The following is a 1,133,777-nucleotide window of genomic DNA, read 5'->3' as shown; positions in this document are numbered from 1 at the left end:
GCCCGTTGTATCAGGCTCACTTAGACTATTCAATCCATTGTGATACAACAATGGTGAAGGGTCTCCTTTTTTTAGCCGAGTCTGAAAGCCGCTCCACAATATGGAGAAAAGATAAACCACATGAGAGGACATACCCAACTGCGCTAATAAGAGTGAGTGTCCGGGCATCTCGACAAAATGGGGAAAAAAACAAAATCGGCCGATGATTACATTCTTGTATTTGGAAGCAGTGTTGCCAGTATTGGGAATTTCCGAAGACTTGAGGATATTTTTTCATGGATGGAGACGAACTTGAGGACTATGTGGGGAATTTCCATAAATTTGGACATTTGGACGAAATCGTGTTCCTCTCTGATTTAGACTATATATCCCATAAATATAGAAATGATGAAGATGGCTCACATTCATATTGATCTACATTTTATTTACTTGAGTATTTAGAAGTAAATTTTAGTTTATAAATATATGGTGACCGAACATTTTCATTTCTCGAGCATTTGCAAGACGATCACCTCTCTCCTGGTTTTGTGTTTCGAAATATTGACCTTTTTTCAGTCTGGAATGAGAATACTCTAAAATTTTTCGATTTTTAAATTATTACTGATTTTATACCGGAGAGCCTATTTCTTTGTCAAAAATATATTGAGGAATATTTATTAACCCTTTCACTACCGATGTCCACTTAGAAGGACATTGGAAAAAGACACCAAATTTTATTTTCCCACTTAGTTTCGATTTATTTCTCGATGTTATTTTAACGTAGAGGCTTTAATATAAATAAGTTATAAATATTTTCCATATTGGTGAGGTCTAAAATACATTTTTATAAACAATAAACGAAAAATACGAAAATTTGAGACAATTTTTCTACTGTATGTTTCTAGTAAATGGACATTCATACAAAAACTATAGCTGATTCTTTTTCGGAGTCTTTTTTGTATTTTTTCTCACACTTTGAAGGATATTATAGGCCAAGTAGCGCTTATTTTCGTAAGGTCATTTGGTCACAATTCAAGTATCAAGTTTTCGGAACAAGCTCATATAGCTCTTGAAGTAATTGTGGTAGGTTTTCAAAATGGCAATTTTTGTTCTACATGCTGTTAGTACAAGTAAAAACAGAAGAAAAATTAAAGTTTTTAACCTTAGGTTTATTTCGGTAGTGAAAGAGTTAATTTGGGGATTTTTGGAGACGAAAGTGTCCCAATTTCAGGACAAGAGTGAATAATATTGGCAACACTATTTTGAAACTGAATTCCGCTGCTAAATCGATAAGTATTTGGATGCTGAGCAGGGCAGCCATTTTTTATATAGATTCAAAATTATGCAAAAATTTAGTATAGGAAGAAAATTTTGTAAAAAAATTATATAAAAATAAAATTTTGCGATTACTATCTATAGAAATAAAAGTTTGGCAAATTTTCTATAGAAATAAAATATTGACAAAATTTTCTAAAGAAATAAAAGTTTTCTCTATACATAAAATTTTGGATAAATTTTCTATAGAACTGAAATGTTGACAAAATTTCCCAAAGAAATGAAATTTTGACAAAATTTTCTATAGAAATAAAATTTTGACGAAATTTTCTACAGAATGAACTTATGACAAAATTTTCTACTGAACTAATAAAGTTTTCTACAGAAATAAAATTTTGACAAAATTTTCTACAGAAATAAAATTTTGACAAAATTTTCTACAGAAATAAAATTTTGACAAAATTTTCTATAGAAATAAAATTTTGACAAAATTTTCTACATAAATAAAATATTGACAAAACTTTCTTCAGAAATAAAGTTTTGACAAACTTGACAAAATTTCTTATAGAAATAAAATTTTGGAAAAATTTTCTATAGGAATAAAATATTGACAAAATTTTCTATAGGAATAAAATTTTGACAAAATTTTCTATAGAAATAAAATTTTGACAAAATTTGTTATAGAAATAAAATTTTCACAAAATTTGTTATAGAAATAAAATTTTGACAAAATTTGTTATAGAAATAAAATTTTGACAAAATTTCTTATAGAAATAAAATTTTGGCAAAATTTTTTATAGAAATAAAATATTGACAAAATTTTCTACAGAAATAACATTTTGTCAAAATTTTCTATAGAAATAAACTATTGGCAAAATTTTCTATAAAAATAAAATACTGGCAAAATAGAAATAAAATTTTGGCAAAATTTTCTATTGAAATAAAATATTGACAAAATTTTCTATATAAATAAAATATTGACAAAATTTTCTACATAAATAAAAATTTGACAAAATTTTCTATAGAAATAAAATTTTGACAAAATTTCTTATCGAAATAAAATTTTGACAAAATTTCTTATAGAAATAAAATTTTGGCAAAATGTTCGATAGAAATAAAATTTTGGCAAAATTTTCGATAGAAATAAAATATTGACAAAATTTTTTATAGAAATAAAATGTTGAAAAAATTTTCTACGGAAATAAAATATTGACAAAATTTTCTATATAAATAAAATTTTGACAAAATTTCTTATAGAAATAAAATTTTGACAAAATTTCTTATAGAAATAAAATTTTGGCAAAATTTTCTATAGAAATAAAATATTGACAAAATTTTCTAAAGAAATAAAATTTCGGCTAAATTTTCTGTAGAACTGAATTGTTGACAAAATTTCCTAAAGAAATGAAATTTTGACAAAATATTCTATAGAAATAAAATTTTGACAAAATTTTCTATATAAATAAAATATTGACAAAATTTTCTATAGAAATAAAATTTTGGCAAAAGTTTCTATTGAAATAAAAAAATGACAAATTTTTCTATATAAATAAAATATTGACAAAAATTTCTACAGAAATAAAATTTTGACAAACTTTTCTATAGAAATAAAATTTTGACAAAATTTCTTATAGAAATAACATTTTGACAAAATTTCTTATAGAAATAAAATTTTGGCAAAATTTTCGATAGAAATAAAATATTGACAAAATTTTCTATAGGAAAAAAATTTTGACAACATTTTCTATAGAAATAAAATTTTGACAAAATTTTCTATAGAAATAAAATTTTGACAAAATTTCTTATAGAAATAAAATTTTGACAACATTTCTTATAGAAATAAAATTTTGTCAAAATTTTCTATAGAAATAAAATATTGACAAAATTTTCGATAGAAATAAAATTTTACTAAAATATTGTATAGAATTAAACTTTAAAAATTTTTTATATAGATTCAAAATTATGCAAAAATTTAGTATAGGAAGAAAATTTTGTAAAAATGTTATATAGAAATAAAATTTTGCGATTACAATCTATAGAAATAAAAGTTTGGAAATTTTTCTATAGAAATAAAATATTGGCAAAATTTTCTATAGAAATACAATTTTGGCAAAATTTTCTATAGATATAAAATATTGGCAAAATTTTATATTGAAATAAAATATTGACAAAATTTTCTATATAAATAAAATATTGACAAAATTTTCTATATAAATAAAATTTTTACAAAATTATCTATAGTAATAAAATTTTGACAAAATTTTCTATATAAATCAAATTTTGACAAAATATTCTGTAGAAATAAAATTTTGACAAAATTTTCTATAGAAAAAAATGTTAAAAAAATTTTCTATAGAAATAAAATTTTGACAAAATGAAGTAAAATTTTGGAAAATTTTTAACTTTTAAATGATATTAATTTAATTTGGGAAAAATGGTACGAATTTTGGTCCACTTTTGGAAAAATGTTGGTCCAAAATAAAAATTTATTGTGGTAACGCTAATGCTGTGTATGCTCTCCCTCTTCTTAGGTGGCTAATTGTTATAAAGTGACAAAAAGAGTTTAATATTCAGTCAAAGATGCGCGAAATTTCTGAGACAATAGTCGTCACAAAAGATCGTTGGTTATACCTCGGATGAAATTTTGGTGGCCTTTGGTGCCGCAATTGCACACTCCGGCTACACACAGGAGGCCAAGTAACAAAAGCGATGACAACGGTTTCTTGAGATTCACAAGATGTGACCCACATGTGTTGGGCTAATTGGTAGTTGAATTGAAGAAATAGCGCACCCCTTATGGAAGAATCGATATCTGACGTGCTTCCACCTCTCTCCTTGTCGGGCTCGCAATTATTGTTTTGGAGAAGCTTTGAAACATTTGCAAAAATAAAGATATATATAGCAGTGAAAATTGTTGTTACTTTAGAAAAATTCTAGCCATTCTAATATATGACGCAAAGTATATTCATTTCTTATTTTCTTCAAAATTTGACAAAAATTCAAATTTTTATTTAAATTAAAATGTTTAACTGACATATAATTTATCGTGTTCACTATTCACTTACGTTGATATATTATTAACTATGTTCAGTAATCATATACTGAAATGATTACTAAACATAGTACCAAGTTTATTTTATCAAGCGCCTTAACGTATGCAACATATAGAATATTCAATGTCCGTTAGAATTAAAATTGTTCGTTTACAATTCGTAAACAGATTAACATGGAATATAAATTGATATTAACCGATGCATTTATGATATTAGATGAACTGAAATGGATTGGCAACTATGCTAAGCAAAAAATGCGCTTAAAATTTATCATATACACGCAAAACAAAAACGAAACGAAGTTTTAGACCAACTAACTTTTCTTTTATTGTTAAATTTGGAGATATTAAACAATTTCATTTGAGCAGATATATTTTTTTTATTTTGTTTTTTTTTTTTTTTGGTTTAAAGAAGGGAAAGAACTAAACGAGTCATACACTGAACAGTGAACCCACCAGAGAAAAAAATTTAATTACTTTTAGAAAATTTTAACTAAACTGTATTAGAAGCGCAGATGTCACGCAGATTTCACAAAAATAGGTAAATAATTTTCGACAAATTCTTCTTGAATTTATTTAGACAAAATTATTATCTTTCTCTTATAAAATTTCGAAGTTCACTATTGGTAAAATTTACAAATTTTAAGAAATTCTGAACTAGTTTTTGGGAGACACGAATTTAGTTAATCTTTATGCTTAATTTGTGTATAATTTTTTTAAGTTAATTTAACTAAAGTATGCAAAAAATTATTAAATTCATGGAAACTTTCTTAAAACGTAATAATACCATGAACTAAAATAGAATTAAATCGAATTAAATCGTATAGTTTATTATATTTTATTATTTAAAGAAATTACAAATTCTTTAATCGTATGTAAACTTGTGTGAAACTGTGTAAGTTAATACTTTTTTTTCGACATTTTATTAAAAATAATGCATTTTTTCTGTTGTTTAAGAAAATTTCCTATTTTGAAGGAAAAAATGACGTTAAAATTTCAAAAAAAAAACTTTAGAGTCCGACGAAGTTCAAGACAGACACAATTTGAGTAAAATGTACTCATTTATTTATTTATAAAATCAACCAACGCCCTTCTGGACAACATGTTGATAGAATTCAATCACTATTATCATTAATTTATCATTTTAGTACATTTAAGTACAATTTATGTAGTAATTACATATTTTTTAAAAATATGAACTATTTTGTGCGAATTTCGAAAATTTTTGTAAATATTGCAAAAAAAAAAACAATTCTTAAAATAAGGGAATTTTTCTCGCATTAGCAAAATTTAAATTGTTTAAATTTTTTAATGAACTACCATGAGTTTATACGAACTCCTCCTCTAAGTGGTTTCCCTGCAATGCGGAACGCCGTGCGGCGGACTCGGCTATAATTAAGTTTCAGGCTCACTTAGACTATTCAGTCCATTGTGATACCACATTAACTAAAAGTACCTATTACACATGGGCACTTCTAGTTTTAACCGCTGAACCTTATCGATTATTTTCTTCTGTTGAACCAACCAGTTTGTTCCACAAATATTAGCAGACTGCTTAAGATAACGTTTTCCAAGTCCGCCAGTAATTTTAAGCTATATGCCCCTAAAATTATGCCTTACACAAAATGCAGGACAATCACACAAGAGGTGTTTTATTGATTCCTTTTCCTCCGCATCATGACAGCTCATACAATAGTCATTATACTTCGCGCCAATAGTTTTTGCAAAATCGTCTATCAGGCAGCAACCCGTTATAGCAGATGTCAGGAGTGATGTCTGGCGTCTTGAGAACACTAGCATATCTAGTGTGCGGTTTAAGTTTAAATGGGACCATATTTGCTTGGTGTCGTTACAACCCTTGCAATTCTCCCATCGAACATTTGCCATCGTAACAGCCTTCTCACGCAGTAAGAGCTTACAGGTAGCCAGAGGCATACAAACAGATTCTAGTTCCCCTGTAATTTGTAAGGTAGTTCCTAGCCTTGCAAACTCATTCGCTTCGCAGTTCCGCTATATGTTCCTATGGACAGGCACCCATATTAGATGAATATTGTGTTGTTCAGCCATCTCGTTGAGAGATTTGGGGCAGTCGATGGCCGTTTTCGAATTAAGGGAAACAGAGTCCAAGGATTTTATTGCAGGTTGACTGTTGGACATTTGTTGGAACATTACTTCTCAGCCAATTCGCAACCTCTCTTATTTTCGGGTTTAGTCCTCACTTTTTTCCTATTGCCTTTTTGCAGGAGTACAAAGCTACCGTGGCTTTTCTCGCACTTTCTTCAATATTAAGCTTTAAGTTCAGCTTCCTGTCCAAAATAACGCCAAGGTATTTAGCACACTCACCAAAGGGAATTTCAATACCCCTTAAGGATATGGGCTTAACCGTGGTAGTTTCCAGGGAAACCAGAAGGTTGTTTATAGCAACATTCCAAAGAAGAGGTGATAGAACTCCTCCTTGGGGAGAGTCCCTCTTTTCACATACCATTGCATGTCCTAGTGTGGCTGAAATACGTCTCTTCATTAAAAGTTCATCTAACAGCCTAAGTATTCCTTGGTCAACATTCAGAGTTGTCAATCCATTTAATATCGAGCTCGGGTGGACGTTGTTGAATGCCCCTTCGATATCTAGAAAACCCACAGTTGTGTATTCATTGACAGATAGTGAGCTTTCAATAAAACTGACTAGTTCATGCAATGCGGTCTCAGTAGACCTGCCCTTCGAGTAAGCATGTATGTTGTCGTTTCGAGAGCAATCTTGAATCGATGCTAGTTCTATGTTAAGATAAGGAATGAGGATAAGCTGATTGGTCGGAAATCCATCGCACTAGAGTGAGAGGCTTTTCCCGCTGAGCCTGAAATATCGGGCTGCCACAATACCTAACCTATGTTAGGCTATATCAATTTTGGTAAATTTTTAAGCAGTTTCAAGTTTTTATGCAATATTTACATACATCCTAATAGATGCTAAACAATAAAAATGATTGGTTTTGATTGTGCACAAAACAGTGCAATATAGATAAAAATCTATGTCATATTAATTTATGAAATTTCATATAATATACAATTCAAATCATTCGACGAAACCCACATGTTCTCAGTATTATCTAAAAATTTCGTACGTAAGCTTCAAATGAGTAATTCCATTCGTAAAAAAAAAATAAATGGTATTTTCCCTTTAAGGTGCACGCAGAGAAGGAATATGATCACCTCAAACATGTTTCAAGAGCAAAATGTTATTTTTGTATGGTGACCATGTAACATGTTTGTCACTAAAATGTTATTTTCTCGTCAAATATAACCTGCTTGCCGAAATCAGATACATGATTTCCGAAAAAATAACATGGTTGCGAAAACCATGTTACATGGTCACCACCCAAAAATAACATTTTGCTCTTAAAACATGTTTGAGGTGATCATATTCCTTCTCTGGGTGTGGGTATTAAGTTTGAGTTTAGCCGCTAAAGTGAAAACTAAATCAGTAAAAAAGGCATAAAATCATACATATTTGTTGCAATTTTTATTATAACTTGATGGGGGAATAGCCCAAAGCAAATTTTCACAAAGTTTGTATTTCTTAAAATGGATTATTAAAGAAAAGTAATCGTGAAAAAATGACAATTTTAGTGGCTAAAATCGAACTTAACCTTTAAGGTGGGTATTAAGATCAAGTTTAGCCGCTAAAAACGTCATTTTTTCACGATTACTTTTCTTTAATAATCCATTTTAAGGAATACAAACTTTGTGAAAATTTGCTTTGGGCTTTTCCCCATCAAGTTATAATAAAATTTGCAACAAATATGTATAATTTCATGCATTTTTCTTACTGATTTAGTTTTCACTTTAGCGATTTTAGCGGCTAAACTCGAACTTAACACTCACCTTTAGACTCAAACCGAAACTTTAGACTCCAATCGGCAATCCATCGATCAGAGTCAAATCACGTAGTTAAATGTCTTGTGCTAATTTGGGTCTGATTTTCTTCCGAATAAAAGGAATATCTATTGTGGTGGTTACATGGTCTAAAATTTTCTTGAGTTTACTTTTTGAAAAAATAAAATAAAAAATAATTTAGTTGGAGTTGGATGCCGGACTCAGCTACGTACATATCTCACTATAGTTTAACCACAATGCTAATGCAGAGTTAGAAAAACCCTAGCGAATACAAAAAAAGCAAAATTCTTATTACATTCAATGACAAATGTACCGCATTAAAATTTTTTATCGTTTTAATTGTAATTGGTCGAAAATAGCTTTGAACTAAGTAATATACTTCGATTTTATACTCACATACAAATCAAAAAGCATATATGTAACCACAAACGTAATAATTCTCTGAAGAAAAAAATCTAGTGTGATAAAAAAGTTAATGGATAATATATGGATTCATAAGTTAGATTCCGAATATGCCAGAACCATGTAGAGATATCCCTTCGAATAATTGAGAAACTGATGTTAAATTGCATTGCACTGAGAAAAATTGCCACAAACAAAAAAAAAAAAAAATAATAATTCTTGTGTAATTAAAACAAGTTGAATTTAACATCAGTTTCTCAATTATTCGAAGGGATATCTCTACATGGTTCTGGCATATCCGGAATCTAACTTATGAATCCATGTATTATCCATTAACTTTTTTATCACACTAGATTTTTTTTCTTCAGAGTATTATTACGTTTGTGGTTACATATATGCTTTTTGTTTTGTATGTGAGTATAAATTCGAAGTATATTACTCAGTTCAAAGCTATTTTCGACCAATTACAAGTAAAACGATAAAAGAAATTTAAATGCGGTACATTTGTGATTGAATGTAATAAGAATTTTGCTTTTTTTTTGTATTCGCTAGGGTTTTTCTAACTCTGCATTAGCATTGTGGTTAAACTATAGTGAGATATGTACGTAGCTGAGTCCGGCATCCAACTCCAACTAAATTATTTTTTTTTTATTTTATTTTTTCAAAAAGTAAACTCAAGAAAATTTTAGACCATGTAACCACCACAATGGATATTCCTTTTATTCGGAAGAAAATCAGACCCAAATTAGAACAAGACATTGAACTACATGATTTGACTCTGATCGATGGATTGCCAATTGGAGTCTAAAGGTTCGTTTTGAGTCTAAAGGTTTGGTTACTTTTCTTTATTAATCCATTTTAAGGAATACAAACTTTGTGAAAATTTGCTTTGGGCTATTACCCATCAAGTTATAATAAAATTTGCAACAGATATGTATAATTTTATGCCTTTTTTACTGATTTAGTTTTCACTTTAGCGGCTAAACTCAAACTTAATACTCACCTTAAAGGGAAAATACCGTTCATTTTTTTACGAATATTTTGAATTCCACATGGAATTACTCATTTGAAGCTTACGTACGAAATCTTTAGATAATACTGCAAATATGTAGGTTTCGTCGAATGATTTGAATTGTATATTATATGAAATTTCATAAATTAATATGACATTATAGATTTTTTATCTATATTGCACTGTGTTGTGCACAATCAAAACCAATCATTTTTATTGTTTAGCATCTATTAGGGTGTCCGTAAATATTGTATAAAAACTTGAAACTGCTTGAAAACTTACCAAAATTTATATAGCCTAGGTTAAGTGCGATGGATTTCCGACAAATCAGCTTATCCTCATTCCTTCTTAAGACTCTGGAGAGGATGATAGATATTTATCTTAGAACTAGCATCGATTCAAGATTGCTCTCGAAACGACAACATGCTTACTCGAAGGGCAGGTCTACTGAGACCGCATTGCATGAACTAGTCAGTTTTATTGAAAGCTAACTATCTGTCAATGAATACACAATTGTGGCTTTTCTAGACATCGAAGGGGCATTCAACAACGTCCACCCGAGCTCGTTATTAAATGGATTGACAACTCTGAATGTTGACCAAGGAATACTTAGGCTGTTAGATGAACTTCTAATGTAGAGACGTATTTCAGCCACACTAGGACAAGCAAACATACAATGGTATGTGAACAGAGGCACTCCCCCTAAGGAGGAGTTCTATCACCTCTTCTTTGGAATGTTACTATAAACAACCTTCTGGTTTCCCTAGAAAAAGAAAAGATAAAAGTGGTGGCATACGTAGATGATGTGGCGCTAGCAGTCAGGGGAAAATTCCCATCCACAATCAGAGATATTATACAGAGAGCTCTCCGGATGACTGAGAAATGGGCGAAAGATAATGGTCTTGGGGTAAATCCAGCAAAGACAGAACTAGTCATGTACGGCAAAGATCGCAAAACTCCCACGGTTAGGCCCATTTCCTTAGGGGGTATTGAAATTCCCTATGGTGAGTGTGCAAAATTCCTTGGCGTTGTTTTGGACAGGAAGCTGAATTTTAGGCTTAATAAGAAAGGGCGAGAAAAGCCATCGTAGCTTTGTACTCGTGCAAAAAGGCAATAGGGAAAAAGTGGGGACTAAAACCAAAAATTGGGCATTGGCTATACACGGCAGTAGTTAGACCTATAATGCTATATGGTGTTGTAGTCTGGTGGCCGTACTTCAGAAACCGACTTGTTTAGATAAAGTTCAGCGTATGGTGAGCTTATGTATCTCAGGCGCATTTAGTAAGACAGGAACAGACTCCCTTAATGTCATGCTGCATCTATTGCCTTTAGACATTTTGGCCAAACAGTCAGCTGCAACAACGGCTGTGCGGTTGCGCGAGCTATCGCTGTGGTCGGAAAAAATGTACGGTCACAGTTCGGTCCTCAAAGCAATGCCAGATGTGCCTAACGTAGTGGATTACACCCTGGCAAAACCACTTTTCGGCGAAAAGTTTGAAACTCTAATTCCCAACAGTGAGGCGTGGTGTACACAGACCCCGAGGAATAAAAGATATATAGATTTCTATACTGATGGCTCCAAATTGAATGGACAAGTGGGGTTCGGAGTATATTTTAAACATCTGGAAATTCGAATAGCGAAAAGATTACCTAATCACTGTAGTGTTTTTCAGGCTGAAATATTGGTAATAAGAGAGGTGGTGAATTGGCTGAGAAGTAATGTTCCAACAAATATTGGCATTAATATATATTCAGACAGTCAACCTGCAATAAAATCCTTGGACTCTGTGTTCCTTAACTCGAAAACGGCCATATACTGCCGCAAATCTCTCAATGAGATGGCTGAGCAGTACAATATTCACCTAATATGGGTGCCTGGCCATAGGAACATACCGGGGAACTGCGAAGCAGATGAGTTAGCAAGGCTAGGAACTACCTTATATATACCAGGGGAACTAGAATCTGTTGGTATGCCTCTGGCCAGCTGCAAGCTCTTACTGCGTGAGAAGGCTGTTATGATGGTACATAATGATACAATAGAAGCAAAAACTTTGCTTGATAATGAGTTTCCGGACTCTGCCCCAGGGAAATCAACAATAATTGATTGGTATGCAAAATTCAAGCGTGGTGAAATGAGCACGGAGGAGGTGAACGCAGTGGACGCCCGAAAGAGGTGGTTACCGACGAAAACATCAAAAAAATCTACAAAATGATTTTTAATGACCGTAAAATGAAGTTGATCGAGATAGCAGAGGCCTTAAAGATATCAAAGGAACGTGTTGGTCATATCATTCATCAATATTTGGATATACGGAAGCTCTGTGCAAAATGGGTGAGCTCGCATTTGACCAAAAACAACAACGTGTTGATGAATCTGAGCGGTGTTTGCAGCTGTTAACTCGTAATACACCCGAGTTTTTCCATCGGTATGTGACAATGGATGAAACATGGCTCCATCACTGCACTCCTGAGTCCAATCGACAGTCGGCTGAGTGGACAGCGACCGGCGAACCGTCTCCGCAACGTGGAAAGACTCAAAAGTCCGCTGGCAAAGTAATGGCCTCTGTTTTTTGGGATGTGCATGGAATAATTTTTATCGATTATCTTGAAAAAGGAAAAACCATCAACAGTGACTATTATATGGCGTTATTGGAGCGTTTGAAGGTTGAAATCGCGGCAAAACGGTCCCATATGAAGAAGAAAAAAAAGGGTTGTTCCACCAAGACAACGCACCGTGCCACAAGTCATTGAGAACGATGGCAAAAATTCATGAATTGGGCTTCGAATTGCTTCCCCACCCACCGTATTCTCCCGATCTGGCCCCCAGCGACTTTTTCTTGTTCTCAGACCTCATAAGGATGCTCGCAGGGAAAAAATTTGGCTGCAATGAAGAGGTGATCGCCGAAACTGAGGTCTATTTTGAGGCAAAACCGAAGGAGTACTACCAAAATGGTATCAAAAAATTGGAAGGTCGTTATAATTGTTGTATCGCTCTTGAAGGGAACTATGTTGAATATTAAAAACGAATTTTAACAAAAAATGTGTTTTTCTTTGTTAGACCGGGGACTTATCAGCCAACCTGTTATGTTTATTAATTCAGTAGGGATGGTTTCTACTTTACTCACTTGTTTTATTACATTGTTTTTAATTTTAGTTAACCTCATATAAACTAAATCTATCCATAGTCATATTCCTTCCCAAATTATTAAACCATACTCCCTTCAAAAAGGTATCGTGTATCCTCTTCTTTATTCGCACATTCGTTTTCCGAATATTAGTGACCAATATATCATTTTTGGAAAATTAATTTTATATGATATTACGTCAACCTGGTGAATTTTATTAGCGTCTTACTACAACTCACACTGCTTCTATATATGGCAAATAACAAATAAGAAAAATACAAAAAGAGAAAAGTATGCAAAAACAGAAGCATTATTATCTTTTATCGATGCAGAGAGCACAAAAACAAAAACGAAAGAAGCTAAAGATTTTTTAATATTCATACTTTGTGTCTCGATTAAGTTTTCTTTATGATTTTCCTACATAGCAAGAAACCCTAGCAGTGTTTATGAATCGTTAATGTAGTCCACATCGATATGTGGCGGTAAGATTTGAATATGACAACGGTAGTAAGGCATCGGATACATTTTACTATGGTTTATGAATATCGAAAAAAATAATAATAACAAAATGTTTTGTAGTGATGAAGTGTGATAATACCAACAATAATAATTTAAAATACTTGCAGTTAATAGAGCAATACATTTTCGCACTTATTTGTAAAGAAAACAAAAAATGCATGATCAATTTGAAGGTCGTAAAATTATAATTCTTCGCAATAATTGAGCTGATATCGGAATACAAACAAAATGCCTATTGATTTGCTGATGCCAAAGTACACGGACGAAAACGACTGTTTTTCATATGCTTGGGTGTAAAAATTTTATGTTTGGAACTGAAATTTTTTTAAAACAATATTTTTAAGTGCAAGCATATAATGTTCATAAACTAGCATAACATGTTTGGGACATATATGTTAATATATTAGAACATATTATGTTTGGGACATAAAATGTTTGTAAATTTAATATGCTTAGATGCAAACATATATTAATTTAGAAATAGCCTACAAACATATATGTGTTTAGAAAGAGAGACCTAAAGAGTATGCTGCAAGTAAAATAATGGAAGTAACCAATTGACGCCTTAAAAATATATTCACACCAAGAAAATTTCATTAAAATTTTTTCTACCAGTGTATGCCCTAAGGTGAAACATACTATGTTTGATCAATACAAACAATATTTTGTTTGAACCAATCCTGAAAATATATATGCTTGAAGCAAAATGTGTTTGGGGTATATGTTACAGAAGCGATTTTTTTTGAGGGTGTATATATAAATCTGAACCGATGTCAAACCAAATTTGGCATGCATAATAGGAATATTAGTTCTACTCCCTGTACAAAACTTCATGTAAATCGGAGTACAACTTTGGCCTCTGGCTTCTGGGGCCATATAAGTGGATATCAGGCGAATGATATAACAGGTTGGCTGAAAAGTCCCCGGTCTAACAAAGAAAAACACATTTTTTTTTGTCAAAATTCGTTTTTATTATTCAACATAGTTCCCTTCAAGAGCGATACAACGATTATAACGACCTTCCAAGTTTTTGATACCATTTTGGTAGTACTTCTTCGGTTTTGCCTCAAAATAGGCCTCAGTTTCGGTGATCACCTCTTCATTGCAGCCAATTTTTTTCCCTGCGAGCATCGTTTTGAGGTCTGAGAACAAGAAAAAGTCGCTGGGGGCCAGATCTGGAGAATACGGTGGGTGGGGAAGCAATTCGAAGCCCAATTCATGAATTTTTGCCATCGTTCTCAATGATTTGTGGCACGGTGCGTTGTCTTGGTGGAACAACACTTTTTCTTCTTCATATGGGGCCGCGATTTCGACCTTCAAACGCTCCAATAACGCCATATAATAGTCACTGTTAATGGTTTTTCCCTTCTCAAGATAATCGATAAAAATTATTCCATGCGCATCCCAAAAAACAGAGGCCATTACTTTGCCAGCAGTCTTTCCACGCTTCGGAGACGGTTCACCAGTCGCTGTCCACTCAGCCGACTGTCGATTGGACTCAGGAGTGTAGTGATGGAGCCACGTTTCATCCATTGTCACATATCGACAGAAAAACTCGGGTGTATTACGAGTTAACAGCTCCAAACACCGCTCAGAATCATCAACACGTTGTTGTTTTTGGTCAAATGAGAGCTCGCGCGGCACCCATTGATGAATGATATGACCAACACGTTCCTTTGATATCTTTAAGGCCTCCGCTATCCCGATTAACTTGATTTTACGGTCATTCAAAATCATTTTGTGGGTTTTTTTGATGTTTTCGTCGGTAACCATCCCTTTCGGGCGTGATCACTGCGTTCACCGTCCTCCGTGCTCATTTCACCGCGCTTGAATTTTGCATACCAATCAATTATTGTTGATTTCGCTGGGGCAGAGTCCGGAAACTCATTATCAAGCCAAGTTTTTGCTTCCACCGTATTTTTTCCCTTCAGAAAACAGTATTTTATCAAAACACAAAATTCCTTTTTTTCAATTTTTTCACAATAACAAAAGTTGCTTCACAAAAGACGCTCTATCTCACAAACTAATAGACTTACAGACGTCAAAGTTTGACACGAATCATTTGAAGGTTGGTACTATATAAAAATAATATGCATTTAATACTAGCGACGGCATCTATGTGTCAGACCGGGGACTTATCGGCCAACCTGTTATATTAACCAAATTTGAACTCATTACCACACTATCAATTGTACTCTACACTTATACCAGAGCAAACGAAATAAAAAGAAACTATTATCATCGCATTTGATCAAATCTAATATTTGTTTTTCGTAGCTGAGCGTTTTTTTTTTTGGAAATCGCTACGCTCCGAATTTTAAAAATATCGCTCCGACCAAAAAAGGGTTGGCTATGCTCCACTCCGAATCCCTGCATGAGATTCGGTCTGGCCGAACTTACGCCCGTATATACTTCTTAATGAATGAATGAGGAATGATAAAATTAATACACCTTCCATCCTGTAATATAGGAGGGCAGTATGTTTAGTCTAAAGCAATAGAAAAATTATTGAAATCTTTGATTACAAAAACTCTTTGTTCAGTGTATTCTTCTTTCCTAGTAATAAGTGAATTATACTTTCACTTATTTTATTTTTCTAACAATCTTTTTTTAAAAACAAATAAACGTTGGTTTTTGTCGCTAATCAAATTCTTTTATCTTAGAAACTGTAATCTCCATCAACATAGTTGGTTTTGGTGTTAAACTAACCTTGTGTGTGTGTGTTTGTTTTTTTTATATTTGAACTACAATTCATTTATAGCACAGTATTATCTACAAATGTTCATGCAGATAATATTATTGACTGTCAAATTGATAAGAAGGGGGTGCCAACCCACACACATCATAGCCAAATCTATTCTCTTCGCATGGATAGATAAGATTCAACGTTAAATCGATGACTAAGGATCAACAGGGTTCCCCTAATCGAAGTATAGTACATACGAGAGAGATATCCACTTGTCATGCAAAGCAATTTGAAGTGACTCAACTCATCTGCCATTTTTATTTGAGTTAGCATATAAATATATGTATGTACATATGAATATTAAATATGTGTGATAAATGGTGATAAGTTATGATAGGTTTACATATAATCCATATATTGTAATACAGGTTGTCTTATCGCTTTCCACAATCACTTGGTTGGTATAAGAAATGTGTTATTGATTACATGTCAATAATGTAGGCTAAAATTATTTGGACCCTAGATATTGAGAGGTGACATTTGTTTAGAATGAAGTAACAAAAAGAAAAGTGGGGTCAAACCTTGTGTGACACGTCTTTCGAACACTGTTTTAGGTAGAACGTCACTTTTCATTTAGATGGATGTAAAACCGGTCTACAATGATATGAGAGAAACATATGAGAGAAATTCTTCCCTGGATGTTTGTGAGAACCTTTACACAACCTTAGAAAAAAGTTGAGAGGGATTTTTTAATTAAATGTTACCAAATGGAAGAAATTTTTTTCCTATTTCAATTAGTTTTTGCTTTTTCTAAAAAAGGAGAAAAAAAAAATACAAAATTTAGCGTAAATTAATTTACAAAAAATAACATTAAAAAGCCAGGACCTTCGTCTATAATATATAATAATTTGCTTATTGGAATAAGGATATTTTTTAAAAATTATATATTTCTAAGTGGTAAGTGAGATTTCAGTTGGGAGTAGTCAATTCTCCGAATGGATGCCGTAAGCTATTTTAAGTTTTTATGGGCGTTGAAGCAGAAAAGTGGAGGGTTCATTATTAATGGGCTATTACAGTTTTGACAAACTGGAGGCGGCTGATTTTTTTATGATATGTATTAAGAAAAATTTGTACTAACTAAAATATTTTAGTTAGTACAAATTTTCCTAAAAAAATCTCTTTTGTGTTGAGTTCACTTGGGTGTACACACATAAGAGAAAATAATAGCAATGAAAGTACCGTCTAAGTTTATCAATGAGTTTTGTCGATTTACAATTTTACCAGAGATCTACAACAAAATAACGGGTCAAAATTAGGTTTTTAGGATAGGTATATTGCCAGCCAGTCCGTTGTGATACCACCTTCTCTCATATATCAGAGAGCTGCCTGATCCTATGTTTAGCTCAATGACAACGGCCGGTGATTAATAGCCATTCTAAAGGACATACAGAGAAGACCCGACTCCTCTTTCTAACCTAAAAACATACAAAAAAATATTTTTTTTTTGTTTTCAATCACGAAATTAATTGATTCAATTAATTTTTAATTAACATGTCTTCAATTACAGAAATGATGGAATCAATTAAAAAATTAATTAAAAGTCAATTAAAAAAATAATTGAAAGTCAATTAAAAAATTAATTGATACTATTAATTTTTGTGCGCAGAAAAAACTTCACGAAAATTTTTCCAATTAAAGTCTTAGTTGAGTTTTAAAAAATATTCTATTAAAAATCTAATTGATTAAACAATTTTTTTAATTGAAACAAAAATCAGTCACAAAAATTAATAGTATCAATTAATTATTTACGGCCATTTTCATGTAGCTCCGTTAGGCTTTAACTGCCAGTTAACAGAAAGTAAATTGCAAATGTCTTCTCTCCGGTTAACTTTAACTGAAAAATTTTCAGCAGTTAAGTTTCTAACTGACGTATGGAATATATAGGCAAAATGACAGATATGTTCATAGTGCGGTTTAAAAGTTCGTTAGCTAACGAACCACTAACGGAGCTTCATGAAAATGGCCGTTAATTGACTTTCAATTAATTTTTTTATTGATACTATCATTTCTGTGTGATTGATTTTTTGTTTCAATTAAAAACTTTGTTGAATCAATTAAATTTGTAATTGAATATTTATTAAAACTCAATTAAGACTTTAATTGGAAAAATTTTCGTGACGTTTTTTCTGTGTAGTATTACACCACTTTTTCCTTTCGCCCATGTGACAGGGTCTAGCGACAAAAATTTGGATATTTCGAAATGTTATCCAGCGCCTATTTAAAAAACAAAAATATCCTTAAAAGCTACAAAATGTCACCAACAACCCAGCAAAAAACGCGTCGCCAAAAAAGTAGTGAAAATGGTCCACCATTTCAATAGCCTTTGCACTGAATTGGCATCACTTCTAAAGGTGTGATTCGAATTCAGTGTTTTGGATGTAAATTAAAAAATGTTGTAATATTTTGCCAAATAAATAATTTTTATAATATGTTATGATTTTTAATGCTTCTAATGCTTGTCTAAAACGTTTGACCACAAATATTTTCAAAAATTCGCAAATTCCAACATTTTCCTTCCCGGTGGCTTAGTGTAGTCGTTGTAACAATTGATATATTTGTTACAGTGGAAATATATTGTAGGCTTTATGCCTAGCTCACTTATAAATTTGAACATTATACAGTTTTTATTATTTTCCATGGTGCTTTTCAACAAAATCAATATTATTTAAGTTAATACAATTCCATTTAAATGATACCATCTTGTTTTTTAGGGTTAACCACATGAGTTAGCATTACTTAGCCGTACCATAGTACTATTCATATTACTCAACACCAATATGTTGGTTTTACCAATAACACACACTCTTACATCTACATATGTTTGTGTGTGCCATTGATTACGACCAAGCAGAAATGGCAAATTTCTTCATGTTGCATATCTTACTTCACCACATTGGCGACAAACATGTTCACCTCTAAATGAAACCAACCAACAAAGCATTAGAGCCAATACAAAAACAATTTACTATTATAACAACATACATAAGGAATTGACAAGTGTATTAGTCGTTTTTTTTTTGTTTTTATCGATATTAATAAAAGTTCTAATAATCACAATGTTTAACGGTATCATTGATACTCTTTTGTATTTGTTCTCCAAGAGTCGCATGAGCGCTGCCGTCAACTCTAACTACGCGCCTTTGGTTGAGCAAATGTGTCAGTTATTATTGGCGCGTAGTGAGAAACACAACACCGGTAATAATACAGAGAGTTGAAATAGTTTAAAGAAATACACATACATATTTGGAAAAAAGTAAATATATAACAAGGTTATAAACTAATTAGAAAAGTGAAAATTGAAACTCTATGAATACCTTATTATAATTAAACAAATTTTTAATACACAAAACGAAACACCAAAGAAATAAAGCATCATTCAATTTGTGTTAGTGCCTAAGTGAGTATGCATATTTGGTTGATTGATTTGTCATATGCAAATTTCCAAAAACCAAATAAATAATTCAAAAATTCATCCATTTTAAGTTACGTTTGTGTCTGCCATAGTAGTGTTATTGTAGTACATTCTCATTCAAGTGGAGGAAGCCAAAAATATTTGTTTTGATTAGAATCACAGCGAAAAAAAAGCGCATTAGCCTGGTATATTGATCTTGAATATCAATCAAGAGGGAATTTATCACAAATTGTTTTTTGGCTGGCGATCATGATAAATTACAAATTGAACGTGCCCCCATCATAATAAAAATAAATAGAATAATATTGTGTGTTTCGAGAATAATATGTGAACTATATAAGGTGGTGTACTGATTGATCTATCATCTGTGAATTGTGTGTGATTGTCAAAATTACCGCTATTGAATGTCATCCACAGTTGATTTTTTCTGAATATGATTTGTTATGGGATTTATTATAAGAAATGTGAATTATGTTGTATTATAAAATATAATTAATGATTGTGAATATAAAATATCTAACGTAACGTAAAAATATATGTAAAATTCAAAGATTAAAATTTTAAAAGATAAAATAATTGACAGTGAAATGTCTGATAACAAATTGAGTACAAAATCACCATTGAAATAAAGAAACCGCCATTAGTCGGAAAACATACTTCATGAACGACTTATGTATGTATATCCTCACCGTGGAGTTTCCTAATTGAAATAAATGTTTTAGAACGAGGGCCAGTTACTTCAACAGAATACCTTGTGCATATTCATTTAGTTTTTATTGGCTTTAAATTGATTTCGATATAAATTTCGTAATTGTAGTTTATATAAAATTAATTTTGATTAAACAGAAATTGAGCCATGACCCTTTGAATGCAATGCGGGCATGCTAACCATTGCATCGCAGTGGTTCCAAAGCACCATATTAGTTTTAAGCCAATAATTAATCAAACTGCCATTAAAAAACATTTGCCTAATTATTTTACCTACTGTTTCGTCCATTAAAATCAATCATTCGTAATCTAATCTGCTTGATTAGCAAATGAGATTTTAAAGCCTTTAAACTAACTGTACTTTTATGCAATTACCTTTGACTGTTGACATTCCAAAAATCCTTGACACACTTTTTCCTCGACATTTTCCCTAGGATTTTCAAATTTTACTTTACTACAAACTATATTTTATTTGCTTAATAAAAGTTGTGAAATCGAAATTACTTTATAGACCACACACGTTTTTATCCCACTCTACTACAATGAGGTTGCCTAAAGGGTCAAAGGATATCTTCGCAGCCATATGCAAATATGCATTTTTAAATTCTTTTTTATGAAGGCATTAAAAGGCATCATATATTATTGAATAGTGTGATACCAGTCTCACACTAATCAATTTAATTAAAATTTTATATAAAAGCAACACACTCAGCTGAATACATTTTACAAAATAATAGGGCAAACTAATAACACTAAACACAAGATAAGTTACACTCAAAGAATAGCAAATACTGACTACTGTTTAGCAGACGAAAAACTGCTGCTTTAGTAATAAAACAGCAAACAATTTGCTATTTTGAAACATCCCACATACTCTGAAAACTCAGTAGTTTGCTGATCTGAAGAACATTATAAATCCACCCCAGTCTATTTATAGGAGAATTGCTGTTATACACAGAAAAAATATCACTATAATATGTCCAATCAAAAAGTTGATTGCATTTTTTTTTTCAATCAATAAATTAATTGATAAGTTAATTGAGTCAATGATTGAACATTTTAAAATTTTTAATTAAAAATTTCAATTAAAAAAAGTGATTTAAATTTTTAACTAAAAATTTATTTCAAACGATCAATTTTTTAATCAAACTAAAAACACTAAGTCAGTTAAGAAAGTAATACAAAATATATAGTCATGTTTTTAATAAAAAATTAATTGAGTTTTGTAATCAACATCAATTAAATTGGTAATTTAATCAACCTCTTTATGGTCCTAGAATACCTCTAGATTTCCGATTTCAAGCAAATTGGATAAAAACTACGGATTCTAGAAGCCAAAGAAGTAAATCTGGAGATCGGTCTATATGGGGGCTATATCGAAACATGGTCCGATAATCACCATTTTCGGTACATCTCTTTATTTTCCTAGAATACCTCTAGATTTCAAATTTCAGGCAAATCGGATAGAAAAGACACTTTCTAGACGCCCAAGAAGCAAAATCGGGAAATCGGTCCATATGGGGGCTATACCAAAACATGGACCGATAGGCACCATTTTCGGTACACTTTTTGATGGTCCTCAAATACCTCTAGATTTCAGGCAAATTGAATAAAAACTACAGTTTTTATAAGCCCAAGACCCCAAATCGGTAGGTCGGTTTATATGGGGACTATATCAAAACTTAAACCGATATAGCCCATCTTCGAACTTGACCTGCCTGCAAACAAAAGAAAAATCTGTGCCAAATTTCAGGACGATAGTGCCATTATTGAAGGCTGTAGCGTGATTACAACAGACGGACATGCTTATATCGTCTTAGAATTTCTCCCTGATCAAGAATATATATACTTTATATAGTCGGAAATCGATATTTCGATTTGTTACAAACGGAATGACAAACTTATTATACCCCCGTCACCATTCTATGGTGGTGGGTATAAAAATATTCAATTAAAAATTTTATTGAAATTTACTCCTCCAAGAGGTTCCAATGGTCAAATGTGAGAATCGGTTTATAAGGGGGTTATATATAATTATGGACCGAAATGGACCAATATTTGCATGATTGTTAAAGGCCATATGCCAACATCGCGTACCAAATTTCAATCAGATCGGATGAAGTTTGCTCTCCTCCGCAATCTGGTGGTCGGTTTATATAAAGGCTATAGTATATAATAATAGGGGGCTATATATAATTATGGACCGAAATGGACCAATATTTGCATGATTGTTAAAGGCCATATGCCAACATCGCGTACCAAATTTCAATCAGATCGGATGAAGTTTGCTCTCCTCCGCAATCTGGTGGTCGGTTTATATAAAGGCTATAGTATATAATAATAGACCAATTATCGGATGAAGTTCGCTGTTCCAAGAGGATCCGCATGTCAAATCTGGTGATCGGTTTATTTGGGGGCTATATATAAAAATGGGCCGATATGGACATTTTTGTCAGATTGTTAAAGTGTATGCCCTATGGTGAAACATAATATGTTTGAGCAATACAAACAATACTTTGTTTGGACCAATCCTGAAAATATATATGCTTGAAGCAAAATGTGTTTGGGGTATATGTTACAGAAGCGATTTTTTTGAGTGTGCATATGGCAACGCGTATCAAATTTCAACCGAAGAGGATCCGCAAATCAAATCTGGTGGTCGGTTTATATGGGTGCTATAGCTAAATGGTCCGATATGGCAATACCGTCCCACCTATGTACATCAATAACAACTATTTGTACAAAGTTTCGAATCGATTGTTTTCACCACGACCCACAATATATATACTTTATGGGATCTCAGACCAATATTTCGATGTGTTACAAACGCAATGACAAAGTTGGAATGCCCCCATCCTATGGTGGAGGGTGTACCACAAATTTTAGAAAATAGAAAATATATAGAAAATTTTTGCAATTTTTTTTCTATAGAAAATTTTTGCAAAATTTTATTTCTATAGAAAATTTTCACAAAATTTTATTTCTATAGAAAATTTTCACAAAATATTATTTCTATAAAAAATTTTCACAAAATTTATTTCTATAAAAAATTTTCACAAAATTTTACTTCCATAGAAAATTTTCACAAAATTTTACTTCCATTGAAAATTTTCACAAAATTTTATTTCTATAGAAAATTTTCTCATCATCTTATTTCTATAGAAAATTTTGTCAAAATTATATTTCTATAGAAAATTTTGTCAAAATTTTATTTTTATAGAAAATTTTTGCAAAATTTTATTTCTATGGAAAGTTTTGTCAAAATTTTATTTATATATAAGATTTTTGCAAAATTTTATTTTTATAGAAAATTTTGTCACAATTATATTTTTATAGAAAATTTTGTCAAAATTTTTTTTATAGAAAATTTTGTCAAAATTTTATTTTTATGGAATTTTTTTTGCTTTTTTAACTAACGAAGGTTTGTTAAAAACCAACTGATTACTCTTTTTAAGTAGACAAAAATTGCTGTTTCAACGAACTTTTTTGTTGTTGTTATGATTAACTAACTATCTTTAATATCTCTCTTTCTCACCCCATTTTGTTGTTAACGAAAGGACATTTAATCTACATCGTTCTCCTCCTTCCCTAACAGTATGGAATAACAAACTTTATGCAAATATTATAGGTAATGTTAAAAAGACCTTAAATTGTCTTGTCCCTGGCTAACAATTAATTGGTCTTTATTTGAGGTAGTTAAAAGGTCATTAACGATAGAAATTTATTTAATGAGATTATTGAAATAATCAGACAAACTCATAAACGTATCAAGATCGTTAAATATACCCAGGAGGATTAATTGTTTTACATACATCCGATTATATTGATACCATAAAGCCATGGCCATAATATATGGAAATCCTTGACATTTTCAATGGAATAAATGATTTGAAAACCGAACATTAATCAATGTTTTTACATGGAAAATGTCTTTAAAACTAAAGTAGGATAGAATAGAGAATTTAGGTCGATATTCAATATTCATAAATACAAAAAAAATATTATTTTTTTTTTGCCTTGTGTTTATGAAATATATTTTAGCAGCATGCTAATACAACACATTATAACGGAAATGTTCCGTTTTTCCCATTTTTTTGTAAATTGAGATAATAATAAAATGATGTATCGAAATAACGTGTAAACTAAGTCACCCATTAAATTAATTATAACACGAATATTTATTGTCAAATTCCATTTAAACTAGCAGAATTTTGATACATTTCCTAAGATAACTGAAATATGAGGAAAGGAAAAATTGCATTCCACTGCAATGCATATAATAAATTTTTGTGGCGTAATTTATTTAAAAATACACGGACGGACGGAGTGGTAGTGCATTGATAATTTTATATTTATGGATCATTTCAATTGAAATCTCCACTAAATTTAAAAAAAGGAAAATCAAAACAAAAAATAAATCAATTAATTAAGTTTTTAATGTGATCGATTATTTTTTAATTGTGATTATTTTTTAATTGTGATTAAAATTATCATTTTTGTGATTCAATTTCGCTCAGGAAATATTGAATATTAAATCACTGAAAGTTCCTTGTCGGTGTGAAAGGTACGTTTAGATTAATATAAAAATTTTACTTCTATCGAAAATTTTGCCAAAATGTTATTTCTTTAGAAAATTTTGCCAAAATTTTATATCTATAGAAAATTTTGCCAAAATTTTATTTCTATAGAAAATTTTGTCATCATTGTCATCATTTTTTATAGAAAATTTTGTCAACATTTTTCTACTATAGAAAATTTGTCAAAATTTATTTCTATAGAAAATTTTGTCAAAATTTTATTTATATAGAATATTTTCACAAAATTTTATTTCTATACAAAATTTTCACAAAATTTTATTTCTATAGAAAACTTTGTCAAAATTTTATTTCTATAGAAAATTTTCACAAAATTTTATTTCTATAGAAAATTTTCACAAAATTTTATTTCTATAGAAAAGTTTCACAAAATTTTATTTCTATACAAAATTTTCTCAAAATTTTACTTCTATATAAAATTTTTAAAAAATTTTATTTCTATAAAAAATTTTTCAAAAAATTCTATTTCTATAGAAAATTTTCACAAAATTTTACTTCTATAGAAAATTTTCACAAAATTTTACTTCTATAGAAAATTTTCACAAAATTTTATTTCTATAGAAAAATTTTTCACATTTTTTTTCTATAGAAAATGTTCTCATCATTTTATTTCTATAGAAAATTTTGTCAAAATTATAGTTCTATTGAAATAAAATTTTCACAAAATTTTATTTCTATAGAAAATGTTATCAAAATTTTATTGCTATAGAAAATTTTGTCAAAATTATATTTCTATAGAAAATTTTTGCAAATTTTTTTCTATAGAAAACTTTCAAAAATTTTATTTCTATAGAAAATTTTCACAAAATTTTATTTCTATAGAAACTTTTTGCAATTTTTTTTTCTATGGAAAATTTTGTAAAAATTTTATTTCTATAGAAAATTTTGTCAACAATTTATTTGTATAGAAAATTTTGTCAAAATATTTCTATAGAAAATTTTGTAAAAATTGTATATAGAAAATTTTGTCAAAATTTTATTTTTATAGAAAATTTTGTCAAAATTTTATTTCTATAGAAAATTTTATCAAAATTTTATTTCTATAGAAAATTTTTTCAAATTTTTTTCTATAGAAAATTTTTGCAAAATAGAAAGTTTTGTCAAAATTTTATTTCTATAGAAAATTTTCACGAAATTTTATGTCTATAGAAAATTTTCACAAAATTTTATTTCTATAGAAAATTTTCACAAAATATTATTTCTATAAAAAATGTTAACAAAATTTTATTTCTATAAAAAATGTTCACAAAATTTTACTTATATAGGAAATTTTCACAAAATTCTATTTATATAGAAAATTTTTGCAAAATTTTATTTTATTTTACTTCTATAGAAATTTTTCACAAAATTTTACTTCTAAAGAAAATTTTCAAAAAATTTTATTTCTATAGAAAATTTTATCAAAATTTGATTGCTATAGAAAATTTTGTCAAAATTATATTTCTATAGAAAATTTTTGCAAATTTTTTCACAAAATTTTATTTCTATAGAAAACTTTCACAAAATTTTATTTCTATAGAAAATTTTCACAAAATTTTATTTCTATAGAAAATTTTTGCAAATTTTTTTTCTATGGAAAATTTTGTCAAAATTTTATTTCTATAGAAAATTTTGCCAACAATTTATTTGTATAGAAAATTTTGTCAAAATATTATTTCTATAGAAAATTTTGTAAAAATTGTATATAGAAAATTTTGTCAAGATTTTATTTCTATAGAAAATTTTATCAAAATTTTATTTCTATAGAAATTTTTTGCAAATTTTTTTTCTATGGAAAATTTTGTCAACATTTTATTTCTATAGAAAATTTTGCCAACAATTTATTTGTATAGAATATTTTGTCAAAATATTATTTCTATAGAAAATTTTGTAAAAATTGTATATAGAAAATTTTGTCAAAATTTTATTTCTATAGAAAATTTTATCAAAATTTTATTTCTATAGAAAACTTTGCAAATTTTTTTCTATAGAAAATTTTTGCAAAATTTTATTTCTATGGAAAGTTTTGTCAAAATTTTATTTATATATACGATTTTTGCAAAATTTTATTTCTATAGAAAATTTTCACGAAATTTTATTTCTATAGAAAATTTTCACAAAATTTTATTTCTATAGAAAATTGTAACAAAATTTTATTTCTATAAAAAATGTTCACAAAATTTTACTTCTATAGAAAATTTTCACAAAATTTTATATCTATAAAAATTTATAGCCAAATTTTACTTCTAAGGAAAATTTATAAAATTTTGTATCAATAGAAAAATTTGATAAAAATTGACCAAATTTAAAAATTAAAAATTTTTTGAACCAATTTTGGTCCAATCGAACCAAAACCTTGACCGTGAACCTCGATTGTGGATGACAGTCTTTAGCAGAACTTTGTACATTCCATGGTGGAAGATCGAATCTTCGGCGTTATATTGGGTACAATTTCCTGAACATTTTTTAAATTCCTGTTCAATAGGTCAAGCCACCACATGTTGTTTATGTATTTTTTTCTATGAGGTTAAAGGATATTTTCTTTTTGTATAAATTTTATTTTATATCATATATTCTAATTTCATTATTTTAATTATATCTTTCTTGCAGTTTATCGTAATCTAAACATCACATAGCCACAACATGCCACCAAATTCAGAAAATAACAGTATTGAAACACCACCACCGAATCCCACCAGTAATAAATTTATCGTGAAATATCGTAAAAACTACTATGACATCACAAAATTCTTGCGTAAACATCCGGGAGGAGTAAATACTTTAAGGGGTCTTGAAAATTCCGATATGACAGCACGTTTTATGCGTGCACCTCCACATTCCGATGCTGCTATGTATCTGATGAAGGAATACCAAATTAAAGATGTACCAAAGAAAACCAAAAATGGACGGTCAAATGGAATTAAAGAAAATATGGAAATAGTGGAAGAGGAAAGTGAGGTTAAAAGTAATAATAATGCCATGGATGATAGTATGGAGGTAAGTAGTTCCAACAAAATTGGCTTTAACTCCCTTTGAGTGTTTAACAAATTCGATTCTAATAAAAAGTAATTGAAAAATATGAAGAACTTTGTCACAAATTTTGGATAAAAGATCTTTGGAATGAATCGTCATTTGGGAGAAAATACAATTAGGGAAAATGTACACCAAAAGAAATTTGTTAGTAGACATAGTAAAAAATCTGCTAAAACATCAAAAAGACTTCTAAAACGGGAAAACAGTCACTGTTTGTTGAAATAGCTTTGCCTGCTATTTCAACACGGAACAGAGACTATATGTTACTACCTAACTCATTATTACCTAATCATCGTGTCAATTTTTAATTTTGCCATGATTCATATTGGGCAATTCTCATATTCTTTATCAAAAAGAATTATGAGAAATTATGTAGCGTAATGTTTACACAATATACACATTTTACTTTTCATGCGATAATTTATATTTTATTTTTATTCTAACTTATGAATTTTATGAGGTTTAAATCGTTTCGTCTATTTCTTAGATAAGATAAAATTTGGTTTTTTTTTTGTGCTACAAATTCCACTTCCAATTTTCATTTGACCGGTTTCATTATGTGAAAATCAATAGGTGCTTCGTTTACTGTTATCAACATTATAAAAAACAACTAAAATTTAAACAAAATGTTCATCACGGATTAGATTTAGGAGATAATGTCGTTGCACATACTACAACTACACCCAGAAAATATACGTAAAAGAATTTCCAAAACCACAATAAACTGGTTTTATTGTTATAAAACGAATTTTGTTATAAAAACACTCGCGAATAAGAAATAAAATTTTGACAAAATTTTCTATAAAAATACAATTTTGACAAAATTTTCTACAGAAATAAAATGTTGACAAAATTTTCTATAGAAATAAAATTTGGACAAAATTTTCTATACAAATAAAATTTTGACAAAATTTTCTATAGAAATAAAATTTTGACAAAACTTTTCTATAGAAATAAAATTTTGACAAAATTTTCAATAGAAATAAAATTTTGACAAAATTTTCTATAGAAATAAAATGTTGACAAAATTTTCTATAGAAATAAAATTTTGACCAAATTGTCAATAGAAATAAAATGTTGACAAAATTTTCTATAGAAATAAAATTTTGACAAAATTTTCTATAGAAATACAATTTTGACAAACTTTTCTATAGAAATACAATTTTGACAAAATTTTCTATAGAAATACAATTTTGACAAAATTTTCTATAGAAATAAAATTTTGACAAAATTTTCTATAGAAATAAAATTTTGACAAAATTTTCTATAGAAATAAAATTTTGACAAAATTTTCTATAGAAATAAAATTTTGACAAAATTTTCTATAGAAATAAAATGATGACAAAATTTTATATAGAAATTAAATTTTGACAAAATTTTTTATAGAAATGAAATTTTGACAAAATTTTCTATAGAAATAAAATTTTGACAAAATTTTCTATAGAAATAAAATTTTGACAAAATTTTCTATAGAAATAAAATTTTGACAATTTTTTCTATAGAAATAAAATTTTGACAAAATTTTCTATAGAAATAAAATTTTGACAAAATTTTCTATAGAAATACAATTTTGACAAAATTTTCTATAGAAATACAATTTTGACAAAATTTTCTATAGAAATAAAATTTTGACAAAATTTTCTATAGAAATAAAATTTTGACAAAATTTTCTATAGAAATAAAATTTTGACAAAATTTTCTATAGAAATGAAATTTTGACAAAATTTTCTATAGAAATAAAATTTTGATAAAGTTTTTATATCGGTGTAGTATTTTGCCAAATATTCGTTGGCCACTATTATGTCCGGTAGGCATTACTAATTTAAATACCGTTAGCACGTTTGGAACAAAGTTTGTAGGCAACTCTTCCTACTTCGTAAAATCTCTTAGGTAAAAGTTTAGCTTAAAATTTTTACGCCGGTATTTTGCGGGTGTAAGATAATTTCTCATTTTAAAAGGCAAACATACTAATTAAAATTCAAAGCAATACAACGCATATACTGTATAAAGAGCATATTTATCACGTCCATTACTTGTTTCATTTTATATAATTCCTTATAGACATCAAAAATGCTTTAATAATGGTAAAAAAATATTTTATTATTAATTTTTTTTTCAACAAAAGAGTTTCGAAGATGGAGGTAGAGAATTGAAAATACATGGTACATGTTGACTAGACGGGATATACATACACATGTTCTAACATAAAATACACAAATAAAACTATTATTTACATTGCAATTAAATTTCAATTTGACCACACATTCTCCATTTATGATTGATTGCCTTCAATATCCCTTAAATGGTACATTTGCTTTATATTCATTTATGTTTCTTGTTGTTTCCTTGCAATAGCTGTTGTTGCGTGTCATATTATTTACAAAAATATTTGAATAGTTTCAGGAAAATCAAAATTGACTATTATTTTAATATGGAATAGGAGTTTCGCCTGATGTCGGTACATAGACCTTTGGTTTTGAAAAGGCTCGTATATCTAATTCAATTTGTGAAAGCTCTTTTTCTATTTCAACTTTTCTTCGACGAATACGTAAAGTTTCAGTTGTCATTGGCATGCGATTTAGTTCTTGCACAAGAGATTCCATTTCTAAAAACGAAACAGAAATAAACATTTATAAATGACAATCGATGTTAAAGGTTTTTTATGCTTACTTTTCTTAGAGCCATTTAATAGGGCTAAACGTTCCTCTTCTGATAAAGCATAATGACCATACGGACAATTTGGATCTTGAGCCATGACACGTTGACGTTCTTCTTCCTTTTCGCGTTTTTCTTTTTCCAGATAACGCGGTAAACGTATTTCATCGCGACCTAAAATTAAAATTCGATTTAGTCTCCAAGGCCAATTAGCGATCATGTATAAAAAAACATACTGCCCAATTTATAATTTCCATTTGATTTTCTCTTGCTGCCATTAGAAAATGTTGTCTGTCTACTTCTGGCACTGGATTGTATATCCTTTTCCCTTGGAATGTTAGTGTTTATGTGTAAATTTTGGAAATTCTCTTGAAATTCATCATTACAATTATTTTGGTGTTGATGTTCCATCGTTGATGTAACTTTATTGCCCATATCCATTTCTGTATATTGAGATCTTGCCGTAAAATTGGATATTTGATCATTTGGTCGACGATCTTCCATTTCATCTCGATGCTTGTAATCATAAGGCACATGTTCATGGGATTTGTTATCGTCACTATTGTATCTTAAGTATTTTTGTTCTCCATAGCTATTGGAATGCAATTCGGAACGTGCGGTGGTATCGCGTATATTTTTATTTGAAAAATCAACTTCTGTTGAATTGCATCTGCAAATGTTGGGGTTATGAACAAAAGGTTGAAAAATTTCAGTTATACTAATTCAAACATTTTATTTTTTTTTTAATATTAATTAGAAATGAGCTGAACAAAAAAATAAATTAAAGTTTTGGTTCTCATTTTTGTACACCATAGTGCCTTGCAATGGGTCGTAGTTAAAATGAGAAGCATGACTACTTTAGTGCAAAAAAAGATAGCAATAATAATAAAGATTACTTTCCAGGCTTAATTGATGCCATGAATTTTTAATTAAAATTGCTGTAATATATTTTAAATTAGTATTTGCAGTTTTTTTTTTTTTGTACCGCTATGTGGCTTCAAATTACATGATGAACATAAAAATAAAATAAATAAATAATAATTTTTAAGTTATTATTGATTTTCTTATTTATAAACACAGAAAGTTTTTACAAATATTGAAAAAGCTGAGCTTTGCACCAAATCGCTTTTTTAACACAGACTGTATAGATTTGCTATTTGTTCACTTAAAACTTTAAAGGACATTTGTTTAACACAAAAAAAAAAAAAACACTTCCACTTACTACAAATGTGTCTCTTTATTATTTTTCACAAAAATTTGTCAACAATTTATATGGGATTTCTGTGAGGAACGAAAGTGCCCTAATTTGTGAGCAAAAGCTGCTGAGTTTGCCCTACATAAAAAGTCGATTACAATACTTTATCCAATATAAAAAGTCGAGTTAGAAAAAAATACATGTCGACTAAACGACGTTAAAAACGACTTCCACAAGTTGATGTTTAATTGCCGGCCTTATGGTCCCTATATCAGATCTACTCAAATGAATTCAATGAATTCGATATCCTATATCTAGGAGAAATTTTTACTTAATAATACAGAAAATCCGCCTTAATGTGCATAGCCGAACAGAGAGAGCTGAATGGCTTGAAATATTTTGGTAGTTTTTTTGAAAAGAGGATCAAGATTACAGTAAATAATACTTGCGAGATAATTCAGGAGATGTAAGGGCATCATTGTATCAGTAATTAAATCAAATTAATAAAGATTTGGGAAAATTATATTAGTTTCGAAATTCGAAAGCGTTCTTCAGTCAAAATTTAATGTTAATATCCCTGATTACCAACTGGTTTAGGTATTAATAATATACGGGTAACGATATGTGTTCATACAGTGATTATGTTCTTCTTACTTTTTCAATGCCTCGTATAAAAACTCTTCATCTAGGATATCTTCAGTTTGTATTTCCTTATCACACGATTCGGCTTTGGATATAATCGAAACAGCACTTGTGCTTCGAGGTACTCTATTAATTCTATGATCTCCTTGGTTATTGCTAGTGGGAGTATCAAAACCATTTTTTGCAATTGTCTGTTGCAAACTGTCTGTTCGTTGTTGGCTATAAGAACGACGTAATGGCCTTTGGTTATGATGAACTTGACCTTTAATAGCCGAAGGAGCAACTGTTTCTTTACTAGTTGTCATCCTGTTTGATTGATATTGCTCCTTATCTATATCACCATATCGTTGCAACGATTCTGAACGTCTCATTGTGCCATTGTTTTTGTGATATCTGTGCAAGTGTTTTTGTTCCTTTTTTTCCTGCTCCTGTTGTTGCTGTACAAGTTTGTGCGTTGTATTCTTCTGGAGTTCACGTAAATTTAGTTTATTCTCACGTAGAAAATCCCGTCGATGGTTCATTTCTGAAATATTGGAGGATTTTTCTTTAATATTATATCTTGTTGTCTGGGCAACGAGATTGATGATTCCACAATACTTACTTGGCTCTTGGAAAATTCCTTTCAATGTTTTCATTGCACTTAACGATGTTTGGTGATGCATTTCTTTGATTATTAGTTTTTCTATGTGGTGTTCCCTTATAGTTTATGGATATATTGTGTACAATTTACAAAAATATATGTTATATTTGTTTATAAATTTAAAAACGCTGCTGTTTGGCAGCGGCAAGAAACGTAAACAATCGTTTTAGGAACATTTAACTAAATAAGGACGTTTTGCGCATGTCGGTAAAATTGATAAATACGTCAGTAGACCATACTGAAGGGTATTCCTCACCTTATGATTAATTGTACAACCGTTTGATGACTACAAACCAGAGAAAGAAGCCGACCCAATTTTGTTGGTGGCGGCTGACACTAAATTTTTGCCTTAAATTTATCCATTCGGCGGCGGACAATTATCTATTATAAAATCAATTTGAAGTTATTCGAACGGTAATGAAATTAGTTGTACAAACAATCTTTCAATCAAATTTACATTTCGTTAAAATATTCTGAGCTAAATTTTTGCAAAACTGTTATAGCAGCTTGAAATTGATTGATTGTGGATGGAAGGTTCAAAATTTGAGGTTATTCCGGACGACAGTGCTCGTGTCGAACATATCCCATATATTGTCCACATTATATGTTAAGTCCGAAGGCATAATCGATACTGCTGCATGTTTATGGGATCGATAACACATTTACCGATTATTTAGTCATCGCTGACAAGTCATATCGATCCGACACATTGCAAGATTCTTTACAAACACCGACATTCCGTCCGGAGTAACAGATAGTCTGTAAAGCGCATTAGCTGTCAAGGCGCCGCCGCCAGAGGCAAAAATTTAGTGTTCATGCGCTGCAATATCGGGTTTGTAGCTCTAACGTGAATTATTTTTCGTGTCAATAACGCAATTTTCCTATGTATTTCTTACGGAAGCACAATGTAAACAATCGATAATAGGGCGTCAAGGAATTTTCGTTAGCAAATATATAATTATGCATTTCTTATGGGTAGCGGAAATTTCCGCTAGATCTGCATACCGACCTCTAAATAAATTTCCGCTACCCCTAAGGAATGCTTTGATATTTTTGCCACCGATACCGATACAAAAATTTTTGTTGAGAAAGTTTATATAATCGATAACATCGTTTTAACGAAATTTAAGCTAGCAAATGTAGCTATGCATTTCTTATGGGTTGTGGAAATTAGAATTAGAAATTGGAAATTAGAATTAGAAATTAGATGTGAGGGTATCGGTAACAATGTCCCATCGATATTTTTGCTCCCAAACTTGGTTTTGTAATATTTTATCCAGCGTATAACATGACTGTTTTTAGTTTAACACTAATTTATAAATTTTCCTTAATAATGTCTTTCAATTTTCTTTTCGTTTTATTGTAGTATTTAGTAGATTGGTCCAAAGCTATGCTACCACAGATCCCTAAAATTGCACCCCACTATAATGAATGGGTACATAAACCGGTTGACAGACCTTTGCGATTATTTGAACCTTGGTATTTGGAGATGTGTACTAAAACTCCTTGGTGGCTGGTTCCTGCTTTTTGGGTTCCTGTTATAACGGCTATAATTTTCAGTCAATTTAAGGAACCTATAGAATCCCGCGATTTTTATATGGTAAATGAAACCCACACTCAAAATAATATTATTTTACAAAAATTTTTTATATATTTTTTATTGCAGATATCAATGTTATCATTATACTTCTTTGGCGGAATACTAATGTGGTCTCTATTAGAATATGTTCTACATCGTCATGTCTTTCATATGCAATTAAATGAAAATACATCTCCATGGGTGTGTACATTTCATTTCCTCATCCATGGATTACATCACAAAGTTCCTTTCGATTCATATCGATTGGTATTTCCTCCATTGGCGGCTGTTATAATATGTTTGACCCTATACTCTCCACTATCATTGATTTTACCTCGACCACGAGTTTTATTGGCGGGATGTTTATTTGGTTATCTATGCTATGACTTGATACATTATTATCTACACTATGGCAATCCCAGTCTAAAGCAATTATATTTTCTAAAACGCTATCATTATCAACATCATTTTGCCCATCAGGATTCAGGATATGGTGTTTCGAATCCCCTATGGGATTTTGTTTTTAATACAAAAATAAATTTAAGAAAATTAACGTATCATTTAAAATGGAAGTAGTCATACATGTACATATATATTTTATACATAGTTTTGTAGAAGTATTTAGATGTAAAATGTTTTGAACAAATTATAAATTATTAAACAAAAATGTATATATTGTATATATAAGTGCTGGCTTTTCAATATTTCTCTAATTAAAATACGGAAATTTCTACAATCACAAAGAAATGCATTCTCACAATCATAAAGAAAATTAAGTGAGGGGTTATAGTAGATAACGGATATAAGCATATTTTATTTTATTTATTTATTTATTTTCTTGGCGAATCCAAGTTTCCTTATATTTCATATAAGAAAGGTAAGAGAAAGACCATATGTTTAATGGACAGTAATTGTCTACAAGAAAAACTAAAAGAAAGATATTTTTAGGATTTCTTATATGAGTTATCTACTGTGTTATCGATTTTTTTAAATTTTGCTCTCAAAATAAATACATAGAAAATCTAACCTTCAGTCCGATTTGTGCCCCTAGCGGAAATGTTTTATCTAACTTTTCATCTTTAGAAGAAAGTAAAGCCAAAGGAGAAAAATCGATATTTAATATTAATATTTAGTCTATAAACTACTCGAGACATTTTTTGCTTCCTATTTTTTGCCACCAAACATTTTTGAAATATTAAAATTTCTCTACGGTAGGTTAGATTAGGTTAGGTATAGTGGCGGCCCGATATTTCAGGCTCACTTAGAGAGAGAAGTCCATTGTGATACCACAGTGAACTTCTCTCTTCGGTATGCGGCTCTAACAAAATACCAGTCAATAACACCGATTTGTTGAAAATGCCACTATCAAAAGTTGGAATGGGCAGCAACGGAATTTTTCGTGTGCGTTTGTGCCTCTAATGGGAGCAAAATGCAAACTATCGATAACAACGCCTCACGGAATTTTTAGTAGCTGACACAAGCCCGGTATGACAGCTCTAGCCAAATTTCCGCTCCTCTAAAAAACTGCATAGCTATATTTGCTAACGAAAATTCCATTAGGTGTCGTTATCGATTGTTTATATGTTGCTCCCATAAGAAATACATGGCAAAACTATGTTATTAGCATGCAAACTAAATTTTCGCTGAAGGTGCATACATGGCTTTAATTTCTGTTACCCAAAAGCCATATACTACTCCATTTGCCAATGAAAATTCCTAATTGTTTTCGCTTGTTTACATTTTACTCTAATCATACATAGCAAAATTGTGATATTGGCACGCAAACGAAATTTTGGCTAAAGTTTATAGATATAATGTGAAGGCGTGTGAGAAATTGATCATTTCCTGACCGATAAGACAGCTTGTCATGCGCTTTACAGACTATCAGTTATTCCGGACGACAGTGCTCGTGTGGAACATATCCCATATATTGTGCACATTATAAGTTAAGTCCGAAGGCATAATCGATACTGCTGCATGTTTATGGGACAAGTCGACAAGTCGTATCGATCCGACACACTGTAAGATTCTTTACAAACACCGACATTCCGTCCGGATTAACGGATAGTCTGTAAAGCGCATCATGTGTAAAGCAACGCCTCGAAATATTTTCGTTAAAAAAAATTGCCAACTATTTCATATCAAACAGGGTCAATCATTTCTTATTTTCCAATTCCAAAAAAATTGCCAACTATTTCATACCAAACAAGGTCAATCATTTCTTATTTTCCAATCCATAAGAGACGCATCAGAATTCCACCTCTCATAATTTCTTCTCCCAAAGTCGTTTTCATGCTATTAGGAAAATTTTGCCATTTTCCTATGCAAATTTAATTCCTATAAAACTCCTGTAAATTTTCATTTCGATGGCGATAAGACAATTTTGTTTCGATGGTCAGATCTTAAGAAAATTTGATAGGCCGATAATGCAGTACCGCACATATTTCTTAAGATTTAGCGGATATTACCGCTACCCATGTGCGGTGGGCTGTTTACATTTTGGCCCCATATGAAAAGATTGGCAGGCAAACGAAATTTCCGAAGAAATTTCACTGAGTAGATATGCATAGCGGGCTTTAAACTACCAAGAATTCTTTTCAGACAATTTCCCAGCTTGGATAATGATAAAACACAGAAGACCATATTATATATACCTTCACAAGTACGTCATAGGTTACAACAAATCACCATATTTTCTTAGTTTATTTATTCTACAAAAATTATCTATATAAAGTACTTAGCCCAACTACAATATCTAAATTATTCTGTCCTATATCCATTACCATTTGTCGTATAAAATGGTATGTCATATAACTGCCACACTGGTGGTTTATGAACATCAATTTTATAGCGAATACAACGTTTACGAAATGTGCCCTCCATATATTTCTTGCAACTAACTATTGGATGGCCAAATGCCACACAACGGTGAGTTGCTCCAAAATAAATGTGACCCAATGTATTTGAAATGGCGCTATTAACAGCTTGAAGACAATTCAAAAAAGTTTGTTCACAACTGCATTTCATGCTGCAAAAAAAATACACTTTTATAACAATAGGCCAAAACAATCTAATGAAATTCTTACATGGGGAACATTCCAGTGTTGCTTATACCAAACAAAGAATTACTACCCTCAATTATAGTCTCACAATGGTCATGCTCACGACAGCATGAATCGGTGCTACTATGTTTGCCCAAATCATTGAAATGTGATGCTGTATTACCTGGACCACACCATTTTGTGCCGGGTACTGTGGTTCCGGTAGAGGTATTTGCTGGTGGCAAAGCTAAGCGGTAGATATCCTCATCCTCAAATATTGATTCTTCACTAAAACCATATACACAAGTCGTTAATAACCCCAGAAATAAGGCGACACTTAGCAGTATTCCTTGGCACTCCATTGGCAATGTAACTTGTGGTCAGAACGAAATAACTTATGAAACTGGAGAGGCCTGACAATGTTACAAGTATTTAAGCTAATTAAATCAGTGCATGCATCTTTGTCCCTTCTCTACATTGACCTTTCGTCAAGTGATAAGCATGATTTGCTTTAGGGTATTTAACTGGCGATAAGATTTGTTGTAGCATTACGTCGTATAGAATCTGTGGTGTAAGGTAAACAAATATACATTGCCATTTAAAAAAAGAGATTCCGATGGCTTACGAAGATTACAAATTGTTTACATATGGATGAAAATGGCTCATCTGGCAATGCAAGGCAAAATTATGGACTAAGACTAATTTTTTTGTTCATTTGTAGGTCATTTCCATGAAATGTTTGTTGCGCAGAATCGTGATAGTGGTAGGTATCATTTAAAAATTGTGATAAGAAAGTGCTAACAGATAACCAGTCCATTAGAGGTATAGAATATTTACCTCCAGCGACATTGTTATCGATTATTTACATATTACCTTCACAAGAAATTCTGCATAGGTATGGAGTTCCGTACATATATGTGTCAACCATAAGAAAGGCATAGATATTCTGCATCTCTAGTGAAATGACTATTGCATGCATTTCACTGCCAGAATGGATGAATATAGAACTGTGTTATCAGCCTATCAAAATACTTCCTGAAGGGTATGTAAGCGTCCTTTAATTACAAGATTTTTTGATGTAAAATATGGGCTTATGGGTCATATATTAATAATACAGTTTTATTGCGTTTCTTGTGGTTACAGACAATCCATTGAATTTTCGTTAACAAATAAACCAATGCAATTCCTCTTCGTTAGAGGTCCATACCGATCTTTACTGGAGCAAAATGTAAACAATCGATAACAGCGCCCAAGGAATTTTCGCTAGTAAATATATCTCTTATTGGTGGCGGAAATTTCGTTATAGGCACATATCGGCCTCCATGATATAAAATTCAACTTGTCGATAACATCGTTCTCAAGTAAATTTCTATAACAAAAGTGTCTATGTATTACTTATGAGAAGTGGTCACGGTTGCCATAGTTGGTAGAATTCAACCAAAAATGGTAGATTTTTTACTGTTCGCTAGAATTCTTGATGTTATGGTACATTTTGCAAAAAATTCCTCTCCAACTTAAAGGTATTTGATAAATTTTTAATACAAATAACATTAAAAAAAATATTCTATAAACTAAATTGACAAATTTTTCTATAGGAATCAAATTTTGAGAAAATTTTCTATAAAAATTTTATAAAATATTGTATAGAAATAAAATTTGATAAAATATAATTTTGAGAAAATTTTCTTTAGAATAACATTTTGACAAAATTTTCCATAGAAATTAAATTTTGACAAAATTTTCTATAGAAATAAAATTTTGAGAAAATTTTATATAGAAATAAAATATTGAGAAAATTTTATATAGAAATAAAATTTTGACAAAATTTTCTATAGAAATAAAATTTTGACAAAATTTTCTATAGAAATAAAATTTTGACAAAATTTTCTTTGGAAATAACATTTTGACAAAATTTTCCATAGAAATTAAATGTTGACAAAATTTTCTATATAAATAAAATTTTGACAAAATTTTCTAAAGAAATAAAATTTTGACAAAATTTTCTATAGAAATAAAATTTTAACAAAATCTTCTATATAAATAAAATTTTGAGAAAATTGTATATAGAAATAAAATTTTGACAAAATTTTCTAAAGAAATAAAATTTTGACAAAATTTTCTATAGAAATAAAATTTTAACAAAATCTTCTATATAAATAAAATTTTGACAAAATTTTCTATATAAATAAAATTTTGACAAAATTTTCTATAGAAATAAAATTTTGACAAAATTTTCTATAGAAATAAAATTTTGACAAAATTTTCTATAGAAATAAAATTTTGACAAAATTTTCTATAGAAATAAAATTTTGACAAAAGTTTCTATAGAAATAAAATTTTGACAAAATTTTCTATAGAAATAAAATTTTGACAAAATTTTCTAAAGAAATAAAATTTTGACAAAATTTTCTATAGAAATAAAATTTTAACAAAATTTTCTATAGAAATAAAATTTTGACAAAATTTTCTATAGAAATAAAATTTTGACAAAATTTTCTATAGAAATAAAATTTTGACAAAATTTTCTATAGAAATAAAATTTTAACAAAATTTTCTATAGAAATAAAATTTTGACAAAATTTTCTATAGAAATAAAATTTTGACAAAATTTTCTATAGAAATAAAATTTTGACAAAATTTTCTATAGAAATAAAATTTTGACAAAATTTTCTATAGAAATAAAATTTTGACAAAATTTTCTATAGAAATAAAATTTTGACAAAATTTTCTATAGAAATAAAATTTTGACAAAATTTTCTATAGAAATAAAATTTTGACAAAATTTTCTTTGGAAATAACATTTTGACAAAATTTTCCATAGAAATTAAATGTTGACAAAATTTTCTAAAGAAATAAAATTTTGACAAAATTTTCTATAGAAATAAAATTTTAACAAAATCTTCTATATAAATAAAATGTTGACAAAATTTTCTATAGAAATAAAATTTTGAGAAATTTTTTATAGAAATAAAATTTTGACAAAATTTTCTATAGAAATAAAATTGTAACAAAATTGTCTATAGAAATAAAATTGTAACAAAATTTTCTATAGAAATAAAATTTTGACAAAATTTTCTATAAAAATAAAATTTTGACAAAATTTTCTTAGAAATAAAATTTTGACAAAATTTTCTCTAGAAATAAAATTTTGACAAAATTTTCTCTAGAAATAAAATTTTGACAAAATTTTCTATAGAAATAAAATTTTGACAAAATTTTCTATAGAAATTAAATTTTTTACAAAATTTTCTATAGAAATAAAATTTTGACAAAATTTTCTATAGAAATTAAATTTTTTACAAAATTTTCTATAGAAATAAAATTTTGACAAAATTTTCTATAGAAATAAAATTTTGACAAAATTTTCTATAGAAATAAAATTTTGACAAAATTTTCTATAGAATTAAATTTTGACAAAATTTTCTATAGAAATAAAATGTTGACAAAATTTTCTATAGAAATAAAATTTTGACAAAATTTTCTATAGAAATAAAATTTTGACAAAATTTTCTATAGAAATAAAATTTTGACAAAATTTTCTATAGAAATAAAATTTTGACAAAATTTTCTATAGAAATAAAATTTTGACAAAATTTTCTATAGAAATAAAATTTTGACAAAATTTTCTATAGAAATAAAATTTTGACAAAATTTTCTATAGAAATAAAATTTTGACAAAATTTTCTATAGAAATAAAATTTTAACAAAATCTTCTATATAAATAAAATGTTGACAAAATTTTCTATAGAAATAAAATTTTGAGAAATTTTTTATAGAAATAAAATTTTGACAAAATTTTCTATAGAAATAAAATTGTAACAAAATTGTCTATAGAAATAAAATTGTAAAAAAATTGTCTATAGAAATAAAATTGTAAAAAAATTTTCTATAGAAATAAAATTTTGACAAAATTTTCTATAAAAATAAAATTTTGACAAAATTTTCTTAGAAATAAAATTTTGACAAAATTTTCTATAGAAATAAAATTTTGACAAAATTTTCTATAGAAATAAAATTTTGACAAAATTTTCTATAGAAATTAAATTTTTTACAAAATTTTCTATAGAAATAAAATTTTGACAAAATTTTCTATAGAAATAAAATTTTGACAAAATTTTCTATGGAATTAAATTTTGACAAAATTTTCTATAGAAATAAAATGTTGACAAAATTTTCTATAGAAATAAAATTTTGACAAAATTTTCTATAGAAATAAAATTTTGACAAAATTTTCTATAGAAATAAAATTTTGACAAAATTTTCTATAGAAATAAAATTTTGACAAAATTTTCTATAGAAATAAAATTTTGACAAAATTTTCTATAGAAATAAAATTTTGACAAAATTTTCTATAGAAATAAAATTTTGACAAAATTTTCTATAGAAATAAAATTTTGACAAAATTTTCTATAGAAATAAAATTTTGACAAAATTTTCTATAGAAATAAAATTTTGATAAAATTTTCTATAGAAATAAAATTTTGACAAAATTTTCTATAGAAATAAAATTTTGAAAGTGGCATCCGTGGTAATGAGAACTTCCATCACGCGCCACCAACGGAATAAATGTTTCCCAAGTTTTTCTTTATGGGACCAAAATATAGACATTTGTCAATAAAGTAAACAATTATTATTCTAATAATAAAAACCCATCAATGGAAAATTGTGTAAAATTTAATTCCAATATTAATATTGATTGAATTTCGAACTTACCAATTACAATCAATTACCAATCGTTTCATAGAAGTTATAAAAATCATATAGTTTTGTATCTAGCATCAATTTATTATATCCTTAAACAGTTGTTGTACTTTAGACTCCTTCTGTTGTAAACTGGCTTTCCATTGCTCCGCCGATAATCGATATGTCTCCACACGCAATTTATGGTGGACTAATTTTCCAAAGGGAGATCCCTTCATCATATTTGACTTATCAGCTAGCTCTTTGACAATTCGTGCCTTTTGTGTATCGGAAGCTGCACTAAAACATGACTCAATAACTCTGGAGCCAAATTTTGTTATAGCCAAATCAACGTAGAATCCCTCCAAATGTTTGATTAATTTTTCTCTTGATTTCTCACCAATAAATTTACTCTCTAGAAATGCATCGCATATATGTGATCCATTGGGGGTATTAAAAACTGAAACTATATAGTCGGCAGATGTTTCCAATATACAGTTTACCATAAAAATAGGTTTATTGAATCGTAGTATATCCTGTATTATCAAAGAGCCATGTAGGTGGACAAATGCTGTTTTGTCTTGCTGTATAATCTCAAAGGGCTTCAACTTGATAAGGCACAAAAGAAAAGATTTCATTTTCTCTTTATCACCGCTAACATGCAAAGCCGATTGCAATGCCGATACAAATTGTCCTTGTTTTGCTTGTAAACGTAGACATGCGGAAGATAACGATGAAATTACTCCCGTGTGACCAATTTTTAATAATTCCTCTGTGTGTTCATGCAATTCTTCAAAGACATTTTCGAAATCGTCTTTTTCTTTCATATTTTGCAGTAGTTTTTGCACAGCAAAATTGCTTGACGGCTCTTTAGCCAAGGCGGCTAACTTATTGGCGAATAGCATGGCATATAATTGAGTGAGAAGTTTAGGACCAGCCACAGTTAGTAACGTTTCCAGTAATATCACAGAACATTGGTATTGAAAAACCTTAGGGAGTTTAACTTCTGCCACCTCATTCTGTTCTACATCGTTTTCCGTATTAGTTGACTCAGGGTTTTGTTTTTCTTCCTCATCATCCGAAATCTCAATTTTTTTCTCTTTATCCTCATCTCCATGGTCATCTACTTTGAGTAGAGCTTCCATTAAAATCTTTTTACCAAAATGTTTCAACATATTCTTGTCGATGACCTTTAAAGCTATACACAAGACGCCTAATAAGGCCGATGAATGATCTTGATATGGGAAATCTGAAAATTGTGGCCACATTTCCAAACGTTGACCGAATTCTTTTGCAATCTCTTTGAACTCTTCGGAGACTGTGTAGAGTTTACGGTTTTTAGCCATATCCGCTCCGCCTTTCTCGAAAGCCACCTTGGCCACATGTATTCCCGAAAGGGATAGTATACAAGTTCGCATTATGTGATTTGCACAATTGTCCCACACGAAATCTTCTAAATTGTTCAACATAAATTTGCCTACTCTTAAAACAAAGTTGGCACAATTTTCTTTATGCTCCTGGGGGAAGTTGGTATCTAGATTATATCTCTCTTCACTGAATACATCTTTATTCAACTTGGGTTTTTTACTACTGGGTGGTCCGGCCAGTTTGTCTTCGTCTCCATCTTCTTCTTCATTGGTTGCACCACTATTCTCTTGGCCTTTATCAACTGATCTTAAAAAGGCTATCTCAACCATTTTCTGTAGAACATGTGAGGCAAAACGATCTGAGCAAATTGGACGAAAATTGTCTGCAAATGCTTGAAAGTAAACCTCCAGTTGTGTTGAATCCACGAAGCCTACAAGACTTTCCAGAACTTTACAAACTATTTGATTTGAGGCAAGGTACACTTCTTTATCTTTGGTCTGCTCGAACACATTGTTGGCCATGTTCACTGCAATTTGTAACGAAAGTATAGTGACAATTTTTTATGAAATGATAACTGTCTTACCTTTCTCTTCAATGTCTTCAAAACCATTCTTCATAGCATCCAGAATATTGATAAAATATTTGAACTGATCATCTTCAATGTGTGTACCCCTACCATAAATGCCTTGTTTCGCAAAACCTTTAGCATTGTGCAAAAAGCGGGCATTCTTTCTCTTTTTCTTGTTACGTTTAAATGGTGCCGGGTTTGTGTTAACTTCCATGTTAATACAAAATTTATAAGTAGTAATATAAAACTCTGCACGTGTCGTCGCTTCAACAATAACAAATACCTTCTTCTTATGTTTGAAATACACAGTGAGATGGTAGCCCAGACTGAACAGAGTTGCACACTTGTTGTGTAAAAAAAATGATAAGTCTTTAAAGGTAGTATCCCTGTACAACACAAAAAGTTTCCCGCTGTACGCACCCAATATATAGAGGAAGAACGTTTTTCAAATGCAATAACTTTTCTGTTTGTGGGTCAATATGATTTTCAAAATAAATTCAACTTGATTTCAGTCAGGAAGCGCGTTTTCCAAATGCAAGAACTTTTCTGTTTGAGGGTCAATATAATTTTCAACATAAATGCAGCTTGATTTCAAGTCAACTCACATTTTCAATACATTTTCTTTACATTTGTAGTGTCACTTTCAAGTCTGTTGTAGCGATGAGGATGAAATGGAACTTTGAAATTTGTTAAAGTGACGCTTCTTATTTCAGAAATGCAATTTATTGTGACTAATTTATCGAAAAACATGAAATTCAAAGTGATACAGTGTCATAAATAATCGCAGCAGTACATATTGTTACGAATTTGATAATTGTGGATGTGGGTTTATTTAAATTAGTTTCCGTTAGTTTGGGGTTTCAAATTGTAACGATGAAGTTTCGCTATCACTTGTTGGAATCATCTATTCATTTTCTAGTGTTTTCCTGAATTTCTTTTATGTTCTTTTGTTTGCTTGCCGGAGTGTTGGTTCTTGCTCTCTCATAGAATAGCAACCCCTTTGCTTTGTTATTCTGCATTCTCATTTCGTCTCAATGTCTATTGTCATTATTGTTGTTGTTGTAGTAGTGCGAGCATGTGTCTGTGTGGGTGTGTGTGTGTTTGGCGGCCACCAGGTAAACAACTTAATGGTCGTAGATCCTTCTAGCATTGTCTAAGAATGTTCTGGCGTTGCCAGAATATTGTAGTGCTACCAGAATGTTCTCGTATTGCCACACCGTCATATATAAAAGCGCTCGCATGCTGCTAACGAGTCAGTCTTAATTAAAGCGTCAAACGAATAACTTCAGTGTGAACGAATTGTAAAGTGTGAAGTCATAGTAAATAAATTGTAGATTGTCGTTATTTAAAAGAACTGTGTTTTAATTGTCGGGTAATTAAAAACGCCTAAATATAAAAACGTAACAATTGGTGTCGGAAGTGAAATAACGAAAAAAATCTACAATGAAGTTTAATGAGCTTCGAGTGGAAGACTTAAAAAAGGAATTGAGCAAACTGGAGCTGCCGACAACAGGCAATAAGGCCCAGCTTCAAAAGCGTCTACTGGAAGAGTTTGAACGGCGTAATATGGACATTGCGACGCATGAGTTTGATTATAAGGAAGACATTGATGAATCAATACTCGTCAATACCAGCAGTGTAGAAATTCCGTCTGTGGCTTCGAGTGTTGTAGATTACACATCAATGCTCAGTGTTTTGAGTAAAATGATGGAGGAAAACTCTAGAAAAATCATGGATGAGAATTCTAGAAAAATGGAAGAAAATTCTAGAAAACTGGAAGCAAATTCTCTAAAAAAGGAAGAAAATTCTAGAAAATTGCTGGAAGAAAACGCTCTAAAAATGCAAGAAAATTCTAGAAAAATGATGGAAGAAAATTCTCTTCTTTTGGTGGAGAAATTTGACGAAAATTCTAGAATTCTTAATGAAAAGTTACAACAACTTTCGGAAGGTATGGAGAAACGCGTAGACCACATTGAAAGTCAAATTGTGGAATTGGATAAGAAATTTGTGGTTCACGATGAAAAATTTCTACACCTTGAGAAAAAAATGTCAGAACTAGAAATGAAAGGTGGCCCAGTGCGCGTAATCGAGGGCCCAAAAATCAAAACTCCTGTTTTTGATGGCTCATCTTCATTTGATGTTTTCAAATTCCAATTTGAGACGGTGGCATCCAGAAACATGTGGAATGACAACGACAGAGCAATTGAACTTCTGTTGGCATTGAAGGGTAATGCTGCCGATGTAATACAAAGTATCCCAACTTCTTCCAGAAATAACTATAAGGAAGTAATAGCTGCGCTACAACGCAAGTACGGTGGAGAACATAAGCAAGACATCTTCAGAATGGAATTAAGAGGAAGAGTCCAGAAATCAAATGAGACTCTACAAGATTTTTCAACTGAAGTTGAGCGGTTGGTGCTATTGGCATACCCAGGAGAGAGTCACCCACTTGTGGACCGCATCAAAATTGAGACCTTTGTGAATGGCATTCGAGACCCAGACATAAAATGTGCAACATATGCGTCACAAAAAGCTACATTTGTGGAAACTGTAACATTTGCCCTTACACAAGAGACAGCGAGGGTACTAGCACGTCCTCAAATTCACAAAGTACGTAAGGTGGAGACCGAGAATGACGAATCAAATTCCGTGATTGATTCAGTGAAAGAAGCCGTTAAGCAGGCAATGCAAGAAATGAAGCAAGAGGCAAATAAATCCCGGATCAAATGCTATTACTGTGATAAGCCGGGACATCTAGCTCGAGAATGCAAGGCACGACGCAAACGGTCAAGGTCCACATCACCATCTCCATTAAACAATAGCCATAAGAAGGTGACCCCACAGTCAAGTGAGTCACCTTTAAACTAAATCGAGCTAGTTCAGCGGGGCAAGAGCTGGCTCCCACAGACGATGGCCCCACCATCTCCATAGCAATAGTTCAACAGAAAAATAACAATTTAACTATTGCGGGTGTTATTAATGGCGACAAGCGTACTTTGACGTTGGATACTGGTGCATCAAAGTCTATCATTAGATCTGATTTAGTAAAAGGAAAAGTTACACCACTGATTGGAGTCAAGCTACGCACGGCTACAGGGGAACCCGCAACCGTATATGGAAAGGTCGCCGTAAAATTAACTATTGCTAACAAATCCGTTACTTATGATTTCATTGTGGCCGATATAGTAGACGAAGTTATAATTGGAGCGGATTTCATGATTGCTTTTGGCCTCAATCTGGATATGAAGCGTCGTGTAATGACATGGTGCGATGCCGAAATAACGGTAAACGTGGGATACGACGAGAATACACCTGTCAGACGTTTGACAACGAGCCAGTCAGAGTCTATACCACCGAACGCCGAAGCAATTATATGGGTTTCTATGAATGGAGATTGTGAAGTCGGCCAATTGTGGGTTGTTGAACCAGCAGAAAACAAAAGCAACAACATCTTGATAGCAAATGCCCTGGTAACAACGAACGAAGAGAGACTAATACCAGTTCGTGTCTTGAACTTGTCTGACAATCATGAGCAAATTGTAAAATTTTCTGATATTGGAAAATGTACACCAGCCGAGGCAATAGTCAATTTGGAAGGCAACTCATCAAAGACACATGGAGCAGTGAGAAAACACCTAGAAGGGTATTTCGAGGCTTGGACACGTCATCTATCGCCGTCAGAGAGAAATAAAGCCAAGCAATTGTTGTGGAAAAACGCCTCTGCTTTTGCTTCTGAAAAGGGAAATCAAGGAAGAACATCTGTAGTGAAACATGAAATTAAAACCGCAGAAGAAAGGCACATAAAACAGGCACCACGAAGTGTTCCCCTGGCAAAAAGAGACGAAGTTCAAAAGCTCATAAAGGAAATGGCGGAGAGTGGAGTGATCGAGCCATCATCAAGTCCTTGGTGTTCCCCAGTTGTGCTGGTCAAAAAGAAAGATGGAAGTACCCGATTCTGCGTGGACTACAGAAAACTGAATGATGTCACCAAAAAGGACAGTTATCCGCTTCCACGCATTGATGACACGTTGGACACACTAGCCGGAACAACATGGTTTTCTACGCTTGATTTGCAGAGTGGATATTGGCAAGTAGAGATCGCCGAGAAAGACAAGGAAAAGACGGCTTTTGGCGTTAATGGCGGTCTCTGGCAATTCAATGTAATGCCGTTCGGGCTCTGCAACGCTCCGGCTACCTTCGAAAGATTGATGGAGCGGGTACTGAAGGGGTTGCACTGGAAGTCGTGCTTGATATACTTGGACGACATCATAGTGATGGGCAAAACTTTTGACGAGCACCTTAAGAACTTGAAAGACGTTATCCAGCAATTGTCAGCCGCTGGTCTACGCCTTAACGCAAAGAAATGCTCCCTTTTCCAGCGGGAAGTTAAACACCTGGGTCATCATGTGACTGCAGAGGGCATATCCACCGATGAAGACAAAATCCAAGCTGTCAGAGATTGGCCACGACCCCAAAATCTCCACGAATTAAGAAGTTTCCTTGGGTTATGTACATATTACCGACGATTCGTCCCAAACTTCGCCAGCATCGCCGCTAGTCTCCATAAATTGACGCAAAAAGGTCAGAAGTTCCAGTGGAGCGACGAACAGGAGGATTCATTCCAACATTTAAAAGAACTTTTATGTTCAGCTCCTGTTCTAGCGTATCCCATTCCGGGCGAAAAATTTGTTTTGGATACAGATGCTAGCGCGCATGGTATTGGAGGTGTGCTATCCCAACAGATAGACGGCAAGGAGAAGGTCATCGGATATTTCAGCCGAACGTTGTCCAAGCCCGAAAAGAACTACTGTGTAACGCGACGAGAGCTGCTAGCCGTCATAGAGAGTGTAAAACATTATCATAAATATTTGTATGGACAACACTTCTTGCTCAGGACTGATCACTCAGCTCTACGATGGTTGCTCCAATTCAAGAATCCGGAAGCTCAACTGGCACGTTGGATCGAGAGGCTCCAAAGCTATGATTTCAGTATCGAGCATAGAAAAGGTGGAAAACACGGTAACGCTGACGCTTTGTCACGTCGACCTTGCAGTATAGAATGCAAGCACTGCTCGAAAGCTGAACATAAGGAGGAGATTGTTGATATTCGGCTGTTACACATCGAATCTGGAGTGGACTGGCCAACAGAACAGCGTAAAGATCCCATTTTGAACAAAATTATTTCGGCAAAGGAAGAGAACAAGAAGCCCAGTAAGAAAGACATAGCAGCCGAAAGTCCACTTATGAAATCATACTGGGCTCAATGGGATAGTTTAGTTCTAGTCAATGGATCCCTGCAACGTAAATGGGAAAGCGAAGATGGCAAGAGCAGCCGAAATTTGATCATCGTTCCAGATTCCAAAATAAGAGACGTTTTGGCGGAGTTCCATAATGGTCTCAGTGGAGGTCATCTGGGAATAACCAAAACCGCCGAGAAAGTGAAGCAACGATTCTACTGGGTTGGATGCCAGAAATCAATTGCTGAATGGGTAGCCAATTGCGAGAAGTGCATGAAGGCGAAAGGTCCAACAAGGAAAAGTCGAGGTCCTATGCAAGAATATAGACCAGGAGCCCCGTTTGAAAGAATAGCAATGGACGTGGCAGGCCCTTTCCCAGTAAGTGATTCTGGAAACCGTTATGTCCTTGTGGTCATGGATTACTTCAGCAAATGGCCGGAGGTGTATGCAATTCCAAACCAAGAGGCAAAAACGATTGTGGATGTGGTCAACAAAAACTGGATATGTCGCCACGGTGTGCCGTCCGAGATTCACTCAGACCAGGGAAGAAATTTTGAATCGGCCATATTCAAAGAGATGTGTGAATCCCTTGGTATCAAGAAAACGAGGACTACGCCATTACATCCACAATCCGATGGCATGGTAGAAAGGTTTAATCGCACTCTGGAGGAACATCTTCGAAAAGTAGTGGACAACGGCCAGAGGGACTGGGACGAGCATATACCAAAGTTTTTGCTGTCGTATAGATCTGCCATTCATGATTCCACCTCTCGAACACCGGCCAATGTTCTATTCGGAACTGAGTTGAAGTTGCCTGGAGATCTGATATTCGGCGCTAAACCTAATGAGCTCGCCATTGAAGAAAACAGAAACGACATCCCAAACACTTTCGGTGAAGTTCACGAATCAGTGCGCAACAAAATAAAAATGGTCAGCAACAGAATGAAGGCGAGATACGATCGTGCTGTAAATACTGAGGGCTTCCAAGAAGAAGAATTGGTTCTGCTATTTAACCCGCAACGAAAGAAAGGATTGTGTCCCAAACTGCAAACACAGTGGGAAGGCCCATATAAAGTCATCAAGAAGATCAATGATGTTGTATACCGGATTCAGAAGGACGACAGCCCTAGATCAAAGATGAAAGTTGTACATCTGGAACGATTGGCTCCTTACGGAACAGGTTCTGTGCCTGTTCGGGACGAACAGGCTTAAGCGGGAGGCAGTGTTACGAATTTGATAATTGTGGATGTGGGTTTATTTAAATTAGTTTCCGTTAGTTTGGGGTTTCAAATTGTAACGATGAAGTTTCGCTATCACTTGTTGGAATCATCTATTCATTTTCTAGTGTTTTCCTGAATTTCTTTTATGTTCTTTTGTTTGCTTGCCGGAGTGTTGGTTCTTGCTCTCTCATAGAATAGCAACCCCTTTGCTTTGTTATTCTGCATTCTCATTTCGTCTCAATGTCTATTGTCATTATTGTTGTTGTTGTAGTAGTGCGAGCATGTGTCTGTGTGGGTGTGTGTGTGTTTGGCGGCCACCAGGTAAACAACTTAATGGTCGTAGATCCTTCTAGCATTGTCTAAGAATGTTCTGGCGTTGCCAGAATATTGTAGTGCTACCAGAATGTTCTCGTATTGCCACACCGTCATATATAAAAGCGCTCGCATGCTGCTAACGAGTCAGTCTTAATTAAAGCGTCAAACGAATAACTTCAGTGTGAACGAATTGTAAAGTGTGAAGTCATAGTAAATAAATTGTAGATTGTCGTTATTTAAAAGAACTGTGTTTTAATTGTCGGGTAATTAAAAACGCCTAAATATAAAAACGTAACAATATTTATAACTATTTGAGCATTTCTTTGATTGTTTTTAAACAGCTGATGACAGTGTTGCATATATTATGGAGATGTCCTGGATAAACGAGTATTCTGTTTTCTTTTATTCCGTGACTGCTTAAGGCCGGTATGCACCTCTAGCGAAAATTTCATTCCCATAAGAAATGCATTGCTATTTATGCTAACGAAATTTTCGGTAGCGTTCAATTTCGTAAGCTTACGCACCTCTAATGAAAATAACAGGGTTGTCAAAAGCATATTTTGGCAGCAAACATTTAATTTATTACAATCATTGTGTGCGTAAAAGTTTTAAAATGTCTGTAAATAATAAACAATTTATTTGAGGAATATTTGGAACATATATTAACAATTTTTAAAAGCGATTAGCTGATTTAAAATTTGTGTACACAGCCCTGTGTTTTTGTTGTAGACTTAAATAAATTTTTCGCTACCGAAAATTTCGCTGGAGGTGCATACCGGCCTTTAGGTTATCCAGTGCAAAAAGAAAACAGTCCTAATAGTGATGGCAAAATACTTTCATGTACATTTTGTACTTTTTGATATGCTTTCTCCATCACAGTGTGAACAGCAGACTGTGATGTAGTACCTTTAGTATTTTGATCATGCCCAGTTTCTCATATCCGAAGCGAATGCTTTCATTCGACAAAGATACCCAAAATAGCTGAATGTATAGAGAAAATCAGCAGATTTAGGCATTTCAGTCTAAAGGCCGGTACTATGTTCATTCTTGCGAAAAATTTTTATGGAAACCATTATTTCGCACATAGAAAGCGGCGTTTTTTTAGGTAGCTTGGAGCGCTATTTTACAGGGAGCGATATTGGATTAAGTTGGTGGTTGTTGCTTATTTTTACAAAGTAACATTTTATTTTTCCTTGGGCAATTGATCTGCTATTCCGTTGATCCTTTGTATAGTTTCGGAACAAAAATATGGTCCGTGTTTGATTTATAAACCCGCACAAATAGTTTTTAATAAATAAATTAAGGCCGGTACTCTGTTCGGTTTTCGCGTTGAAACTCCATACAAAACCAAAAATTGCGAAAATTTTGCGAAATTTTTTCCATTTGTGATACTTTGTTTTTTCGTGTTGAAAAACTGACGTTTATAGCACGGCGCCATTTGCAATGTGAATTAAGAAATAATTTATTTATTAAAAACTATTTGTGCGGGTTTATAAATCAAACACGGACCATATTTTTGTTCCGAAACTATACAAAGGATCAACGGAATAGCAGATCAATTGCCCAAGGAAAAATAAAATGTTACTTTGTAAAAATAAGCAACAACCACCAACTTAATCCAATATCGCTCCCTGTAAAATAGCGCTCCAAGCTACCTAAAAAAACGCCGCTTTCTATGTGCGAAATAATGGTTTCCATAAAAATTTTTCGCAAGAATGAACATAGTACCGGCCTTAACGAAAGCGTTCGCTTCGGATATGAGAAATTGGCCGATAGATTTTTATTATATATTTTTTATATTTAAATTAAGCTAAATCCCTAGAATTTCAGCTTTGACTTTCAGTTAAAAGTAAGGTTAGTATTTGTACAAATTTTGGTTGAAAAATTTCTTTCAGAAATTATTGATAATCGATGAATTTCAATTTGAGGATAACAGTTGAGATATTGTTGCTAATGTGTTGAATTCTACTATTAAGGGTAATATCTGGTTGAGAAAGCGATTTTATCAACTTGAAACTATCCTATTCAAAATGTTTTAAAAATCTTTGAAAAATTTTTGAAGTTTAGCATTTTTCAAGCTTTTGTGTTTAGTGGGTCTCCTGCGCACCGTATTCAAGGTGTATCAATTTAAACTATACAGTACTTCAATATTTGCATACAGTACTATGAAAAGTGCAACCCTGTTTTGGTTTATAGCGTCTTCAATGTCAACTGAATTTTCATCCATATTAAAGATTTATACAATCATCATTATTCCATAAATTTTAAAGAAAAAGGACGCTTAAAATATATTTACGATGGATTTCCAATTTAATTTACCTTTAACCAGTAGTGATTTGTTAAATTCCAGTGGTGATAATTACTATGTGAAGCAATTATACAGCCCGGGTGAAATACCCGATAAACTACGAGGTAAATGAAATAACTTTTGAAATTTTCTATAATGCCGCCAGATTAATGCTAATGTTGTGTTGTTTTCTTGTAGTCTGCAAACAAATGCTCCATCAGGGAAATCCCTTCTATATATTTGACCACTTTGATACCTACTATGCTGTTATAGAAAATAAGAATACCGATTCGACGGCAATGACCAATTTAATGAGAAGCTTTGACCTTTTGTATTTGACTGTGGACAAATTGGGTAATGTGTTGGCTCCATTCCTGGCCGTAAGTGCACCGCCTACAAATCAAGAACGTAATTCTCACTTGAATTTGACCAAAATGTGCATGTTTCTAATGGTAAATGTAGTGAGGAAAATCGATTCCAATATTTTGCGTATGCAACAGGAACAGCAAACCAATCAGCAAAAGAAGAGGGGAAAGAATGCCGATACAGTTGAACAATACCCAGATTGGGAACATAAACGAGGGAAATTTTTAGTACAGTTATACAATATATTACAATTTCCATTGGAGAAGCTATGGAGTCCGCCACTGGCGGAGGAAAATTTTGTCAAGTAAGTTGTGCTGATGATGACGTGCAATTCGATATTTGTTTTAGTTATTATCTATTAATGTCCATGTTGAGTGCTTTTTTTATATGGTTTTATGTTATACATGTATATGTTATTTCTATTATTTTGCTCCTTCAGTTTAATTTGTGATATTTGCTATCGTACATTGGAAATGTTACATGTCCGTCCTGACAATCGTCACATTGTCGAGACAATTTTTCAAATATTCGGTACAGCCATTAAACGTTACCAACATGCTATGAATTTTCCAGTACGAATTTTACAAATATTGCGTACCACCGAACATGCTGGAGTCTCCATAGCCAATGGTATCAATATATTGCATGAGGAATACAATATCAGCAGTGTCTTTTCGGTGCTCATCAAAGAGATAGTGGAGTGTTTAACTTTGGACTCGGCTGATTCTAATGTATCGAAGAACTTTTCAAATTTCCTTATGCATTCAGCATCGCTGGCCCCGAAATTGATGATACCCCATTTGTCCACTTTGTGCGATGAGTTGCTTAATTGTGAATCGTATTTATTGAGAAATTGTATTTTACAAATAATGGGCGATGCCATTGTTGGTGAATTGACTTCAGAGGAACTATCCGATGATTTGAAAGAAGCCCGTAATGAATTTCTGGAAAATCTACTAATGCACACCAATGATGTTTCGGCTCATGTGCGGTCGAAAGTTTTACAAATTTGGCATCACATGAAAGAAGAACAAGCTGTCCCTCTGTCCTTTCAACTGAAAGTTTTATCAGAGGCTGTGGAACGTTTGGAAGATAGAACCTCGTCCGTGCGTAAACATGCTGTACAATTGATTAAGGCCTTTTTGGAACGTAATCCATTTGCTCCCAATCTAACATTGGATGAGTTACAAAAAAAGCATGACGAAGAAGTGGACAAAATGGAAAAACTAACCGAAGTTTTGGCTGAAGAACGTAAAAAAGCCGAAGATATAGAGCAAAAATGGAATTTGGTAATACCAGAAATTTTACCATTCGTAGAAGAAAATTTAAAGGAAACAAATGAGTTCCCTGAAACTCAAGAGAACTATGAGGATTTGGTACAACGTATTTCCACAATGCTGTTGGAAAAGAATTACAAGGAAGCAGTGGTATTAGTGCGTAAAGCCGATCATGTGGCTGGTAATTCTGAAATTGCCTTGGCTTTGCGTCACGAGGAGAAATGTGCCTACTATATGGCTCTATTGAAGTCATATATATTTTTGGCTAATGGATGTAAAGATAGTGTAAGTAAAATGTAAAACTTCCTAAAATCGATTGTGGATTACTGAAGGATTTTTTTCTGTTTTTTTTTTCGTTTTAGAATGAAGAATTGGGCACGCAAATAAAAACAGTGCAATTCTTACAAGACTCTATAGAATTTTCCAAAGCTGTTTCTCGTGCTATGCCCAAATTATTGGAGATGTTACTTTCCAAAACAAATACTGATGTCTACGAAGCTGTGGATCTCTTTACAACTGGCTATATGTTTGGTATCAAAGGTACCGAAATTGGTATGCGTCAAATGTTGTATTTGGTTTGGTCTTCGGATAAAGAGAAACGTGATGCTGTGTCAGATGCTTATAAGAAAGTTTTATTTACCACTGATCAAACTGGAAGGTAAGAAAATAAACTAATGGAAACTAGAACTAGAAAATTTTGTCAAAATTTTATTTCTATAGAAAATGTCAAAATTTTATTTCTATAGAAAATTTTTGCAAAATTTTATTTCTATAGCAAGTTTTGTCAAAATTGTATTTCTATAGAAAATTTTGTCAAAATTTTATTTCTATAGAAAATTTTGTCAAAATTTTATTTCTATAGAAAATTTTGACAAAATTTTATTTCTATAGAAAATTTTGTCAAAATTTTATTTCTATAGAAAATTTTGTCAAAATTTTATTTCTATAGAAAATTTTGTCAAAATTTTATTTCTATAGAAAATTTTGTCAAAATTTTATTTCTATAGAAAATTTTGTCAAAATTTTATTTCTATAGAAAATTTTGTCAAAATTTTATTTCTATAGAAAATTTTGTCAAAATTTTATTTCTATAGAAAATGTTGTCAAAATTTTATTTCTATAGAAAATTTTTGCAAAATTTTATTTCTATAGAAAATTTTTGCAAAATTTTATTTCTATAGAAAATTTTGTCAAAATTTTATTTCTATAGAAAATTTTGTCAAAATTTTATTTCTATAGAAAATTTTGTCAAAATTTTATTTCTATAGAAAATTTTTGTAAAATTTTATTTCTATAGAAAATTTTTCCAAAATTTTATTTCTATAGAAAATTTTGTCAAAATTTTATTTCCATAGAAAATTATGTTAAAATTTTATTTCTATAAAAAATTTTGTTAAAATTTTGTTAAAATTTTATTTCTATAGAAAATTTTGTCAAAACTTTATTTCTATAGAAAATTTTGTCAAAATTTTATTTCTATAGAAAATTTTTGTAAACCTTTATTACTATAGAAAATTTTTGCAATATTTTATATCTAGAAATATTTATAGACAGTTTTTTCAAAATTTTATTTCTATAGAAAAATTTCCCAAAATTTTATTTTCATAAAAAAAGAAAAAAGTATTAGTCTTTCAATTTATGTAAAAATTCTTCTTTTTTAGTAGCTTATCGTTAATTTTTTGTTTGTTTTACTTTTCAGAGCTCATGCCTTACGGGTCGTTCAAAATCTCTCTAAGTTTCTAGAGGGCCTTGAGTACGGTCATTATACAGCAATGGAATGTTTAGTCCGTGAATGGGTTACCAACGAAGACATTGATACCTACGTGTTGCAAGTTTTGTTTGAACGTTTTACATTGAAGTTGGATGGAACTACAGAAAATGAATCACGTCTAGCCTTGCAATTGCTCATAATGTGTTCTTATGCAAAGTCATCAATTTCTTCGGCAAATATCAATATTATCGAAGACATTGGCTTAGGTGAACGTGGCAAAAAGGATCCTCGCATATATACAAGCTGTTTGGAATTTTGGCTTAATTCCATAGATTCGTCATTAACTTCGAAATACTATAAGCGATATGAAGCAGATTCTGCAATTGTACAAAAAATTACCGACATGTTTTTGAAATTCTTTTTCCATCCCAAATTGCCAGACTTTGATAAACTTGCCATGATAACATTGCAATTCTTTTATCAAATGTGTCAATCGCCCGATGTGATATCACAGAATATGGTAAAAGAGTTATTGAAAAAGTTCAAAACATTTTCAATGAAAATATGTGAGACTACAGCATCGCAGCAGGCACAGGCCCATGAGACACCTTTCTCGCAACAAATTCCAAGTAGTCAATTAACACAGACACAAAATACCCTTGGCAATGCTGGAGCTTTGGTACAAATGAAAATGCCTGTATTTCTATTGACACGTTTCATTTTCATCATTGGTTATATGACATTAAAGGAAATGATCTTTTTGGACATTGATGTTTACAACAATATGAAATTTCGTCAGGAGCTAACAGAAAATGAGGAAAAGAAGAAAAAGAATGGTTTCAATGCAAATCGTCGTAAGACGATAAATTTAAATATGTCTGCTACGGAATCGCTTAAACGATTATCGGTAGCTGCAGCAGAACCCCAGCAAGAGGTAAGTTCGAAAAATTAAAAGAATTATGACAAAAACAAATTGTCCATTCCAAATGCCTTATTTCGAAAAGTATATGAGAAGTATTTCTAACCTGAGACATTAAGGAATTTTTCTTCTATAGTTTCCTATCGGTGGAAATAAACTATACCAACAGACAGATGATAATAGTCCATATAAAAATTTAATTTTTTTTGTTGTTTTATGGAATTTAATTGGTAATATATTTTCGCACTAGTCGAATATTTTAAAGAAAAATGAGCGAAATAATATTTTCATATTAAAATTATATTTTTTTTTTCTGGAATCTACTGTTTATTATAAACAGGAGCTTACTAAAACACAGGAAATATAGGATTGAGGATGCTACGAGAAAAATAAATTTTTCGTATAATAGATTTAATTTTTTTCTTCAAATTTGTGGGGGCTTGAGGACGCATATTATTATATTAATTTTGGTTATTTTCATGGCAGTTTTATGGGTGGTCAAGAATTGAGCTTCTTTTAATATTTAAAAGAAAAATGAGCAAAATAAGATTTTCATATAGAACAAGTAAGGAAAGTCTAAAGTCGGGCGGGGCCGACTATATTATACCCTGCACCACTTTGTAGATCTAAATTTTCGATACCATATCACATCCGTCAAATGTGTTGGGGTCTATATATAAAGGTTTGTCCCAAATACATACATTTAAATATCACTCGATCTGGACAGAATTTGATAGACTTCTACAAAATCTATAGACTCAAAATTTAAGTCCGCACTAGGGTGGAACACAATGTTAGTAAAAAAATATGGGAAACATTTAAATCTGAAGCAATTTTAAGGAAACTTCGCAAAAGTTTATTTATGATTTATCACTCGATATATATGTATTAGAAGTTTATGAAAATTAGAGTCATGTTTACAACTTTTCGACTAAGCAGTGGCGATTTTATAAGGAAAATGTTGGTATTTGGACCATTTTTGTCGAAATCAGAAAAACATATATATGGGAGCTATATCTAAATCTGAACCGATTTCAACCAAATTTGGCACGCATAGCTAGAATGCTAATTCTACTCCCTGTGCAAAATTTCAACTAAATCGGAGCAAAAAATTGGCCTCTGTGGTGATATGAGTGTAAATCGGGCGAAAGCTATATATGGGAACTATATCTAAATCTGAACCGATTTCAACCAAATTTGGCACGCATAGCTACAATGCTAATTCTACTCCCTGTGCAAAATTTCAACTAAATCGGAACAAAAAATTGGCCTCTGTGGTCATATGAGTGTAAATCGGGCGAAAGCTATATATGGGAGCTATATCTAAATCTGAACCGATTTCAACCAAATTTGCAAAATTTCAACCAAATTGGGGTAAAACTCTGGCTTCTGGGACCGTATTAGTCCATATCGGGCGAAAGATATATATGGGAGCTATATCTAAATCTGAACCGGTTTCAATAAAATTTGGCACACTTGACTATAGTACTAATTGTTCTTCTTGTGCAAAATTTTAAGCAAATTAGGATAAAACTCTGGCTTCTGGGGCCATATAAGTCCATATCGGGCGAAATATATATATATGGGAGCTATATCTAAATCTGAACCGATTTCTTCCAAAATCAATAGGGATCTATTCTGAGCCAAAACACATACGTGTGCCAAATTTGAAGTCGATTGGACTAAAACTGCGACCTAGACTTTGATTACAAAAATGTGTTCACGGACAGACGGACATCGCTATATCGACTCAAGAGCCCACCCTGAGCATTTTTGCCAAAGACACCATGTGTCTATCTCGTCTCCTTCTGGATGTTGCAAACATATGCACTAAATTATAATACCCTGTTCCACAGTGTGGAGCAGGGTATAAAAATGTATATTTGTTGGGAAGCACATTTTAGGAGCTATGAGTCCAAAAAAATATTTCAAAAAATAGATTTAATCTTTTTCTTCGAATTTGTTATAGCTTTAAGACGCATATTTCGGCAGTTATCTTATTGATTTTTTGGAATTTCCATGACAGTTTTAGGGTGGATCACGAATTGAGCTTCCTAATATTTAAAAGAAAAATGAGCAAAATAAAATTTTCATATAAAAATTTTATTTTTTTCTGGGTGTGTTTGGTACGGAAGCGGCCCGAGTGCTGCCCGAATCCATGTTAAGCTCAATGACAAGGGACCTCCTTTTTATAGCCGAGTCCGAAAGGCGTTTCACATTGCTGTGAAACCACTTAGAGTAGCTTTGAAACACTCAGAAATGTCACCAGTATTACTGAGGTGGGATAATCCACCGCTGAAAAACTTTTTGGTGTTCGGTCGAACTCACGACCTTGTGTATGCAAGGCGGGCATGCAAACCATTGCACCACGGTGGCTCCCATTTTTTCGCTTTAGGACGAATATTTAAAAGAAAAAAAAGCAAAATAAGATTTTCATATAAAAATTTTATTTCTCCTGTGTTTTTTAGTAAGTTCCTGCTTATCTAGGAAGCGTATTTGAGAAGTTTCGAGCCAAATAAATTTTTGTTATAGTAGACTTAATTTTTTCCCTCGAATTTGTGGAATTTTTTTCTTCGAATTTGTAGGGGCTCGAGGTCGCATATGTGATGAGGTACCATATTGAGTTTGGGTATTTCCGTGGTAGTTTTAAAGGTGTTAACGAATTGAGCTTTTCGAGGCAAGTAAGTAATTCGAGTAAAATTCAAATTTTTAGTTGTGTTTGTAGAAATTTGGATTATTCGTGACCATACCCCAGAATTAGGATTCATTCAGTTATCGACTCTGTATAAGCCACCCTTTAACTTTCTTATCACAGAGTATTTCGCATAGTCCACAGAGAGTGGAAGTTGGTAAGGGTATATTGGGATATTTAAAGTGAAAAGTATATGCTCCTAGACCATTCTCTTAACCCAGTTTTTCTGTCTGATATGATTAATTGTATATGGGAATTAGACCTCGACCGGCTTCAACATTCGGTCTTCAGTATCAAAAGGCAGATTACCCAATGTCGTAGATTTTTAATTATTTATTTCATATCGAATTGTCCCAGTGAGAACATCCAGTACAAAGAAAAAAAAATCCATTTGGGAAAAACATGAATCCATGCCCAATACAATTTAGAAAAGTAGAAAACAGTATTAGAGAATGAAGTGGATTCATATAAACCGGAGCTTATTATTTTACGTAGCGTTAACACATTTGAATTTGGATGAATTCTCCTTTTCATTTTTCATTTTCATTTCATTTATTATCGTACAAAGTGATACAAAAGTCATAAATAGACCTAAAATCCTGCATCACACAAAATTGTAATAAAATATAAACTTCAACAATGGTTATATATAAAAAAAAAACAACGGTAATAAAATATTTAAGCGCTCCACCGAAATGCGTGGTCAGAGTTCAGCGGCACGTCTTTTTTTCAAAACGGAAAATCAGTTTGCATGGAGAAAATGTACAAAAAAATAGTTTTTTTTTATTATTATATTAAACAGCTCATTTTTCTATACCAAAAGGTCTACAAGGTCTAAAAGAACTTGGCCTGAATCACTTTTTATACCCTACTCCACACTGTGGAACAGGGTATTATAAGTTAGTGCATATGTTTGCAACACCCAGAAGGAGATGAGATAGACACATGGTGTCTTTGGCAAAAATGCTCAGGGTGGGCTCCTGAGTCGATATAGCGATGTCCGTCTGTCCGTGAACACATTTTTGTAATCAAAGTCTAGGTCGCAGTTTTAGTCCAATCGACTTCAAATTTGGCATAAGTATGTGTTTTGGCTCAGAATAGATCCCTATTGATTTTGGAAGAAATCGGTTCAGATTTAGATATAGCTCCCATATATATATTTCGCCCGATATGGACTTAGATGACCCCAAAAGCCAGAGTTTTACCCTAATTTGCTTAAAATTTTGCACAAGAAGAATAATTAGTACTATAGTCAAGTGTGCCAAATTTTATTGAAATTGGTTCAGATTTAGATATAGCTCCCATATATATCTTTCGCCCGATATGGACTAATACGGTCCCAGAAGCCAGAGTTTTACCCCAATTTGGTTGAAATTTTGCACAGGGAGTAGAATTAGCATTGTAGCTATGCGTGCCAAATTATGTTGAAATCGGTTCAGATTTAGATATAGCTCCCATATATATGTTTTTCTGATTTCGACAAAAATGGTCAAAATACCAACATTTTCCTTGTAAAATCGCCACTGCTTAGTCGAAAAGTTGTAAAAATTACTCTAATCTTCCTAAACTTCTAATACATATATATCGAGCGATAAATCATAAATAAACTTTTGCGAAGTTTCATTAAAATTGCTTCAGATTTAAATGTTTCCCATATTTTTTTACTAACATTGTGTTCCACCCTAGTGCATTAGCCGACTTAAATTTTGAGTCTAAAGGTTTTGTAGAAGTCTATCAAATTCTTCCAGATCGAGTGATATTTAAATGTATGTATTTGGGACAAACCTTTATATATAGCACCAAACACATTTGACGGATGTGATATGGTACCGAAAATTTAGATCTACAAAGTGGTGCAGGGTATAATATAGTCGGCCCCGCCCGACTTTAGACTTTGCTTACTTGTTATTGTTGTTTTTTTATGCCTTTGATAATATTGAATGTATATGATAATATTGAAGGAAAATACTCCAAAATTCTTTAATTACAAATTTTAGAAATATTTTCGGCTTGGGTCGATTATTGCTTTTTTGCCAAACATCAGCTTCGGCCAAAAATCCCGCTATGGTCGAGCTTTAATGGGAATTTTCCCCTGGGTGTCAGTATTACATCATCTGGTTATGGTACAACTTCATCATCTTTCCAAAGAGAGCAAGATACAACTTATTGCAACAATCCTAAGTAAATCTGAATTATAGCCACATGTTAACACAACAACCCCGGAATTTTCGGTCAACCACTGCCTACACTTTCGCCATTTTCGGGCAGTGCTATATTTGTTCCAACTAATTGAAATATGTCCACATTTTCTAGGGATGACATTTTTATGTCACTTTTTTGTTGTGCCACTAAATTTCATATTTTTAACATTCTTATACCACCTTTTTGTCACCTTTTTGCCACTTTTAAATCAATATTTTTATGAAAATTTAGATACCAAAATTCCATTGAGATTACGGACGGATATGATCGATGTCTGAACAAATAATCGAATCTACGCGTCCAATACTATATTTGTGCGCAAATTTCCTTCCTCACACTCTAGTGAGTTCCAGCGGATACGAGTGTCGCCTAAAAATAGGCAAAATAATTTTTCTATATTTTAAGTTTGAAGAACCTTTTTTCGATTAATTGAATGATAGCTTGATAGCTAAGTTAGTTTAGACATAATTAAAAAAATATTTCATAATTGTGCCACATTTATGAATGGAAGTGCCACCTTATACGAATGGAAGTTCCACCTTAGTTTAGACCTAATTAAAAAAATATTTCATAATTGTGTTACATTTATGAATGGAAGTGCCACCTTATATTGCGAACAATAAGATTTTCGATTAAATGGTAACTAAGTTAGTTTTGACCTTTGAATTTGATAAAAAAAATGATTTCATAATTTTGCCACAGCTTTTTGCCACCTTCTATTATAAATGACACGTTTTATGCATTTTTTGAGTAATTTTCAACGGTAATCCTAAGTTCGGCAAGTTCAGAAAAGTTCGAGTTTACTAAAAGTCCATTTTATTCGGTATAGTATGTTCGGTATAGTATACGGGGCTCGGTATTGGAAGAGGTTGATTCTTTTGTTGATCTTGGCATTGTTATGGATCGTAGGCTTAATTTTAATGGTCATATTGATTCGAGTAAGGCGTATGGGGTTCTAGGGTTCATAAAGCGTTGGGCGAAGGAGTTTTCGGACCCTTATGTTACAAAGAGGCTTTTTACTGCCCTTGTTAGACCCATTCTAGAGTATGGTTCTATCGTGTGGGATCCTCAGTATGAAGTTTACATTGATAGGATAGAATCGGTTCAGAAGCAGTTCTTATTGTTCGCTTTGAGACATCTTCATTGGAACAGTGACTTTGTTCTTCCTTCATACACTTCTAGATTGAGGCTGATTAATTTGCCTACTCTTAGGAGCCGACCGACGATGTTGAGCTCCATGATGATGTATAGGTCAGTTAGTGGGGATATTCCATGTTCGGAATTGATATCTAGGATTAGGATAAATGTTCCTTTTAGGGCATCTAGGAATTACCAGTTTCTTTACATTGATTTTCAACGTTCGAATTATGCTTCTGTGGAGCCTATTCGTAGGATGTGTATTATTTTTAATTCAATCTATCATCTAGTTGACACTAACCTTAGTATTGATATGATGAAGTCTAGAATTTTAGCATATTTGGATAACTAATACATTAGTTTTATTGAATAACCTAATATTTGATCTTGTGCTTTAATATACCCGGCTGATGAGTCCTTCTCTGTAGCTGGTCAAATCCCTCTGCCTCCACCCCGCCATGGTCCGGATCATGTCGTGTACGCTGTCCCTACGTCATGGGGACGAGGCCCTCACGGTCGGAAGGGGCGGGAAAGTGGGCGATGGGACCGTTCGAAAAAAAAATCAGACACAGGTTGTTTAGGCCATCGGATTTCTATGAAAATAAAGGCTCATAATAGGAAAGGCATTATTTATCAGGATATGGGATGGATGGAAGTTAGTGTTTCTAAATAACAATAAAAAATTATAAACATTAAATTTTTCTTAAATTTTATCCAGCCTGATGAGGATCTTGTTGGTGCCACCGCTGAAGACAATATTGCCGAGCTAATTAATCACATTTGTGAAGATGTCCTTTTATACAATCAAAACTCTCTATTGCTTAAAATTTTCCCCTATGTAATGGAAATCTGCAAATATCCTGCCAAATATAGGGATACGGCCTTGCAACAGGCTGCCACATTGGCCCTCATACGTTTCATGTGTGTCTCATCGAGATTTTGTGAAGCTCACATACCATTTCTAATGAATATTCTACAACATTCGAAAAACATCAAAATTAAATGCAACATTGTTATTGGCCTTTCGGATTTGACATTTCGATTTCCAAATATCATAGAACCCTGGACTGGATCCATCTATGCTACACTACATACACAAGACACCGAATTGCGATTGACTGCTGTGAAAATGTTATCGCATTTGATTTTGCATGAAATGATACGTGTCAAAGGTCAAATAGCCGAATTGGCCATGTGTATAGTCGATAATAATGCCGACATCAAGAATATTACGCAACAATTCTTCAAGGAAATTGCCAACAAATCGAATATTTTATATAATGTATTGCCTGATATTATCTCCAAGCTAAGCGATACCTCTACGAATTTGGAAGAGGAGAAATATCACATCATTATGCGTTACATATTGAATCTTATACAGAAAGATCGCCAAGTGGAGACTTTGGTGGAGAAATTGTGTCTACGTTTCCCTGTAACACGAGAGGAGAGGCAATGGCGAGATATAGCCTATTGTCTTAGTTTATTGTCCTACAATGAGAAGACAATTAAGAAACTCATTGATAATATCCAGTACTTCAAGGACAAGGTACAGATAGACGAAGTCTATCAATCGTTTAAGACAATTATTAGCAATACCTCGAAATTAGCTAAGCCGGAATTGAAGACCATTGTAACCGAGTTGGAAACCCGTATAAATGAGTGTCTACAGGTTAGACAGCCAGGTGAAGAAAATGAAAATCAAGAAAACGACAAAGAAAATTCACCGGAATCTAACAATAATGTCACTAGCAAAGCCACTAAAGGCAAAGGCAACAAAACTAAAAACAAACCTCCACCAAGATCGAATGTTTCCCGCAGAAATCGTCAAAGAAAACCCTCATCTTCCGAAGAAGAATCATCTGAGGATGAAGCTCCCAGAAAAGGTAAAAGTAAAAATGCAGGACGTAAAAAACAACAACAAACATCATCAGAGGAGGAAGAATCGAGTGATTCAGACGATCAACCCGCTCCTAGTGCCGCCAAGAAAAGTAATAAAAAAGCCCCACAACCAACACCGCGACGTGGTGCTCCTGCTGCTGCCCAACCAACACCCCGACGAGGTGGTGGGGCCTCACGTAGTAAAGTTATACAAGACACTGGTAGTTCTGAGGATGAAGTACCACAGCGTAAACGAGGGCGTCGAAGCAAATAATCTCAACAACAATATATTTATGTTGTAATTGTATTTTAAAATATTTTTTTTTTCGCAATTTATACATACGCATGCACTTATTGTTTTTTTTAATAAATTGATAAATTATTTAGATTTGACTATCCAAATTTTGTTTTATTTATATCATATTGTAATAAATCGGATTTCAAAGACTTGTATTCGTTACAAAATATTGGCTTTTTCAAAGTGTATGGTGGTAAAAATGTTTATAAAAATTTTGTCTTTACAACAAATCAGTCCTTGACGTAAAGAAAGGGGTGTCAAAGTGCAATGGCTGGCATGCACGGTTGCCACTCGAGGCAAAACTAATCTACCAAAATCTCTATAGAAAATTTTTGCAAAATTTTATTTCTATAGAAAATTTTTGCAAAATTTTATTTCTATAGAAAATTTTGTCAAACTTTTATTTCTATAGAAAATTTTTGCAAAATCTTATTTCTATAGAAAATTTTGTCAAACTTTTATTTCTATAGAAAATTTTTGCAAAATTTTATTTCTATAGAAAATTTTTGCAAAATTTTATTTCTATAGAAAATTTGTGCAAAATTTTATTTCTATAGAAAATTTTGTCAAAATGTTATCTCTATAGAAAATTTTGTCAAAATGTTATCTCTAGAAAATTTTGTCAAAATTTTATCTTTTATAAAAATTTTGTCAAAATTTTATCTCTATATAAAACTTTGTCAAAATTTTATCTCTATAGAAAATTTTGTCAAAATTTTATCTCTATAGAAAATTTTGTCAAAATTGTATCTCTATAGAAAATTTTGTCAAAATGTTATCTCTAGAAATTTTTGTCAAAATTTTATCTCTATAGAAAATTTTTTCAAAATTTTATCTCTTATAGAACATTTTTTCAAAATTTTATCTCTTATAGAAAATTTTTTCAAAATTTTATCTATAGAAAATTTTGTCAAAATTTTATCTCTATAGAAAATTTTGTCAAAATTGTATCTCTATAGAAAATTTTGTCAAAATGTTATCTCTAGAAATTTTTGTCAAAATTTTATCTCTATAGAAAATTTTTTCAAAATTTTATCTCTTATAGAACATTTTTTCAAAATTTTATCTCTTATAGAAAATTTTTTCAAAATTTTATCTCTTATAGAAAATTTTGTCAAAATTTTATCTCTATAGAAAATTTTGTCAAAATTTTATCTCTATAAAAAATTTTGTCAAAATTTTATCTCTATAGAACATTTTGTCAAAATTTTATCTCTATAGAAAATTTTGTCAAAATTTTATCTCTATAGAAAATCTTGTCAAAATTTTATCTCTATAGAAAATCTTGTCAAAATTTTATCTCTCGAAAATTTTGTCAAATATTTATCTCTATAGAAAATTTTGTCAAAATTTTATCTCTATAGAAAATTTTATCAAAATTCTATCTATAGAAAATTTTATCAAAATTTTATCTCTATATCAAAATTTTATCTCTATAATTTTGTCAAAATTTTATTTCTATAGAAAATTTTTGCAAATTTTTATTTCTATAGAAAATTTTTGCAAAATTTTATTTCTATAGAAAATTTTTGCAAAATTTTATTTCTATAGAAAATTTTTGCAAAATTTTTCAAAATTTTATCTCTTATAGAAAATTTTTTCAAAATTTTATCTCTTATAGAAAATTTTGTCAAAATTTTATCTCTATAGAAAATTTTGTCAAAATTTTATCTCTATAGAAAATTTTGTCAAAATTTTATCTCTATAGAAAATTTTGTCAAAATTTTATCTCTATAGAAAATTTTGTCAAAATTTTATCTCTATAGAAAATTTTGTCAAAATTTTATCTCTATAGAAAATTTTGTCAAAATTTTATCTCTATAGAAAATCTTGTCAAAATTTTATCTCCATAGAAAATCTTGTCAAAATTTTATCTCTATCGAAAATTTTGTCAAATATTTATCTCTATAGAAAATTTTGTCAAAATTTTATCTCTATAGAAAATTTAACAAAATTTTATCAAAATTTTATCTCTATAGAAAATTTTGTCAAAATTTTATTTCTATAGAAAATTTTGGAAAATTTTATTTCTATAGAAAATTTTTGCAAAATTTTATTTCTATAGAAAATTTTGTCAAAATTTTATCTTTTATAGAAAATTTTGTCAAAATTTTATCTTTTATAGAAAATTTTGTCAAAATTTTATCTCTATAGCAAATTTTGTCAAAATTTTATCTTTTATAGAAAATTTTGTCAAAATTTTATCTCTATAGAAAATTTTGTCAAAACGTTATCTCTAGAAAATTTTGTCAAAATTTTATCTCTATAGAAATTTTTTTCAAAATTTTGTCTCTTATAGAAATTTTTTTCAAAATTTTATCTCTTATAGAAAATTTTTTCAAAATTTTATCTCTTATAGAAAATTTTGTCAAAATTTTATCTCTATAGAAAATTTTGTCAAAATTTTATCTCTATAGAAAATTTTGTCAAAATTTTATCTCTGTAGAAAATTTTCTCAAAATTTTATCTCTATAGAAAATCTTGTCAAAATTTTATCTCTATCGAAAATTTTGTCAAATATTTATCTCTATCGAAACTTTTGTCAAATATTTATCTCTATAGAAAATTTTATCAAAATTTTATCTATAGAAAATTTTATCTCTATAGAAAATTTTGTCAAAATTTTATTTCTATAGAAAATTTTTGCAAAATTTTATTTCTATAGAAAATTTTTGCAAATTTTTATTTCTATAGAAAATTTTTGCAAAATTTTATTTCTATTGAAAATTCTGCAAAATTTTAATTCTATAGAAAATTTTTGCAAAATTTTATTTCTATAGAAAATCTTTGCAAAATTTTATTTCTATAGAAAATTTTTGCAAAGTTTTATTTCCATTGGAAATTTTTGCAAAATTTTTCAAAATTTTATCTCTTATAGAAAATTTTTTCAAAATTTTATCTCTTATAGAAAATTTTGTCAAAATTTTATCTCTGTAGAAAATTTTGTCAAAATTTTATCTCTATAGAAAATTTTGTCAAAATTTTATCTCTATAGAAAATTTTGTCAAAATTTTATCTCTATAGAAAATTTTGTCAAAATTTTATCTCTATAGAAAATTTTGTCAAAATTTTATCTCTATAGAAAATTTTGTCAAAATTTTATCTCTATAGAAAATTTTGTCAAAATTTTATCTCTATAGAAAATTTTGTCAAAATTTTATCTCTATAGAAAATCTTGTCAAAATGTTATATCTATAGAAAATCTTGTCAAAATTTTATCTCTATCGAAAATTTTGTCAAATATTTATCTCTATAGAAAATTTTGTCAAAATTTTATCTCTATAGAAAATTTTGTCAAAATTTTATTTCTATAGAAAATTTTGTCAAAATTTTATTTCTATAGAAAATTTTTGCAAATTTTTATTTCTATAGAAAATTTTTGCACAATTTTATTTCTATAGAAAATTTTTGCAAAATTTTATTTCTATAGAAAATTTTTGCAAAATTTTATTTCTATAGAAAATTTTTGCAAAATTTTATTTCTATAGAAAATTTTTGAAAAATTTTATTTCTATAGAAAATTTTTTCAAAATTTTATTTCTATAGAAAATTTTTGCAAAATTTTATTTCTATAGAAAATTTTTGCAAAATTTTATTTCTATACAAAATTTCTGCAAAATTTTATTTCTACAAAAAATTTTGTCAACATTTTATTTCTAGAGAAAATTTTTGCAAATTTTTTTCTATAGAAGTGTACATATTCTTTATCAGGGAGAAATTCTAAGACGATATAACAATGTCAGTCTGTTGTACTCAGGCTACAACCTTCAATAATTGTGCTATCGCCTTCATCCGTTTTTTTGTCTGCACGCAGGTCAAGTTCGAAGATGGGCTATATCGGCCCATGTTTTGTTATAGTCTCCATATAAGCCTGGATCTCTCGAGTATTAGATTTGCTTGAAATTCGAAATTTAGAGGTGTTTTAGGTCCACAAATAGCAGTTCCGAATATTTTTTGTATCGGTCCTTAATTTGGTATCGCACTCATATAGACCGATTTGCCGATTTGACTTCTTGGGCTTCTAGAGACCGCAATATTTATCCGACTTGCCTGAAGTAGGAAACTTTTTTTACCAGATTTGGCTGAAATCCGAAATCTGGAGATATTTTAGGTCCATAAATAGGCACGCCGCATAAGTTAGCGTATCGGTTTGGTATATCCCCCATATATACCGATCTCCTGATTTGACTTCTTGGGCTTCTAAATAACGCAATTTTTATCAGCTTTGCTTAAAATTCGAAATTTGATTTTAGATCCACAAATAGATGTTCCGAATATAGTGTGTATTGGAGAAACTTTAACTTTATCTTTGTGAAGCGTACCATTTGAACCGAACTACTTGATCGACTTCGGAAAATACAATAATGACCGTTATAGAGAACTATCACCATACCCCGTGTACATGTTGCTCAGGGGAATTTCCGCGATATCATTAACGCTCGCTGTAAATCTGTTGTTCGAATCTCCAGGTGAGGTTAGGTTTATGGCAGCCCGATATTTCTGGCTCATTTAACCTATTTAGTCGATTGTGATACCACAGGGATGAACTTCTCTCCTATTAATGAGTGCTGCCCGATTCCATATTTAGCTCAATGACAAGGGATATTCTTTATATAGCCGGGTCCGGACTGCATTCCACCATTGCTGTGACACCACCTAGAGAAGCTTTCAAACACTCAGTAATGTCACCAGCATTACTGAGAGAGAGGCATAAATTCTCCAGCCGAATCACAAACCACTCAATCGTCTGACTAGACCTACAGATTCAGGAAGCAAGGAAATGTTGCTGGAGATCAATAAGAGGTCAACATAGATAAGCGGAATATGTCATTAGACCACATAAAGTAATATATCTCAGGCTCTGTGTACGACCTCTCGAACTATGGTAGAAGGAATGACTTTAATTCAGTCACAAGAAGAGTCATAAATCTCATTCGTTGTCTCTGAGCCAACGACACTCCAAAATCTAGTCCTAATCTATGTTAAGCGTGTCATCAACAGCCCGAAGGCATCCAAGATCTCTGGTCCAACGACCCTTCAAAGGCCTCAAAGGTGCTGAATCCCGAATTAATTTCTAATACTGAGGAAAGTTCATGCTGTGTCACAAGATCACTCCTCGTGGCATTTAATTTTTCCAAGTCCTGTGATATGTTAGTCAAGACAAACATTTCGAGGACATCACACATATGCCTCTACCAGCGGGGACGCAACGTTGGTTCTAGAGTTTAGATTTACTACACCCAAATAAATTTGTTAGTAGAAACAGCAGAAAAGTCTTCTAAAAACAGCAGTCGATGTCAACTGGCAAAATTGGCAGCCCTGGTCGCACATCTAAATTTCTATCAGCTGAGCTGTCAAGTCGCCTTGGGGTAAAAATTCAGTGTTAGGCGATTCCGGCAATAAACGTGGGAAGCTCCCCCAGTCATGACAATCTTAATATCTTTAGTTCAAATTAAAGATCGATTTCGTTCTTGCGAAACTATATTGCCCCAGTGTGACACTATTTTTTCCTCAATGAAAGTGTCATTCTGTAGCTATTGCTATTTGATTAAGAGGCATCCATCCTAAATCCAACAACTTTGACAATGTCGTTAATATGTTGCAAACATTTTCGAAAATATTGCACCTTTTATTACAATCGAAACCGCCATAAGATAACTTGAAAGTACAGATAACTGCAATTTATCTATTATTTATATAAAATTTCTTAAATTTTGATATTAAATAAGAACAACAATGATACGATATGATGATGGCTGTGTGTGTATGTCAAAATATTTTGAAATGTGATATCTGGAGCACGTGTCTTACATTAATTACAAGATGCAGATGAGCATTGGGGGGTGACTATGGAAAAATGTTTCCATTGAAAAAACAAACAAAAAATACGAAAACATATCGATTTACCAGCAACAATTACAAGAATTCTCCCATGACCATATCTAAGTAGATTAACACTTGGCATATCACAAAGTCATCATCATCATCATGTGAAATCTGATGAAACTTGATGAAAGCATCATTAATGACACTCGTTGAAGAAGAAGGTGATAGTGTGGCGTGTAGCTATTGCAGTAATTGGTCGCCTAGTTGCTAAGGACCTCCCATCAAACGAGAGAAAAAACAGAGTGTGCGTGGTGTGTACAATTGAAAAAAAAAAAAATGGGGTGGATGGTAATCCAGTCTTTTTCGTTTCCAACACTACATCCACGTGTATTGCACAGAGCTGTGTTGTTGTACGTTCAATGATACCATAATCATAGTGATGAAATGGATAAATGCTTTGAGGATGCAACATTTGAGGATATAATTCATAATAGAATAGGCTATATCCACGGTTTCGAGATATGTTAATCAATGTAAGATTTTGTTTTATTTTTTTTGTGAAATTTTGTAAAAATTTTATTTTTATAGATAATTTTGTCAAAATATTATTTCTATAGAAAATTTTGTCAAAATTTTATTTCTTTAGGAAATTTTGTTAAAATTTTATTTCTATAGAAAAATTTTATTTCTATAGAAAATTTTGTCAAAATGTTATTTCTATAGAAAATTTTGTCAAAAATTTATTTCTATCGAAAATTTTGTCAAAATTTTATTTCTATAGAAAATTTTGTCAAAATTTTATTTCTATAGAAAATTTTGTCAAAATTTTATTTCTATAGAAAATTTTGTCAAAATTTTATTTCTATAGAAAATTTTGTCAAAATTTTATTTCTATAGAAAATTTTGTCAAAATTTTATTTCTATCGAAAATTTTGTCAAAATTTTATTTCTATAGAAAATTTTGTCAAAATTTTATTTCTATAGAAAATTTAGTCAAAATTTTATTTCCAAAGAAAATTTTGTTAAAATTTTATTTCTATAGAAAATTTAGTCAAAATTTTATTTCTATAGAAAATTTTATCAAAATTTTATTTCTATAGAAAATTTTGTCAAAATTTTATTTCTATAGAAAATTTTGTCAAAATTTTATTTCTATAGAAAATTTTGTCAATATTTTATTTCTATAGAAAATTTTGTCAACATTTTATTTCTATAGAAAATTTTGTCAAAATTTTATTTCTATAGAGAATTTTGTCAAAATTTTATTTCTATAGAAAATTTTGTCAACATTTTATTTCTATAAAAAATTATTTAAAAAATTATTTATTTCTATAGAAAATATTGTCAAAATTATATTTCTATAGAAAATTTTGTCAAAATTTGATTTGTATAGAAAATTTTGTCAAAATTTTATTTCTATAGAAATTTTTGTCAAAATTTTATTTCTATAGAAAATTTTGTCAAAATTTTATTTCTATAGAAAATTTAGTCAAATTTTTATTTCCAAAGAAAATTTTGTTAAAATTTTATTTCTATAGAAAATTTAGTCAAAATTTTATTTCTATAGAAAATTTTATCAAAATTTTATTTCTATAGAAAATTTTGTCAAAATTTTATTTCTATAGAAAATTTTGTCAAAATTTTATTTCTATAGAAAATTTTGTCAACATTTTATTTCTATAGAAAATTTTGTCAACATTTTATTTCTATAGAAAATTTTGTCAAAATTTTATTTCTATAGAGAATTTTATCAAAATTTTATTTCTATAGAAAATTTTGTCAAAATTATATTTCTATAGAAAATTTTATCAAAATTTTATTTCTATTGATTTTTTTTAAAATTTTATTTCTATAGAATTTTTTGTCAAAATTTTATTTCAATAAAAAATTTTGTCAAAATTTTTTCTATAGAAAATTTTGTCAAAATTCTGTCTATAGAAATTTTTGTTAAAATTTTACTTCTATAGAAAATTTTGTCAAAATTTTATTTCTATAGAAAATTGTTGTCAAATTTTTATTTCATCCCCTTGCTCTAAGGAAATATGAAAGAGTCGGTGTAGTTCACGATTTAGTCCTATTACATTATCTCACCATAACCAAAGTACGTTAAATATTTAATGAAAGCATCATTCACATAAATGGCATCAGTAATAACACCCGTAAACATCATAATTTAATCAGACATCATACAATGCCTCAGATTTCATAAGCACATGTCGTTGCAACACCATTCCATCATCGGTGTCATTAGCACTGTGGGATTCATTATCATTATGAATGACGCGCCAGTCGCGTGTCTGCCTAATGCCCTTTGACGGAAAAGTCTCGATGATTATTGGTTTTACCTGTTCATTTGATGCTGTGGGTAATTTTTTATTGTTACTGTTGTAAATGTTCTTAGCTCGATTATCCTTATTTTACAAGTCTAATGTAATCCTTATGATTTGTTTATTTAAGAGGGCCCACTTATTTATTTTAGTCTGTGGTCATGCTGATGTTTTCTGTTTCGCGTGGCCTTTATTTTCCGCCTTCTGCCAATGTGGTTGCAAGGGTCGTTAAGGGTTGAGGATCGTTAAGAATCTTTTAAGGTTGGTTGTTGATTGTGGCTTAAGGTTATTATGATCCCAGCAGGTAATCGTACCACATTTACGAATGTATTCTAACGAGATGTGGGAATTTTACAAACAATTGAATTATGAAGACAAAAGTTGACATAAATTTTATCTATTAATTTTTACAATTATAAAAGAAGATTTTCAATTTAATTAAATGAGAGCGAATAAATTATGAAAGCCAGAGTTTTTGGTATATAATATATCTGGAGTTCCTCGTATACAGGTAGCCCATTATGCCACCAAGGTTCAAGGATTTTTTACCTTGTCATTAGAGCGATAACCCCCCCCCCCCCCCCAAAATTAGGGGCTTATTTGTCATAATACGCTTATATGAGGTTTTCCTTTTAATTCAGATTCGAATTTTTCGTGAAAACTTGTTTTTGTCACTCTCAAAAGTTGAATAGTCAATAAAAAAAGCAAAGAAAAGCAAAAGTCTTTACTCTAATGATTTTGTATTGATTCCGAGCCAAAGAAGCGGAGAATTGCAGTAAGGATACCTTTAACTGTCCACGTGGTGGTAAAATTTACCACCTCGCACACTCGTGTATTAAATATTATAAATAAGACGTGTGAAATAATGTACATGATAATTATTGAAAGTATATATAATATTTGGAAATATTATTTTATTTTCATTAAATATAATGTGTTATAATCTACAAATGTAATAATGATACAAAAAACTATTTTTTTTAAAGAAAAATACACAAAAAAATTTACCTCGCCAGTTAAACGTTAAGACACCACTCTCTTAAATTTGAGATTTTCGTACTTGATTGTAGGAAACAAATTTTAATTCATTCGTTTTTCAGCTTTTTTTTTCATGTGCTACCAAAGTAATTTAGAAACGGCTTAAAATTCAGACTTGTCTTCAAGTAGAAATTATGCTATGATTCAAATAAAAAAACGTCTTCAAAATAAAGCATTGAATAAAATCTGCTATTTTTTAACGCTTTTTGCTTTGTAGTCAAGGCATAAGAAAAGTCAACAAATTCATTGGATCCGTTTGAAATTTGTTTTAATAAAGTTTCCATAACTTTAATATTTTTTTTTGCGTACTAGTGCTAGTTAAATTTACTAAAACCGAGGAAAAAATTATACAAAAATGCAGCATAAAGATTAACTAAATTCGTGTCTTCCACAAAATAGTTCAGAATTTCTTAAAATTTGTAATTGTTACCAATAATGCGCCCATCTTGAACTTTGTATGGCATAAAAGACATTCTTGCAATTTTGAACTCCAATTTTTTCCTTCAAACTATAAAATTTTCTTTAACAAGTGAAAAAAAATTAATTAGGTGTAATATATTTTCTTGAATTTGTCGAAAAATATTTACTTATTTTTGTGATATCGGCTTGATGTCAGCGTTTGTCATACTGTTTAGTTAAAATTTTCTAAAAATAATCTAAACTTTCAAAAATTAAACAAAATTTTTCTTCCTGGTGGGTTCACCGTTTTTTTTTTTCAGTGTAATAACTCAAAATTTCCAAAAAGAAAAATACAACTTAAAAAGAAAGAAATAGAACTACAAATTAAAAGAAAAAAGGGCACAACAAGACAAAAAGGTGACAAAAAAATTAAATAAGTAAGCCATTTAGTGGCATAACAAAGAAGTGGCACAGAAGTTGGACAGATCAGGAAACGCTACCAACATATTGATTTCGAGGACTTTGGTAAAAAAAAAACTTTTCAAAAACCAAAAAATATACTAGTTTTCAATTTCCTCACAAGTGTGTTTTCAAACTTCATCACGTACTATTCCCATATTTACAATTGCCACTAGAATTCTCTTTTTGATTTTTAAGCCCTTTTGGAATGTTGGCGTTCTGTTTCCCAGCTTCAATAATTTCTGGTGCCCATTTCAAGGAGTAGCTCTGATTTGGCTGAAATGAGACCGAAGTACTCTGTTGTCACTATAACCTAAATACGGAAATCAATTACCATGAAAATAAATAAAATTTCCCTGGAAAAGGATATGTGCCAGAGACAATTGGTTTTCAGATTGCAAAAGGAATTTCCTTTCCATGAAATGTTTTATAATTCTAATAATTTTTTTCAGATGTTTTTCCTTCCACAATTTTGTAGTAGAAAATCAGATTTGGTTTTTAGTTCCTCATCATAGGTTATGGTATGGTTAAATGATTACACGCTCATATTTTTCAGGCCCACAAAGAGAACATTTGAAAATTCTCATTTAAGCCAGATGAAGGGAGGAGGGAACTAATCCATTGTCAATGTATTCAGTTAAGATGCATACATTGTTTATTAAGTATCTGGCTAAAGGTTTGGGTACTGGGAGTATGTAATCAAGAGAAATCGGCTTAAATAATACATTCACATATATACAACTCTCACTCTCACACATATGCTCTTTAACTCTCATTGAGGGATTTTCAACATCACTAACCATTTCAACCACACAATTGAATGAAAGGTGAAGTGAGAGCTGTGTGTACACTTATTATGTGATAATTGTTATTGTTGTTAATCTGTCACAATGACAAAAATGTTTGAAATGCGATTAAATGGAAGTTAATTGTCAGCATTATGAAAAGAATTAAAGAGAATTAAATGAAAAGGAATTATGTATTGAATATGATGTATTTCCCCCTTTTATTTGTTTACACATTTCCCATTGATTGTAAACACTGATGCCTTTCTTTTTTAGAAATAACAAGTGATACAGTTTTTTTTTTGTATTTACATATTGTTTGTTTGGGTTTTTTGTTTTATTTTCAAAAATATTTCTTTATTTGTTTTTACTATAATTTTATTTATGAATTTTTATAAATAATTTAAACATGGTTTTATTTGTTTTTTAATTAAGAAATTTAACAAAAAAAAAAAAATGGACAAAAATTTCTAGATACTACTTAGAAATATCTTATACTATTTATAATTATAGAATTCTCTTTTGCACATTTTTGATTTCAGTATTTATTAAATCTTGCGTATATTTATATACTTTGCTTAGTTTTTCTTTTCATTCATATTTACATTTTGTTTAAATTTTTAATTTAATACATAACCTCAAAATGTGCATATAGTAGTGATTAATGGATGTATCTTTTGTTTTTTATTTTGGGGGGTGGGGTTGTTGAAGGGATTTAGTTACTATTTCTAATGTAATTCGGCTACTATTTAAATTTAATGGAGATTCATTTGAAATTTGTTACGTTATTTGCCAGCAGAGCGATTAAATTTTTTGACATTTTAAATGGATTATTAAATTATCTATTTTTTTGGGATAATTTTCATAAGAAATTTCTATATTTGTGGGAGAAAGACTTATGTGTGAATTGATGTTCTAATATATAAATTAGGTATTGTAATCAGGGATTATAAATAAAACAAAACTTTTTGATCTCTTTAAAATTTCGGAAATGTCAACATTTCTTCTTATTCAATTTTTTTACCTCTTGGAAAATAGTTTAATTTTGCTACTTTTTAAAATATGAGTTTTAAAATTTTAACAATTTAAAAAAGGCATTTTATTGTGGTTACGATTATTGACGAATCTACTTTTAACATTCCTAGGATGAAACTTCACATAAATTCGGCAATTCACAATAGCAATAATACCAACACGTATCCTGGCGAATCTTTTTCATAAGCAAAGAGGGAAAGTCCTTCTCCAAAATGAAAAACAGGACCTTTTGGCTTAAAAAATACTTTTTCGAAGCTGATTCAGTACAATTGTAAGAATACTATTTATCATCCCTGATTCATAAACTCCCTCAAGGTAAGGTAAGTCTTGCGATAATGTTTTTTAGATACCATCGATTTCGTGTAGTAGAGGCAATTCACAATGACAATAATATCAAGAGATATCCATAGTAAGACATCCATAAAAAAGATGTCATCTCTTAAAACTTTTATTTTTCTAATAGAGCGTGTAATCGAAATCGTCTCTATATGGCCAATCCGTCTATTCTTCAAATTGGTTATTTAAATTCAATAATTCACAATAACAATACCGAAATAGTGTCATGAGATTTTTTATATCTGTATAACCATTGCACTCTTTGTGATACACATTCCTCACTCTCTCTCTCACACACACATTTTCCCACTCTCTGAGAAATGGGTCAGTTTCGTTAACTGTATATGCAAATTACTTTCTTAAATATAGGCAAATTTAGAATTTTCTCATGAAAATCATTCACTCTATTAACCCCACAAAGATGATCATCGCTCCTCGCATTTAACGCTGTTCTAATTATTTGCTTAAACTATTGTTTTTGTTATTGTTGTTGATGATATTCCATTGAAATCTACAAGAGTTGGATGTAATTAAAAATAAAACTGCTGTTGTTGTTGTTGGGGTTTTTCTCTATATGCCATTGCTGATGATAATGTTGCTGCTGAGGCGATTGAAGTTGCAATTGTTGTTGTTGGTGTTTCTAATGCATGAGTAGTCGCATGAGTTTGTGTCGCCGTTTTGGCTGTTGTCGTTGTCAACCATTCACCAGTACTGCCTGTACAAATGGCATCTAACTAAAATCATAAATGTTGATATTCACTCATATCATAAATTGGCATCGAACTCATAACATTGTGTAGATGTGAATATGCAACGGCAGCAGGAAGTGGGGCCATTTGTGTGGGTACATTACCGGAGGAACCTTTGGCAGCAGCAGCTGCTGCCGCTACTGAGAGGGCTGGACCACCAATTAATTGCGCGCTTAGGGCATGATCGGCAGCGGTTAGAGCAGATGTACTATGATGAGATTGTTGTTGCTGCTGTTGTTGTTGTTGCTGGTGATGTTGTTGCTGTAAAATAAAAAAAAACATTAAATATTGCAAAACAAAAAACTAAAAGCATATAAATAAATTTTGGGCTTAGGCTTACGATTGCCACTCGAGCCAAAAACATATTTACCTCAAATTGAAAAAAAATTACCAAACAATAAAATCGTATTTTTTCAAATTTTCTTTCAGTCAACATTTTATTTCTATAGACAATTTTTGTAAAAATTTATTTCTATAGAAAATTTTGTTAAAATTTTATTTCTATAGAAAGTTTTCGCAAAATTTATTTCTATAGCCACCGTGGTGCAATGGTTAGCATACCCGCCTTGCATACACAAGGTCGTGGCTTCGATTCCTGCTTCGACCGAACACCAAAAAGCTTTACAGCGGTGGATTATCCCACCTCAGTAATGCTGGTGACATTTTTGAGGGTTTCAAAGCTTCTCTAAGTGGTTTCACTGCAATGTGGAAAGCCGTTCGGACTCGGCTATAAAAAGGAGGTCCCTTTGTCATTGAGCTTAACATGGAATCGGGCAGCACTCAGTGATAAGAGAGAAGTTCACCAATGTGGTATCGCAATGGACTGAATAGTCTACGTGAGCCTGATATATCGGGCTGCCACCTAACCTAACCTATTTCTATAGAATATTTTGTCAAAATCTTATTTCTATAGTAAATTTTGTCAATTTTGACAATTTTGTCAAAATTCTATTTATACAGAAAATTTTGTCAAAAATTTATTTCAATAGAAAATTTTGTGAACAATTTTAATTTTATAGCAAATTTTTGTAAAATTTTATTTCTTTATCAAATTTTGTCAAAATTTTATTTATCTATAGAAAATTAAAATTATTATTTTTATAAAAAATTTTGCAAAATTCTATTTCTATAGAAAATGTTTGCAAAATTTTATTTCTATAGAAAATTCTTGCAAAATTTTATTTCTATAGAAAATGTTTGCGTAATATTATTTCCATAGATTTTTGTTCTGAAGAAAATATTGTCAAAATTTTATTTCTATAGAAAATTTTCGCAAAATGTTATTTCTATAGAAACTATTTACATAATTTAATTTCCGTAAAACATTTGTATAAAATTTTATTTCTATAGAAAATTTGTCAAAATTTTATTTCTATAGAAATTTTTTATCAAAATTTTATTTCATTGTTGTCGTTTTTTTATTTCAGCTTAAAACCATACATTGACTAAACTACAAGAGTAGCTTAACCAACAGAGGAAAAGAATGTTTGTCAAATTTATTTGGGCAAAGCCCTATAGACTGCAAGATGGTTGGATGGACGCACGTTTCGGAATTACCACATTCCTCATCAGCATCCTCTACTTGCAGCAAAACTATCAACCAATTATCAGAATAAATTCAGGCAGTTTATTAAACCCAACAAAAACCACACTTGAACCCTCCGAAAAAAGGTTTTACATTGATAGCCGGCTTATGCCAAATAAATTCGAAACAAACATATCTCTTTTCCTATGCCACTGTCAAATCATCGATTTGAATTCACATGGCTGGGTTTATTTTGAGCGTGCCTCCTCTTCTTTTTCCATTTGTTTTGTTTTGTTATTGTTGGTTTTGTTCTTTAAGCATTGTTGTCGTTTTTTTATTTCAGCTTAAAACCATACATTGACTAAACTACAAGAGTAGCTTAACCAACAGAGGAAAAGAATGTTTGTCAAATTTATTTGGGCAAAGCCCTATAGACTGCAAGATGGTTGGATGGACGCACGTTTCGGAATTACCACATTCCTCATCAGCATCCTCTACTTGCAGCAAAACTATCAACCAATTATCAGAATAAATTCAGGCAGTTTATTAAACCCAACAAAAACCACACTTGAACCCTCCGAAAAAAGGTTTTACATTGATAGCCGGCTTATGCCAAATAAATTCGAAACAAACATATCTCTTTTCCTATGCCACTGTCAAATCATCGATTTGAATTCACATGGCTGGGTTTATTTTGAGCGTGCCTCCTCTTCTTTTTCCATTTGTTTTGTTTTGTTATTGTTGGTTTTGTTCTTTAAGCATTGTTGTCGTTTTTTTATTTCAGCTTAAAACCATACATTGACTAAACTACAAGAGTAGCTTAACCAACATATAGAAAATTTTTGCAAAATTTTATTTCTATAGAAAATTTTGTCAAAATTTTATTTCTATATAAAATATTGCCAACATTTTATTTCTATAGAAAATTTTATCACAATTTTATTTTTATAGAAAATTTTGTCATTTTGTTGTAAAAAATTTTGCCAAATTTTTATTCTATAGAAAATTTTGTAAAAATTTTATTTCTATAGAAAATTTGGTCAAAATTTTATTTCTATAGAAAATTTGGTCAAAATTTTATTTCTATAGAATATTTTGTCAAAATTTTATTTCTATAGAAATTTTTGCAAAAAATTTTATTTCTATAGGAAATTTTTGCAAAAAATTATTTCTATTGAAAACTTTATTTCTATAGAAAATTTTTTGCAAAATTTTATTTCTATAGAATAATTTGTCAAAATTTTATTTCTATAGAATATTTTGTCAATTGTTTTTCTATAGAATATTTTGTCAATTGCTTTTCTATAGAATATTTTGTCAAAATCTTATTTCTATAGAAAATTTTGTCAATTTGTTTTTCTATATAGGATTTTGTCAATTCTTTTTCTATTGACAATTTTGCCAATGTTTTATTTACACAGAAAATTTTGTCAAAAATTTATTTCAGTAGAAAATTTTGTGAACAATTTTAATTCTACACCAAATTTTTGTAAAATTCTATTTAATTTTTGCAAAATTTTATTTCTATAGAAAATTTTTGCAAAATTTTATTTCTATAGAAATTTTTTATCAAAATTTTATTTATATAGAAAATTTTTGCATACTATTATTTCCATAGATTTTTGTTCTGAAGAAAATATTGTCAAAATTTTATTTCTATAGAAAATTTTCGTAAAATTTTCTTTCTATACAAAATTTTTTCAGTTTTTTATGTTTATAGAAAATTTTTGCAAAATTTTATTTCTATAGAAAATTTTTGCATAATTTCATTTCTATAAAACATTTGTGCAAAATTTTATTTCTATAGAAAATGTGTCAAAATTTTATTTCTAAAGAAAGTTTTTGTCAAAATTTTATTTCTATAGAAAATTTTTGTCAAAATTTTATTTCTATAGAAAATTTTTGCAAAATTTTATTTCTATAGAAATTTTTTTGCAAAATTTTATTTCTATAGACAATTTTGTCAAAATTTTATTTCTATATAAAGTATTGTCAAAATTTTATTTCTATGAAAATTTTATCACAATTTTATTTTTATAGAAAATATTGTCATTTTGTTGTAAAAAATTTTGCCAAAATTTTATTCTATAGAAAATTTTGTCAAAATTTTATTTCTATAGAAAATTTGGTCAAAATTTTATTTCTATAGAACATTTTGTCAAAATTTTATTTCTATAGAAATTTTTGCAAAAAAAAAAAAATTATTTCTATAGCAAATTTTTGCAAAAAATTATTTCTATTGAAAACTTTATTTCTATAGAAAATCTTTACAAATCTTAATATGGAAAATTTTTGCAAAATCGTATTTTTATAGAAAATTTGTGAAGAACCTCTTAGTTGAAGAGGAATATTTTGCAAAATCTACCAAAACATCAAGAATTATACCAATCTACAAAACAATTTTTGGTAGAAGTCTACCAATTACGGCAACCATGCTTTAGCTGTCTTTTTTTTATTACAGGTGCCCACATACTCGTAATACTACTAATATTTTTTTTTTATTGAAATTTGAAAAAGTATTCTATTAAAAATTGATTAATTAATTTTTTCAGTTTAATTTTTTAACTCAATGGTACGGAGTTTCCTTAAAACGTTCTCTAATCAATATTCCGTAACCCATCAAGTAGGAAACAGTTTCTTCAGAGACGGGACTGGAGTGTATGACTTTCTCTTCTTCTTTAGAAAGAGGACTTGAACCTATCGCTTTATCTTCTTCTATCCATCCATTAGGAATATTCAATTAGGACTGTGAAAGTGTTCATTAATAATATGACACGTGACATTTTTTAAAGAAAAAATCATAACATTAACGAAAAGTTTCATTATATTTATGAAATTGTTTCGTTCGCTCAATTTTAATGACAAAAAAATTTTTAATATAACAAAGATCTTTCTACCAGTTTAGTTAATTGCCAGAAATAAATAAATATTCACCTGTGATTGATCGCCCATCGTAGCTTGGTGTAGATTTGTTCGGAAACCTCGTATATTATGATGAACATCTTGTTCCAATTGTAATTGGGCATCTGTTGTTGCATGATGATGTTGAGTTGTATGATGATTGTTATTATTTGGATTACTATTGGCGGAGTTTGTTCCATGACTTTGTTGCATGAGAGCACCTTCCATTTCTGAGTCACTGGATGAATCCAAATGCTGTTTGTCCGAGTTGCCACTAAAAAAAAGAGATGAAGATGAGAGTGTAATTAATATTAGAATCCGTTATGTTTTATGAAGAGAACAATTAAAATCTTCATATTGGAAGTTTAAACTTTTGGGATTGAAAATATACCTAATATGCTTATTAGAAAAGTATCACACAGAGAAAAAAATATAAATTATGTCATTACATAAATTTCCGCACAAGTATCTCATGTCAAGAGGTATCTTTTAATTTTAACCATCCAAAGTAAACGGTAACCCAATTCAATTTAATTCTAGAAATAAAAGAATCCCTTAAAATATTACCAAGGATGAAACATAATAAGACAATAAAACACCTCGAGATATACACATAGCCCTATTAAATATATCACCATAATCATCGGTTACACATTTAGTAGTCGGTATTTTATTGGTTTTTGTGGTTTTGGGTTTTTGTGGACATATTTAGAGTGTCGTTGTCGTCGTTAACTTCAAAACTATATTTGTTGTTTTTTTCTTTACATTGAAAAACACCTTGCAAACCAGTTAACAACAAAAAATAAAGGAGAACGAATGTATTTTTCTGTTGTTGCAAAATATACCACATTTACCCATAAAACTATTGTTTTGAAAAATTATATGAAATGATAATGGAAGTGGTTGAGTTAATAAACCGCATACACACATACACATACGCATACAAAGCGTATATGTGAAAAATATGGTGTTCACTAATACAAAAAAAAACACTTTTTGTATATACTACGTAGAGAAAAACCCCCATCTACCTTTAAGTATGTGTGTGTGTATTTGCTCTTAACTAAAGGGAGGGGTTTGCCATATCAAATTACCAACATGAAAAGTACAATACAACAGCAACAACAATAACAACACTCAAATAAATCCACACATTTGAGCTTGAAAACATTAGTTAGCATTACTGGCTGCTAGGGGGTGCAGTAAAAGCAGTAGCACTTCTCTTTCTTAACTAACAGCAACAGCAATGCTTGCTGCATTGTCATTATTTATTATAGCAAAAACTGGTATAAAAAAAAGTAACTCACCACACTTAAGTGGTGAATCATATTAAATTGAGCTAAGCTGGTTTGAGTTGTAATCCAGTTACAGTATGTCATTAGATTCCTCCTTTGATAGTGAAACTTCAATGTCACACAAGTGATTCTTCTCTCTCATTATCAGCTGCTAACTGTCAAATGAATTTGTTGCGTGTCAATTTACAAATTGACTTCATAACCAGAAGAGAGCATTCACTTCAAAACACACAGAGGATATTCAGGGAATAAAATTGTACTGGGTCATTGAAGGGAAAATATTGCTTTTTGTAACTTATCTGTAAAAATATTGTATGGATCTAAAATCCAATCGTATAAGAGCAGGGTTGATTTATTTTTCCTTTATTAGGGGTTTCAATAGGAATGAAATGCCTAAATTAGAGATGTTTACTGATAAACCGATAAACCGGGTTTTGTAGGACATATAAAAACATTTTAATCAATTTTACTCTTTGCTTTTTAGAGCTTTATGAACTTCCTTTATTTTAAAGAAATGTATCCTAAATATAGAGTATATTGCATATCCTACAATTTTGGTCCTTATATACGAGGGTTGTCTTTTATATTTTTGAAAATATTGAAATAAATTTTTTTTTGCAAGAAATTTCCGGAAATATTACGTGGGGTCTCTACATTGGCTTTTCCAGTTTTGTCATAATTCGTACAAAAAATCATGCGTAAGTAAAATTTGGAACGAATTTTAAGTCAGCTCAACCTTAACAAAACTATAATTAGAAGCTCGCTTGAGAATGATTCAATGGAAGGAATACTTTATTCAAAAATAACCTAAAATTAAATAACTCAAGTTGTGATGAGATAGAAGTTCTATAGATATAAAATTTTGACAACATTTTCTATCGAAATAAAATTTTGACAAAATAACATTTTGACAAAATTTTCTATAGAAATAAAATTTTGTCAAAATTTTCTACAGATATAAAATTTTGACAAAATTTAAGACATAAAATGTTGACAAAATTTTCTATAGAAATAAAATTTTGATAAACAAATTCTATAGAAACACAATTTTGACAAAATTTTCTTTATTTATTTATTTATTAAAGAATTTAAAACCATAATTAATTATGATAATTAATTATGGTACTAACAACAAAGGTTTTCGACATAACAAAATTTTCTATAGAATTAAATTTTGAAAATATTTTCTATAGAAATAAAATTTTGACAAATATTTTCTATGGAACTAAAATTTTGGCAAAATTTTCTATAGAAATAAAATTTTGGCAACATTATCTATAGAAATAAAATTTTGGCAAAATTTTCTATAGAAATAAAATTTTGGCAAAATTTTCTATAGAAATAAAATTTTGGCAAAATTTTCTATAGAAATAAAATTTTGACATAATTTTCTACAGAAATATAATCTTGACAAACTATAGAAATAAAACTATAGAAATAAAATTTTAACAAAATTGTATATAAAAATAAAATTTTGCAAAAAATTTCTAGAGAAATAGTTTTGCAAAAATTTTCTATAGAAATAAAATTTTAACAAAATTTTCTATGGAAATAAAATTTTGACACAATTTTCTATAGAAATAAAATTTTGACAAAATATTCTATAGAAATAACATTTTGAAAAAATTTTCTATAGAAATAAAATTTTTTTATAGAAATAAAATTTTGACAAAATATTCTATAGAAATAAAATCTTGACAAAATATTCTATAGAAATAAAATTTTGCAAAAATTTTCTATAGAAAAAAAATTTCTATAAAAATAAAATTTTGCAAAAAAATTCTATAGAAATAGTTTTGCAAAAATTTTCTATAGAAATAAAATTTTGACAAATATTTTCTATAGAAATAAAATTTTGACAAAATTTTCTATAGAAATAAAATTTTGACAAAATTTTCTATAGAAATAAAATTTTGACAAAATTTTCCATAGAAATAAAATGTTGACAAAATATTCTATAGAAATAACATTTTGACAAAATTTTCTATATAAATAAAATTTTGACAAAATTTTCTATATAAATAAAATTTTGACAAAATTTTCTATAGAAATAAAATTTTGACAAAATTTTCTATAGAAATAAAATTTTGACAAAATTTTCTATAGAAATAAAATTTTGCAAAAATTTTCTATAAAAATAAAATTTTGACAAATATTTTCTATAAAAATAAAATTTTTTCAACAAATTTCTAACGAAATAGTTTTGCAAAAATTTTCTATAGAAATAAAATTTAGCAAAAATTTTCTATAGAAATAAAATTTTGACAAATATTTTCTATAGAAATAAAATTTTTACAAATATTTTCTATAGAAATAAAATTTTAACAAAATATTCTATGGAAATTAAAATTTTGACAAAATTTTCTATAGAAATAAAATTTTGACAAAATATTCTATAGAAATAAAATCTTGACAAAATATTCTATAGAAATAAAATTTTGACAAAATATTCTATAGAAATAAAATTTTGACAAAATTTTGTATAGAAATAAAATTTTGACAAAATGTTCTATAGAAATAAAATTTTGACAAATATTTTCTATAGAAATAAAATTTTAACAAAATATTCTATGGATATAAAATTTTGACAAAATTTTCTATAGAAATAAAATTTTGACAAAATTTTCTATAGAAATAAAATTTTGACAAAATATTCTATAGAAATAAAATTTTGACAAAATTTTCTATAGAAATAAAATTTTGATAAAAATTTCTAAAAAAAAAAAAATAACATTTTGACAAAAGTTTCTATAGAAATAAAATGTCCACACAATTTTCTATAGAAATAAAAATTTCACACAATTTTATATAGAAATAAAAATTTGTCTTGTTGTGAATTCACCATGCCATCGATAAACTCTGGTTCTTGACGGATTAAAATTAAGTTAATCGATGCAATGTTATAAAAAATAATCGCACGAAAATGCTTATGATTTAAATCCATTTTTGGGCGAGATGAATCTTTTAAGTTAGTAAGTAAATATTTTTCTTTGTGTGTAAATTTTTCCAAAATCGATTATCATGACAATTTCCAATATTTTCAACAACAGTCCCATGTCAACCGATTATTTATTTTATGGTTTCACTATGTCTATCATCAAGACGGGCTTCCCTTGATATAAAACATTTTCTCGACTTTATTGCCATAGCTCTTAAGCATCCCATTCATGAGTACCCTAGCTATTTTCTTCTTCTCCTCGCCCCCTCGCGACTAATATATTTGAATGGCACTTGAATTTTTCTCAAGGAGCTGATGTGGCAGGGTTTATGTTACAACAGTTGTTGTAAATGTAATCAAACACCTAAAGTGCTTTGTGCTGGAATAACTCCAGAAAAGTGTGCACGGCATGTAAATATTTTGGTGTGTTGAAAGTCAAGAGTTACGGCTATGTTGTAAGTATGAGCGCTTCTTTCTCTTCATGCTGTACTTACTGGACTGTAGTACAAACATAACAAAAACTCCCCAGAGATCAGATTATATTGTGAATTTGAAACCTTAAATGACATTATACATTTCCTTCCGCTTGTAGCGGCATATAGTGCCACAAATTTGTTTATAAATACAGATGTTAGCCACCGGAATGTATCCATTCATTGAATGGATTATTCGAATTGAGAGCGTCAGTCACTCATCTCGCGGCAATGCAAGCTGCTGCTGATGATGTTTTCATTCCCATTACATGAAGTGTTGAAGCTTCCAAGCAATTTAAATATCAATTGTAATTTGTTAAGCTATTGGATGCTATATTTATGACCAAAGTGGTCTGATATTATGTGACATTTGAACTAGATAAGAGTTTTGTGAATTGGGAATTCAAAAATTAAGCAATGTGAAGGTAGGAAAAGCGGGGGGGGGGGGGGGGGGGGTGCTGAACACTTATAACTATGGACACCACATATATATTTTTTGTAATATATAATATTTAATATTATATATTTTTTATAATATTTTTTTTTATTTATGTAATTTTCAATGGAATGGGTCCGTTTTTTGATACAAAGGTTCAATCCCATTTTCCACCAAACACCAAAAAAGTTGTTCAAATGCAATTTCAAAATTGAACTACCTTTTAGGTCAAACCATTAGCATTTTGCAAACTAAGATTTCACACTAACTACCGTTAAATTTAAATTGTTTGAAAATAATTGAAAAAAAAAAAACGAAAACAAAAACAAAAAGACAAAAACATCACCATCCAACATTAAAATATCACATTTCCTTTGAGTAGAAAAACAAGCAAAAAAAAATAATAAGAAGAAAAACAATAGAATCATTCCCTTCTACATTTTGATTGTTTATAAAAGCGTTATATATAAAAAAAAAAAAGAACAAGTAAGAAATACCATAACGGGCCCATCTAACCTAAGCCGAAGTAAAAGAGGGAAAAAAATGACAGCAATAGCAACGTAGTTTTTTTTTTAATATAAACATAATCTTGTAATTTGATAATATTCAGACTTCAACTTGTTTATGTTTATGGAAATATGATGCTCAACGCGAAATGAAGCTGACAGAATGAGAAAAGAATACAAAAGTAATTATAAGGAATTAAATGTGGATTTGGGATAGCAAAAAAAAAAAAAAACAACGACGAACTGAAAATGGTATGTCTTGAAGGCCACCAACGTTGATAAGACTTTTTCGAAATGACCATTATAGTTTTGTGAAGGATTTTGAGAGTTTTTATTAAAATGTCTGTTGAAATGGGGTTTATGATAGTGCCAAAAAATCGATGATATAGATAATTATGTGAAATATGAGTAATGAGTCACATTTTTTCAAAATATAAGCAAAATAACGAAAGCTTTAACGCTTCAGGAAGTCAAATCTGAGGATCGGTCTATATGGGTATTAAATTTTGTATCGATACAGACCAATTTGTATGTACTTGCTTTATTTTGAATGCCGACAATACGTGTCATATTTCAGGAGGATTGGATGAAGAAGTCTAATCTGGAGATCCGTTCATATGGGGGCTTTGGGTATAGGTATTGCAGAAACTCTTAATTGGTTTTTCTAAGTTCCTAGTCAACAGAAATAAATAAAAGTGAAATTTCAGCACCCCCGTCATAATACATTTTTTACAGGCAGGTACCACGGTTGCCACAGCTGGTAGAATTCTACCAAAACTGGTAAACGAAAATAATGCTTTAACGCTTCCAACTAGTGGAGAAAATATTTGGATCAAATTTCAATGATTCGAAATTATAACAAGTATATACGGCGAAAATTATAGAAATAATATCCGGAGAAAGGTTGTAATAGGGGCTCTATCTAATAATGGCCCATATTAAAAAAAAAAAAGTGTACGTTCCGCTCAGGATGTCAAATCTGAGGATCGGTCTATATGGGTATTCAATATTGTATCGATACAGACCAATTTGTATGTGCTTGCTTTATTTTGAATGCCGACAATACGTGTCATATTTCAGGAGGATTGGATGAAGAAGTCTAATCTGGAGATCCGTTTATAGGTCCGTTTTATAAAATTGAAATTTCACCACCCCCCTGATAATAAATTTTTTACGGGCAGGGGCCACGGTTGCCACAGCTGGTAGAATTCTACCAAAACTGGTAGATTTTTTTACTGTTTGGTAGAATTTTTGATGTTTTGATAGATTTTGGAGATAGTTTTTCTCCCACTAAAGGTACTTCCATTTTTTATAGAAATAAAATTTTGACAAAATTTTCTATAGAAATAAAATTTTGACAAAATTTTCTATAGAAATAAAATTTTGACAAAATTTTCTATAGAAGTAAAATTTTGACAAAATTTTCATTAGAAATAAAATTTTGACAAAATTTGCTATAGAAATAAAATTTTGTCAAAATTTTCTATAAAAATAAAATTCTGACGAAATATTATATAAATATAAAATTTAGACAAAATTTTCAATAAAAATAAAATTTGGACGAAATTTCCAAAAAAAAAACAAGCATATAGAGCAGTAAGTTCGGCCGGGCCGAATCTTAAATACCCACCACCATGAACCAAATATTAGGGTTTCCTTTCAAATTTCAGGAGGGCTTGAGGACACTTCCCGAAGATAAATTTAAAGATTTCACCTATGAGGACTATATCAGATTCTGGATTTATAAGAACCATTTTTGTTTCAGTTTTAGAGGAATCATTAACATCTCTTGTAAATGTGCAAGAAAATTATAAAATAACGTCTTGATTTGAAAACTTAAATCTGTAGAAGTAAAATCTGGAAATTTTATATTGAGTTTCAAGCAATTTTCATGATCAGTGCGCCTTCTACACCCTCAAGAAGTGAAGTCGGTCTATATGGAGGCATTACCAAATCGACCGATAAAAACTTAATCCGATACACGTTTTTGTGAGTCTAAAATACCAGAATATTTACAATTTCAGGCGAATCAGATAAAAACTATGGTTTCTAGAAACCCAGGGAATTAAATCGGGAGATCGTTCTTATGGGGGCTATACTAAAATATGGACCGATACTCACCGTTTTCGGCACACCTCTTTATGAGCCGAAAATACCTCTAGATTTCCAATTTCAGGCAAATATGATAAAAACTTCGGATTCTAGCAGCCCAAGAAGTAAAATCGGGAAATCGGTCTATATGGGGGCTATACCAATATATGGACCGATACTCATCATTTTCGGCACACGTATTTGTGGACCTACAATACCTCTAGATTTCCAATTTCAGATAAATTGAATAAAAACTGCGGTTTCTATAAGCCCAAGAAATAAAATCGGGAGATCGTTCTATATGGGGGCTATACCAAAACATGGACCGGTACTCACCATTTTTGGCACACCTCTTTATGGTCATAAAATACCTCTTGTTTTCAAATTTCAGGCAAGACCCCAAATCGGGAGGTCGGTTTATATGGGGACTATATCAAAACCTGGACCGATATAGCCCATCTTCGAACTTGACCTGCCTGCAGACAAAAGACGAGTTTGTGCAAAATTTCAGCACGATTGCTTCATTATTGAAGACTGTAGCGCGATTACAACAGACAGACAGACGGACATCAAATTCAATATCTTTAATCAAAGTCAAAGTCCATTGTGAGTAAGTTCTCCCCTTTTGTAGAAGTAGTAAACTTCCCTTGTTGAAAAAAAAACGTTATAACATTTAAAATTGGACACATTTACAATTCAACGGATATTTAGACACCCAAACAATTGTCGCTACATGCAGAGAAGGTATATGATCACCTCCACCATGTGTAAAGAGTAAATTTTATTTTTGTATGGTGACCATGAAACATGTTTATCGCAACCATGTTATTTTCTCGAAATTTATGTATATGATTTCGGCAAAAATGTTATTTTTGGCGAGAAAACAAAAATGTTTGCCATAAACATGTTAAATGGTTCATGATTATTTTTGGTACGAGTGGCTGGGGCACAAAATGTGAGATTTCATGTTCACTGATAATATCAGAGGCTTCGGTTTTTTTTCAAAATTGATGGGCGAAGAGACTCTGTCAGCTATTTTGCGATCAATTTTCTTATTTCTATAGCCGACGGCTTGAAGAAATTTTCCTACACCAATGAAAAAAAAATTCTTACAATTACTATACAACGTGCAAGAAACAGAAATGAGATAGTATGGCGTATTATTGAATCATCATGTAATGCATAAATACGCTTTTTCCCATTTGCATTACGTATGTTTTCTCTTCCCATCTTATTCATTTTTCTAAAGCGTCTTCATTGTTTGTTGTTCCATTTTTGCTATGTCTATACACAGTTGGAATATTGTATGTTTTGTGTTAGTGTATGCATGTGGAAGGATATCAAATTTCAATACAAACGATAATTATCATAACAATGGTAGGACTATGGATCCGCTATTCACTCTCGCAAAAGTGAAGCACACACATGCACACATAAATAAGAGCATAAGAGCAGAGTTGTAACGTAAAATTAAAATGAACATATTAATGATGTAAAAAGTCATGGTATATTGGATACCTACTCTCACCGTAACATATTCTCTCACTCTCTCGTTGGCAACGCGAAATTCCCATAGAAACGATTTATTATGGGGAAACAGGTGAATGATGGAGCGATGATGTTTTAACATTGATTCAATTATGGATTAATAAACAATTTATGTTATTAAGAGTTGCCATATCGATCGATAAATACTTTCAGATAAAATGGTTTTGTAGGGCAACATTACACGGGTTGATCATTAAAAGGGAATTAATCAAATGACGTTTAATAATTTCTGTCACCCACAAGCATTTGAGTTAAAGACAAAAGCAAGAACTAAAACCTTCATGAAATACAATCTAAAAATGTGTATACAGTGAAACCTCTCAAACTTGGACACTCTGAAAATCGGACAACTCTCAAAAGTGGCCTATATTAAAACATTAAAATTAATCTCTCATAATTGGTTACCACCCATATGTGGACAAAACTTTAGGCGACCGTAGGAGGTATTCACTTCTTAGAGGTTTCACTGTACTCTCTATATTTCACTAAAATTCGAAAATGAATAAAAAGCCGAGGGGAAAATAAAGCAAATAACTATAAGCCATGAACCATCAAAATACGACCGTGTTTCGGTAGACAAAATGAGCCAAACAACGGCAAAAAAAAAATGAACAAAAACCAAAAAGAACACACGCATATTATCAAGCACACCAAACCAACAGAAACTACAACAACAAGAACGAAAAAATTGGAGGCAACGAAGAGAAGCAGCAGAACAAAACTAAAAGGTAATTTGATACTTTCATAAAATACCCGCCACCCAACCATAAAACTCCACAAATGAAGGCAGTCAGCCATTGAAACAGCAGCAGCGACAGTATAACGAGAACTAGTAGTTGTAAACCAAACAAAACTCACACACACATAGATAATGTTGACACAGGCCAACAACTACACATAATAATAATGGTGAACTAAAAAGTAAGAGCAAAAAAACTACATGTACCACGAGCGAACGAGTACGTATTCAGATGATAATGATGACGATATAAACAAAAGATATTGTTGGCTTAGGTAAATTAAAATAGGGGATTGCTATATAAAGTTTAGCAGATATCAAGGGCCTGTGAATTCTCTATATATCATTGCCAATAAATATTGTTTTATTGGGAGAAATAAGAAGATAATTGCAGCCTTTTGTATTATTTTTACTAAATACCCAGCAAAAAACGCGTAGCTAAAAAAATAGTGAACATTTTCTTTTTGGATCCGGAAGTAGTACAAAATTCGCAATTTTTCTAGATTTAGCTTTTTTTTTACAAAATTTAAATATGTTACTTTGTACCATTTTATTAATTCTTACTCTGTTTTTTTTATCTATTTTAAACAAACAAAAATTAAATAACCCATTAGAAATATGAAAAAGGAGTTTTAAAAAATGGAATTAAAACAACTTTCTATATAGTTAACACGCAGGGAAGGAATATGATCACCTCAAACATGTTTCAAGAGCAAAATGTTATTTTTGTATGGTGACCATGTAACATGTTTGTCACTAAAATATTATTTTCTCCTCAAATATAACCTGCTTGCCGAAATCAGATACATGATTTCCGAGAAAATAACATGTTTGCTAAACCCAAAAATAACATTTTGCTCTTAAAACATGTTTGAGGTGATCATATTCCTTCTCTGGGTGAAAATAAAGAATATATTTGGGAGGAAATTTTTGGAAGTGCTTTTAAAGTTGTGCCTTTAGGACAGCTTCCAACATTTTTTGCTGGTTATAAAAGGGAGATGATTCATTCGTATTTAAAATAAATATAATTTTCTTGGCTGAAGTAAAATTTTCTTCGCATCTAGCAAAATTTATTAGATTTGGTAGTGGCGGCATTACCAATAAAAATAAATTTCCCCAATTTTAATAAGATTATAATGTTCTCAGCATGTATTCTTAATGAATTGGCCAAAAAATAATAACTCACACTAAAAGTGTCCATAAGAAAACTTTATTTTTTATGAAAATATTGACTACAATAATACACCCGGAAAAAGAATATGATACACTCAAAGGAGTTTCAAGAGCATATTCTCAAAAATTATGTATCTGATTTCTGCCATTATGTATATGTTTGCCCAGAGAACAATATTTTCGTTAAAAAACAATATTTTTGTCACAAAAACAATATCACATTTGCTCTTGAAACAAGTTTGAGGTGATCATATAACTTTTCTGAGTGTAGCAATGAAAAAACTCCTAAATTACAAATAAAACAAGTAAGGAAATTTATTAGACTTGTACAAAACCAATAGACTTAAAATTGAAGTCGGCTAATGTCCTGCGATGGAAACTATGGGAAGCATTTAAATCTGAAGCAATTTTTAGACAACTTCGCAAAAGTGTAAAGGGTGATACGGTCAAAATTTGGTCAATATAAACTTCAATTTTGCATTTAAAAAACCTGAACACCCCTCATTTTGAAGGTGTGTGTGTGTAGAATGTTGCTCCTATTTTGATTTTGGAATTCACTCTTCAGTTGTCAAAATGCCGTCCAAGCAAGAAGAGCAGCGTATCAAAATTTTGCTCGCACATCGCGAAAATCCGAGCTTCTCGCACGCAAAGCTGGCAAAATCGCTAAAAGTTGCCAAATCAACCGTCACAAATGTAATTAAAGTGTTTGGGGAACGTTTGTCGACAGTCTGGATCGGGGGGAAATCGAAAACCGGAAGCCGCTGAGACGACAAAGAGAGTTGCCGGTAGTTTCAAGCGAAACCCTAACCTCTCTCTCCGAGATGCCGAAACTAAGCTGGGTGTATCGTCTACAACCGTGCATCGAGCCAAAAAACGAGCCGGACTATCGACTTACAAGAAGGTAGTGACTCCAAATCGCGATGATAAACAAAATACGACGGCCAAAGCGCGATCCCGGAGGTTGTACACGACGTTGCTGACGAAGTTTGACTGCGTGGTAATGGACGACGAAACCTACGTCAAAGCCGACTACAAGCAGCTTCCGGGACAGGAGTTTTATACGGCAAAAGGAAGGGGAAAGGTAGTAGACATTTTCAAGCACATAAAACTGTCAAAGTTTGCAAAGAAATATCTGGTTTGGCAAGCCATCTGTACCTGTGGCTTGAAAAGCAGCATTTTCATAGCTTCCGGGACTGTCAACCATAGGTTCCGGGACTGCTGCCTTTCCTGAAGAAGCACAGTTGTTCCGTACTGTTTTGGCCGGATTTGGCATCTTGCCATTACGGTAAAAAGGCCATGGAGTGGTACGCCGCCAACAACGTGCAGGTGGTTCCCAAGGACAAGAACCCTCCCAACACGCCAGAGCTCCGCCCAATTGAAAAATACTGGGCTATTGTCAAGCGGAACCTAAAGAAGACCAATAAACTGCTAAGGACGAGCAGCAGTTCAAGGCAAACTGGCTTTCTGCGGCGAAGAAGGTGGACAAGGTGGCTGTACAAAATCTGATGGCAGGTGTCAAGCGTGGGGCCCGGCAATTGGGATTTGGAAAAGCGAAAACCTAACTGAATATTTTTCCTGAATTTTATACTAATTGAACTTGAAAAAGAAGTTTAATTTGATTTTTTAAATAAACGATTTCACCGATTTACACGCGTTTTCCTTTGATCAAATTTTGACCGTATCACCCTTTATTTATGATTTATCGGTCGATAGATATGTATTAAAAGTATTGGAAAGTTATTTTTTTAAGTCATTTTTACAAGTCTTCGACTTAGCAGTGGCGATTTTACAAGGAAAATGTTGGTATTTTGGCCATTTTAGCCGAACTCTGTTAAACATATATCTAAATCTGAACCGATTTCAACTTAATTTGGCATGCATAGTTACAATATTAATTCTGCTACCTGTGCAAAATTTCACGTAGGTTAGGTTAGGTGGCAGCCCAATGTATCAGGCTCACTTAGACTATTCAGTCCATTGTGATACCACATTGGTGAACTTCTCTCTTATCACTGAGTGCTGTCCGATTCCATTTATTCCATTTATAGCCGAGTCCGAACGGCGTTCCACACTGCAGTGAAACCACTTAGAGAAGCTTTGAAACCCTCATAAATATCACCAGCATTATGAGATGTTCTGGATAGAACACCAGTGCAACAATGGCTGAATAAAGAGGTTGAATCACGATTACAAAAACAAAAATTTCAATATGTTGTTTACAATTTTAAAAAGTCAAAATCAGCTGATAAAAGAATCGTATGTCATTGGTAAATGTGGCAATTATTTATTCTTTCAATTGTCCTAAAAAAAATAATTAAAATCCAGAGAAAAGTAAAGGTTCAAATTTAATTGCGTCACCTATTAGAGGTGTGCACGTGACACAAAATTGTCGTGACTCACAAAAATGTTCGTGACTCCCTCGTGATTCGTGAGTCACGCTCATTCATGGCAACGGCGTGAGTGTGATTAACAAACCAAAATGTCGTGCGTGAGCGTGAGTCACGAAAATAATATCTTCGTGAGTGTGCGTGAGTAAGGAATTACGCTCACGAAAATATTTCCGCTCACCATCATAAAACGCTTAAGAGTTAAATTCATTTACAATTTTAGTGACACCTGGGTTGTTAAGAATTTAATAATGCTCATGTTTTCAGACACGTCGTTAAGGTAAATTACCTATAAAATTATTCGTGAGTCACGATATTTTTCATGAGTCACGGTATTTTTATAAAGTTGCGACATTTTCGGCGTGAATGGGCGTGAGTACAAATTTTCGTGAGTGTGCGTGAGTCCTACCACATAATATCGTGCGTGAGTAAGTTTTTTTTCGTCGTGAGTGTGCGTGAGTAAACTATTACTCACGTGCACACCTCTATCACCTATGAGTGATTGTGAAGTGGATAATTCATCTGAGGAACGCCGATATGAGACAAATACGACTATAATACCCACCAAAGTTAGGAATGGAAGTCAGTTAAATGGCTCTTCGCGAGCTATTAACAAAAACAGTTCATGATGCAGTTTAAAAACTGATGTGCGTGGTATTTTGCGACTGGAATATGTTATCAAGATACTAAAGTCATCTTCGAATAATTCTCCAGCTATGAATGCGTGAGTTGGTATTAGATGCATTTGCTATGCAGTGTCATTTGGAGAGCTGCAACCACCATAAACATATGATTTTGACATCTTAAAATTTTGTCGAAATAAAAAAATTGTAATCATATGAGCTCATGATTTGACCTTCTTGTTCAGCTATGAGTGCAACGATGTTCTGCCCATACAAATGTTGCAACCTGTGTTAAAAGAAAACAGCCCTTTATTTATTTATTTATAGATTAATTACATTTACAATAAAATTATAAATATAATTGTAATATTTGAGGTCTCAATAGGTCTAGAGTCACAATAGCATTATGTTGCGCAAATATTTTTAGATTTATGGCAACCCTACAATAATTGAGCTCCAATATGGCCGGAAAAAGTCTACATACAATGATAGTTTATGCAAAATAACGGAACTTCCGATTCGAAAATGCCTTATTCTATGTACTTTGATCAGTGCTTTAGTAAAAAATAAATCAAACAGTTATAAAGTTGCTCAAAATTTCCTTCCAGTGTAGTTCACTTCATTCCATTTACGCATTACTTGCAACCAAAATTGTTGTTGCTGCCGTCGTATTTGTTCATGGCCAAAAAAAAGAACAAAACAAAAACAAAAAGAGCATCAGACAAAGTGAATATTCTTTATTTCACCGCTATTCACATCTTTATAAATTCCATATTCCATCTTCATACATGAAATACTTTATAAGGGCTTGTTCACTTCATCCATCCATTACAATATCTACACTCAAAATGGATGGCAACGAATTACGGTGAAGGGTTGATTTTGTCAAAAAAAAAAGGCGAAGCAAGGAGTTCAGTATATATGTAGTAGTATTGTGCATGATGGTGATATGCATGCATGCAATGCAGTTTAGCCGTTCCAATAATCGTCACACTTTGCTGTTGCGCCAGCAATTACTCCACGCCTGCCAGAGAATCAGTCATTAGATAAACTGAGCGCATACAAAGTGTACAACTTGAGGGCAAATTCATAAACAAAATATTTGCAAATGCGAAATTGAGTAGGTTGAGAAATGCGGAGTAGAGAGTACAATTGGTTTTATTTGGTTTATTATTATAAGAAGAAAATCTAATGTAGACTATTTGTGAGACTGTCAAAGAGATTACATACATGAGATAGAGACAAATTCAGATAAATGCAACATTAAAAAATCTAATTAGAGGAAAAATTGGAGAGATGAGTTCGATTGATTAATTTTAAATGATGCACAAATTGTTTGAGAGAGATTATTGAGAGAAAGAGGAAATTACCAAAGTTGCCAAGTGCCGTTATTATCTTAGTCACTACGAATGGGATGCATTCTCAAAGAGAAGTCAACGAAAATATTCTGCAAGCCGTCATTTTCTAAACTGTTTTATTGTAATTTCGTTTTAATTAAAAAAAATATTTTATTATTTTCGTTCAGTTTAGGACTCTCTAAGCCAATAAGAAACCGCCAAGGTAAAATCTACACTGAAAAAACAGTGAACCCACCAGGAAGAAAATTTCGGTTAATTTTAGAAAATTTTGAATATTTTTAGAAATTTTTAACTAAACAGTATAACAAACGCTGGCATAACGCCGATGTCATAAAAATAAGTAAATATTTTTCGACAAATTCAAGAAAATTTATTAGACATAATTAAGCTTTTTCATTTGTTAAAGAAAATTTTGTAGTTTGAAGGAAAAACTTGGAGTTAAAAAATGCAAGAATGTCTTTAGTGACATGTGAAGTTCATGATGAACACATTTTTGGTAAAATTTACAAATTTAAAGAAATAATGAACTATTTTGTGGGAAGCGCGAATTTAGTAAATCTTTTTGCTTAATTTGAGGATAATTATTTCCGGGTTTTTAGTTCATTTAACTAACGTACACAAAAAATTATTAGAGTAAAGGAAACTTTGTCCAAACATAATAATTCCATGAACTAAAATAAAGTTAACTTGGCTTTAGTGAACTAGAGAGTTCACTTTTTTTTTTAGTGTATTTAAATGTTTATAAGAAAAAATGTAGCAGGTATTTCCTTTCTTGAATATTTGTTTTGCAGAACTCTTTAATAATCTCCTTACTTAAAGGTTAAATACACATGTATTTATGGACCCTTTGAAGTAGGATCTTTTAACTTTTAATTCCGTTTGATTTTTACCTCCACTTTGAGTACTTATTGTTATTATTACTATTAAATTTTCCCTTACATATGTGACATCCTTTCACTTCTTTTATCGTTATGTGTTTGTTTTTTTTTTTCAAATTTTCTTCTTTACTTTCCTTAGTAATACCCGGCAAAGTTGTTTTATGCTTCTGTTACTGTTATTGCTGATATAATACAATTTCAAAAGGCATTTATAGGGTTTCCTTTTTAAAAGAGCATCAGAGAGAGAGAGAGAGAGAGTGAGAGAGAGTGAGAAATATTTATGGTCTCCCTATGTTTTTCTTTCAATGGGACCCAGAGCTTGTTTATGGCTCAAGTTGAAGTTCATGGTGTGAGCTTAAGTGTTATAAGAGGATTTATAAACGATTTGTTGTTCGGTATTTTTATTTTATTGTACATTTCATTTGTTCCGAAATAAAAGTGAGAAAATGTTTAACTTTTATACTTTTGGCATTGATATGATGTGGTGGAAGGCTTCCTATTGAAAAACAAAGATTTAAACTAATATAGACGATTTAAGGGAATAGAAATGTAAGATACGTTTCCCGTAGTTCAATTTAGAGTTTCCAAATATGAAGACTACATCAGATTCTGGATTTATAAGAACGATTTTTGTTTTAGTTTGGTTTTAGAGGGATCTTAAATATATCGTGTAAGCATACAAGAAAACGATGAAATAAATAACGCTTTGATTTGAAATCAAAATTCAATAGATTTTTACCCCCATTATTCGTATTAATACGAGAATCAAAATCTGACCTTCTATCCCCCCGAAATCGAGAAATCGCTCTGTATGGAGTCTTGATCAAAAAAATCGACCAAAAAAACTAAATTCGACACAGGTCTTTGTGGTCCTAACCTCTAAATTTCACATAAATCTTTCTGATTCAATCACGAAGTTAATTTATCCAATTAATTTTTTTAATTAAAATGTCTTCAATCACGAAAATGATAGTATCAATTACAATTTTAATTGGGCATAAAAAAATTTTTTGGTTAAAAAATTGATTTGATTTGAAAATTTCAATTCATTTTTTAATTGATTCAATTAAAAATTTACTTGATGTTGTCTACAAAACTCAATTAATTTTTTCATTAAAAACTTAACTATTTTCAATTGCTTTCCTAACTGACTTACGCACATTTTCATGAAGCTCCGTTAGTGTTCCGTTAACTAACGAACTTTTAAACCGTATTATGGGTATAGCTGCCATCTTGAGTATATATTCCATATACCAGTTAGGAACTTAACTGCCGAAATTTTTTCAGTTAAAGTTAACCGGAGAGAAGATATTTGAAATTTACTTTCTGTTAACTGGCAGTTAAAGCCTAACGGAGCTACATGATAATGGCCGTTAGTGTTTTCAGTTTGATTAAAAAATTGATTTTTTGAAATAAATATTTAGTTAAAAATTACAAAAAAATTCCATAACTTTTTTTAATTGTCTTTATCTTCTGATTTTGGTTAAAAAGTTAATTGTATCAATTAATTTTTTTATTTTAAAATTGTCTATCATTGACTTAATGAAATTAATTTTTCTATCTTGTTTAAAAGGTTAATTGTATCAATTAATTTATTAATTGAAAAAGTGTCCACTTCAACCAACTTATCAATTGGAAATATTTTGGTGACATTTTTTTTCTGTGTAGATATTAATTTTTAGGAAAATCTTATAAGAGGTCAAATCGGGCGATCGGTCTATATGAAAGCCTTATCCGACCACAGTTAAAATTATTGAATTTGAATTCTAGTCGGATCATATTTCGGAAAATTACACTTTCCCCCCTCTGCCAGTTTTCTACTTGTCAATTACTGTGTCAGTCAGTTATTTCTATATCTTAACTATATTTTCGGAAATGTTTGTATTGATTTTCTACATTTCAATAACTGACGATTTTTTTATTGATTTTTTGTATTTATTTATTTTTTAAAAAAATCTCAAATTTCATTTGAAAACAATTAGCCTTCAGGTTGCTCATTTTTATCAGATTTCTAACAAATTTGTCTGATCGTTGACAATGATTAGAAACTCCCAACACTTTTCGTTATACCAACCAACCATCATCGAACCCCATAGCCGGCTAGCCACCAAAGTACATTAATTGAAATTTATGTTTCATGCCCGATCCAATGACACTTGTGCGAGTGTTAAACCCAAATAAAACCACGCAACAATTCAATGGCCACATAAAATAACCCAACATAAAAATTGACCAGCGAGCTGAACATGTTATCCGGAATGTTATCTACGGCAGCGATCTCAGAGTTTAACATGCTTTCCAAGACTTTTTGTGTGTGGATTAGTTTTATTGAGGGTATTTGTTGTTGTTGTCAGTATGTCAGGTGTTTAGCTGGAAATTTGTGGGATTATTGTGGGTTCCTTCAAATATCATCTAAAGCCTCAGGGCTTTATCGATTGACTATAAAAATTAAAATACTATAAAATAATAGGAAATTCCATAGAAAATAAAAAGGAGAGATCACATCAAGAAGATGATGAACCAAATCCCACAATATACCATAAAAAATCTTTATACGCCCTTAAGCATGGGTGGTTGGCAAAACTTTTGTTTTTTTTTTCTAAGAAAGGGTGTGTAAGGCGTTGAAAAGCGTTTCTTTTTGACTAAAATTTAAATTTCAAAACAATAAAATATTTTGATAATATTTTTTTGATATAGAATAATCGTTTTTGTTTAATAGCTGTAGATATAGATATCATTTTATGGCAAGGTTTTTTTGATCAAAGATTTCACAATATTACCTTTTCGCGTTTGGTTTCTCAGAGATTATCTCATATCTTTGATACATGGATTTCGTTTTATTGGTAGCTTATTTTGGAAGATTTTACAATTATATCTTCATAGAGATTACTTTTTCACATTAGCTAAATCATATTGAAAATACATATAAACGATTTGGTTCTCTATAGAAATAAAATATTCTTTAAAAATACAATTTTGACAAAATTTTCTATAGGAATAAAATTTTGACAAAATTTTCTATAGAAATAACATTTTGACAAAATTTTCCTATAGAAATAAAATTTTGAGAAAATTTTCTATAGAAATAAAATTTTGACAAAATTTTCTACAGAAATAAAATTTTGACAAAATTTTCTATAGAAATAAAATTTTGACAAAATTTTCGACAGAAATAAAATTTTAAAAAAGTTTTCTATAAAAATAAAATTTTGAGAAAATTTTCTATAGAAACAAAATTTTAAGAAAAGTTTCTACAGAAATAAAATTTTGCCAATATTTTCTTTGACAAAATTTTCCTATAGAAATAAAATAATGACAACATTTTCTACAGAAATAAAATTATGACAAAATTTTCTATAGAAATAAAATTTTGACAAAATTTTCCTATAGAAATAAAATTTTGACAAAATTTTCTATAGAAATAAAATTTTGCCAATATTTTCTAGAGAAATACAATTTTGACAAAATTTTCCTACAGAAATAAAATTATGACAAAATTTTCTATAGAAATAAAATTTTGACAAAATTTTCTATACAAATAAAATTTTGAGACAATTTTCTATAGAAATAAAATTTTGACAAAATTTTCTATAGATATAAAATGTTGACAAAATTTTCCTATAGAAATAAAATAATGACAACATTTTCTACAGAAATAAAATTATGACAAAATTTTCTATAGAAATAAAATTATAACAATATTTTCTATAGAAATAACATTTTGACAAAATTTTCTATTGGAATAGAAGTCTAATAAAGTTTTCTACAGAAATAAAATTTTGACAACATTTTCTATATAAATAAAATTTTGGCAACATTTTCTATACAAATAAAATTTTGACAAAGTTTTCCTATAGAAATAAAATATTGACAAAATTTTCTACAGAAATAAAATTATGACAAAATTTTCTATAGAAATAAAATTATGACAAAATTTTCTATGGAAATAAAATTTTGACAAAATTTTCTATTGGGATAGAATTTTGACAAAATTTTCCTATAGAAATAAAATTTTGACAAAATGTACTATAGAAATAAAATTTTGACTAAATTTTCTACAGAAATAACACTTTGACAACATTTTCTATAGAAATAAAATTTTGAGAAAAAGTTTCTATAGAAATACAATTTTGACAAAATTTTCTATAGAAATCAAATGTTGACAAAATGTTCCTATAGAAATAAAATTGTGACAAAATTTTTATAGAAATATAATTTTGACAAAATTTTCTATAGAAATAAAATTTTGACAAAATTTTCCTATAGAAATAAAATAATGACGAAATTTTCCTACAGAAATAAAATTATTGCAAAATTTTCTACAGAAATAAAATTATGACAAAATTTTCTATAGAAATAAAATTATGACAAAATTTTCTATAGAAATAAAATGTTGACAAAAATTTCTATGGAATAAAATATTCTATAGAAATAGAATTTTGAGAAAATTTTCTTCAGAAATAAAATTTTGACAAAATTTTCTATAGAAATAAAATTTTGACAACATTTTCTATAGAAACAAAATTTTCTACTTGAAAAGAATTTTGAAAAAATTTTCTATTGGAATAGAATTGTGACAAAATTCCTTATATATTGCTTTTAGATTTTACTTCAAATTGATTCCATTTGATATTATTGCATTCAATATTATATATCAATAAAAAAATCTGCCGTTGTTGCTTGCCCTTCAATCATCAGGATTTATTACAGTAAAATTCTAAACTGTTTTCGAAATGATCAGTTTTAACTTTTAACACATAATTTAAAAACAATAAGATAAATATTGAACAGGTGCCCCAATTCATTATTAGTGTGTGACAGAAAAACAAAGAAAAGAACGGCCCCAGAGGAATATTACAAACGAGGAAATAAATACGCTGAGCTAACATATGATATATGTGTAGTGTATGTAAATTACAAATACATTTTCCTTGCATATTGACAGTTGAACATTCAAGTTTATAAATTACAAAAAAGAAATATATTGATGTAGTAAAAGTGAATAATGTGACAATGTGCCAAATATGACACACATTTCGTAATTTGCATATTAAAATAGATTTACAAATTATGGTGATTGTAGCAACTTTCTATAGATGCCAAAACTGCCCCTTAACTATTGAATGAACAAAAGGAAAAATTGTATCAAAGTTTTGAAACTTCGTCAGAACTGATTAAAAACAGAAAACCCCAACAAGTAAGTAACAGCTAAATTCCGACGGAACCCAACATATGATACCCTATACTAATTAATATGATATTACAATTTAGAAAATGCCAAACAATCGACTTTTCTAAATTTTGAAAATGTCAGGATATTTTTATTCTATTTTGAAAAATTTGAAAAGTCTACTTTTACAATCCCTGCTATCGACTTTTGATGAATTTTGGGCATGACGTAGCCACATGATATTCTCTTTTCAATTCAAATTCACTTTCGAATTTAAATTTTTTTTGCCATAATTTTTATTATTATAAATTAGTCGATTTTGACCACATAAAAAAAAAATAATTAATCCAATCGATTCAATTTTCACTAAATTTAAAAGTCAATTTTGAAGATCCCAAAAAGTCGTCTTGAGGTTTTCGTTTTTTGTGCAAAAGCCGATTAGTTGGAAAATCGATTTTCGACTTTTGTATACCTACCCGAAATTTTATCGATCACTAGCACTACTCGCCGGTCCATAGTTTAGCCAAAATTTTCTTAAGAAGGTATGGATGAGAAAGTTGCCCAAAAGTTTGAATGTGGCATTGACGGGCTCGAATATGTTTGATAGCACGCAGCAGCTAATACAGCTAGCAGATTCTATACACAGAAAACAAATTCACGAAATTTTTTCCAATTAAAGTCTTAATTGAGTTTTAAATATTCAATATTCAATTAAAAATTTAATTGATTCAACAAATTTTTTAATTAAAACAAAAATCAATCACAAAAATTAATAGTAACAATTAATTTTTTAATTTGATCAATTAATTTTGTAATTGACTTTCAATTAATTTTATAATTGATACTGTCATTTTTGTGATAGAAGACATTTAAATTAAAAATTTAATTGGATCAATTAATTTCGTGATTGAATCAGAAAAAAAATTTGTGTGTGTGTGTATGGAATGTTATGCAAATGAATGAGGTGGCTGTAGTGAATTCAAGAAAGACGTCTGACGAATGTAGTGATCTGGAGAAGGGAGTTGAAGGCATATTGTAGGCTTCCATGAATATGTGTGAAGGGTTTAGGTGGCTGTTTCAGCGCAAGTCGTTTATTTGTGCTTGACAGTGGAGCAGATATTTCAGTATTACCAGTATCAAAAGTTACTTTAACGCAAGTTTCAAAGATTCGTGTCCTTAATTTAGCGAAAGATTTTAAAGTAACGATTATGAAACTTATTTTCTTGAAAATGTCTTTATTTAAAGAAAAAATATCTTTAATATTGTGTAAATTGTGTGCCCTAATGTTTAGATTACGTAATCGTTCAATTAGGTCAATATGTTTTCAGTGTACTCAGGTGGTTATATTTTTATAGGGTCTAGATCAAAGTTATTATCCGCTGACCAGAAAAATATCACCCTTCAAGGAAATTACGTTAAAACTCCGAATTTTATCAAAAAAAAAATTGTTCAGTTATGGTGCGACAAATATGGGGTGTCAAAATAACCGGTTTTTTAAAATGGTTTTTGGTTTATGCGAAAATTTCTATATTTATATTTTTCTTATTCGAAATACATAAATCCGGTTAACCAATATTCAAAATCCGGGTTTCGGATTTTTTATTTATTCGGTTAACCGATTAACTGATATCGGTTTTGCACAACCCTAACGGGAACTTTTCAATTACAAATTTCTATTAATCGTTTGATTAAGATTTCTATGATGTAAACATTTGTGATGTGTCGGAAACTTTATTCGATATGAAGAAAAATTAGGTTATAATTTTTTTTTCGCACCAGAAACACTTTGTATACAGTCTAGTACATATAATCTGTAGTCAGATTGTATGTCTGTTACAATTTCGTTTTTTTGTAATCAATTACAATATGGTCTCTTTGTCTCACCAGACAGTTTCGTTTGTCCAGTTCTCCAATTGTGTCTGGGGACTATCCCCCCAGACAATTCACACAATTTGCTGAAAACTAAGTCACACATCATTTGTAAGCTAAGTTTGATCATCTACATATATAGTTTAGTTCCAAGTGAATCCTTTCAGCCCCATCGCCTCCTTACGATTTCCAATAAAAAAAAAATCATCAAAGTCCAGCAACATGTGTTGGTCTTGAGTTTTGTTTCTTTTTCTTCATGCTATTTTATGGTTGCATGCTAATTTATAATTGCCCATGTTTGTAAACCAAAACAACAGAAGCAACATGACGCTTGATTCATTGCGAGATTTACTCCAGAACCATTGAGTTTTGTTTTAGGTTGTGGGTGAATCTGGTAGATATTTTTTATCTTCAATTTATAGTTTTTTGAAGTTTTAGTCAAAATTTGATTTTCAATTTTGACTGCAGATTACTCAGAAGTAATACAAATATTTCGCAAGAACAAATTTTTAAAAATGCCGGTATGATGTTTTAAATGCAATAAACTTGATTTCATAGAATTCGGTAAACATTTCAAGACGTAAGAAATTCTGGTTGTATCTTAAAAGCTACAGTGCGTATTTAAGGGTTAATTTAAACTTAGGAAAGGAATCTTTAAAATTTCTATCCCTCCCTTAAAGACGTATGTTTGTGAAATAATGATAAACGTGATTAATATAAACATTTATCATAAATTGAATTTTATTGAATATATTCTCCACCAGGTTTGGTAATTTGTGGGCTTGTCCTCGTATTAAGTCTTAGTCTGTCAATCTCTACAATTTTAGTTTTTTTTTGTTTTATTGAATGGTTTCCATATATGCCATCACTATTGAGAAAAAATGTAGCTTCAAGCTATTAAGTCTGCGACATAGTGTCTGGTAGTATTGCTGATGCTGATTTCAGACAAGAAGAACAAAAAAATTATCTTGAGTCGTTTCGTATTGACGAGTTGTTTTTTTTTGTTTGAGGTTATTGTGGAAGAGTGTGTAAATCAATTTTCTTGTTTGCATTCCAGTTGAAATGAATGTGGCGATTGACTTTAGCCTTTGTCTCATCTCATCGGTTTCATTTTAATTGAGGGCTTAAGTACACTTGGAAGTGGGACAAAAATTATAAAAATCTAAACAAACGAAAATTTTCTATAGAAATAAAATTTTGACAAAATTTTCTATAGAAATAAAATTTTGAAAAACTTGTCTATAGAAATAAAATTTTGAAAAACTTGTCTATAGAAATAAAATTACCAAAATTTTTTATAGAAATAAAATTTTGACAAAATTTCCTATAGAAATAAAATTTCGAATAAATTTTCTATAAAAATAAAATTTTGACAAAATTTTCTATAGAAATAAAAATGTTGACAAAATTTTCTATAGAAATAAAAATGACAAAATTTTATATAGTAATCAAGTTTTTACAACATTTTCTATGGAAATAAAATTTTGACAAAATTTCCAATAGAAATAAAATTTTGACAAAATTTTCTATAGAAATAAAATTTTGACAAAATTTTCTATAGAAATAAAATTTGTAAAATTTTCTGTAAAAATAAAATTTTGACAAAATTTTCTATAGAAATAAAATTTTGACAAAATTTTCTATAGCAACAAAAATTCGAATAAATTTCCTATAGAAATAAAATTTCGAATAAATTTTCTATAGAAATAAAATTTTTACAAAATTTTCTATAGAAATAAAATTTTGACAAAAACTTGTCTATAGAAATAAAATTACCAAAATTTTTTATAGAAATAAAATTTTGACAAAATTTCCTATAGAAATAAAATTTCGAATAAATTTTCTATAAAAATAAAATTTCGACAAAATTTTCTATAGAAATAAAAATGTTGACAAAATTTTCTATAGAAATAAAAATGACAAAATTTTATATAGTAATCAAGTTTTTACAACATTTTCTATGGAAATAAAATTTTGACAAAATTTTGCATAGAAATAAAATTTTGACAAAATTTTCTATAGAAATAAAATTTTGACAAAATTTTCTATAGAAATAAAATTTTAACAAAATTTTCTATAGAAATAAAATTTTGACAAAATTTTCTGTAGAAATAAAATTTTGACAAAATTTTCTGTAGAAATAAAATTTTGAGAAAATTTTCTGTAAAAATAAAATTTTGACAAAATTTTCTATAGAAATAAAATTTTGACAAAATTTTCTATAGAAACAAAAATTCAAATAAATTTCCTATAGAAATAAAATTTCGAATAAATTATCTATAGAAATAAAATTTTGTCAAAATTTTCTATAGAAATAAAATTTTGACAAAATTTGCTATAGAAATAAAATTATGACAAAATTTTCTATAGAAATAAAATTTTAACAAAATGTTCTCTAGGAATAAAATTTTGACAAAATTTTCTATAGTAGCCAAATTTTGAAATAAATTCTATAGAAATAAAATTTTGAAAAAAAATCTATAGAAATAAAATTTAACAAAATTTTCAATAGAAATAAAATTATGACAAAATTTTCTATAGAAATAAAATTTTAACAAAATGTTCTCTAGAAATAAAATGTTGACAAAATTTTCTATATAAATAAAATTTTGAAATAAATTCTATAGAAATAAAATTTTGACAAAAATTCTATTGAAATAAACAAAATGTTCTATAGAAATAAAATTTTGAAGAAATTTTCTATAGAAATAGAATTTTGAAAAAAATTTTCTATAGAAATAAAATTTTGACAAAATTTTATATAGTAATCAATTTTTTACAAAATTTTCTATAGAAATAAAATTTTGACAAAATTTTCTATAGAAATAAAAATGACAAAATTTTATATAGTAATCAATTTTTTACAAAATTTTCTGTAGAAATAAAATTTTGACAAAATTTTCTATAGAAATAAAATTTTAACAAAATGTTTTCTAGAAATGAAATGTTGACAAAATTTTCTATATAAATAAAATTTTGAAATAAATTCTATAGAAATAAAATTTTGAAAAAAAAAATTCTATTGAAATAAACAAAATTTTCTATTTTGAAAAAAATTTCTATAGAAATAAAATTTTCTATAGAAGAAAAATTTTGACAAAATTTTCTATAGAAATAAAATTTTGACAAAATTTTCTATAGAAATAAAATTTTGACAAAATTTTCTATAGAAAAAAATTTTGACAACATTTTCTATAGAAATAAAATTTTGACAAAATTTTCTATAGAAATAAAATTTTGACAAAATTTTCTATAGTAACAAAATTTTGAAAAAAAAATCTATAGAAATAAAATTGTGACAAAATTTTCTATAGAAATAAAATTTGGACAAAATTTTCGATAAAAATGAAATTTTATCAAAATTTTCTATAGAAATAAAATTTTGACAAAATTTTATATAGAAATAAAATGTTGACAAAATTTGATATAGAAATAAAATTATGACAAAATTTTCTATACAAATAAAATTTTAACAAAATGTTTTCTAGAAATAAAATTTAGAAAAAAAATTCTATTGAAATAAACAAAATTTTCTATAGAAATAAAATTTTGAAAAAATTTTCTATACAAATAAAATTTTGACAAAATTTTCTATAGAAATAAAAATGACAAAATTTTATATAGTAATCAATTTTTTTTACAAAATTTTCAATAGAAATAAAATTTTGACATCATTTTCTTTAGAAATAAATTTATGACAAAATTTTCTATAGAAATAAAATTTTAACAAAATGTTCTATAGAACTAAAATTTTGACAAAATTTTCTATAATAAAAAAATGTTGAAAAAAAAAATTCTATAGAAATAAAATTTTGACAAAATTTTCTATAGAAATAAAATTTGACAAAATTTTCAATAAAAATGAAATTTTATCAAAATTTTCTATAGAAATAAAATTTTGACAAAATTTTCTATAGAAATAAAATTTTGACAAAATTTGCTATAGAAATAAAATTTTGACAAAATTTTCTATAGAAATAAAATTTTGACAAAATTTGCTATAGAAATAAAATTAAAAATATCGTCAAAGTACATGGAGATGGTTCATAAAAAAAAACTACAGAAAAGCCTGCAGTGGTTGGTCATATAAACCGATCCCCTGAACAATTCGTGTCAGTTATCCTGTATTATGTTAAACCCTTGAATTCATTAAAATATACATATTCGAAAATCTAAACGTATGTATTAGATCAAGAGTATGACAATCATTTAAAACCATTTGCCCGCTAACAAAATCCAAAACATATTGTAAGTTAATGAATATGATTTTTCTTCAATGATCTTCTCAATGTTGTTATTCTCTCTCTCGCCATCCAGAAGAGTATGTCCTTTCGTTTTTGTGTTAATAACTCTTTAAATATTTATTTAGATCCTTATGTCTTTTGAAAAGAAAAACATCCTGAAAACAGCTGTGGGCGAATGTTAATTAAATTTTTGACTTTTTGATTTTATCTTTAGCAAAAATCGTCTTTCAAGAGTTTCCGCCCTTGTAAGGCTCTAGAATAGCGTTGTTTACATTGAATGCTAACAAAGGGAAATCCTTTCCATATGTGTGTTTGTATATCATATGCGCCGGCGCATATTTTTTATGTTAATTCGAAGCGTTTGGTAAAGCCTAAATCTCAATGACTTTGGCGCCATTTGTTTTGGACTGATAGATGTTTAAATGTTTGAATAGGATGTAGGAGTATAAGTACATAGATTTAATAGAATGTATTTGAATTTGTTTAAAATATATTTTCTAGCAAATAATGATAAAAGAAAAACAATTTTTTTATACATATAAAATATTTAATAATTTAAGAAAATTATAATAAATTTAAATTCAAACGTCTGCCAAATTAAAGTTCCATTTGTTGGTGTAGAAATTAGAAAATGTGCCGATTTCTGAACGCTTTGGATTACATTTTTATGTTTTATTTTATGGCATCCAAAATTGAGTGGGGAACATAGAATAAAATATCATAATTTTTGACAAATTTTATTTCTATAGAAAATTTTGTCAAAATTTGATTTCTATAGAAAATTTTATCAAAATTTTATTTCTATAGAAAATTTTGTCAAAATGTTTTTGTCTATAGAAAATTTTGTCAAAATCTTAGTTCAATAGAAAATTATGTCACAATTGTTTTTTCTATAGAAAATTTTTTCAAAATTTTATTTCTGTAGAAAATCTTGACAAAATTTTATTTCCAAAGAAAATTTTGTCAAAATTTTATTTCTATAGAAAATTTTGTCAAAAGTTTATTTCTATAGAAACTTTTGTCAATTTTTTTTTAGAAAATTTTCGCAAAATTCTATTTCTATAGAAAATTTTGTCAAAATTTGATTTCTATACAAAATTTTATCAAAATTTTATTTCTATAGAAAATTTTGTCAAAATTTGATTTCTATAGAAAATTTTATCAAAATTTTATTTCTATAGAAAATTTTGTCAAAATTTTATTTCTATAGAAAATTTTGTCAAAATGTTTTTGTCTATAGAAAATTTTGTTAAAATTTTATTTCAATAGAAAATTATGTCACAATTTTTTTTTTCTATAGAAAATTTTGTCAAAATTTTATTTCCACAGAAAATTTTGTCAACATTTTATTTGTATAGAAAATTTTGTCAAAATTTTATTTCTGTAGAAAATCTTGACAAACTTTTATTTCCAAAGAAAATTTTGTCAAAATTTTATTTCTATAGAAAATTTTGTCAAAAATTTATTTCTATAGAAAATTTTGTGAAAATTTTATTTCTATAGAAAATTTTGTGAACATTTTATTTTTATTAAAAATTTTGTCAAAATTTTATTTCTATAGAAAAATTTGTCAAAATTTTATTTCTATTGAAAATTTTGTCAAAATTTTATTTCTATATAAAATTTTGTCAAAATTTTATTTCTATAGAAAAGTGAATGTTTTCCCAATCACAATAACAATTTATAGTGAATAATCAATCACAATAACACTTTATAGTTACTAAATTGCCATTGTTATTAAGCTGACAACAGAGTGGATCAGCAAATTCAGTAGTACAAGGAAGCGAATCCTAAATCGAGAAAAGTATGCGTCGCAATTATGTTTGTTTGAAAGGCATTCAATTGCTCATGCGAATCACTCAATTTCTCTTTGAAGAACGAGAATTGCATCATAGACCAAGAAATGTATAGACGTCTCAAGTCCATTCACAATGATTTTGTTTATTTACACTGCACAGTCATCACACTCCATTGCGCTTGCCAGCTTAGACCAAGAAAATTTAAAGACATCGTTTGATAATTCACAATGAGTTTGTTTATTGCAGTGCGCAGTTATTCCACTCAATTGCGCAGTCAAGTGACTCAATTTCTTTTTGGAAAACGAGAATTACCGTACAAATTAATCAATTTGCATTACAAAAAAGGTGTGGATGTATAGAATTTTATATGCTTTTACAATATTTGGTGTTTCATCAAGAAAACAAAGGAAAGAAAACAAATTAAAGCCAAATTAAAAAATCACTCATTTGCAGAGGAAAAAGTGTCATCTAGGGTATGCAGACAAACCACAGCGCTGTGAATTCACTTAAGATGTCTATACAAAACAAAATTAAGAACATGTTAAAAGTCACTCATTTTAAAAGTCACTCAGACGAAAAAGTGTCATCTACGGTATGCTATGTGAATGAACTTGAGACTTCTCCATCTTTCTTAGTCTATAATTGCAGTACAAATCAGTCAAATTTCAAAAAGCCTGGATGTGCAGAATTTTATATTTTTCCTTTTCTTTTATTTTATTTTCTTTTCAGAAGAAGAAAGAACAGAAAATAAATAAAAAACTGTTATTTTTACCTATAACAATAGCAATTTATTGTTAATAAATTATGTGAAACAACAGATTAGGGTAAGTAAAATTTCGATACTAAATTCAGTAGTACAAGGTAATGAATCTAATATTTCTAAATAGATATAATCAAATTAGGCATTTATTTTATGATTTGTATCAATCTAACAATTTCTTTAGCAAAGGCTAGTTATCCTAGCTTGCAAAATATCATCTTCCCTCAATGCACAATGCTTTTAATCTAGGAAACAGATATTTAGCCTACCAATTTTGGATTTTGTGCATTATTGTTATTAAAAACGGTATTACTAACTTAAAATGTGATAAAGAAAAAAATTTCCAACCACAATAGCAATTTATTGTGAATGAAGTATGTTAAACAGCTGATAGCAAAGTGAAATTAACACATTTCTGAAGGAAATGAATATCATAATTCTGAATAGAAATAATAGAGACATTTCTTGTAAGATTTCTATCAATTTACCAATTGACTGAGGAAGAGTAAAGATTGGAAGATAACTTGCAAGATATCTTCCCTTAATTCACAATGATCTTACTCCAAGGAAAAAGAAGATTACGCTGCCCATCGTGGGTTCTGTGCAATATTGTTATTAGAACGGTATTGTTAACTTAAGTTTTGATAAAATGAAAAGTTTCCCAATCACAATGGCAATTTATTGTGAATGAAGAATGTGAAACAGCTGATAACAGAGTGGATATATTTTATGCAACACGGAAATGAATCTAATATTTCTTAATAGAAACAATAGAGGCATATCTTTTAAGATTTCCATAAATTTACCAATTGACTTAGGAAGAGTAAAGATTGGAAGATAACTTGCCAGATATCTTCCCTTAATTCACAATAATCTTATTCAAAGGAAAAAGAAGATTACGCTACCCATCGTGGGTTCTGTGCAATATTGTTATTTGAACGGTATTACTAACTAAAAATTTGATAAATTTAAATTTAAATTTGAATGAAGAATGTGAAATAGCTGATAACAGAGTGGAAATATTTTATGCAACAAGGAAATGAAACAAAAGAGGCACTTCTTTTAAGATTTCTATCAATTTACCAATTGACTTAGGAAGAGTAAAGATTGGAAGATAACTTCCCTCAATTCACAAATGATCCTACTCCAGGGAACATAAATTTACCCATCTTAGGTTCTGTGCAACATTGTTGTTAGAACATATTTTCCACCTTAAAACGTTATGTCTTCTAAAAAATTTCACAAGAATCCTCTAAGGTTCTAAGACCTTTCCAAAAAGACCACCCACCTGGTCTTCTTTAAAAAAGGGCCTTTAACGAAAGCTTTACGCTGGACAACAAGAAGAGGATTTTTGTAGATTTATGCCTGAGTTATAATGAAAATATAATTTAATATGACACAAATAAGTTTTCTTCTGAATTTTACTGTTTTTTAATACTCTCAGAATTTTGAAATCTTGAACAAAAAGATGGAATATAGACTGGAAGAGGCTGGAAGAGTGAAACAAGACCAACAAATCTTAGCGGTCTATATGAGGTAGTACCGGTAATATGACATAGTTGTCACTTTATGAAAGAGTTGTCCTTGGAATATCTCTGGTGTGGAACATTTAAGATTATGTTTTCTTTCGTTGTCCTCAATTTCCATGAGGGCTATGAGAGGGTATGGTTGGCTGGCAAGCACATGAGAACAGTCCAAGAGTATGGAAAAAAATCTTGGTCTTGGCACCATTTTTGCTGGTTTCGTTTCCACATTCAATGGTGCTGTTGTTGTTGTTGCTGTTGGTTGGCTGGTTTTCATTGTTTGTTCTTGTTAAAGGTCTTCTTTATGCTCCATCATCAACTCTATTGATTATGGTTCTGAATTTGGTTTTCGCTTTTGTATTCACTCACATTTACTATGTTCTTCTGCGTGGAGCATTAAAATATTGAAGGAAATTTGATATCTTTTTATTTTTAACCTCTACTCTCGATTCGATTCTTCGATGTTTGCAGTCTAAGCGAGAGAGGTAGTGGATATAGAGTATACCAACTGCCAGTGGTGTAGGGAAAGTTTTTATGTAGACAGCGAAAGGCCTTTGTGCCACGAAAAAACGTGGCGAAAATGAAGGAAAAATTAACAGAGACACGAAAAACGAGGACAATAGGGAAAGGGGAAGAGAAGCAAAGGATGCAGTAGAAATTCAAGGCCTCATATTCTCAGTGACTATTATCAAAAAATCCTGGATGTTTGGGACCCCAAAATCAGATGTTTGAGGATGAAAGGAAAATTTACGGTTACACGAAACAAGAAGAACCATTAAAGTGTACACTGGTAGAAAAATCTTCGTTGTAGTAATGAAATATGTCATTAGCATTGAGTCAATGAATCAATTTCATAAATACAATGAATATTTTCATTGTTACGATTAAGTAACGAAACTGTTCATATTATTTATGTTTAATTTCATTGTTGTAATGAAAAATGTTCGTAATATCAATGGCTCAATTTTAATGAAATTTTCTTTGTATATAAAAGAATCCGATGATTTGGGTTATAAAACATCAGAACTTTGTTACCTCCAAGAGTTCTTGCTGGGTGTATATCCCCTTTTCAGGGGAATACAGATCCCACCGCATGGAAGAAAGGAAAATACAGAAAATTAGTGACGCTACATAACCTCTTTTGCCATTTGGCGATTACAATTCATAAAGTTTTTTCATATGGCCTTAAAAAAGGCCTGAATGTTTTGGGCCTGTTACATTAGCTCAGAATATGGTTGCATATATTCATCGAAAATTTTCAAATTATTGCTGATAAAACACCGTAAAGAATCAGCGATAAGGAATCCTCTTTTTTCATTTTTTTTTGGTTAAGTTGGGTAATGTCGCCAAAGTTTTTATTGTCTCCATGTATGGGTATTGATTGATTTTCTTATAAACGTGTCTCAATCACGGTTGCCACTCGAGCCAAAAATAATCTACCAAAATTTGGAGAAATTTTTACCAAAAACCTACCAAAAGAAAAAATCTTATTTTGTCCGTTTTGTTTCTATAGAAAATTTTGTTATAATTTTATTTCTATAGAAATTTTTGTAAAAATTTTATTTCTATAGAAAATTTTGTAAAAATTTTATTTCGATAGAAAATAATTTCTATAGAAAGTTTAGTCAAAATTTTATTTTTATAGAAGAATTTTGTCAAAAGTTTATTTCTATGAACATTTTATTAAAAATTTGTTTCTATAGAAAATTTTGTCAAAATTTTATTTCGATAGAAAATTTTGTAAAATTTTTATTTCTATAGAAAAATTTTGTCAAAAGTTTATTTCTATAGAACATTTTGTTAAAAGTTCATTTCTATAGAAAATTTTGTAAAAATTTTATTTCTATAGAAAATTTTGTCAAAATTTTGTTTCTATAGGAAATTTTGTCCAAATTTTATTTCTATAGAAAATTTTGTTTCTATAAAAAATGTTTGTCAAAATTTTGTTTCTATAGGTTAGGTTAGGTTAGGTGGCAGCCCGAAGTATCAGGCTCACTTAGACCATTGTGATACCACATTGGTGAACTTCTCTTTTATCACTGAGTACTGCCCGATTCGATGTTAAGCTCAATGACAAGGGACCTCCTTTTTATAGCCGAGTCCGAACGGCGTTCCACATTGTATTGAAACCACTTAGAGAAGCTATGAAACCCTCAGAAATGGCACCAGCATTACTGAGGGGGATAATCCACCGCTGAAAACTTTTTGGTGTTCGGTCGAAGCAGGAATCGAACCCACGACCTTGTGTATGCAAGGCGGGCATGCTAACCATTGCACCACGGTGGCTTTGTTTCTATAGAAAATTTAGTCAAAATTTCATTTCTTTAGAAAATTTTGTTAAAATTTTATTTTTTTAAAAATTTTATTTTTTATTTTTTCAAAATTTTTTTTAATTAACACCAAAATCAAACACAAAAATTAATAGCATCAATTAATTTTTTAATTGGCTCAATTAATGTTTTAATTGACTTCAGTGATTGATGGTTGGTTCATTTCTGAAACGTGGATCACATGACACAAGCAAGGATTAATGGTGAGGAAGGATTTGCTGTGTGTTTGTTGAGATTGACGGGTATTATCTGCTGCCAGACCATAAACGCTATTCATATTTTCAACCGCCAAACTTTTCTATAAAATAAAAAAAATTGTCTTTAGGAATAACATTTCGACAATATTTTTTTTAGAAATAACATTTTGATAAAATTTTCCCAATGAAATAAAGTTTTCACAAAATGTTCGAAAGTAGTAAAATTTTGACAAAATTTTCGGAAGAAATAAATTGTTGACAATTTTTTTTATAGAAAAAAACTTTGACAAAATTTTGTAAAGACATAAAAATTTAGACAAAATTTTCTATAGAAATAAAATTTCGACAAATTTTTCTATAAAAAAAAATTGATAAAATGGTCTATAGAAATAAAATTTTGATAAATTTTAATTTCTATAGAAATAAAACATAGACAAAATTTTCTATAAAAATAAAATTTTTAAAAAATTTTCTTTAGAAATAAAATTTTGACAAAATTTTCTTTAGAAATAAAATTTTGACAAAATTTTCTTTAGAAATAAAATTTTGACAAAATTTTCTTTAGAAATAAAATTTGGACAATTTTTTTATAGAAATAAAATTTTGACACAATATTCTAACGAAATAACGTTTTCACAAAATTTTTTGACAAATTTGTTTTTAGAGCTAAAATTTTGACAAAATTTTCTAAGGAAATAAAATTTTGTCAAAATTTGCTATAGAAATAAAAATTGAGACAAATTTTTCTATAAAAAAAAATCGGCAAAATGGTCTATAGAAATAAAATTTTAATTTCTATAGAAATAAAACATAGACAAAATTTTCTATAAAAATAAAATTTTTACAAAATTTTCTTCAGAAATAAAATTTTGACAAAATTTTATTTAGAAATAAAATTTTGACAATTTTGTTTTATTGAAATAAATGTTTGACACAATTTTCTAAAGAAATAACATTTTCACAAAATTTTCTAAAGAAATAAAATTTTGACAAATTTGTTTTTAGAACTAAAATTTTGTCAAAATTTTCTAAAAAAATGAAAAGTTTGACAAAATTTTCTATAGATATAAAATTTTGACAATTTTTTATAGAAATTAAATTTTAACAAAATTTTCTAAGGAAATAAAATTTTGTAAAAATTTGCTATAGAAATAAAAATTTAAACAAATTTTTCTATAAAAAAAATTGATAAATGGTCTATAGAAATAAAATTTTGATTAATTTTAATTTCTATAGAAATAAAACATAGACAAAATTTTCTATAAAAATAAAATGTTTACAAAATTTTCTTTAGAAATAAAATTTTCAGATTTTTTCTTTAGAAATAAAATTTTGACAATTTTTTTTTTATAGAAATAAATTTTTGACACAATTTTAACGTTTTCACAAAATTTTCTGAAGAAATAAAATTTTGACAAATTTGTCTTTAGAACTAAAATTTTGTCAATATTTTCTAAAGAAATAAAAATTTTGACAAAATTTTCTATAGAAATAAAAAATTAGACAAATTTTTCTATAAAAATGTTCTATAGAAATAAAATTTTGACAAAATTTAATTTTTATAAAAATAAAATTTTGACAAAATTTTTATAGACATAAAATTGCGACAAAATTTTCTTTAGAAATAAAATTTCAACAAAATATACTTTAGAAATAAAATTTTGACAACATTTACTTTAGTAATAAAATGTTGACAATTTTTTTTTTATAGAAATAAATAAATAAAATTTTGTCAAAATTTTCTATAGAAATAAAATTTTGACAATTTTTTATAGAAATTAAATTTTAACAAAATTTTCTATGGAAATAAAATTTTGTCAAAATTTGCTATAGAAATAAAAATTTAAACAAAGTTTTCTATAAAGACGTTCTATAGAAATAAAATTTTGACAACATTTAATTTTTATAAAAAATAAAATTTTGATAAAATTTTCTATAGAAATAAAATTTCGACAAAATTTTCTTTAGACATAAAATTTCGACAAAATATTCTTTAGAAATAAAATTTTGACAAAATTTTCTTTAAAAGTATACGAAAAAAATTTTGACAAAAGTTTCGAAAGAGATAAAATTTTGACAAAACTTTATAAAGAAATAAAATATTGACAATATTTTTTATAGACATAAAATTTGGAAAAAAATTTCTACAGAAAAAAATTTTAGACAAAATTTTCTATAGAAATAAAATTTTGACAATTTTTTATAGAAATAAAATTTTAACGAAATTTTCTAAAGAAATCAAATTTGGTCAAATTTTTCTATAAAAATGTTCTATAGAAATAAAATTTTGACCAAATTTGATTTTTATAAAAATAAAATTTTGACAAAATTTTCTATAGACAAAAAATTGCGACAAAATTTTCTTTAGAAATAAAATTTCAACAAAATATTCTTTGGAAATAAAATTTTTAAAAAATTTTCTTTAAAACTAAAATTTCGACAAAAGCTTTTATACGAAAAAAATTTTTGACAAAATTTTCCAAAGAAATAATATTTTGACAACATTTTCGAAAGAAATAAAATTTTGACAAAACTTTCTAAAGAAATAAAATATTGACAATATTGTTTTATAGAGATAAAATTTTGACAACATTTTCTAAGCGAATAAAAAATATTGACTATATTTTTTATAGGAATAAAATTTTGACAAAATTTTCTAAAGAAATAAAATTTTATAAAGTTTTTTTCTAAATAATATAATAAATTTCATTTCATTTTCATTTCATTTTTCAAATTCTTCTTTATTAATTTGATTTTTAAATACAATTCATTTAATGAGATTTTATCACAGTAGATATTACAACAAATGAGACTCTGGCCGGCAATATAAGCTATGTCATTTATGATACATATTATTAAAGGCAAAAACAGGTTAAAGACCTTTATATGAAATTAAACAAAAGTCAAATATTGTTGAAAATGAACATGCATGCAGAAGATTATCTAATACAATATATAATAATAATAATAAAAAATAAAAAAAATAAATAAAAATAAAAAATTTAGACAAATGTTTTTATAGAAAAATATTTTTAGAAATAAAATTTTGACAAAATTGAATTTTTATAAAAATACAATTTTGACAAATTTTTCAATAGAAACAAAATTTTGACAAAATTTTCTATAAATTCAATATTTTTAAAAGTTTTATTTTTCGTTTTAGATCCTACTTCAAAGTGCATTGAGAGTAAGTTCTCCCTTTTTGTAGACATACTAACCACAAAATTTTGATCAAAAACTTCAAAGTAGGATTTTTTTTATTTGGTAGATTTTTGGTAAAATTTTGGTAGATTACTTTTGGCACGAGTGGCAAGCGTGCATAAGATACAAATAAAATACGCCATCTGTTGGAAAAGTATTTGATTTATTTTTACTATAGATTATATTTATGTTTATATGAGTGAATTCAAACGTTTATGTTGAATTACCATGAAGTTCTGTCCATGATATTGTCCTGAAGAAAATTCGTTACAAATATATCCTTGTCCGATGAAAATTCAAGAGGATTTAAAAATATATATTTAATAGGCATATCAAGATATTATAAACAGAAAAAAAATATTTTTGTATTTTCAATACCATTCGCTTCTCTTTTTTATATGGAAAACAATCGATATTAGTCATCTCTGTTTTTTCTGTAATTATTTTGTTGTTTTTTAATAAATATGCACATGTACACTTGATATGTTTTCGGGGTTTTATAAGATTTTTTTCCATACAAAAACAAAAAAAAATATATACAGCAATTTCCATGCAAATATTTATTTTGGGTAATGCATTCAGTCAAGTCAGCCTATTCGCCAAATATTATTAAAATAATAATAAAAAAAACAACTAAAACAAGAAACAAAAACCTTGACATATATTTTTTGATCTCTCAAAAGCACGAATCGTGCAAGAGCATCACCAGAAAGCAAAAATACTTTGTAGTCTATGGTCTTTGAGCGAATGGTGCGTTCATAATGTAAAAAAAATCATTAATTTTCACCTTGTTTTAAGCAATTTATAAAATTTTTTGTTTCACAAAAAAATAATAAATGCTTGCATTTTATATACTAGAGCAATAAAATTTAATTTTAGAAATTTTATAGTTTTTAAAATGTAACACATTTGAGTAGATGTAGTTATGATATGTTTAGCTTACAAAACAATTTAAGGAAAATTTATAATCTGAGAGATAGAGGTTTTGTTCATAAAAGCTACAAAGTTGACAGAATATTCATTTTCAAAATTAAAATTCTTAATTAATTTAAAAAGTTCATTGTTTTGTTTTTTTGTTTCAATAAATTTTTTTTTATTTTTACTTACTCTTTATGTTCGGCAGCTCGATCACGCTGTCGTCGATTTTTAAACCAATTGGAAACCTAAAACAAAAAAAATAATAATAATAAAAATTATATAATTAGGTTAAAGTGGCATCCCGCTTAAGTTTCATGCTCTCTTAGACTATTCAGTCCATTGTGATAACATTATAAAATATATCATTATTATATTTTTATTTTTTATTATATTTTATATTTATATATTTTTATAAATATTTTCTTTTAGATTTTTGTTCTTCCCTTTTATTTTAAGGATATCATAAAAAAGTAATAATAAAAATTATATAACTTAAAATTATATTTTTATTTTTTATTATATTTTATAATTATATATTTATAAATATTTTCTCTTAGATAGGGCATGATTGCCTTCCGTTTTAATTTATTTTGTATAAAGGATGTTATTTAAAAAACAATCTTTCTAATTTTAAAATTCTCCCATAATCCATTAGCAATGATTAATGAGCCATTTTACATTAATTTCATAATTTTCATAGTTTAGCATACAATTTATCTTTCACATTTGAATTTCATCATAGACATTTCTTTCTTTTCTTGTTGTAAAATATAAGCTTTCCTTCCACTCTCTGTGTAATATTTCTTCGTATTACACATTTTGTCAAAATGATGTCAAATTTTTATTTATTTTCTATTTATAATTTTGAAGAAAACAATTTCCTTTGTTTTGACAATTCCTAATGAGCTCAGTAGTTTCAAAATTTGGACAGATAGAAGATAGCTGGCTATCTGCGAATTCACTACCATTCTCATCAACAAGTGATTTGGGAAATAAATGAGAAAAAATTTGTTGTCATTGTCTAATTTTCACTAAACAAAAGTAATTTGTCTTTGATGTAATAATTGTACTAAGAATATAAATATAAAATTCCATGGATATTGGAGTGCTAATTTTACAAACCAATTTAATTATTATGTATAAATCAGGATTGATGATAATTGAATTGAATTAAATTAAAGTAAATTAAATTAAATTAAATTAAATTAAATTAAATTAAATTAAATTAAATTAAATTAAATTAAATTAAATTAAATTAAATTAAATTAAATTAAATTAAATTAAATTAAATTAAATTAAATTAAATTAAATTAAATTAAATTAAATTAAATTAAATTAAATTAAATTAAATTAAATTAAATTAAATTAAATTAAATTAAATTAAATTAAATTAAATTAAATTAAATTAAATTAAATTAAATTAAATTAAATAAAGTTAAAATAAATTATATTATTAAATAGATTAATTTTCATTGGGTGAAAACTAACTTAAATTATAATATAATTTAAATTATTTGAACTTTAGAATAAAGTTAACTTATATAAATATATACTTATAAACTTACATAAATATATAATATATACATAAAAAAAAAAACAAATTAAATTTTAATGAAATTAAATAAAATTTTAAAATGAAATAAAATAAAACTAAATTTAATAAAGGTAATTTAAATTAAATATTTATTTAAATTTCATGTTAAGTTATGTCAAATTAAACTTTGATAATAAAATAAAACAAAATAAAATAAAATAAAATAAAGGTAATTGAACTCAAATAATATAAAGTTTAACTATAATTAAATAAAGCTTAACTATCAATGTCATGTAAATATTAGATATTTTAAAGAATATATTATTAGGTTCAATGGCGCCTATACAATTCAGTTTATGATATGTAACAAAAAAATTTGCTTAATGTTTTGTAGAAAAATAGATTGCAAATAAACAGAATTATAAAAAAAACCTATAATTAAATAAATAAAATTTAAATTAAATGAATTTTAATTGAATGACAATTAACTAAATTTATAAAATAATTTAAATTACTCCAGAATAAAGTAATATTAAATTAATTTATTAAAATTTTTATTTCATTTAAATTTAAATTTAAAGAAAATTAAAGTAAATTAAACAAAAGTAATTAAAGTTAATTAAACGAAAGTAATAAAATAAAATAAATAAAATTAAATAAAAAAAAAAATAAATTAAATAAAAGTAAATAAAGGTTATTTAAATTCAATAAAATAAAGATAAACTAAAATAAAAAATAAAATTAAAATAAAATAAATTAATTGTATCTTAATGAAATGAAAATAATTTAATTTATAATATAATTTAGATATTTATTGTTTATACTATTATCTAACATAATTTTAAGTTAAATAAATAAATACATTTAGAATAAAGCTAAATTACTTACAGTTATCATGAAGAAAATTTTAAATCATATTTTTTCATGTTAAGTTATGTTAAATTTAAATTAAATTAATCTTTGAATAAAAATAGATAAAATAAATTAAAATAAAATAAAGATAAAATTAATTCAAATAAAATAAAGTTAATCTAGAATTTGATTTATTTTGTTTCTTATTCGATCGTTTTCATTTAAATAAAATTCTTTATTTTGCCAAGCTTGATATCTAGAATTTTAGTTAATCTAAAATTAAATAAATTACATTTAAATTAAATGAATTTTAATTGAATGACAATAAAAAAAATTAAAATAAATTAAACAAAGGTAATTCAAATTAATATAAAATAAACTAAAATTAAAAAAAAATAAATAAATTGAATAACAATTATTATATTTTATAATATAATTTAAATTATTTTAACTTCAGAATAAAGTTATATTAAATTAATTTATTAAATTTAAATTAAATCAAACTTTTAATGGAAATTTAATAAAAGTGATTTAAATTAATAAATAAAAATAAAATAAAAGAAAAGAAAATAAAATAAAAAAATAATTTTAATGAAATGGCAATTACGAGTAACTTAGTTAAGTAAAACCTTATAACTTTGAATAAAAAATAGATAAAATAAATTAAAATTAAATAAAGGTAAAATGAATTCAAGTAAAATAAAGTTAATCTAAAATTAAATAAATTACATTTAAATTAAATGAATTTTAATTGAATAACAATTAATAAAATTTATAATTTAATTTAAATTATTTTAACTTCAGAATAAACTTATATTAAATTAATTTATTAAATTTAAATTAAATCAAACTTTTGGAAATTTAATGAAGGTGATTTAAATAAAATAAAATAAAATAAAATAAAAATTACAAAATAATTTTAATGAAATGGCAATTACGAGTAACTTAATTAAGTAAAACCGTATAACTTTGAATAAAAAATAGATAAAATAAATTAAAATAAAATAAAGGTAAAATGAATTCAAAAAATAAATAAAGTTAATCTAAAATTAAATAAATTACGTATAATATAATTTAAATTATTTTAACATCAGAATAAAGTTATATTAAATTAATTTATTAAATTTAAATTAAATCAAACTTAATAAAAATATAATAAAGGTGATTTAAATTAATAAATAAAAATAAAATAAAGAAATAAAAAAAACACATTAAAAAAAAATAATTTTAATGAAATGGCAATTACGAGTAACTTAATTTATAATATAATATTATATAATTTGTATATATTCGTATTAAAAGCATTATTTATTTTTAAAAACTTTAATAAACATTGAAGCATTTGCTGCAAAAACTCTCGGCTTATTTTATTTTAAATGGCTCTAGTACAATATAATTTAATTTATTATAGATATAATTTATTATTTAATATGCTATTACCTGCGTCGTTGTCAGTCCTGTAGCCTCTGCCAATTCACGTTTTTCTCTCGGTGATGGATATGGATTATGCGTATACCAATCTCGTAACACTGAACGCGATTTTTCCTAGAATTATAATAAAAAAAAAATAAAAACAAGATAACATAATAACTCCGAATTAAAATGTGATTACAAGAGCATGTCAATATTGAAATAATTTTCCCACAACCGCATCCATTGTTTTTAATCAAATGAAACCTTATTACAGTCGAAACGGTCATAGGTGATGTGATTGAATCTATGCCATGAATCATAATAAAGACGAGAAAACAACCCCTTTAAAGAGGGTAGATTAAAAACCATAACAACTTGAGTAAAATTTACTAAACGCAACATACTCTCAGAGCTAACTTTGATTTCATCAAAGGAAACGAAACTGTTGCAAGTAAAGTTGTGAAGTTCGTTACACATACAAAGGGAGAAGTAAATTCACTAGACTTGCAGGACATTACTATGATTTCCTTAACTGACAAGGTAAAAACCAAACAGAAATATCCCATGAAATTATGTTGTAGCAAATACGAGTACGAGTATGTTAAGGATGAATGATTTAACAGAAATTCCAGGAACCCTGGAATCCTTCCATGTGGCAATCAACCATAAATGTGAGGGGGAAGGGAGGGGGAGTAATACCAAACAACAAACAACAAAAATTCACAAAAGTGAAGTATAATAAACTTACCTTAAAACAATAACTTGTTTCTTCACCATCCCAAATTGTGCGAGGTAGTGGAAATTTACGACGAACACGATATTTACCCACAGCACCTAATGGTCTTCCACGCAGTTTTTCGGCTTCCACATAATGAGCTGTGAATACACATAGTCAAAAGATATAGTCCATATAATGGAATACCCGAAAAATAAATATAAATGTTAAATACTTCGATATTTTTTCCCATAATTGTTTTTAATTTAAATTTATTCAAGTGAAAAATTTATGATTGTTCTTTTTCTTGGTTTTACTCTTACTCACCTTTTAGCCAGAGATTTTGTAATTTTGAATGATTGTGAGGTGAGAATTGATGATGTTCTAGCAATCGATACAATTCTTTATATTGACCGCGATGGAATGCAACGACGGCCTTGGCTTTTAGCACAGATTCGTTTAATTGCAATTTATCACATTGTGGCAATGACCATAGGAAACGGCCCAGTCTTTCAATATTACCAGCTTGCTGTAACACCTACAAGAGATCAATAAGAAAAGAGGAGTAGAGAAATTAGTTTTGCGGCAGGAACTAATGATGCGTTATTAAATAAAATTTTTACAAACATTTTTATAGAAATACAATTTTGACGAAATTTTCTATAGAAATAAAATTTTGACGAAATTTTCTATAGGAATAAAATTTTGCCAAAATTTTCCATAAACATTAAATTTTGACAAAATTTTCTACAGAAATACAATTTTGGCAAAAGTTTCTATAGAAATAAAACTTGAAAAATATTTTCTATAGAAATAAAATTTTGACAATATTTTTTATAAAAATAAAATTAGCAATAAAATTTTGCCAAAAATTTTCTATAGAAATAAAATTGTGACCAAATTTTCTATAGAAATAAAATGTTGACCACATAAAATTTTATGAAATAAATTTTTGACAAAATATTCTATAAAAATAAAATTTTGACAACATTTTCTATAGAAATAAGATTTTCCATATTTATAAAATTTTGACACAATTTTCTACAAAAAATTTAATTTTGACAAAAATTTCTACAGAAATATAATTTTGGCATTAAATTTTCTATAGAAATAAAATTTTGACAAAATTTTCTATAGAAATAAAATTTTGACAAAATTTTCTATAGAAATGAAATTTTGACAAAATTTTCTATAGAAATGAACATTTTGACAAAATTTTCTATAGAAATAACATTTTGAAAAAATTTTGTATAGAAATAAAATGTTGACAAAATTTTCTACAGAAATAAAATTTGGACAACATTTTCTATAGAAATAAGATTTTCCATATTTATAAAATTTTGACACAATTTTCTACAAAAAATTTAATTTTGACAAAATTTTCTACAGAAATACAATTTTGGCAAAAGTTTCTATAGAAATAAAATTTGGAAAATATTTTCTATAGAAATAAAATGTTGATAATATTTTTTATTAAAATAAAATTAGCAATAAAATTTTGCCAAAAATTTTCTATAGAAATAAAATTGTGACCAAATTTTCTATAGAAATAAAATGCTGACCACATAAAATTTTATGAAATAAAATTTTGACAAAATATTCTATAAAAATAAAATTTTGACAACATTTTATATATAAATAAGATTTTCCATATTTATAAAATTTTGACAAAATTTTCTACAAAAAATTTAATTTTGCCAAAAATTTCTACAGAAATACAATTTTGGCAAACTTTTCTATAGAAATAAAATTTTGACAAAATTTTCTATAGAAATAAAATTTTGACAAAATTTTCTATAGAAATAAAATTTTGACAAAAGTTTCTATAGCAATAAAATTTTGACAAAATGTTCTATAGAAATAAAATTGCTATAGAAAACATTTTTTGACCGCATTAAATAAAATTTTGAAAATATTTCTATAGAAATAACATTTTGACAAAATTTTCTATAGAAATAAAATGTCGATAAAATTTTCTATAGAAATAAAATTTTGAAAAAATTTTCTATAGAATTAAAATGTTGGCCAAGTTCTCTATAGAAAACAATTTTTGACAAAATTTTCTATAGAAATAAAATTTTGAAAAAAAATTCTATAGAAATAAAATTTTGCAAAAATTTTCTGTAGAAATAAAATTTTGACAAAATTTTCTATAGAAATAAAATCTTGAACAAATTTTTTTAAAGAGAAACATTTTTTTGACAAAGTTTTCAATAAAAATAAAATTTTGACAATAATTTTCCACAGAAATAAAAAAATTTTGAAAACAATTTCTATAGAAATAAAATTTTGCAAAAAGTTTTTATAGAAATAAAATTTTAACCAAATTTTCTATAACAACAAAATTTTGACCAAATTTTCTATAGAAATAAAATGTTGACCAAATTTTCTATAGAAATAAAATTTTTACAAAATTTTCTATAGAAATAGAATTTTGGAAAATATTCTATAGAAATAAAATTTTAACAAAATTTTCTATAGTAATAAAATTTCGACAAAATTTTCTATAGAAATAAAATTTCGACAAAATTTTCTATTTTAATAAAATTTCAATAAAATTTTGACAAAATTTTCTATGGCAACACAATTTTGAAAAAATGTTTGCAAAATTTTTTTTTTATAGAAATACAATTTTGACAAAATTTTCTATTGAAATAAATTTTTAACAAAAAATAAAATTTTGACAAAATTGTTTATAAAAATAAAGTTTCTACCAAATGTTCTATAGAAATAAAATGTTGGCAAAATTTTCTATTGAAATAAAATTTTAACAAAATTTTCCATAAAAATAAAATTTTGACAAAATTTTCTATAGAAGTAAAATTTCGACAAAATTGTCTATAGAAATAAAATTTTGTTAAAATTTTTTATAGAAATAAAATTTATTTTCTATGGCAACACAATTTTGAAAAAATGTTCTATAGAAATAAAATTTTGCAAAAATTTTTTTTTATAGAAATGCAATTTTGACAAAATTTTCTTTTGAAATAAATTTTTAACAAAATTTCTATAGAAATACAATTTTTACCAAATTTTCTATAGAAATAAAATTTTTACCAAATTTTCTATAGAAATAAATTTTTACCAAATTTTCTATAGAAATACAATTTTGACAAAATTTTTTTAGAAAAATTAAATTTTGACAAAATTGTCTACAAAATTTTCTACAAAAATAAATTTTTGACAAAATCTATCTATCTATATATATAAAATTCAAATTATGTTTGTTTATTTGTTTGTTTGTTTATTTGTATGTTCCGGGTTGGCGCGAAAACGGTTGAACCGATTTATTTGAAACTTTCAGAGATCGTGGGGGGCACTCATGTGCTGAAAATAGGGTACCTCATTTTTTGACATATGGTCGCGGAGAGGAACCTCCCCTTTGTTCGACTTTTTGAAAATTAGACCAAAGTTGACCGATTTGCTTGAAATTTTCGTTGAAGATTGGGGTTGGCATCTAGACAAAGATCCGCTACTTTTTATTTCGATATTTTGGCGGCGGAGGGGGCCTCCCCTTTGTTCGACTTTTTTAAAGTACAGTGAAAAAACTAAAATTCTCTAAATTATCTGAGATTTACAGAAAACATGTGGTGAGGTTATGGAATTAATATGGGGTACCTGATGATTTCATATGTGGATGGGGAGGGGGACCTCCCCCTTGCCCTACTTTTTGAAACTTGGAACAAAATTATGCGATTTGCTTGAAATTTTCATTGAATGTTGGGGTTGTCATCTAGACAAAAATCCGCTACATTATTTTTCGGTATTTGGTCGGGGAGGGGGACCTCCCCTTTGCCGATTTTTTTTTTTGAAAGTACAAACAAAACTAAACTCCCCCGACTGAAATTTTACGGAAAAACGGGTTATGAAATTTATATCACTTTCCTGATTTTTTAATAAAAATAAAAGGGCATAGGGAGACATCCGCTTCTCTTAAGTACATATAGAGAAACAATTAAACTTTACCGAGTTACTTCAGGACTGGGGAGGTTACGATATTAATAGTTGATACCTGATTTTGTGATATTTGGACGGAAGAGAGGCCGCCCCTTTAGGCTTATAATTTGTTTGACATTTTCTGGGACGTTTACAAAAGATACGCTACATCACTTTTCGATATTTGGTCGGGGAGGAGGTCCTCCTCTAAAACTGCAAAAAAAATTAAGTTTTCTTGAAATTTACAAAAGCAGTGGGGGAAGGTTATGAACGAAGAGGCAACCTTCCTTGTCCCACACTTGAAGGAAAGTTTTAAGAATTTTCAGGGAAGGTTAGGTGCTATTCACTACGGTGTTTGTCGATATTGTATCGGGGAAAGTGACGTCCCTTTAAACAATAGAGCAAAATTTAAACATCGCCGATCTACTTGAAATTTACAGGGAACGTGGGAGGAGGTGATTAAATTTATACATGATTTTTAAATTGATATATGATTTTTCGATATCTGGTTGGGGAAGGGGAAAATTGAAATAAACTTTGTCGATTTACTTCGTGATAGTCCGATATCAGGTCGGAGTGGTGCGAAGGTGGGGAGAGGGTGCCCTTTTGTCCGTTTTTTTTTTTCTTAAATTGAAAGTAGAGGGTTGTCCATAAATGGGAACTCGGTACATAATTTTATGATTTTTGTACAGGCCTCTGCCAGACTTCTTTTTAGTAAAGAACTTAAATTTACATGAAATTGGTAGCCAACGTAGAGGGTACATCATTTTCCAACATTTTAGCAAATGTTAATGTGGTAAAATTTTTTACTACGTTTGCTTTTTCCGATTTATTGGATAATATAGTGCTTAATTTTCAGATTTGTTGAGGAAAAGGATACCTTTCCTTGACAAATCACACTTAAAATTCACAAGAAATATAGAAGATTGTCCAACTACTTGAATACAGAACATTATTAAAAAAATTTGGAGGAAAGGGTACACCCTCTCCCGCCGTATTTGTACCTATAAACGAAAAATCAAGTAGTCCGATTTGTTTAAAAGAATTCAAATCTTTTCGAATTTGTTTTCAGCACGAAGGATATAGTTGACTAAGTTAACGCAAAATGTTCCTCAAAATATGTTCTATAGAAATAAAATGTTGGCAACATTTTCTATTGAAATAAAATTTTAACAAAATTTTCTATAAAAATAAAATTTTGACAAAATTTTCTATAGAAGTAAAATTTCGACAAAATTGTATATAGAAATAAAATTTTGTTAAAATTTTTTATAGAAATAAAATTTAATATTTTTTCGATAGAAACAAAATTTTGTTACAATTTTCTATAGAAATAAAATTTTGACTAAATTTTCTATAACAATAAAATTTTGAAAAAATATTCTATAGAAATAAAATTTTGACAAAATTTTCTATAGAAATAAAATATTGACCAAACTTTCCATAGAAATAAAATTTTGACGAAATTTTCTATGGTACTAAAATTTTGACAAAATTTTCTATAGAAATAATATTTTGACAACATTTTCTATAGAAATAAAATTTTGACAAAATTTTCTATAGAAATAAAATTTTGACAAAAATTTCCATAAATAAAATTTTGATTTTTTCAAAACTAATATTTTGAAAAATGTTCTATATTGTGTAGAAATTTAATTACAGAGAATTTGTTTTTTAATAATTTCACGCATAACTTACCTCACACACACAGGCCACTTGTTCCTGGGTAAAACCAAAACTAGGCAGAGATTCACGACCATTGGCGCCATTGGTGGCGCCACCATTTGTACTGCTATTCTGGCTACCCAACAAATGGCTGGAACCACTACCAATGCTTGTGGCTGTCGGAGTTGAGATGCTGCCGCCATTGTGGGTTAACATATCCAAATTATTATTACTGGTACTGGTATTGTTATTGTTGAGACCCGCCACCGTTAGGCCAGTGGGACTGTAGGGTGGTGTTTGTCTCGAACTTAAAACTGCAGCATTTGCTGCAGCCAAGTCATAGAAATCAGTGGCGGGATGCTGTAACATTATAGAGGGCAGATGATGTTTTTGTTTTCTTGCAAAGAAATTTTCTATCACACTCTCGGGATATTTTTTTTGTAACAATGATTTTTTTTTCTAATTCATAATGAAAGGATTTTAAAAAGAGGGTGTATAGAGATAGAGGGGGTTTTTTTTATTTCTCAAGATTTTCGAAATCTTATATAACTGAAACGAAATAAAAAATAAAAATTATATAGAATATATATAAAAAAAGTGTTATTTTTAAAAGAAATTTCTTTAAGATATCTATAACACACATAATTCAAATCATCTTTCAAAATTTTATTTTATTTTTTTTGTATTATTGATTTGAGAGCCAAGGGAAAATATCGAAAATATGGAATATCTGTTGTTGGCATTTTTGTTTTTAGACTTTGCGTGGGTAAATCGAAATATATGTCTATGTTGTTGTTGTTGCTGCTGCTTGTTTTTGTATTTTGAAATATAATCGCATCGAATGCTACACTTCTGTTACGCATTTAACATTTATGTCTATATGTGTATGTCGGCTTGTTCCATCGTCCGTCTGTCTGTCTATCTGTCTCGCTGTTGGTTGGTTCATACCACACAACACCATACTAAACCATTCATTGATTGTGAAAGCAAATCTTAAAATATCTCAAATCACCGCATGCGATATCTACTGTTCCGTCGTTCGATATTTGGTTGATGATTTTTTTTCTTTTGACTCACTTTGCGATGTTCTTTTTCTCCACTTCCTCACACGGCCTTTACTAGATTTTATTATTGGTGTTGTGTGTTGCTGTTGCTAGTAGAAAATTGTGATCTCGTTTCATCTCGACCAAATTGATCAGCACATTCGCTTACGAAATTCTAAACAGATTTTTCTTGTATTCTCAAGTTTTCCTAGGTCGTTTTACTCGTCGTCTCATATATACAATTTGTTTTGAAAATGTATACAATGAAATTTCATCTCCCTACTGAGAAGAATATCTACATATGTATATCATGTATACAAAATTACAGTGGAACCCCCGGCGAAATGACTAATTAATTTAAAAGAATTATAAATCAGGCATAAAATTTGCAAAATCACGATTTTTGAAAAAAAATCCAAATGATTATAAAATAATAGTAAAACAAAGTATGTACGCTGGAAAAAAATATTATCGGTAGTATGAAATTAATTGAACCAATTGATTTTTGAATGGACCTTGTTGATAGCGAAATATCATTAAAACAAATCATATGATTTAATTAATATCGTAATTGAAGCCAAAAAAGTATTTTTTATGTGTTCTTTATGTGAGTGATTACTAACTTAGTGAAAAATGTCCACATTTATAGCACAAAATATACAGAACATTGCATATCCCTGTGAAATTGAAGGTAATTACACCTTTTTTTTTTTTTTTTTTGGAGATATATTAGGGTGGATTGTTATGCAACCCATAGGATGGGAAAATTGAATTACACTTTTTGGAAATTTAAAAAAAGACAATTTAATGTAAAGCTTACAATCTTTAATAATTTGGAATTGTCATTGAATATACTTATGGAGAGCTTTTATTAGGAAGTTGTATTCAGAAATTTTATTTTCTATACAAATTAAATTTTGATCAAGTTTTTTATAGAAAAAAAAAAATTGAAAAATTTTATTAAATTTTGTCAAAATTTCTAAAGAAATAAAATTTTGACAAAATTTTATAATAGAAATAAAATTGTGACAAAATTTTCTATTGAAATAAAATTTTGACAAAATTTTCTATTGAAATAAAATTTTTATAAAATTTTCTATAGAAACAAAAATTGACAAAATTTTTTTTATGGAAATAAAATTCTGACAAAATTTTATAATAGAAATAAAATTGTGACAAAATTTTCTATAGAAATAAAATGTTGACCAAATTTTGTATTGAAATAAAATGTTTACAATATTTTCTATAGAAAAAAAATTAACAAAATTTTTTATGGAGATAAAATTTTGACAAAATATTAACAGAAATAAAATACATTTTTTTACTAATTTTTGACTAAATGTTCTATAGAAACAAAATTTTCTACAGAAATAAAATTTTTACCAAATATTCTATATATATAAACTATTTATCAAATTTTCATTAGAAATAAAATATGGAAAAAATTTTCTATAGACATAAATTTTTGCAAAAATTTTCTATAGAAATAAAATTTTGCAAAACTTTTCCAAAGAAATAAAATTTTGCATTTTCCAAAGAAATACATTTTTGACAACATTTTCTATAGATATACAATTTTGACAAAATTTTCTATGGGAATAAAATTTGACAGAATTTACTATAGAAAGAAATTTTTTTCAAAATTTCTAATGAAATAAAATTTTGACCAAATTTTCTATGGAAATAAAATTTTGCAAAAATTTTCTATAGAATAAAATTAATAAAATTTTTTATCAAATTTTCTATAGATATAAACTATTTTCCAAATTTTCTACAGAAATAAAACTTTTACCAAATTTTCTATAGAAATAAAATATGGAAAAAAATATCTATAGAAATAAAATTTTGCAAAAATTTTCCATAGGTTAGGTTAGGTTAGGTTAGGTTATGTGGCAGCCCGATGTATCAGGCTCACTTAGACTATTCAGTCCATTGTGATACCACATTGGTGAACTTCTCTCTTATCACTGAGTGCTGCCCGATTCCATGTTAAGCTCAATGATAAGGGACCTCCTTTTTATAGCCGAGTCCGAACGGCGTTCCACATTGCAGTGAAACCACTTAGAGAAGCTTTGAAACCCTCAGAAATGTCACCAGCATTACTGAGGTGGGATAATCCACCGCTGAAAAACTTTTTGGTGTTCGGTCGTAGCAGGAATCGATCCCACGACCTTGTGTATGCAAGGCGGGCATGCTAACCATTGCACCACGGTGGCTCAAAATTTTCCATAGAAATAAAAGTTTGCAAAATTTTTCCAAAGAAATACAATTTAGACAAAATTTTCTATAGAAATAAAATTTTTATACAATTTTCTATAGAAGCAAAAATTAACAAAATTTGTTTATGGAAATAAAATTTTAACAAAATTTTATAATAGAAATAAAGTTGTGACAAAATTTTCTATAAAAATAAAATGTTGACCAAATTCTCTATTGAAATAAAATTTTGACCAAATCTTCTATTGAAATAAAATGTTCACAATATTTTCTATAGAAAAAAAAATTAACAAAACTTTTTATGGAAATAAAATTTTGACAAAATATTAGTAAAATAAAATTTTTACTAATTTTTGACTAAATTTTCTACAGAAATAAAATTTTTACCAAATTTTCTATAGATATAAACTATTTACCAAATTTTCTATGGAAATAAAATATGGAAACAATTTTGTAAAAATTTTCTAAATAAATAAAGTTTTGCAAAACTTTTCCAAAGAAATAAAATTTTGCAAAACTTTTCCAAAGAACTACAATTTTGACAACATTTTCTATAGAAATAAAATTTTGACAAAATTTTCAATTTTGACAAAATTTTCTATGGAAATAAAATTTGACAGAATTTACTATAGAAAGAAAATTTTGTCAAAATTTCTAAAGAAATAAAATTTTGACCAAATTTTCTATGGACATAAAGTTTTGACCAAATTTTCTATGGAAATAAAATTTTCTATGGAAATAAAATTTTGCAAAAATTTTCTATAGAATAAAATTAATAACATTTTTTATCAAATTTTCTATAGATATAAACTATTTACCAAATTTTCTATAAAAATACAATTTTGGCAAAAGTTTCTATAGACATAAAATTTGGACAATATTTTTTATAGAAATAAAATTTTGCTAAAATTTTCTATAGAGATAAAAGTTTGCAAAAATTTTCCAAAGAAATAAAATTTTTACCAAATTTTCTATGGAAATAAAATTTTGCAAAAATTTTCTATAGAATAAAATTAATAAAATTTTTTATCAACTTTTCTATAGATTTAAACTATTTACCAAATGTTCTATAGAAATACAATTTTGGCAAAAGTTTCTATAGACATAAAATTTGGACAATATTTTTTATAGAAATAAAATTTTGCAAAAATTTTCTATAGAGATAAAGGTTTGCAAAAATTTTCCAAAGAAATAAAATTTTCACAAAATTTTCTATAGAAATAAAAATGTGACAAAATTTTCAATTTTGACAAAATTTTCTATGGAAATAAAATTTGACAGAATTTACTATAGAAAGAAAATTTTGTCAAAATTTCTAAAGAAATAAAATTTTGACCAAATTTTCTATGGAAATAAAATTTTAATTAAATTTTCTATGCAAATAAAATGTTGATTAAATTTTTCATGGAAATAAAATTTGACAAAATTTTCTATAGAAAAAATATTGACCAAATTTTCTGTTGAAATAAAATTTTGACAAAATTTTTGTAGAAATAAAATTTTGCAAAATAACTCGAAATAATACAAGATACAAAATCCTCAAAATAAGGCTTGCCCTATATTTGAAGTGTTTTTATCTTAAAGCTATAGATTCAATATTTTAATTAATTTAAAGACGATTTCTTTAAGTCAATTTTTTTTTTTATTTTGAGGAAAATTTGCCTTTGTTCAAAGACACATGAATTTAATAGAGGGACGCAAATTTCCAAAATTTGTGTCCTATATTTAATAAAAAAAAAAACTTTTTATAATAAAAAAAAAACTTTTTATAAACTCTCTTGGAATTAATATGTCGTTATTTTTAAGAAATTTGACTTAAATGTTGCATAAATTACGCATCCTAAATTTCAGGTTGCGTAATCTTTAACTACACGTATATATTTTATTTCAGTGCAAGTTCATTTAAATGAGAGAGAAAAATATTTTTGTACAAGATGACTTGTTGGACAGTTTTTTTAGCCCTTAAATGCGCACTGTATCTTTTAAGACACAACTACAACTGTTTGTAAAATACCTCTAGATTTCCAATTTCAGGCAAATTGAATACAAATTACGCTTTCGATAAGCCCAAGAAGTAAAATCTGGAGATCGGTCTATAAGGGGAGCCACTCTAGATTTCCAATTTCAGGCAAATTGGAGAAAAACTACGGTTCTATAAGCCTAAGAACTGTAGCGTGATTACAACAGATAGCCAGACAGACGGACATGGTTATATCGTCTTAGAATTTCTCACTGATCAAGAATATATATACTTTATATAGTCGGAAATTGATATTTCGATGTGTTAAAAACGGAATGTTAAACATATATAACCACCATAGAATGGTGACGGGGGTATAATAAGTTTTCATTCCGTTTGTAACACATCGAAATATCGATTTCCGACTATATAAAGTATATATTCTTGATCAGGGAGAAATTCTAAGACGATATAACGATGTCCGTCTGTCCGTCTGTCTGTCTGTCTGTCTGTCTGTTGTAATCACGCTACAGTCTTCAATAATGAAGCAATCGTGCTGAAATTTTGCACAAATTCGTCTTTTGTCTGCAGGCAGGTCAAGTTCGAAGATGGGCTATATCGGTCCAGGTTTTGATATAGTCCCCATATAAACCGACATCCCGATTTGGGGTCTTGGGCTTATAGAAATCGTAGTTTTTATCCAATTTGCCTGAAATTTGAAATCTAGAGGTATTTTATGACCATAAAGAGGTGTGCCTAAAATGGTGAGTATCGGTCCATGTTTTGGTATAGCCCCCATATAGACCGATCTCCCGATTTTATTTCTTGGGCTTATAGAAACCGCAATTTTTTTTTCAATTTACCTGAAATAGGAAATCTAGAGGTACTGTAGGATCACAAATACGTGTGCCAAAAATTGTGAGTATCGGTCCATATTTTGGTATAGCCCCCATATAGACCCATCTCCCGATTTTACTTCTTGGGCTTATAGAAACCGCAGTTTTTATTCAATTTACCTGAAATTGGAAATCTAGAGGTACTGTAGGACCACAAATACGTGTGCCAAAAATTGTGAGTATCGGTCCATATTTTGGTATAGCCCCCATATAGACCCATCTCCCGATTTTACTTCTTGGGCTTATAGAAACCGCAGTTTTTATTCAATTTACCTGAAATTGGAAATCTAGAGGTATTGTAGGACCACAAATATGTGTGCCAAAAATTGTTAGTACCGGTCCATGTTTTGGTATGGTCCCCATATAAAAAGACGTCCCGATTTGGGGTCTTGGGCTTATAGAAACCGTAGCTTTTATCCAATTTGTCTGAAATTGGAAATCTAGAGGTATTTTAGGACCATAAAGAGGTGTGCCGAAAATGGTGAGTATCGGTCCATATTTTGGTATAGCCCCCATATAGACCGATTTCCCGATTTTACTTCTTGAGCTTCTAGAATCCGAAGTTTTTATCCTATTTGCCTGAAATTGGAAATCTAGAGGTATTTTCGGATCATAAAGAGGTGTGCCGAAAACGGTGAGTATCGGTCCATATTTTAGTATAGCCCCCATAAGAACGATCTCCCGATTTAACTCCTTGGGTTTCTAGAAACCGTAGTTTTTATCTGATTTGCCTGAAATTGTAAATATTCTGGTATTTTAGGCTCACAAAAACGTGTATCGGATTAAGTTTTTATCGGTCGATTTGGTAATGCCTCCATATAGACCGACTTCACTTCTTGAGGGTGTAGAAGGCGCACTGATCATGAAAATTGCTTGAAACTCAATGTAAAATTTACTTCTACAGATTTAAGATTTCAAATCAAGACGTTATTTTATAATTTTCTTGCACACTTACAAGAGATGTTAAAGATTCCTCTAAAACTCGAACAAAAATGGTTCCTATAAATCCAGAATCTGATATAGTCCTCATAGGTGAAATCCTTAAATTTATCTTCGGGAAGTGTCCTCAAGTCCTCAGGCCCTCCTGACATTTCAAAGGAAATCCTAATATTTGGTTCATGGTGGTGGGTATTTAAGATTCGGCCCGGCCGAACTTACTGCTGTAATACTTGTTTTATTATATATTTATCTAAAAAATATTTTTTTTTGCTATATTTTTGTATAAATATATTTTTCCATTAGAAATCAACAAAATCTTAAAAATTATAGCAATTGGCAAAAACTTCTCAAAAGAACTTCATTGGAAGTGAAAAAGTCAAACGGCACAGGTTCAAATCCCAACGGGGATGATTTTTTTTATAATTAATTTCTTATTTGAAATATTGTTTCCGAAATTCTAAAATTTAAAAAAAAATAAAGTATTTTTTTATAAAAAAAATATATTATACATTTTATATACAATTCACCCCAATATACAAAAAGAAATAATAATACCAAAGTACTCCACACATAAATTTGATCTCTCAGATCTCATTTCTTTGCTGTTATTATTATTATTTTTTGCATAAAATTCCCCCCCGAACCAGCACCTACCTAGGAATTTTGGTCTACCCCATACCCACCAACAACATGAGTACTACGAGTATCATTGAGGAACTACATGTGTTGAAGAGTGTAGAGATATTCTGGTGGCTGGTAGTCTAAATGTCTGTCCATGTGTTAGCGCAGAAACGAAAATTTTCTAAACTTTTTTTTTGAAAATTTCTGTTTTTTTTCTTCTACACTTTCAACGACTTAGCGTGTGCTGTATTCTGAGATGTGTGTAATTTTAGAATTCGACTTAGCGTGTGCTGTATTCTGAGATGTGTGTAATTTTAGAATTCTTAGTAATATGGTATGGTTTTCACGATTGTGCTTTTTGTGGTATATTTTTTTTCTACAAAGCATAAGAAATAAAATTTTGAAATTAAAAGTAGTCATTTAAAGAGCCTAAATCGAAAAGACTTAATTTTCATTCAACATTTCCATTTTTTTTGTGTATGTGAAAATTAAAAACATATTGTATAGACACATTACAAGTGTTATAGCTTGTTTTTCTACACAAAATATTTTTTTTCATAGCTTTTGTTTTTAATGTTTTAATTTTTGTTTTTCAACGTTTTTCTCTTTTTTTGTAATATTAAAAAACGTAATTGAATACCAAAACCTCCTCCAACTAATCTTAAGAAGACAAAAAAAAAAATATTTAGAAACCAAATCATTCGAAATGCCATGCAACATATAGTACTTGTTAGTGAAATCATGTGCCAAATTTTTCTTTTGATTATACACCAAACAAATAACAACGACAACAAAATATCGTAATGACCCCTTGGATGGGAATGATATGGCTATAAAATGTTTTATGTAAAGTACATAGAAAAAAAATTGATCACCAAAAAAAAATTTTTTTTCACATATATTTGTAATTGAATTAGAAAAAAATATTCAATTAAAAAATTAAATGATGTCATAAATATTTCTAACAAAATAAAAAATTATCAAGCAATAGATTTTCATTTCAATAAATTTGAATCAATTAAATTTTAAATTGAAAGAATTGCAATCATTTTTAATTAATATTATTAGTTTCATTAATGGAAGATTTTTTTTTATTAAAAATTAATTGAATCAATTAATTTCATGATTGAAACCAAAAAGTGCTTATTCTGTGTAGCACTCTAAGCGATAGCTAGAGCGTAAATATATAAAATGGCAAATCTTTAGATATAGAAATATATAATATATTGATGTAAAAATAAATTAGCTTAGATTAAATTTAAGTAAAATTAAATTGAGTAAATAAGTATATATATGGCCGAAGGTTTGGCGAGACCGAATCTTATATACCCTGCACTATTGCGCAAAAATATTCTACTAAAGAATGTCATCCACAACTGAATTACTTCCGAGCAAAAAAATGGAAGTTGTTCCACAAACATTTCTTTTAAAGAGCATCCCGGAATCTCCTATCAAGTTTTTTTTCACTTCAGATGCAGTCCTTTAGGACAAGTCCACAAACCTTTCTTTATCCCCCATCGATTTGTATCCACTTCCAATGCAGTTCTTTTGGACAAGTCTAAGAAAGCACGGAATTAGGCCGTTTTGAGTGAAATTTTAAGTTTTCGACAATTAAATTTCGCAAAAAAGAATAGAAAATTAATAAAAAAAAGTACCAAATAATAAAGCAAAGTCATCCCCACTGGGATTTTAATCTGTGCCGTTTGACTTTTTCACTCCCATGGATGTCCTTTTGAGACGATTTTGCAAATTATGATAATTTTTAATTTTTTGTTGATTTTTAGTGGAAAAAATATATTTATATAAAAATATATACCGAAAAAAAAAAACAATGTGTAACATAAAAAAATAATTTTTTTGAAAAAAAAATTAATAAAAAAATTGCCGCTGGTGAGATTTGAAACAGTGTTCTTTATTTTTTCGTACATAATAATCGGGAACATCTCACACTGAAAAAAAAGCATACCCGGTTCCAAAGATTTTGTCTTTACTTTAAAAAATTTGGTATTGATTCCGAGCCAAAGAAGCGGAGAATACAAGTAAGGATACTTTTAAGACACAATTCTCTTTTAAAATCGGGTTTTGTGTACTTGCTTCTAGGAAGCAAATTTTAATTTTTCGCTTTTTCAGCTTTTTTTCTTCATATGCTATCAAAGTCCTTTAAAAACAAGTTAACGACGACTTTATTTTCCAAATTAAGACTCAACTTCTAGTAGAAATTATGTTGTGTTTCAAGTAAAAACGTCTTTAAAATAAAGTGTTGAAAAACATGTCCTATATTTGAACGATTTTTTGCTTTGTAGTCAAGATGCAAAAAGACAACAAATTTAAAGTCAATTTCATTAAATTTAAAGATATTTTCTAAATTATTAAAGTCAAGTTAACCTTAGCCCAAACATTTTTTCTTTCATGTTATGATATCCATTTTTATCGGTCCATAATTATATATATCCCTCATATAAATCGATCCCTAGATTTGACAGATTTTATTTCTATAGAAAATTTTGTCAAAATTTTATTTCTATAAAAATTTTTTCAAAATTTTATTTCTTTCGAAAATTTTGTCAAAATTTTATTTCTATAGAATATTTTGTCAAAATTTTATTTCTATAGAAAATTTTGTCAAAATTTTGTTTCTATAGAAAATTTTGTCAACATTTTATTTCGATAGAAAATTTTGTCAAAATTTTATTTCTATAGAAAATTTTGTCAAAATTTTATTTCTATAGAAAATTTTGTCAAAATTTTGTTTTTATAGAAAATTTTGTCAAAATTTTATTTCTATAGAAAATTTTGTCAAAATTTTATTTCTATAGAAAATTTTGTCAAAATTTTATTTCTATAGAAAATTTTGTCAAAATTTTATTTCTATAGAAAATTTTGTCAAAATTTTATTTCTGTAGAAATTTTTGTCAACATTTTATTTCTATAGAAAATGTTTTCAAAATTTTATTTCTATAGAAATTTTGTCAAAATTTTATTTCTATAGAAAATTTTGTCAAAATTTTATTTCTATGGACAATTTTGTACAAATTTTATTTCTATAGAAAATTTTGTCAAAATTTTATTTCTATAGAAAATTTTGTTAAAATTTTATTTCCATAGAAAATTTTGTCAAAATTTTATTTCTATAGAAAATTTTGTCAACATTTTATTTCTATAGAAAATTTTGTCAAAATTTTGTTTCCATAGAAAATTTTGTCAAAATTTTATTTCTATAGAAAATTTTGTCAAAATTTTATTTCTATAGAAAATTTTGTCAAAATTTTATTTCTATAGAAAATTTTGTCAAAATTTTATTTCTATAAAAAAAATTGTCAAAATTTTATTTCTATAGAAGATTTTGTCAAAATTTTATTTCTATAGAAAATTTTGTCAAAATTTTATTTCTATAGAAAATTTGTCAAAATTTTATTTCTATAGAAAATGTTGTCAAAATTTTGTTTCTATAGAAAATTTTGTCAAAATTTTATTTCTATAGAAAATTTAGTCAAAATTTTATTTCTATAGAAAATTTTGTCAAAATTTTATTTCTATAGAAAATTTTGTCAAAATTTTATTTCTATAGAAAATTTTGTCAAAATTTTATTTCTATAGAAAATTTTGTCAAAATTTTATTTCTATAGAAAATTTTGTCAAAATTTTATTTTTATAGAACATTTTGTCAAAATATTGTTTCTATAGAAAATTTCGTCAAAATTTTAGTTTTATAGAAAATTTTGTCAATTAAATTCAATGAAACAAATTAAAAAAATCTATTCAATATTTTATGATCCTTTAATTTTAATATTTGTTACCCACTCTATTGTATTGAATTTTACACTTGTTCCCCTCTAAAATAAATGTGTTCAGCATTTGCAGTACTGCATGAAAATTATCTTTATGCACATATATGTTAGGTGGGTGGATATTTAATTAGAGTTCATTGAAATGTTTTAAATTTTCTAAATTATTTCTACAAGAGTTCAAAAGAAAAGTGAAATACGCTAAATGAGATATCATTAACATATACATCTAAATTAAATGGAAATGTACTATTTTTAGTTCACGGAATAGAAGAAATGTAGAACTAGTAAGATTTGTATTAAATAAAATAAAACATTTACATTTTTAGTTTATATACAGGATTTATTATTAGATACTTAACTGTCATAATTAGGCAGTTAAAGAGAGTGTTCCTCTACCACATGTGTATTAAATTTATACTATATAATGTTTGCAACTGCCACATTATCTGATAGGGATCTCTTATGAGTTCTATAATATTACCAATTCGATTTTTTCAATTATAAATATTTTTAGAAACCACCTACTCCATATAGTGTATAAATCTCATTACCCCTACAGCAAAAAAAAATACCAAATAAAGGTGATTGCATTACTATATATTTAAAAATAATCACAGCATGATATCTTTTAATGTGCAACATTTGTATATCAACATAGTTAATGGATTTTGGGGGATACTAAAACAAAACAAAAAAGTGTTTATGAAAATTTGTTTGTTTATTTGTCGATTTACTAGTTTCACTTCGAATGCATTAATGCATATTTTGCCATAAATCTGTCAAATTGAATATGATTCGAAGGTAATAATGTTTGTTTTTATTAAAATTGACCCAAACGATGGCTAAGTGCACTGTTAATTATAAACAAATAATAACAAAAAATTGTTTTTCTTTTCAATCTTATTTTTTTATTGGATTTTTCATATTTTTGATGAGGTGTTTATGGAAATTGAAGGTAAGAATTTATTTGTTAAGTAAATTAACTTATTTAAATTCTTACCATAGAGTACACAGGGAAAAAGTCAATCTTAAAACTGATGCAAAAATTAACTTATTTTTATTGTCAAACAATTATTTTGCTTTAACTTATTTTTATGATTTTTTTAAGATTAAATAAAATTAAATGAAATTAAATTTAAATTAAAATTAAAATTAAATTAAAATAAAAATTAATAAAAAAATAATTTTACTCTTAATTTTAATTAATTAATTTTAAATTTAAATTAAATTTTAAATTAAAATTAAAACTAAAATATAAATTAAAATTAAAACTAAAATTTACAGTTTAAGATTAAGCTGAAAATTTAAATAATTCAATTAAATTACCTTTAGACTAATTTAATTTACTTTTATAGTAGACAAATAGAAACTGTCATGAAATAGTCTATAAAATAATAGCAATATCTTATTATACCTCCGAATTTCCAAATAACAACACTGTGTTTTCCAATACCTTCTATATAAAAAAATTCATAATATTTTCATAATTTTGCAGCTGTTTTCGATATCAGATTTTAAAATAATCGACATCTCCTATTATTAATTAATTATAATATAGAATATTTTATGTATAAATATATACAAAAACAAATAAACACCATACCCCCATAAATCTCCAATGACCCTCTCTTTCCAATGGAAAACTACAAACATATATATCTCATACAAAACTCATAAGTGTCAGAAAATTTTTATGTGTGTCCTCTTGAAAACAACGAAAGACATTTATTTAAAAATAAATGAAATAAAATTTGTTGATTTTAATTTAGTCTGTGACTTAATCTGTGATAAAATATCTTTTATACACCTGCTAGGAGATGCTTCTTTGGTTGCTTTAAATTCATTACGCTGTGCTCATGATGAAGATGACACATATCAGTTTTTGGGATGCAACACCAAAGATATGTAAATACAAAACAAAAAACGAATGTTAGACTTTGCAATGCATACTACATTTGATATCTATTACCTTCTTACGTATGCCCATAGAGTGGATTGAGATTTCTAGAGTCTTCAGTATAGCTATGGCGGGAGGAGATGATGCCATTTGACTCTTATATACATTTTGTATTTTGCAATTCTCTTTTAATTTAATTTTTTTAAATTCTCTTTAATTTAATTTAATTTAATTTAATTTAATTCAATTCAATTTAAATTAATTTAATTTAATTCAATTCAATTCAATTCAATTCAATTCAATTCAATTCAATTCAATTCAATTCAATTCAATTCAATTCAATTCAATTCAATTCAATTCAATTCAATTCAATTCAATTCAATTCAATTCAATTCAATTCAATTCAATTCAATTCAATTCAATTCAATTCAATTCAATTCAATTCAATTCAATTCAATTCAATTCAATTCAATTCAATTCAATTCAATTCAATTCAATTCAATTCAATTTAATTTAATTTAATTTAATTTAATTTAATTTAATTTAATTTAATTTAATTTAATTTAATTTAATTTAATTTAATTTAATTTAATTTAATTTAATTTAATTTAATTTAATTTAATTTAATTTAATTTAATTTAATTTAATTTAATTTAATTTAATTTAATTTAATTTAATTTAATTTAATTTAATTTAATTTAATTTAATTTAATTTAATTTAATTTAATTTAATTTAATTTAATTTAATTTAATTTAATTTAATTTAATTTAATTTAATTTAATTTAATTTAATTTAATTTAATTTAATTTAATTTAATTTAATTTAATTTAATTTAATTTAATTTAATTTAATTTAATTTAATTTAATTTAATTTAATTTAATTTAATTTAATTTAATTTAATTTAATTTAATTTAATTTAATTTAATTTAATTTAATTTAATTTAATTTAATTTAATTAATTTTAAAGTCAATAGTAAGCTTTGTAAACTTTCCATTCTTCCATCCACCCTACTATATGTATACCTATCGCCAAATTTGAAATGAAAACAATGTTCAAATCTTAGCGAAATACAAGACATTTGATAAAGAAGACCCCTTTCATAGGAAAAACGAAACGATATAGTATATCAACACTTGTACTCTACTAACGTCCTCTATATCCTCACCACAAATCTCTTCACCAATCAACTCGGGGGGAGGGGGAGAAGACCAATTCGATATGCTGTCGTTGTTTCTGCAACCTATAGAAGCTTCTATTGCTGAAAGCAAATAAATACAATAAAAAAATTAAGAAAGAAAAAAATATTTTGTGGTTGTGGCTAGGTGCCATTTCACCATCAGCCATTGCCTTACAATTCCGTTGTGGTGTTGCACACAGAAAGTGAAAGCTAAAAACCCTACCCCCGCCCAAATCAACATCTCTGAGACAAAGGTAAAGACGGACATTCGGTAATTTGATTGCTGACTATGATTGAGAAAAGGGGTGTGACAATTTGCCATACGATTACAACAAAGTAGCAGTTCTATCAATTTAATTGTAAAATTATATTGTGTATATTTTTTGTGAGAATCCTCCAATTTATGCACATTTTTAAAATGTTGTTAAAAATAAAATGAAAATCGTATTTTTTCATCAGACACAGCATATGTAAATCTTTTAACGCCAATGCCCCCACATAGTATGTGGGGGCATGCCACATTATGCTATAGCTGTCACCAAAACTACGTGTAAGAGAATCTTGTATGCATGCATGTATGTATGTGTATAGGATTGTATACAAATCTCTTATTGGGTATTGTTGTTGTTGTGCGTACTCTCTCATGTTGTTGATTCATACGATTTCGTTGACTGAAAATAAAAACCTGCTGTGATGTTAAGTGTTTTATACGTTATCTTCAAGTATCTACAACAAGGGAAAAATCTGCAGCAACCTCAATCAAGAAAAACACACACACACTCACAGAAAAGAATAAAAAACACAATAAAACAACAGCAGCATTAAGCGAGAAATTCGTATGTTATGATATAGACCAAGACGACACTCACTAACTCGCACAACTTGATAATTGTTCAGTGTTAGGCTTGTTCTTCGTTTCTTCATCTACATATGATTTTGAGATATCAGCAAAACAGTGTGTAGCACAGTGGAATGCATATTAAAATCGAATGATCGAAAGACAAGCTATTGACATTGCCATTGCCAATGCTACAGTGTTCATTTAAAGTAATATGCTCTCAGTAAAAATGTGGAGAAAATCTTGGATATAACCAAAATATGTCTCTTCACCATCAGAGCCAAAATTGCCCAGTAACTGTTCTCACGAATAGCCTTAGTAGGGTTGCCAAAGCCTAAAATCTACTTTTTGATTCATATGTGTAATTATTTTCAGCTCGTGGATCCCATACTCCCGCAACTATCTTTTGTCTGAAACTCATCCTTATCCGAGAATAAATGAAAATAAACATCTTTTAAATTTTACCCCACTGTGTGTGTGTGTTTTTTTTTTGTTCTTCTTCGACTCTACGATTATTGTTAGGCTACAATGTCTGCCCGTTGTCCCACTGCTGTTGTGGCTGATGTTGTTGTGACCATGTGATAAATATTCAATACGTTGCATGCGATTAGTTTGTGTCACAGGGGTTTTTGTGTGTGACTGTGAGTGAGATTGTTGTTCTCCTCTAAGGCTTTTGACTTCTCTCGTTGCATTTGCTATGCCCATTGCAGTTGTTGTTGTTGTTAGGATGATTCGTCTTATGTGTTGTATGGTTAATTGCCCTACCAATCTTTGTTTGTTGTTGTTGTGGGGTTTGATACTTTTTAATCTCACCCTTTCACTTCTGGCATTCTCTTCGCTCTGGCTCCCCACTAACATAACAACAGTATATTTTTTGAGGGTGCTTATGATGATTGTGCGTTGGATGATCATTGGCAGCTCCCCCTCCCCAACATGCCATGCAGATCATCATGATATATTTCTACCCAAAAAAATAAAGAATCGTTTAATGAATGAAATTTCACACAAAACATTTATTTGTTTGTTTATTCATCGCTGGTGTGTTGTTGTTGTTATTTTTTGTTTGTGCGTTTTTATTGTCTTGTTACTTGGGTACTCCTCCCCAACCCCTCCTTTTTGTGGCGTTTTAAGAGTCTTTGCAAATTTGTCGCGAGTTATTGTTGAGATGTGTTGTTGCTGTTGTTAGATATTTTTTGTACCCACAACAATAATGTTTTGTGGTGAATTTTTTTTTTCGATGCTTCGGAATTGTGAAAGAAGGGAGAGAGTGCAAATGAGAGAGAGGGTCTTTATGTTTGATACTCAAAAAAGACTGCTGTTGTTTGTGCTTTAGTGAAAATCATTAATTTTACGCAAAAAATTCTTTACAAAAAAACAAACTACAACAAATGTTGCAAAGAAAAGTGAGGGTTAATTAAGAAAGTATACAAAACCCATTCTAATGAAAAAACACACACACATCAAAAGATAAAACACTTTTATGTGATTAATCATTGAAGATTATATTTTTGTTTAGAATGTTGTACCTATAAAACGTTTAAAAAAATCGTTTTGGTTTTTGTTGTCTTGTGTTCAAAACACACATGAGATATTTAGCAAAAATTTATAGTGAAGGTTATTTTTTTTTACAACAATATAAATTTTAATATGGATAATGCAAATATATATAGTATGTATCAACATAAAAATTCTTTGTTTTATTTTAAATTGTAATCCTCTAATGATCCAATGATAAGAAAATCATTGTGCTGTGTCGTGGATATTATGCTGTTTAATCCCTGTAAGTATTGACATTTGTAATTGCTCTTCTGGCTGTACACCGAAAGAATTTTCTTCGTAAAAAGAACGAACAATTTCGTTAAAAGTACGAAATTTGTCATTGTTTTACAACCAAAGAAACTTTTCATTAAAAGTACGAAATATTTCGTACTTTTTACGAAGAAAAGTTCTTCCAAAATTTTCGTAGTTTGTAAGAAAAAAATTCGTACTTTTTATGAAGAATCTTCGTACTTTTTATGAAGAATCTTCGTACTTTTTATGAAAAATCTTCGTACTTTTTATGAAACAATTTCGTTCTTTTTATGAAAATGTTTCGTACTTTTTATGAAAAATTTTCGTAGTTTTTATGAAAAATTTTCGTACTTTTTATGAAAAAATTTCGTACTTTTTTCTGAAAAATGTTCGAACTTTTAGAAAAAAAAAATAATAGTCGAAAGTGCATTTGGTTGTAGTTGCAAGTGTGAAAAATGACATCACTACTTTACATCTTAAGTTTTTGAATAATTTTTAGTTTTATTGCTTCACTTTTATTCATAGCGCGCTATCACCCAAATGAGAAGTAGCATAGACTTGCATAAAAAAATAGAATAAAGGAATACACTCAAGCACATTATAAAAGACAATTTAATGCCGCGAACGGAAATTTTACAACTTCAATGAAACTTCTTCGTTATTTCAAAGAAAATGTTTCGTAATTTTTATGAAGAAATTTTAACGCAGAATGTTTCGTAAAATATTCGTAAAAACTTCTTCACAAAATTCATGAAATGTGAAGAAAGTTTCGTTAAAAGTACGAACTTTTTACGAAGAAAAGTTAATGTAGAATGTTTCGTAGAAGTTTCGTATATTCGTAAAATGTTCTTCGTAAAATTTACGAAAACGAATGAAAATTTCGTTATTTTAATGAAGAATTCAGGAAGAATAGTTAATGAAGAATTCTTCGTAAAATTAACGAAGAGAATTCTTTCGGTGTATCAAAGCTTCTGTTAATTACTTCGCTTATAGTGTGGCATGTTTCACAGTGGGATAGAGTTTATAAAATGGTAAAAATTTACAGGATATACATTTATTTAAATTTAGAATATTTATGACTGCGCCACTATGGGTCATGGTTTCAATAACAGTTTCCACCAAACCTCAAAAAATTTTCAGTAAATTTGGTTACGTTTCTGAGCGTTTCAAAGTTTTTCTGGTTTTAACCATAATATGACCACGGTTGCCACTCGAGCCAAAAATAATCTACCAAAATTTGGAGAAAATTTTCCAAAAAATCTACCAAACAAAAAAAATAAATCATATTGGTTCAAAATTTTGTTTCCATTGACAATTTTGTCAAAATTTTATTTCTATAGAAAATTTTGACAAAATTGTATTCCTATAGAAAATTTGGTCAAAATTGTATTTCTATAAAAAATGCTGTCAAAATTTTATTTCTATAGAAATACAATTTTTATTCTATTTCAATAGAATTAACGTTTTTATTTAATTTCTATAGAAAATTTTGTCAAAATTTTATTTCTATAGAAAATTTTGTCAAAATTTTATTCCTACACCGAAAAAAAAGTGAACCGAAAAAGTGATAGGAAGAATGAACTACCGCGCCCGAAAATTGAACTAAATTTTACTCCACATTTTGATATTTCAACAAAGCGTTATTAAAACCAGGAAATTTTAATGCTGTTGTAGTTCACGAAATTACATCATCTCATAGAAGAAAAAATTAACTAAAAGTAAAGAAGAAAATCATTGGCGCCAAATCATGACCATTTTAACCATACAGTAGTTCATTCTTACTATTTTTGGGAATCGTACGAAAATTGACATATGTTTTAGTTCATATTGAACTTATGTGTACGGTCATTGAACTTTATACTCACGTGTAGTTCATACAATTTTTGAGACATACTTAAAAAAGTAAGATTTCATTAAGCTGTGGAAAATTTCGATAAAAATAATAAAATTTAACTACAAGCAAATAATTTATTTCCAATAAAAATAAGTTAAATTTAGCGTTAGTTTAACTACGGAATTTTTTTTCTGTGTATAGAAAATTTTGTCAAAACACAGATCTCATTTATCAAATTTTCATCTTCTTTTCGCGGTTTATTAATAAATGTACTCACGTACAAACAAATGTCAGTTTAAAAATCCAAATCATAACGGATACTTCAAAGTAAAAAATGTTTTCTTAAAAAAAAAAAAGTTTAAACCAAAGACGCTAAATCCTCAAAATAACTCTTAGCCTATATTTGAAGCGTTTTTATGTTAAATTTAAAGTTTCAATATTTCAGTTAATTTAAGGACAACTTCTTTAAATCAAAAAAGTGTTTCTTTACTTTAAGGAAAATTAGCCATAGTTCAAAGACATGCGACATTAACGGAGGAATGCAAATTTACAAAATTTGTGTCCTAAATTTAATGAAAAATTTTTTGAAGCAAAGATTATAATCTTTATTTTAAGTAAAATTTCATTATTTTAAAGAAATTTGTCCTTAATATTTTGTAAATTTCGCATCCTAAATTTCGCATCAAGATTTTATTTCTATAGGAAATTTTATCAAAATTTTATTTTTATAGAAAATTTTGCAAAAAAAATTATTTCTAAAGAAAATTTTGCCAAAATTTTATTGCTATAGAAAATGATGTCAAAATTTTATTCAAAATTCAGTGCAACGGCTGTTGAAATTGTGGACATCCGTCCTATGACAAGCCCATGTTAAATGCATCGCTTCTGCGCAAATTTTGCACCACTTACGGATCCAAAAAGAATATTTTCACTACTTTTTTGGGAACGCTTTTTTGCTGGGGGGACTGTCACTGTATCTAACCTAAAGCTGGGGTGCTTTCGCAAAACCTTAGATAAGGGCATATTGCCAGGCCCCTAATATTGATCACCTCGACCTTGTAAAAATATGTTTGCGCTGCCTTATCTTCATTTTAGTTACAAGGTCCAAATATAGTTTAAAAAACCCTAAAAAAATTTGTCTGGGATCTACACAAATTGTTTCCAAGCTCGAAATTGCAGTTCCATGATATTTAATTTAATGAGAGCTCTTTATATTAATTATTTGAACCTGAATCTGATTTTTTTTATTGAATATGTTTTCAAATTCAATTATGGGTTAATTGTAGCAATATTTTTTGCTGGATATCAGACTGACGGTATTCACAGGCGGTCATCTTTTATCATCTCACCTAACATTTAATGTTTCATATTTTCTGGCAATTTGTTAAAATGTCAAATAATGCTGACCTCCATTGCATTTTCTTAATGTTTTCATTTAATTTGCCTTCAGGCTAAAATTATAGCAAAAATACAAATCCATCAAATTGATGACAAAATATCTCATAATAATTTACACTTCATATATATGAACACCACATGATCCCTCGCCCCAAATTCTTATCTTGCCCCTGCATTATGAGATCTAAAATCTAAGATGAAGAACATGTAAAATGAAAGAAATTTTAATGAATTATAACGCCTACGATATTATGAGGATCAAGCGAATACACTGGGACTGGGGCACAATTTTTTTTTTTTTTTTAATTATAAAATTAAAAGAACATTTTTGAAAAACAACAGTATGGATGGAAAAAATCACGAGGATCTATATAAAAACAAGAAAAAGAAACAGAAAACATGATGTTATCGCCGATGTATGACATTTTCTGAAAATGTGTTTGTTTTTTTTTCTGTAGATGCATTTGGCAGTCATTCAGTCACTGACTTGGTTCGCCTTCATCCGGCGAAATTTGAGTAGCCATTAAAAATTTCCCCTATGACTATGGACAAACATGAAGTCTACTTTGGTGTATAAACAAATTCAATGCTAGAACAAATCCTCAAAAGCCATCGACCAAAAAACATGAATAATTTTCAAATTTCAAATTAAGGGTATCATGAACACAACCCGACCGCCGCCGCGTCGCTGCGCCGCTTACCGCAATAACATGAGAAGATGAAGCGATTCGAAGCGCAACAAAAATTTTAATTCACTCATTACAATCTAACATATGACGAACGATGATGATGATGAATGAATGGCAAATGTTGGGCCAAGTTGCCTTTACTCTAGAATTCGATCAGTGAAGGTTTCACATGGCTTCATATGTGGTAAAATTAAAAGAATATTTGATGCTATAGCGGTTCTGGTAATTATTTTTGGAAAAGAAAAAAAACAAAATCCCCTTAGAACAGCAAATTGTGGTTGGTGGTCCATTGCAATTTTTCGCACTCTCTTTGGGTGTGTGTGAGTGTGTGTAGGGTAAGGAGAATGTCCAGACGTGAGGTTGGAAGTAAAAATTTTAAGGCAATTTTCCTGCGAAATTTTCTCTTGCATCGGCGTCATGTTTGCTACTGCAATAAATTACACAATCAAACAACCATTTAACAACATGTTATGGGTTGTAGATTTTCCTTCGCTTCTAATTTCATGACTAGGATGAGAAAAATTTTGTATTTTTTTTTTCAAATATTAAAAAAATAAAAATAAAAAAGTATGTACTGATCTGTACTGATCCAGGAGTTGAAGGTGTAGAAAATATCAAGCCAAATAAAAAGAACGTAAAGACCCAAAAAACAAAACAATGAAAGAAGACGGCTTTAAAATATCTTTAAAAATTTATTGTCAACGGCAATATACAGAGGAAAAAAATGGAACATTTTCTACAGAAATAAATTTTTAACACAATTTTCTACAGAAATAAAATTTTGACAAAATTTTCTATAGAAATAAAATTTTCATAAAATTTTCTACAGAAATAAAATCTTGACAAAATTTTCTATAGAAATAAAACTTTGACAAAATTTTCTTTAGAAATAAAATTTTGACAAAACTTTCTATAGAAATGAATTTTCGCCCAAATTTCCTATAGAAATGAAGATTTACTGAAGATTCCTAAAGAAACGAAATTTTCACAAAATTGTCTATAGAAATTAAATTTTGGCAAAATTTCCTATAGAAATTAAATATTCATAAAATTTTCTATACAAATAAAATGTTGACAACAAACATTTCCTACAGAAATGAAATTTTGACGAAATTTTCTATAAATATTAAATTTTTACTAAATTTTCTATAGAACTAAAATTTTGACAAAATTTTCTATAGAAATAAAATTTTGACAAAATTTTCTATAGAAATAAAATTTTAACAAAAATTTCTATAGAAATAAAATCTTGACAAAATTTTCTATAGAAATAAAATTTTGACAACATTTTCTATAGAAATAAAATTTTGACAAAACTTTTGTATAGAAATGAAAATTTACTAAAGATTCCTAAAGAAACGAAATTTTCACAAAATTTCCTATAGAAATGAAATTTTGGCAAAACTTCCTACACTGGTAGAAAAAGTTTCATTATATTAATGAAATGTGTCATTAAAATTAAGCCAATGAAACAAATTCCTTGATATAATGAAATTGTTAGTTATTATAACGAATTTTCTGTTAATCAACGTAACGTTTCGTTCTATTAACGATTTTATTTTTCATTGTATATATAATTTTAATGACATTTTCATTGTATGCAGAGATAAAAAAGTAAAGAACAAATTTAAATTTTTAAAGTTTAACGTTTTAAAATTGACAAGATTTTCTATAGAAATAAAATTTTGACAAAATTTTCTATAGAAATAAAATTTTAACATTTCCTATAGAAATAAAGTTTTGACAAAACTTTCTATAGAAATGAAATTTTGACAAAATTTTCTATAGAATTGAAATATTGCCAAAATTTTCTATAGAAGTAAATTGTTGACAAAATTTTCTATAGAAATAAAATTTTCACAAAATTTTTTATAGAAATAAAATGTTGACAAAATTTTCTATAGAAATAAAATCTTGACAAAATTTTCCATAGAAATAAAGTTTTGACAAAACTTTTTATAGAAATGAAATTTTGACAAAATGTTCTATAGAAATGAAATTTTGACAAAATTTTCTATAGAAGTAAATTGTTGACAAAATTTTCTATAGAAATAAAATTTTCACAAAATTCTTTATAGAAATAAAATTTTGACAAAATTTTCTATAGAAATAAAATTTTGACAAAATTTTCTATAGAAATAAAATTTTGACAAAATTTTTTATAGAAATAAAATCTTGACAAAATTTCCTACAGAAATGAAATTTTGACTAAATTTTCTACAGAAATGAAATTTTGACTAAATTTTCTATAAAAATTAAATTTTTACTAAATTTTCTATAGAACTAAAATTCTGGCAAAATTTTATATAGAAATAAAATTTTCACAAAATTTTTTGTAGAAATAAAATTTTGACAAAATTTTCTATAGAAATAAAATTTTGACAAAATTTTCTATAGAAATAAAATGTTGACAACATTTTCTACAGAAATGAAATTTTGACTAAATTTTCTATAGAACTAAAATTTTTACTAAATTTTCTATATAAATAAAATTTTGGCAAAATTTTCTATAGAAGTAAATTGTTGACAAAATTTTCTATAGAAATGCAATTTTCACAAAATTTTTTATAGAAATAAAATTTTGACAAAATTTTCTATAGAAATAAAATTTTGACAAAATTTTCTATAGAAATAAAATGTTGACAACATTTCCTACAGAAATGAAATTTTTACTAAATTTTCTATAAAAATTAAATTTTTACTAAATTTTCTATAGAACTAAAATTTTGACAAAATTTTCTATAGAACTAAAATTTTGACAAAATTTTCTATAGAAATAAAATTTTGACAAAATTTTCTATTGAAATAAAATTTTCACAAAATTTTTTATAGAAATAAAATTTTCACAAAATTTTTTATAGAAATAAAATGTTGACAACATTTCCTACAGAAATGAAATTTTGACTAAATTTTCTATAAAAATTAAATTTTTACTCAATTTTCTATAGAACTAAAATTTTGACAAAATTTTCTAAAGAAATAAAATTTTGACAAAATTTTCTATAGGACTAAAATTTTGACAACATTTTCTATAGAAATAAAATGTTGACAAAATTTGCTATAGAGATAATTTTTTAACAAATTTTTTTTATAGAAATAAAATTTTGACAAAATTGTCTATAAAAATAAAATTTTGACAAAATATAGCAATAAATTGTTTATACAAATTTCTGTAGAAATAAAATTTTGTAAAATAAGATTTCTTTTGTTTGGTAAAATGTTCTACAAATTTTTGTTCGAGTGGCAACCGTGATCCTCCTGCAAAATCCTTAAATGTTGATCAAAATCTTTGGATCCAAGAAAACGTTCTATTGAGTGTATGTGCATCGCAACCGCATTTAGTAAAACAGAAACAGATGCCGTTAATGCCATATTGCATCTATTGCCTTGAGACGTATTGGACATACAATCAGCTTCATTTATGCGTGTAAGCTTATGTGAATTATTGATATGGTCAGAGTGCCGTCGGCAAAATATTATCAGATGTTCCAGCAGAAGAGAATTAAATTAGAACTAAGTCATTTTCCACAATTTGAGAACCCTGCAAACGTTTTCCGAATAAGGCAAAAATTTGTCCCATCGGCCGGAAAGGTAATTTTTTTTTTTTTGATTTCACAAGATGTGATCTACATTGGCTAGCGATAAAAGACTATATTCTGCTAAATTATTCAGCCGAGTCCACATGGAATTGGCGACCCGCATGGCGAACACAAAATTATAAACTTTCGAATAATTAAAATATCTATACTTTTAAAAACTTTGTAATAATATTTTGTAAATTTGTTTTTTTTTTTTTTTTTTAATATAAGTTATATAATTTTTCATATTACATCCATATTTCTTTCAATGTATGGCTAACTCATCAAATCTTCTTCCCCCCGTGTGTATTGTAAAAACAAGCTATAAAATTTAAAAATTTTAAATAATTAAGGCATTTTCATAACAATTTGAACAAAATAAATATAAAATATATATTTTGTGAATTGTATAGAATTTTTGTTATGGCAATATGAGTGTGCCAAACAAATTGCCTTTTAATTTAGAGGGAAAATTATGAATGTTATCCGATTGGTTGTTTCTAGGTTTTGTGTTTTTATTCGTTCGTTCGTTTTTTTTGTTATATTTATGCAAACTGTTGGTGTTGATTAACGGATAATCAGATAACATATTAAAAGTGTACATATACATTGTGAAAAACAACACATTTGATAGATTTTTATTATTAATTACAAATTGGATAGTTTCCAGATGATTTAATGTAAGCCAAAAATTTTATTCTTTAGCATATCATTAGAATTGGATTGGTTGGTTAACTATTAGAAAATCGAATCACACAAAAAAGTATATAAACTAAACTGTCACATTGAAAAAAAAAAATAATAATGACCTTATACACCGAAAGAATTTTCTTCGTAAAAAGAACGAAAAATTTCGTTAAAAGTACGAAATTTGTCATTGTTTTACAACCAAAGAAACTTTTCATTAAAAGTACGAAATATTTCGTACTTTTTACGAAGAAAAGTTCTTCCAAAATTTTCGTAGTTTGTAAGAAAAAATTCGTACTTTTTATGAAGAATCTTCGTACTTTTTATGAAAAATATTCGTACTTTTTATGAAACAATTTCGTTCTTTTTATGAAAATGTTTCGTACTTTTTATGAAAAATTTTCGTAGTTTTTATGAAAAATGTTCGTACTTTTTATGAAAAACTTTCGTACTTTTTTCTGAAAAATGTTCGAACTTTTAGAAAAAAATTATAGTCGAAAGTGCATTTGGTTGTAGTTGCAAGTGTGAAAAATGACATCACTACTTTACATCTTAAGTTTTTGAATAATTTTTAGTTTTATTGCTTCACTTTTATTCATATCGCGCTATCACCCAAATGAGAAGTAGCATAGACTTGCATAAAAAAATAGAATAAAGGAATGCACTCAAGCACATTATAAAAGACAATTTAATGCCGCGAACGGAAATTTTACAACTTCAATGAAACTTCTTCGTTATTTCAAAGAAAATGTTTCGTACTTTTTATGAAGAAATTTTAACGCAGAATGTTTCGTAAAATATTCGTAAAAACTTCTTCACAAAATTCATGAAATGTGAAGAAAGTTTCGTTAAAAGTACGAACTTTTTACGAAGAAAAGTTAATGTAGAATGTTTCGTAGAAGTTTCGTATATTCGTAAAATGTTCTTCGTAAAATTTACGAAAATGAATGAAAATTTCGTTATTTTAATGAAGAATTCAGGGAGAATAGTTAATGAAGAATTCTTCGTAAAATTAACGAAGAGAATTCTTTCGGTGTATGTAGGATTATGCGGCCTAAATTTTAGGTTAGGCAATTTACACAATATTAAGGACAAATTTCTTTAAATTAATGAAATTTTTATTAAAAGAAAGTTTATAATTGTTGCTTTAAAATATCTTTTAAGTAAATTTAGGACAAAAATTTTGGAAATCTGCTTCCCTCCGTTAAAGTCGTACGTCTTTGAACTAGGGAAAACTTTCCTTAAAATAAAGAATTTTTTTGTTTTATTTAAAATAATTACAGGAAGGTCGCAATCTTTGGATCCAAATAAACTTGTTTTTTAATGCATGAAAGCAAACATTGGAAAAAATTAAAATTAAAATTGGCCAAAAAACGGTCCATCAGTTAACGGATGCCAAAATTAATTTATTTCCATTCTAATAAAAGTTTAACATTTTCGAAATTAGTTCAGAAATATAAAGTATATTGTCAAAACTTTTGGATTTAGGATTCCTCATAATATAAATTATTAGCAATAAATTTAGAATTGCGGTTGAAGCATAATTAGGGGAAAAACTGTGTAATAATGGAGTTTTATAGCTATGTATACCCTCCACAATAGAATGTAGAAATTTTGAACCGTTATAGTCCTTGGAAAAATGTTTTGATATATCCTTTAGAACTGAAACAAAAATAGTTTTTATAGATACATAAACTTTGTGTAAGTTCTGCACTGAAAAAAAAGCATGCCCGGTTCCAAAGATTTTGTCTTTACTTTAAAAATTTTGGTATTGATTCCGAGCCAAAGAAGCGGAGAATACAAGTAAGGATACTTTTAAGACACAATTCTCTTTTAAATTTAGGTTTTGTGTTCTTGCTTCTAGGAAGCAAATTTTAATTTTTCGCTTTTTCAGCTTTTTTTTCTTCATATGATATCAAAGTCCTTTAAAAACGACTTAACGACAGCTTTATTTTCGAAATTCAGACTCGACTTCCAGTATAAATAATGCTATGTTTCAAGTAAAAAACGTCTTTAAAATAAAGTGTTGAAAAACATGTCCTATATTTGAACGATTTTTTTGCTTTGTAGTCAAGATGCAAAAAGACAACAAATTTAAAGACAATTTCATTAAATTTAAAGAATTTTTCTGAATTATTAAAGTCAAGTTGACCATAGCCCAAACAATTTTTCTTTCATGTTACGGTACCCATTTTTAAGTGAAATCACTTAATTATAAGGACAATACGACTTCATTGAAAAGTTTATCGACTTTTGGACAAGGAAAAAAACTTTAGATCAGTGAAATGCGTCTTCTATGCTAAGCAAAATTTGCATTCGTATTTTAAAGACATGAAATCTTTGATCTCACGACAATATTTTTTTCAGTGTGGTATTTCTTATTATTGAAGAAAGGTCAGGAAAGTCGGAATACACACACTACTCGTATTAGAAGCATCAGTAGATGACACTTATTTGTAACTCAGGAGCACTCTGTAATACCTGTACGGGTTCTCTTAATGCAATATTGTACCTAATGACAAAAAAGGAAGACAGTAAGTCTACGCGAACTTTTTCTATGATGGGATAAAGGAGTGCCGAACACTCGAGCCAAAACTAATCTATCAAAATTTGGAGAAAATTTTACCAAAAAACTACCAAACAAAAAATTTTATTTTGCTAAATTTTATTTCTATAGACAATTTTGTCAAAATTTTATTTCTATGGAAAATTTTGTTAAAATTTTATTTCTATAGAAAATTTTGTCAACATTTTATTTCTATAGAAAATTTTGTAGAAATTTTATTTCTATGGAAAATTTTGTCACAATTTTATTTCTATATAAAGTTTTGTCAAAATTTTATTTCTATAAAAAATTTTTGTCAAAATTTTATTTCTATAGAAAATTTTGTCAAAATTTTATTTCTATAGGAAATTTTGTCAAAATTTAAAGAAAATTTTCATAAATTTGGAAGAATTTTTCAGAATTATTAAAGCCAAGATGACCTTAATCACACAAAAAAAATCCTTTCATTTTGAAATATCCAATTTTGTGTCAAATCAACTATAAGGACAAAACGATTTCATTGAAAAGTTTAACGACTTTTGGATAAGGAAATAAAAACCCTTTATATTAGAGAAATGCCTTTGCTATGCTAAATAAAGAAATAGACATCAAAATAAATCGACAATCAATTTATAATAAAGCAACTAAAAGTACCCTTCGGGAAATTGGTGCAAATTGCCTATCACAGAACTGGTACCTGTGCTCCAGTTAGTTGCAATTTTCACATTTAGTGAAATAAAATTATCAGAATAACCTTTTGTTCGACATATTTCAAAAGTTTTTTTTTTTTATTTCGGGTTCGATTAGGAGCCCAAATTGAAAGAGATTTCTAACAGTTTGTCCGAGACTGGTTCCTGAGGACCTGTTTATGGGTTGATCCTGCTAAATTGTCCCAGGACGTGTCCTTTGGGATGAGTCCAAGACGCGTCCTAAAATGTAAGTTTACTCCGTCAATGTTAAAGTGGACGGTCCCTTCCATACGTTTTGATGAGAACTGGGACTGGTCCATACACAACAGGGACTAGTACTGTACCAGTTCTGTGGTTGATCCATTTCCCGTAGGGTAGTTCCACACTTTTCCCAGCAAAAAATTGGGAGTTGTTCTAAAGGCACAACTTTAAAAGCACTTTCAAAAATGTCTTCACAAAGAAGTTAACTATTTTAACAACACAGGAAGTTTTTTACTTCATTTTTTTATATTTTAATGCGTAATTTTTTGTTTTCTTTTTTCAAATAGTTTAAAAAAGAGTAAGAATAAATAAAATGGTACAAATTATTCAAATTTTGCCACAAAAATGCTAAATCCATTATAGAAAAATCGATAATATTTGAAAAAACGTTTCAAACAAGCGTTAGAATGCATTAAAAATCATAAAAAGTATAAAAATTATTTATTTGGGAAAATATCACAAAATTTTTAATTCACATTCAAAACACTGAATTCGGATCACACCTTAAGAAGTAATGCAAATTCATTGCAACGGTTGTTGAAACGGTGGACATTCGTTCTATGACAAGTTCATATTACATTCATCGCTTCTCCGCCAATTTTGAATGACTTCCAGACCCAAAAAGAACGTTTTCACTTCTTTTTTGGCAACGCTTTTTTGCAGCATTATTAAGATATTAATTTATGAAAGAATAGTTTTCATATCAATTACTATTTTTTATTCAACTAAATCATAAATTCAACCACAGCTTTATTTCATAAATATCAGACTTCTACCACAACCCAAGTAATTCGATTGTGCATGAAAGTCTTTAGTGGAACTTTGTGCGTTGTACGAGTATATACTTGTTTAATTTTTATAAATTTGTAAAATCGTAAATAGGTTTTCAAATTCTGGGGGGGGTCTAAGCCCCCTCCCCAGAGGCCTTCCTACGTTTATGGAGACAGTAAGTGTACGCGAACTATTGCTGTGATGGAATAAAGGAGTACCGAGTAAGAGCAGGAAACATTTTTGGTTCTTGTAGTAGGAAATTTTTTAGTTCTATCTCTAAAAGAACATTTTTGGATGCACATTAAAAGTAATGACTTTGTTTTAATGTGCATCCAAAAATGCTCTTTTAGAGATAGGCTTAATTACCTCTTAACAATAAATTCACTTGAGTTTGTATATAGTAAGCGTTGGTTTTATGTTATTTTCGTAACGTTTTTTTTTTGTTTTTGAATTTTAAAAAAATTCGCTATAGCGACAATAAAAGGACAAATCAAATAATGGACAGTTTCAAAACAATAATAAGGTGAGACCATCCCTAAGTTCTCTTCAATATAGGAATTTTTGATAAACTATGTGCTAGAATTGTTCAAAAGCTCTTAACATACACTGATAGAGAAAGTTTCGCTATATTAACGAACACTGAAAGAAAAAACAGTGAACCCAATTTTATGATTTATTTTGAAAATGGTTAAATTTTGAAAATTTAGATTATTTTTAGAAAATTTTAACTAAACTGTATTACAAACGCTGACATCACGCCGATATCATAAAAATAAGTAAATATTTTCCAACAAATTCAAGAAAATTTATTAATTAAGTGTTTTTTTTTCACTTAAAATTTCATTAAAAGTCAACCAACGAAAAATTGTCATTGATATAATGAAACATTTTCATTAATACAATGAAAATATTCGTTAATAGTACGAAACGTTACGTTGATTGACAGAAAATTCGTTATAATAACGAAAAATTTCGTTGTATTAACGAATTTGTTTCGTTGGCTGACTTTTAACGACACATTTCGTTAATATAACGAAACTTTTTCTATTAGTGTAGAGAAATCAATGTAGCAAATGTTTTCAGTCCAAAGACCATGTAAAACTCATTGCTTCATCATTTCCGAATTCAAAAAGAAGATTTTCATTGCATTTTTGGAGACCATTTTCTTTTTGCTGGGTAATTATACTTAAATGCTTGGACTCTGTTATGCCCATATTGCCGCAAATCTCTCAACAATATGACTAAACAGTTCAATGTCCAAACTTGATAGTACCATACATATTTCATGGGAGTTAAAATCAAACAACCATCGTTTGATCTATATCTCCATTAGCTACCCAAAATACGGAGGTGAAGGATTTGTACAAACACCACTGGTGTGAATGTCCTGCGTTATCTGTAAAAAGACGGGGGTACTATATTCGGTTTCCGCGCCAAACCCCGGCTTGTTTCCACTTTCTTTCATGAATTTAGAAAGGCGAAATGGTACTCAATCTATATGGCCTAGATCTTTTCTATCCATGCGTCGACACGGTTTGATAAAAATATAATCGTCGCAATGAATATAGTACCCACCTTAATGTGCAGGCGGACTTTTTTAAATTGAAGGACTATCCTTTCTGAAAACTTATGGAATAACACCTTCCGCTGAAATTATTTTCCAAACAATCTTCAATTCAATTTGCCGACGGCATGGCAAGACATACACATGTATAAGTGTAGATATCCAATATTTTCGATATCTTGCTGCTATTTATATTATTTATATATTTACCTTTAAAATTTCAACTTTGATTTAATCCAATTCCATAAGCTTTGTTTTTTATAGAATGTTAAATAAAATATATTGCACTTTTTTTTAAATTTTTTTTTAAAATAATTTCTTTATCCATTTGCTTTGTTGATTTTTAACACATATTTTTGAATAAATCTTTTTCTTTCGCCAATATTCTGGCCAGTAATATCTCCTTTTGTTTTTTTGTTTTCTTCAATATTGCCACACTTTTTTTCAAATAACCAAAAAAAATCTTTCTTATTATAATTTTTCGTTATTTATTTAAACCGATGCATTCATTTGTTTTTCTTCTGATTTTCATTTAAAACAAAGAAATCACTAAACAATATCGGATTGTATTCTCGTAAGAATACCATAAAGCCATACGAAATTTATACGATTTTTTCTTTCTATCCGTTTTTATTTGTTTCAAAATTTTCGTTCGTTTAACCAACCACACGCAAAGACAGGAAACGTTAAACTAAATTCTCACACTAACAACAGAGCGACAATGCTCTTTTGTGTTGTATTCTCGAGTGGAGGAGAACAAAACAAAAACGAAACGTAACGTAACCACGCTATAGCCCGTTGTACCACCGTCTTCGTCGTTGTTGACTGTGTAACTAAATCGGCAACATACGATACGATCGAATAGGCATGGCAACATACCGCACAAAATACTACTCATTCACTCACACATTCACATATACATAGATGAGAGCAACCATCCTACAAAAGACAGCAGGAGTAAACAGTAAAGATAAATAAACAAAACAACAACGACAACAATAACCACAGTAAAGAAAAAACCACCATAACAACGGGGCCATCATCGGCCCAAGTATACCAAAAAGGAAAGCCTGCCACCACTACCACCATCAATAGCAACCACCTCTTATTGTTTCTTTACCAAACCCACCAACATAGCCATCATCAACTATCATCACTTCATTATCATCATTATTATTTCATGGAGTAGTTCTTTTGTTAATGTTTTTTTTATTGTATTTCTATTGTTATACTCTTCTCGCTTTAATTGCCATTGGGGTAGGTGTGAAAGTAACGGTAGATATTTGAAAAGAGAAACTGTTGTTGAGTGCTTTTCAAACTGGTACTACTAAAAAGAGACTATTTGTTTATTCTTATTGGAGTTCATTGGTTTGAAGGAGCTACAGTGCTAGCAAATTAATTAACCCTCTAATGCTCCATTTTTTTGCCATCTGATTAAATTTTCAATGTTAACGACACAAAAGCAAGAGAACTAAGCAAGAAAAATTTATACCGTAAAATTCAGCATATGCTGCAAAGCCTCTTGAATAGCTTCAAATAAGTTTTGTTTTTATTTTGCCCATTTTTGTTGTCTTAAGGTGTGTTTTACTAAAAGCTTCCTTACTAAATGAAGCCCTCCTAAAGGCGGGCTAGGGCATTAGAGGGTTAAGATTAGCATTGGAGTCGAGGAATTATAAACTGATTCCAAATAAGCTGAAAAAATTTGGTCCTAAGCTCAAGCTTCGATGTGAGGAACGAAATTAAAATATGAGCTAGGTTAGGATAGGTATGGTGGCATCCCAATATTTCAAGCTCCCTTAGAATATTCACTCTATTGTGGTATCACAATGGTGAATTTCTCCCTTATCAGGGAGTATTGGCCGATTCAATGTTTAGCTCAATATAGCCGGGTCTGAACGGCTTTTCACATTGCGGAGAAACCACTTAGAATTGGTCTTCAGCTTTTCTAAGAGTGGGTAAACCATCGCTGAAACACTTTTCTAAGTTCAGTCGAAACTGGGATTGAACCCCTGGCTCTATGCATGCGAGGCGGACATCCTAACCATCGGTGCACAGAAAAAATTTCACGAAATTTTTTTCAATCAAAATTTTAATTGAGTTTTAAAAAACTATTCAATTAAAAATTTAATTGATTCAACAAATTTTTTAATTGAAACAAAAACCCATCACAAAAATTAATAGTATTAATTAATTTTTTAATTGGGTCAATTAATTTTTTAATTGACTTTCAATAAATTTTTTAATTGATACTATCATTTCTGTGAGTGAAGACATTTTAATTAAAAATTAATTGCATCAATTAATTTTGTGAGTGAAGACAAAAAATAGTTCTTGTGTGTGTGGATAGCTCTTTGAAGCATGACCAGGCATCTAGAGTTGCGGGCGCATTTTTGTCAAATATGTAGTAGGGATTGCAATTGGGAATCAAATAGTAGACTTTTCGACCCTTTGACTTTTTTTCAAAATTTGGAAAAGTTGACTTTTCAAGTTTTCAACTTTTTAAAAATTAAAAAAAAAATCGAGCTTTCAAGCCTTTAAAATTTTCGAAATGTCGACTTTTTGAAAATTTGGAAAAATCAACTGGACTGGACTATACTTGGTTAAACTGGATAATTTAATGGCTTCCCATTTATGGCCTAACCGTGCATATGTATCCCCTTCAAATATTTTTTAATTTTTTTTTAAATTCAATTTTTTTTTTTTAAATGTTGAAAGATTGATTTTTTTGTTTTTAACTTTTTGAAAATTGCAAAAACTTGGCTTTTCGATTTTTCGACAATACAGTTTTGTTAATTTTTTTTTTAATAATCCCGATTTCCTAAAATTAACCAAAATTCTTCTTTCTGGTGGGTTCACTGTTTTTTTTTCATTGTAAGCGTTTTTTAGTTTATTTAACTAACGTATGCAAAAAATTATTAGAGTAAATGAAACTTTCTCCAACCATAATAATTCCATGAACTAAAATAAAGTTAAATTGGCTTTAGTGAAATAGAGAGCTCACTTTTTTTTTGAATGTACGGTGAGAAATAATGTGTAAAATTATCCTGTTTATCCATGGCTTCCAAAGTCATTTTTTCTAAATTTTGAAAAAAATCCTAATTTTCAAAAATTCGACATTTCCAAATTGTCGACAAATCGAAAATCCAAGTTTTTGCAATTTTCAAAAAGTCAAAAACAAAAAATCATTCTTTCCACATTTAAAAAAAAAATGAATTTAAAAAAATATTTTAAGGGGATAATATGCACAGTTAGGCCAGTTGATTTTTCCAAATTTTCAAAAAGTCGACATTTCGAAATTTTTAAAGGCTTGAAAACTCGACTTTTTAAAGTTTTTCAAAAATTGAAAACTTGAAAAGTCAACTTTTCAAAATGACTTTGGAAGCCATGGATAAACAGTATAATTTTACACATTATTTCTCACCGTACACTCAACAAAAAAAGTGAACTTTCTATTTCACTAAAGCCAATTTAACTTTATTTTAGTTCATGGAATTATTATGGTTGGAGAATGTTTCCTTTACTCTAATAATTTTTTGCATAAGTTAGTTAAATAAACTAAAAAACAGGAAAGAATTGTACACAAATAAAACATAAAAATTTACTAAATACATACTTCTCACAAAATAGTTCATTATTTCTTTATTATACCCTCCATCATAGGATGGGGGTATATTAACTTTGTCATTCCGTTTGTAACACATCGAAATATTGCTCTAAGACCCCATAAAGTATATATATTCTGGGTCGTGGTGAAATTCTGAGTCGATCTAAGCATGTCCGTCCGTCCGTCCGTCCGTCCGTCTGTTGAAATCACGCTAACTTCCGAACGAAACAAGCTATCGACTTGAAACTTGGCACAAGTAGTTGTTATCGATGTAGGTCGGGTGGTATTGAAAATGGGCCATATCGGTCCACTTTTACGTATAGCCCCCATATAAAGGGACCCTCAGATTTGGCTTGTGGAGCCTCTAAAAGAAGCATATTTCCTCCGATCCGGCTGAAATTTGGTATATGGTGTTGGTATATGATCTCTAACAACCATGCAAAAATTGGTCCATATCGGTCCATAATTATATATAGCCCCTATATAAACCGATCCCCAGATTTGGCTTGTGGAGCCTCTAACAGAAGCATATTTCATCCGATCCGGCTGAAATTTGGTATATGGTGTTGGTATATGGTCTCTAACAACCATGCAAAAATTTGTTCACTTCGGTCCATAATTATATATAGCCCCCATATAAACCGATCCCCAGATTTGGCTTGCGGAGCCTAAAAGAGAAGCATATTTCATCCGATCTGGCTGAAATTTGGTACATGGTGTTAGTATACGGTCTCTAACAACCGTGCAAAAATTGGTCCACATCGGTCCATAATTATATATAGCCCCCATATAAACCGATCCCCAGATTTGGCTTGTGGAGCCTCTAACAGAAGCATATTTCATCCGATCCGGCTGAAATTTGGTATATGGTGATGGTATATGGTCTCTAACAACCATGTAAAAATTGGTTCACATCGGTCCATAATTATATATAGCCCCCATATAAACCGATCCCCAGATTTGGCTTGCGGAGCCTAAAAGAGAAGCAAATTTCATCCGATCCGGCTGAAATTTGGTACATGGTGCTGGTATATGGTCTCTAACAACCATGCAAAAATTGGTTCCCATCGGTCCATAATTATATATAGCCCCCATATAAACCGATCCCCAGATTTGGCTTGCGGAGCCTCAAAGAGAAGAAAATTTCATCCGATCCGGCTGAAATTTGGTACATGATGTTGGTATATGGTCTCTAACAATCATGCAAAAATTGGTCCACATCGGTCCATAATTATATATAGACCCCATATAAACCGATCCCCAGATTTGGCTTGCGAAGCCTCAAAGAGAAGAAAATTTCATCCAATCCGGTTGTAATTTGGAACAGGGTCCATATCGGTCCATAATTATATATAGCCCCCATATAAAACGTTCTCCAGATTTGACCTCCGGAGCCTCTTGGAGGAGCAAAATTCATCCGATCCGGTTCAAAGTAGGAACGTGGTGTTAGTATATGGTCGCTAACAGCCATACCAAAATTGGTCCAATCACACAAAAATTGGTCCATATCGGTTCATAATCATAGTTGCCACTCGAGCCAAAAATAATCGACCAAGATTTTATTTCTATAGAAAATTTTGTCAAAAGTTTATTTCTATAGAAAATTTTGTTAAAATTTTATTTCTGTAGAAATTTTTGTCAAAATTTTCTTTCTATAGAAAATTTTGTCAAAATTTTTATTTCTATAAAAAAATTTTGTGAAAATTTTATTTCCATAGAAAATTTTTTAATATTTTCTTTCTGTAGAAAATTTTGTCAAAATTTTATGTCTACTTTGTCAAACTGAATTATATACGTATTGGATCGATCTTTTTTGATTTAATATATACCACGTATGGACATACAATTTAGAAGATGGTGTTAGGAGGTTTTAAGATACCTTGCCATCGGCAAGCGTTACCGCAACTTAAGTAATTCGATTGTGGATGGCAGTGTTTAGAAGAAGTTTCTACGCAATCCATGATGGAGGGTACATAAGCTTCGGTCTGGCCGAACTTACGGCCGTATATACTTGTTAAATTTCTAACTTTTACTACAAATGGACCCATCATGAACTTCCTATAGCACTAGAGACATTATTGCAATTTTTAACTACAATTTTTTCCTTCTAACTACAAAACTTTCTTTAACAAGTGAACAAAATTAATTATGCCGAATAAATTTTTTTGAATTTGTCGAAGAATATTTACCTATTTTTTGTGATAACGGTGTGATGTCAGCGTTTGTAACACAGTTTAGTTAATTTTTTTTAATAATCCCGATTTTCTAAAATTAACCAAAATTTTTCTTTCCGGTGGGTTCACTGTTTTTTTTTTTCAGTGTAAGCGTTTATCGTATTTCCACGCAACACTGTGCACAGATTCTCTCTCATACCAGTCTTGCATCTTCTATTGAAAAAGATCTCATTTAAAGAGAATTAGTTCTCTTTACACATTTACAGTTTAATAGCAATTGCTTACCATATTCATTGTGTTTATTTTGTTCTCAGTTATTTTCTGTTTCGTTCTCACTTCATATTATATGGCTGCTTAGCTATAGTGTGAGCGTGTGTGTATTCGTATTCCACAGCAAAACCAGTTATTTGCTTTATTATTAATGGTGCCCAACAGTAACGCCCACTTAATAATCACCATTGTATACCTGTTTGGTGATTGACTTTGTTGTTGTTTTGCAATCGTGTGCTTCATGCTAGCTCAAAGAAATGGGGGGCGTTGTCATATTTGTTGATATTATCAATGAATAAAAGCAATGAAGTCTGCAATTGTGAGAGACATTAATGTATGGGTAAAACGCAATTCTCTCATTGGTTGAAAATTGAGTATGCGCAATAGTCGCCATATTACTTGTTGCGGTATTTATGTTGGGGGGTTTTGTTTGCCTAGCATCAGGGGTGTTTCAGATAAGCTTAAGGTTTTAATTACATTTTGACGAAAGATGTGTTGTTGTTGGGTTGGGAGTTGTTGGGTTGGGTTGATTGGATGTTAGATGATTGTGTGAATGAATGAGCTTTTTGTAAAGATGCTGCTATTATTTGCAAATGCTCTAGGGAGAAATGATTTTATAGGCATTTGAATAGGATTGTATTCCTGCACGCATTGATGTAAATTGATAACAACAACAACATTCACTACTCACTGTCTCCTTGGAAGACAAAATGCCAAAAGTATTTCAGTTCCATGTTAAGGTATGTAAATGTGTACGGTTATGTACAAAATGGTTTCATTTTGCAAGGATATCCTACTAAGAGGAGTATGTTCGATAGGTGCATCTGTATTTCCATGGTATAATTTGAGGCTTACCAGAAATGCGTATGCACGAGTGAGTATTTAAATTTCATTTTAATGAAGGCTTTGACGATACTGCAAAATATTTGCTTCAGGAAACTATGATGATATTACAGTTGAACGATAGCGAGGCTGGATTATTAAATTTTATTTTTTCATTAAAAGAAGATATTAAAGCCGATTTAACTTTATTTTAGTTCATGGAAAAAAATTTACATATCCTTTAATAAAAGAAGAAGCCAAAACGTATACGCAAATTAAGCTAAGATTTTTATTTACGTCCATTTTTATGAATTTCCGCCATGCTTTAATTGGCATTTAATTGCAAATATCTTCTCTCCGGTTAACTTTAACTGAAAAATTATCAGCACACTGAAAAAAAGCATGTCCGGTTATAACGATTTTGCCTTTATACGAACGATTCAATCAATATCAAATTGATTCCGAACCAAAGAAGCGGAGAATTGATGTAAGGTCAAATTTAAAACATATATTCTCTTTTAAATTAAATTGTTGCGTACTTGACTGAAGAAACATTGAACCCACCCGGAAGAAAAATTTTGCTTAATTTTAGATTATTTTTAGAAAATTTTAACCATACAGCATTACACACGCCGACAGCGCACCGATGTCAAAAAAATAAGTAAATATTTTTTCGACAAATTCAAGAAAATTTATTAGACATAATCAATTTTTTTCACTTGTTAAAGAAAAGTTTGTAGTTTGAAGGAAAAAAATTGAAGTTCAAAATTGCAAGAATGTCTTTAGTGACATACGAAGTTCAAGATGGGCACATTTGTAGTAAAGTTTACAAATTTAAAGAAATAATGAACTATTTTGTGAGAAGTAAGAATTTAGTAAATCTTTTTGCTTCTTTTGTGTATAATTTTTCCCATTTTTTTAATTCATTTAAAAAACGTATGCAAAAAATTATTAGAGTAAAGGAAACATTCTCCAAACATATTTAATTCCATGAGCTAAATTAAAGTTAAATTGGCTTTTTTTTTGAGTGTTGATTCTAGGAAACAAAGTTTAATTTTTTCGTTTATTCAGGGCATTTCATTTATTCATGCGCTTTCGGAGTCCTCTAAAATAATGTTAACGATAACTTAAATTTCCAAATTCGCACTTGACTACAAGTAGAAATTATGCTATGTTTGAAGTAAAAAAAATCTTTAAAATGCTTTTTTGTGCTTAGTCAAAATTTTATTTCTATAAAAAATTTTGTCAAAATTTTATTTCTATAGAAAATGTTGTTAAAATTTTATGTCTATAAAATTATTTGTCAAAATTTTATTTCTACAGAAAATTTTGTCAACATTTTATTTCTATAGAAAATTTTGTCAAAATTTTATTTCTATAGAAAATTTTGTCAAAATTTTATTTCTATAGAAAATTTTGTCAAAATTTTATTTCTATAGAAAGTTTTGTCAAAATTTTATATCTATAAAAAATTTTGACAAAATTTTATTTCTATAGGAAATTTAGTCAAAATTTTATTTCTATAGAAAATTTTGTTAAAATTTTGTAGTTTGAAGGAACAAATTGAAGTTCAAAATTGCAAGAATGTATTTAGTGACATACGAAGTTAAAGATGGGCGCATTTGTAGTAAAGTTTACAAATTTAAGGAAATAATGAACTATTTTGTGAGAAGTACGAATTTATTAAATCTTTTTGCTTCATTTGTTTATAATTTTTCTCATTTTTTTAGTTTAAAATTTTATTTCTATAGAAAATTTTTCAAAATTTTATTTCTACAGAAAATTTTAACAAAATTTTATTTCTATAGAGAATTTTGTCAAAATTTTATTTCTATAGAACATTTTGACTAAATTTTATTTCTTTAGAAAATTTTGTCAAAATTTTATTTCTATAGAAAATTTTGTCAAAATTTTATTTCTATAGAAAATTTTGTCAACATTTTATTTCTATAGAAAATTTTGTCAAAATTTTATTTCCATTTGGAAATTTTGTCAAAATTTTATTTCTATAGAAAATTTTGTCAAAATGTTATCTCTATAGAAAATTCCCTTAATGTCATGCTGCATCTATTGCCTTTAGACATTTTGGCCAAACAGTCAGCTGCAACAACGGCTGTGCGGTTGCGCGAGCTATCGCTGTGGTAGGAAAAAAGTTACGGTTACAGTTCGGTCCTCAAAATAATGCCAGATGTGCCTAACGTAGTAGATTACACTTTGGCGAGTCCACTTTTCGACAAAAAGTTTGAGACTCTAATCCCCAACAGTGAGGCGTGGTGCACACAGACCCCGGGGAATAAAGAATATATAGATTTCTACACTGATGGCTCCAAATTGAATGGACAATTGGGTTTCGGAGTATATTCTAATGATCTGGAACTTCGAATAGCGAAAAGATTACCCAATCACTGTAAATAGTGTTTTTCAGGCTGAAATATATATTAGGTGACAAATTGGCTGAGAAGTAATGTTCCAAAAAATGTGGGCATTAATATATACTCAGACAGTCAACCTGCAATAAAATCCTTGGACTCGACTCTGTGTTCCTCAACTCGAAAACGGCCATGGACTGCCGCAAATCTCTCAATGAGATGGCTGAGCAGTACAATATTCACCTAATATGGGTGCCTTGCCATAGGAACATACCGGGGAACTTCGAAGCGGATGAGTTGGCAAGGCTAGGGACTCCCTTACATATTCCAGGGGAACTAGAATCTGTTGGTATGACCCTGGCTACCTGCAAGCTCATGCTGCGTGAGAAGGCTGTTATGATGGCAAATGTTCGATGGGAGAATTGCAAGGGCTGTAACGACACCAAGCAAATATGGCCCCATTTAAACTTAAACCGCACACTAGATATGCTAGTGTTCTCGAGACGTCAGATATCACTCCTGATATCTGCTATAACGGGTCGCTGCCTGATAGGCGATTTTGCAAAAACTATTGGCGCGAAGTGTAATGACTATTGTATGAGCTGTCATGATGCGGAGGAAAAGGAATCAATTAAACACCTCTTGTGTGAGTGTCCTGCATTTTGTGTAAAACGCAAGCAACTTTTAGGAGCATATAGCTTCAGATTACTGTCGGATCTGGAAAACGTTAACTTAAACAGTCTGCTAATGTTTTTGGAACAATCTGGTTGGTTCAACAAAGAAAAATAATCAAAAAGGTTCAGCGGTTAAAGCTAGAAGTGGCCATATGTAATAGGTACTTTTAGTTGCTGTGGTATCACAATGGACTGAATAGTCTAAGTGAGTCTGAATCTTAATCGGGCTGTCACTTTAACCTAACCTAACCTATAGAAAATATTGTCAAAATTTTATTTCTATAGAAAATTTTGTTAAAATTTTATGTTTATAAAAAAATTTAACAAAAATTTATTTCTATAGAAAATTTTGTCAAAATTTTATTTTTATAGAACATTTTGTCGAAATTTTATTTCTATAGAAAATTTTGTCAAAATGTTAATTCTCTAGAAAATTTTGTCAAGATTTTATTTCTTTAGAAAATTTTGTCAAAATTTTATTTCCTTTTGGAAATTTTGTCAAAATTTTACCTCTATAGAAAATGTTGTCAAAATTTTATTTCTATAGAAAATGTGGTTAACATTTTATGTTTATAAAAAATGTTAACAAAATTTTATTCCTAAACAAAATTTTGTCAAAATTTTATTTCTATAGAAAATTTTATAAAAATTTTATTTCTATAGAAAATTTTGTCAAAATTTTATTTCTTTAGAAAATTTTGTCAACATTTTATTTCTATAGAAAATTCTTACTAAAAAATATAAAAACAATTGTCAAAATTTTATTTTTATATAAAATGTTGTCAAAATTTTATATAGGAAATCTTATATAGGAATTTTTTTTATAGGATTTTATCAAATTTTTATTTCTATTCTACCAATCTACCAAACATTAAAAAGTCTACCATTTTTGGTAGAATTCTACCAACGGTGGCACCCGCGATTGGCATGCGTTTATTTCTATGGTCAAAAAATTAACGAACTTTTGATTACAAACTTTTGGCCAAGTAAAAAATGTTCATATTGTAAAAGGTATTAAATGCTAGTGCATTGGTTTTATTAAATTTCTATAACTCTCTTTATCAAATTAGCTAGGAAGTGGCAAGAATTTCCAACACACCTTAACTCTGGAAAGTCATCCTTATTTTTGTACACTGACGTCGTCCTTCGTCATTTTGACTACGGCCGCTTTAAATTGCATCATGGGCAAAAATGAAAACCAAAATTTAGTTATGATGTTTATTCAGTTCATTTTTAATTAGTATTAAACAAAAATTTATAAAATCTTAAATTTGCCATTTACAAATCGACCAAAATACAGTTTAAATCAAAAATACAATTTAGCGTCGTCATTTTGACGAAGGATGACTGTCCAGGATTAAGAGATCGGTATGATTTTTATGTTTCAATTTTCTTTTGAAAACGAAATTACCACAATTTCACAATTGAAAATCCTTTAAAAAAACTTATACATTGCCTCCATACAAACCGACCCAGCAATTTGGGGTCTTGAACATATAGGCACCGCAATTTTTATCTTCTTTGTCGGAAATTCAATATTTAGGGGTGTATAAATAAGTGTGCCGTATATGGTGTGATTCGGTCCAAGTTTTGGTATAACTCGATTTGACTTCTTGAGCGTCTAGACATCCGAATTTTCATCCAATTTGTCTGAAATTCGTGCTGAAGATGGTGTGTATCGGTCTATGCTTCATTATAGGCCCCCATTAAGGCCGATTTCACGACTTCACTTTTTGAGCGTCTAGATATCTGAATTCGTATCCAATTTCCTAGAGGTATTTTTGGTCCGTAAATAGCTGAAGATGGTGTGTATCGGTCTATGCTTCATTATAGGCCCCCATTAAGGCCGATTTCACGACTTCACTTTTTGAGCGTCTAGATATCTGAATTCGTATCCAATTTCCTAGAGGTATTTTTGGTCCGTAAATAGTGGCGAACATGCAAACATCGAATCCACCTGAAATTTTATACATTTTCAAGTAACAAAAAAAAAACATTATATTCAATTCATGGTGGAGGTTTTTTGGCCGAAGCCGATGTTCAGCAAAAAAAGCCCATAATTTTGCTAAAATTTGTAATTAAAGAGGTTTGGAGTGTTTTTTTTTTATTTTATATTGTATTTTTTTAATGAAGGCATGAAAGGTAATTCAGCCCAAGTCTTATAATATTCTTTTAAAACTTACAGACTCTTTAATATAAAAAATTCAGTAGTTTCACAATATAATAAAAAACGGAGTTTTTGTGCATTTTATCTATGAATCCATTTCACTCTCTAATACTGTTTTTTTACTCTTCTCAATTTTATTGAGGATGAAGTCCTGTTTTCCAATATGGCTGATTTTGAGCTTTTGATTTTATCTGTACTGAGTGTTTTGACTGGGACAATTCGCTTCGGTTGATCGGCCTTTTGACGCCGAATGGCAAATGCCGATTCGTAGCCGATTAAAAGCGTCATTATTAGGATATAAATGTTGTCCATTGACCGATAAGTACAAACTCATCCATTGCCGACTGAGCTCATACTTCTAATAAATTGATTTCCTAATTATATTTCACCAATGGACCTGTAGTCCTTTTTCTTTATATCCATATAAAATTCAACTCATCTCCATGGAATGACCTTTTGACAGACATCATGTCTGTGAGATCTTTGTTTTTTTTTTTTTTTTTTTTTTTCGTTAAATCGATTAATAACACCAGCTAAGCCACACAAACATGGTATGGTGTAGCATATCTCAAATACTAACTTCTCTTGACAGGACTGACAGTAGAGCAGAAGACATCCAATTTCATATAACTAAACATTTGACCCACCTCGAACCTCATCATATGTCACCGTATATGCGGTGGTGTGTAATGCGTACGAGAGAGAGAGAGTACAACTCAAATGGATACGCATTTTTTCTACTAAACAAACACAATCACACACATACTGACTCTCCTTTGTATGTTTTCTCATTGAGGTGGGTATATCCCTGAAACTGTTGTTGTTGCTGCTGCCGACTTTTGGGGAATCTCATTTGTACAGAAAAATAAAAACAAGATTTTTATCTGAAAATTTGTTAAATTTATCACTTCGAACACACCATGTGGTGCTGGTGTGGTATCATCGTCATTGTGATCAGCTATAGCGTCAACAGCATCATCATCATCGTCATTATGATCATGCGATGACCCGCTAATACTGGGATAAATGTCTTTTTTTTCTGTGCTTTGTGTTGACTCTGATGTGGTTGTTAAAGGATTTGGTTTGTCTGCTGTATGTATGAGACTGAATTCCTTAACAAATTGTTTGATTTTCAGTATAGCCACTTTTCACTTCAAGAAAGCTATGGAAGGAGTGTTAAGGTTAACTTCAATTAGTATCCACGGCCTACTAAGGATTGTAGCTAAGAAGGGATTTGAACTCGTCAGTTAAGCAGACAATGTTATAATACTTCTGCAGGGAAGGGATCCTAACAGACTCCCAAGGAGGGCAAAGTCTTTGTAAGGGTTTCAGGACCAGTAGAAAATGTTTTCAAAATTTTATTTTTATAGAAAATTTTGTCAAAATGTCCTTTCTATACAAAATTTTGTCAAAATTTTATTTCTATAGAAAATTTTGTCAAAATTTTATTTCTATTGAAAATTTTGTCAAAATTTTATTTCTATAGAAAATTTTGTCAAAAATTTATTTGTATAGAAAATTTTGTCAAAAATTCATTTTTTGTCAATATTTTATTTCTATATAAAATTTTGTCTAAATTTTATATCTATAGTAAATTTTTTCAAAATTTTATTTCTATACAAAATTTTGTCAAAATTTTATTTCTTTAAAAAATTTTTTCAAAAATTTATTTCTCTAGAAAATTTTGTCAAAAATGTATTTCTATCGAAAATGTTGTCAACATTTTATTTCTATAGAAAATGTTGTCAAAATTGTATTTCTATAGAAAATTTTGTCAACATTTTATTTGGATAGAAAATTTTGTCAACATTTTATTTTTATAGAAAAGTTTGTCAAAATTTTATTTTTATAGAAAATTTTGTCAAAATTTTGTTTCTATAGAAAATTTTGTCAAAATTGTATTACTATAGAAAATTTTGTCAAAATTTTATTTCTATAGAAAAATTTTGTCAAAATTTTATTTCTATAGAAAAATTTGTCAAAATTTTATTTCTATAGAAAATTTTGTCAACATTTTATTTCTAGAGAAAATGTTGTCAACAATTTATTTCTATAGAAAATTTTATCAACATTTTATGTTTATAGAAAATTTTTTCAAAATTTTATTTCTATTGAAAATTTTGTCAAAATTTTATTTCTATTGAAAATTTTGTCAAAATTTTATTTCTATAGAAAATTTTGTCGAAATTTTATTTATATAGGAATTTTTATCAAAATTATTTCTATAGAAAAATTTTGTCAAAAATTTATTTCTATAGAAAATTTTGGCAATATTTTAGTTCTATATAAAATTTTGTCAAAATTTTATTTCTATAGAAAATTTTGTCAAAATTTTATTTCTATAGAAAATTTTGTCAAAAATTTATTTGTATGGAAAATTTTATCAATATTTTATTTCTATAGAAAATTTTGTCAAATTTTTATTTCTATAGAAAAATTTCTCAAAATTTTATTTGTATAGAAAATTTTCTCAAAATTTTATTTCTAATGAAAATTTTGTCAAGATTATATTTGTATAGAAAATTTTGCCAAAATTTTATTTCTATAGAAAATTTTGTCAAAATTTTATTTTTATAGAAAATTTTGTCAATATTTTTTTTCTATAGAAAATTTTGTCAACAATTAATTTCTATAGAAAATTTTGTTTCTGTAGAAAATTTTGTCAAAATTTTATTTCTATAGATAATGTTGTCAAAATTTTATTTCTATAGAAAATTTTGTCAAAATTTTATTTCTATTGAAAATTTTGTCAAAATTTTATTTCTATAGAAAATTTTGTCAAAATTTTATTTCTATTGAAAATTTTTCCAAAATTTTATTTCTATAGAAAATTTTGTCAAAATTTTGTTTTTTATAGAAAATTTTGTCAAAATTTTTATTTCTATAGACAATTTTGCCAAACTTTTATTTCTATAGAAAATTTTGTCAAAATTTTATTTCTGTAGGAAATTTTATCAAATTTTTTTATTGCTATTCAGTCTACCAAACATTAAAAAATCTAGAATTCTGCCAACTGTGGCAACCGCGATTGACATGCGTTTATCTTTATGGTCAAAAAATTAACAAACTTTTGATTAGAAACTTTTGGCCAAGTAAAAAATTTTCCTATTCGAAAAGGTGTTAAATTCTAGTCAATTGGTTTTGTTAAATTTCTGTATCTCTAGGAAGTGGTAAGAATTTCCAACACACCTTAAGAGATCAATATGATTTTTATGTTTCAATTTTCTTTTGAAAACGAAATTACCACAATTCCACAATTTAAAATCCTTTAAAAACAAAAACCTCCAACAAATTAAAATTCTCTGGAAGTCAATGGCTATTTGGGAACTATTAAACAATGTAAAACTATTCACGCATTAATTTATAGTTCCACGAATCATATTGTTTAACTTGATGGCTTGTTAGCCCTCTTATCCCAGGATCCAACCATAAAGAATCATCATTAAATCTCAAAAACAAAAAGAGACACACACGGAGACACACTCCATTTCTGGCCACAACCGTTCATGGTGGTATTTGATTTGGGTGTTGGTTGGTTCGGTTGTTATGTTGATGATATGGATGGTGGTTTCAGTGGTATCATTATTCTCATATTGAATTGGAGATTTAAAGACGACGAAAAATTCCTATACCAAAAACAAATGAAATTTAATTGCGCTAAAACTCAATCAATTTCTCACCGGCTCTCAGTTTACAAGATATACTCATAGAGCAGAAACTAACAATACGAACAACCAACAGAGATATTATCATTGATACACCACACCAGCAATGGAATGTAGGGATGCCAATCAAGATTTTTTTAAATTTTTCAAATAATGAAGGAAAATGAAAAGTATGGATGGCAAGCAAAAATTTTACAATGGGCCGATGATATTGATATTTTTGATTTTAAAAAAGTGTTACCACACTGAAAAAAATGTATGCCCGGTTCCAAAGATTTTGTCTTTACTTTAAAAATTTTGGTATTGATTCCGAGCCAAAGAAGCGGAGAATAAAAGTAAGGACACAATTCTCTTTTAAATTTGGGTTTTGTGTACTTGCTTCTAAGAAGCAAATTTTAATTTTTCGCTTTTTCAGCTTTTTCTCTTCATATGCTATCACAGTCCTTTAAAAACGAGTTAACGACAACTTTATTCTCCGAATTAATACTCGACTTCCAGTAGAAATTATGCTATGTTTCAAGTAAAAAACGTCTTTAAAATAAAGAGTTGAAAAACATGTCCTATATTTGAACGATTTTTTTGCTTTGTAGTCAAGATGCAAAAAGACAACAAATTTAAAGACAATATCATTAAATCTAAAGAATTTTTCTGAATTATTAAAGTCAAGTTGAACTTCGCCCAAACATTTTTTCTTTCATGTTATGATACCCATTTTTAAGTGAGATCACTTAATTATAAGGACAATACGACTTCATTGAAAAGTTTATCGACTTTTGGGTAAAGAAAAAAATTTTATATTAGAGAAATGCGTCTTCTATGCTAAGCAAAATTTGCATTCGTATTTTAAGGACATGAAATCTTTGACCTCACGACAATATTTTTTTCAGTGCACATATCCACTCCCTCTCACTAAATGTAAATGTTTCCAATCTGAAACTACATCCCTGATGGCAATCATTTTATACAACAAAAACGACAACAAGTACATTTGAGATGAGATCTCTCGTTAAACACGGCCACATGTGGTCAAAATCTAGTCAAAACAAACAGACAAACCTCCTGGTATCACAACAACACTACACCACACAATGCAACAGGAACATTACAACTACAATAACTACATCAACAGACAGACAGACAGACAGACCAACACAAAACAAAAACAGCAGGGGAAGACAATACTAACGACATTTATTTAAACAGAAAGAAAAATGGACAACAATAACAACAACAACACCAACAAAGCCCCAATCCAATAAGCCTAGATTTGACTGTAGATTTATAAGCAGAAGTGGGGGATACAGTGACTTCATGGTAGTTTCTATTGAAGAAAAATGTTGACAAAATTTTTCTATAGAAATAAAATTTTAACAAAATTTTCTATAGAAATAAAATTTTAACAAAATTTTCTATAGAAATAAAATTTTGACAAAATTTTCTATAGAAATAAAATTTTGACAAAATTTTCTATGGAAATAAAATTTTGACAACATTTTCTATAGAAATGAAATTTTGACAAAATTTTCTATAAAATAAAATTTTGAAAAAAAAAATTCTATAGAAACGTGAAATTTTGTCAAAATTTTCTATAGAAACGAAATTATGACAAAATTTTCTATAGAAATGAAATTTTGACAAAATTATCTATAGAAACGTGAAATTTTGTTAAAATTTTCTATAGAAATAAAATTTCGACAAAATTTTCTATAGAAATAAAATTTTGACAAAATTTTCTATGGAAATAAAAATTCGACAAAATTTTCTATAGAAATAAAATTCTGTAAAAATTTTCTATAGAAATAAAATTTCGACAAAATTTTCTATAGAAATGAAATTTTGACAAAATTTTCTATAGAAATAAAATTTTGACTAAATTTTCTATAGAAATAAAATTTTGACAAAAATTTTCTATAGAAATAAAATTTTGACAAAATTTTCTATAGAAATAAAATTTTGACTAAATTTTCTATAGAAATAAAATTTTGACAAAAATTTTCTATAGAAATAAAATTTTGACAAAATTTTCTATAGAAATAACATTTTGACAACATTTTCTATAGAAACGTGAAATTTTGTAAAAATTTTCTCTAGAAATAAAATTTTGGCAACATTTTCTATAGAAATGAAATTTTGACAAAATTTTCTATAGACATAAAATTTTGTAAAAATTTTCTATAGAAATGAAATTTCGACAAAATTTTCTATAGAAATAAAATTTTGACAGAATTTTCTATAGAAATAAAATTTTGACAAAATGTTCTATAGAAATAAACTGTTGACACAATTTTCTATAGAAATAAAATTTTGACAAAATTATCTATAGAAACGTGAAATTTGTTAAAATTTTCTATAGAAATAAAAATTTGAAAAATTTTTCTATAGAAATACAATTTTGACAAAATTTCATATAGAAATAAATTCTATAGAATACAATTTTGTAAAAATTTCTATAGAAAAAAATGTTGAAAAAATTTTATAGAATAAAATTTTGAACAAATTTCTTAGAAACGTGAAATTTTGTAAAAATTTTCTATGGAAATAAAAATTCGACAAAATTTTCTATAGAAATAAAATTTTGTAAAAATTTTCTATAGAAATAAAATTTCGACAAAATTTTCTATAGAAATGAAATTTTGACAAAATTTTCTATAGAAATAAAATTTTGACTAAATTTTCTATAGAAATAAAATTTTGACAAAAATTTTCTATAGAAATAAAATTTTGACAAAATTTTCTATAGAAATAAAATTTTGACTAAATTTTCTATAGAAATAAAATTTTGACAAAAATTTTCTATAGAAATAAAATTTTGACAAAATTTTCTATAGAAATAACATTTTGACAACATTTTCTATAGAAACGTGAAATTTTGTAAAAATTTTCTCTAGAAATAAAATTTTGGCAACATTTTCTATAGAAATGAAATTTTGACAAAATTTTCTATAGAAATAAAATTTTGTAAAAATTTTCTATAGAAATAAAATTTTGACAGAATTTTCTATAGAAATAAAATTTTGACAAAATGTTCTATAGAAATAAACTGTTGACACAATTTTCTATAGAAATAAAATTTTGACAAAATTATCTATAGAAACGTGAAATTTTGTTAAAATTTTCTATAGAAATAAAAATTTGAAAAATTTTTCTATAGAAATACAATTTTGACAAAATTTCATATAGAAATAAATTCTATAGAATACAATTTTGTAAAAATTTCTATAGAAAAAAATTTTGAAAAAATTTTATAGAATAAAATTTTGAACAAATTTCTTAGAAACGTGAAATTTTGTAAAAATTTTCTATAGAAATAAAATTTTGACAAAATTTTCTATAGAAATAAAATTTTGACAAAATTTTCTATAGAAATAAAATTTTGACAAAATTTTCTATAGAAACGTGAAATTTTGTAAAAATTTTCTATAGAAACAAAATTTTCTATAGAAATAAAAATTTGACAAATTTTATAGAAATAAAATTTTGACAAAATTTCCTACAGAAATAAAATTTTGAAAAAATTTTCTATAGAAATAACATTTTGACAAAATTTTCTATAGAAGTAAAATTTTGACAAAATTTTCTATTGAAATAAAATTTTGACAAAATTCGATAACGAAAATTCACCTAAATTTCACACAGGTAGATACACCTCTACCCTACCTCCTCTTCCTTTACATTGGAACCACTGTACATTTTATGTAAAGGTATTCTTTTTATAGTATAATCGTTATCACCGTCATCATCACATCGCACTGTGTCAAATCCTTTATGCATTCGTATGCAGTATCTTGTGGTTAAACAGAAGACAGATAATGCCAAATGACTACGACCGAATAACTGTGACAGCATCAGAGGCAATAATACTAACTATAGGCATAGCGATTATTTTGCGGACATTTTTGTGTTACCAGTAGATAATATGCATACGAATCGTTGTCGCCAATGGCAGTTAGCCAAGACTACGTAGTCATAGAGAAGACGACCACTACTCATTTAAGCCCTCATCATCACCACATACTGTTCTCATGGCGTAAACCAACATAAGTTCTACCGATTCTTAGTGGTGTTTTCTGTAATTGAAGTAAAATGATTTAACGGAGGCATATGATAATTTTTGGGAATATCTAGGCGCAGACCACTATGGCATCCGAAGCTGACACATTAAGGTTAGCCCCTTTCATTTGTCTTCACGGCATAAATGGCGGCGACGTCTAAATTCGATGTCGTGGGGGCCTAACGAAATTTACTCTTGACTCTGGTTAGCCCAGAATTTTTTCTATAATGATCTCATTCGTACGAATTTCACTTCGTTGGTATCAGAACCTGTTGAATGAACTCATTTTTGTATGATCAGAAGTTAAAATAACATACTCGTGTGGCGTCTCTATTCTCTACACATTAGCTATAATTAGAATGTAAACCAAATTAGTCATACGATTAATTCTAAGATTAGTTGACAATTACGATCATATAATCGGAATCTGCCTGTTTCGACAAAATATTAAAATAAGAAGCACAAAATGCTTAAAGAGTTCTATGTAATGTTCCGTTTCAGGCTTCCATCGCCCAAATTATTTGCAGACCCTCGTGACATACCTTACATTCTTAGCAATTTAAGATAATCACTTTACTCTTTGTCTGTTTACATCTCATACTCTCTCTACATCCCTCCAAAATTTTACACCTACTCCTACCAATAATGGATGAGTGTGATTTGTCTCACAAGTAGTAAGAGAAACGTAGTGGTGAATTCAATGTCAGAGAGATGCATTGTAATCCCTGTCCGGACTTCGGAGTATGTGAGAATGTATGAGAATAGTTAGTTATATGATATGCTCATCAATCGCTCGTTTGTAAAACCATTAAATTGATATCATGTCGTGTGTTTTGCATGATAGTACGATTGTGGAGATGGATATAGTATGTGAGAGAGGGTCTGATAGCCTGCTGGTCGGCTGGCAGACTGGGTAACTGCTTGAATGGGTTACTGTTTCAAACTGGCTGACATTACACTGCCTGACTAGTTGGACATTTAATGCTGTTGTTGTCGTTTTTTATGTTTTCAAAATTAATGTTGGAATGGGTGTTAAAAAATAATGATCTTAAATACATCCATGTTTACAAGAAATTCACACACGCAATGCCCAAATGAGCGCTACGCGCACAGCCAGCATAAAGAAGAAGAAGTGGTTGGCTCAGCATTCCTATTAGTGAGAAGACAATGGGACACAGTGGTTTCAGTTCACTCGTAACAAAAATAATCTACCAAAATTTGAAGAACGTTTTACCAAAAATCAATCGAATTAAAAAAAAATTATTAAATATTTATTTCTATAGAAAATTTTGTCAAAGTTTTTTTTAGTTTTATAGAAACTTTTGTTATAATTTTATTTCTATAGAAAATTTTGTCAAAATTGTATTCCTATAGAAAATTTTGTCAAATATTTTATTTCTATAGAAAATTTTGTCAAAAATTGTATTTCTATCGAAATTTTTGTCAAATCTTTATTTCTATAGAACATTTTCTCAAAATTTTATTTCTATAGAAAATTTAGACAAAATTTTATTTCTATAGAAAATTTAGACAAAATTTTATTTCTATAGAAAATTTGGTCAAAATTTTATTTCTATAGAAAAATTGGTAAAAATTTTATTTCTATAGAAAATTTTGCCCAAATTTTATTCCTATAGAAAATTTGGTAAAAATATAATTTCTATAGAAAATGTTGTCAAAATTTTATTCCTATAGAAAATTTTGTTAAAATTTTATTTCTATAGAAAATTTTGTCAAAATTTTATTTCTAGAGAAAATTTTGACAAAATTTCATTTCTATAGAAAATGTTGTCAAAATTTTATTTCCATACAAAATTTTGGCAAAATTTTATTTCCATACAAAATTTTGTCAAAATTTTATTTCCATACAAAATTTTGTCAAAATTTTATTTCTAGAGAAAATTTTGTCAAAATTTTATTTCTATAGAAAATTTTGTCAAAATTTTATTTCTATAGAAAATTTAGTCAAATTTTATATCTATAGAAAATTTAGTCAAAATTATATTTCTATAGAAAATTTGGTCAAAAGTTTATTTCTATAGAAAATTTGGTAAAAATTTTATTTCTATAGAAAATTTAGCCCAAATTTTATTTCTATAGAAAATTTGGTAAAAATTTAATTTCTATAGAAAATGTTGTCAAAATTTTATTCCTATAGAAAATTTTGTTAAAATTTTATTTCTATAGAAAATTTTGTCAAAATTCTATTTCTATAGAAAATGTTGTAAAAATTTTATTTCTATAGAAAATTTTGTCAAAATTTTATTTCTATAGAAAATTTTGTCAAAATTTTATTTCTATAGAAAATTTTGTCAAAATTTTATTTCTATAGAAAATTTTGTCAACATTTTATTTCTATAGAAAATTTTATCAAAATTTTATTTCTACAGAAAATTTTGTCAAAATTTTATTTCTATAGAAAATTTTGTCAAAATTTCATTTCTATAGAAAATTTTGCCAAAATTTTATATCTAGAAAAAAAATTTGTCAAAATTTTATTTCTAAAAAAAATTGTGTCAAAATTTTATTTCTATAGAAAATTTTGATCGTGATCAACATTTAACATTGGTAATAGATGTATTATTCAATTCGGATTCACGTTATGGAATGATCCTTCAATTTGTAAAGTAAGTATGTCAATATTTCCTACTTAATGTGTTACCCACTGTTCCTTAGTAAGGCATACAAAATTGTGACATGGTTTGATTTTTGTAAACACATCCCAGTCGATACCATCGGCAGCAGCAAATCCAATCCAATCCAACGATAAGCCAATGTTATATGTGGCCAATATGAAATTACTGGTGGCTCTAATTTTCCAAAGAGATAACAACAGAAATTTTTGTTTTCGTTTTTTTTGTTTAGTTTTTAGCAAAGTGTTACAATAACCATTGACCATGAAGTCATATCGCTGGTATCATCATATTCGGGATAATTTATTTACATTTTACACCTTTTTTTCTCCCTTGCCATTCAGAAAAATAAACCCACAATTCCATGGTTTCGAGTTTAGTTTGTTTATTGGAGTGAACTATTTCAGAAATATCGAACGCACACCTATACCACGTAAGGGATCTCATAAATGCACCAGGAGTTAGTTCTTTTTCGAAAACTTTTTGTCTGTCCTATTGGTGCTGCTGGTGTGGTAAATGTTTGCAAAGTTTTATGAGGGGTTTATTGTGTGTCCTACACTGACACTTAATATTACCCCCGGTCTTCACATTTTGTGGATTTTTTAAATTCTGTTATTGTTTTTTTTTTTGCTTTCGGATTATTTGGTGGTATCTGCTCAAGATATGAGTTCATAGCAAATAAAGAGAAATAACAAAAAGTCTACAAGTAAAAGAGGTGTGAAGACACGTTTCGATATTAGTTTAGAGATTAATGAATTTTGATACTTTGTTATATTGTGTGTATGGCGTGTTTTTTTTTTTCTTTTCCAATGTTTAATGTGAACCTTGTCTGTGATATAATCATCACACTTGATATTGAGTTTAGAGTATTATCGAATAACCAATTGATTTCAGGGGGTTTTAAATCGATGATCATAAATTAATTTTTTTTTTGAAAGGATAGCTGATATTTTGAAACTTAACTATTTTTAGATTCCCTGCCTTTTCCTCATACAAATACAAATGATTTTTGGAAAAATAGATTCCCAACAGTACTTATCGATGAGTTGACAATATCATGATAGATTCAGTGTTTAAAAATTGACATAGTCACTTGACTATGACATATTGAAATAGAATTTTGACAAAAATTTCTATAGAAATAAAATTTTTGATAAAATTTTCTATAGAAATAAATTTTTTGATAAAAATTTCTATAGAAATAAAATTTTGACAAAATTTCCTATACAAATAAAATTTTGACAAAATTTCCTATAAAAATAAAATTTTGACAAAATTTTCTATAGAAATAAGATTTTGACAAAATTTTCTATATAAATAATATTTTGACAAAATTTTCTATAGAAATAAAATTTTGATAAAAATTACTATAGAACTAAAATTTTGATAAAAAGTACTATAGTAATAAAATTTTGATAAAAATTTATATAGAAATAAAATTTTGATAAAAATTTCTATAGAAATAAAATTTTGACAAAATTTTCTGTAGAAATAAAATTTTGACAACATTTTCTGTAGAAATAGAAATTTCGACAGAAGAATAAAATTTTGACAAAATTTTGTATAGAAATAAAATTTCGACAGAATAATAAAATTTTAACAAAATTTTCTATAAAAACAAATTTTGCGAAGGAATATAATTTGACAACATTTTCTATAAATTTGGTAGATTGATAGAATTCTTGAGGCTGTAATAAATTTTGCAAAATATACCTCTTCAACTGAGAGGTACTTCACAAATTTTCTATAGAAATGACATTTTAACAAAATTTTCTTTAGAAATAAAATTTTGACAAAATTTTCTATAGAAATAAAATTTTGACAAAATTTTCTATAGAAATAAAATGTTGACAAAATTTTTTATAGAAATAAAATTTTGACAAAAAAAATTTCTGTAGAAATAAAATCTTGACAAACTACAAACAAAAATATAATATTTTACACAACTTTATTTCTATAGACATCATGGTCAAAATTTTATTTCTATAGAAAATTATTGTCAAAATTTCATTTCTATAGATAATTTTGTCAAAATTTTATTTCTATAGAAAATTTTGTCAAAACTTTATTTCTATAGCAAATTTACTTCTATAGCAAATTTTGTCAACATTTTATTTCTATAGAAGATTTTGTCAACATTTTATTTCAAAATTTCTATTTCTCTAGAAAATGTTGTCAAAATTTTATTTTTATAGATTTTTTTTTCTTCAAAATTTTATTTCTATAGAAAGTTTTGTCAAAATTTTATTTCTATAGAATATTTTGTTAAACTTTTATTTCTATAGCAAATTTTGTCAAAATTTTATTTCTATACCAAATTTTGTCAAAATTTTTATTTCTATACCAAATTTTGTCAAAATTTTATTTCGATAGAAAATTTTGTCAACATTTTATTTGTATAGCCAATTTTGTCAAAATTTTTATTTCTATAGCAAATTTTTTCAAATTTTTTATTGCAAATTTTGTCAACATTTTATTTCTATAGAAAATTTTGTAAAAATTTTATTTCTATAGCAAATTTTGTCAAAATTTTATTTCTATAGCAAATTTTGTTGTTTTTTTTTTTTGATTTCAGCTTAAAATCATGCATTGACTAAATTACAAGTGTAACTTAACCAACAGAGGAAAAGAATGTTTGTCAAATTTATTTGGGCAAAGCCCTAGACTGCTAGATGGTTGGATGGACGCACGTTTCGGAATTACCACATTCCTCATTAGCCTCCTCTACTTGCTGCAAAACTATCAACCAATTATCAGAATAAATTCAGGCAGTTCACTAAACCCAAAAGTAAACCACACACCCATAGAAAAAATCATGAACGGCGTGGTCATTTCGAAACGATCCGTTCATGAAAGTGAATCAACACCCATGTGTTGTCAAACTGAGAACAGATGGGGTCAATCTGACAACGTAAAAATGACACCATACGTTGTCAAAACAACAACCAGCGTTCATGATCTGAAAACGTAGTGGTTACGAATTTATAAACAAAATAAAAAAATTTTCCGTTACCGTGACTCGAACCTGTGTTGCCTGCACGATGCGCGTTAGCAGTCGCCTTAGCACATTGCACCAACGGTGGAGTTGCCATAACAACGTCTAACGATTATTTTAAGACCTTTCATGGTCAAGGAAAACGAATGCCGTTCATGAAATCGTGAACGCCCGTGAACGAAATCGTCAACATTCCGTTTTGATTTTTTGTGAACGTTTCCGTTTCATTTTGATAACGTCCATTCACGATTGTGAAACGCAATTTTTTCTATTAGTGCACTTGAACCTTCCGAAAAAAGGTTTTGCATGATAGCCGGCTTATGCCGAAATAAATTGGTACAAACAACTGCACTCAAATCGATGATTTTATTGACGGTGGCAAAGGAAAAGAGATATGTTTGTACGAATTTATTTCGGCATAAGCCGGCTAAGTTGTTTTATTTTGCATTTTTGTTTTAATTTTACGATCACTCCTAATAGCGACAATTTAGTTGAGTTTATAAATATCCTTGAATCATAAATGAGTCGACGTTTTAAATATTTTTAACTTGCACCAACAAGGGAGGAATGTGCTACTTCTACAACAAGAGAGAACTTGCCCACAATGAACTCTGATAGTATGACCTATAACGAGAATTAAACTTTTTAAAGACTCAATATTGAAACATAGAAAATTTTGTTAAAATTTTACTTATGTAGAAAATTTTGCCACAATTTTATTTCTATAGAAAATATTATCTAAATTTTATTTCTATTGAAAATTTTGTCAACATTTTATTACTATAGAAACCCATCAAAAAACTTTGGAAGTTCTTCCAAAGGCACAACTTTAAAAGCACTTCCAGAAGATGCACTCTCAATGATATTCTTTATTTTAACTACACAGGAAGTTCTTTTAATTCAATTTTATATAACTTGGGTTTTTCATGCTTTTAATGGGTAATTTAACTTTGTTTGTTTCAAATAGGTTAAAAACAGAGTAAGAATTCATAAAATGGTATAAATCATTTTTTGTCGACAAAAATGCAAAATCCAATTTGAACAAATTGGGAATTTTAGAAAATATTTGAGGTCAAACGTTTCTACAAGCCTTAGAATCCATTAAAAGTTATAAAAAATTATTTATTTGACAAAATATCACACATTTTTTTTTTAATTTACATCCAAAACATTGAATTCGGATCACACCTGATGCAAACTCAGTGCAACAGCTGTTGAAATTGAGGACTTCAGTCTTATGACAAGCCCATGTTAAATTCATCGCTTCTGCGTCATTTTTGCAACACTTTTGTCAAAATTTTATTTGTATAGAAAATTTTGTCAAAATTTTATTTATATAGAAATTTTGTCAAAATTTTATTTCTATAGCAAATTTTGTCAAAATTTTTATTTCTACGGAAAATTGTTTCAAAATTTTTATTTCTATAGAAAATTTTGTCAACATTTTACTTCTATAGAAAATTTTGTCAAAATTTTATTTCTATAGAAAATGTCAAAATTTTATTTCTATAGAAAATTTTGTAAACATTTTATTTTTTTTTTTTTCAATTTATTTAATTTTATTTATATTAGTACATGTGTTGCATAATATAGCGCTGTATTCAAAAACTATATACATTACAATATCCCGCGAAGCCTTTTACAAGCTTGTATGCAGGAAAGGGAATGTCTTATAATAATATGAGTTCATAATTTAAATATTAATTCTACTACTATTTTATAATATATTTTTTTATTAATTTTTTTCTTTCACTGATTTTGATGTTCTAAAAAATGTGTTTTCATACAATTTTTTAATTTATGTTTTATCTTTATATTATTTTATGTCTATATTTCTATAGAAAATTTTGTCAAAATTTTTATTTCTATAGAAAATTTTGTCAAAATTTTATTTCTATAGAAACTTTTGTCAAAATTTTATTTCTATAGAAAATTTTGTCAAAATGTTATTTCCATAGAAAATTTTGTCAAAATTTTATTTCTATAGAAAATTTTATTTCTATAGCAAATTTTGTCAATTTTTTTTATTGCCAATTTTGTCAACATTTTATTTCTTTAGAAAATTTTGTCAAAATTTTACTTCTATAGAAAATTTTTCAAAGTTTTTATTTCTATTTTCCATTTGTTTTGTTTTGTTATTGTTGGTTTTGTTTTTTAAGCATTGTTGTTTGTTTCTTATTGCAGCTTAAAACCATACATTGACTAAACTACAAGTGTAGCTTAACCAACAGAGGAAAAGAATGTTTGTCAAATTTATTTGGGCAAAGCCCTACACGCTCACAAAAAATCGCTTCTGTAACATATACTCCCAAACATATTTTGCTTCAAGCATATACATTTTTGGCTATTGCCCAAACATTTATATGTTTGATCTCTTCCAATATATAATATGTTTGAAAGCATATTGGTCTAAACAATATATGTTTGGGTAGTCAATTTCCAAACATTTTGTATTTTTGCATCCAAATTCAATAATGTTGTCTTCCAAAAGACAATATGTTATTATGTGAACATATAATATGTTTGGAAGCATTTTGCACCCAAAAATATTATATGCTTAAAAAAATTCTCCCAAACAATATTGTGCTCAAAATTTTATTTATTTATTTATATATTTACAATCATAATGATTGTTCTTCAACCGTCGAACTGAACGGACGTGTTTTTTTAATAGCGGAGTATTTCATCGTAATAAGTACTTATTACGAATTTCACGTGTGGTGGAAATAATAAACCACCATGCAGCGAAATTCAAAGCCATCCACTGGGTTGCTAACTTCAGGGCCCAGTGGACGGGTAACGACTGAAGTTATAAATTTGGGCATCGACCAAGAGTCAGGCCCAATTAGTCGACCTGTAGACGGGTCGACTGGCGGTGACACTTTGGCAAGTCGAACCTTTTCTAAGGTGACGACATCAAAAGGAGGCAATCCCTCTCGAAAGAGATTCAAGGTACGAAGAAATGCTTTGTTTATCCTAAAGAAATTAGGATCAGTCGACCCAAGCACGTTGTCGGCTAAGCAAAGCGATTCCTTAAAATGGGCTCAAGGAATTCTTGAAGCTGGAAAAAGGGAACGATCACCGGATGAGCTGCCATCCTCTAAACGGGATCAAAGATCGTTTGCCTCAGTTGCAAAAGACAGCCTTGTGATGGCTATTATTAATAAAGGAGCATTGGACGGTATGATTCCAAGGCAAAAATGGGGGGAAATTGAGAACGCGATGTCTGGTGTCTACTCAGAGGTGCGAAAAAAGTTTCCCGGACCAAGTCCTCGACGGCAAGATGCTGGATGGTATCAAGGACGATATAAGTTAATAGCTTTTGCAGACCAGAGGTCTATGGATTGCTTTAAAGCTGCATTGATGCTAATTGGTGAAGTTTGGGAAGGAGCCGCTTTGGAGTTAGTCGATAAAAAAGACATACCGGCTAAACCTAGAGCACATGCATGGATACCGGCAAACCCTCCTGATCCTGAGTCAATACTAGAGAGACTAAAAGAATGTAACCCAGATCTTCCAACCGCCGATTGGAAGGTTGGTCGTTTGGATGAGGTGGATGGACCAAGACGACATGCGGTGTTTATATTAAACATAGAGTCGCTGCCACATCTAGCCCAGACCCAAGGACGCGTAAGTTATGGCTTTCATGATATCCATATGAAGGTATACAAAAGCGATCAGCCAAAGGATTCCGAAACGGACAAGCCTCCGGTAGAGTCAGCAGTGGAAAAATCTACTAGCGAAGCCGAAGGAGACATAAAACCTGCAGACTATGGCGAAAATCATATGCGGGAAGTTTCTACAGGCTCAAGCCTCACCAAAACTGAACCGCGGATTGTTGCGAGAGTCACCGAGATCTGTGAAGAGGAAGCCCTTGATGACTCAATTGAAGCGGCTGATGTGACGGTGGTTGAAAATTTGGATGGTTCTACGGTTCCTCCAGATAAATCTTCACCATTGTAAGGCCGCTTGTGCTGCCTTAAAAGTTCTCCTGATGAAAGGAGACATAGATATAGTTCTTATTCAAGAACCACACATATATAAGAACAAGATCTGTGAATTAAGCACTCCGGGTTTCAAACTTTTGCATAATACCGGTACCGATATAAATCGAGCATGTATAATTGCTAAAAACGAACTAAACTTGTTTCTGCTTCCTTCATTGAGCAATGCAGACACTGTCGTAGCCAGTCTAGAGATATCCACATGCAAATATTGGGTATCTTCGGTCTACATGGGACATGATAGGGAGATGCCACCCTGTGCCGTTAAGACCTTAGTTGAGGAGTCACTAAAAACAAAGACAAAACTCATTATGGGATGCGATGCAAATGCACATCATAGTATTTGGGGAAGTAGTGATACTAATGCAAGGGGAGAGTCGCTAATAGAGTTTATTTTGCGTACTAAATAAGGGAGATGCACCAACCTTCGTCACCAGGAACAGACAAGAGGTTTTGGACGTAACGTTGACCTCTCCGGAACTGAATGATAAGATATCTGAGTGGCAAGTTTTGAGGGAACATAGCTTCTCAGATCATCGCTACATCAGTTTCAGATTGGCTGTTCGTACTTCAAAGACCATATTTCCGCCAAATGTTAGGAAAGCTGATTGGAATAGGTATAGGGAATCGTTCAATTCGATGATACCGGAAATGCCGGAGACAAATATGGGCACTGTGCAAGATATCGAACACGCAGTGGAGCGGATTACTAAGGCCTTCAACATTTCACTGAAAGCTGCTTGCCCTAGAGGAAAGCCAAGGGGAAAAAATCGGCCGCCATGGTGGACTACGGAGTTAAGTAATATGAGGAAATCCTGCAGGAAGCTCTTTAACAAAGCAAAGTCCACAAGAGCTCCGGAGGATTGGGACACTTACAAGATGAATCTGAGAGAATATAAACGAGAACTGAGAAGGTCTCAACAAAACTCTTGGGATGATTACTGTAGCAGTATTGAGAATACGTCAGAGGCTTCCAGACTACGGAAGGTACTAGCATCCACTAACACCGCTCCGGGTTTCATTAAAACATCGGAGGGAAATTGGACAACGTCCAGTGAGGAGACGTTGGAGGTACTTTTGGACACACACTTCCCTGGAAATCAGACGGTTGAACCATGTTCCGGCGGTGTAACAGAGGCTCAGCGATCATTTCCTATCGAGGAAATTGTGTCGGAATCTAGAATAAAATGGGCTTTAAATAGCTTTGGACCATTCAAATCCCCCGGACCTGATGGAATTACTCCGGCGGAGTTACAGGCAGTGGCTGAAAGAGTTATCCCCTGGTTGACGGTGATATATAAACGATGTGTAAACTTAGCATATATTCCAGAAAAGTGGAGGGAAACAAAAGTCGTCTTCATACCTAAAGCAGGAAAAGCCTCTCACTCGAGTGCGAAGGATTTCCGACCAATCAGCTTATCCTCATTCCTACTTAAGACCCTGGAGAGGATGATAGACATGTATCTTAGAACTAGCGTGGATTCAAGTTTGCTCTCGAAACGACAGCATGCATACTCGAAGGGCAGGTCTACTGAGACCGCATTGCATGAACTAGTCAGCTTTATTGAAAGCTCACTATCTGTCAAAGAATACACAATCGTGGCGTTTCTAGACATCGAAGGGGCGTTCAATAATGTCCATCCGAGCTCGATATTAAATGGACTGACAACTCTGAATGTTGATCCAGGTATACTTAGGCTGTTAGACGAACTTCTAATAAAGAGACGTATTTCAGCCACACTAGGGCAAGCAAACATACAAAGGTATGTGAACAGAGGCACTCCCCAAGGAGGAGTTCTATCACCTCTTCTTTGGAATGTTGCTATAAACAACCTTCTGGTTTCCCTAGAAAAAGAAAGGATAAAAGTGGTGGCATACGCAGATGATGTGGCGCTAGCAGTCAGGGGAAAATTCCCATCCACAATCAGAGATATTATACAGAGAGCTCTCCGGATGACTGAGAAATGGGCGAAAGATAATGGTCTTGGTGTAAATCCAGCAAAGACAGAACTAGTCATGTACTGCAAAGATCGTAAAACTCCCACGGTTAGGCCCATTTCCTTAGGGGGTACTGAAATTCCCTTTGGTGAGTGTGCAAAATACCTTGGCGTTATTTTGGACAGGAAGCTGAATTTTAGGCTTAATATTGAAGAGAGGGCGAGAAAAGCCACGGTAGCTTTGTACTCGTGCAAAAAGGCAATAGGGAAAAAGTGGGGACTAAAACCAAAAATTGTGCATTGGCTATACACTGCAGTAGTTAGACCTATAATGCTATATGGTGTTGTAGTCTGGTGGCCGGCACTTCAGAAACCGACTTGTTTAGATAAAGTTCAGCGTATGGCGAGCTTATGTATCTCAGGCGCATTTAGTAAGACAGGAACAGACTCCCTTAATGTCATGCTACATCTATTGCCTTTAGACATTTTGGCCAAACAGTCAGCTGCAACAACGGCTGTGCGGTTGCGCGAGCTATCGCTGTGGTCGGAAAAAATGTACGGTCATAGTTCGGTCCTCAAAATAATGCCAGATGTGCCTAACGTAGTGGATTATACCCTGGCAAAACCACTTTTCGACAAAAAGTTTGAAACTCTAATTCCCAACAGTGAGGCGTGGTGTACACAGACCCCGGGGAATAAAGGATATATAGATTTCTATACTGATGGCTCCAAATTGAATGGACAAGTGGGGTTCGGAGTATATTCTAAAGATCTGGAAATTCGAATAGCGAAAAGATTACCTAATCACTGTAGTGTTTTTCAGGCAGAAATATTAGCAATAAGAGAGGTGGCGAAGTGGCTGAGAAGTAATGTTCCAACAAATATTGACATTAATATATACTCAGACAGTCAACCTGCAATAAAATCCTTGGACTCTGTGTTCCTCAACTCGAAAACGGCCATCGACTGCCGCAAATCTCTCAATGAGATGGCTGAGCAGTACAATATTCACCTAATATGGGTGCCTGGCCATAGGAACATACCGGGGAACTGCGAAGCGGATGAGTTGGCAAGGCTAGGGACTACCTTACATATTCCAGGGGAACTGGAATTTGTTGGTATGCCCCTAGCTACCTGCAAGCTCATGCTGCGTGTAAAGCGCAAGCAACTTTTAGGAGCATATAGCTTCAGATTACTGGCGGATCTGGAAAACGTTAACTTAAGCAGTCTGCTAATGTTTTTGGAACAATCTGGTTGGCTCAACAAAGAAAAATAATCAGGAAGGTTCAGCGGTTAAAACTAGAAGTGCCCATATGTAATAGGTACTTTTAGTTAATGTGGTATCACAATGGACTGAATAGTCTAAGTGAGCCTGAATCTTAATCGGGCTGCCACTTTAACCTAACCTAACCTAATCATAATGAATTATGAAAATAAACAGGTAATATAGGTGCTAACAACATAGGTTTTCGACCTGAATGCTCAAAATTTTGTTTCTGCCCAATTGTATATTCCCCGACATCTTTCTCACTTCCACAAGATTTTTTAGTTCTTAGCACCTTTTTCTGTAATACAAACATTGTAGAAGAAATTATTCAATTGTATGATTTTTTTTATTTTAATTTTACCTTTTGCCGGACGGGGATTCGAACAGCGGACCACACAGTTTGTAAGGATCAAAGAAGGATCAATTGTCCAAGGAAAAATAAAATGTTAATTTTGTAATAACAAGCAACAACCACCAACTTAATTCAATATCGCTCCCTGTTAAATAGCGCTCCAAGCTACTAAACACATATATGTTTATAGGCTATTTCTAAATTAATATATGTTTGCACCCAAGCATATTATATTTAAAAACATTTTAAACATTTTGTAAACATTTTATTTTTTTTTTTCAATTTATTTAATTTTATTTATATTAGTACATGTGTTGCATAATATAGCGCTGTATTCAAAAACTATATACATTACAATATCCCGCGAAGCCTTTTACAAGCTTGTATGCAGGAAAGGGAATGTCTTATAATAATATGAGTTCATAATTTAAATATTAATTCTACTACTATTTTATAATATATTTTTTTATTAATTTTTTTCTTTCACTGATTTTGATGTTCTAAAAAATGTGTTTTCATACAATTTTTTAATTTATGTTTTATCTTTATATTATTTTATGTCTATATTTCTATAGAAAATTTTGTCAAAATTTTTATTTCTATAGAAAATTTTGTCAAAATTTTATTTCTATAGAAACTTTTGTCAAAATTTTATTTCTATAGAAAATTTTGTCAAAATGTTATTTCTATAGAAAATTTTGTCAAAATTTTATTTCTATAGAAAATTTTATTTCTATAGCAAATTTTGTCAATTTTTTTTTATTGCCAATTTTGTCAACATTTTATTTCTTTAGAAAATTTTGTCAAAATTTTACTTCTATAGAAAATTTTTCAAAGTTTTTATTTCTATTTTCCATTTGTTTTGTTTTGTTATTGTTGGTTTTGTTTTTTAAGCATTGTTGTTTGTTTTTTATTGCAGCTTAAAACCATACATTGACTAAACTACAAGTGTAGCTTAACCAACAGAGGAAAAGAATGTTTGTCAAATTTATTTGGGCAAAGCCCTACACGCTCACAAAAAATCGCTTCTGTAACATATACTCCCAAACATATTTTGCTTCAAGCATATACATTTTTGGCTATTGCCCAAACATTTATATGTTTGATCTCTTCCAATATATAATATGTTTGAAAGCATATTGGTCTAAACAATATATGTTTGGGTAGTCAATTTCCAAACATTTTGTATTTTTGCATCCAAATTCAATAATGTTGTCTTCCAAAAGACAATATGTTATTATGTGAACATATAATATGTTTGGAAGCATTTTGCACCCAAAAATATTATATGCTTAAAAAAATTCTCCCAAACAATATTGTGCTCAAAATTTTATTTATTTATTTATATATTTACAATCATAATGAATTATGAAAATAAACAGGTAATATAGGTGCTAACAACATAGGTTTTCGACCTGAATGCTCAAAATTTTGTTTCTGCCCAATTGTATATTCCCCGACATCTTTCTCACTTCCACAAGATTTTTTAGTTCTTAGCACCTTTTTCTGTAATACAAACATTGTAGAAGAAATTATTCAATTGTATGATTTTTTTTATTTTAATTTTACCTTTTGCCGGACGGGGATTCGAACAGCGGACCACACAGTTTGTAAGGATCAAAGAAGGATCAATTGTCCAAGGAAAAATAAAATGTTAATTTTGTAATAACAAGCAACAACCACCAACTTAATTCAATATCGCTCCCTGTTAAATAGCGCTCCAAGCTACTAAACACATATATGTTTATAGGCTATTTCTAAATTAATATATGTTTGCACCCAAGCATATTATATTTAAAAACATTTTATGTCCCAAACATAATATGTTCTAACATATTAACATATATGTCCCAAACATGTTATGCTAGTTTATGAACATTATATGCTTGCACTCAAAAATATTGTGTTTAAAAATTTGTTTTCCAAACATATAATGTTTATAGCCAAACATATGAAAAACAGTCTTTTTCATCCGTGTATAGACTGCAAGATGGTTGGATGGACGCACGTTTCGGAATTACCACATTCCTCATCAGCATCCTCTTCTTGCAGCAAAACTATCAACCAATTATCAGAATAAATTCAGGCAGTTTATTTCTATAGAAAATTTTGTCAAAATTTGTATTTCTATAGAAATTTTTGTCAACATTTTATTTCTATAGAAAACTTAGTCAAAATTTTATTTCTATAGAAAATTTTTCAAAGTTTTTATTTCTATAGAAAATTTTGTCAAAGCTTTTATTTCTATAGAAAATTTTGTCAAAATTTTATTTCTATAGAAAATTTTGTAATATTTTGCAAAATCTTCCAAAACATCAAGAATTCTTCCAATCTACTAAAGATCCACACAAAACTAAATGATCTATGCATATAATAACCATATTCCATAGACATTCATTTTTACTTTTTAAATCATTATGGAAATATATGGCATAATTTGTCATTGTGCTTTATGGCTTTGAATGCTGCGCTACTGACCAGGTTTGTGAAATGGATTTTGGTATCAGTGAATAAAATTTGAATTACAAAAACAGTGTTTCATTAATAATAGCTTCCGTTTCGATGATCAAGCCATATCACGAAATTCATAAAATCAATTTGGTCTTGTGATCATTTATTGAGAAATTCCATCCAAGAGTTTGGAAATTGTGCATTTGCAAAATCACCACCTTGGATCATCATCTGTTGCTGCATGAATGCATAAAATTCAATAAAGTTTTCGCATAAATCATTGTCACAAACAAATTGTATAATTTTACCTGTTGCATTAAAGTTCTCCTTCCTTCCGTCCTTCTTGCTTCATTCATTTAGCATAAGGATAAGAATATTGGCCCCAAGGCCAATTTCTCAAATTGCAAACTGACAATCTTCACCATTCGTGGAACAAATATGGATCTTTGTGCCATGTAGAGAGGGGTCAGATCACAAAGGGACAGTGGGAGAGGGACCGAGATAGAGGAATAAAGTTTTCGATTACTTGAAAGGTGTTAATATTCAATTAAAAAAAAAACTTTTTATTCCCTCAAAAAGGAGCAAATAACACCATCACATATTACTGTCATTACCAAAAATGCAATTCACTGAAAAAAAATTTCAATCGAATATGAAAGATTGTACAACCTAAAATTTTGAGACACGCAATGTACACAATATTAAGGAAAAATTTCTTTAGAACAATGGAATTGTAATTAAAAGTAAAAATTAAAAAAAAAATCCATCAAATTTAGGACACAAAAATTTTTAACTTAATGACATAATCTTTCGAGAATTTTTTTTCATGTAAAGACAGCCATTTTTACATCGAATCTCTTTAACTATAAGGACAAAACGACTTCTTAGGAAAGCTTATCGTCTTTTGGATAAGGAAACAAACTTATATCAGAGAAATGCGTCTTCTAGGCTAAGCAAAACTCGCATTCGTATTTGAAGGGCAATAAATCTTTGGCCTCACGACAATATTTTTTCAGTGCATATTCCAGTGATATAGGATAGGTTCTTGGCTTACTTTTTCTTCACACCTTGACAGGTAACGATATCATAAATATCAGTAGTGATACCTCACACATGGGAGAACTTAATAAGGTGGAATGAGGCCATTTTATCATCATATCTTGGCCACTGGAGAGTGGAGCCCATTTCATCCTCCGAAGTCTACAAGATCGATTAGATTAGGTTAGATTGAAAAGAGGATTCAGGTTGCCCAGTCTCATGTCGGCTGATATAAACCTAAGCCAGTATTCGGCGCTCTACCAAACTTTGAAGACAAATTTGCCAACAAAAAATACCAAAAAAATTTTTTTCTATAGAAAATTTTGTCAAAATTTTATTTCTATAGAAAATTTTGTCAAAATTTTATTCTACAGAAAATTTTATCAAAATTTTATTTCTATAGAAAATTTTGTCAAAATTTTATTCTACAGAAAATTTTGTCAAAATTTTATTTTTATAGAAAATTTCGTGAAATTTTATTCCTATAGAAAATTTTGTCAAAATTGTATTTCTATAGAAAATTTTGTCAACATTTTATTTCTAGAGAAAATTTTATTTCTATAGAAAATTTTGTCAAAATTTTATTTTTATATAAAATTTTCTCAAAATTTTATTTCTATACAAAATTTTGTCAAAATTTTATTTCTATAGAAAATTTTCTCAAAATTTTAGTTCTATAGAAAATTTGGTCAAAATTTTAGTTCCATAGAAAATTTTGTCAAAATTTTATTTCTATAGAAAATTTTGTCAAAATTTTATTTCTATAGAACATTTTCCCAAAATTTTATTTCTATAGAAAATTTTCTCAAAATTTTATTTTATGGAAAATTTTCTCAAAATTTTATTTCTATAGAAAATTTTGTCAAAATTTTATTTCTATGGAAAATTTTGTAAAAATTTTATTTCTATAAAATTTTATTTCTATGGAAAATTTTGTCAAAATTTTATTTCTATGGAAAATTTTGTCAAAATTTTATTCCTATAGAAAATTTTGTGAAAATTTTATTTCTATAGAAAATTTTGTCAAAATTTTATTTCTATAGAAAATTTTATCAAAATTTTATTTTATGGAAAATTTTCTCAAAATTTTAGTTCTATAGAAAATTTGGTCAAAATTTTAGTTCCGTAGAAAATTTTGTCAAAATTTTATTTCTATAGAAAATTTTGTCAAAATTTTATTTCTATAGAACATTTTCCCAAAATTTTATTTCTATAGAAAATTTTCTCAAAATTTTATTTTATGGAAAATTTTCTCAAAATTTTATTTCTATAGATAAGAATTATGTCAACATTTTATAAAATATATAAAATTATGTCAACATTTTATTTCTAACAAAATTTTCTCAAAATTTTATTTCTATAGAAAATGTTGTCAAAATTGTATTTCTATGAAAAATTTTGTAAAAATTTTATTTCTTTAGAAAATTTTGTCAAAATTTTATTCCTATAGAAAATTTTGCAAAATTTTATTTCTATAGAAAATTTTGTTAAAATTGTATTTTATGGAAAAATTTCTCAAAATTTTATTTTACGGAAAATTTTCTCAAAATTTTATTTCTATGGAAAATTTTGTCGAAATTTTATTTCTATAGAAAATTTTGTAAAAATTTTATTTCTATAGAAAATTTTGTAAAAATTTTAATTCTATAGAAAATTTTGTCAAAATTTTATTTCTATAAAAAATTTTATCTAAATTTTATTCCTATAGAAAATTTTGTCAAAATTTTATTTCTATAAAAAATTTTGTCAAAATTTTATTTCTTTAGAAAAATTCTGAAATACCTCTTAGCCAAGGATGTTATGTGTTATTATGATGCCAATCAAAAGCCGCAATTCCTGTCTATACATCGCCCTCGTATTTTCCCAATTTCTACGGTTCTTTTCGTCCCATATCAACTTGGTTTGCTTGCAACCATCCGAAGAGATATGGCGTCTTCGCCATAGTTCATCATATTTGATTTCTATCCTGTAAAGATAAGAAGATAGTGGAGGAAAAACGTCCGCTAGGACTTTATTCGTTCCACGAGCGTCCTCCTTAGCCAGTACATCCGCATCCTCATTTATTATCCCCCATTGCCCAGGTACCCAGCACAGAGTTACATTATGCTGTTCTGTGGGAGTTATCTATGACAATTCTCTACAGGTCTAGAATTCTCTTAGCCAGGCCTTTATGCCTACAGTTGCATCACGGCGCTAAGATTCCGGCATTTAATTCCAGGCCTAAATTTAATATCTCGGCACTACAGTTTCTTCACTGAGACCTTTGCGCCGATAGTTCCCTCACAGAGTCCTTCAGGTCTCGCATCATTTACAACTCGACATTATCATCAAATACTCATCGTCTGGAAACCAACCAAAACCCGATCAAATGGAAAAGCTTATTATTTTGTTTGCAGTTCGGTTTTATATATTTTTACACATGCTAAGAAATTCGGCACATAGCCACATTGAGACGTTCCAGCCTACAGTCTATATAGTTCTTTCACTGAGACCATCGAGCCTAGAGACCCATCACTAAGACCTTCAGACCTGCTGTTCTCTAACTGAGACCTTTGAATCTACAGTTCCCTCACTGAGATCTCTTTTCTTACATTTCTCCCACTGAGTGCTTCCATTAGGCAATAATGTTAGCACTGCATTAGGCTTTTATAGCTGCTTGACTGTAGATGAAGAAGCTGATATCGCTTCTGAATAACGGCCTCATCAACAGCGATTCAGCCGACTTTGCGATCGCAGAAATCTCAGCCTGAAAAATACTGCAATTAATATCCATCGTGTAAGACACCCGTTTCAGTTCACTACAATAAATGATGCTGCCCCTTCCTTCTTCCTTCTTCCATCTTTGATCCCTCCGTATAAATGTTGAGGGTTCCGAAGGATTTCCTGCTGTCTCTCCACTCCTCCATACTTGGTATAATATGTATCGGCTTGTGATGATAAACATGGTCCGTGGATATATGGTCCGTCTCTCTATAATGCCCAGCAAGAATTTCAGACAGTACTCTCCAGCGTCTCCAAGCTCTTAAGTCCCATAAGTGTCAGCTCTGCTGTTTTCCTTACGTGTAAATCGAGTAGGCTAACTCCCATCAGTACCTCCAAAGCGGCATTGGCTGTGGTCCTCATAGCGCCTGTCATATAAATAAGTGCAGTCCTATTTATTCTCGACGTATGATTTTAATGTTTCACCATTGTCCACCAAACATGACAACCATATGTGGCTTCGGTCCACGGTCCTCCTAACTGCCATCCCACTCTTCTTGAGTAGTTCTCTAGTCTTTTTCTTATCTGGGTTACCCCATAGTATTTGTCACTCTTCCGACAGTTCCATTGCTACACATCGCTTTATGTGTCTCCCGTACCCATTCATCCAACTCGCGTCCCACTATTGGTTTCTATTGGCTTTGCGCTCTCTGTAAGTTCACTTCCCTATGTATCCTAGCTCTTAGCGCCACCTAATGTTTCCTCTAATTCCTTCATGTTTCGGAACCCATATGATGAGAATCCTGCCTTTTTCCGAGTATTCGTTGATCATATTTTTGCATTCCGTAATCTCTGCTATTGCCTTCATTGCCCTCTATGAAAATGTTCACGTTTTGTGGCCTCGTGCCATTTCAGAGGATCTCGGTGTTTTGGTCCTTCACATTTACGCCCAGTCCGTCCGCTCACCCATATTCGATACATCGGTGTTGCAGTTATTTCCGTTTGGTATCTATTCTCGTGTATGATTCTCCCACGACCATCTTACTAACGTCAGAATATCGCACTCAGCATCTATGGCCACCTCCGTTATACGGCCACGGTCTTCGCATCTCGACAGATAACAGGAGAGATACACAGATATCAGAAGTGATTCCTCAAACATTGGAGAACTTAATAAAGTTGAATGAGGCCATGTTATCTTCATATCTTGGACACTAGAGAGTGGAGCCCATCTTATCCTCCGAAGTCTACAGGATCGATTAGGTTAGGTTAGATTGAAAAGTGGATTCAGTTAAGCCAGTATTCGGTTTGTTGTGACCTCTAACTTCTTCTTTCCATCATACCCTTCTTTTATTCCAGGAACTCTGCGTCTCTAATGAACTCCCTGATTTGTTTCAGTTCCTGTTTGCAAGCTAGGCTAGGTCTAGGACCATCTCTTCACTGTTATCGTTAACTCTTTACCTTGTAAAGACAGGACAATGACAAAGGTAGTATTCCAAGGTCTTATCATCCTCAAAACATGCCCTACATGCGCCATCCTCTCCTGCTCCTATCCGGAACAAATGTACTGTCACGGTCCTCCTGTCTGTCGTCCACTCTTCTGGAGTAGTTCTCCAGTCTTCTTCTTAATGAAAAATCCCCATTATCTCAAAATTTCTCCATAATTTTTCAGAGTGTCCACATCGTGTTGAGTGTCTTGAAACTTCATAGGTCATCCATCCTTAAATTTACTTATCCATGGCTAACCAAAATTGCTAACTTCTTAGTCACTATGTACTAACTCATCCTACTTCGGCAGGGATGCTGTGCCACCAAAGTAGATACATGCAGTAGAAATCGAGTAGTCGTAGTGTTGGTGGCCTACGCATAATAAATTAAGCGTCAACAAGCTGCAGTAATGCCAATTTCAATTTGTTTACGCCTGTTTCTACGTTTCCCCCGGCTATGGGAGTCTTTGGTGTTTCAAGGCAGTAGGCCTTTTTTCATCTCCCCAACTATAATCACAAGTCACAGTAACTCCTTCTGCTTGCATAGCCTTTTGCATTCATTGTTCATTGTGGGGTCGGTCCTAAATCTTTCAGCTGCTGACTGGACAAGCTGCCACACTGCTTGCATTCCGTTTAGCCTGCCATACAGAAGTAAGTTGGTAACGGCAAGAGGTGTCATGGTTTTACTAACGATAACTGACTTATGAATTTACTCAGGTGCTATCAATTGTTGATTTTCATTCTCTTTCTCCATGAATTTCCCCATTGGTGTCGTTTGGGCTTATCATAAAACTGAAGCTGTGAAAAGTTTGCTTAATGCATATTCAAGTGGGTAAACGACGATTTTTTAGGGGATCAATGGAATAGGATAGCATAGAATAGAGAAGCAAGTCTGACCGAAATGTAGTGTATTTGAGTTGACTTAATTCGGAGAAGTAATTCTCAGGCTGAGCCGCTCTTTTTTACCAACGTTTTCCAACGAAAAGCGGGCTCGGAAAGGAGACATACAGAAAATAATATCCACACTGAGACAGCTGGGTCTACATTCTAACCGAGACCTTTGGGCCTAGTGTTACCTCACGGCGCTACAATTCCGTCACTGAGATCTTTGTGCGTACATTGCACTCAATGAGTCCCTTGGCACTACAGTTTCTTCATTGAGACCTTGGATTTCCTCACAGAGTCCTTCAGGTTTCCAATCATTTACAACTCGACATTCTCATCAAATATTCATCGTCTGTTGTTCCCGAACTGAGATCTTCGAATATACAGTTTCCTCACCGAGACCTCTGGTCCTACATTTCTTTCACCAAGTGCTTTTGGACTGCAATTCCCTCACTGAGACCCTCGTCTCTATATTTCCTTCAGTGAGACTTTTTGGGATATTCTCATCAACTACTCATCATTTGAAGAGCAACCAACTCCCGATCACTTTTTGTCGGCGATTACTTCAGTTACCATTCTCATCAGCTAACAATCATCTATGAACCAAATGTTGCATAAACCACCAATCATCTGGGCACTTGGGACTATATAACATGCCCCTGCTTACAGATATTGGTATTTTATTTTGTTTACAGTTCGGAACATTTTTACGCGTACTAGGGAATTCGTTCTGGGCTCGTAATACATAGTCACATCACAACATCTTCGAGCCTACAGTTCTTCCACTGAGACTTTCGGTCCTAGATTCTCATCACTGAGTCCTTCTGGCGTACAATTTCCTCATTAAAATCCACGGCACTAGTTCATTCACCGAGGCTTTTGGGCTCAAAGTACTCTCACAGGTACCTTCGGGACTCCAATCATCTACAAATCGGTATTATCATCAACTAATGACATTTGAAAAGCAACCAACTCCCTATTGACTGGAAGAGCCCCTCACCTCTATGCCGGATACAGTTTCTAGTTTTATCACAGAGACCCTCGAGCCTAGAGTCCCATCAGAGAGACCTTCCGACTTGCAGTTCATTAACTGAGACTTTCCGACATGCGATTCCCTCGCTAAGATCTCGGCACTACAGTTCCTCCACTTAGAACTTTGGGCTTACAGTTCCTTCATTGAGACCTTCGGGTCTCCAAATAGACATTCATCAGCTGATGATCATTTGGAAACCAACCAACATCCAATCAAGTGGAAAAGCTCATCATCTCTGTGTCACCTCTATGTCGGCGAGTACTCCAGTTCCCAGTTTCATGAGCTAATAAAAATAATCTACGAAGCAAAGTTTTCATCAACCATCGATCATCTCGAAACTTTGGACTGCATAACATAATCCCTCTTACAGATATGGGCTCTTTATTTTATTTGCTGTTCGGTTTTGTAGATTTTTGCATGTGCTGAGATAGTTCTTTCCTTTAAACTTTTGGATCTACAGTTCCGTCACTGGTACCTTCAGGTCTCCAATCATTTACAAATCATCATCAATTACTGACCATTAGAAACCAAGCAACTCTCGATTGAGTGGAAGAGCTCATCATCTCTCTGTTACCCGGTTTTCACAAATGCTAAGGAATTTGCCTAAACACGTAATACATAGCCGCACTAAGACCTTCGAGCCTACACTTCTCTCATGGAGACCTTCGAGCCAAATAACCAACCTGAGACCTTCTCTCTGTCATTTTTATGTCAGCGGATACCGTTTCCAATTTCTTCAGCTATCAATCATCTACGACGCAAAGGTTTCTTGAGCTACCGAACATCTGGAAACTTGGAACTGTATATTCTGTCTCACAGATAGTGGCTCATTGTTGAATATTTTTACACGTGCTGAGCAATTCGTCTTCTGTGCGTAATACATAGACACACTGAGACCTTTAGGCCTACAGTTCTCTCACTGAGGCCCTTTGGGCCTACAGTTTTTTATGTCAGCGGATACCGTTCCCAGTTTCTTCCGCTATCAATCATCTACGAAGCAAAGTTTTCATCATCTACCGATCATCTGGAAACTTGGGACTGTATGTTCTGTCTCACAGATAGTGGCTCAATATTGAATATTTTTACACGTGCTGAGAAATTCGTCTTCTGCGCGTAATACATAGACACACTGAGACCATCAGGCCTACAGTTCTCTCAATGAGGCCTTGGACCTGCAGTTTTACTCCTAAGATTTTCGAGTCCCAGCACTGAGACGTTCTGGCCTGCAGTTCCATAACGGGGAACATCCTCACTAAGACCCTCGGCACTACAGTTCCTCCACCTAGACCTTAGAGCCTACAGTTCCCACACTGTTTGCAGTTCGGTTTTGTATATTTTTATACGTGCCAAGGAATTCGTCCTAAGCGCATAATACATAGCCGCACTGAGATCTTCAAGCCAACAACACCAACCTGAGACCGACGACACGAAGTTCGCTGAATGAGATCGTTAGGCCTACAATTCTCATCTGGAAACCAACCATCAACGGCAAACCGAATACCTCAAAGACTGGGAACTTCTGGCATGCGATTCCCTCGCTAAGACCTTCGGCACAAAAGTTACTCCACGTAGACCTTTGAGCCTAGAGTTCCCACACGGTTTGCAGTTCGGTTTTGTATATTTTTACAAGTGCTAAGGAATTCGTCCTAAGCGCATAATGCGTCTTACAGACTATAAGTTTTTCCGGGCGGAATGTCTGTGTTTGTAAAGAATCTTACAGTGTGTCCAATCGATACGAAAATTCGTTGATGACTAAATAATCAGTAAATGTGTTATCGATCCCATAAACATGCAGCAGTATCGATTATGCCTTCGGACTTAACATTATAAATGTGGCCAATATATGGGATATGTTCGACAAGGAATTCGTCCTAAGCGCATAATACATAGCCGCACTGAGGCCTTCGAGCCTACCCTTCTCTCATTCAGACCATCGAGCCAACAACACCAACCTGAGATCTTCGGCACGAAGTTCACTGTTCAGTTCTCATCTGGAAACCAACTATCAATGGCATGTTTCGATCCCGCTTCTCTCAGCGAAGACACAATGACTTCTTCAGACACCAATCCGCAATCAATTACAAACCGATGACTTCTTCAGACACCAATCCGCAATCAACTACCGATGACTTTTTCAGTTCCCAAACCAATGACTGGTTCAGTTCTCCCCTCAGATTTTGTTTCCTAAAAGAAGGTCGTTGTCATAGACTCGGGCAGCACTCCTTAGTATGAGAGAAATTCACCATGTGAATATTTTAAAAGAGAGCCTAACACTGTACTTAACCTAACCAAGAATATGCTACGTAGTGAATCTTTCTAGAACAATTGCTTCAACTTGAAAAATGTTTCATTTGAATTGTAAGAGTTTCATTTAAAGGGTGATACGGTCAAAATTTGGTCAAGGGAAAACGCGTGTAAATCGGTGAAATCGTTTATTTAAAAAATCAAATTAAATTTCTTTTTCAAGTTCAATTAGTATAAAATTCAGGAAAAATATTCAGTTAGGCTTTCGCTTTTCCAAATCCGAATTGCCGGGCCTCACGCTTGACACCTGCCATCAGATTTTGTACAGCCATCTTGTCCACCTTCTTCGCCGTAGAAAGCCAGTTTGCCTTGAACTGCTGCTCGTCCTTAGCAGTTCTTTTTGGTCTTCTTTAGGTTCCGCTTGACAATAGCCCAGTATTTCTCAATTGGGCGGAGCTCTGGCGTGTTGGGAGGGTTCTTGTCCTTGGGAACCACCTGCACGTTGTTGGCGGCGTACCACTCCATGGCCTTTTTACCGTAATGGCAAGATGCCAAATCCGGCCAAAACAGTACGGAACAACCGTGTTTCTTCAGGAAAGGCAGCAGACGTTTATTCAAACACTCTTTCACGTAAATTTCTTGGTTGACAGTCCCTGAAGCTACGAAAATGCTGCTTTTCAAGCCACAGGTACAGATGGCTTGCCAAACCAGATATTTCTTTGCGAACTTTGACAGTTTTATGTGCTTGAAAATATCTGCTACCTTTCCCCTTCCTTTTGCCGTATAAAACTCCTGTCCCGGAAGCTGCTTGTAGTCGGCTTTGACGTAGGTTTCGTCGTCCATTACCACGCAGTCAAACTTCGTCAGCATCGTCGTGTACAGCCACCGGGATCGCGCTTTGGCCGTCGTATTTTGTTTATCGTCGCGATTTGGAGTCACTACCTTCTTGTAAGTCGATAGTCCGGCTCGTTTTTTGGCTCGATGCACGGTTGTAGACGATACACCCAGCTTATTTGCGGCATCTCGGAGAGAGAGGTTAGGGTTTCGCTTGAAACTACCGGCAACTCACTTTGTCGTCTCAGCAGCTTACGGTTTTCAATTTCCCCCCGATCCAGACTTCCTGGCTGTCGACAAAAGTTCCCCAAACACTTTAATTACATTTGTAACGGTTGATTTGGCAACTTTTAGCGAATTTGCCAGCTTTGCGTGGGAGTAGCTCGGATTTTCGCGATGCGCGAGCAAAATTTTGATACGCTGCTCTTCTTGCTTGGACGGCATTTTGACAACGGAAGAGTGAATTCCAAAATCAAAATAGGAGCAACATTCTACACACACACACCTTCAAAATGAGGGGTCTTCAGGTTTGACCAAATTTTGACCGTATCACCCTTTAAAATGAAAAGGGGTCGTTTTAATTAGAAAAAGGTTTCATTTGAAGATAAAAATACAAGCAATCCTGTAAGTCTAGCCTTTTGCCCCGACCCACTCTAATGTACATGCAAGTGCGTTGCATATTTTCGAATACATAAAGCATTGATTTAAATCTTAAATACGATATAGTGTGAAATTCAAAGGTTAATTAATTTTTACTATGTGTAAACCAGGACTATGATATTTTTACTGTGGAATTCCCAATTTTTCCAGCGCAAAAAAAAAATATTCAAATGATTTGAAATATTAAGATGTTCACTCTCAGATTAATATTTTGTCCACGAATTATGAAATAATATGGTTTTTTATACAAATTTCTAATAGCAATAAATTACACCTTAAGTTCAAACTCCCTTTTTAAAGTTCTTGGATTGGGTATGAGGGTAAGTAAAAATTCTCTACAAAACAAATCCAACTTTTCCAACGAATTTCCAACAATAAGAGCAATAAAACACACATAGCCTGTATAAGGACATTCAAATCGAAATGAACATCTATTGGCGGCAAGACATGACGAAATAATAAACGAACGAATACCATACAACATCAATATTTGATATTTCTAAAGTTTATATTTAGTTTGCTTCTAGTTAGTTTGGTGGGTTTTTTTATTAGTTTTCCTTATCATTTGATGAAATCTAAAATTGCATTTCCGTTTGTGCTACAGTTTTGCTGCTACTGGTCTTTTTTTGTTAGTCCCATAAATGGGAACGACGATGAATTCCTAGGGTATATATACGGTTGCGTTTTCCTAATGGCTAATATGAAGGCATATTCGGATACAAAAAAAAGTTGGTAACACACATTTGTTCCTAATGCAAAAAGTTCACATTCCATTTGATATTAGTTTGCAAATTAGGAAATATGAATACCAAATTTTGTTTATGGCATGGAAGAACAAAAAACAAAACAGAGTCAGAAGAGCGAAAAAAAAATTTAATCAATGTACAAAATGTGTTGTTCCATCAGACAGATATATGGTACCTTCTTTTGGCATTCCATATCAAATGTCCTGAAAGTTTTGGCAAATGTGTTGTTTTAGTTCATAAACTCTGTTGGTGAAGGTGGTGAATTGACTTCTTCTGTACCAATTCAATAGTAAGGAAATTTTTAGGTACAACCTTTTTATCGACCAATATTTCTCTATTTCTGTTCGAGTCCATCATCCTTAGATTTCGTATAGAAACTCTTTATTTTGAATTCGATGATAGTGGTCTGAAAAACTAAATTCTTTGAAAGTCTTAACGTGGAAATAAAACGCTTGGATACATCTTCACGGAGAGAATATAGATTTCTCCTATAGATTTTCTCCGCGATTATATTCAGATACTAATAATTTTGCTTTATTTATTAAGGGACCCAAACACAAAGACAGTCAATTAGGTTCCTATGTTTCCAATCAAATTCTACCGACAATTGTCTTGAGGACCTTCTTTCAACCGCTAAGCTTATCACAGATTGCAGTGGTGAATGTATGCACGAATTTTGGATATCCTCGAACAGTCTGGCATGGCTGACTGTATCGAATGCCTTCGATAGGCCAAGCGCCACGAGGAATGTCCTGTGACATGGCTTGGACTGGTCCTCTATTAGTTATATAAGCTGTAATGACATGCACATGTGTTGTTGTGCCATAAACTTGCCATAACGGAATCCATGTTGGTGGTTGGTAGGAATAGGTACCCTAAGAACTTAGGTAGTCAACAAAGTTTCTCTGTCCGCACCCAAAGTGCTGCTGGAAAGCGACTTGAGGTCCTTGTTTCTGCCACGGAGTTTATCAAAGATTGCTATGGCAAGGCATTCTCGAACAATCTGGCATGGCTGACCGTATCAAACGCATTCGAGGGTCGCCCTGTGGAAAGGCATGAGATGGTTGGGTTCTTTACGGAATCCATGTTGGTTGGCAGCAGTATAATTCTTCACAAGACTGGGGAGGAGTAAGGACCCAAAGAACATAGGTAGTCAATAAGGTTTCTTTGTCCGCACCCCAAGTGCTGCTGGAAAGCGACTTGTGTTCCTTGTTTCTTCAAAGATTGCTATGGCAAGGTATTCTCGAACAATCTGGCATGACCGTAACAAACGCCTTCGAGGGTTGTCCTGTGGAAAGGCATGAGATGGTTGGGTTCTTTACGGAATCCATGTTGGTTGGCCGCAGTATAATTCTTCACAAGACTGGGGAGGAGTAGGGACCCAAAGAACATAGGCAGTCAACAAGGTTTCTTTGTCCACACCCGAAGTGCTGCTGGAAAGCAACTTGTCGTCCTTGTTTCTGGCGCGATGCTTATCAAATATTGCAGTGGCGTAAGTAGGGACGCGTTTTCAATATCCTCGAACAGTCTGGCATGGCTGACCCTATCGAATGCCTTCGAGGACCACCCTGCGAAAGGCTTGAAATGGTCGGGTCCTCAATTTATGTATTCTCTGGCAAATTGAGGAGTCTGGTCAAATACTCAACTGAGATGCTTCAATATTAGCATAGAAATTCTGTCAGCGTTCAGTGCGACAAATGGCTCTCCTTTTCGCCCCATCACTCTGCTCCACAAACTGTCGGTTAAAAAACCTCGTGCATCTCTTCGGATCACTCACCGTCACTTCGCTAAAGGTGACTGATAACCCATCATCCCTTATAGTGGGGTTCGACAGCCCTACATGTGGCCAGGCCCACATAGGTAGTCAATAAGGTTTCTTTGTCCGCACCCCAAGTGCTGCTGGAAAGCGACTTGTGGTCCTTGTTTCTTCCGCGGAGCTTATCAAATATTGCAGTGGCGTGGGTAGGGACGTGTTTTCAATATCCTCGAACAGTCTGGCATGGCTGACCGTATCGAATGCCTTCGAGGACCACCCTGTGGAAAGGCTTGAAATGGGTCCTCAATTTATGTATGCTGTTGTGACATGCAAAGCTGTTGCAGTTGGAAAGGTTTCCACCAAGGCTGGTGAGGAGTAGTGTCTCTGGCAAATTGAGGAGTCTGGTCAAATACTCAACTCAGATGTTTCAACATTAGCATAGAAATTCTGTCAGCGCTGTTGATAAAATTGGTAAGTTCGGCTGATGTAAATTGTGGCACGCTGCTGGCTCAGAGATCACGAATGCAACAAATGGCTCTCCTTTTCACTCTATCACTCTGCTCCACAAACTGTCGGTTAAAAAACCTTGTGCATCTCTTCGGATCGCTCACCGTCACTTCGCTAAAAGTGACTGATAACCCATCATTCCTTGTAGTGCGATTACCTGTTGCTAGGTTACATTGCTGCAGGTGCTCTAACCAAATGTTCCGATTGTGCTCGTCGACTACATTCAGATCACTGATTCTGGGATCAGAATGGTGAGCACAACGGCACTCCTCACGTTCCTCTGCGATTCCCGCCTCTTCTGCTGGGAAGTTGGGCTAAATCTGGACAACTCCACCAGCGGATAGGAAGCCAGAGGCTGCAGCGTTCATGATGTCCCGGGACAAACTCTGGGCAACATAAGCATGGGATGGGAACGGTAGCTTACTGAAGCACGTACCTCTGCGATTCCCGCAGGAACTACTGGGAAGTTGGGCCTACCAGAGCAAATCGCCCAGCAGGTATGAAACGAGCGCCTACTATGTTGATGATGTCCGGGACCCCTCTGCATAATGTGAACATGAGAGAGTGACGTTAGCTCACGGTGTTCAGTGTATTCTTTGAAGCCATCCAAATTGGCTTTCTGTTGGTTTATAAACGTCGTTCAGAGATATTGAAATCGGAGGATCGGTCAATTGTAAGAATTATGGAAAAGTGGTCTGATCCCATGTTGGTAATTAGCCGGTGGAAAATTCTCCACAATACAGGGGAGGAGTAGTGTCTAATCTGCCTGAGATACTGACAATAAATGGGAGATCGGTCTTTAAGATTCACGCTTGTTCGAGTCTTTGGCTTCCGGGACCCCTCTGAATAATGTGAGCATGAGAGAGTGGCGTTAGCTTACAGAAGCGGTGTTCAGTGTATTCTTTGAAAACATCAAAATTGGTTTTCTTTTGGTTTATAAACGTCCGTCGTTCTGAAATTATGAAATCGGAGGATCGGTCAATTGTAAGAATTATGGGAAAGTGGTCTAATCCCATGTTGGTGGTTAGCCGCTGGAAAATTCTCCACAAGGCAGGGGAGGAGTAGTGTCTAATCTGCCTTGGATACTGACAATAAAAGGGAGATCGGTCTTTAAGATTCACTACTCGAATCTTTGGCTTCCAAGGACAAATTGAGGAATATGGCCAATTACTCTAATCCCAGTATTCCCAGATACTTAATTCGGTCGTGGCTCGAAGACCACGAATGGATCTCATTTTCGCTCTATCACTCCGAATACTCCAAATGCTGTCGACTAAAAACATCGCGCATCTCTTCAGATCAGTCATGGTACCAGTCATGGTACCAAACATACCGTCATGGTATGTTTGGTATCACATCTGCGAATCCTGCCGCATTTGCTGGGAAAATGGGGCAGCGGTTATGAAGCAATCGACTGCTGCGTTGATGATGTCCCGGAACACTATCTGGGGAGAAGGAGGGACCCAGTGAAGTGGCGGATTCCCAGGACACGTCATTTATCAGACCAGACGATAAGGAGGATAAGGATGCCTGGCGAACTGCTGCAATCACCAAAAATGCTCGGGGGATCTCTTAGTTCTTCATGCATCCACTCAATGTGTGGGTTATAATCTGGATTGGAACTGGCGGTGTATACTCATCTTATATATGTCTATTTCGGCAGTCCAATACTTTACTGTTACCCTCAAACATCCCATGTAAGAGTCCTTAGTGTCTGGCACAAGCGAGATAGATATTCGGCGTCGAATTATCTTCTGTCAGCAATGAATGTTGATAAATGACTAATTTCCTTAATAGTCTCAGAGCATCTGCAACAACAGGCAGCAAATTGCAACCTCATGAAAACTCAAAGAATTTCCTAGTTTTTTTTTCGCAAAGAACTTTCCCATTCCTGGCCTACCGAAGCCAAGCTACAGAATTTTTCAAAATGTCTATGATCAGGGAATAAAGTTCTACATTTCAGGATTATGATTTTCACTTCCGCTCCTTCTACTCAGGTGACATATTTCTCAAGTCTCCCAAGCATGGCATATTAAAATAAATTGAATATTAAAACTCTTCTCAAATTCCATATTTATGAATGGATTATGGTCATGTCCATCATCTCCAAAATTCATAGAGGTGAAATTTATGATTATTTTATGGCTTATGAGGCGCCACCTCAAACACCATCATCTCTAGATCCCAGTTTGTGTGTGTGTGTGTGTTTTGGGAAGTGTTAAAAAATTATCAAATCGTTAGATTTACATAATAACTTAGTGATCAAATTACCAAGAAAAATTGGTTGTAACCAAAGTGTCAAACCATTCCAATATGCCAAGACAATGACAATCTAATTCCGGACAAGGCAATCGATGTCATAAAACACCAATCATTGTCATGTTGAATAACAACAATACCAGCAGCAGCGCCAGGCAATACAACTGGAAAGACTCTGGACAATTCCGACGGTGATGATGGTGATCAACCATAACGGCCCCCAGAAATAAAACCACATCCATCGTCATCATCACCAACACCACCATCACCCCAAAGACTAGAACCTATTTCTATTGTGGCTAGAAAATAATCAAATCTATAATTTTGGATTATAAATCTTTTCGTCGTTTTTGTTTTTTTTTTTTGTTGGTGAATTGAAATCATATGAGAAGAGTTAGGGATCATAATCATCCATGGCATTAGGAATTGAAATGCCACATAACAGTCAGGCGCTCACAATGTGACGACCCCCATCAATGGTCTGACTAGACCAAGAGTGCTGTTTATGGCACTTTACTTTGCCAGTGTTTACCAACCATCCCAGCACCTAGCCACCAAGCCAGCAGCAACAACCCTAGGAAACCACCTGCTGTTTTAGTTTTAAAACAAACCATTGTGTCCCTTTCGATCGATATGTAGCTTTCTTATTTCTTGTAGCCTCTGAGGAGTTTTTTTTCAAATTTTAATGATCAGAAATCTACATTATAATTTTTATATTCTCGCTTATGATGTTGTTATGATAGGGAATGATATACATGTACCCTACATCTAAACTTATATATAGGAGGTGCATTTGAATCTGACCGGATATGGCTTATATTTTACGCGGCCCAGAGGTATCAAAATGGAAAAAAACCGGATATGGCTTATATTTTACACGGCCCAGAGGTATCAAAATGGAAAAAAAATTGTCGTAAGGGCAAAGATGTCTTGTCCTTAAAATAGGAATGTGTATGGTGCTTAGCTTGGAAGCAGGGATGATAAATGATGTTGACGAAAAAGTACTAAAAATTTATTAAAAATGTACTTTTCAAAGCCAAAAGGTGCCAAAAATTACAAAGACTATTACAAAAGTATACGTCTATTTAAATCTAGAACGATTTGTACATTTTTTAGATTTTCTAAAAAAATCTATTTTGCAAAATTTTATTTCTATAGTAAATTTTATCAAAATTTTTTTTCTATAGAAAATTTTGTCAAAATTTTATTTATATAGTAAATTTTGTCAAAATTTTATTTATATAGTAAATTTTGTCAAAATTTTAGTTCTATCGAAAATTTTTTGAAAATTTTATTTATATGGATAATTTTGTCAACATTTGATTTCTATAGGGAAAGTTTTATTCTTATAGAAAATTTTGTCAAAATTTTATTTCAATAGAAAATTTTGTCTAAATTTTATTTCTATATTTATATTTTAGCAAAAATTGAATTTCTATAGAAAATTTTGTCAAAATTTTATTTCTATAGAATATTTTGTCAAAATTGTATTTCTATAGAAAATTTTGTCAAAATTTTATTTCTATAGAATATTTTGTCAACATTTTATTTCTTTAGGAAATTTTGTCAAAATTTTATTTCTTTATCTTATTTGTATAGAAAATTTAGTGAAAATTTTATTTCTATAGAAAATTTTGTAAAAATTTTATTTCCATAAAAAAATTTTGTAAAAATTGTATTTCTGTAGTAAGTAAATTTTGACAAAACTTTATTTCTATAAAAAATTTTGTCAAAATTGTATTTCTATAGTAAATTTTGTCAAAATTTTAGTTCTATCGAAACTTTTTTGAAAATTTTATTTCTATGGAAAATTTTGTCAAAATTTTATTTCCATAGAAAATTTTGTCAACAATTTTATTTCCATAGAACATTTTTTTCAATAGAAAATTTTGTCAAGATTTTATTTCAATAGAAAATTTTGTCAACAGTTATTTCTATAGGAAATTTTATTTCCATAGAAAATTTTTCAAAATTTTGTTTCTATAGAAAAGTTTGTCTAATTTTTATTTTATAATAAATTTCGTCAAAATTTTATTTCTATATATTCAATAAATTTTTTATTTCAATAAAAAATGTCAACAATTTTTTTCTTTAGAAAAGTTTGTCTAATTTTTATTCTATAAGAAATTTTGTCAAAATTTTATTTCTATAGGAAACGTTTTATTCTTATAGAAAACGTCGTCAAAATTTTATTTGTATAGAAAATTTAGTCAAAATTGTATTTCTATAGAAAATTTTGTCAATATTTTATTTCTATAGAACATTTTGTCAAAATTTTATTTCTATAGGAAATTTTGTCAACATTTTATTTCTTTATCTTATTTGTATAGAAAATTTAGTCACAATTTTATTTCTATAGAATATTTTGTAAAAATTTTATTTGTATAGAAAATTTAGTCAAAATTTTATTTCTATAGAATATTTTGTAAAAATTTTATTTGTATAGAAAATTTAGTCAAAATTTTATTTCTATAGAATATTTTGTCAAAATTTTATTTCTATAGAAAATTTTGTCAACAATTTTATTTCCATAGAAAATTTTGTTAAAATTTTATTTCTATAGGAAAGTTCGTCACAATTTTATTTCCATAGATGATTGTCAAAATTTTATTTCTATAGGAAAAATTTTATTCTTAAGGTGAGTACTATGTTCGGGGTTTTCACCAAAACACTAAATTAAAAGTACAAATATATTTAGGAAGACGATTATATTTTGATCAAGTCTTGCAAATGGATGGAAAAAATCGAAGGAATTGATTGCAAATAATTTTATATTTCTAAATTAATTAATTAAAAAAAGTAACCGTGAAAACAAGCTGGTTTTCAGCTTGAAAACTGAACATAGTACTCAGCTTTATAGAAAATTTTGCCAAATTTTAATTTCTATAGAAAAGTTTATCCAATTTTTATTCTAATTTGTCAAAATTTTATTTCTATAAGAAAAAATTTTTTCTTATAGAACATTTTGTCAAAATTTTATTTCAATAGAAAATTCTTTTCAAATTTTTTTTTCTATATATATTCAATAGAAATTTTGTTTCTATAGAAAAAGTCAAGAATTTATTTCTATAGGAAATTTTGTCACAATTTTATTTCCATAGAAAATTTTTAAACATTTTATTTCTATAGAAAAGTTTGTCTAATTTTTATTCTATAAGACATTTTGTCAAAATTTTATTTCTATATTTATATTTTGTCAAAATTGAATTTCTATAGAAAACGTTGTCAAAATTTTATTTGTATAGAACATTTTGTCAACATTTTATTTCTATGGAAAAGTTTGTCCTATTTTTATTCTATAGGAAATTTTGTCAAAATTTTATTTCTTTACCTTATTTGTATAGAAAATTTAGTCAAAATTTTATTTCTATAGAATATTTTGTAAAAAATTTATTTGTATAGAAAATTTAGTCAAAATTTTATTTCTATTGAATATTTTGTCAAAATTTTATTTCTATAGAAAATTTTGTCAACAATTTTATTTCAATAGAAAATTTTGTCAAAATTTTATTTCTATTGGAAAGTTCGTCAAAATTTTATTTCTATAGACGATTGTCAAAATTTTATTTCTATAGGAAAAATTTTATTCTTATAGAAAATTTTGTCAAAATTTTATTTCTATAGAATATTTTGTCAAAATTTTATTTCTGTAGAAAATTTTGTCAAAATTTTATTTCTATAGAAAATTTTGTCAAAATTTTATTTCTATAGAAAATTTTGCCAATTTTTTTTTTCTACGGAAAATTTTCTCAAAATTTTATTTCTATAGAAAATTTTCTCTAAATTGTATTTCTTTATGAAATTTTGTCAACATTTTATTTCTGTAGAAAATTTTTTCAAAATTTTATTTCTATAGAAAATTTTGTCAAAATTTTATTTCTATAGAAAATTTTGTCAAAATTTTATTTCAATAGAAAATTTTGTCAAAATTTTATTTCAATAGAAAATTTTGTCAAAATTTTATTTCAATAGAAAATTTTGTCAAAATTTTATTTCTATAGAAAATTTTGTCAAATTTTTATTTCTATTGAAAATTTCGTCAAAATTTTATTTATATTGAAAATTTTGTCAAAATTTTATTTCTATAGAAAATTTTGTCAAAATTTTATTTCTATAGAAAATTTTGTCCAAATTTTATTTCAATAGAAAATTTTGTCAAAATTTTATTTCAATAGAAAATTTTGTCAAAATTTTATTTCTATAGAAAATTTTGTCAAATTTTTATTTATATTGAAAATTTTGTCAAATTTTTATTTCTATTGAAAATTTCGTCAAAATTTTATTTATATTGAAAATTTTGTCAAAATTTTATTTCTATAGAAAATTTTGTAATTTTTTTTTAATTTTATTTATATTGAAAATTTTTTCAAAATATTATTTATATTGAAAATTTTTTCAAAATATTATTTCTATAGAAAATTTTGTCATTTCTATAGAAAATTTTGTATAAAGTATATTTCAATAGAAAATTTATGAAGAAGTACGTCTTTGCATAATCTACAAAAAAAAGAATTCTACCAATCTGCAAAACAGTAAAAAATTTACTATTTTAGGATTCTACCAACTGTGGCAACCGACTAAGGGGCCATTATTGCTAAAACACCATGTGTGTATTTCGTCTCCTTCTAGGCGTTTCAAATTTATACACTATCTTATACTACTCTGTCCCTCAGAGTGGTGAAAAAAATCACATTTCATAATTCCTCTCAAAAATGTTGAAATCCTGTAATAAAAACTAAAATATCCCCATTTTTGGAATAGGTTTATTTCTTTAATGTCCGCTATTTACAATTTTTAGAGTTGAGTTGATATCTGAGAAACGTTCACATATAGGGCAGGATAACTCTATATAGAGTAATTGTGATGAAAAAGCACCAAATGGCTTACGGTCGTGCCACAGTCGAAATGTATCAAAAAAAGCACAAAAGTGTCAACTTTATCAACCCTTCTTGGAAGACACATTTTTCTGATGTTTTTTCCTCAATAAACTTAATAAGTCAGAAAATTCTTCCAAATTAATGAAATCATCTTTAACTTTGGTGGCTTCTTGTATTTTGACTACAGCACTAGAAGCGTTCCAAATGAATAAATTAAAATTTGTTTCTTAGAATCAAGTATGCAAAACTAAAATTTAAAAGACAATTTGGTCTTAAAGGGACCTTTATTTCAGTTCTCCGCTTTTTTTGACTCGGAATCGTTGCCATCATCATTAGTGAAAAGACAAAGTCTTTGGATATTTTTAGACTCTTCTATATAAACCGATAAAGAACTGAATTGGCTTATATGCAGTGAAACCTCTGAAAGGTGGACACCTACGGTCGCCGGTATGAGAGGTTAATTTTAATGTTTTAATATAGCAAACATCCCCAGACAACTGTTCACGTTTGGAAGGTGTCCGGTTTTCAGAGTGTCCAAGTTTGAGAGGTTTCATATCTTGTTTCGTTCGAAAGTTAGAATGATTTACACAGACGGACAGACATCCCCAGATGGACTTAAAATTTAACCACAACGCCCACTATATATACTTTATGGACCAATATTTCGATGTGTTACAAACGGAATGACAAAGTTAGTATATACACTGAAAAAAATATTTATGTGATATTAAAGATTATGTAACCTTAATTTTAGGTTACGGAATTTACACAATATAAAACACCAATTTCTTTAAAATAATGAAATTTTAATTAAAAGAAATCATTTGCAATCATTGCTTCAAAAATTTTTGCCATTAAATTTAGAATACAAATCTTGTAAATTTGCCTCCTTTCGTTATAGTCGTATGTCTTTGAAATAAGATCAAATTTTCTTAAAGTAAAGAAAAATATGTTTGGTTTAAAGAAATCGTCCTTAAATTAACGAAAATATTAAATCTTTGGATTTAAGAAAAAAAAAAAACGCTTCAAATATAGCAGAGACTTATTTTGAGGATTTAGCATTTTTGGTTTAATTTTTTTTTTTTAATTAAGAAAATATTTTTTAATTTAAGAAAACATTTTTAATTAAGAAAACATTTTTTACTTTGTAATTTTGATTTTTAAATTGGAATTTATTTATTAATATAGCGCCAAAAGAGAATGAAAATTTGATAAATGAGATCTGTATCCTAATTTTCATTTTATTGGTCCTAGATTTAAAACCAGATAGGTCGTTAAAAAATTTCTTTATTTTAAAGAAGCCTTGGCTCGGAATCAATACCAAAATCCTTAAGGGAAGGTCAAAATTTTTGGATCCAAGCCAAAACCCCAGCCAAATGCCAGATATCCAAAATAAAATAAAAATCCCCAGTTTGGGGAAAAATTCCCCAATCTGACAACACCGATTGTAACACTGTTGAAATTTGGTATCATGACTAACAGATAATAGTTGTATTCCTAACTTGAAATAGGGTCTTCCACAGTCGTCCATAACTGTCCTTTAATAACCATATATACGTTTTTTTTGTTTTCTTTTCTTTTTTAATATAGTGTCTTGATGGCGTCCATTTAACAAAATGATTAAATGTTGGGTCACCCGCAGCATAAAACAAACACTTTGTATTGTTTATTTAAAAAAAATAGTTTTTAACACCAGGTATTTTTCATAATTTTCAGAAGATATTAATCTGAATCAAAGCAAGCAAGGCAAATACGATAGTGGATACAGAAAACGCAAAGAGGGACACCAAGCAAATGAAAGACGGACAGATAGACAGACACAGAAATAAACACAAGACCAGAGAATCCATCTAATACACAGACAAAAATTTCACGAAAAATTTTCCAATTAAAATTTTAATTGAGTTTTAAAAAATTTTCAATTAAAAATTTAATTGAGTCAACAAATTTTTTAATTGAAATAAAAATCAATCACACAAATTAATAGTATCAATTAAATATTTAATTGGATCAATTAATTTTTTAATTGACTGTCAATTAATTTTTTAATTGATACTGTCATTTCTGTGATTGAAGACATTTCAATTAAAAAATTAATTGGATCAATTAATTTCGTGATTGAATCAGAAAAAAATTTTTTTGTGTGTAGAGAGTTAACTGTCCAAATCTTCTATGCCTCATTGATTCATGGCAAAAAGCAAAGTGAATGAGGCTATTTGTTGTTGTTTTTTTTTTTTCTTCCAATGGAAAAAGTCTTAATGAGTATCTTTTAATGAACCACAAAATTTTGTGAATGCTGAACGCCATACTTGGAGAGGTATTAAATGTTCATTTCGTAGCAGTTTAAATCTTGGCATGAGCCAATAAGTTATTATAATTAAAACAAAATTCATATGAATTTTTGTTTTATTCGATTCGATTCGATATTGAATGATAACCTCAAATCATGTACATGTGTATATGCAATTGATGACCCCACTTGTGCAAAGGTGTACAAAGTCATTATTATGGCCCCATGAGTGTGTTGATCCGGGTACCACATGCCGGAATTACATGTTAATTGTTGGACCAAAGCATGGCATGAATTTTGTGAACTCCTAATGTCGAATGCTAATAACACTGATATTCTACGGGGGGAATTTTGAATGGCATACTAACAAGACAAATAAAATTTTGTAATTTAAACAAATTAATCGTAAAATAAACTTATTTGTTCATTTTATGATCTCTTAATTAATCATGGTGAGAGTTATAATGCAGAGCAATGATAGGCTTTGTATGAAGTGAAAGGTAAAGTAAAAAATGTTTTATAGAAATAAAATTTCGAGAAAATTTTGTATAGATATAAAATTTTGCCAAAATATTCTATAGGAATAAATTTTGACAAAATTTTCTATAGGAATAAATTGTGACAAAATTTTCTATAAAAATAAAATTTTAACAAAATTTTCTATAGAAATAAAATTTTGACAAAATCTTCTATAGAAATAAAATTTTGACAAAATTTTCTATAGAAATAAAATTTAAAAAAAAAAATTCTATAGAAATAAAATTTTAACAAAATTTTCTATAGAAATAAAATTTTAAAAAAATTTTCTATAGAAATAAAATTTTAACAATATTTTCTATAGAAATAAAATTTTGCCAAAAATTTTCCATAAAAATAAAACTTTGACAAAATTTTCTATAGAAATAAAATTTTGGCGAAATTTTCTATAGAAATAAAATTTTGACAAAATTTTCTATCGAAATAAAATTAGAAATAAAATTTTGGCAAAAATTTTCTATAGAAATAAAATTTTGACAAAATTTTCTATAGAAATAAATTTTGACTATTTTTCTATAGCAATAAATTAGAAATAAATTTTGACAATTTTTCTATAGAAATAAAATTTTGACAAAATTTTCTCTAGAAACAAAATTTTGGCAAAATTTTCTATAGAAATAAAATTTTGATAAAATCTTCTATAGAAATAAAACTTTGCGAAAATTTTTCTGTAGAAATAAAATGTTGACAAAATATTCATAGAAATAAAATTATGACAAATTTTCTATAGAAATAAAATTTTGACAAAATTTTCTATAGAAATAAATTTTGACTATTTGTCTATAGAAATAAATTAGAAATAAATTTTGATAAAATTTTCTATAGAAATAAAATTTTAAAAAAGTTTTCTATAGAAATAAAATTATAAATTAAAATATAAAATAGTTGAAAAAAGGAATAACATTTTGACAAAATTTTCTATAGAAATAAAATTGTGACAAATTTTCTATAGAATTAATATTTTTACAAAATTTTCTGTAGAAATAAAATTTTAACAAATTTCTATAGAAATAAAATTTTGCCAAAAATTTTCTATAAAAAAAAATTTGACGAAATTTTCTATAGAAATAAAATTTTGGCGCAATTTTCTATAGAAATAAATTTTGACTATTTTTCTATAGAAATAAATTAGAAATAAATTTTGACAATTTTTCTATAGAAATAAAATTTTGACAAAATTTTCTCTAGAAATAAAATTTTGGCAAAATTTTCTATAGAAATAAAATTTTGACAACATTTTCTGTAGAAAAAAAATTTTGATAAAATTTTCTATAGAAATAAAATTTTGCGAAAAATTTTCTATAGAAATAAAATTTTGGCAAAACATTCATAGAAATAAAATTATGACAAATTTTCTATAGAATTCTTATTTTTACAAAATTTTCTATAGATATAAAATTTTGACAAAATTTTCTATAGAAATAAAATTTTGACAAAATTGTCTATAGAAATAAAATTTTAACAAAATTTTCTATAAAAATAAAATTTTAACAAAATTGTCTATAGAAATAAAATTTTAACAAAATTTTCTATAGAAATAAAATTTTGGCAAAAATTTTGTATAGAAATACAATTTGCCAAAAATTTTCTATAAAAAAAATTTTGACGAAATTTTCTATAGAAATAAAATTTTGGCGCAATTTTCTATAGAAATAAAATTTTGACAAAATTTTCTATAGAACTAAAATTTTGACAAAATTTTCTGCAGGAATAAAATTTTGCCAAAAATTTTCTATAGAAATAAAATTTTGCCAAAAATTTTCTATAGAAATAAAATTTTGCCGATAATTTTCTATAGAAATAAAATTTTGAAAAAAAATTCTATAGAAATAAAATATTCATAGAAATAAAATAATGACAAATTTTCTATAGAAATAAAATTTTGACAAAATTTTCTATAGAAATAAAATTTTGACAAAATCTTCTATAGAAATACAATTTTAACAAAGTTTTCTATAGAAATAAAATTTTAACAAAATTGTCTATAGAAATAATATTTTAACAAAATTTTCTATAGAAATAAAACTTTGGCAAAAATTTTCTAAAAATTTTGACAAAATTTTCTATAGAAATAAATTTTGACTATTTTTCTATAGAAATAAATTAGAAATAAATTTTGATAAAATTTTCTATAGAAATAAAATTTTGCGAAAACTTTTCTATAGAAATAAAATTTTAAAAAAGTTTTCTATAGAAATAAAATTATAAATTAAAATATAAAATAGTTAAAAAAAGGAATAAAATTTTGACAAAATTTTCTATAGAAATAAAATTGTGACAAATTTTCTATAGAATTAATATTTTTACAAAATTTTCTGTAGAAATAAAATTTTAACAAATTTCTATAGAAATAAAATTTTGAAAAAATTTTCTATAGAAATAAAATTTTGCCAAAGATTTTCTAAAAAAAAAAAAATTTGACGAAATTTTCTATAGAAATAAAATTTTGGCGCAATTTTCTATAGAAATAAATTTTGACTATTTTTCTATAGAAATAAATTAGAAATAAATTTTGACAATTTTTCTATAGAAATAAAATTTTGACAACATTTTCTCTAGAAATAAAATTTTGGCAAAATTTTCTATAGAAATAAAATTTTGACAACATTTTCTGTAGAAATAAAATTTTGATAAAATTTTCTATAGAAATAAAATTTTGCGAAAAATTTTCTATAGAAATAAAATTTTGGCAAAACATTCATAGAAATAAAATTATGACAAATTTTCTATAGAATTCTTATTTTTACAAAATTTTCTATAGAAATAAAATTTTGACAAAATTTTCTATAGAAATAAAATTTTGACAAAATTGTCTATAGAAATAAAATTTTAACAAAATTTTCTATAAAAATAAAATTTTAACAAAATTGTCTATAGAAATAAAATTTTAACAAAATTTTCTATAGAAATAAAATTTTGGGAAAAATTTTGTATAGAAATATAATTTGCCAAAAATTTTCTATAAAAAAAATTTTGACGAAATTTTCTATAGAAATAAAATGTTGGCACAATTTTCTATAGAAATAAAATTTTGACAAAATTTTCTATAGAAATAAAATTTTGACAAAATTTTCTATAGAACTAAAATTTTGACAAAATTTTCTATAGAAATAAAATTTTGCCAAAAATTTTCTATAGAAATAAAATTTTGCCGATAATTTTCTATAGAAATAAAATTTTGAAAAAAAATTCTATAGAAATAAATTTTTGACAAAATAATAGAAAATCAAAAGTAATAGAAAATCGCGTGGGTATTATATAGTTCCAAATACCTCATTTATATTGGTTACCCAGAGTAGTTGTTTCCTCCTCCTGCTTTCATCTCTTGCACGCCTAGGTTAAAGCTTAACTATTGTGATATGAATTCCGGGTATTCTCACAAATAACTAAATTGTCTATTTTTCTTATTTAGTAGAACTTCAACTTAAACAACAATTTACAATCCCTACAATCATTATAAAACAATTTAAATTAATTGAAGATTTTTTTGACACTTTGTAAAACACCGAAGCAAATTGTGTCCGTTCATAGCATTACAGAGGACCCCATGTTTCTTTACATGAAAAAACAGTACCCTCTATGCAATAATAATTACACTGACGACCAGAAATTGTTATGTATCATAGTAAATTATAAAACCTACCATTATTCCCCAGTAATCATCATCATCCAAAACTAATGCCCACCGCCACCAAGCAGCTATAGTTAACACCACCAGTGAAGGAGAGCGTGATCCTCAACTTGGCTAAAGTCTTCCAGCCATCGCTATAATCATGGCGTTTATTTGATGTAAAATATATGACAGTTTGTTAGTCATAAACTATGGCAAGGTGTCAGAAATGATTTTGCAATTGCATGTAATTGGTAGCAATTATCAATAAAGTCCAAAACCATAACAGTGGGGATATGTCGAGCAAGAGGAGATGTTGAAGACTGGACGGAATTGCTGTATTCTCAGCAGCAGAAGCAAAGTAAGAGCATGAATTCATAAGCGTTTACACGCAAACATCATCCTGCTTGATTGCACCCAACACCATAAGCAGCAATCTAAGGAACACCTTGTAATCGTAGACACCTTGGAAGTATTTGAAATGACTGCTTAGTTCAACATAGCACAGTGTTTTACTGCCAGGTGAATTATATCGGAATCTAGATGTTTTAACCCTCTGTATCATAGTGTAGACTGAAGGCAACGTACCGTTCGAATGCATCAAAATTAATCCCGTGTTTACATACTGAGCTAATAAACTAGTAAAAATAGAACAATTACGTGGCACTACTTGCTGGAAATTGACATTTCTTTATTGACTATTGGATTTACGAACAAGTGCCGGTTTGCTGTGACTTCAAAAAATAATAAAAATTTGTTGTGCTTGTGTTTTGTGTGTAACATAATCTTGATAAATTGGAGAGGTAAGTGTTTGAGCTTTATTGTAGAATGTTCTTTTTTTAACAATTTTTACATTTTTTTTTGTTTTTGGTGCCAAATAATGTTTGGCAACACACCCAATTTGTGGGAGTTTCTCCTCAAATAATAAAAATAAATAAAATTAAAAAATACGCGTATTTTATTTTTTTGTTACCATCTCCAATACAAAAAATCATACAAATCGGAGTTCATGAGTGATAGAGGGTTAAGATTTTGTCAAAATTGTATTTTTATAGCAAATTTTGTCAAAATTATATTTCTATAGACAATTTTGTCAAAATTTTATTTCTATAGAAAATTTTGTCAAAACTTTATTTCTATAGAAAATTTTGTCAAAATTTTATTTCTATAGAAAATTTTGTCAAAATTTTATTTCTACAGAAAATTTTGTCAAAATTTTATTTCTATAGAAACTTTTGCCAAAATTGTATTTTTATAGAAAATTTTATCAAAATTTTATTTCAATAGAAAATTTTGCCAAAATTGTATTTCTATAGAAAATTTTTGCCAAAATTGTATTTCTAATTTTATTTCTATAGCAAATTTTTTCACAATTTTATTCCCATAGAAAATTTTTTCAAAATTTTATTTCTAAAAAAAATTTTGTCAAAATTTTATACCCATAGAAAAATGCTATTTCTATAGAAAATTTTGTCAAAATTTTATTTTTATAGAAAATTTTGTACATTTTTTCTATAGAAAATTTTGTAACAAATTTCTACAAAATTTTATTTCCATAGAAAATTTTGTCAAAATTTTATTTCTATAGAAAATTTTCTCAAAATTCCATTTTGTAGAAATTTTTGTCACAAATTTATTTTTATGGAAATTTTTGTCAAAATTTTATTTCTATAGAAAATTTTTTCAAAATTTTATTTCTATAGAAAATTTTGTCACAATTTTATTTCCATTGACATTTTTCACAATTTTATAAAACAAATTGTCAAAATTTTATTTCTATAGAAACTTTTTTTTCTATAGAAAAATTTGTCAACATTTTATTTCTATAGAAAATTTCGTCAGAATTTTATTTCTATAGAAAATTTTGTCAAAATTTTAGAAAAACAGACAGCGAAGTAGCTAGACAGCGGAGAAAATCCTTGAAAACGGTTCTGACGAAGTCAACCGAAATATCGGAAAATAAAAAAACAAGAAACCAACAATTTCAAGTTTAATTTATAGACCTATAGCCGAGATTATGAGATAAAAAATCATAAAATTTTATTTCTATAAAAAATTTCGTCAAAATTTTATTTCCATAGAAAATTTTGTCAAAATTTTATATCTACAGAAAATTTTGTCAAAATTTTATTTCTATAGAAAATTTCGTCAGAATTTTATTTCTATAGAAAATTTTGTCAAAACTTTATTTCTATAGAAAAATTTGTCACAATTTTATTTCCATAGACATTTTTTCACAATTTTATAAAAAAAATTGTCAAAATTTTATTTCTATAGAAATATTTTTTTCTATAAAAAATTTTGTCAACATTTCTATAGAAAATTTTGTCAAAACTTTATTTCTATAGAAAATTTTCTCAACATTTTATTTCTATAAAAAATTTTTCAAAATTTTTTTTCTATAGAAAAAATTCTCAAAATTTTATTTCTATAGAAAAATTTGTCAATATTTGATTTCCATAGACATTTTTTCACAATTTTATAAAAAAATTTGTCAACATTTTATTTCTATAGAAAATTTTGTCAAAATTTTATTTCCATAGAAAATTTTGTCAAAATTTTATATATATGGAATTTTTTTCAAAATTTTATTTCCATAGAACATTTTTTCACAATTTTATTCCCATATAATTTTTTTCAAAATTTTATTTCGATAGACAATTTTGTCAACATTTTAATTCTATAGACAATTTTGTCAAAATTTTATTTCTAGAGAAAATTTTGTCAAAATCGTCATCCAAATTATTCCCACAAACACAATGTGCACAGCCCTATCCTTCATTGCCATTATAAACTCTGTTTGTGTCTTCGCTCTGAGGTGCGCAGAGTTTAAACTGTGGCCCATAAATATTCCAAACATTCTGACATGTGGAAATTATCTCCTTCGCTCACGCGCCATTTAAATCAATTTAACACGTTAAGGCTTCCACCGCGTACATTTCAGTACCTACCACAGTCTACAGTATCCAGTCAAAGCTAGGACCCAAAATAAGCGGGTGCGTTTTACGCTTTTGTCAAAAGGAATCCCCCACTGCCAGAGTTAGTGTGGTATATTCACTTCTCAATTTCTTTTTATTCCCTGTTGTCTCTTTGTTCCTTATCCATAAGATTTGCAGTTGTTGGGCAAGATGTTTTTGTTTTTCTTTTTTTTGGATTTTGGCTTTTCGTGGATCGTTGGTTTTGCTTTGTTTGAATGCCAACTTTGAGGGGAAATTCAGCAATGAGCTGGTTGGTAATCTTCATAAAAGTTTATTGAAAAAATGTAATATGGGTGATCCTTATAAAACCTTTCTCTATATGTGTGATTTAGACAAATTTGAGGTTAAATTTTTAATTTATTGACAATTATGCTGTACAGGGATGTCCTTACGTGATATGTATGGAAGACCATAGACTATGACTTTCAGCACCACTTCCTTGATCTTTTCTCTATAGGCAGCCGTCATCCATCATGGGAGGCATAACTGGCACAGCCCCGATCTCGTCTTTCTAGGCAGCCATTTCCCATAGTGGGAGCCATAAGTGGGATAACCCTGATCTGGTCTCGCTGGGTAGCAATCTCCCCGATCTGGTCTGTTTAGGCATCCATCTCCCATCATGGGAGCTATAAATGGGACAGCTTCGATCTAGTCTCTCTAGGCAACCAGCCCCGATCTGGTCTCTCTAGACAGCCATCTCCTATCATGGAAGCCTTAACTGGGAAAGCTTCTCTAGTCTCTCAAGGCATCCATGTCCCATCATGGGAGCCATAACTGGGACAGCCCTGATCTGGTCTCTCCAGCCAGTCATCTCTTATCAAGGGAGGCATAACTGGGGCAGCTTCGATCTAGGCAGCCATTTCCCATAATGGGGGGCATAACTGGGACAGCTCCGATCTGGACTCTCTAGCCAGCCATCTCAGATCATGGGATGTATAACTGGGACAGCCCCGACCTGGTCTCTCTAGGCGGCCATCATCCATCATGCGAGCTATAACTGGACAGCCCCGATCTGTTCTCTGTAGGCATCTATCTCCCATCATGGGAGCCATAACTGGGGCAGCCCTGATCTGGTCTCTCTATGCAGCCATCACCCTTCGTGGGAGTTATAATTGGGACAGCCTCGATCCGGTCTCTCTAGACAGCCAATTCCCATCATGGGAAGCGAAACTAAAACAGCTTAGATCTAGTCTCATAACTGGGACAGCCTCGATATGGTCTCTTTAGGCATCCAACTCCCATCATGGGAGGCATAACTGGGACAGCCCCGATCTGGTCTCCCTAGGCAGCCATCTCCCATCGTGGGAGTTATAATTGCGACAGCCATATCCCATCGTGGGAGGCATAAGTGGGACAGCTTCAATATGGTCTCTCTAGGCAGCCATCTCCCATCATGGGAGGCATAACTGAGACACCACAGACAGTCTACTCTCCAGTACAATACTTCGCTGTTAGGGAAGTACCACTCTTTAAATCGTATTTGTGTGACACGTCCTCCATGCCGCCTTATTTCCCTCATCACTGGTGTCGCTGATCACATGATTGATTTCTGATTTGTTCTTTTTGAAATCGAACCAGATGGGTTTGCCTCCTTCAGAAGATGCTCTGCTATAGGTGGGAGCCACCGTGGTGCAATGGTTAACATGCCCGCCTTGCATACACAAGGTCGTGGGTTCGATTCCTGCTACGACCGAACACCAAAAAGTTTTTCAGCGGTGGATTATCCCACCTCAGTAATGCTGGTGACATTTCTGAGGGTCACAATGGACTGAATAGTCTAAGTGAGCCTGATACATCGGGCTGCCACATAACCTAACCTAACCTAACATAGGTGGGATCGTTCGGGTGATTTACCCCATTGTTTTACTGTTTAATAAGTCATTGCTAAGTAGTCCTGAAGTGACAGCCGGTGGCAGTTTTGCACCACTTCGAAATTTAGGATTAAACTAATAATGGGAATTAAAAATGGAAGCCATGGGGTCCAGGTTCTACCAGACTCTGAATCTTGTTTCTCCTCCAAAAACAGCAAAGCAGGACAAACATCGCTTACGAAAATTTTGGGGAGAGAGACCTTCATAGTATAGCCTAAGAGAAGGGCACAGCTTATAGTATCAAAGGCTTGAGACAAGTTCAATGCTTCTAGAATTAATGGGGTATGCAGGCTCTTAATGTTAAATCGCTCTTCAATGCTGGCTATTAATTCACACAAGTTATGGTCGCACAACTGTCTGAACGGAAACTATGCTGATGTTCTGCATACGTTAAATGGTCCGCAAAGCGCGGCAGCAAAATAAGTTTTAGAATTTTACTTACTGGGGAGTAATTGCTTTATAAAGGAATCTAGGGTGTACCTTCTTTTCCAGGATTTAGGACCACAATACCTTTCCTTATATTTTCCAGATATCTGGTATTTAAGAGTGCTGAGGCACCATTCTCTCTACTGTACTTCGGCGTTATTATATCCAGGTTATCCTGGGACAATTGCTCTTGGAGTTCTTGGTGCTCTTTTGCCGCTGGAGAACATTCTCCTGACTGATTAGCATAGGCTCGCTGTTGGTTGATGGCTTTGAAGTTTGCCACCAAACGAAAGTCAAGCGTTGAATTTCCATTAGGCTTTTGAGAGATTCCGAATTGTCGATAGCATTCGCTTCAAGCCGAGACTTTTTCAGATGATTGCTCAACTTTTCTCTATCCTATGTTCTGGCATCGACTGGATTTCCCTACGCGATTCCTCTTATCTGTCAACTTTGATGCCTCCATAGGGAAGTCCGGACGGTTTTCGGGAAACCGATCCGCTGGAATACATGTGTTTCTCGCTCTAGTAAAGAAATCCATGACGTTAGGTGGTCTTAATTCTTGGCTATGTCTACATACCATGTGATGTCATTGTGATATCCTGAGAGCTTCGGTACGATTCGCAATATATTGTATCCTAAAGTCAAATCCCAGTTTTGAGAACCTACTCTCATGATATGCAATTCATTTGCCTTTCAGGTTGGAGTTCTGCTGTCATTCACATCTAATCGAAAAGTATATTTGGGTTATCAGTCACAGTTATCAGTCTTACTAATAGTGGCAGTTACGCTGATTAGGCGTTCTGTTCTCTGACCTGTCTAAGGACAGATTAGCAGGACGTTCCTGCTGGAGAGTTTTACCTTGGGCGTATTCTACTGTCCATAACTTCAGTGATATTCCTTCTCAGTCCGTTGCAATGTGTTGACACCGCAGAACTGCATTGGGAGAAGTCAAGCCGACTTGGTATTCGGCGTTGCGAAGAAAGGTGGGCTAATGTTATGGTATGTCTACTGTCAGTGGATGCGATGGATTTCTAATATTATTGAGTTATCTGGCAGCAGTAACCCACAAAATCAGAGAAATAATGGCATGAACACCCCAAGTATATCGAAATCTTATAGATGGAACAACAAATAAGTTTCGCTTCTTTTCCTTGTACATGACCGACATGTTTTTGGACCACCGGTGCTACTGTGGGGAGATTTGACTACAAAGGATTTTTCAAAAGAATTTATGGACAAATTTTCCCCGCACAAATTCTTTATCCAAATTTAAGCAAATAACCCTTACTTGACATAGTCCCCTTTTTAAGTTCCGTCTCATCTTTAGACATCGAAACCCTACAAAACTAACAATTACTTGATCATAAATCAAAAGCTTGAATATGAAACACCATTCCATTCATATGGATGTATTCACAGCATAACTTAAATGCTGCTACAACTGGCATTGCTACAAGGAGTAACATCAACCTGAGACTAGCAACTTCACCAGTCAACCCAAAACCAAAGGTTTCAAGTGTCAATAAATAATCGCATTCGCAACACTAGAGGACACAAAAGTCCAAACGATTGTCGTAAAATGAGTTTGGAGGAAAGGACAGACACCACAAGTTAAAAAAAAAAAACTCTAAATAAAAAATCCTCTTTACTCGATATCAAGCTTAGTGAGGAGAGTGCTGATATGGCGGGAAGTGGTAGCGGCAGTTGCTGTGGTGGTTCAAGGCAGTGGTTTTGGAATTTGCTGATCGTGATGCAGAGTTTAGATTATAAAGCGCTGATACAATATCACAACAACACAACAAGCCGTAGAAGCTAAGAAGGAGTTAAGATACCACCAGCGTTGTTTAAAACTTGGTCATCGCTTTCCCATTCGCTGTCCGCTGTCCTTTCATTGCAAAAATGCAATAACAAAACTACCAGACGCTTAGTTAGCATTTTTTTGTTGTTGTGTTGCTTGCACCAGAAGTGGCACCATCTGTTTCTTTCGCTAATATCCACTTGGTGAGGAGAGAAGCAGAACATGAATGGACAACTGGATTTATTCTTCACCTCTTTTGTGAATTTGATCATGGCGTCATATTCACGCAATGCTTTGCATATTTTCCATCTGCAATATCAGAGGGCTATATGGGTCCATGATCATTGAATGGGAGCATACATATTTGCATTCATTTGATTTAATTAAATATTTTTTTATTATTTAATTGGTTTTCTGCAGTTTTTTCTCGCAATTTTTCACGCCAAATAGTTTTCCATTCCATTTTCCGTGGACAATTATACCAGCTCCTGCTGAGAGTTTAACAGGTATCTGATTACACACAATGGGGTGGATGGAGTCATACGTCATACAAAAAGAAATCGGAAGATATACAAAGTGTTAAATGGTAGGAACATAGTAAAAAATAATTTAATTTAATTTAATTTAATTTTTTTTTGTTTTTATTGAACATTAATTGAAAAAGTCAATATCGATTTTAGTTATCACCCTGCAAGGTCGATAATACGATTTTTTGAGACCTTTGCCTGAGTACGCTTGTGACCCTTATATCCTTGGAATTGGTTTGTTCATAGATTATTCCGGTACCAGCCTAATGATAAATCCGTCCGTTGCACTTTGAACCAATTTCTCGAAATTCTATCTTTTCCGTACTACGGTCAGCATTCGAAGATCATGTCAATTACGACCGTTCAGTTCAAGGGTTGTCATCGCGGTTACCACTCGTGCCAAAAATAATTTACCAAAATTTTAAGAATATTTTACCAAAAATCTACCAAATTTAAAAACTCTTATTTTGAAGGGAGTTTTTCATTTCTATGAGAAATTTTGTTAAAATATTATTTCTATACAAATTTTGTCAAAATTTTACTTCTATAGAAAATTTTGTCAAAATTTAATTTCTTTAGAAAATTTTGTCAAAATTTTATTTCTTTAGAAAATTTTGCCAAAAAATTATTTCCCTAAAAAATATTGCCAAAATTTTATTTTTTTTGAAAATTTTATAAAAAATTTATTTCTATAGAAAATCTTATCAAAATTTTATTTCTATAGAAAATTTTGTCAAAATTTTATTTCTATAGAAAATTTTGTCACAATTTTGATATGGAAATAAAATTCCATAAAAAATTTTGTCAAAATTTTATTTCTATAGAAAATGTAGTCAAAATTTTATTTCCTTAGAAAATTTTGTCAAAATTTTATTTCTATAGAAAATTTTGCCAAAATTTTATTTCTTTAGAAAATTTTGCCAAAATTTTATTTCCCTAGAAAATTTTTTCAAAATTTTATTTCTAAGAAAATTTTACCAAAATATTATTTCTCTAGAAAAATTTGCCAAAATTTTATTTCTTTTGAAAAATTTTGACAAATTTTTATTTCTTAGGAAAAATTTATAAAAATTGTAGTTCCATACAAAATTTTGTCAAAATTTTATTTCTATAAAAAATTTTGTCAAAATTTTATTTCTATAGAATATTTTGCCACACCGAAAAAAAGTGAACTGTTTTATAGCAAGAATGAACTACCTCGCACGAAAATTTAACTAAATTTTTCTCCACATTTTGAGATTTCCACAAAGCGTTGTTAAAACAAGGAAATTTTAATGCCCTGTTGTACTTTTTAACTGCAGTTCAAGAAATTATATCATCTCATAGAAGAAAAAATTAAATAAAAGTAAAGAAGAAAATCATTGGCACCAAATCATGACCATTTTAACCATACAGTAGTTCATTCCTACTATTTTTGGGAATCGTACGAAAATCTTCTTTTGCTTTAGTTCATATTGAACTTATGTGTACGGTTATTGAACTTTAAACTCACGTTTAGTTCATAAAATTTTTGAGACATACTTAAAAAAAGTAAGATTTCATTAAGCTGTGCACATTTTTATTTCTTTCGAAAATTTTGTCAAAATTTTATTTCTTTCGAAAATTTTGTCAAAATTTTATTTCTTTCGAAAATTTTGTCAAAATTTTATTTCTTTCGAAAATTTTGTCAACATTTTGTATAGAAAGTTTTGTCAAAATTTTATTTCTATAAAAAATTGTGACAAAATTTTATTTCTATAGAAAATTTTTTCAAAGTTTTATTTCAATAGACATTTTTGTCAAAATTTTATTTCCAAAGAAAATTTTGTTAAAATTTTATTTCTATAGAAAATTTTACCAAAATATTATTTCTCTAGAAAATTTTGCCAAAATTTTATTTCTTTAGAAAAATTTTGACAAAATTTTATTTCTTTAGAAAAATTTTGACAAAATTTTATTTCTTAAGAAAAATTTATAAAAATTTTATTTCCGTACAAAATTTTGTCAAAATTTTATTTCTATAAAATTTTTTTTCAAAATTTTATTTCTATAAAAAATTTTGTCAAAATTTTATTTCTATAGAACATTTTGCCACATTTTTATTTCTTTCGAAAATTTTGTCAAAATTTTATTTCATTAGAAAATTTTGTATAGAAAGTTTTGTAAAAATTTTATTTCTATAAAAAATTTTGTCAAAATTTTATTTCTATAGAAAATTTTGTCAAAGTTTTATTTCAATAGACAATTTTGTCAAAATTTTATTTCCAAAGAAAATTTTGTCAAGACTTTATTTTCAAAGAAAATTTTGTCAAAATTTTATTTCTATAGAAAATTTTAACAAAATTTTATTTCTATAGAAAATTTTAACAAAATTTTATTTCTATAGAAAATTTTACTAAAATATTATTTCTCTAGAAAATTTTGCCAAAATTTTATTTCTTTAGAAAATTTTGTCAAAATTTTATTTCTATAGAAAATTTTGTCAAAATTTTATTTCAAAGGAAAGTGTTGTAGAAATTTTATTTCTATCGAAAAATTTGTCAAAATTTTATTTCTTTAGAAAATTTGACAAAATTCTATTTCTTTAGACAATTTTGACAAAATTTTATTTCTTTAGAAAATTTTGTCAATATTTTATTTCTATAGAAAATTTTGTCAAAATTTTATTTCTATAGAAAATTTTGTCAAACTTTTATTTCTATAAAAAATTTTGTTAAAATTTTATTGCTATAGAACATATATAGAACATTTTGCCACATTTTTATTTCTTTCGAAAATTTTGTCAAAATTTTATTTCATTCGAAAATTTTGTCAAAATTTTATTTCTTTAGAAAATTTTTTCAAAATTTTGTATAGAAAGTTTTGTAAAAATTTTATTTCTATAAAATTTTTTGTCAAAATTTTATTTCTATAGAAAAATTTGCCAACGTTTTATTTCAATAGACAATTTTGTCAAAATTTTATTTCCAAAGAAAATTTTGTCAAAATTTTATTTCTATAGAAAATTTTAACAAAATTTTATTTCTATAGAAATTTTTGCAAATTTTTATTTCTTTAGAAAATTTTGCCAAAATTTTATTTCTTTAGATAATTTTATCAATATTTATTTCTCTAGAAAATTTTACCAAAATTTTATTTTTTTAGAAAATTTTATAAAAATTTTATTTCTATAGAAAATGTTATCAAAATATTATTTCTATAAAAATTGAGCTACCTCTTAGTTGGAGAGCAATATTTTACAAAATCTACCAAAACATCGAGACTTCTAACAATCTACCGAACAGTTAAAAACCTACCATTATTGATAGAATTGTACCAACTGCGGTAACAGTGGTTGTTATTCGTTATATATGTTATTTGGGAGTATATATACGATATAACAAAATTTTTTTGTCAAAATTTTATTTCTATAGAGAATTTTGTCAAAATTTTATTTCAATAGACAATTTTGTCAAAATTTTATTTCCAAAGAAAATTTTGGTAAAATTTTATTTCCAAAGAAAATTTTGCTAAAATTTTATTTCTATAGATAATTTTGCCAAAATTTTATTTCTATAGAAAATTTTGCCAACATTTTATTTCTTTAGAAAATTTTGTCAAAATATTTTTTCTTTAGAAAATTTTGTCAAGATATTATTTCTCCAGAAAATGTTGCCAAAATTTTATTTCTTTAGAAAATTTTATAAAAATTTTATTTCTATAGAAAATTTTAGCAAAATATTATTTCTATATAAATTGAGGTACCTCTTAGTTGGAGAGGAATATTTACAAAACCTACCAAAACATCAAGTTTTCTAACAATCTACCAAACAGTAAAATTGTACCAACTGTGGCAACAGTGGTTATCATGCGTTATATATTTGGGAGTATATATACGATATAACAAATTTTTTTGGTCAAAATTTTATTTCTATGAAAAATTTTGTCAAAATTTTATTTTCAAAGAAAATTTTGCTAAAATTTTATTTCTATAGAAAATGTTGTCCAAATTGTATTTCTATAAAAAATTTTGTCAAAATTTTATTTCTTCAGAAAATTTTGCCAAAATTTTATTTCTTTAGAAAATTTTGTCAAAATTTTATTTCTTTAGAAAATTTTATCAATATTTATTTCTCTAGAAAATTTTACCAAAATTTTATTTTTTTAGAAAATTTTATAAAAATTTTATTTCTATAGAAAATTTTATCAAAATATTATTTCTATAAAAATTGAGCTACCTCTTAGTTGGAGAGCAATATTTTACAAAATCTCAAGACAAAACATCAAGGCTTCTACCAATCTATCGAACAGTTAAAAACCTACCATTATTGATAGAATTGTACCAACTGCGGTAACAGTGGTTGTTATTCGTTATATATGTTATTTGGGAGTATATATACGATATAACAAAATTTTTTTGTCAAAATTTTATTTCTATAGAGAATTTTGTCAAAAATTTATTTCAATAGACAATTTTGTCAAAATTTTATTTCCAAAGAAAATTTTGGTAAAATTTTATTTCCCAAGAAAATTTTGCTAAAATTTTATTTCTATAGAAAATTTTGCCAAAATTTTATTTCTATAGAAAATTTTGCCAACATTTTATTTCTTTAGAAAATTTTGTCAAAATATTATTTCTCTAGAAAATGTTGCCAAATTTTATTTCTTTAGAAAATTTTGGTAAAATTTTATTTCTAAAGAAAATTTTGCTAAAATTTTATTTCTATAGAAAATTTTGCCAAAATTTTATTTCTATAGAAAATTTTGCCAACATTTTATTTCTTTTGAAATAAATAATATTTTGTCAAAATATTATTTCTCTAGAAAATGTTGCCAAATTTTATTTCTTTAGAAAATTTTATTAAAATTTTATTTCTATAGAAAATTTTAGCAAAATATTATTTCTATATAAATTGAGGTACATCTAAGTTGGAGAGGAATATTCACAAAATCTACCAAAACATTAAGACTTCTACCAATCTACCAAACAGTAAACATTTTGTGGTAGAATTGTACCAACTGTGAGAGCCGTGGTTGTCATTCGTTATATATTTGGGAGTATATATAACAAAATTTTGGCGATTCCAGTATCACAATGGCGATTTATTAATTCTCTTTCTGGATTATAGCCGAACTTCAAAATCATTGTGCCTACCTTCAATCTAACATTGGAAAAAATGTTGGAGTGACCTATTGATGTCCCTGAGATCTAGCGATCAAAAAATGATATTCCGTTTTATTTGTGGGCATATGTTTGCTTTGCTAATTTTTAAAACCAGACAAATAACGTACCCCAATGCCAGAATAGCTAGACATGCGAATGGTTTTTCTTTATGTCTGTCCGTCCTTCCGTTTGATCTTTTGTTCCCATCCCTCCAAAAACAGAAGCCTAAACAAAAAAGGGTCAATTATTTTGTGTAAGATATCTTTTTTTCTTTTCTTTTATGATTTGATGATTAAAGTATGTGGTCTTTTCGTGTACTGAAAACAATACCTACCCTAATTAGATCTTCATATTTCGAAAGTGAACACACTCACACACACAAATACATACAATTTAAATCCAAGAAAAAATAAGGACATTCAGAAGTCATAGGAAAATATTTGCTTCTCGCTAACGGCATTGGCAATTGGGCTAGTTTATAATTTTGAGCAATTAGAAAATGTCAAACAATTGACATTTGTCAACGAAGTGATCAGAAAATGTCCTTCCATTTTAAAAGTGGACAACTACTCAGAATTATTATATATCGAACAATGGCTTACAATTAGCATGACAGCAAAAGAAAGGTGTAAGTTTTTCCACAATAGTAAGAAAAATAATCCAAACTGTATAAACGAAGACCATGTGAACTGGGAAATTCTTTTTTCTTGTCTCCGAATGTCTCAAAAAGAAATTTTCAGACTTGATTTATACTTTAGATTATTTATGGCCTAAATCATTTAGCTATATGGACTTTTGTGCTACGTTTCAGAGAGGCCTTTTGAATGGCACTGAAAAATTGTTGAAATTCAAAATGGAATAAAGTGATCTTTTTTCAGATATTTTTCCAAACATAAAGTCTCGACCAAGGATAAAAATATTGGGTGCCAGACCCTATTAAATCATCATCACTACACTGAAAGATAAGTTTTCTTTTAGGAGGAAATTTTAGACAAACAAAGGTTTCTTTTGAAGCTAAAATATTACGACTTTTGGTTACTTCGATTCCAAAACGGAAATAAAACTCCTTCCTGTCACAACAAACAAACATAAATAGAATCCTTTTTTTTAACAAAACAAAGAAATTTGAGTCGTGTTAATACTTTTGTCGAAAATTCACGCATTACAGGCTATGGATTATCCCAAAACAAAAATGTTTGTTTAGTCAGTGGTTAAGACACGATAAGAATACCGTGGAATGTGGTATATTTCACGTAATATTCGAACGTGCCTATTCGATAAGTTACATGATTTTACAAAATTATTTGAATATCAACAAAATTTTAAGGATATATTTTGCTGAATATTTAGGAAATTCCAGTTTAATGAATATTTGAGTGAATACTTTTTTAATATGTTATTATTATTATTATTTGGAAGACGATACAAAAGCAAATATAAATAGCAAAATTTTCTATAGAAATAAAATTTTGACAAAATTTTCTATAGAAATAAACATTTGAGAGAAATTTTAATAGAAATAAAATTTTAACAAAATTTTCTATGGAAATAAAATGTTGACAATATTTTCAATAGAAATAAAATTTTGACAAAACTTTCTATATAAACAAAATTTTGACAATATTTTCAATAGAAATAAAATTTTGACCAAATTTTCTATAGAAATAAAATTTTGACCAAATTTTCTATAGAAATAACATTTTGACAAAATCGTTAATAGAAATAAAATTTTGACAAAATTTTTATAAGAAATAAAATTTTGACAAAATTTTCTAGAGAAATAAAATTTTGACAAAATTGTTTAGAGAAATAAAATTTTGACAAAATTTTGGAGAGAAATAAGAGTTTTAACAAAATTTTCTATAGAAATAAAAATTTTTTATTCGTTTGGTTTTGTTATTGTTGTCTTTTTTTTTAGAAATAAAATTTTTAGAAAATTTTCTATAGAAATAAAATTTTGACAAAATTTTCTATAGAAATAAAATTTTGACAAAATTTTCTATAGAAATAAAATTTTTACAAAATTTTCTATAGAAATAAAATTTTTAGAAAATATTCTATAGAAATAAAATTTTGCAAAATTTTCTATAGAAATAAAATTTTGACAACATTTTCGATAGAAATAAATTTTTGAGAACATTTTCTGTAGAAATAAAATTTTGACAAAATTTTCTATAGAAAAAAAAATTTTGACAACATTTTCGATAGCAATAAAATTTTGACATTTTCTATAGAAATAAAATTTTGACAAAATTTGAGAACATTTTTTGACAATATTTTTTATAGAAATAAAATTTTTTCATTCGTTTTGTTTTGTTATTATTGTTTTTTTTTTAATAAAATTTTTAGAAAATTTTCTATGAAAATAAAATTTTAACAAAATTTTCTATAGAAATAAAATTTTAAGAAAATCTATGGAAATAAAATTTTAAGAAAATTTTCTATGGAAATAAAATTTTTAGAAAACTTTCTATAGAAATAAAATTTTGACAAAATTTTCTATAGAAATAAAATTTTGACAAAATTTTCTATAGAAATAAAATTTGAGAAAATTTTCAATAGAAATAACATTTTGACAACATTTTCGATAGAAATAAAATTTTGAGAAAATTTTCAATAGAAATAAAATTTTGAGAAAATTTTCTATAGAAATAAAATTTTGAGAAAATTTTCTATGGAAATAAAATTTTTACAAAACTTTCTATAGAAATAAAATTTGGAGAAAATTTTCTATAGAAATATAATTTTGACAAAATTTTCTATAGAAATATAATTTTGACAAAATTTTCTATAGAAATAAAATTTTGGCAAAATTTTCTATAGAAATAAAATTTTGACCAAATTTTCTATAGAAATAAAATTTTGACCAAATTTTCTATAGAAATAAAATTTTTAATGGAAATAAAATCTTGAAAAAACTTTCTATAGAAATAAAATTTGGAGACAATTTTCTATAGAAATATAATTTTGACAAAATTTTCTATAGAAATATAATTTTGACAAAATTTTCTATAGAAATATAATTTTGACCAAATTTTCTATAGAAATAAAATTTTGACCAAATTTTCTATAGAAATAAAATTTTGACCAAATTTTCTATAGAAATAAAATTTTTAATGGAAATAAAATCTTGAAAAAATTTTCTATAGAAATAACATTTTGAGAAAATTTTCTATAGAAATAAAATTTTTTCATTCGTTTGAATTTGTTATTGTTGTTTTTTTCAGAAATAAAATTTTAAAAAAATTTTCTATAGAAATAAAATTGTGACAAAATTTCCCATAGAAATAAAATATTGACAAAATTTTTTCATGTTTAGTTGCACCACAAATTGAAAATATTAATGATAATTAATAAACAATTAGTCCTACTTTTATGATGATTTTTTGACCAAATTTTCTATAGAAATAAAATTTTGACCAAATTTTCTATAGAAATAAAATTTTTAGAAAAATTTCTATAGAAATAAAATTTTGAGAAAATTGTCTATAGAAATAAAATTGTTTCATTCGTTTGGTTTTGTTATTGTTGGTTTTTTAGAAATAAAATTTTTAGACAATTTTCTGAAGAAATAAAATTTTGACAAAATTTTCTATAGAAATAAAATGTTTACAAAATTTTCTGTAGAAATAAAATTTTTAAAAAATTTTTTATAGAAATAAAATTTTAAGAAAATCTATGGAAATAAAATTTTTAGAAAATTTTCTATAGAAATAAAATTTTAACAAAATTTCCCATAGAAATAAAATATTGACAAAATTTTCTATAGAAATAATTGTTTTAGAAAATTTTCTATGGATATAAAATTTTTGGAAAATTTTCTATAGAAATAAAATTTTAACAAAATTTTCTATAGAAATTAAATTTGGACAAAATTTTCTATAGAAATAAAATTTTGAGAAAATTTTCTGTAGAACTAAATTTTTGAGAAAATTTTCTATAGAAATAAAATTTTTGAAAAAATTTTCTATAGAAATAAAATTTTGAGAAAATTTTCTATAGAAATAAAATTTTGACAACATTTTCTATAGAAATAAAATTTTGACAAAATTTTCTATGAAAATAAAATTTTGACAATATTTGCTATGGAAATAATATGTTGACAATATATTCTATGGAAAAAATGCAAAATAAAATTTTTTGTTTTGTATTTTTTTATTTTGGCGAAAGTGAACAATGGGAGGACATTATGACAATATTTTCAAATAAAATTTTGACCAAATTTTCTATAGAAATAAAATTTTGACCAAATTTTCTATAGAAATAAAATGTTGACAAAATTTTTAATAGAAATAAAATTTTGACAAAATTTTCTATAAAAATAAAATTTTTAGAAAATTTTCTATAGAAATAAAATTTTTTCATTCGTTTAGTTTTGTTATTGTTTTGTTTTTTTTTTTAGAAATAAAATTTTTTGAAAATTTTCTATAGAAATAAAATTTTCTATAGAAATAAAATTTTGACAAAATTTTCTATAGAAATAAAATTTTAAGAAAATCTATAGAAATAAAATTGTTAGAAAATTTTCTACAGAAAAATAAAAAATTAACAAAATTTCCCATAGAAATAAAATATTGACAAAATTTTCTATAGAAATAAAATTTTTAGAAAATTGTCTGTGGAAATAAAATTTTAACAAAATTTTCTATAGAAATAAAATTTTGACAAAATTTTCTATAGAAATAAAATTTTGGCAAAATTTTCTATAGAAATAAAATTTTTTCATTCGTTTGGTTTTGTTATTGTTGTTTTTTTAGAAATAAAATTTTGACAAAAATTTCTATAGAAATAAAATTTTAACAAAATTTCTCATAGAAATAAAATTTTGACAAAATTTTCTATAGAAATAAAATTTTGAGAAAATTTTCTATAAAATTTTTTCTATAGAAATAAAATTTTGTAAAAATTTTCTATAGAAATAAAATTTTCTATATAAATAAAATTTTGACAATATTTGCTATGGAAATAATGTGATGACAGTATTATCTATGGAAAAAAAAAATTGCAAAATAAAATTTGTTTTGTATTTTTTTATTTTGGCAAAAGTTTCTTCCAAATTTTGGTAGATTATTTTTGGGTCGAGTGGCAAGCGTGTATGGGAGACCGTGTTCGTTAAGGCCTTTTCAAATACAGCCACAAAAATAAAACTATTTCAATGTACTTGTATGCGGAAAATCCACTTCAAAAGAAAGGATTGGAATATATTGCTGATATTCATATAAAGGAGAAACATAAAAATAATTATCACCAATTTAGCTCAAGGGTGTTGGCAGATAAATATGACCACGTCAAAATCAAGCAATTGCTAAAAAGGCAGCAAGCTATCAGACCAACCCATACATACACTCTCTCTCTCTTCCTGTCTTACTGCAGTACTAACTAACAATATTTTTGCTCTGGCATCGGCAACTAAATACCTTGCCTTGCCCTGTAGTCTTTGTCGGTAAATTGGTAAATTGGTAAGTGTACGATGTGTGTGTGATCACTTCCTTATGGTTGAATTGATTTATTGCCTTGTATAAGTGGTGTTTACCATCGCGACTAAGAACTTTTAATAAAATCCATTTATCATCATAAAAGTAGGACTAATTGTTTATTAATTGTCATTAATATTTTCAATTTGTGGTGCAACTAAACATGAAAAAATTGCCTCTAATTTGCATATCTCATATGCAAAATTTGAATCGAAACACCTGAATCTGCCAATGGAGGGCTACTGGTATTTGATCTTTCCCAAAGTTCTTTGAAGTTTTTTTTTTTAAGGAAATTTCTTGTGAATGTGCTAAAAGAAATTAAATTAATTGTAATTTTTCATTTTAAAATGTATAAAATGGAGTGTGCGCTATAAGCTCGAGTACATTTGATATTGGTCAGATGCAAGGTTGCCACTCGTGCCAAAAATAATCTGTCAAAATTTTAAGAAAAGTTTACCAAAAATCAATTAAATTAAAAAAATCCTATTTTGAAGTTTTTAATCAAAATTTCGTAGTTAGTATAAAAAAATAATTTTTCTTCGAAAGATATATTTTATTGTTCTATTTTGAAAACTAATTTCGACATTTGCAATATTATATGTTATATTATGTTCTCTACTATTAGCGACAATTTTTTGGGTGTATATATATGCACTAAAAAAGGGGGCTCTAATGCCAACTGAACTATATTTTAGTTAAATTTAACCCAAGTGAACAAATAAACCTCATTTGAATAGTTTTTTGCTAGATTTAAGGACGTGACTAAAAATAAGAAAAAAGTTTTATACAAATTGTGCACTATAATTTTACTAAAAAATAAAATAAAATTATATTTTCTTAAAATGGGAGAAGTTTTGTTAAAATGAGTTCAAAGACTTTCAAATTAGTAAATTTTATTGTACCTGTCTTGAACTTCGTACAGCGTTGAAGACATTTTAACAATTTTTAAATCCAAATTTTTTCCTACAACAAATAAAATTTTCTTAAACAACAGAAACGAATTTATTAATTTTTAAAAAAGTTTCTTAAATTTGACAAAAATTATTGACTTATTTGTAATATGTTGCAATTAGAAAATTATGTTAGTTAAAATTTTCTAAAATAAACCTACATTTTCTTTCATGGTGGGTTCACCTTTATTTTGGTGGTACCTTTAATTGTAAATGTGTCGAATTTTAAATTCTAATTCTAATTCTCCAAAGAGATAGAACTTACTCACAATGGAATTTGATCAGGGCTGTGGAGCCTGAGTCAGAGTCTTGGAGTCGGAGTCTGAAGATTTTGCTGGAGTCGGAGTCGTACAAATTTTGCTCGACTCCGACTCCGGCTAAACCAAATTTTTTAAAACACTTCACATTTTTGTAACTAAGCAAGTTTTTACGCAAATTAGTTTCCATTGCGTTATTTATTCGATCAATGTACAGCATGATTGTAAATGAAAATCAACTTCCAATTACGGCTATCTTTTGATGTTTCCTAGAATGTTAGACTAGCAGATGGGCTGGATCGATCCATTTTAATGCCCGAAATTATTTTTTTAAATTTTATTTTAAGGCCATATACATATGTGGAATATTGACAGAAAATTATTTCAAAGTTTTTTTTTTTTATAGAAAATTTTGTCAAAATGTTATTTCTATAAGAAGTTTTGTCAAAATTTTATTTCTATAGCAAATTTTGTCAAAATTTTATTTCTATAAAAAATTTATACAAAATTTTATTAATATAGAAATATTTTTTCTATAGAAAATTTAGTCAAAATTTTATTTCTATAGAAAATTGAGTCAAAATTTGGTTTCTATAGAATATTTTGCAAAATTTTATTTCTATAGAAAAATTTGCAAAAGTTTGTTTGTGACTCCGACTCCGGAGTCGGAGTCGAGCTGATGCAAAATGCTGGAGTCGGAGTCGAGCAAAATTGGCTCGACTCCACAGCCCTGACTTTGATAGTAAGATCTACCATGAAAATTAAATCTTTTAAAAATCTTGAATTTACAAAAAATTTGTCATAATTTGTTAAGTAAAGACTTCTTTCGATAGATCGATCTACATGGTGAGAGTCATAATGAACCGATGTGGTACAAATTAAAAATAGATACGGAATTTTGTCCATTTTTAATTGAAGAGTCCATTGCGAGAAATCGGTTTATATGGAATATTTGTCAATCCTGTGGTCTATATACTAACACCACGTACCAAATGTCAACCAGATCAGATGAAATTTGCTCCTTCAAGAGGGTCCGCAAACTAAATCTGGGGATCGATTTATATGGGGGCTATATAAAATTATGAACAGATATGGACCAATTTTTGCATGAGTGTTAGGGACCATATACTAACACCACGTACCTCGTATGGTAAAAAATTGATCATCATAGATTCTCTTCCATTTTATTGACCCATGTGAACCTTAGTAATATTTGCTAATGTACACAAAAAAAATGTTTCTGATTCAATCACCAAATTAATTGATCCAATTAATTTTTTAATTGAAATGTCTTCAATCACGAAAATGACAGTATCAATCACGGTTTTAATTGGGCATAGAAAAAATTCTTGATTAAAAAATTAATTGATTTTTTCAGCAAATTTCAATTAATTTTTTAATTGATTCAATTAAAAATTTAATTGATGTTGATTGCAAAACTCAATTAATTTATTAATTAAAAAAGGTAACTATTTTTAATTACTTTCTGAATTGGCTTAGAGTTTTTATTTGGATTAACAAATGATTGTTTGAAATACATTTTTAATTAGTCTTCCGAATTAGATTAAAAAGTTAATTGTATCAATTAATTTTTTAATTACAAATTTTAAAATTTTCAATCATTGACTTAATTAACTTAATGTTTCTATCATGATTAAAAAGTTAATTGTATCAATTAATTTATTAATTGAAAAAAATTTCAACTTCAATTAACTTTTTAATTGGAAATATTTTGGTGATATTTTTTTCTGTGTAGGTCAATGGCTCCGTTTTGGAAGACAAGAAGACGATGAAAGCCCAAAACATTAATTTCGATACTCGGTAAATTATTTTTGGAAAATGTTAATGCAACACGACGACTCACCCTAATTCTAATGGTATTTACTTAAAACTAAGCCAAAAAAAAAAAACTGATTTTAATCGGATGTCTATTTCAAACAAATCAATATGCAACAGGTACTTGCCAATCATATACCAAAGACCTAATGATCCTTTTGCCAAAACAGGCAAAAAAAAAGCAAAAGATCTAGCAAATCCTTTATGATAATCATCACGCAATGTTTTTAATCCGCATACACTAACAGCAACTATGAATATACATTTGGCACATAATGGAATCCGTAGCATCTTAAGCATGAGGCGCCTTTTGATCCGCTTTAAGACAGTAACGCAAAAGAAAAGAACACCATCAGGATGTATACACACAAAAACAGAGTCAATTTGACTAAGTAGAATGTCCCTGAAGTTCTTTCATATTTCGCTATTCCTTCCTCTCTTAGAGCTCAGATACTAAGATGTTAATGATGATCTTATATTTTTTTCTTTGTTCATATGAGGAGACACTAGGAGTAAAGCTATTGCTTGCCTTCCATAGATCTGATTATATTAAGATGTTTAATAAATCCTTCGTACAGCCTCTCTCTCTCTTGGTTTCATAGAGTATCAATCTCTTCGCAATTGCTGTGTCCTTTTCGCTCTCAATGGGATTTTGTTTGCTCCTTGTTATTGTTTGTTTTGAGCCCACTGAATCCTCCCTAGCCTATTTTCTGAAATTAATTAGAGAAGTGAGTTTTAAAATATTTTGGATTTCAATGACCCGAAAATATCAGGAGCGCTGATTTTTCTTTCATGATAACTCTTTGTGCTCCCTTATATCATTGGAAGATATCTGTAGCCATAGATTTGGGCTTATTTTTCGGAGTGTATTTGATTGTAATGTCTTGATAAATTTCGAAATATGAAATTGATACCTTACAAGAGAGCACTGAAAAATATGGAAATCGATAGAAATATTAGAATTGAGAAAAACGCCAATAGGCCACACAAGTTATTCCTCGAACACAAGGCACTATTTATAGGATTCAATAGTTAGCAGGTCAATCTTGCTTGGCCGAAAATCAAAACGTTTTTCACCCATCACTCAGAAAAGCTGGTGGTATTTAAGATCTTGTCTAAGTAGGTAACATTGCTAGTCCAACGTTGAAAACCCCATCACTGTAGACCAGTTGTATATACGGTGAAACCTCTCAAACTGGACACCCCCCCAAACATGGACAGTTGTCTGGGGAAATTTGCTATATTAACAGATTAAAATTAACCTCTCATACCTGGACACCTCTCAAAGGTGGATAAAATTTAGGCGACCGTGGGTATCCACCTTTCAGAGGTTTCACTGTATTGTGTTTTTGTATACAAATAATAATGAACCATTCGAAACTCTGAATATGTATACCGTTGGATCCAAAATGGGCAAAGGGACTGGTAGGTGCATTTATTGCAATGAACAGGGAATACGAGAGTCGTAAACGTTAGGTTGCGATCGCAGTATCTTTCAGACAGAAATCACAAAAGATTCTGAGTTTCTGTTGATGAGACCGTTATTCAGAAGCGATATCAGCTTTTCCATCGATAGTCAAGCAGCTTAATATAAAGGCCTTAGGCAATGCAGACATAAGATCTAAGGTAGTCATCCTCTGTCGTAGAGAGCCTAGGGTTCCCACTGAACACCATACTGTAAATCTGTGCTGGGTACCCTTGGAATAATGGGAAATGAAGATGCAGATGTACAGGCCAAGGAAGGACGTTTTTCCTCCTCTGACTTCATATCTTTACAGAATTCATGTCAAATACTATTGGGTCTTTTAAGAAGGCTGCGAACAAACCAAGTGGATTGAGACGAAAAGAACCGTGGAAATTCTGGTGGCAATGAACATATGCAAGTTGAGACATTTAATTGGAGTTATAACCACGGTTGCCATAGTTGGTAGAATTCTACCAAAACTGGTAGATTGTTTACTGTTTGGTAGATTGATAGAATTCTTGACGTAATAAAAATTCTTGACAAAATCTTCTATAGAAATAAAATTTTGACAAAAATTTCTATAGAAATAAAATTTTGACAAAATCTTCTATAGAAATAACATTTTGACAAAATTTTCTATGGAAATAAAATTTTCTATGGAAATAAAATTTTCTATGGAAATAAATATTTTTGGGTATTGCCCAAACATTTATATGTTTGATCTCTTCCAATATATAATATGTTTGAAAGCATATTGGTCTAAACAATATATGTTTGGGTAGTCTAAGTTCCAAACATTTTGTATTTTTGCATCCAAATTCAATAATGTTGTCTTCCAAAAAACAATATGTTATTATGTGAACATATAATATGTTTGGAAGCATTTTGCACCCAAAAATATTATATGCTTAAAAAAAATTCTCCCAAACAATATTGTGCTCAAAATTTTATTTATTTATTTATATATTTACAATCATAATGAATTATGAAAATAAACAGGTAATATAGGTGCTAACAACATAGGTTTACGACCTGAATGCTCAAAATTTTGTTTCTGCCCAATTGTATATTCCCCCACATCTTTCTCACTTCCACAAGATTTTTTAGTTCTTAGCACCTTTTTCTGTAATACAAACATTGTAGAAGAAATTATTCAATTGTATGATTTTTTTTATTTTAATTTTACCTTTTGCCGGACGGGGATTCGAACAGCGGACCACACAGTTTGTAAGGATCAAAGAAGTAGCTGATCAATTGCCCAAGGAAAAATAAAATGTTAATTTTGTAATAACAAGCAACAACCACCAACTTAATTCAATAGCGCTCCCTGTTAAATAGCGCTCCAAGCTACTATACACATATATGTTTATAGGCTATTTCTAAATTAATATATGTTTGCATCCAAGCATATTATATTTACAAACATTTTATGTCCCAAACATAATATGTTCTAACATATTAACATATATGTCCCAAACATGTTATGCTAGTTTATGAACATTATATGCTTGCACTCAAAAATATTGTGTTTAAAAATTTGTGTTCCAAACATATAATGTTTATATCCAAACATATGAAAAACAGTCTTTTTCATCCGTGTAGAAATACAGTTTTTACAAAATTTTTTATAGAAATAAAATTTTGACAAATTCTTCTATAGAAATAAAATTTTGACAAAATCTTCTATAGAAATAAAATTTTGACAAAATTTTCTATAGAAATACAGTTTTTACAAAATTTTTATAGAAAAAAAAATTGACAAAATCTTTTATAGAAATAAAATTTTGACAAAATCTTCTATAGAAATAAAATTTTATATTTGGTTTTAGTCCAGCTCGAGGTAATGAAAAAACTCCAGATGTTTTTTATTTGAGTTTTACTTGATTGAAGCCAATATTTCGATTTGACATCGTCGATCTTCATCAGGGCCTCGTAATTCAAAAAAAAAAAAAAAAACAAGAGTGAATTGCACTTTCTGTTTTATGACACTTTACTGAAATACAATTTTTACAAAATCTTCTATAAAAATAAAATTTTTAAAAAATTTTCTGTAGAAATGAAATTTTGACAAAACCTTCTATAGAAATAAAATTATTACAAAATCTATAGAAATAAAATTTTGACAAAATTTTCTATAAAAATAAAAATTTTAAAAAATTTTTTAAAATAAAATTTTGAAAAAAATTTCTGTAGAAATCAAATTTTGACAAATTTTTCTATGGAAATAAAATTTTGTCGTTTTTTTATTTCAGCTTAAAACCATACATTGACTAAACTACAAGAGTAGCTTAACCAACAGAGGAAAAGAATGTTTGTCAAATTTATTTGGGCAAAGCCCTATAGACTGCAAGATGGTTGGATGGACGCACGTTTCGGAATTACCACATTCCTCATCAGCATCCTCTACTTGCAGCAAAACTATCAACCAATTATCAGAATAAATTCAGGCAGTTTATTAAACCCAACAAAAACCACACTTGAACCCTCCGAAAAAAGGTTTTACATTGATAGCCGGCTTATGCCAAATGAATTCGAAACAAACATATCTCTTTTCCTATGCCACTGTCAAATCATCGATTTGAATTCACATGGCTGGGTTTATTTTGAGCGTGCCTCCTCTTCTTTTTCCATTTGTTATACCCTCCATCATTGGATGGGGGTATATTAACTTTGTCATTCCGTTTGTAACACATCGAAATATTGCTCTAAGACCCCATAAAGTATATATATTCTGGGTCGTGGTGAAATTCTGAGTCGATCTAAGCATGTCCGTCCGTCCGTCCGTCCGTCCGTCCGTCCGTCCGTCCGTCCGTCCGTCCGTCCGTCCGTCCGTCTGTTGAAATCACGCTAACTTCCGAACGAAACAAGCTATCGACTTGAAACTTGGCACAAGTAGTTGTTATCGATGTAGGTCGGATGGTATTGAAAATGGGCCATATCGGTCCACTTTTACGTATAGCCCCCATATAAAGGGACCCTCAGATTTGGCTTGTGGAGCCTCATACAGAACCATATTTCATCCGATCCGGCTCAAATTTGGTATATGGTGTTGGTATATGGTCTCTAACAATCATGCAAAAATTGGTCCACATCGGTCCATAATTATATATAGCCCCCATATAAACCGATCCCCAGATTTGGCTTGTGGAGCCTCTAAGAGAAGCATATTTCATCCGATCCGGCTGAAATTTGGTACATGGTGTTGGTCTCTAACAATCATGCAAAAATTGGTCCACATCGGTCCATAATTATATATAGCCCCCATATAAACCGATCCCCAGATTTGGCTTGCGGAGCCTCAAAGAGAAGCAAATTTCATCCGATCCGGCTGAAATTTGGTACATGATGTTGGTATATGGTATCTAACAACCATGCAAAAATTGGTCCATATCGGTCCTTAATTATATATAGCCCCCATATAAACCGATCCAAAGATTTGGCTTGTGGAGCCTCTAAGAGAAGCATATTTCATCCGATCCGGCTGAAATTTGGTATATGGTGTTGGTATATGGTCTCTAACAATCATTCAAAAATTGGTCCACATCGGTCCTAAATTATATATAGCCCCCATATAAACCGATCCCCAGATTTGGCTTGCGGAGCCTCAAAGAGAAGCAAATTGCATCCGATCCGGCTGAAATTTGGTACATGGTATTGGTATATGGTCTCTAACAACCGTGCAAAAATTGGTCCACATCGGTCCATAATTATATATAGCGCCCATATAAACCGATCCCCAGATTTGGGTTGCGGAGCTTCAAAGAGAAGCAAATTGCATCCGATCCGCCTGAAATTTGGTACATGATATTGTTATATGGTCTCTAACAACCATGCAAAAATTGGTCCACATCGGTTCATAATTATATATAGCCCCCATATAAGCCGATCCCCAGATTTGGCTTGCGAAGTCTCCAAGAGAAGCAAATTTCATCCAATCCGGTTGTAATTTTGAACATGGTGTTAGTATATGATCTTTAACAACCGTGCCAGAATTGGTCCATATCGGTCCATAATTATATATAGCCCCCATATAAAACGTTCTCCAGATTTGACCTCCGGAGCCTCTTGGAGGAGCAAAATTCATCCGATCCGGTTCAAATTAGGAACGTGGTGTTAGTATATGGTCGCTAATAACCATACCAAAATTGGTCCAATCACACAAAAATTGGTCCATATCGGTTCATAATCATGGTTGCCACTAGAGTCAAAAATAATCAACCAAAATTTTATTTCTATAGAAAGATTTTCAAAATTTTATATCTATAGAAAATTTTGTTCACATTTTATTCGGTTCATAATCATGGTTGCCACTCGAGCCAAAAATAATCTACCAAGATTTTATTTCTATACAATATTTTTTTTCAAAAGTTTATTTTTATAGAAAATTTTGTCAAAATTTTATTTCTATAGAACATTTTGTTAAAATTTTATTTCTGTAGAAAATTTTGTCAAAATGTTATGTCTACTTTGTCAAACTGAATTTTATACGTATTGGATCGATCTTTTTTTGATTTAATATATACCACGTATGGACTTACATACAATTTAGAAGGTGGTGTTACGAGGTTTTAAGATACCTTGGCATCGGCAAGCGTTACCGCAACTTAAGTAATTCGATTGTGAATGACAGTGTTTAGAAGAAGTTTCTACGCAATCCATGATGGAGGGTACATAAGCTTCGGCCTGGCCGAACTTACGGCCGTATATACTTGTTTTGTTTTGTTATTGTTGGTTTTGTTCTTTAAGCATTGTTGTCGTTTTTTTATTTCAGCTTAAAACCATACATTGACTAAACTACAAGAGTAGCTTAACCAACAGAGGAAAAGAATGTTTGTCAAATTTATTTGGGCAAAGCCCTATAGACTGCAAGATGGTTGGATGGACGCACGTTTCGGAATTACCACATTCCTCATCAGCATCCTCTACTTGCAGCAAAACTATCAACCAATTATCAGAATAAATTCAGGCAGTTTATTAAACCCAACAAAAACCACACTTGAACCCTCCGAAAAAAGGTTTTACATTGATAGCCGGCTTATGCCAAATGAATTCGAAACAAACATATCTCTTTTCCTATGCCACTGTCAAATCATCGATTTGAATTCACATGGCTGGGTTTATTTTGAGCGTGCCTCCTCTTCTTTTTCCATTTGTTTTGTTTTGTTATTGTTGGTTTTGTTCTTTAAGCATTGTTGTCGTTTTTTTATTTCAGCTTAAAACCATACATTGACTAAACTACAAGAGTAGCTTAACCAACAGAGGAAAAGAATGTTTGTCAAATTTATTTGGGCAAAGCCCTATAGACTGCAAGATGGTTGGATGGACGCACGTTTCGGAATTACCACATTCCTCATCAGCATCCTCTACTTGCAGCAAAACTATCAACCAATTATCAGAATAAATTCAGGCAGTTTATTAAACCCAACAAAAACCACACTTGAACCCTCCGAAAAAAGGTTTTACATTGATAGCCGGCTTATGCCAAATGAATTCGAAACAAACATATCTCTTTTCCTATGCCACTGTCAAATCATCGATTTGACGATGTATGGTTTTAAGCTGAAATAAAAAAACGACAACAATGCTTAAAGAACAAAACCAACAATAACAAAACAAAACAAATGGAAAAAGAAGAGGAGGCACGCTCAAAATAAACCCAGCCATGTGAATTCAAATCGATGATTTGACAGTGGCATAGGAAAAGAGATATGTTTGTTTCGAATTCATTTGGCATAAGCCGGCTATCAATGTAAAACCTTTTTTCGGAGGGTTCAAGTGTGGTTTTTGTTGGGTTTAATAAACTGCCTGAATTTATTCTGATAATTGGTTGATAGTTTTGCTGCAAGTAGAGGATGCTGATGAGGAATGTGGTAATTCCGAAACGTGCGTCCATCCAACCATCTTGCAGTCTATAGGGCTTTGCCCAAATAAATTTGACAAACATTCTTTTCCTCTGTTGGTTAAGCTACTCTTGTAGTTTAGTCAATGTATGGTTTTAAGCTGAAATAAAAAAACGACAACAATGCTTAAAGAACAAAACCAACAATAACAAAACAAAACAAATGGAAAAAGAAGAGGAGGCACGCTCAAAATAAACCCAGCCATGTGAATTCAAATCGATGATTTGACAGTGGCATAGGAAAAGAGATATGTTTGTTTCGAATTCATTTGGCATAAGCCGGCTATCAATGTAAAACCTTTTTTCGGAGGGTTCAAGTGTGGTTTTTGTTGGGTTTAATAAACTGCCTGAATTTATTCTGATAATTGGTTGATAGTTTTGCTGCAAGTAGAGGATGCTGATGAGGAATGTGGTAATTCCGAAACGTGCGTCCATCCAACCATCTTGCAGTCTATAGGGCTTTGCCCAAATAAATTTGACAAACATTCTTTTCCTCTGTTGGTTAAGCTACTCTTGTAGTTTAGTCAATGTATGGTTTTAAGCTGAAATAAAAAAACGACAACAATGCTTAAAGAACAAAACCAACAATAACAAAACAAAACAAATGGAAAAAGAAGAGGAGGCACGCTCAAAATAAACCCAGCCATGTGAATTCAAATCGATGATTTGACAGTGGCATAGGAAAAGAGATATGTTTGTTTCGAATTCATTTGGCATAAGCCGGCTATCAATGTAAAACCTTTTTTCGGAGGGTTCAAGTGTGGTTTTTGTTGGGTTTAATAAACTGCCTGAATTTATTCTGATAATTGGTTGATAGTTTTGCTGCAAGTAGAGGATGCTGATGAGGAATGTGGTAATTCCGAAACGTGCGTCCATCCAACCATCTTGCAGTCTATAGGGCTTTGCCCAAATAAATTTGACAAACATTCTTTTCCTCTGTTGGTTAAGCTACTCTTGTAGTTTAGTCAATGTATGGTTTTAAGCTGAAATAAAAAAACGACAACAATGCTTAAAGAACAAAACCAACAATAACAAAACAAAACAAATGGAGAAATAAAATTTTGACAAAATTTTCTATAGATATACAATTTTAACAAAGTATTCTAAAGCAATAAAATATTGACAACATTTTCTATAAAAAAATAAAATTTTGATAAAATTTTCTATAAAAATAAAATTTTTAAAATAAAATTTTGAAAAAAATTTCTGTAGAAATCAAATTTTGACAAATTTTTCTATGGAAATATCTATAGAAATAGATATAAAATTTTAACAAAATATTCTATAGAAATAAAATTTTGAATAAAATTTTCTATAAAAATAAAATTTTTAAAAAATTTTTTAAAATAAAATTTTGAAAAAAATTTCTGTAGAAATCAAATTTTGACGAAATCTTCTATAGAAATAAAATGTTGACAAAATTTTCTATAGACATAAAATTTTGACAAAACCTATAGAAATAAAATTATTACAAAATCTTCTATAGAAATAAAATTTGGAAAAATTTTTCTATAAAAATAAAATTTTGACATTTTCTATAGAAATAAAATTTTGACAACATTTTCTATAGAAATAAAATTTTGACAACATTTTCTATAGAAATAAAATTTTAACAAAACCTTCTACTGAAATAAAATTGTGACAAAATTTTCTATAGAAATTAAGTTTTGACAAGAGTTTCTATTGAAATAAAATTTTGACAACATTTTCTATAGATATAAAATTTTGACAAAATTTTCTATAGAAATAAAATTTTGATAAAATTTTCTATAAAAATAAAATTTTGAAAAAAAATCTATAGAAATAAAATTATTACAAAATCTTCTATAGAAATAAAATTTCGACAAAATTTTCTCTAGAAATAAAATTTTGACAAAATTTTCTCTAGAAAGAAAATGTTGACAAAATTTTCTTCTGATATTAAATTGTGACAAAATTTTATATAAAAATTAAGTTTTGACAAAATTTTGTATTCAAATAAAATTTTCTATAAAAACAAAATTTTGAAAAAATTTTCTATAGAAATAAAATGTTTAAAAAAAATTCTGTAGAAATCAAATTTTGACAAATTTTTCTATGGAAATAAAATTTTGACAAAATTTTCGATAGATATAAAATTTTAACAAAATATTCTAAAGCAATAAAATTTTGACATTTTCTATGGCAACAAAATTTTGACCACATTTTCTATAGAAATAAAATTTGGAAAAAAATTTCTGTAGAAATAAAATTTGGAAATTTTTTTCTATAAAAATAAAATTTTGACATTTTCTATAAAAATAAAATTTTGACATTTTCTATAGAAATAAAATTATTACAAAATCTTCTATAGAAATAAAATTTTAACAAAATATTCTATAGAAATAAAATTTTGACAAAAAATTTCTATAGAAATAAAATTTTGAAAAATTTTTCTATATAAATAAAATTTGACAAAACCTTCTATGAAATAAAATTTTGACAAAATTTTCTCTAGAAATAAAATTTTGACAAAATTTTCTATAGAAATAAAATGTTGACAAAATTTTCTATGGAAATAAAATTTTGATAAAATTTTCTATAAAAATAAAATTTTGAAAAAAAAAATTATATAGAAGTAAAATTTTCACAAACTTCAAAGTACGTGGTTTTTAAAGTTGGTAGATTTTTGGTCAAATTTTCTTTCAATTTTTGTGGACTATTTTTGGCACGAGTGGCAACCATGGGTCTGAGGCCTATATTTCCATGTGTTACAAACTGAATGACAAAGTTAATATACCCTCATCCTATGTTGTAGGGTATGTGAAGGCATAAGCATCAATTGGATAAAATGAAAAGATTCAAAACGAATTAATTAAAAAAAAAATAACCGCCAAAAAGAATAAAGTACCAAACTTTTGTGGTTTCATATCCAAATATGAGCCAATTGCACGACATTCGGCTAGTAGTGACACCTATCGCCTGAATTCTGTATTACACAATATCGCTGAACGTCAAGGTTGTGTTTACTTGAATATCGGGTGAAAACACGGTTTACAATCGATAAAACGGTATCGGTTATATCGATATTGCTTTTGCAATAATCAGCTGATTATATCTACCAAACAAACTTTCTTTATTGTAGGATAAAAAAAAAATTATCAGTTTCCAGTATTAGTATTATTAGTAATTTTAAATACAATACAATTAGTGCATATAACAATTTCCTGGCAATATAAGTTCATTATGTTGACAGCAAAAATAGGCAAAGTGGGAAAGGTGTTAATATGTGGTGCGAAAGGTGTGGGTAAAACAGCTTTGCTGGAACAACTTATTTATGGAAACATTACATTGGAAACCGTAAGTGGATTTACATCAATACAATATGCATTTTAATACCCACCGTTGATGGGGCGATTTTAAGTAAAATACACATTATACATCGGTAATTTAATAAATAAATTCTTCGTATAGGAAATTCATCCTACCATCGAGGATATATACGTGGCAAGTGTTGATACAGGCCGAGGAAATCGAGAAACTCTACGCATTTATGACTCAGCTGGCTTATTTCAGGGTAGCAAAGCCCAATTACCAAGACATTATTTTTACTTTCCCGATGGCTATGTCTTGGTCTATGATCCCACTGATCCCCAAAGCTTAGATATACTAGCCGATATAAAAATGGACATAGATAAAAATAAGGAAAAGAAAGAAGTGCCAATTATAGTACTGGCAAATATGCGATCTAAACGCAAAGATTCTCCACCATCGCCAACACATCAGCAACAACAATTGAATAATCAAGCTGATCCTGTCGAATTAATATTGAATCGTGCCAATGCTTGGTGTTCCCGTAGTAGTATCAAACATTATACCGTGAATGCTATGGAAAGGCCTTCATTGTATGAACCATTCATAAATCTTTGTGCAAGACTGCATCCACCACAGACTAAATCAACGTTTCCTCAGTTGAGACAAGTTATGCAAAAAACTCAACAAAAAATTGAGGGATAATATAATACACAATTTAATATCCTGTTTCGGTATATCGAACGAAACCTCATTCGAAAGAAAATCAGTCACACGGATTCGAATCAATTTAGGTTTCTCTATTTCGTTTCCTTTGTTTGATAATATATTTATGAGTATATATTGATAATCAAAGATGAATGTTTTCAAATTTTTGGCCTGAGAATTCATCCAAATTTTAACAATCTTTTTACTTTTTTCTTAACACATATTGTATACGTTCATTTCCTACTCGGCAAAAGAATATGCATTCTTGCATGTCGAAATAGAGCAACCAAAATCAATTTTCTTTCGCTTGAATTACGAAAGATAACATTCGTTCGATATACAGGATCAGGACATAAGTAAGGATAGATAAGCACCACACAGTAATAAAAACCTACAGTTTTAGAGGCAATATAATGTAAAGTTTTAAACATTCAATGTACTGATAAAAAATCTCTATATCCAATAATAGTTTATAAGTTTATAATGATTAATTTAAAAGTATCGTACATATATTTTTATATTCAGAAAATTTAAAATGTTCTTATTTGAAGTAATAAAAGTAAATACATTTATCATTTAAAAAGTGTCATGAATGATTTTTTTTATAAAAATTGGATATGGAAGTTGTTTGAAAGCCAAATCCCGACCATTTTTGTGATGAGCTTGAACTATATACTCTTTGTAAAGAATTTCTAAGTGATCGAATGATACTGTTTGTTTGTATTACATGTTAATTTTTATTTGAGAAATTTCAGTGTGTAGAAAATTATTTTGAAAATTTTGGAGTCAGTCTAATAAATACATGGATGAGCTTTTTTCATATACAGTACCATTACAATTTCCCTCCAGTTCATGGGACTGGTCCCAAACCGGTCGTTTCACTTGTCCTTTATAACCGGTACAGGTCATTTAATCGCTTAGGTGACCGGTAAAATTAACATGGAGTTGTCATAGGAAGGTTCAATTGACCCCCACATTGATACATACAAACCAAACCTTTGACCGGTTTGGTTTCAACTCATCAATTAACCAGTTCAAATAGATATGTTAGAGATACATAACTTCGCAATAGTGTATTGTCTAGTTGCATTGCTTTAGAAGTTTTGCCTTGGAAGTTAATTTGAATGAAGAAATTTAAAAACTAAAAAAAAACAAATGTCACCAATTTTACTTTTTATTTTTATCAATGTTTATTATTACTTTTATTTTTTTATTATCACACAAACGCCATTGAAAACATAGCGTCGAAACGACAATTTAAATGTTTGTGATATTGGTAGAAAATGAACAAATGTAGGGAAAATATAAAATGAACTGTCCCTATTATAAGCTGAGTACTATGTTCAGTTTTCAAGCTGAAAACCAGCTTGTTTTCACGGTTACTTTTTTAATTAATTAATTTAGAAATATAAAATTATTTGCCATCAATTCCTTGGATCTTTTCCATCCATTATTTTGCAAGACTTGATCAAAATATAATCGTCTTCCTATATATATTTTTACTTTTAATTTAGTGTTTTGGTGAAAACCCCGAACTCACCTATCGATGCAAAAGGGCCAGAAATGTGTTAATTGGTCCTATAATAAAGACATTTAAACCAGTTAAGGGATAGGTTCATTGTGGCTACCAACCGGCTAAATACAAACAGTCCCATGACCAGTATAAAATATCAACAGCTTGGAAATAGGTTTAGATTGGCACCAAATAACCTGAAGGGTTGTGTGCCCTATCCTTAACATGTATTCAATTGCCCTTGCAAATTACTTGCCTTCAACAAATTCTCCAATATGTTTGAAACGTTACATTGAATTTCAACTTGGGATGATTTTATTAATTTATTGAAAAATTGTCGCTAATAAGGTGAATTCTACTATTGAGGGTAAAGACTATTTTTTGTTTGGGTATATCATTTTCTCAACAAATTCGCAATTTTAGTTTGAACCTAATCCTTTGAAAAAATATTTGGAAAAATGCTGAATATAAGAATTCCTCCAGTACTTGTGTTTATTGAGAGTCAACAATTCGTTATTTTGTCAACACAATATACCCAAAGATTTATTTATTATTATCATTATTTGTAATCTAAGACCTTCTTAAAGGCCAATTGAGAAAAATTACAATAAATCTACTAAAAAAATAATCCCTCGAGACAGAATGTTTGTTCTTTATTTGGGAGCCACCGTGGTGCAATGGCTAGCATGCCCGCCTTACATACACAAGGTCGTGGGTTCGATTCCTGCTTCGACCGAACACCAAAAAATTTTTCAGTGGTGGATTATCCCACCTCAGTAATGCTGGTGACATTTCTGAGGGTTTCAAAGCTTCTCTAAGTGGTTTCACTGCAATGTGGAACGCCGTTCGGACTCGGCTATAAAAAGGAGGTCCCTTGTCATTGAGCTTAACATGGAATCGGGCAGCACTCAGTGATAAGAGAGAAGTTCACCAATGTGGTATCACAATGGACTGAATAGTCTAAGTGAGCCTGATACATCGGGCTGCCAGTGGTGGACTATCCCACCTCAGTAATGCTGGTGACATTTCTAAGGGTTTCAAAGCTTCTCTAAGTGGTTTCACTGCAATGTGGAACGCCGTTCGGACTCGGCTATAAAAAGGAGGTCCATTGTCATTGAGCTTAACATGGAATCGGGCAGCACTCAGTGATAAGAGAGAAGTTCACCAATGTGGTATCACAATGGACTGAATAGTCTAAGTGAGCCTGATACATCGGGCTGCCAGTGGTGGACTATCCCACCTCAGTAATGCTGGTGACATTTCTGAGGGTTTCAAAGCTTCTCTAAGTGGTTTCACTGCAATGTGGAACGCCGTTCGGACTCGGCTATAAAAAGGAGGTCCCTTGTCATTGAGCTTAACATGGAATCGGGCAGCACTCAGTGATAAGAGAGAAGTTCACCAATGTGGTATCACAATGGACTGAATAGTCTAAGTGAGCCTGATACATCGGGCTGCCACCTAATCTTACATAACCTTATTTGTAGGCACTAAGCAATTTCATACCTACTGCTTGTGAAAATTGTAGACTCTTCTAGTACATTTATTAAATTTTTTCTTTAGGTGTACCGTAAAACAAAGAAACATCTCATTGCATGAACAGACCCAATATTTGGATTAATAACGGTTCCATTTTAATCAATTATCGCATACAATAGAGCAATTGCAATATATTATCGATTGTTGCTTCACAACATCGATTTGCCATTAGCAGTCGATTTCTCGATTGTGGACTAAGATCGTCCTATTGCTGAAAATATGTTCCAATGCCCGTAAGTAATGAATTTTGATATAATTTTGTGACACCAATATCCTGAAGGAAGTCGAATTTTCGATGTAAAATTGTTTAAAAATTGTGTTTTTTTATGAATAAAATATATGAAATCCCTCGAATTTTGGTATTGATTTTCAGTTCGATAATTTTGGTTGACAAATATTTGCAATACTGTTAATCCCTGCCATCATTTTTTGATTTTGACGGCGCTTCAGAGAATCCCCACCACGTCGAAAACAGTCGTATGTGATATCCAATACTCCGCGCAAAAGAGACCCTTCAAACTAGCAGACAAAAGTGCATTTTAAGATAAGGTGAGTACTATGTTCGGGGTTTTCACCAAAACACTAAATTAAAAGTACAAATATATTTAGGAAGACGATTATATTTTTATCAAGTCTTGCAAAATAATGGATGGAAAAGATCCAAGGAATTGATTGCAAATAATTTTATGTTTCTTAATTAATTAATTAAAAAAAGTAACCGTGAAAAAAAGCTGGTTTTCAGCTTGAAAACTGAACATAGTACTCAGATATAGTCGTAAAAGATTCATTGTAGTCAATGACAATTAATTTCAATTTGAGGATTACATGCGACAAACTATTGGAATTTTACTGTTGAGTGTATTGTATTCTTTTTTTTTTTTTTTGAGAACGCGATTTTCTCAACTATTTCTTAAAATAAATATTCCCTAATTGTTTGAAAAACAGTGGAATTTTTGCATTTTTCAAACGTTTGTGTTTATTGGGATTGTTTTTAAGACAGTGAGTACTCATTTGAATGTAACGAGTACCCAAAAAAATAGTCAGTAACGAGTACTTGTAATCAAATACTCTTTACTTTCCCAACACTATAGCGCTGACGTGAAAAAAGACAATTTGAAAGCGTTTTCACGGAAATTCACGGAATATTGATAATACAATTGATTGGTAATAGAAAAAAATTATCAACGTTTGCTATTTTATATTTAGATCGTACAGAAGAAGCTAGCGATATGAGAAAAAAAAAGAAATGATTAATAACCACAATGAAAAGTTTCTATAACATATGGAAAGAAATCCATCTCGTTGAATATGCCAAAAATTCAGTGGAAATAAAATTGTGAAGATAGTGCGAACACAATCAAGAATATATCATAGGCCTAGAAAATATGCAAAGTTGACCATTGTTAAGTCCATTGTGCTATGAAATATTTATACTTGAGCGAAGAAAAAAAAAACAAAATATGTGAAAGTTCTCATTTTGATCAATCGTGGATTATTTTTTTGTGCATTTCCGAGCCTTTCTAGTGTGTGTTGTTGATGTGTTACGTTGTGAATTTGCTTGCCGTAGCCACTTTTTAGGAAAATCCTCCTGACTGCTTACGAGTTTGCATCACCCCCCCTGTGATCCATTGCTTTCGTCGAAAAATTCAACAATTTTTTTCTTAAGCGAGCGAGTGTGAGTGTGTAGATGTGTATTTCGAGAAGCCGAAGAGATACAACCAGACCAGCTGTGTTGCTTTGCATGCGTATTGTTGTTGCTGTTGATATTTTTTGACGTCCATTACTTTTGGTATTTGTCTCCCATCCGCTTTGATGATTTTTTAATTTTTTTTTATAAACTCAATGACAACAACAAAGATTATTGCCACTCTCTTGTTGTCAAAATGTGCTCACGGATTAAAGTTACCCAATTGACTTTAAACTTTGACGTGAGTGGGATGCAGATTGTTATTGACAGATCCGAAAGTGAAGAATAAACGAAGAATATAGAAGACATTCTAAAGTCTCCTTGAATTCAGTATTTCACAATTTGAGCATTTTTGCTTTACAATATGATCTATAAACAAAAGCACGATTTCATTTTGAAGAAATTTTCTCATTACGAAAATAACGAAGGCTTAAATCTACTTTGGTACTATTAGTCCGATTGGTCCAATTTTTGGTCAGCGTTTAGACTTTTCGATTCTAAACCTAAATGTAATATAACACTTTTTTTCGGAAAGACATATTTTCGGACTTACGGGCCCCTAAAGTTTTCATTATCATGTATATTGGATTTAGTATCTATTGCATATAATTATCCTAAAAGTAATATATTTAGAATAATGTGGACCCGGAGAGGTCCTGGGTTCGTGTTAGCCCACTTTGGACTCTGGCCATAGAAGAAAGCCTAAAACCCCGGCCGTAGGCCTCCCACCTATCCTTTTTGGGTTCGCGTTAGCCCACTTTGGACTCTGTCCATAGGAGAAAGTCTCAAACCCCATCCGAAGACCGGCCACCTATTCGCCAATTTTCAAGGGTCGATGTCTCGGAAACTACGCTCTTCCGACAAAATGTTTACCTAATATTTTCTCTTTAAAATGTACTATTTTTACCAAATTCATTTATTTCATGAAAAATTGCTGTCAAAATTAGCAAAAATATAGGGTAAAATACCGATTTTCGGATGTCGATATCTCGAAAACTAGGCATTTCCGACAAATTTTTACATTTTCGCTTTAAAATCCCTTTTCTACACTAAAAAAATTGTTTAATATTTAACAACTTTTGCTAAAGTAGATTTGTTCCCAATCATTTTTCAAACAATTAAATTTGTTGTCAATGATAAAGTTTTGAATTCGTTATAATTGCTTATTTTCCAAAACTTTCATTAATCACATGAATAACAACAAAGTATTTGGCCCTGACAAGTGTCCATTTGTATGTACAAATACCGCTGGACATATCTAATGTTGTTTTGCCAGAAATCAAATACCACCGATATGGCAACCCAGTGGTCTCTGGTGTATGAATTACTCTCCTTCGAAATGTCAAATTTTCTTTATGCGACAACAATAATTCTCATACAAAAACCAAGGCATTACCAAATCATATCAGGGATGAAAAAACTCAGTATGTTGGTACATTCTTCGGTACATTTATGTTAGAGCAAGATTTATGGAAGTAATGAAATATTCAAGAACTTATTGTTATAACGAGTTGAGTTCGGATAATTTGAGAATTTTCGTATATCTGAACAGCATTAGTTAAATTGCCCCTTGAGAGTCAAATATTATGAATACAGTATTTACAAGTGTATTATAAAAAGAAGTACCATTCTCATGTAGCTATGCTACATTTTCCCAGTGCCTTGATATTTGCCATCTCTGTTTACCTATTGCAATGTGATGAGAATGGGAGTTGTGGTCTGGCGAAGGGTGTTGCGGTGTTGCAGACGACGCAAGTGGATATGTATCATGTATATGCGTTGCTGATTTTCTATATTTCACTAAAAATACCTAATAACAAAACATACGGATCCGGATATCAGTAACAAATTATTAACTGAAATAAGAATCTTATGGAAATATTGTCGAAAATTTTGCAATTGTGGTGCGTATCAATTCAAGATGGACGGACCAAATACCTGTGATGTGAACTAAAACCAAGCCAGTGGCTAGAGAAAGTAAAAGTGTCATTCATGGAGTGGTGTTCCAACAATTTGCAAACATATGTTTTATGGAATGTCGTTTTAGATTAATATGATTCACACAATTCTTGTGATTTTTGGAATACTAACAAGTAGATTTCCTCGAACTACTACTATTTGTTTGTAAAAGCAAAAGGTTCAGTGTTACTCCAAAGCGATTGACGGCTATTCCCCAATTTTATGAAACTGATTCTGCCATATATACGGTTAAGAGTGGGCCACCACCACCTACAACCCATTGTGTGTGGGTGGAAAGCAACGTTGTCGTTATTTTGGGGTGGATGAAATGAGAAAACATTTGATGGCATATTTAGTTTAATTGAAATCAGATTTTGTGTTGTTGATTTGAGTGAATGCGCCTACCTATCCACCACTTGTGAACATGGATGACTATCTATATATGATATATTTATATATATAATTATGGCACCTTGTCCATGTGGATTCCTTAGTGGGAGTGCAAAAACCAAACATAACAAAAATCACCCATATGTTTATTGAATGAAGATTAAGATGGGAATCTGACATACTTTTGCTTTGCCTTTACCACCCCAACGGAATTAAATATAAACGCAAGGTATCGGCTATGACACATTTATTAAAGTGTGCCATCAGAATTTCATTAAACAAAGAAGAAATATTGTAGAATAAACCGGCGACATTTTAGTACACATCACATAGGGATGGGGATACAATGTTTCGAATATCACTGACAGTTTCTGAGTTAAAAAAAGGCACATAAAGCGTGAATACAAATTGCAATTAAATTGTGAGCTCTATAAAGCATATTGGGCTTAGTATCTATATCCAAATCGTAATCAAAAAGTCCAGATTCTGATCTTTAAAACATACTTTGGACTAATTTGAAGTTGATTGGACTGGATATTGATTACAAAAATATGCCTGCAATCGACTCAATGCTTGGCCCTGAACATTATTGCTAGTGGCTATAATATCTCTCTTCATTGTGGGTGTTGAAAACATCTAGTAGTCCGAAGATACAAATATATGGCATATTCAGATAAAAGTAGCAATACCTCCTTGTCCATCGATTTATAAGTGGACTATGTCAAAGCATAGGCAAATATAGTCATTAATCCAAAATGACATATCCGCAAACAAAAAGGAATCTGTATTAAATTTCACCACGATATCTACAATATTGATAGCCTTGGCTACTACGGACACCCAGGCTGGTACGGTAAATTATCTTAAAATGTTTTTTTTTTTTTGTGGAGGATATAAAAATGGATTACAATGCATTAATAATCTAGGAAACATGCCATATATTACTCTACTACATTATTGAATGCCCTGATTACACCGTATTATGAAATCACATTGTGAAATCTCTTTATAGATAATGATCCTAAAAAAATGTGACAGAAAGCGTGAAATTATTCCAATCATTTGCAACTGTCACTTAATCAAAAATATGTCGTCAGAAGCATATCATTCGACCGTGTCATATTTGTACAATTTCTAGCTTCTTCAAGTGCATCCTAGCTTTATGTATATATTGGCAAAAAAATTTATATTACTTTTCTTGCATTTATCTTTTTCTTCAGACCCTTCTTCCTTCCAAAAGTTTTAAACTTTCAAAACAGCAACAGTTAACTGGCAACATGTAAATTATTCAGACAGCACCAAAACTAAAATCCACAAAACAACAAAAAAAAAAACAAGAAGTGTTCCTTAACCCTTAAGAGAGATAGAGAAAAGTACGTGCTTGGCGCAAGAATGTTATTCCACAAAGTTGATACAACAGTCCATACCTAGACGAAACGAGCACAATTATCATCAATCCAGAAAAGACAAGAAAATTCCCAGAATAGTAAAGCAAAGCATATACACAACTACAGCTCCTTCTACTACTATCATACGAGAAATTTAAAAATTGTTTTCTTCCCTACAACATTCGTTATTTGGTGGGCAATTTTTTAAAAATTGCAACACCAAAGACAAAAAACAGCCAAAAAATTCCGAAATCTTCAAATTCAGCAACTGCTCTACAAAAACTAAAGGCCAAAGCCACAGGCACTTCAGTTAAACGCCATAGAAAGTCCAAAACTCAAACAGCCACAACATTAATCAACAACGGATTATCGATATCGGCAACATCATTACCGTCCTTAAATTCAGCACAGAGTGGCTCCTTTGCTGGAGTCAGTGGCATCGACCAACATATTTCTCAGGGCCACAGTTATAGTTATCAACAACGCAGTGGCGCCTCTAAAGGTGACTTCGGATACGGTGGTGCAGGAGGTGCTGGGAGTTATAGTAGTGCGGCGGCCACCACCACCGGCGACGAAATTGCTCCAACTATATCTAAAACAACCCTTTCACCCAATTCGGGGAGAACATCAACATCCCTACCAGCATTATCATATCAGCAATATAATCAAAACAATAGCAGCAGCAACAACAACCATAATCATTATCACCAACAACAACAACATCATACCAATAGTGCCAATTTTACAAACTCCATCTCAAATAGTTCATCCCACATACAATCACCTGCTATGATGATGAAACAAAAGACCTCACTGGGCGAACGTTTGAATATAGGTGATGAGGTGCGAGAACTTAAACTAGGGTGTACATTCAATTCGAAGAATACAACGAATGCATTTCACACTATTAAATGTAAGTAAAAGATATTATAACTTATATAGGTATATAGTGCAATTATTGCGAAAGATAAATATAGGGTAGCTGACACAAAGTGTTCAAATGACCACAATTGGTTGTTATTTATTCAAATTAAAAAAATCATAATTTTAAAATTTTTGATAACTCCAAAATTTTGTATCTCTTGATCAACATTTAAATTACTGTCATCGACAGATAGTGAACTTTCCATAAAACCGAATAGTTCGTGCAATTTAGTCTGTGCAGACCCTTGGGTTAGTTCTATAAGAAAAAAGATTTTTACAAAATTTTCTATAGAAATAAAACTTTGACAAAATTTTCCGTAGAAATACAATTTTGACGAAATTTTCCGCAGAAATAAAATTTTGACAAGGTTAGTTTAGATTAGGTATAGTGGAAGCATGATATTTCACTTAGACTATTCAGTCCATTGTGATACCACTGTGGGGAGCTTCTCTCTTCACTGAGTGCTGCCCGATTCTATGTTAAAATCAATGACAAGGGGCCTCCTTTTTATAGCCGAGTCCGAACGGGGTTCCACATTGCAGTGAAACCACTTTGAAACACTCAGAAATATCACCAGCATTACTGAGGTGGGATAATCCACCGCCGAAAAACTTTTTGGTATTTGCTCGAAACTGTACCCATGTGTATACAATTTCCGCTAACCAAGTTTAAAATAAAATTTTGACAAAATTTTCCATAGAAATAAAATGTTGACCAAATTTTCTATAGAAATCAAATTGTGACAAAATTGTCTATAGAAATAAAATTTTGACATAATATTCTATAGAAATCAAATTTTGACAAATTGTCTATAGAAATTAGTTTTTGACAAAATTTTCTTTAGAAATAAAATTTTGTATACTAATAAAATTTTGACAAAATTTTCTATAGAAATAAAATTTTGACAAAATTTTCTATAGAAATACAATTTTGACAAAATTTTCTATGGAAATAAAATTTTTACAAAATTTTTATTGAAATAAAATTTTGTTAAAATTTCCTATAGAAGTAAAATTTTGACATAATTTTCTATAGAAATCAAATTTTGACAAAATTTTCTATAGAATTAAAATATTGACAAAATTGTGAGAACATTTTCTATAGAAATAAAATTTTGACAAAATCTTCTATAGATATAAAATGTTGACAAAATTTTCTATAGAAATAAAATTTTGACAAAATTTTCTATAGAAATAAAAATTTTGAGAAAATTTTCCATAGAAATAAAATTTTGACAAAACTTCCTAAAGAAATAGAATTTTGACAAAATTTTCTATAGAAATAAAATTTTTACAAAAAGTTATATAGAAATAAAATGTTGACAGAATTTTCCATAGAAATAAAATTTTGACAAAATTTCCTAAGAACTAAAATTTTAATAATTGGAGGATTTTTATGTATTCAATTCTCACAAATAAGGGTACATACCAGCATTCTAAAGATATAAATCTAAAATAAATTCATTATATATATTTTCCAATTGATAATTTTTGATTATATCTAATTATACAATTATTATTCGATTATTTTTTTGATTATATTTATTTATTCCCCTGTCCCTTCTCTCCGAGCTGTCATAAGATCAAGCGATGATCGTCTTTCATATCCTCGGGAAATGTATTTATGAACAAAAATTTGCTTCTAAATACTCAAGTAATAAAAATGGGAAAATAGATCAATATGAACATGAACCATCTTTATCATTTCTATATTTATGGGATATATTGTCCAAATCAGGAGCAATATTTAGGCCCGAATTCTCACGATATGGTGAGGAAAATGTCTTAGCCAAGCTGAGTAAAATTATAAGTTAGTGATTGACCAATGTGTCCTCTTAAAGTCCAAGTGGAGCAGTTTATTTTCTTTTTATTTTTTAAATTTTGACGATTCGTTGCAGAAATAAAAATAATTTAATGTAAACCTGATATACAAAAAAAAAATCCTAACAAGCTTAAAACCCCTAGCACTAAAAGGTTACAATTATATTTATAATTTTATTATAAATGTAATTAATGGATAAATAAATAAAAATAATTTTATGTAAAACTGATTTATTATCCATTGAACCGATTTTGATATAAGAAAAAACGATAGAAATCCCCAAATTTATGGGAATTCCACACCAAACTCCCAAATCCCCAACTCAAAAAGTTTCTCCCTATCCACAAAAAATTCCCCAAAATTAGGGAAAAATCCCCAATACTGACAACATTCCTCCTACACGTAGGGACTATTTTATAAGACATATATTTCGATCTATATATGACATAAAATAGATACCCAAGATGCAAATTATAATTAATCCAAGTATATCAACTACACTGAAAAAACAGTGAATCCACCAGGAAGACAACTTTTGTTTAATTTTAGAAAATTTTGAATATTTTTAGAAATTTTTAACTAAACAGTACTACAAGCGCTGGCAACAGCCGATATCACAAAAATAAGTAAATATTTTTTGACAAATTCAAGAAAATGTATTAGACGTAAATAATTTTTTGCCCTTATTAAAGAAAATTTTGTAGTTTGAAGAAAAAAAAAATTGGAGTTCAAAATTGCAAGAAAATCTTTGGAGACATACGAAGTTCATGATGGACGCTGTTGTAGTAAAATTTACAAATTTAAAGAAATAATGAACTATTTTGTGAGAAATACGAATTTAGTAAATATTTTGCTTAATTTGTGTATAATTTTTTACCGTTTTTTAGCTAATTTATCTATCGTACGCAAAAAATTATTTGAGTAAAGGAATCATTCTCCAAACATAATAACTGTATGAACTAAAATATAGTTAATTTGGCTTTAGTGAAATAGAGAGTTCACTTTTCTTTGAGTGTAATAAGAAATACAGTATTTATCATTTCCTATTAAAATACTTTCTTGTATACATATATAAGTATAACAAACGTTTTCGTCTAATTTGTATATGGCCAATTCATTCGATTTTATTTGATTTTTATTTTCAGATGATTTTAAACCTGCTAGTGTGGATAAAAATCGTGTTGCAGTAGTAGATGTTGGCTCAAATAATCAAGTTACTGTTACTGTGCCAAATTTAGGTAAATATAAACGATATTCTAACATTTGAATAAATATAAATGCTTTGAAGTATACCACAGTGCATAATAGAGGTGTTTAAAAACTTTAAATGCCTTCCAACAACAACTAAGATATGATATGGGTTTTTGTTAAATTTGTTTGTAGAAACGCCACCAAGTCTAGGTAATTATTTGCTTGCTTTTTTTGTTAATTCAGCTATACCATAAATCGTTGACCAAATGATATGACCAATTACTGACGTTTTGAAATTCAAAACTTCGGAGCATTTTTTATACATTTGATATTTTAATGAACGTATGCAAAAGTCTTTAAACCCGACCGGATTTAAATCTTAGTTTGCCAATTATTAAGCATGTATATATATATTTGTAAACCGGGATATATATAACAAAATATATACTTACTTTATGAGATATCGCAACATAAATTGTGGGAGTTGGCAATAAAATACCTAAAGTTATGGTTACACTGGGCAAATATTTCACAGAAATCAAAAAAGAATTTGTAGTCACATTCAAACCAGCAATCACGATAATAGTATTTTCTAAAAACTGTAGCCAGACATTTCAAAAGTGCTCCTTGAAAAATGTTTGTAGAATGAAGATTCTATGTCCGTCTTGCAACCATGATATTGTTTAAAAAAATATAAAAAGTGGTGGTTATACCATTTGGAAATGCAAATGCATTTTTTATTTCGAGAAATTTTGAAATGCTAAAGACAAAAATGGCTCTATAAGCATCAATGCTGTGGTTCTCCTGATCCTATTAACATCCCGACTATATTTTTGGCACTTAAAACAAGTAGGGCCACCAAATAACACTCCCGAGTCAAGGCAGAAGAAAAAGAGGCCTTAATGTCTGGTATTTGTTTAGACCACAATCCTACGGATCAATAAAAATTTCTACGGTTTTTATATTAACTTGGGGGTATATTAACTTTGTCATTCCGTTTGTAACACATCGAAATATTGCTCTAAATCCCCATAAAGTATATATATTCTGGGACGTGGTGAAATTCTGAGTCGATCTGAGCATGTCCGTCCGTCCGTCCGTCTGTTGAAATCACGAAACAAGCTATCGACTTGAAACTTGGCACAAGTAGTTGTTATTGATGTAGGCCGAATGGTATTGCAAATGGGCCATATCTGTCCACTTTTACGTATAGCCCCCATATAAACGGACCGCCAAATTTGGCTTGCGATTGCTCTAAGAGAAGCAAATTTCATCCGATCCGTCTGAAATTTGGTACTTGGTGTTAGTATATGGTCTCTAACAACCATGCAAAAATTGGTCCATATCGGTCCACTTTTACGTATAGCCCCCATATAAACGGACCCCCAAATTTGGCTTGCGATTTCTCTAAGAGAAGCAAATTTCATCCGATCCGGCTGAAATTTACTACGTGGTGCTAGTATATGATCTCTAACAACCATGCAAGAATTGGTCCATATCGGTCCATAATTATATATAGCCCCCATATAAATCGATCCCCAGATTTGTCCTCCGGAGCCTCTTGGAGGGGCTAAATTCATACGATCCGGTTGAAATTTGGAACATGGTGTTAGAATGTGGTCTCTAACAAACACGCAAGTATTGGTCCATGTCGGTCCATAATTATATATAGTCCCCCATATAAACTGTTCCCCAGATTTGATCTCCGGAGCCTCTTGGAGGAGCAAAATTCATCCGATCCGGGTGAAATTTGCAAAGTGGTGTTTGTATAAGGCCGCTTATAACCATGTCATAATTGGTCCATATCGGTCCATATTTATATATAGCCGATCCCCAATCACACAAAAATTGGTCCATATCGGTTCATAATCATTGTTGCCACTCGAGCCAAAAATAATCTACCAAAATTTTTATAGAAAACATTGTCAAAATGAAAACATTGTCAAAACATAGAAAAATTTGTCAAAATTTTATTTCTATAGAAAATTTTGTCAAAATTTTATTTCTATAGAAAATTTTGTCAAATTTTATTTCTATATAAAATTTTATCAAAATTTTATTTCTATAGAAAATTTTGTCGAAATTTTATTTCTATAGAAAATTTTTTCCAAATTTTATTTCTATAGAAAATTTTTTCCAAATTTTATTTCTATAGAAAATTTTTTCCAAATTTTACTTCTATAGAAAATGTTGTCAAAATTTTATTTCTATAGAAACTTTAAACTTAATTATAGGCCTTTTTTAGTTTAATATATACCACGTATGGACTATGTGGTATATATTACGGTGTTAGGAAGTTTTAAGATACCTTGCCATCGGCAAGTGTTACCGCAACCCAAGTAATTCGATTGTGGATGACAGTCTTCAGTAGAAGTTTCTACGCAATCCATGGTGGAGGTGGATACTTGTTATTTATTCGCTTCATTTTGTAGTTCAAATAACGCAGAGCACTACCAAATTTCCCAACATCACGTTCATGTGGTAATATTCACGACATGCCTTAGACTCTCAAACGCTAGCAAAGTCAAAGCAAGTAGGCCTTCATATCTGGCTTTTGTTTATACCACAATCCTACGATTCAATAGAAAATGTTCTACGGTGTTTATTTATTCGCTTCATTTTACAGTTCAAATAACGGAGAACACTATCCAATTTCCCTACATGCCGTCCATTTGGTAATATTCACGACATGCCTTAGAATCGCATACGCTTCAAAGTCAAGGCAGAAGACAAAGATGACTTTATATCTGGTATTTGTTTAGATCACAATCCTATGGATCCACAGAAAATTTTCAACGGTTTTTATTTATTCACTTCATTTTGTAGTTCATTTAAGAGAGCACTATCCAAATTCCCAAAATCTCGTCCATGTGGTAATATTCACGACATGCCTTTGAATCGCATATGCTTCAAAGTCAAGGGAGAAGACAAAGAGGACTTTATATCTGGTATTTGTTTAGATCACAATCCTATGGATCCACAGAAAAGTTTCAACGGTTTTTATTTATTCACTTCATTTTGTAGTTCCTTTAAGAGAGCACTATCCAAATTCCCTACATCTCGTGCATGTGGTAATATTTCCGATATGCTTTAGAATTGCATACGCTCCAAAGTCCAAGCAGAAGGCAAGATAGCCTTCATATCTGGTATTGTATTTAGACCACAGTCCTACGGATTAAGAGAAAATTATCAAGTGTTTTACATAATTTTGAAGTCCGAATAACGAAGAGATCTACGTCATTTCCCTACTCTCTCTCTCTCTCTCTCTCTCTCTGTTGCCCAATGTGGAAACAGGCAGATGGAGACAAATTGTGAAATTCGTAAAAATTGCGGAATTTATAGAATCAGACCAAAAAAGCGAATTGGAAATTACAACTGAATTCTGTTCTTAGAGCGTGTTAGCTTTAATTGTTAGCCATAAATAAATTCACTCGAGCTGAACCTTTAACAGCCACCATATGTAACAATTTTCATTGAAAAAGTTCGTTGTGACAGATGTTAATAAAGCCTACTCCCCCAAGAAGATCCGTTCAAATGGTACGGATCTCGAATATAGGTTTAAAATTTGCACATTTGGAAACTAAATCAGTTTCTAGATCTTTATTAACTCTTTAAGTTAGAGACGGAATGGCCAACATTTTATTATACAAATGTAGGTAGGTAGATAGGTACCCAAAGGTATGGGACCCTAAACCTTTAGGTAGCTAATTGGGTTAATCCAATTTTTATATCCACTACAATAGAAGGGTGATGGGGGTATAATAAGTTTGTCATTCCGTTTGTAATGTATCGAAATATCGATTGCCGACTATATAGAGTATAATATATTCATGATCACGGCGATATAGCCGTGTCCAACTGTCCGCCTTTCTATTTTAATCACGCCACAGCCTTCAATAATGATGCTATCGTCCTGAAATTTGGCATAAATTCGTTGCAGGCAGATCAATTTCGAAGATGGGTCACATCGGTCCACGTTTTGATATAGTCATTATACTTTGGTTTAATTTCAACAATAAGTATTCCATATTTACTTCCTGCCCATCAAAAGTATAAACACAGACATCATGCAACTGAAAATAAAAATAAATTATTCCATATATCAAAATGCAGAACAAAAACAGGTACATTTTTTCCAATTACACTTCCCTTTTTTGTGTTCACATAAAACCACGTGCCACTTCTGAATAAATAAAGTAACACAAAACACAGTAATTCCGTATTCAGCGTCCACTCCTAACAACGAATGACGCGCAAAATGAAAATCGTGTGTACCTGCTCAATGTTTTTAAAAAATTATTTTCGCTGCAAAAAAGTAAAAAAAATTAAATGGTCACGAAAAAATTTTACATGGTCTTTCCGGCCATGTGATGGTTCTAGACATGTCTATACATAATCTATAAAAATACTTTTTTTCCCTGCAAAAGAGTAAAAAAATTGAATGGTCAAGTACATGATTTTCCCGACCATGTAATGGTCTCAAATTCTATCATTTAAATAATGGAACATGTTTGCGGCACTTGAGAAACATTTAAATGTTTATTGCCAGCATAAATTTTTCTCTGCTCGAAAATTATTTTTACAAAGACAAAATACATGGTTTTCGCGACAACTACATGCTCTAGGAGGGAGCCACCGCGGTGCAATGGTTAGCATGCCCGCCTTGCATACACAAGGTCGTGGGTTCGATTCCTGCTTCGACCGAACACCAAAAAGTTTTTCAGCGGTGGATTATCCCACCTCAGTAATGCTGGTGACATTTCTGAGGGTTTCAAAGTGTTTTCACTGCAATGTGGAACGCCGTTTGAACTCGGCTATAAAAAGGAGGTCCCTTGCCATTGAGCTTAACATGGAATCGGGCAGCACTCAGTGATAAAAGAGAAGTTCACCAATGTGGTATCACAATGGACTGAATAGTCTAAGTGAGAATGATACATCGGGCTGCCACCTAACCTAACCATATGTTAGGTGGCTCTAGATTAGCATTAAATGGATGTGACAACCATGTCCTAACATGTTTTTTTCTGTCCATGATACGTGACATATTTAAGATTTATCTAAAACTCAAATAAAAATTATTCTTCTTCTGATGTAGTCTCAATAGGCAGAAACTTTAAATTTAACTTCGGGAACGACGTATCACTAAAGGATGGTTAACATTTCAAGGGCCGATGTTGATTTTGAATAAAACAAACTATTTAGGAAATTATTGTAATTTTATTTTATTATGATATATTGGTATTACTCAATTATGTATGGAACAAAATATCGGCCAAATGGGCGCCGCGACCTCGGTGGCACACCTCTATCCGATGGTCCAAATTTGACGATGACGCTGAGGCATAATGGAGGTTCTATGCCGTTAATGTGCCGAATTATCTTTTCCTTTAGTTCTTGAATTGTTGCTGGCTTATCGACGTACACCTTTTCTTTCAAATAACCCCAAAGAAAAAAGTCCAACGGTGTCAAATCACATGATATTGGCGGCCAATTGACATCGTCATTACGTGAGATAACACGGCCATTGAATTTTCTGCGTAAAAGAGCCAATGTTTCGTTAGCTGTGTGGCAAGTGGTAACGTCCTGCTGAAACCACATATCGTCCACATCCATATCTTCCAATTCGGGCCATAAAAAGTTCGTTATCATCTCACGATAGCGAACGCCATTCACAGTAACTGTCTGACCGGCCTCATTTTGGAAAAAAATACGGCCCGATGATGCTGGCAGCCCATAAACCGCACCAAACAGTCACTCTTTGTGGGTTCATTGGTTTTTCAACAATCACTCTTGGATTCTCATTCGCCCAAATGCGGCAATTCTGTTTATTGACGAATCCACTGAGGTGAAAATGTGCCTCATCACTGAAGATGATTTTCTTCGAAAACGAACGCCCATTTTCATAATAAAGGGTGATACGATCAAAATTTGGTCAATATAAACTTGACGTATTTCTTTCAATTTTGCATTTAAAAAAACCTGAACACCTCATTTTGAAGGTGTGTGTGTGTAAAATGTTGCTCCTATTTTGATTTTGGAATTCACTCTTCAGTTGTCAAAATGCCGTCCAAGCAAGAAGAGCAGCGTAGCAAAATTTTGCTCGCGCATCGCGAAAATCCGAGCTACTCGCACGCAAAGCAAAAATCAACCGTTACAAATGTAATTAAAGTGTTTGGGGAACTTTTGTCGACAGCCAGGAAGTCTGGATCGGGAGAAAATCGAAAACCGGAAGCCGCTGAGACGACAAAGAGAGTTGCCGGTAGTTTCAAGCGAAACCCTAACCTCTCTCTCCGAGATGCCGCAAATAAGCTGGGTGTATCGTCTACAACCTTGCATCGAGCTAAAAAACGAGCCGGACTATCGACTTACAAGAAGGTAGTGACTCCAAATCGCGATGATAAACAAAATACGACGGCCAAAGCGCGATCCCGGAGGCTGTACACGACGATGCTGACGAAGTTTGACTGCGTGGTACGTCAAAGCCGACTACAAGCAGCTTCCGGGACAGGAGTTTTATACGGCAAAAGGAAGGGGAAAGGTAGCAGATATTTTCAAGCACATAAAACTGTCAAAGTTCGCAAAGAAATATCTGGTTTGGCAAGCCATCTGTACCTGTGGCTTGAAAAGCAGCATTTTCATAGCTTCCGGGACTGTCAACCAAGAAATTTACGTGAAAGAGTGTTTGAATAAACGTCTGCTGCCTTTCCTGAAGAAACACGGTTGTTCCGTACTGTTTTGGCCGGATTTGGCATCTTTCCATTACGGTAAAAAGGCCATGGAGTGGTACGCCGCCAACAACGTACAGGTGGTTCCCAGGGACAAGAACCCTCCCAACACCCCAGATCTCCGCCCAATTGAGAAATACTGGGCTATTGTCAAGCGGAACCTAAAGAAGACCAAAAAACTGCTAAGGACGAGCAGCAGTTCAAGGCAAACTGGCTTTCTGCGGCGAAGAAGGCGGACAAGGTGGCTGTACAAAATCTGATGGCAGGTGTCAAGCGTGAGGCCCGGCAATTCGGATTTGGAAAAGCGAAAGCCTAACTGAATATTTTTCCAGAATTTTATACTAATTGAACTTGAAAAAGAAATTTAATTTGATTTTTTAAATAAACGATTTCACCGATTTACACGCGTTTTCCCTTGACCAAATTTTGACCGTATCACCCTTTAACTCTGGATAACTTTAACACGTTGTTGGATTGTGTATCTCTCCATGGTTCAACATAAAATTCGGAAAAAACTTGGCGTTTAGGTGTGGTTCACATTCAACATCGGCCCTTACAATTTTACCACCCTTTAGAACCGATTTTGTAGTATGTTTCTTAAAAACCAGCTGAAATTCTATATATGTTTCCAAATAATCCGCTACGGCGACGGCCTGTAAGAGGAAATTTGATTGTCTGAAAAAGCCCTAAATAAATATGAAAAAAAATCCAATATTTATTTCTAATAGCCGTAATTGTTTGAGTTTTAAAGCCACTAATAGCGACGAATTTTAACGTGTGTAAACACCCTCATTTGAGGTGTGCCTACATTTGTACATAGATAGCTCTTTCATTTATAGATACCTCCACATTATATTCGATAAGTTTAGACAAACCACCTACAATTCTAAACATTTGTGTCAGACGATTTTTTAATGATCATGACAGAAAATAGTTTTGATAATCACCTCAATGTGATCGTACATATCTATAGACCTTTTTGTCCACAAAATTCTTGTCCAATGCTTCCAATGTTCAGGGGCTGTTTTTAATATACAAAAACATGCACATTTATGCGCTTTATTTGCATATAAATAAATTGCATTTTATAGTTTGTTGACATGTAATTGTGCTAACTTAAGCAATAATATATTGTTTTTGTGTTTCATGATTATTACGTGCAAAAAACCTTTTTTGTCCTACAATGTCTCAAATTAGAAAAACAATTAAACCCCCTAGGGTGCTGATTGACAATCATCCAGAATTATTAATAACAAAAACCTATAATAATATATTTATGTGTATGAGGTATTTATTATTCGTTTTTTTTTTTTTTATAAACAATTCGATCAGAAAAAGACGTATAATAATAAATTCCATGTGGAGGGACGAAATAGAGAGGGTATAATGTCAATTCTGTTTGTAAATACACATTTGCTTAAACCAAATGAATCAGAATTGAGAATTGCTAATTATGAGAGCTAAACCAACACTGATATTTCCGGTTTTAAGAGAGCTTTATATTTTCATACCTTAAATTTCTTTCCAATATCGATCGATTACAATTTGTATGTACGTGTGTGTGTGTGTGTGTGGTGTTTTTAAGTGAGACAAGTTTTTGACCCAAAAACTCGGCCATGGTTGTGTTATTATCGGTGTGTGGTATTGTTGTTATTATTATTATTATTGTAGATGTTGTTTAAGTTGTTTGTTATCTCACATATTTTTCTGGCTTAAGCACCAAAACATACCACGATTCCATCGCCAGCCAGTCAGCACTAGGAACTCGCCAGCACCACCACAACAATACACTATAAACAAATCCCTTTCACTTTTTTCCCACATCTCTTGCTCTCTGCGTTTACCTTTATTCAGTCAAGCGTCATTAAAAGCTAGCCATGTTTTTTTGTTTTTTTGTTGTTTTTCGTTCATTCATTCATTTATTTAGTCAGAGCTCTTTTAGCTCGGCTTTGAGCCACATACGAGTATATATTTGGTTTTTGTTGTTGTTGCTACTGTTAATTCGAAAAGAGTCAGTAATGAAATAAAAACAAAAAGGTTATGCAAATTTTCTTTTGAGAGAATTGTAATGTATTATGGCATTTTCTTATTATTTGATTTGTATTAAAAAAAAATAAAAATCCTTTAGTTTTAGTTCTTTAGGACCACATTCTGGAAAGAAATTGATTTACTTTCAAATATTGTTATAAAAATTAGTATTACGATGATTGTATATTTAGACCCCATGTTCATGTCATATCGCATGTAATGCCTTTAACCCTAGACTGTCATCCTTCGTCAAAATGACGACGCATAATTTCATTTTCGATATAAAATGCATTTTAGTCGATTGGGAAATTATTACTTTAAGTTATACTAATTCAACCATTTTTATGAATTTTTGTTTTATATTAATTAAAAACAAATTGAATAAGAAAATAAACTCAATTTTGTTTAATATTCGATCTTTTCAATTTAAATAAAATTCTTTTTTTACCAAGCTTGAGATCTATTTCTCCTATGTGTCCTAATATTTCGCAATTTTCATTGAATTGCTTCATCAGAGGTGTATGATCTATAAATATTTTTATACCATGCGCCACACTGTGGAACAGGGTATTATAAGTTAGTGCATATGTTTTCAACACCCAGAAGGAGACGAGATAGACACATGGTGTCTTTGGCAAACATGCTCAGGGTGGGCTCCTGAGTCGATATAGCCAGTCCGTCCGTGAACACATTTTTGTAATCAAAGTCTAGGTCGCAGTTTTAGTCCAATCGCCTTCAAATTTGGCATAAGTATGTGTTTTAACTCAGAATAGAACCCTATTGATTTTGGAAGAAATCGGTTCAGATTTAGATATAGCTCCCATATATATATTTCGCCCGATATGGACTTATATGGCTCCAAAAGCCAGAGTTTCACCCTAATTTGCTTAAAATATTGCACAAGAAGAACAATTAGTACTATAGTCAAGTGTGCTAAATTTTATTGAAATCGGTTCAGATTTAGATATAGCTCCCATATATATTTCGCCCGATATGGACTTATATGGCTCCAAAAGCCATAGTTTCAACCTAATTTGTTTAAAATTTTGCACAAGAAGAACAATATAGTCAAGTGTGCTAAATTTTATTGAAATCGGTTCAGATTTAGATATAGCTCCCATATATATCTTTCGCCCGATATGGATTAATACGGTCCCAGAAGCCAGAGTTTTACCCCAATTTGGTTGAAATTTTGCACTAGGAGTACAATTAGTAGAGTTGTCAAATGTGCCAAATTTTATTGAAATCGGTTCAGATTTGGATATAGCTCCCATATATATCGTTCGTCCGATTTACATTCATATGACTACACACTCAAAAAAAAGTGAACTCTCCATTTCACTAAAGCCAATTTAACTTTATTTTAGTTCATGGAATTATTATGTTTGGAGAAAGTTTTCTTTACTCTAATAATTTTTTGTGTACGTTAGTTAAATTAACTAAAACCGAGAAAAAAATAAATTCGAATGAAGCATAAAGATTAACTAAATTCGTTTCTTCCACAAAATAATTCAGAATTTCTTTAAATTTGTAAATTTTACCAAAAATACGTCCATCATGAACTTCGTATGTCACTAAAGACATTCTTGCAATTTTTAACTCAAAGTTTTTCCTTCAAACTACAAAATTTTCTTTAACAAGTGAAAAAACTTAGTTATGTCTAATAAATTTTCTTGAATTTTTTGAAAAATATTTACTTATTTTTATGACATCGGCGTTATGCCAACGTTTATAATACTGTTTAGTTAAAATTTTCTACAAATATTCAAAATTTTCTAAAATTAATCGAAAGTTTTCTTTCTGGTGGGTTCACTGTTTTTTCAGTGCAGTGGCCAATCTTTTACTCCGATTTAATTGAAATTTTGCACAAGGAGTAGAATTAGCATTGTAGTTATGCGTGCAAAATTTGGTTGAAATCGGTTCAGATTTAGATATAGCTCCCATATATAGCTTTCGCCCGATTTACTCTCATATGACCACAGAGGCCAATTTTTTTGCTCCGATTTAGTTGAAATGTTGCACAGGGAGTAGAATTAGCATTGTCGCTATGCGTGCCAAATTTGGTTGAAATCGGTTCAGATTTAGATATATCTCCCATATATAGCTTTCGCCCGATTTATATTTATATGACCACAGAGGCCAATTATTAACTCCGATTTAGATGACATTTTGCACCGGGAGTAGAATTAGCATTGTAGCTATGCGTGCCAAATTTGGTTGAAATCGTATGTTTTTCTGATTTCGACAAAAATGGTCAAAATCGCCACTGCTTAGTCGAAATGACTCTAATTTTCCTAAACTTCTAATACATATATATCGAGCGATAAATCATAAATAAACTTTTGCGAAGTTTCCTTAAAATTGCTTCAGATTTAAATGTTTCCCATATTTGTTTACTAACATTGTGTTCCACCCTAGTGCATTAGCCGAATTAAATTTTGAGTCTATAGATTTTGTAGAAGTCTATCAAATTCTGTCCAGATCGAGTGATATTTAAATATATGTATTTGGGACAAACCTTTATATATAGCCCCCAACACATTTGACGGATGTGATATGGTATTTAGATCTACAAAGTGGTGAAGGGTATAATACAGTCGGCCCCGCCCGACTTTAGACTTTCCTTACTTGTTTTATAATATTAATTAATTAATTAAATTAAATTAAATTAAATTAAATTAAATTAAATTAAATTAAATTAAATTAAATTAAATTAAATTAAATTAAATTAAATTAAATTAAATTAAATTAAATTAAATTAAATTAAATTAAATTAAATTAAATTAAATTAAATTAAATTAAATTAAATTAAACAATTAATACAAATTTCAAATACATAGTACAATTAAAAACATCTTATTCTAAACATCATCTACCAGGCTAACATAAATGTTAAGCCGTAACTATTATCTCCAACTTACATATAAGTCAATCACTATAATATATGTACATAAAACAATTTTTTCTGATTCAATCACGAAATTAATTGATCCAATTATTTTTTTTTACTGAAATGTATTCAATCACGAAAATGATAATATCAATCATAGCTTTAATTGGGCATAAAAAAAATTTGATTAAAAAATTAATTAATTAAAATTAAATTAATCAATTTAATTTCTGTTAACTGCCAGTTAAAGCCTAACGGAGCTACATGAAAATGGCCGTTAAACATTTTAATTAAATCAGTCAAACAATTAATTGAGTTTTGCAATTGACATCGATTTATATTTATACCCTAAACCACATAGTGGTCAGGGTATAATAACTTTGATCTGCCATAAAAAGTACTTACCAAAGATTCACTGAAAAAAAAATTCCTGAAAATTTTTCCAATTAAACTCTTAATTGAGTTTTAAAAATATTCAATTAACAATTAAATTGATTCTACAAATTTTTTAATTGAAAGAAAAATCAATCACAAAAAGTAATAGTATCAATTGTTTTTTAATTGAATCAATTAATTTTTTAATTGATTCTCAATTAATTTTTTAATTGATACTATCGTTTCTGTGATTGAAATCAGAATCACCTCTCGAGTCGATCTAGAGCTTGGTGTCCGTCCATCCATGTATTTGTTGTTCGCAGGATTCCGGTCGCAATTATTAACCGATTTTTATGAAATTTGGTACAGGGTGTACTAACTATATGTGCAAAAAATCATGGGAATCGGTTCAGATTTAGCTACACAGCAAAAAATTTCACGAAATTTTTTCCAATTAAAATCTTAATTGAGTTTTAAAAAATATTCAATTAAAAATTTAATTGACCCAACAAATTTTTTAAATGAAACAAAACTCAATCACAAAAATTAATAGTATCAATTAATTTTGTAATTTGATCACTTAATTTTTTAATTTACTCTCAATTAATTTTTTAATTGATACTATCATTTCTGTGATTGAAAACATTTCAATAAAAAAAATAATTGGATAAAAAAATAATCGTGATTAAAAAAAAAAACATTTTTTTTTTGTAAATAAAGTACTTAGGTTTAGTGATATACCTAAATATGATCAATTACATTTATGACAGTTTCTTCAGCTAATTCTTTATCCAAGTTTTTATGACAAGCATCTCAAGAAAACCACTTGTTCTCCGAAGAAGGCCTTCATATCGAACTGCAAGATTTTTCGTTTTCTTTGTAAAGCTAATGTACAATGTATTTTAATACGTCTCATTAGGTTCAATTAATATTCACAGTGCGCGTGTTTCTAGCTAGAAATGGGCAAATTAGTTTAATAAAGTCTCGAAAGTACTTTAAATGTTTTTTTGTTTTTGTGTGATACTTTAGTGCAGTGGTTCCAAACCTTCGATTCAAAAATGGTTTCTTATAGCAATTTTATTAATATTCAGGATATATTAAAATTCATCAGGTGTATACAGTAGGTTGTGGCGAACTTCTCTCTTAGCAATAAGTGTTTCACGATATTCAACCCAAAAAATGGTTAGACCAATGATGCTATATAACGTTGTGGTCTGCTGGGCAGCACTACAGAGAGAGACTCGTAGAATTATTTTGGAAAATTTCAGCGATTTGGCATATTTATATATCTCTGGCTTATTCAATAATACAGATACTGATTCCCTTAAATGCATATTGCATCTATTACATTTAGATATAATGACCAACCAGTCAAGTGCAGACAACAGCATTAGGACTATGAATATGATCGGAAATAAGCTGGGTTACAGTCACGGTTGCCACTCGATCCCAAACTAATCTACCAAAATTTGAAAAAGAAAACTACCAAATTAAAAATCTTATTTTGCAGTTTTTGATTTCTATAGTTTGTCAATTTTATTTCTAAAGGAAATTTTGTAGAAATTTTATTCCTATAGAAAATTTTGTAGAAATTTTATTCCTATAAAAAATTTTGTCAAAATTGTATTTCTATAGAAAATTTTATCTCTATAGAAATTTTGTCAAAATTTTATTTCTATAGAAAATTTTGTCAAAATTTTATTTCTATAGAAAATTTTGTCAAAATTCTATTCCTATAGAGTATTTTGTTAAAATTGTATTCTTAGAGAAAATATTGCCAACATTGTATTTCCACCGAAAATTTTGTCAAAATTGTATTCCTAGCGAAAATTTTGTCAAAATTGTATTCCTAGAGAAAATTTTGTCAAAATTTTTTCCTAGAGCAAATTTTGTCAAAATTTTAATCTATAGAAAATTTTGTCAAATTTTTTTTAAAAATTTTATTTCTATAGAAAATTTTGTTAAAATTTTAGTTCTGTAGAAAATTTTGTCAAAATTTTATTTCTATAGAAAATTCTAATGAAATTTTTTCCTAGAGCAACTTTTGTCAAAATTTTAATTCTATAGAAAAGTTTGTCAAAATTTTATTTCTATAGAAAATTTTGTCCAAATTTTATTTCTGTAGAAAATTTTGTCAAAATTTTATTTCTGCGGAAAATTTTGTCCAAATTTTATTTCTATAGAAAATTTTGCCCAAATTTTATTTCTATAAAAAATTTTGTAGAAATTTTATTTCTATAGAAAATTTTGTCAAAATTTTATTTCTATAGAAAATTTTATCCAAATTTTATTTCTATACAAAATTTTGTTGAAATTTTAGGTCTATAGAAAATTTTGTCAAAATTTTATTTCTATAGAAAATGTTGTCAAAATTTTATTTCTATAGAAAATTTTGTCAAAGTTTTATTTCTATAGAAAATTTTGTCAACATTTTATTTCTATAGAAAATTTTGTCCAAATTTTATTTCTAAAGAAAATATTCTCATTTTTTATTATTAAAGAAAATTTTGTCAAAATCTCATTTCTATAGGAAATTTTGACAAAATTTTATTTTTATAGAAAATATTGTCAAAATTTTATCGTATAAAAATTTTTTTTCAAAATTTTGTTTCGATAAAAACTTTTGTCAAAATTTTATTTCTATCGAAAATGTTGTCAAAATTTTATTCCTCGAGAAAATGTTGTAAAAATGTTATTCCTAGAGAAAATGTTGTCAATTTTTTATTCCTAGAGAAAATGTCAAAATTTTATTCCTATAGAAAATTTTGCCAGCCATGTATTTCTATCGAAAATTTTATCAAAATTTTATTCCTAGAGAAAATGTTGTAAAAATGTTATTCCTAGAGAAAATGGAGCCACCGTGGTGCAATGGTTAGCATGCCCGCCTTGCATACACAAGGTCGTGGGTTCGATTCCTGCTACGACCGAACACCAAAAAGCGGTGGATTATCCCACCTCAGTAATGCTGGTGACATTTCTGAGGATTTCAAAGCTTCTCTAAGTGGTTTCACTGGAATGTGGAACGCCGTTCGGACTCGGCTATAAAAAGGAGGTCCCTTGTCATTGAGTTTAACATGGAATCGGGCAGCACTCAGTGATAAGAGAGAAGTTCACCACTGTGGTATCACAATGGACTGAATAGTCTAAGTGAGCCTGATACATCGGGCTGCCACACAACCTAACCTAACCTAACCTAGAGAAAATGTCAAAATTTTATTCCTATAGAAAATTTTGCCAATCATGTATTTCTATCGAAAATTTTATTCCTAGAGAAAATGTTGTCAAAATTTTATTCCTATAGAAAATTTTGTCAAAATGTTATTTCTATAGAAAATTTTGTCAAAATTTTATTTCTATAGAAAAACAAGCACACTGGCCACATGGAGGTTTACGACGATATAAAAAGAAGTAATTGTTTAAGAATCTCTGCAAATTAGCTATTATTCTAGATATTACTCATTCTTACCTGTTTTTAGCTAAAAAAATGAATTTAAAAGAGAAGCACATATTAAACAAAAACGCACAGACAGTCGACATACACGAAACGTGTGATAAGAAACGTCAGAACAAAAAAAACAAAACCAGAAAAAAATTCACTAAGAAGTACAATGATGGGGGCCAAATCATCGGAGCAAACCAAACAAAAACAAAAAAAGCCACACCAAATAAAATGCGAGACACAGACTTTTGTTATCAACCTCGAACTTTGTGTTATGAAATTGCATTTTATAAAGACAACAACAATAACAACCCTATTTAACAATTGCGTTCATCTTCAAAAATTTAATTGTATGCAACTACGTTTGGATTGACTTACGATTGCTTTTTATTTTAATTTTTTTTACAGAGAACAGATAATGATTTCGTAGATTTGATAAAAAGAAAAATTCAGAATAAATTTTGATAAGGTATTGTTTAAATAAAAACAAAATTCATAAGATTATTATTTAAAAATAAAAAAAAATGATAATTGTATTATTTGTAGAAGCCTTTTTGCGATTGCATAATCAGATATAAACCTCATCAAAACGAGGTAATAGGGTTTGAAATCTGGGGTTGTCTTACATTTTGCAAAATTAGACTTTTCATTTTTTTATACCCACCACCATAGAATGGTGACGGGGGTATAATAAGTTTGTCATTCCGTTTGTAACACATCGAACTATTTCCGACTATATAAAGTATATATATTCTTGATCAGGGAGAAATTCTAAGACGATATAACGATGTCCGTCTGTCTGTTGTAATCACGCTACAGTCTTCAATAATGAAGCAATCGTGCTGAAATTTTGCACAAACTCGTCTTTTGTCTGCAGGCAGGTCAAGTTCGAAGATGGGCTATATCGGTCCAGGTTTTGATATAGTCCCCATATAAACCGACCTCCCGATTTGGGGTCTTGGGCTTATAGAAATCGTAGTTTTTATCCAATTTGCCTGAAATTTGAAATCTAGAGGTATTTTATGACCATAAAGAGGTGTGCCAATTTCAATTTACCTGAAATTGGAAATCTAGAGGTATTGCTGGACCACAAATACGTGTGCCAAAAATTGTGAGTATCGGTCCATATTTTGGTATAGCCCCCAATATAGACCGATCTCCCGATTTTACTTCTTGGGCTTATAGAAACCACAGTTTTTATTCAATTTACCTGAAATTGGAAATCTAGAGGTATTGTAGGACCGCAAATACGTGTGCCAAAAATTGTGAGTATCGGTCCATGTTTTGGTATGGTCCCCACATAAAACGACCTCCCGATTTGGGGTCTTGAAATAAAATTTTGACAAATTTTTTTATAGAAATAAAATTTTGACAAAATTTTCTATAGAAATAAAATTTTGAAAAAATTTTCTATAGAAATAAAATTTTGAAAAAATTTTCTATAGAAATAAAATTTTGACAAAATTTTCTGTAGAAATAAAATTTTGACAAAATTTTCTATAGAAATAAAATTTTGATAAAATTTTCTATAGAAATAAAATGTTGATAAAATTTTCTATAGAAATAAAATTTTGACAACATTTTCTTTAGAAAAAAATGTTGACATAATTTTCTATAGAAATAAAGTTTTAACAAAATTTTCTATAAAAAAATGTTGACATAGTTTTCTATAGAAATAAAATTTTAACAAACGTTTCTATAGAAATAAAATTTTGATAAAATTTTCTATAGAAATAAAATTTTGACAATATTTTCTATAGAAATAAAATTTTGACAAAATTTTCTTTAGAAAAAAATGTTGACATAATTTTCTATAGAAATACAGTTTTAACACAATTTTCTATAGAAATAAAATTTGGACAAAATTTTCAATAGAAATAAATTTGGACAAAATTTTCAATAGAAATGAAATCTTGATAAAAAAAAATTCCATAGAAGTAAAATTTTGACAAAATTTTCTATAGAAATAAAATTTTGACAAAATTTTATATAGAAACAAAATTTTGACAAAAATTTTCTATAGAAAATTTTGACAAAATTTTCTGTAGAAATAAAGTTTTGACAAAATTTTCTATAGAAATAAAATTTGGACAAAATTTTCAATAGAAATAAATTTGGACAAAATTTTCAATAGAAATGAAATCTTGATAAAAAAAATTTCCATAGAAGTAAAATTTTGACAAAATTTTCTATAGAAACAAAATTTTGACAAAAATTTTCTATAGAAACAAAATTTTGACAAAATTTTCTATAGAAATAAAGTTTTGACAAAATTTTCTATAGAAATAAAATTTTGTCAAAATTTTCTATAGAAATAAAATTTTGACAAAAATTTTCTATAAAAATACAATTTTGAAGAAATTTTCTATAGAAATAAATTTTTGACAAAATTTTTCCATAGAAATAAAATGTTGACAAAATATTCTATAAAAATAAAATTTTGATAAAATTTTTTCCATAGAAATAAAATTTTAACAACATTTTTTTGTCAAAAAAATTTTCTATAAAAAATTGTATTTTTATAGAAAAATTTCTATAGAAAATTGTATTTCTACAAAAAATTTTGTCGGAATTTTATATCTATAGAAAATTTTGTTAAAATTGTGTTTCTATAAAAAATTTTTATCAAAATTTTATTTCACTGGAAATTTTTTATCAAAATTTTATTTCTATGGAAAATTTTTTATCAAACTTTTATTTCTATGGAAATTTTTTATCAAAATTTTATTTCTATGGAAAATTTTTTATGAAAATAAAATTTTGCAAAATATTTTTTTTTTTTTGGTTTGTCAGTTTTTTGGTAAAACTTTCTTACCGTGGTTGAAAAACTGACAGAAACGTTTCATATTACCAGAGTTTTTTTTATACGAGAACTCGGAAGTAAGCCGGTTATGTGTAGGCATTGTAATATCCAAAACCACTATGTGGTATTAAATTTTAGGTTTAAGTGCAAATCTTTCTAAATAGACCCCATATTATATATTTCGATATAGCTCTTTCCGAGTTAGCTTATTCCCATTGGTTGCATTTTTGTCTATTTAACCAACTCTTTTTTTTCTTCTAATTGCAGTTAGTTCCGGTGTGCCTCATACCATTTATAAGGGAAATCAAAAGAAATACACAAAAGAATGTATACTCATATACGATAAAAGAACTGGTGATATAACGTTAGAGAAATTAAATCACAACATACAAGTGAAGAAAACGCGGTAAGTTTTGTTTTTCTGGGAATTATTGCCTACGGGACAATGTCTCTGGATCCTTTTTTAACTCTTATTGACGTTTTTGCTTTTCTTTTCTCCCAATTAGTGAAATGACAAACAAGCCTAGTGTACCTATTCCTTCGTCGATGCCAGTTGGAGCGACAGCAGCTACAACAGGACCAGCGCCAAAACTAGAAAACAGTACAATGAGAATATCATCCAAGACAAAAGTTTCCACGGGAAATAGAAAAAATACAATAAGTATGTTTCTAAACTTGTGGGCCTATAAATATTGAAAGATTTCATTGATGGATTTGTTTTTTCTGATACTTTTAGTTGAATTAAAATCTCGCAATTCACCTATGCAGGGTTCTCCCTCGGCGGGTATACATGCGAATAGAAGTCCGCAATCGGCTCCAGCGTAAGTTTTCCTGGAATATCAGGTCATTCTTTCAATTGATTTTGTTTTTTCTATTGTTTTCTTTCTAGATGGAATGCTAATAATGGCCAAGCGACATTACCTAGTATACCAATGATTGTCGATGATGATGATTCAATATTTAGTATTGGTGGTGGTGGTGGAGGGGGTGGTACTGGTGGTGGTGGTGGTTTCAATAATCTCGCAAATGTGTCTGCTTCATCATCCTCCTCAACATCAAGTCATAATAATTCTGGCCAAGAATTTGATTTTCAACAACTGCTTCAAAGTGCACTTTCACCTACGAAACAATCAAAACAATCGCATCACAGTAATCAAAAGCGACACAATAATCACCAGCGACATCAGCAGCAGCAGCAGCAACCACCACCTCAACAACAATTGCAACAGCAATCGCAAAATGCATATAATCGTTATAATGGCAATGGCAATTCCTCTTCTTCCTCATCGTTATTTAGTAATAATCATAGCAATAATCTACAGAATAGCAATCATAATAATAACAATAACTATCACAATAATTATGATCTTGCCTCATCGCCCACGCTGGCCAGTGAAGCAGCGGCTTTGGAACAGGTATGTAAAAATATTACAAAATTATGTTTTTAATGGTTATTATTAATTTTTAATATTAAATCCCTAATTTTATCGTTTTCAGAACATTGCATCTGACTTAAGTTCATCAAGCTCAAGTTCCGAATCAGAATCGAGTGGCAGCGATAGTGGTTCAGATTCCGATGATAGCACCGAAGATGATAGACCCACAAGAGCTGCAGCGGCACAAATGATGAATCAATTGCCTAGTTTGGGTATAGTAGCACCCATGACGACGTCATCTTCACCGCAAATGCACTATGGCGGCCAACAAAATAACAACCACAACAATCATCTCAGCAACAACAACAATAGTACACACAGTAATCACCATAGTAGCAACAATCATAATAATAATCATACAGAAACCAACAATCAAAATTCAATAGGTAACTTTGGTTTCAACGATGGTTTTCCTAATGATCTATTGCAAAATGATTTACAATTATCATCAAATTCGTCCGATGATGATTCCGACTAGATAATTAAAAAATCCTAAAAAACAAAAAAGTCATCCTCAACAGTTAATATGCGCGCATTAAACAGAGATGATGCCTATAGCATGCTTACAATCAAAATCACACACACACCCACACACACTGTATTATGTCTTCTATTCAAATTGAAATTGAGAAAATATCAAATGGGAAATGTAATGGAAAATCGAAATTGATGAACGAAAAAAGGAAAAGTACAAGTTTTTAATATAATACCATGTGAAATGGAAATGAGACAAAATTTTGATGTTGGTATGTATACTACAGTGTGGGCAAAGAAAAGTAAAATTTGGAAGCCACCGTGCTCGCTCACCTTGACCTCCGAAGGTTAGAGTTAAATTCAAAACTTGGTTGAAAACATTTTTCAATTGTTTTTTAAAGAGAAGATGTTCATTATCATTGAGATGAGAATATAATCGGGCTGATCTTAACGATAGCACGAAAAGTTGTTATTTATTTACACAGTGAAACCTCTGAGACGTGGATACCCTCGGTCGCCACCTAAATTGGGTCCACATTTGGAAGGTGCAGAGTTATAAGATGTTAGCTTTAATGTGTTAATATAGCAAACGACCCCAGACGACTATCCACTTTTGGGAGGTGTCCGGTTTTCAGAGGGTCCAAGTTTGAGAGGTTTCACTGCATTACACTGAAAAAATATTTCTAGTCTTGAATCACGAAATTAATTGATATAATTGATCTTCAATTGAAATTTCTCCAAGCACTAATGTCAGTTAAAAAAAAAAAGTACTAATTGATCCAATTAACCCTTTGACTACCGATGTCCACATTCGAAAACGCCACCAAACTCTAAGGCTATGATCAAATGTATTGGACCCAAAGGAGTGTCAAACTTTTTTCCAAGATCATCTTCGAAATATCTGGATACCGTTTGTGGAAAGTACTCCTATCGTTATGTTATATACCAAATATGAACTACAAGTGTTTACTGGTTTGACCGTGACAACGAATTCTTTTTTGATTTCTGTCAAATATTTGCCTAGTGTGACCGCACAGAAACTCTCCAATTAGTTTCGATTTATTTTTGGACATTGTTTTAAAGCAGAGGCTTTAATCTAAGAAAAAGCTATAAATATTTTCCATATTGGTTAGCACTAAAATGCATTTTTATAAACTTATTTATTAAACGAAAAATAGGAAATTTTTCTCTACACAAACAAAAATATTACAAAGATTTTTCCAGTTAAAATTTTAATTGAGTTTTAAAAAATATTCAATTAAAAGTTTAATTGGTTCAGCAAATTTTTTAATTGAATCAAAAATCAATCACACAAATTAATAGTATCAATTAATTTTTAATTGGATCAATTAATCTTTTAATTGACTTTCAATTAATATTTTAATTGATACTATCATTTCTGTGATTGAAGGCATTTCAATTAAAAAATTAATTGGATCAATTAATTTCGTGATTGAATCAGAATTTTTTTTTGTGTAGTAAATTGACATTCATTAAAAAGCTATAGCTGATATTTTTCGGATTCATTTTTGTATTTTGTATTGTTTCTCACACTTCGATAGATATTATAGGCCGATAGATATATAAGGCCATTAGGTCACAATTCAAAAATAAAATTTTCCTAACAAATGCATATATCTCTTGAACTAATGCATACATCTCTTGAACTAATTGAGATAGGTCCTCAAAATTAAATTTTTTTTCTACATGCTGTTAGTACAAGTAAAAAGAGAGAAAAATTAAAAATTAGCATTTGGTATATTTCGGTCGTGAAAGGATGAAAATTAAAAAAAAAAAAAACTAAAAGTAAATTGGACATTTTTTAAATTCAATTACAATTTTTATTGAAACAAAATTTTTTAAAATTTTTTTCTGTGCAAAATTTAAATCCTAAAATTGGATTTGAGAAATAACAAAAAAAAAAATAAAGATAAAATGATATGAATTCCTCTGGAATTACAGAACAAAACTAATTTTTAATGGTGGATCACAATGGACTGAATAGACTAAGTGAGTCTGAAAATAAATCGGGCTGCCACTTTAACCTAACCTAGGGTGGAATATGAATGAATTAAATTTTAGTGCATATTGAATCGAATTTCGAATTTGTTTAAACCAATTTCGAAACAGACTTAAATATGATAACTGTGATTTTAGCTCACTCAAAACTTAATTTTTGGGAAAAAATCGACTGTCGAGCTGAATGATTTAGACTAAATTGCTCTGGTGTTACAGTATTCATCAATATTTAATGACATCTTTAAGGTAATTTTCATAATACAGTAATGCCTTTTAAGAAAAATCCTTAGCAGACATTTGTGAATTTAATTCACGGTTTTGGATTTTCATTGCTATTCAATGATATACTGATTTTTCACAAAAAAAGCAAAAAAAATTTTTTTCAAAAAATCTGGGAATTAAAATATTTTCAATTCTTCCGAATTCAAATTTTGCCGACATTTTTTAAAAGTTTTCTTTTTTGCATCCACCCAATTTTAATTCAAGGGAAAAAATTAAAAATATTTTTTTATTTTATTTTGTTTTATTTTTTCTTCAATCAATCATTTTTGCATAGCAAAATTCAACTTTCTTCCACTCCTCTTGGGGATACATTTAGTAGATTTACATTACTTTATTTACATTAAATGCACAAATGTAGGTAATTCACAGAAAAAAAAGACATCGATTTTTTTTACTAAAAGTATGTATTGAATTTGAAAAACATTCAAATAAAAAAATAATTCAATTAATTTTTTAATCACATAAAGTAATTGAACATATTATTTTATTATTTTTTCTTTTTTTCAAAATGATTTAAAAATTTTAGTGAAAAATCCTCATTCTCCAATGCAGAGAAAATCGACTTTTATTCTTATCAAAATTAAAATAATTGAGATTGAAAAAAGTCGACGATGTGATGATGGAAAATTTACGCATTGACATGTTTTTTAAATTTCATACATTTTTCCCGTAGTTGATTGTGTTTAACAGAAAATGTCTAATTAAAGCTATATGAAAAGACAATTTTGGGTATACAATTCGATTTTAAACATCATCACTTGATTAGTTGTTTCAGAAAACGTTGAAAAATCTTTCATTGAAGATCTCGAAATGTTGATTTTTTGTTTTTTCAAATAGTCGAATTGAATTGCACGTTCTATTGTATAATTTGAAATATATTTATTTTTTATATTTTTGCCATCCAATTTTGATGTCTATTGTGTTCATTGAATAGCTGATTTTCATTGTTCTTAACCCCTAAATGCACAAGACCAACAATTCCTCCAAAAAAATATATACAAATGGTTAAAAAATGTTTTTTTTTTTGAAAATCACGAAATTGATTGATCCAATTAATTTTTTAATTGAAATGTCTTCAATCACAGAAATGATAGTCCCCCATGTTCCCATATTGGGAATAGCAAATCGCAAGAATGTATTTTTCTTGTAACAAAAAATATAGAGATACTCTTGTACTCGAAAACAATTTTAATTTCAACTTCTCATTAAAGAGAACTATTTTAGCAAGATTTAAGTTTATTATAAGTTTCTGGGTTAAGAAATTATGACGAAACGAAAATTTTGCGATTTGCTTTCCGAAATTCGTAACAAGTCGGGAGTATCAATTAAAAAATTGAAAGTCAATTAAAAAATTAATTGAACCAATTAAAAAATTAATTGAAACAATTAATTTTTGTTTCAATTAATTCAATTTTTTTGAATCAATTAAATTTTTAATAGAATATTTTTTTAGACTCAATTATGACTTTCAATTAAAAAATTAATTGATCCAATTAAAAAATTAATTGAAACTATTAATTTTTGTTTCAATTAAAATTTTTTTTTTTTGAATCAATTAAATTTTTAATTTAATATTTTTTAAGACTCAATTATGACTAATTTGAAAAATTTTTTGTGAATTTTTTTCTGTGTAGAATTAGTTTAAATAAAAAAGTTTTGTGGCAACAAATATAAGAAAATTTTAGTCCTCACGAGCCGATTTAACCGACGGCAGCGTCGACGGTCTAAAAATAGTCGGCGGCGGCTAAAATCGGCGTCTTCATTCTCTGACTCAGATCAAAGTGTCGTTGACCTTGTAAATATTGTAATACCACTACAATGAAAAATATAATCATGTAATCAGGTTTGATAAAGTTGACTCTTTTGTACTTTTTGTGGTACTATTTGAGTAAAAAAGTACCGAGGAATCTTTTTCAAACTCCATAAGTTCATGAATTAAATTGTGATCGTAAATTTAAATAAATTTATTTATTCTTACAGACAAGATATTTCTCTCAAATCAAATAGAACATTTTATAAATAAAAAATCAAAGTGTCGTTGACTTTCTAAATATTGTAATAGCACTACAATGAAAAATATAATCATGCCACAACTTTTCGAATAATGTAAATCAGGTTTGATAAAGTTGACACTTTTGTATTTTTTTGTACAATTTTAGTAAAAAAAAGTACCGAGGTACATTTGGTACATTTTTCAAACTCCTTAAAATGTGATCGTTCATCCAAACTTATTTATTCTTACAGACAATTAAGATATTTCTCTCAAATCAAATAGAAAATTGTATAAATAAATCATCAAAGTGTCATTGTCCTTGTAAATATTGTAATATTGTAATATCACTAAAATGGAAAAAAATAATTATCCCACAACTTTTCGAATAATGTAAATCAGGTTTGATAAAGTTGACACATTTTTGTTTGTACTATTTGAGTAAAAAAAGTACCGAGGTACTTCCGCGACTCATTTGGTACCTTTTTCAAACTCCTTAAGTTTATGAATTAAAATGTGATCGTTCATCCAAATTTATTTATTCTTACAGACAATTGCGATATTTCTCTCAAATCAAATAGAAAATTCTATAAATAAAAAATCAAAGTGTCATTGTCCTCGTAAATATTGTAATATCACTAAAATCGAAAAAAATAATTATCCCACAACTTTTCGAATAATGTAAATCAGGTTTGGTAAAGTCGACTCTTATGTATTTTTTGTACTATTTCAGTAAAAAAGTGCTGAGGTACATTTGGCACCTTTTTCAAACTCCATACGTTCATAAATTAAAATGTGAACGTTCATCCAAATTTATTTATTCTTACAGACAATTAAGATATTTCTCTCAAATCAAATAGAAAATTGTATAAATAAAACATCATTGTCCTTGTAAATATTGTAATAGCACTAAAATGGAAAAAAATAATTATCCCACAACTTTTCGAATAATGTAAATCAGGTTTGATAAAGTTGACACATTTTTGTTTGTACTATTTGAGTAAAAAAAGTACCGAGGTTCTTCCGCGACTCATTTGGTACCTTTTTCAAACTCCTTAAGTTTATGAATTAAAATGTGATCGTTCATCCAAATTTATTTATTCTTACAGACAATTGCGATATTTCTCTCAAATCAAATAGAAAATTGTATAAATAAAAAATCAAAGTGTCATTGTCCTTGTAAATATTGTAATATCACTAAAATGAACAAAATAATCATACCACAACTTTTCGAATAATGTGAATAAGGTTTGATAAAGTTGACACATTGTTTTGTACTATTTGAGTAAAAAAAGTACCGAGGTACTTCCGCGACTCATTTGGTACCTTTTTCAACCTTGATAAGTTCATAAATTAAAATGTGATCTTTCATCCAAATTTATTCTTACAGACAATTGCGATATTTCTCTCAAATCAAATAGAAAATTCTATAAATAAAAAATCAAAGTGTCGTTGACCTTGTAAATGTTGTAATAGAACTAAACTGATTAAAAAAAAAAAATAATTAGCCCACAACTTTGCGAATAACGTGAATCAGGTTTGATAAAGTTGACACTTTGGTACATTTTTTGGTATTATTCGGTTTTCGTCATGGATTGAATATCGTCCTTAGTTCCAATTCCATATTCCCAATGTTTCTAAAACATTGAAAATCGATTTTATATTGTTTCTTGGAAAATCTTTCCATTATTTGAATTTTTTATTTAACCCTTATACTACGTTGGGTATTAGGTCGTATTTTTCATCACCGAATTTCTTACTTTTGGATTATAATTAAAAGTTCTTACTACTCAGCATGAATTGAGAATATGTTACCAATTAATGCACTGAGTGATAGAAATTGTTAATTATATTCGAACAGTAAGATATTAGGGGGTGTTGAAAAATACGATATGGGTCATCAAATGACGCCAACGTAGTATAAGGGTTAAATAAAAAAATTGCTAATTTGTTCATCTAAACAATATTTTCTATAATTGTAGATATTTTCTCAAATTTACCAAAAAACGTAGTGAGACACAAATACTGTCCCCAATATTGTATATCACCACTAACACACACCCACACAATCCTCTAAACTTATAGTATATTTTTGTAAAATAATTTAAAAAAAAACAGGAGATACATAAACTAATAAAACAAAAAAAATCAACACAAAAGGGATAATAAAATAAACTTTAATTACAACAGACAGCAGAAATGTGAAAACAAAAGATTATAAGGATAAGGGTGGGGAGAATATTACAATTTTGTATGGAAATTTATAGTAAATATTTTTTAATAGTTGTAAGAGTTCTTTCTTTTTTGTTCTTTGTTTTTTTCTTTCTTATTTTTCGTTTGCATTATTATTGCTATTCATGTTCCAATGATAATGATGATGATGAATCGAGACCTTGGTTTTCTTTTTTAATAATTTCCTCTAAACCGTAGTAGACTCTGCCCTCCTAAATATTTTTTATACATACATACAAACATACTCTCTTTTTAAAGATATATCCATAAATATATATATATACATTGTATATTAATTAGAGGAAGATGATCCTTATAACCAAGTTTAAATAATGGTGTAATTTTTTTTTGTTTGTTTTTATTATTATTATTATATTATAATTATTATGATATTCAGTTAATGTTAGTGAAATGTTTTTTATGCTCTTTAGTTTAAAATGATGATTAAGATGATGCTACTGATGTATAGAAGATGAAAAAAAGAACGAATGCTTGTAGGTACAATTATAAATATTACAAGAAATATATATATATTAAAAAAACGATAATTAATAAACTTCATGTAAAAAAACAAAAACAAAACGAAAAACTATAATGTTGTGCTGGATTCTTCTTTTCTCTGTTTTTATTTTATACAATTGCCAATATTGAAATCATCTTTTTGATTATTTTTTTTTTTATTATTATTATAGTTATTATTATATATTTTTAATTTATTTTCTTTGAATTTAGTAAATTGTAAGAGTTAATTATAACAAAAAAAAAAACACAACAACAAACCAATTAAAATTAAACAAAGCAAAGCAAAGAAAACCATGAACGAAGTAACAAATTATGAGACCAGAAGATATAATAAAAAAAATACCAAGTAAACTACAAAAAAAACAACAATTTTTGCATATTCTAATAAATATTGAAAATATAACAAAATATCGTATACAATTGTTTTAATTACTAAATTTTCGGCACAATGGCAACCCTTTTGCCTTTGTGGTCGTCTTTACATTGAAATTAAAATTTTCTACACTCAAAGGAATTTGTGAGGGTACACAGCCGAAAAATCTGTTAAAACAGCAAATCGTCTGCTGAATACGAAAATAGACACTAGTTAATTAGCTAGTTTTTAAGCTCGATTTGGTAGGAGTTCGACGCCAAACAATTTAAAACATATGGAATATAAATGGTTTGAAGCTCAATACTTTTGGACTTTCCAAAATAAGTTGGCAAAAATTCATGATTTTCGGAATTTGTGCAAACGAAACAACTCGTTTGGGACTTGTAAGCCTTTATTTTCAGATCGATATTTTCACATCGTTTCCCATTTGATTGCCACTGCAGCGTGGATTTCGTTGAATACGAACTATCATTCATCCAACCCTTTCAAGTGCTGATGCAGTTTTTATACCCACCAACATAGATTGGCACTCCCTTTATAACCATGGTTGTTATAAAGGGTGATTCTTTTGAGGTTAGGATTTTCATGCATTAGTATTTGACAGATCACGTGGGATTTCAGACATGGTGTCAAAGAGAAAGATGCTCAGTATGCTTTGACATTTCATCATGAATAGACTTACGATCTGCCACAACGTCGAATTTTCAGTGAATGGGCCCTAGAAAAGTTGGCAGAAAATCCGCTTTTTTATCGACAAATTTTGTTCAGCGATGAGGCTCATTTCTGGTTGAATGGCTACGTAAATTGCCGCATTTGGAGTGAAGAGCAACCAGAAGCCGTTCAAGAACTGCCCATGCATCCCGAAAACTTCACTGTTTGGTGTGGTTTGTACGCTGGTGGAATCATTGGACCGTATTTTTTCAAAGATGCTGTTGGACGCAACGTTACGGTGAATGGCGATCGCTATCGTTCGATGCTAACAAACTTTTTGTTGCCAAAAATGGAAGAACTGAACTTGGTTGACATGTGGTTTCAACAAGATGGCGCTACATGCCACACAGCTCGCGATTCTATGGCCATTTTGAGGGAAAACTTCGGAGAACAATTCATCTCAAGAAATGGACCGGTAAGTTGGCCACCAAGATCATGCGATTTGACGCCTTTAGACTATTTTTTGTGGGGCTACGTCAAGTCTAACGTCTACAGAAATAAGCCAGCAACTATTCCAGCTTTGGAAGACAACATTTCCGAAGAAATTCGGGCTATTCCGGCCGAAATGCTCGAAAAAGTTGCCCAAAATTGGACTTTCCGAATGGACAACCTAAGACGCAGCCGCGGTCAACATTTAAATGAAATTATCTTCAAAAAGTAAATGTCATGGACCAATCTAACGTTTCAAATAAAGAACCGATGAGATTTTGCAAATTTTATGCGTTTTTTTTTTAAAAAAAAGTTATCAAGCTCTTAACAAATCACCCTTTAGTTAGGATAGGTTAGGTTAGGTATAGTGGCAGCCCGATATTTCAGGCTCAATTATACTATTCAGTCCATTGTGATACCACAGTGACGTACTTCTCTCTTATCACTGAGTACTGTCCGATTCTATGTAAAGCTCAACGACAAGGGACCTCCTTTTAATAGGCGAGTCCGAACGGCATTCCACATTGCAGTGAACCCAGTTAGAGAATGCTGCCCTCAGAACTGCGGCGGGATGTCTCCGTAGCACACCCCTGGATCACCTTTATGCTGAGACCAAGATCATACCAGTGCGTAGACACAATTATATTTTGTCGAAGCAGTACCTCCTGGGCTGCTATCGCAGAAGCCATCCAAATGACCATCTTGTGGATAGGCAACCACCACCCAGGAATGTAATCGTTGATCTTCATCTTTTAGAGCGCGAGATACAGCATTACAAAAGTGAGCCTCTAGATCAGGCAGCATATCAGACAGGTCTGAACAGGATTCATGAGGATACTGTAGCTAAAGCGGTGAGCAGCTACAAGAGACGTCCGCGGCAGAGCAGGGTAGTTTTGGCCCAACTAAGATCTGGCAAGTGCAGCCGCCTAAATTCCTACCTATCAGTGATTGATAGCAGCGTAGCTGACGTGTGTCCCATCTGTAACCAAGGGCCACATGACACTCGTCACTTTTTCGCTTGCCCAGCTAAACCTACCCGACTCACCACCAGATCACACTGGATGCACACCATCCTTGTCGCAGAGTTCCTAGATCTGGACACCAGTTGAAGTACAAAACCATAGAACAAAATGGATGAAATTACATAAAAAATTGTTACAACAACAACCACTTAGAGAAGCTTTGAAACACTCAGAAATGTCACCAGCATTACTGAGGTTGAATAATTCCACCGCTGAAAAACTTTTTGGGGTTTGGTCGATACTAGGTTTGAACCCACGACCCTGTGTATGCAAGGCGGGTATGCTAACCATTTCACTACGGTGGCTTCCACCGTTGGTAGAAATTCTACCAAAATTTGTAGAATTTTTACTGTTTGGTAGATTGGTAGAATTCCTGGTGGTTTAGTGGATGTTGCAGAATATTCCTCTTCAAATTTTCTATAGAAATAAAATTTTGACAAAACAAAATTTTCAATAGAAATTTTTTATAATAGAAATAAAATTTTGAAAAAATTTACTATCGAAATAAACTTTTGATAAAATTTCTATAGAACTAAAATTTTGACAACATTTTCTATAGAACTAAAATTTTTACAAAATTTTCTCTAGAAATAAAATTTTGATAAAATTTTCTATAGAAATACATAAAATTTTGATAAAATTTTCTACAGAACTAAAATTTTGACAAAATTTTCCTTAGAAATAAAGTTTTGACAAAATGTCTATAGAAATAAAATTTTGACAAAACTTTCTATAGAAATAAAATTTTGACAAAATCTTCTATGGAAATAAAATTTTGACAAATTTTTCTATAAAAAAATTGAAAAAAAATTATAGAAATAAAATTTGAACAAATTTTCTATAGAAATAAAAAATAAAAGAAAATAAATTTTGTATAGAAATAAAATTTTGACAAAATTTTTTATGGAAATAAAGTTTTGACAAAATTTTCTATTTTGATAAAAATTTCTATAGAACTAAAATTTTGACAAAATTTTCTATAGAGCTAAAATTTTGACAAAATATTCTATGGATTTTGACAAAATTTTCTATAGAAATAAAATTTTGACAAAATTTTCTATAGAAATAATATTTTGACGAAATTTTCTATAGAAATAAAATTTTGGCGAAATTTTCTATAGAAATAAAGTTTTGACAAAATGTTCTGTAGAAAAAAAATTTTGATAAAATTTTCTTTAAAACTAAAATTTTGACAAAATTTTCTATAGAACTAACATTTTGACAAAAAAAAAAAAAAAACTAAAATTTTGGCAAAATTTTCCTTAGAAATAAAGTTTTGACAAAATGTTCTATAGCAATAAAATTTTGACGAAATTTTCTATAGAAATAAAATTTTGACAAAATTTTCTAACATATAAAAAAAAATTTAAAAAACAAATTTATAGAAATAAAATTTAAATAAATTTTCTATAGAAATAAAATTTGAAAAATAAATTTTGTATAGAAATAAAATTTTGACAAATTTTTTTATGGAAATAAAGTTTGTCAAAATTTCCTATTTTGATAAAAATTTCTATAGAACTAACATTTTGACAACATTTTCTATAGAGCTAAAATTTTGACAAAATATTCTATGGATTTTGACAAAATTTTCTATAGAAATATTTTATTGACAAATTTTCTATAGAAATAAAATTTTGACGAAATTTTCTATAGAAATAAAATTTTTGATAAAATTTTCTTTAAAACTAAAATTTTGACAAAATTTTCTATGGAACTAACATTTTGACAAAATTGTCTATGGAACTAAAATTTTGACAAAATTTTCCGTAGAAATAAAGTTTTGACAAATGTTCTAGAGAAATAAAATTTTGACAAAATTTTCTATAGAAATAAAATTTTGACAAAATTTCCTAACATTTAAAAAAAAAATTTATATAAATAAAATTTGAACAAATTTTCTATAGAAGTAAAATTTGAAAAATAAATTTTGTATAGAAATAAAATTTTGACAAATTTTTTTATTGAAATAAAGTTTTGACAAAATTTTCTAGTTTGATAAAAATTTCTATAGAACTAAAATTTTGACAACATTTTTTGGATTTTGACAAAATTTTCTATAGAAATAAAATTTTGACAAAATATTATATAGAAAATAATTTTTCAAGAAAGACAACAACAACGATTAAAGAACTAAAACCAACAATAACAAAACAAAACGAATGAAAGAAAGAAGAGGAAGCACGCTCAAAATAAAACCCAGCCAACTTCACTCAAATTGATGATTTGATGGTGGCAAAGGAAAAGAGAGATGTTTGTACGAATTTATTTCAGCATAAGACGGCTATAGCCGTCTATAGGGCTTTGCCCAAATAAATTTGACAAACATTTTTTTCCTCTGTTGGTTAAGCTACACTGGTAGTTTAGTCAATGTATTGGTTTAAGCTGAAATCAAGAAAGACAACAACAATGATTAAAGAACAAAAACCAACAATAACAAAACAAAACGAAGGAAAAAAAATTTTGGTAAAATTTTCGTTAGAACTAAAATTTTGAAAAAATTTTCTATTGAACTAACATTTTGAAATAAAGTTTTAACAAACTTTATGGAAATAAAGTTTTAACAAAGTGTTCTATAGAAATTTTTAAAATTTTGATAAAATTTCTATAGAAATAAAATTAAAACAAAAAATTTATAGAAATAAAATTTTGATAAAATGTTCTATGTAACTAACATTTTAACAAAATTTTCTATAGAAAAACAATTTTGACAAAATTTTCTATAAAACTAAAATTTTGACAAAATGTTCTAAATAAATAAAATTTTGATAAAAATTTCTATAAAACTTAAATTTAGACAAAATTTTCTAAAATTTTGACAAAATTTTCTATGGAAATGAAGTTTTGACAAAATGTTCTATAGAAAATTTTAAAATTTTGATAAAATTTCTATAGAAATAAAATTTAAAAAAAAAATTCTATAGAACTAAAATTTTGACATAATTTTCTATATAACTAAAATTTTGGCAAAATTTTCTATATAACTAAAATTTTGACAAAATTTTCTATCGAAATAAAATTTTCATTCGTTTTGTTTTTTTATTTTTGGTTTTGTTCTTTAAGCATTGTTGTTGTTTTTTATTGCAGCTTAAAACCATACATTGACTAAACTACAAGTGTAGCTTAACCAACAGAGGAAAAGAATGTTTGTCAAATTTATTTGGGCAAAGCCCTATAGACTGCAAGATGGTTGGATGGACGCACGTTTCGGAATTACCACATTCCTCATCAGCATCCTCTACTTGCAGCAAAACTATCAACCAATTATCAGAATAAATTCAGGCAGTTTATTAAACCCAACAAAAACCACACTTGAACCCTCCGAAAAAAGGTTTTACATTGATAGCCGGCTTATGCCGAAATAAATTCGAAACAAACATATCTCTTTACCTATGCCACTGTCAAATCATCGATTTGAATTTAAAAAAAAAAAAAAAAAAAACAATAATAATGCTTAAATAACAAAACCAACAATAACAAAACAAAAAGAATGGAAAAAGAAGAGGAAGCACGCTCAAAATAAACCCAGCCAACTGAATGCAAATCGATGATTTGACAGTGGCATAGTAAAAGTGTTTGTAACACATTTCCAACTATTTTAAATATATATATTCTAGATCAGAAAGAAACTCTAAGATAATATAAGCATTTCCGTCTGTCTGTCAGTTGTAACCACGCTAAAGCCTCCACAAATCGTTATATCATTTTGAAATTTAGCACTTATCGGTTTGAAGGCAGGCGAAGTTAGAAGATGGGCTATATTTATATTTTATTATTTTAATATAGCCTCCTTATAAACCGATTTTATTTGGGGTATTGGGCTTCTGGAAACCGTGTTTTTGGATCACAAAGAAGTGTGCCGAATATGGTGTGTATGGGTCCATGTTTTGATATAGCCCCCCATATAGACCAATTTCCCGATATGATTTCTTGGGCTTCTAGAAACTGTAGTTTTTATCCCCAATTGCCAGAAATTAAAAATCTAGATGTATTTTATGCCCAAATATGTCTGTGTCGAATGTGTCATTTCAATTTCTGGTAAATACCGATCTCCCGATTTCACTTTTTGACGGGATAGAAGACGAAGATGAATTGCTCGAAACTAAAAGTAAAATATTCAAGTAATCTGCTACGATTAGGGGCCGAATATCAAAATCATTTGAATTATGGTGGTGGCCGAACTTACGGCTGTTTCACAAATTACTTTTTTTGTGCTCAAACGGCAATACTGGTCGTATAACAGATAAAAACATAGCCGCTATATGGGTGAGTCCACACACACATGCACATGTATTATGCCAATTTTATTAGACATGAATTACAAAAAGGTATAAGTAAATTTTTAAAATTATTAAAAATAAAATAATATGTAATGTCCTTGCGAATTTAATTTTTAGATTTTCATTACAAAATTAATTTCATCATTTTCTATAGAATTGAAAGAATTTTTGATTGTTATGTCATTTTGCATTTTACTTGATACTATATATTCGCACTTTATAACAAAGATGAACAATAAATCTAAATCTATCAAGTGAGAGTATTTTTAGTTGATTCACACAGCGGTACTCGGTAAGTTCAGTTTGTTCATATAAAAAAAAAACAACTCTAGATTGTTCTTAAAATACATAAACAAGTTTAATAAATTTTAAAATTAATTATTTTATATTTGTTAAGGAATATTGAACAAAAACAATCATGGCTGAATTAACTGGGCTAACTAATTCCGAAGCCGAGGAATTATGTAAACCTGTGGATCCTGCCACTAAGGTGAGTTTTTCCATCTTAAGCATATGGTTTTAATTAATAATTCCAATATTATTTTGTTTTTAGGATTTCCTATTCCAACAAACCATGTATCGCATTAAAGATCCACGCAAATCATTACCTTTCTATACCGGTGTTTTGGGTATGACGTTGTTGCAAAAATTAGATTTCCCTGCTGCTCAATTCTCATTGTACTTTATGGGGTAAGAGGTGGCTGTTGTTGTTGCTTTATTTTTGTTTTTAGAGTAGATTTATCAGCTTTTGCCAACATATGTTTTAAATGCATTTTGTTACTGTTTTCTTGTTCTAGCTATGAAAATTCGGCCGATGTGCCAAAAGATACCAAGGAACGAACTACGTGGGCCATGAGCCGCAAAGCCACCGTGGAATTGACACAGTAAGTTTGTTTGTCACAAAAGAATCGTTTGCAGAGGAAAGGCAAGAAAGGGGAATTATTCCATGGGTTTAGTCAAATTGTGTAGGATAAGTAAATAACTCTATACGGTACTCAATTTCTACCAATGTAATTATCATAATCGGGACTTCTTCACAAAATTCGTATTCAACTAATTTTTCGATTTCAATTGAGCTTAAGTTAATATTTAATTTAATTTAATTTAATTTAATTTAATTTAATTTAATTTAATTTAATTTAATTTAATTTAATTTAATTTAATTTAATTTAATTTAATTTAATTTAATTTAATTTAATTTAATTTAATTTAATTTAATTTAATTTAATTTAATTTAATTTAATTTAATTTAATTTAATTTAATTTAATTTAATTTAATTTAATTTAATTTAATTTAATTTAATTTAATTTAATTTAATTTAATTTAATTTTATTTTTTATACCCTCCACCATAGGATGGGGGTATATTAACTTTGTCATTCCGTTTGTAACTCATCGAAATATTGCTCTAAGACTCCATAAAGTATATATATTCTAGGTGGTGGTGAAATTCTGAGTCGATCTGAGCATGTCCGTCCGTCTGTTGAAATCACGCTAACTTACGAACGAAACAAGCTATCGACTTGAAACTTGGCACAAGTAGTTGTTATTGATGTAGGTCGGATGGTATTGCAAATGGGCCATATCGGTCCACTTTTATGTATAGCCCCATATAAACGGACCCCCAAATTTGGCTTGCCGATCCTCTAAGAGAAGCAAATTTCATCCGATCCGGCTGAAATTTGATACATGGTGTTGGTATATGGTCTCTAACAACCAAGCAAAAATTGGTCCACATCGGTCAATAATTATATATAGCCCTCATATAAACGGACCCCCAGATTTGGCTTGCGGAGCCTATAAGAGTAGCATATTTCATCCGATCCGGTTGAAATTTGGTACGTGGTGTTAGTATATGGTCTCTAACAACCAACAACATGCAAAAATTGGTCCATATCGGTCCATAATTATATATAGCCCCCATATAAACCGATCCCCAGATTTGTCCTCCGGAGCCTCTTGGAGGAGCAAAATTCATCCGATCCGGTTGAAATTTGGAACGTGGTGTTAGTATGTGGTCTCTAACTAACACGCAAGAATTGTCCATATCGGTCCATAATTATATATAGCCCCCATATAGGGAGCCACCGTGGTGCAATGGTTAGTATGCCCGCCTTGCATACACAAGGTCGTGGGTTCGATTCCTGCTTCGACCGAACACCAACAAGTTTTTCAGCGGTGGATTATCCCACCTCAGTAATGCTGGTGACATTTCCGAAGGTTTCAAAGCTTCTCTAAGTGGTTTCACTGCAATGTGGAACGCCGTTCGGACTCGGCTATAAAAAGGAGGTCCCTTGTCATTGAGCTTAACATGGAATCGGGCAGCACTCAGTGATAAGAGAGAAGTTCTCCAATGTGGTATCACAATGGACTGAATAGTCTAAGTGAGCCTGATACATCGGGCTGCCACCTAACCTAACCTAACCTCGCCCCCATATAAACCGATCCCCAGATTTGTCCTCCGGAGCCTCTTGGAGGAGCAAAATTCATCCGATCCGGTTGAAATTTGGAACGTGGTGTTAGTATGTGGTCCCTAACTAACACGCAAGAATTGTTCATATCGGTCCATAATTATATATAGCCCCCATATAAATCGATCCCCATATTTGACCTCCGGAACCTCTTGGAGGAGCAAAATTCATCCGATTCCGTTGAAGTTTGGTACGTGGTGTTATATGGTCTCTAACAACCATGCAAAAATTGGTCCATATCGGTCCATAATTATATATCATAGCCCCCATATAAACCGTTCCCCAGATTTGTTCTCCGGAGCCTCTTGGAGAAGCAAAATTCATCCGATCCGGTTGAAATTTGCAACGTGGTGTTAGTATATGGCCGCTAATAACCATGTCAAAATTGGTCCATATAGGTCTATAGTTATATATAGCCGATCCCCAATCACACAAAAATTGGTCCATATCGGTTCATAATCATGGTTGCCACTCGAGTCAAAAATAATCTACCAAAATTTTATTTCTATAGAAAATTTTGCCAAAATTTTATTTTTATGGAAAATTTTGTCAAAATTTTATTCTTATAGAAAATTTTGTCAAATTTTATTTCTATAGAAAATTTTGTCAAAATTTTATTTCTATAGAAAATTTTGTCAAAATTTTATTTCTATAGAAAATTTTGACAAAATTTTATTTCTATAGAAAATTTTGACAAAATTTTATTTCTATAGAAAATTTTGTCAAACTTAATTATATACGTATATATACGTATTTAATCGGCCTTTTTTATTTTAATATATACCACATATGGACTACCTTACAATTTAGAAGATGGTGTTAGGAAGTTTTAAGATACATACCTTGCCATCGGCAAGTGATACCGCAACCCAAGTAATTGGATTGTGATTGTGTTTCTACGCAATCCATGGTGGAGGGTACATAAGCTTCGGCCTGGTCGAACTTACGGCCGTATATACTTGTTTAAATTAAATTACCTCAACAGATTTAAATGAATGTTATAATAAATAATAAATTTATGTAATTTAATCTTCTTTTATTTGATTTTTAATGGTTGTAAAAATATTATAATTAATTAAAATTAAATTAATTAAAAATTAAGTTATGTTGAATTGAGGTTTTTTATAATGAACTGAGGCCATCAGCTACAAATCAAATATGATTTAGTTATACTTAATTTAAATTAATTTTATTTAATTTATCTTAATTTAGTTCATTTTTTTATTTATTCAATTTTCTTTAATAATTTGTTTTATTAAATTAATATTTATCATAAAACATAAGTAAAGTTTGTAGTATGATTCTTTATTCATCTTACTGATAATTTAATTTAAATAATTCATTTAAATGTTATTTTATTTGATTGGACATAGTTTAGAAAGATTCAGTTTAAATAAAATTAATTATAATTTTATTACAATTTTTCATTTTAATTTAGTTCATCTCAGTTTAGTCTAATTAAACTTATAATTCAATATACCCTAATTTAATCTAATTTAATTTCAGCAATTGGGGTACAGAAAACGATCCTGATCAAAGTTATCACAATGGTAACACCGATCCACGAGGATTTGGTCATATTGGTATAATGGTGCCTGATGTATATGCAGCATGTAAAAGGTAATTGCTAATTCTAGACGCACAAAAAAATAAAACTTTGGGAAATGGGTATTGTGATCCTAGATTTATTTTTTTAATTTCTGCTTGTTTCTACGAAAATATCAAAAATTCTCTCAAAATAATTCTTTTTTTACAAAAAATGTTTATTTTTGCCGGACCATAGGGTTTGTAAGCAAACACGTTATCCATTGGGCCATGTAGCTCTCGTTATAATCAACACATAAATATCGATATAGCCATCATCACATACATCTAAGCATGTCTATTTATACACCAGATTGTTGGACATACACAAGCAGATTCAAAGAAACTTAATTTAACGAAAACAAACCACTTTAGTTGCAAACGGCAGATCATCCCTTTAATACAAACGGTATACCAAATTCCACTTTTGGATAGTACAAAACCGGAAAGTTTACATAACTTACATAAGTCTCAAAATTTTCACAAAATTTGGAATAAATGTGCGGGATTGCATAGTATCACATAGTTTTTTTTTTTTTTTTTTGATTCAATCACAAACCTAATTGATCCCTTTAATTATACCCTTCACCATACTCGTAGGATGAGGGGTATATTAACTTTGTCATTCCGTTTGTAACACATCGAAATATTGCTCTAAGACCCCATAAAGTACATATATTCTGGGTTGTAGTGAAATTTTGAGTCGGTCTAAGCATGTCCGTCCGTCTGTTGAAATCACGCTAAATTCCGAACGAAACAAGCTATCGACTTGAAACTTGGCATAAGTAGGGACATACTCGTATTGAACCACTTTTACGTATAGCCCCCATATAAACCGACCCCCAGATTTGGCTTGCGGAGCCTCTTAAAGAAGCAAATTTCATCCGATCCGGTTGAAATTCGGTACGTGGCGCTGATACATAGTCTCTAACATCCATGCAAAAATTGATCCAAATCGGTCAATAATTATATATAGCCCCCGTATAAACCGCCCCAAATTTTGGCTTGCGGATCCTCAAAGAGAAGCAAATTTCTTCCGATCCGGCTGAAATTTGGAACATGGTGTTAGTATATGGTCTCTAACAACCATGCAAAAATTTGACCACATCGGTCCATAATTATAAATAGCCCCTATATAAACCGATCCCCAGATTTGGCTTGCGGAGCCTCTAATTATCAATAATTATATACAGCCCCTATATAAACCGATCCCCAGATTTGATCTCCGGAGCCTCTTGGAGGAGCAAATTTCATCCGATTCGGTTGAAATTCGGTACGTGGCGCTAATATATGGACACTAACAACCATGGAAAAATTAGTCCATATCGGTCTATAATTATATATAGCCCCCATATAAACCGATCCCCAGATTTGATCTCCGGAGCATCTGGGAGGAGCAAATTTCATCCGATCAAGTTGAAATTCGGTACATGGTGTTTACATGTGGCCTCTAAGATCCAAGCAAAAATTGGTCCAAATCGGTATATAATTATATATAGGCCCCATATAAACCGATCCCCAGATTTGGCTTGCGGAGCCTCTAAGAGAAACAAATTTCATCCGATCTGGCTGAAATTCGGTACATGGTGTTTATATATGGCCTCTAACATCCATACAAAAATTGGTATAAATCGGTCCATAATTATATATAGCCCCCATATAAATCGATCCTCAGATTTGACCTCCGGAGCCTCTTGGAGGAGCAAATTTCATCCGATCCGGTTGAAATTCGGTACGTGGCGCTAATATATGGTCTCTAACATCCATACAAAAATTGGTACAAATCGGTCCATAATTATATATAGCCCCCATAAAAATCGATCCCCAGATTTGACCTCCGGAGCCTCTTGGAGGAGCAAATGTCATCCGATCCGGTTGAAATTCGGTACGTGGCGCTGATATATGGTCTCTAACATCCATACAAAAATGCGTGCAAATCGGTCCATAATTATATATAGCCCCCACATAAACCGATCCCCAGATTTGATCTCCGGAGCATCTGGGAGGAGCAAATTTCATCCGATCAAGTTGAAATTCGGTACATGGTGTTTACATGTGGCCTCTAAGATCCAAGCAAAAATTGGTCCAAATCGGTCTATAATTATATATAGCCCCCATATAAACCGATACCCAGATTTGACCTCTCGAGCATCTTGGAGGAGTAAATTTCATCCGATCTGGTTGAAATTTGGTATGTGGTGTAAGTATATGGACACTAACAACCATGAAAAAATTAGTCCATATCTGTTGAAATTTGGCCGCTAACAATCATGCCAAAATTGTTCCATATCGAGCCTCGTATTTCACTTCTGGCTCTCTACTAACCACGAAACAGTTCATATCGGTTCATAATTATTTATAGACGCCCCTATATATACCGATCAAGAACTGAATTATATACGTACTGTCAATATATTATTGCAAATTTGGGCATAAATAATTAAGGCAAAAATAAAAATTTTATAACAAAAAACCCTAACCTGTTTTCCAAAAGTTCAGTTTGTTTTTGTGTGTAGTTATAGTTATTGATCATCTTATTGTTTTTCCAGATTTGAAGAAATGGGTGTGGAATTTGTTAAGAAACCCGATGATGGTCGCATGAAAGGTTTGGCTTTCATTAAGGATCCCGATGGTTACTGGATTGAAATTTTCAATGCTAAAACTGTATGCAATTGAAAGATGTCCATGCACTAATATGGCAAAGTCCAATGTGACCTTAAACTGTTGGATTTTTTTTATATATATTATTAATATTTTTGTATAGTATTTTACATAAAAATGTAATTTTTTTGTAAACACATTTATTTATCATACATTAAAGAAAACACTATAAAATATTTATTTTTAATTATGGTTTGTCGTGCAAAATGTATTTAATTTGAAGATTCTCCAAGAATTTACCATTAAACGCAATAACCACGATATTCATATCGTGGTTATTGCGTTTAATGGTAAATAAACATATGTCACATTTAAGAAATAGTAGATTAGAGGTCTAAAGCATTTACCTCAATTTTCATTCATGTTTTCTATATGAATGAATTGAATGATTATTTACGTGTTTGAATTTCATTAGCAGTGGTTATAATTGACAAGCAGTAACTAAAGGGTGATTTGTTAAGAGCTTGATAACTTTTTTAAAAAAAAAAAACGCATAAAATTTGCAAAATCTCATCGGTTCTTTATTTGAAACGTTAGATTGGTCCATGACATTTACTTTTTGAAGATAATTTCATTTAAATGTTGACCGCGGCTGCGTCTTAGGTGGTCCATTCGGAAAGTCCAATTTTGGGCAACTTTTTCGAGCATTTCGGCCGGAATAGCCCGAATTTCTTCGGAAATGTTGTCTTCCAAAGCTGGAATAGTTGCTGGCTTATTTCTGTAGACTTTAGACTTGACGTAGCCCCACAAAAAATAGTCTAAAGGCGTCAAATCGCATGATCTTGGTGGCCAACTTACCGGTCCATTTCTTGAGATGAATTGTTCTCCGAAGTTTTCCCTCAAAATGGCCATAGAATCGCGAGCTGTGTGGCATGTAGCGCCATCTTGTTGAAACCACATGTCAACCAAGTTCAGTTCTTCCATTTTTGGCAACAAAAAGTTTGTTAGCATCGAACGATAGCGATCGCCATTCACCGTAACGTTGCGTCCAACAGCATCTTTGAAAAAATACGGTCCAATGATTCCACCAGCGTACAAACCACACCAAACAGTGCATTTTTCGGGATGCATGGGCAGTTCTTGAACGGCTTCTGGTTGCTCTTCACTCCAAATGCGGCAATTTTGCTTATTTACGTAGCCATTCAACCAGAAATGAGCCTCATCGCTGAACAAAATTTGTCGATAAAAAAGCGGATTTTCTGCCAACTTTTCTAGGGCCCATTCACTGAAAATTCGACGTTGTGGCTCGTTAGTAAGTCTATTCATGATGAAATGTCAAAGCATACTGAGCATCTTTCTCTTTGACACCATGTCTGAAATCCCACGTGATCTGTCAAATACTAATGCATGAAAATCCTAACCTCAAAAGAATCACCCTTTACTACATGTAGTACACTCATATCTAAAAAAAAGGGAAGTGGTAAGACTTAAAATAGATGGCATAATTTATCTGTGATAACACTAGTTTACAAAAAAAAATCATGTACACTTGATGAGACGTTAAGTAGTTTAAAAAATACCGATGCGAAAAGGCCAAATTTTCAAAAAAAATCGTATTTTACAATGGACCTTTTCTGCCAAAAAAGAGATATAATTTGTTTAGTGAAAAAGAGCGAAAAACTAAAAATAACGGGATACCTCAAAAACTGTTCCAAAATTTTAAACATTATTTTTCGAATTCAGCAAATTCAAATTCCATAAGAAAAGTCGACTCTCATCAAGTGCACATTTTTCAGTGTAAACTAGTATAATTTAATCAAATGTTTGGACACTTAAAAAAATATTGTTGGGAGACTTTTTATATTCGGATACATAAATTGATAAACCTCGTTATGTGAATTTTGGAAGGTTCTAAATATACTTGAGAATTTTATATCTTGACCTATGAAAATGGTTTATAATGGATACAAGGGGAGTCCAATTTTAGTGACCCCTGGGATGTTAAGAGTTTAATAACGCTCTCGATTTTAATAATGCTCATGTTTTCAAACACGTCCCTAAGGTAAATTAGTCATAAAATTATTTGTTAGTCACGACATTTTTCGTGAGTCACGGTATTATTCGAGAATCACGACATTTCGTGCGTGAGTGTGCGAGAGTACAAATTTTCTTTTCATGAGTGTGCGTGAGCGTGAGTCCTACAAAACAATATCGTGCGTGAGTAAGATTTTTCCGTCGTGAGTAAAATATTACTCACGTGCACACCTCTAATATCAAAACCCCATCTAATCAGTTTTCATCACAGGTGTTAACTATAAGCCTGTTCTCTTGGACAGAATTGACATACAAAGTCCCTTCTTTTCTTCTTAACCAATTCCAGATATTTTGTCTTTACTTTCATTATTTTGGTATTAATTCCGGGTTAAAGAAGCGAGTAATTATACTAGGGATTGATTTAATTCAGCAATTGCATTTCTGAAAAGGCCCCTACTCTCACTTATTATTTTATGTGATTTAAGTTTTCTAGTGTGTTTTTGAAATTCTCGCTTAAAACACACACACACACACACCCATCAATGTGGGCTATCACTTGACCCCCAATACACGGTTGCCACTCGTGTCAAAAACAATCTATCAAAATGTGAAAAAACAATTTTAGCAAAAATCTACCAAATTTAAAGAATTTTTATTTTGAAAATTTTGATTACATTTTTGTGGTTAGTATAATATCTTCGAAAGATATGTTTTATTTTTTTATTATAGATCTTGAAGTGAAGTCAAAATTTCATTTCTATAGAAAATTTTCACAGAATATTATTTCCATAGAAAATTTTCACAAAATTTTATTTCCATAGGAAATTTTGTCAAAATTTTATTTCTATAGAAAATTTTGTCAAAATTTTATTTCTATAGTAAATTTTGTCAAAATTTTATTTCTATAGGAAATTTTGTCAAAATATCATTTCCATAGCAAATTTTCTCAAAATTTTATTTATATAGAAAAATTTCTCAAAATTTTATTTTTATAGAAAATTTTCTCAAAATTTTATTTTTATAGAAAATTTTCTCAAAATTTTATTTTAATAGAAAATTTTCTTAAAATTCCATTCCTTTAAGAAATTGTTTTTAAAATTTCTTTTCTATAGGAAATTTTGTCAATTTTTTTTCTATATGAAACTTTGTCAAAATTTCGTTTCTATATGAAATTTTGTCAAAATTTCGTTTCTAAATGAAATTTTGTCAAAATTTCATTTCTATTAGAAATTTTGTCAAAATTTCTTTTCTATTTTTTTTTTGCCAAAGTTTTATTTGTATGGACATTTTGGTCAACATTTTTTTCTATAGAAAGTTTTATCAATTTTTTTTTATTTTATAGAAAATTTTGTCAAAATTTTTATTTTATATAAAATTTTTTAAAAATTTTTATTTTACAGGAATTCTTGTCAAACTTGTTTTTCTGTAGAAAACCTTGTCAAAATTATATATCTATGGAAAATTTTGTCAAAAATTTTGTCTATATTTCTACATTTTGTTTCTAAATTTTTGTGGTTAGTATAATATCTTCGAAAGATATATTTTTTTTATTATAGATCTTGAAGTGAAGTCAAAATTCCATTTCTATAGAAAATTTTCACAAAATATTATTTCCATAGAAAATTTTCACAAAATTTTATTTCCATAGGAAATTTTGTCAAAATTTTATTTCTAAAGGGTGATACGGTCAAAATTTGGTCAATATAAACTTGACGTATTTCTTTCAATTTTGCATTTAAAAAACACCCCTCATTTTGAAGGTGTGTGTGTGTAGAATGTTGCTCCTATTTTGATTTTGGAATTCACTCTTCAGTTGTCAAAATGCCGTCCAAGCAAGAAGAGCAGCGTATCAAAATTTTGCTCGCGCATCGCGAAAATCCGAGCTACTCACACGCAAAGCTGGCAAAATCGCTAAAAGTTGCCAAATCAACCGTTACAAATGTAATTAAAGTGTTTGGGGAACGTTTATCGACAGCCAGGAAGTCTGGATCGGGGGGAAATCGAAAACCGGAAGCCGCTGAGACGACAAAGAGAGTTGCCGGTAGTTTCAAGCGAAACCCTAACCTCTCTCTCCGAGATGCCGCAAATAAGCTGGGTGTATCGTCTACAACCGTGCATCGAGCCAAAAAACGAGCCGGACTATCGACTGTACACGACGATGCTGACGAAGTTTGACTGCTTGGTAATGGACGACGAAACCTACGTCAAAGCCGACTACAAGCAGCTTCCGGGATAGGAGTTTTATACGGCAAAAGGAAGGGGAAAGGTAGCAGATATTTTCAAGCACATAAAACTGTCAAAGTTCGCAAAGAAATATCTGGTTTGGCAAGCCATCTGTACCTGTGGCTTGAAAAGCAGCATTTTCATAGCTTCCGGGACTGCCAACCAAGAAATTTAATTTTCTATATGAAATTTTGTCAAAATTTCATTTCTATAAGAAATTTTGTAAAATTTTTTTTTCTATTTTTTTTTTGCCAAAGTTTTATTTGTATGAACATTTTGGACAAAATTTTTTTCTATAGAAAATTTTGTTTTATAGAACATTTTATCATTTTTTTTATTTTATAGAAAATTTTGTCAAAAATTGTATTTTATAGAAAATTTTGTAAAAATTTTTATTTTACAGGAATTCTTGTAAAACTTTTTTTCTGTAGAAAACCTTGTCAAAATTATATTTCTATAGAAAATTTTGTCCAAATTTTATTTTTTTAGAAAATTTTGTCAAAATTTTATTTGTATAGGAAATTTTGTCAAAAATTTATTTGTGTACAAAATTTTGTCAAAATTTTACTTCTATAGAAAATTTTGTCAAAATTTTATTGGTATAGAAAATTTTGTCAAAATTTTATTTGTATAGGAAATTTTGTCAAAATTTTATTTCTATAGAAAATTTTGTCAAAATTGTATTTCTATAGAAAATATTGTTACTATTTTATTTCTATAAAAAATTTGTCAAAATTTTATTTCTATAAAAAATGTTTTCAACATTTTATTTCTATAGAAAATTTTGTCAAAATTTTATTTCTATAGAAAATTTTGTCACAATTTTATTTGTGTAGAAAATTTTGTCAAAATTTTATTTCTATAGAAGATTTTGTCAAAATTTCATTTCCATAAAATTTTCTCAAAATTTTATTTATATAGAAAAATTTTTCAGAATTTTTTTATAGAAAATCTTCTCAAAATTTTATTTTTATAGAAAATTTTCTCAAAATTCCATTCCTTTAAGAAATTGTTTTTAAAATTTCTTTTCTATAGGAAATTTTGTCAAAAAATTTTTTCTATATGAAATTTTGGTCAAAATTTCGTTTCTATAAGAAATTTTGTCAAACTTTCGTTTCTATAAGAAATTTTGTTAAAATTTCTTTTCTATATTTTTTGCCAAAGTTTTATTTTGGTCAAAATTTTTTTCTATGGAAAATTTTGTTTTATAGAAAATTTTGTCAAAATGTTTATTTATAAAAAATTTTGTCAAAATTTTTATTTTATAGAAAATTTTGTAAAAAATTTTATTTTACGGGAATTCTTCGAACTTTTTTTCTGTAGAAAACCTTGTCAAAATTATATTTCTATACAAAGTTTTGTCACAATTTTATTACTATTGTATAGGAAATTTTGTCAAAATTTTATTTCTATAGAAAATTTTGTCAAAATTGTATTTCTATAGAAAATATTGTTACTATTTTATTTCTATAAAAAATTTGTCAAAATTTTATTTCTATAAAAAATGTTTTCAACATTTTATTTCTATAGAAAATTTTGTCAAAATTTTATTTCTATAGAAAATTTTGTCACAATTTTATTTGTGTAGAAAATTTTGTCAACATTTTATTTCTATAGAAAATTTTGTCACAATTTTATTTGTGTGGAAAATTTTGCCAACATTTTATTTCTATAGAAAATTTTGTCACAATTTTATTTCTATAGAAAATTTTGTCGAAATTTTATTTCTATAGAAAATTTTGTCAAAATTTTATTTGTAAAATTGTTTGCAAAATTTACTAAAACATCAAGAATTCTCCAAAAAGTAAAAAATCTACCATTTTCGTTAGAATTCTATCAACTGTGGCAACCAAGCCCCTATATCCTCTTAGCTTTGTTGTTCACTACTCAATCATGGACACTTAAATATTTTTGACACGCTATTTAAAAATTTATGTGTAATATTTTGTTGGCAAACTTGGACAATTCAATTGAATTTTTAACTCATGCAAAATCATTTAAAATTGGCCATCTTAATGTTGAAGTAGCTAGAAGTAATTGAGATTTACACGTGTAATAGTCGTATACGAAAACTTGGACGCTATGGAAATTTCTCCTCCTTGCAAAATTCTTTATATCGTTTGCAAAGCTCTGGGCTTGGCTCCATTCTCTGTGAAACGTAACGATAAAGGAATTTACATTATACAAAGGAGCATACCATTTATGATTTATGCATCAATATTGACATCCGTGATGGGTATGTTAATGTTGTATATTACACTTTAAAAAAATGTGAATCCTCCAGGCCCTTGAATTCGATTAAGCTCTGTTTTTTAGTTTGTCTAAAATTTCGTTCCCGAAAAAAAAAAATTATTTGTGTGTATGATATAACGCCTTTAATTGGAATATTAAGAGACTTTGAAAGTCTATTTTAGAGCTGGAGATATTTATCAAACTAAAAAATAATAGGTCATACAAAATAAAATAGTTGAAAAAAAGAAAAAAAATCTGAGTTTTTTTATTTATATTTTCAGTATTTTTGACTTATCGTGGGCTTCTTTTTGATGCACATTCGAAAATTCCTCTTAGGTATGTTGGAAATTGACAATATTGTAACGCTAATTTATTTAATTTATATAACTAATACATAGGCAATCTTTTCGATCGAAGTCGATTACTTCAAAAGCAGTCACAACCTTAGATGTTTCTGTCATTGTGATGGCAGTGTCGGCGGGAGTGCTTTGTGGTATAATTGGTTATAATCCAACAAAAGAATTAAATATCAGATTACAATTGGTAAGTTTGTATAAATACACAAAACTTCACCCAGAGTCAAGATAAATTGTATCTAATAGTAGAAGGTGGCCCGATATGAACTTCAAAAGAAAACTAGTGTTTTTTTATTCTTACAGCTTGTGGAAGTGGTGGCGTCCACGGATTTTTCAAAAATGGTAAAAAGCAGAAGTATCGGTTATTCAATTTATTTTTTGAAATTCTGTGAATGGTGACGGGAAAACCAAAAATTTCGAGTTTTTGTAAATTTGGGAAAATTAACTCTTTCAAAATTGTGAAAATTTCGAAAAATAGATTTTTTACTTTTTATTTATATCGTATTAGTCTACTGAAAGCTTGAAAGACAGGAAAACCCGATTTTTTGAAAATTTGAAAAACTCGACTTTTCGAGTTATTGACTTTTTTCAAAATTTTGAAAAATCGACTGTTTGACTTTTTAAAATTTTTTAAGCGACCAGTTCAAAATGACAGTTAGTCACATGGATATTTTCGACAAAGTCAATAGCATATTCTATCTATTCCAGGTGGATGCATCCATACAGGGATCCAAAAAACGGGAAACATTAAAAGTTCTAACTCTGTTATGCTTGCCAATGATGGCTATAAGCATTTTAATGTGTAAGTTAAAGTACGAATATCTATAATAATAAACATAAAATATAAATAATGTTCCAGAATTTATTAAAAATTTTCTCACATAATTTATTTCTATAGAAAATTTTGTCAAAATTTGATTTCTATAGAAAATTTTCTCAAAATTTATTTCTATAGAAAATTTTCTCAAAATTTTATTTCTATAGGAAATTTTGTCATAATTTTATTTCTATAGGAAATTTTGTCAAAATTTCATTTCTATAGAAAATTATGTCAAAATTTCATTTCAATAGGAAATTTTGTCAAAATTTCATTTCTATAGGAAATTTTGTCAACATTTAATTTCTATAGGAAATTTTATCAATTTTTTTTTTATAGGAAACTTTGTCAAAATTTCATTTCTATAGGAAATTTTGTCAAAATTTCATTTCTATAGAAAATTTTCTCAAAATTTTATTTCTATAGAAAACTTTCTCAAGATTTTATTTGTTTAGAAAACTTTCTCAAAATTGTATTTCTATAGGAAATTTTGTCAAAATTTCATTTCCATAGGAAATTATGTCAAAATTTCATTTCTATAGGAAATTTTGTCAAAATTTCATTTCAATAGGAAAAATTCTCAAAATTTCATTTCAATAGGAAATTTTGTAAAAATTTCATTTCTATAGGAAATTTTGTCAAAATTTCATTTCTATAGGAAATTTTTTTCAAAATTTCATTTCTATAGGAAATTTTGTCAAAATTTCATTTCTATAGGAAATTTTGTCAAAATTTCATTTCTATAGGAAATTTTGTCAAAATTTCATTTCTATAGGAAATTTTGTCAAAATTTCATTTCTATAAGAAATTTTGTCAAAATTTCATTTCTATAGGAAATTTTGTCAAAATTTCATTTCTATAGGAAATTTTGTCAAAATTTCATTTCTATAAGAAATTTTGTCAAAATTTCATTTCTATAAGAAATTTTGTCAAAATTTCATTTCCATGGGAAATTATGTCAAAATTTCATTTCTATAGGAAATTTTGTCAAAATTTCATTTCCATAGGAAATTATGTCAAAATTTCATTTCTATAGGAAATTTTGTCAAAATTTCATTTCAATAGGAAAAATTCTCAAAATTTCATTTCAATAGGAAATTTTGTAAAAATTTCATTTCTATAGGAAATTTTGTCAAAATTTCATTTCTATAGGAAATTTTGTCAAAATTTCATTTCTATAGGAAATTTTGTCAAAATTTCATTTCTATAGGAAATTTTGTCAAAATTTCATTTCTATAGGAAATTTTGTCAAAATTTCATTTCTATAGGAAATTTTGTCAAAATTTCATTTCTATAGGAAATTTTGTCAAAATTTCATTTCTATAGGAAATTTTGTCAAAATTTCATTTCTATAAGAAATTTTGTCAAAATTTCATTTCTATAGGAAATTTTGTCAAAATTTCATTTCTATAGGAAATTTTGTCAAAATTTCATTTCTATAAGAAATTTTGTCAAAATTTCATTTCTATAAGAAATTTTGTCAAAATTTCATTTCTATAAGAAATTTTGTCAAAATTTCATTTCCATGGGAAATTATGTCAAAATTTCATTTCTATAGGAAATTTTGTCAAAATTTCATTTCCATAGGAAATTATGTCAAAATTTCATTTCTATAGGAAATTTTGTCAAAATTTCATTTCAATAGAAAAAATTCTCAAAATTTCATTTCAATAGGAAATTTTGTAAAAATTTCATTTCTATAGGAAATTTTGTCAAAATTTCATTTCTATAGGAAATTTTGTCAAAATTTCATTTCTATAGGAAATTTTGTCAAAATTTCATTTCTATAGGAAATTTTGTCAAAATTTCATTTCTATAGGAAATTTTGTCAAAATTTCATTTCTATAGGAAATTTTGTCAAAATTTCATTTCTATAGGAAATTTTGTCAAAATTTCATTTCTATAGGAAATTTTGTCAAAATTTCATTTCTATAGGAAATTTTGTCAAAATTTCATTTCTATACGAAATTTTGTCAAAATTTCATTTCTATAGGAAATTTTGTCAAAATTTCATTTCTATAGGAAATTTTGTCAAAATTTCATTTCTATAAGAAATTTTGTCAAAATTTCATTTCTATAGGAAATTTTGTCAAAATTTCATTTCCATGGGAAATTATGTCAAAATTTCATTTCTATAGGAAATTTTGTCAAAATTTCATTTCCATAGGAAATTATGTCAAAATTTCATTTCTATAGGAAATTTTGTCAAAATTTCATTTCTATAGGAAATTTTGTCAAAATTTCATTTCTATAGGAAATTTTGTCAAAATTTCATTTCTATAGGAAATTTTGTCAAAATTTCATTTCTATAGGAAATTTTGTCAAAATTTCATTTCTATAGGAAATTTTGTCAAAATTTCATTTCTATAGAAAATTTTGTCAAAATTTCATTTCTATAGGAAATTTTGTCAAAATTTCATTTCTATAGAAAATTTTGTCAAAATTTCATTTCTATAGGAAATTTTGTCAAAATTTCATTTCTATAGGAAACTATGTCAAAATTTCATTTCTATAGGAAATTTTGTCAAAATTTCTTTTCTATAGGAAATTTTGTCAAAGTATTTTTTCTTAAATTAAAAAAACGCAAACTTATATAGTGGGTCGATTGTCTCTACCTAGTTTTGTTTGCCATTAAACCTTTCACTGCCGAAATAAACGTAATATTAAAAATTTTATTAATTTAATTAACAGAATGTAGAATAAAAAAATTGTAATTTTGTGGACCTACCTCAATTACTTCAAGATCTATATGAGTTTGTTCTGAAAACTTCATTCTTGAATTGTATCCAAATTGCTTTACGAAAATAAATACTATTTGACCTATAATACTTTCGAAGTATGAGAAAAATAAAAAAAAATCCCAAAAAATATCAGCATACAAAACTATTGCTGATATTTTTTGGGATTTTTTTTTATTTTCCTCATACTTCGAAAGTATTATAGGCCAAATAGTGTTTATTTTCGTAAGGTCATTTGAATAAAATTCTAGAATCAAGTTTTCAGAACAAAATCATATAGATCTTGAATGTCCATTTACTAGAGACATAGAGTAGAAAAATGCTCACAAAATTTCATATTTTTCGTTTATTGGTAAAGAAGTTTATAAAAATGCATTTTAGTGCTCACCGATATGGAAAATATAATATTGCTTATTTAGACTAAAGCCTCTTTTTTAAAATAACATCGAGAAATAAATCAAAACTATGTGGGGAAATAGAGTTTGGTGTCGTTTTCCAATGTCCTCCTATGTGGACATCGGTAGTCAAAGGGTTAAGGAAAATACTTTAATGAATAAACGATTTTTTACATTGCTTTTTATGTGTGCCAGAATATTTTTCTATAATTACCTTAAGCCTTTAACATTTTTATTAACCATTAAATTTTCAGTTTTTGATGTTTGGACTTGGTTCAGTATGGCCAAAAAAGAAAATGCAGAAGACGAAAATACAGGTAAATCAGACTTCGACTGGGGTAAACTACTGAGGTTGCTCCAGTCAAAAAACTATAATTCATAAACTAATGATCGAGCAGATGGTCTGTTATTAAAATGCAAAATAGTTTCTAAATACACACAAAAAAAATCTGATTCAATCACGAAATTAATTGGTCCAATTAATTTTTTAATTGAAATGTCTTCACTCACGGAAATGATAGTATCAATTAAAAAATTAATTGAAAGTCAATTAAAAAACTATTAATTTTTGTTATTTATTGAATCAATTGAATTTTAAATTTAAATTTTCATGAAAATTTTTTCTGTGTAGTACACCCCTGATTTGGAACTCGAATATAGGTTGAAAACTGTAATTTTCCTTAATGTTGTTTCGTAAAATATCTTTAATATCTAGAGGGATTACATTTATTCTCTTTTTTCCAGATCTTAATGCTCTATGGTTTATTCCATTCTATGGCTTGTATTATATATTAACATGTCTTCATGTTAGCTTTGCTAATACTACTTTGGGCTTAGGACAACGTTTTAAAAATCTTAATGGGACATTACAAATGTCCTTTTTGAAGGGGCCAAATATTCAAAATATTACCAAAATAACACCAGTTATACCAGTTCATAACAAAGAAAGTACTTTACAAAAAAGTTTGGGTAAATCGCAAACGGAAACTCAAATAATATCTGGTAAATAATTTTCTTTTAAAATTCACACACACACAAAATTTCATTAAAATTGAGACATCTTAAACTGTTCATAGAAATAATGGGCATTTTTCATTAATACAATGAAAATGTTCATTAGAAATATGAAATGCTTCGTTATTAAATAGAAGATTGTTTGTCATTACAATAATAAACAATTTCATTATATTTACGAATTTGTTCCGTTCGCCCAATTTTAATGACAAATTTTCGTTTATTTTTCTATCTGTGTATAACATTTTTATTTTAGAAAAAAATAAATCTGTGCTCCTAAAGCTATTGGCTGAATGTCACGATTCATTGGGAAAATGCGTTGAGCTAGTATCCAGGTAATATTGCAAATAAATCAAAAATAATATAATTTAAATTGAGTCATATGAATTTAGTCATTAAATAAAAATTTGGAGCCACCGTGGTGCAATGGTTAGCATGCCCGCCTTGCATACACAAGGTCGTGGGTTCGATTCCTGCTTCGACCGAACACCAAAAAGTTTTTCAGCGGTGGATTATCCCACCTCAGTAATGCTGGTGACATTTCTGAGGGTTTCAAAACTTCTCTAAGTGGTTTCACTGCAATGTGGAACGCCGTTCGGACTCGGCTATAAAAAGGAGGTCCCTTGTCATTGAGCTTAACATGGAATCGGGCAGCACTCAGTGATAAGAGAGAAGTTCACCAATGTGGTATCACAATGGACTGAATAGTCTAAGTGAGCCTGATACATCGGGCAGCCACCTAACCTAACCATGAATTGGTCATTAATATTAGGAATATGTTCATTAATATAATGAAATGAACATATTGAATAAAAAAAATATTTTTTTTTAAATAATATTTTTTTTTCAATAATATTTTGTTTTCTTGAGTCATACGAATATTAATGATAGGAATATGTTCATTAATTTAATGAAATGAACATATTGAATACTTAAAAAATATTTTTGTTTCTTAAATAATATGTTTTTTCATCAATTACGAAATCAATTGATCCAATTAAATTTTAATTGAAATGTCTTCAATCACAGAAATTATAGTATCAATCAACAAAATCAATTAATCCAATTAATGGAAAATCAATAATCCATTTAATGGAATGGTTGATATAACGAATCCATTTATTTATTTCATGTTTATACTAATAAGTTAATTACAAATATAAAGGTTATAAATATATGTTCATAAACATTAGCCCTTAAATGCGCTCTGTATCTTTTAAGATACAACCAGAAAAAAATTCTCACGCCTTTTGAGTTTTGACCGAATTTGTTTGATGCACTTAAAAAATTATGAACTTCCGGGAAGTTCTGAGTAATCCTACGAACACATTCATAGTATTCATAGTATTTTTTCGATGACTCGATATTATTGGCACATTTATTTATAATAACCAACCAATTAATTATCAATTTATGTTGAACCTCGTTTATTTTTAGTTCCTATGGCATGGCTGTTCTATTTATATTGCTCTCCTGTTTTCTTCATCTGGTAGCCACGTCGTATTTTCTTTTCAATGAATTATTAAGCAAGAAAACCAGTGGTTTCATGTGGCTTCAAATCTTATGGATAACATTTCATGCCTCACGTTTGCTAATGGTTGTGGAACCCTGTTATCGGATAAGTGCAGAATCTAGCAAAACCATACATCTTATTTGTGAAATAGAGCGATCAGTACACGATTCCATATTGGCAGAAGAGGTATGTTGTTAAGTTTTAAATAATCATTAAATTAAATTAATATAATTTTCTAGGTTAAAAAATTCTGGCAACAACAGCTCGTATTTAAGGATAGATTTTCCGCCTGTGGCTTAGTTACGGTTGACCGCAGCTTGTTAACTTCAGTGAGACCAAAGACGACAACTAAATATTTATAGTTATTCCTGATTATTTTTTTTTATTTTATTCAGATTTTCTCTGCAATTGCAACATATTTGGTAATCATAATACAATTCCAGAAAAGTGATGGTTAAAATATCTACGAATTTTAAATAGAAAATGTTATATAATATTTATTGAGTTATCATTTTTAAATGTTTAAATAAATATTAAATATGTGATACAAATATAAAGCGCTGGTTTTTTATCACAAACCTTAGTATTTTTAATATAACCTAAGAATTAATTGGACCTTGAGGTCCTTTGCAGGATATCCTCTTAGATACTTGGAGACACCCAGCGCATTCAGTAAGTAGGACCAGATTCATTTACACATAAAAAAACTGATTCAATCACGAAATTAATTGATTCAATTAATTTTTTAATTGAGTCTTCAATCACAGAAATGATAGAATCAAATTTAATTGATTCAATTGAAAAATTAGTTGATACTATTAATTTCTGTGATTGATTTTTGTTTCAATTAAAAAATTTGTTGTATCAATTAAATTTTTATTTGAATATTTTTTAAAACTCCATTAAAATTTTAAATGGAAAAATTTTCGTAGAATTTTTTTTTGGGTAGTGTCATGTTGCATCTAATGTCCTTATTGGCTGTGCATGCTATCGCAAGAACGGTTCTCAAACAAATTCCAACCGCAGTGGATTATACTCTGGCGAAACCCCTTTTCGACAAGAAATTTCAAACACAAAATCGCTGCTGTGAAGCGTGGGTGAACAAGGCATAAACGTTTTCGTGGTGAACAAGGCATAAAAGTTTTCTATAACGATGGTTCCAAATTAAATTAACAAATGGATTTTGGTGTGTACTCAAAAAAACCTGGAATTTAAAATCAAATTTCAGGCTGAAATATATTAATAAAGTCAACCTAGAATAAAATCCTTGTAATCTGTGCTCCTCAACTCGAAAACGGCCATAGACTTCCGCAAATCTCTCAACGAAATGGCTGAGCAGCACCATAAAGCGGAAAAGTGGTTCGTAGCCTGCAAGCTTATATTGCCTGCGTACACACAAAGCAAATATGGTCCATCTAAACTTAAACCACACCTTAGATATATAGTAGTGTCAAAACGTCATCACACTTGCTGTCTATAATAAAGGGTCATTGCCTGATAGGCGAGTTAAAAAAACTGGTGTTAAATTTTCTATAGAAATAAAATTTTCAGAAAATTTTCTATAGAAATAAAATTTTGACAAAATTTTGTATAGAAATAAACTTTTGAAAAATTTTGCTATAGAAATATAATTTTGACAAAATTTTCTATGGAAATAAAATTTGGAAAAAATTTTCTATAGACATAAAATTTGGACAAAATTTTCTATAGAAATAAAATTTGCACAAAATTTTTTATAGAAATGAAAATTTGACAAACTTTTCTGTAGAAATAAAGTTTTGACAAAATTTTCTATAGAAATAAAATTTTCACAAAAATTTTCTATGGAAATACAATTTTGACAAACTTTTCCATAGAAATAAAATTTTGACAAAATTTTCTATAGAAATACAATTTTAACAAATTTTCTATAGAAATAAAGTTTTGACAAAACTTTCTATAAAAATAATATTTTGAAAAAATTTTCTATAGAAATAATATTTCGACAAAATTTTCTATAGAAATAAAATTTTGACAAAATTTTTCTATAGAAATAAAATTTTGACGAAATTTTCTATAGAAATAAAATTTGGACAAAATTTCCTATAGAAATAAAATTTTGACAAAATTTTCTATAGAAATAAAATTGTGACAAAATTTTCTATAGAAATGAAATTTTGACAAAATTTTCTATAGAAATGAAATTTTGACAAAATTTCCTATAGAAATGAAATTTTGACAAAATTTCCTATGGAAATGAAATTTTGACATAATTTCCCATGGAAATGATATTTTGACAAAATTTCCTATAGAAATGAAATTTTGACAAAATTTCTTATAGAAATGAAATTTTGACAAAATTTCTTATAGAAATGAAATTTTGACAAAATTTCCTATAGAAATGAAATTTTGACAAAATTTCCTATAGAAATGAAATTTTGACAAAATTTCCGATAGAAATGAAATTTTGACATAATTTCCTATGGAAATGAAATTTTGACAAAATTTCCTATAGAAATGAAATTTTGACAAAATTTCCTATGGAAATGAAATTTTGACATAATTTCCCATGGAAATGAAATTTTGACAAAATTTCCTATAGAAATGAAATTTTGACAAAATTTCTTATAGAAATGAAATTTTGACAAAATTTCTTATAGAAATGAAATTTTGACAAAATTTCCTATAGAAATAAAATTTTGACAAAATTTCCTATAGAAATAAAATTTGGACAACATTTTCTAGAGAAATAAAATTTGGACAAAATTTTCTATAGAAATAAAATTTTGACAAAACTTTCTATAGAAATAAAATTTTGACAAAATTTCCTATAGAAATAAAATTTGGACAAAATTTTCTATAGATATAAAATTTTCACAAATATGTGCTGTAGAAATAAAATTTTTATAGAATGTTCTATAGAAACAAAATGTTGACAAAATTTTCTATAGAAATAAAATTTTGACAAAATTGTCTAAAGAAATAAAATTTTGACAAAATTTTCTATAGAAATAAAATTTTGACAAAATTTTCTATAGAAATAACATTTTTGCCCAATTTTTTTATAGAAATAAAATTTTGACTACGAACCAAATTTTATTTCTTTCTATAGAAATAAAATTTGGACGAAATTTTCTATAGAAATAAAATTTGGACAAAATTTTCTATAGAAATAAAATTTGGACAAAATTTTCTATAGAAATAAAATTTTGACAAAATTTCCTATAGAAATAAAATTTGGACAAAATTTTCTATAGAAGTAAAATTTTGTCAAATATGTTCTGTAGAAATAAATTTTTTATAAAATGTTTTATAGAAATAAAATTTTGACAAAATTTTCTATAGAAATAAAATTTTGACAAAATTTTCTATAGAAATAAAATTTTGACAAAATTTTTTATAGAAATAAAATTTTGACAAAATTTTCTATAGAAATAAAATTTTGACAAAATTTTCTATAGAAATAAAATTTTGACAAAATTCTCTATAGAAATAAAATTTTCACAAATATGTTCTGTAGAAATAAAATTTTTATAGAATGTTCTATAGAAACAAAATTTTGACAAAATTTTCTATAGAAATAAAATTTTGACAAAATTTTCTAAAGAAATAAAATTTTGACAAAATTTTCTATAGAAATAAAATTTTGACAAAATTTTCTATAGAAATAACATTTTTGTCAAATTTTTTTATAGAAATAAAATTTTGACAAAATTTCCTATAGAAATAAAATTTGGACAACATTTTCTAGAGAAATAAAATTTGGACAAAATTTTCTATAAAAATAAAATTTTGACAAAACTTTCTATAGAAATAAAATTTTGACAAAATTTCCTATAGAAATAAAATTTGGACAAAATTTTTTATAGAAGTAAAATTTTGTCAAATATGTTCTGTAGAAATAAAATTTTTATAAAATGTTCTATAGAAATAAAATTTTGACAAAACTTTCTAAAGAAATAAAATTTTGGCAAAATTCTCTATAGAAATAAAATTTTGACAAAATTCTCTATAGAAATAAAATTTTGACAAAATTTTCTATAGAAATAAAATTTTCACAAATATGTTCTCTAGAAATAAAATTTTTATGAAATATTCTATAGAATTAAAATTTTGACAAAACTTTCTAGGAAATAAAATTTATGATTTCTGTCAAACATTTACCAAATGTAACCATACAGTAAGTATTTAAATAAGACATTCTGATACGGCAATAAAAAATATTCATCCCTAACGCATGCTACAAAATATAAATTCAAAACACCCTTAGAGTATACCTTTAATATACGGGGGTCGTTAAAATGTAACAAAACCCATGAAACTTTACGTTAATACGAATTTAATAGAAGGTTGTCAATGTTTCGTCTTATCAAATATTTTGATAGACTCTAATAGATAATGTAGTATATGTTACCAGATTTGATGGCACATTAACTAAGACGTTATTGTGGAAAAAGGTTATTAGTAAATAAATTCGCTTAGTTATCTTACTCGAAATAAAATGGGACACGCGGAGTTACAACCAGAAGATATTGATCCATCCATTTCAGCTTTACGTGGAGCTATACAAAGGACATGGTCTGCATTTTGTGCCACAACCAGTATACATGGTTTGAAATATGCCAGAGATGAGGATACCAATAAATATATTAGGTGATGACTTAAAAGAATATAAAAAAAATTGAAATTTTATTAAAAAAATATATGCTCCCCAGATTCCTTTGGTATATCATCACTGTGTTTATGTTTATATGTGCCATTATTATGGTATTCACATTTTACGTGGACTATCGCAGTAATCCCACACGTATGAATGTGGAAAATGATCATGCTCCCACAGCCAGTGTATTATTTCCGGCCACTACCATATGTCCAGAAGTAATGAATAATATGCAACAAGCTCAAGCCTATTTGGAAACATTGTAGGTTTGCTTCCGTTTTTTTTTTTTTACATATTTATATATATTCTCGAATATTCCTTTCGCAGAATAATGCCCAATGGTACCTCAGTTTCGGAGTTAATGTCATTGCTGGGTGTAGACTATGGTTTCATGTATGATGACCAACGTTATGAATTTAGCGATTTAGAAAAGTTCGATGCACTTTTAGAGATCAATAATTTGCATATTTTGCAATTTGCCAAGAAAATGGCTTGGAATTGTAATGATTTGATTTTTAAGTGTCGTTTTAAGGATACCATTGTACCATGTGATCAGCTATTCCAATTGGCGACAAATTTTAATGGATATTGCTGCTCATTCAATCTTAATCAAACATAGTAAGTATACACATTGTTATCCATATCGCCATATTTAGTTTTCGAGATATTAGATTACGAAATTATTTAATTAGGACCATATAGAAGATTCTGTTTGTATGGATACAAAAATTCGGGTATGGATCCCGAAATACTTTCCTATTGCCGTAATACGTTCGAAATACACTCCTATTACCCTAAAGGAATTCAAAGTGCAGTGCAAATTAATCCACTTTACAACGAACTACGATATCATTTCCACGATGCAAAAATATTGTCGCAAGCACAAAGATTTCTTATCCCCAAAATATGAATGCGAGTCCTGACCTGGTTATCTGTAAAAGAGGTTATCACATCACAATTTTTCTATGAACCAAAACAACCCTCAACCCCAAAGTTACAAATGCGACCGCAAAACCATTTGGGTCCCGAATTGGGTCCGCAATTTAAATGCTAATGCTGAAGCCTCTGGGAATACTGGGAGTTATTATATGACCATTACACGCTATGTCTCGAAAATTGGTTGGGTGATTCCTCTACTGAAGCCAAGCAAAGACTCGAGCAATGTGGAATCATTGTACAGACCGATCTCCCATCTCTCGCTAGTAACCAAGAAACATGATACTATACTCCTCCCCAGCCTTATGAAGTATTTTCTCGATGCCAACCATCTATATGGATTCCGTAAATTACATAGCACAAAAACATGCCGTTATAGCATACATAAATAGAGGACTCAACTACGCTGGTTGTGTCACACTCTAATCCTCCTCAGCCTTGTGGCAATCAAAGCGGATTCCGTAAAGTACATAACACAACATGCCATTTTTAGCTTACATAAATAGAGGACTCAACCAGTCCAAGCCGTTTCACAGGACGGTCCTCGTAGCGGTTGACCTATCAAAGGCAGTCTGCCGATATCTTCTCGACGATATCGAGAACACGGCAGGAACCAAACGTTGGGTTCTTATCTGTGCGGGCGCCAGTCCCTAAGATGAGCACTTTTCAACCTCTTCATTTCCTCTATTCAACTCTCTCCCGACGGCGTTGAGATTGAATCATAAGCTATGAACAATCATAGCATCCGGGCCCCTTGTTGATGACATCTGCGAAGGATCGACCGTCTGCCTTGCTGATCTTACCAATAATGGCACTTCTAGAAATTTGAGAATATCCGCCACCAAATCCTCGGCTACACTATTCACTAAATGGACAGCAGAAGTTTGATGGCGAAAAAACTCCAGCAACAAACTACCACAAGATTATCGGTGTTATATTCGACAGTATTTTTTAATAGTTGACCCACGCCACTATAACGTGCGATATGTTCCGCGGTAGATACAAGATCAAACCAAGGTGTTTGCCGCCAGCCCTTGGCGTGTGGACAAAGAAACCTTGTTGGCAGGTCAGTGGTAAACTATGCAGCGCTAGTGTGTACACCTCAGACAAGTGATACGCAGTGGAATAACATACGAACCTGTCAGAATGCTGCTCCTAGAACTGCGACAGGATGTCTCCGTAGTACACCCTCTGGATCATCTTTATGTGGAGGCCAAGACCCTCCCCATGCGTAGACAAAATTATATGTTGTCAAATCAATTTCTCCTGGGTTCTTATTGCAGTAATCATGCAAATCACCATCTTATGGATGAACAACCAGCAGCCAGGAATATAGAAGTTGATCTTAATTATCTAGAAATCCATCGTTATAAAAGAAACCGTTTATATCAGCAGCATACCAGGCAGGTTTAAACAGGATTCATGAGGATACTTTTGCTGAAGTATTGAAGAGATTAATCCTGTTTTCGGAGTGAGACCACCGCACATAGCACCGGGGAAAGACGCTTTGAGGAGGTTAATCCTGTTATCGGAGTCAGACCACCACACATAGCACCGGAGGAAATATACCTCCCATTGCTGACAAGGGTAGTTTTGGCTAGTGTTACAAAAAAAAACATCTTTAATAGCGGCATACCAGACAAGTCTGAAAGGGATTCATGAGGATACTTTTGCTGAGGTGTAGAGGCGATTAATCCTGTTCTCGAAGACCGACCACCACAGAAGACCGACCATACCCAGCCGTGGTAGGAAATAGGCCTACCACGGCTGGGTAGTTTTTGCCAGCGTTCGAAAAGAGAGCATTTATATTAGCAGCATAACAGGTAGGTCTGGACAGGATTCATGAGGTTGCTGTAGCTGAAACTTTGAGGTTGTCAGTCCTGTTCTCCGGAGGAAATAGACCTCCCACTAGATTATGGTAGTTGTGGCCTAACTGAGGTGACGCAAGTGCAGCCACCTCCATCAGTGCTTGATAGCAGCGTAGCTGACTCGCCAATTTTGCTTGCGCAGCCGAACCTACCAGGCTCAACACCAGGCCACTCTGAACGCATCCCATCTTATCCGTCGTCCAGACATAAGTTTTTCCGGACGGAATGTCTGTGCTACAGTGTGGTCAATCTATACGAATTGTCGGCGATGATTAAATAATTGGTAAATGTGTTATCGATCCCATGAATATGTAGCAGTATCGATTCAGACTTCGGCAAAATCTGGAATATGTTCGACGTGAGCACTGTCGTCCGGAAAAACTTATAGTCTGGACGGAGCATTAGTCACAGGGATCCTCGATCTTCTGCTATACCAAAAGTGAAACACAAAAATGGATAATAACACAAACAAACTCTTACAATAATCCCTAACATTTCTCCTTGTATTTTTCTCTCCATAGCAACATTAAATTCACCAATCAACTCGCCTATGCTGGCTTTCGTAATGGTCTCTCCTTAATTCTTTACTACAATGATACAATGTTTAGAAATCTTCGATCCTATTCGTTGGGATTTAAAATCCTTATGCAGGAAGCCAATGCATTTCCAAGTGCCCACTCAACTAACAAGTTTATACCACTCAACGAAGAGGTCTTTATATCACTGAAGCCAACTGAAACATTTTGTTCTCAAGCCGTAAAAGATTTAACATTTGAGGAGCGACAATGTACCTTCCCATTTGAGAGAGAATTGAAATATCTTCCAGCGTATGTTGCAGCGAATTGTGAGTTGAATTGCCGGGTGACCATGATGGTGAAGTTTTGTGGCTGCTATACATATTTCTTTTATGCCAATCGTACGGATGAAAGGATCTGTACTTATAGGGATATACCATGTTTGGTTGAAAATTTCGGTAATACTAACAATGGATATTAATTTTTTATATGAAAATAATTTTGACATTTTCTCATAATCCTTTAGGCAATATTATAGGACGTTTGCGCAAATATCAATGTCCATGTGTGAATAGTTGTGAAAAGGTGGAATATAGTGCTCAAGCGACTAGTTCGGCTTTGGATTTAAATATTCAAAATGTCGATTCATTTTAGTAAGTTGTAATGAAACTTAAAGTTATAGAAAAGACACCAATAGCATCTGTTACTTAATGCAATACCAGATATTGTTACCATCTCAGTTTCCTATGTTGTTGTGAGAAATTTCCAAGAAATCAACCTACTGGTGATCAAATCTTACAGCACACACATTTCCTACGGCGATCAAGATCCACTTGACACACGTATCTTGTTCTGCTAAAACTACTCGAATTACCAGCGGATTAACAATCCCATCCTACTGCCGTGGAAGGTCTCTTTCCATTGGTCCTATAGACGGTGATAGAATTCCGAGAACATGATTGTCCTTTTAGCTTCTCATCGCTTCAGCTATAGTATCCTCTTGAATCCTGTTCAGACCTGCCTGGTATGCTGCCTGATCTTGAGGCTCTCTCTCTGGATCTCGCGCACTAAGTATTGAAGATCAAATAAAAAAACTCCTTACATTCCTGGGTGGTGGTTGCCTATCCATAAGATGGTGGTTTGGATGAGTTGTGCGATAACAACCCAGGAGATACTAATTTGACAAAATGTAATTTTGTCTATGAGCGGGGATTATCTTGGTCTCCATATAAAAATGATCCAGGGGTGTATTGGGGAGACATTCTATCGCACTTCTAAGGGCAGCGTTCTGACAGGTCTGTATGTTATTCCACTGCGTGTCACTTGTCTGAGATGTCCCCACTGGCTCTGCATAGATTACCACTGATCGGCCAATTGTCTTATATGTATTCAAACAGGTTTCTTTGTTCGCACCCCAAGAGCTGCCGGAAAGTGACTTAAAGACGTTGCTTCTGGCATGGGCACACGACTTAATAAGGCATCCAAATGTAACCCCGAGAATCTTGGTATAGTCTGTAATCGGATTGATTACAACGTCGACTCTGTGCCTGTATGTTCCGCTTGTGCTCGTCGACTAATCCTTAGATTCAGTTCCCCGATTCTAGGATCAGCAGGGTGCGAGTCCCACCGCTTCGTTTGGGAAATTCGGTCTCACCTGGGCAATTCGGCCAGGTGAGAAAACCTCGGACCATGATAATGTTCAACCTACCGAATTCCAATTGACCTCCGTTAGGATTCGGTGAGTTGTAACCGGTGGCTGGAGTGAGTGGACTTCCGGAACTGTTCCGGACTAACAACGTTGCGGGAGTATAGTCGTACTGACTACATGGCAGGATGCTGTACCAACGACAGCAGCAGTGGGCTGGAATCACGGTTGCCACTCGAGCCATAAATAATCTACCAAAACTTGAAGAAAATTGTCCCAAAAACCTACCCAACAAAAAAATTTTATTTGCCAACGTTTTATTTCTATGGAAATTTTTGTCAAAATTTTATTTCGATAGAAAATTTTTCGAAATTTTATTTCCATAGAAAATTTTGTCAAAATTTTAATCCCATAGAAAATTTTGTCAAAATGTTATTTCTATAAAAAATTTTGTCAACATTTTATATCTATAGAAAATTTTGTAAAAATTTTATTTCTATAGAAAATTTTGGCTAAATTTTATTTCTACCAAACGTCAAGAATTCTACCAATCTACCAAACAGTAAAAAATCAACCATTTTTGGAAGAATTCTACCAACTGTGGCAACCGTGGCTGGAATACAAAACCCAACATTTTATAATTATTAGGTGTGTTCCTTTACTTTACTCGTAGTAAAAAGTAGTGAAAGAGAGAAATATTGAAAATCCTCTCAGATTTCTATATTTGTTAAATGTACAGGAACGAAAATATAGTAAAAATTGTAAAAATTTCAAATAAAAAACAAAAGAAGCATTGTGATTTGAATAAATATTTTCAAAACATGTAGGTAAATTAAATACTTTTATATCGAAATTTTTTTTGACAAATGGCAGATTTTTTTGCAGGAAACTTCGAAATCCTTATTACGATAGAAAGAAGCTATGTTTTTTACTTTGTTATAAAAAGTACTCCTTTTGCAAAATTTTTAATCAAAGTAAAACTCTGGCTTCTGGGCCATAAAGTAGAGTAATGGCGCATATTATCAGTATCTTATAAGGTGGAGTTTTTCATTCCGTTTGTAACACATACAAATAACGAATTCTGACTATAGAAAGTATATATAGTCTTGATCAGGGAGAAATTATAAGACGATGTCTCTCTGTCTGGCTATCTGTTGTAATCAGGCTACTTCCTTCAATAATGAACCTGTAGTGCTGAAATTTTAACAGACACGTTTTTCTTCTACATGCAGGTCAATTTTGAAGATAGGACTACTTCGGCCTAAGTTTCGATTTTGCTTCCATATGAACCGACCCCCGAATTGGGGTCTTCATGACATAGACATTAAAACTTTTATCCGATTTGCATGAAATTCAAAACGTAGAGGTACTTTTGGTCCATTAAAGGGTGTGCCGAATTTGGTGTGGGTCGGTCAATGTTTTGGTACTTTTTTCGAAACAAGTGGTATGGTTCGGCATTGTTTTGAAATTCCAAATTGTGGAGTCTACACGTTAAATCTAAAGCACAAAGGTGCACAAAATTTTTCTCCAGAATACGTAGAATTTTATAAGGAATGTAGTCCTTCTAGACTCAAAATACAGACCCCACTTTGTTCAAATTTTGCAAAAAAATAAATTGTAAGGCCCTATCTCGCAAATATTAGATATATTCGCACACATACACAATCTTTTTATGGTAGTTTATAAGTTCTATCCAGCAAAGCAAAAATCATGAAAATCGGTGCATAATTGCGCGTTTGCCAAGTAACACTAAATTGCATACATCCGAGGTGTCCAACTTCCAACGTCTATAGACCAGCCCGTGAATCCACTAGGGACCTACAAACCTCTAAATATAGAGAAAAACATTTCAGCTTTGGCACAAAGAAAAAATTATGATGATATCTTAATCCATTAAAAAGTTACAGATTTATTTCCAAAAAAAGCGATTTGGAACTACTTTAGTTTGGAAAATTTGAAAACAAATAATTATTTTTGTCATGACATATCTACAACTTGTACTCGAAAGAATTTGTCGAGTAACTTGTAGTAAAAAAATTTTAAAAGAGACATGCATTTTGACATTGTTCTCTTAAAATTGTTTACTACTTTTACTATTTTTTGGGGTTGAGGAACGGTTTCTAGTAAAAACTAGTAAAAGTAGTAACTAGTAGTACGTAAAGGAACACAACTATTCTTTGTTTTTTTTTACTATTTTTTGCTATTGGTGACTTTTCTCTAAGTCTATAATCTAATATTATATAATTTTTATATATAAATTTATTATTTTTGATACAATTTTTAAGCGATGGTCTGAAGCACGATTATTCTGTTGTTCATATTTACATGAATTCTGAGGTATATCGTCGAGTAAGACATGATCTTTTATCAAATATGGTAACATTGGTTTGTAAGTATTACTCTTCGAAATTTCCTATACAAATTTTAAATTTTTTCCATTTCTTTAATTTTAGCAAACTTAGGTAGTGCTTTCAGTTTATTTGTAGGCATGAGCATGGTATCGGCTGTGGAAATATTTTATTATTTTACGGTTATTTTAAAAAAATACTATCGTCAAGAGAAAAATGCCAGAGAAAAGCTTTTTCTAAGAAAGCAGGAAGAATCGAAAAAAGAGGAAAATAATTAATATTTTTTATGAAATTATACACTTAACAAAGTAGAAACTAATGCAAGTGAATACAGTTTATATCTGAATCTTGGAATCATGAAGTAATTTTAACTTATTAGACCATTGGTTGACGTTTAGAGAAAATCAAATTTTATTGTCATAAAATGCAACCAAAACAATAATTTATTAAAATATGTAAACAATGTTTTTTAATTCATCTGCGCCCAAAAAAAAGTGTATCAACCATGAAAACAAATATAGGTTTATTTGAGAACATTTCAACTAAAATATTTTGTTAAAAAATGTTTCTACATTTTATCGAATTGAAGAAAATTGTAACGAACTAAAATAACCAATATTTTTCCAATTACAATTTTAATTGAATTCTAAAAAAATTCAATTAAAAATTTGATTGGTTCAATAAATTTTTTGAAACAAAAATCGATCACAGAAATTAATCGTATCAATTAAATTTTTAATTGGATCATTTATTTTTTTTTTTTAATTGACGTTGGTAATTGATACTATCATTTCTGTGATTGAAGAAATTTCAAGTAAAAAAAATTAGTTGGATCAATTAATTTCATGATTGAAGACAAAATTTACATTGAAATCGAAAAATCCGAGGCTTTGAAAAGCCAGTTCTTCCGGCCCACCGAAAATATGAATTTCAACAACCGGTTCTAAATGACGGGTATGACTTTGTGTTGCAATTAATACCATTTTATTTTTTTTTAAATACAATTTTAAGTCGAAATAGGCAGACATTATCGACGTATCTGACGTTTCCTAAAATAGAATAATGCTCATGATACATCCCAGCAAAAAAATTTTAGAAGCACTTCCAAAAATGTCCTGTTAACTACACAGGAAGTTCTTTTAATTCAATTTTTTATACCACGCATTTTTCATACTTTTAATGGGTAATTTTAACTTTTTTTGTTTCAAATGGGTTAAAAAAAGAGTAAGTATTAATAAAATGGTAGAAATTATTAAAATTTTGCAGAAAAAATTTCTAAATCCAATCCAGAAGAATTGCGATTTGCAAAAAAAGCGTTAGAATGCATTAAAAATCATAAAAAAAACTATAAAAATTTGGCAAAATATTGCAAAAGTTTTTAATTCACATCCAAAACAATGAATTCGAATCACACGTTAGGAAGTGTTGCAAATCCAGTGCAACGACTGTTGCATGTCCGTCCTATGATAAGCCGATGTTAATTTCACGCTTCTGTACCAATTTTGCACCACTTCCGGATCCAAACAGAAAATTTTCACTACTTTTTTGGCGACGCTGGTTTTGCTGAGATGTTTGTACTTATCATCTATTTATTCATGATAAATTTAAATTTAATTTAATAAATTTAAGTTATATATCGTGAATTTAATTTTTTTTAATAAAGTTATTGCGTTGTAACTTTATTAAAAAACAACTAAATTCAACACTTCATTCTAGACAAACATTTGAAATCCCAATTACAATGCATGTGAAGTGATACGTTAAATACTATATTTTAGCTTAGTTGATAATTGTTTAGAAAATGACAGTCAAAGCCGCCACAAGGATAATTATGCACACTTAAATGATATGTTAGAACTGAATATGACAAACAAAATATATAAGGAAGTAAACTGTGTGGCATTAATCAAATAAATCCCCTTGCATTTTGAATAACTTAAAGGTACACTCAAACAAAAAGTTTATTTAAATCCAAAGATTTTGTCCTTGCTTTAAAGATTTTATTATTGATTCAGAGCCAAAGATGTAGCTTTTTTGAATGGAAGAAATTGTTGAGTTGGCCTTCCAAATTTTTTTTTCTAGGCTCTATCATAATAAAATTAAAATACAAATCTGATTTATCAAATTTTGATTCTATTTTTGCGATGTTTTAGCAAAGTTCCACTTAAAAAAAGTGAAACCACTTGCTACTGAAAATTTCGTCTTATTATTAATAAATTAAATTATTAATAATAAATTGTCTTCATTTTTGCAAAAAGTATTAATTTAATTGTATCAATCTGCAATTAGTAAAAACCCAGGAAAAAAAAGCGTCACCAAAAATGTTGTGAAAATTTTTCTTTTGAATCCGGAAATGGTGCAAAATTGGCACAGAAGCGATACATTTAACATGGGCTTGTTATAGGACGGATATCCACCATTTCAACAGCCGTTGCCCTGAAGTTGCTTTCTAAAGAATGCTTTGGATGTGAATTAAAAATGTTGCGATATTTTGCCAAAAAAATAATTTTTACAATTTTTTATGAGTTTTAATGCATTCTAACCACTATCGCCACTTAAGCCTAAAATAATCTACCCAAATTTGGAGATTGTCAAAATTTTATCTCTATAGAAAATTTTATCAAAATTTTATTTCCAAAGAATATTTTGTCAAAATTTTATTTCTATAGAAAATTTTGTCAAAATTTTATTTCTATAGAACATTTTATCGAAATTTTATTTCTATGGAAAATTTTGTCAAAATTTTATTTCCAAAGAATTTTCTATAGAAATAAAATTTTGTCAAAAATTTATTTCTATAGAACATTTTATCGAAATTTTATTTCTATAGAAAATTTTGTCAAAATTTTACTTCTATAGAAAATTTTGTCAAAATTTTACTTCTAACGAAAATTTTGTCAAAATTTTATTTCTATAGAAAATTTTGTCAAAATTGTATTTCTATAGAAATTTTGTCAAAATGATTCTAGTTCACATCACCAAAGTAAACAAAAACTAAGAAAATTTTATTTCTATAGAAAATTTTGTTTCTATAGAAAATTTTGTCAAAATTTTATTTCTATAGAAAATTTTGTCAAAATTTTTTTTCTATAGAAAATTTTGTCAAAATTTTTTTTCTATAGAAAATTTTATCGAAATTGTATTTCTATAGAAAATTTTCTAAACATTTTACTTCTAAAGAAAATTTTGTCAAAATTTTATTTCCATTTGTTTTGTTTTGTTATTGTTGGTTTTGTTCTTTAAGCATTGTTGTTGTTTTTTTATTTCAGCTTAAAACCATACATTGACTAAACTACAAGAGTAGCTTAACCAACAGAGGAAAAGAATGTTTGTCAAATTTATTTGGGCAAAGCCCTATAGAGGATGCTGATGAGGAATGTGGTAATTCCGAAACGTGCGTCCATCCAACCATCTTGCAGTCTATAGGGCTTTGCCCAAATAAATTTGACAAACATTCTTTTCCTCTGTTGGTTAAGCTACTCTTGTAGTTTAGTCAATGTATGGTTTTAAGCTGAAATAAAAAAACAACAACAATGCTTAAAGAACAAAACCAACAATAACAAAACAAAACAAATGGAAAAAGAAGAGGAGGCACGCTCAAAATAAACCCAGCCATGTGAATTCAAATCGATGATTTGACAGTGGCATAGGAAAAGAGATATGTTTGTTTCGAGTTTATTTCGGCATAAGCCGGCTATCAATGTAAAACCTTTTTTCGGAGGGTTCAAGTGTGGTTTTTGTTGGGTTTAATAAACTGCCTGAATTTATTCTGATAATTGGTTGATAGTTTTGCTGCAAGTAGAGGATGCTGATGAGGAATGTGGTAATTCCGAAACGTGCGTCCACCCAACCATCTTGCAGTCTATAGGGCTTTGCCCAAATAAATTTGACAAACATTCTTTTCCTCTGTTGGTTAAGCTACTCTTGTAGTTTAGTCAATGTATGGTTTTAAGCTGAAATAAAAAAACAACAACAATGCTTAAAGAACAAAACCAACAATAACAAAACAAAACAAATGGAAAAAGAAGAGGAGGCACGCTCAAAATAAACCCAGCCATGTGAATTCAAATCGATGATTTGACAGTGGCATAGGAAAAGAGATATGTTTGTTTCGAGTTTATTTCGGCATAAGCCGGCTATCAATGTAAAACCTTTTTTCGGAGGGTTCAAGTGTGGTTTTTGTTGGGTTTAATAAACTGCCTGAATTTATTCTGATAATTGGTTGATAGTTTTGCTGCAAGTAGAGGATGCTGATGAGGAATGTGGTAATTCCGAAACGTGCGTCCATCCAACCATCTTGCAGTCTATAGGGCTTTGCCCAAATAAATTTGACAAACATTCTTTTCCTCTGTTGGTTAAGCTACTCTTGTAGTTTAGTCAATGTATGGTTTTAAGCCAAATTTTATTTCTATAGAAAATTTTGTCAAAATATTATTTCTATAGAAAATTTTATCAAAATTTTATTTCTATAGAAAATTTTGTCAAAATTTTATTTCTATAGAAAATTTTCTTAAAATTTTGTTTCTATAGAAAATTTTGTCAAAATTTTATTTCTATAGAAAATTTTGTCAAAATATTATTTCTATAGAAAATTTTCTAAAAATTTTATTTCCATAGAAAATTTTCTTAAAATTTTATTTCTATAGAAAATTTTGTCAATATTTTATTTCTGTAGAAAATTTTGTCAATATTTTATTTCTATAGAAAATTTTGTCAAAATTTTATTTCTATAGAAAATTTTGTCAAATTGTTTTTTTCTATAGAAAATTTTGTCAAAATTTTATTTCTATAGAAAATTTTATCTAAATTTTATTTCTATAGAAAATTTTGTCAAAATTTTATTTCTATAGAAAATTTTATCAAAATTTTATTTCTATAGAACATTTTATCGAAATTTTATTTCTATAGAAAATTTTGTCAAAATTTTATTTCTATAGAAAATTTTCTAAAAATTTTATTTCCATAGAAAATTTTCTTAAAATTTTATTTCTATAGAAAATTTTGTCAATATTTTATTTCTATAGAAAATTTTGTCAATATTTTATTTCTATAGAAAATTTTGTCAAAATTTTATTTCTATAGAAAATTTTCTAAAAATTTTATTTCCATAGAAAATTTTCTTAAAATTTTATTTCTATAGAAAATTTTGTCAATATTTTATTTCTATAGAAAATTTTGTCAAAATTTTACTTCTAAAGAAAATTTTGTCAAAATTTTATTTCTATAGAAATTTTTGTCAAAATTTTATTTCTATAGAAAATTTTGTCAAAATTTTATTTCCAAAGAAAATTTTGTCCAAATTTTATTTCTATAGAAAATTTTGTCGAAATTTTATTTCTATAGAAAATTTTGTCAAAATTTTATTTCTATAGAAAATTTTGTCAAAATGTTATTTCTATAGAAATTTTTGTCAAAATTTTATTTTTATAGAAATTTTGGTCAAAATTGTATTTTTCAAAATTTCTGTAGAAAATTTTGTCAAAATGATTCTAGTTAACATCATTAAAGTAAAAAAAAAATAATAAGAAAATTTTTCTAATATTTGGCAAAATTGAACTAAAATCAACTAATTTTCATGAACTAAAATAAAGTTAAATAGGCTATAATATTTATAATAGGGTTCCTTCCCCTATTATAAATATGTTATCAAGCGTATGGTTCTCACTTGCATGCAAAAATTGTTTGTCAAAACCAAAGGACTTTTTTTTTGAACAACGCAAAAATATTTTATTAAAAATACAAACTCATGCGAAAATACTACACAGAATTATTATAGACGTTTAAGAGAAGGGACCATCTGACTAAGATACTTAAACAAAATTTTAACTTTTCGCAAAGAATGGAAATCTCGCAATCATCTTCCAGTGTATTTTTTGTTGGTAAGATTTTCACATTGGCTCCGTTTTCAGTGCAGAAAAATTCGAAAGGAGTTTTTATCATTGAAAAAAGTTTATCCTTTATAGTTTACTCATCATCGGTAATTTTGACAATGGGTAAGAAGAAAAAAATTTGAAATTATTTTTGTATTATTTTAGTTTGTTTATGTTACTACAAAATAAAAACGAAAATAAGTTAAGAATTTCTAAGAAACCAAAACTATGGGACATTAAACAATTTTAAGGATAAAATTCTTTAAACTATTTTTCCAGTTTTCCTAACATATCATGGTTTGTTGCATGATGCAAATTCCAAAATACCTATTAGGTATGAGCTATTCAAAATAAACTTAAATATACCGAAGTTCCTATATAGTCATACCATTTACAGAATGAAATCGGCTACTTCAAAAGTGGTTACAGCTTTAGATGTTTCAGTGGTCGTATTTGCAACCCTTACAGGCACACTGAGTGGCATTTTTGGTTTGAATAAAACAAAGGAACTGAATACTCGTTTACATAAAGTTGGTATCATAATTTTATACACTGAAAAAAATATTGAATTTGTGTAGCATAAATTATACATATATTATTTTTAAAAAGGTCGATGAAATTATTGGATTGAAGACCACAAAACAAGCTCGTTGGAAAGTCATTATTTTGCTATCGTTACCCATGTTATTCATCACAGTTCTTTTGGGTGAGTATTGTTAATTAAATCAAAACTAATTTACGGAATCAATAATATTTCCAATTATATCTGAAAGTCCCAAAGTAACTTCCAAAATATTTTCTAGCACAAAACTCCCTAAACCATCACTTGAGATGTAAAATTAATTTGATTGACTTTTGCAAGCTCTAAGTTTCGTGGATTTTGTTGAACCCGAGCCATATCAGATAGTGTTTCAGATTCTTAGGGCCAGACCTCCCATGCAGCTATCCAACAAAAGCAAGACGTAGCCAAAAAATTAATGAAATTCTTTCTTTTTGGATCCGGAAATGCAAAATTGGTTGGAAAGCAAAGAATTTTACATGAGCTTGTCATAGGGCGGAAGTCATTTTTTTTAACCATCCGAACGGCGTTCCACATAGCAGTGAAACCACTTAAAGAAGCTTTGAAACAATCAGTAATGTCAGCAGTATTACTGAGGTGGAATTATCCCATCGCTGAAAAACTTTTTGATGTTAGGTCGAAGCAGGAATCGAACCCACGACCTTGTGTATGCAAGCGGGCATGTTAACCATTGTACTACGGTGGCTCCCTTACTATGGTTATACACAGAAAATTAAAATTGTAAATTTATTGCGACCACTGCATAACACGATGGATTTGTATATATCACCTCATATGAACTTCTTGTGAAGTGAAAATTAAGCCCATTTCTCAAGAATTTTTTTGGATGTGCATTAAAAATAATGACATAGGGAGTACTTCCATTTTTCTGGGTAATACACCTAATTTCCATTTGTTTACTTACAAGTACAGACCATTATCTTGGCTCTTACCGTATCTCTTGTCACTTGGTACTATTTCTACATTTGATGCTTCATATATACTACGGAACTGACTGCCATCCAGTTAGAAACAAGGTAATTTCAATTGTTAATAAGTTTCACAAAAGTATCTCGTCGAAAACAAAATAAAAAAATACACTTGCCGCGCTATTCAGCAGACTGTAAATATAAAATATCAGCTGATCATTTTGGCAAGCAATCATACATGCCATATCGTTTTTTTTTTTATATACTGAAACATCCCTGTAATAGTAGAAAGGTTACATTTTATATTGGGCTCTCGTCTACGCTACAAGAAAGCCGTTAAACAAAGTGATTCACCAGAGTATATCACAAACCCCTTCTAGCGAACAGCAGTAGTGTAATTCTATATTTCTTCATGATAATCGCATCGTTAACGTTGTCTACGAAAAAACGTAACTCTAGCAACTGTTGTTTAAGCTGCATTGCGCTTGGCAACCCTGCTACGAAAAAGCGGTGGAATGGAAGAATAGCACAAAAACTATTTGCTAAATTAAAAGAAATACACAAAGCCGGAAGAGAAAAATGTTCGATATTCTCAATCTATATGAAATTCCCTCTAATTTAAGACCATTAAGGGCAGTTACGCCCGACTAAATTCTTAGAACGACTTTTCACCTTTTGATTTTACTATAGCAGAAAACTCTTTTGTAATAGAAAAGGGATCATTTTTTTTTTAAGTAACATACATAATTAAAGACACTATTTTGAATAATTGAAATTTTCTGCCGATGCATTAGAGAAAACAAACAACCAAAAAATCTTCGTTGTTTATTTATGGAAAATTTTGTCAAAAATGTATTTCTATAGAAAATTTTGCCAAAATTTTATTTTTTATAGAAAATTTTGGCAAAATGTTATTTCTGTGGAAAAGTTTGCCAAAAATGTTATTTCTATTGATAATTATATCAAAATTTTATTTTTAGGGAAAATTTTTTAAAAATTTTATTTCCTTAGAAAATTTTCTCAAAAATTTTATTTCTATGCAAAATTTTCTCAAAATTTTATTTCTTAGAAAATTTTGGCAAAATTTTCTTTTTTATAGAAAATTTTGGCAAAATGTTATTTCTGTGGAAATTTTTGCCAAAAATTTTATTTCTATTGATAATTATATGAAAATTTTATTTCTATGGAAAATTTTTTCAAAATTTTATTTCTAAGAAAAATTTTATAAAAATTTTATTTCTGTAGAAAATTTTATCAAAATTTTATTTCTATAGAAAATTTTGTCAAAATTTTATTTCTATAGAAAACTTTATCAAAATTTTATTTCTATAGAAAATTTTATCAATATTTTATTTCTATGCAAAATTTTTTCAAAATTTTATTTCTATAGAAAATTTTTTCAAAATTTTATTTCTATAGAAAATTTTTTCAAAATTTTATTTCTATAGAAAATTTTTTCAAAATTTTATTTCTAAGAAAAATTTTATTAAAATTTTATTTCTATAGAAAATTTTCTCAAAATGTTATTTCTATAGAAAATTTTATTAAAATTTTATTTCTATAGAAAATTTTGCCAAAATTTTATTTCTATAGAAAATTTTCTTAAAATTTTATTTCTATGCAAAATTTTCTCAAAATTTTATTTCTAGGGAAAATTTTTTCAAAATTTTAATTCTAAGAAAAATTTTATTAAAATTTTATTTCTGTAGAAAATTTTGTCAAAAAATTATTTCTATAGAAAATTTTCTCAAAATTTTATTTCTATGCAAAATTTTCTCACAAATTTATTTCTATAGAAATTTTTCAAAAATTTTACTTCTATAGAAAATTTTGTCAAAATTTTATTTCTATTGAATATTTTATTTCTATAGAAAATTTTGTCAAAATTTTTTTTCTATGGAAAATTTCATCAAAATTTTATTTTTAAAGAAAATTTCTCAAAAGTTTATTTCTATAGAAAATTTTCTCAAAATTTTATTTATTTGGAAAATGTATCAAAATTTTATTTCTATGCAAAATTTTATCAAAATTTTATTTCAATATACTATTTACCAAATGGTGTGCCTAATACTAAAATCCTATGAAGACCGGACCATATTGACATGCCTCTAAAATGGGTTGTATTGGCCTCGTCAGCCATTTTTGGCCATTTTGGTGGTACTTTGGGGATTACTAATTTTGAAAAATTAACTTTATTATCCAAAATTAAAAAAAAATACATTTTAAAGGTTTTGTCTTTTTGATCATTTCGGTGGCACTTTGAGGGCTTATAAAAAAAATAATATCTCTAAACTGCACTTCTGTCTTCGAAGTTGTTTTATATTTGTGTCTAACTTTCATTTCAAAAGTTAAAATTCTTATAATTTTGAAAAATTTATTTTTTCAAAGTTTTTTTATTTTTTTTCTCCTTTTTGGCCATTTTGGTAACAAAAAAAGAATATCTCTGAATTCCAGTTGTGTCTTTTACTTTGTTTTATAATTGTAGTTAACATTCAAATAAACCTTATTTTTTAGGAGAAATTGTAAATTTGTTTTACATTTTAAAATGTTTATCTTTTGGCCTTTGTGGTACTTTGAAGACTTTTAACAAAACTTTTATCTCAGAATTTGTTTGATGTTGTTTTATATTTGTAGTTAACTTAAAAAAAAGAAATCAATTCTGCTAATATTGAAAAATTAACGTTATTTTTATACCCTCCATCATAGGATGGGGGTATATTAACTTTGTCATTCCGTTTGTAACACATCGAAATATTGCTCTAAGACCCCATAAAGTATATATATTCTGGGTCGTGGTGAAATTCTGAGTCGATCTAAGCATGTCCGTCCGTCCGTCCGTCCGTCCGTCTGTTGAAATCACGCTAACTTCCGAACGAAACAAGCTATCGACTTGAAACATGGCACAAGTAGTTGTTATCGATGTAGGTCGGATGGTATTGAAAATGGGCCATATCGGTCCACTTTTACGTATAGCCCCCATATAAAGGGACCCTCAGATTTGGCTTGTGGAGCCTCTTACAGAACCATATTTCATCCGATCCGGCTGAAATTTGGTATATGGTGTTGGTATATGGTCTCTAAAAATCATGCAAAAATTGGTCCACATCGGTCCATAATTATATATAGCCCCCATATAAACCGATCCCCAGATTTGGCTTGTGGAGCCTCTAAGAGAAGCATATTTCATCCGATCCGGCTGAAATTTGGTACATGGTGTTGGTATGTGGTCTCTAACAATCATGCAAAAATTGGTCCACATCGGTCGTTAATTATATATAGCCCCCATATAAACCGATCCCCAGATTTGGCTTGCGGAGCCTCAAAGAGAAGCAAATTTCATCCGATCCGGCTGAAATTTGGTACATGATGTTGCTATATGGTCTCTAACAACCATGCAAAAATTGGTCCATATCGGTCCTTAATTATATATAGCCCCCATATAAACCGATCCCCAGATTTGGCTTATGGAGCCTCTAAGAGAAGCATATTTCATCCGATCCGGCTGAAATTTGGTTCATGGTGTTGGTATATGGTCTCTAACAATCATTCAAAAATTGGTCCACATCGGTCCTAAATTATATATAGCCCCCATATAAACCGATCCCCAGATTTGGCTTGCGGAGCCTCAAAGAGAAGCAAATTGCATCCGATCCGGCTGAAATTTGGTACATGGTATTGGTATATGGTCTCTAACAACCGTGCAAAAATTGGTCCACATCGGTCCATAATTATATATAGCGCCCATATAAACCGATCCCCAGATTTGGGTTGCGGAGCTTCAAAGAGAAGCAAATTGCATCCGATCCGCCTGAAATTTGGTACATGATATTGTTATATGGTCTCTAACAACCATGCAAAAATTGGTCCACATCGGTTCATAATTATATATAGCCCCCATATAAGCCGATCCCCAGATTTGGCTTGCGAAGTCTCCAAGAGAAGCAAATTTCATCCAATCCGGTTGTAATTTTGAACATGGTGTTAGTATATGATCTTTAACAACCGTGCCTGAATTGGTCCATATCGGTCCATAATTATATATAGCCCCCATATAAAACGTTCTCCAGATTTGACCTCCGGAGCCTCTTGGAGGAGCAAAATTCATCCGATCCGGTTCAAATTAGGAACGTGGTGTTAGTATATGGTCGCTAATAACCATACCAAAATTGGTCCAATCACACAAAAATTGGTCCATATCGGTTCATAATCATGGTTGCCACTAGAGCCAAAAATAATCAACCAAAATTTTATTTCTATAGAAAATTTTGTCAAAATTTTGAGAAAGATTTTCAAAATTTTATATCTATAGAAAATTTTGTTCAAATTTCATTCGGTTCATAATCATGGTTGCCACTCGAGCCAAAAATAATCTACCAAGATTTTATTTCTATACAATATTTTTTTTTTCAAAAGTTTATTTTTATAGAAAATTTTGTCAAAAATTTTATTTCTGTAGAAAATTTTGTGAAAATTTTATTTCTATAGAAAATTTTGTTAAAATTTTATTTCTGTAGAAAATTTTGTCAAAATGTTATGTCTACTTTGTCAAACTGAATTTTATACGTATTGGATCGATCTTTTTTGATTTAATATATACCACGTATGGACTTACATACAATTTAGAAGGTGGTGTTAGGAGGTTTTAAGATACCTTGGCATCGGCAAGCGTTACCGCAACTTAAGTAATTCGATTGTGGATGACAGTGTTTAGATGAAGTTTCTACGCAATCCATGATGGAGGGTACATAAGCTTCGGCCTGGCCGAACTTACGGCCGTATATACTTGTTATTATTATTATTTGTTTTGTTGCTCATCTTGGTAGCATTTTTAGGACTTGTAACATAAAATTATATATCTGGATATCAGTTCTGCCTTTGATAATGTTTTATACTTATTTTTAACTCTAAACTAATAAAATAAAATTCATGTGATTTTATATTTTTTATATTTTTTAGCTCTTGATATTGGAACATGGCTAAGAGTTGCATCTACAATGAAAATTAAAGCCAACGATGATACCGGTATTAATAAAATCCTATTAATTGTAATGAAAACAGAAATTTTATCCATAATTGATATTTTAGATGTGAATATCAGATGGTACTTCCCCTTCTATGGTTTATATGTGGTACTAACGGTATCGCACATATCATTTGCTAATACAATTTTGGGTCTACGTAAACGTTTCCAAGGTCTAAATCGATTATTACGATCATCGTTTTTGGCTACTGATCGTTTAAATTATTCTCAGGTTATAAACAAAATAAAGGTTACCGCTGTACAAACGAATGCAACGAATATCGTCCTGGGTTCATCGTTGGCTTCGGAATGTTATAAAATAAATGGTATGTATATCCTCTCGATTTCTTAAACAAATTGAAAACAATTTTTTTAATTGTGGCTTTGATTGGAAATTTTCATTTTTTTAAAAAATTAAATCTTCTTAAAAAAAATAAAATCTTCTTTAAGCCATTTTCTTGATTCCTTTCTGAATAAAAAAATATGTATGTATTTAATTTTTGTATAATAATGATTTTTTGTTTTTTCCCATGATCCCCCAAACAATTATGGACAAACGTTATTTTTAAGGCAAAACTAAAGCTTTGCTTTTGAAACTCCTAGCTGAGTGCCATGAATCTCTAGGGAAATGTGTAAGATTATCCGCAAGGTATGATATAAATTTAAAATATTATTTTTTTTTTACAATAATTTCGCTCTCGTTTAATCACAGTTACTATGGCATGACAATATTATTCATACTTGTGTCCTGCTTTCTTCATTTATTGGCCACAGCTTATTTTCTTCTAATTGAGATATTTACCAACAATGATAATGGCTTTATTTGGCTGCAAATTCTGTGGCTAATTTTCCATGGCTCACGTTTAATAGCAGTTGTAGAACCCTGCCATCGTCTTCAAATGGAATCCGTTACAACTATTCATATAATTTGTGAAATTGAACGTTCTATTCATGATTCTATATTGGCAGAAGAGGTAAGTACGTATAAACTGTTCTAAGAATTTTTTAATACCAATTAATTATTTTCGTTGAAATCAAAATTTTTTTCTATAAAAAATAAAATTTTGGAAAAATTTTCTATAGAAAAATAAATTGACAAATTTTTTTATAGAAATAAACTTTTGACACAATTTTCTATAGAGTTAAAATTTTAACAAAATTTTCTATAGAAATAACATTTTGACAAAATTTTCTATAGAAATAAAATTTTGACAAAATTTTCTATAGAAATAAAATTTTGACAAAATTTTCTATAGAAATAAAATTTTGACAAAATTTTCTATAGAAATAAAATTTTGACAAAATTTTCTATAAAATTAAAATTTTGACAAAATTTTCTATAGAAAAAAAATTGGCAAAATTTTCTATAGAAATAACAGTTTGACAAAATTTTCTATAGAAATAAAATTTTGACAACATTTTTTATAGAAATAAAATTATGACAACGTTTTCTGTAGAAATAAAATTTTGACAAATTTTTTATAGAAATACAATTTTGACAACATTTTCTATAGAGTTAAAATTTTAACAAAATTTTCTATAGATATAAAATTTTAACAAAATTTTTTATAGATATAAAATTTTAACAAAAATTTTTATAGATATAAAATTTTAACAAAATTTTTTATAGAAATAAAATTTTGACAAAATTTTTTATAGAAATGAAATTGTGACAAAATTTTTTATAGTAATTAAATTGTAACAAAATTTTTTATAGAAATAAAATGTTGACAACATTTTCTATAGAAATAAAATTTTGACACAAGTTTCTATAGAGTTAAAATTTTAACAAAAATTTCTATAGATATAAAATTTTAACAAAATTTTCTATAGATATAAAATTTTGACAAAATTTTCTATAGAAACAAAATTTTGACAAAATTTTCCATAGAAATAATATTTTGACAAAATTTTCTATAGAAATAAAATTTTGACGAAATTTTCTATAGAAATAAAATTTTGACAAAATTTTCTATAGAAATAAAATTTTGACAAAATTTTCTATAGAAATAAAATTTTGACAAAATTTTCTATAGAAATAAAATTTTGACAAAATTTTTTATAGAAATAAAATTTTGACAAAATTTTTTATAGAAATAAAATTTTGACAAAATTTTCTTGAAAAATAAAATTTTGAAAAAAAAAAAATCTATAGAAATGACGTTTTGACAAAATTTTCTATGTTATAGAAGTAAAATTTTAACAAAATTTTGAGAAAAAAAAAATTCGACTCATTTACAAGTGATATTTATACACCTAATAGGAGAGATCAGCCATTCATTCGAAAATGATAAGTTGATAAAAAAGATTTGGTTTTTTAATTTGGAAGATTTGTGGTAAAATTTTCTTGAAATTTTGGTAATTTTTTTTTTTTGGAACATGTCGATTTGAGGTTTTGTAGACCTCAAACCGACATGTTCCAAATTATTAACTATTATAATGGCAACTAATTTTCTAATCGTATTTGTATATTTACAGGTCAAGAAATTCTGGCAACAACTTCTAGTATTTGAACCAAGATTCTCAGCTTGTGGTTTATGCAGGTTTATGGTCGATCGTGGTATTCTCGCTTCAGTAAGAAATATGTTATACTTTTTTTTATACTAATACTATCTACTTCCTCATTTCAGATTTTTTCCGGTATAGCGACGTATTTAGTTATTTTAATTCAATTTCAAAAAACTAATGGGTAAATGGATAGATAAATCTATATAATGTGATTATTTTGTATATATACACAGAAAATCTTATGTACTAAATTTCAAACTTCCCCCATTTTTGGAAAATATGAACAATTTTCATATTCTATAGAAAATATGAACCATTTTCATATTTTCTATAGAAAAAATTGTAAAAATTTAAATTTTATAGGAAATTTTGCCAGAATTTCAGTTCTAAAGGACATTTTGTCAAATCTTATTTCAATAGCAAATTTTGTCAAAATTTTATTTCTATATAAAATTTTGTCAAAATCTTATTTCTATAGAAAACTTGATCAAAATTTTATTTCTATAAAAAATTTTGTCAAAAATTTTTTTCTATAAGAATTTTTGTCAAAATTTTATTTCTATAGAAAATTCTATTAAAATTTTATTTCTATAGAAAATGTTATTAAAAAAAATTTGTTTCTTTAGAAAATTTTGTCAAAATTTAATTTCTATAGAAAATTTTGTCAAAATTTTATTTCTATAGAAAATTTTATTTCCATAGAAAATGTTGTCTAAATTTTATTTCTATAGAAAATTGTATTAAAATTTTATTTCTATAGAAAATTTTATTTCCATAGAAAATGTTGTCTAAATTTTATTTCTATAAAAAATTGTATTAAAATTTTATTTCTGTAGAAAACTTTATTTCCATAGAAAATGTTGTCAAAATTTTATTCCTATAGAAAATTTTATTAAAATTTTATTTCTGTAGAAAATTTTATTAAAATTTTATTTCTATAGAAAATTTTGTCAAAATTTAATTTCTATAGAAAATTTTGTCAAAATTTTATTTCTATAGAAAATTTTTTCAAAATTTTATTTCTATAAAAATTTTTGTCAAAATTTTATTTCTTAGAAAATTTTGTCAAAATTTTATTTCTCTAGAAAATTTTGTCAAAATTTTATTTATCTAGAAAATTTTGTCAAAATTTTATTTCTCTAGAAAATTTTGTCAAAGTATTATTTCTCTAGAAAATTTTGTCAAAATTTTATTTCTATAGGAATTTTTGTGAAAATTTTATTTTGTCAACATTTTATTTCTATAAAAAATTTTTGTCAAAATTTTATTTCTATAGAAAATTTTGTCAAAATTTTATTTCTATAGAAAATTTTATTAAAATTTTATATCTATAGAAAATTTTGTCAAAATTTAATTTCTATAGAAAATTTTGTCAACATTTTATTTCTATTAAAAATTTTGTCAACATTTTATTTCCATAGACAATGTTGTCAAAATTTTATTTCTATAGAAAATTTTATTTCTATAGAAAATTTTATTAAAATTTTATTTCTATAGAAAATTTTATTTAATTTTATTTCTATAGTAAATTTTGTCAAAAATCAAAAATTTTATTTCTATAGAAAATTTTTTCAAAATTTTATTTCTACAAAAATTTTTGTCAAAATTTTATTTCTATAGAAATTTTTGTCAACATTTTATTTCTTTAGAAAATTTTGTCAAGATTTTATTTCTCTAGAAAATGTTTTCAAAATTTTATTTCTATTGGAAATTTTGTGAAAATTTTATTTCTATAGGAAATTTTGTCAAATGTCAAAATTTTATTCTTGTAGAAAATATTGTAAAAATTTAAATTTTATAAGAAATTTTGTCAAAATATCATTTTAACATTTTTGTCAAATCTTATTTCAATAGCAAATTGTGTCAAATTTTTACTTATGTGGAAAATTTTCTCAAAATCTTGTTTCTATAGAAAACTTGGTCAAAATGGTATTTCTATTAAAAGTTTGTGAAGTACCACTTAGAGTTGGAAAATTTTATTTCCATAGAAAATGTTGTCAATATGTTATTTCTATAGAAAATTTTATTAAAACTTTATTTCTATAGAAAATTTTGTGAAAATTTTATTTCTATAGAAAATTTTGTCAAAATTTTATTTCTATAGAAAATTTCGTCAATTTTTTTTTCTATAGAAAATTTTATTAAAATTTTATTTCTATAGAAAATTTTGTCAAAATTTAATTTTATAGAAAATTTTGTCAAAATTTTATTTCTATAGAAAATTTTTTAAAATTTTATTTCTCTAGAAAATTTTTTAAAATTTTATTTCTCTAGAAAATTTTGTAAAAATTTTATTTCTCTAGAAAATTTTGTAAAAATTTTATTTTTATAGGAAATTTTGTCAAATGTCAAAATTTTATTCCTATAGAAAATATTGTAAAAATTTAAATTTTATAGGAAATTTTGCCAGAATTTTATTTCTAAAGGACATTTTGTCAAATCTTATTTCAATATTTGCAAATTTTGTCAAAATTTTATTTATGTAGAAAATTTTGTCAAAATCTTATTTCTATAGAAAACATGGTCAAAATTGTATTTTTTTTTTTTTTTTTTTTTTTTTTGTATTTGTATAACATTTTATTATATTATTATTAATTCATTTTTACAAATTAATTATATATATATATTTATAAAAATATTTGTAGCCTCAGCGCCATAATGGCATTATTGAGGCAATCTGGCAACATTTAAACTGTTAATGAAGTCAAAATTCAATTACAACATATTTCATTAAAAGAAAAAAAAAAAAAAAAAGAAAATAAATAATAATAATACTAATAATAATAATTTTAAATCTTGTTCTATTATATTTAGCATAAATTCAAATTCTGCTTATTCCCATCATCATATTATAAGCATTTCAATATTGTCAATTAGATGACGCTTTAATCTTTGTTTAAATATTGATATCGATTGTGCATCTTTAACATACAATGGCAAATCATTATATTCCATGCTTCCCATAAATTCGATTCTCTGCTTTGACATTTCCAAGCGACACCTGACAACGTACAAATTCATATGATTTCTTGTATTTATACCATGATTACTCTGGCGAAATCTTATGGTATGAAATCCTATATTGTGCAAAACTTTATAAACGTACGTTAAAATCTGCATTTTGAATAATCCATATATAGGTAAAATAGTTTTGGCTACATCTTTATACAAGGACAATGTCGAATATGTTCTTGGAAGATTAAAAATTATTTTTAGTGCTTTATTCTGAATTATTTGTATTGATTTTAGATCAGCGTTCCGTTTGTGACCATAAATTAAGGACAAATAATTGATTTTACTTTGAATGAGACATTCGTAAACCTTCATCTTTGTGCTCTCAGTGAGTTTATTTTTAAGTTTGTAAAGTATTCCAAGAATAGGAGAAATTTTACTTCTTAATTCTTGTATATGTTTGCTCCATGACAAATTATTTTGGAGATAAACACCCAAGTATTTAACTACCTTAACTTCTCTGATCTCATTTCCTTCCAACATAATAATATTGTCACTACTTTGTGACTGATGTGGTCTAAACCGCATCAACTGCGTCTTATTTAAATTCAGTTTGAGTTTGTTTAATTTCGCAAATTCCGAAACAATGTTAGCATCATGTTGAATATTATCTAAAAGTACACTATCTATCTTAGACGGGTAAAAAATGCACAGATCATCAGCATACATATATATTCTTCCTCTCAAATTAAGGTTGTTTAAATCATCAATATAAATCTTAAACAGTAGAGGCCCCAGAACACTGCCCTGGGGAACGCCATGTTTAATAATACCCATTGAACTTCTACCGTTATTTATCTGCACATATTGTACTCTATCCCTCAAGTAACTTCTAAAAAATGCTAACTCTCTTCCCCTAATTCCATAAAATGACAGCTTTTCCAACAAAATTCCATGATCAACTAGATCGAATGCCTTAGAGAAATCATAAAACATTCCCCCAACTGTAGAATAACCTTCGTCAAAACAGGAACATATATAATTAACAACATTCACTACGGCTTCGTCAGTTCCACATCCCTTTCTAAAGCCATATTGATTATTTGATAAAAGCTCTTCTTGAAGCAAATACTCACTCAGCTGTTTATATATTATCCTTTCAAATATCTTATCTATAACCGGCAAAAGAGCAATAGGCCTATACATCTCAACGTTAGTAGACTTTTTTCTTTCGGTATTGGTAAAATTTTCTGCACCTTAAGAACCTGGGGATACACATGACTTCTAACCGAGCTATTAAATATTTCTACCAAATATGGTAACAATTCATCGCAACACTCTACCAAAACATTTGGTGTTATAGAGTCATGACCAGGAGATTTATTCCTATCTAACTGCAAAATGAACTCTCGAACCTCATTCTCAGTAGTTTCATATAGCTGAAAAGTATTTGAGTGATGCCTTATGGATCTGAATGAATTCCAACTATCTCCAGGAAGCGCACTGATTTGACTCTTCAAAACTTCCACAGAATTGAGGAAGTAGTTATTAAATTCTTCAGCCTTAATACTATCTTCCGTAATATCTCTACCTTGACTATCTCTCAATGTGATATCTTGTCTTTTATTTCGACCTAAAGACTGATTTAAAAACTGCCAACACTTCCTTGCATCTTTCTCAAATTTACTTAGGTTATCATAGTAGTAGTTATTCATGTTTTCCCTTGTAGCCCTTTTAATCACTTTACCAATCCTCCTTAAGCTATCGTCGGAGTATACATTAGGATTTTGTCTTCTTTGTTTGAGAAGTTTCCTTTTAAACTTTATCAATGACTGAATATTCAGATTTACCCATGGCGCAATACAATTTTTTATCAGTTCTCTCCTCTTAGTTACCTTCGTAGAATTTGAAATGGCATTTGATATACAAGAAATTACATTAGAAAGATCACTTGACGGATTTCCACTGAGCACTAAAGATTGAAAATCCCGGCGAATGTGCTCTCTTAACAATTCATAGTCACAAAGTGCTTTTGTTTTTACTATGCTATCCCTCAACGTATGTTTGCAGTCTATAACGCAATGAATAAAATTATGGTCAGATATGTGGCATTCAATTGAATCAATTTTCAATTTATCCGGCAAGTTACTAAAAACATTATCTATTGATTTGCCACTCAGAGGTCGAGTGACAAGACTATGGCAATTTCTAACATCAAACGATTCAATTAATACTCTCACATCTTCCGACGCAGCGTTGCTAAGAAAGTCAACATTAGAATCCCCAACCATTACTATTGGACTACGGGCAAACCGAACAAGAATATTTTCTAAATAATTCATGAACTGATTAAGAGAGCATTTCTGCGATCTATAGAAGGACATTACTTTTAATGACTTCGCAAGAAAATTGTGACTCGGAAGAGTCATTAAAATACACTCTATGTAGTTGCTACTTTCACAAACCTCAACATTATACGAGATACCATATCGAATGTACATCGAAGTGCCACCGTAAGAGTCGCTTCTACAACAGTGAATATTTTCATATCCCGGTATTTGATAAAGGTCAATCACTTCATTATTAAGCCAAGTTTCCTGAATACAGATTATCGCAGGTAGTATGGGAAAATTAGACAAAGAAGTTTTAAACTTATTGAACTTAGAAATTGAAGAAATGCTTCTAATATTGATGGACATAATTATTAAATTATTAACATCAGAAATCGCAAAATCAGATTCAAATGAATTAAATGATTTAAAATATTTATTTATAAACAAAAAGAAATATTAATTAAAAAAAAATGGCAATAGTAATATTACAATATCAAAAAATAAGATTTTATATGTTTGGGGATAAATAATCCATATTATTAGCCTCATCACTATCATCCGATACTTCAACATTTTGTACAGTTCGGGACCTTCTGGTAGTTGTTGATTGTAATAAAATTTCATCTACTTCATCTTCACTGTTTATTACTCTTGGTTTAGACAGTTCGCTTCTTTTTGCAAAAACTTTTCCACCGGCAGCGTACACTCTCCTAAATCCAACTGATTTTAAAGCTTTTGCGTGATTGAGCAAACCAAGTGTTTCTTTACTAAGAAAGTCATTTACAAAAATTGATTTCGTTTCTTCGTTCGCACCCAGTTTCATTTTTGCCGACATCACTTTTTGCTTCGCTGCTTTTGTTTCAAACTTTGCCACAACCATTTTTTTCTTGCTTTCCTTTTTTCCGATATAATACGCAGCTTCAAAATCTTCTGGTTTCAAGTTTACTTCCACTTTCTTCATAATATCTATGACCGATTCCACTGCATTTGACGAATTTACGTTTTCAATTCCGCTTATTAAACAATCATTTCTTACGCGGTGGTCATTTAAAAATTTTACAGTTTTTTTTAATTCATTGTTTTCTGCTTTTAATATATTAGTTTATTTTCGCATTGCGTCTATTTGTTTTTTGTTCTCTTTTATTCCTTTCAAAACATCATCAAACTTCTGTGACATGAACAACATTGACTCTTGCAATGAATCCAGCTGATTTAACTTATTGAGAGCATCCAGCTGATCAAGTTTACTGAGCTTTGTTTTTATTTCTTTTAACTCGCTCTCTATATTTCCATCACATCCTTTGTTACACATGAAGCACACATATTCTTCTTTGTCATCAGACATTAGTTGATCAAATTGACGTTTGTCTATCATGGTACACATAGCATGCAATGTTTTTAAGCATTTATCACATTCTATTGCTTCCTCATTTTCTTTAACAGGCAATTTACATCTACAGGCCGGTACTCTGTTCGGTTTTCGCGTTGAAACTCCATACAAAACCAAAAAATGCGAAAAATTTGCGAAATTTTTTCCATTTGTGATACTTTGTTTTTTCGTGTTGAAAAACTGACGTTTATAGCACGGCGCCATTTGCAATGTGAATTAAGAAATAATTTATTTATTAAAAACTATTTGTGCGGGTTTATAAATCAAACACGGACCATATTTTTGTTCCGAAACTATACAAAGGATCAAAGGAATAGCAGATCAATTGTCCAAGGAAAAATAAAATGTTATTTTGTAAAAACAAGCAACAACCACCAACTTAATCCAATATCGCTCCCTGTAAAATAGCGCTCCAAGCTACCTAAAAAAACGCCGCTTTCTATGTGCGAAATAATGGTTTCCATAAAAATTTTTCGCAAGAATGAACATAGTACCGGCCTTACCACAAAAAATAGTTGGCGTTTTAACACTTCTACGCTTTGTTTGGGGCATTTTTCATATGTTTCAAACAGTTTTCGTTTTACTTAATGAACAGATGATATTTAAGCCGTTAAATGATTTGTATAGCCTGTATTTTGCAATAATTTAAAATGATTTGACGGAGCACTTGAAATGTGATGTTTATTCACGATGAGTTGCCAGATTATATTTCTATTAAAAGTTTCTGAAGTACCTCTTAGTTGGAGAAGAATATTTTACAAAATCTACCAAAACTTCAAGAATTCTACCAATCTACGTAAACAGTAAAAAATCTACCATTTTTGTTAAAATTCTATCAACTGTGGCAACCGTGGTTGGCTCCTGGGCACTGAGTTCTTGTAACTCCATAGTTTGTATAAGGAAGTTATTGGCTTTTATCACCCACCAAAATTCGTTATTTCCCCATATCTGTAACAATATGCATATCACTAACAATTAGGTGATAAATATGTCAGTCAGGCGGAAATGCATGAGGTTGAACTACATAAAGTTCGACTTTCTTCTGACTCTCTGCGAAATAATTTTCCTAAACTTTACATTTTCATATGTTTTCATGATTGAAAAATGTAAATTATAAAAACAAATATATTTTTAACAAAAATAAATATTTAATTGTGAATATTTAGTAGTTTTTTTTTATCCATTAACATTTGTGGAGTATACATATATTTTTGTTAAGTAAATACATATATATAATATGAATATATAAAACAAACATTAATATTTGAATAAAACAAAATCAAATACAAACAATATTCATTTTATTTCTCACTAATCAAGATATGCAGGATATGCATATTAGAAAATTAGTTTTGGAGAGATCAGTCATTGTGTTACTTTTTATTGTAACTCCATTCCATGTTGGATGTAACAGTCATTGCAATATTCTGAGCAATGACCTGGTTGGCAGCAGCAGCAGTTGGTCTGTAAAAGAAATAAAAATAAAATTTCCAATTATAAAGTTATGTTAATGGGAAGCGAAAATTAAAGGATCAATGTACTTACTGCTGCTGCTGATGATTGCATTTATTTTGGGAAACGATTTCATTGCTCTTAATGTTGTGTGGTGAATAACGATTATATAATCCCCAAATAGAGTTCATTAGCTTTTCATTGTATTTAACGGGACTGTATTCCATTACTATCAATAAAAAACAAAATAATAAAGGGTTGAGTAACTTCAGTTATACAATTAAATTTTCAAATGGAAATTTGAAGAAAAAAAAAGAATCTTGGACAATGATTCAGCAAGTAAAGGAGGTGAATATGACAATCAGCTGATATCTGGTGAAAAATACATCGTAATGTCAAATGCAAAACATAGGGTTGCCACATAGAAAAAAATCATAAATTTAAATTGTTAATTCGGTGAAGATTTATTACTTTAATCTTGATAAAATAAGAGAGGTAGTATCAAAATCTCTTTACAAATTTCGAGAGTTGCACTATAATGAAATTTTATACTAACAGCTAATTTCTCTTATCCGAAACGAATGCTTTCTTTCCAATAGGATGTCAAAAACATCTGAATTTATAAAGGAAAATCAGCTGTTTTCTTGGCATTTGAGTCGAGCAAAAGCGCCACAGCTATGATAGTGCACAAGATTTTGAACAATTATACTGAAATCGAGATTTCAGCCAAAATCCACTTTAAGTAGATTTCGGCCATAGTTTGAACTAAGTTTGTTTTCGTGGCAATTTTTTCTATTGATCTTGTGAGGCAACCCTAAAAGGAATTTGTGTTAGCAAATCAATGGACTTGGTTAGATTTATTTTCTTATTAATGAGAGTTTACAACAAATTTTTCTTTTGTTCGCAAACAATACTTTTTTAAAAGCCTTTAAAATCAGTTTTAAGACAATTGTTAAATTATATGTCATAAAGTCTGATGAATTTGCTCTAAACGAAAATACTTTGCAATAAGAAGAAATTTAGCTTGTCTAAAATTACGTCGCTGCGGAAAGTACTATTTTCGTTGTGTGTATATATTTAACGATTTTACTTACGTTTCTTATTGCCATTAAAAAATTTTGTTTCATTTTTATCACCGCCAGATTTGACACGTGATACAATAAGGTCACGATCCCTATACTGTTCACGCAATTTGCATGCCACAAATGCACCTTGAGGTAAAGCTGCCATTTTTGTACAGTCTAAAAATATAAAAGTAAAGTAAAAGATATATAAAAAATTAACATAAACTTGTGTAAATGTAAAAAAATCTTAGCACACATAACAGAATAATATGTTAAAATAACAAAAAAGTCTGCTGAAAAAGGAATGGCCCTCATAGTTACACAAAAAAAATATTTCTTTTAATCACGAAATTAATTAATCCAATTAATTTTTAATTGAAATGTCTTCAATGTCACAGAAATGATAAAATCAATCACCAAAGTCAAAAATTAATTGATCCAATTAAAATATTAATTGATACTACAAATTTTTATATCCTCCACCATAGGATGGGGATATATTAACTTTTTCATTCGGTTTGTAACACATCGAAATATTGCTCTAAGACCCCATAAAGTATACATATTCTGGGTCGTGGTGAAATTCTGAGTCGATCTAACCACGAATGTCCATCTGTTGAAATCACGCTAACTTCCGAACGAAGCAAGCTATCGACTTGAAACTTTGCATAAACAATTGCTATTGATGTAGGTCGGATGGTATTAGGTTAGGTTAGGTGGCAGCCCGATGTATCGGGCTCACTTAGACTATTCAGTCCATTGTGATACCACATTGATGAACTTCTCTCTTATCACTGAGTGCTGCCCGATTCCATGTTAAGCTCAATGACAAAGGACTTCCTTTTTATAGGCGAGTCCGAACGGCGTTCTACCTTAGGTTAGGTTAGGTTAGGTTAGGTGACAGCCCGATGTATCAGGCTCACTTAGACTATTCAGTCCATTGTGTTACCACATTGGTGGACTTCTCTCTTATCACTGAGTGCTGCCCGATTCCATGTTAAGCTCAATGACAAGGGACCTCCTTTTTATAGCCGAGTCCGAACGGCGTTCCAAATTGCACTGAAACCACTTAGATAAGCTTTGAAACCCACAGAAATGTCACCAGCATTACTGAGGTGGGATAATCCACCGTTGAAAAACTTTTTGGTGTTCGGTCGAAGCAGGAATCGAACCCACGACCTTGTGTATGCAAGGCGAGCATGCTAACCATTGCACCACGGTGGCGTTCCACCTTGCAGTGAAACCACTTAGATAAGCTTTGAAACCCTCAGAAATGTCACCAGCATTACTGAGGTGGGATAATCCACCGCTGGAAAACTTTTTTGGTGTTCGGTCGAAGCAGGAATCGAACCCACGACCTTGTGTATGCAAGGCGGGCATGCTAACCATTGCACCACGGTGGCTCCCTCGGATGGTATTGCAAATGGCTATATTGGATTGGATTGGTATAGGCCCCATATAAACCGACTAGAGATGTGCACGCGACACAAAATTGTCGTGAATCACTAAAAAAACACTAATTTCGTGACTCACGTGTGAGTCATAAGTCACTCTGATTGCAACGGCGTGAGTGTGTGTGTGTGAGCGTGATTAGCAAACCAAAAGTCGTGCGTAAGCGTGAGCTACGAAAATAATTTCTTCCTGAGTGTGCGTGAGTAACGAATTTCGGAAAAATACGCTCACGAAAAAATCCCGCCTACAGAAATAAAACGCTTACGAGATGAATTCATTTACAATTTTAGTGACACCTGGGATGTTAAAAGTTTAAAACGCTCTCGATTTTAATCATGCTCATGTTTTCTAACACGTCCCTATGGTAAATTAGTCATAAAATTATTCGTGAGTCACAATATTTTTCGTGAGTTACGGTATTTTTCGTGAGTCACGACATTTCGTACGTAAGTACAAATTTTCTTTTCGTGCGTGTGCGTGAGTCCTACCAAACAATATCGTGCGTGAGTAAGATTTTTCCGTCGTGAGTGTGTGTAAACTATTACTCACGCGCACCCTTAAAACCGACCCTCAGATTTGGCTTGCGGAGACTCTTAGAGAAGCAAATTTCATCCGATCCGATTGAAATTTGGTACGTGGTGTTAGTATATGGTCTGTAATCACCATGCAAAAATTGTTCCATAACAGTCCATAATTATATATAGCCCCCACCGATACCCCGACTTGACCTCCGGAGCCTCTTGGAGGAGCAAATTTCATCGGATTCAGTTGAATTTTAGTAAGTTATATTGTCTATAACAACCATGAAAAAATTGGTCGATATCGAACTATAACTATATATATGCCTCTTATAAACCGATCCCCAGATATGTCCTCGGGAGGCTCTTGGAAGACCAAATTTCTTGGAGGCGCAAATTCCATCCGATTCGTCTGAAATTTGGTACTTTGTGTTTGTATATGATCATGCTAACAACTATGCCAAAAGTGGTCCATATGGGTCAATAACAACAGTAAACCGATCCCCAGATTTTACTTCTTCCTGGATAAGCAAGTTTCATATGATCTTGCTAAAATTTGGCTTTTTTACCTAATATATACCCCGTATGGACTAACTTCCAATTTAGAAAACTATGTTAAGGAGTTTTAAGATTCCTTGCCATTGGCAAGTATTACCACAACCCAAGTAATTCGTTTGTGAATGACAGTCTTTAGTAGAAGTTTCTACGCAATCCATGGTGGAGGGCACATAAGATTCGGCCTGGCCGAACTTACGGCCGTATATATGTACTTGTTGTGATTGTTTTTTTTTTTTATTAAAAAATTTTAAATTTTTATTAATTGAATACGTTTTAAAACTCAATTAAAATTTTAATTAGAAAAATTTTCGTGATATTTTTGCTGTGTAACTGTCACACTTTTCATTTGAATGAGGAAAATTAAAAAAAAAATCTAAAAAAATTATTCGCCAATTATCACATGTTGTAAAAGACATTAACGTCCATACTTTTCTTGCAAAGAGTTTTTTTTTTACAGCGAAATGTTAATAGAAAATCCTGATCATATCCGCAATTTCGGCCATATATATTTTTAGCAACCACCTAATTTATTTATATATTTTATTCTATTGAATAAAATTCATTAGGATAATGGAAAATTAGATTACTTTGTAATATGTATTCGTAAATATTACAAAGTTTTTCAGTCTATAAGATTCGATCAGATACGCATTTTTGGCCATATATTTTTAGCAACCACTTTATTTATTTATATATTTATTCATATATGGAAGTTCGCATATCGAATGCGGATGTTCATGCTCCTGCTAAATCTGGAAGGATTTCATATAACATTCAAAATAAAAACAGAATTTCTGAATCATTTTCATAATTTTCATACATTTTCTTCACAATTTTGTTTTTTTTTTTTTTTCTTTCAATTTACAACAATCCCCTTACATTGATTTCAAAATAAAACCAAAGGTTAACATGTTTGACCTTTAAATACTGATAAGAGCTCAGAGATAGACAATGTGAGAAGCGTAGGTCAGAATTTTTATTTAATCTAAATAACGCGTCTTTATTTTCACAGACACGAAGATAAACGATGAAGGTTGAAATAAACGAACAGACGGCCAACGAACGAACGAATACCGAACATGGGAATGCATTTCGTTTCAAAAAACAAGTAAATTATCACAATTTCGTAGGAAAATTCGTAGACATCAAAACATTTGGGAATTCATGTTTACCTTGACAAATTTCTAGAATATTTTGAATCACTTGTTTTCTATAGAAAATCAATTCAGTTTTATTGATTTCTACGCAAGAGTCATTGAACTTCGATAACAACAGCCGAAGTTGCACAGTTGTTGGATTTTGAAAATGTTCTCTCAGATTTGCACTTTGTAAAGTCACCATTCAATACAGTTTCCTTTTTTTTGATTTTTTTTAATGTCAATCAAATTAATATCTTCTCATTTTATTGATCTCTTCCTGGGAGGATAAGTTTTATTCGTTTTTTTGTGTGAATCGTAATATCTTTTGCTCTTGTAAACGAATTTTCGATTTAATTCTTTTGGGAAGACGTTTTACGTTTATTTTTTCTTCGTTTTTTTTTTTCAATTGCTGAGCCAATTACACTACTGTACTACTTGAAGACCGGACTGTTGAAACGATTGTGAAATGTCGGCTTTGACTACAACGCCTATTTATACTTAAAACGATTTGAGGCTTTTGTTATTGTTTGCAATTCAACAACACAGAGACAGATAAGTTAGCGATTATTATGGACGTACATATATGCATATCAGCATAGATTGAGAACATCGCGTTTCAAAAAAAAAATATAATAATAAAATATAGTGGTGCTAGTAACTAATTGGTTTCATCTTTATTTGCGAATGTATTTACATTTCATGACGAAAGGATTCGCGAAAGTTATCGATTCCATGTTTCAGCACATTTTGCGAACACTATTAGTCGCGTCGATTATCGAATGAAATGGAGACTATTATAGATTAAGTAAGGTCAGGTTAAAGTGTCTGCGTTCTTTATAGACTGAGACAATCACCCCAATGTAATATCGCTCGAATCATCAAAATAATTTCAAATCGGATTAAAATTCCGTAATTTTGACAAAATTTTCTATAGAAATAAAATTTTGACAAAATTTTCCAAAAAATAAAATGTTGACAAAATTTTCTATAAAAATAAAATTTTGACAAAATTTTCTATAGAAATAAAATTTTAACAAAATTATCCTTAAAGTAAAATTTTGACAAAATTTTCCACAAAAATAAAATTTTGACAAAATTTTCTATAGAAATAAAATTTTGACAACATTTTCTATAGAAATAAAATTTTGACAAAATTTTCTATAGAAATAAAATTTTGACAAAATTTTCTATAGAAATAAAATTTTGACAAAATTTTCCAAAAAATAAAATGTTGACAAAATTTTCTATAAAAATAAATTTTTGACAAAATTTTCTATAGAAATAAAATTTTAACAAAATTATCCTTAAAGTAAAATTTTGACAAAATTTTCTACAAAAATAAAATTTTGACAACATTTTCTATAGAAATAAAATTTCGATAAAATGTTATTTATATAGAATGTTGACAAAATTTTCTATAGAAGTAAAATGTTGACAAAATTTTTTATAGAAATAAAATTTTGACAAAATTTTCTATAGAAATGAAATTTTGACAAAATTTTTTATAGATATAAAATTTTGACAAAATTTTCTATAGAAATAAAATTTTGACAAAATTTTCTATAAAAATGAAATTTTGACAAAATTTTCTATAGTAATAAAATTTTGACAAAATTTGACTATAGAAATAAAATTTTGACAAAATTTGACTATAGAACAAAATTTTGACAAAATTTTCTATAGAAATTAAATTTTGACAAAATTTTCTATAGAAATAAAATTTTGACAAAAGTTTCAATAGGAATAACATTTTACAAAATTTTTTATAGAAATAAAATTTTGACAAAATTGTCTATAGACATGAAATTTTGACAAAATTTTATATAGATATAAAATTTTGACAAAATTTTCTATAGAAATAAAATTTTGACAAAAATTTCTATAGATAAAAAATTTTAACAAAATTTTCTATCAAAATAGAATTTTAACAAAATTTTCTATAAAAATAAAATTTTGACAAAATTTGACTATAGAAATAAAATTTTGATAACATTTTCTATAGATATAAAAATTTAACAAAATCTTCTATCAAAATTTGACAAAATTTTACAATAGAAATAAAATTTTGAAAAAATGTTCTATAGAAATAAAATTTTGACAAAATGTTCTATAGAAATAAAATTTTGACAAAATTTTCTATAGAAATAAAATTTTGACAAAATTTTCTATAGAAATAAAATTTTGACAAAATTTTCTATAGAAATAAAATTTTGACAAAATTTTCTATAGAAATAAAATTTTGACAAAATTTTCTATAGAAATAAAATTTTGACAAAATTTTCTATAAAACTAAAATTTTGACAAAATTTGACTATAGAAATACAATTTTGAAAAAATTTTCTATAGAAATAAAATTTTAACAAAATTTTCTATAGAAATAAAATTTTAACAAAATTTTCTCTAAAGTAAAATTTTGGCAAAATTTTCTGCATAAATAAAATTTTGCCAAAATTTTCTATAAAAAAAAAATTTTGTCAAAATTTTTCTGTAGAAACAAAATTTTGACAAAATTTTCTATATAAACAAAATTTTGACAAAATTTTCTATAGAAACAAAATTTTAACAAAATTTTCTATAGAAACAAAATTTTGACTAAATTTTCTATAAAATTAAAATTTTGACAAAATTTTCTATAGAAATAAAATTTTGACAAAATTTTCTATAGAAATAAAATTTTGACAAAATTTTCTATAGAAATAAGATTTTGACAAAATTTTCTATAAAAATAAAATTTTGACAAAATTTTCTACAGAAATAAAATTTTGACAAAATCTTCTATAATAATAAAATTTTGACAAATTTTTCTATAATAATAAAATTTTGACAACGTCTTCTATAATAATAAAATTTTGACAAAACCTTGACAAGATATTCTATAAAAATAAAATTTTGACAAAATTTTCTATTGAAATGAAATTTTGACAAAAATTTCTATAGAAACAAAGTTTTGACAAAATTTGACTATAGAAATAAAATTTTGAAAAAATTTTCTATCGAAATAAAATTTTAACAATATTTTCTATAGAAATAAAATTTTAACAAAATTTTCTCTAAAGTAAAATTTTGACAAAATTTTCTACATAAATAAAATTTTGCCAATTTTCTATAAATAAAATTTGGTCAAAATTTTCTGTAGAAACAAAATTTTCTATATAAACAAAATTTTAACAAAATTTTCTATAGAAACAAAATTTTGACTAAATTTTCTATAAAATTAAAATTTTGGCAAATTTTTCTATAGAAATAAAATTTTGACAAAATTTTCTATAGAAATAAAATTTTGACAAATTTTCTACAGAAATAAAATTTTGACAAAATCTTCTATAATAATAAAATGTTGACAAATTTTTCTATAATAATAAAATTTTGACAACGTCTTCTATAATAATAAAATTTTGACAAAATTTTCAATAGAAATAAAACCTTGACAAGATATTCTATAAAAATAAAATTTTGACAAAATTTTCTATATAAATAAAATTTTGTAAAATTTTTCTATAGAAATAAAATTTTGACAAAATTTTCTATAAAATTAAATTTTGACGTAATTTTTTCCTGGTATTTGCAATTTTCTCAAAAGTTTGGTAGATTTTTTCCCCTCATGTGAAAACCGTATCTATAATAATTTCAACATCTAGGTGTTTAACAAGTTAAATCTGAGGCGCTATATCAAACCTATATAACACAACGAGGATGTGTCAAATTTCTGCATACGAGCGGTTAGATCAGGGTTACCGTTGTGCTACATAAGTTCCACATTTGCCACTTTTTTCAGGCGGTGATATTTCGTGTCACTCTTCTAATATGTCCCTAAAGTCATATTGTGCCATAATAGCTCCTTTTATACCGCATTTTTTTTTTTTTTGTAAACTGTGAATTCAAATCTGATTACGAATATGATTGATACATTCACAAATAGTAGAGTTTAAGCTTAGAATAGTTATTAGCCCTTTTCCCTTCTTACGGCCGTTATCTCAATGTCTTTTATTATTATTTATCGTTTCGATAAAACAGCAGATCCCATACAAAACTTTCGTCAAACAGAAAAAATAACTTTTTGTCTTTGATCATGAAATTAATTGATCGCATTAATTTTTTATTAAAATGTCTTCAATCACAGAAATGATAGTATCAATTAAAAAGTGTATTGAAAGTCAATTAAAAATTTAATTGATACTATTAATTTTTGTGATTGATTTTTGTTTCAATTAAAAAATATATTGAATCAATTAAATTTGAATATGTTTTAAAACTCAATTAAAACTTTAATTGGAAAAGTTTTCGTGAATTTTTTTTCTGTGTATTTTACAACATGTACAGTGAAGGAGCAAAACTAATGTGTTTTGAAATTTTTCTGAAGGTTGAGTTACATATCATGCGTTAATCCGTACGTTGATAGAAGGGTTTATATTTTTCAGTTTGAAGCACTCTAACAAAACTGTTGCTTCCAAAGAGAAAATTCAACTATTCAATCAATTGACGCATTAACGCATGGTATGTAACTCAAACTTGAGTCCTTGAAAGTAACCTAATGGGTTAAGACTACACCCAAAGAAAAAATACTTTCCTCAGGAACGAAATTTTAGACAAACGAAATTCTTATAAAGTATTTTCTTGTAGAGCAGATAAACCCGAATTTAGAATAAATGATTCAACAACAATTCAACAATTTTATTTGCTTTTAAAGAAACATTTTTAGCGGCAAAGGAGAACTTTGTCTTTGTTCGTTCCTCAGAAGAGAAAACTCTTTTTTCAGTGTACTTCGGGCTACATCGAATAGAATTTAGAGGCCTCAATGAGCATAAATGCCTGGCCAAAACTGACTCCTAACTGTACCATTTTGTGTCAACTATTTGTAGTTGATATATGACAACCCATACAAATGATTACTGAACGTTAACAGAACGTAAACGTATCGTAAAATGTAAATATCGTTTTCGTATCAGCTGATCAAAAAAAAATCATCAAGTGGAAGGAAACGAAAGAGGTGCGTACCGAGAAAATATATTCTATTAAAGAAAATACAATTGTGTTGTTTTCGGTTAAAATTCAAACAAATTCATTTTAAATTAAAAAAAATAACCTTTTCCGCCTCTTTTTGATAGCTTGTTCACAATTTTAGCGATCATATGGTACGTTTCATCCATTAGGGTAGTCCCTTCTTAGGGCCGGTTTCTCAATGTGTTGGTATTATTTATCGTGTCGATAAAACAGTTGATCCCATACAAAGATTACTAACTGGTGCTCTATCTTTTGGTTAAGCATTGATCGTAGGTTGAGAAACTTGAAGCATAACCAGGCCTTAAAACTTAATAAACACCGATGTTTGGATATTCAACACACCTACAAATATTAATATAAGGCTAGCATTTTGAATTAATTTTATTTTCAAATTTTCGAGGATAATAAGGAACCTACTTTAACAAATTATGTCCACTTTAATAGCAGAATTATTTTTCTGAAAGAATAAACTTATGATTAAATATAGTTCGCAATAAACAATTTTCGAATTGAATGATTGCAATTGTTCCATTTCCCCACTCAAATTGCGCTGTATAAATTTCAATCTGAATATAATTGAACAAAGGACTTATGACTTATGACAAGAAAGCATCGTCAACTATAGTAAAATGTACTTGTGGGTTTTGGGTAAACAACGTAAAATAATTTAATGTAAAGATTACAAGATTATTAACCTAGCATTAAAATGAAACCGCAAAAAATGCAGCGAGTTGGCCCCCCATTTGAGTGGGTTATCAGCATATATTCGAAATAAAAAGGCCAACATCATTAATAAAACTTGTTTACAAGAAGTTGCAATTTACACCATATTGCTGCTCACTGGCACGTACACCATCCACGGTTGCCACTCGAGCCAAAAATAATCTACTAAAATTTGGAGAATATTCTACAAAAACACTACCAAACAAATTATTTTACAAAATTTTATTTCTTTAGAAAATTTTGTAAAAATTTTATTTCTATTTTGTAAAATTTTGATTTCTAAAGAAAATTTTGTCAAAATTTTATTTCTTTAGAAAATTTTGTAAAAATTGTATTTCTTTAGAAAATTTTGTAAAAGATTTATTTCTATAGGAAATTTTGTCAAAACTTTATTTCTATAGGAAATTTTGTCAAAACTTTATTTCTATAGAAAATTTTGTCAAAACTTTATTTCTATAGAAAATTTTATCAAAATTGTATTTCTATAGAAAATTTTGTCAAAACTTTATTTCTATACGAAATTTTGTAAAAATTTTATTTCTATAGAAAATTTTTTCAAAATTTTATTTTTATAGAAAATTTTATCAAAATTTGATTTCTATAGAAAATTTGTCAAAATTTTATTTCTATAGAAACTTTTATCAAAATTTTACTTCTATAGATAATTTTGTCAAAATTTTATTTATATAGAAAATTTTGTCAAAATTTTATTTCTATAGAAACTTTTGTCAAAATTTTATTTCTTTAGAAAATTTTGTCAAAATTTTATTTCTATAGAAACTTTTGTCAAAATTTTATTTCTTTAGAAAATTAAGTCAAAATTTTATTTGTATAGAAAATTTTGTCAAAATTTTATTTCCATACAAAATTTTGTCAAAATTGTATTTCTATAGAAATTTCTGTAGAAAATGTTGTCAAAATTGTATTTCTATAGATAATTTTGCCAAAATTTTATTCCTATCGAAAATTTTGTCAAAATTTTATTTCTATCGAAAATTTTATTGCTATAGAAAATTTTGTCAAAATTTTGTTTCTATAGAAAATTTTTGCAAAGTGTTATTTCTATAGAAAATGTTGTCTAAATTATATTTTTATAAAAAATTTTTCAAAATTTTATTTCTATAGAAAATTTTGTCAATATTGTATTTCTATAGAAAATTTTGTCAAAATTTTATTTCTATAGAAAATTTTGTCAAAATTTCTTTTTTATAGAAAATTTTGTCAAAATTTTATTTCTATAGAAAATTTTGTCAAAAGTTTATTTTTATAGAAAATTTTCTCCATTTTTGGTAGAATTCTACCAACTGTGGCAACCGTGACACCATCCCCATTGTAATAGTACGAAGACGACAAGCAAATCGGACTATAAATCCAATTTCAGACCATGCTTGACATCCAGCGTAATTTTTCGTGTAAATATAGAATAAAATTATTCAGAGCTTATCATTGACAGTTGCACTCAATCAATCGATATGTATATGTCTACATACTTATACGAGAGTTGTTGCTAAGCCTTGCCTCGCCATGGTTATAAAAAAAAAAATATTTTCATATTTTTTATATACATATATCATCACAAATAAACTATGATGATGGCCAGCCGAGTTTATAATGAAGGGCATTTATAAGCGCCAGTTACAGTCATTCGTAAAAGGATCACAGTCTTTAACCGTTACTCTACGGGAAATTGGTGCAAATTGCCACTAACGGACCTATCACTGGCACCAATGTTCCAGTTTGTCGCATTTTTTAAATGTTTATTTCATTTTTAATTTCTATACTCCCTTGATATTAAAATCTTGGTGGATCTACACATTTAGTGAAATACAATTCTCAGAATAATCTATTGGTCCAAATATTTGAAAAGTTTTTCTTTTCTGGTGCGGTTCAGATGATCAAAATGATACGGGTGCCGAAGAGGTTGTACCATCCTGGTTCATGAGGACCTGCCTAGCGGTAGTCCTACTAAATTTCCCTTCCACTTCGGAACGAGATTTCAACTGACGGATTCCTAATTTTTTTTTTGGATCAGATATTTCGATGCATTACCAACAGAATGACAATGTTAGTATAGCCCTGTCCATGGTGGAGGGTATAAAAACTTCTGAATTTTTTTGGAATATACATATGTAAAATTATTATTTCCTTTTCGAAAAGTTGTATTTTTTATAAAGTGGCCAACTAAAAGTATGTTTCCGTTATATAACCCTCTAATGCCTCAATGTTTTTGTCAGCTGATTAAATATTCATTGTTAACGACACAAAAACAAGAAAACTAATCAAGAAAAATTTATACGGTAAAATTCAGTATATGCTGCGGCTCTTAAACAGATTCACCTAAGTTTTCTTTTTATTTTATTAATTTTTGTTGTCTTATGGTGTGTTTTAAAAAAAGCTTCCTTATTTAATGAAGCCCAACTAAATGCGGGATCGGATATAAGAGGGGTCAAGTTTCTTTACAACGGTTCGTGGGCGCCCAAAACTATGCTCTGTAAATATAACTGTTTGAATGTATGCGTTGCTTGTGCATTGATGGCTATAGCATGATATCTATAACTCCGAAATTGCATATTACTGAATAGGTTTTGGGTTCTAGAGACATCCTAGTGCTAAACTTAATTTTAAATTAAAAATAATTTTCTCAGTGTGATTATATAGCAGATTAGAAGACAGAATTTATGTCAGATAAGGAGTGAAAGGAAAATTTCCATGATTACGACAAAAACAAAATGATAATACCTAGATTGCAAACACACATGGATTGTGTGTTTGCTTATTAACATTGATTATATAGAAAAATAACTAAAATCAGATATATCTTTATACATACACTAAAATACTGAATGTAGTTCCACAGGGTCTGTTACAAAAGATGTTACCAAAAAACTTGCAAATTAAATTAGAATTTTAACATCAAATAAAAATGATTCTAATTTTGAACACATCGTGCGGTTCAAAATAAACTCTTTTTCAACTAAAAATTTTAAGGACTAATTCCCAATAGCGAATACTAACTAAATACAAAACTGGCTGAATTATTGACGAAATCTTTGAAAATCGTTGAAAGCGATTTGAGAATATACTGAATTTAAATACAGCTCAGCAACATTTTATTTTTTCAATACTACTTTATGCAACTATGTTCGTGGGCATGTAATCTAAAGGGTGATACGGTCAAACTTTGGTCAATATAAACTTGACGTATTTCTTTCAATTTTGCATTTAAAACACCTCATTTTGAAGGTGTATGTGTGTGTGTAGAATGTTGCTCCTATTTTGATTTTGGAATTCACTCTTCAGTTGTCAAAATGCCGTCCAAGCAAGAAGAGCAGCGTATCAAAATTTTGCTCGCGCATCGCGAAAATCCGAGCTACTCGCACGCAAAGCTGGCAAAATCGCTTAAAGTTGCCAAATCAACCGTTACAAATGTAATTAAAGTGTTTGTGGAACGTTTGTCGACAGCCAGGAAGTCTGGATCGGGAGGAAATCGAAAACCGGAAGCCGCTGAGACGACAAAGAGAGTTGCCGGTAGTTTCAAGCGAAACCCTAACCTCTCTCTCCAAGATGCCGCAAATAAGCTGGGTGTATCGTCTACAACCGTGCATCGAGCCAAAAAACGAGCCGGACTATCGTCTTACAAGAAGGTAGTGACTCCAAATCGCGATGATAAACAAAATACGACGGCCAAAGCGCGATTCCGGAGGCTGTACACGACGACGCTGACGAAGTTTGACTGCGTGGTAATGGACGACGAAACCTACGTCAAAGCCGACTACAAGCAGCTTCCGGGACAGGAGTTTTATACGGCAAAAGGAAGGGGAAAGGTAGCAGATATTTTCAAGCACATAAAACTGTCAAAGTTCGCAAAGAAATATCTGGTTTGGCAAGCCATCTGTACCTGTGGCTTGAAAAGCAGCATTTTCATAGCTTCCGGGACTGTCAACCAAGAAATTTACGTGAAAGAGTGTTTGAATAAACGTCTGCTGCCTTTCCTAAAGAAACACGGTTGTTCCGTACTGTTTTGGCCGGATTTGGCATCTTGCCATTACGGTAAAAAGGCCATGGAGTGGTACGCCGCCAACAACGTGCAGGTGGTTCCCAAGGACAAGAACCCTCCCAACACGCCAGAGCTCCGCCCAATTGAGAAATACTGGGCTATTGCCAAGCGGAACCTAAAGAAGACCAAAAAAACTGCTAAGGACGAGCAGCAGTTCAAGGCAAATTGGCTTTCTGCGGCGAAGAAGGTGGACAAGGTGGCTGTACAAAATCAGATGGCAGGTGTCAAGCGTGAGGCCCGGCAATTCGGATTTGTAAAAGCGAAAGCCTAACTGAATATTTTTCCTGAATTTTATACTAATTGAACTTGAAAAAGAAATTTAATTTGATTTTTTAAATAAACGATTTCACCGATTTACACGCGTTTTCCCTTGACCAAATTTTGACCGCATCACCCTTTACCTCAGAAATTATATATTGCCGATATTCAGGAATATTATACGAAATTCAACAAAAGTCAAAAACTTTGTTTCTTGTCGAGGAAAAATTTCTTTTTTAAAGAAATTGTTAAATTTTTTTTTAACAATTTCTTTTTATGCCCTGCGCCACACTGTGGAACAGGGTATTATAAGTTAGTACATACGTTTGCAACACCCAGAAGGAGACGAGATAGACACATTGTGTCTTTGACAATAATGCTCGGGGTGGGTCCCTGAGTCGATCTAGCCATGTCCGCAATGGTTAGCATGCCCGCCTTGCATACACAAGGTCGTGGGTTCGATTCCTGCTACGACCGAACGCCAAAAAGTTTTTCAGCGGTGGATTATCCCACCTCAGTAATGCTGGTGACATTTCTGAGGGTTTCAAAGCTTCTCCAAGTGGTTTCACTGGAATGTGGAACGCCGTTCGGACTCGGCTATAAAAAGGAGGTCCCTTGTCATTGAGCTTAACATGGAATCGGGCAGCACTCAGTGATAAGAGAGAAGTTCACCACTGTGGTATCACAATGGACTGAATAGTCTAAGTGAGCCTGATACATCGGGCAGCCACATAACCTAACCTAACCTTCGTTCTAAACCCTTATTTTATTTTTCCGTTATTCTGTTAAGTACTCCGAATACTATACGAATACTCAGTGTATCATCTCACACCTCTAATATGTTCATCACAAACCTATACATTTTTCGCGCTAATCGTGTCTTTGTTTTTTTCAAATAAAATTGATAACATTTCATTCAGACAGACATCACCCACAAGATTTGGAGATATCCCGGAACTAAACTGCAAATTGACAATCTATAACCAGTTTGAACCAGTAGCGAATAATGTTTCCAACATTCGTGAGTACTCAAAGACTGATGATCAATGTTTTCTTAAAACTGCCTCTGGACCAACATCAGTCGTCTTTTTCGTCACGTAGACATACTGATAACATACTGTACAATAGATTAGGATTATATTTTTTGGAAAAATGTTTTGTCAATAAAGATCCATCCACTCATACATGTGTTTAAATTATTCAAAAAATGGCAAAGGTCGCACCTGCTTAAAAATTTAAAAAAACAAATCAAGAACATAGCACGATTTGTTTGGATTCTTATCAATAGGTTTAGATTTTATGCACATTTGCCTTTTTTTAAAAAAATATATATTGGGCCTGTTTTCTTTGCGTACTGGTTAATATGTAATAATAAAATTGACACTATTGTACCTATTTAGCACTTTTTGTGGAGAATAAATTTGGTACCCTTTTCAAATCGCGGTCGAGTTCATAAACACAAATGTTAAAACCGTACTAGTAGATTGAGATCTATCAATGGTATATACCAGAGATAATTACGGTACACCGATGATCTATACACTAAAAAAAAAATACTAATTCAATCACGAAATTAATTGATCCAATTAAATTTTTAATTGAAATGTCTTCAATCACAGAAATTATAGTAACATTTAAAAAATTAATTGAAAGTCAATTAAAAAATTAATTGATACTCTTAATTTTTGTGATTGATTTTTGTTTCAATTAAAAAATTTGTTGAATCAATTAAATTTTCAATTGAATATTTTTTAAAACTCCATTAAGACTTTAAGGCCGGTACTCTGTTTGTTGGTGCGAAAAAAGTTCCCCTCAATCATTGTTTCGCGAAGAAAAATGATAGTGTTGACAATATATTTTGAAGGAAAAAAACAGCCATTTTGGAACTTTTTCGCGTTTATTTCATCGAAATGTATTGACAACATCGCAAAATGTCACGAAATGATTACATATACATAGGCAAATATAGTGGCTCGATTTACACACACACGCATACATAATAATTAAATTGAAAAAGAAGAAGCAGAAGTTATTTAACAAATAACTTTGGATTTAAAAAAATCTTATTTTACAATGCTGCATTTTATTTTTTGGAACATGGCAATTAATTCTTGTGATTCCATTCATTGCTACCCCGGTACTATACATGTTGGTCGAAGTGCTAATGCTTGTTTTGCAACATCAATTGCTGTGCTCCTTTTGTTAAAATTTTGTTTTGTGTTTATTATCCCGATGCCCAGTACAAATGAACATATAAATTCACAAAAATCAGTTTAATAAATAAATTATTTCTTAATTCACATTGCAAATGGCGCCATGTTATGCAAGTACTGACAGATCGATTTACGTCAGTTTTTCAACTGAAAAAAAAAATATCGCAAATGGAAAAAATTTCGCTAGTTTTTCGCATTTTTTGGTTTTGTGTCGAGTTTTAACGCGAAAACAGAACAGAGTACCGGCCTTTAATTGGAAAAATGTTCGTGGAATTTTTTTCTGTGTATATTTACTAGTATTTAAGTTTAAAAATATACTTTTCGATTCAGAATCAGGAGCTAACTCGGTCTTGAATGTCTGCCGTTACATTTATTTTCTGTTTTCAAGATACCGTTAAGACTTAGTTTCCAACTATTCAAATTAGAATTTAGATTTCGTGGAGAAGGTTCTCTTTCAAAAGCAAATATATATAGGTCCCATCAATTTCAACAGGTTTGTACTAATGATGGTGATATTTCTAAGAAATTCACAATATCTGAAAATGTCCTTCTATGAATTGCTAATTGAAATAACCATTTTTTTAGCTTAAGTCAACTTTATTGACATCTCTATAAAATCTGTTTTCTTATCTGATACTACGGATCTCATAGGAACGTATATAAGCACGTGGAAAATGTACAAGGCTTGCACTCTGTACTAATCGTATTCTTCAAAATACGTAACGTTATTTAGTCGGTTTCAATGTCATTTACATACATACAAACTATTTTTAATTATGTGATCGAACATTTATTCTATACATTTTCCTTTATACTATGTCTATACAGTTTTTTAAACTTTTCATTATATTTTGTATGAAATGACACATTGTGTATGAAAAGATCAGTTTCGAATATGAAACACTGTATTATAATACGTTCACTTCATGCTTTTTGTATGGAAAGGCGATTTGCAAATCGCGAAAAAGCGAGGTTTTGAGCATAGTGTGAACGTAGTATTAGTACTAAATTCTCTTTACAAACCTAATGTGTTCAAATGCTAAAAAATCTATGTTATCACGCTAAAATAACCAATTTTTTCAAATAATTAATTGAGGTCTGTATTTTTAATTTATTTTTATTCAATATTTCGTCTTTTCATTGAAAGACTTGATCGGGAAATTTTTTGAAAACAACAAAAATATTACACCCACTGTTGAGTAGAACCTAACGACTCGGAATCTGTTGTCATCAATAATTTATAATTGGAAAAATTGTTACATCGAACATTCCCCATCAAGTTATAATTATATTTACCAAACAAAAATTATAATTTTATTCTGTTTTTACAGTTTTATTTTCGATTTTAAGGCCGGTATTAAGATCGCATTATAGTGCTAAAACAGTTGTTTTTCATTGTTAATTTTCTTTAATAATTAATTTTAAAGGAAATAAACCTTTTCAATTGTTGTTTTGACCACCAAGTTATAATAAAATGTCCAAAAAAGTTATGACTTTATTATGCTTTTACAGATTTATTTTCGATTTTAGCGGCTAAACTCGAGCTTTATCGATTATGCCTTCGGACTTAAGTTATAGTGTGCACAATATATGGGATATTTTCGACACGAGCACTGTCGTCCCGAATAACTGATAGTCTGTAAAGCGCAAAGTGTCGAACATATCCCATATATTGTGCAAATTATAAGTTATGTCCGAAGGCATAATCGATACTGCTGCATGTTTATGGGATCGATAACATATTTACCGATTATTTAGTCATCGCCGACAAGTCGTATCGATCTGACACACTGTAAGATTCTTTACAAACACCGGCATTCTGTCCGGAATAACTGATAGTCTATAAAGCGCATTACTACTTTATTTTTTTTTTACACTTGGCAATACCGTTGTTTATTAACAACAAAACATATGCCGCTAATTCCATAGACATTATAATACATAGATGATCCACTATTCTCTTTAAAAAAAATGTGTCAGTTCCAAAAATTAATTTTCTGACATTTCGTTTTGATTTTTTCGTAAAGAGTCGGTCCCAAACATTAATTTTCGTGCATTTGCTTTTGTGTGCTCTTCTTTTTCTCGTTTATTCTTAATCTTCGGAACTACCAAACATAGCTTGACACCCATGGCTCATCTATAGGTATTATAATGTCTATGGTTTTTTCTTAATATTCGGAACTGTCAAACATAGTTTGACACCCATGGCTCATCTATATGTATTATAATGTCTTATGGAAGAGGGTAATAAGAAAACAAGCGAATTGGTAAACGCCGTAAGAGCACAAAATAGAACGCAAATAATAATAATTAATTAAAATAATCTGAATTATCGACGACGACGAAAATGAGTTCCTATTCACATGCCGATCCGATAGCGTTGAGTTTTAACGAGACGTGCTTAAGGACATCTGATGTACAATTATTGTGTGGACCATATTGGTTAAATGATCAAATTATATCCTTCTACTATGAATATCTAGAGCGTGTGAAATATAAAAACAATCCAGATTTACTTTTCGTTCCCCCGGAAGTAACACAATGCATGAAGTTCTCCGATGATGGGGAATTGGAAACTTTATTGAATCAATTGGAAGCCCCAAAAAAGCCCTTCATATTCTTTGTGGTTAATGACAATGAGACAACTCAGGCTGGCGGTACACATTGGTCATTGCTGGTGTTTTCAAGGCCGGAAAAGACATTCTTTCACTTCGATTCATGGGGCAATAACAATTCGAATTGTTCACAGCAATTTGTGCAAAGAATAAAGGATGCATTGAATTGCCGAAACTGTCACATGAAACCAATACGGTGTTTGCAACAGGCTAATGGTTATGACTGTGGAATACATGTCATCTGCATGACAGATAACATTGCGGACTATGTGAATCGTTATGAATGCGTGGAGGGAGTGGGCCCCTTACATCAGGACACGATATCTGCCAAGAGATCCGACTTATTGAAATTGATACAGTCGCTGGGCGGCAAAATCTAATGGTCTTCGTGATTTTTTTATTTAAATATTTGTGTATCTGTATTTCTTAATATCGATTTTTTATTTCATTTTGTATTTTTAGATAGTATGTAGGTTTCCTTAGTTGTGTATGCACGTTTTTCCGTTCCTTTCAAGATATTGCTCTTCTTTTCAATAATCAGCGCTACGAGCCATAAGATAATTATCTAAAGACTATGTAAGTCTTGAGTATTGAATATTTATTTATTTTTAACAAAAAAAAAAAGAAAAGCTTATTAAACATTAATGAATTTCCCGCATTTTATTTGCTGTTTTCGAAAAACATATAATTGATATTTTTGTTTTGTTATGCCCGAATCGAATGCCAGACGAATCTTTGGTGGTTCTGTTATTTTCTTTAAATTTAGAATTAAATTTGAATTTCACAAGTGCATATTTCTCAAAATAATGACCTCAGCCGATCTTCCACAAAATCTTCGTAGAATTTTTCATTTTGTATGAACTATAGGACAAATGTGATTATAACAAGTTAATTTCAAAATCTGAATTTTATATAGGCTTAATTATTTCCGTTAGATTTTTAGAAACAAGAAAAATTTATATACACATCCGGACAATGGATGCAGGAAATTTACCAAAATTTCGAAAATACTAAATGAAATATGAAAACTCCCAAATCGGAAGAAAAGGAAAATAAAGCAATTTTCGTTTATAAAAATTATAATACCCTGATCCACAGTGTGGAGCAGGGTATAAATATTGGCTACTGAAATAATGTTTTTTATAACATATCGCGCTAATATTCACTTAAACAATTTTTATGTAAGCCCGATTTTTTTTAACTAAGTTCATTTATATAAAAAGGGTTATAAAACGAAACGAAGATAAGTACGAGCAGAGGAATATCACTTGATTTCCATCAATGGGAAATATTTTTTAATTTCTTTTTGTCGTTTTTTGAATTTAATCAAGCCACCATTGCATTTAATAATGAAATGCAAGAAAATTGTTTGATTTTATTTATAAAAGTTTAAACTTAATTTGGAACTCGAAATATACATAAATATATATACGAGAATAACTATTTACATTTATACATTACACATACATATACTACAACAACTGTAAAATTATCTACCTTAAAGATTCATTTTAAATGAAATAAAAATATTAAATTTTCACAAAAAAAATATATGATTACATCTCTTGAAACTACACATAACCAAGAAAAGATCTGAATTCTGATCCAATAAATAGATAACCGAATAAATCCTTAAGCCCTCAGCTCCAAAATGTCGTGCCCATCCATGAAAAATATTTGCAATTTGGGCAAAAATCCCCAATACTGACCCAACTAATGACACCCAACCGACTTCTTTTGAAAAAGAGCCAACATGGAATTGTTAAGGTAGAATTACATACCATGCGTTCAATGCTTACAATGCGTCCGATGATTGAAGAGTTGAAATTTCTCTTTGAAATCGAAAGCTCGAATAGTCTGCCGCAAACAGAAAAAAAATCAACCCTTCCATTAACGCACGGATTAACGCATGGTGTGTAATTCAACCTTTAGAAGGAAAACGAAATAAAAAGTCATAGGAACACGAGAGTACATTCAATTCTATTTTTTTTTTTTAATTTTAGACACTTTCGTTTTGTATATAAATGTTTTCGGTATTTATCAGTTAAATCTATATTGGGAATCCATCCTTTTAATTCGTTATACACAAATGAACTATAAAGATTTACTAAATTTTTATTTCCATTCAAAATAGTTCAGAATAGTACACCCAATTTTGATCCAACGTTACAACTTTGCTTTACATTTTTTCGTCACATTTTTTGATTAGGTCTTCAATTTAATCACTTTAATTGGGGGAAAAAAATAAAAAGTAGTATGCAAGGCGGGCATGCTACTTGGGTAGGTCGGTCCCAGAGATTTTGACAAAACTACCCAAAGAAATAAAATTTGAACAACATTTTCTACAAAAATAAAATTTTGGCCAAATTTTCTATAGAAATAAAATTTGTACAGAAATAAACTTTACAAAAAATTTTATAAAGATACAAAATTATGCAAAAATTGTATATAATAATAATACAATTTTGCGATAACTTTCTATAAAAATAAAATTTTGACATAATTTTCTAAAGAAATGAAATTTTGACAAAATTTCCTAAAGAAATAAAATTTTGACAAAATTTTCTATAGAAATAAAATTTGGACAAAATTTCCTATAGAAATGAAATTTTGACAAAATTTTCTATGGAAATAAAATTTTGACAAAATTTTCTATGGAAATAAAGTTTTGACAAAATTTTCTATAGAAATAAAATTTGCCTAAAATTTTCTATAGAAATGAAATTTTGACAAAATTTTCTATAGAAATAAAATTTGTACAGAAATAAACTTTACAAAAAAATTTATAAAGATACAAAATTATGCAAAAATTGTATATAATAATAATAAAATTTTGCGATAACTTTCTATAAAAATAAAATTTTGAAATAATTTTCTAAAGAAATGAAATTTTGACAAAATTTCCTAAAGAAATAAAATTTTGACAAAATTTTCTATAGAAATAAAATTTGGACAAAATTTCCTATAGAAATGAAATTTTGACAAAATTTTCTATGGAAATAAAATTTTGTCAAAATTTTCTATGGAAATAAAATTTTGACAAAATTTTCTATAGAAATAAAATTTGCATAAAATTTTCTATAGAAATGAAATTTTGACAAAATTTTCTATAGAAATGAAATTTTGACACAATTTTCTATAGAAATGAAATTTTGACACAATTTTCTATAGAAATGAAATTTTGACACAATTTTCTATAGAAATGAAATTTTCACAAAATTTCCTAAAGAAATTCAATTTTTACAAAATTTTCTATAGAAATGAAATTTTCACAAAATTTCATACAGAAATGAAATTTTCGCAAAATTTTCTGTAGAAATATAATTTTGAGAAAATTTTCTATAGAAATATAATTTTGAGAAAATTTTCTATAGAAATAAAATTTTGACAAAATTTTCTATAGAAATAAAATTTTGACAAAATTTTCTATAGAAATAAAATGTTGACAAAATTTTCGATAGAAATATAATTTTGAGAAAATTTTCTATAGAAATAAAATTTTGACAAAATTTTCTTTAAAAATAAAATTTTGAGAAAATTTTCTATAGAAATAAAATTTTGACACAATTTTCTATAGAAATAAAATTTGTACAAAATTTTTTATAGAAATAAAATTTGTACAAAATTTTTTATAGAAATAAAATTTTGGAAAAATTTTCTATAGAAATGAAATTTTGACACAATTTTCTATTGAAATGAAATTTTGTCACAATTTTCTATAGAAATGAAATTTTCACAAAATTTCCTAAAGAAATTCAATTTTTACAAAATTTGCTATAGAAATGAAATTTTCACAAAATATCCTACAAAAATCAAATTTTCACAAAATTTCCTAAAGAAATGAAATTTTCACAAAGTTTTCTATAGAAATAAAATTTGGACAAAATTTTATATGGAAATAAAATTTTGACAAAATTTTCTATAGAAATAAAAAGTTGACAGAATTTTCAATGGAAATAAAATTTGGACAAAATTTTCTATAGAAATACGAATTTTGGTCCAATTGTGGAAAAATGTTGGTCCAAAATAAAAATTCAACGCTGGTCGGACCCTTATTTTCGACTCTCTTATGCTTACTGAGATGGTAAAAATTTTGTATTTGCAAAATAAAATAATTTACGAAAACCACAAAGGAAATTAGTGTTTTGAGTTGAATCTACGAAGTTTTCAAAAATTAATCTTTGGAAGTGACACATATTTTTTTCTTTTTGTTTTTTGCTGGGAGAAACGGAACTAATATAAAAGCATTGTCTGTTACATTGTCCGATTCTACATTTAACTCAGTGAGTAATTTGCACCCCATGACCTTTAGAATATGGATATTTGCTCACTAACCTCAGAACAATATGACCTTTATAGTTCTATAAAAATTTACGGTGAGGTAACAGATTTGATTTCTGGACTATCCCAAACGGTTACAAAAAATATATTACCCTTTTACATCCACAGTATACATATTCATGCCTGTTCTGAGTCTCACCGCACTTCTCCAAAAGTTAGTTGTTCTGGCTCACACGTGAGAAATCTTTTAGTAATTTCTGATCGAAAAATGTAAACAACTGATTTTTCTGCAGTACATTTTATTTGCAGACAGGAACCATAAAAATAAACATATTTTGCAGGAAAATTAAGGCAGAATGTGGAAAAAAGAAACAAACAACCCCTAAAAATATACACCAGTCAGAAGAATTGTTTGTACAAATTTTAGATAGTTTTATAAAATCTTATTTCCGTGGCATATTCAACAGATTTTGCTCAATAAAATGTGCAAAATATATTTAAAACGCATTAAAATTTCAAAATCTGTTAATTATTTGTTCGAAAATCTTCTAACTTTGCATACGATAGCTGTACACTTGACCCCCACACAGAAAAAATGTTCGTGTACATTTTTCTGGTCTGTGACGTTGTAAAGTGTAGTCCAGAACACCTCTTAGGTGTGATACCTCATGAAAGCAATACATTTGTATACCAGAACAGGCACGATTATACTGGGATACATACTCTGCATATTGACCAATTTCTAGAAAACAATCTTGAGAAATATAAAGCGGCATTTTCATATATAACCCTAACCAAAATGCGTACGTTCGTAACCTCTGCTAACAATCAAATGAAATTATGTCCAATAGTTCACAATACCAATCATACATATGTATACATATGTAAATATGTACATGTGTATATATTTTATTTCAATTCTTGTATAGATACATATAAAACACACTTAACTATAATTTAATTCAAACGTTTTTAGATACTCACAAAAATTGATTAATAAATTAGAATGGAAATTAACAAATCACATATTTCTATATATCTGTTGTCATTATATTTGAATACATAAATTAGAGTAATAAAATTACAAAAATGAATAAACATATAAGAATCTCTCTGAGAGTTGGCCAAACCAGAGTTGACCATCCAAAATACTTATGTATACACTACCTCCTGTATGTGTAGATATAAAAAAAACATTAATTAACTGTTCTTTAATTGTACATATATATGTTCTATAGTATATGGTAATTAATAGTAAATGAATTGGGAATAATAAAGAGAAAAAATTACATTTCATTACATCACAAAAACATCATATGTAGTTTATAGCTTTTTGGTAAAAACTGAAATACTAAACTAAATGCGGATTTCTGGCCTTGCCCAACCACCAAATGCCTTCTCCAATTCTTCAGCAACTGCTAAACATAGGCGATCTTGATTAAAGTTAGCAATAACCTGTACTCCCAGAGGCACACCCTCGGATCCCAATTTTCCCAGAGGGATATTTGTGGCTGGAAATCCTAGAACATTTATAATGCCTGTGTATGAAAAATTAATGGGTCGTATTATGGGCTCATTATGGTAGGGAGCTACGGTGGGATGTGTGGGATAAATGAGTACACCATTTTCACCCAGAAGTTGTTGCATTTCTTCGCGTAAGGCATCACGTTTCTTAACCAAATAATAATATTTCGAGGAACCATGTTGTGGTTGTGATTTATCCAACCAAGCAGTTAACAGACCAATAAGTGTATGCTTTGATGCTCCAAACAACCATTTCACCAACTCCATTTTTGTATTTATAGGACGTTTTAAATTACCCAATTGATAATCAAAACCATGGCCAGAATCATCCTTCATGTTGGCAAACCATATGGAAGCAGATTGACGGAATGAGGGCAATTGAACCTGTTCTACAGGAACCTTCAGTTTCACTTGTAAATGGTCAACAATACGATGAATGCCATCAATAAGATCTTCATCGACAGGCGAAACTAAACGACCACCGCCATCAGTTTCTTGATAAAAGAATTTGAGTTTCTGTAGATCGACGGGTTCATCCAATTTCAAAAGTGGCGCCTTCTCAGCAGCTATTATTTTCAAAACAGGCTTTAAATCTTCAGCATGTCTAACCATTGGACCAATGCCCAAAAAGGAATTTTGTTCATCGCTATAGGGCAAAGGAAATTGTCCAACATTAGAGACTACCAGTTTAGAGGGTTTGTGGCCGAAGATGCCATTGAAAAATGCTGGCATTCGAATTGAACCGCCAATATCGGAACCCAAGCCAAATGGAGATGCAGCAGCCGCCTGCATACAGCCTTCACCGCCACTAGATCCTCCCACAATTCGATTAGTATCGTAAGGATTCCGTGTACGTCCGTGGACTGTATTGTTACTCTCCCACCACATACAAACCTCCGAGACATTTGTTAGAGCAAAGGGAACAGCACCAGCTTTTCGCATTAAGGCAATGGTATCTGCATCCTCTGGAGCTCTATAATTACGACGTTCATAGAGACCGGCAGTATTAAGCATACCTAAGTAAATAAAAATTAAATTTAAAAAATGTTACACAATTAAAATGAATATTTGGTTCGTATCAGTTTGATTTATTTATTTATTTATATAAGCAAGCTATAATCCTACCAATTTCGTATAAAAAGGCAATCCTACTATACCAGAGTCCTATATAAACTTCTAGGCTCTATAAAATAATCACCCATGCGAGAATTCGTTGTTGTGTGTCATCGTTGTGGGTTGGGTTCTATCCAGATCCCGTTCAAATCAGAAAAATTCTTCAGATGTGGGTTATCCCCTTCCCGGTGGAGCCAGCTGCGATTTTATTGGTATCTGATACACAGCCTTTAAGACTCATTGAGGTGTAACCGCCCCGTAAGATGGAGGATGGACGAGGGTGCTACCTTTATGTTTAACATACATATACCTATATGGTAGAAATAAAATTTTGACAAAATTGTCTATAGAAATAAAATGTTGACAAAATTTTCTATAGAAATAAAATTTTGGCAAAATTTTCTATAGAAATAAAATTTTGACAAAATTTTCTATAGAAATAAAATTTTGACAAAATTTTCTATAGAAATAAAATTTTGACAAAATTTTCTATAGAAATAATATTTTGACAAAATTTTTTATAGAATTAAACTTTTGACAAAATTTTCGATAGAAATAAAATTTTGACAAAATTTTCTATAGAAAAAAAAAAAATTTGACAAAGTTGTCTATAGAAATAAAATGTTGACAAAATTTTCTATAGAAATAAAATTTTGACAATATTTTCTATAGAAAAAAATTTTGACAAAATTGAAATAAAATTTTGACAAAATTTTCTATAGAAATAAAATTTTGACAAAATCTTCTATAGAAATAAAATTTTGACAAAATTTTCTATAGAAATAAAATTTTAACCAAATTTTCTATAGAAATAAAATTTTGGCAAAATTTTCTATAGAAATAAAATTTTGACAAAATTTTCTATAGAAATAAAATTTTGACAAAATTTTCTATAGAAATAAAATTTTGACAAAATTTTCTATAGAAATAATATTTTGACAAAATTTTTTATAGAATTAAACTTTTGACAAAATTTTCGATAGAAATAAAATTTTGACAAAATTTTCTATAGAAAAAAAAAAAATTTGACAAAGTTGTCTATAGAAATAAAATGTTGACAAAATTTTCTATAGAAATAAAATTTTGACAATATTTTCTATAGAAAAAAATTTTGACAAAATTGAAATAAAATTTTGACAAAATTTTCTATAGAAATAAAATTTTGACAAAATCTTCTATAGAAATAAAATTTTGACAAAATTTTCTATAGAAATAAAATTTTAACCAAATTTTCTATAGAAATAAAATTTGGACAAAATTTTCCAAAGAAATAAAATTTTGACAAAATTTTCCAAAGAAATAAAATTTTGACAAAATTTTCTATAGAAATAAAATTTTGACAAGATTTTCTATAGAAATAAAATTTTGACAAAATTTTCTATAGAAATAAAATTTTGTCAAAAAATTTCTATATAAATAAAATTTTGACAAAATTTTCTATAGAAATATAATTTTGTTTAGTAGTTTTTTGGTAGAATTTTCTCCAAATTTTGGTAGATTAGTTTTGGCTCGAGTGGCAACCCTGTTAGCATACCAGACTTGCATACAAAGGGTCGAGAATTGAATCCCAGTTTCGACCGATAAAAAATTTTTCAGCGGGTTTTCCTCTCCCCGTAGTACTTCAGCAGTAAGAATTTAGTTGCGCTTTTGGGTATATAATAAAGTAGACAGTGCATCCACACTGCATGAATCGGTGGCAATAACGTAAACGAGTAATCGAACTAGTTTATGATCATTCGTTTATGTTATTGCAACCAATTCATGCAGTGTAAATGCATGAAAGGTAGTGCTGCTTTCCTTCATACCAACAATGCTCTAAAAAAGGAAACTAAGGATTATATATAATTTCTGAGCAATATTGCTATTAAAATGAACAATTATATCAGCGCTATGTAGAAGCTGCTCTAAATCGGGACATCGCCCACAAATATCTGCGCTGATTAGGTTGTTTTGTAAGCAGTTGGTACTGCCACTCTCCCTTACATTCCTGCTGAAATAGTGCTCCCTTTTTTGCTGGGATATCTGTTCGTTTCAAAGCTTCTCGACAATAATAAGAAGGGTTTTGACAATGAGCTAAACATAGAATACGGTAGAATTCTATGTGGTCTATGTAAGTCTAAAATATCTTATACCCATATTCATAATAATTTACTGGCAGTTCATCCAAGGAATTTGTATAGTTATAGTATGTTGAAAGTTTACGTTGAATATGGGGATTAATAGGCCAGATGAATAGGCATAGAGACTTATCAGAACGATGGCCTCGGAATAGCGACAGTATATCTTCGAAGCACTCCAAATTATTTTTATTTGTAATTTAGTAGTTAGTATTTTTTCTCAAAATATTTTGAATTTTCTTTTTCTCCATATATTTATAGAGTTTAAGGTTTTTTTTTATCAAAACTAAACTTTCTTACAACTACAAAAGAAATTCCGAAAATAATTTAACATTCTAATATCCAACTTACCCTTAACAGCTATACAATCTTTTGTAGAGATTGGAACACCCAAAAATGGAAATTTTTCTGCCAATTCATCCTCAGTAAATTTACCAGATTTTATTAATTCATCGGCTTCTTTACATTTTGTCATAGCTTCATCGAAACAATTATCTACCATACAATTTAACAAAGGATTAACTTCTTTGGCCCGTTTATAAAACGACTCCAAAACTTGAACGCTGGTCAGCTAAAATTGGCAATAAATACAGTTTTATTAGAAAATATTTTGTAATTATTTTACAAATCCATGAAATATACCTCTTGTTTGCGTATTTTTCTGGCAAGTGATGAAGCCGATTCCAAGAGAATCGGATCAGTAATAGCTGGCATTGATTGACCATTTACACCATAAATTAATCGAAATATAAATCTGGCCACCATGGTGTATAATCGAAAGAATACATTTTCCACTATTCTTACAAACGATGAACCACCTTTTCTACTACTGGATGTGCGACGAGAGCGACTTGATGATGATCTTCGAGATGATCTCCTTTTTCTGTCATGATTTGAGGTAAATGCATTAGTTTCTGTCATTTTGTAGACGAAGTTGGTGATTCTTTACGAAATTATCTTCTAAGATTCTAGTTATTGGAATGTTTCACTACAAACGGAAGTGAAGCGTAAATAAGGTTAATACAATGTTAGATTCGATGTTGACGTCATTGGTTTGGCAAAATTAAAAAAAACAAAACTCTGGAAAAGAAGATTTTTTACAACAGATTAGTATCAGTGAATATTTTTATAAAAAAAAAACACACATATTAAAAAAGAAAATAAACATTTTTATCTAGCTTTGGGAAGCGATATTTAAAATAGTGACATTTAAATTTAAACAATAAAAATTTAAGAAATTATCCCATTAGTTGAGCTCGAAGAAGACCTGGGCTGTGTCTCATCTAGTTAAATTTGCATTTTGTCTTCACTAACATTTTCAATCCCTAGACAGTTCTCTATTTGGCCATAATACACAGAAAAATTATTCACGAAAATTTTTCCAATTAATTGAGTTTTAAAAAATATTCAATTAAAAATTTAATTGATTCAACAAATTTTTTCATTGAAAAAAAAAATCAATAACAAAAATTAATAGTATCAATTAATTTCTTAATTGACTTTCAATTATTTTTTTAATTGTTACTATCATTTCTGTGATTGAAGACATTTCAATTAAAAAATTAATTGGATCAATTAATTTCGTGATTGAATCAGAAAAATTTTTTAATTTCGAAATTTAAACTTTTTGCACTACTGTACTTCAACTCGGGTACGTCAATAGCCTACTCTTCATTATATGAAAAGAACGATTTCTCCAAAATGTCCACTTTTCTGAGTTGCGAAAACTTAAAAAGACGATTTTTGCAAAATTTTAAGAAGACTAAGGTTGGCTGATAAGTCCCCGGTCTAACAAAGAAAAACACATTTTTTTGTCAAAATTCAAGAGCGATACAACGATTATAACGACCTTCCATTTTTTGATACCATTTTGGTAGTACTCCTTCGGCTTTGCCTCAAAATAGGCCTCAGTTTCGGCGATCACCTGTTCATTGCAGCCAAATTTTTTCCCTGCGAGCATCCTTTTGAGGTCTGAGAACAAGAAAAAGTCGCTGGGGCCAGAACTGGAGAATACGGTGGGTGGGGAAGCAATTCGAAGCCCAATTCATGAATTTTTGCCATTTCGATTTCGACCTTCAAACGCTCCAATAACGCCATATAATAGTCACCGTTGATGGTTTTCCCTTCTCAAGATAATCGATAAAAAATATTCCATGCGCATCCCAAAAAACAGAGGCCATTACTTTGCCAGCGGACTTTTGAGTCTTTCCACGCTTCGGAGACGGTTCACCGGTCGCTGTCCACTCAGCCGACTGTCGATTGGACTCAGGAGTGTAGTGATGAAGCCATGTTTCATCCATTGTCATATATCGACGGAAAACTCGGGTGTATTACGAGTTAACAGCTGCAAACACCGCTCAGAATCATCAACACGTTGTTGTTTTTGGTCAAATGTGAGCTCGTGCGGCACCCATTTAGCACAGAGCTTCCTCATATCCAAATATTGATTAATGATATGACCAACACGTTCCTTTGATATCTTTAAGACCTCTGATATCTCGATCAACTTCATTTTACGGTCATTCAAAATCATTTTGTGGATTTTTTTGATGTTTTCGTCGGTAACCACCTCTTTCGGGCGTCCACCGCGTTCACCTTCCTCCGTGCTCATTTCACCACGCTTGAATTTTGCATACCATTCAATTATTGTTGATTTCCCTGGGGCAGAGCCCGGAAACTCATTATCAAGCCAAGTTTTTGCTTCCACCGTATTTTTTCCCTTCAGAAAACAGTATTTTATCAAAACACGAAATTCCTTTTTTTCCATTTTTTTCACAATAACAAAAGTTGCTTCACTAAAGACGCTCTATCTCACAAACTAATTGACTTACAGACGTGAAATTTTGACACGAATCATTTGAAGGTTGGTACTATATAAAAATAATATGCATTTAATACTAGCGACGCCATCTATGTGTCAGACCGAGGACTTATCAGCCAACCTGTTATGTAGTAATCAAATGTTTAATTTTGTAAAATTTTAAAAAATAAAAAATCGAAAAGTAGTGTTTAAAATGAAAAAATAATCCTGTTGTTCCCAACTTACATATATATGTATTATTATCTTTGGTCTCCTTGAACAAGCCAATACAATACCTTAAAGCATTTTTATCACAATTTAAATATTACATTGTTAAGGAATATTTCAAAACCTATTGCAACAACATTTCGCATTAAATGGCATACGTTACTTTTACATCAACGAAGATAAGAACAAATAAAAAATCACCAATATGTGATTCAATAATAGGCTTATATATATTCCACAACACGCTAAGAAAAAAACATTTGCAATATCTGGCGATGACTTTGCAATAACACATTTATCTATGGATTAAATCTTTAATTGTTGCATTCAACCGATAAAATTGTTATTGGGAAATTTTACACACAGTATATCGTGACGAAATTACCACCCAATAAAATACTTTACGAAGAGGGGCATCAAAACATAAATGCATATGGAAGAGGAGATACGATTTGCGTGTATCCAACAAACAACAAACTCATAACACAAAATTCATTATAAAAATCCATTGACAAAATACGTACTAACAATTAGATGGCCAAGTAATGAAACTTGCTTCTCGCGTTATTGGTTCACGCTATCTTACTCATTGCTTGGACTAACAGTATAGACTAAATTGCGAGTCGCTAAATCCATTGAATAAAAGTGTACGGACTTCTATATCCATATACATTGGTTTTGTTATTTTATATGATGAATGAATAGATATAGATTAATACACGAATGTTATAGTCTATAATATGAAATTTATTTGTTTTACCGGTTAATTAAATTGTTGATTATTGTGGTGAATTACATTCATGATCAAAACAATAGATACACTACAGAATTATGAAAAACAAAATATATTTCTGTGATATAAAATAATGCCAAAAATATAAAATTCCTTTTTTTGTAGACACGTTAATTAAAGATCATACATTTTAAATAAATATTTAATTAACAACAATTATATTGTAGGTAACTTAAAGGCACAATATTTGTTGCATTTCAAACTTATTTTTTTTTTTATTTTGCTAAATTAATATGTGTCTTAAGGTGTGGTCACATTAGGCAATTATTTGCCCAAAACGAGTGTAAACTTTTTTCCAAGAGCACTTTTGAAATATCTGGATACAGTTTTTGGGAAATATTCCTATCGTGATTAATTTATCCAATATGAACTAAACATGTTTGATAAATAGTTTGACTGTAGTGCCCAGCGTGACCATACAGTTATATACCTTGAATATTCTACAAGTATATACAGCCTTAAGTTAGGTCGGGCCGCATCGTACATATCCACCACCATGAATCAAATATAAAAGTTTCGTTTGAAAACCCTTCGACGTGACAGATTTCTTGAAAATATATAAAATGTTAGATGGATTTTAAGAAACATACTTCCTCAAGAAGATCTATTCCAATGGTACGCAGATAAATTTAAAGCTTCATTTGGGGCCTACATTAGATTCTGGATTTATAAGAACACTGTTTGTTTGAGTTTTAGAGGAATCTTAAACATGTATTATAAGCGTGCCAGAATATTATGAAATAACGCCTTGATTTGAAATCAAAATTCTGTAGATTTGTTATCCCAATTATTCAAATGAATACGAGAAGTAAAATCTGGAAATTTCACTCTTAGTTTAGAGCAATTTGGAAGAGCAATACGCTTTCTGTCCCCTCAAGAAGTAAACTCGGTATATCAGTCTATAGGTGGCTATAACAAAATATGGACCGTTACACGCCATATCTGGCACACATATTTGTGGGCCCAAAATACCTCTAGATTTCTAATTTTTGGCAAATTGAATAAAAACTATGGTTTGTAGAAGCCCAAGACCCCAAATCTGGGAATCGGTCTATATGGGGGATATACCAAAACATGGACCGATACACGCAATATATGGCACAATTATTTGTGGCCCCAAAATACCTCTAGATTTCTAATTTTAGGCAAATTGAATAAAAACTACTGTTTGTAGAAGCCCAAGACCTCAAATCGGGGGATGGATCTATATGGGGGATATGCCAAAATAGGGACCGATACACGCCAACATAGTTGTGGTCCCAAAATACCTCTAGATTTCTAATTTCAGGAAACTGGAATAAAAACTACGGTTTGTAGTAGCCCAAGACCCCAAATCGGGGAATCGGTCTATATGGGGGATATACCAAAATATGGAACGTTACACGCCATATCTGGCACACATATTTGTGGGCCCAAAATACCTCTAGATTTCTAATTTTAGGCAAATTGAATAAAAACTACGGTTTGTAGAAGCCCAAGACCCCAAATCTGGGAATCGGTCTATATGGGGGATATACCAAAACATGGACCGATACACGCAATATATGGCACAATTATTTGTGGCCCCAAAATACCTCTAGATTTCTAATTTTAGGCAAATTGAATAAAAACTACTGTTTGTAGAAGCCCAAGACCTCAAATCGAGGGATGGATCTATATGGGGGATATGCCAAAATAGGGACCGATACACGCCAACATAGTTGTGGTCCCAAAATACCTCTAGATTTCTAATTTCAGGAAACTGGAATAAAAACTACGGTTTGTAGTAGCCCAAGACCCCAAATCGGGGAATCGGTCTATATGGGGGATATACCACAACATGTACCGCTACACGCCACATTCGGCACACATATTTGTGGTCCCAAAATAACACTAGATTTTCAATTTCAGGCAAATCGAATAAGAACTACGGTTTGTATAATCGGAAGATCGCTCCATATGGGGGCTATACAAAAACATACACCGATACACACCATATTCGCTACTCATAATTGCGGTCTTAAAATACCTCTAGATTTTCATTTTCAGGAAAATACAGTTTCTAGAAGACCAAGAAATCAAATCGGAAACTGGTCCATATGGGGGCTTTACCAAAACATACACCGATACACAGTAAAATCGGATACGAATTGCGGTTTCTAGAAGGCAAAGAAGTCAAATAGTTGGATCGGTTTATATGGGGCCTATATAAACATGGACCGATACACACTATATTCGGCCTATTTGTAGATTCCAATTTCAGAAAATCGAATAAAAACTATGGTTTATAGAAGGCCAATATTCCAAGCCGGGAGCCGGTTTAAAAACCTGGGCCGATATAGCCCATCTTCGAACTTGATCAGCCTGCGAACTTGATCTGCCTGCAAAAAATTTTCAGGCTGAACACAGAAAAAATTTTCACGAAATTTCAGGCTGGACACAGAAAAAATTTTCACGAACATTTTTCCAATTAAAGTCTTAATTGAGTTTAAAAAAAAATATTCAATTAAAAATTTGACTCAAGAAATTGTTTAATGGAAACAAAACTTAATCAAAAAATTAATAGCATCAATTAAATTTTTAATTGATTACTTTTCTGGGATTGAAGACATTTCAATTAAGGAATTAATTGGATTAATTAATTTCGTGATTGAATCAGATTTTTTATGTAGCATGATAACAACAGACAGAGGGTCATGGTTATATCATCTTAGACTTTCTGCCTTATCAATAAAGTCGGAAATCGATATTTCGATGTGTTACAAACGGTATGACAAACTTATTATACCCCCATCACCATTCTATGTTGTTAGGTTATAAAGGACGACACGAATTCGTGCAAACAAGTTAGTGTGCACATATATCATATTGGTGGCCCGTTGAGATTCCTGAAAGTTATTTTATCCTTATTTTCCTAACTGTTCTATTGCAGATTATACCTGATGAAATCCAATGCACAGGAATACTCAACAGCAATAGTCATAGTCATAGCGAAAAAACGTTAATGGTTTCTTAAATAGTTAGTTTCCCCCTATAAGGTGTATTTGAATCAATAAAACATATTATCATACCAAAAAAACAACATCACTAAAATTGGGAACATTTCGTACAAATTACCCAGTGTTTCTAGCGGTATTGTGAGTGTGTATTTAGTTTTATAGTAATAGAAAACAAAAACTTGTTATTTGAATTGGCAACATAAATTTTCCTTTTTAAGTTTTACGTCACTCTTGAAATGGAAAACTTGTTAAATACATACGTAGATATCACATCCAACACACAGAGTAAGCAGGGTGGTAAACATGTTTACTTAACTTTGTTTGTTTTGACCAATTAAGTCATAATTCTTTTGAAATTAATCATGTAATTGATGTTGTAATATTCGAAATTTAATTTCGATATGAACATGCCATTACACTTTATTTAATAATATGTACTTCACATGACCGGAAATATTGAAGGAAGATGTTTCTACTGTATGTTTGTCATTCAAACACGTGTCCATTAATATAATTAGTATAATTTTTAATAAGTAATTGAAATGTTTTCATTATTTACTTAAATATATTTATTTAGTTAAAAAATATCTTAATCAAGCCAACCAATTACTAAGGTTTGGATGCCTCTTTCAAAATGTATAGACTTATAGCGTCGATATATTGAACAGCCTAATTTTCCATATTTTCTTGAACAGCCTAAATTAGGATTCAATAGTCGAAAATCTACTTTTCGACTAGGTCGATGTCGACTATTCAAATATTGATACTTTTTAAGTATTGATTTCTTTGCAAATCGACTCAAATATACTATTTGTAACGTAAATTTATTATAAAGCCTTAATGTTGTGAAAAATTTGAGTCCTTAAAAATTGGGTTGCATATTTTTTCAATGTACATACAATAGACTTCGTTTAGTTTCGTTTCGAAACAAAATCAAAGTTCTTATGTGAATGTCATAACCTTTGGATCCAAGCAAACTTTTTTGTATTATCACTCTAATACAAAACTGATTCCTTTAGGTTTGTTCTATAGGAAAATAATGCATATGTATATTAACCGTTGATAAGAGTTGTTGGCTAGCTCTAATTATAGATACAATAAAAATTGTATTGATACAATAAAATCGAGATCGTAAAATTAGATTTCTAATATATTCAATTAATTTCCAAACAATTGATATTCAAAATTCTCACATTTACTCATAAAAAGCATACTGGTTTCAATAAACCTGAAATTGAATTATTTCCTGATAAATAAAACAAGAAAGATAAAATAAAATGTGGTCGTAGACGATTATATTAAATATCTATAATCTGTAAACCTTTATATAAAAAAACAATTTTGTCAACATTTTATTTCCATAAAAATTTTGTCAAAATATTATTTCTATAGATATTTTTGTCAAAATTTTATTTCTATGGAAATTTTTTTCAAAATTTTATTTCTATAGAAAATTTTTTTCAAAATTTTATTTCTATAGAACATTTTGTTAACATTTTGACAAAATTTTATTCCTATAGAAAAATTTGGTCAAAATTTTATTTCTATAGGAAATTTTGTCAAAAATTTATTTCTATGGAAATTTTTGTCAAAATTTTATTTCTATAGGAAATGTTGTCAAAATTTTATTTCTATCGAAAACGTTGTCAAAATTTTATTTCTATAAAAAATGTTGTCAAAATTTTATTTCTATAGAAAATTTTGTCAAAATTTTATTTCTATAGAAAATTTTGTCAAAATTGTATTTTTATAGAAAATTTTGTCAAAATTTTATTTCTATAGGAAATTTTTTCAAAATTTTATTTCTATAGGAAATTTTTAAAAATTTTATTTCTATAGGAAATTTTGTCAAAATTTTATTCCTATAAAAAATTTATCAAGATGTTATTTCGATCTATAAAAAACAATTCAAAATATTATTTCTGTAGAAAATTTTATCAAAATTTTATTTCTATAGAAAATTTTGTCAAAATTTTATTTTTATAGAAATTTTGGTCAAAATTTTATTTCTATAGAAAATTTTGGTCAAAATTTTATTTCTATAGAAAATTTTGTCAAAATTTTATTTCTATAGAAAATTTTTTCAAAATTTTATTTCTATAGGAAATTTTGTCAAAATTTTATTTCGATCTATAAAAAACAATTCGAAATATTATTTCTGTAGCAAATTTTATCAAAATTTTATTTCTATAGAAAATTTTGTCAAAATTTTATTTCTATAGAAAATTTGGTCAAAATTTTATCTCTATTGAAAATTTGGTCAAAATTTTATTTCTATCGAAAATTTTGTCAAAATGTTAATTCTATAGAAAATTTTGTCAAAATTTTATTTTTATAGAAAATTTTAACAAAATTTTATTCCTATAAAAAAAAATTATAAAAACTTTATTTCAATCTATAAAAAAATTCAAAATATTATTTCAATAGAAAATTTTGTCGAAATTTTATTTTTATAGAAAATTTTGCCAACATTTTATTTCTATTTGTGGGATTATTCGTTTGGCTTGAGGTCATGGAGTAATTAAAAATGCTGGTGTTTTTGTTTTTCATTACTTTTTTATTGAAATGTTGCTATTCTGGGATATTTCGATACACCATCGGTAATCATCTTCAGCGAGATATTATATTTTACAAAGTTATGGAATTTCTCCTTACAAAGCTCATGTCCAAGGAGAAAGTGTATAGAAATTTTTGTCAAAATTTTATTTTTATAGAAATTTTTTTCAAAATTTTATTTCTATAGAAAATTTTGTCAAAATTTTATTTTTATAGAAATTTTTTCAAAATTTTATTTCTATAGAAAATTTTGGTCAAAATTTTTATTTCTATAGGAAATTTTGTCAAAATTTTATTGCTATAGAAATTTTGTCAAAATTTTATTTTTATAGAAAATTTTGTCAAAATTTTATTTCTATAGAAAATTTTGTCAAAATTTTATTTCTATAGAAAATTTTGTCAAAATTTTATTTCTATAGAAAATTTTTTCAAAATGTTATTTCTATAGAAATTTTTTTTAAAATGTTATTTCTATAGAAAATTTTTTCAAAATTTTATTTCTATAGGAAATTTTGTCAAAATTTTATTTCTACAGAAAATTTTGTCAAAATTTTATTTCTATAGAAAATTTTGTCAAAATTTTATTTCTATAGAAAACTTTGTCAAAATTTTATTTCTATAGAAAATTTTGTCAAAATTTTATTTCTATAGGAAATTTTTAAAAATTTTATTTCTATAGGAAATTTTATCAAAATTTTGTTCCTATAAAAAAATTTATCAAAATGTTATTTCGATCTACACTCAAAAAAAAGTGAACTCTCTATTTCACTAAAGCCATATTAACTTTATATTAGTTCATAGAATCATTATGTTTGGAAAAAGTTTATTTTAGTCAAATAATTTTTTGCGTATGTTAGTTAAATGAACTAAAAAACGGGAAAAGTTATACACAAATAAAGCATAAAGATTTCCTAATTTCGTATTTCTTACAAAATAGTTTATTATTTTTTTAAATTTGTAAATTTTACCAAAAATGTGTCCATCGTGAACTTCGTATGTCACTAAAGACATTCTTGCAATTTTGAACTCCAAGATTTCTCTTAAAACTACAAAATTTTCTTTAACTACTGAAAAAATTTAGTTATGTCTAATAAATTTTCTTGAATTTGTCGAAAAATATTTACTTATTTTTGCCATATCGGAGTGATGCCAGCGCTTGTAATACCGTTTAGTTAAAATTTTCTAAAAAAGTTCCAAATTTTCTAAAATTAATCGAAAGTTATCTTTCCTGGTGGGTTCACTGTTTTTTCAGTGTATAAAAAACAAATTGAAAATATTACTTCTATTTTATCAAAATTTTATTTCTATAAACAATTTTGTCAAAATTTTATTTCTATAGAAAATTTTGTCAAAATTTTATTTCTGTAGAAAATTTTGTTATTTATAATTTCTCTCGGGCTTGTTATTGTTTTGAGTCAATACTACTATGCTCGAAATCTCACTTTTCGAGATTTGCAAATTGCCTTTTCATACAAAAACGAGATTTTAAATGTCAAAAAAAAAGAAGATTTAGAGCATAGTGTGAACTTAGTTTAATAAAACTTGATAACGAGTTCATTAAAATAAATCGACGCGTCTGAAAACTGTTGTTATGTTATAGAGATAGTATATTAGACTTTGTTATATTTCGCCCGAAAAAATACTTTCTTAGTTCTAATCGCTATCGTTTGGAACACTCTTGTTAAAGTATTAGTACACTCAAAGAATATTTTATTTTCTTGGGAACGAGAAATTGTTTTGGTTTACATATTTGTGTTCTAATTTTCATGAAGATTAATGGCCTGTTCCTGTATATCGAACGAAAGGTTTCTTTCGTATTCCAAATGAAAGAAAATTGATTTTTGTTCTTCTATTTCGAAAGACAAGTCACTTCATATTTTGTTGTCGAGTAATAAACGAACATGTACAATAAGTGTCAAGAAAAAAGTAAAAACATTGTTAACATTTGACTGAATTCTCAGGCCAAAAATTTGAAAATACTCATTTTGGATAAACAATGTATTCTCCTACAAACGAAACGAAATTTCAAAAATAGAAAAACCCAAATTCATACGAATTCGAGTGACTGCCTTTCTTTCGAATGAGTTTTCGTTCGATATACAGGAACAGGCCATAAGAAATTGGTATTATTAAGTTATTGCATTAAGAGTAGTAGCAAACCGAAATCAAAACATAAAATTAAGCGATTGTAACTACATGAAAGAACTAGCGTAACCCGGCCCGCTTCGCTGCGCTTTCCGAAGCGTATTTGTAGGAACATTTTGCGTTAACTTAGTCAACTATATCCTTCGTGCTGAAAACAAATTCGAAAAAAATTTCAATTCTTTTAAACAAATCGGACTACTTGATTTTTCGTTTATAGGTACAAATACGGCGGGAGAGGGTGTACCTTCTTCTATATTTCTTGTGAATTTTAAGTGTGGTTTGTCAAGGAAAGGTATCCTTCTCCTCAACATATCTGAAAATTAAGCATTATATTATAATAACATACAAAGAATTACTGTTTCCCATCCAATAAATCGGAAAAGGCAAAAGTAGTAAAAAATTTTACCACATTAACATTTGCTAAAATGTTGGAAAATGATGCACCCTCTACGTTGGCTGCCAATTTCATGTAAATTTAAGTTCTTTACTAAAAAGAAGTGTGGCAGAAGCCTGTGCAAAAATCATAAAATTATGTACCGAATTCCCATTTACGGACAACCCTCTACTTTCAATTTAAGAAAAAAAAAACGGACAAAAGGGAACCCTCCCCCCACCATCGCTCCACTCCGACCTGATATCGGACTATCACGTACCCTATAGTAATTTCGCAACTACTCAATGGTCCCTATAAATTCTATCGAAGTAAATCGACAAAGTTTATTTCAATTTTCCCCTTCCCCAACCAGATATCGAAAAATAATATACCAATTTAAAAATCATGTATAAATTTAATCACCTTCTCCCAAGTTCCCTGTAAATTTCAAGTAGATCGGTGATGTTTAAATTTTGCTCTACTGTTTTAAAGGGACGTCACTTTCCCCGATACAATATCGACAAACACCGTAGTGAATAGCACCCCTAACCTTCCCTGAAAATTCTTAAAACTTTCCTTCAAGTGTGGGGCAAGGAAGGTTGCCTCTTCGTTCATAACCTTCCCCCACTGCTTTTGTAAATTTCAAGAAAACTTAATTTTTTTTGCAGTTTTAGAGGAGGACCTCGTCCCCGACCAAATATCGAAAAGTGATGTAGTGTATCTTTTGTAGACGTCCCAGAAAATGTCAAACAAATTATAAGCCTAAAGGGGCGGCCTCTCTTCCGTCCAAATATCACAAAATTAGGTATCAACTATTAATATCGTAACCTCTCCCCAGTCCTCAAGTAACTCGGTAAAGTTTAATTGTTTCTCTGTATGTACTTAAGAGAAGCGGATGTCTCCCTATGCCCTTTTATTTTTATTAAAAAATCAGGAACCTGATATAAATTTCATAACCCGTTTTTTCCGTAAAATTTCAGTCGGGGGAGTTTAGTTTTGTTTGTACTTTCAAAAAAAATCGGCAAAGGGGAGGTCCCCCTCCCCGACCAAATACCGAAAAATAATGTAGGGGATTTTTGTCTAGATGCCAACCCCAACATTAAATGAAAATTTCAAGCAAATCGCATAATTTTGTTCCAAGTTTCAAAAAGTAGGGCAAGGGGGAGGTCCCCCTCCCCATCCACATATGAAATCATCAGGTACCCCATATTAATTCCATAACCTTACCACATGTTCTCTGTAAATCTCAGATAATTTAGAGAATTTTAGTTTTTTCACTGTACTTTAAAAAAGTCGAACAAAGGGGAGGCCCCCCTCCGCCACCAAATATCGAAATAAAAAGTAGCGTATCTTTGTCTAGATGCCAACCCCAATCTTCAATGAAAATTTCAAGCAAATCGGTCAAATTTGGTCAAATTTTCAAAAAGTCGGACAAAGGGGAGGTTCCTCTCCGCGACCATATGTCAAAAAATGAGGTACCCTATTTTCAGCACATGAGTGCCACCCACGATCTCTGAAAGTTTCAAGTAAATCGGTTCAGCCGTTTTCGCGCCAACCCGGAACATACAAATAAACAAACAAACAAACAAACAAATAAACAAACATAATTTGAATTTTATATATATAGATGAAGCACGGTGGAGGTGTAAAATGGTTCAATTTTGGAAAAATAATTTTTGTACCTCGTAATAAGAAGTTTTTTTATTACCCTAGATGTATTATATCCCCAGCCAGATCTATACTATAAGTTATATATTGGCAAACACTTCAATAGTCAATTTCGAGACCAAGATTCAAGATTGTTAAAATTATTCTTTGTTATTATTCTTTGGAGATAGAATATATTTTTTTTGAGTGTATGCATATTTTTTGATGAAAATATGTTATCGGACTAGTTCAAACATTTATGATATGTCGATACTGTGTTTCTACTACTTTCAACCGATAGACAAACATTGTATGTATGTAAATCCTAGATAAGAGTTGTTGGCTATCTACAAATATAGATTTAGTTATGTGACTAAATTTGGGTAGTAGCATTCATGAAAAACAAAATTTCATTACAGTCTCTCTTAGAAAAAATGTTTAAAGTATTTTCTTTTTGGGAAAATAAAACTCATTGGATACCAGTGCAAGCACTGCAAGCCGTTTTAAATTAAGTTTTTTGTCCTTAGATATAAAAAAATAAATACACGAAGTAATTCACACAAAATAACCTAAATATCTTTACAACCGATTAATATTCGCTCGATCTAACAGAGGAATGAAACTTATAACTCCTAGAGCTAACAGCCTAGTATCTGAAAGACAATTCTACATTCACAGCATTCGTCTCTGGAACAACTTACCTCCCACCACACAACGCATAAGCAATTACACATCGTTTAAAAAAGAGTTATTTAATTTTTTGCAATAAATTGTATACTCGTTATGTAATTATTTAATATTTTCCCCCTAATATTTTACTATTAAGTTTTAAGTTAATTCAAATTGTTAAAATCAAATATCGACCGGCACTGTAATTTATAAGATTTATCTTGTTGTGCTTGGTATAACATATAAACCAATAAATCAAATCAAATCAAAATCAAAACCTCAATTGGCCCAAACGTCCATTTTGCAATACAGAGTCTAGGAAGATCCGAGAATATTGCATTCTCAAAAAAGTACAAACAGTTCAATAATGAATTCCAATAACTTATTCTGCTTTTATATGAAGAATAGGCATCCCAATACATCAGTCTGTGAATCATAAATATGTGTACTTTAAAGTGCGTTAATGTTCATTATCGATTTACGATCATATTAAGGTTTTTTCAAAGGAAATTATTACATACCATGTTTGCGTATTTAAGGTTCTGCCCCGCCGAACTTAAGGGCGTATATACCTTTTTTTATTCAACGATTTTCGACATATAAAAACAACTACATACGCAGGTAGTTCAAGACCTCATGCTACTAAGTACATATGCAAGTATGTGCTTTTCAGAACATTTAGATAGCAAAAACATGAAGTCATGAAGTCAATAAATTTAGCATGATTTGAATAGGCAAATACAAGAGAAATTATAAACAAACATATAAAATAAACAAAATAGACAAGCATTACAAATATTCAGATTTTTATTGAATAATCTACTCATTCAATCGATTCTATCCAAAGTCCAATTTACAAAAACAACATTCCAATTTCGAACAATGAAACAGAAGAAATTTCTGCATTTTTTTTGCTATATATACCCGATATCATTGTTTATTGCATTTATGGCGATCTTTTTTAATAGCAATAAATAAACCCAAACAAAGGTTTTTAATATTTATCATTGTTTATGATGCGACATTTTGTCCATATAAGCTTATGACTAACTCCACATACAAAATTGGTTAACATAGGCTTACAATATAGAAAGTCTATGGACTATTGTTCTTTTTGTATAAGTAGCCTAAAAAGTTATAATGTAAGTAACAAGTAACGACTTTATGATACCCTATACCAAAAAAGATGGAATTACGTACCATGCATTTATAGAAATGAACAGGGGGCAATTACGAATACTATGGATGGAGAACTAAAGTATGTTATATATTGTGGAAAGTTCGGAGAGGTATAAGCTAAAATCCCCTTCCTTTTGTTAATAACTCAGTACATTGCCCTGCTTTTGGTACAATATTATGTTATGGGCCTAGGTTAGATTAGGTATAGTGGCAGCCCGATATTTCAGGCTCACTTTGACTATTCAGTCCATTGTGATACCACAGTGGCGAACTTCTCTCTCATCACTGAGTGCTACCAGATTCCATATTAAGCTCAATGACAAAGGACCTCCCTTTTTTGACTTAGTCCGAACAGTGTTCAACATTGCAGTGAAACCACTTAGAGAAGCTTTGAAACTCTCAGAAATGTCAGCAGAATTATTGAGATGGAATAACCCACCGCCGAAAAACTTTTTGGTGTTTGGTCGAAACTGGGTTTGAACCCACGACTCTGTGTATGCAAGGCAGGCATGCTAACAATTGGTGGCTCCCTAAATTCGCCTAAATAATATAGTTTACAAAGAGTACACAGGTTTCTCTGTCCCATGTCGGCTGAGATATATTATTTGTCTTGTGCGCAGTACACGTCCATACACTTCTCTTATTCTAGAAACGATATTGAATTCCCCAATTTATTGCACTCTCTGTTTTCAAATTCCGCCAGGCACACACTCTCCATCTGAAGGGGATGCAAAACAGTGGTATAGGAGTTACTCTAAAGTAACCTTGTGATAACAAAGCGGCTTTCATAACATCATCTTTTCGTTATTAAGAACAGAACAGAACAAATATACTTTAGCAAAAGTTTTTAAAAACAAACAATTTTAAAGCGAAAATGTGAGTTAATAATTTTTTCAGAAAAGCCTAGTTTTCGAGATATCGATATCTGAAAATCGGTATTTTCTTTAATTTAATTTAATTCTGAAAGCAAATTTTCATGAAATTAATTAAATTTCGCTTTTTACGTTTTTGGTAAAAAATAGTACATTTCAAAGAGAAAATATTAAGTAAAAATTTTGTCGGAAGACCGTAGTTTTGATTCTAGCGGCTAAACTCGAACTTAAAACCCACCTACAATACGAACTTAATGCCGGCCTATAACGCGATTTAATACCGGCATTTAGCCAAATAGAATCTAAACCGCCATCCCTAGACAAATTTCACCATATCTTACTACTCTTGGATTGAGGGTGCTGCCGCAGATATTGTAGAGATGACATTAAAATTCAAAGAATTTATACAATCAAGGAATTAAGCTATAAATATTGTTCTTACGTAATCTTATATAAATTAGCAACTCATCAATGAGTATCGACAAGTAATTTTAATTGTATGTTGAGATGTTTGATAGCAAATTTGTTGTTTGTTTTCCACACGAATTTAGGAAACTAGTTGTTGCATATCCAATTAATTGAGGACGGACCAGTTTATTTCTAAAGAACCAGTTTCTTTGTTGCTTTCTTATCCTGCATTATACACAAAATATCATCATCATTTCTTCCTTTGTATTTTGTGCAATGGAGAAATGACTTCATTATGATGATCAAACACAGAATTTGGTTAATTGTTAAAACAAAACTAAATACAGTATACGAACACAAACAAACGCACATTCATAGTGTCTCATATATTCTTTAGCACTCAATTCAATGAATTTCGTTTTATTTATCCACACAAAATGTTGGTATCATTGTTTACTTCATTCATTACACATCTTTCTTTTTTCCACTTTTTTTTATTATTTTATCTTTTGTTGAAACACATAACACACACAGATAAAACTTACACTAATTTCGCCCGGCCACTGAAGCAGTACTGATTTTAACTAAAACGACAATGTAGAAATTAAACCGCTGCCCTAAAGCTTTTCCTGCTGCATCCAAAGGCAAAAACGCAAATAATAACAAGATAATATATTTTTCTTTGTTTTGTTATTGTAAAACTAAACACCTGATAATGACAGCGCGTAGCCTGGGTTACCATCTCTCTCTCAAATAATATCAGGGTATAGTAAAAAAAATCTACAAAGTCTATAAAAGAAATCTCCATTTTTGACATATCCTCATAAACACAAACGTTTGAAAAATGCAAAATCTCAAGAATATTTCAAACATTTGTTCAAGGGTTAGGGTGAGAAAATCGCGTTCTCAACAAAACACAGACATTACTGTCAACAGTAGAATTTAACACATTATGCCTTATACTTTAAGGTTGAATTACACACCATGCGTCAACCCGTGCGTTAATGGAAGGGTTGATTTTTTTTCTGTTTGCGACAGACTATTCGAGCTTTTGATTTCAAAGAGAAATTTCAACTCTTCAATCAATGGACGCATAGTACGCAATGAACGAATGGTATGTAATTCTACCTTTAAGTTTGTTTCTGCGAAAAATGAATATCTTCATCTATCTCCGCAAATAGGGTGTCAAACCAGGGATATTAACTTATTTATGCGAAAAAATATACCTGCCTATTTTTTCGTGCGAAAGGGTTGTATTAATATGTGTTTGAAAATCCTCAAAACAAAGATTTCGCATTTATTCAGCGCTAAAGTTTTTTATATGGAGTATAACAGTTTTTAGTGCGAAAACGTGATCTTAGTACTAGGCTTTACGAATAATTTCTCAACTGTTATACTGAAATTTAAATGCGTTGGCATTATTGCAAAATGTGTATAAATCGCCTTTCCATACAAAATTTAAAGCAAAAAATATGTTTACACGGTTGCTTTTTTAGTAATTAGTTTTAAAGAAAATAAACTTTTTTGTGAATCATTTCTCCTTCAAGTTATAAAAAAAAAAAAACTAGCAATAAAAATTAAAACTTTTATTAATTTTTATTTTAGCGGCTTTAATCGACACTTGGGGATTCATTTCCAAGAACGTAATGTCCACAATATATATTATTATGCCCCCATCAACCCATCTGATCCAGCTGATATTTAATGTATAAAAAAAGAATTTTCAAACGGGCATTCCTACCAGCCAGCCATCATATGTTCACAACAAATAGCTGTACATTTTAGCCAAAAACAGGTGGGCATAGAATTAAAAGACAGTCTCACTGGAATCTGTGTGCGGTTGTTTTAGTTAAAATTTGGGAACATTCTAATATTGTATTGAAAATAGTCTCCCACTTATATCTACCTTACATAACCATATTGGATACGCCAAAACGTGATGATGAAGCAGTATCAGTCCTAAAATTGCGATTGACGATACAAGATTCAGGACAAAGGGTAAGTAATAAATATAAGATCAGTTAAATCCGCTGGATTTCTATGGAATCAATGACAGCCATGCTGTAGATGTAATACTGATATTATGTTCAGTCTCACTTTCTTAAATCACAAACAACAAAACATCGATATAATGACGGACAAGCCCAACAATAACCTACTAATACCACCATCCCCCACATCTTTAACGCCAATGCCAACCCAATCGTTAAAAATAAACACTGGATCGGCAACGGGAAATCCTCGAAATAAGTGTGCATTAAAACCAGGCCACTCTTTAATGGATTGGATTCGTTTGGGCAATTCGGGCGCAGATTTATCAGGTACTAAAGGCCGTATTATTCCGGTGACACTGGAGGAATTGGCCAAACATAATACGAGGGACAATGCCTGGATGGCTATACGCGGTGTAGTTTACAATGTAACACGTTATATGGACTTTCATCCCGGAGGTATGTTATTCATGTTTCCAGCATTGCTTTAGAGATCATGTGAATTTTTATTATATATGGTAGGCGTTGAAGAACTTATGCGGGGTGTGGGGAAAGATGCAACCAAACTTTTCAATGAAGTCCATGCTTGGGTAAATTATCAGCAGCTATTAAATAAATGCCTAATTGGTCCTCTCAAGAACGCACCTAGAACTGTAGAAGACAATGCTACAAAAAGATCTTTATTATTGCCTAGACCGCCTATTCCATCCCAAGACTTTGTGCCCCGTTTAGATTGGATTCAAAATCGGAATAACGTAACCATATTCTTTTATACAAAACAATTTTGTAATCCTGGCTGTTTGATAAGGAATTTGTCGCAATCGAATGACTTGAATAGCATTGAAATTTGGATTATGGTGGATATACATCTGTATCAATACGCCTTTGAATTCTGGGGCAAACTTGTGTGGCCTCCAAAGGATATAAAAATATTTTCAGAAAGTGGTAAAATAGAATTGTGCTTTAAAAAACCGGAAGAAAATACGGAACTATGGCCTGAACTGGGAAAACATCTTATGAAAAAACAATTAAAAAATTCTATTGAAGAAGATTTCTATATGGATTTTAAAGTTGTTCAAAGGGAACAATATAACCATGATTCGTTTACTCTAGCGCTTAAAAACGACAATATTATATGTAAATTACCTATTGGCTATCATATATCCATTGAAGGCTTAGTCAATTCAACGAAAATAAGTAAATGCTACACTCCTATCCCTAGTAAATATTTAAAGCAACATGACGGACAAATTATCTCTGAGGATAATCAAAACTTAGGGTTCCTTATAAAGAAATATGAAAATGCCAATAGTTTTACAACATACCTAAAATCTGTGCCACCAGAAACATTATTGAAGTTGTCTGTGCCAAAAGGAAATTTTAAATTGGATTCCTTGGCAGGCCATAGAACGTTCTGTTTTTTGGCAGCGGGCAGTGGTATAACTCCTTCCCTATCGATCATAGAACATCTGCTCAAAAGAAATACCAACAGAATGTGAGTAAAAATATCAGACAAAGTGGAATAAAAATATTGGATATCTTTTTTATTTTAGAGAACTTTTGAAATTGTTTTATTTTAATAAGACTTGCGATGATATATGGTGCCAAGAAATTTTGTCCATCACTGCAAAACAGGATGAAAGGTAAGTTTTTTTTTCGATATAAATTGTTACGACAAACCGTACAGGCCATGAAGAAATATAACTCATTGTCCTCCAAATTAATAATTAAAAGGGAATGTATAGTAGCAAACCAATGTTTGTGTATAGTATAGCGGTGTTGCCCATAAAAATGTATGCAAAGGCAATTCGCGATTCAAATCAAGTCCTCGGATTATGTCGATGTCCTCATTCCAGAGTACGCTACGTCGACTTAGGATTTTTTGATGATGTGAATTGCATCCTGTCAAAAGTTCGAATTTATTGGACACTTCTATCAAAAGTTATGGTTAATATTGTTCGTAGCCTGTGACTAAATTTTTAAAAGTTTTTTGTTATTAAAAATGATTAAAAAATATATTAGGGGCAACCATCTTTATCACATTTGGATTTCTGATTTTAAATTCGAAAAATCATTATTTTGAGTTTGTTTCATCTAGACAACTACCTGTACAGTGCCTATTTTTTTAAACAATAACCAACAGCAACAAGTTATTTTTACATTTCAGATTCGAATTTACCCCTGTTCTCTCGAAACCGGATGACTCTTGGATGGGCTCTAAAGGTCACATATCTGTAGAATTATTGGCTCCCCTTGTAGATAAATCGAATTCTAACAAAATTACCCATTTCTCGGTATGTGGACCATCAGGTTTTAATCAAAAAGTTGAGGAAATTCTTCACAAGTTAGAATTTCCAAAAACAAATATATTTATATTTTAAATAAAGTGTATGTGACTTGATTTTTTCTTGTATTATTATTGTATTCTTTAGTTATTTATTTTTTAATAGAATTAAAAGTGTGTAGTGCCGTACAGACTGTTTAGTCATTTATTTAATCGTTTTTTAATTAAGATCCACCTATCAATTGTCGGCTGAAGTACCTTTGTTATTTTATAACCGCTTAGTATTTTTATAAAAGAACAATAAATAAAACCATAATGCATATTTGTTTTTTTTTTTCATATTTCATTTAATTTATTTTGTATATCTTTTAAAAATTTACAACTACAACTTTTTCGCGTCAAAAATTAAAAAGGAAATTTTCAGAGGTAGCAAAGAACATAATTTAAATAAATAAGAAACAAAAACAATAACGAATAACAAAAACATTCTAGCAAAAGGAAATTCGGAGGAAGTCAGAGGCTAGCAACGATTTTGTTATTTGCTGTTTTATCTATACAAAAGAAAAAAAAAACTAACTCATTTCAAGATAGTAAAAGACGTTTGTGTGTTGCTTGTCGTAGTTTACAAAATATTTAACTTATAAAAATTGATAGATGGGCAGGGGTGTTAAGGAATTGGTAAAACAGAAAAATAGGGAGAAATTAGAATAAACATTTTAATACGAGCGAATAGCTGGTGGTACAGTTTGTACGGTATCATCCAAAGTGTGGTCAATAACAGCTCTGTATTTAATATCTACGGTGCCTTTGTCATCGCTCACCCATAGGAGGGTGTGTTTGCGCCAATGTTGATCCATAGGTACCTTTTGTTGTCCCTCCAAAGGCTTGCTGAAATCATACTCATCAATGCGAGTCTTGTAATCTTCACGAGCATGAGCGCCACGTGATTCTTTGCGGTTTTCTGCAGCTACAATGGTCATCTTGGCATTGGCCAAAAGATTTTGCAATTCCAAGGTTTCGACCAAGTCGGAGTTCCAAACCATAGATCTAAAAAAAAAAATGTTTAAAAAAAATTCCAAAAATATCCTTAAGTGACATTATTACTTGTCTACAACTTTAACATCCTTGAATTCTTGATAGATGGCGGTCATCTTTTCGACACCTTCCTTAAGTACTGGACCATCACGGAAGACAGCAGCATGATGTTGCATAGTCTTCTGCATTTTCAAACGTAAATCAGCGGTGGTAATGCTACCATTAGCATGGCGCAATTTGTCCAAGTTAGCAACAGACATTTCACCAGCATTCTAAAATCAATGGAATTGTCAGCATTACAGATTTATATTTAATTAATGGCACTTACATCTTTAAGCGAAGGAGGAGTAGCACCAGGTTTGTTTTCTTCGGCAATGGTCTTGGCACAAGCGCGACCAAAAACGACCAAATCCAAAAGAGAGTTAGCACCCAAACGATTAGCACCATGTACAGATGAACAACCAGCCTCACCGGCAGCGTATAAACCAGGAACAATCTTGTCATTGCCATTTTCATCGATGGTCAAAACTTGACCTCTGTAATTTGTAGGAATACCACCCATATTGTAGTGAACTGTGGGCAATACAGGAATAGGTTCACGTGTTACATCGACACCAGCAAAGATCATAGCTGTCTCGGAAATGCCAGGCAAACGTTGAGCCAATTGCTCTGGGGGCAAATGATGCAATTGCAAGTATACATGATCCTTTTCGGGACCAACACCACGTCCTTCCATAATTTCAACAGTCATAGAGCGGGAAACAACATCACGAGAAGCCAAATCCTTAGCAACGGGAGCATAACGTTCCATGAAACGTTCACCCTTGGCATTGACCAAATAACCGCCTTCACCACGGCAACCCTCGGTAATAAGGCAACCAGCACCATAAATACCAGTGGGATGGAACTGTACAAATTCCAAATCTTGAGAAGGCAAACCTTGTCTTGCCACCATGGCAGTACCATCTCCAGTACAAGTGTGAGCAGAGGTGCAAGAGAAGTAGGCACGACCATAGCCACCTGTAGCCATAACAGTGTTGCGGGCACGGAAACGATGTAATGTACCATCTTCCAAGTTCAAAGCAATTACACCACGGCATTCACCATTTTCCATTAACAAATCCAAAGCGAAATATTCCACGAAATAATTGCAATCATAACTTAAGGATTGGCCGTAAAGGGTGTGCAACAACGAGTGTCCAGTTCTAAAAAAAACGTCACAAAAAACCCATAAAGTATTTGGTTTTTCTGCCTGAATATTTATTTTGAACTTACCTATCAGCTACAGCACAACATCTGTGAGCTTGGCCACCCTTACCAAACTTCAAACTTTGACCACCAAAGGCACGTTGGTAAATTTTACCATCAGGTGTACGAGAGAAAGGCATACCATAGTTCTCCAATTCAATGACAGCTTTAGGAGCTTCACGAGTCATATAGTGAATGGCGTCTTGGTCACCCAACCAATCTGAACCCTTAACGGTATCATACATGTGCCATTTCCAGTCATCATCTTCCATATTACCCAAGGCCGCATTGATACCTCCCTGAGCGGCAATTGTGTGTGAACGTGTGGGGAACAACTTAGTGATGACAGCTGTTTTGAAACCTTCAGCCACCAAACCAAAAGCTGCACGCAAGCCAGCGCCGCCAGCTCCTACTACAATGGCATCATAAGCATGATCTATAATAGGATATTCTTTTGAAATGGCATCGGGCTTTGACGAAGCTTCACGTTTGCCATGAGTAATGGATAATTCACGTTGTGGAACAACCGATGATGCACGCAGCTGTAATGATAAGAAAGTAGAGAGATTGGAATGGAAGGTTTTGTAAATGTCTAAAGAAAATATCATCCTCGTGAAAAGTAATAGACATTGTTTTCCGATGTGTTATCTCCACTTTCCCATGTGTAGTAATACTACATTTTTGGCACTTATGACCATTAAACTTGCGGATTGATTGACAACCCATAATTGATTGATGGTATATTGAAATTTCATGAATTGCAAAAGTAAATTTGAAACTTATTGCATATTAAAGTAAGTATCTCAAATAGCCAACAACTTCGGTATTTACCTACCTATACGTGGAAATCCATCAACCAATATAAACATATGCAATAAGTATTAATCTTATCGTATATCTATAACCGTAGTATCTACATCATGAGTACAGTGGTGACCATACAATTAAGGACGCCATTAAAAAGAATTGAATCGTGGTAGACAGGTAATAAAATAACTATACGATGAATGCATCTTTGCAAATCGAAACAAAATGAACTAGAAAAATGTAGTAATTACGAATAGAAAAAGAGAGAATGAATCGAAACATATTTTAAAGATTATACACAAGATATCATTATAAAATATGATTAGAATGTTAAATAACTTTAAATTTTGTCGACATTTTTGTGGCCATCACTGTATATTTATTTTCTAAATTAATTGCCACAATAATAGGGCTTATGTAAGGCAGTTGTTATTCAATCGCAAATAACATACAACATGCAAGCGTTTAATATTATTGCGGAAAATACTTTCATGAGAAGTCAATCGAAACTTAATTGTGTAAAGGGCGTATTACAAAAAAAAAAATAAACGTTCGCAGTTACAGACCTCCTTTCGAAGGAGTTAAGCACCATTCCCCTAATGATTGGGATTTAAAACAAGTTGTGGGGAATATCATAGCCGAATAAATATTTTTTTCATGAAAAGGTTAGAAAACAGCAGGTGTCAATAGTCTTTAAGCAGGCGCACAAATGCTTTTACTAATTAAGATCAAATAATATTCATATTTGATTTTTGCAATATTTCTTCTTTGAAAATATTGAAAACAAAGCATAAGTTCAACCTTCCACCATTGATTCGAAGTCGAAATAAGAGTCAGATTAAAAAAAAAAAAAAAACAAGTAAGGAAAGTCTAAAGTCAGGCGGGGCCGACTATGTTAGTAAAAATTTTAGTAAAAAAATATGGGAAACATTTAAATCTGAAGCAATTTTAAGGAAACTTCGCAAAAGTTTATTTATGATTTATCGCTCGATATATATGTATTATACGTTTAGGAAAATTAGAGTCACTTTTCGACTAAGCAGTGGCGATTTTACAAGGAAGATGTTGGTATTTTGACCATTTTTGTCGAAATCAGAAAAACATATATATATGGGAGCTATATCTAAATCTGAACCGATTTCAAACAAATTTGGCACGCATAGCTATAATGCTAATTCTACTTCCTGTGCAAAATTTCAACTAAATCGGAGTTAAAAATTGGCCTCTGTGGTCATATGAGTGTAAATCGGGCGAAAGCTATATATGGGAGCTATATCTAAATCTGAACCGATTTTGCTGATATTTTGCAAGTTTTTCGAGACTCATAAAATATTCGGATGTACGGAATTTGAGGAAGATCGGTCGATATACACGCCAATTATGACCAGATCGGTGAAAAATATATATGGCAGCTATATCTAAATCTGAACCGATTTTTTCCAAAATCAATAGGGATCGTCTTTGAGCCGAAACAGGACCCTATACCAAATGTTAGGACAATCGGACTAAAACTGCGAGCTGTACTTTGCACACAAAAATACATCAACAGACAGACAGACGGACAGACAGACGGACATCGCTAAATCGACTCAGAATTTAATTTTAAGCCGATCCGTATACTAAAAGGTTGGTCTATGATTACTCCTTCTTGGCGTTACATACAAATGCACAAACTTATTATACCCTGTACCACAGTAGTGGTGAAGGGTATAAATATGGGAAACATTTAAATCTGAAGCAATTTTAAGGAAACTTCGCAAAAGTTTATTTATGATTTATCGCTCGATATATATGTATTATACGTTTAGGAAAATTAGAGTAACTTTTCGACTAAGCAGTGGCGATTTTACAAGGAAGATGTTGGTATTTTGACCATTTTTGTCGAAATCAGAAAAACATATATATATGGGAGCTATATCTAAATCTGAACCGATTTCAAACAAATTTGGCACGCATAGCTATAATGCTAATTCTACTTCCTGTGCAAAATTTCAACTAAATCGGAGTTAAAAATTGGCCTCTAAGGTCATATGAGTGTAAATCGGGCGAAAGCTATATATGGGAGATATATCTAAATCTGAACCGATTTCATTCAAATTTGGCACGCATAGCTACAATGCTAATTCTACTCCCTGTGCAAAATTTCAACTAAATTGGAGTAAAAGATTGGTCACTATGGTGATATGAGTGTAAATCGGGCGAACGATATATATGGGAGCTATATCTAAATCTAAACCGATTTCAATAAAATTTGGCACACTTGACTACACTACTAATTGTACTCCTAGTGCAAAATTTCAACCAAATTGGGGTAAAACTCTGGCTTCTGGGAGCGTATTAGTCCATATCGGGCGAAAGATATATATGGGAGCTATATCTAAATCTGAACCGATTTCAATAAAATTTGGCACACTTGACTAATTGTTCTTCTTGTACAAAATTATGGGAGCTATATCTAAATCTGAACCGATTTCTTCCAAAATCAATAGGGTTCTATTCTGAGCCAAAACACATACTTGTGCCAAATTTGAAGTCGATTGGACTAAAACTGCGACCTAGACTTTGATTAAAAAAATGTGTTCACGGACAGACGGACCCTGAGCATTTTTGCCAAAGACACCATGTGTCTATCTCGTCTCCTTCTGGGTGTTGCAAACATATGCACTAACTTATAACACCCTGTTCCACAGTGTGGCGCAGGGTATAAAAAGGGAAATTGGGGTATATGAAAGGGTATATCAACAAATGTTCACACCTAAAAGAATCAAAAGTAAATTTCAAATCGAATAAAACTTGCGATTTCTAAATGCGGCCAAATATTCAACGACATATTCGAAGAACAAATCTCTGCTGAATTTCAGCGAGGTTTACGTCCAGACAGACGGATATCGCAAGATCACCTTAGAGTTTCAACTTAAGGCCCTATGTTCACTTTTTCGCATTGAAAATCACTTTATTTTTGCGATTACTTTTTCTAAAACAATCAAAATTATAAATGAAAACAAATATATTCCTATTACGTCTTAATCAAATCTAGATGAAAAATACAATCCGTGTCAATTGAGTTAAATTATCTGCTTTTGATCGAACTTTTTTAATAAAGTAAGCGCGGAAATTTCAACGCAAGAGTTAACATAGTACCGCCTTTTTGTCAAGAACATATATATTTCGATATGTTACAAATGAAGTGGCAAACCGTGCTTGGAGAGTTTTGAAAGAATCGAGCAGAACTATGAACCTTACAAGTATGAACTTCTAAAAACAAATTGAGCTTAAAAACGGAACGAACCGTAAATTTTTTTTATTTCGACCATTTTTTTAATAAATAGAGTATTCGAAAGAATACTCCTTTGGCTTGTATGTAGGGTAGGCTATATTAACAGACTATAATAACAGCCAGTCATTTCAGTCCCCGGGAACGGGGTCCCGGGAATTCGCTATTTTTTCGCTCCCGGTATTTTTTTCTTTACAACATTTTATATAAAAAGGAGGGATAAATACTACAAAAAACATTTTTTTTAGTACCATTTGGTAAATCATCATTCTCATTACACTTTCCAAAATCTACTTTAACAATTTTTAACTGTATTTTTCTTTGTAAATAAGGGATTTCAAACCCATTTTTAGTAGATTTTGAGTCTAATATGAATGGGGAATAATTTAACCTAAGTGTAGAGGAATATACAAAATAATTTAATTGTTTTTGGTATTTTTGTTTAGATGTTCAATTACTTTGGAAATTGTATTCTCCTATTTGAATTAGGTACCAAGTAGTAATAAAGGGTGATTTGTTAAGAGCTTGATAACTTTTTAAAAAAAAAAACGCATAAAATTTGCAAAATCTCATCGGTTCTTTATTTGAAACGTTAGATTGGTCCATGACATTTACTTTTTGAAGATAATTTCATTTAAATGTTGACCGCGGCTGCGTCTTAGGTGGTCCATTCGGAAAGTCCAATTTTGGGCAACTTTTTCGAGCATTTCGGCCGGAATAGCCCGAATTTCTTCGGAAATGTTGTCTTCCAAAACTGGAATAGTTGCTGGCTTATTTCTGTAGACTTTAGACTTGACGTAGCCCCACAAAAAATAGTCTAAAGGCGTCAAATCGCATGATCTTGGTGGCCAACTTACCGGTCCATTTCTTGAGATGAATTGTTCTCCGAAGTTTTCCCTCAAAATGGCCATAGAATCGCGAGCTGTGTGGCATGTAGCGCCATCTTGTTGAAACCACATGTCAACCAAGTTCAGTTCTTCCATTTTTGGCAACAAAAAGTTTGTTAGCATCGAACGATAGCGATCGCCATTCACCGTAACGTTGCGTCCAACAGCATCTTTGAAAAAATACGGTCCAATGATTCCACCAGCGTACAAACCACACCAAACAGTGCATTTTTCGGGATGCATGGGCAGTTCTTGAACGGCTTCTGGTTGCTCTTCACTCCAAATGCGGCAATTTTGCTTATTTACGTAGCCATTCAACCAGAAATGAGCCTCATCGCTGAACAAAATTTGTCGATAAAAAAGCGGATTTTCTGCCAACTTTTCTAGGGCCCATTCACTGAAAATTCGACGTTGTGGCAGATCGTAAGTCTATTCATGATGAAATGTCAAAGCATACTGAGCATCTTTCTCTTTGACACCATGTCTGAAATCCCACGTGATCTGTCAAATACTAATGCATGAAAATCCTAACCTCAAAAGAATCACCCTTTAGTTGCCTTGTGCGAAATACATAGTCGTGAGTTCTAGCCCAGGCCTCCCAATTGTTTAAAAGAAGGTTGCTCTTCCTAATTTATTATCGTCATATTTCTGTAAACCGACATTCCAATAGACTGGCACACTGAGTAAACCTTTATGAAAAATGGGTCATTTTACCTTATATATCCACTTTTGCAAATGCATAATTTCAAAATATTTTCATAATTATTGCAAGGATGTGTTTATAAAAATTGCAACATTTGTTATGATAGTTACTTCAATACCAAATATAGATGGTATATTTCTTTCGGGAATATTGATCGAAAATTTACATATAGTGAAGTATAGTGACTCTGTTTTATGATGGTGACATCGAAAAAAGTTTCTATCATTTCCATACAATTTTTTAAATGTAAAAAATCCCAATATATCGGAAGAGACTTCCATTGTAAAAGTTTTTTGTATTTTCTGTATTACAAGATATCTTATTTTAGTATGATTTATGGCTGATATAAGCGATTAACATAATAATACATTGTGAGTGGCCCGGACAGCGCCTTATAACCGTAGCTTTAGGCGATTCCTAATTTATTCAAAAGTCTAAATATATGCCACATCGAAGCAGGTTTCCCCTTGGCCGAAATCCCGGGAAATTAGAAAAAAATCCCGCTTTCCCGGGAATGGAAAAAGTCCGGGAAAAAGAAAACCCTATTTGTGATACATTTACTCGAACATAGTGTACTTAGGCTCAATAATCGAGAGTAATCATGTAAAAGTAACACAAACAAAAAACCCTAGTCTCCCTGCATGATCACTCTCGATTTATGAAGCTGTGGTTAGATTTTTAGTTGTTCTAGCCATATCATCCGTGAGCCCGTCTAATTTTTGAAAGAATGGAAATAGCTGCTTGAAATTTAGTATAAGGACTTCTTATTTTTGTAGGCTGCCGGGTATTGCAATTGGGACATATCGGACTATACATACATAGGTTTAGGTCCCGTGTCCACCAATCCCCAGATTTAAGTTTGTGAGCGTCCTGAAAACTTATTTTTCACCCGATCCGTACATTATGGCGGTATTCACCCTTATGTAATCACACAAAAAATAGTTCATATAGGTCTATAGAAGTTATATATAGCCCCACATGGGTCGATTAATAGATATGACTTCTTCAGCATTCTGAAGGTTTAATTTATACCCAATCCCACTGAAATTTGGCACGTGAAGTCGATATTCACCCTTACATAAACAAAAACTTATCTATACGGGTCCATTTTTATATATAGCCTCCTTATAGACCTATCCTACGTCCATCAAAAACATAAAGAACTTAAATAGTCTTTAACTGACATTTATTGACTATTACAACTACGGCTATATGACATAAACCCCTCATCGTTAAGTTAAGAGATTATCACATCAAACATACACATGTACATGCATGAATAAAACGTAACCGTTCATTTGATTTGTAAACAACTATCAGATAATGTAAATCAATTAGAAAAATTAATGTTAATGACAACATTAAATTGCAAGAAAATCGCCGTCATTCGGATACATTAAAGCAAACAACTTTTTATAGACTTATAAATTTTTCTTATTGACATTTTGGATAGAAATTGATTTTTTTGATCATAACCGCTTTTAATTTCTTATTTACTAGTTTTGAGTTCGAAGGATAGAGACCTCTTTTGAAGAATTTTCAAAAATTTTGTAAAACAGGCTTAAGATTGAAATCCATATTGGAAATTATTACAGTGCACTCTCGGTAATGTGAACTAATTAAAACCAACATAGCCATATTCGGAAGTTTTACACGTTTTAGCATGATAGTCTTTTATTTTTGTTATTAGTAATATTAAAATCATAATTTAATTTCTTGAAAAAATTAAAAAAAAAGAGATCTGAAAAATATCAGTGGGTATGGAATTATAAAGCAATTTAAATTAATAATTAAAATTCACGAAAAAAGCAAAAATAGATCACTAAAAAATTCCGTAAGTGTATTTGAAATTGTATTTAGCATTGTGAATCTGCCTTTAACGTCAAATCTCATGTTTTTCAGCGTTACGGATAAGTTAGTGTAAGAAAAAGCATGTTCACGTTATGCGGTGTTCACGTTACCGCGAGTGAAATCTATTTTATATTTTTATTTTATTCTTTAATTATTTTATTGCAATATTAAAATTTCCTTACTAGTCACAATTTATAAACTGTGCCATATAAACCCTCTAATAAATCCGCTTCATAGTGCGGCATCGTAAAGAATACATTATTGCAAGATTGTAATAATCCGCAGAGCACCTTATCAAATGAAATAAATGTAAATGAGGAAAAGTGAAAATCAAAATTGACGAAACAACAGACACCACATATACATGTGCGATCAAGTATACAAAGAGAAAATCCAAATCTGTTGGAACATGAAAAAGGTACATAATTAACCGGATCTATCGGCTATAATATACCCGAAATCTAATTAAACATTTTAGTGTAGCGAGACGAGATAAATTGATTTCTTTATATTATTTTCCTTTAATTTTCTAGATATATCATTTAGATTCACACACAGAGATATTAATGTCGATTTCGATTGTAATGTAATGTTCGACATTTACGAAATTGTTTGCAATCTTTAAATAAATGCGCTATAGCTTTTGGGTTTAGAATCCCTGATAGTATTATAAATTAGTAACCTTTTTAGGATGACACTATAATTTGGGCGTAAGGACAATTGGGGAGGAAGTAGTGTAAATCCCTCTTTTCAATGAAACGAAATCTCATTAACCCATTACACGCCAAGACTATTTAAAATACAAAAAAAACAAATTTATATTCATTTATATATTTACACTTAGCTTCAGTTAAAAAATATAAAAAACAAAAAAAAAAAACAAAAAGCATAAAACATAAAACATAAAAAACAAAAAGAAACATTACCCAATTTCATTTATAAACAAAGTTCTACGATATTAACTGTTGCCAATTTTCTGTATTCAAGCAAGTACAATGGCAGGAAATGGGTTAAGATGCTTAATTACATTTGTTACTTTAAAATCTTCTTGGCATCGAAATAAAATATTGTCCTTAAAAAAGATTGGAAATTGATATCTTTATGTATGCAATTTTTTAATTCAACCAATTTTTTTAATACAACTCACAAGTTTGTGAATATATGTATAAAGTTTCGCCCTTTTTTCTGAAGCTATTTTTGTCTTTAATCTTTCCATTTTTATTTCATTTTAGATATCAAAGTTTGGCCTCCAACCGTTTGGAAGTCTCTTTTATTATGTAGAACTTTGTTTTTAGTCCGCAACCAGAAATTTTGACCATATATGCTCCACAATTACTACCAAAACGTTTAGACAGATATAACCCATATTACCCTACACCTAATTTTAATCGAGTCTTCTTTATATCACATATATATGTCCGAACTTGCCCAATTTAATTGAAGCGATCGTTTATCAAATTTAATCCAAACAGATACTGATATACTCGGTTGGCATGATATATGCGATCTTTGACAGAATTTATCTATAACAACATTTTTAAACCAAAATACATTATATTTTTAATGCTGATACTAAATTGTGAAAAAAATTTAAACAACATTTTATTAGCTTCGTCTTAAAAACGTTCAGAAATGTTCTGATATGTATCAAAAAATATATCGCAATCATAATCTTAATTGAGTATACACTTTTCTACGTGTACAAAATCTCAGGAAATATATGATAACATCGGCAACCAGAACAACAAGTGGAACTATTAACGTTTTTTTTTTTTGTAGACAAATTACAAATACAACTCAGCATCATCAAGGAAAATAATCAAAAAGGGGGATCGAAAGCAAAACAAAAGCAATGTGGACAGCTTGTAGTAGAATAGAAAACCTAAATTGTATAGATTATCTAACAACAAAAAATTCTGGATGCGCTATACTTACTAAGATACAAATGTATGTATGATATGTTTTGAATCATCATTAGATGAATGCACCCCTACAAGAGTTTGGCACGACAATTTTCCCAGAGGCGGACTTGGTTAGTTGCCTCATAATAACGCCTCGCATTAGACCTTTTTTGAAAGCAAAACAGGAGGTATGGGCCTTCTTTGCATTTCGATCCACATGTTTTATCAGGTATATAGGAGGCTTTTTTAATACAATGAGAGTAGCATATTAATTTGAGGTCGAAAGCTATAACGCATTGCTTTAATAAAAACTATAGCAAAACAATGAGAGAAGAACAAAGTTTTATTGCATTTCATGAAATAAATATTTTTAGGTCATCTAAGAAAGATTTGATACATCATCTCTGACGGCTTTGGTGGCTAAGTTGTCAACTTAGTGTTAGACCAAAGTTAAAAATTAAATTAAAATAATTGTTAAAAATAAAAGAAGTGAGAGAAAGAGAGTGTGTGGAATATTTTTATATGTTATCGAGACACTTCTGGCCAACATTAGGAATAATTTCTATCTAAAGCATACAAAGCTGGGATGTGACCAATAGGCCTCACGACAACAAAATCCACTCCTAATAAGCATTTTCTTCCGCCACTGGTTTCCTCAAAACACACACACTCACATAACCTTAAACTAAAGACGAAAAATTCTTGTTTTGGATATGTCTTCTTCCAATGTCTAGCAATGACATGGAGAAATTATTTAACGTGGCTAACAAAAAAAAAAATAGCCACAAAGGTATTACCTAATAAAAATAATCACATGTTTTTCTTATTCCATACTATCATATCAAATGTAAAACATAAAATTTTAATTTTTGTATAAATTTATAATTACATAACCCCTAAATTTTTCTGGGGAGTTTAACGAAAAAAAGTAGAGTTTGATATCGTAATACATAAAAAGGTGGTGGTGGGTGTTTAAATGCCGCTATTACTCAAGTTCACCTAATGACCTATTATAGAATTGTGAAATTCAATTCATATCCTGTATATAGTATTCTTTTAACATTTTTTTTTAAATTGATTGTGTAAGTTTTTTCTTTCGCTTGCTTTGATACTTCCCTTCCCCCTTCTTTCTAACAAACCAATCAAAACAAGCACAATAATACCACACAGACTGATGCTGAGGAATAGCTTTCAACGTACCATAGCTGCCGCATTTTTGGCCAAAATCGATGGCACCCTCATTAAACTGGCCATTGTTCGTCTTTATGTTTTGACTGGTCGTTGTTTTTTAACGCGGTTATATCAAAGCTATCAAAATCGTGGGGCGACTTGTGCCAAGATGTTACAGTCGCCTATTTCGTTAAAAATTTTATTTTGACCGCACTGGGAAATTTACTTTTGCACCAAATTTTCCCCAACTACTTCGAATCTCTCACACACGGAAACTACCAATAATGAGTTGATTAAATGTGTAGTTAATGAAAAGTCATAATATATCAGCTGTGAGAGAAAATAGTAAAATTACAGCCCTGATAGTATTCTGATTTAATAGGTTTGCTCATTTATTCATATATTAAAGGCTCGAACCAAATCTTCGCATTATTGCGCTAAAATATGCACATACATATATATTTATTCATATATTTACAATAATAATAAATTAAAAATAAACAGGATATATGTTCTAAAAATTGTTCATTGAATTTTTATAATCGACATATTTTAAATTCTAATACCATAGTGAAAAATTATTCAGCCTCTATGGGAGCCAGTGTAGCATGAGTTCAAGTTAAAAATAATATTGGCAGGGTAGGAGTCATATCAGCGTTGCCATGTGTTTTAAAATACGTGTAAAAAGAAAGGAGGATAATCGAGGAGAAGTAAAGGTTGTTAAAAAAATTGTTTGACAGCTCCAAATGCCTGTTAGGTCTCTATTAAGGCCACGAGCAAGCCTTATTGTCGGTCTCAATATGTATGTTAGTTAACATATAATCTATCTCACTCATGCTAGTAGCATTTCTCACACATCAACGTGTATTAGAATAAGACGAATATAGTTCTAAGTAGACAATACATTAATCTGTAAAGAATATTCCTATGTAAAAGAAAGAAAATAAGCCTCAATCAAATTTTATTCTATTCTAAAGGTAGTTAAACTTACGTTGAGCGGGGCTTGATTAACGAAATTTATATCGTGTTAAGGCCGGTACTATGTTCGCTTTTTCCGCGGTAACTTTATTAAAATTGTGAGATTAACGAGTAGATACATTAACTCAATTTATGCGTATTGTCTTTTTCATCTAGATTTGATTAAGAATTAACAGGAATTTATTTGTATTCATTTATATTTTTGATTGTTTGTGTAAAAGTAATCGCGAAAACAAAGTGATTTTCAACTCAAAAACCGAACATAGTAGCGTTGAGTTGAATTTTCTCTTTCAAGCAACAGCTCGGTAAGAGTGCTTCAAACAGAAAAAATCAACCCTTCCATCAACGCACGGATTAACGAATAATTCAACCTTTAGAAGTGCTAAAGCTTATAAGAAGACGTTAATATTTTTTATCATTTTTTTCAAATCATGGAAGGAAAAGATCCCATGTATTGATTGCGGAACATTTAATATTTCTTAATTATTTGATTTGAAAAGTAACCATGAAAACAAACTTATTTTCAGCTTGAAAATTCGAACATGGTACTTACCTTTAAGGTGGGTATTAAGTTCGAGTTTAGCCGCTAAAAACGTCTTTTTTTCACGATTACTTTTCTTTAATAATCCATTTTAAGGAATACAAACTTTGTGAAAATTCATTTGGGCTTTTCCCCATCAAGTTATAATAAAATTTTCACAAAGTTTGTATTCCTTAAAATGGGTTATTAAAGAAAAGTAATCGTGAAAAAATGACGTTTTTAGCGGCTAAACTCGAACTTAATACCCATGAAAGAAACATGTCTATGGTACCATAGTTGCGTAGTATAAACGCTCCTTCAAATATAGCTATACTAAAAAATACAACGCTGCCCTTTTGTTACATATGTCAAAGATAATCATTTCACAACAGAAGCATTCGAGAGAGTCATGTCAGAAAATCGTGTTTTATATTTGTGGGAAGTGAAAATCGTAGAAATTATATTTTAGATGTGTTATTAAACAAATTATACAAAATATAGTGCAACAGTTGAATGCGCTGAGTAAGGCGCAAATAGTAAAATTTATTGAAAATTACTTTAATATTATAAATAAAGTGGTGAATTGTAATTTAAAGCACAGACCATTACTACGTCATTTATCGGCGGTCGACAACGATTTCGAGAAAACCAATAGCGACTACGTTCTGACAGTATTCGAGTTTTTGTGTTCTTATCATTAATTCAGTTGTTAAATTATAAAACGTTTATAATTTTTTCTTAAGAAAATCTGTACAAGTTACCCGTATATATTAAAAATAGAACATCGTTGTTGGACTGTACACTATTTGAGATACCTGTTGGAAGATGTCCTTTATAAAATTGTTTGAAGAATTTGTACAAAAAAAAGAATGCGAACCCATTCGCACAAATATAGTTAACGAGGAGGTTGAGGAAGAAGACGACGATGGAGGTGTAAGTTAATGAATTTATTTTAAATTAGAATAAGAAAAGAATAAATGCATTGAAGGGGGAAAAATATAAATGAATGTAGCACGCCGTTTGACATATGTTTGTTTATTCGGTGGAGAGAGAATAGGAAAGAGAGTATTTTTCATGAGCTAAGTAATGCAAAGTTGTATTTACATAATTTCTACACAATCTGGCAACACCAGTCTATGACGCTTCTTTTCCCAAAGAGAAACAGAAATGTTGAGTGAAAATAGTTGCAGTACATAATTGGAAAATAACAAATTTTGCAAGAATTTATATTAAAATTACGAAATAAATCAAGCAATTTTGGAAATTGTGTATAGTCTTTGGCATAGGCTTTTATAAAGACAAGACTGCAGGAGTAATATTCTACTCCACCACCTTAGTCTCTTCTATTAGAAAATTTTCAACTAGATCCTGCTGGCAGCTCCCGTGAATTGTATAAATAAAGCATTGTACATAACTTTGAATATTACTACTGTGATATGACATACAAAAAATGCAGTCCACCTTAGACAGTATTGAGAAAAAATTAGAGATTTTAAAGTCCATCACACCGCCAAAGATAGCCATAACTAAAAACACTTTCCTGACACCCATAGACAAACCACAATTACAACACAAGCAACAACAACAACAACATAGAAAACAGCAGCCACATTTATATACAACTCTAACCGCAAAGCGGATAACAACCGAAACCAGTGAAAGTAGTTCGTCCTTAGGCACTACATCTCCCGTACTAGTAAAGGCTAAAGAGCTTGGCGAGGTAGCTCTGAAAGATTTAAAAAATATAATAAACCCCTTACGAAAAACAGCATCATCTACGATTAGAACGTCGACGGCAGTGTCTGGTTCATCATCAGTGCAAGGAGAGGGTTTGGATTATAATAATATGGCTATTGTTGCTGCTAAAAGACCACATTTAACTATTGTGGCCACCAAAACGGTTGTTGATACCACATCTACTACTTCACCAGCTTCATCGTCGGAGATAGTCGTGACTACTGGGACAACATATCATAGTGTAAAGTTTCTAGTTTTTTAAGGCAATGTAGATAGATACTCACTGACTACGTATTATGCCCAAAGCTATAGTACCGTAAAATCTCCTAAACTTGAACACAATTCTCGTGTGAAGTTTGATATATTATAAAATTAAAATCGGGGCTTTCTTTTTTGGCTCAACGAAACTGTTTTTTTTTCTATTTCCGGTGTAGTTTGGAGTCTACATCGATCGGGGTCTACAACCTGGCCTTTTAATGTCGAAGACATTGCCATAATCAATCAAAAAAAATAAATAAACCTCTCATAAGTAGAACCCTCCAAAATATGAACAAAATTAAGCAGCTGTGGGTATTCACTTCTGAGAGGTTCCACGGTGCACTGCATTAAAGCACATTCGCGCTATACGGAAACGGCCTTTGTACCGTCCGCATTTTTTTTGGATATTTGGAATCCTGTTGAACCTATTCAAATATACTTTGTGTATATAGCATTTTTTAAGTAGGCCATGACATTTTCATACATTTTCGAATTCGATCTAATATTCCATGTAAAGAGATAGAGTAGCATTTGAATTTTATGTAGAACATTTAGAAGCCCTCTTAAAATTTTGCAACTAATTTCACAATTTACATTTTCTAGAGCACTACAGCGACAGCGGAGACTTCGACCGAAAGTGGAAAAATGGAGCATAGCTATCAACGCGATACCACCCATACAAAACCATTGGCATTTGATAATATAACCAATGGTTTACAACCAGCTCGAAATATATTGGTACGCCGACCGCCACAATGTCCTTCCTGTCATACCCATCCACTAGATGAACAAGATCTAAATGATATCAATCAAGCCCCTATACCCTCTTACAATGAAATTGTAGCCAAGGAGGCCATGAATGAATGTGCTCGTATAGCGAAATATGTAAAAAATAACAATGCCGATGACGAAGATTGGGAAATGAAAATTAACCAGTAAGTTTTTATTATAAAAGAAGAAGAAAATGAAATGCCACCTACATAAATAATTTACAAATATTTCTTTAGGATCGGATGGTCTAACATGCAAAAGAATTTGTTTGCCAAGGTGGTTCGTATTCTGGACAATGATCAGCTAGGTAGATTGGCTAATTGTGGACGTCCCAACGAAGCAATGCAGCGACGAGTGGTTGTTGATAAATCTGCTTCACGCATGCGTAAAGCCTTGGCTTCTGTGGCCTGGGAATCTCGTTTAACACAATGGCTGCATGGATTACTTATGGATTGCTTGCCTGCAACCTATATGGCTTCCTATTTGGATATTTTGCAAACATTAAAATCGAAATTACCCACACTTATGGATAAAATGCTATTCGGGAGGCCATTAAATATCAGTCAAGAGCTTTTAGCACCGGTATTAAAGAGGAAATGGGAACCTCAAATTGCCACTAAATCTCGAAAATTACCACAAAATGCTGTTATTGTAGCCTTACCCTCAATGCCTACTGGGGGACCGGTACCTAATCGTTTGCAGAAATGGTATCAACATTTGGCCACAATAACACAAATAGTCCAGGTTACATTACCCATGACAAGTAAGTTTAGGTAATTAAGCGAAAGACATGCTTGATGCCAATTTTCTTATTATAATTTTAGGTGGCCATATTTCACGTCAACCCTTGGAACAAGTTGCCGAACAAATTGTTTCTTTGACTCGTGTTAAAATTCATGAATTACGCAATGAGAATTCTCAACGTAGCATTATTCTAATTGGTTTCAATGCAGGAGCTTCATTAGCTCTACAAGTAGCCATGTCTGAGAATGTTACATGTGTTGTGTGCATGGGTTTTGCCTACAATACATACAATGGAATTCGTGGAACACCCGATGATCGAATTTTGGATATTAAAATACCGATACTTTTTGTTATTGGTCAAAATTCTGCAAGATCAAGGTAAGAAGAAATTTTTGTACTTTTTGACTATTATTGTCGAAATATTAAAAATGAATTCAAATTGTTTTCTTTCAGTCCTGAGGAAATCGAATGTTTACGAGAAAAAATGCAATCAGAATCATCTTTGGTCGTTGTTGGCAGTGCCGATGATGTCTTGAGAGTACCTAAATCAAGACGAAAGGTTGAGAACGTAACCCAATCAATGGTGGATACCATGGTGGTTGATGAAGTTTATGACTTTCTTAAAAGGGTACTGACCAATCCTCCTGGTCCACGTATACCTACGGCAATAAATAGCAATATTTACAATAAAATAAGTAAATTCTCAACTGGTGAAAAGGCTACTCCAGGACCACAGCGTAAACGTAAACAAGATGCCTCAGATGCAGATGGGACACCAGCAAAAACAAAACATTTCGGTAAGTTGGAAGTAATGAATCCGTTAACTAAAGGATTTAACTTTAAATTAATGAACGTGTGTTGTTTTTACAAGAACATAAGAAATCTAAGCAAGAATCAAAACAATTCAAGAAACCCAAAATTCAAGATCCTTTTCAAGTCAAAAGAAAGGGTAACATATTTTTCTGTTATATTAATTATTACTCAAAAATTTTAAGGATATTCAATACAAGAAGTTTTATCTATTATTTTAATTTTTAAAGTTGGAAGACCACGCACACGACCATTGCCAAATGCCGTTGGAACTCCCACTGGAAAGCTTTCACAAATTCATACATCAACACCAGTTATCATTGGCAAAGTTCAAGGAAAGACCAAGATAACGGGAACAAAAGCTAACGATGAGCTAAGTTTGGCTATGCAATCCATCATGTCCGATGTCAATGATCCTGATTCAAGTTTGAACACTAGCAATACCAGCAATGACTCGGGTTCTCAAAAAATCATATCTAACTTTGAATTGGTGGCCCAATCTGGCAAGACAACACCAATGAAGACCACCCTAATGAGTGCTCCGCAAAAGCAATTGATTATTGGTGGTTCATCGTCAGGAGTTGGAACAAAAATCAAAATGATTCCTTCCAATCAGTTTGTACAATTGAAGCCAACCACATTGCAATCCCAGTCAAAAATTTATACCATCAAACCAGGTTCAATAATAGGTCAAAATCAAAGCGATATGTTGGGTAGGCCTAGAATTGGAAGTATTGTTACAACGAGTCCCAATAGCACAAGTGGTCAACATATCTTCACGCTTAAGACACCAAATGGTCAGACTACACAATTTGCCACTGCTGTGGGTAGTAATCAGCCGAAATATACGGTGATTAAAAATGCCACAGGCAATACTACACTGCAATTGTCGGCTACAGCAAAAACTCTACATCCCATTGCCTCCACATCGTCAGGTACAAAACCTGCATCATCATCTGGCAATTTGGATCTGTCCAACATTATTGATATGCCTATAATATTTGCCGATAGTGAGGGTAACATTTCCGAAGGAATGGATGCAAATAAGACGACTAATGTGGCCAGCACTTCATCGACAAACAAACCAGGTAAGTTTTTGCAATATTTAGACCCACTATATATTTACATTTAATTTAAAAATTTTCCACACTCTTTTCCGTTGTAGGTTCATCAGGCGTGGGACAATTAATTATAAGCCAGAAAATCATTAAGGAAGCAAATTCCCCATCCACAATTACCAGTGGTGCAAGTAGTGGGTCATATGTTATAAATAAACCCGGTACTATTGTTCAATCACAAGCCTTTGGTAATAAACCCAATAAGGTTGTTTTCATCAATCGCAATTCAATGAAACCCTGTCCCAGTATCATATCTCGAACTAATATAACACAGCAGATGCCAAAATATACCAAAGTTGTGGTGACCAACTCAAAGGCACCTACAGGAGCTACCATTGTTCCAAGGGCAATCACCACTAGTTCGACATCATCGCCACAGACTACATCTGTAAAGAAAATCAATATACAATCACTGAGTTCAACTTCATCTTCATCAAGCTCGCCATCATCTACACCAACACGATCACCGGCGGGTATACTCAATGTGCAGACAAAGAATTTGCCCCAAATTCAAATTATCAACAATCCAAATGCCACACTTATATCAACGGACAAACCACAAATTCGCAATATTGTTGTCAAACCAGGTGGCCTCAAACAATTGCCCACACATTTGACAAGCCATTTATTGAATCGAAATCTCACCGTACGCAAATTGGTTAACTTAGTGCCGGCTACTAAGTCTTCTACTGCGGCGATAGGAACTGGAAATGTTGCTGTCACAACATCACCAACCTCAGATGCAGTGAATGCCAGTGATTCCTCACCCACAGCTACCATACAAACTTCACCGAAAATTATAACTTTAAATCCGCTCAATCGCTCAACCACATCTATAGCCCCCACTTCCTCAACATCCACAGCAACTACTAAAAGTGACTAAAACAAAAGAGATAATCGTAGATTTAAGCTTGTATAACCATGGCAAAAATATAATTTTTTCATGTTGGTCAATTTTAACCTAATAATATTTTCTTTGCAAAAGATCAATTCAAATTATGAAATGAAATTCATATGGGACATTTTGTTTTTTAAAATGTAGTTTCCAAGATCTAACATTTGATAATTATGTATATGCCAATATCAAATGTCCATACATTTAAGTTAAGTTTCAGATCCACTGTAACTTTTCATTTAACTTAGTTTGTAGAAATGGAAAAAAACAGATATGATGAAATAAAAAGAACCCTATTTTTGAGTACAATTCTTCGAATTTTTATTTAATTTATGGGATTGTTTTACAGGTTTGATGAAAAAGGTTATTTACTGAATTTGATAGAAAATATATAGCCCGAGCAGAATTTTAGGGCTCATATCTGAATACAATTGGATTTCAAAAATTAGACACATTCCGTGTAAAAATTGGAGGATCTAATTTGATATGACCTATCTGACCAGATTCAAAAACTGGCTATGTCGGATTACATCTAATTTTTATGGAAATGGATCTGATTATGATCTCAAAAATGTTCATATGTGACGGTATCCTGCACCATATTCCTTGATATCTGCTCCTTGGTTTTTTATTCAAGCTTAAGATCTTTTTTTGTTATGTATTAGATTTCTTTATTGTTCAATATTTCGCAATTGCTTGTATTGCCTCATCGGGTAATTAAATTTCAATTAAGGTAGTTTATATTGAAAATCTATTGAAAAAATCTTTCAAAATGATTACAGTTTTTTCTATGAAATATATATCATCAGGTATTAGGAGAACAGAAATTACAGCAGCAATAGTAATGTACCAACATAGAATATAATCATCTACAAATCAGATACAGAAAACATTGCTCACATATACAGACATATCATAACAGAGAACACAAGAGAGAGAGAGAGAGAGAGAGAGAGAGAGAGAGAGAGAGAGAGAGAGAGATCAGTGCAATACTAGTAGCAGAAGAGCATAGTGATATAGTGATACTATATACTCTATTTTTAAGAACTATGGGTTGTTGTTGTTTTTCCACTTAAATGTTACTTATACGTAAGTGTTCTGTGAAAGTTTGTGGTACCTATTGTATTTCCTGTTCGCCTGATACCTGATAATAGATTTTCAATATAAATTAGGACAATTGAAATTTGATAAAATCTGTGTGTGATAAAAAATAATTTATATTTTCTAACTAAAAATATCCATAATTCTTATTGTAGATCCGTTACCGATGAGAGGATATTGCACAATATCGAACAATAAAGAAATCTAGTAAATAACAAAATCGATCTCAATAAAATTTTGACAAAATTTTCAATAGAAATAAAATTTTGGCAAAATTTTCTATAGAAATAAAATTTTGAAAAATTTTCTATAGAAATAAAATTTCGAGAAAATTTTCTATAGAAATAAAATTTTGACAAAATTTTCTATAGACATAAATTTTTGAGAAAATTTTCTATGGAAATAAAATTTTGAGAAAATTTTCTATAGAAATAAAATTTTGAGAAAATTGTCTATAGAAATAAAATTTTAACAAGATTGTCTATAGAAATAAAATTTTGACAGAATTTTCTATAGAAATAAGATTTTGAGAAAAATTTCTATATAAATAAAATTTTGACAAGATTTTCTATAGAAATAAAATTTTGACAAAGTTTTCAATAGAAATAAAATTTTGACAAAATTTTCTATAATAATAAAATTTTGAAAAATTTTCTATAATAATAAAATTTTGACAAAAGTTTCTATAATAATAAAATTTTGGCAAAATTTTCTATAGAAATAAAATTTTGACAAAATTTTCTGTAGACATAAATTTTTGAGAAAATTTTCTATGGAAATAAAATTTTGAGAAAATTTTCTATAGAAATAAAATTTTGAGAAAATTGTCTACAAAAATAAAATTATGGCAACATTTTCTATGGAAATAAAATTTTGAGAAAATTTTCTATAGAAATAAAATTTTGAGAAAATTGTCTACAAAAATAAAATTATGGCAACATTTTCTATAGAAATAAAATTTTGACAAAATTTTCTATAGAAATAAAATTTTGACAAAATTTTGTATAGAAATAAAATTTTGACAACATTTTCTATAGAAATAAAATTTCGAGAAAATTTTCTATAGAAATAAAATTTTGAAAAAAATTTCTATAGAAAAAAAAAAATTTCACATTTTCTATAGAAATAAAATTTTGAGAAAATTTTCGATGGAAATAAAATTGTGAGAAAATTTTCTATAGAAATAAAATTTTGAGAAAATTGTCTACAAAAATAAAATTATGGCAACATTTTCTATAGAAATAAAATTTTGACAAAATTTTCTATAGAAATAAAATTTTGTATAGAAATAAAATTTTGACAACATTTTCTATAGAAATAAAATTTCGAGAAAATTTTCTATAGAAATAAAATTTTGAAAAAAATTTCTATAGAAAAAAAAAAATTTTTTACATTTTCTATAGAAATAAAATTTTGACAAAATTTTCTATAGAAATAAAATTTTGACAAAATTTTCTATAGAAATAAAATTTTGACAAAATTTTCTATAGAAATAAAATTTTGACAAAATTTTCTGTAGAAATAAAATTTTGACAACATTTTCTATAGAAATAAAATTTCGAGAAAATTTTCTATAGAAATAAAATTTTGAAAAAAAAATTCTATAGAAAAAAAATTTTTCACATTTTCTATAGAAATAAAATTTTGACAAAATTTTCTACAGAAATAAAATTTTTACAAAATTTTCTATAGAAATAACATTTTGACAAAATTTTCATTAGGAAAAAAATTTTGACAAAATTTTCTATAGAAATAAAATTTTGACAAAATTTTCTATAGAAATAAAATTTTGACAAAATTTTCTATAGAAATAAAATTTTGACAAGATTTTTAATAGAAAAAAATTTTGGACAAAATTTTCTTTAGGAACAAAATTTTGACAAAATTTTCAATAGAAATAAAATTGTGACAAAATTTTCTATAGAAATAAAATTTCGATAAAATTTTCTATAGAAATAAAATTTTGAAAAAATTTTCTATAGAAATAAAATTTTCTATAATAATAAAATTTTGACAACATTATCTATAAAAATAAAATTTTGACAAAATTTTCTATAGAAATAAAATTTTGACAAAATTTTCTATAGAAATAACATTTTAACAAAATTTTCTATAGAAATAAAATTTAGAGAAAATTTTCTATAGAAATAAAATTGTGGACAAAATTTTCTATAATAATAAAATTTTGACAACATTTTCTATAAAAATAAAATTTTGACAAAATTTTCTATAAAAATACAATTTTGACAAAATTTTCTATAGAAATAAAATTTTGTCAAAATTTTCTATAGAAATACAATTTTGTCTAAATTTTCTTTTGTATTTACTAACATTTTTTTGTGTGTAGCAATAGACATTGAAATACGTATATTAGTTACTTACGCCTTAACCTTTTTCAGCAGTGCTATTTTAGTTATTGTGACTAACAAATTGCCCCATCATACTTAGCTGGAAATATATTACATTTAAAAAATAATAATTTTTTTTTCAATAATTTTTATTAATATTTATTTCATTAATAATAATATGCATATGGTTACAATTAATGCATTATAACTGACTTAATATTGTTTTTTACTTCTCTGCGTTTTCATGTATTCTTTTAATTATATATTTTAATTTTTTTTTATTTGCTTATTTATGATTTCGTGCGGGCATATATGTATGCAAATAAAACCTTTCATTGCTGTACTAATTATTGGCTTAAAATTAAAAAAGTAAAATTATACATATTTTTTTCGGGGGTGTTTTGTTTTTATGCTGGTATTTGACGACATTCAAAATTTAAATCTAATATTTAATATAATAATTTTACACACAATTAACACACACATACGCGCGAAAAGCATTAAATGGAGGTAATACTCCAATTATGGTAAAATTAAAACTTAGAAAATAATTAAAAATAGAAACAATTGTTTGACAAAACAAATACTTTTATGCATCCATTTGCTGACGTTAACTTAAAAATGTAATAAAAACAGAAAATTTACAAAAAAAGAAATGCAAGTGTTTAGCTTAAATGAGAAATATTACGACAATTAAAAATATTATTAAAATTAGAAAACTTTGTAAAATTATTTCTGATTAAAATAAATGCTAAGCATATTTTTTCTTTCCATCAGGAATTTATTTAAATCTAAAATAAAACTAAATAAAATTAAACATCGAAGAATTCGTTTCTATTGTAAAGCATTTGGAAGAAAAAATTAAAAGTCCAGCATTAATGCCTTTAAAAATTGTTATAACATACTATTTTTTTGAAATGTGCGACATGATCATGTTTTCAAGAACATTTAAGTTGTATATAAAGAAGTTAAAGCTATCTTGCCTTAAATTATATTTTTTTAAAATCAAATTCGAAAAAAGTTGAAATTTAAACAGTTATTTTTGACTACACTCAAACAAAAACAAAAAAACACACACACAAAAAACAAAACTTTATTGGATCCAAAGATTTTGACCTCCCCTTAAAGATTTTAGTATTCCGAGCCAAAGAAAAAAAATTCTGATTCAATCACGAAATTAATTGATCCAATTAATTTTTGAATTGAAATGTCTTCAACAGAAATGATAGTATCAATTAAAAATTAATTGAAAGTCAACTAAAAAATTAATTGATACTATTAATTTTTGTGCTTGATTTTTGTTTTAATTAAAAAATTTGTTGAATCATTTAAATTTTTAATTGAATATTTTTTAAAACTCAATTAAAACTTTAATTGGAAAATGTTCATGGAATTTTTTTCTGTGCAAACAAAAATTTTTTTTCTGATTCACTCACGAAATTAATTGATCCAATTATTTTTTGAATTGAAATGTCTTCAATCACAGAGATGATAGTATCAATTAAAAATTAATTAAAAGTCAATTAAACAAATTAATTGATCCAATTAAAAAAAATTAATTGATACTATTAATTTTTGTGATTGTTTTTTTGTTTCAATTTAAAAACATTGTTGAATCAATTAAGATATTTTTTAAAACTCAATTAAAACTTCAATTGGCAAATTTGTCGTGAAATTTTTTTCTGTGTGTACACAAAAATTTTTTTTTTCTGATTCAATCACGAAATTCATTGTTCCGATTAATTGTTCAATCACAAAAAAGATAGTATCAATTAAAAAATTAATTGATCCAATTAAAAAATTAATTGAAAATTAATTGATACTATTATTTTTTGTGTTTGTTTTTTGTTTCAATTAAAAAAAATGTTGAGTCAATTAAATTTTTAATTGAATATTTTTTAAAACTCAATTAAGACTTCGATTGGAAAAATTTTCGTGAAATTTTTTCTGTGTATAAAAATGTGATGGTCAATTTAATTAACAAAAAAATTAACTAAAATGTTAATTAGGATTTCCTTGTGGGGTCATATCATACCAAATACTCAAGTAGACGCATGAATTGGCAGTTCAAAGAGTTCAAAATAATAATTATTGCCAAAATTTCATAAAATTATTGAAATTTGAAGTAACCGAGTAGAAGTACGATTAACTAAATTAAAGTTTAAAACTTGTCATAAATTACACACCAAAAAATTGTTTGCCTTCATTTACGAAATTAATTGATCCAATTAATTTTTTAAATGAAATGTCTTTAATCGCCGAAATAATAGCATCAATTAAAAAGTTAATTGAAAGTCAATTAAAAAAAATAATTGATCCAATTAAAAAATTAATTGATACTATTAAAAAATTACTTGATACTATTAATTTTTGTGATTGTTTTTATGTTTCAATTAAAAAAAATTGTTGAATCAATTAAGATATTTTTTAAAACTCAATTAAAACTTCAATTGGAAAAATTTTTGTGAGGGCTCAAGTAGACGCAGTAGAACTGCCAGTTTCAAAGAGTTCAAAATAATAATTATTACCAAATTTTCATAAAATTATTGAAATTTGAAGTAACCGGGTAGAAGTACGATTAACTAAATTAAAGTTTAAAACTTGTCATAAATTACACAAAAAAAAACAAATTGTCTTCAATTACGAAATTAATTGATCCAATAAATTTTTTAATTGAAATGTCTTCAATCACCGAAATAATAGTATCAATTAAAAAGTTAATTGAAAGTCAATTAAGAAAAAAATAATTGATCCATTAAAAAATTAATTGATACTATTAAAAAATTACTTGATACTATTAATTTTTGTGATTGTTTTTTTTTGTTTCAATTAAAAAAAATTGTTGAATCAATTAAGATATTTTTTAAAACTCAATTAAAACGTCAATTGGAATAATTTTTGTGAGAACTCAAGTAGACGCAGTAAAACTGCCAGTTTCAAAGAGTTCAAAATAATAGTTATTACCAAATTTTCATAAAATTATTGAAATTTGAAGTAACCGGGTAGAAGTACGATTAACTAAATTAAAGTTTAAAACTTGTCATAAATTACAAAAAAAAAAAATTGTCTTCAATTACGAAATTAATTGATCCAATAAATTTTTTAATTGAAATGTCTTCAATCACCGAAATAATAGTATCAATTAAAAAGTTAATTGAAAGTCAATTAAGAAAAAAATAATTGATCCATTAAAAAATTAATTGATACTAGGTTTTATTATTATTTCAATAAAAAAAATTGTTGAATCAATTAACATTTTAATTGAATATTTTTTAAAATTCAATTAAGACTTTAATTGGAAATTTGTTCGTGATTTTTTTCTGTGTACGAGTTACTTTTTTTCTGTGTTCCACATAACAGGCCTTTATTCTTTTAATATAAGATTTGTATGAGTGACATTTTTCGTTGAAGTTTAATTTTTTTTTAATTTAATTTTTTATGTTTTATTTTTATTTCAATAAAAAAAATTTGTTGAATCAATTAACATTTTAATTGAATATTTTTTAAAATTCAATTAAGACTTTAATTGGAAATTTGTTTGTGATTTTTTTCTGTGTACGAGTTACTTTTTTTCTGTGTTCTACATAACAGGCCTTTATTCTTTTAATATAAGATTTGTATGAGTGAAATTTTTCGTTGAAGTTTAAATTTTTTTTAATTTAATTTTTTATGTTTTATTTTTATTTCAATAAAAAAATTTGTTGAATCAATTAACATTTTAATTGAATATTTTTTAAAATTCAATTAAGACTTTAATTGGAAATTTGTTCGTGATTTTTTTCTGTGTATGAGTTACTTTTTTCTGTGTTCCACATAACAGGCCTTTATTCTTTTAATATAAGATTTGTATGAGTGAAATTTTTCGTTGAAGTTTAAATTTTTATTAATTTAATTTTTTATGTTTTATTTTTATTTCAATAAAAAAAATTTGTTGAATCAATTAACATTTTAATTGAATATTTTTTAAAATTCAATTAAGACTTTAATTGGAAATTTGTTCGTGATTTTTTTATGTGTATGAGTTACTTTTTTCTGTGTTCCACATAACAGGCCTTTATTCTTTTAATATAAGATTTGTATGAGTGAAAATTTTCGTTGAAGTTTAAATCGAAATTAAAAATAATTTCCCAAAAAAAAAATCTTTATATTCTATTTTAGTTTTCTCGAAAACATAATCATATGACAAACATTTCGAAATTACAAATACATTTTGTTTCTCAACAAATAATTACAAAAATAAAAAAATGAATGCTATTATAAGTAAAGGAAAAATTTAAAACAAAAAAATCCCTAAATTTGGAATTTTAATTACAAAAATAAGAAAAGTAAAGGAAAAATTAAAAAAAAAAATATAATAATAATAATAATAAACTTCCCTACATTTGGGAGATGTATAACGTATAAGAAACAGAAAATAGATAATATTTTGGTGATTTTATTAAATTTATATTTAAATGTATATTTTCTCTAATAATATTTATTTAGTTTAAATATTATTAAATATTGATTTTGTTATATGTATGTATAATGTTTTCTATTTTGTTTTGTTTTTTGTTTTTAGAATATTTTCCATTTCTTGCACAATTATTTTTGGAATTTTATTAAATATTTGCAAGATTTTAATACGTTTTTCATTTTCTTCTATACTTTCTAAATTCATGACAAGATTTCCAACAATTGCAATTTTTCAATTTAATTCGTTTTTGTTTTTTTTTTTGGTTTGCTTTTGAATATTTCAATTTTTAAGTGCTTTGTTTATTTTCCTAAAAGAATTTTAATGTTAATGATAATGATGTTTTTCTGCTTTTATGATTAATGGACTTTTTTGTAGTATATGTTTTTATTTTTTTATTATATTTAATTTAGTTTTTAGAAACAATATTGCGGAAAACATTAAAAGAAATAAAAATACGATCTTATTTTGCTTTATTAAAAAGTAAATTATCCGTTTTGTGTTTTATTTTTTTTGTTGTTTTATAATATGACTATCAGTGCATTAAATATTTAAGGTTTTCCTTACTGTTTGTTGTAATATTTTTCTAAAACTTTTGTGTTTTTTGTCTGCCTTTATATTTTTAGGTTTTATATATGTATTTTTTTGTTTATAGAAAAAAAGCAATAGACAGTAGTATTTTCTGTTTTTTTTTGTTTTGTTCATTTTCGTGTAAATCTATACAAAAGAAATTAAAAATTTGAACAATTTGTAAATTGTTGGTACTAGCAAAAATCTTGTCTGTTTATAAATAAATTGTTTATAAAAAATTTTCGATAATATTTGTAATTATTTTTTTTGTAATAATGATTTCTTATATATTTCTTTTAATATTATTGTATTCAAGTGCGTTTTTGAAACATTTATTTTGTTGAGGAGGAGTGGGGGGGGGGTGTGATAAAATTGTGGAATTATTATTTAGAAGTGACTATTTCCTTTGAGAATATGAATTGAGAGTTTCTCTAACAATTGAATGGATGGATAATAATGTTTGATCTATGCTTTTCGTTTTTTTGTCGGCATTTTCTAAGTTTAGTTTTTTTTTAATAATTTAATATTTTTTTTGTATGAATTCTTTTTTTTTTAAAGGTTTGGTTTTAAGAAAAATTATAATATTAATTTTTTTTATTAACTAATAGCAAATATATTTTAAATTTATTTTCAATATATATTTTACTGTTTCATTCCAAACAAATTAAACTCAGTTCCTTTGTTTTGTTTTGAGGGGGAGAATTTTAAATTGTTTTATTTACATTTAATTTGTTTTTGTTTTGTCTTAAATTTCATTAAAATTCACATAAATAGTAATTTCTTACCATACAATTTGTTATGAAGTTTTTTTTTTATAATAAGAAATACATTTTATATTTGTTTTTTTTTATAGGTATATTTAATTGTATTCTCCCTTTTGAAATTATAATAATATTTTAAAAAGTTTATACATAGAATTTAAATATATATCACACATAATTAGCAAAATATTTTAAAAGTGGAATAAGGTTATTATCAATGAATAACATTATTTAATAAAATAAAAAAAAACGGGAAAATTATATTTTATGTATTTAAACAAAACAAGAAATTACAAAATTCCATTTTTTGATAAAATATCTAAAGGGACCTACACACGTTTCAAACCTAAATGCCATGGCAATTGTATATGATAAACAAAACAATAGCAGCTGTTTATGATAAACAAAGAGATACGTTTTTTTTTTATTTCCCAGATATTAGGTTCTATTTGGGATTTACCAGAGATATATTTATAAAGGATTTAGATATTTCTTTATGTAGGGTAAAGACATCTCATAAGCCATTTCAGCAAATAATCAATCAATTTCTATATATTATAGTTCTAGAAATATTTTTGTGCTCTTCTCTATATTGTTTTCTTTTTTTGTTTTTTTTTTGTTATTCGTATCAAACATATACATATCCTCAAATTTGGTATTATTTTTTAATAAATGCTTTCTAGTTTGTTAAATTCATCATATTCACATTTAACATTTTTTTTTATTCTGCGTTACTATCGTTATTTTTTTCCCCAAATCGAATTATCTTATTTAAGTAAATTTAACAATTATTTTGTTTGTATTAATACTCAATAACTTTTTTTGTAGTAATTGTTCATTGTTTTCTAGGTCTCTAAATTTTGTATTTATATTTAGAGACATTCTAAATTTGGGGTAGTCCAATTTATATTTCTTTTTTTATTGAGAAATTTTAATAATATTTTTATTCATATATGGTGAAGTTAACGTTTTTATTTGTGGCATAAAAATTCTTTCAGATTCGTTGAGAAATATATAAATTTTCTTTAAGAAAATTTCCCATATTTAAAGAAATTTAATTTAAGTGAAATTTAAGAAAACAAAGTTATAAGTATAAAGTACCCATTGCAGTGAAACCTCTGAAACTTGGATACTCTAAAAACCGGACACCTCCCAAACATGGGCAGTTGTCTGAGGACGTTTGCTATATTAACACATTAAAATTAATCTCTCATACCTGGACACCTCTCAAAGTTGGACAAAATTTAGGCGACCGTGAGTGTCCACCTTTTATAGGTTTCACTGTATGCGAAATAACGAAATTAACGGCCAATTATCAGAAACGAACGCTTTCGTTAGACTCAAAATGTCAAAACCAGCTGATTTTTTTCATTATAAATTCAGCTGTCATGGGCATCTTAAGGTAGAATTACATACCATGCGTTCAACGCGTTAAATGTATCCGATGATTGAAGAGTTGAAATTTCTCTTTGAAATCGAAACCTCGAATAGTCTGCCGCAAACAGAAAAAAATCAACCCTTCCATCAACGCACGGATTGACGCATGTTGTGTAATTCAACCTTTAGTCCAACGAAAGCATTTGTTTCCGATATGAGAAATTGTTTGTAAGGTTTCCAATATTTTAGTGGTAGTTAGAAAAAAAAAATATTATTTATAGAAATAATTTAATTAATAAGAAAAATATTTTAGAAAATTACATCGTTATTTTATTATTGTTTGCAATAACAGCACACATTTTGTCGATTAAAGCAAGGCTGATGAAATTGAAAATCGATAAAATTACACATTAATAATGGATCAAAGATAAGTTTCTACTAGAATCATCAAAAAACCGGATTTTCTCATTTTAAAACAAAATGTCTTTTTCCAAAACTGGCTGACGTTAATTTTTTATATAAATAATCGGCATAACCTGTTTATCGGGTTTTCATAAAAACACGCAATTTTTTTTAAAGAAAATCTAATTTTATTGTTACAAATCATCAACGAAAGAAATAACTCGATAATTTATTAAAAGTTGGACACAATATTTTTTTTAAATTCAAATGTACGTTGTACCTATTTGCAAGTGTTTTCATTATAGTTTTTGCCTAAATTTGGCTTTAAATTGGAATTTTTTAATGAAACTATAAAAACCGAAAGCCTGTTGTTGAGGCTTGAAAACATCGGTTCTAGCGGTTCACCGAAAATGGGATTTTCACGAAACGGTGTAAGAAGATAAACCGGCCCAACGGTCCAGAAAATGACAGACCAAAAACAGGGTTTTCTCAATTTAAAAAAAAATTGCATTTGGAGAGAATTTATTTAATACAAATAACCGGCATAACCGGTTCAGCGGGTTTTCATAAAAACACGTATTTTTTTTTTAAAGAAAATCTAATTTTATTATTACAAACAATCAACGAAAAAAATAATTCGATAATTTATTAAAAGTTGGACACAATTTTTTTAAATTCAAGTGTACGCTGTATCTATTTGGAAGTGTTTTCATTATAGTTTTTGCCCAAATTTGGCTTTAAATTGGCAATTTTTTAATGAAACTATAAAAACCGAAAACCTGTTGTTGAGGCTTGAAAACATCGGTTCTAGCGGTTTACCGAAAATGGGATTTTCACGAAACGGTGTAAGAAGATAAACCGGCCCAACGGTCCAGAAAATCACAGATCAAAAACCGGATTTTCTCGTTTTTAAAAAACTGCCTTTTTCCAAAACCGGTTGAGAGAATTTATTTAATACAAATAACCAGCATAACCGGTTCAGCGGGTTTTCATAAAAACACGTAATTTTTTTCAAGAAAATCTAGTTTTATTGTTACAAACAATCAACGAAAAAAATAAAGAAACTATAAAAACCGAAAGCCTGTTGTTGAGGCTTGAAAACATCGGTTCTAGCGGTTCACCGAAAATAGGATTTTCACGAAACGGTGTAAGAAGATAAACCGGCCCAACGGTCCAGAAAATCACAGATCAAAAACCGGGTTTTCTCGTTTTTAAAAAACTGCCTTTTTCCAAAACCGGTTGAGAGAATTTATATAATACAAATATCCGGCATAACCGGTTCAGCGGGTTTTCATAAAAACACGTAATTTTTTTTCAAGAAAATCTAGTTTTATTGGTACAAACGATCGACGAAAAAAATAATTCAATAATTTATTAATTTTTTTTTAATTCAAATGCACGTTGTATCTATTTGCAAGTGTTTTCATTATAGTTTTTGCCCAAATTTGGCTTTAAATTGGCAATTTTTTAATGAATCTATAAAAACCGAAAGCCTGTTGTTGAGGCTTGAAAACATCGGTTCTAGCGGTTCACCGAAATTGGGATTTTCAAGAAACGGTGTAAGAAGATAAACCGACTCAATGGTCCAGAAAATGACAGATCAAAAACCGGGTTTTCTCGTTTTTAAAAACTGCCTTTTTCCAAAACCGCTGAGAGAATTTATTTAATACAAATAACCGGCATAACCGGTTCAGCGGGTTTTCATAAAAACACGTAATTGTTTCTATGGAAAATCTAATTTTATTTTTACAAACAATCAACGAAAAAAATAATTCGATAATTTATTAAAAGTTGGACACAATTTTTTTTACATTCAAATGTATGTTCTACATATTTGCAAATGTTTTCATTACAGTTTTTGCCCAAATTTCGCTTTAAATTGGCAATTTTTTAATGGAACTATAAAAACGGTGTAAGAAGATAAACCGGCCCAACGGTCCAGAAAATGACAGATCTAAACCCGGATTTTCTATCGACACGTCGCTAGCCGTCACTGTATTCCGTCGCGGACTTTGGGTTTGTCATAAGAAATATACGTAAATAAGTGTTCGCCTACCGTCAATCGCTATGGTTATATTTACACAATTACATTAAGACCAGTGCTACCGTTATGTCAGTTTAGTCAGTAATGATAGTTTTGTGCCACTATATGACATCTGGAATTTTCGAAAAGGAAAATAGGCATGCATATTATTTCGCTTAAATATGTTAATAGCCCTCTTTTTGAGACCCTATCAAATGTGATACATGGTGATATTAATTTTTCACAGAAACGTAGTTGCATTTGCCAGACTTTAATGATTGGATGTGGATATGTATATATAGGGTGCATATAGATAATTTATCGTCAATTGATTATGCTTCTTAATGATTTATTCTATTGAAATAAAATAACGATTAATTTTCTTACATTTGAATCGAATGCTTTCACTCGACTGAAGGTGTCAAGCACATATGAATTTGCAAACAAAAATCAGCTGTTTTTTGACATTTTCTTCTAGCGAATATGTTTAGTTCGAATATGAGAAATTTTCCATAATACTACGTTCACACTATGCTCGAAATTTTCTTTTCAATCCTTTTTGAAATTTGACATCTGACTTTTGTATGGAAAAGCAATTTGCAAATCTCGAAAAAAAGTGTTTTCGAGGATAATGTGGACGTAGTATAACTGGTAATAATACTTACAGCCAATTTCCATATATCCAAAACGAATACTTTTGTTCGGCTACTATGTCCAAATCAGCTGAATTTATAACGGCAAATCAGCTGTTTTGGGCATTTTGGAATTTGCTAATAAAAATCAGCTGTTTTTGACATTTTCTTCGAACGAATAAGTTTTAAATCGAATATAAAAAATTGTCTTTCACACTATGCTCGAAATGTTCGTTTTCACTCGTTCTTGAAATTTTACATCTCGCTTTTGTTTGGAAAGGCGATTTGCAAAACTCGAAAAAGAGTATAACTGGTAATAATACTAATAGCCAATTTCCCATATCCTCAACGAATACTTTCGTTCGACTGCTATGTCCAAATCAGCTGAATTTATATAGGATAATCAGCTGTTTTTGACATTTCAGAAATTGCCTCTTAAAAATTTGAATAATCTTATGGAATTCTCTTTTATAACTACCACCAGAATGTTGCCAACCTAATCGAGAAAAAATACATCAAAATTGAATCACAAAAAAAAATGGAATACAAAGAAATATGATAAAGGACATTCCCAAAAACAAACATAAAACTCTTTGGAAAAAAAACACAAAAATTCAAAAACAAAATTGAGAGTCGCAATTCATCTAGGCATTACTTAGATTTAATGTAAACGATGATGATTGTTACTCTTTGGTGTACCAACAATACGAACACGTCCCAAAGTGCCCATATTGCCAGCGCTATTAGCGGCAGTCGCTGAGGCAGCAGCAGCAGCGGCAGTTGCAACATTACCAGCATTGTTGGCCGATGCCGTCGACACATGATGCATGGACATCATGTGTGGATGCATTTGAAGTTGTTGTAAGGCAGCCATTTGTTGCTGCTGTTGGAGGTGTTGATGATACTGTTGGTATTGTAATTGCTGCTGCTGTTGTTGTTGTTGGTGGTGATGGAGTTGTTGTTGTTGTTGCTGCTGCTGTTGCATGTGCAAACGCTGTTGTTGTTGCAATTTCAGAATATGCTGTTGTTGTTGTTGGGCTTGCGTCTGTACCTGAGGCTGCTGCTGTGGCAGTTGTTGCTGCATCTGCGGTGTGTGTTTGATGTCATTGCAATCGCAGAATTGCGGAGGTGGGGCCAGAACTATATTCTCAGTTGCCAGACCACCGTCGACGCTGGGATGTGGCACTGCCGCAGATGCGGCAACTCCACTGCCACTAGCAATGGTAGATTTTGAATTCGACATCATCGATATTTCAGAATCACTATCGGCCTCAATGGGTGGCGGCAATTGCACCAATGAAACGGCAGCTGTTCTGGTAGCTCGTTGCATGGCAATAGCGGCAGCTTGTTTTCGTGTCAAAGAATTGTGTCGTTGGAATGCCTTTGCGGGTGGCGAGGGACTTAACTCACCGTCATCATCGGATCTTTGTTCCTCCTGGGATTCTTGTGACGACAATACACTCGAGGACTTGGCCATTTGCTGTTGTTGTTTGGCCACAATGGCCGCAGTGTTGGCTGCCGCTCCAGCGGCTGCTGCTTTGGCTTTTAGTATCTGTTGGAGATGTTGTTGGTGGGCCATTTGTTGTTGCTGCTGTTGTTGTTGTAATAGTATTTGCTGCTGTGTTGCCAGCAACTTCTGATTGGGATTCATATGGGGTTGAGCCAAACGTCCAGCGACGGAGGCTTGACCCTTTGCCGGCACTTGCTGACTTTGGACAACGATAGTTTTGACTTTGGATGACATTTGCTGTTGTTGTTGTTGTATGACTGGAGCATGTTGCTGCTGGACCATTTGTTTAACCGTGACGGTTGTTGGAATGTTGGGTGTTGCGGATACAGGAACGTTGGAGGTCGTAGCCTTAGCCTCAAAAGCCGCTTTGGCATTGGCTACTACATTAGTCGTACTTATGGGTGTAGAATTGGCACTGATCTGGCCACTATGAACCTTGTCAATACTGGCCGCTGTCGTCGTTGCCACAGGTTGAAGGCTTTTATGTTGTAACGGTGGTGTCGATTTTGCAGTCTTTTCCAATTGCTGCAGACTTCCCGGAGGTTTGTTTTGTGTAGTTAGTGGAACTTTCGAATTTGCAACATTACTGGCTGCTGCTGTTTCAGTGTTGGCAGTAGATGTGACCGTCGACGTCACATGTACAGTTTTTGGCAGTTTAGCAGTTGCATCAATCTCATCTTTACCATGATCTGGTATTGTTTTGGGCTCTTCGTTGATTGTAACAGTTGGCTTTTTCTTAATGGTATCTGTGGATTTGGCTCCTCCGACAATGGCTTGAGCTCCGGCCGCCAGAACTTCCTGATCGCTACTAACACCCGAAGAGCTATTATCGCCCTCCTCTTCCTGATTATTGTTGTTATTATTCTCCACATCATTATCGTTTTTGGGTTCTGCTCTTGCCGGTTGACCCGTTTCACTTGAGGGGCCGTTTTCTTCATTCTTATCAAAGCCATTTGGTGAGGATTTGGATGTCTTCAAATTGCTGCGAATACGTTGTATTTCCTCAACGGAAAGGGAATGGGAAATGGAAGCAGAGCCGGATGCCGAACTGCTGCCACTAAAAATGGAATATATATAAAAGATGGCATTAGAATAAAATTACTTTAAACCCTGGAGAAACAAAGCAGTTCAGATGTTTTTCTGATTTTCATTATCTGAGGATACTGCCACCTATAACTGACCCTTATTCTCTGCCCACGAGAATAACTACAAACTCATCGATACGTTATAGTATACACGTAATGTCGATCGACCCATTTTTGTCGGCTTCATTCTCTAGTGCCACATTATTCTTTCCATATTTCGACGTCAAGCTCCATTTATACTGCGGAGGCATTTGCCAATCTCTAGGCACTTAAATTCATATATGGTTCCGATAAGGAAAGATTTTTAATAACACCGGATATCCGCTCTGTCCTAATGTTGCTAAAATCCAACCGCAACAATAAAACCCACCCCCTAAACTATCAGATCAGACAAATTTTGTTTGCCCTATATCAAAGTGGTAAGTCCATCCATTTCCTATGGAACATTCCGGATGCTTTGATCACAATCACCGCAAGGCACAAGGTAATTAATCAATACCTAGGTTAGGTTAGGTATAGTGGCAGCCCGATATTTCAGGTTCACTTAGACTATTCTGTCCATTGTGGTACCACAGTGGTGAGCTTCTCTCCTATCACTGAGTGCTGCCCGATTCTATGTTATGCGCTTTACAGACTATCAATTATTCCGGATGAAATGTCGGTGTTTGTAAAGAATCTTACAGTGTGTCGGATCGATACGACTTGTCGGCGATGACTAAATAATCGGTAAATATGTTATCGATCCCATAAACATGCAGCAGTATCGATTATGCCTTCGGACTTAACTTATAATGTGCACAATATATGGAATATGTTCGACACGAGCACTGTCGTCCGGAATAACTGATAGCCTGTAAAGCGCATTAAGCCCAATGACAAGGGATCTCCTTTTTATAGCCGAGTCCGAACGGCATTCCACATTGCAGTGAAACCACTTAGGTTAGGTTGGTTAGGTATAGTGGCAGCCCGATATTTCAGGCTCACTTAGACTATTCAGCCCATTGTGATACCACAGTGGTGAACTTCTCTCTTATCACTGAGTGCTGCCCGATTAAGCTCAATGACAAGGGACCTCCTTTTTATAGCCGAATCCGAACGACGTTCCACATTGCAGTGAAACCACTTAGAGAAGCTTTGAAGCCCTCAGAAATGTCACCAGCATTACTGAGGTGGGATATCCACCGCTGAAAAACTTTTTGGTGTTTGGTCGAAACTGGGATTGCACCACGGTGGCTCCCAGTGAAACCACTTAGAGAAGCTTTCAAACACTCAGAAATGTCACTAGAATTACTGAGGTGGTATAATCCACCGCTAAAAACTTTTTGGTGTTTGGTCGAAACTGGGTTTGAACACACGTATGCAAGGCGGACATGCTAACCATTGCACCACGGTGGCTCCCATACACCAATACATCTATGTGACTGAGGTTTCTTTCAAACCTTTGACCACGACCTGTTTTGACGCAGATTGGTGGATGACAGGCTGAGCCTTAATTTTTTTAAGGACCTTTATAGGACCGGCACGACTGCACGCTACATAGAGGAACATCGAAGCATTTAATATTTCAAAAAGATTTCTCTCCGGAGCTTCTATCTGTCCCTCTATCTCGTACCAAACCAGCTGAGAAATTTATGGATGCCGACACAGACTTACTGCCTGTTTATGAAACCCAAAATCGACCCGAGACGAATCGTTCGTCTAGAATGAATCTAAAATAACTTTAGATTTATTTGCTGCAAAACCTCGAAGTTTGTCATGAACTCATCCGAACACCGAAACAATTGTGATCCGACAGGCTTTAGTTCTTCAGATAGCAATGAGTTATTTTCGACAATTCGTTCATCTCGAGGCGAACGAAAATTCCACGAACTGGCAGTTAGTGTCTCATGCCACTCTTCAAAACTGCAGGCGTTCCACCTCGAACGCCAGGCGAGAAGCAGAAGAAGAATTTGTCCGATTGTCCCCTTATTTAAATATCTTTTTCCGTTTCTTACGAGCCAACGATGTTCCAGTGTAATCCTGATCGGAGTGAGTGGAAGGCTCTTATGCGCCGTCCAGACTATAAGTTATTCCGGACGGAATGTCTGTGTTTGCAAAGAATCTTACAGTGTGGCCAATCGATACGAGTTGTTGGCGACGACTAACAAATCGACAAATTTGTTATCGATCCCATAAGCAAGCAGCAATATCGATTATGTCTTCGAGCATAACTTATAGTGTAGCCAACATTTGGGATATGTACGACATGAATACTATCGTCCGGATAAACGTATAATTTGGACGGCGCATTAATTTGAAATTTCTTCGAGAAAGTTTGTTAGATTTGTCTCAAAACATGTGGCCGTTATTCTATGGTGTGTGAACATCAAATTGTAGGCAAATGTGAGAAGAGAATGAAGCCGATATATTTTTGTCGGCGGCACCAGACACTCAATTTGTGCAACCGACGCCTACGGCTTAAAGCCATGCCAATATATCGACTCAGCGTTGGGGTATCTGGTCTAAGTGTACACCAATTCAACACAAAATTGAAGTCATCCTCTACAACCTAACCTATTATCGGAAAAGATATCCTAAAGGCAGTATTGAACCCCTGGGCAGACAAACATTTCGGCCGCAGATAATGTATGTACATTCCAACAGGGGTCTGCACCATCGCATTCAATAACCAAGAATGGCGTAAAAAGGAGTTTCCCAGCTTCATTTTTCCCACATGATAGCCAAAAAACTCCGAATCGCAATCCATTGGACTTTTGCCCCTGGGACATTTTTGAGTGTAAACTTGGCACTAAAAACTACCAAAGTTTCGATCGTCACATGACGACGCTTCGCTGGGTATGGGCAGAAATACACCTGCGACCAGAACTCAAGCTCCTCCGATGGTAATGGTGGTGGCCGGCGTAACGGCCGGTGATCGCAGCTTGTAACGGCCGGTGGTCCCAGCTTGTATTTATCGACCGTAGAGTCTAAATAAACGCCGAGTATTATCGGATATAGGTCAAATATGATGAACTATGGCGAAGACGCTGGGTCTCTTCGGATGGTTGCGAGTAAACCAAGTTGATATGGGACAAAAAGAAACGTAGGAACTGCGAAATTTTGATGTCGATAAACAGAGACACATGGTACGAATAGGCCTTAAAGATGATGATATCTGTAGATGGTGCCTGGACCCGGATGTTACGGAGGACTCGTACCACTTCTGTGCCAGTGTCCAGCTTTATCTTTTAGAAGAAACAAGATACTGGGCTCCTTTTTCTTTCAGGATCTCACTGATCTGCGGCCTCTGGTTGGTCGTACTAAGATTTCTTTTAAAGAAAACAAGCAGGTGGAAGTTCTGGAACTATTCCAAAGGGGATCGTATCGGAAGGAGGAAGATGGAAAGAACACATCGAGGAATCACAATGGACCTATACTGGTCTAAGTGGACATCAATTCAACACAAAATTGATGTCATCCTCTACAACCTAACCTAACCTAACCTAACGTTGGGGTATCCATTAAAATATTAAATTGAAATTGTCCGATCCGATAAGAGATTTGTTGTACAATCAATTTTCTTATAAAATTTAAATTTTACTCGTCTCTGATGTGAACGACTTTAGCTAAATTTAGAAACTTAGTGCATTTAACGTAGTTCACTCATCATTTATTCTCCTATGACCATAGCTCTCTTTACAACCCAAACTCAAAGTTTCACTTACCTTCCTTGGCCATTTCCACTCGTTTCGGGAACATCTATCAATGCTATCTTCTCATTCAGTTTTGTATTACGTGCTACCAAAATTGAATTTTCATCTTCACCATCCGATTCGCTGAGACTGTAGTCTGGTTCAGGAATGGGTGGTGCTGGTCCCGCAGGTAATACTGCGGAAACATTGTTGTTGTTATTGTTATTGACTTGATTGTGGGATGTACCACCATTTTGAATTGGTGGTGCATATTGTGAAACATTGGTGTTAGCACTTGTATTCGATGAGGATGTGGTTGTGGGTGCATGTTGTGGGTGCATCACTGCTGAGGGTTGAGCATATTGACTGATTTGTGGTTGCTGCTGCTGCTGCTGCTGCTGTTGTGGTTGTTGTTGGGAATGTGTGGTGGCGACATTTGATGGAGCATAAATACCAGACTGATTCGAGTTGTGCTGTTGATTGCTGGACTGTTGGCGAGTCTGCAAGAGAACGAGTGACGTGTAAGGGAAAATTGTCTGTTGATCTCCAGTGGCTACTTACCTCTTGTGTTTGCCTTAGTTTCCAAGCGATTAACTCTTGAGGAGAAGCGTATATTTTGGCATTCGCGGAAGGTTTAAAACTTGACTGGACACCATCAATAGCTCCCGCTGTTACGGCATCGTTTTCGACGCGTTTCTTTAGTTTTTGCTGTAGTGAAATAGTACTCTCATACTCTGAACTTTGGCGAGTTTCCACCTTAATGACTTGACCCACAACTGGTGGTGGCGGTGGAGGATGTGTAGGTGGAGGCAGAGGAGCATTTAGCCTTAGCATAGAAGCATGTAATGTGGCCACATCGTCTTGGGAGAGATGGCCTTTACCCACTCCAGCAGTCCATATTGAAGAGGAGGAGCCACCAGCATTGACATTTAAATCCGGTGTGGAATGGAATCTCTTTAAATCTCGACTTCCAGCACCCACAGTCGGTATGGCACATGGCTTGGCTCGTAGAGTGCCATTCTTTGATTTGGTTTTGCGCTTCATTTCGGCCACACTACCATACACCATGGGTCCCTTAAGCGGAGAACTGGTGTTGGCTGGAGGTGTAGCAGCACCACTATCAGTTCCCGATTGGAAACGAGATGTGGTCATCATTGTAGAATAGCGATTTGCACTATCCACAGCCTCTCCCTGTTGGCGCTGAAAGAGTTCTTCCAGTTCGGCGGCTGTAATGCGACTCGATGTAGGCCTGGCCTTAATACTTGCCGTACGCAGTTGTACCGGAGTACCAGGATGTGTTGGAGTGGGCGTTACAATGGATTCCACTGATGACGATTTGGTATGATGAATATCATCGTCCTCCTTTTCTCCGCCATTTTCGAGGCCAGCAACCATTGACTTCGCACGAGCTCTGCCCACAGACAAAGTTGTTTTAGGATCCCTGCGTGGTGGCAAAGGAGCAGGTCTGCCCTGCCTCTCTGCGGCCGCTGCTGCGGCATTGGGTCCCAAAGACATTTTGCGCGGCAAAGTGGCACATTGCCTATGCGAGGTTTGTGGTGTGCTGGGACCTGACGATAGATGATGACTGGGCATATATTGGGGAGTAGCTTGCATTTGATTGGGGAATTGTGGCGATATGACAGTCATCGATACCAAAGCACCGGCAGATCTAATCATTTCTACGACTTTTTCGTGAGAAGCTGCGCGAACATCTTCACCATTGATGGCTAGCAAAAAGTCGCCTGGTTTCAAACCAGCCATATCGGCCACACCACCAGGATCAACATCGTCCAGATATTGAAGAGCCGGGAAACGATCGGATGGCTTCAACTGCATTAGTTGTGAAGAAGCTTTGGCACCGCGCAATATAAAACCGAAACCTCGCTTTGCTCTATGTAAAACCACTGTACGGGGTTCATTGAAAGCACTGCCAGAAAGAAAGAATAAAAAGTTGAGCCTACTACGCACTACTGATGGTATTTTTGCCTATACTTACTTTTTCTTAACCCTGGGAGCTGTAGCACTGCTATATTGACTCACTTGATGATGATTTGTTCCCAATTTCATAGAGCCATAATTATCGGAGTTCGATCCACCACCACCATTCAGAGCATGCGTGGAACCATTGCTATTAACCGATAACGAAGGAGACTGATGTATTAGAGTGGGACGTGGCAAAGTACCTCCCGTACTGCTCATACCACCAATTCCCGAACTGCCACCTAGACTCAATTGAGGTGAACCCTGGTGAACAGACGATGCTGCCGGGGAATGTTGATAGGGCGAGTGATTTGGATTCGCTGTAGCAACATTTGTTATATTCTTTTGTCTCAAACTAACTTCTTGGACACATTCAGCTGGGAAGAAACCCGACTGATTGGTACCACGTACATAGCCCTCCAATAGGCCACAATCGGTCGAGCCAACAACTTCGATGACATCGCCCACCTGTAGACGTATGTGACCAACGGAGTTGCCAGCATATTGTTCCATACACACCACCGTTGTGCTAGGGTGACCAATTGAACAGGCAGCAGAATCGGAATTAGTGCCAACGCCAGACGAATCGCTAATAATGTCGCTAGTATCGCCAAGTGATTTATCTGTGAAGTTAGAAAGCAATGATATGATTAAAATCACAGCTATGTATAGTTGATGCTGTAGAAGATGGAATTTTGGCAATTTTAATCTATTTGTATGAGTTATGATAGTTTTTTGTTCAGGATCATATCGCATGGATCGTATAATGTAAATCAAAATGAAGAAGCTGCTTACAGCTAACTGCTGAAAAAAAGTACATTCTAGTGTCGAATACAAAAAAAAAAACTGGTCTAATTTAATTCAAAATTTTATACACACAAAAAAATCAGATTCAATCACGAAATTAGTTGATCCAATTAATTTTTTTATTGAAATGTCTTCAATCACAGAAATGATGGTATTAATTAAAAAATTAATTGAAGGTCAATTAAAAAATTTGTTGAATCAATTAAATTTTTGATTGAATATTTTTTACAACTCAATTAAAATTTTAATTGGAACATTTTTCGTGAATTTTTTTTCTGTGTATAAAAGTTAAAAATTTCCAATAATTATCTTAACTGACTTTCATTGTCAATTTGATAAAAAAATTGTTTCAATAAATTTTTTTTATTGGGAATATTTGATTTGCTATGTAGGCACCCATATTAGATGAACATTGAACTGTTGTAACATCTCATTAAGAGATGTGCGGCTACATTTCATTGATTGGCATAAATATGCCGTATGTATGGCAATCCCCATAAAATTTGTGTACCGATTTCATCACATATAGATGGCGCTTTTAATATCCCATAGTGGTAAAATTCAAATTTTAATTGAAATAATTAATATTTAAAAGAAAATTCTAAAAAAAATGCACTTGACTTTCATAATTAATTTGCCCATGTTTTCAAACCACCACGTTTTTAGATTCAATCAAGTTTTTAATTGGGAATACAGATGACGCTTTCAATATTCCCCTGTGGTAAAATTCAATTAATTTTTTTTTAAATTGATGCAATCAACTATTTTGAACATAAATTTTAAATATTTTTTGATTGATTTACTTAAAAATAGTATGGAGTTAATTAAATTTTAATTTCGTATATTTTAAATTAAAATATCTTTTTTAATCAATTCAAATTTTAATTGAAATAATTAATAACATAAAATTGAAATGATTTAGTTAAAACTATTCTTCAGCTAATTAAATTTTTATTTATAATATTTTAATTAAGGAAATTTTTTTATTCAATCTAAATTTTCACAATTTTAATTGTAATAAAAAAACTATATTTAAAAAAAAAAATTGAAAAAAAAATCAATAGTATCAATTAATATTTTTATTATACTCTTACATTCTTTTGGGTCGAAAACCTTTGTAGTTAGTACCCTACATTCTGTCATTATTTATATTCATAATTTATTATGGTTATAAATATTATAAATAAATAAATAATATTTTTATTGACCTTGTTTTCAGATTCAATAAATTTTAATTTATTATATTTTAATTAAGGACATTTTTTTATTCATTTAATTTTAAATTTTCACAATTTTAATTGTAATAATTAAAATCTATGTAAAAAAATTTGCTACAAACTTTCATTATTAATTTGACAAAAAATAAATTGTATCAATTAATTTTTTTATTGACCTTGTTTAAGATTTAATAAATTTTTTAATTGAGAATATAGATGGAGCTTTCTATATTCGCCGGTGGTAAATTCATTTATTTTTATTAAATTGATGCAATCAATTATTTTGTTTATGCTAAAAATAAATTTTAATTATTTTTGGATTCATTCAATAAAACTTTAAAATTTGATGGTGTTAATTAAATTTTTATTTATTATATTTTGAATTAAATACATTTTTGTATTCAATTAAAATTTTAATAATTAATATTTTTATAAAATTCTAAGAAATTTGCAATTGACTTTCATTATTTATTTTTTATTGATCTAGTTTCCAGATTAAATCCATAATTGGGTATAGATGGCGCTTTCTATTTAATTTTTTAAATTGATGCATACAATTATGTATTTTGTGTTAATTAAATTTGAATTTATTATATTTTGAATTAAATACATTTTTGTATTCAATTAAATTTTTAATTATTAATATTTTTATAAAATTCTAAGACATTTGCAATTGACTTTCATTATTAATTTGAAAACAAAAAATGAAATTTAACAATTAATTATTTATTGATTTAGTTTCCAGATTAAATCCATAATTGGGTATAGATGAAACTTTCTATTTAATTTTTTAAATTGATGCATACAATTATGTATTTTGTGTTAATTAAATTTGAATTTATTATATTTTGAATTAAATACATTTTTGTATTTAATTAAAATTTTAATAATTAATATTTTTATTTTAATAGTCAATATTTTTATTTTATATTTATATTTATTTGCAATTGACTTTCATTATTAATTTGAAAACAAAAAATGAATTTTAACAATTAATTTTTTATTGATCTAGTTTCCAGATTAAATCCATAATTGGGTATAGATGGCGCTTTCTATTTAATTTTTTAAATTGATGCATACAATCATGTATTTTGTTTAACTTAAGTATAAATGTTAATTATTTTTGTATTGAGTTACAAATATTATGGATTTAATTTAATTTTTATTTATTATATTTTTAATTAGAACCTTGTTTAATCAATTCAAATTTTAATTGGAAAATTTATTAATTTTATAAAATTATTAAAAATATGCAATCGACTTATTATTAATCTAATAAAAAATTAATTGTATTAAATAACCATAACTGATCAGGTTTTCACTTAAATTTTGAATTGGGAATACATATGGCGCCCTCAATACTCCCCGATGGTAAATTTCATATTTACATTCATTTTTATATTTATGGTATCAATTATTTTGTTTAAATTCAACATAAATTTTAATTCAATTATTTTTTTTTTTAATTGATGCAATTAATTATTTAGTTTAATTTAAACATAAATTTTAATTATTTTTGGATTCATTCAATTAAACTTTAAAATTTGATGGTGTTAATTAAATTTGTATGTATCATATTTTTAATTAAATAAATTTTTGTACTTAATTCAAATTGTAATTGGAATAATTAAAAAATTCTAAAAAAATTGACTTTCATTATTAATTTGAAATAAAAATTGTATCAATAATTTTTATTGATCTAGTTTTTAGATTAAATCAATAATAATTCATTTAAATGTTTAAATTGTTGCAAACAATTATTTCGTTTTGTTCAAACATAAATTTTAATTGTTTTTGGATTGATTTAAAAATATTATGGTAAATTTTTATTTATTATATTTTTAATACATATTAATACATATTTTATTCAGTTAAAATTTTAATTGGAAATTTTTAGCTGAATAAAATTATTAAACATTTACAACTGACTTATTACTAATCAAATAAAAAATTAATTGCATTAAATAATTTTTTGGTCAAGTTTTCAGTTTCAGTTAAATTTTACCCCGATGGTAAAATTCACTTAAATTTTAAAATTTATTATTAAAATTTATCTATTATTTTGTTTAACTTAAACATAGATTTAAATTATTTTAGAATTGTTTTAGTTACAAATATGTATAATTGAGTTAATTAATTTTTTATTGTATTTTTGATTATATACATGTTTTATACAATTTAAAATTTTATTGAAAAAACTGTATATTTTTATAAAATTCTTAAAAATTTTGCAACTAACTCTAATTATTAATTTGATAGAAAAAAATTAATTGCATCAATTATTTATTTTATTGAATACGTTTTAAGATTCAATATAATTTTTCATTGGAATTATTTTGGAGATATTAGTTTTTCTATATTAGACGAATATTGAACTGTTGACATCTTATTGAGAGATTAGCGGCTAACTAAATAGACTGTATTTATGTTTCCCACGAAATGTATTTGCCTCAATTTGCTTATAGCCAAATTTGCGCCGCGATTATCACATATAGATGTCGCTTTTTAAATTCCACGTTACTATCATTTACTCACCTTTTTACCAACATAAGCAAACATAATTTAATACCAAAGTTTAATAACCTTTCAGCTTATATTTCTTTTGAATGACCCAAATCTTTAAATTCTCATTTTATATTTTTCTTTTCATATTATCCTTATAGAAAAATATTAAATATTGGCTAACGGCCAAAAATGAATAAGAACAGAAAATTCTGATTTTATATGATATTGCAGAGAGTAGCATTATGAAGAAGAACACAGGATATGTATGTAGGTATGAGTATGAGTATTGCGTTACATTACACAAATATAAGGCATCGTTGAAAAATGTAGTGGTAGATAACATTAAGGAAGCAGGACGAAGGAAACAAACACAATCTCATATAAAATACTATTTCCGTTTAGTGTTGTTGTTCTTTGTTTTTAATTTCAGTTTGGGTTAAATGTATGCGTATTTGTATTTGCCTGTGTTTAATATATAAGTGTATGTATGTGTGTTAAGACAACAATTAAGAAATGTAAACATGCATTCTTACAAGAGATCTAAACAAAATATTAAAAATGTGTGTGTTTTTTTTTTAAATATCAATATAAAAATTCTTTTTATGTATTTTTATATATTGCAGTTTAGAAGAAAGTAACTCAACCAAACTATTGACAATAAGCACGTGCTACAACATGCAATGCTTCATTTTTATTTTTGTCTTATCGAAAACTTCTATACCAAGTGGCAATTAAAAGTTTTTTATTTTTGTATAAAGTTTTCCAAGTACTTATCTGTTTCTTATTTTTTTTTGTAGTTTTTGACTTTTAATCAAAAGTTTTAATTTATAGAACTAAATGTAAGTAAAAGCAAATGAAACTAAAACACTAATTGGTCATTGGAAGGAAGAACAAAATTTTAAATAAAAAAATACAAATATGGCGTTAATGGAAAAAAGGAATTATTAAACAAACAAAAGTCGAAAGACGAAAATTAAAATTTTATTTCTATCGCAAAATTTGTCAAAATTTTATTTCTATAGAAAATTTTGTCAAAATTTTATTTCTATAGAAAAATTTGGCAAAATTTTATTTCTATAGAAAATTTTGTCAAAATTTTATTTCTATAGAAAATTTTGTCAAAATTTCTTTCTATAGGAAATTTTGTAAAAATTTTATTTCTATAGAAAATTTTGTCAAAATTTTATTTCTATGGAAAAGTTTGTCAAAATTTCATTTCTATAGAAAAATTTTTCAAAATTTTATTTCCATATTTTTTTTCTATTTCTATGGAAAATTTTGACAAAATTTTATTTCTATAGAAAATTTTGTTAAAATTTATTTCTATAGAAAATTTTGTAAAAATTCTTTTCTATAGGAAATTTGTAAAAATTTTATTTCTATAGAAAATTTTGTCAAAATTTTATTTCTATAGAAAATTTTGTCACAATTTTATTTCTATAGAAAATTTTGTCAAATTTTATTTCTATAGAAAATTTTGTCAAAATTTTATTTCTATAGAAAATTTTGTCAAAATTTTATTTCTATAGAACATTTTTCAAAAGTTTATTGTTACTATAGAAAATTTTGTCAAAATTTTATTTCTATAGAAAATTTTTCAAAATTTTATTTTTTCTATAGAAAATTTTGTCAAAATTTTATTTCTATAGAAAATTTTGTCAAAATTTTATTTCTATCGAAAATTTTGTCAATATTTTATTCCTATGGAAAGTTGCGTCAAAATTTCTTTCTATAGGAAATTTTGTAAAAATTTTATTTCTATAGAAAATTTTGTCAAAATTCTATTTCTATAGAAAATTTTGTCAAAATCTCATTTCTATCGGATATTTTGTCAAAATTTTGACAAAATTTCATTTCTGTAGAAAATATCGTCAACATTTTATTTTTATGGAAAATTTTGTCAAAATTTTATTATTATGGAAAATTTTGCTAAGATTTTATTTCTATAGAAAATTTTGTAAAAATTTTATTTCTATAGAAAATTTTGTCAAAATTTCATTTCTATCGAATATTTTGTCAAAATTTTGACAAAATTTCATTTTTATTTCTATAGAAAATTTTGTCAAAATTTTATTTCTATAGAAAATGTTCTCAACATTTTATTTCTATAGAACATTTTTCAAAAGTTTATTTTTACTATAGAAAATTTTGTCAAAATTTTATTTCTATAGAAAATTTTTCAAAATTTTATTTTTTCTATAGAAAATTTTGTCAAAATTTTATTTCTATAGAAAATTTTGTCAAAATTTTATTTCTATCGAAAATTTTGTCAATATTTTAGTCCTATGGAAAGTTGTGTCAAAATTTCTTTCTATAGGAAATTTTGTAAAAATTTTATTTCTATAGAAAATTTTGTCAAAATTTTATTTCTACAGAAAAGTTTGTCAAAATTTCATTTCTATCGGATATTTTGTCAAAATTTTGACAAAATTTCATTTCTGTAGAAAATATCGTCAACATTTTATTTTTATGGAAAATTTTGTCAAAATTTTATTATTATGGAAAATTTTGCTAAGATTTTATTTCTATAGAAAATTTTGTAAAAATTTTATTTCTATAGAAAATTTTGTCAAAATTTCATTTCTATCGAATATTTTGTCAAAATTTTGACAAAATTTCATTTCTATAGAAAATATCGTCAAAATTTTATTTTTATGGAAAATTTTGTCAAAATTTTATTTCTATAGAAAATTTTGTCAAAATTTTATTTCTATAGAAAATTTTGTCAAAATTTCTTTCTATAGGAAATTTTGTAAAAATTTTATTTCTATAGAAAATTTTGTCAAAATTTTATTTCTATGGAAAAGTTTGTCAAAATTTTATTATTATGGAAAATTTTGCTAAGATTTTATTTCTATAGAAAATTTTGCTTGTCAAAATTTTGCTTTGTCAAAATTTTATTTCTATAGAAAATTTTGTCAAAATTTTATTTCTGTAGAAGATTTTGTCAAAATTTTATTTCTATAGAAATTTTTGTCAACATTTTATTTCTATAGAAAATTTTGTCAAAATTTTATTTCTATAGAAAATTTTGTCAAAATTTTATTTCTATAGAAAATTTTGTCAAAATTTTATTTCTATTTATGAATTACCTTATAGTGGGGAAGGAATATTTTGCAAAATCTATCAAAACATTAAAAATTCTACCACTCTACAAACAGTAAAAAATTTAACCATTTTGGGTAGAATTCTACCAACTGTGGCAACCGTGGTTGTGACAACTTTTGTACCATTTGGTGCCACTTTCAATTAATTTCATTTTTATGGCATTAGATTTTGAAAATTTTCATCCCAGGTGAGGTAAAAATACGGAAATGGTTGATGCGTTAAGGACTGTATTAAATTCGTATTATTGCTCTAACCATACTGTTGTCAAGAGGACAATTTAGAAGCCTGAAGATATGCAAAGAAAATTGTCGATAGAGTGGTTCTCCCCAAAGATTGATTTTCGATGGAGTAGAGATAAATGATTGTTGGTTTTTATTTTGATCTAGCTAAAAAAAAAACTACCTCCATAGCGCACTCATAAAATGAATTTAATTAGTATTATTATTTATAAAAATTATAAAAAAAAAATATGTGACGCTTTTTGTGCCACATTTTATTGCGAGTGACACTGTTTAGCTTTTTCGTCAATGAGACTTAGTCTTACACATAAAAAATATCACCAATATAATTTTCATTAAACTCGTTGTTGGACTTGCAAAAAATGTTCAAATAAAAGACAAATTGAAATTGGACAATTGTTTTAAATGAGGCCAGTAACTGATCATTACCATTATTAAAGCAATTTAATTAAAATTATTATGATCAAATAATTTCATTATTGAATCTAAACTATAGAGTTTTTGGAATTAATCACAAGTGATACATCATACACCGACTTTAATAAAAAATGTATTGATTCAATTAAAAAATTAATTGAATAAAAAAATATTGATGATATTTTTTCCTGTGTAATTAAAATCAAATAAATGCCAAGGAAACGTTCATATACCTCATTCACATTCCGTTATAAATAAGGGATTTCAAATCCACATTTAATAGATTTTGAGCGTAATGTGTATGAGGTTATAGATAAATTGTCGTTATTCGATAACAGTCATAAAAATTATATTAAAATTCAAATATATGTTTATCAAATTAAATATTTTTTTTAATACACAAACAACTAAAGACAGTGTCAAATGATATTTAAAATAATAATAATAATAAATATATACAAAAAATAATAATGAAAATAAACCAAATTAAATACCTGTTACAATGCTGATATCATCTTCATGCGAACGATGACCCGATGAACCTTCCGATAAACTCGAACTGGCTGAACTGTATGGCAAATGTTCAGAAGGACACGGCGATGGTGGTCCATGATGACCACATGTACTGCTGTTGCGTGTCAATGTACCCATTATGCTACCACCTCCAATGCTACCATTGGCACTAAGCCAACCCATGCCAGAGCGGCGTTTTGGATTGTAGCGTGGTGGTCCGCGAAATGGTACTGTAGAATTGTCATTTGCCAAATAGGGGGTTAGGTGAAGGAGGAAATGATTTTTGAAATAATTTAAAAAATAAATATATGATTTGTTATGTTTGATTTTTGCTTACAAATGAAAATGTGTTAGTAATGTTGTGGTATTGAATCAATAAAATTGTTTTTTTTTTGTTTGTTTTTATTTAATTCAATATTTTTGATTTTTAAAGAGATAATACATTGCAATTATTTTTTGTTTTTGAAAAATATATAATTTTGCTTCTTTTTGGGGTTTTTTGCATTTGCATGGAATTTAATTTTTAATTAACCGGGCATATATTGGTACATACAAATTTTTATATATGCTAAATTGGTATAAGAAGGCCCTATACCCATAGATACCAGCATGGTACCGTACGTTACTGATCCTTAGCCTAAAACATTGTTGTACAGAATTTGAAGATGATCAATTAAAACAGTTGTTGATATGGCTGATATTTTCCAGATTTAAGTGATACAATTGGGATTATATAAGAGGGACTTGCTTTACTTTTTTCTAGTTTCCCTGGAAAATATAATAGCTCTTAGTATTGCTAACTTAGCTTACTCATAGATGCTGCCTGTTTTTTGGGGCTCACGTAGACTATTCAGTCCATCTTAGGTTAGGTTAGGTATAGTGGCAGCCCGATATTTCAAGCTCACTTGTGGTGAACTTCTCTTTTATTACTGAGTGCTGCCCTATTCTATGCTAACCGCAATGACAAGGGACCTCCTTTTTATAGCCGAGTCCGAACGGCGTTCCACATTGCAGTGAAACCACTCTTTGAACACTCAGAAATGTTACCAGCATTACTGAGGTAACGTACACAGAAAAAATTTTCACGAAAATTTTTCCAATTAAAATCTTAATTCAGTTTTAAAAAATATTCAATTAAAAATTTAATTGATTCAACAATTTTTTTAATTGAAATAAAAATCAATCACACAAATTAATAGTATCAATTAATTTTTTAATTGGATCAATTAATTTTTAATTGACTGTCAATTAATTTTTTACTTGATACTATCATTTCTGCACACAAAAAAAAATTTTTCTGATTCAATCACGAAATTAATTGATCCAATTAATTTTTAATTGAAATGTCTTCAATCACAGAAATGATAGTATTAAATAAAAAAAATATATTGAAGGTCAATTAAAAAGTTAATTGATCCAATTAAAAAATTAATTGATACTATTATTTTTGTGATTGATTTTTGTTTTAATTAAAAAAATTTGTTGAGACAATTAAATTTTTAATTGAATATTTTTTAAAACTCAATTAAAATTTTAATTGGAAAAATTCTTTGTGTGTAGGCATGCTAACCATTGTACCACGGTGGCTCCTAGTCCATATTGATACCACAAGCGGTGAAATTCTCTCTTATTACAGTGTGCAGCCCGATTTTATGTTCAGCTCAATGGAAAGATACCTTCTTTTTATAGCCGAGACCTAAAGGCGTTTCACATTGCAGTGAAACCTAAGTTGTAAAGAAGCTTTGAAACATTCAGAAATGTCACCAGCCTTACTGAGGGCCTGTTAGAAATCATAAATTTTTATTAACATTGATAAAAATTTGACATAAATCGAGGTGAATATAATTTCACTAGCTCCGGGGGGGCAAGGAAGAAATTTTACATTTGTTGAAAACTACATGACTTGGCATTTACACCATAGTAAAATGTTTCCATTTTGAAGGTGCCACAGAAAAAAAATTCACGAAAATTTTTCTAATCAAAAACTTAATTGAGTTTTAAAAAATATTCAATTAAAATTTTAATTGTTTCAACAATTTTTTTAATTGAAGCAAAAAATCAATCACACAAATTAATGGTAGCAATTAATTTTTAAATTAATTTTTTATTTGACTGTCAATTAATTTTTTTAATTGATACTATCATTTCTGTGATTGAAGACATTTCAATTAAAAAAAATTTTGGATCAATTAATTTCTTGATTGAATCTGAAAAAATATTTTTTGTGTGTGGAAAGTGAAAATTCACCGTTGAAAAACTTCTTTTTTTTTGGTATTCAGTAGAAATTGGGAATGAACCCATGCTAACTATTGCACCAATTTGGCTCCCTTCTAGTTTTGCTAACTCACTCGCCTCGCAGTTTCCATATTTGTTCGCGAGACCATGTGAGTATTGAACTGTTTATACATCTCGTTGAGACATTTGAGGCTGTCTATTGCTGGTTGTATTACCGGTTGATCCGCCAAAGTATAGCCAATAAATATTTTGAGAACCGCATAGATGCAACATGGCATGTACACAAAAATTTTTTCTGATTCAATCACGAAATTAATTGATCTAATTGATTTTTTTGAATTGAAATATCTTCAATCACAGAAATGATAGTATCAATTAAAAAATTAATTGATACTATTAATTTTTGTGATTGATTTTTGTTTCAATTAAAAAATTTATTGAATTAATTAAATTTTTAATTGAATATTTTTTAAAACTTCATTAAAACTTTAATTGGAAAAATGTTCGTGAATTTTTTTCTGTACTAAGAGTATCTAAATGTCTCTGAGATACACAAAGACGGAATTCCATGACAATTTAAAAACTATTAAAACTTATTATTTCCATGCAAATCTTTTATAAACAAATATTGTCTTTATCGTTGACATTTCCATAAATTTTACTCAATCTATAAAATGTTATAAATTTAAAATTTTAGCTTTTAAATATAGCATATATATATTTTTAAAGGGACATTTAAAGCAATTAATCTATATTATAAATCGACACATAAATAGGCAATTTAAATAGGTATTTCTCAGTTAGTTTTTTTTTAAATTTTGAATTTTAAGAAGTGAATTTTAGATCGATATTTAATAGTTATAATTTTGTATGCTTCTATGATATACAATTTTATTTATATTTATGACATTGACAAAAGATAATTTTTGATTTAGTTTTGTGCACGCAGAGAAGGAATATGATCACCTCAAACATGTTTCAAGAGCAAAATGTTATTTTTGTATGGTGACCATGTATGTTTGTCACAAAAATGTTGTTTTCTCGTCAAATATAAACTGGTTGCCGAAATCAAATACATAATTTCCGAGAAAATAACATGGTTGCGACAACCATGTTAAATGGTCACCACCCAAAAATAAAATTTTGCTCTTAAAACATGTGTGAGGTAATCATATTCCTTCTCTGGATGTGGCTAATTCTCTTTGTCCAAACATCTTGGAACTGGTTCTTGAGCAATTTCGACAAATAACTTTGGAAATTAATAATAGGGACTATTTCAAATAAATACAAAGAAAAAAGGTCTGCTGTCTGATGCTAAAATTTACCATGTTTTGTTGCAAAAAAAAAAAAATTATACTGGAGTGGTGTACTTGGAAAGTAAAAAACAATACGACTGCACAAAACAACAAAAATATTTTGTTTTAGTTTATTTCTTTTTTAGAAATTTTTGCGGGCAAAAGGTCAAATTAAAAAAAAAATCAATAGCAAAGAAATAAAAGTTCTTCATAAATTTTTTTAGGGGACCAGTTAGTTCAAAGGTATTTAGAGTTATAGCATAGATAGTTTCTCTACAAAGGGAATACAACTGATACCGACCTAGAATTTTTTTTATTAAGGATGGATGTGAAATTTAATTTTTTGTTTTGTAATCTGTTGTTTTGTTATTTTTATTTGGAACCCGGTGAATTGAAATATGGTTATGATGGTTTTGGATTTTAATGAGATGCTCTTTTCTGTTTTAAGCAATAATTTACTTACGATTTTAATATAATGTGCCTTTGAAAGGATAATGTCTTCTAACGGGAATATGTTATATGTCATGAGATATATGTTTATAATTTAGCTAATAAATTGGTAATAAAACATGAACTTAAGAGTATGTATGCTTATAAATTAATATAACAAATAATGAACGCACAGTACTAACTCAGAAAAAATTGGTGTCAACCGTGTTTTTTTCGTATTTTCATTTATTTCATTACAAAAATAATTCATTAATTTTTCAATTGATTCCACGAAATTTCATAAATTTGTCAAACATTAAGTCTATCCTGCCATAATTATGATATTATTTTAAATCAGATAGGTTAAATTTTAAATAGGATCCACGTTTCCCTGACTCATGTCAGCTGACATGCACCTAATCCAGTATTCCCCATCCGCCATTCATACTGTACTTTAATTTGGTTTTTATACTCTGCGCCACACTGTGGACCAGGTATTATAAGTTAGTGCATATGTTTGCAACACCCAGAAGGAGACGAGACAGACACATGGTGTCTTTGGCAATAATGCTCAGGGTGGGTCCCTGAGTCGATCTAGCCATGTCCGTCCGTCCGTCTGTCTGTGAACACATTTTTGTGATCAAAGTCTAGGTCGCAGTTTAAGTCCAATCGCCTTCAAATTTAGCACAAGTTCCTGTTTTGGGTCAGAATAGAACCCTATTGATTTTGGAAGAAATCGGTTCAGATTTAAATATAGCTCCCATATAAATCTTTCGCCCGATATGCACTTCTATGGACCAAGAAGCCAGAGTTTTACCCTGATTTGCTTGAAATTTTGCATAAACTTAACACTTGGTCGTATAGTCAAGTGTGAAAAATTTGATTGAAATCGGTTCAGATTTAGATATAGCTCCCATATATATCTTTCGCCCGATATAGACTTATAGGCCCCCAGAAGCCAGAGTTTTAGCCCAATTTGGTTGAAATTTTGCACTAGGAGTACAATTAGTAGTGTAGTCAAGTGTGCTAAATTTTATTGAAATCGGTTCAGATTTAGATATAGCTCCCATATATATCTTTCGCCCGATTTTCCGTCATATGACCACAGAGTTCAAAGTTGTAGTCCGATTTACGTGAAATGTTGACAAAATTTTCTATAGAAATGAAATTTTGACAAAATATTCTATAGAAATAAAATTTTGACAAAATTTTCTTTAGAAATAAACTTTTGACAAAATTTTCTATAGAAATAAATTTTTAACAAAAATAAAAATTTCTATGTAGAAATAAAATTTTGACAAAATTTTCTATAGAAATAAAATTTTGACAAAATTTTCTATAGAAATAAAATTTTGATAAAATTTTCTATAGAAATAAAATTTTGACAAAATTTTCTATAGAAATAAAATTTTGACAAAATTTTCTATAGAAATAAAATTTTGACAAAATTTTCTTTAGAAATAAAATTTTGACAAAAATTTTTATGGAAATCAAATTTTGGCAAAATTTTCTATAGAAATAAAATTTTGACAAATTTTTTTATCGAAATAAAATTTTGGCAAAATTTTCTATAGAGATAGAAATTAAAAATTTTTCTATAGAAATAAAATGTTGACAAAATTTTCTATAGAAATGAAATTTTGACAAAATATTCTATAGAAATAAAATTTTGAAAAAATTTTCTTTAGAAATAAACTTTTGACAAAATTTTCTATAGAAATAAATTTTTAACAAAAATAAAAATTTCTCTGTAGAAATAAAATTTTGACAAAATTGTCTTTAGAAATAAAATTTTGACAAAATTTTCGATAGAAATAAAATTTTGACAAAATTGTCTTTAGAAATAAAATGTTGACGAAATTTTCTTTAGAAATAAAATTTAAAAAAAAAATTTCTATAAAAATAAAATTTTGACAAAATTTTCCATAGAAATAAAATATTGACAAAATTTTCTATAGAATTAAAATTTTGACAATATTTTCTATAGAAATAAAATTTTGTCAAATTTTCATTAGACATAAAATTTTGCCAAATTTTCTTTAGAAATAAAGTTTGGACAAAATTTTCTTTAGAAATAAATTTTGGACAACATTTTCTTTATTGGCAACATTTTTTACAGAAATAAAATTTTTACAAAATTTCTATAGATATAAAATTTTCTATAGAAATAAAACTTTGGCAAAAATTTGTATAACAATAAAATGTAGACAAAAGAAAAAAAAATTGAGAAAATTTTCTGTAGAAATAAAATTTTGACAAAACTTTTGTTTGCAAAACAATATTGTTTTGGTACTTTTTGGTAAGATTTTCTTCAAAATGTTACTAGATTATTTTTGTCTCAAGTTTCGACCGTGACTATAATGTATTATTTTAGTACGCGATCGATTAATTCTTATCTAGAAAGTTTTGTGTGGAAGCGTAATATAGAATCACATGCTTTTACCGACTAAAACATTGTTGAAATTCAAGAATTATGGCCTTTACAAAGTCGATAATTTCTTCCCGTACGAACTTGTCAGTTTTGCCAAATTTGTAAAACACTATTAGCAAATAAGTTTTTTTAAATACTTTCTCAAAATATTAAAAACTGTTGTAGCAAAAATGTGATATCGACTCAAAAATGTGTACGCGAAAGGTACTAAATCATTCACGGGGGTACTACGGTACTGACCAAGGTGAAAAAGTATTGAAAAAAGTACTGTAGTACTGTATTTTCCATCTCTGGGTTAGGTTACGTTAGGTATAGTGGCGGTCCAATATTTTAGGCTCACTTAGACTATTCAATACATTGGTGAACTTCTCTCTTATCAATGAGTGTTTTCCGATTCTATGTTAAGCTCATTGACAAGGGACCTTCTTGACAAAATTTTCTATAGACATAAATTTTTAACAAAATTAAAAATTTCTGTATAGAAATAAAATTTTTACAAAATATTCTTTAGACATAAAATTTTGACAAAATTTTCTTTCGGAATAAAATTTTGACAAAATTTTCTATAGAAATAAAATTTTGACAAAATTTTCTTTGAAATAAAATTTTGACAAAATTTTCTATAGAAATAAAATTTTGACAAAATCTTATATAGAAATAAAATTTTGACAAAATTTTCTATACAAATAAAATTTTGACAAAAATTTCTATAGAAATAAAATTTTGACAAAATTTTCTTTAGAAATAAAATTTTGACAAAAATTTTTATGGAAATAAAATTTAAAAAAAAAATTCCCCAAAATATTCTATAGAAGTAAAATTTTGACAAAAATTTTTATTGAAATATAATTTTTACAAAATTTTCTATAGAAATAAAATTTTGACAAAATTTTATTTCAATAAAAAATTTTGTAATCGAAATTAATTTTATTTAATTTAATTAATATAATTTTATATTTTATCTGGGTTTAATTTAATTAAATTTAACATATGGTATGCTATAATTTGTAATCGAATTAAGTGGATTATTTTGTAAATCTAAATTGATTGCAAGTTTGAAAAATTGAATTTGTTTAAAAATTAAATTGAATTTATTTAAAAATTATTTGGTCGATTAATTTTTAATGAAATCCTACAAGGCTAATAAAATGTAATGTGAAAACTTCGTGGAATTTATTAAAAAAAAAAAAACATTTTTAATCAATGTTATACAAGTCTGAGGTGAGTTATTGAACTGTACTGTTTATTATTATGAAAACAAATATATACGTATGTGTCTTTCGAATAAGAATTATAAAACATGGACAATAGGTTTATATACGAAAAATTAGTTTTTAAGATATAAAAATAGTTCTTTTATTTAATTTAAATATAAGTATCCAGTTTTGAATTTTTGAAAAACTGTACTTCGTAATATGATAAAACAATATTGTAATAAAAATATATTCTATTCTAATAATAATTTTATTAAATTAATGTTCATGTCTATGTTATACATAAGAAGAAGTATATAACAATGTATAAATGAAGCACAGACAATATACTTAATATAAAAACATTACAAAATGTATATTATATTGGATTGAATTATGGGAAGAAGAAGAAAAAACATGACAAAACATCTACATCTACTTATTGGTGTATATAATAATTATTAAAAAAAACTATTAAATTCACAAACAAACTAATAACATCTAGTATAAAAAATTATCTCGAGCAAAGAAACAAACAACATCGATATATTGTATTTACACCAAATATTGGTGAAGATGTTGATGATGAATTCTGGGGGACAATGATTGACGATGACTGCCTAACAATGATGAAATTGTTTGATTGTATATGGGGCGGGGACAGTAGTGATCTTATGATTGAAAATGTCTGAATGATTTCGATATTGTGATTTAAAAGAACTTTTTTGTTATGTGGATAGAAAAATGAAATCGTGATGATGAGACAAAACGAATTTTTATAGATTGAGTAAAATTAGGTTAAATTTAAAATTAGATCGCTTAAATGTTTGAGTGATTGGTAGGATAATGAAAAATAATTTAATTTTTTTTAATAAAATAAAAAAAATTACGGGCTTTCATGTTTTGGGAATTTTTACACACTTAACGGCTAAGTTTCAGTTTATAAAAATATTTAACAATAAAAGATACTACACAGAGAAAAATTTCACGAAAATTGTACCAATTAAAATTTTAATTGAATTTTAAGAAATTTACTCCTCCAAGAGGATCCGCAAGCAAAATCTGGGGATCGTTTATATGGGGGCTATATAAAATTATAGACCGATATGGACCAATTTTTGAATGGTTGTTAGAGACCATATACTAGGTTAGGTTAGGTTATGTGCCCATCCAATGTGTATCAGGCTCACTTAGACATGTGTATCAGGCTCACTTAGACTATTCAGTCCATTGTGATACCACAGTGGTGAAATTCTCTCTTATCACTGAGTGCTGCCCGATTCCATGTTAAGCTCAATGACAAGGGACCTCCTTTTTATAGTCGAGAAGCTTTGAAACCAGTGTTGCCAGTATTTTCCTGGCTCTTGTCCCCAAATTATGATGTTTTCGTCCCCAAAAATCCCCAATTTAAATTTAAATTTAAAAAATCCCCAATACATTTGTGACAATTTTTTTTTTGAAAAAAGTAAAAGGCTCTGCTGTCGCAAATCATTAATAGTTTAAATATTAAAATTTTGTCAAATCCAGCAAGCTGCAATAAGATTTCGAACCACAACACCAAGAGACTGGTGATCGTCTTCCAAATGCTGGAGATATGAAAATGGGAGTCGGTCACCTTGTCTTTATGAACGAAAAATTACTTCTAAATATTCAAGTAGTAAAATTGGGTTCCCAAAGTTGGTAGAATTCTACCAGAAATAGTAGATTTTTTATTATTTGGTAGATTGGTAGAATTTTTTATATTTTGGTAGATTTTGCAAAGAGGCACTTCATAAATTTTCTATAGAAATAAACTTCTGACAAAATTTTCTCTATAGAAATAAAATTTTGAGAAATTTCTTATATATAAAAAATAGAGAATTTTTTCTACATAGAAATTTAATTTTGACAAAATATTTTACAGAAATAAAATTTTCCACAGAAAAAAAATTTTGACAAAAATTTTCATAGAAACAAAATTTTGACAAAATTTTCTATATAAAAAAAATTGACAAAATTTTCCATATAAAATAAAATTTTGGCAAAATTTTCTATATAAAATAAAATTTTGACAAAATTTTCTATAGACATAAAATATTGACAAAAAATTTCTATAGAAATAAAATATTGACAAAAAATTTCTATAGAAATAAAATATTGAAAAAAATTTCTATAGAAATAAAATATTGAAAAAATTTCTATAGAAATAAAATTTTGGCAAAATTTCCTAAAGAAATAAAATTTTGGCAAAATTTTCTATAGAAATAAAATTTTGACAAAAATTTCTAAAGAAATAAAATTTTTGCGAAATTTTCTATAGAAATAAAATTTTGACAAAATTTTCTAGAGAAATAAAATTTTGGTAAAATTTTCTATAGAAATAAAATTTTGACAAAATTTTCCATCGAAATAAAATTTTGACAAAATTTTCTATATAAAATAAAATTTTGTCAAAATTTTTCTATAGAAATAAAATTTTGGCGGAATTTTTTATAGAAATAAAATATTGAAAAAATTTTCTATAGAAATAAAATTTTGACAAAATATTCTAGAGAAATAAACTTCTGACAAAATATTCTAGAGAAATAAACTTCTGACAAAATTTTCTCTATAGAAATAAAATTTTGGCGAAATTTTCGATAGAAATAAAATTTTATTTATAACAAAGATTAAACCGATTTCTCGGAAAATTACCCACATAAATCCCCAAAATTATGGAAATTCCCCACCAAATACCCAAGTCCCCAACTCAGAAATTTCGTCCCCATTCATGAAAAAATATCCCCAATTTGGGGAAAAATCCCCAATACTGGCAACACTGTTAGAAACCCTCAGAAATGTCACCAGCATTACTGAGGTGGGATAATCCACCGCTGAAAAACTTTTTGGTGTTCGGTCGTAGCAGGAATCGAACCCACGACCTTGTGTATGCAAGGCGGGCATGCTAACCATTGCACCACGGTGGCTCCAAGAGACCATATACTAATATAATGTACAAAATGTTAACCGAATCGGACGAAATTTGCTCCTCCAAGAGGCTCAGGAGGTCAAATCTGGGGATCGGCTTATATGGGGGCTATATATATTTATGGACTTATATGGACCAATTTTAGCATGTATGTTAGATACCATATACTAACAGCACGTACCAAATTTCAATCCGATCGGATGAAATTTGCTCCTACAAGAGGATCCGCAAGCAAAATCTTCGGATCAGTTTATGTGGAGGCTATATATAATTATGGACCGATATGGACAAATTTTATAAAAAAAATTAATTAAAAGAACGTCCTGTGTAATTAAATTAAAGAACATCTTTGGGAGGATATTTTGAAGTTCTTTTAAAGTTGAGCCTTTAGATCAACTTACAAACATTTTTATTGGGGACTTTTGCATTATTTGCAAGAAATCTTGTAATCCAGGCTCTTCCTAGTGAACTATGATTATTAAAAATTACTACCGTTAAGTATGCAAATATAAATGAAATTTAAAATAATTAAAAATAAAATAATTGCAATGAAATCTCTTGATTGATTTATGAATGTAGGAGAAAAAATGATTGGAGCAATTGATGATTTTTATTTTATAGGATGAATTTTGCTTGGAACGATTTTGTGTTAATTATATATATTAAAAAAAAGTATAAAAAAAATTTTGACTTACCAACATCTTCGGATTTATAATTTTGTATAATTTCGGCCAATTCCAGATTACCAGCTATGACAGCAACCTAAAGATTATAAGATTTTAATAAAGAGAATAAGAACAAATATTAAAATTTTTTATTTATAAAATAAAGGATAACATCAAATCGTTTAAAATAAATTCCAATTAATTTAACTTTTTTAAATTACAAAACTACAACAAAAAAATATAAATAAATAAAAAACATATTGAAGGGTACAAACAATTACAAATATTTTTGTTTTACAAAAATTTACAAAATTATGGGAAAAACAAACTACAGGAAAATAAAAATAAACCAATGATAGATTTTAATAGTATTTTTTTTAACTACTCCATAAATACAAATTATACGCATACAAAAATTAAAAGAAAACTAAAAAACCACATAATAATATATGTACTATTTTTTTATAGATTTATGTAAAAAAATATTTTCTGCAAAAAAAATATTTTAAACCAATAAAGTTCATAATTTAACAAAGTTTCTTTACAGCCCAATAATTTCCAAATAAATTTAAATAAAATTTCCTAAAGAAAATAATACTTCCTTGGTCTAAGATATATTTTTAGAAAAATTATTATAAATTCAAAAAACCAAATAAATTAATTTTTATTCTATTTTTATAGATTTATCCAAACAATATTTTCTACGAAAAAAAAAAAACATTTTAAACCAACGAAGTATTTTTACACACAAATAATTTCCAAATAAATTTAAATAAAATTTCCATAAGAAAACAATGTTTCCTTGGTCTAAGATATTTTTTTCTAGAAAAATTATCATATTGTTTTAGAGCATAGTAAGTAAATACCTGATAGGGAGTTTGATTGGCATAATTTAGCGCACCACGTTGGGCGCCACGAAACAGAAGCATTCTAGCACAAGCCTCCTGATTGTTAACAGCGCATACATGCAATGGTGTATTACCGGAAGCATTACGTCCATCCATGTCCGCACCATAAAACAATAAATGTTCCAAATGCTGAACAAGACCATGACGACAAGCCTGATGTTTGGTAGTAGTGGTTGATAGGTGGTAGGTAACAGTAGTGGTAGTAGGTTGTTATAGATATTTTGTTTTTATTTAAAGGTAAAAAAGGATTTTTTTCCATAATATATCCGAAATAATTTTTCAAGTTTAATTTTGTTTTTTTTTTTTTTGATAAAATAAAAAAACGGAAAATATAATTTGTTAGAACTTTTGAAGTTGTTTGATGTTTGAGGACAATAGGATAGGAGATTCAGAGTAAAATTTAAAGGAAGTTTTAAGATTTAAATAAATTTTTACTATTTTTTTTGTTGGCGTGAGGACAAGGATGTTTGTTTTTTTGATACAAATATAGATTTCAACCATTGTATATTATTAAAGGTTATAAAACAAAATAGATTTTATAAAAAATTATTAAATAATTATAAAAATGTTTGTTATAATAATTACATCGATAAAAAATAACAATTTCGTTTAACCAGACAGGTAAAGGCATAGGAACACGGTTTGCAAAAATTTTCTATAGAAATAAAATTGTGCAAAAATGTGTCTATAGAAATAAAAATTTTCTATAGAAATAAAATTTTGCAAAAATTGTCTATAGAATTAAAAGTTTGACAAAATATTATATAAAAATAAAATTTTAACAAAATTTTCTATAGAAATAAAATTTTAACAAAATTTTCTATAGAAATAAAATTTCTCAAAAATTTTCTATAGAAATAAAATTTTGAAAAAATTTTCTATAAATAAAGTTATGATAACATTTTCTATAGAAATGCAATTTTGCAAAATATTTCTATAGAAATAAAATATTGCAAAAATTTTCAATAGAAATAAAATTTTGCAAAAATTTTCAATAGAAATAAAATTTTGACAAAATTTTTTATAGATATAAAATTTTGACAAAATTTTCTATAGAAACAAAATGTTGATAAAATTTTCTATAGAAATAAAATTTTAACAAAATTTTCTATAGAAATAAAATTTTGACAAAATTTTCTATAGAAATAAAATTTTAACAAAATTTTCTATAGAAATAAAATTTTGCAAAAAAATTCAATAGAAATAACATTTTGCAAAAATTTTCTATAGAAAAAAAATTGTGCAAAAATTTTTTATAGAAATAAAATTTGACTAAATTTTCGATAGAAATAAAATTTTAACAAATTTTTCTATAGAAATGAAATTTTGGCAAAATTTTCTTTAAAAATAAAATTTAACTAAATTTTCTATAAAAATAAAACGTTGACAACATTTTCTATAGAAATAAAATTTTGACAAAATTTGCTATAGAAATGAAATTTTGCAAAAATTTTCTATAGAAATAAAATTTTGCAAAAATTTTCAATAGAAATAAAATTATGACAAAATTTTTTATAGATATAAAATTTTGACAAAATTTTCTATAGAAACAAAATGTTGATAAAATTTTCTATAAAAATAAAATTTTAACAAAATAAAATTTTGACAAAATTTTCTATAGAAATAAAATTTTAACAAAATTTTCTATAGAAATAAAATTTTGCAAAAAAATTCAATAGAAATAACATTTTGCAAAAATTTTCTATAGAAAAAAAATTGTGCAAAAATTTTTTATAGAAATAAAATTTGACTAAATTTTCGATAGAAATAAAATTTTAACAAATTTTTCTATAGAAATGAAATTTTGGCAAAATTTTCTTTAAAAATAAAATTTAACTAAATTTTCTATAAAAATAAAACGTTGACAACATTTTCTATAGAAATAAAATTTTGACAAAATTTGCTATAGAAATGAAATTTTGCAAAAATTTTCTTTAGAAATAAAATTTTGCAAAAATTTTCAATAGAAATAAAATTTTGTGAAAAATTTTCTATAGAAATAAAATTATGACAAAATTTTCTATAGAAATAAACTTTTGACAACATTTTCGTTATAAATAAAATTTTGACAAAATTTTCTATAGAAATAAAAGTTTACAAAAATTTCCTATAGAAATGCAATTTTGACAAAATTTTCTATAGAAATAAACTTTTGACAACATTTTCGTTATAAATAACATTTTGCAAAAAATTCTATAGAAATCAAAGTGTGCAAAAATTTTCTATAGAAATAAAATTTTGCAAAAATTTTCTATAGAAATAAAATTTTGACAACATTTTCTGTAGAAATAAAATTTTTGACAAAATTTTCTATAGAAACAAAATTTTCTATAGAAATAAAAAATTTGACAAAATTTTCTATAGAAATAAAATTGTGCAAAAATTTTCTATATAAAAAAATTTGCAAAAACTTTCTATAGAAATAAAATTTTGACAAAATTTTCTATAGCAATAAAATTTTGACAGTTTTCTATAGAAATAAAACTTTGACATATTATGGATTTTGTTGTTATATTCGACCTGTATTTAGACTTTTCAAATTGATAATGCTAGTGACATTTCTGAGGGTTTCAAAGCTTCCCTAAGTGGTTTCACTGCAATGTGGAACTCCGTTAGGACTCGGCTATAAAAAGGACGTCCCTCGTCATTGAACTTAACATAGCATCGGGCAGCACTCAGTGAAAGAGGGAAGTTCACCAATGTGGTATCACAATGGACTGAATAGTCTAAGTGAGCCTGCCACCTAACCTAACCTAACATAATTGATAATTGTTGACAAAAACAAGCTCGAGGTCTGTATGTTTAATTTTTATTTTTTATTTATTCAATATTTCGTCTTTTCATTGAAAGGCTTCATCGGGAATATTTTGGAAAAGAACAAAAATAATACACCATCTGTAGAGTAAATAACTAACGACTCGGTGTCTGTTGCATCCCGATGAAGTCTTTCAATGAAGAGACGAAGTATTGAATAAATACAAAATAAAAATTAAACATACAGACCTAGAGCTCGTTTTATCAACAATTATCAATTGGTAAAATTTTGACAAAATTTTCTATAGATATAACATTTTTACAAATTTTCTATAGAAACAAAATTTTGAAAAAATTTTCTATATAAATAAAATTATAACAAAATTTCTATAGAAATAAAATTTTGCAAAAATTTTCTATAGAAATAAAATTGTGACAAAATTTCTATAGAAATAAAATTTGACTAAATTTTCTATAGAAATAAAATTTTAACAAAATTTTCTATAGAAATAAAATTTTAACAAAATTTTCTATAGAAATAAAATTTTGACAAAATTTTCTATAGAAATAAAATTTGACTAAATTTCCTATAGAAATAAAATTTTGCAAAAATTTTCTATAGAAATAAAATTGTGACAAAATTTCTATAGAAATAAAATTTTAACAAAATTTTCTATAGAAATAAAATTTTGCAAAAATTTTCTATTGAAATAAAATTTTGACAAAATTTTCTATAGAAAAAAAAAATTGACCAAATTTTCTATAGAAAAAAATGGACAAAATTTTCTATAGAAAAAAAATTTTTGTTTGAAAAAATTAGACTTTTTCGTTTTCTCCAATTTGTTGGTAGAATATTTATGCCTCGAGTAGCAACCGTGCATAGGAACCGTAGTAAATATCAGTTTTTAGTTTTGTTTGCTAGGTGCGATCCTAAATTTCTTCGTGATCGATTTTTTTGGCTAAAATTTCTTCCAAAAGTATCAAAAGAAAATACTAGTAAAAATTTATAAGGCTTTTTAATATTAAGCCATCGATATTTTCTAATGGGCAATTTTTTTTATAGTTTAGTTTTTTTTATTTTTAATTACAGACTCAAAATTTTATATTTTTTATTTTGATTTTTTGAAATTTAGTTTTTTTATTTTTAAGTACTGAATCCAAAATTTTTTTTGATTTGTTTTTAATTAAATCCTTAACAAATATAAAATGGTTAAAATCTACAAAACCAAATCCATCACCAATATATAACAACCACATTTTTAGCATAAAACTACTTTTCATTTATATTTTGCGTATAACTAAATCTAAATTGGTTGGTTAAATTTGTTTTATTTTTTTTTTTTTTTTGAGAAAGGGAAAGGATATATTTTCAAGCATAAAATTTCATTCCTTTTAGCATAAAACTCTGCTCCTTAGAAATTCCAGAATAATGTTGTGTTGTGGTTCGCCATAAACATTGAAATACCATAGCACAACCTTAGTCGATACTTACCTGATGGACCTCATTCCAACCTTGATTATCCTGTATACCCAAAGTGGCATGATCATGTAAAAGACTTTCAGTGATTTTTGCCTCACATTTTCTAGTTATGGAAATGTATAAAGGTGTAATGCCACGACCATCTTTATAATTTGGAGAAGCTCCAAGCTCCAAAAGGGTTCTGTGTATCGCAAAGAAATGGAAAATAAAGGAAATTTCCTTACATTATAACATTTCTAGTGTAGCTAAAGAACTTACGTTACAGCTTCCAAAGAATCCTTTTCAACGGCCCTATGTAATGCTGTTGTCCCATCTTTGGTACGATAATCCAAGAGGGCACCACCATTTACCAAAGCTATTAGCAATTTATTTGGTTTCTTAGCACCAGTGGCCACTGTTAGTGGTGTCTCACCACTTTCGGGACAATGGAAATTTGGGTCCAGCCCTTTGGCGCACATTTTGGCAATTTTTTCCACATGACCACCGTTGATGCATTCTAAAAAACGTCGTAAATTGGCACGGGTATGCAAAGCTTTTAATTGGCGCTCATCGAGATTAAGCATTTTGTAAACGCGACGTTTGTATTTGAGCTGGAAAATTATAGAAAAAAGGAGATTTTAGTTGAGTCCAATATTATTGTTTTCCAAATTTAAGACAGAATTCAAAAAAAAAAAAAAAAAAACAAAATACAGATAATTTATTTAAGATAAAGAAAATCCGATCAAACAATTTCGTGATTGAATTAGTAGAAAAATTGTGTGTACGTTTCCAGTATTACGACAACCCAAGTAATTCGTTTGTCGATGACAGTCTTTAGTAGAAGTTTCTACTCAATCCACAAGGACGAAAAAGACTGTTTGGGTGTAAAAATGATATGTTTGGAACTCAAATTTTTTAACACAATGCTTTTAAGTGCAAGCATATAATGTTCATAAACTAGTATAACATTTTGCGACATATATGTTAGAACATATTATGTTTGGGACATAAAATTCTTGTAAATATAATATGTTTGGGTGCAAACATATATTAATTTAGAAATATCCTGCAAACATATATGTGTTTAGAAAGAGAGACCTAGAGAGTATGCTGCACATAAAAGAATGGAAGTAATCTATTGGCGTCTTAAAAATATATACACACAAAGAAAATTTCATTAAAATTTTCTTTTACCAGTGTATGCCTAAGGTGAAGCATAAACAAAATTTTGTGTGTACCTTGCCAGTATTACCACAACTCAAGTAATTCGATTGTCAATGACAGTCTTTAGTAGAAGGTTAGGTTAGGTTAGGTTATGTGGCAGCCCGATGTATCAGGCTCACTTAGACTATTCAGTCTATTGTGATACCACAGTGGTGAACTTCTCTCTTATCACTGAGTGATGCCCGATTCCATGTTAAGCTCAATGACAAGGGACCTCCTTTTTATAGCCGAGTCCGAACGGCGTTCCACATTCCAGTGAAACCACTTAGAGAAGCTTTGAAACCCTCAGAAATGTCACCAGCATTACTGAGGTGGGATAATCCACCGCTGAAAAACTTTTTGGTGTTCGGTCGTAGCAGGAATCGAACCCACGACCTTGTGTATGCAAGGCGGGCATGCTAACCATTGCACCACGGTGGCTCCGTCTTTAGTAGAAGTTTCTACTCAATCCACAAGGACAAAAAAGACTGTTTTTCATATGTTTGGGTGTAAACATTATATGTTTGGAACTCAAATTTTTTAACACAATATTTTTAAGTGCAAGCATATAATGTTCATAAACTAGTATAACATGTTTGCAACATATATGTTAGAACATATTATGTTTGGGACATAAAATTCTTGTAAATATAATATGTTTGGCTGCAAACATATATTTAATTAGAAATATCCTGCAAACATATATGTGTTTAGAAAGAGAGACCTAGAGAGTATGCTGCACATAAAAGAATGGAAGTAATCTATTGGCGCCTTAAAAATATATACACACAAAGAAAAATTCATTAAATTTTTTTTACCAGTGTATGCCTAAGGTGAAGCATAATATGTTTGAACAATACAAATAGTATTTTGTTTGGACAAATCCTGAAAATATATATGCTTTAAGCAAAATGTGTTTGGGGTATATGTTACAGAAACGATTTTTTCTGATGCAATCACGAAATTAATTGATCCAATTAATTTTTTAATTGAAATGTGCTTGGGGTACATGTCACAGAAGCGATTTTTTTCTGATGCAATCACGAAATTAATTGATCCAATTAATTTTTTAATTGAAATGTGGTTGGGGTATATGTTATAGAAGCGATTTTTTTTCGGATACAATCACGAAATTAATTGATCCAATTAATTTTTTAATTGAAATGTCTTCAATCACAGAAATGATAGTTGGTCAATTAAAAAATTAATTGAATGTCAATTAAAAAAATTAATTGATCCAATTAAAAAAATAATTGATAGTATTAGTTTTTGTGATTGATTTTTGTTTCAATTAAAAATTTGTTGAATCAATTAAATTTTTAATTGAATATTTTTTACAACTCAATTAAGACTTTTTTCTGTGTTGTTTTTCTCTTAAAACTGCCAAAAAGCGAACTTATACAAAAAAAAAAAACCTTCGTCAGAAGTATAAAACATTTTTGTTGGCTTAATTCACAAGAGTTAAAATTTTAATTGTTAAGAGGTAATTTTTATTTTTGTTTTTTATTTTTTTATTTTTTTTTTATTATTGTTCTATTTTTTTTTTGTAACTTTCGAACTTACCTCCAAATAACCCACAGGACCATTAAATGGATAATCACCCAAACGTCGCTCCTCATCCAGAAATTTGCCGGCTTTTCCATTTGAGGGTGGACAAAAGAGACCATAGTTAAAACTCTCCTTAAGTTCCTGCAAAAAAAAAATAAAATAAAATATACCAAAAATTAAATTACATCTAACAAAAATTACATCTGCCAAGCAAAAAAGAGTTTTAATCAAAATACAATCTTTTGTAATTTTTAATAAGTCATAATTCTTACTAAACTTTTCGAACTTTTTGATCTTTTGAAATAATTCAAAAGTTACCAAAAGACTCATAGAGAAATATTTGTTCATCCTTTGTCGTCTCATTTAGAAGAGCAAAAGCAGTGACGTGATAATAAATAATTTAAAAGTTAAAACGTTCGTTCTTCACTTTTGCATCTTTGAAGTTAAATGCACTTTATCTATTTGTCTCCATGGAAAACTTTCTCAATTGTCTTTACGCAGACCATATAGACGAGGAGACGAAGCAAGAATATCGTTTAAGATTCACTGAAATGAATTAAGTTTTAAAAAATCCTTAGACAATAAGTAAAGGAAGCAAAGCTAAAACTTAGCGATGGAAATAAATGTGAATTTGGTGGATTGGTGGAAAGATAGTCCGATGGTGAACTGTGGGATCGAACAGAAAATATTTTTACAAATATTTTTTTTAAAGAGGTGGGAATGTATGGGAAAATAAAAAACATTTATTTTTGAAAGCTTTTAGACTAATAGAAAAAATTATGCTCCAAAATCGTGAACGGTAGGTAACAAAATGAAAGGGAAACGTTCGCGAAAAATCAAAATGAAATGTTCACGGTTTCGTCTACGGGCTTTCACGATTTTATGAATGGCTTTGGTTTTTCCCCAATCTGTGAACCGGAAGTAGTGCAAACTTGGATCATCTCCAATGAATTTTACATGGGCTTGTCATAGGACGGAAGTACTCCCTTTTTGGATCCTTTGCATTGCTTTAGAAGTTGTGCCCTGGAAGTTAATTTGAATGAAGAAATTTAAAAGGCGAAAAAAACAATTTTTTTTCAACCAATTTAACTTTTTTCATCCATATGTTTTATTACACAATTATTTTCCTATTATCTAGTTTTTACAATTTGAAAAATTTGTTCGCTCCAACCAGGGGTTGAACCTGGGTTTGCTGGCACCATAACAGAACGCCTTAGCACACTCAGCTACAAACGCCATTGAACATAAGGCGTCGAAAGGTCAATTCAAATGTTTGTGATATGATCGTAATACGACACCAAGGAATAACATTCTAATTACTTCTCGAGATGTTCTTTATTAGTATGAACGACAAGATAAGAAACGCAGATTCAAATCTCACCAGCGGCATTTTTTATCAAATATTTTTCTAAAAAATTATTTTTGTATATCATGCATCGTTTTTATTTTTTATTTTCGGCATATATTTTCATATAAAAATATTTTTTCTATTAAAAATAAAAAAAAATAAAAATAAAAATAAAAATTCTCGTAATTTGCAAAACCTTCTCAAAAGAACTTCCATGGAAGCGAAAAAGTCAAACGGCACAGGTTCAAATCCCAGCGGGGATGAAATTTATTTTTTTTTTATTATTTTTTTACTTTCTTTATTAATTTCTATTTTTTTAGTTTTTTTTATAGTTTTCTATTTTTTTAACTTTAATTGTACAAAATTTGCACTTAAAATAGCCTGATTGTTTCTTTCTAATACTTTTCCACAAGGACTGCATCGGAAGTAGAAAAAAATCATTGGGGGATCCCAAGATGTGCTTTAGAAAAAGTGTTTGTGCACTTGTCCAAAAGGACTGCATCGGAATTGGAAAAAATTATTGGGGGATCCCACGATGCGCTTTAGAAGAAATGTTTGTGGACTTGTCCAAAAGGACTGCATCGGAAGTTGAAAAAAACTCGATGGGGGATTCTGGGATGGGCTTTAACAGAAATGTTTGTGGAACAACATACAATTTTTTTTGCTGGGTATATTTAGCCCCCATATAAACCGATCCCCAGAGCCTCTTGGATGAGCAAACTTCATCCGATCCGCTTGAAATATGGTACGTGGGGTTAGTATATTGTCTCTAACAACCATGCAAAAATTGGTCCATATCGGTCCATAATTATATATAGCCCCCATATAAACCGATCCCCAGATTTGATCTCCGGAGCCTCTTGCAGGAGCAAAATTTATCCGATCCGCTTGAAATATGGTACGTGGTGTTAGTATATGGTCTCTAACAACCATGCAAAAATTGGTGCATATTAGTCCATAATTATATATAGCCCTCATATAGATCGATCCCCAGATTTGACCTCCGGAACATCTTGGAGGATGAAAATTCATCCCCTTCGGTTGAAATTTGATGCATTGCGCTAGAATATGGCCGCTAACAGCCATGCAAAAATTAGTACATATCGGTCTATAGTTATTCATAGCCGATCGCCAATCACACAAAAATTGGTCCATATCGCCAAAAAAAAATTTACCAACATTTTATGTCTATAGAAAATTTTGTCAAAATTTTATTTCTATAGCAAATTTTGTCAATTTTTTTTTCTATAGCAAATTTTATCAAAATTTTATTTCTGTACAAAATTATGTCATAATTTTATTGCTATAGAAAATTTTGTCAAATTCTATAGAAAATTTTGTCAAAATTTTATTTCTATAGCAAATTTTGTCAAAATTGTTTTTCGATAGCAAATTTTGTCCAAATTTTATTTCAGTAGAAAATTATGTCATAATTTTATTTCTATAGAAAATTTTGTCAAAATTTTATTTCTATAGCAAATGTTGTCAAAATGTTATGTCTATAGCAAAATTTTGTCAAAATTTTATTTCTATAGCAAATTTTGTCAAAATTTTATTTCTGTAGAAAATTATGTCATAATTTTATTTCTATAGAAAATTGTGTCAAAATTGCATTTCTATAGAAAATGTTGTCAAAATTTTATTTCTATAGAAAATTTTGTCAAAATTTTCTTTCTATAGAAAATTTTGTCAAAATTTTATTTCTATAGAAAGTGTTGTCAAAATTGTATTTCTATAAAAAATATTGTCAAATTGTTATTTCTATAGAAAATTTTGTCAAAATTTTATTTCTATAGAATATTTTGTCAAAATTTTATTTCTATAGGAAATTTTGTTAAAATTTTATATCTATAGAAAATTTTGTCAAAATTTTATTTCTATAGAAAATTTTGTCAAAATTTTATTTCTATGGAAAATTAGTCAAAATTTTATTTCTATAGATAATTTTGTCAAAATTTTATTTCTATAGAAAATTTTGTCAAAATTTTATTTCTATAGAAAATTTTTGTCTAAATTTTATTTCTATAGAAAATTTTGTCAACATTTTATTCCTATAGAAAATTTTGTCAAAATTTTCTTTCTATAGAAAATTTTGTCAAAATTTTATTTCTATAGAAAATTTTGTCAAAATATGATTTCTATAGAAAATTTTATTTCTATGGACTATGTTAACTTACAATTTAGAAGACGATGTTAAGAATTTTTAAGATACCTTGCCATCGGCAAGTGTTACCGAAACCCAATTAATTCGATTGTGGATGACAGTCGTAATCCATGGTTGAGAGTACATAAGCTTCGGCCTGGCCGAACTTACGGCCGTATATACTTTTTTTTTAATTGATACTATCATTTCTGTGATTGAAGACATTTCAATTAAAACATTAATTGGATCAATTAATTTCGTGATTGTATCAGAAAAAAATTTTGTGTCTAATTCAATTGTAGATGACAGTCTTTAGTAGAACTTTCTATGTAATCCATGTTGGAGGATTCTGGCTAGTCGAATTTACGGCCTTATATACTGTTTAAAATTAAATCTATTTCTTTCCAGTATCTTAAGGCGGAATTTTGACTAGAAAATACTGTGCATTGTAAATACTCTGGATAAACTGAGAAGAAGAAAACTAAAGGGGGTATGTCAACAAACTTCTCGAAGACAAGAGTAAAGAAAATATTAGCCATGATGAAGAAATCCAGGAATATACATTTTCTTTTTTTTATTTATTCCAAACTAAACTTAAATGAAATGTCGATTTACCCAAACAGGTTTGCAAAGTTTAAGAAAAACGATTCAATTTTGCCAATGTACAGAGTATGGAAGAAATTGGAAACGGAACCACAACATTCAATTACATGTACTAAGAAATTGCCTGGAAATAGTCTTATTCAAGTGATGGTCATTTATTTTCAGTGAAAAAAGTCTGGTGGTAAAAAGATTTCTTAGAGCAATAGAAAACGCCCCATCCATCCTTCCCAAAACTTAGGTTTGTTTTTAGGTCAATAAATTACCTTGTTGCAATATGTTTGTCTGGTTTTCCTACACTCAAAAAAAAGTGAACTCTCTATTTCACTAAAGCCAATTTAACTTTATTTTAGTTCATGGAATTATTATGTTTGAAGAAAGTTTCCTCTACGCTAATAATTTTATGTGTACGTTAGTTAAATTAACTAAAACCGAGGGAAAAAATATACACAAATGAAGGATAAAGATTAACTAAATTCGTGTCTTCCACAAAATAGTTCAATATTTCTTAAAATTTGTAAATTTTACTACAAATGCGTTCATCATGAACTTCGTATGTCACTAAAGACATTCTTGCAATTTTGAACTCCAATTTTTTCCTTCAAACTACAAAATTTTCTTTAACAAGTGAAAAAATTTAATTATTTCTAATAAATTTTCTAGAATTTGTCGAAAAATATTTACTTATTTTTATGACATCGGCGTGATGCCAGCGTTTGTTATACTGTTTAGTTAAAATTTTCTAAAAATATTCAAAATTTTCTAAAATTAACCGAAATTTTTCTTCCTGGTGGGTTCACTGTTTTTTCAGTGTAGGCAAAGTTTTAAAATTTTATGGTGATTGTGGAATATCTCAAACCCGTTAGCATTGAGCATTTGAAGACGGTAGAAAGTAATAAACCTAAACCAAGCCCAAAAGTATGCACTTGATTGATACCACATTATCCCCCACTTGAGTATACTATGGTTTCTACATCATTTGTTAGTCATTTTTGTTAAGGTGTTGTAGTGGCAATAACATATTTAAGGTTCATTTTGATTGAAATATTTCAATCAAGATGAAATGAACTCTATGCATATATGTGCATATATTGGAAATAGGACAATATGTGGCAAATTGTGAATGATGTGAAATATTTATAGAGGAGATTTCAGTATATTTCGTATTCATTTGCAAATGAAGGAAAGTATGAGGGTTTTACCTTTTGCCAATATTAGTAAAAGGTAGACATAATAAATGTGGAATATGTGATAAAAAAATGAAATCTATCAATTGAAAACTGAGATAAATCTTTCGAGAGAAGACATAATGGTAGGTTAGAAATGTATTTTGCCATTGTTGGCTGAAATACATCCTTTCAATAGATTGCAGATAAAGATTACTTCAACTTCTATATAGAGGGTTTCAAACAGAGGTTTTGGAGTCTTCTCAAAAGAGCTGCAATTTGGCAATAAAAGTAGTGATGGCATAACTGAAATATAGAATAGCAAAAAAGTAGGCTTGGCTCGTATGTTCTTTAACGTGCCATAGACTGCAACAAAACTCTCAACAAGATGGCTGACCAATATTTCCCTAATATGGTTTCTACGTTATGGGTCAGCGTCAACCAGTGCGAAACAATTTCTTAGGAAATGGAAAGATCATCAGCATCACTCTGCAACATCGTTTCAAAGTACGAACATGGCATAGGCATACATAGAATTACCCCCAAAGAAGGGTGGTTAAATCGTTTTTCGCACAAGAGAAAGATCGATCTTGAAAGGTTTGTGGATCGATTTCCTACGCAAAATTTTCTAAAAAGAGGTGCACTCAAATCCTTGGGCTATGCAATCCTAAACTCATGTCATGATCATAGACTGCAGAAAATATTTAAACCAAGCGAATGATCTGTCCAATAATAAGCGGTACTGGAAGGAGCAATCATGACGGGGATTGTCTATGCAGTAAATTGTGAACTGTATTCAGTCTCAGAAGAATTGGAATTGAAAGATTCGAAGGAGTAACAAATTTACAACAGAAGGTCTATTGGAGACTTCGAAACATTTAAGTTTAGGCCGGAATTAATCGATGATCTTTTACTAGAAGGAAGAAAGCGAGATGATAAATCGTTACTTTCTACAAAGATCTTCTAAACTAAGTTAAAATATAAAGGTCAGATTTCTTGCTTCTATAACCAGAATTGGATTTTTTTTTTTAAATATTGATAAACTGTTGGGCGCATGATTAAATTTCTTCTTATTGAATTTGTTTGTTTAACATTCAATACAATATAATAGCTTTACCTAATTTCTAGTATTAGTGGGAAACTTTACTCCATTTAATTTCAGATTATTTATTTAAAGCATACTTTTAGGGTTCTATTGAAGAATCCATAAATATTCCCATACAGTGTTGCTAGTATTTTTCTGGCTCTTGTCCCCATGATGTTTTCTTTGGGAATGATGTTTTCATTCCCAAACAATACCCAATTTAAATTTAAATTCCCCACAAAAAATGTTCTATAGAAATAAAGCTTTGACAACTTTTTCTGTATAGAAATAAAATTTTGACAACATTTTCTGTATAGAAATAAAATTTTGACAAAATTTTCTATATTGAAATAAAATTTTGACAAAATTTTCTATATAGAAATAAAATGTTGGCAAAATTTTCTATATAGAAATAAAATGTTGGCAAAATTTTCTATAGAAATGCAATTTTGAGAAAAATTTTCTATAGAAATAAAATTTTGACAAACTTTTCTATATAGAAATAAAATTTTGACAAAATTTTCTATATAGAAATAAAATTTTGAAAAAAACTTTCTATATAGAAATAAAATTTTCTATAAAAATAAAATTTGGAAAAAATGTTCTATAGGTATAAACTTTGGACACAATTTTCTATAGAAATTAAATTTTGACAAAATTTTCTATAGAAATAAAATTTTTACAAAATTTTCTATATAGAAATGCAATTTTGACAAAATTTTCTATATCGAAATAAATTTTTGACAACATTTTCTATATAGAAATAAAATTTTGACAAAATTTTCTATATAGAAAAAAAATTTTGACACAACTTTCTATAGAAATAAAATTTGGACAAAATTTTCTATGTAAATAAAATTTTGACAAAATTTTCTATATAGAAATAAAATTTTGACAAAATTTATTATATAAATAAAATTTTGAAAAAATGTTCTATATAGAAATAAAATTTTGACAAAATTTTTTATAGAAATAAAATTTTGACAAAATTTTCTATATAGAAATAAAATTTTGACAAAATTTTCTATATAGAAATAAAATTTAGACAAATTTTCTATAGAAATAAAATTTAGACAAAATTTTCTATAAAAATAAAATTTGACACAACTTTCCATGGAAATAAAATTTGGACAAAATTTTCTATAGAAATACAATTTTGACAAAATTTTCTATAGAAATAAAATTTGGACAACATTTTCTATACAAATAAAATTTTGATAAAATCTTCTATATATAAATGAAGTTTTGACAAAATTTTCTATATAGAAATAAAATTTTCTATAAAAATAAAATTTGAACAAAATTTGCTATAGATATAAACTTTGGATAAAATTTTCTATAAAAATACAAATTTGACAAAATTTTCTATAGAATAAAATTTTTGACAAAATTTTCTATATAGAAATAAAATTTTGACAAAATTTTCTATATAGAAATAAAAATTTTACAAAATTTTCTATATAGAAATAAAATTTTCTTTAAAAATAAAATTTGGACAAAATTTTCTATAGATATAAACTTTGCACAAAATTTTCTATATAGAAATAAAATTTTGGCAAAATTTTCTATATAGAAATAAAATTTTGACAAAAATTTCTATAGAAATAAAAAAGAAAAAAAAAATTTTGAGAAAAATTTTCTTTAGAAGTAAATTTTTGAGAAAAATTTTCTATAGAAATAAAATTTTGACAAAAATTTTCTATAGAAATAAAATTTTGACAAAATTTTCTATATAGAAATAAAATTTTGACAAAATTTGTCTATAGAAATAAATTTTTGACCACATTTTCAATATAGAAATAAAATTTTGACAAAATTTGTCTATAGAAATACATTTTTGACCACATATTCTATATAGAAATAAAATTTTGACAACATTTTCTATATAGAAATAAAATTTTGACAAAATTTGCCTATAGAAATAAATGTTTAACCACATTTTCTATATAGAAGTTAAATTTTGACAAAATTTGTCTATAGAAATAAATTTTTGACAAAATTTTCTATATAGAAATAAAATTTGGACGAAATTTTCTATAGAAATAAAATTTTGAGAAAAATTTTCTATAGAAATATTTTTTTTTTTTTTTTTGAAAAAGACTAAACCGATTTCTCGAAAAAATCCCCACAAAAATCCCCAAATTTATGGGAATTCCCCACCAAATCCCCAAGTTTCCAACTCAGAAATTTCGTCCCATTCACGAAAAAATATTCCCAATTTGGAGGAAAAATCCCCAATACTAGCAACACTGTTCCCATGGGTGAAGTCTCTTTATTCACTTTGACCAAAAGCAAATTTATTAGTTTTTCAAAAGCTCTTCTAAACTAATTTATAATATACGAATCAGATTTCCTGATTCCATTGCACTAAGAATCAAAAGCAAAGTCGAATTTTTAGAATTAACAAATAAAAAAATGGCTTTTGTATATTTTGACATTTCTTCTTTACATTTCTATTTATCAATCAATAAATTACAGTTGCCTTAACTAAAGGGAGAAACTTTACTCCATTTAATTTTATTTATTTAAAGCCTACTTTTAGGATTGAATTAAAGAAACCCTAAACATTTATTCCAATTAGCCTTTTTCTTATATATCATTATGTGAAATCATATTTAATTAAACCATCCATAAAAACAAAAATCTCCATCAACCTAAATTTATAAACCGTGAAATGCATTGGGGTTTATAACTTTCTCACTTTCTATAATTTTTATGAGATTTTCTTTTCCTTTCTCTTTTGCTTAAGGGGCAAAACAAATTTTTGATTAGCATACTTATGGGAGTATGAAGTGCATTGCAAAAAAGCACGTTTTGCATTATACTTTCCGGCAACAACCATCAATTGCCTACAGGAACCACCCTATCCACCCTATCCACCCAATCCAAGAATATGTTATTTTGTCCAGTTTGTAAGGCATTGCCTAGGGGTGGTTTGGTTTGGGGACACATTTGCCGGGGAGCCATAAAATAAATTTATCGCCTGTAACACCATCAGCCATTGACTCTTAACATATTTCAAGATACTTGAAAACATGTGACGTATCACACGTGAAAGATGTTTTGAAATCTGTACGAAGAACAATTTCGACAAAGAGTAGACGGGAAAAGTTAAGACTTTCAACAAGGAGTAAAGTGGGCTCAGAAAACAACCAGGAAGTCTAGGGTGCAATCATGCTGTTGTTATTATTATTATGGGTGGTTTATGTAGAATAATTGTCGCAGAATGGAGGAAAACAATAATGTATTGTAAAATGAAATAACGACTTAAGCACGTGAATTATTATGAATAGAGAATACAATAGCAGAATATTGCATATATCCAACACAAAGGGAAAATAAAATTACATTACAATAATTAAACCATGATGAAGATAATGCTGTGAGTAAGGGGTGAAAGAAATGATATTAATCTCTATATTGTATTCTTAGCGTAGTGTTTGGGGAAAACTGTACAAATGAAGAAATATGACAGCATACTTTTAGGCTTATCTGGAATATTTAAGGTTTTACCTTATGGAGCTCTAGAAAAGCAATATTGATGCACCATGGGATAGATTTAAACAAATTGAATATACTAAACTGAAGACTATCCGTAATCATAAAGGAGCTACAGCTATACTTTTCAATTTAAAAGAGGTACCACACACATTTATATCCGTATTTTAAATATAATTCTGATATAATCTTTTCCAATTTTAGAAACAGTTATTTTTAATCAAATAATAATTTTATCACCGTTTCATTGACAACCACTCCTCGAAATGTAATATTCCGACGTTTTCGTTTGGCAAAAAATATATTGCCTTGGTGTTACACTACTTTTTTCCCCATTGTATTTTCGCCCAAAAGATAGTGTCATCTCAAAGTTATTGTAAATTCAGTTTACGATCACTTTTATGCCATGATTTTTTTAATTCCTTTTATACTGTAAAAAAAAAAATAATCTCAAATCTCGTTCAAATTATGAACGAATTTGTTAACCTTAGAAAAATATCGACCTTATTGTATTTTAACGAACTTTAAAATAAATTAATTGTTCAGATGGTTTAGATCTAATTCGCAAAAAAAAAACAAGTAGTAATAATAATTCAAAATTTTTAGAAAAACTGATATAAATCGATTTAATATGCCACTATTTAGAGTTGTTAGCACAGCTTTGTCTGTAAATCATTTAATTAAATTAAATTGATCCTATGCTTTTAATTAGTATAATTTAATTTAATTTATTTTTATTTAATTTAATTTATATCAAATTCATAATAAAATGTATAGTGTTCAGCACATTAAAATATGCTTCACAATGCAAAATGTAGCCAAAAAGTATACTTGTCACGAATTATTATAAAGATGTCTCCATTACATAACATGAAATTGATTTAAGAGAAATTCCCCAAATGAAATCACAATAGACTTTAATGGTCTAAGTGTGTGACAAAATTTTCTATAGAAATAAAATTTTGACAAAATTTTCTATAGAAATAAAATTTTGACAAAATTTTCTATAAAAATAAAATTTTGACAAAATGTTCTATTGACAAAATTTTCTATAGAAATAAAATTTTGACAAAATTTTCCATAGAAATAAAGTTTTGAGAAATTTTTCTATAGAATTAAAATTTTGACAAAATATTCTATAGAAATAAAATTTTGACAAAATTTTCTATAGAAATAAAATTTTGAAAAAATTGTCTAGAAATAAAATTTTGACAAAATTTTCCGTCAAAATAAAATTTTGACCAAATTTTTTATAGAAAAAAATTTTAGACAAAATTTTTTATAGAAATAAAATTTTACAAAAATTTTTATAGAAATAGAATTTTTGCAAAATTTTCTATAGAAATAAAATTTTGACAAAATTTTCCGTCAAAATAAAATATTGACAAAATTGTCTAGAGATAAAATTTTGACAAAATTTTCCGTCAAAATAAAATTTTGACAAAATTTTTATAGAAATAAAATTTTGACAAAATTTTCTATAGAAATAAAATTTTGACAAAATTTTCTACAGAAATATATTTTTGAAAAAATTTTCTAGAGAAATACTATTTTGTCATAATTTTCAATAGAAATAAAATGTTGACAAAATTTTCTATAGAAATAAAATTTTGACAAAATTTTCTCTAGAGTAAAAGTTTGACAAAATTTTCTATAGAATAAAATTTTGACAAAATTTTCTACAGAAATAAAATTTTGACAAAATTTACTATAGAAATAAAATTTTGACAAAATTTTCTATAGAAATAAAATTTTGACAAAATTTACTATAGAAATAAAATTTTGACAAAAATAACATTTTGACAGAATTTTCTATATCAATAAAATTTTGACAAAATTTACTATAGAAATAAAATTTTGACAAAATTTTCTCTAGAAATAAAATTTTCACAAAATTTTCTGTAGAAATAAAATTTTGACAAAATTTTCTATAGAAATAAAATTTTGACAAAATTTTCTATAGAAATAAAATTTTGACAAAATTTTCTATTGAAATAAAATTTTGACAAAATTTTCTATAGAAATAAAATTTTGACAAAATGTTCAATAGAAATAAAATTTTGACAAAATTTTCTATAGAAATAAAATTTTTACAAAATGTTCAATAGAAATAAAATTTTGACAAAATTTGCTATAGAAATATAATTTTGACAAAATTTTCCATAGAAATAACATTTAGACAAAATTTTCTATAGAAATAACATTTTGACAAAATTTTCTATAGAAATAAAATTTTGACAAAAATTTCGAGAGAAATACAATTTGACAAATTTTTCTATAGAAATAAAATTGCGACAAATTTTTCTATAGAAATAAAATTATGACAAACTTTTCTATCGTTCTCAAGTCGTCTTCGAGTTAAGAAGGCAAATGAGAGCTAAGTGGCGTATGAAGCGTATGCATAGATTGAAGCGTAAGCACAGAAAGATGCGTGAACGGTCCATATAAGATGTGACTCTGGAAATGACTATACAACAATTCCTTGTATGACGTACAGCAACCTTTTTAGCAGCTTCAGGGTATCAATTGTTTGGAGCTATTCCATTCACGCTTTTTGGTGTGTTGGTCTATGCCCAAGTTTAGCAACAACTTTGCAAAATTTTCTATGAAAATTTGTGAAAATGTTTGAAGAATAAAGAGTTGAAATCTTTGGATTCCTTACTTGAAGTGAAATAAAATTTTGACAAAATTTTCTATAGAAATACAATTTTGACAAAACTTTCTACAGAAATACAATTTTGACAAAACTTTCTACAGAAATAAAATTTTGACAAAATTTTCTACAGAAAGAAAATTTTGAAAAAATTTTCTGTAGAAATAAAATTTTGACAACATTTTCCATAAAAATAACATTTTGATAAAATTTTCTATAGAATTAGAATTTGGACAAAATTCTCTATGGAAATAACATTTTGACAAAATTTTCTATAGAAATAAAAATTTGACAACATTTTCTATAGAAATAAAATGTTGACAAAATTTTCTACAGAAATAAAATTTTGACATAATTTTCAATAGAAATAAAAATTTGACAAAATTTTCTATAGAATTAAAAATTGGATAAAATTTTTTATAGAAATAAAATTTGGACAAAATTCTCCATAAAAATAAAATTTTGACAAAAATTTCTATAGAATTAGAATTTGGACAAAATTCTCTATGGAAATATATTTTTGACAAAAATTTCTATAGAAATAAAAATTTGACAAAATTTTCTATAGGAATAACATTTTGACAAAATTTTCTACAGAAATACAAGTTTGACAAAATTTTCTACAGAAATAAAATTTTTGACAACATTTTCTATAGAAATACAATTTTGACATAATTTGCAATAGAAATAAAATTTTGGCAAAATTTGCTACAGAAATAAAAATTTGACAACATTTTCTATAGAAATAGCATTTTGACAACATTTTCCATAAAAATAAAATTTGGACAAACTTTTCTATAGAATTAGAATTTGGACAAAATTCTCTATGGAAATAACATTTTGACAAAAATTTCTATAGAAATAAAAATTTGACAACATTTTCTATAGAAATAAAATGTTGACAAAATTTTCTACAGAAATAAAATTTTGACATAATTTTCAATAGAAATAAAAATTTGACAAAATTTTCTATAGAATTAAAAATTGGATAAAATTTTTTATAGAAATAAAATTTGGACAAAATTCTCCATAAAAATAAAATTTTGACAAACATTTCTATAGAATTAGAATTTGGACAAAATTCTCTATGGAAATATATTTTTGACAAAAATTTCTATAGCAATAAAAATTTGACAAAATTTTCTATAGGAATAACATTTTGACAAAATTTTCTACAGAAATACAAGTTTGACAAAATTTTCTACAGAAATAAAATTTTTGACAACATTTTCTATAGAAATACAATTTTGACATAATTTGCAATAGAAATAAAATTTTGGCAAAATTTGCTACAGAAATAAAATTTTGACAAAATTTTCTATAGAAATAAAATTTTGACAAAATTTTCAATAGAAATAAAAATTTGACAAAATTTTCTATAGAAATAACATTTTGCCAACATTTTCCATAAAAATAAAATTTTGACAAAATTTTCTATAGCATTAGAATTTGGACAAAATTCTTTTAAAAAAAATAAATAACTTTTTGACAAAAATTTCTATAGAAATAAAAATTTGAAAAAATTTTCTATAGAAATAAAATGTTGACAAAATTTTCTACAGAAATAAAATATTGACATAATTTTCAATAGAAATAAAAATTTGACAATATTTTCTATAGAATTAAAATTTGGATAAAATTTTCTATAGAAATAAAATTTGGACAAAATTTTCCATAAAAATAAAATTTTGACAAAAATTTCTATAGAATTAGAATTTGGACAAAATTCTCTATGGATATATATTTTTGACAAAAATTTCTATAGAAATACAATTTTGACATAATTTTCAATAAAAGTAAAAATTTGACAAAATTTTCTATAAAAATACAATTTTGCCAAGATTTTCTACAGAAATAAAATTTTGACAAAATTTGCTACAGAAATACATTTTTGGCAACATTTTCAATAGAAATAAAATTTTGACAAAATTTTCAATAGTCATAAAATTTTTACAAAATTTTCTATAGACATAAAACTTGGATAAAACTTTCTATAGAAATAGAATTTTGACAATATTTTTTTATAGAAATTCGTTATATTTTTAATTTGGTATAATTTAATTTATGCATAATTCATCTAATGTAAATTAAACTCACGACGCATGTTATAGCATTGATTGCCTTAAAGTATGTCTCACACTATAACATAAATATCGCCCAAAAGTATACTTCGTTTATAATGACTTATTATAAATCTATGCCAATTACAATTATTATGAAAAGGACAATAATTTATTCCCATTTGAAGAAGAAAAGACGACTAAATATATTTGCTCGTTTTGCAAAAGTTCTTTATCCCCTTTCAGTTTTTGGTAGACATATTATTTTATTTACACTATCAAATTATGTTAAAGCATAATTACAATCTGTTGGTTGGTGGATGGACCAAACAAACTGCAAACAATGTAGCAAGGACCACCAGCAACATCATAAAATATCTTGCTCGCCCCCTCCACACCAATGGTGGATGTTGTTGTCTCAAGTGTAGTTGTTTCACATAAATTATATTTTATCCTCTACCTTTGAACTTTGTATTTTTGTGGTGATTCTGCAACATAAATGGAATTTCCATTGTGATACCACAATACCAAAAGCATCAGCCTCAGTAATGTGGAAGACCATAATAGCATCTACAACACCCAAGGGCAAGATCTTACAACTGAAGTCATTAGAGGAAGTGCAAGGAAATGAGTGGCGGGTACGTGCAGGAGGAGGACTTTTGAAATTATGCAAGCAAACGGAAGTTAGAGAATTGTGAAAAAATAAACAAACAAACCAGCATCTCATAATAGCAGTTGAATGTTGTATGTGTGTGTGATAATAATCGAGGTCGCCTTTTAGCGTATGAATGATGAAGCGTGAATTTTTGTACATTAGATATAATCCTGTGGGGATTTAAAATGCAATGGAGTGGTTTATTTTTGTCCTTGCATTTGGAAGAATATATGTACATCAATGATATGAGAAAAATGTCACTGTGACTATATCTTAATACGGAGATTTAAGAATATATGGTAACATACTTTATGGGGCTTAGCATAAATAAAAACATATTGTGGAAAAGTTTTGTTTTTTTTGGAAATTTTCTATAAGAATATCAGAGAATGTATAAAACATCACATGTGGAAAATAATAAAATAAAAAGTTCTTATCAGAGCAATGGGAACAGAACAAGATGTGTTTCTTTTGAATTATTTATTATCAGCATGCATATGTTTGCCTAAAAGTATGCACATAATATAAGTCGGGCGTTGCCACATGGAAAAAGTTTAAGCTATAACACAATTTTTTGAGGTTATTAGATATTAGTTACTGGTATTAGAATTGGAATATTTTCATAAGCTATGTTAGCCCTAGTGCAAGTGTAGCAGTATACTGTTTGTCAGAAATATCCAATGGAAATTGTGGCAATATAAATTCATGTAACTGTTGTGGATTTTTTCCAATATTGCAAGGAAAATATTCTGTCTGTCCCCAAGAACATTGAGGTTTTTGTCTCCACTTTTGTGGGTATTGTCTTTGGTCTATGTTATAAAGACTTAAGGGAGAGTTTCCTGAAATAGGAAGTAGACGTTAGGACAAGGTTTTGTTAAAAGGTCTTTTGATTTAATCGCAATTATCAAGGAGTTGTCTATGGAAAGACACATAACCTCTTTCTTGTTAACCAGAGAAGTTGGTAAAGAAGTTACTTTGAAGTCTGTTCCGAATTGAATCTGAATAACCGGAGAAGTTGGCAAAGAAGTTGCTTTGAAATTTGTTCCGAATCGGACTTGAATCTGAATCAAAAAGTCGACTGTTTTGTTTTACCAACATTTTCAACATTTCTTGAGTTTGCAACATTACGAAATTTTCGACTATCGCAAAAATTATTTTTTTTATATGTATTTTCAAAAGACGATTTTTGCACAAAAGTCGATTTTTTCAACTGTTTGAAATTTCGAAAAATCAACTTTCGACTTTTGCGATTATTGTATCGACTTTTGACAACGGGACTTTCAAATTTTTGAAGAGCTGTCAGTAAACAAATGGCTACATCAAATACTCAGCAAAAACAAAAGCATCACCAAAAAAGTAGTGAAAATGCTCTTTTGCATCCGGAAGTGCTTTCAAAGTTGTACTTTTAGAACTACTTCGTTCCAGTTCTTTTATTAAAAGACGAAATACATTCACTATCAAAAGTCGTATACTCGAATTAGGCCATGGGACGATTTTGAAATGTCTTTATTTACTTTTGTTCCCAAGAGTCCAAAAGAAAGACATCACGTTTAGATCAATATTGCATCTAACCTTAATAGACCGATGGAATGCGACTCAAAACTTGCAGGCTTGAGATTGGGAAGGACCTAGATGGCATTCTCAACTTTTTGTCGTCGAGACTCTGAGATGAAGATTTTGGCTTCTATGATATTCACATGAATTAAATATTCGAACTAAATTATTAAGGTAATATTCGAATGCCATATGACATTAAGGGCATCCATGCCTGGATTACTAAATACGTTCGAGAAAAAAAATTGAGAAAATGTCAATAGAACTAAAATTTCGAGCAACTTTTTTATATAAATACAATTTTGAGAAAATATTCTATAGAAATAAAATTTTGACAAAATTTTCTATAGCAATAAAATTTTGACAAAATTTTCTATAGCAATAAAATTTTGACAAAATTTTCTATAGAAATAAAATTTTGACAAAATTTTCTATAGAAAAAAAAAATTGACAAAATTTTCTATAGAAACACAATTTTGAGAAAACTTTCTATCGAAATAAAGTTTTGAGAAAATTTTCTATACTTATATAATTTTGAGAAAATTTTCTATAGAAATAAAATTTTGAGAAAATTTTCTATAGAAATAAAGTTTTAAGAAAATTTTCTATACTTATATGCTTTTGAGAAAATTTTCTATAGAAATAAAAGTTTCAGAAATTTTTCTATAGTTACAAAATTTTGAAAAAATTTTCGATAGAAATAAAATTTTGACAAAATTTTCTATAGTTATAGAATTTTGAGAAAATTTTCTTTAGAAATAAAATTTTGACAAAATTTTTTACAGTAATAAAATTTTCAGAAAATTTTCTATAGAAATAAAGTTTTGAGAAAATTTTCTATAGAAATAAAAGATTCAGAAATTTTTCTATAGTTACAAAATTTTGAGAAAATTTTCTATAGAAATAAAATTTTGACAAAAGTTTCTATTTATAAAATTTTGAGAAAATTTTCTATAGAAACAAATTTTTGACAACATTTTTTATAGAAATAAAATTTTGAGAAAATTTTCTATACTTATACAATTTTGAGAAAATTTTCTATAGAAATAAAAGTTTCAGAAATTTTTCTATAGTTATAAAATTTTGAGAAAATTTTCTATAGAAATAAAATTTTGAGAACATTCTCTATAGAAATAAAATTTTGAAATAGAAATAAAATTTTGACAAAATTTTCTATAGTTATACAATTTTGAGAAAATTTTCTATAGAAATAAAATTTTGAGAACTTTCTCTATAGAAATAAAATTTTGAAATAGAAATAAAATTTTGACAAAAATTTCTATAGAAATAAAATTTTAACAAAAATTTCTATAGAAATAAAATTTTTACAAAAATTTCTATAGAAATAAAATATTGACATAATTTTATATAGAAATAAAATTTTGACAAAAATTTCTATATAAATAAAATTTTGACAAATTTTTATATAGAAATAAAATTTTAACAAAATTTTATATATAAATAAAATTTTGAGAAATTTTCTATATAAATAAAATTGTGACCAAATTATTTTGACAAAATTTTCTATATAAATAAAATTTTGACCAAATTTTGTTGACAAAATTTTTTATATAAATAAAATTTTGACAAAATTTTCTATAGAAATAAAATTTTGAGAAAATTTTCTATAGAAATACAATGTTGAGAAAACTTTTTATAGAAATAAAATTTTGACAAAATTTTCTAGAGAAATAAAATTTTGACAAAATTTTCTTTAGAAATAAAATTTTGACAAAATTTTCTAGAGAAATAAAATTTTGAGAGAATTTTCCAGAGAAATAGAATTTTAAGAGAATTTTCTATAGAAATAAAATGTTGGGAAAATTGTCTATAGAAATAAAATTTTGAGGAAATTTTCTATAGAAAAGAAAAATATAAATAAAATTGTGAGAAAATTTCCTATAGAAATAAAATTTTGAGAAAATTGTCTATAAAAATAGAATTTTGAGAAAATTTCCTATAGAAATAAAATTTTGAGAAAATTTCCTATAGAAATAAAATTTTGAGAAAATTGTCTATAAAAATAGAATTTTGAGAAAATTTCCTATAGAAATAAAATTTTGAGAAAATTTCCTATAGTTATAAAATTTTGAGGAAATTTTCTATAGTTATAAAATTTTGAGAGAATTTTCTATAGAAATAAAACTTTGGGAAAATTTTTTATAGAAATAAAATTTTAACAAAATTTTGAGAGATTTCTAAAGAAATAAAATTTTGAGAAAATTTCGAAGAAAAAAAGATTTCATCAACAAGATAATTTTTGTTCTAAGAAGCGTCAAAAATGGCATTAAAAAAATTGGCATATTTTGAATAAAGAAAAAATACATACTTAACTCATGTTTGCTTGCTTTTTTTCTATGGAATTGTGAAATTAATTGTTGTTTTTCAATTAGATTTAAATAAACCTAATAATGAATATATCATTCATTCAAATGAAAATCAATTTCTTAAATTTATAGGTTTATTTGCATACTTTCAGGCGCATCTTTCATCTCTTCTTGGAATAAAGAAAGAATTAAAAATGAAGTCAAAATTTTCGGTAGCTATTCTGGTGGTCGAAAAATTTAATTCAAGAAATAATTTACAGAAACCATGATTTGAATTAAAAATTAATTCAAACTTTTCGGTAGCTATTCTGGTGGTCGAAATTTTTAATTCAAGAAACAATTTACAGAAAAACATGATCAAATTCGTAATCTTAACGGGATTTTGAATCAAAATCTACAAAAATACACTGTCGAAAAGTTGCACAACACACAGAAAAAAAAATAACAAATGTAAAGAGTTTAGTGACTCAATAAAATATTATCATCGATTGAAAATGCCAAAAAATGTCTCCTACATACAAAATTTTTTTTTGTCTTCAATCACGAAACTAATTGATACAATTAATTTTTAATTAAAATGTATTCAATCATAGAAATGATAGCATCAATTAAAAACTTAATTGAAAGTCAATTAAAAAATTAATTGATCCAATTAATCCAATTAATTTTTGTGATTGATTTTTGTTTAATTGTTTGCTTGGTCAATATTTTTTCTGTTCTTTTTATGTTTTATTTAGCTAATTGGATTTAAATTCATTGATGTAAAGAAGAAAACCTTTTTACATTTTTATCCCAACGTTTCGTCAATGCTTGTTGACTTCTTCTAGGGGATTTCGTACCATTATTTTCTCAAAATTTACATTTAAATACTTATATTATATCACAGTTTTTAAACATAAATTTTGAACGGACAATCTGAATATAAAATTAAAACAGAGATTTTTGTTTGTTTGTTGAATCAATTAAATTTTTAATTGAATATTTTTTAAAACCCAATTAAGATTTTAATTGCAAATATTTTCTTGAATTTTTTCTGTGTAAAATAGCGGATCGATATGACAACAATACACATTGAAAAGTTGTTGCATTATGTGACAAAGCAAATTTTGTTCGTATTTTAATTAACAAAAATGCCGCGTAAATAAAATTATTATTAATTTAATTTAATTTAATTTAATTTAATTTAATTTAATTTAATTTAATTTAATTTAATTTAATTTAATTTAATTTAATTTAATTTAATTTAATTTAATTTAATTTAATTTAATTTAATTTAATTTAATTTAATTTAATTTAATTTAATTTAATTTAATTTAATTTAATTTAATTTAATTTAATTTAATTTAATTTAATTTAATTTAATTTAATTTAATTTAATTTAATTTAATTTAATTTAATTTAATTTAATTTAATTTAATTTAATTTAATTTAATTTAATTTAATTTAATTTAATTTAATTTAATTTAATTTAATTTAATTTAATTTAATTTAATTTAATTTAATTTAATTTAATTTAATTTAATTTAATTTAATTTAATTTAATTTAATTTAATTTAATTTAATTTAATTTAATTTAATTTAATTTAATTTAATTTAATTTAATTTAATTTAATTTAATTTAATTTAATTTAATTTAATTTAATTTAATTTAATTTAATTTAATTTAATTTAATTTAATTTAATTTAATTTAATTTAATTTAATTTAATTTAATTTAATTTAATTTAATTTAATTTAATTTAATTTAATTTAATTTAATTTAATTTAATTTAATTTAATTTAATTTAATTTAATTTAATTTAATTTAATTTAATTTAATTTAATTTAATTTAATTTAATTTAATTTAATTTAATTTAATTTAATTTAATTTAATTTAATTTAATTTAATTTAATTTAATTTAATTTAATTTAATTTAATTTAATTTAATTTAATTTAATTTAATTTAATTTAATTTAATTTAATTTAATTTAATTTAATTTAATTTAATTTAATTTAATTTAATTTAATTTAATTTAATTTAATTTAATTTAATTTAATTTAATTTAATTTAATTTAATTTAATTTAATTTAATTTAATTTAATTTAATTTAATTTAATTTAATTTAATTTAATTTAATTTAATTTAATTTAATTTAATTTAATTTAATTTAATTTAATTTAATTTAATTTAATTTAATTTAATTTAATTTAATTTAATTTAATTTAATTTAATTTAATTTAATTTAATTTAATTTAATTTAATTTAATTTAATTTAATTTAATTTAATTTAATTTAATTTAATTTAATTTAATTTAATTTAATTTAATTTAATTTAATTTAATTTAATTTAATTTAATTTAATTTAATTTAATTTAATTTAATTTAATTTAATTTAATTTAATTTAATTTAATTTAATTTAATTTAATTTAATTTAATTTAATTTAATTTAATTTAATTTAATTTAATTTAATTTAATTTAATTTAATTTAATTTAATTTAATTTAATTTAATTTAATTTAATTTAATTTAATTTAATTTAATTTAATTTAATTTAATTTAATTTAATTTAATTTAATTTAATTTAATTTAATTTAATTTAATTTAATTTAATTTAATTTAATTTAATTTAATTTAATTTAATTTAATTTAATTTAATTTAATTTAATTTAATTTAATTTAATTTAATTTAATTTAATTTAATTTAATTTAATTTAATTTAATTTAATTTAATTTAATTTAATTTAATTTAATTTAATTTAATTTAATTTAATTTAATTTAATTTAATTTAATTTAATTTAATTTAATTTAATTTAATTTAATTTAATTTAATTTAATTTAATTTAATTTAATTTAATTTAATTTAATTTAATTTAATTTAATTTAATTTAATTTAATTTAATTTAATTTAATTTAATTTAATTTAATTTAATTTAATTTAATTTAATTTAATTTAATTTAATTTAATTTAATTTAATTTAATTTAATTTAATTTAATTTAATTTAATTTAATTTAATTTAATTTAATTTAATTTAATTTAATTTAATTTAATTTAATTTAATTTAATTTAATTTAATTTAATTTAATTTAATTTAATTTAATTTAATTTAATTTAATTTAATTTAATTTAATTTAATTTAATTTAATTTAATTTAATTTAATTTAATTTAATTTAATTTAATTTAATTTAATTTAATTTAATTTAATTTAATTTAATTTAATTTAATTTAATTTAATTTAATTTAATTTAATTTAATTTAATTTAATTTAATTTAATTTAATTTAATTTAATTTAATTTAATTTAATTTAATTTAATTTAATTTAATTTAATTTAATTTAATTTAATTTAATTTAATTTAATTTAATTTAATTTAATTTAATTTAATTTAATTTAATTTAATTTAATTTAATTTAATTTAATTTAATTTAATTTAATTTAATTTAATTTAATTTAATTTAATTTAATTTAATTTAATTTAATTTAATTTAATTTAATTTAATTTAATTTAATTTAATTTAATTTAATTTAATTTAATTTAATTTAATTTAATTTAATTTAATTTAATTTAATTTAATTTAATTTAATTTAATTTAATTTAATTTAATTTAATTTAATTTAATTTAATTTAATTTAATTTAATTTAATTTAATTTAATTTAATTTAATTTAATTTAATTTAATTTAATTTAATTTAATTTAATTTAATTTAATTTAATTTAATTTAATTTAATTTAATTTAATTTAATTTAATTTAATTTAATTTAATTTAATTTAATTTAATTTAATTTAATTTAATTTAATTTAATTTAATTTAATTTAATTTAATTTAATTTAATTTAATTTAATTTAATTTAATTTAATTTAATTTAATTTAATTTAATTTAATTTAATTTAATTTAATTTAATTTAATTTAATTTAATTTAATTTAATTTAATTTAATTTAATTTAATTTAATTTAATTTAATTTAATTTAATTTAATTTAATTTAATTTAATTTAATTTAATTTAATTTAATTTAATTTAATTTAATTTAATTTAATTTAATTTAATTTAATTTAATTTAATTTAATTTAATTTAATTTAATTTAATTTAATTTAATTTAATTTAATTTAATTTAATTTAATTTAATTTAATTTAATTTAATTTAATTTAATTTAATTTAATTTAATTTAATTTAATTTAATTTAATTTAATTTAATTTAATTTAATTTAATTTAATTTAATTTAATTTAATTTAATTTAATTTAATTTAATTTAATTTAATTTAATTTAATTTAATTTAATTTAATTTAATTTAATTTAATTTAATTTAATTTAATTTAATTTAATTTAATTTAATTTAATTTAATTTAATTTAATTTAATTTAATTTAATTTAATTTAATTTAATTTAATTTAATTTAATTTAATTTAATTTAATTTAATTTAATTTAATTTAATTTAATTTAATTTAATTTAATTTAATTTAATTTAATTTAATTTAATTTAATTTAATTTAATTTAATTTAATTTAATTTAATTTAATTTAATTTAATTTAATTTAATTTAATTTAATTTAATTTAATTTAATTTAATTTAATTTAATTTAATTTAATTTAATTTAATTTAATTTAATTTAATTTAATTTAATTTAATTTAATTTAATTTAATTTAATTTAATTTAATTTAATTTAATTTAATTTAATTTAATTTAATTTAATTTAATTTAATTTAATTTAATTTAATTTAATTTAATTTAATTTAATTTAATTTAATTTAATTTAATTTAATTTAATTTAATTTAATTTAATTTAATTTAATTTAATTTAATTTAATTTAATTTAATTTAATTTAATTTAATTTAATTTAATTTAATTTAATTTAATTTAATTTAATTTAATTTAATTTAATTTAATTTAATTTAATTTAATTTAATTTAATTTAATTTAATTTAATTTAATTTAATTTAATTTAATTTAATTTAATTTAATTTAATTTAATTTAATTTAATTTAATTTAATTTAATTTAATTTAATTTAATTTAATTTAATTTAATTTAATTTAATTTAATTTAATTTAATTTAATTTAATTTAATTTAATTTAATTTAATTTAATTTAATTTAATTTAATTTAATTTAATTTAATTTAATTTAATTTAATTTAATTTAATTTAATTTAATTTAATTTAATTTAATTTAATTTAATTTAATTTAATTTAATTTAATTTAATTTAATTTAATTTAATTTAATTTAATTTAATTTAATTTAATTTAATTTAATTTAATTTAATTTAATTTAATTTAATTTAATTTAATTTAATTTAATTTAATTTAATTTAATTTAATTTAATTTAATTTAATTTAATTTAATTTAATTTAATTTAATTTAATTTAATTTAATTTAATTTAATTTAATTTAATTTAATTTAATTTAATTTAATTTAATTTAATTTAATTTAATTTAATTTAATTTAATTTAATTTAATTTAATTTAATTTAATTTAATTTAATTTAATTTAATTTAATTTAATTTAATTTAATTTAATTTAATTTAATTTAATTTAATTTAATTTAATTTAATTTAATTTAATTTAATTTAATTTAATTTAATTTAATTTAATTTAATTTAATTTAATTTAATTTAATTTAATTTAATTTAATTTAATTTAATTTAATTTAATTTAATTTAATTTAATTTAATTTAATTTAATTTAATTTAATTTAATTTAATTTAATTTAATTTAATTTAATTTAATTTAATTTAATTTAATTTAATTTAATTTAATTTAATTTAATTTAATTTAATTTAATTTAATTTAATTTAATTTAATTTAATTTAATTTAATTTAATTTAATTTAATTTAATTTAATTTAATTTAATTTAATTTAATTTAATTTAATTTAATTTAATTTAATTTAATTTAATTTAATTTAATTTAATTTAATTTAATTTAATTTAATTTAATTTAATTTAATTTAATTTAATTTAATTTAATTTAATTTAATTTAATTTAATTTAATTTAATTTAATTTAATTTAATTTAATTTAATTTAATTTAATTTAATTTAATTTAATTTAATTTAATTTAATTTAATTTAATTTAATTTAATTTAATTTAATTTAATTTAATTTAATTTAATTTAATTTAATTTAATTTAATTTAATTTAATTTAATTTAATTTAATTTAATTTAATTTAATTTAATTTAATTTAATTTAATTTAATTTAATTTAATTTAATTTAATTTAATTTAATTTAATTTAATTTAATTTAATTTAATTTAATTTAATTTAATTTAATTTAATTTAATTTAATTTAATTTAATTTAATTTAATTTAATTTAATTTAATTTAATTTAATTTAATTTAATTTAATTTAATTTAATTATTCTCATGTTTGATGGCTGATTGCAATTTATTGAGGTATATTATTATTCTACAACCATTTTGCTATAATCAAATGGTAAATATCGGCAAATATCTTTGAATTCTATAGAGTCAATTGACAGGTAAATTTCCTTCCAATACTCCAGACAAAGATAAGCAATCTGACTAATAGCAGCAATTAATATTTGATTAATTCATCATTTGAAATACAGAATGCATTCAATGCCATACCCAATTTGTCATATTGAAGTCTAGCATTGACATTTCAAAATTGATGGATAACCATTGTCACTTTATAGTCCTAGACTTGGTAATAAACTTTTTGCCATTGATATACTACTATGGCATAATAGAAAACAAGAAGGGAATTCCATATATTTGCAATATGTTTAAGGGTAAATTATCTGGTTCGAAACTTCTACGAAAATTTGTAACCGAAGCAACTTGCAATTATGAATGCATTAGTATCTTTGAATTGCAGAATATTATGTGCGTATTTGATATGGGTGTATATTGAGGATTTTCATTCCATTTGTTTTGTGCTGAAGAGAAAACCAGTTTATTTCTTCTTTGCATTACACTCATTGTCAGTGAAGGTTTAGTTCATATAGAAACTATTCTCCAGCAATTTGCAGGATACATATCCATGCAATTCCAGCCTGTATTGGTTGCATACAACAAGGAGATGGTAGCAAGCACCAGAGGAATTTATACACATATTCCATATTAATATTGTGCATTGTTCCAAACAAGCCATAGGTTCTGTGAACTACAGTGGTGGATGAAATGGAAATATTTTTTTAAAATTATGATTATGAAATTAAATTGAATTTAAATTTAAATTAAATTTAAATTTAAATTAAAATTAAATTTAAATTAAAATTAAATTAAAATTAAAATTAAATTAAATTTTAATTTTAATTTTAATTTTAATTTTAATTTTAATTTTAATTTTAATTTTAATTTTAATTTTAATTTTAATTTTAATTTTAATTTTAATTTTAATTTAAATTTAATTTAAATTTAAAATTCAATTTAATTTCATAATCATAATTTTAAAAAAATATTTCCATTTCATCCATTTTTTTTAATTTTAATTTTAATTTTAATTTTAATTTCAATTTCAATTTCAATTTCAATTTCAATTTCAATTTTAATTTTAATTTTAATTTTAATTTTAATTTTAACTTTAATTTTAATTTTAATTTTAATTTTAATTTTAATTTTAATTTTAATTTTAATTTTAATTTTAATTTTAATTTTAATTTTAATTTAATTTTAATTTTAATTTTAATTTTAATTTTAATTTTAATTTTAATTTTAATTTTAATTTTAATTTTAATTTTAATTTTAATTTCAAATTTAATTTTAATTTTAATTTTAATTTTAATTTTAAATTTTAAATTAAAAAAAAAAAGTTAAATTTGAAGTTTTTTTTTATATTTTATATTTGAATTTTTTTAATTTTTTATTTTTAATTTTTAAATTTAAAATTAAAAAAAAATTAATTTTTTTAATTTAAAATTTATTTTTTTATTTAAAATTTAAAATCTTAAAATTTAAATTTAATTTAATTTAATATTTTAAAATTTAAAATTTTTTAAATTTATATTTTAAATTTAAATGTAAATTTTTAAATTTAAATTTACCCTATACGTCTGACATTCACCCACTGTGTGAATGTCAGACGTATAGTTGGATGAACCCACACATGTGCTGGGGATACAAATGAATATGTGTACTTTATTGTAAGAGGGTGGTATCGTATTTCAAGGTACCATACTGCATATATTGTCTATCCTTTCTTTCTCGAAACGAAAAGTAAACGTATTTAATATGGTATTACCTATGTTCTTGTTATTGTGTTCTTGGATATTTTTCTATCTTCTTATGTTATTTCTTAACTTTAATATAAAATCTGAGATATGAAACAAGTTGTTGAAACAATGGCAAAATATAAAATGTGATAAGCTTTATGTAGTTAAAAAGGAGTATTCCCCTAGTTAAGTAAAGTATATTTTATATTATTCGTAAAAAAAATATTAATAAGAGTTGAAGGGTGGTGGTAATTACATCAACCACTGTATCCATCCAGCAAAAAATACTTCAGCTGTAAGAGTTTAGTTGCGCTTTTTGGTATACAATAAAGTAGGCCACACTGCATGAATCGGTGGAATTAACGTAAACGAGTAATCAAACTAGTTTATGATCATTCGTTTACGTTATTGCAACCAATTCATGCAGTATAGATGCCTGAAAGGTGCTGTTTTCCTTCACGCCAACAATGCTATACTCAAGATTATATATCATTTCTGAGCAATATTTCTATTACAATGAGCAATTATATCAGCGCTATATAGAAGCTGCTCTAAATCGTGACATCGCCCTCAGAAATCAGCACTGATTCGGTTGTTGATACTGCCTTACAATCCTGCTGAAATAGTGCTCCATTTTTTGCTGGGCATGGCCATTAAATGCAATTTTGTAGAATTGAATGAAAATGAAAAAAATGCGCAAATAAAAAGTAAATTCATATTGTGAAATTTATTTATATTTTATAAACCATATGTTTAAATAAGTCATATTAAATAGCATAATAAAATATGCTTTGATTTTTTGAGCCATTTAATACAAGCCTTGTAGGTATGCTTCATTTCTTTAATTTTATAAAATAAATGGAGCATATCGAATAAGGGTGATAGAAAAATAATCTGTATCACAGAAATTAAAATTGAAATGACGAAACGAGAGTATAATAACATTTATGAAGGTTTTTAATATCTCACAATTTATCTATTAAAATCAAACAAGGCGCAAATAAAAACGAAATTCAAATTTTGAAATTTATTTATATTTTATAATTTTATTTATATTTTATAATATCTAGATAAGTCATATTAAATAGCATAATAAAGTATGCTTTGATTTTTGAGCCATTTAATACGATCCTTGTAGGTATGCTTCAATTCTTTAATTTAATAAAATAAAGGAAGCACATCCATAAGGCTGATAGAAAAATAATCTGAATCACTAAAATTAAAATTGAAATAAAGAAATGAGAAGGTTTTTAATATCTCACAATATTTCAACGTCCACAAATGGTAAATTAAGAGCATTTTAAAAACAAACAAGGCGCAAATAAAAAGTAAATTCAAATTTTGAAATTTATTTATATTTCATAATTTTATTTATATTTTTATCATGTCTGGATAAGTCATATTAAATAGCATAATAAAATAGGCTTTGATTTTTTTGAGATATTTAATACAAGCCTTGTAGGTATGCTTCATTCCTTTAATTTTATAAAATAATTGAAGCATATCGAATAAGGCTGATAGAAAAATAATCTGAATCACTGAAATTAAAATTGAAATGACCAAACGAGAGTATAATAAAATATATAAAGGTTTTGAATATCTCACAATCTGTCTATGTCCACAAATGTTAAATTTAGAGCATATCAAAATCAAACAAGTAAATTCAAATTTTGAAATTTATTATATTTTATAATTTTATTTATATTTTATAATGTCTAGATAAGTCATATTAAATAGCGTAATAAAGTATGCTTTGATTTTTTGAGCTATTTAATATGAGCCTTGTAGGTATGCTTAATTTCTTTAATTTAATAAAATAATGGAAGCATATCCATAAGGCTGATAGAAAAATAATCTGAATGACTAAAATTAAAATTGAAATAAAGAAATGAGAAGGTTTTTAATATCTCACAATCTGTCAACGTCCACAAATGGTAAACTGAGAGCATTCTAAAATCAAATAGTGCGCAAATAAAAAGTAAATTCAAATTTTGAAATTTATTTATATTTTATAATTTTATTTATATTTTGTAAGTCATATTAAATAGCATAATAAAGTATGCTTTGATTTTTTGAACTATTTATTTTATAAAATTCATTTCTTTAATTTTATAAAATAAATGAAGCATATCGAATAAGGCTGATGGAAGAATAATCTGAATCACTAAAATTAAAATTGAAATGACCAAACGAGAGTATAAAAAATTCTATGAAGGTTTTTAATATCTTACCATCCGCCTTTGTTCACATATGGTAAATTTAGAGCATATTAAAATCAAACAAGGCGCAAATAAAAAGTAAATTCAAATTTTGAAATTTATTTATATTTTATGTATAATTTTATTTATATTTTTTAATGTCAAGATAAGTCAGATTAAATAGCACAATAAAGTATGCTTTGATTTTTTGAGCCATTTAATACGAGCCTTATAGGTATGCTTCATTTCTTTAATTTTATAAAATATATGAAGCCTACCCATAAGGATGATAGAAAAATTATCTGAATCACTAAAATTAAAATTGAACTGACGAAACGAGAGTACAATAAACTCTATGAAGGTTTTTTAAATCTCGCAATCTCTCTACGTCCACAAATGGTAAATTTAGATCATATTAAATTAAAAACCTACTACCATAAATCTGCTAGAAAAAGAATCAGAATCATATTTTAAAATTGACATGATTTCTTAAATTTAAACAAAAAAATCTATGAAGGTTATTAAAATTTCATAAACTGTTTACATTTTGTCTATGTCCACAAATCTTAAATTTAGAGCATCCTAAATTAATAAACAAAAAACCCCTAACATTTAAACTAAGAATAATAGAATTTAATACTCCATACCCCCACCAATACACCTTAATTATGAATAGCGTCATAAGTTATGGCAAAAGTTTTCTAGACTAAAATGGCATATTTAGAGTGACTTTTCAGTGCAAATGAACACACACGCACACATACACTCATACATAGGTAGCCTGGGATTTTGTTGGTCATATAATATAAAAAAATGACGTTTTAAAGGTCAATGACTAGCGTAACTACTTGGCACCATAGTACTTTCATATGTTGCAGCATCCTTCACATCATAATGGAATGGATGCATAAAAAAATGTAACATCATCAGCATAATAATTTTTATTTAGCCAGCAACAAAAAGAAAACTTTTTCCCCCATATAACAAGAGTGTAGTTTTTATGCCACGTCAGTGGCACCAATTCTCTATAGAAATGAAATATAAGGACAAAGTAGTCTGTGGCACAATATGGGCTTTTATATTTTCAGTTTGGTTTTCTATAGTTACAGTAGGGCCTAAAAGTGTGAATTGGGAAGTTTTAATAACATCCTAAAAGTATGCAACAAAAATACGAAACAAATTAATATGAAAAAAAAAATGAAATTGAATTATAATTCTACTTTAATTTAGATTTATATTAAAGTAAAATTATTGAAATAAAACTTATACACATTCAATTGAATTGGCAGTCTATGAAGGTAAAAGTTAAAAGATGACTTTTGGAAAAATCCCAAAATATGCAACAAGACTATGAGAAGAAAATTAAAATGAAAAAAAACAAGTAAGTAAAGTCTAAAGTCGGGCGGGGCCGACTATATTATACTCTTCACCCCTATGTAGGCCAAAAATGTGTTACCATCTCAACTACTTCACATTTGCTGGAAGCTATAGAAAGGAGACAATTTTTTTCTACAAAATCTCTAGAATTAAAATTTAAATCGGCTAACGCTATCCAGTTAATTGGAGGAAAGTTCCATTGAAAATGGGTCTAAAATGTGTAACAGTCTACTATATTTCCCCAACTCTGGTGTACGTATATATGGGAGCTATATATAATCTGAACCTATTTTGACTAAACTTGACATGTATAGTTAGAATAATAATTCTGCTATCTATGCGAAATTTCAGGTAAATGGGAGTATAACTTTGGCCCCCTGGTCATATGAGTGCAAATCGGACGGAAGATATATATGGGAGCCATATCTAAATCTAAACCGATTTCAACCAAATTTGGCACAATTACCGATACTACTAAACGAACTCCTTGTGCGAAATTTGAAGCAAATCACGGCAAAACCCTGGATTTTGAGGCCATATGAGTTCAGATCGGACGAAAGATATATATGGGAGCTATATCTAAATCTGAACCGATTTTGACCATACTTGGCACATACAATAGTATCGTTAAAAGTGCCGCTTGTGCAAAATTTGAAGTAAGTCAGGGAAAAACTCTGGCTTTTGAGGCCATATAAGTCCAAATCGGGCGAAAGATATATATGTGAGCTATATCTAAATCTGAACCGATTTTAACAAAATTTGACACACTTAACGATACTATTAAACGTACCCCTTGTGCAAAATTTGAAGCAAATCACGCAAAACTCTGGCTTTTGTGGCCATATAAGTTCAAATCGGACGAAAGATATATATGGGAGCTATATCTAAATTTGAACCGATTTCAATCAAATTTATCAAGCATTGGTAGAATGTCAATTCTACCCTCTCTGCAAAATTTTACGAAGATCGGTAGTAAACTTTGGCCTCTGTGGCCATATGAGTCTAAATCGGACGAAAGATATATATGGGAGCTATATTTAAATCTGAACCGATTTGGCTGATATTTTGCAAGATTTTCGAGATTCATAAAATATTTGGATGTACGGTATTTCAAGAAAATCGGTTGATAAACACGCTAACTATGACCAAATCGGGGATAAATATATATGGCAGCAATATCTAAATCTGAACCGATTTTTTCCAAAACCAATAGCGATTGTCTCTGTCCCAAGAAACGGCCCTATGCCAAATTTGAGGACGATCGGACTTAAATTGCGAGCTGTACTTTGTGCACAAAATTACATATACAGACAGACGGACGGAGAGACAGACAGACAGACGGACATCGCTAAATCGACTCAGAATTTAATTCTAAGCCGATCGGTATACTAAAAGATGGGTCTATGACCACTATTTCTTGGCGTTACATACAAATGCACAAACTTATTATACCCTGTACCACAGTAGTGGTGAAGGGTATAAATATTGAATTTTGCTAAGTCGAATTCCATTATCAAAAATAAATTAACTTATTTAACATTATTAAAATAAAATTAAGTTACATTAAATTGAATTGGCAGTTTAGGAAGGCAAAAGTTGAAAAAAAGTCTAAGACGATTTTGTGTAATCTTTAAATTCGAATAATCGAATAATTCGTTCTATTGCATCAACTACGCAAATGTCAAATTTAAAGGAAAATTGCGTCTTAAATGCATTCTTATTACAATTCTCTGCTTCTTTGGCTAAAAAGTACGCAAATCTCAAATTTAAAAGAAAATTGCGTCTTAAATGCATTCTTATTACAATTCTCTGCTTCTTTGGCTAAAAATCAATTCGAAAATTTTTAGTATAAAGACAACATTTTTGTAATCTCTTTTTCAGTGCATTACAATTTCTATGGCAGGTTACTCTCCTCTCCTTTACTACATTGTTATTGTCCACATGTTGGCCCAAATATTTTTCTAATATTTTATTACCAGACATTTATGTGTGCCTTTTTACGCTACTCCTCCATGCGTTTAAGCCTTCACATCAAAAACCTTAGTCATGAGAATAACAATGGAAGAGAGGGATGATATCCCTTTCCAACATTTATCTACACATTGCGTTGTGCAGTATTTTTAGGTTAATTATGAGTAAAATAATTATGAAAAGTCATATGAAGGCCATTACGATTTGCCTTACCAAACGGAGAAAACATGATTACCACAAAATGTACATATAAGTCAAGAAAAAACAAAATTTTTGTTGGGTATTGTATAAACGGGGGGTTGTATTGTCTTCTGTGAACAATAAAAAGATGAGCATTGAGATAAAAACCTAATATACCGACAGAAGACGAAACATGTTTGTTGAATTAGAAATATCCTGGTTATTGTGCTAAAGCTAATATTGAGGGGGTATGAGGGGGAATGAAGTTTTCTTTGCCAGATGATATTTATGTTTCATTATAAGGTATTAAGAAAATATTTGATTTACGTTTTCTAATCTTAAAATAAAAAATTATTTATTTGTATTTTCACATTTGGCGATATAATCTTAGGGTGTTTTAACATTTTCCCAAATGAATCCTTTAAAAGTTAAATATCTATTGCATACTTTTAGGATTATAATGCGAAATTGAAGTAATCATGGATTTGATTTGTTTGTTTGCACGAAACTCCAGTTTGTATCCCTAACTGTGAAAAACTTTGAAAAACTATGAAAATGTTTAAATATATTATCACCAGTCTTCGACGCAGAACAGTTGTTCCACTTAAAATTTGTTGTAAATTTTTGATAGGAAATTTTTATTAAAAACACAATTTATATTTGTATTGATTTTGTTTTTCGAATTTTATTAAAATTTTACTAATAAAATAGGGTGACTTGAGCTGACAGAAGCAAGTGCTAAAGGCGGTAGAGAAATTTACGTAGTTGGGTTGATTTCTTCTTTTATTATGGCTCCTTAGAGACTGGACCAAAATGCTTTGCACTCATCTTTTTTGTTAGTGTTTCAAAATTTTATTTAAGCTTCAATTGAAGTTATAAAATATTTATTGTATTGCTATTTGGAGAAATTCTAACAGAGACTACGAAACAATAGAAATTGAACTGAATCGCTTGACAATTTATTGGTTTGTGTATTTTTAACAATATTTGTAAAATTTTTGCATTGAAACTCTCCTGGAGATATGCAATATATTTTCGTATATAACTGAAATAAACACCCCTAATCCGCAAATGAATATTTGATTATATGATTTATGGAATTTTTAAGTGATTTCATTTAATATGCTTTGACTTTTGTAAACTTTATTATAACGATTGTTTTAGGGGAATAAAACAATTCCGAGTGTCATTTGAAATAAAGATATATTGTTAGAGCCAAAAAATATGCTTCACTTTTTGGAGGAAATCCGATAGCAGGACTATTGCTTTACCCCCATATTCATAAAAGTGAATGTTAGCCTACTATAACCATACAAATTCCTTCGATAAACTGCTAGTAAATTATTATGAATATGATAATTAGTTTATAGAATTTCTAAAGAAAGACATTTAAATTGAAAATCACAATGCAATGCAATATATACGATGAGAATCCTGTACATTAACTATAAGACCTTGTCCTAGTGTACAGGTAAACATTAAATAACATAAATACGAAAAATAAATACACTTGAAATCTTTATTTATAAAATCCTTAATGTATGCTAGTCATTACTACGCTCCTATATATATGCCACAAAAAATTTTCCATATCGTATAGTAATATTCTGTATTACTTTTTGTACTACTTGGCCCATGTAAGTAATCATGCTTATTTGTAAACAAAAATATCAAATATGATATTTTAGCCATAACATATAAAATAAACAACAAACAAACGAAAAAATCCATAAATAAACATAAAGCTGGATTTTTAGGATTATACAACAAATAGATGATGGTGATGTCTGATGATATCCTTGGTTTAATAGCTAGGTTTTATTTGTATATTTAACTACCAGAATTCCTCAGACATGGATAACGGAAAGATGGTGAGGAGTTAAGCGTAAAGAAAAAGGTGATTTCAAAATATAATGTGGAATCGTAAAGCATGAGAGACAATTTATAGATATATAGGACTGCTGGTGGCACATCCACGGTTGCCACAGTTGTTAGAATTCTATCAAAAATGGTAGATTTTTTATTGTTTGGTAGATTGGAAATTTTCTATAGAAATAAAATTTTAACAAAATTTTCTAAAGAAATTAAAATTTGACAAAATTATAGAAATAAAATTTTGACAAAATTTTCTATAGAAATAAAATTTTGACAAAATTTTTATATAGAAATAAAATTTTGACAAAATTTTTATATAGAAATAAAATTTTGACAAAATTTTTATATAGAAATAAAATTTTGACAAAATGTTCTATACAAATAAAATTTTCACAAAAATTTCTATAGAAATAAAATTTTGTCAAAATTTTCTATAGAAATAAAATTTTGACAAAATTTTCTATAGAAATAAAATTTTCACAAAATTTTCTATAGAAATAAAAATTTGACAATATTTGTATATAGAAATAAAATTTTGACAAAATTTTCTATAAAAATAAAATTTTGGCAAAATTTTCTATAGAAATAAAATTTTGACAAAATTTTCTATAGAAATAAAATTTTGAAAAAAATTTCTATAGAAATAAAATTTTGACAAAATTTTCTATAGAAATAAAATTTTGACAAAATTTTCTATAGAAATAAAATTTTGACAAAATTTTCTATAGAAATATAATTGTGACAACATTTTCTATAGAAATAAAATTTTGACAAAATTTTCTATAGAAATAAAATTTTCACAAAATTTTCTATAGAAATAAAATTTTGACAAAATTTTCTATAGAAATAAAATTTTCACAAAATTTTCTATAGAAATAAAATGTTGACAAAATTTTCTATACAAATAAAATTTTCACAAAAATTTCTATAGAAATAAAATTTTGTCAAAATTTTCTATAGAAATAAAATTTTGACAAAATTTTCTATAGAAATAAAATTTTCACAAAATTTTCTATAGAAATAAAAATTTGACAAAATTTTAATATAGGAATAAAATTTTGACAATATTTGTATATAGAAATAAAATTTTGACAAAATTTTCTATAAAAATAAAATTTTGGCAAAATTTTCTATAGAAATAAAATTTTGACAAAATTTTCTATAGAAATAAAATTTTGAAAAAAATTTCTATAGAAATAAAATTTTGACAAAATTTTCTATAGAAATAAAAATTTGACAAAATTTTAATATAGGAATAAAATTTTGACAATATTTGTATATAGAAATAAAATTTTGACAAAATTTTCTATAGAAATAAAATTTTGACAAAATTTTCTATAGAAATAAAATTTTGACAAAATTTTCTATAGAAATAAAATTTTGACAAAATTTTCTATAGAAATAAAATTTTGAAAAAAATTTCTATAGAAATAAAATTTTGACAAAATTTTCTATAGAAATAAAATTTTGACAAAATTTTCTATAGAAATAAAATTTTGACAAAATTTTCTATAGAAATAAAATTTTGACAAAATTTTCTATAGAAATAAAATTTTGACAAAATTTTCTATAGAAATAAAATTTTGACAAAATTTTCTATAGAAATAAAATTTTGACAAAATTTTCTATAGAAATAAAATTTTGACAAAATTTTCTATAGAAATAAAATTTTCACAAAATTTTCTATAGAAATAAAATTTTGACAAAATTTTCTATAGAAATAAAATTTTCACAAAATTTTCTATAGAAATAAAATTTTGATAAAATTTTCTATAGAAATAAACTTTTGACAAAATTTCCATAGAAATAAAATTTTGACAAAATTTTCTATAGAAATAAAATTTTGACAAAATTTTCTATAGAAATAAAATTTTGACAAAATTTTCTATAGAAATAAAATTTTGACAAAATTTTCTATAGAAATAAAATTTTGACAAAATTTTCTATAGAAATAAAATTTTGACAAAATTTTCTATAGAAATAAAATATTGACAAAATTTTCTATAGAAATAAAATTTTGACAAAATTTTCTATAAAAATAAAATTTTGACAAAATTTACTATAGAAATAAAATTTTGACAAAATTTTCTATAGAACTACAATTTTGACAAAATTTTTATATAGAAATAAAATTTTGACAAGTTTTTCTATAGAAATAAAATTTTGACAAAATTTCTATAGGAATTTAGGGATTCAAGAACAGATAATAAATTCCTGTTACACAGATAGATACCCAAGGATCCTATTACCACGGCCAGATTACTAGATAATCCTATAAGCGGCAGTCTATATAATCCGAGTTAACTATGACACAGATGAATACGAATTTCTAATGCCGAAAACTAGGTCCTGAAACATTGGGATCCAAAAATATAAACAGAAGGCGTGATTGGGGGCATATCTGGTGAACTAAGAAATGTATAGTTAGATAAGCAGAGAATCAAGCCGCCGAGTCGCGCCGCTGATTTTAGCCGCCACCGAATATACAAATTTATATCGGTATAGCCGTCAATCCGCCGCCGATAAAAAAGTGGTCGGCTTCATTCTCTATAGATAAGTACGAGTTCCTGATGCCGGAAAGAAGGTCCTGAGACTTTCGGACCCGAAAACGCATGCCAGAGGATTCTAAGTGCAGGAATGAAAGTTGGGGAGAAGACTTATTTGGGAGAATATGTGGAGAACCAAGAACTGCTACACAGATGGGTAGAGAGAGATACTATTCCCAGTGCCAGTCCACTGAACAATCCTATAAGCGAAGAAGAAAAGAAGGAAGAGAGTGTCAGAGAGTGACGAAGAAAACTAAACCGACCAGTTCATGCAATGCAGTCTCAGTAAACCCATCCTTGGATAAAAAAAGTGAGGAATCTACGCCAATAAGGCGCTTGCGGAAGTTTGCGACTCAAAAACAGATAACAAATATCTATATATCGATAAAGACTTTGTTCTCCCTGTCGCACCACTGAACAATCCTATAAGTGACAGTCCATGCGATGTCTGAGATGATTATAACCGATGAGTACGAGTTTCTGATGTCGGAAAAAGGTCCTTCGACTCTGGCACTACAAAATATATACAATTGGATTCTAAGTGCTAGATTGAAGTTTAGGGAGAGGATGTGATTGGAAGAATATGTGATGGACTAGGAACTCTTACACTGATGATAGACAGAGATCCTATTCCTCCTGCCGGACCAATTGGGAGAATATGTGGAGAACCAAGAACTGCTACACAGGTGGGTAGAGAGAAATACTATTCCCAGTGCCAGACCACTGAACAATCCTATAAGCGAAGAAGAAAAGAAGGAAGAGAGTGACAGAGAAAACAAAACCGACCAGTTCATGCAATGCAGTCTCAGTAGACCCATCCTTGGATAAAAAAGTGGGAAAACTAAGGCGCTTGCGGAAGTTTGCGACTCAAAAACAGATAACAAATACAGAGATCTTATTTCCACGGTCGGAAAACTGAATAGTCTTATAAACGGCAGTCCATTCGATGCCCGAGTTGATTATGCCCGATGTGTACGGATTAAAGATTGGACATGATATAGACAGAGATCCTATTTCTTCTGCCGGATCAATGAACATTCTTATATGCGGCAGTCTATGTGACATCCGAGATGATTGTGACCGATGAGTACGAGTTTCTGATAATGGAAAGAAGGTCCTTATATAGACAGAAATCCTATTCCTCCTGCCGGACCAATGAATAATCTTATGTTAGAAAGAAAGTCCTTAGACTTTGGCATAACAAAACATATACAAGAGGAATTTTAATTGCTGGCTTGAAGATTGGGGAAATGACATGATTGGGAGCATATATGATGGACTAAGAACTGTTACACAGATATATTGACAATGATCCTCTTCGCCCTGCTAGACCACTGAACCATCCTATTAGTAGCAGTCCATGCCATGGCCGGTGCACAGAAAAAAATATCACCAAAATATTTCCAATTAAAAAGTTAATTGAAGTTGAAAATTTTTTCAATTAATAAATTAATTGATACAATTAACTTTTTAATCATGATAGAAACATTAAGTTAATTAAGTCAATGATTGAAAATTTTAAAATTTGTAATTAAAAAATTAATTGAACAATTAACTTTTTAATCTAGTTCGGAAGACTAATTAAAAATGTATTTCAAACAATCATTTGTTAGTCCAAATAAAAACTCTAAGCCAATTCAGAAAGTAATTAAAAATAGTTACCTTTTTTAATTAATAAATTAATTGAGTTTTGCAATCAACATCAATTAAATTTTTAATTGAATCAATTAAAAAATTAATTGAAATTTGCTGAAAAAATCAATTAGTTTTTTAATCAAGAATTTTTTCTATGCCCAATTAAAACTGTGATTGATACTATCATTTTCGTGATTGAAGACATTTCAATTAAAAAATTAATTGGATCAATTAATTTGGTGATTGAATCAGAAAATTTTTTTTGTGTGTGGGTACGAATTTCTGAGGCCTCAATTCTCTTTCAAAGTTGTGAAATGCAACAATTGTGTATTAATTGATGGATGGTGTGTGAGGGAGAGAGAGAGCGAACGCAAAGACGATTAGTTCATGCAATGCAGTCTCATTAGGTTAGGTTAGGTGGCAGCCCGATATATCAGACAACTTCTCTCATTAGATAAACCTTAAATAAAAATATGGAGAAAACTCATTTTTGGTGTAGTCGATTCCAGAAGTTTGTGACTCAAAAACAGATAACATATATTTGAACACAAATACATATACAGAGATCCTATTGCTCCTGCCAGACCACAGAACAATACAGTCCTGCTGCAGTCCATGCAATACCTGCGATTGTTATGACCGTTGAGTACGAGTTTTTGTACCGGAAGAAAGGACCCAAAAACATAGACAAGAGGTGTCAAATAGGTGCTGAATAGAAGAAGTGATTTGGAGCATATGTAGTGGACAAAGAACTAAAAAAATAAAAAAATCTTTGGACTCGAGTGAAAGGATATCTTGATATGAAAATAAATGTTATCCCTTTAGATTTTTCTGGATTTTATTGTGAACTCATATGGCTTTCGTATATCTCTGTCATCGACGGAATAATTGGGTTGATAACACGTTCTAATTTAGCTAAATCAAGGTAAGAAATGATAGACTAGCAAAGCTCTGGCAGAGAAATGACCACAACTATATTTCGTCAGAGAATTAGTTAAATAGTTTCTGAAACAAAAAAAATAATGAAAAATTGCATAAAACCTCAAAAGCAAATATTATCTCTGTAGAAAAGAAATGCGAAGAAAATTGATACTTCATAGATGCAATAAATAAACCGCTGCCATCCATCCTCCTGGTTGAAGATCATTTGCCAATCTGTCAGTCATCTAGTCAATCAAGACTGCCATGACAGTTTAAAGATATCTGATCCCATAACTCTTCACAAAACAGCTTCCAACAAAGCCATGGGGAGAGTTAGAAATCATATGGCAATAAAATCAAGCAAATCGACTTAGAGAAACTGGAAGTTAGTTACGATTGTCTATCTTTCCATTGAGTTTAAAGAACATTTACATTTTTTCCTAAAACGAAGCAGTGATTAGAAAACATTCGATCATACAAATCATGACCACAATATCTATTGACCATGCTGCAGCTGATGATGATGGTGATAGTCCATGAACTGCCTCAGCGATGCCATAGTTAATTATGTTCCAATCATGACCAAACAACCATGATAGTTCATTTGTTCAGAGATAGCTGGAAATTGCATGGTCAAAAGTGCCAGTCTCTGTGCTCTGCATATGAAATTAGTTTTCCTTCTTCTTGGCCAGTATTAAGGGGAACTCATTTACCAAGTTTGTCTACATTGACTTTGGCCTTTGCTGCGTTTGCTGCGATATTATTATGTGATGTTCCAGAGCTACCTCAAGAATCGTAGTAAAAGCAAAAGAAGAAAATTGATTTAAGTCACCATCGTTGTGGAAAAGGATGGAAATAAAATTTTATTAGCAACTTTTTCCTCTAATGTCAGAGTAATTTTTCTCTTCTTTTTATTGTTGACTGCAAATGTTGGTCAATGATTTGCCATTGTTTTCTAGTATTTGTCTAGAGTATGGCTCATTGGTGCTGAAGACTTTCATTGAGCTTGACTTGTGCCGTTGATCGTGATTTGTGGCATCATGTTTCATGGCTTTGGCCTTTGGGTGAGCGGGAGCTGTAATTGTCATTGGTTATGCATTGGTACGTAGTAACCGTTGTTGGCATAATCACACGAAATGGGAACAGATTGGGAATGTCGTAGAATTTGAGCTATTAAATGCATTTATGAACATTATCACCATTTAAAATGGCTTAGAAGAGTGAGAGCAAATTAGATTTGGTGAAGATATTCTTTGTTCTAAGATTTGACTTAAATAAACGAGGCAATAATGTCTCATTGCTAAGGAGAATAGCATTTTAACATTTTCCCCGGAAGCCTTTAATAATGACGAAAAAGGAAGTGATATATTACCAAACAAGTCTATATGTTCCTTATTTCCACCATTGTTTATTGAAAGCCCAAAATTTCTATGCTTTTCGGGAGGTTTTTCAATACAATATCAATTGTACATATGGAGCCACCGTGGTTTAAAGGTTAGCATGCCCGCTTTGCATATACAAGGTGACGGTTCGATTCCTGCTTCGATCGAACACCAAAAAAGATTTTCAGCGGTGAATTATCCCACCTTAGTAATGCTGGTGACATTTCTGAGTGTTTCAAAGTGGTTTCACTGCAATGTGTAACGTCGTTCGGACTCGGCTATAGAAAGGAGGTTCAATGTCATTAAGCTTAACATGGAATCTGGAAGCAGAACATGGAATCTGGTAAGAGAGAAGTTCCCCACTGTGGTATCACAGTGGACTGAATACCTAACCTAACCTAAGTGTATATAAGACTACCGATTTGTGTGGAGGATCGATCACTTTGAGGTTCTGACATCAGAAATACACTTCTGGGAATTTGGAACTCCAAAAGAGATACACAAATGGATCGAGGATGGGAAAAAAACGCGAGCAAATTTAGAGAATCCAAGGTTTATATAGGCCACAAGTCAACCCATTTAGGATCTCTTACTTTGGGGTTTTTGGCACCAAAATATATACACAGATGGATCGAGGATGGGAAGACAACGGGAGTAAAGTTAGCGAATTCAAGGCTTATACAGGCCACACGATCATGTTTGGATGAATAGACAATGGAGACAATGGAGAATCGGAGGTACTACTAGAACATTAATACAGAGGGAGAGTAGAATGATTCACACGGGGTGTCGCGTATCGTGATAGAAGCTGAGGATGATGAATGTAGTTTCTAATGCCAATAAGTCGATTACGGAAGTTTGGGACTCAAAAGCATATAAAAACATCTGTTACAAAGATATATAGACGAAGAGATGATTATGACCTATGAGTACGAGTTTCTGATGCCGGAAAGATGATCATAAGACTTTGAGAACACAAAGTCTCAGGACCACTCACTCTCACTAACATATATCCGAGGTGATTATTGCCGCTGAGTGTGAGTTTTTGGCGCCAATAAATCCATTCCGGAAGTGCAGGACACTGTGGAGCAAAGAGATGATCGGAGGTATGACGAGAACATTAATACCAAAGGAGAATTGAATGATTCCCAAGGTATGTCGTAAATCGTAACAGGACACACTGAATTGTCGGGACATATGATCCGAATAGATGGAGCTGAGGTTGGTGCATGTAGTTTCTGACGCCAATGAGAGAATCGGAGGTTCTACTAGAACATTAATACAGAGGGAGAGTAGAATGATTCACACGGGGTGTCGCGTATCGTGATAGAATCTGAGGATGATGAATGTAGTTTCTAATGCCAATAAGTCGATTACGGAAGTTTGGGACTCAAAAGCATATAAAACATCTGTTACAAAGATATATAGACGAAGAGATGATTATGACCTATGATGATTATGACCTATGAGTACGAGTTTCTGCTGCCGGAAAGATGATCATAAGACTTTGAGATCACAAAGTGTCGGGATCACTCGCTCTCACAAAAATATATCCAAGGTGATTATTACCGCTGAGTGTGAGACTTTGACACCAACATATCCATTCCGGAAGTGCAGGACACTGTGGAGCAAAGAGATGATCGGAGGCATGACGAGAACATTAATACCAAAGGAGAGTAGAATGATTCCCAAGGGATGTCGAAAATCGTGACAGGACACACTGAATTGTCGGGACATACGATCCGAATAGATGGAGCTGCGGTTCGTGCATGAAGTTTCTGACGCCAGTAAGGCAATTCCGTAAGTTTGGGACTCAAAAGCATATAAAAATATCTGTTACAAAGATAGATAGACAGAGAGGCCATTGTGACGAGACTCTGATGTCGGAAAGAAGCTCTAAAGGCTGTGAGACCACAAAGTCTCAGGACCATTCACTCTCACTAACATATATCCGACGTGATTATTACCGCTGAGATGATCGGAGGTATGACGAGATTATTAATACAAAAGGAGAGTAGAATGATTCCCAAGGGATGTCGCAAATCGTAACAGGACACACTGAATTGTCGGGACATATGATCCGAATAGATGGAGCTGAGGTTGGTGCATGTAGTTTCTGACGCCAGTAAGGCAATTCCGGAAGTTTGGGACTCAAAAGCATATAAAAATATCTGTTACAAAGATAGATAGACAGAGAGACCATTGTGACCAAAGAGTACGAGACTCTGATGTCAGAAAGAAGGTCCAAAGGCTGTGACACAACAAAGTCTCAGGACCACTCACTCTCACTAACATATATCCGAGGTGATTATTACCGCTGAGTGTGAGACTTTGACACCAACATATCCATTCCGGAAGTGCAGGACACTGTGGAGCAAAGAGATGATCGGAGGTATGACGAGATTATTAATACCAAAGGAGAGTAGAATGATACCCAAGGGATGTCGCAACTCGTGACAGGACACACTGAATTGTCGGGACATATGATCCGAATAGATGGAGCTGCGGTTGGTGCATGTAGTTTATGACGCCAATAAATCGATTCCGGAAGTTTATGCCTCAAAAACAGATAACAAATATATGTTACGAAGATAGATAGACCGCGAAATGATTATGACCAATGAGTATGAGTTTCTGATGCTGGAAAAAAGGTTCTGAGATTTTGCAATCACAAAACATATGCAAGAGGATTCTAATTGTTGCATTGAAGAATGGGAAGAGAATGAGATTGGGAGTATATGTTGGTATCGCATGGACTGCGATTGTTCTGTGGTCGGGCAGAAGGAATAGAATCTCTGCCGATCTATCTGCGTTCTTACTGAACAATCGTGTTAGCTGCAGTCCATGCGATACCCGATGACCGCTGAGTACGAATTTCTGACGCAGGAAAGAAGGTCCTGAGACCTTGGGACCACAAAACGTATACAAAAGGATGATAATTTCTGGCTTGAAGATTGGCGAGAGGATGTAATTGGGATCATATATGGTGAACTAAAAACTGTTGCACAGATAGATAGATAGATAGAGGCCGTATTCCCCATGCCGAACCACTGAACAATTCCATAAGTGACAGACCTTGCGATACCCGAGATTATTATGAGCAATGAGTACGAAATTCTGATGCCAGAAAGAAGGCGCTAGGGCTTTGGGACTACAAATCATATACAAGACGCCTCTGATGGGTTGAAGATTAGGGAAAGGACGTGATTGGGAGCATATGTGATGGACTAAGAATTGTTATACAAATAGATAAAGATTTTATTCCGCCTGCCTGACCACTGAACAATCCTGTAAGCGGAAGTCCATGCGATTCCCCAGATGATTATGACCGATGAAAACGATTTTCTGAAATAAGATCCTGAGACTTTGGGACCACAACACATATACTAGACGTCTCTATTTGCTGGATTGAAAATTGGGGAAAGGACGTGATTGGGAGCATATGATGTGGACTAAGAACTGTTATACAGATAGATAGAGATCCTATTCCCCCTGCCGGACCACTGAACAACCCTACAAGCGGAAGTTCATGCGATTCCCAAGATGATTATGACCGATGAGTACGATTTTCTGAAAGAAGGTCCTGAGACTTGGGACCACAAAACCTATACAAAAGGATGATAATTTCTGGATTGAAGATTGGGAAGAGGATGTGATTTGGAGCATATGTGGTGGACTAAGAACAAAGATATATAGATAGAGATCATATTCCCCATGCTGCATTGTAAAAAATCCCTACCACCCTGTCCTCGCGATACCCGAAATGGTTACGACCCAAGAGCACTCGTTTTTGAAGCCGATAGAAGGCTTTAAGAGTTTGGGACCCCAAAACAAATACAAGACGTCTCTAATTGCTGGGGTGAAGATTGGGGTGGTAGCATATTTGGTGACTAAGAACTGAATCGAACCGAACCACTGAACAATCCTATTAGCGCAAGTCCATGCGATACCCGAAATGATTATGACCGATAAGTACGAATTTCTGAAAGAAGGTTCTGAGACTTTTCGATCATAAAACATATACCAGAGGATTCGAATTGCAGGATTGTAGAAAGGGGGATGATGTGATTGGGAGCAGGAGTTATCTGTTATAAGTATTCAGATATTCTATTCTCGGAAAAATGATTCTGAGACTTTGGGACTACATAACATATACCAGAGGACACGAATTTTTGGATAGAGTATCTGGAAGAGGATGTAGTTGGGAGCATATTTGGTGACTAAGAACTCATCCTCCCGGAGAACTGAACAATACAGTCCATTCGATACCCAAGATGATTATGACCAAAGAGAATGGTAAGAAAGTATTGAGACTTTTGGAGAATTTTCTGGTGAATTTTAAGATAGGAGAAAGCGTGAGTATATGTGGGGGACTCAGATACTGAGATAGCAACCCCTCTGTCAGAATACGCAATTCTATAAGCGGAATTCAGATCGCTAATGCATGATGTGATAAGTTCTAACACTAAATCAGGGCTACAATATTGGAATATGATTAGATCAATAACATACAATATGTATGTATCCACAGGTGGATACATAGTATATTCTGATGACATCAGTGTATGGGATCCATGTGTTCGGAATAGAGGTCACAATTTATTAGTTCACAAGGTGTGGATCCATCTCGCCAGAACTTTAATACCGTGAATATCTCATAAAGGTGCTAAATCTAATCTTCACGATTAGTTGTCGTCATGTCACCTTACTTCTCTCTCCAACTCAATTCTAAAGTTCATAGATATATAATTTTAGTCTACTGATATTTCTTTCCTACAACATACACATATGCATAATTCTATCCATGACCTAAGAAGTTTTATCGATCGTTCTTGGGTAGATATTGAGACTTTCGCAATCTAACTGTACTCTTTTCAATACAATTCATTGGTTAACATTCACTTTAAATTCTTCCTCCCATCCAATTTCATCATGGACTTTGGAGGAAAAAACAAAACAATTTGATAACTTCAAGTGCACGCACAACGTTGTGCCAACGTTGAAGAGAGTTCAATTCAACGCCAACGACAGAAACATTCAATGGGATGGGAGGGATAAAAGTTTAGGATTTAAATCGAGATAGAAGCATTGATTAAGTATCATTGTGGAAGAGAAGAATACTGCAGCAATTGATGGCAATGTATTGCTATTGTTTATTTCCATCATGTTGGTGGGGGGATTGTTGGTTGGAGTAGTATTTCTTGTTAATAGTCCAAAGTGAAAACCACAAATGGACATTGGACACGCAGTTTGTTTAAGACAATGGAAATGGTTTTTCACAATTCTTTGTAGAGAGAGAGAGAGAGATGTATTAGCGGTTATTACAGAGATATTGTATTGGCAATCATGTGTAAGCAAAAAGGAAAACTGAGATGATTTAAGGGCCTTGAAAGATGTGAAGTCTACGGTTATTTAGATCGAAAGATTACAGAGGAAGAGTTAGTCGAAGTTAATAATATTTATGAAAGGAATTTCACCCTCACGGAGAACAATGGCATATAAACCACCCAAAGATTATGATAAGTGCTACGGTCAGAAAATCGAACCTGCTTGGATCCAGTGATTACATCAAAATTATTGAGTATGAGAGTTTTGTAGGCTCATTTTTTGCGTAACATCTTCCTGAAGATGTTTTCCCTGGAACTTCCCGTCGATTACATAGAAATCCAATACATCCAAACATAAATAAGACAGATACAATCACCGAACAGAGAGCAAGTGCATCTGTATCAGGGGCTCGTGATCGACTCCCAAGCTACAAAGTGCCAAGATCAGGCGATCATGGCTCCTAGATATGGCTCTTGTAAAAGAAGGAAGCATTGAAAGCGGTTCAAGAAACACTAAAACTGTTGCTACTCGCAAATAGAAAGAGGAAGATCAGGAGAAGAACGTATTCTGACTCAGGCGTAAAGCATAAAGCTAAAATTATTTTGGAGAACTCAAAAAGAGGTGAAGCTAACAAAATGGTCTAGAAGTTAAGCGATATTAGGCTTGGTTTGAGTTAGGATTGGAGGTACATGATTTCCAATCCTAAGGAAAACGAAAAAAAGAATCACATCTTCGTAGGAGAAGAACATTGCAATGCAGTACATGCTTACACTGCGTGGACCAAGTGCCCCAGAAAGGAGTCTCTATTCAATAGGGGAGGGGCTTATTACGAAGATCAGGAGAGGATAAAACCTTCTTGTTTTACGAACGGAGATACATATTCTAATTCCGACTCAGACGTAAATGATAAAGTTAATGTCACAATCTTGGAGAAATCAAAACACTATGAGGCTAAGAAAACGGTCTGGAATGTGAGCGTTATTAAAGGCAGGGCGACGAAAATGTATTAGGATGATCCAGGATGATTAAAAAGCCTAGTGTGCATTAGGCTTCGAAGTATAAATCTGGGACGATTTCCAATTTTATGGAAAACGAAAAACGAATCAGATCTCAGGAAGACCAGAACTTTGAAATTAAACTCTATAGAGGATGGGTAAGATCTGTTTATTACGAAATTCAGAAGACACTAAGATCTAATGTATGCCTAAGGATGTACGGACTCTAAATTTGACATACAGGCGTTAACGATAAAGTTAATGTCATCATCTTGGAGAAATCAAAACAAGATGAGTCCAACAAAACCCTCCAGATTCCGAGTAATATTAAAGGCAGAGCGACAAAAAACGGACCAGAATGATACAGATAAGAATTGAAAAGTCGAGGGTACATTAGGCTCCGAAGTATAAATCTGAGACGATTTCCAATTCTATGGAAAACGAAAAGAAGAATTAGACGTTCACGTTTTCGAATACACTGGGAGGATCACGTAGCCCCACAGAGAGTGTCTTTTTAATGGAACTCAACTCAGAATCTAAGGCATTCCCGGTTTACCAAAGAGGTAAAGATTATAATTCTGATTCAGACTTAAACGATAAAGTTATAGTCACCATCTTGTAGAACTCATAATAAGATGAGGCAAATGATAGGGTGACGAAAATGGACCAAGATGATTAGGAAGCCAAGGCACAGTTGTATAATTCTACAAAAAATGGTCGATTTATTATTGTTTGGTAGATTGATAGTATTCTTGATGTTTTGGTAGATTTTGCATAATATTCCTCTTCAACAAAGAAATACCTCCGAATTTTTAAGGAAATAAAATTTTACAAAAATTTTCTATAGAAATAAAATTTTGACAAAATTTTTAATAGAAATAAAATTTTGACAAAATTTTCTATAGGAATAAATTTTTGATAAAATTTTCTAGAGAAATAAAAAAGTATAGAACAAAATTTGACAAAATTTTCTATAGAAATAAAATTTTTACAAAATTTTGACAAATTTTTCTATAGAAATAAAATTTTGACAAAATTTTCTTTAGAAAAAATAAAATTTTGACAAAATTTTCAATAGAAATAAAATTATGACAAAATTTTCGATAGAAATAAAATTTTGACAAAATTTTCGATAGGAATAAAATTTTGACAAAATTTTCTCTAGAAATAAAATTTTGACAAAATTTTCTATAGAATTAAAATTGTGACAAAAAATGTTGACCTCGAGTTTGAATTTACAAAAAGAAAACATAAGGTAAAATGTTTTCTCGAGTTTGAATTTACAAAAAGAAAACATAAGGTAAAATTCTCTAAAAAAAAAATAAAATTTTGACAAAATTTTCTCTAGAAATAAAATTTTGACAAAATTTTCTATAGAAATAAAATTTTGACAAAATTTTCTATACAAATAAAATTTTTACAAAATTTTCTTTAAAAATAAAATTTGCAAAATTTTCTTTAGAAATAAAATTTTGACAAAATTTTCTATAGAAAAAATAAAATTTTGAAAAATTTTCTATAGAAATAAAATTTTGACAAAATTTTCTATAGTAAAAATAAACTTTTGAAAAATGTTCTATAGAAATAAAATTTTGACAAAATTTTCTATAGTAAAAATAAACTTTTGAAAAATGTTCTATAGAAATAAAATTTTGACAAAATTTTCTATAGAAATAAAATTTTGACAAAATTTTCTATAGAAATAAAATTTTGACAAAATTTTCTATAGAAATAAAATTTTGACAAAATTTTCTATAGAAATAAAAATTTAACAAAATTTTCTATAAAAATAAAATTGTGACAGCATTTTCTATAGAAATAAAATTTTGACAAAATTTTCTATAGAAATTAAAATTTGTTAAAATTTTCTATAGAAATAAAATATTGACAAAATTTTCTTTAGAAAAAATAAAATTTTGGCAAAATTTTCTAAAGAAATAAAATTTTGACAAAATTTTCTATAGAAATAAAGTTTTGAAGAAATTTTTATATGGAAAAAAAATTTGAAAAAATTTCTATAGAAATAAAATTTTCACAAAATTTTCTATAGAAATAAAATGATGACAAAATTTTCTTTAGAAAAAATAAAATTTTGACAAAATTTTCCATCGAAATAAAATTTTGACATAATTTTCTATAGAAATAATATTTTGACAAAATTTTCTATAGAAAAACTAAAATTTTGACAAAATTTTCGACAGAAATAAAATTTTGAGAACATTTTCTATAGAAATAAAATTTTGACAAAATTTTCTATAGAAACAAAATTTTGACAAAATTTTCTATAGAAATAAAAGTTTAACAAAATTTTCCATAGAAATAAAATTTTGAAAAATTTTCTATAGAAATAAAATTTTGACAAAATTTTCTTTAGAAATAAAATTTTGACAAAATTTTCTATAGAAATAAAATGTTGACATAATTTTCTATTGAAATAAAATATTGACAAAATTGTCTATAGAAATAAAATGTTGACAAAATTTTCTATAGAATTAAATTTTGACAAAATTTTCTATACAAATAAAATTTTTACAAAATTTTCTATAGAAATAAAATTGTAAGAAAATTTTTTATAGAAATAAAGTTGTGACAAGATTGTCTATAGTAATAAAATTTTTACAAAATTTTTATAGAAATAAAATTTTGACAAAAAATGTTGACCTCGAGTTTGAATTTACAAAAAGAAAACATAAGGTAAATTTTTTTATAGAAAAAATAAAATTTTGAAAAAATTTTCGATAAAAATAAAATTTTGAGAAAATTTTCTATAGAAATAAAATTTTGACAAAATTTTCGATAGAAATACAATTTTGACAAAACTTTCTGTAGAAATAAAATATTGACACAATTTTCTATAGAAATAAAATTTTGACAAAATTTTCTGTAGAAATAAAATATTGACACAATTTTCTATAAAAATAAAATTTTGACAACATTTTCTATAGAAATAACATTTTGACAATATTTTCTATAGAAATAAAATTTTTAAGAAAATTTTCTATAGAAATAAAATTTTGACAAAATATTTATAGAAATAAAATTTTGACAAAATTTTTATAGAAATAAAATTTTGACAAAATTCAAGAAGTAGGACAGGTAGTACTGATATGACAATCTCCTAATTTTCCTCTTAATACTGTGCAAGGCATATCATCCAAATAGGCCCTTATCCTCTAAGCCTTATATTCTCTCTTACATTGCAAAATTTTCAATTGCATGGATTGGCCAGTGTGTGTAGTGCATTTCATGTCAATTTTCAACCTAAGCCAATTGACAGTTATTCAGTTCGATTCTAGGCTTTTTGCCTTAAATGTATATCTGCACAAAACACAAATTGTCTAACCAAAACGATAAACCAATAGAATATCCATAGATGCTGAGTATTTGCGTGACTCTTAAGATCCAAATGTGGAAGAATGAAAACTTGTTCTTCCATAGAGGCAAGAGACGTTGTTCAACATGAATTATGTGTCAATAACATCATGTCTCAATGAGGCAATAGTTTCCTATTGAGACTAACTTGTAAGAATAGTGTCTCACTTAATGGTCATCACACGTTAGATAGTATTTTAACTTTTTTTAGAAAGATAATTGTTGTTAAAGTTGCCACAGCCAGTCTTGTCCTCTTCTTGAGTCCACTCCAGAACTGTTGTTGTCATGTTTGGAATAAAGGAAACGAAGGAAATGCATTTCACTTTGGATAGTGATACCAGATAATTGTTATTATCAAATTAAGGAATATCAAGAATTCTTTGATGTGTATATTGTGACAAATTGTTTATTATTATTGAGAGTCATAATATTTAAATTTTTATTCATTATGCCATTGTGAAGGAATTTATACTGGAGAAATTCTAGTTCATTGAGAGTTGGATAATCTATACAAATATTTTACATAATTGGTGAAGCTTTGTAAAACACTTTCAGGAGATATTTAACACAAATTATAGAGTAAATGTTTTTTATACTCAGATTTCGAATACTAGAAGGTATACAAATCAATAACTGGCTTCAATGTAATTCAGGGAAATCTGGATTCTCTTTTTAACAAAACCATTATTACAATGGACTGAATAGTCTAAGTGAGCCTTAAAATAAATCGGGCTGCTACTTTAACCTATAACCATTAAAAGTTTGCCCCACGTTGGGCGTCACCACTAAAGATGCCACTCGTGCCAAAAATAATCTACCAAAATTTTACCAAACATTTTTGCGGTAAGCACGACAAAATTTTGTTTCTTCGAAAGAAATGTTTTATTATTTTACTTTAGTTATTTCAGTTACAACTTCTACAAAAAGGAAGAACTTACAATGGACTTTTATAGTAGAACCTAACGCGAAAATTAAAGCTTTTAAAAATATTGAATTTATACAAAATTTTGTCAACATTTTATTTCTATTGAAAATTTTGTCAAAATTTATTTCTATAGAAAGTTTTCTCAAAATTTTCCCAAAATTTGTTTCTATAGAAAATTTTCTCAAAACTTTACTTCTAAAGAAAATTTTCTTAAAATTTTATTTCTATAGAAAATTTCCTCAAATTTTTATTTCTAGAGAAGATTTTGTCAAAATTTTATTCTTATAGAAAATGTTGTCAACATTTATTTATACGAAAAATTTTCTCAAAATTTTATTTCTTTAGAAATTTTGTGTCAAAATTTTATTTCTATAAAAAATTTTCTCAAAAGTTTATTTCTATAGAAAATTTCGTCAAAATTTTATTCCTTTAGAAAATATTGTCAAAATTTTATTTCTTAGAAAATGTTGTCCAAATTTTATTTCTATAGAAAATTTTGTCCAAATTTTATTTCTATAGAACATTTTGTCAAAAATTTTTTCTTTAGAAAATTTTGTCAACATTTTATTTCTGTAGAAAATTTTGCCAAAGTTTTATTTCTATAGAAATATTTATCCAAATTTTACTTCTATAAAAAAATTATATTTTTAAAGAAATTTTTCTCAAAAGTATTTCTACAGAAAATTTTCTCATAATTATTTCTATAGAAAATTTTATCAAAATTTTATTTCTATACAAAATTTTCTCAAAATTTTATTTCTATAGAGAATTTTCCAAAATTTTATTTCTATAGAAAATATTGTCAAAATTTTATTTCTATAGAAAATTTTCTCAAAATTTTATTTCTATAGAAAATTTTCTCAAAATTTTATTTCTATAGATAATTTTGTAAAAATTTTATTTCTATAGAAAATTTTTTCAAAATTTTATTTCTATAGAAAATTTTCTGAAGATGTTATTTCTATAGAAAATTTTCTCAAAATTTTATTTTATAGAAAATTTTCCTAAATTTTGTTTCTTTACAAATATTTTGTCAATATTTTATTTCTTTAGAAATTTTTTGTCTAAATTTTGTTTTTATAAAAAATTTTTTCAAAAGTTTATTTCTATAGAAAAATTTCCCAAAATTTTATTTCCATAGAAAAATTTCTAAAAATTTTATTTCTATACAAAATTTCCTCAAAATTTCCCAAATTTTTAGAAATTTTTTGTCAAAATTTTATTTCATTAGAAATTTTTTGTCAAAATGTTATTTCTATAGAAGATTGTCTCAAAATTTTATCTCTATAGAAAATTTTCTCAAAATTTTATTTCTATAAAAAATTTTCTCAAAATTTTATTTCTATAGAAAATTTTCTCAAAAATTTATTTCTATAAAAAATTTTCTCAAAATTTTATTTCTATAAAAAATTTTCTCAAAATTTTATTTCTATAAAAAATTTTGTCAACATTTTATTTCTGTAGAAAATTTTGACAAAATTTTATTTCTATAGAACATTTTGTCGAAATTTTATTTTTAAAGAAAATTTTGTCAAAATTTTATTCCTATAGAAAATTTTGTCGGTATGTTATTTCTATAGGAAATTTTGTAAAAATTTTATTTCTATAGAAAATGTTGACAAAATTTTATTCCTATAAAAAAAATTATCAAAATTTTATTTCGATCTATAAAAAATTCAAAATATTATTTCAATAGAAAATTTTGTCAAAATTTTATTTCTATAGAAAAATTTGTCAAAAGTTTATTTCTATGGAAAATTTTGTTAAAATTTTATTTTATTTTTTCTAAAGAAAATTTTGTCAAATTTTTATTTCTATACTTTTTTATTTCTTTATTTCTCCTTCCTATAGAAAATTTTGTCGATATGTTATTTCTATAGGAAATTTTGGAAAAATTTTATTTCTATAGAAAATGTTGACAAAATTTTATTCCTATAAAAAAAAATTATCAACATTTTAATTTGATCTATAAAAAAATTCAAAATATTATTTCAATAGAAATATTTGTCAAAATTTTAGTCTTATAGAAAATTTTGTCAAAATTTTATTTATATAAAACATGTTGTCAAAATTTTATTTCTATAGAAAGTTTTGTCAAAATTTTATTTCTATAGAAATTTTTATCAAAACTTTTTTTTATAGAAAATTTTGTCAAAATTTTATTTCTATAGAAAATTTTGTCAAAATTTTATTTCTAGAGAAAATTTTTTCAAAATTTTATTTCTATAGAAAATTTTGTCAAAATGTCATTTGTATAGAAAATTTTGTCAAAATTTTATTTCTATAGAAAATTTTGTCAAAATCTTATTTCTATAGAAAAATTTGTTAAAACTATATTTCTTTAGAAAACCTTTGTCAAATTTTTATTTCTATAAAAAATTTTGTGGACATTTTATTTCTATAGAAAATTTTGACAAAATTTTATTCCTATAAAAAAAAAATTATCAAAATTTTATTTCGACCTATAAAAAAATTCAAAATTTTATTTCAATAGAAAATTTTGTCAAAATTTTAGTCTTATAGAGAATTTTGTCAAAATTTTATTTCTATAATAAAAACTGTTGTCAAAATTTTATTTCTATAGAAAATTTTGTCAAAACTTAATTTTTTATTTTTTTATATTTTCAACCAAGCCTATGATATTTTGAGAAATATGTTACCCGCGTAACCCTACTATTCCCGCCCCACGTTGGGTGCCACTTTCTCAAGAAATGCTATCATAGCGAATAGAATTACTGTTCATTGTTACGTCCTCGTTAAGACATATCATGCATGCATTTCAATACACCACCTCCCTTTAATTTCCTTCATTCCTGTCACCTGTGACAAATTATGACCAGATTTACCATAAATCTATTGCACCTGCTATGCCACAGAAGAGCGCACGCAGCATAAAAGGATGAATCAAACTCCATATCCTGGGTATTCATTAGCACCGAAGAATGTCATTCACATACGCGCCTATATAACTGCATACATATGTGCTTCCATGATACATCACATTTCCATTTACTCTAAATGGGTGAAATGGTTGAGTACCATGTGCCATGATAGCTGGTGGGTGAACAAAAAAATCCCTACCATTAAAATACGAATGAAGTGCTTGTCACAGGCACGCCGCTCGTTACACAACTTAACACTTTTTGCGACATTGCGACACAATCGTGTTTGTTGTTGATCCAAATCCATGGGGCGTCGAATTGAAGAAAGGATATGAAGAAGGTGGTTGGTTGGTTATGTTTCCTAGAATGTTTCAAAGATGAAAAAATTTTTATTGTAGGCTTTTTCCTTGTTTGTGCTCCATCGACATGATGTTTAACACTATTCAGACGTGTGGTTTGACTAGAATTCTATTGGTTTCGTTCTTTCTTTTCGTTTGTATCTCCTCCTCTTTTGGTTGTCGTGGAAGAAAATTATGATAATTTGTTTCTAACAACTGCACGAGACTAAACAAGGAACACATAAATGGAAAAAACAAGGAAAACAAATGAATCTAGAAAGATAGACATCTATGGGAATAGCAATTTCCATAGTCGCAGACATAAGAGGCAGTCAAGGAAGCAGTTTTGGCATGCTGAGAATATATGTTTTCCTTATTTTCAATTTTCTTATTTGTCTAAAATTGGCAGAGACAACGGAAATTTTTTTGAGTAAATTGTTTGATTAGAATAAAAAATGTTTTTCAATAAAATTATTGGGAAGATTTAGATTTTCTTTGGAATTTGGATTTTTAAATTGAAGGTATGATAAAACTATAGCTTTTATTTAGATGCAATATGGAATTAAGAGCATCAGTAATAATTTAAGAAAATTTTCTCAAAATTTTATTTCTATAGAAAATTTTCCCAAAATTTTATTTCTTTAGAAAATTTCCTCAAAATTTTACTTCTTTAGAAATTTTTTCTCAAAATTTTATTTCTTTAACAAATTTTGTAGAAATTTTATTTCTATAGAAAATTTTGTAGAAATTTTATTTCTATAGAAAATTTTGTAGAAATTTTATTTCTATAGAAAATTTTGTAGAAATTTTATTTCTATAGAAAATTTTGTAGAAATTTTATTTCTATAAAAAATTTTGTCAAAATGTTATTTCTATAGAAAATGTTTTCAAAATGTTCATTTCCATAGAATATTTTGTCAAAATGTTATTTTCATAGAAAATTTTGTCAAAATATTTCTATTAATATAAGTTGACAGAACCAACGAAAATAGAATTTTTTTGAATAAATCGTTTGATTAGAAGACAAAATGTTTTTCAATAAAATCATTGGAAGATTTAGATTTTCTTTGGAATTTGGATTTTTAAATTGAAGTTATGATAAAACTATCGCTTTTATTTAGATACAATATGAAATTAAGAGCATCAGTAATAATTTAAGTCCGTCTGCCTTACGTGGATTACGGATTATTCCCTGGAATGCATCAAGAATCGTAGAGGTCTGAGGATCATAAGTCTCAGCTCACTAAGAGCATTCCACACAGGGTTCCCCGAATAGAGTGACCTAGATGGGGAACCAACCCAAGATATCGGCCTTAACGAATATTTTAAGACTGATTTCAAGATGACGAAAGAACAACAAAAACCGTTCATTAAATCATGAAACGTCCGTGAACGAAAGCGTGAACATTTCGTTTTGATTTTTCGTAAATGTTTCGTTTGATTTTTCGCAAATGTTTCCATTTCATTTTGTTACCATATGTTCACGATTTTGGAACATAATTTTTTTTCTAATATTGTATATATTTTTCACTTTTGTTTTAAATTTTATTATTTAAAAGCAAAAAATGTCGAAAATAACATCAATTTAGCTAAGATTTGTTCGAACCTAACTATGAGCACTCCATACAGGGTTCCCCGAAACGTATCACCCAAATGGGAGCCACCGTGGTGCAATGGTTAGCATGCCCGCCTTGCATACATAAGGTCGTGGGTTCGATTCCTGCTACGACCGAACACCAAAAAGTTTTTCAGCGGTGGATTATCCCACCTCAGTAATGCTGGTGACATTTCTGAGGGTTTCAAAGCTTCTCTAAGTGGTATCACTGCAATGTGGAATGCCGTTCGTACTCGGCTATCGGGAGGTTTTTCAATACAATATCAAGTGTACATAAGGAGCCACCGTGGTTTAAAGGTTAGCATGCCCGCCTTGCATACACAAGGTGACGGTTCGATTCCTGCTTCGATCGAACACCAAAAGAGATTTTCAGCGGAGGATTATCCCACCTTAGTAATGCTGGTGACATTTCTGAGTGTTTCAAAGTGGTTTCACTGCAATGTGGAACGCCGTTCGGACTCGGCTATAAAAAGGAGGTCCCTTGTCATTGAGCTTAACATGGAATCGGGCAGCACTCAGTGATAGGATAGAAGTTCACCACTGTGGTATCACAATGGACTGAATAGTCTAAGTGAGCCTGATACATCGGGCTGCCACATAACCTAACCTAACCTATCACCCAAATGGGGAGCCCACCTAAGATATCGACCTTAACGAATATTTAAAGACTTTTCATGGCGAAAGAAAGCCGTTCATGAAATCATGAACGCTCGTGAACAGAAACGTGAACATTTCGTTTTGATTTTTAGTAAACGTTTCCATTTCATTTTGTTACCATATGTTCACGATTTTGGAACATATTTTTTTTTCTAATATTGTATACATTTTTCACTTTTTTGTTTAATTTTATAGTTAAAAAACAAATAATTTCGAACATAACATCAAATTTTAGTATCAAGTCAGATTTGTTCGAACCTCACTATGAGCACTCCACACAGGGTTCCACGAAAAGAGTGACCTAGATGGGGAACACACTTAAGATATCGGCCTTAACGATTTTTTTACGACTGATTTTAAGATGGCGAAAGAAAAACGCCCGTGAACGAAAGAAAAACGCCCGTGAACGTTTCCATTTAATGTTGTTACCATATGTTCATGATTTTGGAACATAATTTTTTCTAATATTGTATACATTTTTCACTTTTTATACCCACCACCATAGAATGGTGACGGGGGTATAATAAGTTTGTCATTCCGTTTGTAACACATCGAAATATCGATTTCCGACTATATAAAGTATATATATTCTTGATCAGGGAGAAATTCTAAGACGATATAACGATGTCCGTCTGTCCGTCTGTCTGTCTGTTGTAATCACGCTACAATCTTCAATAATGAAGCAATCGTGCAGAGCCGAGAAGGGATTGACCTTCAGCCTTTAGAGCGACCCACCATTTACCATCGGCGGCACTTAAATTTTGTGGAGGACTCTAATGACAGCCACGTTTGCTTTTCCAGCCAGATATAAAGCAATCACACTATGACATTTGAATTCCATCACGAATAACTATATTTCTCAATGTAATAGATCGAAACGCTTTTGTAAGCTTGTATATCATAAAATTAGCTGTCACTGGAATATATTTTTCAACTATCACATGATCAGTTTAGAAATGATAGCAACCTGAATTTGGTTGCAATACATATCAGCCACCCTGTTTAGCATGCCCATCATGCATACAATGGATGGAGCACAAAGGACTCAATGGTATAAGTGAGTCTAAAATATTGAGTTCCCACTATTCCTTACCAGGCCTAACCTCAATCTTTCATGTTTAGTTTATATGGTATCACAATGACGTGATCGCCGAAGCGAGGCGGGAAGCAAGAGAATGCCAATATAACTTAAATCTGCATTAGCAAAAAATCAAGAAAAATTTCGGACTTTAGTATTTTTATCTATTTCGCTCGTTTCCCAACAATTCATTTCCTCGATTTCTTTAATTTAATAAATTATATTCAATTTATCTTCAAATAATACCATCACATCCTTGCTGGATATCTCTTTCATTTCGTTTAGCTTAGAAAAAAATTCAATTCAATTTAAAACTAACCGAGTTTGATGTCATTTCGATAACGAGATCTCAGAATGGAAATGGAAACTGCAATTTCGGACGCTCTAAACTTTAGCATCATTGTCTGTCCATATGACTATCTTTGCGTCCCTCTATTCGGTGATTAAATGGCACATTAAGTGTTTGTAACAGACCATGGCATAGTGGCAGTAGCGATTATGGTGTTTATAGCAGTCCAAGCAAATCTCTCTAGCATTGGCTGGCTATTCATTCAATTAAAGGTTTCAGGTGTGAAAATTGCACACTTGCACCAAATACGTACAGCCAGTTGGCTAAGCAATTCCTTGTGTCCAAACATATTAAAGTTTATATTTATATTACAAAGATTTGTGATAGGCAACAAAAGTGTTTTGTGGTATAACAATTTTACTTTACTGGTATATGGGGTATTCCAAATAAGGAAGCAACATTTTTACATATACATACTAACAAAATGTGGACCTTATATGAAAGACGGTCCCATTTAAATTTTAGGACACGCACATTGGTTTTTATATTTCGGGATTGGGCAACCCTAGAGTTGCCAAATGACAGCTCTATCGAAACATGACATTTTTGAGGTTATACTAACCTAAACTAAATTCAATTGTTAGAAATAAAATTTTGACAAAATCTTCTATAGAAAAAAAGTTGTGACAAAATTTGCTATAGAAATAAAATGTTTGACAAAATTTTCTATAGAAATAAAATTTTGACAAAATTTTCTATGGAAATAAAATTTTGACAAAATTTTCTATAGAAATAAAATTTTGACAAAAATTTTTATAGAAATAAAATTTTCTATAGAAATAAAATTTTAACAATATTTTCTACAGAAATAAAAGTTTTGACAAAATTGTCTATGGAAACAAAATTTTGACAAAAATTGTTTACAATTTTAATAAAACTTTCTAAAGAAATAAAAATTTGACCTAATTTTATATACAAATAAAATTTGACAAAATTTTCTGTGGAATTAAAATTTGGGCAAAATTTTTCTTTACAATTAAAATTTGTATAAAATTTTCTAGAAAATTAAAATTTGGACAACATTTTCTGTAGAAATACAATTTTGAAACAATTTTTTATAGAAATAAAAATAGGACAATTTTTTCTATAGAAATAAAATTAGGACAAATTTTTCTATAGGAATCAAATGTTTACAAAATTTTCTATAGAAATAAAATGTAGACATAAATGTCTATAGAAATAAAATTTTGACAAAATTTTCTATAAAAATAATATGTTCACAAAATTTTGCAAACATTTTCTATAGAAATAAATGTGGACAAAATTTCTAAAGAAATAAATTTGGACAAAATTTTCTATAGAAATAAAATATGACAAAATTTTCTGTGCATTTAAAATTTGGACAAAATTTTCTGTAGAACTTAAATTTGGACAAAATTTTCTACAGATTTAAAATTTGGATAAAATTTTCTGTTGAAATAAAATTTTGACAAAAGCTTCATTCGCCCGAACCGAAACATGTAGAGTCTAGGCGTGTATAGATTTGTATCTGGCGTTTTCTTTTCAATTACTATTAATCAGGTTCCTGAATCTAATTTGTCCATAAAAGGTCGGATAATAATTGTAAAATTAAAATATCATGCATTTGGACGTAAATTGCCTGTTTCGGCATCAGGCAAACATGAAAAATAATAAGAAATAAAATAAGGATAAATTTTTCTATAGAAATAAAATTTGAACAAAATTTTCTACACAAATAAAAATTGGATTAAAGTTTCTATGGAAATAAAATTTTGACAAAATTTTCTATAGAAATAAAATTTTGCACAAATTTGCTATAGAAAAACAAGTGAGGAAAGTCTAAAGTCGGGCGGGGCCGACTATATTATACCCTGCACCACTTTGTAGATCTAAATTTTCGATACCATATCACATCCGTTAAATGTGTTGGGGGCTATATATAAAGGTTTGTCCCAAATACAAACATTTAAATATCACTCGATCTGGATCTGGAGAATTTGATAGACTTCTACAAAATCTATAGACTCAAAATTTAAGTGGCTAATGGACTAGGGTGGAACACAATGTTAGTAAAAAACAAGTAAGGAAAGTCTAAAGTCGGGCGGGGCCGACTATATTATTACCTGCATCACTTTGTAGATCTAAATTTTTGATACCATATCACATCCGTCAAATGTGTTGGGGCTATATATAAAGGTTTGTCCCAAATACATACATTTAAATATCACTCGATCTGGACAGAATTTGATAGACTTCTACAAAATCTATAGACTCAAAATTTAAGTCGGCTAATGCACTAGGGTGGAACACTATGTTAGTAAAAAATATGGGAAACATTTAAATCTGGAGCAATTTTAAGAAAACTTCGCAAAAGTTTATTTATGATTTATCTCTCGATATACATGTATTAGAAGTTTAGGAAAATTAGAGTCATTTTTACAACTTTTCGACTAAGCAGTGGCGATTTTACAAGGAAAATGTTGGTATTTTGACCATTTTTGTCGAAATCAGAAAAACATATATATGGGAGCTATATCTAAATCTGAACCGATTTCAACCAAATTTGGCACGCATAGCTACAATGCTAATTCTACTCCCTGTGTAAAATTTCAACTAAATCGGAGTTAAAAATTGGCCTCTACGGTCATATGAGTGTAAATCGGGCGAAAGCTATATATGGGAGATATATCTAAATATGAACCGATTTCAACCAAATTTGGCACGCATAGCTACAATACTAATTATACTCCCTGTGCAAAATTTCAACTAAATCGGAGCAAAAAATTGGCCTCTGTGGTCATTTGAGTGTAAATCGGACGAAAGCTATATATGGGAGCTATATCTAAATCTGAACCGATTTCAACCTAATTTGACACGCATAGCTACAATGCTAATTCTACTCCCTGTGCTAAATTTCAACTAAATCGGAGCAAAAAATTGGCCTCTGTGGGCAAATGAGTGTAAATCGGGCGAAAGCTATATATGGGAGCTATATCTAAATCTGAACCGATTTGGCTGATATTTTGCAAGTTTTTCGAGACTCATAAAATATTCGGATGTACGGAATTTGAGGAAGATCGGTTAATATACACGCCAATTATGACCAGATCGGTGAAAAATATATATGGCAGCTATATCTAAATCTGAACCGATTTTTTCCAAAATCAATAGGGATCGTCTTTGAGCCGAAACAGGACCCTATACCAAATTTTAGGACAATCGGACTAAAACTGCGAGCTGTACTTTGCACACAAAAATACATCAACAGACAGACAGAGAGACGGACATCGCTAAATCGACTCAGAATTTAATTCTAAGACGATCGGTATACTAAACGATGGGTCTCAGACTTTTCCTTCTTGCCGTTACATACAAATGCACAAACTTATTATACCCTGTACCACAGTAGTGGTGAAGGGTATAAAAATTGAACAACAGATTCTATAGAAATAACATTTTGCACACATTTTCTATAGAAATAAAATTTTGATAAAATTTTCTAAAGAAATGAAATTTTACAAAATATTCTATGGAAATAAAATGTTGACAACATTTTCTATATAAATGAAAGCTTTACAAATTTTTCTGTAAAAATAAAATTTTGACAAAAATTTCTATAGAAATAAAATTTTGACAAAGTTTTCAATAGAAATAAAATTTTGACAAAATTTTCTATAGAAATAAAAGTTGGACAAAATTTGCTATAGAAATAAAATGTTGACAAAATTTTCTATAGAACTAAAAATTTCAATAGAAATAAAATTTTGACAATATTTTCTATAGAAATAAAATATTGACAAAGTTTTCTATAAATATAAAATTTTGACAAAATATTCTATAGAAATAACATTTTGACAAAATTTTCTATAGAAATAAAATTTTGACAACATTTTCTACAGAAATAAAATTTTGACAAAATATTCTATAGAAATAAAATTTTGACAAAATATTCTACGGAAATAAAATTTTGACAAAGTTTTCCATAAATATAACATTTTGACAAAATATTCTATAGCAATAAAATTTTGACAAAATTTTCTATAAATATAAAATTATGACAAAATTTTCTATAGAAATAAAATTTTGACAACATTTTCTATAGAAATAAAATTTTGACAAAATTTTCTATTGAAATAAAATTTTGACAAAGTTTTCAATAAATATAAAATTATGACAACATTTTCTATACAAATAAAATTTTGACAACATTTTCTATAGAAATAAAATTTTGACAACATTTTCTATAGAAATAAAATTTTGACAACATTTTCTATAGAAATACAATTTTGACAAAGTTTTCTATAAATATAAAATTTTGACAAAATTTTCTATAGAAATACAATTTTGACAAAATATTCTATGGAAATAAAATTTTGACAAAATTTTCTATAGAAATACAATTTTGACAATATTTTCTATAGAAATAAAATTTTGACAAAGTTTTCTATAACTATAAAATTTTGACAACATTTTCTATAGAAATAAAATTTTGACAATATTTTCTATAGAAATAAAATTTTGACAAAATTTTCAATAGAAATAAAATTTGACAAAATTTTATATAGAAATAACATTTTGACAAAATATTCTATGGAAATAAAATTTTGACAAAATTGTCTATAGAAATAAAATTTTGAGAAGATATTCTATAGAAATAAAATTTTGACAAAATTTTCTATAACGATAAAATTTTGACAACATTTTCTATAGAAATACAATTTTGACAAAATATTCTATGGAAATAAAATTTAGATAAAATTTTCTACAGAAATATAGAAATGTTGACAAAATTTTCTATTGAAATAACATTTTGCAAACATTTTTTATAGATATACAACCTTGGCAAAATTTTCTGTATAACATTTTGCAAAAATCTTCTATAGAAATAAATTTTTGACACAATCTTCTATAGAAATTAAATTTTGACAAAATTTTCTATAGGAATAAAATTTTAACAAAAATTTTCTATATGAATAAAATTTTGACAAAATTTTCGATAGGAATACAATTTTGACAAAATTTTCTATAGAAATAAAATTTTCACAAAATTTTCTATAGAAATACAATTTTGACAAAATTTTCTCTAGAAATAAAATTTTGACAAAATTTTCTATAGAAATAAATTTTGACAAAATTTTCTATAGAAATAAAATTTTGCATATTATGCATATTAAGCCCCTATATATTTCCCATTAAAGCATAGCAATCTCCGGCCATCTCCTTCCTAAGGATTCACATGTAAGGCATTCGTGTACGTGTACATATGTTGGCATCAGCTTGTCAGTGGGGCTACATTAGATAAGTGAAGCTGTGGAAAATCAACTATGACTATAGCATCCATAAGCCGTGATAATGTTGAATGAACCTAAAAACACATTTTGGACTGGGTAGTTGAATGGTTGAATGACTGACTCTGACTTTTTGCTTATGGCTAATATGGAGCAAAGCTTACATATTCGACATAACCTAACCATTTTCATACACTTCGTACTAACTAACATGGGCATATTGTATTTTGGATCAAGCACAAAATCGCAAAAAAAAATCCTTTTTACATTTGCAATATAAGGTTTCTGTTTTTTTTTGGAATGCACATATACACTCATATTTGGCGTGCCACTTAGTTTTGTAGGTCATGCAATTTTAAGATGTGCGAAATTGTATAGTCCTTAAGGATGTGAGTTATTTGACTTTGTGATTTTGGTTAGTAGTCAGAAAAATATTTTGTTTTGAATTTTTAAATTTGAAAATGTGGAAATATTCGGCAATATTATGAGAATCACAAAAAATATCATAACAAATGATTTGCACCTTGACATTCTATTGGCTCCCGGTTCACACCAAAGTGTTTTTTATATAATAATAAATTTATATACAAATGTAAGGAGAGATAGAGAAGTCTAAACTATCTATGTAATATCAATTTTGGTTATGGTTGAGCATATGAATACACCCAAAGAAATGTCATCGATAGGGTAAGATAATTGTCAATATCAGAAGGCAGCAATATTTAACCATATGTTAGGATTCTCTCCACGTATCATTGACAGTTACTATTAGTATAAAAAATTTGTAAAATGTGAAAATAATAAGCAATATTTTAAATATCATATAAACATCATAATAAATGAATTGTATCTAGGGATTTCAGTAAGCCATTGTTAGTGGTATGATATTTTATTGGCGCCCGATCCAAACCAATGTTTCTGTTGTATATAATAATAATTTTTTACACAAGTGTAGAAAGATATTAAGGCATACTAAAATTCCTATGTAATATCAACTTTGATTATAGCTGAGCATACCAATACACTGAAAGAAAGGTAATCGATAGCGTTTGAAATATCGATAAAAAATTACGTTCATTATTAGCCACACCATGCAGATCGCATTTTTTTTTTTAATTTTTGGACAAAATATTGGAATAATGCCTCACTTATACAATAGAAATCTGAACATATCGTTGATGTTGCAGCCTGGTTTTTGGTAACTTTACGAAGGGAATTAAAATTAAAATTAAATTGACACTAAACCTTCATGTTATCTCAGATCTAATAAGACCTGATTCAATCCTTTGGCGAAGCAAATAATAAAATTCTGATAGTACTTACTTTCAATAAGACTATTCTTATTACAATTTCATTACTGAAATGTTTGATAGCTTACCTGAAAGTAAAGAAGAAAAAACATTATAAGTGTTTTATTATTTTTTTTTAATAATTTAAACTTAAAATAAATACATATAATCTGACATTGAGGACATCTGTTGGTTGACTTAAAAATGTTCATAATTATATCAATTATTTTCGTGATTTTTGTTAAGAAAAATATCGAAATTCAATCTTCTTTTTAGTTTGGGATAAAAATATATAAAATTACTTAAAAAGTGCCACAACCTCGTAGAAAGGTAGCACAAAAATGTAAAAAGTATAGCATTTGGTGGCACAAAAGTATCTTCGCTTCAGAAACGTTGGAAAATTTTCTGTTAAAGTACTACTGTATAGGCAGGCAGCGAAGGACCGTGCTCAACTCAAATATGTTCCTCTTTGTTACTTTCGGATGGGGAATATGAAACATTTTTGTCGCAGCAATATTGTTTTCTCGCCGAATTTTCTATAGAAATCAAATTTTGACAAAAGTTTCTATAGAAATAAAATCTTGCCAAAATTTTCTATAGAAATACAATTTTGACTAAATTTTCTATAGAAATAAAATTTTGACAAAATTGTCTATAGAAATAAAATTTTGACAATATTTTCTATAGAAATAAAATTTTGACAATATTTTCTACAGAAATAAAATTTTGACAATATTTTCTATACGAAAAAAATGTAACAAATTTTCTATAGAAATAAAATTTTGACAAAATTTTCTATAGAAATAAAATTTTGACAAAATTTTCTATAGAAATAAAATTTTGACAAAATTTTCTATAAAAATAAAATTTGGACAAAATTTTTTATAGAAATAAAATTTGGACAAAATTTTCTATAGGAATAAAATTTGGACAAAATTTTCTATAGAAATAAAATTTGGACAAAATTTTCTATAAAAATAAAATTTTGCCAACATTTGCTATAGAAATAAAAATTTGACAAAATTTTCTATAGAAATAAATTTTGGACAAAATTTTCAATAGAAATAAAATTTTGACAAAATTTTCTATAGAAATAAAATTTTGACAAAATTTTCTTTAGAAAAAAATTTTGACAAAATTTTCTATAGAAATAAAATTTCGACAAAATTTTCTATAGAAATACAAATTTGACAAAATTATCTATAGAAATAAAATTTGGACAAAATTTTCTATAGAAATAAAATTTTGACACATTTTATATATAAATAAAATTTTGACGAAATTTCTATTAGGAATAAAATTTTGACAAAATTTTCATTAGAAACAAAATTTTGATAAAATTTTCCGTAGAAATAAAATTTGGACACAATTTTTTAAAGAAATAAAATTTGGATACAATTTTCTTAGAAATAAAATTTTGAAAACATTTCTATACAAATAAAATTTGGACAAAATATTTTATTTAAGTAAAATTCTGACAAAATTTTCTATAGAAACAAAATTTTTACAAAATTTTCTGTAGAAATAAAATTTTGACAAAATTATCTATAGAATTAAAATTTTGACAAAATTTTCAGTAGAAATAAAATTTTGATAAAATTTTCATTAGAAATAAAATGTTGACAAAATTTTCTATAGAAATACAATTTTGACAACATTTTTATTAGGAATAATATTTTGACAAAAGTTTTTATATAAATAAAATTTTGACAAAACTTTCTACAGAAATAAAATTTTGACAAAATTTTTATTAGGAATAACATTTTGACAAAAATTTATATAGAAATAACATTTTGACAAAAATTTATATAGAAATAACATTTTGACAAAAATTTCTATAGAAATAAAATTTTGACAATATTTTCTATAGAAATAAAATTTTGACACAATTTTATATATAAATAAAATTTTAACAAAATTTTTATTAGGAATACATTTTGACAAAATTTTCATTTGGAATAAAATTTTGACAAAATTTTCTACAGAAATAAAATTTTGACACATTTTTTATATAAATAAAATTTTGACAAAATTTTCAATAGAAATAAAATTTGGACAAAATTTTCTATAGAAATAAAATTTTGACAATATTTTCTATAGAAATAAAATTTTGATAAAATTTTATATAGAACCAAATTTTGACAAAATTTCTATTAGAAAAAAAATTTTGACAAAACTTTCTATAGAAATAAAATTTTGACAAAATTTTCTATAGAAATAACATTTTGACAAAAATTTTAATAGAAATAACATTTTGACAAACATTTCTTTAGAAATAAAATTTTGACAAAATTTTCTATAGAAATAAAATTTTGACAAAATTTTCTATAGAAATAAAATTTTGACAAAATTTTCTATAGAAATAAAATTTTGACAAAATTTTCTATAGAAATAAAATTTTGGCAAATTTTCTATAGAAATAAAATTTTGACAAATTTTATATATAAATAAAATTTTGATGAAATTTCTATTAGGAATAAAATTTGGACAAAATTTTCTGTAGAAATAAAATTTGCACAAAATTTTTTAAAGAAATAAAATTTGGATAAAATTTTCTATAGAAAAAAAATTTTGACAAAACTTTCTATAGAAATAAAATTTTGACAAAATTTTCTATAGAAATAACATTTTGACAAAAATTTTAATAGAAATAACATTTTGACAAACATTTCTTTAGAAATAAAATTTTGACAAAATTTTCTATAGAAATAAAATTTTGACAAAATTTTCTATAGAAATAAAATTTTGACAAAATTTTCTATAGAAATAAAATTTTGACAAAATTTTCTATAGAAATAAAATTTTGACAAAATTTTCTATAGAAATAAAATTTTGGCAAATTTTCTATAGAAATAAAATTTTGACAAATTTTATATATAAATAAAATTTTGATGAAATTTCTATTAGGAATAAAATTTGGACAAAATTTTCTGTAGAAATAAAATTTGGACAAAATTTTTTAAAGAAATAAAATTTGGATAAAATTTTCTATAGAAATAAAATTTGGACCAAATTTTCTATAGAAATAAAATTTTGACAAAATTTTCTATAGAAATAAAATTTTGATAAAATTTTCTATAGAAATAAAATTTTGAAAAAATTTTCTATAGAAATTAAATTTTGCCAAAATTTTCTATAGAAATAAAATTTTGATAAAATTTTCATTAGGAATAAAATTTTGATAAAATTTTCATTAGGAATAAAATTTTGACAAAATTTTCTATAGAAATAAAATTTTGACAAAATGTTCTATAGAAATTAAATTTTGACAAAATTTTCTTTAGATATAAAATTTTGACAAAATTTTCTATAAAAATAAAAGTTTGCCAACATTTTCTATAGAAATAAAAATTTGACAAAATTTTCTATAGAAATAAAATTTGGACAAAATTTCCAATAGAAATAAAATTTTGACAAAACTTTCTACAGAAATAAAATTTTGACGAAATTTTCTATAGAAATAAAATTTGGACACAATTTGCTATAGAAATAAAATTTGGACAAAATTTTCTATAGAAATAAAATTTGGACAACATTTTCTATAGAAATAAAATTTTGACAACATTTTCTATAGAAATAAAATTTGAACAAAATTTCCATTAGAAATAAAATTTTGTTAAAATTTTCATTAAAATTTGCACAAAATATTTTATATAAGTAAAATTTTGATAAAATTTTCTTTAGAAATAATATTTTGACAAAAATTTCTATAGAAATAAAATTTTGACAAAATTTTCTATAGAATTAAAATTTTAAAAAATGTTCATTAGAAATAAAATTTTGACAAAATTTTCATTAGAAATGAAATTTTGACAAAATTTTCATTTGGAATAAAATTTTTGTTTTTTGTTTGGTAGTGTTTCGGTAAAATTTTCTTCCAATTTTTGTAGATTATAAATTTCAACATAGCAATGCGAGCTCTCACACATCGGTTCTGATAACTGAATTTTTGAGTATTCTAAACATCGATTTTATGGGTCATCCGACGTATAATCGTGACTTAGCTCCGAATATCTTCTTTTTATTCCCCCAAGTGAAAAATAAAATGAGAAGACAACGTTTTCCTACATCTGTAGAAACGGATGCATGCGTTCAGAATGCATGTTATGGAAATACCTCAATCAGAGTGGGAAAAGTCCTTCGGTAATGGCTTTAAACGCTATAGATTCCCAGCAAAAAATGCCTCGCCAAAAAAGTAGTGAAAATGTTTTTTTGGATTCGTAAGTGGTGCCAAATTGACGTTGAAGCGATGAATTTAACATGGGCTTGTCATAGGACGGATGTCCACCATTTCAACAGCCGTTGCACAGAATTTGCATCACTTCTTAAGGTGTAATGCGAATTCAGTGTTTTGTATGTGAATTAAGAAATTTTGTGATATTTTGACAAACAAGTTTTATTTTTTTATGATTTTTAATGCATTATAACGCTTGTCTGGAACGTTTGACATCAAATAATTTCAAAAATTCGCAATTTTTCTAGAAAGAAATTTAACATTTTTTTCGGCAAAATTTAAATAATTTGTACCATTTTATTAATTCTTAATCTGGTTTTAGCCCATTCTAAATTTTCCATTAAAAATATGAAAACAGCGAGTTATACAACAATAACTCAGATGCAGTTAAAATAAAGAACATCTTTGGGAGGACATTTTTGGAAGTGCTTTTAAAGTTGTGCTTTAGAAGAACTTCCAATTTTTTTGCTGGGTTGTAATGGAGAATATTTTGAAAAACAACAAAGCGATTTTCGATGATTACTATTTGTTTTTGTTCTCTTATCCCGAGATATAAAAAATTCGTTTCTCAGAAAAGAAAAAGTCGTCTTCGTTGTAGGTTTAAATTCAATCCCTACGTTTGTGTTATTAACTTTGAGCCACTGTGCTTTAGAAGAACTTCCATTTTTTTTGCTGGGTTGTAATGGAGAATATTTTGAAAAACAACAAAGCGATTTTCGATGATTACTATTTGTTTTTGTTCTCTTATCCCGAGATATAAAAAAATCGTTTCTCAGAAAAGAAAAAGTCTTCTTCATTGTAGGTTTAAATTCAAAAAAATATTTATCACAAATTGCAAGCACATACGATCAATGACTCTAGGAAAAAAATCTTACATTGCGAAATTTGTGAGATAAGGCGAAATACAAAAATTACTACAAACAGTCATCATCAAAAATAAGCCATTACAAAACATAATGGCCACCACAATATGGCCATCTAATCTAATGACCACTAATCAGTAATGATGGCAGCCTCTATAGTGGCCTTACAGTGAACAAGCAGCAGCAACAGCAGTAGTGACGACTACAACGACAACAATTTCGAGTTCGGTTCGAGTGCAGTTACCAATGCAACAAATATTGGAAAATATAATCCAGCCACCAAACAGCACTGGGGCAAATAACTAAAGAAACACGAACAAAAAAATTAAGAAAAAAATGGAAACTTGCAGCACGAGTCATAAAACTTGATGTGCTGTTGGATATGAGAAAGAAGCGGCAAAATTTCATATTGTAGAAAAAAAAACCGACCATGAGTTAGTGAGGGGAAAAGACGCTGATGACACAAAAACCTATGATTCAATACAATGGGAAAGTGGAAAACAATAACAAGTGGTGACCCAAAGCATTTTAAATGAAAGAAAGGAACATTGATGAGATTTCTAGTCCCCTCAAAGGCAACACCATCACAATAATTAGAAATGCCAGTGAAGAGAATTTATCCTAATCGCGTTTGTTTCTACCTTTAGAAAATTTCATTAAAGTGAAGTCAACCATACATTTTTCATTGAGATAATGAAATAAAAATTGTTGTTAATATAACGAAACGTTTTGTTCCTTAATAGAAAATTCCTTGTAATAACGAAAAATTTCCATATATTTACGAATTTTTTCGTTGGCTCAATTTTTAATGATATATTTCGTTAATATAATGATGATTTTTCTACCCGAGTAGATTATATATGGTAACAGCACATAGCTTGCAGCAACTTTAAAAAAATCGTAGCATACTTTTAGGATTTATAATTAAAGCAAAACAGCGTTACCGTAATCCCATTTATGTGGCAACGTTGACGTTAATAGAACGAAACGTTTGGTTGTTCCGGAAGTATACAATAAAAATCCATCTTTGAAATCTCTAACATCCACCATATACTATGGTTCCATCATTGGTCAAACAATGTATTTTCCAAGGCGAAATGAAGTGGAGCATAGACTTTAACTATACATTGGCATTTGTCAATAATGTTGTGGAAGAAACAACAAAGAAAGAAAGAAAGACACAGAATAAAATTCAGTCACCCCACCCGAGAAACGCGGATGGTCATTATCAATATGACCAGCAGAGGTTTTTGCAAGGAAATATGGGTCAACATCAGTTATGGTTTAGACATACATACTTTGGTACCACATTGTATTTTGAGCGGTGATCATTAAAACAATAGAATGTTGGCGTCAACTATGTTGGCAAAAAACAACAAAATGGTGTAGAGAAAATTGGAAAAACCGAACATGGAATATGATTTTTCAATTGAATTAAATTAGTAGCGAAACAAAAACAGGGGAAATGACTCTGGGTCAAACTTTCTAGTTTTTTTTTATTTAAAATAAAATGTGACATGTTCTTATCTTTTTCCTGAATCTAATCGAGATTCTTTGGAAAATTTTGTCCAAACAAAAAATTTTGTCCAAATTTTAATTCTATAGAAAATTTTGTCAAAATTTTATTTATATAGAAAATTTTGTTTCTATAGAAAATTTCTTCAAAATTTTATTTCTATAGAAAGTTTTATCAAAATTTTTATTTCTATAGAAAATTTTGTCAAAATTTTATTTCTATAGAAAATGTTGCCAAAATTTTATTTCTATAGAAAATTTTGTCAAAATTTAATTTTTATATAGAACATTTCTTCAAAATTTTATTTCTATAGAAAAGTTTGTTAAATTTTTGTTTATAGACAAAATTTATTTCTATAGAAAATTTTGTCAAAATTTTATGTTTTATACAGAAATTTTTTCAAAATTTTATTTCTATAGAAATCTGAGTCAAAATTTTATTTCTATAGAAAATTTTGTCAAACTTTTATTTCTATCGAAAATTTTGTCAAAATTTTATTTCTATAGAAAAATTTGTCAAAAATTTATTTCTATAGAAAATTTTGTCAAAATTTTATTTCTTTGGAAAATTTTGTCAACATTTTATTTTGTATGGAATATTTTGTAAAAATTTTATTTCTATAAATTATTTATAGACAAAATTTTATTTCTATAAATTATTTATAGACAAAATTTTATTTCTATAGAAAATTTTGTCAAAATTTTATTTCTATAGAAATCTGAGTCAAAATTTTATTTCTATAGAAAATTTTGTCAAACTTTTATTTCTGTAGAAAATTTTGTCAATATTTTACTTCAATAGAAAATTTTGTCAAAATTTTATTTCTATAAATTATTTATAGACAAAACTTTTTTTCTATAGAAAAGTTAGTCAAAATTTTATTTTTTCTACAGAAATTTTTTCAAAATTTTATTTCTATAGAAATCTGAGTCAAAATTTTATTTCTATAGAAAAATTTGTCAAAATTTTATTTCTATAGAAAATATTGTCAAAAATTTATTCCTATAGAAAATTTTGTCAAAATTTTATTTCTTTGGAAAATTTTGTCAAAATTTTATTTTGTATGGAAAATTTTTTCAAAATTTTATTTCTATAATTTTTTTTCAACATGTTATTTCTATAGAAATTTTTTCAAAATTTTATTTCTATAGAAATTTTGTTTTTTTATAGAAAAAATTTTCTGCAAATTTTTTTTGCAGAAATTTTTGTGCAAATTTTATTTCTATAGAAAATTTGGGAAAATTTTATTTCTATAGAAAATTTTGTCAACATTTTATTACTAAAGAAAATTTTAACAAAAATGTATTCATTATTTTATTTCTATAGAAAGTTTTATCAACATTTTGATTGCTATAAAAATTTTTGTCAAAATTGTATTTCTATAGAAAAGTTTGTCAAAATTGTATTTCTATAGAAAATTTTGTTAAAATTTTATTTCAATAGAAAATTTTGTCAAAATTTTATTGCTATAGGAAATTTTGTCAAAATTTTATTTCTATAGAAAAATTTGTCAAAATTTTATTTCTATAGAAAATTTTGTCAAAATTTTATTTCTTTGGAAAATTTTGTCAAAATTTTATTTTGTATGGGAAATTTTGTCAAAATTTTATTTCTATAGAAAATTTTGTCAAAAATTTTTTTATATAAAAAATTTTGTGCAAATTTTATTTCTATAGAAATTTTTGTGCAAATTTTATTTCCACAGAAAATTTGGCAAAATTTTATTTCTATATAAAATTTTGTCAAAATTTTATTGCTAAAGAAAATTTTAACAAAATTTTATTGATTATTTAATTTCTATAGAAAGTTTTATCAAAATTTTTATTGCTATAAAAAATTTTGTCAAAATTGTATTTCTATAGAAAATTTTGTCAAAATTTTATTTGTATAGAAAATTTTGTCAACATTGTATTTTCTATAGAAAATTTTGTCAATTTTTTTTACCAAAGAAAATTTTATTCATTATTTTATTTCTATAGTAAGTTTTATCAAAATTTTTATTGCTAGAAAAAATTTTGTCAAAATTTTATTTCTATAGAAAAGTTTGTCAAAATTATATTTCTATAGAAAATTTTGTTAAAATTTTATTTCAATAGAAAATTGTGTAAAAATTTTATTGCTATAGGAAATTTTGTCAAAATTTTATTTCTACGGAAATCTGAGCCAAAATTTTATTTCTATAGAAAAAGTTCTCAAAATTTTATTTCTATAGAAAATGTTGTCATAAATTTATTCCTTTGGAAAATTTCGTCAAAGTTTTATTTTTTATGGAAAATTTTGTCAAAAGTTTATTTCTATAGAAAATTTTGTCAAAAATTTTGTGTAAATTTTATTTATATAGAAAATTTTGTGCAAATTTTATTTCTATAGAAAATTTGGCAAAATTTTATTTCTATATAAAATTTTGTTAAAATTTTATTACTAAAAAAATTTTAACAAAATTTTATTCATTATTTAATTTCTATAAAAAGTTTTATCAACATTTTTATTGCTATAAAAAAGTTTGTCAAAATTTTATTTCTATAGAAAATTTTTTCAAAATTGTATTTCTATAGAAAATTATGTCAATATTTTATTTTAATAGAAAATTTTGTCAAAATTTTATTGCTATAGGAAATTTTGTCAAAATGTTATTTCTATGGAAAATTTTTCAAAATTTTATTTCTATAGAAAATGTTGTCAAAATTTTATTTCTTTGGAAAATTTTGTCAAGGTTTTATTTTGTATGGAAAATTTTGTCAAAATTTTATTTCAATAGAAAATTTTGTCAAAATTTTTTTTTATATAAAAAATGTTGTGCAAATTTTATTTATATAGAAAATTTTGTGCAAATTGTATTTCTATAGAAAATTTGGCAAAATTTTATTTCTATAGAAAATTTTGTCAAAATTTTTTTACTAAAGAAAATTTTAACAAAATTGTATTCATTATTTAATTTCTCTAGAAAGTTTTATCAAAATTTTTATTGCTATAAAAAATTTTGTCAAAATTGTATTTCTATAGAAAATTTTTTCAAAATTTTATTTCTATAGAAAATTTTGTCAAAATTTTATTACTAAAGAAAATTTTAACAAAATTTGTGCAAATTTTATTTCTATAGAAAATTTGGCAAAATTTTATTTCTATAGAAAATTTTGTCAAAATTTTATTACTAAAGAAAATTTTAACAAAATTGTATTCATTATTTAATTTCTCTAGAAAGTTTGATCAAAGTTTTTATTGCTATAAAAAATTTTGTCAAAATTGTATTTCTATAGAAAATTTTCTCAAAATTTTATTTTTATAGAAAATTTTGTCAAAATTGTATTTTCTATAGAAAATTTTGTCAAAATTTTATTACTAAAGAAAATTTTAACAAAATTTTATTCATTATTTTATTTCTATAGAAAGTTTTATCAAAATTTTTTTTTGTATATTATTTTCTATAGAAAATTTTGTCAAAATTTTATTTTCTATAGAAAAAGTTGTCAAAATTTTTTTTTCTATAGAATATTTTGTCAAAATTTCATTTCTGTTGAAATTTTGTCAAAATTTTATTTTCTATAGAAAGTTTTGTCAAAATTTTATTTCCATAAAAGATTTTGTGAAAATTTTATTTCTATGGAAAATTTTGTCAAAATTTTATTTCTTTAGAAAATTTTGATTCTAAAACAAATTTTGTCAAAATTGTATTTCTACAGAAAATTTTGTGCAAATTTTTATATCCAATATTTCAAAATGTTAATTCTTTTTTTTATTATTGTTGGTTTATTCTTCAATCATTCGTGTTGTTTTGATTTCAGCTTAAAACCATGCGTTGACTAAACTACAAAAGTAGCTTAACCAAGAGAGGGAAAGTATGTTTGTCAAATTTATGGACGGTCGTTTCAGAATTACCACATTCTTGAAACATGTTTGGGGTGATCATTATATTTTTTCTCTGCGTGTATGTTTATGTACCGATACATCCTTAATCGTAGTGTACTTAATGGAACCAAAATCTAAAAAGTTAAAGTGGCAGCCCGATTAAGATTCAGGCTCACTTAGACTATTCAGTCCATTGTGATAAAAAAATCTAAAAAATATATTATTGTTATCCATTTAATTTATAGGGGCTGGAATGACCTATTATTCCATTTTGAATAAATTTCAAGTCTTTTTCAAACATTTACAATTAAGATATAAACGAAGTCAAATCAATTTCACACCACTTTCAAATGTGAATATTTTTCTTCAATTTCAAATGATTGTTAGTAATGACCTAATGTAAATGTTTAAATTCAAATCTTTTGCTAACATTTACAATAAAGAAATCATTAAATACAAACGATTTTCAAATGTTAGCACATTTCTTCAATTGAACTGAAACAACATTTTCCTCATTTATCGCTAGCTTAATAGCATTTTCCATATACTTTTCTTTTACTATTTGATATTTTCCCATGGATTCGACCCAATTTTAGGTTTTAAATACGACCAGAGTTTAATTACTGCTCTTGCTCTCTCTCTCTGGAGAGAACTTCATTTAATTTATTGGCGCTGCAATGACCTAATGTCCATATTTGTGCAATTGTAGTGTTCCCATAGAGGCATACTAGTTGGCCAATATCAAAGTGCCTTGAAAACTATGTCGAAGTTTTGGTTGACAACTTCAATACTACGAGTATTATAATGTGGTAGCAAAAAACGAGGTGAAGGTGTCACAAGAAGCCTTTGCAAATGTTTATCCAATTTTCTGGTCGTCCAACCAAACCAAATGGCCGTTTAACCCAACTCTAACGTTTGTCCGTCTTTCCAACAGCATGGGGATCCATCAGTCTGGCCTGTTTTACTTGTCCACAGCGCCAAGACAAAAGTGGTGCACACGTGTTCGCCTGAATTCAAAACAGAAACAGAAACACAAATTTTGTTCATTCATTTGGACATTCAAACAAATGTGAGCATAATGGAAATATGTCCAACTATTTTCAGTATGTGTTGCATGTCTTGTATGGAGGCTATACAAGGATACTTTTGCGGAGGTTAGTGGACTTTGCGGCCACATGTTTTTATCGGAACTGGTTTTCAAAATGGTTTTGTTTGGAGTTTTTTTTCAAATCATGGAAAGATTTGCCAATGGAGGAATATTTAGAGCTGAGATAATAAGAGCGATAGGGTTTTGTTAGAAATTAAAAAAAAAAAAATAAATAAAAAAAATTATTAAATGCTAAATGATAGAAAGATCTTGAGGGATATCAGCTAATATAATATAAGTAAATATAAATTAAATTTTAATTGGAAAGTATTGGAATTTCTGAAAAAAAAAATACAATTTAGTTTTGTTGATGGTGGAAAATTCATCCACTTCCTAAAAACCATAACCTTGGGTACATAATGAGCACATGGAAATTTAATGGCTATTTCGTTTTCCCATAAATTCAATTGATATCGGATTCTTCAAAAAGGACAAAAGGGAATACAGGGTGGCTGATAAGTATTACAGGCAATTTCAGCTGATTTGACAGCTGCCTTCTTATTGCAATGACAGTTCATTTTATTGTTTACAAGTTAACACAACCATTTTGATCTATTGCATTCAGAAATAAAGATATTCTTGATGAAATTCATGGATGATAGTGTGATTGAAAAACCACAATTGGCTATGGTTAGAGACTTCCAGCATTTTTCTTTTGTTTCTCGTATCCTTGTTCGTTACCCTGACAGTGTTGCATAGCGTCTAAAAAGCGTCGAAAATCATCGGAAAACTGTAGACCAGATTTGATCAAAGCCCACGACGCAACTCGAAAACTTCAGCTTGTGAGCTACACATATCGCGAGAACGAATGATCGGGATTACTTGCCAAAGAGATCTGTTGAAAATTTACACTTTCAATTGGCCACAAGATCTCAAGCACCGACGATGGTAATGTTGTTGTTGTAACAGTTTATTGTGATTGCATCCATTTTTAGGTTATGCGCTCTGGTACTTCAGCTTGTATCCAGATCAAGGAACACTGCGACTAAGGTGAGGTGTAGTGTCCAGAGTGAACTGGTGGTGAGTCGGTTAGGTTTAGCTGGGCAAGTGAAATTGGGACGCGTATCCTGTGGCCCATGGTTGCAGATGGGACACACGTCAACTACGCTACTATCAATCACTGAGAGATAAGAATTGTGACGGCTGCACTTGCCTGATCTTAATTGGACCAAAACTATCCTAGTCTGCCATCGATGTAATACACAGAAAAAATTTTCACCAAAATATTTCCAATTAAAATTGTAATTAAATTTTCAAAAATATAATTGAATATTTTTGAAAATTTAATTATTTAATTTTATTTAAAATTTAATTGATTTAATAAATTTTTTAATTGAAACAAAAATCAATCACAAACATTAATAGTATCAATTATTTGTTTAATTGGATCATTTATTTTTTTAATTGATACTATCATTTCTGTGAAATGTGAAGACATTTCAATTAAAACATTAATTGGATCAATTAATTTCGTGATTGAATCAGAAAACTATTTTTTTGTGTGTAGGGTCAAAATAAATGCCGAATATTATCGAGCAAATGCCCTGGGCAGACAAACATTTCGGCCGCAGGCCATGGACACCTCAAACAGGTCGAGATTTACGATAAAGCTGTCAGTTGACAGACTGCAACAATAGTGTTGCCCAATCCCGCCAAATAAAGGGCAACCCTTGTATATATATTTTTGGTTGTGGTGAAATTCTGAGATAAGTTAGCGATGTCCGTCCTTCCGTATCTTTATTGAAATCAATCCAACACCCATAGAACAAATCATGAACGGCGTGTTCATTTCAAAACGATCCGTTCATGAACGTGAATCAACACACATATGATGTCAAACTGAGAACAGACGGGGTCTATCTGACAACGATGAAATGACACCATGCGTTGATAAAACAACAACCAGCGTTCATGTTCTGCAAACGTTATGGTTACGAATTTATATAAAAAAAAAATAAAAATAAAAATCCTCTACCGTGAGTCGAAACTGCTCCGTACGTGTTAACAGTCACCTTAGCACATTGAACCACCGATGGAGTTGCCATAAGAACGTCTAAAGAATATTTTAAGGCTTTTTATGGCCAAAAAAAAAAAAAAACGAAAGCCGTTCATGAAATCGTGAACGCCCGTGGAGGAAATTGTGAAATTTCCGTTTTGATTTTTCGTGAACGTTTCCGTTTCATTTTGTTACCATCCGTTCATGATTTTGAAACGTAATTTTTTCTATTAGTGAACTTCCGATGAGTAGTTGTTATTGATGTAGGTCAAATGGTATTGCAAATGGGCAATATCGGACCACCTTTTTTGTGGTGAAATTCTGAATCTGGTGATGTCCGTCCTTCTGTCCGTTTATTGCAATCCGGCCATCTTCCGATGAGTAACTAGTTGTTATTGATGTAGGTCAGACGTCATCGAATAAAAAATAATTTCGCCGAATAATAATTGTCGCTACTAAAAAGCTCCAATCATATAATTTTGCTCTTTGAATATTATGTTTCATCTCTGTCTGCATGAATCCCACATTTTGGCCCCAATTAAATATATTTTCAAATTAAGTCATTATTGCACAGTAAAATATTGATTTTGGAAACTTTATGTTAACATTTTGAGATTTGTTTTTTTTTTTTTTTTGAAGATCATGTAGATTTTATCTGCAACAATGTTTTGCAGTTCTAGTTTTTTTTTATCTCAATGCAGCTTAATAATAATGAATATTTTTACAAAACTATGTTCGATTTTGTGTTATTTAGGCGAAATAGAAGGTAGAAAACTTTGTAATTTGCGATATCATTAAATCTAAGAAATGTTTTGTGGATCTGGTCTCTTTTTTGTTGTTTTTGCAAAAAAAAAAAAATATTAATTGCAAAAGATTTACGTTGATTTTTTGTGCTTTGGAAATTTACAGTAGCTTTATGTGAATGTCCGTTCATCTGTCGTTTGCCTTTTCGATGTCTCCCAATGTCTACGTCTGGCTTGTATGTAGTTTGCGTAAGACACACCCCAAAAAGGCTACATAGCCGGTAGCTGGTGGTGGACCCCACCAAACCAAATGTTCGAGAGTTGGTTGCTTTCCGCCAAAGACCATTTAGCCAGGCATTTAATTGTAAATTTTTACACACATTTTTTTTGGTTATTTACTTCTAGGCCACCTCAAGCTTTGTAGTTTTTTGTGATGTTTGTTTTTTTTGCTGCTGCTGGTGTTCGTTTTAGCTTTACATTTTGTCTATTCTGTAGATAATTTACGATTTTACTATAGTCCAGACTGTAAAACTATTCCAATTGTTAAGTTTATAAAGCGGAAAAAATTGTTTGTTTTTTATGTTCATTTGATTGCTCTTTGCATTGTGGTCTGTGTATTGGGAGGTTTTGTGAGCGATGTGTGTGGCCAGCCATCAGGGAAAAAAGGAGGAATTTTGTTAAAATGATTTGTGGCAAAATGGAAGCTTTTCATTAGGAAATTCCTATGGCAGAAATTAATGTTGAATAGTTTTAGGAAAAAGGAAAGTCCCAATGAGATGTGCATATTCCCAGCAAACACTCTTATTACCAGGTATGAATACAAGTATGCCTGGGCCAAATAGGCAACAAATTCTTCGTATATTTATATCAGCAGTAATACTTTTACCTGGGCATGACATTGGAGCAGTGTTGCCAGGGGATTTTTGATTCTTCCCCCCAAATCTTAAGAAAAAACCCCTAAATTGGTCTAGCCTTTTTTCAAAAACCCCCAAAAAATTTAAGAATGTAAAAAATACAAAAAGGGTCCCAAATTTCGTGAAAAAATCCACTTCAAAAATTAAATTTAACACAGATATATACTGAAAGAAGTGTTTTCTTCTCTGAGAAACGAAATTTTAGACAAATTAAGTTTTCGTTTGATGCTAAAAAATTTTATTTTGAAGTAAATAAAAAATAAAATTTGCTCATTAAGAAAATACTTTATAACAAAAGACAATTTCGTTTGTTTAAAATTTCGTCCCTGAAGAAATTATTTTTTCTTTGGATGTAATAATACAATATGTATATCAATTTAAAAAGTAGGCTTACTCTTAAAATGCTTTCAACTGCTAAGTTAAAATAAGAGTGTTTTTGATTGCGGCAAATATTAAAAATTCCCTTTCAACAGAAGCGTTTAGAAAAGATAACGAAAATAATGATATTGCATACTTGCTTGTATTTAGGATCTTCTTGTTGACTTCCCTCATCTTTTTCATGCCAGAATTGTTCCGAATTTGCTTTAGAATTGCTCCACTTTATAAGGTCTAAGATATTTTTTTACCCCCAAAAATCCCCCTAAATAAATGTTACTCCTAAAAATCCCCCTAAACGTGAAAAAACCTCTAAATTTGGGGGGGAAAACCCCTAAACTGGCAACACTGCATTGGAGGAAAATACTTCGGTGCAAGCATACCAGCAGTCGAAAAATAAGTACTTCGTCGCAAGCATACCAGCTCTCCAAAAATAATAGGTTTACCATAAATAGTGTCAAAAAGAGCGAGTGAGTTGCTGCTCTCATATCTATTTCTAGATTTTATTCTCTCTTTTAAGTTAGTTTCGTATTCTCTGTTTTTACTACCCCTTTCTCTCACTCTGTTTATATTTATGGTACAATTTGTACTTTGAAAATCTCTATGACGCCAGGAGGAATTGAATTCAGACCATCCACGGCATGGTTTTATTCAATGATGTAATTTTACAATATAAATGATGCACTATACAACTTAAGGAAACAAGGGTGTATTTTATTGGCATTATAAATTAATATGTTGCAATTTTTTTATGAAATGTAATTGTCGCTACTATTTACGGTGCCCACAATCTCTAGAGGTCAAGAAAAAAGCAAATTTTGCAAAAAAAAAAAAAAATTATTAATTAATATTCAATAAGAGTAAAACATAACAAAAAAAATAAATTTAAAAATATAGTCTCTGCAGGATTCGAACCGGGACCTTAAAATATGATTTGAATTACTGGTATTAATAAAAGTAATCACTTTTGGTCTGCACAGGTAAGTTATTATTTTTACATCACAGGTAATACAACAACTAGTAAGTTATTGATTACCGGTATTACTGGAAGAATCACTAGCGTTTACCCAGTTTTTGCTGGGTTTCCTTGGAGATAAAAAATAATTTTTGTAATTTTTTTTGGCTTCAGCCAAAAATACACATATATGTCAAGAAAAAAATAAAATGTTCATGAATATTTAGAGCTTTTTATGAGCACAAAGTTCCGACATTTGGTCTTTATTTAAAGAAGGATTTTGGCTAAGGTCGATACTATATAGAAGATTTTGTCAACACTTTATTTCTATAGATTTTTTTTTTCAAAATTTATGTGACAATTTTATTTCTATAGACAATTTTGTCAAAATCTCAATTCTATAGAAAATTTTATTTCTATAGAAAATTTTGTCCAAGTTCTATTTCTGTAGAAAATTTTGTCTAAATTTTATTTCTATAGAAAATTTAGCAACAATTTTATTTCTAGAAAATTTTGTCAAAATTTTATTTATATAGAAAATTTTGTCAAAATTTTATTGCTATAGAAAAATTTGTTTAAATTTTATTTCTATAGAAAATTTTGTTAAAATTTTATTTCTATAGAAAATTTTGTCAACATTTTATTTCAACAGAAAATTTTGTCAAAATTTAATTTCTATAAAATTTTGTCAAAATCTTATTTCTATAGAAAATTTTGTTAAAATTTTATTTCTATAGAAAGTTTTGTCAACATTTTATTTCAATAGAAAATTTTGTCAAAATTAAATTTCTATAAAATTTTATCAAAATTTTATTTCTATAGAAAATTTTGTTAAATGTTTATTTCTATAGAAAATTTTGTTAACATTTTATTTCTACAGAAAAATTTTGTGAAAATTTTATTTCTATAGAAAATTTCTATAAATCATTTTTTGAGAAAAGTTTGTTACAATTTTTCGGGGGTCCGAGTGTAATTTACATTGGGTTTAGTGAAGTACCCGTCGAATTTATTCTGATAAATGGTTGATAAACAAAACAAAATTTTATTTCCATTTTGTGACAATTTTATTTCTATAGAAAATTTTGTCAAAATGTTATTTCTATAGAAAATTTTGTCAAAATTGTATTTCTATAGAAAACTTGTCAAAATTTTATGTATATAGCAAATTTTGTCAAAATTTTATTTCAATAGAAAATTTTGTAACAATTTTATTTCTATAGAAAAGGTTGTTAAAAATTTTCGGAAGGTTCAAGTGTAATAAACATTGGGTTTAGTGAATTAGTCGAATTTATTCTGATAATTGGTTGATAGTTTACCTGCAAGTAGAGGATGATGATGAGGAATGTGGTAATTCCGAAACGGCTGTCCATCCAACCATCTTGCAGTCTATAGGACTTTACCCAAATACATTTAACAAACATACTTTTCCTCTGTTGGTTAAACTACACTTGTAGTTTAGTCCACGCAATGGTTTCAAGCTGAGATCAAAACAACAAATATGATTGAAGAACAAATCACCAATAAAAAAAAACAAAATTTTATTTCTATAGAAAATTTTGTGACAATTTTATTTCTCTAGAAAATGTTGTCAACATTTTATTTGTATAGAAACTGTAGTCAACATTTTATTTCTTTAGAAAAATTTGTCAAAATTTTATATCTGTAAAATTGTGTGGTAAACATTTTATTTATATAGAATATTTTGACCAATTTTATTTTTACAAAAAATTTTGCTAAAATTTTGCTTCTAAAGAAACGATTTTCTCTGGGAATGGAATTTTGACAAAATTTTCTAAAGAAATAAAATTTTGACAAAATTTTCTACAGAAATAAAATTGAGACAAAATATTCTATAGAAATAAAATTTTGACAAAATCTTCTATAGAAATACATAAATAAAAATTTCACAAAAATTTTCTTTGGAAAATAAATTGACACAATTTTTTATAGAAATAAAATTTTGACAAACTTTTCTAAAGAAATAAAATAGCGAAAAAATTTTCTATAGAAATAAAATTTTGACAAAAATATTCTATAGAAATAAATTTTGTACAAAATTTTCTATAGAAATAAAATTTTGACAAAATTTTCTATAGAAACAAAATGTTGACAAAATTTTCTATAGAAATAAAATGTTGACAAAACTTTCTATAGAAATAAAATTTTGACAAAATTTTCTATGGAAATAAAATTTTGACAAAATTTTCTATGGAAATAAAATTTTGACAAAATTTGCTATAGAAATAAAATTTTGCCAACATTTTCTATAGAAATAAAAATTTGACAAAATTTTGTATAGAAATACAATTTTGAGAAAATTTTCTATGGTAATAAAATGTTGTCTAAATTTTCTATATAAATAAAATATTGACAAAATTTTCTATAGAAATAAAATTTTGACAAAATTTTCAATAGGAATAAAATTTTCCATAGGAATAAAATTTTGACAAAATTTTCTACAGAAATAAAATTTTGACAAAATTTTCTACAGAAATAAAATTTTGACAAAATTTTCTATAGAAAAAAAAATTTTGAAAAATTTTGTATAGAAATACAATTTTGAAAAAATTTTCTAAAATATATTAGTAAAATTTTGACAAAATTTTCTTCAGAAGTAAAATTGTGTAAATTACTGAGATATAGCAAAATTGTAAATGAATTTAACTAGGTTATTTCCGGGCCAACATTTTTACTTGGTTAGAATCAGTACACCAAACTACGTAACATTCTTGAAATTTAAGTAATTTGTGGAGGTACAAATAAAGTGCAGTTAAGCCATTTTCTATAGCAATAAAATTTTGACAAAATTTTCTATAGCAATAAAATGTTGACAAATATATTATTTGACGAAATTTTCGATAGAAAAATAATTTTTACAAAATTTTCTATAGCAAAAAAATTTTCTATAGCAGTAAAATTTTCTATAGAAATGAAATGTGGACAAAATATTCTATAGAAATGAAATTTGGACATTTTCTATATAAAAAAAATTGTGACAAAATTTTCTTTAGAATTAAAATTTTCTATATAAAAACAAATTTTTCTATAGATATACTATTTTGACAAAATTTTCTATAAAAATAAATTATTAACAAAATTTTTCTATAGAAATAAAATTTTGACAAAATTTTCTACAGAAATAAAATTTTAAGAAAATTTTCTATAGAGATAAAACTTGGACAAAGTTTTCTAAAGAAATAAATTTTTCACAAAATTTTCTATAGACATATAATTTTGACACAATTTTCTCGGAAAAATGAATATATATAAATATAGAAATAAAATTTTGACAACATTTTCTATAGAAATAAAATGTTGACTAAATTTTCTATAGAAATAAAATTTTGAAAAAATTACTTTTTGTTTCCCATTACAAGTGACTTTTTGCCTCTCATTACACCTCCTACGCACGTTTGCCACAGTTGATAGAATTTTACCAATAAAGGTAGATTTTTACTCTTTGGTTGATTGTTTTGGTAAATTTTGCAAAACAATTTTGAGAAAATTTTTTTTATGGAAAAAAAATTGACAAAATTTTCTATAGATATAAAATTTTTTTATAGATCAAATTAAATTTAGATAAAATTTTCTATAGAAATAAAAAAAAATTTTCTATAGAAATCAAATTTTGACAAAAAAAATCTATATAAATAAAATTTTGACAAAATTTCTTATAGAAATAAAATTTTAAGAAAATTTTCTATATAAATCTATTATTTATATTTCTATTTGACAAAATTTTCGTATGCTCAATATCATTCTATTCTTATGCATGCTTGATAAGTCTCCCATTGGATAGTATTAAAAAAGAAGAATTAACCATCCTTAACAATTACGTTCGGACAACAGCACATAGCAATTGCATAAAATTGGTTAACCATGTCCAACAACACCAGGGTCATGTTAAATGTCAATGTCCTTAAATGCTCAAGCCACAATCGCATGCCAGTTGTGTGTTCTTAGGAAATTTGGTCCATTCCAGTTTGGGGTTTCCCTATTACTGCATTTTGTTTTTTTTTTTTTGTTCTGAGCAAATTTTTCATACTCCAATTTGGGATAAGTGTTATTCCTAGCCATTTTGGTTAGGACCATAGATCCAACTGTATTTTAAATATTCCAATCTAATCAAATTAGTTTTGGGTGGTGCTTGGCAGTTTTGGCCTCTGTCTTTTTGTGCCACAGAAACCACACGAGAAATGCATTTACCGAAACGAATTGGCTTAAGACAGCTCTGTGTAGATTTTTATAAACTGAAACTATCTTCTACTCCGGTAATCTTGTTTCGCAGAATTGCCTGGAATTTTCAGAAGTGTGTGTTCTTATATATCGATAGATATTTTTCTCCTTGGCAATGGAGTGAAAAATGAAATAACCCCTTAGGTATCTTATTTTTCAATGGAATTCTAATTTAAATTGGTGTAAACGGCAATCCGATAGACATGATAGACATAGACAAGAGAATAGCACTTCTGTGTAGGATACGATTTAATGGCTTCAAGTGGGATAAGCAACTTAGCTCGAGGGAGAGAGAGAGATCTAGAGTCTGGCTGAGACGACTATTAGATACCCTACAAGGAAAATAAGATCTTACAAGGAAGGATTAAAGAATCCCGTGTGCCCAATTTCTTGACCATCGGTTAAGTAAGGAATATATTATGATCATATTTTCCAAACTCTGAAACGATTGTGTTGTTTTGGGTGTTTGGAAGAGTTTTCCATAAAGTTAGTTTGAGTCGAAATTTAGTTTTAAATATAAAAGTCTAAAGGAGTTTGATCCCTTAGTCTAATGCTGGACTGATTTAGTCTCAAGATGCTCAGATGGGAATTGGGGCCGCTTTCCTTATCTTATCTGGTCTGCCCCCAAATTGCGTGTAAATACGACTTAAATAGGCTGTCGAATATGTGTTTCGCTTGTACTCGTCGAGTATCTTAATAATCTTTAGATTCATTTCTGATTATAGGTCGCCAGTCGCTATTGTTGTGTTTACACACTTAGTCTACATGGCTATATACTGAATATAGGGCACTATAGGTTAGGTTAAGGTGGCAGCCTGATTAAGATTCAGGCTCACTTAGACTATTCAGTCCATTGTGATACCACATTAACTAAAAGTACCTATTACATATGGGCACTTCTAGTTTTAACCGCTGAACCTTCTTGATTATTTTCTTTGTTGAACCAACCAGATTGTTCCAAAAACAGTAGCAGACTGCTTAAGTTAACGTTTTCCAGATCCGCCAGTAATCTGAAGCTATATGCTCCTAAAAGTTGCTTGCGCTTTACACAAAATGCAGGACACTCACACAAGAGGTGTTTAATTGATTCTTTTTCCTCCGCATCATGACAGCTCATACAATAGTCATTATACTTCGCGCCAATAGTTTTTGCAAAATCGCCTATCAGACAGCGACCCGTTATAGCAGATATCAGGAGTGATATCTGACGTCTCGAGAACATTAGCATATCTAGTGTGCGGTTTAAGTTGAAATGGGGCCATATTTGCTTGGTGTCGTTACAACCCTTGCAATTCTCCCATCGAACATTTGCCATCATAACAGCCTTCTCACGCAGCATGAGCTTGCAGGTAGCTAGGGGCATACCAACAAATTCTAGTTCCCCTGGAATATGTAAGGTAGTCCCTAGCCTTGCCAACTCATCCGCTTCGCAGTTCCCCGGTATGTTCCTATGGCCAGGCACCCATATTAGGTGAATATTGTACTGCTCAGCCATCTCATTGAGAGATTTGCGGCAGTCGATGGCCGTTTTCGAGTTGAGGAACACAGAGTCCAAGGATTTTATTGCAGGTTGACTGTCTGAGTATATATTAATGCCCACATTTTTTGGAACATTACTTCTCAGCCAATTCGCCACCTCTCTTATTGCTAATATTTCAGCCTGAAAAACACTACAGTGATTAGGTAATCTTTTCGCTATTCGAAGTTCCAGATCATTAGAATATACTCCGAACCCCACTTGTCCATCCAATTTGGAGCCATCAGTGTAGAAATCTATATATTCTTTATTCCCCGGGGTCTGTGTGCACCACGCCTCACTGTTGGGGATTAGAGTCTCAAACTTTTTGTCGAAAAGTGGACTCGCCAAAGTGTAATCCACTACGTTAGGCACATCTGGCATTATTTTGAGGACAGAACTGTGACCGTAACCTTTTTCCGACCACAGCGATAGTTCGCGCAACCGCACAGCCGTTGTTGCAGCTGACTGTTTGGCCAAAATGTCTAAAGGCAATAGATGCAGCACGACATTAAGGGAATTTGTTCCTGTCTTGCTGAATGCGCCTGAAATACACAAACACGCCATACGCTGAACTTTATCTAAACAAGTCGGTTTCTGAAGTGCCGGCCACCAGACTACAACACCATATAGCATTATAGGTCTAACCACTGCCGTGTATAGCCAATGCACAATTTTTGGTTTCAGTCCCCGCTTTTTTCCTATTGCCTTTTTGCACGAGTACAAAGCTACAGTTGCCTTTCTCGCCCTTTCTTCAATATTAAGCTTAAAGTTCAGCTTCCTGTCCAAAATAACGCCAAGGTATTTTGCACATTCACCAAAGGGAATTTCAATACCCCCTAAGGAAATAGGCCTAACCGTGGGAGTTTTGCGATCGTTGCAGTACATGACTAATTCTGTCTTTGCAGGATTTACCCCAAGACCATTGTCTTTCGCCCATTTCTCAGTCATCCGGAGGGCCCTCTGAATAATATCTCTGATTGTGGATGGGAATTTTCCCCTGACTGCCAGAGCCACATCATCTGCGTATGCAACCACTTTTATCCTTTCTTTTTCTAGAGTAACCAGAAGGCTATTTATAGCAACATTCCAAAGAAGAGGTGATAGAACTCCTCCTTGGGGAGTGCCTCTGTTCACATACCTTTGTATGTTTGCTTGTCCTAGTGTGGCTGAAATACGTCTCTTCATTAGCAGTTCGTCTAACAGCCTGAGTATACATGGATCAACATTCAGAGTTGTCAGTCCATTTAATATCGAGCTCGGATGGACATTATTGAACGCCCCTTCGATGTCTAGAAACGCCACGATTGTGTATTCTTTGACAGATAGTGAGCTTTCAATAAAGCTGACTAGTTCATGTAGTGCGGTCTCAGTAGACCTGCCCTTCGAGTATGCATGCTGTCCTTTCGAGAACAACCTTGAATCGATGCTAGTTCTAAGATAAATATCTATCATCCTCTCCAGAGTCTTAAGTAGGAATGAGGATAAGCTGATTGGTCGGAAATCCTTCGCCCTCGAGTGAGAGGCTTTTCCCGCTTTAGGTATGAAAACGACTTTTGTTTCCCTCCACTTTCCTGGGATATATGATAAGTTGATACATCCTTTATATATCACTGACAACCAGGGGATAATTTTGTCAGTTACAGCTTGTAACTCCGCCGGAGTAATTCCATCAGGTCCGGGGGATTTGAATGGTCCAAAGCTATTTAGCGCCCATCTTATTCTAGTTTCCGATACAATTTCCTCGACAGGAAACGACCGCTGAGCAACTGTGGCACCGCCAGTACATGGTTCAACCGTCTGATTCCCAGGAAAATGTGTGTCCAATAGCACCTCCAGCGTCTCCTCACTGGACGTTGTCCAATTTCCCTCCGATGTTTTAATGAAACCTGGAGCGGAGTTGGTGGATGCTAGAACCTTCCGTAGTCTGGAAGCCTCGGACGTATTCTCAATACTGCTGCAGTAGTCATTCCAAGAGTTATGCTGAGCCTTTCTCAGTTCTCGCTTGTATCCTCTCAGATTCCTCTTGTAAGCGTCCCAGTCCTCAGGGGCTCTGGTGGACTTTGCCTTGTTAAAGAGCTTCCTGCAGGATTTCCTCATATTACTTAATTCCGTAGACCACCATGGTGGTCGATGTTTCCCCCTTGGCTTTCCTCTAGGGCATGCAGCTTTCAGTGAGATGTTGAAGGCCTTAGTAATCCGCTCCACTGCGTGTTCGATATCTTGCACATTTCTCATATTTGTCTCTGTTATTTCCGGTATCATCATATTGAACGATTCCCTATACCTATTCCAGTCAGCTTTCCTAACATTTGGCGAAAATATGGTCTTGGTGATATGAACATCAAATTTGAAACTGATGTAGCGATGATCTGAGAAGCTTTGTTCACTTAAAACATGCCACTCAGATATCATTTCATTCAGTTCTTGCGAGGCCAAGGTGATGTCCAAAACCTCTTGCCTGTTTTTAGTGACAAAGGTTGGGGCATCTCCCTTGTTGCAAACTACCAGATTAGTACGCAAAATAAACTCTATTAGCGACTCTCCCCTTGCATTAGTATCACTGCTTCCCCATATACTATGATGCGCATTCGCATCGCATCCCATAATGAGTTTCGTCTTTGTTTTCAGTGACTCCTCAACTAAGGTCTTAACGGCACATGGAGGCATCTCCCTGTCATGTCCCATATAGACCGAAGATACCCAATATTTGCATTTGGCTATTTCTAAATTGGCAACGACAGTGTCTGCATTGCACATTGAAGGAAGCAGAAACAAGTTAAGCTCGTTTTTAGCAATTATACAGGCTCGAATTACATCATTACCAGTATACTGCAATAGTTTGAACCCCGGAGTACTTAATTCACATATTTTGTTTCTATAAACATATGGTTCTTGAATAAGAACTATGTCTATGTCCCCTTTCATCAGGAGAACTTTTAAGACAGCACATGCAGCCTTACAATGATGAAGATTTATCTGGAGGATCCGTAGGACCATCGAGATTTTCAACAACCGTCACATCAGCCGTTTCAATCGAGTCATCAAGAATGTCCTCTTCAGAGATATCGGTGACTCTCGCAATAACCATAGGTTCGACTTTGGTGAGTTCTGAGGCAATAGAAGCCTCCTCACGCATACGGTATCTATCCATGTCTTCAACTTTGGTATCTCCCTCGACTTCGCAAGAGGATCCGCTTACTTCTGATTCAGACAGAGGCTTGTCCATTTCTGAATCCTTTAGCTGATCGTTTTTATACACCTTCATTTGGATATAATGAAAGCCATAACATACACGGCCCTGGGACTTTGCCAGATGTGGCAAAGACTGAGTGTTCAATATAAACACTGCATGCCGTCTTGGTCCATCCACTTCATCCAAACGACCAACCTTCCAATCAGCTGTTGGAAGATCTGGATTGCATCGTTTCAGTCTATTTAAAATAGATTCAGGGTCAGAAGGGTTTGCAGGTATCCAGGCATGTGCTCTAGGTCTAGCCGGTATGTCTTTCTTCTCGACTAACTCTAGAGCAGCTCCTTCCCAAACTTCACCAATTAGTATCAGAGCAGCTTTAAAACATTCTATAGACCTCTGGTCCTCAAATGCGACTAGCTTAAATCGTCCTTGATACCAACCAGCCTCTTGGTGTCGAGGATCTGGGCCGGGAAACTTTTCCAGCACCTGTGAGTAGACGACAGACAGAGCATTCTCAATTTCCCCCCATTTTTGCTTTGGAACCATACCGTCCAATGCTCCTTTATTAATGATAGCCATCACAAGGCTATCTTTAGCAACTGAGGCAAACGATCTTTGATCCCTTTTGGAGGATGGCAGCTCATCCGGCGATCGTTCCCTTTTTCCAGTCTCAAGAATTCCTTGAGCCCATTTTAAGGAATCGCTTTGTTTAGCCGACAGCGTGCTTGGGTCGACTGATCCTAACTTCTTTAGGATAAACAAAGCATTTCTGCGTTCCTTGAATCTCTTTCGTGAGGGATTACCTCCTTTTGATGTCGTTACCTTAGAAAAAGTTCGACTTGTCAGAGTGTCGCCACCTGTCGACCCGTCTACAGGTCGACTAATTGGGCCTAACTCTTGGTCATTGCCCAGATTTATAACTCCAGTCGATACCCGTCCACTGGGCCCTGAAGTTAGCAACCCAGTGGATGACTTGGAATTTCGCTGCATGGTGGCTTAATATCCCACCACACTTGAAATTCGTAGTAGGTACCTATTACGATGAGTTTATCCGCTATTGAAAAACACGTCCGTTCCGTTCGACGGTTGAATAGACCGTATAGGCACTATAAAAAATTGCACTCATTTTAGGTACCGTAGATAAAACGATCTCTAAAAAAAAAGAGCTTTTGTAATTTGTAATGGAATCTAAAATTCAACGTGAAAAATTTGTTTTGATGTTGACTGCGTTACCAAGTCCGACAGCTAGTACTTTGGTGTCTGTCATGTTGGCTATGATGTTGCTAGAGGGTGTTTTTTTACTTAACAGAAAGAAAATTCTCTATGAATTCTACTGGAAGTAAGGTATAGAAGAAGATACGAGAAAACACCATGAAGAAGAAAAAGAAAACACTACGAAAATTACGCCTCTCACCAAAATTGTATGTGCTTTGGTAACATGACATGGAATGGAACTACTATGTTATTAGTAATATGGTCTTAGTTGCTTTCATCTTCACAATCATGCATCGAATATGAGGATCTCTTTGAAATTTTCTCGGTTAGGTTTTATTAGAATTGTGGTTAAGAAAATACACTGAAAAAAAAAGGAAATTGCTAGCAATAAAGATGAAGAAGATATTGCGGACTACATTGCGTTACAAGAGAAATCAAGTCTTCTCGGTACATTTAAACTCGGTTCTAATTTTTGTAACCCGTCTGAAATCCTTAAAGTTCTAGACACTTGTAATGGTTTCTACTTTCGCCGGATATTTGTAATTAACGAAATTTCGATAGAAAAAAAAAACCGACAAAATTTTCAATAGAAATAAAATTTTGACAACATTTTCCATAGAAATAAAATGTTGACAAAATTTTTGATAGAAAAACAAAAAAAAAAATTGGCAAAATTTTCAATAGAAATATAATTTTGAAAAATTTTTCGATAGAAATAAAATTTTAACAAAATTTCCTATAGAAATAAAATTTTAACAAAATTTCCTATAGAAATAAAATTTTGACAAAAATTTCAATAGAAATAAAATTGTGACAAAATTTTCGATAGAAATAAAATTTTGACAAAATTTTCTATAGAAATAAAATTGTGACAAATTTTCGATAGAAATAAAATTTTGGACAAAATTTTCGATAGAAATAAAATTTTGACAAAATTTTCTATAGAAATAAAATTTTGGACAAATTTTGTGTAGTAATAAAATTGTGACAAAATATTCTATAAAAATAAAATTGTGACAATTTTTCTATAGAAATAAAATTTTGACAAAATTTGCTATAGAAATAAAATTTTGACAAAATTTGCTATAGAAATAAAATTGTGACAAATTTTCGATAGAAATAAAATTTTGGACAAAATTTGCTATAGAAATAAAATTTGACAAAATTTGCTATAGAAATAAAATTTTGACAAAATTTTGTATAGAAATTTTCGATAGAAATAAAATATTGACAAAATTTTCGATATAAATAAAATTTTGACACAATATTTTAAAGAAATAAAATGTTGAGAAAACTCCCTATAAAATTAAAATTTTGGCAAAATTTTCTATAGAATTAAAATTATCTATAGAAATAAAATTTTGACAAAATTTTCGATTTACAAAAAATTTTGACAACATTTTCTAAAGAAATAAAATTTTGACAAAATATTCTATAGAAATAAAATTTTAACAATTTTTTCGATAGAAATCAAAATGTTGACAAAATTTTCGATAGTACTAAAATTGTGGAAAAATTTTCTATAGAAATAACATTTTGCAAAAATTTTCTATAGAAATAATATTTTTAAAAAATTTTCTATAGAAATAAAATTTTGAGAAAATTTTCGATAGAAAAAAAATTGGCAAAATTTTCAATAGAAATAAAATTTTGAAAAATTTTTCGATAGAAATAAAATTTTGACAAAATTTTCTATAGAAATAAAATTGTGACAACATTTTCGTTAGAAATAAAATTTTGGAAAAATTTTTTACAGTAATAAAATTGTGACAAAATATTCTATAAAAATAAAAATTTGAAAATATTCTATAAAAAAAATTTTGACAAAATTTTCTATAGAAATTTGCTATAGAAATAAAATTTTGACAAAATTTTCTATAGAAATTTTCGATAGAAATAAAATTTTGACAAAACTTTCGCTAGAAACAAACTTTTGACAAAATTTTCTATAAAAATAACATTTTGACAGAATTTTCGATAGAAATAAAATATTGACAAAATTTTCGATGTGAATAAAATTTTTACAACATTTTTGATAGAAATAAAATTTTGTTACAATATTTTAAAGAAATAAAATTTTGAGAAAACTTTCTATAGAATTAAAATTTTGGCAAAATTTTCTATAGAATTTTCGGTGAAGATAAAATTTTGACAAAATTTTCGGTAGAAATATAATTTTGACAAAATTTTTGATAGAAATAAAATTTGGATAACATTTTCTATAGAAATAAAATTTTGACACAAATTGCTTTAGAAATAAAATTTGACAAAATTTGCTACTTTTGACAAAATTTTCTATAGAAATAACATTTTAAAAAATTTTTCGATAGAAATCAAAATTAAAATTAAAATTTTAAAAAATTAATTAAAATTTTGGCAGAATTTTCTATAGAATTTTCGGTGGAGATAAAATTTTGACAAAATTTTCGGTAGAAATATAATTTTGACAAAATTTTTGATAGAAATAAAATTTGGATAACATTTTCTATAGAAATAAAATTTTGACACAATTTGCTATAGAAATAAAATGTGACAAAATTTGCTACTTTTGACAAAATTTGCTACTTTTGACAAAATTTTCTATAGAAATAACATTTTAAAAAATTTTTCGATAGAAACCAAAATGTTGATAAAATTTTCGATAGAAATCAAAATGTTGACAAATTTTCTATAGACATAACATTTTGCAAAAATTTTCTATAGAAATAATATTTTCACAAAATTTTCTATAGAAATAAAATTTTGACACAATATTTGAGAAAATTTTCTAAAGAATTAAAATGTTGGCAAAATATCCTTGGAATTAAAATTTTCACAAAATTTTCTATAGAATTTTGACAACATTTTATATAGAAATAACATTTTGACAAAATTTTCTATAGAAATAAAATGTTGGCAAAATTTTCTTTGGAATTAAAATTTTCACAAAATTTTCGATAGAAATAATATTTTAGCAAAACTTTCAGTAGAAATAGAATTTTTAAAAAATTTATGATAGAGATAAAATTTTGACAAAATTTTGTATAGAAATAACATTTTGACAAAATTTTCTATAGAAATAAAATTTTGATAAAATCGTGTATAGAAATAAAATGTTGACAAAATGTTGTATAGAAATAGAATTTGGATAACATTTTCTATAGAAATAACATTTTGAAAAAATTTTCTATAGAAATAAAATTTTGACCAAATTTTCAAAAAAAAAAAAAATGTTGAGAACATTTTCTATAGAAATAAAATTTTTACAATTTTTCTATAGAAATAAAAACATGACGAAATTTTCTACTCTTGTAGTTTTGTCAACACAATGGTTTTAAAGCTGAGATCAAAACAACAAATATGATTGAAGTACAAACCAACAATAAAAAACAAAACACGAATGAAGTAAGAGGAAGCACGCTCAAAATAAAACCAGCCAACTGCACTCAAATCGATGATTTGACAGTGGCATAGTAAAAGAGATATGTTTGTACGAATTTATTTCGGCATAAGCCGGCTATCATGCAAAACCTTTTTTCGGAAGGTTCAAGTGTGGTTCATTGTTGGGTTTAATCAACTGCCTGAATTTATTCTGATAATTGGTTGATAGGTTTGCTGCAAGCAGAAGATGCTGATGAGGAATGTGGTAATTCCGAAACGTGCGTCCATCCAACCATCTTGCAGTCTATAGGGCTTTGCCCAAATAAATTTGTTAGTTAAGCTACAAAAAACAACAACAATGTTTATAGAAATAAAATTTTAACAAATTTTTCGATAGAAATCAAAATGTTGACAAAATTTTCGATAGAAATGACATTTTGCAAAAATTTTCTATAGAAATGATATTTCCACAAAATGTTATATTTTAAAGAAACAAAATTTTGAGAAAATTTTCTATAGAATTAAAATTTTGGCAAAATTTCCTTGGAATTAAAATTTTCACAAAATTTTCTATAGAATTAAAATTTTGACAAAATATTCTATAGAAATAAAATTTTAACAAATTTTTCGATAGAAATCAAAATTTTGACAAAATCTTCGATAGAAATAAAATTTTCTATAGAAATAATATTTTGACACAATATTTTAAAGAAATAAAATGTTGGCAAAATTTTCTTTGGAATTAAAATTTTCACAAAGTTTTTACAAAATTTTCGATAAAAATAAAATTTTAGCAAAACTTTCAGTGGAAATAAAATTTTTAAAAAATTTTTAAAAATTTGGAAATAAAATTTGGACAAAATTTTTTATAGAAATAAAATTTGGACAAAATTTTGTATAGAAATAAAAATTTGACAAAATTTTGTATAGAAATAAATTTTTGAATTTTCGATAGAGATAAAATTTTGACAAAATTTTCGGTAGAAATATAATTTCGCCAAAATTTTTTATAGAAATAAAATTTTGAAAAAAATTTGCTATAGAAATATAATTTTGACAAAATTTTTTATAGAAATAAAATTTTGACAAAATTTGCTACTTTTGACAAAATTTTCTATAGAAATAAAACTTTAACAAATTTGTCGATAGAAATAAAAATGTTGACAAAATTTTCGATAGAAATAAAATTTTGACAAATTTTTCTATTGAAATAACATTATGCAAAATTTTTCTATAGAAATAACATTTTGCAAAATTTTTCTGTAGAAATAATATTTTCACAAAATTTTCTATAGAAATAAAATTTTGAGAAAATTTTCTATAGAATTAAAATTTTGGCAAAATTTCCTTGGAATTAAAATTTTCATAAAATTTTCATAAAATTTCCTATAGAATTAAAATTTTGACAAAATATACAATAGGAATAAAACGTTAACAAATTTTTGATAGAAATCAAAATTTTGACAAAATTTTCGATAGAAATAGAATTTTGACAAAATTTTCTATAGAAATAATATTTTCACAAAATTTTCTATAGAAATAAAATTTTGACACAATATTTTAAAGAAATACAATTTTTTAGAAAATTTTCTATAGAATTAAAATGTTGGCCACATTTTCTTTGGAATTAAAATTTTCACAAAATGTTTACAAAATTTTCGATAGAAATAAAATTTTAGCAAAACTTTCAGTAGAAATAAAATTTGTACAAAAAAATTTTGATAGAAACAAAATTTGGATAAAAATTTTGATAGAGATAAAATTTTGACAAAATTTTCTATAGAAATAAAATTTTGATAAAATTTTGTATAGAAATAAAATTTTGACAAATTTTTTTATAGAAATAGAATTTGGATAACATTTTCTATAGAAATACAATTTTGAAAAAAATTTTCATAGAAATAAAGTTGTGGCAATATTTTCTATTGAGTTGAAATTTTGACTGTATTTTCTATAGAAATAAAATTTTGATAAAATGTTATTTTTTTTAGAAAATTTGGTTAAAATTGTATTTTTAGAGAAAATTTTGTCAAAATTTTATTTCTATAGAAAGTTTTATCCGAATTTTATTTCTATAGAAAATTTTGTCATAACTTTATTTCTATAGAAAATTTTGTCATAACTTTATTCCTATAGAAAATTTTGTCAACATTTTATTTCTATAGAAAATTTGGTCAAAATGTTATTTCTATAGAAAATTTTGTCAACATTTTATTTCTATAGACAATTTTGTCAACATTTTATTTCTATAGAAAATTTTGTCAAAATTTCATTTCAACATTTTTATTCTATCGATAATATTTGACAGATTTTTTTTCTATAGAAATCTTGTCCAAATTTTATTTTTATAGAAAATTCTGTCAAAATGTTATTTCTATAGAAAATACTGTCAAAATTTAAACTCAATAGAAAATTTTGACAACATTTTTTATAGAAATAGAATTTGGATATTATTTTCTATATAAATAAAATTTTGAAAAATTTTTCCATAGAAATAAAGTTTTGGCAATATTTTCTATTGAGTTGAAATTTTGACAGTATTTTCTATAGAAATAAAATTTTGACAAAATGTTATTTTTTTAGAAAATTTGTTAAAATTGTATTTTTAGAGAAAATTTTGTCAAAATTTTATTTCTATGGAAAATTTTGTCATAACTTTATTTCTATAGAAAATTTTGTCATAACTTTATTCCTATAGAAAATTTTGTCAACATTTTATTTCTATAGAAAAATTGGTCAAATTTTTATTTCTATAGAAAATTTTGTAAAAATTTTATTTTTATAGAAAATTTTGTCAACATTTTATTTCTATAAAAAATTTTGTCAAAATTTCATTTCAACATTTTTATTCTATCGATAATTTTTGACAGAATTTTATTTCTATTGAAAATGTTGTCAAATTTTATTTTTATAGAAAATTTTGTCAAAATGTTATTTCTATAGAAAATACTGTCAAAATTTCAACTCAATAGAAAATTTTGACAACATTTTTTATAGAAATATAATTTGGATAACATTTTCTATATAAATAAAATTTTGAAAAAATTTTCCATAGAAATAAAGTTTTGGCAATATTTTCTATTGAGTTGAAATTTTGGCAGTATTTTCTATAGAAATAAAATTTTGACAAAATTTTCTATAAAAATAAAAATTATCGAAAGAATAAAAATGTTTAAATGAAATTTTTACAAAATTTTCTATAGAAATAAAATGTTGACAAATTTTTCTATAAAAATAAAATTTTTACAAAATTTTCTATAGAAATAAAATTTTTACAAAATTTTCTATAGAAATAAAATTTTCTATAAAAATAAAATGTTGAAAAAATTTTCTATAAAAAATAAAATTTTTTCAAAATTTTCTCTACAAATTTTCTGACAAAATTTTCTAAAAATTAAGTTATGACAAAATTTTCTATAGAAATAAAATTTGGATAAAGCTTTCTATAGAAATAAAATTTTGGCAAAATTTTCTCTAAAACCCAATTTTAATCAAATTTTCTAAAAAAATAAAATTTTGACAAAATTTTCTATAGAAATAAAATTTTGACAAAATTTTCGATAGAAATAAAATTTTGACAAAATTTTCTATAGAAATAAAATTTTGACAAAATTTTCTATAGAAATAAAATGTTGACAAATTTTTCTATAAAAATAAAATGTTGAAAAATTTTTCTATAAAAAATAAAATTTTGACAAAATTTTATGTAGAAATAAAATTTTTTCAAAATTTTTTCTAAAAATTTTCTGACAAAATTTTCTAAAAATAAAGTTATGACAAAATTTTCTATAGAAATAAAATTTGGATAAAGCTTTCTCTAAAAACACAATTTTAATCAAATTTTCTACAAAAATAAAATTTTGACAAAATTTTCTATAGAAATACAATTTTGACAAAATTTTCGATAGAAATAAACTTTTGTGAAATAATGCCGTTTAATGAGCAAACATAACCGTATTCAAAATGTAATGTTACCATTTAGTACATTTCTGTCCTTTTGGTATTCCTATTTGTATGAATTCCGAAATATTCAATATCTCTTTTTTATTATTTTTTAATGGTTTTAATTCCTTCCTGCGAATTCCCATATATCCCACATTGTGGGACATATGGCAAATTGAATTTTGTGGTATCTTTGTAAATAATTTCTATGTAGGAACAATTTTCCTTTATGCGTGCTTCCTTTCTCTCTTTGATGTTTGTTACTGGTGTTGGCATCATTTTGTAAAATTCTAAAATTATTTATGGTCTGTGGGCATAGCTGTTAGGGACAAGACATTGAATGAACCGTGCATGTATATGCTTTGTGGTTGCATCACTTGGATTGGATGTGCATTTGCTACACCATGTTATTGCTGCCGTCTCTATCTCCGTATACTTCAAGTTGAAGTTTTGCTAATATAAAGAACTTTTCTTGAGAGTTTTTTTCGTTTTTTGCATCAAATTTTTTGCATCCTGATGATGCGAATAAAACAGCAAATACACTTAGAAAAATGTTTCTTAACTAAAAGTAGTAATTTTTATAAAATATAATTCTATTTTTTACCTTTTTTCAATTTTTCCCCTAGAGTTTGCCAAACAACCGAATTCGATGCCGTACGTGAACTTTTGTCGTCCACTGTATTTAGGAGCTGACGGAGTTGAAGTGTTTTCTGAATGTACTTCCCTTAATTTCCATGGGCCCCCACCATCGCCATCATCCCTATTATGATCTCCTTATATTATTTATGTCTGATTCCTGCAGCGATATGCCATATATCATGCTGAAGATTAAAGACGACTACAACACTACCATGCAGGAGATGCATCATCTCCAAGATGAATATTATGGTGGTTTACGCGCTTCAATTGCATTTTGATTACAATTGAATTTAATTCATACTCTCTCTCCCCACCATATGAAATCCCTAGACATTGTGGGGTTGAGATTTATTTGAAGTGTTTTTTTTTACACTCAATGGGAGGAGATTTAGGTGGGGATGAGTACATTCATTTCACTGTCTACTAAAGCAATCTGATAGTTGTGTGTTATGTTGCCATAACAAAACATTATTTTTTTATGTATAATTTGGTTTGTCTGAGATTTTCTTCGTTTTTGTTTTTTTTTTATTAAATAAAATAAATCTTATTACCATTAAATTAAATTGAATGTGTGTAAGTTTTGCACCAGCAAATTGAAAGATTCAATCGGTTAAGATGTTGTGCGAAACTGCATGTGAAAGAAAGTTGGCATGGTACACAGCCATTATTAGATTAAAATAGAAATTGTTTCCAATATTTGAATTTTATGGATATGTTTTTGGGGAATGAGAGGCTATAATTTTCTACATATTTGAACTTACAATTCAATCACTGATTTGAGATGATAATCTTGTAGAAAATGCTTACCTAAAAAAAGAGAGAAAGTTGTGGAAAGAATTAGTAAATATTTCAATTGATTTTGTTTAAATAATAATAAAATGCTCTAAAGGCTAAATAATGTTTTTAAATTTTACTATGAAAACGTGGGTATTTTGATTATATTTGATTGACTTGCGAGTCTGATTAAAAAGTTAATTATATCAATTAATTTTTTTCATTAAAAATTTTAAAGTTTTCAATCATTGACTTAATGTTTCTATCTTGATTAAAAAGTTAATTGTAAAAAAATCACGATTTTCCAATTAAAGTCTTAATTGAGTTTTAAAAAATATTCAATTAAAAATTTTATTGATTCAATAAATTTTTTAATTGAAACAAAAATCAATCACAAAAGTTATTAGTATCGATTAATTTTTTAATAGGCTTTCAATTAATTTTTTAATTGATACTATCATTTCTGTCATTGAAGAAATTTCAATAAAAAAAAAGTATTACGGCCAGGCCGAAGCTTATGTACCCTCCACCATGGATTGCGTAGAAACTTCCACTGAAGACTGTCATCCACAATCGCATTACTTGGGTTGCTGTAACACTTGCCGATGGCAAGGTATCTTAAAAATTCCTAACACCGCAATATATACCACATAGTCCATACGTGGTATATATTAAATTAAAAAAGGCCGATTAAATACGTATATAATTAAGTTTAAAGTTTCTATAGAAATAAAATTTTGACAAAATTTTCTATAGAAATAAAATTTTGACAACATTTTCTATAGAAATAAAATTTTGACAAAATTTTCTATAGAAATAAAATTTTGACAAAATTTTCTATAGAAGTAAAATTCGGACAATGTTTTCTATAAAAATAAAATTTTGGTAGATTATTTTTGGCTTGAGTGGCAACCATGATTATGAACCGATATGGACCAATTTTTGTGTGATTGGTGATCGGCTATATATAACTATAGACCGATATACACCAATTTTGGCATGGTTATTAGCGGCCTTATACTAACACCACGTTGCAAATTTCAACCGGATCGGATGAATTTTGCTCCTCCAAGAGGCTCCGGAGATCAAATCTGGGGATCGGTTTATATGGGGGCTATATATATTTATGGACCGATATGGACCAATTTTGGCATGATTTTTAGAGACAATATACTAACACCACGTACCAAATTTCAATCGGATCGGATGACTCTTGCTCCTCCAAGAAGCTCCGGAGATCAAATCTGGGGATCGGTTTATATGGGGGCTATATATAATTATGGGCCGATGTGGACCAATTTTTGCATGGTCGTTAGAGAATTTATACCAACACCATGTACTAAATTTCAGCCGGATCGGATGAAATTTGCTCCTCCAAGAGGCTCCGGAGGACAAATCTGGGGATCGATTTATATGGGGGCTATATATAATTATGGACCGATATGGAACAATTCTTGCATGGTTATTAGAGACCATATACTAAGACCATGTACCAAATTTCAGCCGGATCGGATGAAAGTTGGTTCTCTTAGAGGCTCCGCAAGCCAAATCGGGGGATCGGTTTATATGGGGGCTATATGTAATTATGGGCCGATGTAGACCAATTTTTGCATGGTCATTAGAGAACATATACCAACCCCATGTACCAAATTTCAGCCGGATCGGATGAAATTTGCTTCTCCAAGAGGCTCCGGAGGACAAATCTGGGGATCGATTTATATGGGGGCTATATATACTTATGGACCGATATGGACAAATTCTTGCATGGTTGTTAGAGACCATATACTAACACCATGTATCAAATTTCAGCCGGATCGGATGAAAGTTGGTTCTCTTAGAGGCTCCGCAAGCCAAATCGGGGGATCGGTTTATATGGGGGCTATATGTAATTATGGACCGATATGGACCCATTTCTGCATGGTTGTTAGAGACCATATACTAACACCATGTACCAAATTTCAGCCGGATCGGATGAAATTTGCTTCTCTTAGAGCAATCGCAAGCCAAATTTGGGGGTCCGTTTATATGGGGGCTATACGTAAAAGTGGACCGATATGGCCCATTTACAATACCATCCGACCTACATCAATAACAACTACTTGTGCCAAGTTTCAAGTCGATAGCTTGTTTCGTTCGGAAGTTAGCGTGATTTCAACAGACGGACGGACGGACGGACATGCTCAGATCGACTCAGAATTTCACCACGACCCAGAATATATATATTTTATGGCTAAGAGCAATATTTCGATGTGTTACAAACGGAATGGCAAAGTTAATATACCCCCATCCTATGGTGGAGGGTATAATTAATTGGATCAATTAATGTCGTGAAATTTTTTTTTGTGTAAATATATCTAAACCTATTTGTTTTGATTTTTATTTAACAAAATCTCTATAAAAGGCCCCATAAAATGGTGACTGGTTTTCTTCTCAAACACCTCTATGATTCTATGCAATTTCACATTTGATGAAAATTGCAATGACAATCTAAGTTTTCCATGTCATAAGCATGGTTCACACAACTGTGAACGTTAACCGAGTTATAGTTAAAAACCAAGATGGGATTTGTAAATAGTCTTTATATTGATTGAAAGATGTTGGATCTGCACTACAACATTTGCACTTACTGTTTGGATTTCATGTTATTTACACCAATACGTATGTGTGAACCCTCTACTCTCTATAACAAACAAATGTAAATGATATGTTTACAAAATTTTAGAGTGAAGAAAGAGAGAGAGAGAGAGAGAGAGAGAGAAGAGTGAGCATTGTATGCGTATGTTACGTGATACATCAGTAGTCAAAGCAATTACGGGTTACTTTTTGTAAGGAGGATGGCAACCCCTTACCCTCTCTTATGTCTAACTTGCCAATTGGTCTTAAATTCCTGTATATTTGTATATGTGACTCTGTGGCATTGCACCCAACATATAAGCAAAATGAATTTACATACATTTTATTGGTTTGTTGTACTTGTTGGTTGGGAAAATTTCATTTCATTTCAATCAAAATGTAAACATAAATAAATAATTCAATTAAGAGTAAAATAAACACCTTCAATGAATTTTTGGTTTTTGGTTTCATGTTTGTCATAAACTCTGGCAATAGGAGAGATGTGAGTATGTGTGTGTTCTACCTATGCAATGTTTGTTGAAATTTGTGGTAAACCTTAAAATTGATTAAATTTTAGTAGTTCGTAAAGGCTAAATTGTGATTAAACTGAAGTTAAACTAATGTTTGGGTCTATCTATAGCAAAATTTGATTAGCTTCTAATGAGGGTTTTTACGAAACTATCAATAATCTTGGAGTTAGTTTCAATCCATATAATTTATATGAGTTGAGTTTTAAAGAGACCAGGCAATCAAACGACTTTAAGAACATTGGGAGCGCCTAGTTTTAAAATAAAGGACACAACCAGCAAAGAAATGTTTAACTAAACTATGGATTAGAATTTAGCAAGGACTTCATGGTCACCTAAATTCCTGTATAAAACTACAGATTTAATTGTCCCATTTATTTAAACTTTTGCTAAAATTTAAAACCAGTCATCTATTTCTCCCTCAAAAAAGCTTCATACAATTTCCGTAGCTGCCAGTCCTAACGGAGACATACAAATGGCAAAACAATCTCATAATTCAGGCCACATTATTACTTTCCTGTCTGCCACCAAGTCTAAATGACTCTGTTTACTGTCACCAAATAGCGGCGAGGATAAGCAACTATTTCTTAACTAAGAATGACATAGAGAAGATTTTTTATGTCTGTATCACCATCCAAGATGACATTGGGCCATAGTCATAGTTGCCCTCCAACTTTTACTGTTTGGTTGCTTGTGTGTCTTGCAAATAAAAAATAATTTTCTAAATTGTAATTTTTGAGTAAAAACATCAACACAAGAAAAAAAGGCAAATTTTCCAAGAAAAAGTTTCACAAGGATAAGAAACAAAAAAAAAAACGGCTCCATGTTAGGGTAAACATTGCAAATGACTAAATTCTTGTTAGGCCATGAAGAGAAGAAAATATAGCCCCAAACAAAAACAATTGAAATTTGTTACAGTTTTTGAATATAATAGGGTGGTGGGAGTATGGGTTTTTGGTTGGAGAAGTTAGCCAACTAAAACAAAAGAAAAAAGCCTATATCGTTGTAGGGCAAATAAAAACAAGTTTTTTTTGTATGCTAATTTAATTGCAAGAATGGATGATAGTGAAGCAAAAGCAAGTATTTGGATTACGCTGTTAATATTACCGTTGACCCAAATGGCACTTTTTTGCGGGGGTATAAATAGGTCTAATAACTGGCTAAGGATTTATAGTGAGGGAATATATTTTAGCTTGTTTGTTGGTTGCTATTTTTTGTTTTGCTTGATTTTTGATTCATATGAAATTTTCCAATGGGGCGAAAGGTCCTTCCTCCTTCCATTTCGCCCCCTTGCCCCAAGAAGTTAACTTATTTCTATAGAAATTTATTTTACGGAACGATATCAAAATTGTTATGTCTAATCTCCTAAATCTGAGGAAAACAGGCCTTCATTGAAAAGTTTACGGCCAAGGAGAAAATTTTTTATATCAGAGAAAAGCGTCTCCTATGCTAAACAAATGCCGTGTTTTAAGGGCATTCAATTTCGATACTCATGCGCACAAAAAAATTTTACGAAAATTTTTAAAGTCTTAACTAAGTTTTAAAAAATATTCAATTAAAAATTTAATTGATTCAACAAATTTTTTTAATTGAAATAAAAATCAATCACAAAAATTAATACTATCAATTAATATTTTAATTGGATCAATTATTTTTTTTTAATTGACTTTCAATTATTTTTTTAATTGATACTATCATTTCTGTGATTGAAGATATTTCAATTAAAAATTAATTGGATCAAATAATTTCGTGATTGATGATAAAAAATATTTTTTTGTGTGTGATAATTTTTTTTTCAATGCATAATTAATTTAATTTTTTTAATTGATACTATAATTTCTGTAATTGAAGACATTTCAATTAAAAATTAATTGGAACAAATAATTTCGTGATTGAAGATAATTTTTTTGTGTGATATGTTTTTTTTCTTCAATGCATAAATATCTTCTGAAGATATAAAGTCAAAATTTTTCCAATTTCACAAGAATTTTGATTATAATGTTTTTAGACTCTCAAAACGATGTGCTGATTACGATCGTTACCTTTTTGTATTATCCCCCATGTATAGCATTTTTAGGGTAACTTTTGAAATGTTTTTCAAATCGATTGCAACCTTTTTGATTTCAATGGAAACTTTTTTTATTTAAACGAACCTTTTTCAGTTTTAAAATTTTTCCAATTTAAATGAAACTTGAATATGTTAACGATGGTAGTTTTATCAGACATGATAAAAACAAAAAAAAAAAAAAAAATAAAACTCATAGTCGTAAACGTAAATCTATTCTATGCTCTATCATTTGAATTGGAAAATGTTTAATTAGTTTAGGTTAAATATCCAAAGAATTAGGATATATCCCAAAAACAAAGTGGAAAATCGATTGTTTGACTAATCGACATTTGGACCAAATAGCCGAAGACGACTTTTTCTCATCTTCAAAATCTGTCATTGAATTTTTTTTTGAAAATCGAGTCAAACCGACTAATTCACTTTTGATATTGCTTAAATTTGGAAAAACTCGCCAAGTGCACCTTTCCTTAGATCGAATAGTCGAAAACCGACTTATTCACATTTTGAAAAAATTTTCTTAAAAATTCATTGTTTAAATATTCTGATATTTGTATGCTGAAAGTTTACCAAAATGTCGACTTTTTCATTAACTGTAAAATTTCACTTTTCCAAAGGTCGAAAAGCGACTTTTTAAAAATTTTAAAAGTCGACTTTTTTAAACTTTGAAAAAAAAAAATCGGCATCGCTAAAACTTTCTGAATGGTTTTCACTGAAAATACACCAAAATGTTGACTTTTCAAATAACTGTAAAAATTAAATGCCGAATTTTTCAAATTTTTAAAAAGTCGCCAAATCGAAAAAGTCATAAACTTCACTTTTCCAAAGATCGAATAATCGAACTTTTTCAATTTTGAAATTGTAGAGAAATCGACTTTTCCTGTAAATTTTATAGAGGTTCGATGTTTAATATTTGGTTTTGCTGAAAACAATCAATTTTTCCAAATTGTCCGAAAATCAAATTTTCCAAAAAATGAATAGTCAAAGATATTTTTAAGTTTTAAAATTTTTAAAAAGCTTCCAAATCGATTTTCCAAATTTGGAAAAGTCGTAAAGTTCACTTTTCTAATGATTGATTAATCGAACTTTTTCAAATTTTGAAATTGTCGAAAAATCGACTTTTCCTGTAAATTTGATGGAGCTTCGATGCTTAATATTTTTTTTGCTTGAAATTTGCTGAAAACAATCAGTTTTTCCAAATTTGCTAATTGTCAGAAAATCGACTTTTCCAAAAATCGAATAGTCAAAGATAGTTTTTTTTTTGTTGTTAAATTTTGAAAAGGGTTAAAAGTCGATTTTTTCTGAAAATTACTTGTTGAAATTTCCTGAAAATTTTCCAAAACATCGATGCCAAAAGTCGACTTATTTAATAAACGTAAAGGTCAAAAGTAGATTTTTTCAATTAGTCAAATTCGAATAATAGATTTTTCTAAGTCGTAAAGATTTTTTCAAATTATTTAAAAGAAAATCCTTTTCCTGAATTTTTTGCTGAAAACTCGGCGTGAAATGTCGACTGTTCTAATATTGTTGAAAGTCCAAAATCGTATTTTTCGAATTTTCAAAAATCGAATAATCGCCTTTCCCAAATTTAAGTTCAAAATCCAAATTTTTGAAAATTGAATAATTTTTCCAAATTTGCAAAAAAGTCAACTTTTTGAAATTTTTAAAAGATCGTTAAGTCTTCTATACCAGAAAATTCACTGCTATAGTTAAAAATGTTATGCTGAATATTCGACATCAATTTTGACGTTTCCAATAAACGTAAAAGTCAAAAATCGAATCTTAAAAATTTTCAAAAAATCGTAAAGTTAAAAAATCGACTTTTCCAAATTTGGAAAATAGTTGGAAAGTCGACTCTTTGATTCTCATTACCATGAATCTTTAGCTCCATCAATGATTGGAATCGGTTTCTATGTGAATCTCATTGACAAATGACCTTTCTCTTACAGTGATATAAGGCTTAACTCTTGTAGGGAAGTTTCCTTGAGTGAAGTTCTTAGCAGTGTCACTAGCATTACTCAGCGGTTTGAACGTAGTGTTGCAAACTGCCAACTGGCAGCTCTATTGTCAAGCTTGGCATTTTTGAGGTTATAGTGTCAATTGATATTGCAAGATCGTCATGTGACCTATCGTGATATTGGGAAAACCTTAGGCATTAGAGTGACCTCCAGACATTCAATATTGCATGAACGTTTGACAGTTAAAATTCTACATAATTTGCCAATCACACAAAAAAGGCTCTTGTTGATTGGTCGGATGAAATGCTCCAAAACAAAAAAAATTGTGACAGGTGTTGAATCGCGGATTTACGTGTATAAGCCCGAATATATCCTAATGGGGAATATTTTGACACAACAATAAAGCTATTTTCGATGCTTTATATTTGTTTTTGTTCTCTAATTCCGATATATAAAAGGCAACCCCCGTAATATTAATTTTGTTTCGACTGTAAAAGACACAACTAACTATTGCCATTGTTGTTAAGAAATAAAAAAAAATGCAAAAACAAATTAAAGTCAATTTTAAAAGATGCTGAAATTGACATTGATTTAGGAGCGCTTACGTATTCAGTGATTAATTTAGAAAGAACATGTCTACAGATTTTTCTCAACAACTGTAAATTGTATACATAGATCATCCCATCGAATCTCAATTGTAAACAATTAGCATTTGTTTAAATAACGGTATGTCGATGTTCTTTTGTCTGGTCTCTTTATTATTTACAATAAAAAAACGGTAAACAGCCAAGGCATTCATTTATTAGCATATAACCTTGACTTTGACTTTGGCTACAGATTAAACAAATTGACGACGTAATCAACTCATCATTTAAAATTGAATAAATAAACCTTCAATTTACTTTAAATATCGCGGCAAAGTAAGAAAATACGAATACCAAAGACTCAGACAAATGTAAGTCAACCAAATATCCCTCTAGACAACACAGACAATAGATGGCAGTAGCATCACCACTCCCTAATTTGTGAGCACCGCAACAACAACAACACAGTGAGTACAACATGACAGGTTGTTAGGCACGGAAGCAGACAAAATTGCACCCAGACTAAACAATGGCAACAATTGTCTTTGAGCATTTACTATTACAGTTTCAATATCAACAACACTGCACCCCCTTTCGACACACAGAGATAGAGGGAGAGAGCAAGAGATTATAAACACGACACTGGCAATATTTGATGCAAGTGCAGCAAATGCAATTTTCAGATAATTGCTGCAATTTTCAGCATCAACAAACTCCACCAAAAAAAACATCGAGTTTGTTTTTGCTGATTGTTGGCTTGATGTATGCCAATGGAACACCAACAATTCAGCCAAGAGAACATTGTCTACTTGTGATGATGGGAGAGGGGTGTAAATACCTGCCCTAACAATCACCGATGTTGTGGATGGACTTTTGTAAACAGTAACCATAAACTTCAGTTATACCACCATTGACATTAGTTGATTTTAGACTAAACAATCCTACGCCTCTAACTAAATTGAAACGTAAAATGACCGACGTGAATAAACTGCGAAGAAGAATACTGCAATTATTTTGACATAGAGGGCATCAATATTGGAGTGACATCACAATTTCAGTATAAAAATAAGCAAAGATACAAAGATTGACAAAATTGTCTATAGAAATAAAATTTTGATAACATTTTCTAAAGAAATAAAACTTTGACAAAATTCTCTATAGAAATAAAATTTTGAAAAAAATTTCTATAGAAAAAAATTTTGACAAAATTTTCTATAGAAATAAAATTTTGACAAAATTCTTTATAGAAATAAAATTTTGACAAAATTCTTTATAGAAATAAAATTTTGACAAAATTCTCTATAGAAATAAAATTTTGAACAAATTTTCTATAGAAATAAAATTTTGAGAAAATAAAATTTTGACAAAATTGTCTATAGAAATAAAAATTTTGACAAAATTCTTTATATAAATAAAATTTTGACAAAATTTTCTATAGATATACAATTTTGACTAAATTTTCAAAAAAATAATTTTCAAAAAATTTTCTATAGAAATAAAATTTTGAACAAATTTTCTATAGAAATAAAATTTTGACAACATTTTCTATAGAAATAAAATTTTGAGAAAATTTCCTGTAGAAATAAAATTTTGAAAAAATTTTCTTTAGAAATAAAATTTTTTACAAAATTCTTTATAGACATAAAATTTTGACAAAATTGTCTATAGATATACAATTTTGACAAAATTTTCTATAGAAAAAAATTTTTACAAAATTCTTTATAGAAATAACATTTTGACAAATTTTTCTATAGAAATAAAATTTTGACAAGGTTTTGACATAATTTTTTATAGAAATAAAATTTTGGCAAGATTTTCCATAGAAATAAAATTTTGCCCAAATTTTCTATAGAACTTAAATTTTTACAAAATTATCTATAGAAGTAAAATTTTGACAAATTTTTCTATAGAAATAAAATTTTGACAAAATTTGTTATAGAAATAAAATTTGGGAAAATTTCCCGTAGAAATAAAATTTTGACAAAATTTTTTATAGAAATAAACATTTTGACAAAATTCTTTATAGAAATAATATTTTGACAAAATTTTCTATAGATATACAATTTTGACAAAATTTTCTATTGAAATAAAATTTTGACAAAATTTTCTACAGAAATAAAATTTTGACAAAATTTTCTATAGAAATAAAATTTTGACAAAATTTTCTATAGAAAAAAAATTTTCACAAAATTTTCTATAGAAATAAAATTTTGACAAAATTTTCTATAGCACTTAAATTTTTAGAAAATTTTCTATAGAAGTAAATTTTTGACAAAATTTTCTATAGAAATAAAATTTTGACAAAATTTTCTATAGAAATAAAATTTTGACAAAATTTTCTATAGAAAAAAAAATTTTACAAAATTTTGTATAGAAATAAAATTTTGACAAAATTTTCTATAGAAATAAAATTTGAATAAAATTTTCTATAGAAATAAAATTTCGACAAAATTTTCTATAGAAATAAAATTTTGACAAAATTTCCTATAGAAAAAAAATTTTCACAAAATTTTCTATAGAAATAAAATTTTGACAACATTTTCTATAGAAACAAAATTTTGACAAAATTTTCTATAGAAATAGAAATTTGACAAAATTTTCTATAGAAATAAAATTTTAATAAAATTTTCTATAGAAATAAAATTTTGACAAATTTTTCTATAGAAATAATATGTTGACAAAATTTTCTATAGAAATAAAAATCTTGACAAAATTCTTTATAGAAATAAAATTTTGAACAAATTTTCTATAGAAATAAAATTTTGACAAAATTTTATATAGAAATAAAATTTGGAGAAAATTTCCTGTAGAAATAAAATTTTGACAAAATTTTCTATAGAAATAAAAATTTTGACAAAATTCTTTATAGAAATAAAATTTTGACAAAATTTTCTATAAATATACAATTTTGACAAAATTTTCTATAGAAATAAAGTTTTGACAAAATTTTTTATAGAAATAGAAGTTTGACAAAATTTTCTATAGAAATAAAATTTGGATAAAATTTTCTATACAAAAGAAATTTGAAAAAATTTTCTATAGAAATAAAATTTTGACAAAATTTTCTTTAGAAATAAAATTTTGAAAAAATTTTCTATGGAAATAAAATTTTGACAAAATTTTCTATAGAAATAAAATTTTGACAAAATTTTCTATAGAAATAAAATTTTGACAAAATTTTCTATTGCACTTAAATTTTTAAAAAATTTTCTATAGAAATAAAATTTTGACATAATTTTCTATAGAAATAAAATTTTGACAAGATTTTCCATAGAAATAAAATTTTGCCAAAATTTTCTATAGCACTTAAATTTTTACAAAATTTTCTATAGAAGTAAAATTTTAACAAAATTTTCTATAGAAATGAAGTTTTGATAAAATTTTCTATAGAAATAAAATGTTGAATTTTGACTACATTTTCTATAGACACAAAATTTTAAAAAATTTTCTATAGAAAACAAAAATTCACAAAATTCTTTATAGAAGATTTTCCATAGAAATGAAAATTTTCTATAGAAATAAAATTTTGATAAAATTTTCTATAGCAATAAAATTTTCACAAAAATTTTCTATTGAAATAAAATTGTGAGAAAATTATCTATAGAAATAAAATTTTGACAAAATTTTCTATAGAAAAAAATTTTTTGACAAAATTTCCTGTAGAAATAAAATTTTGACAAAATTTTCTAAAAAAAGTAACATTGTAATAAAATTTTCCATAGAAATAAAACATTTTCAAAATTTTCTATAGCAATAAAATTTTCACAAAATTTTCTATAGAAATACAATTTTCAAAAAATTTTCTATAGAAATAAAAATTTAAAAAAAAAAAAAATTATATAGAAATAAAATTTTGACAAAATTTTCTATAGAAATAAAATTGTGACTAATTTTTCTATAGAATTAAAATTTTGAAAAAAAAATTCTATCGAAAAAAAAAATGTTGACAAAATTTTCTTTAGAAATTTTCTTTATATAAATAAAATGTTGACAAAATTTTCTTTAGAAATAAGAGCTATCGAATTTGGTTTTCTCCGACGAGAAACCATTCCAAATTGAGCCGTTTGTGAACAAGCAAAATCATCTGGTTTACTTGCAAAAGCGAACTGCTGAAAAATTATCCCTCCTCTATTGGAGATTGTTTCCGCTCAGTAACTGTTCCTGTTCGGGCGCCGTTCTGGGCGAAGTTTTTCAGAGAGAGTTTATAGTACAACGCAAAATCTGTGATAAATTGTCAATAAATAAGACATTCGGATGTAGAATCTAGAACATGCACAGGATGAGTCCTGTCGTCGAAGTATTTCATCAATTCCTATTCTTTCCAAAATGCAACAACCTTTTCTCCATACATTTTCTCATGAATAAACATTTGTGCAAATTGTTTGCATTTTTCTGTTGATCTTTTTTCGTTATTCTCTCCAATTCTTTGTTCGTGCCCGGAGAACTAAGTTTGTGTTGTTTTTTGTTTCGAATGAAAAAAACTTACACTTGGAAACGTCAAATCAAAATTAAGTTACACACAACAAGTATATACGGCCGTAAGTTCGGCCAGGCCGAATCTTATGTACCCTCCACCATGGATTGCGTAGGAACTTCTACTAAAGGCTGTCATCCACAATCGAATTACTTGGGTTGCGATAACACTCGCCGATGGCAAGGTATCGTAAAACTTTTTAACACTGTCTTCTAAATTGTAAGTTAGCCCATACGGGGTATATATTAAACAAAAAAAGGCCGATTAAATACGTATATAATATAGTTTGACGAAATTTTCTATAGAAATGAAAACTTGACAAAATTTTCTATAGAAATAAAATTTTGACAAAATTTTCTATAGAAATAAAAACTTGACAAAATGTTCTATAGAAATAAAATGTTGACAAAATTTTCTATGGAAGTAAAATGTTGACAAAATTTTGTATAGAAATAAAATGTTGACAAAATTTTCTACAGAAATAAATTTTTTACAAAATTTTCTATAAAATTAAAATTTTGACAAAACTTTCTATGGAAATAAAATTTTGACAAACATTTCTATAGAAATAAACGTTTGACAAAACTTTCTATAGAAATGAAATTTTGACACAACTTTCTATAGTAATAAAATTTGACAAAATTTTCTATGGAAATAAAGTTTTGGTAGATTATTTTTGGCGATATGGACCAATTTTTGTGTAATAAGTCATCGGCTATATATAACTAAAGACCGATATTGACCAATTTTTACATGGCTGTTAGAGGCCATATATTGACAAAATGTACCAAATTTCAACCGCATCGGATGACTTTTGCTATATATAATTATGGACCGATATGGGCCAATTTTTGCATGGTTGTTAGATACCATATACTAACACCATGTACCAAATTACAACTGGATCGGATGAATTTCGCTCCTCCAAGAGGCTCCTGAGGTCAAATCTGGGGATCGGTTTATATGGGAGCTATATATAATTATGAACCGATATGGACCAATTTTTGCATGGTTGTTAGAGACTATATACTAACACCACGTACTAAATTTCAATTGGATCGGATGAATTTTGCTCCTCCAAGAGGCTCCGGAGTTCAAATCTGGGGATCGGTTTATATGGGAGCTATATATAATTATGAACCGATATGGACCAATTTTTGCATGGTTGTTAGAGGCCGTATACTAACATCAGGTACCAAATTTCAACAGGATCGGATGAATTTTGCCCCTCCAAGAGGCTCCGGAGGTCAAATCTGGGGATCGGTTTATATGGGGGCTATATATAATTATGGACCGATATGGACCAATTTTTGCATGGTTCTTAGAGACCGTATACTAACATCAGGTACCACATTTCAACCGGATCGGATGAATTTTTCCCCTCCAAGAGGCTCCGGAGGTCAAATCTGGGGATCGGTTTATATGGGGCTATATATAATTATGGACCGACATGGACCAATTTTTGCATGGGTGTTAGAGACCGTATACTAAGACCACGTACTAAATTTCAACCGGATCGGATGAATTTTGCTCCTCCAAGAGGCTCCGGAGGTCAAATCTGGGGATCGGTTTATATGGGAGCTATATATAATTATGGACCGATATGGACCAATTTTTGCATGGTGGTTAGAGGCCGTATACTAACATCAGGTACCAAATTTCAACCGGATCGGATGAATTTTGCTGCTCCGGGAGGCTCCCCAAGCCAAATTTGGGGATCGGTTTATATGGGGGCTATACGTAAACGTGGTCCGATATGGCCGATTTTCAATACCATCCGACCGACATCAATAACAACTACTTGTGCAAAGTTTCAAGTCGATAGCTTGTTTCGTTCGGAAGTTAGCGTGATTTCCACAGACGGACGGACAGCCGGACAGACGGACAGACGGACGGACGGACATGCTTAGATCGACTCAGAATTTCACCACGACCCAGAATATATATACTTTATGGGGTCTTAGAGCAATATTTCGATGTGTTACAAACGGAATGACAAAGTTAATATACCCCCATCCTATGGTGGAGGGTATAAAAAGAGGGCGTCGCAACAATAGTAGGGCTAGAATTTTTTTGCATATTGGCTATAGTTTTTTGTGTATCCCATGCCTTGATGTCAGCTGTTCTTCAATAGTCGTTGATGCTTAAACGCCTACAATGACTTATTTCCGTTTAAATGGATGGGCAGATTTTTGCCACACGATTTTTTTTGGTTTTTAAAGTTTGTGAAGCAAATATCACATATTGGGTTTTTCCAAAGAAACCGGAAGTAATTGTATGCTATTTTTTTTAGAAGTGTATGGTCAGTGCAGTTTTGCTATATCAGATCCATTTCATTTGTTTGCAAAGAAATTTTCGGGGAAATCAAGTAACAAAGCTTTTTAGTATTTGGCAGAATTAAATACTCGAGGCTGGTTTTAAATTTGTGCTAAAACCGACGAATATTGGGTGATGGTTGTCAAGCCTATGGTTCTGATAGTAAAAACCAGAACAATTACGGCCATTTCATTCTGTTAATTGTGGATGCAAATATTCCTGTGGTGTAAATAGGGTAGAGATATTTTTAGCACCACATTTTATAGACTTGGGCCGACGACATAGTTCTGTGAAAAATGAAAAGTTAGAGAATGAAAATCGACGACTTTTTGCAAATTATTCCTCTCTAACTAAGAGGTACTTCAGAATTTTTCTATAGAAGTGAAATTTTGACAAAATTTTCTATAGAAATAAAATTTTGACAATATTTTCTAAAGAAATACAATTTTGACAAAATGCTCCATAGAGATATTGATAAAATTTTCTCTTGAAATAAAATGTTGACAATCTTTTTTTTATAGAAATAAAATGTTGACAATTTTTTTATAGAAATAAAATTTTGACAAAATTTTTTATAGAAATAAAATTTTGATAAAATTTTCTATGAAAATGAAATTTTGACAAAATTTTAAAAATATTGACAAAATTCTCAATAGAAATCAAATTTTGATAAAAATTTCTCTAGAAAATTTTTTTTTTTAGAAAAAACAAAATTTAGCCAAATTTTTTGTAGAAATACAATTTTCACAAAATTTTTTATAGAAATGAAATTTTGACAAAATTTTATATAGAAATGAATTTTTGACAAAATTCTCTATAGAAATTAAATTTTGACAAAATTCTCTGTAGAAATCAAATTTAGATAAAATTTTATCTAGAAAAAAAATTTGACAAACATTTTTATAGAAATAAAATTTTGACAAAATTTTCTATGAAAATGAAATTTTAACAAAATTTTATATAGAAATGAATTTCTGACAAAATTTTCTATAGAAATTAAATTTTGACAAAATTTTATATAAAAAAAACAATTTTGACAAAATTTTCTAGAGAAATAAATTTTTGATAAAATTTTCTATAGAATAAAATTTTGACAAAATTTTTTATAGAAATGCAATTTTGACAAAATTTTAAATAGAAATGAATCTTTACTAAATTTTCTATAAAAATTAAATTTTGACAAAATTCTCTATAGAAATCAAAGTTTGATAAAATTTTCTCTAGAAAAAAAATTTTTTGACAAAATTTTTTATAGTAATAAAATTTTGACAAAATTTTTTATAGTAATAAAATTTTGACAAAATTTTCAATGAAAATGAAATGTTGATAAAATTTTATAATGAAATGAATTTTTAATAAAATTTTCTATAAAAATTAAATTTTGACAAAATTCTCTATAGAAATAAATTTTTGACAAAAATTTCTATAGAATTAAAATTTTGACAAAATTTTCTACACAATTAAAATTTTGACAAAATTTTCTATAGAAATACAATTTGCCAAAATAAGATTTTTTTGTTTGGGAATTTTTTGGTAAAATTTTCTCCAACCTTTGGTACATTGTTTTTGGCTCGAGTGGCTATCGTGTTAGCTGGTCCAAAAATTTGTTTCCCATAAAAGAAATTAATTTTTTTGTATGGACATTAATAAAAGAGGGTATTGTTGGTCTTATAATATTATATTTTTTTTATTTTTTTTTTTATAAAAAGTACCATTTTTGTATTTTCACAATAATTGGATTTTCCACCCAATAATTGGATTTTTATGCTTTTGTATTAAAAAATTAAAATTTAATGAAAGGTACTGTTCCACTCTAAAAAGTACCAGTTTTGTATTTTCACAATAATCGGACTTTCCATCCGCTCAAAATTGTATTTCTATAAGAAGTTTTGCCAAAATATTATTTCAATAACTATTTAGTCAAAATTTTAATTCTATAGAAAATTTTGTCAAAATATTATTTCTATAGGAAATTTTTGCAAAATTTAATTTCTATAGGAAATTTTTGCAAAATTTAATTTCTATAGAAAAATTTTGCAAAATTTTATTTCTATAGACAATTTTTACAAAATTTTATTTCTATAGAAAATTTTTGCAAAATTTTATTGCTATAGAAAATTTTTTCAAAATTTTATATCTTTAGGACATTTTCTCCCTTAATGTCATGCTACATCTATTGCCTTTAGACATTTTGGCCAAACAGTCAGCTGCAACAACGGCTGTGCGGTTGCGCGAGCTATCGCTGTGGTCGGAAAAAATGTACGGTCATAGTTCGGTCCTCAAAGTAATGCCAGATGTGCCTAACGTAGTGGATTACACCCTGGCAAAGCCACTTTTCGACAAAAAGTTTGAAACTCTAATTCCCAACGGTGAGGCGTGGTGTACACAGACCCCGGGGAATAAAAGATATATAGATTTCTATACTGATGGCTCCAAATTGAATGGACAAGTGGGGTTCGGAGTATATTCTAAAGATCTGGAAATTCGAATAGCGAAAAGATTACCTAATCACTGTAGTGTTTTCAGGCTGAAATATTGGCAATACGAGAGGTGGTGAATTGGCTGAGAAGTAATGTCCCAACAAATATTGGCATAAATATATACTCAAGCAGTCAACCTGCAATAAAATCCTTGGACTCTGTGTTCCTTAACTCGAAAACGGTCATCAACTGCCGCAAATCTCTCAACGAGATGGCTGAGCAGTACAATATTCACTTAATATGGGTGCCTGGCCATAGGAACATACCGGGGAACTGCGAAGCGGATGAATTGGCAAGGCTAGGGACTACCTTACATATTCCAGGGGAACTAGAATCTGTTGGTATGCCCTTGGCTACCTGCAAGCTCATGCTGCGTGAGAAGACTGTTATGATGGCAAATGTTCGATGGGAGAATTGCAAGGGCTGTAACGACACCAAGCAAATATGGCCCCATTTAAACTTAAACCGCACACTAGATTTGCTAGTGTTCTCGAGACGTCAGATATCACTCCTGATATCTGCTATAACGGGTCGCTGCCTGATAGGCGATTTTGCAAAAACTATAGGCGCGAAGTATAATGACTATTGTATGAGCTGTCATGATGCGGAGGAAAAGGAATCAATTAAACACCTCTTGTGTGAGTGTCCTGCATTTTGTGTAAAGCGCAAGCAACTTTTAGGAGCATATAGCTTCAGATTACTGGCGGATCTGGAAAACGTTAACTTAAGCAGTCTGCTAATGTTTTTGGAACAATCTGGTTGGTTCAACAAAGAAAAACAATCAAGAAGGTTCAGCGGTTAAAACTAGAAGTGCCCATATGTAATAGGTACTTGTAGTTAATGTGGTATCACAATGGACTTAATAGTCTAAGTGAGCCTGAATCTTAATCGGGCTGTCACTTTAACCTAACCTAACCTAGGACAAATTTTATTTCTGTAGACAAATTAAACAAAATTTTGGCAAAATTTTATTTCTATAGAAAATTTTTGCAAAATTTTAGTTCTATAGAAAATTCGTACATAATTTTATATCTACAGAAGATTTTGTATAGATATTATATTCTTCTATATAAAATTTTTGCAAAATTTTATTTCTATAGAAAATTTTGTCAAAATTTTATTTCCAATGAAGATTTTTGAAAAACATTGTATTTCTATAGAAAACTTTTTCAAAATTGTATTTATATAAAAAATATTCCAATATTTGAATATGTAACAAAAGAAAAGTTTGCTGTTCCAAAATTCTAAAAAAAATTTTTTCGCAGAAAAGAAATTAGTTTTCTATGTGGCCATTAATAAACAAGTATTTTATATGCTTTATAATATTTTATAATTTTGTAAATAAAAATTAAAATTTAAAGTTCTTTTGCACTCCAAGCAATTTTTCATCTGTGTATCGTAGTCATGCTGTAAGTCCGTCTTTGTCCACCTCTTATTTACTCACACGACGTCAAAATTTTTACCTGATCTTCAAAGAATTTGATAAAGTGTTTTTGACCAAATTTTTGCCGGGTTTATTTAGTATACCAATTTGTTGTCTCATATTGATTTGTAAAAATTTATTCAGCGAATCTTCTATATTTTGCAAAACAACTGTAACAAAATTGACTTTTCAATATTTACTCTTTCAAAAACCGGATTTTCAATTCCTTCTTTTTGACAAAGGACATTCAACTTTTTGATCCCTGTTTTTTTTAATATTTTAAATAACTTTTCCTATTAAATAGAAAGATGGAATAAAATCAAAATTCCCCATATTCGCCATCAATATGAATTTTTAAATGTTTTATATTTTTTCACTGGAGATAAAAGTTTTTCAAACGCGAAAAAAAATATTTCTACCATAAATTAGTTTAAATAAGTATTTGATTTGTAAAAAAAATTCAAGTATAATTAAATTATATAAATGGACTAACAGCTATGTACACAAAAAATATTTTAATGAATAGAAATAATTACAAAAAAAAAATTAACCAACACCAACCTTAAACCAAAAAGCCACCTGGAAAGCCATCCAATCAATGAGGAAGAAAAGCGTTGTAAAATTCATTGCGGTTAATTGTTGTGTAGTTGAAAAAAATTACAAACAATACGGTGCAATTGTTTGATGTTGTGTTCATTGATGTGATAGATGTGATAGTTTTTTTGTTGTTTAATTTAAATCCAGTAATAAAAAAAATGAATATGCATAAATGCATAGCAAAATAAAAATTAATGTCAGTTAAAAGCGGTGTTGTTAGAAGATATTTGCCAGAATTTTAGTTAAATGATGACAGTCGGCAAGTGTTGACAGCATTATTTAGGTTTAATATACAGCATACGAGAAATAGGTTGAAAATTATGCCAGAGCATTTGTGGATTGCCAATCCAAGTAGGTTAATAAATTATTAACAATAGCACCAAAGATAAGTAGATGACAAGTTATATGACCCCATTCAAAAGTTGATGAAGTGCAGTAAGTATTCCCAGGATTTGAAGTTGACGAACATTTTGTGTGTATTTACGATGTTCATGAGGTTGTTCCATTTTGGTGAATATGACATAATTTCCAGTTACAGAATTAACCGATATACGTTGTAATATTTAGCATCATAAATCAACCGTCATCAGTTTACAGTGCAGCATGGTAAAATAATGTTGTAGATCCACATATTTTGCCGGGAGTGCGAAGATTTTGTGGAAGAGTTAAACAATTTAATAGAGAAACAGCAAGTAGCATTTAAACATTTTCAGACAGGATTGGATGATTTGTAAGGCCCGAGGTTAATTAGCCATACAATGTTTTATGTGTCAAATGTTGGTTTGTTGTGGATAGAAAATGGAAAATTCAGTAGGTTTGTGCCGTTGTTTAAGATGGATGGCAATTCATGTTATGACAGCATCATTTATTTTCATTATTAGTAGTATAGCAAACCAATTCGAATGTTTGAAGTAAATGTTGCAGCAACATTTTTTTTGTTTGTTTCATTTATACGATTTTAATTACAGATATCCATAGAGATATTGGGTATGGAATGTTATAATGTTGATATTTTTTCCAAAATTAAGTGTTAAAAATAATTATGTAGATGGTTATAACATTTGTCCAGCAATTTGTTGTAATATTTGTCCAGCAATATGTTGTAAAATTTGTTCAGCAACATGTTGTAATATTTGTCCAGCAATAAGATGTAATATTTGTCCAGCAACATGTTGTAATATTTGTCCAGCAATAAGATGTAATATTTGTCCAGCAACATGTTGTAATATTTGTTCATGAATATGTTGTAATATTTGTCCAGCAATATGTTGTAACATTTGTTCAGCAATATGTTGAAATATTTGTCCAGCAATATGTTGTAATATTTGTCAGCAATATGTTGTAATATTTGTCCAGCAATATGTTGTAATATATGATCAGCAATATGTTGTAACATTTGTCCAGCAATAAGTTGTAATATTTGTCCAGCAACATGTTATAATATTTGCCCAGCAATATGTAGCAATATTAGTCCAGCAATATGTTGCAATATTTGTCCAGCAATAAGTTGTAATATTTGACCAGCAATGCGTTGTAATATTTGCCCAACAATATGTAGCAATATTTGTCCAGCATAATTTTGTAACATTTATCCAGCAATATGTTGTAATATTTGTCCAGCAACATGTTATAATATTTGCCCAGCAATATGTAGCAATATTAGTCCAGCAATATGTTGCATTATTTGTCCAGCAATATGTTGTAATATTTGTCCAGCAATATGTTGTTTTATTTGTCCAGCAATGCGTTGTAATATTTGTCCAGCAATACGTTGTAATATTTGCCCAGCAGTTAGATGTAATATTTGTCCAGCAGCATGTTGTAATATTTGACCAGCATTATGTTGTAATATTTGTCCAGCAATATGACGTAATATTTGTCCACCAACATGTTGTAATATATGTCCAGCAATATGTTGTAATATTTGTTCAGCAATATGTTGTAATATTTGTTCAGCAACATGTTGTAATATTTGTTCAGCAATATGTTGTTTTATTTGTCCAGCAATACGTTGTAATATTTGTTCAGAAATATGTTGTAATATTTGGCCAGCAATAAGATGTAATATTTGTCCAGCAATATGTTGCAATATTTGTCCAGCAATATGTTGCAATATTTGTCCAGCAATATGTTGTAATATTTGTCCAGCAATATGTTGTAATATTTGTCCAGCAACAAGTTATAAATTTGTCCAGCAATATGTTGTAATATTTGACCAGCAATATGTTGTAACATTTGTTCAGCAATATGTTGTAATATTTGTCCAACAACATGTTGTAATATTTGTCAGCAATATGTTGTAATATTTGTCCAGCAATATGTTGTAATATTTGTCCAGCAATATGTTGTTTTATTTGTCCAGCAATATGTTGTAATATTTTTTTAAGCAAAATGTTTTGCGATTGGATATTTTGTATCGATGAATATCGTAGCATCATTATTTTTGTAATTATGCCAAAAGACGAATTAAACAATAAATCATCGTTTATATATACAGAAGTTTTTATTCAACAATAAGTTTGTCAACAGCAAATTAATCGTTATGTGAATTAAAGAATTCGTAATAAGTCATTGTTGCAACATACGAACGTTTTTTTTTATTCCGCAACATGTAGTGAGTGAGTATCAACAAATATTGTAGCATCAATATTTTTATAATTATGCAAAAAGAAACGAATTAAATAATTCGCAATAAATCATTGTTTATGTATACAGAAGTTTTTACCCAGCAACATGTTGTCAACAACAAATTAATTGTTATGCAATGATGCAAGATTATTTTCAGTTTCAGCATTGGATATAACAAATATCATATTTATCATCAATGATATAAATGGCAAGAGCATTAGTCGTTTCAAATATGTTGGCCGTAGTGATCATTGAATCATTATTTTGAGCAACATGTTGCCAGTATTATATTTTTCATAGTTTCAATTTTACCATGCGAGGAATTAATGACGGTAAAATGTGTTTTAAATTCATGGCCAGTAGTTTATTAGTTGAATAGTTACATGAATATTGTTTGTTTATATATGTGTGAAAATTCATTTATTAAAACATTTTTGAAGCAACATGTTGCCAGCATCATGTTTATTATCAAATACATTGAATTATTAAACAATAATATTTGCGTTGTATTACATGACGTATATATAGTTATGATAATTATAATATTTCACCAGCAGAAATATATCCAATATATCCATTTATTTATCGGTATAAGTATAATTAGATATTGCAGAATTTTTTATCGCATTGTCATGACATTCCAAAATAGTTGACGAATCGAAAAAAAAACAAATATTATAGTACAGGTAAGTAAATTTTAGCAGAATCCGTATATTCCAAATGTCCAAATGCATCAGTTGAATTATTAGAAGAATGTTTTTTTATTCATTTATTAAAATATTTTTTGAGCAACATGTTGCCAGCATCATGTTTATTATCAAATACATTGAATTATTAAACAATAATATTTCCGTTTAATATGTGACGTACATATATAGTTATGATGTTTATAATATTTCACCAGGAGAAATATAGACATTTATTTATCGGTATAAGTATAATTAGACATTGAAGAATTTTTTATCGCATTGGCATGACATTCCAAAAAGTTGACGAATCGGAAGAAAAAAAATTATTATAGCACAGATAAGTAAATTTTAGCAGAATCCGTATATTCCAAATGCCGAGTGTATAGTTGAATTATTAGAAGAATTTTTTTTGTTTATTCATTTAATAAAATATTTTTGGAGCAACATGTTGCCAGCATCAAGTTTATTATTACAGGCATTGAATTAATATACAATAATATTTCCGTTGCAACATGTGGACGTAGAATACCATGCAACAGTTTTGTTTATCAACATGTTGATGCAATAGTATTTCAACATTTATGGTTGTCAGCAATATCAGTTTGTTGCATCAAATATATTAGCAGAAAGTTAGTAAGAAATTATAAGAATTCCGTTTAATAAAATATAACCATAAGTATATCATTATTTTGTTTTTCCATAATCCATGAAGGTAAAATATCAAAAGGTCCACATTGTCATCCATATAGTTTCCATATTGCAAGTGTTGTGTAAACATTTGATCATCATACCCCATAATTATGACAATAGTTGCGGGGATAAAGTTTCCAAGTTATTGTGGTTACCATCCGACATCATAATTTTTTGTGCATTTTTTTTTACCATAAATATTTTTTTTATAAATATTTGTGTTTGAAATTTTAATGTATTCATCCAGAGTAGAAAACCCCGTAAAAACGTTCTCATAGTGCGGTGTTAGTTTATTTATTTGGTTATGTTTTTATTTTCGTATTTTGTTGAAATTTCATGTGTGAGCATAAAAAAACGTTAAAAGCATTTATGCAAAGAAAAAAAGCAAAATAGAAAAAAGAGAAAAAAAATTCAATTGAGTTAGTTAACTGGTCCAATTGTAAGCAATGTTTTTTTTACAATAATATTTCATTCCACATTCCAGGATAAATATATAGTTGCTTAACCTTATATCGATTTTAATGGGTTAACTAATAGAGGAACAATGTAGGCATATTCATCTTATATGAAGCTTTTTATTACCTTGCAGGATGGACACGAGCTTCTATGGGGTACGTTCATGCAAAATTTTTATTATACATTGGATCCATTCATTATGGATGGAAAACAAAAAATATATATTTCATTCAAATAGTGATAAAGAAAATAAAAATGGCATATGCAGGAATATAATGAAATTATAATATGAAAATAACTATGATAATATGAATATGGCTATGGCCTTAAGTGCATAGCTATTGGAGACTTATAACTAAATGCGATTTGGGAAAATTGAAGCAAAATTATCGTAGCCTCTAAAATTCCCAACCACACAAATTTTATTAATTAGTCTCCCTGAAGATGTTTAAGAAGATTAATTCAAATGGTAAATTTGTCGAATTTAAGTTTAGTGTGTTTCAAGCCAAAAAAATAATCTACCAAAATTTGGAGACCATTTCATCAAAAACTACCAAACAAAAAAATCTTATTTTGTCAAAATTTTATCTTTGTACAAAATGTTGTCGAAATTTTATTTTATATAGATAATTTTGTAAAAATTTTATTTCTATAGAAAATTTTTACAAAATTTTATTTCTATAAAAATTATTGTCAAAATTTTATTTCTATAGAAAATTATGTAAAAATTTTATTTCTATAGAAAATTTTTTCAAAATTTTATTTCTATAGAAAATTTTGTCAAAATTTTAATTCTATAGACAACTTCACCAAAAATTTTATTTCTATAGGAAATTTTGTCAAAATTTTACATATAAAGACAATTTTGCTATAATTTTATTTCTGTAGAAAATTTTGTCAAATTTTTATTTCTATACAAAATGTTGTCAAAATTTTATTTTAATAGAAAATTTCACCAAAATTGTATGTCTATAGAAAATTTTGACACAAGTTAATTTCTGAAAACAATTTTGTCCAAATATTAATTCTATTGAAAATTTCACCAAAAATGTTATTTCTATAGAAAATTTCACCAAAAATTTTATTTCTATAGAAAATTTTGTCAAAATTTTATTTCTATGGAAAAATTTGTTAAAATTTTATTTCTGTAGAAAATTTTGTCAAAATTTTATTTATATAGAAAATTTTTTTCAAATTTTTTTTTTTTTTTATAAAAAAATTTGTCAAAATTTTATTTCTACAAAGAATTTTATAAAAATTTCGCTTGTATAGGAAATTTTGTCAAAATTTTATTTCTATAGAAAATTTCACTAAAATTTTATTTCTATAGAAAATTGTATCACAAGTTAACTTCTGAAGAAAATTTGCTCAAAATTTCATGTCTATAGAAAATTTTCTCAAAATTTGATTTCTATAGAAATTTTTGTCAACATTTTCTATAGATGTACTATAGAAAATTTTGTCAAAATTTTATTTCTATAGAAAATTTCACCACAAATTATTACAATATAACATTATTGAAGTACCTCTAAATTTGAGAGGAATATTTTGCAAAATCTACAAAAACATCAAAATTCTACCAATCTACCCAACAGTAAAAAATCTATAATTGCTGGTAGAATTCGACCAACTGTGGCAACCGTGGTCGGTCCCGCATTCTGCTTTTGTCAAAATTTTATTTCTATAGAAAATTTTGTCAAAATTTTATTTCTAGAGAAAATGTTGTCAAAATTTTATTTCAATAGTAAATTTTGTCAAAATTTTATTTATATAGAAAATTTTGTCAACATTTTATTTCTATAGGAATTTTTTTTCAAAATTTTATTTCTATAGAAAATTTTGCCACAATTTTATTTCTATAGGAAATTTTGCAAAAATTTTATTTCTATAGAAAACTTTGTCGAAATCGTATATCTATAGAAAATTTTGCAAAATTTTATTTTTATAACAAAATTTGTCAAACTTTTATTTCTATATAAAATAAAGTAAATTTTGTTCAAATTTTATTTCGAGAGAAAATTTTGTCAAAATTTTATTTCTATAGAAAATTGTGTCAAAATTTTATTTCTATAGAAAATTTCGTCAAAATTTTATTTCTATACAAAATTTGTCAAAATTTTAATTCTATAGAAAATTTCAACCAAAAATTTATTTCTATAGAAAATTTCACCAAAATATTATTTCTATAGATATTTTAACTAAAATTTTATTACTATTCTTCAACATTTTATTTCTGTAAAAAATTGTCTATATTTTGTAAAAATTTTATTTATATAGAAAATTTTGTCACTATTTTAATTTATATAGAAAATGTTGTCAACATTTTATTTCTATAGAAAATTTCACCAAACATTTTATTTCCATAGAAAATTTTGTCAAAATTTTATTTCTATGGAAAATTTTGTTAAAATTTTATTTCTATAGAAAATTTTGTTAAAATTTTTTTCTCTAACGAAAATTTTGTCAAAATTTTATTTCTAAAGAAAATGCTGTCAAAATTTTATTTCTATTGAATTTTTTGTTAAGATTTTGTTTATATTTTTCAACATTTTATTTCTATAGAAAATTTTGTCAAAATTTTATTTCTAAAAAGAATTTTATCAAAATTTAGGTTACATTGGAAATTTTGTAAAAAATTTATTTCTATAGAAAATTTTGTCGAAATTTTATTTCTATGGAAAATTTTGTTAAAATATTATTTCTATAGAAAATTTTGATACATTTTTTTTCTAAAGAAAATTTTGTGAAAATTTTATTTCAATAGTAAATTTTGTCAAAAATTTTTTGATATAGAAAATTTTGTCAACATTTTATTTCTATAGGAAATTTTCCCAACATTTTATTTCTATAGAAATCGTTGTCGAAATTTTAAAACTATAAAAAATTTTGTCGAAATTTTATATCTATAGAAAATTTTGCAATTTTTTTTTATAAAAAAATTTGTCAAACTTTTATTTCTATATAAAATAAAGTAAATTTTGTTCAAATTTTATTTCGAGAAAAAAATTTATTTCTATAGAAGATTTCGTCAAAATTTTATTTCTGTAATTAATTTTGTCAAAATTTTAATTCTATAGAAAATTTTGCCAGCATTTTATTTCTATAGAATATTTTTGTACAATTTTTATACCCTTCACCACTACTGTGGTACAGGGTATAATAAGTTTGTGCATTTGTATGTAACGCCAAGAAGGAGTAATCATAGACCAACCTTTTAGTATACGGATCGGCTTAGAATTAAATTCTGAGTCGATTTAGCGATGTCCGTCTGTCTGTCTGTCTGTCCGTCTGTCTGTTGATGTATTTTTGTGTGCAAAGTACAGCTCGCAGTTTTAGTCCGATTGTCCTAAAATTTGGTATAGGGTCCTGCTTCGGCTCAGAGACGATCCCTATTTGTTTTGGAAAAAATCGGTTCAGATTTAGATATAGCTGCCATATATATTTTTCACCGATCTGGTCATAATTGGCGTGTATATCAACCGATCTTCCTCAAATTCCCCACATCCGAATATTTTATGGGTCTCGAAAAACTTGCAAAATATCAGCCAAATCGGTTCAGATTTGGATATATCTCCCATATATAGCTTTCGCCCGATTTACACTCATATGACCACAGAGGCCAATTTTTTGCTCCGATTTAGTTGAAATTTTGCACAGGGAGTAAAATTAGCATTGTAGCTATGCGTGCCAAATTTGGTTGAAATCGGTTCAGATTTAGATATATCTCCCATATATAGCTTTCGCCCGATTTACACTCATATGACCACAGAGGCCAATTTTTAACTCCGATTTAGTTGAAATTTTGCACAGAGAGTAGAATTAGCATTGTTGGTATGCGTGCCAAATTTGGTTGAAATCGGTTCAGATTTAGATATAGCTCCCATATATATGTTTTTCTGATTTCGACAAAAATGGTCAAAATACCAACAATTTCCTTGTAAAATCGCCACTGCTTAGTCGAAAAGTTGTAAAAATGACTCTAATTTTCCTAAACTTCTAATACATATATATCGAGCGATAAATCATAAATAAACTTTTGCAAAGTTTCCTTAAAATTGCTTCAGATTTAAATGTTTCCCATATTTATACCCTGCTCCACACTGTGGAACAGGGTATTATAAGTTATTTTTTTTTACTAACATTGTGTTCCACCCTAGTGCATTAGCCGACTTAAATTTTGAGTCTATAGATTTTGTAGAAGTCTATCAAATTCTGTCCAGATCGAGTGATACTTAAATGTATGTATTTGGGACAAACCTTTATATATAGCCCCCAACACATTTGACGGATGTGATATGGTATCGAAAATTTAGATCTACAAAGTGGTGCAGGGTATAATATAGTCGGCCCCGCCCGACTTTAGACTTTCCTTACTTGTTTTCTTTAGAAAATTTTGTCAAAATTTTATTTCTATAGAATTTTTTTTCAAAATTTTATTTCTATAGAAAATTTTTAAAAATTGTATTTCTATAAAAAATGTTGTCAATTTTTTTTTCATAGAAAATTTTGTCAAAAATTTATTTCTATATATAAAATGTGAATTACCTCTTTTGAGAGGAATATTTTGCAAAATCTACGAAAACGTCAAAAATTCTACCAATCTACCATTGCTGGTAGAATTCGACCAACTGTAGCAGCCTTTTGATGCCCTCGAAAAATGGTCACTACGAAAAAAAATCAAAACTGATCCACATTGGTATACTATTTCAAGATAACCGAGATACTTGGCAAGTCGGAAATGCGGTCTTAACTTCAATCAAAATAATCAGATATATAAAGACAGATATTCAAAATAATTTACTGACAGTTTATCGAAGGAATTTATGTGGAAATAGTAGGTTTAAAGTTTACGTAAACTTTTATGAATATAGGTGGGTATTAAGTTCGAGTTTAGCCGCTAAAATCGTCATTTTTACACGATTACTTTTCTTTAATAATCCATTTAAAGAATACATACTTTGATAAAATTTGCTTTGGGCTATTCCTCATCAAGTTATAATGAAATATGCAACAAATATGTATAATTTTATGCCTTGTTTTACTGATTGTGTTTTCACTTTAGTGAAAAAATGACGATCTTAGCGGCTAAACTCGAACTTAATACTCACCTTATGGGGGGAAATGTTTAACTAACAAAAGCGAAATCTGATTGTTGGCGGCCAGTGTGGCGTATGAAAATTACAGCGAATAGTTATCATACGCACCATGTTCCCTTCGTATTAATAACACTAATACGCAACATGGTTCCAATTAATAATTTCCATTTGAACAACAACTTAAACCATGTTATCTGCTCGTGTAATTTAATTTATGATTCTGGTTATGGCTTATTGAATATTTCACCATAATCCAAAGGAGCAATAATTACCACTAAAACACCTTCACAATTTCCAGAAAAAAATTAACTTAAAATTCTCATATTGTACAATAAATTTATACACAATACATTGGTATAGTTTTATTTTTCATTTTTCATATACATTTACCATAAATTAAATGCAATTAAATTGCCATAATTCATGACATTGGTATTGTGTAAAAAATTCTCGTGAAATTAATTAACTGCTGTAGCCAAAAAACGCTTTAGTATGCCGGAGCATGTAACATTGACAAATGAGATTTTTTCATTGGAAATGTGTATAATCAGCGAAATGTGTTGCCGGAAAATTATTTTTTGCTTGCTTTTTTTAATATATAAATAAGCTTCGAAAATAAGTAGGATATGCTATAATTTTTGTGGGAGAAATTTTCCGCTAAATATGTATGTTAATAGTAAGTGTACGAGTGCAGAGGTATGGATATTGTGTTTTTTTTTTTAATTTTCTGTAGAGAAAAGAACAATAACCTTTGAAGGAATTCATAATATACAATATGACTATTTGTTTATACTGGTTTCAAGAACCAAAGATGTATAACAATAATAGGACATACGGATCACCTTAAACGATATTGTAGGTGTAATTTCAATGCTGTTTCCTTATGCTCATATAATATAGAAATCACTCACACTCAATGCTTTATTTCTCTCTCGCTTTCTTTAAATATATATGGAATTTACGGAGGTGTGAATAAGAGTGTATATGCAAGCCTTTCGACAATGGTGTTTCCTTATGTTCATATCCTAATAAAAATAACTCACACTCTAATGCTCTCTATTCCTCTCTCCCTTACTCACGCTCTCTTTAAAGTTCAATGAAACTTATGGAAGTGTGATTAAGAGTGTATATGTAAGTGTTTGGACAAACATGTAACCGAAATTAAACAATTTTGACAAATTTACTATCAGGAATGTTAACATAACTGACCATATATGTATGAGTGTATGGGTGTGAGTTTGAGTTAGGGGTCACAATAATATCCATGTTGTTAGTTAGAAAATCCACAAAATCATGTTTGACATCTAGATGAAATGAAATTTCTTCCCATATCATTTGGACATACTCATTTCAAACAGGGATAGAGTTTTACAAATTAACTAACACATTGATAATCAATTCTTGATACATTTATCCATGGATACTGTTGAAGATCTTGATGTAAAATATTCTTGGTGTTGGTGTGATTCTTCATTTTGGTTTGTGCAGCTCAAAATTGCTGCTAATTGGAAAGAACATGAGATGTAATGCAGATTGTTAGTTTTGCAAATTAAATTTTAGTTTAGAAGATTTCCCATTTACAAATGTTTGTGTCACAAAAAGATAATTTTTAAAATGGATAATGGAATGGATTTTAAAATTTCATTGGAAATCTAAAAAGTATAAACAAGTAGAAATGAAATTAAATTAAAATTAAAAATAAAAGTAATATTACATAGCCACAGATGTGGAAAAGGGCTTCATCAGTCATGATGATTTTTATATGGAATTTTCACCGAATTTTACCATTTGTGTTCACAATTCCGTCTTTAGTAATAACGTAGTTTGTATTTGTCAAATGTCAAAGTATAAAACTTTTTTTTTTCCTTTTTAAATGCTTTTCTTATCTGCAAAATATATAATCCCCGATTGACATGAAAAATTAAGTTCCATTTTACACACCCACTAAGACTAATGGAACGATTAACCTGTTGGCAAAAAACACAGACTAAAGGATGATTTGTGATCACATGTTGATGGTGTCAAAAGTTATTAATAATTGGTCACAGGTGTGCGAGTAGAAGCAAGCAAGCAGGGATAATGACTCCTCTCCTGCTTGGATCTCAACCACGGTTGCCATAGTTGGTAGAATTCTACCACAAATGGTATTTTTTTACTGTTTGGTAGAATTCTTGATATGTTGGTAGATTTCTTTCCAACTGAAAGGTACTTAAATTTTTATAGAAATAAACATTTGAAAAACAATTTCGATAGAAATAAAATTTAGTATAATGTTCTATAGAAATATTTTTATAGAAATAAAATTTTGCCAAAAATTTTCTATAGAAATAAATATGGGATAAAATCTTCTATAATATTTTTTTGACAAAATTTTTTATAGAAATAAAATTTTGTCAACAATTTTCTATAGAAATAAAATTATGACAAAAATTTTTTAACGAAATAAAATTTTGACAAAATTTTTTATAGAAATAAAATTTTGACAAAATTTTTTATAGAAATAAAATTTTGACATTTTTCTATAGAAATAAAATTTTCCCAAAAAATTTCTATATAAATAAAATTTTGAAAAAAATTCTTTTTAAAAATAAAATTTTGAAAAAATTATTTTTAGAAAAAAATTTTCTATAGAAACAAAATTGTGATAAAATTTTGTATTCAAAAATTTTTGACAAAATTTCCTATGGAAATAAAATTTTGACAAAATTTTCTATAGAAATAAAATTGTAACAAAATTTTCTATAGAAATAAAATTAAAAAAAAAAAACTTTCTTTAGAAATAAAATTTTCACAAAATTTCCTATAGAAATAAAATTTTCATAAAAAATAAAATTTTCTCAGAATATTCTATAAAAATAAAACTATGATAAAATTTTTTATAGAAATAAAATTTTGCCAAATTTTTCTATAGAAACAATATTTTGCAAAATTTTCTATAGAAATAAAATTTTGACAAAATTTTCTATAAAAATAAATTTTGACAAAATTTTCTATAGAATAAAATTTTGATAAAATTTTCTATAGAATAAAATTTTGATAAAATTTTCTATAGAATAAAATTTTGATAAAATTTTCTATAGAAATAAAATTTCGATAAATTTTCTATAGAATTAAAATTTTGACAAAATTTTTTATAGAAATAAAATTTTGACAAAATTTTCTATAGATATAAAAATTTCTCTAGAATTAAAATTTTGACAAAATTTTTTATAGAAATAAAATTTTGACAAAATTTGTTATAAAAATAATAATTTGACAACATTTTTCAATAGACATAAAATTTAGTCAAAAATTTTCTATAGAAATAAAATTTTCCCAAAAATTTTCTATATAAATAAAATTTTGATAAAATTCTTTTTAAAAATGAAATTTTGATAAAATTAGTTTTAGAAACAATGTTTTCTATAGAAACAAAAATGTGATAAAATTTTGTATTCAAAATTTTTTGACAAAATTTCCTATAGAAATAAAATTTTGACAAAAATTTCTATAGAAATACAATTGTAACAAAATTTTCTATAGAAATAAAATTTACAAAAAATCTTTCTTTAGAAATAAATTTTTCACAAAATTTTCTATAGAAATACATTTTTTTAAAAAAAAACTTTCTTTAGAAAAAAAAATTTCATAAAAATTCCTATAGAAATAAAACTTTGATAAAATTCTTTTTAAAAATAAAATTTTCACAGAATATTCTATAGAAATTAAATTATGATAAAATTTCTTATAGAAATAACATTTTGCCAAAATTTTCTATAGAAACAATATTTTGCAAAATTTTCTATAGAAACAAAATTTTGATAAAATTCCTTTTAGAAATAAAATTTCGACAAAATTTTCTACAGAAATAAAATTTGGACAAGATTCCTATAGAAAAAAAAATTTGACAAAATTTTCTATAGAAATAACATTTTTATATAATTCTTATATAGAAATATAATTTTGGCAAAATTTTCTACAGCAATAAAATTTTGACAAAATTTTCTATAGAAATAAAATTTTGACAAAATTTTCTATAGAAATAAAATTTTGACAAAATTTTCTATAGAATAAAATTTTCTATAGAAATTAAACTTTGACAAAATTTTCTATAGAAATAAAATTTTGACAAAATTTTCTATAGAAACAAAATTTTGATAAAATTCTTTTTAGAAATAAAATTTTTACAAAATTTTCTATAGAAAATTTGGACAAGATTTCTAAAGAAATAAAATTTTGACAAAATGTTTTGCAGAAAAAAATTTGATACAATTATTTTTAGAAATAAAATTTTCACACAATTTTCTATAGACTTAAAAATGTGATAAAATTTGAACAAGGTTTTTATAGAAATAAAGTTTTGACAAAATTTTCTATAGAAACAAAATTTTGATAAAATTCTTTTAAAAATAAAATTTTTACAAAATTTTCTATAGAAATAAAATTTGGAGAAGATTTTTATAGAAATAAAATTTTTACAAATTTTTCTAAAGAAATAAAATTTTGACGAAATTTTCTATAGAAATAAAATTTAGACAAAATTTTCTATAGTAATAAAATTTTGACAAAATTTTCTATAGAAACAATATTTTGCAAAATTTTCTATAGAAACAAAATTTTGACAAGATTTTCTATAGAAATTAAATTTTGAAAAATGTTTCTATAGAAATAAAATTTTGAAGAAATTTTCTATAGAAATAAAATTTTGACAAAATTTTTTGCAGAAAAAAAATTTGATACAATTATTTTTAGAAATAAAATTTTCACAAAATTTTCTATAGACTTAAAAATGTGATAAAATTTGAACAAGGTTTTTATAGAAATAAAATTTTGACAAAATTTTCTATAGAAACAAAATTTTGATAAAATTCTTTTAAAAATAAAATTTTTACAAAATTTTCTATAGAAATAAAATTTGGAGAAGATTTCTATAGAAATAAAATTTTGACAAATTTTTCTAAAGAAATAAAATTTTGACGAAATTTTCTATAGAAATAAAATTTAGACAAAATTTTCTATAGTAATAAAATTTTGACAAAATTTTCTATAGAAATAAAATTTTGACAAAATTTTCTATAGAAATAAAATTTTGACAAAATTTTCTATAGAAATAAAATTTTGACAAAATTTTCTATAGAAATAAAATTTTGACAAAATTTTCTATAGAAATAAAATTTTGACAAAATTTTCTATAGAAATAAAATTTTGACAAAATTTTCTACAGAAATAAAATTTTGACAAAATTTTCTATAGAAATAAAATTTTGACAAAATTTTCTATAGAAATAAAATTTTGACAAAATTTTCTATAGAAATAAAATTTTGACAAAATTTTCTATAGAAATAAAATTTTGACAAAATTTTCTATAGAAATAAAATTTTGACAAAATTTTCTATAGAAATAAAATTTTGACAAAATTTTCTATAGAAATAAAATTTTAACAAAATTTTCTATAGAAACAATATTTTGCAAAATTTTCTATAGAAACAAAATTTTGATAAAAATCTTTTTAGAAATAAAATTTTGACAAAATTTTCTATAGAAATAAAATTTTGACAAGATTTTCAATAGAAATTAAATTTTGAAAAAATTTTCTATAGAAATAAAATTTTGACGAAATTTTCTATAAAAATAAAATTTAGACAAAATTTTCTATTGTAATAAAATATTAACAAATTTTTCTAAAATTCTTTTTGGAAACAAAATTTTTCAAACTTTTCTTTGCAAATAAAATTTTCCAAGACTTTTCGTTAGAAACAAAATTTTGTAAAATTTTCCATGGAAATAAAATTTTAGCAAACCCTTCTGTATATATTTTGACAAATATATGATCAAAAACTTCAAAATAAGAATTTTTAAATTATGTATGTTTTTCGTAAAATTTTCTTAAATTTTTGGTAGATTATATTTGACACAAGTGGCAACCTTGTTTTCAACACACTACCAACTGGTGTTAAACACTAACAATTTAGCTAGCGGTTATTGACTTTAGTTAATTTGGTAGCCATTAAATAGTGATTGGTTAAATTAAAAAGTTTAACAGAACAAATTGGTTCATTCACAATGGCATAGGAAAGCGAGGAAGTTAGGTGTGATAATTCAGTCGATTTTTTAAATGGTTTTGAGCAATACGATAAAATCACCATGTATGTGTCGTCCATGGTGTTGGTATGGCAACATCAAAGCAGGGGAATTACACCGAATGGCAGTCATTTCCTTTGAGATTCAATGGACATTAATGTTCGGTTTTTGTGTAACACAAAGCTTGCGTGATTAAAGGGTTTTAAATAAAAAATACCTGTACTGCTCGTTGTTATATTGAAAATACGCATATGGGTATGGATAGTGGTTCTTGTCCAGAACTGAATTATGACCCATGATAGCTTTAATGCGTCCACTTACTAGATTAATTGATCAAATGAAAGCAAGCTTCCATGCAAAAAAAATTGAAATATAAGCAATTTCATATTGAAATTCTTTTTTGGTTTACTATGGTCATTTAAATGTCATTAAATGTGAAATCATCATCTCATCCTCTGCTTCAGCATATTTGCCATCGATTGCCTGAGTGATTTAAGCCGATTATGGAGGCTTAACTTTTGAATTGTTTTTTTCGTCTGTGGCTTCTCATTCATTTAAGTAGCCGCCTCAGAGTTCAAAAGCAATTGCTTTTAAGTAAATAATGTAATTACCCACATGGTATTAACTTTGATTTATTTCTTTTGCCTATATCGAAGGGATTTCTTAAAGTTTTTTTTTTTAATGGATTTTTGATGTTTCGATAATAATAGCGTTTTATCACGAACAAAGTATTGGAAAAGTATGAAGAAAAATTTTGCAAATTATTATTGACTTGTCAAAATGTTAACATAAATTTCTATAGAAATAAAATTTTGACAAAATTTTCTATAGAAATAAAATATTAACAAAATTTTCGATAGAAATATTATGTTTTTCTATAGAAATAGAATTTTGACAAAATTTTCGATAGCAATAAAATTTTGACAACATTTTTTATAGAAATAAAATGTTGACAGTTAAAATTTTTTAATTAACGAAATTGAATATTAATTAATTAATTTAATTTTGCACTATTATTTCTATAGAAAATTTTGTCAAAATTTTATTTCTATAGAAAATTTTTTCAAATTTTATTTCTATTGAAAATTTTGTCAAAATATTATTTCTATAGAAATCTTCGTCAAAATTATATTTCTATCGAACATTTCGTCAAAATTTTATTTCTATAGAAAACTTTGTCAAAACTATATATCTATTGAAAATTTTGTCAAAATTTTATTTCTATAGAAAATTTTGTCAAAATTTTATTTCTACAGAAAATTTTTTGTTTGTGTTTTATTTCTATAGAAAATTTTTTCAAATTTTATTTCTATAGAAAATTGTGTCAAAAATTTTTTCCTATAGAAAATGTTGTCAAAATATTATTTCTATAGAAAATTTTGTCAAAATTTTATTTCTATAGAAAATTTTGTCAAAATTTTATTTGTATAGAGAATTTTGTCAAAATTTTATTTCTATAGAAAATTTTATCAAAATTTTATTTCTATGGAAAATTTTATCAAAATTTTATTTCTTTGGAAAATTTGTCAAAATTTGGTTTCTATAGAAAATTTTGTCAAAATTTTATTTCTATCGAAAATTTTGTCAAAATTTCATTTCTATAGAAAATTTTTTCAAAATTTTATTTCTATAAAAAATTTTGTCATAATTTTATTTATATCGAAATTTAATTTCTATCTAAAATTTTGTCAATATTTTATTTCTATAAAAATTTTTGTCAAAATTTTAATTATATCGAAAATTTTGTCAAAATTTAATTTCTATCTAAAATTTTCTTAAAGTTTCATTTCTATAGAAAATTTTGTCAAAATTTTATTTCTATGGAAGATTTTGTCAAAATTTTATTTCCATAAAAAATTTTATCAAAATTTTATTTCTATAAAAATTTTGTCAAAATTTTATTTCTATACAAATTTTGTCAAAATTTTAATTATATCGAAAATTTTGTCAAAATTTTATTTCTATAGAAAATTTTGTCAAAATTTTATTTATATAGTAAAATTTTGTCAACATTTTAGTACTATATAAAATTTTATTTCCATAGAAAATTTTGTCAAAATTTTATTTCTATCTAAAATTTTGTCAAAATTTCATTTTTATAGAAAATTTTGTAAAAATGTTATTTGTATAGAAAATTTTGCCAAAATTTTATTTCTATAGAAATTTTTGTCAATATTTTATTTCTATCGAAAACTTTGTCAAAATTATATTTTTATCGAAAATTTTGTTAAACTTTTATTTCTATATCAAAATTTTGTCAAAATTTTATTTCTATAGAAAATTTTTTCAAATTTTATTTCTATAGAAAATTTTGCCAACATTTTGTCTAAATTTTATTTCTATAGAAAATTTTGTCAAAATTTTATTTTTATAGAAAATTTTGTCAAAATTTTATTTCTATAGAAAATTTTGTCAAATTTTTATTTCTATAGAAAATTTTGTCAAAATTTAATTTCTATAGAAAATTTTCTCAAAATTTTATTTCTATAGAAAATTTTGTCAAAATTTTATTTGTATAGAAATTTTTTTCAATATTTTATTTCTATAAAAAATTTTGTCAAAATTTTATTTATATCCAAAATTTTGTCAAAATTTAATTTCTATCTAAAATTTTGTTAAAATTTCATTTCTATAGAAAATTTTGTCAAAATTTTATTTTTATCGAAAATTTTTTCAAAATTTTAATTATGTCGAACATTTTGTCAAAATTTTATTTCTATAGAAAATGTTGTCAAAATTTTATTTCTATAAACAAAATTATCAAAATTTTATTTTTATCGAAAATTTTGTCAAAATTTTATTTATATAGTAAAATTTTGTCAACATTTTATTACTATATAAAATTTTATTTCCATAGAAAATTTTGTCAAAATTTTATTTCTGTGGAAAATTTTGTTAAAATTTCATTTCTATCGAAAATTTTGTCAAAATTTTATTTCTATCTAAAATTTTGTCAAAATTTCATTTTTATAGAAAATTTTGTAAAAATTTTATTTGTATAGAAAATTTTGCCAAAATTTTATTTCCATAGAAATTTTGTCAATATTTTATTTCTATCGAAAACTTTGTCAAAATTATATTTTTATCGAAAATTTTGTTAAAATTTTATTTCTATAGAAAATTTTGTCAAAATTTTATTTCTATAGAAAATTTTGTCAAAATTTTATTTCTATAGAAAATTTTGTCAAAATTTTATTTCTATAGAAAATGTTGTCAAAATGTTATTCCAATCGAAAATTTTGTCAAAGTTTTATTTCTATAGAAAATTTTGTCAAAATTTTATTTCTATAAACAAAATTATCAAAATTTTATTTTTATCGAAAATTTTGTCAAAATTTTATTTCTATCTAAAATTTTGTTAAAATTTCATTTCTATCTCAAATTTTGTTAAAATTTCATTTCTATAGAAAATTTTGTCAAAACTTTATTTACATCGAAAGTTTTGTTAAAATTTTATTTCTATAGAAAATTTTGTCAAAATTTTATTTCTATAGAAAATTTTGTCAAAATTTTATTTCTATAAAAAATTTTGTCAAAATTTTATTTCTATAAAAATTTTTGTGAATATTTTATTTGTATAGAAAATTTTGTCAAAATTTTATTTCTATAGAAAATTTTGTCAAAATTTTATTTGTATAGAAAATTTTGTTAAATTTTTATTTCTATAGAAATATTTGTCAAAATTTTATTTCTATAGAAAATTTTGTCAAAATGTTATTTCTATAGAAAATTTTGTCAAAATTTTATTTCTATAGAAAATTTTGTCAAAATTTTATTTGTATAGAAAATTTTGTCAAAATTTTATTTCCACGGAAAGTTTTGCCAACATTAAAAATTAAAGTTATTTAAGTTTTGTCAGGCCAATCCCAAATTTGCCCTTATTTTTGGTTTTGTTTTGGGGATATCTAACATATGACCCAGTTTTTTGCTTGGCAAATACTTTTAAATCTTTGAAGCCTACAAAGGGCAATGAATGCACCCATTTTAAGCCTCTCAAAATGAAGTAAGGAAACTGGAACATGTCGCAGCAAATGCTTTCTTCCGTTAATACCACTTAATAACCCACCGATTACAATTGCCACAAGAATTGATAGTCCTCTGTGGCACAAAGCACTTTTCTCCCGATTGTTGAGAGTACATAGCCTAGATGTTTAACACCAAACTGAATTATTCTATTGACCACCAGCTGGCCCAGCAAGTGTGTGATTACATGAAATGCACTTACAAAAGGAAGAAAGGCAAGCAATTGTTGTCTTGCAAGACACTTAAAAGCTTGAGTAATAGGGATTTTGAGTAGAATTTATTGTTTTCACTTGAGTTGAAAAGCTTGACCTCAATGATAATTGAACTGCAACAAATTAAGAAAGGTACCTCCAAGCATAAACAATTGAATGACCAATCGACCGAAAGACTTAGTGATGACATAGAACTAAAGAAACGACCAGAAGAAATGGCAAAGAAATCATAGATAAGTTTTGCTTCCCTTTTAGGTTCGTTTTGTTTTCTACCAAAGTGTCTTATAGCCCGCATCAAAAATACTAGCAAATAATCAGAAAGCCCAGAGCTAGTAATAGAATATCTCAAAAGATTTTTGTTACCGATAAAGAAAAAGTTTCTTTGATTTTGTAGTATAGCTATAGGCAAAGTTGTTTTGCTTCTAAAAATGAGAGCATACTTTTGGGCTCATCTTTATAGGAAATAAGAAATAAAAAAAAAATTGTTTTAGAAATTATAATAGGTAAATGTGTAAAAGTCAAAGTATAAGGGAATACAATGTTACCGAACAATTAAGAGTACTTAAAGTAAAGTTCTTATCGAAAATTTATTTTGAAAATTTGCTATTTTTATTGATAAGGTGTAAGCAGGAACTTAACTGGTAAAAGTTTTGAAGAATAGTAAAGTGGTAACCAATGGTGAATTACAAAGATTGACTCAAATTGCCAAATCATATTTTTTGTAAAATATTAAAGCATACTTTCGGGATGATATTAATAAGAAGCATATTTTCAGCAATAAATTCTTTTTTATAAAAAAATTTTATATACAAAAATTTTTGCTTCATGTGGTCTCAAAGTCCCCTAAACACAAAAAAGTGGCATAAAAGGTGTCATAAAAGATGGCACTCCATTTTTAAAAACATGGTATATTTTTCATATTTTATGAGTGAATCATATGTGTCACGATAATTCGAGAACTTCTAAAAAGTGTCACTAGTCATACTCATTTTACAATAGAGTCACCTTCTTTGAAATTAAATATTCAAGAGGTCAACTCAGTTTAAATAATATAGAAAATTAACATTGCATACTTTGAGGCGAAATATGTGTCCACAGAAAACATTTTTGTTAAAAAAATGAAAATTTCTAATAAATATAATATTCGACTCGTAAACTTGATTATTTTTAAGGAACAGTTTTTTTCCATAATCTTGGGGATCTGGGATCAAACTGTACAATGAATTTTATAGTATAAACGAACGTAAATAAAAAGTAGCATAGTATAACAAAAAGGTGGCGCAAAAATATGATAGATATGACATTTAGTTGCACAAAAGTATTTAAGCTTGAAAAAAGGGACAATTTGCTCCTAAAGTGGAAATTTATAAGTACAAGTATAAATTATGCCATGTTTCGAATAAAAGGCGTCTATAAAATGAAGTGCGACCGCAATACTGGCGGTGTTGCATCGCATCCAAAAAGCGGACAAACGGAGTTTCCAAAAAGTGCAAGAGTTCACCGATACACAAAAAGAGTTAGTCTGGAAAGAGCAAAGGAGTTGTTTCGCTTACACAAAAGTGGTCAATTATCGATTTTTGTTTTCTTTCATGAGAAGTCATTCCAAATTGTGCTGATTGTGAACAGATCAAAATGATCGGTTTTACTTGTCAAAGAGGTCTGCTGAAAATTTGCACCTTCGATTGGCCACCAGAACTCAATTGCCGCTGATGGTAATGATGTGGTCCTCCCTAACGGGCGATGGTCGCTCCCTGCTTTTATTCATTGATCATGGGGTCAAAATGAATGCCGCATGCTGTCGGGAAATATTCTAATGGCAGTTTCGAATTTTATTGGGAAAATGTCCTAACAGTCAGTCAGTATTGAAGCCCTGGACAGACAAGCATATTGACCGCTGACTTTCCAAACGGACTCAGCACCAATGCACGCTTCAAAAATAGGTTAGGTTAATGGCAACCCGTTATGTTAGGCTCACTTAGATTACTCAGTACTCCATTGTGGTAGCAAAGGTGGTGAACTTCTCTATTATCAACAAGTGCTGTTCCATGTTTCGCTCAATGGCAAGGGACCTCTTTTATAAAGCAGAGTACGAACGCCTTTTTAAATGGTTACGTGAAATCAATGTCACCAGAAATGGGATAGCCCACCGCGGGAAAAATGTTTCTTTGGTGTTTGGTGGAAACTGGGACTAAACCCATGAACCTTTGCATGCAAGGGAGGAATGCTAATCATTGCATCACGAAGGAGGTGGAAACTGGGACTAAACCCATGACCCTTTGCATGCAAGGGAGGAATGCTAATCATTGCATCACGAAGAAGGTTCCTCGCTTCAGTTCTAACGCACAATGGCCAACAAAATCAATGGATGTCAATCAAAAATTTTGTCAAAATTTTGTCTATATAGAAAATTTTGTCAAATTTTTATTTCTATAGAAAATTTTATTGCTATAGAAAATTTTTGCAAAATTTTATCTCTGTACAAAATTTTGTCAAAATTTTATTTCTATCGAAAATTTTGAAAAAAATTTTATTTCTATAGAAAACTTTATCAAAATTTGATCTCTATAGAAAATTTTGTCAAAATATTTTTTCTATAACAATTTTTTTCAAAATTTTATGTCCATAACAAATTTTGTCAAAATTTCATATTTTTATAGAAAATTTTGCCAAAAATTTATTTCTATAGAGAGTTGTAGCAAAATTTTAGCAAAATTGTATTTCTATAGAAAATTTTGGCAACATTTTTGTCTATAGAAAATTTTGTCAAAATTTTATTTCTATAGATAATATTTTCAAAATTTCATTTCTATAGAAATAAAATTTTGTCCAAATTTTATTTCTATATTCTCTGTACAAAATTATGTCAAAATTTTATTTCTATCGAAAATTTTGTAAAAAATTTATTTCTATAGAAACTTTTGTCAACATTTTATTTCTATAGAAAATTTTATCAAAAATTTATCTCTATAAAAAATGTCAAAAATTTTATTTCTGTAGAATGTTTTTGTAAAATATTATTTCTATAGAAAATTTTTGCAAAATGTTATCTCTAAAGAAAATGTTTGCAAAATTTTATTTCTATGGAGAATTAAGTCAACATTTTATTGTTATAGAAAATTGTATTGCATAAAAATTTTATTTCTATACAAAATTTTGTAAAATTTTTATTTCTATCGAAAATTTTATCAAAATTTTATTTCTATAGAAAATTTTTGCAAAATTGTATTTCTATAGATTTTTTTTCAAAATTTAATTTGTATAAAAATTTTTTTCAAAATTTTAGTTCTATAAAAAATTTTTGTCAAAACTTTATTGCAATAGAAATATTTGTCAATAGTTTATTTTTACAGAAAATTGTGTCAACATTTTATTTCTATAGAAAATTTTGTAAAAATTTTATTTCTATAGAAAATTTTGCCAAAATTTTATTTCTATAGAAAACTTTGTCAAAATTTTATTTCTATAGAATATGTTGTCAACATTTTATTTCTATAGAAAACTTTATTTCTATAGAAAATTATGCCAACATTTTATTGCTATAGAAAATTTTTGCAAAATTTTATATCTGTACAAAATTTGGTCAAAATTTTATTTCTATCGAAAATTTTGTAAAAATATTATTTCTATAAAAACTTTTGCCAAAATTTTATTTCTATAACAATTTTTTTCAAAATGTTATGTCAATAACAAATTGTGTCAAAATTCCATATTTTTGTAGAAAATTTTCCAAAACTTTATTTCTATAGAGGTTGTAGCAAAATTTTATTTCAAGAGAAAATTTTAGCAAAATTGTATTTCTATAGAAAATGTTGGCAAGATTTTTTGTCTATAGAAAATTTTGTCAAAATTTTATTTCTATAGATAATATTTTAAAAATTTCATTCTCATAGAAATAAAATTTTAGCAAAATTGTATTTCTATAGAAAACTTTGGCAACATTTTATTTCTATAGAAAATTTTGACAAAATTTTATTTCTATAGAAATTGTTTTTCAAAATTTTATTTCTATATTGTCAAAACATTATTGCAATAGAAAATTTTGTCAATAGTTTATTTTTATAGAAAATTTTGTCAATAGTTTATTTTTATAGAAAATTTTGTCAAAATTTTATTTCAATAGAAAATTTTGCAAAAATTTTATTTCTATAGAAAATTTTGTCAAAATTTTTTTTTATAGAAAATTGTATCAAAATTTTATCTCTGTACAAAATTTTGTCAACATTTTATTTCTATATAAAATTTTGTCAAAACTTTATTGCAATAGAAATATTTGTCAATAATTTATTTTTACAGAAAATTGTGTCAACATTTTATTTCTATAGAAAATTTTGTAAAAATTTTATTTCTATAGAAAATTTTGTCAAAATTTTATTTCTATAAAAAACTTTGTCAAAATTTTATTTCTATTTATGAAGTACCTCTTAGTTGGAGAGGAATATTTTGCAAAATCTACCAAAACATCAAGAATTCTGCCAATCTACCACACTGTAAAAAATCTACCATTTTTGGTAGAATTCTACAAACTGAGGCAATGATTTTTTCGACTTATGAGTCTGGGTCATTTTGGAGAGTAAAAAAAATACAAATGTGTCGATATCAACACGGCAGTGGGCCAATATACCGCAGGGCTATTTGCGTGCAGCGTGTTATGGTTTTGACGGTCGTTTGAAGGCCATAATTTGTGCCAAATCTAAACTGATTCTAAAATATAGGGTTTTACTTTGTTGCATTGCATATCAGCTACCCTGTGTATGTAATGTATATTCAGTGACTCATAAAATTTTGACTCAAATGTTAAAAAAAAAACAATTTTCATAAAATAAAAAAATAAAACTCATAAGAAAGTAAGTTGATTCTATAAAAAAAATATTGAAATGGAATGCAAGGTAACACTAAAATTGTTGATGCCTCCATTAAGAAATAATTTGACTTTTGCTATCAAGTTTTATTAAATTTTTAATTAATTAATTCATGATTGAATTTGAACAAAATCTATCTGGATATATTTTTAATTTTTTTAAAACATTTTCAAAGCACTGATACACACAAAAACTCCTGATTCAATCACGATAATAATTGACCCCAATTAATTTTTGAATTGAAATGTCTTCAATCACGAAAATTATACTATCAGTCACAGTTTTTATTGGACATTAAAAATATTTGATTAAAAAAAAATTAATTGATTTTATTTTAATTTTTTAATTGATTTAATTAAAAATTTAATTGATGTTGATTTCAAAACTCAATTAATTTGTTCATTAAAAACGTAGCTATTTTCAATTAATTTCTTAATTGACTTACTGTTTTTAGTTTGATGAAAAAAAAAATGATTTTTTGAAATAAATATTTTTTATAAATTAAATTTTCCTCAATTTTTTTAATTAATTTAGTCTTCCGAGTTTGATTAAAAAGTTAATTGTATCAATTAGTTTTTTAATTAAAAATTTACAAATTTTCAATCATTGACTTTATTAACTTACTGATTTTATCTTGATTAATAAGTTAATTGTTTCAATAAATTTATTAATTGAAAAAAAAAAAAAAAATTCAACTTCAATAAACTGTTTAATTGGAAATATTTTGCTGATATTTTTTTCTGTGTAAACATATTTCTTTATGCCAATAAAATATTTCTTTACTTAATTTTGTAGAATTTTAGAAAAAATATTATAATATATTTGTTTTCATATTTTTCAATTCTTATTTTCCCTTTGTCTCAGTTATTCTAGCAATTTCCTTAATTGCTAGTGGTTTGAGAATTTCCACAATATTTCGCCATTATTTGTTAGCTCTGATTAAATTGTTATTTCCGGTCAATTAAATTCATATGGTTCGTTTTCGGGGAAAAAATAAAATAAAATCATGTTATTGAGCATGACATAAAATAGGGAGGACAAAGAGAGTAAAAGAGAAAGCGAGGGGTCTACAGGATTGGAGGGAAAAGAAAGTACGAGAAATGATAAATATTTACAAATTGTAAATATTTTGTTTGCATTTGTCTTTGTTTACCAAATAGAATTTATGGCTGAAATAAAAGCAAATTTATAAAGCAACGTAAAGGATTTGTGGATAACTCCATAATGGTTGCCCGCTGGATGAGGATGAGGTTGACAATGGCATTATGGCCACGCTATTGGATTTTGTGGCAGTTGGACCACAAAGTATGTGGCTTCCAGTTTTATGGCATTTAAAACGGGAATATTTTTACATTTGCATATTTTATGTGATTCTAAGAGGAGAAATTAAAATTAAAAAGCTTTTGAAAGCCTTAGAAAGCTTCCTTAGAGAAGAACAATAGGAAAATGGTTTGATGTTTTTTTCTTGTCAGAATTAAGGAACAAAAAACCAAATCCCAAAACCCTCCTTCTTCCTTTGCTTCGAAAATATATATATATTTTTTTTATTTGCAGTTTGGTTTTGGACCTATACCTCCTCTAGGTCATGATCTTCCACTTTTAAGTCATTTTAGTTCATTATAAAATTTTATCAAATCCCTTCTTTCTCCAAAATGCCTTTCAAAAATTGGCACGTGCCAACAAAAACAAGCAGATACAGGAAATTTTCTTTAAAGAAAACCTGTGAATTTCATTTGCACCAAATTCGACAAAAAAATTAGATCTGCTGCATTATCAACAAAAACCATTAAACGACCAACTTCATATATTTTTTTTCTTTCTTTTTTGGTTATTGTCAAAGTCACCAATTTAGAAGACCCTGAAAACAAAGCCAACTTAAAAAAAAAAAAAAAAAACTATAAAAAAATATCATGGATATATAGAAGTTCAACTGGCAATTTCCTTAATGCAAGACAAAACACTATGTAGCTAGTCAGGGTCTTTTTCTTCTTTCTGACTGCAAAGAAAAATCGTGACTTTAGAAAACACCCCTCCTCCACCATCAGAAAAGCGGCCAGCGAAAGAAAAACAAACTCCCAAAAAGCTTCAGTTTAAGCACTGCCAACAAAAAAGATAATCACTTTGGCGAAACAATAGTGAAGTGCAATGGGGGTTTTCTTTTGGTTTTTTGTTTGATTTCCTCAGGAGAAAATCACCAATGATGGTCTAGAGGAAAAATGAAAAACCGCAATCTCTTTGACTGCTATTGCAAAAGGAAAACATTGGAAAATCGTAAGCAACAAAAAAAAAACTGTAGCAATTGCCAAGAATTGTTTAGCTTTTTTTTGTATGTGGTACTTTGGTTGACTGTCTGGCGACCTGGTTGCCTGTTTTTGGCCCATAACAATCAAATGGAGTTCAAGAATAAATGATTGAATGACTGAATGATGGGGCCAAAAGGAGCATTATAATAAAGAAAAACAACCTCACCGCCATTCAAAGGCATCGTATCAAACAGATTTGGCTAGCTGTCTCTGGCAAAAGTTTAAGGAATAATGGATGTACATCACTTCCAAGGTTTCTTTGTAATTTCTGAAGAATGACTGTGGTATGAAATTAAATTAATTTTAAATAAAATAAAATAAAATAAAATGAAATTAAATAAAATAAAATAATATAATATAATATAAAATAATATAAAATAAAATAAAATAAATTACAATAAAATAATATAAAATAAAATAAAATAAATTACAATAAAATAAAATAAAGTAAAATAAAATAAAATAAAGTAAAGTAAAGTAAAACAAAATAAATTAAAATGATATTAAGTAAAATAAATTAAAAAAAAAAAAATAAAATTATATTACAACATAACATAGGTTAGGTTAGGTGGGAGCCACCGTGGTGCAATGGTTAGCATGCCCGCCTTGCATACACAAGGTCGTGGGTTCGATTCCTGCTTCGACCGAACACCAAAAAGTTTTTCAGCGGTGGATTATCCCACCTCAGTAATGCTGGTGACATTACTGAGGGTTTCAAAGCTTCTCTAAATGGTTTCATTGCAAAGTGGAACGCCGTTCGGACTCGGCTATAAAAAGGAGGTCCCTTGTCATTGAGCTTAACATGGAATCGGGCAGCACTAAGTGATAAGAGAGAAGTTCACCAATGTGGTATCACCATGGACTGAATAGTCTAAGTGAGCCTGATACATCGGGCTGCCACCTAACCTAACCTAACCTAGGTTAGGTGGCAGCCCGATGTATCAGGCTCACTGGGACTATTCAGTCCATTGTGATACCACATTCGTGAACTTCTCTCTTATCACTGAGTGCTGCCCGATTCCATGTTAAGCTCAATGACAAGGGACCTCCTTTTTATAGCCGATGCAAGAACAAGTATATACAGCAGTAAGTTCGGCCGGGCCGAATCTTAAACACCCACCACCATGAATCAAATATTAGGGTTTCCTTTGAAATTTCAGAGGGTTTGAAGACAGATCAAGCAGAGCAGTTCAACCAGTACACTTCACGAAGATAAATTTAAAGATTTTACCTATGAAGACTATATCAGATTCTGAATTTGTAAGAACCATTTTTGTTTGAGTTTTAGAGGAATCATTAACATCTCTTTTAAGTGTGCAAGAAAATTATAAAATAACGTCTTGATTTGAATTCTTAAATCTGTAGATTCTCACCCGAGAAATAAAATTTGGAAATTTTACATTGAGTTTCAAGCTATTTTCATTATCAGTGCGCCTTCTATACTCTCAAGAAGTGAAATCGGTCTATATGGAGGCATTACCAAATGGACCGATACACGTATTTGTGAGCCTTAAATACCAAAATATTTACAATTTCAGGCAATCGGATAAAAACTACGGTTTCTAGAAACCTAAGGAGTTAAATCGGGAAAACGTTCTTATGGGGGCTATACTAAAATACGGACCGATACTCACCGTTTTCGGCACACCTCTTTAAGGCCCGAAAATACATCTAGATTTCCAATTTCAAGCAAATTGGATAAAAACTTCGGTTTCTATAAGCCCAAGAAGTAAAATCGGGAGATCGGTCTATATTTGGGGCTATACCAAAACATGGACCGATACTCACTATTTTTGGCACACCTCTTTACGGTGATAAAATACCTCTAGATTTAAAATTTCAGGCAAATTGGATAAAAACTACGATTTCTATAAGTCCAAGAAATAAAATCGGGAGATCGGTCTCTATGGGGACTATACCAAAACATGGACCGATACTCACCATTTTTGGCACACCTCTTTATGGTCCTAAAATACCTCCAGATTTCGTATTTCAGGCAAATTTGATAAAAACTACGGTTTCTATAAGCCCAAGAATTAAAATCGTGAGATCGGTATATATGGGGGCTATACCAAAACATGAACCGATACTCACCATTTTTGGCACACCTCTTTATGGTCCTAAAATACCTCTAAATTTCCAATTTGAGGCAAATTGGATAAAAACTACGGTTTCTATAAGCCCAAGAAGTAAAATCGGGAGATCGGTCTATATGGGGGCTATACCAAAACATGGACCGATACTCACCATTTTTGGCACACCTCTTTACGGTGATAAAATACCTCTAGATTTAAAATTTCAGGCAAATTGGATAAAAACTACGATTTATATAAGCCCAAGACCCCAAATCGGGAGGTCGGTTTATATGGGGACTATATCGAAACCTTGACCGATATATCCCATCTTCGAACTTGACCTGCCTGCAGACAAAAGACGAGTTTGTGCAAAATTTCAGCACGATTGCTTCATTATTGAAGACTGTAGCGTGATTACAACAGACAGACAGACAGACGGACATGGTGATATCGTCTTAGAATTTCTCCCTGATCAAGAATATATATACTTTATATAGTCGGAAATCGATATTTCGATGTGTTACAAACGGAATGACAAACTTATTATACCCCCGTCACCATTCTATGGTGGTGGGTATAAAAAGGGTAATACGTAAAAAAACGAGGCATACCACAAAGACTGTTTAAAACGTACCGTCAAGTTTCCAGCTAGCGTTATGGTATGGGGATGTATGTCATCAAAAGGTGTAGGTCAGCTCCATTTCATAGATGGGATCGTAAATGCAGAAAAATACATTAGAATCTTGGAGGAAAATCTGATTCCGTCGGTATCGAAATTAGCAGACTGCGGGGAATACATATTCCAACAAGATGGAGCTTCTTCCCATACTGCCAAAAAAACGAAAAAGTGGCTGGAAGAAAATGGAATCGAGGTCCTGGACTGGCCTTCTTCCAGTGGGCAATTATGAAAAGAAAACTTCGAAATGATCCACAAAAGACTATTATAGGGTTAAAGTCAAAAATTCAGGAAGTTTGGGACTCGATAACCCCAGAAGACTGTCAGAAACTAGTCAGGACTATGCCAAAGCGGATCGATGCTGTTTTAAAAAATAAAGGTGGCGTTACACAATTCTAACTATGAAAATTTGAGACTGAACGAATTAATAGTGGTCACAATATTTTTGTTTAAAATAATGAACTTTCGTTTATAATTGCTTTTTGAAAAGTCTGTTTTTTAATATGTAACTTTTCTAATGTATTCTAAAAGAGAATAAAATGACATTTAAGAAAAGTAAAAATTTGTGTGTGTAGTCATTATAGTTCAGAAGATATACAAATTTTAATATTACATTGTTGAAAAATTTTCAGTGTACGAATTAATTGTGGTTAGGGCTCGTATATCTGGAAAAAGTTTAAGGATTCATGCATGTTCATCTCCCAGTTATTTTTTTTGTGATTTCTGAATAGGGACTGTGGTATGAACAAATTCAACTTTAACAACCCTCCAGCCGCCAAAAAAATTTGGACGTTTTTCTGAAGGCATAACTTTAGAAGCACTTCCAAAAATTACCTCCGAAATATGTTCCTTATTTTTTAATAACTTAAATTTAATTTAATTTAAATATGAATTTTCAAAAAAAAAAACGTTAATTTATAATAATTTTATAATATTACAGTTACTCTAATAATTTATTTTTTAATAACTTAAATTTAATTTAATTTAAATATGAATTTTCAAAAAAAAACTTAAATTTATAATAATTTTATAATATTACAATAACTTTAATAATTTTTATTTAAATTTAATTTAATTTTGTGTGGAGTTTTCAAAAAAACTTTAATATATATTGTTTTGTGAAATTATAAATATTTTAATTAATTTATTCAATTCACTAATTAATATTTCGAAAAATTTCTATCATCTTCTTAACTGAATTTTTTAAATTTTATTATAAGTTTAATTTTATTACAAAAGTTATTTTTTATTTATTATGTATAGATTAATTTTTTAATAGAACATAACATTTTATTCATATTTTTTCTGTCTAGACAAAATTTAATTTATTTAAAAAAATTAAATTAATTTTTTTTAAAAATTATATAAAAGTTTTTTTTTTTGGAAAACTCAACATAAAAATTAAATTGAAATAAAAATTATTAAAGTAATTGTAATTTTTTAAAATTATTATTAAATTATTAAATTAAATAAAATTTCAATTATTAAAAATAAAGAACATGTTTGGGAGGACATTTTTAGAAGTTGTGACTTTAGAATTAATATTTCGATTAAAAAAACATTAACAATTTTTTATCATCTACTTTAAAGGCTAATTATATTATGAAAGTTAATGTTATTATAAAAGTTATTTTTTTTTTAATTTTTTATGTATAGATTAATTTTTTAATAGAACAGGCTTGAAGCTTCAAGCTTTAGCTTTTGATTATAATGTTGTAGTCATATTTTTTTCTGTGTAGACGATTCTATGAAATTTAATTAATTTTATTAAAAATTAAATTAATTCTATCTATTTTACAATTTTATTTATTTTATATTTTGAAAAATATTAAATTAAATTTTATAGTCTTAAAATAATTAATAAAATTTTTATAAAAAATTCAATTAAAGTTTTTTTTCCTTTAGAAAATTACACATAAAAATTAAATTAAATTTAAATAAAAATTATTAAAGTAATTGTAATATTGTAAAATTATTATTAACCCCCTAATGCCCAACCTCGTCTTTAGGCGCGCTTCATTAAATAAGGAAGATTTTAGTAAAACACACCTTAAGACAACAAAGATGAATAAAATAAAAAGAAAACTTAGAACCTGTTCAAGATCCTTTGCATATATTGCATTTTACGGTATACATTTTTCTTGATTAGTTTAATAGCTTTTGTGTCGTTGACATTGAATATTTAATTTAAATATATTTTAAATTAAAAAAATTAAATTCAGATAATTACAATTTTAATTAAATATTTAAACATTTTTAATCATGTTTTACTTATTAGATGAAATACAACATAAATGTTAAAATGCATTAAATATTAATTTCACTCTGCTTACAAAACGAAGATTTGTTTAAAAAAATTATCAACTATTTTCGAAATATAATTGGGTTCGAAATATTTTTTCGTTATACTTCATCTGTGTAATCAACTCTGCGTGTTGATGGTGATGGTTTTAATTCCATGAAAACCACTGTTCAACTCCACCATGGTGATTTCCTTAGAATCAATGACAATGATGCAAATGTAACAAGAAAACGGGCAATAAAACACAAAACCGAATGGCGCCTATTGTCTTCGACACACGACCGACCGACCTACCCCCAAAAACGTGAGCGCCTCTCTGTCAGTATTCCCCAAAAAATACTAGGTTTGACTGACATTGAGCGCATATAGCCAAAACATGAAGCCAGTGTTTGTATTTGACAACATTGTCAAATTGTTACTATTTGCTGGTGATGGTTGTTGTTGTTGTTGTTTGTCATGTACCTGTAAGTATTACAGTTACCGTTAACTACAACAAAATTGTCGAACCTTTACTGTACATGGTTATTGTGACAAATGCAAATTTGTGCTTAAACAAAGAGCATTTGGCCAATTGTTAAGTAGATGTTGTCAGTAATGCCTCAAGTTGAATGTCAATGTTACATTGACAGGTTGATGCAGTTGATGTTCTTGCCACAAGCGATTAACACAGAGAGATTAGAGTGTATGTGTGTGTATGAGAGAGGGAGAAATAAAACAAAACTAATGAGAATTGTAAATCCCAAGTAATGGCATACATATGTCAAAGAGAAAGGATTTGGGTTAATTAATGGTGAGGCATTTGATGTTGTAGGTCAGGAATGGAAAATACTATTTTTAAGAAAATTTTCTATAGAAATAAAATATTTACAAAATTTTAAAAAAATTTCCTTCAGAAAAAAATGTTGATAAAATTTTCTATAGAAATAAAATTTTGCAAAATTAGATTTTTTTAGAAAAACTAAAAACATGTCCATGGTGCTGTGTTAACCCTCTAACGTCCCATTTTTTGCTAGCTGATAAAATATTCAGCGTTACACTGACTTGGGCATTAGAGGGTTAAATAACATAGTCGAGGATCATTGGTCAACGATTAAGAGGATTACAAAGCCTTTATTATTTCATTAAAAGCTGAGGCGAAACTGAGAGAAAAGACTCGACCGTCTCGGTGATCTACGGAGGGGTATTACAAAGGCCATAAACATTTCACTGGAGAAAAACTAAGGGACAAGACTACGAAACACGTAGATCACCAAGGCGGCCGATGGTTCTTTCAAAGTCCTTTAAAAACATGTTAACATGGTCGGACCTTTAAAAACATGTTAACATGGTCGGACCAAATGGAATTTCCATTTTCGTCAAATCGGTAATTTTTCAAAATTTTCTATGAACATAAAGTTTTGAAAAAATTTTCTCTAGAAATAAAATTTTAACAAAACTTTCTTTAGAAATCAAATTTTGACAAAATTTTCTATAGAAATAAAATTTTGGCAAAATTTTCAAAAGAAGTAAAATTTTGGAAAATTTTTCTATAAGAATAAAATTTTGACAAAATTTTCTATAAAAAAAACTTTTTTTCGGAAGGTTCAAGTGTGGTTCATTGTTGGGTTTAATGAACTGCCTGAATTTATTCTGATAATTGGTTGATAGTTTTGCTGCAAGTAGAGGATGCTGATGAGGTTCCGAAACGTGTGTCCATCTAACCATCTTACAGTCTATAGGGCTTTGCCCAAATAAATTTGACAAACATTCTTTTCCTCTGTTAGTTTAGTCAATGCATAGTTTTAAGCTGAAATCAAAAAAAAAAAAAAAACAAAAAAAATAAAATTTTTTTCTATAGAAATAAAATTTTGACAAAATTTTCTACAGAAATCGGTAAATTTTCAAATCGGTAATTTTTGTAAATTTTCTATGGACATAAAGTTTTGAAAAAATTTTCTGTAGAAATAAAATGTTGAGAACATTTTCTGTAGAAATAAAATTTTAACAAAACTTTCTATAGAAATCAAATTTTGCCAAAATTTTCTTTAGAAATAAAATTTTGACAAAATTTTCAACAGAAATAAAATTTTGACAAAATTTTCTATAGAATAAAAAAATTTTGAAAAATTTTCTATAGAAATAAAATTTTGACAAATTTTTCTATAGGAATAAAATTTTTACAAAATTTTCTACAGAAATCGGTAATTTTTCAAAATTTTCTATGGACATAAAGTTTGAAAAAATTTTCTGTAGAAATAAAATTTTGAGAACATTTTCTATAGAAATAAAATTATAACAAAACCTTCTATAGAAATAAAATTTTGACAAAATTTTCTATAGGAATAAAATTTTGACAAAATTTTCTATAGGAATAAAATTTTGACAAAATTTTCTATAGGAATAAAATTTTGGCAAAATTTTCTAGAGAATAAAAAATGTTGACAAAATTTTCTATGGAAATAAAATTTTGACAAATTTTCTATAGAAATAAAATTTTGACAAAATTTTATAGGAATAAAATTGTGACAAAATTTTCAATAGAAATAAAACTTTGACAAAATTTTGTATAGAATAAAAATTGGACAAAATTTTGTATAGAATAAAAATTGGACAAAATTTTCTATGGAAATAAAATTTTGAAAAAATTTTCTGTGGGAATAAAATTTTGACAAAATAAATAGAAATAAATTGTTGACAAAATTTTCTATAGAAAAAAATAAAAATTCAAAAAATTTTCTATAGAAATTAAGATTTGACAAAATTTTCTATAGAAATTAAGATTTGACAAAATTTTTTGTAGCAATAAAATTTTGACAAAATATTCTATAGAAATAAAATTTTGATAAAATTTTCTATAGAAATAAAATTTTGACAAAATTTTGACGAAATTTGCTGTAGAATAAAAATTGGACAAAATTTGACAAAAATTTTGACAAAATAAATAGAAATAAATTGTTGACAAAATTTTCTATAGAAAAAAAATCAAAAAATTGACTATAGAAATTAAGATTTGACAAAATAAAATTTTGACAAAATTTTCTATAGAAATAAAATTTTGACAAAATATTCAAAAGTAATAAAATTTTGGAAAATTTTTCTATAAAAGAATAAAATTTTGACAAAATTTTCTATAGAAATAAAATTTTGACAAAATTTTATACAGAAATAGAATTTTGACAAATTTTTCTATAGAAATAAAATTTTGACAACATTTTATTTCTATAGAAAATTTTGTCAAAATTTTATTCTTATAGAAAAATTTTCCAAAATTTCGGTAATTTTTCAAATCGGTAATTTTTCAAAATTTTCTATGGACATAAAGTTTTGAAAAAATTTTCAGTAGAAATGAAATTTTGAGAACATTTTCTGTAGAAATAAAATTTTAACAAAACTTTCTATAGAAATCAAATTTTGCCAAAATTTTCTATAGAAATCAAATGTTGCCAAAACTGTCTATAGATATCAAATTTTGCCAAAAATTTTCTATAGAAATAAATTTTTGACAAAATTTTCTATAGAATTAAAATTTTCAAAAGAAATAAAATTTTGACAAAATTTTCAAAAAAAAATAAATTTTGGAAAATTTTTCTAGAAGAATAAAATTTTGACACACTTTTCTATAGAAATATAATTTTGAGATAATTTTCTATAGAAATAAAATTTTGACAACATTTTCTATAGAAATAATATGTGGACAAAATTTTCTATAGAAATGAAATTTTGACAAAATTTTCTATAGAAATAAAATTTTGACAAAATTTTCTATCGAAGTAAAATTTTGGAAAAATTTCAACTTTTAAATGATATTAATTTAATTTGGAAAAATTGTCCGCTGTTACGAATTTTGTTCCAATTTTGGAAGAATTTTGGTGTTGGTAAAAATTCATTGTGAAAACGTTGTCCGAAGCAGCCAGACTACGGAAGGCATTATCAGCCACTAACTCCGATCCAGGCTTCATTAAAACATTGGAGGGCCATTGTCCTAGAAGCATTGTCCTAGAAGGGCTAGCTTAACCAGCAACAATCTATTTTGTAAGATTGAAATTAACCGTATTCATATATGAAACCGTAATTCATTTGCATTGAGATGACAGTAGACTCCAAATTGGTGGATAAGGAAGACGTTTCCCCATCTGGGATGCTCATGAGAAAAATGAAGTCTATGACATGTACACAGAATATTTCCATAATCTAAGCAAATAAATATTTCTAGTTCGCTAATTAGACTTGAGAATATTTTCACTTCCTATCGAACACGTTTAATAGGTATCGAGACATGCATGACTTCATTTTAATCATATCGTGCAAAAGATAATTAAAAGCGTGTTAGATTCTTATCATCTTAAAGGTGTTCGTCTCAGATAAGATTATTTTGACATAACTAAGTACGGTCACGATAGGTAGTAAGTAATCAATGAATACGTTTTTGGGTATAGGAAATCATAGGAATGATGATTTTTCGTTTTAACAAATGACGACAAATGAAATCATCATAGGCCCATTTGATGAGTATGGAAGCGTTAAAAAAAAAACTTAAAATCGGGCAGCATTTCATTGATAAAAGAGAAATTCATCGCCGGTGATATCACAAAGAACTGAACTGAAGTGAGTCTAAAATATGGCGTTGTCACTATACCTAACCCAACCAAACTTAATTTAGACGTTAACGGAGCATTCAATAACGTTCACTCGAACTCTATAGTAAATGCATTGTCAGCTCTGAATTTTGTATCTTAAATCCGATACGACTACATCAGATTTAGATAAAATTCAGCGAACGGCTCCTTTGTGTATTTCAGGCGCATTTATTTAGACAGGAAGAGATGCCCTTAATGCCATGTTGCATCTAGTGACTTCTGGACATGTTGGCCAAACAGTCAGCTGCAACAACAGCTGTAGCGAAATTCAGAAATTTCTATTTATTTTAGAAGCATTGTCGAATACATCTGTTTTGGTGAACAATCATAAGTTAATTAAATAAGTTTCTCTAGTTTTAAAACCCTTTAGCATTTACCAAAAAAAATTGATAAGGGCCAATATTGGTATACCTGCAACATTTTATCAGGTAATATTTGTTCAATATTAATTGACATCGAGATGCTAGAGATTTCCATTTTCATTAAACATCAGCAATCGAATTGCGAATCGAATTGAACACTCGTTTCTATTATTTCTTCAATTCCAGTGATGAAGGCAGCAACTCTCTCGTACTCTATGTTGAGTGCAGAGCAAACAAGTTAACAAGGAATAGGGGGCAGTAGCCACTACTGTACCGAGGAAATGAATGAATGAATGAGTGAACACGTTTTAACAATTAAATTAACATTATTGAAAACAACTTAAAATTAACAACGACTGCAGTTGTAGTAGCAGAGGCAATATCGAATACAGTGCCATGTCTTTCCATGTCCATTGAATCGAAAGTAATTTTATACTGAGAGAAAAAATCAACAATGAATGAATGATGAAATTTGGCACGACTATACCAGCAATATTAGACAATGTAGTAATATCACGATCTCGGATGGAATGTGAGTGAATAATTAACAATGTTTTTCAATTTGCATATCGGAGCATGAGGTAATGAAAGAGCCAATAACCTGGCGGTAGAAGTTGGAAGCAATAAATCCAAAAATGCAAGTCACAAATAATCTAACAAAATTTGAAGAAAAAAGAAAATTTTGTAAAAATTTTATTTCTATTGAAAATTTTGTACAAAATTTATTTCTATAACAACTTTTGTCAAGATTTTATGTCTATAACAAATTTGGTCAAAATTTTACGTCTATAACAAATTTTGTCCAAATTTTATTTCTATAGAAAATTTTGTCAAAATTTTATGTCTATAACAAATTTTGTCACAATTGTATGTCTACAAAAAATTTTGACAAAATTTTACTTCTATAGAAAATTTTGTCAAAACTTTTTTTCTATAAAAAATTTTGTCAAAATTTTACTTCTATAGAAAATTTTAGCAAAGTTTTATGTCTATAACAAATTTTAACAAAATTTCATATTTCTATAGGAAATTTTAGCGAAATTTTATTTCTATAAAAAATTTTGGTCAAAATTTTATTTTTAAAGAAAATTTTGTCAAAATTTTATTTCTCTAGAAATTTTTGTCAAAATTTTATTTCTATAGAAAATTTTTTGTAAAAATTATATTTCTATAGACAATTTTAACAAAATTTTACTTCTATAGAAAATTTTAGCAAAGTTTTTTTTGTCAATGATTTTTTTTTCAAAATTATATAATTCTATAATATATATATATATATATATATATATATATATATATATATATATATATATATATATAATATATATATATATATATATATATATATATATATATATATATATATATATATATATATATATATATATATATATATATATATATATATATATATATATATATATATATATATATATATATATATATATATATATATATATATATATAATATATATATATATATATATATATATATATATATATATATATATATATATATATATATATATATATATATATATATATATATATATATATTTATATATAAATTGTATTTTGTATTGTATAAATTTTATTTCTACAGAAAATTTTGTTAAAATTTCATTTCCATAGAGAATTTTGCCAAATTTTATTTCAGTATAAAATTTTGTCAAATATGTTTATAACAACTTTTGTCAAAATTTTATTTTTAAAGAAAATGTTGTCAAAATTTTATTTCTCTAGAACATTTTGTCAAAATTTTATTTCTATAGAAAATTTTGTCAAAATTTTATCTCTATAAAAAAATTTTGTCAAAATTTCATATTTCCGTAGAAAATTTTGTCAAAATTTTATTTCTATAGAAAATCTTGTCACAATTTTATTTCTATAAAAAAATTGGTCAAAATTTTATTTCTATTGAAATTTTTGTCAAAATTTAATTTCTATAAAAACTTTTTGCAAAATTTTATTTCGATAGAAAATTTAGTCAAAATTTTATGTCTATACAAATTTTGTCAAAATTTCGTATTTCTGTAGAACATTTTATCAAAATTTTCTTTCTATAGAAAATTTTATCAAAATTTTATTTCTATAGAAAATTTTGTCAAAATTTTATTTCTATAAAAAATTTTATCAAAATTTTATTTCTACTGAAAATTTTGTCAAAATTTAATTTCTATTAAATTTTGTCAAAATTTAATTTCTATTAAATTTTGTCAAAATTTAATTTCTATAAAATTTTCCCAAAATTTTATGAACATTTTATTTCTTAAGAAAATTTTGTCGAAATTTTATTTCTATAGAAAATTATATAGGTCTATAACCAATTTTGTCAACATGTTATTTCTATAGAAAATTTTGTTAAAAATTTATTTATATAGAAAATTTTGTAAAAACTTTATATCTATAGAAAATTTTGCCAAAATTTCACATTTCTATAGAAAATTTTGTTAAAATTGTATTTGTACAGAAAATTTTGTCATAATTTTATTTCTATACAAAATTTTGTCAAAATTTTATTTCTTCAGAAAAATTTGCTAAATTTCATTTCTATAGAAAATTTTTTTCCACATTTTATTTCTAAAAAAAATTTATCAAAATTGTATTTCTGTAGAAAATGTTGTCAAAATTGTATTTCTATAGAATTTTTTTTCAAAATTGTAGTTTTATAGAAAATGTTGTCAAACTTTTAATTTTATAGAAAATTTTATCAAAATGTTATTTCTATGTAAAATTTTATCAAAATTTTATTTCTGTAGAAAATTTGACAAAATTTTATTTCGTTAGAAAATTTTGTCAAAATTTTATTTCTATAGAAAATTTTGTCAAAATTTTAGGTCTATAACCAATTTTGTCAACAGGTTATTTCTATAGAAAATTTTGTTAAAAATTTATTTATATAGAAAATTTTGTCAAAACTTTATATCTATAGAAAATTTTGCCAAAATTTCATATTTCTATCGCAAATTTTGTTAAAATTGTATTTGTATAGAAAATTTTGTCATAATTTTATTTCTATACAAAATTTTCTCAAAATTTTATTTCTTCAGAAAAATTTGCTAAATTTCATTTCTATAGAAAATATTTTTTTCACATTTTATTTCTAAAAAAAATTTTGTCAAAATTTTATTTTTATAGAAAATTTTTCTCAAAATTTTATTTCTATAGAAAATTTTTCTAAACATTTTATATCTATAGAAAATTTGGTCAAAATGTTTTTTCTATAGAAAATTTGGTCCAAATGTTATTTTTTTTTTTCAAAATTTTATTTCTATAGAAAATTTTATCAAAATTTTATTTCTATGTAAAATTTTGTCAAAATTTTATTTCTATAGAAAATTTTGTCAAAATTTTATTTCTACAGAAAATTTTTTGAAAATGTTATTTCTATAGAAAATTTTGTCAAAATTTTATTTCTATAGAAATTTTTTTTAAAATGTTATTTCTATAGCAAATTTTGTCAAAAGTTTATTTCTATAGATGAAATAAGGATAAATATTTTCTTTTTTCACAGTGTATCATATTTATGTATATTTCTCTCTTTATATCTATACAAAGAAACAATTGTTTTAACAAATTGGTAACAATTATTTATTCTTGCCACCGAATTTATTTCGAATTGGTGTTTCTTATTTTTTCTTTTTTGGTAAAAACATAACAAGCCACAAAATTCAAATGAAATCGAAACTAAAATTACAAATCAAGCAGAATTGAAATACAATGGAATTTTTTTGGGACAATTGGAAAATAAAAATTTGCATGGAATGTTGTTTTGATGGCTAACTTTGCCTCTACTTCCCCATTTAAGTGAAAAAAAAAATAAAAATAAATTTTCTGAAATTTAATCCTGGGGTTAGAAATCTTTCAAAAGGCAATCTTAAATAAATCTGTGTTGGCCATTTTTTTTTCGAACAAGTTAGGTATTTCCGCCAACGCATTTACGACTTGTTAGCTAATTCAGCTGCTGGTTTTTGATAATTCAAAGGCTGCTACTGTGACCATTAAAATCTAAAAAATAATGGGGATTCTATAAAGATTTTAATTTATATTCAGAGGTTTTTTAAATTCAAAAATAAATAAATTCGGTAGACATTTGAAAGCCCACACATATTTGATCTAAAATATGGTTAATGTACTAAGAGATATTTCTTGGGGAGAAAAACAAATCTCGTGACTGCGTAGCTAAAATTCACAAACAAATTTTAATGCATAACAATAAATCCCACAACTATGATATTACAAATGGTTAAAGATTTTGGTTTAAGCTATAGAAAAATGCTTCTAAAAAACCACTTGAAAATCATTAAATTTCATTTTGAACCAAATATGTACTCTAAACGCAGGTTAATGGCGGCAAAAATCTAAGAATTACACGTGATGCAGGTGAATGAATGTTCTTCTTAGGTTTGGCAGTAAACAGATGGTGAATAAAATTAAATTTAGTTGATAAATTTCTGTTAAGTTTTAACTTCCGATAGCGAAGGTAACGAAACAATTTCATAAATACTATGAAAACTGTCATTAATAGTAGGAAATGGTTTGATATTTAATAGACCATTAATGAAGCAGCGAAACAATTTCATAGATACTATTAACATGTTCATTGATAGCAGAAAAATGTTCATTAATAGTATGAAATGTTTCGTTATTTTTTAAAGCATTCATAACTGTTATGAATATTTTCATAACATTTATGAAATAAGATAAACGCTAGATGATGGGGAAGACTCATTGTATTGGAAAGTAGGTTAGTTAGGTTAAAAAGGCAGCCCGATTAAGTCTCACTTAGACTATTCAGTCCATTGTGTGGAAAGTAGCTTCGAAAAGTATACAAGGGAGCTCGCCGCAAGGAGTTGTAGGAGGGCGGGCCAATAATTTTTTGAAACCGTTTTCTAAATACCTCTGAAATTATACTTCTTGAAGGCGATACCCTTCTAATTTTATTGATATTTTTGTCCAGCGATTGTAGTTTTTAAAATTTGATAAAGAAGACACAACGGTCAAAATCAGGAAAATAGAAGATCAGTTCGTAGGATATTTTAAAGTTGGAGAAGAGTGTGGTGTGAGCAGTTCGTAGAAAATTTTGAAGCAGGCAAATAATGAGGTCAGTCATCGTTGAATGAGAGTCCTTTTTTTCTTAGTCAAGTGGGACAATTTTTTCCCCTGTGAAAAAATGACTGAAGTGACTGAAGAGGTCAATCATCGTTGAATGAGAGTCCTTTTTTTCTTAGCCAAGTGGGACAATTTTTTCCCCTGTGAAAGTCTTACCCTTCTACAGGTAGCCAATGTGGATCACATGTTGTTGAAGATCTCCTTTCATGTTGATCGAACAGTTTTTTGCCTCCTTTGGACTGTATTCGCTAGGTCCAGTCCCTAATAAAACTTCTTTGACTGTCCCGAAAAGTCGCGGAATCCCATTTTAAAGAGTAAAACATTTATCGGGAGTCTGTGCCTTATGCGGAAGGACATTCTGCTCAAAAGAGAGTTGTATCTAGAGATGACGCTTTGATTATGCGGGAGTGTAATTAGACCCATCCAAACATATGTGTCGCCCAGTGTACAGGTAGAGGTCGAAGTCTGAATTAAGATTTCCATTGGTTTCCTATAGAAATCTTAATTCAGCCTGGCTGAATCGACGTTTTCCTATAGAAAACTTATTTCAACCATACTGAATCTAAGTTTTACTTTAGAAAGCTTTATTAAGCTAGGCTGAATTGAATTTTTCTTGGCTGTATTGAAGTTCTCCTATATAAATGTTAATTCAGCACGACTGAATCGACATTTTCCTATATAAATGTTAATTTAGAACGGTTAAATCGAAGTTTCCCCATAGGAAACTTAATTCAGCAAGGCTTAGTCGAAGTTTTCCTAGAGAAAACTTAATTCAGCAAGATTGAATTGAAGTTTTCCAATAGAAAATTTTATTCAGCAAAGATGAATCGACATTTTCCTATATAAAACTTAATTCAGCCTGGGTGGATTGAAGTTTTCGTATAGAAATCTTAATGCAGCAAGGCTGAATTGAGGTTTTCCTATAGAAAACTGTACTCAACCTCGCTGGGTCGAAGTCTTCTTACAGAAAGCTTAATTCATCAGGCTGAATTTAAGCGGTTTTTATAAAAAAAAACTTAGTTAAACCTGTCTGACATGAAGTTTCCCTATCAAAAATTTAATTGAGGCTGGGTGTATTGAAGTCTTCCTACAGAAAACTCCATTCAGCCTGGTAAATATAGAAGTTTTCCTATAGAAAACTTAATTCAGCGGGGCTGCATTGAAGTTTTCCTATAGAAAACTTAATTCAGCCTGGCAAATATTGAAGTTTTCCTTAAGAAAACTTAATTCAGCCAGACTGAATCGAAGTTTTCCTTAAGAAAACTTAGTTCAGCCTGGTTGTATTGAAGTTTTCCCATAGCAAAATTACTTCAGCGTGGCTGTATTGAAGTTATCCTACAGAAAACTTAATTTGTCTTACAGAACACTTAACTCAACGAGGCTGAATCTAAGGTTTTCTATAGAACACTAAACTCAGCCAGGCTGAATTGAATTTTTACTGGCTGTATTGAAGTTTTCCTATATAAATGTTAATTCAGAAGTTTTCCTATAGAAAATTTAATTCAGCAAGGTTGAGTTGCAGTTTTTCTAAAGAAAACTGAATTCAGCAAGGCGTAGTTAAAGTTTTCCTATAGAAAACTTTATTCAGCAAGGCTGAATCCAAGCTTTCCAATAGAACATTTAATTCAACCTGGGTGTATTGAAGTCTTCCTATAGAAAACTTAATTCAGCCTGTGTGACATGAAGTTTCTCTATCGAAAATTTAATGCAGCCAGGCTATATTGAAGTTTTCTTATAGAAAACTTAATTTAGCGGGGCTGCATTGAAGTTTTCCTGTAGAAAATTTAATTCAGCATGGCTAAATTGGAGTTTCCTTCGCAGAAACTCGCAGTTTTCCTTAAGAAAACTTAATTCAGCATTGTTGTATTGAAGTTTTCCCATAGAAAACTTAATTCAGCCTGGGTGGATTGAAGTTCTGCCTGACTTTATTGAAGTTTTCGGTAGAAAGATTAATTCAGCCAGGCTGTACTGAAGTTTTCCTATAGAAAAATAATTCAGTCTGGGTGAATCGAAGTTTTGCGACAGAAAACTTAATTCAGTCTGGCTTTATTGAAGTTTTCGTATATAAAGATTAATTCAGCTAGACTGTATTGAAGTTTTCCTATAGAAAACATAATTCGCAATTTTCCTACAGAAAACTTAATTCAGTCTATTGGAGTCGCAATTTTCCTATAGAAATCTTAATTCAGCAAGGCTGAAGTTTTCTTATAGAAAACTGTACTCTACCTGGCTTGGTCGAAGTTTTCCTACAGAAACTTAATTCATCAGGCTGGATTAAAGTGTTGAAAACTTAATTCAGGCTGGGTGTATTGAAGTCTTCCAACAGAAAACTCCATTCAGCCTGGTAAATATAGAAGTTTTCCTATAGAAAACTTAATTCAGCTAGGCAAATATACAATTTTTCCCATAGAAAACTTAATTCAGCGGGGCTGCATAAAGTTTTCCTATAGAAAACTTAATTCAGCCAGGCTGAATCGCAGTTTGCCTTAAGAGAACTTAATTCAGCCTGATTTAATTGAAGTTTGCCTTTAGAAAACTTAACTCAATTTGGCTGTATTTAAAGTTTCCTATAGAAAAGTTAACTCAGCCAGGCTGTATGGAAGTCTTCCTATAGAAAACTTAATTCAGCCAGGCTATATTGAAGTTTTCCTATAGCAAACTTAATTCAGCTTGGCAAATATAGAATTTTTCTTATAGAAAACTTAATTCAGCGGGGCTGCATTGAAGTTTTTCTACAGCAAATTTAATTCAGCATGGCTAAATTGGAGTTTTTCTTAAGAAAACTTAATTCAGCCTGGTTTAATCGAAGTTTGCCTCTAGAAACTTAACTCAATTTGGCTGTATTTAAGTTTGCCTATAGAAAACTTAACTCAACCTGGGTGTATTCAAGTTGTCCTATAGAAAAATTAATTCAGCCTGGGTGAATCGAAGTTTTCCGATAGAAAACTTAATTCTGCCTGGCTTTATTGAAGTTTTCCTATAGAAAACTTAATTCAGCCAGGCTGTACTGAAGTTTTCCTATAGAAAAAATAATTCAGTCTGAGTGAATCGAAGTTTTCCGATAGAAAACTTATTCAGCCTGACTTTATTGATGTTTTCGTATAGAAAGCTTAATTCAGCGAGGCTGTATTGAAGTTTTCCTATAGAAAACTTAATTTGCAATTTTCCTACAGAAAACTTAATTCAGTCTATTGGAGTCGCAATTTTCCTATAGAAAACTTAATTCAGCAAGGCTGAATTGAAGTTTTCCTATAGAAAACTGTACTGAACCTGGCTGGGTCGGAGTTTTCCTACAGAAACTTAATTCATCAGGCTGGATTGAAGTGTTTTTTATAAAAAAATTAATTCAGCCTGTCTGACATGAAGTTTCCATATCGAAAATTTAATCCAGCCTGGGTATATTGAAGTCTTCCTATAGAAAACTTAATTCAGCCAGGCTATATTGAAGTTTTCTTATAGAAAACATAATTCAGCCTGGCAAATATAAAAGTTTTCCTATAGAAAACTTAATTCAGCGGGGCTGCATTGAAGTTTTTCTATAGAAAACGTGATTCAGCGGCGCTGCATTGAAGTTTTCCTATAGAAAACTTAATTCAGCGGCGCTCCATTGAAGTTTTCCTATAGAAAACTTAATTCAGCGGGGCTGTATTGAAGTTTTCCTATAGAAAAGTTAATTTGCCTTACAGAACACTTAACTCAACCAGGCTGAATCTAAGTTTTTCTATAGAAAACTCAACGTAGCCTGCCTGACTGAATTGAATTTTTCCTGGCTGTATAGAAGTTTTTCTATCGAAAGTATAATTCAGCTAGGCTGAATTGAGGTTTTTCCATAGAAAACTTAATGCAGTCTGGCTGAATTGAACTTTTTCTATAGAAAACTTAATTCAGCCTGGCAAATATTGAAGTTTTCCTATAGAAACTAATTCAGCCAGACTGTATTGAAGTTTTCCTATAGAAAACTTAAAGTAGTCTGGCTGAATTGAAGTTCTAAAGAAAACTTATTTCAACCTGGCTGAATCGAAGTTTGCCTATAGAAAACTCAATTCAGCTAGGCTGAATGAGAGATTTTGTATAGAAAACTTACTTCAGCGCGGCTGAATTGAAGTTTTTCTAAAGAAAACTTAATTCAAACCGGCTGAATCTTAGTTTTCCTATAGACTAAATCGAAGTTTTTCTATAGAAAACTTAATGCAGTCCTGCTAAATTAAAGTTATGCTAAAGAAAACTTAATTTAGTTTGGCTGAATCGAAGGTTTTCTATAGAAAACTTACTTCAGCCCGACTGAATTGTAGTTTTTCAATAGAAAACTTAATTCAGCCTGGCTAAATCGTAATTTGCCTATAGAAAACTAAATTCAGCATGGCTGAAACGAAGTTTTCCTATACACAACTTCAATCAGTCTGACTAATTGTTAATATTTTATCTATATCTTGACCAGCTTAATCTGGCTATTGTAATCCAATTTATATCTTTTGATTAACCACAACTTGTTGTTTATGTCTCTTACATAGACAATGAATGAAATTTAGATAACATCTCAAAAAAATATTGTTCTCGATTAAGGTTTCACAATCATCAATCACAATTTTTACATCAATCATTGTTGAGATCTGTCATTTGATCTGCTACTTTAAACCTATGGCCATTACAGACACGCAATATTCAAACGATTTGAATCAAATAATGAAATGTGGGTTGATTTTGAAATCAATTTCATTTTAAACTTCCGCTGTTTCAGAAGTTTGATTCATTCATAGAATTAAACGATAATTGAACTTTGCTTAATTTTTTTTTGTTTGTTATAAAAAAAATGATTGAGGGGAAACATGTCATTGGATTAATTTGAGTTAGAATCTATACATGCCTATTACAAATAACTGATACATTTATCATCTCAAAATTACGTAGAGGTCAAGGGTGGTCAATTGCAAATTTTGCCATAGAATTTTGTCGTCATATATGCTTTTTTTTAGGTATTTCTTACACATGCCATTAACCATTAATTACTTAAATTGACTTTGAGTAACAATTTAATTCGATATGATCTTGATGATTAACCCCCTTCCAGACGTAATATTTTCAACTATTTAATAATTTTAATAGTATGGTATTGTGTAATTGAATATTGAATTAATGTATTGAATTGTTCCTCCGCCTTTTCTGCTCTTAAACGAGAATAATTGCAATAAATAATGGAAAGCTAATTGAGTTTTAATTATTAACAAGAGAATTTTGCAAAATCTTACAGACAAAAAGCATTAGAACTACGTGGGAATTGCAACAGGAAATCACAACTTGTTATTTAAAAAACTTCCATAAAATTTATATAAAAAAAATACATGCAAATATGATGTCGGATTACTTATTAGCCATAGAAAACACATATGAAATATTACACGATAGTGAGGCCCCAACAGATGCTCTTAATGTAATATTTCATTTATTTTTTTTATGCACATTATTAAGATAACTGAAGTCTGATTATATAAGTTTAAATAACATGTCTATATCCCTGGGGGATGTTATGGTCTGCTTTTGAATTATTTTTATAAAATTAAAAGTAAACTAAAAATAAAAACCAATAAAGACAGATAAAGGGTGATTCTTTTGAGGTTAGGATTTTCATGCATTAGTATTTGACAGATCACGTGGGATTTCAGACATGGTGTCAAAGAGAAAGATGCTCAGTATGCTTTGACATTTCATCATGAATAGACTTACTAACTAGCAACGCTTGCAAATCATTGAATTTTATTACCAAAATCAGTGGCAGAAAATCCGCTTTTTTATCGACAAATTTTGTTCAGCGATGAGGCTCATTTCTGGTTGAATGGCTACGTAAATAAGCAAAATTGCCGCATTTGGAGTGAAGAGCAACCAGAAGCCGTTCAAGAACTGCCCATGCATCCCGAAAAATGCACTGTTTGGTGTGGTTTGTACGCTGGTGGAATCATTGGACCGTATTTTTTCAAAGATGCTGTTGGACGCAACGTTACGGTGAATGGCGATCGCTATCGTTCGATGCTAACAAACTTTTTGTTGCCAAAAATGGAAGAACTGAACTTGGTTGACATGTGGTTTCAACAAGATGGCGCTACATGCCACACAGCTCGCGATTCTATGGCCATTTTGAGGGAAAACTTCGGAGAACAATTCATCTCAAGAAATGGACCGGTAAGTTGGCCACCAAGATCATGCGATTTGACGCCTTTAGACTATTTTTTGTGGGGCTACGTCAAGTCTAAAGTCTACAGAAATAAGCCAGCAACTATTGCAGCTTTGGAAGACAACATTTCCGAAGAAATTCGGGCTATTCCGGCCGAAATGATCGAAAAAGTTGCCCAAAATTGGACTTTCCGAATGGACCACCTAAGACGCAGCCGCGGTCAACATTTAAATGAAATTATCTTCAAAAAGTAAATGTCATGGACCAATCTAACGTTTCAAATAAAGAACCGATGAGATTTTGCAAATTTTATGCGTTTTTTTTAAAAAAAAAGTTATCAAGCTCTTAACAAATCACCCTTTATAATAAGGAGAAACTTCAAACAATTTTTTTTTAATTATATACAATTGTTATATACAGTATACACAAGATGTTTGTTGAGTAATATATATTTAATATATGTACATGGTAAAATATATAAGCGTGTAACGATATAGGTTTTCCCCGACATACTATGGTCAAAGTTAGAAATTTTTATCTTACAAAAAAAAAAAAATGGCATAACATACATGTATAATATGGCCAGAGTATTTTGAGGAGTTTTTTGAACACAGTGAATTACATCCAAAGAAACAATATTTTCCTCAGAAAAGAACATTTAGATAAACAAAATTACCTTTTATTAACATAATATTTTTATACCCTCCACCATAGGATGGGGGGTATATTAACTTTGTCATTCCGTTTGTAAGACATAGGAGTATTGCTCTAAAACCCCATAATGTATATATATTCTGGGTCGTGGTGAAATTCTGAGTCGAGCTAAGCATGTCCGTCCGTCCGTCTGTTGAAATCACGCTAACTTCCGAACGAAACAAGCTATCGACTTGAAACTTGGCACAAGTAGTTGTTATTGATGTCGGTCGGATGGTATTGCAAATGGGCTATATCGGTTCACTTTTACGTATAGCCCCCATATAAAACGATCCCCAGATTTGGCTTTCGGAGCCTACAAGAGAGGCAAATTTTATCAGATCCGGCTGAAATTTGGTACATGCTGTTGGTATATAGTCTCTAACAACCATGCACAAATTATATATAGCCCCCATATAAACCGATCCCCAGATTTGGCTTGCGGAGCCTCAAAGAGAAGCAAATTTTATCAGATCCGGCTGAAATTTGGTTCAGGGTGTTGGTATATGGTCTCTAACAGCCATGCGAAAATTGGTTCACATCGGTTTATAATTATATATAGCCCCTATATAAAACGATCCCCAGATTTGGCTTGCGGAGCCTCAAAGAAAAGCATATTTCATTCGATCTGGCTGAAATTTGGTACAGGGTGTTGGTATATGGTCTCTAACAACCATGCAAAAATTGGTCCACATCGGTCCATAACTATATATAGCCCCCATATAAACCGATCCCCAGATTTGATTTCCGGAGCCTCTTGAAGGAGCAAAATTCATCCGATCCGGTTGAAATTTGGTATACTTCGCTATTGTATGGCCGTTAACAACCATGGCAAAATTGGTCCGTATCGATCTATATTATATATAGCCCCCGAAATAAACCGATCCTCAATCACAGAAAAATCACGATTGCCACTGGAGCCAAAAATAATCTACCAAAATTTTATTGCCATAGAAAATTTTGCCAAAATTTTAGTTCTATAGAAAATTTTGTCAAAATTGTATGTCTTTAGGAAATTTTGTCAAAATTTTATTTCTATAGAAAATTTTGTTACAAATTTATTTCTATAGAAAATTTTGTTAAAATTTTATTTCTATAGAAAATTTTGTAAAATGTTTATTTCTATAGAAAATTTTTGTTAAAAATTTGTTGCTATAGAAAATTTAGTTAAAAATTTATTTCTACAGAAAATTTTGTCAAATTTTTATTTCTGTAGAAAATTTTGTCAGCATTTTATTTCTGTAGAAAATTTTGTTAAAATGTTATTTCTATAGAAAATTTATGAAGCATTTGATAGTTGGAGAGGAATATTTTGCAAAATTTTCTAAAACATCAAGAATTCTACCAATCTAGAAAACAGTAAAAAATCTGCCATTTTTGATAGACTCGTGTTCGAAATAGTATATAGCCCCAAATAAACCGAAAAATCACGATTGCCACTGTAGCCAAAAAAAATCTACCAAAATTTTATTGCCATTTTGTCAAAATTTTATATTTCTATAGAAAATTTTTCAAAATTTCATTTCTATAGAAAATTTTGTCAAAACTTTATGTCTTTAGGAAATTTTGTCAAAATTTTATTTCTATAGAAATTTTTTTCAAATTTTTATTTCTATAGAAAAATTTGTTAAAAATTTATTTCTATAGAAAATTTTGTCAAATTTTTATTTATATAGAAAATTTTGTCAGAATTTCATTTCTATACAAAAATTTTGTCACAATGTTATCTCTATTTATGAAGCATTTAATAGTTGGACAGGAATATTTTGCAAAATTTTCCAAAACAGCAAGAATTTTACCAACCTACAAAACAGTAAAAAATCAGCCATATTTCATAAACTCGTGTTCGAAATTGTATATAGCCCCCATATAAAGCGACTCCCATATTTCAATTCTGGCTCTATAATTACCGGACAGAAGTTTATCGGTTCGTAATTATTTCTTCCCTCTATATACGTTTTAAATCGACCTTTCTTTTGTCTACTATATATCCCGCATGTACTAACTTACAATTTAGAAGATGATGTTCAGAAGTTTTAAGATGCCTTGCCATAGGCCGCAACCCAAGTAATTTAATTGAGGATGACCGTCTTTAGTAGAAGTTTGTACGCAATCCATGGTGGAGGGTACATAAGATTCAGCCTGGCCTAACTGGCCGTATATACTTGTTTTGATATCAAATAAACCTGAATTAATGAGAAGCGTTGTTAATTTGTTCTCTTAAATATTTATTTTGATAATTTCTATGATTGTAAATCTTGTAATAAATAAATAATACTCCTATTGTACATTTTTTTAAAAATGATAAAAATAGAATAAACATCTATAACTCCCCATAAAAAAATTACAACGCACACATGCTAACGATTTCCATTTACAGAAAGCTAGCATCTATGCAAAAGTCGGGGTATGTAGATTTTTACTAAATCAATTCGTTTAAAGATGATAATATCCTTCTAATACTATTGGGTATCTATCTTAATAATGATCACAACAATGTAATTCATTTAACACCCCAAATTAAAAAATGTAGCGCACACATGCTAAAGGTTTTTATTTTTTGAAAGCTGAAAACTATATGAAAGAGAAGGTACATAAAGTTTTTCAATATCAATTCGGTTAAAGACGGTAATATCCATTTACTTCTATCGGGCTTCTATCGCAATAACGACAAAAATATATTAAATTACAAAAAATCGACGTATTAAAAATTTATAATGCACTCACGCTACAGATTTTTATTTCTCAAAAGCTGAGAAGTATGGGAATGTTATGGTATTTACAGTTTTTCAATATCAATTCATTTAAGGATGGCAATAAGTTCTACTTCTATCGGGCTTCGATCTTGATAATGACAAAAATTATTAAATTGCAAAAAATTGCCATTTTAAAAATTTATAATGCACTCACACTGCAGATTTCTATTTCTCAAAAGCTGAGAAGTATGGGAACGTTATGGTATTTACAGTTTTTCAATATCAATTCATTTAAAGATGGTAATATCCGTTTACTTCTATCGGACATCTATCTGATTAATGACAAAAACACATTAAATTGCAAAAAATCACCGTATTAAAAATTTATAATGCACTCACGCTACAGATTTTCAATTCAGTTAAAGACGGTAATATCATTTCACTTCTATCGGATAGCTGTCTCAATAATGACAAAAATATATTAAATTGCAAAAAATCGCCATATTAAAAATAGATTCAATTCTTTAACTCCTTATGAAAATGCACATATGCTAATGGTTGATATTTTTGGAACGCTAAGGACAATAGACAGCTAATAGTGTTAAGAGTTTTGTAATATCAATTCGCTTAATTGCTTAAATTCTACTCCTTTAACTAGGTTTGGAAATGCACACATGCTAATATTGGTCAGTTTTGGAACGCTAAGGACAATAGAGAGCTAATTGCGTTAAGAGATGTTCTATATCAATTCGCTTAATCTTTTAAATGCAAGTTCTTCCAAAATATTTAAAAATTTCCCAATCCCACAGTGTTTCGTTACACACTTATATACATCTATACACACACATATATACATAAGTAAATGTTGACTCTGAGATTTAATTAAGTTTAGCACAAACAAGTCAAACACATTTCGTTGCCTGCTAAACATTTTGATCAAGTCTCCTCAGTCTGTCTCCTAAAAGTAATGCTAGGGAATGCACAAGACCAGGTATCACAATCACAAGGCGCCTAAAGCTAAGTGTAGTATGCAAGAGCGGGAAAGAGTCAAAATCATCACTTACCTTTGGTAATGAGGCTAATACTTGTTGTTTAACATCCCACACTAATTTGTCGGAGGGAAATTGCAGGCATTTGTAGACATTCAGCTCTGGCACGTGGATGCGCACCAGAAGCCAACCATCCCGTGGCTCTGGCGGTGGTTCATCGTCAAATCCCGGCCCGGAACCACTGTCCATATTGGCCGGGTTTTGTTTGACTTTGGGTGTAGGTGGGTGATACGTCGTAATTTTGAATGTTTTTTATGGCAACTCGAGGGAGAGAAAAATACAAAATTTGCGTTTGTTAGCGGCAAACAGCGGGGCAGCGTAAAACGCCTTTGGATTATTCGAGTGGTTGTATAGTGTTGTAGGAGGTGATTATATTCTTCTGCAGTTTTTACTTCAATTATCGTTAACTGAATTAGGCTAAGCACTGTTGTGATTGACGGTGCTCTGATATTTGTTTATAAAAGAATTGTATTGAAGTGTGAAAAACTTCTTCACTTTAATTCTGTGTAATTTTAATTCAGTCGTTTAGTGTTTTTTTATTTAATTTTATTTTCTGTTCCTCTGTTCCAGTGAAATGTTTCTGTTCTCTTTTCGTGTAACAAAATTTTCATTCGTTGATTGTTTATAATTATCCACAATCATCTAAAGTCGATTTTGTTATGATTGGTGATTATTACAACACCAATGGATAGGTCTGGATTTCGGCACACTCGTTCATTTACTCCAATCATTTGTTTATTTAATAGCCGTTGCAGAAATGCATGCCATTTGTTTTCGTTTTGTAAACATTTTTTCGGCTTTCATCTTCCCGCAATCTTCTATATATCGAAGAGGATTTACACATTTAATTTTTTTACATCTGGAAATATATAAGCAAAAAAGTAGGAATTAGTAAAAGAATCCAATATTTTATTTCTAAAGGAAATTTTTACCAAAATGTTATTTCTATAAAAAAAAATATAAAAATTTTATTTCTACAGAAAATTTTTATCAAAATTGCATTTCTACAGAAAATTTTTATCAAAATTTTATTTCTATAGAAAATTTTGTCAAAATTTTATTTCTATAGAAAAAAAATTGGACTTTGCCCAAATAAATTTGACAAACATTCTTTTCCTCTGTTGGTTAAGCTACACTTGTAGTTTAGTCAATGCATGGTTTTAAGCTAAAATAAAAAAAACAACAACAAAATTTTATTTCTATTGAAAATTTTGTCAAAATTTCATTTCTACACAAAATTTTATTGCTGTAGAAACTTTTTTCAAAATTTTATTTCTTTAGAAAATTTTGTCAAAATTTTACTTTTATAGATAATTTTGTCAAAATTTTATTTCTATAGAAAATTTTGTCAACATTTTATTTCTATTGAAAAGTTTATTTCTATTGAAAATTTTGCCAACATTTTATTTCTATAAAAAATTTTATCAAAATTTTATTTCATTCGTTTTGTCTTGTTATTGTTGGTTTTGTTCTTTAAGCATTGTTGTTGTGTTGGCTGGGTTTATTTGAAAGAGGAAGCACGCTCAAAATAAACCCAGCCAACTGCGCTCAAATCGATGATTTGACAGTGGTATAGGAAAAGAGATATGTTTGTACGAATTTATTTCGGCATAAGCCGGCCGAACTGCCTAAATTTATTCTGACAATTGGTTGATAGTTTTGCTTCAAGTAGAGGATTCTGATGAGGAATGTGGTAATTCCGAAACGTGCGTCCATCCAACCATCTTGCAATCTATAGGGCTTTGCCCAAATAAATTTGACAAACATTCTTTTCCTCTGTTGGTTAAGCTACACTTGTAGTTAAGTCAATGCATGGTTTTAAGCTGAAATAAAAAAAAAACAACAACAAAATTTTATTTCTATAGAAAATGTTGTCAAAATTTTATTTCTATAGAAAAAAAAATTGTCAAAATTTTATTTCTACACAAAATTTTGTCAAAATTTTATTTCTATAGAATATTTTATACAAATTTTATTTCTATAGAAAATTTTATAAAGATTTTATTTCCATAGAAAATTTTGTCAAAATTTTATTTCTATAGAAAATTTTGTCAAATTTTATTTCTATAGAAAATTTTGTCAGAATTTTATTTCTATAGAATATTTTGTCAGAGCTTTACTTCTATAGAAAATGTTGTCAAAATTTCATTTCAATACAAAACATTTCAAAAATATTATTCCTATAGAAAATTTTGATAAAATTTTATTTCTATAGAAAATTTTGTCAAAATTTTATTTCTATAGAAAACTTTGTCAAAAATTTATTTCTATAGGAAATTTTGTCAAAATTTTATTTCCATAGAAAATTTTGTCAAAATTTTGCCAAATTTTAATTTCTATAAAAAATTTTGTTAAAATTTTATTTCTATAGAAAATTTTGTTAACATTTTATTTCTATATAAAATTTTGTCAACATTTTATTTCTATAGGAAATTTTAATTCTATAGGAAATTTTGTCAAAATTTTATTTCTACAGAAAATTTTATAAAAAATTTTATTTCCATAGAATATTTTGTCAAAATTTTATTTCTATAGACAATTTTGTTAGAGTTTTATTTCTATTGAAAATGTTTTCACAAATTTATTTCTATAGAAAATATTTCAAAAATAATATTCCTATAGAAAACTTTGCCAAAATTTTCTTTCTATAGAAAATTTTGTCAAAATTTTATTTCTATAGAAAATTTTGCCAAAATTTTATTTCTATAAAAAATTTTGTCAAAATTTTATTTCCATAGAAAATTTTGTCAAAATTTTTTTCTATAGAAAATTTTGTCAAAATTTTATTTCTATAGCAAATTTTGCCAAATTTTAATTTCTATAGAAAATTTTGTCAAAATTTTATTTCTACAGAAAATTTTGTCAACATTTTATTTCTACAGTAAATTTTGTCAAAATTTTTTTGTTATAGGAAATTTTCGCAAAATTTTATTTCTATAGAAAATTTTGTTTCTATAGAAAATTTTGTAAAAATTTTGCCAAATTTTAATTTCTATAGAAAATTTTGTCAAAATGTTATTTCTATAGAAAATTTTGTTAACATTTTGTTTCTATATAAAATTTTGTCAACATTTTATTTCTATAGAAAATTTTGTCAAAATTTTATTGGTGTAAAAATTTTTGTCAAAATTTTATTTCTGTTGAAAATTTTGGTAAAATTTAATTTCTATAGAAAATTTTACCAAAAATTCATTGCTATAGAAAAATTCAAATTTTTATTGTTGTAGAAAAATGTGTCAAAATTTTATTTCTATAGAAAATTTTGTCAAAATTTTATTACTATAGAAAATTTCCTCAAAATTTTATTTCTATAAAAAAATTTGTCAAAATTTTATTTCTATAGAAAATTTCCTGAAAATTTTATTTCTATAAATAATTTTGTCAAAATTTTATTTCCATTGAAAATTTTGTCAAAAATTTATTTCTATAGAAAATTTTGTCAAAATTTATTACTATAGACAATTTTGTCAAAATTTTAATTTCTATAGAAAATTTTGTCAAAATGCTATTTCTATAGAAAATTTTGTTAACATTTTGTTTCTATATAAAATTTTGTCAACAGTTTATTTCTAAAGAAAATTTTGTCAAAATTTTATTGCTGTAAAAATTTTTGTCAAAATTTTATTTCTGTTGAAAATTTGGGTAAAATTTCATGTCTATAGAAAATTTTATCAAAAATTCATTTCTATAGAAAATTTCAAAATTTTATTGTTGTAGAAAAATGTGTCAAAAGTTTATTTCTATAAAAAATGTTGTCAACATTTTTTTCTATAGAAAATTTTGTCAAAATTTTATTTCTATAGAAAATTTTGTCAAAACTTTATTTCTATTGAAAATGTTATTAAAATTTTGAAAATGTTGTTAAAATTTAATTTTGTCAAAATTTTATTTCTTAGAAAATTTTGCCAAATTTTAATTTCTATAGAAAATTTTGTTAAAATTTTATTTCTATAGAAAATTTTGCTAACATATTATTTCTATATAAAATTTTGTCAAAATTTTATTTCTATAGGAAATTTTTGTCAAAATTTTAATTCTATAGAAAATTTTGTCAACATTTTTTTCTATAGAAAAATTTGTCAAAATTTTATTTCTATAGAAAATTTTGTCAAAATTTTAATTCTATACAAAAAAAATTGTCAAAACTTTATTTCTATTGAAAATGTTATTAAAATTTTGAAAATGTTGTTAAAATTTAATTTGGTCAAAATTTTAATTCTATACAAAAAAATTGTCAAAACTTTATTTCTATTGAAAATGTTATTAAAATTTTGAAAATGTTGTTAAAATTTAATTTTGTCAAAATTTTAATTCTATACAAAAAAATTGTCAAAACTTTATTTCTATTGAAAATGTTATTAAAATTTTGAAAATGCTGTTAAAATTTAATTTTGTCAAAATTTTATTTCTATAGAAAATTTCCTCAAAATTTAATTTCTATAAAAAATGTTGTCAACATTTTATTTCTATTGAAAATGTTGTCAAAATTTTATTTCTATAGAAAATTTTGTCAAAATTTATTTCCATAGAAAATTTTGTAAAAATTTTATTTCTTAGGAAATTTTGTCAAAATTTTAATTCTATAGGAAATTTTGTCAACATTTTATTTCTATTGAAAATTTTGTCAAAAGTTTATTTCTATAGAAAATTTTGTCAAAATTTATTTCTATAGAAAATTTCAAAATTTTATTGTTGTAGAAAAATGTTTCAAAATTTTATTTCTATAGATAATTTGGTCAACATTTTTTTTATAGAAAATTTCCTCAAAATTTTATTTCTATAAAAAATTTTGTCAAAATTTTATTTCTATTAAAAATTTTGTCAAAATTTTATTTCTATAAAAAATGTTTTCCAAATTTAATTTCTATAGAAAAAATTGTGTCAGAATTTTATTTCTATAGAATATTATCTAAAAATTTTAATCCTATAGAAAATTTGTTCAAAATTTTATTATCAAGAAAATTTTGTCAAAATTTATGGCACTGTCATTTATGACTTTTCTGAGCACTATTTTTATACTCGTCCCGTTCTTGTTGAGCCGACCCTCTGCATCGTGCTTTGGTATGATTTCATGTTGTCGCAAAAAAATGAATTGTATGAAATACATATTTTTGTATTGATTAGTAAAGGAAAAATAATAAACTTAATTTTGATAACGCAATTTTGAAAATTTCTCATATACTTAAATAAATACCCTACATATTGCCTACCTAAATCATGTCATAGACCTCCACGTTAGCTTACAACTCACAGCTTTTTAAAATATCAGTGAATTCATGTCGATAAAAACAACCAGAAGATATACTCGTATTTTAAAAATTCCTAATTCACCAAAACTAGGTCATCATATCACAACCGCAATGTTGTCCCTATGGGTGTGCATGACTATAGCTGGCTAATGTAAATAATACTGAAATGGAAACAATTTCATTTCACCATGTCTAACATTTGACATATTTCGCGAATACTATTTGACAGTGTCATGGGAGGTAGAGTATACACAGAAAGACTGACACTCAAACAGGCGGACTAAGTAAGTGAGAATATTGGTTGTACTTCATACACTCTGGCAATGATGTGAAAATATATTGCAGGAAAAATTATGAAAAAAAATTGATGTCAAACCTTTGACAACAAATGAGTGAATGCAATAATTTGCCATTGCCTACTGAATGCTGTGGCGGCCGTAGTGATATAGTAACCCAAAAAGAAAAAAATAAATATCGCATCCATATGTCAGTGGAACACATAAAACGGTGGTATGGCGAGTGCTATTTGATTACAAAAACAAAAAATTAGTGGTTGCGCCTATTTTTACTCTCGCCACTAATAAAACATAAATAATTTGTAAAATGCGGACACAAAACAAAAACATTAAAAATATTTAAAAATGGTCAGAGCCGACTATATGTTGCCGCACATCCATCATGATGAATTAAAGGTGTCCATTTGTTTGAGGCGATTCCTTCCATTGAGTCAAAAGATGAAACTTTTTTTCGTCACGGTATCCCTATGTTGCTAGAACACAGAAAACATTATTTTTCATTTTAAACAATATTCCATTAAAAATTGAATTGGTTCTGCAAATGTTTTTAACTTTATTTTTTTATTATACCCATCGCCACACTGCGGAACAGTGCATGTGTTTGCAACACCCAGAAGGATAGATAGACACATGGTGTTTTTGACAATATTGCTCAGGGCTGAGCACGGTTACCACTCGTGCCAAGAATAATCTACCAAAATTTTAAGAAAATTTTACCGAAAATCTACCAAATTTACAAAATCTTATTTTGCTGTTTTTGATAGTATTTTTTTTTCGTTGATTTATTTTGTTTTATTCGATCTTTTTCAGTTTAAATAAAATTCTTTATTTTGGCAAGGTTGAGATCTATTTTTTTTCTATAGAAAATTTTGCCAAAATGTTATTTCTATAGAAAATTTTGACAAAATTTCATTTCAATAGAAAATTTTGCCAAAATTTTATTTTTGTAGAAAATTTTACCAAAATTTTGTTTCTATATAAAATGTTGCCATAATTTTATTTCTGTACAAAATTTAGACAAATACTATTTCTAAGGAAAATTGTGACAAAATTTTATAGAAAATTTTGCCAAAATTTTATTTCTATAATTTTGTTTTCCAAAATTTTATTTCTATAGACAATTTTTGTCAACATTTTATTTCTATCAAAAATTTTACCAAACTATTATACCTATACAAAATTTTGCCAAAATTTGTTTCTATAGAAGTTTTTTTTTTCAATTTTTTATTTCTATAGAAATTTTTGTCAAAATTTCATTTCTATAGAATATCTTTTGTCAAAATTTTATTTCTATAGAAAATTTGGCAAAAATTTTGCTGAAATTTTTTTTTAAATATTTTCAGTTTTAGATCAAATTTTATTTATATAGAAAATTTTGCAACAATTTTTTTTTTCTATTCAAGGTTTTCCCAAAATTTTTATCTATAGAAAATTTTGTCAAAATTTTATTTCTGTAGAAAATTTTGCCATAATTTTATTTCTATACAAAATTTAGCCAAATACTATTTCTATAAAAAATTGTGATAAAATTTTATTTCTACAAAATTTTATAGAAAATTTTGCCAAAATTTTATTCCTATAAAATTTTTTTCTCCAAAATTTTATTTCTATAGAAAATTTTGTCAAAATTTTATTTCTATCAAAAATTTTACCAAACTATTATACCTATAAAAAATTTTGCAAACATTTTTTTCTATAGAAGTTTTTTTTTCAAAATTTTTATTTCTATAGAACATTTTGTCAACATTTTGCTTCTATAGAATATTTTTTGTCAAAATGTTATTTCTATAGAAAATTTGGCAAAAATTTTGCTGAAATTATATTTTTATAAAATATTTTGCCAAAGTTTTATTTCTATACAAAATTTTGCCCAAATTTTATTTCTTTACAAAATTTTGTCAAAATCTTATTTCTTTAAAACATTTTGCCACAATTTTATTTCCTGTGAAAATTTTGACAAAATTTTGTTTCAATTGAAAATTTTGCAACAATTTTATTTCTATAGAAAATTTTGCCAAAATTTTATTTCTATACAAAATTGTCCCAAAATTTTATTCTATAGAAAAATACTATTTCTATAAAAAATTGTGACAAAATTTTCTATAGATTAAAATTTTGGGAAAATTTTGTATAGAAATAAAATGTTGGCTAAATTTTCTACAGAAATAACATTGTTGCAAAATTTTCAATCCAAACAAAATTTTGTCAAAATTTTCTATGGAAATAAAATTGTGGCAAAATGTTTTATAAAAATAGGATTTTGGCAAAAATTTTTAATAGAAATAAAACTTTGGCAAAATATTTTATAAAAATAAAATTTCGGCAAAATGTTTGATAAATTTTCTATAGAAATAAAATTTTTTGTTAAAATTTTTCCCAAAATGTTATTTCTATAGAAAATTTTTGCCAAAATCGTATTTCTATAGAATTTTTTTTTTCAAAATTTTATTGCTATAGAAAATTTTGCCATAATTTTATTTCTAAACAAAATTTTGCCAAAATTTTATTTCTAAACAAAATTTTGCCAAAATACTATTTCTATAAAAAATTGTGACACAATGTATAGAAAATTTTGCCAAAATTTTATTTCCATAAAAAATTTTACCAAAATATTATGCCTATAAAAAATTTTTGCCAAGTTTTTTTTGCCAATTTTTTTTTCAAATTTTATTTCTATAGAAAATTTTGTCAAAATTTTATTTCTATACAAATTTTTGCCAAAATTTTTTTTATTTCTGTACAAACTTTTGCCAAAATTTTATTTCAATAGAAAATTGTGCCGAAGCTTTATTTTTGCCAAATTTTCTATAGAAATAAAATTTTAACAAAAAAATTTTATTTCTGTAGAAAATTTTGTCAAAATTTTATTTCCATAAAAAAATTTTACCAAAATATTATGCCTATAAAAAAGTTTGCCAAAATCTTATTTCTATAGATTTTTTTTCTAATTTTTTTTCTAAAGATTTTTTTTTCAAAATTTCATATCTATAGAAAATTTTGCCATAATTTTATTTCTAAACAAAATTTTGCCATAATTTTATTTCTAAACAAAATTTTGCCAAAATACTATTTCTATAAAAAATTGTGACACAATTTTATAGAAAATTTTGCCGATAAAAATTTTTTCCAAAATTTTATTTCTATAGAAAATTTTGCCAAAATTAAATTTCCATAAAAAATTTTACCAAAACATTATGCCTATAAAAAATTTTTGCCAAAAATTTTTTTCCAATTTTTTTTTTCAAAATTTTTTCTATAGAATTTTATTTTTTTCAAAATTTTTTTCTAAAGAATTTTTTTTTTCAAATTTTATTTCTATAGAAAATTTTGTCAAAATGTTATTTCTATAGAAAATTTTGCCAATATTTTATTTCTATAGAAAATTTTGCCAATATTTTGTTTCTATACAAATTTTTGGCAAAATTTTATTTCTGTACAAATTGTTGCCAAAATAATATTTCTATAAAAAATTTTGCCCAAAATTTATTTCTATAGAAAATTTTGACAAAATTTTACTTTATTAATAAAATTTTGTCAAAATTTTATTTTTTCTACACAAAATTTTGCCAAAATTTTATTTCTAAAAAAAATTTGCCTAAATTTTATTTCTATCGAAAATTTTCCAAATATTTTATTTCTATACAAAATTTTGTCAAAATTTTATTTCTATAGAAAGTTTTGCCAAAATTTTATTTCTATAAAAAATTCTGTCAAAATCTTATTTCTATAGAAAGTTTTGCCAAACTGTTATTTCTTTAGAAAATCTGGCCAAACTATTATTTCTAAATAAAATGTTGTCAAAATTTTATTTGTATAGAAAATTTGCTGAAAATTTTATTTCTATAATAAAAAAATTAAATACCTCTTAATTGAACTGGAATTTATAGATTTTATAGAAAATTTTGCCGAAATTTTATTTCGATAAAAATTTTTTCCAAAATTTTATTTCTATAGAAAATTTTGCCAAAATTAAATTTCCATAAAAAATTTTACCAAAATATTATGCCTATAAAAAATTTTTGCCAAAATTTTTTTTTTTCAAAATTTTTTCTATAGAATTTTATTTTTTTTTTAATTTTTTTCTAAAGAATTTTTTTTTCAAATTTTATTTCTATAGAAAATTTTGTCAAAATGTTATTTCTATAGAAAATTTTGCCAATATTTTATTTCTATAGAAAATTTTGCCAATATTTTGTTTCTATACAAATTTTTGGCAAAATTTTATTTCTGTACAAATTTTTGCCAAAATAATATTTCTATAAAAAATTTTGCCCAAAATTTATTTCTATAGAAAATTTTGACAAAATTTTACTTTATTAATAAAATTTTGTCAAAATTTTATTTTTTCTACACAAAATTTTGCCAAAATTTTATTTCTAAAAAAATTGGCCTAAATTTTATTTCTATCGAAAATTTTCCAAATATTTTATTTCTATACAAAATTTTGTCAAAATTTTATTTCTATAGAAAGTTTTGCCAAAATTTTATTTCTATAAAAAATTCTGTCAAAATATTATTTCTATAGAAAGTTTTGCCAAACTGTTATTTCTTTAGAAAATCTGGCCAAACTATTATTTCTAAATAATATGTTGTCAAAATTTTATTTGTATAGATAATTTGCTGAAAATTTTATTTCTATAATAAAAAAATTAAATACCTCTTAATTGAACTGGAATATTTTGAAAAATCTACCAAAACATCAACAATTCTACCAAACAGTAAAAAAATCTATAATTTTTGGCCCTGAGTATATAGCCATGATATAGCCATGTCTGTCCGTCCATCCGTCTGTCTGTGAACACAGATCGCAGTTTTAGTCCAATTGACTTCTAATTTGCCACATGTTTCTGTTTTGGATTAGAACAGAACGCTACTGATTTTGAAAGAAATCGGTTCAGATTTAGATACAGCTCCCATATATATTTTTCGCCCTATATGGACTTATATGACCCCAGAAGCCAGAGTTTTACTCAGACTTGCTTGATTAAAGACATTTCAATTAAAAATTAATTTGATCACTAATTTCGTGATTGAAGACATAAAATATTTTTTTTTTTGAAAGATGGAAAAAAGAAGCGATGGCCAAAACTTCGATCAATCTACTACATTTTTTCGGAATTATTTTCAAACAATTCAATTTAATGGTGTAGGGTATATCAAATTGAAAACTGAAAATAAAATTTTGTTTTACTATTCGCCAAATATGTGTATAGGCAAATCTGTCCGTCCATCCTCATGTTTGGCAGCCTACTATCCCCGCCCTTCTTAATTTTTGATCGACATGTGGGTCAACCTAGGCGGCTTCGGCAACTACATAAATTGCAATGCATTTAACATGGTTTAATTACATGGTGCTTTGAACTCGTCGTCGTTAACAAATGTGGTGTTTTGGTGCGCTTGTTTTTGTTTTTTTTTTGTTTGTCCTCCATTTATGGCTGGCAAATTTATGTTATCGCAGTCGTTTTGGGGGGGTTAAATGTTAAAAGTTAAACATAACATGAGTACGATAAAGAAAATAAGAATAACAATAAGAACAACAACCACAACAACAACCACAACAACAACAACAAAAAACATAACAATTTAATAACTACTTTGGAAGTGGTGGAAAAATGCATGTCAAACTTATTTTAAAGGTCTCTTTGGGGGCGCAATGATGTGAATAATTAACACTGGCGGCTTTAGTAGTGTGGGCTGAGAATTTTTTCTTCAAAAATTCTGAATAATTAAATTTAACCGTTAGATAAAAGAATCAGAAAAGTTACCAAAAAAATATAAAAAAAAATATTATAAAGGCCTTAGGTCTAGATTGTATGCAAACAAAAAATTGTATTTCCTTTAGCTCGTGCACTGAAAGAAGAAATTTATTTTCTCAGGAACAAAATTTACAGACAAAAAAAAGTTGTTTTTGTACCTAAAAAAATATTCTTATAATCGTTAAATCACTCGCCATAATAGTCGGGTAAATTTGGTTAAAAAGAAAATACTTTGTAAGCTGGGGAAATTTCCAATGTTTAAAATTTCGTTCCGGAGAAAAGTTGCTTTTCTTTGTGTGCATAAATTGAAGAAACCAACTGTTCCTAAAATTATTAAATAATTCGTCATAAAGTCGGCTTTAGTAATGTGGATGCCAACAATTTCCATTGGGGGTCACATTGCGTATAATTGATATTAATACCAAATTATTTAAATTTTTTTATTATAATTATAATATAACAGCTTAGTGAGTAAGCAATGTTTGTTTCTTCCATTTATCGGTAATGTTTTCTAAAAGAAATTCCGTAAAATTGTGAATTGTAAACATTGATAACAAATAAATTGCGTTTTTGCATTACTGGTCTAGTGGATTGATTGCATATATTTCCAATGGGGTCCATATTGCGTATGATTGATATTAATTCATATTTTTTTTTAGATTTTGATTATTACTATAGTCTAATGAGTAAGCGATTATTTTTATACCCTCCACCATAGGATGGGGGGTATATTAACTTTGTCATTCCGTTTGTAACACATCGAAATATTGCTCTCAGTATATATATTCTGGGTCGTGGTGAAATTCTGAGTCGATCTAAGCATGTCCGTCCGTCCGTCTGTTGAAATCATGCTAACTTCCGAACGAAACAAGATAACGACTTGAAACTTGACAGAAGTAGTTGTTATTGATGTAGGTCGGATGGTATTGCAAATGGGCCATATTGGACCACTTTTACGTATTGCCCCCATATAAACGGGCCCCCAGATTTGGCTTGCGGAGACTCTAAGAGAAGCATATTCCAACCGATTTGGCTGAAATTTGGTACGTGGCGTACGTATATGGTGTCTAACAACCATGCAAAAATTAGTCCATGTACGTCCATAATTATATATAACCCCCATATAAACCGATCTCCAGATTTATCCTCCGGAGCCTCTTGGAGTAGCAAAATTCATCCGATCCGGTTAGTATTGGGTCTCTAACAACCATGCACAACTTGGTCCATATCGGTACATCATTATATATAGCCCCCATATAAATCGATCCCCAGATTTGACCTCCGGAACCTCTTGGAGGAACAAAATTAATCCGATTCGGTTGAAATTTGATACATTACGTTAGTATATGGCCGCTAACAGCCATGCAAAAATTGGTCCATATCGGTCTATAGTTATATATAGCCGATCGCCAATCACACAAAAATGGGTCCATATCGCCAAAAATGATCTACCAAAATTTTATTTCTATAGAAATTTTTGTCAAAATTTTATTTATATGGAAAATTTGGTCAAAATTTTATTTCTATAGAAATTTTTGACAAAACTTTTTTGCTATAGAAAATGTCAAAATTTTATTTCTACAGAAAATTTTGTCAAAATTTTATTTCTATAGAAATTTTTATCAAAACTTTATTTCTATAGAAAATTTTGTCAAAAATTTATTTCTATAGAAAATTTTGTCAAAATTTTATTTCTATAGAAAATTTTGTCAAAATTTTATTTCTATAGAAAATTTTATCAATTTTTTTTTATAGAAAATTTTGTCAAAGTTTTATTTCTATTGAAAATGTTGTCCAAATTTTATTTCTATAGAAATTTTTATCAAAACTTTATTTCTATAGAAAATGTTGTCAAAATTTTATTACCATAGAAAATTTTGTCAAAATTTTATTTCTATAGAAAATTTTGTCAAAATTTTATTTCTATAGAAATTTTTATCAAAACTTTTTTTTACAGAACTTTTTGTCAACTTTTTATTTCTATAGAAAGTTTTGTCGAAATTTTATTTCTGTAGAAAATTTTGTCAAAATTTTATTTCTATAGAAAATTTTTTCAAAATTTTATTTCTATAGAAATTTTATCAAAACTTTTTTTCTATAGAAAATTTTGTCAAGATTTTATTTCTACAGAATTTTTTATCAAAACTTTATTCCTATAGAAATTTTGATCAAAACTTTATTTCGATAGAAAATTTTGTCAAAATTTTATTTCTATAGAAAATTTTGTCAAAATTTTATTTCAATAGAAAATTTTGCCGAAATTTTTTTTATCAAAACTTTAGTCCTATAGAAAATTTTGTCAAAATTTTATTTCTATAGAAAATTTTGCCAAAATTTTATTTCTGCAGAAAATTTTGTCAAAATTTGATTTCCATAGAAATTTTTATCAAAACTTTATTTCTACAGAAAATTTTGTCAAAATTTTATTTCTATAGAAAATTTTGTCAAAATTGTATTTCTATAGAAATTTTTATCAAAACTTTATTTCTATAGAAAATTTTGTCGAAATTTTATTTCTATAGAAAATTTTATCAAAATTTTATTTTTATAGAAAATATTGTCAATATTTTATTTCTACAGAAAATTTTGTCAAAATTTTATTCCTATAGAAATTTCGATCAAAACTTTATTTCTATAGAAAATGTTGTCAAAATTGTATTTCTATAGAAAATGTTGTCAACATTTTATTTCTATAGAAAATGTTGTCAAAATTTTATGTCTTCAGGAAATTTTGTCAGAATATAATTTCTATACATTAATAGCTATTAATTTTCCTTCTATGGTTTAATGGTTAATGTTACAAGAAGTTTCGTAAAATTGAGAATTATAAACATTGATTGAAAAAAATCGCTAAGTTTGCATTACTTTTCTAGTGGAAAAAGGCAAATATTTCCAACGGAAACAGTGCGTATAATTAATATTAATTCAATTTTTTTAGATTTATATAGAATAGGCTAATGAGCAAGCTATAATTGTGTCTTCTAATGATCGGTTAGTTTGCATTATTTCCTAGAGGAAAAAGGCAAATATGTGCAATGGTTGCCATATTGCGTATAATTGATATTAATTTCTATATATTATTATTAGTATTATAATTACATAATAACTTAATGAATAAGCCATTAATTTTTCTTCTGTATATTATTTTTCATTACTTTTCTTGTGGTAAATATTTATAATGAGGGCCACAGTGCATATAAATGATACTAATTCCCAAATATTTTAGATTTTTATTGTTATTATAATATATTAGCCTAAAGAGTAAGCTATTATTTTTCCTCCTACGAATCGAAGGTTAATTTCACAAAAAAAAAAAAAAAAAAAATTAATGAAAAAAGGCAATGATTTCTACTGGACACCAGAGTGCTTATAATTGATAATAATTCCTATGCAGAAAAAAAAATCACAACAATTTTTCCAATTTTTTTTTAATTGAGTTTTAAAAATTAAAAAAAAAATTAATTGAAACAAAAACCAATCACAAAAATTAATAGTATCAATTATTTTTTTAATTGACCTTCAATTATTTTTTTAATTGACATTCAATTAATTTTTTAATTAATACTATCATTTCTGTGTTTGAAGACATTTCAATTAAAAAATTAATTGGATCAATTAATTTCGTGTTTGAATCAGAAAATGTTTTTTGTGTGTAAATATTTTAGATTTTTATTATTATTACTATACAATAGCTTAAAAAGTAAGCTATTAATATGTCGTCTTTTTATCGAAAGATAATTTTACATTGTGAATTGCAAAAAATCTCTTATTTTTCGTTAGTTTTTTTTTTTGCGAAAATGGCAAATATTTCCAATGGGGCCGTATGATTGATATTAATTTCTATTTTTTAGAATTTCATTATTATCACTATATCATAGCCTTATGAATAAGCTATTATTATTTCTTCTATGGATCGTTGGTTAATTTTACTAAAAATTGATGGAAGAATGAAATCGCTTAGTTTGCATTACTTTTCTTGTGGAGAGCGGCAAATATTTCCAATGGGGGCTACATTGCGTATAATTTATATTAATTCCTATATATTTTCATTATTATTATAATCATTAAGAAATGAGTAAGTTTTTAATTTTACTTCTTTTTATGATAATTAATTTTACAAGAAAAAATCCTTTATTTTCTCATTACTTTTTTTTAGTGGAAAAAGGCAAACATTTCCAATGGAGAGGCCTCATTGATATTAATTCATAATTTTTTACCTTGTGAAAAAAGGCAAAAAGTTGGTTTTATTCAATCAATAAAAATAGATAAAAATATACTGTAAACGTGTAACTAAAAATTGTTTTATTTAATCGTTAATGCCTAATTATTTGCAATTATTATGATTACTATATATTACCTCAATGAGCAAAGAGGTCGCTGATTAATTAAACAAACAAGATGAGTATTCTTTTCATACTGATTTATTCACAAAAATGTTCTTTCTTTCCTGAGCATCCGACCAACTGATCGTAGCGCACAATTATCCCTTATCTACTTTGTCAAATTAAGATCCCAAGTACACACACATCACACATGCCCCCTTATCAGCCAGTGTAAGGATTTTCTTGCGATCCTAAGTAAACAAATGTGTCCCTAATCCCCATTTAATGATAGGGACCAATTCTAAGATATTTTTATTGTTGCCGTTACAAGATGTTGTTTTCGCATTCATGTTCAAAAGATATTTACTTTGAACATCGGTCGATGGTTAACTTTAGAAGAAGTTTGGTAAAATTGTGAATTATAAACATTGATTTCACTAAAAATCATTTATTTTACATTACTTTTCTAGTGGATGGTAAATACTTCCAATGGGGACCACATTACGTATAACTGATATTAATTCCCAAACATTTTAAGTCTTATGCATTGTTATATATATTTTGTTTTATCAAAATTAATATCAATTATACGTAATGATGACTAGATTACGTATAATTGATATTAATTCCCAAACATTTTAAGTATTATGCATTTTTATATATTTTTTATCAAAATTAATATCAATTATACGTAATGGTGACCACATTACGTATAATTGATATTAATTCCCAAATATTTTAGGTTTTATGCATTTTTATATATTTTTTTTTATCAAAATTAATATTAATAAATAATATTATTATATAAATTATATATCTTTGGCATTATCAATAATTCTACTCTGTTTGGAAAAATTCATAAAAAATGCACTCTTATAATTCCAAATAAATCAATTTAATTTGCACACCAAATAAGACACTCCTATGTTTTCCATTTAACCTATGCACATATCTTTGATTTATGTGCAATTAATGGATATTCTGTCCACACCATAAATTATGCAAATAATTAGCTATAATGGCTGTTAAAATTTTTATGAACTAACCAATCCATATATATCTTGCCACTGAAATGACATCAGTAATAGTAAAAGCAAATTATATGAATTTAGAGCTGTTCCATTTATATATATTTTTTAAAATTTTTTTTTAATAATATCAATTATACGCAATGCTGCACTTATCAAAGAATTGTATCTTTTGGACAATGTCCATAGCTCCTTGGCATTTAATCGTTGGTTAATGTATACGCTTTTTTTTTGGTTTTACTTTATTTGTTTTTTTTGTGCAAAATTATTTATTTTTTTTATTTTTTTATTTTTTTTCTTTTATATTATTTTTATTTACTATTTTGCATTATTTCTTTATAATATTCCAGTAATGACAAGAAATAAAAAACCAAATATTTCCATGGGGGGCCATCTTGCGTATAATTGATATTTATTTTTAAATGCCCTATGTTTTATTTTATTTATTTATTCATTTATTCTCCGCTTCTTAAACTTTAAGTAATATTATTAAATTATATTATCATCACATTTAAAAAGTAATTGTAATTATTACTACATTCCCAAAAAAAAAAACACAAAATACTAATGTATTAAATTTAATTAAATCAATATTTAGAAATATATGCATACTTTTTTGTATTATGCACTATGAAAAACTAGCATGTCCATATCATAAATCATGCAGATTATTAGCAATAATACTAAAAAATATTTTTATATTGCAACATATCTATACACAGAAAAACAAAATTCACGAAATTTTTTTCAATTAAAGCCATAATTGAGTTGTAAAAAATATTCAATTGACCATTTAATTGATTCAACAAATATTTTAATTGAAACAAAAGATCAAATACAAAAATTAATATATCAATTATTTTTTTAATTTCTGTGATTGAAGACATTTCAATTAAAAATTATTTGGATAAATTAGTTTCGTGATTGATGACAAAAAATAAAACATTTTAATGTACATTCGGTTAAATATTTTATTTTAATAAATTATATTAAAAAAAATAATATCAATTATACGCAATGCGGGTCCAATGGAAAAACTGTCTTTTCTGACCACTGGCCATACTTATTTGGTCTTTGATGGCTTGTTTAGGTATAAAAATGGTTTTGAAATTTTCTGAATTTAATGTTTCTCTTTAAATGAAATTCCTTCAATTTACTGTTTTGTATTTTTTAAGCAATTATTTAGTAATGGAAATGTAATAATAAAGCCAACGTCTCCGTAGTGACCATCTGGCGTATAATTGATATTAATTTCCACATACTCTTGGTTTTGTGTACATTTCCTACAATTCAATCACTTTATTTAATATTAATAAATTAAATTATCACCACACTCTTAGGTATATAGTAATGTAATAAATTTAATTAAATCAATATTTTGTAATATATGATCCTATTCTTATATTTTTATACCCTCCACCATAGGATGGGGGTATATTAACTTTGTCATTCCGTTTGTAACACATCGAAATATTGCTCTAAGACCCCATAAAGTATATATATTCTGGGTCGTGGTGAAATTCTGAGTCGATCTGAGCATGTCCGTCCGTCCGTCTGTTGAAATCACGCTAACTTCCGAACGAAACAAGCTATCGACTTGAAACTTGGCACAAGTAGTTGTTATTGATGTAGGTCGGATGGTATTGCAAATGGGCCATATCGGTCCACTTTTACGTATAGCCCCCATATAAACGGACCCTCAAATTTGGCTTGCGATTGCTCTAAGAGAAGCAAATTTGATCCGATCCGGCTGAAATTTGGTACATGGTGTTAGTATATGGTCTCTAACAACCATGCAAAAATTGGTCCATATCGGTCTACTTTTACGTAGAGCCCCCATATAAACGGACCCCCAAATTTGGCTTGCGATTGCTCTAAGAGAAGCAAATTTCATCCGATCCGGCTGAAATTTGGTACATGGTGTTAGTGTATGGTCTCTAACAACCAAGCCAAAATTCGTCCATATCGGTCCACTTTTACGTATAGCCCCCATATAAACGGACCCCCAAATTTGGCTTGCGATTGCTCTAAGAGAAGCAAATTTCATCCGACCCGGCTGAAATTTGGTTCATGGTGTTAGTGTATGGTCTCTAACAACCAAGCAAAAATTGGTCCATATCGGTCCACTTTTACGTATAGCCCCCATATAAACGGACCCCTAAATTTGGCTTGCGATTGCTCTAAGAGAAGCAAATTTCATCCGACCCTGCTGAAATTTGGTTCATGGTGTTAGTATATGGTCTGTAACAATTATATATAGCCCCCATATAAATCGATTCCCAGATTTGTCCTCCGGAGCCTCTCGTTGGAGCAAAATTCATCCGATCCGGTTGAAATTTGCAACGTGGTGTTAGTATAAGGCCGCTAATATCCATGCCAAAATTGGTCCATATCTGTCTATAGTTATATATAGCTGATCCCCAATCACACAAAAATTGGTCCATATCGGTTCATATTCATGGTTGCCACTCGAGCCAAAAATAATCTACCAAAATTTAATTTTTATGGAAAACATTGTCAAAATTTTATTTCTATAGAAAATTTTGTCAAAATTTTATTTCTATAGAAAATTTTGTCAAAATTTTATTTCTATAGAAAATTTTGTCAAAAGTTTATTTTTATAGAAAATTTTTTCAAATTTTATTTCTATAGAACATTTTTTTCAAATTTTACTTCTATAGAAAATGTTATCAAAATTTTATTTTGTCAAAATTTTATTTCTATAGAAACTTTAAACTTAATTATATACATATTTAATCGGCCTTTTTTAGTTTAATATATACTACGTATGGACCACCTTGTAATTTAGAAGACGGTGTTAGTAAGTTTTAAGATACCTTGCCATCGGCAAGTGTTACCGCAACCCAAGTAATTCGATTGTGGATGACAGTCTTCAGTAGAAGTTTCTACGCAATCCATAGTGGAGGGTACATAAGCTTCGGCCTGGCCGAACTTACGGCCGTATATACTTGTTTCAATTGACATATGCCTATTTTTACGTATAATGTAGAATGAGACGCTAGCATGCCCATACCATAAATCATGGAAATGATTAGCAATAATGATAATATATAATTATATATAAATTATGATATCTGTATTTGAATACATATCTAAATTTATTATTTAAATACAAATTTAATATTTTCTTTTTTAAGAAATTCTATTAAAAATTAATATCAATTATACGCAATGCTGGCCCAATGGAAGAATTGTCTTTTCTGGCCATAAATCTCTCATCTATGACCGCTGGTTAATTATATGTTTTTTTTTTTGTTTTACATATTCTGAATTGAATGTTTTCTCTTTAAGTGTAAAATGAAATTCTTTTAATTTGCATTTATTTGCAAACAATTATTTCGTAATGAAAAGTATAATAAGCCCAACATTTCCAAGGGTACCCTGTTGCGTATAATTGATATTAATTTCTAAATAGCTTAGGTTTTACATATAATTAAATTATCATCACACTTAAAGAGATATTGTAAATATGACCACATTTTCACAAAAACGCATGAAAAAAATGTAATAAATTTAATTAAATAAATTTTACGTAGAATAGAAGGGATATTCCCATACACATATTTCTTTGTATAATGTACAATGAAAAGCTAGGATGTCCATACCATAAATCATGCAGATAATTAGCAAAAAGGGTATTGAAAATTTTAATATGAAAATATATATTTATTGGACATTGAAATGTGCATTTGTGTTTAATATTTTTTGTTCTTAAATAGATTCTATTAACCCTTTCACTACCGAAATAAACCTAATGTTAAAAACTTTTATTTTTCTTCTGTTTTTACTTGTACTAACAGCATGTAGAACAAAAATTGTCATATTGAAAACCTACCTCAATTACTTCAAGAGCTATATGAGCTTGTTCTGAAAACTTGATTCTTGAATTGTGACCCAATGGCCTTACGAAAATAAGCGCTATTTGGCCTATAATATCTTTCAAAGTGTGAGAAAAAATACAAAAAAGAACCCGAAAAAGTATCAGTTATAGTTTTTGTATAAATGCCCACTTACTACAAACATACAGCAGAAAAATTGTCGCAGATTTTCATATTTTTCGTTTATTGATAAAGAAGTTTATAAAAATTCATTTTATTGCTCATCAATATGGAAAATATTTATAGCTTATTTAGATTAAAGTCTGTACTTTAAAATAAAATCGAGAAATAAATCGAAACTAAGTGGGAAAATAGAATTTGGTGTCTTTTTCGAATGTCCCTCTAAGTGGACATCGGTAGTGAAAGGGTTAAAATATTTATATCAATTATACGCAATGCTGGCCAAATGGAAGAAGTGTCTTTTCTGACCACTGGCCATAATTTCTTTGTTTTGGATCGCTTGTCTGGGATATTCCCATAAGCTAAGTATGTACCATAAATCATGCAGATAATTGACAATAATGGTATTGAATATTTTTATATGAAAATATATATTTATTGGACATTTAAATGTGCATTTTTGTTTAATCATTTCTGTTCTTAAATAAATTTTATTTAAAAATTAATATCAATTATACGCAATGTTGGCCAAATGGAAGAAGTGTCTTCCATAATTCGTTGGTCTTGGATCGCTTGTTTAAGTATGGAAAAGTGGTCCATGTGGACTATATTGTGTATAATTGATATTAATTTCTAAGTAGTTCACTTTATTTAAAATTAATTAATTTTTTTATATCTAATTTTTTTTAGTTTAATTTTTTCCCCTTTAAAAGTAAAATGATATTCCTTTAATTTACTATTTGGTATTTTATCAAGCACTTATTTAGTAATGGAAAAATGGTCCATGTGGACTACATTGCGTATAATTGATATTAATTTCTAATTAGCTCAATTTATTTAAAATTAATTAAATTACAATTAAATTATCATCACAATAAAATAAAATTGTAAATAATACAATAGCTTTTCACAAAAAGCCACAAAATACTAATTGATTAAATTTAATTAAATCCTTATTTCCTAGAATAAAATAATATTTCCATAATTTTTTCTTAATTGCCATTAACATACTTCTTAGCTTAATGTACAAAGACAAGCTCGAATTCCCATACCAAAAATTATGCATATAATTAGAAATAATGTTATTTAATATTTTTATATGGAAACATATCTAGTTGATATTTAAATATGTGTTTGGTTTACTATTTTTTGTTCTTAAATAAATTCTATTTAAAAATTAATATCAATTATACGCAATGCTGGCCAAATGGAAGAAATGTCTTTTATGACCACTGGCCATAATTTTTTTGTCTTGGATCGTTTTTCTACGTATAAAAATTGTTTTTAAATATTCAGAATTTAATTTTTCCCTTTAAAAAGTAAAATAAAATTCCTTTAATTTACTATTTGGTATTTTATCAAGCACTTATTTAGTAATGGAAAATGGTCCATGTGGACTATATTGCGTATAATTGATATTAATTTGAAATTAGCTCAATTTATCTAAAATTAATTAAATTACAATTAAATTATCACCACAATAAAATAAAATTGTAAATAATATAATACCTTTTCACAAAAAGTCAAGCACTTATTTAGTAATGGAAAAATGGTCCATGTGGACTATATTGCGTATAATTGATATTAATTTCGAAAATTATCATCACACTAAAATAAAATTGTAAATAATACAATAGCTTTTCACAAAAAGCCACAAAGTACTAATTGAATAAATTTAATTAAATTTCTATTTCGTAGAATAAAATAATATTCCCATATTTTTTTCTTAATTGCCATTTACATACTTCCTAGCTTAATGTACAATGACAAGATCAAATTCTCATACCAAAAATTATGCATGTAATTAGAAATAATGGTATTTAATATTTTTATATGGAAACATGGTATTTAAATATGTGTTTGGTTTAATATTTTTTGTTCTTAAATAAATTATATTTAAAAATTAATATTAATTATACGCAATGCTGTCCAAATGGAAGAAGTGTATTTTCTGACAACTGACTACTGACCATAGTTCCTTGGTCTTGGATCGCTTGTTTACGTATAAAAATTGTTTTTCAATATTCTGAATAAAATTTCTCCATTTAACTGTAAAATGAAATTCCTTTAATTTGTTATTTGGTATTTTATCAAGCACTTATTTGGTAATGGAAAAATGTCCATAAAAAAATGTCCAAAAAGGTCCATGGGGACTATGTTGCGTATAATTGATATTAATTTCTTATTTATTCACTTTATTTAAAATTAATATATTAATTTATCATCATCGTTATCATTAAATTATCAATAAAATAAAATTGTAAATAATACAATAGCTTTTCACAAAAAGCCACAAGATACTAATTGAATAAATTTAATTAAATCATTATTTCGTAGAATAAAACAATATTCCCATAATTTTTTCTTAATTGCCATTTACATACTTCCTAGCTTAATGTACAATGAAAAGATCAAATTCTCATACCAAAAATTATGCATATAATTAGAAATAATGGTATTTAATATTTTTATATGGAAACATATCTAGATGGTATTTAAATATGTGTTTGGTTTCATATTTTTTGTTCTTAAATAAATTATATTTAAAAATTAATATCAATTATACGCAATGTTGGCCAAATGGAAGAAATGTCTTTTCTGACCGCTGGCCATAATTCCTTGGTCTTGAATCGCTTGTTTACATATAAAAATATTTTTTTTCTTATATTCTGAAATTAATTTTTCCATTTAAAAGTACAATGAAATTCTTTTAATATACTATTTGGTATTTTATCAAGCACTTATTTTGTAATGAAAGGCATAGTAATGGAAAAATGGTCCATGAGGACCATCTTGCGTATAATTAATATTAATTTCTAAATACCTTAGGTTTTACATATTTTACCTGCTATTCATTCGTTATTATTTAATATTAATAAATTAAATTATCATCACACTCAAAAATATATTGTAAATATTACAATACATTTTCACAAAAAAAACACAAAATAATAATAATATAAATTTAATTAAATCAATATTTCATAGAATAGAATAATATTCTCACATTTTTTTTAAATTGCTTCCAGCTTTCAACATTAAACATAATGTGAAAAGCTAACATGTCCATACCATAAATCATGAATATAATTAGCAATAATGCTTATTAATATTTTTATATGAAAACATACATATCTAGATTGTACATTTTGTTCAATATTTTCGTTGTTTTTTGTTCGCTATAAATTAGCATATTTTAAGTAAATTATTTTTCGGCATTTATGCTCTTTCCAAATTTTCAATTTCTCCATTCTCTTATGAAAAAAGTAATTTAATTTAATTTTTTGTTATTAAATTAGCTTTATAGAAATTTTATTCTAATGGCATAGGCTTCATTTGGTCTCGCTTTCAACTTTAGTATACAAGTGATGCGTTTCGCAATGACAAAGTTTCCAATATGCTGATTAGTTTATTCTATTACCTATTTCTTGTCATTGTGCTAATGAACTGTGACAAATTGTAATTTAACGGTGATTTATATAAACTCTAAAAGTTAAATGAGATTTGTTTTAAATGCTTTTAGTAGAAATTCAAGAGACTAAATGTGGAATACCCAAGAATGTCAAACTTAATTTATTTACTTTATTGCTAGTGTGATATGTCTACTGGCATTTACTTTTTAAATGGGGTCAGTAACATTAATAGATGTGAAATGGCAGCGATTTTAGTATAGTGTTGTCTAGGGCAAAATAATTAATATCAATTATACGCAATAGGGTACCATAGAGAATAAAATTGTTCAATAGAAAGAAAAACGAACTAGTTTTTAGGAAAAGTTATTGGATTGTATTTATGTATTTGTGGCATAGACCTCTACATCGGTCTCTATCAATCGAGATAAGGATATTGAAACCAGGGAATACAGAACTCAACTGAATTTAAAAACTCTTTAAGTAAGAAAATAATAATAATTAATATCAATTATACGCAATGGGGTAGCACAGAGAAAAATTTTATCTATAGAAAGAAAAGTTTTTTTTTATTTTATTTATGTATTTATGGCATAGACCTCTACGTCTGGCTCTATCAATCGAAATAAAGATATTGAAACCTGGGCTTACAAAATTGAATTTAACAATATACTTAAATAAAATAATAATAATAATTATAATAATTAATATCAATTATACGCAATAGGGTACCACAGAGAAAACATTTTTAATAGAAAGAAAAACGAACTAGTTTTTAGGAAAAGTTATTGCATTTTATTTATGTAGTTTAGGCATAGACCTCTACATCTGTGTTTATCAATCGAAATAAAGATATTGAAACCAGAGCTTACAGAATTGAATTTAATAATCTATTTAAATTAAAAAAATAATAATAATAATATTTAATATCAATTATACGCAATGGGGTACCACAGTGAAAAATTTTATCTATAGAAAGAAAAACAACCTACTGTTTAGGAAAGTTTTTTTTTTATATTTTATTTGTGTATTTGTGCTCTATCAATCGAACTAAATATATTGAAACCAGGGCTTACATAAGTGAATTTAATAATCTATTTAAATAAAAAATAATAATAATTAATATCAATTATACGCAATAGGGTACCACAGAAAAAAAATTTTTAAATAGAAATAATTTTTAAATAGAAAGACAAATTATTGGATTTTATTTGTGTAGTTTTGGCATAGACCTCTACATCTGTGTGTATAAATCGAAATAAAGATATTGAAACTAGGGCTTACAGAATTGAATTTAATAATATATTTAAATTAAAAAAATAATAATATTTAATATCAATTATACGCAATGGGGTACCACAGAGAAAAATTTTATCTATAGAAAGAAAAACGAACTAGTGTTTAGGAAAAGTTTTTTTATTTTATTTTTGTATTTATGGCATAGACCTCTACGTCTGGCTCTATCAATCGAAATAAAGATATTGAAACCAGGGCTTACATACGTGAATTTAATAATCTATTTAAATAAAAAATAATAATAATTAATATCAATTATACGCAATAGGGTACCACAGAGAAAACATTTTTCAATAGAAAGAAAAACGAACTAGTTTTTAGGACAAATTATTGGATTTTATTTGTGTAGTTTTGGCATAGATCTCTACATATGTGTCTATCAATCGAATTAAAGATATTGAAACCAGGGCTTACAGAATTGAATTTAATAATCTATTTAAATAAAAAATAATAATTAATATCAATTATACGCAATGGGGTACCACAGAGAAAAATTTTTTCTATAGGAAGAAAATATTTTTTTTTTATTTTATTTATATATTTATGGCATAGACCTCTACGTGTGGCTCTATCAATCGAAATAAAGATATTGAAACCAGGTCTTACAGAATTGAATTTAATAATCTATTTAAATAAAAAATAATAATAATTATCAATTATACGCAATGGAGTACCACAGAGAAAAATTTTATCTATAGAAAGAAAAGTTTTTATTTTTATTTTATTTATGTATTTGTGGCATAGACCTCTACATCTGTGTCTATCAATCGAAATAAAGATATTTAAACCAGGGCTTACAGATTTGAATTTAATAATCTATTTAAATTAAAAAAATAATAATAATTAATATCAATTATACGCAATGGGGTACCACAGAAAAAAATTTTATCTATAGAAAGAAAAGTTTTTATTTATGTATTTATGGCATAGACCTCTACGTCTGGCTCTATCAATCGAAATAAAGATATTGAAACCAGGACTTACAGAACTGAATTTAATAATCCATTTAAATTAAAACAATAATAATAATTAATATCAATTATACGCAATGGGGTACCACAGAGAAAAATTTTATCTATAGAAAGAAAAGTTTTTATTTTTACTTTATTTATGTATTTGTGGCATAGACCTCTACATCTGTGTCTATCAATCGAAATAAAGATATTTAAACCAGGGCTTACAGAATTGAATTTAATAATCTATTTAAATTAAAAAAATAATAATAATTAATATCAATTATACGCAATGGGGTACCACAGAAAAAAATTTTATCTATAGAAAGAAAAGTTTTTATTTATGTATTTATGGCATAGACCTCTACGTCTGGCTCTATCAATCGAAATAAAGATATTGAAACCAGGACTTACAGAACTGAATTTAATAATCCATTTAAATTAAAACAATAATAATAATTAATATCAATTATACGCAATGGGGTACCACAGAGAAAAATTTTATCTATAGAAAGAAAAGTTTTTTTTTTTAATTTTATTTATGTAGTTTTTGCATAGACCTCTACGTCTGGCTCTAACAATCGAACTAAATATATTGAAACCAGGGCTTACATAATTGAATTTAATAATCTATTTAAATAAAAAAATAATAATAATTAATATCAATTATACGCAATAGGGTACCACAGAGAAAATATTTTTCAATAGAAAGAAAAACGAACTAGTTTTTAGGAAAAGTTATTGCATTTTATTTATGTAGTTTTGGCATAGACCTCAACATCTGTGTCTATCAATCGAAATAAAGATATTGAAACCAGAGCTTACAGAATTGAATTTAATAATCTGTTTAAGTTTAAAAAAATAATAATAATTAATATCAATTATACGCAATGGGGTACCACAGAGAAAAATTGTATCTATAGAAAGAAAAACGAACTAGTGTTTAGGAAAGTTTTTTTTATATTTTATTTATGTATTTTTGCCATAGACTTCTACGTCAATCGAAATAAAGATATTGAAACCGGGGCTTACAGAATTGAATTGATTTTAATTTAAAAATCTATTTAAATAAACAAATAATAATAATTAATATCAATTATACGCATATCAATTATACGGATACCACAAAGAAAATTTTATCTACAGTAAGAAAAACACATTATTTTTTTAGGAAATGTTATTGGATTTTATTTATGTATTTTTGCCATAGACCTCTACGTCTGGCTCTATTAATCGAAATAAGGATATTGAAGCCCTGGTGGCTTATAGAATTGAATTTATTTTAAAAATCTATTTACATTTTATTTTTTTTTTCATATAGCCCATATCAATTAACATCAAATATTATTTCGCAGCAAATGAAGATTTACGATACATCTTCAATATAATATAATTGGGAAAGTGTTAATTGGTATTAGGATTTATTAAATATTTTTAACATAGGTATTATGTGTGCTGAATATGATGTCCTTTAAAATTAATAACAATCATACGCCATCGAAATCATATTTCAAAATTTAATTACAAAATAAATATGAACGTGTGAATCATTTAACTATGCAAAGAATATAATATGGATTCTCTTCTTGGATGAGAATTACCAAATAATATTTTAAATTTTACGTTTTAAAATTTTTACAATACATTTAAATTTAATGGCTTTATAAATTGCATTGTACATGTCAATTGAGTGGAAATTTGTAATACAATAAATCGTAGGTATTAAATTTGCCATGAGAGTAAATAATAGACAATTGATATCTAAATCCATTATGAGGATATGTACTGAAGATACTATAGGTATGCAAATAATGTAATGTGTTATAGTACGGCCAACAGAACTCTCAATAATATAATAATACCAATCCCATAATCCTCATGTCCAATAAGCTCGTATTAGAATTGTAAAAATAGGTAAAAAAAAATTCTGGCCTCAAAAGAAATTTGATCTACAGCAAAAAAAGTAAAAGTAAATTTTAACCCCATCCTAAAAATATTGACCTATGCAAACTCAAGTTTAGAACACGCCATAAATAAGGACAAATATCTTTAAAATAAATAAATTTTCATAAATTTTGATTTACATTTTTTTAAAGGGTGATTTGTTAAGAGCTTGATAACTTTTTTTTTAAAAAAACGCATAAAATTTGCAAAATCTCATCGGTTCTTTATTTGAAACGTTAGATTGGTCCATGGCATTTACTTTTTGAAGATAATTTCATTTAAATGTTGACCGCGGCTGCGTCTTAGGTGGTCCATTCGGAAAGTCCAATTTTGGGCAACTTTTTCGAGCATTTCGGCCGGAATAGCCCGAATTTCTTCGGAAATGTTGTCTTCCAAAGCTGGAATAGTTGCTGGCTTATTTCTGTAGACTTTAGACTTGACGTAGCCCCACAAAAAATAGTCTAAAGGCGTCAAATCGCATGATCTTGGTGGCCAACTTACCGGTCCATTTCTTGAGATGAATTGTTCTCCGAAGTTTTCCCTCAAAATGGCCATAGAATCGCGAGCTGTGTGGCATGTAGCGCCATCTTGTTGAAACCACATGTCAACCAAGTTCAGTTCTTCCATTTTTGGCAACAAAAAGTTTGTTAGCATCGAACGATAGCGATCGCCATTCACCGTAACGTTGCGTCCAACAGCATCTTTGAAAAAATACGGTCCAATGATTCCACCAGCGTACAAACCACACCAAACAGTGCATTTTTCGGGATGCATGGGCAGTTCTTGAACGGCTTCTGGTTGCTCTTCACTCCAAATGCGGCAATTTTGCTTATTTACGTAGCCATTCAACCAGAAATGAGCCTCATCGCTGAACAAAATTTGTCGATAAAAAAGCGGATTTTCTGCCACTGATTTTGGTATTAAAATTCAATGATTTGCAAGCGTTGCTCGTTAGTAAGTCTATTCATGATGAAATGTCAAAGCTACTGAGCATCTTTCTCTTTGACACCATGTCTGAAATCCCACGTGATCTGTCAAATACTAATGCATGAAAATCCTAACCTCAAAAGAATCACCCTTTATTAAATTTAGGACTTTTTATCTTTCAAATTTGCATCCCTCCATTGAATTCGTACGGCTTTGATCTAAGGTAAATTTTCCACCACGCAAAGAAACGCATGTTTGATTTTATAGTCAAGGTTGATTACAAAACTAGCACATTTAAATAAAATTTGATAAAAAAAAAATAATATAAATTATACACAATGATGGCTTAATGGAAAAATTGTCTTTTCTGGACAATGCGGATTGCTATTGAAAAGAGGATTCGGATTGACCACAATGACCATAATTGCTTGGTGGAAACCGACAGAAACCTCGTCGTCACGTCGTTGCTAAGAGAATTGGGAGTTAAAACAAGATCCTGAAGGCATTGGCTAGTAGCAGTTGGGGGAAATATAAGAAGACGATTGAAGAAATCTACGAGCCATACCCTTATCGATTATGTGGCCGCAGTTCGGCCTCCCAGTAAAAGAGAGACACAGTGGACAAACTACCAAAAGGGTGCAAAATACTGCGCTGCGGATTGCTATTGAAAAGAGGATTCAGGTTGCCCTGTCTCATATGTTGGATGACATGACAAGCTATCATTTAGCTTGTTGTGCGCTCTATCTTTTTCTTTCCATTGTATTCTTCATTTATTCCAACAACACTGTGTCTCTAACGAAGTCCTCAATTTGTTTCCAGTCCCTATTTTCAAACTGGGCCAGATCCCGAATCACCTCTTCGCCGATATGGTAAACTATTTGCCTATTAAAGGCAGGGCAGTGACAAAAGAAGTGTTCGAAGATTTAATCTGGACTGTTGCTCCTATTTGGCGCAGATGTGTGCGATCATTATACCCACGGCCCTTCCGACTGTTGTGCTACTCTCCGAGAATAGCTCTTCAGTCTTTGGAAGAATTTTTGAAGTTTTGGTAGATATTTCAAAATATTCCTTCCTAACCAACTAAATTTTCTATAGAAATAAAATTTTGCATAAATTTTCTATAGAAATAAATTTTGACAAAAATTTCTATAGAAATAAAATTTTGACAAGATTTTCTATAGAAATAAAATTTTGACAAAATTTTCTATAGAAATAAAATTTTGAGAAGATTTTCTATAGAAATAAAATTTTTACAAAATTTTCTACAGAAATAAAATTTTGAACAAAATTTTCTATAGAAATAATATTTTGACAAAAATTTCTATAGAAATAAAATTTTGACAAAATTTTCTATAGAAATAAAATTTTGAACAAATTCTCTAGAGAAATAAAATTTTGGAAAAAAATTCTATAGAAATATAATTTTGACGAAGTTTTTTTTTTTTTGATAGAAATAAAAGTTTGCAAAAATTTTCTATAGAAATAAAATTGTGCAAAACTTTTCTGTAGAAATAAAATGTTGACAAAATTTTCTATAGAAATACAATTTTGACAAAGGTTTTTATAGAAATAAAATTTTGACAAAATTTTCTATAGAAATAAAATTTTGACAAAATTTTCTATAGAAATAAAATTTTGACAAAATTTTCTATAGAAATAAATTTTCACAAAAATTTCTATAGAAATAAAATTTTGACAAGATTTTCTATTGAAATAAAATTTTGACAAAATTTTCTATAAAAATAAAATTTTGACAACATTTTCTGTAGAAATAAAACTTGGATATAAAATGTGCACAAAATTTTCTATAGAAATAAAATTTTGACACAACTTTCCACAGAAATAAAATTTTGACAAAACTTTCTATAGAAAAAAATTTTTGACAAAATTTTTTATAGAAATAAAATTTTTGTTGTTGTTTTTTATTGCAGCTTAAAACCATACATTGACTAAACTACAAGTGTAGCTTAACCAACAGAGGAAAAGAATGTTTGTCAAATTTATTTGGGCAAAGCCCTATAGACTGCAAGATGGTTGGATGGACGCACGTTTCGGAATTACCACATTCCTCATCAGCATCCTCTACTTGCAGCAAAACTATCAACCAATTATCAGAATAAATTCAGGCAGTTTATTAAACCCCCCAAAAAAAAATAAATAAATAAATAAAATTTTGACAAAATTTTCTATAGAAATAAGATTTTGAATAAATTTTCTATAAAAAGAAAATTTTGAATAAAATTTCTATAAAATAAAATATTGACAAAAATTTCTATAGAAATAAAATTTTGACAACATTTTCTATAGAAATACAATTTTAATAAAATTTTCTACAGAAATAAAATTTTGACAAAATTTCCTACGGAAGTATATATTGACAAAATTTTCTATAGAAATAAAATAAAATTTTGACAAAATTTTCTATAGAAATACAATTTTGACAAAATTTTATATAGAAACAAAATTTTAACAAAATTTTCCATAGAAATAAAATATTAACAAAATTTTCTATAGAAATACAATTTTGACAAAATTTTCAATAAATTTTCTATAGAAATAAAATTTTGAATAACATTTCTATAAAATAAAATTTTGAAAAAAATTTTCTATAGAAATACAATCTTGACAAAATTTTCTATAGAAATAATATTTTCTGTAGAAATAAAATGTAGACAAAATTTTCTATAGAAATAAAATTTTGACAAAATTTTCTATAGAAATACAATTTTGACAAAATTTTCTATAGAAATCAAATTTGGAGAACATTTTATATAGAAATAAAATTTGGAGAAAAGGTTTTATAGAAATAAAATTTGGAGAAAATAGAAATAAAAATTTGACAAAACTTTCTATAGAAATAAAATTTTGACAAAATTTTCTATAGAAATACAATTTTGACAAAATTTTCTATAGAAATAAGATTTTGAATAAATTTTCTATAAAAAGAAAATTTTGAATAAAATTTCTATAAAATAAAATTTTGACAAAATTTTCTATAGAAATAAAATTTTGACAACATTTCCTATAGAAATAAAATTTTGACAAAAATTTCTATAGATATAAAATTTTGACAACATTTTCTATAGAAATACAATTTTAATAAAATTTTCTACAGAAATAAAATTTTGACAAAATTTCCTACGGAAGTATATTTTGACAAAATTTTCTATAGAAATAAAATAAAATTTTGACAAAATTTTCTATAGAAATACAATTTTGACAAAATTTTATGTAGAAACAAAATTTTAACAAAATTTTCCATAGAAATAAAATATTAACAAAATTTTCTATAGAAATACAATTTTGACAAAATTTTCAATAAATTTTGTATAGAAATAAAATTTTGAATAACATTTCTATAAAATAAAATTTTGAAAAAAATTTTCTATAGAAATACAATTTTGACAAAATTTTCTATAGAAATAAAATTTTCTGTAGAAATAAAATGTGGACAAAATTTTCTATAGAAATAAAATTTTGACAAAATTTTCTATAGAAATACAATTTTGACAAAATTTTCTATAGAAATCAAATTTGGAGAACATTTTATATAGAAATAAAATTTGGAGAAAAGGTTTTATAGAAATAAAATTTGGAGAAAATAGAAATAAAAATTTGACAAAACTTTCTATAGAAATAAAATTTTGACAAAATTTTCTATAGAAATACAATTTTGACAAAATTTTCTATAGAAATAAGATTTTGAATAAATTTTCTATAAAAAGAAAATTTTGAATAAAATTTCTATAAAATAAAATTTTGACAAAATTTTCTATAGAAATAAAATTTTGACAACATTTCCTATAGAAATAAAATTTTGACAAAAATTTCTATAGATATAAAATTTTGACAACATTTTCTATAGAAATACAATTTTAATAAAATTTTCTACAGAAATAAAATTTTGACAAAATTTCCTACGGAAGTATATTTTGACAAAATTTTCTATAGAAATAAAATAAAATTTTGACAAAATTTTCTATAGAAATACAATTTTGACAAAATCTTATGTAGAAACAAAATTTTAACAAAATTTTCCATAGAAATAAAATATTAACAAAATTTTCTATAGAAATACAATTTTGACAAAATTTTCAATAAATTTTGTATAGAAATAAAATTTTGAATAACATTTCTATAAAATAAAATTTTGAAAAAAATTTTCTATAGAAATACAATTTTGACAAAATTTTCTATAGAAATAAAATTTTCTGTAGAAATAAAATGTGGACAAAATTTTCTATAGAAATAAAATTTTGACAAAATTTTCTATAGAAATACAATTTTGACAAAATTTTCTATAGAAATCAAATTTGGAGAACATTTTATATAGAAATAAAATTTGGAGAAAAGGTTTTATAGAAATAAAATTTGGAGAAAATAGAAATAAAAATTTGACAAAACTTTCTATAGAAATAAAATTTTGACAAAATTTTCTATAGAAATACAATTTTGACAAAATTTTCTATAGAAATAAGATTTTGAATAAATTTTCTATAAAAAGAAAATTTTGAATAAAATTTCTATAAAATAAAATTTTGACAAAATTTTCTATAAAAATAAAATTTTGACAACATTTCCTATAGAAATAAAATTTTGACAAAAATTTCTATAGATATAAAATTTTGACAACATTTTCTATAGAAATACAATTTTAATAAAATTTTCTACAGAAATAAAATTTTCACAAAATTTTCTACAGAAATAACATTTTGACAAAATTTCCTACGGAAATATATTTTGACAAAATTTTCTATAGAAATAAAATAAAATTTTGACAAAATTTTCTATAGAAATACAATTTTGACAAAATTTTATATAGAAACAAAATTTTAACAAAATTTTCCATAGAAATAAAATGTTGACAAAATTTTCAATAGAAATACAATTTTGACAAAACTTTTTATAGAACTAAAATTTTGACGAAGTTTTTTTTATAGAAATAAAATGTTGACAAAAGTTTCTATAGAAATAAAATTTTAACAAAATTTTCTATAGAAATAAAATTTTCTGTAGAAATAAAATGTGGACAAAATTTTCTATAGAAATAAAATTTTGACAAAATTTTCTATAGAAATAAAATTTTGACAAAATTTTCTATAGAAATAAAATTTTGACAAAATTTTCTATAGAAATAAAATTTTGAATAAAATTTCTATAGAAATAAAATTTTGACGAAATTTTCTATAGAAATATAATTTTTACAAAATTTTCTATAGAAATCAAATTTGGAGAACATTTTATATAGAAATGAAATTTGGAGAAAAGTTTTTATAGAAATAAAATTTGGAGAAAATAGAAATAAAAATTTGACAAAACTTTCTATAGAAATAAAATTTTGACAAAATTGTCTATAGAAATAAAATTTTGACACAATTTTCTATAGAAAAAAAAATTTGGACTAAAATTTCTATAGAAATACAATTTTGGCAAGATTTTCTATAGAAATACAATTTCAATAAAATTTTCTATAGAAATAAAATTTTCACAAAATTTTCTACAGAGATAAAATTTTGACAAAATTTGATATGGAAATATATTTTGACAAAATTTTCTACAGAAATAAAATTTTGACAAGTTTTTCTATAGAAATAAAATAAAATTTTGCAAAAATTTCCTATGGAAATAAATTTTGACAAAATTTTCTATTGAAATAAAATTTTGAATAAATTTTCTGTAGAAATAAAATTTTGAATAAATTTTCTATAGAAATAAAATTTTGACAAAATTTTCTATAGAAATAAAATTTGGACAAAATTTACTATAGAATAAAATTTGGAGAAAATTTTCTATAGAAATAAAATTTTGACAAAGGTTTTCTATAGAAATAAAATTTTGACAAAGGTTTTCTATAGAAATAAAATTTTGACAAAATTTTCTATAGAAATAAAATTTTGCCAAAATTTTCTATAGACATAAATTTTTACAAAATTTCCTATGGAATTAAATTTTGACAAAATTTTCTATAGAAATAAACTTTTGACAAAATTTTTCATAGAAATATAATTTTGACAAAGGGTTTTATAGAAAACAAAAAATTGATAAAATATTCTACAGAAATAAAATTTTGACAAAATTTTCTATAGAAATAAAATTTTGAAAAAAGTTTCTGTAGAAATAAAACTTTGCAAAACTTTTCTAAAGAAATAAACATTTGCAAAAATTTTCTATAGAAATAAAATTTTGACAAGAATTTGCTATAGGAATAAAATGTTAACAAAATTTTTTATAAATGTAAAATTTGACAAAACTAATAACCACAAAAATTTGATCAAACACTGCGAAATAAGATTTTTCTATTTAGTAGTTTTTTTGGCAAAATTTTTTTAAAAATTTTATAGAATATTTTTGGCTCAAATGGCAACCGTGCCTGTGGTGCGATAATCGGAATAGGATCTTGGTGTCTGGAAATAGGATCCCGATGTATCAGTTATCTCCCTCTGTTATATGTTCCGGGATCCTTTTCTCCCATTCTCTCCCTTTTCCTGGGAGCCACCGTGGTGCAATGGTTAGCATGCCGGCCTTGAATACACAAGGTCGTGGGTTCGATTCCTGTTTCTACCGAACACCAAAAAGGCTTTCAGCGGTGGATTATCCCGCCTCAGTAATGCTGGTGACATTTCTTAGTAGGGTTTTTTTCCCGGGAACTGGATCCCGGGAATTCCCGTGAAATTGCTATTTTTTTCGCTCCCGCTTTCCCGGGAATGAAGTGCGGGAATTCCCGGGAAATTTTCTTTCCAATATTTTATGTGTAACAGAGGGTTTTATATGGCAAATGACAGTGGATTTTGGAAGTGTAATGTGAATAACTATGGTACCTAGTCGTAGTAGTTGCCTTGTGGAGCATACATAGTCATGGGTTCTAATCCAGAATCCAACAGGCTACCAATTATTAAAAAGAAGTTTGCACTTCCTAATTTATGATTGTCATACTTAGACTGGTAGACTGAGTAAACTTTTAAAAACAACGGGACATTTTACCTTATGTAATGCCAACGTGGGGGCAATTGCATAATTTCAAAATTTCATAACTATTGCGAGGATGTTTTTTATGAAATAAGAAAATTCCAACCTTTTTTAAGATATGTTAGTTACTTTAATTCCAAATGTATACCTTATACACATTAGGCTTGAAATCTATTAAAATTGATAAGAGAGAAGTTCACCAATGTGGTATCACAGTGGACTGAATAGTCTCAGTGAGCCTGATACATCGGGCTGCCACCTAACCTAACCTACCTTTTTTACAATTTAAGACTGAATATAGAATTGTTCCGAAATAATTCCCAGCCCGTGCACACGGCAGCTGTTCAGAGGGCACTATCTTCCTACCAGTGCAACATTGTACTGTATGGAATATCAGCATTAGTCAAAGAGCTGACACTTACATAGCTCTGGACTCATGCAGTGGAGGCAGTTAACTTCCTCGCTTGAAATCTCAAACCCAATGTAGTTGGTTTGTATTTTCCTATTTTACCTGTAATGGCCTCTGATGGTCCGTCATCATCGCATTTAATATAGTTATTGAAATGGTAACCTATCTATCGGACGGCTTATTTATAAGTCTGATGTTTAATGGTTGTCTCAAAATTCCTTATAGATATGATCCTCATTACTCAATTTATTCCAAGAGGGGATCTTGTCCTTCTGAGGAATCTTGTCCTTCTGAGGACTCCATGATTACTACGACTCTGCCAGTAAGATACAATTTCTTCAATTTCATTGTTTATATTTCCAAGCAAATTTAACAACCAGAAAATTAAGCGCAGGAGTATTTCTTGAAATGTATATCCCCCAAGCCAACAGTTTGTATATATCGGTTAAATTTCAAAAACCATACTCCATATGTACTACGAAAACCCTAAAAGCACCACAAAAATTTTTTTTTATTATAAAAGAGTCAGAGTTGTGTATACAACAATGAGTTTCATTCCAGCACCTAGTGGTCAGCGTACATTGTAGAATGAAACACAGATTAAAATGTCCATCATTTCATCATCATATTTTTCTGCCATATTGAAGAAAGCTATCGTTGCCATCGTTATGTCCAGGAAAATAAACGAATCCTGTTCTATATATATACATGCATTTCATAAAAATACCAATGACTGGTTTATAACACACACCACGTATAGGATTTCCCTGTTACCAACCAATGCGGAAATGTATGACATGACGCCACGAACTGCAGAAGTTCATGACATAAAAACCTACAAGCTATTGGGGTTTGATGTTCATATTTGTCACCAAAAAAAAAAAAAAAACAACGCCAAAGAAAACATATGCTAGCAACTAACAATTACGGGCTATACACTCGAGGAAACAAAAAACAAATTATTTCTACAAAAATGTTGCCAGTATTTTATTTCTATAGAAATTTTAGTCCTAATCTTATTTCTAGTGTAAATTTTCTCAAACTTTTATTACTATAGAAAATTTTGTTTAAATTTTATTTCTATAGAAAATTTTGTTAAAATTTTATTTCTATAGAAAATTTTCTCAAAATTTTATTTCTGTAGAAAATTTTGTACCTCTATGTTGGAGAGGAATATTTTGCCACCATAGCTTTTCAATCTTCAACTCAAATTTATTCTTTTTCGTATCACTCACCAAAACGATAAATTTTGTTAATTATTACCTGTAAAAAAAAAACAAATAACACAGTTAATTAGTAACATAGAATTTAGCTAAATATTCAAAAAATATAAAAATGATATTTATGGCAAAATATCAAAAATTTCTGCTCGTTTCATAAAAAATTCTCGAGTGTGTTTATAGCACCACACCATATAGTTGAATACCTCGATGATGTCATAAATAAATACAAATGTCCTCTACACCTTGGTCATATTCCTGCTCTGAAGATAGTATCAATATTTGTGCATTTAAATATTTTATGTATATACGCTTGTATGTGATTTTATGTAAGCTTCCACGCGCTTTTTTATTAATTTAAAAATCGATTAAATAAAATATTTGTGATATATTTTTTTCTTACAACATGTTGCATTAACTTATTAATTTTTATTTTTTAAATAATAATCAAGTATTTATGGGAAAAAGCAGAAGGGAATTAAATGTAGAGACACTAAAATGATTAAGGGCCAAATTTTGCAAGAAGTTACTATAGAAAAAGAAAATTGCAAAAATGTTCTATAGATATAAAATGTTGAAATAAATTTTTCACTAAAATTTTCTATAGAAAGAAATTTTTCAAAACATATTGAAATAAAATTTTGACAAAATTTTCTATAGAAATAAATTTTTCACAAAATTTTCTATAGAAATAAATTTTTTCACAAAATTTTCTATTGAAATAAAATTTTGACAAAATTTTCCATAGAAATAAAATTTTGAAAAAATTTTTTATGGAAATAAAATTTTGACAAAATTTTCTATGGAAATAAAATTTTGACAAAATTTTCTATAGAAATAAAATTTTGACAAAATTTTCTATAGACATACAATTTTGACAAAATTTTCTATAGAAATAAAATTTTTAAAAAATTTTCTATAGAAATAAAATTTTTAAAAAATTTTCTATAGCAATAAAATTTTTAAAAAATTTTCTATAGAAATAACATTTTGACAAAATTTTCTATAGAAAAAAAAATTTGGACAAAATTTTCTATAGAAATAAAATCTTAACAATATTTTCTATAATAAATATAAAATATTTCTTTCGAATGAAACAACATTTTTTGTACCGAGTAGAGATCACGGTTGCCACTCGTGCCAAAAGTAATCTACCAAATTTTAAGAAATGTTTACCAAAAATTTACCACATTAAAAAATCTTATTGTGAAGTTGTTGATCAAATGTTGTTGTTTTTCAAAAAAAAAAATGTTTTATATTGAATCTATAGAAAATGTTGTCAAAATTTTATTTCTATAGAAATTGCAATTTTTTTTCTAAAATGTTTTATTGAATCTACAGAAAATGTTGTCAAAATTTTATTTCTATAGAAATTTTTCTCAATATTTTATTTCTATATAAAATTTTCTAAATATTTTATTTCTATAGAAAATTTTGTCAAAATTATATTTATATAGAAAATTTTCTCAGTATTTTATTTCTATAGAAAATTTTCTCATATTTTATGTCTATAGAAAATTTTCTCAATATTTTATTTCTATAAAAAATTTTGACAATATTTTATTTCTACTGAAAATTTTGTCAAAATTTTACTTCTATAGAAAATTTTGTCAAAATTTTTGTTCTATAGAAAATTTGTCAAATTTTATTTCTATAGACAATTTTATCAAAATTTTATTTCTATAGAAAATTTTGTCAACATTTTATTTCTATAGAAAATTTTCTCAATATTTTATTTCTATAGAAAATTTTGTCATATTTTATGTCTATAAAAATTTTTCTCAATATTTTATTTCTATAAACATTTTTGATCAAATTTTATTTCTATAGAAAATTTTGTCAAAATTTTACTTCTATAGAAAATTTTGTCAAAATTTTTGTTCTATAGAAAATTTGTCAAAATTTGATTTCTATAGACAATTTTGTCAACATTTTATTTCTATAGAAAATTTTGTCATATTTTATGTCTATAGAAAATTTTCTCAATATTTTATTTCTATAGACAATTTTGTCAAAATTTTATTTCTATAGAAAATTTTCTTAATATTTTACTTCTATAGAAAATTTTCTCAATATTTTATTTCTATAGAAAATTTCGTCAAAATTTTATTTCTACAGAAAATTTTGTCGAAAATTTATTTCTACAGAAAATTTTGTCAAAATTTTATTTCTATAGACAATTTTGTCAAAATTTTATTTCTGTAGAAAATTTTGTCAAAATTTTATTTCTATAGAAAATTTTGTCAAAATTTTATTTCTATAGAAAATTTTGTCAAAAATTTATTTCTATAGAAAAGTTTGTCAAAATTTTATTTCTATAGAAAATTTTGTCAAAATTTTATTTCTATAGAAACTTTGTTAATTTTTTTTCTATAGAAAATTTTGTCAAAATATTATTTCTATAGAAAATTTTGTCAACATTTCTATAGAAAATTTTGTCAAAATTTTATTTCTATAGAAAATCTTGTCAAAATTTTATTTTAATAGAAATTTTTTTCAAAATTTTATTTCTATAGAAAATTTTGTCAAAATTTTACTTCTATAGACAATTTTGTCAAAAATTTATTTCTATATAAAAATTTTGTCAAAAATTTATTTCTATAGAAAATTTTGTCAAAATTTTATGTCTATAGAAAATTTTGACAAATTTTTTTTCTATAGAAAAATTTGTCAATTTTTTTTTTTCTTTAGAAAAAATTTTTCAAAATTTTATTTCGATAGAAAATTTTGTCAATATATTATTTTTATAGACAATTTTCCCAATATTTTATTTCTATAGAAAATTTTGTGGAAATTTTACTTCTATTGAAAATTTTGTGAAAAATTTATTTAAAAATTGTATATCTATAGAACATTTTTGCAATTTTTTTTGCTATAGTAAATTCTTGCAAAATTGTATTTCTATAGAAAATAGTACCTCTTAATTGGAGATGAATATTTTGCAAAATCTACCAAAACATCATGAATTCTACCAATCTACCAAACAGTAAAAAATCTACCATTTATGGTAGAATTCTACCCACGATGGCAACCGTGGTAGAGACCCCCATTAAAACCTTATCAGACATCGAAACAAAATATCATCGAAATGTACAAATTAAAGCTTTAATTTAAATTAAAAAAAAATGATTAAAAATTTAGTTTAAATAAATAATTAAATATACTGAAAATCAATCGCAAAAACTAATTGTTTTAATTGGTTCAATTAATTTTTTTTATTGACATTGGTGATTGATACTATTATTTTTATGACTGAAGAAATTTTAATTAAATTTTAAATAAATTTATTTATTTATATATTAATTTTATATATTAATTTTAAATAAATATTATTTTCGTGATAAGGTAAATGGGACATCCCAGGATCGGTAAAGGACTAGTCGCTAGAGTCTATGGAACAGTCCCAGTTCTGGTCAAAACGTAGAAGGGGCAAATTAGCAACACAACTCCGTAGACAGGTCCTAATTAATCAGTTTGGGAAAAACTCTTAGGGAGCTGTTTCATTTGCAACAGTGCAATCAGTGGCAATTTTTACCAATTTTCTCTAGTAGTAGTTTCCTTTGATAGCAATTTCAAAATTGAGTCATGAAGCTACCCTACGGGAAATGGATCAATCACAGGACCAGTACAGGGCTAGTCCCTGGAGTGTATGGACCAGTTCCAATTTTGGCCAAAACGTATGGAAGTGACCGGTCACTTTAACATGGGTTTGTCATTAATGGGGTAAATTTACACTTTGCGACACGTCTTGAACTCATTCCAAAGGAAACGTCCTGGGAAAATTTAGTAGGAGCATCCCATAGACAGTTACTCATGAACCAGTCTCGTACAAACTATTGGGAATATGTTTCCTTTTTGGCACAAAAAACCATTCGATCTATGTTGAACAATAGGTTATACTGATAATCGTATTTCACTAAATGTGTATATCCAATAAGATTTTAATTTCAAGCTACTATGGAAATCAATAAATTATGACTATTAAAAATTTGCGACAAACGGGAGCACCGTTACCAGTCCTGTGATATGTCCGTCAGTGGCAAGTTGCACCAATTTCCCGTTGGGTACTTTATGGATTTTGTAGCTTTAAATTATACCTGGAATTTTTCCTATATGAACATGACTATATTCATGACTAAAATTTTAAAACAACCCCACATTCTTCTTTAGATCCCTATTAGGCGAATTTTTCACATTTTCATAACAACAGTACTAATAGTCTAGCTGCCAGTAAACAGTTTTATTTTGAATGTCTCGTTTCTAATATTCATCCCGTATATTTTTGTTAGATTTATGTTTCAATTCCCGCACTTTAAAATCGTTACTTTTTTCTCACCATAATTTATTTTGAAAACTATTCTGTGATTATTTCATTTATAAAAGTAATTTCACCAATAGAAAAATTGCTATGACCTCCAACATAAATTGTTTTTAACCACACATTTTGATGGACTACATTAAATAAATCATAAAGCCAAGAACAGTTTTCATGTAGGAAAACATCATAATGCCATCAAATCATAACAAAAAACGAAAAAATAAAAATAAATACGTTTAAAATAGTGTGTACCGGGGTAAGGGTGTATGCAAATAAATCAAAAATGGTAAATTGTTTACTAGGTACTAAATTGGAAAAAAACAGAATTTCAATACACAGCGAAACCAATTTGAAATTATTCGTTTTCCGATTTTTGCCATGTAATATAAAATTCCTTTAAAATGCATAGCGAATTCCATGAGTAAATTATGTCCTGTCTCTAGTAGAAAGCGTTTTTATAATAAAGTCTTGAAATTCATCTCCTAGTTTTGAACACGTTTTAGCCTTATAAGTAATCGAATTTTTAGACGATTTCAGTAATATCCATACGGATTTTAAAGGAAAATTTACCACAGTTCAATGGACTTATTTCAAATGCATATTTTAAATTAAAATCCTTAGTCAGGAAAACAACTTTGTATCCTAGGAGCGTCTTAAAAAAAAACTCTTATTCATCTTTTAAGAACAAAAAATATTATTGTGTTCAAGATAATTTTTTTCAGTGTATATTATGTTTTTTTTTTTAAATTAAATATTGAGTAGAATTTCTATATAGTATTTTGAGTTTCTTAACACCCTAATATTCATTTCCATATAGAGCTCTCCAAACTCGCCAAAGCTACTGTGTTTACTAGAACTAAAGCAAATCATTTTAAATGCTATAATCCTAGCTATACCAGTGACTTACAATCACTACTAAAGGAACTCTTCACAACCAGCTGTTGTGAGGGGTAGGGGTAATAAAGTAACATTACTCAAAATAATTTTCATTTAAATGCTCTATAATAAATCACAATTGTTTTAGTTACCCGCATAAAAGAGGGGGGAATGTAGACACTTACATAGTGAGACTATTTATCTTACTCTCTTATGTACTCACTCTTGGGTTTAGTTCGGTTTTTTTTGAAGAGTGCTAAAATCTCTGTCATTTTAAATCAACTCTCAACGAATAACACTCCCACCCACAATGTAAAATCAACAACAAGGAAGACAAATCACAATTATATGTGCATACACTAACAAACGCACACACAGGCACATAATGACTCAAATGTTAAATGAGAGCACCTAGCCTTCTGTGCTAAGTGCTGAGAATTTAATTCATTTAGACAAAATATGAATATGTTGTGTTCAGTTTCAAACCCTACACTATAGTAGGGGTGGTATATTAACTTTGCATCGTTAACTTTATCGACTACCCTAAGGACGTGTGCCTCATTTTAACAGATAGTGCCATATTAGGTAGGTTAGGTTAGGTTAGGTGGCTGCCCGATGTATCAGGCTCACTTAGACTATTTAGTCCATTGTGATACCACATTGGTGAACTTCTCTCTTATCACTGAGTGCTGCCCGATTCCATGTTAAGCTCAATGACAAGTGACCTCCTTTTTATAGCCGAGTCCGAACGGTGTTCCACATTGCAGTGAAACCACTTAGAGAAGCTTTGAAACCCTCAGAAATGTCACCAGCATTACTGAGGTGGGATAATCCACCGCTGAAAAACTTTTTGGTGTTCGGTCGAAGCAGGAATCGAACCCACGACCTTGTGTATGCAAGGCGGGCATGCTAACCATTGCACCTAATGCCATATTGCTCTGGCTTTTGTCAGAATATGAACTTCCTAACAGGGATGATAAATGATGTTGACGAAAAAGTGCTAAAAATATATTAAAAATGTACTTTTCGAAGCCAAAGGGTGCTAAAATTGTATAATATCAAATTTAAAGACTATTAAATATACGTATATTTAAATTTAGACCGATTTGGACAATTTTTTTTTTAATTTTTCTATAAAAAATCTTGTTTTGGAAAATTTTATTTCTATAAAAAAAATTTTTTGCCAAAAAAATTTTCTGCAGAAAATTTTGTCAAAATTTTATTTCTATAGAAATTTTTGTCAAAATTTTATTTCTGTAGAAAAAGAAAATTTTTCAAAATTTTATTTCTATAGAAAATTTTGTCAAAATTTTGTTTCTATAGAATATTTTGTCAAAATTTTGTTTCTATAGACAATTTTGTCAAAATTTTATTTCTATAGAAAATTTTGTCAAAATTTTATTTCTATAGAAAAATTTTTTTTTTAAATTTTATTTCTATAGGAAATTTTGTCTAAGTTTTATTTCTATAGAAAATTTTGTCTAAGTTTTATTTCCATAGAAAATTTTGTCAAGGTTTTATTTCTATAGAAAATTTTGTCAAAATTTTATTTCTATGGAAAATTTTATTAAAATTTTGTCAAAGTTTTTTTGTATAAAAAATTTTGTCAAAATTTTATTTCTATGGAAAATTTAATTAAAATTTTATTTCTATCGAAAATTTTATCAAAATTTTATTTCTATAGAAAATTTTGTCAATATTTTATTTCTGTAGAAAATTTGTCAAACTTTTATTTCTATAAAAAGTTATCGTAAGTTCTACAGAAATAAAATTTTGCCAAAAAAAATTTTTGTCAAAATTTCTGTAGAAATCTTTATAAAACTTTTAGTTTGTTAGAAAATTTTGTCAAAATTTTACTTCTTTAGAAAATTTAGCCAAAATTTTATTTCTATAGAAAATGTTGTCTATATTTTATTTCTGTAGAAAATGTGGCACACTTTCATTACTATAAAAAGATATCGCAAGATTTTATTTCTAAATACAATTTTTATAAACTTTTCTTCCTATAAAAAATTTTTGCATATTTTTTTTTATACAATATTTTTAAAGTTTATTTCTGTAAAAAATTTTGGCAAAAGTTTATTTCCTAGAAAATATTATTAAAATTTTATTTCTATAGACATTTTTGTCAAAATTTTATTTCTAAAGAAAATTTTGTCAAAATTTTATTTCTATAGAAAATTTTGTCAAAATTTTGTTTCTATAGAAAATTTTTTGAAAATTTTGTTTCTATAGAAAATTTTTTGAAAATTTTGTTTCTATTGAAATTTTTTGAAAATTTTATTTCTATACAAAATTTTATCACAATTTTATTTCTATAGAAAATGTTGTCAAAATTTTATTTCTATAGAAAATTTTGTCAAAATTTTATTTCTATAGAAAATTTTGTCCAAATTTTATTTCTATAGAAAATTTTGTCCAAACTTTATTTCTATAGAACATTTTATTTATTTCTGTAGAATTCTTTTTTATATTTTATTTCTGTAGAAAAATCTTCAAACTTTTATTTCAATAAAAAAATGTATAATTATAAAATTTTATTTCTATATAAAAATTTATCAAACTTTTCTTCCTATACAAATGTTCTATAGAAAATTTTGTCAAAATTTTGTTTCTATAGAAAATTTTTTGAAAATTTTGTTTCTATAGAAAATTTTTTGAAAATTTTGTTTCTATTGAAATTTTTTGAAAATTTTATTTCTATACAAAATTTTATCACAATTTTATTTCTATAGAAAATGTTGTCAAAATTTTATTTCTATAGAAAATTTTGTCAAAATTTTATTTCTATAGAAAATTTTGTCAAAATTTTATTTCTATAGAAAATTTTGTCAAAATTTTATTTCTATAGAAAATTTTGTCAAAATTTTATTTCTATAGAAAATTTTGTCAAAATTTTATTTCTATAGAACATTTTATTTATTTCTGTAGAATTCTTTTTTATATATTTTATTTCTGTAGAAAAATTTTCAAACTTTTATTTCAATAAAAAAATTTATATTTATAAAATTTTATTTCTATATAAAATTTTGTCAAACTTTTCTTCCTATACACATTTTTTGTAAAGTTTATTTCTGTACAAAATTTTGGCAAAAGTTTATTTCTTAGAAGATATTATTAAAATTTTATTTCTAAAGAACATTTTGTCAAAATTTTATTTCTATAGAAATTTTTGTCAAAATTTTATTTCTAAAGAAAATTTTTTGAAAATTTTATTTCTATTCAAAATTTTATCACAATTTTATTTCTAAAGAAAATTTTGTCAAAATTTTATTTATATAGAAAATTTTATTTATTTCTGTAGAAATTTTTTTTTATATTTTATTTCTGTAGAAAAATTTTCAAACTTTTATTTCAATAAAAAAATGTATATTTATAAAATTTAATTTCTATATAAAAATTTTTCAAACTTTTTTTCCTATACAAATGTTTGTATCTATACAAAATTTTTTTAAAGTTTATTTCTGTACAAAATTGTGGCAAAAGTTTATTTCTATAGAATATATTGTCAAAATTTCATTTCTACAGAAAATGTTCTCAAAATTTTATTTCTATAGAAAATTAAAAAAAAAATACAGATTTGACGAAAATGGACCAAAATCAACCAAATTCCGATCGCAACAAAATGGCAACCCTGGTGATAAAAGCTGGAATTTGATTCATTTAGACAAAATATGAATATGTTGTATTCAGTTTCATACCCTACACTATAGTAGAGGTGGTATATTAACTTTAGCTAGTGTTCTGCATCGTTAACTTTCTCGACTACCCTGTGGCCGTATGCCTCATTTTAACAGATGTTGCCATAGTGCTCTGGCTTTTGTCAGAATATGAACTTTCTAATAGAATACCTTTTTTTAGCATTTCTTTCGTCGTGTAGGGTATAAAATGTTCTGCCTTGTGGAATATGTCATAGTCCTTTTATTGTTTTCTCTTTTAAATTTCCACCCATGCCAATCTTTTTCAATTTTATTTAATGTAGTTTGTTTTATGTTTTTTTTTTGTATTACGGGAGTCACTGTTTATCTATTCTTTGAGAGTGAAATCAACAAGGAAGACCTATGCATGTGTAAGTGTGTGTGTGTGTGCAGATAGATGCATACACGACAGCTGTCACTTAAAACTGTTAACTTAGATGAGATTAATCAAGAAGAGCGAACACAAACGAACACAAATGTAAAGAAATAAAGAAATGCACGAAAGCTTGTGGTTTCCATTAATTAATGGGGGTTACAAACTAATCCATGTAATGTTGGATTATCATTACGTTACCACCACCACCAGCAGTAATCAAATAAGAACGTATGAGAAGATTGTTTACCAATCTAATACTATGCTAAACTCTTAATACCTGTCACTATAGTTGACATTTGTCAATTATTATTTTTTTTATAATAATGGCATGGTTTTTCATTAACTCAACACTAGTATTTTAAAGTGCTCCCATTTTGTTTTTATTTACTAGGGTTTTTCTATTCTATTTCTGTTAATTTTATGTGAGAAAATTTCCACCTCTTGTTTGTTTTTGTATTTTTTGTTTTTTTTTTGGTTACACTACTGTTGTTGAGTGTGCTGGTACAGTTTGTTGTTGTTCTCGTTGTTGTTGTTTTTCCAATTTCCGTTTTTTATCATTTCTGTACCACAATTTAATTTTTGTCATTGATTCAGTGTTGCCATAAACACTTTGAACGGATATCCGGTTGTTTTTCATTCTGCGGGCATTTACAGAATTCGGGGACAATTGAATAAAAATCAGTGTTAAACTGAAACGATGACATTTAATGGAGGTATAAATATCAACAGTATAATGGTTTAATTTTTAAATTGTTTGGTATTGTGGGAAATTTATTTGGATAGAGGCAAGTTGTCAAAATTTTATTTCTATAGAAAATTTTGTAAAAATTTTATTTCTATAGAAAATTTTGTCAAAATTTTATTTTTATAGAAAACTTTTGTTAAAATTTTGTTTCTATAGAAAATGGTGTTTTTTATATTTTTCATTAAAAATTTTATCAAAATTTTATTCCTAAAGAAAATTTTGACAAAATTTTATTTCTATAGAAAATTTTATCAACATTTTTAATTCTGTAGAAAATTTTGTCAAAAATTTATTTCTATAGAAAATTTTGTCAAAATTTTATTTCTATAGAAAATTTTGTCAAAATTTTATTTCTATAGAAAATTTTGTCAAAATTTTATTCTATAGAAAATTTTGTCAAAATTTTATTTCTATAGAAAATTTTGTCAAAATTTTATTTCTATAGAAAATTTTTTGAAAATTTTGTTTCTATTGAATTTTTTTTAAAATTTTGTTAAAATTTTATTTCTATGGAAAATTTTGTAAAAATTTTATTTCTATATAAAAAATTTGTCCAAATTTTATTTCTATAGAAAATTTTGCCTATATTTTATTTCTGTAATTTTCAAACTTTTATTTCAATAAAAAAAAATTTGTCAAAATTTTTTTTTTATAGAAAACTTTTGTTAAAATTTTGTTTCTATAGAAAATAGTGTTTTTTTTATATTTTTCATAGAAAATTTTATCAAAATTTTATTTCTGTAGAAATTTTTGTCAAAATTTTATTTCTATAGATTTTTTTTTTCAAAATTTTATTTCTATAGATTTTTTTTTTCAAAATTTTATTTCTATAGAAATTTTTTTCAAAATTTTATGTCTATAAATTTTTTTTCAAAATATTATTTCTATAGAAAATTTTGTCAAAATGTTATTGTATAGAAAAATTTGTTTCTATAAAAAATTGAAGTGCTTCTTAGTTGGAGGGAATATTTTGCAAAATCAAGAATTCTACCAAACAGTAAAAGCAGTAAAAAATTTACCATATTTGGTAGAATTCCACCCACTGTGGCAACCGTTCTCCGAAAACGTACACTTGGAATTGGGTTCAAAACTTATAAAAGATAGAAAATAGTGACGCAATATGAAAGGGAGTGGCACAAAAATGTCAAAATTTTATTTTTATAGAAAATTTTGTCAAGAGTTTTTTTCTATAGAAAATGTCCAAAATTTTATTTGTATAGAAAATTTTATCAAATTTTTTTTTCTATAGAAAACTTTATTTCCGTATAAAATGTTATCAAAATTTTATTTCTATAGAAAATTTTGCCAACATTTTATTTCTTTAGAGAATTTTATCAAAATTTTAGTTCTATAGAAAATTTTGTAAAAAATTGATTTCTGTAGAAATTTGTGTCACAATTTTGTTACTATAGAAATTTCTGTAAGTTTTTTAATGACAGATTTTTGTCAAAATTTTTTTCCTATAGAAAATGTTGTCAAAAATTATTTTTATAGAAAATTTTATCAAAATTTATTTGTATGGAAAATTTTATAAAAATTTTATTTCTATATAAAATGTTATCAAAATTTTATTTCTGTAGAAAATTTTGTCAAAATTTAATTTGTATAGAAAATTTTATCAAAATTTTAGTTCTATAGAAAATTTTGTAATAATTTTATTACTATAGAAAATTATGGCAGAAAATTTTTATAGAAAATTTTATCAAATTTTTAGTTCTATACAAAATTTTGTAAAAATTTTATTTCTATAGAAAAGTTTGTCAAAATTTTAATTCTTTTTTTATCGAATCATCACGAAGCAAATAAAAGGGGAGTTGGCCACAAGAGAAACTCCGAAACCCAAGGTTAGGTTAGGTTAGGTGGCAGTCCGATGTATCAGGCTCACTTAGACTAATCAGTCCATTGTGATACCACATTGGTGAACTTCTCTCTTATCACTGAGTGCTGCCCGATTCCATGTTAAGCTCAATGACAAGGACCTCCTTTTTATAGCCGAGTCCGATCGGCGTTCCACATTCCAGTGAAACCACTTAGAGAAGCTTTGAAACCCTCAGAAATGTCACCAGCATTACTGAGGTGGGATAATGCACCGCTGAAAAACTTTTTGGTGTTCGGTCGAAGCAGGAATCGAACCCATTGCACCACGGTGGCTCCCCTCCGAAACCCAAAGAGTCAAACAAGATCCAAAAAGTGACAAATGTGCCACTAGGTTAACACCGTAACACTGAGCATGGGTGTCTCATGAGCTGGCAAAAAAATACAATTTAGTGGCACAAAAAGACAATTTAGTGGCACAAATGTGTCACCGCCTGCAAAAAGGTGGCAAATGTGCCACTAAAATAACACTTCAATATGTTGCTCGACATCTCGAATCATAACGAAGCAAAAGTCGAGGTGGCCACAAGAGAAATGCCGAAACCCAAAGAGTCAAGGAAGATCTGCACCCCAAAAAGGCCATTTAGTAGCACAAATGTGTCATCGCTTGGCAAATGTGCCACTAAAGTAACACAGTAGCACTAAGCATGGGTGTCTCATGAGCTCGAAGGAAAACTCCTTAAACATGCAGCTCAACATCTCGTCCGCCTTTGAAAACTTTTTTCATCGAAACATAACAAAGCAAATAAAAGGGGAGTTGGTCCCAAGAGGAAAGCCGAAGCCGAGAGACAAGCAAGATCTTCATCTAAAAAAGACCATTTAGTGGCACAAATGTATCACCACCTGCATAAAGGTGGCAAGAATCTTCTTTTTATCGAATTTTGACGAATCTAATAATAGAGGAGTTGGCCCCAAGAGGTGGAATGAGGTCATAAACAATAACGGGGAATATTTCATTAATTAATTAATTTTTTGTTACAATTATTGTTCATAACTTCCGGCTCTACAAAGCTTTGGCCCAAAATAATTTATTTAATTCAAATAATCACAAAATTTTTATCCAGTTAACCACATTCTTAATTTTTCCAAGATATTTTTTTTATAAATTTTTTTGTAGGTGATTTTTTTTATATATTTCCACAATTTGTTTTTCTAATCACCACCTTCCGTTTAAATTATCGCTTAACTTTTTACCAAAATTAATTTTCAAAGCTCACACAATTTTTGTTTATAATACTATTCAACAATGTTTCCGTTGCGTGAGGCTTGGGTTTTACGTGTGCAAATTTTTGTGATATTTTTCTGAAGACAAGGTCAACTAACATTTTTATTGCTTTTAAGCATACAAGTACGAATAGCGATTAATGTGATAAACCCATGAAAGCGGACAGTTTATTTGATAAATAGTTCTAAGTGGTTCTATGTTTGTTTGTTTTTGTTTTTGCATTTTGTTAAAAATTAAATAATAAAAATATTTTTCAAATTTAACAAGCTAAATGACCGAAAGTTAAGTGTACAAAAAAAAAAAAAAAACAAACTCACTCACTTGATTTGATATTCCAAGTGAGTGGTTATTTGATTTTTGTGTGGTTATCACTGTAAGAAAATTTTAATTCACAAAAAAAAAAACATAAACCTAAATAAGAAAAAACAAAAATAATACTAACCGCCAATCATAAACAGCAAAAATCCTACATTAAACCGCAAACTTTAAAAATTAAACAATGAACATTTATTTATTCTAAACATGAAGCAAATTTGTATCACATTGGAACGTGAAAGTGACATGTGCTTTGATTTAAATTTGATTATTTAACAGTGAGTGAGATTTTCATATTGAAGCTATTTATGATGGCTAATTTTCGTAGTATAATAATATGAGGAATTCCGAAATATTTATTTCAATATTTCGGAATTCCTCATATTATATTGTGCAAAAGACCAATACACTATGAACAAACTGCAATGGTGTCCTCCAATAAGAATAAGGAAATATCTAGGCGATATATCTGTTATTTCAAATGTCTAATATACGAACGGACATACTTAAATTGATCTAAATTAAATTTTGTAATTTTTTTTTCTATAGAAAATTTTGTCTACATTTTTTCCATAGAAATTTTTGTCAAAATTATTTTCTATAGAAATTTTTTTAAAAAAATGTTATCATCAACATTTTTATACCCTGCGCCACACTGTGGAACAGGGTATTATTTTTATATATATGTATTTTATCCAAATTTTTTCCATATATTGTCAATTTTTGTTTTCTATAGAAAATTGTATTTCTCTAAAAATTGAAGACTTTTACGAATCTACCAAACAGTAAAAATCTAAAATCTAAATTTTTGGTAGCATTTAATTTCTATAGAACATTTTTTCAAAATTTACTTCTATAGAAAATTTTGATAAAATTGTATTTTCATAGAAAATTTTGTCAAAATTTTATTTCTATAGAAAATTTCGTCAAAATGTTATTTCTATGGAAAATTTATTCAAAATATTTTTCCTATAGAATGTTATGTGGCAGCCCGATGTATCACGCTCGCTTAGACTATTCAGTCCATTGTGAAATAGAAACTTTTGTCAAAATTTTATGTCTATAGAAAATTTCGTCAAAATTTCATTTCTCTATAAACTTTTTAAACAATTTTATTTCTATAGAAAATTTTGTCAAAATTATTTTATTTCTATAGTAAATTCTGGCAAAATTTCTATAGAAAATTTTGTCAAAATTTTATTTCTATAGAAAAATTTGCCAAAATTTTATTTCTAAAGAAAATTTCGTCAACATTTTATTTCTATAGAAAATTTTTGTCAAAATTTGATTTCTATAGAAAATTTTGTCAAAATTATTTTATTTCTATAGAAAATTTTGTCAAAATTGTTTTATTTCTATAGTAAATTCTGGCAAAATTTTATTTCTATAGAAAATTTTGTCAAAATTTTATTTCTATAGAAAACTTTGTCAAAGTTATTTTATTTCTATAGTAAATTCTAGCAAAATTTTATTTCTATAGAAAATTTTGTCAAAACTTTATTACTATAGAAAATTTTGTCAAAATTTTATTTCTAAAGAAAAGTTTGTCAATTTTTTTTCTATAGTAAATTCCGGCAAATTTTTATTTTTATAGAAAAATTTGCCATAATTTTATTTCTATAGAAATTTTGGTCAACATTTTATTTCTATAGAAAATTTTGTCAAAATTTTATTTCTATAGAAAATTTTGTCAAAATTTTATTTCTATATAAAGTTTTTAACAAATTTTATTTCGATAGAAAATTTTGTCAAAATTTTTTATTTCTATAGTAAATTGTTGCAAAATTTCTATAGAAAATTTTGTCAAAATTTTATTTCTATAGAAAAATTTGCCAAAATTTTATTTCTACAGAAAATTTTGTCAACATTGTATTTCTATAGAAAATTTTGTCAAAATTTTATTTCTATAGAAAATTTTGTCAAAATTATTTTCTTTCTATAGAAAATTTTGTCAAAATTGTTTTATTTCTATAGTAAATTCTGGCAAAATTTTATTTCTATAGAAAATTTTGTCAAAATTTTATTTCTATAGAAAACTTTGTCAAAATTATTTTATTTCTATAGTAAATTCTAGCAAAATTTTATTTCTGTAGAAAATTTTGTCAAAATTTGATTAGTATAGAAAATTTTTGCAAAATTGTTTTTTTTTGTGTTCTATAGTAAATTCTGACAAAATTTTATTTCTATAGAAAATTTAGTAAAAATATTATTTCTATAGAAAATTTTTCCAAAATTTTATTTCTATAGAAAATTTTGTCAAAATTTTAGTTCTATAGAAAATTTTGTCAAAATTTTATTTCTACAGAAAAATTTGCCAAAATTTTATTTCTCTAGAAAATTTTGTCAAAATTTTATTTCTATAGAAAATTTTGTCAAAATTTTATTACTAAAGAACATTTTAACAAAATTTTATTTCTATAGGAAATTTTGTCAAAATTTTATTTCTATAGAAAATTTAGTCAAAGATTTTTTTCTATAGAAAATTTTGTGAACATTTTATTTTTGTAGAACATTTTATCAAAATTATATTTTTATAAAAAAATTTTGTCAAAATCTTATTTCTATCGAAACACTTGCCGAAGTTTTATTTTTATAGAAAATTTTGTCAAAATTTTATTTCTATAGAAAATTTTGCCAAAATTTTATTTCTATGGAACATTTTATCAAAATTTTATTTCTAAAGAAAATTTTGTCAAAATTTTATTTCTACAGAAAATTTTGTCAAAAATGTATTTCTATAGACAATTTTGTCAAAATTTTATTTCTATAGAAAATTTTGTGAAAATTTTATTTCTACAGAAAATTTTGTGAAAATTTTATTGCTACAGAAAATTTTGTCAAAATTTTACTTCTATAGAAATTTTGGTCAACATTTTATTTCTATAGAAAATTTTGTCAAAATTTTATTTATTTATTATTTATTTTATTTTATCCAATCGATGTTTAAGGTGAAAATCGAAAAATCGAATTTGAATTGAAAGTAAGTGTTATGTAGATCTTTTAATGATGACAACTCATGAAAAAGTCAAAGTAACTCAACATTAAAAATTGGATTTTTCAATAAGCTTTTATACATAATTAACTAAATTACATTAATGTTTTTTATTTAATTTATTTTTTTTTTCAGTTGTATATTTTTTGGAACTTCAAATCTCTCAATTAGCTTAACACAGCATGCATTTTTTCACAGTATACTACGTTGTAATTAATTAGGCATACCATGGAAACAGTTGAGAAAAATTAACAAAACGCCTTAGCGAAAGCAAAATTATCTACTCCAAGTGGTCGTGCCGAGTAGTGGAAAAACCCAAATTGTACGGCAGTAAAAATAGAACACACACGTACACGTACTTCATTTGCAATGAAAAAAAACAAAACAATTTTTTTAGGGGTGTCCAAATTTGAAATTAAAAAACAAAAATTAAATGTAGAAGAAGAGGTAGACATTTTTGTGCAGCGTGTGATGACATTGTCGACCGTTTTAAGTTTATAAAAAAAGGTAGTCAACTTGAACAAATCTAAACTGAATCTAACATTTGATGCAATTTTTTCTACATAAACACCCTCAAGATTTAGTTTTCATATGATCTGTCCAAAATTCGGTACGAGATGTCAGTATTTGACCACAAGCAAACGCACAAACGTCAAAATTTTATTTCTATAGAAAATTTTGTACAAATTTTATTTCGAAAGAAAATTTTTCAAAATTTTATTTTTATAGAAAATTTTTGCAAATTTTTTTCTATAGAAAATTTTGTCAAAATTGTATTACTATAGAAAATTTTGTCAAAATTTTATTTCTAAAGAAAAGTTTGTCAAAATTGTTTTTTTTTTGTTCTATAGTAAATTCTGACAAAACCTTATTTCTATAGAAAAATTTGCCAAAATTTTATTTCTATAGAAATTTTGGTCAACAATTTATTTCAATAGAAAATTTTGTCAAAATTTTATTTCAATAGAAAACTTTGTCAAAATTTTATTTCCATAGAAAATTTTATCAAGATTTTATTTCCACAAAAAATTTTGTCAAAATTTTATTTCCATAGAATTTGTTTTTCAAAATTTTAATTCTATAGAATTTGTTTTTCAAAATTTTATATCTATAGAAAATTTTGTCAAAATTTTATTGTTAAAGAACATTTATTCAAAATATTTTTCCTATAGAAAATTTTGTCAAGATTTTATTTCTATAAAAAATTTTGTCAAAATTTTATTTCTATAAAGAATTTTGTCAAAATTTTACTTCTATAGAAAAATATGTCAAAATTTTTATAAGGAAAATTTTTCAAAATTTTATTTTTATAGAAAATTTTTGCAATTTTTTTTCTATAGAAAATATTGTCAAATTTTTATTTCTATAAATTTTTTTTTCAAAATTTTATTTATATGGAATTTCATTTCTAAAGAACATTTTTCAAAATTTTATTTTTTTAGAAAATTTTTGCAAGTTTTTTTTCTATAGAAATTTTTGCCAAAATTTTATTTCCATAGAAAATTTTGTCAAAATTTTATTTATATAGAATTTTTTTTCTAGACAATTTTATTTCTATAAAAAATGTTGTCAAAATTTTATTTCTATAGACAATTTTGACAATTTTTTTTTTCTATAAAAACTTTTGTCCAAATTTTATTTCCATAAAAACTCTTGTCCAAATTTTATTTCTATAGAAGATTTTGTTAAAATTTTATTTCTATAGGAAATTTTTGTAAAATGTTATATCTATAGAAAATTTTGTCAAAATTTTATATCTATAGGAAATTTTTGCAAAATTTCATTTCCATAGAAAGTTTTGTCAAAAATTTAATTTCTACAGAAAATTTTGTTAAAATTTTATTTCTATAGAAAATTTTGCCAAGATTTTAATTTTGGCATACACAATAGGGCTGTTTTTTTTTAGCACTGGATATGCTAAGCCGTGAAGGACTAAAAGAAAACAGAGTACTCGTTTATCCAGGACATCTCCAAAAATATGCAACACTGAAATCAGCTGTTTAAAAACAATCACAGAAAAGAAGTGAAATATTGCATTTTTAATGTATGAAATGCTCCAATTAGTAATAAATATTTAATGCTGCGATTATTTATGACACTGTACCACTTTGAATTTCATGTTTTTCGACAAATTAGTCACAATAAATTGCTATTGTGAATCGATGAAGCCTCCCTTTATCAAAATAAAATCTGGCAACATCGGCGCGACTTGCACTGATGAGATGTTCTGGATAGAACACCAGTGCAACGATGTTCTGGATAGCTCATACAAATGTTGCATCCAGTGCAAAAAGAAAACAGCCCTAATGTCAAAATTTTAGTTCTGTAGAAAATATTGTCAAAATTTTATTTCTATGGAAAATTTTGTCAAAATTTTATTGTTAAAGAACATTTATTCAAAATATTTTTCCTATAGAAAAATTTATCAAGATTTTATTTCTATAAAAAATTTTGTCAAAATTTTATTTCTATAAAAAATTTTGTCAAAATTTTATTTTTGTAGAAAATTTTTGCAAATTTTTTTTCTATAGAAAATTTTGTCAAAATATTATTTCTATAAAAATTTTGTCAACATTTTATTTATATAGAATTTTTTTTTCTTGAAAATTTCATTTCTAAAGAAAATTTTTTTTTATAGCAAATTTTTGCAAATTTTTTTTCTATAGAAAATTTTGTCAAAATTTTATTTCCCTAGAAAATTTTGTCAAAATTTTATTTTCTAGAATTTTTTTCTAGAAAATCTTATTTCTATAGAAAATTTTATTTCTATAGAACATTTTGTCAAAATTTTATTTCTAAAGAAAATTTTGTAAAAATAATATTCCAAAATTTTATTTCTATAGAAAATTTTGTCAAAATTTTATTTCCATAGACAATTTTGAAATTTTTTTTTGTTCTATAAAATTTTTTGTCCAAATTTTATTTCCATAAAAACTCTTGTCCAAATTTTATTTCTATAGAAGATTTTGTTAAAATTTTATTTTTATAGGAAATTTTTGTAAAATTTTATATTTATAGAAAATTTTGTCAAAATTTATAACTATAGGAAGGTTTTGCAAAATTTTATTTCCATAGAAAGTTTTGTCAAAAATTTGATTTCTACAGAAAATTTTGTTAAAATTTTATTTCTATAGACAATTTTGTCAAGATTTTATTTCCATAGAAAATTTTGTCAAAATTTTATTTCCATAGAAAAATTTGTCAAAATTTTATTACCATAGAAAATTTTGTCAAAATTTTATTTCTATACAAAATTTGGTCAACATTTTATTTCTATGGAAAATTTTGTCAAAATTTTATTTCTATAGAAAATTTTGTCAAAATTGTATTTCTATAGAAAATTTTGTCAAAATTTTATTTCCATAGAAAATTTTGTCAAAATTTTATTTCCATAGAAAATTTTGTCAAAATTTTATTTCTATAGAAAATTTTATCAAGATTTTATTTCCATAGAAAATTTTGTCAAAATTTTATTTCCATAGAACATTTTGGCAAAATGTTATTTCTATAGAATTTGTTTTTCAAAATTTTAATTCTATAGAAAATTTTGTCAAAATTTTATTTCTATGGAAAATTTTCTCAACATTTTATTCTTAAAGAACATTTATTCAAAATATTTTTCCTATACAAAATTTTGTCAAAATTTAATTTCTATAAAAGATTTTGTCAAAATTTTATTCCTATAGAAAATTTTGTCAAAATTTTATTTCTAAAGAAAATTTTTTAAAATTTTATTTTTATAGAAAATTTTGTCAAATTGTTATTTCTATAAAAATTTTTGTCAAAATTTTATTTATATAGAATTTTTTTCTTGAAAATTTTATTTTTATAGAAAATTTTTGCAAACATTTTTTTTTATAGAAAATTTTGTCAAAATTTTATTTCCATAGAAAATTTTGTCAACATTTTATTTATTTTTTTTTCTAGAACCTTTTATTTCTATAAAAAATTTTGTCAAAATTTTATTTCTATAGAACATTTTGTGAACATTTGGTCAAAATTTTTTTTCTAAAGAAAATTTTGTAAAACTAATATTCTATTGAAAATTTTGTCAAAATTTTATTTCTATAGAAAATTTTGTCAAAATTTGATTTTCATAGAAAATTTTGTCAAAATTTTATTTATATAGAATTTTTTTTTTTTTTGAAAAATTTATTTGTATAGAAACTTTTGTCAAAATTTTATTTCTAAAGAAAATATTGTAAAACTAATATTCTATAGAAAATTTTGTCAAAATTTTATTTCTATAGAAAATTTTGTCATTATCAATAATAAGTCCAAGCTATTAGATAATAATATGGGACCAATAAATTTAATATATATTTTGGTATCTTGGTCATAGAATTTTCCAATTGCCATTGGAGCAAGTTTGGTGATAAAATAAAGAGAAACAATACAATACAAAGTGATTAAGATATCCCATAAACCACTTCCACAAAAAAAAACCTCGTATTCTCATAAACCAAACAAAAGGCACAAAAAATATATCGCCCCAAATTTAATTAATTTAGCTAAATAAACGAACTGGTTCAGGGGGAAGAGGGGACTTAAAGGTAGTTGGGGTGGTAGATAGAGAATAAAACCACAAAAGCCAATATGGTTTAATGGAATACCAACTTCAATTACTCACACGATTGTGTTCAACTAGAGTCAGCAATCATCGATATCAGTAAATATTCGCGCAGAAATGTGAGTTTTATGTAAAAAAAAACACAAACTGAAATAAAAGTGTCCACGATTTTTGTTTTTAATTCCAAAGCTTTAGTTTTTGGAAACCTCAAGACAACTGATGATTGAATTGATTATTGATTATACAGGGGGGTGCTAACAATGAATTTGAATTGCTTTCAGGTGATCAAAGGTAACCTAATTCCTAGGCGATGAAAGCAATATGTCATTCATATTTTTTTATTTTTTTTATGAAATTTGATAAGTAAGAGTAAATCATAAAATGAAAGAAGAAACGCTAAATTGAAAATTGATTTGAAATTGTCGCATGTCTTTATTGAGATAAGGTCAATTACCTTGAAATCAATTTTACTGGCTATACAATAGTCAGTAAACCATATCTCCTCCCATTTCGCTTGATAACAAATTTGGTGCTGTAATATAATCAGTTTGAAATTAAAATTGAATTTATTTTCAGTTTTATCTAAATTTTTGGTTTATTAAAGCCCATAGCCTATGATGAGGTCATTGTATGTTTTTTTTTTATTTGGGCTTCCTTTCACTGACGATAATTGACCATGCTGAGTTCAATGAAATTCTTATCAATCAAAAATAAAATAGAACGGTAAATTTATAATTATAATTCAGTCGATATAAATTAATAAAGTAAACTAAAGAGCACTGTAGCCTTTGTATTATAAAATTAATAGCGCCCTAGCGCTACATGGTGTTAAGGGAAAAAATATAGTTCGAGAAGACAAATGGTTCAAAAATCCTCATATTCACATATTGATTTGATTTAGTTCAAAATTTAATTGAATAAATTACATTTTTTACTAGGGTTCATTATTTTTTTAATTGGCGATAATAATTATTGTCATTTCAATTACACATCAATTAGATCAAATAATATAGCGCGATTGACACCAACAATATAGGCCCACTGTGCGAAATTAAAAAAAATTCTAACACGCTTGTTCTACGTACTTTACTCACTCTTATTATAATCCTTTGTTACAATTTCTTCCACAGTCTCATGCTTTTACACTTTTGCTGTTGGTCATTATATTGTCCCTGCTATTCTCGTGGTAATTCTTTCTCCATTATAAGTGGTGTCACTGATAATACCACATAAGCGGTTTTCTTTAACCAATTCATATGAAATGCTCATAAAATAGGGCCTCCTATTACCCCCTTCTACCATAAATCCTACAAGTATGAAATTTCTAACAAAGCTTAGCGTTGATATCGCCTGGTGTCATTTTTCACCATTTTCTCGTATTTATAAAGCACTCAATGACTATGAAGTTAGTCTTCATTCTTAATCTGTTTTCAAAACTCTTGCAGGCGGGGCAAGTGTTGTATGTGGCCTGGACTGGTGAAACTATTAAATTGACCAACACTCAAGGAAATTGGTCGGTAGAAATGTTTATCAAAATTTTATTTCTATAGAACATTTTGTCAACAATTTATTTCTGTAGAAATTTTTATCAAAATTTTATTTCTATAGAAAATTTTATCAAAATTTTATTTCTATAGAAAATTTTGTCAAAATTTATTTCTATAGAAAAATTTGTCAACATTTTATTTTTATAGAAAATTTTGTCAAAATTTTATTTCCATAAAAAATATTGTCAAAATTGTATTTCTAAAGCTTTTTTGTCAAAATTTTATTTCTATAGAAAATTTTGTCAAAATTTTATTTCTATAGAAAAATTTGTCAAAATTTTATTTCTATAGAAAAATTTTGTCAAAATTTTATTTCTATAGAAAATTTTGTCAAAAATTTATTTCTATAGAAAATTTTGTCAAAATTTTATTACTAAAGAAAATTTTAACAACATTTTATTTCTATAGAAAAATTTTGTCAAAATTTTATTACTAAAGAAAATTTTAACAACATTTTATTTCTATAGAAAACTTTGTCAAAATGTTATTTCTATAGAAAATTTTGTCAAAATTTTATTTCTATAGAAAATTTTGTCAAAATTTTATTTCTATAGAAAATTTTGTCAAAATTTTATTTCTATAGAAAATTTTGTCAAAATTTTATTTCTATAGAAAATTTAGTCAATTTTATTTCTATAGCAAATTTTGTCAACATTTTATTTTTGTAGAAAATTTTATCAAAATTCTGTTTTTATAAAAAATTTGTCGAAATTTTATTTCTATAGAAAATTTTGTCAAAGTTATATTACTAAAGAAAATTTTAACAAAATTTTATTTCTATAGAAAATTTTGTCAAAATTTTATTTCTATAGAAAAATTTTGTCAAAATTTTATTACTATAGAAAATTTTAACAAAATTTTATTTCTATAGAAAATTTTGTCAAGATTTTATTTTTATATAAGATTTTATCAAAATTCTATTTCTATAGAAAATTTTGTCACAATTTTATTTCTATCGAAAATTTTGGTAAAATTCTATTTCTATAGAAAATTTTACCAAAATTTTACTTCTATAGAAAAATTTGTCGAAATTTTATTTCTATAGAAAAATTTGTCAAAATTTTAATTCTATAGAAAATTTGGCAAAATTTTAATTCTATAGAAAATTTTATCAAAATTTTATTTCTATAGAAAATTTAGTCAACATTTTATTTCTATAGAAAATTTTGTCAAAATTTTATTTCTATAGAAAACTATCGCCAAATTTTATTTCAATGTAAAATTTTTACTAAATTTTCTTCCTGTACAAAATTTTTGTATAATTTTGTTTCTATACAAATTTTTTTTAAAGTTTATTTCCATAGAAAATTTTGTCAAAATTCGATTTCTATAGAAAATTTTGTCGAAATTCTATTTCTATAGAAAATTTTGTCAAAATTTTATTTCTATCGAAAATTCTGTCAAAATTTTATTTCTATAGAAAATATTGTCAAAATTTTATTTCTATAGGAAATTTTTTCAAAATTTTGTTTCTTTAGAAAATTTTGTCAAAATTTTATTTCTATAGAATATTTTGGCAAAATTTTATTTCTATAGAACATTTTGTCAAAATTTTATTTCTATAGAAAATTTCGTCAAAATTTTATTTCTACAGAAAATTTTGTGAAAATTTTATTTCTACAGAAAATTTTGTCTACATTTTATTTCTATAAAAAATATTGTCAAAATTTTATTTCTATAGAAAATATTGTCAACATCTTATTTTTATAGAAAATTTTGTCAACATTTTATTTTTATAGAAAATTTTGTCAAAATTTTATTTCTATATTTCTCTAGAAAATTTTGTCAAAATTTTATTTCTATAGAAAATTTTGTCAACATATTATTTTTATAGAAAATTTTGTCAACATTTTATTTTTATAGAATATTTTGTCAACATTTTATTTTTATAGAAAATTTTGTCAAAATTTTATTTCTATATTTCTCTAGAAAATTTTGTCAAAATTTTATTTCTATAGAAAATTTTATCAAAATTCTACTTTTATAGAAAATTTTGTACAATTTTTATTTCTATAGAAAATTCTGTCAAAATTTTATTTCTATTGAAAATTTTGTCAAAATTTTATTCGATAGATAATTTTGTCAAAATTTTATTTCTATAGAAAATTTTGTCAAAATTTTATTTCTATAGAAAATTATCGCAAAATTTTATTTCTATATAAAACTTTTACAAAATTTGCTTCCTGTACAAAATTTTTGCAAAATCAAAAAAAAAAATAATAAGTAAAAATAACCAATTTTGGTCCAATCGAACCAAAATGGCAACCCTGCTGGTGAAACTATCATGTTGACCAACACTCAAGGAAATTGATTTAATTTTTTTCCGGTTAAGTGTACGAAACTGCTTTATGCACATGGCAGTGTGTCCACCCACTGACTTCATCACAATTTACGATGCCAGCTAAAACCCATCCTTTTTCCCGCGGGATATGATTACCATCTCAAAACTTCTTTCGCATTAATTCGAGATGGACCCCATGTGGTCCGTGAGCGTCTCCTTTTAGTCCGCATGCAGACTAAAGCTTACATTACTCATGTCGTCGAGTCTATGTCACGCGGTTTCTTGCGAAGAATGTGTTCTCTCACTTTATACCATATTGTGAATTATAGTTCTCGGAGAGACATACCCAATTTCAACTTCAAGCGCTGTCTGCCATTCTGCCCACCACCGGCTATATCTAAAGAATGTAAGTTCGGCATCATCCATGACCTCTTCCTCCTAGTAAATACAGTTTTCTGACCTGCATTTCCCCATACGATGGTGGTACTTTCGGAAATGTCCTTCCTTGATACTGTGCGGTATACTGAAGTGGTTCTCAGAGCTGCCGTTCTCTGTACTGAATTCAGCTTTTTCGCTATATTCTCTCGTCTCAGTAGGGTGGACGCCCAGTTCTCACATCCATAGATGAGTATACTGCTGTTAGTCATCTCCATGAGTATACGTCTCCTGCTTGTAAGAGGGCTTCCTCTGTTTGCCATCAGCCTGCTCGGTCACGACGTTATCATAGCAGCTTTTTGCTTTGATAACGTCGTCCCTAGATACTGTGCGGTATACTGAAGTGATTCTCAGAGCTACCGTTCCCTGTACTGAAAGCAGCATTTTCGCTCTAGTCGCTCGTCGCAGTAGGATGGACGCCCAGATCTTACATCCATAGAGTATACTGATGTTAGTCATCTCTATGAGTATACTTCTTCTGCTTGGAAGAGGGCCTCCTATATTTGCCATCAGCCTGCTCGGTCACGACGTTATCATAGCAGCTTTTTGCTTTGATAACGTCGTCCCTAGATACTGTGCGGTATACTAAAGTGATTCTCAGAGCTACCGTTCTGTGTACTGAAAGCAGCTTTCTCGCTCTAGTCGCTCGTCACAGTAGGGTCGACGCCCTGACCTCACATCCAGAGAGGAGTATACTGACGTTACCGTGATGCAATGGTAAGCATGCCCGCCATGCATACACAAGGTCGTGGGTTCGATTCCTGCTTCGACCGAACATCAAAAAGTTTTTCAGCGGTGGATTATCCCACCTCAGTAATGCTGGTGACATTTCTGAGGGGTTCAAAACTTCTCTAAGTGGTTTCATTGCAATGTGGAACGCCGTTCGGACTCGGCTATACATAAGGAGGTTCCTTGTCATTGAGCTTAACTTGGAATCGGGCAGCACTCAGTGATAAGAGAGAAGTTCACCAATGTGGTATCACAATGGACTGAATAGTCTAAGTGAGCCTGATACATCGGGCAGCCACATAACCTAACCTAAAATACTGATGTTAGTCATCTCCATGAGAATACTTTATCTGCTTGAAAGAGGGCCTCCTATGTTTACCATCAGCCTGCTCGGTCGCGACGTTATCAAACCAGAGTTTTGCTTGGACTTCGTTAGTTTTTATCCATAGCACTGTGGTGCCATTTTAGTGGCAAATTGAGCAATTAATGAGAAATTTTTATTTTTTTACTAAAATATTTTCAGTGTAGCGCCTAAAAGTATGCATTTAAATATTTTTATTGTAAACAGACCGGTTTATTCTTCTGCATATTAAATTTTAATGAATGATTTTCAACCACATGGAGACAAAATTATTGTTGGACTACTTCTTCAAAATGTTACTCAGGAATCGAAATTTCATCCATAAGAATAGGAGTTTTTCTCTGATAAATACGGGCATCTTCACTAACAACCATAGAATCGATGCGAGTCCAATGCCAAGATCTGAGGTATTGGAGCTTAACAGCGCATCAATATGGTTGAACCATAGAAATCAGCCCTTTCTCAAACTTACGCTAAGCATAGGACCTTATCGGCTACACAATATTTTTTTTTTGTTTATTCTTTTTCGAGTGTAAAGACCTCATCATGCGTCTCTCACCATTACTCCCACACGATGAGTATTCAGGAAAAAAGTGTGTGATTATGAATAAAAGAAAAGATTTACCCAGATTAGGGTTTATTTCTCCGCCATAAGTTCTCAACTCTTAGGTTACTGTTTTTTTTTGTGGCACAAAAATGAGAACGAACCAAATAAAGCTTTGGTAAATAGTCTTCACCCTCCTCTCTGACATGGCTATTGTAGGGCATACACGACGTATTGCTTTAGGCATTGCGGATTGAACTAATGTACCAGTCTGTATGCATAGAAAACAAGAAAGAAATCCTTTCTCGTATTTAGGCCAATGAACCTTTTTCTATGCAGTATCCATTAATGTGGAACATTAGAAGAACGATTTAGTCTAAAGTAAATGTCTGACGTTATTGGGGCCTTAAGACCCCATGGAAGGATTGTAACTGGTGGCAACTAGACAAGGATTTATCAAATGAAGAGGAGAGCATGGAATGTTGGCTGGTACGAGGATATGAATGACTGGAATACACAATTTACATAAGATTTTACTGAAAGGCTATTGAAAATGTGTTGATGACAAGAATTTATGCTGTGGTACGTACTATAATAATTTTTATGGTTTCATTTAAATTTCCACGAAAGGAATAGTTAGGGAAATTGAAAGGTGTAAAATATTTTGTGCCGTGTGGTTTAGGAATTCTTAAATGTATTAGCTTTCGATAGAATAGGAAAGAACCGCGATAATGTGGCCTCTTCAGCTCTTGGTAATTGTCCAACTTGGTAATTTTGGTAGAAACTTTTCCATTGTGTTATAAATTTGGCGCCCAACGGATGGTGCCGTATTTCATAGCTTGAGTTTTTTTGTTGTTAACAAATCACTAGAAATTCGTAATAGGTACATATTACAAACTGTTCTGATTAATTCAAGAAAGGAGATTAAATGACAATTCGTTGTAGGTGCCTATTTCAGAGACCCACAAACGAAAAAAAATTCTTCCGTTTAATACAAGTACAACGGTTAAATGACAAATGTGGTTATCTGGATTCATGTTTGGTGGGGAAGATTTCCAAGCCCCTCGATATATCCACTTAGCATTTGAAGGTCGAGATTTATTGGCAGATGGTCCAAGCTGGCAACATCGGCCAAAAGCCATTTCTCTGAATTATGCAGTCCTACCGTTGGTTTTGAATGTCTTTTTGTCAGGATGTCTTTTTGGTACCAGCAAACCTGACTGGTTCATTCTTTTTTGAGTGTAGTTAGGTGGGGAAGAGTTCGAGAGCGACCTTGGTCCGTAGACCTTATCCACACTTGCATTTAGCACTCAGCATTTGTCTTCACTCCTCTTCTATCAAAACCCGTCCACTGGGCTCTGAAAGTGGTAGACAACGGATGGTGTCGACGTTATTTGCATGGTGCCTATTAGAACCTATTACCGAGTCACCCAAACTAAAATTTAGTCTGATCAATACCATGATTAAATGAAATATTGAATCAGCTGTTAGGTCCACACTTATCTATGTATGTGTAGTTAGGTGGGGAAGAATTCGAGCGTTGGCTTGATTTATGCACTCTTCCACTCAGCATTTGCTTGGCCATTGTCCAAGTTGTCCACTTCGGTCAAAGCCCGCCCATTGGTATCTGAAGTTGGAACCCAGCCGATTTTGTGGAATTTTGTGGTCCCTTGTCATTGAGCTTAATATGGAATCGGGCAGCTTCTCTCTTATCACTGAGTAGAAGTTCACCAATGTGGTATCACAATGGACTGAATAGTCTAAGTGAGCCTGATACATCGGGCTGCCACCTAACCTAACCTTCTGGAATTTCTTTGCATGTTTTTTTTTTTCTACCAAAACACTGGAAATTCGTAACAGGTACCTATTACAGAGACTCTGAAACAAAAAATTCTTCAGATTAATAAAAGTACAACGGTTAAATTGGAAATGTGGTTATCGGGATTCACTCTTCACCGAGTGCTGTTTGGTGGGAAAAAGTTCGCGAGCATCCTTGATCCCTCAATCTTATCAATTCTTCTACTCAACATTTGCTGATCGATGTTGTTTATCCATCACCCATGGTCGATGTCCACGTCGATAACTTCAGTCAAAAACCGTCCATTGGGTTCTGAAGTTGGCAGACCAAGAGATGTCTTTAAATTGTTGCATTATGACATTTTTTGTAGCAGCACACTGGAAATTCGTACTAGGTACCTATTATAGTGAGACCCAAACTAAAAATGCTTCTAATTAATGCACAAACTATGCCAAATCTGATTGGAAAAATATAAGAATTAGATGATGTTTTCACTCTTCTCTGAGAGGTATTAGGTGGGTATGAGGTCGAGAGCCACCTCGGTCCTTCGACTTTATCCACTCGGCCGTTCAGCACTCTAATTTCCTGTTGGACAATGACCAAAAATGAGGGCATAAACTCATATATGATCATTGCCCAAGTTAGCAACTTTTACCAAAACTCGTCCATTCGTCCCTGAACTAGGGAACGGATGTTGTCCATTTTTTTTTTGCATTGTGTGTTTTGTAGCAAAACACATTCGAATAGGTACCTATTACAGTGCTACTTAACTTAAAAATTATTCTGATTAATACAACTGCTACTCATAAATGACAAATCTGGTTAGAAAACGCCTCTGTCCCTTGAACTTTTACTTTATTGACTATGATATGTTCTGATACCAAGACACTAGAAGTTCGTAATAGGTACCTATTACAGTGACACTCAGGCTAAAAATTCTTTTGATTAACTCAAGTTCTAGAGCAAATCTGGTGAGATAAATAAAATTAGTTTGTGGATTCACTCTTCTCTGAGAATAGTTAAGTGAGGATGAAGTCGAAAGGCGCCTTGGTCCACCGACTTTATCCCTCGTTCAGTCAGCATTCTAATTTTAGGCCCTTTTGTCAAAACTCGTCCATTCGTCTCTGAATTTGGGAGCCAAACGGATGTTGTCGATTTGTTTTGCATCATGTGCTTTGTACCAAGACATTTGAATAGGTACCTATTACAGAGGCACTCAACTTAAAAATTATTCTGATTAATACACCTGCTACTAATAAATAACAAAAATTTGATTAGAAACCGCCTATGCCCTTCGAACTTATCCACTCTTTCAATCAGCATTTGCAGGTCAATATTTAGTCTCTTACTAACCTCTAAGCTAACCGCAACTTATGTTCTTACACCAAGTGATGGTGTTCAAGGCCCCTTGCATTATGTCTTTTTGTACTAAGACACTAGAAGTTCGTAATAGGTACCTATTACAGTCACACCAAGACTAAAAATTCTTTTGATTTTGTAGTAAAGTGGGGAAGAATTTGAGAATTTGAATTTGGTCCTTCGATCTTATCTTTCCTTCCGAAGTTGACAATACAGCGAAATTTTTAGCCAGTTTGCCTAAAATAGGCCCACAAATAGGTCTGTCGGATAGGGTGTATATTGGTCCATGTTTAGGTTTAACCCCCCATATAGAATAATCTTTCGATTTGAATTCTTAGGAATATAGACACGGTAATTTGGAATTTTAACAAAATTTTCTATAGAAATAAAATTTTGACAAATTTTCCATAAAAATAAAATTTTGACAAAATTTTCTATAGAAATAAAACTTTGACAAAATTTTCTATAGAAATAAAATTTTGCCAAAATTTTCTACAGAAATAAAATTTTGACAAAATTTTCTATAGAAATAAAATTTTGGCAAATTTTTCTATAGAACTAAAATTTTGACAAAATTTTCTATGGAAATAAAACTTTGACAAAATTTTCTATAGAAATAAAATTTTGACAAAACTTTCTATAGAAATAAAATTTTGACGACATTTTCTATAGAAATAAAATGTTGACGAAATTTTCTGTTGAAATAAAATTTTGGAAAAATTTTGTGTAGAAATAAAATTTTGACAAAATTTTCTATAGAAATAAAATTTTCACAAAATGTTCTATAGAAATAAAATTTTGGCAAAATTTTCTATAGAAATAAATTTTTGATAAAATATTCTATAGAAATAAAACTTTGACAAAATTTCCTATAGAAATAAAATGTTGGCAAAATTTTCTATAGAAATAAAATTTTGGCAAAATTTTCTATGAAAATAAAATTTTGACAAAATTTTTTATGGAAATAAAATTTTGACAAAATTTTCTATGAAAATAAAATTTTGACAAAATTTTCTATAGAAATAAAATGTTGACAAAATTTTCTATAGAAATAAAATTTTTACATAATTTCCTATAGAAATAAAATTTTGGCAAAATTTTCTAGAGAGATACAATTTTGGCAATATTTCCTATAGAAAAAACATTTGGATACGTTTGGCTTAAGTTGGAAATCTAGAGGTATTTTGGTCCCATAAATGGATGTATAAACTGAGAGGTATGCTATGTTTAGCAAATATGGTGTATATTGGCCCATTTTTGGGTACAGCCCCTATATGGATAGTTTTCCTGAATTCTTCTTCGCCTCTTAGAATCCGCATTTTTTCCAATTTCGCTGAAATTTTAAATCAGACACATTTTAAGTTTAATTCCTATGAAACCAATCACCTAGACCATCCTAAGTGTTGAAGCTTATTAAACCCGCCAAAAAAAAACTTTCTTTCCGACCCTCGTATTATCTCTTTTTTATGTATTCAAATTTCATTGTTACTATTCTTAGCCAGATGTGTTTGTAAAGCTCGTCTTCGGCACGCATTTTATTAACGCCAAACCAATGAAATGCTCTCGTCTTTGTGATATTGGCCTAAACCAAATAGAAATGAAACGAAACGAAACAAAAGGAATACTTGATTGGTGTTTGTACGTGACCAGACTTTTCTTTATTTCCCAGTCGGTATCATTATTATTTGGAGCCAATACTTGCAACTTCTTTTTTCACTTTTAATAATGTTATTATAGTTTTTTTCTTTTACTCTTACCATTGTTCTTATTCATTTCGTTCTGTTTTTTTTTTTGTGGAAAAATGCAAAGTAATGAGAATTAAATCAAAGTTCATTTGCTAGGGCTGGGTTTTGACATTTAAGCAGAAAATAGAAAAAATTGCACAAACAAGTAACGTAAAACCAGTCATTTCATTTAACATACCATATTGAAATGCTAGAATGTCTAAGTATCTTTTGAATAAAATTAAACAAAAGTGAAATTAAGCACGAAAATTAACTACTTTAAAGAAGATTTAAATTTCAAAAACGTAAAAAAACGTTGAAAATATTACAACAAAAAATATATAATATAAGAATATATAATATATAATATAATAATATAAAATATATAATTAAAAAAATATTTTTATGTTAGCCCAATATCAATTAATAAATTAATTATTCTACATATTATTAAAATTTTCTTAAAAATTTTTTCTGAAAACTAAATAAAACAAAATCCTCAAAATAACTCTTGGTCTCTATTCGAAGCTTTTTATCTTCAATCCAAATATTCAATATCCACAGTTAATCTAAAGATTCTTTCTTAACAACAAAAAAATATTTTTATTTGATTTAATAAAATAGTTGCCTTACTTCTAAAATATACGACAACTAGGGATATACACTTGCCAGAAAAATATTCGTACACATGTCCAGAACTTTATACTAGGGATGGACAATAGAATTTTTAAGAAAGTACAAAAATGTTATTTTTTGAACGAAAAAGTATTTTTCAATAAATTTCAACAAACATTTCATTGGAAGATTGTTTTCAAGAGCTCCTCTAGAAAATACAATTTTGTTTGTCAACTACACAATTTTCATTCTACTGTTCGGTAGATTGGTAGAATTCATGATACTTCATAAATTGTCTGTAGGAAAATAAAAATTAATTTTTACAAATTTTTTTATAGAAATAATATTTTAACAAAATTTTCTATAGAAATAAATTTTTGACAAAATTTTCTATAGAAATAAAATTTTGAAAAATTTTCTATAAAAATAAAATTTTTTACAATATTTTCAAAAGAAAAAAATTTTCACAAAATTTTCTGTAGAAATAAAATTTTGCCAAAATTTTCTATAAACTAAAATTTTGACAAAATTTTCTAAAGAACTAAAATTTGTCAACATTTTTTTCTTTGGAACTAAAATTTTAACAAAATTTTCTATAGAAATAAAATTTTGACAAAAATCTCTATAGAAATAAAATTTTGACAAATTTTTCTACACAAATAAAATTTTGACAACATTTTCTATATAAATAAAATTGTGACAAAATTTTTATAGAAATAAAATTTTGACAAAATTTTTATAGAAATGAAATTTTGACAAAATTTTCTATAGAAATACAGAAATAATTTTTTTTTAGAAATAGAATGTTGACAAAATTTTTTATAGAAATTAAATTTTGACAAAATTTTCTATAGAAATAAAATTTTGGCAAAATTTTCTATAGAACTAAAATTTTGACAAAATTTTCTATGGAAACAAAATTTTTACAAAATTTTCTATGGAAATAAAATTTTGACAAACTTTTCTATGGAAATAAAATTTTGACAAAATTTCCTATAGAAATAAAATTTTGGCAAAATTTTCTATAGAACTAAAATTTTGACAAAATTTTCTATGGAAATAAAATTTTTACAAAATTTTCTATGGAAATAAAATTTTGACAAACTTTTCTATGGAAATAAAATTTTGACAAAATTTCCTATAGAAATAAAATTTTGGCAAAATTTTCTATAGAAATAAAATTTTGGCAAAATTTTCTGAACTAAAATGTTGGAAACATTTTCTATAGAACTAAAATTTTGACAAAATTTTCTATGGAAATGAAATTTTGACAAAATATTTTATGGAAATAAAATTTTGACAAAATTTTTATGGAAATAAAATTTTGGCAAAATTTTCGATAGAAATAAAATTTTGACAAAATTTTCTATAGAAATAAAATTTTGACAAAATAAAATTTTGACAAAATTTTCTATAGTAATAATATTTTAACAAAATTTTCTATAGAAATAAAATTTTGACAAAATTTTCTACAGAAATAACATTTTGAAAAGAAAAACAAAGAACAAAAATTTTGACAATATTTTCAATAGAAAAAATTTTTCACAAAATTTTCTGTAGAAATAAAATTTTGCCAAAATTTTCTATAGAACTAAAATTTTGACAAAATTTTCTAAAGAACTAAAATTTTGACAAACTTTTCTTTGGAAATAAAATTTTGACAAAATTTTCCATAGAAATAAAATTGTTAAAAAATTTTCTGCAGAAAAGAAACGTTGAAACGACTTTATATAGAAATAAAATTTTTATAAAATTTTCTATAGAAATAAAATTGTAACAAAATTTTCTATAGAAATAAAATTGTAACAAATTTTTCTATAGAAATAAAATTTTAACAAAATTTTTTATAGAAATAAATTTTTTACAAAATGTACTGTAGAAATAAAATTTTGACAAAATTTTCTATAGAAATAAAATCTTGACAATATTTTCTATAGAAATAAAATTTTAACAAAATTTTCTATAGAAATAAAATGTTGATAAAATTTTCTATAGAAATAAAATTTTGACAATATTTTCTATAGATATAAAATTTTAACAAAATTTTCTATAGAAATAAAATTTTGACAAAATTTTCTATAGAAATAAAATTTTGACAAAATGTTTCTATAGAAATAAAATTTTGACAAAATTTTCTATAGAAAAACCATTTTGACAAAATTTTCTATAAAAATAAAATTTTGACAAAATTTTCTATAAAAATAAAATTTTGACAAAATTTTTTATAAAAAAAATTTTGACAAAATTTTCTATAGAAGTACAATTTTGACAAAAATGTCGATAAAAATAAAATTGAGGCAACATATTCTATAGAAAAAACATTTTTTTTCATTCGTTTTGTTTTGTTATTGTTGGTTTGTGTTCTGTAATCATTGTTGTTGTTGTTGTTTTTTTTTTTTATTTAAGATTAAAACCATACATTGACTAAACTACAAGTGTAGCTTAACCAACATTTTAACAAAATGTTCTATAAAAATAAAATTTTGACAAAGTTTTCCATAGAAATAAAATGTTGACAAAATTTTCCATAGAAATAAAATTTTTACAACATTTTTATAGAAATGAAATTTTGACAAAATTTTCTATAGAAATAAAGAAATAAAATTTTTTTTAGAAATAAAATGTTGACAAAATTTTCTATAGAAATAAAATTTTGACAAAATTTCCTATAGAAATAAAATTTTGACAAAATTTTCTATAGAAATAAAACGTTGACAAAATTTTCTATAGCAATAAAACGTTGACAAAATTTTCTATAGAAATAAAATTTTGACAAAATTTCCTATAAAATTAAAATTTTGGCTAAATTTTCTGAAGTAAAATTTGACAAAATTTTCTATAGCAATAAAATTTTGACCAAATTTTCTATAGAAATAAAATTTTGACAAAATTTTCTATAGAACTAAAATTTTGACAAAATTTTCTATGGAAATACAATTTTGACAACATTTTCTATAGAAATAAAATTTTGACATTTTCTATAGAAATAAAATTGTGACAAAATTTTATATAGAAATAACTTTTTGACAAAATTTTCTATAGAAATAAAATATTGATAAAATGTTCTATAGAAATAAAATCTTGACAATATTTTCTATAGAAATAAAATTTTGACAAAATTTTTTATAAAAATAAAATTGTGACAAAATTTTCTATAAAAAAAATAAAATTTTGACAAGAGATAAAATAAAATATTGACAAAATTTTCCAAAGAAGAAATTTTTTACAAAATTTTCTATAGAAATAAAATATTGACAAAATTTTCTATAGAAATAAAATTTTGATAACATTTTCTATAGAAATGATTTTTTAACAACATTTTCTATAGAAATAACATTTTGACAAAATTTTCTACAGAAATAAAATTTTGCAAAATTTTCTATAGACATAAAATGTTGAAAAGACTTTATATAGAAATAAAATTTTGACAAGAAATAAAATAAAATTTTGACATTTTCAAAAGAAAAGAATTTTCACAAAATTTTCTGTAGAAATTAAATTTTGACAAAAAATTTCTTTAGAAATTAAATTTTGACAAAATTTTCTATTGAAATAAAATTTTGACAAAATTTTCTATAGAAATAATATTTTAACAAAATTTTCTACAGAAAGAAAATTTTGACAACAAGTTCATTTGTCCAGTACGTCATCAAAAACTTCAAATCCACTGGATCTAAACTGTCGCAACCATGTAGCGGCCATCCCACCAAGTTAACAGAGAGGGCGGCAAACGAAGTATTTTGGCGTCTGTTAAGCAAAACTCCAGAATTACTGCTTTGAAAATTAAAGAAAACACCAAAGAATCATATGACAAAGATATACATGAAGACACTGTTCGAAAAAAATTTAAAGAAGCCCGATTATCGTGGTCGTGTGGGAAGCCTTATATATCCGAAAGAAGCAAATGAAGATTTAGCCCACAGGTTTGGGCAAATGGCTCCAGAATTTTAGAATCGTGTTTTATTTTCAGACGAAAGTATTGCGGTTTTGGCATAAAAGGAAAACCATTGGTGTGGCCGAAAGTTGGTACAGAGCTGAATAAAGAAAATCTCGTTCCCACAGTTAAACACGGAGAAGGTGGTGTCATAGTATGGGCATACATGTTCTAAAGATGTTGGAAAATTAACATTTATAGAATCTACTATGGATGGATCAATATTTTGAAACAGAATTTATGTCAAAGATTTGGGAAACTTGGATTTATCCCATATTTAGATCTATATCTTTTAATGTAGAAATATTATTTATGGGATTTTTTTTTGTCCCCATTATAAACATATAATATATGTATTGATATTTTTACTTAGATTATATAGTCTATCACATAAATATAGATGGTATGAAATCATCTCTAATGAATTCGATGAATGCATCTTCATTGTTAGCTCATCATTAAACTTAATTTAATACAGGTTTTTAATTAACAGAAAGCCGCGATTTATTTGTTTAATTCAATCTCAAAGACAACACAAACACTCAATAGTAGATAATACTTTTGGGTTATAAAAAATTTCTTAGTAAATGTGTTAATTATTGATTTATAAGCAAATTGCTGTGATTTTGGATTTTACCAATTTTAGTACGTAATAAAAGCCATAACTGCTAATTTAAGCTAAGAAACAATAGACTTTTTGATTAAACGATATTTTGCAAAAAAAACAAATTCGTAAGTACCTTACGGGAAAATTTGTACCAATTGCCACTGACGGACCTATCACAGGACGGACCTATTTCTCCATGCTTCAGCTTATCACAATATTAAAATTTTTATATAATTTATTTTAAAAGTTTTCTGGAAGCTGTTCTAAATCGGGACATCGCCCACAAAAACCAGCGCTTATTTGGTCGTTTGTAAACAGTCTCCTCTATATCGCCTGGCCCTTGACAAATTGATTTCAATTGCAGTTTATTGTTTGCAAGGTTACCAAAGCATTTTGATCTATTACATTCAGAAATAAAGTTATTCGTGGTGGAATTCAAGAGTGATAGTGGCTGGAAACCCACAATTGGCTATCGCTAGAGCTCTCCAGCATTTGAATGAGAATAAATCCTATGCGACTCGTACTATTACTCGTTACAGTGATGTTGGCAGTATTGCATTGCGTCCAAAAAAAAAAAGGGGGGAGGAAAAAACGGTGTAACAACACCAAAAATGATTCAAAAAAATTAAGGCCAGATTTGATTGCAAACCACACCGCAGTGGTAGAAAACTTGCTCGTGAGCTGAACATATCACGAAAGGGATATATAAAATTTTGACAAAATTTTCCATAGAAATAAAATTTTGACAAAATCTTCTATAGAAATAAAACTTTGATAAAATTTTCTATAAAAATAAAATTTTGACAAAATTTTCCATAGAAATAAAATTTTGACAAAATTGTCTACAGAAATAAAATTTTGACAAAATTTTCTATACAAATAACATTTTGACAAAATTTTCCATAGAAATAAAATTTTGACAAAATTTTCTATAGAAGTAAAATTTTGACAAAATTTTCTATAGAAATAAAATTTTGACAAAATTTTCTATAGAAATAAAATTTTGACAAAATTTTCTATAGAAATAAAATTTTGACAAAAATTTCGATAAAAATAAAATTGAGACAAAATTTTCCACAGAATTAAAAGAATTAAAATTTTGACAAAATGTTCTATAGAAATCAAATTTAGACAAAATTTTCTATAGAAATATAATTTTGTATAGAAATAAAATTTTGACAAAAGTTTCGATAAAAATAAAATTTAGGCAATATTTTCTATAGAAAAAACATTTTAACAAAATTTTCCATAGAAATAAAATTTTGACAAAATCTTCTATAGAAATAAAACTTTGATAAAATTTTCTATAAAAATAAAATTTTGACAAAATTTTCCATAGAAATAAAATTTTGACAAAATTGTCTACAGAAATAAAATTTTGACAAAATTTTCTATACAAATAACATTTTGACAAAATTTTCCATAGAAATAAAATTTTGACAAAATTTTCTATAGAAATAAAATTTTGACAAAATTTTCTATAGAAATAAAATTTTGACAAAATTTTCTATAGAAATAAAATTTTGACAAAAATTTCGATAAAAATAAAATTGAGACAAAATTTTCCACAGAATTAAAAGAATTAAAATTTTGACAAAATGTTCTATAGAAATCAAATTTAGACAAAATTTTCTATAGAAATATAATTTTGTATAGAAATAAAATTTTGACAAAAATTTCGATAAAAATAAAATTTAGGCAATATTTTCTATAGACAAAACATTTTAACAAAATTTTCCATAGAAATAAAATTTTGACAAAATCTTCTATAGAAATAAAACTTTGATAAAATTTTCTATAAAAATAAAATTTTGACAAAATTTTCCATAGAAATAAAATTTTGACAAAATTGTCTACAGAAATAAAATTTTGACAAAATTTTCTATACAAATAACATTTTGACAAAATTTTCCATAGAAATAAAATTTTGACAAAATTTTCCTTAGAAATAAAATTTTGACAAAATTTTCCATAAAAATAAAATTTTGACAAAATTTTCGATAAAAATAAAATTTAGACAAAATTTTCCATAGAAATAAAATTTTTACAAAATTTTCAATAGAAATAAAATTTTGACAACATTTTTTATCGAAATAACATTTTGACAAAATTTTCTATAGAAATAACATTTTGACAAAATTTTCCACAGAAATAAAATTTAGACAAACTCTTCTATAGAAATAAAATTTTGACAAAATATTCTATAGAAATAAAATTGTGACAAAATTTTCTATAGAAATCAAATTTTGACAAAGTTTTCCATAGAAATAAAATTTTGACAAAATTTCCCATAGAAATAAAATTTTGACAAAATTTTCTATAGAAATATAATTTAGACAAAATTTTCTATAGAAATAAAATTTTGTATAGAAATAAAATTTTGACAAAAATTTCTAAAGAAATAAAATTTAGACAAAATCTTCTATAGAAATAAAAGTTAGACAAAATTATCGATAAAAATAAAATTTAGACAAAATTTTCTATAGAAATAACTTTTTAACAAAATTTTCGATGGAAATAAAATGTAGACAACTTTTTCTATAGAAATAACATTTTGACAAAATTTTCTGTAGAAATAAAAATTTGAGAAAATGTTCTATAGAAATAAAATTTTGAGAAGATTTTCTAAAAAATAATATTTTGACAAAATTTTTCATAGAAATAAAATGTTGACAAAATTTTCTATAGAAATAAAATTTTGAGAAATTTTTCTTAGAAATAAAGTTTTTACGAAATTTTCCATAGAAATAAAATATTGACAAAATTTTCTATAGCAATTAAATTTTGACAAAATTTTCTATAGGAATTAAATTTTGACAAAATTTTCTATAGAAATAAAATTTTAACAAAATTTTCTTTAGAAATAAAATTTTGACAAACTTTTTTTATAGAAATAATATTTTGACGAAATGTTCTATAGAAATAAAATTGTGATATTTTTTAAGTTTGGTAAATTTTTCTAATAATTTTGGTAGATTATTTTTGTCACGAGTGGTAACCGTGATTGAGACCTGTCGACATTTTAGAGAGTAACACAAAAGTGTTAAGAAGGTGCTTCGCTGGGAATGGGTTAAAATACAACAGAGCGGATTTCGAGCTGCGTGTGATGGCTTTGTCGAACGTTTGAAGGACATAATTCGAACCAAAGGGTCAATTGAAAAAATATAAACTGATCCAAAGTTTGTGTTATTTCCGATTCTTCTGTTTTTGAACAATAAATTTAAACAAGAAGGCTGAAACAAGTATATACCGCCGAATGTTCAGCCAGGACGAATCTTATGTACCCACATCCACCTATCCACCATGGATTGCATAGAAAGTTCTACAAAAGACTCGCTTGAATAACTTAGATTGTGGTGACATTTCCGATGAGATGGCATCTTAAAAATTCGTAACATTGTCATATAAATTGTAATTCTAACAAAGCGTTTTTTTATTTACCTGAATTACATTACTAATGCAATAAGCCACGGTCACCTAAAAATAGAACAAGACAGGAAATATATTAAAGGTTATTGAAATTTAAAAAAGGGAAATTTTAAAATTATTTAGTAGATATTAGGGAAAAAAGGGTTTGTTATAATTGTACATCGAAAGAAAGTTTTCATTAATATAACGAACACTTGTCACTAAGACCATGAAAATGTTCATTAAGTGTTATCTGATCTATATATAGCGTGGTTTTAGTAGCGTGGTTTAGATTTCTCGGTTGAATATAAACTTTGTAATTTTTAATTATTTAATTTTTTTATATAAATCCTTGACATTATTGGAAATGTCGTGGACCATATACAATATTAGGCTTGTGAAAAAATTGTCTATTTTTAGTCCATGATGTTTATTGTCTTTAAAACATATTTGCCAAAAAAAACTCCGAAATTATGCTCAAAGTTATCAGTGGCTGGGCAAATATGCCTTAAGTATTGTCTTTGATTTGTAAACTTTAGGCAACACAACTATAGTGTGGCCACCATTGATAGGCAACACCTCATAACACCCAAAAAGTTTAACAAAAAAAAAAAAAAATACGTTTGACAAAAAATAATATTAGGCACATAGTTTTTGAGCACTTGGAAAGCAAAAAATATGTTGGACCAGGGGAGTAGAGTTGCCACCCACTTCTGGGAAAAAATTTTTATTTATTATTTAATTTTATGATTCTTAAAAATTAAAGTTTTTAAAGGTATGGACTTTATAGAAAATTTAGTCAAAATTTTATTTTTATAGAAAAATTTGCTTAAATTTTGTCTTTAATGAAATTTTTCTTTTCTACAGAATACTTTGTCACACTTTTATTTCTATAGAAAATTTTGTCAAAATTGTTTTCTATAGAATTTTTGTCAAATTTTATTTCTATAGAAAATTTGTTAACATTTTATTTCTATAGAAAATGTTGTCAAAATTTTATTTCTATAGAAAATTTTGTCAACATTTTATTTTTATGGAAAATTCGGTCAACATTTTATTTCTATAGAAAATTCGGACAAAATTTTTTTTCTATAGAAAATTTTGTCCCTCTCCCTTTCCAAAGAAAATTTTGTTCAAATTGTATTTCTATAGAAAATTCGGTGAACATTTTATTTCTATAGAAAATTCGGTCAAAATTTTATTTCTATAGAAAATTCGGTCAAAATTTTATTTCTTTAGAAAATTTTGTCAAAATTTTATTCATAGAGAAAATTTTGTCAAAATTTTATTTCTATAGAAAAATTTGTCAAAATTTTATTTCTATAGAAAAATTTTTCACAATTTTATTTCTATAGAAAATTCGGTCAACATTTTATTTCTATAGAAAATTCGGTCAAAAATGTATTTCTATAGAAAATTCGGTCAAAATTTTATTTCTTTAGAAAATTTTGTCAAAATTTTATTCATAGAGAAAATTTTGTCAAAATTTTATTTCTACAGAAAAATTTGTCAAAATTTTGTTTCTATAAAAAATTTTTCAAAATTTTATTTCTTTAGAAAATTTTGCAAAAATTGTATTTCTATAGAAAATGTTGTCTAAATTTTCTTTATATAGAAAATTTTGTAATTTTTTCTATCTAAAATGTTGTCAAAATTTTATTTCTATAGAAATTTTGTCAACATTTTAGTTCTATAGAAATTTTTGCTAACATTTTAGTTCTATATAAATTTTTGTCAAAATTTTATTTCTATAGAAAATTTTTTCAATATTTTATTTCTATAGATTTTTTTGGCAAAATTTATTTTTATAGAAAATTTTGTCAAAACTTTTGTCTATAGAAAATTTTGTCAAAATTTTTTTCTATAGAAAATTTTGTCAACATTCTATTTCTAGAGACAATTTGTGAAGTACCTATTAGTTGAGGAGGAGGAATTTTCTACCAATCAGTAAGTAACAGTAAAAAATCTACCATTTTTGGTAGCATTCTACCAATTGTGGCAACCGTGCTTGGTAACCCTAATTTGTGCATTGCCATTATAGCAGCACCAAAAACACATTTTTGTGACTTCATCTGAAAGTGGGTGCCTCCTTGCAAGGTTATGTTACGTCAACACTCATGCGGAGGCGTTCTCACTTGAGTGTTGTAAAATGCTACAACAGCAGGAGGAAAAGGCGTTTCTTTTGCCAACACCAATTCAATGTGGTATCGCAAAAACAATCGAAAATTAATTGTAAACTTGTCTTTGTGAATTGGAAGTGCAAAAAAGCAAAAAAAACTAACGAAAATATATTGCCAAAAGTTTATTAATTGCCAAACTATAAAGCGATTTGTTACATCTGCTCATAAGAAAGCGATAAAAGTTTCGTCGGCTAATGATTGGATTGAAAAAAATTTTGGGAGAGAACTTTTTCTTTGGTTTTTGGAACCAAAGTTCACTTGGACATTTTTCTTAAATAGGGTTTGAATTGAACATGACAAGGGAATTAGACCATTCAAAAAATTCGGTGTGTAACAAGTAAGGTAAGATTGGGTTATTTCAGGCTTACTGACTAAGTGAACAGTCAAATTCAAAATATTATTTCTGTAAAAAGTTTTGTCAAAATTTTCATTTCTATAGAAAATTTTGTCAAAATTTTATTTTTTAGAATACTTTGTCAAAACTTCATTTCTATAGAAAATCCTGTCAAAATTTCATTGCCATAGAAAATTTTGTCAAAATTTTATTTCTATAGAAAATTTTGTCAAAATTTTATTTCTATAGAAAATTTTTTCAAAATTTTATTTCTATAGAAAATTTTGTCAAAATTTTATTTCTATAGAAAATTTTGTCAAAATTTTATTTCTATAGAAAATTTTGTCAAAATTTTATTTCTAAAGAAAATTGTGTCAAAATTTTATTTCTATAGAAAATTTTGTCAAAATTTTATTTCTATAGAAAATTTTTTCAAAATTTTATTTCTATAGAAAATTTTGTCAAAATTTTATTTCTATAGAAAATTTTGTCAAAATTTTATTTCTATAGAAAATTTTGTCAACGTTTCATTTCTATAGAAAATTTTGTCAAAACTCTATTTCCATAGAAAAGTTTGTCAAAATTTTCTTTCTATAGAAAATTTTGTCAAAATTTTGTTTCTCTAGAAAATTTTGTCAAAATTTTATTTCTCTAGAAAATTTTGTCAAAATTTTATTTCTATACATTTTTTTCACAATTTCATTTCTATAGAAAATTTTGTCAAAATTTTTATTTCTATAGAAAATTTTGTCAAAATTTTTTTCTATAGAATATTTTGTTAAAATTTCATTTCTATAGAAAATTTTGTCAAAATTTCATTGCAGTAGAAAATTTGGTTAAAACTCTATTTCTATAGAAAATTTTCTCAAAATTTTATTTTTATAGAAAATTTTGTCAAAATTTCATTGCTATAGAAAAATTTGTCAAAATTATATTTCTATACAAAATTTTGTCAACATTTTATTTCTATAGAAATTTTTGTCAAAATTTTATTTCTATGGAAAATTTTGTCCAAATTTTATTTCAATAGAATTTTTTGTCAAAATTTAATTTCTATAGAAAATTTTGTCAAAATTTTATATCTATAGAAAATGTTGTCAAAATTTTATTTCTATAGAAAATTTTGTCAACATTTTATTTCTATAGAAAATTATTTAAAAATGTTATTTCTATAGAAAATTATTTCAAAATTTTATTTCTGTGAAATTATATAGATGTTTAGAAAAAAAACAATGTTGTTAATGTTTGTTTAATTTTTTGCCAAAAATAAATTACACCACAGAGTCTTAATATACTCCAAATAAAAACGTCAGAAAAAAACTTCAGACCTCCAACATTGGTTAGTCACAGCATGTGATGCTAACAAGCACGAGTTCTCCGTAAGCTTCTACTGCTGCTTGATAATTAATCAAAACTTCTAAAATAGGTAGAGGGAATGGCAACAGTATTTAATGGCTTGTGATTTATTTCAAGATTCTGGGCAAATATGATATGAAAGATTAGCTACATAGACCATCAGTTTACATTAAAACTACACAGTGTGGTTTATGTTTATGTTTCCGTTCTCGTACATATCCATAGCCCACACAAAATTAGTTGAAATGATGGATGCTTACAATGCCAAGAATTTGGTTAACAAGAACCCTTCATAGTTGGGAGGTTGTTGTCTATGAAGGAAACCAACATAAATCGCCCTATGATGATTAACCAACACGATTTCCCCTTAGCGGAAATCTACTCACATTGTTCTTGACTTGGTTTAGTTTCGCTGTTTCAATACAAAGTTCTGAAATATTTTTGCATGTTTTTTTTCACATCTTTGATGTTTTCCTTTTGTGATTTTTCCCTTGGTGATTTGTATCTTAGAAGAGTTATGATTTTGTACTTTGGTTGCATGTAAACTGCGCATGAGCGCATTGTCTTCTATCTAGGTGATTTAATTACGGTAATGAATAGTAATGCATGAATAGAATTTGCATGAAGAATTTCGAATTGTTTTTGCCATGAACTTCATTTTTTCAATTAAACTAACCCGTACTGAAGAAAGTTTACGTCGTACAAAATTCAACAAGTAACCCTTAAATGCGCACTGTATCTTTTAAGATACAACCAAAAAAATCGTACATCTTAAAATCTTGACCAAATTCTATGAAATCAAGTTTGTAGCATGAAGACGAAAGAATTTTTAAGAGTGTTATTTTTAAAAATATGTTTTTCTGGAAAATTTGTAGTACTTCTGAGAAATCTGTAGTCAAAATTAAAAAACACATTTTGACCAAAAATTTAAAAAACTACAAATTAACATAGAAGGTCAATGATATTGACCAGAGGTGTAAGTAATGTGCAGATGTTCCTTTTTTCAATTTCGCATATTATATATTTTTTCGGAGGAGAAGAACTAGGTTGGATCTCCAGCTCATGATCTGGATGTAATACAAAATTTGAGTTATCCTCCATTAAGATGTATTTAATCAAATTGAATATTTTAAGTTTTCGTTAAATTTAAGAATTTGCATGCAAAGTTCCCAAGCATTCCAGTTTTTATTCCCCAAAGTATCCTTCCAATGTTAACTAAATATCTCCATATATGTAACCCATAATCCCAAATATTTTTCAGATTTTGTTTTTTTTTTTTTCGTGGAAATTCAATTTAAATTTAATACGGCAGCCACTTTCAAAGAATACCTCAAACCTTTAGTAACAATCCTTCGAAGTATGCAACCTGCTTGTATTTTCACATTCAGAAAGGGAGAGTAATGCACTTTTCCAGTTAACTTAATTGCAATTTTTCGGGGTTTTATTCATTTCCTATGCATGTCCATCTACCATGGCTTACTTTCCTTTGTTCATTTTCATTCCTTTTGTTTTTTTTTTTTTGTATTTCATGGTGGTGTTCCGCCATCGTATTGCCGCAATTTATATCATCATCCTTACAGTCGTTTACATTCTATAGGCGTTGAGCTAAGGAAAAGCCACAGTATATTTTGGAGAAAAAAATTTCAACAAAATGTGGTCAAATCGGTTTTTTTGGGTTACAGTTTTCCTTTCATTCTCTCCTTTTTGTCTTGCTAAAAATTCCTCTTCATATATTCACAATCACGCTGGATGACATAGTCGTTGAGTTGAGTAAGTGGGATATTTCCAAACAGAGGTTGTATGCCATTTTGCATTAGTGTGGGTTTGTTCTATATGAAAAAGCATCGTTATATAATTAAATTTCTTTTGGTGGGGGGATGATTGTGGGTAAAATGACTTTACGCATCTAGGTTAGGTTAGGTTAGGTTATGTGGCAGCCCGATGTATCAGGCTCACTTAGACTATTCAGTCCATTGTGATACCACAGTGGTGAACTTCTCTCTTATCACTGAGTGCTGTCCGATTCCATGTTAAGCTCAATGACAAGGGACCTCCTTTTTATAGCCGAGTCCGAACGGCGTTCCACATTCCAGTGAAACCACTTACCGCTGAAAAACTTTTTGGTGTTCGGTCGAAGCAGGAATCGAACCCTCGACCTTGTGTATGCAAGGCGGGCATGCTACCCATTGCACCACGGTGGCTCCCTTGGACCATGCTATGGTGTTTCGCGCATGTATCGCGATTTTATCAGCGCATCCAACCAAAAAGAATGTCCACTGGCATCGCAATTCTTAAGATCTCGTCGTAGCTAATATTCCATAGATCGGGTACCGAACGGCGTTCCACATTCGGACTCGGCTATAAAAAGGAGGTCCCTTGTCATTGAGCCCATAACCGTTGGTACGTGTCGTCGCGTGGTTAGCACCAGCTCTGTCTTGTGTGTTGCAAGTTCTAGTCCATGTGTCTCCAACCTGGACCATGCTATGGTGTTTCGCTGCGATATCGTCGGCGTATTCGATCAAAAAAATGTCCACTGGAATCTCAATTCTTGAGATTACGTCGTAACTACTATTACATAGATCGGGGCCCGAACGGCGATCCACATTCGGACTCGGCTATAAAAAGGAGGTCCCTTGTCATTGAGCCCATCACCGTTGGTACGTGTCGTCGCGTGATTAGCAACAGCTGTGTCTTGTGTGTTGCAAGTTCTAATCCATGTGTCTCCAACCAGGACCATGCTATGGAGTTTCGCTGCGATTTCGTTAGCGTATTCGACCAAAAAATGTCCACTGGCATCGCAATTCTTAAGATTTCGTCGTAGCTAATATTCCATAAATCGGGGCCCGAACGCCATTCCACATTCGGACTCGGCTATAAAAAAGGAGGTCCCTTATCATTGGTACGTGTTTCAACGTTGGTACGTGTCGCGTTATTAGCTCCAGCTCTGTCTTGTGTGTTGCAAGTTTTAGTCCATGCTATGGTGTTTCGCTGCGATATCGTCGGCGTATTCGATCAAAAAAATGTCCACTGGCATCGCAATTCTTAAGATCTCGTCGTAGCTAATATTCCATAGTTCGTGGCCCGAACGGCGTTCCATATTCGGACTCGACTATAACAAGGAGGTCCCTTGTCATTGAGCCCATCACCGTTGGTACGTGCCAACGCGTGATTAGCAACAGCTTTGTCTTGTGTGTTGAAAGTTCTAGTCCATGTGTCTCCAACCTGGACCATGCTATGGTGTTTCGCGTTTGTATCACCGCTGCGATTTCGTTAGCGTATCCAACCAAAAAAATGTCCACTGGCATCTCAATTCGTGAGATTACGTCAGCGTATCCGACCTAAACAATATTCACTGGCATCTCAATTCTTAAGATCTCGTCATAGCAAATAGTCCATAGATCGGGGCCCAGGATTGATCCCGCAGAAGCGCCTCATATTATTCTGGTTCCATCGTCGGTGTCATATATCAATATTCTGTCTTTTTGATAACTTCTTAATACCCGCATGAGTTACCCCGGAATTTCAAAATTATGCGCCAATGCTTGTAAGACGTCCGCCCATCTGAGATTATTAAAAACATATTTCTCGTCTAGTAGAACGACAGGACTGGGAGCCACCGTGGTGCAATTGTTAGCATGCCCGCCTTGCATACACAAGGTCGGGGGTTCGACCGAACACCAAATGCTGGTGCCATTTCTGAGGGTTTCAAAGCTTCTCTAAGTGGTTTCACTGCAATGTGGAACGCCGTTCGGACTCGGCTATAAAAAGTAGGTCCCTTGTCATTGAGCTTAACCTGGAATCGGGCAGCACTAAGTGATAAGAGAGAAGTTCACCAATGTGGTATCACAACGGACTGAATAGTCTAAGTGAGCCTGATACATCGGGCTGCCACCTAACCTAACCTATGATGGCTACCCCTTTGGGTAGCTATAGCCACGTCCAGTACATCTCTAAAAGCTCCCATTGTGGATTTTCCTGAGTGGAACTTAATTTAATTTTTTCCTTGTTAATGACCCACATTAATAAACCAGTAGAAGCCCATCTTATATTCTAACCATGTTTAACATGTTGAAATAATCACTAACCTAATTCTTTTTATAAAATGAGTTGTCAACAAAAACGACCTTAAATTACGACAGGCGCATAACCATTGCCTTGGTTCCTAACAATCCCCAAAGGAATTTCTGTTAACTTTGCGTATATTTGAAGATATATGGCATTGAGATTTTGTAAAGTAAGGAAAGTTAGTGTTGAAATGCCGCTAAAAATTGATTTTGGTCTAGTTTAGAGATGAGCTGTAATCGAATACAGAATTTGCAGTAGCGAGGGAGACGAGTATCTTTAACATTAGGAGGCTAAAATTTTTGGTTATTTGATATAGGACCAATGTAATTGATACCTTAATTTACTATTATAGAAAATGGTTTTTGGTTTTAATTTTTTTTTAAGTTATTAGTATCCAAAAAAAAAATTAAAATATAAATTGTCCAACCTGTTGTATAAGTAATTTTAATTGTATGGCCTCTGGGTTGTATAAGTAATTTTAATAGTATGGACTATAGGTCGTATACGCATTTTTAATTTTGAACTAGTGATGCAAAGTTAATTTCTATAGAGAGTATACCGTACATAAACTAATAAATTAAATAGTAGATAATTAAAGACCATCATAAATATTTATGACATTTAAATGCTAACCTATATTCGTTTACAAAACCATTGTAGTTGTATTCCTGGTTTTCCTAAACATGTCATTGGGAATTGCCATTTCCCATCAATAGTAAATTATCTAAATATAGCTTGTGAACTCGATTGCTTTTTCTTTTGCCATTATTACGACCTCTACTATCACTCCAATTCCCATTAAAATGTTGTGATATGTCCATTTAATGCTCTTTTATGTTTGCAGAGATCGCATGTATGTGCTGCTGTACAAGTGTATTTGTGGATAGCTTCTGGTGAAATTTGTTTAATTAAATCATATTTATTTTAATTATAGAGTAATTCTCTCTCTCAGTTTTCCTTCTACTACTACACATAGAATTTTTTCCCACTTCTACTTATGTACAATTTAATTAAATCTCTGGTTCTTTACTATGTGATGATAATGACAGAGACGACGACTACTACGATGACAGTGCTAACGACAACGACTATGGTAATGATTATTGCTGTAGTTATGGAATCATCATTATTGTTAGATGAATTTTTCTTTTCCCAATCAACTTTCTTTTGTATCCCATTTATATTGACTTAGATATTTATGGAAATTGTTGTTTAGAAGGAAAATAGGAAGGAGAAAATTAAATGGCATTTATATATAGCCATTAACGGTGAGTAGAAAAAAAAATGCAAGACCCTAGTAGTAGAATATTGGGAAATGTTTAATGTTTTCATTCAGGTCGTCATGGCTATTATTAAATTGGAAACAAAAAAACAAAACGAAAGAAAGCAACCAAAAAACGATCTCTGAATCTTAAGAAGTAGAATTGCATCTAAAATTTTTAGGGGCGACAACATTTAAATCTATATATTTGTATATTACATTTTGAGTAAATGAAAATTGTCATGGGTGGCGTATGACTAATTTAAATTTTTATATTAGTGAATTTGTAAATTCAAATCAATTGATTTTCATATAAAATATAAAATTTATAATTTACCAATTATATAGCTACAAACTCACATGCTCGATTTCAGTGTGTGCAAAACCAAATCGAATCTTATTAAATTGGAAAAAAGAAAGATAGAAAGAAAGCAACCAAAAAACCATCTTGGAACCTTAAGAAGTAGAATTGGTTCTAAAAAATTTAGGGGCGACAACATTTAAAACTATATATTTATATATTACATTTTGAGTAAATGAAAATTGTCATAATTTTGATTTTTATTGTATTGAATTTATAAAATCAAATCAATTGACTTTCATATAAGATATAAAATTTATAATTAGTCAATTATCGAATACGATGTGTGCAAAACCAAATCAAATCTTATTAAATTGGAAAGAAGAAAAAAAGAAAGCACGTAAGAAACTATCTCTGAACCTTAAGAAGTAGAATTGGTTTTAAAAATTTTTAAGGGGGGACAGTATTTAAATCTATATATTACATTTTGAATAGATGAAAATTGTCATATTTAAGAAAATAGGAAAATTTGTCAAAATTTTATTTATATAAAAAAATTTGTCAAAATTTTATTTCCATAGGACATTTTTTCTGTAGAAATAAAATTTTCACAAATTTTTCCAAAGGAATTAAATTTTGACTAAATTTTCTATAGCAATAAAATGTTGGGAAAAATTTCCAAAATTTCTAAATTTTGACAAATTTTTCTATAGAAGTAAAATTTTGACAGAACTTTCTATAGAAATGAAATTTTGACAAAATTTTCTATAAAAATAAAATTTTAGCAAAATTTTCCAAAGGAATTAAATTTTGACAAAATTTTTTATAGAAATAAAATTTGGACAAAATTTTCTATAGAAATAAAATTTTGACAAAATTTTCTATAGAAATAAAACTTTAACAAAATTTTCTATAGAAATAAAATTTTTATTATATTTCATGTTAGCCTGATACCGAAACAGGCAATTGACGTCCAAATGCATTATATCTAATTATACAATTACTTTTCGAGCTTTATGGACAGATATAGATTAAGGAACTTGGTTAATAGAGCAATTGAAAAGAAAACGCCAGATACAAATCTATTCACGCCGTGACTGTACATGTTTCGGTTCGGGCGAATGAACCTTTCCACAGCCTTTAGTATAGATCTGGCTGGGAGAGATAACTCAATTTTGGGCCCTTTATGCTAACTCCTTATGGAGAAAACATTTGGGAAATTTCCTCTTACAAATTGAATCATCTTTTGACAACATATTTCTATAGAAATTTTCTATAGAAATAAATTTTTAACTAAATTTTCTACAGAAATAAAATTTTGATAAAAATTTCTATAGAAATAAAATTTTGCAAAAAAATTCATATGGAAATAAATTTTTTACAAAATTTTCTATAGACATAAAATTTTGACAAAATTTTTCAAAGGAATTAAATTTTGACAACATTTTCTATAGAAATAAAGTTTTGACAAAATTTTTCTATAGAAATAAAAATTTTGACAACATTTTTTGAAACAATTTTTTCCTATAGAAATAAAAATTTTCTATAGAAATAAAATTTTCGAGTGGCAACCGTGCGGGGTTTGAAAAATAAAATTTTGACAAAGTTTCTATAGAAGTAAAATTTTGACAAAATTTTCTATAGGAATAAAATCGTGCAAAATATGATTTTTGGTAAAATTTTCTCAAAAGTTTGGTAGATAATTTTTTTTTGGATCGAGTGGCAACCGTGCGGGGTTTGAAAAATAAAATTTTGACAAAATTTTCTATAGAAATAAAGTTATGAAAAATAAATTTTATAGGTATAAAATTTTGACAAAATTTCCTATAGAAATAAAATTTTGACAAAATTTCCTATAGAAATAAAAGTTTGATAAAATTTTCAACAGAAATAAAATTATGACAACATTTTCCAAAGAAATTAAATTTTTATAAAATTTCCTACAGAAATAAAATTTTGGCTAAATTTTCTATAGAAATAAAATTTTGACAAAATTTTCCAAAGACATTAAATTTTGGCAAAATTTTCTATAGAAATAACATTTTGATAAAATTTTCTATAGAAATAAAATTTTGACAAAATTTTCTATAGAAATAAAATTTTGACAAAATTTTCCATAGAAATAAAATTGTGACAAAATTTTCTATAGAAATAAAATTTTGACAAAAGTTTCTATGGAAATAAGATTTTGACAAAATTTTCTATAGAAATAAAATTTTGTCAAAATTTTCTATAGAAATAAAATTTTGATAAAATTTTAAACAGAAATAAAATTTTAGTGAAATTTTTTATATAAATAAACTTTTGACAAAATTTTCCAAAGAAATTAAATTTTTATAAAATTTCCTACAGAAATAAAAATTTGGCAAAATTTTCTATAGAAATAAAATTTTGACAACATTTTCCAAAGGCATTAAATTTTGACAAAATTTTCCAAAGGCATTAAATTTTGAAAAAAAAAATTTATAGAAATAAAATGTTGGCAAAATTTTCTATAGAAATAGCATTTTGACAAAATTTTCTATAGAAATAAAATTTTGGCAAAATTTTCTATAGATATAAAATTTTGACAAATTTTTTTATAGATATAAAATTTTGACAAAACTTTCTATAGAAAAAATTTTGACTAAATATTCTATAGATATACATTTTTAACTAAATTTTCTATAGAAATAAAATTTTGACAAAATTTTCTATAGAAATAAAATTTTGCAAAAATTTCCTATGGAAATAAATCTTTGACAAAATTTCCTATAGAAATAAGTTTTTGGCAATGTTTTCTGTAGAAATAAAATTTTGACAAAATTTTTTCCTATAGAAATAAAATTTTGACAAAATTTTCTATAGGAATAAAATATTGCAAAATATAATTTTTGGTAAAATTTTCTCAAAAGTTTGGTAGATTATTTTTGGATCGAGTGGCAACCGTTCTTAATAGTTCACAAATTGGTGAAGATTTTAAAACAATGCGAGAACTGATCTAATTGTATAATTTAAAAATTTAGTTTCCCTTACATCTCGGGTTTGCACTTGAACTTATGGATATGATGTTTGCATGGGATCATTTGCTATATTATCTATAATTTTCTACCCTACAAATACAATTGAATTAGGTTTTGTTTCTCCTACATATTGGCATAAAAATATATCATTTGGGTCTATATATACGTACTGGGCACATATATCTGAATATATTAAAAAGGTAATGGAATTAATATAGGAATAAAATTAGGTGAGCCTGCTTGATTAACGTCTAAGCTTAAAAATTGTATGCATGGATATTCTGTGTGCAAATCTACCCAAGGGAAATCATTCACAATATGTATGTGTCTTATATGGCTCACAAATTTGTGAAGATTTTAAATCAAAGCGAGAACTGATCTAATTACACAATTAAAAAATTTAGTTGTTCTTACATCACAGGTTTACACTTGAACTTATGGATATGATGTGTGCATGGGATCATTTGCAATATTTATGTTTTTCAGTTTACTATATCTATAATTTACTATCCTAGAAATACAATTGAATAAATTTTTTCCACATGCTGGGAAAAACTACATCAAAATTTATATGTAAGAATTTTGGGTCTATATGTATATATGTAGTGGGTACATATACCTGTGAATTTTAAAAAGGTAATAGAATTGATCTTGGAATGGAAGTAAGTGAACATGTTTTATTTACGTCTTAGCTTCAAAATTGTATGCATGGGTATTCTGTGTGCATATCTACCCAAGGGAAACCATTCACAATATATTTATGTCGTACATGGTCCACTGCCCGCAGATTTGTGAAGATTTTAAATCAATGCGAGAATTGATATAAATGTACAATTTAATGATTTAGCTTCCTTTACATTTCTGGTTTACCCTTGAACTTGGGGATATAATGTGTGCAAAAGAAAAAAACTCTCAATTTATATGTATCTTATCATTTGGCTCTATTTACATCATACTGCATAAAATGTATAAATGTGTTCTGATATAGTTACAATACATAACTATATGGCTAATATATAAATAAAAATTCAATATAAGGTAAAGACCCTAACAAATTACTCGTAAGCCATCATTCGAATATTCTATGTGCATGTAACAGAAATGTATACTAATATATATATAATTACTGCCCATATATACCTGAAAATATTAAAAACATAGTAGAATTGATCTGCGCATATAATTAATTGAATTCGTTTACTTTACATCTTTGCTTACAAATTTTATGCATTGATATTCTGTGTGCATATCTATTCAAGGGAAAACATTCACAATATGTATGTATCTCCTGTGACTGACTGACCTACACATAGGTGAAGATTTTAAATCAATATAGGAATTGATTCAATTGTACAGTATAATGAGTTAGTTTCCTTTATATCTCAGGTTTACGCTGGAACATAAAGATATTATGTGTGCAGGTATGAACAAGAAAAACAACTGACAGCTTGTATGAAACTCATTTGGTTTTATTTATAACTTACTGAATCAAACTTATGAATTTGTTCTGAAAAGGTTACATTACTTAAAATTTTGACTAGTGTATAAAAAATATTTAAAAAATTGTCAAATTCCTTAGCATATAATTCCCAAACCACAGATTTCAGCAGAGTTTAACCCCTTGACCAAAAAGTGAGATATAAAATACAGCTGCATTCCACTAACAAGCAAGTGTACTTTATTCAGCTTTTATATTTAATACAAAGAAAGTGCAAAGAAAAAAAAAAACTAACCATTGCATAGGATTTCTTAGGAAGTTACTTTTTTTGTAAAAAATTTACTTTTCCACCATAATACATCCTTTGTGACCTGTTTCCTTTATCTTCTTATATTGGTTACTGTCAGTGGGAGGTTGTCTGTATGGGGAATATCCAACATCATAACTGGATACTAGCCACTATTAATGCTACCAACGTCCACACCAACTACCATAGTTCAAAGTTTAAAAACAAATACATTTTTTTCCATGTGGCACTGGTATTTTATTTTCTTTGCTACTATGTTTTTTTTTTGTTCGTTTCTATGAACTAACTAGCAAGAGAAGGAGGAGGCTTGGCATACGTAGGTTTTTTCGCAGTTTTTGTTAACTAAAGTTACTTCCTGTTTATGTAGAGTTAGGAGGATGTGTTTTCTTCACCATGCTTTTGCTAAAAGATTATACTGGAAAGTTTTATTACTTGTTTCTTTTTTACTTTCCTTTATGTGTTACGGGTAGTTTTCTTTTAGTTTTTGGCATTTTTGTGAGATTTTTTTCTAAACGGTCCATAGGCATTTCCTATTATATTACTTTGGCCTCACCACTGCGAAGGAGGACTTAGTTAAATGGCATAATATTTACTGAATGGTTATTTATATATTTGCCTTGGTTGCATAGTATTAAAATTGCCATATTATATTTCAGTGATTTTTTTTCTCTTTTCTAGAAATTGAATAAGTTTTTCTTTTATGGGATTATTGGTTTCCTATTTTTTTGCTAATTTATTTTGAAATGGTTAATATAGTTTTTATTAGCATTTATATGCAATGAGGGAATATATTTTTAGAGTTTTTTTAGTTTTAATTCCCTTATCTCCCTTTTGTCACTGGTAAAGTTTTGAATTAAAAAAGTTTTAAGAGCACTCGTGTGAAAAGACCGTGAATCATGTGTTAGAAAGAAGTATATTATTGAGATAATTGAATTGATTTTACTCTACATCAAAAATGTTGCGAATTGTTACACATGTAGAAATTGTACGAAATTGTTAAATCAATTTTGTCTACTCCGAAAATTGAGATTGAGATTGCATTGCATGAATTATGGATGAAGACATAACAGGTTGGCTCATAAGTCCCCGGTCTAACAAAAAAAAACACATTTTTTTTGTCAAAATTCGTTTTTATACCCTCCATCATAGGATGGGGGTATATTAACTTTGTCATTCCGTTTGTAACACATCGAAATATCGCTCTAAGACCCCATAAAGTATATATATTCTGGGTCGTGGTGAAATTCTGAGTCGATCTAAGCATGTCCGTCCGTCCGTCCGTCTGTTGAAATCACGCTAACTTCCGAATGAAACAAGCTATCGACTTGAAACTTGGCACAAGTAGTTGTTATCGATGTAGGTCGGATGGTATTGAAAATGGGCCATATCGGTCCATAATCATATATAGCCCCCATATAAACCGATCCCCAGATTTGGCTTGTGGAGCCTCTAACAGAAGCATATTTCATCCGATCCGGCTGAAATTTGGTACATGGTGTTGGTATATGGTCTCTAATAACCATGCAAAAACTGGTTCATATCGGTCAATAATTATATATAGCCCCCATATAAACCGATCCCCAGATTTGGCTTGCGGAGCCTCAAAGAGAAGCAAATTTCATCCGATCCAGCTGAAATTTGGTACATGATGTTGGTATATGGTCTCTAACAACCATGCAAAAACTGGTCCATATCGGTCCATAATTATATATAGCCCCCATATAACCCGATCCCCAGATTTGGCTTGTGGAGCCTCTAAGAGAAGCATATTTCATCCGATCCGGCTGAAATTTGGTACATGGTGTTAGTATATGGTCTCTAACAATCATGCAAAAATTGGTCGACATCGGTCCATAATTATATATAGCCCCCATATAAACCGATCCCCAGATTTGGCTTGCGGAGCCTCAAAGAGAAGCAAATTTCATCCGATCCGGCTGAAATTTGGTACATGATGTTGGTATATGGTCTCTATCAACCATGCAAAAATTGGTCCACATCGGTCCATAATTATATATAGCGCACATATAAACCTATCCACAGACTTGGCTTGCGAAGTCTCCAAGAGAAGCAAATTTCATCCAATCCGGTTGTAATTTGGAACATGGTGTTAGTATATGATCTTTAACAAGCGTGCCAGAATTGGTCCATATCGGTCCATAATTATATACAGCCCCCATATAAAACGTTCTCCAGATTTGACCTCCGGAGCCTCTTGGAGGAGCAAAATTCATCCGATCCGGTTCAAATTAGGAACGTGGTGTTAGTATATGGTCGCTAACAACCATACCAAAATTGGTCCAATCACACAAAAATTGGTCCATATCGGTTCATAATCATGGTTGCCACTAGAACCAAAAATACCAAAATTTTGTTTCTATAGAAAATTTTGTCAAAATTTTATTTCTATAGAAAATTTTGTCAAAATTTTATTTCTAGAGAAAATTTTGTTAAAATTTTATTCGGTTCATAATAAAATTTTCATCATTGTCAAAATCATGGTTGCCACTCGAGCCAAAAATAATCTACCAAGATTTTATTTCTATAGAAAATTTTGTGAAAAGTTTATTTCTATAGAAAATTTTGTGAAAATTTTATTTCTATAGAAAATTTTGTTAAAATTTTATTTCTGTAGAAATTTTTGTCAAAATTTTCTTTCTATAGAAAATTTTGTGAAAATTTTTATTTCTATAGAAAATTTTGTGAAAATTTTATTTCTATAGAAAATTTTGTTAAAATTTTATTTCTGTAGAAAATTTTGTCAAAATTTTATGTCTACTTTGTCAAACTGAATTATATACGTATTGGATCGATCTTTTTTGATTTATATATACCACGTATGGACTTACATACAATTTAGAAGATGGTGTTAGGAGGTTTTAAGATACCTTGCCATCGACAAGCGTTACCGCAACTTAAGTAATTCGATTGTGGGTGGCAGTGTTTAGAAGAAGTTTCTACGCAATCAATGATGGAGGGTACATAAGCTTCGGCCTGGCCGAACTTACGGCCGTATATACTTGTTATTATTCAACATAGTTCTCTTCAAGAGCGATACAACGATTATAACGACCTTCCAATTTTTTGATACCATTTTGGTAGTACTCCTTCGGTTTTGCCTCAAAATAGGCCTCAGTTTCGGCCATCACCTCTTCATTGCAGCCAAATTTTTTCCCTGCGAGTATCCTTTTGAGGTCTGAGAACAAAAAAAAAGTCTCTGGGGGCCAGATCTGGAGAATACGATGGGTGGGGAAGCAATTCGAAGCCCAATTCATGCATTTTTGCCATCGTTCTCAATGACTTGTGGCACGGTGCGTTGTCTTGGTGGAACAACACTTTTTTCTTCTTCATATGGGGCCGTTTTGCCGCGATTTCGACCTTCAAACGCTCCAATAACGCAAGATAATAGTCACTGTTGATGGTTTTTCCCTTCTCAAGATAATCGGTAAAAATTATTCCATGCGCATCCCAAAGAAACAGAGGCCATTACTTTGCCAGCGGACTTTTGAGTCTTCCCACGTTTCGGAGACGGTTCACCGGTCGCTGTCCACTCAGCCGACTGTCGATTGGACTCAGGAGTGTAGTGATGGAGCCATGTTTCATCCATTCTCACAAATCGACAGAAAAACTCGGGTGTATTACGAGTTAACAGCTGCAAACACCGCTCAGAATCATCAACACTTTGTTGTTTTTGGTCAAATGTGAGCTCGCGCGGCACCCATTTTGCACAGAGCTTCCGCATATCCAAATATTGATGAATGATATGACCAACACGTTCCTTTGATATCTTTAAGGCCTCTGCTATCTCGATCAACTTAATTTTACGGTCATTCAAAATCATTTTGTGTTTTTTTTTATGTTTTCGTCGGTAACCACCTTTTTGCATACCAATTTTGCATACCAATCAATTATTGTTGATTTCCCTTGGGCAGAGTCCGGAAACTCATTATCAAGCCAAGTTTTTGCTTCCACCGTATTTTTTCCCTTCAGAAAACAGTATTTTATCAAAACACGAAATTCCTTTTTTTCCATTTTTTTTCACAATAACAAAAGTTCCTTCACAAAAGACGCTCTATCTCTTAAACTAATTGACTTACAGACGTCAAATTTTGACACGAATCATTTGAAGGTTGGTACTATACAAAAATAATATGCATTTAATACTAGTGACGCCATCTATATGTCAGGTTGGGGACTTATCAGCCAACCTGTTAACTGGCGAACCTTAAAGAGACAGATTTTTGTCACTTTGGGATAAGCAAATATACAAAGATGTGTACACAAAGGAACTCTTTAAGCAAGAGTTCTATGCGAATTACTTTGTATGTGTTTTAGTTGATCTATTTATAATATACAGGTCACACATTCCTAAAGGATTTAAAACTGTGCTATAATTGATCTAAGGATAAAATATAATAAATATGTTTTCCTGGCATCTCAGCTTAACAACTGACCATTCGAATATTTTGTGTGCAAGAGTAACCATTCACAATATGTATATGTCTCATTTGGCTCGCTAGTCACTTATTCTGAATGATATTAAATCAGTACAAGAATTGATCTAATTATAGAACTTATACAATTCGCTTTCTTTACACTCCATATATATACTAGAGCATAGCGATATTGTGTGTGCATGCATGAACAATAGAAATAATTTACAATATAAACATATTTCATTTTGGGCTCTGTTAGCCATTTATAATACTGAACCATTATACTATTATCACATACATTTCGTCTGAATGATATGTAATCTCGTTACGTTGATATGTATCTCATTTTAGTTTACATTATATCGCTTATTTATCAAGATATCCATATGCATTGATGTATACTATATAGGTCATGGTAGTTAGAATATGATGGCGATTATCTTTTGTCTAAGTCATTGTTATCCTCAGCTTTAGAAAATGAAGACAAAACGTTTATTTTAATCATAATAATGTTGCAAATCTCCTTCCAGAATAGGCATTCATGATAATCATCCAACGTCTTCACACTCGGTTTAATGCATGAGAATAAGTCTGATGTTGACACTAGGGTGAAATGATATCGAACGAATTTTAGACTCGAAACATTTTGAGACAAAGACTTCAAAGGAAATTTTTGGTCCTTCGGTATGTAACCGATAGTCTAGCATATTTGGGGTGAACCCAAAATTTGTTTAAAAAGACAGTTGCGTCTTGAATACATACCTTTTGGAATTGTCCTCTTCTGTGGTTCGGAAGCAATACCAAAATCATTTTGTGAACCCGGAAAGACTTTTTTTGTGTATATACAAGACAATGTATGATAAGCTAGTAGAGCGATAACCTTAACTCTGGAAAATATTGGGCCTTTTTTACTTACAAATTGTCGATATCGACTGATCACGAAAAGAGCTTTTGAATTTTGAAGTGCTATTTTGCAGAGAAAATAGCAGATTTCCTGGACTATACTTTTCAAGGTTTTGGTCAATTCTGCATTTAAATTGAAAATATTTCGAAAAAAGCAACTGTAGTTTCGGATCTAAAAGCAGGACTGGTTCGTCCCGTTCAAGAACTCGTTACGGCCATCGACTGCACGTAGTCTCTTAACGAAATGACGGAGCAGTACAATATTCTGCTATTATGGGTACCAGTCATAATGATATTGGCAAGAACTGTATTGTAGATAACCTGGGATCTATCTTGTCATATTGATGCCTTTGGGCCTACAGTTCCCATTCTGAGATATTTGAGTTTACAGTTCCAATACTGAGGCCATCGGGCTTAAAATTCTTCTACTGTGGTTTTCGGGGATACAGTTCCATATAGAGATTTTCGGGTTTCCATACTAAGACCTTAGGACTGATATCATCCGGTTTAAACAACTCGTGGATACCTCGAATTCTCATAATGAGAGTTTCGGGCCTACCATTCCCATTCTGAGATCTGCGGGCTTACAGTTTCCATACTGAGATCTTGGGATTGCAATATTTCATACTCAGAACTTTCCTGAGATTTTCGTGTCTACAATTCCTATACTAGGTCCTTTGGGTGTGCAGTTCCATAGTGAGACCTTTGGGCTACAATTCTCATATTGAGACCTTTATGTTCCTATACTGAGATTTTCTGGGATATGAGACCTTCGGGCTTAAAGTTTTTCTACTGAGGTTTTCGGAGATAAAGTTCCATACAGAGACCTTCGGATTTGTAGTTCCGGTGCTAAGACTTTAGGACCTCCAATTTCCATACTGATATCTTCCGGTTTACACATTTAGTGGGTACTTCGATTTCCCATAATGAGACCTTCGGGCTTACCATTCAAATTCTAAGACCATACTGAGATCTTGGGCTTACAATTTTGCATACTCAGACCTTTGGGCGTACAGTTCCTTTACTGAGATTTTCGGGGATATAGTTCCATACTGAGACCTTCGGGTTTGTCGTCCTCATACTAAGAGTTTAGGACACCAATTCCCCTACTGGTATCTTCTGGTTTACTCTTCCCGTAGTGTTGCCTAGGTGTCTCGAATTCCCATACTGAGACCTTCAGACTTAACGTTACTATACTGAGATCTTGGGCCCCCAATTTTCGTGACCAGAACTTTGGACTTACAGTTCCTTTACTGAGATTTTCGAGTCTACTATTCCTATACTGGGACCTTTCCGTGTTCCATAGTGAGACCTTTGAGCTTCAATTCTCGTATTGAGACCTTTAAGTTCCTATTCTGAAATTTTCTGCGATATGAGGCCTTCAGACTTAAAATTCCTTTGCTGAGATTTTCGGGGATATAGTTTCATACTGAGACCTTCGGGTTTGCCGTCCCCATACTAAGACTGTAGGACACCAATTCCCCTACTGATATCTTCTGGTTTATGTTACTCTTCCCGTAGTGTTGTCTAGGTATCTCGAATTCCCATACTGAGACCTTCAGACTTAACGTTACCATACTGAGACCTGCAGGTTTACAATTCCCATACTGAGATCTTGGGCCACCAATTTCCGTGCTCAGAACTTTGGACTTAGTGCTTCTTTATTCAGATTTTCTTGTCTACAACTCCTAAACTGGGAACTTTCGGTGTGCAGTACCATAGTGAGACCTTTGGGCTCCAATTCTTAAATTGAGACCTTTATGATCCTAGACTGAAATTTTCTGGGATATGAGACTTTCGGACTTAAAGTTCCTTTACTGAGATTTACGGGAATACAGTTCCATACAGAGATCTTCGGTTATGCAGTCCCATACTAAGACCTTAGGACCTCAAATTCCCATACTGATATCTTCTAGTTTACACTTCCCCTAATGGGAACTCCGGGTTTACAATTCTCATACTGTGATCTTGGGCCCCCAATATTCGTGCTTAGAACTTTGGACTTAATGTTCTTTTACTGAGATTTTCGGGTCTACAATTCCTATACTGACACCTTTGGGTGTGCAGTTCCACAGTGAGATCTTTGGACTCCAATTCTCATATTGAGACTATAAAGTTCCTGTACTGAGATTTTCTGGGATATGAGACTTTCGGACTTAAAGTTCCTTTACTGAGATTTACGGGAATACAGTTCCATACAGAGATCTTCGGTTATGCAGTTCCCATACTAAGACCTTAGGACCTCCAATTCCCATAGTGATATCTTCTGGTTTACACTTCCCTTACTGGGAACTGCGGGTTTACAATTCCCATACTGTGATCTTGGGCCCCCAATTTTCGTGCTTAGAACTTTGGACTTAATGTTCTTTTACTGAGATTTTCGGATCTACAATTCCTATACTAGGACCTTTGGGTGTGCAGTTCCACAGTGAGACCTTTGGACTCCAATTCTCATATTGAGACTATAAAGTTCCTGTACTGAGATTTTCGGGGATATGAGACCATCGGGCTTAAAGTTCCTTCGTTGAGATTTACGGGAATGCAGGTCCATACAGAGATCTTCGGTGATGCAGTTCCCATACTAAGACCTTAGGACCTCCAATTCCTATACTGATATCTTCTGGTGTACACTTCCCCTACTGGGAACTGCGGGTTTACAATGCCCATACTGTGATCTTGGGCCCCCAATTTTCGTGCTTAGCACTTTGGACGTAATGTTCTTTTACTGAGATTTTCGGGTCTACAATTCCTACACTGGCACCTTTCGGTGAACAGTTCCATAGTGAGACCTTTGGGCTCCAATTCTCATATTGAGACCTTAAGGTTCCTATACGGAGATCTTCTGGGTTATGAGACCTTCGGGCTTAAAGTTCCCTTGTTGAGATTTACGGGGATACATTTCCATACTGAGATCTTTGGGTTTGTGCTTCCTATACTAATACCTTAGGTGCTCCAATCCCTATACTTATATCTTCCGGTTTACACTTCCCGTAGTGATTCCTAGGTGCTTTGAATTGACATAATAAGACCTTTGGGCTTATCTCTCCCATACTGGGATCTGAGTTTAAATTTACCGAGGATAAAATCAGGGCTTCTTCATACCGACCAAGAACTCGTAACGGGCATCGACTGTAGGTAATCTCTAAACGAGAAGGCGGAGCAGTTAAATTTTGCGGTCATAATGATATGCGCGAGAACTGTACTGTAAAATTGCCAGTAAATCTAAGGATAAAACCTGGAATGCTTCGTACCGACGAAGAACTTGTAACAGCCATCGACTGCAGGTAATCTCTTATCGAGATGGCGGGGCAGTTCTGTATTCCGGTCATGTTCATATAAGCGAGAATTGTACTGTAGATAATCTGGATCCAACGTGGAAATTGCGGACAAATTTGAGGATAAAGCCAAGGCTTCTTCGTACCTACTCCTACTGCAGGTAATCTCCTATCGAGATGGCGAGGCAGTTAAATTTCCGCTCATAATGATGTACGCGAGAACTGTACTGTAAAATTGCCAGTAAATCAGAGGATAAAACCTGGGCTGCTTCGTACCGACTAAGAACTCGTAACAGCCATCGACTGCAGGTAATCTCTTATCGAGGTGGCTGAGCAGTTCTATATTCCGGTCATATTGATATAAGTGAGAACTGTACTGTAGAGAATCTGGGATCTAACTTGGAAATTGCCAATTAATCTGAGGCTTCTTCGTACCGACCAAGAACTCATATATAAGCGATATAAGCGAGAACTGTACTGTAGGTAATCTGGGATTTGACTTAAAATCTGAGAATAAAGCCAGCGCTTCTTCGCACCCACCCAGAACTCGTAACGACCATCGACTTCATCTCTTAACGAGATGGTGGAGCATTTTTCTATTCAGCTAATATGTTTGAGTCTACATATTTGCATCTTATTGGAAATTTTAGGCGTATGATGGCCTTTAGACTTTTCTAGCTGGTCACTGCTTCACTATTTCACAATCACATTGCGATACCACTTTAATAAAGGGTGATTCTTTTGAGGTTAGGATTTTCATGCATTAGTATTTGACAGATCACGTGGGATTTCAGACATGGTGTCAAAGAGAAAGATGCTCAGTATGCTTTGACATTTCATCATGAATAGACTTACGATCTGCCACAACGTCGAATTTTCAGTGAATGGGCCCTAGAAAAGTTGGCAGAAAATCCGCTTTTTTATCGACAAATTTTGTTCAGCGATGAGGCTCATTTCTGGTTGAATGGCTACGTAAATAAGCAAAATTGCCGCATTTGGAGTGAAGAGCAACCAGAAGCCGTTCAAGAACTGCCCATGCATCCCGAAAAATGCACTGTTTGGTGTGGTTTGTACGCTGGTGGAATCATTGGACCGTATTTTTTCAAAGATGCTGTTGGACGCAACGTTACGGTGAATGGCGATCGCTATCGTTCGATGCTAACAAACTTTTTGTTGCCAAAAATGGAAGAACTGAACTTGGTTGACATGTGGTTTCAACAAGATGGCGCTACATGCCACACAGCTCGCGATTCTATGGCCATTTTGAGGGAAAACTTCGGAGAACAATTCATCTCAAGAAATGGACCGGTAAGTTGGCCACCAAGATCATGCGATTTGACGCCTTTAGACTATTTTTTGTGGGGCTACGTCAAGTCTAAAGTCTACAGAAATAAGCCAGCAACTATTCCAGCTTTGGAAGACAACATTTCCGAAGAAATTCGGGCTATTCCGGCCGAAATGCTCGAAAAAGTTGCCCAAAATTGGACTTTCCGAATGGACCACCTAAGACGCAGCCGCGGTCAACATTTAAATGAAATTATCTTCAAAAAGTAAATGTCATGGACCAATCTAACGTTTCAAATAAAGAACCGATGAGATTTTGCAAATTTTATGCGTTTTTTTTTTAAAAAAAGTTATCAAGCTCTTAACAAATCACCCTTTAGAAGAAAGTTTGAAATTTTTTGTCCAAAACGACCAACCCTAATCACCCGTCAGACATTTGCATATGTTCTAGTTAACTTTTCACGCAGTTACACACTCGAAATAGTGCCACTGGGTGATTATTAACTTGAAAAATGGAACATTAGGTGGTACACAAGTACAAGTGTTTCTGGTATTTTTACATGGAAACACACAAAAGCACGCTGATAAGAGGAACGAGGAACATTGTCGAGTCAACGACGATGTAGTTATCTTCCGCAGAAGCAGCAAAGCAATTACTATGGAAGATGATGGCGATGAGTAAGGCGACGTATCTTTCTAGCATTTATGATAGAGGGAAGAGGAGTATCATGACTACCACACATTTCCACCTGACTCACAGGCAATTATCATCATCAGCATCATCATGATTCGCGGCATCGCCATCATCGCTAGTAGTAGTCTGTCAACTCTACTTCTATAGAATGTTGTAAAAAGCCTAGGAGAGTACCCACTTGGCCCATATTTGGGATTAGTTTTTGAGGAATGAGGATATATATGATGAAGCTATTGCACGTTGGAATATGTCTTTGGAGATTTAAGACTCGTGGTACTGAAGGAGATAAAGTATTCTAATTTTTCATGGAAAACTACACAAAGATACATAGTTGGTATGCATTTCTAGTTACCAGATTATGGCCAAGTTACTTAATATGAATATGTGCTGTAATTACTAAAATTCTTCTATGCATGAAACTATTTCATATTCCGGATGAACATAGATGGAATTTTTCTATTTATTTAAAGTTTGAAGTATTTGTAGTTGAAAAGCATCTGGAATAATGATTTAATCTCAATATGTAAATGAATGAATGCATGAATAGAATGTGAGGATATTTCGTCTTAATTGCTTTTATGTAGATTTTTTTAACTATGTAGATTTTTTTTAACTCTGCTCATGAATGGAAGATGTAGAAATCAATCTATAATGTAGAAAGATGAAAGATGAAGTGATTGACAGGTTTTAATGATTGAAGAGTTAGATTTCCTCTTCGTAAGAAGAGTCCCCATTGAAAGGTTTATCCTTCACCAAAAAGACCTAAGTTGAGGGGGAAGAAGTTTTCGGACAGTGTTTTCCCACGCTCATAACAAAAGTCTACTTGGATTCATAGATTTTATCTTCTCTTTAAGGAAGGGCCATTCGGCCAATAGTTCCCATACTAAGGGCTTCGGCCCTACAATTTCCAAAATTAGACCTTTGACCCACCTTTGTAACACTGCAGAGCCCAGTCTTACGTGGTCATACCGTTACCATTGGCGCTAGAGTTCTCATTCTGAGATATTTGTGTTTACGGTTCCAACACTGAGACCTTCGGGCTTATAGTTACTTTACTGAGATTTACGGGGATATAACATAGTCCATGCTGAGATCTTCGGGTTTACAATTCCCATACTATGGCCTTAGAACCTCCAATTCCCATATTACTATCTTCTGCTGTACACTTGCCGTAGTGATATCTAGGTACATGGAATTCCCATATTGAGACCTTCGGGCTAATCGTTCGCATACCGAGACCTCCGGGTTTACAGGTCCCATACTGAGATATTGAGCCTCCAATTCTTATATTCAGACCTTTGGGTTTTCTGTTCTACAATTCCTATACTGGGACCTTTCGGTTTACAGTTCCCATTGTAAGACCGTTCGGGTTCCCATTATCATATTGAGACCTTCGGACTTTCATTTCCCACACTGAGATTTTCAGGAATACAGTTTTCTTCAAACTTCGACATTTGGGCTTTCAGCTCCTAAATTGAGATTTTTGGGAATGATAATTCGGCGTACAGTTACTGAGACTATGAGTCTTCTTTACTGAGATTTACGGGGATATAGTCCATGCTGAGATCATCGGGTTTACAATTCCCATGGCCTTAGAACCTCCAATTCCCATACTACTATCTTCTGCTGTACACTTGCCGTAGTGATATCTAGGTACATGGAATTCCCATATTGAGACCTTCGGGCTAATCGTTCGAATTCCGAGACCTCCGGGTTTACAGTTCCCATACTGAGATATTGAGCCTCCAATTTCTATACTCAAATCTTTGGGCTCACAGCCTTTACAGAGATTTTCAGGCTTACAAATCCTATACTGGGACCTTTCGGTTTACAGTTCCCATTGTAAGACTTTGGGGGCTCTAATTATCATATTGAGACCTTTGGACTTTTATTTCCTATACTGAGCTTTTCAGGAATGCAATTTTCTTCAAACTGCGACATGTGGGCTTTCAGATCCTCATTTTCGGGATTATAATTCGGCGTACATATCAAATACTGAGACTATGAGGTCTTTTTTACTTAGATCTACGACGATATGGATCGACGATGAGATCTTTGGCCATACAGTTCCCAAATTGAGAAATGGTCTGCTACTAAATCCACAAAAGTCTAAATGTTTGATTATACACAAGAATAGAAGGTTCTCTTTGTCCAATACTGACATTATGTTGAATGGTCAAAAAATCGATGTAGTCACTAGTGCTAAGAATCTTGGAGTAGTATTCAATAGCACATTGAGTTGGTCAAGTCAAGTAAACACAGCCGTTGGACAAACATATGCAAAACTACGTGCTTTATGGGTTACTCATTCCTACACACCAGTCAATATTCGACTTCTCCTGGCGAAAAGTCTTTTATTACCGGGTTTAATTTACGGATCTGAACTCTTCGCGAATTGTGACTCCGTGAGCAAAAATAGACTTAACGTGGCATTCAATAGTATATTTCGTTATGTGTATGGGTTACGCAGGACCGATCATGTTTCGCATGTTACAAACTCCCTCTTTGGCTTTAGTTTTAATACCCTGCTTAATGTCAAGTCGTTAGTATTTCTACATAAATTGATTTACATACGGAAACCCAGCTATCTCTATGATAAAATTCGGTTTACCAGATCTGATAGAAATAGGAATATAATACCCTTTATAAGGACAAGTCTTGTATCCGAATGGCAGTTCTTTATTGGCACAATACGTCTCTGGAACACTCTACCACCCGATATACAATGCATCAGCAACGCATCATCTTTTAAGAAGAGTATTCAAAATTTATTTCAAAATTAGAATATTTATCATTAAAAATTTGCTTGTATATATAATATAGTATCACAATTTCAATTTCAATCATCAATAATACAATGCAATTGAATATTAAAAGTAATTTCTATATATATATTTTTTTCTATTAATATTATTAATACAATTTTTATTTATTCTAATTTTAATTTATTTTCTTTTTATCTTTAAATTTAATTATTGTACTCATTATTAATCGGAGATGTTTTAACATTTATAATCCTGCACTGTAATTATAAGATTTTAATCTTGTTGTGTAGGTACTCAATAAAATGAAATGAAAATGAATGAAGATTGGGCTTCCACTTTCGATTGAGTAACCTGCGGGCTACCACTTTCCATACAAAGATCTTTGGCCATCCAATTTTCATACTAAGACTTGTTTTGGGCTTACCTCTACTAAATTGAGATTTTTTGGGCCACCAATTCCCATACTGACAACTTCCGACTGAAGGTTTCAATACTGAGCCCCTGGGATGTACAATATTCACACTGAGACTTCCCGGGCTTGAAATTTCTTTATTGAAATTTATGGGACATGGTTCCTTGCTGAGATTTTTAGGTTTACATTTTCCGTGCTAGTAGGACATTTGTTTCTGAAATTCCCATACTGAGGTCTTCAGGTTTACAGTTCCCATAGTGAGACTTTGGAGGTCCCAATTCTCGTATTGAGAGCTTCTAGTTCCCATGCTGAGATTTTCGGGATTACAATTTGGTTTCGTGTTACAATACTGAGGTCTTGTGGTCTCTTTTAATGAGATCTACAGGTATAGGGTTCCATATGCTGAGATCTTCGGGCTAACATTTAACATTCTAAGATTTTCGGATGTATAATTGCTATGCTGAGGCCTGCAGGTATACAATACCCATACTGTGATGTTGGGGTATCCAATTTCCATTCGCAGACCTTTGGGATTACTGTTCCTACATTGAGATTTTCGGCCAAACAATTGACGTATTGAGACATTCCGGTTGACATTTCCAATACTGAGTGTTTGGGTACTACATTCATATGTAGACCTTCGCGATCAAAGTTCCACTATTTCAATATATACCGTACGATGCTTAGACCTTCACGTATATTGTTCTCATACTCAGATTTTGGGGTATCAAATTTCCATACATAGTCCAAAGGCCTGACTGCCGTTACAACATTGAAATTTTTGAGCAAACAATTCATGTATTGAGACCAATCTTTTGACAGCTTCAATAGTCCTTGGTTCCTTGGTTGTGTTAACAGGCCTAAGGTCCTAAAATTTCCGTACTGATATCTTCCGGTTTGCATTTCTCATAGTGAGACCGTGATACCTTGAATTCTGATAGTGAGACCTACGTTCTTACTGTTCCTGTATTGTAATTCACATCTGTATGTCATTCCATTCATCTGCGGGTATACAAATTGCATTCTGTGAAGTTCGTGTATGTATACCAAGATAGAGGATCTCCAATTCTCATACTGAGATCGTCGGGAGACATTGTCAGCTTTAATTCTCATAGTGAGACATTCGTGTTTAAAGTATCTATAACGAGATTTTTAGGCATATAGTTTCCAAACTGAGACATTTGGGCTGCCAGTTGCTGTATTGGGGAAACAGTTCTAATAGTGAGACCCAAGGGTCACCTGTATTGAGATCTTCGCGTTTGCAGTTCCCATACTGATATCTTAGGATCTACAATTTATCAAAATTTTATTTCTATAGAGCATTTTGTCAAAATTTTATTTCTATAGAAAATTTTGTCAACATTTTATTTCTATAGGACATTTTGTCAAAATTATAGTTTTATAGAAAATTTTGTCAAAATTTTATTTCTATAGAAAATTTTGTCAAAACTTTATTTCTATAGAAAATTTTGCCAAAATTTTATTTCTATAGAAAATTTTGTCAAAATTTATTTCTATAGAAAATTTTGTTAAAATTTTATTTCTATAGAAAATTTTGTTAAAATTTTATTTCTATAGAAAATTTTGTCAAAATTTTTATTCTATAGAAAATTTTGTCAAAATTTTATTTCTATAGAAAATTTTGTCAAATTTAATTTCTTAGGGAAATTTTGTCAAAATTCCATCTCTATAGAAACATATAGCAAAATTTTACTTCTATAGACAATTTTGTCAAAATTTTATTTTTATAGAAAATTTTGTCACAATTTTATTTCTATAGAAATTTTTTGTCAAAATTTTATTTCTATAGAAAATTTTATCAAAATTTTATTTCTATAGAGCATTTTGTCAAAATTTTGTCAACATTTTATTTCTATAGAACATTTTGTCAAAATTATAGTTTTATAGAAAATTTTGTCAAAATTTTATTTCTATAGAAAATTTTGTCAAAATTTTATTTCTATAGAAAATTTTGCCAAAATTTTATTTCTATAGAAAATTTTGTCAAAATTTATTTCTATAGAAAATTTTGTTAAAATTTTATTTCTATAGAAAATTTTGTTAAAATTTTATTTCTATAGAAAATTTTGTCAAAATTTTTATTCTATAGAAAATTTTGTCAACATTTTATTTCTATAGAAAATTTTGTCAAATTTAATTTCTTAGGGAAATTTTGTCAAAATTCCATCTCTATAGAAACATATAGCAAAATTTTACTTCTATAGACAATTTTGTCAAAATTTTATTTCTATAGAAAATTTTATCAAAATTTTATTTCTATAGAGCATTTTGTCAAAATTTTATTTCTATAGAATATTTTGTCAACATTTTATTTCTATAGAACATTTTGTCAAAATTATAGTTTTATAGAAAATTTTGTCAAAATTTTATTTCTATAGAAAATTTTGTCAAAATTTTATTTCTATAGAAAATTTTGCCAAAATTTTATTTCTATAGAAAATTTTGTCAAAATTTATTTCTATAGAAAATTTTGTTAAAATTTTATTTCTATAGAAAATTTTGTTAAAATTTATTTCTATAGTTAACATTTTTTATTGTTAAAATTTTATTTCTGTAGAAACATTTGTCAAAATTTTAAAAATTTGGACAAATTACTGATTTGACAAAAATGGACCAAAACCAATCAAATTCCATTTGGTCCGACCACTGGACCAAATTTAAAATTGAATAATTTTGTGGACCAATTTTGGCCCGATCGGACGAAAATGGCAACCCCGCCCTCTGGGTTATAGCTTCCGTACAGAGAATTTCAGATGTCCAATTCTCTTAGTGTGATTTTCAGAATTTAATTTCATCTACTGCGATCGTCCCTACTATAGTTCCCACACCGAAATTTTAGACTTTCTGGTTTAAAATTCTCATTCTGAGAACTTTGGGCCTCAAATTCGTTTAGTGAGATCTTCGGGATTACAGTTGCTCTGCTGAGATCTTCAGGTTTTCTGTTTCTCCTCTGAGAACTTCGGGTTTATAGTGAATACTTCGTGCTTGCAATTCTTTGATGATAATTTCCACTGATATCATTGGTTCCTATACTGAGATTTTAACACCCAGAGAAGGAATATGATCACCTCAAAAATATTTCAAGACCACCATGTTACTTTTTCACAGCAATCATGTAGCATTTTTGTCGCAAAAATATTCTTTTCTCGTCAAACGTAACATGCTTTCCGAAATCAGATACATAATTTCCGAGAAAGGAATGGTTCCGATAAACATGCTACATGTTTTCCGTGAAAAAGTAACATTATGCTCTTGGAACATGGTTGGGGTGATCATATTCCTTCTCTGCGTGTAGATACAATTCTCTTATTTCGGTAACCGCAACCAAGCTTAGCGTTGCCAGTAAATATTTGTGTTCTTATTCCGAAAACTTTTGTGGTTCATGTTAACTGCTGTTAAGAACTGGTCTTTCTAGAATTTTTGCTTTTTACTAGAGAATACTTCAGATCCGGTCAGGCCAAACTCTAGACCGTAAATTTCATTATACCGATTGTAAATGCATGTTGTAATACCCTACTCTCAATCATTATTGAAAAAAAGTTAAACAAAGTTTTCTTATGTAACTTAACTTCCCAGACGAATATTTCTTTCTTAGACTCTTTGATATTTTCCATGTGAAAGACTAACGAATAAAATTGTTTTCAAACCATTTTTTTTGTTGTCTTTCAAAAGGAATTCAAAATTCTTTCAAAAATCCAATTACTTATTTTTTTCCTGTTGTTATTCCTCTAACAAATCAAAGAAATATCACTCTAATCCAATCCATGGCATCACAAAGTAAACACTTCAGAAACCAAAGATGCCAGAAATTTTCACAAAAACCAAATGGAATTTAATTAAGAAAAAATATACAAACAAAACGAAACTTTGACTGGTATCAACTTAAAGTGTTATATTTAGCCAAGGCAATTATTTAAGACCAGCTATAAATCTTAGAGCATCGCTGTAAGCAACCAGAGAAGACCAAGAGATATATAGCCAAGGGGCATTTTGCACTACAATATCAATTGGTTGAATCTATGGAATCACCAGCAAGCATTGAAGAGTTTTCAAAAGTTTCAACGTGGATGGGGAAGCGGGAAACAAAGAAAAGCTGGAAACTTTAACAAAACAATCAAAACTTTTTCAAGTTAACAAATTTAACCGCATTTATTTGCTGTCGTTTTTTTGCTTGTTGTGCTGCAAAGTTCCTATGGCTTTTTTTGGCCATTGGTTGATGGTACAGGAAACCAACAATGAGAGCAGCAATATTTGTGACTGCACATAGCAATGCTCCAGCAGCAACTAAAACGATAACATTAACGACAATAGCCAAAGCCATAGCATTGGCAACAATACTAACTAATTGCTGCTGTTATCGCCAGTTAAAAATCTTAAAAAAAAAACTGTATAAAGTTAACAACAAAAGTCAAAGTAAACATTTGCCGAGGGGACAAAAGCAGCAGCAACAACAACTACAATTAAATGTAACAACAACAAAATATTCGTTTGTCAAAAAATTTGTTGCTGGCTCAAAATATAATTTTTTTTTCAAATATTCAACGAGGGTGGTAAAATAAATTTATTTGTTTTTTTGTTAAATAAATTTTTTGCGGATTAGGATCACGGTTGTCACTGGAGCCCAAAATTCAATTCCATTTTTTTATATTTCTATAAAAAAATGTTGTCAAAATTTTATTTTTATAAAAAATCTTGTCAAAATTGTACTTCTATAAAAATTTTTGTCAAAATTTTATTTCTATAGGAAATTTTGTCAAATTTTTTTTCTATAGAAAATTTTGTAAAAATTTTATTTCTATAGAAAATTTTGTAAAAATTTTATTTCTATAAAAAATTTTGTCAAAATTTTATTTCTATAGAAAATTTTGTCAAAATTTTATTTCTATAAAAATTTTCTCAAAATTTTATTTCTATAGAAAATTTTGTCAAAATTTTATTTCTATAGAAAATTTTGTCAAAATTTTATTTCTATAAAAATTTTATCAAAATTTTAATTCTATAGAAAATTTTCTCAAAATCTTATTTCTATAAAATATTTTGTAAAAATTTTATTTCTATAGAAAATTTTGTCAACATTTTATTTCTATAGAAAATTTTGTCAACATTTTATTTCTATAAAAAATTTTGTCAAAATTTTATTTCTATAGAAAATTTTTTCAAAATTTTATTTCCATAAAAATTTTTGTCAAAATTTTATTTATATAGAAAATTTTGTCAAAATTGTATTTCTATACAAAGTTTTGTCAAAATTTTATTTCTGTAGAAAATTTTGTCAAAACTTTATTTCTATAAAAATTTTCTCAAAATTTTAATTCTATAGAAAATTTTCTCAAAATCTTATTTCTATAGAAAATTTTGTCAACATTTTATTTCTATAGAAAATTTTGTCAAAATTTTATTTCCATAGAAAATTTTCTCAAAATTTTATTTCTATAGAAAATTTTCTCAAAATTTTATTTCTATAAAAACTTTTCTCAAAACTTTATTTCTATAGAAAATTTTCTCAAAATTTTATTTCTATAGAAAATTTTCTCAAAATTTTATTTCTATAGAAAATTTTCTCAAAATTTTATGTCTATAGAAAATTTTGTCACAATTGTATTTCTATAGAAAATTTTGTCAAAACTTTATTTCTTTAAAATTTCTCAATTTCTCACAATTTTATTTGTAAAGAAAATGTTGTCAAAATTTTATTTCTATAAAACAAACTTCTCAAAATTTTATTTTTATAGAAAATTTTGTCAAAATGTTATTTCTATGGGAAAATTTTGTCAAAATTTTATTTCAATAGAAAATTTTCTCAAAATTTTATTTCTGTAGAACATTTTCTCAAAACTGTTCATTCTGTACCAACTTTAATTATTTCTATAGAAAATTTAGTCAAAATTTTATTTCTATAAAAGATTTTGTCAAAATTTTATTTCCATAAAAAAATTTGTCAAAATTTTATTTCTATAGAAAATTTTCTCAAAATGTTATTTCTATAAAAAATTTTCTCAAAATTTTATTTCTATAGAAAATTTTCTCAAAATTTTATTTCTATAAAAAATTTTGTCAAAATTTTATTTCTATAGAAAATTTTGTCAAAATTGTATTTCTATAGAAAATTTTTGTCAAAACTTTATTTCTACAGAAAATGTTCTCATATTTTTTTTTCTATATAGGTTAGGTGGCAGCCCGATGTATCAGGCTCACTTAGACTATTCAGTCCATTGTGATACTACATTGGTGAACTTCTCCCTTATCACTGAGTGCTGCCCGATTCCATGTTAAGCTCAATGACAAGGGACCTCCGTTTTATAGCCGAGTCCGAACGGCGTTCCACATTGCAGTGAAACCACTTAGTGATTCTTTGAAACCCTCAGAAATGTCACCAGCATTACTGACGTGGGATAATCCACCGCTGAAAAACTTTTTGGTGTTCGGTCGAAGCAGGAATCGAACCCACGACCTTGTGTATGCAAGGCGGGCATGCAAACCATTGCACCACGGTGGCTCCATTTTTTTTATATAAAATTTTGTCAAAATTTCATTTCTATAGAAAATTTTGTCAACATTTTATTTCTATAGAAAATTTTGTTAACATTTTAATTCTATAAAAAATTTTGTCACAATTTTATTTCTATAGAAAATTTTTTCAAATTTTTATTTCTATAGAAAATTTTGTCAACATTTTATTTCTATAGAAAATGTTCTCAAAATTTTATTTCTATAGAAAATTTTGTCAAAATTTTATTTCTATAAAAATTTTATCAAAATTTTATTTTTATAGAAAACTTTGTCAAAATTTTATTTCTATAGAAAACTTTGTCAAAATTTTATTTATATATAAAATTTTCTCAAAATTTTTTTTCTATAGAAAATGTTGTCAAAATTGTATTTCTACAGAAAATTTTGTCAAATTTTTATTACTATAGAAAATTTTGTGCAAAGTTTTATTTCTATAGAAAATTTTGTCAAAATTTTATTTCTTTAGAAAATTTTAGCAAAAATTTATTTCTATAGAAAATTTTTGCAAAATTTTATTTCTATAGAAAATTTTGTCAAAATTTTATTTCTATAAAAATTTTGTCAAAATTATATTTCTATGGAAAATTTTGTCAAAATTATATTTCTATGGAAAATTTTGTCAACATTTTATTTCTATAAAATATTTTCTCAAAATTTTATTTCTATAGAAAATTTTGTCAAAATTTTATTTCTATAGAAAATTTTGTCAAAATTTTATTTCTGCGGAAAATTTTCCCATAATTTTTTTTTATATAAAATTTTGTCAAAATTTTATTTCTGTACAAAATTTTGTCAACATTTTATTTCTATAGAAAATTTTGTCAAAATTTCATTTCTATAGAAAACTGTGTCAAATTTTTACTTCTATAGAAAATTTTGTCAACCTTTTATTTCTATAGAAAAATTTGTCAAAATTGTATTTCTATAGAAAATTTTGTAAAACTATTTCTACAGAAAATTTTCTCATAATTTTTTTTCTATAGAAACTTTTGTCAACATTTTATTTCTATAGAAAATTTTCTCAAAATTTTATTTCTATAGAAAATTTTGTCGAAATTTTATTTCTATAGAAAATTTTGTCAGAATTTTATTTCTATAGAAAATTTGTCAAAATTTTAATTCTATAGAAAATTTTGTCAAAATTTTATTTCTATAGAAAATTTTGTCAAAATTTTATTTCTACAAAAAATTTTGTCAAAATTTTATTTCTATGATAAAGTTTGTCAAAATTTAATTTCTATATAAAATTTTGTCAAAATTGTATTTCTATGGAAAATTTGTCAAAATTTTAATTCTATAGAAAATTTTGTCAAAATTTTAATTCTATAGAAAATTTTTTCAACATTTTATTTCCATAAAAAATGTTGTCAAAATTTTATTTATATAAAAAATTTTTTCAAATTTTTATTTCTATAGAAAATTTTGTCAACATTTTATTTCTATAGAAAATGTTCTCAAAATTTTATTTCTATAGAAAATTTTGTCAAAATTTTATTTCTATAAAAATTTTGTCAAAATTTTATTTTTATAGAAAACTTTGTCAAAATTTTATTTCAATAGAAAACTTTGTCAAAATTTTATTTCTATAGAAAACTTTGTCAAAATTTTATTTATATATAAAATTTTCTCAAAATTTTTTTTTCTATAGAAAATTTTGTCAAAATTTTATTTCTATAGAAAATTTTTCATAATTTTTTTTTCTATATAAAATTTTGTCAAAATTGTATTTCTATGGATAATTTTGACAAATTTTATTTCTATAGAAAATTTTGTCAAAATTTTATTTCTACAAAAAATTTTGTCAAAATTTTATTTCTATGATAAAATTTGTCAAAATTTTATTTCTATGATAAAATTTGTCAAAATTTAATTTCTATATAAAATTTTGTCAAAATTGTATTTCTATCGAAATTTTTGACAAATTTTATTTCTACAGAAAATTTTGTCAAAATTTTATTTCTACAAAAAATTTTGCCAAAATTTTATTTCTATGATAAAATTTGTCAAAATTTAATTTCTATAGAAAATTTTGTCAAAATTTTATTTCTATAGAAAAATTTGTCAAAATTTTATTTCTATAGAAAGTTTTGTCAAAATTTTGTGGCAGCATTTTGCAGTTCCTTTGTTGTAAAGACAGGTAAGTTTTTGAGCGCTTCAGTATTTTTCTCATATTCTTTGATCTCATGTCTTGGGAATAATGTTTCCACTATGTTTCGCATTTCATTCTCGTCCCCCGTTTCTGCATAACTCTTTGGTATCCTAATCGCCAAGAATTATTGTTTGTATCTAACCATATCTCGCGAAGGTTGACACAAGATCTTATGAGCACTTGTGTTTAGAGCCGTATGGATGTCGTATCAACAGAACCTAGATTGACCTACTTAACGGCTACGTGACTGAGGCTGTTGTGACATTAGCCCGAAAGTTTCCTTAGATGTCACTGCCAGGTTCTGAGGTAACAAAAGGTCACAACTCGTCGGCTCGTTCCACTATGTTCAAATCATAATCAATATTCTGCTTAATTTAATTTAATTTAGTTTAATTTAATTCATTTTAATTTAATTTAATTCAATTTAATTTGATTTGATTTATTTTATTTAATTTTTAATTTAAAATAATATAAGTTATATGGAACTAATTGAATTTATTAACCCCAATTACTTCATGTCCCTCGAAACCATGTTAATTTCAATCTTTTTCTGGTCTTTGTTGGTTTAGTATTTTTCCGCGCAGCTGCAGTTTTCTTTCAGACGGAACATGTTTAATTGCAATTTATTTGCTTTAGTTGTTTTTTTTGTGCTTCATTTTTGTTTGAGTTTAGTAAATTAAAATAAAATTTAATGATTTAATTCATAGTCAAACTTAAACTAAATGATTTTCTAGGAAAATGGTTTTACTTCTTTTACCAATAGTCGAACATTATAGTAGAATATAATGACTAATTTAAGTAAAAGTGAAATTTGAAAATAGTCAATTTAATGGCATAGCAGTTTTATGTCTAAATAGTGTAATAAAAATAAGGGCTGATATTTTGGGCTATAACATTTAATTTGGTTTTTTCGTTAGAGCACAAAACGAAAGCAGTCGAAAGGACATTTAAGTGAAAGGTAATTTGGTCAAGAGTTTTTTCGTATTTAATATTTGTTGAAATTACCAATTATCCAGAGTACTTCGTTTCATCAAATGTTATGGATATTTGCTGCTTGGAGAGTGTTTCCTTCCAAGGTTAGCACTTAGCTATAATACGTAGAGATATTGGTATTTAAGTATTGTATTATATTTACCCTTTAATTCCATTAAAAAACTCCATATGTTACCTGAAAATAATAATAAAACAAAACCATTAAATTATTATACAACCATTATATGTAAATTTAATCAAATATTTATATAAAAAATATTTTTTTCTATCCATATACTGGCTCGGCTAGTAACAATTTCCATTCTAATAAACTGTAAAAAATGTTGATTGCTAAATATAAATGTACTAAAATAATTAGTCAAAGAGTTGTCAAGAAAATTTTGTCAAAAACAATTTTTTATAGAAAATTTTGTCAAAATTTAATTTCTCTAAAAATTTTGTCATTATTTTATTTTTATAGAAAAAGTTTTTCTAATGAAAATTTTATCAAAATTTAATTCTATAGAAAATTTTGTCAGTATTTAGGTCTATAGAAAATTTTGTACAAATTGTATTTCTCTAGAAAATGTTTTCAAAATTTTAGTACTCTAGAAATTTTTGTCAAAATTTTAGCATTCTAGAAAATGTTGTCAAATTGTCAATTTGTTTTTTATAGAAAATTTTGTCAAAATTTTTTATATAGAAAATTTTGTTCAATAGAAAATTTTGTCAAAATTTTTTGTCTATAGAAAATTTTGAAGACATTTTTTTGTGTAGAAAATGTTGTCAAAATTTTATATCTATGGAAAAAAAATTAAATCTATAGAAAATTTTGTCAAAATTTTTTTCTATAGAAAATTTTGTCAAAATTTTTTTCTATAGAAAATTTTATCAAAATTTTTTTCTATAGAAAATTTTGTCAAAATTTTTTTCTATAGAAAATTTTGTCAAAATTTTTTGTCTATAGAAAATTTTGTCAAATTTTTTTGTCTATAGAAAATTTGTTAAAATTTTATTTCTATGGAAAAGATTATATCTATAGAAAATGTTGTCAAAATGTTGTTTCTATAAAAGATTTTATTAAAATTTTATTTCTATAGAAAATTTTATCAAAATTTTTTTCTACAGAAAATTTTTCAAAATTTGTTTCTATAGAAAATTTTGTCAAAATTTACCTCTATAGAATTTTTTTTTAAATTTAAGTTCTCTAATTTTTTTTTTTTAATTTTATTTCTCTGGAAAATTTTTCTAAAATTTTATCTCTATAGAAAATTTTGTCAAAATTTTTTGTTCTTTAGAAAACGTTGTAAAAATTGTTGTTCTTTAGAAAATTGTATCAAAATTTTTTTCTATACAAAATTTTGTCAAAATTTTTTGTCTATAGAAAATTTTGAAAACATTTTTTTGTGTAGAAAATGTTGTCAAAATTGTATATCTATGGAAAAAAATTAAATCTATAGAAAATTTTGTCAAATTTTTATTTCTATTGAAAATTTTGTCAAAATTTTTTTCTATAGAAAATTTTGTCAAAATTTTATCTCTATAGAAAATTTTGTCAAAATTTTTTGTTCTTTAGAAAACGTTGTAAAAATTGTTGTTCTTTAGAAAATTGTATCAAAATTTTTTTCTATACAAAATTTTGTCAAAATTTTTTGTCTATAGAAAATTTTGAAAACATTTTTTTGTGTAGAAAATGTTGTCAAAATTTTATATCTATGGAAAAAAATTAAATCTATAGAAAATTTTGTCAAATTTTTATTTCTATTGAAAATTTTGTCAAAATTTTTTTCTATAGAAAATTTTGTCAAAATTTTTTTTCTATAGAAAATTTTGTCAAAATTTTTTTCTATAGAAAATTTTGTCAAAATTTTTTGTCTATAGAAAATTTTGTCAAAATTTTTTGTCTATAGAAAATTTGTCAAAATTTTATTTCTATGGAAAAGATTAAATCTATAGAAAATGTTGTCAAAATGTTGTTTCTATAAAAGATTTTATCAAAATTTTATTTCTATAGAAAGTTTTATCAAATTTTTTTTTTCTACAGAAAATTTTTCAAAATTTGTTTCTATAGAAAATTTTGTCAAAATCTACCTCTATAGAATTTTTTTTTTTTAATTTAATTTCTCTAAAATTTTTTTTAATTTTATTTCTCTGGAAAATTTTTCTAAAATTTTATCTCTATAGAAAATTTTGTCAAAATTTTTTGTTCTTTAGAAAATGTTGTCAAAATTGTTGTTCTTTAGAAAATTGTATGAAATTTTTTTTCTATAGAAAATTTTGTCAAAATTTTTTTCTATAGAAAATTTTGAAAACATTTTTTTCTATAGAAAATTTGTCAAAATTTTATTTCTATGGAAAAGATTATATCTATAAAAAATGTTGTCAAAATGTTGTTTCTATAAAAGATTTTATCAAAATTTTATTTCTATGGATAATTTTATCAAAATTTTTTTCTACAGAAAATTTTTCAAAATTTGTTTCTATAGAAAATTTTGTCAAAATCTACATCTATAGAATTTTTTTTTTAAATTTAATTTCTCTAATTTTTTTTTAATTTTATTTCTCTGGAAATTTTTTCTAAAATTTTATCTCTATAGAAAATTTTGTCAAAATTTTTGTTCTTTAGAAAGTTTTGTCAAAATTTTTGTTCTTTAGAAAATTTTATCAAAATTGTTGTTCTTTAGAAAATTTAGTCAAAGTTTACCTCTATAGAAAATTTTGTCAAAATTTTATTTCTCTAAAAAATGTTGTCAAAATTTATTCGATAGAAAATATTGTCAAAATTTTAATATTCTAAAAATTTTTTTCAAACTATTAGTTCTCAAGAAAATGTTGTCAAATTTTTTTATAGAAAATTTTGTCAAATTTTTTTATAGAAAATTTTGTCAAAATTTTGCTATCGAAATTTTTAAATCAAACCAGTAAAAAATCAAACCATTTTTGGTAGATTCTACCAACTGTGGCAACCGTGCATGTAACTCCTTAAAGACAATTTGTTTGTTTACCTTTTCAATGATAATGCCTCTCTGGCATTATCTAAAGGGTACCCCACCCGTATAAAAGTCCCTACATTTCTGGTATATCTAAGAGATTCTCACATTAATAAAATATTCTTAGAATTTGATTTTTCTGTTCTTCCTTCGAGAGGAAATTATTTGAAAATTTCCTCATCAAATTACTGTAAAATAAAAAATATGGCAAATTTCTTGGCATTTTTGCATTTTCCATAGTTTAAAGAGAAAATTATCCGGAAAACAATTTTCTTTGAAGAAGTTGTCGTTGCCGTAATTCGAAAATGGCTTAAAAGCCTAATTGTGGAAAGATCTCTTGGATGACAACCATAATGGAAACAGAAGATAACCAACTTGACTATTAGCTAGGAATTCTAATTTTTGCGTCAGACATTAGCTCAGTTGAAGAGTTGGTAAGAGTTAGCGATCTTATAAAAGACCTCCAAGGGGGGCAAGGAGGCTTATTACCCCCAAACAATCCCCATCATCACCAGAACCACCATTTTATGTCAACTGGGATAAATGTTAGTGCAAATGGTCCACAACACAATGAGTTAAATTTTTTCTCTGCACAATGATGATAGTAAAGCCCCGTTAACTGCATTATGAGAAGCAAGAAGAAGAACAATAAATGGTTAAAACCCCACAAAGACAAAAAAACAGCACCAGCAACAGTTGGATCAAATAAACACCATCCAGAACCTAAGGAATACTGGTGTGCTATCAGAAAGCCTCTTAGCCAAACAACTGCCAGAGAAAACTGGCAAAATAAAACAAACAATGAAACCCAAATTGCCATTGTCGTTGATGAGTACCAACAGTGGCCAATGAGTTGGGACACTTGGACAAGAAATCACCTTAAGTGCACCTTAATTCTCATTAAGTTAAATGAATGCCTCTAGCACGAAGATCCCCATACAAGCCATTAAGGAAATTCAATAGCAAAAGCAGCAAAAAGGTGCCCAAGAGATCTTATACGGTGGGAATGAAGAAACCTATTAAAATGGTTTATTGATTGATTAAAGGAAATTTTATTTTGTATTGATTAATATTTAAACCATATATAGGTCTGAATTTGAAAAAAATATCCCGTATCCTAAGATGTATGGCTAATGGTAATCTAGCTAGTAGACAATTGTTTACCAGAAAATATAGTAACATACAGAGGCATTCGGTGCCCAGTCAGGACTATAAAGCGGATGACCCATCAAATCGAGGGACTATGCAATTGCATACTTTCCACAAAATCGGTTAAGATTGAGCTATATCTGGAAATATCAACCGGTTTGGGTAAATATTGTTCACAAACTCATAGTGGTATAAGTTTGTGATAGATTTTTCTTGCAATAGATAGATAGATTTTTTTTTGCAAAATACTCCTCTTCAAATAAGAGGTACTTCAATTTTCTAAAGAAATAAAATGTTGACCAAATGTTCTATAAAAATAAAAATTTGACAAAATTTTCTATATACATAAAGTTTTGACAACATTTTCTATAGAAATAAAATTTTGACAAAATTTTCTACGGAAATAAAATACAATAATGGAATACAATAATGAACTATTTTGTGAGAAATAAAAAAAAAATCTATAGAAATAAAATTTGGAGAAAATGTTCTATAATAATAAAATTTTGACAAAATTTTCTGTAGAAATACAACGTTGGCAACATTTTCTATAGGAATAAAATTTTGACAAAATTTTCAATAGAATATAGGAATAAAATTTTAAAAAAATTTTCTATAGAAATAAAATTTTGACAACATTTTCTATAGACATACAATTTTTACAAAATTTTCTATAGAATAAAATTGCGACAAAATTTTCTATAGAAATAATATTTTTAATAACAATTTTATAGAAATAAAATTTTAAGAAAATTTTATACAGAAATAACATTTTGAGAAAAATTTCTATAGAAAAAGAATTTGGCCAACATTTTCTATGGAAATGAAATTTTAAAAAAAATTTTCTATGGACCTGAAATTTGGGCAAAATTTTCTATGGACATAAAATTTTGGCAAAATTTTCTATAGAAATAAACTTTTGAGAACATTTTCTATAGAAATAAAATTTTTACAAATTTTTCTATAGAAATAAAATTTTGACAAATTTTTCTATAGAAATAAAATGTTGACAAAATTTTCTATAGAAATAAGATTTTATCAAAATTTTCTAGAGAAATAATATTTTTACAAAATTTTTTATAGAAATAAAATTTTTACAAAATTTTCTAGAGATTTAAAATTTTGACAAAATTTTCTATAGAAATAAAATTTTGCAAAATTTTCTGTAGAAATAAAATTTTTACAAATTTCTCTATATATATAAAATTTTGACAAAATTTTCTATAGAAATAAAATTTTGACAAAATTTCCTGTAGAAATAAAATTGTGACAAAATTTTCCAAAGAAATAAAATTTTGACAAAATTTTCTATAGAAATAAAAGTTTGACAAAAGATTCAATAGAATTAATATTTTTAAAAAATTTTCAATAGAAATAAAATTTTATCAACATTTTCTAGAGAAATAAAATTTTGGCAAAATTTTCTATAGAGGTAAATTTTGACAAAATTTTGTACAGAAATAAAATTTGTACAAAATTTTCTATAGAAATAAAATTTGTACAGAATTTTCGATAGAGATAAAATTTTGACATTTTCTATAGAAATAAAATTTGTACAAAATTTTCTATAGAAATACAATTTTATCAAAATTTTCTAGAGAAATAAAATTTTGACTAAATGTTTCAAACTTTTCTAGAGAACCAACATTTTGACAAAATTTTCAATAGAAATAAATATGTGACAAAATTCTCTATAGAAATAACATTTTTACAAAATTTTTTATAGAAATAAAATTTTTTTGTTTGTTTGTTATTGTTGGCTTCTCTTCAATTGTTATTGTTGTTTTTGATCTCAGCTTAAAGCCATGCATTGACTAAACTACAAGTGTAGCTTAACCAGAGGAAAAGTATGCTTGTCAAATTTATTTGGGCAAAGCCCTATAGACTGCAAGATGGTTGGATGTACAGCTGTTTCGGAATTACCACATTCCTCATCAGGATCCTCTACTTGCAGCAAAACTATCAACCAATTATCTGAATAACCTCCCGAAAAAGGGTTTGATAGTCGGCTACTGCCTAAACAAATTTGCCAGCATATCTCTTTTCCTTTGCCAAACTCAAATCATCGATTTGAATGTATTTGGCTGGGTAATAAAATTTTATCAAAATTTTCTAGAGAAATAAAATTTTGACAAAATTTTCTGTAGAAATAAAATTTTTAAAAATGTTTCTATAGAAATAAAATGTTGACAAATTTTTCTATAGAAATAAAATTTTGACAATATTTTCTATAGAAATAAAAGTTTGACAAAAGTTTCAATAGAAGTAACATTTTTACAAAATTTTAGAAATAAAACTTTATAAAAATTTTCTAGAGAACTAAAATTTTGACAAAATGTTTCAAATTTTTGTAGAGAAATAAAATTTTGATAAAATTTTCTATAGAGGTAAATTTTGACAAAATTTTCTAGAGAAGTAAAATTTGTACAAAATTTTTTATAGAAATAAAATTTTTACAGAATTTTTGATAGAGATAAAATTTTGACATCATTTTCTATAGAAATAAAATTTGTACAAAATTTTCTATAGAAACAAAATTTGTATAAAATTTTCTATAGAAATACAATTTTATCAAAATTTTCTAGAGAAATAAAATTTTGACAAAATGTTTCAAACTTTTCTAGAGAAATAAAATTTTGACAAATTTTTCGATAGAAATTAAGTTTTGACAAAAATTTCTATAGAAATAAAATTTTATCAAAAATTTCTAGAGAAATAATATTTTTACAAAATTTTCTATAAAAAAAAAAAAAAAAAAAAAAAATCTATAGAAATAGAATTTTATCAAAAATTTCTAGAGAAATAAAATGTTGACCAAATTTCCTATGGAAATACAATTTTTACAAAATTTTCTGTAGAAATAAAATTTTGACAAAATTTTCTATAGAAATAAAAGTTTGACAAAAGTTTCAATTGAAATAAAATTTTTACAAAATTTTCTATAGAAATAAAATTTTATCAAAATTTTCTAGAGAAATAAAATTTGTACAAAATTTTCGATAGAGATAAAATTTTGACAGCGTTTGCTATAGAAATAAATTTTTTACAAAATTTTCCATAGAAATAATCAAAATTTTCTAGAGAAATCAATTTTGACAAAATGTTTCAATTTTTTTTAGAAAAATAAAATTTTGACAAAATTTTCTATAGAGGTAAATTTTGACAAATATTTCTATAGAAATTAAGTTTTGACAAAATTTTCTATAGAAATAAAATTTTTACAAATTTTTACTATAGAAATAAAATTGTGACAAATTTTTCTATAGATATAAAATTTTGACAAAATTTTCTATAGAAATAAAATTTTGACAAAATTTTCTGTAGAATTAAAAATTTTACAAATTTTTCTATAGAAATAAAATTTTGACAAAATTTTCTATAGAAATAAAATTTTATCGAAATTTTCTAGAGAAATAAAATTTTTGACAAAATTTTCTATAGAGGTAAATTTTGACAAAATTTTCTATAGAGATAACATTTTGACAGCATTTTCTATAGAAATAAAATTTTAACAAAATTTTCTAGAGAAATAAAATGTTGACAAAATTTTCTATAGAGGTAAATTTTGACAAAATTTTCTATAGAAATAAAATTCGTACAGAATTTTTGATAGAGATAAAATTTTGACAGCATTTTTATAGAAATAAAATTTTTACAACATTTTCTAGAGAAATAAAAAGTTTTGACAAAATTTTCTATAGAGGTAAATTTTGAAAAAAAATTCTATAGAAATAAAATTTTTCTATAGAAATAAAATTTTGACAAACTTTTCTATAGAAATAAAATTTTGACAAAATTTTCTTTAGAAATAAAATTTTGACAAAATTTTCTATAGAAATAAAATTTTGACAAAATAGAAATAAAATTTTGACAGAATTTTCTATAGAAAGAAAATTTTATCAAAATTTTCTAGAGAAATAAAATTTTGACAAAATTTTCTAGAGAAATAAAATTTTGACATTTTTTATAGAAATAAAATTTTGACAAGATCTTTTCAAATTTTGGTAGATTTTTTTTGCATGATTAGTAACCGTGGTTACCACACATTCAGATCAAGCCTTTCTGTCTTCTAATTTCCTCCTCTAGAGCCACCAAAATATAAAAATTATTACAAATTGTGTTGAGTGAAAAAGGTCCTACATTGTGCCCCTTCTTCCCTACAAGACGCTAAGTATTAGAAAAAAACCTACATGTAGGGAATTTCCCCTACTTCTGGTAACACTGTATATGATGTAAATCTATGGGTCTCTAATAACCATGCAAAAATCGGTCCTTAATTATATATAGTCTCCATATAAACAGATCCAAAGATTGAACCTCCGTAGCCTACTGGAGGAGTAAATTTCATCCGATTCGGTTGAAATTTATGTTAGTATATGACCCCTTATACTCTGATCGTCAGATTTGGGTTGGAAAGCCTCTTGGAGAAACAAAATTCATTCGATCCCCTTGTAATTTCGTATGCGATGTTAGCATTCGCCCTCTAACAATCACGGAAAAATTGGTTCGCATGGGTCCAAATTTTGCTTCCGGAGCCTCTGGAGGGAATAAATTTCATCCGATTCAGTTTTAATTTGTTACGCGATGTTAGAATATTTCCTCTATCAACCATGCAAAAATTACTTGTTATCTGTGTACAATTATTATTAACCCCCATATAAACTGATCCCCAGATTTGACTTACGGAGCATCTTGGAGGAGAAAAGTTCATCCGATACGTGCGATGTCAGCTCAATGCTCAATAATAATCGTGCAAAAATTGGTTCATATATAGTAGAATAGTAATTGGTTCAGATATAGTAGAATGGTAATCTAGGGAAAATCCAATTGGTTACTTTATGGATTAATTTCGTTAGTATTTGAACGGTAATTCATATATTGAAAAAAGGGGGAAAATCAAGAAAATCGACAAACTGTTGCTGACACATTACATAGAGCAATCTACATGACAATGTCGAGTGATTGAAAAATACAAAGGCAGACTATCACAGTCCATATTAAGTGCTCATGGTAACTTCCCCATTTGTGAAGAAGTAGTAGCTGCCCTATTCTTTGTTAGATTTGTTTTTTATTTTGGTAGATAATTTTATACTCAGGTATTATGTTCTAGTTTTCAACATAAAGTCGGAATACCGATATTTTTCAGATATAGTAGAATGGTAATCTAGGGAATATACAATTGGTTACTTTATGGATGACTTTCCTTAGTTTGTCAACTGTAATGAAAATAAATTTCTTAAAAGTTTTTTTTTATTTTTTGTTTACATTTAAAAACAATCGACAAACTGTTTTGGGAACATCACTTACGGCCATCGACACGACATTCTCAAGTGATTGAAAAAAAAAACGAAAAACAGAATATGAAATTATTTTCAAAAAACAAATAAATCCCAAGTGGCATGAAATACCATAGAATTATACTTCAGTTAATGTTCTTATGATGTTTTCTACATTCATCCGTTGTGTAGTTTATTGTTTACCGTGTTATATTTTTTTTATTTTCTTGGCATCTACTACTTTTTCTTGTGTTTACCAATCGTCTATTATTAAACAGTAGTCAAGAAAACTAAGAGGAGGTATGATAGGAAATGTATCCATTACAGCAGTTAGCTACATATATGCCGACGATGATGATGAGTTTTCTTTAACTCATGGCAAAGATAATAATGGGTTCTGGTGACGATGCAGCAAAACGCTAGCGGATCACTAAAGACAAGTACCTCATTTTTCTCGAAAGCAAAAAGCTGATCAATGTCTACGGTTACTTTTGAGTCAATGTCCTTCTCATAGTATAACCGTACTGTAAGTCTATTTAAGCTTGAACTAAATGATGTTTAATCATAGGTTTTGGACAAGTGTGGAAATAAGTAGAAGTCATATATGTCTTTCTCTTCACGAAATATAGAAGTAGAGGATATAGAAGAGAGTAATGAAAATTCTACATTTATAGCACAGTGCAATACAACAAATCCAAACAAAAAATCACTTATGCTATTGAAGGTTTTGTCAAAATTTTAATTCTATAGAAAATGCTGTCAAAATTTTATTTCTACAGGTTGTTTTGTCAAATTTTTACTTCTATTAGAATTTTTTTCAAAATTGTATTTCTATAGAAGATTTTGTCAAAATTTTAATTCTATAGAAAATTTTGTCAAATTTGTACTTCTATAGAAAGTTTGTCACAAGTTTATTTCTATTGACAATTTTGTCAAAATTTTTTTATTTTCTTCAAAATTTTATTTCTTTTGAAATTTTTTTTCGGAATTTTGTTTCGAAGAAAATTTTAAAAATTTGATAAAAATTTAATTTCTCCTGAAAAAGTTTATCAAAAATCTATTTATTTTAAAAATTTTGTTACTATTGAAAATTTTGTCAAAATTTTACTTCTATAGAAGATTGTGTCAAAATTTTATGCCTATAGATAGTTTTTATTAATTTTTTTTTTCTATTGAAAATTTTGTCACAATTTTATTTTTGTAGAAAAATTTTTCAAAATTTTATTTCTATTGAACATTTGGTAAAATTTGTATTTCTCTTGAAAAGTTTGTTAAAAATTTTATTTCTATTGAAATTTTGTCAAAATTTTGTTTCTATTGCAATTTTTTTCATGTTTTTTAGTTGTATAGAAAATATTGTCTAATTTTTATTTCTATTGAACATTTTATAAAAATTGTATTACTGTTGAAAATTTAGTCAAATTTTTTTCTATAGAAGATATGGTAAAAAATTAGGTCACAATTTTACATATATTGAAAATTTTGTCAAAATTTGATTTCTATTGAAAATTTTGTCAACATTTTATTTCTATTGAAAATTTTGGAGAAATTTTATTTCTATAGAAAATTACATAAAAATTTTAATTTCGTGTCAAAACTATAGAAAATTTTGCCAAAATTTTTTTTCTATAGAAAATTTTGCCAAAATTATATTTCGATCGAAGATTTTGTCAAAATTTTATGTCTATAAAAAGATTTGTCAAAATTTTATTTCTATTGGCATTTTGGAACAATTTTATTTTTGTAGAAAATTTCGTCAAAATTTTATTTCTATTGAACATTTGATAATTTTTTTATTTTTCTTGAAAAGTTTGCCAAAATTTTATTTCTTTAAACATTTTATAAAAATTTTATTGCTATTGAAAATTTTGTCAAAATTTTCAATAGTTTAATTGTGCCAAAATTTTATTTTTGTAGAAAATTTTGTGAAAATTTTATTTCTATTGAACATTTGATAAAATTTTTATTTCTCTTGAAAAGTTTGTTAACAATTTTTTGTTTCTATTGAAATTTTGTCAAAATTTTGTTTCTATTACAATTTTTTCATGTTTTTTAGTTGTATAGAAAATATTGTCTAATTTTTATTTCTATTAAACTTTTTATAAAAATTTTATTAGTTTTCAAAATTTTGTCAAATTTTTTTCTATAGAAGATATGGTCAAAAATTTGGTCACAATTTTACATATATTGAAAATTTTGTCAACATTTTATTTCTATTGAAAATTTTGGCGAAATTTTATTTCTATAGAAAATTATATTAAAATTTTAATTTTGTGAATATAGAAAGTTTTGTCAAAATTTTATTTCTATAGAAAATTTTGCCAAAATTTTATATCGATAGAAGATTTTGTCAAAATTGTATGTCTATAGAAAGATTTGTAAAAATTTATTTATTTTTATTGGCATTTTGTCACAATTTTATTTTTGTAGAAAATTTCGTCAAAATTTTATTTCTATTGAACATTGTTTCTATTGCAATTTTTTTCATGTTTTTTAGTTGTATAGAAAAAATTGTGAAATTTTTATTTCTATTGAAAATTTTATAAAAATTTTATTACTGTTGAGAATATTGTCAATTTTTTTTTTCTATAGAAGATATGGTCAAAAATTGGGTCACAATTTTACATATATTGAAAATTTGGTCAAAATTTGATTTCGATTGAAAATTTTGTCAACAGTTTATTTCTATTGAAAATGTTGGCGAAATTTTATTTCTATAGAAAATTGTATTAAAATTTTAATTTTGTGAATATAGAAAATTTTGCCAAAAATTTATTTCTATAGAAAATTTTGCCAAAATTTTATTTCGATAGAAGATTTTGTCAAAATTTTATGTCTATAGAAAGATTTGTCAAAATTTATTTATTTCTATTGGCATTTTGTCACAATTTTAGTTTTGTAGAAAATTTCGTCAAAATTTTATTTCTATTGAACATTGTTTCTATTGCAATTTTTTTCATGTTTTTTAGTTGTATAGAAAATATTGTCAAATTTTTATTTCTATTGAACATTTTATAAAGATTTTATTACTGTTGAAAATTTTGTCAAATTTTTTCTTCAGAAGATATGGTCAAAATTTGGTCACAATTTTACATATATTGAAAATTTTGTCAAAATTTGATTTCTATTGGAAATTTTGGCAATATTTTATTTCTTTAAAATGTTATTTTTATTTTTTTTTTTAAATGTTATTTTTATAGAAAATATTGTCGAATTTTTATTTCTATAGAACATTTTTATAAATTTTTTTTATTGAAAATATTGTCAACATTTTTTTCCCATTGAAAAATTTGGCAAAATTTTAATTCTACATGTTGTTTTGTCAAAATAACCTAAACCTTTTTCAAAACTTTATTTCTATCGAAAATTTTGTCAAAACTTTAATTCTATAGAAAATTTGGTTACAATTTTATATCTATTGAAAATTTTGTAAAAATTTGATTTCTTTTGAAATTGTTTTTTTTTACAATTTTGTGTCGAAGAAAATTTTATAAAAATTTTATTTGTATAGAAAATATTGTCAAAATTTTATTAAAAATTTTATTAATTTTATTTTATTAAATATTGTCAAAATTTTATTAAGTTAGGTTAGGTGACAGCCCGATGTATCAGGCTCACTTAGACTATTCAGTCCATTGTGATACCACATTGGTGAACTTCTCTCTTATCACTGAGTGCTTCCCGATTCCATGTTAAGCTCAATGACAAGGGACCTCCTTTTTATAGCCGAGTCCGAACGGCGTTCCACATTGCAGTGAAACCACTTAGAGAAGCTTTGAAACCCTCAGAAATGTCACCAGCATTACTGAGGTGGGATAATCCACCGCTGAAAAACTTTTTGGTTTTCGGTCGAAGCAGGAATTGAAACCACGATCTTGTGTATGCAAGACGGGCATGCTAACCATTGCACCACGGTGGCTCCCAAAACGTATAAAAATCTTATTTCTATTGAAAATTTTGTCCAATTTTTTTTTCTATTAAAAATTTTGTCAACGTTTGGAGAGGAATATTTTGCAAAATCTGAATTTCAATATTCGACCTCCATAGGAAAATCAATAAACAATTTTTGTCCCTAACCTTGTATGAGAGATATTCGCCTTAATCTTCTTGTTTTTTATTCGCCTTTATTGTATTTCGTTTGAGGCTTCATTTTGTTGGATGTTGAAAAATATACTCAGTACTTTTGGACACTTTACTTAAAAGATGATTATCAACACCTGGAAGCACGTTTTCTATGGATTTTTGCGGTAACATGACCGTGGACCATCAACTTCTTCCTGTACACCAGCAGGTACTTTACTCAAGAAAGAAAAACGAAAAAAAAGAACGTTGGGGCTTTTAGTTAATGCCTGGTAAACGGTTCTTTTGTTTTCTTAGTGAATTGTAGTGTATTTTTTTGTACCTATCTTTGGCTTTTGTTTGGCATGAACTGTATGAAAAAAAAAAAAAAACCAAACGAAAGAAATTAATACGAACAACAAAGCACAAAACATTGAAATTATTTTGAACTTGAAAATTTCCCACGTGATATGGTATGAGTTTCAGCGTTTTTTACTTTATAGAAAAGCCTCAGCTATATAGGCATTAAAATAATGAATACTGCCTATCATCATCATCATCACACCACAAAATCGTGATGATGAAGTTGCATCGATGGATAATGTTCAATGTTAGCATGTGGTTTCTATCACCGGTGAATACTGAAATACAGTGGTTTGAGGAGATTTAATCCTATCAAGGGAAAGACTAAGATTTCCGGAGTTCAATAGCTAAGCGTTTCTTGGAAACATTTACTAAAAATAACTCACATACCCGTAATGTCATATTCCATATATTTTTAGACTAGCGCAAATCTTTACACCTGATGGCTGAGTAGTTAGATATTCGCCCAATATGGGTGCTTGGTCACTGAAACACAGCAGGGAACAGAAAAAATTATCCAGATACCATTAATGTTATATTGCACTTATTTTTAGACTAGCGCAAATTTTTAAACGTGATGGCTGAGTAGTTAGATATTCGCCCAATATGGGTGCTTGGTCACTGAAACACAGCAGGGAACAGCTAAAATTATCCAGATACCCTTAATGTCATATTGCATCTATTTTTAGACTACCACAAATCTTTAAACTAAATGGCTGAGTAGTTAAAAATTCCCTTAATATGGATGCTTGGTCACAGAAACACACCAGGGAACAGCAAAAATTATCCAGATACACGTAATAAACCCACATACCCGTAATGTCATATTGCATCTATTTTAAGACTAGCGCAAATCTTTAAACGTGATGTCTGGGTATTTAAATAATATTTATAATAATAATAATAATATTAATAATAATGTGGTCGCTTGGTCTCAGAAACATACCAGGGAACAGAAAAAATAACTCCCATACCCTTAATGTCATATTGCAGTTATTTTTAGACCAACGAAAATTTTTAAATTATACTTTTGACCAGTTAAATATTCGCCTAATATGAATGCTTAGTCGCAGAAACACACCAGGGAACAGCAAACATTTCCCAGATCTCCTAACTAACTCACATACAGATGCAAATAACATAGATGTAATATGACATTGGGTATATTGTATATATTTGCAGACTACTGCAAAATCTTTAAACGTAATAGCTGGCTGAGTAGTTAAATATTCCCTTAATATGGATGCTTGGTCACAGAAACACACCAGGGAAAGGCAAAAATAACCCAGATACCCTTAATAAACTCACATACCCGTAATGTCATATTGCATCTATTTTTAGACTAGCGCAAATCTTTAAACGTGATGGCTGAGTAGTTGGGTAATCGCCCAATATGGGTTCTTGGTCACGGAAACACAGCAGGGAACAGCAAAAATTATCCAGATACCCTTAATAAACCCACATACCCGTAATGTCATATTGCATCTATTTTAAGACTAGCGCAAATCTTTAAACGTGATGTCTGAGTATTTAAATAATGTTCTCCTAATGTGGTCGCTTGGTCTCAGAAACATACCAGGGAACAGAAAAAATAACTCCGATACCCTTAATGTCATATTGCAGTTATTTTTAGACCAACGGAAATTTTTAAATGATATTTTTGACCAGTTAAATATTCGCCTAATATGAATGATTAGTCGCAAAAACACACCAGGGAACAGTAAAAATTTCCCAGATCTCCTAACTAACCCACATACAAATGCAAATAGATGTAATATAACATTGGGTATATTGTATATATTTGCAGACTACCGCAAATCTTAAAACGTAATGGCTGACTGAGTAGTTAAATATTCCCTTAATATGGATGCTTGGTCACAGAAACACACCAGGGAAAGGCAAAAATAACCCAGATACCCTTAATAAACCCACATACCCGTAATGTCATATTGCATCTATTTTTAGACTAGCGAAAATATTTAAACGTGATGGCTGAGTAGTTAAGTATTCGCCCAATATGGGTGCTTGGTCCCTGAAACACAGCAGGGAACAGCAAAAATTATCCAGATACCCTTAATAAACCCACATACCCGTAATGTCATATTGCATCTATGTTTAGACTAGCGCAAATCTTTAAACGTGATGGCTGAGTATTTAAATAATGTTCTCCTAATGTGGTCGCTTGGTCTCATAAACATACCAGGGAACAGAAAAAATAACTCAGATACCCTTAATGTCATATTGCAGTTATTTTTAGACTAACGGAAATCTTTAAATTATACTTTTGATCAGTTAAATATTCGCCTAATATGAATGCTAAGTCGCAGAAACATACCAGGGAACAGCAAAAATTTCACAGATCTCCTAACTAACCCACATACAAATGCAAATAACATAGATGTAATATGATATTGGGTATATTGTACATATTTGCAGACTACCGCAAATCTTTAAACGTAATGGCTGGCTGAGTAGTTAAATATTCCCTTAATATGGATGCTGGGTCACAGAAACACATCAGGGAAAGGCAAAAATAACCCAGATACCCTTAATAAACCCACATACCCGTAATGTCATATTGCATCTATTTTTAGACTAGAGCAAATCTTTAAACGTGATGGCTGAGTAGTTGGGTAATCGCCCAATATGGGTTCTTGGTCACGGAAACACAGCAGGGAACAGCAAAAATTATCCAGATACCCTTAATAAACCCACATACCCGTAATGTCATATTGCATCTATTTTAAGACTAGCGCAAATCTTTAAACGTGATGGCTGAGTATTTAAATAATGTTCTCCTAATGTGGTCGCTTGGTCTCAGAAACATACCAGGGAACAGAAAAAATAACTCAGATACCCTTAATGTCATATTGCAGTCATTTTTAGACTAACGGAAATCTTTAAATTATATTGTTTACTAGTTAAATACACAAACACACCAGGGAACAGTAAAAATTTCCCAGATCTCCTAACTAACCCACATACAAATGCAAATAGATGTAATATGACATTGGGTACATTGTATATATTTGCAGACTGCCGCAAATCTTTAAACGTAATGACTGGCTGAGTAATTAAATATTCCCTTAATATGGAGCCTTAGTCACAGAAACACACCAGGGAAAGGCAAAAATAACCCAGATACCCTTAATGTTATATGGCATCTATTTGTTTGGCCTTTGTAATACAGTTTATTTAAAATTTTCCTTCCTGGTGGGTCACTGTTTTTTTAGTGTGTGAGCCCATATTTTATAAAACGCCTACTATAGAAAAGAGGCTAAGTTGATATGGTCATTTCCGTAGGGGATATTTTAACAATCCCGGGGGGAGTCTTGAAGTCGTTTGGTTAATTCTTTTGAGACTACATGAATAAACTTGGTAATCAGCTGAGTAGGCGCATATATAGACTTTGGACAATGGAGTCCTTGTTCGTAGTGGAAACATTTAATGGGAATAACCCAGATACCCTTAATGTGATATTGCATATATATATACACTACCGCAAATCTTTAAACGAGATTGCCGAACAGTTATATATTCGCAGTTATATATATATGCGTGCTTGGTCACAGAAACATACCGGAGAACAGAAGAAAAAACTCAGATACCCATAATGTCATATTACATCTACTTTTTCACGACCACAAATCTTTAAACGAGATGGCTGAGCAATTAATTATTATGCTGGGCCAAGGAAACATTCCCAGGAACTGCAAATTGAATGAGTTACCAATACCATTAACTACCCTACCATATTCCAGACGAACTAGAAATTGTCGATATGTTTACCTCTAAAAAGTCGTCTATGATGGAAAATATCTGAAGTTGATACGGACTTTGTGAACGGACGGTAACAAAATGGAACGGAAACGTTCACGAAAATGAATGAAACGGAAACGTTCACGAAATGAATGAAAAGTATTAAAATATTCGTTAGACCTTCTTATGGCAACTCCTTCGGTGGTGCAGTGTGACTGTTAACGTGTATGGTGCAGGCATACCAGGTTCGAATCACGGTAGCGGATTTCATATTTTTTTATATAAATTTCTAACCATTACGTTTTCCGATCACGTAACGTTGGCACAACACATTGTGTCTTTTTAACGTTGTCAGATCTGTTCTCCGATTGACACAATATGTTATGTGTGTTGATTCACTTTCATGAATGGATCATTTTGAAATGAGCACGCCGTTCATGATTTTTTCTATGGATTTTGGAGAAAGTTGAACAGGCCCGGATGCTTTTAATGCTCCAAAGTGAAGCCGTTTGGCTAATTGTTTCGAGGCAACATGGTTAAACTGGACAACAAGTCGACGCATAGACAGGCTTTTCTCCATTCACCTCGCCACAAAGTCATAAATGCAAAGGTGGCATTGCTGCGCGTTGTCCCTTTGTATCATTATGTTTTCAGCGGACAAGCGTTCCGCCTAAAAGTATGCAACCTTTCTATAGCCACCGGGTTATTCTTCTCAATATTGAAATTCAATGAATGGTTTTAAATGAAATGAATATAAAATTATCTAATGATGAATAATGAGAAGATCTAAATTCGAAAGAGTTATTTCACAATTCAACATAAAACACTGATAAAATTGGTTTAGTTGTTACTTTTTCTTTATGAAAAATTGTGGCACTTTTTTTGCGAGTGCTAATTTTTGTGGCACTTTTCAGAAATTCTCTATTAAAATTTTGCCACTTCCTACTCTCTATCTTCAGACCACTGTAATTCGAAACGAATTTCAAGAATACAATATTCATCTCGAAGAAGGAATCACATGTCGACGTTCTATGAAGAATCACTAGGGTGATGGGTATGGAATTTTTCAAAAAATAAAAAAACGAAACGAAAGAATGATGTGAAACACACAAATGCATACCATCATTCACAGTCATTGCTTGAAAGTAGTGAAACAAAACTACTTAAGTACATGCAAGGTAAGCAAATATGAATATTAGGGTGGGTTCAGGATAAAAGAATGAAGAACAACTGCAGTGTTGCCAGGGAAAATTTTCGATTTACCCAACAAGGACAAAAAAAGTTCCCTACTTTCCCCTACATTCCCAAAATTTAAACAAAATTTACAAAACAAAAATGGTTCTATGTGCTTTATTATCTTAAAACATATGCAAATGCAACGCATATTACGTAAAAATAAATTTGTATGCCACCACGGTTGCGACAGTTGGTAGAATTATATCAAAAATCTCTATAGAAATAAAATTTTGACAAAATTTTCTATAGAAATAAAACGTTGACAAAATTTTCTATAGAAATAAAATCTTGACAAAATTTTCAATAGTAAACAAATTGTGAGAAAATTTTCTATAGAAATACTATTGGGAAAAAATCTATAGAAATGAAATTTTGACAAAATGTTCTATAGAAATAATATCTTGACAAAATTTTCTATAGAATTACTATTGGGAGAAAATCTATAGAAATAAAATTTTCACAAAATTTTCTTAGAAACAAAATTTTGACAAAAATTTCTACAGAAATAAAATTTTGACAAAATATTTCTATAAAAATAAAATTTTCACAAAATTTTCTACAGAAATAAAATTTTGCAAAAAATTTCCATAAAAGTAAAGTTTTGCAAAAATTTTCTATACGAATAAAATTTTTACAAAATTCTCTATAGAAATGAAATTTTGACAAAATTTTCTATAGAAATAAAATTTTCCCAAAATTTTCTTGGAAATAGAATTTTGACAAAATTTTCTACAGAAATAAAATTTTGCAAAAAAATTCTATAGAAATAAAATTTTGACTAAATTTTCTATAGAAATAAAATTTGGACAAAATTTTCTATAGAAATAAAATCTTGACAAAATTATCTATAAAAATACTATTGGGAAAAAATCTATAGAAATAAAAGTTTGACAAAATTTTCTATAGAAATAAAACTTTGACAAAATTTTCTACAGTAATAAAATTTTGACAAAATAAAGAAATAAAATGTTCACAAAATTTTCAATAAAAATAAAATATTCACAAAATTTTCTATAGTAATAAAATTTTGACAAAATTTTCTATAGGTATACTATTGGAAAAAAAATTATAGAAATGAAATGTTGACAAAATTTTCTATAGAAATAAAATTTTGACTAAATTTTATATAGAAATAAAATTTTCACAAAATTTTCTATAAAATAAAAATATTCACAAAATTTTCTATAGTAATAAAATTTTGACAAAATTTTCTATAGAAATACTATTGGAAAACAAATTTATTGAAATGAAATGTTGACTAAATTTTATATAGAAATAAAATTTTGACACAACTTTCTATAGTAATAACAATTTGAGAAAATTTTTTACAGAAATAAAATTTTCTTGGAAATAAAATTTTGACAAAATTTTTTACAGAAATAAAATTTTCACAAAATTTCCTACAGAAATAAAATTTTCACAAAATTTCCTACAGAAATAAAATTGTGCAAAAAAATTATAGAGCAATAAAATTTTAACAAAATTCTCTATAAATGACACTTTGACAAAATTTTCTACAGAAAATTTTGGCTAGATTTTCTATAGAAATAAAATTTTCACAAAATTTTCTTGGAAATAAAATTTTGACAAAATTTTCTACAGAAATAAAATTTTGACAAAATATTTCTAAAAAATTAAATTTTGCAAAAATTTGCTATAGAAATAAAATTTTAGCAAACTTCTCTATAGAAATGAAATTTTTAACAAAATTTACTACAGAAATAAAATTTTGCAAAAAATTTCCATAAAAATAAAATTTTGCAAAAATTTTCTATAGGAATAAAATTTTAACAAAATTCTCTATAGAAATGAAATTTTGACAAAATTTTGTATAGAAATAAAATTTTCACCAATTTTTTTTTGAAATAAAATTTTGACAAAATTTTCTACAGAAATAAAATTTTCACAAAATTTTCTTCAGAAATAAAATTTTGCAAACTATTTCTATAAAAATACAATTTTGCAAAAATTTTCTATAAAAATAAAATTTTAACAAAATTCTCTATAGAAATAAAATTTTGACTAAATTTTCTATAGAAATACAATTAGGAAAAAAAATTTATAGATATAAAATTTTGATAAAATTTTCACAAAATTTTCTCTAAAAATAAAATATTCACAAAATTTTCTTGGAAATAAAATTTTTACAAAATTTTCTACAGGCACAAAATTTTGCAAAAATTTTCTATGGAAGTAAAATTTTAACAAAATTCTGTATAGAAATGAAATTTTGACAAAATTTTCTATAGAAATAAAATTTTGGCTAAATTTTCTATAGAAATAAAATTTTTGGCTAAATTTTCTATAGAAATAAAATTTTGACAAAATTTTCTATAGAAATAAAATTTTCACAAAATTTTCTTGGAAATAAAATTTTGACAAAATTTTCTACAGAAATAAAATTTTAGCAAACTTCTCTATAGAAATAAAATTTTAACAAAATTCTCTATTAAATTTTGACAAAATTTTCTACAGAACTAAAATTGTGGCAAAATTTTCTACAGAAATAAAATTTTGCAAAAAATTTCTATAGAAATAAAATTTTGACAAAATTTTCTATAGAAATAAAATTTTCACAAAATTTTCTATCAAAATAAAATTGTGAGAAAATTTTCTATAGAAATACTATTGGAAAAAAATCTATAGAAATAAAAGTTTGACAAAATTTTCTATAGAAACAAAACTTTGACAAAATTGTCTATAGTAATAAAATTTTGCAAAATTTTCTATAGAAATAAAATGTAGAAAACATTTTCTATAGAAATAAAATTTTGACTAAATTTTCTACAGAAATAAAATTTTGCAAAAAATTTCTATAAAAATAAAATTTCGCAATTTCTATACAAATAAAATTTTAACAAAATTCTCAATTCAAATTAAATTTTCACAAAATTTTCTATAGAAATGAAATTTTGACAAAATTTTCTATAGAAATAAAATTTTCACAAAATTTTTTTGGAAATAAAATTTTGACAAAATTTTCTACAGGAATAAAATTTTAACAAAATTTTCTACAGAGATAAAATTTTGCAAAAAAAATTCTATAAAAGTAAAATTTTGCAAAAATTTTCTATAGAAATAAAATTTTAACAAAATTCTCTATAGAAATGAAATTTTGACAAAATTTTCTATAGATATAAAATTTTGGCAAAAATTGTGTCAAGTTAAAAAGTCCCTATATTGTGTCCCTACAAGACGCTGAATATTAGATAAAAACCTACATGTAGAGAATTTCCCCTATTTGTGGCAAAACTGAACAACTTTCTTCTCCGAAGTGATGCACACACAGTTGTTTCATTGTAATATTCACATTAATTTAACTATGGCCTATTGTATAAAATCCTTCTTTTTAATAATTGATGACCCATCTTAATATACATCTATAGTAAATGGGTATCACACATAGTATGTGTGCATTTAGCAGTTTTTCTAATAGCAAAGAAAAAAAAGCCAACATAAATTTAAGTTTGCAAAAAAAAAAAAAATAACTCACAAAGGTAACGGTTAGGAAGAAATGTACACTTCTTCCCAGCATTAGAAGGAAAGTGTTAGAATCGTCCAGTAAGTAGAAGCTTTGAGCGCTCTAATGAATTAAAATGCTAGGTACAGTCTGGGAAATTCTATAGGCAAATTTGAAAGAAGATACACACAAATTAAAATGAATAAATGAATGCTTCGTGATGTTTATACAAAGTAAGACATGGAACAGTGTATTAACTTGAGAAGATGATGTTCCTATTCTGGTTAGATCTTAGTAGTGTAACAAATACCAATCTACCACACGGGTTTACCCATAATTTCCAATAGTTAGAAATATAAGTGAATAGCAGAGTTTTCATTTGTTAGTAATAATTACACAAAATGTTTTGGAATCATATTTACTTGAGATATGAGACATTTTGGGCGCTAAGAATATTGGCCCCATGAAAATTATGACAAAATTTTCTATAGAAATAAACTTTTGATAAAATTTTTACAAAAATTTTCTATAGAAATACAATTTTTAAAAAAAAAATCTATAGAAATAAATTTTTGACAAAATTTTCCATTGAAATAAATTTTTGACAAAATTTTCTATATAAATACAATTTTGACAAAATTTTCTATAGAAATAAAATTTTGACAAAATTTTCTATCGAAATAAAATTTTGACAAAATTTTCTATAGATATAACATTTTGACAAAAATTTCTATAGAAATAAAATGTTGACAAAATTTTTTATAGAAATAAAATTTTGACAAAATTTTCTATAGAAGTAAAATTTTGACAAAATTTTCTGTAGAAATAAAATGTTGACAAAATTTTCTATAGAAATAAAATTTTGACAAAATTTTCTATAGAAATAAAATTTTGACAAAATTTTCTATAGAAATAAAATTTTAACAAAATTTTGTATAGAAATAAAATTTGGCAAAATTTTGTATAGAAATAAAAGTTTGACAAAAAATTCGATAGGAATAAAATTTTGACAAAATTGTCTATCGAAATAACTTTATTTATATATTTGTACACTCAAAAAATTGCCGCTAAAGGGAGAAATCATAATAATGCATATACTGAAATATACTTTTAAAATAATACAATAAATCATTTCTTTCGAAGAAAATACATATTTTTCATACTAACCACAAAAATTTGATCAAAAACTTCAAAATGCCCTAAAAATGTGGACACTGTCCCATTGGCCAGAACGAGGATGGTTACAGTTTTCTGAGATTCACAAGGTGTGATCGACATAGGTAACCTGGAGTACGTAAAACGAATGCTACTGCAACGCTAAAAAATGCAAACTAGCGAAGTTGGTCATTTCTACCCCTGATATTGTTCTTTTATCCGTCCCATTCAAAGCTCTCTTGGACTTAGCCTTCTTAAACATAATAACCCCAATGTTAGTTAGCCTTGACCTCATTGAGACTTCTTCTGTGGAATATTTCACTGACTACAAAATTCAATTAATCAATTAAAATTCTTTCTTTTTTCCCAGACTCTATTGAGAAGCAATTCACATACACACAAAAGATGAAATATTGAGAAGGTGACCCTAATGTCAAATCGAAATCAATGATGACCTCCTCCCTCCTCACTATAGTAGAAAATTTTGGTAAATTGGCAAAAATAAATTATAAATAATCAATTTCATTAAATGAATAATCAAATCAAGTGAAAAACAAAAAAGAGGAAAATAACACATAAATCATTTCAGACTCTCAAACAATTTCAATAAAAATAAAATCAAAATGGATTGAAACGAACGAACAAAAAAAAAAAAAACAATCACAAACGCCATATCATAAATCATTAAGTGGGCCTCCGTCATTTACTGACCAGCGGCAGGGTGGTGACATATTGGAAGTTAGTCAAGCGTAGCCTGACTAACTTTAGCTCCCACCACAGTCAAGTAGTAAAGCTATCGATAAACATGTCTGGATACACAGGCTATAGAAATTATCATTCATCGAAAAAAAAATATAATAATACAATCCAATTTGCTTTGTAATGTATATTTTTATCTATAGTAGAGAGTAGCTGACACGAAATGTTACTGGTATATGTGTCAAATAGTTTTATGATATTTGATTGTATTGTTAGTTTGCTGATTATATGATTGGAAGGTCACCAAATGCATCTGTTTATTTAAAAATAAAGTTATTCGTGATGGAAATTCTTCTAAATTGGAAACGTCGATTGTTTGACTTCTTGATTTTTTTCGAATTTTGGAATAGAAATAAAATTTTAACAAAATTTTCTATAAAAATCAAATGTTGACAAAATTTTCTATGGAAATAAAATTTTGCCAAAATTTTTGTATAGAAATAAAATTTTGACACAATTTTCTATAGAAATAAAATTTTGACAAAATTTCCTGTAGAAATAAAATTTTGAGAAAATTTTCTATAGAAATAAAATTTTAACAAAATTTTATATATATAAAATTTAAAAAAAAAATTCAATAGAAATAAAATTTGGACGAAATTGTCAATAGAAAAAAAACTTTGAAAAAATTTTTCTATAAACATGGAAATTTGTCAAAATTTTTTTCAAAATTTTTCATATATAAAATTTTGAAAAAAATTTTGACAAAATTCCATGTTTTCAATGTTTCAATTCAATAGAAATAAAATTTAACAATATTTTCTATCGAAATAAAATATTCCAAAAAGTTTCTATAGAAAAAAAATTTTGTCAAGAAATACATAATAAAGAAATAAAATTTTGATAAAATTTTCTATAGAAATAAAATTTTGAGAAAATTTTCTTAGAAATAAAACGGAAAAAAAAATTCCATAGAAATAAAATTTTTAGAAATAAAATTTTGAGAAAATCTTCTATAGAAATAAAATTTTGAAAAAAAAATCAACGGAAATAAAATTTGGACGATATTGTCAATAGAAAAAAAAAACTTTGAAAAAATTTTCTATAGTAATGAAATTTTGTCAAAATTTTATATATGAAATTTTGAAAAAATTCAATAGAAACAACATTTTAACAAAATTTTCTATCGAAATAAAATATTCAAACAAGTTTCTATAGAAATAAAATTTTGATAAAATTTTATCAAGAAATACAATTTTGTAAAGAAATAAATTTTTGATAAAATTTTCTATAGAAATAAAATTTTGAGAAAATTTTCTTAGAAATAAAATTTTGAGAAAATTTTCTATTTTCTTGAAATAAAATTTTGACAGATTTTCTATAGAAATGAAAATTTTGACAAAATTTTCTATAATTAAAAATTTTGACCAAATTTCCTGAAGAAATAAAATTTTAAAATTTTCCTGTACAAAGAATTAGACAAAATTTTCTATTGAAATACATTTTTGCAAAAATTTTCTATAGAAATAATCTTTTGACAAATTTTTTTACAGAATTTAAATTTTGACAAAATATTGTATAAAAATAAAATTTTGGTAAATTTTTTTATAGAAAATCTTCTATAGCAATAAAATTTGGCAAAATTTTCTATAGAAATAAAATTTGGACAAAATTGTCAATAGAAAAAAAATCTATAGAAATAAAATTTTTAGAAATAAAATTTTGACAAAATATTCTATAGAAATAACATTTTGACAAAATTTCCTGTAGAAATAAAATTTTGAGAAAATCTTCTATAGAAATAAAATTTTGAAAAAAAAAATCAATAGAAATAAAATTTGGACGATATTGTCAATAAAAAAAAAAAACTTTGAAAAAATTTTCTATAGTAATGAAATTTTGTCAAAAAATTCAATAGAAATAAAATTTGGACGAAATTGTCAATAGAAAAAAAAACTTTGAAAACAATTTTCTATAAAAGTGGAATTTTGTCAAAATTTTTTTCAAAATTTTAGATATAAAAATTTTTGAAAAAAATTCAATAGAAATAAAATTTTAACAAAATTTTCTATCGAAATAAAATATTCCAAAAAGTTTCTATAGAAATAAAATTTTGAAAAAATTTTCTTAGAAATAAAATTTTGCGAAAATTTTCTATTTTCTTGAAATAAAATTTTGACAAATTTTCCATAGAAATGGAAATTTTGATAAATTTTATTTTTTTGATAAAATTTTCTATAGAAATAAACTTTTGACAAACTTTTTTTACAGAATTTAAGTTTTGACAAAATATTCTATAAAACTAAAATTTTGGTAAATTTTTTTATAGAAAATCTTCTATAGCAATAAAATTTGGCAAAATTTTCTATAGAAATAAAATTTGGACAAAATTGTCAACAGAAAAAAAAAATCTATAGAAATAAAATTTTTAGAAAATTTTCTATAGAAATAAAATTTTGAGAAAATTTTCTAAAGAAATAAAATTTTGACAAAATATTTTATAGGAATAACATTTTGACAAAATTTCCTGTAGAAATAAAATTTTGAGAAAATCTACTATAGAAATAAAACTTTGACAAAATTTTCTATAGAAATGAAATTTTGAGAAAATTTTCTTAGAAATAAAATAAAATAAAATTTTGACAAATTGTCTATAGAAATGAAAATTTTGACAAAATTTTCTATAATTAAAAATTTTGACCAAATTTCCTGAAGAAATAAAATTTTAAAATTTTCCTGTACAAAAAAATTTGACAAAATTTTCTATTGAAATACGTTTTTGCAAAAATTTTCTATAGAAATAAACTTTTGACAAATTTTTTTACAGAATTTAAATTTTGACAAAATATTCTATAAAAATAAAATTTTGGTAAATTTTTTTATAGCAAATCTTCTATAGCAATAAAATTTGGCAAATTTTTCTATAGAAATAAAATTTGGAAAAAATTGTCAATAGAAAAAAAATCTATAGAAATAAAATTTTGGGAAAATTTTCTATAGAAATAAAATTTTGACAAAATATTCTATAGAAATAACATATTGACAAAATTTCCTGTTGAAATAAAATTTTGAGAAAATCTTCTATAGAAACAAAATTTTGTCAAAACTTTCTATAGAAATGACATTTTGTCAAAATTTTATATATAAAATTTTGAAAAAAATTCAATAGAAATAAAATTTTAACAAAATTTTCTATCGAAACAAAATATTCCAAAAAGTTTCTATAAAAAGAAAGTTTTGATAAAATTTTATCAAGAAATACAATTTTCTATAAAAATAAAATTTTGACAAAATTTTCTATAGAAATAAAATTTTGAGAAAATGTTCTATTTTCTTGAAATAAACTTTTGACAAATTTTCTATAAACAATTTTCTATAGAAATGAAATTTTAGCAAAATTTTCTATAATTCAAAATGTTGACAAAATTTCCTGAAGAAATAAAATTTTAAAATTTCCCTGTACAAAAAAATTGACAAAATTTTCTTTTGAAATACAATTTTGCAAAAAATTTTCTACAGAAATAAACTTTTGACAACATTTTTTACAGAATTTAAATTTTGACAAAATATTCTATAAAAATAGAATTTTGGTAAATTTTTTTAAAGAAAATCTTCTATAGCAATAAAATTTGGCAAAATTTTCTATAGAAATGAAGTTTTGACAAAAATTTCTTCTTCTCTTAGAGGCTCCGCAAGCCAAATCGGAGGATCGGTTTATATGGGGGCTATATGTAATTATGGACCGATGTGGACCAATTTTTGCGTGGTTGTTAGAGACCACATACTAACACCATATACCAAATTTCAGCCGGATCGGATGAAATTTGCTTCTCTTAGAGGCTCCGCAAGCCAAATCTGGGGATCGGTTTATATGGGGGCTATATATAATTATAGACCGATGTGGACCAAATTTTGCTTGGTTGTTAGAGACCATATACTAACACCATGTACCAAATTTCAACAGGATCGTATGAATTTTGCTCATCCATAAGGCTCCGGAGGTCAAATCTGGAGATCGGTTTATATGGGGGCTATATATAATTATGGACCGATGTTGAACAATTTTTGCATGGTTGTTAGAGACCATATACTAACACCATGTACCAAATTTCAACAGGATCGTATGAATTTTGCTCATCCATAAGGCTCCGGAGGTCAAATCTGGAGATCGGTTTATATGGGGGCTATGTATAATTATGGACCGATGTTGACCAAATTTTGCTTGGTTATTAGAGACCATATACTAACACCATGTACAAAATTTCTGCCGTATCGTATGAAATGTGCTTTTCTTAGAGCCTCCGCAAGCCATATCGGGGGATCGGTTTATATGGGGGCTATATATAATTATGGGCCGATGTGGACCAATTTTTGCGTGGTTGTTAGATACAATATACTAACACCATGTACCAAATTTCAGCCGGATCGGATGAAATTTGCTTCTCTTTGAGGCTCCGCAAGCCAAATCTGGGGATTATAGACCGATGTGGACCAATTTTTGCGTGGTTGTTAGAGACTATATACTAACACCATGTACCAAATTTCAACAGGATCGAATGAATTTTGCTCCTCCAAGAGGCTCCACAAGCCAAATCTGAGCGTCGGTTTATATGGGGGCTATAAGTAAAAGTGGTCCGATATGGCCCATTTGCAATACCATCCGACCTACATCAGTAGCAACTACTTGTGCCAAGTTTCAAGTCGAGAGCTTGTTTCGTTCGGAAGTTAGTGTGATTTCAACAGACGAACGGACGGACATGCTTAGATCGACTCAGAATTTAACCACGACCCAGAATACTTACTTGGAAGTTCATTTCAGAAGGCTTAGCAAATAAAGAAAATTACACACTTTTCTTAAAGCAAATGAAAAAAAATATGTATTTATATAAAAATAAAAACTATGAATAACATAAAAATATGTAAAAAAAAATATTAAAAACAAAGTATTTAATAAAAAATCCGAAAAGATCCAACTTCCATTTTTTGAAAGCTCTTCATTTTACTGGGATATTTTTGTGATTTGAATCACGAACAAAAAAAAAACAACATACGGTCATTTGAATTGGTAACACTTTGTGGAAGTGGCCCTGTACAATTAATTTAGTTTTGTAATTATTTTTTTTTTATAAATAATGACAGTTGCCATTACCCACATCCTCCATTAGCTCGTGTAAAAAAATAAAATAAAACAATCGAAATAAAATTATTCACATTTGCATGATGTATTTATCTGAGTTTGTTTTCCTACTCTTGCTGGGTCTTTATCGTGTTTCTGTTTCTGATTCATTTTTTTTATAGAAAAAAATGATTTAATTGTGAACTTGAAAATTGTTATTTAATTACAATTTTATAGCATTTATCTTTCATTGTAATTATATGGTACATTTTACATATATTTTTATTTTCAACCGACTATAGGTCTGTGTCAGCTTTCTTTTCTATCACGATTATTTTTTCCCCATACTAAATTTATTATTCTTTTTAATTTCTTCCACAATCAAATTGTAGAAGAATTTATATACACATGTTGTTTATGAAGTTATTATTTATTGCTGAGTCTTTATAAATTTGTTTTTTTTTTTTTGGGTTTGTGCTTCTCATCTGTCCCCTTCATTTACATATAAATTATAGCTTTTGTAAATGTTTTTCAGGTCTTGATTTTTTTTTATTTCGTATCTTTATTTTCCCACATGTCTGGGCCCAAAGACATTGTTGACAGTTGTGATGGATCTGTTTACACTCTACATTCATGTTAAGGTTCCTCTACGACAGTGTTGCATCAACTGTCAGGCGGGGAGAAATGACACTTGTTTGCCGAGACAGTTTACTTACAAATGTTTTAGTTAAAAAACAGGTATTGTTGACTAGAGAAAAACAATTCTCCTTTAATTAAGTATAAATTATACTTACTAAATTCTGAATAAAAAATTAAGAAACTCTAGTAAACCGACTTTAAGAAAAAAAAATGGTAAAACTGGGTTTTTAGGTGGTGAACTCCAGATTCTAGTTCATGGGATTTTGGTGAAGATATCAAATGAGGTCTTGATGAAGGATTGAGTCGAAGGAATCGATTTGTTGGGTTTATTTAAGGCCAACAAAAGATAATAATTCTTATTTTTCTAAGAAAATAGATTAGACTATATTGCTCCCATTACCAAAATCAGTACCCAAACAAACACTGAAAAAAAAATTGTTCATCAAATATGAAAGATTATGCCACCTAAATATTAAGAGACGCAATTTACACAATATTAAGGAAAAATTTCTTTGGAATAAAGAAATAAACTTGTTTTATTTGCATTTATATACATTGACCTAAACAGCCCATTAAAATAAACAAAATTCTAAAGAAATTTTAATTAAAAGAATATTTATAGCCTTTGCTTTAAGAATCTTTTTTTTTTAATTGACAACACGAATCTGTGAAATTTTGGTTCCTTCAATGTCGCCAATTTCCCTGATAGTAAAGCAAAACACATTTGATTTAAGGAAATAATTTCTAAATTAAATGAGATACTGCATCTTTGGATTAAAGTTTTTTAATCTTCAAAATTCTGCTAATACTTATTTTCTGGAATGTGCATCTTTGGTTTAAAGTTTTTTTTTTTTTTTGCAAAAATGTCCTTGCAAGTTTGATTTCTGCCGATCGAGGCCTCCATGGGTTTTCTAAAAAGCATACAAGAACTTGTACATATCGGTCCAGAATTATAAACAGCCACCATAGGTTAGGCTAGGTGGCAGCCCGATGTATCAGGCTCACTTAGACTATTCAGTCCATTGTATTACCACAGCGGTGAACTTCTCTCTTATCACTGAGAGCAGCCCGATTCCATGTTAAGCTCAATGACAAAGGACCTCCTTTTTATAGCCGAGTCCGAACGGCGTTCCACATTGCAGTGAAACCACTTAGAAAAGCTTTGAAACCCTCAGAAATGTCATCAGCATTACTAAGGTGGGATAATCCACCGCTGAAAAACTTTTTGATGTTCGGTCGAAGCAGGAATCGAACCCACGACATTGTGTATGCAAGGCGGGCATGCTAACCATTGCTCCACGGTGGCTCCCACATTTTTTTATAGAAATAACATATTGACTATTTTCTATAAAAATAAAATTTTGGTAACATTTTTTATAGACATAAAATTTTGACAAATTTTTCTATAGACATACAATTTTGAGAAAATTTTCTATAGACATAAAATTTTGACAAATTTTTCTATAGACATACAATTTTGAGAAATTTTTCTATAGATATAAAATTTTGACAAAATTTTCTATAGAAGTAAAATTTTGACAAATTTTTCTATAGAAATAAAATTTTGACAAATTTTTCTATAGACATACAATTTTGAGAAAATTTTCTATAGACCTACAATTTTGAGAAAATTTTTCTATAGACATACAATTTTGAGAAAATTTTCTATAGACATAAAATTTTGACAAAATTTTCTATAGAAATAAAATTTTGAGAAATTTTTTTATAGACATACAATTTTGAGAAAAATTTCTATAGACATAAAATTTTGAGAAAATTTTCTATAGACATAAAATTTTGACAAAATTTTCTATAGACATACAATTTTGAGAAAATTTTCTATAGACATAAAATTTTGAGAAAATTTTCTATAGAAATAAAAGTTTGATAGATTTTGTTTTATAGAAATAAAATTTTGACAAAATTTTCTGCATAAATAAAATTGTAACAAAATTTTCTATAGAAATAAAATTTTGACAAATTTTTCTATAGACATACAATTTTGAGAACATTTTGTATAGACATAAAATTTTGAGAAAATTTTCTATAGATATAAAATTTTGAGAAAATTTTCTATAGACATTAAATTTTGAGAAAATTTTCTATGGACATAAAATTGTGACAAAATTTTCTATAGAAATAAAATTTTGACAAAATTTTCTATAGAAATAAAATCTTGACAAATTTTTCTATAGACATAAAATTTTGAGAATATTTTCTATAGACATACAATTTTGAGAAAATTTTCTATAGACATAAAATTTTGACAAATTTTTCTATAGACATACAATTTTGAGAATATTTTCTATAGACATAAAATTTTGACAAAATTTTCTATAGAAATAAAATAGTGATAGAATTTTTTATAGAAATAAAATTTTGACAAAATTTTCTACAAAAATAAAATTTTGAAAAAATGTTCTATAGTAATACAAATTTTTGAAAAATATTTTAAAGAAATAATTTTTTTTTTCAAAAATTTGCTATAGAAATATAATGTGACAACATTTTCTATAGAAATAAAAGTTTTGCAAAAATTTGCTATTAAAATAAAATTTTGTCATATTTTTCTATAGAAATAAAATTTAGGAAAACATTTCCTATAGAAATAAAATATTGACAAAATTTTCTATAGAAATAAAATTTTGCAAAAAAATTTCTATACCAATAAAATTTTGGAAAAAGTTTTCAATAGAAATAAAATTGTGACAAAATTTTCTATAGAAAACAAATGTTTACAAAAGTTTAAATAGAAATAAAATTTTGGTAGAATTCAATAGAATAAAATTTGGTAGAAATGCAAATTTGTGCAAAAATTTCCTACAAAAATAAAAATTTCACAAAATTTTCTATAAAATTTTGGAAAACATTTTCGATAGAAATAAAATTTTGACAAAATTTTCTACAGAAATAAAATTTTGACAAAATTTTCTATAGAAATATAATTTTGGCAGAATTTTCTATAAAAATGCAAATTGGTGCAAAAATTTCCTATAAAAATAAAAATTTGAAAAAAATTTTCTATAGCAATAAAATTTTGGGAAAAGTTTTCTAAGAAATATAATTTTGACAAAATTTTCTAGAGAAATAAAACTTTGGAAAAAAAAATCTATAAAAATAAAATTGTGACAAATTTTTATATAGAAATAAAATTTTGCAAAAAAATTTCTATACCAATAAAATTTGGAAAAAATTTCCTATAGAAATAAAATTTTGACAAAATTTTCTATAGAGATAAAATTTTGCAAAAAAATTTCTATACCAATAAAATTTTGAAAAAAATTTCCTATAGAAATCAAATTTTGACAAAATTTGTTATAGAAACAAAATGTTTACAAATTTTTCAATAGAAATAAAATTTTGGTAGAATTCAATAGAATACAATTTGGTAGAAATGCAAATTTGTGCAAAAATTTCCTATAAAAATAAAAATTTAAAAAAAAAATCTATAGCAATAAAATTTTCGGAAAAGTTTTCTAAGAAATATAATTTTGCTAAAATTTTCTATAGAAATGAAATTTTGTCAAAATTTTCTATAGAAATAAAATTTTGGTAGAATTTTCTATAGATATGAAATTTTTTCACAATTTTCTATAGAAATATAATTTTGGTAGAATTTTCTATAAAAATGCAAATTTGTGCAAAAATTTCCTATAAAAATAAAAATTTTACAAAATTTTCTATAGCCATAAAATTTTGGAAAAAATGTTCTATAGAAATACAGTTTTAACAAATTTTTCTATAATTAAGTTTTGCTATTGAAATAAAATTTTCACAAAATTTTCTATAGTAATACAAATTTTTGGCAAATTTTTTATAGAAATAATTTTTTGCCAAAAATTTGCTATAGAAATATAATGTGATAAAATTTTCTAGAGAAATAAAATTTTGCAAAATTTTTCTATAGAAATAAAATTTTGACAAATTTTTCTATAGAAATAAAATTGCAAATGCAAAAAATTTCTGTACCAATAAAATTTTGGAAAAAAATTTCCTATCGAAATAAAATTTTGACAACACTTTCTATAGAAATAAAATTTTGACAAAATTTTCTATAGAAATAAAATTTTGACAAAATTTTCTATAGAAATAAAATTTGACAGCATTTTCTATAGAAGTAAATTTTTTGACAAAATTTTCTATAAAAATAAAATTTTGACAAAAATTTCTATAGAAATAAAATTTGACAACATTTTCTATAGAAGTAAAATTTTTGACAAAATTTTCTATAGAAATAAAATGTTGACAAAATTTTCCATAGCAATGAATTTTGAGAAAATTTTCTATAGAAATAAAATGTTGATAGAATTTTTCTATAAAAATAAAATTTTGAGAAAATTTTCTATAGAAATGCAAATTTGTGCAAAAATTTCCTATAAAACTAAAAATTTGACAAATTTTTCTATAGACATAAAATTTTGACAAAATTTTGTATAGACATAAAATTTTGACAAATCAGAAGTCTTGAAAAATACTATCCATTATAAAATATAGGGATCCCAAAGAGTCGTTCAAACTTATTTTTTCTCAATTTCTTTAAGACAATTTCAATATTATTCATTATTTTTATATAACACGATGGACTTTGGCCTTGAACTTGAACTTGACATTAACTCAACAAATTATACCATCAACTCTTCCCCAATAAAATAGAGATAACATTGTAAGCTATTACAAATGACAGTAACAAAATAAAATGACGTGACAACTTAAAGAAGTGCATGATGCCATTGAATTTTTCACATCACATATGAGAGAACTTACAATCAACCCAACTTATGCCATCAAGCATTGTAAATTGGAAATAAAAAAAATAATAAAACCGAGTGGAACATGTACTCTACCTCAGACGGCTATTATAAAAGTTACTGTGACTTATTCCAAGTTAATTGGACGAGGGGGCAGGTTTGTGTTTGTAACCCTCCATTTATTTAATACGACTTACTTGGCACGAGTTAAACATTAATTTCTTTTTATATTTTGACCCCTTTGCCTGACTGTGTTTTTCTACAAAAATAATTCTACACATGCGTTAGTGACCAGCTAGCTAATGTATTTTTGAGGTGGGGTAATAATTTTGGGTTTCTTGCTAACACCTTTTGGCATTTGTGGTTTCTAGAGTATCCCCCCATAAAAAAAGGTTCTACAATTCGTTCACTTATTCCATGTATGTCCATTATTGTAGGCTGAATTGAAAGATTACCAATAATTGGTATCGTAATATTAGAGTACGCCAATAACATGATATGGTTGATTGGTAATGGTCAGCAGGTATTTTTTACCGATTATTGTTGGCGGAGCACGAAGTTCAACTCACTTTGGAATTATTTGATGATGGTATTGTTGTTGTTGTTGTTTTTTTTTGTAGTAGATTTTAAAGTCTGGGTTACAATGGAATGTGGGAAATGGCTTGGCATGAACATGAGACCAGAATAGGCTACCATATTCGCAGATAGATTGAATGCAATGGGACACAATGGTGTTAGCATGTCCGCCTTCCATACAAATGGTCGTGGGTTCAATCCCCCTTTCGACCGAACACCAAAAAATATTTCAGCGGTGGATTATGCCCTGTGAGTAATTCTGAAGAGATTTCAGAGTGTTCCTAAGTTTTTGCCAACATTTTATTTCTATAGAAAATTTTGTCAACATTTAATTTCTAAAGAAAATTGTTTCAAAATTTTATTTCTATAGGAAATTTTGTCAACAATTTATTTCTTTAGAAAGTTTTGTCAAAATTTTATTTCTATAGAAAATTTTACCAAAATTTTATTTCTATAGAAAATTTTGTAAAAATTTTATTTCTATAGAAAATGTTGTTAAAATTGTATTTCTGTTGAAAATTTTGGGCAAAATTTTATTTCTGTAGGAACTTTTGTCAAAATTTTATTTCTATAGAAAATTTTGTAAAAGATTTATTTCTACAAAATTTTGTAAAAAGTTCATTTCTATAGAAAACTTTGTCAAAATTGTATTTATATAGAAAATTTTGTCAAAATTTTATTTCTATAGAAAATTTTGCCAAAATTTTATTTCTATAGAAAATTTTGCCAAAATTTTATTTCTATAGAAAATTTAGCTTTTTCAGAAAATTTTGTTAAAATTTAAAATAGTATTTCTATAAAAAATTTTGCCAAAATTTTATTTCTATAGAAAATTTTGCCAAAATTTTATTTCTATAGAAAATTTAGCTTTTTCAGAAAATTTTGTTAAAATTTAAAATAGTATTTCTATAAAAAATTTTGCCAAAATTTTATTTCTATAGAAAATTTTGCCAAAATTTTATTTCTATAGAAAATTTTTTCAAAATTTTATTTCTAAAAAATTTTTTTTAAAAATTTTATTTCTATAAACAATTTTGTTTTGTTGAAACTTAAAATTGTATTTCTATAGAAAATTTTGTCAAAATTTTATTTCTATAGAAAATTTTGCCAAATTTTATTTCTATAGAAAATTTTGCCAACATTTTATTTCTATAGAAAATTTTGCCAAAATTTTATTTCTATAGAAAATTTTGCCAAAATTTTATTTCTATAGAAAATTTAGCTTTTTCAGAAAATTTTGTTAAAATTTAAAATTGTATTTCTATAAAAAATTTTGCCAAAATTTTATTTCTATAGAAAATTTTGCCAAAATTGTATTTCTATAGAAAATTTTGTTAAAATTGTATTTCTATAGAAAATTTTTTCAAAATTTTATTTCTAAAAATACTTTTTAAAAATTTTATTTCTATAAACAATTTTGTTTTGTTAAAACTTAAAATTGTATTTCTATAGAAAAGTTTGTCAAAATTTTATTTCTAAGAAAATTTGGTCAAATTTTTATTTCTATAGAAAATTCTGTAAAAATTTTATTTCTGTAAGAAATTCTGTCAAAATTTTATTTCTGTAAGAAATTCTGTCGAAATTTTATTTCTATAGAAAATTTTGCCAAAATTTTATTTCTATAGAAAATTTTGTCAAAATTTTATTTCTATAGAAAATTTTGTCAAAATTGTATTTCTATAGAAAATTTTGCTTCTTTAGAAAATTTTGTTAAAATTTAAAATTGTATTTCTATAGAAAATTTTGCCAAAATTTTATTTCTAAAAAAAATTTTTTAAATTTTATTTCTATAGAAAATTTTGTTTCTTTAGAAAATTTTATTAAAATTTAAAATTGTATTTCTAAAGAAAATTTTGCCAAAATTTTATTTCTATAGAAAATTTTGCTTCTTTAGAAAATGTTGTTAAAATTTAAAATTGTATTTCTATAGAAAATTTTTTCAAAATTTTATTTCTAAAATTTTTTTTTAAAAATTTTATTTCTATAAAAAATTTTGTTTCTTTAGAAAATTTTGTTAAAACTTAAAATTTTATTTCTATAGAAAATTTTGTCAAAATTTTATTTCTAAGAAAATTTGGTCAAATTTTTATTTCTATAGAAAATTTTGTCAAAATTTTATTTCCATAGAAAATTTTATCAAAATTTTATTTCTTTAGAAAATTTTGTCAAATTTTATTTCTATAGAAAATTGTGTCAAAATTTTATTTCTATAGAAAATTTTGACAAAATTTTATTTCTATAGAAAATTTTGTCAAAATTTTATTTCTATAGAAAATTTTGTCAAAATTTTATTTCTATCGAAAATTTTGGGCAAAATTTTATTTTTATCGAAAATTTTGGGCAAAATTTTATTTATATAGAAGATTTTTTCCATATTTTATGTCTATAGGAAATTTTGTCAAAATTTTGTTTCTATAGAAAGTTTTGTTTCTTTAGAAAATTTCTATACCAATAAAATTTAGGAAAAAATTTTCTATAGAAATAAAATTTTGACAAAATTTTCTATAGAAATAAAATTTTGACAAAATTTTCTGTAGAAATAAAATTTTGAAAAAATTTTCTGTAGAAATAAAATTTTGAAAAAAATTTCTAAGAAATAAAATTTTGACAAAATTTTCCATAGAAATAACATTTTGGCAAAATTTTCTATAGAAATAAAATTTGAGCAAAATTTTCTATAGAAATAAAATTTTGGAGAAATTTTCTATAGAAATAAAATTTTGACAAAATTTTCTGTAGAAATAAAATTTTGAAAAAATTTTCTAAGAAATAAAATTTTGACAAAATTTTCCATAGAAATGACATTTTGACAAAATTTTCAATAGAAACAAAATTCTGATAGAATTTTCTATAGAAATAACATTTTGAGACATTTGTTATACAACTAAAATTTTGACAAAATTTTCTATAGAAACAAAATTTGGAAAAAATTTTCTATACAAATAAATTTTTGCAAATATTTTATAAAGAAATAAAATTCTGACAAAATTTTCTCTGCAAATACAAGTTTAACAAATCAGGAATCTTGAAAAATACTATCAAAATTTTATTTCTATAGAAAATTTTGCCAAAATTTTATTTCTATGGAAAATATTGTCAAAATTGTATTTCTATAGAAAGTTTTGTTCCTTTAGAAAATTTTGTTAAATTTTAAAATTGTATTTCTATCGAAAATTTTGGGCAAAATTTTAGTTCTATAGAAACTTTTGTCAAAATTTTATTTCTATAGAAAATTTTGTCAAAATTTTATTTCTATAGAAAATTTAGTCAAAATTGTATTTCTATAGAAAATTTTATCAAAACTTTTATTCTATCGAAAATTTTTGGCAAAATTTTATTTTATCGAAAATTTTGGGCAAAACTTTATTTATATAGAAACTTTTTTCAATATCTTATTTCTATAGAAATAATTGTTAAAATTTTATTTCTATAGAAAATATTGTCAAAATTTTAATTCTATAGAACATTTTGTCAAAATTTTATTTCTATAGAAAATTTTATCAACATTTGTTTTCTATAGAAAATTTTGTGACAAATTTATTTTTATAGAAAATTTTATCACAATTTAATTTCTATAGGAAATTTTATGAAAATTTTTATTTCTATGAAAAATTTTGCAAAATTTTATTTCTATAGAAAATTTCGTCAACATTTTATTTCTGTGGAAAATTGTTTAAAAATTTTATTTCTATAGAAAATGTTGTCAAAACTTTATATTTATAGAAAATTTTGTCAAAATTTTATTTCTATAGAAAATTTTTGGCAAAATTTTATTTCTATAGAAAATTTTGAGCAAAATTTTATTTCTATAGAAAATTTTGTCAAAATTGTATTTCTCTAAAAAAAAAACTTTTCTCAAAATTTTATATCTACACAAAATTTTGTCAAAATTTTATATCTATACAAAGTTTTGTCAAAATTTTGTTTCTATAGAAAACTTTGCCAACGTTTTTATTTATATGTCAAATTTTGTCAAAATTTTATTTCTATAGAAAATATTGTCAAAATTTTATTTCTATAGAAATTTTTTGTCAAAATTTTCGTTTTAAGAAAATTTTGTCAAAATTTTATTTCTAATTGAAAATGCTGTCCTATCGAAAATGTTGTCAATGTATCGTTTATATCGAAAATTTTGTCAATATTTTATTTATATCGAAGAATTGGTCAACATTTTATTTCTGTAGAAAATTTTGTCAAAGTTTTATTTTTATAGAAAATATTGTCAAAATTTTATGGAAAATTTTGTCCACATTTGTTTTCTATAGAAAATTGTGTCAAAATGGTATTTCTATAGCAAAATTTTTTAAAAATTTTATTTTTATAGAAAATTGTGTCAAAATTTTTTATTTCTATATAAACAATGAAACCATCATTGAGAGATGTCCACGTGTGGGAGGTTAATTTTAATGTGTTAATATAGTAAACATCCCTGGCCCATGTTTGGAAGGTGTCCGGTTTTCAGCGTGTCCAAGATTGAGAGGTTTCACTGTAGTCGCAAATCGATATTTTCATGTATTACCCATGGAATGGTTTAGCTATTATATCCCCATCACCATTCTATGGTGGGTATAAAAAGTGTTATTTTTAAACACTTCGGAATTGCATAATTAGCAAACAAAACCACAACTCTAAACCAACGAAATGAAATGGAAATATTCGCATTATTAATTACTGCCTTAGGTTTTGATGTCACATGACAATGATCAGAGTTAGTGGGATCATAATGATCGTGATGAGGAAAAAACAAAATTAAATATATTCCTTTCATAGAAAATTGCCAACAGTTATGGAGGGTGACAAAAAAATAGAAAAAAAAAACAATCACCTAGTGATGTTAACTAATGATGGCTATTAGTGACATTGTGGCTGTTGTTTTTTGTTTTCATTTTTTCTATTCAAAAATTGTTAAACTGCGATTAATTTTTAATATTGATAGCCTTTTTTGTCATCTCTTTGTTTTTTTGTTTTTTGATTTTTTTATTCATGTATTTATTTTAGTATTTACTTTTTGGGGCTCTTTCCAAAGTTTTGTAGTTTCTTCTTTTTCAAGGTCATTTAAAAACTTTCTTTGTTGTTGAACCAATTCACTGAAAATGATTTATGGCTAACATGTAAATTTGTATTCTAAGTTAAAATTTAAAATAAGAGCTTCATGGTTTGTTTTTGGTAGCGTTTCTTTGTTTTTTTTATAATTTTGGGATTAAACTAAAATATTGTTCTTTAAGTGGTTATGAATATTTGAGCAATTTTGCAAATCAGTTGACTTTTATTAATCATATTAATTTACTATGAGAAACTTCGAATTTCTCATTGTCGTTTTTATCTCTTTATTTTACTTCATAGTTTTTATACCCACCATCATACAATGGTAATGGGACGCTATGAATTAGGCTCCACGAAAATAAGTCTCAAAACCTAAATGTATTTAAAGCCAAAAAATTTGGTTTGGTAGGATCCAACTAAGAGGTACTTCAATGTTTTATACATAGAAATAAGTTTTGGGCAAAATTTTCTATAGAAATAAAACTTTGACAAAATTTTCTATAGAACTAAAATTTTGACAAAATTTTCTATAGAACTAAAATTTTGACAAAATTTTCTATAAACATAAAATTTGGAGAAAAATTTCTATAGAACTAAAATTTTCACAAAATTTCGTATAGAATAAAGATTTGAGAAAATTTTCTATAGAAATCAAATTTTGCATAAATTTTCTATAGATATAAAATTTTGACAAAATTTTCTATAGAAATAAAATTTTGATAAAATTTTCTATAGAACTAAAATTTTGACAAATTTTCTATAGAACTAAAATTTTGACAAAATTTTCTATAGAACTAAAATTTTGATAAAATTTTCTATAAACATATTTTGGAAAAATTTTCTATAGAAATCAAATTTTGGTAAAATTTTCTATAAAAATAAAATTTTCACAAAATCTATAAATAAATAAAATTTGGAGATAATTGTCTATAGAAATAAAATTTTGACAAAATTTTCTATAGAACTAAAATTTTGACAAAATTTTCTATAGAACTAAAATTTTGACAAAATTTTCTATAAACATAAAATTTTGGAAAAATTTTCTGTAGAAATCAAATTTTGCTAAAATTTTCTATAGAAATAAAATTTTGCTAAAATTTTCTATAAAAAAAAAAATTTTCGCAAAATCTTCTATAGAAATAAAATTTTTATAAAATTTTCGATAGAACTAAAATTTTGACAAAATTTTCTATAGAACTAAAATTTTGACAAAATTTTCTATAGAAATAAACTTTTGACAAAATTTTCTATAGAACTAAAATTTTGACAAAATTTTCTATAGAAATAAAGTTTTCACACAATTTTGTATAGAATAAAATTTGACAAAATGTGCTATAGAAATAAAATTTTGCAAAAATTTTCTATAGAAATAAGGTTTTGAAAACATTTTCTATAGAAATAAAAATTTTGCTAAAATTTTCTATAGAAATAAAATTTGGAGAAAATTTTCTATAAAAATAAAATTTTCACAAAATTTTGTATAGAATAAAATTTGACAAAATGTGCTATAGAAATAAAATTTTGCAAAAATGTTCTATAGAAATAAGGTTTTGAAAACATTTCTTATAGAAATAAAATTTTGCAAAAATTTCCTATAGAAATAGAATTTTTTATAAAAGTAAAATTAAAAAAAAAAAAACAAATCTACAGGAATAACATTTTGGGAAAATTTTCTATAGAAGTCAAATTTTGTTAAAATTTTCTATAGAAATAAAATATTGCAAATATTTTCTAAAGAAATAAAATATTGCAAATATTTTCTATAGAAAAAAAATTTTGACAAAATTTTCTATAGAAATAAACTTTTGACAATATTTTCGATAGAACTAAAAAAATTTTCTATAGAAATAAAATTTTCATAAAATTTTGTATAGAATAAAATTTTACAAAATGTTCTATAGAAATAAAATTTTGCAAAAATTTTCTATAGAAATAAGGCTTTGAAAACATTTTCTATAGAAATAAAATTTGGAGAAAATTTTCTATAGAAATAAAATTTTCACAAAATTTTTTATTTATAGAATAAAGTTTTGACAAAATGTTCTATAGAAATAAAATTTTGCAAACATTTTCTAAAGAAATAAGGTTGTGAAAACATTTCCTATAGAAATAAAATTTTGCATAATTTTTCTATAGAAATAGAATTTTTTATAAAAGTAAAATTTTGAGAAAAAATGCTACAGGAATAACATTTTGGGAAAATTTTCTATAGAAATAAAATTTTGCTAAAATTTTCTATGGAAATAAAATTTGGATAAAGTTTTCTATAGAAATAAAATTTTCACTCAATTTTCTATAGTTTTGAGAAAATTTTCTATAGAAATAAAATTTTCACAAAATCTTCTATAGAAAAAAATTCTGACAAACTTTTCTATAGAAATAAAATTTTGACAAAATTTTCTATAGAAATAAAAATTTGCTAAAATTTTGTATGGAAATAAAATTTGGAGAAAATTTTCTATAGAAATAAAATTTTAACTCAATTTTCTATAGTTTTGATAAATTTTCTATAGAAAAAAATGTTTGGGAAAATTTTCTATAGAAAAATATTTTTGGGAAAATTTTCTATAGAAATAAAATTTTGCTAATATTTTCTATAGAAATAAAATATTGCAAATATTTTCTATAGAAATCACATTTTGACAAAACTTTCTATAGAAATAACATTTTGGCAAAACTTTCCATAGAAATAAAATTTTGACAAATAAAATTTTGATATAATTTTCTATACAAATAAAATTTTGACAAAATTTTCTATAGAAATAAAATTTTGACAAAATTTTCTATAGAACTAAAATTTTGACAAAATTTTCTATAGAAATAAAATTCTGACAAACTTTTCTATAGAAATCAAATTTTGCTAAAATTTGCTATGGAAATAAAATTTGGAGAAAATTTTCTATAGAAATAAAATTTTCACAAAATTTTATATAGAATAAAGTTTTGAGGAAATTTTCTATAGAAATTAAATTTTGCATAAATTTTCTATAGAAAAAAAAATTGGGAAAATTTTCTATAGAAATCAAATTTTGTTAAAATTTTCTATAGAAATAAAATATTGCAAATATTTTCTATAGAAATAAAATTTTGACAAAATTTTCTATAGAACTAAAATTTTGACAAAATTTTCTATCAAAATAAAATTTTGGAAAAAATTTCTATAGAAATAAAATGTTGACAAAATTTTCTATAGAAATAACATTTTGACAAAATTTTCTATAGAAATAAAATTTTGCAAAAAAAATTCTATAGAAATAAGGTTTTGAAGACATTTCCTATGGAAATAAAATTTTGGAAAAATTTTTTGTAGAAATAAAATTTTGAAAATTTTTTTTATAGAAATAAAACCTTGACAAAATTTTCTATAGAAATAAAATTTTCTTCTGTTTTCTTTTTTGTTTCCTTAGAAAGTAATAAACAAAAGGTCAAAAAAACAAAAACAACAAACGTATATAAAATGAAATAAAATTTTGCTAGTTTTTTTCTAAAGAAATAAAGCTTTTCTATAGAAATGAATTTTTTATACAATTTTCTATAGAAATAAAATTTTTATAAAATTTTCTATAGAAATAAAATTTTTATAAAATTTTCTATAGAAATAAAATTTTACAAAAATTTTCTATAAAAATAAAATTTTGACAAAATTTTTATAGAAATAAAATTTTGACAAAATTTTCTATTGAAAAAAATTTGACAAAATTTTCTATAGAAATAAAATACCACTCTACCTAACCTACTCCGGAAACTATTGTTTACGACAAAGAATGCCAAAGCCGAATTGCGACTGGAGAAATTATGGTTCGATGGTTCCACCTTAGTTTTGGCCGAGACCCAGAAAATTTTCAGCCATGATTTGTCTCTCTACAGTAATGCTGGGACCCTCTTTTAGCATGGGTTTCAAAGCGTCTCTAATAAATATTATAGGAATCACAGGGTTCATTATCATTAATCTAAATCAAGAACCTGACAGCACCCATTGATGAAAAATTTTCCACCATGACAATTGTTGATGATATTTGGTTTTTCGTCTCATCATTTATTTAATATCATTTATTTGTTTTATGTAATTATTTTTTTTTTCTTTGTCTAATTTATATAAAAATTTGCAAAGAGTAATGAAACAACACAAAAATCGCATGTCAAATTATTCTATGTTTGCATTAAATTCACAAACCATAAAATGTTGATAATGACTGTTTTTCATTCCACCTCCACACATCATTGCCTTCGCCGGTATAGCGCCGTTATAGCGGAGTGCCAAACCCAGCTCTCTTGAATAATGGACTTCCATGGGCAAAAGTCGAGAATATGGACTACCTAATTGCCCTATGCAGTGCGTTGTGCCATGTTATGTGGAGCATTTGGGACCACCCAACAAACAAAGCGTTAAACATGATTTCAAATTTTGTCAAAACCCTCCAAACTTCCCTCCCCCACCCATTCTAATCCAGCGGAATACCGAAACTTTTTGCCACTTTTATAAATGATGTTTATGGAAAACACAACATGACAGAGCCAACACACGAACTTTGGACAAACAAATGGTTATGCTTTTGGTGGGGGGTGGGTAGAAACAAAATGACTATCAAAGCTAAAATCCCAAAAAAAACCAAAACCTGCAAAAATCCTAGTAGAGAGGTTTTGGCACTACTGCCATGCAAGTTCTATAATGGATATATAATTAGATAGACGTCTATGGGAATGGAAGCATGCGTTAGCATGCGTACCAACTATTGGTCCATGAAACTAATGAAACATTAGATAATAATAATAACATAATAGTGGCATGTGGGAAAATTTCCATCCCATAAATTCAGAATAAATGTTCTGTTAATTTTTTTGAATATTTCACACAAAACAAAAATTAGAAAAATATTTTTATGGAAAAAAAAAACAAATTATAGGAAGTGGAGGTGGAGTATGGATTTTTGCCAGTACAAATTCTATTTAATGCTTAAATTTTGAAGGCAACTATCCACAGTTCTGGGAAGATATTTTTAATTGGTTATGAAATGGACGTAATAGGTAGCTACAGGAAGTACCCCTTATGATTTAGCTATCTCGAAACTTAAGAAACAAATAAAGATAGAGACTTCAGAAAGCATTGAACTACATTCGGACAGACGAATTGGTCTTAATCACGGTTGCCACTCGATCCAAAACTAATAATTTCTATAGAAAAGTATGATATGTTTTTACTCCCATAGAAAATATTGTCAAATTTTATTTCTATAGAAAATTTTGTCAAAATTTCATTTTTGTTAAATTTAATTTCTATAGAAACTTTTGTCAAAATTGTAGTTCTATAGAAAATTTTGCAAAATTTTATTTCTATAGAAAATTTTTGTCAAAATTCTAGTTCTATAGAAAATTTTGCAAAATTTTATTTCTATAGAAAATTTTGTAAAAATTTTATTTCTGTAGAAAATTTTGCAAAATTTTATTTCCATAGAAAATTTTGTCAACATTTTTTAATTCCATAGAATATTTTGTCAAATTTTTATTTCTATAGAAAATATTGTCAAAATTTTATTTCTATAGAAAATATTGTCCCAATTTTATTTCTATAGAAAATATTGTCAAAATTTTATTTCTATAGAAAGTTTTTGTCAAAATTTTATTTCTATAGAAAATTTTTGCCAAAATTTTGTTTCGATAGAAAATTTGTGTCAAAATTTTGTTTCTATAGAAAGTTTGTGTCAAAATTTTGTTTCCATAAAAATTTTTGTGAGTAAATTTTATTTCGAGAGAAAATTTTGTCAAATGTTTACTTCTATAGAATATGTTGTCAAAATTGTATTTCTGTAGAAAAATGTTTAAAATTTCATTTCTATAGAAAATTGTGGCAAAACTTTAACAAAATTTTATTTCTATAGAAAATTTCAAAATTTTTTTATTCTAATAGAAAATTTTGTCAAATTTTATTTCTATAGAAAATTTTGTCAAAATTTTATTTCTGTAAACAAACTTTGCAAAATTTTTTTTTTTCAATAGAAAATTTTGTCAAAATTTTTTATTTCCATAGAAAATTTTGTCCAAATTTTTTAATTTCGTAAAAATTGTTTAGTTGCATAGAAAATGTTTGTCAAATTTTATTTCTATAGAAAATTTTGTCAAAATTTTATTTATATAGAAAATTTTCAGGAAATTTTATTTCTGTAAAAAAAAATTGCAAAGTTTTATTTCAATAAAAAATTTTGTCAAAATTTTGTCAAAATTTTTTATTTCCATAGAAAATTTTGTCAAAATTTTTTAGTTTCATAGAAAAATTTGTCAACATTTGTATTTCCATAGAAAATGGTCTGAAATTTTTTAGTTCCATTCTAAATATTGCAAAATTTTTTTATTTCCCTAGAAAACTTTAAAAAAAGTTTATTTCTATAGAAAATTTTAAAATTTTTTTATTCCCATAGAAAAGTTTGTCAAATTTTATTTCTATAGAAAATTTTGCCAAAATTTTATTTCTATAGAAAATTTTCAGGAATTTTTATTTCTGTAAATAAAATTTGCAAAGTTTTATTTCAACAGAAAATTTTGTCAAAATTTTTTATTTCCATAGAAAATTTTGTCAAAATTTTTTATTTCCATAGAAAATTTTGTCAAAATTTTTTAGTTTCATAGAAAAATTTGTCAACATTTGTATTTCCATAGAAAATGGTCTGAAATTTTTTAGTTCCATTCTAAATATTGCAAAATTTTTTTATTTCCCTAGAAAACTTTAAAAAAAGTTTATTTCTATAGAAAATTTTAAAATTTTTTTATTCCCATCGAAAAGTTTGTCAAATTTTATTTCTATAGAAAATTTTCAGGATTTTTTATTTCTGTAAATAAAATTTGCAAAGTTTTATTTCAACAGAAAATTTTGTCAAAATTTTTTATTTCCATAGAAAATTTTGTCAAAATTTTTTATTTCCATAGAAAATTTTGTCAATATTTTTTATTTCCATAGAAAAATTTGTCAACATTTGTATTTCCATAGAAAATGGTCTGAAATTTTTAGTTCCATTCTAAATATTGCCAAAATTTTTTATTTCCCCAGAAAACTTAAAAAAAAAATTTATTTCTATAGAAAATTTTAAAATTTTTTTACTCCCATAGAAAAGTTTGTCAAATTTTATTTCTATAGAAAATTGTGCAAAAATTTTATTTCTATAGAAAATTTTCAGGAATTTTTATTTCTGTAAATAAAATTTGCAAAGTTTTATTTCAACAGAAAATATTGCCAAAATGTGTTATTTTCATAGAAAATTTTGTCAAAATTTTTTATTTCCATAGAAAATTTTGTAAAAATTTTTTTGTTACATAGAAAATTTTGTCAAAATTTTTTAGTTCCATAGAAAAATTTGTCAACATTTGTATTTCCATAGAAAATGGTCTGAAATTTTTAGTTCCATTCTAAATATTGCCAAAATTTTTTATTTCCCTAGAAAACTTTAAAAAAAAATTATTTCTATAGAAAATTTTAAAATTTTTTTATTCCCATAGAAAAGTTTGTCAAATTTTATTTCTATAGAAAATTGTGCCAAAATTTTATTTCTATAGAAAATTTTCAGGAATTTTTATTTCTGTAAATAAAATTTGCAAAGTTTTATTTCAACAGAAAATATTGCCAAAATTTGTTATTTTCATAGAAAATTTTGTCAAAATTTTTTATTTCCATACAAAATTTTTTAAAAATTTTTTAGTTACATAGAAAAATTTGTCAACATTTGTATTTCCATAGAAAATGGTCTGAAATTTTTAGTTCCAATCTAAATATTGCCAAAATTTTTTATTTCCCTAGAAAACTTTAAAAAGAATTTATTTCTATAGAAAATTTTAAAATTTTTTTACTCCCATAGAAAAGTTTGTCAAATTTTATTTCCATAGAAAATTGTGCCAAAATTTTATTTCTCTAGAAAATTTTCAGGAATTTTTATTTCTGTAAATAAAATTTGCAAAGTTTTATTTCAACAGAAAATATTGCCAAAATTTGTTATTTTCATAGAAAATTTTGTCAAAATTTTTTATTTCCATAGAAAATTTTGTAAAAATTTTTTAGTTACATAGAAAATTTTGTCAAAATTTTTTAGTTCCATAGAAAATTTTGTCAAAATTGTTTAGTTGCATAGAAAAGGTTTGTCAAATTTTATTTCTATAGAAAAATTTGTCAAAATTTTATTTCTGTAGAAAATTTTCAGGAAATTTTATTTCTGTAAAAAAAACTTGCAAAGTTTTATTTTAATAAAAAATTTTATTTCCATAGAAAATGGTCTCGAATATTGACAAAATTTTTTATTTCCCTAGAAAACTTTAAAAAAATTTTACTTCTAAGAAAATTTAAAAATTTTTTTATTCCCATAGAAAAGTTTGTCAAATTTTATTTCTATAGAAAATTTTGTCAAAAAAAATATTTCTGTAAAAGAATTTGCAAAATTTTATTTCACTAGAAAATTTTAACAAAATTTTATTTCTATAGAAAATTTTGTAAATTTTTTTATTCCCATAGAAAATGTTGTCAAAATTTATTTCTATAGAAAATTTAGTCGAAATTTATTTATATAGAAAATTTTCAGGAATTTTTATTTCTGTAAAAAACATTTGCATTGTTTTATTTCAACAGAAAATTTTGCCAAAATTTTTTATTTCCATAGAAAATTTTGTCAACATTTTTTAGTTTCATAGAAAATTTGGTAAACATTTTTATTTCCACAGAAAATGGTCTCGAACCTTTTAGTTCCATTCAAAATATTGCCAAAATTTTTTATTTCCATAGAAAACTTTAACTAAATTTTATTTCTATAGAAAATTTTAAAATTTTGTTTTATTCAAATAGAAAATTTTGTCAAATTTTATTTCTATAGAAAATTTTATCAAAATTTTATTTCTGTAAAAAAATTTGCCAAATTTTTTTTTTTTCAATAGGAAATTTTGTCAAAATTGTTTATTTCCATAGAAAACTTTGTCAAAAGTGTTTATTTCCATAGAAAATTTTGTCAAAATTTTTTAGTTCCATAGAAAATTTTGTCAAAATGTTTTATTTCCATAGAAAATGTTGTCAACATTTTTTATTTCCATAGAAAATGTTGTCAAATTTTATTTCTGCAAAAAAATTTGCAAAATTTTATTTTAAAAGAAAAATTTGTACAATTTTATTTTAAAAGAAAAATTTGTCAAAATTTTTTATTTCCATAGAAAATTTTGTCAAAATTTTTTAGTTGCATAGAAATTTTATTTCTATAGAAAATTTTGTCAAAATTTTATTTCTGTAAAAAAATTTTGCAAAGTTTAATTTCAATAGAAAATTTTGCCAACATTTTTTAGTTCCATAGAAAATGTTGTCAACATTTTATTTCTATAGAAAATGTTGTCAAAATTTTATTTTCTATAGAAAATTTTGTCAAAATTTTATTTCTATTGTACATTTTGTCAAAATTTTATTTTTCCAGAAAATTTTGTTAAAATTTTATTTCTATAGAAAAATTTTTAAAATTCCATTTCTATAGAAAATTTGTGTCAAAATTTTATCTCTATAGAAAATTTTGTCAAAATTTCATTTCTATAGAAAATGTTGTCAAAATTTTGTCAATATTTTATTTCTATAGAAAAATTTTGTCAAAATTTTATTTCTAAAGAAAATTTTGTAAAAATTGTATTTTTATAGAAAATTTTATTTCTATTGAAAATTTTGTCAATATTTTATTTCTATAGAAAATTTCGTAAAAATTTTATTTCTATAGAAAATTTTGTCAACATTTTATTTCTATAGAAAATTTTGTCAATATTTTATTTCTACAGAAAATTTGGTCAACATTTTATTTTTATAGACTATTTTGTCAAGATTTTATTTCTATAGAAAAATTTCTTAAGATTACATGAATTAGCATCTGCTCCCTGATGGAATGGGAGATGAGAGTCTTGAAGGTCTATGATTCCTGTAAATAGAACTTCCATTGCTATGCAGAGCGCATGCCACTAAGTACCCGAAAATATATTTATTCCGGTTACAGTCAGACATGGTGGTGGTGGCTCATAGGGAATGCACGCCAGTGTCATAATTTGTTTTGACTTTACATGCTCACACATTTCCTCCCCAAATTAATGGTCCTTAAATGAGTGCTAAATGTTAACATCCACTTTTTTCAGATGACCATTTATTGTTTACTAAGGAAGGGGAGAATATCTTGAATAGTAACTGTGGATATGCAACCTACCGTGAAAGCATTGTCTTTGTCTCTTAATTATCCAGACCAACAATTGAATGGATGACTATGGAAAGAAATAGGGGATTTTTTTCTTGGTTTAAAGACAATGGTTATTCTTTTAACACTTAAAAGTGATCATTAGTGCTTGCGGTGTGCGCTAACTAACTTTTTCCAAAACTTTGGCCATTTGTTACCGGCCATTTTATAGCAATTTATCGCCCCTATGACCATTGGCCATTTTGTCTACTTTTTTTAATTTTAAGACATCATTTCATTTAACCCATTTCTTTGGCAGTTTTTCTTATCACACTTTGGATTAAGAGTTTTCGGTATTTTGAGGGGGGCTTTTGGGTTTCTTCGTTTACTGTAAATTTGAGACACTTTTTGTGTATTTACCTGCCCTCATTGGTTTTAATGGAGTTCAAGTTAAATAGGGCATAAAATTAACTTTAGGGTCAAATTTGTTTATCGAATGTGGGGGGTGTTGCTAGAAAATGCGCAGTGTTAATTTCCCTTGAATTTGCCAGTGCGTGGGTTTTTTTTTGCATTCAGAGGGAAATTGCTGCTAATGTTTTAATTGAATACAGCGATAATTAGGAAGACTGGCTAGGGCTGTGAGAGTGGTATCCATTAAAATTAATGGGATTTGGTTTGAGAAGCTTTAACTTCGTCATTACTTCTCCCATCTTTCAATTTCGGTTTTGTTCAATAAAGTTTGGCAAGAGAAAATGTTTCCATTTTCTAGTATTCTTAAAAAAATAATTTGGTGCAAGATTCCAAATTTCAATATGAATTGTTGGCCCTCTATAACAGGATGTGGCTATTTCGATTATCATATTTCGATAGATAGAAGTTCTAAAGAAAGGTTGGTTACTCCAAATTTATTGACTTTCTAGACTCGCGAGGAGACTTTCTAAATCCCGGACGTAATTCCCAAGGAAGTGAGAACAAAATTCAAAAAAAGGTTCTCTATGGTCAAACTATCCAAAAAGAATCGAAAGAAGTAGGGGTATTTTTTCTAAATTCCGTCCGAATCTTTGTACTAGTTATTCCAAAGAAGACGAAGACGAGACTTTCTAGACTCACGACGAGACAAGGACAAAATTCGAAAAGAGATTCTCTTAGTTCACACTGTCCAAAAAGAATGGATGGAACCCCAAGTGCCGCCCAAGGCTCAATCCTCTGACCAGATCTCTGGAATGCTTTCGAATCCTTTTTCAATAAATAGAGGTCCTAAAGAACTGTTGGTAGTATTTATCCTGAAGACGAGACTTTCTAAACATACGAGGAGAATTTCAAACTCCAAGGGCAATACCCAAGGAAGTGAGAACCTTTTCTGCGTTCGGAGAAGGATCCTCTAAGTTCCCAGGAAGTCTCTCGATAAAAACAATCTGGAAGGTGTTGAAAATCATTTACTATAATGCGATAATGCGGAGAGTGCAACACTGCAATCTCCTCGCTCACCAGTATCTGATAAAGTTCAGAGGGACAAATTAACCAAACCAAGCCATATCCAGGAGGGTACCAACTGAAAGAGGGAAGCCCATTCGGTTTGATTTTAGGAAGCATATTTGGTCAACAGACCACTTGATTGGCAATAACCGTGATGAGGGAATAAAAACGGAATTGAGACGGCACACACGGCAGCGGTTCAGAAGGCTATAGATTCCTTCCAGTTCAGGGTTGTGCTGGGGGGAAGACCACCACCTGTTAGCGACGATGGGAGACGGCTTCTTAGAAAGACCAGGTCGGTGCTATCTCAGCATCATATATGGCATCTCCAGGTACTTGAATAGCTACCTCTCCCTTTTGAACCCGACAATTCAAGATGTTTGCCGGATTGTGGATAGTCGCCTCACATTTAGAGACATCTCTTCCCGTATGCTGCAAGGCCAACTCCTGTATCCTCCAAAGCGAACTCTGGACTCATCCAGTAATGCAACTCGCTTCCTCGAACTGGATGCAGAAGCCTTACAGTCAAACTCTTGTAATTTGTTTGTTTCGCAAACTTTACGAGGAAATTCCAAAATACTTTCCGGTAATTTGCAAAGAAAAACTCTAGGTCAAATTTTCTCATTTACTACATCAGATAGATTGGCCTTGATATTGCTGAGGAAATCCCCGTTATTCCATCTAGGGAAACTAGCCTAGACTGGTTCAACTTAGTGTTTAAGTGAGACCAATAAATTGCAAATAAAACTTTTGATTTCCCTCGGTATTTCCCGGATTTCTCGTGAAAATCCTCAAAGTTTCTGAAGATTTTCTACAGACTCTCTGAGATTCTCAAGAAGTTGTAGAGCAGCATAGTGGAAAAAAACCTATTAGAAGTTCTTAAGGGAACACTTAAAGTTCTTTTAAAAGTATCAAAGATTATAAACAAGTTTAGGGAACTTGTTTAGTTCCCCGAACTTCCACGGAGACAATTCGGCTGAATTACAAACAATACTTTGAGTAATTTTCAATTCTGGGGAAAATTTCTATGTTCCTGAGTAGAACCTACGAATTCAGCATGAATTGTTGCCAAAACTCTTTTCATCTTTTCATCATAAGAAGTGTGGAACTCTTTGCGTGTTTTGGAAATGTCACGTTGGACTTCACTAAACTTTCGAAATCTAGAGGAAATCTCTGTTTTCCAAACGAAAGTGTTTCGGTGTTTTGAGAAACAATCTGTCATAGTTTCTAACTAAACTTACTGAGTTGATGTGGGAAAAATATGTTCCGAGGAGTATTGGAACTTTTATGGAATATTCCAAAGTTCCTGAGGCCAATGTGTTTTCGGATTTTCTCTAAGTTTCTGAAGATTCTCTACAGAATTCTGAGCATCTCAGGAAGTTGTAGAGCAGCATAGTGGGAAAAACCCTATTGGTAGTTCCTAAGGGAACACTTAAAGTTCTTTTTAATGAAAGTCTCAGTCTCAGAGATCCTCTCAGTTTCTACGCAATCTCCTCCGTTTCGCGGGATATTCTTAAGGAAACTCTCGAGGACGAGGTTAGGTGGCAGCACGATGTATCAGCCTCAGATAGACTATTCAGTTCATTGTGATACCACAGTGGTGAACTTCTCTCTTATCACTGCCCGATTCCATGTTGAGCTCGATGACAAGGGGCCTCCTTTTTATAGTCGAGTCCGAAGGGCGTTCCACATTGCAATGAAACCACTTAGAGAAGCTATGAAACACTCAGCAATGTCACCAGCGTTACTGAGGTGGGATAATCCACCGCTGAAAAACTTTTTGGTGTTCGGTCGAAGCAGTTATCGAACCCACGACCTTGCATCTCAGGTAGTTGTAGAGCAGCATAGTGGGAAAAACCCTATTGGTAGTTCCTAAGGGAACACTTAAAGTTCTTTTTAATGAAAGTGTCAGTCTCAGAGATCCTCTCAGTTTCTACGCAATCTCCTCCGTTTCGCGGGATATTCTTAAGGAAATTCTCGAGGACGAGGTTAGGTGGCAGCACGATGTATCAGGCTCACATAGGCTATTCAGTTCATTGTGGTACCACAGTGGTGAACTTCTCTCTTATCACTGAGTGCTGCCCGATTCCATGTTGAGCTCAATGACGAGCGGCATCCTTTTTATAGTCGAGTCTGAAGGGCGTTCCACATTGCAATGAAACCACTTAGAGAAGCTATGAAACACTCAGCAATGTCACCAGCGTTACTGAGGTGGGATAATCCACCGCTGAAAAACTTTTTGGTGTTCGGTCGAAGCAGTTATCGAACCCACGACCTTGCATCTCAGGAAGTTGTAAAGCAGCATAGTGGGAAAAACCCTATTGGTAGTTCCTAAGGGAACACTTAAAGTTCTTTTTAATGAAAGTCTCAGTCTCAGAGATCCTCTCAGTTTCTACGCAATCTCCTCCGTTTCGCGGGATATTCTTAAGGAAACTCTCGAGGACGAGGTTAGGTGGCAGCACGATGTATCAGGCTCAGATAGACTATTCAGTTCATTGTGATACCACAGTGGTGAACTTCTCTCATATCACTGAGTTCTGCCCGATTCCATGTTAAGCTCAATGACAAGGGACCTTCTTTTTATAGCCGAGTCCGAAGGGCGTTCAACATTGCAGTGAAACCACTTAGAGAAGCTATGAAACACTCAGCAATGTTACCAGCGTTACTGAGGTGGGATATTCCACCGCTGAGAAACTTTTTGGTGTTCGGTCGAAGCAGGAATCTAACACACGACCTTGTGTATACAAGGCGGGCATGCTAACCATTGTACCACGGTGGCTCCCAAAGATCCTAAATAGATTTTCCGAGTGACTTAAGAAATGCTCCAAGTTTCTGCTGAATCTCTTCGATTTCGTGGAGCTAATCTCAAAGATCGTAGGGAGCATATCGAATTAATACAGATTACTTTGAATTCCTAGGGTAACGTTCTATGTTTCTAAAGAGGTCTTCCGAGTTTCGTATGATTTGTTGACAAAATCACGGAGGTCTTCAGTCAACTTTCGAACTCTAGAAATTTCTGTTTTCCTAACCATATTGAAGTATGTCTTATTGATGGCGAGATCATAGTTCCTATGGAGTTCTAAGGATATGGGGAAAAATTCTTGAGAGGAGCGTTGTAGTTTCTGTGGAACGTTTTTTAGTTCGTGACATTCAAGTTCCATAGAAAGTTCGCGGATCATAGTTCCTAACTAAAGTTCTAAGGATCTTGGAAAAAAATATCTTGTAAGGAGAGTTGGAGTTATGCTTAGTTAGTAAGGAACTTTTTTTATTTTTAGAAGGTCCGCGGAGCTGTTAAAGAAACTCTGAGTGTCTGCGATATATCCTTATAGCCCTGGGAGAAATGTTGATATTCTGGAGAAGCTTTATGATTTCTTGAAGACTCTGACGAATCTACATACATGGAATTGATTGTCCAACATATTGTCTATAGATTTTGAATAAAGTTTCGCGTTTTTTAGAGGATTCCCAGTGTTGCGGAGAAAGATTTCTCGATATCTAGGATGAGTTTCTGAGGTTTTCCAAAAACTCACTGATTTCTTGAGGAAAATTTCGACTATGTAATGAAATTGTCACAGTACTTTAAGAACCTGGTTGAAAGCCAACTCAAGCGGAAAATCTATATTCATGAGTGTAAGAACTCTGACATCATTTTCCACCAAAAGTTTGAATCATGTAAAGCCATATTAGGTTAGAATCTATATCTTGTTTTAGATTTTAGGAATCTTCCACTTGCCTTTTTCTCTTCACTATTCTGTTCTAATACTCTCAACGGATCCAGTGCTTATACCACAGCGAATACATCAGTTAGAAGTTGCACGAATCTAAGATATTTTATCAAGGGATTTTGCAACACTAACAAACTTTAATCTAGCAAAGGAAGAAAATATTCAGAACTTCACATCTAGTAAACTTTTGATAAACTCTTCTTGTGCAAAACCATTCATAATCTGTCTCCTGATAAGCCCACACAATTCCCCATAGTCATAGGAGACACGCGTCGCTTCAGTTTACTTGTAAAGAAGTTAAAAAAAAAAACTTCTTTGAAAAGTTTAGCTATTCTCATCTTCCTTGTTCTAATGAAAGAACGAACAGAACAGAAAAAGAAGAAATATGAATCAAACACACTTTGCTTTGCAAGATATTAACTACATGCACTAGTAGATGGACAATAAAGAAGAAAGAAGGAAAGAAAGGATGAATGAATGAAAGGCTTTTGCATCTCCATAGATGTTGATGGAGCTTAATTTCAGATGACATGGAATACAAGATGACACTCTGTCAAGACAAACACGCTAAAAGCAAAATCTCCATTAGAAAGGCTTAGAATAAGTGACACTGTTAGCATAGCAATTATTCCAGGAATATGGTTCCTGTAAGATTTTTTACATTTTAGATAGGCAGGAAATGAGGAAAGTGTGAAGTTAAAAAAAAGGGTGAAGACTAATTTTGGCTATGATGGTCTTTATTGGTATTCCAAGAAATTGAAACTAATGAAATTCAATTTAATGAACCTAGACATAAAGCGGTTATTTAAAAGAGGAAAACAAATTTGCCATCGGTAGAACCAAGGCAAGAGGACATAGTTAGGTAAGCTTTCAGAAAAAGATATCAGAACTGATTATTGATTAAAAGACGTGGCAAATAGGCTAAGAACTAATGTTGAACAAATGTTGGCATTACTCTTATAGTCTGGCTGCGATCAACTCCATGTTCCCCAATTGGAATCTTCAAGTTCATCCACTAGCTTTGAAACTTCATCGACTAGTTTTAATGCCTGGCTTCGATCTCCGGATCCCGAATATGTTCATACACTGCCAATAATATCTCAACGAAATGGCTTCCCAGCTCAACATTGGGTGTCTTCCCCCACGAACAAATCAGTGAACTGCAAAGTGAATGAGTTTCTTTATACATTCAAGATTAACAAGAATCTCTAAGTTGATGGACCAGCTTTAATGCCTGGCTTCGATCTCTGGATCTCGAGTATGCTCCTAAACTGCCGTTAATATCCGAACAAAGTGGCTTTGCAATTCAACATTGGGTTTCTGGCCCCACGAACAACTCAGGGAATTGCAACGTGGATGAGTTTCTTTACACATTCCAGGTGAACTAGAATCTCTAAGTTCATCGACAAGTTTTAATACTTCATGGACTAGCTTAAAAGCCTAACTTTGATTTCTGGATCTCGAGTATGCTCATAGACTGGAGATAATATCTCAACGAAATGGCTTTCCAGTTCAACATTGGGTTTCTTGCCCCACGAACAAATCAGGGAACTGCAAAATGGATGAGTTTCTTTACACATTCCAGATGAACTAGAATATATAAGTTCATCGACTAGCTTTCTAACTTCATCGTCTAGCTTTAATGCCTGACTTCGATCTCTGGATCTCGAGTATGCCCTCAAACTGTCGTTAATATCTGAACGAAGTAGCTTTGCAATTCAACATTGTGTACCTGGCCCCACGAACAACTCAGGGAACTGCAAAATTGATGAGTTTCTTTACACATTGCAGGTGAACAGACTACGAACTACAAGGGTGATACGGTCAAAATTTGGTCAAGGGAAAACGCGTGTTAATCGGTGAAATCGTTTATTTAAAAAATCAAATTAAATTTCTTTTTCACGTTCAATTAGTATAAAATCCAGGAAAAATATTCAGTTAGGCTTTCGCTTTTCCAAATCCGAATTGCCGGGCCTCACGCTTGACACCTGCCATCAGATTTTGTACAGCCACCTTGTCCACCTTCTTCGCCGCAGAAAGCCAGTTTGCCTTGAACTGCTGCTCGTCCTTAGTAGTTTTTTTGGTCTTCTTTAGGTTCCGCTTGACAATAGCCCAGTATTTCTCAATTGGGCGGAGCTCTGGCGTGTTGGGAGGGTTCTTGTCCTTGGGAACCACCTGCACGTTGTTGGCCGCGTACCACTCCATGGCCTTTTTACCGTAATGGCAAGATGCCAAATCCGGCCAAAACAGTACGGAACAACCGTGTTTCTTCAGGAAAGGCAGCAGACGTTTATTCAAACACTCTTTCACGCAAACCAGATATTTCTTTGCGAACTTTGACAGTTTTATGTGCTTGAAAATATCTGCTACCTTTCCCCTTCCTTTTGCCGTATAAAACTCCTGTCCCGGAAGCTGCTTGTAGTCGGCTTTCACGTAGGTTTCGTCGTCCATTACCACGCAGTCAAACTTCGTCAGCATCGTCGGGATCGCGCTTTGGCCGTCGTATTTTGTTTATCATCGCTATTTGGAGTCACTACCTTCTTGTAAGTCGATAGTCCGGCTCGTTTTTTGGCTCGATGCACGGTTGTAGACGATACACCCAGCTTATTTGCGGCATCTCGGAGAGAGAGGTTAGGGTTTCGCTTGAAACTACTGGCAACTTTCTTTGTCGTCTCAACGGCTTCCGGTTTTCGATTTCCCCCCGATCCAGACTTCCTGGCTGTCGACAAATGTTCCCCAAACACTTTAATTACATTTGTAACGGTTGATTTGACAACTTTTAGCGATTTTGCCAGCTTTGCGTGCTCGGATTTTCGCGATGCGCGAGCAAAATTTTGATACGCTGCTCTTCTTGCTTGAACGGCATTTTGACAGTGAATTCCTAAATCAAAATAGGAGCAACATTCTACACACCTTCAAAATGAGGGGTGTTCAGATTTTTTAAATGCAAAATTGAAAGAAATACGTCAAGTTTATATTGACCAAATTTTGACCGTATCACCCTTTATGTAGCAAATTCAGAGGGGTTTGCATGTGATTTTGCCGGTATGCGCTTATTCTCGACTACCTTCGGATTAGCTCCTCCACAAACTTCCATCGATTAACCTTAAAGAGAGCCACCGTGATGCAATGGTTAGCATGAGCGCCTTGCATATACAAGTTCGTGGGTCCGATTCCTGCTTCGACCGAACACCAAAAAGTTTTTCAGCGGTGGATTATCCCACCTCAGTAATGATGGTGACATTTCTGAGTGTTTCAAAGCTTCTCTAAGTGGTTTCACGGCAATGTGGAACGCCGTTCGGACTCGATTTTATAGCCGAGGTCCCTTGTCATTGAGCACTCACTGATAAGAGAGAAGTTCACCACTGTGGACTGAATAGTCTAAGTGAGACTGATACCTCGGGCTGCCACCTAACCTGACCTAACGGTGATGCTTGGTTTTGACCTCTGAATCTCGAATGTGCTCATAAATTTCCTTTAATATCTTAACGAAATGACTTTGCATTTGAACTTTCGGGAGTCTCGCCCCAGGAACATAACGCCCCAGGAAATTATAATCCAAGTTTATATTTCGTGAGAAGGCTAATAGGAGTTGTTAGAGGATGAGTACGAAAAAGAAGCAATCAGACATTAGACGACTGCCACAATTCTCTCAACAATAAGGCAAGGGACTTCATGGTCTTGAAGTTCGGCTTTGAAGTTCCCTGGTATGTTCTTGGGACAAGGCACCCCTATTAGATTAGAATAACCGTTGCTCCTTCTGAGGAAACTGATCGAAACTGCTTCAAAATGCTTAGAGTTGAAGTCAAGCCAATGTGTTCCCGATACAATTTTTTGATTTCCTTCAGAAAATTCACGGGTTTCCTGTGAAAATCCTCTAAGTTTGTGTAAAATCTCCACAGACTCTCTGAGATTCTCAAAAATCTGTAGAGCAGTACATTGGAAAAAAGCCTATTATAAGTTACTAAAGGAACTGTTAAAGTTTTTAACGAAATTCTCAGAGATCCTAAATAAATACTCCAAGTGGCTTAAGAAATGCTTTCAGTTTCTACTCTAACTCTCGGTTTCACGGAACTAATTTCAAAGATCAAAAGGAACTTGGCTGAGTGACACATATTAGATTAAAATTTGCGTAGCCATCTCCATGAGATAGGTGCTGAATTCTGTAGGCTTTGGGAGTTTTGTAACTTAAATTACCGAGAGTCTTCCTTATTGGGAAGTATTGTATAAAATTTCTATCGAAAATAATTTCGGAAGGTACATCATCGGTTAGTTTGAGATCCCAAGTGTAATAACTCTGCTTTTCTTTTGCAGCTGACTGTTCACTGCCGAATAACGTTATTTATGAACAGTTTGGATGTAATCCTTGTTTTTGAGGTAAAACCCTTACCGACAAGCTGTAATGCCTAGATTTTATCTCTGGGTAGCAACAGCGATTAGGTGATATTTTCCTTGAATATAACCAAAATATTGAGTTCGTGGGGGCATATATCAGGAAACGTTTACCGAGGAAAAAGATCTTTGACTCAGGAAATTGTTACCTTTTGGAGGCTTCCACAATACCTTGCGCCCATCTTAAGAAGTTGCCACGGTTAATAAAATAACGTACTTGGAATCGACCCAGGTACGTTATTTGAGCATAAGCAATTCTTTGAGGACAAGCAAAGCAGTTCCTTAAACTTCTTTCTCGAGATGTTTTTGATATCGGTTTCTTAGCTAAAGCCCAAATAGCCAAAGAGCTATCACAGTCAGTCTACCCTTAGGGTCTAAATCTTGAACAATGCCCACTTTTCTTTTAAGAACATTGAGAGTTGCCAGCTGTTGCAGGTTCGAAAGACTACATTCTTCGATGTTATGATGTAAACTAAGATTGACTATAACTGTTACTCAATCTTACGTAATATACATTAGAAACTGGCCTCTAATTTATTATCCAATATTTGTAATTAATTTGAAGAAAATTCACTAAAAGCTACAGAATAATATCTTCAAACATTCATAATTAGCATAATAAATAAGCATTCTTGTTGCTTTGTGACATTCACAAAAGTTTATTGTCCATTTTAGAATGGTAGCGCCAGAAAGAGAAGGGGCATTCTTCCATTAAGTGGCAGTAGCCGCCTGACCATTCATTCATTCGTTGAATCAAATTAACCAGTCTCCATTCTGTCACTTTTTTTGTTGTCGTCAGTTGAGTTCACTGGGCTTTTTCCCATGCACTAAAAGACATGTGTCGGCTGTCACCATCTTCAACGCCTGATTGCCTTTCTTGGCTCTGACAATTGTCTGTCGAAAGGTGTTGACACCATTTTAGCCTTTATTTGATTTAATTAAACATTAATCTTCTTATTTTGGACTAAAGCATTGGCAGCAACAGGAATAACTGGGAGGGATTAAGGGAGTTTTTGTTTTATTTTTCTCTTTTTCTATTTACATAGAATGTTCTTCTTTATGGCTTATTTTTCCTACTTTGCATGAACAAATAGTGAGATTATACTTTTACATTGACGGAATATGAAATCAGCAGATTATTGGAGATTAAAATTTAATAAAGTGATGATGGGATAGGGACTTTTGTTACAAATTTAAAAAAAAAAATAATTTCTTTTTTTTTTGCCGCTAAGGATAGGAAAATGCTTTGCACCTCACAGTGCGTTCACCCGTGTTCCGGACTCCGTACCAATTGGTTACCAGCTAAAAAGCCTTTATTGTTGACATCGTATGATTGACAATCTGCCTTGCATCTCGTCTGTTCAGATTCTCCTTCGAGCGCGTGTCTAGTTCAGAGATTAATGCGTCCCTATCGAGCTTGTTGTTGTTCTCAACAGTGATGCCTATTCGTGCAAGCATATCTAGAATCTCCCATCCTTCATCTTGGGTCTGTAGTTCTCATTCCTCACTCAATCGCCCGTGAGATAAAGTCCCCTGCCATAATTAGATCACCGTGTCTGAGTCGTGAGAAGTCCTCGATGTCATTTAATTTTTCCTGGAAGTGAGCGATGGTATCACTAGATGTAGCAATTTGCACCCAAACAAAGCCATTGCCGCGTCCGGTGCCCTTTATGGTTGGCCTGTAAGTTGGAGGCCATATTGCTGCTGTTCCAGTTTCGTCCATGGGCGAAAAACCATTTGTCATACTGCCACAAGATCCTCATGTATCCTTTTCGGTATACCGGCTTCCTTCTTTTTCTCTCTCGAATCTTCCAGGTTTTCCGGTATTTACCGATAACATCAAGTAGATCCTCTATCTCGGCGATACCATCTTGAACATCCCTACTTATGTGCCTTTGTCTACTTATTGCTGCCTTCATCTTGCAACTAACACTTACCTAGAAGTCTTGCGAGTTTCTCTTTGTTATGTAGCAACTTCGCCATGCAGTTGGAATGAGATGTATTGAAGGTCACTTCTTGTGTATGTCTCTAGGACTACCCATTCTCTTATCTTGTGAATAGTCTTCTGACACAAAAGTAACATCCATAATTGTGCCCTCACAGCCGGGGCGCCGGAATGTAGCTGTAGTGTCACTGTTCTTAACAGTAATGCCTATCCGTGCATATCTAGAATCTTACATCCATCCTCTTGGGTATGTAGTTCTAATTCCTCACTCAATCGCCTGTGAGATAAAGTCCCCCGCCACAATTAGATCACAGTGTCTGAGTCGTGAAATGTCCTCGATGTCATTTAATTTTTCCTGGAAGTGAACAATTGTATCACTAGGTGTTGCAATTTGCACCTAAACAAAGCCATTGCCGCGTCCGCTGTCTTTAAAGGTTGGCCTGTAAGTTGGAGGCCATATTGCCGCTGTTCCATTTTCGTCTAAGGGCCAAAAACCATTTGTCATACTGCCGCAAGATCCTCATGTATCCTTCTCGGTATACCGACCTCCTTCTGTTTCTCTCTCGGATCTTCCAGGTTTTCCGGTATTTACCGATAACATCAAGTAGATCCTCTATCTCGGTCACACCATCTTGAACATCCCTACTTATGTTCCTTTGTCTACTTATTGCTGCCTTCATCTTGCAACTGACACTTACCGAGACGTCTTGCGAGTTTCTCTTTGTTGCGTAGCAACTTCGCCATGAAGTTGGAATGAGATGTATTGATGGTCACTTCTTGTGTATGTCTCTTGGACTCTCCATTCTCTTATCTTCTGAATAAAGTCCTCTGACACAAAAATAACATCCATAATTGTGCCCTCACAGCTGGTTCGCCGGAATATAGCTGTAGTGCCAATGTTCTCAACAATAATGACTATCCGTGCAAGCATATCTAGAATCTTCCATCCTACCTCTTGGGTCTGTAGTTCTCATTCCTCACTCAATCGCCCGTGAGATAAAGTTCCCTGCCATAATTAGATCACCGTGTCTGAGTCGTGAAAAGTCCTCGATGTCATTTAATTTTTCCTGGAAGTGAGCGATGGTATCACTAGGTGTAGTAATTTGCACCCAAACAAAGCCATTGCCGCGTCCGCTGCCCTTTATGGTTGGCCTGTAAGTTGGAGACCATATTGCCGCTGTTCCAGTTTCTTCAAAGGGCCAAAAACCATTTGTCATACTTCCCCAAGATCCTCATGTATCCTTCTCGGTATACCGGCTTCCTTCTTTTTCTCTCTCGAATCTTTCAGGTTTTCCGGTATTTACCGATAACATCAAGTAGATCCTCTATCTCGGCGATACCATCTTGAACATCCCTTCTTATGTTCCTTTGTCTACTTATTGCTGCCTTCATCTTGTAACTGACACTTACCTAGAAGTCTTGCGAATTTCTCTTTGTTGTGTAGCAACTTCGCCATGCAGTTGGAAGGAGATGTATTGATGATCACTTCTTGTGTATGTCTCTAGGTCTCTCCATTGTCTTATCTTCTGAATAAAGTCCTCTGACACAAAAGTAACATCAGTAATGGTGCCCTCACAGCCGGTTCGCCGGAATATAGCTGTAGTGCCAATGTTCTCAACAGTAATGCCTATCCATGCAAGCATATCTAGAATCTTCCATTCTTCCTCTTGGGTCTGTAGTTCTCATTCCTCACTCAATCGCCCGTGAGATAAAGTCCCCTGCCATAATTAGATCACCGTGTCTGAGTCGTCCTCAGACACGAAAAGTCCTCGATGTCATTTATTTTTTCCTGGAAGTGAGCGATGGTATCACTAGGTGTAGTAATTTGCACCCAAACAAAGTCATTGCCGCGTCCGGTGTCCTTTATGGTTGGCCTGTAAGTTGGAGGCCATATTGCCGCTGTTCCAGTTTCGTCAAAGGGCCAAAAACCATTTGTCATACTTCCGCAAGATCCTCATGTATCCTTCTCGGTATACCGACCTCCTTCTGTTTCTCTCTCGGATCTTCCAGGTTTTCCGGTATTTACCGATAACGTCAAGTAGATCCTCTATCTCGGCGATACCATCTTGAACATCCCTACTTATGTTCCTTTGTCTACTTATTGCTGCCTTCATCTTGCAACTGACACTTACCTAGAAGTCTTGCGAGTTTCTCTTTGTTGTGTAGCAACTTCGCCATGAAGTTGGAATGAGATGTATTGATGGTCACTTCTTGTGTATGTCTCTTGGACTCTCCATTCTCTTATCTTCTGAATAAAGTCCTCTGACACAAAAATAACATCCATAATTGTGCCCTCACAGCCGGTTCGCCGGAGTGTAGCTGTAGTGTCAATGTTCTCAATAGTAATGCCTATCCGTGCAAGCATATCTAGAATCTTCCATCCTTCATCTTGGGTCTATAGTTCTCATTCCTCACTCAATCGTCCGTGAGATAAAGTCCCCCGCCATTATCATATCACCGTGCCTGAATTGTGAAAAGTCCTCGATATCATTTAATTTTTCCTGGAAGTGAGCGATGGTATCACTAGATGTAGTAATTTGCAGCCAAACAAAGCCATTTCCGCGTCCGGTGTCCTTTATGGTTGACCTGTAAGTTGGAGGCCATATTGCCGCTGTTCCAGTTTCGTCTAAGGGCCAAAAACCATTTGTCATACTGCCGCAAGATCCTCATGTATCCTTCTAGGTATACCGGCTTCCTTCTTTTTCTCTCGAATCTTCCAGGTTTTCCGGTATTTACCGATAACATCAAGTAGATCCTCTATCTCGGCGATACCATATTGAACATCCCTACTTATGTTCCTTTGTCTACTTATTGCTGCCTTTATCTTGTAACTGACACTTACCTAGAAGTCTTGCGAGTTTCTCTTTGTTGTATAGCAACTTCGCCATGAAGTTGGAATGAGATGTATTGATGGTCACTTCTTGTGTATGTCTCTTGGACTCTCCATTCTCTTATCTTCTGAATAAAGTCCTCTGACACAAAAGTAACATCAGTAATGGTGCCCTCACAGCCGGTTCGCCGGAATATAGCTGTAGTGCCAATGTTCTCAACAGTAATGCCTATCCATGCAAGCATATCTAGAATCTTCCATTCTTCCTCTTGGGTCTGTAGTTCTCATTCCTCACTCAATCGCCCGTGAGATAAAGTCCCCTGCCATAATTAGATCACCGTGTCTGAGTCGTGAAAAGTCCTCGATGTCTTTATGGTTGACCTGTAAGTTTGAGGCCATATTGCCGCTGTTCCAGTTTCGTCTATGGTCCAAAAAACATTTGTAATACTACAATATTGTCATACTACGATGTCTTTATGGTTGACATGTAAGTTTGAGGCCATATTGCCGCTGTTCCAGTTTCGTCTATGGTCCAAAAAACATTTGTCATACTACAATATTGCTCACAAAATCTGCGACCTCTTCTTACACAATCTGGGGCAAGAGAGCGTATACCAGTTTTGCTCTGTACATGTTTGCTTGCAAGAACTTCACCACTTTTTACTTGTCGTCGAGTTATAGCTACGGGACCCCGGCATGTGTTCTGTAGCTTTGCCATCGCTCTTAGAGCAAATAAAACATTTCATGGCGTTGGTGCATTCCTTCATCTTGTGACCCGTCCTTTTCAATTTATGCAGAGACCCATTAACTCCCTGTCTGGACCTTTGCAATCCCATTGCATATGTCCCGATTCAAAGCAACAGAAACAACGTTTGACGTCTTATTTGTACTTCATACGACAGTTGGTCCATTCTACCAAAGTCATTGCCTCCTTGAGAAGCATATTTGCGTCGGCTGTCTTTTGTACCCTGAAGTTTATCGAAGAAAGTCGTACTCATGTCTTCACCAGGTGTCTTTATCACTTTCCTTATAGACTCTCTGACTTCTTCTTCTGTTGTGAGTGCATCCAGGTCTTGGCCTTATCCTTCATTGTGTCCGTTATAGTCTCACGGAAGGCTTCTTTGTCTGGAGTAGGTCTTAGTCATGTTAACGGTTCGGAATACTACCTTTCCTTTATTTCATTCCACTTGGGAACATGGGGCATTTACAAGAAAATTCCATTCTATTCTATTATGACAAATAACGTTTACGTCGTCCCACAATTTATTAAACTTCTTCAGTTTCATAGAGACAGATCGTCGCTACGTGTTTCTGGGCTGTCATGGGCGTCTGGTTCCTTGGCGGTTCGAATCTGGAGCTGTTCTTGAAATGCTTCTGGGACATTTGCGTAGAGTGTGTCCTATTCACTTTCATTTTCGTCTGATTATCTGCCTTTTTATAGGTTCTTCGTTTGTTCTATTCCATAATTCCGATTTTGCAATTTTATTTGACCAAAAGATGCCGCAAAGGATACGAAGGCATCTATTGACGAACGCTTGTAATTTCTGTCTTGTTGTGGTTGAAAAGAGCCAGGATTCATCCTGGCCCTCTGCTTCATTTGGATTCACCTTATCCCTCAAACTTCATAAAACGTTCGCTTAACTGTGCCCACCGTCGTGCAATGGTTAGCATGTCCGCCTTGCATACACAAGGTCGTGGGTTCGATTCCTGCTTCGACCGAACACCAGAAAGTTTTTCAGCGGTGGATTATCCCACCTCAGTAATGCTGGTGCCATTTCTGAGGGTTTCAAAGCTTCTCTAAGTGGTTATAAAAAGGAGGTCCCTTGTCATTGAGCTTAACATGGAATCGGGCAGCACTCAGTGATAAGAGAGAAGTTCACCAATGTGGTATCACAAAGGACCGAATAGTCTGATACATCGGGCTGCCACCTAACCTAACCTAACTGTGCCCATCACAGGGCTTTATAACGGCGGAATCGGGGCGTTCCAATGACCCTTTCGGTTGTGGTTTCTTTCTCTTGGCTTTCTCTCATTTAGTGCCCGAAAGCTTTATGTTTGTTTACGTCCGTAGTCGCCAACACTTTATTCGATGTCTTTTTAGGTTTTTTTTCCTGGTTTGTTAGGCTGGGAGCACGTCGCTAGTTCTTGGGGGGTCTGAAGTGTTGGGGTATCTGCCGCAAATTCCTCAGGTATAGTTCTCGGTACACCGGTTTCCTTCTTTTTCTTTCGAACCTTCCAGGTTTTCCGGTATTTACCGATAACATCAAGTCGATCCTCTATCTCGGAGACACCATCTTGAACATCCCTACTTATGTTCCTTTGTCTACTTATTGCTGCCTTCAACTTGAAACTGACACTTAGCTAGGGCCTCCTCTTCTGATTTTATCATTTTCATTTAATAAGAACATTTTAATTTAATTTATTTATTGTGTAATTAAAATTTAATTTAATTATTGAGTAAATTTTGTGTCCTAAAATTAAAGTTTGAGTTAGTTCAATATTTTTGTTCATTAGTCTGCTTTTGTTATGGCTTATTCTCTGTATACACATGGTAATGGAATAAAACCATGTTGACCTCTCAATGTCACCCATTCACTTTGTCCACAATCAAGGATATTTCCTTTATGGCTCTCTATTTAAAAACGCCCACACATCCATTAGGACAATGCGATCCCCCAAATGGGCTACCAATACCCTACTTAAAATGATTGACTGAGTGACTGACCATCATCACCATTATTTCAATCATAATTCAATTTATTTGTTGGAGTTCCCTCATATCTGCACATAACCTGTCGGACTATCAGGCATGCTGCCGGCGGATGATGGGCCCGCCAGCCATATGAGTAATATCATAATTTCATTAAAATACCCAAGTGAGGGAGAAATTCTATTAAATGAGGCTTTTGTTTAGGACCCATTTTGTGGGTGGCGGTAGTTGTTTGAATGGACCATGCCATGTGAATGGAATGGAAACAAAATTGGACTATACGGCACAAAGGGGAGCACAGTGAATGATGTGAATGAAATTCAGTGGCAACAATAGATTTGAGTAATTGGACTAGACGGGGGTATGCACTACTATCACCCCCATATGACCTCCATTATATGCAAGATATGTGGGGTATATGTATGTACACCGGAAAAGGTCATTAACTTGGTTATTGTTCCAAATTTATATTTTTGTTGTTGTTGTTGTAGGGCATTGATGTGTAATGCGGTTACCTCAAAAGAGAGCTTATGAACAGTGTTGCCAGAAGTAGGGGAAATTCTCTACATGTACACGCATAGAAAAAGTTTCGTTATATTAACGAAATGTGTCGTTAAAAGTCAGCCAACGAAACAAATTCGTTAATACAACGAACTTTTTCGTTATCATAACGAATTTTCTATTAATTAACGTAACGTTTCGTACTATTAACGAATATTTTCATTGTATTGAATGAAAGTGTTTCGTTATATCAATGAAAATTTTTCGTTGTTTCCAATATTTAGCGCCTTGTAGGGGCACAATATAGGGACTTTTTTAAATCAATACAATTTTTAAGGAGGAAATTAGAATCCAGCAAGGCTTGATCTTTAGCAATGTAAGGTAATCACGGCTACCACACATTGCTATAGAACATTTTTTCAAAATTTAATTTCTATAGAAAATTTTTTAAAAATTTTATTTCTATAGAAAATTTTTTTCAAATTTTTATTTCTATAGAAAATTTTTTCAAAATTTTATTTTTATAGTATTTTTGTTTTTCAAAATTTTATTTTTATAGAAAATTTTGCCAAAATTTTATTTTTATAGAAAATTTTGTCAAAATTTTATTTCTATAGAAAATTTTATTTCTATAGAAAATTTTGTCAAAACTTTATTTCTATAGAAAATTTAGTCAAAATTTTATTTCTATAGAAAATTTTGTAAAACATGTATTTCTATAGAAAATTTTGTAAAAATTTTATTTCTATAGAAAATTTTGTAAAAACATGTATTTCTATAGAAAATTTTGTCAAAATTTTATTTCTATAGAAAATTTTATTTCTATAGAATATTTGTTCAAATTTTTAATTCTATAGAAAATTTTGTAAAAAATTTATTTCTATAGAAAATGTTTGAAAATTTTATTTTTATAGAAATTTTTTTTCAAAATTTTATACTCTATTCTGCAAATTAATGGATTTTCTACGACATTTCAAGAAGAACTTAATAGGATGTGAAAAAAATCTCCTAAGAAAACCTGGATGTGCTTAAAAAGTAATGTTTGTGGAAAAATTTCCATTAATTGTTGAATTGTTAAGATGGTCTTTATTTATTTAAATATGATATTTGCAAAAAAAAAATATATATTTAATAGAAACAGAACCCAATACTGCTATAAATAACCAGTTTTATAGCTCTTGACAACATTTGGTATCTTCTTATTTGTTTGTAAATTTTTTCTTGGTCATTAAAAGTTTTTGCAAATAGCATTACGTTATAATTAGCGAAAAAAAGTCTCTAATGTTTTATTTACTCAAAAAAAAAAAAAACAGATAAATAAACTGTCAAACCATGAGTGGCTAAGTATACAATCCTTAAATTGTAACCTCATTAACATCAGAAGCATCTTTTAAAATACTCACAATTAGGTATGACAAATTGATGATGATTCAGTACCAACCTGGAAAGAAATAATGGGAGATAATTATTGGTCTTAAGATTTTGAAAGTACTTTTGTATTTTAAAACCAAACTAAAGAAAATTAAATTGATTTCAGTTAAATTAAATTAATAGTATATACAAAAAATTATAAAAATAAATTTATTAACTAAATTAAATCAAATCCAAATTGTTAAATACGACCCCAGATTTGAACTCCGGAGCCTCTTGGAGGAGCACAATTCATCCAATCCGGTTGAAATTTGCTATGTCGTTTTAGTATATGGTCTCTAATAACCATGCAAAAATTGGTCCATATCGGTTCATAATTATATATAGCCACCATATAAAGCGATTCCCAGATTTGGCCTCCGGAGCCTCTTAGAGGAGCAAAATTCATCCAATCCGGTTGAAATTTGATACGTCGTGTTAGTATATGGTCTCTAATAACCATGCAAAAAATGGTCCACATCGGTCCATAATTATATATAAGCCCCATATAAACCGATTCCCAGATTTGACCTCCGGAGCCTCTTGGAGGAGCAAAACTCATCCGATCCGATTGAAATTTGGTACGTGGAGTTAGTATATGGTATCTAACAACCATTCAAAAATTGGTCCATATCGGTCCATAATTATATATAGCCCCCATATAAATCGATCCCCAGATTTGACCTCCGGAACCTCTAGGAGGAGCAAAATTTATCCGATCCGGTTGAAATTTGTTTTATTGCGCCAGTATATGGCCGATAACAATCATGCTAAAATTGGTCCATGTCGGTCTATATTTATATATATATCAGATCCCCAATCACACAAAAATTGGTCCATATCGGTTCATAAACATGGTTACCACTCGAGCCAAAATTAAACTACCAAGATTTTATTTCTATAAAAAATTTTGTCAAAATTTTATTTCTATAGAAAATTTTGCCAAAATTTTATTTCTATAAAAATTTTTGTTAAAATTTTATTTCTATAAAAAAATTTTTTTAAAATTTTATTTCTATACAAAATTTTGTCAAACTGAATTATATATGTATTTAATCGGTCTTTTTTATACCCTCCATCATAGGATGGGGGTATATTAACTTTGTCATTCCGTTTGTAACACATCGAAATATTGCTCTAAGGCCCCATAAAGTATATATATTCTGGGTCGTGGTGAAATTCTGAGTCGATCTAAGCATGTCCGTCCGTCCGTCCGTCTGTTGAAATCACGCTAACTTCCGAACGAAACAAGCTATCGACTTGAAACTTGGCACAAGTAGTTGTTATCGATGTAGGTCGGATGGTATTGAAAATGGGCCATATCGGTCTACTTTTACGTATAGCCCCCATATAAAGGGACCCTCAGATTTGGCTTGTGGAGCCTCTAACAGAAGCATATTTCATCCGATCCGGCTGAAATTTGGTATATGGTGTTGGTATATGGTCTCTAACAACCATGCAAAAATTGGTCTACATCGGTCCATAATTATATATAGCCCCCATATAAACCGATCCCCAGATTTGGCTTGCGGAGCCTCAAAGAGAAGAAAATTTCATCCGATCCGGCTGAAATTTGGTACATGGTGTTGGTATATGGTCTCTAATAACCATGCGAAAATTGGATCACATCGGTCCATAATTATATATAGCCCCCATATAAACCGATCCCCAGATTTGGCTTGCGGAGCCTCAAAGAGAAGAAAATTTCATCCGATCCGGCTGAAATTTGGTACATGATGTTGGTATATGGTCTCTAACAACCATGCAAAAATTGGTCCACATCGGTTCATAATTATATATAGCCCCCATATAAACCGATCCCCAGATTTGGCTTGCGAAGTCTCCAAGAGAAGCAAATTTCATCCAATCCGGTTGTAATTTGGAACATGGTGTTAGTATATGATCTTTAACAACCGTGGCAGAATTGGTCCATATCGGTCCATAGTTATATATAGCGCCCATATAAAACGTTCTCCAGAGTCTCTTGGAGGAGCAAAATTCATCCGATCCGGTTCAAATTAGGAACGTGGTGTTAGTATATGGTCGCTAACAACCATACCAAAATTGGTCCAATCACACAAAAATTGGTCCATATCGGTTCATAATCATGGTTGCCACCAGAGCCAAAAATAATCTACCAAAATTTTATTTCTATAGAAATTTTTATTTCTATAGAAAATTTTGTAAAAATTTTATTTCTATAGAAAATTTTGTTAAAATTTTATTTCTGTAGAAAATTTTGTAAAAATTTTATGTCTACTTTGTCAAACTGAATTATATATGTATTGGATCGATCTTTTTTGATTTAATATATACCACGTATGGACTTACATACAATTTAGAAGATGGTGTTAGGAGGTTTTAAGATACCTTGCCATCGGCAAGCGTTACCGCAACTTAAGTAATTCGATTCTGGATGGCAGTGTTTAGAAGAAGTTTCTACGCAAGCCATGATGGAGTGTACATAAGCTTCGGCCTGGCCGAACTTACGGCCGTATATAATTGTTTAATTTAACATATACCACGTATGGACTTACTTACAATTTAGAAGACTGTGTTAGGAGGTGTTAAGATACCTTGCCTTCGGCAAGCATTACCGCAACTCAAGTAAATCGATTGTGGATGGCAGTGTTTAGAAGAAGTTTCTACGCAATCCATGGTGGAGGGTACTTAAGATTCTGCCTGGCCGAACTTACGACCATATATACTTGTTTATGTCTATTTTTCTAAAATTTTATATCTATAGAAAATTTTGTCATAATTTGATTAATATAGAAAATTTTGTCAAAATTTTATTCATGCAGAAAAATTTGTCAAAATTTTATTCATGCAGAAAAATTTGTCAAAATTTTATTTCTGTAGAAAAATTTTGTCAAAATTTTATTTATATAGAAAATTTTAGCAAAATTTTATTTCTATAGAAGTTTTTAGCAAAATTGTTCTATCGAAACTTTTTTCAATTTTATTTTTTATTTCTATTTTTCTAAAATTTTATTTCTATAGCAAATTTTGGCAAACTGAATTATATACGTATTTAATCTGCCTTTTTTAGTTTTGGTTAATATATACCCCGTATGGACTAACTTACAATTTAGAAGACGGCGGTAAGAAGTTTAAGATTCCTTGCTATCGGCAAGTGTTACCGTAACCCAAGCAATTCGATCGTTGATGACAGTCTATAGTAGAAGTTTCTACGCAATCTATGGCGGAGGGTACACAAGATTCCGCCTGGACGAACTTACGGCCGTATATACTTGTTGTTTCATTATATTCGAAAAACAAATATTTTGTTCACCGATTTTAATTTTTATTCTCCTCAATTGATTTTTAGTATTATTTTATTTTTATACCCTGCGCCACACTGTGAAACAGGGTATTATAAGTTAGTGCATATGTTTGCAACACCCAGAAGGACACGAGATAGACACATGGTGTCTTTGGCAAAAAAGCTCAGGGTGGGCTCCTGAGTCGATATAGCCATGTCCGTCTGCCCGTGAACACATTTTTGTAATCAAAGTCTAGGTCGCAGTTTTAGTCCAATCGACTTCAAATTTGGCACAAGTATGTGTTTTGAATCAGAATAGATCCCTATTGATTTTGGAAGAAATCGGTTCAGATTTAGATATAGCTCCCATATGTATATTTCGCCCGATATGGACTTATATGGCCCCAGAAGCCAGAGTTTTACCCTAATTTGCTTAAAATTTTGCACAAGAAGAACAATTAGTACTATAGTGAAGTGTGCCAAATTTTATTGAAATCGGTTCAGATTTAGATATAGCTCCCATATGTATATTTCGCCCGATATGGACTAATACGGTCGCAGAAGCCAGAGTTTTGCCCCAATTTGGTTGAAATTTTGCACTAGGAGTACAATTAGTAGTGTTGTCAAGTGTGGCAAATTTTATTGAAATCGGTTCAGATTTAGATAAAGCTGCCATATATATGTTTTTCTGATTTCGACAAAAATGGTCAAAATACCAACATTTTCCTGGTAAAATCGCCACTGCTTAGTCGAAAAGTTGTAAAAATTACTCTAATTTTCCTAAACTTCTAATAAATATATATCGAGCATTAAATCATAAATAAACTTTTGCGAAGTTTCCTTAAATTTCCTTCAGATTTAAATGTTTCCCATATTTTTTTACTAACATTGTGTTCCACCCTAGTGCATTGGCCGACTTAAATTTTGAATCTATAGATTTTGTAGAAGTCTATCAAATTCTGTCCAGATCGAGTGATATTTAAATGTATGTATTTGGGACAAACCTTTATATATAGCCCCCAACACATTTGACGGATGTGATATGGTATCGAAAATTTAGATCTACAAAGTGGTGCAGGGTATAATATAGTCGGCCTCGCCCGACTTTAGACTTTCCTTACTTGTTTTTTTGAAAAACTACAATAAAATTATTAATTAAATCAAATCCTAGTTATTTAAATAAAATTGAATTAAATTAAAATTAATATACAATAAATAAAAAGCTATTAAATTAAATTTAATTGAATTCTGGCCTTCTGCTCCCCCACGGAGAAATTTAAATTTATATGTTACTTTTAATTAAATTAAATAAATTTTAATTAAATTGAATAAAATATATATATTTTTGTTTGTATTAAATTTATTTGTTTGTTATTATTAGGAAAAGCAATAAACATCAAAAGCTATAAAATTCAATTTAATTAAATTGGGGTCTTCAGTTCTCCCACTGAGAAATTTAAATTTATATGTTACAATTTATTTAAATAAAATTGAATTAAATTAAAATTAACATACAATAAATAAAAAGCTATTAAATTAAATTTAATTAAATTCTGGCCTTCAGCTCCACCCACTGAGAAATTTAAATTTATATGTTACTTTTAATTAATTTAAATAAATTTTAATTAAATTAAATTAAATATATATATTTTTATTTGTATTAAATTTATTTGTTTGTTATTATTAGGAAAAGCAATAAACATCAAAAGCTATAAAATACAATTTAATTAAATTGGGACCTTCAGTTCTCCCACTGAAAAATTTAAATTTATATGTTACAATTTATTAATATAAAATTGAATTAAATTAAAATTAACATACAATAAATAAAAAGCTATTAAATTAAATTTAATTAAATTCTGGCCTTCAGCTCCCCCACTGAGAAATTTAAATTTATATGTTACTTTTAATTAAATTACTGAGAAATTTAAATTCATATGTTACTTTTAATTACATTAAATAATATATATATTTTTTTTGTTTGTATTAAATTTGTTTGTTATTATTAGGAAAAGCAATAAACATCAAAAGCTATAAAATTCAATTCAATTAAATTGGGACCTTCAGTTCTCCTACTGAGAAATTTAAATGTATATGTTACAATTTATTTAAATTAAATAGAATTAAATTAAAATTAACATACAATAAATAAAAAGCTATTAAATTTAATTTAATTAAATTGGGGCCTTTAGTTCACCCACTGAGAAATTTAAATTTATATGTTCCCTTTAATTAATTTAAATAATTTTTAATTAAATAAAATAAAATATATTTATTTTATTTAATTTATCCCAGTCTAAATTGGGATCTCTACTTCCCAAAGGAAATTGAAAAAACAAAATTAATGATAGTACTAAAGAATCCTTTTAAACACCGGTATTTTATCCTTTAGAATTTTATTGAAATTTCCCTGTGCCATATGCTTGCACGTTTTTTGGGATTTAATTTTCCATACCATTTAAGAGTGATATAAATCCTTGAAAAAAAGGCAAGAAAGAAATCAAATCCTTTAACGATAAAATTCCTAAAAACTCCAAAAAATTTTATAAAAAAGTTTAATGGAAAATATTTAGCATTTTCCCAGAATGGGGATCATTTTCGAAAAAGTCATAAAAGAAATAGCCCATTAAATTCTTACATCTCTTTTCCTCACAAAACATACACACGTTCCACGTAATCAATGTCAGTTGTTTATCCCATGCAATCTATGTAAGGTATCTGCATTATCTTGGTAATTCATCCATAATCCTTCAAACATAAAATTAACCTTTTTCGATTTAAAGGCAAGCCATTCAAAGGCCAAGGTAACCAAAAAGCAGTGCGAAATTTAAGTAGCATTTTTCTATAGAGGCGTAGAGAGAAATCTGTAAGTTAAATAAAAATTACTATAGAATGTAACAAATGTTCAAAATAACCGCCATAACAGAAGACTGAATGATTGTTGGGCATTCAGGGATAAGAGATGGATGGAAATGACGGACAGAAATAACCCACCAACAATTTGAATGCTACAGGCAAAGCAACATCAAAAAATGTTTGTGAGAAATAATAAAACAGAAACGTTTCTTAAGTTTCAGGGATTTGTTTTTGTACAAAAATAAAGGATGAAAAAAAAATGAAACAGTATTCAACATCAGGAGTTTATGAAAAATAGAAAACAAAAACCCCGTGGGTAAAATCCATTGGACTTCAGACTGCTGCCGCATTATAGCTACGATTGAAAAAAATAACGATAAAGCCTGGTCTAGAATAGACGCACGAATGGTAAAAACAACACCACATTATCAACAAGAACAAAAACTCTTAAAAAATAATATAAATAGGGATTGCATTGGCATATAAGATATTTTCCAAACTTGAAAAGTAGTATAAGGGAGAAATTTTCCAGAAATTGGTGTAAGCAACAATCAGAGCCGCATTGGTGTAATGGTTAAAATAGAAAATAATTTCATTTAAGTAATTTTACTTAAATTAATTTTATTTTATTTCATTTTAATTTTATATTTAATATATTTCATTTTAATTTTATATTTAATATTTTTTATTTTGAATTTTATTTAAATTTTTATTATTTTGATTTAAATGTAAATTGATTAATTAAAATTATAATTAAAATTTTAATTTAAATATCTAACTTACTTTAATAAATTTTAATTTTATTTAAATATAAATTTTTATATTTAATAAATATAAATTAAAAATTAATTTTATTTTAATTTTTGTGACCGATTTGAATTTTTATTAAAATTTCAATAAAATTTTAAATTCTAATTTAAATCAGTGATTTACCTTAAATTTAAATTGTTAATTTAAATCAGTAATTTATTGAAATTTAAATTTATTTATATTTAATAAATATAAATTAAAAATTAATTTTATTTTAATTTTTGTGACCGATTTGAATTTTTATTAAAATTTCAATAAAAATTTAAATTCTAATTTAAATCAGTGATTTACCTTGAATTTAAATTGTTAATTTAAATCAGTAATTTATTGAAATTTAAACTTATTTATATTTAATAAATATAAATAAAAAATTAATTTTATTTTAATTTTTGTGACCGATTTGAATTTTTATTCAAATTTCAATAAAAATTTAAATTCTAATTTAAATCAGTGATTTACCTTAAATTTAAATTGTTAATTTACATCAGTAATTTATTGAAATTTAAATTTATTTATATTCAATAAATATAAATTAAAAATTAGTTTTATTTTAATTTTTAGTGACCGATTTGAATTTTTATTAAAATTTCAATAAAAATTTAAATTCTAATTTAAATCAGTGATTTACCTTAAATTTAAATTGTTAATTTAAATCAGTAATTTACCTTAAATTTAAATTGTTAATTTAAATCAGTAATTTATTGAAATTTAAATTTATTTATATTCAAAAAATATAAATTAAAAATTAATTTTATTTTAATTTTTGTGACCGATTTGAATTTTTATTACAATGTCAATAAAAATTTAAATTCTAATTTAAATCAGTGATTTACCTTAAACTTAAATTGTTAATTTAAATCAGTAATTTATTGAAATTTAAATTTATTTATATTTAATAAATATAAATTAAAAATTAATTTTATTTTAATTTTTGTGACCGATTTGAATTTTTATTAAAATTCCAATAAAAATTTAAATTCTAATTTAAATCAGTGATTTACATTGAATTTAAATTGTTAATTTAAATCAGTAATTTATTAAAATTTAAACTTATTTATATTTAATAAATATAAATAAAAAAATTAATTTTATTTTAATTTTTGTGACCGATTTGAATTTTTATTCAAATTTCAATAAAAATTTAAATTCTAATTTAAATCAGTGATTTACCTTGAATTTAAATTGTTAATTTAAATCAGTAATTTATTAAAATTTAAATTTATTTATATTTAATAAATATAAATTAAAAATTAATTTTATTTTAATTTTTGTAACCGATTTGAATTTTTATTAAAATTTCAATAAAAATTTAAATTCTAATTTAAATCAGTGATTTACCTTGAATTTAAATTGTTAATTTAAATCAGTAATTTATTGAAATTTAAATTTATTTATATTTAATAAATATAAATTAAAAATTAATTTTATTTTAATTTTTGTAACCGATTTGAATTTTTATTAAAATTTCAATAAAAATTTAAATTCTAATTTAAATCAGTGATTTACCTTGAATTTAACTTGTTAATTTAAATCAGTAATTTATTGAAATTTAAATTTATTTATATTTAATAAATATAAATTAAAAATTAATTTTATTTTAATTTTTGTGACCGATTTGAATTTTTATTAAAATTTCAATAAAAATTTAAATTCTAATTTAAATCAGTGATTTACCTTAAATTTAAATTGTTAATTTAAATCAGTAATTTATTGAAATTTAAATTTATTTATATTCAAAAAATATAAATTAAAAATTAATTTTATTTTAATTTTTGTAACCGATTTGAATTTTTATTAAAATTTCAATAAAAATTTAAATTCTAATTTAAATCAGTGATTTACCTTAAATTTAAATTGTTAATTTAAATCAGTAATTTATTGAAATTTAAATTTATTTATATTTAATAAATATAAATTAAAAAATATTTAATTTATTTTTAATTATTATTAATTTTATTTTTAATTTAAATTTCATTATTTGTGATAGATTTGAATTTTTATTTAAATGTTTATTATAATTTAAATCAGTAAATTAATTCAAATACAAAGGTAATTTTTAATTTTATATTTTTGTTTTTAGTATTTTCTTTATATAAATACAATTTACCTAATACTTTAATAATTATATTTTAAGAATATTAGTACAAATTATAATTTTTCAAGTTAATCATAGCTATTTTAATTTCGATATTAATTTAAATTTAGTATCAACTTTTTGATTGATTGTAACATCTCTTTGTATTTAAATTGTAAATTAAAATTCAAATTACATAAAAATTTATCTATTAAATTTAAATCTATATTTAAAATTATATAATTATAATACACATTTTGCGATGGATTTTAATTTTTATTATAATATATATCAGTAATTTAATTTACATAGAAATTTTATTTTAATTGTAAATTTAAACATTTAAATTTTAAATTTAAATTTAATTTTTATATAATTTTTTTTATTGATTTTAATTGTTTATTATTTAAATTGATATAATAAAAATGTTGTGATGGATTTCAATTTTTTTTATAATTTTAACAAGCTATCGACTTGAAACTTGGCACAAGTAGTTATTATTGATGTGGGTCGGATGGTATTGCAAATGGGCCATATCGGTTCACTTTTACGTATAGACCCCATATAGGTATTTTAATTTTGATATTAATTTAAATTTAGTATCAACTTTGTGATTGATTGTATCATCTCTTTGTATTTAAATTGTAAATTCAAATTAAATAAAAATTTATCTACTAAATTTAAATCCATATTTAAAATTTAATTTTAATTATAATAAAAATTTTGTGATGAATTTTGATTTTTATTATAATATCAATCTATATCCATAATTTAATTTACATAGAAATTTTATTTTAATTTTAAATTTAAAATTTTGAATTAAATTTTAATACAAAATTTTTTGATTGATTTTAATTTTTTATTTAAATTGAAATAATAAAAATTTTGTGATGGATTTCAATTTTTATTATAATTTTAACAAGCTATCGACTTGAAACTTGACACAAGTAGTTATTATTGATGTAGGTCGGATGGTATTGCAAATGGGCCATATCGGTTCACTTTTACGTATAGCCCCCATATAAACGGACCCCCAGATTTGGCTTGCGGATCCTCTAAGAGAAGCAAATTACATCCGATCCGGCTGGAATTTGGTACATGGTGTTAGTATATGGTCTCCACATCGGTCCATAATTATATATAGCCCCCATATAAACCTATCCCCAGATTTGACTTCCGGAGCCTCTTGGAGAAGCAAAATTCATCCGATTCGGTTGAAATTTGGTACATGGTGTTAGTATATGGTCTCTAACAACCATGCAAAAATTGGTCCACATCGGTTCATAATTATATATAGCCCCCATATAAACCTATCCCCAGATTTGACTTCCGGAGTCTCTTGGAGGAACAAAGTTCATCCGATTCGGTTGAAATTTGGTACATGGTGTTAGTATATGGTCTCTAAAAACCATGCAAAAATTGATCCACATCGGTTCATAATTACATATAGCACCCATATAAACCGATCCCCAGATTTGGCTTGCGGAGCCTCAAAGAGAAGCAAAATTCATTCGATCCGGCTGAAATTTGGAACATGGTGTTGGTATATGGTATCTAACAACCATGCCAGAATTGGTCCATATCGGTCTATAATTATATATAGCCCCCATAGACCATACTGGGAGCCACCGTGGTGCAATGGTTACCATGCCCGCCTTGCATACACAAGGTCGTGGGTTCGATTCCTGCTACGACCGAACACCAAAAAGTTTTTCAGCGGTAGATTACCCCCCCCCCCTCAGTAATGCTGGTGACATTTCTGAGGGTTTCAAAGCTTTTCTATGTGGTTTCACTGCAATGTGGAACGCCGTTCGGACTCGGCTATAAAAAGGATGTCCCTTGTCATTGAGCTTAACATGGAATCGGGCAGCACTCAGTGATAAGAGAGAAGTTCACCACTGTGGTATCACAATGGACTGAATAGTCTAAGTGAGCCTGATACATCGGGCTGCCACATAACCTAACCTAGACCGTACTCCAGATTTGATCTCCGGAGCCTTTTGGAGCAGCAAAATGCATCCGATCCGGTTCAAATTTGGAACATGGTGTTAGTATATGGCCGCTAACAACCATACCAAAATTGGTCCATATCGGTCTATAGGTAGGTTAGGTTAAAGTGGCAGCCCGATTAAGTTTCAGACTCACTTAGACTATTCACTCACTTAGACCATTGTTATATATAGCCGATCCCCAATCACACAAAAAATGGTCCATATTGGTTCATAAACATGGTTACCACTCGAGCCAAAATTAAACTACCAAGATTTTATTTCTATAAAAAATTTTGTCAAAATTTTATTTCTATAGAAAATTTTGTCAAAAATTTATTTCTATAGGAAATTTTGTTAAAATTTTATTTCTATAGAAAATTTTGTTAAAATTTCATTTCTATAGAAAATTTTGTCAAAATTTTATTTCTACAGTAAATTTTGTCAAAATTTTATTTCTATAGAAAATTTTGTAAAAATTTTATTTCTATAAAAAATTTAGTTAAAATTTCATGTCTATAGAAAATTTTGTCAAAATTTTATTTCTACAGTAAATTTTGTCAAAATTTTATTTCTACAGTAAATTTTGTCAAAATTTTATTTCTATAAAAATTTTTGTCAAAATTTTATTTCTATAGAAAATTTTGTCAAACTGAATTATATACGTATTTAATCGGTCTTTTTTAATTTAATATATACCACGTATGAACTTTCTTACAATTTTAAGATACCTTCCATCGGCAAGCGTTGCCGCACCGTAAGTAATTCGATTGTGGATGGCAGTTTTTAGAAGAAGTTTCTACACAATCCATTGTGTCTGGGTTATTTACGTCTGCGTCTGCGTCCAGTCCCGTCCTTTGCCTCATCCTCCATCCGTGGGAGCAACTGTTATTTCCCTCTGGTATCTGTTCTGGGATACCATTCTGGAGTGACAGGCGGTGACTGTTCCCCATCCGTGGGAGCAACTGATATCTTTTCTGGGATCCCATTCAGCAGTCACAGGCGGTGACTGTCGTACTTGTTTGTCATGCCCGTATATACCTGTTTTTTATTTAAATAATAATTTAATATTTTATTTTAAATTAATAATTTCAATTCAATGGTGGTAAGATTATTTATGACTGACATAGCTATTTATTGCAAATTTTCTGACATAGAGAATTTTTCTTATCTAAAAATTCTAGGGATTTTTCAAGATATTTGCCTTGAATGACATTCCCAAAAAGGGAATGAACCATCCCATTCCCATTCACACCATCAATGGCTGTCTTAACATTCAGAAAGCACCTCCAGCAGAAGCAGCGGCATCATCATCAACTGTTAGCATCATCACCAGAGTCATAATAAACACGGAGGAGGCTGGTCTCGTGTACAAGCATCATCATCTTCAGACCTACTCCAATGGTGTTCGCAGTAAATAATGATGAGGATGATGTCGCTCGTTTCTGATGGAGCCTAGCACAAATGAAAGACAACAAATGCGATTTTCTGATTCGTTTTTGCCGTTTTGCTTTTCACTCAGTTGTTGTTGGTTTTTTATTTTGTTCTTCTGTGTTTCAAAAGAAAACACCACCCGTAGTTCCTCGCCTAAGCTAGACACTATAGACTCTGAATGTCTGACTAAAAACAATTCGCATGGAATTTGAATGGAGGGAAACACAACTAAATGGAGGGAAAAATGGCATTAAGCTAAAAGAATCCTATGGCGTTATATATAAATTTGTAGTTCTGTGCTATTCCACAATATGAAGGCAAAATGGGATACACTTAGAGAAACAATATAGATAATATGGAATGAAGGATGAAACACGATTAAATTCACTTCACACTGGTAAAAGAACTCAGTCTTCTAAGTGGGTTCACATGTCTGGCATGAAAGGATTTTCTATGTGAACTCCACATCTGAGAGGTATTGGGGCAAAAAAATGTCGGAATCTTTTTCGCCTTAACCCCACAAAACGAATCCCGTTTCCAGATATTGAGATAGCCAAAATTTGAGCCCGATTAAATGACGTTAACACGTGCCGCTCGTCGCTGAGTCAAACCGAGTTACGCCAGCCTTTAGCTTCGAAAACGCGACCTGGTGCCACTAGGAGCATTCGCCTTAACCCCACAAAACGAATCCCCTTTCCAGATATTGGGACATTCAAAATTTGAGCCCGATTAAATGTGTTAACGTCATTTAATCGGGCTCAAATTTTGGCTATCCCAATATCTGGAAAGAGGATTCGTTTTGTGGGGTTAAGGCGAACAAGATTCCGAAATTGTTTTTGCCCCATATAAGTTGCGGTCACTCTCCTCTATATATTGTAGCACAGTGGCTTCCCAAGCTAACTGTGTCACTTTTATTATAAATTCCACTTTCAATGACACTTTCTTAGTAATTCTCAACGGTAACCATTGTGCTGATAGTGATCGAGCGTCAAGGATTTCAAGTTCTTGCAGATACCACCTCCTTGAAAGTAGGGATGAAAAGTAGTTCTAGGTCTCCCTGCCTCATGTCGGCTGACATACCCTTCCTTTATGCCAGGAACTCCAATATGTCTTTAACGAATTCCTTAATTCGTTTCTAGTTCGCGTGAAGACGGCCATTCTGGTATTTGCGTTCTCTAAATTCATCCTCCTTTGCTTCCTAGCTCTTATTGCCAGTCCCACAATCGGATTAGAATATCTGTGTCTGGGTCAATTATGTCTTCGGTCAGTCTCGTCCTTTCCCTCATCTTTAATCCCGATTCTGGTTTCTATTCTAGGTTCCCATTCCACAGACACCGTATTTCTGGCGTCAAAATGGCCGTGTGCCCCCACATCTGTCTGCAAGAATGTGCTGTGATTAGCATATCTGCGTCTGAGTCATTCAATTATCCGTTGTTGTTGGCATCTCCGCCAGCTGGAATGTGCTGTGGTACGCCAATTGGATTAGGATCTCTGCGTCTGGGTCAAACACTTCGGTATCATTCATCGCATTCCATCTCATCCGCACATCTGTCTGCAAGAATGTGCTGTGGTCCGGCAATTGGATTAGGTTCTCTGTGTCTGGGATAATCACGACTGCGACCAGTCCCGTCCTTTCTCTCATCCCAAATCCAAAAAGCAGCTGTTATTTTCCTCCGGTTTCTGTTCTGCGGGTCCCATTCACCAGAGACCATCTTTCTCGTGGTAAAATGACCACACATTCTGTGCACATGATCTCGGTGTATAAATAGATCCCAAAGATCCCTAGAGCAACAGTTATTTCTCGTTGGTTTCTTTTTCGGGGGTCCCATTCTCTACGAGTGTTTCCGGCATTAGAATGTCTTTTTGGCGATCATAGCCATCTCAGGTATACAATTATGGCTTGTGGCGTATTCGCCCGTCAATTACATTTGCGACATTTCATTGTTGCCGGCACTTCCTGCAGAAATGTGCTGTGGTCCGACAATCTCAGGATCTGGGGCAATCACGTCTGTAACATTCCGTTGTCGCCTGCACATCCGCCTGCAAGAATGTGCTGTGGTCCGTCAAATGGATTGGAATCTCTGAGTCTGTGTCAATCACATCTGCCACTATTCCACATATTCCGTTGCCACCTTCACCACCGCCTTCAAAAATGTGCTATGGTGCGGCAATCGTATTAGGTGATCTTCGTTTGAGTCAAATTCTTTTGCGACCGTTTCAAACATTCCGTGGGACGGCAATCGGATTTGGATGTCTGTTTAAATCAAGTCTGCAACCATTCTATACATTACGTTATCGTTTGCACCTTCGCCTGTAGGAATGTGCTCTTCTCCGGCAATCATATTAGGATCTCCGAGTCTGTCTCAATTACGTCTTCGACATTCCGTTGTCGCCCGCACTTTTACCTTCACGAATGTTCTGTGGATGGGCAATCGGACTAGGATCTCTGTGTCAGCGTCAAATTGGCGCTTGCAACAATGTTCTGTGGTCCGGCAATTGGATTAAGATCACTGTGTCAGGGTTTTTCAGATCTGCGGAGAGTCCCGTTCTTTCTTTCATCGTTGATCCACTTGGCTGTCATGGTCACCTAAGATGTACAATCATGGATTGTGGTGCCGCTACTCCTACCGTTTTCCGTAATATCCTTTGATGAACATCCGTCCGTCAATCACATCACCGACATTCCGTTGTCGTCTTCCCGTCAAGAATATGCCGCGGAGCAGCAATCGGACTACGATATCTATGTTAGGGTCAAGTTTGTGACATTCCGTTTGCAAGAATGCTCTGTGGTCCGTCGATGGGATTAAGATCTTTGTGTCTGGGTTATTTATGTTTGCGTCTGCGTCCAGTCCCGTCCTTTGCATCATCCTCCATCCGTGGGAGCAACTGTTATTTCCCTCTGGTATCTGTTCAGGGTTCCCATTCTGAGGTGGGTCTGCGGAGAGTCCCGTTCTTTGCCTCACCGTTGATCCACTTGGCTGTCATGGTCACCAAATATGTACAATCATGGATTGTGGCGCGGCGACTATCACCGATTTCCTTAATATCGTTTGATGTACGTCCGTCCGTCAATCACGTCAGCGACAACCCGTTGTCGTCTTCCCGTCAAGAATATGCCGCAGACCGGCAATCGGACTAGGATATTTATGTCAGGGTCAAGTTTGTGACATTCCGTTTACAAGAATGTTCTGTCAATGGGATTATGATTTCTGTGCCTGGGTTATTTACGTCTGCGTCCAGTCCCGTCCTTTGTCTCATCCTCCATCCGTGGGAGCAACTGTTATTTCCCTCTAGTATCTGTTCTGGGATCCCATTCTGCAGTGACAGGCGGTGACTGTCGTACTGTCCCCCATCCGTGGGAGCAACTGTTATTTTCCTCTGGTATCTGTTTTGGGATCCCATTCAGCAGTGACAGGCGGTGACTGTCGTACTTGTTTGTCATGTCCACCTCAGATATAAAAATCGTGGATAGTGGCGCCACGACTCCAACTATTTCCCCTAATATCCTTTGATGTTTCGTGTATCCGTCCATCAATCTCGTCTGCGATATTGCGACCGCAAAAATGTAATTTTGTCCCTCAATCGGATTAGGATTTTTGTCAGGGTCATACACATCTGCGACCATTCCACACATTCCGTGTCGACCGCATCTCCGCGTTCTGTGGTCCAAGAATCTGATTAGGTTATGTGGCAGCCCGATGTATCAGGCTCACTTAGTCTATTCCGTCCATTGTGATAATTTATCTAATTAGGATTTCTGAGTCTGCAGTATTTTCATTGGATCTTTGATCCATTGGAGCAGCAGTTATTTCCCTCTGGTTTCTGTTCTGGTGTCCTATTCTCCAGGCACCTTATTTCTGGCGTCAAAATTTCCACAGATTCCGTGTGCCCGTACTTACATCTACAAGAATATGCTTTGGTTCGGCAATCGTATTAGGTGATCTGCATTTGGGTCAATTACGTCTGCGGCCATTCCCGTCTTTTCCCTAATATTCGATCCATTCCAGCAACAGTTATTTCCTTCTGGTATCCGTTCTGCGGTCCCATTCTGCAGGGATCTGGGATCTGGCGTCAAAATGTGCGCATACTCTGTGGGACCGCAACTCTGTCTGCAGCAATCGGATTAGGGTCAATCTCGTCTGCGACATTCCGTTGTTTCCCGAACCTGCGTGCGCATAGTCCGTGGGACCCCACCTATGTCTGAAGCAATCAGATTAGAGTCAATCTCGTGTGCGACACTCCGTTGTCGCCCGCACCTACGCCCATAAGAACGTGCTGTGTTCCGGCAATCGGATTAGGATCTCTGTGTTTGGGTCAATCACGACCAGTCTCTTTCATTCCCTCACCTTCGATCCATCGGAGCAATCTTCCTCTGGAGTCTGTTTTGAGGACTCATTCTCATACATTCACCGTATTTCTGGCGTCAAAATGGCCATAGATTTCCTGCGCCCGCACTAAGGTATTCGGTCAATCCCGTCCTTTCCCTCATCATCGATCCATTGATGATGAGGGAAAGGTATCTGTTCTGGATCCCATTCTCCATGCTCGCCGATTGTGACGGCATCCGCTACTACTCCCCTCGTCTTCCCTGCCATCCATGTTTCGTGTCCGCAACATCATCGCCAATATGGCATCGTCATAGGTTTTGATCTAGGTTAGGTTAGGTTGATGTATTTTCTTTGCTCCGATTATGCCTCGACCACACAAATTGCGAAACCAATTAGCATTAATGAGAGTAGCGTTTAAAACTGATAGATATTCGGCGCGGAGTTAAACTCATGGTTCGCATACTGCACTTTTAGAGAAAACTTCATTGAAATTTTCTTCGAGTGAAATAATTGCACCTCGGTGGCTCTCTCTCATCATTTGCTCTGGGGCCAACATTTTCCAAGTGTTCCCCAAAGTGAGGTAGGCAAACGTTATGAAAATGCAATCCAAATGCATTGTGATGTTGATACCTCTGATGCACTCAAGTATTTGAATGCTACAAGGCTTGCAGCATGATGAGGACAATGATGCCACTGCTGCAACTCCTGACGCCGATGACGAGAAAGATTCACAATCATGGGTGTCAGCCATGCCGACTACATGCCTAGTGTTCTGTAAATCTTGTTTTCTTTCCTTTCCTCTCCTCGCTACCCACCGCCAAACAAAAGAAGGGTCTGGGCCATTGTGTCGAGTCGAGTCATCATCATTGGGTAGAGTGTAGGCATTGTTGCCCATGTTAATGACCCTTTGCCCAAGTGGTGGTGGTAAGCGCAATCTGTAAAGAGTTAGCGGAGAACTTCATATTCGCTAATGCAGTTGAACAATCAGTCAGTCAGCCAGCGAGCCAGAAGTTGCAGCACCTACTTTACTCTTTTACATTTATGCCAACAATTTCACAATATCCTTATAACGACGAATGTCTTATGAATTCCTTTCGTTGATGGTGTCCCCAAAGTTACTGCAAAACCGTTTCTTTTTTGTTTTCTTCAATTCCTGGATTGTCGCTGTGCTGATTGTTAAGAGAGAAGGTAGAATATTGTGGTTGAGGTGGGGGTTCACTGGTGGAGTATACACTCCATGAACAATATTCCAAAGAGTCATCGTCACAGTAAAAAGAACTCCATTGGAGTTGGCACATTGGAGTTGGCTTGGTACTTTCTGATGGGTGTATGATGATTGTCTGTATCCTCCTATATCCTGTCCGTCTTAACCAAGCCATTTCATGTGTCATGTTTGTTAATCTTTAAATGTTCGCCTCCCTCTCTCCAAGCCTCCACACTACTGCCTATATTGTGAAGATTGTTTTCCATTCAATCTCGGGCATATGTATATGCACTCGTAAGAAAAAAAAAAATACGGGAAAAAACGATGTAAAAAAAATGGCGAGTGAATAATAAAAATCATCATCATCATCAAAGATGACGTCGAAGTTAACAAACAGAAAACCAAATAAAACGAAAAACAAAAGAGAATTGCCGTCCTTTTCACGAATAAGAAAAATTTGACGTTTTTCATGGTTGTTGGGTTCCTATTAAAAATATCCTAGGATATGGCGTTTTTTTCCAGAGTCGGACATTTTTGTAATCCTGAAAATTTATCTGAGTTGAAGGATAAATTTAATCATGTCTATAACTTTTTTTTAAGAAATGAGAAAATACTAAGATTTATAGAAATTATTTATATCTGGGGGAACCAAGGTTAGATTAGGTCTAGTGACAGGCTCAATTCACAGCAAAACGTCGCCAAAAAAGTAGTGAAAATGTTCTTTTTGAATCCGGAAGTTGTGAAAAGTTGGCTCAGAAGTGATGAATTTAACATGGGCTTGGCATTGGACTGATGTCCACCATTTCAACAGCCCTTGCTCTGTAGTTGTATCACTTCTTCTGGTGTGATGCGAATTCAGTGTTTTGGATATGAATCAAAAAAACTTGTAATATTTTGCCAAATGCCAAATGATCATGTGGTGAAAATAGGATACCTCATTTTTGGATATCTGGTCGGAGACGGGGACCTGCCCCTTGCCGGACTTTTTGAAAATTGGACCACAGTTCTTGAAATTTTAATGGTGGCATCTAAACTAAGATCAGCTACCTTATTTATGGATATTTCAACGGGGAGCGGCCTTCATCTTTCAAATGGACCTGCCCCTTGCCTGACTTCTTGAAAATTGCACCACACTTCTCCGATTTGCTTGACATTTTCAGGGACTTTAGGCGTGGCATCTAAACTAAAATCCGCTACCTTATTTTTTGATATTTGAACGTCCTCTTTGAACGATTTTTTGCTTAAAGTACACACAGTGAAAATAACTAATCTTCTGTAATTTACAGAGGACTCGGGGGAGGCTATGAAATTAATATAGATACCCTATATTAATTTCATAACCTTTTTGATATTCGATTGGGGGGAAGACCTTCCCCTTTGCACGACTTTTTCTTAAACTACTGCGAAAAAATTAAACTTCTCCGAGTTACTTGAAATATACAAGGCACTTGGGAAGAAGTTATAGAATTAATATGGGGTATATGATTTTGGGATATTTAAGTTTGGAGCGAGGGGGCCTCCCCCTTGCCGTACATTTGGAACATCGGGCTTATGTTCTAAGTTTTGCTTGAAATTTTGAAATATTGAAATATTGATGGTGGCGTCTACACAAAGTCCCCTACTTCACGTTTTGATACTTGGTCATGGAGGGGGACCACCCCTTTGTCCTACCTTTTTTTTTTTTTGCTATAGTGAATTCTCCGATTTTCTTGAAATTTACAAAAGGACGTGGGGGGAAAGGTCATGAAATTAATATGGGGTACCTGATTTTTTGATAATTGGTCGGGGAAGTGGGCATGCCCACATTTTGAAAGTTGAAGAACAGTTCTTGAATTTTTCTATAGAAATAAAATTTTGATAAAATTTTCCAAAGGACATAAAATTTTGACAACATTTTCTATAGATATAAAATTTTGATAAAATTTTCCAAAGGAAATAAAATTTTGACAAAATTATATATAAAAATAAAAGGTTTATAAAATTTTCTTTTACAAATAAAATTTTTACAAAATTTTCTTTCACAAATACAATTTTTACAAAATTTTCTTACAAATATAACATTTTTAAAAAATTTTCTTTTAAAAATAAAATTCTCTATAGAAATAAAATTTTGACAAAATTTTCTGTAGAAATAAAGTTTTGACAAAATTTTCTATAGAAATAAAATTTTTAAAAATTTTTCTACAGATATAAAATTTTGATTGGTAAAAAACGTAGGCAAAATTTTCTATAGAAATAAAATAGAAATACAAATTTGGCATAATTTTCTATGGAAATAAAATGTTGACAAAATTTGTATTTCTCTAGAAATACAAATTTGACAAAATTTTCTCTAGAAATAAAATTTCGACAAAAATGTCTATAGAAATAAAATTTTGACAAAATGTTCTATAGAAATAAAATTTTGACAAAATTTTCTATAGCAATAAAATTTTGACAAAATTTTGTATAGGACCAAAATTTTGACAAAATTTTCTATGGAAATAAAATTTTACAATGTTCTATAGAAATAAAATTTTTGAGAACATTTTTTATAAAATGAAAATTTTTACAAAATTTTCTACAAAAATAAAATTTTGACAAAAATTTCTATTGAAATAAAATTTTGACAACATTTTCCAAAGGAAATAAAATTTTGACAAAATGTTCTGTAGAAATAAAATTTTGACAAAATTTTCTACAGAAATTAAATTTTGACAAAATTCTCTATGGAAATAAAATTTTGACAAAATTTTGTATAAAAATTAAAGATTTATAAAATTTTCTTTTACAATTAAATTTTTACAAAATTTACTTATAAATATTAAATTTTTACAAAATTTTCTTATAAAAATAAAATTTTCTATAGAAGTACAATTTTGACAAAATATTCTATAGAAATAACATTTTGACAAAATTTTCTATAGAAATAAAATTTTGAGAAAAATTCTCTATGGAAATAAAATTTTGAGAAAATTTTGTATAAATATTAAAGATTTATATAATTTTCTTTTACAATTAAATTTTTACAAAATTTACTTACAAATATAAAATTTTTACAAAATTTTCTTATAAAAATAAAATGTTCTATAGAAATAAAATTTTGACAAAATTTTATATAAAAATAAAAGTTTTATAAAATTTTCTTTTACAATTAAATTTTTACAAAATTTTCTTACAAATATAAAATTTTTACAAAATTTCCTTATAAAAATAAAATTTTCTATTGAAATTAAATTTTGGCAAAAATTTCTATTGAAATAAAACTTTGAAAAAATGTTCTATAGATATTAAATTTTGACAAAATTTACTATTGGTAAAAAAATTTTGACAAAATGTTCTATAGACATAAAATAGAAGTACAATTTTGATAAAATTTTCTATAGAAATAAAATTTGACACAATTTTCTATAGAAATATAATTTTCTATACAATTACAATTTTGACAAAATTTTCTATGGAAATAAAATTTTTATTGTTGATTTTGATCTCAGCTTAAAACCATGCATTGACTAAACTGCATGTGTAGCTTAACAAAATTTTCTATAGAAATAAAATTTTGACAAAATTTTCTATTGAAATACAATTTTGTCAATAATTTCTATGGAAATAAATTATTGACAACATTTTCTATGGAAATAAAATTGTGACAAAATTTTCTATAAAATTACAAATTTGACAAAATTTTCTATAAAATTACAATTTTGAGAAAAATTTTCTATGGAAATAAAATTTTGACAAAATTTTCTATAGAAATAAAATTTTGACAAAATTTTCTATTGAAATACAGTTTTGTCAAAAATTTCTATAAAAATAAAATTTTGAAAAATTTTCTATAAAAATAAAATTTTGACAAAATTTTCTATAAAAATAAAATTTTGACAAAATTTTTTAAGGAAATAAAATTGTGATAAAATTTTCTAAAGAAATAACATTTTGACAAAACTCTCTATAGTAATAAAATTTTAACAAAATTTTCTCTAGAAATACAATTTTGACAAAATTTTCTATGGAAACAAAATTTTGACAAAATTGTCTATAGAAATAAAATTTTGACAAAATTTTCTATAGAAATTAAATTTTTACAAAATTTTCTATAGAAATAAAATTATGAAAATTTTTTGATAGAAATAGAAAATGTTTGATTTTGACAAAATTTTCTATAGAAATATAATTTTGACATTTTCTATGGAAATAAAATTGTGACAAAATTTTCTATAAAATTACAATTTTGACAAAATTTGCTATAAAATTACAATTTTGACAAAATTTTCTATGGAAATAAAATTTTAACAAAATTTTCTATAGAAATAAAATTTTCACAAAATTTTCTATAGAAATAAAATTTTAACAAAATTTTCTATAGAAATACAATTTTGACAAAATTTTCTATAGAAATAAAATTTTGACAAAATTTTCTATAGAAATAAAATTTTGACAAAATTTTTTAAGGAAATAAAATTGTGATAAAATTTTCTATAGAAATAACATTTTGACAAAACTCTCTATAGTAATAAAATTTTAACAAAATTTTCTCTAGAAATACAATTTTGACAAAATTTTCTATGGAAACAAAATTTTGACAAAATTGTCTATGGAAATAAAATTTTGACAAAATTTTCTATAGAAATTAAATTTTTACACAATTTTCTATAGAAATAAAATTATGAAAATTTTTTGATAGAAATAGAAAATGTTTGATTTTGACAAAATTTTCTATAGAAATAAAATTGTGACAAAATTTTCTATAAAATTACAATTTTGACAAAATTTTCTATGGAAATAAAATTTTAACAAAATTTTCTATAAAAATAAAATTTTCACAAAATTTTCTATAGAAATAAAATTTTAACAAAATTTTCTATAGAAATACAATTTTGACAAAATTTTCTATAGAAATAAAATTTTGACAAAATTTTCTATAGAAATAAAATTTTGACAAAATTTTCTATAGAAATAAAATTTTGACAAAATTTTCTATCGAAATAAAATTTTGACAACATTTTCTATAGAAATAAAATTTTGACAAAATTTTCTATAGAAATAAAATTTTGACAAAATTTTCTATAGAAATAAGGGTTTGAAAAAAATTTTCTATAGAAATAAAATTTTGACAAAATTTTCTATAGAAGTAAAATTTTGGTAAAATTATTCATAGAAACAAAATTTTGTAGTTGTTGTTGTTTGTAGAGTTTGTAAGGCATGTTGTAATAAAACAAAAAAAAATCTTAGATTTTTAATTTTCTATAGAAACAAAATTTTTTAAAAATTTTCTATTGAAATAAAATTTTTTAAAAATGTTCTATAAAAATAAAATTTCTAAAAAATTTTCTATAGAAATAAATTTTTGACAAAATTTTCTATAGAACTAAAATTTCGACACAATTTTTTTATAGAAATAAAATTTTCTATAGAAATTAAATTTTTCATAGTTCATAAAATTCATTTTAACTTTGTCATCCTTTATTATGTTCTCAATAATGCAGTCTCTGACTTCCATCCAAAATATAGGAACTTCTTAATGAATTTATTATGCCTTTAGAGTGTCTTTACAAAGTTACTAGGAAATGTAGGTTTCCGTGTGGCAAGACCAACCAACAAAAAAAAGTCATCGCCATAAAATTTACGTCAACACCTTTTCCCCCTCAAATAATCGAATTGAATACGATGGGTGTCATGTAAAATCTACCTACAGTTTTTCCATTACAAGATAGGGTTTGAGTTGGCGCATATGTCTGCGCTCAAGTCTAAAAGTCTGTCCGTCAGTCTATCTTTTTTTTTTTTGGTGGGTTTCATGAAAGACTTATGGAAATACATTTTTTTTCTTTTCTTTTTTTCGAAGCTCACTTCTGAGCCAAAAAGTGGTTTAGTCAAAAACATAAGAAAAAAACTTGAAATATGAAAGGGTTTAGGTTTTTGTTTAGTTTTGTTTCCATCACTTGAACAAGTTGACGCCAGCAAAATTATGAAAATCTCAACTTTTTCTTTTGCCACTGTCATTTTGGTGGTATTGAAATTTCGATTTATTTTGCTGAATAGGGCTTTTTAACATCGTCTTAGCGAGTCTGTGTCACTTGAGTGTAATCAACATGGGCCTTGCCATCTACCGGTGAAGCTCTTGCAATAGCCACCGTTTCAGATACATTTTTTTCGCTTGCCTTTTTTCAGATTTTCTTTATAAAATAAAGAGTGGGCTTAAAGTGTAGGACTTTATGGGTGATTTTGTAGTCATGGGGATAAAACAAAAAAAAAATAAGAAAAAATCATTTCATGATTTTATTTACTTGTATCTGGCCATTCGAATGGAAATGATGATTATTACTATTGAATGTTTTGATGAAATTTTATGAATTATTAATCGTTTATGATTTTCCAAAAAAAGTTTTAATCAGTTGTTGTAATACAGAAATTTGATATTTTATGGTGATCTCAATGTAAATCAGATGAAAGCCAAATAGGAATGGGATTTTACCTTTAGATTTCGTTTCAATGCTACAGAGGTCATCTTCATTACATCATACACAGGGTGGCTGATATGCAATGCAAAAATTTTACATTAATTTTCTATAAAAATAAACTGTTTACAAAATTTTCTATAGAAATAAAATTTTGACAAAATTTTCGATAGAAATAAAATTTTGACAACATTTTCTATAGAAATAAAATTTTGACAAAATGATCTACAGAAATAAAATTTTGAAAAAATTTTCTATAGAAATAAAATTTGACAAAATTTTCTATAAAAATAAAATGTTGAAAAAATTTTCTATAGAAATAAAATTTTGACAAAATTTTCTATAGAAATAAAATTTTGACAAAATTATCTATAGAAATAAAATTTTGACAAAATGTTCTATAGAAATAGAAATTTTGATCAAGAACTTCAAAATAAGATTTTTTAAATTTTGTAGATTTTCGGTAAAATTTTTATTTTTGACACGAGTGACAGCCGTGATTTCAATCCGTTGGTGTTTTGCACCTAGAGCATGTCGGAATGCAAGGTTGGTACTCAAAAACACCGAAGTGTCGATCATCTCAAGACGGCACCTCGCAAGGAATGTACCAAAATAATGCAGTTACTTCGTGCAGCGTGTGGCCAATTCGAACAAATCCACACTGATTGGATAAGTTGATGTTATTTTCAACATGCTATTTATTTTTTTTTTTTTCTTTTTATACCCAGTGCGGCGTGTAGAACAGTTAGTGCATATGTTTGCAACACCCAGAAGGAGACGATATAGACACAAGGTGTCTTTGGGTCGGCACCTGACACGATCCGTCTATCCGTCAGTCCGTGCACACATTTTTGTTATCAAAGTCTAGCTCGCAGTTTTAGTCCGATCAACTTCAAATTTGACACAAGTACGAGTATGTATCTTGGGGTCAGAATAGTTTGAAATAAATCGATTTAGATTTAGATATATTGTATTTCTATTGAAAAATTTTATTTCTATGGAAAAAAATTTTCAACATTTGATTTCTGTAGAAAGTTTTGTCATAATTTTATATTTGTAGACATAAAATTTTGACAAAATTTTATTTCTATAGAAAATTTTGTCAAATTTCTATAGAAAGTTTTGTCAATATTTAAAAAATTTTGTCAAAATTTTATTTCTGTAGAAAATTTTATCAAAATGTTATTTCTATAGAAAATTCTGTCAACATTTTATTTCTATTAGATTTTTTTTTTAAATTTTATTTCCAAAGAAAATTTTGTCACAATTTTATGTCTATAGAAAATTTTGTCAAATTTCTATAGAAAATTTTCTAAAAATTTTATTTCTATAGAAATTTATGTCAAACTTTCTACATAAAATTTTGTCATACACTGAAAAAACAGTGAACCCACCAGTAAGAAAAATTTCGTTTAATTTTAGAAAATTTTGAATATTTTGAGAAAATTTTAACTAAAGAAAATTTTGTAGTTTGAAGAAAACAATTGGAGTTCAAAATTGCAAGAATGTCTTTGGTGACATACGAAGTTCATGATGAACCCATTTGTAGTAAAATTTACAAATTTAAAGAAATATTGAACTATTTTCTATTTCTAAAGATAATTTTGTCTAAATTTTATTCCTATAGAAAATTTTGTCAAAATTTTATTTCTATAGAAAATTTTGTCCAAATTTTATTTCTAAGCAATACTTATCATAGTTTCGGCTATAGGTCGATTAAAAAACATAAGATTGACATTTTTATTTATTTCCAATATTTCGGTTGACTTCCTCAAAATTTTTTTCTATAGAAAATTTTGTAAACATTTTATTTCTATAGAAATTTTTAGATTTTTAGATTTTTTAGATTTTTTTTTTAATTTTATTTCCAAAGAAAATTTTGTCACAATTTTATGTCTATAGAAAATTTTGTCAAATTTCTATAGAAAATTTTCTAAAAATTTTATTTCTATAGAAATTTATGTCAAACTTTCTACATAAAATGTTGTCATACACTGAAAAAACAGTGAACCCACCAGTAAGAAAAATTTCGTTTAATTTTAGAAAATTTTGAATATTTTGAGAAAATTTTAACTAAAGAAAATTTTGTAGTTTGAAGAAAACAATTGGAGTTCAAAATTGCAAGAATGTCTTTGGTGACATACGAAGTTCATGATGAACCCATTTGTAATAAAATTTACAAATTTAAAGAAATATTGAACTATTTTGTGGAAGACACGAATTTAGTTAATCCTTTTCCTTCATTTGTGTACATTTTTTTCCTCGGTTTTAGTTAATTTAACTAACGTACACAAAAAATTATTAGAGTAGAGGAAACTTTCTTCAATCGAAACTTTTGTCAAAAGCTTTATTTCTATAGAAAATTTTGTCAAATTTCTATAGAACATTTTCTAAAAATTTTATTTCTATAGAAATTTATGTCAAACTTTCTATAGAAAATTTTGTCATGCAATTTATTTCTATAGAAAAATTTGTCAAAAATTTTATTTCTATGGAAAAAATTTTCAACATTTGATTTCTGTAGAAAGTTTTGTCATAATTTTATATTTGTAGACATAAAACTTTGACAAAATTTTATTTCTATAGAAAATTTTGTCAAATTTCTATAGAAAATTTTGTCAAATTTCTATAGAAAATTTTGTCAAATTTCTATAGAAAATTTTGTCAAATTTCTATAGAACATTTTCTAAAAATTTTATTTCTATAGAAATTTATGTCAAACTTTCTATAGAAAATTTTGTCATGCATTTTATTTCTATAGAAAATTTTGTTAAGAATTTATTTTATAGAAAATTTTGTCACAATTTTATTTCTATAGAATATCTTGTCAGAATTTTATTTCTATAGAAAAATTTGTCAACATATTATTTCTATAGAAAATTTTGTCAAAATTTCATTTATATAGAAAATTTTTTAGTCAATGCATGGTTTTAAGCTGAAAACAAAAAAACAACAACAATGATTTAAGAACAAAACCAACAATAACAAAACAAAACGAAAATTTTATTTCTATAGAAAATTCTGTCAAAATTTTATTTCTATAGAAAATTTTTTCAAAATATTATTTCTATAGAAAATTTTTGTCAAAATTTTATTTTTTATAGAAAATTGTGTCAAAATTTTTGTTTTTATAGAATATATTCTCAAAATTTTATTTCTAGAATATTTTGTCAAAATTTTATTTCTATAGGAAATTCTGTAAAAATTTTATTTCTGTAAGAAATTCTGTCAAAATTTTATTTCTGTAAGAAATTCTGTCAAAATTTTATTTCTATAGAAAATTTTGTCCAAATTTTATTTCTATAGACAATTTTGTCAAAATTTTATTTCTGTAAGAAATTCTGTCAAAATTTTATTTCTATAGAAAATTTTGTCCAAATTTTATTTCTATAGACAATTTTGTCAAAATTTTATTTCTATAAAAAATTTTGTCAAAATTTTATTTCTATAGAAAATTCTGCCACTTTTTTATTTCCATAGAAAATTTTGTCAAAATTTTATTTCTATAGAAAATTTTGACAATTTTTTATTTCTATAGACAATTTTGTCAAAATTTTATTTCTAAAGATAATTTTGTCAAAATTTTATTTCTATAGAAAATTTTGTCAAAATTTTATTTCTAAAGATAATTTTGTCAAAATTTTATTTCTATAGAAAATTTTATCAAAATTTTATTTCTATAGAAAATTTTGTCCAAATTTTATTTCTAAGCAATACTTATCATAGTTTCGGCTATAGCTCGATTAAGAAACACAAGATTGACATTTTTATTTATTTCCAATATTTCGGTTGACTTCCTCAAAATTTTTTTTCTATAGAAAATTTTGTAAACATTTTATTTCTATAGAAATTTTTTTTCAAATTTTTATTTCTAAAGAATATTTTATCAAAGTTTTATTTCTATAGAAAATTTTGTGAAAATTTTATTTCTATAGAAAATTTTGTCAAAATTTTATTTCTATTGAAAATTTTTGAAAAGTTTATGTCTATAGAAAGATTTTGTCAAAATTTTATTTCTATAGAAAATTTTGTAAAAATTTTATTTCTGTAGGAAATTCTGTCAACATTTTATTTCTATAGCAAATTTTGTCCTAATTTTATTTCTATAGACAATTTGGTCAAAATTTTATTTCTATAAACAATTTTGTCAACATTTTATGTCAATAGAAAATTTTGTCAATTTTTTATTTATAGAAAATTTTCTCATGCATTTTATTTCCATAGAAAATTTTGTCATCCATTTTATTTCCATAGAAAATTTTGTCAACATTTTATTTCTATAGAAAATTTTGTGAAAATTTTATTTCTAAAGAAAGTTTTGTCAAAATTTTATTTCATTCGTTGTTTTGTTCTTTAAGCATTGCTGTTGTTTTTTGATTACAGCTTAAAACCATGCATTGACTAACCTACATGTGTAGCTTAACCCACAGAGGAAAAGAATGTTTGTCAAATTAATTTGGGCAAAGCCCTATAGACTGCAAGATGGTTGGATGGACGCACGTTTTCCTCTGTTGGTGAAGCTACACTTGTAGTTTAGTCAATGCATGGTTTTAAGCTGAAATCAAAAAACAACATGTTATTTCTATAGAAAATCTTGCCAATTTTCTTTTTTTCTGTAGAAAATTTTGTCAAAATTGTATTTCTATAGAAAATTTTGTCAAAATTGTATTTCTATAGAAAATTTTGTCAAAATGTTATGTCTATAGAAAATGTTGTCAATTTTTTATTTCTATAGAAAATTTTGTCAAAATTTTATTTCTATAGGAAATTTTCTCAAAATTATATTTCTATAGCAAATTTTGTCAAAATTTTATTTCTATAGAAAATTTTGTCAAAATTTTATTTCTATAGGAAATTTTCTCAAAATTATATTTCTATAGAAAATTCTGTCAACATTTTATTTCTATAGAAAATTTTGTCAAAATTTTATTTCATTCGTTTTGTTTTGTTATTGTTGATTTTGTTCTTTAAGCATTGTTGTTGTTTTTTGATGTCAGTTTAAAACCATTCATTGACTAACCTACAAGTGTAGCTTAACCAACAGAGGAAAAGAATATTTGTCGAATTTATTTGGGCAAAGTCCTATAGACTGCAAGATGTTTGGATGGACGCACGTTTTCCTCTGTTGGTTAAGCTACACTTGTAGTTTAGTCAATGCATGGTTTTAAGATGAAATCAAAAAACAACAACATTTTATTTCTATAGAAAATCTTGCCAATTTTCTTTTTTTCTGTAGAAAATTTTGTCAAAATTGTATTTCTGTAGAAAATTTTGTCAAAATTTTATTTCTAGAATATTTTGTCAAAATTTAATTTCTATAGAAAATTTTGTCAAAATTTTATTTCTATAGGAAATTTTCTCAAAATTATATTTCTATAGGTTAGGTTAGGTTAGGTTATGTGGCAGCCCGATGTATCAGGCTCACTTAGACTATTCAGTCCATTGTGATACCACAGTGGTGAACTTCTCTCTTATCACTGAGTGCTGCCCGATTCCATGTTAAGCTCAATGACAAGGGACCTCCTTTTTATAGCCGAGTCCGAACGGCGTTCCACATTCCAGTGAAACCACTTAGAGAAGCTTTGAAACCCTCAGAAATGTCACCAGCATTACTGAGGTGGGATAATCCACCGCTGAAAAACTTTTTGGTGTTCGGTCGTAGCAGGAATCGAACCCACGACCTTGTGTATGCAAGGCGGGCATGCTAACCATTGCACCACGGTGGCTCCCTATATTTCTATAGGAAATTTTCTCAAAATTATATTTGTATAGAAAATTTTGTTAAAATTTTATTTCTATTTGAAAATTTTGTCAACATTTTATTTCTATAGAAATTTTTGTCAAAATTTTATTTCTATAGAAAATTCTGTCAACATTTTATTTCTATAGAAATTTTTGTCAAAATTTTATTTCTATAGAAAATTTTGTCAATTTTTTATTTCTATAGAAAATTTTGTCAAGAATTTATTTATAGAAAATTTTCTCATGCATTTGATTTCCATAGAAAATTTTGTCAAAATTTTATTTCTATAGAAAATTTTGTGAAAATTTTATTTCTAAAGAAAATTTTGTCAACATTTTATTTCTATAGAAAATCTTGCCAATTTTTTTCTATAGAAAATTTTGTCAAAATTGTATTTCTATAGAAAATTTTCGTCAAAATTTTATTTCTATAGAAAGGCTAAGGCTAATACCTCTGTTAAGGTCACTAGCAACACAGGCGTCTATGATATCAGCTCTTTTACTAACAATTCTCGAGTCCTAAAGTGATGACATCCACAAACATGACCACATACCTAAAAATAGCCAAAGATTAAAATGGGAAGATTTTGTGTGCTCATAAGCTGAATTTCAGTTAATTTCCGGAATTTAAAAAAAAATCCTAAAACTTTTTTTTTTGTTTAAGGATTTTTGTTTCCATTGTTTAGGGATGTTATGGCTGGTGATGTGTCCATATACATTGTTGGTCAACCAGGCTTTTAGGTATTTATCATGATTTGTTAAGCTTCAAAGACACCAACATGTTTTTTTTTTGGGGGGGAAAAAGGTATTGCTCAGGCACAATGCTTTTTTGTTGTCACCATTGTTCATTTTAGTTTTTTTTTTATGAATTTTAATCTCTTGTCGCTGGTGTTGCTTGAACTCTTGTTTTTCTCTTTTTTTTGCATAAAAATATAATTTATTAGGATTTATATAAACTCAGCAAAATGGAAGGATATTAAATATTAAAATGCATACACAAAACAACAAGAAAACAAAGCCACCATTAATTCTTTTGGGAATTTTTGCTTATATAACAAAAACAATAATGTCCTAACAATTTTTAGCTTGGCGTATTTGGTTGGATGATCAAGGAGTAAAAACTTCTGAGAAGAACTTTAATTTTAACCTTAAGTGGCTGAAATGTCATAAATTGTGTAATGGCCTGTCAAAAATGTTATGTTATGAACAAAAAGTTCAGTTTCCTTGGTATCCCCATGAGGTAATGTACAAGGGGTGTCAAGGAGATATACTATGACAGTGTCGCCAAGAATTTAAGTTGATGTTGGAAAATGTTTTGCCCTACAGATAAGATGTTTTCATGTTTTTCTTAAAAAAAAAAAATAAAAACAAAAGGAGTTCTGTATAATTGTAAAACAAAAAGCCGATAAAATATTAAAAAGTGCCATAATTTGTGGGAAGGACTCGGGTTAGCAAATAACTGGTAAGATTGAAAAGAAGTGTTGACGAGCCTATAATTCCGAGGGGTCAGTCCTAGCATTTTAATAAATCGTTCATTCTACTTTTCCGCCGAATGCTCCTCATGCTGGTAAAAGCTTTTTCCGATACTTCCTTTTCTTACAATAGAGATAGTTAGATAGGGTTGCCTTACAGTCCCTATTGCACCCAACGTTTTGGCCAATAGAGTAAATGCAACACAAGCATTAAGGGCATCTGTACGTGAGATCGGATTTTGGACTTTGTGTTTCTCAACTCGAAAATGGGTGCTTTAACAGGCTTTAAATTTCTCCAATGGAGAAATGCAAGGGTTTCAAAGACACAGAGCATATATGGGTCACATCCAATCATAATGGGAAGACTTCAATTATCACTCAGGATATCTCAAAAGATGAGTTTGATAGGGCAATTGTTTCAAAAAAACTGCATATCATCGGGAAAATGTAGTAAAATATTATATTGAAGTCCTGGAAAGGCAAACATTTCGGCCGCAGACCATGGATATTCCAACAGGACTCGCCACTATTGCACTCACCACGCGTCAGCCAAGATTGGCTTAGGATACGCACTGAAAAAAAAACATGCCCGGTTCCAAAGATTTTGTCTTTACTTTAACAATTTTGATATTGATTCCGAGCCAAAGAAGCGGAGAATACAAGTAAGGATACTTTTAAGACACAATTCTCCTTTAAATTTGGGTTTTGTGTACTTGCTTCTAGGAAGCCAATTTTAGTTTTTCGTTTTTTTTCAGCTTTATTCTTCATATGATATCAAAGTCCTTTAAAAACCAGTTAACGACAACTTTCTTTTCCAAATTCAGACTCGACTTCCAGTAGAAATTACGCTATGTTTCAAGTAAAAAACGTCTTTAAACTAAAGTGTCTTATTTTTGAACGATTTTTGGCTTTGTAGTCAAGATGCCAAAAGACAACAAATTTAAAGACAATTTCATTAATTTTAAAGAATTTTTCTGAATTATTAAATACAAGTTGACCTTAGCCTAAAATGTTTTTCTTTCATGTTATGATGCCCATTTTAAGTCAAATCACTTAATTATAAGGACAATAGGACTTCATTGAAAAGTTGATCGTCTTTTGGACAAGGAAAAAAACTTTATATGTGTATTCTATGCTAAGCTGGATTTGCATTTGTATTTTAAGGACATGAAATCTTTGGCCTCAAAGAAAAACAAAGTTTCTTAATTCCAAAAAAAAAAACTTTAAGCCAAAGATGCAAAATCTTCAAAATAAGTCTTAGCCTACATTTGAAGCGTTTTTCTCTTAAATCTAAAGACTCAATCAGTCAATCATTCAATCAGTGCATTTAAAGGCGATTTCTTTAATTTAAAAATGTTTTTCTTTATTTTACGGAAAATTTTCCTTAGTTCAAGGATATACAACTTTAACTGGGGGATGGTATTTTGCTAGATTCGTGTCCCAAATTGAATAATAAAAATTTTGATTCAAAGATTATGAACTTTCTTTTAATTACAATTTCATAATTTTAATGAAATTTGTGCTTAATATTGTGTAAATTGTGTGTCCTAAAACCTAGACTGTTGTAGTATCTACGGATTTTAATCATGGCTGCCACTTGAGTCACAACTAATCAGCCAAAATTTGGAGAAAATTCTACAAAAAAATTGTATGTAGAAAAATTTGATAAAATTTTATTTCTATAGAAAATTTTGTCAAAATTTTATTTTTAAAAGAAATTTTCTCAAAATTTTATTTCTATAGAACATTTTGTCAAAATTTTATTTCTATGGCAAATTGTTGCAAAATTGTATTTCTATAGAAAATTTTGTCAAAATTTTATTTCTATAGAAAATTTTGTCGAAATTTTATTTCTAGGGAAAATTGTTGCAAAATTTTATTTCTATAGAAAATTTTGTCAAAATTTTATTTCTATGGAAAATTTTGTCAAATTTTTATTTCTATAGAAAATTTTCTCATAATTTTATTTCTACAGAAAATTTTGTCAAATTTTTATTTCTATAGAAAATTTTCTCATAATTTTATTTCTACAGAAAATTTTCTCAAACTTTTATTTTTATAGAAAAATTTTGTCAAAATTTTATTTCTATCGAAAATTTTCTTAAAATTTTGTTTCTAAAAAAATTGTGTCCAAATTTTATTTCTATAAAAAATTTTCTCTAAATTTTATTCCTAAAGGTAATTTTGTCAAAATTTTATTTCTATAGGAAATTTTGTTAAAATTTTATTTCTATAGAAAATTTTGTCAAAATTTTATTTCTATAGAAAATTTTTGCAAAATTTTATTTCTATAGAAAATTTTGTCAAAATTTTTATTTCTAGGGAAAATTTTCTCAAAATTTTTATTTTTATAGAAAATTTTGTCAAAATTTTATTTCTAAAGGAAATTTTGTCAAAATTTTATTTCTATAGAAAATTTTCCCAAAATTTTGTTTCCATAGAAAATTGTGTCAAAATTTTATTTCTATAGAAAATTTTGTCAAAATTTTATTTCTATAGAAAATATTGTCAAAATTGTATTTCTATAGAAAATTTTGTCCAAATTTTATTTCTGTAGAAAATTTTCTCAAAATTTTATTTCTAAAGGAAATTTTGTAAAGATTTTTTTCTATAGGAAATTTTGTTAAAATTTTATTTCTATAGAAAAGTTTGTCAAAATTTTATTTCTATAGAAAATTTTGTCAAAATTTTATTTCTGTAGAAAATTTTGTCAAAATGTTATTCCTATAGAAAATTTTGCCAAAATGTTATTCCTATAGAAAATTTTGTCAAAATTTTAGTTCTATAGAAAATTTTGTCAAAATTTTAGTTCTATAGAAAATTTTATCAAAATTTTATTTCTTTAGAAAATTTTGTCAAAATTTTATTTTTTTAGAAAATTTTGTCAAAATTTTAGTTCTATAGAAAATTTTTTCAAAATTTTAGTTCTATAGAAAATGATGTCAAATTTTATTTCTATAGAAAATTTTGTCAAAATTTTATTTCTAAAGGAAATTTTGTCAAAATTTTATTTCTACAAAATTTTCTTAAATTTTTATTTTTATAGAAAATTTTGTCACAATTTTTTTCTATAGAAAAAATTTGCATAATTTATTTCTATATAAAATTTTATGAAAATGTAATTTCTATAGAAAATGTTTGCAAAAAACAACAACAATGCTTAAACAAAAAAACCAACAATAACAAAACAAAACGAATGGAAGTTTTATTTTTATAAAATTTTTTGTCAAATATACAATTTTTGCTCGATCAAATGGGAAACTATCGTTGAGGAGTTCTCTCAAAGTTAAAATTTGTATACCCATATAGAATATTCATGACTTGTCAAAAGAAATGTGCTATAAATTTCATAATAATTGGAAATAAATAATGCAAAAGCAAGAAGATATGGACATTTCTGTAATTTAAATTCTATTTTCCATAAATAGATTGCCAAAGAATTATGAAGAGCAAATCAAATAGAGTCTGGGTTACGAATATCTTATATCTGATACGAATTCACCTCCAGTCTTTCTTTGTTTTGGACATGATTTTGTTGTTCCTCAAAAGCAAAAAATCCCACCTTTCTTTTTTTTCAATTTGCTTTCTTTGGATTTTCAAAGAACAGGTTTTGACCTCTAAAACTGATTCATGTTTGGTGATAATTGATTGTGTTTGACTGGAATCTTATAAATTTTGTTTTATTGTGTGTGTTTTTTTATTATTTTTTATCTTGACTCTGAAGAATCTTTCACTTGAATTAATTGGTCCATACAAATGATTCTTTGAAGATGTTTATGGCTCATAGTGGCCATTGAACTTCTTCTGAATGACCAGTAAAATACTTCTACCGCTAGCACCAACAAATTGATTAAATCACCAACATCCAACAATAATTATGTCGATTCCCTCTGTCTTCATGAACTGATAGCAGTGATACAATCTGGCCATAGCATTGTGGTTGCCAGAGCCGGAGGTTTTGGGTTTAGGGAATTATTATGTAATTACATATCTACATATGCCAGTATAATTTCGAGTATTCAATGAATCTCCATAGCTTCTGTGGTCTCCACAAAATTTCTCGTCAGTTTAGCTACCATTGTAGGTTGTCTTGGTGTTTTTTTTTGCTTTATTTTGTTATGTTTTCTGGTTAACCAAAATAAAAATTAAAAACAGTCAAAGCTTTTAGTATTTGAACTAATTTAGAAATATCTCTGATTTATTATGGGGTTTTAGCATTAGTGTATAATAAGCGATTTTTTGTTTTGTTTCAGGCACACGTTAAGTGGGAAAGCCACAGAGGGTGGTCTATGATACTCCTCCCAAAACAGTAGAGATACCATACCCGAGTCATATATGACCACATGCTAAAATTGCGTAAATTAATGAATTTATTTGTGAATTATGTTCATATGGTCAAGATACAGTTGAGGTAAAAACCATAGCAGATATTGACAAAATTTTCTATAGAAATAATATTTTAAGAAAAGTTTCTATAGATATAAAATTTTGAGAAAATTTTGTACAGAAATACAATTTTGAGAAAATCTTCTAAAGAAAAATGACAAAAATTTTCTATAGAAACAAAATTTTCACAACATTTTCTATAGAAATAAAATTTAGCAAAAATTTTCTATAGAAATAAAATTTGATAAAAGTTTTCATAGGAGTAACAGTTTTGACATATTTTAATTTTCTATAGAAATAAAATTTTGCAAAAATTTACAATAGAAATAAAATTTTGCAAAAATTTTCTTTAGAAGTAATATGTTAACAAAATTTTCTATAGAAAAAAAAATTGACAAAATTTTCTATAGAAATAAGATTTGAGAAACTTTTCTGTAGAAATAAAATTTTGACAAAATTTTCGAAAGACATACAATTTTGACAAAATTTTCTATAGAAATAAAATTTTACAAAAATTGTCTATAGAATTAAAATTTTGGAGAATCTCAAACAGAAATAAAATTTTTACATAATCTATATATATAAAATTCAATCTATGTTTGTTTATTTGTTTGTTTGTTTGTTTGTATGTTCCGAGTTGGCTCCGAAACGGCTGAACCGATTTACTTGAAACTTTCAGAGATCGTAGGGGGCGTTAATGTGGTGAAAAAAGGGTACCTCATTTTTTGACACCTGGTCGCGGTGGGGGACCTCCCCTTTGTCGGACTTTTTGAAAATTGGACCAAAGTTGACCGATTTGCTTGAAATTTTCATTGAAGATTGGGGTTGGCATCTCGACAAAGATCCGCTACTTTTTATTTCGATATTTGGCGGCGGAGGGGGGCCTCCCATTTGTTCGACTTTTTTAAAGTACAGTGAAAAAACTAAAATTCTCTAAATTATCTGAGATTTACAGAAAACATGTGGTGAGGTTATGGAATTAATATGGGGTACCTGATGATTTCATATGTGGATGGGGAGGGGGACCTCCCCCTTGCCCTACTTTTTGAAACTTGGAACAAAATTATGCGATTTGCTTGAAATTTTCATTGAATGTTGGGGTTGGCATCTAGACAAAAATCCGCTACATTATTTTTCGATATTTGGTCGGGGAGGGGGACCACCCCTTTGCCCGACTTTTTTTTTTAAAGTACAGTGAAAACAAAACTAAACTCCCCCGACTGAAATTTTACGGAAAAAATAGGTGAGGTTATGAAATTTATATCAGGTTCCTGATTTTTTAATAAAAATAAAAGGGCATAGGGAGACATCCGCTTCTCTTAACTACATACAGAGAAACAATTAAACTTTACCGAGTTACTTGAAATTTACAGAGGACTGGGGAGAGGTTACGATATTAATAGTTGATACCTGATTTTGTGATATGTGGACGGAAGAGAGGCCGCCCCTTTAGGCTTATAATTTGTTTGACATTTTCTGGGACGTTTACAAAAGATACGCTACATCACTTTTCGATATTTGGTCGGGGAGGAGGTCCTCCTTTAAAACTGCAAAAAAAATTAAGTTTTCTTGAAATTTACAAAAGCAGTGGGGAAGGTTATGAACGAAGAGGCAACCTTCCTTGCCCCACACATGAAGGAAAGTTTTAAGAATTTTCAGGGAAGGTTAGGGGTGCTATTCACTACGGTGTCCTTTAAAACAATAGAGCTAAATTTAAACATCGCCGATCTACTTGAAATTTACAGGGAACGTGGGAGGAGGTGATTAAATTTATACATGATTTTTAAATTGGTATATGATTTTTCGATATCTGGTTGGGGAAGGGGAAAATTGAAATAAACTTTGTCGATTTACTTCGATAGAATTTATAGGGACCATTGAGTAGTTGCGAAATTAATATAGGGTACGTGATATTCCGATATCAGGTCGGAGTGGTGCGAAGGTGGGGAGAGGGTGCCCTTTTATCCGTTTTTTTTTCTTAAATTGAAAGTAGAGGGTTGTCCATAAATGGGAACTCGGTACATAATTTTATGATTTTTGCACAGGCTTCTTCCAGACTTCTTTTTAGTAAAGAACTTAAATTTACATGAAATTGGTAGCCAACGTAGAGGGTACATCATTTTCCAACATTTTAGCAAATGTTAGTGTGGTAAAATTTTTTAATACGTTTGCTTTTTCCGATTTATTGGATAATATAGTGCTTAATTTTCAGATTTGTTGAGGAAAAGGATACCTTTCCTTGACAAACCACACTTAAAATTCACAAGAAATATAGAAGATTGTCCAACTACTTGAATACAGAACATTATTACAAAAATTTGGAGGAAAGGGTACACCCTCTCCCGCCGTATTTGTACCTATAAACGAAAAATCAAGTAGTCCGATTTGTTTAAAAGAATTCAAATCTTTTCGAATTTTACAATTTTATACAATTTTATTTGTTGTTATTTGTCGGCCTATAAAATTTGGACAACATTTTCTATAGAAATAAATTTTTGACAAAATTTTCTATAGAAATAAAATTTTTATAAAACTTTCAATAGAAATAAAATTTTGACAAAATTTTCTATAGAAATAAAATTTTGACACAATTTCCTATAGAAATAATATTATGACACAATTTTCTAAAGAAATAAAATTTTGACAAAATTTTCTATAGAAATAAAACGTTGACACAACTTTCTAATGAAATAAAATTTTGACAAAATTTTTTATAAAAATAAAGTTTCGCAAAAATTGTCTAGAGAAATAAAATTTTGACAAAATTTTCTATAGAAATAAAATTTTACAAAAATTTTCTATAGAAATACAATTTTGACAAAATTTTCTATAGATATAAAATTTTTCAAAAATTTTCTATAGAAATATAATCTTGCAAAAATTGTCTACAGGAATAAAATTTTGCAAAAATTGTCTATAGAAATAAAATCTTGCAAAAATTGTCTACAGAAATAAAATTTTGCAAAAATTGTCTAGAGAAATAAGATCTTGAGAAAATTTTCTATAGATGAAATTTTTCATTTTCTATAATGAAATTTTGAAAAAAATTCTATAGAAATAAAATTTTGACATAATTTTCGATAGAAGTAATATTTTGACACAATTTTCTATAGAAATAAAATTTTTACAAAATTTTCTATAGAAATAAAATTTTGACAAAACTTTCTATAGAAATAAAATGTTGACAAAATTTTCTATCGAAATAAAGTTTTGCGAAATTTGTCTAGAGAAATAAAATTTTGACAAAATTTTCGATAGAAAAAAAATTTACAAAAATTTTCTATAGAAATAAAATTTTGACAAAATTTTCTATAGAAATAAAATTTGGACAAAAATTTCTATAGAAATAAAATTTTACAAAAATTTTCTATAGAAATACAATTTTGACAAAATTTTCTATAGATATAAAATTTTTCAAAAATTTTCTATAGAAATAAAATTTTGACAAAATTTTCTATAGAAATAAAATTTTACAAAAATTTTCTATAGAAATAAAATTTTACAAAAATTTTCTATAGAAATAAGATCTTGAGAAAATTTTCTTTAGATGAAATTTTTCATTTTCTATAATGAAATTTTGAAAAAAAATTCTATAGAAATAAAATTTTGACATAATTTTCGATAGAAGTAATATTTTGACACAATTTTCTATAGAAATAAAATTTTTACAAAATTTTCTATAGAAATAAAATTTTGACAAAACTTTCTATAGAAATAAAATGTTGACAAAATTTTCTATAGAAATAAAGTTTTGCAAAATTTGTCTAGAGAAATAAAATTTTGACAAAATTTTCGATAGAAAAAAAAATTTTACAAAAATTTTCTATAGAAATAAAATTTTGACAAAATTTTCTATAGAAATAAAATTTCGACAAAAATTTCTATAGAAATAAAATTTTAGAAAAATTTTCTATAGAAATAAAATTTTGACAAAATTTTCGATAGAAAAAAAAATTACAAAAATTTTCTATAGATATAAAATTTTTCAAAAATTTTCTATAGAAATAAAATTTTGACAAAATTTTCTATAGAAATAAAATTTTGACAAAATTTTCTATAGAAATGAAAGTTTGAAGAATTTCCCATAGAAATAAAATTTTGACACAATTTTCGATAGAAATAATATTTTGACACAATTTTCTAAAGAAATAAAACTTTGACAAAATTTTCTATAGAAATGAAAGTTTGAAGAATTTCCCATAGAAATAAAATTTTGACACAATTTTCGATAGAAATAATATTTTGACACAATTTTCTAAAGAAATGAAACTTTGACAAAATTTTCTATAGAAATAAAAAGTTGACAAAATTGTCTATGTAAATAAAATTAAAAAAAAAAATCCTATAGAAATAAAATTTTGACAAAATTTTCTTTACAAATAAAAAGTTGACAAAATTTTCTATATAAATAAAATTTAAAAAATATAGAAATAAAATTTTGTAAAAAATTGTCTATAGAAATAAAGTTTTGGAAAAATTTTCTATAGAAATAAAATTTTGAGAAAATTTTCTATAGAAATGAAATTTTGAAAAAAATTTCTATAGAAATAAAATTTTCTATAGAACATGAAAATTTCATCTATGTACTGCTATTATTATGATCACAAGTGTATATATTAGAGTATATACCTAGTATCTACTAATGTGTGTAGCAAATGTTTATTTGCTGCATTTTGTTAATATTTAATATCATTTCCCATATATCATCCGTAGCCAGGGTTCATATTCCATAGTTTATTGCTAATTTAGGTCATATGGCATGGTCATTTCAATTATATGGAGAGTTGTATATTATTCCTAAGACATTTAATAATGCAGATCAATATTTTAATTATGGAACCAAAAAAAAAAAATTATTTTTGAATTGAGATATTAAAAACCAAAATATTTAGTCTTGTAAATCTCCACCAAAAAATCTTTATTAAAAAGAGTCTAAAAAAATCTTTATTAAAAAGAGTCTACATACAAAGAAAAAAAAATATTGTTTGTCTATAGGTGATTCAATTAATTTTTAATTGAAATTATTTCAATCTCAGATATGAAAATATTAATTTCCCAAGCCAATAAAAAAATTTAATTAAAAATTTTATTCATTAAATTAATTTATTGTGGCTTATTTTTGGTTTAAATTAAAAAAAAAAATTCTCTGCTGATTGACTGTTTTCAAATTTAATTAAGTTGATAATGGAAATAATTTTATATAGATTTTTTACTGCGTAACCATAATAAAAATTCGCCCTAGATATATGCCAACCCTTAAACAATTTGAGTATACTGGTAACACCTTTTTTTATCTTAAATTGTATCTCTTTGTATTAAGTTGTCAAGAGAGCTATGGTCATTAATCATTGACTCATTTCTAAAGACTTTAAAAGCTTTGAGCTGCTTAGAAGCAAATTGTTAAACAAAATGAAATAAAATCTCTATGGTATATTTAAAGTTAAATCTAATTCACACTTAATCATAATAATCTTGATAAATTACTAATTTGAAAAATTCCAAAGCAGATCATTTTAACACAATAATACAATAAATTATCTCTGACTTAAGGGCCCAAATGCAATTTGAAATAAACATCAATGGAATCATAAATATTTTCCTTTCATTAATTTCCAAAAACACAAAGTAATTAAATCTTACTTCATCGTCTTCATTGTAGCTATCTCTAAAATTAATGATACGAATTAAAGATTTTTTTTGTATTTCTTCATTGTGATAGTGGCCTGAGGACCATCTATGTTGGAGCGTCTCCTGAGAAATTTTCTTATAAACCTCAAATGAGAGAAGAAACTAACAAAATGCTATAAGAAAAACTCTCAGTTTACTTAAATGAATGACATACAAAAACCTTCAGTTTTTGTTTGCTACCTTTCCATTAAAGGTCCTTGATTTAAAATGGAGAAGACTAAGGCAAAGACTAGACGCAATAATTTTTCCCAGCCAAGTGCACTATGATATACAAAAACAAAAAACTATAACTTGCATTTTGCTTTCAAACTTCACTATTTTCACATCAATTACGAAGTGAAAAAAATTCCATGTTGGCTCATGGTAAATCGTCCTAAATGTCTGGCTGAAATTTACGTTTAGTTTCTTTTCAATTTAACACTCAAAGGTAAAAACTTCAAAGGAATTTAGTGTGGTCGTTTCTAGCCATTAAATAGAGATTTGCGGCAAATAAAAAATAAAATAAACAGCGTAGTAAAAAATAATATGAAAATGGATATTTAAGTAATTTAGCAAATTTAATTAAAAACATATACAAAATAAATATATATCGGGACTGGGTAAAGCTTATATTCAAAAAAAAAAATCCCTCCAAAACTCTTGATATTGTAAGTGCTCTGTTTCTCAAAGAATTTCTTCAGGTATCACAATAGGAGATTTATTACAATAATAACCATAAAAGTAATTATAACGCCACCTATATCTGATATTAAGCAATCTAACTTTGGTTTCTTCTGAAAAGGTAAACGATGTTACCGACTTCGGTATAAAATCTCAATTCCACTTTATTATATAGAATAAGCTTTGTTCTTAGAATAAGCCTTGGTTACGCTATATTGGTTTAAAAAAAGATTCAGGTGACCCTGTCTCATATGGACCCACGTTGGGCGCCATTTATTTTTATGTAACCGCTCTCGCTCTAGATCCTACCAGAATGACTGTTGCTACCGAATGTTCCGGTATTTCTTACTGGAGGATGGGTGTTCTTGTCACAGAAATTAGATCCTAGCTTCTCCTAATTTTTTGTTTGGAATAAGACCTCTTCTTATTCCTTGGAAGATATAGAACTATTTACTACTATTCTCAAAGATAATGGAAGCACCATCTGTAATTGAGAACAAACCTAAGAGAAGTATGGTGAACAGGGAAATGGTTAGGCTAGATTAGGTTAAACAAGTATAAACGTCCGTAAGTTCGGCCAGGCCGAATCTTATGTACCCTCCACCATGGATTGCGTCAATCGAATTACTTGGGTTGTGGTATCTTAAATCGTTTTCTAAATTGTGTGTTAGTCCATAAGTGGTATTTAGACAAAAAAAGTATGTGTAGGTAAGTCTACAAATAATTACGAATCGATATGGACTTTTGCACGGTACGTAGGGAGGCAGAATTGCAATATGGGGGTCGCTTATATGGGGGCTATATACAATTATTGAGGGCTATATATAACTATAGACCGATATGGACCTAGTTAGGCATGGTTGTTAACGGCCATATACTAGCACAATGTACCAAATTTCAACTAACTCGGATGAAATTTGCTCCTCCAAGAGGCTCCAAAACCAAATCTCGGGATCGGTTTATATGGACGCTATATATAATTATGGACTGATATGAACCAATACCTGCATGGTTTTTGGATACCATATACTAACATCACGTACCAAATTTCAACCGAATCGGATGAAGTTTGCTCTTCCAAGGGGCTCCGGAGGTCAAATCTGGGGATCGGTTTATATGGGGGCTATATATAATTATGGACCGATTTCGACCAATTTTTACATGGGAGTTTGAGGCCATATATTAACACCACGTACCAAATTTCAACTGAATCAGATGAATTTTGGTCTTCCAAGAGGCTCCGGAGGTCAAATCTGGTGATCGGTTTATATGGGGGCTATATATAATTATGGACCGATGTGGACCAATTTTTGCATGGTTGTTAGAGATCATATACTAACACTATGTACCAAATTTCAGCCGGATCGGATGAAATTTGATTCTCTTAGAGGCCTCGTAAGCCAAATCGGGGGATCGGTTTATATGGGGGCTATATATAATTATTGACCGATGTGGACCAATTTTTGAATGGTTGTTAGAGATCATATACTAACACTATGTACCAAATTTCAGCCGGATCGGATGAAATTTGATTCTCTTAGAGGCCTCGCAAGCCAAATCGGGGGATCGGTTTATATGGGGGCTATACGTAAAAGTGGACCGATATGGCCCATTTGCAATACCATCCGACCTACATCAATAACAACTACTTGTGCCAAGTTTCAAGTCGATAGCTTCTTTCGTTCGGAAGTTAGCGTGATTTCAACAGACGGACGGACGGACGGACGGACGGACGGACGGACATGCTCAGATCGACTCAGAATTTCACCACGACCCAGAATATATATACTTTATGGGGTCTTAGAGCAATATTTCGATGTGTTACAAACGGAATGACAAAGTTAATATACCCCCCATCCTATGGTGGAGGGTATAAAAATGATTCAGATGACTCTGTCTCATATGCCCCACGTTGGGCGCCATTTATTTTATATGTAACGGCTCCCACTCTAGATCCTAACCTCTAATAACTGTTGCTTCCAAATGTTCTGACCTTTCTCAGTGGAGAATGGGTGTTCTTGTCGCAGAAGTTAGATCCCAGCTTCTTATAGAAACAATAAATTTGTTTCCCAGCTGGGCCAGATGCCTAAACACATCATCAGTTCAATGATAAAGGTAGTGTTCCAAGGTTCCATCATCTTCAAAACATACCCTACATGCACCAACCTTTGCTGCTCCTATTCGGCACAGATGAGCTCTGAATTCTATGTGCTTGGTTATTATTCCCAAAGATCCACTTGACTGTCGTCCAACTCTCCTTGAGTAGTTCCCCAGTCTTTTTCTTACCTCGGACACCCATAGTATTTTCGTCGCCCTTCCGACCGTTAGGTTAGATTAGATATAGCGGCAGCTCAATATTTCAGTGGTATCATTCCATGTTTAGCTCAATGACAAGGGTCCACCTTCTTTTGTAGCGGAGTCCGCATGGCATTCATATTGGGGTGAAACCACTTAGAGAAGTTAAAACTCTCAGAAATGTCACCAGCATTACCTAGAGAGGATAATCTATTGATGAAAATCTTGTTGGCGGTTGGTCGAAATTGGGATTGAACGTAAACAAGGCGGACATGCTAACTAGTGCAACACGGGGGGCTAGGAGGATTCAGGTTGCCCTGTCTCATGTCGGCTGACATACATCTAAGCCAGTATTCGGCTTGTTTTGCCCTCTAACTTCTTTCCATCGTAGCCTTCTTTTATTCCAGGAATTCTGTATGTCTAACGAATTCCCTAATTTGTTTTCAATCCCTGTTTCCAAGCTGGGCTAGGTCCCAATTCACCTCTTTACTAATATGGTTAACTCTTTCTAGTCTAGTAAGGGCAGCACCACCCTCTGCTGCTCCTATTCGGCACAGATGTGCTCTCAATTCTAGGTACCCGGTAGTTATTTCCCTGGTTCTCCTGACTGCCGTCCTACTCTCCTTGATTAGTTCTCCAGTCTACATCTGAGAGAAGATGGGCTTGGAATGTGATGCCTTCATCCCGGAAAACCGACAATTCAGTGATGAGGTCTTAAAAAGAAGGTCCCTTGTCATTGAGCTTAACATGGAATCGGGCAGCACGCAGTGATAAGAAAGAAGTTCACCACTGTGGTATCACAATGGACCGAATATTCTAAGTGAGCCTGATACATCGGGCTGCAACCTAACCTAACCTACTTTGGGAAAACTCGAAATGTACACACAAATACTCAGAGACCGATATCTCTGTGAACAGAGACATCGAAATTGTGCAACAAACGAAAGAGCCTTGGTGGAACTGCAGACTGAAGGGTCAGTGGGGGAGCTGCTAGCGGATTTCTGAATGGTAAGGAAATGGGCTATGAGCTGAATCTTCAACTGTAGGTGAGGTTAGGTATAGTGGAACTGTAAGGGAAAGTCTTTATGACTTTGCTGCAAATCTAAGTCCCAATGGTCGACTAGGATCTTAGTCGAAATAATGAATTTTAGTAGGGTAACGGCAGTCCGGGACATCAATGACGGTACTACTAACCGAATCCTCAGTAGTTCGCACTGAGGAAGAGTAGGAGAACTATATCAAAGGAGTATCTAATTTCCCCAGTAAGGCAACTCAGAGGAACGTATCTAACTTGGGAAGTTTTCTACCAAATCTTCGTGGAGGGAAATGAATTGCTTAGAAAGCGATGTGATATCCAAGTTGTTAACGAAAACCCGAAAATTTGGGCAAAAACCCAAAGTAATAGAGCAAGGACACCGCACTGATTTCTTGTTTTGCAAAGCCTCAGTGGAGGAAATGTAGAAGGTCTCTGTATGAGATCTGCATTTGAAGTTTCGCTGCGGCTACTGCAATCCGAGAACTAAAGGAAAAGATGCAGAGCGATATGACATTATAGGAGTCCTGCACCATCTGAATTCCACACCGAAGCAATTGTGATTCGACAGACTTTTGTTCTAGATATATAAACGAACAATTTGAGACGCTTCGTTCGTCACGAAGCGAATGAAAACCCCATGGATAGGCAGTTAGAGTAGGGACGCCATACTGAATTCTTGGTTTGGAAAGCCTCAGTGGAGAAATTTTAAAAGGTCCTAGTATGGAAGCTACATATGAAGTTTCGCTGATGGTACTTCAATCCGAGAACTAAAGGGAAAGATGCGGAGCGAAATGACATTAAAGGAACCCTACACCAAATGATTATTGGGGAAGAATAACTCTGAAATTTGAATGAGAAACTGTAGATAAATGTCTCAATAAAACAGATACGGGCAGTAGTGAAGGCTTTTCCGAAAGCAGAAGTATAACATATTAACAGGAAAACTGTCGAAAGTCTGAGTGAAAGACCAGCTCCCCGATATCTTCCGAGACGCTTTATTAATGGAAGTCTATACATTAGCTTTACCAATCATTCCATGCTTCAACTTTCTTTCCGCCATCTTCCAAACAAATTAGTGGATTCTTGATAACTCACATCCAAAGTAAAAAATCATGCAAGTCCCCGTTGCGGTATAACCAACATAGCTGACTACTTATATAAGATTGAGAAAAATCCCGATTCAAGTTCATTGTAAATTAAATGGTATTTAATGGCTGACCCCAATCATATAAATCATTTCTATTATCCCAGTTTTTCGAAGTAGCTGGGTACTTGTTCATGGCAACAGAAAAACTCTGTTAATGACTTTGAAGATCTCTGTTTGGCAAAATGATAGCACACCAGTTTCCTTCACGAAAACACCCAGGGGCCTTTTCGAAAACTGCTAAAAAATGGCTATCGTTGGCATAAAAACAAAACTATCCTATTGCCTCTGCTAGTGCTCCTTTTTTAGCTCTAGTGTCAGTTGTTTACTAACCAGACCATAAATCAAGAGAAAGGTCATAGGAACAACTCGAGAAGCTACTGATGTTTTAAGGTTTCATCAACGGTTTTTTTTTCGTCTGTTTTAGTTTTTCTTTAATCAGCAAAACAAAATCTTTATCCAAAGGCTTAAGTGTGGTAGGGACTAGCACATGGCAGGAAAATAGCCAAGAGACAAAGTAGATGCTTACCCACAGAAAAAGAAATAACACTTGAAAATGTTTTATCTTTGTGGTATTATTGGGTGGAAGAGAAATGATAATCACAAATGTCGGTTTGTCAGGGCCAAAGCTGGTTCGGCTTTAGTTCAAGAGATAAAGATTTAGCTTGAAGCAAAACATTGTTGAGAATTGTCAAAGATAGCCTGGGATTGATGATGATACAAGAACAGTGGGATGAATAAACCGCAATAATTTGGATATACTCTTGAATTGTTTCATCTCCACAGAGCAATAAAATTTACGAATGCTTTCATTGGGAATAAAGTAAGGTTTTGGAATATGTATGTGATTTAAAATTACACCTACACCGACATCTTAGGATGACTGGAGGACTTTGGCAAGAAGAGTAAGTATCACACTGTCAACTGGTTCTGAAAATCACGAAAAGCTTAAGTACATATGGCTCTGGCGGTCACACGGAAATCAAAATCTTTGATTCTCTATTCCTCAACCCGAAAACGATCACCGGCTGCCTCAGATGTCTCACTCACAAATCTGGCCCCATTCTTTCCGAAGTGCTTTAGCATCTTCGTAGCAAGACCAATTGGCAAGCTAGTTGTTATCCATCCATTCTCTGAAATATGCTTATTTTGGAGCTCTTGGGTCTTCTTAAATATCACTGATACATGTTTCAGGGTACTGGATATTCGTTTCTGAGTACGAATTGCAGGCCTACAGATCACCCACTGATACCTTCTGGGTTACAGTTGCACTGCTCAAAACCCCGCTTATCTACATACATCACTGAGGATTTCGGGCATACAGATCCCCACTGTTGAATCAGAATGCTAATTAATTTGAACTATTAAAAAAAAAAAAATCATATAAATATTTTATTCTAACTTGAAGTTGTTTTCCATTTTTTTTAACATCAACTGAAATTGAAATGTACTGTATTTTATAATTTACGATATTTATAAGCCACTGAACAATAATTGGAAATTCGAATTCGCTCAATATGTCAACACTGAAACCATATCAATAAAGACTGACTCGATCTCTTCCGTTTTCTGAATCACATGAAGACAGACGTGTTTTTTTCTTGCGACAACTCTTTATCAGTAAAGATTATTAAGTTTTTCAAAAGTTTTACTTTATTTGCAAAAAACTTTGCAAAATCATTTGGCGCCCGAGCAGGGACTAATATTGTCTATTAATTAAATTAACAAAATTTCTGGTGAACAGATTATTTCATAATTTATTTGGAATAATTTGAGTGTTGTCGCACAAAATCATACTCGTTGAAGTCGCCGATCCATCATCTGAGTAAGCCGCCTTCTACATATTTGGTGTTCTCAATGTCTCATACTACTCGCTATCACAAAGGAAATAAGAGAAGTGTAATTAAACACGGATTATCCAAATCAGAGGTAAAAAGCACTCAGAACTTCTTGTGTTGAAATACGAGAAATAAATTAATAAAACTTGAAGAGAAACTCAATGAATAATTTGTCGAAAATCAATTAAAAAAGAAAAAAAATCTACAAATTAACTTGGTTAAGCTTTAATTCAATCTTCACTGAAAGACACCAGTTTTACTGAGAGCATTCAAATATCGTCAGATTTTGTTTTCTATGTAAAGCCCACTAATACAGAAAGCATGACAAGAAATTGATGCAATTGTCAACTGAGCTCATAGCAAAGGTTTGTGTATTCATATCATACATGTGACTTCTCTGTACTTCAAATTCTCTTTTTGATTCTCCCCTTCTTGTATTTGCGATCATTCCTATAACTGTATTATCAATTAGTACAAGTCAGACGATTAAAGGAAAAATCGCTTAATCGTCATCGCGTTATTGTCATCACTCATCAGGTCCCATCCGAAATCGATAACGATAGAATCATAAGACGAGCGAAAGAGAAAGAGTAAAAGGCAACGATCGCAAATTAATAAATAAGAAAAGGGCGTACTACTAATAGATAAATTAGTCGAACAACCAAAAGACTATATTTTCAGAAATCAATTGAACAAAGTATTAAATTTGAGCAGAATTTTATATACCCTCCAACCTGCTTCTGAGATTCTGAGGATTGTGCACCTCTTGTCAGCATTGACGATATCATAGTTACCAATATCGAGTAAGTAATTTTACAACTTAATATTTTTTTATTGACGACAATATGGGTGGCAAGAAACATCAAACCCCCGACATCGAATTGGAGAAACTTCAACAAAGGAGAAGTAAATTGATGGAGAACATTAATCGCATACGCTTATCAATTACTAATAAGACAATAAGTCTGAATAAGACTGAGTTAGAATGTCGTTTGGATATTTTAAAGTCTTATATTGATCAGGTTATGAATTTGCAGTCAGAAATAGAAGTGTTAGACCCAAGTGACGATTTACGAGAAAGAGTTGAGGATACAAGTGTAAGTGCAAAGACACTTCTTTTAAACTTGGTAAGCAGAAACCGAAAGTCTAGTATTGCGGAGACGTCTTTCTGTGCTCAGGCTCATACAAGTAGGCTCCCTAATATGAGACTTCCGAAATTTAGTGGAAAATATGCCGACTATAAGAATTTTATGGGTCTCTTCGAAAATTTGGTCGATAATGACCCTACTTTAACTGATATCGAAAAATTTAATCATTTAATCTCGTGTCTGTCAGATGAAGCCCTAGGAACGGTCAGGGCATTTCAGATATCAGAGACAAATTATCCGAAGGCTTTGGCTAGTTTGAAGAGAGTGTATGACAATAAGTGTCTAATATTTTTTGATAATATTTCAAAATTATTCGATCTCCCTGAGATACATAAACCTTCGGCATCTGCCTTACGAAGCATGATAGACACTGTGTCTGCAATTTATGATTCATTGCTTTCGATTGGGGACGACAAAAACATTACCAATGCCATGCTTATACATTTGGTTATGTCAAAGGTGGATCATTCCACTAAATCGAAATGGGAGGAACAGCTAAATTTCGAACAATTGCCATTATGGTCAGAATGCGAGGCGGCTCTGAATAAGCGATATCAACATATATCAGCTGACGAGACTTCAAATTCGAAGTTGAAAAGTGTCAAAGCTAGACACGAGTTTCCGTCAAAAAAGAGTTCGAGGACCTCACTGTCTTGTTCCAAGACAAAACATAATAACGAAAAGTGCCTCATGTGCAAATCTATTCAACACCTCATTGATTCGTGCCCATCATTTACTGCTATGCCAGTTCTTGATAGATTTAATTTTGTAAAGTCTATACCAGCTTGCATAAATTGTTTCAAACAGGGTCATACAGTGGCAAAATGCAAATCAGAGAAATGTCGCATATGTGGTAGCTCACACAACTCACTCTTGCATAGATATACTACTTCGCAGCAAGGAGAGAGTGATGTCGTGAATTCAATGCCAATTGAGGCATCTTCCTTGCGAGCTTCGGCGAATCACTCATCGTCAAACGAAAATACTATACTTGCTACGGCTGTTGTTGAGGTTCAAACACGAACTGGAGAATTTATATTGGCAAGAGCTCTCCTTGATTCGGGTTCGCAACCCAATTTAATTACCGAAGATCTTGTACAAAAGTTGCAATTAAAGAAATGTAAAGATATTCTAAACCTCACCGGTATTGGTGAAATTGGATCTTCATCAAAATCTAACGTACAAGTGACGTTTAAGTCAAGGCTAAATGCTACAAAATTTTCTTCAAAGTTCTGGGTATTGCAGTCCATTACTAACCAACAGCCGGACAGGAATATTTCCATACGTAATTGGATTTTTCCTAAGAATATAGAATTGGCAGACCCCTATTTCTTTAGATCACAGAAAATTGATTTGTTACTAGGAGCGGAAGTTTTTTATGAACTGCTCTGCGTTGGGCAAATAAAAAAGGGTTGTAATCAACCAATTCTTCAAAAGACAACACTAGGCTGGATTGTGGGTGGAAAGTATGGTCGAACAGAATGTCAGGTAGCAAAAGTTTATCATTTAAATTATATAATTGAGGACGAAATGAGCCTCGACGCGACTGTGCAAAAGTTCTGGGAGTTGGAACAGCTGCCAGGAACCCTTAAGGTTAAATTTACTGATGAACAAAGTAAATGCGAGGAACACTTTTATGAGAGTCTACGGCGATTACCTTCTGGGCGTTTCCAGGTTTCGTTACCATTCAAGACTAGCCCTTCGGTTATAGGTTCCTCGTTTGAGAATGCCAGACGTCGGTTTTTTTCCTTGGAACGTAGATTGTCACAAGATGACCAGATGAGGGTCATGTATCATGACTTTATGGGCGAATATTTGGATTTAGGTCATATGTCCTTGTCGAATGAGGCGATACCATCCCGCCCCCATTACTTCATCCCTCACCAGTGTGTCTTGCGACCTGAAAGTTTAACAACCAAATTGCGTGTGGTTTTCGACGCTTCAAGTCGTACATCATCACAACTTTCTCTAAACGACATACTTATGGTGGGTCCTACGATACAAAACGATTTGTACTCCATTCTTATGCGTTTTCGATTTCATAAATACGCGATAACGGCTGATGTAGAGAAAATGTACCGCCAGGTATTAATTGGCGAGGCTGATCGTGATTTCCAGCTCGTTTTATACCGTAGGGACCCTCAAGAACCACTGCTTACTTATCGTCTCAACACCGTCACTTACGGAACTTCTTCCGCACCGTATTTAGCCATAAAGTGGTTAGTCCACCTAAGTGAAATCTATTCTGAGGAGTTTCCTAAAGTTTCATCCATTATTCGTCACGATTTTTACGTGGACGATTTACTTACAGGCGCTGAAAGTCTGGAGGAAATTCAGACTATTCAACATCAGATATCTAAAGTTTTGGAATCCGCCGGATTCAGATTGACGAAATGGCGATCAAATAATACAGAATTTGATAAATATAAGGGAATTGATAAATTTCTAAAACAAGATTTTGAATCTGCCAAAGCGCTTGGAATCCATTGGAATCCATATGGAGATCAATTCACTTTTCGTTTCGATGATAATTTTAAAAGTGCCAAGGCAACAAAGAGAAATATCTTATCTATTTCTTCTCGTTTATTTGACCCGCTTGGTCTTATTTGCCCAATTGTCGTACGGGCTAAAATGCTCATTCAGGACTTGTGGCTACAAAAACTGGACTGGGACGAATCAATCCCAATGCAACTATATTCGTCTTGGGAAGTTTTCAAAGAGGACTTGCTCCAAATTGGTTCGATAAGAATACCACGATTCGTGCAAACAACATCACAGTCGAAAATTCAAATACATGGGTTTGCAGACGCCTCATTAAGAGCGTATGGATGTTGCATTTATATTCGTAGCGAGATTTCAAATAAAGTTACCTGTAATTTGTTAACGGCGAAGTCAAAGGTTTCCCCTTTGAAGACAAAGTCACTACCACGACTTGAATTATGTGCCGCACATTTATTAGCTGAGCTGTGGGCTAAAATGCGAGAAATGTTACCATTCAAAGTCGAAAGTGTCACTTTTTGGTCCGATTCTGAAATAACTCTTCATTGGATAAAAACACACCCTTCTCAATTTTCGGTTTTCGTAGCTAATCGAATTTCAGAAATTCAGGAACGGACTAGTTCGGTTTCATGGCGACATGTTCCTGGCAGACTAAACCCCGCTGACATTGTGTCAAGGGGTTGTGATATAGAGGAAATTATGAATTCAATGTGGTTTTATGGTCCACCATTTCTGCTTGAAGGTAGTTGTAACTGGCCGTCTAATCCACATTTTGAAGTGACTAAAGACATCGAATTGCTGGAAAAGCGAAAATCAGCTGTTTTGGTCTCAGTTAATGAAACGAGGAATGATCTAATGGAATTAATTAATAGACATTCATCATATAAAAAATTGTTACGAGTCACAGCATTCGTTTTTCGATTCGTGGATTTCGTAAAGAAGCTTAAGATTTCCAGATCACCTTCACCTACTCACAAAGAAATAAACTGGTCCTTTTTAAGACTAGTCGAAGTTGTCCAGAGACAATATTTCTCTGAGGAGCTACATAAGTTGAAAAAATCTCTTGCTCTCAACACAAATATCCAAAAACTCACACCTTTTATACATACAAATACCGAAGAAGGTAGAACCTTTTCTCTTATTAGAGTAGGTGGGAGACTTTTAAACGCTCCACTACCTTTCAACACGAAGTTTCCGTTGTTGTTGCCAAAGTCGTCACACTTCGTTGATTTATTCGTTCGAAACTTACATAAAGAGAACTGTCACGCTGGTACTAGAGCATTGGTGGCTCTATCGAGAGAACGTATATGGATTTTAAATGCAAGAGAGATTTGCAAAAAGATTGTTCGCCAGTGTATCCACTGTTTCCATTACAAACCTAAGTTAATGAACCAAATAATGGGTAATCTGCCATCAGATAGGGTAAAAGCTATACGCCCATTTCTTGTTGTCGGTGTAGATTTTTGCGGCCCAGTAAATGTATCTGTGAGAATTCGTGGTAGGCCGCCGCTTAAGATGTATATTGCAGTATTTGTGTGCTTCACATCTAAAGCTGTGCATCTGGAATTGGTTTCTAACTTATCTTCTGATTGTTTTATTCTATGTTTCAAAAGGTTTGCAGCCCGAAGAGGACTTCCCACAACAGTGTACTGCGACAACGCAACCAATTTCGTAGGAGCAAGCCGAAATCTGAAAGAGATACAAGAGGAATTCGAAGCAAAGAAAAAGGCAATTACATCGTTCGGAGCATCGTACAAGGTAGAGTTCACCTTCATACCACCTCGCGCACCCCACTTCGGCGGCCTTTGGGAGGCCGCTGTGAAACAAGCCAAACACCTACTTCTACGAACAGTAGGAAATGCCATGCTAAGCGCCGAGGAGATGTGTACAATGTTAGCAGAAGTGGAAGCGGTTCTCAACAGCCGCCCTATAGCTCCAATGTCCTCAGATCCAAACGACGGGGAGGCTTTAACTCCCTCCCATCTTCTGATAGGAGATGGTCTCCGTTCGCTGCCTCCAGGATCAGATGCAGACGTGAGCGACAACAAGCTGAAGTACTTGAAGCGATGGCAAATGCTTTGCACACTCAAGCAGCGTTTCTGGCGAACATGGTCAAGGGATTATGTGCTAGGGCTCCAAACCAAAACAAAATGGTTCCACGAGCAAACCAATTTGCAAATCGGAACATTAGTACTCGTTCACGAGGACAACTTACCCCCGCAAGAATGGTTAACAGGAAGAGTTGTCAACGTAATACAAGGTCAGGATGGCAAAGTAAGAGTGGCAGAAGTCCGAACCAAGAATGGCATATTTAAGAGACCAATACATAAACTTGCAGCCATACCGATTGATTGAAGAACTGCAGTTCTCCAAAGGGGCCGGTGTTGAATCAGAATGCTAATTAATTTGAACTATTAAAAAAAAAAAAAAAATCATATAAATATTTTATTCTAACTTGAAGTTGTTTTCCATTTTTTTTAACATCAACTGAAATTGAAATGTACTGTATTTTATAATTTACGATATTTATAAGCCACTGAACAATAATTGGAAATTCGAATTCGCTCAATATGTCAACACTGAAACCATATCAATAAAGACTGACTCGATCTCTTCCGTTTTCTGAATCACATGAAGACAGACGTGTTTTTTTCTTGCGACAACTCTTTATCAGTAAAGATTATTAAGTTTTTCAAAAGTTTTACTTTATTTGCAAAAAACCTTGCAAAATCACCCACTGAGAGACCATCAGGCTGACTGTTCCTGCAGTGAGATTTTCTGGAGTACAGTTCTGTAACTGAGTCCTTGGGGAGTACAGTTTTGCAACTGGCTCCATCATTCCTCCAGTTCCTTCAAGAAGAAATCATGGTTGTACAGTTTCTCCACTGTGACCCTTGCTATACAGCTCCATCATTGGGATCTTCGGACTTAAAGTAATCGATCTCAACTCTTCGGACCTTTTGGGTACGATATACGGACCTACAGATCCCCACTGAGAGACCATCAAGCTGACTGTTCCTGCAGTGAGACCTTCGGGAGTACAGTTCTGTAACTGAGTCCTTGGGGAGTACAGTTTTGCAACTAGCTCCATCGTGTCCCCAGTTCCCACAAGAATAAATCATGGTTTTACATTTTCTCCACTGTGAACCTCGCTCTACAGCTCCACCATTGGGACCCGCGGACCTAAAGTAATCAATCTTAACTCTTCGGACCTTTTGGGTACGATATACGGACCTACAGATCCCCACTGACAGACCATCAAGCTGACTGTTCCTGCAGTGAGATCTTCGGCAGTACAGTTCTGTAACTAAGTCCTTGGGGAGTAGAGTTTTGCTACTAGCTCCATCGTGTCTCCAGTTCCCTCAAGAAGAAATCATTGTTTTACAGTTTCTCCACTGTGATCCTCGCTGTACAGCTCCACCATTGGGACCTTCGGACCTAAAGTAATCGATCTTAACTCTTCGGACCTTTTGGGTACGATTTACGGACCTCCATATCACTCACTGAAACATTCTGGACTACAGTTTCACATCTCAAAAATCCGCGGACCTACATATATCACTGAGGATTTCGGGCATACAGATCCCCACTGAGAGACCCTACGGCTTACTTTTGAGTGAGATATTCTGGAGTACAGTTTAGCAACTAAGTCTTATGGGAGCACAGTTCTGCAACTAAATCCATCGGATCTCCAAACCCCCTACCAAGACACTATCAGTCTCACAGTCTTTGACTCCTTTGGGAGTACATTTCTGCAACTGACTCCATCGGGTCTCCAGTTCCCCTACGAAAAGATGATCGTTTTGCCGTTTCTCTACGGATCTAAAGTAATCGAACTCAATTCTTTGGGTCTTTGGTTTTTGAGTCCCGATTTAAACTCTGCAATAAATGCACAAAGACCTTCAGGTCAAGAGTTCTCCCATTCCCAAGTCCTTTAGGCCAAGAGTTCTCCAAGTGAAGCCATCGGCCTTCTAGATTCCACACTGAGACTTACGTTTCTACGGTTACGGCACCAAAACCTTCGGGGCTACGGCTCCACCAATGCGGACATCGAGCCTACGGTTTTGCAATGTGATCTTCGGGAATGCATTTCTGTAACTGAGTCCTTCGAAAGACAGTTCTGCAACTGACTCCATCGGGACTCCAGTTCTCCAACGAAGAGAGTTTCTCTACTGTGACCTTCGGTTCTACAGCTCCTCCAATGGGATTTTCGGACTTAGAGTAATCGAACTCAACTCTTCGGATCTTTGGTTTACGAGTCCGGGTTTAAACTCTACAATAAAAGCACAATGCCAGTCCTACTAAGCCCTTTGGTTCCTGAGATCTCCAATAGAATTTCGGGTCTAAAGGTTTCGCACTTGTACCTACGGGCCTACAGCTCCATAAACGCGGACATCGGGCCTACGGTTTAATAATGAGACCTTCGGACCTACAGTTACCGAACTTACATCTTTGGCTTCTCCATCCTCATTTTTGTACTCTATAATTTCACCACTGAGACCTTCGGACCTACATTTTCCCCACTGATTCTTTTGGTCAACAGTTTCTCTGCTGAGACCAACGACTGAACATTTCCCTCGTTTGGCGCTTTGGTTTCCCCATTGGGTATCCAGTTCCCACACTGAGACCTTTGGACTTTAAGATACTGCACTTCAGATCCACCAATGAGAACTATGAGCCTATGGTTTTGCAACGTGACTTTCGCGCCTACAGTTACGGCTCATACATCTTATACACTTTGGTTTCCACCCCTACTGATTATTTTGGTTCAGTTCCTCCACTGAGACTTGGACCGCACATTTCCCTCATTTTGCGGTTTGGTTGCCTCATCCTCAGTCTTTGCTCTATGAGATCTCTACGTCAACAGTTACCCCACTGAGGGCTTCGATGCTACAGTACCTCACTGAGTCCTTTGGTCAGCAATTGCGCTACTAAGACTTTCTGGAGAAAAGTTTCCGCACTTAGACCTTTTGGAGGGCATTTACCCGTTTCAGCCTTCAGCACCACTTGTGAGAAATACACAAAGACCTTTGGATAGTCACTGGGATGAAACACTGTGCCTATCATTTAGTTCCAAATACATGAGCCATACCTTCGATTAAGTGCCATTTGAAAGGACATTTCCGATTGCTCTTTTAGTTTTTTTTTTTTGTATTGTTTCTGTACCAAGTGGAAGGCACACAAAGAAATCTAAACAACCTCACTAATCGATGTAATATCAAATGAAAAGTCTTAATGAGCTCACAAATTGTGTTTCCTTTGTAGTTAGAGTCAAATGGTTTTCGGATGCTTGCAATTGGCATAGTATGAAATTATGTAATCATCGTTAGTAAATGGAAATATACCACAAACTACGATTTCAATTTAGTTCTTTTTTCGTTTTAGGCTTAAAACAAGCAGATCAATCAATATCACATTAAGGCAATCGCTCACTAAATTTGCTGAAATATACGAATACTTTTCTTAAAAGGGAAGCAAAGTAATTTAGATTCATGCCGGGGATGCTATTCCGGTTCCTTAGACAGATAGCAGTTCGAAATCTACAGCTAAGTATTTTGCAATGGCGGAAATTCCTTCATTGCGGGTCACCATCTAACCGAAGGGAGGGACCAATGGACTCGTAGGTATTTTGAATTTTACCCTTATCGTATCAGCTCGAATGTGCTGAGGCATACATTTAACTTCATTTGTTGAACCCCTCTCTCGAATATGCTTTGTAGCCCAACCATCTTGACCAATACAGCCCTTTATTGCATAAAGTTCATTCTCCTGGCAAATAGAACGAAATATGTGATCTCAGGGCACGGAAGAAGGCACTCGCCGTACAGGCTATCTAAGCAAAGAGGTGTTTAGTTCTTGCCGGCCTTGGTTATCGTTCAATTTACGGTTTGAGGAACCTGAAGCATAGGGCAAGAAGGCTTGCCTTTGCCTTCTGCGGTGCTCGTCAAATTGGCTGCAAGAGATGTACGCTGTTAACGTCGGGACAAATAGGTGTTGGACTCTTGGCGGCCTTTGTTGCACTTCATTTGCGGTTTGAGGAATCTGGAGCGTATCTTCCTGGAACATTTTACCTGATTCGAGGGCCTGGAAGACTTGGTTTTGTTGTTTGATTGCAGGCTCTTCATTTTGTGGGTGTTCGACAAATTGTCTGCAATAGACATTTGTTGTTCACGTCTCATCTTTCCGAGTAGATGTTGACTTTTTGTTTGGGGTTTGACGAAGCGGATGCCATTCTCTCCAGTGTGCTTCAGCATAATCGAAGCAAGAAAATCTGGGCAAACGGGTGTTGATATCTGAGGTGGCCCTTCCATGTGCGGTTTGAGGAATTTGGAGCACATTTTCCGATTGCGTATCTTCATTGTGGAAGTTTTCGAAACATTATCTGGAGAAAGCATTATCTGCTCACGAAGAACTCAATATCTCGCGGAGTTTGCTGGATGTTGAGTTCTGGTTCGCGGTTTGAGGAATTTGACACCATTCTCTTCAAAGTGCTTCAGCATCTTCGAACAAAAATCATCTCGAAAAAGCCAAACAATCTGGGCAAACAGGTTTTGAGCTCTAGACTACCTCGTTTGTCCTTCCATTTGCGGTTTGAGGAATCTGGAGTACATCTTTCTGGCATTAACTCTGGTCTGAGGGTCCGGAAGGCTTACCTTTGCTTTTTATTTGTAGGATCATTTGGAGTGCTTGACAAATTCGTGGTTTGAGGAATATCACACTATTCTCCCCAAAGTGATTCAGCATCTTCGTAGCAAAACCATCGCGACAAAGCCAAACAATCTGGACAAACAGGTGTTAAGCTCTTGACGCCATTGGTTGTCTTTTCATTTGCGGTTTGAGGAATCTGGAGTACATCTTCTTGGCACATTAAGTCTGGCTCTAGGGTCCGGAAGGCTTACCTTTGCCTTTCGATTGGAGGATCATTTGGAGGGTGCTTGACAGATTCTCTGCAGAAGCGGATCTTGGCGTCTAACAGCCTGTTTCTGTATATCGAACGAGCTCTATCGCTCGACTGAAATGCATAGAAACAGCTGATTTTTGGTTATAAATTCAGCTGTTTGTGTCCATTTCAGTCGATCGATAGAGTTCGTTCGAAATACAGAAACAGGCTGTAAGATTGCCTTCCCAATTATGGTTTGAGGAATTTGGGGCCCATCTTTTATTTGTGGATCTTCATTGTGGGGGTTCTCGAAAAATTGTCTTTAGATGGCATTCAACATACGGCGGAATTTGGTGGATGTAGAGTTATCGTTTCGGGGTTTAAGGAATATAGCACCATTCTCCCTAAAGTGCTTCAGCATCTTCGTAGTAAAACCATATTGACCAGTTCTTGGATGCCTACATTGTCAGCAGCACATTCTGTTTCTTTTTGTCTTGTCTTTAGCGGTTTGAGGAATCTGGCGGCATTCTCTGCATTATGCTTCAGAATATTCCAGCACAACTATCTGGAGGAATATGTGTTGAAATCTTTTTGATTTTTGTTGTCCTTCCATTTGCGGTTTGAGAAATATGGAGCACATCTTCCTGGCACATTCTGTCTGGTCCCAGGGCACAGGAGACTAAGCCTTTTCTTCCAATATATGAATTATTTTAGTGCTAGTCCAAGTGCCTGCATAGAGCATCCGCGTTTAACGTATTTTGGGGGATCTTGTCTTTCCGTTTGCGGTTGAGGAAGTTGGGGCTAATCTTTTCAATGTGCTTCAGAATCATCTGAGCATATACGTGTTTAGATCATGCTGGCATTTGTTGTACTTCCATGAGCAGTTTGCGAATTTGGAGGACTTCTTATTGGCAAATTCTGTCTGCTGAGGATGCTCTGTATAGGGCATCAGCAGTTCACGTATCATCTTTCCGATTTTGGCGGATGTTGTCTTGCCGTTTGCAGATGAAGAAGCTGGGACCATTATTTCCAATGTGCTTCTGAATCCTCGTAGCAGGACCATCTGAACAAATAGGTGTTGAGCTCTTGGTTGCTTTTGTTATCCTTCCATTTGAGGAATATGGAGGATATCTTCCTAGCATTTGAGGAATATGGAGCACATCTTCTGGTTATTGCGGGCGACTTTACTATGTTTCCTTTGTTGGGGAGGTGTCATCTTTTGGTATCATCTTTTGGAGATCAGTGGATATTGGCCTTTCTTTTGGGATGTAATGAATCTCGCGCCATGTTTTCCTAAGCCAGACAACCTGGACCAAAAGGTGGGGGTTCTTGGCGGGCTTTATGGTCTTTTATTATCTGTGTCTTGATTTTGCTTTCTGCTTGCCAACACATCTACAAAAGACAGTGCAGGTTTCATTTTTAGATTTTTGATGATGCAGATGTTAGTTTTCCGTCGAGAAGATAAGAGTTTCATTCTAACCAAATGTTGTGTCATTAATATTTTTAATATTGTTCATTCCATTATTGATTATTGACCACTTTATATCAACAATGAACATTTTATGCTTCCATCGTAGAATTAACCAACCATCCAACAAACAAAAATCAATAATTGTTTTGCAAAGGTAAGTCAATTATAGTTTATCTTTTCGACCATACAGACTTTTTTTGTTGGGACATTTTATGTATATATTTTTTTGTATTTGTGATGAAGGAAAATACGAATCCATTAAACATAATTGATAATAATTGTCTCGCATAAATCCATATGAAAATATGCAGAAAGGTGAGTTGACAATACTTTATAGTCTCTACAATCTGCAAAACAAACGAGGTGGTTTGGCTGTTTTAAGTACGTATTTGATTTACGGTGATTTTTGGAAATATTGACAAAAATACATAAGAAAAAACTTCACTGAAACGAACGTTTTATGTTGACAATTTGCTTTCGATGAAAACAATCTGAGCTTATTTTAACGCATTCGTATTTCCAACTCTAATGAGAATTGCATTTATTTGTCTACCTTACTCCCCTCGTCTTCTTCATCTCATTTCTGGCTATTACCATGTCAAGGCTAAAACAGTTTCAAATGCATAAAGCCATATGTCCAGGTAATACGGTAGTCGATAGTTTCACTACCTAACCTGGGACCTTTATTTCAAATTTACTTTTCATTGCGATTGTTTTCATTTCAGTCTGTTTCCGTTTTGTTGTAGTTTTACCACCTTTTGAGCATTGAGATTTTGATCCACCTTGTCCGTTGATTTGTTCACTCGGTCATTAGGAAGGTAAATATTGAGTTGTGAATGAAGTTGCTCTTAATTAAATGAACTTGCTTGTTTTTCTCGAAAATATAACTAAATCAGTGTTTCGGTTGTGACATTTGATGTTTCTATTTGCCAAAATCACAATTTGCCAAATATTTTGACAAATGTTCCAAAGTTTGCAAAACAAATTTGCCATTTACGCTAATGAATTGTTTTGAAGAAATGCGAGTTTATGGAAGATTCTAACCTATGGAGCGAGATTTGGAAAATTGCAAATCAATATTGCAAAATGACAAATGGGGTTTGGCTCGAACATGAGTCTGGAACAGCCGCAATATGGTCTCCAACTTGCAGGCCAACCCTAAGGAACAGCGAATGCGAAAATGGCTTCGCTTGGGTTCCAATTGCGAATTTCTCGATTCTAAGTTGCTATCTTAGGGAAGTATCAGACGCCATATAAAAGACACGGTTACCACTCCAGCCCAAAATAATCTAACAAAATTTGGAGAACATTTTACCAAAAACCACCACACAAAAAATTTTATTTTGTCAAAATCGAATATTTTGTCAAAATTTTATTATCTTAAAATTTTGTACATAATTGTATTTTTATAGAAAATTTTATTTCTATCGAAAATTTTCTCAAAAATCTATTTCTATAGATTTTTTTTTTTGCAAAATTTTATTTCTATCGAAAATTTTCTCAAAATTTTATTTCAAAAGAAAATTTTGTCAAAATCTTATTTCTATAGAAAATTTTATTTCAAAAGAAACTTGTGTCAAAATTTTATTTCTATAGAAAATTTTGTCAAAATTGTATTTTTATAGAAAATGTTGTCAAAAATGTATCCTTACAGAAAATTGTTGTCACAACTTTATTCTTATAGAAAAATTTTGTCTAAATTTTATTTCTATAGAAAATTTTGTCAAAATCTTATTTCTATAGAAAATTTTGTCAAAATTTTATTTCAAAAGAAGATTGTGTCAAAATTTTATTTCTATAGAAAATTTTGCCAAAATTTTATTTTTATAGAAAATTTTGCCAAAAATTTATCCTTACAGAAAATTATTCTTATAGAAAAATTTTGTCAAAATTTTATTTCTATAGAAAATTTTATCCAAATTTGATTTTATTTTTATAGAAAATTTTGTTCAAATTTGATTTTATTTTTATAGAAAATTTTGTCCAAATTTTATTTGTATAAAAATTTTCTCAACATTTTATTTTTATTGAAAATTTTGTTAAAATTTTATTTCTATAGAGAACTTTCTCACAATATTATTTCTATGGAAAATTTTCTCAAAATTTTATTTTTATAGAAAGTTTTTTTTTTTTTTAATTTTATTTTGTAGAAAATTTTGTCAACATTTTATTTCTCTCGAAAATTTTATCAAAATTTTATTTCTATAGAAAATTTTGTCAAAATTTTCTTTCTATAGAAAATTTTGTCAAAATTTTATTTCTATAGAAAATTTTGTTAAAATTTTATTTCTATAGAAAATTTTGTCAAAATTTTATTTCAAAAGAAAATTTTGTCAAAATTTTATTTCAAAAGAAAATTTTGTCAAAATTTTATTTCAAAAGAAAATTTTGTCAAAATTTTATTTCAAAAGAAAATTTTGTCAAAATTTTATTTCTATAGAAAATTTTGTCAAAATTTTATTTTTATAGAAAATGTTGTCAAAAATTTATCCTTACAGAAAATTGTTGTCACAACTTTATTCTTATAGAAAAATTTTGTCAAAATTTTATTTCTATAGGAAAGTTTGTCCAAATTTGATTTTATTTTTATAGAAATTTTTTTCCAAATTTTATTTCTATAAAAAATTTCTCAACATTTTTTTTATTGAAAATTTTGTTAAAATTTTATTTCTACAGAAAAATTTGTCAAAACTTTATTTCTATAGAAAAACTTGTGAAAATTGTTTTTGCTATAGAACATTTTGTCAACATTTTATTTTTATAGAAAATTTTATCAAACTTTTATTTCTATAAAAAAAAATGTGAAAATTTTACTTCTATAGAAAATTTTGTCAAAATTTTATTTCTATAGAAAATTTTGACAAAATTTGATTTCTATGGAAAATTTTGTCAAAATTTTATTTCTCTAGAAAATTTTGTCAAAATTTTATTTCCCTAGAAAATTTTGTCCAAGTTTTATTCCTCTAGAAAATTTTGTCAACACTTTATTTCTATAAAAAATTTTGTCGAAATTTATTTTTAAAATTTTCAAAACTTTATTTTTAAAGAAGATTTTGTCAAAATTTTATTTTATGTTATAGAAAATTTTCTCAAAATTTTATTTTTACATAATTTCTTTTTTGTTTTAATTTTATTTTGTAGAAAATTGTGTCAAAATTTTATTTCTATAGAAAATTTTGTTAAAATTTTACGTCTATAGAAAATGTTGTCAAAATTTTATTTCTATAGAAAAAGTTGTCAAAATTTTATTCCTTTAGAAAATTTTGTCAACATTGTATTTCTATAGAAAATTTTGTCAAAACTGTATTTCTATAAAAAATTTTGTCAACATTTTTAGATTTGTTAAAATTTTATTTCTAATGAAAATTTTATCAAAATCTTATTTCTATAGAAAATTTTATCAAAATTTTATTTCTATAAAAAGTTTTTTTAATTTTATTTTGTAGAAAATTTTGTCAAAATTTTATTTCTATAGAAAATTTTGCAAAATTTTATTTCCCTAGAAAATTTTGTCCAAATTTTATTTCTGTAGAAAACTTTGTCAAAATTTTATTTCTCTAGAAAATTTTGTCAAAACTTTATTTGTATCAAAAATGTTGTCAAAATTTTACTTTTAAATTTGTCAAAACTTCATTTCTATAGAAGATTTTGTCAAAATTTTATTTTTATAAAATAATTTTGTCAAAATTTGATTTATATAAAAACTTTTGACAAAATTTTATTTCGATAGACAATTTTGTGAAAATTGTATTTCTCTAGAAAATCTTCTCAAAATTTTATTTTTATAGATTTTTTTAATTTTATTTTGTAGAAATTTTTTCAAAATTTTATTTGTATAGAAAATTTTGTTAAAATTTTATTTCTATAGAAAATGTTGTCAAAATTTTATTTCTTTAGAAAATTTTGTCAACATTTTATTTCTATAGAAAATGTTGTCAAAATTTTATTTCTATAAAAACTTTTGACAAAATTTTATTTCTGTAGAAAATTTTTGTCAAAATTTTATTTCTCTAGAAAATTCTGGCAAAATTTTATTTCTCTAGAAAATTTTGTCAAAACTTTATTTCTGTAAAAAATTTTGTCCAATTTTTTTTTTTTTTTTAATTTGTTAAAACTTTATTTCTATTAAAAAATAAAAATAAATAAAAAAAATAAAATATTTATTTTTAAATTTTTTAAAGCTTTGTTTCTAAAAAAGATTTTGTCAAAATATTATTTCTAAAGAAAATTTTGTTAAATTTTATTTCTATGGAAAATTTTCTCAAAATTTTATTTTTATAGAAAGGTTTTTTTTTTTAATTTTATTTGGTAGAAAATTTTGTCAAAATTTTATTTCTATAGAAAATTTTGCAAACTTTTATTTCCCTAGAAAATTTTGTCCAAATTTTATTTCTGTAGAAAACTTTGTCAAAATTTTATTCCTTTAGAAAATTTTGTCAGAACTTTATTTATATAAAAAAACTTGTCAAAATTTTATTTCTATAGAAAATTTTGCCAAAATTTTATTTCTATAGAAAATTTTGTCAAAATTTTATTTCTATAGAAAATTTTGCCAAAATTTTATTTCTATAGAAAATTTTGTCAAAATTTTATTTCTATAGAAAATTTTGTCAAAATTTTATTTCTATAGAAAATTTTGTCAAAATTTTATTTCTATAGAAAATTTTGTCAAAAGTTTATTTCTATAGAAAATTTTGTCAAAATTTTATTTCTATAGAATTTTTTGTAAACTTTCTTTCTATGGAAAATTTTCTCAAAATTTTATTTCTAAAGAAAATTTGTCACAATTTTATTTCTACAGCAACTTTTGTAAACATTTTATTTTTATAAAAAATTTTGTCAAAATTTTATTCCTGGAGGGACTTTGTCCAAATTTTATTTCTCTAGAAAATTTTGTCAAAATATTATATCTAACGAAAATTTTGTTAAAATTTTATTTCTATAGAAAATTTTCTCGAAATGTTATTTCTAAAGAAAATTTTGTTAAAATTTTATTTTGATAGAAAATTTTCTCAAAATTTTATTTCTATAGAAAATTTTCTCAAAATTTTATTTTTATTAATTTCATTTTGTAGAAAATTTTGTCAAAATTTTATTTCTATGGAAATTTTTTTCAAAATTTACCTATTTTACCTTGTATATTGTCTATATTATTTTGTAATAATACTTTCCTTTGCCACAAAACTTTTCGTTATACACACCTGCAAAGAGATAAAATGGGAAAAGAAAATATTGATTAATTTATGGGCGATATTAATATTGATTTCTAACTAAATATAAATTGAAAACAAAATAAAATATCAAAAACCTCCAAACTTGGACCCCTGCTCCTCCATATAGCTTTTCACTAAACAAATAATAAATTTAAAATAAAAATGCATTTTCCAATATGTCAATCATACCATCATAATTTGCTAACACCAAAACAAAGGAAAAACCAGAGTGGCAAATATGTTTGGCTTTATATGAAACCCGCCAGCCATGGCAAAACTTCCTTTAAAATTGGAAACCCACAACAAGAGGGTCTTAACGATAATGCCGAAAATGGCCACAAAGTCTGTCCCAAACACAAAATCTTCAGGCCATGAAACTTGCATAGAAAAAAACGGTTTGTCTAGGAAACCGCCAAGACCCAACGCCTACAACTTTTTGTAAGATGGTAGGGAGTCATCTGAGTGCCATAACACAAGTTTATGTCTGTCCTAGATCAATTTTTTTTGCTTTTTGCAAACAAAACTATCGATCTGAGCAGACAGCAATAGTTTGGTAAAAAAAAACAAAAACTTGAGTTATGTTGGCAGTTTCATGAAATGAGAGACAAATGTCTTTTGTTTCATGTTACATGCCACCATTGTGGAATAGGAAAATAACAGTGGCGGAATCACATTTTTTAGATAAGGGTGGCAACCTAAGGGTGAATGGATTATATGCCCAAACATCAGTCTTACTAGCGACATTTATAGTTGAGACTTTTTAAAAGATGCCACCCAAAAATTTCACTTTATGAAACAGTGACGCCTGTATTTTAAGATAAGTGGCACAAAAAGTGTCACTTTCTTTTTCATAACAAACGCATGTAGTAAATAATTTTTTATCATAAAATAAAGACAATTTCTTTCAAATTAGCTGTAAATTAGAGTTTGCCGTTACGGTAGAAGATTGTCTTTGAAGCTTTTGCATACTTTCAGCCAGTAAATATATCAACTTAAAAGCCCATGTGAAGTCGGTAACTTATTAAGGTCCAATCAAGTCCCAAATTAAGGCAAAATCGTGTAGAATAAAGAGTTTTCATTAAAACAATTGCATACACACAAAAAATTTTTTTTTGATTTCAATCACGAAAATCGCGGATTCAATCATTTTTTTAATTGAAATGTCTTCAATCACGAAAATGATAGTATCAATCACCCATTTTGATTGAAAACCAACACGATTTTCAATTAAAAATTTAATTGACTTTTGTCACGGAATCAATTAATTGTGTGATTGAATCAATTAAAAACGTGATTGATTTTTAACATAAAATGCAATCACAGTTTTAATTGAATCAATTAAAATTTTAATTAATTTCGCGACAAAAACCAATCAACTATTTGATTCATTCAATTAAATAATTAATTGAAATTGGCTATAAATTTCAATCAAAAAATTTATATTTTGCGACCCAAAATCGTATTTAATTTTATTTGAAATAAAAGAAAATATGTGTTTCTTATAAAACATATTTAATATTTTATTATTTTTTGAATTATGCAATAGACAAATAAATTTGGTTCTTGTCATTTGTGGTTTGTTCTAACATAACTTACAAATACGATTACATAAATTATATAAATCATTATCTTCCTTATAATAATAACCATGTTAGCATGGTCCTTCTAATATGTAGATGCTCCTAGATTTCCAATAAATCAGCAGCCTGTAAGCTAAATTAGTTTTTCTGAAAGTAAACAGAATAATTCGAATTTAATTTTGTTAAATTAAAAGTTCATTTTGTTAAACATTACCTGCATAGAATATCAAGTTCAATTCTTAGTTCCAGGTTGCAGATTTATAATCTTCTTTTGCAGTTGTAGTCTTTTAGCATAAAAAGGTGTATTAAGGAGCTCGGTAATTTAATTTTAGTAACAATTCCTTTCTAAAATTTCCGCATTGAAATCGTCTATTAAAATTTGAACCAATCATAGACAAAAATAATGGGAAAGCAATGTAATATTTGGTATTATATTGATGATACTTTGCAAATTCTAAAAATAGAAAAAAATATATAAATGGGAAATACATATTTTTATTATTTTCGGATATTTTTCATATTTTTAAATCCAAAAGAAAGAACTTTTTTACCATTACATAATTCAGCTCATTAGTTTATATATCAGATATACTGCTCTCTACTTGGGTTCAAACTGAAAAAGGCAGGTAAAACAAAAATACAATTTAATGCCAACGCCACTTCGCAACTTCAAGGTGAATCTTCCAACAAACCCATACCGCTCTTGGTTTTAAGAAAACTAGGAGTGAAAAAAAATTATAATTTTAAAAGATCAATACGGTACCCACTTTTTTGTTGCAAACATATTCTTACATATTTGATAAAATGATGGAGTTGATGGGATTGATTGGTCAATTTCACGAAATAAATTTGGTTACTAAAAGAAATGAATAAAAATATATTATTTTAGTCCGTTTAATGTAAACAGGCTTCAATGGAAAACGGTATTCACATTTCACAATTTCTTACCTTCAATAAACGTAGATTGTTTTCCATTTTTACAATACCACAAAACACAAACACAGGTAATTTCAAATGCGTTCTCTCATATATTTTTTCAAACCTTTACCACGTGGCCGTTTGTTGTTGCACACTTTATTTATTTCAACCCTTTGCTATGATTTGTTGTTGCGTTCAAAATATTTATGTACACATTTTCAATGCAGCAGACAGAATGTCGCCAATCATGTTTTTCAATTTACGCGAAAAACAAAAACCCAACCGTTCGTTACAAGTTACTTCTACAGACTGATCTCTCCATCATACAATGTTGAATAAATACCCATTCTCTTGTTCTCTTTTCGCTCTTTCCATTGCTCAAAATTATTAAATTTCAATCACAAAGGTGATTGGATCAATCACATGTGTAATTGGAAACGGAAAAAATTTCAATCACGTTTGTAATTGAAAATATTTCCGAATTGATTAACAAATTGATTGAATCAATTAATATTTTAATTGGAAACGTAACAAATATCAATCATTTTTTTAATTGGGTTTTATTCGGATTTGATTAAATAATTAATTGAATCAATTAACATATTAATTGAATCCGTTTCCAAATTCACTTAAGTGTTTAATTGAAAAAATGTTGGTGATAATTTTTTGTGTGTACCATGACAAAAACGTGGGACACAATTAAAAAAGTTAGGCATTTAGTAAAAGGCTTTTATTAAAACAAATTGTATGACAAAAAGGTGAGACACAGTTAAAAGGTTAAGCATTTAGTTGCACAAAAGTATAATAGCACCTAACTAGTAACAAATTTGCACTTAAAATGGCACAACGCTAACACTGATCCCAGGTAAAGTGAAACCTCTGAAAGGTGGATACCCACGGTCGCCTAAATGTTGTCCCCCTTTGAGAGTTGTCCAGGTTTGAGAGGTGTCCATGTTTGGCATGTGTCCGGGTTTCAGAGTGTCCAAGTTTGAGGGGTTTCCATGTATTTGATTTCGAAACTTAATAGGGGAAGAGAGTAATTGATCGATTTTTTTTTTCAAACTGTTGATGAATTAAATTTGATCTTGGATACACAGTATAATTATGGAAACATGAAACCTAGATTTCAGACGCATTTTGGATCCAAACCCTACAAGCCGTTGACTTCCTTTTTTTAAACGATACAATATAACATTTTTGTCACAATTTTATTTTTTATAAAAAAAAATTTTTGTCAAGATTTTATTTCTATAGAGAGTTTTGTCAAAATTTTATTTCTATATAAAATTTTGTCAAAATTTTATTTCTATATAAAATTTTGTCAAAATTTTTATTTCTATGGAAAATTTTGTCAAAATTTTGTTTCTATAGAAAATGTTGTCTAAAATTGTATTTCTATAGAAATTTGGTCCAAAAGTGTATTTCTATAGAAAATTTTATTTTTATAAGAATTTTGTCACAATTTTATTTTTATAGAAAACTTTGTCAACATTGTATTTCTATAGAAAACTTTGTCAACATTTTATTTCTATAGAAAATTTTGTCAGCATTTTATTTCCATATTAAATTTTGGCAAAATTTTATTTCCATATTAAATTTTGGCAAAATTTTATTTCCATAGAAAATTTTGTCAAAATTTTATTTCCATAGAAAATTTTATCAAAATTTTACTTCTATAGAAATTTTTTTCAAAATGTTATGTCTATGGAAAATTTTGTCAAACTTTTATTTTTATAGTAAGATTGTCAAAATTTTCTATCTATAGAAAATTTTGTCAAAATTTTATTTCTATAGAAGAAGAAGAAAATTTTGTAAAAATTTTATTTCTATAAAAAGTTTTATCCAAAATTGTATTTTTATAGAAAATTTTGTCAAAATTTTATTTCTATAGAAGATTTTATAAAATTTGTTTTATATAGATGTTTTTCACAAATTTTATACCTACAAAACATTTTGTTAAAATTTTATTTCTATAGACAATTTTGTTAAAATTTTTTACTTCTATAGAAAATTGGTTGTAAAAATTTTACTTCTATAGAAAATTGTTTGTCCAAATTTTTTTTTATATAGAAAGTTCTTTGTCAAACTTTATTTTTATAGATTTTTTTTAAATTTTGTTTCTAACGACAATTTTGTCAAAATTTTATTTCTATAGAACATTTTATAAATTTGTTTTATATAGGCATTTTTCACAAATTTTATTTCTATAGAAAATTCTTTGTCAAAATTTTATTTCTATAGAAAATTTTGTCAAAATTTTATTTCGATAGAAAATTTTGTCAAAATCTTATTTCTATAGAAAATTTTGTCAAAATTTTATTTCTATAGAAAATTTTGTCAAAATTTTACTTCTATAGAAAATTGTTTGTCAACATTTTACTTCTATAGAAAATTTTGTAAAAATTTTAGTTTTATAGAAAATTCTTTGCCAAAACTTTATTTTTATAGATTTTTTTTTTTAATTTTCTTTCTATGGAAAATTTTTTCAAAATTTTATTTCTATAGAAGATTTTATAAAATTTGTTTTATATTGACATTATTCACAAATTTTATTTCTATAGAAAATTCTTTGTCAAAATTTTATTTCTATAGAAAATTTTGTCAACATTTTATTTCGATAGAAAATTTTGTCAAAATTTTATTTCGATAGAAAATTTTGTCAAAATTTTTTTTGTATAGAAAATTTTGTCCAAAGTTTATTTCCTTAAAAAATTTTTGTCAAAATCTTATTTCTATAGAAAATTTTGTCAAAACTTTATTTCTATAGAAGATTTTATAAAATTTGTTTTCTATAGACGTTTTTCACAAATTTTATATCTACAAAATATTTTGTTGAAATTTTCCTTCTATAGAAAATTGTTTGTCAAAATTTTACTTCTATAGAAAATTTTGTCAACATTTTATTTTTATAGAAAATTTCTTGTCAAAACTTTATTTATATAATTTTTTTTTTAAATTATCTTTCTATGGAACATTTTGTTAAAATTTTATTTCTATAGAAGATTTTATAAAATTTGTTTTATATAGACATTTTTCACAAATTTTATTTCTATAAAAAATTCTTTGTCAAAATTTTAGTTCTATAGAAAATTTTGTCAAAATTTTATTTCGATAGAAAATTTTGTCAAAATTTTATTTCTATAGAAAATTTTGTCAAAATTTTATTTCGATAGAAAATGTTGTCAAAATCTTATTTCTATAGAAAATTTTGTCAAAATTTTATTTCTATAGAAAATTTTGTCAAAATTTTATTTCTATAGAAGATTTTATCAAAATTTTATTTCTATAAGATTTTATCAAAAATTTTATTTCCATAGAAAATTTTGTCAAAATTCTATTTGCATAGAAAATTCTTTGTCAAAATTTTATTTCTATAGACAACTCGTTGTGAAAATTTTATTTCTATAGAAAATTTTGTCTAAATTTTATTTCAATAGAAAATTTTGTCAAAAATTAATTTCCATAGAAAAATTTTATTTCTATAGAAGATTTTATTAAATTTGTTTTCTATAGACGATTTTACTAAAATTTTATTTCCATAAAATATTTTGTTAAAATTTTATTTCTATAGAAAATGTTGTCAAAATTTTACTTCTATGGAAAATTGTTTCTCAAAATTTTATTTCTATAAGATTGTATCAAAAATTTTATTTCCATAGAAAATTTTGTCAAAAGAAAATTATAGAAAATTCTTTCACAAAATTTTATTTCTATAGAAAACTCGTTGTGAAAATTTTATTTCTATAGAAAATTTTGTCTAAATTTTATTTCAATAGAAAATTTTGTCAAAAATTAATTTCCATAGAAAAATTTGTCAAAATTTTATTTCTATAGAAAATTCTTTGTCAAAATGTTATTTCTATAGCAGATTTCTATAGACGATTTTACCAAAATTTTATTTCCATGGAATTTTTTTCAAAATTTTATTTCCATAGATTTTTTTTAAAAATTTTTTTTTCGATAGAAAATTTTGTCAAAATTTTATTTTTATAGAAAACTTTGAACCACCGTTGTGCAATGATTAGCATGCCCGCCTTGCATACACAAGGTCGTGGGTTCGATTCCTGCTTCGACCGAACACCAAAAAATTTTCAGCGGTGTATTATCCCACCTCAGTAATGCTGGTGACATTTCTGAGGGTTTCAAAGCTTCTCTAAGAGGTTTCACTGCAATGTGGAATGCCGTTCGGACTCGGCTATAAAATGGAGGTCCCTTGTCATTGAGCTTAATATGGAATCGGGCAGCACTCAGTGATAAGAGAGAAGTTCACCAATGTGGTATCACATTAGACTGAATAGTCTAAGTGAGCCTGATACATCGGACTGACACATAATCTAACCTAACCTTGTCAAAATTTCACTTCTATAGAAAATTTTTTTCAAAATTTAATTCTATGAAAATTTTGTCAAAATTTTATTTCTATAGAATATTTTATAAAATTTTTATTTCTATAGACTTTTTTTCAAATTTTTTTCCCATAGAAAATTTTGTCAAAATTTTATTTCTATAGAAAATTCTTTGTCAAATTTTTATATCTATAGAAAATTGTTTGTCAATATTTTATTTCTATAAGATCTATACTAAAGGCTGTGGAAAATTTCATTCGCCCGAACTAAAACATGTACAGTCTATGCGTGTATAGATTTGTATCTGGCGTTTTCTTTTCAATGGTTATATTAATCAAGTTCCTTAATCTAGCTTGTCCATATAGCTCGAATAATAATTAATTGTAAAATAAAATAAAATATTTTGTTAAAATTTTATTTCTATAGAAAATTTTGTCAAAATTTTATTCCTATAAGACTTTATCAAAATTTTTTTTCCATAGACAATAACAATTTTGTAAAAATTTTATTTCTATAGAAAATTTTATAAAATTTTTATTTCTATAGCCTTTTTTCAATTTTTTTTTCATCGAATATTTTGTCAAAATTTTATTTCTGTAGAAAGTTCTTTGTCAACATTTTATTTGCACATTAAATGTTGTCAAAATTTTACTTCTACAGAACATTTTGTCAAATATTTATTTATATATAAAATTTTGTCAAAATGTTATTTCTATGGAAAATTTTGTCAAAATTTTATTTCTATAGAAAATTTCGTAAAAACTAAATTTCTATAGAAAATTTTGTAAATTTTCTTAAATAAACAAAATATTTTTTTGCAATAATTATAATACCAAATTTTAGACAAATGAATTTTTCTTACAACGCCATTTTTTTTTTTGTAATTTGAAAAAATTGTTGCAACGCCATACATTCATATTTATTTGCAGTAAAAGATTCGAATACACATGCGAATTTTCATTATATAAATTTTCCTTTGGGGAGGAAAATATTTTATTCCTCTGGGTGTGTCATTGTTCTTCAGACTCGTTGAAAATAATTTTATTTAGTCTACTTTTTGGAAACAAGTTGTTATATTAAAATTTAAATTAAATGAAATTTTATGTTACGTTTTGTTTTAGTTTCATTTATTCATTTGTTTTGTTTATTTATATTACAGTATTGCCTGCCCCAATGTAAACATTTATCGACTTAAATTTTGTTATATAATGTTTTTAATAAAATTTCAATTTAGCTTGCCACATTAAAAAGGGGAAAAACAAAAACAACGATGGAAAATTCATTATAAATGTCTATAAAATGGCACTCGACAATATTTATTCTTCCTAGAAAATTTAGCAAAAATTGCTGAATTGATAATGTGTCATACAATAAAATGTATTATTGATGTTGTTGTTGTTGTTGTTTTATTATAACAAAGACTGTATACTTATATTACTTTTCTGAGAATTTTGAAATTCAATATGGAAATATAAAATATAAATTTTACTAATTCAGTCATTTATTACTGACTGATAGTACACAGAAAAAAAATGGCATATTTAAACTGATAATAACATTATTTTTTATTTATTTTTTTTTATTTATTTATTTATTTATTTTTTTTTTATACAAAAAAATAAATATTTTCTTTGAAATTCATTTTGTATATAGATATATTTATTTAAATAAATTTTTTTCAAAAAAAAATTTTCTTTAGGCTCAGGACAATAAGTTGCAAAAAAAATGTGTCTTTATGGGTCCATAATTAGATATTGCCGCCGCCCTATAGAGCTATCGAAATTTAGTACGTGAATCGGTCCATAATTAGTTGTACTAATGCTATTGTTAACGAGCGTTGTTAATACAATTCTAAATGCAATCCATAGTGGAATGAGGGTCCATTATATTCGGTCGTATATACTTGTTTTCTATAGATTTTTGCAACGCCTAATATCATGTCAAAGTATTACAATTCAAGATTAACCATTGGATTATTTTGTTCATAACGCCTACATCATGAGACCAAGTAGAGTTATTTATTTTAAGATTGACATGTGGTTTTCAATTTTCATTTATTTCCTAATAAATACAATGTTGTGGTTTATATGATTTTTTTTTAATGAACAATGTTCTAGTACGCAAACTACTTAGATTAAAAAAAATTGCATAAAAATGCTGTGATGAAATATATTATATTCTTGATAAGGGTGTTCATTGTTTTCGATTTATTCTACCCGTTAATGACAAACCCAACTCAAAGGGACCGTTCCTTACATACACGGACGAAAACGACTGTTTTTCATATGATTAGGTGTAAAAATTATATGTTTGGAACTCAAATTTTTTAACACAAAATTTTAAATTAATTGTATCCATATTTAGAAAACATTCTCAAAATTTTATTTCTATAGATTTTTTTTTTTGAAGTTTTATTTCTCAAGAAAAATGTAGAAATAAAAATTATTTAGAAAATTTTATCCAAGTTTTATATGTATAGAAAATTTTCACAACATTTTATTTCTATAGTGTTTTTTTAAAGTGTTTTTCTCAAGAAAATTTACTTAAAATTTTATTTCTATAGAAAATTTTCTCAAAATATTATTTCAATAGAACATTTTTTCTAAGTTTTATTTCTCAAGAAAATTTCCTTAAAAGTTTATTTCTACAGCAAATTTTCTCAAAGTTTTATTTCCATTTTTGTCAAAATTTTATTTCTATAGAAATTTGTCAAATTTTGGTTTCTAGAAAAAATTTCTCCAAATTTTATTTCTATAGAAAATGTTCTCAAAATATTATTTTTTAAGAAAATTTGATCAAAAATTTATTTCAATAGAAATTTTTGTTTTAAGTTTTATTTCTCAAGAAAATTTCCTTAACATTTTATTTCGAAAATTTAGAAATAAAAAATTATTTAGAAAATTTTTCCCAAGTCTTGTATCCATAGAAAACTTTCTCAAAATTTTATTTCTATAGAAATTTTTTTCAAACTTTTATTTTTCAAGAAAAATTTAGCAAATGTTCCTCAAGTTTTATATCCAGAGAAAAATTTCTCAACATTTTATTTCTTTAGAATTTTGTTTTAATTGTTTTTCTCAAGAAAATTTTCTCAAAATATTATTTCAATAGAACATTTTTTCAAAGTTTTATTTCTCAAGAAAATTTCCTTAAAATTTTATTTCTACAGCAAATTTTCTCAAAGTTTTATTTTCAATTTTGTCAAAATTTTATTTCTATAGAAATTTGTCAAATTTTGGTTTCTATAGAAAATTTTGTCAAAATTTTATTTCTATAGAAAATGTTCTCAAAATATTATTTTTTTAAGAAAATTTGCTCAAAAATTTATTTCAATAGAAAAAATTTTTTTAAGTCTTATTTCTCAAGAAAATTTCCTTAACATTTTATTTCAAAAATTTAGAAATAAAAAATTATTTAGAAAAATTTTCCCAAGTCTTGTATCCATAGAAAACTTTCTCAAAATTTTATTCTATAGAAAATTTTTTCAAAGTTTTATTTTTAACCAAAAGTTTAGAAAATTTTATTTATTTCTATAGAATTTTTTTTTTCGAAGTTTTATTTCTCAAGAAAAATGTAGAAATAAAAATTATTTAGAAAATTTTCTCCAAGTTTTCTATCCATAGAAAAATTTCTCAACATTTTATTTCTATAGATTTTTTTAATTGTTATTCTCAAGAAAATTTACTTAAAATTTTATTTCTATAGAAAATTTTCTCAAAATATTATTTCAATAGAACGTTTTTAAAAGTTTTATTTCTCAAGAAAATTTCCTTAAAATTTTATTTCTAAAGTAACTTTCTCAAAGTTTTATTTCCAATTTTGTCAACATTTTATTTCTATAGAAATTTGTCAAATTTTGGTTTCTATAGAAAATTTTCTCAAAATTTTATTTCTATAGAAATTTGTCAAATTTCGGTTTCTATAGAAAAATTTCTCAAAATTTTATTTGTATAGAAAATGTTCTCAAAATATTATTTTTTAAGAAAATTTGATAAAAATTTTATTTCAATAGAAAAATTTTTTTAGAGTTTTATTTCTCAAGAAAATTTCCTTAACATTTTATTTCGAAAATTTAGAAATAAAAAAAATATTTAGAAAAATTTTCCCAAGTCTTGTATCCATAGAAAACTTTCTCAAAATTTTATTTCTATAGAAAATTTTTTCAAAGTTTTATTTTTCAAGAAAAATTTAGAAATAAAAATTATTTTGAAAATTTTCTCCAAGTTTTATATCCATAGAAAAATTTCTCAACATTTTATTCCTATAGAAATTTTTTTCAAAGCTTTATTTCTCAAGAAAATTTCCTTAAAATTTTATTTCTATAGCAAATTTTCTCAAAGTTTTATTTGCAAAAATTTTATTTCTATAGAAATTTGTCAAATTTTAGTTTCTATAGAAAATTTTTTCAAACTTTATTTCTATTGAAAATTTTCCCAAATTTATTTTTTCAAAAAAAAATTTCGAAAAATTGTATTTCAATAGAAAATTTTTACAAAGGTTTATTTTTCAAGAAAAATTCCTTAAATTTTATTTCGAAAATTTAGAAATAAAAATTAATTTTAAAAAATTTCTCCAAGTTTTATATCCTTAGAAAAATTTCTCAAAATTTTATTTCAATCGATTTTTTTTTGTTATTTCTCAAGAAAATTTCTTTAAAATTGTATTTCTCTAGCAAATTTTCTCAAAGTTTTACTTCCATAAACAATTTGATCAAAATTTTATTTCTCTAGATTTTTTTTAAATTTTTTTACTATAGAAAATTTTCTCAAAGTTTTATTTCCATAGACAATTTCGTCAAAATTTTATTTCTATTAAAATTTGTCAAATTGTTGTTTCTATCGAACATTTTATCCAAGTTTTATTTTCATAGAAAATTCCCCCAAATATTATTTCTAGAGAAAATTGTCTCAATATTTTATTTCTCAAGAAAATTTCCTTCAAATTTTATTTCTATAGAACATTTTGTCAAAATTTTAATTCTATAGAAAATTTTGTGAAAATTTTGTCAAAATTTTATTTCTATAGAAAATTTTGTCAAAATTTTATTTCTGTAGAAAATTTCCTCAAAATGTTATTTCTAGAGAAATTTTCTCATAATTTTATTTCTCAAGAAAATTTCCTTCACATTTTATTTCTATAGAAAATTTTCTCCAAATTTTATGTCCATAGAAAAATTGATCAAAATTTTATTTCTATAGAAAACTTTCTTAAAATTTTATTTCTATAGAACATTTTCTTAAAATTTTACTTTAATAGAAATTTTTTTTCAAAATTTTATTTCTCAAGAAAATTTCATTAAAATTTTACTTCTATAGAAAATTTTCTTAAAATTTTACAATCATAGAACATTTTCTCAAAATTTTATTTCAATAGAAAATTTTCTAAAAATTTTATTTCAATAGAAAATTTTCTAAAAATTTTATTTCAATAGAAAATGTTCTAAAAATTTCATTTCAATAGAAAATTATCTAAAAATTTTATTTCAATAGAAAAATTTCTAAAAATTTTATTTCAATAGAAAATTTTCTAAAATTTTATTTCATTAGAAAATTTTTTCAAAGTTTTATTTCTCAAGAAAATTTCCTTAAAATTTTATTTCTCAAGAAAATGTCCTTAGAATTTTATATCTATAGAAAATTTTCTCAAAGTTTTATTTCCATAGACAATTTTGTCAAAAAAGATGATTACATTAAAAAATTTTGCTTGAATAAATCTTTGCTTAAATAAATCTGAGTTATATTAAATACTTTAAAAATTAAGTTTGATTAAATCAAATTAAAGATCAAATAAAATAAATTAGAAGTAATTACACTAAAAAAATTAAATCGTGCTAGATAGTATTAAATTAATATTAATAAAAATGAATTAATACTATAATTATTTAAAAAAAAATGTATTATAAATTTCTATTTTATTCTATAATTATTTGAAAACCACATAAACTTCACATCCGAAGTCATCACAAGAGACTAGCACAGATAATTGCAATGACTAAGATATAATGATTTTTCCTATCTTCATTGAATTTGGATAGCCATATAATATCAATTTACAGCCATCTATGCTAAAGGTGAGGTGTGCTATATATTTCCCCCAATTTATTCGAATCGTCATAAATGCGATTCAGTTTTATTGATTCCGCTAAACCGGCTTTATGCCAACATAAACAAAATGTTTACTACTATGTCTGTCTGTCTGTCTGTCTGTCTGTCTGTCTGTCTGTCTGTCAATTGAATGCAAACAACAGCAACTAAACTTAAGTGTACTCCGATCGAATCTGGTATGACGCAAATCTAAATGAAAAACCGGATATATGAAAAATTTACGTAGTTTTTGTATAATGGAATTCCCTCTCCCCACCTTGAGTTCGTCTGGTCAATAAACATGAGTGCGTAACATTTCTTTCTAATGCCTATGTTGTTTGCTGATTATCTTTCTCACGCAATAAAACGACACGAAATTTTGCGTTACATTTAATGAGTTTTTAAATACAGGTTAACCAATGAAAATGAAATGCCAAAAATATCTTTCCTATGGATATACGCGTAGTAGTATTAATATTGATTTTAGATTGAGGTGATTTATTCACTTATGTTGTTTTTTTTTTTTTTTTTAGTTTATGTTCAATTTTATTTTCAATTTTGATTCAATTTAATGGCATGGCAGAGAATATGAATATGTTTTTTTTTTTTTTGGTGTCGTTGGCCAATCGCAATAACCTAAAATTTGATATCAGCTCTTCCAATCTTGTAGTTAACAACCCAGCAAAAAAAGCGTCGCCAAAAAAGTAATGAAAATGTTCTTTTTGGATGCAGAAGTGGTGCAAAAGTGACGCAGAAGCGATGAATTTAACATGGGCTTGTCATAGAACGGAAGTCCTCCATTTCAACGGCCGTTGCACTGAATTTGCATCACTTCTTTATATGTGATCCGAATTGAATGTTTTGGATGTAAATTAAAAATTTCTGTGATATTTTGTCAAATAAATAAATTTTAAAATTTGTTATAATTTTAAATGGATTCCAACGCTTGTATGAAACGTTTGACCTCAAATATTTTCAAAAATTCACAACTTTTTCAGATTGGATTTAGCGTTTTTTTTTTTTACTGGGAAGTTAAAGATTTATTTTAATTCAATTTTAGATTTGATTTTATTTAATGTATTTTTAATTTTTTATATAAAATAAATGTTTAATAAATTTTCCACCATGGTATGGGGCTATACGAACATTGTCATTCCGTGTGTAACGACTATAAATATTAGTCATAGACCCCTTAAAATCTTATATATTTCTACGCTTGGTCTTGGTGAAATTCTGAAACGATGTCCGTCCATACGTCCGTCTGTTGAAATCATGCTAACGGCATTTTAACTAAATCGGATAAAAATTGCTATTCCAGGAAGCTCCTGAAGTCTAATACGGGGATTTGTTTACATATACCTAATAGTTATACGATATGGCCCCATGTACAATACCATTCGACCTACATCCATGGTTGCCATAGTTTGTAGAATTGTACCAAAAATCGTAGAGTTTTCACTGCTGGTAGATTTTCCAAAGTATTTCTCTTATCTTAAGAGGTATTTAAATTTTTTTCATAGAAATACAATTTTGACAAAATTTTCTATGGAAATAAAATTTTGACACAATTTTCTACAGCAATAGAATGTTGACAAATTTTCTAGAGAAATAAAATTATGGCAATAGAAATGCAAAAAAAAAATTTGGCAAAATTTTCTATAGAAGTAAAAGCTAGACAACATTTTCTTTAGAAATAAAATTTTGACAAAATTTTCATTAGAAATAAAATTTTGACAAAATTTTCTATAAAAAATAAAATTTTGACAAAATTTTCTATAGAAATAAAAATTTGACAAAATATTCTTTAGAAATAAAAGTTTGGCAAAATTTTCTATAGAAATAAAATTTTGACAAAATTTTCTATATAAATAAAACTTTGACAAAATTTTCTATAGATATAAAAAATTGCCAAAATTTTCTATAGAAAAAAATTTTGACAAAATTTTCTATAGAAATAAACATTTGGCAAAATTTTCTATAGAAATGAAATTTTTATACAATTTTCTATAGAAATAAAATTTTTAAAAATTTTCTGTAGATATAAAATTTTTACAAAATTTTCCATAGAAGTAAAAGTTTGGCAAAATTTTGTATAGAAATAAAATTTTAACAAAACAAATTTTGACAAAATTTTTTATGGAAATTACATGTTTTGGCACAATTTTCGTAAAATTTTCTACAGAAATACAATTTTGACAAAATTGTCTATAAAAATAAAATGTTGACAAAACAGTGACAATTGTCTATGGAAAAAAATTGGCAAAATTTTCTACAGCAATAGAATGTTGACAAAACTTTTAGAAAAATAAAACAAGAAAAAAATGAAATCGAATTTTGACAAAATTGTCTATAGTAGTCGTAATAAATTTTGATAAAATTTCTAGAGAAATAAAATTTCTACAGAAATAAAACAAATGAAATTAAATTTTTTATAGAAATAAGATTGTGACAAAATTTTCTATGGAAGTAAAATTTTGACAAAATTTTCTATAGAAATAAAATTTTGACAAAATTTTCTATAGTACTCGTAATAAAATTTTGATAAAATTTCTACAGAAATAAAACAAATGAAATTATATTTTCTATAGAAATAAGATTTTCTATAGAAATAAGATTCTATAGAAGTAAAAGCTAGACAACATTTTCTTTAGAAATAAAATTTTGACAAAATTTTCATTAGAAATAAAATTTTGACAAAATTTTCTATAAAAAATAAAATTTTGACAAAATTTTCTATAGAAATAAAAATTTGACAAAATATTCTTTAGAAATAAAAGTTTGGCAAAATTTTCTATAGAAATAAAATTTTGACAAAATTTTCTATATAAATAAAACTTTGACAAAATTTTCTATAGATATAAAAAATTGCCAAAATTTTCTATAGAAAAAAATTTTGACAAAATTTTCTATAGAAATAAACATTTGGCAAAATTTTCTATAGAAATGAAATTTTTATACAATTTTCTATAGAAATAAAATTTTTAAAAATTTTCTGTAGATATAAAATTTTTACAAAATTTTCCATAGAAGTAAAAGTTTGGCAAAATTTTGTATAGAAATAAAATTTTAACAAAACAAGTTTTGACAAAATTTTTTATGGAAATTACATGTTTTGGCACAATTTTCGTAAAATTTTCTACAGAAATACAATTTTGACAAAATTGTCTATAAAAATAAAATGTTGACAAAACAGTGACAATTGTCTATGGAAAAAAATTGGCAAAATTTTCTACAGCAATAGAATGTTGACAAAACTTTTAGAAAAATAAAACAAGAAAAAAATGAAATCGAATTTTGACAAAATTGTCTATAGTAGTCGTAATAAAATTTTGATAAAATTTCTAGAGAAATAAAATTTCTACAGAAATAAAACAAATGCAATTAAATTTTTTATAGAAATAAGATTGTGACAAAATTTTCTATGGAAGTAAAATTTTGACAAAATTTTCTATAGAAATAAAATTTTGACAAAATTTTCTATAGTACTCGTAATAAAATTTTGATAAAATTTCTACAGAAATAAAACAAATGAAATTATATTTTCTATAGAAATAAGATTGTGACAAAATTTTCTATAGAAATAAGATTGTGACAAAATTTTCTATAGAAATAAAATTTTGACAAAATTTTCTATAGAAGTAAAAGATTGACAAAATTTTCTATACAAATAAAATTTTGGCAAAATTTTCTATAGAAATAAAATTTTGACAAAATTTTCAATAGAAATAAATTTTTGACAAAATTTTCTACAGAACTAAAATTTTGATAAAATTTTCAATAGAAATAAATTTTTGACTAAATTTTCTACAGAACTAAAATTTTGATAAAATTTTCTGTTAAACAAACATTTGACAAAATTTTCTATAGAAGTAAAAGTTTGACAAAATTTTCTATAGAAATAAAAGCTTGACAACATTTTCTTTAGAAGAAAATTTAAAAAAAAGAAATAAAATTTTGACAAAATTTTCTATAGAACTAAAAATTTGGCAAAATTTTCTTTAACATAAAATTTTGACAAAATTTTTTATAGAAATAAAATTTTGACAAAATTTTCAATAGAAATAAATTTTTGACAAAATCTTCTACAGAACTAAATTTTTGATAAAATTTTCTATGGAAAAAAACATTTGACAAAATTTTCTATAAAAGCACAAGTTTGACAAAATTTTCTATAGAAATAAAATTTTAACAAAATTTTAATAAAACTTAAATAAATTTTGACAAAATGTTCTATGGAAATAAAATTTTGACAAAATTTTCTATAGAAATAAACATTTGCAAAATTTTCTATAGAAATAACATTTTTACAAAATTTTCTATAGACGTAAAAATTTGGAAACAATTTTCTAGAAATAAACTTTTGACAAAATTTTCTAGAAATAAAATTTTGACAAAATTTTCTATAGAAATAAAATTTTGACAAAATTTTCTATAGAAATAAAATTTTGAAAATTTTCTGTAGAAATAAACATTTGGGAAAATTTTCTATAGAAATAAACATTTGGCAAAATTTTCTATAGAAATAAAATTTTTACAAAATTTTCTATAGACATAAAAATTTGGAAAAAATTTTCTAGAAATAAAGTTTTGACAAAATTTCCTATAGAAGTAAAAGTTTCACAAAATTTTCTATAGAAATAAAATTTTGAGAAAATGTTCTAAAGAAATAAAATTGTGATAAAATTTTCTATAGAAATAAAATTTTGACAGCATTTTCTATAGAAGTAAAAGTTTGAGAAAATGTTCTATAGGAATAAAATTTTAACAAAACTTAGATAAATTTAGACAAAATTTTCTATGGGAATAGAATTTTGCAAAATTTTCTACGGAAATAAAATTTTGGCACAATTTTCGTAAAAATTTCTGCTGAAATACAATTTTCGTAAAATGTTCTACTAAAATACAATTTTGACATTATAAAAAACTATAAAAATAAAATTTTGACAAAATAGTGACAATTGTCTATGGAAAAAAGAAAATTGGCAAATAATAAAACACTAAAATTGAATAATAAAGCAAGAAAAATCGAATTTTGACAAAATTTTCTATAGTAATAAAATTTTGTTTTCTTTATTTTATTCGACCTTTTTAATTGCGAAATATCGGAAAGAAAAAATAAAGTAAATTATTACTATAAAAACAACAAAGAAATGACCTCGAGCTTGATTAGTTACTGATTTACACAAGGTAATAAAATTTTGATAAAATTTCCAGAAAAATAAAAATTCTGCAGAAATAAAACAAATGAAATTAAATTTTCTCAAAATTTTCTATAGAAATCCAATTTTGACAAAATTTTCTATAAAAATAAAATTTTGACAAAATTTTTTATGGAAATATAATTTTGACCAAATTTTTTATAGAAATAAAATTTTGACAACATTTCTATAAAAATAAAATTTTGTTAATTTTTTTATTTATAGAAATAAACTTTTCGCAAAATTTTCTATAGAAATAAAATTTTGACAAAATTTTCTACAAAACTAAAATGTTGACACATTTTTCGGTAGAAATAAAAATGTTGACAAAAATATGATGAAACAAGTCTATACCCTACGAAAGACTGTCACCCACCGTCGAATTACTTGTGTTGTGGTAATACTTACCGATGGCAAGGTACTTCTTAACATAGTCTTCTAAATTGTAAGTTAGTCCATACGTGGTATATATTAAAGTAAAAATACCGAGTAAATACGTATATATTCAATTTGAAAAAATTTTCTATAGAAACAAAATTTTGACAAAATTTTCTATAAAAAAAAATTTAAACAAACTTTTCGATAGAAATAAAATGTTGACAACATTTTCTATAGAAATAAAATTGAAGAAAAAATTTATTATACAAATGAAATTTTGACACAATTTTCTATTAAAATATAATTTTGGCGAAATTTTCTATAGAAATACAAGTTTGACAAAATTTTCTATAGAAATACAATTTTGACAAAATTTTCTATAGAAATAAAATTTTGACAAAATTTTCTACAAAAATAAAATGTTAAATTTTTCGGTAGAAATAACATTTTGACAAAAATATGATCGAACAAGAAAGACTGTCATAAAATTTTGTAAAATTTTCTATGGAAATTAAATTTTTTGGCACAGTTTTCGTAAAATTTTCTACAGAAATCTTATCTTAAGAGGTATTTATTTTTTTTTTTATAGAAATACAATTTTGACAAAATTTTCTATGGAAGTTTCACAAAACTTTCTATAACAATAGAATGTTGACAAATTTTCTAGAGAAATCAAATTATGGCAAAAGAAATGCAAAAAATAAAAATTTGGCAAAAATTTCTATAGAAGTAAAAGCTTGACAACATTTTCTTTAGAAGTAAAAGTTTGACAACATTTCTTTAGAAATAAAATTTTGACAAAATTTTCTATAAAAAATAAAATTTTGACAAAATTTTCTATAGAAATAAAAGTTTGGCAAAATTTTCTTTAGAAATAAACATTTGAAAAATTTTTTTATATAGAAATAAAATTTTTACAAAATGTTCTATAGACATAAAAATTTGAGAAAATTTTTCTAGAAATAAAATTTTGACAAAATTTTCTATAGAAGTAAAAGTTTCACAAAATTTTCTATAGAACTAAAATTTTGACAAAATTTTCTAAAGAAATAAAATTTTGATAAAATTTTCTATGGAAATAACCTACGAAAGACTGTCATCCACAATCGAATTGCTTGGGGTGTGGTTATACTTACCGATGGCGAGGTATCTTAAAACTTCTTAACATCGTCTTCTAAATTTTAAGTTAAAATTACCCATTAAAAATATGGAGAAAGTGCGTTATAAAATATTGAGTTAAAAGAACTTTCTGTGTAGTTAAAATAAAGAACAACTTCTAACGTTTTTTGCTGGGCTACTGTAGATACAATATAAACCAATTTTGACAATTTTTATCGTATGCAGCAAATATCGTCTATTTAGAGGATCATACTACCCAGGCCCAATTAACCCTTTTGAAACAGGTGTCCTTAGAACCAAAAATTTTAATTCTATCTGTTTAGATAATTTTTATAATTTGGTTCAGACGTTCTTTTTTTATGTCCAGATAAAAAGTTCAGTGGCATTTTGAAATTTTATAATAATTGCTCAAATTTACTTTCATTGTGTGGTCACTAAAGTGTTTTACAATAATAAATGTTGGAAAGTTTTCTCTCCTCCACTTCCTTCCTCTATTCTATTACTGTTAACAGAAAAATACTTAAGTTTTTATCAAAAATAATCATCTCTTACAAAAGGTTTTTGAGATAATTGGCCAAGTTGAAATTTCAATTTAGTCTTAAATGAGATTCTCTTCTAATTACTCTAGTCAAAGTTAGTATCTCCCTTTGGGAGAGTGAGAGAGAATATTATTACCCACTCACCCAGTGACCCAATACACACTTGAATGGAAAGCCATTACAAAAAGCAACTTCACTTTCGCGTGTGTTCTTTTTTTATAACAACCAAATAATTAAAAGACAATATTTTCTCTTTGGTGGTGAGAGAGAGAGAGAGTGAGAGAGTGGAGGAGTGGGAGTAATAGGAAAAATCTACTTAAGATTTAAAGACGATATGAAGGCCATAAAACACTGTCGGATGAATGATAAGGCCATGAAAAACGAAAGCATACAAAAAATGGGGGAAAAAAGTAAAAGCCACAAAAATTGCTTGAAGCTCCAGCAAAAACAAAAAAAAAACGAACCACAAACTCAGAATATTTTAAGCTTAATTATGCATAATTAATGTTCTCTTCTTATACTACTGATGGAGGCATTTTTTTTTTTCTTTTTACGAAAATTCCTTTTTAATTTCTATGACAAATATTTTCCCTATTTCTTTTGTTGACTGAGAGAAATTGTAAGAAATTAAAAAAAACCGTGTTGAAGTTAATATTTGACACCATTAGATTTGGTGTGGGGTAATTGAATATTGTTCTTGGGGAGGGGGTTTTCATAGTAGGATCAGGGCAAGTGAAACATAGTGGTTCAGAGATTTTCACCTTTCGTTGACATATCGTAAGGTTATGCCAATCAAAAAAATTGCCAAAAACGACTTCATAATTTTCTATTTTTTTTTCTCTTTTTGATTTCTTAGTAAAAAAAAAGTAAAACTTTGAAAATTTGTTTTACCATTTTTAATTCATATTAACAATATATATAAAACCAAAAAAAAAAAAAAAAACATTTCTCTACTTTTATCAAAACCTTTGTACTTTGAAACTATGTACGGGTTGCAACCCAAAAATTATTATGGTTTCAAATTTATTACTTCATAAAATGCTAAAAATTCACATAAAGTCAGCTTAAATACATTGTCAGTTTTTTTTTACTTTTGTTGTTGTGGTTTTTGTGGCGGGAGTATTATGAGAATATCTGCCAACCATGTATCGCATATCGACATTCGCATTAACACTCGCGACAAATATGTTGCCTTACGTTTCGTATCGATGTGACAGATGAAAACAGAATAATAAATTCACCAGAAACAAAAAATACAGCAAAAATTTTGCTGACGCCATACATACAACATAATGTGGTAATTTGAACAGATATTTATGAGCACACAACCCAAACATAACTTTCAATATTATTCACATTTGTTGTAGAGAAGAAAACATTTTTTTTTGTTAATTTTTTTTTCGACAAATATTTGACACAAAAAGGGGTTTACGATAGGATTGATGATGCTATAATCATTCAAGGATTTTAAACTTGCATTTGGAAAATTCCATTGGAAATAGAACCAGGTTCATAAATATTTACGAATGCACACTATTTATTCGAAATTTAGCATTCTCTATTGCATATATGGTATTAGAGAAGATCTTATTTATATTAATGAACAAATGGGTTTAAGAATGGGTTTAAGAATGCAAATTCTGGAAAAATTGAGTCTAAAACTGATAGTCAAAAATCAAATCAAAAATCAGCCAAATACTCGTGGAGACAGCTGACTTTCGCCTTAGGACCCAAATTTCTCCAACAAAATGAAGTTGGACCACGGTTGCCACTCGAGCCCAAAATAATCTACCAAAATTTGGAGAAAATTTTATCAACAAACTACCAAACAAACAAAATTATTTCTATAGAAAATTTTATCAAAATGTTATTTCTATCGAGAATTTTGTAAAAATTTTATTTCCGTAGAAAATTTTGTCAAATTTTTATTTCTATAGAAAATTTTATCAAAAATTTATTTCTGTTGAAAATTTTGTCAAAATTTTATTTCTAACGAAATTTTTTGTACAAATTTTATGTCTACAGAAAATTTTATTTCCATAGAAAATTTTGTCAAAATTTTATTTCTGTGGAAAATTTGGTCAAACATATATTTCTGTAGAAAATTTGGAAAAACTTTTACTTCTAAAGAAAAATGTTGTCAAAATTCTATTTCTATAGAAAATTTTGTCTAAATGTTATATCTATGGAAAATTTTGTCAAAATTTTATTTCTATAGAAAATTTTGTTAAAATTTTATTTCTATAGAACATTTTGTCAAAATTTTATTTCTATACCAAAATTTTGTGAAGATTTTATTTCTATAGAAAATCTTGGCAAAATTTTATTTCTATGGGAAATTTGGCCAAAATTTTATTTCTGTTGAAAATTTTGTCAAAATTTTATTTCTAAAGAAAATTTTGTAAAAAATTTTATATCTACAGAAAATTTTGTAAAAAATTTTATATCTACAGAAAATTTTATTTCCGTAGAAAATTTTGTCAAAATTTTATTTCTATGGAAAATTTGGTCAAAAATAAATTTCTATAGAAAATTTGGTCAAACTTTTATTTCTATAGAAAAATTTTGTCAAAATTTTATTTCTATAGAAAATTTTGTCAAAATTATATATCTATGGAAAATTTTGTCAAAATTTTATTTCTATAGAAAATTTTGACAAAATTTTATTTCTATGGGAAATTTGGTCACAATTTTATTTCTTTAGAAAATTTTGTCAACATTTTATTTCTATAAAAAATTTTGTCAAAATTGTATTTCTATAGAAAATTTTGTCAAAATTGTATTTCTTTAGAGAATTTTGTAAAAATTTTATTTCTAAAGAAAATTTTGTCACAATTTTATTTCCATGGAAAATTTTGTCAAAATTTCATTTCTGTCAAAATTTTATTTCCGTAGAAAATTTTGTCAATATTTAAATTTTGTCAGAATTTTATTTCTATAGAATATTTTCTCAAACTTTTATTTCTGTAGAAAATTTTGTAAAAAAATTTATTTCTAAAGAAAATTTTGTCAGAATTTTATTTCCATGAAAAATTTTGTCAAAATTTTATTACTATAGAAAATGTCAAAATTTTATTTCTATAGAAAATTTGGACAAAATTTTATTTCTATAGATAATTTTGTCAACATTTTATTTTTATGGAAAATTTGTCAAAATTTTATTTCCGTAGAAAATTTTGCAAAATTTTTATTTCCATAGAGAATTTTGTCAAACTTTTATTTCTATAGAAAATTTGGCCAAATATTTATTTCTATAGAAATGTTGTCAAAATTTTATTTCTATGGTAAATTTTGTCAAAATTTTATTTCTATAGAAAATGTTGTCAAAATTTTATTTCTATAGAAAATTTTGTCAAAATTTTATTTCTATAGAAAATTTTATCAAGATTTTATTTCTATAGAAAATTTTATCAAAATTTTATTTCTATAGAAAAATTTTATTTCTATAGAAAACTTGGCCAAATATTTATTTCTATAGAAATTTTGTCAAAATTTTATTTCTTTGGAAGTTTTGTCAAAATTTTATTTCTAAAGAAAATTTTTTTAAAATTTTATTTCCATGGAACATTTTGTCAAAATTTTATTTCTATAGAAAATTTTGTCAAAATTTTATTTCTATAGAAAATTTTGTCAAAATTTTATTTCTATAGAAAATTTTGTCAAAATTTTATTTCTATGGTAAATTTTGTCAAAATTTTATTTCTATAGAAAATGTTGTCAAAATTTTATTTCTATAGAAAATTTTGTCAAAATTTTATTTCGATAGAAAATTTTATCAAGATTTTATTTCTATAGAAAATTTTATCAAAATTTTATTTCTATAGAAAATTTGGTCAAACTTTTACTTCTATAGAAAAATTTTATTTCTATAGAAAACTTGGCCAAATATTTATTTCTATAGAAATTTTGTCAAAATTTTATTTCTTTGGAAATTTTGTCAAAATTTTATTTCTATAGAAAATTTTGTCAAAATTTTATTTCTATAGAAAATTTTGTCAAAATTTTATTTCTAAAGAAAATTTTGTTAAAATTTTATTTCCATGGAACATTTTGTCAAAATTTTATTTCTATAGAAAATTTTGTCAAAATTTTATTTCTATAGAAAATTTTGTCAAAATTTTATTTCTATAGAAAATTTTATCAATATTTTATTTCTATAGAAAATTTTGTCAAAATTTTATTTCTATAGAAAATTTGGTCAAACTTTTACTTCTATAGAAAAATTTTATTTCTATAGAAATTTTGTCAAAATTTTATTTCTTTGGAAATTTTGTCAAAATTTTATTTCTATAGAAAATTTTGTCAACATTTTATTTCTATAGAAAATTTTGTCAAAATTTTATTTCTATAGAAAATTTTGTCAAAATTTTATTTCTAAAGAAAATTTTGTTAAAATTTTATTTCCATGGAAAATTTTGTCAAAATTTTATTTCTAAAGAAAATTTTGTAAAAATTTTATTTCCATAGAAAATTTTGTCAAAATTTTATTTCTATAGAAAATTTTGTCAACATTTTATTTCTATAGAAAATTTTGTCACAATTTTGCCAAATTATTATTTCTATAGAAAATTTGGTCAAAATTGTATTTCTATAGATAATTTTGTCCAAATTTTATTTCATATTTGTTGTTTTGATCGCAGCTTTAAAATCTCTGCGTTAACTAAACTACAAGAGTAGCTTAACCAATAGAGGAAAAGAAATTTCTATAGAAAATTTTTTCAAATTTTTATTTTTTTAGAAAATTTTGTCAAATTTTTAATTATGTAGAAAATTATGTCAAAATTTTATTTCCGTAAAACATTTTATTTCTTTAGAACATTTTGTCAAAATTTTATTTCTACAGAAAATTTTGCCAAAATTTTATTTTTATAGCAATTTTTGTCAAGATTTTATTTCTATAGACAATTTTGCCAAAATTTTACCAAATTTTTATTTCTAAAGAAAATTTTGTCAGCATTTTATTTCTAAAGAAAATTTTGTCAGCATTTTATTTCCATAGAAAATTTTGTCAAAATTTTATTTCTATGGAACATTTTGTCAAAATTTTATTTCCATAAAAAAATTTTGTCAAACTTTTATATCTAGAGAAAATTTTGTCAAACTTCTACTTGTATACACAATTTTTTCAAAATTTTATTTCTATGGAAAATTTTGTCGAAATTTTATTTCTAAAGAAAATTTTGTCAAAATTTGATTTCCATGGAAAATTTTGTCAAAATTTGATTTAAATGGAAAATTTTGTCAAAATTTTATTTCTAAAGAAAATTTTGTCAAAATTTTATTTCCATGGAAAATTTTTCCAAAATTTTATTTCCATAGAAAATTTTGTAAAAATTTTATTTCTATAGAAAAATTTGTCAAAATTGTATTTTTTAGCGAATTTTGTAAAAATTTTATTTCTAAAGAAAATTTTGTCAAAATTTTATTTGCATGGAAAATTTTGTCAAAATTTTATTTGCATGGAAAATTTTGTCAAAGTTTTATTTCTATAGAAAATTTGGTCAAACTTTTACTTCTATAGAAAAATTTTCTCAAAATTTTATTTCTATAGAAAATTTGGCCAAATATTTATTTTTATAGAAATTTTGTCAAAATTTTATTTATTTTATTTCCATGGAAAATTTTGTCAAAATTTCCTTTCATTTCTGTCAAAATTTTATTTCTATAGAAAATTTTGTCAAAATTTTATTTCTATGGAAAATTTGGTCAAAAATATATTTCTATAGAAAATTTGGTCAAACTTTTACTTCTATAGAAAAATTTGGTCACACTTTTATTTCTATAGAAAATTTTGTCAAAATGGAAAATTTTGGAAAATTTTATTTCTATAGAAAATTTTGACAAAATATTATTTCTATAGAAAATTTTGTCAACATTTTATTTCTATTGAAATTTTTGCCAATATTTTTTTTCTATAGAAAATTTTGTTAAAATCTTATTTCTATAGAAAAATTTGTCAAAATTGTATTTTTTTAGCGAATTTTGTAAAAATTTTATTTCTAAAGAAAATTTTGTCAAAATTTTTTTTGCATGGAAAATTTTGTCAAAGTTTTATTTCTATAGAAAATTTTGTCAACATTTTATTTCTATGGAAAAATTTGTAAACATTTTATTTCCGTAGAAAATTTTGCAAAATTTTTATTTCCATAGAGAATTTTGTCAAACTTTTATTTCTATAAAAAATTTTTTCAAACTTTTATATCTACAGAAAATTTTATCAAAATTTAATTTCTATGGAAAATTTTGTCAAAATTTTATTTCTATAAAAAATTTTGTCAAAGTTTTATATCTACAGAAAATTTGGTCAAAATTTTATTTCTATGCAAAATTTTGTCAAAGTTTTATTTTTATATTAAATTTTGTCAAATATTTACTAATTGTAACCTTAGTAATCAATTTTATCAAAATCTATCACCCTTTTTATATGTTTATATGTTTTTAGCAAATTCCATATGTGATATGACTTAAAATTGCAAATTAATCTAAAATATTAGCGAACATATGTTCAATATTTATTTTACAAAAAAAAAACTATCTCACCCTACACTGTAATCCGAAATGGCGCGTGTTGGTTATTTGAGTTAGACTGGTAGTATTTCGTCGTTTATGTGGAATTTCAATATTTATAACATCTAATAATTCAATATTAATTTGTATATTTATTCTCGGTAGGATCGTTATCATACCAAATAAATAATTGTAAATATCATTAGTCGATTCTTCATAATACTCATACATGGCCATTTTTTTTTTTTTTTTTCATTTATGTTTTGGTTTATGGTCTGCGGAATTCCTACTACCAAAAACTCTTATAACGCCCGCATGTGTATAGACGGGCATACAAATTTTCTCAACCATATCGACAAGCTGTATAGCAAAAAAAAATTGAAGTAATTTTATAACGCCTACTACCACCATTGATTGCAAATCCTATGAATCCAGACAAAGTGTAAGAATTTAAATAAACAAATTATTTATTACTGGCATTAGGTTCTCTTGTTGTTTTGTCGTCTTGAAATTATTTATCTTTAAAGTGGCTTTGAAAAGAGCACATGTGCAAATATTAGCATATGAAAACCAAAGAAAAAATATTAATGGTAAAAAAAACAATATTCAATACAAGTGTTTTAGCGAATGTTAATATTTATATGATTTTATTCAATTTTATTCAATATGGGAAGCTTATATTTATTTATTAAACTTTGTTTAAAAACTTAAACAAAAAAAACGAACAAGAAAATGTCTACACAAATGGGTATCCATTAGATAGACAATAAATATGATATTTGTGGACTGTGGTACGAGGGTGGTTTCAAATTTACATATACTTTGAAATAGGTTTAATATGTTTTTATACCCTCCACCATAGGATGGTGGTATTTTATTATTAATTCCGGAGCCTCTTGAAGGAGCAAAATTCATCCGATACGGATGACATTTGGTACGCCGTGTAAGTATATGGTCACTAACAACCATGCAAAAAAATTGGTCCATATCGGTCCATATTTATATATAGTCCCCATATAAATCGATCCCCAGATTTGACCTCCGGAAGCTCTTGGAAGAGCAAAATTCATCCGATTCGGTTGAAATTTGGTACATTGCGCTAACAACCATGAAAAAATTGGTCCATATCGGTCTATAGTTACATATAGCCGATCCCCAATCACACAAAAATTGGTTCATAATCATAGTTTCCACTCGAGCCAAAAATAATCTGCCAAAATGTTATTTCTATAGAAAATTTTGTCAAAATTTTATTTCTATAGAAAATTTTGTCAAAATTTTATTTCTATAGAAAATTTTGTCAAAATTTTATTTCTATAGAAAATTTTGTCACAATTTTATTTCTATGGAAAACTTTGTCAAAATTTTATTTCTATAGAAAATTTTGTCAAAATTTTATTTCTATAGAAATTTTTGTCAAAATTTTATTTCTATAGAAAATTTTGTCAAATTTTAATTTTATAGAAAATTTTCTCAAAATTTTAGTTCTATAGAAAATTTTCTCAAAATTTTATTTCTATAGCAAATTTTGTCAAACTTTTACTACTATAGAAAATTTTGTCAAAAGTTTATTTCTGTAGAAAGTTTTGTCAAAATTTTATTTCCGTAGAAAATTTTGTCAAAATGTTATTTCTATAGAAAATTTTGTCACAATTTTATTTTTATAAAAAATTTTGTCAAAATTTTAGTTCTATAGAAAATTTTGTCAAAATTTTATTTCTATAGCAAATTTTGTCAAAATTGTATTACTATAGAAAATTTTGCCAAAATTTTATTTCTATAGACAGTTTTGTCAAAATTTTATTTCCGTAGAAAATTTTTATTTCTTAGAGAACTTTGTAAAAATTTTATTTCTATAGACAGTTTTGTCAAAATTTTATTTCCGTAGAAAATTTTGTCAAAATTTTAGTTCTATAGAAAATTTTGTCAAAATTTTATTACTATAGAAAATTTTGTCAAAATTTTATTTCTAAAGAAAATTTTGTCAAAATTTTAGTTCTATAGAAAATGTTGTCAAAATTTTAGTTCTATAAAAAATTTTGTCAAAATTTTTTTTCTATAGAAAACTTTGTCAAAATTTTATTTTTATAGAAAATTTTGTCAAAATTTTAGTTCTATAGAAAATTTTGTCAAAATTTTAGTTCTATAGAAAATTTTGTCAAAATTTTATTACTATAGAAAATTTTGTCAAAATTTTATTTCTAAAGAAAATTTTGTAAAAATTTTATTTCTATAGAAAATTTTTTGAAAATTTTAGTTCTATAGAACATTTTGTCAAAATTTTATTTCTATAGAAAATTTTGTCAAAATTTTATTTCTATAGAAAATTTTGTCAAAATTTTATTACTATAGAAAATTTTGTCAAAATTTTATTTCTATAGAAAGATTTATCAAAATTAAATTTCTATAGAAGAGTTTGTTAAAATTTTATTTCTATAGAAAATTTCGTCAACAATTTTATTATATAGAAGATTTTGTCAAAATTTTATTTCTATAGAAAATTTTGTTAAAATTTTATTTCTATAGAAAATTTTGTCAAAATTTTATTTCTATAGAAAATTTCGTCAAAGTTTTATTTCTATAGAAAATTTTGTCAAATTTTTATTTCTATAGAAAATTTTGTCAAAATTTTATTTCTACAAAAAATTTTGTCATGCATTTTATTTCTATAAAAAATGTTGTCAAAGTGTTATTTCTATAGAAAATGTTGTCAAAATTTTTTTACTATAGCAAATTTTGTCAAAATTTTATTACTATAAAAAACTTTGTCAAAATTTTTTTTCTATAGAAAATTTTGTCAAAATTTTATTTCTATAGATAATTTTGTCAAGCATTTTATTTCTATAGAAAATTTTGTCAAAATTTTATTTCTATAGAAAATTTTGTCACAATTTTATTTTTATAGAAAATTTCGTCAACAATTTTATTTCTATAGAAAATTTTGTCAAAATTTTATTTCTATAGAAAATTTTGTTAAAATTTTATTTCTATAGAAAATTTTGTCAAATTTTATTTCTATAGAAAATTTCGTCAAAATTTTATTTCTATAGAAAATTTTGTCAAATTTTTATTTCTATAGAAAGATTTATCAAAATTGTATTTCTATAGAAAATTTCGTCAAAAATTTTATTATATAGAAAATTTTGGCAAAATTTTATTTCTATAAGAAAATTTTGTAAAAATTTTATTTCTATGAAAAATTTTATCAAAATTTTATTTCTATAGAAAGTTTTGTCAAAATTTTATTTCCGTAGAAAATTTTGCAAAATTTTTATTTCTATAGAGAATTTTGTAAAAATTTTATTTCTATAGAATATTTTGTCAAAATTTTAGTTTTATAGAAAATTTTGTCAAAATTTTATTTCTATAAAAAATTTTGTCAAAATTTTATTTCTATATAAAATTTTGTCAAAATTTTATTTCTATATAAAATTTTGTCAAAATTTTATTTCTATAGAAAATGTTGTCAAAAAAATAGAAAATGTTGTCCAAATGTTTTTAATAGAAAGCACATAAGATTCCTGTAAGAGGCCTGTCCGAACTTACGGTCGCAGATACTTGTTCTATATAAATCATAAGAGTTAATAATAAATATATGTATTTTTTTAATTTTTGTTTAATATAAACATCTTGACAACTCATGGAGTTCAGTTTATTTGTTAGTTAAGTAAGTTCGCTTTGCATCAGTTACACCCCTCATTAGAAACGCCTATACATAAGAAATTTCATAAGAATGGTGTGATATATTTCACGGAAAGTAAATATGACAAGATAAACGTACATTTTCTTATGGTATTTAGGGATTTCAATGGAGATATTATAATATAAAAGGGATCATGTGAGGTAAACTTAAAATGTGAAAGAGAACAGAGAAGATTCCAAGGAGGCATATTGTCGCCATTTCTATGATCGATCGATTTCTAAAGACAATTGAAGACCTAGACAGGCGATGGATTTGAACTCCTTTACTACACAGATGATTATGGTGGTAAAATTTTCTCCCGGGAGTCTGCATATTGTACACTTTGACTACTGGTAAATAGTTTCCTAAAATTCTTAAAGGTAACATTTTATCCCAAGATCCTTTATACTTTACACTTGTACATATCGTAAGTTCGATCACTATAGACAGTTGATGAGTCAGACTGGGGGCGGATTTGAAGCCGTTTATTATTCAGAAAATTCAACTTACTGGTGATGTTAAAATGTTCTTCCAGGATTATGCATATTACACGCTTGACTACTGGTAATCAGTGTCCTGAAAACTGCTCACTTGACTACTGGTAATCAGTGCCCTAAGTCAGACTGGTGACGTAGGTGAACTAGTTTCCAATTCAGACGATTTTGGTCTGTGTATTGATTACTGGTAATCACTTGACTTGATTACTGGTAATCACTAGACTTGATTACTGGTAATCTCTTGACTGCTCACTTGACTACTGGTAATTAGTAGCCCAAAATTCTTAGTGGTAACATTATCTTCCAGGAGTCTGCATTCTTGTACACATTTTAGGTTCGATCACTATAGACAGTTGATGAGTCAGACTGGGGACTGATTTGAAGCCGTTTATTATTCAGTTAATTTGAACGTACTGGTGGTGGTAAAATTTTCCCCCAGGAGTCTGCATATTGCACGCTTGACTACTGGTAATCAATGTCCTGCAAACTACTCACTTGACTGCTGGTGAACAGTGTCCTAAGATTCTTGGTGGTAACAGTTTCTCCCACTTGTACACATTTTAGGATGGATCACTATAGACAGTTGATGAGTCAGACTGGCGTCGGATTTGAAAATGATTTCAATGATTCCTTCTTAGAGACTTTCAGACCTAAAGTGGCCGCACCTAACTTTGAGCCTTTAGCAGAAGCAATCAGAACTTTATGCATTTGGTTTCAATACTGAGACCTTAACTCTTCCTGTTTGATATTTCAGTCGAGGGAGATAAAACCTTGGGATCATATTCCGGAAGATTTAGTAGTTCTTTACAAAAAGCCTGGATCAATTTGGCAATAGATCCTCTGCGGCGACCTTCGGGCGCACAGTTCCCTCACTTTGGCCGTTGGTTGCCCTATCTTCATTATTAATTATAATTCCACAGTTGATATCTTCGGGCCATTAGTTACTCCACTGAGGCTTTTGGGTCGAGAGTTCTCTAACTGAAACCATCGGATCTCCAGTTTCCTACACACTGAGACCTTCGGGCTTAAAATTACCGCACCTAATGGGCTTACAGCTGCACCAATAAGAGCTTCTGGCCTACGGTCTCACGATGACACCTTCGGGTCTAAATTTGCCACACATTGACTTCGGCCTTTGGATTTCGTATTGTTATTATATCTCAGTAATGAAATATTCGGGCAAACAGTTACTCCATAGAGGGCTTACATTTCACTCTCTGAGTCATTGATCAATAAATCACAATGGACTGAATAGTCTAAGGGAGCCTGAAATAAAGCGGATGACCATATAAATCCTCTACTGAAACCTTCGAGCGTGAAGTACAAGCATTGATAACTTTAGGTCCATGCGTTATCCACCGTGTTTGACAGATTTTGCATTGTTTTCAATATCTAATTGCGCCTGTTCTCTGGTTTCTACCATAGCAATAGCTTGCAGACCTTCAATGCCGCAAAATGTGTATTTAACATACCTAAAGTGAAATTCGTGCACTATGGCATTAGGAGCATCGCACTGATGCTGATGTATGATCATCAGTAGGCCTGAGATAAGACCCGTAGGAATATGAATATAGAGAACGCAAAGCCAATAGAGACAACGTGGACCAAGTTGGATGTATGGGCACAGGAGACACATAAAGCGGTGTGGACCAATGCAAGGTCGACAAAAGGACAACGAAAATACTATGGGGTGGCCCAGACAAGAAAAAATCTAAAGAACTACTCAAGGAGAGTAGGACGACAGCCAAGAGGGCCGTAGGAGCAGCAGAGGATGGTGCATGTAGGGTGTGATTTCACGACGACAAGACCTTGGGATACTATCTTAGTCACTATTCTGTCTTTACTAGGCAAATAGTTAAGCATATTGGTGAAGAGGTGATTCGGGACTTGGCCCAGCAAATTGGGGAATTCGTTAGAGACACAGAGTTTCTCGAATAAAAGAAGTTAGAGCCCATAACAAGCTGAACACTGATTTAGGTTTTTGTCAGCCGACATGAGAATCCTCTTTTAAAATTTTTTCAATATTGAGCTTAGATTTCAAATTTCGGGAAAGTCTATACTGGCCAAGGATTTGCCTACAAGTCGATTTAGATTTTCAATTTCCCTACTTCGTAGTGGTCCTTATCCCATATGAGATCCTATTTCGAATCCCCCCTTATTCTTGAAATTTCTCAATTGTCATCCCTATCAACAGCTCTTTATACCAACACACACGTACGTGAACCTACTCCTCCATCCCCTGGTTATCCGTCCAACATATCGTGGCATCCAAATTTCAAATGCAAATCACGTAAATTACTTATCGTAGATGGTAATTTTGAGCAGATACCCGTGCGTACAAAAACTACGAAGAGTCCTAACCGAGACAACAAATCCACATCCCATGTGTGTTTAAACACATACACACACGCATGGGCTCATACATTTTTAAACGAGTGAGTGTGTATGTGTCTTTTAGAGTAGTATGGGTGTTATATTCACACATCCATCCAGGCAAACATACAGTACGACATTCCAAATGTAAATGACACCAAGAAATCATCAGTGAAAACGTACTCGAAACAATAGCAGGTTGAAGAGAACTTCTGTAAAAAGAGATGGGGAGTTTTTTTCTTTGTGATATGAGGGAGTTTTTTAGTGGCTTGACATTACCAATCGCCCCCAAAAAAATTGTGGATAATCTAATAAAGAATGTTAAATATTTTGAGAGGCCTTACAATGCAACGTCTTAGAGAAGTCATGAAAAGGCCTTACGAAGGTATTACAAGACCTTAAAATTTGGAATAAGGATCTACTGAAGGTACTAAAACCGGACAATCACCAAATTTTCTATAGAAATAAAATTTTGACAAAATTTTTTGTAGAACAAAAAAATGGCAAATTTTTGACAAAAAAAAATGTACACAATTTTATACAGAAATAAAATTTTGACAAAATTTTCTATAGAAATACAATTTTGACAGTAATTTCTATAGAAATAAATTTTCCACAGAAATTCAATTTTGACAAAATTTTCTATAGAAATAAAATTTTGACAAAATTTTCCAAATAAATAAAATTTTGCAAAAACTTTCTATATAACTAAAAGTTTGACAACATTTTCTATATAAATAAAATCTTGACAAAATTTTCTACAGAAATAAAATTTTGACAAAATTTTCTATAGAAATACAATTTTGACAAAATTTTCTATAGAAATAAAATTTTGACAAAATTTTCTATAGAAATAAAATTTTGAAAAATTTTCTATAGAAGTAAAATTTTGACAAAAATTTTCATTTGAAATAAAATTTTGAAAAAATTTTCTATAAAAATACAATTTTGACAAAATTTTCAAAAGAAATAAAATTTTGACAAAATTTTCAAAAGAAATAAAATTTTGACAAAATTTTCTATAGAAATAAAATGTTCACAAAATTTTCTATAGAAATAAAATGTTCACAAAATTTTCTATATTTTTGACAAAAAATTAAAATTTTGACAAAATTTTCTATAGAAATAAAATTTTGATATTTTCTATAGAAATAAAATTTTGACATAATTTTCTATAATTTTGCAAAAATTTTTGATATAAATAAAAGTTTGACAAAATCTTCTATATAAAGAAAATCTTGACAAAATTTTCTACAGAATAAGAATTTGACAAAATTTTCTATAAAAATACAATTTCGTCAACATTGTCTATATTTTGACAAAAAAAAAAAAAAAATTTAACAAAATTTTCTACAGAACAAAAATTTTGCCAACATTTTCTATAGAAATAAAAATTTCTGTAGAAATAAAATTTTGACAAAATTTTCTAAAGAAATCAAATTGTGACAAAATTTTGTATATTAATAAAATTTTGAAAAAATTTTCTTTAGAAATAAAATTGAGAAATAAAATTTTGACAAAATTTTCAAAAGAAATAAAATTTTGACAAAATAAACAAAATAAAATTTTGCCAACATTTTCTATAAAAATAAAATTCTGCCAAAATTTTCTATAGAAATAAAGTTTTGACAAAATTTTTCTATAGAAATAAAATTTTGACAAAATTTTCTAAACAAATAAAAATTTCACAAAATTTTCTAAAAAAAATTAAATTTTGACAAAAAAATTTTTTAGAAATAAAATTTTTACAAAATTTTCTACAGAAATAAAATTTTTACTAACTAGTCCATAGAAATAAAATTTTGACATAATTTTCTATAGAAATAAAATTTTGACAAAAATTTCTATAGAAATAAAAATTCAACAAAATTTTTTATAGAAATAAAATTTTAACAAAATTATCTATAGAACTAAAATTTTGGCAAAATTTTCTATAGAAATAAAATTTTTACTAATTTTTCCATAGAAATAAATTTTTAACAAAATTTTCTATTGAAATAAAATTTTGACAAAATTTTCTATAGAAATAAAATTTTGACAAAATTTTCTGTTGAAATAAAATTTTGACAAAATTGTCTATAAAAATACAATTTTGACAAAATTTTCTATAGAATTAAAATTTTGCCAAATTTTCTATAGCAATACAATTTTGACAAAATTTTTTTATAGAAATAAAATTTTGACAACATTTTCTATCGAAATTAAATGGTTTTGACAAAATTTTCTAGAGAACTAAAATTTTGCCAAAATTTTCTATAGAAATAAAATTTTGACAACATTTTCTATAGAAATAAAATTTTTCCAAAATTTTCTATTGAAATAAAATGTTGACATAATTTTCTACAGAAATAAAATTTTGAAAAATTTTTCATAGAAATAAAATTTTGACAAAATTTTCTATAGAAATAAAATTTTGACAAAATCCTCTATAGAAATAAAATGTTGACAACATTTTCTATAGAAATTGAATTGTTTTGACAAAATTTTCTATAGAAATAAAATTTTGACAAAATTTTCTATAGAAATTAAATTTTGACAAAATTTTTTATAGAAATAAAATTTTGACAACATTTTCTATCGAAATTAAATGGTTTTGACAAAATTTTCTATAGAAATAAAATTTTGACAAAACTTTCTATAGAAATAAAATTTTGATAAAATTTGCTATAGAAAAAAAATGTTGCCAAAATTTTCTATTGAAATAAAATTTTGACATAATTTTCTACAGAAATAAAATTTTGAAAAATTTTTCATAGAAATAAAATTTTGACAAAATTTTCTATAGAAAAATAAATTTTTGCCAAAATTTTCTATAGAAATAAATTTTGACAAATTATTCTATAGAAATAAAATTTTGACAAAATTTTCTATAGAAATAAAATTGTGACAAGATTTTCTATAAAATTCACTATCTGCAGTACGACATTTTATTTTTCGTGTATATGGAATATAAATTTTTATATAAGTTCTCCTTTTTTGTAGAAGTATTAGCTTTTCATCTACAGAGTTTGAAGAAACAATGGAGATAAGTTTATAAAAAAATCGTTGATCCTGATTTAAACAAGGCCCCTTTACAAACCAAACATCCGTTTTTTCTTCAATACTGTAACATAAAATTATATTAAAGCTACACATGATACAAAATTTCATTCCATTGTTACCGGAATTATCACATTGACAATCGACATGACTTAGTTATATTATTTCACTGTACTCATGTGTAGGCCGGCCGTCCCTTAAGCAATCCGTAGTATCTGTATAAATTCTTGGAATTTTCAGGATACTTCTTCTCACTTGCCAATATTAAAGTATATCATAATGAATCTGATTTATATAAATAGATTTTATTATTTTATGTATCGAGAAACCCATGTACTGTATATTTATTGCCATGGGCTTAATTATGATTGAACAGATACTGAAAATTGTATTCATTTTGCTGTGAGATATCATCGTATTTACCTTTGATTCGTAGAGAGATAATCTACATAAAATGGGAATTTTTACAATTTAATTATTGCTGAATATTAGAATTATTATCGAAATTTTGTGTTGATTTATCTAATAGAAACGAGAACACAACATTTTATTAATAGATAATTTGATCAATTATTGGCAACATTTTGGTAAATTTACTCTTACGTTTATGTTCATTTTGAGGTAAATTTACAGAAATTTATAATTGGAGATTTAGGATTATATTATGAAAATTCAAATATATGACAATTATTTTACTCATATAATTGAAGATGCAGAGATAACTAACCTGTTAATTAATTTTGAATGGCTTAGAGTAAATCATCCAATCAATTTAATGTGAGACCCACCTGAAAGAAAAATAAATAAAGTTAGTTTATAAAATAAAATCTTGCATCTATTTTTATATATGTAATATAATTCCATTTTTTGTAATCAAATTGGATTAGATTGAATTTAGTTAATAAATTTATTTTTATACCCTCCACCATAGGATGGGGGTATATTAACTTTGTCATTCCGTTTGTAACACATCGATATATTGTTCTAAGACCCCATAAAGTATATATATTCTGGGTCGAGGTGAAATTCTGAGTCGATCTAAGCATGTCCGTCCGTCTGTTGAAATCACGCTAACTTCCAAACGAAACAAGCTATCGTCTTGAAACTTGGCATAAGTAGTTGTTATTGATGTAGGTCGGATGGTATTCCAAATAGGCCATATTGGACCACTTTTACGCATAGCCCCAATATAAACCGATCCCCAGATTTGGCTTGCGGAGCCTCTTAGAGAAGCTCCGAACCGGTTAAAATTTGGTACGTGGTATCAGTCTACAATAACCATGCACAAATTGGTCCATATCGGTCCATAATTATATATAGCCCCAATATAAACCGATCCCCTGATTTGACTTCCGGAGCCTCTTGGAGGATAAAAATTCATCCGATCCAGTTCCAATTTGGCTCGTGATGTTAGTATATGGTATCTAACAAGCACGTAAAAATTGGTTCATATCGGTCCATAATTATTTATAGCCCCCATATAAACAGATTCCCAGATTTGACCTCCGGAGCCTCCTGGAGGAGAAAAATTCATCCGATCCGGTTGAAATTTGGTACATTGCGCTAGAATATGGCCGCTAACAACCATACAAAAATTGGTCCATATCGGTCTATAGTTGCATATAGCCGATCCCCAATCACACAAAAATTGGTCCATATCGGTTCATAATCATGGTTGCCACTCGAGCCAAAAATAATCTACCAACATTTTTTTTTCTATAGAAAATTTTGTCGACATTTTATTACTATAGAAAATTTTGTCAAAATTTTACTTCTATAGAACATTTTGTCGAAATTTTATTACAATAGAAAATTTTGTCAAAATTTTATTTCTATAGAAAAATTTGTCAAAATTTTATTTCTATAGAAAAATTTGTCAAGATCTTATTTCTATAGAAAATTTTGTCAAAATATATTTTATAAAAATTTCATTTCTACAGAATTACAAATTTGGAAAATTTTATTTATATAAAAAAAATTCTATAGACATTTTTTGTAAAAATTTAATTCTATAGAAATTTTTTGCAAAATTTTATTTCTACAGAAAATTTTTGCAAAATTTTATTTATAGAAAATTTTTGCTAAATTTCATTTATAGAAAATTTTTGCAAAATTTTAGTTATAGAAAATTTTTGCACATTTTTCCATATCTGTCTATAGTTATATATAGCCGATTCCCAATCACACAAAAATTGGCTCATAATCATGGTTGCCACTCGAGCCAAAAATAATCTACCAAAATTTTATTTCTATGGAACATTTTGTCGAAATTTTATTACTATAGAAAATTTTGTCAAAATTTTATTTCTATATAAAAATTTGTCAAAATCTTATTTCTATAGAAAATGTTTTCAAAATCTTATTTCTATAGAAATTTTTTTGCAAAATATTATTTATAGAAAATTTTTGCAAAATTTTAGTTATAGAATTTTTTACAAAATTTTAATTCTATAAAAAATTTTGTCAAAATTTTTATTCTAAAGAAATTTTTTGCAAAATGTTATTTCTATAGAAAATTTTTGCAAAATTTTATTTTTGTAGAAAATTTTGTCAAAATTTTATTTCTATGGAAAATTTTGTCACAATTTTATTTCTATAGAAACTTTTGTCAAAATTTTATTATTATAGAGAATTTTGTCAACATTTTATTTCTTTAGAAAAATTTTTCAAAGTTTTATTTCTATAGAAATTTTTTGCAAAATATTATTTATAGAAAAGTTTTGCAAAATTTTATTTATAGAAAATTTTTGCAAAATTTTATTTCTATAAAAAATTTTGTCAAAATTTTTATTCTATAGAAATTTTTTGCAAAATTTTATTTTTATAAAAAATTTTGTCAAAATTTTTATTCTATAGAAATTTTTTGCAAAAATTTGTTTCTATAGAAAATTTTTGCAAAATCTTATTTTTGTAGAAAATTTTGTCAAAATTTAATTTCTGTGGAACATTTTGTCACAATTTTATTTCTATAGAAATTTTTGTCAAAATTTTATTATTATAGAGAATTTTGTCAACATTTTATTTCTTTAGAAAAATTTTTCAAAGTTTTATTTCTATAGAAATTTGTTGCAAAATATTATTTATAGAAAATTTTTGCAAAATCTTATTTATAGAAAATATTTGCAAAATTTTATTTCTATAAAAAATTTTGTCAAAATTTTTATTCTATAGACATTTTTTGCACAATTTTATTTCTATAAAAAATTTTGTCAAAATTTGTATTCTATAGACATTTTTTGCAAAATTTTATTTCTATAGAAAATTTTTGCAAAATTTTATTTTTGTAGAAACTTTTGTCAAAATTTTATTATTATAGAGAATTTTGTCAACATTTTTTTTCTTTAGAAAAAAATTTCAAAGTTTTATTTCTATAGGAAATTTTATCAACATATTAATTATATAAAATTTTTTTTCTATAGAACATTTTTGCAAAAATTTATTTTTATAGAAATTTTTGTCGAAATTTTGCTGCAAGTAGAGGATGCTGATGAGGAATGTGGTAATTTCGAAACGGCTGTTGAGTTTAGTCACCGCCATAGTTTTAAGCTGAAATCAAAACAACAAATAGATTGAAGAACAAACCAACAATAAAAACAAAAGACATTTTATTTCTATAGAAATTTTTGTCGCAATTTTATTTCTATAGTATTTTTTTTTTTAATTTTATTTCTATAGAAAATTTTATAAAAATTTTAATTCTATAGAAAATTTTGTCACAATTTTATTTTTATTGAAAATTTTGTCGAAATTTAATTTCTATGTAAATTTTACCAACATTTTATTTCCATAGAAATTTTTATATGCTGATGAGGAATGTGGTAATTTCGAAACGGCTGTTGAGTTTAGTCACCGCCATAGTTTTAAGCTGTAATCAAAACAACAAATAGATTGAAGAACAAACCAACAATAAAAAAACAAAAGACATATAATTTCTATAGAAATTTTTGTCACAATTTCATTATTATAGTAATTTTTTTTGTTTAAATTTTATTTCTATAGAAAATTTTATAAAAATTTTAATTCTATAGAAAATTTTGTCACAATTTTATTTCTATAGAAAATTTTGTCAAAATTTTATTTCTATAGAAAATTTTTACAAATTTTTTTTTTCAAAATTTTATTTCATTAGAAAATTTTGTCAAAATTTTATTTCTATAAAAAAATTGTCTTAAGTTTATTTCTATAGAAATTTTTGTCGCAATTTTATTTCTATAGTATTTTTTTTTTTTAATTTTATTTCTATAGAAAATTTTGTCACAATTTTATTTCTATAGAAAATTTTGTCGAAATTTAATTTCTAATTAAATTTTGTTTTCATAGAAATTTTAATAAAAAATTTATTTCTATAGAAAATTTTATAAAAATTTTAGTTCCATAGAAAATTTTGTCAAAATTTTATTTCTAGAAATATAGAAAATATAGAAAATGTTTGCAAAATTTTTATTCTACATAAACTTTTTGCGAAATTTTATTTTTATAGAAAATTTTTACAAAATTTTTATTCTATACAAAAATTTTTGCAAAACTTTATTTCTATTGAAAATTTTATAACAATTTGATTTCTACAGAAAATTTTGTCAAAATTTTATTTCTAGAGGAAATATGTGGACTACATCTAAGTTGAAAAGGAATATTTTGCAAAATCTACCAAAATATCAAGAGTACTACCAATCTACCAAACAGTAAAAAAATCTACCATTTTAGTAAAAAATCTAGCATTTTGGTAGATTTTTTACGGGATCACGTTTACCAAGTGTGGTAACCGTGGTCTCAGTTTAAAATTTCTTCGGATTGTTAAAGCAATTAAAAACGATTATAAAATTTAATTCTATTAAGTGTTAGTTATTGATTAAAAATTTACTTTAAATTTGTTTAGATGTTTTTTTTTTTTTATTGGTTTGGTTTGGTTTGAATTTCTCTCACGATGACAAATGATTGTTTAGAAATATATCGAATAATTTACCAAACTGATAAGATGCGATTAACTGGTAAACTGGTGAAGTTGGTGAACGTCAATTGTTTGGTCATTAAGATTCAATTACGTTTAGTCCTGAGGATATTTCAGAAAAAGAAGAAAAAGAAAGGCAACACATTAACATAATAACACAATAATTCCTGTAATGTCATGTCGTAAAGACGGATCATAAAAAGTTTTCTTTTATTCACAAGCTATCACAAAAGAAATGAAAAACTGTTAAAATTCCCATACCAAAAAAAAAAAAAAACAGAAACAAAACACAATTCCCATGATGAGATTTTTTGTCAATTGTATGGTGATAAAGGTTTTCCTGCATCCAATATGCATAAAAAATCCTGAAGGTTCAAGCAAAGGCCATGAAATGATGGGCTTTTCTTACATTAAACCTTCTGTCTATGATTCCTCTTTCCGCATTGTAAATTTAAAAATTTTTTTTTGTTTATAAGTGTTTTACTATTGCTTGTTGCTTTTTTTTTTTAATTTTGTCTTTTATGCTGATTTAAGTTTTTTTTGCACATCTTTCTTTTTATAATCATTGCAAAATTGTTTGTAGCATTTTCAAAAAACGTGTGATTTCCCATTGGTTCTACTAGGCAATCATTTCACAAAGCGCTAATAAGCATATTCACCAAAACGTGCTAAACTCTCTGACGGCTCGACAATCATAATTTGTCGGAAATTATTAAATCAAATGGAAAATTCAACTTCATTGTCATTTCTTTGGGGGGGCATCATATCAACATCAACTCAACTTGAATACTCATCCACAAATGAAAATCATTATCAAACTCAAATTAAGGTCAACATTTTGCGGTCAAACAGCTGTAATGAGTGAAAGAAGTTCTGACATTGTTAATTGGATTAGAAAAATTTTCTATTCAACTGAAATTTTTTTGTTAAGCGTAAAAGGAATAACGCTTAAGATTTGTTGCAGTTAAAAACGAGCAAATTGACCTTATTATGCAGAAAATTAGATGCTTTCAGTTCGAAGAGTAAAATTAAAGTGGAATTAGGAATTCATACAAAGAATGGCCAACTGGTGGGAATGTAGTGGATAGATCTCTTGCATAGAGATGCAAACGTGGAAAATCGATTTTTAGGCTATTCAACTTTTTGTCAAAAGGAAACGAAAAGTTAATGTCGACTATAGATAAAATTTTGACAAAATTTTCTATAGAAATACATTTTTACTAAATTTTCTATAGAAATAAAATTTTCACAAAATTTTCTATAGAAATAAAATTTCCTATAAAAATAGAAATAAATTTTTAACAAAAAAATTTAACAGAAATAAAATTTTGACAAAATTTTCTTTAGCAATAAAATTTTAACAATATTTTTAATAGAAATAAAATTTTAACAAAAAATTCTACAGAAATAAAATCTGATCAAATTTCCTATAGAAATAAAATTTCCTATAAATAAAAATACAAAATAAATAAAAATAAAATTTTGACAATATTTTCATAGAAATAAAATTTTGACAAAATTTTCTATAGAAATACAATTTTAACAAAATTTTCTATAGAAATAAATTTTTACTAAATTTTCTATAGAAATAAAATTTTCACAATATTTTCTATAGAAATAAAATTTCCTATAAAAATAAAATTTTGACAAAATTTTCTATAGAAATAAAATTTTGACAAAATTTTCTATAGAAATAAAATTTTGACAAAATTTGCTATAGAAATAAAATTTTGACAAAATTTTCTATATAAATAAAATTTTGACAAAATTTTCTATATAAATAAAATTTTGACAAAATTTTCTATAGAAATACAATTTTGACAAAATTTTTTTTTACTAAATTTTCTATAGAAATAAAATTTTGACAAAATGTTCTATATAAATAAAATTTTGACAAAATTTCCTATAAAAATAAAATTTTGACAAAATTTCCTATAAAAATAAAATTTTGACATAATTTTCTATAGAAATAAAATTTTCACAAAATTTTCTATAGAAACAAAATTTTGATAAAATTTTCAAAAAAAAAATTGTCAAAATTTTCTATAGAAATACAATTTTGACAAAATTTTACAGAAATACAATTTTGACAAAATTTTCTGTAGAAATAAAATTTTAACAAAAATTTATATAGAAAGAGTAAAATTAAAGTGGAATTAGGAATTCATACAAAGAATGGCCAACTGGTGGGAATGTTGTGGATAGATCTCTTGCATAGGGATTCAAAAGTGGAAAATCGATTTTTAGGTTATTCAACTTTTTGTCAAAAGGAAACGAAAAGTTAATGTCGACTTTATGTAATTTTCTGTAGATAAAATTTTGACAAATTTTCCTATAAAAATAAAATTTTGACAAAATTTCCTAAAAAAAATAAAATTTTGACAAAATTTCCTAAAAAAATAAATTTTTACAAAATTTACTATAAGAATAAAATGTTGACAAAATTTTCTATAGAAATAAATTGTTTACTAAATTCTCTATAGAAATAAAATTTTTTATAAAAATAAAATTTTGACAAAATTTCCTATAAAATAAACATTTGACAAAATTTCCTATAAAAATAAAAATTTGACAAAATGTTCTATAGAAATAAGTTTTTTACTAAATTTTCTATAAAACTAAAATTTTGACAAAATTTTCTATAGAAATAAAATTTTGATAAAATTTTCTATAAAAAATTTTTTTTTGACAAAATTTTCTATAGAAAAACATTTCGACAAAATTTTCTATAAAAATAAATTTTTAACAAAAATTTATATAGAAATAACATTTTAAAACTATTTTAAATAGAAATAAAATTTTAAGAAAAACTTCTACAGAAATAAAATCTGACAAAATTTCCTATAGAAATAAATTTTTAACAAAAAATTTTACAGAAATAAAATTTTAACAAAATTTTCTGTAGAAATAAAATTTTAACAAAAATTTATGTAGAAATAATATTTTAACAACAAATTCTACAGAAATAAAATCCGACAAAATTTTCTGTAGAAATAAAATTTTGACAAAATTCTCTATAGAAGTAAAATTTTTACAAAATTTTCTATAGAAATAAAATGTTGACAAAATTTTCTATAGAAATCAAATGTTGACAAAATTTTCTATAGAAATAAAATTTTGAAAAAATTCTATAGAAATAAAATTTTGCAAACATTTTCTATAGAAATAACATTTTGCCAACATTTTCTATAGAAAGAAAATTTTGCCAAAATTTTCTATAAAAATAAAGTGTTGCCATAATTCTCTATATAAATAAAAATTTGACAAAATTCTCTATAGAAGTAAAATTTTGACAAAATTTTCTATAGAAATAAAATGTTGACAAAATTTTCTATAGAAATAATATGTTGACAAAATTTTCTATAGAAATAAAATTTTGACAAATTTTTCAAAAGAAATAAAATTTTGAAAAAATTTCTATAGAAATAAAATTTTGCAAACATTTTCTATAGAAAGAAAATTTTGCCAAAATTTTCTATAGATATAAAGTGTTAACATAATTCTCTATATAAATAAAACTTTGACAAAATTTTCTATAGAAATAAAAATTTGACAAAATTTTCTGTAGAAATAAAATTTTAACAAAAATGTATATAGAAATAATATTTTAACACAAAATTCTACAGAAATAAAATCCGACAAAATTTCCTATAGAAATAAAATTTTGCCAAAATTTTCTATAGAAATAAAATTTTGACAAAATTTTCTATAGAAATAAAATTTTGACAAAATTTTCTATAGAAATAAAAATGTGACAAAATTTTCTATAGAATAAAATTTTTGGCAAAGTTTTCTGTAGAAACAAAATTTTAACAAAAATTTTGACAAAATTTTCTACAAACATAAAAGTTTGACAAACTTTCCTAAATAAATAAAATTTTGACAAAATGGCCTATACACCGAAAAAATTTCACCAAAATATTTCCAATTAACTTTTTACATTTTTAATTAAACAATTTAATTAAAAAATTTTTAATCAGACTCGGAAGACTAGACTAAATCAGTTAAAAAGCGATGAAAATTATTTTAATTTTTAAATAAAAATTTATTTCAAAAAATCACTTTTTTAATCAAACTAAGAACACAAAGTCAGATAAGAAAGTAATTGAAAATAGTCATGTTTTTCATTCGAGAAATTAATTGAGTTTTGCAATCAACATCAATTAAATTTTTAAGTGAATCAATTGAAATTTTCAAATCAAATCAATTAATTTTTTAATTAAATATTTTTTTTTATGTGCAAATAAAACTGTGAGTGATACTACCATTTACGTGATTAAAGACATTTCAATTAAAAAAATAAATTGGATCAATTAATTTCGTGATTGAATCAGAAAAAAAATTTTTTGTGTGTAGAAATAAAATTTTCACAAAATTTTATATAAAAATCAAATTTTGACAAAATTTTCTATAGAAGTAAAATTAAGACAAAATTTTCTGTAGAATAAAAATTTTGACAAACTTTTCTATAGAAATAAAATTTTTACAAAATTTCCTAAAATTTTATATAAAAATCAAATTTTGACAAAATTTTCTATAGAAGTAAAATTAAGACAAAATTTTCTACAGAAATAAAATTTGTACAAAATTTTCTACAAATAAAAAGTGTTTACAAAACTTTCTATAAATATAAAATTTTGACCAAAATTTTAACAAATATAAATTTTGACAACATTTTCTATAAAAAAAAATTTTAACAAAATTTTCTATAGAAATGAAGATTTGAGTTTTAGCTCGCGAAAAAATGTAATTTGTTGTTTTCTAAAGAAATAACTTTAACTTTAAGCAAGAAAAATTTCTTTGGTCTAAATATTTCGTTTCCTAGAAAAGATATTAATTTTTTCCGTGCATGAAATAAAATTGTATTCACTTAAGTGATACATTTTTAATTGTTTCCTATCTAGCATATAAAATACTTGTATTTCATATGTCCATACAAAAATATTTTACGCATATTGTGTAAAATACCCTGAGCCCTCTTCTACCTCTAAGGAATTTTATGAAATCATTTCACCCATAACAATATGTCACTCATTGTAGCTTATCCCCAACACCCCTCCACATCTTAAAGCCCCTTGAGAGTGAAGACAAAAAAGGATATCTTCTTTCTTTTGATGTATATTCCAGGTGGATAGCATTACATCTCGTTTTTTTTCATTTCTTTTCTTTTTGTATTTCCATATCAAAAGAATAACTTCAACTTTTTATATTAATGCTTATAAGGTAATTTTCTGGCTGCTCGAGTCTTTAAGATGTTCTTTTTCTTGTCATATTTTTCCTTTTTCTCTGTCACATACTTCACACAAGAAAAGAAGAAAATGCGAATTCATAAATAAAAGGAGCTCTTAAGATTTCTTCAAGTTGACGAATTTCTATTTCTCCTTCTTCTTCAACTCCTCGATTGCTGTGTAATATACAAAGAAATAGAATTTAAAAGAAATCCATTCTCGATTGATATTTGCAAAACAGAAAAGCTCATTTGTAATGAGAATTAAGATAAGCAGGCGAGAGATGAAGTATGAATGATATGTTCATGACATATTTCGTTTAGATGTGCATTTAAGCGTAAATTATTGACGGGATACACAAAATGGATACAGGGAAGTTACGAGAATAGAAATAAAAAAATTTTGACAAAATTTTCTATAGAAATAAAATTTTGACAAAATTTTCTATAGAAATACAATTTTGACAAAATTTTCTATAGGAATAAAATTTAAAAAAAATATCTATAAAAATACAATTTGAAAAAATTTTCTATAGAAATAGAATTTTGGCAAAATTATCAACAGAAATAAAATTTAGACAAAATTTTCTATAGAAAAAAAATTTTGACAAAATTTCCTATAGAAATAAAATTTTGAGAAAATTTTCGATAGAAATAAAATGTTGACAAAATTTTCTGTAGAATAAAAATTTTGACAAACTTTCCTATAGAAATAAAATTTTGACAAAATTTTCTATAGAAATAAAATTTTTAATAAAATTTCTATAGAAATAAACATTTTCTGTAGAAATAAAATTTTGAGAAAATTTTGTATAGAAATAAAATTTTGAGAAAATTTTCTATAGAAATAAAATTTTTAGAAAATTTTCTATAGAAATAAAATTTTTAGAAAACTTTCTATACAAATAAAATTTTGAGAAAATTTTCTATAGAAATAAAATTTTGACAAAATTTCTATAGAAATACAAATTTAAAAAAATTTCTATAGCAATAAAATTTGGACAAAATTTTCTATAGAAATAAAATTTTGAGAAAGTTTTTTAGAAATAAAATTTTGAAAAAAATTTCTATAGAATAAAATTTTGAAAAAAATATAAATAGAAATAAAATATTGACAAAATTTTCTAAAAAAAAAATAAAATTTTGACAAAATTTTCTATAGAAATAAAATTTTGGCAAAATTATGTATAGAAATAAAATTTTGACAAAATATTCTGTAGACATAAAAGCTTGTCGAAAATTTCTATAGAAATAAAATTTTGGGTAAATGTTCTATAGAAATAAAATTTTGAGAAAATTTCCTATAGAAATACAAATTTGAAAAAAAGTTCTATAGAAATAAAATTTTGAGAAAATTTTCTATAGAATTAAAAATCTCTATAGAAATAAAATCTTTTATAGAAATAAAATTTTGACAAAATTTCCTATGGAAACAAAATTTTGAAAAAATTTCTATAGAAATACAATTTTGACAAAATTTTCTGTAGAAATAAAATCTTGACAAAATTTCCTATAGAAATAGAATGTTGACAAAATTTTCTATAGAAATAAAATTTTGACAAAATATTCTGCAGACATAAAATCTTGACAAAATTTTCTATAGAAATAGAATGTTGACAAAATTTTCTATAGAAATAAAATTTTGACAAAATATTCTGCAGACATCAAATCTTGACAAAATTTTCTATAGAAATAAAATTTTGACAAAATTTTCTATAGAAGTAAAATTTTGACAAAGTTTTCTATAGAAATACAAATTTGAGAACATTTTCTATAGAAATAAAATTTTGACAAAATTTCCTATAAAAATAAAATTTTGAAAAAAATTCTATAAAAATAAAATTTTGACAAAATTTTCCGTAGACATGAAATTTTGACAAAATTTCCTATAGAAATACGAATTTGAAAAAATGTTCTATAGAAATAAAATTTGGACAAAATTTTCTATAGAAATAAATTTTTGAGAAAGTTTTTTAAAAATAAAATTTTGAAAAAAAAATATAAATAGAAATAAAATGTTGACACAATTTTCTAAAAAAAATAAAAATTTGACAAAATTTTCTATAGAAATAAAATTTTGACAAATTTTTATATAGAAATAAAATTTTGACAAAATATTCTGTTGACATAAAAACTTGACGAAATTTTCTATAGAAAAAAATTTTGAGTAAATGTTCTATAGAAATAAAATTTTGAGAAAATTTTCTATAGAAATAAAATTTTGAGAAAATTTTCTATAGACTTAAAATTTTGACAAAATTTCCTGTAGACATAAAATTTTTCAAAATTTTCTACAGAAATAACATTTTAAGAAAACTTTCTATAGAAATAAAATTTTCTATAAAATTAAAATTTTGACAAAATTGTCCATAGAAATAAAATTTGGACAAAAATTTCTATAGAAATAAAACTTTGAAAAAATTATCTATAGAAATAAAATTTTGAAAATAATTTCTATAGAAATAAGATTTTGAGAAAATTTTCTATAGAAATAAAATTTTGGCAAAATTATCTAAAGAAATAAAATTTTCTTCCTCAATTCTTGGAAGATATTTTTGGCACGAGTGACAACCGTGCTTCCAAAATATTCTGCAGACATAAAATCTTGACAAAATTTTCTATAGAAATACAAATTTGAGAACATTTTCTATAGAAGTAAAATTTTGACAAAATTTTCTATAGAAATACAAATTTGAGAACATTTTCTATAGAAATAAAATTTTGACAAAATTTCCTATAAAAATAAAATTTTGAAAAAAATTCTATAAAAATAAAATTTTGACAAAATTTTCCGCAGACATGAAATTTTGACAAAATTTCCTATAGAAATACAAATTTGAAAAAAATGTTCTATAGAAATAAAAGTTGGACAAAATTTTCTATAGAAATAAATTTTTGAGAAAGTTTTTTAAAAATAAAATGTTGACAAAATTTTCTATACAATAAAATTTTGAAAAAAATATAAATAGAAATAAAATGTTGACACAATTTTCTAAAAAAAATAAAAATTTGACAAAATTTTCTATAGAAATAAAATTTTGACAAAATTATATATAGAAATAAAATTTTGACAAAATATTCTGTTGACATAAAAACTTGACGAAATTTTCTATAGAAAAAAAATTTTTGAGTAAATGTTTGAGAAAATTTTCTATAGAAATAAAATTTTGAAAAAATTTTCTATTGAAATAAAATTGTGACAAAATTTTCTATAGGAATAAAATTAAAAAAAAATATCAATAGAAATACAATTTTGAAAAATTTTCTATAGAAATAAAATTTTGGTAAAATTTTCTATAGAAGTAAATTTTTGACAAAACTTCCTATAGAAATAAAATTTTGAGAAAATTTTCAATAGAAATAAAATTTTGACAAAATTATCTATAGAAATAAAATTTTGAGAAAAATTTTTATAGAAATAACATTTTTCTATAGAAATAAAATTTTGAGAAAATTTTGTATAGAAATAAAATTTTGAGAAAATTTTCTATAGAAATAAAATTTAAAAAACAAAATTCTAATTTTTAATAGAAATAAAGTTTTGGGCAAATTTTCTATAGAAATAAAATTTTGACAAAATTTTCTATAGAAATAGAATTTTGCCAAAATTTTCTATAAAAATAAAATTTTGACAAAATTTTCTATAGAAATAAAATTTTGACAAAATTTTCTATAGAAATAAAATTTTGAGAAAATTTTCTATAGAAATAAAACTTTGAGAAAATTTTCTATAGAAATAAAATTTTGAGAAAATTTTCTATAGAAATAAAATTTTTAGAAAATTTTATGTATATATAAATAAATTTTGACAAATATTTATGTATATAGAAATAAATTTTCACAAAATTGTATGTATATAGAAATACATTTGGAGAAAACTTTCTATAGAAATAAAATTTTGAGAAAATTTTCTATAGAAATAAAATTTTTACAAAATTTCTATAGAAATACAATTTTGAAAAAAAATCTATAGAAATAAAATCTTGACAAAATTTTCTATAGAAATAAAAAGTTGACAAAATTTTCCATAGAAATAAAATTTTGACAAAATTTTCTATAGAAATAAAATTGTGACAAAATTTTCTATAGAAATAAAATTTTGAGAAAATTTTCTATAGAAATAAAATTTTTGTCGAAATTATCTATAGAAATAAAATTTTCACAACATTTTCCATAGAAATAAAATTAAAAAAAAAAATCTATAGAATTAAATTTTTGACAAATTTGATCAACAATTTCAACTTAAGATTTTAATATGGTAAAATTTTGATAAAAGCTTCCTCAATTCTTGGAAGATATTTTTGACACGAGTGGCAACCGTGCTTCCAATGGCCGAATAATTTTTTCCTATGCGTTATGTTTTAAATTCCCACAATGAAATTAATTTCAATAACAAAAAAAAAACTCTTTATTAATATCATTTGTCATTCCACATAATTAACTCCATACTCAATTAGTGGCTTTAATGTCACCAAAGCTTGCTTATTATCCATCGACCAATAAGAAATTAAAAAATACATATCATACAATGAAAATTACCAATGGCATAAATAAAATTATAATTTAATTAAAATAATTTTCATACAAAAGAAAATCAACATTTAATAACATCGTACTGCTAAGAAGAGATTAATGATTTGTCAGAATGTATACTTTTTACTTAAAAAAGAAATTAAGTGTATTATCTATGCACTTAATTCATTAGAATCAATACTTTTCACTCGAAATAATAAATTTCACATAAGCGAAATAAATACGAATAATTGAGATAATTTCATTCGAATAAACTAAAGCTGAATTTTCTCTAGAAACGATACCCAGCACCCACGGCATATTTAAATTTTAATAGCCTTTCTCAATATGCTGGCACCAGCTTTAGTTTCACAAAATTTGAAATCGTTCGAAAAGAAAACCAAGAGATAAGATATCATAATTTTTTTTTTTTTTTTTTTTTATTTTTTTTTATTTAAGTCTATAGATACAATATCCTTACAGACTAATAATAATACTACATAACATATATACAACAATAAAAAAAAAAAAAAATGGGAAATATATTATAAATTATCATTCATTCATTCAAATAAAGAATCATTTTACGTTTTAGCATATTTCTATCCTCAGAAAGATTAATAATATGATAATACTTATTAAAATCATCACATAGGTGGCGAAGAGAATCATTATTTGCAAACTCTCTTTGGAAGTAAGTTATACTTAATAAACGGAAGTTCCTTGTTGGTCTAAGAGGTACAGTTAGACTAATACGACTCAAAATAAAACTCGAAATAATTTTCCCATGTATAATATTCATAATAAACGTGATATTTAACATTTTTCTTCGACTAATTAATGACGGAAGTTTAATTTGTTCAAGTCTATATTTGTATGAAGGTAGTGTAAGATATGTCCATCCTCGTTTTCTCAGGCAAAAAATAAGGAATTGTTTTTGAACTGATTCAATTTTATCCGAATATATTTTATAAACAGGGTCCCATATAACTGAGCCATATTCTAGGGTAGTACGAACAAGAGAAATGTACAGACTTTTAGTGACACAGTGATCATCAAATTCTTTACACCATCTCTTCATGAAACCAAGCGAGCTGTATGCTTTATTAATCATCATAGTTAAATGTTGTTTAAAATTTAATCTATTATCTAAAAGAATACCAAGATCAAGAAAAGTCTCAACCCTATCAAGTTCACGACTGTAAAGAAAGTAACTAGTATCAATGCGTTTAACTCTATAAAATGACATATGCTTACACTTTGAGATATTTAATTTCATCAAATTTATATCACACCACCCTAAGAAATTGTCAAGATCAGACTGTAATAGAGTTTGGTCAATAGGGTCATTAAATGAATAGAAGATTTTGACATCATCAGCATACATTAATACATGTGCATTTTTAATCACAAAGGGTAAGTCATTTATAAAGATTGTGAAGAGGACAGGTCCAAGATGACTACCTTGAGGAACTCCAGATATTACATCAAATTGATTAGAAAAAACATTCCTAAATCTCACTCTCTGAATACGTCCTATTAAATAGGAACTGATCCACTTTAACAAGGAAGAAGAGAAGCCAAGTTGTTGTAGTTTTCGTAATAGAAGCATATGATTAACTTTATCAAACGCCTTGCTAAAATCTGTGTATATTACATCAGTTTGTTTACCCATCCTAAAACCATCATTGACTAGTGTCGTTAATTCTAAAATATTCGTAATAGTTGACCTTGACTTTCGGAATCCATGTTGGCATTCATTTAATGCTGAGGAAACCTGATGCGTTATAAATTCAGTTACCATCTTTTCTAGCAACTTAGGAATAGCACTTAGCTTCGCAATACCTCTGTAGTTAGACACTTTAAATCTATTTCCCGACTTAAATAATGGAGTAACATATGATTCCTTCCAACATTGTGGGACGTAACCCGATGATATTGAAATATTAAAAATTTTTGTTAGAGGTACTTTAAGAGAATCAGCACAGTGTTTCAATATGTTTGGTGGTACCCCGTCAGGGCCAGGTATATACGAATTTTTTATAGATCTCAAATTTTGATAGACACTCTCAATCGAAAATTTAGATACAGTTACAGTAGGAAATTCAATAATATTAAATGGATATTCAGACTCGCAATCATACTTCACATCGGAATAAGTTGATGCAAAAAAATCTGCAAACATGTTGCTAATATCTACATCATTCTCAGCAAGAGAGGTATCGTTTTTAAGTGAATTTGGTAGTGTACTGGTCCTCCTTTTAGAATTTATAAATTTATAAAATGACTTGGGATTGGATTTCAACTGTTGCTTCATACTAGTTGTATAAATTCTATAGGCTTTCAAATTTTCAACATTGAACTCAGATCTAACAATGACATACAATGTAAAGTCAGATGATGAACCTGATCTTTTATATTTCTTGAATAACTTATTCTTCTTATTTTTAAGTCTGGCAAGATTACGGTTATTCCAAGGCGGTCCAAAAGATTTCACAATAACTTTCTTTGGGACGCACTTAGAAAAGCATTGAAATAAATAATCATAAAAATTTTTTATCGTTATATCAAAGTTTTCGTTGTTAATAATATCATCCCAAACTGCAGACGACAAAAGTGTATTTAATTTATAATAATCAGTTTTATGAAAATTATATACGTTTTCTTCATTAATTAGTATTCTCTTCTGATCAGTTAGTGATGGGACAAAAACCTGTGTCCGGAAAGATGGATGAAATTTATCCACAGGAAACGTAATAGAATCACATGGATTAATACAATAGTCAGAAGGCTGATTTACGAAGACCAAATCCAATATTCTCTTTTGAGAGTTAAAAACATTATTTATCTGAAATAAGCCATAATCAAGCAAGGGTTGAATTATTTTAATAACAGTATCGTTAGATGATATAGGAATGAAAGCATTTGTATCTCCAAATTGGTTCCATGAAATAGATGGCAAGTTAAAGTCTCCAAAAGCAAGTAGAAAATCGGAGGATTTTGAAGAGCTAAAAGCACTTAATATTGCAGAAATGTGATTTTCATATAAATTAGAACAGGAATTGGGAGGAATATATGAACATGTTAAAAATATATTATAGCTATTAATACGAATCTTCACAGCAAGTATTTCCATATTATGAATATTAGTAAGGATAATTTGTTCTGAAGGGAACTCAGCTGAGACTGCTATTAAAACACCGCCACCAGTCTTTTTCGACTTGTTTGATCGATCATATCGGTAGATATTATACTTTGAACAAAGAACTTCAGAATCATAAATATTATTTTTCAACCAAGTTTCAGTAAAAACTATTATATCATAGGTAAAATTAAAACTATTAGCATAAAGAGTATTTAATTTAGTGTTAAGACCTCTAACATTTTGATATACAATAGATAAGTAGTTTTTGGAAGAAAGTAAATTCAGTTTTTTGATGAGTTTTGATGTTGAGGTAAGCGAACCAATTCATTCCTTGGATTTTCTCTATAAATAAATTCATGGATTATTGCTCTGGCAGGCCAAAATTCAGGGTTAACGACAGTAGCAAAGTCTTCTTCCGGAACCAAAATTTTGAAGGATGCAGCTCTACGTTTTTCAGCATATTTAAATTTATAGACTTCAGTATCAATATGTTTTCTCAGCTTCCATTTAATATAAGAAGAAATTTCTTCTGGTGATGTATCTTCTGCAAATCTCGAAGCAAATATTGTTTTTTTAGGGGCATCAACTCGTAATTGTGGGGCTGTATTACTATCTACAGGAGTAGTAGAAGGTGAAAAAAATGAGGTTTGTCCAGATGGTGTTATAGATGTTTGATTACTGGGGGTAGCAGGTGGAACAGATGTCAGGAATTGAAAGCGATTAGAATTATTGTTATTGTTGTTGTTGTTAGCTGCTGTTTCATTAGGTTCTAAAACATTAATTGACGGAACTGAGTTATGTTGAACAGTAGGTGATTGATCTGCATTTTGAATAATAGCGTTATTTACTTCAGAAGGTTTTTTCCTCTTTCTGATAGAATCAACGGGTGAGTGAACAAAATTCTCCAAACAAGTAGCATTATTGAACATGTCTTTATATCTATCGAAATTTTCTTTTAGTGGATTTAATTCATTACTTATTAGATCAAATGTCGCCTTTGTATTTTTGAAAAATGCAAAAAATTCAACATCATAAATTTTGCATTTTGAACAGCACCAACGAAGTCCTTTATCATCTTGTAAGTTATCAACAACTCTAGCAGTTAATCCAATACATTTAGCGTGATATAAGGAGAGACACAGCCAACACGAAATTTATTGTCATTAGCATATAGACAATAGGTCTTTAAGACCGGAAGTCCAATGGCTAGCATTTTGTGTGAACTAATTAAGATTGTCATCTATTTTATATTATCATTATATTTCCACAAAATTAATTTTTGGTCAAATGAAGGTAAACACCAAATTGGTAGAGATCACAAATATAAAAGAAGAAAAAAATGGGAAATGTGTTGATTTATATGAATAATATCTTTATTTATTTATTTTTTTTTTTTAATTCTCCAGCGTTTTTCTTGAATGGACGCACGTTTCAGAATTACCACATTCCTCATCAGCATCCTCTAAGAATATGATTGTAGTACAAACCAACAAAACAAAACGAATGAAGTAGGAGGAAGCACGCTCAAAATAAACCCAGCCAAATGCACTCAAATCGTTGATTTGAAAGTGGCAAAGGCAAAGAGAAATGTTTGTACAAAGATTTATTTTGGCAAAGTCTACTATCATAAACCTTTATTTTCGGAAAGTTCAAGTGTGGTTAACTTTGGGTTTGGTGAACTACCAGAATTTGTTCTGATAATTGGTTGATAGTTTTGCTGCAAGTAGAGGATGCTGATGAGGATTGTGGTAATTCCGAAACGTGCGTCCATCCAACAATCTTGCAGTCTATAGGGCTTTGACCAAATAAATTTGACCCACATTATTTTCCTCTGTTGGTTAAATTACTCTTGTAGTCTAGTCAACGCAATAGTTTTTAAGCTGAGATCAAAACAACGAATATGATTGAAGTACAAACCAACAATAACAAAATAAAACGAATGAAATAAAATGTTGATAAAATTTTCTATGACAAAATTTTTTATAGAATAAACATTTTGACAAAATTTTCTATAGAAATAAAATTTTGAAAAACTTATACATAGAAATAAAATTTTGATACAAATTTATATAGAAATAAAATTTTGAAAACATTTTCTGTAGACATAAAATCTTGAAAAAAATTTCTATAGAAATATAATTTTGACATTAATTTCTATAGAAATAAAATTTTGACAAAATTTTCTATACAAAAAAAACCTTTAACAAGATTTTCCATAGAAATAAAATTTTAACAAAATTTTCTATAGACTAAAATTATGACAAATTTTTCTATAGAAATAAAATTTTGACCAAATTTTCGATAGAACTAAAATGTTGACAAAATTTTCTATACAAAAAAAACCTTTAACAATATTTTCCATAGAAATAAAATTTTCTATAGAACTAAAATTATGACAAATTTTTCTATAGAAATACAATTTTGACCAAATTTTCTATACAACTAAAATTTTGACAAAATTGGACAATATAAAATTTTGACAAATTTTTCTATAGAAATAAAATTTTGACAAATTTTTCTACATAAATAAAATTTTGACAAAATTTTCTATAGAGAAAAAAAAACTTTCAACAAGATTTTCCATAGAAATAAAATGTTGACCAATTTTTCTACAGAAATAGAATTTTAACAAAATTTTCTATAGAAATAAAATTTTGACAAATTTTTCTATAGAAATAAAATTTTGACAAAATTTTCTATTTTTATCAAATATTCTTTAGAAATAAAATAAATTTTTTACAAAATTTTCTATAGAAATAATATGTTGACAAAATTTTCTATAAAATAAAATTTTTACAAAATTTTCTATAAAATAAAATTTTTACAAAATTTTCTATAGAAATAATATGTTGACAAAATTTTCTATAAAATAAAATTTTGACAAAATTTTCTAAAGAAATTTTCTATAAAATAGAATTTTGACAAAATTTTCTATAGAAAAAAAATTGACAAAATTTTCTATAGAGAAAAAAAAAACTTTTTACCAAGATTTTCCATAGAAATAAAATTTTGACAAATTTTTCTACAGAAATAAAATTTTGACAAAATTTTCTAAAGAAATACAATTTTTGTTGTTTTTTTCATTTCAGCTTATGGTTTTAAGCTGAAATCAAAAAAAAAAAAAAAACAACAACAATGATTAAAGAACAAAATTTTCTATAAAATAAAATTTTTACAAAATTTTCTATAAAATAAAATTTTTACAAAATTTTCTATAGAAATAATATGTTGACAAAATTTTCTATAAAATAAAATTTTGACAAAATTTTCTAAAGAAATTTTCTATAAAATAGAATTTTGACAAAATTTTCTATAGAAAAAAAATTGACAAAATTTTCTATAGAGAAAAAAAAAACTTTTTACCAAGATTTTCCATAGAAATAAAATTTTGACAAATTTTTCTACAGAAATAAAATTTTGACAAAATTTTCTAAAGAAATACAATTTTTGTTGTTTTTTTCATTTCAGCTTATGGTTTTAAGCTGAAATCAAAAAAAAAAAAAAAACAACAACAATGATTAAAGAACAAAAACCAACAATAAGAAAATAAAACGAATGAAAGAAAGAAGAGGAAGCACGCTCAAAATAAAACCCAGCCAACTTCATTCAAATCGATGATTTGACGGTGGCAAAAGAAAAGAGAGATGTTTGTACGAATTTATTTCGGCAAAAGCCGGCTATCAATGTAAAATCTTTTTTCGGAGGGTTCAAGTGTGGTTTATTGTTGGGTTTAATGAACTACCAGAATTTATTCTGATAATTGGTTGATAGTTTTGCTGCAAGTAGAGGATGCTGATGAGGAATGTGGTAATTCCGAAACGTGCGTCCATCCAACCATCTTGTATGGTTTTAAGCTGAATCAAAAAAAAAAAAACAACAACAACAACGATTAAAGAACAAAAACCAACAACAACAAAACAAAACGAATAAAAGAAATACAATTTTGACAAAATTTTCTATTTTTATCAAATATTCCTTAGAAATAAAATAAAATAAAATTTTTACAAAATTTTCCTTAGAAATAAAATTTGTACAAAATTTTCCTTAGAAATAAAATTTTTACAAAATTTTCTATAGAAATAAAATTTTGACAAAATTTTCTATAGAAATAAAATGTTGACAAAATTTTCTAAAGAAATAAAATTTTGTCAAAATTTTCTGTAGAAAATTTGGGAAAATCTTCTGTAGAAATAAAATTTGGGAAAATTTTCTAAAGAAATATAATTTTGACAAAACTTTTAATATAAATAAGAGTTAGACAAAATTTTCTGTAGGAATAAAATTTGGCATAATTTTCTATCGAAATAAAATTTTGATAAAAGAAACAAAAGAAATAAAATTTTTACAAAATTTTCTATAGAAATAATATGTTAACAAAATTTTCTATAAAATAAAATTTTGAAAACATTTTCTATAGAAATAAAATTTTGACAAAATTTTCTAAAGAAATAAAATTTTGTCAAAATTTTATTTCTATAGAAAATTTTTTCAAAATTTTATTTTATAGAAAATTTTGTTAACACATTATTTATGTAGGAATAAAATTTGGCATAATTTTCTATCGAAATAATATTTTGATAAAAAGAAACAAAAGAAATAAAATTTTTACAAAATTTTCTATAGAAATAGAATTTTGATAAAATTTTCTATAAAATAAAATTTTTACAAAATTTTCTGTAGAAATAAAATTTGGCAAAATTTTGTAAGAAAATATCATTTTGACAAAACTTTTAATATAAATAAAAAAAAATTTCTTTAGAAATGGTTAGGTTAGGTTAGGTGGCAGCCCGATGTATCAGACTCTCTTAGACTATTCAGTCCATTGTGATACCACATTGGTGAACTTCTCTCTTATCACTGAGTGCTGCCCGATTCCATGTTAAGCGCAATGACAAGAGACCTCCTTTTTATAGCCGATTCCGAACGGCGTTCCACATTGCAGTGAAACCATTTAGAGAAGCTTTGGAACAATCAGGAATGTCACCAACATTAAAGGGTGATACGGTGAAAATTTGGTCAATATAAACTTGACGTATTTCTTTCAATTTTGCATTTAAAAAACCTGAACACACCTCATTTTGAAGGTGTGTGTGTGTAGAATGTTGCTCCTATTTTGATTTTGGAATTCACTCTTCAGTTGTCAAAGTGCCGTCCAAGCAAGAAGAGCAGCGTATCAAAATTTTGCTCGCGCATCGCGAAAATTCGAGCTACTCGCACGCAAAGCTGGCAAAATCGCTAAAAGTTGCCAAATCAACCGTTAGATTAGGTTAGGTGGCAGCCCGATGTATCGGGCTCACTTAGACTATTCAGTCCATTGTGATACCACATTGGCGAACTTCTCTCTTATTACTGAGTGCTGCCCGATTCCATGTTAAGCTCAATGACAAGGGACCTCCTTTTTATAGCCGAGTCCGAACGGCGTTCCACATTGCAGTGAAACCACTTAGAGAAGCTTTGAAACCCTCAGAAATGTCACCAGCATTACTGAGGTGGGATAATCCACCGCTGAAAAACGTTTTGGTGTTCGGTCGAAGCAGGAATCGAACCCACGACCTTGTGTATGCAAGGCGGGCATGCTAACCATTGCACCACGGTGGCTCCCTTACAAATGTAATTAAAGTGTTTGGGGAACGTTTGTCGATAGCCAGGTAGTCTGGATCGGGGGGAAATCGAAAACCGGAAGCCGCTGAGACGACAAAGAGAGTTGCCGGTAGTTTCAAGCGAAACCCTAACCTCTCTCTCCGAGATGCCGCAAATAAGCTGGGTGTATCGTCTACAACCGTGCATCGAGCCAAAAAACGAGCCGGACTATCGACTTACAAGAAGGTAGTGACTCCAAATCGCGATGATAAACAATATAAGACGGCCAAAGCGCGATCCCGGAGGCTGTACACGACGATGCTGACGAAGTTTGACTGCGTGCTAATGGACGACGAAACCTACGTCAAAGCCGACTACAAGCAGCTTCCGGGATAGGAGTTTTATACGGCAAAAGGAAGGGGAAAGGTAGCAGATATTTTCAAGCACATAAAACTGTCAAAGTTCATAAAGAAATATCTGGTTTGGCAAGCCATCTGTACCTGTGGCGTGAAACACAGCATTTTCATAGCTTCCGGGACTGTCAACCAAGAAATTTACGTGAAAAAGTGTTTCAGTAACACTTTCCTGAAGAAACACGGTTGTTCCGTAGTGTTTTGGTCGGATTTGGCATCTTGCCATTACGGTAAAAAGGCCATGGAGTGGTACCGCCGCCCACAACGTGCAGGTGGTTCCCAAGGACAAGAACCCTCCCAACTCGCCAGAGCTCCGCCCAATTAAGAAATACTGGGCTATTATCAAGCGGAACCTAAAGAAGACCAAAAAATTGCTAAGGACGAGCAGCAGTTCAAGGCAAACTGGCTTTCTGCGGCGAAGAAGGTGGACAAGGTGGCTGTACAAAATCTGATGGCAGGTGTCAAGCATGAGGCCCGGCAATTCGGATTTGGAAAAGCGAAAGCCTAACTGAATATTTTTCCTAAATTTTATACTAATTGAACTTGAAAAAGAAATTTAATTTGATTTTTTAAATAAACGATTTCACCGATTTACACGCGTTTTCCCTTGACCAAATTTTGACCGTATCACCCTTTACTGAGGTGGGATAATACACCGCTTAAAAACTTTTTGGTGTTCGGTCGAAGCAGGAATCGAAGCCACGACCTTGTGTATGCAAGGCGGGCATGTTAGGTTAGGTTAGGTTAGGTTATGTGGCAGCCCGATGTATCAGACTCACTTAGACTATTCAGTCCATTGTGATACCACATTGGTGAACTTCTCTCTTATCACTGAGTGCTGCCCGATTCCATGTTAAGCACAATCACAAGGGACCTCCTTTTTATAGCCGATTCCGAACGGCGTTCCACATTGCAGTGGAACCACTTAGAGAAGCTTTGAAACAATCAGGAATGTCACCAACATTACATTAAAAACTTTTTGGTGTTCGGTCGAAGCAGGAATCGAAACCACGACCGTGTGTATGCAAGGCGGGCATGTTAACCATTGCATTATTTTTTATTTCTTTAGAAATAATATTTCGACAAAATATTCTTTAGAAATAAAATTTTGACAAAATTTTTTTATAGAACTAAAATGTTGACAAAAATTTATATAGAAATAGAAGTTTGCAAAATAACCTTTTTTTTGGTTTGGTAAAATTTTCTCCAAATATCTCGGTATCGATTCGGTGAAGGTTTTGTCTTTGTATAAATACGTACTTATTCTATTGTGATTGTTCTATAGCTCTCACTCATACTTGTACAATTCAATTATTTACCTGTAAAGAAAAGAAAAACTCTGGCAGTTAATATTTATTTATTTTTTGTCTAGAAATAAAGAAAAAATGTGTAAATAAATCAATGACTCTACAAATACATACTCGTACATATCTCTATCACTTTAATTTGATTAATCTTTTATTTTTATAATTAATTCATTCTTTTAGATATCGCTGAAGTATTTCTTGACATTAAAAACTTACAACATAGATAAAGAAATTTAAAATAGGATATTGTAAAAACCAATACAACTCAATTAATTTCAATTGAAATTGATTTATTAAGAATAAAAATTGATTAAGTACGATATAGAATTGTATATTAAAAGTAATCTATATATACTATGTGGTGAAAGGGGTGCCACAGAGAAACTTTGAAGTTTCATATTTGTTTTGTATACGTATGTTAACAAATAACTCGCTTATATCAGAATTAGATTAATTATATTGTATAAAAACCACAGGCAGCCAAATATTTTGTGTTTAAAATTAATTTACTATATGTCAAATTGAATGAATTAAATGATTTGTGAATGAATTAAATTAATTAATTTTTGTAAATAAATTTCCCCAAAAATTACAATTCATTAATTATTTGCTATTTCACAATTCATTGTGAAATAGCTGATGTTTTTAGGTATTTATTGTGAATTATGAATACAACAAATTTAGTTCATGAGGTTAGCAGATTGTAAAATTCTTCTGTACTGCTCACTTCTTTTTTGCCCTGAAGCACCATCAAGATAAGCAAAGCTACTCCTCTCTAATGTATTGTTACAGATTGTGATTCTTATAGAAAATCCTAAAAACCCTAGTTCATGCAATGCAGTCTCATCAATCTTTGCCATTAAAGAATTTTAATTTAAGTGGCAAAAAAAGGGTGTAATTCGTAACAAAGGGTGGCACACTTTTTTGATAATTAGAAATTACAAATTAAATGCAATTACTGGATTGTAAAATAAATATTGTTTTATAATAACCTAGTAAAAAAAGCGTCACCAAAAAAGTAGTGAAAATGTTTTTTTCGGTTCCGCAAGTGGTGCAAAATTGGCGCAGAAGCGATGAATTTAACATGGGCTTGTCATAGGACAGATGTCCACGATTTCAGTAGCCGTTGCACTGAATCACTTGTTAAGGTGTGATGCGAATTCAGTGTTTTGGATGTGAATTAAGAAAATATGTGATATTTTGACAAATAAATAAATTTAAAATTTTTAGACCCTAAACCACATAGTGGTCAGGGTATAATAAGTTTGATCGGCCAAAAATGTGCCTACCAGAAATATTGATTTTAGACCCTATAAAGGGAGCCACCGTGGTGCAATGGTTAGCATGCCCGCCTTGCATACATAAGGTCGTGGGTTCGATTCCTGCTTCGACCGAACACCAAAAAGTTTTTCAGCGGTGGATTACCCACCTCAGTAATGCTGGTGACATTTCTGAGGGTTTCAAAGCTTCTCTAAGTGGTTTCACTGCAATGTGGAACGCCGTTTTGACTCAGCTATAAAAATAAGGTCCCTTGTCATTGAGCTTAACATGGAATCGGGCAGCACTCAGTGATAAGAGAAGTTCACCAATGTGGTATCACAATGGACCTAACCTAACCTAACCTAACCTAGACCCCATAAAATATATACCGATTGACTCAGAATCACCCCCTGAGTCGATCTAGCGTTTGGTGTCCGTCCGTCCGTCTGTCCATGTATTTGTTGTTCACAGGATTTTGGTCGCAATTATTAACCGATTTAGATGAAATTTGGTACAGGTTGTTTTTTGGGTACAAGGACGAACGCTATTGAATTTGGAAGAAATCGGATCAAATTTAGATATAGCTCCCATATATATGTATCGCCCGATTTTGCCAAATTTGGCCGTAAAAACTTATTTTTCAACAGATAGTTCTCAAAGTTGGCTAAATATAATCTTCTATACCTCTAACTGTATATGCGCAATTTCATCGAAATCGGTTCAGATTTATATATAGCTCCTATAGATATGTATCGCCCGATTTGTTAAAATTTGGCCGTAAAACCCTTATTTATCAACCGATCGTACTCAGAGTTGGCTAAATGTAATCTTCTTAAGCTCTAACTGTATGTGCGAAATTTCATCGAAATCGGTTCAGATTTAGATATAGCTCCCATATATATGTATCGCCCGATTTTGCCAAATTTGGCCGTAAAAACTTATTTTTCAACAGATAGTTCTCAAAGTTGGCTAAATATAATCTTCTATACCTCTAACTGTATATGCGCAATTTCATCGAAATCGGTTCAGATTTATATATAGCTCCTATAGATATGTATCGCCCGATTTGTTAAAATTTGGCCGTAAAACCCTTATTTATCAACCGATCGTACTCAAAGTTGGCTAAATGTAATCTTCTATAGCTCTAACTGCATGTGCGAAATTTCATCCAAATCGATTCAGATTTAGATATAGCTCCCATATGTATGTATCGCCCGATTTTGCCAAATTTGGCCATAAAAACCTTATTTATTAAGCGATCTTACTCAAACTTAGCTTACTCTAATCTTTTATGGTACTGACAATATGTGCCAAAAATAATCGAAATCGGTTCAGATTTAGATACAGCTCCCATATATATGTATCGCCCGATTTTGCCAAATTTGGCCGTAAAAACTTATTTATCAACCGATCGTACTCAAAGTTGGCTAAATGTAATCTTCTTAAGCTCTAACTGTATGTGCGAAATTTCATCGAAATCGGTTCAGATTTATATATAGCTCCTATAGATATGTATCGCCCGATTTGGTCAAATTTGGCCGTAAAAACCTTATTTATTAAGCGATCTTACTCAAACTTGGCTTATTCTAATCTTTTATGGTACTGACAATATGTGCCAAAAATAATCGTAATCGGTTCAGATTTAGATATAGCTCCCATATATATGTATCGCCCGATTTTGCCAAATTTGGCCGTAAAAACTTATTTATCAACCGATCGTACTCAGAGTTGGCTAAATGTAATCTTCTATAGCTCTAACTGCATGTGCGAAATTTCATCCAAATCGATTCAGATTTAGATATAGCTCCCATATATATGTATCGCCCGATTTTGCCAAATTTGGCCGTAAAACCCTTATTTATCAACCGATCGTAACCAAGGTTGGCTAAATGTAATCTTCTATAGCACTAACTGTATGTGCAAAATTTCATCCGAATCGGTTCAAATTTAGATATAGCTCCCATATATATGTATCGCCCGATTTTGAAAAATTTGCCCCTAATAACCTTATTTTTGACCATAGGGCCCTCATTTTCTAACTGATCGTACTCAAATTTTACACAAAGTTACCTTCTGTGGTATCAATCATACCTGCAAAATATTATACAAATTGGTTCAGATTTAGATATAGGTCCCATATATATGCATCGCTCGATTTTGTCATAGTTGGCCATAATACTCTTATTTATTAACCTATGTTATTCAAATTTCAAATTTTGATGTACTAGCTGATCGTATTTAGACTTACATGTAGCTCTTACATAAATCTATTGCCCTATTTGCAGAAATTTGGATTTATTACCCACAACTAATTGACCGATTTCCTCTTTTTTAATAATGAACTCAATATTAGTGGCATACTAACTATTTTGGTGCAAAATAAACTATAGCTCCTAATATTAGACCTTTCTGCTCAGATTGTGACAAGACACCCATAAACATTTACCCCCCCTTTATGTTGTCCAAAACCTATACCAATGATACCCCACAAATGCTTATGTTTACTACTTCAGTAGGGGTGGTTTAGGGAATGATATAGTCGGCCCCGCCCGACTTTCTACTTTACTCACTTGTTTTTTATGATTTTTAATGCATTATTACGCTTGCCTGGAACGTTTGATATCAAATAATTTCAAAAACTCGGAAGTTTTCTAGAATGGATTTAAATTTTTTTTTTCAGGAAAATTTAAATAATTTTTATGATTTTATTAACTCTTAATCTGTTTTTAACCTATTTCAAACAAAAAAATTTTAAATTTCCCAAAAAACAAAAAAAAAGGAGTTTTCACAAATTTACCTAAAAATAACTTTTCGTACAATTAAAATAAAGAACATCTTTGGGAGAACATTTTTGGAAGTGCTTTTAAAGTTGTGCCTTTAGAAAAATTTCCAATTTTTTTTTGCTGGGAAATTTATAAATGATGTATTCTCCGTTACTGTTTTTATGACCTCATCTCAACAATAGAAAAATTTGTTGATGTTTTGCAAAAAAAGAAGTTGTTGAGCCAGATTTTAGGATATTCTTCGCCATCGACGCTAACACCTCTCATATGGTTTGACAGAGAGCAGAAAAGGTGAAAGTCGGTAGGTTCAAAATTCACAGATTACATTGGATGTTGACGAATTTACCCTGCGAACTCTTGAAGCAAAACTCACTTTTTCAAGTTAGAATAGAATAAACCGTAAAGTGCATACTTTCAGGCGGATCCATAAAGCCCAAAAATATGCAATGTGACAATGGAAAAAATGTTTGTTTTTTGCTTAATACCCAGAATATATTTGGTATAACCCAGCAAACACTTTGTCAAGATTTTATCTAACATTAATCCGTCTTCTATCTTGAACAGAGGTATAAATCTTTAGATGCATACTCTCAGGCGGATCCATGAAGCCCTAAAAGTATGCTCTGTGGCAATGGGAAAATATTTTTTGTTGCTTAATACCCACAAGATATTAAGGTAGAACCCAACAAATGCTCTGTCAAAATTTTGTCTAACATCACGCCGTCTTATTGTTCTTGTTATTGCTTAGGAAAATAAGTAATAAGTTGTATACCCTCAGGCAGATCTATGAAGCCCTAAAAGTATGCAATGGAAATTTTATTTTTTATACCTAGAATATATTTTGGTATAACCCAACCAATCGGCGTGAGACGGTCACAATATTAAAACATTAAAATTAACCTCTCATATTGGGGAGCCTTGCACATACAAGGTCGTGGGTTCGATTCCTGCTTCGACCGAACACCAAAAAGTTTTTCAGCGGTGGATTATCCCACCTCAGTAATGCTGGTGATATTTCTGAAGGTTTCAAAGCTTCTCTAAGTGGTTTCACTGCAATGTGGAACGCCGTTCGGACTCGGCTATAAAAAGGAAGTCCCTTGTCATTGAGCTTAACATGGAATCGGGCAGCACTCAGTGATAAGAGAGAAGTTCACCAATGTGGTATCACAATGGATTGAATAGTCTAAGTGAGCCTGATACATCGGGCTGCCACCTAACCAAACCTAACCTAACCCAACAAAAACTCTGTTTAAATGTTATCAAACCTTAATCCGTCTTAAATAAATCTTAAGGTGCATACTTTATAAATAAATCTTAAGGTGCATACTTTCAGGCAGACTCATGAATCCTCCAAAAGTATACAATTTTCTAATGCGAAAATTTATTATAATAATTCCAACAAAAACTCCATTTTCCGTTTTCTCTTGGGCAGAGCTGCTTTTGAAAAAAAGAACATTGAGAGAAAATCAATATCTGCCAGGGATGGAAAATACAATTTTTAAGGAAGTACAAAAAAGGTATTTTTTTGAGCGGAAAGGTACTTTTTACTAAATTTCAACAAAAATTTCACTCGAAGATTATTGTCAAGAGACTGAATTTTAAAGAAAATAAAATTTTGACAAAATTTTCTATATAAATAAAATTTTGCAAACATTTTCTATAGAAATAAAATTTTGCAAAAAAAATCTACAGAAAAAAATTTTGCAAAATTTTTTCTATAGAAATAAAATTTTGCAAAAATTTCCTATAGAAATAAAATGATTACAAAATTTTCAATTGAAATAAAATTTTGACAAAATTTTCTATAAAAATAAAATTTTGCAAAAATTCTATATAGAAATAAAATTTTGACAACATTTTCTACCAAAATAAAAAATCGATAATATAGAATCGCATTTTTTTTTCGACTAAAACATTCTTGAAGTTCAATAAAATCCTGTTTTTGACTATGTCTTTTACAAAATCGAGATTTTCTTCCCACATGAACATGTCTGTTTTGCCATATTTGTAAAAGGCTATTAGCAAATAAGGGTGATAAAGACTTTCTCAAAATATTAAAATATTTTGTCAAAGCTATTGTACCATAAATCTGATATCGACTCAAAAATGTCTACACAAAAGGTACTAAATCCTTCGCGGGAGTACTACTGTACTGACCGGGGTGAAAAAGTATTGAAAAAAGTACTATAGTACTGCATTTTCCATCCCTGATATCTGCACATAGGCCTTTCAATAAAAGTGAGCGGGGTTATATCAAAAACTAATTGTTTTTCAATTATTTTATTATTCATAGATTTTATACAAATTTTAATATTTCACCTAAAGACTAAATATTTATTGTTTATTGTTCTTGTTTTTTTGTTTGTTTTTGTTTTTTCTTTTTTTTTTTTTGTTTTTTGGCTACTAATATTTTTAATATAAAATATCATTAATATTCATTCTCACTCAATAAAAAACAGTTTGTCCCCAGGCGTGGTTTCCATTTCATCCGAAAGCAAGTGACCCAAAAAACCCTCTTACAATATTCCACGCGAAACATCACTGGCAACAAAATATTTTCTTTCTTTCACCTTTCGTTATTTACAAAAAACAAAAATCTAGAATACCATTAAAGGTACTGACAACTTCTCATAAATATTACCCCTGGAAATAATGGAATAAAAAAAAAAAAACAACACAAGTGCTATATAGCATAGAACATAAAGCAGCCCATAATCGAACATTGCTTCATAATGACCTTAGATGAGGAGAACGATGTGTACATGACGGATTGCTGGACGCATAGCTGAGACGGACACTTATCTTCTACTGTGTAAGCCAAACAATAGATTTGTTCCAAGACATTGGCCACTTTGGCTGGCCATCGCATCTCGCACACACACTCTATGTCTGCCATGGTACTTAGTTTTGGGTTGATAGCCTAAGGCGCTCTGGAAAAAGAAGAAGAAGTCCCAATAAATAAACAAACAAAAAGGTTCTTTTCAATGGAATGTTATTTCCAACAGAGACAATGAAGAATCTTTTATGGCCCCTTTTTGTTGGGAGTACGAAAGTGTTGAAAACATAGGAAATAATAGTAAAATGCCATGTAATGGGATTATTTGACACCGGTGGTGGTGTACTCTCACTTAGAATTCTAATCACAAAGCGAAGAGGTCGTCTCAATAGAGGCTAGGAAGCGGCAGTGTGGATTCGAACAATATTCTTGGAATATTTGTTTGAAAACAAAAAAAAAAGAAATATGTGAACGAGAACACTGTGAACATGTTGATCAGTTCATTAGGATTTCAATACTAGTAATTTGAAGAAACTATGAAAGATCAACAGGGACTTTAGACCTTCAATATTTAGAAATGAAAATCTGGTGTTGCGATTATATAGAAAATGCAACGTGATCACTATTGCTACAGTTGGTAGAATTCTACCAAAAATGGTAGATATTTTACTGTTTGGTAGATTAACAAAATTTTCTATAGAAATAAAATTTTTTGACAAAATTTTCTTTAGCAATAAAATTAAAAAAAAAATTCTGTATAAACAAAATTTTGCAAAAATTTTCTATAGAAACAAAATTTTGCAAAAATTTTCTATATCAATAAAATTTAGCACAAATTTTCAAAAGAAATAAAATTAAATAAAAATCTATAGAAATACAATTTTGCAAAAATTTTTTATATCAACAAAATTTTGCACAGATTTTCAAATAAAATTAAAAAATAATCTATAGAAATAAAATTTTGACAAAATTTTTTAAAGAAATAAAATTTTGACAAAATTTTCTATAGAAATAAAATTTTGAAAAAAATTTCTATAGAAATATAATTTAGACAAAATTTTCTATAGATATAAAATTTTGCAACAATTTTCTATAGAAATAAAGTTTTGCAAAAAATTTCTATATCAATAAAATTTTTCACAAATTTTCTATAGAAATAAAATTTTCAACAATTTTCTATAGAATAAAATTTAAAAAAATATTTCTACAGAAATAAAATTTTGACAAAATTTTCTACAGAAATAAGATTTTGACAAAATTATCTATTAAAATAAAATTTTGAAAAATTTTTCTATAGAAATATAATTTAGACAAAATTTTCTATAGATATAAATTTTTGCAAAAATTTTCTATAGAAAAAAAATTTTGACAAAATTGTCTATAGAAATAAAATTTAAAAAAAAATGTCTATAGAAATAAAATTATGGCAAAATTTCTATAGAAATAAAATTTTGCGAAATTTTGTATAGAAATAAAACTTTGAAAAAATTTATTATAGAAATAAAACTTTGCAAAAATTTTCTATAGAAATAAAATTTTGCAAACATTTTCTATACAAATCAAATTTTAATAAAATTTTCTATTGAAATAAAATGTTGACAAAATTTTCTCTAGAAATAAAATTTTGACAAAATTTTCTAAAGAAATAAAATTTTGACAAAATTTTCTAAAGAAATAAAATTTTTACAAACTTTTCTATAGAAATAAAATTTTGACAAAATAATATAGAAGTAAAATTTTGCAAAAATTTTCTATATCAATAAAATTTTGCACAAATTTTGAAAAGAAATAAAATTAAATAAAAATCTATAGAAATGAAATTTTGCAAAAATTTTTTATATCAATAAAATTTTGCACAAATTTTCAAAAGAAATAAAATTAAAAAATAATCTATAGAAATAAAATTTTGACAAAATTTTCTATAGAAATCAAATTTTGACAAAATTTTCTATTAAAATAAAATTTTGAAAAAATTTTATAATTTAGACAAAATTTTCTATAGATATAAATTTTTGCAAAAATTTTCTATAGAAATAAAGTTTTGCAAAAATTTTCTATATCAATAAAACTTTTCACAAATTTTCTATAGAAATAAAATTTTGCAACAATTATCTATAGAATAAAATTTAAAATAATATTTCTATAGAAATAAAATTTTAACAAAATTTTCTATAGAAATAAGATTTTGAAAATATTTTCTAAAGAAATAAAATTTTGACAAAATTTTCTATAGAAATAAAATTTTAAAAAAATTTATATAGAAATAAAATTTAAAAAAAATGTCTATATAAATAAAATGACGGCAAAATTTCTATAAAATAAAACTTTGCAAACATTTTTTATAGAAATAAAACTTTGCAAAAATTTTCTATAGACTTAAAATTCTGCAAACTTATTCTATACAAATCAAATTTTAATAAAATTTTCTATTGAAATAAAATGTTGACAAAATTTTCTCTAGAAATAAAATTTTGGCAAAATTTTCTAAAGAAATAAAATTTTGACAAAATTTTCTAAAGAAATAAAATTTTGACAAACTTTTCTATAGAAATAAAATTTTGACAAAATTTTTTATAGTAATAAAATTTTGACAAAATTTTCTATAGAAATAAAATGTTGACAAAATTTTCTATAGAAATAAAATTTTGACAAACTTTTCTATAGAAATAAAACTTTGACAAAATTTTCTATAGAAATCAAATTTAAAAAACAAATCTATAGAAATAAAACTTTGACAAAATTTTCTATAGAATTACAATTTTGGCGAAATTTTCTATAGAAATAAAACTTTGCAAAAATTTTCTATAGAAATATTTTTTTTGTTGTATAGTTGAACTTTGCGTATAATTATTTGTAGAGTTGTTGTAATAAAACAAAATAAAATCTTAGTTTTTATAGTGTTTTATTTTTAATTCTTTCCAATATTTCGAACACCATAAAACTAAGATTTTATTTTGTTTTATTACAACATGACCTCAAGCTTTACAAACTCTACAAATAGAAATAAAATTTTGAAAAAATTTCCTACAGAAATAAATTTTTTTACAGAATTTTCTACAGAAATAAAATTTTGATAAAATTTTCTATGGAAATAAAATTTTTATAAAATTTGTATAGAATTAAAATTTTGATAAAATTTCTATAGAAATAAAATTTTGACAAAATCTTGTATACAAAAATTTGACAAAATTTTCTATAGAAATAAAATTTTGACAAAATTTTCTATAGAAATAAAATTTGACAAAATTTTCTATAGAAATAAAATTTGACAAAAATTTAAATTTTGGCGAAATTTTCTATAGAAATAAAATTTTGATAAAATTTGTATAGAATTAAAATCTTTATAAAATTTCTATAGAAATAAAATTTTGACAAAATTTTCTATAAAAACAAATTTAACAAAATTTTCTATAGAAATAAAATTTGACAAAATTTTCTATAGAAATAAAATTTTGACAAAATTTTCTATAGAAATAAAATTTTGACAAAGTTTTCTATCGAAATAAAATTTTGATAAAATTTGTATAGAATTAAAATCTTGATAAAATTTTTATAGAAATAAAATTTTGAAAAAAATTTCTATAAAAAATTTTGACAAAATTTTCTATAAAAAATTTTGACAAAATTGTCTATAAACAAAATTGACAAAATTTTCTTTAGAAATAAAATTTGACAAAATTTTCTATAGAAATAAAATTTTGACAACATTTTCTATAGAAATAAAATTTTGCAAAAATTTTCTATACAAATAACATTTTAACAAAATTTTCTATAGAAATAAAATTTTGGCAAAATTATCTATAGAAATAAATTTTTCTATTGAAATAAAATTTTCTATAAAAGTAAAATTTTGACAAAATTTTCTATAAAAAAAATTTTTGACAAAATTTTCTATAGAAGTAAAATTTTGATAAAATTTTCTATAAAAAAAAATTGACAAAATTTTCTATAGTAATAAAAAATTGATAAAATTTTCTTTTTAAATTTGACAAGCATACTTTTCCTCTGTTGGTTAAGCTACACTTGTAGTTTAGTCAATGCATGGCTTTAAGCTGAGATCAAAAAAAAACAACAATAACGATTGAAGAGAAGCCAACAATAACAAACAAAACGAATGAAAATAGAGGGAGCACGCTCAAAAAACAAACCCAGCCAAATACATTCAAATCGATGATTTGAGTTTGGCAAAGGAAAAGAGATATGCTGGCAAATTTGCTTAGGCAGTAGCCGACTATCAAACCCTTTTTCGGGAGGTTCAAGTGTAGTTCACTTTGGGTTGAGTGAATTACCCGAATTTATTCTGATAATTGGTTGATAGTTTTGCTGCAAGTAGAGGATGCTGATGAGGAATGTGGTAATTCCGAAACAGATGTACATCCAACCATCTTGCAGTCTATAGGGCTTTGCCCAGATAAATTTGACAAGCATACTTTTCCTCTGTTGGTTAAGCTACACTTGTAGTTTAGTCAATGCATGGCTTTAAGCTGAGATAAAAAAAAACAACAATAACGATTGAAGAGAAGCCAACAATAACAAACAAAACGAAAGAAATAAAATTTTGTTAAAATTCGAAACACAATTCAACGGCTATTTTAAAATTATTGCTAGTAGGATCATAATATAATGTTGCTAAAATAAAAAAAATAAAACATTTCTTTCGAAGAAAAACAAAAAAATTGCTCAAAATTTTCAAAATAAAATTTTTTAAATTTTGTAGATTTTTGGTAAAATTTTCTTCAAGTATTGATAGATTATTTTTGGCAGAGTGTAACCGTGATCGTGATTGAGATCGGGTGAAACATATATAGATAATAAAGCTAACCACATGCAAAAGTATGTGGTGTTAACGTTGTGCAATTTTAGTGCAAAATTGCTACACTTTTCTAGTGACAATTTTATGGTCGCTTTTTGGATGTGTCACTAAATGCCAAATTTTTTAGTTTTCTGACACTTTTTTCTTATTTTGTGCCACAATTTATTTTTTATGAAGCCTATTTTGGGAAAAATTAATGTGGATATCGCAATAGCGATTATATTGAAAGCAAGGGGACAATGGTTTGAGACTGCAATTATAAGCAGTGTTACCTTCATGCTTCTTTAGTGGCAAATTTGCCATTCTCTTCTAGTGTTTAAAGTTTTGGGGTTTATGCCGATAAATTCCTTAATTCTATTAATTTCTCTCCCACCTTTTTCTCATGTTAAATGTTTGACAAAATTAATGGTTATCATAGCCGCAATTATGGTGAAAACAAAAGGACAATGGATTGAGACTGAAATAGGATAGAACATATGGAGAGAATAAAGATAACCAGTTGCGGATGTGAACAGTGCTAGCGTTGTTTCCATTTCGTGGCAAATATGCCATTCTTTATTCTAGTAACGAAACTGTTGGGATCACTTTTTGGTTAATTTTTCATCCACTTTTTTCTTATATTGTGGCACAAACTTTTGTCACCTTTTTGAAAACAGTCTGACACCATTTTTCCGTGAATGGCACTCTTTAGTGACACCTTTTAGAAATTCTCAGCGGTAATGCTGGTTGTGAGATATCTGACAAGACTTAAATCCTACACTATGACATCACAAGCCGCTTAGGTCCATCTACTACATCTCGACCAGTTTGAAGGTCCACTATTAGGGCTTAATGTTGGACTATTACTCCATTTAGTAGTTCCCTGATCTAAACCTACTCATATATTCAAATCGGGAATATAATTTTTACAAATAGAATGAAGTCTCCAATGCTTTTGAATAATCGATGGTTTAATAACTAGAAAAGCAATCAAATCCAAATCCATTTGATCAAAACCATTACTATTCCTAGTATGCGAACTGAATAAAAAAAACGAGTCCTTGAACTATTTTTTCCCTTGATTTCAGTTCCAATCATTTTATAAATGCATTGTTTTATGGAATTGCTTTGGCACAACACCAACAATCACCCGCTATGAAATAACACCGTGGCACTCTTCTAAAATCCCATGGCGACTCAATAACTCAATTTGCCCATTTTACTTTTGATTGGTATAGTAAAAGTGATTTTGTTTTTAATGTCCGCCTGTTTTTTTTTATTCCCACAACTATTTTTTGTTCAGTTCTATAACCGCAGAACAAGTTTGAATATTTGTGCTAACACATGAAAATAGCATTAGAACACCCGCATAGGGCCAAGCAATAAAAAACGCTGCTATTGTTTTCACTTTTGTTTTTTGCTAGCGATAGGCAATGCAACAGAACAAAAAAGGGAAGGCAATCGTAAATACAATTTACCCCACGGTGATCCTATTGTGTTGTCAATATTACACACTACCTGTGATTTTATTTTTTATTTCAAGGTACTGCCACTTCATTATATACTGCAAGAAAATTTCAAAATAAACGAAGATCATGAATAGGAAGACAAAAGTCGAAAATCGATTTTTTGTAAAAAAAAACAGCAACAAAACCAGATCGAAAAGTCGAAGTCGTTTTGAAAAGCGAGTCAACTCGACTTTTTAAGTCACCAAATTCGACTTATCGAACTTTAACAAAAAAACAATCGGAATGTGGAATTTTAATTGAAAGGAGAATTTTAATTGAAAGGAGAATATTATGCAGCGTTTTTATATCGAAGATTCATCTGCAAGTCAAAAGTCGACTACTGAATAATCGCTTCCCTAATGAAGAGTAAAACATGTTCACGGTCTTGAGATGATCGACCCTTTGGTGTTTTTGTTGCCTTACTCCTCAAAATTCCCCAGGCGCAAAAGGCCAAAATAGATTGAGATGAGGTGATTTTGGTGGCCATAGGCTAGGTTAGGTTAGGTATTGTGGCGGCCCCATATTTCAGGCTCCGATAGACCCACACTGCCCCACTGCCAACGTCTGGTCCGGCTAAAGAGAAGATCTTCAGGGATGGGGTCAGATCCCCGACATCGATCCGAATTTTCCCATGGATGCATCAAGGTTGGCAGATAATAGAACATGAATGTAGATTCAGCTGATCCCAGAATCTCGAGTCTCGCTAAGGAGATCGATAGGCTTGTGACCACCCATAAGCAAGAAAAGTGGCGTAAGCATTTTGAAGAGTCCAATCTTAGATCCTTGGTTTGTGGTTTGCGATCCATTTCGTTTATGGGCAAACTCCGAAGGGCGATACCCATGTAACGAATTCTTTCTGCAAACAATCGAGCACCCCGTGCAAGAAGAAGGCAAAGGCGATTCTTGAAAATGATCTAGGGAAGGCACTCTTATTACAGAGGAAAGAACGTTTATGAACTTCGGTTAAGATAACTGGGAGCTATTTACCTCGCTAACAGAGTATGATTTTGCCACTGTCAACGTCAGGGCCGTCTGGAGAAAAGTTATTTGGGGATGTCTTGATGAGGTCATGCGAAATATGTATACCAGCGGCTCCATCCAAATTTCCCACGGAACCATCAAGATTGGCAGATAAGAGGGGGGAGATCCGAAAAGTATATATTCCAGGAGTCTCGCCAAGGAGATCGATCGGCTTGAGACCACTAATAAGCAAGAAAAGTGGCGTCAGCATTTGAAGGATCCAAACTTTTGTGGTCTACGATTCCTTTCCACAGAGAGAAGTTCACCAATGTGGTATCACAATGGACTGAATAGTCTAAGCGAGCCTGATACATCGGACTGCCACCTAACCTAAACTAACCTAACCTACGATTCCTTTGGGGGGCAAGCTCCGAAGGGCTATACCCATGTAGAGAATTCTTTCTGCAGACAATTTGTCGAGCACTCCAGACAGTATACCATAGAAGCAGAAAGCGAGTCTTCAAAATTATTTAGGAAGCGGCCGGTTATTCCAGAGAAAAAGAAAGTTTATGAACTTGACGATAAATTTACCTCGCTACCACAATACGAGTTTACCACTGCCCCACTGCCAACGTCAGGGCCAGCTGGAGAAAAGTTCTTCAGGGATGTCTTGAAGAGGTCGAATAAAATATGTATACCAGCGTTTCGGATCCCCGAAATCCATCCGAATTTGTCCATGGCAGCACCAAGCTTGGCAATTAAGAGGAACGAGATCCGGAAAGTATATCTAGTGTAGCTAGTGACCACCCATCAGCGAGAAAAGTGGCATAAACATTTGGAGAAGTACGATCTTGGATCCAAACTGTTGTGGTCTACGATCCATTTCGCTTGGGGGGCAAACTCCGAATGCCGATACCCGTATAGCGAATACTTTTTTGCACACAATTCGTCGAGCACCTTTAGAGGCAAAGGTGAGTCTTGAAATTGCTCTAGGAAGAGGCAACGTTATTCCAGAGAAAATAAAGTTTATGAACTTGGGTGAAGATAAACATAAGCTATTTACCCCGCTAACAGAGTACGAATTTGCCCACTGCCAACGTCAGGGCCGGCTGGAGAGAAATTGTTTAGGGATTTCTTGAAGAGGTCGTGCAAAAGATGTATACCAGCGGGTCGGATTGCCGACATTCATCCGAATTTTCCTATTGAAGCATCAAAATTGGCAGGTAAGAGGGACGAGATCCGGGAAGTTAGGTTAGGTTAGGTTAGGTGGCAGCCCGATGTATCAGGCTCACTTAGACTATTCAGTCCATTGTGATACCACTTTGGTGAACTTCTCTCTTATCACTGAGTGCTGCCCGATTCCATGTTAAGCTCAATGACAAGGGACCTCCTTTTTGTAGCCGAGTCCGAACGGCATTCAAATTGCACTGAAACCACTTAGAGAAGCTTTGAAACCCTCAGAAATGTCACCAGCATTACTGAGGTTGGATAATCCACCGCTGAAAAACTTTTTGGTGTTCAGTCGAAGCAGGAATCGAACCCACGACCTTGTGTATGCAAGGCGGGCATGCTAACCATTGCACCACGGTGGCTCCCATCCGGGAAATTGATCCGGCTGATCCCAGGATCCTAGTTCCGCTAAGGAGATCGACCGGCTTGTGACCACCCATAAGCAAGAAAAGTGGCGTAAGCATTTGGAGGAGTTCGATGTTGGATCCAAACGGTTGTGGTCTACGATCCTTTTTGTTTGGGGGGTAAACTCCGAAGTACGATACCCTTTTGCAGATAATTCGTGCAGCACCCTCAAACAATAGAACGTGCACGCAGAAGGCAAAGGCAAGTCGTCCGTGCACTCAGACAGGATCTGGTGTAGTCATCAGCCACGCGTTTGGATCACACACGCTAAAGGCCGCCAAAAGCTACATAGCAGTTGGCTCAGATATTTTGGCTACGAAGATGATGAAGCACATGTGAGATAATGGCGATAGTCCATACTATCAATGTGTGCTTCAACACTCTCGAAATCCCAGATATCTCGAAATTAGGGAAATATGGTTGCTCCAATTCTGAAACCAGGAAAACAAGCACATCTTGGAGACTCGTATCGGCCAATTACTTTTTCCATCGTCGGTGCTTGCGTTCCGGTGGTCAATCGAATGTGAAATTTTAGTTTAGAAGTTAGTTTCAATACCAGTAACCTGTACTTAACCACCTATGGTAATACACCTTGGATTCAAGTAAACTCTTTTTGTAGTGTATCCCCATTGAGTTTTGCCTACTAAATACTTTGTTGGTGGGTTGTCATCATATCTCAGTATATAAAGAGACTTTTTTTACTTCCATTGTTAACTGGTGATTGTCACAAAGGATTTCAGGTTAGGTAAGGGAGGTACTACGAAAAAAATCGATTTATCGATTTATCCGGTGAGAAGGGAGTGGGACAATATAACTCAATCACATGCAAACAATGAAACACAACAACATCGCTTTAATAGAAAACTTTTACTCTGCAATACTCCCTCACATACTACACTGTTAGAAAAATATGTTTTTCATATGTTCCGATATAAACAAAATGTATTTCGGGCACGATTTTAAACCACAATATATTTAAGTGCGAACATGTAATGTTCCTAAACTAACACTAAATGTTTGGGACATCTATGTTAATATGTTAGAATATATTATGTTTGGGGCATGAATGTTTCATAAAAATCATATGTGTGAATACAAACATATATAAATTTACAAATTTCGACTAAACATACATATGTTGTGATACTTTATTCAAAGCGACAGAGAGAGAGAGAGTATAGAGAGAAATAGAGATGGAAAACGGGAGAGTTGACGAAAGATATCAATATAACACAGCAAAAGAGTCAAAAGAGAACAATTTCTGTGAAACCGCTTGTATGTTGTTTCGGAAAACTGTTTTATGATAAGGCCAAAAATTTGATATGCTTAAGTCTAAATATTATTTAATTTGAATAAAGAGAATAGACATTCGGAACCAAGAGAATAGACATTTGAAAAACAAACAGCATATGTTTTCGCCTTGAGAGCAGCATTTTATGTATGTGTGGACATGTGTTTTGTTTATCATTTTGGCATTATGGGCATAATTTTTTTCTTGGTTCCTTAAAAGAAATCAGGGGTTTTCATAAAAATAGCGAAAGGGCACTATACACTTTTTAGAGTTGGGACAGTAAAATGAAATAAAAAAACAAACTTTAGTTCCTCTTTAGTAGTCCACGAGGAGTTGACGGACACCATCAAATATAAAAGCGGGCATTAAGTTCGAGTTTTACAGCTAAAACAATTTAAAAAGTTTATTTTCTTTAAAATGAATTATTAAGAAAAATAAAAGGAAATTTAGAGCGATGGTGTTAAATGCTAGTAAAAAACTTTTCACTCCTAAATAAATTTATGTTTATATTATAAAATTATGTATGTATGTTTATACTCGTCTCCACGTTCTTCTTTTGTTAGTTTTTGAATTCCTTCCAAATTTTAAAGTTTTGTCCAAAAACAGTTTTTTATTACAAAATTGTTATTTTTGCAATAAAAAATAATATTTTATCCAAAAATCAGTCAATTTCGTTTATATCAAGCACTGTTACTGACTATAAATCTTTAATAACGCACATTTCGAAGTTTCATTTAAAAAAAAATAATATAGTATAAATATAAATGTGTAAATTAAAAAAAAAAAAAAAAATGTTCGGTCGGAGCAGGGATTGAACCCACGACCCTTTGCATGCAAGGCAGACATGCTAACCACTGCTCCACGTGGCAAACAAATGTATGTTTCTGTTAAATAATGTTATGTTTGCATGGGCTCGTGGGCGCTGTAAACTATGCTATATAAATGTAACTTAAAACGATAATTATCTACTGGTGACTATAACAGCTACGTAGCCCAGTGGATAGTGTGTTGGCTTACAAACTGTATGGTCCTCGGTTCGATTCTCCGTGCAGGCGAAAGGTAAAATTTAAAAAATTTATAAAAGTGAATAATTTCTTCAACATTATTTGTATTACAGAAAAAGGTGCCAATAACTAAAAAATTTCGTGGAAGTGAAAATTACGAGTATGTTAGGGAATGAGCACAATCGTGTTTGGGAAAAATTCTTCCAAGCATATAATATTTTTGGCTCAAAATGCTTCCAAACATATAATATGTTCACATAAAACAAACATATTAATGTTTCGGCAGTATGCAATAATATATGTGCTTCCTGCAAAATATGTTTGGAACATATGTTAAAGAAGCGATTTTTTTTGAGGGTGTACCCAGCACAAATCAGGCCACATGTATGAGAGCCATAATGGTGATGATGATGATGATGAGGAAAATGCAGAGCCAACAACAATATAGGAAAAAGGCAGCTTATTTTTCATTTCTCTATTCTCAATACAAATACTTTGTTCTACACTGTTAGAAAAATATGTTTTTCATATGTTCCGATATAAACAAAATGTGTTTCGGGCACGATTTTAAACCACAATATATTTAAGTGCGAACATGTAATGTTCCTAAACTAACACTAAATGTTTGGGACATCTATGTTAATATGTTAGAAAATATTATGTTTGGGGCATGAATGTTTCATAAAAATCATATGTGTGAATACAAACATATATAAATTTACAAATTTCGACTAAACATACATATGTTGTGATATTTTATTCAAAGCGACAGAGAGAGTATAGAGAGAAATAGAGATGGAAACCGGGAGAGTTGACGAAAGATATCAATATAACACAGCAAAAGAGTAAAAAAAGAACAATTTCTGTGAAACCGCTTGTATGTTGTTTCGGAAAACTGTTTTATGATAAGGCCAAAAATTTGATATGTTTAAGTCTAAATATTATTTAATTTGAATAAAGAGAATATACATTCTGAACCAAGAGAATAGACATTTGAAAAACAAACAGCTTATGTTTTCGCCTTGAGAGCAGCATTTTATGTATGTGTGGACATGTGTTTTGTTTATCATTTTGGCATTATGGGCACAATTTTTTTCTTGGTTCTTTAAAAGAAATCAGGGGTCTTCATAAAAATAACGAAAGGGCACTATACTCTTTTTAGAGTTGGGACAGTTAAATGAAATAAGGAGGAAATAGTGAAAAATTACACAGTAAAATGTAAAAAAACAAACTTTAGTTCCTCTTTATTAAAAAGTAGTCCACGAGGAGTTGACGGACACCATCAAATATAAAAGCGGGCATTAAGTTCGAGTTTTACAGCTAAAACAATTTAAAAAGTTTATTTTCTTTAAAATGAATTATTAAAGAAAAATAAAAGGAATTTTAGAGCGATGGTGTTAAATGCTAGTAAAAAACTGTTCACTCCTAAATAAATTTATGTTTATATTATAAAATTATGTATGTATGTTTATACTCGACTCCACGTTCTTCTTTTGTTAGTTTTTGAATTCCTTCCAAATTTTAAAGTTTTGTACAAAAACAGTTTTTTATTACAAGATTGTTATTTTTGCAAAAAAATAATATTTTATCCAAAAATCAGTCAATTTCGTTTATATCAAGCACTGTTACTGACTATAAATCTTTAATAACGCACATTTCGAAGTTTCATTTAAAAAAAAAATAATATAGTATAAATATAAATGTTAAATTAAAAAAAAAAAAACAAAAAAAAAATGTTCGGTCGGAGCAGGGATTGAACCCACGACCCTTTGCATGCAAGGCAGACATGCTAACCACTGCTCCACGTGGCAAACAAATGTATGTTTCTGTTAAATAATGTTATGTTTGCATAGGCTCGTGGGCGCTGCAAACTATGCTATATAAATGTAACTTAAAACGATAATTATCTACTGGTGACTATAACAGCTACGTAGCCCAGTGGATAGTGTGTTGGCTTACAAACTGTATGGTCCTCGGTTCGATTCTCCGTGCAGGCGAAAGGTAAAATTTAAAAAATTTATAAAAGTGAATAATTTCTTCAACATTATTTGTATTACAGAGAAAGGTGCCAATAACTAAAAAATTTCGTGGAAGTGAAAATTACGAGTATGTTAGGGAATGAGCACAATCGTGTTTGGGAAAAAGTGTTCCAAGCATATAATATTTTTGGCTCAAAATGCTTCCAAACATATAATATGTTCACATAAAACAAACATATTAATGTTTCGGCAGTATGCAATAATATATGTGCTTCCTGCAAAATATGTTTGGAACATATGTTAAAGAAGCGATTTTTTTTGAGGGTGTAGGCAAAACACTTCCATTTGTGTGTGTGTGTGTTTAAGTGTTTGTGTATTTAATGGCTTGGATTTTTCTGGCCTCTTTTGAATGGAAAGTTTCTAGAGAAACTAATGGAGAACAAAAGGCTCTAAGAGATACACATACATAGGAAATATAGAGAAAAAAGAGAGAGAAAAAGAGACTAAACAAAATACATTTAATTTAGAACAAGGATAAAAAGTATGAGATGCATGCATTCTTTAATTCAAGAGGACTAGGTAAGGTCATACTTCGTCTATAGAACTTGGTTCGAATTTTTAAGTAGCAGCTGAATGTCGTCAACATAACGCCTCAGATCAGCATGCCCGCCATGCATACAGAAGATCATTGATTTGCGGCAAAAGATCGCTTGAGTCGTCTTGCCCGAAATTGTTCGCATGGGAAAGCTCTCGTCACAATAAGATTGACGCTGTTAAACATAAATCCGAGGAAATTTCTGAGTCGTTCCGACACAGCACTGATCCACATATACACTCCGGAGACCTAATTCAAGTCGCATAAGTGCAATGGGAATCGGCGTGGTACAAGCCCGCCTTGCATACATAGGTTCGAGGGTTCAACTCTAGTTTCGATCGAACGCCAAAAATTTTTCAGCGGCTGATTATAGCCTCTAATTCTGATGACATTTCAGAGTGTTTCAAAGCTTCTCTAAGTGATTTCACCGAAATGTGGAACGCCGTTCGGACTCGGCTATAAAAAGGAGGTCCCTTGTCATTGAGTTTAACATGGAAACGGGCAGCACTCAGTGATAAGAGAGATATTCACCATTGTGGTATCACAATGGACTGAATAGTCTAAGTGAGCCTGAAATATCGGGCTTCCACCCAATGAGCCCAGTGAATGGGCTCTGCAGAAGGCGGAAACCGTCCATCTATCATACATTCAAACGAAAAGGTTTCTAAGCTCAGCAAAAAGGCATCGATAGGTGGTTTTCGTCACCTACTTTACGGGAAATGGATCAACCCCAGGACCGGTACAAAACTAGTCCCTGGTGTTTATGAACCAGTTCCAGTTCTGGTCAAAACGTATGGAACGTAGCGGTCACTTTAACATGGATTTGTCATTGACGGGGTAAATTTACACCTTAAGACACGTCTTAGACTAATTTCGAAGGACGCGTCCTAGGACAACTTATCCCACCTCAGTAATGCTGGTGACATTTCGGAGGATTTCAAAGCTTCTCTAAGTGGTTTCACTGCAATGTGGAACGCCGTTCGGACTCGGCTATAAAAAGGAGGTCCCTTGTCATTGAGCTTAACATGGAATCGGGCAGCACTCAGTGATAAGAGAGAAGTTCACCAATGTGGTATCACAATGGACTGAATAGTCTAAGTGAGCCTGATACATCGGGCTGCCACCTAACCTAACCTAACCTAACCTAGGACAACTTAGTAGAATTACTCCATAGACAGGTCCTCATGAAATAATCTGCGACAAGCTGTCCACCTTTAGAATATATAGAAAAATAGACTATTCTGATGATTGTGTTCCAGAAAATGGGTAGTTCTTTTCCTTTAGTTTCAATTTGCACCAAATCCCCTAGGGTATTTACAGGTTTCGTTGGAGTGGAGACTTCGTAAGACTTCCTTTGAAAACAAAATGATGAAAAGTGACTAGCTCTGAAGCAGACATATTTCTCTGACTGTAGACTACATAAATCGACATTGTGAACATGTCATTAGAGAAAGTTTTCAGTTTTTCTTTTTGCTTCGTTTTTTGCATAGGAGCAAAATAAAATAAATCCAAGGACTTTTCTGCATTATTAACAACAAACTGTGAACTACAATACGAACCAAAGAATATTGTGTCGAAGAGTGTCCTACTTCTCCAAAATGTTTTCTTTTGCTGTGATAATAGGATATCGACTCGATAGACAAATGCAAGCCAAGGTTGATGTTAATTTTACCCTATTGCAAAAGTTTCCATTTGCAATGTTAAATTGTTTATTCCAAAGGCGTCATAAATTCAGATTTAATAGCTAAATTGTTGGAAATTTTCTACAGACTATATAATGAAATAAGAGATGAATTATTCACCAACCAATTTGGTAATTTCATTCAGCAACAGCTTTGAGTATTTAACTCTCCATAGAGCGTAACAATTTTTATGAAGTAACGTCTTTTTTTTTTTGCTTTGCTTTGCTTTCAAACAGAAGCCGCCACCTTCACCATAGGTGCTCTAATAATTCCCATTTGTTTATATTTATCATAATATTTATTTAATTTACAAGGTCTTTATTGTGATCATAAAGCAGAACGCTTAGAGTAATGAAATACTCACAGTTTTTTGTTTTTCATCTAATAATTACTCGCCAAACGAACCGCCACATGGCAATGGGTGGCAAATGACGTTTAGGTCTTTTGTTTGGTATTCTCTTCAAACACAGATGACATTTTCTAGTTAATCAGTCATGTCATAAATTATGTAAAAATTTTCTTTTGATCTATGGCGTCTATGTGGTTAAATTTCCTTATGACAAAGTATTTTTGCAATTCAATTTTCGTGAGAAGACCTTGAAAAGGGTTTATCGTAAATGGTCATAAAGATTTTTTTTCTTTGAAATAGGTTAGCATTTATGAAGGCCATATATTTGAGAGAGTTCTAATTGGTTACAAGTGATTTTTAATTCCATAAAATATACGAGAGGATTTTTTTAGTACCGATTAGATATGCCGGGATTAGTTACCATGGTTACCTGTAGTAACAGGCACTTTTGTCTATCTTGTCCATTGTGATACCGCAAGTGGTGAATTTCATTCTTATCAAAGATTGTTTCCGGGTTCTATGGTTAAATCATGCTAGATAATGAACCTTCTTCAAGGAGTTGAGTGCGAAACCACTTACAAAAGCTTTAGAAATATGTAGAATTTCATCGGAATTCAATGGCTTCAAACATGTTCGCAATTAAACCAGCATGATTTTGATTAATACAAATAATGGGCATAAGAAAAAGTTTAGAAGTATTTGAATCGAAGCCGACTCTGAAAGGGAACAGACAGAGACTTATACGCGTAATAACAGGTTAGCTGATAAGTCCCCGGTCTGACAAAGAAAAACACTTTTTTTTTGTCAAAATTCGTTTTTATTATTCAACATAGTTCCCTTCAAGAGCGATACAACGATTATAACGACCTTAGGTTAGGTTAGGTTAAAGTGGCAGCCCGATTAAATTTCAGGCTCACTTAGACTATTCAGTCCATTGTGATACCACATTTAACTAAAAGTACCTATTACATATGGGCACTTCTAGTCTTAACCACTGAACCTTCTCTATTATTTACTTTTGTGGAACCAACCAGATTGCTCCAAAAACATTAACAAACTGCTTAAGTTAACGTTTTCCAGGTCAGCCAGTAATCTAAAGCTATATGCTCCTAAAATTCGCTTACGCCTTACACAAAAAGCAGGACACTCACACAAGAGGTGTTTAATTGATTCCTTTTCCTCCACGTCATGACAGCTTATACAATAGTCATTATACTTCGCACCTATAGTTTTTGCAAATTCGCCTATCAGGCAGCGACCCGTTATAGCAGATATTAGGAGTGCTATCTGACGCCTTGAGAACACTAGCATATGTAGTGTGCGGTTTAAGTTTAAATGGGGCCATATTTGCTTGGTGTCGTTACAACCCTTGCAATTTTCCCATCGAATATTGGCCATCATAACAGCCTTCTCACGCAGTAAGAGCTTGCAGGTGGCCAGAGGCATACCAACAGATTCTAGTTCCCCTGGAATATGTAAGGTAGTTCCTAGCCTTGCTAACACATCTGCTTCACAGTTCCCCGGTATGTTCCTATGACCAGGCACCCATATTAGGTGAATATTGTACTGCTCAGCCATCTCGTTGAGAGATTTGCGGCAGTCTATGGCCGTTTTTGAGATAAGAAACACAGAGTCCAAGGATTTTATTGCAGGTTGACTGTCTGAGTATATATTAATACCAATATTTGTTGGAACATTACTTCTCAGCCAATTCACCACCTCTCTTATTGCCAATATTTCAGCCTGAAAAACACTACAGTGATTAGGCAATCTTTTCGCTATTCGAATTTCCAGATCTTTAGAATATACTCCGAACCCCACTTGTCCATTCAATTTGGAGCCATCAGTATAGAAATCTATATATCTTTTATTCCCCGGGGTCTGTGTACACCACGCCTCACTGTTGGAAATTAGAGTTTCAAACTTTTTGTCGAAAAGTGGTTTTGCCAGGGTGTAATCCACTACGTTAGGCACATCTGGCATTACTTTGAGGACCGAACTATGACCGTACATTTTTTCCGACCACAGCGATAGCTCGCGCAACCGCACAGCTGTTGTTGCAGCTGACTGTTTGGCCAAAATGTCTAAAGGCAATAGATGTAGCATTACATTAAGGGAGTCTGTTCCTGTCTTACTAAATGCGCCTGAGATACATAAGCTCGCCATACGCTGAACTTTATCTAAACAAGTCGGTTTCTGAAGTGCCGGCCACCAGACTACAACACCATATAGCATTATAGGTCTAATCACTGCCGTGTATAGCCAATGCACAATTTTTGGTCTTAGTCCCCACTTTTTTCCTATTGCCTTTTTGCACGAGTACAAAGCTACCGTGGCTTTTCTCGCCCTCTCTTCAATATTAAGCCTAAAATTCAGCTTCCTGTCCAAAATAACGCCAAGGTATTTTGCACACTCACCAAAGGGAATTTCAGTACCCCCTAAGGAAATGGGCCTAACCGTGGGAGTTTTTCGATCTTTGCAGTACATGACTATTTCTGTCTTTGCTGGATTTACACCAACCTTCCAATTTTTTGATACCATTTTGGTAGTACTCCTTCGGTTTTGCCTCAAAATAGGCCTCAGTTTCGGCAATCACCTCTTCATTGCAGCCAAATTCTTTCCCTGCGAGCATCCTTTTGAGGTCTGAGAACAAGAAAAAGTCGCTAGGGGCCAGATCTAGAGAATACGGTGGGTGGGGAAGCAATTCGAAGCCCAATTCATGAATTTTTGCCATCGTTCTCAATGGCTTGTGGCACGGTGCGTTGTCTTGGTGGAACAACACTTTTTTCTTCTTCATAGGGGGCCGTTTTGTCGTGATTTTGACCCTCAAACGCTCCAATAATGTCATATAATAGTCACTGTTGATGGGTTTCCCCTTCTCAAGATAATCGATAAAAATTATTCCATGCGCATCCCAAAAAAACAGAGGCCATTACTTTGCCAGCGGACTTTTGAGTCTTTCCACGCTTCGGAGACGGTTCACCGGTCGCTGTACACTCAGCCGACTGTCGATTAGACTCAGGAGTGTAGTGATGGAGCCATGTTTCATCCATTGTGACATATCGATGGAAAAACTTGGGTGTATTACGAGTTAACAGCTGCAAACACCGCTCAGAATCATCAACACGTTGTTGTTTTTGGTCAAATGTGAGCTCGCGCGGCACCCATTTTGCACAGAGATTCCGCGTATCCAAATATTGATATGCGGAATCCGTGCTCATTTCATACCAATCCATTATTATTGATTTCCCTGGGGCAGAGTCCGGAAACTCATTATCAAGCCAAGTTTTTGCATCCACCGTATTTTTTCCCTTCAGAAAACAGTATTTTATCAAAACACGAAATTCATTTGTTTCCATTTTTTTCACAATAACAAAAGTTGCTTCACAAAAGACGCTCTATCTCACAAACTAATTGACTTACAGACGTCAAATTTTGACACGAATCATTTGAAAGTTGGTACTATATAAAAATAATATGCATTTAATACTAGCGACGCCATCTATGTGTCAGACCGGGGACTTATCAGCCAACCTGTTATTTAGTAACACTGAGACTTTTGGGGCTAGTTTTTCTCCACTGAGTTTTTTAATCAACAGTTCCATCGTTGGGTTCTTTGCATATACAGTTTCTCCACTTCCGTGTGCTTATTTCTCCCACCACTCACCATTTACTTGGATATACAGTTCCATCCCTGGATACAAAGATTCCCCAATGAGTTTTTCGGATGTACACTAGGGTTTTCAGATCTACAGCTTCCCCTCCGATCAATGAGTTCTCCACTGAACTCTTTCGATCTACATTTCCTCTGCTGAGGGTTTACCATGAACAGTCCCCCACAGAGTTCTTTGAATCTAAATGTTCCCCACTGACTTCTTCGGATCCACAGTACCTACACTGAGCTCTTCGGCTCTACAATTTCCACACTGAGCTCTTTGGATCTACAGTTCCACCACTGAGTTCTTCGAATCAACACGTTCTCCACTGAGCTCTTTGGATGAGTTTTTACGATGAGTTCTTGGGATCTACAGTTTCCCCTCCGATCAATAAGTTCTCCACTGAACTCTTTCGATCTACATTTCCTCCGCTGAGGTTTTACAATGAACAGTTTCCCCCACAGAGTTCTTTGAATCTAAATGTTATCCACTGACTTCTTCGGATACACACTGCCTCTGAGTTCTTGGCTCTACATTTTTTCGCATTTACAGTTCCACCACTGAGTTCTTCGAATCAACAAGTTTTCCATCGAGCTCTTTGGATGAGTTCTTGGGATCCATAGTTCCTACTCTTAATTCTTCGGATCTACAGTTCATTCACTGAATTTTTCTAATTTAGATCTACCGCATAGAGTTCTTCTACAGTTTCCCTACTAAGCTTTACGGATCTACAGTTCGCCCACATAGTTCTTCGGATCTGCAGTTCTCCCAACGAGGTCTTCGGATCTTCCTCCTCTGAGTTCTCCCCATAAATACGTTCCTCGAATCTACAACTAAGTTGTTGCAGTTCATCCACTTCTTCGGATTACTACGTCCTCTACAGTTTCTCCACAGAGTTCTTCGGATTAAAAGTTACATCAATGAGTTCTTCGCATCTGCTGTTTCCCCATACGGAGCTTTTCAGATCCACAGGTTCTCCACTGAGTGTTCGGATCAATGGGATCTCCATTGAGCTTTTTGGATCTATAGTTCCCCCACCGAGTTGTTGCGCAGTTCCTCTACTGAGTTCTCCGGATCAAGAGGTTTACCAGTGAGCTCTTCGGATCTAGAATTAACCTGGAGAGTAAGACGACAGTCATGATGGCAGCGGGAGTAATGACCTCACTGAGGTTTTACGCAGTTACTCCAATGAGTTCTTCGGATGCGCAGTTCCATCACTGAGTTCTTCGGTGGCACATAAATACTTTGTTCGGATCTACAGTTCCACCACTGAATTTTTCGTTTCCATAGGATATCCACTGAGCTCTTTGGATCCACAGTTCTCCCATTGAGTTAGTTCAATGAAAAGTTCCATCACTGACTTGTTTGGATCCACAATTCTCCATTGAGTTTCTCGTATTTGCAGTCCCCCACTGAGTTCTTCGGAATTTTTCGGATCAATATGTTCTGCACTTAGCTCTATGGATCTACAGTTCTACCACTGAGGTTTTCGGATCAATAGGTTCTCCACTTAGCTCTATGGATCTACAGTTCCTCCACTGACTTTCTACGATGAAATGTTCCCCCAAAGAATTTATGGGATTCACTGTTCCACCACTGAGTTCTTCGAACCTATAGTTCTCATTATAAGTTCTCACGATAAATAACTTTGTCGGATGTAGAGTTTCCCACTGAGTTCTTAGGATCCACAGTTCCTCCACTGAGTTCTTCGGATCACTAGTTACCGCTCTGGGTCTTCCAGCAATTATGTTTTTTGGATCAATAGTTCATTCTCATAATTCTTCGGATCTAATGTTCCCTCAAATGAGTTCTTCAAATTAACAATTCCATGAGTGAATTCCTTGGCTCTACAGTTTCCAGGCCGATTTCTTAGATTTACAGTTCTTGGGATAGCATGCTCACCTTGCATACATAGGGTGATGGGTTCAACCCCAGTTTCGACCGAACACCAAAATTTTTTCAGCAGTGGATTATGCCCTATCAGTAATGCTGATGACATTTCTGAGTGTTTCAAAGCTTCTCTAAGTAGTTTCAATGTGTAACGCCGTTTGGACTCTGCTATAAAAAGTAGGTCACTTGTCAAGTAACTAAGACTAGCAATAGCAAAGCTGAAGCCCATCCATGTTTACGATGCCGCAAGAACAACTAACTATAGGCACCAGAAACCAACTAAAACCCAATGATCTCTTCCATTCTCGACAATCCACGAATACAGAAGTTCTTGATCAACGAGAAATCGACGATTCGCAATATTCCTGATCCACTATATCACACTTCTCTTGGTCTGACTCTGTTGCAGATATCAAATTTGAATTTTGCTTTATGCACTTTCTTAGTCCATCATTTCCAGATACCGATATTAAGCGGAAAATATCGTTTCCTCTAAGTCTCATGTCAACGGATAGTTAGACAATGAACAAAATAGATAAGAACACTACAAGGACATGTTTTTAAAAACAATCATTGGATCCTCTGTGATATTCTGCAGGTTTTGCTCATCAGAGAAATATAACCGAAAACATTCCACATATCACTATTCAATATTAAGGATACCATTATCCGATACCTTCCCAATATAATCTCCCTATGTTCCATAGAGATAACGAAAAATCCTTGGGTTCATTCATCATAGTTGGACCACATAATGAAACCACCACTTTTGCACTCGATATAATCGATATTTTATTTATGAATCATTTTAGCTTGAATAGCTTCAAGGTATGGAAATGGGGTAAGCGATGCGGCATGAGGTTTTGTCCCACCCCCAATAAAACCCATCAAACAGCCACTTTCCATGATAATATAACGATGCTGTTATGCACGTGTTGGTCATTAGTTACTCTAGTCATATTCCCTATATTCATCAGACATTAGCTGGAAATTAAATGAAGCCTTTGGCGTTCAAACACCAACAAGTTTCTATGCAAACATTGAGAATTCACAGGAAATGCCAATCGTCTTTGCTACTGCGTCCATCTATTTGCCAATATTGTGGCAATTATTAACAATAACGATAGCTTTTGACTTTCCGTATTTTTTTCTCTTCTTTTTGACAAGGGATGGTGTTTCAATAGGCTAAGAGCATTATAAATGAGGTGGGGGAGGAAAAAGATTAAAAACGTGATGTTCATTCCCAAACTGGATGTTTCTGTCGGCGCATAAAGACTACTAGATTTTAGTATCGGCTATAAATATGTTTAGTATAAGCAAGAAGAACTATTTGCAGATAGTTAAATAGCATAATAGGATTTGGCAAATGTACGTATGTCCATATACAAAGGCAAAGGATAATCGTTATTAATGCCTTCGAAATAACTAAAACAATTTATTAGATGGCAAATGTATTCTTAACGTGAGAGTAATTTCAGATTAATATCAATTTTTTTTTGCATTGCGAAAATACGATTACTTAAATCAAAATATTTTTCCTATAGAAATAAAATTTTTGACAAAATTTTCTATAGAAATTTTCTATTTTCTATAGAAATAAAATTTTGACAAACTTGTCTATATATAAAAATTTTGACAAAATTTTCTATATATATAAAAATTTTGACAAAATTTTCTATAGAAATAACATTTTGACAAAATTTTCTATAGAAATAAAATTTTGACAAAATTTTCTATATATATATAAAAATTTTGACAAAATTTTCTATAAAAATAAAATCTTGATAAAATTTTCTATAAAAAAAAAAAATCTTGATAAAATTTTCTTTAGAAATAAAATGTTGACAAAATTTTCTATAGAAATAAAATTTTAACAAAATTTTCTATAGAAATAAAATTTTGACAAAACTTTCTATAGAAATAAAATTTTGACAAAATTTTCTATAGAAATAACATTTTGACAAAATTTTCTATATAAATAAAATTTTGACAAAATTTTCTTTAGAAATAAAATTTTGACAAAATTTTCTATAAAAATACAATTTTGACAAAATTTTCTATGTATATAAAAATGTTGACAAAATTTTCTATAGATTTAAAAATGTTGATTTTTTCAATTTGTATTTTATACAAATAAAATTTTAACCCAATTTTCTATAGAAATAAAATATTGCAAATCTTTTCTATAGAAATAAAATTTTGACAAAATTTTCTATAAAAATAAAATTTTGACACCATGGTGCAATGGTTAGCATGCCCGCCTTGCACACACAAGGTCGTGGGATCGATTCCTGCTACGACCGAACACCAAAAAGTTTTTCAGCGGTGGATTATCCCACCTCAGTAATGCTGGTGACATTTCTGAGGGTTTCAAAGCTTCTCTAAGTGGTTTCACTGCAATGTGGAACGCCGTTCGGACTCGGCTATAAAAAGGAGGTCCCTTATCATTGAGCTTAACATGGAATCGGGCAGCACTCAGTGATAAGAGAGAAGTTCACCAATGTGGTATCACAATGGACTGAATAGTCTAAGTGAGCCTGATACATCGGGCTGCCACATAACCTAACCTAACCTAACCTTCTATATATATAAAAATTTTGACAAAATTTTCTATATATTTAAAAATTTTGATTTTTTGAATTTGTATTTTATACAAATAAAATTTTAACCAAATTTTCTATAGAAACAAAATATTGTCAATATTTTCTATAGAAATAAAATTTTGACAAAATTTTCTATAGAAATGAAATTTTGATAAAATTTTCTATAGAAATAAAATAATATTTTGCTATAGAAACAAAATGTTGACAAAATTGTCTATAGAAATAAAATTTGGAGAAAATTTTCTACAGAAATAAAATGTTGACAAAATTTTCTATAGAAAAAAAAAATTGACAAAATTTTCTATACAAATAAAAGTTTTCAAAACTTTTCTATAGAAATAAAATTTTTACAAAATTTTCTAAAGGAATAAAATTTTGACAAAATTTTCTATAGAAATTAAATTTTGACAAAATTTTCTATAGAAATAAAATTTTGACAAAATTTTCTATAGAAATTAAATTTTGACAAAATTTTCTATAGAAATAAAATTTTGACAAAATTGTCTATAGAAATAAAATCTTCACAAAATTTTCTATAGAAATAAAATTTTGGCAAAATTTTGTATAGAAATACAATTTTGACAAAATTTTCTATAGAAATAAAATTTTGACAAAATTTTCTATAGAAATAAAATTTTGATAAAATTTTCTATAGAAATAAAATTTTCGACAAAATTGTCTATAGAAATAACATTTTGAGAAAATTTTCTATAGAAATAAAGTTTTGAGAAAATTTTCTTCAGAAATAAAATTTTGATAAAATTTTCTTTACACATTTACACACACATTTAGCTGTATCCGTTTTTACCATCGGATAGAGCACTAAAAGATCTATCTTTCACATATAAATCTGGAACCCCATCTTTTTCCATTTGGCCACAGTGGTCACTTTTCTCTCTGTTTCGTATATGCAACATTGCTCCGATTCGGAAGATTTCTGGCAAAAGGTTTTAATTCCAATCGAAAGCTATCGTTTCAGTTTATCTTTGGTTAAAATTTGGCTTTTCTATCTCTTCCCTTTTGGCCAATTTGTGCCAATTTCTACGGAGGATTATATCGCAAAAAAAAATTTTATTCGTATATAACTCAACGAATTTTCATATACGGATTTATTTTCCCTTACATTTTTCTTTAGAAATAAAATTTTGACAAAATTTTCTTTAGAAATAACATTTTGACAAAATTTTCTATAAAAATAAAATCTTGATAAAATTTTCTTTAGAAATAAAATTTATACAAAATTTTCTATAGAAATAACATTTTGACAAAATTTTCTATAAAAATAAAATGTTGATAAAAAATTTCTATAGAAATAAAATGTTGACAAAATTTTCTATAGAAATAAAATTTTGACAAAATTTTCTATAAAAATAAAATGTTGATAAAAATTTTCTATAGAAATAAAATTTTGACAAAATTTTCTATAGAAATAAAATTTTGACAAAATTTTCTATAGAAATGAAATTTTGTCAAAATTTTCTATAGAAATAAAATTTTGACAAAATTTTCTATAAAAATAAAATTTTAACAAAATTTTCTATATATATAAAAATTTTGACAAAATTTTCTATAGATTTAAAAATTTAGATTTTTTGAATTTGTATTTTATACAAATAAAATTTTAACCAAACTTTCTATAGAAATAAAATATTGCAAATATTTTCTATAGAAATAAAATTTTGACAAAATTTTCTATAAAAATAAAATTTTTACAAAATTTTCTATATATATATAAAAATTTTGACAAAATTTTCTATATATTTAAAAATTTTGATTTTTTGAATTTGTATTTTATACAAATAAAATGTTAACCAAATTTTCTATAGAAACAAAATATTGCCAATATTTTCTATAGAAATAAAATTTTGACAAAATTTTCTATAGAAATGAAATTTTGATACAATTTTCTATAGAAATAAAATAATATTTTCGCTATAGAAATGAAATTTTGATAAAATTATCTATAGAAATAAAATTTTTGACAAAATTGTCTATAGAAATAAAATTTTGAGAAAATTTTCTATAGAAATAAAGTTTTGAGAAAAAATTCTACAGAAATAAAATGCTGACAAAATTTTTTATAGAAAAAAAAAATTGACAAAATTTTCTATAGAAATAAAATTCTGACAAAATTTGCTATAGAAATTAAATTTTGACAAAATTTTCTATAGGAATAAAATTTTGAGAAAATTTTCTAAAGATATAAAAATTTTGAGAAATTTTTCTATAGAAATAAAATTTAGACAAAATTTTCTATAGATATAAACATTTTGACAAAATTTTCTATAGATATAAACATTTTGACAAAATTTTCTATAGAAATAAAATTTTGACAATATTTTCTTCGACATTTCTCTATTTCAGACTTACTCAATTTGAACCATGGACGTCGTGAATGGGCAGAATGGTTCCAAGAAATGGCAACAGTGGATGATCAATTTTCGAAGAAAATCATCTTCAGTGATGAGGCACATTTTCACCTCAGTGGATTCGTCAATAAACAGAATTGCCGCATTTGGACGAATGAGAATCCAAGAGTGATTGTCGAAATACCAATGCAACCACAAAGAGTGATTGTTTGGTGCGGTTTATGGGCTGGCGGCATCATCGGGCCGTATTTTTTCCAAAATGAAGCCGGTCAGGCAGTTACTGTGAATGGTGTTCTCTATCGTGAGATGATAGCGAACTTTTTATGGCACGAATTGGAAGATACGGATGTGGACGATATGTGGTTTCAGCAGGACGGTGCCACACAGCTAACGAAACAATGCCTCTTTTGCGCAACAAATTCAATGGCCGTGTTATCTCACGTAATGGCGATGTCAATTGGCCGCCAAGATCATGTGATTTGACACCGTTAGACATTTTTCTTTGGGGTTATTTGAAAGAAAAGTTGTACGTCGATAAGCCAGCAACAATTCAAGAGCTAAAGGATGAGATAATTGGGCACATTAACGGCATAGAACCTCCATTATGCCTCAGCGTCATCGAAAATTTGGACCATCGGATGAAGGTGTGCCACCAAGGTCGCGGCGCCTATTTGGCCGATATTTTGTTCCATACTTAATTGAGTAATACCAATATATCATAATAAACAAAAATTATAATAATTTCCTAAATAGTTTGTGTTTTATTCAATATCAACATAGGCCCTTGAAATTGTAACCACCCTTTACAATTTTGAAATGTAGTCTCCTAATTTATTAGCATCCCTTTTCTCTAACGTATACCACAAAAAGAGAATCCAAATGTGCTTGCCCAACGATTCACTATCACCCTTTAATGTTTCAAATATCTAGTTTTATTTCACTCTAGTATGAAAAATAAAATTTCCTTTTTTATACCCTTCACCACTACTGTGGTACAGGGTATAATAAGTTTGTGCATTTGTATGTAACGCCAAGAAGGGAAAGTCTGAGACCCATCGTTTAGTATACCGATCGTCTTAGAATTAAATTCTGAGTCGATTTAGCGATGTCTGTCTGTCTGTCTATCTGTCTGTCTGTCTGTCTGTCTGTCTGTTGATGTATTTTTGTGTGCAAAGTACAGCTCGTAGTTTTAGTCCGATTGTCCTAAAATTTGGTATAGGGTCCTGTTTCGGCTCAAAGACGATCCCTATTGATTTTGGAAAAAATCGGCTAAGATTTAGATATAGCTGTCATATATATTTTTCACCGATCTGGTCATAATTGGCGTGTATATCAACCGATCTTCCTCAAATTCCGTACATCCGAATATTATATGCAAAATATCAGCCAAATCGGTTCAGATTTAGATATAGCTCCCATATATAGCTTTCGCCCGATTTACACTCATTTGCCCACAGAGGCCAATTTTTTGTTCCGATTTAGTTGAAATTTTGCACAGGGAGTAGAATTAGCATTGTAGCTATGCGTGCCAAATTTGGTTGAAATCGATTCAGATTTAGATATAGCTCCCATATATAACTTTCGCCCGATTTACACTCAAATGACCACAGAGGCCAATTTTTTGCTCCGATTTAGTTGAAATTTTGCACAGGGAGTATAATTAGCATTGTAGCTATGCGTGCCAAATTTGGTTGAAATCGGTTAAGATTTAGATATATCTCCCATATATAGCTTTCGCCCGATTTACACTCATATGACCACAGAGGCCAATTTTTAACTCCGATTTAGTTGAAATTTTGCACAGGGAGTAGAACTAGCATTGTAGCTATACGTGCCAAATTTGGTTGAAATCGGTTCAGATTTAGATATATCTCCCATATATAGCTTTCGCCCGATTTACACTCATATGACCACAGAGGCCAATTTTTAACTCCGATTTAGTTGAAATTTTGCACAGGGAGTAGAATTAGCATTGTAGCTATGCGTGCCAAATTTGGTTGAAATCGGTTCAGATTTAGATATATCTCCCATATATAACTTTCGCCCGATTTACACTCATATGACCACAGAGGCCAATTTTTAACTCCGATTTAGATGACATTTTGCGCAGGGAGTAGAATTAGCATTGTAGCTATGCGTGCCATATTTAGTTGACATCGGTTCAGATTTAGATTTAGCTCCCATATATATGTTTTTCTGATTTCGACCAACAATTTCCTTGTAAAATCGCCACTGCTTAGTAGAAAAGTTGTAAAAATGACTCTAATTTTCCTAAACTTCTAATACATATATATCGAGCGATAAATCATAAATAAACTTTTGCTAAGTTTCCTTAAAATTGCTTCAGATTTAAATGTTTTCCATATTTTTTTTTACTAAAATTGTGTTCCACCCTAGTGCATTAGCCAACTTAAATTTTGAGTCTATAGATTTTGTAGAAGTCTATCAAATTCTGTCCAAATCGAGTGATACTTAAATGTATGTATTTGGGACAAACCTTTATATATAGCTCCCAACACATTTGACGGATGTGATATGGTATCGAAAATTTAGATCTACAAAGTGGTGCAGGGTATAATATAGTCGGCCCCGCCCGACTTTAGACTTTCCTTACTTGTTCTATTTCTAATTGTTATCCTTTGTCATTTGAATCATTTTCCTTAGTCTGACATTCATGCTATAATTTATTCATCACATTTCGGTTTGCTCTCTATCTACAAACACATACGCGCACTCATAGACATCCATGTCGGTCTTACTTTTATTGTTAATGGCTTGCCTATCACTTTAGCTTAGTATAAAGTTTTAGTATTGATGATACTGTTGTTGTTGTTGTAGCCCTTTAGAATTGTTCGAAGGTTTCAGGAAATAAACAAATGTTGTTGTTGGTGGTGGTGTAGTTTTCTTTGAAATCATTCGAAGTTTTTGGAGATTCGCCGTATTCAATGTCTTACTTGGTACTTTACTTATTTTTTATCATTTACTGTTAATAATTTATCCACGCTCTCTCTCTCTCTCTGTTTCCCCCTTTTAGATTACTCACCAAAACAAAAACAGCAATTGTTTGCCAGATACTACCGTATGTCCTGGGGTCGTTAATCATCATTGGGAGCGTGCGTGTGTATAGAAAGAGAATAAGGCACCATTTCACTGTCTGTCATATGGTAGTTTGGAGTGTGCGTGCGTGGGTGGTGTGTATTGGGGGGATTGTGGTATCTGGGGATTTACAGTTTCATATAGAATATAGGAATTGTTCCCTTGTTATTGTTATTCTTTTTTTTTTTTTAAGGGTATATTTTGCCAACTGCCAAATCATGTGTTTGAAATAGATTTTGGGCTACGCTTTTACCTCTGACTGTTGGATTGATGTATTTTTCTAACCGACGAGTGAGTAAATGGATGGTTTTTTTATATCATTTCTAAACCGATTTATTTTTTTTAGTGACAGTTCATTTTATAGTTTACAAATTTACAAAGATATTTTGATCTATTGCATTCAGAAATCCATTTATTCGTATGAGTGAGTAAGTTAAGCTCAATGAAAAAGGCCAAAGTCCGAACTCTGTGTGAGAACACTTAGAGAAACTTTGAAAAACGTAGAAAGATCATCAGCAATACTAAAAGAAGAATAGCCTTAGCCGAAAAATTATTTGATATTGTTCAGAAATTGGGATAAAACCCAAACAAACCAAATGGGAAATGGTGTCAAAAGTTGAGAGGTAAGGAACTATGAGCTTATTCTCATCCCATTGTGCACCCAGTTTGTTTTTGATTTTGTTTTTGACATCGATGTTTTTCATCTTGTAAAGGATGTTTTGTTTTGTCTACGCAATACAACAACAAATGAAACTCTTGCAATGATAGAAACAATTTCCATTAATTTCCTTTTGCTCACCAACTTTTAACGATGGCGATGGAAATTGTTGCGGTATTGGTAATGGTGGTGTTCACAATGGAATCGCTGATGGTATTTGTGATATACACACACACTTGAAGCGTGTGAATGTGCGTCTGTATGGGTTTATGCTGCAAAAGCTTTCCTTTCATTTTTTCCTCAGTATTCCCATTTTCCATGAGAGAAGGCAATAAAAATTCCCAGTCCTGGTTAGTGTCAATTATATTCTGTTTTCCTGCGAATCATCTCCAGACCATAGACAAAACAACAACAAGAAAACAAAAAACGACGATGAATTTATGAAGGAAGGGTGGTGTTGAAGTCCTCCCTTGTTTCCTCCTAAATAAAAGCCAGAGAAGCGTTTATGGCATTTTGTTATTTATTGATATTGCGTCGTTTTGGCATCATGAAGTAATGCTGTCTCCGTTCAAAAGATTTCATCTTCTCTGATGTGTTAGGGGAATTGTCCAAATGGGTCATTAAAACAAATCGAATTCATAGTCAACATCAGACAGTGATAGGGACATCTATGTTTATGTGTAAAGGAATTTGCCAATGTCCCATTAACAGTTGATATGTCTAGGAATTTGACAAAAATACAGAGGGTAAATGCAATTTGTGATGTAACAAGAAGATTGAAAAGTGAAAACAGCAAATAGGCAGCTTATATGAAAATGTACTGTTTCCAACAAGCGCCGGAAAGCTATCATTGACTCTTTGTTATCGCCTATATGATTTTCAGTTAATTTCAGACAATTTTGATTGCGAAAGTCGAATAGGGGAAACCGACATAATTTTGCAAAATTCTTCTATATAAAAAAAATTGCAAGAATTTACTATAGAAATAAAATTTGCCAAAAATGTTATATAGCAATAAAATTTTTACAAAATTTTCTATAGAAATAAAATTTTGAAAAAAATGTTCCATAGAAATAAAATTAAACAAAAATCTATAGAAATTAAATTTTGACAAAATTTACTATGGAAATAAAATTTTGACAAAATTTTCTATAGAAATAAAATTTTGACAAAATTTTCTATAGAAATAAAATTTTGACAAAATTTTTGACAAAATTTTCTATAGAAATAAAATTTTGACAAAATTTTCTATAGAAATAACATTTTGACAAAATTTTCTATAGAAATGAAATTTTGCAAGAATTTACTATAGAAATAAATTTTTGAAAATATGTTCTATAGAAAAAAAAAATTAAAAAAAAATATGTTCTATAGAAATAAAATTTTGACAAAATTTTATATAGAAATTAAATTTTGACAAAACTTACTATGGAAATAACATTTTGCAAAAATATTCTATAGAAATAAAATTTTGGCAAAATTTTCTATAGAACTAAATTTTGACAAAATGTTCTATAGAAATAATATCTTGACAAAATTTTCTATGGAAATAACATTTTGACAAAATTTTCTCTAGAAATAAAATTTTGACAAAATTTTCTATAGAAATAAAATTTTGCCAAAATTTTCTATAGAAATAAAATTTTGACAAAATTTTCTATAGAAGTGAAATTTTGCAAGAATTTACTATAGAAATAAATTTTTGAAAATATGTTCTATAGAAATAAAATTAAAAAAGTATGTTCTATAGAAATAAAATTTTAACAAAATTTTATATAGAAATTACATTTTGACAAAATTTACTAGGGAAATAAAATTTTGCAACAATATTCTATAGAAATAAAATTTTGACAAAATTTTCTATAGAACTAAATTTTGATAAAATTTTCTTAGAAATAAAATTTTGACAAAATTTTCTATAGAAATAAAATTTTGACAACGTTTTTTAGAAATAAAATTTTGGACAAAATTTTCTACGGAAATAAAATTTTGACAAAATTTTCTATAGAAATAAAATTTTGACAAAATTTTCAAAAGAAATAAAATTTTGACAAAATGTTCTATAGAAATAAAATGTTGACAAATTTTCTATAGATCTAAATTTTGACAACATTTTCTATAGAAAAACATCTTGAAAAAATTTTCAATGGAAATAACATTTTGACAAAATTTTCTATAGAAATAAAATTGTGACAAAATTGTCTATACAAATAAAAATTTCTATGGAAATATCATTTTGACAAAATTTTCTATAGAAATAAAATTTTGACAAAATTTTCTATAGAACTAAATTTTGACAAAATGTTCTATAGAAATGAAATTTTGCAAGAATTTACTATAGATATATATTTTTGAAATTATGTTCTATAGAAATAAAATTAAAAAAAATATGTTCTATAGAAATAAAATTTTGACAAAATTTTCTATAGAAATACAATTTTGACAAAATGTTCTATGGAAATAAAATTTCCACGGGTGCCACCGTGGTGCAATGGTTAGCATGCCCGCCTTGCATACACAAGGTCGTGGGTTCGATTCCTGCTACGACCGAACACCAAAAAGTTTTTCATCGGTGGATTATCCCACCTCAGTAATGCTGGTGACATTTCTGAGGGGTTCAAAGCTTCTCTAAGTGGTTTCACTGGAATGTGGAACGCCGTTCGGACTCGGCTATAAAAAGGAGGTCCCTTGTCATTGAGCTTAACTTGGAATCGGGCAGCACTCAGTGATAAGAGAGAAGTTCACCACTGTGGTATCACAATGGACTGAATAGTCTAAGTGAGCCTGATACATCGGGCTGCCACATAACCTAACCTAACATTTTGACAAAATTTTCTATGGAAATAACATTTGGACAAAAGTTTCTATAGAAATAAAATTTTGACAAAATTTTCTATTAAAGAACAAAACCAACAATAACAAAACAAAACAAATGGAAAAAGAAGAGGAGGCACGCTCAAAATAAACCCAGCCATGTGAATTCAAATCGATAATTTGACAGTGGCATAGGAAAAGAGATATGTTTGTTTCGAATTTATTTCGGCATAAGCCGGCTATCAATGTAAAACCTTTTTTCGGAGGGTTCAAGTGTGGTTTTTGTTGGGTTTAATAAACTGCCTGAATTTATTCTGATAATTGGTTGATAGTTTTGCTGCAAGTAGAGGATGCTGATGAGGAATGTGGTAATTCCGAAACGTGCGTCCATCCAACCATCTTGCAGTCTATAGGGCTTTGCCCAAATAAATTTGACAAACATTCTTTTCCTCTGTTGGTTAAGCTACACTTGTAGTTTAGTCAATGTATGGTTTTAAGCTGCAATAAAAAACAACAACAATGCGAAATAAAATTTTGACAAAACTTTGTATAGAAATAAAATTTTGATAAAATATTCTATAGAAATAAAATTTTGAAAAAATTTTGTAGAAATAATTTTAACAAAGTTTTCTATGGAAATAAAATTTTGACAAAATTTTCTACAGAAATAAAATTTTAACAAAATTTCCAAAAGAAATAAAATTTTGACAAAATTTTGTATAGAAATATGCAATTAACATTTTGACAAAATTTTCTATAGAAATAAAATTTTGACAAAATTTTCCATAGAACTAAATTTTGACAACATTTTTTGTAGAAATAAAATTTTGCAAAAATGTTCTATAGAAATAAAATTTTGACAAATTTTCTATAGAACTAAATTTTGACAAAATTTTCTATAGAAAAAAATTTTGAAAAAATTGTCTATGGAAATAACATTTTAACAAAATTTTCAATAGAAATAAAATATTGACAAAATTTTCTATAGAAATAAAATTCAAAAAAATATGTCCCATAGAAATAAAATGTTGACAAAATTTCTATAGTGACAAGAAATTATTAATTCTAAATTTTGTCAAAATTTTCTATAGAACTAAATTTTGACAAAATTTTCTATAGAGATAAAATTTTGACAAAATTTTCAATAGAAATAGAAATTTGACAAAATTTACTATAGAAATAAAATTTTTACAAAATTTTCTATAGAAATAAATAATTAACCAAAATCTGTAGAAAATTTTACCAAAAATTTACCAAATTAAAAGTCTTAGTTTGAAGTTGTTGATCAAATTTGTGTTAAAAATGTTGTTTTATTCGAAGTTAATGTTTATATTTAATTTATTGAAAATTTTGTCAAAATTTTATTTCTATAGAAAATTATGGCAAAATTTTCTTTAGAAATAAATTGTTTTCGATTAACTCTAACTAACAATTATGTGACCATTTCTACATTGTATAAATAAGGCAAACCTATATTTCCATGAAATATGTACTTAAATTATATATGCTATATATTTAAAATTGTTTGCTGTGTCTATTTATCTTATACGACTCATCGTAAATAGATAAATAAGTCAACATTTTGTCCAATCGGAAATTGACCTGAATACTACGTCGTAGGCTTTTGTTAATAATCCACAAAAATACCATAAAAGTGTCATAGACAATTCATATTATATTTACTTAAATTTTAAACAATTCTATGCCATCATATTAATTAACTTCATTCAATATGCTATAGTTAAAGGTATGTAGCGTGAAGACTGATTGTAAAGGTACAGGTATTTGCGCCAAAAGAACTGTTTTGACAATTTTCTGATGGTATAAATAGTAGGAAGAAGTACAATTGACATTATCGGCCTACTGATTAAAGTTAAGAGGTATTAATATTGATAAGCGGTATTGTGGTTTCTTATCAATGTTTTGCCAATGAGGTCTAAGTAAAACCTTGCCGGGTGGGTGGTTTGAGATTATGAGGTATGTCAGTATATAATATTCCCCCATAGAAAAATTTATAATAGTCATGGCTTTTCAGTGACAATTTTAGGTCTGGCTAAAATATACTTGGGGTCATAAAATGTTGTGGGTAAAAGAAATCTAACGCAGAGCAATCCCCTAGATATAAACATGACTCAATTATAAATAAATGAATACATAATTGTAGCTTGCTAAACCGAAAATCAATACTAATAAGAAATTAAGTTGACCTTCAACCCACTGGAATTTTGAATGGATGACGTGAAAAGCAAGTTTGAGTGACTTCATTATTTTTGGCATTTTTTCGAACATATAAACTAAATTAAATTTAAAATTATAATAAAAAAAACAGAGTGATTGATAATAGTTACATTTTTTATTTCTATAGCAAATTTTATCACATTTTTACTCCTATAGAAAATTTTATTTTTATAGAAAATTTTGCCAAAATTTTATTTTTATAGAAAATGTTGTCAAAATGTTCTTTCTATGCAAATTTTTGTCAAAATTTTATTCCTATATAAAATTTTGTCAAAATTTTATGTCTATAGAAAAGTTTGTCAAAATTTTATATATATAGAAAATGTTGTTAACATTTTATTTCTAAAGAGTTTGTTGGGCTGTTTTATCTTGTTGTATAATTTACTTTCTCTGGTGTATAGAGCCTGAATAAAACCACATTTTTTCGAACATATAAACTAAATTAAATTTAAAATTATAATTAAAAAATAAGAGTGTACGATAATAGTTATATTTTTTATTTCTATAGAAAATTTTATCACATTTTTATTTCTATAAAAAATTTTGCCACAATTTTATTTTTATAGAAAACTTTGCCAAAATTTTATTTTTATAGAAAATGTTGTCAAAATTTTATTTCTATAGAAATTTTGTCAAAATTTTATGTCTATAGAAAAGTTTGTCAAAATTTTATATATATAGAAAATGTTGTTAAAATGTTATTTCTAAAAAGTTTGTTGGGCTGTTTTATCTTGTTGTATAATTTACTTTCTCTGATGTATAGAGCCTGAATAAAACCACATTTTTTCGAACATATAAACTAAATTAAATTTAAAATTATAATTAAAAAATAAGAGTGTATGATAATAGTTACATTTTTTATTTCTATAGAAAATTTTATCACATTTTTATTTCTATAAAAAATTTTGCCACAATTTTATTTTTATAGAAAACTTTGCCAAAATTTTATTTTTATAGAAAATGTTGTCAAAATTTTATTTCTATGGAAATTTTTGTCAAAATTGTATTCCTATATAAAATTTTGTCAAAATTTTATTCCTATATAAAATTTTGTCAAAATTTTATGTCTATAGAAAATTTTGTCAAAATTTTATATCTATGGAAAATTTTGTCAAAATTTTATTTCTAAAAAGAATGTTATCAAACTTTTATTTCTATAAAGAATTTTTTCAAAATTTTATTTAGATAAAAATTTTTGTTATACTTGTATTTCTATAAATTTTATTTCTATTGGAAATTTTGTCAAAATTTTATTTCGATAGAAATTCTAACAAACTTTTATTTTTATAAAATATTCTGTCAAAGTCTTATTTCTATAGTAAATTCTTTAAAAATTTAATTTCTAAAGAAAATTTTACCAACAATTTTTTTCTACAAAAAATTTTGTCAAAATTGTATTTCTATTTCTATGTTGTCAACATTTTATTTCTATAAAGATTTTTTTTGTTTCAAATTTTAAACTTGTATTTCTATAGAACGTTTTGTCAAAATTTTATTTCTATAGAAGATTTTGTCAAAATTTTATTTTTATAGAAAATTTTGTCAAAATTTTATTTCTATAAAAATGTTGTTAAAATTTTATTTCTATAGAAAATACTAACAATTTTTGTCTAAAGAAAATTCTAACAAAATATTATATCTATAAAATATTCTGGAAAAATCTTATTTCTATTATTTTTTTTTTATTTAATTTCTAAAGAAAATTTTATCAAACATTTATTTCTATAGAAAATTTTAATTCTATAGAAAATTTGGCAAAATGTTATTTCTATAGAAAATTTGTCACTTTTTATTTCTATAGAAAATTTTGCCAAAATTTTATTTTTATAGAAAATTTTGTCAAACTTTTTTTTCTATAGAAATTTTTGTCAAAATTTTATTCCTATATAAAATTTGGTCAACATTTTATTTATTTGTCAAAGTTTTATTTCTATAGAAGTTTTTGTCCAAATTTTATTTCTATAGAAAATTTTGTTCAAATTTTTGTTCTATAAAGAATTCTACCAAAATTTTGTTTTTATAGAAAATTTCTATAAATTTTATTTCTTCAGAAAATTTTATCAACATTTTATTTCTATATTCATTTTGTCGAAATATTATTTCAATAAAAGTTTTTTCAATATTTTATTTCTATCGAAAATTTTCAAAAAAAAAAAAAATTCAACATTTCGATAAAAAATTTTGTTAAACTTGTATTTCTATAGAAAGTTTTGACAAAACTTTTCTATAGAAAATTTCTATACACTTTCTTTCTTTAAAAATTTTGTCAAAATTCTATTTCTATAGAAAATGTTGTCAACATTTTATATCTATAAAGAATTTTTTCAAAATTTTATTTAGACAAAAAATTTTGCTAAACTTGTATTTGTATAGGAAATTTCTATAAATTTTATTTCTATAGAAAATTTTCTGAAAATTTTATTTCTATTGAAAATTTTGTCAAAATTTTATTTTTATAGAAAATTTTGTCAAAATTTTATTTCTATAGAAAATTCTAACAAATTTTTATTTTTATAGAAAATTCTAACAATTTTTTTTTTTATAGAAAATTCTTACAAAATGTTATTACTCTGTAGAGTTTGTAAGGCTTGAGGTTATGCTGTAATAAAACAAAATAAAATCTAAGTTTTTATAGTGTTGTTTTTTTTTTTTGATTCTTTCCAATATTTCGAACACCATCGTTGTCCGTCCTCAGGGATTTTTTTTTTCAGTGTAAACTCAAACGCAGTGGCGAGCAAGTCACTTTGTCCTATTAAAAAATTTAATTTCCCTTAGGACGGACAACGGTGGTATTCGAAATATTGGAATGAATCAAAAATAAAACACTATAAAGACTATGAGTTTATTTTTGTTTCATTATAACATGACATCAAGCCTTGCAAACTCTACAAATAATTATACTAAAATGTCAACTATACAACAAGTACAAAAAATGTTATTTCTATAAAATATTCTGTCAAAATCTTATTTCTATAGAATTTTTTTTTTTAATTTTATTTCTAAAAAAATTACCAAAAATTTATTTCTATTTGACAATATTCAAAATTTTATTTTTATAAAAAATTTTGTCAAAGTATTATTTCTTTGGAAAAATTTGTCAAAATTTTATTTCTATAGAAAATTCTAACAAAATGTTATATTCATAAAGGGAGCCACCGTGGTGCAATGGTTAGCATGCCCTCCTTGCATACACAAGGTCTTGGGTTCGATTCCTGCTTAGACCGAACACCAAAAAGTTTTTCAGCGGTGGATTATCCCACCTCAGTAATGCTGGTGACATTTCTGAGTGTTTCAAAGCTTCTCTAAGTGGTTTCAATGCAATGTGGAACGCCGTTCGGACTCGGCTATAGAAAGGAGGTTCCTTGTCATTGAGCTTAACATGGAATCGGGCAGCACTCAGTGATAAGAGGGAAGTTCACTAATGTGCTATCACAATGGACTAAGTGAGCCTGATACATCGGGCTGTCACCTAACCTAACCTATATTTATAAAATATTCTGTCAAAATTTTTTTTATATAGAAAATTTTGACACAATTTTATTTCTATATAAAAATTTTGTCAAAATTTTATTTCTCTAGATAGTTTTATTTCTATAGAAAATTTTGTCAAAATTTTATTTCTATAGAAAATTTTGTAAAAATTTTATTTCTATTGAATAAAATCAAAATTTTATTTATTTAGAGGAATATCCTTACAGAATATCTACAAATCTACCAATATTCCAAACAGTAAAAAATCTAGAATTTTTGGCAGAATTCTACCAATTGTGGCAATCGTGTATACGATATAAATGAGCCTAACGCCAATTTTTTCTATTTCATCTTTTTTTATCACCAAATAACCAATGTATCAAATCATTACAATTTTTTGCACTCAAAGCAAATACCAATACGATAAAAAAAGATTTTCAAAACGTCGACAATAACAACAATACCTACACACTATGTAAAAAAACGAAAACAATATGAACGAACACTCAAACCTCTATACGGCTATAGCTACGTACACTCACAACTCCTACTCTTGGTCGCCATTAGGGCCATAAAGAAATTCTAAAGTTATGCAAAAATCCAAACGAATGGGGAGAAGAAAAAGAAGAATTCACAACTAAGGCCCTCCAAATGATGCCCGGATAAAAGAGGAATGACAAAAATAGAAAAATTCCCCGTCTGAACCTGAACAAACTCAAAAACAAACGAACAAGAAAAAATCTTGTAAAAGCCATTGCGAGGATGTTATAAGGAAAAGTAAAACAAAGCGAAAAAATATAGATATGCCTGATGGTATAGAACCCACGACGATATGTATGAATATGAATGTATGTGTATACACAAATATGTATATGTGTAGATAATAACCAGGATACTGACCTTTTTCTCTCAATATAAAGTCATTTGGCAGCACACAGAGCTCACAGTAGTAGATAAGTATAACAAAAATACCGGAATTATAGCTCCTCTTTGGTAATGATGATGATGACGAAGATAATAATGATGTTGCTGTTATTGTAGGTTTAGTAGAGAATATTGTTGATGATAATATACCCTTAGCAAAATTACACAAAGAGAGCAAGAGCTATGAGAGCAAGCCAGAGACACAATTTGTTTTTTTTTTTTTCACTGAGAACACATTAACAGTTTATTACAAGCACTTTGTTGTAGTGGGTGTAGAAGTTTGTTGTTTTACATTTAAGGATTCGAAGAGAGAGAGAGTGTGTATCAGAGACCACCAGTTTACTCTTCTCTCTTGGGGTTATTATTTTTTGATTTTTGTAGATAGGAGATTTTGTTAACTCCTGTTTATATAAACACACGCATACACTGTTTCACTATTTCTCACTTTATTTATTTATTTATTTTTTTTGGTTTGTTGGGCTGTTTTATGTTGTATAATTTACTTTCTCTGGTGTATAGAGCCTGAATATAATCCACAATGTTTTTGTTTTGATTTCTGGTTTTGTTGAAAACTGAAAAAAATTCCTTTCTCCGGGAATAAAGGATTTTATGGGCTTGCTTTCACCATTGGTGTATGTGTGAGAGAGAGAGCCTTGTTTCTTGGTATTTATGGTGGGTTAAGCTCAGGCGCGTACTTTCGCCTATAGAAAGCCGCTTATTAGGCTCTCTTCTGGCCTGACTTTTGCTCTTTTCTGTTGATATTCTCTTTTGTTTGAGGGGATAATATTTCTTGTTATTGCAGCACTACTAGTTATCACACACAACAAATTTATTTTGAATTAGAGATTTTTTTCTCCAGATTTTTATAATTTTTGGGTGGAGATTCTTATTTTGGGGGCACCACATTAATCACTATCGATGTAGGAAAATTTTCTTTTTTTATTATTATTTGAAAACTAATATTTTAAAGAGAAAAAAATGAGAAATTGAAAAATTATGAATATATTAAAATAATATTAAAAAAAAACTATAAAAATATATATATATATATATATTTTTTTTAATAAATATTTTTAAATCTTTTAAATATTTTTTAATTAAATTAACTAAGGAAATACTTTGGTAACCCCTATGAGGGAGACATTGCCTTATTTTTGTTTTTTGGTTTCGTTAATTTTTCTTTTGCTTTCTTTAGTATTCAATATTTTATTTATTATTTATTTTTTGTTCACCAAAATAACTACATAGCTCACTGACTTTCCTTCTGGAAACCATTAATTTCATGAACAATTTTTTTTTATTCACAACATTTCTCTTCACTTTTATGCTTTGTCTTCTTTCGCCGTGTGTACTTAATTCTTATTCTCGTTTTAAGACCTCACACTCACTCAGCACAGCATCCATTAACCAACAAAGTCTTTGATGTTTCTCCTGCTGTTGTTGTTGTTTGTTTGTGTTTCTTGTATTCGTTCCTTTTGTTTGCTGGTTTTACAATAAGGCATAAGACATACATTTGAAGTTATAATAATGGTACAGTCAGTGTTGCCATATCTTTTTCGTTTTTGGCAATAACAAGAATCCCTAGGGATTTGAATCATCGGGTATAGAAATCTAACGATTGGATTAAAAAGTGATATGCCAGGATTTAAGATCCCAGCAAAAAAAGTGTCGCCAAAAAAGTAATGAAAATGTTCTTTTTGGATCCGGAAGTGGTGCAAATTTGACGCAGAAGCGATGAATTTAACATGGGCTTGTCATAGTACGGAAGTCCTCCATTGCAACAGCCGTTGCACTGAGTTTGCATCACTTCTTTAGGTGTGATCCGAATTCAATGTTTTGGATGTAAATTAAACAATTCTGTGATATTTTGTCAAATAAAAAATTTTTATAATTTTTTATAATTTTTAATGGATTCTAACGCTTGTCGGAAACGTTTGACCTCAAATATTTTCAAAAATTCACAATTTTTTCAGATTGGATTTAGCACTTTTTTCGACAAAATTTAAATGATTTGTACCATTTTATGAATTCTTACTCTGTTTTTAACCTATTTGAAACAAAAAAAGTTAAAATTACCCATTAAAAGTATGAAAAAACTAAGTTATAAAACATCAGAACATCATTGTGAGTGCATCTTCTGGAAGTGCTTTTAAAGTTGTGCCTTTGGAAGAACTTCCAAATTTTTTTTGCAGGGATGGATCTTAACCTCAACCTGCAATAAAATCCTTGTATTGTGTGTTCCTCAACTAGAAAACGGCCATCGACTGCGCAAATCTCTCAATGAGATGGCTGAGCAGCACAATATTCACCTAATATGGGTGCCTGGCCATAGGAACATACCAGGGAACTGCGAAGCAGATGAGCTAGCAAGGCTAGGAACTACCTTACATATTCCAGGGGAACTAGAATCTGTTGGTATATCTCTGGCAACCAGCAAGCTCTTACTGCGTGAGAAGACTGTCATGATGGTAAATGTTCGATGGGAGAATTGCAAGGGTTGTAACGACACCAAGCAAATATGGCCCCATTTAAACTTAAACCGCACACTAGATATGCTAGTGTTCTCGAGACGCCAGATATCACTCCTGATATCTGCTATAACGGGTCGCTGCCTGATAGGTGATTTTGCAAAAACTATTGGTGCAAAGTGTGAATGTCCTGCATTTTGTGTAAGGCGTAAGCAAATATTAGAGGCATATAGCTTCAGATTACTGGCGGTCAGGAAAACGTTAACTTAAGCAGTCAACAGAAGAAAATAATCGAGAAGATTCAGCGGTTAAAACTAGAAGTGCCCATATGAAATATATACTTTTAGTTAATGTGGTATCACAATGGACTGAATAATCTAAGTGAGCCTGAACCTTAATCGGGTTTCCACTTTAACCTAACCTTAGGGTACAAGAAGTCGACAAAAGTGACCTTTAAAAGGAGTATAATCAACTTTTCATGCCTCAACGAAGAAAAGTGTGTGGGATTCACAAGTCACCTTAAGTTATTTGCTCTTCCCATAATTCTAAAATTTTTTGGAGTATTTATAGCCATTAGATATTAAAAGGGAGGACCAATTATACTGTTTAGCATAAACTTAAGTTATTTGCTAATCCCATAATACTAAATTTTTTGAAGGGTTCTTGCCCATTGGATGTTTAAAAGTGATGCCCAATGCCACTGTTTCCTAAAAACTTTCACAAAGGGGTTTAAAAAAGAATTTTTCAACAAAAATGTTTTTTTTTTCAACAAAAATGTGTCTATACCCAAAACTCTCGAGATAATCTAATTATTAAAAAAGTCAAATTTTCAGCAATCGAAAGACAACTAGGACATAATTGCTTTAGTTACTAACTCACCAGTATTTTTTGAAAATGTACTTCTTTTATATTAAAACGAGTAAAGAAATGAACTAGAAATTAATTAATTTGCCAAAAGGAGATGTATTGGAAATACTATTGCATGCATAAAATTGTCACAATTTTTAAAATCACATAATGAACTAAAATGACAGAACAAAAACTTGTTTTCCAATATCTATTTATTTGTTTATTTAAATCAAAAAAAAAACTTGAGAAGAAATTTGCACAATTAATTAAGTTGTCCAAATAAAAGGAAAAATTATAGAAATACCATTGCACACTTTGAATTTTCAAAGCTTTTATAATCACATAACTAACTAGAAAGACAAAGGTATAAATCGGTTTCCAATATCAATTCATTTGTTTATTTAAATAACAAAAAATTAAGTTGTCCAAATAAAAGGAAAAATTACAGAAATACCATTGCACACTTTGAAGTTTCAAAGCTTTTATAATCACATAACTAACTAGAAAGACAAAGGTATAAATTGGTTTCCAATATCAATTCATTTGTTTATTTAAATAAAAAAAAACTTGGAAAGAAATTTGCACAATTAATTAACTTGTCCAAATAAAAGGAAACATTATATAAATACCATTGCACACTTTGAATTTTCAAAGCTTTTATAATCACATAATGAACTATAAAGAAAAATGTATAAATTGTTTTTCAATATCAATTCATTTGTTTATTTAAATCAAGAGAAAAAACTTGGGAAGAAATTTGCACAATCATTTAAGTTGTCCAAATAAAAGGAAAAATTATAGAAATACCATTGCACACTTTGAATTTTCAAAGTTTTTATAATCACATAATGACCTATAAAGAAAAATGTATAACTTGTTTTCCAATAGCAATTCATTTGTTTATTTAAATCAATAAAAATTTAAAAGAAATTTTGCACACACGCATAGATTTTATAGACCTTGTAAGGCCAGGTAGTTAGGTAACCACATACACCCTCAAAAAAACTCGCTTCTGTAACATATACCCCAAAAACATTTTGCTTCAACCATATATATTTTCAGGATTGGTCCAAACAAAACATTGTTTGTATTGTTCAAACATATTATATTTCACCTTAGGGCATACACTGGTAGAAAAACATTTTAATGAAATTTTCTTTGTGTGGATATATTTTTAAGGAGCCAATTGGTTACTTCCATTATTTTACTTGTTTGCATCTAAGCATATTATATTTACAAACATTTTATGTCCCAAACATAATATGTTCTAACATATTAGCATATGTATATGTCCCAAACATGTTATGTTAGTTTATGAACATTATATTCTTGCACTTAAACATATTGTGTTAAAAAATTTGAGTTCCAAACATATCATTTTTATAGCCAAACACATGAAAAACAGCCTTTCCGTCCATGTTATGGCAGCAGTCTACCCAATCCTTTAAAATAAAATAAATTCTATTAGAAATGGATTTTACTCTCTTTGCTAAAATTAGCAGTTGTACTAATTTATAGATTTTAAACAAAATAAATATATTCATAGTTTTTACTACAATTGCAATTCACACTATGAAATATATTGCTCGTATGATTTGTTTATGACTAAAAACAGCTGGTAATTATATGTTAACTCTCTCACAAGTTTTTACTGGGAAACAATCTCCAACAAAAGCTTGCAACTTATCTTCTCTTACTCAAATGTCATATTTGCTTTCTCTCTGGCTTTTTGAGTAAATTTTGTGATAAATATCAAAAATTACCGGGTACTCAAACGGAGCTAGGCTTAAATCTACTTTAGTACAAGTGGTCCGATTGGTCCAATTTTTGGCCAGCGACTTTTCGATTCTAAGCACAAAATGTAATATACCACTTTTTGGCGGAAAGACCTATTTTCGGAGTTACGGGCCCCTAAAGTTTTCATTATCACGTATATTGGATTGGTATATTGGATTTAGTATCCATCGCACGTAATCACCCTAAAAGTAAAATATTTCGAATAACATGGACCCGGAGAGGTCCTGGGTTCGCGTTAGCCCACTATAGACTCTGTCCATAGGAGAAAGTCTCAAACCACGGCCGAAGGCAGGCTACCTATCCCCTTTGGGTTCGCGTTAGCCAACTTTGGACTCTGTCCGTAGGAGAAAGTCTCAAACCCCGGCCTAAGGCCGGCCACCTATTCCCAGTTTTTAAGGGTCGGTATCTCGAAAACTACGATCTTCCGACAAAATTTTTACTTCATATTTTCTGTACTATTTTTACCAAATGTACTATTTTTACCAAATATGCAAAAAAAAAAACGGAATTTTATTGATTTCATGAAAAATTGCTGCCAGAATTCACAAAAATATATAGAAGAAAATACCGATTTTCAGATGTCGATATCTCGAAAACTACGCTTTTCCGACAAATTTTTTTACTTAACATTTTCGATTTAAAATCCCTTCTGCTACACTCAAAAAAAAAAAAGAATTTTGTTTATTTTTAACAACTTGTGCTAAAGTAGATTTGTTCCCGGAGCTATTAAATGGTCATGTTATAATATGGCAACACTGTTTACGGATGCTGTCCAGTTTTATTATGGTGGCTTGTGGGGCCAATGTAAGCCACTACAGCGAGCCAAATGGCCATATAAGTCAAACAAGACAAGACACCAAACAACAATCACAACAACACCAACTAAGAAAACCAACGTCAACTTCGGACTCAACTATCGAAAAGACACAAAAAAAACAACAACCACAATAATGCAGGTTGTTGTTGTTGTCGTCGCTGATGTTTTTGGGTATACAACCAATATTCACGGTGTATATTGAATGTTGATTGGAATCTGTGCTGCTGCTTTTTGTTCTTGTTTTTATTGTTGGTAGTACCGATGTCGCCGTCTTTGGTTGCTGTTGTTATTTTTTTCTCTACGTTTCGTTATTGCCTTAGCTCCACTAAGCACATATGCACACCAAACACACACACACACACACACATGCACACGCATAGTTCCACACTCTATTCTATGGAGGTACTTCTTGTGTTTTTTGTTGTTGTTTTTTGTTTTATTGAAATCCGAGACTTGTTAGCTTTTACTGAGGCGGTGGCGGAGAGTTGCTTCTAACCGGTTTTTTGCATTTTTTTTTTCGCAAAGAAAGGTTTGTTTTCTTTCAATCGAAAAAGAAAATTAGGAGGAAAATATAACAATAACTGCATTGCATACACAGCCACCACTTATGTGTATATCTTTTTGTGAATTCAGAATTCCTTTAATTTTTGGTACAAAAATAACACAGCAACACAGAAACCAACAACAATAATAAAAAAATCAATAGAAGGAATTCCGGTAGGATTTCTATATCCTTTGTTTCTCTGTCACTTCACTTTGTTATATAAATACAATTTTTTGTTTTATTTTATTTTCTTAATATTTTCAATTTCTTTATCACTTTAATAATATTTTTTCTAAAAAAAAAATTTCATAAAAACCTTTTTGTTGGAATTATTCTATTTTTCATTCACTTGATTTTTGCCAATTAGCAAAATATTTGTTGTTTTTTTTTCTTTTGTATTGCAATAAGAATTCACACTGCTAACCGTTAATTTCAATCTCGATTTAAACACTCATCCGTCCGCAACGACCACATGAAACGGCAAATACTCGGCTGGAACTGAGAGTAGAAATGCTTGAAACTCGTATACTCGCCAAAACTGTCTCTCTCCACTACATTCAATTCTTTCGTTAATACCTTTTGTATAACTCCAACATACAATTGCTCCCCTTTTGATGGATTCTCTCGCAATTACTCTCTCTCACCATTATAATAGTTTTGAGGAGAATATACTGAAAAAATTTCCCCATTGTTTCATTTCCATACTGTTGTGTGTGCAGGCGCAGGTCAGTTAATGCTTTGATATCTCTCACACAGTTAAAGAGAGAATAGTGTTGCCAAATCAGTTCGACATTAAAAAGAAAATAATTTGGCGGCAATTTCATATCTACAAAGAAAAAACGAAAACAAAATATAAAATTGAATAAAAACAAATCAAATTGGAATTTTTATGGCAACTTATATTTCCTAATAAGTGGTAGTGTTACAAACTTATTTATCTGTTTCTTAAGGTATTTACTAACTTGATGTTACACGGGGAAAAATTCATTAAAAGTTCAAATATGGAATATGTGCGGGGAGCTACTATCAGCCTTTACGGCGGCTCACACCATTATCATCGGCGGCATTTGAGGTCTGGTGGCCAATCGGAGGATCAAATTTTCAACTGACCTCTTTGGCAAGAAACCCCGATCATTTTGTTTGCTCAATTTGGAATGGCTTTTTATCGGTAAATCAAATCCGGCACGTTCCTGACAGCTTTCATTAGCAAAGTTAATTATTTTATTATTATTAACAATTTGTTTTTTCTTTCATTTAAATAGTACCATACATTATTTTCCATGACCTTATCACTCATAATTTTCATCATTTCACCTGAATTCATTTGAATATTTAGGACAGTTTATCTACTCATTCTTATCAGTTTTCGTTTACTCACTTTCCCGTATGTACTCTCCCTTATTGACATTCCATTTTGTGACGGTTGTTTGTTTGTTTACCTCTGGTATGTAGAGTGTTTTGTTTGTGTATCAGAGTTCCACAATTATTGTTCATGTTACATTTCATTCATTGCTCCTGTTGACTCTTATACGAATCTCATATACTGTTATTTTTAGTGGGTAGTAAATTAAATTGGTTGGATGACTATTCTAATTTCACCTGACTGTTAAGTTTAATTTGTGTATGGCAATACCATAAGGTGAGTATGTGGATTGTATTTGAAATTGTTTATACTTCATATCTCATTGGTTTTGCGTGTCAACAATAAGCCGGTTTGCTCTTACATTCCAATTGGACTACCCAGTATAGGGATGCCCAAACCAGAAAAATTTCCAAGAATTTTAAAAGTCATGTAGTGAGTATAGATTACTCATATTGGATAACCAAGACACATATATGTAAGAGCCTATTGTTAGAACCCCCCAGCGTTTAACTGCGAAAATATGATTTATTTCTCGTACCATTTATCGTTTCATCGTCCAAAAAGTGGACAAACAACAATGGTTACAACACCAGCATTGATCCGGAAAGCGAAGGTATTGGTCGAAATCCACGTCGGAGTTGTAGAAAACTGCCAACACTGACTTTGTCGACCATATGAAGGCCAAAATTCGTTGCAACTCGAAAACTACCAAACAAAAAATCATATTTTGTCAAAATGTTATTTCTATCGAAAATTTTGTCAAAATTTTATTTCTATAGAGAATTTTGTCAAAAATTTATTTCTATAGAAAATTTTGTCAAAATTTTATTTCAGTAGAAAATTTTGTCAACATTTTATTACAGTAGAAAAATTTTGTCAGAATTTTATTTCAATAGAAAATTTTGTCAAAATTTTATTTCAATAGAAAATTTTGTCAAAATTTTATTTCTATGGTAAAAAATTTTGTCAACATTTTATTTCTATAGAAAATTTTGTCAAAATTTTATTTCTATAGATAATTTTGTCAAAATTTAATTTCTATACAAAATTTTGTGAAAATTTTATTTCTATAGAAAATTTTGTCAAAATTTTATTTCTATAAAAAATATGTCAAAATTTCATTTCTAAAAAAATTTTCTCAAAATTTTATTTCTATAGAAAATGTTGTCAAAATTTTGTTTCTATAGAACATCTATAAAATAATATGTTAACAAAATTTTCTACAGAAATAAAATTTTGAGAAAATTTTTTATAGAAATAAAATTTTCTACAGAAATAAAATTTTGACAAATTTTTCTATTAAAATTAAATTTTGACAACATTTTCTATATTGTCAAAATTTTATTTCTATAGAAAATTTTGTCAAAATTTTATTTCTGTAGAAAATTTTATTTCTATAAAAAATTTTCTCAAAATTTTATTTCTGTAGAAAATTTTGCCAAAATTTTATTTCTATTGAAAATTTTGCCAAAATTTTATTTCTATTGAAAATTTTGTCAACATTTTATTTCTATAAAAAATTTCCTTTAGAAATTAAAATTTGACAAATTTTTCTCTAAAAATAAAATTTTGACACAATTTTCTATATTGTCAAAATTTTATTTCTATAGAAAATTTTGTCAAAATTTTATTTCTATAGAAAATTTTGTCAAAGTTTTGTTTCTATAGAACATCTATAGAAAGTTTCTAAAGAAATTTAGCCATAATTTCCTTTAGAAATTAACTTTTGACAAATTTTTCTACTAAAATAAAATTTCGACAAAATTTCATATATTGTCCAAATTTTATTTCTATCGAAAATTTGGCACAATTTTATTTCTATAGAAAATTTTGTCCATAGAATATTTTGTCAAAATTTTATTTCTATAGTAAATTTTGTCAAAATTTTATTTCTAAATGAAATTTTGTCAAAATTGTACTTCCATAGAAAATTTTGTCAAAATTTTATTTCTGTAGAAAATTTTGTCAAAATCTTATTTTTGTAGAATAGAAAATTTTGTCAAAAATTGGGTTTCTCAAAATTTTATTTCTAAAGAAATTTTTTCTAAATTTTATTTATAGATAAAATTTTTCCAAAATGTTATTTCTGTTGAAAATTTTGTCAAAATTTTATTTCTATAGAAAATTTCCTATTTCTATAGAATAGAAAATTTTGTCAAAAATTTGTTTTCTCAAAATTTTATTTCTAAAGAAATTTTTTCTAAATTTTTTTTCTATACAAAATTTAATTTCTATAGAAAATTTTGTCAAAATTTTATTTCTAGAGAAAATTTTTTCAAAATGTTATTTCTGTTGCAAAATTTAGTCAAAATTTTATTGCTATAGAAAATTTTGTCAAAATCTTATTTTTGTAGAATAGAAAATTTTGTCAAAAATTGGGTTTCTCAAAATTGTATTTCTAAAGAAATTTTTTCTAAATTTTATTTATAGATAAAATTTTTTCAAAATTTTATTTCTGTTGAAAATTTTGTCAAAATTTTATTTCTATAGAAAATTTCTATCGAATAGAAATTTTTGTCAATAATTGGTTTTCTCAAAATTTTATTTCTAAAGAAATTTTTTTAAATTTTATTTCTATACAAAATTTTGTCAACATTTTATTTCTAAAGGAAATTTTGTCTAAATTTTATTTCCATCGGATATTTTGTCTAAATTTTATTTCTATAAAAAATTTTTCAAAATTTTATTTCTAAAGGAAATTTTGTCAAAATTTTATTTCTATAGAGAATTTTGTCAAAAATTTATTTCTATAGAAAATTTTGTCAAAATTTTATTTCAGTAGAAAATTTTGTCAGAATTTTATTTCAATAGAAAATTTTGTCAAAATTTTATTTCTATAGGTAGAAAATTTTGTCAACAATTTATTTCTATAAAAAAATGTTGTCAACATTTAATGTCTATAGAAAATTTTGTCAAAATTTTATTTCTATAGAAAATTTTGTCAAAATTTAACTTCTATAGAAAATTTTGCGAAAATTTTGTTTCTATAGAATATGTTGTCAAAAGTTTATTTCTACAGGAAATTTTGTCAAAATTTTATTTCTATAGAGAATTTTGTCAAAAATTTATTTCAGTAGAAAATTTTGTCAAAATTTTATTTCAGTACAAAATTTTGTCAGAATTTTATTTCAATAGAAAATTTTGTCAAAATATTATTTCAATAGAAAATTTTGTCAAAATTTTATTTCTATAGGTAGAAAATTTTGTCAACAATTTATTTCTATAAAAAAATGTTGTCAACATTTTAGTTCTATAGAAAATTTTGTGAAAATTTTATTTCTATAGATTTTTTGTCGAAATTTTATTTTTATAGAATATCTATAGAAATAAAATTTTGACAAAGGTTTCTACAGAAATAAAATTTAGACATAATTTCCTTTAGAAATTAAATTTGACAAATTTTTCTCTAAAAATAAAATTTTGACACAATTTTCTATATTGTCAAAATTTTAATTCTATAGAAAATTTTGTCAAAATTTTATTTCTATAAAAAATATGTCAAAATTTCATTTCTAAAAAAATTTTCTCAAAATTTTATTTCTATAGAAAATTTTGTCAAAATTTTATTTCAGTAGAAAATTTTGTCAGAATTTTATTTCAATAGAAAATTTTGTCAAAATTGTATTTCTATAGGTAGAAAATTTTGTCAACAATTTATTTCTATAAAAAAATTTTGTCAACATTTAATTTCTATAGAAAATTTTGTCAAAATTTTATTTCTATAGAAAATTTTGTCAAAATTTAACTTCTATAGAAAATTTTGTCAAAATTTAACTTCTATAGAAAATTTTGCGAAAATGTTGTTTCTATAGAAAATTTTGCGAAAATTTTGTTTCTATAGAAAATGTTGTCAAAAGTTTATTTCTACAGGAAATTTTGTCAAAATTTTATTTCTATAGAGAATTTTGTCAAAAATTTATTTCTATAGAAAATTTTGTCAAAATTTTATTTCAGTACAAAATTTTGTCAGAATTTTATTTCAATAGAAAATTTTGTCAAAATATTATTTCAATAGAAAATTTTGTCAAAATTTTATTTCTAGGGGTAGAAAATTTTGTCAACAATTTATTTCTATAAAAAAATGTTGTCAACATTTTAGTTCTATAGAAAATTTTATGAAAATTTTATTTCTATAGATTTTTTTGTCAAAATTTTATTTTTATAGAACATCTATAGAAATAAAATTTTGACAAAGGTTTCTAAAGAAATAAAATTTAGACATAATTTCTTTTAGAAATTAAATTTGACAAATTTTTCCCTAAAAATAAAATTTTGACACAATTTTCTATATTGTCAAAATTTTATTTCTATAAAAAATATGTCAAAATTTCATTTCTAAAAAAAATTTCTCAAAATTTTATTTCTAAATTTTCTATATAGAAAATTTTGTCAAAAATTGGGTTTCTCAAAATTTTATTTCTAAAGAATTTTTTTCTAAATTTTATTTATAGATACAATTTTTGCAAAATGTTATTTCTGTTGAAAATTTTGTCAAAATTTTATTTCTATAGAAAATTTCTATAGAATAGAAAATTTTGTCAAAAATTGGTTTTCTCAAAATTTTATTTCTAAAGAAATTTTTTCTAAATTTTATTTCTATACAAAATTTTGTCAACATTTTATTTCTAAAGGAAATTTTGTCTAAATTTTATTTCCATCGGATATTTTGTCTAAATTTTATTTCTATAAAAAATTTTGTCAAAATTTTATTTCTAAAGGAAATTTTGTAAAAATTTTATTTCTATAGAAAATTTTGTCAAAATTTTATTTCTATAGAAAATTTTGTCAAAATTTTATTTCTATAGAAAATTTTGTCAAAATTTTATTTCTATAGAAAATTTTGTCAAACTTTTATTTCTATAGAAAATTTTGTCAAGATTGTATTTCTATAGAAAATTTTGCCAAAAATTGGTTTTTTCAAAATTTTATTTCTAAAGAAATTTTTTCGAAATTTTATTTCTATACAAAATTTGGTCAAAATTTAATTTCTATAGAAAATATTTCCAAAATTTTATTTCTAGAGAAAATTTTTTTAAAATTTTAATTTCTGTTGAAAATTTAGTCAAAATTTTATTTCTATAGGCTCATTGTATATTTGATAACTATGTTCGTAGTACGAGTGGGATCGAATAAGTATGTTACATAGCCTCATTGCCCTAAGCAAGAATATCGCAATAGCATTTTACTATAGTGTAGGTCAAGATAATTTTCTCATTTATCAGATTAAAGCAAACTCCAACTTGACTTCAAAGATAAGCCAACAATCCATTTCTGATAACAGAGAACTCAAACTTTATGTTGATATAGGAAGTAGATAAGAAAATTTTTTTTCACATTAAACATAAAACCTTATATATGAGAATGTTTATCGTTTTACCTGTATTTTCAAATATTTAGGCCAGTTATTTTTCTTCAGCATATTCGTTTGCCTTTATTTCCATTGAATTTTTATTATTGACTCGGCAATTCGCTCGATCTCGATTTTTTGCTCCAAAATCTATTTACAAATCTCTAGTGTCTATACTACAAATAAAGTGAGATATCGTTCCACAGCTCCACAAAATCACAGGGTTGCAAAAACTGAGAGGTTAGTACTAAAGGCACAGTTGTATATGGAGTGGAAGAATCGGATTTTCAAAAATTTGATAGAGTCCTCTTATCGTGTATGAGGCCTCATAGGGATTGTTAGGTGATGTCCTCAAGTAACGTAAACGTGTGATTCGTTACGATCTCAATCGGACTGGGCAAGCTGTTAGGTTTTAAGGGTTAATCCAAGGAAAACAGATTTAGTGTAGGAAAGGAAGGAAGAACTTCAAGGAAGAAAATTGAGCCTCTCAAAGCATGGTACTTGGGACTTGTCTTGGATTCCAGACTGTATTGGCTAGAAAATACAGCGAGTCGCCTAAGGAAGACCTACGCAACATACTGGGTTCCTATTTCTTTCAGACTATAGCCGATAAGCAAAAATGCAGTCTGAGGAGTATACTCGCTTTGATCAAGGGCTTTGGGTGGAGGATCTAGGGAAGCCTAAGGAGACATTACACAAATATGATAGGATTAACCGAAACGCAAAGGAACAGTCACGAAGAGGAAGTGAAAAGTAGTTTGAGGAACCGCATTTGTCCATTATGGCCTAAGTAGACACCAATCCAAACAAATGGTTTCAGGACCCTGAAGCTCCGAATGATTCCTACCATTTTCTTTCCCAGTGTCCAGTATTATCATTTAGCAGAAAAAATATACTGAGTTCTTATTTCTTTCAGACTATTGCCGATTTGCGAACCTGCAGTCGGAAGAGTAAATACGCTATCATCAAGGCCTCTGAGTGGTGGACCTAGGCAAACCTGAGGGGAGAGGTGTCTTGAAACTGAGGCTATGAAAGATACCTACCATTTTCTGGGACAGTGTCCAGCATTATCAATTAGAAGAACAAGATACTGGGTTCTTATTTCTTTCATACTGCGAAACTGCAGTCCAAGTAGTATGCTCGCATTCCTCAAAGCCTCTGAGTGGAGGACCTAGTCATATCTGAGGGGACATTGCACTATTATGATAGGATTATCCCGGATGGAAAGGAACAGTTACGAAGAGGAAGAGAGTTTAGGCACCGCAATGGACGATTATGGCCTAAGTATACACCAAATCCATTTCTAAGGACTGGTGCCATCCTCCAAAACCTAACCTAACCTAAGGTAAACATTTTAAAAATTCAACAAACTTTTGAGTGATTTGTTCCACTCTTTCGTCAATACGGGTAAAGGCGATCAGACAGAGGGAGAAACTCCATTCTACTTTGGAAGTCCTTGAGAGGACTTCAATTTACAATATTAAAGGCCACTGGTCCCGTGGGATTTGATTACTTTTTGTGAAATTTGAATAAGCATATATTCATGAATTTAGGACGCATTATTGCTTTCAAATATTTTTTTGTTTTAGTTTCCCAAAAAAAAATTTCCAGGGCATTTTGATAACCTTTGGATATTCGGACTATTTCCCGTTACGAATGTTTTACATAAACACGACCATGATAAACTCTTGATTACATTGTAAAGTAAATGGAAATGTGAATGCAACTTCCTAAGTTTCCTTTATTGGCTCGCTCATCTAATGCCTCAACAATTGCCATGGTACATGACCCAAGACACTTGACGTTGCCTATAATGAAACTCGAATGTTAACATAAATTGTAGCACTGTCAGCGCCACTATTGGGCAACGCTCCTACTACTACTACTACTGTTCTAGTTGATCCCTAATCTCAAGAATGTAAAATGTAAACCAAAACATTTTTGGCCACCAAAAACAATTCCATAATCTAGCATTCATTTCCAGTATTTAGCTTTACAATATCCAAATAGGGGAGAGAAAAAGTCACCGACTATGGGTGGTGGTCCTGAGTGCTGAGTTCCAACAACTTTATTGTTCATAAGGCAACTATGTAAGCATGCTTCGCACGTAGCTATCGCTGACCAAGTGTAATTCTATGCTAAACATTATCCATGGAGCATAAGAGCAGTAACTTTCTTTTGGTTATGCCAGCATCTATGTCAAGATTTACTACTGTTTTGAGGATAACACTTACTTGGATGGCTGATTGTCGAAACGAGGAAGGATGTAGAAGTTGAAGATTTAAAATATTCAGCCAAATGCTTTTATTGACTTCCCCAAAGATATCTCCATAACTGACGAAGGTTAGGTTATGGAGGTTGCCATTAATCCTTGCAAGAAGGACTTGAGTCCACACTAATAGAAAGGGCTTGAGTCCACACTAATAGAAAAAATTACGTTCCAAAATCGTGAACGGACGGTAACAAAAGGAAACTGAAACGTTCACGAAAATCAGTCGTTCACGATTTCGTGAAGGGCCTTCTTTTTTCTATGGCCATGAAAAGTCTTGAAATATTCGTTAGACATTCTTATGCGAACTCCGTCGGTGGTGCAATATGATAATGCGACAGTTAACGCGTATGGAGCGGAAAATCCAGGTTCGAGTCAGGGTAGCGGAAATTTTCTTTTTTTTATAAATTCGTAAACATTACGTTTTCAGATCATGAACTCTGGCTGTTGTTTTGTCATTTTATCGTTGTCAGATTGACACCGTCTTTTCTCCGTTTGAAACCACATTTGTGTTGGTTTGCTTTCATGAACGGATCATTTTGAAACATGTTTTTTATACCCTCCACCATAGGATGGGGGGTATATTAACTTTGTCATTCCGTTTGTAACACATCGAAATATTACTCTAAGACCCCATAAAGTATATATATTCTGGGTCGTGGTGAAATTCTGAGTCGATCTGAGCATGTCCGTCCGTCCGTCTGTTGAAATCACGCTAACTTCCGAACGAAACAAGCTATAGACTTGAAACTTGGCACAAGTAGTTATTATTGATGTAGGTCGAATGGTATTGCAAATGGGCCATATCGGTCCACTTTTACGTATAGCCCCCAAATAAACGGACCCCCAAATTTGGCTTTCGAGGCCTCTAAGAGAAGCAAATTTCATCCGATCCGGCTGAAATTTGGTACATGGTGTTAGTATATGGTCTCTAACAACCATGCAAAAATTGGTCCATATCGGTCCATAATTATATATAGCCCCCATATAAACCGATACCCCGATTTGGCTTGCAGACCCTCTAAGAGCAACAATTTTCATCCGATCCGGCTGAAATTTGGTACATGGCGTTAGTATAAGGTTTCTAACAACCATGCAAAAATTGGTCCATATCGGTCAATAATTATATATAGCCCTCATATAAACCGATCACCAGATTTGACCTCCGAAGCCTCTTGGAAGACCAAAATTCATCTGATTCAGTTGAAATTTGGTACGTGGTGTTAATATATGCTCTCAAACTCCCATGCTAAAATTGGTCGATATCGGTCCATGATTATATATAGGCCCCATATAAACCGATCCCCAGATTTGACCTCCAGAGCCCCTTGAAAGAGCAAAATTCTTCCCATTCGGTTGAAATTTCGTACGTGATGTTAGTATATGGTATCCAACAACCATGCAGGATTTGGTTCCTATCAGTCCATAATTATATATAGCTCCCATATAAACCGATCCCCAGATTTGACCTCCGGTGCCTTTTGGAGAAGCAAAATTCATCCGATCTGCTTGAAATTTGGTACGCGGTGGAAGTATATGATATTTAACAAACATGCCTAAAGTGGTCCATATCAGTCCATAATCATACATAGCCTCATATAAACCGATCCCGAGATTTGGTTTTGGAGCCTCTTGAAGGAGCAAATTTCATCCGAGTGACTTGAAATTTGGTACATTGTGCTAGTATATGGTCGTTAACAACCATGCCTAACTAGGTCCATATCGGTCTATAGTTATATATGGCCCTCAGATAAATCGATCCTCAATCACAAAAAAATTGGTCCATATCAAGTTCATAATTGTATATAGCCCCCATATAAGCGACCCGCATATTTCAATTCTGGCTCTCTACGTACCGTGCAAAAAGTCCATATCGATTCCTAATTTTTTTTTTAGACTTAACTATACATAACTTTTTTGTCTAATATATACCACGTATGGACTAACTCACAATTTAGAAAACGATGTTAAGAAGTTTTAAGATACCACAACCCAAGTAATTCGATTGTGGATGTTAGTCTTTCATAGAAGTTTCTACGCAATCCATGGTGGAGGGTACATAAGCTTCGGCCTGGCCGAACTTACGGCCGTATATACTTGTTTTATAAATTCGTAACCATTACGTTTTCAGATCATGAACTTTGGTTGTTGTTTTGTCATTTTATCGTTGTCAGAATGACACCGTATTTTCTCCATTTGAAACCACATTTGTGTTGATTTGCTTTCATGAACGGATCGTTTTGAAACGTGCACGACGCTCATGTTTTTTTGTATTTGTGTAGACCATCGTTGGTCCATTGCGGTTCTCCCAACTCCTTTTCTCTTTGTCTTCGTGACGTGTTCCATTCTGGCCAGGTTAATCCCATCATATGGAATAAAGTCCTTCAGAAGTGGCTAGGTCCTACACCCAGAGGACTTGCTGAAAGGGAGAATACTCCTGTGTTTTTCCAGAGTATTGTGTACTGTTGTCATTCCGATTAACGGAAAGACCTCCTCTCTGTGCATCCCCATTGGCATTCCAAAATTTTCTCTATTAGTGGCTGATCCAAATTACTCAACCAGATAATTTTATGGACAACTTGAAAAATATCCCCATAACTGACGAAGGTTAGCTTAGGTTATAGAGGACGAGACGAATCCGAGCAAGAAGAATTTGTGCCCACTTAGACCATAGTTGGTCCATTGTCATTCATCAAACTCATCTTCTCTTCGTCTTCGTGATAGTTCCACTCCTACCGGGATAATCCCATCATATGGTATAATTTCCTTCAGATCTACTGCCACTCAGAGGCCTTGATGAAAGGGACAATACTCCTCAGACTGCCGTCTCGCTAATCGGCAATAGTCTGAAGAAAATATTAGTTACTGGGCTCTTGTTTCTTCTAAAACATAATGCTGGACACTGGCATAGAAAAATGTAGGAATCTATTGTAGCCTCAAGGTCCAGACATCACCTACAAATATCGTCATTCGTTAAATCAATCCTTACAATGTGTTTTTTCAAGGTATTGTGTTCTGTTACTATTCCTATAATGCCCTCACCTTCTCTCTGTGCATCACCATTAGCTTTCCAGAATTTCCGCCGTTAGTTTCGTCCCATATTAGCAGTTTTTTATCGCAGCCCCCAGAAGAAGCCCAACATCCCTTCCATAAGTCGTCATCTTTAACATTGATTCTATAAATATACAAAGAAAGGAGAGGAAAAACGTCCGTAGTTGCGTTATGTGTGCCCCTGTCGCTTTCCTTAGCCAGTACATCGGCCTCTTCATTTCCTATTATGCCATAATGTCCAGGTACCCAGCACAGAGTTACATTTCTACGACAGAGGCTGACTACCTTCGATCTTATGCTTGTATTGCCCAGGACCTTAATTGCTGCCTAAAGGGTGATGCGGTCAAAATTTGGTCAATATAAACATGACGTATTTCTTTCAATTTTGCATTTAAAAAACCTGAACACACCTCATTTTGAAGGTGTGTGTGTGTAGAATGTTGCTCCTATTTTTATTTTGGAGTTCACTCTTCATTTGTCAAAATGCCGTCCAAGCAAGAAGAGCAGCGTATCAAAATTTTGCTCGCGCATCGCGAAAATCCGAGCTACTCGCACGCAAAGCTGGCAAAATCGCTAAAAGTTGCCAAATCTACCGTTACAAATGAAATTAAAGTGTTTGGGGAACATTTGTCGACAGCCAGGAAGTCTGGATCGGGGGGAAATCGAAAACAGGAAGCCGCTGAGACGACAAAGAGAGTTTCCGGTAGTTTCAAGCGAAACCCTAACCTCTCTCTCCGAGATGCCGCAAATAAGCTGGGTGTATCGTCTACAACCGTGCATCGAGCCAAAAAACGAGCCGGACTATCGACTTACAAGAAGGTAGTGACTCCAAATCGCGATGATAAACAAAATACGACGGCCAAAGCGCGATCCCGGAGGCTGTACACGACGATGCTGACGAAGTTTGGCTGCATGGTAATGGACGACGAAACCTACGTCAAAGCCGACTACAAGCAGCTTCCGGGACAGGAGTTTTATGCGGCAAAAGGAAGGGGAAAGGTAGCAGATATTTTCAAGCACATAAAACTGTCAAAGTTCGCAAAAAAATATCTGGTTTGGCAAGCCATCTGTACCAGTGGCTTGAAAAGCAGCATTTTCATAGCTTCCGGGACTGTCAACCAAGAAATTTACGTGAAAGAGTGTTTGAATAAACGTCTGCTGCCTTTCCTGAAAAAACACGGTTGTTCCGTAGTGTTTTGGCCGGATTTGGCATCTTGCCATTACGGTAAAAAGGCCATGGAGTGGTACGCCGCCAATGTTCCCAAGGACTAGAACCATCCCAACAAGCAAGAGCTCCGCCCAATTGAGAAATACTGGGCTATTGTCAAGCGGAACCTTAAGAAGACCAAAAAAAAACTGCTAAGGACGAGCAGCAGTTCAAGGCAAACTGGCTTTCTGCGGCGAAGAAGGTGGACAAGGTGGCTGTACAAAATCTGATGGCAGGTGTCAAGCGTGAGGCCCGGCAATTCGGATTTGGAAAAGCGAAAGCCTAACTGAATATTTTTCCTGAATTTTATACTAATTGAACTTGAAAAAGAAATTTAATTTGATTTTTTAAATAAACGATTTCACCGATTTACACGCGTTTTCCCTTGACCAAATTTTGACCGTATCACTCTTTAGCTATCGATGAAAATGTTGATATCGTATCTAGATAGAAATTCTACAGCTTTCGCAACAACGAATATCTCCACCTTCAACTCCTTGCAGTAAACACCTGAGCCCTCCAGCATTTTGGAATAATCCATATAGATGTTCAGATCACCGAAATGCTGCATATTTCAGCGAATATCTCCATCAGAAATATCCTTTAATCTTCAAATCTGTACAGTAAATACCACTTCCTGCGTCCTCGGCTATTTTAGAACCGTCCCTATCGATGGTCAGATTACCGAAATATACAGGATATATCCCAGTCCTCTATGTTTCGAATAATTGGGTTTTAGAGACATGCTATGTCGCCATATAGTCAGTTGCAAGTCCAGTGGCCATACCTTCAGTGGCCCTTGCCTTCATTGCACCGATCATATAAATAAGGGCCGTTCTATTTATTCTACATAATCTCAGCATAGGTCTTCTTCAGACGATCTGCTGCATTCTCGAGCCAATTCAGTCTGGAGTCTAAGACAACTCCCGTGAAATTCCGAGCCTTAATATCCGCTAATTCTTCTCCTTCTGGTGAAGAGCACTAAATCTGCCTTCTGACGAAATAACGAAGGTCTCTGTGGTGGAAAGGGAGGCCCGAAGGTCTCTGTGGCGGAACAGTTGGTCCCAAGGCCTCTGTGGTGGAACAGTAAGCCCGAATGTCTCTGTGGTGGAACAATAGACCCGAAGGTCTCTGTGGTGGAACAGTATGGCCGAGGTCTCTTTGGCGGAATAGTAGACCCGAAGGTATTATCGTTACTATTTATTTCGTGTCTAGGAACAAATTCCACAGACGACGCCAAACAAATACCTTGAAATTACGGGTCTTTATATCCGCTAATTCTCCTCCTTTCGGTGAAAAGCACTAAATCTGTTTTCTGACTAAATAACTGACGAAAGCCTGAATCTTTACTAAATGATACAAATGCGGAAGGTTTGGTATTAAAATTTAATACCAAGAACAGGAATAGGTTAAAGTGGCAGGCCGATCTATTTCAGACCGCACTATTCAGCCCCATGTGATAAAGAACACGAATAGTTTTGTAGCCTTACACTACTTCCGGCCGAACTTGTTTTTACCCTAATTTTTGAATCATCCTCCTTATTAATGCCACAGCACGATTGTTATTTTGTTTACTAACGAAATTTCAGTGAAGTGTTAAATTACCAATCTTTGGGGGACCAAAGACGGTGCATTCAAATTCTCATTCGGGTCAATGTCAGTGTGTGTTCTTTACGCTTAGTGAGTTATTTGTAGTGGTATAGTTCTCCCATTCTCTCTCATTTCTCTTTCCTGCTCCTCAATGCTTATTCTGAGTATATATCAAAAATATCACGCAAATTGTGAGATTTTAATTCCAATTTTATTGCTGGCACTAGGTCGTGCAGAAGGGTCATGTATTTGAAAGTATACTAGAATGTCTATCACAGTAGGTTTAGAGAATACTTTAGGATTACAAGGACGGTGGAATGCAATTCCTGGAAATTATTATGCGGTGCAAGAGTGAGAAGTGGTGTAGAAATGAGAGATTCTTTATGAGAGAGAGGGAAGCAGTGGAATTTTTCTTGAGTCCTGTCCATGTTAAAAAAAACCAAGGATGTGGCTTTCTTCGTGTCCAGATCTGTCCTTTCAAGACGAGGAAGACAAGACCAGGAAACGTGGTTTTTCGTTGCCACGAGAGAAAAACGCAAATGTCTCCTTGCGGGTTCCGCCTGATTCCAAATTTAGTTGCTTCGTATATAAGTATCGGAATCAAAGGAGAAAAAGGAAATAGTTAATCAACAAATGCCAAGAATCTATTCACGTGATTCTACACCAGAACGAAATACTGGCAGACCTATCGGATTATTTCCAGTTTCAGATGACCGAGACCAAAAAAAAGTGGATAGTCCATATGCTGGGGAATATAACCACATATGCTAAGGAATGGATCGCTTGGTGGTCAAAGTAGAAAGGGAGAGCATAGTTTTCCTTACTTTTGTGGGATTCTGACTAAGGAGGGATTATAATCCGTTTGTCCTGCAGACATTGTAAAATTACTTCTAAGATGTAGGGATCCGGTCTGGCTATATAAAACGGCAGCACAAGCCTTCGTACTAACATGCAACTGTGACCGACCTAAGACCCATCATTTGAACTCGAAGAAGGCCTCTGGCTGGTAAGGCTTACCTATGACAGAAAACGTAACTGAGGGCGCAACGCCAAGGAGTGCAGAAATACTACGCAGAAGACCTATATGCTCGAAATGGGAGTTGGCAGATGAGACTCATGAACATGTTGCCCTAATGGAACTAACGACAAGCTCGTCACCTAGGATTTTCGGAATAATATTGTTAATAAGACCTGCATATATGAATGCGATTGAAAAATGATCTAATACAGGGATTAAGGCAGCCTATTAGAGGATAATAGAGGAAACGTTGGTGGAAGCAAAACATCAGTAATCCATGAGAGTACACACCAGGTGACTAAATCCCGCTACGAGTGAGTTTCTGATGCCAGAAAGGGAGTCTTCAGAAGATGCCTGATTTCAGCCGCAGAAGTATAACTCAGCTACGCGGAAAATTCTGGACAAGAGGATTACTTGCAGATATTCACACATATTGAAACTAAGGGGCTCTAAAGACCAAGGACCCGGTGATATGAACACCCTATCTTGAGCGCTAGGTCCTTAGGGAATTTCAATGGCTGAGAATAGGGGGATTTTTAACAAGGCTCCTTAATTTGTCCATGGAGTCTTTGGTATTGAAGTCAGTAAAGACTCGAACAAGGGTAAATCGTACAGACCGATGTCACTTTTCTCGCCAGTAGCCAAGATACGAGAGGCACAACTCCTCCCAAGCCTTGTGAAGAATTTTCCAATTGTCAACCCCCAAACTTCGATTTCGTAAACTTCATAGCAAAACAACCGGCCCGAAGGTCTTTGTGGTGGAACAGTAGGACAGAAGATCCCTGAGGAGGAACGGTAGACCCGCTGTGGTGGAACAGTAGGCCAGACGGTCTCTGTGGTGGAACAGTAGTCCCCAAGGACTCTTTGGAGGAACAGTAAGCTCGAAGTTCTCTGTGGTGGATCAATATCCCCGAAGGTCTCTGTGGTGGAACAGCGGGGCCGAACGTCTCTGTGGAGGAATGGTAGGCCCGAAGGTCTCTGAAGAGGAACGATAAACCCGAAGGTCTCTTTGGTGGAACAGTAGGCCCCAAAGTCTTTTTGGGGGAATTGTAGGCCCGAAAGTCTCTGTTGTGGAACAGTAGGCCCGAAGGTCTCTGTGGTTGAACGGTACGCCCGAAGGTCTCTGAGGAGGAACGGTAAATCCGAAGGTCTCTGTGGTGAAACAGTAGGCCCGAAGCTCTCTGTGGTGGAACAGTAGGCCCCAAGTACTCTTTGGAGGAACAGTAAGCTCGAAGTTCTCTGTGGTGGATCAATACCCCCGAAGGTCGCTGTGGTGGAACAGCAGGCTCGAAGGTCTATGTGGTGGAACAGCAGGCTTGAAGGTCTCTGTGGTGGAACAGCCGGCCCGAAGGTCTCTGTAGAGGAATGGTAGGCCCGAAGGTCTCTGCGGTGGAACAGCCGGCCCGAAGGTCTCTAAGGAGGAACGATAGACCCGAAGGTCTCTGTGGCGGAACAGTAGGCCTGACGGTCTCTGAGGAGGAACGGTAAACCCGAAGGTCTCTGTGGTGAAACAGTAGGCCCGAAGGTTGCTCTGGTGGAACAGTAGGCCCGAAGGTCTCTTTGGTGGAACAGTAGGCCCCAAAGTCTCTTTGGTGGAACAGTAGGCCCGAAAGTCTCTGTAGTGGAACAGAAGGCCCGAAGGTCTCTGCGGTGGAAAGGTAGATCCGAAGTTCTCTGAGGAGGAACGGTAAACCCGAAGGTCTCTGTGGTGAAACAGTAGGACCGAAGGTCGCTGTGGTGAAACAGTAGGACCGAAGGTCGCTGTGGTGGAACAGTAGGCTCGAATTTTTCTTCTGTGGAACAGTAGGCCTGATCTCTGTGGTGGAACAGTAGGCCCGAAGGTATCTGCGTTACTGTATGTTTCGCGTCTAGCAATAAATTTCTCAGACGACGCCAAAAAAAAATACCACCGAGCTTTTGTGTTTCCATCAATGCTGGTTTGAATGTTTTGTCAGCTGCCAGAGAACTGAGTTGCCAAAGAGCCGCGCCCCAAAAATTAAGCCAAAAGTCGGCAACTCTGATCAGCAACCAGCTCACGGCAACTCGATTCCTCCCTTCAAGAAAAGTTCACCACTATGGTATCACAATGGACTGAATAGTCTAAGTGAGCCTGATACATCGAGCTGCCACTATACCTAACCTCCCTTCGCATGGCAGTAGTCCCCTGGGATTATACAAATATGGCTCAGCAAGTGAGCTTTTTTTAAACCCATCCCACCCTGTGAATACCAGCACGCCCGAATATACTAAACCTGGACTATTTTAAACAAGAAGTACAGACAAATTGGGAAATTCGTCAACAATACAGACATCAGTTGATTTTTGAACAAAAAATATCCTTAGGTAGATTTTCTTTTACATTTCAAACAAAAATATTTCATTCACAAATCACAAACAAAAATCTCAACCTAATCAGAACAAACGAAACATTCCCACGAGCATCAAATTGATTTGAACCAAATATCAAATACCGTAGAGAACGCTATGAGAGCTTTAGCACTAACATTACACAAAAAAACAAACCTTCCGAAACGGAAATGTAGAAAACACTAAAACGGAAGTTGATGTGAAATTCAATTTGCAAAACGAAGGTTAAATGTGGGTTGCGTTTATGATTGAGAGCTGGTCGCATAGCATATTTGTCACAGAGATACCCGCAAACTAATTGAAATGCTGGTATTCGATGGTTTTGCACCATTTTGATATTGAAATGAAATCTGTCTTCAAATAATGCAGGGTAAATATTGCGGCATTCAAATCTCACTAATTTCAATTGTGATTTAGATGTGTGAAAATTTTGGTATAGAGGAAGAATGTAATCAGGGTGATTATTTGATATATATGGTGATAGCAGGATTTTAAAATGGGAATAGGACCAAACAGAAATCTGTCTAACTTTCATTTCTATAGAAAATTTTGCCAAAGTTTTATTGCAGTAGGAAATTTTATCAAAATTTTATTTCTGTAGAAAATTTTGTCAAAATCTTAATTCTAAGAAAATTTTGTCAATTTTTTTCTATAGGAAATTTTAGTCAAAATTTTATTTATATAGTAATTTGAGGCATTCTATAGAAATTTCGTCAAAATTTTATTTTTATAGAATAATTTGATAAAATTAACTTGATAAAATTAAATCAATTTCCTTAATATTACTGTCTAATAAGCTCGAATAAATATTGTAATAATTTCTAAATTTTATTTCTATAGAAAATTTTGTCAATTTTTTTTTTCATAGGAAATTTTTTCAAAATTATATTTCTATTAGAAACTTTGTCCAAATTATAAAAAGTTTATTTCTACTGGAAATTTTGTTAAACTTTTATTTCTATAGGAAATTTTGTCAAAATTTTATTTTTTTAGAAAATTTTGTCAAAATTTTATTTTTATAAAAAATTTTGTCTAAATTTTATTACTATAGAAATTTTTGTCACAATTTTATTTCTATAGAACATTTTGTTAAAATTTTATTTCTATAGAAAATTTTGTCAAAATTTTATTTCTATAGAAAATTTTGTCAAAATTTTATTTCTATTGAAAATTTCAACATTTTATTTTCATAGAGAATTTGGTCAAAATTTTATTTCTAAAGAAAATTTCGTCAAAATTTTATTTCTACAGGAAATTTTGTCAAAATTTTATTTCTATAGAAAAGTTTGTCAAAATTTTTGTTCTATAGAAAATTTTGCGAAAATTTTGTTTCTATAGAAAATGTTGTCAAAAGTTTATTTCTACAGGAAATTTTGTCAAAATTTTATTTCTACAGGAAATTTTGTATTTCTATAGAAATTTTTGTCAAAATTTTATTTCTATAGAAAATTTTAACAAAACTTTGTCGAAAGTTTATTTCTACAGGAAATTTTGTCAAATTTTTTTTCTATAGAAAATTTTGTCAACATTTTATTTCTAAAGAAAATTTTGTCAAAATTTTTGTTCTATAGAAAATTTTGCGAAAATTTTGTTTCTATAGAAATGTTGTCAAAAATTTATTTCTACAGGAAATTTTGTCAAAATTATATTTCTTTAGACAATTTTGTCCAAATTTTATTTCTATAAAAATTTTTGTCAAAATTTTATTTTCATTGAAATTTTTGTCACAATTTTATTTCTATAGAACATTTTCTTAACATTTTATTTCTATAGAAAATTTTGTCAAAATTTAATTTCTATAGAAAATTTTTACAAAATTTTATTTCTTCAGGAAATTTTGTCAAAATTTTATTTCTTTAGAAAATTTTGTCAAAATTTTATTTCTATAAAAAAATTTGTCTAAAATTTATTTCTATAGAAAATGTTGTCAAAATTTTATTTCTATAAAAAAATTTGTCTAAATTCTATTTCTATAGAAAATGTTGTCAAAATTTTATTTCTATAGGAAATTTTGTAAAAATTTTATTTCTTTAGAAAATTTTGTCTAAATTTTATTTCTATAAAAATTTTTGTCTAAATTTTATTTATATAGAAATTTTTGTCACAATTTTATTTCTATAGAACATTTTGTTAACATTTTATTCCTATAGAAAATTTTGTCAAAATTTAATTTCTATAGAAAATTTTTACAAAATTTTATTTCTACAGGAAATTTTGTCAAAATTTTATTTCTATAGAAAATTTTAAGAAAACTTTGTCAAAAGTTTATTTCTACAGGAAATTTTGTCAATTTTTTTTTCTATAGAAAATTTTGTCAAGATTTTATTTCTAAAGAAAATCTTGTCAAAATTTTATTTCTATAAAAAATTTTGTCAAAATTTTATTTCTTTAGAAAATTTTTACAAAATTTTATTTCTACAGAAATTTTGTCAAAATTATATTTCTTTAGAAAATTTTGTCCAAATTTTATTTCTATAAAAATTTTTGTCTAAATTTTATTTATATAGAAATTTTTGTTACAATTTTATTTCTATAGAACATTTTGTTAACATTTTATTTCTATAGAAAATTTTGTCAAAATTTTATTTCTACAGGAAATTTTGTCGAAATTTTATTTCTTTAGAAAATTTTGTCAAAATTTCATGTTAGCCTGATACCGAAACAGGCAATTGACGTCCAAATGCATTATATCTAATTATACAATTATTTTTCGAGCTTTATGGACAGATAGATTAAGGAACATGGTTAATAGAGCCATTGAAAAGAAAACGCTAGATACAAATCTATACACGCCTGGACTGTACATGTTTCGGTTCGGGCGAATGAACCTTTCCACAGCCTTTAGTATAGATCTGACAAAATATCTAATTATACAATTATTTTTCGAGCTTTATGGACAGATATAGATTAAGGAACATGGCTAATAGAGCCATTGAAAAGAAAACGCCAGATACAAATCTATACACGCATGGACTGTACATGTTTCGGTTCGGGCGAATGAACCTTTCCACAGCCTTTAGTATAGATCTGGCTGGGAGAGATAACTCAATTTTGGGCCCTTTATGCTAACTCCTTATGGAGAAAACATTTGTAAGAGGAAATTTCCCAAATGTTTTCTCCATAAGGAGTTAGCATAAAGGGCCCAAAATTGAGTTATCTCTCCCAGCCAGATCTATACTAAAGGCTGTGGAAAGGTTCATTCGCCCGAACCGAAACATGTACAGTCCAGGCGTGTATAGATTTGTATCTGGCGTTTTCTTTTCAATGGCTCTATTAGCCATGTTCCTTAATCTATATCTGTCCATAAAGCTCGAAAAATAATTGTATAATTAGATATTTTGTCAAAATTTTATTTCTTTAGAAAATTTTGTCTAAATTTTATTTGTATAAAATTTTTTGTCTAAATTTTATATGTCACAATTTTATTTCTATAGAACATTTTGTTAACATTTTATTTCTATAGAAAATTTTGTCAAAATTTAATTTCTATAGAAAATTTTGTCAACATTTTATTTCTATAGAAAATTTTAACAAAACTTTGTTTCTATAGAAAATTTTTCTGATTTTGGCGAAATTTTTTTCCATAGAAAATTTTGTCAAAATTTTATTTCTATAAAAAATTTTGTCAAAATTTTATTTCTATAAAAAATTTTATCAAAATTTTATTTCTATAGAAAATTTTGTCAAAATTTTATTTCTATAGAAAATTTTGTCAAAATTTTATTTCTTAAGAAAATTTTATCAAAATATGATTTCTATAAACAAGGTGGTTAATTTAAATTAAATGAATATAAAATTATTGTTATATTAGTTTAATGTAATATGAAAAAAAAAACCTTTTCACAATTCTATAGTTAATATAAGGTCATTTATTTCACATTTGTGTTTTTCTTTTGTGAAAGTGTGCCTTTCTTCTAAAATGTTCCCACTTAATCTATATTGATTTTTCTAAATGAACCATCAGCACCAAACTCCTCAATATTTTCACAAATTTCAGTGCAACGTAAATGCTCATCAGTGCCATACTGAGAACTGCGTCTGAAATATTCACGATAATAATCCAAAATTTTATTATAATCATGACAGAGATTTTCCACAGAACCATTTTCACCACCACAATCTTGAGGGAGATATTTTTGGGGTATATAATTGTTTAGATCCTCAATATTACTGCCCACAAGTACAATCTAGGAAAGCAGGATGGAAGTTATAATTCTTTTCTGAAAATTTAAAATATTCTTTTAATTTTTACCCATGATCTACTTTTTTCTGGAACATAAGGTAACATAACCCTTGCAAGTTTCTCTACCATGGGTGATATATTATAGAAATATACACGCTTTATTTGTATGGGAAAGGCCTTTGCCAGGAATGTATAAATCTTACTGATAAGACTGGGTGTGACCATATTTGTGAAATGAGTAACCAAAGCCTTGCTATTATCCACAAAAAATATAAAACCATGTATACAAGCATAAGGATCATTCAATAAGGCAGTTTCCAGAAGGGTGAACATGTACCTAGAGATGACAGAAGCTGTAAAGTCATCAGGACCGTAATTTGCGTGTAAATAAATAATGCGAGGACCATTGTCATTAAGTGGAGTTGGTAAAAGTACACAAGACCTTGAAGGAAAAATTAACAAAAATTTCACTTCTCAAAAAACAAAATTATTGTAATCTTACTTGGTGTTGTGCTTTTTTCGAAATAACGAGTCATCCACATCATAGGTTACAAAAAGATCTGGATATTTTGTCTTCAGTGTATAGAAGAGATCAATTTTCCTCTTTGCCTTTTCCAAACTATATTTGGAATATCTTAAGAATTGTATGAGAAATTGATCATCAGTACAAGCTTTTAAGTGAGGTTGTTGCTCAATCCATTTCTTAAGATTATCCAAATCTTCAGGTATCCTTGTGGGTACTTCGCCCAATTCACGAATGGCAATCTCTTGCAGGTCATCAGGCAATGGTTTAATGTTAGCCATGTTTATCACTGTCCACAACTTCAAATGGAAGTGAACTAAATGCAATTGTAGACAGCTATCTTATAGACTGCGATAACAATTAAAACCATTGCATATATTTTATGGATTAAGCTAACCCTGAGTTTTTAGAAGTTGATGATATTAAAATAAGTTTTTTGTTTTATTAAATTGCTTTTGTATGTCAAACAACTGATACATTAAAAAGACAAACACATGAAATTGTGAAATTAAGTACCCCTATCAAAAGTAGGAGGGTATAAAAAGAGACAAAGTCCATTCATTTTTCCATACATCTTCAATTTCAACTTAAAATAAATAATGCGCCACTATGGTTGCCCCTTGAGACAAAAATAATCCACCAAACTTTGGAGAAAATGTTACCAAAAACCACCAAACACAAAAATATTATTTTGCAAAAATTTATTTCTGCAAAAAGGTTTGTCAAAATTTTATTTCTGTAGAAAAAAATTTCTATAGAAAATATTGTCACACTTTTTTATAGAAAAATTTCTCAAAATGTTATGTTATTTTTGTCAACATTTTATTTTTATAGAAAATCTTATATAAATTTAATTTCTATAGAAAATTTTTTCAAATTTTTATTTGCCTAAGAAAGTTTGTCAAAATTTTATTTCTATACAAAATTTTTTTCAAAATTTTATTTTCATTATTATTATTTGTCAAAATTTTATTTCTAAAAAAAATTTTGTCAAAATTTTATTTCTTTAGAAAATTTTGTCAAAATTTTATTTCTTCAGAATTTTTTTTATTTTGTAAAAATTTTACTTCTACAGGAAATTTTGTCGCAATTTTATTTCAATAGAAAATTTTCTTAAAATTTTATTTCCATAGAAAATTTTGTCAAATTTTTATTTCTTAAGAAAATTTTTTCAAAATTTTATTTCTATAGAAAATTTTGTCAAAATTTTATTTCTATACAAAAATTTTCTAAAAATTCTATTTCTATAGAAAATTTTGTCAAAATTTTATTTCTATAGAAAATTTTGTCAAAATTTATTTCTATAGAAAATTTTATCAAAGTTTCATTTCTATAGAAAATTTTGTCAAAATTTTATTTCTATACAAAAATTTTCTAAAAATTCTATTTCTATAGAAAATTTTGTCAAAATTTTATTTCTATAGCAAATTTTGTCAAAATTTTATTTCTATAGAACATTTTGTCAAACCTTTATGTCTAGAAAAAATTCTGTCAAAATTTTATTTCTATAGAAAATTTTGTCAAAATTTATTTCTATAGAAAATTTTATCAAAGTTTCATTTCTATAAAAAATTTGGCAAAATTTTATTTCTATAGAAAATTTTGTCAAAATGTATTTCTATAGAAAATTTCTTTAGAAAATGTTGTAAAAATTTTATTTCTTTAGAAAATTTGGTCAAAATTTATTTCTATAGAAAATTTTGTCAAAATTTATTTCTATAGAAAATTTTGCCAAAATTTTATTTCTATAGAAAATTTTGCCAAAATTTTATTTCTATAGAAAATGTTGTAAAAATTTTATTTCTTTAGAAAATCTTGGCAACATTTTATTTCTATAGAAAATTTTGTCAAAATTTAATTTATATAGAAAATTTTTACAAAATTTTGTTTCTACAGGACATTTTTTCAAACTTTTATTTCTTTAAAAAATTTTGTCAAAATTTTATTTTATTGTTTTGAATTTATTTCGGCATAAACCGGCTATCATACAAAACCTTTTTTCGGAGGGATCAAGTGTGGTTCATTGTTGGGTTTAATGAACTGCCTGAATTTATTCTGATAATTGGTTGATAGTTTTGCTGCAAGTAGAGGATGCTGATGAGGAATGTGGTAATTCCGAAACGTGCGTCCATCGAACCATCTTGCAGTCAATAGAGCTTTGCCCAAATAAATTTGACAAACATTCGTTTCCTCTGTTAGTTAAGCTACACTTGTAGTTTAGTCAATGTATGGTTTTAAGCTGCAATAAAAAACAAAAACAATGCTTAAAGAACAAAACCAACGATAACAAAACAAAAAGAATGGACAATTTTATTTCTATAAAAAAATTTATCTAAATTTTATTTCTATAGAAATTTTTGTCACAATTTTATTTCTATAGAACATTTTGTTAAAATTTTATTTCTATAGAAAATTTTGTTAAAATTTTATTTATATAGACAATTTTTACAAGATTTTGTTTCTACAGGAAATTTTTTCAAAATTTTATTTATTTTGTTAAAATTTTATTTCTATAGAAAATTTTGTTAAAATTTTATTTTTATAGAAAATTTTTACAAGATTTTGTTTCTACAGGGAATTTTTTCAAAATTTTATTTCTTTAGAAAATTTTGTCAAGATTCTATAGAAAATTATGTCAAAAATTTATTTCTATAGTAAATTTTATCAAAATTTTATTTCTAAAGAAAATTGTTTCAACATTTTATTTCTATAGCAAATTTTATCAAGATTTTATTTCTATAGAAAATTTGTCAAGTAGATCTTAGTTGGAAAAGAATATTCTGTAAAATCTACAAAAACACCAAGAATTCTAGCAATCTACCAAACAGTAAAAAAACTAAAATTTTCGGTAGAATTCTACCAACTGTGGTAGCAGTGGGGGTGATATGAAAAATTTACACCAGCGCCACCTGTGGGTGAATAGCAAAGTTACATATAAATGAAATAAATAAAACAAGTAAATACTGCAATGACTTGAAATGACCTCCTTTTTATAGCCGAGTCCGAACGGCGTTCCAAATTGCAGTGGAACCACTTAGAGAAGCTTTGAACCCCTCAGAAATGACACCAGCATTACTAGGGTGGGATAATCCACCGCTGAAAAACTTTTTTGGTGTTCGGTCGAAGCAGGAATCGAACACACGACATTGTGTATGCAAGGCGGGCACGCTAACCATTGCACCACGTTGACTCCCTTCTATAGAATATTTTGTCAAATGTTTATTTCTATAGAAAATTTTGTCAAAACTTTATTTCTATAGAAAATTTTGCCAAAATTTCATTTCTATAGAAAATTTTGTCAAAATTTTATTTCTATAGAAAATTTTGTAAAATTTTTATTTCTATAGAAAATTTTGTCAAATTTTTATTTCTATAGAAAATTTTGTCAAAATTGTATTTCTCTAGAAAATTTTGTCAAATTTTTATTTCTGTAGAAAATTTTGTCAAAATTTTATTTCTATAGAAAATTTTGTCAAAATTTTATTTCTATAGAAAATTTTGTAAAAATTTTATTTCTATAGAAAATGTTGTCAAATTTTTATTTCTATAGAATATTTTGTCAAATTTTTATTTCTATAGAAAATTTTGTCAAATTTTTATTTCCATAGAAAATTTTGTCAAAATTGTATTTCTTTAGAAAATGTTGTCAAAATTATATTTCTTTAGAAAATGTTGTCAAAATTTTATTCAAGAGAAAACTTTGTAAAGATTTTATTTCTATAGAATATTGTGGCAACATTTTATTTCTATAGAAAATGTTGTCAAAATTTTATTTCCTTAAAAAATGTTGTCAAAATTTTATTTCTATCGAAAATTTTGTCAAAATTCTATTTCTTTAGAAAATTTTTTCAAAATTTTATTTCTAGAAAATTTTGCCAAAATTTTATTTCTATAGGAAATTTTGTCAAAATTTATTTCTATAGAAAATTTTGTCAAAATTTTATTTCTTTTGAAAATTTTGTTAAAATTTTATTTCTATAGAAAATTTTATCAAGATTTTATTTCTACAGAAAATTTGCCAAGTACCTCTTAGTTGGAGAGGAATATTTTGCAAAATCTACAAAAACATGAAGAATTCTACCAATCTACCAAACAGTAAAAAAAAATCTACAATTTTTGGTAGAATTCTTCCAACTGTTGCAGCAGTGGGGGTGATAGGCAAAATATACATCAGCGCCACCTGTGGGTGATTAGCAAAGTTATAAGGGGTGATTTGTTAAGAGCTTGATAACTTTTAAAAAAAAAAAACGCATAAAATTTGCAAAATCTCATCGGTTCTTTATTTGAAACGTTAGATTGGTCCATGACATTTACTTTTTGAAGATAATTTCATTTAAATGTTGACCGCGGCTGCGTCTTAGGTGGTCCATTCGGAAAGTCCAATTTTGGGCAACTTTTTCGAGCATTTCGGCCGGAATAGCCCGAATTTCTTCGGAAATGTTGTCTTCCAAAGCTGGAATAGTTGCTGGCTTATTTCTGTAGACTTTAGACTTGACGTAGCCCCACAAAAAATAGTCTAAAGGCGTCAAATCGCATGATCTTGGTGGCCAACTTTCCGGTCCATTTCTTGAGATAAATTGTTCTCCGAAGTTTTCCCTCAAAATGGCCATAGAATCGCGAGCTGTGTGGCATGTAGCGCCATCTTGTTGAAACCACATGTCAACCAAGTTCAGTTCTTCCATTTTTGGCAACAAAAAGTTTGTTAGCATCGAACGATAGCGATCGCCATTCACCGTAACGTTGCGTCCAACAGCATCTTTGAAAAAATACAGTCCAATGATTCCACCAGCGTACAAACCACACCAAACAGTGCATTTTTCGGGATGCATGGGCAGTTCTTGAACGGCTTCTGGTTGCTCTTCACTCCAAATGCGGCAATTTTGCTTATTTACGTAGCCATTCAACCAGAAATGAGCCTCATCGCTGAACAAAATTTGTCGATAAACACATTTCGAACCGAACACTGATTTTGGTAATAAAATTCAATGATTTGCAAGCGTTGCTCGTTAGTAAGTCTATTCATGATGAAATGTCAAAGCATACTGAGCATCTTTCTCTTTGACACCATGTCTGAAATCCCACGTGATCTGTCAAATACTAATGCATGAAAATCCTAACCTCAAAAGAATCACCCTTTATATGAATAAAAATAAATAAAACAAATACCCCAGTAGGTTCGGCTTGGACGTCTCATAAATATCCACCATCATGGAGTTTAAATATATACCACCCCTCGTGGTAGCGCATTACTTGATAATATACAGGGTGGCTGATATGTATTGCAACTTGAGGTTACTGTGATTTCTAAACTGCTAGTATGATAGCTGACAGATTTTTTCCAGAGATAGTTGATAGATTTTTTTACAGAGGGAGTTTGTTATGTTGTTTACAAGCTTATAAAATCATGTTGATCTATTGCATTCAGAGATAAAGTTATACATAATGGAATTCAACCGTGATAATCTGTTTGCTTCATATTTGTATAAAACTTTGAAGAAAATCAATTGAAATAAAACACAACTTCGTTTTAAATAAGTGCAGTGGATTTATTGGTTTTATTGTAACGTTCAATTATAATGAGTATAACATAAATGGAAATGGTAAATCAACTTGTATTTAAAAGTAACTATTTTCTTATCTTATATACGTTTTGTCATTGTGGAAGAACATTTTGAATTATGGATTATAATATATGAATAAAGATATTGAAATATGTGTAACATTTTGAGTGTATTTTAAAGATAAAATAAAAAAAATATTTAATGAAAAAAAAAAAAAACGAAAATAGAAATAAATTTAAAATAAAAATAAATAAACAAAAATTATAAGTCGGAGATGTTTTAACATTTATAATCAAACTCAATAAAAATGAAATGAAAAAAATAGATAATGATGGAATTGATTTATTAAAAATATCTTGGTAATGTAATACCAAAATAAAAAAAATAATTATAATGATGAAATTGCTTTATTTAAAAATATCCTGGTAGTTTAATATTACCATCGATCGAAAATAAAAACAAAATCATATATCGCTAAATTGTATTATTTTTTTTCCTTAAGAGGGTGAACTCTCTATTATTAAGTTTAACCTAAAAAGAAAATACTTATGTACTTTTGGAAAATGTAATTATCCAATGTATTCTTGATATATTACCCATAATTTAATAGAAACCATTTGCATAAAAAAATAAATAAAAGCTATAATTTGCTAAATGTTTGATCGTAAAATGGAAACAGCCATAATATATTAAAAAAGGAAAGAAAGCAAAATGGGAATTTCCCCCAAAAAAATAAAAAAAAACTAATGGACTTAAAGGTTAAACTAAGTAATACAAAATTATAATGAAAACTTAACATTAAAATTATATTTGATAGGAGTAAAATATTATATAGAAAATTCAGAATGTAAATTAAAAATTTTTAAATCTGTAAATCAAAAAAAAAATTAAATCAATTAAAAATTAATCAAATAATAAAAAGTAATTAACAAATTTCCCATAGGCATAAAAAAATTTTCTTAAGATAAAAAATAAAAAAATTTAAACAAATAATTATTCAAATTTATAAAAAATAGAAAACAGTTATAAACGGAGAGAAGAGTTTAAATAAAATATAATAAAAAATAGAATTAAAAGGACAAAGAGAACATTTGCAAATTATTGATATAAATCAAGGGAAAAAACCGTAAAAATTAAAATTTTTAAACAAATTTTAAGGGAACTAAAGCAAAATCATTTGAAACAATACGAAATATATAACCACATGAACAGAAAATAAATAAAAGTATATTTTGATATACCAAAAACCAACTAAATTAAAATATTCACTAAATATGAAACCATAAGAACCATCAAATTATTACATTTGTTAGAAATAATATAAAAATACATGTAAAAGAACCTATGAAGATAAATAAAAACTTAAACAAAAATAGATAAATAGCAAAAAATATATAAATTAAAAAAAAAAAAAAAACAAAACAAAATAAAAATTAAAACCAAAACCAAAACGAAAACTAAATCCGTAAATTGTGACAACATTAAAAACCAACTACATGGAAAATTAAATCAATGTAGAACTATTAAAATTAAACAAATATAAAACAAAAAATAAAATAAAAAGAAATTATGAAGAGTAGTAAAAACTAAAATAAAAAAGAACATTAAAATTAAAAAATAAAAAATTAACTAAATATGAAACCATAAGATCACAAATGTAACGTTTATTAGAAATAATATAAAAATAAATATAAATGAAGCTATGAAGATAAATAAATAGCAAAAAATTTATAAAAAATTGAAAAAAAAGAAAACGAAAAATAAATCCGTAAATTATGACAACATTAAAAACCAACTAAATGGAAAATTAAATCAATGTAGAACTATTACAATTAAAAAAAAAAAACGTTGAATTGAATAACAAAAAATCAAATAAATATTATTTATTTATTTTATTTTATAAAATAAAATAAAATAATATAAAGATAAAAGAAATTATGAGGAAAATAAAAACTAAAATAAAAAAGAACATTAAAATTAACAAATAAAAAATTAAATAAATATGAAACCATAAGAACAGAAATGTAACATTTATTAGAAAAAATATAAAAATAAATATAAATGAAGCTATGAAGATAAATAAAAACTTAAACAAAAATAGATAAATAGCAAAAAATTAAAAAAAAAATAACAAAAAAATGAAAACGAAATCCGTAAATTGTGACAACATTAAAAACCAACTAAATGGAAAATTAAATCAATGTAGAACTATTAAAATTAAAAAAAAAAACATTGAATTGAATAACAAAAAATAAAATAAAATAAAATACAATAAAGATAAAAGAAATTATAAGGAAAATAAAAGCTAAAATTAAAAAGAACATTAAAATTAACAAATAAAAAATTAACTAAATATGAAACAAAAAAGTAACATTTATTAGAAATAAAATAAAAATAAATATAAAAGAAACATTGAGATAAATAAAACTTAAACTTAAACTATTATAAATACCAAAAAATATATAAAAAATTAAAAAAGCAACAAAACGATAACTAAATCCGAAAATTGTGACAACATTTAAAACCAACTAAATTAAACATTAAATCAATGTAGAACTGTTAAAATTAAAAAAATATTGAATAAACAAAAAATAAAAAAAAAATAAAATAAAAATAAAAGTAATTATGAAGAAAATTAACAAATAAAAAAAGTATAGAAATAAAACCTAAAAGCAAATAATGAAAAACGAAGAAAAATAAAAAATATTACTTTTAGTACTTAGATATTACATTAAAGATTTAAACAAGACTTTTATAAAAACTTTAACTTTAAATATTTAAAAGGAGTTAAATTTATGTAAAAATTTCAAAATGGAAAAATAATCTAAATAAAAAATGTAAATTAAAAAATAATTAACAAATTTCCTAATTCTATAATAATTCTATAAAATGTAAAAAATTGAAAAATATAAACATAAAATATCAATCATAAATGAAACTAATTCAATATAGAACCATAAGACAAAAAAAAAATATTAAATAAAATTAAATTAAAACAAAAACAGTATTTAAAGAAATAAGAAGAGAAATTTTCAAAAATAAATATATACATTAAACAAATAAAACAAATTAAAACAAACTTAAATATAATCAATCATAAGTGAAACTAATTCAATATAGAAACATAAGAAAAAAAATATAAAATTAACTAAAACTAAAACAAAACCATTATTTAAAGAAATTAAAGGTATAAATAAAAGGGAAATTTTGAAAAACAAGAAATAAATGTGTGAATAAAAACCAACTAAAAATAAAATAAAAAATAAACTTGAAATAATATAAACATAAAATAAATGAAACTGTAAAGATAAATAAATACGAAAATAAAAATAATTTAAAAACAAAACAAAACAAAAAATAATTATGAAAAATAAAATAAAACATTGTGAAAACGAAAATAAAAACAAAACAGAAATTATGAAAAAAAAAGAAATATATCAATGGAAACCAAATAAAATTAACAATGATCAAAATCACAAATAAAGATATATAACTAAATTAGAAAAGTAAAATAAAACTAAAAGAAGCTATGAAGATAAATAAATAAAGACTTATACAAAAACAAAAAACAGATTACTAACAAAAACTAAATAAATTACATAAACAAAAAATTATGAAAACGGAAATTAAAAACATAAATTTTTAAACATAACTAAATAAATAAAAGCCAACAAAAAAATTAATTAAAAATATTACGACTAAAAAAATAATAAACAAAAATATAAAAAAGTAAATACTAAACTAAAAAGGAAAATTAAAATTGACAAATAAATAAATGAAAAAAAAACTATAAAAAAATAATAAACAAAAACTAAACAAGTATATACGGCCGCAAGTTCGGCCAGGCCGAATCTTATGTACCCACCACCATGGATTGCGTAGAAACTTCTACGAAAGACTGTCATCCACAATCGAATTACTTGGGTTGTGGTATGTTAAAACTTCTTATTCCTGCATGGTTGTTGGATACCATATACTAACATCACGTACCAAATTTCAACCGAATGGGAAGCATTTCGCTCTTCCAAGGGGCTCTGGAGGTCAAATCTGAGGATCGGTTTATATGGGGCCTATATATAATTATGGACCGATATCGACCAATTTTTGCATGGGAGTTTGAGGCCATATATTAACACCACGTACCAAATTTCAACTGAATCAGATGAATTTTGGTCTTCCAAGAGGTTCCGGAGGTCAAATCTGGTGATCGGTTTATATGGGGGCTATATATAATTATGAACCGATGTGGACCAATTTTTGCATGGTTGTTAGAGACCATATACTAACATCACATACCAAATTTCAGCCGGATCGGATGAAATTTGCTTCTCTTAGAGGCCTCGCAAGCCAAATCGGGGGATCGGTTTATATGGGGGCTATATATAATTATGGACCGATGTGGAGCAATTTTTGCATGGTTGTTAGAGACCATATACTGACACCATGTACCAAATTTCAGCCGGATCGGATGAAATTTGCTTCTCTTAGGGGCCTCGCAAGCCAAATCGGGGGATCGGTTTATATGGGGGCTATATATAATTATGGGCCGATGTGGACCAATTTTTGCATGGTTGTTAGAGACCATATACTAACACCATGTACCAAATTTCAGCCGGATCGGATGAAATTTGCTTCTCTTAGGGGCCTCGCAAGCCAAATCGGGGGATCGGTTTATATGGGGGCTATATATAATTATGGACCGATGTGGACCAATTTTTGCATGGTTGTTAGAGACCATATACTAACACCATGTACCAAATTTCAGCCGGATCGGATGAAATTTGCTTCTCTTAGAGGACTCGCAAGCCAAATTTTGGGGTCCGTTTATATTGGGGCTATACGTAAAAGTGGACCGATATGGCCCATTTGCAATACCATCCGACCTACATCAATAGCAACTACTTGTGCCAAGTTTCAAGTCGATAGCTTGTTTCGTTCGGAAGTTAGCGTGATTTCAACAGACGGACGGACGGACGGACGGACGGACGGACGGACGGACATGCTCAGATCGACTCAGAATTTCACCACGACCCAGAATATATATACTTTATGGGGTCTTAGAACAATATTTCGATGTGTTACAAACGGAATGACAAAGTTAATATACCCCCCATCCTATGGTGGTGGGTATAAAAAAATATATATAAAGTAAATACTAAACTAAAATAAAAAAAATTAAAATTGACAAATAAATTAGTGAAAAAATAAAATAATAATTATAGAAATTAAACCTAAAAGTAAATAAAAAATAAATATTGAAAAGCCAACTGAGTTAAAAATTTACTAAATATAATAAATAAATGTTATATTAAAGATTAAAGGCAAGCATAATAAAATTATAATCAAAATGTTAACTTTAAAATATTTGATATGGAAAATTTAGAATTGACATTTAAATTAAAAACTAAACTAACAAATTTCCTATAGCAACCCAGTAACAAAAAGCGTCGCCAAAAAAGTAGTGAAAATGTTATTTTTTGTTCCAGAAGAAGTGCAAAATTGGCGCAGAAGCGATGAATTTGACACGGGCTTGTCATAGAAAGGATGTCCACCATTCCAACAGCCGTTGCACTGATTTTGCATCACTTTTTACTCTGTGATTCAAATTCAGTGTTTTGGATGTGAATTAAAAATGCTGTCATATTTTGACAAATAAATAATTTGTATAATTTTTTCTGAATTTTAATGCATAAAAACAAATAAAATTTCATAAGAGAAACTAACTTAAATGAGAACCATAAAAACAAAAAATTAATAAGAAAAACATCATCAAAAGAAAAAAAAAAACTAAATTGAAATAAAGAACGTCTTTGGGAGTACATCTTTTGGAAGTGCTTTTAAAGTTGTGCCTTTGGGAGAACTTCCAATTTTTTTTACTAGGAAGAACCAACTAAATAAAATACTATAAAATAATAATTGCATAGAATATATTGAAAAAATAAAAATAAAACCAAATAAAATTTCATAAGAGAAACTAACTTAAATGAGAACGATAAAAACAAAAAATTAATAATCAAAACAAAAAAATAATCAAAAAAACAAATTTGAATAAACAAATATGTAAAATAAAGATAAAAAACCATAAGACAAAAATTTATTAAACAAAATAAAACTAAAACAAAAACAGCATTTAAAGAAATTAAAAGTATAAGTAACTAAAAAGGAAATTTTTGAAAAAAAAATTATGTAAATAAAAACCAACTAAATGTAAAATAGAAAAATAAATTAGAAATAATATAAATATAAAATAATGATAATAAAAAAAAACTATGAAGAAAAATAAAAGCTAAAAGAAAAATATATTAAAAACGAAACAAAAAGATAAAAATAAAAGGAAAACAAATACTACGAAGAGCCAACTAAATAAAATACTATAAAATGATAATTGCATAAAATGTCTTGAAAAAAAAAAAAATAAAACCAAATAAAATTTCATAAAAAAAAAATGAGAACAATAAAAACAAAAAATTAATAATCAAAAGAAAAACATCATCAAAAGAAAAAAAAACTAAATTGAATAAATAAATAAGTAAAATAAAGATAAAAAAATCATAAGACAAAAATATATTAAACAAAATAAAACTAAAACAAAAACAGCATTTAAAGAAATTAAAAGTATAAGTAAATAAAAAGGAAATTTTTGAAAAAAAAAAATAATTATGTAAATAAAAATCAACTAAATGTAAAATAGAAAAATAAATTAGAAATAATATAAATATAAAATAATGATAATAAAAAAAACTATGAAGAAAAATAAAAGCTAAAACAAAAATATATTAAAAACGAAAACCTTTGTAGTTAATACCCTACATTATGTCATTATTTATATTCATAATTTATTATGGTTATAAATAATGGTTATAAATAAATAAATTAAAAACGAAACAAAAAGATAAATATAATAACAAGTCAAACAAACACTTGTGAAAATGAAAATTATAACAAAAAAGATATTAAACACAAATATACCAATGAAAACCAATGAAATTGAAAATTAACTAAATCACAAATAAAGAACGATAAATAAATTAAATATAATAAAAACCAAAAAAATAAATAAATAATAAAAATAACAAAAGATAAAGATAAGACAAAAAAACTATGAAGATAAATAAAAAAAAATAAGACAAACATATATTGAAAATTAAAAATATGGTAAATAAAATAAAGAATCAAACGAAAATTAAAAAAAATATATAACCATAAAAACACAAGCTATTACATGTATTGTTTTATCGAAAAAACAGTTAATTAAAAATTAAATATATAAATAAAATTGAACTGAATTTAAAATAAATAAAATGGAGTACCATCAAAAGCAAAAAAAAATATTGAACAAAATAAAGATAAAAATCATAATAGAAATAAAAAGGAACAAGGAAAAATAACAAAAAAAAATAAAAAAGCAATAATCGAAGAAAATAAACATAAACGTAAATGAAAGAAGCTTGAAAAAATTAAAAATTTACAAATTATAATTATATAAAAATAAAAAAATAAATATCTAAATAAAAGGTAAAAATAAAATATAGATAAAAGAACTATAGTTCGTATACGAAAAAAAAAAATAAAAAATTAAATCATACAAGTCAATTAATAAAGCAAACCCTTAAAGTAAAAAAAAAACATAAATTAAGAAAAAATTAAAAAACATAAGAAAGGCAACTAAATTAAAAACAACTTAAAAACATTAAATAAATCAGAAATAGAAATTAAATAAAAAATTGAATAAAAATATAAACTTTAATTTACAAAATAAAACTTGACGTAAGCAAAATATAGTATTAGAAAAAATAAATAAAATAAAACCGAAATAAACAAGAAAACAGAAACAAAAATATTAACTAAATAAATGGAAAATAAACCTTAGTAAAAACTCAACGAAATGTAGCACCAGAGACAGTAAAAAATTAAAATTAAATAATAAAAAGGTAAAATGTTAACTTTTCATCATACTAAATTTAAAATTGAAAAATAATTTAAAAAATTCCAATAGAAAGAAAAATATTAACTTGACAAAAATTAATTCTGAAACCTGTAATAAAATTGTTAAACAAAATGAAAATGCTGTTCATTTTATTAATTTTTCTTATTTTAGGATATATTTCCATTTAAATGAAATTTATGAATTTACTCAAAATATATAAATAGTATATAATTAAAATGAAAGGAGATATATTAAAACAATAATTAAAATCAAAACAAATTTCCACAATAATAATATTTTCTATTGAATATAAAATATATTGTCTTAAAATAAAGATTTATAAGTATGCTTTATATGCTTTTATTTAAACAAATAATCGTTCAAACTTATAAAAGAAGAGTTTAAATAAAATAAATTTACTAAAATAAAATTACTATAATCCACATATTTAAACAAAAAATCGTTCAAACTTACGTCCAGTTATAAAAGAAGAGTTTAAATAAAATAAAATTACTAAAACGAAATTAAAGTAAATTAAACATTTCAAGACAAAATTATATCCAGAAAAGTTTAAATAAAATATGATATAAATAATGTTAAAAAGATAAAGCAAAATTTTGGAATTATTTGTACAAATCATCGAAAAATAAACTGAAAAAAATTTAAATGATTAAACAATATAACCAAATTAAATTGAAAGTTTAATAAGAATAAAAATAAAAAAATAATAATTAAAACTGAATAGGAATGAACTTAAAAGGGGAAGAATAAAATAATAATAAAAAAATTCTGAAAAAGGTTTAAAAATTGTTTAATTAGTACCCAATTTTCAAACATGATACAATTAAGAATTATTTGTTTGAAATAAATTGGAAACATAAACATATACTAATAAACATTAATTAATTAATATATTAATGAAATAAAATTGAAATCTAAATTAAAATTATAACGAAAACGAAAATCAAACCAAAAATTAAGAAAATAAATAAAAAATAATGAAATAAAAAGGAAAACTTTTTTGAAATTAAATTAAAAACAAAAATAAAATTTTTGTAATTTTCCAAATTTGTTAAAATTGTATTAACTAATATTGAAATATTTAGTAGTTTTTTTTACATTTTTTGTAAAATTTTAATGATTTTTGGTAATACAGAAATTATTGAGACAATTAATTCATAGAAAAAAATAGAAGACCAAGATTATATAAGTATTTGCTTTTCAATTCCTATGGTCGACATGGAAATTTATGAATTTGAAATTTTTGATTTGAAAATTTTAAATAAACAAAATAAAAATAATAAAGTTTTTTTTTGCTCGCGAACGCCTCTTAGAAATTGTAGTTAATTTTCAATATATAAAGAAACATAAAATATTGGAAACTAAAATTTAGAAAAAAATTCATATATTTAACAAAATTAATTTGTTTGGACAGTAAAATATTGATATACAATCTTAAAACTAAAATGTTAAAGAAAAAAAAATAATTTATGAAATAAAAACAATGAAATTAATTTAAACTTAAATTGACGAAAAAAATAAAATATAATAAATTACAAAAAAAATAAAATAAACAAAAAATATTTAAGTAACAAAACTTGCAAGGAAAACTTTAAAACCAAAAATTATATTTAAGAATTAATAATAAACAAAAAATATTTAAGTAACAAAACTTGCAAGGAAAACATTAAAACCAAAAATTATATTTAAGAATTAATATAATTTAGAAAAAAAAAATAAATATAAAAACACAAATAAACAAAAAATATTTAAGTAACAAAACTTGCAAGGAAAACTTTAAAACCAAAAATTATATTTTAGAATTAATAATAAACAAAAAAATATTTAAGTAACAAAACTTGCAAGGAAAACTTTAAAACCAACAACTATATTTAAGAATTAATATAATTTAAAAAAAAAATAAATAGAAAAACACAAACATAAAACAAATACAATAACTTTAATAAAATAAAATCTTCTAAATAAAATTAAACAAAATTAAGAAAAATAAAATAACATAAAACACAACCAAAAATGTAAATTAGAGATATAAAAATAATATAATACTGGAAATAATATAAGATTAAATTGAAAATTTATTATTAAAAAGTATTCCAATGAAACAAAACTTTTAAATAGAAATTCTGTATTAAAAAAATAAAAATAAATAAATATAAAATATATAAAAACTTGCAAGGAAAACTTTAAAACCAAAAATTATATTTAAGAATTAATATAATTTAAAAAAAAAAGTTAATATAAAAACACAAACATAAAACAAATACAATAACTTTAATAAAATAAAACCTTTTAAAAAAATTAAACAAAATTAAGAAAAATAAAATAACATAAAACTGAACCAAAAATTTAAATTAGAGATATAAAAATAATATAATACTGGAAATAATATAAGATTAAATTGAAAATTTATTATTAAAAAGTATTCCAATAAAACAAAGATTTAAAATGGAAATTCTGTATTAAAAAAATAAAAATAAATAAATATAAAAATAGCATAATAAAAACTAGAATATAATAAAAGACTGACAGTCAATATTAAATTTATTTGATTTATACCCACATGTAATGTATGAAAAGAAAATCTGAACTAAAATACAATAACAAATTTTAAACGAAAATTGTACACATAAATAAAGAAGAAATTAAAAGGGTCGTAGAAAAACAGAAAGTATTCAAATAAAAAAAATTAAATATCTCACATTAGAATTCAAAAAAAAAATACATAAAAAATATTGTGAAATATATAACCAAATTAAGAAAAAAAGTATAAAACCAAAAATAATAAAACACCAAATAGAATAAAAAGTGATTCAAAGTAATTAAAAATAATTACCAATAACAAAAAAAATGAGAAAAGATAATTGACACAGAAAATAATAATGAAAAATAAAATATCTAATATGAAACCAATTATCAATTGAAGGTCTAAACATTTAAGAGAAATTAAAAAAAATTAATAAATTATTCAAAAGTAACCAAATATAAATATATTAATTTGAAACTATTGAAAGCTTAAAAATTAGAACGAGATTTAAAATTCGAATATAAATATTAAATTAAAATCAAAATATTAAAATATAATAGAAATAATATTAATACAAAAAACTAGTTAAAAATACTTTTTTTATTATAAAATGATTAAAAATTATTTAAAATAGAATATTAAATAATTGGGAAAATAATTAAAAAAAAATAAATAATAATTAGCCCTAATATTAAATTATAATGAAAATAATAGCAAATAAAAAAATTCTAGTTGAATGACAATGTATATTAAAATTATTAGATCACCTATTTTGAAGTGCTTTCGAACAGATAATTACAAAATAAAAATAACCAAATATAAATAAATTAATTTGGAACCATTGAAAGCTTACAAATTAGAAAGAGATTTAAAATTTGAGTATAAATATTAAACTGAAATCAAAATATTAAAGTATAATAGAAATAATATTAATCCAAAAAATAGTTAAAAATACTTTTTGTTATAAAATGATTCAAAATTATCTAAAATAGAATATTAAATAATTGGGAAAATTATAAAAAAAAAAAATAAAAATTAGCCCTAATATTAAATTATAATGGAAATAATAGCAAATAAAAAAATCTAGTTGAATGAAAAAGTAAATTACAATTATTAGATCACCTATTTTGAAGTGCTTTCGAACAGATAATTACAAAAAAAATAACCAAAAATAAATAAATTAATTTGGAACCATTGAAAGCTTCAAAATTAGAAAGAGATTTAAAATTCGAGTATAAATATTAAATTGAAATCAAAATATTAAAATATAATAGAAATAATATTAATACAAAAAAATTGTTAAAAATACTTTTTTTTTATAAAATGATTCAAAGTTATCTAAAATAGAATATTAAATAATTGGGAAAATGATTAAAACAAAAAATTAAAATTAAGAAAAAATTAAAATAAATTGAATTAAAATAATTGAAATGAAATAAAATGAAATAACAATTGAGTTAAATAAAACATAATATCAATAAAACTAAGAATGCAAAGCAAATTATTAAGTTTATAATTTGCTTTGCAAATAAAAAAAATAAATTAAATTATGTAAACCAGAAGCTAAACTTATGACCATATATATTTCTTGATATTTTAACTCACAAAAAAATATATATAAAAAAAATAAATAAAAAAAAAATAAAAAAATTCTAGTAGAATGACAAAGTATATTAAAATGATTAAATCAAAACCTATTTTGAAGTGCTTTCGAACAGATAATTACAATAAAAATATAATATATCAATCAATATTAATATTTGTTAAATAAAGGAACGTAAATATTTTCTTTAAAACTTAAGAAAAAATTAAAATAAATTGAATTAAAATAATTGAAATGTAATAAAATGAAATAACAATTGACTTAAATTAAAAATAAAATAAAACTTAGAATGCAAAGCAAATTATTAAGTTTATAACTTGCTTTACAAATAAATAAAAACATAAATTAATTTATGTAAACCAGAAGCTAAACTTATGAACATATATATTTCTTCATATTTTTACTCACAAAAAATATATAAAAAAATTCAATAAAAATCATTAAAAATAAATTGAAATAAATTTAAATGTGTATATATGTTTTTTTCAAAACAAAAACAGAAATTTATAGTTAAAATTAAAATTTTGACAAATTGCATATAAAAATTTTGAAAAAAACTTTTATCTTTTTTTTAGGAAACTTGAATACCTTTTATTTTGTATGAAATATAAATGAAATGTAAAACTAATTTTTCTCCCAAAATGTGAAATGAAACATAATATTTAAGATTTTAAATATAATAAAAATTGTAAGAATATGTTGTTACAAAAAAATATTCAAATTTACTTTAAAAAAATATATAGAACCTCACTTTTTCAAACCAAGAATACAGAATTGAAAACAAGTTTTGGTTATAACATTAAAAAAAAAACTAAAACAAAAACAAAACAGAGTTCACCCTCTATTAGCATATATGCTGAAAAGTAAATTAATGCATATAAAATTAAATAAATTCAAAAGAAAATCAATAAACAAAAATTTATAGTGTACTCCAAAGTAGAAAATTTTGCTCTACCACTTAAATTTAGCCCTTTAATATAAAAATTTTCATATGGATGGTTTTTCTCTTAAGAACATCAATGTCTTTTTTTTTGAATAATATTCAAAAGTATGTACCTTCTATGTAACTTCTTGGTAAACACATTTAAAACCCCTTTTATTAAGAAAAGTGTAACTAGTGGACCAGTACACTATAAAATCATACGGGAAACAATAAATAAATACTCAAAAAATAAAATAAAACAAACCAAAAACTCTTTCCTAGAAAAACAAAAGCTTAAAAAATAGAAAAATTTTGTAAGGCACATGAATAAAAACAAAACAACAAATAAAAACAAAATATGTTAATGGTAGTAATTCTTTTTTTTTTTATTAAAACAAAATGAATTTAAAATAAATATCACAAAATGAAAATAAATGAATTTTTTTTTTAAATTATATATTATAAAAAATCATACAAAATTCGAAATTATAATAATTTTTTAAATTAAATAGAAAAAAAATTATATAAATGAAATTTCAGTTGTGAAACAGAAAGTATAAAATAATAAATAATATCAATTTAAAAAATAAATTAAAATAAAAACAATTAAAAAAGGCAGGCCAAATAGGAATTTAATTTTTTTTAAGGAAAAAAAAAATAGAAAATAAATAAATTCAATATTGTTATGAGAAAAAAAGGCATTCACGATCTACTTTAAGACAAATGTGGCTAAGGCTTTGGTAAAAGAAATGTGTTTTTGTTAATTTTAATAAAATTAAATAACGAAAATAATTCAAATTAAATAAAAAATAAAAAAGAATTTTTTTTGAAATTAAATTTAAAAAAAATCATAAAATAAAATTTTTGATGTGTTTGGGGGTAATTTTCCAATTTTTTTTAAATTGTATTAAATAATATTGAAATATTTTGTAATTTTTTTTTTACATTTTTGTAAAATTTTGTAAATATTTTGGGAAAACAGAAGTTATTGAGACAATTAATTCATAGAAAAAAAATAGAAGACCAAGATTATATAAGTATTTGCTTTTCAATTCCTATGGTCGACTTGGAAATTTATGAATTTGGAATTTTAGAATTTGAAAATTTTAAATAAACAAAATAAAAATAATAAAGTTTTTTTTTTTTGCTCGCGAACGCCTCTTACAAATTGTAGTTCATTTTCAAAATATAAAGCAACATAAAATATTAAAAACTAAAATTTAGAAAAAATTTCATATAACAAAAATAATTTGTTTGGACAGTAAAATATTGATATACAATCTTAAAACTAAAATTTTAAAGAAATTGGAATTTTAAAAATTTTTAAATTTTATAAGTAATAAAAACATTATATTTGTATACACATTATTTGATAGGAATAAAGAAAATTTCAAATTTTTGTTTTATTTTTTTTATATATAGGAAACAACACTTACTTTAAGTTAGCTGGTATATAAAAAATATTTAAAAGGAATTTGTTTTGGGTCAAATAGGGTATTTTTTGTATGGTTGATAACATGTTGACATGGAAAATTAAAAAAAAAAAAAAACAATCAAATATATAAGATTTTGAAATTTTAAATGATTTGTAAAAGAATATAAAATGGGATATTAAAAGTATATAATTTAAAAGATATATAAAAAATTCTCCATTATAAATATTGATTTTGAATGTGAATTATTTGAAATTTGTTTTCTTTGCTTACATGAAATCGTTATTAAAGCATTATCTTGTAGAAATAATGAATATTAGTAATTTTAAAATTATTTCAAAATATAATATTACTACAATATACATATCTATTTATTTGAAAAGTATATATATTTTTGTATTAAAAAAAATGTAAGTGATTTAGGAATAAATATGAATTGTAGAACTATTTCAAAATGTTGGAAAAAAAGATTCAAAAACACAAAAAAAATATATTTGGGTATAGTCCTGGTATAATATGTAATAGTATAAATTATAAAATTTAAATTCGTTAGATATATTAAAAAATACTATTTGAAACGTTCAATTGAAATTATTTATTTGAAAATATAATAAAATCGTTTTATATAAAGGTCCCATTTGGATGGACTTCAGTTAGTGAGGTAAAGAAAATGGAGGCCTTACTCTCTTATTCTTTTCAAAGGCATGACGTTAAAGCAAACGTGGTTGATTTAATTTCTCAAGCCCAAACCAAAAGTGGCTAATTTGTTCGTAGAATATAAAAGAAATCTGTAATAAAAATGGAGAAAAAATTTTTACATTAATAATTATTTTAAAATAAATTCAAATCATGATAAAAAAAAAATAAAATATAAAATTTAAAACAATGTAACAAAAATGGAGAAAAAAATTTTACATTAATAATTATTTTAAAATAAATTTAAATCATGATAAAAAAATAAAATATAAAATTTAAAAGAATGTAATAAAAATTGAGAAAAAAAAATTTACATTAATAATTATTTTAAAATAAATTCAAATCATGATAAAAAAAAATAAAATATAAAATTTAAAAGAATTTTATGTTTGGTGTATACAAAGTACCCAGCAAAAAAAAAGCATAATTGTAAGTTGATCCAAAAACACTTTAAACTTTAAAATACCTTCCAAAAATGTTCCCAAATATGTTCCAATTTTTTATAACTCGCTTTTTAATATTTTAATGGGTAACTTTCATATTTTTATACCCTGCGCCACACTGTGGAACAGGGTATTATAAGTTAGTGCATATGTTTGCAACACCCAGAAGGAGACGAGATAGACACAGGGTGTCTTTGGCAAAAATGCTCAGGGTGGGCTCCTGAGTCGATATAGCCATGTCCGTCTGTCCGTGAACACATTTTTGTAATCAAAGTCTAGGTCGCAGTTTTAGTCCAATCACAAGTATGTGTTATGGCTCAGAATAGATCCCTATTGATTTTGGAAGAAATCGGTTCAGATTTAGATATAGCTCCCATATATATATTTCGCCCGATATGGACTAATATGGTCCCAGAAGCCAGAGTTTTACCCCAATTTGGTTGAAATTTTGCACTAGGAGTAAAATTAGTAGCGTAGTCAAGTGTGCCAAATTTTATTGAAATCGGTTCAGATTTAGATATAGCTCCCATATATAGCTTTCGCCCGATTTACACTCATATGACCACAGAGGCCAATTTTTAACTCCGATTTAGTTGACATTTTGCACATGGAGTAGAATTAGCATTGTAGCTATGCGTGCCAAATTTGGTTGAAATCGATTCAGATTTAGATATAGCTCCCATATATATGTTTTTCTGATTTCGACAAAAATGGTCAAAATACCAACATTTTCCTTGTAAAATTGCCACTGCTTAGTAAGGAAAGTCTAAAGTCGGGCGGGGCCGACTATATTATACCCTGCACCACTTTGTAGATCTAAATTTTCGATACCATATCACATCCGTCAAATGTGTTGGGGGCTATATATAAAGGTTTGTCCCAAATACATACATTTAAATATCACTCGATCTGGATAGAATTTGAAAGACTTCTACAAAATCTATAGATTCAAAATTTAAGTCGGCTAAAGCACTAGGGTGGAACATAATTTTAGTAAAAACATATGGGAAACATTTAAATCTGAAGCAATTTTAAGGAAACTTCGCAAAAGTTTATTTATGATTTATCGCTCGATATATATGTATTAGAAGTTTAGGAATATTAGAGTCATTTTTACAACTTTTCGACTATTTTACAAGGATTTTACAAGGAAAATGTTGGTTTTTTGACCATTTTTGTCGAAATCAGAAAAACATATATATGGGAGCTATATCTAAATCTGAACCGATTTCAACCAAATTTGGCACGCATAGCTACAATGCTAATTCTACTCCCTGTGCAAAATTTCAACTAAATCGGAGCAAAAAATTGGCCTCTGTGGTCATATGAGTGTAAATCGGGCGAAAGCTATATATGGGAGCTATATCTAAATCTGAACCGATTTAAACCAAATTTGGCACGCATAGCTACAATGCTAATTCTACTCCCTGTGCAAAATTTCAACTAAATCGGAGCAAAAAATTGGCCTCTGTGGTCATTTGAGTGTAAATCGGGCGAAAGCTATATATGGGAGCTATATCTAAATCTGAACCGATTTGGCTGATATTTTGCAAGTTTTTCGAGACTCATAAAATATTCGGATGTACGGAATTAGAGGAAGATCGGTTGATATACACGACAATTATGACCAGATCGGTGAAAAATATATATGGCAGCTATATCTAAATCTGAACCGATTTTTTCCAAAATCAATAGGGATCGTCTTTGAGCCGAAACAGGACCCTGTACCAAATTATAGGACAATCGGACTAAAACTGCGAGCTGTACTTTGCACACAAAAATACATCAACAGACAGACAGACGGACAGACAGACAGACAGACGGACATCGCTAAATCGACTCAGAATTTAATTCTAAGACGATCGGTATACTAAACGATGGGTCTCAGACTTTTCCTTCTTGGCGTTACATACAAATGCACAAACTTATTATACCCTGTACCACAGTAGTGGTGAAGGGTATAAAAAAAACAATTTCCCGCCAAAAAAAATATTTCGCATAAGAAAATGTACAGCACATCAACCAGAAATATTTAATTCGTGGTAACTTCTTTAACATTCCATTATACCCAACAAGGACAGTTTCACATATCCCTTGTCGTCTTATAATAAATATTTATAAAACAACCCTTTACATTTTTATTGTTTGTGTCCTGAAGGACTACTAACTTTCAGGACATAAACACACACACGCAAAACATCCATCAAAGACCTCACGCAATTGTTTATTTTGATCTAACCTTGAAATACTCTTTTGTGCAATTTGCGGAAGCTTAAATGATATCCCTTATGGTACCGGGGCAAAAAAAACAAAATTTGCAGCTTTTTTTAAATTATGGGGCAAATGTGTTATTATTGTCCTTTGCCAAGGGTTGAAATGGAAATTTTAAACAAAGAACTTAAATGGCAGATGAGTTTTGTTTTTGCAAGTTTCTACGCACTCCTTTTTTGGCAGATGGCGGATATTATGGTGGTTATTGGACATCTGTTGGGCGTTAGAAAATTTTCAGAATTTTTTTTCCCCAAAAAACCGTTAGGGTGAAAATTTTCCGTGGTAATGGTAAATTTTCTCTGGGACAAAAATCAAATAAAAATATGAATAGCTTGTACTCAGCATATATTTTGAAGTAGAAATTTTTAGAAAATTTTCAATATTGGAGAAAAAGGATTTTTTATTTTTATTCATGAACGCCTGCCTGTCTATCATATAATGAATTCATAACCAATTTTGTTTTGAGCCTCGTGAAATAAAATTCTGCATTCTTTCCTAGTCCATATATAAAATATTAATTTTTATATTTTCACCTACACACAGAGAAGTAGTATGGTCACCTTAAACATGTTTCGAGAACATACCATTACATTTTCGAGGGATATATGGAACAATGTTTCGCATAAATATTCCCAGAAAAAAAGCGTCACCAAAAAAGTAATGAAAATGTTCTTTTTGGATCCGGAAGCGGTGCAAAATTGACGCAGAAGCGATGAATTTAACATGGCCTTGTCATGGGACGGAAGTTCTCCATTTCAACGGCCGGTGTGATCCGAATTCAATGTTTTGGATGTAAATTAAAAAGTTCTATGATATTTTGTCAAATAAATAATTTTTATACTTTTTTTTTTATAATTTTTAATGGATTCTAACGCTTTTCTGAAACGTTTGATCTCAAATATTTTCAAAAATTCACAATTTCACACAAATTGGATTTTGCATTTTGTTCGACAAAATTTAAATGATTTGTACCATTTTATGAATTCTTACTCCGTTTTTAACGTATTTCAAACAAAAAAAGTTAAAATTACCCATTAACGTGTTTTTAACGTATTTGAAACAAAAAAAAATTAAAATTACCCATTAAAAATATGAAAAAACATATTTTAAAAAATTTAATGAAAAGAACTTCCTGTGTAGTTAAAATAAAGAACATCGTTGGGAGTAGATCTTCTGGAAGCGCTTTTAAACTTGTGCCTTTGGAAGAAATTTTTTACTGGGTTGTTTTCTCGCCAAACATATGCAAAAAAATTTGGAGGCACAACTTTTAAAACACTTCCACAAATGCCCTCCCAAAAATGTCCTTTATTTTCACGACACAGGAAGTTCTTTTAATTAATTATTTTATATTTTTAATTTTTTGTTGTTTCATATAGCCTAAAAAACTGAGTAAAAATTAAGAATTAAATGGTGGAAGTTATTTAAAATTTTTTCGAAAATTTTTTAAACTCATTTTAGAAAAAATTGCGAATTTAATTTTTTATAATTTTATTTTTTTTTTTTTTGTTTCAAATAGCCTACAAAACTGAGTAAAACTTATGAATAAAATGGTGGAAGTTATTAAAAATTTGTCGAAAATTTTCTAAATTCATTTAAAAAAAATTGCGAATTTTTTAAAATATTTGGAGTCAAATATTCCAGACAAGCCTAAGAATGCATCACAAATTTTTTTGTCCCCATCCATAAAACTGAATTCGGATCACACTTTAAAAAGTGATTCAAATGCAGTGCAACGGCTATTGAAATGGTGAACATCTGTCCGCTTCTGCGCCAATTTTTACACCACTTCCGGATCCAAAAAGAATATTTTAATTTTTGGCGACATTTTTTTTTTTGCTGGGAAATTAAATCCGCGAAAATGTGACCTGATGCTTTTGGAACATGTTTGAGGGAATCATATTCCTTCTCTACATGTATACACGAATCTTTGGAAGGCTGGAACAATTAGAACAATTAAACAATTAAAATTTTTTAATTGAATCAAAAATCAATCACAAAAATTAATAGCACCAATAAATTTTTTAGTTGACCTTCAATTAATTTTTTAATTGATACTATCATTTCCGTGATTGAAGATATTTCAATTAAAAAATTAATTGGATCAATTAATTTCGTGATTGAATCAGAAAAATTTTTTGTGTGTGTCCTTAAAATACGAACGGAAATTGTTCGTAGGAAAGAAAACGCAATTCTCCGATTTAAAGTTGATAAAATTTTCCAAGAAGACTTCCGACTTGGGTGATTTGACCTAAATATGGGAATTTTGACTTAAAAGAAAATTCAGATGAGCAGTGATTAGTACTAGCTCTACAAAATTTGCACTATACTTTCCATCTTATTCAAATCTTTCGGAAATTCGATAATTTTTTGTATCTTGATCTTTTGAATAAAAGCCTTTTGATCGAAATTCGTTAATATAAAATTTTCTAAAATTAACCAAAATTTCCCAAGGGTTCATTATTATTATTATTTTTTTTTTTTTTTTGAGTGTGAGAGGTGATAATTCCCCGCTAAGAATCTCTTTGGTCCATTCAAAAAACAAAAGACGTCCCGCCGATTTCACAAACTAACCCAGCAAAAAAGAGGGGTCGCCACAAAAGCAGGAAAAATGTTATTTTTGGATCCGGAAGTGGTGCAAAATGGGTGCGGAAGCTATGAATTTAACATGGGCTTATCATAGGACAGATGATTTGCTGGGTAAGTGAATATTTTGTGAAAAATTTAAGAAAATTTAAAACCACATTTTTGATGTGCAATCAATACCAAAATACTTAGTTGAAGGTAAAAATCTTTGCATTCAAATAAATTTTTTTGAGTGTGGCCAAACCGTCTACAAAAGTCCGTTACGAATATAAATTACACGAGTGTACATTGTTTTTACAATAACATTACACAAAAAAATTTGTTTCTGATTCCATCACGAAATTAATTGATCCAATTATTTTTTAATTGAAATGTCTTCAATCACAGAAATGATAGTATCTATTAAAAAATTAATTGGATCAATTAAAAGATTAATTGATACAATTAATTTTTGTGATTGATTTTTGCTTTAATTAAAAAATTTGCTGAATCAATAAAATTTTTAATTGAATATTTTTTAAAACTCAATAAAAATTTTAATTGGAAAAATTTTCGTGAATTTTTTTTTTGTGATGTGAGGCTAAGTACTTATCCGACTAGCCATGAATCTTTGTATTTCATTGATCTTTTTCATGAATTTTCTCCCTCACACTATGTACATGGAAAAAAATTTCACGAAAATTATGATTTTTCCAATTAAAATTTTAATAGAGTTTTAAAAAATTTCAATTAAAAATTTAATCGATTCAGCAAATTTTTTAATTGAAACAAAAATCTATCACAAAATTAATAGTATCAAATAATTTTTTTATTAGATAATTTAATTTTTTAATTGACATTAAAGTAAATTTTTTAATTGATACTATCATTTCTGTGATTGAAGACATTGCAATTAAAAAATTAATTCGATCAATTAATTTTATGATTGAATTAGAAAAAAAAAATTGCGTGTGCAAAAAATCATCGATTCCACCGAAAAAAAATTGATTAATATGCACAATGGTAAAAGAAACATCTGCATACCACATTTTTTCCAAAAAAAATGTATGTGTGTTTTTCTTTTTTTTAATAGAGGTTGCATTTAAAAAACTACAGTATACAAATAAATAAATTTGATTTTAGTAGAGAATAGAGATATTTTTACATTACACAACTTTTTTTGTCAACATTACTTTCATCTCTGGTAATTTGTGTTTTTTTTTAATTTTTTCAATTTATGTTTTTTTTTTTAATTTCTTTTCAAAGTTTGTTTTTCAACTTTGACTGCACATTTCTGATATACCTTTAATATCTCCTACACATAATTTTCTGAATTTTCTAGCAAATGGTAAATTCCATACAGTATTATTTTCAGTACAAATTTTACAAACATTTTTCGAAAGTACTATGTTTTCTATATTATTTATAAAAATAAACATAAATTGTTTAATAAACTGTGGATACTTACTCAGAGTTTCAGCCCTTTATGGAAATGGAATTTTTGTGTTTTTCCATCAATGCCAAAGTGGAAAATGTAAAATTTGACATCGAGATATTTCACGACGAATTTTGATATAAATTTTCCTTGGTACAAAAAACTCATCAATTCAAATCGAATCTCGAAATTTTCAAAAAAACAGCAACAAAATTACAGAGACTCTTAATTTGGAATCTAAACAAAAACGGATTTGGATTTTGTATAAAATTTCAAATATCAGCGATGCAATTGATTGTGAGTCTTCTGTTAGTTGATTGAATTATGATTTCGTTGAGTGTAGTTGATTATTTAAATTGATTTCAATAGGAACAACAATTAAAGTCTATTATTTTTGATGATGATTTTGCAAATTTTGTTTTTTTTTCTATTACGAAACACTTTTTTGGAAATAAAATTTGATGATTATTTTGGAAGTGACCTCTTTCTTGCTTTTCTAAAGCCTCCCATTAAATGGGAGGCTTTTTGAGGACCACTCAAAATTTTGATGATATTTCTTCTGGATGAAAACTATTTGTTCGATGTTAACGTAATGATGTTGCAACTGACACTGCCATTCCAATGATTCTAAGCTGACCTTTTATAGTTGAAAATGACGCTGAATTATGAAAGAAGAAAACAAAAAAAAACCACCACCAAAAAGATCTTGCCTGGCACATAAATGTAGACTCTCAACGATTTACCACACATCGAACATTCTACAAATTGTTGATTTAGAATAAGAAACGACGCAATTTATATGCTAAGATAGGGTGTCTTGTTGATGAGTGATAGGAATTGAAGTGCATGAGTCATAGGTTTTTGGGTGAAATTATCCTACACAGAAAAAATTTTATCAAAATATTTCCAATTAATATTTTAATTGAATTTTCACAAATATTCAATTAAAAATTTAATTAATTCAACAAACTTTTCAATTGAAACATAAATCAATCACAAGAATTAATAATATCAATTAATGTTTGAATTGACTTCAGTGATCAATACTATCATTTCGGTGATTGAAGACATTTCAATTAAAAAATTAATTTCGTGATTGAATCCAAAAATCATTTTTTTTTGTGTGTAGACAAATTCTTTTTCATGGGTTAATCAAACAAACATTTGAGACTCAATTCTACGCTGAAGCCGTAATATTTCCAAGCCACCTTATTTGAAGTATCATCACCCAGAGTAATTTCTAGAAAATAAACTCTATAGAAAGGCTGATATGTGTTGCAACCAACTACAGGTTGCTATCATTTCTAAACTGCTCATCTGACAGCGGACACACACAAAGAAGGGATATGATACCTCAACCGCCACCGTGATGCAATGGTTAGCATGCCCGCCTTGCATACACAAGGTCGTGGGTTCGAACCCTGCTTCGACCGAAAACCAAAAAGTTTTTCAACGGTGGATTATCCCATCTCAGTAATGCTGGTGACATTTCTGAGGGTTTCAAAGCTTCTCTAAGTGGTTTCACTGCAATGTGGAACGCCGTTCTGACTCAGCTATAAAAAGGAGGTCCCTTGTCATTGAGCTTAACATGGAATCAGGTAGCGATCAGTGATAAGAGAGAAGTTCACCAATGTGGTATCCCAATGTACTGAATAGTCTAAGTGAGCCTGATACATCGGGCTGCCACCTAACTCAACCTAATCTAACCTCAAACATCCCAGTAAAAAAGTGTCCCCGAAAAGGATGTGAATCCGGAACAGCGTTACCACAATGAATTTTCATTTTGGACCAAAATTTTTCCAAAATGGGACCAAAATTCGTACCAGCGGACAATTTTTTCAAATTAAATTAATATAATTTAAAAATTTTTACTTCGATTGAAAATTTAGTCAAAATTTTATTTCTATTCAAAATTTTAATTTCTATAGAAAATTTTGTCAAAATGTTTTTCTATAAATTTTTGTCCAAATTTTATTTCTACAGAAACTATTGTTAAAATTTTGTTTCTATAGAAAATTTTGTCATAATTTTATTTCTATAGACGATTTTGTCAAAATTTTATTTCTATAGAAGATGTTGTCAAAAGTTTATTTTTATAGAAACCCAGCAAAAAAGCGTCGCCAAAAAAGTGATGAGAATGTTCTTTTTGGATCCGGAAGTGATGCAAAATTGACGCAGAAGCGACGAATTTAACATGGGCTTGTCATAGGACGGAAGTCCTCCATTTCAACAGCCGTTGCACTGAATTTGCATCACTTCTTTAGGTGTGATCCGAATTCAGTGTTTTGGATGTAAATTAAAAAATTCTGTGATATTTTGTTAAATAAATAATTTTTATAATTTTTATAAATTTTATTGGATTCTAACGCTTGTCCGAAACGTTTGACTTCAATTCAATTCTTACTCCGTTTTTAACGTATTTGAAACAAAAAAAGTTAAAGTTACCCATTAAAAGTATGAAAAAAACCATGTTAAAAAAAACTGAATTAAAAGATTTTCCTGCGTAGTTAAAATAAAGAACATCATTGGGATTGCATCTTCTGGAAGTGCTTTTAAAGTTGTGCCTTTGGAAAAACTTCCAAATTATTTTGCTGGGAAATTTTGTCAACATTTCATGTCTATAAAAAATGTTGTAAAAATTTCATTTCTACAGAAAATTTTGGCAAAAAAAAGTTATCGCAAAATTTTATGTCCATATAAAATTTTTACAAAATTTTTGCATAATACATTTTTTTTTAAAGCTTATTTCTGCACAAATTTTATTTCTATGGAAAATTTTGTCAAATCTTTATTTTTATAGAAAATTTTGTCAGAATTTTATTTTTATAGAAAATTTTGTCAAAATTTCATTTCTTTAGGAAATTTTGTCAAAATTCCATTTCTATGGAAAATTTAGCCAAAAATTTATATCTATAGAAAATTTTGCCAAAATTTTATTTCTATAGAAAGTTATCGCAAAATTTTATTTCTATAGAAAATTTTGTTAAAATTAAATTTTATAGAAAATTTTGTCAAATTTTCATTTCTATAGAAAATATTGTCAATGTTTTATTTCTATAGAAAATTTTGTCAATATATTATTTATACAGAAAAATTTGTCAACATTTCATTTCTTTAGGAAATTTTGTCAAAATTTTATGTTTATAGAAAATTTTGTCAAAATTTTATTTCTATGGAAAATTTTGTCAAAATTTCATTTCTTTAGGAAATTTTGTCAAAATTCAATTTCTATGGAAAGTTCAGCCAAAAATTTATTTCTATAGAAAATTTAGCCAACATTTTATTTCTATAAAAAGTTATCGCAAAAATTTTTTTCTATAGAAAATTTTGTCAATATATTATTTCTATAGAAAATTTTGTCAAAATTTAATTTCTTTAGGAAATTTTTTGAAATTTTTTTTTAAAGAAAATTTTGTCAAAATTTAATTTCTTTAGGAAATTTTGTCAAAAGTCCATTTCTATGGAAAATTTAGCCAAAAATTTATTTCTATAGAAAATTTTGCCAAAATTTTATTTCCATAGAAAATTATCGCAAAATTTTATTTCTATAGAAAATTTTGTTAAAATTTTAATTTTATAGAAAATTTTGTCAAATTTTTATTTCTATAGAAATTTTTGTCAAAATTTTATTTCTATAGAAAATTCTGTCAATATATTATTTCTACAGAAAAATTTGTCAAAATTTCATTTCTTTAGGATATTTTATCAAAATTCTACTTCTTTGGAAAATTTAGCCAAAAATTTATTTCTAAAAATTTAAAAAAATGTTATTTCTATAGAAAGTTATCGCAAAATTTTATTTCTATATAAAATTTTTACAAAATTTTTGCATAATTTTGTATCTATACAGTTTTTTTTTCAAATCTATAAATTTTGTTTAAAATTTATTTCTGCACAAATTTTATTTCTATAGATATTTTTGTCAAAATTTTATTTCTATAGAAAATTCTGTCAATATATTATTTCTACAGAAAAATTTGTCAAAATTTCATTTCTTTAGGAAATTTTTTTAAAATTGTATGTTTATAGAAAATTTTGTCAAAATTTCATTTCTTTAGGATACTTTGTCAAAATTCCATTTCTATGGGAAATTTAGCCAAAAATTTATTTCTATAGAAAATTTAGCCAAAATTTTATTCCTATAGAAAGTTATCGCAAAATTTTATTTCTGTAGGAAATTTTGTCAAAATTTTATTTTTATAGAAAATTTTGTCAAAATTTAATTTCTTTAGGAAATTTTGTCAAAATTCCATTTCTATGGAAAATTTAGCCAAAAAATGTATTTCTATAGAAAATTTAGCCAAAATTTTATTCCTATAGAAAGTTATCGCAAAATTTTATTTCTATATAAAATTTTTGCATAAATTTGTATATATACAAAATTTTTTTAAAGTTTATTTCTGTACAAAATTTTATTTCTATAGAAAATTTTGTTAAAATTTTATTTCTATGGAAATTTTAGTCAAAATTTTATTACTACAGAAAATTTTGTCAAAATTGTGAAAAATTGCCGATTTGACGAAAATGGACCAAAATCAACCCAATTCCATTTGGTCCGACCATCGGACCAAATTTAAAATTTAATAATTTTTTGGACCAAAATGGCAACCCTGATCCCGAAGTGGTGCAAAATTAGCGTAGAAGCGATGTAATAATATGGGCTTGTCATAGAATGGATTTCCACCATTCCAACAGCCGCTGTTTCGATTTCACTTCCTAAGGTGTGGTCCGAATTTAGTGTTTTGGATGTGAGTTATAAAATTTTATGATATTTTGTAAAATAAAATAATTTTTAAAATTTGTTACGACTTTTAATGCATTCTAACGCATGTCTAAAACGTTTGACCTCAAATATTTTCAAAAATTCGAAACGGCAACCATCAGAAATGATCCGAAAGGTGAAGACCAGATTTGATCGAAATCCACACCGCGCTGAGAACGGATGCAATACAAAAAAAGAGCTGTTGAAGTTCAAAAAGTACAAGAGCTCACCGATGCACAAAAAAGACTGAAGACCAAATTTGATCGAAATCCGCGCCGCATCGAGAACGGAAGCACTTCAAAAATGAGCCTGAACTAAAGCCACCATTGAAGTTCAATAAGTACAAGAGCTCATCGATGCACAAAAAATGACTGGAAAGCGTCATGAAATGGATTCCCTTGTACGAAAGTGACCAGTTACTGAATTTGATTTTCCTCGTTAAGAAGCCATTCCAAATTGGTAAGTTTTTGAACAAACAAAATGCTCGGGTTTACTTGTCGAGGACGTCAGCTGATAATTTACACTTTCAATTGGCCACCAGTATACAAGCGTCTTCGATGGTAATGATGCGAGCCGCATTAACGACCATCGGTTGCTCGTATTCATTGATATTCCGAATATTATAGGGAAAATGTCCTGAAGACTGTATTGAGCCCTGAGCAGACAAACATTTCGGCCACAGATCATGGACATTTCCATAGGGACTCACCATCATCGCACTCAGCACTCGTCAACCAAGAATGGCTTAAAAAAGAAGTTGATTGTTTCATTTCTGGCGCACAATGGCCACCAAAATCTCTGGGTCTCAATCTGCTGGACTCCGATTACCTTAAGACGACGCTTCACTGGCAAATGGGCCAAAATACCGCAGTGCCACTTTCGTCAAAATAAATGCCGAACATTATCAGGACAATGTCCTGAAGACTGTATTGAGCCCTGAGCAGACAAACATTTCGGCCACAGATCATGGACATTTCCATAGGACTCACCATCATCGCACTCAACATGCGTCAACCAAGAATGGATTTAAAAGGAGGTTCATCGCTTCATTTCTAACGCTACCAATGGCCACCAAACTCTGGGTCTCAATCCGTTGGACTTTCACCTGAGGCATTTTGGAGAGCAAGTTTGACACAATAAATCAACAGTGCAAACATCACAAAACGGCGCTTCCCCGGGAAATGGGCCAATATACCGCAGTGCCACTTTCGTTAAAACAAATGCGGAACATTATCGGGAAAATGTCCTTAACGCAGCATTAAATCCATTGCGGCTGCAGACCATCGTCAGTACAACAGGTCTAAGCATCATAGCACTCAGCAAGTGTTAACCAAGAATGGCTTAAAAAGAAGGTTGCTCGCTTCATATTTAACGCAAAATAGACACCAAAATCTGCACATCTCAAAACGTTGGACTTTTGCGTCTTGGGACATGGTTAGGTTAGGTTAGGTTAGGTGGCAGCCCGATGTATCAAACTCACTTAGACTATTCAGTCCATTGTGATACCACATTGGTGAACTTCTCTCTTATCACTGAGTGCTGCCCGATTCCATGTTAAGCTCAATGACAAGGGACCTCCTTTTTATAGCCGAGTCCGAACGGCGTTCCACATTGCAGTGAAACCACTTAGAGAAACTTTGAAACCCTCAGAAATGTCACCAACATTACTGAGGTGGGATCACGGTAGCTCCCCGTCTTGGGACATACTGGAGGTCTAAAAATATCAAAGTTTCGATAATCTCAAGACGACGCTTCGCTGGGAATGGGCCGCAGAATACGTGCAGCGTGTGATGGCTTTATCTCTTCTCAATGAGTGCTGTCCGATTCCATGTTTAGCTCCTTTTTATAGTCGAGCCAGAACGACCTTCCACATTACGATGAAACCACATGGAGAAGCTTTGAAACACTCAAAAATGTCACCAGCATTATTGAGAGGCGATAAGCAACCAATGAACAACTTTTTGGTCTTTGGTGAATCCATGACCCCTTCTATGCAAGGTGGACATATTAACCATTGCACTTCTGCGGATCCCTACTCCCTACTTTGTTGTATTACATATCACCCACCTTGTACATATGTTATAAAAAAAATATCCCTAAATATGATCTCAAAAAATCCACCATTCCCTTCTAGTGCCTCCTTTAAATACTGGGCAAATTTAAGGGTGATTTTTATTGTTTGCCATTGATAGAATTATGCTGGTGGCATGTTCTCGCATCGCCAACGACAAGAACTTTCGCTTACCAAGGGAATGCTGAGTGGTAAGAAGGGCTTGGGAACCAATGGTATTTTTCATGATCGCTGTCGTAGTAACAAGGCTGAAGGACGGACGAACAGACAAGCTCCCATATTCGGCCAAATGTACATTAATGAAATACTTCTGGGGAACAAAAGGGGAAGGGTGGAATAATTCTGCTGGTATTGTTGAGAAATCCCCGCAAAGGGAAATCTAATTATTCTCTCACGATTATGGCAGCATAAAAACGGGTGCGGTGATAGAATTTCAATTGGTTGCCGAATGAGAGAGAGAGAGAGAGAAAGAGCGATGGTAACAGCAACTGGTGGGAAAATTTGCCCCCCTCCCCCCAAAAAACACACAGCCATTGTAAATCATAATACCGTAACTCCGGCTGAACATTGCAAACTACGTATTTTCTACGTTGATTTTTCTTTGTCGATGTGCGTTTTGTTGCATTGTTCTCTTTTCCATTTTTATGGAAATTTTTAGGTGATCCTTTTACTTCCGTTTTAATGAAATTTAGATTTGTTTGTTTGTGTCCGAAAATTATTACACATAAACACTGTGAGAGCGGTGGAAATTTATTGTTCTGGTTTTATTCGACAGTTCGAAGAGAGTGGGAAATTATTTCGTTCCATTTGAGGGTTTGAAGATTTTCTTTTCTGCCAGGATTAGATTTCTTTGTAACTCAGGCAGGTATTATTGCGCAGTGAGTTTCCTACTTTAAGGAACTGTAACATGCCTACAATGGCTATTGTTTTTCCCAAGGGATTAAAATGCTGAGCTATCTTTGTTTCTATGGAAGTTGGCAATAGATCAAAAGAGTCTAGTTACAAGAAAAAGGAGATCGTATTTTGCAAAATTTATCTCAAGTGCTCTTTGTTTTATAAAAAGAAACAAGTATATACGGCCGTAAGTTCGGCCAGGCCGAATCTTATGTACCCTCCACAATGGATTGCGTAGGAACTTCTACTAAAGGCTGTCATCCACAATCGAATTACTTGGGTTGCGATAACACTTGCCGATGGCAAGGTATCGTAAAACTTTTTAACACTGTCTTCTAAATTGTAAGTTAGTCCATAAGGGGTATATATTAAACAAAAAAAAGGCCGATTAAATACGTATATAATTCAGTTTGACAAAATTTTCTATAGAAATAAAATTTTGACAAAATTTTCTATAGAAATAAAAACTTGACAAAATTTTCTATAGAAATAAAATGTTGACAAAATTTTCTATGGAAGTAAAATGTTGACAAAATTTTCTATAGCAATAAAATTTTGACAAAATTTTCTATAGAAATAAAATGTTGACAAAATTTTCTATAGAAATAAAATGTTGACAAAATGTTCTATAGAAATAAAATGTTGACAAAATTGTCTATAGAAATAAAATGTTGACAAAATTTTCTACAGAAATAAATTTTTTACAAAATTTTCTATAGAAATAAAATTTTGACAAAATTTTCTATGGAAATAAAATGTTGACAAACATTGCTATAGAAATAAACTTTTTACAAAACTTTCTATAGAAATGAAATTTTGACAAAACTTTCTATAGTAATAAAATTTGACAATTTTTACATGGCTGTTAGAGGCCATATACTAACGAAATGTACCAAATTTCAACCGCATCGGATGACTTTTGCTCCTCCAAGAGGCTCCGGAGGTCAAATCTGTGGATCGGTTTATATGGGAGCTATATATAATTATGGACCGATATGGACCAATTTTTGCATGGTTGTTAGAGACCATATACTAACACCACGCACTAAATTTCAATTGGATCGGATGAATTTTGCTCATCCAAGAGGCTCCAGAGTTCAAATCTGGGGATCGGTTTATATGGGAGCTATATATAATTATGGACCGATATGGACCAATTTTTGCATGCTTGTTAGAGACCGTATACTAACATCAGGTACCCAATTTCAAACGGATCGGATGAATTTTGCCCCTCCAAGAGGCTCCGGAGGTCAAATCTGGGGATCGGTTTATATGGGAGCTATATATAATTATGGACCGATATGGACCAGTTTTTGCATGGTTGTTAGAGACCATATACTAACACCACGTACCAAATTTCAATCGGGTAGGATGAAGTTTGCTCCTCCAAGAGGCTCCGGAGGTCAAATCTGGGGATCGGTTTATATGGGAGCTATATATATTTATGGACCGATATGGACCAATTTTTGCATGGTTGTTAGAGACCGTATACTAACATCAGGTACCAAATTTCAACCGGATCGGATGAATTTTGCCCCTCCAAGAGGCTCCGGAGGTCAAATCTGGGGATCGGTTTATATGGGGGCTATATATAATTATGGACCGATATGGACCAATTTTTGCATGGTTGTTAGAGACCGTATACTTAGACCACGTACCAAATTTCAACCGGATCGGATGAATTTTGCTGCTCCGGAAGGCTCCGCAAGCCAAATTTGGGGATCGATTTATATGGGGGCTATACGTAAACGTGGGCCGATATGGCCCATTTTCAATACCATCCGACCTACATCAATAACAACTACTTGTGCCAAGTTTCAAGTCGATAGCTAGTTTCGTTCGGAAGTTAGCGTGATTTCCACAGACGGACGGACAGCCGGACAGACGGACAGACGGACAGACGGACGGACGGACGGACATGCTTAGATCGACTCAGAATTTCACCACGACCCAGAATATATATACTTTATGGGGTCTTAGAGCAATATTTCGATGTGTTACAAACGGAATGACAAAGTTAATATACCCCCATCCTATGGTGGAGGGTATAAAAACTAAATTCAGTAGCTTAAAGATCTTAATCAAAAGAAGGAAGTTTTAATCATGGCCATTGTTTTGGTTGTATTTTTTTTTTTTTTTTGAGGTACTGATTCAAGTGAAAATATCGGAGGAAATCTTGAGTGCCAAATGCGAGTTTAGGATATTGGACACAAAGTTCTCGGCTACTGAAATACCAAATATAAACAAGTATATACGGCAGTACGTTCGGCCAGGCCGAATCTTATGTACCCTCCACCATGGATTGCGTAGAAACTTCTACGAAAGACTGTCATCCACAAATTTCAACTCACTAGGATGAAATTTGCTCCTCCAAGAGGCTCCAAAACCAAATCTCGGGATCGGTTTATATGGGGGCTATAAATGATTATGGACTGATAGGAACCAATTCCTGCATGGTTGTTTGATACCATATACTAACATCACGTACCAATTTTCATATATATTTTCATATTTTCATATAATATCATATACTACCACGACGTACCAAATTTCAATCAGATCGGATGAATTTTGTTTCTCCAAAAGGCACCGGAGGTCAAATCTGGCGATTGGTTTATATGGGAGCTATATATAATTATGGACTGATAGGAACCAATTCCTGCATGGTTGTTTGATACCATATACTAACATCACGTACCAATTTTCAGCCGGATCGGATGAAATTTGCTTCTCTTAGAGGCTCCGCAAGCCAAATCTGGGGATCGGTTTATATGGGGGCTATATATAATTATGGACCGATGTGGAACAATTTTTGCATGGTCATTAGGAACATATACCAATACCATGTACCAAATTTCAGCCGAAGCGGATGAAATTTGCTTCTCTTAGGGGCTCCACAACCCAAATCGGGGGATCGGTTTATATGGGGCTATATATAATTATGGACCGATGTGGTCCAATTTTCGCATGGTTGTTAGAGACCATATACTAACACCATGTACCAAATTTCAGCCGGATCGGATGAAATTTGCTTCTCTTAGAGCAATCGCAAGCCAAATTTGGGGGTCCGTTTATATGGGGGCTATACGAAAAAGTGGACCGATATGGACCAATTTTTGAATGGTTGTTAGAGACCATATACTAACACCATGTACCAAATTTCAGCCGGATCGGATGAAATTTGCTTCTCTTAGAGCAATCGCAAGCCAAATTTGGGGGTCCGTTTATATGGGGGCTATACGTAAAAGTGGACCGATATGGCCCATTTGCAATACCATCCGACCTACATCAATAACAACTACTTGTGCCAAGTTTCGATAGCTTGTTTCGTTCGGAAGTTAGCGTGACGGACATGCTCAGATCGACTCAGAATTTCACTACGACCCAGAATATATATACTTTATGGGGTCTTAGAGCAATATTTCGATGTGTTACAAACGGAATGACAAAGTTAATATACACCATCCTATGGTGGAGGGTATAAAAACAAAAGAAGGAAGTTTTAATCGTGTCCATTGTTTTGGTTGTATTTTTTTTTTTTAGCTACTGGTTCAAGTGAGAATATCGGAGGAAATCTTGAGTGCCGAATACGAGTTTAGGACACCGGCTAGAAAGTTCTGGGATACTGAAATACCAAATATCAACAAAAAGTTCAAAAAGTACGGTAAGAAAAGAGGGGATTTAAATATAAATACAAAATTTTTTTTTTCTGACTCAATCACGAAATTAAATAATATTGAACCAAATTATTTTTTTTTATTGAAATGTCTTCAATCACAGAAATTATAGTATCAATTAAAAAATTTATTGAAAATTAATTAAAAATTTATTGAAAATCAATTAAAAAATAATTGGAAATCAATTAAAACATTAATTGATCCAATTAATTGATTCTATTAATTTATGGGATTGATTTTTGTTTCAATTAAAAAATCAAAAAATTCAATTAAAAAATTAAAAAATTCAATTAAAAAATCAATCAATTAAATTTTTAATTGAATATTTTTTAAAACTCAATTAGGACTTTAATTGGAAAAAATTTCGTGAACATTTTTTCTGTGTATTTCAGAGACGTGGAAAGCGTAATCCGAGTCATAACCGAATATGCACTAAACAAGTATATACAGCAGTAAGTTCGGCCGTGCCGAATCTTAAATACCCACCACCATGAACCAAATATTAGGGTTTCCTTTGAAATTTCAGGAGGGCTTGAGGACTTGAGGACACTTCCCGAAGATAAATTTAAAGATTTCACCTATGAGGACTATATCAGATTCTGGATTTATAAGAACCATTTTTGTTTGAGTTTTAGAGGAATCGTTAACATGTCTTGTAAGTGTACAAGAAAATTATAAAATAACGTCTTGATTTGAAATCTTAAATCTATAGAAGTAAAATCTGGAAATTTTACATTGAGTTTCAAACAGTTTTCATGATCAGTGCGCCTTCTACACCCTTAAGAAGTGAAGTCGGTCTATATGGAGGCATTACCAAATGGACCGATAAAAACTTAATCCGATACACGTTTTTGTGAGCCTAAAATACCAGAATATTTAAAATTTCAGGCAAATCGGATAAAAACTACGGTTTCTAGAAACCCAAGGAGTTAAATCGGGAAATCGTTCTATATGGGGGCTATACCAAAATATGGACCGATACTCACCATTTTCGGCACACCTCTTTATGGTCCTAAAATCTCACTAGATTTCCAATTTCAGACACATTTGATAAAAGCTACGGTTTCTATAAGCCCAAGACCCCAAATCGGGAGGTCGTTTTATATGGGGACCATACCAAAACATGGACCGATACTCACAATTTCTGGCACACGTATTTGTGGTCCTACAATACCTCTAGATTTCCAATTTCAGGTAAATTTAATAAAAACTGCGGTTTCTATAAGCCCAAGAAGTAAAGTCGGGAGATCGGTCTATATGGGGGCTATACCAAAATATGGACCGATACTCACAATTTTTGGCACACGTATTTGTGGTCCTACAATACCTCTAGATTTCCAATTTCAGGTAAATTGAATAAAAACTGCGGTTTCTATAAGCCCAAGAAGTAAAATCGGGAGATCGGTCTATATGGGGGCTATACCAAAACATGGACCGATACTCACCATTTTTGGCACACCTCTTTATGGTCATAAAATACCTCTAGATTTCAAATTTCAGGCAAATTGGATAAAAACTACGATTTCTATAAGCCCAAGACCCCAAATCGGGAGGTCGGTTTATATGGAGACTATATCAAAACCTGGACCGATATAGCCCATCTTCGAACTTGACCTGCCTGCAGACAAAAGACGAGTTTGTGCAAAATTTCAGCACGATTGCTTTATTATTGAAGACTGTAGCGTGATTACAACAGACAGACAGACAGACAGACAGACAGACAGACAGACAGACAGACGGACAGACGGACATCGTTATATCGTCTTAGAATTTCTCCCTGATCAAGAATATATATACTTTATATAGTCGGAAATCGATATTTCGATGTGTTACAAACGGAATGACAAACTTATTATACCCCCGTCACCATTCTATGGTGGTGGGTATAAAAAATATTTACGTTATCCCAGCAAACAAATTTGGAAGTTCTTCTAAAGGCTCAACTTCTAAACATATTCTCCCTAAAATGTTCTTCATTTTAACTACACAGGAAGTTCTTTTAATTTGATTTTTTTATAACTCGCTTTCTTCATATGGGTAATTTTAACTATTTTCATTTCACATAGATTAAAAACAGAATAAGGATTAATAAAATTTTACAAATTATTCAAATTTTTTCGAAAACAAATGCTAAATCCATTTTAGAAAAATTGCGAATTTTTGAAAATATTTGAGGTCAAACATTTTAGACATGCGTTAGAATGCATTCAAAGTCATAAAAAAATTATAAAAATAATTTATTTGACAAAATATAAAATTATTTAATTCACATCCACTGAATTGAAACACTGAATTCGCATCATACCTTAAAAAGTGATTCAAATTCAGTGCAACGGCTGATGACATGGCGGACATCCGTCCTACACTCAAAAAAAAGTTTACTTGGATACAAAGATTTTGACCTTCCCTTAAGGATTTTGGTATTGATTGCGAGCCAAAGATGCGGCTTCTTTAAAATGAAGAAATTTTTTTAGCGACCTATCTGGCTTTAAATCTAGGACCAATAAAATTAAAATTAGGGTACAGATCTTATTTATCGAATATTAATTCTCTTTTCGCGGTTTATTAATAAAGCTATGGACGTACAAACAAATGCCAGTTTAAAAATCCAATTTATAAGGGGTACTTCAAAGTAAAAAAAAATTTCTTACACCCATTTTCATGAAGCTCCGTTAGGGCTAAGAACTTAACTACTGAACATTTTTCTGTTAAAGTTAACTGGAGAGTAGATATTTCAATTTTACTTTCTGTTAACAAGCAGTTAAAGCCTAACGGAGCTACATGAAAATGGCCGTTAATTCCAAAAAAAAAAACTAAATCCTCAAAATAAGTCTTAGCCTATATTTGAAGCGTTTTTATCTTAAATCTAAAGATTCAATATATCAGTTAATCAGTTTGCCTTAGGTCAAATACATCCGACTTTAACGAAGGGACGAAAATTTACAAAATTTGTGTGCTAAATTTAATTATAAAATTTTTTGTAAACTTTATTTTAATAAAAATTTCATTATTTTAAAGAAAATTGTCCTTAATATTTTGTAAATTTCGCATCCTTAAATTTAGGTTACGTAATATCTCATAACTTTTTTTCAGTGTATGACAAGCCCACGTTAAATTCATCGCTTCAGCTCTAATTAATTTTAATTTATTTAATTCTGTTCATTCATAATCGTAACCCGCAAATTTCGTGCAAGCGAATCCGCTCCTTGGCGGGCGATTTACAAGTGAAAGGAATCTGAAGTTTGTATACGTATTAGCCACCCTAAGCCACCACATATGAAAACAACACTATATAAATAGTGGCTCTATCATGCCAAGAAATAAGCAGGATTTACTGATAAACAAGTAAGGAAAGTCTAAAGTCGGGCGGGGCCGACTATATTATACTATTGGCCTCTGTGGTCATGTGACTGTAAATCGGGCGAAAGCTATATGGGAGCTATATATAAATCTGAACCGATTTCAACCAAAGATATATATGGGAGCTATATATAAATCTGCACCGATTTCTTCCAAAATCAATAGGGTTCTATTCTGAGCCAAAACACATACTTGTGCCAAATTTGAAGTCGATTGGACTAAAACTGCGACCTAGACTTTGATCACAAAAATGTGTTCACAGACAGACGGAGCCCACCCTGAGCATTTTTGCCAAAGACACCATGTGTCTATCACGTCTCCTTCTGGGTGTTGCAAACATATGCACTAACTTATAATACCCTGTTTCGCAGTGTGGCGCAGGGTATAAAAATGTATAATCTGAAAACAATGCATTCTTCATAAATTTACAAATTTATGTACAAATTCATATTTTTTTGTAATTTGATTATACCCTGCGCCACACTGTGGAACAGGGTATTATTTTTTAAATTCATATAACGACCAACTAAAATATCGATTAATAAACAAAATTGAAAATAGTAACGGCCACCGCTAGGATATGCGGGTTTGAGAGGCATTGTGTTAGCCATGTAATGGAAATATGACTTCACTGTTGCAACCCACCCCCCAGTCGTCATGGAGGGTGAGGAAAAACTACTGCTTCTTAAATGTTTTAAGAGTCAATTAATGATCACTGCTATTTTTTCCACACGCATCCCGCTGTTTGCCAGACGTTATTTCATTGAGTACTTGGCTGGCGAAATGTTGCATTATACGGGCGCCAAAAATGTAGTGGTCTATAGAAGTCATAAAGATATCCATATATTCCCATTCGGTAAATTTCCAAGCTACTACAGAAGGTGGGAAAATAATATGAGAGCCCTACGTGTATATATATGCACATATAGTTCTCTTGGTTTATTTTGATGTCCTTGTGACATATATGGTGGCAGTAGCAAAGCGCCAGTGGTTGTTTTTGGTTTTTTTTTTTGATGGATAATGCGTCCTTAAATCATTTTTGGATATCATCCCTCATTAATGTAACGGATTTCGTCAAGGACGTTAGAGGCAAACATCTGCACTTTTCTTTAAGGAATCTACAATTGTTGTTAGTTAGGGATGAGGAGGCGAAAGGTGCGAAGCCTTTGAATGGGCTTTCTTGTTAGCAATTAGTAGTCATACAATTATATACGCTTGAAATCCGGTTTTTGCCCTAATTAAAGCGATTTTGAAAACTTCCAAAAATAAAAAAAATTAGCACATTAAAAGAAAGTTTCTTCCAGGCAGGAATGGGGTGAACTTAAACTTCTTTTTAGACTATTTGAAATAATTGTTTTAATAACTGGTTATATGAGATTCCAAAACATTTCATTTACAATAGCTCCATGGGCAATGGAATTTTAAGAATAACAAAAAAATTGGAGATTTCTTTTATTCATAGACTATTAGATTAGGTTAGGTATAGTGGTACTTTATTTTGAAAAAATTTATTTCTTCAGAAATTTTTGTCAAAATTTTATTTCTACAGAAAATTTTGTCAAAATTTTTTCTTTTGGAAAATTGTTAATTTTTTTGTCAACATTTTTTTCTATAGAAAATTTTGTCAAAATTTTATTTCTATAGAAAATTTTGTCAAAATTTTATTTCTATAGAAAATTTTGTTAAAATTGCATTTCTATAGAAAATTTTGAAAAATTTTGTCACAATTTTATTTCTATAGAAAATTTTGTTAAAATATCATTTCTATAGAGAATTTTGTTAATATTTTCTATAGAAATAAAATTTTGACAAAATTTTTCAAAATTTTCCATACAAATGAAATTTTAACAAAATTTTCTATAGAAATAAAATTTTTTATGTTAGCCTGATATCAATGCAGGCTGGTTCAATAATAAAATTTTGACAAAATTTTCTCAAAATTTTATTTCTACAAAAAAATTTGTCAAAATTTTTTCTTTTGGAAAATTGCTTCATTTTTTTGTCAACATATTTTTCTATAGCAAATTTTGCAAAAATTTTTTCTCAAAATTTTATTTCTATAAAAAAATTTGTTTCTATAGAAAATTTTGTCAAATTTTTTTCTATTGAATATTTTGCCAAAAATTTATTTCTATGGAAAATTTTGTCAAAATTTTATTTCTATAGAAAATTTTGTTAAAATTGCATTTCTATAGAAAATTTTGAAAAATTTTGTCAAAATTTTATTTCTATAGAAAATTTTGTTAAAATATCATTTCTATAGAGAATTTTGTTAATATTTTCTATAGAAATAAAATTTTGACAAAATTTTTCAAAATTTTCCATACAAATGAAATTTTAACAAAATTTTCTATAGAAATAAAATTTTTTATGTTAGCCTGATATCAATGCAGGCTGGTTCAATAATAAAATTTTGACAAAATTTTGTCAAAATTTTATTTCTACAAAAAATTTTGTCAAAATTTTTTCTTTTGGAAAATTGCTTCATTTTTTTGTCAACATATTTTTCTATAGCAAATTTTGCAAAAATTTTTTCTCAAAATTTTATTTCTATAAAAAAATTTGTTTCTGTAGAAAATTTTGTCAAAATTTTTTCTATAGAATATTTTGCCACAAATTTATTTCTATAGAACATTTTGCAAAATTTTATTTCTATAGAAAATTTTGTCAAAATTTTATTTCTAAAGAAAATTTTGTCAAATTTTTATTTCTATAGAAAATTTTGTCAAAATTTTATTTCTATAGAAAATTTTGTCAAAATTTTATTTCTATAGAAAATTTTGTCAAAATTTTATTTCTATAGAAAATTTTGTCAAAATTTTATTTCTACAGAAAATTTTGTCAAAATTTTATTTCTAGAGAAAATTTTTCAAAATTTTATTTCTATAGAAAATTTTGTCAAAATTTTATTTCTATAGAAAATTTTGTCAAAATTTTATTTCTAAAGAAAATTTTGTTAAAATTTTATTTCTATAGAACATTTTGCAAAATTTTATTTCTATCGAAAATTTTGTCAAAATTTTATTTCTATAGAAAATTTTGTCAAAATTTTATTTCTGTAGAAAATTTTGTCAAAATTTTATTTCTATAGAAAATTTTGTCAAAATTTTATTTCTATAGAAAATTTTGTTAAAATTTTATTTCTATAGAAAATTTTGTCAAAATTTTATTTCTATAGAAAATTTGGCAAAAATTTTATTTCTATAGAAAATTTTGTCAAAATTTGTTTCTATAGAAAATTTTGTTAATTTTTTTTCTATAGAATATTTTGTCAAAATTTTATTTCTATAGAAAATTTTGTCAAAATTTTATTTCTATTAAAAATTTTGTTAAAATTTTATTTCTATAGAAATAAAATTTTGTCAAAATTGTTTTCTACAGAATATTTTGTCAACATTTTATTTTCATACAAAATTTTGTCAAAATTTTATTTCTATAAAAAATTTTGTTAAAATTGCATTTCTGTAGAAAATTTTGAAAAATTTTGTCAAAATTTTATTTCTTAGAAAATTTTGTTAAAATTTATTTCTATAGAAAATTTTTTATTTCTATAGAAAATTTTGTCATAATTTTATTTCTATAGAAAATTTTGTTAAACTTTTATTTCTATGGAAAATTTTGGCCAGATTTTATTTATATTTGTTCTTTTGATCTCGGCTTTAAAACCATTGCGTTGACTAAACTACGTGCGTCCATCCAACCGTCTTGCAGTCCATAGGGCTTTCCCAAATAAATTTGACAAACATACTTTTCCACTGTTGGTTAAGTTACTCTTGTAGTTGGTTTTTGAAGCTGAGCTCAAAACAACAAATATGATTAAAGTACAAACCAACAATAAAAACAAAAAAAAAATTGTCAAAATTTTATTTCTATACACAATTTTGTCAAAATTTTATTTCGTTGTTTGATAGTTGACCTTTAAACTATTAATTATATTTGTTTAGTTCATCTTAAGGTCATATGAATAAAAACAGGTGTTGTTGTTTTTTTGAGTTGTATTTTTATTTAAAATTATCCAATATTTCGAAACATCTCCGACGTACGTCTTCAGGGAGATTTCTTTAAACAAATAACAGAAAACATTTTACATATTAATAATCAAAAATATATATCAAAAGGAAAAGAATCTGATAGTTGGCGAAAAGTATATATTGGTAGAACAAAAACCAAATTAAAAACTAGAATCTCAGGGCATAAATCTGATCAGAAAGCCACTGACAAGCCCTTGGAGCAAAGGACGGCACTTGCAGCACATTGCACTCTAACAGGACTTAAGCCAAATCTTAAGGACGTAGATATTTTGACGCAAGAAACCAACTATAAGAAGAGATTTACACTGGAGATGTTACATATTATAAATTTACCTACAGAAAGACTTATGAATTTTAAGACTGATACAGACCATTTTGCACATATTTATAGAAATATTGTAAAAAAATATAGAAAATCAAATTAGCCTTTAGTTGTAAATTTACTCGTTTGAGAATAAGTTCATTGTTCTTTACTTCTTAAAAGTGATTATCAATATTTTTGGATTTTGATATATAATTTTGTTTATTAATGTGCAAAATGTTTTCTATTATTTGTTTAAAGAAATTTCCCTGAAGACGAACATCGGAGATGTTTCGAAATATTGGATAATTTTAAATAAAAATACAACTCCAAAAACAACAACATCTGTTTTTATTCATATGACCTCAAGCCGAACTAAAAAAATCAAATTAAAATTGTATTTCTATAGAAAATTTTGTCAAAATTTTATTTCAATAGAATATTTAGTTAATATTTTATTTCTATAGAAAATTTTGTCAAAATTTTATTTCTATAGAAAATTTTGTTAAAATTTCATTTCTATAGAAAATTTTGTCAAAATTTTATTTCTATAAAAACTTTTGTCAAAATTGTATTTCTATAGAAAATTTTGTCAAGATTTTATTTATTTAGAAAATTTTGTCAAGATTTTATTTCTTTAGAAAGTACCATGAAGTACAACCGTGATTACAATACTACGGTCTTTGTAAGCGGATATAGAACCAAAAAAAAAATATATTTAAAATTGAGGTTAACTCCTCAGGACACATTTTATATTTTTTAGAAATAAAATTTTATATTTTTTAGAAATAAAATTTTTAGGCACATTTTAACACATATACTACAATTAAATTAAATAAAATTTACTCAATACTAATTTTCAAAAATTGAAACAAGTTTCCTGCATCATGGCTCAACATATGCATCTGAAAGTGGATTCATATGCCTGCAAAATTACTTTTTACTTAAGCAAGCGCATAACCTGTCCGAAAAGACACACTTTTGTTGCATTTCTTGCTCTGTATGTCTATCCCATAAACCAATCGTCTGTCCGTCTGCTTGTCCTCCCATTTGTCTGTTGGTTTTTTTCTCCTGGCCTATTGAGATTATGTGATTACAAACAAGCAAAAAAAGAGATGTGTGTCACGTTGATATTCACCAAAATATTTCCTCGTATTTGTGTTTGAATCACCCCAAACTTCCCATACCCACACACACCTGCCTATGATTTTCAGAGTAAATTTTCACTTTCCATCAATTAATGTACTCAGGTTATTCGAAAGAAAATTCACACCCAAAGTAAGTAGTAAGGAAGATTTCATTCATGACAGCCACAAAAACGGAGAAATTGTACTACAAGATTTTGTGGGTTGTTTAATACCAGAGTGGAATGTTTGTCCGTTTGTCTGTATTTTTTTTTTTTTTTTGGGATTCTGGAAATACTCATGTTTGATTGGGAGAGTTTGAGATATGTGCATACCTTGTTCCACGAGAAGTATCCAGAAACGCGCAACACCTTATGGTAGTAACCGTTCTAATAGAGGTCCCATCCCGAACTCTAACAAACTATAAGAACAATCAGAAGAAACAAGATACTGGGCTCTTATTTCTTTCACACTATGACCGACTTGCGAGAATCCAGACTGAGGAGTATGTTATTCTCGCTTTCATTAATGCCTCTGGGTGGAGGATCTAGGCAGATCTGAAGGACACATTATCATATGATCGACTCATCCCGGCCGGAGTGGGACAGACACGAAAAGGAAGATGAAAAGTAGTTCGAAGAACTGCAATGGTCCAACTACGGTCTAGGTGGACACAAATCCGCTTAGCACGGATTCGTGTCATCCTCCATAACCTAACCCAGTAATATTTGATTTGAACCTACCTACCTTCTACGCAAAAAAATTACCTTACGACCTTGGTCCAATCGGACCAAAATTGGTCGAATCAATTATTATTTTTTAAATTTGGTCCGATGGTCGGACCAAATGGAATTTGGTTGAATTTGGTCAATTTTCGTCAAATCGGTATTTTTTTTTTTTTAATTTTCTATAGAAATAAAATGTTGATAAATTTTTCTACAGAAATAAAATTTTGAGAAAATATTCTATAGAAATAAAATTTGGACAAAATTTTCTATAGAAATAAAATTTTGACAAAATATTCTACTGAAATAAAATTTTGACAAAATATTCTACAGAAATAAAATTTTGACAAAATATCCTAAAAAAAATGTGACAACATTTTTTATTAACGTAAAATTTTGGGAAAATTTTAAATTTTAAATGATATTAATTTAATTTGGAAAAATGGTCCGCTGGTACGAATTTTGGTCCAATCTTGGAAAAATGTTGATCCATATAAAAATTCATTGTGGCTACGCTGGTCTTATAGTTAATAGTAACATTTAACAGAAAATGGACACAATAGCAAGATAACTGAGCTACCGTGATGCAATGATTAGCATGACTGCCTTGAATACCCAGGGTCGTGGGTTCAAACCCAGTTTCGACCAAATACCAAAAAGTTTTTTCAGCGGTGGATTATTCCCTCTCAGTAATGCTGGTGACGTTTCCGAGTGTTTCAAAGCGTCTCTGACTGGTTTCACCGCAATATGGAACGCCGTTCGGACTCGTCTATAAAAATGACGTCCTTGTCATTGAGCCAAACATAGAATCGGACAGTACTCAGTGATAAGAGAGAAGTTCATCATAGTGGTATCACAATGGACTGAATAGTCTAAGTGAGCCTGATACATCGGGCTGCCACCTAACCTAACCTAACCTTGGAAATCCTGCTGCACCCTCTGGGAAATTAGGTTTTTTCTCTGGAAAATAAAGAATAAGACATTGAGAACCGGACCTAAATAAGTCTAAATTCGTGTAGGATGCGACGATATACATGCTACCCGAAAATTGTTACTGTTAACTGTGCATGGTGATTTTGAACCATATTTAGGGAAATTTATCTCTCTCTCTGTCACTCTCTGGTTGTCGGTTCTGCTTGATGGTCACTTGATTAATAACGAACAACTTAAACGATGTTGTATCTCATCCTCAATGTGAGGTATTTAACAACTAAACAGAAAGTTCCGTCCACAAATCTTTATCATCGTCAATTGCCTAACTGGATGTTGGTGCATCGTTGAGCACTGGTTAATGCAACAGCATTAAGCAAGTCTTTGTTCAGCTTCGATGCACTTGTTGGAAGCACCAACATTTTTTTCTTTTTTTCGATTTTTATGAATGAAAACAAAATACTTCAGCATCGCCTACAGGGTATGAAGCAAGTTCAGCTAAGCGGTACTCTGTTAAAGTTGCATTTCTTACCCACATATTTGTTTTGGGATCCGTTGTCTGTTTGATTGTTACTTACTGATAAGATGATGGTCATTCTCTCACTCTGCCTTTACTTTACTGTTGCTGGCAATTTCAGCGCCATCAGTATTACTTTCCAAACAAATGTTGGCCAAGTTTTTAGTTTGTTTCATCATTGCTACTGCTTCCAAGCACTCATGGCAATTGATTCATGTTGCTTAGGAAGTATTACGCATTGTACACTTTATTCAAACTTACTTTCATGATTTTCCTACATCCTACATATTGTCAAATTGTCATATTACTTTACCATGGTCCAATGGTAGGTGCTAGACTTTTACAGTTGAAATCACTTGGATTCTCTACTTTCTCCTTGGTTGATAGACATTATGCAGATCAAAAGAATGTCTCGGAAAAGTGAAAGGAATTTCATTGAAAAGTGAAGTTATATTGCAATGTCTGAACATGGTGACAATGAAGGATTTCTATTGTTTATCTGAAAAATTTCTTTAAACAAATTGCTAACTCATTTAGAGAAACATATGCTATGCTGCCTAAAAATTGGGATAATGAAATCCTAAGGAATTTTGACTCTGACTAAGCGAAATGTGTCAGTTGGCGAATTTTCATAGCAAGAGAACTAGAATTTTCTTCGCCAGAGGAATCAGTTTTTCTTCAGGGTTTAATTGGCCCTTCCTCTTGTACCCATATCCTGGAAGTCAATGTGAATCACACCTTGGGAATCCTAAAGAGAAGCGGCCTTCACTGATTATGTCCATGCGACAGTCTTTGCTTTCTTTGGAACTTATTCGTTGGATGCAGTTTCGACTACTAATTGTTTATTTTTTCGAAATAGGTTTACGGAAACCTATTCTGTCTGAAAATGGGGGTAATGAAATCCTAAGGAATTTTGATCTCCACGAGGCGAAATGTGTCCGTTGGTGAGTTTACATAGTAGGAGAGCAATTATCTTCTTTGCCAAAGGAATCAGTTATTATTCAGGGTTCAATTGGTCCTTCCCTTGTACCCATATCCAGGAAGTCAATGTGAATTACACCTTGGGAATCCTAAAGAGAAACGGCCTTCACTGATCATGCCCATGCGATAGTCTTTGCTTTCTTTGAAACGTATTCGTTGGATGCAGTTTCGACTATTGATTGTTTTTTCGAAATACGTTTACGGAAACGTATTTTGCCGAAGAATGGGGGTAATGAAATCCTAAGGAATTTTGAAATGTGTCCGGTGGTGAGTTTTCATAGTAGGAGAGCTATTATTTTCTTCGCCAAAGGAATTAGTTCTTTTTCAGGGTTCAATTGGCCTTCCCCTTGTACCCATATCCTAGAAGTCAATGTGAATCACACCTTGGGAATCCTAAAGAAGAGCGACCTTCACTGATTATGGACATGCGACAGTCTTTGCTTTCTTTGGAATGTATTCGTTGGATGCAGTTTCGACTATTGATTGTTTTTTCGAAATAGGTTTACGGAGACCTATTCTGTCTTTGCTTTCATCGGAACGTATTCATTGGATGCAGATTCGTCTATCGATTATTGTTTCAAATTAGGTTTACGGAAACCTATTTTGCTACACTATTCTGCCTGAAAATGAGGGTAATGAAATCCTAAGGAATTTTGATCGCCACGAGTCGAAATGTGTCCGTTGGTGAGTTTTCATAGTAGGAGAGCTATTATTTTCTTCGCAAAAGGAATCAGTTTTTCATCAGAGTTCAAGGGAAGCGCCAGTAAGGGTACTAAAGAATTTTAACCTTCACTTGACGAAATGTGTCCGTTGGTGAGTTTTCATAGTAGGAGAGCTATTTTTGTCCTCGCCAAGGAGATCCGTTGTTCTTCAAAGTTCAATTGGCCATTCTTGGCCCTTGTTCCCATATCCAAGTAGTCGATACGAATCAAACATGTGACCGTCTTTGGGTTCTTCGCAACATATTCGTTGGGTTCAAATTCGGTTATTGCTTCTTGGTCCGGTCTGTACCAACCATGCCTGCCTTGCATACACAATGTCGTGGGTTCGAACCCAGCTTCGCCCAAACACCAAAATGATGTTCAGCCTGGATTATCCCCTCTCAGTAATGCTGGTGACATTTCTGAGTGTTTCAAAGATTCTCTAAGTGCATTCATTGCAATGTAGAACGCCGTTCGGACTCGGCTATAAAAAGTAGGTCCCTTGTCATTAAGCTTAACATTGAATCGGACAGCACTCAGTGATAAGAGAGAAGTTCACCAATGTGGTATCACAATGGACTAAATAGTCTGAGTGAGCCTGATACATCAGGCTGCCACCTAACCTAACCTAACCTATCACAATGGACTGAAACTCTAAGAGAGCCCGAAATATTGGACTGCCACTATACCTAACCTAACGTATCCATGCAAGAAACCATGCAGAAACTCCTCTTAAAAATCAGTTTTCGCGGGTTCTTGGGCGAGCATCGTAAAATCCGACGTGCGACCACATTAAAACTCATTAAACCACACAGGATACAAAATCATTAGGATTTTCACCATGTTCTAATTTTTAAGCTGTCTGAAAAACGAGGTTTTATCGATGCCTCCAAAGAGGCCTGCGTTACGGTAAAGATCTCGTTCTAGGGATTGTGGTTGTTGTAATTTTATCCATTTTCTTTTTGCGCTATGGTACATCAGCTTGTACTGAGATGAAGCGACTCTTCGGCTGCACGTTTCAGATCTTAGTTGGGCCAAAACTCTCTTTCCTCCGGTGCTATGGACGATGGCCGAGCTCCGAGAATAGGATTAACCTTTAAACTTGTAGGTACATCAGCTTGCATTCAGATCAAGGAACTCTGCGACTAATATGGGATGGATGCGTCAGTTCGGCTGTTATTAATCTCTGATTGGTAGGAATTGAGGTGGCTGCACTTGCCAGATCTCAGTTGGGCCAAAACTCTTTTTCCTCCGGTACTATGAGCGGGGGTAGAGCTGCGAGAACAGGATTAACCTTGTAAATTCTCACCGCTTCACCTAGGTGCTCTCTTTTGTAACGCTAGACTTACCGCTGAGAAATGGTCCGATGCTCTAGAAGGTATAGATCAACCCTTCATTCCTGGGTGGTGGCTGTCAATCCACAAGATGGAGATTTGGATAATCATAACAGGTGAATAAGGGGAAAAGCGTAACAGCAAATATATCTACACGAGGCGAGGTGTGTGAGCCGTTGCTTTATGGTGAGCAATCACTTTCTCGGATTGCACACAAAAAATTTCTAACTCTGCTGTGACATAGCACCAACTAGAGGTCTGCACAATTCCATTTGTAAATGCAGAGTACACGTGTACTTGCTACATGAGTACATCTATTTGAGAGAGTCGCAAAACTATTGGTACACATTTTGATGAACACCAAAAGCCACGAGTAACTTCTTGTTGCTACTCTGATGTCTTCACTACCAACAAACACATATTCCTCTTTCTCTCTTATTGAAGTGTACTCAGAGTGATCACGTCGAGTATGTTGCGAGGACAAAACTTCATAGAGTACTCCATGTACCACGTGCAGTTTCAGAAATACAAAAAAAACAGTTACTCTCCATAATATATGTTTTGGTTTGTTGTAAAGAACGGCAAACGTTAAGGTAAGTGTGTGACATACATAAATATATGAAATATGTGATATACATACATATCTATGATTAATAATAATGGAAAGTTTTGCTTCGCACATAACTGAGAAATACTTGTGGTACCACGTGAAGTGAAGAGAATCCATGTTGTACTTTTTCTCAAGTACTTACATTTTTATTGTTCCTTTTTTTCGGAACACATGTTGTTTCGGATAAGTACTTGGTGGTATTTGACAAGCAAGTGTTCTCTTCACTTCACTACTTGCGCTCTGAGAGAAAGACAGTGTATGTACTATATTCGACAGCAAATTGCATACATGTAGTGAAAAGTTATTCGATGCAGACCTCTAGCACCAACATGTTTCTCATGTGCAGGGCACGACCTAAGCGCTCTATCTCAGCTATCTCCTTCTACAATTTTGTATTTCGCAGAGAGACTTTGTCTGGTGTAAAACCTTGTCAGTTCTTTAGCATCAGACCTTTCCTCAAGAGAGAACTTCAGGGTATCACAATGAACTGAATAATCAAAGCGAGCCAGAAATGGGGGATACTTAATAACCCAGAAAAACTGGTACATGAGTTGAATGAAATTCGTCGGATAAATTCTGGCGATCTTCAATCAGGGAACTAAATCTAGAATCGAATCGATTTAGGTGCCAAAGCTATAGCTAATTTATGATCGACAGTAAGAGCCCTCTGTCGGACTCCGGTAAGAGGGAAGACCAGTCATTCCCTCCTTGCAACCACAAAAACTCGAGTAAGGGCTATGGTATAGACCGATCTTCCATTACGATGACAATAAATTCGGGTCTCATTTAATGATATATAGGAGAGAAGATTCCCTTGTCTTCAGTTCTGAGTATATGTGTCTTTGATTCCCAGTAGTCTAAAATTCGTAATTCCTCCCACCTTTGAGCCTTTGAGATGATCACTGAATAGGCAAATTTGAACAACATTTGCTTAATGCCATAAATTCTCTCCTCACAATTGTAGATGATTTCTTTATGGCTCATATATCAACAGATTTCGAATAGGTATCCCATATCCCAACAGGAGGACATAAAATCGCTATGTCCAACACCTTGGTGTCATGATATGGCTGACAATTTATGCGGAAATTTGCATTAAAATATACAAGCTCATGACACTTTGACACCCAAGTGCAAATGTTCCTGTTACGTTGGAGTGTTTGTTCAAATTGCTCTGTCTGCGCGTATATTCGACCTCCCTGTACTAACGTTAGGATGGAATCAACGATCTGACAAAATGCGAAAATGGCCTAAGAAAGCAAAAAACGGCTGACACTGCAGCAACAATAGCAATACAAAATACCAGAAAGATATGTGGCGTTAACATAGCAGAACGTTTTCCGGCCAGTTTGCTTGCGGTTATTTGGTTTGGTTTTGTTGCCCGTTGCGGGTTGCTGTACACAAATACTTTTGCATTTTTACCCACAAAAAATATTCGGTCAAAGGGGCTGGGTTGCACAATGGGAAAGAATTTTATTACGCAGACTATTTGATTTAAAAGCTATCGTAATAGGTACTTATGAAGAAGTTCAAATACAGCTGCATTTTGACAGACCCAAGCCACAAAATATTCGGTAAAAAGCAGCGAGTTTGCAAACTGGAAAGGGATTTGTTACTTGGACCATTTAATTTGATTATCATCGTAATAGGTACCTATAAAAAGGCAAAAAAATATAACTCAGACCATATGATTTGATTGTCATCGTAGTAGGTTGCTTATGAAGAAGTTCAAATACTCTTGCAGTATTAGAGAGCCAATACCCAAAAACTTCGGTCAAAGGGGTTAGGTTCGAAAAAGGAAGTGGTGTTAGTATCCAGACCATTTAATTTGATTGTCATCGTAATAGGTACCTATTAAAAATTCGCAATTCTTGCATTTTTACCAAGCCAAGGCACAAACAGTGGCTAGGGTGCAAAAAGGAAAGCGATTATTTGATTTTATTGTCATCGTAATAGGTTCCTATTAAGAAGTTCAAATACTCTTGGATTTTTACAGAGACAAGGCACAACATTTTCGGTCAAATAGGCTACGTAGCAAAATTTAAGTGATTTTATTACTCAGGCCATTCAAATACTCTTGCATTTTTTACCGAGCCATGACTCCAAAGGTGATAGATTCGAAAAATTAAGTGATTTTATTACCCGGACCATTTGATTGGATTATCATTGTAATAGGTCCCCCAAAAAAGGGAACAAATATTCGACTAATGAGCCCAAGTTAGTCTATTAATCAGGCCATATGATTTGATTGTCATCGTAGTAGGTTCCTTATGAAGAAGTTCAAATACTCTTGCATTTTTAGCGAGCCAAGACTCCAAATCTTCGGTCAAAGGCGTTAGGTTCGAAAAAGGAAGTGGTGTTAGTACCCAGACCATTTAATTTGATTGTCATCGTAATAGGTACCTATTATGAATTCCAAATACTCTTGCATTTTTACCGAGCCAAGGCAAAAAAAGGGGCTAGGGTGTAAAAAGGAAAGCGACCATTTGATTTTGTTGTCATCGTAATAGGTTCCTATTAAGAAGTTCAAATACTCTTGGATTTTTACAGAGACAAGGCACAACATTTTCGGTCAAATAGGCTACGTAGCAAAGTTGACGTGATTTTATTACTCAGGCCATTCGAATACTCTTGCATTTTTTACCGAGCCATGACTCCAAAGGTTCTAGATTCGAAAAAGGAAATGGTTTTATAACTCAGACCATTTGATTTGATTGTTAGTGTACTATGTACCAATTACGAAGTTCAAATACTCTTGCATATTTACTGAGCCAAGACTCAAAATATTCGGTCAAAGGGAAGAGATTAGAAAAAGGAAGTGCGTTAGTTACTCAGTCGTTTTGATTGTCATCGTAATAGGTACCTACTAAGAAAGTCTTGTATGGTGATACCATAATACACCATGCAAAAATTATGATGTCTTCCCCTGAACTACTGAAGTTTCTGTGGCATAAAGTCAGTCCCTAAGAGAGGATTTGCAAAATTTTATTTCTATCAATAAAATTTTTTAAAATGTTATTCCTTTACAAAGTTTTTGCAAAATTTTATTTTAATCGAAATTTTTATAAAATTTTATTTCTATAGAAAATTTTTACAAAATTTTATTCCTATAGAAATTTTTTGCAAAATTTTATACCTATAGAAAATTTTTTTTGATTTTGGAATTCACTCTTCAGTTGTCAAAATGCCGTCCAAGCAAGAAGAGCAGCGTATCAAAATTTTGCTCGCGCATCGCGAAAATCCGAGCTACTCGCACGCAAAGCTGGCAAAATCGCTAAAAGTTGCCAAATCAACCGTTACAAACGTAATTAAAGTGTTTGGGGAACGTTTGTCGACAGCCAGGAAGTCTGGATCGGGGGGAAATCGAAAACCGGAAGCCGCTGAGACGACAAAGAGAGTTTCCGGTAGTTTCAAGCAAAACCATAACCTCTCTCTCCGAGATGCCGCAAATAAGCTGGGTGTATCGTCTACAACCGTGCATCGAGCCAAAAAACGAGCCGGACTATCGACTTACAAGAAGGTAGTGACTCCAAATCGCGATGATAAACAAAATACGACGGCCAAAGCGCGATCCCGGAGGCTGTACACGACGATGCTGACGAAGTTTGACTGCATGGTAATGGACGACGAAACCTACGTCAAAGCCGACTACAAGCAGCTTCCGGGACAGGAGTTTTATACGGCAAAAGGAAGGGGAAAGGTAGCAGATATTTTCAAGCACATAAAACTGTCAAAGTTCGCAAAGAAATATCTGGTTTGGCAAGCCATCTGTACCTGTGGCTTGAAAAGCAGCATTTTCATAGCTTCCGGGACTGTCAACCAAGAAATTTACGTGAAAGAGTGTTTGAATAAACGTCTGCTGCCTTTCCTGAAGAAACACGGTTGTTCCGTACTGTTTTCGCCGGATTTGGCATCTTGCCATTACGGTAAAAAGGCCATGGAGTGGTACGCCGCCAACAACGTGCAGGTGGTTCCCAAGGACAAGAACCCTCCCAACACGCCAGTGCTCCGCCCAATTGAGAAATACTGGGCTATTGTCAAGCGGAACCTAAAAAAGACCAAAAAAACTGATAAGGACGAGCAGCAGTTCAAGGCAAACTGACTTTCTGCGGCGAAGAAGGTGGACAAGGTGGCTGTACAAAATCTGATGGCAGGTGTCAAGCGTGAGGCCCGACAATTCGGATTTGGAAAAGCGAAAGCCTAACTGAATATTTTTCCTGAATTTTATACTAATTGAACTTGAAAAAGAAATTTAATTTGATTTTTTAAATAAACGAATTCACCGATTTACACGCGTTTTCCCTTGACCAAATGTTGACCGTATCACCCTTTATAGACAATTTTTACAAAATTTTATACCTATAGAAATTTTTTTAAAAATTTTATTCCTTTACAAAATTTTTGCAAAATTTTATTTTAATAGAATTTTTTATAAAATTTTATTTCTATAGAAAATTTTTACAAAATTTTATTCTTATAGAATTTTTTTGCAAAATTTTATACCTATAAAAAATTTTAGCAAAATTTTATTTCTATAGAAAATATTGTCAAAATTTTATTTCTAAAGAAATTTTTTGCAAAAATTTATTCCAATAGAAAATTGTTGCAGAATTTTATTTCTATAGAAAATTTAAAAAAAAATTGGTTTTCTATAGAAAAGGTTAACAGACTTTTATTTCTATAGAATATTTTTGCAAAATGTTATTTCTATCAAAAATTTTGCAAAATTTAACACAAAATTTTATTTTAGGATGGTGAACATGTAACATTTTTATAAGATGAAATCTAGGATTTCATATAACCCATTGTGATCCGCAGACACACAAATACAATTTACACAGTTGTTGTTAATACCGCAATTTATGGATGTACTGTTGGTTCATTCGTTTGCTTGGAGTTGGAGGAAATGTTGCAAATAAATTGAAAATTACGAGCAAATATTTTTTTTCCTCCTCGATGCAATGTGAGTATATTTCACGATTGCAACAATTGTTTGGCCGATGCTTCTATTCACACCACATTTTCATTTTGCCTAATTTATTGCTTTTATTTCATTCAGAAGACAAAAAAAATGATAATAATAAGTGAAAGTCCCTTATGAGGATAATGATGGAGACACTGACCAATTCCATTACATTCCTGTGATGGAAGCATCGATACAAAAGCTGTGTTTTATATCCTAAATGAAGTCACTTGGCTGTATGCGTTACTTGTGCGTCGAAGACTGACACAACGAAAAAAATGTTTGGACCAACATTTTTTCCAAAATCGGGCTACCAGGGGACCATTTTTCCGAATTCAACGAAAAACTTGCTATCAATATCCATCAAATAATCTTAAAAAAAATATGCACATCGGTCAATAATTATATAGCTCCATAAAAATGGACTCCCATTTTTGCAGAGGGAGTAGAATTAACATAACTATGCATGTGAAACTTTATTGAATTCGCTTCAGATTTCGATATAGCTTCCATATATATGTTTTTTTTTTTCGATTTAGGCCACAATACCCACATTTTCCTTATAAAATCGCCACTGCTAAGTCGAAAACTTGTAAAAATTACTCAAATTTTCGTATTACTCTAATACACATCTACCGACCTATAAATCATAAATACGCTTTTGCAAAGTTGGCTCAAAATTGGTTCAGATTTATATGCTTCCCATATTTTTTTAGTAACATTGTGCTTCATCCCTGGGCATAAGCCGATTTAAATTTTAGTTCTAGAGATTTTGTAGAAGTACAAAAAATTGTCTACAAACCGTTTAATATATAACATATGGGAATATAAACCTTCATGAAGAAGTTGAGATGGTAACACAAATTTTGGTCTACAAAGTGGTGATAGGTATGTTATAAGATAAACGGCCCCGCCCGACTTTTGACTTTACTTACTTGTTTATATATAAGAAAATGTTTGCAATATTTTATTTCTATAAAAATTTTTTGAAAAATTTAATTTTTATAGAAAAAATTTAAAACATCTTATTTCTATAGAAAATTTTTGCAAAATTTTATTTCTATAAAAATTTTTTTCAAAATTTTATTTCTATGGAAAATTTTTCCAAATTTTATTTCTTAGGAAATTTTGAAGAAATTTTATTTTTGCAAAATTTTATTTTTATAAACAAAAAATTTGCAAAATTTTTGTCCAAATTTAATATTTTTAAAAAATTTTTGAACAGTTTTAGTTTTTAGAAAATTTTTGAAAAATTTTAATTTACAAAAAATTTTTGAAAAATTTTATTGCTATTGAAATTTTTTACAAAATTTTATTTCTATAGAAAATGTTAGCAAAATTTTATTTATATAGAACATTTTTGGAAAATTTTATTTTTACTAAAAATTATTGCGAAATTTTATATATATATAGCAAATGTTAGCAAAATTTTATTTCTACAGAAAATTTTGTTCAAAGTTTATATTTTAAAAAATTTTTTGCTAAATTTTATTTTTATAGAAAATTATTGCAAAATTTTATTTCTATAGAAAATTTTTTCAAAATCTTATTTCTATAGGATTTTTTTTTGCAAAATTGTATTTTTATAGAAAATTTTTGCAAAATTTTATTTTTTAGAAATTTTTTGAAAAATTTTAATTTACAAAAAATTTTTGAAAAATTTTATTGCTATTGAAACTTTTTACAAAATTTTATTTCTATAGAAAATGTTAGCAAAATTTTATTTATATAGAACATTTTTGGAAAATTTTATTTCTACTAAAAATTATTGCAAAATTTTATTCCTATAGCAAATGTTAGCAAAATTTTATTTCTATAGAAAATTTTGTCCAAAGTTTATACTTTAAAATTTTATACTTTAAAATGCTAAATTTTATTTTTATAGAAAATTATTGCAAAATTTTATTTCTATAGAAAATTTTTCAAAATCTTATTTCTATACGAGTTTTTTGCAAAATTGTATTTTTATAGAAAATTTTTGCAAAATTTTATTTTTTAGAAAATTTTTGAAAAATTTTAATTTACAAAAAAATTTTGAAAAAATTATTGCGAAATTTTATTCCTATAGCAAATGTTAGCAAAATTTTATTTCTATAGAAAATTTTGTCCAAAGTTTATACTTTTAAAAAATGTTTGCAAAATTTTATTTTTATAGAAAATTATTGCAAAATTTTATTTCTATAGAAAATTTTTCAAAATCTTATTTCTATAGGAATTTTTTGCAAAATTTTATTTTTTGTAAAATTTGTTTTGGAAAATTTTTTAAAAATTTTATTTCTATAGAACATTTTTGCAAGATTTTATTCCTATAGAAACTTTTTCAAAATTTTATTTCTATAGAAATTTTTTTCTATGGAAAATTTTATTTCTATGGAAAATTTTATTTCTATAGAAAATTTTTCCACATTTTATTTATATAGAAAATTTTATCCAAAGTTTATATTTTTAAAAAATTTTTGGAAAATTTTATTTTTATAGAAAATTATTGCAAATTTTATTTCTATAGAAAATTTTTACAAATTTTTTTTTAGAAAAATGAAAAATTTTATTGCTATAGAAAATTGTTTAAAAATTTTATTTCTATAGTAAATTTTTGCAAGATTTTATTCCTATAGAAACTGTTTCAAAATTTTATTTCTATAGAAACTGTTAGCAAAGTTTTATTTCTATGGAACATTTCTGGAAAATTTTATTTCTACTAAAAATTATTGCGAAATTTTATTCCTATAGCAAATGTTAGCAAAATTTTATTTCTATAGAAAATTTTGTCCAAAGTTTATCCTTTTAAAAATTTTTTGAAAAATTTTATTTTTATAGAAAATTATTGCAAAATTTTATTTCTATAGAAAATTTTTCAAAATCTTATTTCTATAGGAATTTTTTGCAAAATTTTATTTCTATAGAAAATTTTTTCGAAAGTTTATATTTTTAAAAAATTTTTGCAAAATTTTATTTTTATAGAAAATTTTGCATTTTTGCAAGATTTTATTTTTATAGAAAATTTTGCATTTTTGCAAGATTTTATTCCTATAGAAACTTTTTCAAAATTTTGTTTCTATAGAAACTGGTAGCAAAATTTTATTTCTATGGAAAATTTTATTTCTATAGAAAATTTTTCCACATTTTATTTATATAGAAAATTTTATCCAAAGTTTATATTTTTAAAAAATTTTTGGAAAATTTTATTTTTATAGAAAATTATTGCAAAATTTTATTTCTATAGAAAATTTTTCAAAATCTTATTTCTATAGAAAATTTTTGCAATTTTGTTTTTTTAAATTTTTGAAAAATTTTATTGCTATAGAAAATTTTTTACAAATTTTATTTCTATAGTAAATTTTTGCAAGATTTTATTCCTATAGAAACTTTTTCAAAATTTTATTTCTATAGAAACTGTTAGCAAAATTTTATTTCTATGGAAAATTTTATTTCTATAGAAAATTTTTCCACATTTTATTTCTTAGGAAATTTTTGAAATTTCTTTTTCTATAGAAAATTTTTTTTTTATATTTTTTATTTTTTGGAAAATATTTGCAAAATTTTATTTCAATAGAAAATATTTGCAAAATTTTATTTTTATAGAAAATTTAAAAAAAATTTTTTGTTATAGAATGTTTTTATTCCTATTCCTAAAATTTTGTGCTAATTTTTGCAAAATTGTATTTCTATAGAAAATTTTTGCAAAACGTTATTACTATAGAAATTTTTTGCAAAATTTAATTCCTATAGAACATTTTTGCAAAAGTTTATTCCTATAAAAATGTTTGCAAGATTTTATTGCTAGAGACACTTTTTGCAAAATTTTATTTCTATAGAAAATTTTTGCAAATTTGTATTTCTGTTATTGTTATTTTGATTTCAGCTTAAACACATCCGTTGACTAAACTGCAAGAGTAAAAAGAGAAAAGAGTGTTTGTCAAATTTATTCTCGAAAATTATCTATAGAAATAATATTTTGTAAAAATTTTTCATAGAAATACAATTTTGCTAACATTTTTTATAGTAAAGCAAAAACTATCAATCAATTATCAAAACAAATTCCAGTAATTGACTAAACCCAAAGGAAACTACACTTGAACCTCCCGAAAAAATATTTTTGATAGTCGGCTTTGCCCAAAACAAATTTACAAGCATATCACTTTTCCTTTGCCAAAGTCAAATGGTCGATTTGAGTACAGTTGGCTAGGTTTATTTTGAGCGTACTTCCTCCATCTTCATTTAAAGAAAATTTTTACAAAATTTTATTTCTATAGAATGTTATTGCAAAATTTTATTTCTACAGAAAATTTTGGCAAAATTTTATTCCTATAGAAAATTTTTGCAAAATTCTATTTCTACAGCAAAATTTTTGCAAAATTTTTTTTCTATAGAAAATTTTTGCAAAATTTTATTACTATAAAAAATGTTTGCAAGATTTTGTTTCTATCAAAGATTTTTGCAAAATTGTATCTTGTCGATTTTTTTTGCAAATTTTTGCAATATTGTATTTCTATAAAAAAAATTTGCAAAATTTTATTGCTATAAAAAGATGCTTGCAAGATTTTATTTCTTGAGACACTTTTTGCAAAATTTTATTTCTATACAAAACTTTTGAAAAAGAACTATTTCTAAAGCACAACCTTCAACCACTTAATCTAACCTAAAGCATCCAAATGATTCCTGATATTTTGTTTAAAAGAAATAAAACACTACCATTATTTGTATTTACATATCCTCTTTCCCATGCCATGCAATTCTGCAACGGTCAACTGTTTGTCTGCCAACACCATGGTCCAATTCAAATGTTTTCGCTATGGATAACAAACATTTGTGGCATTTTTTCTATCCATATCTAAGACACTTTGAATTTGAATATTTCGTAACGTAAAGTATTTTTGAAATTGCAGCAATTTGCATTGAATGCTAATGACAGAAATGAAAATGGAAATGGAAAGTGTTATTCGTTTTGCCATGAGATTTTCATTCATCTTTATCTTTACACAATCTTGCTGCTAAAAAAATATGAATATTTAATGGACTCCATCGAATATTAATCCACTTGGAATGAAGTACTTAGTGCAATAAAAAACAAAAACAAAAGTTCGAATCCAATGCTATCACCATATGGTGCTGAATTAATAGAGAAAATCGAAAAATCAAATGTTTACGGTTTGGAGAATGAAGGATATTTGAAAGATTCGTCGATCCAATCAATTTGGAATTGAGATTGAAAAAAGTAAAAAAAAAATTAATCAAATAGAAATTCAAGTAGATATTAAAAAGTCCTTTATCAAGGAAGTTAAATGGTGTTGCAAATATAGCCCAGACTCGATAGATCACATTGGAGATTTTGGATTTTGTTATCAGAAAGTTTTCCTTCTTCTTTGCAAGATTTTATTTTTATACCCTTCACCACTACTGTGGTACAGGGTATAATAAGTTTGTGCATTTGTATGTAACGCCAAGAAGGAGTAATCGTAGACCAACCTTTTAGTATACGGATCGGCTTAGAATTAAATTCTGAGTCGATTTAGCGATGTCCGTCTGTCTGTCTGTCTGTCCGTCCGTCTGTCTGTTGATGTATTTTTGTGTGCAAAGTACAGCTCGCAGTTTTAGTCCGATCGTCCTAAAATTTGGTATAGGGTCCTGTTTCGGCTCAAAGACGATCCCTATTGATTTTGGTTCAGATTTAGATATAGCTGCCATATATATTTTTCACCGATCTGGTCATAATTGGCGTGTATATCAACCGATCTTTTTCAAATTCCGTACATCCGAATATTTTATGGGTCTCGAAAAACTTGCAAAATATCAGTTCAGATTTAGATATAGCTCCCATATATAGCTTTCGTCCGATTTACACTCATTTGCCCACAGAGGCCAATTTTTTGCTCCGATTTAGTTGAAATTTTGCACAGGGAGTATAATTAGCATTGTAGCTATGCGTGCCAAATTTGGTTGAAATCGGTTCAGATTTAGATATAGCTCCCATATATAGCTTTCGCCCGATTTACACTCATATGACCACAGAGGCTAATTTTTTGCTCCGATTTAGTTGAAATTTTGCAAAGGGAGTAGAATTAGCATTGTAGCTATGCGTGCCAAATTTGGTTGAAATCGGTTCAGATTTAGATATATCTCCCATATATAGCTTTCGCCCGATTTACACTCATATGACCACAGAGGCCAATTTTTAACTCCGATTTAGTTGAAATTTTGCACAGGGAGTAGAATTAGCATTGTAGCTATTCCAGCCGAATTTGATTGAAATCGGTTCAGATATAGCTCCCATATATATGTTTTTCTGATTTCGACAAAAATTGTCAAAATACCAACATTTTCCTTGTAAAATCGCCACTGCTTAGTCGAAAATTTGTAAAAATGACTCTAATTTTCCTAAACTTCTAATACATATATATCGAACGATAAATCATAAATAAACTTTTGCGAAGTTTTCTTAAAATTGCTCCAGATTTAAATGTTTCCCATATTTTTTTACTAACATTGTGTTCCACCCTAGTGCATTAGCCAACTTAAATTTTGAGTCTATAGATTTTGTAAAAGTCTATCAAATTCTGTCCAAATCGAGTGATATTTAAATGTACGTATTTGGGACAAACCTTTATATATAGCACCCAACACATTTGACGGATGTGATATGGTATCGAAAATTTAGATCTACAAAGTGGTGCAGGGTATAATATAGTCGGCCACGCCCGACTTTAGACTTTCCTTGCCTGTTTTTTACTAATATTGTGTTCCACCCTAGCCGACTTAAATTTTGAGCCTATAGATTTGTAGAAGTCTATCAAATTCTGTCCAGATCGAGTGATATTTAAATGTATGTATTTGGGACAAATCTTGATATATAGCACCCAACACATTTGACGGATGTGATATGGTATCGAAAATTTAGATCAACAAAGTGGTGCAGGGTATAATATAGTCGGCCCCGCCCGACTTTAGACTTTCCTTACTTGTTATAGAATATTTTATTCCTATAGAAAAAATTTTCAAAATTTTATTTCTATAGAAAATTTATGCAAAATTTTATTCCTATGGAAATTATTGCAAAATTTTAGTTCTGTAGAAAATTTTTGCAAATTCGTATTCCTATAGAAAAAAATTTCAAGATTTTATTCCTATAGAAATATTTGCAAGATTTCATTTCTATAGAAACTTTTGCAAAATTGTATTTCTATAGACAATGTTTCCTAAATTTTACTTCTATAGAAAATTTTTCTAAAATTTTATTTCTATCAAAAATGTTTGCAAAATTGTATTCCTATAGAAAATATTGCAAAATTTGATTTCTATAGAAAATTTTTGAAAAAATGTATCCTTATAGAAAATTTTTATAAATATTATTCCCATAGAAATATTTTTCAAAATTTTGTTCCTATAGAAATATTGCAAAATTTTAATTCTATAGAAAATTTTTACAAAATTTTATTCCCATATATTCTATCGCCAGGTAACAACAAACAAACCCCGCTTTTGCACCTCACAATTTCTTTGTGAAAATTTTCCACAGACCCCATTTCATTGATACTAGTAACTTAACCTAGGCGAACTATACAAAATACTCACATAAAATGCGTTCAAATGAAACTGAAGTTTATGGAACCATACAACGATCAATCAAATTTGATGCAACAGCAGGAGAAGCATGATGAACAGCTATTGAGATGGAATTGAAGTGAACGAACGATGTCTATGCATAAAGACGAAAATCTCTATTGAAAGGTAATTCGTTATTCTCATCTTGCTCCATACATCACATCTGTATTTTATGCATTTCAGTCATCTTGTTCATTAGACCAGATGATACTTGCATATACTCTCGTCCATGGATAGTTGCCAATACCAAATTGCTAAGAATATCAAATGCGAAGGCTATCTGAAATTTTGAGTTAAATAAAAGAAGATTAGAAGAAATTTATGGAAATAATAATAGGATTAAGAATTTTTCTTTTACCTCTTACTTTCCGACGAATTCAGGGTAATGTTCTATTGACAAAATTTTCTAAAGAAATAAAATTTTTATATAGAAATAAAATTTTGGCAAAATTTTCTCTAGGAATAAAATTTTGACTAAATCGTCGCTAGGAATAAAATTTTTGATAAAAACCTCTCTAGAAATAAAATGTTGACAAAGTTTTCAATAAAAATAAAATTTTCTATAAAAATAAAATTTTGACAAAATTTTCTATAGAAATAAAATTTTGACAAAATTTTCTATAGAAATGAAATTTTGCCAAAATTTTCTATAGAAATAAAAGTTTAACAAAATATTCTCTAGGAATAAAATTTTGACAAAATTTTCTATAGAAATAAAATTTTGCCAAACATTTTCTATAGAAATAAAAGTTTAACAAAATTTTCTCTAGGAATAAAATTTTGACAAAACTTTCTCTGAAAATAAAGTTTTGAGAACAAATTTCTTTCGAAATAAAATTTTCTCTGTGGATAAAAAGTTTTCTTCAGGAATAAAATTTTGACAAAACTTTCTCTAGAAATAAAATTTTCAGAAAAATTTTCTTTAGAAACAAAATTTTCTCTGTGGATAAAATTTTAACAAAATTTTCCCTGGGAATAAAATTTTGACAAAATTTTCTATAGAAACCGAGTTTTGACTAAATTTTTTATAGAAACAGCGTAAAATAAAAATAAATGAACTAAAACCAAAAAAATCAAATTTTGCCAAAATTTTCTATAAAAATAAAACTTTGGAAAAATTTTCTATAGAAACAAAATTATGACAAAATTTTTTGTAGTAATAAAATTTTGACAAAATTTTCTAAAGAAATAAAATTTTGACAAAAATTTCTACAGAAATAAAATTTTGACAAAATTTTCTAAAGAAATAAAATGTTGACAAAAATTTCTATAGAAATAAAAGTTTTTACAAAATTGTCTACAGAAGTAAAATGTTGACAAAAATTTCTATAGAAATAAAATTTTTTACAAAATTGTCTACAGAAGTAAAATTTTGACAAACTTTTTTATAAAAATAAAATTTTGGCAAAATTTTCTATAGTAACAAAATTATGACAAAATTTTCTATAGAAATAAAATTTTGACAAAAAAATATAATTTTGAAAAAATTTTCTATAGAAATATAACTTTAACAAAATTTTCTCTAGCAATAAAATTTTGCAAAGTTTTCTCTGGGAATAAAATTTTGACAAAATTTTTTATAGAAATAAAATTTTGACAAGGTTTTCAATTATGACAAAATTTTTTAAAGAAATAAAATTTTGACAAAAATTTCTATAGAAATAAAATTTTAACAAAATTTCTATAGAAATAAAATTTTAACAAAATTGTCTACAGAAGTAAAATTTTGGCAAAATTTTCTATAGAAACAAAATTATGACAAAATTTTCTATAGAAATATGATTTTGAAAAAATTTTCTATAGAAATATAATTTTAACAAAATTTTCTGTAGCCATAAAATTTTGACAAAGTTTTCTGGGAATAAAATTTTGACAAAATTTTTTATAGGAATAAAATTTTGAGAAAATTTTTGCTGGGAATAAAATTTTGTTAAAATTTTCTATAGAAACAGTATTTTGTCAAATTTTTCTCTAGGAATAAAATTTTGACAAAATTTTCCCTAGGAATAACATTTGCAAAACCTTTTCCCTAAGATTAACATTGTGACAAAATTTTCTCGTGGAATAAACATAACTCGCTTAATTAACCCATCCTCGTATCTCTATCTCGTTTGTGAGTAAATTCGATGGAGACAACGCATATATCAATTTGACATCGTCACGCAGCTATATGAATTGGATGCAACGCTAAACTACAGCTACTCAAAACCGTTTAACCTCCCACCCAACCATATCAATAATCTAGAGCTGTGATATGGTATCCTGATAGGCAAACTGCAAACCATTTATCTAACCATACAACGGCCAAAATGTTAACAACTACAATGCAGTATAATGCAGTACGTGTTTTTAGGCTAGCTCCACAGCTAGCCTGCAACATTATTTAGAAAATTTTACTTTCCTTTCGGCTAGCAGTGCACAGCACAGCTGTTTAAATTGTGGCAAAATTGCCAAACTCCAAAAAAAAAAATCCACCTCGTATAGGACGACGTTACATATGAACACGTATGGAGTATGAAACAGGTAAATATCCTTCTCCAATCCATACCAGGCTTTAATGTCTCCTGAGTATTGACTATTGGTTGTTGGCGTTGGCTGATATTTGCTGCATGATGTTTGTTGTTCATTTTGGTGGTCAATTGGTTCGTTGGTTATTCTTCCAGTAAATTGCATAAAAATATACTGAAGTGAATGTAGTGGTTCCCGCACACCTACACCATGGGGCATTTCATTCATTCGATGCAAAGTTGTACATTATGCGGATACGAATGTATCTCGATGATAATCGTCACCATCGGCATTATTATCGTTATCATAGTCAGCATCGTTTGGGAAGCATTTGTGACCAGTTCATAATCAGCCATATATATTGTGATTATCATTAGCCATGTGGCCACATGTTGTATCCACTATAGTTCCACCAACAATAAACTCTGGAATGTGTATATATGTCAGTTTGTAAAAGGAACGCAAACCTATTCCATCTATGTTGGCAGTATGAAGTCGATAGACAGTGTCTTCATGTGGGTTATATACGTTATACGAGTAATGAGGATTTTTGGGCCGAATTCGGGTTTCTCCAATGAGAAGTCATTTCAAATTGAACAGATTGTGAACAACCAAAACGATGGGGTTTACATGTCGAAGAGGTCAGTTGAAAATTTACACCTTCATTTGGCTATCAGAGCTCAAGCGCTGCCGATGGTAATGGTGGGGGTTACCGTATTGGTCGATGGTCGCTGGGGTCAAAACTAAAGCAGTATTGAAGCCCTGAGCAGACAAACATTTCGCCCGCAGATCATGGGCATTCCAACAGGAGTCAGCACCATCGCACTTAGGTCGTATCAAGAATGGGGGTTCCTCACTTCTACCACACAATGTCACCAAAATCTCCAGATCTCAATCCATTGTACTTTTTCACATGGGACATTTAGGAGAATATGGTTGATACCTATATCATAGCAATGTGTCGATCATCTCAACCCGATGCTTCGGCGGAAATGGGTTCAAATACCGCAGAGTCACATTAGTGCAACGTGTTATGGCTTTGTCGGGCCTTTGAAGGTCATTTTATTTCTATAGGAAATTGTATCAAAATTTTATTTTTTTTTTATTTTGTCAAATTTTTATTTCTATAGAAAATTTTATCAAAATTTTATTGAATAAAAAATTTTGTCAAAATTGTATTGAATAGAAAATTTTGTGAAATTTTATTCCATTTGAAAATTTTGTCAAAATTTTATTTCTAAAGAATTTTATGAAAATTTTATTTCATTAGAAAATTTTGTCAAAATTTTACTTCTATAGAAAATTTTTTTTATGTCAAAATTTAATTTCTATAAAAAAATTTGTCAATATTTTTATTTCTATAGATTTTTTTTCTATAGAAAATTTGTCAAAATTTTATTTCTATAGAAAATTTTGTCGAAATTTTAGTTTCATACAAAATTTTGTTAAAATTTTATTTATATTAAAAAATTTATCAAAATTTCATTTCTATAGAAAATTTTGTCAACATTTTATTTCTATAGAAAATTTTGTGAAAATTTTTTTTCTATAGAAAAATTTGTCAAAATTTTATTTCTATAGAAAATTTTGTCAAAATCTCATTTCTATAGAAAATTTTGCCAAAATTTTATTTCTATAGAAAATTTTGCCAAAATTTTATTTCTATAAAAAAAAATTGTCAATATTTTTATTTCTATAGATTTTTTTTTATTTCTATAAAAAATGTGTCAAAATTTTATTTCTATAGAAAATTTTGTCGAAATTTTAGTTTCATACAAAATTTTGTTAAAATTTTATTTATATTAAAAAATTCATCAAAATTTTATTTCTATAGAAAATTTTGTCAAAATTTTATTTCTATAGAAATTTTTGTCAAAATTTTATTTCTATAGAAAATTTTGTCAAAATTTTATTTCTATAGAAAATTTTGTCAAAATTTTATTTGCATAGAAAATTTTGTCAAGATTTTATTTCTATAAAAAATTTTGTCAATATTTTTATTTCTATAGAATTTTTTTTTATTTCTATAAAAAAATTGTCAAAATTTAATTTCTATATAAAATTTTGTCGAAATTTTAGTTTCATACAAAATTTTGTTAAAATCTTATTTATATTAAAAAATTTATCAAAATTTTATTTCTATAGAAAATTTTGTAAAAATTTTATTTCTATAGAAAATTTTGTCAAAATTTTATTTTTATAGAAAATTTTGTCAAAATTTTATTTCCATAGAAAATTTTGTCAAGATTTTATTTCTATAAAAAAATTTGTCAATATTTTTATTTCTATAGATTTTTTTTTTATTTCTATAAAAAAATTGTCAAAATTTAATTTCTATATACAATATTGTCGAAATTTTAGTTTCATACAAAATTTTGTTAAAATCTTATTTATATTAAAAAATTTATCAAAATTTTATTTCTATAGAAAATTTGTCAAAATTTTATTTCCATAGAAAATTTTGTCAAAATTTTATTTCAATAGAAAATTTTGTCAAGATTTTATTTCTATAAAAAAATTTGTCAATATTTTTATTTCTATAGAATTTTTTTTATTTCTATAAAAAATTTGTCAAAATTTAATTTCTATATAAAATTTTGTCGAAATTTTAGTTTCATACAAAATTTTGTTAAAATTTTATTTATATTAAAAAATTTATCAAAATTTTATTTCTATAGAAAATTTTGTAAAAATTTTATTTCTATAGAAATTTTTGTCAAAATTTTATTTCTATAGAAATTTTTGTCAAAATTTTATTTCTATAGAAAATGTTGTCAACATTTTATTTCTATAGAAAATGTTGTCAAAATTTTATTTCTATAGAAAATTTTGTCAAAATTTTATTTCTATAGAAAATTTTGTCAAAATTTTATTTCTATAGAAAATTTTGTCAAAATTTTATTTCTATAAAAAGATTTGTCAATATTTTTATTTCTATAGATTTTTTTTATTTCTATAAAAAATTTGTCAAAATTTTATTTCTATAGAAAATTTTGTCGAAATTTTAGTTTTTTAAAAAATTTTGTTAAAATGTTATTTATATTAAAAAGTTTATCAAAATTTCTATAGAAAATTTTGTCAAAATTTTATTTCTGTAGAAAATGTTGTCAAAATTTTATTTGTATAGAAAATGTTGTCAAAATTTTATTTCTATAGAAAATTTTGTCAAAATTTTATTTCTATAGAAAATTTTGTCAAAATTTTATTTCTATAGAAAAATTTGTCAAAATTTTATTTCTATAAAAAAATTTGTCAATATTTTTATTTCTATAGATTTTTTTTATTTCTGTAAAAAATTTGTCAAAATTTTATTTCTATAGAAAATTTTGTCGAAATTTTAGTTTTGTAAAAAAATTTGTTAAAATTTTATTTATATATTATATTATATATATATTAAATTTTATTTATATATTTTATTTATATATTATATCAAAATTTCTATAGAAAATTTTGTCAAAATTTTATTTCTATAGAAAATTTTGTCAAAATTTTATTTCTATAGAAAATGTTTTCAAAATTTTATTTCTATAGAAAATGTTGTCAAAATTTTATTTCTATAGACAATTTTCTCAAAATTTTATTTCTATAGAAAATTTTCTCAAAATTTTATTTCTATAGAAAATTTTGTAAAAATTTTATTTCTATAGAAAATGTTGTCAAAATGTTATTTCCATAGAAACTTTTATCAAAATGTTATTTCTATAGAAAAATTTGTCAAAATTTTATTTCCATAGAAAATTTTGTCAAAATTTTATTTCTATAGAAAATTTTGTCGAAATTTTAGTTTCATAAAAAATTTTGTTAAAATTTATCAAAATTTTATTTCAATAGAAAAATTTTTCAAAATTTTATTTCTATAGAAAATGTTTTCAAAATTTTATTTCTATAGAAAATGTTATCAAAATTTTATTTCTTTAGAAAATTTTCTCTCAAAATTTTATTTTATAGAAAATGTTCTCAAAACTTTATTTCCATAGAAAATTTTCTCAAAATTTTATTTCTATAGAAAATTTTCCCAAAATTTTATTTCTATAGAAAATTTTGTCAAAATTTTATTTCTATAGGAAATGTTGTCAAAATTTTTTTTCTATAGACACTTTTATCAAAATTTTATTTCTATAGAAAATTTTGTCAAAATTTTATTTCTATAGAATATGTTGTCAAAATTTTATTTCCATAGAAACTTTTATCAAAATTTTATTTCTATAGAAAAATTTGTCAAAATTTTATTTCTTTAGAAAATGTTGTCAAATTTTTATTTCGATAGAAAATTTTGTTAAAACTTTATTTCTATAGAAATTTTTGTCAAAGGTTTATTTCTATAGAAAATTTTTGAAGTTGGTTTTGTTGGAGAGGAATATATGGCAAAATTTTGTTTCCATAGAAACTTTTATCAAAATTTTATTTCTATAGAAAAATTTGTCAAAATTTTATTTCTATAGAAAATTTTGTCAAAATTTTATTTCTATAGAAAATTTTGTTAACCTTTATTTCTCTAGAAATTTTTGTCAAAGCTTTATTTCTATAGAAAATTTTTGAAGTTTGTTATGTTGGAGAGGAATATATGTCAAAATCTTCCAAAACATCAATAATTCTATCAATCTATCAATCTACCAAACATTAAAAAATCTTCAATTTTTGGCAACCGTGAACATAATACCAGGAGAAAGGTGATCATGTTCCAAATGTTCTAGAAACTCTATAGTTATGAGGAATATTGTCCAAATCAGTGATGGGCACTGTTAATGGAGCAACATATAGACCCGAGACCTTACGAAATATTTTCACAATTGTAAAAAGTCGTCGTACCCAAGCTGATTAAAATTAAAAAATTAGCACCTGATCCTGTGAAATAGAATCCTTTATCCGTTTCCGTTCCAAATGCGCCTTCATGTAAACAATCATTGTAAACCTGATACAGATGCGATTTCAAAAAAATCCTCACAATAGTCCCCAAATTTATGAAAATGCAGCACCAAATCCCCAAGTTCCCAACTCAAAAATTTCGTCGCCAACAACAAAACAAATATCACCAATTTGGAGGAAAACCCCCAATTCTGCAACCACTGAATATGACTGTACAGTGTCGGAATAAGATCCATTTATATAAGACTGAGAGAAAATTCCTAACTCGTCCAATGCTAATAACACTTCGTGTCATCTCGCTTTATAAACTCAGAAAAAATTTCACGAAAATTTTTCCAATTAAAATTTTAATTGAGTTTTAAAAAATATTCATTTAAAATTTTTATTGATTCAACAAAACTTTTAATTGAAACATAAACCAATCACAAAAATTAATTGGATCATTAACTTTTTAATTGACTTTCAATTAATTTTTTAATTGATACTATTATTTCTGCGATTGAAGACATTTCAATTACAAAATTAATTGGATCAATTCATTTCGTGATTGAATCAGAGAAAACACCATTCCACCTTCAAAATTAACCTAGTAAAACACTGTGCAAGTCCAAGCATTTGAGGTCTATCTGCTGAATCGTTCTAGTACCACATTGATACTCTTTACCTCAAACGGTGGCAGCCATGGTGGCACAATCTCCGGGCTCAACATAATTTATCAACCGTCAGTCCCAAACAGGAAAAAAATAACAAAATAAACTCATGTCAGAGCACACATGGTTCATGCATCCAAGTAACTCCAGTTTTTCATTCGACAATGAATGATATACGAAAGGAATATGTATGTATGGCTTGCCACTGCCTTTCCACGAACTGGTTGAGTGAGGGGGATGGGGATGGAGAGAAGACCACTGATGATGAATTCAATTGACTGATGTGATGGTAGAGCTAAAATGGTCCATAATCGCGTTTACATACAACAATCCCGTGGGGAGGCCTTGTGTTGGCCAACGCAAGGAGCACAGCCCAGCCCTAAAGGCCTAAAGAAATCTATTTAAGCTTCCTGTAAACAATGAAAGAGAAAACCAAAAAAAAAAAAAAATTATGTGGAAATTTATTTTTAGGATATTCCAAGGTTATATCAAAACTCCGGAATACATTAGCAGGATTTATAAGGAATTCTCTTACAAAGTTGTGCACATATCAAAACTGTATGTGTATGTTTATTTATACAACAATGTAACTTACAAAAGAGAAAATTGTTTATCCCGATACATAAGAAAGAAATATGCCCAATGCCCCAGGTGACCTTATACCCAAGATACCAGAAATGTTCTTGAATAACTCATTATAGTATGTCCTGGAAGAATTTCTTGCATTTTCTTAATATTTAGCTCTTTTCCAAAGAGTTCTTTGTTACACGAGGATCTTAAAGAAGTCGATGATTTTTAAACGCCAGGAATGTTCCACTACGTCACATCACATGAACTATAATAATTTATATGGACAGAAGATAGTAAATGGTAGCATTTTTCTATTCTTCCAAACATAAAATCACGTGACTGCGATGTAGTGGCTGATTCACAACGTCCATAAAGATGAGAATTCATATTTTTCCGATTTTCTGGTTATATCTGTAAAGAAAAACAAAATACAAAAATTATTGATTATTACAAGGCAAAATATCGCCAAGGCAAAAATATGAACAACATCTAAAATTAGAATAAAATGCAATTTCTAGAGAAAATTTTTGGCAAAATTTTATTCCTATAGAAATTTCTCTCAAAATTTTATTTCTGTAGAAGATATTGTCAAAATTTTATTTCCAAAGAAAATTCTAACAAAATCTTATTTTTATGGAAAATTTTGTCCAAATTTTATTTCTATAGAAAATTTTGTCAAAATTTTATTTCTATAGAAAATTCTAACAAAATTTTACTTCTATAGAAAATTGTGCCAAAATTTTTATTTCTAAAAACAATTTTGTCAAAATTTTATTTTTATAGCAAATATTGTCAAAATTTTATTTCTATAGAAAATTTTGTTAAAATTTTATTTCTATAGAAAATTTTGAAAATTTAATTTCTATAGAAGATTTTGTCAAAATTTTACTTCTATAGAAAATTTTGTCAAAATTTTATTTATATAAACAATTTTGTCAAAATTTTATTTCTATAAAAAAATATATAATTTCTTATTTCTATATAAAATTTTGTCAAAATTTTATTTCTATAAAAAATTTTATACATTTTTGTTTCTACAAAACAATTTTGTCAAAATTTTCTTTTTATAGAACTTGGTTTTGTCAAAATTTTATTTCTATAGAAAATTTTTTTCAAAATTTTATTTCTATAGAAAATTTTGGCAAAATTTTATTTCCATAGAAAATTCTGTCAAAATTTTATTTCTATAGAAAATTTTGTAAATTTTTTTTTTATAGAAAAGTTTCTCAAAATTTTATTTCTATAGAAAAATTTTTCAAAATTTTACTTCAATAGAAAATTTTGTCAAAACTTTATTTCTATAGAAAATTTTGTCAAAATTTTATTTCTATAGAAACTTTTGCCAAAATTTTATTTCTGTAGAAAATTTTGTCAAAATTTTATTTCTATAGAAAATTGTGCCAAAAGTTTTATTTCAAAAGCAATTTTGTCAAAATTTTTTTTTGTCAAAAATTTATTTTTATAGAAAATGTTGTCAAAATTGTATTTCTATAGAAAATTTTATTTCTATATACAATTTTGTCAAAATTGTATTTCTATAAACAATTTTATACATTTTTGTTGCTACAAAACAATTTTGTCAAAATTTTAGTTTTATAGAAACTGTTTTTTTTTTCAAAATTGTATTGCTATAGAAATTTGTAATATTGTATTTCTATAGAAAATTTTGTTAAAATTTTATTTCTTTAGAAAATTTTGAAAATTTAATTTCTATAGAAGATTTTGTCAAAATTTTACTTCTATAGAAAATTTTGTCAAAATTTTATTTCTATAAACAATTTTGTCAAAATTTTATTTCTATAAAAAATATATAATTTCTTATTTCTATATAAAATTTTGTCAAAATTTTATTTCTATAAAAAATTTTATACATTTTTGTTTCTACAAAACAATTTTGTCAAAATTTTCTTTTTATAGAACTTGGTTTTGTCAAAATTTTATTTCTATAGAAAATTTTGTCAAAATTTTATTTCTATAGAAAATTTTGGCAAAATTTTATTTCCATAGAAAATTCTGTCAAAATTTTATTTCTATAGAAAATTTTGTAAATTTTTTTTTTTTATAGAAAAGTTTCTCAAAATTTTATTTCTATAGAAAAATTTTTCAAAATTTTACTTCAATAGAAAATTTTGTCAAAACTTTATTTCTATAGAAAATTTTGTCAAAATTTTATTTCTATAGAAACTTTTGCCAAAATTTTATTTCTATAGAAAATTTTGTCAAAATTTTATTTCTATAGAAAATTGTGCCAAAAGTTTTATTTCAAAAACAATTTTGTCAAAATTTATTTTTATAGAAATGTTGTCAAAATTGTATTTCTATAGAAAATTTTATTTCTATATACAATTTTGTCAAAATTGTATTTCTATAAACAATTTTATACATTTTTGTTGCTACAAAACAATTTTGTCAAAATTTTAGTTTTATAGAAACTGTTTTTTTTTCAAAATTGTATTGCTATAGAAATTTGTAATATTGTATTTCTATAGAAAATTTTTTGGCAAAATTTTATTTCTATAGAAAAATTCTCTCAAAATTTTATTTCTATAGAAAATTCTCTCAAAATTTTATTTCTGTAGAAGATTTTGTAAAAATTTTATTTCCATTGAAAATTTTGTCAAAATTTTATTTTATTTTTCTACAAAGTTCTAACAAAATCTTATTTCTATAAAAAATTGTGTCAAAATTCTTATTTCTATAGAAAATTCTAACAAGATTTTATTTCTATAGAAAATTGTGCCAAAATTTTTATTTCTATAAACAATTTTGTCAAAATTTTATTTATTTAGAAAGTTTTGTCAAAACTTTATTTCTATAGAAAATTTTGAAAATTTTATTTCTATAGAAGATTTTGTCAAAATTTTACTTCTATAGAAATTTTTGTCAAAATTTTATTTCTATAAACAATTTTGTCAAAATTTTATTTCTATAAAAAAATTCTATCATTTCTTATTTCTATATACAATTTTGTCAAAATTGTATTTCTATCAAATATTTTATACATTTTTGTTTCTAAAAAACAATTTTGTCAAAATTTTCTTTTTATAGAACTTGTTTTTGTCAAAATTTTATTTCCATAGAAAATTCTCTAAAAATTTTATTTCCATAGAAAATTCTCTCAAAATTTTATTTCTATAGAAAATTTTGTCAAAATTTTATTTCTATAGAAAATTCTCTCAAAATTTTATTTCTATAGAAAATTTTGTCAAATTTTTATTTCTATAGAAAATGATGTCAAAATTTTGCTTCAATAGAAAATGTTGTCAAAATTTTATTTCTATATAAAATTTTGTTTAAAACTTTATTTCTATAGAAAATTTTGTCAAAATTGTATTTCTATAGAAAATTTTGTCACAATTTTATTTCTATAAACAATTTTGTCAAAATTTTATTTCTATAAAAAAAATCTACAATTTCTTATTTCTATACACAATTTTGTCAAAATTTTATTTCTATAAAAAAATTTATAAAGTTTTGTTTCTACAAAACAATTTTGTCAAAATTTTATTTTTATAGAACTTGTTTTGTCAACATTTTATTGCTAAAGAAATTTGTCAAAATTTTATTTCTATAGAAAATTTTGTCAAAATTTATTTATCTATTTTATTTATCTATAAAAAATGCTATCATTTCTTATTTCTATATACAATTTATCAAAATTTTATTTCTATAAAAAATTTTATACATTTTCGTCAAAAGTTTATTGCTATATAAATTTTTCTCAAAATTTTATTTCTGTAGAAAAATTTGTCAAAATGTAATTTTATATATATAAGATTTTGTCAAAATTTTATTTCTATAGGCCAATTTCTCAGAAATTTATGTCTGTAGAAAATTTTGTCAAAATTTTATTTCTATAGAAAATTTTCTCAAAAATTTATTTCTATAAAAATTTTTCCGCAATTTTATTTCTATAGAAAATTTTTTCAAAATTGTATTTCTATAGAAAATGTTGTCACAATTTTATTTCTATAGAAAATTTTGTCACAATGTTATTTCTATAAACAGTTTTGTAAAAAAATTTATTTCTATAAAAATGTGGGACTCCAATAGGTCTCAGCGCAACAGTTGCCACTCGAGCCAAAAATAATCTACCAAAATTTGGGTAAAAGTTTACCAAAAAACTACTAACAAAATATTCTTACATTGCAAAATTTTATATCTATAAAAATTTTCTCAAAATTTTATTTCTATAGAAAATTTTCTAAAAAATGTGTTTCTATAGAAAATTTTCTCAAAATTTTATTTCAGTAGAAAATTTTATTTTAGTATAAAATCTTGTCAAAATTTTTATTTCTATTGAAATTTTTGTCAAAATTTTATTTCTATTGAAGATTTTGTCAAAATTTTATTTCTATTTAAAATTTTGTCAAATTTTTATTTCGATAGAAAATTTTATCAAAATTTTATTTCTATAGATAATTTTGTCAAAATTTTATTTCGATAGAAAATTTTGTGAATGTTTTATTTTTATATTAAATATTTTCAACAATTTTATTTCGTTAGAAAAATTTTGTTCAAATTTTATTTCTATAGAAAATATTTTCAAAATTTTATTTCTATAGAAAATTTTGTCAAAATTTTTATTTCTATTGAAATTTTTGTCAAAATTTTATTTCTATAAAAAATTTTACCAACATTTTATTTCTTTAGAAAATTTTGTCAAAATTTTATTTCTATATAATATTTTGTCAAAATTTTATTTCTATAGAAAATTTTGTCAAAATTTTATTTCTGTAAATTTTTTTTGTTTGTCAAAATTTTATTTCTATAGAAAAATTTGTCACAATTTTATTTCTATAAACAGATTTATTTCTATAAAAAAATCTATAATTTCTTATTTCTATATACAATTTTGTCAAAATGTTATTTCTATAAAAAATGTTATTTCTATAGAAAATTTTGTCAAAAATGCTCAGCGTGAGTCAACCAAAAATGGCTTAAACAAGAGGTCCCTCGCTTGATTTCTACCACATAATGGCCATTAAAAACTCCGGTTCTCAATCCATTGGACCTTTGCGGTTGAAGCAGTCTGGAGAGGAAGGTTGGCACTAAAAATTATCAAAGCACCGATTATCTCAAGACGGGCCTGAGACCAATATTTCGATGCCTTATATCCATCTCGTTAAGTTGTCAACTACACTAATAGAAAAAGTTTCGTTATATTAACGAAATATGTCGTTAAAAGTGAGTCGTAACGTTCCGTACTATTAACGAAAATTTTCATTGTATTAATGATAATGTTTCATTATATCAATGAAAATTTTTCGTTGGCTCAATGTTGATGAAAGTTTCTTTGTGTGTGTACCCCTATTCCGGCAAAGGACTTCCACTTGTATATTTTATCTATTTCATAGTGATTTTTAAATTGGTAATTTCTTTAAATAATTATAAGAATTTAAAATAACCCAAATGAAAATCTATATACTTCGCTGTTATTAAATCTTGACACATTACAAAGTTCTATTTGATATAATTGCATATTTAAGAAATTCAATTATCAAAACTCTTAGAAATTTTCCAAATTTCGATTTTATGTAAATTCAAATGATTTATCAAAATCCCATCTGATGGCAAGATGATATGGATGACGATGAAGCTATACCAAAAAATTCAAAAAATCTACACACTCTCTCTCTCTCTCTCTTCATATAACAACGCATTTGATTTGGAGCATTTTTTCCAAGTGATTTGCATTTAAATCGTCCTTGCATTGAGTGTCTGTTAGTTTTGTGTATATGCCTTTACCCATATCTACACGCAAAAAAATAATTCTTTCCTCCCAAACGAAATTTTAGACAAACAAAGTTCGTTTCTCATTTGCTTTTCGCTGTAAGGAAGTGTATTTGGAAGAAAAGTATATACTTTTTGTGATAAACGTTTATTCTTTTCCAGGATGTAAAAACAATTTCATAAATTTCATAAAAACATTATTTTCTTGCTAATTGCATTGTCCCTCACATCTTTCTCACATCCACGAGGATTTTTAGTTCTTAACACCTTTTTCTGTAATACCAACAATGTAGAAGAAATTATACGATTTTATACATTTTTAAAATTTTTTTTACCTTTCGCCTGGACGGAGAATCGAACCGCGGACCATGCACATTGTAAGCCAACACACTAACCACTGAGCTATGTACCTGTTATGGTCATCAATAGATAAATATCCATATAAGTTATATTTATATAGCATAGCTTGCGGCGCCCACGAACCGAATAAACAAAGTTTATTTACCGGAAAAAAACATTTAGTTTGGCACCGTGGAGCAGTGGTAGCTACGTCCGACTCTCATGCCAAGGGTCGTGGGTTCGATCCCTGCTTCGGCCAAAGTTTTTTTTTTGCTTTTGTTTTTTTTTTTACATATATTCCAGATATATTCGGAAGATTCCGAAAAAATGTTCAACATTACATTGTACTACATTAAATTTTGAACTGTAAAATGTGTCTTATTAAAGACCTAAAGTCAGAAAAGAACAGTGTTTGATATAAACGAAATGGACTGTGTTGTTATTTCAAAAATAACTTTTTTTATTGAAAAAATAAAAATTTTGTAACAAACGATTTTTTTTGGTGATAAAAGTTTAAAATTTTCGAAGCAATTCAAAAAACTCTAACAAAAGAAAAACGTTTTCGGTACACGTTTTCCAAACGTTTTTTTTCTTTGCGTGTATAGAGAAATATCTGTGAATATATTCAATCGTAAAATCACACAAGTTATCTACCACATCTTTACATTTGCTTCATGCAAATATTCTTCGTTTGGGCAGAGGGTAGGCGGACAAGGAGATAACAACTATCCAAAATAGTATGGTTTATTTAAATTTAGCAAGGATCTCTAGAAGCATACGATGGAAATTCATTTTTTTTTTTTTTTGATGCTGTATAATATTTGAAAAATCGATTATATGGGGTTTACTGCAGATGAGAACCCTACTTATGGTTGTCAAACCATTTGAATAGAAAAAAATTAAGTAAATATTTTTTTTCGGTGTTTGTAAGCAATGCCTGAAAATTTTGATATTCATCTCTCGGATTGCATTCCATATGCTTTCTATATTTGCATATGCAGTTGCATATACTCAATTAAAGTTGACTTGCACCTAAAGATTTTAACTTTGCCTTTTTTGGTATCGAATCCGAACCAAAGATGGGGCTTATTTAAAATAAAGACATTTTTTAGTTCTAAATCTAGGCTCTAAAAAATTACAATCTCATTTATCGATTTTTCGTTCTCACAAAATTATACACATACAAATTGATGACAACTTAAAAATCAAAACTTTAGCAGAATTTCAAAAAATTTAAACCAATGATGAAAAATGTAAACCAAACTTGCAAAATTCTTCAAATTATTACTATATTCGAGCTTATTGGACAAGAAGATTAAGGAAAAAGGTTTGAAATGTTACGAACTTCCATTTAGCTAAAATTTCTTTATTTAAAAAAATCTGTCTTTATTGTAATTCAAATTAATGTAATTCAAAATTTTATAGCTGCACTGAAAGAAGAGTTTACCTTTCTGAGGAACAAAGTTTTGGACAGACGAAATTTTTTCAAGTAATTTTTGTTTCTTTTAGAGAAAATAAAAAAGAATAGAGACAATCGATGCAGCGAAGCAAAAAATGCTTTTGTATTAACAAAACAAATTTAACAAAAAACAAGTATATACAGCACTAAGTTCAGCCGGGCCGAATCTTAAATACCCATCACCATGGACCAAATATTAGGGTTTCCTTTGAAATTTCAGGAGGGCTTGAGGACTTGAGGACACTTCCCGAAGATAAATCTAAAGACTTCACCTATGAGGACTATATCAGATTCTGGGTTTATAAGAACCATTTTTGTTTGAGTTTTAGAGGAATCATTAACATCTCTTGTAAGTGTGCAAGAAAATTATAAAATAACGTCTTGATTTGAAATCTTAAATCTGTAGAAGTAAAATCTGGAAATTTTACATTGAGTTTCAAGCAATTTGCATGATCAATGCGCCTTCTACACCCTCAAGAAGTGAAGTCGGTATATATGGAGGCATTACCAAATGGACCAATAAAAACTTAATCCGATACACGTTTTTGTGAGCCTAAAATACCAAAATATTTACAATTTCAGGCAAATCAGATAAAAACTACGGTTTCTAGAAACCCAAGGAGTTAAATCGGGAGATCGTTCTTATGGGGGCTATACTAAAATATGGACCGATACTCACCGTTTTCGGCACACCTCTTTATGACCCGAAAATACCTCTAGATTTCCAATTTCAGGCAAATAGGATAAAAACTTCGGATTCTAGAAGCCCAAGAAGTAAAATCGGGAAATCGGTCTATATGGGGGCTATACCAAAATATGGACCGATACTCACCATTTTCGGCACACCTCTTTATGGTCCTAAAATACCTCTAGATTTCCAATTTCAGAAAAATTGGATAAAAACTACGTTTTCTATAAGCCCAAGACCTCAAATCGGGAGGTCGTTTTATATGGGGACCATACCAAAACATGGACCGATACTCACAATTTTTGGCACACGTATTTGTGGTCCTACAATACCTCTAGATTTCCAATTTCTGGTAAATTGAATAAAAACTGCGGTTTCTATAAGCCCAAGAAGTAAAATCGGGAGATCGGTCTATATGGGGGCTATACCAAAATATGGACCGATACTCACAATTTTTGGTACACATATTTGTGGTCCTACAATACCTCTAGATTTCCAATTTCAGGTAAATTGAATAAAAACCGCGGTTTCTATAAACCCAAGAAGTAAAATCGGGAGATCGGTCTATATGGGGGCTACACCAAAACATGGACCGATACTCACCATTTTTGGCACACCTCTTTATGGTCATAAAATACCTTTAGATTTCAAATTTCAGGCAAATTGGATAAAAACTACGATTGCTATAAGCCCAAGACCCCAAATCGGGAGGCCGATTTATATGGGGACTATATCAAAACTTGGAGCGATATAGCCCATCTTCGAACTTGACCTGCCTGCAAACAAAACACGAACCTGTGCCAAATTTCGGGACGATAGCGCCATTATTGAAGGCTGTAGCGTGATTACAACAGACAGACAGACAGACAGACGGACATGCTTATATCGTCTTAGAATTTCTCCCTGATCAAGAATATATATACTTTATATAGTCGGAAATCGATATTTCGATGTGTTACAAACGGAATGACAAACTTATTATACCCCCGTCACCATTTTATGGTGGTGGGTATACAAGTAAGGAAAGCCTAAAGTCGGACAGGGCCGACTATATAATACCCTGCACCACTTTGTAAATCCGCATTTTCGATACTATATCAAATCCGTCAAATGTGTTGGGTGCTATATGTAAAGGCTTTTGTCCCAGGTTAGGTTAGGTTAGGTGGCAGCCCGATGTATCAGGCTCACTTAGACTATTCAGTACATTATGATACCACATTGGTGAACTTCTCTCTTATCACTCTGTGCTGCCCGATTCCATGTTAAGCTCAATGACAAGAGACCTCCTTTTTATAGCCGAGTCCGAACGGCGTTCCACATTGCAGTGAAACCACTTAGAGAAGCTTTGAAAGAAATAGCACCAGTATTACTGAAGTGGGATAATCCACCACTGAACAACTTTTTGGTGTTTGGTCGAAACTGGGTTGGAACCCACGACCCTGTGTATGCGAATTTCAACCAAATTTCAACCAAATTGGGCCAAAACTCTGGCTTCTGGGGCCATATGAGTCCATATCGGGCGAAAGATATATATGGTAGCTATATCTAAATCTGAACCGATTTCTTCCAAAATCAATAGAGTTCTATTCTGACTAGAGGTGTGCACGTGAGTAATATTTTACTCACGCTCACGCACACTCACGACGGAAAAATCTTACTCACGCACACTCACGCACGAAAAATTTTCGAACCGCTCACGCTCAAGAACACTCACGAATGAATGTATTTTAAAAAATCACGCTCACGCACACTCACGATAGAAAAATTCTACTCACGCACACTCACGCACGAAAAAAATTCGAGGCATTCACGCTCACGCACACTCACGAAAGAAAATTTTTGCTCACGCACGAAAAATATTCGAGCCGCTCACACTCACGCACACTCACGAATGGATTTATTTTAAAAAATCACGCCCACGCACACTCACGAAAGAAATTTTTTGCTCACGCACACTCACGCACACTCACGCACGAAAAAATTTCAAGGCGCTCACGCACACTCACGAAGGAATTTATTTTCCAAAACTCACGCACGAAAATTGTTCTTGACGCTCACACTCGCGACAGAGAATTGTTACAAATGCACGAAAAATTTTGTGAAGAATTTACGCACATTCACGACTGTAGAAATGCTAATTTGACGATAAATAATATATATACCCAGCAAAAACTAGGCAATCACATCTCATTAGAATTGGCATTACCAGGAGTAAAGCTGTCACTACAAGTTGCATTACATTGCGGTGAGTTATAATGACTTATTTGTAATGACAAAAATAAATACTTCTTGGTAATTTTCCAATTGTTATTCTCAAATGTTTAGGCAGTTGGCTTAATTGAAAGGTTGAATACTTCTTAGTACGAATGAACTAAAATATTTTTCTATGCTAACTTAATGGAAATTAATATACATATATACCGATCGACTCAGAATCACCTCCTGAGTTGATCTAGCCCTTGGTGTCCGTCCGTCCATGTATTTGTTGTTCGCAGGATTCCGGTCGCAATTATTAACCGATTTTGATTACATTTGGTATGTGGCTCTTTATTGGCACAAGGACGAACGCTATTGAATTTAGATATAGCTCCCATATACACAGTATTTTTTATATTTACCTTATAACTAAACATGTTTCTTGTTGTTGTTTATAATCCAGACTAAAAACATCTTCTTGAAAATGGACAAATACTTTGTTTTTCAAATTAATTTACAAAATCTAAAGCATATATATGCATATTTTATTATATTTTAATAATTAAAGAAAATACAATTTCTTAAACCGTATGTAAACTTGTGTAAGACTGTGTATACGTATCGCCCGATTTCGATAAATGGGGTCAGATTGCACTCATTTACTAACCGATCGGCGTCAAATTTGTCACAATGTAATCCACTGACTCTATGTGCAAAATATCATCCAAATCGGTGCAGATTTGGACATAGCTGCCATATATATGTAGCGCCCAATTTTCAAAATTTGCCCCTTATAACCTTATTGTTGACCATTGTGGCCTCATTTATTAACCGATCTTACTCAAAGTTAGCACAAGGTAATCTCCTGTAATTTCAACAAAACCTGCAAAATATAATCCAAATCGCCCGTTTTTTGAAAAATGTACCCCTTGTAACTTTATTTCTAACCATAGTAGCCTTATCTAATACCCGATCTTACTCTAATTTAGCACAAGGCAACCCTCTGTGGTATCAACCAATATATGGATATAGCTCCCATATAAATGCATCGATCAATTTTCCCAAATTTGACCATAATACTCTTATTTATTAACATATGTTGCTTAAATTTCAAATAAACATTACATAAATCTATTACCTTATTTTCAGAAATTTGAATTTATTACCCACACTAATTGAGCGATTTCCAGTTTTTTTAATAAAGGACTCAATATTAGTAGAATACTAAATAACTCTGTAGGTTCAGAATCAACTATACTCCTATGTTAATATCAGACATTTCTGTTCAGATTATGATAAAACTCCCATGTACCCAGTAATGTTATTAAATCTGGAAATGTGGTTTTCCCCAAACCTATATCATTGATACCCTATAAACAATGTTCACTAATTCAGTAGGGGTGATTTGGGGTATGATGTAGTCGGCCCGGCCTGACTTTCTACTTTACTCGTTAATGCGAATTTTATTTAATCTACCAATTTTTTATGGTACACTTTTTCGACAATATTTCTCATTTTCGTTAGAAAAAAAAACAAAGCAATATTTTATAAAAGGTTTTATTGTTTAAGGAACGGCACTATACTCGGTTTTTGCACCGAAAACCAGCGCTTCAACATTACTTTTTTAATCAATTAATTTTAAATGAAAAAAAAACTATTACACAATCCATACATTGGAAGGTTTAGTGTGACCAATGTCGTGAGCGTGATTAAAATCGTGGGCGTGACTGACATCGTGAGTGCGATTGACATCGTGATCGTGATTCAAATCGAGATCGTGATTCAACTCGTGAGCGTGATTCAAATCGTGAGCGTGATACAAGTCGTGAGCGTGATTCAAATCGTGAGCGTGATTAAAATCGTGAGCGTGATTTAAATCGTGAGCGTGATTAAAGTAGTTATCGTGATTCAAATCGTGAGCGTGATTTTGTTTTCGTGAGTGTAGTTATCAAACATTTTTACTCACGCACATTCACGAAGAATTTTTTTTCGTGACTCACGCTCACGCACGAAAATTTTCAGCTTGATCACGCTCACGCACGCTCACGAGATTGACTCCATCGTGACTCACGGCTCACGCGTGAGTCACGAAAATTTTCGTGAGTCACGAAAATTTCGTGTCACGTGCACACCTCTAATTCTGACCCAAATTAGGAACATGTGCCAAATTTGAAGGCGATTGGACTTAAATTGCGACCTAGACTTTGATCACAAAAATGTGTTCACAGACAGACGGACGGACGGACGGACGGACGGACGGACAGACGGACAGACGGACGGACAGACGGACGTGGTTATATCGACTCAGGATCCCACCCTGAACATTATTTCCAAAGACACCATGTGTCTATCTCGTCTCCTTCTGGGTGTTACAAACATATACACTTTTTTTTTTATACCCTGCGCCACATGTTCCACGGTTTGGCGCAGGGTATAAAAAAATACCACCAAAATTATTTTTGTTTTTTTAACAAAAGAAAATCTTTAGTTAAACTTTTTTTGTTATTTGTTCTATTAAATAACATATTTACACTTAATTTTTTTACAAAAAAAAAAATACCACCACAATAATTTTTTTAACAAAACAAACCTTTAGTTAAACTTTTTTTGTTATTTTTGTATTAAATAACATATTTACACTTCATTTTTTTTACAAAAAAAAAATACCACCAAAATATTTTTTTTTAACAAAAGACAATCTTTAGTTAAACTTTTTTTGTTATTTTTTTATTAAATAACATATTTACACTTAATTTTTTTTTTGCAAAAAAAAAAAAACAACCAAAATATTTTTTTTAACAAAAGAAAATCTTTAGTTAAACTTTTTTTGTTATTGTTTTATTAAATAACATATTTACACTTAAATTTTTTTTACAAAAAAAATGACCACCAACATATTTTTTTTTAACAAAACAAAATCTTTAGTTAAACTTTTTTTATTTTTTTTTTTTATTAAAAACATATTTACAAAATTTTATCAAAAAAAAAATAAAGTCGCAAAAAGTCTACTTATGGCTTTTATATATCACCTTAAAAGAACTTTGAAAAAATAGCATAACTATGGAAGAGTATACTTGGATGTATTTTAAAAAAATAATGACTAGTTTTGAGTAGAAGTTTGGATCTAATTGGAAGAGGAGGTTCAAAAGTCCACTATTTTTTTTTTTTTTTTCAACAAAAACAAAATTAAAACTTTTTTTACTATTAAAATGCCTACTTCTTATGTTCTTCTATCAGACAACTTATACAATAAAATTTTATGGCTATGAATTTGGGAAATTTTGTGGATTTACTAGACCCACGGAAAATTGTAAACTCCTTAAAATCAAGTCGCCTAAGATGAATAAACCAAATATGTAAATTAAACGAGTTTGTGAATTACAAGAATTGCCAAAAACATAAACATAACCATTACTTAAGTTTACACTAGTAAGTAATTTACAAAAAAAAGAAAAACATTGAACGTTTCTATTAAAGATTTCGTTATCTGCTTTGCACGTGTTAAAATGGTAGTGGTCAATTTTCAAACATTTACACACCAAATATTTCCATACTAAATGAAACTCGTCTAATTTTGTAAATCAAGACTTTAACCATATCTTAAAAAAAAGAAACAAAAAAAAAAAAAGAATTTACATAATAAAACTCACCCATTACTAATCGTTGTTACAGTTGTTATAGCAAAAATTTCAAAATCTTGTTGTAGAAAATTTGAAACACTTGCAAAATCATCACTTGTTTCCTTGTAGTTGTTGTTCTTAGCGTTTGATTTACTCTCTATGACAAGGATATATAGGCGAGATGGCGATATATGAAAATTATAGCACTACAATTCAGTATTTTATTAGGTTATTAATATTTTTTTTTAATTTTTTGAAAATTTAATCCCAACACGATCTTGACACAATCACTGTTTGTTTAACACTGATTTTGAATTTTGAAATGATTACGTTGAGTTTTCTTGGACATAATTTTGGTTTTTGTTTTATTGTTTATTGTCAAAGCCATGGTCTCACCATCCAGACCCTTGTCCATTTTTTTTTCGATCCCGCCATTGCAAGCAAGCAATGAAATTTTTGCTGATCTTGGTGAAATTTCAGACAACATTCTGAAGACCCAAAAGACAAGAGGAGTATTACCTAAATGCATTTGTCCCTCTATGGAAATGGGAATGCAGTTATGCTAGATAACTTGCCTTGGAAATTCACATGCATTTTGAACTTACATTCACACATAATTGGCCATTGGTCAACATACATGGATACACGAAGAACCTTCTAAAATGCAGTGTAATATGAATGTAGTTGCATTTTAAATCAGCAAACAAATATATGTATGTTTACATATATATATGTATGAGTATGTGAAGATAATTGTAGACATGTCCAATATTTAAAGTTATTATTTTTTTAATTTTTTTTTTCGAATTTCGTGTGGGAGCACAGTGGTCTCAAACATAAAGGTTATTTGAAAAAAAAAACAAGTAAGTAAAGTAGAAAGTCGGGCGGGGCCGACTATATCATACCCTAAACCACCATTACAGAATTAGTAATCATAAGCATTTTTGGGTAACATATAGGTCTGGGAGATAAACCGCAGTTGCATATTTAAGGAAATTAAGGGGTACATGTCTATGGGTGCTTTGTGTCAATCTGACTATAGCTCATAGTCAATGTTGCCACGGAAAATGTTCGGTTTACCCCACAAGGACAAAAAAAGTTCCCTACTTTCCCATATATTCCTAAGCAATTTTCCCTACAATATTTTTCGTTAAATTTAAAAAATTTTACAAAACAAAAATGGTTCTAAGTACTTTATTATCTTAAAACATGAATATGCAACGTATACAACTTAGAATATAAATTTGTATTACCACCACGGTTGCCACAGTTGGTAGAATTCTACCCAAATTAGTAATCTTTTTTGTTAAATCTCTATAAAAATAAAATTTTGGAAAAAGTTTCTATAAACAAATTTTTGTGAGAAATTTTTCTATAGAAATAAAATTTTGACAATAAATTCTATAGAAATAAAATTTTGACAATAAATTCTATAGAAATAAAATTTTGAGAAAATTTTTTATAGAAATAATATTTTGAAAAAAATTTCTATAGAAATACAATTTGACAATGTTCTATAGAAATAAAATGTTGACAAAATTCTCTACTGGAATAAAGTTTACCACACATTGTTAAAGACAAAACTTGGCGGCTTCTAATTTCCTCCTCTAGAGCCACCAAAATGTAAAAATTATTACAAATTGTGTTGTGTGAAAATGTCCTACATTGTGGCCCTACGTCCCTACAAGACGCTAAATATTGGAAAACCCCTACATATAGGGAATTTCCCCTACTTCTAGCAACATTGGCTGTGTTGATATTGCGCCTACGGAGTTATTATGCCACTAATATTGAGTCCATTATTAAAAAAGAGAAAATCGTTAAATTAGTGTGGGTAATAAATACAAATTTGTAAAAATCAAACAATATTCTTATGTTAGAGCTACAAGTAAGTATTAGTACGATCGGCTAGTACATCAAAATTTGAAATTTGAGTAACATTGGTTAATAAATAAGAGTACTATGGCCAAATTTGGGAAAATCGAGCGATGCATATATATGGAAGCTATATCTAAATCTGAACCAATTTGCATAATATTTTGCGGGTTTGATTAATACCACAAAAGGTTACCTTGTGCAAGATTTGAGTAAGATCGGTTAAGAAATGAGGCCTGTATGGTCAAACATAAGGTTATTAGGGGCGAATTTTTCAAAATCGGGTGATACATATATGGGAGCTATATCTACATCTGAACCGATTTCGATGAAATTTTGCACATATAGTTAGTACTATAGAAGACTGGATCTAGCCAACTTTTAGTAAGATCGGTTAATAAATAAGGGTTCTATGGCCAAATTTGGGAAAATCGGGCTATACATATATATGGGAGCTATATCTAAATCTGAACCGATTTCGATGATTTTTTGTACATATAATTAGTGCTATAGAAGACTACATTTAGCCAAATTTGGGTAAGATCGGTTGATAAATAAGGGTTTTATGGTCTTATTTAGAAAAATCGGGCGGTACATATATATGGGAGCTATAGCTAAATCTGAACCGATTTCAATGATTTTTTGCACATATAGTTAGTGCTATAGAAGATTATATTAAGCCAACTTTGAGTAAGATCGGTTGATAAATAAATGTTTTGTGGCCAAATTTGGGAAAATCGGGCGAAACATATATATGAGAGCTATATCTAAATCTGAACCGATTTGCATGAAATTTTGCAGACTTGAAGGGCGATGAAAAAGATTACCTTTTGCCAAATTTGGTGACGATCCGTTTGAAAAAACGCGCAACGTGACCCCATTTGTCGAAATCGGGCGATACATATATATGGGAGCTATATCTAAATTTGATCCGATTTCTTCCAAATTCAATAGCGTTCGTCCTTGTGCCCAAAAAACTCATTGTACCAAATTTCATCAAAATCGGTTAATAATTGCGACCGGAATCCTGTGAACAACAAATACATGGACAGACGGACGGACGGACGGACACCAAGCGATAGATCGACTCAGGAGGTGATTCTGAGTCGATCGGTATATATTTTATGAGGTCTAAAATCAATATTTCTGGTAGGCACATTTTTTGGCCGATCAAACTTATTATATAGTGGTCAGGGTATAAAAAAAAGTATATATGTACAGCAGTAAGTTCGGCCGGGCCGAATCTCAAATACCCATCACCATGAATCAACTATAATAGATTACTTTGAAAACTCTTCGGTTCAGTTCAACCAGTACGCTTCCCGAAGATTCTACCTATGAAGACTAGCACAGATTCTGGATTTATAAGAACCAATTTTGTTTGAGTTATAGAAAAATCATAAACATATCGTGTAGGAGAATATTTTTTTCTTCGGGAGATCGGTCTATGTGGGAGCTATACACACCATATTCGGCTGACCTATGGGTCGAGATACACCATATTCGGCTGACCTATGGGTCGAGACACACCATATTCTTTTTCTGAGGAACAAAATTTTTGCCAAGCAAAGTTTCCTTTCGACACAAATTTTAGAGACAATCGATGGATCGTTTATCAAAAATTCGGATTAACTTGCTCTAAACGAAAATAATTTATACGAAAGCGGAATTTCGTTTGTCTAAAATTTCATTCCGGAGGAAAATATTTTTTCTTCGGAAGATCGGTCTATGTGAGGGCTATACACACCATATTCGGCTGACCTATGGGTCGAGACACACCATATTCGGCTGACCTATGGGTCGAGACACACCATATTAGGCTGACCTATAGGTCGAGACACACCATATTCGGCTGACCTATTTGTGGTCAGCCGGATTCTAGAAGTCCTAAAAATAAATTCGGGAGGTAGGTCTATATGGGGGGCTATACAAAAACATCGACCAATACTCACAATTTTCGATACACCTCTTAATGGTCCTCAAATACCTCTAGAATTCCAATTTCAGACTAAGAATTCTAGAAGCCCAAGAAGTAAAATCAAGAGATCAGTCTGTATAGGGCCTATACCAAAAAATGGACCAATACTCATACACACCATATACGGCTTACCTATGGGTCGAGATACACCATATTCGGTTGACCTATTTGTGGTAAGCCGGATTCTAGAAGTCCTAGAAATAAATTCTGGAGGTAGGTCTATATGGGGGCTATACCAAAACATCGAACAATACACACCATTTTCGACACACTTCTTAATGGTGTTCAAATACCTCTAGAATTCCAATTTCAGACAAATTGGGTAGGTTAGGTTAGGTTATGTGGCAGCCCGATGTATCAGGCTCACTTAGACTATTCAGTCCATTGTGATACCACAGTGGTGAACTTCTCTCTTATCACTGAGTGCTGCCCGATTCCATGTTAAGCTCAATGACAAGGGACCTCCTTTTTATAGCCGAGTCCGAACGGCGTTCCACATTCCAGTGAAACCACTTAGAGAAGCTTTGAACCCCTCAGAAATGTCACCAGCTTTTTGGTGTTCGGTCGTAGCAGGAATCGAACCCACGACCTTGTGTATGCAAGGCGGGCATGCTAACCATTGCACCACGGTGGCTCCCGACAAATTGGGTAAACACTAAGAATTCTAGAAGCCCAAGAAGTAAAATCAAGAGATTAGTATGTATAGGGGCTATACCAAAACATGGACCAATACTCACCATTATCGACACACCTCTTAACGGTCC

At 28.6% G+C, this 1,133,777-nt stretch overlaps 23 protein-coding genes and 1 long non-coding RNA gene across 39 annotated transcripts; 12 read left to right on the top strand and 12 right to left on the bottom strand.

Moving 5' to 3' along the window:
- Nucleotides 1-13,102: 13,102 nt before the first annotated feature.
- Fa2h (Fatty acid 2-hydroxylase) lies at nt 13,103-35,126 on the top strand. Of its 7 annotated transcripts, none has more exons than XM_075313757.1 (4): nt 13,103-13,218; nt 27,306-27,692; nt 34,227-34,460; nt 34,527-35,126. In XM_075313757.1, exons 2-4 carry the CDS (start codon nt 27,339-27,341, stop codon nt 35,013-35,015), a joined length of 1,077 nt encoding a protein of 358 aa, XP_075169872.1. In that variant the 5' UTR covers nt 13,103-13,218; nt 27,306-27,338; the 3' UTR covers nt 35,016-35,126. The 7 variants fall into 7 exon arrangements, with proteins under 7 accessions (XP_075169872.1, XP_075169875.1, XP_075169874.1 ...); XM_075313760.1 differs by lacking the exon at nt 13,103-13,218 and adding an exon at nt 13,222-13,240; XM_075313759.1 differs by lacking the exon at nt 13,103-13,218 and adding an exon at nt 19,099-19,196.
- Nucleotides 29,803-33,213, bottom strand: LOC142241908 (uncharacterized). Its single transcript, XM_075313753.1, has 5 exons — nt 32,822-33,213; nt 32,233-32,743; nt 30,620-31,053; nt 30,399-30,557; nt 29,803-30,333 (listed from the first exon to the last, which is right to left on the bottom strand). The coding sequence occupies exons 1-5, from the start codon at nt 32,880-32,882 to the stop codon at nt 30,155-30,157; spliced, it is 1,344 nt and encodes a 447-aa protein (XP_075169868.1). The 5' UTR covers nt 32,883-33,213; the 3' UTR covers nt 29,803-30,154.
- Nucleotides 35,127-37,131: 2,005 nt separating the features above from the next.
- On the bottom strand, nt 37,132-38,058 carry sPLA2 (secretory Phospholipase A2). Its single transcript, XM_075313761.1, has 2 exons — nt 37,526-38,058; nt 37,132-37,467 (listed from the first exon to the last, which is right to left on the bottom strand). The coding sequence occupies exons 1-2, from the start codon at nt 37,840-37,842 to the stop codon at nt 37,200-37,202; spliced, it is 585 nt and encodes a 194-aa protein (XP_075169876.1). The 5' UTR covers nt 37,843-38,058; the 3' UTR covers nt 37,132-37,199.
- Nucleotides 38,059-42,241: 4,183 nt separating this feature from the next.
- On the bottom strand, nt 42,242-44,392 carry LOC142241907 (nucleolar protein 9). Its single transcript, XM_075313752.1, has 2 exons — nt 44,112-44,392; nt 42,242-44,054 (listed from the first exon to the last, which is right to left on the bottom strand). The coding sequence occupies exons 1-2, from the start codon at nt 44,308-44,310 to the stop codon at nt 42,259-42,261; spliced, it is 1,995 nt and encodes a 664-aa protein (XP_075169867.1). The 5' UTR covers nt 44,311-44,392; the 3' UTR covers nt 42,242-42,258.
- Nucleotides 44,393-53,067: 8,675 nt separating this feature from the next.
- On the top strand, nt 53,068-65,733 carry Cap-D2 (CAP-D2 condensin subunit). Its single transcript, XM_075309919.1, has 6 exons — nt 53,068-53,280; nt 53,354-53,825; nt 53,961-55,083; nt 55,161-55,456; nt 56,498-57,443; nt 64,178-65,733. The coding sequence occupies exons 1-6, from the start codon at nt 53,166-53,168 to the stop codon at nt 65,609-65,611; spliced, it is 4,386 nt and encodes a 1,461-aa protein (XP_075166034.1). The 5' UTR covers nt 53,068-53,165; the 3' UTR covers nt 65,612-65,733.
- An 11,063-nt stretch (nt 65,734-76,796) lies between these two features.
- so (SIX homeobox 1 protein sine oculis) lies at nt 76,797-163,581 on the bottom strand. Its single transcript, XM_075311861.1, has 8 exons — nt 162,983-163,581; nt 131,620-132,135; nt 126,313-126,523; nt 126,019-126,146; nt 125,298-125,402; nt 121,661-121,716; nt 83,049-83,289; nt 76,797-78,850 (listed from the first exon to the last, which is right to left on the bottom strand). The coding sequence occupies exons 2-8, from the start codon at nt 131,953-131,955 to the stop codon at nt 78,581-78,583; spliced, it is 1,347 nt and encodes a 448-aa protein (XP_075167976.1). The 5' UTR covers nt 131,956-132,135; nt 162,983-163,581; the 3' UTR covers nt 76,797-78,580.
- A 93,761-nt stretch (nt 163,582-257,342) lies between these two features.
- Nucleotides 257,343-258,836, top strand: kappaB-Ras (NFKB inhibitor interacting Ras like 1). Its single transcript, XM_075313374.1, has 2 exons — nt 257,343-257,591; nt 257,706-258,836. The coding sequence occupies exons 1-2, from the start codon at nt 257,478-257,480 to the stop codon at nt 258,246-258,248; spliced, it is 657 nt and encodes a 218-aa protein (XP_075169489.1). The 5' UTR covers nt 257,343-257,477; the 3' UTR covers nt 258,249-258,836.
- Nucleotides 258,837-262,380: 3,544 nt separating this feature from the next.
- Nucleotides 262,381-298,284, top strand: Eaf (ELL-associated factor). Of its 3 annotated transcripts, none has more exons than XM_075313371.1 (8): nt 262,381-262,464; nt 266,557-267,637; nt 270,616-270,708; nt 289,189-289,327; nt 289,428-289,582; nt 289,658-289,742; nt 289,811-290,336; nt 290,419-298,284. In XM_075313371.1, the coding sequence occupies exons 2-8, from the start codon at nt 267,514-267,516 to the stop codon at nt 290,833-290,835; spliced, it is 1,539 nt and encodes a 512-aa protein (XP_075169486.1). In that variant the 5' UTR covers nt 262,381-262,464; nt 266,557-267,513; the 3' UTR covers nt 290,836-298,284. The 3 variants fall into 3 exon arrangements, with proteins under 3 accessions (XP_075169486.1, XP_075169487.1, XP_075169488.1); XM_075313372.1 differs by lacking the exon at nt 262,381-262,464 and adding an exon at nt 262,551-262,975; XM_075313373.1 differs by lacking the exon at nt 262,381-262,464 and adding an exon at nt 264,763-264,891.
- A 6,603-nt stretch (nt 298,285-304,887) lies between these two features.
- Nucleotides 304,888-311,594, top strand: Glo1 (Glyoxalase 1). Its single transcript, XM_075309888.1, has 6 exons — nt 304,888-304,983; nt 305,089-305,181; nt 305,245-305,381; nt 305,489-305,575; nt 308,669-308,782; nt 311,296-311,594. Exons 2-6 carry the CDS (start codon nt 305,110-305,112, stop codon nt 311,420-311,422), a joined length of 537 nt encoding a protein of 178 aa, XP_075166003.1. The 5' UTR covers nt 304,888-304,983; nt 305,089-305,109; the 3' UTR covers nt 311,423-311,594.
- Nucleotides 311,595-317,676: 6,082 nt separating this feature from the next.
- LOC142239388 (gustatory receptor for sugar taste 43a-like) lies at nt 317,677-325,190 on the top strand. The gene is made up of 10 exons (XM_075311171.1): nt 317,677-317,840; nt 318,118-318,172; nt 318,235-318,379; nt 318,901-318,994; nt 322,397-322,459; nt 322,887-323,144; nt 323,413-323,491; nt 324,594-324,855; nt 324,909-324,998; nt 325,065-325,190. Exons 1-10 carry the CDS (start codon nt 317,687-317,689, stop codon nt 325,125-325,127), a joined length of 1,263 nt encoding a protein of 420 aa, XP_075167286.1. The 5' UTR covers nt 317,677-317,686; the 3' UTR covers nt 325,128-325,190.
- Nucleotides 325,191-329,149: 3,959 nt separating this feature from the next.
- Nucleotides 329,150-336,898, top strand: Nach (nach). Its single transcript, XM_075311369.1, has 7 exons — nt 329,150-329,301; nt 329,364-329,570; nt 329,636-329,926; nt 332,634-333,085; nt 333,154-333,280; nt 336,558-336,661; nt 336,726-336,898. The coding sequence occupies exons 1-7, from the start codon at nt 329,150-329,152 to the stop codon at nt 336,896-336,898; spliced, it is 1,506 nt and encodes a 501-aa protein (XP_075167484.1).
- Nucleotides 336,899-342,407: 5,509 nt separating this feature from the next.
- On the top strand, nt 342,408-351,747 carry LOC142238815 (gustatory receptor for sugar taste 43a-like). Its single transcript, XM_075310535.1, has 10 exons — nt 342,408-342,613; nt 342,770-342,824; nt 342,888-343,020; nt 343,100-343,196; nt 348,935-349,000; nt 349,064-349,324; nt 349,569-349,647; nt 349,711-349,972; nt 351,477-351,572; nt 351,629-351,747. Exons 1-10 carry the CDS (start codon nt 342,460-342,462, stop codon nt 351,689-351,691), a joined length of 1,266 nt encoding a protein of 421 aa, XP_075166650.1. The 5' UTR covers nt 342,408-342,459; the 3' UTR covers nt 351,692-351,747.
- Nucleotides 351,748-354,350: 2,603 nt separating this feature from the next.
- On the bottom strand, nt 354,351-356,749 carry LOC142239575 (uncharacterized). The gene is made up of 3 exons (XM_075311368.1): nt 355,681-356,749; nt 354,969-355,630; nt 354,351-354,620 (listed from the first exon to the last, which is right to left on the bottom strand). The coding sequence occupies exons 1-3, from the start codon at nt 356,747-356,749 to the stop codon at nt 354,351-354,353; spliced, it is 2,001 nt and encodes a 666-aa protein (XP_075167483.1).
- Nucleotides 356,750-359,307: 2,558 nt separating this feature from the next.
- On the bottom strand, nt 359,308-364,836 carry LOC142238753 (uncharacterized). Its single transcript, XM_075310477.1, has 4 exons — nt 364,398-364,836; nt 360,728-360,874; nt 359,727-359,862; nt 359,308-359,645 (listed from the first exon to the last, which is right to left on the bottom strand). Exons 1-4 carry the CDS (start codon nt 364,564-364,566, stop codon nt 359,555-359,557), a joined length of 543 nt encoding a protein of 180 aa, XP_075166592.1. The 5' UTR covers nt 364,567-364,836; the 3' UTR covers nt 359,308-359,554.
- A 14,003-nt stretch (nt 364,837-378,839) lies between these two features.
- Nucleotides 378,840-379,880, top strand: Den1 (SUMO peptidase family member deneddylase 1). Its single transcript, XM_075310775.1, has one exon. The coding sequence runs from the start codon at nt 378,964-378,966 to the stop codon at nt 379,609-379,611; it is 648 nt and encodes a 215-aa protein (XP_075166890.1). The 5' UTR covers nt 378,840-378,963; the 3' UTR covers nt 379,612-379,880.
- A 4,483-nt stretch (nt 379,881-384,363) lies between these two features.
- On the bottom strand, nt 384,364-405,577 carry LOC142237628 (fatty-acid amide hydrolase 2-B). Of its 2 annotated transcripts, none has more exons than XM_075309002.1 (4): nt 405,460-405,577; nt 388,909-389,344; nt 388,618-388,837; nt 384,364-386,052 (listed from the first exon to the last, which is right to left on the bottom strand). In XM_075309002.1, the coding sequence occupies exons 2-4, from the start codon at nt 389,185-389,187 to the stop codon at nt 384,869-384,871; spliced, it is 1,683 nt and encodes a 560-aa protein (XP_075165117.1). In that variant the 5' UTR covers nt 389,188-389,344; nt 405,460-405,577; the 3' UTR covers nt 384,364-384,868. The 2 variants fall into 2 exon arrangements, with proteins under 2 accessions (XP_075165117.1, XP_075165118.1); XM_075309003.1 differs by lacking the exon at nt 405,460-405,577 and adding an exon at nt 391,819-391,905.
- A 1,080-nt stretch (nt 405,578-406,657) lies between these two features.
- Nucleotides 406,658-409,306, top strand: LOC142238279 (cytochrome b5 reductase 4). The gene is made up of 5 exons (XM_075309886.1): nt 406,658-406,912; nt 407,006-407,364; nt 407,428-408,400; nt 408,459-408,548; nt 409,073-409,306. Exons 2-5 carry the CDS (start codon nt 407,046-407,048, stop codon nt 409,284-409,286), a joined length of 1,596 nt encoding a protein of 531 aa, XP_075166001.1. The 5' UTR covers nt 406,658-406,912; nt 407,006-407,045; the 3' UTR covers nt 409,287-409,306.
- A 205-nt stretch (nt 409,307-409,511) lies between these two features.
- SdhA (succinate dehydrogenase, subunit A (flavoprotein)) lies at nt 409,512-422,342 on the bottom strand. Its single transcript, XM_075309885.1, has 5 exons — nt 422,096-422,342; nt 411,500-412,014; nt 410,553-411,429; nt 410,294-410,496; nt 409,512-410,236 (listed from the first exon to the last, which is right to left on the bottom strand). Exons 1-5 carry the CDS (start codon nt 422,147-422,149, stop codon nt 409,906-409,908), a joined length of 1,980 nt encoding a protein of 659 aa, XP_075166000.1. The 5' UTR covers nt 422,150-422,342; the 3' UTR covers nt 409,512-409,905.
- A 1,615-nt stretch (nt 422,343-423,957) lies between these two features.
- On the top strand, nt 423,958-430,205 carry Rcd1 (Reduction in Cnn dots 1). Of its 2 annotated transcripts, none has more exons than XM_075309884.1 (7): nt 423,958-424,496; nt 426,162-426,493; nt 426,566-427,092; nt 427,154-427,451; nt 427,527-427,870; nt 428,114-428,971; nt 429,049-430,205. In XM_075309884.1, exons 1-7 carry the CDS (start codon nt 424,389-424,391, stop codon nt 429,882-429,884), a joined length of 3,303 nt encoding a protein of 1,100 aa, XP_075165999.1. In that variant the 5' UTR covers nt 423,958-424,388; the 3' UTR covers nt 429,885-430,205. The 2 variants fall into 2 exon arrangements, with proteins under 2 accessions (XP_075165999.1, XP_075165998.1); XM_075309883.1 differs by lacking the exon at nt 423,958-424,496 and adding an exon at nt 424,728-425,541.
- An 8,220-nt stretch (nt 430,206-438,425) lies between these two features.
- Prosap (SH3 and multiple ankyrin repeat domains prosap) lies at nt 438,426-1,018,128 on the bottom strand. 6 transcript variants are annotated; one of them, XM_075313696.1, is made up of 15 exons: nt 1,017,952-1,018,128; nt 1,011,137-1,012,116; nt 940,423-940,483; nt 730,526-730,561; nt 652,381-653,224; nt 479,698-479,823; nt 477,211-477,542; nt 476,965-477,133; nt 472,677-472,871; nt 471,841-471,907; nt 460,597-460,845; nt 451,826-452,432; nt 450,391-451,756; nt 449,863-450,329; nt 438,426-446,130 (listed from the first exon to the last, which is right to left on the bottom strand). In XM_075313696.1, exons 5-15 carry the CDS (start codon nt 652,552-652,554, stop codon nt 444,225-444,227), a joined length of 5,658 nt encoding a protein of 1,885 aa, XP_075169811.1. In that variant the 5' UTR covers nt 652,555-653,224; nt 730,526-730,561; nt 940,423-940,483; nt 1,011,137-1,012,116; nt 1,017,952-1,018,128; the 3' UTR covers nt 438,426-444,224. The 6 variants fall into 6 exon arrangements, with proteins under 6 accessions (XP_075169811.1, XP_075169810.1, XP_075169814.1 ...); XM_075313695.1 differs by lacking the exon at nt 940,423-940,483; XM_075313699.1 differs by lacking the exon at nt 940,423-940,483 and having other exon boundaries at nt 1,011,137-1,012,072.
- LOC142239573 (uncharacterized) lies at nt 887,074-892,230 on the top strand. Its single transcript, XM_075311365.1, has one exon. The coding sequence runs from the start codon at nt 887,074-887,076 to the stop codon at nt 892,228-892,230; it is 5,157 nt and encodes a 1,718-aa protein (XP_075167480.1).
- On the bottom strand, nt 950,016-971,766 carry LOC142239572 (uncharacterized). Its single transcript, XM_075311364.1, has 6 exons — nt 971,608-971,766; nt 957,848-958,522; nt 957,096-957,602; nt 956,478-956,900; nt 955,418-956,261; nt 950,016-950,047 (listed from the first exon to the last, which is right to left on the bottom strand). The coding sequence occupies exons 1-6, from the start codon at nt 971,764-971,766 to the stop codon at nt 950,016-950,018; spliced, it is 2,640 nt and encodes an 879-aa protein (XP_075167479.1).
- A 21,648-nt stretch (nt 1,018,129-1,039,776) lies between the features above and the next one.
- LOC142239571 (clavesin-2-like) lies at nt 1,039,777-1,040,834 on the bottom strand. Its single transcript, XM_075311363.1, has 3 exons — nt 1,040,533-1,040,834; nt 1,040,100-1,040,472; nt 1,039,777-1,040,034 (listed from the first exon to the last, which is right to left on the bottom strand). Exons 1-3 carry the CDS (start codon nt 1,040,832-1,040,834, stop codon nt 1,039,777-1,039,779), a joined length of 933 nt encoding a protein of 310 aa, XP_075167478.1.
- Nucleotides 1,040,835-1,059,472: 18,638 nt separating this feature from the next.
- LOC142238381 (uncharacterized) lies at nt 1,059,473-1,068,670 on the bottom strand. Its single transcript, XR_012722714.1, has 2 exons — nt 1,067,985-1,068,670; nt 1,059,473-1,061,332 (listed from the first exon to the last, which is right to left on the bottom strand). It is a non-coding gene; the product is annotated as an uncharacterized LOC142238381 (long non-coding RNA).
- Between the last annotated feature and the right edge of the window lie 65,107 nt (nt 1,068,671-1,133,777).

This window comes from Haematobia irritans, chromosome 5 (genome assembly GCF_050003625.1).
Source record: "Haematobia irritans isolate KBUSLIRL chromosome 5, ASM5000362v1, whole genome shotgun sequence".
NCBI classification, from domain to species: domain Eukaryota; kingdom Metazoa; phylum Arthropoda; class Insecta; order Diptera; family Muscidae; genus Haematobia; species Haematobia irritans.
This window is presented reverse-complemented; position numbering and strand designations above follow the sequence as displayed.

Bases quoted from the DNA above. Each gene is read 5' to 3' on its own strand.
- sPLA2 (XM_075313761.1), bottom strand. From the start codon at position 37,842: ATGGAGTGCCAAGGAATACTGCTAAGTGTCGCCTTATTTCTGGGGTTA. The intron at 37,468-37,525 runs GTAAGAATTTCA...TTTTTTTTGCAG, and splicing joins AACACTGGAATGTTCCCCAT to CATGAAATGCAGTTGTGAAC.
- Rcd1 (XM_075309883.1), top strand. From the start codon at position 425,014: ATGCAGTCCACCTTAGACAGTATTGAGAAAAAATTAGAGATTTTAAAG. The intron at 426,494-426,565 runs GTAAGTTTTTAT...ATATTTCTTTAG, and splicing joins TGGGAAATGAAAATTAACCA to GATCGGATGGTCTAACATGC. The intron at 427,452-427,526 runs GTAAGAAGAAAT...GTTTTCTTTCAG, and splicing joins CAAAATTCTGCAAGATCAAG to TCCTGAGGAAATCGAATGTT.
- LOC142237628 (XM_075309002.1), bottom strand. From the start codon at position 389,187: ATGACAGAAACTAATGCATTTACCTCAAATCATGACAGAAAAAGGAGA. The intron at 388,838-388,908 runs GTATATTTCATG...TGCCAATTTTAG, and splicing joins GAAAAATACGCAAACAAGAG to CTGACCAGCGTTCAAGTTTT. The intron at 386,053-388,617 runs GTAAGTTGGATA...TTATTTACTTAG, and splicing joins AGATTGTATAGCTGTTAAGG to GTATGCTTAATACTGCCGGT.
- LOC142239575 (XM_075311368.1), bottom strand. From the start codon at position 356,749: ATGGTTGGGGATTCTAATGTTGACTTTCTTAGCAACGCTGCGTCGGAA. The intron at 355,631-355,680 runs GTCTACTAACGT...TGCCGGTTATAG, and splicing joins ACCAATACCGAAAGAAAAAA to ATAAGATATTTGAAAGGATA. The intron at 354,621-354,968 runs GTAGTTAAATAC...TTCAAAATGCAG, and splicing joins ATGAGATCAGAGAAGTTAAG to ATTTTAACGTACGTTTATAA.
- Den1 (XM_075310775.1), top strand. From the start codon at position 378,964: ATGAGTTCCTATTCACATGCCGATCCGATAGCGTTGAGTTTTAACGAG.
- LOC142238279 (XM_075309886.1), top strand. From the start codon at position 407,046: ATGACGGACAAGCCCAACAATAACCTACTAATACCACCATCCCCCACA. The intron at 407,365-407,427 runs GTATGTTATTCA...TATATATGGTAG, and splicing joins TATGGACTTTCATCCCGGAG to GCGTTGAAGAACTTATGCGG. The intron at 408,549-409,072 runs GTAAGTTTTTTT...TTTACATTTCAG, and splicing joins ACTGCAAAACAGGATGAAAG to ATTCGAATTTACCCCTGTTC.
- SdhA (XM_075309885.1), bottom strand. From the start codon at position 422,149: ATGGCCAGTTTAATGAGGGTGCCATCGATTTTGGCCAAAAATGCGGCA. The intron at 412,015-422,095 runs GTACGTTGAAAG...TTATCATTACAG, and splicing joins CCAAAAATGCGGCAGCTATG to CTGCGTGCATCATCGGTTGT. The intron at 410,497-410,552 runs GTAAGTGCCATT...CATTGATTTTAG, and splicing joins CTCCTCCTTCGCTTAAAGAT to AATGCTGGTGAAATGTCTGT.
- Fa2h (XM_075313757.1), top strand. From the start codon at position 27,339: ATGCCACCAAATTCAGAAAATAACAGTATTGAAACACCACCACCGAAT. The intron at 27,693-34,226 runs GTAAGTAGTTCC...GTTTTATTGTAG, and splicing joins CCATGGATGATAGTATGGAG to TATTTAGTAGATTGGTCCAA. The intron at 34,461-34,526 runs GTAAATGAAACC...TTTTTATTGCAG, and splicing joins AATCCCGCGATTTTTATATG to ATATCAATGTTATCATTATA.
- Cap-D2 (XM_075309919.1), top strand. From the start codon at position 53,166: ATGGATTTCCAATTTAATTTACCTTTAACCAGTAGTGATTTGTTAAAT. The intron at 55,457-56,497 runs GTAAGAAAATAA...TTTACTTTTCAG, and splicing joins ACCACTGATCAAACTGGAAG to AGCTCATGCCTTACGGGTCG. The intron at 57,444-64,177 runs GTAAGTTCGAAA...AATTTTATCCAG, and splicing joins CAGCAGAACCCCAGCAAGAG to CCTGATGAGGATCTTGTTGG.
- LOC142241908 (XM_075313753.1), bottom strand. From the start codon at position 32,882: ATGCATCACCAAACATCGTTAAGTGCAATGAAAACATTGAAAGGAATT. The intron at 32,744-32,821 runs GTAAGTATTGTG...CCAATATTTCAG, and splicing joins AGGAATTTTCCAAGAGCCAA to AAATGAACCATCGACGGGAT. The intron at 30,558-30,619 runs GTATGTTTTTTT...TTTTAATTTTAG, and splicing joins TGGAAATTATAAATTGGGCA to GTCGCGATGAAATACGTTTA.
- Eaf (XM_075313371.1), top strand. From the start codon at position 267,514: ATGATGATGAAACAAAAGACCTCACTGGGCGAACGTTTGAATATAGGT. The intron at 270,709-289,188 runs GTAAATATAAAC...TTCTAATTGCAG, and splicing joins TGTTACTGTGCCAAATTTAG to TTAGTTCCGGTGTGCCTCAT. The intron at 289,743-289,810 runs GTAAGTTTTCCT...TTTTCTTTCTAG, and splicing joins AGTCCGCAATCGGCTCCAGC to ATGGAATGCTAATAATGGCC.
- Glo1 (XM_075309888.1), top strand. From the start codon at position 305,110: ATGGCTGAATTAACTGGGCTAACTAATTCCGAAGCCGAGGAATTATGT. The intron at 305,182-305,244 runs GTGAGTTTTTCC...TTTTGTTTTTAG, and splicing joins CTGTGGATCCTGCCACTAAG to GATTTCCTATTCCAACAAAC. The intron at 308,783-311,295 runs GTAATTGCTAAT...TTGTTTTTCCAG, and splicing joins GTATATGCAGCATGTAAAAG to ATTTGAAGAAATGGGTGTGG.
- LOC142239573 (XM_075311365.1), top strand. From the start codon at position 887,074: ATGGGTGGCAAGAAACATCAAACCCCCGACATCGAATTGGAGAAACTT.
- LOC142238815 (XM_075310535.1), top strand. From the start codon at position 342,460: ATGGAAATCTCGCAATCATCTTCCAGTGTATTTTTTGTTGGTAAGATT. The intron at 342,825-342,887 runs GTATGAGCTATT...TACCATTTACAG, and splicing joins AATTCCAAAATACCTATTAG to AATGAAATCGGCTACTTCAA. The intron at 351,573-351,628 runs GTAAGAAATATG...TCCTCATTTCAG, and splicing joins ATCGTGGTATTCTCGCTTCA to ATTTTTTCCGGTATAGCGAC.
- LOC142239572 (XM_075311364.1), bottom strand. From the start codon at position 971,766: ATGGCAGACATAGAGTGTGTGTGCGAGATGCGATGGCCAGCCAAAGTG. The intron at 956,901-957,095 runs GTTTTTGTCCCA...TGCTTTTCTAAG, and splicing joins ATCCATCTTTCCGGACACAG to TGCGTCCCAAAGAAAGTTAT. The intron at 956,262-956,477 runs GTAACTGTATCT...CCATTATTTAAG, and splicing joins ATATTATTGAATTTCCTACT to TCGGGAAATAGATTTAAAGT.
- LOC142239571 (XM_075311363.1), bottom strand. From the start codon at position 1,040,834: ATGGCTAACATTAAACCATTGCCTGATGACCTGCAAGAGATTGCCATT. The intron at 1,040,473-1,040,532 runs GTAAGATTACAA...TTTTCCTTCAAG, and splicing joins CGAAAAAAGCACAACACCAA to GTCTTGTGTACTTTTACCAA. The intron at 1,040,035-1,040,099 runs GTAAAAATTAAA...CTGCTTTCCTAG, and splicing joins CAGAAAAAAGTAGATCATGG to ATTGTACTTGTGGGCAGTAA.
- Prosap (XM_075313696.1), bottom strand. From the start codon at position 652,554: ATGGACAGTGGTTCCGGGCCGGGATTTGACGATGAACCACCGCCAGAG. The intron at 472,872-476,964 runs GTAAGTATCGAC...ACCAAACATCAG, and splicing joins GTTGGAATGAGGTCCATCAG to GCTTGTCGTCATGGTCTTGT. The intron at 471,908-472,676 runs GTATTTACTTAC...TATAATCTTTAG, and splicing joins CCAATCAAACTCCCTATCAG to GTTGCTGTCATAGCTGGTAA.
- kappaB-Ras (XM_075313374.1), top strand. From the start codon at position 257,478: ATGTTGACAGCAAAAATAGGCAAAGTGGGAAAGGTGTTAATATGTGGT. The intron at 257,592-257,705 runs GTAAGTGGATTT...TTCTTCGTATAG, and splicing joins GAAACATTACATTGGAAACC to GAAATTCATCCTACCATCGA.
- LOC142238753 (XM_075310477.1), bottom strand. From the start codon at position 364,566: ATGGTGACTTTACAAAGTGCAAATCTGAGAGAACATTTTCAAAATCCA. The intron at 360,875-364,397 runs GTAAACATGAAT...TTATATTTTTAG, and splicing joins TATTCTAGAAATTTGTCAAG to ACTGTACAAAAATGGCAGCT. The intron at 359,646-359,726 runs GTAAGTACATTG...TTTCTTTTACAG, and splicing joins TGCAATCATCAGCAGCAGCA to ACCAACTGCTGCTGCTGCCA.
- so (XM_075311861.1), bottom strand. From the start codon at position 131,955: ATGTTACAGCATCCCGCCACTGATTTCTATGACTTGGCTGCAGCAAAT. The intron at 126,147-126,312 runs GTGAGTAAGAGT...GTGTATTCACAG, and splicing joins ACAAAATCTCTGGCTAAAAG to CTCATTATGTGGAAGCCGAA. The intron at 83,290-121,660 runs GTAAGTAAAAAT...TCTTTTTTTTAG, and splicing joins CGAGCTGCCGAACATAAAGA to TGGCAACTCGGACAAACAGC.
- LOC142239388 (XM_075311171.1), top strand. From the start codon at position 317,687: ATGGAAATTTCTCCTCCTTGCAAAATTCTTTATATCGTTTGCAAAGCT. The intron at 317,841-318,117 runs GTATGTTAATGT...TTATATTTTCAG, and splicing joins AATATTGACATCCGTGATGG to TATTTTTGACTTATCGTGGG. The intron at 324,999-325,064 runs GTGAGACCAAAG...TATTTTATTCAG, and splicing joins ACCGCAGCTTGTTAACTTCA to ATTTTCTCTGCAATTGCAAC.
- LOC142241907 (XM_075313752.1), bottom strand. From the start codon at position 44,310: ATGGAAGTTAACACAAACCCGGCACCATTTAAACGTAACAAGAAAAAG. The intron at 44,055-44,111 runs GTAAGACAGTTA...TACAAATTGCAG, and splicing joins TGAAGACATTGAAGAGAAAG to TGAACATGGCCAACAATGTG.
- Nach (XM_075311369.1), top strand. From the start codon at position 329,150: ATGGGACACGCGGAGTTACAACCAGAAGATATTGATCCATCCATTTCA. The intron at 329,927-332,633 runs GTAAGTATACAC...TTCTCTCCATAG, and splicing joins TTCAATCTTAATCAAACATA to CAACATTAAATTCACCAATC. The intron at 336,662-336,725 runs GTAAGTATTACT...CTTTAATTTTAG, and splicing joins AAATATGGTAACATTGGTTT to CAAACTTAGGTAGTGCTTTC.